General features: G+C 45.3%; 4 protein-coding genes and 2 long non-coding RNA genes across 8 annotated transcripts in view; 4 read left to right on the forward strand and 2 right to left on the reverse strand.

Moving 5' to 3' along the window:
* Positions 1 to 59,998: 59,998 nt before the first annotated feature.
* LOC133341999 (uncharacterized) lies at positions 59,999 to 81,746 on the forward strand. 2 transcript variants are annotated; one of them, XM_061550857.1, is made up of 5 exons: positions 59,999 to 60,365; positions 75,001 to 75,619; positions 77,115 to 77,223; positions 77,972 to 78,064; positions 78,996 to 81,746. In XM_061550857.1, the coding sequence occupies exons 2-5, from the start codon at positions 75,579 to 75,581 to the stop codon at positions 79,080 to 79,082; spliced, it is 330 nt and encodes a 109-aa protein (XP_061406841.1). In that variant the 5' UTR covers positions 59,999 to 60,365; positions 75,001 to 75,578; the 3' UTR covers positions 79,083 to 81,746. The 2 variants fall into 2 exon arrangements, with proteins under 2 accessions (XP_061406841.1, XP_061406840.1); XM_061550856.1 differs by lacking the exon at positions 77,115 to 77,223.
* A 4,978-nt stretch (positions 81,747 to 86,724) lies between these two features.
* THYN1 (thymocyte nuclear protein 1) lies at positions 86,725 to 96,843 on the forward strand. Its single transcript, XM_061550858.1, has 6 exons — positions 86,725 to 87,842; positions 88,599 to 88,667; positions 90,055 to 90,147; positions 91,087 to 91,182; positions 93,138 to 93,288; positions 95,522 to 96,843. The coding sequence occupies exons 1-6, from the start codon at positions 87,375 to 87,377 to the stop codon at positions 95,566 to 95,568; spliced, it is 924 nt and encodes a 307-aa protein (XP_061406842.1). The 5' UTR covers positions 86,725 to 87,374; the 3' UTR covers positions 95,569 to 96,843.
* Positions 96,844 to 103,071: 6,228 nt separating this feature from the next.
* Positions 103,072 to 694,655, forward strand: ACAD8 (acyl-CoA dehydrogenase family member 8). Of its 2 annotated transcripts, XM_061550860.1 has the most exons (11): positions 103,072 to 103,216; positions 232,063 to 232,163; positions 414,128 to 414,297; positions 427,420 to 427,529; positions 493,349 to 493,425; positions 521,768 to 521,905; positions 559,663 to 559,798; positions 593,088 to 593,185; positions 631,186 to 631,338; positions 678,288 to 678,390; positions 692,872 to 694,655. In XM_061550860.1, the coding sequence occupies exons 1-11, from the start codon at positions 103,138 to 103,140 to the stop codon at positions 692,925 to 692,927; spliced, it is 1,221 nt and encodes a 406-aa protein (XP_061406844.1). In that variant the 5' UTR covers positions 103,072 to 103,137; the 3' UTR covers positions 692,928 to 694,655. The 2 variants fall into 2 exon arrangements, with proteins under 2 accessions (XP_061406844.1, XP_061406845.1); XM_061550861.1 differs by lacking the exons at positions 103,072 to 103,216; positions 232,063 to 232,163 and adding an exon at positions 365,083 to 365,189.
* On the reverse strand, positions 435,869 to 437,932 carry LOC133342001 (uncharacterized). The gene is made up of 2 exons (XR_009755081.1): positions 437,701 to 437,932; positions 435,869 to 437,518 (listed from the first exon to the last, which is right to left on the reverse strand). It is a non-coding gene; the product is annotated as an uncharacterized LOC133342001 (long non-coding RNA).
* An 8,904-nt stretch (positions 694,656 to 703,559) lies between the features above and the next one.
* Positions 703,560 to 824,747, forward strand: LOC133341956 (uncharacterized). Its single transcript, XR_009755078.1, has 3 exons — positions 703,560 to 703,783; positions 734,630 to 734,743; positions 824,115 to 824,747. It is a non-coding gene; the product is annotated as an uncharacterized LOC133341956 (long non-coding RNA).
* A 118,894-nt stretch (positions 824,748 to 943,641) lies between these two features.
* LOC133342003 (cell adhesion molecule 2-like) overlaps positions 943,642 to 1,013,440 on the reverse strand; it is an 83,297-nt gene continuing 13,498 nt past the window's right edge. The window contains exons 2-9 of the mRNA XM_061550862.1: positions 988,659 to 988,805; positions 980,947 to 981,099; positions 968,459 to 968,596; positions 963,448 to 963,615; positions 961,786 to 961,876; positions 959,816 to 959,988; positions 953,454 to 953,579; positions 943,642 to 948,955 (exon numbers count right to left, since the gene is read on the reverse strand). Coding sequence (XP_061406846.1) covers positions 948,837 to 948,955; positions 953,454 to 953,579; positions 959,816 to 959,988; positions 961,786 to 961,876; positions 963,448 to 963,615; positions 968,459 to 968,596; positions 980,947 to 981,099; positions 988,659 to 988,805 — 1,115 coding nt within the window. The 3' untranslated portion in view covers positions 943,642 to 948,836. The remainder of the gene's footprint in view (positions 948,956 to 953,453; positions 953,580 to 959,815; positions 959,989 to 961,785; positions 961,877 to 963,447; positions 963,616 to 968,458; positions 968,597 to 980,946; positions 981,100 to 988,658; positions 988,806 to 1,013,440) is intronic.

The following is a 1,013,440-nucleotide window of genomic DNA, read 5'->3' on the forward strand; positions in this document are numbered from 1 at the left end:
TAGCTGATAAAATACGTACAATAGTGCCTATATTTCTATTCTTTGTTCTTTCGGTAAAGTCACAAAAAAACGCCACTTTTTTCAAATTTTATTACTGTGGATTTCACACGTTATGATGATTGCTTGTGTTGCAGTCGAAACGTCGTGAGAATTGTATTGTTTGATATTTTTATTATTTTATTATTTCCCTTCTACGTGACTTTACCGAAAGAACCAAGAATATGGATCCCCGCAGTCACGAAAGCTTTAAATCAAAATAGTCCCTCGGTTTACGATGCCAGCGATGGACAATATTTCTATTAAGGATCCACCTCCCATGAGGTCCCATTGTCTATATTAGCGATAGATGTTCGATGAACGATATAGGGGTTGACGATTTCATGCGGTTCCGCCAAATTCCAGCCAATCGGAGTACTCCGAAAGAGGCCTCAGCGGACCTCAGCCAATCAGCGACGCCCTTTTAATGACCGTTTTGAGTGCAACTGGCTGCTCGCTTTTCAATGCTTGGTGGTGCGTTGCTGGTTATAACAGCTCTCTTGAATACTTCGTATATTTACTTAAAAGTTAAATAAGATCAATAACAATGGCCCCGAAAATTAATGTGAAGAGAGACAAGAAAGTGGTGAGGAAACCAATGAGTGAAATTATTGAATGTCTCCATCAACCCCTTATGCCATCCATCTTCTTAGCCTAAGGTAAGAACTTTCATCTTATGCTCTATTGATTAATTGTTTGCCGATGTCTCTACTAATATTAGCGCTTTAATATGTTTTCATAACGTTTATTTATTAAAATAGCGTGTTTAAATATTACAAGCTATATTTGTAGGGCGAAAAAGGTCAACTTCCGATCGTCTTGGAACAGATTAAGCCTTTCGCGTGCATTTCCTACATTCGATTAACGATCATTGCAATCAACGATGGTTTTCGTGGAACCAATTAATGCCGTTAACCGAGGGACCATTGTACCACTTTATGGAAAGTGAACGCTTAAATGTTTTTGTTCAATGTTGTTTTATATTCGTTTTGCTGTGATAGACTTTCCACAGCTATAGAGAGGTGGAATTTCCACCTCCGTCTAAGGACTTCTGATGAAGATATAACTACCCCTAAATATTTAAGCAAGGACACGATATGAATGTGCGCGTGTTTGACGTTCGCTGTGGGCATATCAATATGAACAGTCGTATCGCGAATAATGACAAAAAGGCAATTTCGTCAAACAACAACGAGGACTTTTTTTATTTTGTCTGGAAATAATTCCAGAGAACGGGCACAACCAAGGAGCAAATGCTACGCAGGTTTTCCAGTCTGGAGCCGATTTCCAGCAGCAAGGGTTAATTTTAGATCTTTCTGCCGTCACAGACAGAGAGAGAGAGAGCGAGTGGATCGGGCTGTCACGAGCACTCACCCCGCGAGGCCGGGCCCGTGAGTCAGTCGCCTTGTGAGTGAGTCGCCCCGGCGAGTGAGTCGCCCCCGTGAGTCGCCCCATGGCTGCGCTGCTGCTGCTCCCGAGTGACTCGGATCCGTGTCATCCAGCGCCTCTCCGTGAGTCGCCCTCTCCGATCGGCCACCTCGCTTCCCGCTGAGGTCGGGCGGCGAGGGAAATTCGAGTCGATATGATTCAGGCTTTACCGCTCAGCCTGCTCCTGCTGCCCGCCCCGTGCTGCCAAACGCTGCAACTCGCGACCTCCCCTGCCTGTCTCTCCCACGCTGAACACGTGGTCAGAGTGATTGAATATAGTCGAGGTTTTGTGAGCTTTACATGTAAACCTGAAAATATCCCGTTGCATTCGAAATTCATATTTGATGTGATGCTACTGAAATTGTGTGCTATCAAATTGCCGCGAGGCTGATGGGATGTGTCAAATATACTTACCTTTAGTTTTACACAGAGGGATAGATATATGAAGGAGGCGCGTCACTGAAGGTTTCCCATGCAAAGCAGGCAGTGTGTCACGTGTCTCAACGAACCTGCATTTCCATCTGCTGGTTCAATTGCAGCTGTGGGTTTGCTGATGTTCATTAGGTTCACAATGTTGTAGGTCTATCCATAAGGGAGGTCTGTGGGTTAGATCGCGCAAATATAAATGTGTCGTTAAACCCGCCACCACCCGACAAAGCCTATTAGTAATGTTTGTCACGTGAACAAAACATCCAAATTCGTTACTAGTTCAGCACTAGCTGGTGGGTTGGAGAGTAAATGTTGTAGGGTACCTCTCCAACACACCGGTTAGTGCTGATCTAGTAATTAATTGGCATGTTTACGTGAAAACCCTTACTAATTGGCTGTGTCGTGTGGTGGCGGGTTTAACAACACGTTTATATTTACGCGATCTAACCTAAACACCTCTGTTATGGATAATATTGGTCGCGAAAGCCGACTGCGTGTGTGTAGGCCGATGTTACGAATCACCAACTTTGAAGAAATATTATCCTGGTTATCTCAGCCACTTCCAAAGTGTTTACATTTGTATTGCTGTTGTTAATATAATAACATTCTATTCACATTATAATTTAAATATACAGTCGTACTTTACATATATATGAAATAAGAATGTGTACATATATTACTCCTGCAGTATCACCTAAATAAATGCATGGGTGCTGTCCCACGGTAAACTCCGACTGTGTAGAAGTGGAGAATAATTTGAGAATAATAAATTTCAAACATCAGTGACGAGAGTGATGTAAATGATTGATTACACTTTGGTAAACCACTTTAAACGGGAATCAAACTTGCTGACACATTGACTGTATTTCATGATACTAATAGTAGGTCGTTATTTTAGCAGGTTGGACAGTCTCGAGGTGAGAGTGATTGACTGTAGTTGGTTGGCGTTGCTGTGTTGGATGGCTCCACCTTGCAGCCGCGACTGGTGCCGGCGCCTCTCCTGCTCCGTGGGCATCCAGCACTGCACCTTCTTGTTGTCGTGTTCATTAAACGAGAAGTCCGACTGCAAATTGGCTTGATTTAAATGAGCAATAGCCAAGGAACGCAATGCGCCCGAGAGATCGTCAACCGCGGAGATGGAGCGATGAAATTGGTTTCGTGTTCAGGTGCCAGGAGGATTAGCACATTGCAGGTTCATGAGAGGCGGTGGCTGCTTGTGAAGGCCTTCATCCAGCAGTGGACTGACCATGGCTGATGATGACATTTTAATAACAAAAAATGTCATTCACTTTGGACAATTTCTGCACGTGCACAGGGGTGACGGTGGGGTATGGAGGGGGACGAGTGGCGGTGTTCTTTGTGAACTCCACTGGTGAATTTCAGGCAAGGCGTCATCACGGTAATCACGGGTCGCGTCCGCACATACGACTCAGCGACCTTTCTGAATGAAACGAAGTTTGATTGATGCATAAAATAGGCACGCGAAGCAAACGCTTCCTCGGCGCTTCGTGGCCCGGGCATCATCATCATCATCGACATCATCAGTGGTCCTTCGACTCTGAGGAGCCAGGCCGAGCTACTGCGATGAGTCACGAGTCGGCGCTGCACGTGAGAGCGTCTGCGTGATTTACCCAACCACCCACCCCTCCCATCTTATTGAGCCGGCGGCGATAAGAACCGAGTCGGCTAAGGGCACGCGGAGCACGCAGACTGCCCGCGATGACGCGCGTCCCTCCGTCCCTCCGTCCCTCCGTCCCTCCGTGTTGTTCCCTCGAGCGATTAAGGGCGCGCGTGCGAGATCCCACGGGCCCCGTTTCCACGCGAGGCCGTCACCGTCACCGGTGCTCGACGCGCGGCTGCCGGGTGCCACTCAAACAAAGAGCACGAGGCCCGAGCCCCTTCGCGCCCGCCACACGCTGGTGCCCACAAGCGAGCCGAGAGGAGGGCCGCAAAGCCACATCCTTCCGCACGCTGCGCCGATAACCCTCGCTCGCCTCGCCGAGATGACCGGAGACAGATAGGGCGCCCGCGGAGGGTATTTATAGCCCCCATCATGGCACACGACGAGACCGATGTGCACCTACAGCGGCGCGCTGACGAAGAAAGCGCGTGGCATCGTTTCCAGGAAATGTATTTGCGTGCCGCCGTATCGCAAGCGAGGAAATGATGTAATGTCGTCAAGTGTGGAGAGGACGCGAGATGATCAAATCGCTCGCCTGGACGGTGTCATCGTTCCGCGCCGTCGTTGTTTTATCGACAGCCATTCTCTCAGATGGCCCCGGCCGCCGACCTCCCTGTGCGTGTCTCTCCACGCCGTCACATCGCCTGCCTCCCACCAAGTGGCTCGTGGTGACACAGAGAAATAAAACTAACTTCGTCTAACTCATAGCTTGAGCTTTTTTGTTTCTCTTTAAATAATAAGACGTTTAATATGCGTAATTGCACATTGCCAACGACATTTGCGCACAACCTCATTTGCCAGTAAAAATATTATAATTGGTTTTTTACCCTTCTATCTGGCAACAAAACTGACACTTTTTTTACAAGGAGTCATGTTTGCATAGACCGCAATACCTGCAGTCATAATACAAACAAAAGACATAACTCTGATAATGTGCACTGTCCTTGAAGTTGATTGGTCCACACCCGAGACAGCTTTCCTTAGAGCCTAGTCTCATATGGGTTGGACCAGATGACGCCAAAAGGCGCACAACTCAAAGACAATGCACCATCAGAGTATGAGAGCTCGGGGCAAGCATCTACACTATGGGAACCTCATTTGCCAGTAAAAATATGATAATTGGTTTTTTACCCTTCTATCTGGCAACAAAACTGACACCTTTTTACAAAGAGTCATGTCTTTTGTTTGTATTATGACTGCAGGTATTGCGGTCTATGCAAACATGACTCCTTGTAAAAATGTGTCAGTTTTGTTGCCAGATAGAAGGGTAAAAAAACAATTATCATTTGCGCAGAAGTTAAGGTGTGTTTTAAAATACAATATTGACGGCTTTTACCTTGTAAGTGAGTGTTTTTTGGCCTGGAACAATATCCATCATGTAGTGCCCCTTTAACATCTTCGGATGTTTACAACAAAGGCACCAACACGTTCTGCAAAATAAATAAAAATTATAATTGGAACAAATGTTCAAAACCACCCACTTTTGTATCCATTTCATGGCAATCAAAAATTATCCCCTGAATAACAAATCGCTGAACAAAAGGGCAACAAACTTTCTCCACCCCAAACCTCTGTTGACTGTGCGTCGTCGACACGCAAAATAGAGACGCGTCCCACTCGCGCTGCTGTCGAGAGGGGAAACTCGTCCCAAATGCGCAGTCTCCGCCTTCGCTTTGAGGCCTGCGTGGCTCTCATTGCGGACGGGAGCTGTTCCACCCGTTAACAAAAGCGTGGATTCCCCGCATCAATGTCAGAACAGGCATCCCCGCCGTCACCAAGGCCGTCCCGGGCTTTCACAGCAGACGGTTCACGCGCTGAACTTTAATTGAGCGGGATTTTGTTGACGCTTGCCCATGACAAGATAAATGGCAGTAAAAAGGCACCGAGGTTTACGCATAGAATAGAGGGTGCTTCAGAAAAAATGTCAACACTTCTGAGAATTTGCAACAAAACCACGAGAAATGTGCCTCTTGGCTCTGGAGACCACCTGGAGAAGATTCCAGGCGTGTGTTGACAATGATGGCGAGCAAGTGGAGAGACTCTTTGACTTCATGAAGCTATTATCATTACATTTGTTGTCATGTTACAGCGTATTATCCGTTCTTTTTTCATTAAAAGCGATAGTCCCATGTAAGTGTGAACATTGTTTTTGAAGCACCCTGTTTCGTGCGCAAGGCTGGGGGGTGTTATGGAAGGCCACACTCTGCACTAACGTGGTCTAATTCACGTGGACGTGATCCAGCTCAACCACCTCGATGCGAGGAAGTCGATCCCGCGGTGTTTGTAGAAAGACAGTTTTTTTCAGTTGTCGCCACTCATGGATCAGATCGCCGCTTTCTCGAAGAGAATCGCCCCCTCTGAGTGCACAGGCTTCTCCTACCTGTGGATGTGCAGCTGCGACGACGTCTGTGTCTGCGTTGTGAATACCGCAGACGCACCAGGGGTGAGAGGACGTCTCATGGGGACGGTGAACTCGGCTCGCGCTGGGTCCACGGTTCGCTCCATCGCAGCTCGGCGAGAGACGGTGGCGGATCGATGATTCGCTCAGACAATACGAAGGGGAGGGACTCAGTTCTCACCTCATCGATCCTCGTCCAGTGAAGTGATTTATTTGTGCAGGGTGGTGGTCCAGATGTATTGTGACCCCCCCCCCCCCAAATTAATTGTTCCCAATTTGTTTTTCTTGGCCTTTACATATTAATTTCTATACTCTTTGGTTCTTTCGGTAAAGTCACGTAGGTATAATATTCTCTACCTACGTGACTTTACCGAAATAACCAAAGATTATAGATTCCTGCAGTCACGAAAGCTTCAAATCAATATATAAAATTTTGATTTAAATAAAACTTGCTTTAGAAATAATAAGTCTTAGGGAATTAAATGAGTGGGGGCGCGGGGCGGTGAGGGCAGGTCACAAGACATCTGTACCACTCTGCACAACTCAAATGAAACGAGCGAAATCGTGTTAGTTGGCAGCTGTAAAGCGCAGGGAGATGGGCCCAGTGTGGCTGGGACGGCGTTTCTTTGGGATCGCTTCTTTGGGATCGCTTCTTTGGGTTCGCGCTGTCCTGGCGTGAAAGCAAATTTCCACTCACCACAAACACGGCGGGGAAGGTTGTGAGAATTCCGCGTTTAAGAAGTTTCGCGTTCTGAGTGAGCCTTACAAATTTCCGACTTACGCCCCCCCCCACCACCACAATCCCAATGATTACAAGACATTTGTGACTCAGTGCCGTGACTTTTAAAAATAGCCTCGGCTGCGGCTGTGTGTGTGTGGACGGCGTGTGTGTGTGTAAGGCGTGTGTGTGTGTAAGGCGTGTATGTGTGTGTAAGACGTGTGTGTGTGGGCCGCTGCGTTGGCAAAAGAACGATGGGTTTAGAAATAAAAAAACGACAATCCAACCCATAATCAGCATGCGATGGGCAAGAACGCACGCAAGACCCCCATGCCCCATCCGGGCCGCGTGCGGCTCCAGGGAGCAACGCGCTGATCGAGGGCTGATTCACAACCACCGCGCACGCCGGCTGCGATAGCCGCCGCTGCTGCCGCTGGCCACTCTGCACGTCACAGTGCGGAGGGGGTGTGACGTCACAGTTCGCAGGGGGCGTGACGTCACAGCGCGGAGGGGGCGTGACGTCACAGGGGCGGCTGGTGGTGACGCGTCAACAACAATGGTTGTGACCGAAATAGCTTCCCACAATCCCCGCTCGCCCCCACCACCACCGCACCACCCCCACCCCCACCGCACCACCCCCACCACCAGACTCGGCCAAAAGAAATCCACAGCAGCGCCTCGACTCAGATGGCGCGCGCGGCTCTGAGACTGACTGCCTGTCCAGTGCGAGCCCGGCGCCCCGAGCTCATCAGAATCAGCGTCTGTTTTTATCCTGCAGGAGGTATCAAGTTACTTTTCACTCATGTCCAGTTCGATTCCCGCTCGCGGCCAACACCAGTGGCGTTTATCTGAAGCGGTCCTGGGCCTCCCCTAGGTCGACTCAGCCTCAAATGAGTTCCCGGTGTGGTGTGCGAAAATCGCCACGAGGGAGACAAAGGCGGCCGGGCGTGTGGTGTTGGCCACCCACCCTCTCGTGTGCCGTGCCGGCCTTCATAGGTGCTACTCGCTAACGGCACTTGCCCCTACAGCCTGTTAAGGCTACACGGGGGAGCTTTGCCTTTGTTTTTCCTGCCTGGATGTCAGCTGACGTGAACTCCTGGGAGATTCATAATGATTTCTCGTTATTGAGAAGCTTGTTTCTGCAAATCATGAATCAACCCCCCCCCCCCCCCATTAATTTTTCAAGTGATTTTTTTTTGTATTCATTGCTGCAGACATTTTTTTCTGGATTGTTGGGTGGTCATTAATTTTTGTCGCGGACAGAGTTACAATTTGTGTTCTGCTGCACATGTGTGAAAAAGAGCTTCATAGCTCATCGGATTTCTCCAGAATAAATACAATTTCTGATTCAGTTTGTATTCACCCAGTGCATTGCCTTTAGATTCTCTGTTGATGTGCACGTGTCGCAGATGCCTCTCCTTGGGCAGCAATCTCTGGGTTACCTCAAAGTTCACGAGCCAGATTGGGAATTTAAATTTGCTGTATGTTGTGTGTGTATGTTGAACTTCTGAACTTCTTTCGCACCGTACGTAGCCAACCGTGCTAATCCGAGGGGCGGGGAAAAGACAACAAACTAAACACAAAAAGCAGTTTTAAGAAATGAGTCTTCAATCGAGATTATTTAAAAGTGCACAGCTCCGGTGGCTTCCTAATGTCAAAAGGCAGAGCGTTCCAGACGGCAACAGAAGCGCATCTGAAAGCGCGCGATGCGGTGACCGCCGCCTTTATTCGATGGTTCGCCAAAAGCCGCTTCTGCTGCTGCTGCTGCTGCTGCGAGGATGAGCGGAGTGTCGCGTGATGATGGTTTGTGCTCCTTGACGAGATCAGCGAGGTGTTGTGGCTCCCTGGTGGCGAGTACTTCGTGTGAGGCCGTTTGCTTGGCCCACAGAGTTGAACACCGCGTTAGGCAGAGCGGCGTTTAGAGCGATAATACCATTTGTGATATGGTGTATAATGAAGCCTGTTTATATGTTCAGCCTTTAAATTTATGACACATTGAATTCTCCTTTTGATAAAGAAACTACTCAATGATTTTCTTGTGCTTAAAACTGTATATCTGGCCTTTTGCTCAAACGTTTGCATGTTTTCCATGTATGTGTGTTGAACTTCTTTCGCACCGTACGTAGCCAACCGTGCTGATCGGAGGTGCGTAATGAGTGTCAATGTGTGTGTGTGTAAGAATCTGTAATGGTTGTACACGGTGTGTATGCGTTTCAGTAACTTCTAGTCCAGGGTACATCAAAATCATATAAGATACTAATTTAACTACAAATATGAAACGTGTTATGATGTGCCATTTGTAGATTACCTATGAATACACTGGACCTCGTCATTAGAATGTAAACTTTCTACCAATTATTCACAGCTGACAATGGAAATTAACATTTCCCAGTGTTGAGTTTAGTATGGAGACACTTAGGCATTTAAAACGTACGTTTAAACAATATCTACATATGAGAATTGTCACCGTGGTAATGAATATCAATATTACGAATGAGAGTGAGATTCAGTATATGTTATGGTCTACAAGGGGAAGCAGAATTAAACGTAAGCCGAAAGCGACGTGTTTTGTTCTCTTACACTCTGAGTATGCCACGTGCCCATGTGGCGGACGTCGTGAAACGGCTTCGTTTCCTCTTTTGTAAACCAAAGAAAGCAATTAACACCAATAAAGTACCAGAATAAAATGCAAGCATTTCCAAAATCTAAATAACCAATTAACATTCAAATAAAGTTTAACCGTGAAAATAAAGACCCTGGACGTGTAAATATATAGCGGAATACAGTATCTAATATTTAGATTTATGTCTATTAAAGATATGAAGGAATTTGACAGAAGCCTTTAACCACCTCGTACCATCGGATACTCTGAATATAAAGGTGTAATAGTGGGGTGCGTAAACTGGCGTGGTCATCGCTAAGACGAACCTCTGAACAGTCGTATCTTGCTTCGTAACACGGTGCTGGTTTGTAGTTGATTTTGATTCATCTTGGTATTGTTATCATAACAAGCTTTAGACAGGATCTTAGCACACTTTAAATTAATGAAATACTATGTTAGAGATGTCAAATTAATGTGTATTTTCATTCCATTAAATACAAATAAATATTCACAGTTGCGTAATGCATTTCTCAGGGGTTCCTTTGCAAGGAATAGCTGAGCAACTCTATCGACAACAATTTGCTCCGATGATTTATCGTAGTTTTTCTAGTTTATTTGCAGATATTTTTTTAAAACGAATTCAAGGCGACATTTGAAGAAGAGTCAAACCATACACAGTCTGTGGCCTCCATAATGGGAACGTGAAGGGTCTACACCCGGCTCGCTCGGTCCGTAGCGTGGTGCGCGAACCACTGCACCACCACTGCCATAGCCAACATCCCCCAGCGAGCGATGTTTGAATCAGGCCTGGGCCTGCAACCTTCACCGACAAGCATTGCGGAGGGAGATCGAACAGCTGACTGGGAATCCAGCAGTGGCTCGACAAAAGGGGCTGACGAGTATTTAGGATCGAGTCGAGACTGTCCACGTGAACAATGGCGTTGGTTGCATGGAGTGGTTGGCACCACTCGTCACGAAACCGGTTTACCCGCGAAAGTCACCAGTTCCATTTCTGAAGCCGCCCAGTGATGATGGAGGGTAACCATTGTTGGAATTTCCACAAGCGGTTTGTATATATATTTTTGAAGTGGGCGTTTAAAAGCCCGCTGTGTGATTCAAGGCAGTGGGCATTTACGTTCCGCTACTAATGCGACCGAATTGCAAAAACAAATCTGAGCCCACACTCGCGACGAACAAAGCGTGTCGCACACTCGGCTCCGAATTCGCATCTCGACGAGCAACTCTTCCCAACGCCGCGGACTTCCCAGGATTTCTCCCTCGAGTCCCGCCGCTTATCGCGCGCGCGCACGCGGCGGGGAGCGGCGCGTGCGCGCGCGCGCCACCTCCCGTGCGCGTGCGCGGGAGCGGTGGTGCAGCGGTCAGCGCTGCGCTGCGCTACGAACCTGGCCACTCGAGTTCGATTCCCCGCTCACGGGCCAACACCACCGGTGACGATTTATCTGAACCGGTCTTGGGACTCCCCGAGGTCGACTCAGCCTCAAATGAGTACCTGGCGCCGTGTGTAAATATTGCCGTGTCGGCCTTGATAGGTGCTACTCGCCAACAGCACTTGCCCCAACCGTCTTGTGAAGGCTACGCGGGGGAGCTTTGTCTTTGTGTGTGACGTCGTGTTTTCACTTCGTGTGAACATCTGGCCATTTAAAAGGCCCCCGACTGTAGCCGCGTGGATTTTTTTGGCAATGTCCGACTGTGATAGCAAAAATAAACACGCTTCGCACGTGTTACGCAGAGTAACGCACACACGCGCACCCAATGGCACAAACTAAACCCCAGGTGTTCAGCCCAGAGAGCTTGCCATCTGGAGACGATGGGATTACCGGCGAAGTATTTTAAGTTCTCTATTCTGGGGGTTGGAATCTCCCAGTTTGGTGTTTGCGTGGCATTATTCTACTATTATCAGAAGTACTCATGAGGGAATTATCAGCCTTCTGGAGTGGGCGGGGAGAGTCTCTTTAAACGAGCAATGCATTTCTCAAAGGTTGTCTCATTGGGATAAACTTTCCCTCGCCGTGGCAACGTGGAATTTCCCTACGCTGGTTCAGGGGGGCGGTGATAGACCTCGTTTGCCTCGCCAGGTTTGCGATGCGAGCCGAGGCGTTGCGGATGCCCCTCGGTTTGGCGGAGCGGCGAGTCGAGCGGTGCCCGCGGTGCCGTCCGACACACGAAAGCGTCAACGAGTCCTGAATTGGCCGCACGTGCGGCGCGTCGTACCTCGCGTGGTGCCGATGAGACCCAGAAGGTGGAAACCGGCGCAGAGCTCCTAACCGTGAACGTGCGAGTTCAAATCCTGGTAAGGGTCACCCCATCGTAATGACTCCGTCGTTAGCTCTGTTCCACATTACAGTCAATAATCCTTTACACCTTGTCCACAAAGACAAAGATCCCCCATATTGTCTGCATAGACTGTTGAGGCAAGTGCTGTTAGCGAACACCTATAAAGGACATCACGGCAAACGAGGGGGTGGGTGGTCAACACCACTCCTGACCACCTTTGTCTCCCCACTGCCGAAGTTTTACACACTGTACCCAGGTACTCATTTGAGGCTGAGTCGACCTAGGGGAGGCCTAGGACCGGTTTAGATAGTCATCACTGGTGTTGGCCGTGAGCGGGAATCGAACTCGGGTCGCCGGGTTCGTAGCGCGGCACGGTAACCGTGACACCACCGCTCCCCTCTCGGTCCATAGGGACACACGCGCACATATGTATCCATGGCCCTCTGCTCCAGCGATCAAGGCCTGCGTTGCGTACCCCCCCCCCCCCCCCCATGAGCCGCCACTCAAGAGGAAGTCTCTCGTTCTCCTTTGCTCTGGCGCCACTGTCTGCAACTCGCATCCGTTGGTCATTCTCACTGCGGAACGTCCGCTCGGTGTTCAAGTTCAGGGTGAAGTGCTTCCTCTTCTCGGCTGCCTCTGGCTCGGGCCCGGACTTGAACTCCATCTTCGTGTGCAGGGCACTGTAGTTCTTTTTTGTTCGCTTCGTTAAGCTTGGTGGGCAAAACTAAAACACGCAAACAGACTCCCTGCCGTTGTCTTGGTGTGTGCTCGACGACTGTTCTTGCTGTTGTTTTGCTGCCTTACACAACCTTGGGGATTGGTGTACAGAACTTATGCAAACTTTGAACTCATATATTTATTTATCTATTTTGAGTATTCATTTCTAGCCATGTAATTTTCCCCCATGTACTTTGCACTCCGATCGTTTTTTTTTTGCATTGTGTTGTTGTGACTTTTGATCCGCCCCGTCCGGACATCTGTGAAAAAGAGCTTCATAGCTCATCGGATTTCTCCAGGATAATAAAATATTCTGATTCTGAACTCCCTGCTTACACGCGCTTCTAACTCATCCTCCTTCAGCATCTTGAGAAAAAATTGTCCTTTCGATTTGACGTCAATACAAATAAAACAAATAATTTGAGTAGCTTGTTCTTGTTGATTAAGATAACGTGATTTCAATAGTGCTTCATTTCAGCCAGAAACAAATTATGAATCTCATTGAAAAATGTTTTTACCAGGTAAGGCCCACTGAGCTATGCAGCTTTTTCTTCAGAAGCGACCTGGCCGCAGATGATAGCTCAACGAAGTGGCTTATCATCATGTGGAAATTAATAGCAGCCCAATACTCTAAACGCACGTTTCTAAATGTGGAGGGAAAATCGGAGGAGCTGGAGAAAAATCCAAGCAACCACGGGGAGAGAGACACGCAAACTCCAAATATACAGTTGTCAGGGTCGAGATCGATCCCACGACCTCCTGTATACAAGACGAGATAGTTAACATCTTTTCAACATTGTTTGTGAAATCCTGCGTATACAATTAGTCTGGATCGCGGTTCCAAATGATTTTGACAAGCCACATCTCTCTCACCTTATGTAGTCAAGACGTAGTGGTGCTGTCTGGTGGTGGTGTGTGTGGTGGTGGTGGTCGCCTTCCAAAAACAAGAGGGCAGATGAGCAACGCTCACAACAACGAGCGGAGTGCCGGGCGGATAAAATGCTGCAAGTTGGCACAGTAAGGCGCACAACTGGTGCATCTGCAAGTCATCTCAGTTGGTCAACCCATGGCACCTGCAGGGTCTGTCCCGTGACCTCCTCCTGTCAGCAGCGAGCCTTCGACACTTCACGTGGCCTCAAAGTGCACCTGGCCTGGCACAGGCGCCGTGGTGACGTCACCGTCACTTAGTGACGAATGGCGGCTGTTGGTATTGGTGGTGTGTGTGGGGTATGATGTGGTGAGTGTGGTGGCGGTGTTTACAATGGTGGTGTGTGCTGGTTGGGTGCGAAGTGTTGTGAAAAATGCGTGCGTGAATAGCGCTCACGGCAACCAGATATCCTTAAGGACTGCACCAGGGAATATACAGGGTGCAATGATATTCCATTATTATGGACAGGTGTACCTTGTATTCTAGTGGTAGTGCCTTATGCCGATAATCCATACTCCAAGTCAGCCTAGCAGCATTCCAGAAAATATAGAGTGAGAAACTTAGTCCTGGTACCCAGCACAAAAAGGTCCCAAACATTTGGTTGTGTTTATCTCCCATCGCGTTGCACAAGTAGACTTGACCTCATGAGAAAGTAGTGTGGAAAAGGAATATTTTAACGAGATGCCTTAATTAGCGCCGCTACGGAACGCTCTAATCGTAGCGGTGCGTTTCGTTGTTTGGGGAACAGAACGGCATTTGATGAGAGTCCACTTTTTATTGAAGGGTACAAAAAAGGGCAGCATTTCTCAGGCATCTAAGCTTGTGATTAATTTGGCCCAGTGTGTGTGTATATATATATTTTACAACAGACGTTTTTCCAAGTATCAAACGCACTCCCCTTGTGTTTTTCACTTTCCAGACGGCCGGGTGCCGTTGCGTCTGCCCTCCCGGAGCTTTCCAGCAGGAGTCCGTCGTGGTTTTCGGGACGGTCGCCTTCGCGAGGAAATCACTTTCCGTGCCGCTCAGCAAACCGCTCGCCAAGGCCAGACGTGTGTCAGGCGACATTTTCCCTTCCCCTTTGTAGGCATCGCGATATTAATTTATTTACGTGTTGTTTTAAATATATATATACAGTAGACTCGCGATTGTCGGCGCTAATGGTGGGGAGGACGGGTGAAGATAATTCAAAATCGCAGACAATTCCAAAATATTAATTTTCGGTGAATAGCTATGCGAAAAACCACTCATATCGATATAAATTACTGATTGATAATGCATGTGCTCAGTGAGACCCCTTTCCTGTCTCCCGCCCAGCAGAAGACCCGGCCCACTAGGTGGACAGCAGAGCCACGCCGATCAGCATCAATCAAACTCTGCCACACTGTTGTAAATAGATGCAACTACTGTACTGTAGAGGCGATCGCGTGGATTTCGGATCAACCAGACCAACATATTTGTTCGGTTGAAGCATGTGACTTGTAAGAAACATTTCCAAGAATAACAATGAATAACTGTTTTAAGATTATTAATTTGGGCTTAAGTGAAAATCCATAAGTTTTTAATTTATGTAAAAATCTCAGGTGCGCGGTGAATCCGCAAATCTGATAAACCACACATGGAGGATCAAGAGTCTACTGAATGTACATTATGTTTTTGAAGGCGAAACCTCGCCGATCTACACGTGAACTTTTGGCGATCTTGACTTCGTATTTAATTTATTACTGTGCACATTTAAAAAAAATTTTTATTAACTATATGATGGAAAAATTATATTGATAATCTTATTCCCTCAAATGTATATATTTAGTTACGTGCTGTATTATCTGTGATTTCCTCTTACTTAAACTAATTCCTTGAGATAACTGTACGGTCAATGGAAAACCTTGCTAGAATATCCTTGGCACTCGAATACAGCAGTACCTTGCTTGGCAATAAACAATGACTATTTGATTCATCATCATTATCATCAGCAGTCATGATCAATCCACTGCCGGATGAAGGCCTCCCCCCGAAGCCTTTGCCATCTCTCACATTGCCGCGATGTAATAATCCACCCGGCACTGGCACACAAACTGATTTCATTGCTCCATCTCCGCAGTTAATGTCCTCTGGGATGTGTCGCTTTCCTTGGCTGCCACTCCGTTATTATTCTCAACCATCATCCACCATCCCTTCTATCCGTCACGTGCCCTGACCCAAGCCCACTTACTCTGATTAACAGTTGGAATGGGGACTTCAATCCGTACACACATTCACTAATCCGCACGTTCCCCTCTGTGTATCTCAATGTAATTTCAAGCTTGTTTTTATTATTAAATTACCATAATCTATGTGTAAGTTGTAATGTATTTTCCATAATAGAGTTTCTTTTGGGTGAGATCATTGTTGTATCCTAACCCTTCTTCCATAATTGAGATTAATAATATTTGATGATTTTTATATATTATCTTTTTACTTGTTTTTTTTAATGATTGAAACACACCAAGCGCAGCAAACTGCAAAACACCAGGTGTTGTTAAGTAATGAACTGGAGGAGGGCTAGGATGGCAGAATTTGCAACCTTGCTTCAAGGAAAGATAAGGCCTGATGAACGGGCACATGTCACCCGTGCAGGCGGCAGAGACAGTGGGAGTGTCAGCCAGACATAGTTAAGGCAAAAGCCCAATCATCCTGCATGGTTTTAAAGTAACGTCAAAATTCGAAATTCAACAACAGAGTAGGCTAAATTACCGATCCTCGCGCTCGCTCAAATTGGAGACCAGGCTGCGAGCTACATAAATGAACCATTGCCCATTTGCTAATCCAATACTGAATGTTAATATTACTGAAGTCAAAACGAATTCTATGACCTCAGCACATGGGCAAATAATAGGGCAGTGTCGACTCAAAGGCAATGGAAGAAACAGAGGCGCCTTTGTCTAAATCACAACCACAGAAAGCCAGGAATCATCACTGATTGTGTGTTCAGGGATTCCGAGCTAGTTAGAACACGTGCACAGGGGGGGAGCTGATGTAAACAACCCTGCACGTCTGAACGTGAGGGGGCCTTTGACCTGAAAGTAAGAATAACACTCCCAGAGCAGAAGGTTGGATGACCACAGTGAGACGAGAATAAGAGTGGTGTATATCTCTCAAGGAGGCAGACCCAGCTGAACAACAAGGCTGCGGGGTCACCAGAAGTTCGCATTCGCCTAGTTAAGACAAAAAGCTCAATTATTCTGTATTGCTATTAAAGTAACGTTAAAGTCGGAATTTAACAACAGGGTAGGCTAAAGTTATCGATATTCACACCCACTCCAATTAAACCAGGCCACAAGTTACGCCTACTGAACCATCACCATTATTAAGTCAATATGAAATGTTATTTCCATACTTCAATACTTTCTATACAATTCGACCCGAAGCATATGACAATCAGAACCTTCCTAAGTCAAAATTGAATCGCACCCAGACAGGAGCGAATAGTCAATATAAGGTTGAAGAGGGAAGGAAATCAAGAGCACGGCGAACTGCAAACGTAAGCAAAAAGCCGGGAACAACACCAGCCCAGCAACAGCGAGTGGGGCTTCGACAGGCCATAAAGTAGAATAATAACTCCCGGGGTCAGGGGACACAAGAAGAAGCAGGCAGACAAAAACCAGAACTGACTCCAAGGTTCAACCGCCCTCACCTACTCAGGGGTGACGGAAATTAATGAGGCCTTGAATTAACGGCAGGCAACAACAACGGCGAGCAGAGATAGGGTGGGGCAAAGACTGCGGGCTATGGAATGCAACTTCGTGTCAGTAAAGCCCTGACAAACAAGTTAAGTTAAAGACATCACAATACATAATATCGCACATAACATCAATGTTAACGCTATTCACCGTAAACTATATTCCGCTTATATAACCATCCAGGACCAAGGAATACGAATTCCTAGGATCAAGAAACTTACCCCTTAACCTAAGATATCGGAAATAAATTAATAGTAATAAGTATATGCATGAAAAGACAAAAGTAAAACTTATGGAAAAGCCAGGATAACGGGATGAATCACCACCAGGTCGAATATAAATACATAATAAAAAAAAAACAATGTTAAACCCAGGGTCGGAGAGAAAGGGAGATCCCGGCCGTCTTTGTATCCCCGCAGCGCGGGATAGGAGTGTGTGTACGCTCGGGGAAACACCTACACTTGGGTCGGGAACCACGATGGGAAACGACAGACCTTAGGTTACATACAGAATCATAACTGTGAAATAGTAAGGGACAAATGTTAACTTAAAACTTTTAACCATTTCTTTGTGCGCCGGGTCGGAGAGAGTGTTGCCCCTCCCTCCAGGTTGTGCAACACGAACAAAGACGCCTATGAGACGATTTGTAACGTCTGTGTTTTGGGTTCATGAAGAAGGCCAGACAAGAGATAAATTGCACCCAGACAGAGAGACGACTTCGAGACAATTTGTAACATCTGGTTGTTTGCTCGTGGGTTTTATGGAGGGAGTTGACAACGGAATATACCGTCAGTGATGCACACAAGGACATACGGACACACACATGGACACACCTGCCTACGGACAGATCCTGACACAGCAAAAATCGGAAGCCCCGCCTTGTGGGCGGGATCCAGGGAGATTTTTCAGCATAAAGGAACGGATCCTGAACATTGGAAACCAGTGCGACGGGAGGGTCCACTCAGAAGCTCGACCGGGAGGGTCGACTCAGGAACGAGTGTGACGAGAGGGTCCACTCAGGAGCGCGACCGGGGAAGTCGGCTCAGGAGGAGTGCGACCAGTGGGTCCACTCAGGAGTGCGACCAGAGAGTCGACTCAGGAGCGAGGGCGACCAGCGGGTCGACCCAGGAGCGAGCTCGACCGGGAGGGTCGACTCAGGAGCGAGCTGCGACCAGCGGGTCGGCTCGACTCATCTTCAGCTCGTCAATCTCTGCTGCCGCCGGAGGTCTCCGCTGCCGCCGGTGGTGAGCGTCGCGACTTGGCGACGATCCAGCGCTGCACGCTACGAGCGAGTTGTGGGCGCCACCTACCGACCGGGTTCCGAACTGCGACAGCGTATCAACAGCCATCCGAGCCAATTCACCACGGTGACAGGGGAGCGCCTGATACGTATGACGCGCACCGCCCCCTCACCACACGACCACCAGGCGTCTGTTTGACATAAAGAATCGACTCCGAACACTGACTATTCAAGACAACTCTTACCACTCAAACACACTCGAACCCATAAGTCATCCGTGGCTGGGAAGGCATCACAACGAGACCGAGTGGTGGCCTCCGTCGTTTATAAGAGTATTCTTAATTTTCATCTTTAATATTTAGTGGGCTGTACTCTTAATCGCATAAATTCCCAACAGATCCATCAATACGAACTGATTCTTGGCACCTCCTTCCGCCGAGCCACGCTCACGTGGGGAGTGGTGGCCCACCGGATCCTTATCAGGTGATCTGGTCCCCAATTAGTAAACTTGGTATAAGATAACGATCTTCGGAAAAGGAGCACCGTCGCAGGCCCTTACTCCGAGCCGTTCTGCTGTCAGATAACCTGCCGATGTATCTGTTGAGATTGGTGCCTTTAAGAATAGTAACTGTTTTGATTGTGTTTTTTTTCGCCGTATAATCTTTCAAGTATCCTTCAGTCATAATCGCCGCACGTACTCGCATCCTCTACAGAATATTCAACTGTCCCGTGACCCAAGGTGTTAACAACGTGATAAGGGTTGCGTATGATCAATAAGGAGTGCGGTACTGCGTGAACAATATTGAGTATAATCATTCATTAACGTTAAGGTTTTCTTAGCATAGTATTTGCATGTTTTAACGACTCTCTCTCTCACTAACAACCATCGCGTTATGCGGGATCCATGTGCAGTTGTCAAAGTGAAATCAGACAATCGTTGATGATACTGTATTGATGCCGTATTGACGTTCCGGGATTGAGAGTTCGCATACTATATCATAGTTAAGGTTGAATTAGTAATAAATTGATCAATACAGAAGTGGTTGTGTGATTCTTTCCTGAAATCTATGCATAAGATCTGCTTCTGCGTTGAGATTTGAACTTGGTGACCTTAATAAACACACTAATACATACTCAGTAAATGTTAAAGCGATAACGGGGTGAACCGGGGTCTGGTTATCATAACGACTTGCGTTATCATAATTACACCCACTCGCATAATTAATACGATTACCTCTCGAATTGGCATAATTAAAATGTGCGTAATTACATAATTAACATATTTCCGGATAATTACACATTTGGCCAAATTTCATTTAATTATTATTATTTCCACTGAATATTCATAACCCACATATACAACATAATAATTTCACCCACGCACGCATACAACATAACAAATTTTCATACCCAACATATACAACATAATGGGGGCTCGTCCGGGATCTCTCGCAGACAGTGTTTTGCATGGATGATGGAATGAATCACTTCGTGTTAACCAGAATATCAGGATCGAACATTGCATGGTAATTGTGAACGGGCGGAAAACAAAAAACCGCCCTCTAAGGTTAAAACCCAGAATAGCAGGTTGAAACAGAGAGTGGAATTAAGATAATACCGTATCAAACCGATTGCATCCTGTGATAAATGGTGTTAGAGGTACGCACTCTGAATCGGAAAAGTACAGGATAGCTCGAGTCAAATTGACTACACTCTGTGAGATAATTGTTTTATATGCACTCTGAAAGGGAATGTCAAAGTAACTCCCGCCACACTTTTGAGATGCTGGGATTAAGAATAATTTTTGAATGGGTTACGGGATACGGGGAGCTCGTATTTAAACGTACCGACCAATCTGTTACAAAGCATTACAGTCAGAGAGACATATGGGAAGGGAGCTGTATCGATAACACGAACACACCTCGGGGGAAACTAATTGACTGGATAAAATGTAACGAAGGCGAACACGATGCAAAAACTGCAGAGAAGGCAGGACAGGACTCATACCTTCTCACACAGGCATACAGACAGGGATTGTGGAATGAGGAAAAATTCGGAAAGGAAACAGGAGAGAAATCGTCTTTAATAAACGAGGAAAAATGTCCTCACACCATCGTAAGGAAGGAGAAATCTGGGCTCGCGACACCAGCGAAACTCACAGATGTTGATCCACAGAATAAATATGGAAGTAACATTAAATCACACTCTTGGGTACGTGGACAGAGTCCAGGGACTAATCGCACAAAAATTATGGATATCGAACAAAAAATCCTTGATAAAGGGAAACCCTCACAATTCGAGAGAAGGGATGGAGAGATACATATGCAAACAAAAACATGTGAGACTGACAACTTCACAGATAGAGGGAGGAAAAATGTTAAAGTAAAGTCGACAGGACATGGTACACTAAGGGCAGAGGCAAAAACTGAAGGGAAATGGCAACACGAGCGACACGGCACTGGGCGCGCACACAAAAAATGCACGCCACTTAAACACAAGCGACACAGCACAGACCAAAGTGACAGATTACCTGATGATAACTTGTTTGATGATGACGCTGTCGGCAATCAACTTTCGGAATACCTATTCACCAGTAAAACCCTTAAGTTGATGGACAAGGCTCTAGTCAGAATTCCCGATTTTGACCCCCACAATAAGTCCATGGATATACATACACATATCGCGACAGTGGAAGAGGAGGCAATGATTAGAGGGCTGAGGAGACGGGATGAAAAAGCGAGTTTGTTGAAACGGACCTTACATAAAGAATCTATTCCATGGGTAAAGTCACTACCACACAAGGTTAGAAATGATTTTAAACAATTGAGCCTGGCAGTGATTCGGAAGTTTGGAGAATATTCGACACTCACTGAGGGGTTTTATGCTGTAAAATCGATGACCCAGGGCATGGACCAAGATCCACGTGACTACCTCGTCCAATTTAAAAGAGCGTATTATGCAGGCGATGTGAATCAATACCACGAAGGAGATAAAATGTTCAAAATTATGTTTTTTGAATCCTTGAGCCCAGAGATTACAGAAAGGGTGAGGATGGTTTTGAATCCAGAAACCGCATCCTTACGCCGCATAGAGAGCAAGGCGTACATGGCATGGTTGTACAGAGCTAAGAATCATAATTCGGATCCAGAACACAGGGAGAGGGATGAGGAACCCAGCCTCTCAGAGAGAAATAAAAATCACCGAGCAGTCCCACGATGCAGGGAGGAGCAGAAACGCACGCACACATGGCAAAATAAACCAGAGAGAGGTTGGCACGAGAATGAGAGCGGCACAAAGCCGAACATTCAGGAGAATCACAGAATGTGGAGGCCAAGGGCAGAATCATATCAACACCCCATGCCCCGACATGCGCAAGGTCAAGATTACCCACAGGGATGGCGAAGTAACAATCCAGGAAAAATTTGGCACCCAAATGGGAGAAATACTGGGCCAAAAATGTACGAGAATCGCAGGAGGGAGAGGTTCAGAGCAGAACCATATCAACACCCCATCCCACGACACACGCAAGGTTCAAATTACGCACAGAGATGGCAAGATAACCACCTAGCGGGAAGGTGTTACACAGACCGCGGAGGTATGGATGCGAACATTCAGGAGAATCGCAGGATGGGAGGTCAACCACAATCGATCCAATTCCGACCAATTCCTCCACCGGCTATACCAGGAGGGAATAGAGGAATAACACAGAATGCGGTCCAAATACATGATAAACAACCCACAGGGAGCGCGAGCGAGCGGCCATACGCGCCACGCACGCTGAAGTTTTGTTAAACCCGGAGCTCAATGGGAAATACAGGCAGGCTGCAAGTGACAGGGCGGGCAAAAACGTGGACAGTGCTCCCTTAAATGACGCGCGGATCGAATACAAGGACAGGGTTGCATTGAAGCGTGATCGGACAGTACAAAAACAGACAGCAGGGACACGCCCTGAGGAGCGCAGGCATGAGCCTTTGAATGGAAAATATCCAAGGGAAACCAAAAATTATGTGGATCGGAGTGCTAAAATGGAGACGAATGTCCATGACGTATCGGGAATGGTGTTGAAATCCAACACACTAGTAAAAACAAAGAGGGCAACATTACGAGGGACAGAATTAAATCGACACACTGACTCGGCAAATGTGCATGTAATCGCAGAGAGAGCGAATGCCTCGAACCAAGTGTCAAAGTGGGTCGTGTGCGCGAATTCTGGTTATGTGCAGCACAATTTTTCACCACACACTCCCACGACACAGAGAGTGAGAGAGGAAACTACAAAAACGAACCCCGAAAACCGTGATCGAATTATCGAAGTGATAAGTGGTGAACGAGGCAACATGAGGAAAGTAACGCATAAATGCGTTCGAAACCGCTACCTAGCGTTTCCCAGGATTTAACAAAAACAAAAATGAATATTCGTCGGAGTCATGATGTATCAGAACCGATGTAACGCAATATCGATGTTTAACGCTTGTTTAATTTTCTTTGCTCAATTCAAAATAACCATGTTAAGTTGTGACACGTACGCGCGCGTTGTAAGGAATAGCAGCAAAACTTGAGGACAATCGATGGTTCATGATGGAAGAAGGGTATACATTTTTTTAAAAATAACCCGTGGCCATTTGACCACTGGTCATTTTTAAAAGGGCGGTATGTTGTATCCTAACCCTTCTTCCATAATTGAGATTAATAATATTTGATGATTTTTATATATTATCTTTTTACTTGTTTTTTTAATGATTGAAACACACCAAGCGCAGCAAACTGCAAAACACCAGGTGTTGTTAAGTAATGAACTGGAGGAGGGCTAGGATGGCAGAATTTGCAACCTTGCTTCAAGGAAAGATAAGGCCTGATGAACGGGCACATGTCACCCGTGCAGGCGGCAGAGACAGTGGGAGTGTCAGCCAGACATAGTTAAGGCAAAAGCCCAATCATCCTGCATGGTTTTAAAGTAACGTCAAAATTCGAAATTCAACAACAGAGTAGGCTAAATTACCGATCCTCGCGCTCGCTCAAATTGGAGACCAGGCTGCGAGCTACATAAATGAACCATTGCCCATTTGCTAATCCAATACTGAATGTTAATATTACTGAAGTCAAAACGAATTCTATGACCTCAGCACATGGGCAAATAATAGGGCAGTGTCGACTCAAAGGCAATGGAAGAAACAGAGGCGCCTTTGTCTAAATCACAACCACAGAAAGCCAGGAATCATCACTGATTGTGTGTTCAGGGATTCCGAGCTAGTTAGAACACGTGCACAGGGGGGGAGCTGATGTAAACAACCCTGCACGTCTGAACGTGAGGGGGCCTTTGACCTGAAAGTAAGAATAACACTCCCAGAGCAGAAGGTTGGATGACCACAGTGAGACGAGAATAAGAGTGGTGTATATCTCTCAAGGAGGCAGACCCAGCTGAACAACAAGGCTGCGGGGTCACCAGAAGTTCGCATTCGCCTAGTTAAGACAAAAAGCTCAATTATTCTGTATTGCTATTAAAGTAACGTTAAAGTCGGAATTTAACAACAGGGTAGGCTAAAGTTATCGATATTCACACCCACTCCAATTAAACCAGGCCACAAGTTACGCCTACTGAACCATCACCATTATTAAGTCAATATGAAATGTTATTTCCATACTTCAATATTTTCTATACAATTCGACCCGAAGCATATGACAATCAGAACCTTCCTAAGTCAAAATTGAATCGCACCCAGACAGGAGCGAATAGTCAATATAAGGTTGAAGAGGGAAGGAAATCAAGAGCACGGCGAACTGCAAACGTAAGCAAAAAGCCGGGAACAACACCAGCCCAGCAACAGCGAGTGGGGCTTCGACAGGCCATAAAGTAGAATAATAACTCCCGGGGTCAGGGGACACAAGAAGAAGCAGGCAGACAAAAACCAGAACTGACTCCAAGGTTCAACCGCCCTCACCTACTCAGGGGTGACGGAAATTAATGAGGCCTTGAATTAACGGCAGGCAACAACAACGGCGAGCAGAGATAGGGTGGGGCAAAGACTGCGGGCTATGGAATGCAACTTCGTGTCAGTAAAGCCCTGACAAACAAGTTAAGTTAAAGACATCACAATACATAATATCGCACATAACATCAATGTTAACGCTATTCACCGTAAACTATATTCCGCTTATATAACCATCCAGGACCAAGGAATACGAATTCCTAGGATCAAGAAACTTACCCCTTAACCTAAGATATCGGAAATAAATTAATAGTAATAAGTATATGCATGAAAAGACAAAAGTAAAACTTATGGAAAAGCCAGGATAACGGGATGAATCACCACCAGGTCGAATATAAATACATAATAAAAAAAAAACAATGTTAAACCCAGGGTCGGAGAGAAAGGGAGATCCCGGCCGTCTTTGTATCCCCGCAGCGCGGGATAGGAGTGTGTGTACGCTCGGGGAAACACCTACACTTGGGTCGGGAACCACGATGGGAAACGACAGACCTTAGGTTACATACAGAATCATAACTGTGAAATAGTAAGGGACAAATGTTAACTTAAAACTTTTAACCATTTCTTTGTGCGCCGGGTCGGAGAGAGTGTTGCCCCTCCCTCCAGGTTGTGCAACACGAACAAAGACGCCTATGAGACGATTTGTAACGTCTGTGTTTTGGGTTCATGAAGAAGGCCAGACAAGAGATAAATTGCACCCAGACAGAGAGACGACTTCGAGACAATTTGTAACATCTGGTTGTTTGCTCGTGGGTTTTATGGAGGGAGTTGACAACGGAATATACCGTCAGTGATGCACACAAGGACATACGGACACACACATGGACACACCTGCCTACGGACAGATCCTGACACAGCAAAAATCGGAAGCCCCGCCTTGTGGGCGGGATCCAGGGGGATTTTTCAGCATAAAGGAACGGATCCTGAACATTGGAAACCAGTGCGACGGGAGGGTCCACTCAGAAGCTCGACCGGGAGGGTCGACTCAGGAACGAGTGTGACGAGAGGGTCCACTCAGGAGCGCGACCGGGGGAGTCGGCTCAGGAGGAGTGCGACCAGTGGGTCCACTCAGGAGTGCGACCAGAGAGTCGACTCAGGAGCGAGGGCGACCAGCGGGTCGACCCAGGAGCGAGCTCGACCGGGAGGGTCGACTCAGGAGCGAGCTGCGACCAGCGGGTCGGCTCGACTCATCTTCAGCTCGTCAATCTCTGCTGCCGCCGGAGGTCTCCGCTGCCGCCGGTGGTGAGCGTCGCGACTTGGCGACGATCCAGCGCTGCACGCTACGAGCGAGTTGTGGGCGCCACCTACCGACCGGGTTCCGAACTGCGACAGCGTATCAACAGCCATCCGAGCCAATTCACCACGGTGACAGGGGAGCGCCTGATACGTATGACGCGCACCGCCCCCTCACCACACGACCACCAGGCGTCTGTTTGACATAAAGAATCGACTCCGAACACTGACTATTCAAGACAACTCTTACCACTCAAACACACTCGAACCCATAAGTCATCCGTGGCTGGGAAGGCATCACAACGAGACCGAGTGGTGGCCTCCGTCGTTTATAAGAGTATTCTTAATTTTCATCTTTAATATTTAGTGGGCTGTACTCTTAATCGCATAAATTCCCAACAGATCCATCAATACGAACTGATTCTTGGCACCTCCTTCCGCCGAGCCACGCTCACGTGGGGAGTGGTGGCCCACCGGATCCTTATCAGGTGATCTGGTCCCCAATTAGTAAACTTGGTATAAGATAACGATCTTCGGAAAAGGAGCACCGTCGCAGGCCCTTACTCCGAGCCGTTCTGCTGTCAGATAACCTGCCGATGTATCTGTTGAGATTGGTGCCTTTAAGAATAGTAACTGTTTTGATTGTGTTTTTTTTCGCCGTATAATCTTTCAAGTATCCTTCAGTCATAATCGCCGCACGTACTCGCATCCTCTACAGAATATTCAACTGTCCCGTGACCCAAGGTGTTAACAACGTGATAAGGGTTGCGTATGATCAATAAGGAGTGCGGTACTGCGTGAACAATATTGAGTATAATCATTCATTAACGTTAAGGTTTTCTTAGCATAGTATTTGCATGTTTTAACGACTCTCTCTCTCACTAACAACCATCGCGTTATGCGGGATCCATGTGCAGTTGTCAAAGTGAAATCAGACAATCGTTGATGATACTGTATTGATGCCGTATTGACGTTCCGGGATTGAGAGTTCGCATACTATATCATAGTTAAGGTTGAATTAGTAATAAATTGATCAATACAGAAGTGGTTGTGTGATTCTTTCCTGAAATCTATGCATAAGATCTGCTTCTGCGTTGAGATTTGAACTTGGTGACCTTAATAAACACACTAATACATACTCAGTAAATGTTAAAGCGATAACGGGGTGAACCGGGGTCTGGTTATCATAACGACTTGCGTTATCATAATTACACCCACTCGCATAATTAATACGATTACCTCTCGAATTGGCATAATTAAAATGTGCGTAATTACATAATTAACATATTTCCGGATAATTACACATTTGGCCAAATTTCATTTAATTATTATTATTTCCACTGAATATTCATAACCCACATATACAACATAATAATTTCACCCACGCACGCATACAACATAACAAATTTTCATACCCAACATATACAACATCATGTAAATATAAATGTGTTGTTAAACCCGCCACTACCCGACACAGCCAATTAGTAAGGTTTGTCACGTGAACAAAACGTGCCAATTTGTTACCAGTTCAGCACACCGGTTGCGTGTTGGAGAGTAAAGCCACAACAACATTTACAATTCGAGTAGCGTGGCGTTTCGCCGGTAATTACAACAACCAGTCTCATCAGGCGACAGCCAGAATTGTGATTTCGTTATGAATTGATTTTTAGTATTACACGCTTTTATTGAACTCACTCTGTCTGTTGTTGTTGTCGTATCCTCAAATCTTGTAACTACATTTTAACCCACTTCCCAATGAGGTACCGACTGCAAACTTCGTATACTTATGTCTTACTGATGACAATACTATATTCTATCATAAAAATATAAGAAATATATTTTTAAACAATCTTTTTACACGCTTTCTATTAACTCGCTGTCTGTTGTTGTTGCCATGTCCTCAAATCTTGTAACTCAATTTTAACCCACTTCTCAATGAGGTACCGACTGCAAACTTCGTATACTTATGTCTTACTGATGACAATACTATATTCTATCATAAAAAATATAAAAAATATATTCTTAAACAATCTTTTTACACGCTTTGTATTAACTCGCTCTGTCTGTTGTTGTTGCCGTATCCTCAAATCTTGTAACTCAATTTTAACCCACTTATCAATGAGGTACCGACTGCAAACTTCGTATACTTATGTCTTACTGATGACAATACTATATTCTATCATAAAAAATATAAGAAATATATTTTTAAACAATCTTTTTACACGCTTTCTATTAACTCGCTGTCTGTTGTTGTTGCCATGTCCTCAAATCTTGTAACTCAATTTTAACCCACTTCTCAATGAGGTACCGACTGCAAACTTCGTATACTTATGTCTTACTGATGACAATACTATATTCTATCATAAAAAATATAAGAAATATATTCTTAAACAATCTTTTTACACGCTTTGTATTAACTCGCTCTGTCTGTTGTTGTTGCCGTATCCTCACATCTTGTAACTCAATTTTAACCCACTTCCCAATGTGGTATCGACTGCAAACTTGGTTTACTTATGTCTTACTGATGACAATACTATATTCTATCATTAAAACAAATGTAAACCATCTTTTTTATATGTTATGTTTCGCCTTGGCTTAATTGTCCACGCTCAACTCACGTTGGCTGTAAATCACCACGGTTCCTTACTTTGTGGCAAGCCTCAGGGCCACTTCCTGGAGTCGTGGAGTTCTGCCATTACTAGTACGGTACATTTAATTAAAGCGTGTTTTTAAAAAGTATTTTTAAATATTACTTATTGAACCATAACACGTAGAAAATTCCAAGGCTACCAGAACAAACATTTGTTACAAACCCTTGCTCCATTAACTTCTGTCATCAGGGATCCCAAGCAACCCTGCTTCTCTTTCCCAAGTGTGAGCCACTGGATCTTTGACTTCATCACAAAGCACATGTGCGATCCAATCGCAAGACTTTTATATCAAATGTAAACTTTCCTCGGGTTGAGACAAAGGGCATGTCATGCTTGGCCTTGCACGCTATCGCTGTAATCTGACGGTGGCGATAACAATTGTTTTGTAACATTTCCCCTCCTGGTATTTGCATAAACCGTTATCGGAACACGATATGCTTGAGTGTGAACGAGAAACGTTCGTCGATTCTGATTGTTGCGAGCTCGTGAAGTTGAATCCGAAGGCTCCTTTCACACAACCATCCCTCAACATCTATTGCTGATCACTTGCTGCAGGGTGTCTCAGTCAATTTGCCACCGTTTCAAAATTCGATCACTTCTAAAGTACAAAAGCTACCACGGTGATTAATTTACCATGACACAAATGTCCACAGATGTTGGAATGCCGCACCCTGCTGTGTGGCATTCCAGAGAGCGACCTTGTCAAAGCATCACCATCAGTGTGGACGTCACCTGCATCAGGGCGCAGTTTCATGGCATCGTTCAATCTGCGAGGACACGTGAGTGGACTGTCGCAGGGCGCTTCGCGAGTAGGGGTGATGGCCCACGGTTTGAGAATGGCAATGGAGTGGCAGCCAAGGCATGGAGCCCGTCTGCATGCCCGTCTAGGAGACGGAGTGGAGAAATCGGTTCGTGTGCAAGGTTCTGGGCGGGTCATTACATCGCGCGGTCGTGAGAGGTGGTGCTGGATTGAGGGAGGCCCCCATCCAGCAGTGGATTGACCCACGGCTGATGATGATCGATGGCACAATGTCGTTGGGCACATTTCCTCTGCACGTGCCTCGTTTGGGCGAGACATTCAGCCCGACCCGTGAGTTGAAAAAACAAAAAACCGCACAAACTCTGACTCGCACGTCGGTTATTTATTTGCTCGCTTAACGCGTGATTTAATCCACCAGAATGGTTTAAAATAACGTGCAGAGCAAAGGGCCTCAAGGAACCCACACGAAGTGCTGGACTAGCACACAGTCATAGTTAATCAGCCACCTCGACCTGTAATCAAGGAGTGACACATCAGCCCTTAAAACCCCAGAGGATGCTGGGGCTAACCATGCATAGTCACCTTTTCTTTGTGATATATTTAGCTCGACGATAGCTCTCTCTCTCTCGTGCGAGCTGCAGTTACAGCACTGCGAAAGAAAATTTTAAAAATCACGCAGTCTGGAGGAATTGTGAAATATCCGTGTGTGTACGCACGTTTGTGTATGCTGTATACATGCACTGAAAGGTATGCCTTTACTTGTGTTTGTGTGGATCTTCCCCGGGTTCTCCGGTTTCCTCCCCACATTTACGAACGCTCATTATTTATCTGAAAGCATTTTAGTATATGAAGAGGACTTCAGGATCTCGGGCAATTGTTTGTAGTGCCGGCTCAATGCCTGCCTGCTGCCATCCAGCTGATCTGCGGTTCCTTGGCGGTTGTGAGAGACGCAATTTGCCTGAACGATAATGCTTCCTCTTTACTACATATATAAAACAAACTAAAACGTACAGTTGCCTTCGTTGTGTTTCGTAAGTTGCTGAATTTGTCGTAACGGTTTTGGGCGAAGCAGTTGGCTACGCGGTTGGCTTGTGGCTGCTGTGTTGTTGATTTGATGCTGTGGTCGATGATGTTTTTGTTTGTCACGGTGGTTGTATTTAAGTCGCTGTTGTGATGGTTTCGCTTGATCTTTAAACGCTCAACGGAGCTGGTTGTTGACTTGATCGTCGAGCGCTCGCTCCTCTCGTCTGGTTGCCGGGTCGTGGTTGGATCGATGACCACAGGCATCGGCGGCCGTTAACCGGGACGAGCTAACCACGGTCGCACACTGCTGCGGGGACCGCGTCTTGCTTCTCGTTGCGACTTTGACCCGTCGGGCTCTCCTCCTTGCGCGCAGCAGCGGAGTTGGCCGCCACTGTGTGTACGGTCGCGCCCAAGGTTGGTGAGTGAGCCGGTGGACGGTCATGCCAAGGTTTAGTGAATGAGTTGGTGGACGCTTTCAGGAGCAGCCTCAGGGCGAAGATGCGAAACGCTGCCGGTCAATTTCTCGAAGAGGGCAGTGACGGCATTTGGGGCGCCACGGTGGCTAGGAGATGTTAACTGCCTCGCCTGGTGTACAGGAGTTCGTGGGTTCGATGCTGACCCTGACGCCTGTGTATTTGGAGTTTGCGTGTCTCTCTCTCCCCATGGTAGCGTGGATGTTTCTCGAGGCCCTCCGTTTTTTTTCCTCCACATTTTGAGACACACATGTAGAGTTGTTGGTTGCTACGAATTTCCATGCCTTAAGCCACTTGGTCGAGCTTTCATTTGAGGCCAGGTCGCTTCTGAAAAAGAGCTATATTAGCTCAGTGGGGCCTTACCTGGTTATAAAAAAAAGAGTTACATTTCTTTCATAGTTTAATCAGCAACCATCACCGCACATAATTAAGCATACTGACGCGTTCCTTGGGGAAGGGATATTTCGACCACACAACAAAACTCGACGCCGACTTTTTTTCAAATGTCAACGGATTGTGGAGCGCGGCTGCGAAGTCTCTACCGCTCCCTCTCTCCAGCGACAACCTCCACGTGGAGCCCAGTTTCTGTGCCGAACTCGCACACGTCGGTCCGGGGAGTGAGCGGTGGCCTCCTGTTGGCCGTCTAGACACGCTCCGACTTCGTCTGGGGATTCCGACGAAACGAGCGGCTTGCACATGAAGGCGCTGGGCCCCTGCCCTGCCTCGAACAGAGTCATCTCGCGTCCCTTCCGTCGGCGCGTTCGGGTGGATGGCACTGAACCAATTCCCACTGTGGTGTGTACACCTGGTATACACCTGGTATACACCTGGTATACAACTGGTCTGTACCTGGTATATAATTGGTATATACCTGGCATATACCTCGTGTATCCTGGTACGTACCTGGTATACACCTGGTCTAACTTGATCTAAGCTCCTATGCTGCCCACGTATAAGCTCACCACATTCGCCAAACCCGCCCTGCGCGGGGTGGTGAAGTATGGTCAAATAGCCCCCCCGCCAGTCCCCCCGTACGACCAGCAGCGTGACGTGGCGAGGCCATCATCCAGCAGCGCTCTGCACGGGTGGAGACGGATCATCCCGCCTCTCCCACCCGGGGCGATTGGGGGAATTCACGGCCGCCGCCGCCACGCAGCATCGGGGTTGCCGTTCAAATGTTTTGTCGCATCGCGTTGACTGGTTTCGGGGGGGGGGGCAACATAACAAGAAGAGACATCTGTTTCGAATTCGGAAAAGTAAAAAAACAACAATTCATAATAAACGTTTTTGGGTTAGATCGCGTAATTTATAAATGTGTCGTAATCCTCCACCACCCGACACGGCAAATCAGTCAAAAAAGTGTCACGTTGACAAAAGAAAGACAAATAGTTCACTACTTTAGCCCACCGGTGTGTTGAAGAGTGAATCTACAACATTTACAATTTTTGAGTACGACGTTTCGCTGGTAATTACATCCAGTTTACGACACATTTATAAATAACGCGATCTAACCCAAAAACGTTTATTATGAATAATATTGGTCGCGAAGGCCGACGTGTTAAACAAAACAAAAACACAACTCCGTATTTCAAGAGCCGCAGTGCACTATGGCTAATACGAGACGGCGGTCCTCAAAGAATAGAGTCACGAAGCGTTGTCCTTAAAGAGCCGCATGCGAATCTGGAGGCCCAACCCCAAACCAATTCACATACAAAAATTGCTGTGCACCATATTGTATATACCGATTGAAAAAAACAACAACCCACCAACGTTAATTCCGCCGTGAGTCCCCCACACTGGGTCGCGAGCTTAAGAAGCGACGTTAATCACCGGCTGATGCGTGGCCCGTCGCTCGCACCCAGCGTGTCGAGGGGAACGAGTCATCGGCGTGAGCGACGGCTTGCGGCCTGCTTCTCACGTTGCTCAACACTCGAGCGTTCACGTCACTCAACACTCGAGCGTTCACGTTACTAAACACTCGAGCGTTAACGTTACTCAACACTCGAGCGTTCACGTTACTCAACACTCGAGCGTTCACGTTACTCAACACTCGAGCGTTCACGTTACTCAACACTCGAGCGTTCACGTTACTCAACACTCGAGCGTTCACGTTACTCAACACTCGAGCGTTCACGTCACTCAACACTCGAGCGTTCACGTCACTCAACACTCGAGCGTTCACGTTACTAAACACTCGAGCGTTCACGTTACTCAACACTCGAGCGTTCACGTTACTCAACACTCGAGCGTTCACGTCACTCAACACTCGAGCGTTCACGTTACTCAACACTCGAGCGTTCACGTTACTCAACACTCGAGCGTTCACGTCACTCAACACTCGAGCGTTCACGTTACTAAACACTCGAGCGTTCACGTCACTCAACACTCGAGCGTTCACGTTACTCAACACTCGAGCGTTCACGTTACTCAACACTCGAGCGTTCACGTTACTCAACACTCGAGCCTTCACGTCACTCAACACTCGAGCGTTCACGTCACTCAACACTCGAGCGTTCACGTTACTCAACACTCGAGCGTTCACGTTACTCAACACTCGAGCGTTCACGTTACTCAACACTCGAGCGTTCACGTTACTCAACACTCGAGCCTTCACGTCACTCAACACTCGAGCGTTCACGTTACTCAACACTCGAGCGTTCACGTTACTCAACACTCGAGCGTTCACGTTACTCAACACTCGAGCGTTCACGTTACTCAACACTCGAGCGTTCACGTTACGCAACACTCGAGCGTTCACGTTACTCAACACTCGAGTGTTCACGTTACTCAACACTCGAGCGTTCACGTTACTCAACACTCGAGCGTTCACGTTACTCAACACTCGAGCGTTCACGTTACTCAACACTCGAGCGTTCACGTTACTCAACACTCGAGCGTTCACGTCACTCAACACTCGAGCGTTCACGTCACTCAACACTCGAGCGTTCACGTTACTCAACACTCGAGCGTTCACGTCACTCAACACTCGAGCGTTCACGTTACTCAACACTCGAGCGTTCACGTTACTCAACACTCGAGCGTTCACGTCACTCAACACTCGAGCGTTCACGTTACTCAACACTCGAGCGTTCACGTTACTCAACACTCGAGCGTTCACGTCACTCAACACTCGAGCGTTCACGTTACTCAACACTCGAGCGTTCACGTCACTCAACACTCGAGCGTTCACGTTACTAAACACTCGAGCGTTCACGTTACTCAACACTCGAGCGTTCACGTTACTCAGCACTCGAGCGTTCACGTTACTCAACACTCGAGCGTTCACGTTACTCAACACTCGAGCGTTCACGGTTTTCTCAAATGTCGAGTCTTCCCGTGACTCAGCCAGCGCTTTACGAATCATCGCTCGACTTTGAAAATTTAAACCCGAAAAAAGTTCCCCGCCACCGATTTCTTTGCCTCCACTGCGGTGGAATCCAACCGACTCTGTAAAAGACGAGAAAAACCGACTCATCATCACCACAGACTAATAGCGCGGCCTGTAACAAGAACACACGGACATTTGCGCGTCTGCATGGTGATGGAACACCAGGAGACCACGATGCACTTCTTCAGGGAGTGTTGTTTTAAATGTGGCTGTCGCATGATGAAGCTCGTTGTAATTACTGACGAAACGTCGTACTCAGATTGTAAATGTTGTGGCTTGTCTCTCCAACACTGTGCTGTACTAGTGACGAATTGGCCACGTTCTGTTTACGTGACAACCCTTACTAGTTGGTGGTGGCGGGTTTAACGACACATATATTTACGCGATCTAACCCCCCAAAAAAGACCGCTATTGTGGGTTTCTTTATGCATCGCGCACGGTGGCTGAGTGCACGCGTTTGTGTCGTGGTTCTCTCGTCGTTGTCCCCACGCAAATCTGTCCACAGCTCGAGTCCTTAGCTCACTCTCCTCGACAGAGGCCTCGCTACACGCCGTGCTCCTGGAAGCCATGCCCCAATAGGCCGATGGATGTATGTGTGTATGTGTGTGTATGTGTGTATGTATGTGTGTGTGTATGTGTGTGTGTGTATGTGTATGTGTGTATGTGTGTGTGTGTATGTGTGTATGTATGTGTGTATGTATGTGTGTGTATGTATATGTGTATGTATGTGTGTATGTATGTATGTGTGTATGTGTGTGTGTGTATGTGTGTGTGTGTATGTGTGTGTTTATGTGTGTGTGTATGTATGTGTGTATGTATATGTGTATGTATGTGTGTATGTATGTATGTGTGTATGTGTGTGTGTGTATGTGTGTGTTTATGTGTGTGTGTATGTGTGTGTGTATGTATATGTGTATGTATGTGTGTATGTATGTATGTGTGTATGTGTGTGTGTGTATGTGTGTGTGTGTATGTGTGTGTTTATGTGTGTGTGTGTACGTGTGTATGTATGTGTGTGTGTATGTATGTGTGTATGTGTGTGGCACACACGTCGTGGTGACGTCACCGCCACTTAGTGGCGAATGGCGGTTGTTGTTGTTGTGTATGTATGTGTGTATGTGTGCGGAACCTCTATTGCACCGTACGTCGCCAACCGTGCTAATCGGAGGTGCGATTGCTTTAGTTGGTGACACAGACTGGTGTCTCTGATCATTTTTTTTCTGGAGTCACTTCAAGAGACCTCTCTGACCCAAAAACTAGATGGCACTCCTTCACGCGACGTGGAACACAATTTGCAGTTCGTAAATAACTATTGTACTGTACGTGTAAATTGTGGCCCTCTTAGTCGGACGAGGCTGATTCAATACAATGCAACCCCAATGTAGATTGTGTTTTTTTTTAAATAAATTTAAAACACCTCACGTGCGTTCACATCTCACTGCTGCTACGCATGCCCATGGGCAGACAACACGAGGTCAAGGGGGAGACCTCACACCAGAAAAGTTCGATGATGAAGCAACAGGCCCCGGAAGGCCTGGTGTGGACTTTACGGCAGCTGATGGATCTGGCAGAAGGAAGGGAGTGATGGCGAGGTGCGGTGGCATCAGCTGTGTTCCCCGTGGTGACCACTTGATTTGGACACTGTCCTTCTTCCCTCCACCTAGAGTCAGGACAGCTTCCACCTGACCTTCCGTATCCACACATTGCACTGCACACGTCTCGTCCTGCCAGCATGGCCAAGATTCGTATGCTTGTGCCCCAATAATGAGTGGCACACACACATCTCTCTTTGTGAATGACTGACATGAGATATTCATATGACGAACCACCTTATAATGCAAACTTTGCCCTTACATCGAAATAAACCTCACTATTATCACCGTTAATATTGCTTTATTGTATAACAACATAGAGTTTCTGGTGAGGGGACTTTATCAAAAGTGGAATCAAGAATGTCCAGGATCCAGGAAACCACTGAGATATGTTTTAGACACTGATTAACTATCAAACATATTTGTTTGTTTGTTTTACCAGGTAAGGTCCACTGAGCGACCTGGCAACACATGATAGCTCTTGGCTTACCATGTAGAAGTGTATAGCAGCCAAATACTCTCAACGCACGTTTCTAAATGTGGGGGGAAAACCGGAGGACTCGGAGAAAAATCCATAGGACCACGGGGAGAACACGCAAACTCAAAATATAAAGGCGTCAGGGTCGGGGTCGAATCCAGAAGCTCCTGCACACCAGGCGAGGTGGTCAACATTTCGTCACTGCGGCCCAAAAAAGAAACTTGATAATTTTTTTCAGAAGAATGTTTATAAGCCACAATTTATTACAATATATATTCTGTAAAAGTTTTTGATGGCCCTGGATTCCTCGTGATTTCCTCAACCTCTCCTGCGTTTCCTTTGAAATTTAATTGAATGGGCTACCGTGCGTTCTTGAAATCACGAATTGAGGTCATAAGTGTGTAATGCGTGATCTTGTAGCACTTGCGATTATCACAATATATCAGGATAACGCTTCTATCAATGTTTAAACAACAAGTATCAGCACTCTCCACCGCTCTTCCTGATGGCCACGTGCTCCGCTTTTTGTATCTGCGTCTTGAGATGCATACGCATTTAGACACTTTATTCACTTAAACTGTTGTGTATAAAATTCCCCACAGAGCAATCTTCCCAACATCAACCCATGCATGGAATTTCGCACTCTACGTGATTTAAAACCCAACCCCTAATCCGCCAGACGCATCGTCATCAGCACGGCTGTGTCTTCACGAGGTCGTTAGTTTCCCGCACCTCCGACGAGCATGGTTGACTACGTGCGGTGCGAAAGAAGTTCCACACACATCGCTAATAACTGAACTGTGCTTTACACGGATTAACATACATCTGTTCCGACTTCTCGTCTCAGACAAAGCGTCCCGATTAAAGCGTCTCGCTTCATAAAGACCCTTCCGTTTCACCTCCCAACCGTGCAGTTTGGAGGTTGTGGCCAAAAGGCCACAGCTAAAGGAGCTGGTTCTACCAGTGTGATTCGATTCAATAATTATCGTTCTTTTTGTGACACTGTGGTCCATATAGCGGCACCTAGTGGCTGCAGCGTCACACGAACCCACAACACACAGACACGCAGTCACAGTCACTAACTCGCCTCCAACGAAGAGTTGAATCGTCAAGGATCTGGGTGGCAATTCGACTTAAGTATGAATTCGTATTTGTGTTACACTGTGGTGATTGTCGTGGCCACTCGTGGCTGCAGTGTCCGATGTTACATAAACAACATGGATTGTTCAAATCACGATTCGATGCATGTTTTTTTTTAGCTTCAAAATCGATACCAATCGATGACTTGATGCATATTTACACCCAGACTATATAACAATGCATTGCTATTAACCAATATTGTCAATGCTATATTTCCATCAGTATTTAATAATCATCGTCAGCCATGATCAGTCCACTGCTGGATGAAGGCCTTCCGAGGCTGCCGCCACCTCTCACGCTCTCGCGAAAGCTCAAACAATCCGCCCAGCAACGATTCCATCGCTCCATCTCCACGGTGGATATCCTCTTTGACGCGGTTTTTTTTCCACGGCATTAATATTTTTACTGATTGTATCTATGTACGCATGTATGTTGAACTTGTTTCGTACCGTACGTAGCCAACCACGCTAATCGGAGATGCAGGGGAAGGACAACAAACTAAACACAAAAAGCAGTTCTAAAGAAATGAGTTTCCAATGGAGATGATTTAAAAGTGCATAGCTCCAGTGGCTTCTGAATACTGTATCGGAAGAAAGAGCGTTCTAGACGCCTGCCAGAAGCGCATTTGAAAGTGTTAAAATATTAACAAAAAATCCTACTCGTATAATAGTATAACAGCACGACTAAAAAATTACTGATAAAAACAACAATTCACTGGCCTGAGCCATGGCGTACAACATATTATTGGATGTATATTTTAATAAAGGTGCAAAACTGCAGTTGCTGTAGTTATGGAGAGAACAACAACAACAAAAAAACAATGCATTGAAACATTAGCATAACTTTAGTTTATTTATTTACTTGCTTGAGTTTTCAGCGCAGTCGTATCTTATCAAGAGAGCATACACACGTACACTACACGTAGGTCATTTTGCACTTAGTCACATGCCCGGCCTAGAAAGGTTAACAGAAACCACGAAACCCAAAGGCTGATTAGGTGGCCACTACTTTACATCTCGATATGCACTCTGCCCCGCAAGATACACGGGGCTGAGACGCTGTTTTCAAGTAGCACTGAAATACAAACACACGTGACACTCGCTGTGAGCGGCGATTGTTGTCCGTTCCAATTTTACGACGTAATTTACTCGAGAAAAGCTGTTCGCTGTCTGTGGTTTACAAACTCCGATCAACTGAGATAGCGAAAGGGCAGTTCTGACAAGAATGGTTGTAAATAATACGGCGTGAATACCTCGGTAACAACCCTAACCAACATATGTAATATGGGAAACAACGAAGCACTTTTGAGTTAAATGTTTGAAGACAAACGGTGATTGGAGAGGGGGCGAATTAGTTCTGGGCGGTCACATCGCGTTGAAATGCCTCTACTTTATAATTGATTCATTTGAACCGCCATCCACTCAGTATCAGCCCAGTTCGTTTGACGGGGGCAGAGGCGTGCACCGTGTGTGTATGTTGGAGATTAACACGAAGTGATTGTCGTTTTGTGTCCGCTGTGTCTGTGTGTGTGTGAGAGTCACATCACGCCCTGGAGAGCCATGCACACGAGATGTGCCATTATGCAGGCGGAATATTTAAATACATTAAATACATCAATTAATTATGAATCGTGGTGTGTATTTTGGTTTTATATATCAACAAAAATGTACCGAGTGGTTATTCTTGTGGTTATTCTTATTATGTTTTATTTTTATTATTTTATTACTTCCCTTCTACGTGACTTTACCGAAAGAACCAAGAAGAAGATATTCTTACACTGTCCTATAGATTTTACAAAAATGTTTATTGTATAATTCCATCGTTGCAACTAGTACGGCACAACTCTGCGCAGTGTGAACAAAGAGTTAAAGCGAATTTCTTTTTTTTACAATTTTCAGTGGGAAAATGTGAACGTGAAAGTCACCTGACCAATAAAGAGCGTGGTTCGCATGTGTGTGTGTGTGTATGTGTGTATGTATGTGTGTATGTATGTGTATGTATGTGTATGTGTGTATGTATGTATATATGTGTATGTATGTGTATGTATGTGTATTTGTGTATGTATGTGTGTATGTATGTGTATGTATGTGTATGTGTGTATGTATGTATATATGTGTATGTATGTGTATGTATGTGTGTATGTATATGTGTGCATGTGTGTGTATGTGAATGTATGTGTGTGTATGTATGTGTATGTATGTGTATGTATGTGTATGTATGCGTGGTGCTGGCCACCCACCCCCTAGTGTACCGTTCTGGCCTTCATAGGTGCTCGCTAACAGCACTTTCCCCTACAGTCTGTTATGGCTATACGGGGGATCTTTGTCTTTCTATTCATAATAAAGGGTTTTTGGGTTAGATTGCGTAAGTATAAGTGTGTCGTTATCCCGCCACCACCCGACGCAGCCAACCAGTAAGATTTGTCACGTAAACAGAACGTGCCAATTCGTTACGAGTTCAGCCCCCCGGTTGTGTGTTGGAAAGTAAATCCACAACTTTGACAATTTGAGTAGCGTGACGTTTCGCTGGTAATTACATCCGGCGTCATCGGGCGATTTGGCCAGAATGATACGGACGTATGTTTAACTTCTTTCGCACAGTACTCAGCCAACCTTGCCAATTGGAGGTGCGGGGTTCACTGACGGCGAAGCGCTGCAGGCGCTGCCACCGTCGATTTGTTTCCATCAAAATAATTCCTCGCGAAATTAATTCCACCGTTGTCCGTGTGTTTTTACTAACGATCGTTGTTTTTTCTTTATTTCTACTACTCCTTTTTTAAACAAAAAACATTTCTCTTTCCGACACGTCAAACTGTCGGCGCCGTTGACTCACCCTCTTGCGAGCGCTCCGACTTTAATCTCGTGCTGAGGAGGAGTGCCGGCCCAGCCAGCGGCTCCGCGGAAAAGGTGGTGGCCCTCGATAGGTGAGCTCGCTGACAAATGTGCGGACGGGCGGGTGGGCGTGCGTGCAGGTGGGTGCGTCGTGGGACACTGTGAGAGGCGGTGGTGGAGGTGGAGGCTTGTGCAGGACGCTACTGGGCAGTTGGAGGCAGTCGCCCTTCGACAACAGCGGAGGGCGGAGGAGCGACGCTCACGAGAGGCGACGGGCGGAGAGTTGGCACAGTCGGGAGCCCAGCTGGTGGCCCCGTGTGGCAGATTTTGAATATTGCTATCTTACTGATATTTACCAGCGAAAATATTTTTTTTTAAATGTGGGACCCTCTTCAAAAGACTCGAATCTTTGGACTCCAACGCCCTCTCCCTCTGAAAGTGTCTCGATCCGCCTCTGCTGGTGCCTCTGCTCGACCTGCAGGAGTCCCTTGACCCTTGACCCGCCCTCTGCCGTGTGACCTCCTGCCAGCAGCGAGACACCGACGCTTCACATGGCCCCAGGCTGCACCTAGCCTGGCACAAGCACCACTTAGTGGCGATTGACGGCTGTTGTTGTCCGGGCAGTGCACCTCGCTATGATCCAGTGACGCGGGTTCGATTACTCTTGTGATCTTGAACCGGGGTGAGGCTAAAATGGGCACTTTTCATTGTTTGACAAAGGGAACAGCGTTACGGCGGCGAGTGCACAGCGTTACGATGCTGGCGACTTGTGTTTGGTACCTTAAACCCGTGCCACTTATGTGTCATTGTAATGTGATCCTGGCCTGGCTCACCCCTGGGTCAGCGCAGCACAAAATGAGTGTGTCCAGTGTAGCGTGTCAACTTTCGCGCTTGTGGAGTTTAATGTGGCCATGTGCGGTGCAGGCCCCACGTCCCTTTTGTGTTGCGCCGGCATTAATAGGCGCTCGCTAACCACAATCTGTGAGGATAAATAAGCAAGTTACCTTTTTTACACGTGGCAAAGAGCTGCCGACAAGTGTGTTTAGATTGTATTTACATGTAATTGACTGTGCGTTGCATTTGTTTCTATTTTCTCTTCATGGCCATCTGCCATCTTCTGCATCCTTCCCTGGTTCTCTGAATTTAACAGACAACACGGCGGAGAAATATCCCGTGCAGTTTATCCTCTGCACACAAAACGCAAGCGTCCTGCTCTAAGATGTAGCGAGTCTCTGCTCCTCTATTCAGGCCAGCGCAGCAAACGTGGCGATGGGGATGTACTTGCGATGTATGTTGAACTTATTTCGCACCGTATATGGCCAACCTTGCACATCGGAGATACGGGGATAGAACAACAAACTCCACACACGCAAAGCAACCCTCGTGCGCACTGACACGCACTCTACATAGCCGTAGAGCAAAATTGTAATAGGAACTAAAAAAACCTACAAAATACATTATATGGACGATAAGAAGAGGTTTTACCCTTTATGGCAATAAAACAGGGGTTGAGATGTTGTGAAGAAATGTTGAACATATTAACACCTGTTTAATTGACAGAAAGGTTAAACCCTATTTTTATTTTTCATACTTGGACACTGGCAAAAAAGGTCCCATTGATAACGTTATCGTTATTGTAAAGCAGCATAGCGCTGCGCCGGTGTTGTCACGGCTGTGCTTCGGCTGCGTGTTCGAGCTGCCGTGGTTTTTGTTGCGCCACCGAATCATCGCTCCGCGACGAATCTCTCTCGCTGTTTCACTGCAAGAAGCCACGTGGCAGGGCCTCTGCGTGGAAAGATGGCCCGAGAGGAGAGTGGAAAATGTGTGTTCACCTCTCCCCCGATCACCCCACCGAGCGCGACCACACGAGCAATGTACGAAAGTGATTCATCTGTAGCGGCAGTGTGATGAATGCACTCGTGACACTCGATTTCTGCAAATAAATGCTCGCATCTTAGTTCGTGGAAATTGCGACGGGGGTCTCTGTTGGTCGCCGCACTCCCCGCTGCAGTCGACTGCTCGAAGTGGAGCGGCAGCGCTGTGAGACACCGCCACGTCTGACATCGACATTGTATTTTATTTTCTAACATTAAGCAAACCATCTCTACACCTGTTCTCCTGCCCTGAAGAAGGTCTCTGGACATGTCAGCCACAGTCTTACTTCTACTCTGGCCTTAGTTTCTAGAATTTTTCTTCACTCTGCAAGGCTGACTTGGAATGGGAATTATCGGCATAAGGCACGACTAACTAACATTTTAATTTTTTTTATCAGGTAAGGCTTATCATGTGCATATGTATAGCAACCAAATAATAAACGCATGTTGATTCTAAATGTGCAAGGAAAACCCGGAGGATCGGAACAAAGATCCACGCGACCACGGGTAGAGAGAGATATATAACTCCAAATATACAGCAGCAGGCGTCAGGGTCGGGATCGAACCCACGGCCTCCTGTACACCAGGCGAGGTAGTTAACATCTCCTAGCCACCAGGGCACCCCATTCCCGATGCAACGTATGCCTGTCCGTAATAATTCAAACATACTCGACCCCATTTTCCGATCAATCTTATGAAGGTCAAAACAAGCAACGTCAGGGAGGACAGAATGAGGCGAGATGGATGTGGCTGCATGCCAAAATAAACCCTGGAGCACCGTCACGGAGCGTTCCGGCTGAAAAATCAAGCGTGGGCTTCCCACTCGTATTTGACGCAGCTTGTGTGATGCCACTGCAGGCCACGAAGCCACAAAAGTGGCTTCGTGGCGGGCGTCGGGGTCGCGATGAGATTGCGTTATCTCTTGGCAGCTCTCCGAGTGCTGAGCTATGTTCATGCGCCACCCTCCCTGCGTACCTCCGGTGTCTAAATTCCTCTCAACATCGTCATCCATCATCGTCGTCGTCATCATTGTCATCGTGCCATCACAGGATTCAACTGTTGGTAAACAATGCGTGTGCTGTCTGAGACACGTACACGTACAGAGTGGACGGGCTCTAAAAGTGCCCGCGCGTGTGGCGTGTCGCACCTCGTGTGGTGCTGATGAGACCCAGAAGGTGGAAACCGGTGCAGAGTTTGTGCTTGCTCAAACAAATGCCGCCGTCTGATGTTGTTGGTCCCTGAGAGCCCACGGGCCGATTTGACTCCAACGCGGTCTGGTTCGTGTGTGGAGACAGAGCGAGGTTCTGGTCCTTGTTGGATGCGCCATCAACAAGGCCCATCGCCGCAGCCCGGAACGCCCCCCGCTGTGGACGTCTCCCTCTGCAGGCCGCAGTGTCGTCGACGAACGCGTCGAGTTTTGTTATCGATGCAAAGTCCAAGGCGGTGTCCCTCGTGGCAAGGCCCGCGGGCCACTGGCGGCCCCTGGTGGCCTTTAGTGCGGCCCCGACAGTAGAGAGAGAGTGACAACACATCATGATCATCGTCATCGTGCTGCTGTCAAACCCAACAATGGTGTCAAATGTGTGGCGGCTCTCACACTGATGATGTCTTGTCGGCGAAAGTGCCCTCCCCCCCTTCTGAAAATGAGCGCAGAACACCGGATGAACACCGGGTGAACACCGGGTGAACACCGGGTGAACACCGGGTAAACACCGGGTGAACACCGGGTGAACACTGGGTGAACACCGTGTGAACACCGTGTGAACACCGGGTGAACACTGGGTGAATCGTATCGCCTCTTTTGCGCTTCTGCTGTACAACTCTCCGATGCGTTTTACGGGTCGTGGCGCGTGTTGTTCGGCACGATGTCCGACGTTTCGCTCCACGCGCTGACACGTTAAACAGAGATGCGCTGCAAGATTTGTAAATAAATCTCGGTAAAATCGTTGTTGGACATTACGACCGCTTCTTTTTGTGTTGTACGGCTGATGTTGGTGTCGAGCAACAGCTTTAATTCCACATCGAGGTTGGCAAGCCCGATGACTGCGTCCGGAGTAGCAGAGGGGTGCGGGTGCATCTCTGCGATGTCGCCTTTGTAGCTGTGAATCGTCCCCTGCTTCTATTCCCGTTGGTGACCACAGCCACACGTCGGAGAGTTTTCAATTCCCCATTTTCAGATTCAAATGCTGCTGCCATGGTTTGCGTGCGGGTGAAGTTCAACTATGACACTGTATTTTTTATGTTTTTTTTATATTTCAATAAGAGCCTGGGACAGGTCTCGAACTCTGTGCTCCTGGTTTTAGATGAGGGAGGGGAGTGGGCTCACTGCCCCAGCCAAGTGGGGATATGAACCTACAAAAAATACCACAATTTAAACTATTAATTATTCATTTTATTTTACCAAGTAAGGCCTCCTGAGCGAAATTGCTTTTTTTTTCAGAAGCGACCTGGCCACAAATGATAACCCAACGAAGTTGCTTATCGTCACGTGGACATTTATAGCAGCAGCCTAATATGGTTGAGAGGTCGTGGCCACATGAGACGCGTGGCAGGGAGATCGAAGTCAGGGGGGAGGGGGGGGGGGAGTTCTTCTGCCTCGTGGGATCTGTCACGAGGACTCCCGTTCGTCTTTGCAAGCGTCATCGTCGTGGTTGAAGTTGCCTTGTCCAAGGCAACTCTTTAGACTCGTAACCGCTCTAGGAAGGGGCCATAACACTGGTCAACATACTTTTTCTGGCATAAGGTATTCCAACGGTTTTAAGGTAGTTTTTGGGTGCTGATTCCAAATCTGGCATCAGTTTTTGTCTATCACATCAGGTTTTCGAGATATCAAATATTGCATTTTCAATAAAAACTGCAGAAGAAAAATATTAAATAGATGTGGATATCTACATAAAATGATATTATAAACACACTATCCTAAAAATACAGCACCATATTTTAGCACTAAAGCAGTCACTGACTCGCAACAACTTGCAATCATAAGTGACAGAGTTAATTTCGGGTAAAATCATTGAAAATGGGGTATGGCCGATAGCATAAAAATGAGATGTGATAGAGCAAATTTGAGATCAGATTTGGAATCAGCACCCTGAAATTAGTCTAAAACAGCTGCAAAAGTCCAGGCCAGAAAAATGTTGTTATTTTTTTGTTGACCAGTGTTATTTATTCACAAGCGAACGCGACCAATCGCGTTCACCTCCGGTTCGGGACAAGACAGCCAGCTGGCAGCTCACTGACTTCACCGTTGCTGCATGGAGCAGGACTTCAACTTGACCTGGATTCCCAAACACGCGGGGCGCGCTGTGACATCGGCGTCTCGATAAAGCGAAAATTTAAGAGAACGGCTCCCTCATCGGCGCTCTCCAGCTTGCACACGAACGTCGCACCAGCGAGAGGGTGGGGTGGGGGGATGAATGCTGCCAGAGCTTATCAGTGTTCTGTGAGTCTCTTTAAATGTCAGGAGTATGAGCTGTAAGCCCGGTTACACAACGGGAGCGATAATAACAGAGGCAGCCGGTGTTTACACGCGTTTAGTTTTAGTTTTTTTTTAAAGTTCAGTTTCCCATCCGTAGTTGACCGCTCGCCGTGCGTGCGTGCGATGAGAGTGACCTCTATGTGTGTGCGTGCCGTCATGAGTAGCTGGTGCGATGTGTGGTAAACATCGCCACTCGGGAGACAAAGGCGGTCGGGCGTGGTGCTGACCTCCCACCCCCTCGTGTGCCGTGCCGGCCTTCATAGGTGCTCACAAACAGCATTTGCCCCAACATTCTGTTAAGGCTACACGGGGGCTCTTTGTCTTAATAATGCCACGCAGTGTTCGGCTGTACTGCGTCACCTGCTGCTCGTCCCAAGCGATGATTTCACATTTGTCGTCCATCAAAGAGGACGTTTCAGATGTAGTTGTTAGCTTCTGTATCGCGACTGTAGTGACGCACACCGTTCTATCTGCATTCTGAAATAAACTATATTTTAATGTTTTACCACGTAAGGCCCACTGAGCCATATAGCTCAAGTTTCAGAAGCGTCCTGGCCACAATTAATAGCAGCGGATTGAAGCGGCTTATCAGGTGAACATTTACAGCGGCGAAATACTCTAAAAGCGAGTTGATTTTTTAAATGTGGAGGGAAAAAACGGAGGACCCAGAGAAAAATCCACGCGACCACAGGGAGAGAGACACCGCAAACTCCAAATATACAGCTGGGGTCAGGGTCGGGATCGAACCCAGAGGGTCCTGAGGGTGCAGGTAGAAAGTCGTGAACTCAAAGCCTTCGTGGAGTTCAATTGTTCAGTTCCTTTTGCCAATCTACTGCTGGATGAAGGCCTCTCCGCGTTCTCGCTGTGACGAGAAGGGAATTACCTCGCCTGGTTTACAGGAGATCGTGGGTTTGTTTGATCCCGAGACTGACGCGTGCAAATGTGGAGTTTGCGTGCCTCTCTCCCCGTGGTTGCGTGGATTTTTCTACGGGTCCTCCGGTATTTCCCTCCACATTTAGAATCAATGTGAGTTTTAGAGTATTTGGCTGCTATACATTTCCACACGATGATGACGATAAGCCACTTCCTTGAGCTGCTATCATTTATGGCCATGCCGCTTCTTAAAAAGAGCGAAATAGCTCAGTGAAGGGGTGGGGGGGGAGGGGCTTAGCTGGTAAAAATAAAAAAAATAGTTTGTTTTTATGGGGCCGTCCATAAATGACGTCACGCAATTTTGGACGATTTTTGACCCCCCCCCCCCGTCACACGGCGTAACAAAAAGTCAGACCTCCCCTCAAATATGACGTCACAAAGCTCTGCCCCCCCCCCCAAAAATAAAACATGCTTCAAATCGCTTTTAACTATTGTCATTGTAATGCGTATTTAATGTGGCGCTGCACTCTGATGTTGTAGGAGAACACATTTATTAAAAAGTCTATTTAATTAAGTAGAACGTTTTGGCTATATTTGTTTAAAGTTGCGCATTTTGATGTGACGTCACATTTCTCAAAACCCCCCCTCGTCACACATCGTCACAAATGTCTGACCCCCCCCCCACCCCCCTAGGTGCGTGACGTCATTTATGGACGGCCCCTATCTAATTTTTAGTGTAGACGCACAGCTGAAACTTCCGCATGCATCTCGGGGTAGGGGGGGGGGGCGGCCGACCGAGGCGGCCGCTGCCTCGCAGCCAGCCGGAGCTGGAGGTGACTGGGACTGCACGTGGCCCTGGGCGGATCCCGGCCACGTTCCCCGCGAGTGGAACGTGGCCGGGAGGCCAGAGCCAAGCAGAGTTGACGCTTCGACGGGCGACTCGTGCACACCGCTGGGTGGTCGGAGTTTGGGTGAAATGATCCTGACGCACGGCTCAGGCGCCGCCTGTTCGCAGTCCCAAGGGGTTCTTGGTTTGGCAGTGGCGCTACAGTCCGTCACATTTGACATCGAACTAAAATCCTGTCTACTTTATCAATATCAAGTTATGCCATGATTATATTGATCAATAATAGAGGTGTTACACACAGTTACTGGGATAACATTTCTCTCTGAATACAAAACGGTTCTTCCCGAATATCATTCGTGTCTTTGGGGGTTCTGAAAATCATTTATTAATAAGCAAAATGTCAGAAGTGCAGTACATTGTTTCAGCAAAGGGTATTTCAAACTGGGCGCTAATACGGGATTACTGTGATGTGCTCAGCTTGCTGTAAACGATGCACGTTGCATTACCGTAAAAAATCATTATGCAAATCCGGAATTTCTCGTTGTGCAACAATGATGTCAATTATGTAAATAAAGGATTACAATTGTATAAATCACTCGGTCGATTATGTAAATTTGCCCTTGCAGAGTTTGGAAAAGGCCAGCACTGGTCAACAGAGTAGTCAGAGGGCACAGCGAAAAACTCGTGAAATTGAACACAGAAACACCTCAATACAACAAGCAGAGGCGCTCCTGGAGATTCGTTCGTCTATGGAAACTTCGTATATTGAATAACTTACAGCATTCGTAACTTACTATAAACAGTTAATAACTATTAACAGTTCATAACTTACCTCCACACCTCTGATTAGCACGTCTGGCTACGTATGGTTCGAAAGAAGTCCAACATACATACATTCATATTGCAAACAAAGACAATTTATATTGAAAATAATATATTTGATACTGTACAGTGTTAAATATTAAAAACTGACGTAAAATAAACATAGTGAATAAACTTAAGTTGAAGAATAGGGTTTTCCCCTTTTTTTCTAGCAACAAAACTGAAACCTTTTTACAAGGAATCATGTCTGTATTAACCACAATACTTGTGGTCAGAATGAAGAAAAAAAACACTCTGATAATTTCTGCATTGTGTTTGAAACTGATTGGTCCACACCAGAGACAGCTTTCTTTTGAGCCTCGTCTCAAACTGTGTTAGACCAGAGGACGCCAAAAGGCGTACTTTAACTTAAGTTCAATTCTTTTTTGTATAGTACCGGAGATTGATAAATGTATTCTTTATTTAGTGATTTCAGTGGTAATGTATTATTTTCCTACATTATTACCATTGAAATAATGGTAATTAATTAGTTCGTGATGCTGAAACTTCGTATATCGAATATTCGCATATCGAGGTATTACTGTAGATCATTGGCAGAAAACCCCCGAGGCACATGCCTCCCAAAGTTTTACATCCACTGCTCGTAACCTCGGAGTTACGAGTTCACATTTTGTCGCGGTGGCGAGATGTTAACCGCCTCGCCAGGTATGGAGGGGTATGTTGTGGGTTCGATTCCGACCCTGATGCCTGCTGTATATTTGGAGTTTTGCATGTCTCTCTCTCTCTCCCTGTGACCGCGTGGCTTTCTCCGGGTTCTCCGGTTTTCCCTTCCACATCATCCATTTTGTGAGGTAGCCTAACTAGCTAAGTACAAGACCATTGTCCGACCGGTGGCACTCTATGGATCCGAGTGCTGGCCAGCCACAACTGTACACGAACAAGCTCTCCACACCATGGAGATGAGGATGCTCAGATGGAGCCCCGGGCTCACTCGATGGGATCGTGTCAGGAACGAAGACGTTCGGAAGCGACTTGGTGTGGCCCCCATTGCGGACAAGATGCTTGAGGCAAGACTTCGGTGGTACGGCCATGTGATGCGAAGTGAAGAGTCATCAGTGGCCAAGACTGCCGTGCGTATTGAGCCAGAGGGCCGCCGTTTCCCATCAGCGTTGGAGTGCACCAAGGATCGGCCCTGTCACCACTCCTGTTTATCCTGTGCATGGACACGATCACTGCCGACCTGCACACGCCCCTTCCATGGTCAATTCTCTACGCGGATGACGTCCTCCTCTCAGATGAAGAGAGAGGAGAAGTGGAAAGACAAACGCGCCTGTGGAAGGAACGTTTGGACGAAAATGGGATGAGGTTCAACATAAAAAAGACGGAGTATATGGAGTGTGGCCCCCAAACCGCCGGCACCATCAGCATTGACGGAGAAGATCTGAAGAAAGTGACGGACTTTAAGTACCTGGGCTCCACCATCAGCTCAGATGGTAGCATCACGACTGATGTGAGGTCACGAGTCAATGCGGCGTGGATGAAGTGGAGGCAAGTCACCGGAGTCCTCTGTGATCGGAAAATGCCGGATAGGCTGAAGGGAAAAATTTACAAAACCATCGTCCGACCGGTGGCACTCTATGGATCCGAGTGCTGGCCAGCCACAACTGTACACGAACAAGCTCTCCGCACCATGGAGATGAGGATGCTCAGATGGAGCCTCGGACTCACTCGATGGGATCGTGTCAGGAACGAAGACGTTTGGAAGCGACTTGGTGTGGCCCCCATTGCGGACAAGATGCTTGAGGCAAGGCTTCGGTGGTACGGCCATGTGATGCGAAGTGAAGAGTCATCAGTGGCCAAGACTGCCATGCGTATTGAGCCAGAGGGCCGCCGTCCACGCGGACGTCCGAAGAAGCGATGGATGGATCGAATAAAGGAAGACGTAAAGACCGTCAACGCATCCCCCGAAGATGCCCTGGACCGAGCCAAATGGAGAAGACAATGCCGAAAAGCGGACCCTGCGCCACAGCGGGAACAACGCTAGGAAGAAGAAGGTCTCTAATCCTCTTGCTCTTTGGCAGCGAATACGTCCACAACTGTGCATCTCACACACACACGCACACACCTCTCTCTTCGTTACATGGAAGGGCTGACCAGCGCGAGTCTGGTGCCAAGGCGGGAGATCGCGAAGCCCTCGCGCCCACTTCGCCGTGAAGCTCGGCCACGCGCGGAGCCGCGGGCGAGCCAATGCGCCCCTCACCTGCCTCCGCTCGCCGCGAGTCGCCGGCGTCGAACGTTGCTGCGCACAGGGACGCGTCTCGCAACGGGGAGGTTTGCAGCTCCGTGCGAAAGTATCCACGCAGGCACTTGCGCTCTTCGAATTATCATAACTCTTGGAATTTGGTGGAAACTAAGACTCGAGATTCCGAAGCGATGACTGCTCCTGCGTGAGTAGAAGAGTAATGCATTCCGTCCGGGCGTGTGGGCGATAACGAGCAGCTGCGTGCATTTTATCTGGCCAGCCCGCCTCTTGGTGAAACGTGACCGGCATTCGATTCATCGTTAGGGTGATGCGACGTGGTGATCTGGCCACATTTTTTCGGCGGGAAATCCTCCACCACCACTCCCCGACGTAGCCGAGGGCATGCCACTGTCGCCCGCACAAGTGGTTAACAACGCGCCCAAGCATTGTGTGTGTGCTGTGTGTGTGTGGTGTGTGTGGGGTGTGTGTAGTGTGTGGTGTGTGTGTGGTGTGTGTGTGTGTGGTGCGTGTGTGTGTGGTGCGTGTGTGTGGTGTGTGGTGTGTGTGGTGTGTGTGTAGTGTGTGGTGTGTGTGTGCTGTGTGTGTGGTGCGTGTGTGTGGTGCGTGTGTGTGTGTGGTGCGTGTGTGTGTGTGGGTCGTGTGTGTGTGGTGTGTGTGTGTGTGGTGTGTGTGTGTGGTGTGTGTATTGTGGTGTGTGTGTGGTGTTGGTGGTGTGTGTGTGGTGTGTCTGTGGTGTGTGGGGTGTGTGTGTGGTGTATGTGTGTGGAGTGTGTGGTGTGTGTGGGGTGTGTGGTGTGTGGTGTGTGGTGGTGTGTGTGGTGTGTGTGGTGTGTGTGTGGTGTGTTTGTGTGGTGTGTGTGGTGTTGGTGGTGTTTGTGTGGTGTGTGTGGTGTGTCTGTGGTGTGTGGGGTGTGTGTGTGGTGTATGTGTGTGGTGTGTGTGGTGTGTGTGGGGTGTGTGGTGTGTGGTGTGTGTGGTGTGTGTGTGGTGTGTGTGGTGTGTGTGTGTGGTGTGTTTGTGTGGTGTGTGTGGTGTGTGGTGTGTGTGTGGTGTGTGTGTGGTGTGTGTGTGTGGTGTGTGTGGTGTGTGTGTGTGGTGTGTGTGTGGTGTGTGTGTGGTGTGTGTGTGTGAATCTCAAGGACAATTCTCACAACCAAAAATGTCAATTCGATTCAACGTTTCACGCGAAGCTGCGTCAGGCATCCTCATATCATGAAGCCAGGAGAGTCATAATAAAAAAAACAATTGCATTTTACATGTGTTAATGTTTTAGGGTGCCTGTGTATCACTCATTTACGAACAAGTTAGAGGAAAACGCAAGTTATTATCTATCATTTAATACTATAGTTTTACTCAGTCGTATTCCAGTTGTGTCGTCAGCATCATGTAATTTTACAAATACACTTAATATTTCAACAACAACAACGACATACGCGGTACAGGGAAGAACTGGGCCAGAGTACGTGACATCCAGATCAGCGGGGTAAACCCCGAGCTGTGATATAAAAACAAACAATGGGAATATAAAAACAAACAATGGGAATATAAAAACAAACAATGGGAATATAAAAACAAACAATGGGATATAAAACAAACAATAAAATATAAAAACAAACAATGGAATATAAAAACAAACAATGGAATATAAAAACAAACAATGGGAATATAAAAACAAACAATGGGAAAATACAAACAAACAATGGGAATATAAAAACAAACAATGGGGATATAAAAACAAACAATGGGAAAATAAAAACAAACAATGGATTATAAAAACAAACAATGGAATATAAAAACAAACAATGGGAATATAAAAACAAACAATGGGAAAATAAAAACAAACAATGGAATATAAAACAAACAATGGGAATATAAAAACAAACAATGGAATATTAAAACAAACAAGTGGAATATAAAAACAAACAATGGAATATAAAAACAAACAATGGGAATATAAAAACAAACAATGGGAATATAAAAACAAACAATGGAATATTAAAACAAACAATGGGAAAATAAAAACAAACAATGGAATATAAAAACAAACAATGGGAATATAAAAACAAACAATGGGAATATAAAAACAAACAATGGAATATAAAAACAAACAATGGATTATAAAAACAAACAATGGAATATAAAAACAAACAATGGGAATATAAAAACAAACAATGGGAATATAAAAACAAACAATGGAATATAAAACAACAATGGATTATAAAAACAAACAAGGAATATAAAAACAAACAATGGAAATAAAAACAAACAATGGAATATAAAAACAAACAATGGGAATATAAAAACAAACAATGGAATATAAAAACAAACAATGGGAATATAAAAACAAACAATGGAATATAAAAACAAACAATGGGAATATAAAAACAAACAATGGAATATAAAAACAAACAATGGAATATTAAAACAAACAAGTGGAATATAAAAACAAACAATGGAATATAAAAACAAACAATGGGATATAAAACAAACAATGGAATATAAAAACAAACAATGGAATATAAAAACAAACAATGGAATATAAAAACAAACAATGGATTATAAAAACAAACAAAGGAATATAAAAACAAACAATGGGAAAATAAAAACAAACAATGGAATATAAAAACAAACAATGGGAATATAAAAACAAACAATGGAATATAAAAACAAACAATGGGAATATAAACACAAACAATGGAATATAAAAACAAACAATGGGAATATAAAAAAACAAACAATGGAATATAAAAACAAACAATGGAATATTAAACAAACAAGTGGAATATAAAACAAACAATGGAATATAAAAACAAACAATGGGAATATAAAAACAATGGGATATAAAACAAACAATGGAATATAAAAACAAACAATGGAATATAAAAACAAACAATGGAATATAAAAACAAACAATGGGAATATAAAAACAAACAATGGGAATATAAAAACAAACAATGGAATATTAAAACAAACAAGTGGAATATAAAAACAGTTAGGAATGGGAAGAGATAGACGAGACGATCAATATCTCTACCCCTTAATCTGACGGTGAGCAGTGCCCCACCGAATGTCAGAAGATGACATCACAGGACTGTTGCTGAAGTCGCTTCAGCAGCCTTCTGGGTCCACAAAGCGCATTGCAATTAATCACGTGGCTCTCAAACTAACATTACCGAGTCCTCGCAGTTGAAATACGAACAGTTACGTGATGCCTTTTGGCGTCATCTGGTCCAACACCATGTGAGACGAGGCTCTAAAAAAAGCTGTCTCGGGTGTGGACCAATCAATTTCACGGACAGTGCATACATTATCAGAGTTGTGTTTTTTTTGATTGCATTCCGACCGCAGGTATTGTGGTCAATGCAAACATGACTCCTTGTAAAAAAGGTGTCATTTTTGTTGCCAGATAAGAGGGTAAAACACCAATGATCAGTTACGTGATGTACCAACTTCAACGTGAATGATTTTATGCTTTCGTGAGTGACCGGGCTGAGACCATCAACTGATTGAACATGAGAATTTGGTTTCATTGTGTGTAGCTTCAACCCAGATTTGAACCCAGGGTCTGCACAACTCAGACCCTTGGTGGCACCAGGAGGCTCGAGCCAACGCCGTAGGAAACCCACGTGAAGAGCTCCCTACTCGAGTCCAGTGGGCGCCAAGGCAATGCTGCACTTGGGTTGTTTTAAGCAAATTATCCCGGGACCTCGGACGTGCTGGCCTGAAGCTGGTATGTGTGTGTTGAACTTCTTTCACACCATACATAGCCAACCGTGCTCATCTTGAGGTGCGGCAGAAGGACAACAAACTAAACACAAAAAGTTGTTGTAAAGATGGTGCACACATCATCTACTTAGGGAGCATTACCTCTGTGAAGGTAAAGGCGCAGTCCTGCAATTGCCTGCTCACGCCTCTGCTGGCAGAAGAGCGTCCACTGGAGTGGACGCGGCTGGTTACGTACGGTGCAAAATAAATTCAACTGAACTATTTTTCTTTTACCAGGTATGGCCCACTGAACTATATAACGCTCTTGCAGGAGCGACCTGGCCACAAATGATAGATCAACAAAGTGTCTTATTGCATGAAAATGTATTGCAGCCAAATACGCATGTTGATTCTAAAAACCACGGGGAGGGAGAGACACGTAAACTCCAAATATACAGCAGACGTCAGGGTAGGGATCGAACCCATGACCTCCTGTATACCAGGCGAGGTAGTGAACATCTCGCTACCGTGGCGCCCTGGTGAATGGCTTATTAAAAGTCATTATATAATTATTTTATGCTGAGTGTCTGCTGCTGCTGCTGTGTCTTGTACATCGCTTTGAGATCCTTGATGAAAAGCCGCTATTTGAGTGGAATTATGATGATTATTATAAAACATTTAGCCCACTCTTCGATGCTGGCCAAACATCTTGGCCAGCATCGAAGAGTTACCCACAATGCAACTCCGCAACACACATGACCTGCATCGTCTCTGTAATGGGAGATTGCTCAGCGGTGCATTTGTGCATCCTTGCAAAGGTCATGCGCGCAGTCTGTGTTCGTGGTGCTGTCAGTGAACTCTGTTCCACCCTACTTATCCAAGCAGCCCGAGGCATGCGCGCCGAATCTTAAGTGCTTCCTCCCATTTATCTGCCCGACCCTGAACTAAGAATAGTTCGGCACTAAACAGCCGAGGCCACTCATCCAAAGTTCGAGTTCGGCGCCGCTGTGCCGCCAGCCGCTGTGTGCATATTTCAGCATTGCGGCAAAAGGGGCAGCCGTCCATAAATGACGTCACGCGATTTTGGACGATTTTTGACCCCCCCCCCCCCTCGCCACACGGCGTCACAAAAAGTCAGCCCCCCCCTCAAACATGACGTCACAAAGCTCTGCTCCCCCCCCCCCCAAAAATAAGACATGCTTCAAATCGCTTTAAACTATTGTCATTGTAGTGCGTATTTAACGTGGCGCTGTGCTTTGATGTTGTAGGAGAAAACATTTATTAAAAAGTCTATTTAATTAAGTAGAACGTGTTGTCTATATTTATTTAAAGTTGCGCATTTAGATGTGACCTCACACTTCTCACCCCCCCCCCCCCTCGTCACACATCGTCACAAATGTCTGACCCCCCCCCCTAGGTGCGTGACGTCATTTATGGACGGCCCCTAAGATGTCAACTTGTTAGCTGCTTGGCAAATCGTCGTCGTTTGTAACCTGAGTCCATTCAGACAAATCTATTTCCAATGGACAACTGTAGATGAGCGCGAATCCAATATAATATCATGTGTAGATAATAACCTGGCATTGGCGGATCGAATTATCAGAGTTGTCAGTACTGCGGTTTGTTAAACCGCCAACTTTAAAGTATATTAGTGAACCCAACAGTGTGAACATATCTCAGTGCCACCGTCGAAACAAGTCGACCGCTTGGCAGGTTTTGACTTTACTGAGTCTCATCAGTGGAGTGTGGCCTGCTGACGAACGTGACGGTGTGAGCTCTCCACCAACACCGTGGAGCTCAACACACACCTGCAGCAAAGTGCCAGCAAGGTAAAACAACTAAAGGCGCAGCCCTGCAATATCCTGCTCACGCCACTGCTGGCGGAAGAGCCTCCGCTGGAGGGTGCTCTAGAGAGGCCCTCTCGAGTGTACTTGGCCTACTCTTTCACGCTGACCAAATGTCTTGGGGGTACCCCCTCCATTATTCCACAAGGTGCGACCTGCTGATGGACGAAATGCGGCGAACCCATTTACACTGCAGGGTGTATAAAGGCGGTGGGTGGGTGGGGGGATTTCAGAAAGGCGTCCCGTTGTTTCAGCTTCCGCGCCAAGAGATGGAGTTGAACGAGTGCCCTCGGGAAGTCTGCTGGTGTCACGGTGCTCTCACCGGGACACTCACCGCAACATCGCCGGGGCAAAGTTTAGAATCAACGCGCGTTTCGGGTATTTTTGCTGCTATGAATGTCCACGTGATCAGCCACTTCGTTGAGCTATCGTTTGCGGCCAGGTCACTTCTGACAAAGAGCTGTACATCTCAGTGAGCCTTACCTGCTAAAATAAAACTAGTTTAGTTTAAAATGTAACAAAACAAGAATGCTCAGACAAAACAGCCTTTCGCCCAGGACATCAGATTGACCACTGCCATGGGCTAGAGCCGTCCCTAAGAGACAGTGAATCGGGGCGGCCGGCCTGGGCCCCCTGCTTTGGGGGGCCCTCGCACTTCGATGTCATCGTGTCAGATGTAATACTTCCAGTTTAGTTTTAAAGTGTGGGTGGGGGGGGGGGGGAGCACGCGGTGTGGTTTGGATCGCTCTTCGGACTAGAACAACGGTCTGGAACGCTCCTCCTCCTGATGTTAGGAAGCCACTGGAGCGTTGCACTTTTAAATCATCATCATCTCGATTGAAAACTAAATTCTCGATGACTGCTTATCGTTGTGTTTAGTTTGTTGTCCTTCCTTCTAGATGACAACACACGGACAGTTGCCCGTTCGCAGATATTTCCCCGCACCTCCGATTCGCGCGGTTGGCTACGTACGGCGCGAAAAAAAGTTCACCATGCGCTCCGTCCGTTCTTCCCGCGGCCCCGCACCGCCCCCGTGTACGGCCCCTGTCCGGGGCAAGACTTTCCCACGAGCGCATCAAAGCCACCCACTCGCTGCCCGCGGTGCCCTCTTCTCAGTCCGGTCGACATTCGAACAGGCCCAGTTCAGTCCGGTGAACACGAGAGAGCAGCTGTGCGTACGATGCACTCCAGCCCCCCCCCCCCTCTCGCCGCCACTCGTGCTGCTGCTGCTCGGCTGTTGACGCGGAGCGTGAAGAGTGCTCGAGGTGCCATCGAGCAGCGGCGGAGGCGGCCCAGTGGCCCACCGGGGGGGGCTCTAAAAGCAGTGGACATTTACATTCGGCTTCCTCCTCTCTCGGCGTGTGACTTCCGCATGGGATGACAGAAGGAGTGCGGAACAAAGAGATGGACATGAGATGGAGCTGTGGAGGAGGGAAGAGGCAGAGATCATGCAGAGGTGGAAGTAGAGAGTCGTAGGCGAGAGACGGCGACTGAGAGATGAGAGAGATGCAGGCGACAGAGAGACGGGAGAGACTGGTGTATGGTTAGTCGCGCTGAATTGGAGATGACATTTGGATCACCGCTATACATGGTTTTCTATCAATCCGAGTTCCCCCTCGGTCTGCTCGTGGCCCAAAGTTCTTGCTTGGTTTCTGCTTCTTGCCCAAACGTCGCCTCCCTGTCCCCCAGGCCGGCGCTGTGGAGAGGATCCGTGGCGCGGGGCGCAGTGGCCGCGCGATCCTCTCGGCTGACCCCACGACCCCCTAGAAATGCACTCGCGGTGCGAATAGCAACGGGTCTCGTAACCCTTGATCCTCCACTCCTGTCCCCCGCCATATCTCGCTTCTCTCGTATCTTGCTACTCTGACCCATCTCTCTCTCTCTGTGCCTCCCTCGTCCTGCGCCCAGTCTCCCTTCTTGCTCCCCTTCACTGGAACCAACTCCCACTGCAGCGCACAAGAGCGGTCATCTTCACGATAACAACAACAAGCTGCAGATTCCGTTCCTCCCTTGAAGCAACCCCGTCTCTTCTCCCCTAGCCCATCACCATCCTGCTACTGCTACTCCCTGCCTCCAACCCCCAGCTACGACCAGGCCTCCCCAACCCCTATCACTTCCCCTTACCCTATTACTACCCCAACCCATATCACTACCCCTGACCCTATTACTACCACTACCCCTTACCCTATTACTACCCCAACCCCTACCACTACCCCTGACCCTATTACTATCCCAACCCCTATCACTACCCCTTACCCTATTACTACTCCAACCCCTATCACTACCCCTAACCCTATTACTACCCCAACCCCTATCACTACCCCTGACCCTATTACTACCCCAACCCCTATCACTACCCCTGACCCTATTACTACCCCAACCCCTATCACTACCCCTGACCCTATTACTACCCCAACCCCTATCACTACCCCTGACCCTATTACAACCCCAAACCCTATCACTACCCCTGACCCTATTACTACCCCAACCCCTATCACTACCCCTGACCCTATTACTACCCCAACCCCTACCACTACCCCTTACCCTATTACAACCCCTACTACTGACCCTATTAGCAACTTTTGAAAACAGCACTCCGATTTCTGACGTTTTGCGCCCAGCACGAGGAGAGCTGTACGCCGCGGTGGCTAGGAGATGTCAACTACCTCGCCTGGTATACAGGAGGTCATGTGTTCGATCACAACCCTGACGCCTGCTGTATATTTGGAGTTTACATGTTCTCTCTCTCTCTCTCCGTGGTCGCATGGATTTTTCTCCGGCTCCTCCGGTTTCCCCTCCACATTTAGAATCGACGTCACGCGTTTAGAGCGTTTGGCAGCTCCACATGTCCACGTGGTGATAAGCCGCTTAGTTGAGCTCTCATCTGTGGCCAGGCCACTTCTGATAAAGGTCTTTACATCTCAGTGGGCCTTACTTGGTAAAATGAAGACTTTTTAAAAATAGTTTTAAATCGTTTACGTGAGAGAGACATTGACTTGCCCATTTTAATACGTCTGGTTACTGTTAATCTATTACACATTTAACAGTATTGTGTGTTGCTGACCGCTTTACATTTGTACATTTGGACATCTGCTTAGCAATTCAAATCCAATCGTCTTCATCAGTAATCTATCTTAATGTAGGCCCCCGGGCTGAGCACCAATCCGTGTCCCTTGCCTGAGTGACGGAGCCCCAAGAGCTCACTCAAGGCAGGCAGGAGATCAGAGTAACGGGGTACTTATACTCGGGCCTAGTCTGACTTTGCAAACATACTTAGTGTACAGAAACAAATGTGGAACTAAGGAGTGTCAAGGGACAAGCACCTGAACTTGTATTCATCATCATCAGCATCATTATTCATACATTATGGACCGTGCATTGTATACTTCAGCATTGATTGATGATGGATGGACAGTGTTCTTGACAACCATTCTGTGCTGTCTTGTAACGAAAATAGGTGAAAGTGAAAAGCAGTGCACCTATAACAAAAACAATCGATGCAATGTCTTGAGTGCGAGTGCTTCGTATTATGAAGCAGTAGCTAGTGGACACTTATTGTGTTTTTTTGTGTTTTTTTGCCATTCCCCCCTCCCCCACTTCTAAATCGTCCAAGGAAAATCACAACATTGATATCACGAGAGGCGGCGGAGGGTTAGTTTCAAATGTTATAAGTGTTACAAACAATGGACATCGCAATATCGTTGGAGGTGGTGGAAGATTGGGGTGGAAGTCATCCAGCAGTAGATCGACCATGGCTGATGATTCTGGAGAGAGCGGACATCATGTTAGCGTTCGGCTCTTACAAAAATGTTTTTTTTGGATCGCTCCCTGGATTTTATACGGAGCCCTAACTGATGTAGATGACTTTGAAACCAGGCAAAACGGCTCAATGAATGAACAAATTTAGTTACTTTGACAAAAAAAATATATAGATTTACGTGAAAAGCGCAGACTGGATGGGCTGTGTGAGAGTGAACAACGAGAGAGACGAGAGTGCAGAGAAAACCACTCAACTGGGTTGGCATGCACTGCCTCGGTTCTTAAAGCATTCAATACGCGTCAACAAACTCTATCAGCACTCGCAGCTTCAAGTGTGCCCTAGAGGCTGTCCTCTCCCACACTGAACACACTGCCGCACGCCCGCACGCGCAAGGAATCACGAGCAGACGCACGCGCACAGACGCACGCGCACAGAATCGCGAGAGACGCACGCGCACAGACGCACGCGCACAGAATCGCGAGAGACGCACGCGCACAGACGCACGCGCACAGAATCGCGAGAGACGCACGCGCACAGACGCACGCGCTGACGCGCCGTGACGCGGAGTGACATTCGCCGCTCCCGACGCTCGACGCGTTCACTCGACGACGGCGGCGGTGGCGGCGTCAGCGGCGACAATCGCCAAACGCGGCTCCTGCGACCGAGCTGCGGAAATCGTCGCAAGGCCGCTCCGAGCGCCGGCCGCCTTACGCCGCGACACGCAAGCATCTGCGCGAGTGCATGCGCGTGCACGTGCGTTTTGCTCCCCCCCCCCCCCCCCCAAAGAAGAAGTGCTCTTCTGAAGTTTTCCGCGTCTCGGATAGTTAACCGAGGACTTGGGAACGGCGTCGCGATCGCGAGGAGGGTCGTGAGCCCCCCGTCCGCAGGGAATATTGTCCCGCCGCTGGTTCGAGCGCTTGCGGTGCGGGGCGGTGCGGTGCCCCGGGCTGTTTCTGCGCGGCGCTCGCTGCGATGTTGAAGCAGCTGGGGCGCGGGGAGGACGACACGGAGGACGAGGACGTCAGCTTCGCCCGCTGGATGGGCAGCTTCTGGGGGAACAGGAACCGCGACGCGGCCTCTGCGGGCTCTGCGGGTGTCGCGGGGCCCTCTTCCTCCTCCTCCTCCAGCGGCCGTCGTTCCTCCGTGCCCTGCGCGGTGCGTGCTCTCCGACACGCCGGGAATGAACCACTTCGAGCGCGTGTAAACTAAGAATGGGTCTCGAGCCTTTACGGCGATGAAATAGGATGTGTTGAGATGTTCAACCGCCAAATCGATACCTGTTGCGAGCAGTCAGAGTCTGCATGAAGCGCACGTGCTTGTGGTGAACATGCAAACAAACGTGCTCTGGTAATGTTTGCGTCGCCTTTGAAACTGATTGGCCTACACTCGAGACGGCCTTCTCTCTGGCATTGCCTCACCAGTGTCAGACCAGAGAAAGCCAAAAGGCGATTTCTAGCTCGGGTTGAGCAGTTATATCTATGGGACCTTGGCGAGTGTATTGTTTTTGGCCGGGCAGCGCCGTGATTAGAGAAACATAGCGCACTCGAAACATTCGTCAATAACATTGAGAAAGAGCCATTGCCTAGCTCGCGACGTGTTCCTTACTAATGTTGTTACTTGTATAGGTGTGGATGAGTCACGCTAGCGTCAATACGATTTTACACTTTTGCTTAGGTAACCAAGATGCAATGTGTTGGTAACTTTAAAAAACATTTTTTTTTCTAAATACAAATTAGTTCATGAAATTTTTTTTCTTATACAGTACGTATCTATGTTGAACTTCTTTCGCATCGTACGTAGCCAACCGTGTTAACCGGAGGTGCGGGGAAATGTCTACGAACGGGCAACTGTTCATCTGCTGTCATCTAGAAACGTCTTCACATTTCATTTTTCACCAGAGGCCCATGGTGTAAATGGCGTTTTGTGCGGTCTCTCTGGCCCTCTGTCTCTCTCCATTCCCAACACTTCCACCTCAACTGATACTTTTAAGCTTCAGAATTCATGTTTGGGTTAGGCCACGTCATGAGTCCGAACCAATCTGTGTCGTCAAGCCCCTCCACCAGCCGACACAGCCAAACAAATCTATTGTCCCGTGGTGTGCCGGCATTTAACGTGCCAATTATGTATCAGCTGGTTAGATAGTTTGCGTAGGCCTAATCCAAACATTAATTACGCATCCAAATATTAGCAGTGAAAACCCATTTGCTAAATTGTACTTTTGCTAAGCTGTCGTCAGTCACACAGAATAACTTCATCCGCAACGAATGTTGGGGCCAGCTTTTCACTTTTTGTACCCACTAATCCTGGATGTTGCTCACAGACACTTGGCAGTCCGTTTGTATACGTACAGTATCGTAAAACACACGCACACATGCAATGCATCGGGTAAAGCAGACATACATTATCTTCTGCAATGACTCGAGTACCATATATTTTTTACTGTATTTGCCAAAAGTGGGGGGTGGAGGTGGGGGAGGGAACAGTCATTATTTCAGCTGACAAAGCCTTCAAGGTCAGGACTCGTTTTCCATTGGCAATTGTTTGGCACGAGAGAGCTGGAACGATGCCAGTGCTGTGCCTGGATGTCACAATGCAGGCGCCGACACCGAGGGTTGCCACCTCTGAGGCACAAACAAATACAGGGACACATCACGGGGAGAAAAAATATCTCGCAACGTCGGATAAGGGTCGAACTACGTGAAACTGTGAATGTGTTGAGTGGTGTGCGGGACTATTATTACTGTGATGAAGCAACTGGTTAAAAACGCGACTTTTAATGTCCTGGGAAGACTCGCAGACGGATATCCCAGGACATCGGTTTCTTCAAAAAGAGGATGATCCTGGGAAAACCAGAACGGGTTGCAACAATAACCAATACGAACAATATGGGATAAATGAAACTGAAACTTTTTTTCTTTATTTACGAGGTTAGGCCCACTGAGCTGTACAGCTCTTTTTCAGAAGCGACCCGAAGTGGCTTATTACGTGTAAATGTATGTAAGCCGAATACTCTAAACGCGTGATGTTGATTCTAAATGTGGAGAGAAAAACCAGAGGACCCAGAGAAAAATCCACACGACCACGGGGAGAGAGACACGCAAACTCCAAATATGCAGGCATCAGGGTCGGGATCGGACCCACGACCTCCTGTATACCAGGCGAGGTATTTAACATCTTTCCACCAAAAGCAGGTTACAGCATTAGTGTTTATCTAATTAAAATAACTGGATAGTACCTGCTCATACTGCACTCTCATCATGCTGTATTTGCGTGTTATTTGTATTTTCCTCTATTATCTGCTGCAATTCCTTCTCAATAGTTGAATTGTCACCGCTAAAACATTGCAGTTCTGGCATTTTATCAATTACTGACAAAAAATACATCACGAACGGGGTTTTGAATAACACGCGGTGCAGTTTTGATATGCAACGAACTTATCGACAGATAGCCATCTGTGTTACTCATGTGTGGACGCAGAGGGTGCACAGCAAGCATCGACGGGTTGAAGTCCCACGAGTTAAAGCTCCGAGGCAATATCAGAAACAACATTCGCACTCTGGCATGCGGTTTTGGACTTATTTCCACATTTATTTAGTGTTGCTTAAACAACAAAAACCGTGTTAATACAAGGAGGAAGCATTGGCTAATGTTTGGCCTTTATGCCATCACCCACACAGTGAAATGCCTCAGTCGCAACGGAATTCCCCAGCCCTGCCGATCGCCGCAACCATAGGGGGCGGAGGTGCAGTGGGCTTTATTCGGCTGTATCGGGAAAATAACCGCGCAAGGCTTTCGAGAGGATGACCGCTCTCCCAAGAACCAGACGCCAGGCTTCCCAGATGTGCAATGCCCAGGTGGGCGCTCATAGCTTGCCCCAAATAAATAAATAATGCACCATCCTGCAATAAAACCCCATAGCAGCTGAGTAATGCGAGAGTCACGTTTCCAATAAGGCCACATTTCAGCAGCGCGCATACAATAAGTGTTGCCCACATTGCAGTACTTTGAAAAGTGTAGCTGCGTACCAGGAACAGTTAAGCAGTTTGCATTGCGAGATCATTCTTTTCAATTGGTCACCAAAAATAATATTATTTCGTTTGATTAGAGAGCGTCTCGATAACGATATTTGACGTCCACTGTGTGCTATTTTAATAAGGTATCTTAATTTTATTTTTCAATAACACAATGTCTCTTTAGTTCAATCAGGCATTGGACAGTGGCCATCTCTTTTGCCAGACCTAAGCCAATGGTGGAAATTCTACATTCCTATGGTGTGGCATTTTTTAAAAGGATGGCCACAATTGCTAATAAATGAATGTAAATGTATGGCCGGTTTCTCTATAATATGCCCCACCTCAGAGCTAAACGTTGTATGCAATTTATTAGTTCATGTGGGTCCTGTAATTAGTTCATTTGAATTCCTCACAGCCACTAGAGGCCGTTACATTTACCGTGAAGTGTCCAGTAATTTTTACTCATATTTATGACAATTCACGGGTTAAACAAAGTAAACTACTACGATGATCGCCAACAGTAGGAGGACCGTTGCTGCTGCAAGTTCGTGGACCCAGAGACCTCTGTAAATGGCCAGTACGCCAAGGAGGAGGAGGGATGATGGGCTCGGCAGGGGCTACTGGAGTCGGGCTGTAGTCAGCTGTTCGTGAGACATTCTTCGGGATTTCTGTGCCACCGATTCTAATGCGCTCGTGGCGCCCGCCACGCCGCGCACGCCCACAGGAGCAGGAATTCCCGTGTCTCCTGCTGCTGCCCGGGCGGCCGGCTCGGCTAGCACCATCGCGATCGCGGAGGCAATGGTTCGGGGGGGGGGGGGAAGGCAAAGCGTGGTCGTGCCGGAACGAATGCACGGACGTGTAACTTGATGCGACAGAGTCAGAATCTCTTTGGCTCGGGCGACTACAGCAAGGCCACAGGGAGGCCACAGGGAGGCCACAGGGAGGCCACATGGAGGCCACAGCGAGGCCACAGCAAAGCCACAGGTAGGCCACAGCAAGGCCACAGGGAGGCCACAGCGAGGCCACAGGGGGGCCACAGGTAGGCCACAGCAAGGCCACAGGGAGGCCACAGGGAGGCCACAGCGAGGCCACAGGGAGGCCACAGGGAGGCCACAAGGAGGCCACAGCGAGGCCACAGCAAGGCCACAGCAAGGCCACAGCGAGGCAGCAGCAAGGCCACAGCAAGGCCACGGCGAGGCCACAGGGAGGCCACAGGGAGGCCACAGCGAGGCCACAGGGAGGCCACAGCGAGGCCACAGCGAGGCCACAAGGAGGCCACAGGGAGGCCACAGGGAGGCCACAGGGAGGCCATAGGGAGGCCACAGGGAGGCCACAAGGAGGCCACAGGGAGGCCACAGGGAGTCCACAGGGAGGCCATAGGGAGGCCACAGGGAGGCCACAGCGAGGCCACAAGGAGGCCATAGGGAGGCCACAGGGAGGCCACAGGGAGGCCACAGCGAGGCCATAGGGAGGCCACAGGGAGGCCACAGCGAGGCCACAGGGAGGCCACAGGGAGGCCACAGCGAGGCCACAGCGAGGCCACAAGGAGGCCATAGGGAGGCCACAGGGAGGCCACAAGGAGGCCATAGGGAGGCCACAGGGAGGCCACAGGGAGGCCATAGGGAGGCCACAGGGAGGCCACAGCGAGGCCACAAGGAGGCCATAGGGAGGCCACAGGGAGGCCACAGGGAGGCCACAGCGAGGCCATAGGGAGGCCACAGGGAGGCCACAGCGAGGCCACAGGGAGGCCACAGGGAGGCCACAGCGAGGCCACAGCGAGGCCACAAGAAGGCCATAGGGAGGCAACAGGGAGGCCACAGCGAGGCCACAAGGAGGCCATAGGGAGGCCACAGGGAGGCCACAGGGAGGCCACAGCGAGGCCACAGGGAGGCCACAGGGAGGCCACAGCGAGGCCACAGTGAGGCCACAGGGAGGCCACAGCGAGGCCACAGGGAGGCCACAGCGAGGCCACAGCTAGGCCACAGCAAGGCCACAGGGAGGCCACAGGGAGGCCACAGGGAGGCCACAGCGAGGCCACAGCGAGGCCACAGGGAGGCCGCGATGCAGTACTGATCAAGTCGGGTATCGTCTGGGAGAAAAATATTTTAGGTTTGTTTCTAAGAAATCTTTGTTCTCTGTATTTCAATGAAATTGGCACTCTTGGATTTTTTCTGCTTCTATGTTTACATCACTAATTCAGGACGTGTTTCTGTGGCGGAGCATTCCTGCCGTGGCCCAAACCCCGAATATGAAAATTACGTTCGAGCATTTAACGAAAAATAATATCTCTCGCAATGCGACTGAGGTCATCCACACGTTCTGATGGCACACGGGACCATAATTTAATTGTCCCTATTCTCACGAATAATGCTTCAGTCTTGTGTCAGACAATGCAGGACTCACAGCCTCAACATACCAATGCAAGATAAAAGCAACTCTTGGTTCATCGGTTTGCATTGTAATTCACGTCGTGTGCAGGTGCTGGGTAGATTATTTACGTCGCAGGGCCGTGAAAGGTGGAGGCGGCTTGGGGAGATCTTCATCCAGCAGTGGATTGACCATGGCTAATGCTTCTGATGATGATGAAGTTATATTTATTTGATTGGACAATTAAAATGATATTGGAAGATTAAATGTGAAAAAGAAGTTGCACATACTCAATTTTCCGGGAATTAACTATATTTTCAATTCGTATTAAACCAAATCTGTTACACACTGCACACACCCGATGATTGGTAATCTGAGTAAGCTGCACCTAGGGAGACGAAAAGGAATGGCCTTTGAGAAACACTATCCCAGCGAGCGGACGTAATTGAACATCTTGCTGTTGTGATCCATATTCCAGCTTATAAGAACATCTGCTTCGTCTAAAATTAGCAAATGGTATTATTTTCTCTCTGATCTGCGTCACTGGAATTCCCAAAGAACTCGGCGGTCAGTCATATACACAGTCCCCAGGGAGTCCGTTATCTGACGTCACCCTCTACCCAACGTTAACTATCAAGACTTGCACTCTCCATCTCTCTGTAAACCTCAATATTTCCAGTTAACCATAAACATTGAGATGCTCCTCCCTTACCAATCACACTTGTGATGTCTGTTGTTGTTTTTTTTATGTAATTTGTTCTTTTATCGAGGATTACTTTAGAGAAGCAGAAGTTCGGAAAGCCAATCGGCCGTGGATCAACATATTTTTGGATAGATGAGTGGAGAGGAAGAATGGAGTTCTACTGTCTATGGAAAGGTGAACATCCACGCATTCTTTAGCGCAGCTGAGATGTGTCACTGTGAGTGAAACCTCTTTTCAAGGACACGTTAAGTGTGGCTAGAAGAGTGGCGGCCAACTTGACCTCACGTTTTCCAATCTCGGGTGACGCACAACGAGTGGTTTAATCGAATAATTGGAATACGATGACAGTCGCCTCGTAAGAACTTACCCCACCGGACGGTGGCATTGAAGTCGGCAGCTTCCCTAGTGAACCAGCCATGGGCGAGACCCTGATTCTGGGGCACTATTACACATTGGCCGTTTATTCCGCGTATCCCTGAGTCATCCGTTATGTGTCACTTGCAAGGGGAAAATGTTACATGGAGTTTGTCGCTTCAAACTTCAACCCCCCCCCCTCCACCGAAAGAAACACAAACGATGTGAATTTGGTGAAGCAGATTCAGAAAATTACGTCTGCTGCGGCTACGTTCGTTTAAAGGTGGGGCCCTGCAATTGCCTGCTCGCACCACTGCTGGCGGAAGGGCCCCTTCTGTGGGCAGCTCAACAGGAGCTACTCGACAGGGAATTCGCCTGCTCGTGCACGCTCGCCAGACATCTGGAAAGAAGTGGGACTACCCACACTTTACCCCACCACACGTGACCATTGCCGATTGACTATTTGGTGGAGCCATTTGTCGTACTGTCGTGCCGGGAGATCGAACGAGGGGCGACCCCTGGATTGCTGAGTTCCGTGTGATGGCCATGAACAAGGCAGCATCCGCCTTGGGTTAACGTAAACTGAAATGTGCAAAATAAAGGTGTGTTTGAGCAAATCCAAAAATGACGTTCTAACGAGGAAGGGGAAGTTACGAGTCACGATTGAGTCCACACTTTCCAAGAGCGAAATCTTCACTCTTATAAATTGGACAATGAGAACACATGCATTGAGTGATTTTTAGGGATGGGGAGATTATGGAAACGGTTGATTTGGCCTCAACGAATTTAGACAGCTGTCCAAGCTGCAGAATAATTGTTTCACTCTTCATTTCAACAGTTTTTATTTGTACCGGATAAAGCCCAATGAGCTTTTTAAAGGAGCAACCTGCCCACAAATGATGGCTCAACGCAGTGGTGTATCACGTGGACATTTAAACGTGGAGGGAAAAACTGGAGGACTCGGAAAAAAATCCACGCGACCGCAGGGAGAGCATGCCAGCCAATCGACAGCAGGCGTCAGGGTCGGGATCGAACCCACGACCTCCTTGCACGCCAGACAGGGGAGATGACCTCTCGCCACCACGGCGCAATGTCTTCACTTATTTTCCTCTATTAACTCAGAGGAAGGGTTGCTGGATCACAAGCAGACGGAGCCTGCTGGGCAATGACGTGCTGTAAGAGGCAGCACCGCAAATAGGGTGTGGATAATACAATGTCAGGATGAATTTTTTTGCGTGGGTTTTCCCTGGGCAAGGTTGGTTTTCCCCAAGCATACGAAATACTCAAAATAGGACATGTCCATGCGGCCCAAAGTATGGCTCTCTCGCAAAGGTCTTGAGACTCAAAACCAGAGCAAGGGGACAGCATGTCACATCCTAGCTTAAAATGTCACAATTACCTTGATGAAGACAATATATTATAGCACATGCATATGTATGCAGCAGTTGCGATAACTAAAAATACACGCGATGGTTTTGAGGCATTTCACAGTTGATATATATAGAAATAACCACAACATTCATATAAACTTGACTCCTGTGGGTGTACGGGTTATTTATAGAATGTTATTGCTCGCTGCGTGCCGCTGCTGATAAGCCACTTCACTGTGTTTGGGGGAGAAGTACCGCATGACCCAGGATTCCAAGAATACATTCGTGTTGCAGGGCATTGTCTTCTGTGGAACCGTGGTGAAAATCCCCTGTTTGACACCAGCGTTTGCAGGTGTCGCTGCACCTAAGTGCTGTAATTTCCCTGAATGTAAAGGTCGCGCTCGCCAGCACACGTAAACACGCACAGTTGGCAGTGCCGGTCGTTCATGCAAATAGACAAATTGGCGGTACACCGGCGCAGGATAACAAGACACCGGTCCTCTATTTGATTTAAAGCTTTCATGACTGCAGGGATTCATATTCTTGGTTCTTTCGGTAAAGTCACGTAGAAAGGAAACAATAAAATAAAAAAGGAAGAAAAAAATATATAAAACAATAAAATTCTCACTTTTATTGTTTTACATTTGTATTATTTTATTGTTTCACACAGGTCCTCGCCCTTGAGTGAGCTTCAGACTCTCAATCAGAAGTTGCACTTCGATTCAGCAGCTGCTCTACCATTGGAACGCGTGACAAGAATCACCATCTCTTAATGCCACCGTCCGCAAATAAATTATTCCGGGAATAAATCGAGGAACCGTCCGACCAAAGTCGAGAGTACGAGTCAGAATCTTGCCTTTGGAACACGGAGGCGGGCAATCGGCATCAGGCTGGGTGCTGCTGTACGGCAACAGACTGTGAAGCTCCTTCGTGTGCAGCCGCTCGCTATAACATCGTCTTTCGGCCGCTTCGACATCACGAGAACGGATTTTGACGCGATACCACCACCACCACCCCGCGATATTTTCTGACCGGGCTTTGCGAATTTTGGGAAAAAACAATAACTACTGCGAAAACTGTGGTTTCTTTACCACGTACCGACCGGTGTACCGGCAATACGTTCAAATGTACAGTTGTGGAGAAAGAGGTTTCCAGGTGCAGCCCTGCAGCAACTGCTTGCATTCTGCGAGCAACACATACGGCTGACCTTGCTGCACACATTGTGCGAGAGAGTGTGCGTGAATTGAGTCTCTTGTACGATTTGTCAGAGATCGTGGGGCCCCGTCATTGTCGGTGTGATGGCCTAGATACTGGATTCTATATCTGCGGCGTACATCTTGCTTGGTATACACTGTATTCTTACACAAGGCAGTCATGCACGTCTATTTGTTAAACAATGTTTTCATGTGAAAAAAAAAACCTCACGTTTGCCATTCCTGCCTGTACATTGCTGGAGTCAAGTGTTGTTAGCTAGCGCCAATAAGGTCACAATATGATCAATTCGTCGTGTGGCTATTGGCACGTCCTGATTAATCGACGCGAAGCACGACGCTTCACGCCAAACTGACCCAGAGTAAAAGCCCAGGTCAGATTCAGATACCAGTTTGCGCTGAACTCGGCTTACCTGGGTCACAGCACGTTCCCTAACGGCAGTGTCGTGGTCAGCGCCCTGAACTCCGAGCCCAGCGACCACAGTTCTACTTCCGCTCATGGCCAACATCAGCGGCGAATATCTGAACTGGCCTTGGGTCGTGTTGGGTCGTGTTGACCCCATTGAGCATTAACAGACTGTAGGGGCAAGTGCTGTTAGCGAGCACCTATGAAGGCCGGTACGGCACACGAGGGGGTGGGTGGCCAGCACAACGCCCGGCCGCCTTTGTCTTCCTAGCGGCGATGTTTACACATCGCACCAGGTACTCATTAATATGCACACACACTCCACACACCGATGCACTCACACACTGAGATGCCCCAAAACAAACTCTCCCAGCCCCCCCCCCCCCCCCCCGGGCACTCTTCTTCCCGGCGTGCCAGCGAGAGAGCGAGTGCCAACATTTCGCTTGTTGTGTGGGAGTGGGGTTTTCTCTTGCCCACCTTCAGCAGCTTACCAGAAACGACAGCGACAAACACCCAGCTTGTGAGTTTCACCGAGCGGCTGAGTTCACAGAAAGCAAATGCGGCCACTCGGGAATTCCCACAGCTCTGAATGTGCACAGGGACACGAGCCCAGAGATTTTATCGGAGGTGATATTTTAGAGACACTGGCGCTGCCTAAACCGCAACCGTTGCCCAGACACGAGGAAATTGCAGTGAACCAACAGGTGGCGGTGTTGGCACGCGTACCTGTGTAGCCGTGCTCGTGGAAAGTTGGCACAGTCAGTGGGAAACACAATTGGTGCATCTGCCCGTCATCTCTTTCAGTCAGTCAACCCTGGTTCTGTTCCGTGACCTCCTCCTGCCAGCGAGCCTTCGACACTTCACGTGGCCTCAAAGTGCACCTGGCCTGGCACAGGCGCCGTGGTGACGTCGCCGCCACCGAGTGGCGAACGGCGGCTGTTGTTGCTGCTGTTGTTGATGTTTCCACATAAGAGACATTTAAATTCAACCTGCGCTGCAGAGCTCAATGCCAGCCAAGGGAATTGAGAGTGACCCTTCGTGTCGAGAAGCAGGAAGTGACGCCCCGTGCCCCGAGCGTCTCTATCGGACGCCGCTCCACTCTCTAATTATTTGATGCCTCCCTGATTATTCGATGGCAGGATGATGGCCTTAATAGCGACACTAATTGAGGCCACTATCGCCTGTTTAGCTCCGTGCCCTTCCCTGCTCTTGTGTTGTGCTCCTGTGGTGTTCTCATCTCTCTTTTTTATGGAAAAAATGTGGTTCGCAATGTCCAGCGTTTTGAGAATCAGTTTCGAGTGAATGCTGCTAAATAAAATAATAGTAATACTTATAATGATTTCACGAGACTGCCATCTGGGTATATTGGCTACTACTGCTTTTAAATCAATTACAGTCGTCTCGAAACGTCTGAGCTAACGCTGTGACGTCATGGCTCCTCAGCAAAAGCCCCGTCACTTGTCCCATGGTCGCCTGCCCTCTGTTATGGAATTCTAGACTGCCCGTGCAGAATATTGTGAGTTATTTTAGCCATAGTACCCAAAACGAGAGTCATTTAGCTGATAACCCACTCATTTCAAATGGTTTTCACGTAATTCACGATTGTTGTCTACTTTAAGTAATTGGAGCCACGACAATCATTGGCCCCCCAGGTGGTAGAGACAGGTGATAGGTCTGGTCTGGGCTCATGGAATTTGACGCTTTGGTAGACTTATATATTCGTCTTCTTGTCCACGTGTTTTGTATTCGATTGGGATTCTCATTGGCTGAAATTTATATCCAGTTTTCATGATAATGAATAAGCACAATTGGATTAAATATGGGGCAAGATTGGTGAGCTCTACGATTAAGCCTGTGACATCAATGACGGGCAGACTATTCACGTGGATAGAAAACAGCAGCTAGGCTCATTGAGCGAATTTCAGAAACACCACTTTTAAAACACTTAAACAACTTGGCAATGCTGCTGTTATGCGGTTCCAACAGGTGCACGCAAAAAGGCATCTGTACAACCTCAAAACTTACACCCACGCGCACAACTAATTTCCAGGATATTTGTTCACTCGCCTTCGAGCAGACTGTCAGAGCAGTTGTGCTCTATCGGTGTCCCAGCTTTTGGTTCATCATGAGTTTCTTTTGTGTGCAATGGGTTGTGAATATGTTTTGTATTATAATTGGTTTTTTACCCTTTTATCTGGCAACAAAACTGACACCTTTTTTTACAAGGAGTCATGTTTGCATAGACCACAATACCTGCAGTCGGAATGCAAACAAAAAACACAACTCTGATAATGTATGCATTGTCCTTGAAGTTGATTGGTCCACACCCGAGATAGCTTTCCTTAGAGCCTAGTCTCACATGGTGTTGGACCAGATGACGCCAAAAGGCGCACCTTTTGGCGTCATCTGGTCCAACACCTTTTGGTGTCATCTGGTCCAACACCATGTGAGACTAGGCTCTAAGGAAAGCTGTCTCGGGTGTGGACCAATCAACTTCAAGGACAGTGCCTACATTATCAGAGTTATGTTTTTTGTTTGCATTACGACTGCAGGTATTGTGGTCTATGCAAACATGACTCCTTGTAAAAAAAAGGTGTCAGTTTTGTTGCCAGATAAAAGGGTAAAAAACCAATTAGCATATTTTTTCTTCTGGCAAATGAGGTTCCAATAATGTTTTTTTTATTGTTTCATTACGAAACAACGCAAGCCCAGTACAAAGCACCGATCACAGCACGAGGGGTCGGGGGGGACAGAAACTCCGCAGGCAACAGTCCGAGCGAGAAGCGTCATGAGGAGGGAGATTTGGGCTCTCCGCTCCACCCACGTTGGTGGCTACGAGAAAGAACATGCCAGTTTACATGGGGAGGGAAGGGTGAGGGGGGGAAGACAACGCACCTCAAGTGGTGAAGGGGGTATGGAAGCGGTGGGGAGGGAGGGAAAGGGAGGGAGGGTTCTGAATATGTTTTAAATGTGTCCTGGTAGCACCCATGAATAGAAAAGCACGGAGTTTGGGTTTTCATATGGATTTTTTAAAAATATTTTCTCTTTTAATTTAATGTATTACTTCTACCCTTTTGCATGAAGATAAACTGATATTGCTGCTATATTTACACAATGTATTGCGTGCAGGTTTCACACTTGGCCCGTGTCTTTGTTTGATAGTAAAAGCAGGTGCTGATTGCGCATAAACGACAATGTATGTTTTGGGAAATTTTGTGACTGCGCTGAAGGAAACATGCAGTCACCTGGACTTAGCTGAAATGTTTCATTGCGTCCCTGGCGCCTTAAAGTACAATAATATATTGCTTTAAGATCCAATGATATCTTGTTTTGGGATTATATTTAAATGGCACTTGTATTCAAACGCTAACAATGATGCATGAGTAAATTCATAGACTGTATTTATTGCGTTTACACACTACGCCTGTTTGATTATTTTTTTATCCGAGATAATGTCTGGTGAATATATCAGGGTTATACAGAGTAATCATATTTCATTTATGGGAAACTGGTGGTTCAGAGGTTTACGTGAAAAATGTTGTCTTGTTGAAAAAAAAAGCTTATTATTTATACCTTATTTTTTTCGAAACGTAAGGTTTCTTGGTATGATTTTATAATCTTGTAAATTCAGACGTCGGTCACTCTTACGTTGAAGTTAGTCATCTTTGCGATGATGCTGCTTACGTGCTTGGAATTAAAAGCGAGGGAGAGAAGTAAAAAAACGGCCACATGAATCAGGGAACAAACGCTCAGCAGAGACATCGTGCTGACAGCAGTACACATCCCGAGATGGGGTGGATGATGACGACAGGACGAGACCTGTGACCGAATGGCAGGCAAAGGAGAGAACCCGTCCAAGAGCGATGAGGTGATGAGATCGGCTCATCTGCGGGAGCGAGCTGGATGGCATCATGAGGGATGACGATGATGGTGAAGGCGTGGGAAGGCTTTCGTCCAGAAGTGGGTAGATTATAATATTTGATGATGTTGATGCATACATATTTAAAATGTACATCTTTATTTCTTAGCTTCATCAAATGTCCTGCCTATTATAGTTGAGTCCCCTGAGCTGGGCTTTTTTTAGCTATAAAATAACAGCTCTGAATATTAAACAAATTAGTTTGACTGTCATGCGATGGACATCACGGTTGTTGGCAAGGCAGGTGGGGAAGCGTTGCCCCCTACCGTGCGGTCTAGGGGGTCACTGTAAGAGATCTCAGCGGTAACTCTGCCATATCTACTTCCGTGGGCGAGAGAGCTGCGTGGAGGATGCTTCGTCTCGGTGACACGATGCACGATGAGGGTGACATTGAGCAAAATAGATAAATACTGCAAAAAAGCATCAGCGGTTTGTGGGGTGTGTATCTCAGCATGTGCAATCAAACAATGCGACCTCCTTCCCGCTAAACCAGTCATACTGCTCCGGTGTCTAGAGAGCCGAGGAGAGAGCAGCGAACGAAAGAGGGGAAGTCTTTCATTCGCGTTGCCATTGTGTGCTGATTCACTCTACACGGTCTCCGCTATTAGGACCAGGGTGGCTATGTTGGACAAAGTGTATCAGGAGAGTGTTGCAAGATTTAATAAGTGCATGGAGTTTGGTGGAAGACATGTAACATTTAGTTTTTACTATAATTTATCCCTATTTTTTGTGAGTTTTTTTTTAAAATAAATGGATCACCCTGTACACAGAGTGTACGTGCATAGACACACTAGCAGACAACACTGCTTAGACTGCTGACCACACAACCATGCGCTATGAATGTCCTGCACAATATAAGCTCGTGTTAAAACTCGCAAGCATCATGAACTCTGCTTGTAACAAAATGAGAAATGTTTATGCAAGCGAATGTTAATTCTGTTATCATTCGTAATCGATTTTTGGCGGGGGACACATCATCTTCTTCTTTCGCACGGCCGATGTAGATGCAGAGCAACCACTACAATGTGTCACATCCAAGTGGTCAAGCCCAGACAGCCGCGTCAGGAGCAGCAGAGAAGACCGCTGCCTCCAGCCACGCGATGATATGGCCACATTTGTGACGCCCTTGATTTTACCCTGACTTCCTAGAATCTTGTCCTGAAGATGATTGACACAGTTTCAAGTGAAACGTCGCAAATGTAATTGCTAAATTCGGTTGTGAGGGATTGTTATTCAACTTACCGATGAGAATCAACAATTATATTTGGCGCCTTTATGGCTTGTATACGTGACAATTTTTATTTGTTCGACTATGTTGGGTGGTGAAGGGTCTTCCAGCACAAATTTGGCCAGACCATTACGTAGCTTAACCCAGAAATCAATAATGAGCCATACTATTGGCTGCAAAAACCTACGCATTGAATTCTGTTATTGTTCCCGCCCTCAGGTCTCGCAGTCCAAGTTGCCTCATGGGCATCGCCGCAGGGTCTCTGAAAATGCCCAGCAGATTTTCTCACATCCGGCCCAGGAGGAGCGTCTCAGGACTCCATCCCCACAAGCCTCTTCGACGCTACCCGGCTGCAGTCAGAAGCTCTTCACCCACACGTTTCACCCCGCATCGCAGGGCCTCTCCAGGCTTTGCAGCAAAAGAGCACGAGGGTCGGGCGTCGTGGTTAGCGAGCAGAGGCCCATCGCAACCCTCGGGGCTACGGAGCGGGCAAGACGCTGCGTCGCTGCGTTCCAAGCCACAAAGGCTCCCCATCTCCAAGCGGAACAGCGTCTCGAGCCTCTTGGAACAACCGGCGCGGGGAGCTCTGTCACAGAGTGAACGGGCGTCGGGCGTTCGTGCGGGCCCGGTGACACGGGCGGCGTCACCGTCGGAGTCGCCGCCCGACCGCTGCTGCTCCCCGCAAGGCCTCCGCGTGTGTGGCCCCAGACGAGGCGGCGGGGTCCCTTCCAGAGTGTCGCCTGAGGGCGGGAGAGCACAGCCTCCCTCCAGCTCCGCAGTCCTGGAAACTCGTCATCATGAAGAAGTTTGGCTGGTGGAGCAAAAGTCGATGTCCTTTGTAAGTGTTGCTTAAAAAAAAAATAACAACGTCAAAATTATTTCCGGCTCAAATGAGCATTGAGGCATTGGCGCCCATCTCCTGTTTACCGCCCTGAGCTGATGGTGGAAATTTTCCATGTTCCTGTGGCGGGGCGAGTTTATCCATCGGACAACCACTTTTGACTTCCCCAGAAAGTAGTGCCTGTTTAATCGACCCCAGAGGAATTATGGGCTGACTGAACCCCAACCAGGATTTGAACTGGCAACCTTTTGATTGTGAGCCACGAACGCTGAGCCACAATCCCTCAATAGTAACGGAACAGCAATTCGCTCCCTTGTGACTGCTCTACCCCACAACTGTTTTTAAATTGTAATTTTATTCTCAAAAGTGAAAGATTTGCAATAGGTTATATATGGAAAACCCATCATTCTTAAATGCTTATCTACCCTGGCCTCATATTACTAACGAGGAATCACCTCAACTCTTTAGCTCTTTCGAGTCAATAAAATAAGCACCACTTTATTGGGCAGTTCAACAGTGGTTGTCCTCTTATAAAACTCACCCCCTAGCCATAGGAATGTGGAATTCCCAACACAGTCTCAGGGATTGAAAACGGACAATGAGCACTGCCCCATGCTCACTCAACTCGACGGGGGAAACCACTTTGAATTTTGGGTCTTAGAAAGAGAAAAAAAAAACCCCTATGCACCAGAGGTCACATCGAGTAATGCAGCACCGCGGCTCTTCTGAGGGGTTCAGGAGGTTCGGAGCGATATTGGAGCCTGGCCAGCGGAGCTGGGCGTGCGGCCTCCACGTGTAGCCTCCACGTGGAGCCTCCACGTGGAGCCTCCACGTGGAGCCTCCACGTGGAGCCATTGCTGTCGGAAGTGGCCGCGTATGGTGCGTTGCCTTCCCTGGAGAGTGAGGCTCGGGCAATTCAAGCCACGGGGCACAGTTACTCCCTGCTAAGATGACATTTGGATGATTTTCATCTCCGTTTGTGGCTCCGAGCTCGTGATGGAAATTCCACATTCTTATGGTCAGGGCCCAGTCTCTTCATATGACAACCAGAATCAGAATCAGAAACGGTTTTAATCGCCATGTAAGTTCGCACAAACAAGGAATTCACTATGGCGGGACGGTGCATACATTGAACAAGTAGGAATCTTAACTTATATAAAAGGTATACACTCTAACTATACTAACGTTACAAAGTATAATTAATACCAAAGGGCTAAAATCTTTAAAATTATGAATAAGTAGACCTTATAAAATGCGAATGTAAAATGTTAATTAGCCGTATTAAACAATCTTAAAATACAAAAATACAAATAAGAGTACACGTTGTAAGTATGGAACGGTGTAATTATATGTAGATAAAATGTTATAGTAAGTGTAACAGTCATTTTAAGTGTAAAAGTCATTGTAAGCCCTTGGCCTTGTTGAGGAGGCCAACAGCAGATGGGAAAAAACTGTCTTTATGACGTGAGGTTTTGGTCTTGATGGACCGCAGCCTTCTGCCGGAGGGGAGTAGCTGGAACAGAGAGTATCCAGGGTGCGAGGAATCGTCCGCAATCTTCCTCGCTCACTTCAGGGTCCTCAAAGTGTGCAGGTCCTCAAGGGTTGGTATTGGCTTCCCACTTCAGTGCTACCCATCACAGTGAATTAAATGGCTAAACATGTGGGTATTTGCTAAACGATTGCATTAAAAATGTAGTGGCAATCATTTGATTCTACACTTAATATGGTTAATTTTCATCTATGATAATTCAAATATCAGTTTGAGTGTTATGCAAAGAATATTACTCTCATTTGCATTTTCCCATGCACTCTACTAAAGTACCTTAAATGTGATATTTGCCTATACAGCGCATCAATTTGCATGTACAGTAATTTGTATAAACCAGAAAATATTGCTTTTTAGATGATTAAGTGCACGTATTGGGACCGTGAGAAATATTTTTTTCCTGGGCCCATGACTCTTGCAGACGAATTCTTGTTACACTCGCTGATCTCAGCGTGTTCTGCACGGAGGATGCTTTGTGTGACGGGAGCGACTGCGTGTGGGTCTGTGGGGGGAGCGGTGTCGCAGTTGGCCTCTGCGCTACGAACCCAGCGATCCGAGTTCGAATCCCGCTCACGGCCGACTCCAGTGACGATTCTCTGAAACGGCCCTGGGCCTCCCCGAGGTCGACTCAACCTCAAATGTATACCTGGTGCGTTGTGTCAAAATCGCCACTGGGGAGACGAAGGGGGTTCGGGCGTGGCGCTGGCCACCCACCCCCTCGTGTAGGTGCTCGCTTAACAGCACTTGCCCCAACAGTCTGTTAAGGCTATGCGGGGGATCTTTGTCTTTTGTGCTGTGTCTAGGACGATATGGAGGAGGTGTGCTCCGTGTGCAAGTCTGTCATGCACCCGGGCTCTGTGCAGCAAATCTGGTGCAGCCATCGCTTCCACAGGAAGGTGAGGGAGAGCAGCAGCTGGGCAGCATGAGGCTCGGCTCAATGTCACGTGTGAAGTAAATAACAATTGATGAAGTGGCTGGTTTGTGTGAGAGCCGTCACAGAAATCTGTGGGTTTACTCTCCAACACACCGGTGTGCTGAACTAGTCCCGAATTGGCATGTTTTGTTTACGTGACAAACCTTAGGGGCCGTCCATAAATGACGTCACGCGATTTTGGACGGTTTCTGACCCCCCCCCCCCTTCGTCACACGGCGTCACAAAGTCAGACCCCCCCTCAAATATGACGTCACAAAGCTCTGCCCCCCCCCCTAAAAAAATAAAACATGCTTCAAATAGCTTTAAACTATTGTCATTGTAGTGCGTATTTAATGTGGCGCTGCACTCTGATGAAGGAGAAAAATTGATATAAAAAAGTATATTTAATTAATTAGAACGTGTTGTCTATATTTATTTAAAGTTGCGCATTTTCATGTGACGTCACATTTCTCACCCCCCCCCCCCCCTCATCATCTCCCCCTCGTCACACATCGTCACAAATGTATGACCCCCACACCCACCCCCCCCCCAGGTGCCTGACGTCATTTATGGACGGCCCCTTACTCATTGGCTGTGTCGAGTGGTAGCGGGTTTGTGATCGAGCTGTGTGCTGTGTCTGCTAGAATCATGGATGTTTAGCATCCCTTGTACTGTTTGCTGGCTTGAGTGATTGTTTTAAAAGTGAAGGTTGTAGGACACACAAACGCAGTTTGCTCAAACACAATCTTCCGAATAATATTGACCTCTATAGAATGCAAATAAACCGATGGATCAAAACGTGTACTTTGTATTTATATGTGGAGATGGTACAGATGTGTGCCGACACAGGCCTTTACCCAGCGTGAGGCCGTGTCTGTGTCCCTTGCGTGGGTCCCTGCGCCTCTGTGCCGCAGTGCATCCACGGGTGGCTGAAGCGGCGGTGGAGCTGCCCAACCTGCCAGGCGAGGGCTCCTCCCCACGGAGGCCAGGGGGCAGCCTGAGCGGCCTCCTCCTCATCCTCCTCATCCTCCTCCAGTCTCTGTCCACTGTTGGACAAAGCCCTCTTCACTCTTCGTTTCTCATCTCTGATGTCCCACTTGAGTTCATCCCCTCCAACCGTTGCCACTCTGTCTCTCCGTTAAATGTAACCTGCAAGGGACTGCGTTGGCAGTGGCGGTAAAGAGGATGATTCCGATGCACCTCCCCCCACAGTGGTGATTGACGCTGCCTGCGTGGGGTTTCGCGTCTGTGTGTTTCGGCTCCCCGTTGTGCTTTCTGTTGTTCGGCGCGATGTCCCGACGTTTCGCCCCACAGCCTGGGAGCTTCTTCAGGGATGTGAGTAAATGCAATTCCAGAAGAAAATGCAATTCCAGAAGAAGCTCTCAACACGTGGAGCGAAACGTCGGACATGATTGCCCAAGAACATGCGGCACAACCCGAAAACACATCAGAGAGCTATGTTCAGCAAGGCAATAGTAGTGAAAATACTAAAATGTATTCTATGAGTCAAGTCAAATGGTCTCCCTTCCCCAGCAGTCTGTGCTCTTTTGGTGGACCTGGGCCACTGGTGTAAACTCCACATTTGTATGACAGGATCATATTGACTATCCCCACAATGATACTCGCTTTACGGTATTGACCTCAGGAATTTCTGAATAACAAACATGTGATTATTAATTGAAACGAAACCAAAAAAATAGAGGAAGTTATCTTTGTGAACTGTGCTGTACGCTTAACATAGTAATAAAAAGTGTGGATATGGCATTGTATAGGGTTAAGATCTATTATAGGGTTAAGATCATCGTTTTTAAATGTAAACGATTTCACAATCGATGAACCGTTCCGAAAGTCAGGGACCGGCAGTGGGTTTCAGTGAAAGTTGAATATTCAATGCACCGATTGGCACGCGTGAATGTACAAACAACACTGCAGCCCAATTCACCACTGGGTAACATTTTCGCTAGTTTTTCACTTAAAAGATAAAGGTGGAACCCTGCGATCGCTCGGTTGCTCGTAGGGAGCTTTAGAGGGTATTGATCTGATTTAATGATGACCAGACATCTTGGAAAAGGTGGGCTTACTCACACTTTTATCCACCGCAAGCAACCTGCTGATCGACTGTGGTGAACTCATTTGTGCTGCTGGTGAACCGGAGATGGGGTATTCATGACACGTGCGCCATTCATTCAATTGCCTTGCTGGGAGATGGAATAGAACCAGCGACCTCTGGGTTGCAAGTCAAGCATGCTCGTCATTTCACCATGGCAACTCCCTTCGTTTCTCGGTTACAAAGGTGAAATCGTAATATTTGTTTCTGGACATTTCTATATGTGCGGTAAACCGGTAATCGTTTTTTTTTTTACCGGTTAAAGAAAAAACATAGTTTAACAACCCTGGCGAGGCTGTCCACCTACTCACGAGCTGTGACATGCGTGCGGCTGAATCACTGATTGGGCTGGGTGACCCGACTTTTCCAATGAGTAGGATGCAACTTGAAAGAGGCGCTGGGTGGAATCTACCAGCAAACAAATCCCGCGGGGAGAAAACCCGCGAGGGTTGCAGATCTTCGTTCTGTATCTTTTTTTTATCTCGTGCAAGGTTTCAGCTGTGCCATATGTTATGGGAAATCCCAGCTGCTCTCACATCACCCCGTGGAATTCATGAACATTCACAAAATAAACAAATTAGCCACCTGATTTTACAGGAGTTTTTTTGCAGTCATAATTAATATTAATGTAATTACGTGTATTACAATGAATATGTATACTCCGTAGTTATTTTCATGTTACTTTATATGCGTACAAAAATATGGTCAGGGGATTTTCTAATTATTTTAAACAGTAATTGTTGATAAAATATCTAAGAAACTATTTTACAATTAATCGTAAAATTTACCTCATTCCACAGTCATTGCGCTCTATATGCTATTCAGCAAAAAATATTGCTTGACATTTTATTTTCAATTACAGTATTGGTTAAGTTCATTAGTAAGTGGTGATAACATTGGAAATGCCAAACATTTGGAGGTGTAATAATTTTCATAAACAGAATTTTAGTATACTGTTGGATTCATGTAATTCCATAAATGTATGCCACAATGCTTTGGAACAAATTAATATCTGAGTATATGTTCATGATAATGTTTCAAATAAAATATGTGGACGTCAGTTAATTGACTAAAGACTCGTATAAATAGTGTCCTGACGGATAAAAGACAAACATCAATATGATTTCAGTTGGTTAATAGTTAATACATTTTTTAATGGATAGTTTTTTTGAACGAGTTTGAAGGATGGATAAGTAGGCCAAACACCCTCTAGAGGGGATTTCGAATGCTCCCTCTAGCGGATGCCATTCTGTCAGCAGTGGAATAAGAAAGCAATTATAGGGCTGAACCTTTGGCTTTTCTGGCTTTTTGATTTTCAGGAAATACAGAATGACAGCTGCAAAGTATGGAAGTGAAAAAAAATCGGAAATGTTTTTACAACATTTCTGAATCTGTAAAGAACCATGTGATAATTATGACATGTTTGTGTTATTCGAAACAATGGCTGTAAACATCGATTGCCATGGAGATTAGAGTAGCAATGGAAAGTGATGAGAAATACCGTTAATAACGATGCATTTGGCTATCGGCAGAATTTGGCTAATAGCTCCTAAGACAGTCCTTTGCAATACCAGCCTATACTTGGCAACAATAATGAGACTCGTGGTTACACTTGATCTTTTGAAAAAGATAGCACTAGAGAGAATAAGTACTGTACTGTACGTGGCAGGAAAACAAAAAAGCCAACAATCTTTTTGGCTTTGACGACAGACATTTTTGGCGTTTTACAAGAAGTTGCGATTAATTGGTGGCACCCAACATAAAGACATGCAATCATTGAGTCTGACATGCGATGTCGATATGCATTTGAGTTGTTTGTTGTTGTCACCTGAAATAATATAATTTAAATTGGTAAAGCATCTATATGCAACCACGTCTCAAGATGTACAAAACTCGAGGGCATGTGTTGAGAGGGTGGTGAATATATTATCAGTGTGTTCGTGGAGAGGAAGATGGAGAGATAGATGTTGGTCATTTGTAAAAATAAGAAATGCTTAATTAGTTAAATATATATTCTAAATCATCATATGTTTAACAAGCATTAATGACCAATCATTAATTTGGTAGTTTTAAGTTGGCAGGATCGTGATTTGTTGGAAATAATTAACCTGGAATAGAAACGAAATATGTATGGAGGGTTCAATCTTCAACTGTTTATGTATGTATCTGCGTATCGATGTATTCCTGTATTTATATTTAAATGTTTTACATTGGTAACGTAGGTAGAAAAATAAAATTAAACAAAAAATAATATATCACGACGTTTCGATCGCAACACAAGTGGTCTTCCTCAGGCAGAAAAAATAATCCAGCAACCGGTTCAGCAGTTCCACTGCTGGATACATTTTTTTCCGCCTGAGGACGACCGCTTGTGTTGCGACCGAAACGTCGTGATATATTATATATATATTTTTTCTACCTACGTGACTTTACTGAAAGAACCAAAGAGTATGGATTCCTGCAGTCACGAAATAATTGTATGAAATTTTACAAAATATTTTAAACAATAACTGAAAAGTGGTGGATGAAAATTAAGTATTTTTATTTTCGCTAAATAAGATGAAACAATACATTTTAAGATGTGCTTCTGTATATATAGATGGTAATGTTAAGAAATCTGACCATTCATGTGAGATAAACAGATCAAATAACAAAACAAATTGTCACCAGACAGGAAAACGAAACTATGCCTGAAACAGACCGAAATTAGCGAGTAAGCGAAACCCTAAAGTGGCTTGGGACATCTATAATAGTGATGTATTATTCAAATGAATCTTTACGTGGCTTTTTGAGTCTTTGGGGGTTTTCTACTGAATTCCGAGTCGTACATGTGCGCTTAAAACAGTGCGACTTTTTAAGCAAATGCTTATCCTAAAAATTATTAACATTCTAACACTTTCAGGAATCAATTATATTTAAACATGCTCACATCAAAAACCACGTATCCTTTGGGGATGGACGTCATTACTATAAGTTGGTTGAGCCCACCACCTCACACGCTACTCTTAATTGGTGCTGTATCAGCAGCATTAACACGTCATCCCATTCTTTGTATGTATGTTTATGAACCTACTCAATCTAAATTCAAAACCACGGTACTGTACGTAATTTGTTTAATGCCAAAGCTCGAAATGGTGACACCTTCCTTTTCCTTTAAGTGAAATGTAATATTTTTTTTCTTTCTTCACCGAAGCAGCAAATACAAAAATCTGTATCTTCATTTGGTTGAGGCAGCTTGTGGCAAGCCACGGATCTCGACTGGCCGTGAAGGCACGTGTTTCTTGTTTTCAATAATTGCTATTTATACGATAACAATTCTAGCAACACACACGTGCGTCGTGATTGCAAGTGCAGTGTGAAGTCACGTGTTTTTATTCTTTAACCAACGTGTTGTTTTCCCCTTAACTTGTCTGTGCTTTATATTGAGATTTGTTTAATGCATATTAACGGTCATTGGTGTGGTGATTAGATATGGTATCTCAGCAGGCACACAAAGATATTGTGTGTTGACAAATGCATGTTGGTAGGCCTTGCAGTCACTGAAACTTTTGAGATACTGGTTAAAATAATGTATCCCCCAAAGAAGAATGAAAAAAACAGGAAATTCGTTATTGAAATTATGTATTTTAAATGTCGCCCGGCTTAATTTTCCTCATGTACAAGTTCAGCTGGCCGTACACAAGCTTGTAGTGAATGTTTTGTAGAAATAAAGCAATTTTCAATTATCACTTGTCTGAGTATTTCAAGAATCAATCCTAAATGTTAACCACGACGCTCCTCCATCTTACACAAACCCGAGATGGGGGTGGCTTCTGCCTGTTTCAGAGCAATGTGCCAGCACCACTGAGCCCCTGGGATGAAATCTGGGCAATTAGCCTCAGCTGGAGCGAGTTGGTGATCTCGGACCATTTCACCAGAGACTACAAACACGCATCACTTAAATTCGGGTCTCACTTGCTGTAATTTGGCCTAATTCTAATCTGGCATGTCAAGTTCATACTTTGTTTTGTGGGGTGATTAACACACGGTGTGGAGAGACATTGTTAGCAGGACGATCAGAAGTCACATTCAAGTGGCTCCACGAGCATCGCAGTACTGGTCGTAACCTCCTGGTTACACCAGCCCACAGGGGATTATTCTGTCCGTCCGTCGTGCATCCGAAAATGGGAGGGGTGGGGCTGGGTGGAGAGCGGTGGGTGGGGCTGGGTGGAGAGGGGTGGGAGGGGCTGGGTGGGGAGGGGAGGGGCTGGGTGGGGAGGGGCTGGGTGGGGCGGGTGCGGAGGGGCTGGGTGGGGAGGGTGGGGCTGGGTGGGGGGTGGGGAGGGTGGGGCTGGGTGGGGGGATGGGAGGGGTGGGACTGGGTGGGGAGGGGCTGGTCACCCCGTGGTGCCCTTATAAAACTCAACGTTTCACCTACTCACGCCGGCTTGTGGCCGCCCTCACAGTCGGGTATATTTGCGGAATACACCACGCCGCCGTTGACCCAGCAGGCAATTGACCGAGCAACCCAACGTTCCTACCAGCTCCCTCCGCAGGAATGTGTTTTTATGGTGTAATCTTTCATGGCCCTTCCCTGACACTTGTCAGGAGGCTATGGATTGTAGTTGAGTCTCCCAGACGGACACTTATTCACCTCAAGATTTCGTTTTGCTAACACTCGAATAATTTGCTGGGTAATTCATGTACTGTGCAATTGGTGATGACATAAAGAAGAAACGCTTTTGAAAGGTTGGTTTAAACGACGATGAAAGTCCAATCATTGTAATGCATAGAAATAAATGTTTGGTAACGAGAATTCCACGAATTACGCGGCAGAATGCTGCCACCTGGTGCAAGAATGTGGCCACTGCACAAATTAACGAGTTCATTCACAATGTTGCAGGCTTGCTGAGATGCAGTTATTCTATAATCTTTCGCAAGGAGGGGACTTTCTAGACTTTTAAATTTGATCTAATTTCTCAACAATGCCACTTTGGGTCCCCATTGTCAGGGAGGTGAACTCATTCACAGCCCTTGGGCAGGATGGAGGCCTGCCACAACGTGTTGTTGATCATGGTGCTTATTTCACCATACTTCACCACACTGGTCACTGCTAGTTTGTTCATTAGCTGCATTTTCATTAAAAAGAATTATATGATGGGATTTTTTTAAATGCAAGACTCGACGTAACAAACACATTTTCTGAGGTAACATTGCGCATTTCGTAAGGCCACTGTCACAATAAACTGCAAAAACCTCGCCAGTGACAACCTTTATGGCACTGTGTGTGGTTCGTTAGCTCTGGCAATACCGTACATATTTCAGTTCTTTAGCGTCAATATACTAATGCCTCTGTTGATATGTAAACTCTGACTTTAACATAGCCACTTCCGTGACCAGTTACATGCTAATTCCTCACATTAACATCATGCGAATCTCCCAGTTACATGCTAATTTCTGACTTTGACATCCTGCTAATTCTCTCACATTAACACAGCTTATTCAATGCCAAACTCTTCTGTTGATATGTAAACTCCTTTGTCAGGGCGCTCTTGTCCTCCCACCCAGATTAAAATACGCTGCCAAGCTTAGCAGTGTTCATACTCTTGGGTTTTTTCGGTAAAGTCACGTAGGTAAAAAGAAATAATAATAAAAATTTATAATAATAGAAATAGTAATAGAAAGAAAGTATGTAAAAATAATAATTATTTTATTATTTTATTAATATTTTATTTCTATTTTTTTATTTTTTACTTTTACCTACGTGACTTTACCTAGAAAACCTAAGAGTATGAATCCTTGCCGTCACGAAAGCTTCAAATCTAGAACATATCAGTGTTCATTGGAGCGCTGTCTTTCAGACAGCTCTGTCGTCTTCACCTGAGGACGGCTGCTTGTGTTGTGGCCGAAACGTCGTGAGAATTAGATTTTATTATTTATTATATTTGTATGATTGTATTATGTTTTATTTTTATAATGTTTTATTGTTATTATTTTATAATTTCCCTTCTACGCGACTTTACCGAAAAAAAACAAGAAAAAAAGAATACCGTAGTGACGTAGTACATACTTTACCTATATCATGTGAAGTGGTGAGAAAATAAAAAACGCGTTTTTTACTCGTAAATCGATTACATCGCGGCCGCCGTAGCGGGCGTGGCCATTGCGAATAATGGCGGGAAAGCGCGCGAATGCGATACCAACAGCATCATCAGAATAGCGACGTTAACAATTAGTAACATAATTAGACATTAACACGAGAATTATATAACAGGCGTAAGTCGCTAACGCGGCCGGCTGTGGTCGTCTGCAGTAACCGGCATGGCTCCCCGCAGGAAGCGCGCTTCGCCTGCAGGTTCGGTGGTGTAGGTTTCGCGGGGGGGGGGGGGGATGTAGGTTTCGCGGGGGGGGGTCCAGATGTCTTGTGACCCCCCCCCCCCCCAGCCATTTAGTTATCTAAAACTATCTAAGTTGCCTAAAAATGTAAAAAACTATATTTTAGTAAGGCTTATTTAAAACATGCAAATGAAAACATGTTCGGGGGTCGATTAATTGGGGGGGTGTCACAAGACATCTGGACCACCCAGTGCACGGCATTCGTGTGTGCCCCGCTATCTTTCTATAATGTTTATGAGCATATTCTTGGGTCTTCCGGTAAAGTCACGTAGATAGGTTGAAAGAAAATAAAACAAACTTTTGTTATGTTATTTTTTACACTTAAAGCTCCGTGACGAATGTTATTTTTGTTATTTTCTTTGAACCTATCTACGCGACTTTACCGAATTGACCCAAATAATATGAATCCCTGCAGTCACGAAAGCTTTAAGTCAAGATTTGTATGCGAACATGCCGCCCTGCGTGGTATAATGGTGTTGAGCACTCCGGGTTTGCAAGCCAAATGCCCTCGGGGTCGATTCGATCTCCCGGCACGGCAGGTTAAACGACGGGAGTCGTGATCCAGCACCCCATCTATCACCACCCGCCACCGCTGTTAAAGTGTGGGTGATCCCACCTCTTCCAAGACGTCCGAACAGCGTGGAAAAGTAGGCCAAATACCCTCTAGAGCTCCCTCGAGAGGCCCTTGCACCAATAGTGTTTAGTTGTCCTATTAGCATGGTTGGCTGCGTACGGAACGAAAGAAGTTCAACATATATAATCTTTATTTAGGTTGGATGAATCCGATGAGCTATGAAGCTCTTGTTCACTGATGTCCAGTATTGGTGGGTCGTACATATACAGGGCATTGCAGGGCTGCGCCTGTACCCTTTACTGTGCACAGCACGGTGGACGTGAGCTGCCGTCAATAATGGCATCGTGGATTAACTTTCTTTATCTGCGGGGTAGGAAGAAGCTCTTGGAGCAAGGCAGGCTGCAGAGGAGTTGCGTTAGTGCAGCACTTGTGCATCTGGCCACTGTGCAGCAGAGGCTTGAACCGAAGAGGAAGTCTGCCCGTGTGTCTGAGGAGGAGCGGAGGAGAAGCCCTGAGGATGGAGGGCAGCAGACTGACCGCTCGCACAAGGCTGATGCGGCTGATGCGGCTGCTGCTGCCACCAAGAAGTCTGCTGCTGCTGCCAAGAAGTCATCAGGGTCAACCAAGGGACCCCGGGAGCCGTACACATGCTGGCTGATGAAGTCCGAGCCAGAGAGCCGCTTCGAGAATGGAGTAGACATGAAGGTGAATGTTGCTGTCGGTCATCGGCACTGTCGTCCAGAGCCTCGGTGAAACGGGTCCCTAGAATATATTGTTGCGTAGAGAGGCCAGAAAGTGAGTTTCCTTGCTGCGCGACAAGAACACATTTGCACCTTCGTGTCGCAAAATAGAGATGAGATTTATACATTTCGCTTTTACCCATAACAACTGCTTATAAATATCAAGTTCATTATCTTCATCACCATTATAATCATCATCATGACCACCATCATACTTCACCAGAATCATCGCTACCACCATCACCATAATCACCACCACAGCCACCATTCCAGCTCGCATGACAACCATCATCTCAATAAAGCTAAACATGGGAAGTGTTATCCCTACAGAAGAACACAAGTAAATGCCAAGAGTGGCATAGTTTCAGTCTCTTTTGCAAGTGAAATGGCAGTGTTCTGTGAGCCAGTAAAAGCAGCAAAAAATACAATTTCTGTGGATGTAATGGCTTTGTCCGGTATAACATTGTGTGAAATGAAACGCAGCAGGAGGGACTGATTGTTTTGAAATGTCCTTTAAGCTGAAGGCCTCATTACTACTTTTTCGTGTCCAAAGGAATTAAAACGTACATTGCCGCCACAGCATATGGGCTTGCTGTTTCAAAGAGCAGTGAAAGTTCATTTTGACACTGCCTGCCTGCGTGCTTGTCCATGTGTGTGTTTTGAAAATTAGAAATAATACTAAACTTGGAACGTTCTATTTTTTTTCTCTGTTCCTTTGTAGTTTGGCATTGAAGATCTGGCAGCCCTGCCAAACCGGATGTCATGTTGGGATGGAGTGCGAAACTACCAGGTACATCATCGACTCCCACCAATGTCTTATGTCGACAAAGAGCATTTCTGTTTTGTGTGCATCCGTGTGAGCAGATGTTAGTCAAATTATATTTGTGTATATATTCAGAAATGCAAAACTCTGTCGATGTAAGAGGACATCATAATTTTCATCTATTGTTAAAAGTGAATGATCTGTATTAATTATTCCAATTGACTGATTTGTTTGGTAAAATTAACTGATGCAATATCAGGACAAATATCTGATATAAACAGAGGCAAGACAACATCTACAATATGCTTTACATGGTAACAAGGTAATCCATTGGCCTGTATTGCTCAGCTTGTATTCAGTTTGACCAAATCAAAGGACATGGGCTAAAAGACAATGCCTTTTACTTCTCCTGCACTCCGATTCTTCTTTCAAGGTGGCCTTTTCATCCTGACGCGTTAAAGCAAACAGCGAAGGGATCCATCACTGGGCTCAATTTGTGGAGCTTCAAAAAAGCACCTGCCACCAGACCAGCTAACTCTTTCAATTCTCTTTCCATTACACTGTAATCCCTCCCAGAATTGAGAATGGACTTGGGCTGCTGGAGCATCTGAGTTGCTGCAGGTGCTGCTATTGAGCAGCCATCACAGAGGGGATTCACGTTCAATAAAAATCAAGTCACACCCTTGCGTTGAGCAGCTCTGGGATCTATTATCTTCTAGCAGATAAAGCCAGGGCGAAAATGTTACCAAATAATTGCAACGTTGGAGTGCATTGTTTGTTGTGGGCAGTTCCAATAAGTGAAGTTCCAACCGGGGAACTCACACTTTGCATTGTGAATGTACGTGCAAAATTGGTGCATTTGTGTTTTCCCTCATTAAATGTAAATACAAGAGTCTTATCTATATTTCTGAAAACCGCACCGAGTCTCATGACTGCAAACAGTAGGGTTCAGCATTGGAAGGCAGGGCCAATTCCATGATGTGGATTTTGCACGAGGGATTAAACCAGTTGCTAGAGAAAATACACATGTAAAAGGGAATAATGTTTCAAATTCAAAACACATTGGCCAGTAACATATTTGCTGCACTGCTATCCATTGGCTACATCTAAACCCAGCAGGTCGGTGGCCCACAGTGACATTCACACAATTTCACTGTGGGAATTTTAGGTGCATGCATTTGAAATAAATTAAATGGGCTTAGATAGGGCACAAGGGAAGGTACCCAGGGAGAGGGAATGTACACAAGGCCATGATCAAAGGTGAGATGGATGCTGGTGATTGTGAAATAATTTCCTTCGGGTTGGGCATGAGTGCAGGACTTGAGAATCGATGGAGCAGCATCTGAATTATGGGGATTTTACAGGGCTGAGTTTTGCAGTGGTCCTTCCACAATTCGTGCTGTGTTTCTTTTAGGCACGTAATTTTATGCGGGCAATGAAGACTGGGCAAATGGCTTTTTTTTACCATAGCAACTGCAAAGTACCAGGCATTGCTGGATTGGTCAAGGTATGTTCATTTTAATTTTACACAACAGTACCTAAAGATGTTTTTCTCTGATACCTTCTCACCGTTTTCCCATTCAGCTTGCCCACTAGGAGGTTATTCCTCTGCTAGTCCAATAATGTTACTTCCTTGTAATGTCTTCCGTTTCGAAATCTCATTTCTTTAGAACAGTTTTTTCTGTTTAGTTTGTTCTTCCCCCGCACCTCCGATTAGCATAGTTGGCTACGCACGGTGCGAAAGAAGTTCAACATAAATACATACCTTTTTTCTTCACCATACTTTTTATCCAGGCGAAAGGCAGACTTATTGTGGTTTTCAGCCGACAACTTCCCACTGCTCAGCAAAGCACTCCCCTAGTTTTGTTCCATTCCTTCCGAGAAAACTAATAATAATATACAAATTTTTGTAAGGCGCCTTCCACGAATGTCTAAGGCCGACAGACAATATACAGATGACTTAAACATCCCATCGCGCTCCTATTTCTTTATGAACACATCGAAGATTTACCGCAGTCACATAAAATAGAGACGAAACAATCCTCCAGATCTCTAGTCTGAATTTGATCTCGTTCAGTACATGAAGGTGATCAAACTCCATGGGCAGAACGCCTGGAGGTGTCCACTGCAATTATTGTCACTTGTTTCCACTTACCTCTATCCTGTGCCAGCTTGCTGAGGCGATGCACATCTCTCTGGCACCAATCTCTTGTCATCCAGCCACCCTCGACAGGGTCTTCCTCTTCTTCCAGTTCCCTCCATTATTCCCATCATTACAGTTTTATTTTTATTTTCCTGTTCTCCATCCTGCATATCTACCCAAACAAGCTGTTTCCTTCTCATTACCGTTTGCATTAAGTCTTCTGTTATGTTCAGCCTTTTTCATACTTCTACATGTGGTCACTCTTTGTATCTAACTAAGATGTGTTGTATTTTTTTGCGACAGATAGTTAAGGAAGCCTACACAGACCATACCCAGTTTGATCCCAAGGATGCACATTACGACCACAGCAGCAAGAAGAGCAGCCCCAAGTGGGACATGGTAAGGGTTAAGTCACCACATTTCCAGACTTGAGCATCACAGTGGTCTGCTGTACACAGTATAATTTAACCGACGATTTTGAATGAACCCTCAATTTATTTGTAGAATTGTTGCACAAAAGGTCATGGTTTAATGTTGCTACACTGCGTTGTTGCAGTGAAGCATTTCAAAGTTAATTGTGGTGGAGAAATGCTTGTTTTACTATCTCCACTTTGTTTTGCATGTACGTGCATAAATATAAATTCAGTTATTTTGTGATCATCTGAAAGTAGGATCCTCATTAAAACGAGTCCAGACACTCAGTAAATAGATGAAATGTTATAAATGTTCACCAATTCTGCACAATCCAACCCTTCCTCTTGAGTCAATGGATTGGCTGTGTGGCTGATTGGATGTGTAATCACTTTTAATAAGAATATTTTATTACGTTTGTAATTCGCGCCACTATAATGCAAGGCCTTCACGAAGGCGCTATGTTTCACAGACAGTCTGCAGTAGTTTCACAGTAGGTGGTGATTGTTGCTATGTATAATTCCAATTGAGTAATTTGCAGGTACTTTTTTTAATTTGGCAAACTTGGGCTATTTTATGGGGAGGGACAGGTAAAGTGAAGGAGGAAGCATTTTGTGAATTTTATTTTTTTAAGGTTGGGAGTCACAGGTTGGATATTTTGGGCGCCACAGTGGCGAGATGTTAACTACTTCGCCTGGTATGCGAGGTAGTTAACATCTCTCCACTGTTGCCCGCAGGGTCTGGAATGCTATCACCAATAAACTGCAACTTGGATCACTACCTGTGAGATCTTCACTCAAAACTGCTCTTGAGGAGTTGTACACCCCTAGCTGCCACTATTCAAAATGGCCTGAATTCAAATGTATCATTCCGGATGACCGCTGCAAAGTATGATCTTGAGTTTTGATTATAGTGTGCTGATCTTTAAAGGTGTATTGAAAATGTTGATTCTGCTCCTGATACTCCTGCTGTTATGGAGTGACTCATGCAGCCTGCTATGGCTGCAAAGTTTGGTCGTACATGTTATGTATATCGTTTATTATAATTGGTTTTTTACCCATCTATCTGGCAACAAAACTGACACCTTTTTACAAGGAGTCGTGTTTGCATAGACCGCAATACCTGCAGTCATAATACAAACAAAAGACATAACTCTGATAATGTGCACTGTCCTTGAGACAGCTGTCTCGGGTGTTGCCGGATAGAAGGGTAAAAAACCAATTATCATATTTTTACTGGCAAATGAGGTTCTCATAGTATTTCGTTTATTGTTACATTTGAATCACAGTTCCTATGATCACTGTTACATTGTTTTATAGCTTTATTTAGGTGATTTTGAAAACGTTTTGGTTTAGCCATATTTGTTTGTTGTAGTCCAGAGTTAGCCTGATAACTTGAATCTACATTGTCTTATGGTTGTTATTGTTTGACTTGCATCCCACTGGGATTTTTGCACACATCGTTGAAATGCGGTGTTTTTTCTGGAAGACCGCTGTTTCTTCCTGGATTTTTCTGTTGCGTGTAGTCACAGTAAGATGTTTCGTGTTCATGTTTTTGTTTTGTTGCGGTTGCACCCGAGTCAATATCCGCATGGCTCACAGGGTTATACCAAATAAATGAAACTGAAAACTGAAACTGTTGACTCTATCGACCCTCACGCCTGTATATTTGGAGTTTGCATGTTTTCCTCATGGTCGCGTGGATTTTTCTCCGAGTCATCCGGTTTTAACCCTCCACGTTTAGAAACATGCATTTAGAGTATTTGGCTGCTATACATTTCCACGTGATAAGCCACTTCGTTGAGCTATCGTTTGTGGCCAGGTCACTTCTGAATTAGAGCTACATAGCTCAGTCAGCCTTACTGAGAAAATAAAAATAAGTTTAGTTTATAGTTTAGCTTGAGCTGAGAGTTAGGAACGAGGGTGCGCGTGGGCTGCCCGCAGGTGGACGTGCAGTTTGAGAGGAGGACCAAGCGCTTCCTGCCGCTGGCCGAGCTGAAGGAGTGGCACCTGAAGCACGCGTCGGAGGGCGGTCCGCTCCGCTCCGTCGCCCTGTTCACAAGCGCTCGCCTCTCGGTGCAGCCGCTCACAAAGGGTGAGCCGTCCTCTAACCCCGACCTTGACGCTTACACCGCCGGATACGCTTTTTCGTACGGCTTTTGAAATGCAATTGACAAAACAAAACTGCATTTTGAGTTTGATAATCCATTGAATGGCATCAGGTGTAGCTTCATGTACAGCAATCTTATCTCCTGTGTAAGTGTATAATGGGCAGTGGTCGTATATGCGATGGACAGATTGCACTTTATCACATTCGTAATAGGACAACCTTCATATTCAACTATTTGTGAAGGATAGCCATCCTTGCCATTTATTCTTCGAACACAATTAAGCAAGGCCCATTGCCTTCTATGAAGTCTGAAGCCAACTGTATTCTACGTCGCATCTTGAAATAGTTTTTGTTCGGGACGTCACAGACCATCGACACTTGCACACACCTCCAGAGTGATTCTCATCATCTACGTAGGTGGTGGACTTAATTGTTTCCGCCTCTGTAGTTTACATTTATCGAATAATTTTCTCGTTAATTTTGCACCTTAAAGTACAGTGACATACAGCATTTCTAATCAAACTGTTCGTTCTTTGGAAAGTGGTGGATCAGTGGTGGGTGCTGGATGCTTAAAAGCTTTATTGTAGTGCTATTATGAGGAAATGCATGTGGGGGCGCTCTTGCACTGTTCATGACACTGCTGTTATTGTTGCAAACATAAGATGCTGTCACGCACAGCGCTTGCGTAGCTCTTACATAGTACGCTCTTAAAAACTGGTACTCATCAATCCTCGATGGATGTCCTGTGTGGTCGCATATTCATTATCATGGAGATCGCATCGGTTATGTAAGTATTTTGATGTAGACTCGGATTTGCACCTGGTTTGGGTAAGGGTTTATGTTGATGTTAATATTTGTATTTATTATTATGGCATGCCACAGACAAATGATCAGAGGGAATGTATTTACGCTTTAAACCGTGGTTGGAAAGCATATACATATTTACGCATAGTCATTCATATTGAGGCTGAGACCACCAACTCACTCATCTCTCTACAATTGATTTGGTATTGTTACTGGTAGGAACCTCCTGGTTACACCAGCCCACATGGGATTATTGTATCTGCCCGCCGTGCATCCAAAAATGTGAGGGGTGGGGCCGGGTGGAGAGGGGAGGGTGGGGAGGGTGGGGCTGGGTGGGGGGTGGGAGAGGTGGGGCTGGGTGAGGAGGGGCTGGTCACCTCGTGGTGCTCTTTTAAAACTCAACGTTTAACCTACTCGCGCGGGCTTGTGCCCGCCCTCACAGTCGGCCATATTTGCGGAATACACCACGCCGTCGTTGACCCTGGCCATTGACCGAGCAACCCAACGTTCCTACCAGCTACCTCCGCAGGAATGTGTTTATTGATGACGACCTGGGATTCCATATGAGGACTCTTAGCATTGCCAGCTCCGTGCTCTGACATGACCATTGTTTTCTTAAGCAACCTGAACTTCTTTGTGTGAGGGATATTTAAGAACAAACTCTTTCCTTATGGATATAATGTTTGAGTGCGTGTGTACGTTTCATAACCCAGGCTCAAAATCTGTTCACAGAATGTGATTATTTATTCATTCACCTATGATGTAGCATGCTTGGAATTAATTACAGCTTCTGTTGGCTGAAGCGATTTCCTTTCCAGTATGTCCAGCAGCCAAGCTTGCCTCGCTAATTAACAGAACGTAGGAATCAACATACAACGTGTAACTACATGGAACATGTCTTTTTTATGCTGACAATGGCTGTAGGCACATCCCATGCAAGGTTTTTTAAAGATAACCTTGTAGGTCTGGCGTTACAACGATCCAATGTCAATGCTCCACCCTCGACAGACACGACTGTCATCAGCTTGAGAGCGTTAAGAGTAATGTTTGCACTGGACAGCGGATGGTGTGGTCAGCACACTTGCCACCAAGGCAGTTTTGACAGGTTTGGCAATTCAAATCATTTCTGTTATCTGGTACATGTGAAGGGTATTTTAAGTATGTTCTTTTTATCCTTTAAAATATTGAAAATGATGGTGAGGTCTAGTTTGTTTTAACAATGCTCTCACGCTATATGGGTAAATCTTTGACGTTGTGTGTGCACATATGTTAATATCGAGTACGAACCCAACTTGTACGAACAACATAATAAAGGAAAAAATGGCATGGGCAGTTAACTTGTATTTGGAGCTATTTAATTATCTTTTGTAGTCCAATCGCTAAAGTTCGACATCTATGAACGTTTGTTTTGCAGAAGAGTTTGATTTTGTGCTGAGCTTGGAGGATGAAGAACCCGTTTGAAAAAAGGACAACGATCGATCATCGCCCTGGCAAACGGGACATCTAAAAGTGGCAATGCATCTCTTGATTTTCAAAAGCACATTGTTATCGTGTCCACTTTGTAGTCAATGCGATGTCAGTTGTTACTTTTATGTATGTTTCTGAAAATGTAAACAATTTAACAAAACATGCCAATATGTTTACAACATTTTCTACTTCTTCTCATTTGTATATTTAGCTAAACTTGCTCTTATGATCAGTTTGTCAGTCGTAACAAAAAAGGGAAATTGTCAATGAGAAATACAAAATTAACCAAGGGGGGGGGGGAAGCATTCAACGTACAGTTCTAGACACCTTCAAAAAAATGAAAGTTGACTGGTTCTTTCGGTAAAGTCACGTATAAAATTAATAATGGAATACGACGTTTCGTTTGCAACAAAGCAAACCATCATCTTTCATAACTGATGATGGTTGCTTTTGTTGCAACCGAAGCGTCGTATTCTATTATTATTTGATTTTATTTTCTACGTGACTTTACCGAAAGAGCCAAAGAGTCATTCCTGCAGTCACGAAAGCTTCGAATCTAATGAAAGTTGAGTTTAGCCCTTTAACGTCGTGCCAATAAGGCAAACGTGGCAACCAATTAGACGGGGCAAATTTGACAAAGCGCTCTGTGTTTATTGCTTTAGCCAGAACACAAAGTTGTACATCTTCGAGGTTTTGGGTTTGAATCTGGACAGCCAGCTTTTCAAGTGTTGTAGGTTTGTCGTTTCGACAAGGTCAGCTTACTACATTCAGTTTTAACACTCACCTCAGCCTAGCCTCAGCTCAAACTGGTGACATTTGTAAATGTTGAGGATGATAGACATTACAGTGAATGGCTTTTAAAGAAAGTTGCTGCTCCCAAACAAGTTTGCTGCGTGATATACAATATAATACGTTTCACATATTGGTATTGATTATTGAAATGCTGAGGTGTTAGATTCAATATTTCAAACTTGACATGGGTTCAGAGGGGAGGGTAGCTGATGTATTAGATTCATGCAGACAAGAGGAGGGGTTGGAAATTGTGGAAAGTTTGCTTTATGACATGTGTACATACGTTGCTGTTATTGCAGCTCAGAAAGGCATCCTAAAAATCACGACTTCTTTACACAGACAATAAATGCCAAAAGACTCTCTCGTGTCCCCATGCACCCGCATTTAGAAAGCAAGTACCCTCAGGATTTGGCTGTTTGCGATGTGCAGTACACTGAGACCGCTCAATCCAAATAAATAAACTGGAAACCTCTCCGATATGTCTTCGAGTTGTGTTGCTTGGCATGATGTCTGCCGGGTAAAAAAGCTTCCAGCATATGGAGCGCAACGTTGGGCAATGCATATCATGGTAAAACCCTGAACACACTTTGGGAAAGCTATACGGCACAACCACGAAAACCTGCGCAACAGAAAACCAGTTTTGCTGGCAATACTGTATTCTATCCAGAAGCCACATTTTTATAATACCCAAAAGTAAAATTGAGATTAAATGTGAAAAGGTCATTCGGCATTATGGAGGAGGGACGCGTTGGAGGTGCATCCCAATAGCCAATTAGACCCCAAACTAAACCTGACCCCATCATCCCTTGGGGTTAATCCAGCCTGCAGTCGCCTTCGCCCACCGTCTCACTTTTGGATATGACCTCACTTTAGAAATGATACTCCATTTTCCCTTGGAGTGCCATGCCTCCGTGTTTCCTGACTGCAAACGTTTTCGGATACAGCACTATTTGAGCTCCGCGAGCAACGTCCCGTGTTGTGTAAGCAAGGTCCTATGGAAGGTGACTGGCAATAGTTTCAATAAAAAGTAGCAACAATGTGCAGATTATGAGATGCAATAAATGGTCAGACTGCCTTCACACATACAAAGTTTAAACACATTCCTGCGGAGGGAGCTGGTAGGAACGTTGGGTTGCTCGGTCAATGGCCAGGGTCAACGGCGGCGTGGTGTCTTCCGCAAATATGCCCGACTGTGAGGGCGGGCACAAGCTGGCGTGAGTACGTTAAACGTTGAGTTTTATAAGGGCACCACGGGGTGACCAGCCCCTCCCCACCCAGCCCCACCCTCCCCTCTCCACCCAGCCCCACCCCTCCCACGGACGGACACAATAATCCCCTGTGGGCTGGTGGAACCAGGAGGTTCCTACCAGGAAGCCACACGCATCGTCTGGGAGTGCTTCACTTCAGCAGCAGTGGTTCAACACACGCAAACTCTGGATATAGTTGTGTGGTTAATCTTATGACACTTCACTGATAATTTAATCTGCCAAAGGACGTAAGCATATTTTTTAAACTCATAACTCCAATAGTATTACCAGGATATATGCAGTTGGCAAATATTGATCATAAAGATAGCAATGAATTCAATCGCACATACGTTCACGTAAACGTGTTGTGCACATTGGGAGTGTTTTAGTTTCACATTCATATTGTCCTTTCATACTGACATCCAGAATCTAGCAAGCTGTTTTGTACATTGTGGTGTTATATCTTGAAACCTATTTTATAAGTGGGAGACAATATACAATAAAACAGTAATATTTCAATCTTCTGTTGTCTTGTTAATTATATTGTTCATTGGGATGTAGAATAAACTTGAAGCACTACTAACACCTCCACTTAACTTGTCTTATTGATTCTAGATTATCACTGGATGTTGAGTTTCCCCATGATTTGTGACCTCCCTGTCGAAGCTAATTTTGGCTTATCCAGTTTATGGTGATTTCATATGCTTCAAGTGAGAAATTGGAAGGTAATTTGAGTGAATTGATCAGTGTTTCTTCCACCAGATGTGTGCATGAAATCCAAGTATCTTTACAGAATAACCAGTCCGTTGACAGCCCAATGTTGCTCCATTATATATTTTCTTCCGATAACAATCAATCGATCCGCCTTCATGTGTTAACTATAATTGGAAAACCAGAGACTCGACTAAAAGGGAGCTTACTAATTGTGTGGATCACATTTTAAAGCAATGGTGCTCGGTTCCCTGGTAAAATAATAGCATCTTGCATCAAGATGCCTCGAGCCATCCATGAGCAACGTGTGATCCAGAAAGTAGTCCTTGCTACAGAAACCACAAGAACAGAAACATCTAGAGCATTTGATGTGTTACAAACCATGCCGAAGGTCACATAGCTCAATGTAACACGAGCATTGGTACTTGCTTTTATTCTCCCGACTATCATTCGGAAGGCACATTGTTGTTTGCTGGCTCCTGTTGCCTGTCAGATTCCCAGTGGAACTGGTGTACGGGGCCTCTCCTCGCTTACGAATCTTGGTGAAGTTGAAACGAGATCAGGGTTGCTTTGTTTAAACAAATGGCTCGAATGATGAAATGTTTTTATTTTGTCATTGAGTGATTTTTGTGAAATTACTGCATTCTTCAAACATGGTCATTTGTAATTTACACATGTCAGTCAGAATTTTTTAATTAGCTTTTTATCACGTGTTGCAAATTTGGAATGATTTCATTAGCTTTGTTCGTGTAATTGTGTGACGAGTATATATTAATATATTAATTTGAAAGCTGTGGACTTAACTGTAATGTCGGCATATGTATGTGTTAACACATTTGGATTGTTTTGAATGTGTACGATTCAATTATAAAATATTTAAATGTTCATCTCAAATGTATATATTTTATTTAACAAGTGTTGAAGATGCGAGCCACTGTTGGGGTCCATACCTTGTGTGCCAGCATTGCAGGCTGATGGGACTGTGGCCTGGATGCTGGCTTCAAGATTTAATAACGTTTAGAAATTCACCCAATATAATTTCTCATCAGTACATTATATTATAGCTGTGTAAATGGTTATACCACCGTCAATCGGAAGGACATGTGTGGTGGAGTAAAGCGTTGAGCCCAACACGTCCAGCTTGTGGTGGAAGAGTAGGCCAAATACCCTCCAGAGGGACGTCTATAACTTCTGCTTGTGGAGGCCATTCTGATAGCAGCAGAATACGCAAGCAAGCAATTACAGGGCTGTATCTTTACTATTTACATAAATTTACATGTATGGGCTTTCTATGGAGAGACTGGCTTCCAACATAGGAATGTTGAATTTATGGGGTGCCATGGTGGCAATAAGTTAATTCCCTTGCTTGCTATGCTGGAGTATTTGGGTTCAATCCTGACCCTAAAACCTGTATATTTTGAGTTTGCATGTTCTCCCCGTGGTCGCGTGAATTTTTCTTGGGGTCCTACAGTTTTTCCCTTCACATTTAGAAAAATGTGTTTAGTGGCTGCAACAAAAATTCCACATGCTAGACCACCTCGTTGAGCTAGCATTTGTGGCCATGTTGCTTCTGAAAAAGAGTGATATGGTAAAATAAAAACTTGGTTTAGAGCCACATAGGTGAGTGCTGGCCGAGTGTTTATTTGAACATAGATACATTTGGGTTTGACGTTTGTTACAAAAGCATTTAAATGACAAGCGTTTTCTTAATTTGGTACGATCTGTGTTTATAGTGAAGCATTATGAATTCTAGATCTTGCTACAATGTTCAAACCATAAATCACAAGTGCCTCGAAGTGATTTCATAGGGGTTTGGCAGATGTATTTACATAGCAACGAGGCTGCATTGTAAACTATACACGTGTAGTGACATAGAATTGGTCACTTAGCAGCATAGCGCTGGCTGCTGGCAGGGAAGGGAATCTGCAGCTTGTAGCAGCCCTGACTGACAGCAGGCCACGTGATAGACCAGAGAGGGATATGGGGGAAAGGTTACGGAAGGGACACGTCGAGAGCCCGCTAGTCTGTTCCAGAAGAATGGACGCTGTCTTTCCGACAGGACGGCTGCTTGCGTTGTGGCTGAAATGTCGTGAAATTGTATTTTATTGTTTTATTTGTATTATTTTATTGTTTCCCTTCTACGTGACTTTACCGAAAGAACCAAGAAGATGAATCCCTGCAGTCACGAAAGCGTTAAATCGAAAAGTGTATGGTGTGTATTGTACAAAGTGTGCTCCGTGTTTAATAAAAGAACTGTCTCCAAGAACGTACGTCTCCAAGTCAGTCACGACACATGTATAAGAGTGCTTTCTTGGCACACAACTGCCAAAAATAAAGCTTTTAGAGCTGAAAAGGCTCAAATGAAATCACGTGATAGCAAATACTGCACTTTATGATGTGTGTATTATGTATTTCTTGGTACCTAGATTGGACATTTTTTGATGTGTTACAATCTTGGGTGTGAGTCCAAGAGTCTAACCCAGTGGTTCTTAACCTTTTTGGAGGTACTGAACCCCACCAGTTTCATATGCGCATTCACCGAACCCTTCTTAATTGGAAAATAAAATATGATTTTTTCAAATTCAAAACATAGGTATATGTTTTACTGGTGCACAATCATATGAGTCGGGTGTGTGTCTTAACCTCCGCCGAACCCCTGAACCCAGGTTAAGAACCACTGGTCTAACCCATGGCCTCTGTGCTGGAGATTAATTTCTCTTTCAAGGTCATCAGCGTTCATCTCCTGAGCCACCAACCATCTCCTGGGACAGGGCTGTCTTCTTCATCAACCTGTCAGCAGCTTTCATGAAAACCTCGTTACATCCAGCCGCATTATCATTTTTGTACAGCCGAAATGTCACCAAAACAATTAGAGCTGGGCGACACTGGCAAACCAAACACGAACTGTACTTGGATATTATGATGCAACAAAGCAAAATTGGGATGATTAATTTATGAAGTCGATTAAGTGACTACTTTTTTGGTGATTGATTATTTGGGCCAACATCCTGCTTTGTGAAGGCGGGAAACCCCCTGCAATTGCCACCACGACGGGTCTGATCATGCCGATGGCATCACCAAGCCACAGCCATAACCTCCCATCCAGAGGCATTTGTGGGAACTGAGGTGAGACTTTTCCACCGATTTTATTGTCGTCAGATTAGTCGTCCTTAAAACCTTAATCATCCTTCCTAACTTCGCCTCTCCCTTTCTCTATCGTTCACCTTCCTTGCCATCCCTTCCCCCAAACACTCAAACCCAATCCCTTTTCACCATCAGCCAATACTAATGTACAACTTATATTTTTTGTATTAGCGCTTTCATAAAAGCTCTATACCATCCTAGATGAGATAAATTATAATTGGTTGAATAATGTATTTCTTAAATAATCAGCCCAACCTTGTAGAATGTTTGCTGATTTGGTCAAAGGCACTGTGTTCCACGGTGTTTGGTGACATTTTCTAAACTGAAAATTTCAATCGTGTGAAGCAAGTTACGTGATATCTTCTAAAGGGCTCTATCGAACCATTGTATGCGTCTTTGGGGAGAATGGTGTGGGTGAGGAGGAAGTTGTAAAAGTTGAGAATTACATTTATTGGCCATGTTTGACACTAATTGGTCTGGATTTTACTCGGAGAATATCTACAGCCTGAACCTATGCTCGCCAAAATTTAATAAAACATTTTTTTGGTTATTGATATATACTTCTGTAATACGTCTTCAGGGCCAATAATGTAATTCCAGGAATGCAATTGGCACACATTATCCTTCAATAAGGAACTTTAAATGCCTGCCAAAAAGTTATCCGGAGAAATAGAAAAATGTCTATGTGGCCAGCTGGCTTAAACGAGTTGTGACAATCTCACTCACATCTCGGAGTCCCGCATCACTCTACCGCGCTCTCACAGCAGCCCAGTGGAAGCTCGTCATTGGGGCCAGTGAAAAAAGGAAAGAATAGGATCTCAACAGCACCCGCCTGCTTACTGTCAAGATTGTGACCTGCATACGACCAACCCCCTCCTTCCCTCGCTCCCCGGTCCCCCTTCCATCAATTTAATGACCCACGCGGCCACCACTGTAATCAGCTTTCCAAGTCTTAATTCCTCATCAACCTTCCTTAAGGTTGCTACTTTCACTTTAAATTGCGATGCGATTATATTCCCACCTATGACGGCAATAAGTTCGGAGTGAAATGCCAACTTCGAGGTCTGCTATCCACGAGAGGGACTCGGGAGAGGGATCGTATCGTGCCACTCTGTGGAAGTGGCGCAGAATCAAGGCGACTCTTTTCGGCATTTAGTTCTGCTGATCACATTCTGGATTCTAATGAATGACGTCCATTTCGCCCAGTAGACGGTATTAGTTGTGTTTAAGGTGACAAGAAAACACGTTACAGGTGAGGACGAGGCTGGCCCCGTACGGTTGTAAACGCCGCTATGTTACCCCCCCCCCCAGCTATTGAGCCGAAGACTGGCCACGTGGGGGTTTAAATGCCCCTGTGTCAGTAGTCCCAGCTGTTGGGGTGAGTTTGGCCACGTGGGGGTTTAAATGCCCCTGTGTCAGTAGTCCCAGCTGTTGGGGTGAGTTTGGCCACGTGGGGGTTTAAATGCCCCTGTGTCAGTAGTCCCAGCTGTTGGGGTGAGTTTGGCCACGTGGGGGTTTAAATGCCCCTGTGTCAGTAGTCCCAGCTGTTGGGGTGAGTTTGGCCACGTGGGGGTTTAAATGCCCCTGTGTCAGTAGTCCCAGCTGGGCTGGAGCCAGGCGGTGTCGCTCTGGAGTCCGCGTTGAGGAGGAGGAGGAGCAGCTTGAAGCGATGGCGTCCGTCATGAGGCTGCTGCTGCTGCGCCGCCCGGCCGCCCTCAGGTCGCTCTCCACGGCCGCCTGCATTGACCGTAAGCCCCCCTTGACCTTGACCTGACCTCAACTTGTTGCTGCCCCTCGCCACCCCCCCCCCCCCGCATAAACAATACTAACAGCAGCCTTTTAAATGGAGCGGTCGTCACGTGCGTGAAGCACAGCCGCGCTGAGTGTTACACTGTGTGTGTTACACTGTGTGTGTTACACTGAGTGTGTCTTACACTGTGTGTGTTACACTGTGTGTGTTACACTGAGTGTGTGTCTTACACTGCGTTACACTGTGTGTTACACTGTGTGTGTTACACTGTCACTGTGTGTGTTACACTGTCACTGTGAGTGTTACACTGACACTGTGTGTGTTACACTGTGTGTGTGTTACACTGAGTGTGTGGTCTTACACTGCGTTACACTGTGTGTTACACTGTGTGTGTTACACTGTGTGAGTGTTACACTGTGTGTGTCTTACACTGTGTGCCTTAACAGGTGCTCTCTAACAACAACTTTCCCCAGCAGCCTGTGAGGCTAAACGGGGCAGCTTTGTCTGCGTATGAGATTGTGTAAACACCGCGCGTGAAAATTAGTCTTCATGTTGCACAGTGTGTGTGGTACAGTACACGTGATACAGTACACGTGATACAGTACACGTGTGTCATACAGTACACGTGGTACAGTACACGTGTGTGTGATACAGTATACGTGTGTGTCATACAGTGCACGTGGTACAGTACACGTGTGTGTGATACAGTATACGTGTGTGTCATATAGTACACGTGATACAGTGCACGTGTGTGTGTGTGATACAACAGTGACCGTGTGTTACACGGTGCCATGCACTGTGTGTTACAATGTGTGTGTTACAATGTGTGTGTGTTACAATGTGTGTGTGTGTGTTACACTGTGTGTGTGTTACACTGTGTGTGAGTGTGTTACACTGTGTGTGAGTGTGTTACACTGTGTGTGAGTGTGTTACACTGTGTGTGAGTGTGTTACACTGTGTGTGTGTGAGTGTGTTACATTGTGTGTGTTACACTGTGTGTGTTACACTGTGTGTGTGTGAGTGTATTACACTGTGTGTGTTACACTGTGTGTGTCTGAGTGTGTTACACTGTGTGTGTGTGTTACACTGTGTGTGTGTGAGTGTGTTACACTGTGAGTGTGTTACACTGTGAGTGTGTTACACTGTGTGTGCGTGTGTTACACTGTGTGTGTGTGAGTGTGTTACACTGTGTGTGCGTGTGTTACACTGTGTGTGTGTGCGTGTGTTACACTGTGTGTAGTGTAGAGTGTGTTACACTGTGTGTAGTGTAGAGTGTGTTACACTGTGTGTGCGTGTGTGTTACACTGTGTGTGAGTGTGTTACACTGTGTGTGCGTGTGTGTTACACTGTGTGTGAGTGTTACACTGTGTGTGTGTGTTACACTGTCACTGTGAGTGTTACACTGTGTGTGTGTTACACTGTGTGTGTTTGTGTGTTACACTGTGTGTGTGTTACACTGTGTGTGTTTGTGTGTTACACTGTGTGTGTTTGTGTGTTACACTGTGTGTGTGTGTTACACTGTGTGTGTTTGTGTGTTACACTGTGTGTGTTTGTGTGTTACACTGTGTGTGTGTGAGTGTTACACTGTGTGTGTGAGTGTTACACTGTGTGTGTGTGAGTGTTACACTGTGTGTGTGTTACACTGTGTGTGTGTTACACTGTGTGTGTTACACTGTGTGTGTGTGAGTGTTACACTGTGTGTGTGTGAGTGTTACACTGTGTGTGAGTGTGTTACACTGTGTGTGTGTTAGTGTTACACTGTGTGTGTGTGAGTGTTACACTGTGTGTGTGTGAGTGTTACACTGTGTGTGTGTGAGTGTTACACTGTGTGTGTGTGAGTGTTACACTGTGTGTGTGTGAGTGTTACACTGTGTGTGTGTGAGTGTTACACTGTGTGTGTGTGAGTGTTACACTGTGTGTGTGTGAGTGTTACACTGTGTGTGTGTGAGTGTTACACTGTGTGTGTGTGAGTGTTACACTGTGTGTGTGTGAGTGTTACACTGTGTGTGTGTGAGTGTTACACTGTGTGTGTGTGAGTGTTACACTGTGTGTGTGTGAGTGTTACACTGTGTGAGTGTGTTACACTGTGTGCGTGTGTTACACTGTGTGTGCGTGTGTGTTACACTGTGTGTGAGTGTGTTACACTGTGTGTGCGTGTGTGTTACACTGTGTGTGAGTGTTACACTGTGTGAGTGTTACACTGTGTGAGTGTTACACTGTGTGTGTGTTACACTGTGTGTGTTTGTGTGTTACACTGTGTGTGTGTGCTACACTGTGTGTGTTTGTGTGTTACACTGTGTGTGTGTGCTACACTGTGTGTGTTTGTGTGTTACACTGTGTGTGTGTTACACTGTGTGTGTGTGAGTGTTACACTGTGTGTGTGAGTGTTACACTGTGTGTGTGTGAGTGTTACACTGTGTGTGTGTTACACTGTGTGTGTGTGTTACACTGTGTGTGTGTGAGTGTTACACTGTGTGTGTGTGAGTGTTACACTGTGTGTGAGTGTGTTACACTGTGTGTGTGTTAGTGTTACACTGTGTGTGTGTTAGTGTTACACTGTGTGTGTGTGAGTGTTACACTGTGTGTGTGTGAGTGTTACACTGTGTGTGTGTGAGTGTTACACTGTGTGTGTGTGAGTGTTACACTGTGTGTGTGTGAGTGTTACACTGTGTGTGTGAGTGTTACACTGTGTGTGTGTGAGTGTTACACTGTGTGAGTGTTACACTGTGTGTGTGTTACACTGTCACTGTGTGTGTTACACTGTCACTGTGTGTGTTACACTGTGTGTGTGTTACACTGTCACTGTGTGTGTTACACTGTATGTGTGTGAGTGTTACACTGTGTGTGTGTGTGTTACACTGTATGTGTGTGAGTGTTACACTGTGTGTGTGTGTGTGTTACACTGTGTGTGTTACACTGTGTGTGTGTGTGTTACACTATCACTGTGTGTGTTACACTGTGTGTGTGAGTGTGTTACACTGTGTGTGTTACACTGTGTGTGTGAGTGTTACACTGTGTGTGTGTGTGTTACACTGTGTGTGTGAGTGTTACACTGTGTGTGTGTGTGTGTTACACTGTGTGTGTGTATTGGCATAGTAGGGGACACGGTAGGGGGGTCACAGCTGGTCAATCTGCCAGTCACATCAACAGTCAGCCCATGGCACCTGCACGGTCTGTGCCGTGACCTCAACGTGCACCTAGCCTGGCACAGGCGCCGTTGCGGATTTCCGCTCACGGCCAACATCGATGACGGATTCCTGGACCGGTCTCGAGTCTCTCCTAGGTCGACTCGGCCCTGAAATAAGTGCCTGGCGAGGTGTGTGAACATCAGCAATATTCAGCATTGGGGAGACCAAGGCGGCCGGGCGTCATGCCGCACAACACCCACCCTCTTGGTGGGTAGTTCCCGCCTTAATAGGTGCTCGCCAACAGTCTGTGTGAAGGCGATACGGGGGGGGGGGGGGTCTTTGTTGTCTTACACTGGCGACCACCTTGTGCACAACAGGTGTTATAGGCTTGGGGGGGGGGGGGCTACGTTGTGTGCAGCATTGTTGCAAACTCCGTTGTACCGCACTGCGCTCCCACGTCTATGACCCCCCCTTGCTTCACCAACCCAAGTGGGCAAGTAACCCTCGAGACCTGCTCCTCCTCGGCCCACACCATAGGGTATAGAGCCAGGACGACGACACGAGAGCTTGGAGATGTGGCATCGCGTGATTCACTCCGTGGTGTCGTGTCAAGTCGAGGGCGGTTGCACACTGTGGCAAGCCGTGTGAGCTGCAATTCGCGTGCTGCACGTGTGCTGACTTGTGTACACGTGGGTGGTGATGGTGATGCTGGAGGGGGGGGCGGTGATGGTGATGCGATGTTACACTCGCGGGGCAAAACCGGTCCCGCCTGCAACACTGCGGTGCGGTCAAGACGTGGGCACAGGGCACCATCCCCGCGCTGTAAGCCGTGACACGGGTTGCACTGGTGAGGAGCGGTGGGTCACTGGTTAGGCGAGGACGCGACCACGTGGAGTGAAGATGAGGAGGCGCGGGGAGGGGCGGGACTTGAAAGCTGCCGGTCTGCGAGCCTCTGATTGGCTGGAAGGCGGTGGGCGGAATTGCTTGGGCGAACGTGATTGGTCGAGATCGGGGGGGTGTGTCACCCACGTGCGTTGCATAACATTAAAACGACGACGACACGCAAAGTACACAATTATTGCTTTGTGGTGTCACCCACATCACTCGCTCCACTATGGTACGCACATTCCTCTGAACCCCCATCAGTGCCCTCTACCTGATTACAGACCAATTCCGACGTGATTGGTCACCCCGTGCCCCTTATACATCTCAACGTTCAATCCTACAACGTCCCATCACAAGGGAGAAACACAAACAAATAGACATACATCTATTTTTGTTGCCCTATTGAAACGGCTGTACGCCGTATGGACGTGAACTCAATTTACCTGTAAAAGAATATACGGGTAAATCGGATAGGTTGACAGGTATGTACACATAACAACTCTATGTGAAAAAACTTCCAGAACACATGGCTCAAAAGGGCCAAAACTTCAAACGGCCAGCATCAACAAACAGCACTTTTACAATTTTAATAAATAGATAAGTGTTGAACACGTTTATTGAACGGAGCCAGGATGGTATTGTGGACATTGTGACACGAGACGACGGGAGGGAATTCCAGTGGGGTGAGGCAGTTTTTATTGAAAACGTGTGCTCACTTCAAAATGCTGATTTTTATTTTCTTAATTAACCACAGCATTTCAGTGTTGATACTGCAAGGTGTGTACAGTATGCATGTTGCCAACCGTGTGAATGTGACAGCACACGTGTATACAGCACTTGCATATGTTTGTAAAGTAATGCTAAAATTAGCATGCTAAATAGCATTCAACAATACAGTGGCCAATTTATAGATACCCCGCGGATTTTCTATCGACCCTCCAAGAGTACTCATGATCTCAGCCTACAACACAGTTTGAATGTTGTCCATTGTCTTGTTGTGTTGCCAGAGCACCCAGCCTGGCACAGGCGGTGCGGAGGTGAGGTCGCGACCACTTTTGGCTCTATGATAATAATGGTGTGCCGTGCACGTGTGTGCTTGCTCACATGCAGATTGCTAGTGACCTTCAGAGTACTGTACTTGGTTACTAAAAGGAAAGATGCAGACCTGTAATTGCTTGTTCATGCCACTGCTGGCAGATGGGCATCTAGGAGAGAGAGCTCTAGAGAATCACTTTAGAAGGTATTTAAGCACTCATTAATTAGCCAATAACACCTTAATAGATAGACGACCGCAGATCGTGGGCAATTGTTGTGGCACCGGCTTAACCGTGTTGCTGCCTTTCCTGCTTGTTTGTAGTCGTTCTCTAGGTTCGAGGGTTACTAAACTCAGTGCGCATTGCAAGTTTGAAATGATTTAGGCCTGCTCTTTCAATGCTGCCCAGACGTGACCTGGAGATGGAATTAATATTTGTAGAATATACAATTATACAGCTGGGTGGACAGAGGCGGGATGGGGTTTCAATAAAATGGTCCATTTGTATGAACTGCCGCGCCGGCAGATCAAACCGGCGACCTTCTGTCTTGCAAGTGCCGTACAACATTAACCATTACGACGTTCATTACCGTTGAAGTCTCGGAGTGCCGGTTCTCTCCTCTCCTCCTCGCCTCACCTCGCCCGGCTGTGCCTCAACCCGTGATGCCCACCGTCTGCCCTGCCCACTTGAAGCCGCTTTGAAGCAGCCGCCACCAGGTCACTGTCATCGGTCACGAGTTGACAAACGCGGTTAGCGTGGACATCGCGTTCTCTTGCCTCGGTTATGGTTTTGTTTAGAACGAGGACCACGTGAACGAGGGCCACGTGAACGAGGGCCACATGCATTCACAGTGTCCACTGCACCTGGCCATCAATTGGAGTAATATGTAGGTTTCTGCTTCATTCAAAATGTGAATCTCACTTGCCCTTGCTTCTATCTCTCACTTTATATCGACATGGCTTGGCTCTCCAACACACCGGTGTGCTGTACTAGTGACGAATTGGCACGTTCTGTTTACGTGACAACCCTTACTAGTTGGCTGTTTCGGGTGGTGGCGGGTTTTAACGACACATTTATATATTTACGCGATCTAACCCAAAAAAACCTGTTATGGATAATTAGTGTATGTTCTCTGATACAAGTGCCATGGTGGGGAGATGTTGACTGCCTCGCCTGGTATACAGGAGGTCGTGGGTTTGATCGCGACCCTGACGCCTGCTGTATATTTGGAGTTTGCATGTTCTCTCCATGGTCGTGTGTCCTTCCCCCGCACCTCCGATTAGCACAGTTGGCTACATATGGTGCGAAAGAAGTTCCAACATACCTACATGTTTTTCTCTGTCCAGTATGTTACACAAGTCCAGCAGATATGGGCAAGTACATATTTTACTATATCCCTGCACGGTTATTTCCCCACCCCACATAAGGGAAAGAATGTTGACCAGATGAACGCAAAGCATACGGTGTGAAACAATACAGTGCCATCATTCACAAAGACGGACAGATGGGATAAGAATGATATTCGACGCTTAAGTGGACCATTGTTCATGGAGATACGAGAATGGAGAAGGTGTGGCTAATACACAGGTTCCACATACAATGTTCAAACAATTCCCAGGATCAATGGGATACAGATGAGACAGACGTTCTCTGTACACGGTGGCATGTAACATCGTATTGACAAGGCTCAATTATTGCAACTCACAACTCGGCGGGACGTCTGACAAAAACATGACCAAGCCGTAGCGTCTACAAAGTTCTGCTAGATCCCACCTTGTCCATCCAGTGCTCGCCGAGCTGCATTGGCTTCCGGTTGCCGAACGAATCCATTGTGAGGTCGCAGCTCAATGACACAAAGTGCTCGCCACAGATGAACCACAATATCTCGCTGATCTCGTCAAGGAGCATAAACCATCACGCAAACTCCGGTCATCCTCGCAGTGGCTTTTGGCGAGCCATTGAACAAAGACGGTCACTGTCGCCCGCTTTTAGATGCGCTTCTGCGGCCATCTGGAACGCTCTTCCTTCCGATATTAGAAAGCCACTGGAGATATACACTTTTAAATCTAAATTGAAAACTCTTATGTACAACTGCTTTTTTATGTTTCGTTTGTTGTCATTCCCCGGCACCTCCCGGGTTGCACAGTTGGCTACGTAGGGTGCGAAAAAAGTTCAACATGCATGTACATCGACGGGTTTGGCATGTTGCATGTGCTTCCTCCAAGGGAACACTGGATGTCGCTATTTGCTGACAAAATCGCGAGTCTTGAGCATTTCTGTCCAACAACGTGTTGATTCTCGTTTCAAACAACACACAAAAGCATGCACAAAAAAGCACATTTATGCATTACGCAAAAAAAAAACCCATCAGCAGTTGCTGAAGAACTGCATGGTGGTCCTCTTGTCTTTCGTCGCAATTACATTTATATGAGCAAATGTGACCGACTGATGAACAGCAGTGACAACTGTCAATCAATTTCATAGTTATGAGGACGAATCGGTGCAGTGTAGTCACCAATTCTCACTGCTGCGAAGTTTGCCTCTGGGGATCATATATGTGGAGAGCCGCTGATTTTACTCTATGGGGCCCATTATGTTGGCTCATGCCTACAATAATCAAGATCATCATATTATAAACAATGTGCATGCCAGAAAACCATGAGTTTTAAACAACACGCAAACACGTGTAAAAAAAGTTCCAGGCCTTTCGAATGGACTCTAAGTGTTTTCTTCAAGGCAGTTTGATTTCCGTTCACGGCCAACACCAGTGACATACCTGAACCGGTCCTGGGCCTCCCCTAGGTCGACTCGGCCTCACATGAGTACCTGTGCCTGGTGCGGTGTGTAAACATCGCGGTGTTGGCGACCCACCACCTCGTGTGCCATGTCGGCCTTCATAGATGCTCGCAAACAGCACTTGCTCCTGCAGTCTGTTCAGGCTGTACGGGGGGGGGGGGGGGGGTGGTGGTCTTTGTCTTTAGACCATCGGGCATGAGCCCTCCCTAAGCCACCTCGCTGAAACGCGTCCGCGTCAACCTGCTGTGACGCGGTGTCATTCCCAGCGCACGCAGCTTTCGCGCAGAACGGAGTGCTTGGCACGTTGCTTGAATGTATCCCGCGTGCAGATGTTGAAAGAAACAATCATGGCAATGTGCTAACCAGAGATAAAAGACACTCATGTTCTGCGTGGGGTTGGGGGGGGGAGGATTTGAAAATAAAATTAATCCGCAACTACATTTTTGGGTGCAGACATGTGGCGACGTATATTTACAAGCACATTATTTTAATTGGTAACTCAGAACGATCTGTAAATATCGGCGATCAAAAATAATAATTATAAAATATGTCCCGGAAACAAATGTAAACGGGTCTTCCATTTGGTAACCAATTCGATGGCCATTTATGGTGTGGTGCGGATAGAATCCAACAGCGTTACTTTGCACTTTAAACATGCAGCACAAACTTAATCCGACATTTGTTGTAAGCTTCTTTGCTTGCAAATTGTGAAGGTTTGGTACGTTCAAAGCTGTTGATGAGAGCCCATTTATTCGGGCACAAGCACACTGCCACAGTGGTGTGATGGTTTGCACGCTGAAGTTGAAATCCAGACGTTGTTGGTTCGATTCTGGCCAACGTGAAAGAATAGGCCAAATACCCTCAGAAGGGGCTTCCTCAAGTGGAGGCCCTTTCTACCACCAGTGGTGTGAGTGAGCAATTGCAGTCCTGCGCCTTCACCACCGTGAGCCCTGCTGTACTGATGGAGGTAACTCGTGCGAGGGCTGCGTGGTACTTTGCGCTGCGACAAGTAAGCAGTGATCGATGTGTGAAAAAGACGGTGCCTGTAATGGGAATGTGGAATTTCCACGATCGGCGCCGCAAAAAATAAACGATGAAGATTAGCACTGACCAATGGTCTTTTAAGCGTGGGTTTACTTTGATTTTGGAATATGCCAATTACATATGCGATATGTATTCAGCTTTTGAAAGCTATTTTATTTTACTCTTTGGTTCTTTCGGTAAAGTCATGTAGAAATAAAATAAATCATAGAATACGACGTTTCGATTACAACACAAGCAACCGTCGTCAGGTATGAATGAATGCAAGCCCGGAGAGAGAAACATATACAGAGAGAGAGAGACATTCACAGACACGGAGAGACACACACAGAGAGAGACACAGAGAGAGAGAGACAAACACAGAGAGAGAGAGGCACGCAGGGAGAGACACACACACACTTTTTTTCTCCCCCTCCTCTCTTTTAAACACAGGTGTGCGTGACGCTGACCCACGCCGATTTTGTCTGCAATTTAACAGTGATCATACGCTTCATTGTAGGACTGCCACTAAACGCATCGTATTGGAGAGAGGCACTTTCATAATCCACAGGGCCCAGAGCCAGCAATGGTAGCGCGTAGCGTGAACAAACATTGCATTCATACCTGCACTAAATGCACCACTTAAATCTGCTGCGCACTCACACCTGCGCAGCCACACCAGATCCGGGGAAGGAGATGCTCATTAGGATTTCAGAAGAGTGTGTTCCATTTTGAGCCATGAGGATGAGCACCGCTTGGCTTTATCACCAAATGCAGGATCAGAATGGCACGTAGCGCTTAAGTGGCCATTGTTTGTAGCAGTTCAACCTGATGTGCGGTGCCATGAAATATCGCCATTCCGGGGGCGTTGTCATTTGAGTCTTGCTTTTATATTGCGGTGCATTAAAATAATGGCGACAATGGGTCACACGTACCGATGATTCTCCACATGCACGGTTTGATGTGGCGTGACGAATTGATTTCAATCGATGAATCGTTGCATCGATACATCCAGGGCTATGGCTCGCACAGAGTCAGAGCGCTGTGGTGCTGGCACTGCCCAGATCCTGGGCTCAAATCTCAGCAGCCAAGTCATCAGTGCCTGCACCAAACAAATACTGAATTTGGTTTTCACTTATTCTGCAAATGTTGGAGGACTGATGAGTTGATTTAACCTGAATGCGATTTCCAAGTTTGTAGATATGGCACCCTGAGTGCACTGCCATTGTCCTGTGCCAGTCCTTAATAGGTGCTGACAAACAGTACCTTATATTTAGATCAGTGAGATTACATGCCTTGGGGTGTTTACGAAATGGATGTGTGTGCGCGTGTGTATGTGTGTGGTAGTGTAGCAGTTAGCGCGCTGCAATTCGAACCCGGCGACCCGAGTTCGATTCCCGCTCACGGCCACCATCAGTGACGATTATGTGAACCGGTCCTGGGCCTCCCCTAGGTCACTTGAACTGAGTACCTGGTGCGGTGTGTAGTAAACATCGCCTTTGGGGAGCCAAAGGCGGTCGGGCGTGGTGCTGGCCACCCACCCCCTCGTGTGCCGTGTCGGTCTGCATAGGTTCTCGCTAACGGCACTTGCCCCAAACGTATGTTAAGCCTATGTGGGGGATATTTGTCTTTGTCTTGTGCACAAGATAGGGTTGTATGCCGCCGCTGTGAACTGGAGGAGCACACTGCCACACGCAGAAAGTTTCACTGGATCCTGAGGGTCTGTATAAAGCATCGTTTGTTCCCATTACTACATTACTAATGACCATGGATAATGGAAATCCATGAAAGAATTATTGCCGTTAAACAACATCAGTAAAAATGTTAATTAATTGTGGGAATTAAGCAATGAAACCCCCCCCAAATGTCCCTTTTATTTCATTATCACAGTTGTGCAACTGGCATGTATGCACAGGGTAAGCTGTTTTACTCTCGAAGCCGCTCGGACAGGAGTGTTTAAAAGGAACCCACGCATTCCTTCTCATGCGCTGATTTCCGCTTGCTAAAACTTTGCTTGGTGAAAAGTATCTCCGCGTTGTTGCTCCACGTTTCCGGAATACCCCTTGCCGCTTCTCGACAGCTTGACGCTCCCCCTATTCGCTCACTCCTCTTTAATTTCCCGATGAGGCCAAAACATCGAGGATACTTCGGAACTTACTTGCACACGTGCCTTGACTTTTTTTTCTGGCACCTCTTGCTCCCCATGTGTTTGCGCTGCCCTTTTTCGGATGTCACCGTAAGACGAAAACATAGAGCTTGCTTGCACCTGTACCGAACTTTTTCTGGAACCTCTTGCGGTCATTAGATTTGCACTGGCATTTTGTTTTGGTATTTACGTGTGTTAAGTTTACGGCCGTGAAACACCTCCTTAGTTTAAGTTGTGCAAAATTGATTGAGGACTGTGCACAATGTCGATGTTTTTGTCATTGTTGTTGCTGCTGTGCTCGTGCACAGCACAGATCTCCCTTCGTGCAATTACCGGGAAAAGTGGCCGAACAGGATAATTCGTGTAGCAATCAGATCAACTCTCAAACTGACGGGTGAGCGTCTCCGTGTGGAACTCTCCACCAAATACGCACTCGGGGATGGGGGGAAAAAACGCGCGCTCAGCGTAAATCCAAATTGTAAATGTTGTGGGTGTTTTAATGTGTGCACGTCCATTTGGTAACCAGGCTGAGACCATCAATCCATCGCACTTTGGGAATCAATGGTTAATCACATGTAGTTGGACACATTATAACGGAGCCAATGATCCCGGCTCAGTATTTTGAGCAAGCCGGCATAAGCCTGCAATGTGTCTCCAGCCACGTCTGATTGTCACCAATAAAACTTGCCAATGTTCACATTTCTAATAACAGGCTCAGGATAAATCCAAGAAAAAAAAAACAAAGGTCACTAACAAGAAGTTTGATCAACAATCAGCCCTTCGAGGAGAAGTAGCGATGAAATCGACTCGTGTGCAGGTGCTCTGTGTTTCTTTAAGGGATGGACTGATGCGGTACAGGAGGATGTGAAGCTGAGTGGACTTGCCGACGACTGATACCAGCAGTGTCAAGATAGGCCTCTATGGAGGACGCTATTGGGTAGTTAGAGCCAGTCGCACGCCAACAACAATTGAAGGCATAGGAGCGATGCTCATGATCGGAGCACCGGGCAGCTAAAATTGATCAAGTTGGCACAGTAGGGGGCGCAGCTGGTGCATCTGCCAGTCATCTCAGTAAACCCATGGCACCTGGGTCTCCCGTTAGCGAGCCTTCGACATTTCACGTGGCCTCAAAGTGCACCTGGCCTGGCACAGGCGCCATGGTGACGTCACCGCCGCTTAGTGGCGAATGGCAGCCGTTGTTATTTAATCACGGGATTGTTTGAGATGGAGGTGGCTTGGGGAGGCCTTCATCCAGCAGTGGATTGACCATGGCTGATGACGACGACGATGAATAACATAGGCACGGTGAGCTGTACCCAGCCAGTTGGCGCAGTGGTCGCGCACCCAACTTGCAGACAGTTGAGACCTCACATCTGGGTCTAGGGTCGACTCGACCCATCCTGTCTCCGGAAAGATAAAGCGACTACCACTTTTTGGGAAGTCCACAGCGGGTCATAGCATGAAGAGAGCGCTCGTGAGAGTGTGGAATATTCATCGCTGGTCCAGGGCCAACATATGGCGAGCATCGTCAGATGTTCATTTTGAGCATGGAGGCATATTGACTTTTTCATTGTGTAGAGGTGATACGCGCTGGGATTAAGGATCGTATGCACAGTGCGTGATGATTGGCTGTGTAGGTGGTGACGCGCGCTGACGGTGGAGGATCAGGGGTCAGCGCGGGGTCGTGGGTTACGGGGTACCGATTGGCTGTGGGCGGTGACGCGCTGAGAGGGAGTGATCAGGTGGCAGCGCAGTGTGATTGGTGGAGTAATGTTAACACGCGCTGGGGAAAGCGGATCGTAGAGAGAGTGCGTCGTGATTGGGTCATTAAGGAACGACGCTCACGTCGACGCCGCATCAGCTCCGTCCCTCGTGAGCAGGGGCTATAAAAGGGGATGCACACAGGCGTAAGGGCAGTGTGTAACCAGCGAAGAAGGAAGACGGGGATGAAGACCTAGAGCCCTGCGGTACCTAGCCCCGCTGTCCTAAGGGGACCGGGACTCTGTGTAACCCAGAGGCGAGTGTAGTGGGTGTAGCCATAGGTCTACACGAGCCGAATGTACTATGTGTAGCCAGGGCATAGGGCTTACACGAGTCGAGTGTATTGTGTAGCCAGAGGCATAGGGCTTACACGAGTCGAGTATATTGTGTGTAGCCAGAGGCATAGGGTCTACACGAGTCAAGTGTATCGGGTGTAGCCAGAGGCCTAGAGCTTACACGAGATTAGTGGAGTGTGTCGGAGGAAGAAGAGAGACCACACGTTGTATTGTGATACCTAAAGGATTTAATAAAAGTGTGTTACCCGTCAAGAAGTTCCTGCCGTCAATTCCCATACTTCAACTGGCGTCAGAAGTGAAACGGTCCTCCAAGCATGGATACAAGGAGGAACCGTCGGACCCACGGGATTGACCACGAGGACAACCTCGACGACGCGGGCCAGCGGGCATCAGGGGGTGAGGAAGAGGAGCTGCCCACGGGGCAGGATCCACCGACGGCGCCGGTCGAGCGACGGGGGACTGACACCGTGCTTCGCGAGGCACACTCCCGTCTGGCGGAGCTGCTGCTCGCCGCCGCGTCCATCTTGGCGGAGATCAGCTCGTCGGGAGGAGCGGGGACGGCGGCCGACGTGCTACAGGGTCGCCCTGCAGATTCCCGCCAAAACGATTTGGCGATTCCCGCCATTTCATCCGCTCCAACTTTTGGCGGGAACGGCCATCACCACGTGGCAGCGGTTCTCCATGCGCGGCCGCTGACATCACCAACGCGCGCGGCGGACCGCCATCACACACCCGCCACTGGGGCCGCCATCTTACACACCGACGGGGGGGCAGAGAGGAAGCACGAGGGGGAGGACGACTTTATCTTTCAGCAGCGCCTTCCCACGTTGTCAGCATTCAAGGCGGAAGGCGGGGATTGGAGCCAATTTCAGCGCAGATTTTTGGCGCATCAAGAGATGTCCGCCTGGTCCGACGCTACGGCACTGCGGGCACTGCCTGCCATGCTGGACGACAACGCGCTCGCGGCCTTCACGTCCGCACGCAGGTCGGACCGCTCCACGCTCAAGGATGCGCTGGCTCTCATGGCCAAAGTCTACGGTCCTCCCTCGGCGTGCCGCCATCATTTCTACGCAAGACGGAAGGCGGACACGGAGACCGTGCTCGCCTACCGCACGGCGTTGCTCGCTCTCGCTGACGCCGCGTTCCCTCGTATGGACGAGGAGGGCCAAGATGCGATGGTTTTGGAGCAGCTGCTCAAGTTGGCGCAGGACCTGGGGGTCCCCATCAACACGGCCGACGACACCGATATTTCTTCATTACGGGTCGCCACGAGCATGCAAGCGCACGAGGTCCTTCAACGAAAGCAGGGGGTCGTCTGCAACGCTGCCGTGGCCTCTACTCCGGGTCCGGTTGACACCGTGCCCCAAGTCGTCAGCCCACGAGAGGACGCGTTCATCGCGGGACGAGCGGGGGACTGGAGGTCGGGGGGTCGTTCGCCTCTGCGAGCGGCCCGCAAGCTGGAGCAACCGAGATCTCCGACTACTGTCATCACCTGCTATAACTGCGGCCTTCGTGGCCACGTGGCCTCCGGTTGCCGCGCCCCACGTCAGCGCGCCATGGGACCTCGGCTGGACGACGACCAAGGCCCCAAGTCATCACTGCAAACCCCGGCAAGTCGCGGCACCTCACATGCTTGGCCCGCATACTCGACACGTATGGGTCGTCGCGTTGCGACGAGGGAGAGCCGAGTAGAGTTCGGGGATTCGGTTCGGAGAGGGGGGTTCGGCCGGGACCGGGGAGACATTAAATGGTCGGAATTGGGGCACAGAATAGTGGCTGCCTCAGCGGGTTCATCCGTCGTTACCGGATCGATTGATGGGGTCGAGGTCAGGGTGTTAGTGGACACGGGGGCATCGGCGACTATTATTTCGGATCTCATTTATAATATTCTCCCGGTACAATGTCGTCCGCTTCTTCCGGTGGATGTGCCATTTTACGCCGCTAACGGGGGATCGTTGGGCATTATCGGTCAGATTAGGGCGTCCATTTGCATTGGTGATATCAAATTGTCGGGACCCGTTTTCGTTTCATCTTCCCTGGCGGTTCCTTGCCTATTGGGCACTGATTTTTTGGCGAAAATGCCCATCAAAATTCTCATTGATCAGCGTTGCATTGAACTACCATCGGGTCGCCGTATTTCATTTTTGACGAGCCCTAATGTAATTCGGACGGCGTGCGCTACCATTCAGGCGTTAGCAACACAGACCGTGCACGTGCCCCCGGGTTCACAAATGTTGATTCCCCTCCGGTTACGGAAGCCATGGGGGAAGGAGGCCTCGGAACAGGCCATGCTTTTGGGTCCTTCTAATAGGGCTGTTGGAGGTCTCGATTTATCGGTGGCTCACACTTTGGTTGGGGCAGACAGGGATCCGTTTGTCATCGTTTTAAACGCTGGGGCGCGGCCGGCCGTCATTCAGCAGGGCACCGTGCTGGCTCACGCGGCACGGGTCCCTGCGGAGGAGAGGCTGGTTGCGCAGGCTGATCCGAGCCCCACGAATAGCGTACCATCAAAGGAGGACCTAGATTGGATTGATATGCTGTGCGCGGACTCTGACGATTTGTCAGCGCTACAGTTGGGTGCGTTGCGCGGGTTGCTGATTGAATTTTCGGATGTCTTCAGTAAACATAAGTATGATATCGGATGCACGGACCTGCTACGCCACCACATTGAAACGGGCGATGCGGCACCGGTCAGGCAAAATCCCTTCCGACTGAGTCCTGCTGAGAAGGAACATGTTCAGTCGGCAGTTAACGATATGCTGGAAGCCGACATTATTTCGCCTTCTTCCAGTCCTTGGGGAGCACCTATTGTGCTCGTTAAAAAGCAGGACGGGTCCCTGCGATTTTGCGTCGATTTCCGCTGCCTGAATAAGATCTCGGTGGCCGACGCGTATCCGCTCCCCAGGATGGACGAGTCTCTCGACGCATTGTCCGGTGCGCGATACTTTTCGACTCTTGATTTATTGTCCGGATTTTGGCAGTTGCCACTCGACGAGGAGTCTAAGCCTAAGACTGCATTCCGGACTCCAGGGGGCCTGTTTCAGTTTAACCGGTTACCCATGGGACTTCACTCCTCTCCTGCGACGTTTCAGCGTCTTATGGAATTGGTTTTGTCGGGCTTGCAGTGGGAGACGTGCCTCATTTACCTTGACGATGTCATTGTTTTCGGTAAAACGTTCGAAGAACACCTCCAGCGATTGAGAGGGGTGTTCTTGCGAATGCGATCGGCTAAATTAAAGTTTAAACCGGCCAAATGCCATCTTTTTCGTAAATCCGTGAGGTACTTGGGTCACATTGTCGACTCTTCGGGGATTTCTACCGATCCTGCGAAGACGGACTGTGTCAGTTCGTGGCCGACGCCCACGTCAGTGTCAGACGTGCGCAGTTTCATCGGTTTTGCTTCGTATTATCGCCGATTCGTTGAGCACTTCGCCACCATTGCAAAGCCCTTGCACGCTTTAACGGCAAAAGGAGTGAAGTTCCGGTGGGGACCGGAGGAGGAGGCTGCATTCTGCTCCCTCCGGGACGCCTTGGTAAGGGCCCCACCCTTGTGCTATCCGGACTTTGAGAGTCCCTTCTTGCTAGACACGGATGCTAGCAACACGGGCATTGGGGGAGTGCTGTCCCAAGTCGTTGGAGGGGTCGAACGGGTGGTCGCCTATGGTAGCAGGGTGTTGTCGCCGGCAGAGCAGCGCTACTGCGTCACCCGTCGTGAACTACTTGCCATTGTTTTTTTTGTACAACAATTCAGGCCATATCTCTATGGTCGTCATTTCACGGTCCGGACGGACCATGCGGCGCTCCAGTATTCATTACGGGTTGCCCAGCCCTCGGGCCAATTGTCGCGGTGGTTGGAAGTCCTCCAGGACTATCAGTTCACGACTACGTACCGTAAAGGGTTGCGACACACGAATGCCGATGCCCTGTCGCGGTTGTTGCCTTGTCACAAATGTGCGTGCTTATCGGGATCGGCGCGCTGTAAACCTCCGGTTACGGAAGGTAGGGAGGCGTTGGTTGCGACCGCGAGCACACCAATTGGGGATGGTCCCGCTACCCCAGGGGGTCAGGACTCGCTGCTCTCACTGTCGTTGATTGAGTGGGGCCGTCTCCAAATGGCGGACAGCTCCCTGCTGGCATTGCGCCGAAAGACGGAGGGTTCCGAAGGTAGCCACGACCGAACTGGCTCCTACGAGCTTAAGCAGGGCCTGTTGATGAGATGGGACAGTTTGTCCCGGCGGCATGCGATTGTGGTGCCTTCTGCTGTGAGGGGGAAGGTTGTCTTGGCCGCACACGAACGCCTCTTGCATTTGGGAGTTAACAAAACGCTTGCCCTGCTTCAGCGTGACTATTATTGGCCGGGAATGGGGGGTGACGTGGTGAATATTCTGAAGGGTTGTGTTGAGTGCGCCAGACGGAAACCACCGCCCGTGGCAGCTAATCCACCGCTGCAATCTATTCAGGTCTCGCGCACTAACGAGCTCGTTGCACTCGATATTCTGGGGCCCTTTCCGGTCACGCCTAGGGGTAATAAGTACCTGTTGGTGGGGGTCGAATATTTTACCCGGTGGCCTATGGCGTGGCCACTCGCCAACCAGTCGGCGGCGGCTGTGACGGACGCCTTTGTCCAGGGCTACGTCCTGGACAAGGGGGCTCCCGAACGCTTGCTGACTGACCAAGGGAAAAATTTTTCGAGTAAATTACTGCAGGAGGTGTGCGACCTGTTGGGTACCAAAAAGGTGCGTACCTCCCCGTACCACCCGCAGACGGACGGGATGGTGGAGAGGCTTAGCAGGACATTGACCTCTATGCTGTGCCAGCAGGTGTGTGAGTCGCATGTTGATTGGGACCTGCAGGTCCCTGGGGTCCTTGCCGCGTATAGAATGGCCCCCCATGCAGCTACGGGGTTTTCCCCGTTTTTTCTAATGTACGGTCGGGAAGCCGACCCGCCCATGGAAACGCAGCTGGGTCTGCCCGCACCACGAACTAATTCTAAATTGGCAGAGCATATTAAATTTAATATTCATAAACTGACAGAGGCAAGGGAGGCCGCACGGCTTAATTCGCGGGCTCGCCAAATTGCGAACGAGCGGTTGCGGGCACGGAAGGTGTCCGTGCACAATTGGGAACCAGGTGACAAGGCCTGGCTGCATTGCCCTCAGGCACCTTTGGCCACGTCGCCTAAATTGTTGAAGCCGTGGCGGGGACCCGTGGAGGTCGTGCGGGTGGCACGCCCCCAGTGCGTTCAGATAAAATGGGGGAAACGCCGTTGGTACGTCCACCCCTCCCGACTGAAACCGTTCTCGCCTCCGTATGGCCTCCCCTTGTGTCGTGAGGGCCGAGCATGTGACGTGACCGACGACCCTGAGGGGGAATTGTCCTTGCCTGCTCCTCACATGTCTCCGCCTGATCCGCTCCCAGGTGTCTCGGAACTGACTGCTGCCGACCACCGGCGGCCGGATCTTCACGGCGGGGCCGGTCCTTCCAGGCCCGACCCGTGTCGTCTAGAGCTGCCGGAGACACCGGACGGTCGCCAACGTCCCGTTCCATACGACGGACCGGCCAGACGGACTCGCGCTAGGTCGCGCTACTTTGTGTAACCTACCACGTGCGGAGTCGAGGCAGCCGGAGCGCCTCGGCACTGCGTGGGTCACAGTGACACTTGGCGCGTTCGTTTTACGGTGTTCGCTTTTATTGTGTTGTTCGTCGGGCTGTATATTGCTTCATATTTAAGGTTGTGTTATGTTGTTGTTGTTGTGTTACGGGGCACACTGGGATGTGGAGTTCTTTATTACTGCGTTGCGTTATGTTGTGTTGTAGGTTAACAGCCGGGCCGGCTGCAAGCTATGTGGGAGGGGGTGATGTAGAGGTGATACGCGCTGGGATTAAGGATCGTATGCACAGTGCGTGATGATTGGCTGTGTAGGTGGTGACGCGCGCTGACGGTGGAGGATCAGGGGTCAGCGCGGGGTCGTGGGTTACGGGGTACCGATTGGCTGTGGGCAGTGACGCGCTGAGAGGGAGTGATCAGGTGGCAGCGCAGTGTGATTGGTGGAGTAATGTTAACACGCGCTGGGGAAAGCGGATCGTAGAGAGAGTGCGTCGTGATTGGGTCATTAAGGAACGACGCTCACGTCGACGCCGCATCAGCTCCGTCCCTCGTGAGCAGGGGCTATAAAAGGGGATGCACACAGGCGTAAGGGCAGTGTGTAACCAGCGAAGAAGGAAGACGGGGATGAAGACCTAGAGCCCTGCGGTACCTAGCCCCGCTGTCCTAAGGGGACCGGGACTCTGTGTAACCCAGAGGCGAGTGTAGTGGGTGTAGCCATAGGTCTACACGAGCCGAATGTACTATGTGTAGCCAGGGCATAGGGCTTACACGAGTCGAGTGTATTGTGTAGCCAGAGGCATAGGGCTTACACGAGTCGAGTATATTGTGTGTAGCCAGAGGCATAGGGTCTACACGAGTCAAGTGTATCGGGTGTAGCCAGAGGCCTAGAGCTTACACGAGATTAGTGGAGTGTGTCGGAGGAAGAAGAGAGACCACACGTTGTATTGTGATACCTAAAGGATTTAATAAAAGTGTGTTACCCGTCAAGAAGTTCCTGCCGTCAATTCCCATACTTCAATTGTAATGGTGCAAGGAAAAGGTTTGATTTATTAGCGAATCTGTTTGATTTATTGCTCGTCGAATATGCAACCATTCTTATTCTAATACGGGCAGGTGCTGTGTATTCATATGGGGCTACAGTATTACATTATTTCACTCTGTTTTTGCTGGACGATCTTTATATTAAAATGTATTTTTAAAGGCAAATGGAGCCCGACCCTGTGTTTGACAAGGAACAGAAAGAGGAAAACATTGCAAGGAAATGTGTTTCGTTACAAGAAATATGTATGGGAGGGCACAAATGTTATCACATCGTAATACGTGTTCCTATAAAGCATGAGTATTATCAATATAAGCAATTGTGTACATTACGGTGAAAGGCAGGCAATACAAGCCACGTGTGTTTGTCATTTCACCTTCATGACATGATTGATGCCATGCACACGGATGTTCATTTGAATTCGTTCAAATTCATCACAGCAATAGCCTCCGTGTGTACAGAAACACGGTGCATGCGTGGTGGATTAGACCGGCGGTGCATTACTGCCATCTGATTAAAATAGAAAAGGCAGCTACCTAGATGAATTGAACATCAGCAGTGGCAATTTGCCTAGCTACAGGTGTCAGCGAGATGCTGCTTTATGTGCGCCGTCATCCCTTGAAATGCCGTAATAGCCGCCGCATTGTGCTCGCAGCTTTCACAGGGAACTATTCAAAGCCTCACTCCTTTGGCAATGCGCGCATAATGCCCATTATTAAGTGGGCCATTGTTCATGGGTGATTGTGGAATATATTTATTTTTAATTATTTTCAATGTTATTATTTTCTCAGCACCTTCGGTGCACCAATTACATTGTCGCTATCTCAATATGCAGCAAAATCAGATTTAGTTCCAGAGACGGAAGATCCATATCCAAAGGAGATCCATATTCATAGGAGATGCATATCCATAAAATATTGATTAGTATCTATAGGAGACTTGTATCCACAGAAGATCCACATCTATAGGCGATTCATATCTATTGGAGATCCATATCCATAGGAGATTCATATTCAAAGGAGATCCATATCCATACAGAGGCATTATCACTGGCCTCTCAGTACGCTGCTGTTTGGAGCAGCAGTTGAAAGAATGGGGCCCGATTCCTAAATCCCCCTCTTCATCTCACTGGCTACTTAATGAATTGGCACGATTCAAATCGGGCATCAATTATATGTGAATGTAGCGGCCTATAGTTGCGTTGGCGGTCATGTTAATCTATTAAAACAGACACGAGTCTCGGAAGCGCCAATCCCTGTGCGTGCATTAAGAGTGAGACCAATCGATAGTGATCTAATCTAATCGGTTGAACTCTTGCCCACTCCATCTCCTGGGTCTCTCTGTGTGCTGTGAAGAAAGGCCATTGCCCAAAACGTCGCCCATTGTATTCGTTTCCTTTTGGGGGCAGTGTTGTTGACTGGTGGCGAGGAGATGTTAACTACCACGCCTGGTGAACAGGAGGGTCGTGGGTTCGATCCCGACCCCTGTCGCCTGCTGTGTATTTGGAGTTCGCGGTGTCTCTCTCCCCGTGGCCACTTGGGTTTTCCTCCGGGTCCTCCGGTTTTTCCCTCCGCATTTAGAACCAACATCACGCTTTTAGAGTATTTGGCTGCTATACATTTCCACGTGGTAAGCCACTTCGTTGAGCTATCATTTGTGGCCAGGTCGCTTCTGAAAGAAGAGCTATACAGCTCAGTGGGCCTTACCTGGTAAAATTAAACAAATTTAGTTTAGATGGGTTAGGTTTGTTTTTTTACACCGTCACACAGTATCACGGAACTAGCTCCTACTTCTCCGCATCGACTCGCACGCATGCACACTCACTCGGGTACTGACAAAGACAATTCGGAACTGAGGAGGAAAAAATTCTTGCATTTGCATGGCTCCATGCTTGTGATGTGATCCCAGGATCTCGGCGGAGCTGGCCCGCCGCAGCGCTGTTAGCCCTCCGGAGGGGTGGCGAGGCCCCCAGCCACCTCGTGTGATTATTTTTGATGATGACACCGCAAACAGTGGGTCGCAGTCTCGCAACGGGCCAGGGAACGGACGTCCGACAGGCGTGTGCTCCCTTGCGAATTGCGGTTTGCACTGCACACGTCGCACGCACACACCGTGCAAACACACCATATATACACACCGTGCAAACACACCATATATACACACCATACATACACACATACATACACACATGCGCATACACACGATGCAAATGCACGCTTTCAGATTCACATCGCACACACGCACCGTACACACACATGCACACTGTGCAAATACATGCACATAGACACCGTAGACAAAGATCCCCCATATAGAATTTAACAGACTGTTAGGGCAAGTACTGTTAGGGAGCACCTATGAAGGCCGGCACAGCACACGTGGGGGGTGGGTGGCCAGCACCACGCCCGGCCGCCTTTGTCTCCATAGTGGCGACGTTTACACACCAACAGGTACTCATTTGAGGCTTAGTCGACCTAGGGGAGGCCCATGGCCATTTCAGATACTTGCCACTGGTGTTGGCCGTGAGCGGGAATGGAACTCGATTCGCAGGGTTCGAAGCACAGCTCGCTCAACGCTGCACTACCACTCCCACCGTGCAAACACATGCACGCACATACACCCGTACACACACAAGCATGCACCCACACACGCGTAGCACATCTATATGCATACACATTTATGCGTACATATGCGCACAGACACAGATTCTCCTGTTTAGCTGTATAGACCGTTGTGGAACGTGCCATTTGTGAGCACCGATAAGGGCCAGCACTGCATGAAAGGTGTGTGGTAAGAGCTACGCTGCCTTTTCTAGCCCCAGTGCTAATGTTTACACACTCGACCACGTAATTAGTTAAGGCTGAGTTGACCTGGGGGAGGCCGATGACCAGTTTAGATGTACGTCACCGATGTTGGCCGTGAGTGGGAATCTATAGAATGCAATTCTACGACTACACTCTATATTTTTTATTTACCAGGTAAGGCCCACTGAGCTGTACAGCTCTTTTTCAGAAGCGACCTGGCCACAAATGATAGCTCAACGGAGTGGCTTATCAAGTGGAAATTTATAGCCTAACAAATACTCGAAATACACGTCAATTTTAAATGTGGAGGGTTAAAACCGGAGGACCCGGAGAAAAATTCCACGCGATCATCGGGAGAGAGACACGCAAACTCCAAATATACGGGCATTGTCAGGGTTGCGAGGGAACCTACGACCTCCTGCATGCCAGGCAAGTAAGTTAACATCTCACCACCATGGTGCCCCAAACTCGGGCCACTGGTGGTAGGGTGGTGGTGCTAACCACTGTGTCGTCACTCCACTTGCATGCACACATAGACAAATATAAATATACCCCATGTAGCCTGAACAGACTGTGAAAGTGCTGTTAGCGAGCACCTATGAAGGCTGGTACGGCACACGAGAGGGTGGGTGGCCAGCACCATGCCCGACCACCGCACCAGGTACTCATTTGAGGCTGAGTAGACCTCGGGGAAGCCCAGGACCGGTTCAGATATTCGTCACTGGTGGGAATCGAACTCTGGCTACTGGGTTCGTGGCGCAGCACACTAACCGCTACGCTGCCGCTCCACGCACGCACGGCACACGAACGGCACACACAGACACGGCATGAGATGCGTAAAGCTTTAGGTGGGAGATAGGGATGAGAGTGGGCGAATGCGTGAGCTCTGGGTCCAGAGCGTAATGAATCCAATCTCAACCCCGGTGGCTCCACTGCTGGGCAAGTGGTCGAGTAGGGCTCAGCTGGCGGCGGTGTTTGCACAGAATAGACCTCATCATCACACGCGCTCAAATGGATATCTGGATTTCGCATTTTGGTGGTTGCTCTCAAACTTTTTTTAGCTCTCAAAATGGCTTGAGGCCTGGGGGGGGGGGGGGGGAAACTGTTGGATGGTGGCACGACAGTTTGCGTGCGAGTGTGTGTTTGTGTGTTTGCGTGCGAGTGTGTTTGTGTGCGAGTGTGTTTGTGTGTTTGTGTGTTTGCGTGCGAGTGTGTTTGTTTGTTTGCGCACGCGAGCGTGTGTGTTTGTGTGCCTCTCTGATTTGTTTTTCAAGAAAAGAGTCAAATATATCTATTTTTAAGGTTTTCTCAGTCTTGTACAAACGACTCGGAGGAATGGGGGTTGAAAACATCGCTTGGGAATTGTTACGCTCTGATATGGAGAGGAACAATGAACACACTCAAACTCTCGACCCCATGGATTTGTTTAGACCAGCGCCTTTACCATATGAGAAACTGCCTCACAGATGGCTGCAACACCATGTACGTGATTAAATGATGGCCATTTATTTGGGCTGGAAACCTTTGATGAGTCTTAAGATCCTATTTCAGGAAGTTCGTGGAATATAACTAACTATAATTAACATTTTTTTAAATTTTACCGGGCAAGGTCCACCGAGCTAAATAACTCTTTTTTCAGAAGCGGCCTGGTCAGAAATGATGGCTCAACGAAGTGGCTTATCGTGTGGAAATGTATAGCAAACAAATACTCTAATCACGTGTTTTATAACGTGGAGGGAAAAACCGGAGGACCTGGAGAAAAATCCACGCAACCACAGAAAAATTCACCGGGAGAACACGGAAATTTCAAATATATATGGCAGGCATCAGGGTCGGGATCGAACCCACCATCTCCTGCATACCCGGGAAGGGAGTTAACATCTCCCCACCATTGCACTTGTATCAGAGAACATACGCAAATTGTCCATAAGAGGTGTTTTTGGGTTGGGTTGCGTAAATATATAAATGTGTCGTTAAAACCCACCACCACCCGAAACAGCCAACTAGTAAGGGTTGTCACGTAAACAGAACATGACAATTCGTCACGAGTACAGCACACGGGTGTGTTGGAGAGCCAAGCCGCAACATTTACAACCTGGCTGTCGCCTGATGAAGCCTCACTAATTCTGCAATGCGTGTCCTGCATGTAGAAGGAAACTGGAGTATCTGGAGAATCCAATGCAAATGAGGTGATTTTACTCAACATGTGTACAGGGTGGCCCAAAATTCAGGACATACAGGGCTATTATGTATATAGAACTGTCACCTACTTGCCATACTGCAATAGACTGGTCACCCCACAGCCCGGCTGATGGGTGTGTCCTACAGATGATAATGCTTGTGCCATCAACCAACGCAGAGTTTAACATGCTGTATTCTCAGGCATGTCGTATTCATACCCACAGCATCAATCTGCCTGCCTGTCGGTTTCTGTCTGTCTCAGTCTGCAGGTCTGTCATGAGGTTGGCTACTAATGCTCTTAGTCTGCTCTAGTCTACATCTAATCTTGATATAAGAGTTTTAGAGGTTGGTCGTGCATATTGGCACGTGTAATAGAGAAATAATCCAATTAGTTGTCATGCTATAACCAAAAAATTTAGGTTGCAGCTCCTGTAATTTGGCAGAGGCTTACATTCACGTCCATTATTTCTGCCGTATTACTCTGCATTGTTATCAGATGTGACATTATATGCGATGCTTAAGGACGTGTGATCCTCGTGCTTGGGCGTTTTTCTAAGAACACCGGATAGAGCAGTTATTAAATGAACAATGTAAGGCTATAAAGCTCGATGGATATGGAATCCATTCTGTGCGGCAGTAATGTCCCAGGCATTGATGTCCATAGCTCAGTGGTCGCTTGCATCAATCGCATGAGACTTTAGCCGCAGGCAGTGGTGGATCTGGACACGGGGGCAGAGCTGCCCCCAGGGTACGGCAAATTGGGGCGACTGCATCGGGCCCCCCGCTTTGGGCGGCACCGCGTTTCATCGTCACGGTGTCTGATGTAATACTTCCGTATTCTTTGGGTATTTCGGTAAAGCCACGTAGCTAGAAAAAAATAATAAAAATAATAACAAAATCACGACGTTTCGATCGCAACACAAGCAATCGTCTTCGGGTGTTGCGATCGAAACGTCGTGATATTGTTATTATTTTTATTATTTTTTTCTATCTACGGGGCTTTACCGAAAGACCCAAAGAATATGAATTCCTGCAGTCACGAAAGCTTTAAGTCAAGTAATACTTCAGGTTTAAAACTACAACTTTTTTTATTTTACCAGGTAAGGCCCACTGAGCTATGTAGCTCCTTTTCAGAAGCCACCTGGCCACAAATGATAGCTCAAAGGAGTGGCTTATCATGTGGAAATTTATTGCAGCCAAATACTCCAATCGCTTGTTTCTAAATGTGTAGGGAAAACCCGGAGGACCCGGAGAAAAATCCACACGGCCAAGGGGAGAACATACACACTCAAAATATATAGGCATCGTCGGGGTCAGGATTGAACATACAACCTCCTGTATACCAGGCGAGGTAGTTAACATCTCGCCACCACGGCGACCTCAGTTTGAAGTCATCGGGGGGGGGGGGGGTGTTTGCCCCAGGCTCTGCCTGCCTCCCCATGGAGTATGGGGGGGGGTCCCAAATGTACATTTCCTCGGCTTTAACGGGTGTTGGGGCGATGATCGCCCGCATTGTCCCCTCCCCCCCACCTTTTATCTACCACTGGCCACAGTTTATTTTAGTGCTGATGTTTACCGTAATGTGTGGTCTGCATCGTGTCTAATTACACGTATGCACGCCATCCCTGAATCAGCCCAAGCCGATTCGTAATGGCCAGGTGCATGGCCAATGGATTTCGCTGGGAATTGCAGAGCAGATTCCGTGGACTGTTCAATTAGCCGCATTAGGTCCGCCGAGTGCACACACACACACGTCCGTGTCCACTCTGGCGGTCTCGTCGGTGCCCAAATAAGTTGTACCAGTGCATCGTGGAGACTTTGTGGTATGATGTGTGTTTGGGGGATATTTAAAGAGATGGTTTATTTACTCCTGGATGCTCCCGTGATGGAATGGTTTAGGCCACTGGACTTGCAAATTAGAGTTCACCAATCTTGATTTGAAACTTTCGTGACTGCGGGAATCCATACTCTTTGGTTCTTTCGGTAGTTAGACTACGTGACTTTACCGAAAGAACCAAAGAGTATAGAGGTCACCACTTCGATTTGCTGGTGCGGTTGAAACAACGGGGAAAGTTTTTTAAAATAAAAAAAACAAGAATAGGCTTTATCCTTTCTGGCAATTAAACATGTCTGCTAAGATGTTCAACCACCGAATAGATACCTATTGCAAGGAATGAAGTCTGCATAAACCACACATACTTGTGGCAAAACATGCAAACAAACGTGCTCTGATAATTTTATATGCATTTGACTTTCCTACACCCGAGACAGCCTCCTCTATGGCCTTGTCTCGCCGGTGTTCTACTAGAGAACGCCAAAAGGCAATCAGTACAAAGGCAATACAAGTAGCAAAGTATTAATAGATCGTCCACGAGTTGGAGCAGTTATATCTACGGGACCTTTTTTGCCAGTATCAAAATGATGAACAAATAAAAATAGTCTTTGCTTTTTCTGGCAATAAAACAGGTGTTGAGATGTTCAAACACCAAATCGATGCCTACAACTCTGTCCACAAACAGCAGCATGAATGAGCACACCACAGTCAATTGGTATGCCACGTGTGGTGGGGTAAAGTGTGGGTACTCTCACCTACCTACAAAAGTGCCGGTCAGCATGGGAGAGTGGGCCCCCTAATGCCCTCTATGAAGAGGCTCTATAGGGCTCCCTCTAGCAAAGGCCCTTTCGCTGCCATTGGCGTGGGCAAGGAATTGCAATGCTCCACATTTACCTTTAAATATTCACTCGGCAGTGTCTCTGAGAGCCAGTCTTGGGTGTACTCTGTGCCAGGCTCTGCAAGGAAGCTGTTTTTTTCACTTGTGCCAAGCAAGCAGTCAATGTCACAGCTTCCCCCTTTCTCAAAGAAACTTGTACATCTCACCGTTATTTTAGTTCCTTTCAGAATTGACTGCTGTAGTGTTATTTTTAAAATTACAATATTTTCATCCCCGAGTGTAAAAATGCTTTTAGATGGGGTGCTGCATGGCATGATTGGCCAAATTTTTTTGGTATTTCCATGGATAATGTACACACGCACGTATGGGATAGTTGTAGCAGGCATGGCTGTTTGTTACCACTGTAATTTCTGCGCTAAGGGACGGGACAGCGCTTGAGAGGCATTGAGGCTTTGTGCATGGCGACTTAAGAGAGGAAGCACAGTCAGGGGCCGTGACTAAAGGGAAGATGGAGTGAGCACAAATACATCGGGTGGAACGCGAATGAGTAAATTTCATCGCAGCTTCACAGGGCGAGAGTCAGTGCTGCCAATAAGGGGACCGCCAAGTAGACGGATTGGGGTGGGATCTGGCATGAGACACTCAACGCCAGGGGCTAGCCAGGTGGCTTGGAGAATGCAGCACGGTACGAATGTGAGTTGGGGTAACAGTTAGGGGTAAGAGTTGGGGTAAGAGTTGGGGTTAGGTTGGGGTTAGGTTGGGTTTGGGGTTAGGGTTAGATTCGGGTTGAGGTTGGATTAGGGTTGGGTTAGGGCTAGGTTTGGGTTAGGGTTGGGGATAGGGGTTGGGTTAGGGTTGGGTTAGGGTTAGGGTTGGGGTTGGATTAGGGTTGGGTTAGGGCTCGGTTTGGGTTAAGGTTGGGGTTTTGTTGGGGATGGGTTAGGGTTGGGGTTGCATAGTTTTGTATCTGTGGGTGTTTTCAGTAACTTGTAACCCCCAATGCAAGTGTTGATGGGCGGGTGGGGGGGTTGTCCTAGGCGCTTTCGTTTTCTCTCCTTTGCAGAAACGGTGACGAGACATGAAGTAGGGGTGCTGTCTGCTGACTTCTTCTGTTACAGTGAGACATTGCTCAAACATCCCAGCAGCTTTATTAAAGCCTCCCCGAAGCTCCGCCCGAGCAGCAGTTTCAATGGTTACCCTGCAGTCTCTCACCGTGTTTCTGAACTGTCTGGTCTGTAATGTCTTGTTTTGTCTTTAATTTGCCCGTGCTGTATATTTAAAACCCTGCTGTCTTCCTCGTTACGTCTTCATCGTGCTTTCCATCACATCAGCGTGTATTTGCACAATCAACGATAATGCATTATTGAGCATGTGATTTGATGCATGTAACGTTTTAGGGATAGAATAGATTGTTTTTATTAATGCCCCGATCCAGCTCTGTTTCCTACACGAAAGAGAGGGTTTCTCTACATGCCTCATTGTGACCCGTTGCATGAGCGGCAACTTGGAAGTGTAATTGATGGATTACGTTGAATTTTGATGGCTTTCCAGACCTGCAGGACTGCCACGGAATTGGACCAAACACAGTCGAGCGAAAGTCCTTTGAATCTCGATTTGCGTGCCCTGTCGGTGCACGTGCGTGGAACATGTTGAGGAGCTGACTTTTTCACGGGCAGTTGTCTCATCATTGTGCATGACATTGAAGTACTCCGAAAAATGTAGGTCGGTGCGGGGAAGTGTCAGATCAATAATTCACGTCCATCTCCACTTCACCAATGTCAGCACCAGATGGGTGCCTTAGGAAACTCGGGTTAGATCAGAAGGCAGTGTGTGTGACAATTGTTTGTGACCTTTAGAGACATTATAAGGGTGAGAGAGAGAGAGACGGCGAGTGGTTGTACATTGTTGTCTTCGTGCGATTGCACACAATTCAATGACTTGCCTCCATTGAGTAGGCCATTGCATGCCGGTGTCATGGTCCAAATTCAGTTTAGAAATAAGTTACCCACAAAATGTCTGTTCATGCGATTACATGCAGGAGCAATCGTCGCTCCCTCACGGCAGACTAATGCCCACCTCCAGGCCTCGCAGGGACAGCTGCCACTGGGGGTGCCCTTTGAATGTTTGAGATATGATGCGATGTAAGGTGCTTTGAGTTGCTGAGGCGTTTAAGCAAGTGCTATATAAATGGAAAATATGATTTCAGAAGCAATCGGCCACACAAATGCAAAGAGTGGCTGTGATTTATTTGGTCTTTCCGGTTTCCATACTGGTGACAATGGCATTTCAGTTGTCTTGAACTACAAGGTGATCCATGTATGGATATCCCACAAATAAGATCGAGACATGGAAGAGAAACAACAGTGTATTTCAAAGCCTCCACACATCTCCCACCGATCTCAAGACACTGCTGTCATCTTTTAAGTCTGTAAGATGTGGGGGCCATCACTTTCTCAATATTCACTCGGCTGTCGAGAAGAGAGTGCGACGGGCGTTAGAAATCGGTAGCTCATCTATCAATGGATTCCCATTTTAGTAAAAAAAAAATAAAGCTGGTAAATAGCCCTTTGTACATCAGCGAAAATAACCGAGATTAGTTTATCGCAAACGTTTTGACAAAGTCTTTCGACAAATCAATGACTTTGTTGAGGTTGATTTATTTTTCTCAACATTTTAACAAAAATACCCTCAACTAATTTCACGTAGATTTTTGTTATTATTGTTGTTGTGTGTCTATGCGATCGCATCAAACCGGATTATTTTCTTGCCTTTTGAAACGGCTGCCACGTTGCCCCCCCCCACCCAAGCACAGATGCCCTCTAGAGCTCCCTCCGGTGAGGGGACATTGCGCCAGCAGTGTCCTGAGCAATCGCGGGGCTGCACTTGTGTGCATTCTTTTTTTTACGTTCACGCGAATTTCAATTCCGCATTTACATTCAGTGGCACTTCATAATAAGGACCGTTTCTTCAATGGGGGATTTACATACCCCCCCCCGCCCCCCGACCATTCATGCCGTGCGATGCCGAGGCAGGGCTATAAATACTGCGCTTTAATTTCCGCAATATCTCCAGGGGCGTGCAATTCCCTGTGTGCGAGGCGTGTGTTATAAACAAAGCAAATCACCGTAATGGATGCAGGTTTTGCTTTAGAATGTGTTTAGACAATTACACAAATTAAATCGGTGCAAACGGATTACTTGATACAATATTTAATTAACCCCGGGTTAAGCCTCCACATATCGGTAATGTATTATACGATTTTAATTATAGAAAGTTTCGCACCTTAAACTGTGATTTAAAAAAAAATCACTTTTGTCCATTGGGGAGAATGAGTTTGTGTTTGTATCCTAATTAATTAGAACATAGGAATAACAACATTTGTCATCCATTCACGTGTCCTGCCAAAGTGACGCTATCTTTTTTCCATGCAAAGTTTGTGAGCACAGCCCAAAAAGCCCAAAAAGCCCAAAACGTCAAGTGGCAGAGTGAGAAGTGTTGCAGCATGGTGGTTGAGCGACTGGATGGTGGAGTGGGTTAGTGACAAAGGGTGTGCGCGAGTGATAGCAGTGATGTAAGAGTGACCGGGAGGTTACAGTGCACATGTCAACAATTTGGTTATGTTACATTTAGGCTGGAGAGAACAAAGCTTCAAAAAGAAGACATTAACAAAATAACCGATGAGTGATAGAAACTCGTCAGTAGCAATGAGACGGAAAAATGATCGATTCTCGAGTCGATTTGCCAACTTGAATTGCGACAATTCACTCATTTGTCAGGGATGGAGCTTTGCATCCCGAGTATTAAGCCGATAATTTATTAACGCTATTTTATGTTTAGTTATTTTCTGTGCTGGATTTAACGCTCGGGCCCTGTGCGCCGTTTGTCAGACATCTCCTTGCTCTGACCGGCTCAGAGCCTGGGTTCAACACTGGGTTTCAGCCACTTGTGGTTAAAATGCGTCGTCAAGTAAAATTCTGGCAGAATCGCCCGATAGTGCTGGATGTAATTACCAGAGAAACGTCACGGTCACCAAATTTTACTCTCCAGCACACCGGTAGTGTGAAGTTGTAACTAATTGGAACATTTTGTTTCTGTGACAAACCTTACTAATTGGCTGTGTCGGGTGGTGGCGGGTTAACGACACATTTACACGTATGCGATCCAACCCAAAAAACCTTTATTATGAACAAGCTCAGCAAGTTGATGGTCTTCTCATGGCTGCACAATAAAACGGGCACGTGATAACTGGTTTGGCACGTAATTTTCTGTATATCGGTTTGTTATGTGACAAACGTATCTTTGTAGCAGTGTGTTCAGACTGGCTTTCATCGATGAGAACTACATTAATTTCACAAAATGCATCGTTGCAGATCAGCCTAATTACTATAATCGTAATAATAATTCAAATGTCTAATGCTCATTCCATCCTGGGATCCCAATGCGCAATGCCTGAAAAGCAGGAAACAAAAACAACCACGGCAACCGACCAAACTAAAGAGGGAAGGCCACTTTTAAAGATGGCTTAACTACATGGTTATAACACATTCCTGCGGAGGGAGCTGGTAGGAACGTTGGGTTTCTCGGTCAATGGCCAGGGTCAATGGCGGCGTGGTGTATTCCGCAAATATGCCCGACTGTGAGGGCGGGCACAAGCCGGCGTGAGTAGGTTAAATGTTGAGTTTTATAAGGGCACCACGGGGTGACAAGCCCCTCCCCACCCAGCCCCTCCCCACCCAGCCCAACCCCACCCTCCCCACCCAGCCCCTCCCACCAGCCCCTCCCTGCACGACGGACACAATAATCCCCTGTGGGCTGGTGTAACCAGGAGGTTTTTTTATGTACATGTACCTTGGTTTTATGAAAGGCACATTTTAAACTAAATACAGTTTAATTGACTGGTGACAAAGTGTGCAACCGAGCGTGTGGATTAAACACACTTAATTTGTAAAAAATAACAGGTCACTTAAAGGGGGGATTCCAAAAGTAGTGCCTTGATGCCTCCTTCCGTAGGCCGGTCTTTGATGAAGTTGCATTCCTCTGTGAGAGTTCCAAATGGTTACTTCACCTCATTGACATGGAACTCTGGTACCACGAGAGGAATACAATTTAGGAATATATTGGCTGGATCAATCCCTGCAGATGTCATTAATTTGGTCACACATTTTCCCTTTCTTCACCTTTATAGCAGGAGTATCACTGCTACAGTGATACTGTACATTCTACATGTACAGTGATGCTGTACACTGCTACAGTGATACTGTACATTCTACTCCTACAGTGATACTGTACACTGCTACAGTGATACTGTACATTCTACATGTACAGTGATGCTGTACATTCTACATGTACAGTGATACTGTACACTGCTACAGTGATGCTGTACATTCTACTGCTACAGTGATACTGTACATTCTACTGCTACAGTGATACTGTACACTGCTACAGTGATGCTGTACATTCTACTGCTACAGTAATACTGTACATTCTACTGCTACAGTGATACTGTACACTGCTACAGTGATACTCTACATTCTACATGTACAGTGATACTGTACACTGCTACAGTGATACTGTACATTCTACATGTACAGTGATACTGTACACTGCTACAGTGATACTGTACATTCTACTGCTACAGTGATACTGTACACTGCTACAGTGATACTGTACATTCTACTGCTACAGTGATACTGTACACTGCTACAGTGATACTGTACACTGCTACAGTGATACTGTACACTGCTACAGTGATACTGTACATTCTACTGCTACAGTGATACTGTACACTGCTACAGTGATACTGTACACTGCTACAGTGATACTGTACATTCTACTGCTACAGTGATACTGTACACTGCTACAGTGATACTGTACATTCTACTGCTACAGTGATACTGTACACTGCTACAGTGATACTGTACATTCTACTGCTACAGTGATACTGTACATTCCTCCGTGAGTTCGGAGGTCATTGTCATCCAGGCGACAGGTTGGGCCCTACGACTACGGGGTGACATCGAGGTGCTCGGTGAGCATCTCCTGGCAACCTCGGCTTTAAAACCCCTGTGACCAGTTGCATAAAACACTTCAAGTGTGAATCCCCCGTAATTGAAACTGATCTGCACAGGAAGCTGAGGGAAATTTCGTGCTTAAGTTGGTTCATGCAATTGACGCCATGGTTACCCGCCTATCGTAAAGATGGTGGAACAAACGAAGCCCAACTAAAATCGATGCATCAAATTGTGGGCGGTAATTATAACGAGCGCGGTACAGGATTCGCAATCAATTATACAAAACTCCCTCCGTTCTCTTCTTCCAGTCTCTTCACAGCCTTCATATCCATTCTCCCCCTTACCATCACCGTGTGATTGACAACTCCATGTACAGCACGTCTAATCGTATAAAAAGTCATGGCACAGTAAAAGGTACAGATGCAGCCTTGAAATTCCTTGCTTATAGTATTAATTATTATAATGTTTATTTACACAGGATAAGCCTCACTGAGTCTCATTGCCCTTTTTCAGGAGGATCCTGCCAAGCAGTTGCAGTAAATGGCAGAGATTGCTACGAATGTATTCCACTTGATTAATTTGCGGTGTAATGCTTCAACTTTGGCGAGTTCGAACCGTGCTGTCGGCACACAATTCGCCTGCTCCTGCGAATGACGAAATGGCATCTTTAATTTCCGTTGTGCAACAGACGGGAGCCCTCGTATATTTACGGTGAATATAACCCTTAATACAACCCTTGCCCACGGTGCGGCGGTTGCTTCCGCTCAAGGGCGCGGCCTCTCGTCCCCCCAGCGTGCAGGAAAATGCTACTGCTAGCTTTTCTCCGCAGCCGTCGTTGTTTGCGATGGACAGCCCAAGAAGATTAACCGGGGTGGCCACTGGACTCGAACCGCAAACCTCTGCAAAAAGCGGAGAACGCGCCACCGCTGGGCTGCGTCACCGCCCTCGCAAACTCGGCCCACGGAGAGATGGATCCGGCGACCTCTGGATTGCAAGCCCAGCGTGGTGACCGTGACACCACCGTGACAGCAACCTGTTTTAAGGGTCACAAAGTCAAATCCCATCTTCATTGAGGGGTAGGTAAAATAGATACCACTTTGTTGGAGGTTTGCGGTGGTTTCCCCTGCAGAAGCTGTCTCGTGGGAGCAGTGACTTCCCGCCCTCAGCTCAATGCCGACCAACTTACACACGAGCGCACGTCTCGGGTGGAAGCGACCCATTGTTCATCGCTTGCTTCTAAAAACAATGTAATCTCATCTCAACCCATCGCTCGCTCCTTGAATTCACGATGCCATGCTTGTTTCAAAGAACAATATTTCTCGGTCCCAAAGCCAATCATTAATTGTAACCTTACCCTCCTCTCATTAGGAAACCTCGATCCCAATGGATGTTTATTGTATTTGCATTACAAATCCAATGGACACTGGGTCTTGGTTGTGGTGTGGATGTTACCGTTCTTGGAAGAAACGTTCCCTGATGGCTGCACTTGGCAGCCTGTGCATAATTGCTGTGACGTTAGAGACGGAGTTAGGCTGTGATATGCACATTCGTGGAAATTGTGTCATAGTTTAACGTCAGCTCCCTCTGACTAAACGTGGGTTTTGAGTCAAGTTCAAGTTCATTTATTAGGTATAGCCCTGTGAGCCATTCGGCTCTTGAATCGGGTGCAACCGCAACAAACAAAAAACAAAAACATGAACAAAAAACATCTTAAAGTGAATATGTGACTAAGTGCAAACAGAAAATCCAAGAAAAGACAGTAAAATATTGCAGAAAAAAAACCGTACACCAACACTGTGCAAAAATCCCAGTGGGATGCAAGTCAAACAACAACATTCAGGTGAAGGTGTCATTGCTTATTCGTTCTCCAAGCTTTGTTCTTTAACTTCTTCTCCTAGGCCATTCTGAGTTTGGAAGTGGCTTGTCTGTCTTGCCAAGAAATTCCTTTAAATTGCAGAACTCACAGATACTTTTTGACTCTTGGTCTGTTACAGGTTGGCCACCTCTGCTTTAAAGTATTCGGCTTGCGATAAAATGTCCACTTGAAAAGCCACTTTGTTGAGCTATCATTTGTGGCCAGGTCGCTTCTGAAAACGAGCTATATAGCTCAGTGGGCCTTATCTGGTAAAATAAAAATAGTTTAGTTTAGTATCATGGAGACAGGTAAGTGTTCCAGTCCGTTTATTCCATTTCCATCACACACAGCTCCCTCCTTCATCCACTGCTCCCCCCCCCCGTCCGTCACTCCTCCAACGCGTCCCCTCTCATCCACATGGTCATCTCTCCCATTCCCTCTCTCGCTGGCCCCTCATCCCTGTCGCCCAATTCCTCGGCCCCCAATCACATATCGCCATTTCTCAGACCATGTCTCCCCCCCCACCACCAATCACAGATCGGCCCACCGCGGGGTTACTCTCTATCACCTGGGAGCGTCGATTAACGTCTGCGTGTCGGTGGTAGGGAATGCCGATGTGGGGACCTTTGCGGAGGGACTGTTACATCGTGAACTGTGGAAACTGTAAGAGGATTACTAACAAACCTTTAAAATCCATAATCAACGTTTTTGGGTTTAGATTGCGTTATTTATAAATGTGTCGTAACCCTCCACCACCCGACACGGCCAATCAGTAAAAAAGTGTCACGTTGACAAAGGACAATTAGTTCACTGCTTTAGCCCACCGGTGTGTTGAAGCGTGAAACCACAACATTTACAATTTGAGTACGACGTTTCGCTGGTAATTGCATCCAGCATCATCGGGCAATTCGCCAGAATGGTGAGGCTCTGCTCTGTCTCCCGTTCTTATATAGAGCCTACGTGTTAAACAAACCTTTAAAAGTTTAAATAAAGTACTGCAAAGTCATAGCGCCAATGGGTTGGTGAAGTATGGTCAAACGATCCCCACCACCAACAGCAATGTGGGGAGGCCCTCATCCAGCAGTGGATTTGCAAAGGGGCTGCACAGAAATGAACGAATATATTATATAGCGCTCAAATATATATGTTTTAATTCAAGAGCTTCAGACAGGAGTCTATTTTAATTAAACATTGGCAAACAGGAATATGACTACATTTGAAAAGTCTGACAAAATTAAACTTTTTGCCGTATATCGTGTTTGGGAGCCCCTTGGTATGAGTCGCTCAACTTCTATTTTATCCAACTGCCATCGGTCAATAAAAACTGCTTGCCGATTACAGTATTTACACACTGCACAGTGAATCTGTCCTCGAGTATTCTCCAACTATGCTGCCTGTATCACTGTCATTCTGAAAATTAAGGGAAGCTGCCATAGCGGTGCGTAGTGATCACAACACTGGACCTGAGTTCCAGGTCACTGGTTTGACCTCCGGTCCTAGCTGCTGAAATGACGATGAGCGAGGTTCTTAAACTACCCCCTCGCGTCTGTCCACCGAGCAGTGAAAATGGGTACAGCAGTCACGCCAATTTGCTGGTCGTGTGTGGTGGGGTGCATTGTGGGTACTCCCACCTCTCACAGCATGTCTGGCCAGCGTGGAGGAAGAGGCTGAAATACCCAATATGGTGTGGCCCCCTTAGAGGGAGCGCTTCCCTGCAGCGGAGGCTTCTTCGCCAGCAGTGGGCATGAGCCAGTAATTGGTTGTTCCTCCGTGCCATTGCGCACGTACATACGCACACACACACACGCGCGCGCGAGACAGGAGGCTCGCCTAGGAATTGTGATCCTTTCAATCGGGAGGAGACGGTGCGACGGAATCGAGGGTATCCACAACTTAGCGGGGATTTTTGTTTTCTTTACGTTCCTGCTGCCTGAAATGCCAGTTTTGATCACTTTAAACCTAAGGAGGATAATCCCGCGGAGTGCGAGCACGGTGCCTCGAGTCTGTCAGTCGTGGGCGGCGGTGGAGGGATGAGGGGGAATGCGCGATATCCGCGTGTCCCCGCGGGAACTCTGACCCAACTCTGGGCTGCCGTGCCTACGGTTATAATTATCGCACAGTGGAAATCACAACTTTGCAGGATTTGTGAGTTTTGCAGATTGAGATCTTGGCACCTCCACGGGCTGTTTGCTATTGCAGTTAAGAGCGTATAATTGCCTTGGTGGCCTTAGGTGTGGCAGTTGCCGTGTCGGAACGTTGAGCCATCACCGCTGAGGTCTCGGGTTCAAATCCAGGCATTCGCCCAATGATGAGACAACGTGGTCGTGGTGGTTCACAGTCCTAGCGAGCTGAGGGCCACAGTTATCTCAACAAAGACCCTAGAGGCAAAGACGTCATCTAAATTGATGTGAGCTTTTCACTGCACGTCGATGTTAGGGAGTTGTTTTTAAAAAAAAAAAAATGTTCAAATGTTCGAGACCATTTACGTGATGTTACGAGTTAACTCATCTTTGTGCGCAAACAAGTGACGTCTGTGGGGAAAAACGTGCGCACAATGGGTTTGAGGCCACCTCCTTTGACGTCTACGTTTTCGGTATACAGTACGTTTCAGGCGCAACATAAGCGTCCGTCATCATTTATTTTGCTTTAAATCTACGTGACTTTACCGAAAGAACCAAAGAGTATGGATCTCCCTGCAGTCACAAAAACTTCAAATCTAGATATTGCATGATTATTTTTGTGGTAAACCACGGTTATATGTATGTACAGTATGTTGAACTTCTTTCGCACCGTACGTAGCCAACTGTGCTAATCGGAGGTGCAGGGGGAAGGACAAAAACCCAAACACAAAAAGCAGTTGTAAAGAAATGCATTTTCAATCTAGATCGTTTAAAAGTGCATAGCTCCAGTGGCTTCCTAATATTGGAAGGAAGAGCATTCCAGACGGCCGCAGAAGCGCATCTAAAAGTGCGCGGTGCGGTTGACAGTCTTGGTGAACATGTTATGAAGCGGTGAGACCGAGTGCTTGGTAAGAGAAGCATTTAGAAGCCACACAAAAGGGATGAAGGATTTGGTGTTGTTTTCTCGCAACCTCCCCTTGTTCCGCATGAGCTGCTTCTGACGAAAGCAGTTCTGGAGGGAACATTGCCATTTTGTGGCATGGCTCCACCGCCCAATTTGCGATGAAACTATAATTACCCAGTAAACGTGCAGCGTTGGGCCAAATTTGAAATGTGGTTGAAATCTTTGGACCAATGTTGGGGCCAGTTTTCCACGTTTACAGAGTGTGCGATAAAATGAACATCTCAATAAAACGAAACAATCAAGCGATTTAAAGATGATGGCGATAATCTCCTTTGCCATAGACTTGTTAAATAAATGTTTAAAACCCATTGCTCCCAAACTCACTGGACATGTGTGAAAAAGAGATGCATAGCTCATCGGATTTCTTCAGGATAAATAAAGATTTGTATTCTGATAAAGTGCTGCCATCACCTCTCCCTTGAACCACGGTGGCCGTGGGCAGGTTTGAGGCCTGGGCTCTCAATGCCCTCCGCTCCCGCCTGCCCGTGGCAGCGTCCCTGAGCTGCTCTGTTGGTTTAGCGTTCGGGGTAATGCATTATGAACAACACAGATTTATTTATCTTGGTATTTGTAGATAATATTTCGTAGCAGCCCAGTGGCAGATCCAAGGAGGGGATGGAGGACGGGGGGGGGGGGGATTTCCCCCTCCTTGATACTCCCAATTGATATTTAGCAGAGAAGATCCGTTAAATGTTTTGATAACATTTCTAAGATTTTAATTTTAGGACTCCCTCCCCCCACGCCCCCTGGGACTGTCTCGCTGCGCGAAACTCGCACCGCGTGCTGTCTTCCGTGGTTTGACGAGGCGTTTACAGCGACGATCGGAATAATCCCGCCAGTCAGCGATGCGCACGCTTCCAAACGTGTCCCTCGCATCCGAACTGCAAAGGCACTGGCGTCGGTGTGATGCGCCGTTTAATTGTCCACGCTACGCAGCCTCACTTTACGGCCGCGATCCGGTGCTCGGGCCCAGCGTACGTAGAGTTTAATTCGCTCGGTCAAATGGAACGGCGCAACATCACGGAGGCTGCGTTATTTGTGACTACCTGTAATGGGGTCGCCGCAGTGTTTACGCGAGTTTCTCCTAAGCGCATTTAAAAGCTCTAAAGACACCGTGACCTTCGCTTTGGTATTCATGACGGGGCGTAATAATGCGAAAATAAAATTTAGCTTTTTCATAACGAGCCTACTTCACGTTCCCTATTCGTGCAAATTGGTATTGATAGTACTGAACTACATTGTGTGCAAGTACATTTGTGAATGTGTGTGTATGTTGAAATTCTTTCGCACCGTACGTAGCCAACCGTGCTAATCGGAGGTCCACGGACCTCCCCCGAGATGAACTGGCCTCAAATGAGTCCCTGTTTGCGGTGTTTTAAACTGCGGCTCCGGGGAGACAAAGAATGTTGGCAGACAACATCGCCTATCCTCCTGTGGCAGGATCGGTGTTGGGTTTGGATACCAAATGCCACCGGTGTTGTGAATAAAGCGCTGGCCAAGTAACAGCAGAGCGCCGCTTCAAATCACACCACGGCTCAACACAACGACAAAGATCCCCTGTGTAGCTTTAATAGACTGTCGGGGCAAGTGCTGTTAGCGAGTAGCACCGATGAAGGCCGGCACGGCACACGAGGGGGTGGGTGGCCAACACCACGCCCGACCGCCTTTGTCTCCCCAGTGGCGATGTTTACACATTGCACCGGTTACTCATTGGAGGCTGAGTCGACCTAGGGAAGGCCCAGAACCGGTTCAGATACTCGCCACCGGTGTTGGCCGTGAACGGGAATCGAACTTTGGTCGCCAGATTTGTAGCGCAGCATAGCGCTAACCGCTACACTACCGCCCCCCACAGCTCACCAGACACACACATGCGTACACCCTCTCTCAATCTCACACACACACTGCAAGTGTAAATTAAGGATGGGTAAGAAGAAACTTTTCGTACTCGGAGGCTCAAAACATGAACGGGCTGTCAGTCAGTCTGCCAGTGCTTGATTTTTCAACACGGCTCATGAATCCACTCATTCTTCTCATTATGTACTGTAGACACGACAGTTTGATTTTGGAATGGACCTAACATTTGTATAACAATTTGTAAGTACAGTATCTCCTTCTCGCAAGCTTTCACGACACCCCTGTATTTTGTATAATATATTAACGTGCCCAAAATAATTAATGAAGCGGTGTATAAGAGATGAACACTACAAGGCTTTCAATTTCTCAACAACTTTATCAACCACGTAGATTTTTTTTTTAAATGTATTCTTCGCGCAACTCAAGTTTGATGGCCTCTGATCGGCCGTGGCCTCGGGGCAGCGGCAGCGACAGGGCGAGAACGGTGCGCTGTGATGGCTCGCACACGGCCACGGCCACGGCGGGGCCACATTTGTGCCACCGATGCGCGAGTTGCGGCCGATTCCGATTGCAGCTGCTCGACTGCTCTGCAAACGTTGAGAGGCATGAGTGTAGCACGCCCAGAAGCGCACGCTCGCCCACTCCACTCGCTCGGTCGTTGGCGGCCAGTTTTTGTCTCATCTACAACGTTTTCAACCACCGCACTGCGGGTCACCAAACTTCTCTTTCTGCTTCTTCTCTCGCACTGCCCCACTTTGGAATTCCCTCCCATCGTATTTTCCCCGAGGTTTTATAATACCCTTGCTCGTTTCACGAAGCGTGTTCACTCTTATCGAGTACAACTGTGTGCTGCTGGCTGCTTGTTAAGCAGTCGGTGTGCTCGCAGCTGCCAAACGGATCAAACGTATCATCTCGCGAAAACTATTTCGGAGTGCCGAAATTAAAGTGGCTGGGTCGGCTAGAAGAAGGGCCGTTGCTTAACAGTGACAAAACACTGTTGACATTCAGTTCCGACCGTAGATGCGACCAAGTAAGTTTTAACTGGTTTTGCGTGAAATGGTTTTCAGACTGAACGGTGATCTCTCAGTAGCAGATAACACAGCCATCGGGTAAAGTCTTTGCTGCGATCGATGAACTCCAAATGGAGCGTTGGCCACGACAGCAAATAAACAGTCAGATGGATACGTTTTGTATGGGATTCAGTACAGGAAGACTGAACATTGCGGTTTATTTGCGGAGATACCAACAGTGCAGTGTGAATACAACTGGTGGGAAAAAAGCTGAACCCCTCTCCCCGACCGTCACGAGGCAGATCAATGGCAAGCGGGCATCATTACACGTGTTGGATTCTGCACGGAGCCGCAGTCGAGGTGGCGGGGAGTGACAAATAAAATATCATAAGTGGTAATTGAGACTTCAAGCCGTGAAGTCGGCGGACCTCGCTTTTGAAAGGCGTTGTGAAGTACACAACACGTGTTTTACTTTTCACATGCCGCCTACGAGTCACTGTGAAGTGGGAGGCATTTGATCGAATCTGCTTGTCAGAGTTACAGGTGCAGCCTTGTATTTTTTTAAAAGAAAACTATTTTTTTTTATTTTACCCACTGAGGTTTGTAGCTCGTTTTCAGAAGCAACCTGGCTACAAATGATCGCTCGACGAAGCGGCTTTAGCGTGTGGATTTTTATATCAGCCATATACTCAAAACGCATGTTTCTAAATGTGGAGGGAAAAACCGGAGGAGCCGGAGAAAAATCAACGCGACCACGGGGAGAGCGAGAGGCACGCCAACTCCAAATATACAGCAGGCGCCACGACCCTCCTGCATACCGGGCGAGGTAGTCAACATCTCCTAGCCACCGTGGCGCCCCACTGGGTATTTTTGACCGACTCTTCCAAGCTAGCCAGACTTATTGGAGCGAGTGGGGGAGTAGCCCACACTTTGCCACACCATACGCGGACTGCTGATCGACTCCGCGTGGTTGCACCCGTTGCTACCCGTGGGTGGACAGAGAGAGGCGGGGGGGTGGAGACTGAATATAAAAAAACATCTCTCCCATTGTTTTGGCTGCCGTGCCGCGGCGTGGAATCGGTCACCGCTGGATTGCTCATTCTGTTCACTAAAACCGCTGCTTCACGCTGGCAGCATCGCAGCATGCGTAGTGCGTGTGTGAGCTGCGATTGAGGCACGAGCGTGCACACATTGAAACACGCGTGTGGAAATTTGCTACGTTGTTATTATCTTTGCACTAATTCAGTCGAGGCTCTAATTTTGGAACTCGGGATGTGGACGTTGCGTGCGATGACGTCACTTTGTAGTTGATGGCATCATTTGGTGACAGTAAAATTGAGCTGAAGCAGGATTTATAAGGCGGCACGCATCACGGACAAAGCGCTCGCTACGAATGAACCACAGTACCTTGTCAAGGAGCATAAACCGCGAACTCCGGTCATTCTGGCCACGGCTTTTGGCTAACCATCGAACAAAGATGGTCACTGCATCAGCGCGCTTTCAGATGCGGCCATCAGATGCGGCCATCTGGAATGGTCACTGGAGCTGTGCACTTTTAAATCTAGATTGGGGAAAAGCGTGGGTACTGCGATCTTGTTCAAGACATCTGGCCAGCATCGATTGAAAACTAATCTCTCTAGAACTGTTTTTGTGTTTAGTATCCTTCCCCCGCACCTCCGATTAGCACGGTTGGCTACGTGTGGTGCGAAAGACATCCGTACGTACATATGAGCTGCCTACCCCCATGCACGCTGCCTCACGATCACCTTGCAGCACGGGCGAGTGCTCGCGTGCACCATTCCACGTTGCCTGAATTCACATCTGGGCAAAGCGGCTGATGCCCCATCACCTTGGGGAGTTTTTTTCTCTCTTCGGTGGTAATAACGACCGTGCGGAGTTTTTTTTACATCTGAATATAAAAACATTGGCGACACGTTCGTTTGTCCTCGTGCGTAGTGAAGTGGCCCATTGCCTCTGGACACGAGAGCGCTTGCCAGTGGGTGCGACGTGGAATGCCGTTTTTGCCCCCCCCCCTCCACCCTTGCGCGCGCGTGTGATGTTCAAGCATCGGCAGTGGCACCGGCGGCCTGCCAGGAGAGGTGACTGACGGGCAGCAGGCAGCAGCGGCAGCAGCAGCCGTATTTGAATTTGCTAATTGCATTTCAATTGATTGGCAGCACGCTTGGCAGGAAAGTGACGGTCCTATTTAACTCAAAATGAAGGCCGTGATGCGCGCATGTCGTATTGATTTGTCGTCTCAAAAACAATCGATTTCCTTCTTGTTTTGGCTCCCTTAGACCTCCCTCCCCGCCTCGCTCCTTGGCCGCCGTTCTCTCGCACATTCTCAAGATTGCGAACGTCTACCCTTTGTGCTCGACATTCCTTTTGATGTCTAAAATAATAAGCGCGGTGCCGAACGGAGGGTTTTGTCATTGAAATAACTTGTGAGGCTGCACGGGATGGTATTGTGTACTGGGGTGTTTTATGTTACACACACACACACACAAAGGGACGGGCTCGCTGACAGCGCGGAGGAAACACGGCGCACGATTCGGCTGCCAGCGAAGATAAAGTGCGTGGCTTTCAAAACGCCTTTGTAAAGTCTCAGGCTTCAATTAGGAAGGGAGGGGGGAGGCGAGGGGCTAGCGTCGCCGATAAATACGGAGGCCCGGCGTGTGGGGGGCAGCCCTGGCGTGAGAAAGGTCCGCAGTTAAACGTCGTGGCTCACTCGGTCCCGGTTGACTCGAGCTGCAGCGCTGCCGATAGCCGCCCCCCACTCCTACCCTTCTCCGTCGCTCCGCAGCCCTTCGCCGAACCTATTCCGTCCGGAGGCTCTTTCTTATTACTTCGCCGATGTCTGCAACAATAATGAAAAGTGCAATTTCAAAGTAAATAAAACCGTGTGGCGCGTATTAAGTTTTCTTTGCACGCGCTCTGTATGGAGTGCGGGAGAGTGCACGAGAAGATAAGTCCGTCTCGCCTGTGACCACGCTCGCAAAGTCACGGGACCAGCACACACTTCACACGATGCTTGAAAAGAGAAATGCTAAGTGTGCTTTTGCTGTGGTTATTATAAACGTTGCTGTCGGGAAAAGCTTAGACTTATGATTCGTGACAGCGTTGATTTGGTTTTGAAGTAAAGCTACTGGGCTGTGAAATGTGAATTGGTTATCAAAGCATTGGTTGTGATGGTCCTAACAGATTATTATGCTTGTTTACTCAGGAAAGCCTCAACACTCTTTTCAGGAGAGTTTTGCCAGATTTTGTGCTGTTGTTAGCCGTCCCAATTGAGTGATTTTCAAGTAATTTATCATATTACGGGAGAAAACCGGAGAATCCAGGGGAAACCCTAAGCAGGACAGGGGGAGAAGATCACAAACTCCGCTCAGTAAGGCGTGCCCTGAGTCGGGGATCAAACCCGGGAACTTATTTGCCGCGAGGCATGAGCGTCGCCACTGCTGCCACCCTGCCTCCTGCCAAAGCTTTTGGTTACATTTTCCGTGCTTGCGAGAAGTAGCGGTGGCAGATGGCTGCCATAGGGACACTAAAACGCAAACCGCCTCGCTCCTGTTTGGCTGCGACGGTGCCACAAGTCTCCCTGCTGTGCTCATGCCCGTGGCCTTGAAATGTGGTCTCCTGAAACTAAGTTTAAAGCGGCAAAGTGTCTTCGCGTCCCCTAAGCATTCGGCTTTTATGCTCGAGCCTAAGAATACAGACAAGGAGATGATGTAATGCCTCAGGGGGCTAAGTGCCCGTGTCGTGGCTACAATCCAGCACATCGTTGACGCTTCCTTTTAAAGCGTCTCAGTCCGCCAAATAAAAACAGTCTCATGACTTCAAAATGGTTACATCGGCAAAAAAGATACCAGTCCTGTGGCTTTGACCAAGTGAATTCAATCTGTAAATGACGAGGAATCCCGTCGCAACGGAAATCGAGAGTGCAGGCTCGTAAATACGCATTCTAAACAACTCGCAGAAGCATGTACAAAAAAAGCACTCTTCCCATTTCTTTATTTTGCAAAAGCCATCGGCGGTTCCTGGTGAACTGCAATGGTAGTCCTCCTGTCTTTAGTCACGATGAAATCAACTTGAGCAAATGTGATCGACTGATGAGCAGCAGCAGTCCCCCCCCCCCCCCCCCCCCGTGTGATGCTATATTCCACGAGTGGACAAGCCTCCCCCCTCCCACAGAGCTGAATTCCTCGCGGGTAAATAAATTATGACCACCCAAGTCAACCTCGTCAAATAACAGCACCGTGGTGTTTTTAAATGTAAAGGCGCGGCCCCGCAATTGCCCGCTCACACCCACTGCTGGCGGAAGGACCTGCATTGGAGGGAGCTCTGTGGAGGCTATTCCGGTCTCCACTTCCACGCGGGGGGGCGCTTGGGGCCGGGTGGCAGAGAGTGGCGGGGGAGGGGGGCTACCGAGCCAATCCCCTGGGGCGCGTGCCGAGGTGTCCGTCGTGCGTGCGCGGTGCTCGGGAACCGAACGGCGATCCTCTTTCCGCCCCGAGCTCTCTCTGACGGAGGGCGATCGCCCGCTCGGTCCGGCCGGTGCCATGGTGGGCCACAGGAGGGGCACTTTTACATAACAAAAAAACACGCAGCGAGAGAGAAATACAAATTAATAAATTTTTGCAGCACCACGGTGGAGGAGCCCTGCTGGGCGTCGTGGGACGCGTTTTCGTTCTGCCTCCTCTCCACTTTCGTGTCCGCTTGGGTGAATGCTTCAACCTCTGATCCATTTTGTTTTAATTTCAGAGGCCACGGCCTGGAGTTTGATGTTATTAAATAGTCTTTTACTCATCCTTATAAGATAGAACCTTCTAATATCGTGTATGCAAGTGTGTGTGTTGATTTCTTTTGCACTGTACATGGCCAACCGTGCTAATCCGGAGTTGTGGGGGAAGGACAACAAACTAAACACAATAAAGCAGTTGTAACGAAATTAGTTTTCAATCTAGATGATTTAAAAGTGCATAGCTCCGTCGGCTTCCTGATACCGGAAGGAAGAGCGTTCCAGACTGGCGCAGAATTGCATCTGAAAGCACGCGATGCGGTAGTCGTCTTTGTACGTTGGCGAGCCAAAAGCCGCTGTGAGGATGACCGAAGTGGGCGTGATGTTTTATGCTCCTTGACAAAATCAGTAAAGTCTTGTGGTTCATTTGTGGCAAGCATTTTGTGTGTAATGAGTGCGACCTTAAAGTGGTGTTGTCATCATCATCGTCAGCCATGGTCAATCCACTGCCGGATGAAGGCATTGTCAAGCCACCGCTGCCACCTCTCGTGATCCTGTACACTGAGCTGATTCTATCGCTCCATCTCCTTGGAGATGGTGCATATGAAATTAGTAGGTGACCTCGCCAACGTTGTATTCCTGTCATGTTAGGTGATGCTGTGGCAGAACGCTTCACAGTTGACCAGTAGGCCATGAGTTCAAGTCCTAGTCGACTGATCCTGTGGTCCATCGGAGAGTCGAGAAATGTGTTGCCACTGTGGGAGTTCATGTACGAGTGTCCTATGGATTGGTCATCGCCAATCGCGATGTCGATTTTCCACCACTAACTCGGGGCCACCATCAGAACAGCGCACTGTCTTGTTCTCATTTAAGTCTGGGCCACATTTTATTTTTTGCTTGAGATGCCTCTAAATGGCTTGCAAATGCAACATCTCAAAGAACATCCATTTTCCCTTCTCACTCTGGTTTCAGTTCATTATTAACTATAAATAATTGGTAAATTCTCAGCTGCTGTAATTGCAAATTTATTATTAATTGAGTGGGGACGTGCCAGACTAGTTAACTGGATACAAAAATCACACTTTTGAGCGGATTTGCATGCTTCTCAAAATCTGATGTCTGTCATTTGACAATCATAACATTTCATCAGCCCAAGTGACTGGTAATATATAGGCTGTCTGCAGCACACGTGCCCTTGCGCTTGCCTGCCTGTGTGTGTGTGTGTGCCTACACCCATGTGTGTGTTGTACTAAGATTGCGGGGAGCGGTAGTGTAGTGGTTAGCGCCCAGCGCTACCAACCCAGCGACCTGAGTTTGTTTCCTGCTCACAGCCACCAACACCGGTGACGATTATCTGAACTGGTCCTAGGCCTCTACTAGGTCGACTCGGCCTCAAATGAGTACCTTGTGCGGTGTGTCGTGAACATCACCACTAAGGGAGACAAAGGTGGCCGGGCGTGGTGTTGGCCACCCACCCCCTCGTGTGCCGTGCCGTCCTTTATCGGTGCTCGCCACTAACAGCACTTGCCCCAACATCTGTTAAGTCTATACGGGGGGATCCTTGTCTTTGCTTTTGTGCTCAGATTATATGCAGATGCGGTTAGCAAAATAAAAAAGAAGAGCCCCATCTGCCCAAGATGCCTGGGGGCTTGTACGCTTTGTGCCGGGCACGTAAAATCTGTGTCATGTTACCCAGGAGGCAAGGGGATGTTTTTTTCGTTATCCAAAATTAACCGCGTCTCCACGACGGGCAAATTAACTTGGCACCCACGGGCGGCGTGCGCGGAACGGCGCGCGACGCCACCCGGCGGCCACGACGGTGACCACGACGACGGCCGTGACGGTGGCCGTGACGGCGCTCGCTCGCCGGGGGCCCGGGCGGGCCAGGTGGCGCGGCCGCCGCGGCCACCACCGCAGTCGCCGCAGCCGCGCGACGTTCCACGTCGATGGGGATGGCTCGGGCTCTCCCCGCGGGCTCTTTAGTTGTTTCGGTGACATCGTCATCATCACGCTTCGCAAGTTCTCATTGAGTCTCGGGACCCCGTTTGAGGGCTGCGGTTGACTTTAGCAAAAATGCGGGAAAATTTGAACCCTCCTTCCGCATTTTCCATGCGGAAATCGCAACCCTGGTCTCGGGACCCCGTTTGAGGGAGGGTCCTGTCAAGTTGCGTGGAAGTAGGGGAGCGATGGGTTGCTGTGTACATTTCCAATGGAGTTAATTGTAGTGCTGTAGGCCACAGTGGCCTACTTTTGCGAATGACGTCAAGGGATCTTTAATGTCCTCCGTGAGCCTTGGTAAGTTTATTGGTAATACACACGCAGCATTAACCAAGGCGGCCACTGGGGTCGAACCGTGAGCCACTGCAACGAGTGGGGAAACAGTTGTGGCTCTGGCATGCTAGAGCTGGGTGTTGTGATGGTGCACAGTGGGAAGCGGTAGCATCGTAGCTAATGCACTGCGCTACAAACCCGGTAATCCAGAGTTTGATTCTTGGTTAATATCTGAACCGCCCATGGCCCTCCCCTAAGTGATCTAGGCCTTAAATGGGTGCCTGGTGCCGACCTTCAAAGGTGCTCGTTCACACACGATCGCCCAAACAGCCTGTGTGGACTGTATTTGGCGCAAAGATGAAGCTGCGTGCAAGAGTTGAGGTGGTACCTTTTAGTAGGTAGTACAGCAAGCGGGTTGTTGAATTAACCGTGTATGTATGCATGTTGAACTTCTTTCGCACCGGACCTAGCCACTCCTGCTAGTTACAGTCATGCATCTCAATAGGACACAATGACAATTAGCGTCATTGTGCAGAAGACAAGTGCCAAATGAATAAGCAGACAATATGCCTCTCCTTTCCCATACCTGAACGTTGATACCAGACTCAAGAGGATCAGCCTCTTGAGTCTGGCAAACATTGACAGGCGTGTCCACTCCGCCTCTGCCAACCAGCCCACGGCGCCTCCTCCGCGTGGAAGAGGAGCCCGGAATAGCCTCCACAGAGCTCCGTCCAGCGGAGGTCCCTCCGCCAGCAGTGGGCGTGAGCGGGCAATTGCGGGGCCGCGCCTTTACGTAAACAAAAAAAACACGGCGGCGCTGTTAATTTGACGAGGTATTACTTGGGTAATGAAACGTACTTTGCTGGCACGATGGCGATGATTTGTTTTCATCGTCGCTGTTTGTTTTTACTTCTGGCGCTCCGACCTAAATCCTTGCCAATGCAGCAGCAGCGCTCTCTTGCCTGTTGCTGCGCAGCGCCTTTGTGCCACGGTGAATTATTGATTTGAGAACTCGACGGTGAACGTGTTTCGACTTGTTTTACATGGCACAACAGATCCACTGTGTTCCATTAAACAAAATAAACGCATCCAAATGGGAAAAATAAGTTCAATGTAACATTCATTATATATTGCAACGGAATTAACCTTGCCGTTTTCCTTTCCAGATTGAAAATGCCGTATTCAAGTGTAAGTTTGCACAGCACAGTGGAATGAAAGTGCTATTTTGTACATATTCAATTGTCTTTAAGAGTACTCGTTACGTTAAATTGATTCATTTGCTCAAGTGCTATATGTGAATTAAATGTAATGCACCGTTATTTGTAAAAACAAATTATAGGTTTTACCATTTCTTGCAATAAAACAGATGTTAAGATGTTCAAACACCAAATAGAAACCTTTTGAAAGGAATCAAGTGCTGAATGCATTAACTGCACGTAGTTGTGAACATGCAAACGAAACATCCTCTGAGCGGCCACCCTGGTTAACATCGATGCTGGCACACGTGGCCTTCTCTCTTTTTTTGTAACACCGTCACGGGATATGTAACACCCGCCGTGAAGCAGACGATGCATCTTTCACTGTCACTCTACTCGGGCTAACACGCTCGTCGTATTAACCCGGGCGGCCGGTCGCGCTGCCGCTCGTCGCCACCGTACGGCTGCTCGTTGTGTACGAGAGGTGGCTTGGAGGATGTCGGGCAAAGTTGTGCGGTTTGTCACTTCTGGATTGTTCCACGGCGTGACGCATCAGGATCTGAAATGGGACCCACCGACGCCTTTCCCTGCGACGAGATCTTGAGCACAATACGAGGATGCAATTTGTGAAAATGCAATAAAAACGATCCAATGCGTCAGCCCATATCAGCGCCACGCTCGTATTGGACAGTGTAGTTTGTATTTCTAGGTGGAGATATACAAAGTTTGTTTGCCCGCACAAGTTATTCCAAAAGCAATACGTTTCTAGTAAATGGAATATTGAATTGACACACACGGTAAAAATATCTTGCTTTCAAGTTTTACCACTATTTTTAAAAAGATTAGATTTACGCCTCACGATAAAATCTGGCCACCTGGCACCTCGGATATACTTTATTGTTATCAGCTGGAGAGAATCGTATCTATCGCTATATCCGCGGATCAACTGGCACTCGAATGCATTTAATGTTGGCATTTTGCACAAATGCACGTATGCACATATATACCCAGACACAGTGACAACACAACCCCCAGTCAGCCCTGCAGACCGGAGTAGTCATTGCTATTAGTGAGCAAATATTACAATTGGCAGGCAGCATCCACAGCTAGCCAGCTTTGTCTCCGTTCTGATATAATGCACCACCTCAGATGCAGGTAACCTCCTACGACTTTCCACTGGGTTTCTACCTGGCCAAGGATCGAACCCCGGTTTGTCGATGTGGATGTGCGGGGCCCTCACCACCACGTCCCGTCTTACACACACCACGCATACAAATGACAGACACACACCTTGCTAAGTCAGACTGTTGGGGCAAGTGCTGTTCGCGAGCACCTATTAAGGCCAGCAAGAGCACACGAGGGCATGGGTAGCCAGGACCACGTCCGGCCGCCTTTGTCTCCCCAGTGCTGATATTTACACACCACACCAGTTACTAATTTTAAGGACCGAACCGACCTAGCGGGGGCCCAGGTCCAGTTGACATAACCACCACTGATGTTAAGCCATGAGCGGTTATCAACTGCTGGATTGTCGCAGTGCGCTGACCACAACACCACAGCTCCCTACGTATGCACAGAGGGCTAAAAACAAACTTGTCCTGAAATGTCAAACTTCTTAAATAAGCCCCTCCCCCTACATTAATAACAAACAAAAACATTCCAATGTATTTCTCTGGTAATTATGATTACGAATAATATTGGTCGCGAAAGCCTACGCGTTCGTTGACATGGTGTTGATAATTACGGTGTTGATAATTATCAACACCATGCCAACGAAGGCGTAGGCTTTCGCGACCAACATTATTCGTAATAAAGTTGTGTTGGAGACTAAATCCACAGCATGTACAATTGAGTACGACGTTTCGTGGTAATTACATCCAGCATCATCGAGCGGATGTGGTGAATTTACTCCCCAACAGACCGGTGGGCTGAAGCAGTGACTAATCGGCACGTGTTGTTTACGTGACAAGCCTCACTGGCTGTGTCGGGTGGTGGAGGGTCACGACACATTTATACTTACGCGATCTAACCCAAAAAACCTTCACTATGGACCATGCCAATGTTCGGGGTCGCAGGAGGAGGCGGGTGGGAGTGGGGTAACCCCCTCCCATCTACCCCCACTCCGCACTCGGGATCCGTCACTGCCTCTCTCTCTCTAATGGGGTGGGGTGGGGGGGACCTTGTGGATGTGATTCTGGGGGAGTGTGCGGCTTGGGGGGGGGGGCACGCAGAGCTGCACAGGGGAGCGATGCGAGGCTGGGTTCGTGCAGCAGAGGGCGCTGCTGTACCGACGTTGGGACCGGACCACGGCTGGAGGTGGTGTTTCTCTGCGGCAGCTGGTGCACGGGTATTCATCTTATTTGCACAATACTATGGCCTGAAACGGACCTCCTTGGGGAGGGGGGGGGGGGGCGCAATATTAAATTGGTGATTATAAATGACTCGCTCGGACATCTGATGTGTGCCCAGGAAAAAATCCACAGGCCACGGCGGGGCTGCGAACTGTTACCGCTCGCAGTGTCATTGCGGGAACGTCGAGAGAGGACCTTTTCAGATTTAACAAACAAATGCTTCGGGCGTTCAATGGAAATCTGGACGTAGTTTCCGCACGTTCGTACGTGTTGGGTTTTACGTACGTGGCAAAATGTGTGTCGCATACACATGGTGAAAAGACCCCCCCCCCCATCATCATCATTATCATCGTGCTGCTGTCAAACCCAACAATGGTTTCAAATGTGTGGCTGCTCTCACACACACTACTGATGTGAAGATCGCTGCTCTAAAGCGTCGTGGTTTTGTCTTCTCATCATCGAGACGAGTTGCTTGTCAACGACGTTGCCCTGTTACCAAGTCACCTGACCAAACAGCCCCGTGGTTCGAAAACCCCAACGGGTAGTTCAAGCCATTGTAAACCCATCCAGGTCTTCTTTGCGGAAGTAACGTTGCATGTATTGCTCTCTACGATGTTGTTTCTTGCATCGTTCCCGCGCGTTGTTTGTTTGGCATTGCGTCCGCCGTTTCGCTCCCGGCTACCAACTCGGGCTCGATTCGGCGGTTCCCAAAGAAGAAGCTGCCAGCAGCACATGGAACGAAACGTCGGACTTGGTTCAAAGCAGCGTGCGGTGAAACCTGACCACGCACGGGGAGAGCTGCACATTGCAACAGTGAACGACTACTCCGGAGTTAAAGATTGTTTTGTGTGACTGTTGGGTTTTTGGTGAAGTTATAAATCAAGGGAATGTATTAAATGGAATCTAATTGACTGGGTATTACATTAACAATACATGGGTATTGAGCACAGCATGAGCTGCCAATGCTTGGAAACTACAGGGGATCAACTTTGCTCATTACTCTTTTCTATGCGTCAATTGATTAAACCAGATTTTGTGAAATTGCTCTTACTCGCCTTATTGATGGATAATGTTTATGACTCATTCCGTATATATTTTTTCTCTGCTCTAATTGCATTGATTTCGTGTGCTTATAAAGTGTCAATAATTTCATTTTACATCAAAACCCTTTTGTGTAAAAGCAACAACCATGAATTGGTTTATTTAGGCATCAGCTCGTCACGTTCTGGGAGAAATATTTGTTGATTTCGAGATCTTCGTTACGTGTTTCGTCGTAGGCGGCTCTCTTCAGATTGATGACTCCTGGCCCGGTGGCTCAGCGGTAGAGCGAGTGGCTCTCAATGGGAAAATTAACCAGAATCGAAAATTATTTATTTAGACTGCAGGAGGAATCCGATGAGCTATGCAGCTCTTTTTCAGAGATATCCAGTTAGGAGGGGCAGATCAGAAAGTTACAGCAACGATACAAGGATGTGAGTTCAACTCCTGGTTTTGGAGTTGACTGGTCATAACATCCTTCTGCGGTGACTAAAACGAGTACCACTTTACGGGGAAGTGAACAATGGTTGTGCTATGGACAGATTTGTCCCCGTCATAGAAATATGGAATATCTACCACTGGCTCAAGGATCTGTGCGTGGGAGTAGAGCGTCTCCTCAATGTTCAGTTGAGCAGTGAATCACTGATTTGGCCTTTTATGAAGTGCTACAGTAGTTGTATTCTCTTAAGAGTACAGTAGTTTTATAGATTTCTGGTAAAAAGACATAATCTTAAAGGTGGCACATGTTCAAAGGGCTATTACTGTGTCCATATGAGAGTTAATCCAGCACCGGTGCAATTCTAAGTTAGTTTTTTTTTATTCCACGTAAGCTCAACCAGATTTTCCAGCAAAGTAAGTATGCCGCCTCAGCCTGGTGGCATGGTGATAGTGAAGTATTTTTTTTCTTTGCATCTCATTTAGTCAGCCTAGCAGCTTGGAGGACTTGCACAGTGGAAGCGTTGGCATCCTCACCATCACCACCACCACGTGTCATCCTCGTCATTGAGGGTCCATCTGCACGACTGGTGCTTTCCACCTTTTACGTTCTTCAGCGTCTCTCACGCGTCATCCATTCCAGCTGCTCACATTGTCCCACCTTTCCTTCTTCTTGGTCTCGTCCCTTCGACGTGTCTCTGCAGGATCAACTTCATCAGTTCTCCAGCTGAATATCTAAAGAGGCGTTCCACGTACGATGCCTTTCTTCTCATCAGGCTCCCGAGTGTGCCCTGCTGTGTGTCCGTTCTCGTAGTCGCTCTTCGCTTATCTTCCTGTTCTCCCAACTCACTCTTGACATTCGTTCTCCTCACTGCTGTGCGAGACTCACTCTTAACCCTTTCTCGGTCCCGATGACATCGTCCACCGTGCACGTCATCGGGACGGGGAAGTTTTTCTTCCGCGTCCGTTCCGATGATGTGCGCGTACGCATTTTCAAAAACTGAAATAAAATCACTTTCGTTGGTACCCACGCTCCTACAAGGACATGCAGGAGGGGAGGGCACAGTGTGTCGCCGGCTATCGTAGAGTGCGGTCGTGTCGCTATGCTTCTCTGCGGCGAGTAACAATGTCTTTAAAAAAGCAACAACAACGGCGGCGCTACACCTCTATAGACAAAATTAACGCTGAGCCACCTCACGTTCTGAGATCCGGTGGTGAACGGGACACCCCCCACGCCCCCCAACTTGCAGACAGTCTCGGAGCGGGAAAGGGTTAAGAGGGATATCGGGGAATGGCCGTCACTTCCAGGCCCTTCTCTAATTGCACCTCGCACGCGACTTGTGGCTCTCGCTGTGTGATGATGGGGGCGGGGGCTTTGATGTTGCAAAAACTCCTCCTTTTGAGGGCATGGATGGTGGGATTGTAACGGTTGCGGCGCTGTTTAACGTGTCGGTCGTGTCTACGTTCTCGTATTCACCTGACCGGAGGAGAAACGAATTGGTGCGAAACACAGTGGGATTCCTCTGATCCGCGACCCGAGTTTACGTGACTTTCTATACTGTAATTCCTCGTCAATGTGGCAGTGAAATTGCTGGCAGCGGTCCCAAGTTGAGCCTCCTGGAAAAACGCTCACATGATTTCCTTGTTCCTCAGTCAAAAGATATCCGATTAAATTCTGACAACGGACACACATGCTCCTCAATAAAAGCCCAGGTGTGCACGCAATCTGGCGATCTGGCCGAAACCGTTCAGATTTTTACGAAAAGGAAAACTACAAGTCAAGCGTAAATGCTTGTACGTATTGCGAAGTTGTAAATGTGGGGTTTGATTAAGAAAAAAGCACCGTCTGTATTTATTTGCTTAGAGTTTGGCCTAACGGTTCAATGTGACGCACCGTCGCGTTTGAGGCAACGCTGGCGATTGCCCGCGTCTGATGTCGAGCGTTAATATATTTTTATTTGAATGAAACGAAACACAGGCGCATCAAGAGATTCGTATGACCGCCTGTAAGCATTTGCGTGGGATCCATCCAATGCAGCTGTACTGACTCACAGGTCGGGGGAATTCATTGATTCTGAGTGCTGAGACGCGTCTTGGGGAAAGCACCGGTCACCCCGGCTTCTCTGCCGCCTCCAAGTCGGAAGCCAAATGTAAATTCCGATGAAGAGAGCCAGCCCTTTTGCGTCTTTCAAGGTGGGGGGGGCCGCTGTTTTTTTTATGGACACTCTGAAGTACGTTGGTATCATCACTTTTAAGTTAATTTATCTTACCGACGATGGTTTCTGGTGATAAAATAATGCTTCTCACAAGGACAGGCCTTCATTACCTCCAATTACAACACTGCTGTTGGCTCACAAACGTAAACCTGGACATATAATTTGCATATTCTTGCCATATACTCGCAGAATAAGAAGACTACTGCAGTGTAATATATATTATTGTATGTAAATGGTGGATATAATATTCATGTTTGGGCCATAAAAATTGGCACTGTGATGCCTTACTCCTGTAAATTACATCACAGGTTCTTTCAATGTGCTCCATAAAGTGAGCCACACTTTGGCAAAACTATAATACCCAATGCTATGCTCAGCCATCTTTGGTAATTGAACCATAAACCCTGGGAAAACTGCCTAAACGTAGCAAATGTATCCTTACGCATGGGCCATGCTTAGCGCGATTCACACTGCTCAAGTAGCACCATTGGTTTGTGTTTGTGTAAAGTGTTCGATTGAAACTAAATGTAATCTAAACTTTAAATATTACCAGGTAAGGCCCACTGAGCTACATAGCTCTCTTTGAGAAGTGGCCTGTCCACAAATGATAGCTCAACGAAGTGGCTTATCACGCGGCAATTTATAGCAGCCAAATACTGTAAACGCTCGTTGATTCGAAATGTGGAGGGAAAAACCGGAGGACCCGGAGAAAAATCAACACGACCACAGGGAGATAGACATGCAAACTTCAAATATACAGCAGGTGTCAGGGTCTGGATCGAACCCAAGACCTCCTGTATACGAGGCGAGGAAGTCAACATCTCGCCACCGCGTTGCTACTGTCATGTGACGCGGGTTGTTTTTTTTTCTTTTCTGATTTCTGTTTGCTTCTTCGCTGCACTTATTTGTTTTGCTCTTATAATTTCGGTGACCCCCAGGTCACTTTTGAAAATGAGACTCTCCTCCTATTCTGGTCTCTCGAGCTCTCACCTTGTTAAACAAAATTAACTTAACTAGAGGGTTAAATCTTAAAGCCCACACATCGCTCATATTAATGATGTTTTTTCCTCTCTCGCAATTGAGAGGGCAACTGGATTATGATTTGTTCTTTGAAACATTCCCTTGGCTCGCAGCGGAGGCATTTGTTTCTCAGCGTAGGAGAGAAACACGAGGTGTTTGAAAGTCAACCCTACGCTGTAATCACTGCCTAACTTTTTTTTCTTCCCCTTTTAGAAAATGCGTAGCGGTCTAATTAAAGCAGCCTGACTGGGGAATAGCAGAACAAAATGTGCGAGCGTCTAATTAATTTGGGGCTCCGCGAAGCTGTAACTATATGCTGGGCCTGTTAACTGTGAACCTCAATACTGATTGCACAGTAATGTAGGGTGTCCGGTTGAGAGTTTAAAAAACAGAATGAAATAATGTTAGGATATACGTGTAATAATGAGCAGGAATAGCGTGGTGGATTCAGGGCCATCTGGCGCTCCGCCACCACTATTCACTATTTCTCGCCGTGGTTGGCTCACGCGCACTTCAGAACTCCGAGCTCGGTGCTAAGACGACGAGGACAGGAGCCCTTTGATACCTCCTGTCCGCTGCACTGCCGGGCGGCGTCATGGCCTTGCCGAGCCAGTCTGCCGTGGCTCAGGAGTCGCCGGGGTTTTTTTTTTATTGCAGGAGCCGAGCCGTGCCGCAGCGCGTCGCTCCACAGCGATGACGCGCGATGAGTCCGTGAACGGTGCGCTGATTTTTGCGTTGAACCGGCCTCCGTAATTTCAGTGGAGTGGTCTCGCCAATAACATCCGGTAACCTCGGTAGCATTCGTTGACCAAGCCTCACCATACTGTTGGGATCCAGAAGGTCACAACTGGGACAGAGTCTGCTTTCTTGAACAGATGCTGCTTACTAATATTGGTCCAGAGAGCCAATATGCTGATGGACTAAACATATCTTGCGTGTGGAGACACAATACAGACTTCTGATCATATTTTCTTTTACCCATAAAATACTTCAGAAGTGAATCAATGTCACGAAGTGATACATTTCGGATTTTGCATTATGGTAATGTATATGGTACTGTAGAGGTTAGAGAGCTTAACTTGAACAAATAAACTACAATACAGATGCTTGTGGCAAAGGCTATACGTGTAAATACCGTGACCTCTTATGACACGGCATGCCGATTGGAAGTTGAGAATAGGGCGTGGAAAGAAACGTTCGTTTCTCGTTTGTTTCTCAGTCCGCTTGTCCTGGTGAGGGTCGCGGCGACATCGTGTTGAGTAGTGGCGGTCCCCAGACCTCGTCCGGGGGAATTCCCGGGCGTTCCCAGGCCAGCCGAGCAACATAGTCCCGGCAGCAGCGTGTTCCGGGCAGGCATTTTTCGCGTGTAGTCAGGAAGAGGAGTTCGTGTGAATGGGGGGAGTATTTGCAGGGTGGAGGAGGGGGAATGTTGCTATTGAGACTGGCATTGGAGTGGCAGCACCGTGAGAGGTCCCAGGGGGGAAGAGCTGACTCGATGAGGCACGAGGTTCTGAGAGGGGAGCGTGGAGGTCGCAGGGTGACTCTGGAAGCAGCAGTTGTGGCATCAGGCGCAAGGAAGTGAGGATGTCGATTGCTGTTGGCCAGTGATTTATCCATCTCGAGAAGCTCCTCCTCTTTGAGTCTGGTTTCAAAATTCAGGTATGGGGAAGAAGAGGCGAATGATACTTACGTAATCTAACCCAAAAGGCCTTCATGAAGGAGCGGCGTGTTGTCTGCTCCTTCATGTGGCACTTGTATTATTCGCAACAACGCTAATTATGAATGTGTTCTTTTGTTATGCACTGCTGTAATTAAACAAAGCTGTCAATTCCCCAACAATCTCAAGTTCACAGTCTCCTGTGCTGAAAGCAACAATGCAGCTTTGTATTTTCTTTGCATTTTCCTGGCTAGAAAACACGTGCCTTAACACGTCTCGTGGCCATCGTCCAAATACACGGAGGACCTCAGCTTTTTAAAGGTCCAATCTGGATGCGTGAAGCACTCCTTGGATTCTGTTCAGTGTTCAGTCTCTGCCCTATTGCCGTGTGGTTTAACACAATAAAATAAAAACATATAACGTGGCCAGCCGAATAAGCAATTCCCTGGAGTAGCCTTCACGTTCCAGGATTTAGAGCCACGTTGAAATAATTACACGGAAGTGCAGACTTGACATAAAGTAGGATGCAATTTTGGGGAAATAAATCAATAAATAACGTGTGCTTTAATGTACAATAAACATTGTTTATTGAGTTGTCATGGTCTATGTGGCTAAAGTGGACACGGTATAATTACAAAAAATAAAATTGTAATTAAAAAATTGGATGCTGCCGTGGTGTCAATGGTTGGCACGCTGTACTTGCAATCCAGAGGTCACTCGTTTGTTTTCCCGGCGCTGTCGTTGAAACAATAGGGGCACGTTTCTTGCCCTGCAACTGCTTCACTGTTGGCCAAAGTGCCTCCGCTCGTGGCAGCTCAATGGAGCCCCCTCTAAGTGGGCATTTGGCCTACTCTTCCACACTGGCCAAACATCTGGGAAGGGGGTGAAGGTCGCCATACTTGACTTCACATGCTGATTGGCTCGCCATGGTTGCACCCGTTGATACGGCTGCTGGGTGGACAGAGGCGGAGGGATTTCAGAAACATGCCCTACTGCTTGAAATGTCGTTCCGGGAGGTCAAAAACGAAAGGGTGACCTCTGTATTGCAATTCCAGAGTGCTCGCCGTTACACCACAGCGGCAGCATCCTTCATATCACATTATCTACATCGGATTTGTGAAGCCACTGCCAAATCAGAGCAAGTTAGGTTGGAATGAAATGATCGTTTTCTTTGTACATTCACAGCGCCTTCATCTCGGTGCCTCCGCCACCAAGTTTGGCCGCGATGTGGCGGTGTCTCCTCGCAAAGCGATGGGTCAATCAGTGGAGATGAACCACGCTGCTAAAAGCGCACTTAACGTATGGGGCACTCGTGCTCGGATCGGCCGTCGGGGGTTTTGATCATCCCTCCGGTTCCGGAGAGCGTGGTCCCCTGCTCCCCGAGTACGTTGAAGCCCCTCGCTATTCGTTATTCACCATGCTGCGCGCTCCCCAGAGGTTGGTTATTTTTTCCCACTCCCCCCCCCCCCCCCCAGTGAAATCGCGGTCTGACGTCCACGCCCGCGAAGAGCACGAGATCGCAGGATCTCGTTAAAACATTTTGGAAAAGAGCCGTTGGAGGAAATGCGGAATGGTTTTCGGCCGTGTTTGCACGGTGCTCGCGCGCCGTGTGCGAATGGTAATGCGCGGTGTTTACAGTGTTGCACTCTCTCTGATGGACGGGTTCAATGGAGTTAAAGTCCCAACGCTCATTAGCGCAAGTAAAACAGATCAAATTGCAGCATGTATTAAAATGTGACTGTATTCGTTAAATATCTTTAATCGCCAAATTTCTAAAATTGTTATGGTGGGATTTGAAAGAATTTTTATGCCCATTCATTAGATTTAAAAAATGTTGAACATCAACTTCAAAGTGTGGCAATTTCGTGATTTTGTGCATGATCAAATATGCCTATTTACAGATAATTTATTTTCAATGCCCCTGATATAATCAGACAAGCGGTCATACAAATATTCGATCACTTATGCAAGAGAGGGACTTATAATTACAATAAAAACGGGGTCTATTGCACATTCTGGGTTATCTTAGCCTCTCATTACGATATTGTAATCAGCCTTGATCAATCCACTGCTGGATGAAGGCCTCTCTAAGCTGTCGCCATCCACCCTTACTACAAGCTTGACAAAATAAGTAACACTTTGGCAGATTTCAACAATCCTCTGGATAGACTGGCCCCCACCATACAAATGTGGAATTTCCCATAAGTCTCTTTGGTCAGCTAACCGTATAACTTTAATGATCGACTTCTACTCACGAAAGTTTGAAGGCATTTCAAGCCCCCTTTTTTTCAATGCAAATTCTTATTCATTTTTTTTTCTCAACTTACGCGAGGAAAGCGGAGTACCCCCACAACATGGCAGAAGGGAACACTAAAAAATTGACCACTTTCTGGTAGCCCACTCGCCACACTACCCAATCCCCGCAGACAGCTTGTTGTCATTCAGGTGGGTGCTTCACCCGCACGTTTACTCAGTAGCAAAATACCCTGGCCATCGCAGCAAGTGGCATCACTCGGTCCGCTCCCAGGGAATTGGGATTTTGATTTTGATGGAGCCGGCTCGCTGAGAGAGCGCCGTCGCTGGGCATTTCCGCTGAAACTGCAATGACCGGCGCCGGCAGGGGATGGTGCTGGACGGTCCGGAGGGCCCCCGCGGGGCGCTGCCACGCGAGGGCGGCAGCTCTTGACGCGCTCCTCGTTAGCGAGGTAACGCGAACGAGGCAACGTGTCCGCCCACGTGCCCCACGCGCCCCACGCGCCCGCACTCTGTCCCTGGCGTCCTGCGTGTTATTAATCCCCCCTCCTGCCTACGAGGCCACTGATTTATTCACCTTCGCTGCACGGGAGGCACCGGTGCCGCAAAGCTTGGCTAACATCAGCGGTGATTATCTCAACTCCTCTTGGTCGACTCGACTTAACACGAGTACCTGGTGCGGTGTGTGAACATCAGCACTGGGGAGACACAAGCGGCCGGGGATGGTGTTGGCCATGCCACCCTTCACGGGTGCTCGTCAACAGCACTTGCCCCGACAGTCCAAATGTCGACGTGGAAGATCTCCTGCGTGCGTGTTTTTGCCAAACTATTTGCTCATTGGGGTAAAGTAAATCTTCTTTAATCCAATTCGAGAGTTTGACTCGGAAACTGGAGGGCTGTGAATTAAATCATGGTCACGAGGTCAACTGAACCCGTCTTTGCCATGAGTATATTTTACCCTTCGTGAATTGAACAGAGACCATACTATGAAGAGACAGACCTCCAATGAATTGCCGATTGGGGAATGAGGCAGATGAGTGCCACTCTATTGCTTGTCTGAGTGTGGAGACATATCGATATGGATAGGCCACAGATAGATATGACCTATTTGTGGCAAATTTAAATGCTCTCCCCTCAAATGGGAGCCACAGTGGCGAGATGTTAACTACCTCGCCTGGTGCACAGGAGGTCTTGGGTTTGATCCCAAGCCTGATGCCTGTATATTTGGAGTTTGCGTGTTCTCCCTGTGGTCGTGTGTTTTTTTTTATCTGAATCCAGGTTTTTCTCTCCACATTTAGAAACATACATTTAGAGTATTTGGCTGCTACACATTTCCACGTAATAAGCCACTTCGTTCAGCTATCATTTGCGGCCAGGTTGCTTCTGAAAAAGAGCTATACAGCTCAGTGGGCCTTACGTGGTAATATATAAAAAAAAGTTAACTTTGTGGGTTTTCTCCAGGTGTTCTAGTTTATTACTCACCCAATCATATAAAAATGTTACGAAAAAAATTGGTTGCTCTTAATTTCAAAGTATCTTGGGTAAATGAACACTGTAATAAAGTAAGTGTTCTTAATTTAATCACCAATTAGAATAATATATAATTTTGCAATGCAGACAATGTTAATTGTAATTAAATTCAGTGCTGTTAAAACGTCTACAATCAGTTGTAAACCATTTGCAAGTCTAGGATTTGATCGGTGATAGGAGTACACAATGTCTAACATTGGCAGATGTTGCTAAAGGGTCCTTAATGTTCTCATTACAGTTGGCTGTAAAGACCAAATACCCAAAAAAGCGAGCTCTAGAGAGCCCCTCTCGAGGGTGTTTTGCCCCACGCTTCTACGCTGGCCAAACATCTTGAAAGAGGTGGAAACGCTCACACTTTATCCCAACGCACACACGAGATCTGTTGAATGTCCAACTGTATGTACTATGTATGTTGAACTTCTTTCGCACCGTACGTAGCTTACCGCGCTAATCGGTAAAGTCACATTAATACACTCAGCAGCTCTCCCGTGATATTTCTCACCTGATGACGATTGCTTGTGTTGCGATGGAAACGTGATATTTTTATTTATTTATGTACTTTATTATTTCATCTATCTACGTGGCTTTACCGAAAGACCCAAGAATATGACGTAGATAGGTTCAAAGAAAATAACAAAAAACTATGACGTCATCAGAGACCTTAAAACCAATCACTGGTAAGACCGCCTCAGCTGTACTTAACTCAGCTCACCTGCTATCGTTAAGTAAGGACATCTCACTATCTCCAGGTGATTTGCTCGTTAGTTTCAATGTAGTCTCTTTGTTTACTAAAGTTCCTGTGCCTGACACCTTTGCAATCATTGAAGATTTGGTCCAACCAGGACTGAATGCTGATGTACCGGCCCTGGTGAGACTGCTGCCTCACCAACCAACACTTACTTCACCTGGAATGGAACATTCTACAAACAAGTTGAAGATATCCCAATGGGTTCTCCCTTATCTCCGGTTGTAGCCAATGTTTTCATGGAATTTTTTTTGAGACAGACGCCATCCAGGCATCCACTCTATGTCCGTCCTTGTGGAAGAGGTACGTAGATGACACATTCGTCATCTAGCCACATGGCCGACCAGCTCTGGACCAATTCCTCAACCACATCAACTCCATACACCCAGCCATCAGATTCACCATGGAGGTGGAAAAGGATAGCAAGCTACCGTTCTTGGATGTTTTAGTCTAAAAGAGACCAGATGGCTCAATGGGCTATTCTTTCTACAGGAAAGCAATCCTTACGGATGCCTACCTAGAACCTGACTCCCACCACCATCCATCCCAGAAGAATTACCTCATCAAAACTCTACACCAGGGGTCCTCAAACTTTTTAAACAGGGGGCCAGTTCACTGTCCCTCAGACCGTTGGAGGGCCGGACTATAGTTAAAAAAAAACTATGAACAAATTCCTATGCACACTGCATATATCTTATTTTGAAGTGAAGAAACAAAACGAGAACAAATACAATATTTAAAATGAAAAACAAGTAAAGTTAAATCAACAAACTTTCCAGTAAAGTTAAATCAACAAACTTGCCAGTATTTCAATGGGAACTATGGGCCTGCTTTTGGCTAATGAGATGGTCAATGTCCGGTTCCATATTTGTCACTGCTAGTCGTAACAAGTGATGCAAGTGTGCATCCGTTAGTCTAAATCTGGTTGGAGATTTCAAATGTTTCATTCTGGAAAAAGTCTGTTCACAGACATAAGTGCTGCCAAAGATGGTTGCCATTTTGAGTGCATGGTTCCTGAGATGAGGATATGTCTCAGAGGGGAGAGATGCATAGAAATTATGAAGGCTGCTTGACTTGAATGCGTCTTTCAGAGAGTCAAAATTCTGCAGTTCAGCCAGTTCCATTTGGTAAATTGTATCCACATTTTCAATGTCAATAGAAAATGGGTTACGGAAAAGCTGTATGTCCTGTTCATGGAGATGAAGCTCTTTAAATCTAAATTGGAACTTCTTTTGCAATTTTTCCAGTGAATCCGCACATGTTTTGTTTGGGAATGCAACCAATGGTTTTTCCGCGGGAAAATGTCAAAACTGGGTGGTTTTTAACTTTTGCCGACAAAACTGGATCCCAAATGTCAAAACTGGGTGGTCTTGGAAAACGACAGGCAAAACAGGGTGGTGCTTTTTGATATGACAAAACTGGGTGATGTTCAATGTGGATAAATGTCAAAACTGGGTGAAGAAGGTGTACGATTTAATGTATCATTTTGTACACGTTTAGGTCCTTGCGTTATTCATCCATATGTCGCCACAGATTTAGAGCGTTCCAAATAGATATCCTCTCTTCTTGGTTCTTTCGGTAAAATCACGTAGAAGGGAAGTAATAAAATAATAAAAATAAAATATAATAAAATAATTCTCACGACGTTTCGGCCACAACGCAAGCAGCCGTCCTCAGGTGAAAACCAGGTCTGTTGGGGAGACAGCGTCTGAATGAAACAGCACACGAGCTTGGAGCATATATAAGCTGGGTTGGAAACGGGGGAAAGAGCGCCCTGACAAAAGAATTTGCATATCAAGAGGAATTTTGCATATTTATGGGAAATGCAGGAATGTGATTAGTACTACATATGCCCGTGCTGCATATGTAGTACTATTATTAAATTATTTTGTCAAGGCACTCTTTCCCCCGTTTCCAACCCAGCTTATATATGCTCCAAGCTCGTGTGCTGTTTCATTCAGACGCTGTCTCCCCAACAGACCTGGTTTTCACCTGAGGACGGCTGCTTGCGTTGTGGCCGAAACGTCGTGAGAATTATTTTATTATGTTTTACTTTTATTATTTTATTACTTCCCTTCTATGTGACTTTACCGAAAGAACCAAGAAGATTAATCCCTGCAGTCACGAAAGCTTTAAATCGAAAGATATCCTCTCCTGTAGTTGTTCCTTTGATGCTTTGCAGTGCAGCAAGCTCTTCTGTGACTTCGAAATAGTCATTTGTCCCACGAATAAAAATTAGAAGTTGTGCAGAATCACGAACATCATTGCTTTCGTCGAGTGCCAAAGAAAAATAGGAAAGTTTTTTTGTGGAGTTTTGCAAATGCTGATGCAAATTGTCTCCCATTTCTTCAATACTCCGTGTAATTGTAGGTCCTGAAAGACTCACTGTACTAAATAAATCGGCCTTCTCTGGACACATCTCTTTGGCAACAGAAAGAAGGCATTCTTTAACAAATTCTCCCTCCACGAATGGTCTGCCAGTGCACGCTATTAGCTTCTTCTGCTTCACAAAAGTATTTTGCTGAGTTGTTAATGTATTTTTCAGTTTTAATATTTTATCTTTTCTCACTTCTCCGACCAAACAATCATATTTATCTTTATGTAGAGTTTCATAGTGTCGACGTAAATTGTATTCTTTGAACACAGACACTATATTCTGGCATATTAGACACACAGCTCTTTCCTTGTACTGCATGAAAAAGTAATCATAAGTCCACTGTTCTTTGAATATCCTACACTCCGAGTAAATGTTTCTCTTTCTTGACATCATTGTTTCCTAGGGAGTCAAAATTGATATTAGTAAAATACCAATATATATACAGCGCTACAAAAACAATATACCAGCAATAACTTTGCCCACACAGAGACATACAAACTGCACTGCCCATCAATGCAGTCTGATTGGGGGGAACTCCGCCCCCTCTCCCTCTTCCACCAATGACCGTCCTTCTCATGTAGAAAAAAAGTAACAGACAGGCAGCGGCGGCAAAAACACCCGGCGGGCCGGATAAATGTCCTCGGCGGGCCGCATGTGGCCCGCGGGCCGTAGTTTGAGGACCCCTGCTCTACACCATAGAGCTCGATGTATTTCCAATCATCATCACCTAGCCAGTGAACTGGAACACGTACACCAAGCTCTCAAGACAAATGAATATTCAGACCACCCAATCTGTAAAGCTATCACCCCAACCGTTGGGGAAATAAACATCTGAGGACCCAATCAAAACCATCACCTTGCCATACATAGCAGGGGTCACCAAAAATATTTCCAAAATCATGAGCAAACACAAGATCCAGGTTTGATTTAACACAGTTCATAAAATTCCTGATCTAATCCCATCTGTGAAGGATGTGATCCCTGACATGCAATACCCCGGCGTCTACAAACTAAGCTGTGTCTGCGACAGTTGTTACATTGGGGAAACTAAGCGATATGTCTCGGACCGTGTTTGTGAACATAAGGCAGATCTGAAACACAGTAGGACCAATACCTTGGCCATGGCTGATCATTGTTTTAATGCGGTTGGCTCACGTGAAATTGATTTATCTAAGACGAAGGTACTTTGCAAACCTACTGGCTATCAACAAAGATTCGTTCATGAAGCCATCCATATATACAGACATAGACACAATTTCAACCGAGAGGATGGGTCCAAACTCAGCAATCACTGGAAAGACGTTATCAACCAGTTTAAGTCATAACTGGCGATAATGTTTCCTTTTTAGACCTGGCAGCCCTTTAATTGGTGGAAGCCCACCACTGCCCACTACTACCATCACCACTAGCAGTGGCCCTTGATTGGTGGAAGCCCACTACCAGCGTCGTCGTTGCCATCTACGAGTACCATCACTTTTACACCGCCCTACATCACCTTCTGGCACCCCCCTACATAGCTGCCCCGCCCATGCTGCTGACACTTGGGCTACGCCCATTTTAAACCTTTATAAACAGTTTGCCTTTCGAGGCTATAACCCCCTTTTCCTGATGACACCTGCTTTGGCTTACCCATTATGCCAAGGAATTGTCCAGGCAGTAAAACAAAACTAAACTATTAAACTAAACTATTTTTATTTGACCAGGTAAGGCCCACTGAGCTATACTGTATAGCTATTCTTCAGAGACGACCTGACCACAAATGATAGCTCAGCGAAGTGCTTATCATGTCGACATTTTTGGAAGCCAAATCATCTAAACGCATGCTTCTAAATGTGGAGCCAAAAACCGGAGGACCCGAAGAAACATCCACATGACCACGGGGAGAACATGCAAACTCCAAATATACAGGCATCAGGGTCAGCATTGAGACCACGATCTCCTTCATACCAGGCAAGGTATTTAACATCTTGCCACCACGGTGTTTGATCATCCATTGGTCATCCCTTGAAAATTACTGGACAGCTGCAAGGATTGAGCCACTATGTCCTGCATGCACTCTAATTACACTATGTAACACAGTTTTTGTTCCCGGATAGTAAGTGTTATTTCGTAATTGCTTATGCCTAAAAAGTAAAGAATATGGCTACTATTATTCCCCACAAACTTTGCTTTTGTGACCAGGACAGTGCTATTTTGAAATGTACCTATTTTCAATGAGAAAACGGGCGATTTTGGGTCTTTACGTTTACGTAAAGTCAGAAAATAACAACATATGAATCAAAATTTACATGTATTCACAATAAAGTAATACAAATATTACTACAAAAGATTTAGAAGTGAGTAGTTTTTCGAGATTTACGATTATACTGTAAATCACTTTCACGAATCGGCCCCCAAATGTAGTCTCCCATTATGTTCTCGTTATACTGTCCTCGGTAGCGGCGTTCTAAGTCCAGTATATCCTGGTGGAAACGCTCGCCTTGCTCCTGAGTATGCTCTCATGTTCTCCTTGAGTTTATCAAGATGAGCATCTAGGATATGGACTTTGAGGGACATCCTACAGCCCATTGTACCGTAGTTCTTCACCAGAGTCTCAACCAGCTCCACATAGTTTTCGACCTTGTGATTGCCCAGGAAGCCACGAACCACTGCGACAAAGCTGTTCCAAGCCACTTTATCCATACTAGTGAGCTTCTTGGGGAATACATTGCGCTCCAGGATCTTCTTTATCTGTGGTCCGACGAAGACACCGGCTTTGACCTTTGCCTTAAACAACTTAGGAAAGAAGTCTTGAAGGTACTTAAAGGCTGCCGACTCCTTATCTACAGCTTTGACAATTTATTTCATAAGGCCCAATTTGATGTGCAGTGGTGGCATCAGCACCAGTGGCTCCCACTTGACGTTGTTCCTCCCCACAGAGAACTCAGTCCTCTGTGGCCAGTCCCACCTTGGTGTCTAAATCTTTCGTAGTATTTTTTATTACTCTAGTATAAATACATGTTTATTTTGATTGATATGTTTTTTTATGACTTTATGTGAACGAAAATATACAAATTTGCCCGTTTTCTCATTGAAAATATGTGAATTTCAAAATATCACTGTCCTGGTCACAAAAGCAAAGTTTGTGGGGAATAATAGCCATTTTCTGTACCTTTGAGGCGTAATCAATTTGGAGATAACACTTACTACCCAGGAATAAAAAAACAATCGTTACACAGTGTTATCCTCATCAGCCATGGTCAATCCACTGGTGGATGAAGGCCTCCTCAAGCTGCCACCACCTCTCCAGATCCTGCGATGTAACAATCCACCCAGCACTCTGCAGACCTGAGTCGACTTAGGGGAGGCCCAGGACCGATTCAGATAATCGTCACTGGTGTTGGCCGTAAGCGGGATTCGAACTTGCGTCGCCGGGTTTATAGTGCAGCGTGCTACAAAGACAAGCACACACATGCACACAAACACGCGCGCATTTCCACACACAAATGCATAAATAAAGTAAAATCAGCCACCCAACAAATGTATGGGTTATGTAAAAAGATTGTCGCTGCTTAATGTTAGAGTTTTAAGAGAGGTATTTACCAATCCTGTTAATGTGCTGTAATGCGCCATAGGATGCAGGAACAAGCATGCGTGTTCTGGTTATGGAACTCTGCCGTCTCCAATGTACAAAACCAAATGTGTTTGTGCAGTACTGTACACATATAATCATACATACATTACTTACGCGGGCATTCGAGTCCCTTGAGATGCGCGTAATTTACATGGAGTTCCCAGAAATGTGACAGACCATACATCACATGCAGACGATCATAAATGAATCTTTAAAATAACTCTTGTTTTGTTTAACCAGAGAAACCTCACTGAGTCTCACAGATCTCTTTCAAGAGGGTCCTCGCTAAATGAATGGTTATATGACTGCAGTGTGTGTTGCATGTAGAAGGAAATTACTGTTGCTGATAACTCATTCACACACACACTGGGCCTGTCATAGGAATGTGGACTTTCCTCCACTTGTTCAATGCCATCGGTAGAGATAAACTCAACTTTTTATATTACCAGGTAAGGCCCACTGAGCTACGTAGCTCTTTTTCAAAAGCGACCTGGCCACACAAGATAGCTCAACGAAGTGGCTTCTCTTGTGAAAATGTATAGCAGCCAAATGCTCTGAACGTGTGTATGTATGTTGAACTTATTTTGCCACCGTCCTTAGCCACCCGTGCAAATTGGAGTTGCGCATGGTTATGAATGTGGAGGGAAAAACCGGTGGATGCAGAAAAAAAATCCGTGCGACCACGGGGGGGGGGGGGGGGGTGGTGGGGGGAGACCGTGCAAACTCCAAATATACAGGCGATAGGGTTGGGATCGAACGCAGGACTTCCTGTTTACCAGACGAGGTATGATAATAGGGGTTTCTCCTTTCTGGCAATAAAACAGGTGTTCAGATGTTAAAACAACAAACTGAAACCTTTGCAAGGAATCATGTCTGCATTAACCACAGCTACTTGTGGTGAACATGCAACAAAAAAACATGCTCTGACAGTATGTGCATTGTCTTTGAAACTGTGATTGGTCCACACCAGAGTTAGCTTTCTTTAGAGCCTAGTCTCAAACGGTGTTAGACCAGATGATGCCAAAAGGCGTCTCAAACAGTGCATGTTCACCACAAGTATATGTGGTTAATGCAGACATGATTCCTTGCAAAGGTTTCACTTTGGTGTTCTAAAATCTTAACACAACTGTTTTATTGCCAGGAAGGGGAAAACCCTATTATCCTCATTTAATACTGGCAAAGGAGTTATCATGAACCAGACGAGGTAGTTAACATCTCCTAGCCACCGCGTCGGCGTCCCGATGAGCAACTCCCCCGAGTGTTGTTTTGGTGCAATCGGAAAAAGTTAAAAGAGGTGCAGCCCTGCAAGTGGCTTGTTCACTCCACTGCTAGTGGAAGGGCCTCCACTGGAGAAGAGCTCAAGAGATGTCCCTCTAGGTGGAGGGTGGCGGGGGGGGGGCAGGGGCGGTGTGAGGACTCATTTATGCTGACTCAGACGTCTTGGAAAGAGGTGGGAGCGACAATTTATTTCACTCGAATCCCATTGCAAGGTTGGGACACGGAATTTAAAGATAAAGCACAATCCACACACGACAGGCGGTGACACCCATTACTCGGGCAATGTTCGGTTTGGAAGAAGACCTCTCTGAATATTATTCCGGCTTTTCCCTTTCATGGCGGCTTGCCCTTCTGTGCCGGGGGGGACGGGGGGGGGGGCATCGTGGTACGGAGGGGGCCCCGAGGCATTCCATCAGACACCGACATTAACGAAACAGCAGAGTCGGGAAGATGCTTTAATGAACGCTGACCCAAAGCGCAGGCCCTATTTTTTGGCCAGAGTGCTCCATTGTTCTGTAAAGCACACCGCACATTGAGTCACTGCAGAGCACGTGAACGCCTCGCTCTGCATCCGTCCTTGAAAGCTTTTCTAGTGCCACGACAATGGCGCCCACGGTCTCCGTTGAGCATGCACTTGTTGAGATGTGTTCTGTACAAGTGACGAGTGACTTGCTTCTCTACTCTTGTATGCCACTGCTGCTGAAAGGGTCTCAACTGGAGTGAGCTCGAGACAGCCCCATCTAGAAAGTCGTTTGTCCTAACCTTCTGTGCGTATGCGTTCATGTTGAACTTCATTCACATCGAGGTGCGGGTGAAGGACAACAAACTAAACACAAAAAAGCAGTTCTAAAGAAATGAGTTCTCAATTTATGCTGGCCATATGTTTCGAACAAGAGTTACCCACACCGTACCGCAGCCACACGCGACCAGCGGATCGACGAACTGCAGGTCACCCATTCATATTGCTCGGTGCACAGAGGCAGTGGGGTTGGGGGGGGGTTAAGTGCCTTGCCCATTGTTTTTCAACTGCCACGCCGGCAGAATTAACTGAACCAGTGACCTCCATATCCCAAGTCCAGTGTGCTGACCATTCCACCTGGACAGCCACCCATTATGGTGTTCATATCGTATAGAGAAAAAAACGTGTTTATCGGCCGCGTGAATCAACAAATATTGTGTTGGTGCAACGTCCCGTTGCAATCGTTTGGACCTGCGATGGTTTTGTGATGAATGCTTCAGCGCGGCTCCTCCCAGGGGGCCCGGGTGACTCGGCTCGCGCCGAACCCAGGCCCTGTGGAGTCCGAGCCCCATTCGTCTCAATTAACACGCTCGCACGCAGCAGATGCATCATCTCGACGATCATTTGGCACTGCGATTTTCCCGCGCGCCCCGCGCGCTCTACATGACGTAAGCAAAAAAGTCACGTTTTGCTGAATAGGAGAGAATGAGTAGATGGTTTGGCCAAATTGTCTTGAATAACAAAAAAATACTTTCTGCTGACTCGATAAAAAGTACGTTGTTTACAAATGCAAAATTATGATTTTACTTAACTTTTCTTTATTATTGCGATTCCCTTCTCATTAGGGTGTTCACCGTGAACCGTGTCACTGTGTAGGTTGGAGAACATTTACCCCGATAAATGTTATTAGAATATTTGACAGTCTGCTGGGAATTTCATTGTAGGACATTGGAGTGGATAAGGATGAGGAGTTAGGTGCAAAGGGCACCGACTTACACACCTCAGCAACTCCAATCCTCTTTCATAACATCTCAATTCAATCATTCCAATACCCGGCAGCAGTCCGGTCAACGCAACTGCCATGACCGACACTGCGTGGGGAGGCCTTCGTCCGACAAAAAGACTTGCACATTTACGTCCCCAGTCCATCCATCCAGACAGTTCGGCAACCCACTTGCTGCCCTGCTTCTTCAAGCGTGCCTGGCGCACAGGACGGTGTTGGCCGGACGTCCCGGGGCCGACGTGCGAGACGCGCGATCGCCCTGTGCGCGTCCGCCGGAGCTGGATTATAATCAGGGGAGCAGGGTGGTGCGGAGGGGGGGGGGCCCTCTTGGGAGGGAAATGTATCGTGTTGCACACATATAGAATTAGGGTCCAACGCATGACCCACACCGTGACCCTGTGTTTCTTAATAAGAAGCCAGCAGTTAGGCGAATTAAACAAATGGCTCTCAATACCATTCGTTCTTTTGTTGATGTATTGAATCCCCAGATTAAATGCCAATTATATACCAGAGCTAGATGCGTATCTCAGGGCTACAGGCTGCCCTGCTGTTATCTCTTGCGGCATTATCTACGTGTTATCCCTTCTCATCCCTGGGGATGTTATTTTACACGTGTGTTTTACGTGTGGGTCAAACGCACCCGTGCGAGTGCATGCAGTGGTCCACGTGAGTGTGAGGAGCCACCGTGTGATGGGTGGAGTGGTGCCAGAGGGGGTGGGGGGGGGGGGTGTTTTGTTTGAAGGATGTGGACATCACTGAAACACTGGGCATCTGTGAAAAAGATCTTCACAGATCTTCACAGATTTCTCCAGGATCATTAAAAGATTTAGATTTCCGATTCGCTCATCCCAGTGAAATAAGACCGGGCAAACTTTCTACGATGTAATTGTACAACCCGTGATTATGCCTGTGTATATAAATCGGGATGATGGCACCGCGGTGTCTTGGTTCGTGCGCCCAGGGCGGCAATTTACACAACGGGGCAGGATTCCTGAATCCTGCTGCCTCTGTCCATCGAGCAGCACGAGCGGGTACATGCAGGGTCAAGTTGGTTGGCAGGTTACATGCGTGTGGTGCATGATAGAGCAGGCCAAATGCCCTCGAGAGAGAGAGAGAGAGAGGGGTGGGGGTCTCAAGGGCTCTCGGTAGTGGAGGCCAGGCCTTTTTTGCCAGCGGTTGCGTGAACATGCTGGCACGGCTGCACCTTTTCCCTTTCTAGCACGGAATGCAGCCAAGGAAACCGACCACGTGTGCTCTTTGCCAGCCAGCAGCAGCAGTTGTTTCTCTCAGGGTGAATGTGCAGTGCCTTGTGCTGGTATTGCACTGCATGCAGTGCTGTGGTGAGTGGGGTGCCACGGTTGCGAGATGTTAACTCTACCTCGCCTGTTATGCAGGAGATCGTGGGTTCGATCCCGACTATGATGTCTGTATATTTGGAGTTTGCATGTTCTCACTGTGGTCGTGTGTTTTTTTTCTCTCGGTCCACTGGTTTTCCCCACCACATTTTGAAACGTATTTATAGTATTTGGCTGCTATAAATGTGCACACGATAAGCCACTTCGTTGAGCGATCATTTGTGACCAGTTCACTTCTGAAAAAGAGCGGGCCTTACCTGGTAAAGTAAAACAATATTTTAGTTTAGTTTAAAGTCAGAGCTTTGCTTCTTTTCCTTCAATAAAACATGAAGGCTTGGGTATTGAATGGGACTTTGCCCCATATTTTATTTTATTTATTGTGCTCTTACATTTTCATCACCAATTACACAACACACGTGTTTTAGAACCTGCTTCCATCAATTGATAGATTACTTTAATTTATGAGCAGCCTCTCTCGGTAAAGGGAGACCTGGGTTTAAAATAAATAAAGCAGCAAACACCTTATCATGACACAACAACCTTTCCCGAGTCCCGCTTAGATTGTTCATGTACAGCCCTGCGTCTGTCCGCCCAGCTGCAAAATAACTTCACCAGAGTTAGTTGATCGGCAGGTCCGTGTGCCTGCCTGCCTGCCTGACGTCTCGTCTTGTCCGTTAGCCTTGCTCTCCCACGCTGGTCAGACATCTTGAAGCAGGTGGCAGTACCATGCCTGGCAAGCCCTTATCAGTGCCCCTACCTTATTACAGACGAATTCAGACCTTATTGGTCACCTCGTGCCCCTTACAAATCTCAACGTTCATCCTACAAGGTCCCATCACAAGGGAGAAACACAAACACATGGACATAACGTGTTTTTTTGCCTGTCTTGAAGCAGATGCTCGCCGTATGGACCTGATAACTCAATTTCCCTTCCCTGTACAAGAATACGGAGTAAACCGTATGGGTTGACAGCTATGCAGTACTCACACCTCATCCCAACACATGTGACCTGTCGGTTGAATGACCGTCAATTAACATTTACAACGCACATTGATAAGCAGAAGCCTGATTTTTCTCTCTCGAATATTAGCATAATAATACATTTTTAAAATATTGACTTTTATGGCATGCAGAAGCATTGAACGCCAAAAGAATGCAATGGATCCTAATTGGGGACAATATAATTGCATATGTGAGGGGAATACCATATGAGAGTTAGTGCATTGCGTGACACGAGTACAATTCCCACTCAAGGCCAATGAGTGGCGAAAATTGAAACTGGTCCTGTGCCTACCCTAGGTCCACTCAGCCTTAAAAGTAGTACCTGGTGCGGTGTGTAAATATCAGCATTGGAGAGACAAAGGCAGCCTGACATGGTGCTGGCTACCCACCTTCTCGTGTGCCGTGCCGGCCTTGCATAGGTGGTCACCAACAGCACTTGCTCCGGCAGTCTGTTAGAAGTAAAAAAAGATATCCCAAATTTATCAAAAGTGAAAAATAAAAATTGGAAGCACTTTTGAAATTATTCACGTTTGCTTGTGGATTCAATGGCTGAGTTTACTGGCGGTGAGACGGAGGGAGTTTGATGGCAACGATCCCAGCTGTGCCACCATTGCCCCCCCCCCCCGCCCCGAACCCTCGTCCCGTGCGGCCCGTCGGGACCCGCGGTGCAGTGAGCGTCACGCCGGCTCCTCGTCGCTCGGCCCAGCGGGCCGCGTCGCCGCAAGACCGCGGCCGCTCCGTGCCCGGGATGTAGGCGTCACGCAGCCTTCCGCTTACCTGTCGCTGCCTCCCGTGAGGCTGCCCCGACTCCCGTGGGCCTGCCCCACGCTTGTCCCGAGGCTTTAGTCCGCGGGGCGTGACATCCCTCCGCCACGCTCCTGAATTATTCAGACCGAGACCAAGGTCACCCCCCCCCCCCGCCCCCCGCTGTGTGGCCTTCACGTGCAACAGGCAGGTGCTGTTGGCGAGCGCCTATGGAGGCAGGCACGGTGCACGAGGCGGTTGGGGGGGGGGGTGGTGATGGTGGTGGTTGGTGTCGTGTGAATCGCGACTTAAAAAAATGAAAGTCGATCACAATTCGGAGTCTCCAGATATTTATAGCCGGGCAAATCGTTCCGGTGAAACTGCAATGTACGGGCCTGCTTTTGTGGACGGCTTTAGTCAAACTCCTTTCCAAGTTATGTTGAAGGACAGCCTTATTCAACGGGACTGAGTTTGAATACATGCCATGGCATATGCAGTATTCATTCTGCTCGCAGTAAAAAATCGGGCAGCACGTAACAGCAACGTTTTCCCGTGGAAGCTGCATCATATTTATTCTCAGAATCAGGCCGGGCACTTAAATAATGCCTCTTCGCGTCCGCACGGAACCTGCCAAACAAAGCACCACGCTATATGGTTACATTGACGGTGAGGTGACTTTACATTCTGTGCGGTTACGTTGACGTTTGGTGACTTTGCATTTAGCACGTGGATGGGCCGTCTCGTCAGCGCGGTCTGGCTGGATCAGGCAGAGGCCACAGCAATTGGACAATCATGAAATACAATCATGAAATACAATCATGAAATACAATCCTCTGCAATGGGCAAAAACGGTGGTCTCATGGAACTCACGGCATTAAAGGTTTGGGTCGGAGAATCGGAACATCGTGAGCTGAGAAGTGCCCTTGTCCATATTCACCCGGGTAAAAGGGAGTCGCTGTTGGCAAGGAATCTAATGAGGGCGTTTGCTCGCCTCTTGGCGAGTGGAAACGCAACGACGTTTGTCAAGGTGTTCTGCGCCTGCGGGAGGCAAACGGTGGCCTCCCTTAGCAGCCTGATATGTGTGCAAGGCCATACTTGGTGAAATGAATACGGTATGACGGTATGTGCAGGGTATACTGCAGGCCATGGCAGTATGCAAAGTGTCCACCGAGCATGGCAGTGTTGTTATACAATTAGTGTTGTTATAACAATTCTATATTCATTTAAAGTTGCGCATTTTGATGTGACGTCACATTTCTCACACCCCCCCCCCCCCCTCGTTACACATCGTCACAAATGTCTGACCCTCCCCCCCCCCCCAGGTGCGTGACGTCATTTATGGACGGCCCCTGACCAGGACAGTGATATTTTCAAATGTACCTATTTTCAATGACAAAAACGTGTGCATTTGTGTCTTTCCTTCACATAAAGTCCTGGTCACAAAAGTAAAGTTTGTGGGGAATAATATACATTTTCTGTACTATTTTCTGTACTGTGGGTCTTTCGGTAAAGTCACGAAGATAGGTTGAAAGAAAATAACAAAAAATAACAAAAAACTACGAAGTTTCGATCGCAGCGGCCGTTTGTGTTGCAATTGGAATGTCGTAGTTTTCTGTTATTTTCTTTCAACCTATCTACGTGACTTTACCGAAAGACCCAAATAATATGAATCCCTGCAGTCGCGAAAGCTTTAAATCAAGATTTTCTGTACTTTTTAGGCATAAGAAATAAAAAAATAACAATACCCAGGGACAACAAATTGTGTTACGTAGTGTTATCGGAAGGAAGAGCGTTCCAGACGGCCTCAGAAGCGCATCTGAAGGCGTGCGATGCGGTGACCGTCTTGGTTCGATGAATAGCGAAAAGCCGCTGCGAGGATGACCGGAGTTCGCACGGTGGTTCATGCTCCTGGAGATACAAAAAATGTGCCTCGTAACGAAAGTATGTTCTGCCTTGGGAATGGGAATGAGGGATGGATACAATTTGCATCACGCTGGTTACATATTTCCGTAGTTTTACAAAATAACTCAACACTTTTGCTCAGCTGGCTTTAATGCAAAAATGTTTCTGTTGCAAAATGATGTCTGGTTATTTCACGAAGCCCTCCTGAGATGATCGCACGCGCAATGGCCTCACAATCCAGTCAGGAATGTTCACACTGCAATACCGTGAAGACCATGTGGCCGTGCCAGGTGACTTGTGTGCGTGTCCGAATGTGCCTGGCAGTCGTCTCCACGTGCTCAGTGCTGACACTTCTCATGTCCTAACAGCCGAGTCAGCGGATACGAAGAAAGTGGATGAGGAAAAGAAAACCAAATGGCTGTAATGGGACAGAGAAAGTCTTGTTATGCCCTCTCATCGTTATGCGAGCCACATTTGCAATCCTCCGATCCATTTGCTACTTAATGTATGACTTCGTGAGAACACGGTGAGATGAGTCTATATTTATTCTTAAGTATATGTGAGGCGTTGCGTAAGTTAGAAACAGTGGTAACAATGTTATTTGCAATGATCAACGCATGACGTTTATTATCAACATGATAGGAATTGACCTTAGTTCTCATTCCTGTCCCATTATGCTAATGTTTCGGGGAGTAATGATTCATAATAGAGTTTGTTTTTAGTTAGATCGTGTAAATATATAAATGTGTCGTTAAAACCCGCCACCACCCGACACAGCCAACTAGTAACGGTTGTCACGTAAACAGAACGTGGCCAATTCGTCACTAGTACAGCACACCGATGTGTTGGAGAGCCAAGCCACAACATTTATAATCTGAGTACGACGTTTTGCCAGTAATTACAACCAGTTTCATCAGGCGACAGCCACATTTGTGGAGAAGTCCACCTGTTTCGTTCCTTATAAGAGGCGTAGATGTGGTGACCACCCATCTGCGCTCTTGCACAATGATGGGGGAGGGGCGGGATTACTGAGGCAACGTACATGATGCATGTGCATTATGCGAGCCCTTTGATCTTGTCCTTCCTGTCTATTGTGTTTATTAAAATAGCCCTACCAATGGTAATCCCTATTGAAGTATGCTGCCTTTTGTAGGCATGCATGTAAATAATGTATTATTTGATGATTCGCTTCCACGCAGCACTAAGGCGGTCGCTATCCGAACGGTTAAAGTTATTTTGATTTCTTTCAATTTTGATTGATTTTCTCATGAGTCTTGGCCAGTAGCAGCTAGTTTTGCACAGAAATTCAACATTATCAGAATCAATTGAGTGTCCTTGTTGGCATGCGTGTTCTGCTACTGCTGACAGTTGTATTTGGGAGTATTCAATATTTTTCTGATGTTATTTTAGTCTCGTGCTGATCATTCGTCCTGTTTGCCCAACATAACATTTACCACACGTGCAGTTAACAACACATTTATATATATATACGCGGTCGTGAAAGCCTACGTGTTAAACTGAGTAATGATTGATTTGCCCTCATTAATCATCCACGGTGAGTTAAAGCATTTGAGCAATTTAGCGATGCAATTGAATAAAACACATTTTTTATAACGTAGGAAATGTAGCAGCTCGTTCCTAACACTTAAATTACAACACCATTCCATTCTTATAGCGCGCCGGGCTATCGCTAAGGAGAGCACTGTTGTGTTTTGCAGACAGGCTGTGGTAGTTTCACAGTCGGGGGGTGATGTCGAAGCTGTGTGCGATCCCAATTGGGAAATTTGCAGGTAATTGGCCCATGTCGCCAGCACGTGATGGCCTGCTCTTTTTCAACGATGTCACAGGATCGATGAACGTCCACTGTGAAGCAGACAGCACATATTTTACAGAAACACAGCCGCAGTAATAACCAGGGCGACCTGCTGGGTTCGACTGCAAAGTTCTGCAACAAGCGGCGAGACGCACTACTGCTGGGCCCCATGACCTCCCCAGACACACACGGCGCTTCCACACATGCGCTTGTGCCGTGAGTTTAGAATCGACGAGTCGATGCATCGTTCTGATGTTTGGTTGGAGGGGCTGAGGCTTGGGAAGTGGTGTCGCTCGGAGTGATCTTCCTTCCACGAGACGTGTGGGCAACGTCGTAATTGGAGAGAAAATGTGGGAAAAAGTGTAATGCTTGTGGTGCCAAACAAACTTCAATATGATGATTAATTGCTGGGAAGTCATGTGACCGTGACTGCAACTGCTAGCCTTGGGAAGTATTTTTTTTTTATAAATATGTATGAAATAAATCCCATTAAAAAGTCAAAGTGTCTCCCCGTGCTGAAATGAGCGTTGGCTTGTGGTCTGTCCATTGGGGATTGTGGGGCAGGGATGGAGGTTTCACAAACTTCTGGTGGGGGCCTACGTCTGCACAGGTTGGCCACTTCTGCCTTCTCACGAATCCTTGCGCATTTAATCAACCCTGGGATTGGGAACGCAACCCCACGATTCATTGCGAGTCTGCCATTGTGCCACATTGCCACACGGCTGCATTTTTTAAATCAGTACTCAAGTGCATAGTAATCGGTCCACTTCTGAATGAAGGGTTGTCCACACTGTGTGATGCAAGTCCCCGTTCCAGTTTCTTTCCTTTGCCACCACGCCTGGTCAAATGCTCGCTGTTTCACCAGATTTATTTGTACTGTTATTGCCGTGGCGGAGTAGCCACTGGAGTCAAATCACCGGCACATTTGGTATTCGCGCTCTTCTTCTTAACCCTTTCCCGTTCCGAGACGACCGCAAGTTGCAGGGTGGGTGTCCGGTTCACCGCTGAATCTCGGAACGCGCGGGCGGTTCAGCGTTAATTTTATTTAGGTAGGAAAAGTGCCGTTGTTTTTTAGGACGTTGAACTCACCGCAAAGAAACGTGGTGACACGACCGCATTCTACGATAGCTGGCGGCAAACTGTGCCACGCGCCCTCCCGCATGGCTTTGTGGGAGCCTCGGTGCCGAGAAAGTAATTTTAGTTCCTCTTCCGGATCTCTTCCGAAATGGAAGAAAAACTGACGATGTGCACGTACGTCATCGGAATGGGAAAGGGTTCACGTGCAAGCCCATAGTGCAGGGGCTATGTTTCACAGACGAGGATAGTGTGCGGTGGTTTCTCAGTCGAGGGCACTATGTGGCTCTGCTCATTTAAGTATTTTGCGAGTAATTTTCTAATTCGGCACATTTGGACCGTGACGCCGGCGCACATGGCCCGGATTTTTTTTGGTCGTCGTCGTTTAATAACAATCGTGAGATCATTAACGCCCACTGTGAAGCAGACGGGCTCGCATTGTTCCGGCTGGGCCCGAACCCCCAACTCCTGCAACAGCGGCGATGCCGCTCAGCCACGCGACTTCGCCCACGAGGAGCGCTCTTCACAAACAGCGGCGCCGTCATCGCGAGCCTTGTCCTGTTGTTCCCGTCTTGTCGCCACCGACCAAATTCTCATTGGACGCGTGCCGCCACCACGGAGCCTGCTCCCCCGTTGATGGGGAATATTCATTGCAATCACGCATCGCACGCAGTGCTTTCGGACGTGTTTGGCAGCCCACCTTGGTGTTCGGAGCTATGGCGAGGCTATTTAGTTTTCATTAAGTTTCCAAATTGCCACCGCGGTGAGCCATTCGCGTGCGCACTTGTAATTTCCAAGTGCATTCAGCAACCGGGCACTTTAGCTTCCTTCAAATTGCCTCGCACAGCCCTAAACGCTGATTGCCGACGGCAAGGACCAATCACTCTAAGTACTCCAGACGACCCGCACGTGACACACTTAACGCGGTAACGATAATCGTCTCGAGCTGGATTATATTGATCACGGACACGTGGTGGGGGAAAGTGCCGGCCGGGTTCGTTTCTGCCACGAGGAAGAGACACGTGGCTGTGGTGACCGCAGGGCTGCCGGCGTTTCGTTGCGTTGTGCCCCCTTTAAAAAAAATTGTATTGAAGGGCCACTCAGTTGACGGATCTGCTGCGCTGACCCCTCGACGTTGGGCGCTTGATACGAGCGCGATTGCAGCTCGTCTGCGTTTGGTGTCTGTCGTCCTTACCCCGCACCTCCGACGGGCACAGTTGGCCACGTACGGCGGCGAAAGATTGCCAGCGTGCATCCTGCACCGTGCGTTGTTGCAGAGAGGTTCGCGGCGGTTTGTATCCGGCAGGCCGCACCCGGTTATCGCTGAGGGTGTAATTGGTCATATGCACGCGCTGTCTTCTTCACAGTGGATGTGTAAACGTTCCAGTGACATCATTCGTAATGAGTAAGCTATTGTGTTTCAGCTATATGGGTCAAACATTAAACATTTTAAAATGTAACCACATATCACTTGCTTTGCACGGGTAGGTCGGTATAGCACGTGGGCAGATGGATAAATAGGCGAGCCGGTAGGCAATTTGGTAGGTAGGTTGCTGGGCAGGGAAAATAAGTAAGCTGGTATGTGGATTGCTAGGTGGGTAAACAAGTAAGTAGGTATGTTGCTAGGTAAATAAGTAAGTTGGTAGGTTGTTTGGCAGGTAAATAATTACGTTGGGAGGTACTGTAGGTAGACAATAGACACAAGATACCCAGCTTCCAAGGAGTATCCTGACAGTCTCCCACCATCTGACTTTTGGATCTCCACCGGGTCTCTGACCTCTGAGTGCCACCCTCATGTCTGGCTTAGGAAGCTGCCCCCTCTCTCTCTCCTGCGCGCATGCCCCACTCGTTACACAGCGGCGCGGCCCTACCGCGCTCGCTCCCTCTCCCTCGTCGCCGTCAGAGTTTCCGTCACTATCCCGTCAACAAACCCCCCTCCTCCGCATCCCCAGCAAGCAGCTAAACCCAAAGGCCGGAACGTATTTTGTCGCTAGCATCATTCAAACCCAGCTCCCCACCCTGCGCTGTGATGCAGGCAGTTAGGAGGCTGATAAATGGTTAATCGATCAGGGAGGTAGGCAGGTATGTAGTTATTCATGAAGTGCAAGATGTAGATCTACTTTGTCGTGATAATCATTCTTCTTGTCGAACTTAGTGTGAGCTTTTGGTAAATATGTCAGAATAATAAAAGGGTTGGTATTCTAATGAGCAATGGGGCGATGTTCATCTCTGTTTGCGACCTCGAGGCAGCGATGTAAATTCCACATTCCTATGACATGGACCGGCCTCTTCCAAGCACAGGCATTGTATAATTCAGAGAGGGCGGCACTCGGCTCATTGACCACGGAGGGATGACGGGCTGGGTCAACCCGCGACCAGGAGTTGAGCTCGTGACCCTTGGACGTGGGGGCGAGCCACCGCACAGCAAGGACAAGTGTGAGAACGGTGTTTGCAGGGCGGGCGTGCAGGTTGCGTTCATCGCGTACGGAAACGCTTTCCGACCAAAGTTTTTGCATCCAAAGGACGTTTGAATAAAAAGCCCCGCACAAAAGCAATTTGTGCTTGAAACAATGCGCAGCGATGAATACATCTCAGTTCAGGTGCTGCTGGGGACCGCGGGGGAATCCGTCTGATATGCGGCGTGCGTGCGCGTCGCATAAATACGAGGGCGCGTGCGTGCCTGCGTGTGCGCGCGTGGACAGCGATGGGTTATTTGCACTTTACCATCCGTACAGAGGGAGGAACTAATGCTGTGAAATTGCACGTGCTGATAGATGACATGGGGGGGGGGGGGGGGTTCCCTCTGGGGGGTGCGGCCAATTGTACGGACGCGAGGAGCGGCTACGCGCTGGGTACAACGCCTGGTGCGGCACGGGCTGCAATCAAACCCAACAACAACAACACCACCAACAACACCACCAACAACACCACCAACAACACCACCAACAACACCACCAACACCACCAACACCACCAACAACACCACCAACACCACCACCAACAACAACAACAACACCACCACCAACAACACCACCAATACCAACAACAACAACAACACCACCAATACCAACAACAACAACAACACCACCAATACCAACAACAACAACACCACCAATACCAACAACAACAACACCACCAATACCAACAACAACAACACCACCAATACCAACAACAACACCAATACCAACAACAACACCACCACCACCAACAACACCACCAATACCAACAACACCACCACCAACAACACCAACAGCAACAACACCACCAACAACACCAACAACGAGCGGGGGGGGGGGGGGCGAGGGGGGGGGGCGAGGGGGAAATGTGGACGTGGTGCTGTGCAATCGTTAACATGCTAACCGCCGTGACGCTTCAATCGTTAACATGCTAACCGCCGTGACGCGTCAATCGTTAACATGCTAACCGCCGTGACGCTTCAATCGTTAACACGCTAACCGCCGTGACGCGTCACTCGTTAACACGCTAACCACCGTGCCGCTTCAATCGTTAACACGTTAACCGCCGTGACGCGTCAATCGTTAACACGCTAACCGCCGTGACGCGTCACTCGTTAACACGCTAACCGCCGTGACGCGTCAATCGTTAACACGCTAACCGCCGTGATGCGTCACTCGTTAACACGCTAACCGCCGTGACGCGTCACTCGTTAACACGCTAACCGCCGTGACGCGTCAATCGTTAACACGCTAACCACCGTGACGCTTCATTCGTTAACACACTAACCGCCGTGACGCCGTGACACATCACTCGTTAACACGCTAACCGCCGTGACGCTTCAATCGTTAACACGCTAACCGCCGTGACGCATCAATCGTTAACACGCTAACCACCGTGACGCTTCAATCGTTAACACGCTAACCGCCGTGACGCGTCAATCGTTAACACGCTAACCGCCGTGACGCGTCAATCGTTAACACGCTAACCGCCGTGACGCATCAATCGTTAACACGCTAACCGCCGTGACGCTTCAATCATTAACACGCTAACCGCCGTGACGCGTCAATCGTTAACACGCTAACCGCCGTGACGCTTCAATCATTAACACGCTAACCGCCGTGACGCGTCAATCGTTAACACGCTAACCGCCGTGACGCGTCAATCGTTAACACGCTAACCGCCGTGACGCTTCAATCGTTAACACGCTAACTGCCGTGACGCTTCACTCGTTAACACGCTAACCGCCGTGACGCTTCACTCGTTAACACGCTAACCGCCGTGACGCGTCAATCGTTAACACGCTAACCGCCGTGACGCTTCAATCGTTAACACGCTAACCGCCGTGACGCGTCACTCGTTAACACGCTAACCGCCGTGATGCTTCAATCGTTAACACGCTAACCGCCGTGACGCGTCAATCGTTAACACGCTAACCGCCGTGACGCGTCACTCGTTAACACGCTAACCGCCGTGACGCTTCAATCGTTAACACGCTAACCGCCGTGACGCTTCAATCGTTAACATGCTAACCGCCGTGACGCATCACTCGTTAACACGCTAACCACCGTGACGCTTCAATCGTTAACACGCTAACCGCCGTGACGCTTCAATCGTTAACACGCTAACTGCCGTGACGCTTCAATCGTTAACACGCTAACCGCTGTGACGCGTCACTCGTTAACACGCTAATCGCCGTGACGCGTCACTCGTTAACACGCTAACCGCCGTGACGCATCACCCGTTAACACGCTAACCGCCGTGACGCGTCACTCGTTAACACGCTAACCGCTGTGACACTTCAATCGTTAACACGCTAACCGCCGTGACGCGTCAATCGTTAACACGCTAACCGCCGTGACGCTTCACTCGTTAACATGCTAACCGCCGTGACGCTTCAATCGTTAACAAGCTAACCGCCGTGACGCGTCAATCGTTAACATGCTAACCGCCGTGACGCTTCAATCTTTAACACGCTAACCGCCGTGACGCGTCAATCGTTAACACGCTAACCGCCGTGACGCGTCAATCGTTAACACGCTAACCGCCGTGACGCGTCAATCGTTAACACGCTAACCGCCGTGACGCGTCAATCGTTAACACGCTAACCGCCGTGACGCTTCATTCGTTAACACGCTAACCGCCGTGACGCGTCACTCGTTAACACGCTAACCGCCGTGACACTTCACTCGTTAACACGCTAACCGCCGTGACGCTTCAATCGTTAACACGCTAACCGCCGTGACGCTTCAATCGTTAACACGCTAACCGCCGTGACGCTTCAATCGTTAACACGCTAACCGCCGTGACGCTTTACTCGTTAACACGCTAACCGCCGTGACGCTTCAATCGTTAACACGCTAACCGCCGTGATGCTTCAATCGTTAACACGCTAACCGCCGTGACGCTTCAATCGTTAACACGCTAACCGCCGTGACGTTTCAATCGTTAACACGCTAACCGCCGTGACGCGTCAATCGTTAACATGCTAACCGTCGTGACGCGTCAATCGTTAACACGCTAACCGCCGTGACGCTTCAATCGTTAACACGCTAACCGCCGTGACGCTTCAATCGTTAACACGCTAACCACCGTGACGTTTCAATCGTTAACACGCTAACCGCCGTGACGCGTCAATCGTTAACATGCTAACCGTCGTGACGCGTCAATCGTTAACACGCTAACTGCCGTGACGCTTCAATCGTTAACACGCTAACCGCCGTGACGCGTCAATCGTTAACACGCTAACCGCCGTGATGCTTCATTCGTTAACACGCTAACCGCCGTGATGCATCACTCGTTAACACACTAACCGCCGTGACGCTTCACTCGTTAATACGCTAATCGCCGTGACGCTTCAATCGTTAACACGCTAACCGCCGTGACGCTTCAATCGTTAACACGCTAACCGCCGTGATGCTTCAATCGTTAACACGCTAACCGCCGTGACGCTTCAATCGTTAACACGCTAACCACCGTGACGTTTCAATCGTTAACACGCTAACCGCCGTGACGCGTCAATCGTTAACATGCTAACCGTCGTGACGCGTCAATCGTTAACACGCTAACTGCCCTGACGCTTCAATCGTTAACACGCTAACCGCCGTGACGCTTCACTCGTTAACACGCTAACCGCCGTGACGCGTCAATTGTTAACACGCTAACCGCCGTGACGCTTCAATCGTTAACACGCTAACCGCCGTGACGCTTCACTCGTTAACACGCTAACCGCCGTGACGCTTCAATCGTTAACACGCTAACCGCCGTGACGCGTCACTCGTTAACACGCTAACCGCCGTGACGCGTCAAAACCTGCCGAGTTGCCAGCGGTGGCTGATCCAAGGCGGTGGTGGGTGGGGGGGGCTGTGGCAGCGATCACCCCCCTCTTGAGACCCCAGAAGTTGGTGTTTTATTCATAGTTCACAGAGAAAATACATTTAATGTGTTTTTGATTGTTATTGTAGGGCTCAATGTAAGACGCTGGCAATGATAAGGTTGCTCCCCCCTGGGGAAGGTTCGAGATCTGCTTCTGGCTACGAATGAAGTGGCCAGGAATTTGCGTTACAGCAGATGGGTTCCTCACCTTTGAGTGGCAGAATGTTGAATGTTATCCCCTTTCTATTCCCTTTCTATCCCCGTTATATCCCCTTGCCATCCATGGGTTTCCTTTCGATGCTGCGATTTTCCTCTCATGAAACATAAAGAATGCGTCCGAATAAAAAAAAAATACACTTGACGACCTTTATAACAATAGTATTATAAATAAGTCCTGTTTGTGCGATCGGCATCGTGTCACGAGAACAGGGCTCTCGTGCATCGCGCCATGCTAGAGAACGGTCCGCGGAAGCGAACGTCGCAGAACCACTCCCGAAATCTCTTCAAAGTGACCTCTCGTCGATGGTAAATGGCAACAAAATTGCCAGCCGCCGTGCCGCACAGTGACGCTGTTGGTACGGTGTCAAGACACCGCGAGCCCAACCCGTCGGGGTTACTTCGCCACGTTTCATTTGTCTCAACTTCTTTTCGTCTCATCTCCAACCGGTCTTATTCTCTCTCCTCCGCCTCTCGCTTTCCTCGCTCGCGCTCACGCTCGCTCCCTCCAGAACTTTGCTGCTCGACTGCCCCCGTGGTTATCACAGCGGGGTTTTTTCAGCTGGACGCTGGGTAAAAGTCCTGAAACTTCACAAAATGCAGACGCTTAATGAAAACTACACGGGTCCAGGGCGCGTAAAAATAGCACAAAGGATGCGTCTCCCGCGAAAGGGCTGCGATGGAAGACGCGGGGCACCTGTGTGCATTTCCAATTACCGTGACAGAAGCTCCGGGCTGCGTTGAACGGGAGAGCGTTTGTTCCTTCGCTGCGCTACGTAAGGGAAGGCTTTGAGGTGGCCGTGCGTGCGCGTGTGTGTTCACTCTATAGCTTTACGTGGGAGCCGTGGTGCAGCAGTTAGCGCTACGCTGCACCACGAACCCAGCGAACCGAGTTCGATTCCCGCTCACGGCCAACGCCGGTGACGTTTTGTCTGAACCGGTCCTGGGCCTCCCCTACGTCGACTCGGCCTCAAATGAGTACTTGGTGCGGTGATGTGTAAACATCGCCACTGGGGAGACAAAGGCGGCCGGGCGTGGTGCTGGCCACCCACCCTCTCGTGTGCCGTGCCGGCCTTCATAGGTGCTCGCTAACGGCACTTGCCCCAACAGTCTGTTAAGTCTATAATGTGGGGGGTCTTTTTCTTTGTTCACTTTATCACGAGCAGCGTGAAGGCTCTGTGCTCTCTGGCGTTGCCAGCGCTGGGCCACGTGATCGCTCTGCGTTAGCGTGCCGCGTGGCACCAACCAAAAACGCGACAAAGCTCTTCCATGCGGAGCCAGACATCATCGGAGCGCATCAAAGAGGCGCGCCCCCGCACCAATTTTGTCACCGGATACCGGAGCCGCTCTGAGCATTTCCTCAGCGTTTCCCAGCAGATTCGTGGCCGCGACAAAGAAACGGCAGTGATAATTGGTAAATGCGCTACACCTGTCAACAGAGCCTAAATACCTGTCTTGACTGGGACGACGAAGCCACTTGGCTACCCCCCTTCCTCTCCCCTCCTCCACAATTCGGATGCCCAATCATCAGCTGCTCTGTGGGACGAAGCGAGGACAGCCGTCAGTTCGGCCATGCATCTTGTCCGTCCGTGTGTCCGTCCAAACACGCCAGTGGCAGGCTGGGCCATGGAGCCCATGGAGCGCATGCATCTCAAACTGAAAATATTCTCAAGTTTGCTGCTGCTGCTGCTGTGCACAGCTCTCCGATGTATGCACTCTTTGTTGAATTTCATTCGCACCGTATGTAGCCAACCGTGCTAATCGGAGGTGCGGGGGAAGGACAACAAACGAAACACGAAAAGCATTTATCAAGAAATGAGTTTTGATTCTAGATTTCAAGGTGAATAGCTCCCAATGGCTTCCTGATATCGGAAGGAAGAGCATTCCAGACGGCTGCAGAAGCGCATCTGACATCAGCGGTCGGAGAGACGTGTGTTGAAAACAGGAAGAGTCCAACTAGCCACGGCATAGGCGATGGATGTTCGTTACTCAGCTTGATGAACTGTGATTGGCCATGGAGATATGACTCAATCCACCACAGTGCCGTGCCCAATACACAGAAGCTTGACCTTAGCCGAGGTTCGATGTTACGTGAGTAGACGTCAACTCGCGTAGCCACAGAGCCATGTGACGGCTTCCTCCAGGAGGTGCAGGACAACCAGTCCGCCCGGCACGCCGTGATGCCCTGCACAGCCGGAGACGATGTGCGGCGGCCACCGTCTCCTACTCTCCGCGCATTCCACACGGCGGGGCTGTAACGTAGTAGAACGCCCCATCGATGTTCGGACGAAATCCGATGAGCTGTAAAGCTCTTTTTCACGGATGCATCCAGGTTTTACCGCCAGGTTTGCCAGGTGTGCGGCGCACACAACCGCTGCTGACCAACGGAGCGACTTGCACATTTGTCCGTGAAGTGTCCAGGCAAAAATGGGCGTTCATCAGTCCACCATACCTCACTCCGAAAGTGATGGGTCATGCTCATGCACCTGCACGCACATACACACACGCACGAGAGCGGGCACACATGAAGACAAAGATCCCCCGGGTAGCATTAACAGACTGTTGGGGCAAGTGCTGATAGTGGAGACCACTTGAAGGCCGGCACTTACACCGCATCTCCATACAAAGACGTGTCTCCCTGTTTTAGTCTAAGATTTTATCTTCAGTATTGTTATTGACACGGTTTATGAGATGCTAATATTAGTTGTTGAGGCTACTATTGGTCACGAATAAAAAATTAGGCCAACGTGGTTATAGTGAGTGGCATGGAAAATTCCACCAAACTCAATTCTGTACGAAGACAAAGATCCCTCGTATAGCCTTAACATACTTTCGGGGCAAGTGCTGTTAGCGAGCACCTATGAAGGCAACGGCACACGAGGGGGTGGGTGGCCAACATCACGCCCGACCGCCTTTTTCTCCCTAGTGGCGATGTTTTTTTAAGCACCGCGTACTCATTTGAGTCTAAGTCGACCTAGGGGAGGCCCAGGACTGGTTCAGATAATCGTCACCGGTGTTGGCCGTGAGCGGAAATCGAACTTGGGTCACTAGATTCGTAGTGCAGCGTGATAACTGCTACACTACCACTCCACCAAACTCAATTCTGTACACAGGGGCGCACACACACACAGAACATCTGTTTAATGAGTTAATCAGTGGACCATACAGGCAAATGTTGTAAATAATCGCCGACGATTAAGGCTGGTGGGGAGTTCATAAATAACCTTGTCCAATCTGATGGCGGCCGACAGCAACTATTAAGGCGGGTACTATTCCAAATCCTGAGGCTGGGTCGACCTAGGCGAGGCCCACCACCAGTTCAGCTCATCACCACTGATGTTAGCCGTGGCCAGGAATCGGAACTGAGGTCGCGGAGTGTGTGGCTCGGTGCGGTAACCACTGGCGCCACCGCTCAACCCCTTCACACGCAAACAGTTCGCAATGTTGCACTATTTCTTCCAACATTATTTTTTACTTGCAAACATATGCCCTCTCCCTCCCCTCCACCACGAACGCACACCAACATCCCACATTTAATGGCCTCTGCCGTAAACGCGCTGGCTCCCTGTGGCGGCAGACAAATGCCATCTCCACTGCAGCGTGGAGTTTGTATAGTTGGAGCAAACTTCCTAATTTCCTGATAAACAAGGCCCCCTGCCGTGAGATGATGCTTAAAGCCCAACCTCGCCTCCACCAGCGAGTCCTGCATTATTTACAGACGGCGATGCTCAAGATTAAACATCCCCCATCTACCCGTTGTCACGTAGACGTTAGTAGTTAGGTCATAGTTAGGTCGTATTTGTGTAGTGGTTATGCACCGAGGCTGTGTCCCGGCCATCCGACAAATGTTGGATGCTTAATGAGAAAAAAAAGACTTAAATTACGGTCGGACAATTCATCATGTTGACATGGTGTGACGGTTATCGCGTTGGACTTGCAACCCAGACTTCGCTGGTTCGCTCCTCCAGCACGGCATATGAAACTACGGGGGGGGGGGGCAGTTGGTTAATCGGCAGGTCGCCTGCTCCTGTGGTGGTGGGGTGAAGCGTTTGGGTACTCCCACCTAGTGCGAGATGTCTGGACAGTGTGGAAGAGTAGGCCAAATGCCCTCCCTCCGGAGGAGGCGCCTTCGTCAGCAGTGGCATGAGCAAGCAATTGCGGGGCTGTACCATTACCTTAAACTTCACCGTCGCATTGTCAGCAGAAGGCAAACTTGGCTATTGTACTGTAATATCCTGCATCGTCTATGCTCCCCACCTTCAGCGCACCACACCCCACCCAGCACGGTCCAGACGGCGATGACAACAACGTACAATAACTTCCGCTGTCTGCCTCAATCAATCTCTCTTCCACAGGCGTTATCCACTGCTCCGATTCACGCTGTTTTCCAAATGATGTTTTACCATGCAGCCATCACGACATTAATAAACTCAAGAGTTGTATTAAACCCAATTCATTGGAAAGCCGACAGCTGTTGTATTCTAGATTTTCGACGCAGTCATTGGCGGGCTGAACCGAGACCATTGCACTCGAAAGCAGAGATGTAACCTCGGCGGGGGAGCATGAGGGCTGGAACGCAGCAACCTGGAGTCACCCCCCTGAGCCTCTCCTCGTTTTCCACGTCGTGATGACCGGACCAATTAGCGATGGATGGAGGGAAAAACTCCGTTTGGTGCTTTGCCTCAAACCCAACCCCCCCACCCGGGCGACCGAAGGAAAGATGCGAGCCAGCGGTGTATCGCGCGCGGTGTGTCGCGCGCGGTGTCTTCAGTAACGCAGGGCCCTTGATGAAACGGAGGCTGCAAGGCTCAGCGGATCTCTTGGCAGAGGTTAAATAGGGGGGCACCTGCAGTTGGTGACGGCTCGGTGAATTCTGCTCCCTTGAGACGTCTCGGTGCATTGTGGGCGCATTTTAAATGTAAATTGTTGTTGTTGAGACTTTAATTAGCGAGGCTAATTTGTTCATCGAGTATTTTACACGTGACCAAATCCCGTGGATAATTGATTAGTGCTCCAGAGCACAAATTCAACACCTGAAGGTCGATTTCCACATTGTTATGGCGAGGACCAGTCTGTCTGTCGCGTAACCAACAGTCAGCTTCCCACAAGGTGGAACTCCTTTATTTAACATGCTGAGGGATTGTAGGCACAGCTAATCCCTGTCCTGCGACCTTGCATCTTGGAGTTAAACTAAACTAAACAATTTCTTGTTATTTTACCAGGTAAGGCCCACTCAGCTATATATCTCTTATTCAGAAGTGACCTGGCCACAATAATAGCTCAACGAATTGGCTCATCAGCCAATTACTCTAAAACGCACGTTTATAAATGTGGAGGGAAAAACCAGAGCACCCGGAGAAAAAAGCCACGTGACCACGGGGAGCACACGCAAACTCTAAATATACAGGGGTCGGGGTCGAACCCATGACCTCCTGCATACGAGGCGATGGAATTCACATCACACCACCGGTGGCGCCTTTATAGCAGCCCTGCAATTGCTCACTCACATCACTGCTGGCGGAAGGGCTTCCACTAGAGGGAGCCCTAAGGGAGCCACTCTTGAAGGTGTTTGGCCTACTTTTCCATGTGAGTAACGACACTTCACTCCACCACGTGTGACGTGCTTATTGACTGACTGTGGGGAACCTATTTACGTTTCTCGGTAGACAGAGGCAACATTGTTTCGGCTTGCCAACAGTCCACAATCTCATCGCATTGTGATCCGCCACTCCCACTCATAAAGGCACTTGTCACCATCGCCCAAGCGGATAAGTCACGGTTAAACGTTTAATGCCGGCAGCAATCGCTTAATAGCGTAGTCATATTAAAATGAGCATCAAGGAACCCTGAGGAGATAAACAAAAAAAAACGCTTTGTTATTTAGATTGTAAAGAAATCAACGAAGCCCTTGGAATGCTAAATGAGGGAGATGCTCATCTTATTAAGTTACGATTTGTGCAATGCATCAGCTCCTCTCCTCTTGTGATATTGGCGCAGGCCTGTGTGGGAACGAGCTGGATGCGCCTTTGTGAGCGAGACGCACCGCGTGCAATTACATTCGGGGGCCTGCTTCAAACGCACCTGAAAGGGCCCTTTAATGGAAGCTATTTTATATCCCTTCTCTCCAGATTTGCTTCAAAGTCCAGCTGCACTAATTGACGTGTGATGTGCGACACATGGATGAAAACGTGTAGATATCCAAGTTTCAAAGACCGCTAATCCACTTGTATCGTCCTGCTGTGAGTATCTTATGAGGAACTGCTGGAGCATTTAAGAGGACGGGACACCGAATGAGAACATAACACCCAAGCCCAATCTTCGTCTAGGCCTTTATCACCAGCTCCATGGTTACCCGCGGCCCTGCTATCCGTGAAACTGGCCGAGTCCTAAGGCATTAGCAAACTTAAACTGAAAAACCTGACGCGTTCTCGTGACCAATGGAGAGCAGCAGGCCAACCCAATTTGTGAGTCTGGCGAGTTGTGGATCAGATTCGCGTGGCAGCCATACTGAGCCGAGCCAGCACCAAGCGGGCCCACATAGCCCGCTTGGCCTGGGCTACACAACTCACTTGGCCTGGGCCACGAGTCTCTCACTTGGCCTGGGCCACGAGTCTCTCGCTTGGCCTGGGCCACGTGTCTCTTGCTTGGCCTGGGCCACGAGTCTCTCGCTTGGCTTGGGCCACGAGTCTCTCACTTGGCCTGGGCCACGTGTCTCTCGCTTGGCCTGGGCCACGAGTCTCTCGCTTGGCCTGGGCCACGTGTCTCTCGCTTGGCCTGGGCCACGAGTCTCTCGCTTGGCCTGGGCCACGTGTCTCTTGCTTGGCCTGGGCCGCGAGTCTCTCACTTGGCTTGGGCCACGTGTCTCTTGCTTGGCCTGGGCCGCGTGTCTCTTTCTTGGCCTGGGCCACGTGTCTCTTGCTTGGCCTGGGCCGCGTGTCTCTCGCTTGGCCTGGGCCACGAGTCTCTCACTTGGCCTGGGCCACGTGTCTCTCGCTTGGCCTGGGCCACGAGTCTCTCACTTGGCCTGGGCCACGTGTCTCTCGCTTGGCCTGGGCCACGAGTCTCTCGCTTGGCCTGGGCCACGTGTCTCTTGCTTGGCCTGGGCCGCGAGTCTCTCACTTGGCTTGGGCCACGTGTCTCTTGCTTGGCCTGGGCCGCGTGTCTCTTTCTTGGCCTGGGCCACGTGTCTCTTGCTTGGCCTGGGCCGCGTGTCTCTCACTTGGCCTGGGCCACGAGTCTCTCGCTTGGCCTGGGCCACGTGTCTCTCGCTTGGCCTGGGCCACGAGTCTCTCACTTGGCCTGGGCCACGTGTCTCTTGCTTGGCCTGGGCCGCGAGTCTCTCACTTGGCTTGGGCCACGTGTCTCTTGCTTGGCCTGGGCCGCGTGTCTCTTTCTTGGCCTGGGCCACGTGTCTCTTGCTTGGCCTGGGCCACGTGTCTCTTTCTTGGCCTGGGCCACGAGTCTCTCGCTTGGCCTGGGCCACGTGTCTCTCGCTTGGCCTGGGCCACGAGTCTCTCACTTGGCCTGGGCCACGTGTCTCTTGCTTGGCCTGGGCCGCGAGTCTCTCACTTGGCTTGGGCCACGTGTCTCTTGCTTGGCCTGGGCCGCGTGTCTCTTTCTTGGCCTGGGCCACGTGTCTCTTGCTTGGCCTGGGCCGCGTGTCTCTCACTTGGCTTGGGCCACGTGTCTCTTGCTTGGCCTGGGCCACAAGTCTCTTGCTTGGCCTGGGCCGCGTGTCTCTCACTTGGCCTGGGCCACGTGTCTCTTGCTTGGCCTGGGCCGCGAGTCTCTCACTTGGCTTGGGCCACGTGTCTCTTGCTTGGCCTGGGCCGCGTGTCTTTCACTTGGCTTGGGCCACATGTCTCTTGCTTGGCCTGGGCCACGTGGCTCTCACTTGGCCTGGGCCACGTGTCTCTCGCTTGGCCTGGGCCGCGAGTCTCTTGCTTGGCCTGGGCCACGTGTCTCTCGCTTGGCCTGGGCCACGTGTCTCTCGCTTGGCCTGGGCCACGTGTCTCTCGCTTGGCCTGCGCCACGTGTCTCTCGCTTGGCCTGGGCCACGTGTCTCTCGCTTGGCCTGGGCCACGTGGCTCTCACTTGGCTTGGGCCACGTGTCTCTTGCTTGGCCTGGGCCGCGTGTCTCTCACTTGGCCTGGGCCACATGTCTCTTGCTTGGCCTGGGCCACGAGTCTCTCGCTTGACCTGGGCCACGTGTCTCTCGCTTGACCTGGGCCGCGAGTCTCTCACTTGGCTTGGGCCACGTGTCTCTCGCTTGGCCTGGGCCACGTGGCTCTCGCTTGGCCTGGGCCACGTGTCTCTCGCTTGGCCTGGGCCACGTGTCTCTCACTTGGCCTGGGCCACGTGTCTCTCGCTTGGCCTGGGCCGCGTGTCTCTCACTTGGCCTGGGCCGCGTAGCTCCCTGAGCACTTGCTCAGGGAGCTACGTGCATTGCCAGTTTAGCCAAGGGGCCCTCGGATATAGTCGAGATGTCATCTACAGGGTCAACCCGCGGTACTTCTCCTTTGTGCGTACGGCTCATGATGTAGATGCAGAGCAACAACTACAATGCCACATTCAGGTGGTGAAGCCAGACAACCGCGTCAGGAACAGCGAAGTTTTATCGCTGCGATGTCTCCTTCGTATTTGTGGACCGGGGCACTGCGTCATTATACGTTGGACGGTGTGTTCTGGATGACCACAGTTGCACATTATAGAGTTATTCATTTTACATTTTTTTACATCAGGTATCCGCATCTACCATGGTGTGTACGAATGCGGCTGAAGATGACCATGAGCTTCGTGGAGATCAAACGCGGGGATCTTCTGCATTGGGTCTTTCACAAGGTGTTTGTTTGTGAGCTCTTTTGACCTCCATTCAGCTTTTCAGGGTTAAACTCGCGGTAAATCATCGCGTCTCTTGCCAAGGTCAGCTGCACAGCTGTGTTGTGTAAGTCCTCAGTTTCGTTTCAACAGTGTGAGAACTCCAGAGACCAGGATAGTCCCATTTGCAAGTGACCTGGTCGTACAGGTTTCCGTGATGTTTCGATTACTTCCCTCAGATTGCAGAGGGCAGGAAGGGGTCCAGTGCGGATGGGGTGAAGGGATCGAGCCCCACGGAGCATCGGCAAAACAATATGAGCCATGCTGGGCCGTCGTTAGAACATCGCAGGACGGCCGCGATGCTATAACGATGACCAACTCTTCTGGCCAAATACTCAGTTTAGGATGATTGCCCAAACTTTGATCGCACAATGTCGGCGGCACTGATGCAATGCTCTTGACTTGTGAAGTTAGCCCTGGGCCAATGTTTGTAAATCGACACGTTTATATGCACTTACCTCCAATGTCACCTCTCTCTATGGTTGCGGTGGTGTGCAGATGTTGCCGATTGATTGAATTTGCACGGCACATCAAGATTGTCGAGATACGTGTTACCTTCGGCAATTAATGCACTTTAAATCAAATTCTCAAGTAAGTTGACCGTATCAGTATGTTTGTTGCATAAAATACTGGCCTGTACCCACTCACGCCTTGGATAACTCCAAGTCAAACTTGGGTGTTCTTAACATCGGCACAGGACAGTTGTATGTATGTATGTTATTTTGAACTTCTTTTGCACTGTGCGTAGTCAACCGTGCAAATAATTTTATCATAACCTGAGACAAACCGATGAGCTCCGAATGCAAAGCCTCGGCTTGCGTGGCAATGGTGGGACGTCACAGAGGAAGTTACATGAGAGGTTCAACTAAACAACCCGATTTAAAGCTTTCGTGACTGCAGGGATTCATCTTCTTGGTTCTTTCGGTAAAGTCACGTAGAAGGGAAGTAATAAAATAATAAAAATAAAACATAATAAAATAAAATAATTCTCACGACGTTTCGGCTACAACGCAAGCAGCCGTCTTCAGGTGAAGAATGAGACACTACCAAACTAGGAGCTTATATATAAGCTGCGTTGGGGGTGGAAGAGCGCCTTAACAAAAAGAATGTGCATATGAAGAGGAATTTAGCATATTCATGGCAAATGCGTAGGCGTTGGGCGGGGGGGTTTCAAAGTCATATTATGCCCATGCATTATGCAGGATCAGCAGCACCAAGGGAGGGTGCAGGGATTAGCAGTAACAAAGGAAAGGAATGTTAATGATATGTAGCTGCAGTTACTCAACAACCACGTAGAAAACTAAAGTATAAACTACATAAAAAACTAAAGTATAAACTGCATAGCACCATCAGTATACTTACTATACTCTACAATAAGCTGAGTTACTAACAGCAAGTAATACATTACAATTCTACGTCGTAAAAATTCTATAATATGCTTCCATCTAAACTTTATTCTCTTACATCACACGAGCATATACCGTACTATATACTGCCATAGATAAACCCAACATTAAATTATATACTGTATTGCTGTAAACCAACATATACCTTATACATTTTAATATAATACTATGTATTATTCTACACACCCTATTGTGTATCGAAATTGTTTATTACGTCCTTCCAATGATTGCTAAGCCAGAATCCATCTTCTCGGTTAAAATTGTCTCTGTGTTTGTATATGTGGATCGCCTCATGAACGAATCTCTCATGATAGCCAGATGGCTTGCAGAGAACCTCTGTCTTGGAGAAGTCAATATCATGTGAGCCCACTGAGTTGTAACAGTGATCTGCCACGGCTGAGGTGTTTGTCCTACCGTGTTTCAGGTCAGCTTTATGTTCACGGATGCGGTCCGAGACATGTCGTTTGGTTTCCCCAATGTAACTGCTACCACAGAGGCAACTTAGTTTGTAGACGCCAGGGTACTGTATGTCTGGAACCACATCTTTTACAGACGGTACCAGATCACGGATTTTATGTACTGTGTTGAATCGGACCTGGATCTTGTGTTTAATCAGGATTTTGGAGATCTTTTTTGTGACCCCAGCAATGTAGGGTAAGGTGATGGTCTTGAAAGGCTCCTCAACAGGATCCTTCTTCTTCACTCCAACCATCAAGAAGGATCCTGTTGAGGAGCCTTTCAAGACCATCACCTTACCCTACATTGCTGGGGTCACAAAAAAGATCTCCAAAATCCTGATTAAACACAAGATCCAGGTCCGATTCAACACAGTACATAAAATCCGTGATCTGGTACCGTCTGTAAAAGATGTGGTTCCAGACATACAGTACCCTGGCGTCTACAAACTAAGTTGCCTCTGTGGTAGCAGTTACATTGGGGAAACCAAACAACATGTCTCGGACCGCATCCGTGAACATAAACCTGACCTGAAACACGGTAGGACAAACACCTCAGCCGTGGCAGATCACTGTTACAACTCAGTGGGCTCACATGATATTGACTTCTCCAAGACAGAGGTTCTCTGCAAGCCATCTGGCTATCATGAGAGATTCGTTCATGAGGCGATCCACATATACAAACACAGAGACAATTTTAACCGAGAAGATGGATTCTGGCTTAGCAATCATTGGAAGGACGTAATAAACCATTTCGATACACATTAGGGTGTGTAGAATAATACATAGTATTATATTAAAATGTATAAGGTATAGGTTGGTTTACAGCAATACAGTATATAATTTAATGTTGGGTTTATCTATGGCAGTATATAGTACGGTATATGCTCGTGTGATGTAAGAGAATAAAGTTTAGATGGAAGCATATTATAGAATTTTTACGACGTAGAATTGTAGTGTATTACTTGCTGTTAGTAACTCAGCTTATTGTAGAGTATAGTAAGTATACTGATGGTGCTATGCAGTTTATACTTTAGTTTTTTATGTAGTTTATACTTTAGTTTTCTACGTGGTTGTTGAGTAACTGCAGCTACATATCATTAACATTCCTTTCCTTTGTTACTGCTAATCCCTGCACCCCCCCTTGGTGCTGCTGATCCTGCATAATGCATGGGCATAATATGACTTTGAAACCCCCCCCGCCCAACGCCTACGCATTTTCCGTGAATATGCTAAATTCCTCTTCATATGCACATTCTTTTTGTTAAGGCGCTCTTCCACCCCCAACGCAGCTTATATATAAGCTCCTAGTTTGGTAGTGTCTCATTCTTCACCTGAAGACGGCTGCTTGCATTGTAGCCGAAACGTCGTGAGAATTATTTTATTTTATTATGTTTTATTTTTATTATTTTATTACTTCCCTTCTACGTGACTTTACCGAAAGAACCAAGAAGATAAACAACCCGACTTAACTTGAACAAAACGACGGAATGATAGAGAGCAACAAAGAACAGCGATGGTGAAAATTCGCCCAAGTAGAGGATAAATTACGCTTCCAAATTCACGGTTATATAAAATCACAATTGTGGCTGTGGTTGCGGTATGTGTGTGTGTATGTTGAACTTCTTTCGCACCGTACGTAGCCAACCGAGCTAATCAGAGGTGCGGGGGGGGGACAACAAAATAGTAGTTAAACACGTAACTGACAGTTAAACACGTGAGAGTTAACCCAGAGACGGTTATTTGTTTTAAGCTTCGATACTTTGTCTTAACTCTGTTATGACTCCTCTTGCTCTTTCATCACTATTCACATTTCACTTTAATTGAGCGTCTCTTAATTAAATGAGAGGCAATTGAGATGCATTTCTCAGCGATTGCACACAATTTGTATTAATAAAGTGTATGAATGACGGGGGGGGTCAGTGAGGGTCGATTATGGGGGGATTCATGCCCCCTTTATCCATTGACGAGATGACACGATTGTTATATGGCAAGACAAAGACAAAAGACCCTGTGTAACCTTAACATACTTTGGGGAAAGTGCTGTAAGCGAGCACCTATGAAGGCCGGCACGGCACACGAGGGAGTGGGTGGCCAACGCCAACATAAAACATTTGAGCACAATGTTTTCGGGTGATTACAACAACCAGCTGCATCAGGGAGACTGCCGGGGCAGATCTCGTCTCCTGCTGCCACCCACGAGCTCATTGAATTGCCACCACTATCTCAGGGCCACGACTGGACAACACCGTGATCCCACACTCATTTGAGTCTGCAGTAAAGTGCAAACTCAGAGACTAAAGCTGCCAAAACCATTATTGCCCCTATCACCACGTCGAGTACATCATTGGCTCTGCATTAAACGCATTGGAGGGATAATTAGGGGAGAGTGAAGGTAACGCAATGGGAACCTCAAGGATATTTTGCGCCTGCCGTCGACGCCCCTCGGGCCACGACGACGTCTCGACCGTGGGGTTGAGAGAAGCCTGGCCGCCCGTGCCGACCGACGGAGGTGTCCCGTCATTGTGCATCGACGCGGCGGTGAACGCCAGAGCCTGCCCCGCACACGCGACGGCCGCGGGGGGGCTTCCAGTTTTGCAGGCCGCCCCCCCCCGCCCCGCGCTTAAATCCGCCAGAGATTTGTGTTGCACACTGGCATTTATTGGTCATTACAGCCAGGTGTCTCGTGATATTAACGTGGAATTTCGCGAGTTAAGTTTTTTTTAATGCGGCGTAAAATCGTCTCGGTGCAAACCATTGTGGGCGCCTGTGGGTAGTTTCAAAAGGCAAGAAATGGGCCGCTGATAATTTTTTTGGTGGGGGAGGAGGAAAAAAAGTTAATACACCGTCGCAAAATGAGCGATTAAACGCAATTAAGGAATGTAATTACATTCCAGCCGTACGAGGCGTTCTAATTAGGCGGATGCTTTGGAAGAGATTGTTCAAAGCCGGCGGCGCGCCTTGCCCAGCGTTATCAAAGTGTCTGCTTGCCGTGCGTGGCTTGCAAGCAGGAAGCTCCTGCTGCTGCTGCTGTTGCTGCTGCAGGAGCCTCGTGCGGCCGACTTTGATGGCTCTGAGAATGCATCGTGCGCAGACCGGTAGTTAGATTGCTCGAGCCCACGAAAGGAAGGTGGCAGTGAGATCGTTACTACGGTGGGTTTTGAAGGAGTTTGAAACTTGCTTGCCTGTGGACTTTGGTTCAGAGTGTAGCTGCTGCGCATAACTTTGCAGTACGCTTGATTAGGCTTGATTAAACGGGGTTCCAAGGACCTCAAAGAAAGTGGATAGTGTGAGGTCCAGCCTCATTATTAAACTCTTCGTAAATGAAGGATTTGTGGTCCCTGTACACACGGCTGTGATTTCTCATCACTTTTTACTTGCACCACTTATTCTCTAACCTTGTAAGTCAATGTAAGGCAGTTTGCATTCCGAAATGAGCATTGGGGTGGCACTTTGGATCTAGCTCATGTTGGAACTCCACATTCCCACGCTGGGAGCCAGGCTGTATAGGACAACTAGTGACGAACTGCATAGTGCTACTCGTGTTATTGACCCTGGAAGGATGATGGCCTGATATTAACCCAGACTCGGATTTGAACTCTCACAACATTGCGATTGTGAGCAGAGTGCTCACACCACATTGCCTTCTGGCGAAGGGGGTCCTATTGCTCAGCAGATGATTGCTATTATTATTACCATCATCAATCATTTCTGTTTGTGCTGGAGTTTTGCATATGCTACAGCTGGGATAAATTAAAATCTTCATTGGGTGAGCTTTGACATGCATTGCAACAGTGCCTGTGCTCAATTAATTCCATATTTTTGTGTAATTTGTCAAAAGTGATGCCCTAATTATTCCGTGGGAGTCAGATCCATCCGGATCATTTCCTGGCAGAAAAGTGACACCTCCACAAGCGATCCTGCAGAACACCCAAGATACCACAGACCAAACTCGGAGCTTATCCATCATTGTTCTCCATTAGCTAGATGGTGGAATACGGTCCACTTAATAATATTTTCGAGTGATCTTTCACCATGCAATTTGTAGTCAAATGGAGGCACTCCGAACTGGGATAACCAATCAAGTAAAAAGCCAAATTGTATAAATTTAGGCACGGTGGAGCAGTGCACAGTGCATGGGCACTACGATCCCAGGAACCTGAGTTAAATTCCCAGCCAGAGCCAACAAGTGTTGGGAGATATCCCAACTGGTTCTGGCCATGCCCTCCCTGCCACACCAGTAATGGACAGACAAAGGGCTGTGAATTAAATTTAATGTGAGTCGCGGCATGCAATGAGAATTCTGTGCAGGGCATGTAAAAGATGATGTGGATAAAGAAGCCAGTTTGGCGTGACCCCAGAAGTCTGCGTTGGGGCCAGTTCTCCTGCACAGGGTGATGCACCGCTCGCTGTCAGAGTTCCCGACGACACGGTGTCGAGAGCACACATGGCATGCACTTTCAAAAAAGCCGTAAGTAAAACAAGAAATACAAAGTGCACAGGTTTCTCTAAACCAGTGGTTCTTAACCTGGGGTGCACGCACCCCCTGGGGGTGCAAGATGCCCTTTCTGGGGGTGTAAGACGTGAACAGATTTCTTTTTTAGGAGGTAAATGATCGAAAACGCAAATTATGCACATGCACAGAAGTACAACTACTGTGTTTTATTAGAACCTATTTATTTTTTAACAGTGTACCTTTTTGAAATTATTGAAACCAAAGGGATGTAAAGCTGCAGCAAAGTGTAAGAGCCACTGCTGTAAACAATTATATATATTTTTTTATAAGAGACCGGTACAAAGAGCGAGAAATAAAAGAAAGTGGCCCACAAGAATTCCGCGAACAGAAGCCCGAAACGCAGCGCTCACGGGTCAAGGGAGGAGACGTGGGCTCGCTGTCCTCCTAACTTGGGGAGTACGGGCGGCAGAACGGAATAATGTTTTTTCAAGGCGAAGGGAAAGCAAGGGGAAATGGGACAAAAGTGAAGGGGACAAACAAAAGTTGGAGGTTAACAACGTATTATTTAACGATACTGTTTATCGTGTAGAGGGAGGGGGGGTACGCTATTAGAAACCGACATCAGCACGGCAAATATAAATTGTATCTGGAAACGACACGTAGCCTTCACGAGGCTGCTTGCTGGGAGGTGTGGCCGATTGCCTTTGCAGTTCCCCACTCCTTCGTTGGCTGAAAGCGTTTTGCGAGTGGTGCGAAACTATGAGCATTGTGATGTCACCTTGCCAAGTACGCCGAGAGCAGAGGGAGAGGGCTTGCCGGAGTGGCTGGCGTGTCGCAGCCAATGGACGGAGTCGGGGTTTTCTCATGGGCGACTAAACCTCAACTAATTAGACTCGCGTATGCCTACATCTTGTAGAGTGATGGGATTTGGTGTTCTACGTACGGCGTTTTAAGGACTGTAACATTGCAAGCACGTGTTAAGGCACTCAGCTCACCTGCTTTTGACGGCTTTGGTGTTGGTTGGTCAGTGTGTGGTTGGCAAGCCCATTTCAGATGTTATATCTGCCACTCAATTTAATTGTGGGGAGGAATCTAATTATATGATGCACGGTTCATAGTACTCTGTGGACGACTGTGCCAACCATATCCTTACGGATTATAATAATAATAATAAAGACCTTAAGGTTCATCTACAGTTTCCCCACCAGCTTCATTAACACTGCCTTGAAATAAATTATCCATTGTCGGCTCTTCTTTTTGCCAGTGGCCCTGCAGGGCAGATTGAATCAGTAATGACAACCTTCTGACCAACTCGCAGTAAGGAGACAAAATTTCACTCTGCAGTCGAGTTCCTTCAGAGCTCTGGAAGCATGGAGATGATTGAACATCGGTAAAAATTCTCACATGGTGCGGTATATTTATTACCCAGCATCTCATAGAAACTTGAGAAGTTATTTGAGCCCTTCTGAGAATCCAGCGTGCAAAGTAGATTGGCAAGAAATGTCATTTTTTGACCCATGACCCCTGCTCATTAACCCTGCAAGCTGAAATTTTTTCCGAATATAAGAATGAAAATTAGTCCAGGGTGAGGTAGGAAGGTGCTACAACTGCAGCAGTGTTCGTGAGATCTGGACAATATCAAATGGTCTTTTGAGCATTGACTACCATGTCATTTTGTAAATTCCACCCCATAAATCCCACTCTCCATGCGCACGTGACCTGGGTACATATGATCTGTTGTATTACTCCCCCAGCCCACGTGGCCTCTGAGCAAATATGATGCATTTTATTACAATGCACCTAAGCAGATATTACGGCTATTATGATTTGATTTTGATGAAGCGCCCTAAACACCAATGCATGTCAGCGCCGCTCTGGATCACGTATCATTACAAACGTTTCAAAGGAGACCCCCCCAGTGGCAGCTGTCCGTGTGGGTACAAGGTGACTCCGACATTAATCCGTCGGTAGGGGGTGATAATTGCTATGCATAATCACAAATGAGTAATTTGTGGATCATTTTAAATTTGGATGATTATATGAAGATATATATTTATTAGTTTTTTTGGTTTGTAAAAAAAAAAGGTTATTTTAGCATGGATAGGTTGTTAAGGGGAGCATACCACAGGACAGAGCAGTGGAGCCATTTCCCACACTTGCCCTGTACGTCCTTATCCAAGCCATGTGCTGTTGTATTTAAAGGTAGGAGTTGCCTTGTCGGCCCCAGAAAGAGTTACATTGGGGTGAGACTTGGGTGGGGAAAAATGAGATCCCTCTTCTGTGGGCATGACTGGACGTAGTGGCGAGATGTTGACTACTTTGCCTGGTATGCAGAAGGTCGTGGGTTCGATCCCAACTCTGACGCCTGCTGTTTATTTGGAGTTTGCGTGTTCTCCCAGTAGTCACGTGAGTTCTTCTCTGGGTCCGCTGGTTATTCCCTCCACATTTAGATTCAACATCACGCGTTTAGAGTATTTGGCTGCTATAAATTTCCACGTGATCAACTACTTCGTTGAATTATGATGTGTGGCCAGGTCAGTGAGCCTTACCTGGTAAAATTAAAATTAACTATTAAAGAAAATGTGGTCTCCTGGTTCAGTGAACACCCAGACGGACATCATAATCGCACTTGTTAAAGGGACAACTTTATATAAAAACGACGAAAATGAAAGCTACTTCATTTTACGTTTAATGAAATTGTTGAACATTCATCAGTCAATGTTATTTTTGGAAACACATTAGTGAAGGGTTAATCTTACCCACCCCTTCGACGTCACTCTACTGTGAAGATAAGAGTGGTTAGTGTCGTGATTTTAACAATTATTTTTATCACCATCAATTAATTTATTAAAAGCACAATTCTGCTTCTTAATAAAGACCATTATTTTTTAGCATTTAAATGAGATGCTCCTCCGCTTTCTCATTAATCACAGTGCTAAGCTTTGCCAAATTGACCTCAATTTAATTGTCATTAAAATGCAACAAATGTCTCTGTAGTAGGTAAACACGAGTGTCACCATTAACCTTTGTACGCCCACCCATGTCAGAGCTGAAATCGGACACGAACGTTCAGTCACACACGACCTATGAGGTCACAGTGCACGTTTGCAAATGGACTAGTTCACCATATCCTGTTTGCCTGCCTCGACGTTTCTCCAAATTAGCAATGTCTGTGTAAACACTGCCACCATGATGCATCTCTCACATGCAATGACTTATAAAAAAATTATAATACGATATAATTTGGATTCATATAGCATCTATATGGAACTGTGTCTCAAAACCGTTTACAACCATGGCATAGAAGCATCATGAGGGGGTGCCACGGTGGCTAGGAGATGTTAACTCCCTCGCCTGGTGTGCAGGAGGCCATGGGTTCGATCCCGACCCTGACGCCTGCTGTATATTTGGAGTTTGCTTGTCTCTCTTCCGGTGGTCGCGTGGATTTTTCTCTGGGTCCTCTAGGTTTTCCCTCCATGTTTAGAATCCACGTGCGTTTAGGGTATTTTTGGCTGATATAAATTGCCACGTGATAAGCCACTTCGTTGAAATATAGCTTGTGACCCGGTCGCTTCTGAAAAAGAGCTGCATAGCTCGGTGGACCTTATCTGTAGTAATAGGTTTTACCATTTTAACTGGCAACAAAACTGACACCTTTATACAAGGGATCATGTTTGCATTAACCACAACACTTGCGGTCAAAATGCAAACACAAAGACAACTCTGATAATGTATGCACTGTCCTTGAAATTGATTGGTCCACACCCGAGACAGCTTTTCTTCGAGCCTAGTTTCACATGGTGTTGGACCAGATGACGCCAAAAGGCGCCGGAAGGCGTGAGACTAGGCTCGAAGAAAAGCTGTCTCGGGTGTGGACCAATCAATTTCAAGTACAGTGCATACATTATCAGAGTTGTCTTTGTGTTTGCATTTTGACCACAAGTGTTGTGGTTAATGCAAACATGACTCTTGTATGAAGGTGTCAGTTTTGTTGCCACTTAAAAGGTTAAAAACCTATTACTACATCTTGCTACTGGCAAAGAAGGCCTCAATGTAAAGGCCTTATCTGGTAAGATAAAAAATGGTTTAATAGTTTGTAGAAAGATAGGTACAGAATAACTCCTCTTATCCGTTAGTTTATTACCCTTGACTACTATTATCCATGGGAACTGCCCGTTTCATGAAAACTCTTATTACCCACAGTCATATTATTTCCCATTATCCACTGTTATGAGTGACCTTTCCCATCATGTCTGTTGGGACGGCGTCCAATTACACTGGTCTACAGCCAAAATGCTTCCGAAATAAATGTAGTCCAACTTTACTAATTCTGGGTCACTGAGAATGAAAATTATACTTAAAATTGTTGATTGGCTCTAGTTTTCAAGATATGCTACTGGGTCAGTATATATGGCTTCGTGTACAAACCTTTGATGGTAGCCAGAAGGTTTGCAGAGCACCTTGGTCTCAGAAAAGACAATCTCATGGGAACCCACAGCATTGTAGCAGTGATCGGCAACGGCGGAAGACTCAATTTTGCCGTGTTTCAGATCTGACTTGTGCTCCGTGATGATGGGTACAAACTGAGTAATCATTGGAAAGATATTATTATCCATGCAAAAAAGATTTAACTACACATATTTGGACCATCTTATTTGACAGGCACTATTCTACTTTACCGAGTGTTGACATCTCCAGCGTTTAACAGCACTCTCCTCTCCTTTTTGTATTTGGATTGTCAACCAACATCGGGTAAAAAATCAACAAGATGCACCTACTGTCATCTTTTAGCAACCCCCCCCCCAACACGTTCCACTCATTGGCTTCCATATTCAGATAACCCCCCTCCCCCTTCCCTCCCCCCTTAAACTTGTATTTAAGAGCTTGACTCTTGGAATTTTGCCTCACTTGAGACAGTAAATCTAGCTGTGACGGTCCCACCTGATGACGGAGACTTGTGTTACCTCCGAAACGTCGTGATTTATTATTCAAGTACCTCCTCGGAAAATTGCCAAGGTTAAGTGAAGCTAAGATAAAGGAAGGTGTCTTTGTTGGTCTTCAGATTCGTGAACTTCTTCGAGATGATACATTTGACAGTGCACTGCGTGGCAAGGATAAGACGGCATGGAAAGCCTTCCAATTAGTGGCAACACATTTTCTCAGAAACAACAAGGCAGACAACTACAGGGAGTTGGTGGAAAACCTCGTCAAGGCATACAAAAGCCTTGGTTGCAACATGTCACTAAAGATAAAAAAAAATTCCACTCTCATCTAGATTTTTTCCTGACCGAACTGTGGAGCAGTGAGCGACGAGCGTGGCGAGCGATGTCACCAGGACATTGCGACGATGGAGAAACGCTATCAGGGCAAATGGAGCCCATCAATGCTTGCAGACTATTGCTGGACAGTGACAAGATATGCTCCATTTAATGAATACAAGAGACAAGCCAAGAAGCGCCGAGTAGACACTGAATAAGGACTAAACTATGTACGTATATATACATAATAGTTTTTGTCTTTTTTTCCATAATTTTATTTAAATAACCCTTTTTGCTGATTTCGAAAGTGTTATAAGAACATGACAGGTGACATGTTATCATGTAAAGCAATCATAAGCACATGAAAAGACCGAGGTTTACAATATACATAAACGTAAAATGTAAAAACTTTTATATGTTGGGAACAGTAGCCAATCAGATGTTTTAATTGTCATATTTCAATTCAGCACGTCAAAATCTATAATAAAGAGCACATTTAATCTCTGAAGCAGATTACATCAAAAAAATTGTAGACCAATGTTATCAATAACATTTTGCGGATAAGAAGAGCCGCGTTGAATAATTATCCCATTATCTTCGATTGTCTGTGATTATTTCTCACAGATAAGCGGAGTAATTTGTGGATAACTCCACAGATAATATGATCCATGGTGACGGTCTCCCCACATCACAACAGATGAGAGGAGATCATTGATTTTTTTTTACCCTTTTATCTGGCAACAAAACTGACACCTTTTTTTTACAAGGAGTCATGTTTGCATTGACCACAATACCTGCAGTCGGAATGCAAACAAAAAACATAACTCTGATAATGTATGCACTGTCTTTGAAATTAAAAAAAAGGTGTCAGTTTTGTTGCCAGATAAAAGGGTAAAAAGAAAACAATTATAATATTTTGCGACTGGCAAATGAGGTTCCAATGGTGTAAATGAGAGCAGTTTTGTATGTTCACATTCGCGACTGTAGTTACTTAAGTTTTGTTCTGCGTCTTCATGCAACATGCTGTGGAAAATGGTGGAGTAGCGGCACACTGATTAGCGCGCTGCTACAAATCTGGCAAGCCGAGGTCAATTTCAAGGTGTGGGGAGGTCTTCATCCACAAGTGGATTGACGGAAGTTTCGTCACTAACTCTTATTGCTTTTGCGGAAACGTGCATGAAGAACAACGCGCTGGTAATTTCACAAGTTGGGGCAGGTTAACATCAGCAGCATGACCTATATATTATCAAATGATGGCTTACAGGCCTATGCCACTTTGCTTCATTATCATGTAGTTTGTGTCCCTGCTCTCTCCATCCGCAGCCTCACGGCTATCGAGAAACCCAGTGGCCTGCTGAGGATTGGGATGGCGAACATCTGCCTCGCCCGACACTTGAGCTCCTCTCAATGGGGAGCCCAGGCTGAGCACAGTCAATTTGCATTCGCGGCCACATTTACAGAAAACACCAGGGTGGCTAGGGATATCAGTGTCCCCCCGCATGTGGATGGGGAAACATAATTTATGGATGGATTTAGGAAAAGTTACACTTCTGTAAGTGGCGTGTATACATTCGGTAAAACTGCAGCATGGTCGAGAAGGATCCATATGGATGACTCCTCTAATTCCCCAAGGTCAGGTGGTTACATAATTAGCAGTGCTTTGTTTGAAGCATCTGCATGGCTCAAACGGCTCATGGCAGTTTCAGGGCACTTAGCCCTTGCACCTATCATGCTGGGTTCAAATCATGGACTGGCCCCTTAAAATAAAGCGACGTTTTTTACTTGTAGGTGGTTGATGGTGTCACTCAATGAACAATGCATTAGTACAGTCTTCGTGACTTAAAGTTTGTGTATAATTGTTGTTTGACTGAAATGTAGTTATTCACTCTTTAAATCCATCGGTGTGCCATCTAATGTTGTGCAAGACATTTAACGTTGAAACGACTCTTTAGCCATCTACTGAGGTCATCTTCCCATGGGGACATTGCTCTGCTGACCATAAGGATTATTCAAGGACATATGTGTCTCGGTTCTGGAAGGATAGTTTTGGTCTAAGTTAAAGACAATCATTAAAACTGTTAAGAGAAGTTAGTAGGTTTGGGCAGGATGTGTCGTGAGATGGGATGATGGCTGATGATGATGACACCATAATTAGTAATACAATCCCAAAAAATGAATGGATGACCCTTCTATAAATCACGGATGTATATATGCAGCATCCCTGTTGCTCAACGACCGGTTAGGGCAGCGTTACATCATGTGCTGTATCATCCGGATTGATTGAAAAAAAGTCCGGATGTTGGCACTGGCCCTGTGGGCTCCACTGCTCCACTGCTGGACTGGATGTACGGTAACGTTAAGCTCGCTGTGCGCGGCCTCACAGCTAACGGGGAGGGGGGGTGGAGGGGTGTCCTGATTCGAGGCTGGCCTGCAGGCAATCCCCAGAGAGAGGGGGGGGGGGGAGTGAGAAGTTTGATAATCCGGATGTTCACGTTGCTTTTCCCGGCCTGCACTCATCCATTCCTGCTGGTGTCGAGAGGAAGATGAGCAGGCTGCTGTGTCGACTTGCAAGCGCTGTGGTGAAGGCGCAGTCCTGCAATTGCTCGCTCGAGCCACCGCTGATGGAATGAAGGCTGTCCTCTGGACGGCGTTCTAAGAGGTCCTCTAGAGCAGTGGATTCTTGACCTTCACTGCAGCCTGCACCCCTCTGGTTCTCAGGGCATCTCGCACCCCCAGGGTGTCCGTGCACTCCAGGGTAAACACCACTGCTCTAGAGGACGTTCTGGCCCACTCTGGCTCTTTGCCCAGCTGAACCAGAAACACAGTGCGATGCACCGGCCTTACAGACACATCTGAACCAGGCTCGGGGCCAAGCAGGGCCAGGTATGTGGTTAATTGTTTTGATCATACGTGCGAAGCGACTCGTTCATTGCATGTGACGACGGTGTCATGGCTCGGTTGCAAAGCGCAAAAGAGGTGTCAGAGAGTCGGTCTGATGCGTGGGCTCTACACATTTTATTTGCGATGGAGGTCTTTATAAAATAATTCCTGTAATTCCAAGATTCATGTTGCTCTTCCCAGTCTGCACCTCGTCTCTTTCTTCTGGTGTAGGATGGATACCCACAGGAAAATTACAAGTGTGTTGTTTGGAAAAATGGAAAGAACCGGAAAGAGGAAGTCCTCAGAGAATGGCTTGATGACGACGACGACATATGAGATTGGTGCCTGAAAGATGTGGCCACGACTTTAGCATATTGGCAAAAGGCGGAGGAAAGTGGAAACAAAAGACGAAATATGAAGTCAACACATATGGGCATTTTACCCATGGATCATGGTGATGATGAATTGCTACCATTTTTGCAATGGCAATAATCAACCGCCTATTTGCTATGCTCCTCTTGTAAAGCGAGACATTACTCACCTAGATTTACTGCCAAGTTCTCTTTGAGTGTGGATGTGAGCAGGTGATGGTGGGGAGGTTTAAGGTTCCATTTTCCTATTCCTGCTAGAGCTGGGGTCGGTGTGTATATTGTTGAATTTCTTTCACACCGTACGTAGCCAACCGTGCTAATCGGGGATATTTATAAACCAAATGATTTTGAGAAAACAGTACAGTTGGAGGACATGAGTTCAGATTACCAACGTTCAGTGTCTACATCAGTGGTTCTTAGCCTGGGGTGCACGCACCGCCTGGGGGTGAGATGCCCTTTCCCTGGGGCGTGAGACATGCCAGATTTTTATTAGAAGATAAATCATCGAAACACAAATTAAGCACGAGCACTTAAGTACAACTGCTTTATCATGGGACCTCCCTTGCCAGTATCAAAATATAAGAATAGCTTTTACCCTTTCTGGCAATAAAACAGGTGTTACGATGTTAAAACACCAAACTGTTAAAATGTCCTGAGTGTATTGTCTTTGCACCGTTTGCTTTTTGGCATCCTCTGGTCTAACACTTTTTGAGACTAGGCTCTAAAGAAAGCTGTCTCTGGTTTGGACCAATCACTTTCAAAGATAATGCATCATATGCTACCAGAGCATGTTTTTGTTTACACGTTCACCACAAGTATATGTGCTTAATGCTGACATGATTCCCTGCCGAAGTTTTCAGTTTGGTGTTTTCACATCTTAACATCTGTTTTATTGCCAGAAAGGGTAAAACCCACGTGTTTGTAATAACCGAAATTATTGGGCACTCAAATGAAGCAAATGTGCAGCCAAACAGACCTCCAGGGAGTAGGCCAAGGCCTCCTATTGGCGACGAGAGGCCTCCTCAATGATTGGCCCGGGGCGGGGGGGGGGGAAGCAAAGTTTGACGGGATTGGAGGAGAGGTTCAAACAGAAGGAGGCGGGAAGCGAAAGTCGAACCTGGCGGGGGGGGGGGGGAACCGTGAAGACAAGAAGGACGAGGATTGGCTGGAGGAGAGGCGGTGACAGAAGGGGGAGGAGACATTCGGGAGCGCGAGCTTCAAGCCACAACCCAAAAACCGCGTCTGGAGGTGATGCTGAGTTTAATGAAGAGGCTCCGAGTACAATGTGTGTCAATTCTTATTCACGTGACTATACATTGATTTAATAATTGAGAAGCCAAAAGGGTGCAAGGCTGTAGCAAAGGGTAGAAACCACTGGTCCAGATAATAGTTTTGTTTGTGTGTTAAATCAGCCAACATTGCCTGCCACTGAAACGTAATACATTACTCTTGATTTTCTTTTAGAAAATTGTTGAGCTAACAGCAAAAACACAATTATTTATTCGCGCGAATTACAGTCTTCCCTCAATGCCAACTGTATCAAAGTGGGCAGATTTAATAAATAAGAATGTGACATTTGATAAAAGTAATTTAATATATGTATGTTACGTTTGATTTATAAAGAAGCTGACTGGTTTTGTTTATCCCAGCCTCATTAATATTTCACTGCCCATAGGGGAAATTGCTGATTTTCTGTAGAGAAAAAATAACGAAAATCGCAGTAATTAGAAACAATGCAAGTTTGTTGTGGCAAAGCAGCCTTCATACTGTTTACAAGAGTAAATTGATGAAAATTAAGCAAATTGCTAGAATCATGCGTTTAGTTATTAATTGGTTTAATCTTGTAATGTGGCTTTTGGTGCATCTGTAATTAGAAAAAAAAAACATTACCAAGGACAATTCATAATTGGTTAACTCTGGGCTTGATCTTGTTGATACAATGATAATTTCAGCCATACCCGCAGCCATCTGACGGAGCCAATCAAATCAAGTTGTCACACGAGGGCAAACATAGCCAATTGATTTGGTACTGGTAGGAACCTCCTGGTTACACCAGCCCAAGGGGATTATTGTGTCCGTCGTGCAGGGAGGGGATGGGTAGGGAGGGTGGGGAGGGTGGGGCGGGGCTGGGTGGGGGGTGGAAGGGGTGGGCTTTGGTGGGGAGGGAGGGGCTGGGTGGGGAGGGGCTGGGTGGGGAGGGTGGGGAGGGGCTGGGTGGGTAGGGTGAGGAGGGGCTGGGTGGGGAGGGTGGGGCTGGGTGGGGAGGGGCTGGTCACCCCATGATGCCCTTATAAAACTCAATGTTTAACCACACTCACGCCGGCTTGTGCCCGCCCTCACAGTCGGGCACATTTGCGGAATACACCACGCCGCCGTTGACCCTGGCCATTGACCGAGCAACTCAACGTTCCTACCAGCTCCCTCCGCAGGAATGTGTTTTATGGGCAAACTGTGTCGCTGAGCTACGTAGCTATTTTTCAGAAGCGACCTGTGCCACAATTGCCAGGACAACAAAGTGGCTTATCCTGTGGAAATTGAAAGCAGCCAAATGGTCTAAACGCGTGTTTCTCAAATGTGATGGGAGAAACACCGTAGGTCTCTGGAGAAAAAAAATCCACACAGCCACGGGGAGCGAGACACGTAAACTCCGAATGTACAGGCGTCAGATTCGGGATTGAACTCGCCACCTCCTGGAATCAAGGCGAGGGAGTTAACATTTCGCCACCTTCTGCAAGCCTCTTTCCCTGTCAATCTCATTTCATAAACCCATCCTGGCAGTTTGTCCCCCGTGCATCCTTCTCATGTGTCCATTACAATCGTAGTCTCGTGCGTTCTGTTTCACCTCCGAGTTGCTCCACTCGGCTGTTCCCCGATGGCCACGGTGGTTTTCATTCTGTCTCTTCTTGTTTTTCCCACCACGTGTCTCAGAAACCTAATTTCTGCTGCCCGTGTTTTCACTTTTCACTCCTGCTCCTCCGTGCTCCGTGTTGCTATCGCGTACGCGAGGCGTAATACGAAACACGCCACGATATTGCACTGCGTGGGAATTTCAGTTTAATATAAAACCCTTCATGTAGCTGTAGAAATTGCCGGCTTTCTGATTCTGCTCTTCACCTCTGAACCTACCCTTCCATAGAGAACGGCGACTATATTTGCAAAAGTTTTCAGTCTTCTGCGCAGGTGTTCGTGGTGGTGCTGCACAGCTATCCAACGTGTTGTCGGGTTTCTTGCCGATTGTTGCTTGGCACGATGTACGACTTTTCGTTCCATGTTTTGGGAGCTTCTTCAAGAAATGAATTGGTTCACTGCAACATTTCATATTTGTTCATGTTTTTGTCGGCGTAGCTTTTTTCGTGCATTAGTAAGTGAAGTTTATTTTTGGAGTGCATTGCTTCAGATAATATCCATAATTTCACAATAATGTGTTTAGACATAACAAGTGCAGTACATTATTGTACAGTATTTTAGCGGGTCCTAACCCAGATAAGTTGATTACAATGTGTTTGATAGAGACCTGGGTCGTACAGCTACATGGGTTGTTATGCAAGTAAATAAGGTAAAGGTAGCAGCCCTGCAAGTGCGTGTTTACATCAACCGCTGCTGTAAGGGCCTCACCAGTGGGTGATTTGGCCTACTATTCCCTGCTTGCCAGACGTCTTGAAAGAGATGGGAGTACCCACACTTTACCCCACCACGTGCCACTTGCCTGTTGGGTGAATCAGCACGGCAGCATCACTCCAATGTATTTCGACTCGCTTCTGTTATAAGTACAGTACTGTATATTGGCACATTTTCACGCGTGGTATATTTATAGTTTTTTCCGTTACAACTTTTTCAGGTCTACCTATAACATGAACCATTTGCACATATTTCAGATGCCCTACGTGCCTGGTGACCTTATTTAGGCATGGGATGTTTTGTTTGTTACGTGGAAAATTTTCTACAAAGTATACTGAATGCATTGAGGGACTTCCCTACCCTCAGATACGATTCAATATAAGAATGTTGTTTCAAGACGGAGGTTGATGTCGTGTCATGTCCACTTTAAGGTTGGCATATGATGGGACTCTTTTCCAGCTTTGATGCACATTGAAGGCGACAGCTCTGCATTATCCTTGCAGAGCTAATTCTCTGTATTGCCATAGGTCCAATGCGCTTGACTTGTGATTGCAGTGTCGCATCCAGCACGGGGAGGTGGAAACTATTTTTAAGAACAACACTTGCTCCGCATAGTTTCGCAGATGTTAAAGGCAATATGGTGACAAGTGTACGAATCGTGGGGAAGTTTTTTCCCTCCACATTTAGAATCAACGTGCGTATTTTTGGCTGCCATGCATTTCCATGTTAAAAAGCCACTTCGTTGAGCTATCATTTGTGATTGCCAGGTCGCTTCTGAGAAAGAGCAATGCAGCTTCAGTGGGCCTTACCTGGAAAAAGAAAAAAAAATTATTATAGTTAAAAAAAAAAATCTAGATCTCTGTGGGAGTCTATGCGTCTCTGTATGAGTCCAATCTTAGACCAGATAGTGGGAGACGGTTAGGGCAGATCTATGGGTCTCTGTGTGAGGCTGTTGGTGTCTCTGCGAATCTGTAGATCTCTGTGTGAATTTGAGTCCCTTTGAGTCTCTGTGTGAGTTTATCTAAGAGCAGATGGTGGGATACAGCCACAGCAGATCTTGAATGTTGCATGTCTATTGTGCAGCATCTTCATGATCTGCCAGAGGGTAGAATCAGTGGGCGAGTCGTGTCAGCATCAGCAGCAGCTTTGGCCATGGTAATATCTTGTTCTTGAGTGGAATCTGAATGACTAACTCGATGAAAATTATCCTGGCAGCCGATATGGCCATGGAAAATTCAGAATTATTCAGGCTGACTTTGTATAATGCAGGCATAGAGAACACGTGTGCATGCTGCTGTGTGTCCAAGTCCCGAGTGGTTGTCAAATTTACTGAATGCTAAAGCTGCCAACATCGCCATCAACTGCATGATGCAATTGTCGGTGTTCGTGGGGGGCAAGAGTAACCCACGAGAGTTGGATGTGACGTGGTGTTTGCAGTGTGTTAAAAACGTAAGAGAAATTTGGCAGGTGATGTGGTATCATTTATATAATTAATTTGCTTCTACTTTTACAAGTAAATTAGTGCATTCAGATTGTATTTGGCCACAGTAAATCCTATAACAAAAGTAATATTTGTCCCATATTGATGTTTTTCCATAATTCACAACCCCCGCCTCTTTTCAATAAAGTGGCGGTAATTTACCAATGACATCTGAAGCATCTTTCAATATTAAAACAGAGGCATGGCGTACAGTAGTTCATAAACATTGTCCCGCTGACGCTGCTGCCACGGTGGTGTTGTGAATGGTGAGCAAACTGGGCCCGCGAACCAGAGGTCACGGTTCGACCCCATTGCCAGGGGCGGTTTGGTGAAACGGGATCTCTCCAACCCCCGCACTGAGGAGCGCACCAATGCCAACAACAGCCGCCATTCGCCACTAAGTGGCGGTGACGTCACCACGGCACCTGTGCCAGGTCAGGTGCACTTTGAGGCCACGTGAAGTGTCGAAGGCTCGCCGCTGGCAGGAGGTCATGGGACAGACCCAGGCGGTGCTATGGGTTGACTGACTGAGATGACGGGCAGATGCACCAGTTGTGTCCTCTACTGTGCCAACTTGCTGCATTTAAGCCGCCCTGTGCTCCGCTCGTTGTTGTGAGCGTTGCTCCTCTGCCCTCCGTTGTTGTTGGAGGGTGGACTGCCTCCAACTGCCCAGTAGCGCCCTTCACGAGCCTCCTACATAGAGGCCGATCTTGACACTGCATAGTGAAGTATGATCATAAAACCGCTATGACCACCGCAGCATGGCAGCCCTTTATACATTCGTGGATTTACAAAGGGATCATAATAACGACTCATTTATAATTGTTTTACTCTGTTTAATTTCGAAAATATGGGCTGCAGTGGGAGTTGGAAACCATTATTTTCATAGTTACAGTTGTGGGATATATACGAGCGTACAGGATGCCGAGGATAATATCGGAGTGACAGCCAAGGAATGGAACACCGAGGACATTGAGCGATACCATCATCCCATGTGCCTGGAGGATTAGTATCCGGTGCCTGGTGGATTGTTACAATGCTGCGATTTCTAATTCAGCAGTGGGTTGATCGTTTTTGATGATTACGATGATGACACATTCATAGCTGTGGCAGCAGTTAATTGCTGCAAACTTCCCTTTCAGGAAACGTCAGGGACTGGTTCCGAAAAAGAAAGTGCAACATAATATATTCTCATTGTTTTAAGAGGGGAAAAATGAGGGCACGCTTCTTTTTTGTTAAATGATAATGCTTTATCATCTCGACAAGAACTAAAATAATGTTATGCTATTACAACGCGGAAATTGCCTGTGGAGTTGAGCAATTTAAAACGTGGGTGCTCGTTATTTTAACATTAACATTCGGCTGTTTTTTAATGTTTCCTTTCGGTGGTACTTGGTCAAAGGGCATTTCTCTACTTGCTGGAAGCAAACGATAGCAGATCTGTTTCCAAAGCAGGCGTATCCCCGCTTTTTTTTTGCGTAAAAGGGTTCAAGGCGCAGCCCTGTAATTGCTGGATTGCACCACTGCTGGCGGAAGGGGTCTCCATGAGCGGGAGCTCTGGGGAGCCCCTCTAGAAGGTGTTTTTTGTGCCTATTCTCCTCCAGTGCCGCCCACCATTTTAGAAATGAAGCTATTTTGATAATCCATATTTAACGTATTATTTTTCTTATTAAAAAAAGTGAATTTTTATATTGCGATTATGATTTTTCTATGCATTTTTTTATTTCGCCTATCTGTAATTGTTTATTATTAATTTATGTCACTGCGAATGTCAGTGTTGTTTTTTTGTTGAGAAACCCCGATTTAAGAGCTTATTGTCTCACAGGGTAATTCAAAGTAAACTGAACTGAACAGCAGCGGCTCGCCGTCTCAAGAGCAGCACGGCACCGTCGGAGCACGCTGCAGGTCCCTATCCCGTCGGTGGCCTCGGGATAGCCGGCAAAAACTCTGGTCCGACCGTGCTGTCGGCGAGTGCAATGTGTAACCAAGTATCGATTTTTTTTCGCCGATTATTTTTTGAACGATTAAACCTTCAGATGCCTGCAAGGGTGACGTGAACCCATTTCGCCCACCGCGCATTACAATTGGAAAGCAATTATTGTTGTAAATAAATGCTTCCACATAGGGAGCTTCAGGATCGATATGAATTGATCAATGCGTCGCCGAGCGCCTACTATTTTTGTCACTTTTGAAAGAAAGATATAGAACACCGAGAACACGAAACTTATATTTAAATGAATCCTGAAGATCGATCATCATAATAACAATAATAATAATCCTGTCTTACCCAAGCAAGCCTCCCCTTTCACTCCCCAAACCCATATGTAGCAGCATCCTCAAGATGTTTTCATAAATTACCGGCTCGGTGTATTTGTGCATGGGACGAAACCAGAGTAACCTCAAAACGTAACACACGTTCCCAAGGTGGTACTTATGTCAAAATGTGTACAGGTAGTTCACCAAGGTATTCTACCTTTGTTGGGTATGTACGCTTGTAGGTCGAAATTATATCGCACTGTACGTATCCAGCTGTGCTAATGGGAGGTGCGGGGGAAGGACAACAAGCTAAACACAAGAAGAAAGTTGTAAAGAAATTAGTTTTCAACTTAGATAGTAGAGTTGGCAAAATTCCCTCTAGCGGGGCCCTCTCGAGCCTTCTTTCGCGGGAGCCCTTCCGCCAGTTACAGACGTTAGCAGGCAATCACAGGGCTCCGCACCCCTATCTTACGTAGGTGACCTCTTAGCTCAGCAGGTGTGTGTCATGCACGCACACGCGATGATGTCTTATTAGGAAGCCACTGGAGCTGTACACTTTTACATCTAGATTGAAAACTAATTTCTTTATAAATGCTTTTTGTCTTTACTTGTCCTTCCCCCGCACCACAGATTGGCACGGTTGGCTACATACGGTGCCAAAGAAGTTCAACATATGTACATACAAAGCCCAAGCCTGCACCTCAATACCAAAAGGGTATCGTTGTGGTTGGAAGGTGTATAGCGGAGGGAGTTACCAAATAATATCAGTCTTCTAAAGAGCAGTGCAGCAACGGCGGTGAGAAGGTTCACATATTCGGAGGCCAAATATAATTTCTTGACTTTATAAAAAATCTAGGTCAGGACAGAAAACTACCGGGTTGGGAGATATCCAACGCATCTAAACTCTTTTAGAAGACCAAAACCTTTGGTCTTGATGATCATGGCAGAAAAAATGTATTCATCGACTCATTCACGTTACCTTTCATTACCTTTAGTGCACGTGAATGAGTCGATGATTACATTTTTTCTGCCATGATCATCAATGTAAGGCAAATAAATAACAGAGTGAGTTTACTGAAGTAACCAAACTAAATGTGATGAAAAAAATCAACTTGGCACGAAGCACCGTGATCAAGGATGTAATGCTCAAAAATTATTCACGCCTTTAAAGTTTTGGATCTCGTTAAATATGTTCAACGAATGACAACAGTAATTTATGGATGCAATCGCCTCGCCTTGAATTGTGTTGTTGCTGCAAAATGTATAGTATTGGGCCTTTATAATTACAGGAAGCCACAGCTCAACATAAGAGACAGATATTGTCTTGTACAAACATTTCTTGGATCTCTGTTCTGGCATGTCTTACAAAAAGTTTGGAGCTTTGCTAACGAATAAAAATAATCGAAGTTTCTAGCCACGTGATCTTCACACACACTGCTGTGGGAACCCTCTTGATTAGCAAGATTGGCTACGTATGGTGCGAAAGAAGTTCAACATACATACGTACATGTTACGCCACAATTTGAGCCCTTTAAGTTATGCGTTAAAAAGTTGTAATCCCCACTGGTTATTCGCTCACCAGCGATCGGCCAGCTTATCACGTGAGTGCCACAGCACTGAACTATAAAGAAATATCAACTATTTTTATTTTACCAGGTAAGGTCGACTGAGCTACATAGCTTTTTTCAGAGGCGACCTGTCCACAAATGATAGCTCAACGAAGTGACTTATCACGTGGAAATGTATAGCAGCCAAATATTCTAAGCGCACGTTGATTTTTTAAAATGTGGAGCAAAAAATCGGAGAACCAGGACAAAAATGTATGTGATCACGGGAAGAGAGACACGCAAACTCCAAAATATACAGGCGTTTAGGGTCGGGGTCTAACCCATGACATCCTGTATACAAGGCGAGGTAGTTAACATTTTGCCACTGTGGCACCCCTGTCTTAAAAGGAAAAACAATATAGGTAACGTTTTGGGCAAGGGCCCTTCCTTCTTCATAGCACATCGTGTTGTTATTTGTGCTTGTGCACTACTGCCAACGCAGAATCATCAAATATATTGCTACCACTATTCGAATAAACGTCACTCATCATCTGTACTACGTTCAACAATCACACTCCAGGTCACATCGACACAATATACTCACCCATCCACTCACCCGCTCACTCGCCACACCGCTGGTCACCTCACTTCTCTTTCTGCTTCTTCCCTCGCACTGCTCCACGTTGGAATTCCCTCCCATCGTCGATTATACCAAGTTCTTATAATAATCTTGCTCAGTTTAAGAAGCATATCGACTTTAGTTGGCATTGTGGGCTTTGGGGCCTGTGCTCAGCAATGGTGATGAAAGAAAAAGACCCCAGCTCCACCAACACGCACAGTGCGTGGCTATGCCAGCTTATGTCGCTTCGCCCACAGACAGACGTTTCAAATTCTTGCTGGTGGCAAGCCTGAGTTGGCAGATGATTGCCTATTTTCCGGCTGGTGCTGTGTTCACCCTGTGCCGCCCAAGGGACAGCTGCCACTGGGAGGTCCCCTAGACGGCAGCAGGGCAATGGGATAGTTGACATGTAATAATGCGCTTTGTGTTGCTGAGACATTTAAGCAAGCACCATGGTCATGCACATTCTATTCCGTGTAGACAGCATCTAAGAGTTGAATTTGCGAATTCTTATTTATATTATATATATGAGCATATTTAAACTGACACAAAACTGTAGATCAATGCTGATAATGCAATGAAGTACATTATAACCGAGTGGTTGTTTTACGTTTCGTCTTACTCTAAACATGTAGGCACTTTAACAACAGGAATCGACAATTGTATTCTGGAATCTATTTTTCACCGAGCTCTTGCCGCAGGACTCGATAGTGCTTTTATTATCATCGTCAACATTAATGGCGACGCATTTAGTGAGAACGCACCGGAATGTTGATTTGGTTTATCAGCACCTCCGATTTAGCACGGTTGGCTACGTACGGTGCGAAAGAAATTTCGATTTAAAGCTTTCGTGACTGCAGGGATTCATCTTCTTGGTTCTTTCGGTAATGTCACGTAGAAGGGAAGTAATAAAATAATAAAAATAAAACATAATAAAATAATTCTCACGACGTTTCGGCCACAACGCAAGCAGCCGTCCTCACCTGAGGACGGCTGCTTGCGTTGTAGCCCTTATACGTGACTTTACCGAAAGAACCGAGAAGGTAAGAAATAAGTTTAAACATATTCATACGGAACAAACTTTTGGGAGCAAAGAGCAGGGCTTCGAGAGCCAGGTGGGTTTTTTCGGTGACTTGTATTTACGTGTTCACAAAGACATCCGCATCAATAAGATAATTGGCTTGCCGGTTCCCCAGGTAACGTGGAATGCGTCGGGGCATTTATAGTCGCGCTTTGCTCTTAAAAGATATTTGGTTTAATTCTAGTGAGTTTTAATTCGTGAAATAATTATGGCATTGCTTTTTTTTACTTACTCTCGTGTAGAAGTGTGACCCGCTTGGCGGTGCTGCTCGCCGAGTGCCGGACAGCGCAGATAGCGCCAGCCAGACATTCATCTCTTTAATTGGGGTCCGCAGTGACATTCGCCCAGCCCGTAATAAGGTTAGCGTATAATTACACGCATCAATTATCAGGCGGCACAATTATCGCATGCGGGGAACCGCGGGCTCGCAGAGTGGCGGTGGACGCTTTCCGTGCGGGAATGAACAGGTGAAAGAAAAAGAACACCCAAACCGAAGAATAAAATGACTTCTTTTAACCCCTTATTTGAAAGGAATGGTTGTGTTTTTAATCAAGGGAATAGTGTTCGTCGGCATATATAGGTAGCATAAGAACGTTAACTTCACCGTTTTTGCGCAGTGCCTGGGGACGGGAAATCATCTGCGTGGTGTCCGCGAGTGTTGAGGTGTGCGGTTTTACCATTTGCTGTGGCTTTGATAGGGGAGAACGAGAAGGACCGCTGCATCACTGTTGCACCAATTTCACGGCCTGTGCCGGAGAGCACGACAGTAAAATATTTATTGGGGGGGGGAGGTGGGGCAATAGCTGTGGAACTTTCTCGGAAAAGCGTAGAACATCTTAAAGCAAGAGAGGCCGTGCGAGTGAAAAACGTGAACTCCCAGATGTGGCTTCGCTCCCAATTGCTCGATGTCACACCAGCCAATTCATGTCAGGATTCCGTCAACAACAAAAAAATGCAAGATATCTACATCATGATTCCTTGTAAAAATGTTTCAGTTTTGTTGCCAGAAAAAAGGGGAAAAACCTATTCTTATATTTTGGTACTGGAAAAGGTATCATGATGTAGATGCTCACCCCGAGCCCTCATTACTCTGATAGTGCATTGTCTTTTAGCTGTACGCCTTTTGGCGTCCTCTGGTCGAAACACCGTTTGAGACGAGGCTGAAAAGAAAGCCACCTCGGTGTAGACCAATCAGTTTCAAGGACAATGCATTTATTACCAGAGTGTTTTTTGTTTGCATTCTGACCACAAGTATTGTGGTTAATGCACACATGATTCCTCGTGAAAAGGTTTCAGTTTTGTTGCCAGAAAAAAAGGGAAAAACCTATTCTTAGATGCAAGAAATGTTTGGTAATGAGCTCTTAACAGCTGTCCCCTCGGCTATATCCTGGTTGAGTCACCGAGGTCATAATTTGCGGTGGGTCAAAATGACAGTAAATTAACATTTGCTGAGCAAAACACTGTGCTTAATTGAGGTTTTTGCAGTAAGGTTGGAAGGCATTAAACGACGTTCACGTTGATGCTAAAGGGTGTGTGGTGGTTCCCTCGGGTACGTGTCGTTTCGAGAATAAGACGTTTCACACGGGAAACCTGTCGACCTTATTTATGTTGCTTTAAAGGAGGGGGGTGGTGCGCACTTCACACACACGTGTTCACGAGAGAGGCATCTTGGAGATCAATACTTTAAATAATCGAAGTTTTTCACTTAAAAAGAAGTAATTGCACTCCACATTTATCTCGCATAAATCCCCAAGCTCCCTTAAAACTCCCCTTTGGCTATTTCCAACGTGGCATTTGTGGAAAAACCATTGGCATCTGGATAAGAGAGTGAAAAGCTGAAGTTTAAAAGTACTGACAGCAATTGTGATGAAATTATCATTGTTATCATGGGCATAGCCTAACACTCATGGTTTACTAGCTCACGCATCCCGGAAATGTTATAAATCGTCACGATTCATAGACTTGGGTCTGGAGTTTGGGGAAGCACTGAGTAGGCGTCAGATCGAGTGGCTCTGCGGAAACAACCAGGGCAAAAGTGTACGGTTGGTGTCATGGCCACGTGTTGCTTCTTCTCCTCCTTTGTCCGTATGGCTGCTGATGTAGACGCAGAGCAACAACTACAATGTCACATTGAGGTGGTCAAGCCCAAATACGCGCGTCAGGAGCAGCGGAGTGTATGGCTGCGATGTCTCCTTTGTATTTGTGGACCCCGGGGCATTGCGTCGTTATATAAGTTGCACGGTCCCTGTTCTGGATGATCACAGTCGCACACTGCTGCAGGAGAGTTTTTAAGTTTCCATTTGTGCATCAGGTGTCTGCATCTACTGCTGCTGACACGGTTCGTGCAGTGGATGCGGTTTAGGGTGGACCATGACCACGTGTTGCTCGACACAATGGATTAATCTAGCAATGAACCCATTGAGTATTACTAATTAAGCGACTCATCAATTATTGCTATTAATATTTAATGCACTTAATCTCCCAAGCGGCCTACTGCTCATTCTGCTCATTCTGCCCAACGTAACTGATCGATATGAATTGAGTGCCCGAGTGCTGGGGTTTTAAACCCTTTTGCCCTGAAATATGCATTGCAATAAATAGTTTGGTAGTGACCGTTAATGGGCGTACCGTCCGTGCACCGTGTATCTCCGTAGCCCCTCAATATAACTTTGTGTTATTAAACATTCATACGAGGGGCATTATTTTTTTAATTTATTCTGAAAGGTTAAAAAGTGTTTCATCCGCAAATTGAGCCCTAGGAGAGGAAACCTACTTCTAAAGACATCATCTGGCAATAATTATCCCTTCATACTTTTTTTGTGAGCAATTAGTGAACACGTAGACAGACGTACGCTCTGTTAATTGTGCAGTGGTATACTTTATATATATATTAATCCTTTTGACGATAATAAAACGTTATCAGGCACAATCCAGTAACTTGGAGATGGAGGGAAAGAATTTACAGACACACCCATCAGCATATTAGTTGGGTGCCTGCAAAGGCAGTCGAGCAGATAGGATGTTGACTGTCTTCTCCTCTCACGTGTGAGTTGTCTCAGGGTATGGAGCTTAGCAGCCGCATACAAAGCTGCTCGGAATGAATTGTCCAAACATTCATTCGAAGCGGCACCTTTCCATTAAAAAGCCTCGGACACTCATGAAGGCTTCTTCCGGGCACAAATCACTACTCCAGCCACTGTCTTTATTCTGATAAAAGCATTAATGTCTTTATTACAAGAATTGCAATTACACGATCACGATGTAGTTTATGACATCAACACTACGTAAGTGTTTAATTAATCAAAGTGTTTTCCAAAACACTTCCTATTAATTGCACCTCCATTCAAATCCAGGGAGTGCTGTGAGGATTTTCAACGCTCCCAAAGCCACAATATTCTCTCCCCACGCCTCTGCAAATGAGTTGTGCACGGTGACAAGCAAGCATGCCGCCCGTGTTGACGACTTTGTTCACCAGGACTGACGGTGTCGTCTCGGCTCGACTTTGTTTAACGACCACACTGCAGGTCACAGCACTTATCTATTCTGCTTCTTCCCTGGCGCCGCTCGACTTTTGGAGTTCCCTCCCCACCGTCTCGATCCCCCTTTGTGACGTTTTTGGGCCTTTGGGCCTGTGCTCTGCAATTGTGCAAAGCAATTTTTGTTTGTTGATTATTAACGATGGCGGTTTCCGTTTATGGAAGCACGTTTCAAATGATGCAGGGTTTTCTTTCGTTGCCTCCCCGGAGGATCGCTTTTAAAGGCGTTCTTTGAGACAACTCAAGCGTTTCGCCTTGTTCGGCACCACTTCCGAGCCATTGCCACCCCCAACCGATGCCCCGGTGATGTTGCTCTCCCTTAACAAAGTTCCGGCTTCTGCCTCACTGCCATGAATGGATGTGCGCTCACAAGGAGCCGTTGAAACAATAGCCCCGTGTTGCTGCTGCTGCTGCAACTGCAGCTATGCCCAAGAATGTACGTTGTAGGTATGTTGAACTTCCATCGCTGCCAGCGGGCAGCAACGATGGACTGAATAACTACTTGTAAGCTGAGCTGTGTGCATGTACATCCGTTAGGCCACTGTTAACTGGCCAGATGTCTCAGCGCAAGAGCGAGCGGCTTCCAACTGAAGAGGTTGCGAATTAAAATCCTAGTTTGGTCCTTGATGCAGCCCATCATCCATCCAGGGCCCATAAAACGAGTACCACTTTGTGGATCAGTCTATGATAGAATCACGCATTCCATAGAATGAGGAGATTCCACCACTGGCTTAGGGCTGTAAACGATAGGTGACCATATATATGTATCTATGTTGAACTTCTTTCGCACTGTATGTAGCCAACCACGCTCATCGGAGGTGCAGGGGAATGACAACAAAATAAAGACAAAAAGCAGTTCTAAAGAAATGAGTTTTCAATCTGTCGATAGTAATTTTACATGTCATGCAGAAGGCCTATTTGGCCGCTATAAATTTCCACATGATGGGCCATCTTGTTGAGCTATGATTTGTGGCCAGGTCGCTTCTGAAAAAGAGCTATATAGCTCAGTGGGCCTTACCAGGTGAAATAAAAATAGTTCAATCATTTAATTTTCAAACTTTGCATATACTGTACTGTATTGGGATATAATGTGCGTTAAAGTCTAGGTGCCCATTCTACTGTGTATCTCGCTGCCCACGGAATAACTATGGTGGTCCAAAGCCACGGGGTTCTGAAACGTTTTAAAAAAACAACCTCCGTGAAGGTGAGCAAACAATGGACTTCCCAGCCTGCCCTTGGAGGCGCGCTCTCCGTGGTGGTGGCGGCAGTGATGCATTCTGCTTTAGAGTCGTCACTTGTTGTGACTTATCGCTCACGTAATGCGCATGCCCTTATTATTTTTGTTGCTGAAATTCTACATTTGTTGGAGCGCACCGAAATTTGCGGACAATATTTTATTTCACGCGGTGGGAGGGAAGGGAGGGTTGGTGAAAAGAAAGTAAAGCGCGCAGTGGGAAGGTTTGTAAGAATATAACACGATCAAACATAGACATGCTAAATAAAAGCACCGCACAGACGCCTAAAACACACGTTTAAACACCTGCAATATATGAAATGTGTGTCTGCATACATGTGATTATATCTATTTATAGTGAATGTATTTATGTTTTCTAAGAGTAGATTGATAGTTGTGTGTGCGTGTATGTGTGTGGGCCTGGCTTTTGAGATAGAAATGTCCAGTGCCTGTAATTGCGTTCGGTTTTTTAAGTTTATGTTTTCATAAAGAGCGCTTTGGGGAGGGGAAATAAGTTGCTTATCGATTGAGATCTCTGCTCAAGGGTGATCACGGGTTACTCATCATCAGCTGTGGTCTTACAGGTGGATCTTTGAGGTTGCCCCAGGGCAATTTGTCCACGTGTGGAGTCATTTTCAGAATGATGGTAATTTTTTTCCCTTCACTCATTATTTGTTTCATACCACGTGCATTAGATGCATTATGTGTCATAAACCAATGATAATGTGTCTCCGTCATAAATGTACATCTTATCTGTTATCAGTGTCCCTTAGCCAGTGTTATAAGTTCGACGTTTTCACGCGAACTCCGGTCATCCTCGCAGCAGCAGCAGCAGCGGCTCTTGGCTGGACATTAAACAAAGACGGTCACCGCATCGCGTGCTTTCAGATGCGCTTCTGCGGCCGTCTGGAATGCTCTTCCTTCGGATATTAGGAAGCCGCTGGAGCTATGCACTTTTAAATCATCTAGATTGAAACTAATTTCCTTAGAACTGCCTTTTGCGTTTAGTTTATTGTCCTTCCTTCGCACCACCGATTAGCATGGTTGGCTACCTAGTTAAACATACATACATTCATATGGTAGGCATAAGTCTATCCCCGGGCCAAGCACTGTTAAGGACAGAGATTTCCATTTACACAGAGCTTAAATACTACGACGGCATCTTAAAGCACATGCTGAACTCTCGCTGCTGCGTTACTCAGCATCACCGGGTGTGCTCAGTTTATGGACCCGAGGGGGAAGATTATGGCTGGGACTTGTGCTGACTCTTGGACTTGTGTTGGCCGTGGTTCGGATTTGGGCCCATATTTACCCTTTCCCATTCCGATGACGTACGTGTCATCAGTACACATACGTCATCGGAACTGAATCGGAAGTAAAAGGCGACGTGGGAGGGCGTTTGGCACAGTTTGGCGCCAGCTGTCATCGAGTGTGCGGTCCTGTCACTACAGTTCTCTGCAGTGAATGCAATGTGTTTAAAAACAGCGGCGCTACTGCGCCTCTAAATAAAATTCACGCTGAACCATTGCACCTTCCGAGATTCAGCGGTGAACAGGACACCCAGCCTGCAACTTGCAGATGTCTCGGAACGGGTTAAGTAAGTACATTTATGTACGCGCAACTCTTATAACCTAGGTTATCAAAAGCGCCTTCTTGATGAGGATCCCTGAAGTCTGACCACGTGACGCGGCAGCTCCAGGGCGCAGGAGGGCCATGAGCGAGTCAAGGTGGGCGGTTCCCAAAATTACCGGTACTTTTGAGATGTTGTGCAGCCTTCAAATGAACTGGTGTTAGATTTGTGTGAACACTCATTATTGCGCAGTAAATATCCGCTGTATCCTAAAACTTTCTGGAGGTTAAGCAAAGGCCACATCGACTTTAATTTCCACAGTGCCCTACAGCGCTTTGAGTTGGGTTATTTAGAGCTGATGTATGTACTATACACAATAAAGTCGAAATTCCATTCCAGGTCGCGATAGTATAGCAGCTGTAGGCTATATATGGAGGTATGTGTGTGTGTGTTTGCATGTAAAAGAAGAGAAGGGCTGATGTGGTACAGAAGGATGTGGAGCTGAGTGGACTTGCCAATGACTGGTACCAGCAATTTCAAGATCGGCCTCTGTGGAGGAGGCTCGTGAAAGATGCTACTGGGGAGTTGGAGGCAGTCGCCCTCCAGCAACAACGGAGGGGAGAGGAGCGACGCTCACAACAATGAGCAGAGCGCCGAGCGGCTAAAAGTCACTGAGCTGGCACAGCGGGGAGCACAGGTGGTGCATTTGCCAGTCATCCTAGTCAGTCAACCCATGGAAATCTGGGTCTTGTCTCTTGACCTACAGTCAGCAAGCCTTCAGCACTTCACGTGGCCTCAAGGTGCACCTGGCCTGGTGCAAGTGCTGTGGTGATGTCACCGTCACTTACATGTACAAACGGCTGATCCCTCAATTTCCAATTTAAATGTTTCCTCTCCATTGCTCACCTCAATGTACCTCTGTCAGGCTTTCTGGTGCACACGTGATCACGCAGCTTTCACAACGCGCCGTCAAACCCCCAACGTGCTGGGACTGCCGGGTGATCAGGAGGTGGCACTGGAGCAAGTGGGGTGTCTGTGACTGGTGTTGTCTGCTGTACGTTTTAGAGTCTTCTCTTCTCCAGGCACTGTGGTTTCCTCCCAAGTCCAAAGCACCCGTTTGCAAAGGAGCTCACCAAGTATCCCAATGCAGGATCCTCCTAACACAGTCTTGAGACTCAGCGAGGATAATCTTGGTTTAAAAAAAAAGGACATTGTTATGACGACGTTCTGACGAGTTCTGACGAAGTTGTTATGACACCATACTCTCTGGTTCTTTCAGTAAAGTCACGTAGATAGAAAAAATAATAAAAGAAGACGGCCGCTTGTGTTGCGCCCGAAACGCCGTGTTTTTTTTGAACACGTTCCTTCGGAGTGGGCAGGTAGGAACTTGGTTGGACAGCGCATTCGTGCACGACAGAAAGCTCGCGGTCACGTGACGCACTTCAACCAATCCGGGAGCGTACTACATGTTTGGGAGGGACTATGCACGACAGACAAATAATCCCTGGCGGGCAGTGTGGAACTGTTGTTCCTACCTGTATTATTTTTTCTACCTACGTGACTTTACTGAAAGAATCATAGAGTATGGATTCCTGCAGTCACGAAAGCTTCAAATCAAGATTGTTATGACACAGTTGTAGTTGGGTTCGAAGCATCGCTGCGTCAATTGCGTCTCGGTGCAGCCTCCCTCGGTTTGTTGCACCGGTCCTCCTGGGACTCGAGTGAATCAGCGAGCGCTGGATCATCAACCAACGTAACTGCTCTCCCTCCACATTGAGTCACATGCTTTTAGATTATTTTGATTATTTGGCTGCTATACATTGCCACACGTTGAGCTACTTCGTTGAGCTATCGTTTGTGGCCAGGTCACTTCTGAAAAATAAGCTAATAGCTTAGTGGGCTTTACCTGAAAAATTTAAAATTGTTCAGTTTAATTGTATTTTTGCATGTGATTTGTTTACCTTTCCTGTACTTTGCACTCCTATTGTGTTTTTGTCTTGTTTGTAGTTGTAACTTTCTGACACGCCCCCCCTGCTTTACAGCTCATAAGATTCCTCCGCAAGCATAAATAAACATTCCCGATTGTGATTTTCAACATTGCGTTTCTGTGCTCGTGTATTTCAGCCGGAGCAGGCCTCACCGACGAGCAGAGGGAGTTCCAGAAGGTGGCTCTGGAGTTTGCCAAGAATGAGATGGCACCCCACATGGCCGAATGGGACCTCAAGGTGAGCTCGCGAAAAACCACCGCCCCTTCCGGCGCAATGCAGCGCGCAGGCCACAGTGGACTGAATCATCACTTGCTAGCCGAGCCGGATCATCCAGGTGATGGTGAGGGTTCACGTCGACTCCCCCGTGTGTGTTTGTGTGTCTGTATGTTGAACTTCTTTCGCTCGTGCGTAGCCAACCGTGCTAATTGGGAGTGCGTGTGCTAATCGGAGGTGGGACAAGTCGGGGGGGGAGGAAATGAACCTTTTAGTTTCTTTATATCAGCAAGTAGGCCAATAGGTATGATGTTCGATGGCTTTTAGCTCTCCATCGAGAAAAGATGGTCACTGCATCGCGCGCTTCCAGGTGCGTTTCTGCGGCTGTTTGGAACGCTCTTCCAATAATAGGAAGCCATTGGAGCTTTGCACTTTAAAATCTCGGTGGAAACCCCATGACTTTGGAACTGCTTTTTGTGTTTAGTGTGTTGTCTTTCACCAGCATCTCCAATTAGCACGGTTGACTACGTACGGTGCAAAAGAAGTTCAACATGCATACAGTACATACTCATGTGCAGGTGGTTAATGGTACGGGAGGTCGTGCCCACCATTGGTTAGTCTTCGTGCGCTACACACTCGGCTCCGACCAATCCCGTGAGAGGGCGGGTGGGAGTGAGCGAGCCATCTCCCCGCCCGGTTCCCGTGCCCTTCTGGGCAGGCATCCGTCGGGTTGCGCGTGAGCGAAGCTTCACCACGCGGCTCATCGTTGACTCTCGATGACTCATCAGCGCAACGCGGTGGGGGGGGGACTCGGTGGAGCGGAACACAACGCAAGGGCACAAGCCAGAGGGGCACCTCCAGTTGATTCTCATGCAAACAATTCCCATCATTGTTGCGCTCATTCAACTTTACATTTGGACGAAGGATGGACACACAACACACGCCTGTCCATCCTCCCAGCCAGCTCCTTCTGAAACAGAGCGTGAGCATGTTGTCCTTTTTTTCAACATTGTTATGATAAAAAAGCTTACAATTATGCTTGACTGTTGTGGTGTGGACACTTGTGTTTAGTTTGTTGTCCTTCCCCTGCACCTTCGATTAGCACGGTTGGCTATGTCCAGTGCGAAAGACGCTCAATATACATACATCACTGAACGAGCACATAATGCGTTGTCCAGGAACATGAAAAAAACACAGGGGATTTGCATTGAGCAGCATTCAATCCGAGTCAATTGTGGCTGTGATCGCAGCGTGTTGACCCATTTTACGCGACGCTTTGTGTTTACAAGTGAAACACAAACAACACGGACGCCTTAGCGGCAGCGCTTTTGATAGAATACTACTTGTGACGAATTGACCATTTGTATTCTGATCAATATTCTATTCCCCACACAGATAATGTGCTCCATCGGCAAGCCAATAAGCACAGCATTAACAGCAAACAACATAATCGTCTCTTGCTCGAGAGCGTTGCTCCGTCTCGGGTCAAGTGTTGCCGCGTGTATTGATTTGCGTTGGATTCGAATGAGGACATGGGCGGATATACTCAGGTGGTTGACCATTTTGTCTTCGTTGGAGACAAATAGCTGAAGGATTTTAATTAACATTATTTATAATGATTATTTTTGAAAAAAGTGCAGGTGAAGAGCCACTGTGCGGGTGCCGCGCGGGTTTCCGCGCACGCCCGACTTGTTTACACGCAGCTCAGTGACTCCCGCGGAAACCTTGGGGGAAAAAATATAAATCGTGGCCTTTTGTGAGTCCACTTTCTTCTTGCAGAGGGGTCTCCACTGGCAGAGGAGTCTCCACTAGAGGGAGCTCTAGTGGGGAGCCCTTCCACAGGAAATATTGGGCCTACTCTTCCATGTTGCATTGCGCGCTTTCAGATGCGCTTCTGCGGACCTCTGGAACGCTCTTCCTTCCGATATTAGGACGCTATTGGAGCTATGAACTTTAAAATCTGAATTGAAAACTAATTTATTTAGAACTTATTTTTTGTGTTTAGTTTGTTGGCCTTCCCTCGGATTAGCATGGTTGGCTACACACGGCGTGAAAGAAGTTCAGCATACATACATACGTACAATACATGCTGGTCACATATCTTTGATGAGGTGGAATCACCTATTTACAAATACCAATACCCGCCATTTGTTACTAAATGGCTGTGACGTCGTCACGGCGCCTGTGCCAGGCTAGGTGCACTTTGAGGCCATGCGAAGTGTCGAAGGCTCGCTGGCAGGAGGTCACGGGACAGACCCTGCAGGTGCCATGGGTTAACCGAGTGAGATGACGGGCAGACGCAACAGCTGTGCCCCTACCGGTGCCAACTTTACCATACCACATGTGTGAGCTGCATTTCATTCTCTATCAATGTTTGTTCACGTGCGTTGTTGGCGGGATGAAGTTTAAAATGCAAAACAGCGCCGTGTTGCTCGAGTGGCTGTGGTTCTCCCTGCCCTGAGTGACGTGTTGATTTGTCTGCAAATGGACAAGGGCCGGGTGACTTGGCTCCCCTGTGGAGGCTCGATCGGAGGGTTGCGAGTTCAAATCCTATTCGGGGGTTGTCTCAGTCCATCATTCCTCCGGAGTGGTTAATCAAGATGAATACTACTTTGCAAGAAAGTCAAGAGTCATTGTTACGGATATGCTGATCCCAGCCATAGCAATGAGGAATTCCCACCACTGGCTCAGGGTTGTAAATAGTAGATAAGCATCACCTTAATGCTCATTTGGGCAAAAGTCACTGTAACTTATTTTTAACAAAAAAAAACAACTTTAAGAGCTTAGGCAAAAAAGTTTCATTGAGTTTGAAATGCCACACTCAGGCGTGTGAGGGCTAATGTCAAGCATTGGCATGGCAATAATTGAATGATTAATCGTTTTTTCCCCTCGCTCGCCACACTAATTCCACTTGACACAGCCGACTCTGGCAATTTGTGAAACCCATTTTGTCCTGTCACATGTAGTGAAAATTAAGTTTAGGTATTACACCTGGTTTGAACAAAGCAGAGCATCGTTGAGTTGTTGTGCCAGGCAAATAAGGGCGGTGGGCCTTGTTGTTTGAGAAGTCAAGCTGCATTATGGGAGCAATGCCACTGCTGGTTATTTCTGTAAAAGTGATCCAAGGCGTTCACTGCTGGGTGGACAGAGCCCGGGACGTTTAAGAAACTTGCCCCCATTGTTTCAACTGCCACATCAGAGCGATCAAAACTGACCCAGGGCGACCTCCTAAAATTAAACGTCCAGTGGAATAACTGCTACACCCAGGCAGCGACCCTCTCTTGTGGCAAGTTTTTAAAACATATATATTTTTTCCATACACCACACAAAGTAAGAATGACGTAATAAGAAAATGGATGTCAGCTGCCACAGTGAGCATGGGACAGCCGACTGGTCAGTGGTGCTGGCTCTGAGTGAGCGCTGCAGTTGCTCAGAGTTGGCAGTTCAACTTGTGAGTTGGTACTCCAATTTCCACCGCTGCTGTTGAGTCAGCAGACATAGTTTGAAGTGCATTATATGCTCTACAGTCCCTGTGATCTCACCATTTATTAGATTAGTCCCCCTTGGTGTGCTGGAATCTAAGCCCAAGTCCAAAATGCAGTACTCACAGTTCTCATGTAACTCAGGGTAGTTATCACACTGCTATGGACCATGCAGCATGATTTCGATTCTTGGCCAAAGCTAATATCAGTGTGGAGCAATATCTCAAACGGGCCTGCCCAATGGCCCTTACTAACCCACACTGACCAGCGTGGTGAAGTCTGGCCAAGCAACTTGCAGGACCAAACATGGCCCTTGTCTAGCAGTGGATCAACAAAGGGCTGTAATTTTTACTTTGATTGTGCAACTACATTTACACGAATCTCCCTATAATCGTCTTAACACAAAATTTCACCCGCATTTAGAGATAAGCGCTACTTTGTGGGAAGTGATTAATGTGTTTTCTCTGGAAATACTGGTCCCCACTATATTGGCGCCACGGTGGCGAGATGTTAACTGCCTCGCACGGTATACAGGAAGTCCTGCGTTTGATCCCGACCCTGATGCCTGAATGCTTGGAGTTTGCACAGTCTCCCCGTGGTCGCACGGATTTTTTTCCTGCGTCCACCGGTTTTTCCCTCCACATTCATAAACATGCGCACCTCCGATTTGCACGGTTGGCTACGGACGGTGGCGAAAGAAGTTAAGGTGATGGGTTCGATCCTGACCCTGACGCCTGCTGTATATTTGGAGTGTGCATGTTCTCCCCGTGGTGGCATGGAATTTTCTCCGGGTCCTCCGGGTTTAGAAACGCGCATTTAGAGTCTTTGGCTGCTATAAATGTCCACATGATAAGTTTGTGGCCAGGTTGCTTCTGAAAAAGTGCTATATAACTCAGTGGGCTCTACGTGGTAAAATAAAAATTGTTTAGTTTTAGATTATGTGCAATTTATACCAATTGCTCTGTGCTGCCAATAGTGATACGCTGCAGGAAAATACTTTTTTTCCTAGCAAAAGGATAATACACCTCAGGGGGGAGGGGGGGTATTCACCTGGTTAAATAAAGACCATTAAATTAAATTGTCCTCTCAGTCACAGTGTCTCCCTGCTCGAATGACCCTGGGGGCGCTGCTACTCATCTCCTTTGGTGACCCTCTGGCAGGGGGGAGACATTACCAATTCTGACCACTGTTGGCTTCCCACAATGCAACGCTATCTACCCCATACCTATCATCATGCTATAATGGAGCAAGTGTGAGTTACTCACTGGACAGAATTTGTTGTTAAACAAGCCCATTTGTATTTATCGCGTAACATTAGAGAAATATTATTCTGCAATTAGGTATTGAATTCACGTATTTTTTTACGTCAGTCAAGATGTTGATTTCAACATTTGGGAAAAATTGCATCCGTAATATCCATAATTGAGGTTTGTAGGTTAGAACGCGTAAATATAAATGTGTCATTAAACCCGCCACCACCCGACACAGTCAATTATTCAGGTTTGTCACGTAAACAAAACGTGCCAATTCGTTACTAGTTCAGCACATTGGTGCGTTGGGGAGTAAACCCACACCATCTACAATTCGAGTTCGACATTTCGCTGGTAATTACAACCAGCATCATCAAGCGACAGACAGAGTTGTGGAGAAATCCTCCTCCTGTTTCGGTCTCAAATGGAGGGATAGATGTGATGTTGTCACTTGTGAGCCAGTCGTGCGCATCCGGTTTACAAAACCGGGTGTAATGCGACGCACGTTTACGATGTGTATGGAGTATGAGGCCACCATTGATCGACTTGTGACACAGAAACCTCACTTACGACCCATCTTCCAAAGTGGCTGACACACACACTTGAGCGGCGATGTTTCTCCTGTGCAACGGAGTAGAAAGTCGGTGAGTTGTTTTTCGTTTCAAAAGGTAAACTCACTTTTGGAACAGCAAAGAAGACGACAAAGGTAAGAAAACAATAATTGTAATCATTTATATAAATGTAGTTGTGTAAATTTTGTGTTTTTTTTGTGTGTGTGCATGTCATTATCTTGTTTTGTTAACCGTGACGGGCTCAGTTGACACCTGGCTAGGAATGAAACACGCAACTTTCATGTTGTATGTGGGGCACTCCAAGCAAAGGTTAATGCAATTAATTCAATCTGTATAATTATGCGGGGCGATCCAATTAGAGGCACCCCACTGATTTCTAATGAATCCCTAACTTTCTTCTCAACACGCAATTGCTATTGTGCAAGTGATGGCTCCAATGCTTACGGAGGAGGGAGAGTGTTATTGGTGCATTCAGATTGGTGGGGGATGTGTCGAGGGTTTGAAATACAAGTTGTTTTCCACATAATTTCAGTTTTGTCACGGGGTGTTTATAAGTGGATCGCTATATCTATATTGTGACGTTTGTAGGGGTGATAAGATTGATAATGAAACTTTCCCCTTGAGTCTGTTGATGATACCAAAACAATGCTTGATCATATGAAATAAAGCCTGCAGCAAGCCTAACTTTCTTACTTATTCCTCCCGAATTAAAAACATGCCATGATTCAATAACTATTAGGCTTATATAAACGTGTTACCCTTATAGAGTAAGAAAAAAAACCAATATTTCAAAATTACTTGTCAGCACATTGCATCTAAGGAGCTCACATAATTATCATTGCTACCCACTTCATGGTCAACAGATGTTTGTCTTGTGGTTGTTGTTGTTGTTTGACTTGCATCCCACTGGGATTTTTGCACACAGTGCTGGTGTACGGTGCTTTTTCTGCAATATTTTGCTGTCTTTTCTTGGATTTTCTGTTTGCACATAGTCACATAGTCACTTTAAGATGTTTTCTTGTTCATGTTTTTGTTTTTTGTTTGTTGCGGTTGCACCCGATTCAAGAGCCGAATGGCTCACAGGGTTATACCTAATAAATGAAACTGAAAAACTGATAAGTGATCTCACGTGGGGTAAGGGAGACATGCCACTGTAACTAGGTGCCAGATGTTAACTACCTCGCCTGGTATGCAAGAGGTCGTGGATTCGATCCCGATCCTGACGCCTGTTGTATATTTGTAATTTGCATATTCTCTCCGTGGTCACGCGGATTTTTCTCCGGGTCTTCCGGTTTTTCCCTCCGCATTTAGAATCATCATCCGTTTGGAGTATTTGGCTGCTGTACATTTCCACGTGATGACAAGCCACTTGGTTGAGCTGTCACTTGTGGCCAGGTCGCTTCTGAAAAAGAGCTGTATAGCTCAGTGGGCCTTAGCTGGTGAAATAAAGAAAATGTTTTTAGTTGTAGTTTTACCTCGCTGCATGTACTCGCCCCGTGTCGTGGCCGCGTTAATTGGGCCAAGGCTTGAGAGAAGTTGTGTTTAGATTGCGCAGCGTTAAGCAACGCGTTTCCTCGCTGCGAATTGAGTTCATGTCGACCGTCTCCGTAAGAGGGGTCGTTTTGGCAGCTTACAAGCGCAAGTTTTCCCGACTTGTATATTTTTTCATTCGACAGTTGATACCTGCGGTTGTTGCTTCTTTCGGTTATTTGTTTCTTATATTTCGAGAGAGAGAGAAAAAAAAGCAAACTTCTTCTTTAAATGTGAAACGTGTATTCATGGGCCCTAATGGGGCGCCCATTCTTTGAAGCGCATTAGGCCGTGGGAACAGCACGAAGCCTCCGTGTCATCTCGCAGCCGGCAGCTGTGGGGAGAAGCGCTGTGCGAATCAATGGTGAGCCGGCGGCTTTGTCACGGCCACGGAAAGTGGGATTGTGATCACGGCAGGATCCCCGCAAGCGTGTTGCTTCATTGTGATCTGGGAGTAAGTGTGTCGACAAAGCAGTAGCGGAGTAACTGTGCAACTATAGCAACAAATAGAATCGTATGTTTTTTTATGAGAGGACATGTTTTGCGATGAGTGGACGGGCGCATTCTGAGAGAAATACGTCCACCGAGGAGATGGAGCGATGAAATCGATTCACGTCCAAATCCCAAGATCATGGTAGGTGGCGGCGGCTTAGAGAGGCCTTCATACAGCTGTGGATTGACCATGGAAGATGATGATGATAAATTAAACGTTCGTTACTGATTAACCTTTCATGGGAATTGAGAAATTATGTTTTATGATTGCTTATGAATGTGATTACTGTACTTCACAGCACTTTATTTTGGTTCTAAGCGCAGTTGTTTTCAAGGTCACATTGTTGAGATGCGATCACGTAGAGCGCAGCCAGAAGTCGGAGTGCCTTCTCACTCCAACAAGTGTTGAGTGTTGCTCCTCTCCTTTGATGGTCCTGAGTGCTGGAAATAACAAAATAGTACTTTGTGGAACCGTCACAGAACGATAGCTGTATCAAGTGAGAGAAATTCCAAGAAAACAGTCCTTGTATATATACCGGTTGAGGGTGGGAGGAGCCAAGGTAGGCCCTGAATATTATTTTTGTGAGGTTCGGTTCGGCTGAAGCACGCTCATTCCTAACAGCGTGCTTCAACCGCACCGAACCTCACAAAAATAATATTCGGGGCCTACCTTGGCTCCTCCCACCCTTAACCAGTATATATACAAGGACTGTTTTCTTGGAATTTTTCTCACTTGATACAGCTATCGTGCTGTGACGGTTCCACCTGAAGACGGAAGCTTGTGTTGCCTCCGAAACGTCGTGATTTTTATTTTATTTTACTTTTATTAATTTTAATTTTTTAACTACGTGACTTTACCGAAAACAACTAAGAATATGAATCCTTGCAGTCACGAAAGCTTCAAATCTAGAATTAGTACTTTGTGTTTTAGACTAACGAGAGATGATGGGCTGCGTTGGTATTTTGAGATTTCGGCTTGGGCTTTTCAACTGTGAGTTGAGTGGTGGTCTGCCTCTGTGCCAAGTGATCTGTGATGGGAAGAAGTGTCTCACAATAGTGGCATGAGGAGGAAGCCATCGTAGGTGCAGCATGCTTGAAAACCCACAGTTGATGTGACTGAAAACAAACAGCTAAATAACATCGATTTTTTTTTAGCAACGCATGCTCGCTTGTTAAAACAAGCTTTTATACTCATAGTCGCGTGGCACATTGTAGTACAGCAACTCTGTAAACCCAGTTTAAAACGTAACGCTGCTAAGCCAAATGTAAATAATTATTTTCATGCTGAGCATTGTTTCGGACCCACATTTTTTTTAGTGATGTATTTTTACAACCATTATTTTGTAAAATGTCATTGGCATGCCCCCATAAAAAAAACACTTTTATTAGTTTAATTTATGTCTTCATGTGGCTCGTATAACTGTAATAGCATTGCACTTGTAATTCACGTTCAGTAATTGACATGTGCTGGGAAAAGACTTTCTAATTGCTGAGCCAGAACAGCGGTTAACAAATCCCATTTCGCTGTGAGTCTGCACCGCTGCCGTTTAGCAATATGACCGTTTTTGAACATCAAATGAAAGTGAGCAAATGCTCACTTTTTGCAAGGCTCCTTTATACCCCATTGTTTACAATCCTGCAGGCGGTTCTGTGGATAACCCACGCAGGTTGAAATTGGAGGTTACGAGTTTGAATCCGGTCCTGGGGTCGACTAAACATACGTACATTGTGGATGGGTGGGTGGCGTAGTGGCAACTTCCATCCCAGCAAGAAGGGTTTGAGTTCGACTCCCAACTCTGCACGTGGGTCTTCTTGGATCCCCACTTGTCTCCCGGAGCTAAAAACCCCACAATGTGAATTGTGTTGGCCAAACATCCCAAATGCTAACATATTACCTGCAACTCACTTAATTCAGATTACAATAAAAAAACAACAACTGCATTTGCAAATATTATTTGTAACATTAATTCATCCTTACCCACGTATCGCTAGTTACATTTTAATGTGCAATTTTGTTGAGGGATTGGCTGTCGTTGTCTTGGTTGTTAATGTTTCCATCCTACCTGCCATTGTCAGCAGTTATTTCCGACTCTCTGAGTTACATTACTAATTTACTTTACCAAGTTAAATGTCTTTACATTAACGGGCTAAATGTCTCACTAACAAAGCCAACGTTGCCCCTTTCTCTTGATGTGGCGGTGGCTCTCGTTTTTTTAAGCAGACTATAACTGGCTGTGATGTAGTTGTGTGTGTGTCTCTTTCTGTGTGTGTCTCTTTGTGTGTGTGTCTCTCGGTTTTGTGTGTCTCTCTCTGTGTTTGTCTCCTGAAATGTCTCTCTCTGTCTTGTGTCTCTTTGTGTGTATGTGTGTGTCTCTCTGTGTGTGTCTCTCTCTGTGGCACCTGGGTCTGCCCCGTGACCTCCTGCCAGCGGGCGTTCGACACTTCACGTGGCCTCAAGGTGCACATGGCCTGGCACAAGCATCGTGGTGACGTCACCGCCACTTAGTGGCGAATGGCGGTTGTTGTTGTTGTGTCTCTCTGTGTTTCTCTCCTTATATGTCTCTCTCTGTCTTGTGTCTCTTTGTGTGTATGTGTGTTTCTCTCTCAGTTTGTCACTTTGTTGTGTACGTCTCAGTGTGTCTCTTTCTGTGTGTCTCTCTGGGTGTGTCCCTCTGTGTGCGTGTCTCTGTTTTTGTCTCTGTATGTGTCTCTGTATGTGTCTCTCTCTGTGTGTTTCTCTCTCTGTGTGGGTCTCTCTAGGTATTGTCTCTCTCTCTGTATGTGTGTCTCTCTCTGTCTGTGTGTCTCTGTCTGTGTGTGTCTCTCTCTATATGTGTCTCTCTCTGTCTGTGTGTCTCTGTCTGTGGGTGTGCCTCTCGGTGTGTGTCTCTCTCCTCCCCTCGATGTGGTGTAGTTCGTTTTCTAACGAGCTTGGATGTTCTCACTAGCTTAGCCACCGTTGCGTTGGTGCGTCTGCATTGACATGTTAATCTCTCACAATACAATAGCCACCGCTCAGGACTCATCTCGGTCCCCATCTTTGGGTTTCCCACTCGCTTAGGCACAATCTCGAGCCCCCACCCTCTTGCCCGATGCGGCTACCTTCTCCCCGCCTCTCGGCTCTGTATATATAAGGACTTGTTTCAGAAGCCTGTTTCTCTTTCCCACCTGAGGACGACCGCTTGTGTGGCGATGGAAACGTCGTGATCTATTATTATTTTTCTACGTGACTTTACCCAAATAACCTAAAGTATGGATTCCTGCAGTCACACAAGTTTCAAATCAAGATTTAATAATATCCTCGTATATAGGAGGTGCAAGTGCTCTGCATCAAGCAACTATGTATGTACGTTGAACTTCTTTCGCGCCGTACGTAGCCAACCGTGCTAATCGGAGGGGCGATATGCCTTCTATTTTATCTGATAATCCCATCAAATACAATACCACTCGATGTACAGTTATAATTCTGGTTTGCTTTTCAAGTGTCACGCGAAATAAGAGTTACTCGCCCCTGCCATGGCAACGTGGAATATCCACTGCTGGCTAAAGGCTGTCAGCAGAAATGAGCACCCTTCCCCAGTGCTCATTTGAGTGTTTCACCAAATATCATTCTTCCAGTCCAAGCACCTTAACTCTTCACCCCCCAGCCTCGGAACGAGCCCTGTTAGGTTGAAAACTCAAATTCGAAGCCAGGATTGCAACCCAGGGTCTCTGCGCGTAGTGTCGGCTCAGTGCCCTGGCGGTTATTATGAACCCCTTGACCCAAGCGGTCACCTTATCATCTTAGATTTGATGGGATCAGGGGGACTGGTAGAGGTGGCACTCGCTTATTTTTAAATCGATTAACAAGTTATCCAACCCAGTCTGCCGTAGCTCGCACGGAGTGGAGCATCATCGGCAAACCCATGATGTAAATGTGCTCCTTTAGTATCCGCGTAAAAACTAAAATGTGGTCGTTTATTTTCCCATGTTAATTTCTACCTCGGTTTATAACGGAATAGTTTAGCACTATTTACCATTTCTTTCTTTCTATTTTTGCAAACCTATTTCACCGTTGTTGCGCCTCCTGAGAATATCTGCAGCTGTCTGTCCCTTTCACACATTTATTCCAGACGGGTCTCTCGTGCCACCTTAAATCTCTCTCGGGCTCACGTGAGAAAGCCCAGAGCACTAATTCTGTCTCCGGCCTCGGCTTTTTTTTTATCACGGTTTGCCGAGCACATGGGACCCAAAAAACGGCAAAACCGTCCGGCAGCAAGCGCCACCATTGAAGTTGCATGGATAAGAGGGGGTCTTTACTCATTTCTTGAATTGAACGACATGTCATTAAGAGCTCGGTGGGGGGGGGGGGGGGGCAGCGACGTGCTTTGGTAGATCGGGTCCTCAACATGGGCGGAGGAATCAGTAATTCTAGATTTGAAATTTTCGTGACTGCAAGGATTAATAGTCTTTGTTTTTTTCGGTAAAGTCACGTAGGTAAAAAAAATAAAATAAATTAACTCACAACGTTTCGGAAGCAATACAAGCCTCCGTCATCAGGTGTAACTGCTCCAGTAAAATTGCTGTAATGTATGAAGAGAGATATTCAGAGACACGTGTTTTTTACCACCCTATATAAAACAAAACACGTGTCTCCGAATATCTCTCTTCCTACGCTGGAGGGATAAAACAGGGGGACCCGGATTAAAATCCATGTGGCTACGGGCAGAACATGCAAACTCCATATATACAGACGTCAGAGTCGGGCTCAAACCCAGGACCTCCTGTATACCACGCGAGGTGGTTAACATCTCGCCACCATGGCACCCAAACAATCGCGGCCCAGGTGGGACCCGAACCCACAACCCCAGCTACGGAGGGAGGTTGATGCCTCATCCGTTAGGCCACTGTTAATCTGGCCAGATGGCTCAGCGGAAGAGCGAGCGGCTTCCAACTGAAGAGGTTGCGAATTTAAATCCTGGTTGGGGCTTGCTGCAGCCCATCATCCATCCAGGGCCTATAAAACGAGTACCACTTTGTGGATCAGTCTATAATAGAATCACGCATTCCATAGAATGAGGAGATTTCACCACTGGCTTAGGGCTGTAAATGATAGGTCACCATATGTATTTATGTTGAACTTCTTTCGCACCGTATGTAGCCAACCGTGCTAATCGAAGGTGCGGGGGAAGGACAACAAACTTAACACAAAACGCAGTAACACAAAGAGCAGCCTGATAAACACACGTGATGGACTTTTGCCGCTGAACCAGCTCGAACCTATCCGAATGGACCAGAGCTATCGCGCCAATAAGAGGCTAAGCTATAGACCACCGACCAAAACACAGAGGTCCTCTTTTTATCTGGGGTACCATCATTGATTGTGCTGACTGGTAAATCAACAGTGTTCTTTTTCTGTAATTCTCACCACTGACTCGTGACTGACAGTGGAGATTAGTGCTGCCCAATTAGGGAGAAACAATTTAAATTGCTCTGTTACCTGGGTAAATTAGCTACCTTCTCACGTGAAACGAATTAAATTGGTATCGCGCGATAACAACGTACAGTCTTTGTCAATCCCCAGCTGTATGAGGACCTGCCCATGCCAAGTTGGTTATGAAGGTTGTTTGACCATACTTCACCATAGTGGTCAGCGTGGAATGATGAATCTTGTGGGAGGTTGGGCAGAAATTAGTTCAGATATTGCTCGCAGCTGATGTTCGCCATGGCTGGGAATCGAACACGGTTCGCAGAGCTCGTAAGCACCTTGTGCTAACCTCTGCACCACGGCTTCGCCCCCCCCCCCCCCCCCCGTACCTTATTCAAACCATATTTTTACGTGCGTTGCTGCTCGTGAAGAGTTAAACTTGATCATTTGTTTCAAGCCGTTTTTTTTTCATCTTATATGTTATTAACACATATTCATTCTCACCAAAGAACTGAACAGTTGTGTCCCACTTACGGTAATCAGGAGGCTTTTAGCAAAGTGCAGTGTTTAGTTACAGGATGGTGGCTTGCTTAATGAGGCTTGTTTATTGAACATAATCAAACCGTGTATCTATTTCATGAGGGCCACGGCACAACACAATCTCGTCACGTGAACATTTACGTCGAGTTTTTAGTTTGTGTACAGAGTACAGCAGAGGGGCGGTGGAGTGGTGGCGCAGTGGTTAGCGCATTGCTGCATGAATCCAGGGACTGGAGCTATTCGATTGCTGGCTGCAGATAACATCAGTGGCAAATATCTGAAACAGGTCCTTCTCGTCACATCCAACTCACATTGACCAACGTGGTGAAGTATGGTCAGACCACCCCATTACTGAAACGGTGTGGAGAGGTCTTTATCCATCAGTGGAATGACAAAGGCTTGTACATTGTGTATCGTTTAAAAGCAGAGGAACATCCTTGTCTTTATTTGTGTCGGAATCATTAGATTTTGAGACGTGCAGGACATGGAGTGTCGTAGACCATTAAAGCGTTAAAACCTTCAATATGAATTTGATACTGTTGCTGTCGAAAGTGTTTTGGGTGCCGCGGTGGCGAGATGTTAACTACTCGCCTGGTATGCAGGAGGTCGTCGGTCGATCCCAACCCTGACGCCTGCTGTATATTTTGAGTTTGGATATGCTCCCCATTGTCGTGTGGATTCTTCTTCGGGTCCTCTGGTTTGCCCCTCCACGCATTCAGAATCAACATGTCAACATGCTTTTAGAGCATTTGGCTGCTTTCTATTTCCACATGATAAGCGACTTTCATTGAGCTGTCATTTGTGGCCAGGTCGCTTCTGAATCAGAGCTTTATGTAGCTTGGTGGGCCTGACCTGGTAAAATAAAATGAAAATGTGTGTATTGATGTTTTTATTGGAAGCGTGGCCAAAGCTTCTTCGCTATCAGTGAGGCAGAGCGAGCTTACTCTTGACCGCTCAGCAGTTCACCATGCACGCGGCTCTCAGGGCAGGAATCACAGCGCATTGTATCCTCAATGGGTCCTCATTCTCCTCGGCTGCAGTCGCTGCAGTCACAGCTCCAAGGCCTCTCCATTCACGTGTCAATCACCGACGATAATTTTGTCAATCCACTCTATGTAAAAAAATAAATTGTTATTCCCCTCAGGTATACCGTTAAGGGTTTCTATGTAATTTTCACGTTGCCTACAATCTACCGTGCCACTTTCGGTAAATGCCGCCGGACAATGGAGCCGGGTTGTTTGGGCTGTCTGCGCGCAGCTGAGAATGGGTAACGTGAGTCGTGTTTCGCCGCGGCTTAGTCGACGGGGGACTGGGTTCCTTGATAGCCGAGTGTTCCAGGCAAGAGTCGCCTTGGAGTCAGGCGGCAGTGGGTTTGGGGGCTTGAACCCCCAGACCTAGCCGAAGCCAGCAACCCTGCGTAAATGCGACGCGATCGGCGAGAACACCGCGAGAAAAGGGAAAAGCACAAACATGATGTGCGGTGTTTTGAGGTTTCTGGCCTTTCATTATAGCACCGAGATTACCCCAATTAGTTTTAGTTACATTGAACTTTTATACCAGAGTGTGTGATCTGTGGGGTTCGTGGTTATTTGGTGAAGGGTCCACTCTAACCGCATCATCCCTTTAGCAAAATATAATGCTTGTGATATTACGATAAAAAAATTTTCGATTATATTTCGAGACAAAATATTTACGAAATGACAAACACAACAATTGCAGTTCTCAATAAATACCTATTGCCCATGAAACAAGTGGTTTGAAGAAAGTTTCGTGGTGTAAATGATGGCATGGCGGTTATATCGTGTTTTCGTCGTTATAGTTTGCGCATTTATTTAATTCTTATTCTTATTATTTGTGTTACTGTCAGCATGCCCATTACAAGCGTTATTGATTTTAAAGGCGCAAATTATTAGAAGACGTATGACTGGCTGATGTCGAGTGAGCTGCAGCTGAAAGGCGCTTAAGTAAATCGTTAACCGTGCAAAGCACAAAACAAAGCAATACAAATGCGAAATACCGTTACAAGGTTATGCAGAACCAATAATCCGATAATCTTCATATCGTGAAACTTGACATCGTATCGTTTAATGAAGAATGATTTCCTGGCAGCCCTAGTGGTCTGATGTGGAGATGACGGTAAAGGTCACATTGTATAATTCGCAAAAGGAGCCACTATGTGTTTAGTCCCATGACCCCAATCCAGTGATTTAAATTTACCATGATGACCCAAGTGACTGTACTGAGAATTGCCAGGCCTCAATTAGAAAGAGATGATGAATCTCCATTTGCTCTAAACCTCCCTAAAGGACATTGAATTGAATCAAAGGACATTGGCGAGGAAAGTAATTAAAGGACTTCACATTTGATTAAATTAGATACAGTTTCACCAGTTTCATTTCCTTAATTTCTTTTTTTAAGACGCCACGAATTAAGGTTGTCTTGTTCACTCAGCTGTCTTCGTATATGCACACTCGCCCAAAGTATAAACACGATTATATGCGTGTAATTTCATTACACAATGCTCCCTCTCTCCCTCCTGCCCCTTACACACACTGATCACACCCTTACGGCTGCACGGTATTTAACTGACCACGCTGCGATGGACAGCCTGCCATGGCTGGGAATGTTGAGGATTAGGTCTCCCAGACTCACTGTGTCGTCTGGAAGTGCCGGGAGATTATTTATTTCTCACGACGGCTGCGGACCACGCTGAGACCGCGCTGGGACTCGGCACGGGAGCGTGCGGCGGCGTCGATCCGCTTTGTTCCATGAAGCGGCAAGTCAAGAGAATCGCCAAACTTGCCACTGTGGCAAAGCCCCAAGCCATCAGAGGTGTCACCGGTAACGAGTGCGCCGTCCGCGCACGTCCTGGTGGTATCGCCGCAATCCAAGCAGCGTTTACTGGGTGAAGGACCTTAACGTTCAACTGTGACAGCTGTACAAAGTGTTGCGTCCTCACCCACCCCCATGCCATGTTTCGTCTCATCCACACTGTGTTCACCACACGTACTGCCAGTCAGTGGCAAGATGATAAATCCCTTGCCTGGTATGCAGGAGGTTGCCCTTTCGATCCCAACCCTGTATGTTTGGAGTTTTGCATGCTCTTGCCGTGGTCGCGTGGATTGTCCTCTGGGTCCTTCAGTTTTTCCCTCCACATTTAGAAACAACGTGCGATTAGAGTATTTGGCTGCTTTACATTTTCACATGATGAGCTACTTCGTTGAGCTATCATTTATGGCCAGGTCACTTCTGAAAATTAGCTACATCGCTCAGCCGGTCTTACCAGGTCAAATAAAAAATAGCTTAATAGTTTTATCTCGCTCCCTTTTTCCCTCCCATTGTCTTTTTTTTCCTCCCAAGCTGGAATAAAAACCTTGCTCAAGTCAAGAAACGTGCTAAGCATTGATGGTGCTGTTTGTTGCTGGCAGCTTGACGTGTTGCACTTTTTGTGCTTGTACTCGGCAGCTGTGCAAGCAAAACTAAATTAGGTGGAACTAATTTTCAGTGTAAGGTGTGGAGGTGACGGTGCAAATCCTGGTCAGACTGGTGGCCTGCATTGTGAACCTTGGAACTTCAGTGGAGGCATTGAAGACATCCTCTGTGCATCTTTTCCTGGTGCTGTGCTTCAGAAATCAGACATTTACCTGAGTTCCTATCCCAAGCCACAGTAATTCCTATGACCGCTGCCCACAATGTTGAGATTGGGAAAAATAATTTATAATACAAAATAGTAAAATGTTAAGGGCACTTAACGATGCCTCTGCATCTTAAAGTTCCCTAGATCAGATCTCATCACAACCGTTCCAGAGGGGACACCTAGAATGACATTCGTCGAGGCCAGCGCAGGTTCCCGATCGCCACACCTCCATTGTGGGCATCGTCGTGCACGCCGGACGGCTCGTTGTGCCAGTTCGTTCAGGGACAGCCTGCACCAGAGTGAGCGGTGATTTTAAAACGTATAAACAAGGCGATTTGGTTGACATTCACTGTTGTTGTCAGGACATGATTGCTCAGGAGTCTGGAGACAGTTTGTTCGGAGACAAGGCGTCCACGGGAACGTTATAACGAATGGCATGCACAGTAATTAGAACAAAAATCCCACGTGGTAAACGCACAACACTTGTCGGCAATAATTTCCAGTGAAATGACTTGCCACGGCGCTTCTGTAACGGCATTCAACTCACACTTCGAAAGTTTGTTAATTCCAATTTTGGTCGGTTAAACGGACCATGTTCCTGGGAGTCAATAAGGACCAGTTGTGTATGAAGCCAATGGTCGTCACGCTTTCAGGAGGCCTGTCCTCACCATTGCAAGATTGAATTTTCGCAGCTGGTTCAGGCTCGCAAATGAAGATGAGCATCTTCCCAGACTCACTTGAGCAGATTCCAAAGAACACAGGATGAGATGTTATTATCCTTTGTGCAAGCACTTCCAAGAGTTCATGAACAGTGAGCCTGGTGAAATTTGGGGAGCGCATCGTCAGTAGTGAACCTTTGGGTCCTAGGGTGTTTCGGCCTTTCATACTATACACCCTCCCCAAAGGCGGCCAGCGACAGGGTGATCAATCCTACGCTTGCGTCCCATTCCCAATTAGTCATAGGAGTTGCCTTGTTGTTGATAGCCAACATCCCATGGGACTATGCATGGCAGGGGCGTCCTCATCCCTGAGTCAAGCATTGTTGACTGCATACCTCCTGGCCCTCTCACTTTGGGGCCCAGCTGGGGTCTTTCCTCTTCATCCAGAGCCACTGACTGCTGCCTTCTGCCGCCTCCGATACAGCTCTGATTGCCGAACGCTGGCTCTGGCCCTTAATTCCCAGGTCTCTAAGCAGTCTGGTTGTAGATGTTGCCACAAAACCTCTGCAGCCCACCTCCACTGGTCGGACTTCTGTGTTCCAGCCATGATGCCGTGCTTCAGCAGCTAGATCGGCATAGCGCAGATGTTTTCGCTCATAAGCCTCATCTACTGAGTCCTCCCAGGGTACTGTGAGCTCAATGATGAAGACCTTCTTGAGCGAACGGGACCAGAGCACCATGTCAGGTCTTAGGGTGGTGGTTGCGATCTCCGGAGGAAACACAAGTTGCCGGCCAATGTCAGCTAGCATTTTCCAGTCGCGGGCCAAGCGCAGCTGGTCTCGCTCTATTGGTGTAGAGCCGCTCTTTGGTGGTTTAGCCCCTTCGCGGACAAAGGTCGTCCGTAAGGGGTGTGATGCTGCTGGGGGTGGTAGAGAGACGTTTTGATTTGACTTTGACACAACGCAGAGGGAATACATCAAATGGCATGTGAGCAAACATAATCATAAAACATATCAACACATTGTCAAAATAACTTTCAATGGGAAATGTTTGCAGACATTGTCGGTCCAAAGCCACAACATCAAATTTTGCATCAAAGATGTGACAACTTCATATTGTAAAACTTTGGCAAATTTGGAAATAATTGTATCCGAAGACGCTGCATAATGGGAGGAACATCTGTTTACTGGGCGTGGGGGGAGTAGAGTAAACATCATCGGTTTACATCATCATCATTATCCGCCACAATCAAGTGTTGGATGAAGGCCTCCTCAAGCCATCAGCTCTCACGATTCTGCGATGCAACAATCCATCCAGCACTTGCAGAAGAGCCGATTTGATGATGATACATCCACTTGTTTTAGATTAACTCGATTCTTTTTATCTGAATAACTTAGATCGTAAATGAATGAATCAGAGGAGATGCTGAGGCAGCTGTTGACTTTGTAATGGTCTCCAGCCCAGCGTGAGTGCCCATATCTGAAGCCAACTCGAGATTGCGTTCATTGCGAGCAGAGTGGCCTGTTCCGCGTGCTTAAATCTGACTTGCGCCAGATGCGGAGGAAATTGAGCACATTGCAGTGTAAGCTCTTTTAAGATCCCATCCATATCGGCCACAGCTGGAGCAAAACGAAAAGCGCACGATCTGCAGTGGATGGATCCGTTCTGCTGCGAGGGGATGCGAGGGCACGCGAGGGGACGATGTCCGTGACACCTGCGCCGAGATGCGTCGCGGTGGGTCCCTGTACGATGGAGGCGTCGTGAACGGCAGCGGGCGACGGCCTCTGTGACACGGCGTAGGCAAGCGCGACGGAACGCCCCCTCGCTCCGTCCGCCAGGCCAACCTCTCGCCAAAGCGCCCGTCGCGAGTCGTGGGATGAGCGCCGCCTCGTGAGGAAGCGTGGCTTGGTGGGAAGTCATCGGTGGTCGTCGTATGGATAGACTGGTTCCTGCCAAAGGAATGTGGAATTTCTACCGCTGGCACGAGCGTGGAGACAACGTGATGTTGACGCGCTCTTCACGTGTGATGTCATTGGTTGCTCGGTGTGTGAATGTCGATGTGAGGATGTGATGTCACGACGGGATGCTTTGTTTAGGAAAATATTTAAAAACGTAGAGATCCGCCAAAATGTTACGTTAAAATAATTATAAAAGTATGGGAAATTAATTCGTATAACAAAAGCGATTGCTGTGTGATTGAAAGGATGTTTTTTTGTCATGTAAGATATACATATTTCATATTGTATTGCTGATCTGCTTATTGTTAAGATATATTTTTTATGTGTATTTTGTTTTTGCTAGGCCACGGCTTTGGGCAAGGGCTTCAGTAAGTATTCTCAGGGTGTCATATTTCACCAGTATTTTATATCTGAATTTGGCAAAAAAAAATACTTATCTAATTACAAATGCTCAAATTGTCTAATTTCACACAGGTATGTTCTAATGCGCTAAATGAAAATATAATTACATTTTCAATTATCACAGTTAGAATTAAAGTTCGTGCAAATTAATTTTAGATGGTTGCACGATTGAATTAGACACCACTGCTCCTGTGTATTTAACCCTCTCTTGTCTTTCGTCTTTATTTTCCCCAGATAAATTCTGTGATTGTTAGGATTGTGTATCAGGCCCTGAATGCATCTTTGAGTTACCCGTTTTCTTTGTTTGATTTTTGTTTCAACACAATCAAAAGCATCGAGCACTTGATCTCACGTCAGTTTGTGTGTCCATGATCGACGGTTGGTTTGCATGACAACAACTTCCACCTCAAGGGCCCAGTCTACAATGTTGCCTTGTTTCGGAACACTATTAAAACCACCGCTTTTTACCTGTTCATCACACACGAAAGAGCGAGTTGTCATCCCTATATCCATAATGGATCACACGAGGTCCCCTGTGGCCAGGTGCTCGCTTGAAATTGCACATTTTGAAAAATGCATTGTGCCGATGTTTTTTAATGTACTGTATGGTCAAGTGACATGCGACAACACTTGCTGAGATGAGAACGGTGGTTTGCAACAAGACAGGATATGTGAACTACCTCGCCTGGTATACAGGAGGTTGTGGATTCGATCTTGACCCTGAGGCTGGTATATTTGCAGTTTGCAGGGTCTCCCCCTGGTCGCTTGGATTTTTCTCCAGTTCATCCAGTTTTTCCCAACACATTTAGAAACACCCGTTTTGTGTATTTGGCTGCTATGCATTTCCACGCGACAAGCCACTTCATTGAGGTATTGTTTGTGGCCAAGGTCGCTTCTCAAAAAGAGCTGTACAGCTCAGTGGGCCTTTCCTGGTAAAATAAAAAATAGTTTAATGGCTTAGTTTAAACGAGCCTCATCGGCGTAGGGTTCATCTAAGAGCAGGTGGTGTGGTGTTGTGGGGGGACAGAGCAGCGACTGGATCTCTTGAGGCCAAAGTCTGACTGTGGAAAGAGGTGGAGGGGTTTCTTTATGGTAAAGGCGGCGAGGTCTTTGATTGCAGCCGTGAAATATTGTATTTTGTATGAGCTCGCTTTACACCACCTTAAAGCAGCGCTCTTCAATCATGTTTTCTCGCAGGGCCACATGGTAAAATTGGTGTGCTGGCAGGCCACATGACGTCGTAAGTTATGACATCACATGACGTCGTTGGGTCATAACATCTGCGCATGTGACCCGTCTCCAGACCTCTCATATCGCTGTTGTTCATCGAACTTTAATATCACTAATTTACAGCTTTCTCATCCATATCTCGTGTTTATCTCTCTGTTGTCCTGAACGTGTACCGTGTCTGCATGAGCTATATCTCTCGGGGGGACATTGCCTGACGGGGCCGCTCCAAGAGTCTTCACAGGCCTCGCCCGGCCCGCGGGCCGCCAGCTAAAGACCGGCTTTAGAATGTGTTGCTGCTTCACCAAGCCAGCGCTAACACGACCGCATGCTCAAGGTACAGACGTGGCAGTGCTCATTTCCATTGCTGAGCCATTGTCATCAGCCATTGATCAACTCACCGCTGGATGAATTCCGCTCAAGCTGTCACCGTGTCTCCCCACGGGTTCTGAGATATCGCAATCCACTGAAGACCTGCGCACGGATCGATTGAATCACTTCATCTCCTCTGTGCGCATCGTCCCGTTACGTTCCATTCTTTGGACCTTGAGCCAGCGGTCGAAACTCCACATTCATATGGTGGGGACCAGTCTTTCCCTAGAAGACCTATTGTTTACTTCCTACAAATTGATATTCATCTGATTGATCTTGGAGGGATGATGGGCTGAGTGGAGCCCAGCCTGAGATTTGAATTTAACCTTCATTTAATCTTCAGAATGTGAGCGGAGATCTCCCGATAAGGCACCACAGTAAATAACAAATAGAGCAGTTATTTCACAGAAGCCGTTAATACTATTCATGTAATGTGCCCACACCCTTCTAACTGCCCCGCATCTGCGCGTTTATAGTGTCATTTAAAAGAAAAGTGTTTTTCAGCTCAGCGTTGATTGTCACAGCAGGCGACTTTGCAATTAAATTTGAACTTCATTTGCAAGTACGGATAACATGAGCAGTCATTGTGAGCTCCTTGAGATATCTGGATGGCACAGAACAAGGCACTGCTACCTTTTTAATCTGACTAACACCGCTAATCACTTGTGCAAACGGCTCTTTTAGGTAATTCCAGTTATCACTTTAATTGAATCCAAAATCTGGGAAATTGATTTCTATCAGACTTGGTAATGGCTTGCCATGGATCATCAGCTATGCATTGCAGGCTGCAAATGGGCATCCTTCATTAATGAACTTATTTAAATGTCAGTCTTAGATTTAAGTTTTTTTAAGGGTCAACAGTTATCTGGTATAGGAGAGAGAAGGACTAGAATTGTGTCCTTTTTTTATTCTTTTTTTATGTGTGGCCCCAGGGATGTCTGGAATAACTTTAATGCCACCAAATCATTTTGGGTGATTGTCCAATTTCATGGCAATGGAATAAAATTGTTAAAATTGCATTGGCTGCCGCATTATTAAATGTCGACCGTGTTTCTAACGTGCGTAGACTCGAGTCGCGAGGTAGTGCAACTGAACCATTGTGACATTCACTTTGAGCAGTAAGAAAATAACATCGACAACCACTTTAATTCAACCACTTCAGCAACAACAACAGTTGCGTTGATATGAGAGCATAGCATTCAAACGTGGGTTAATTGCTTTAAGTTGCCGTACAACCCTCGGTGTCCAATGCATCTAAATGCCACTGTGTCGTAAGATGCTCCGCATGGAAGTGTGGGGCACGTGGATTGTGTTTGTCTTTGGAAAGGAGTGGGATTTTTGCGGGTAGTGATTGTTTTGAGGAGAATGAATGTGTTCACAGTTTTAGAGCTTTCGGGGTTCGAGACATTAGGGATGGGAGATCTTTTTAATTTTTAAGATCACAGTTTGCTGAACACGGGGCACCAAGGTCCCAAAACGTCAAGCGGCGGGGCAGCACTATCAAAGTTGTAATAGACAAAGAGTTTGCAACACGTGGCTTGATGAGCGAGGTTATTATAAGAGACGGTGGGAAGGGAATTCCAAAGTGGAGCAGTACGAGGGAAGAAGCTGAAAGAGAAGTGGTGTGGTGGGTGAGTGGGTGAGTGGGTGAGTGTGTTATTGTGACCTGCGGTGTGGTGAGTGGGTGGGTGAGTGTGTTGTTGTGACCTGCGGTGTGGTGAGTGGCCGGCAAAACAGCCTCGTACCTCCTCGCGGTGCCGGACGGGCAACACTGTCGTGGGCAGTGCTGTGGGGGGGAGGGCCAATGCCCATTTGCCTCTCCCCTCATGGCGTCTGTGACCACCACAGTGGCTAAACGGGGGCTCTGGACGGGTGTGAGGGGCTGGTAATCCCTCCACCTTCAATTAATTACCACAAAACCACGAATTAAACATAAACCTGTAACTAATAAGCTTGTGCCGGAGGCCCCGGGGAGTCAGGCTTTTATGACGTCTCCTGGCCAAACCCCTTTTGGTGGAGCCAGGAGATTGAATTTTTACCCTCGGAGCTTCTCCAGAAACAACGAAAAACCATTGCGGATGGCCACGTGGAATGTTCGAACGCTCACTGCGGAGGAGAGGCTGCCACTCCTTTGTCGGGAGCTGGACCAGTACCACCTGGATCTCTGTGGCATTCAGGAGGTCCGGTGGACCGGTTCTGGCTCCTGCCACCATGAGGGGTGGACAGTCCTCTACTCGGGGCAGGAGACTGCCAAACAACAGGGTGTGGCTCTTCTTCTGAACAAAAGAATGAAGGGGGCGTGGGAGTGTGGCGGTGAGGTGTGGGAAGCTGTAAGCCCCAGGATACTTTGGGCTCACCTTCCCATCAACCGGAGGCGAGGAGTGGTGGTCGTGGTTACTTATGCCCCCACTGAAGATGAACATCCATGGAGGGATGCAGGCAAAGCCGATGAGTCAGACGCTTTCTATGACCTCCTGTCACAGGTGCTGGCTAAAGTGGCCACTCGGGACAGAGTCATCTTGTTGGGTGACTTCAATGCCCGAGTTGGTCATGATGCTGGCACCTGGGCTGGAGTGATTGGAAGGCATGGGCCAGATCAGCTCAATAATAACGGTAGGAGGCTGCTAGATTTTTGTGCAGCCCATGGGCTTGTAATTACCAACACGATATTCCGGCATCGGTGCATCCACACAACATCATGGATGCATGCCGGGTCCAAGCAAGAACATCTGCTGGACTACATAGTGATGGACCAGCGGATGCGAGCCCATGTCCTTGACACCAGGACCTACTGTGGAGCTGATCTGCCCTCTGACCATCGACTAGTCATCTGTAAGATGCGCCTGCCATTCTTCCACTCCGGTGGTGGGTGTACACCCAGGACCCCATTTAAACCCCTAGTGGCATGGTCTCAGCTAGCTGATGAAAGTTGCAAGCGAGAATTCCATCATCGCTTGCAGCTGGGGTTGGCATCGTCCCCCACTCCACCTGATGTCGAGGGTAAATGGGCGAGGTTTAAGACTGTGACTCATGCAGCTGCTTTGGGTATGCGGTCTGGACCTCCCCAGAAACCCTGGCTGACCGAGGAGGTGTTCAGGTTAATTGAGAAAAAGCGACAGGCCCACTCCCATCGCCTACAGCATCCCACGTCAGAGAATGAGGAGGTTTACCGCAGCCTTCGCTCGGAAGTTCGGAGAGCCGTAAGGCGCTGTAAGGATGGGTGGTGGTCGCGGGTTGCTGAGGAGATGGAGTCGGCCTCAGTGGCCCGCGATCACAAATCACTATTTAACTCCATCAAAAAAGTAACCTGCAGCGCCACACCTATTACCATCATTAGGGGAAAAAACGGTGATCCAATCTCCGACCCACAGGAACAGGTTTGCAGATTTGCTGAGCATTTCTGTGAGGTCCTGGGGGAGGGAAAATCTCTCAGCCAGGAAAACATCATGGCACAAAGTGGGGATAACCCTGCTGAGGCTGCGGTTCCTCAAATATTGGAAGAGGTCACCCCCTGTGAGTGGCTGGCTGAGGTGCCATCTGTTGAGGAAGTACTGAGGGCGATCCGGAGTCTGAGACCAGGAAAGGCACCGGGCAGAGATGATCTCCCAAGCGAAATGCTGAGGGAGGGTGGCGTTTGTGCACAGACTGCCCTATATGACATCATAACAACAGTCTGGACCACTGGACGGGTTCCGCAGGACTGGAAGGATGCCCTGGTGGTCCCCCTCTTTAAGAAGGGGGACCGTACCGACTGTAACAACTACAGGGGCATCTCACTCCTCAGTGTGCCGGGTAAGGTCCTGGCAAGGATTATTCAACATCGCCTTGCTAGGCACGCTGAGGAGAGGCTTGCGGAGCCCCAATGCGGTTTCAGGAAAGGGCGGTCCTGCATGGATGCCATATTTTCTGTCCGTCTGCTACAGCAGAGGTGTAGGGAATTCCAAAAAGACCTACATCTCTGCTTTATTGACCTGGTCAAGGCCTATGATACCATCAGTAGGACTGGGCTCTGGATTGTTGTTCGTGCTTTCGGAGTCCCTGACCCTCTGCTCACGATCATTAAGGACCTTCATGATGGTGAGCGGGCCCGGGTAAAACTACGTGGCCGGGACTCGGAGCCTTTCCCTGTACACCTTGGGGTGCGACAGGGATGTCCTCTGGCTCCCACATTATTTAACATCTATTTCGACTGCGTAGTTCGTGAAGCCTTCAATAGCTGTACCGGGGGAATTTCCATTTGGTACAGATATAATGGGAGGCTGATCGACGCCCGGGTGCGATCAAGGGATGGCTCCCTATGGGTCAACCACGTTATGTATGCCGATGATTTGGTAATAGCTGCTCATTCAGAAGAGGAGTTGGAGACGCTGCTGCTGAGACTGGAGCGTGCCACCAAAACTAAGCACCTGCCTGGGTATTTTGTACCATCGGACACTCTACCCCCACAACTCCCAATCGGTGATGGGGCAGTTGTGGAGAGAGTGGAGAGTTTCCCATACCTGGGCAGTGTGCTTATGACCGGCTCCAGCTTATCAGCAGAGGTCTCACTCCGAATCAGTCGAGCGGCAATATCTTTTCATCGGTTGCGTAACGCTGTGTGGAAGCTACCTGGTCTGTCGCTCCACACGAAGCTTCAGGTCTTCTCGGCCACGGTCATTCGCTCCCTTCTCTACGCTTGTGAAACGTGGACCCCCCTAGTGGAGCATCTTCACCGGTTGGAAACATTTAGGCTGGCCTGCCTACGATCCATCCTGGGTTTAACCAGGCTGGATTGTGTAAGGAGCTCACAAATCCTTGAAAGATCTGGGCAAAACCCCATCAGTGAGCTCCTCCGGCAGGCAATGCTGCGTTGGCTGGGTCATGTAGCCCGCATGCCCAGCCACCGCATGCCTTAACAGCTTTTGTTTGGCCGGATCGAGGGGGCTAAACGGGCGCGGTACGGGCTAGAGAAGAGATGGAGTGATGTGGTACAGGAGGACGTGGAGCTGAGTGGACTTGCCGATGACTGGTACGAGCGGTGTCAAGATCGGCCTCAGTGGAGGAGGCTCGTGAAGGACGCTACTGGGCAGTTGGAGGCAGTCGCCCTCCAACAACAACGGAGAGCGGAGGAGCGACGCTCACAACAACGAGCGGAGCACCGGGTGGCTAAAGCACAGCAAGTTGGTACAGTAGGGGGCACAGGTGGTGCATCAGCCAGTCATCTCGGTCATCTCGGTCAGTCGACCCGTGGCACTTGGGTCTGCCCCGTGACCTCCTGCCAGCGGGCGTTCGACACTTCACGTGGCCTCAAGGTGCACTTGGCCTGGCACAAGCGTCGTGGTGACGTCACCGCCACTTAGTGGCGAATGGCGGTTGTTGTAGTTGTTGTTGGTGAGTGGCTGGGTGAGTGGGTAAGTGTGTTGGTGTAACCTGCGTTGTAGTGAATGGGTGGGTTGAGTGGGTGAGTGTGTTGTTGTGACCTGCGTTGTGGTGAGTGGGTGGGTGAGTGCGTTGTTCTGACCTGTGGTATGGTGAGTGGGTGAGTGTGTTGTTGTGACCTACGGTGTGGTGAGTGAGTGGGTGAGTGGGTGAGTGTGTTGTTGTGACCTGCGGTGTGGTGAGTGGGTGAGTGAGTGGGGGAGTGTGTTGTTGTGACCTACGGTGTGGTGAGTGGGTGAGTGAGTGCGTTGTTCTGACCTGTGGTATGGTGAGTGGGTGGGTGAGTGGGTGAGTGCGTTGTTGTGACCTGCGGTGTGGTGAGTGGGTGAGTGAGTGGGGGAGTGTGTTGTTGTGACCTACGGTGTGGTGAATGGGTGGGTAAGTGTGTTGGTGTGACCCTGTGTTGTGGTGAGTGGGTGGGTGAGTGAGTGTATTGCTGTGACGTTGCGGTGTGGTGAGTGGGTGGGTGAGTGTGTTGTTGTGACCTGCGTTGTGGTGAGTGGCTGGGTGAGTGGGTGAGTGTGTTGTGGGGAAATCCCTCAGCCAGAAAAACAACGTGGCACAAAGTGGGGAGGACCCTGCTGAGGCTGCGGTGCCTCAAATATTGGAGAAAGAAGTCGCCACCCCCTGTGAGTGGCTGGTTGAGGTGCCATCTGTTGAGGAAGTACTGAAGGCAATATCAGAGTCTGAGACCAGGAAAGGCACCAGGCAGAGATGATCTCCCAAGCGAAATGCTGAGGGAGGGTGGCGTTTGTGGACAGACTTTCCTACATGACATGACATAATAACAACAGTCTGGACCACTGGACGGGTTCCACGTGATTGGAAGGATGCCCTGGTGGTCCCCCTCTTTAAGAAGGGGGGCCACACAGACTGGAACAACTGCAGGGGCATCTCACTCCTCAGTTTGCCGGGAAAGGTCCTAGCAAGGATTATTCAACATCGCCTTGCTAGGCATGCTGAGGAGAGGCTTGCGGAGCCCCAATGTGGTTTCAGGAAACGGCGGTCCTGCACAGATGCCATATTTTCTGTCCGTCTGCTACAGCAGAGGTGTAGGGAATTCCAACAAGACCTACATCTCTGCTTTATTAACCTGGTAAAGGCCTATGATACCATCAGGAGGCCTGGGCTCTGGGTTGTTCTTCGTGTTTTCGGAGTCCCTGGCCCTCGGCTCACAATCATTAAGGATCTGTATGATGGTGAGCGGGCCCGGGTAAAACTACGTGGCCGGGAGTCAGAGCCATTCTCTGTACACCTTGCATATGGTGCTTTGGTATCTTATAATCCAGTGATGTAATGATCCACTTAGCGCCACACGGACTGATTTAATTGCTCCGTCTCCGCTATGGACACCCTCCTTAGACACCATTCCATCCTTGTTCTTGACTATCGTCCTTTCTCCGTGTTCTGCAGCTACGTAAAAAAACAATTCTCGAATATGAATTTTGAATACCAATTGTCGCTTGAAAAACGAGAATTTGCTTCTCACTGGTTTAGAGGACAGGGCCGGTTTATATATTTTTGATCTATGGCATGACAGGATTGGGGGCCAAAGGATGGCACACCTTTGACCATGAATGTTATTCTCTGTACACTGCGCTGCAGGGACACTGTGGAGCACAAATAGTCTTATCGAGAGAGTCCTCTCTGCTCAAGGGTTTGGATAAGTTTTGTAAAGTTTGCGATGGTGCAGAGACGGTGGCCTTCACTTGCAAATGGTGCTTTGGTATGTTTTTTTCAAACCGAGCATACAAAGATATCTTCTGCCTTTGAATTGTACATTCAGTTCTGATTGTGTGCGAGGAGTTGGTGCATCACAGGGATGAGTCTTGTGGTGTTTGAAGTCGAAGCGCTGCGAATCCGTCACCTTTGCACCTGTCGCCCACTTCTGCGCAACCATCGTTATTCACTCGGGCAAATAAATAGGCGCAGGCAAGGTCAGCAACCTTGTTTCTGTCCTACATTTTTCAGGTGAGTGTCTCATACATTTGCTGATTAACCGTGCACCCACGCTCTGAAGTTACCGATCTTCAAGCAGACACCAAGATGACCCCCCCCCTCTCCCTGGCCACAAATATTGAGATAGAGCTGTCGCTTCGAGACAATTTTTTGTTCAGGCGCCGACCGTAGAGAAGCGGCGTCGCCTTATTGTTCGCCGTGGCTTACTTCTGAAAACAAGCGCTCCAGCAAGCAAGGCGGGACGTCTCCCCTTCAGAAGGACCACGCCTGCCGTTTCTGGAGCACCTTAATGGGAGACTCGAGATGGGCGCGTTCACACGGCAAACTTTGTTTAAAACGTGAGCGCGCGCGCGTGACCCCCCTAGGATTCTGGGCCAACCGAGACGCACCAATTACCATCACGGAAAGTGCTCATTCTCATCCGTGTTTGCTGTGATTGTTTTAAGGCCGCGCTAATTGGTGACAGCAGCTGTGGAGAGCGCAATAATGGGATGGTTTCGCGCGGGGTGGCGGTTGGGGCTTGCGGGCAACCGGCGCCACATGGCAGAGATGGATGCGCGCTTTTTTGCACGCGTGTTTGACTTACCAGAAAATTACGAGGAGAGATGAATGGCCACCGATTAGTGTCGTCGCCGCTTGGCCGTGGTTTCACAACATGTCACGTGCTCCACAACGCACTATGACAAACACCGCATAGATAATTGCTCGGTAAGTTAAGACTAAAGGTGCAGCCCTGGAATTTCTCACTCACGTCACTGTCGGTCGAAGGGCCTCCGCTCGAGAGCGTCTGTTTGGTTGCTAGATGGACGCTCTAACAGAGCCCCTCTGGAGGGCGCTTGGTCTACTCTTCTGTGCGTCCGTGCGAGTTGCTTCATAGAGGCAAGCAGTTGGGTCGTGGTGGCCGACGTGCCGTTAGATTTACGGTTATTTTATTTTTGATCGATGCCGCGGCGTATTGGGTGGTAGCACTGGGACTTGCAATCCTGACGTCGCCAGCTCGATCAGCCGGTGCAGCATTTGAAGCAATGGGGGGGAGCGGTGGAGGGGGGGGTTTCTCGACTCCCAATGCCGCTGTCCGCGCAACAGCCAATGAATGGGGTCCGCCCGCAGTTAGTCGATCGGCAGGTGTCGTGTGGTGGGGTAAAGTGTGGGTACAACTTCCTCTCGAAGACGTCTGACCGGCAGTGGAAGAGTGGGCCAAAATCCCCTCTCGGAGGGGCTCCCTAAAACTCCCGAATGACGACAACGATAATCTATTTGCTTATCCAAAAAAAGGCTTCCAGTGTCAGGGCTTTCAGAAATGCTGCACCTTGTATATTTGGATATTAAATTTTTCAGTACGCTGCTGTCGTTGTTGCTTGTGGGAGGAGACTTGGCATGCCCAGAATGAAACGAGAAGGCATTGTGGAATTCCCACTCGTGACTTGGGACGATGAACAATGGATGAGCGCATTACCATCACTCGTCCGAGCAATAATTCACTTCTTTCTTTTGACTTTTGTGTTCAAGTCAACAGTGTTCGCCTCATGGAGACGGCAATGAAAAGATTGCGTCCGAGTGTCTGTCTCGGTGGCTCGATCAATTCGAGATCCACTAACCCCACTTCCAAGTCTTTGCATTCTATTTACGCATCACCACTCAGAGCTTGCATGCACCGTGATGGAATTGAAAAGTTTCGTGGGGTTTTCCACGGTGTCTTGCAACTAAATTATCTTTCAAAATAGCAAAAGTTTAACATTTAGCTCCCTGTATATTCTATTCAGCCACATTAAAGGTTGCATGACAATGTTAGATGATGCTATTGTGTGCCAGTGTCAAGGCCAAATTAATTCCCTGCTTCAGAGGCATACACCTTGCAAATGGACGTGGTCTTTTCTTGAGCAAACAGGACGCAAGCATTACAGAGATTGCCTGTGTAAGCATATGCATTTAAATATAATAAAGGACGAAATGGCAATCTCCTTTTTCCAGCCCGTGACTTAAAGGTCACAATTTCCTCTGGACGTGTTGTCTGAAAGTGCCGCGAGGGCATGGCCTTTGTGTCAGGCTCACGTTTTGCCTCGGGGACCTTGACTTGGGGCCGAAAATCACGACGCACTCATCTGGTTGGAGCTTTTGCGTTGCTTCGTGCACGTGGGCACGGTCTGCACGTGTGTGGAAAACCGGTGCACACAAAACAAAGATCCCCCGTTATAACCTTTCAAGGACCGGTGGGGCAAGTGCTGATCGCGAGCGTGGGTGAAGGTTGGCACGGCACACGAAGGGCGGGTGGCCGGCCAACACCACGCCTGGCCACCTTTGTCTCCCCAGCGCTGACGTTCACACACCGCACAAGGTACTCATTTAAAGCTGAGTCGACCTAGGGGAGGCCCAGAACTAGATACAAAAAAAGAAACGTGCCAACGTTGTTGGTCATGAGCGGGAATCAAACTCGGTTTGCCGGGTTCGTAGTGCAGCGCGCGCTCACCACTGCACGCCCACTTTCCCCAGGCACAACTTACACGCTCGCGTGCTTGGACGCAACTACCACCACCGTCGGCCACGAAGCGGTGGTGATGTCACCACCGTGGCACCTGTCTCTTGCTGCGTGGTGTTTTAGAGGCCGCGTGGGAAAAAAGGGGACCCTTTTGAAATTGAGTTGAGAAGACTCGCTGGTGCTTGCCGAGGCGTGCCCATACGAACAAATACTTCGCTGTCAAAATATAATGCGTTGTTTTGTTATCTTCATATTCTCCAAACTTTTTGCTGAAGTAAAATATTACAGAGGAGGTAAAATTGAACGTTGAATTGTACGTATTTTCAGTCCTGGTGTACAATACCACTTCATCTGGTTTCTTTAATTTGTATTGCTTTTGAATAAACCGTGAGTTGAGGAACTTAGTAACCCAAGGTGGTAATGGGGTCATCACCTGTTGTGTCGTGCCTTACTCTAAATCAATACAAACTCCCACGTCGAGACGTCACTTTCTCCACGCATTTCCAATTATCCGAGCCATGGGATGCCACTGTAATGAGATGATCCTTTAACCCCTTGCCACGCATCCGCACAAGAGAAAAAAGCAATAAGAACTACCCCCTCCTTTCAATTTACTTGCGTAGTTGTCCTAAAGCGTTTAAGTTCAGGTGGCGGCTTGCCCCTAGGGAATAACTCGGAGATTGAGTTCAGAGGTTGAGGCGGCGGCCGTGGCGGTGCAGCGGTTGTGGGACGGTGGGTACGGCCGACGTAGGGGGGGTCACGGCGCGCAATCCGTTAACCCGTTTACTTGCTCGGGAGGATTCGACGGGCTCCGGTCGAACACGGGCGCTCGATGGACGAGCACCAGGGGTGGGAAGTGGGGGAAAAATTGAGCAGGAAGGAAAGCGCCGTTTTGTGGAGGATGCGACGGGACGATGGCGCGCGGTGAAAGCGAACATTTGTGAAATGCCAATGTTTGTTTTTAATCGTGGTGCTTCGTGCCCACTCAGGCTGCTGTAAGGGGCTGTGTACGATGCCGCAGCTGGTAGCTGTTCAGCTGCTGCACTCGTCTCCTCGATTCGAATCCTCCACGTTTCCATTCACTAAAATAAAATAAATCCCTCCGAGGCAATTGTCACCAAGACAGCACACACACGGTCTCAATTCCATCGCGCCCGACTGTGTTCGTCACTTCATATTTACAGGGGGCCTCTTGCCGAAAAAGGGTGTGCAAAGCCACGTCGCTTGCATTTGACTTCCAAGCTTTCCCTACGAGTGGCCGCAGGTGGAAGTGCAAATGGCGAGCATCCCGCAAATGAGCGTTGTTTGCAAAATTACTGCTCCCGGGAAGTTGCACCACTCGTCCACGTCAATGGCAGCACGTGGGTTGAAACTACTTGCAGAGGCGCCTGGGTGCGTGTTTATTTAGCCGTTTAAGAAGCGTTTAGCACCACATGCCCCATTAGGCCCACGCAGCTGAGGACACTACCCAGTGTGCTCCGCTGCGTGGTGATTGTCAGGTGAATGCCGCGTGGCTTTGACGTGGACGCATCCCCCCTCACCCCCCCAGGTCACTCTGAGAGACCAAGAGGGAGGCAGCAGCAGCAGCAGAGAAGCGCTATCAGGAACCCATTACACAAGTGGTTCTTCACCTTTACTGCAGCCTTGCAGCCCTTTGGTTCTCAAATGTTAGAAAAATGTACAATGTTAATAAATACACAGGGGTTTGTTGAAACAAGGTGTTCGTACTTAAGTGCCCTGTGCTTAATTTGTTTTTCGATTATTTACCTTCTAAAGAATTCTGGCCATGTCTCGCACACCCAGAAAGGGCATCTCGTACCCCCAGCGGGTGCATGCGCCCCAGGTTAAGAAGAACCACTGTGTTACACCATGGCCCAAAATTCACTGTTTGGTGACGTATCAGCTTTTTTTAAGGCATTCTTAATTATGAATGAGGTGAATGTTTGTTTTGTGTGTGTGTGTGTGCACCACTGCCAACGCAGTATCACGTCTGTATTTATTTCATATTGGTGATGAGTTTATTTTTGTTTTCACGCTGGCTGAGGTCAGCGTTGTGGACCGTGTCGTCGTGAGAGTGATCTCGTGGCCAAATGTGAATTGAGGTGGTGCCCCCGTGTCGTGTTAACAGCCCCGAGTGAGTGGTGTACAATCCACATTCTCGTGCCAGGAGGAAGTCTCTCCATTGTATAACAATTGGGTTTACCCTTTCTGGCAATAAAACAGTTGTGTGTTATGATGTTTAAACATAAAACAGAATCCGTTTTCAAGGAATCCTGTCTGCATTAACCACATTTCCTTGTGGTGACCCCCGAGATATCAATACCCTGATAGGGCATTGTCTTTGTGCTGTGAGTCTTTGGCGTTCTGTGGTCTAACACTTTGAGACGAGGCTCTAAATAAAGCTGTCTCTGGTGTGGACCAATTAGTTTCAAAAATACAAAATGCCATATATATTATCAGAGCATGTTTTTTGTTTGCATGTTCAGTACGTGCAGACAGGATTCCTTGAACAATTATTCTGTTTGGTGTTTTAACACAACTGTTTTAATGCCAGAAAGGGTATAACCTATTCTTATATTTTGATACTGTCAAGAAAGGTCCCATATTTTCTCTCCATTGTATGAATGTTGACCTTCCTTCGCAACGTACGTAGCCAAACCTAATAACAATCGGACATCAACTGCTGACTTTCCCACAAAGCGTTACCCATTTTATTTACCTTCGAGGGGTGATGGCTTGAATCCCCCCCACCCAATCAGGATTTGAACCCCCACCCCTCAGATTGCGAGCCACTCTCTCTACCGCTGATCCGGGTGACTCAGCGGTAGAACATCACCTTTCACCACGCTCTTCCAATCTTGTAAATGTTCATCGTCTTGCCGTCCATTTTTTCAGACTGTTTCTCACCCTGATTTGAACTTGACCAGTGACAACTTATAATTTACCTTTCATATTAAAAAGTCCAGTTGTTTCCCCCACTCCAATAAATATGGGGTGGTGCTCATCTCAACGCCTGTATATTTGGAGTTTGCGTGTTCTTCCTGTGGTAGCGTGGATTCTTCTCTGGGTCCACGTTTAGAATCAACATCGTGCGTTTCGAGTATATGGCTGCTGCTATACATTTCCACGTGATGAGCCACTTCGTTGAGCCATCATTTGTGGCGACCCAGGTGACTTCTGAAAAAGAGCTACATAGCTCAGAGGTCCTTACTTGGTAAAATAAAAAATAGTTTAAAATTTAGTTTAGAGCGATGGGAATATTGCGTTCCATTGGCGCGGACGATAGAACTTCAATTAATGTAACAACCACGACCGACTTTCCTTGGAGTGTTACGCGCTGAGTAAACCCCAGAGCTAACGTCAGAGTTGACTCCAAACTGAGATTTTAATTCTGAACTTTGCAAAAGTGAATCAAACTGCTCTAGCCACGGTACATCCTGGCCAGTTCTAAACAAATGGAGCTGGTAAACATATGGAAGTTTTGTACGCCAATGGTTTACATCGCAATTAATTTCAGTGATTTAATACACTGCCATTAATTAAATAAACACACACACGTATGTGTGTTGAATTACATTACGTCTCAAATTTGTCTTGTATGACTACCAGCTATACAGAGTGCATTTGCTTGCTTATTGAAACAGAAAGGCCCCTTCTAATTCATGAAGATCGAGCTAAATTAATCTAGGCATAAACTGAACCCGAATCATAATCAATTAATAGCACAGACGCATTCCCAGTGTTGAGGAACATACAAATCAAGCTTGTTCCCATGAAGCACATCACCACTGTCTTAACGCATTGACTACGAACAATGCACTAGCACTAACAGTGGCTGCTATAAGAACATCTCGGCCCTCTCATATATGTAATTCCATCATCATCGTCATCCATGGTCAATCCACTGTTGAATAAAGGCCTCCGCAAGCTGGCACCATCTCCCCAGTTGCAGCAATGTGACGCTCCCCCCGACACCTGCGCATACATCAGTGAGTGTCATTCATTTAACCCTGCTAGGGTTTACTGAGATTCACTCTAAGGGGTATTCGCAATAACTGTATTTATATTCGAAAATTTGCAATGTTATAGCAATTATTGGTCGGTTTCTTTAAATTGTGATTTCATGTATCACAGCAGAGCACAATTCTGTCATCGTATGACCACTGCAAATGATAATGTCGAAAGGTATTTAATATCGCAGATGGGGCGCATGGGTAGTGCACGGGAGCATTCCTCGGTGGTTGCAGGACTGACCTCGTTTAAATTGGCTCTGCGATGATTCATTGTGATAATACACGTGCAGCTACATTGTCATCATCAGCCACGGTCAGTATACTGCTGGATGAATATCTCCCAAAGCCACTGCACTCTCTTATAATCCAGTGATGTAATGATCCACTTAGCGCCACACGGACTGATTTAATTGCTCCGTCTCCGCTATGGACACCCTCCTTAGACACCATTCCATCCTTGTTCTTGACTATCGTCCCTTCTCCGTGTTCTGCAGCTATGTAAAAAAACACAATTTCAAATATGAATTTTGAAACCTGTTTTAAAGTTATACATCAAAAGAGTATAAGGTATGATCTCCACTAATTGGAATTGCAAGTGGACGGTGATTTCAATTGACATTTACCTATGTGCAGCTTAAGTAAAATACCTTCAGAGAAGTGACTCCAGTATAGATTCGAGTCATCGCTCTCAATAAATAATGCTGATGGAATGTCTTCGTGAGCCGCCCTCTTAGCTGAGCCGTAACCTGCGGTGTCAATCAATGATCACGTCAATAGCCTGACCTTCAACCTGGCCGCCAATGAGTGGCAGTTCAAATCTCAGAGGTGCCCATGTGATAAATGGAATCTTCAACCATTATGATAATGAAAAGAAAACATTGCGCGAGGAACCCGTACTTAACGGATGAAAATCCTTGAGGATTGCACGATGAGACACGCATGTAATTTCAATATCCCCGTTGAGTTGTAAAGGAACCCCATGGACTTGCAATGAGACAACCGTGCACAACGTAGCAATATATCGGTGTGTGTTCCACAAAACAACTCAAAAATTCAGCGATGTCTCTCGGCCAAAAAAAATTATAACTTGGAGAAAAGCACTCCGGTGCTAGGCGATGCACACCAAAAGTGCACTTTACCCGCATAGGGGTTTCTAAATTAGCCGTGCCCTGCTACCAGCTGTAATAACTAATTGGAGCACTGTCGGTTATGAAAGCCAGAGACAAACTGCGCCGCCTCAGAAGCTTGCAGCAGCGCGAACGGTAGGGGTGCAACAATTGACTTTCGTCTCCCCGTCTCCAGGCAGTTGAAGGAATCGTTGCGGTTGAGGTTTTTTTTTCTGCGATTCCGCTCAAGAATGGATTCTCCCATCTTAGAGCCGCGGCGACAGCCCGCCGGCCTCTGGAGCAGCGCTGCAGCCACGCCCGTGGAAGTTGGTGGGGTTCGACTCGCGCGAATGGTTACTGGGTAGGTTACGGGCAGGGTACGCGAGTGTTTGCACCCCCACGTCATCACGGATTGGACACGTTCTCTACTGTGCTCCAGTTATACTAAATCTTGCCACCTGCCGGCCACTTGCTCAGTGCTGAGCCGACCATTTGTGGGTGACTGTCATCATCATCAGCAGCAGCATTAATGTCACCTTGTTGAAGGGAGGAAAATGTGGCGTCAACGACAAGGATTAGTATCCACAAACTAAGTGGGGCTCTCTTAGCCACATCTAGACATGTAGTGGGTGTCTCTTAGCTACATCTAGACATGTAGTGAGTGTCTCTTAGCTACATCTAGACATGTAGTGGGTGTATCTTAGCTACATCTAGACATGTAGTGGTGGTTTCTTACCTACATTGAAACACTTAGTGGCTGGGCTGCTGCAGGGCTCATACAGCTGAAGGGGCATTGTTAATGCGCTACATACTACATGATGCATAGATTCTTCTACTCGTGATGCCATGCACTTTTCTTCCACCCTAAATGTGTGGGCAGCTATTACGAACTGTTTTTATTGACTATGATCCCATGTGTACGTGTGCACTGCGGTTTGTGTGCACGTGGGCATGTGGGGAGCGGTTGTGTAGCGGTCAGCGCGCTGCGCTACAAACCTGGCGACCCGGGTTCAATTCCCGCTCACAGCCAACACCAGTGATGATTATCTGAACCGGTCCTGGGCCTCCGCTAGGTCGACTCAACCTCAAATGAGTGCCTGGTGTGATGTCTAAACATTGCCACCAGGGAGACAAAGGCGGCCGGGCGTGGTGTTGGCCACCCACCCCCTCGTGTGCTGTTCCGGTCTTCATAGGTGCTCGCTAACAGCACTTGCCCCTGCTGTCTGTTACGTCTATTCGGGGGATCTTTGTCTTTGTCGTTACACCTCTGCTTGCTATTATATCAATGTTGCTTCAGCAAGGTTTATACACAAAAATAACGATAAATAAATTGGTAGGATGGCTCGCTGCGTTATTGATCTCACCCTTTCTGTCGGCTTGTCCTGAAGAAAGGCATTATGGGCACATCTCCAAGTGATTAGAGTGATCACCACTGAGCTCGTTTGCACGAGTTGATGGTTCAATTCACACGGCCGATGGAAACTTCCATTGGAATTAGCGGAGCTCTGCGTCAGCTGGAAAGTAAAGAGCACGCGGCGTGACATGTTGTGCGGAGGCAGATGCAATCCCGCAATTTGGCCAGTCGGAAGCGGGGTTGGTAAATCGCACCGAGATGGAAACTAATGTGATCGTGATGTTCACTCCTCGTCTTGCTAATGGGGTGGGGGGGCCTTTCAGAGGCAGTACGGCAAGTAGGTGTCTTTCATATATATGTGATTTTTGAGTGTTCTCTCACATGTGTGGGTTCAATCAACAATATCGCATTCAATTGGGCATCAGTGCACATTACAGCACAACGGCAACGGTGCAGGGGGCAGAGAGCAACCAGGAATGAGAAAAGAAACCCGTCACGACCTCAGCGGCTAACGCAGACTGAGCAGAGTAAATTGCAACTGCCCGCGCCGAATACCATAAAAAAGTAGTTAGTGAATAGAAATAAACACAATTCGTGAAAAGAAAGGAGACGGTTTTGATGGTTAATTTTATGCGAAGGCCAGTTTGAGTCGGTGTGCGTCTTGCACACACCACGGAATTGAGAGTCACTCGGCGCGTTTCGGATGTCCAGTGGCAGGCAGCGGGCGTGGTGGTGTTCCAGATTGTTGGGGCTTTGCTCGAGAAGGCTTCGTCCCCCCCACCAGCGTCAGGTGAACAATCCCGGGCACCCCAGTCCACTCCAATCCACGCCACTTGCAAAAGGGAAGTCTGAACTCGAAAGATCCAAAGCACCCTCGAGGCAAGGACTTATTAAGAGAGGGCTTTTTTGGCTCAAAATATTCAACGTAATTTGCAAGAGCAAGCCAATGTGTGATTAGTGCTGTCGCCCAAATCTCAAACTTGCTTGTTAGCTACAGCTATAGTACAATAGCTGCAGCTGTAGTACAATAGAATGGTGGGACGGTTCGCACAAGGGGGGGGGGGGGACTGTTCACTTGGAGGTTGGTTAGTGTGATCTCCCGTCACGGCAGTTGAAACAATGGTGCCCCTTCCTTAAAAAACCCGCCGCCTCTGTCCACCAGAGCAGGGTGAATGAATTCACCACAGTGGGTCGATCGGTAGGTCACGTGTGGTGGGGGTCACGTGTGGTGGGGGTCACGTGTGGTGGGGTCAAGTGTGGTGGGGTCACGTGTGGTGGGGGTCACGTGTGGTGGGGTCAAGTGTGGTGGGGTCACGTGTGGTGGGGGTCACGTGTGGTGGGGGTCACGTGTGGTGGGGTCAAGTGTGGTGGGGTCACGTGTGGTGGGGTCAAGTGTGGTGGGGGTCACATGTGGTGGGGTCAAGTGTGGTGGGGTCACATGAGGTGGGGTCACGTGTGGTGGGGTCACGTGTGGTGGGGTCAAGTGTGGTGGGGTCAAGTGTGGTGGGGGTCACATGTGGTGGGGTCAAGTGTGGTGGGGTCACATGAGGTGGGGTCACGTGTGGTGGGGTCACGTGTGGTGGGGTCAAGTGTGGTGGGGGTCACGTGTGGTGGGGTCAAGTGTGGTGGGGTCACATGTGGTGGGGTCACGTGTGGTGGGGTCAAGTGTGGTGGGGTCACATGTGGTGGGGTCACGTGTGGTGGGGTCAAGTGTGGGTACACCCACCCATTCCCAGATGTTGGCCACTATGGAAGAGTGGGGCAACTGCCGTGTGGAGGGGCTCTCTCGGGAGCACTCTAGCGGAGGCCCATCCATCAGCAGTGTCTTGAGCAAGCAATATCAGGGCTGTGCCTTTACCTTGTATCGTAAGTTGAAAACAAAATTCCCCTTTGTAATCACTGTTGCTTTGTATTTCCTTGGTAAAGGACACTTTATTGGCCCTGCAAGCATGATGGACTGAGTAGATCCTCACAAATAGGCTGACTATTTGCGAAGAAGCTCCCAGCACGTGGAGCGAAACGTCGGAAATCGTGCCGCATGAGATGCGGTACGACCCGGCAACGCATCGGAGAGCTGTGCAGCATCGCAACGAAAAGCTTACGCGGACGCATGGATACTTCTCCTCGGATTTTATGAGATGATAACGCTGTGTTTTTTATACATTAGTGGGCTAAAACGTCGTATCTGAGTCAACTTGCTCAAGTAAGTGTGGGACAGTGTTCCTCTCCATGAAGCAGGAGTCGGGAAATTAATTTAAAATTGGCTGTAAATAATTGTCCATCGGCTCACCTTGTGAACACAAGTGAATGTAATTGCAAGAGCACATCCCCGTTGCTGCATTAATTTAACGGTTGGGCTAATTTCAAGGTGGTGTCAAGAGTTTGTCGTTGATTGGTTCCAATCTTTTGTGGAGTTGGGTGTAATGAAATCTGAATATATGAAAAGCATTTTAGTGGTAATGATTTTTTTTCCCATTTAAAACTACCATAGCTGATTAATTGTAATTTTTTGCTCCCGCATTAAATGGAAGAAATTGTGCAATTTAACAGAATTTGGATTGCTAAATAATGTCGTGAGTGAAGTCATTTGTGCGATACTGATCCATGCCTTGGATTAAATCCTTGGTCGACATTACCAGGTATTACTGTGTTTTGTATTAAATTAATTTCAATGGATGACTTTAATATGTTCCAAGGTATATTGTTAAAAATCACCATTTGGCAATCATTTTTCACAGTGTTGCCACAATGGCCTTTTCTCTCTTTGTTCAATATTCTCGTTGCTTTATGAGAAATAAAAGGCACACACGTGCTCGTATATGTAATAATCTGCCAATCCATCCTCCAGCAATAAATATTCCTGCAGTATTAAAAATAAAGAGAAGACAAGCAATGCACAGTTGGAAAGCTGTGGTTTTAAACCAGTGTATCAACTCTGGCATAAATAAAATGGGTATCATTTCGTGGGAAGGCAATCGTGGAAAAAGTGTTATTTAATATTTTATTTTATTTTGAAACTATCCTTCAGGTATTCATACATTTATCTGCACAACCACTCAAAAACACAATATTGCTCGATGTAAAATCTCCAGGCTCTGGCACGGATACCCCTGCAAGTTCCTTCGGAATGCCTGCGTCATTGCCTGGGTCCACTTAAAAGATTTAATGGAAAATAAATCAATTCCCATCGCTTTCTTTTTCCTTACTCAGATTAGTGACTCCAAAGAGTTCCCATGCCATCTCAAATTCAATTACTGCAGAAAATCTGGTCGAGCGATGTGCTCTCTTGCCCATCACGGGTACCACATGTATGTGCACACACAGAAAGACCAAGGTGCCCCCCCCCCCCCGTAGCCTGCACAGGCCATTGGGGAAAGTGCTGTTCGCGAGCATCCATGAAGGCCCGCGAGGCACACGAGGGAGTGGTGTGGCCAGTAGCATGCCCGGCCGCAGTTATCTCTCCATTGCACTTGTTTACAGACCACATCGGGTGTTCATTTAAGGTTGAGTCAACCTAAGCGAGATTCAGGATCGGTTCAGATTTCAATCGCTGATGTTGGCTGTGAGGGGGAATTGATCTTGGATTACTGGGTTAGTAGCGCAGTGCGCTAACCACGACACTAACGCCCCACACACGTATGCATGCTCACACAAATACATATATAACCACACATTTTTGTTTAATATTGAGATCCTTTGTGAGGCATCTTTGACCATTCTGACTGTCACAGCAAGTGCATGCTCAAGCCAATGTTTGGCAGTACCCATCTCCACTGGAGGTCTGGAATCATTTTAAATCACCGAGTGATATGGCTGGGACCTGTGTTTACGGAGAGTGTATGTACCGATTCACCTTCAGATATTGTTTTGAAGGTGTGGAGGGTTATAGCAGACACCCTCGGTGGTCTTTTACCGTGGTGCATCACGCATCTCTTACACCTGATTCCGCACGGCTGACGTTCCCTGTGCAATCGTCCCTGCCATAAGATGTGCGCTGCTTAAAAAAAAACACACACACACAAAGAACATCTCTCCCTGGGCAGGCGGCATGAGGCAACGGCGGAGGCTCTGCGTGGAAGGGTAATACGGTGCCGACTGCATTCACACCGGCCGCGTCTACGCGGTCCCACAAATCGTGACGGAATGGCCAGGGTTCCACGTTCGTGCCTGCGTGCGCGAGCGTGCGCGAGCGTGCGCGAGCTTGCGCCTGTCGGGGTTTTTGTTACCGTATGTATGTTGGACTTCTTTCGCACCGTACATAGCCGTGAGGTGCATGGGATGCTTGACGAAAGGGTGGAAAGGAGGTTGTTTGAAGTGGGGGGGTTAGGCGGGTCGTAAACGAAAAAAAACCCAACAAATGCAGTAATTACATAAAGGCGTTTCGAAGCCATGAAACTCCCCTCAGATGTGCCATTGTCTGTCTCTGGCATTACTCTTCCATTCCAGTCTCCGCGTCTGTCACGGGAGACCCGGTGCGGCTCGAGTTGTCTGTGTGAAATGCATTGCGGTCCTTGTGGAGTTTATCCAATTTCGCCAGGCCTCTCCTCAATGCACATGCGATAATGGTTTTCCCCATGTTTCTGAATAGATTACCACGGGGTCTCGTTCATTTTGGCTGCAGTTCCACGATGAAGGGTGGCATTTGGGCATTTGGGAAATACCCAGAGCTGGAGCAATCAGAGAGCCTCTCTTTTGCTTTGTGCCCAACAATGTTCAGAGTTTTGGCCAAGTACAGCTTTCGTTTCTAAGTCCTATAGCTGCCAAAATTGAGATATTTACAGATGTGTATCAGCAGCAACTGCAATTGGAATAACACCATTATCCCCAGATTATGAGATGCACACTTTTGCATGTATATTTAAGCAAAAGTCCGAGGGGCCACATCTTATACTCCTGTACGTGTGTGTGTGTGGGTAACCAGTTTTGTTGTGACATGAATGGCGGCTGTTATTGTTTTTGTTGTTATTGAATAGATTTGTATAACTTTACTGACACCAGGTAATAGTTTGCGGTGCATCTTACATAATAATCTGAAAAATCATATCCCAGGTGATAGTTCATGCAATAGATTCATCTCTTGGTTATGAAGAAGGGCCATTGTCTGAAAAGTCACCGATTATTCTTTGGGTCTTTTCGGTAAAGTCACGGAGATAGGTTCAAAGAAAATAACAAAAAGCGACGACGTTTCGATCGCAACACAAGCGGTCATCATCAGGACGACCGCTTGTGTTGCGATCGAAACGTGGCAGTTTTTTGTTATTTTGTATTTTCTTTGAACCTATCTACGTGACTTTACCGAAAGTCCCAAAGAATATTAATTCCTGCAGTCACGAAAGATTTAAGTCAAGATATAGTCACCGATTATATATATTTTTTACCTTTTTAGGACAAGGTCAGTCCATAGGCCATAGCAGAAATTGGTCACCACCTCAGGGAGCAAAACTTCAGTCGTACCGATGTATTCACATAGATAACACTGGTCAACACACTTTTTTCTGGCATAAGGTATTCCAACGGTTTTAAGGTAATTTTGGGGTGCTGATTCCAAATCAGGCATCAGTTTTTGTCTATCACATCAGGTTTTTGAGATATCAAATATTACATTTTCAATAAATACTGAAGAAGAAAAATATTAAGTAAATGTGGATATCTACATAAAATGATATTATAAACACACTATCCTGAAAATACAGCACCATATTTTAACACTAAAGCAGTCACTGACTCGCAACAACTTGCAATCATAAGTGACAGAGTTAATTTCGGGTAAAATTAATAAAAATGGGGTATGCCGATAGCATAAAAATGAGATGTGATAGAGCAAATCTGACATCAGATTTGGAATCAGCACCCCGAAATTAGTCTAAAACAGCTACAAAAGTGCAGGCCAAAAAAAAAATGTTTTTTCTTGACCAGTGTAATAAGTGTGAAAGATTTGACAACCCACTCAATTGTAATGGTGATCTCGTAATTCATTGTCGTGGGCCACAATAAGAAATATGCGTCACTAAAGCTGTGCCACTTTATGTGGTATGGACGAGTGAAACACCAAGGCCTGGGCTCATGGACCGTGTTACAGATACATGTGGTGGCTGTTTGGCCTCTTATATATATATATTTTTTTTACATGGAGATTTGAACCGTTTATGACTTTGCATTCAGAAGCTGGATGATTGGGTGGGTGGTTGAGGGGTAACTTGGGCCATGAAGCAAGCAAACTTTTAGCACAAGGTGAATGTCACACCCAGCCAGGCAATGTATACTTGAAAATAAAATTAATAATTCACCGCGGTAGTGTGTGTCTTCAGAGCTGACCGTGCAACGAGTCTTTATAAAAACCACAGGTGAATGTTCCCTTGAAAAAAAATAAGCTGCACTTTCCGGGTGGCTGTGTCTGCTCCTGGCCAGTGAACTTGACGCTGAGCCACTTTGCATCGAGCTAGTAAATCCAAAGACTTCCACCCACCCTATTGAGTTTGTCGAGATCTTATTACTGCAATGTTACGTGCATAAAACAACCATTGTGATATCAAAAGCAGGCCTTTGTATATTACAGTGATGTCATCCACCTGACTTCAGAGCACATGGCAGTAGGTTAAGAATTGTAGCTAAAGTAGTCTCCTTTGCAGAGGAAAAACTGTGTTTCTGTCAGTAGGTGGATGAAGATTATGAACGTAAATGTTTGTGATTGTGTACCATCATGAATTATTTCACCTTCAAACGCTGTGTTTTAAATTTTGGTTTAAAGCTTTTGTGACTGCAGGGATTCATATTCTTGCTTCTTTCGGTAAAGTCGCGTAGATTGGTTGAAAGAAAATACAAATAAATACAAACTATGACGTCATCGGGAGATGACGGTTGCTTGTGTTGCGATCGAAACGTCGTCGTTTTTTGTTGTTTTCTTTGAACCTATCTACGTGACTTTACCGAAAGACCCAAAGAATATAAAGTTTATGTTACCAGCTACTCTCACCTCATATAATGTTTGCACGGTTAATTTGTGTCATCCAAACTGTAACCAGTTATTTTGTCCAGCTTCAATATTGTGTCACAATGACCATTACATGACCGATGCTATTTTAATTTCCCTTGGTGGTACACAGTTAGAGTGGTGTAAATTCCACATTCGTATGGTAGGAGCCACATGTCAATGTCCAACACAGTGGCATTGCTATTGTAGCTGGTCCACTCTGTCCCATCTCCTCCCTTCGTGAATCCTTTCAGTCTGTGGGGCGGGAAGATAGTTCGGCTAAATCAGGGGTCCTCAAACTACGGCCCGCGGGCCACATGCGGCCCGCCGAGGACATTTATCCGGCCCGCCGTGTGTTTTTGCCGCGGCTGCCTGTCTGTTACTTTTTTTCTGCATGAGAAGGACGGTCATTGGTGGAAGAGTGAGAGGGGGCGGAGTTCGCCCCAATCAGACTGCATTGATGGGCAGTGCAGTCTGTATGTCTCTGTGTGGGCAAAGTTATTGCTGGTATATTGTTTTTGTAGCGCTGTATATATATTGGTATTTTACTAATAGCAACTTTGACTCCCTAGGAAACAATGATGTCAAGAAAGAGAAAAAATTACTCGGAGTGTAGGATATTCAAAGAACAGTGGACTTATGATTACTTTTTCATGCAGTACAAGGAAAGAGCTGTGTGTCTGATATGCCAGAATATAGTGTCTGTGTTCAAAGAATACAATTTACGTCGACACTATGAAACTCAACATAAAGATAAATATGATTGTTTGGTCGGAGAAGTGAGAAAAGATAAAATATTAAAACTGAAAAATACATTAACAACTCAGCAAAATACTTTTGTGAAGCAGAAGCAGCTAAATATTTCATCACTGCGAGCAAGTTTTCAAGTTGCCAAGCTAATAGCGTGCACTCGCAGACCATTCGTGGAGGGAGAATTTGTTAAAGAATGCCTTCTTTCTGTTGCCAAAGAGATGTGTCCAGAGAAGGCCGATTTATTTAGTACAGTGAGTCTTTCAGGACCTACAATTACACGGAGGATTGAAGAAATGGGAGACAATTTGCATCAGCATTTGCAAAACTCCACAAAAAAACTTTCCTATTTTTCGTTGGCACTCGACGAAAGCAATGATGTTCGTGATTCTGCACAACTTCTAATTTTTATTCCTGGGACGAATTACTATTTCGAAGTCACAGAAGAGCTTGCTGCACTGCAAAGCATCAAAGGAACAACTACAGGAGAGGATATCTATGAAAAGGTTTGCCAAACTTTGAATTGTTTGGAGCTAAACTGGGCTAAACTAGCCAGTGTGACAACTGATGGTGCTCCTAGCATGGTGGGGTCTAAGAAAGGAGTAATTGCTAGCATTAACCAAGAGATGGACAAACATAACCATTCTCATCCAATAACCATACACTGCCTCATCCACCAACAAGCGCTGTGTAGTAAATCACTGAAGTGGGACTCTGATATGAAAATTGTGGTATCTTGTGTTAACTTCATTAGAGCTCATGCACTAAACCACAGACAATTTCAGGAATTTCTGTCTGAGCGAAATGTTGATTATGAAGATGTTCTGTACCACACAGAAGTCCGTTGGCTGAGTCGAGGGAGAGTTTTGAAACGTTTCTATGACTTACTTCCACAGATTACAGCTTTTCTGCTTTCAAAAAACAAAGAAGTACCAGAGCTCAATGATGCAGAATGGAAATGGCACCTTGCCTTTCTGACAGATGTAACAGAGCTACTCAACAGTTTCAATGTGCAACTTCAAGGAAAGGGGAAGCTCATCTGTGATATGCAATCACATGTCAAAGCATTTGAAGTAAAATTAGGCCTCCTCATCAAACAAGTGAAGGAGGAAATCTTCTGCCATCTCCCCACAACTCAAAATCTGTTAGCAGAAAAACCATTGGTTGCATTCCCAAACAAAACATGTGTGGATTCATTGGAAAAAATGCAAAAGGAGTTCCAATTTAGATTTAAAGAGCTTCATCTCCATGAACAGGACATACAGCTTTTCCGTAACCCATTTTCTATTGACATTGAAAATGTGGATACAATTTACCAAATGGAACTGGCTGAACTGCAGAATTGTGACTCTCTGAAAGACGCATTCAAGTCAAGCAGCCTTCATAATTTCTATGCATCTCTCCCCTCTGAGACATATCCTCATCTCAGGAACCATGCACTCAAAATGGCATCCATCTTTGGCAGCACTTATGTCTGTGAATAGACTTGTACCAGAATGAAACATTTGAAATCTCCAACCAGATCTAGACTAACGGATACACACTTGCATCACTTGTTACGACTAGCAGTGACAAATATGGAACCGGACATTGACCATCTCATTAGCCAAAAGCAGGCCCATAGTTCCCATTGAAATACTGGAAAGTTTGTTGATTTAACTTTACTTGTTCTTCATTTTAAATATTGTATTTGTTCCCGTTTTGTTTCTTCACTTCAAAATAAGATATATGCAGTGTGCATAGGAATTTGTTCATAGTTTTTTTAAACTATAGTCCGGCCCTCCAACGGTCGGAGGGACAGTGAACTGGCCCCCTGTTTAAAAAGTTTGAGGACCCCTGGGCTAAATAGACAACAATAACAACAACAACGTTTGGAGACGATGAGTCGTGACTCTGCGTTGTGTTCTGTCCTCCGGAGAAATGGGCGACTCGACAACAGCTGAACCCAGAGGGGGGGGGGGGGGAAGTTTGTGAAACGGCAGAACTTTATTTTAAAGGTCCTCTTTAGAAGGGCAACTTGTGTATTTGCTACGGCGATCAGAAACACCCTCCACGTCACAACATCGCAGCTGAATTCCTTGGTCCAAAATCCGCCCAAATCTAAATTGGAGACGTGCCTCGTACCTCTGCTGTGCACGTGGGGGGCTTGGGGTCCAATCTTTGATCACCATTTGCCTGATCTTAAATAATAATTTTAATACGCACCTAGCTACCTGCAGCTATGCACCATGGTTTCCCTTATGCTACAGCGTGTACAATTACACGTGTGATTAATCACAGGTGGGCTCACACCGGCTCCACTATCAATGCCAGATGGTTGATTGGTTGATATGACCAATGACCTGATTTTGGAGCTCACAACCTTCAGATTGTAGCTAGAGTTGTCACTCAGCTGATAAAAAATATCTAAAAACGTATTGGCAGTATACCGGCGCGTTGTACCGGGGCTCGCAATAAACAAAAAATATTTGTCGTCAATTTGAGCAAATTCGAATGTCGCATTGGCAAAATTGATATAGCAGAAAAAGCCCAACTTCAAACTGAGCCTGATTTCAGGAGGGCTGGCCGAGTCGGCCGTCGTAACTGTGGCACCGAGCCCCTACAAGTCCACCGGTGACTTGGTGCCGTCACACTTTGGCGCTCGCAGGGAAAGGTTTGTTCATTAAAGTAGCGCAACATAGCCATTACCCGCAGGCGAGCTTGTGGTGCTACTCTTGATGAATTAATGCAAATGCCATGTGAGGTGTAAATTCACAAAGGAATTGGTCAGAGCACATTCCCATCTGAAGTAAAAAAAAACAACCCCAGTAGCTAATGAAGGCTGCCTCCATATTTCATTGAAAGGGCAAATGCCAAATTTGTTTAATTCACACTGCCGGGAATTATTTTGTGTGATCAGCGTATTTTATTCTCCTGATATTTTCTCATTTTATAAGCGTGGGGGGAGGGGGTTACATTTGTACCAGGTTGGAAGGCTGGTCCAGAGGACCTGGAATGCTCTTGTGGTGGTCCACTGTGCATTGGAACAGAGATACATTGCAACAAACCTGCGGCCCAGTAAATAAATGGACGAAGATATTCATGAACAGATATACATACATTTTTAAAACGTTACTCCGTGATTAATGGTGAAACTGCTGTTGGTTGCATGAGGAACACGTGCAGATGTAAGCGATACATATTACATTTTCTCAGGCTTAAGGCTTTATGACCCCTAGCTGTACTTTGTATCATGTTATGTTGACACTAGTTAAGTGCCCACACATCGGATATCACAGCATGACATGTTTGTTATTTATGAAAGAAAAAAAAATCACGTTGGTTCCCTTCCAGCCACACAAATTTCATTTCAGCCAGTGTCTGTGGAATATTTTAAGAACATTTTTATTATCGATGTCAGAAAAAGTGAATTCCCACCGTGCCGGGTATCTCGGTCCTCTAGCGTAAGAACCCTGGCAGGGAGCAAAGGGGCGTAGATGGCAAGCCGTGCTTGCCGATATCCAACAAAAGCGAGAGCTCGCGGAGCCGAACTGATTGGGAGGGAGAACCTTTCCAGTATGGGGGATGTCCGGGCACCAGTCACGTGTGTGACACGTGTGTGACATGTGTGTGACACGTGTGGGCAGCTATTACGAACTGTTTACATTGACTATGATCCCATGTGTACGTGTACACTGCGGTTTGTGTGCACGTGGGCATGTGGGGAGCAGTGGTGTAACGCTTAGCGCGCTGCGCTACAAATCTGGCGACCCGGGTTTGATTCCTGCTCATGGCCAACACCAGTGACGATTATCTGAACCGGTCACGGGCCTCCCCGAGGTAGACTCAGCCTCAAATGAGTATCTGGTGTGGTGTGTAAACATCGCCACTCGAGAGGCAAAGGCGGCCGGGCGTGGTGCTGGCCACCCAGCACCACGCCGTGCCGGCCTTCATAAGTGCTTGCTCACAGCACTTGCCCCAACGTTCTGTTAAAGCTCTACTGGGTGTCTTTGTCCTTGATGTGGGCATGTGTAGAATGGTGTCTAGCAAACTGTACTATGATCTTGGAGACGTGGATGTCATTCCTGGCCAATTTCAGTCACTGTAACACCACTGGTGATTGGTATGGCAATTTACCCATTATAGGCGATATGAAATGAGTATCCAACACGGTATTCTGTCATCGGCACTGGGGAGACATAAGGTGGCTGGGCATGGGACTGAACTGAAATACGCCTTTAACCATAACTACGAGATTACTACTTTATGCTGTGTGGCTTCCTGTGCATTGTGGCAATCGGTGCAAAATTGTCTTCATCTTCACACAAGTGGTGGGTGGTGATAAATCTTCATTTGTAGCCCAAAGCCAGTATTGGAAATTCTACATTTCTCTGGTACGTGCCAGAATACACAAAGGGCAAGCACTGTTGGGTGTGTGAACAAGCCAAACTATACATTTGTGTATTTATCCTTCTGTATTCGGCTCAGTCAAATACGTGCAAAAGCTCATTTACTTTTTTTACGTTTTGTGCAATCTTCTTCTTTCATATGGCATTTTTGGGGATTGCAAAAGATTAAATAATGTATCTTGATTTGAAGCTTTCGTGACTGCAGGAATCCATACTCTTTGATTCTTTCGGTAAAGTCACGTAGGTATAATTATTTTTTTTATTTTATACCTACGTGACTTTACCAAAAGAACCAAAGAGTATACAAAATTGATGTCGAGATTTGACATCCATTCGACTGCTTCTGTAGTAGCCACGTGAATTTGTTTCAGATCGTCGTTGAATAATCCTATTGGGGCAGTCGTTCACGTTGTACAGTCGGAGATGTCGCATCACCACCACAGTCACAAACCTGGACTGTCGGTAATTTTTCCTTCATGGAGAAAGTGGCCACTTCTTCCGTGAAGTGTCCGGATCCGATTCAAGAAGAGCCAAATCTTCCTGGATAGGTCAGAACACTGTTGCCTCGCAAGAAACAAGTTTTTAAAAAAATATTCTGGTGGAAGTCCAGATCTCGAAGCCCAGAGTATCGGCGACGTTTGCCAAGTGCCCTGACACAGGCATCAGCCCCGTGGAATTGCCATCTACCTCGTGGTCTTCTCACCCACGGCTACCATCACATCAATAATATTGACAATCATCTGCGATCACTTCGAAGTTGTACAAGCTACCTGAATTTAGTTGTCTCTCCGTTAAAAAAAAAATATTTTTTATTGTAACTGAACACGAGCTCGGCACAGAGCACAAACCCGTGACCAAGCAGGGAGGGCGCACAGAAACTCTGCAGAAGGGGGGGGGGGGGGGGAGTGAGGAATTGGGCTCACTACCCCACTCAGGTGGGGACGGTGAGCGTGAGAGTTTACATGGGCAGGGAAGGATGGGGGGGGGGGATGACAGCAGTAAGGGGATGAAGGGGAACCAGGAGGAGGGGCATGGGGAGAAGGGGAACAAGGAGAGGGGTGGGGGTACTTGACAAAATCTTCAAAGCAAAATAACTTGCGCACGCAAAGGTGAGCGTCTCACCGGCTGAGGTCCCGCGGAGCAGAGATTAGCTCCTGTCCGTCCCCGGAAAAGGGTGGAACCCCAAGGCAGCTGTCCCCTCCCCCCGACCTCCCTGCGTGCTTCCAGTTGCCTCTTCTAACGATGAGCACGATGTCTCGGATTTGTGTCTGTGTCTTGATGCGTGCGTTGTGTTTTTCTCCTCCTCTGGTCGCGCACATTGATCTGAAGATGGGATGGATTTTTTGCTCTTTGGTGAAAGTTTTGAGCTTTTGTTCAATTCTCTTCCTCGGTGACTATTTTTTATTGTCCATAAATGAAAGAATGATTGGGCATTACAAAAAAAAACCACTTTTCTGGAGTACAGCAAAAAAATCCTGCAGCAATTGATGACCTCGTGAACAGGATGCCGACACGTGAACAATTCTGCCGTTAATCCATTATACAATTCAGTTGCGTACGATTGAGTGAGACTCACGTTCGCATGTGTGTGCCCAAATGAGAAATATCTGCAACTGGAATATGTTATTGCTGATGTGTGTTCGTGTGCCCTGATTCGTGCGGTAATTATTATTTATATAGTGTCAAATGGCAGGCTTGAATCCGAGTGAAACGTACTGTGGAGTTGCTCGTGTGAAATTGGTTGTACAAGATTTAGAGTCACCTTCAGGGTATATGCCAGGCATGGCTGGAAAAAGATGGAAAATATTGAGTTGTATATTACAATCAGACGTTTCAATTACATTTCCACTGTGGGTGCATCTGGGATACCATTATTTGTTGAGACATTGCTCCATATTTGACAATTGATTATGGATTCAAACATACATGCATTGGGTTCAGATCGGATTTGCTTTTGTGTTTGTTTGTTTTTTTAGCCAGAATGAAATCATGATTTATCGATTGTCAAGACGTGATCATACATTTTAACGCAAAGTTTACAGCGTCGTAAAACGTACCAGGAAATTCATTTGCTTTTGATGAGCCCATGAAAAGTTTCTTTGCTGTTACTTTCTGTCAAAAAGAGTAAATACCAATCTTGATTTGAAGCTTTTGTGACTGCAGGAATCCATACTCTTTGGTTCTTACGGTGAAGTCATGTAGGTAGAAAAATGAAATTAAAATAATATATTATATTATAATAAAATAAAAATAATATATGATTTTTTAAATTAAATTTTTCTACCTACGTGACTTTACCGAAAAAACCAAAGAGTATAGAGTAAATATCCTGTGTAAAACTTTTAAAGTGTATGTGTTTCATGATATCTTGCTCTGCTATTTTTCACGTGCTCAATCACAGCCAACACGATATCGTGGTACTTTTGCTAACATTTAGAATTCAACATGAAATCATATTTTTTGTTGCCATATTCCATTTTTGTTCGTGTCACCTCTCGCTGCGTCCCGCAAAATTGCGCAGTCATAGCAACAGCGCAATGCGAAGAAGTATTCTTTGCAAAATTTCCGTCGGTTCGTGGGGAAGTGTGTCTTGCCAGGAGGGCCCTGGAATATGGCACTTGCGGACCCCTTCGAGGATCACACGGATAGGCCTCTCTTGCGCAACACTCGAGGGGCTCCTACACAGTTGGGTCGTCTCCACGGTACCTCCGCGTGGGCGTTTGTGCGGTTCTGTGCTGCTGCGTTTATCGGGTTGCACCTGAAGAAGCGGCCAGCACGTGGGGCGAAACGTCGGACATCGTGCCGAACGCCACGTGGTAAAGCCCTACAACACATGAGTGGTCTGTTGATGTCATTAAACTGATATATAAGAGTATTTAGAAATGTTATCTCTCAGTTTGAGTTGTACGTATGTATGTTGAACTTATTTTGCACCGTACGTAGCCAACCTTGCTAATCGGAGATGAGTGGGAAGGACAAAAAAATAAACACAAAAAGCAGCTCTAAAGAAATGAGTTTTCAATCTAGATTATATGCTGGTCAGACAATGAAGAAAAAAATGATTACCGTATACAGCACTTAGTTTGGTTGAGAAGTTGTTAACTTACACAATTGATAACATTGCCCATAGTACACATAAATTAAATGTGTAAAGCTGTGTATAGATTGCACGTCTTCGGGGACCTATATTAGTTCAATACGAATGTCAAGCCTGCGAGGACAAGCTCAGTAGTATTTATTTGCAAGGGTTGATGTTTCTGATCCACGTGTAGTCGTGCGTAGCTGACAATATGCGGTGATTGAGAACATTGCTATTTAGGCGCGGCATTTTTTCACGCCACCGCAGCTACAGGAACTTTGAGCTCCTCGGACGTGGCAAGAGTTAACTATGAGGGAGTGTATGTTTGTGCATGCAGAGAAGAGCGCGGGGAAGTATTTTGTTGTATTTATTGTGCACATTAGCGCCATAAAAATGGGATGGGGGGGGGGGGGGGTCTTAGAACCCATCTTGAGACGCAAGCAGGAGGAGGTGAATGGATCTGTAAATTTTGGGCCCCGTGACATTTACAATTCGACTTTGGCCACGTGCAGATGGCTAGTCCGAGCAGTAAAACACTGGATAGTAAATAATGTTGTTACACTGCTTGAATTCCCCGGCACTTTCTGCCGCTCCTTTTTAAGATGCCGCCGACTCGTAAGCTTTTCATCTGCCGGCACGTTTTGCATTCGCCGTGGGGTTTTGCATTCCCTGTGGGGTTTTGCTGGGAGGCGCGTTCAAGAAGCTGCCACTGTCCAGCCGACGTCCGGCCGCGTGCAGTTCGCTTCCCTCCACCGTTACGAATGCCTCATGCTAAGCAGTGAATTACTCCCTATTTACAATGTGGGGCCACCCCCCGACCAGAGCCAGTCTCTCCCCCCGCACACATGTATGTGAGCGCGTGCGTGTGTGTGTGTGCACGGAGATTATTTTGCGAATGTAACATTCATGACGCCGTCGTTTAGCTCGAACGCCGATTTGAGCAGGCGGGCACGCGAACCGCATCGCGGCGTCCGCGGCAGTGCGGGGCCTCACATTTTCCTGCCGCCGTGAGATCGCAGCGACTCTAACAAAGACGGCTCTCTACGCGCGTGTGCGTGTCTTGAGGGGTCCGCGCCGCTGTGCGTGCCGTTGAGCACGGGCGCACTGACGTTTGGGAGCTTCAACGGGAAAACCGTAAGTGGATACGCGGTAGAGCCCCCAAAACGCGTTGGAGGGCTTCATTCGTCAACAACAGCGGTGAAAACCTACACGGTAGTTTCACGTGAGTCTCGTTGAACGTTGCGTTGTCATTTGATAGTGTGTCATATGAGTTGAAATGTCATGAGCGCAGCCCATCGATGAAGGAGAAGCCCCCCGGAATGTTTTGATTTTTGACGATGAGGTTGTCGGCATGGAAAGTCTATCTTGTGAAATGTTACGGTCAAAAACGTAGATATGAATGAGCAAAAAAGAGAGGCCCCTAACGAGGAAGCGTTGGGAAGTGCAAACTTTCTTTTTACCCCCAAAACAAACGCACTGGGTGCTGAAGGAATATGCGAAACCCAACTCAAAAAGCCCGGTGCTCGGAGGTAATGTGGCATTTTAATGAAAATACACAACGCATTCCTCATGATTATTGATGGTTTTCGGGGATTGTATTTAAGCATGCCCTGGGCTTCTGCTGTTTCATGCATTGTGTGAATTTAAAGCTCCCTTACCCATGTGAGAATGCATTGAGATTAATGACCTCTTTTGCAAGTGGCATTTTCCCCTTAGTTTTTAATATTAAGTTGTACAAATGGAAAATGTCACCTAAAAGGTGTTTTACTCAGCTGGCTAACTGGGTGGCTGTACATGCCAAAGAACATTTGTTAACGCGTTTCTTTGGGCGACAGGGTGGATGGCGCAGTGGTAACACCGGGGCCTCGCAACAAGAGGGGCCTGGGTTCGATCTTTGACTCGGGTGCCTTTTGTGTTTGTATGTTCTCCGCTTGTTCTGCTCCAGGGGTTTCTACCCGACTCTGCGCTCTCCTCCCACAGCAAAAATAATGCACACTGTAACTGGTATTGGCCAAACATCCCAATGCTGAATAAATTACATCCAAATGTGGGTGCCATGGTAGCAGGATGTTAACTCTCTTGCCTCGTATATAGGAGTGCGTGGGTTCAATCCCAACTCTGATTGACGCTTGTCTATTTGGCATTTGCATGTTCTTCCCTTGGTCACGTAGATTCTTCTCCGGGGCCTCCGTTTTTTTCCTCCACATTTAGAAAAAAAAAAACATGCATTTAGAATATTTGACTGCTATACATTTCCATATGATAAACTATGTTGTCGAGCTATCATTTGTGGCCGTTGCTTCTGAAAAAGAGCTTTATAGCTCAGTGAGTTAATTGGGATCACACACACAGCGGCAACATCATACCCGACTACAAAAAATTGGCAGGACCCTCCTGGAAAAGTATCTTGACACTCAGCTGAGCTATCCAGGGTAAACGAGCATAAGAATCAAACAACACTCATGAAACGTGTAGGATTGTAATAAAAAAGTTAAGATGCAGCTGTGTGGTGCTGTCCACTCACAATCAGAAGGTTCTGAGTTGAAATCCTGTTTAGGGGTAAACTCACCTTATTATCCCTTCTAGATTGATTACATTAATCATACTTTGTGGGGGGGTCAATATTGGGTGTCCTATGGAGAGTTTGGTCCTGCCAGAATAATGGCATGGTACTGCAAACGGAGATGACAACACTCCATTGCTCATTTGAGTATGGAGACACTGAGGCTTGGGACATGTAAAATGTCATGATGCTTATTTTCACATTTGCTATTTTGCTTCCAATTAAATGTTATTTTTACACTCTCTTAACACATTTATAATATCTTTGCATTTTACATGTTTTCTGGTAGGGAATTTGCATGGTGCTCAACAATTAATTTCTACCCTTCTCATTAAGGTGAAGGCGCAATTCTGGAAGTGATAGCTCGTTCTTGGTGGTGTTTGGTCTCCTCCTCCTCCATGCTGGCCAGTCGTCTTGGAAGAGGTGGACGTACCCACATTTTACCCCACCACACGTGACCTACTCATCAACTGGCTGATCGACCAGCTGACTGTGGCTAACCTCTGTACACTGCTAGTGGACAGAGATGGTGGGTGGGGAGATTTAGGAAACTTTCCCGGTGTAGTGACTGTTAGGCCACGGCGGTGCCCTTAACAAAAAAAACTAACATTTAAAAAATTGATTTAGAATTTTGCACGTGTTTTTCTGAATAATAAATATTATATCTCAATAACAATGATTGATGAATTGATTGGATCATTGACATCAACATACATCAGTGTCTTTGGGGAATGATGGCAGCATATGCTCACGTGACCTTTGACATGCACAGGCAATAATTGGCCAGCCTCTGGGAATGAATGACAGCTGTCCTCGGTCAATAGCATTTGGATGATGGGGGAGTTGTTCATTGAGACTTTAAATTAGAATCATCCATCATTAGTATTTCATTTTGCTTTTAATTGGTAATTTTGGCTTTTGGTGGCATCTTCCGTTCTGGATCATCATACACTATTAGCCGTGCTTCGTGATGGAGTCGCCAGTTCTCAGTGTGCTGACAACGCGACTAATGGTCGTTTCGTGGGTCGCTTTTCTGCTTGACGTCAAACAAATGTCTCTGGGATGCATTGACGAGGAAGATCCATTGGTCAGCGTGGTGAATGAACAAACACAAACGATATTTCTCGTACATTCATGCCTGGGCTGTGTGTATCCGAGGCCGTCTGAAACCACTTTGAATCTTCGTTCATGATCATTGATGAATCCACTGCTGGATGAAGGCCTCCTTAGGCCATCACCACCTGTCACGTCCCTGCAGCAATTGACTTAGCGCTTGGCGCCCGCTTGTATCGGTATTTAAATGCTGTTTTCTAATTAAGCAAGTGATTACTCATTGAGATTCATTATTGTTTTGCAAGTTTCACCTTTGCATAGGGCCGTTAATTATGGTTCTACAAGTTAGTTGTGACAATTTTTTAATCAATGTATTGTTTGCATGTTAATGCTGACATTAACATGCATTGATTGGCCTACTTTTCAGAATGATTATGTCACGTTGTCTTTTCAATGTACGCTTCGCTGCCGATGTGCTTTGGTAATTAATATCAGAGGCAGTACGGAGCTGCCGTATTCATCAGACTTTTGCACCTGGGAGGGTAGCAAGGAACGAGTACTTTGCAGTACAGCAAGTAGGTTTGTGCGCTCTCACATTCGGCTTGTGACCACGTGTAACCGCTCACACATGGGTTATTCTTGCTCACTTCGCCTTCCTAGCACAAGCAAAGATGAAAGAAAACCAAAACATTGTCCATAATTCCAAAGCGAAAACTTCCAGAAAAGAGTCTGGATACTATTCTGTAGATATACTAACTCCTGCCATAGAAATATGGAATTTCAAGCTCTGACAAGGATACACTTTATAAATCTGGTATTAATGTCAAAGATAGTGGAACTTGTTTAAGCTGGACGTCGCGCATTCTGTTGTGCGTGTGCGCGTTCTCTAACATTTATTTGCGCCGTGTTGAAGCAACTGAATAATTCATTCTTAATCTTTACTCCTGCGAGCCTGACGGCAGGAGGGTATGGTTGGCACCTGTGCTGGTGCTTACAGCTCCTGAAGGCTGCTTTAGGAGTTTAGCACTCAGCTTGAGCGCCACGGTGGGAGGGAACAGACAGACGCGGAATGACAAAACCGCGTTCGTCTCGTCGAATGCCACAACACACCGCGTCCCCTACAGTGGTGGCTAGGAGATGTTAATTACCTCGCCTGTTATGCAGGAGGTCGTGGGTTTGATCCCGACCCTGACGCCTGCTGCTGCTGTATATTTGGAGTTTGCGCGTCTCTCTCCTCGTGGTCGTGTGGATTCTTCTCACGGTCCTCCGGTTTTTCCCTTCACATTTAGAATCGACGGGCATTGCTATACATTTCCAAATGATGATAATCCATTTCGTTGAGCTGTCATTTGTGGCCAGGTCTTTTTCAGAAAGAGCACTTATAGCTCAGTGGGCCTTACCTGGTAAAATAAAAGTTTAGTAGTTTAGTTTCGGTAGTCTTCATTCAAGGCAGTTTTACCTCATAATTCCAATGTAATAGAGGGTAAACGAAACACCAAAACCGCCGAAAATCCTGAACGGCACAGTGCTATGCTACGGTGGTCGCTGCCGTGTATGGCGCTAAACTGGCAACTGTCTGGTGAACGAGAATACTGCGCAGTGCGGAGATGCAGATTGGGAATTATATTTGTAAATGTGTACAACATACATTCTTGATATCAGCAGCACATCGTTAAATATATGCCCATATTATTTAGAGGACACTTAGAGGACACTCGAATCGGTGTCAACAGCGGCTCGCACAGAAGGCTACGCAAGTACTTTAGCGGTGTAAGTACAGGAATTTATAGAGCAAAAGTGCGAATTGTATAGACGAATTTTTTAAATTAAGAACCCGTTGAACCCCCAGGATAATTTGGGAGACAGCTTAGACATTCATACCATTAATTTTAAATTTTGTCAGCTCATGACGAAATCAAGTCTGCACAAGTGTAGCAACGACTACCAGTGATAATTAACGTTCCGAACTTTAAAAAAAAGCCTTGCAATCTAAAGTGAGAAAAAAACAAACACAAGTAACAAACTCACAAATAGATAATTATTTATAATTGACTTGAAATGAAATATGGTATGGTATTGCACTGAATAAATCTATCGATCATCTTCTTAACATTTCCATTCATGACTTGATATCATGTTTTGGACATGTCACAATTTGGGCAAATTTGTGTTGAAAGGCCCTCCACCACTTACACTTCCCATCACGGGCAGTTAATGACGCGCCAATTGTTACCGCTTCAGCTCGACCGAAGTTAGCAATTGGTTATTCGATAATAAAGTAGCCCAACCTGAAAACGTTACTATAAATCATAATATTGGCTGTGAAAACCCCAAGTTTCGATTTTACATTCATGTTTGTCAATAAGTGATTCAGTCTCTGAAATGTTATTTATTTGCATACTGCGCTCAACAGTCCCTCGGTGCTCATTATAATCCTTCGCGAGTAACATCTGGCAACCAAAGCAGCATGCGTGCCAGTCTCTTTGGTGGATACTTACGAAATCGAGACAGGTTCAGGGTTTACCCGCTTAAGCAAATGCTGCTGGGAGACATCAATCTCAAAGGCTGATGGACCAAGCTATTTTTTTTTCTATGCGCTAAAACAGATCCTTCTGTTTAATTATTGTAGGCATTCTATTGACGTGCCATTAGTTGATCAGTTAGTGGCGTGTGGTGGGGTAAAGTGTGGGTACTTCCACCAATTTCATTTTTTATGGATTCGTTATTTCACAAATGTTTTTTAAATAGAAATATGGTGTTAAAAGACCAGATTCAATAGTTAGGATATTGTGCATACCGGACGATACAATTCCCATGGACCTTACATCGTACGAAATATCGTAGTGTCACTGTATCGCGGAGATACTTTAGGTAAATTATGAAAAAAATTCAGAGTGAATATAATGATCACAAAGAATAATATGATGTATCGGAACAGACTGCAACGCGGTTAAATAAATCATATAAATGAAAACCTCCAGTGAATCCAAAACAGTCGAGCGAGGCCCCTTCCTGCCGCATCTCTCCGGGCCTCACTGTCAGCGCGAAGCATTGCAAGCGCGAAGCATTGCAAGCGCGAAGCATTGCGAGTGCGAAGCATTGCAAGCGCGAAGCATTGCAAGTGCGAAGCATTGCAAGTGCGAAGCATTGCAAGTGCGAAGCATTGCAAGTGCGAAGCATTGCAAGTGCGAAGCATTGCAAGCGCGAAGCATTGCAAGCGCGAAGCATTGCAAGCGCGAAGCATTGCAAGCGCGAAGCATTGCAAGCGCGAAGCATTGCAAGCGCGAAGCATTGCAAGCGCGAAGCATTGCAAGCGCGAAGCATTGCAAGCGCGAAGCATTGCAAGCGCGAAGCATTGCGAGCGCGAAGCATTGCGAGCGCGAAGCATTGCGAGCGCGAAGCATTGCAAGCGCGAAGCATTGCAAGTGCGAAGCATTGCAAGTGCGAAGCATTGCAAGTGCGAAGCATTGCAAGTGCGAAGCATTGCAAGTGCGAAGCATTGCAAGCGCGAAGCATTGCAAGCGCGAAGCATTGCAAGCGCGAAGCATTGCAAGTGCGAAGCATTGCAAGCGCGAAGCATTGCAAGCGCGAAGCATTGCAAGCGCGAAGCATTGCAAGCGCGAAGCATTGCAAGCGCGAAGCATTGCAAGCGCGAAGCATTGCAAGCGCGAAGCATTGCAAGCGCGAAGCATTGCAAGCGCGAAGCATTGCAAGTGCGAAGCATTGCAAGCGCGAAGCATTGCAAGTGCGAAGCATTGCAAGTGCGCATCTTCAAAGCGTCGTTTCACCTTAATTTGGCGCCTTTGAATCCTCGCGAACTTCAGCACCGCGCTGCATCCAATTGAGCGTTCACTGTAAGCGGCACTTGCCCCGATCAGCCCTCGCAAAGATTGGCTTGGAAAAGCCACAGAGGCTGGCAGACGGACCTTTTTTTTTTTTTACTTGCAGAAAATGGCAAACGTGTCAGGTAATTCTCTCGGACTCGTTCCGTGCCGGTGGCGTAATTGCGCGTCCCGTGCGTGTGCGGCCTTCAGCCGTCCCGTGCGTCTGGGCTCGTACGTGCGCACGCGCAACGGCGCATCCGTTGTTTCCTCACACTTGCCATCAATAAGCTCTCTCGCAAAATAAAACAAGAACAATTGCGACGTTTCTATTGTAGGGAGATCGGTCAATTAGCAAGACAGTGATTTTCTCTGCAGGTTATGGAAGATAACGATTGTAGAGCAAGAATTAAATAGTTCCCGCAATGTTATAATTATACAATTCGAGTTGTGCCACATCCGACCGGGTAGCACTGGTGAAGAAGAGCATTGGCATCGCAATTAGAAGGTTTTTGTTTGTTGTTATAGCTCTCTGACCTCGTGCCCCGACTGGACATCTGTAAAGAAAAAAAAAGCTTTGTAGCTCATCGGATTTCTCCAGGATAAATAAACATTCTGACTGATTGTTTGACTCAGCCCATTGTCCTACCAAGGTGCAGTCAACGTAATCTAAATAACGTAAAATTTGATTTAAAGCTTTCGTGACTGCAGGGATTCATATTCTTGGTTCTTTCGGTAAAGTCACGTAGAAGGGAAATAATAAAATAATGTTTATATAAAACAAAAACAAAAATAACGTTGTGGAAATTGGGCAACGGTTGCCTGATTCGACACACTGGCCCCTGCCATGGGAACGTGGAGTTGAATGACCCAGTGTGACGTTGGAAAAGCAAAGCAGTGGAACCTCCGATACCCCCTCTGGACTCCCACCATCATCAGGTAATCGAGAATGTCTCCCTTCTCATGTGAGCACTCGGGTACCACTTCTCTCCACTCGTAGCCTTCAGCCGAGCGGAGGCATTCCTACATTGCCATGGCGAAAGGCAATCGCTCCACCAAAGTGGTTACCCATTCTACAGACCAGACGAGATGATGGGTCGCGTGGAGCTGCATCCCGAATGCGAAGTTGCAACCGTCGTGGTCGTTAACGGTGGCGGCGGTGCCGCTGAGCCGGTGCTGTGAGTGGCAGGTCAAGGGTTTGGGGTTTCTCGTTGTCTTTACCTTTGCCGGAGTAAAGCAAAACGAATGCATACAAAACACCAATGTGTGCTTGTACAGTCAGGGCTTAAAATTATTCGGAGATGACCACATTGATTATTTTCACCGACTCACACTTGCCACTTTATCTTGCAATATACAAATCCTTACCATTCCAATAATTTTACAGTATGATTAGTGCTCACGCGGCAAGGTGAGCTCAATAACATATTAATAAGACTGTTTCGCTGTCTGAAGCTCAGTAACCTTGCAATGTGTATTGTGTGCGTGCGCATGTGTGTGGGTGTGAGGAGTGGTTAAGAGTGGTGGCGTAGCGGTTAGCGCGCTGCGCTACGAACCTGCAGACTCGACTTCAAATCCTGCTCACGGCCAACACCGGTGACAATTTTCTGAAGCGGTCTTGGGCCTCCATTATGTCGACTTAGCCTAAAATGAGTACCTGGTGCGATTTGTAAAACATCGCCGATGGGGAGACAAAGGTGGCCGGGCGTGGTGCTGGCCACCCACCGCCTCGTGTGCCGTGCCGGCCTTCGTAGGTGCTCGCTAACAGCACTTTTCCCCAACAGTCTGTTGAGGCTATACGGGGGATCTCTGTCTTTGTACTTGTGAAATGGTGGTGGCGTGGTTCGCGCACTCGCTGCGCTATGAACCCAGTGACTTGTGTTCAATTACTGGCCACACACAACACCATTAGAAATTCATATCCGGGCCTGACATGGGCATACTCCCAGGGTAACTCATGATAAAATGAATGCTCTGTGTGATGAGGTTAAATTTAGAACCGTGAAGCGTAGGCCGTGATGTTGTGGTGAGGGTTTGTACCATGTCTGCAGGAGCTGTGAACATCACTCGCCCACAGCAGTCGCTTGGGCTAAGTAGGCATCATTCTTCTCTTTTCCACATTTTTAAAGTCACTTCGTATATATGAAGTCGAACACCCCACTTTGGACGTGTGTGTTTGTAACGCCGTTATTTTAAACAGGGTGGATTTCAACGCACAGATATTCCGACAACCTCAATAATATAGCGCATGAATAATTAAGTTCATATAAAAATGCATGAAGAAAACAAAGTGTTTTCAATTATCAGGAGCATAGGAGTCTGGAATGGAACATTTGACCCCTGAACTGAACCCCAGTTGGCCACTCGGGTTACCCTGGTGACATCACCAACACCCAAACACGTGCGGGCTTAACAACCGAGCGCTATCCACGCATACAAAATAGATAATGAAAAAAAATTAAACAAGTGCTGTTGATTGTCTGTTAATGGGAATGCAACTTTAATCGCACCATTTAATCTGGACGCATGTTTTATTCTGAGTGTGATTGGGGGGAATTGCCTGATTTAGAATGGTTGGCTTGCATTGAGCAGGTTGCGAGTTCAAAACCCCATTAAAAGTGGGTCAACTCGGCATCTTACCCCTCCATAAAATGAGTCGCGCTTCTTTCGGAAGTCAAAAGCAGCTGTCCTTTGGAGATTCAAGCAACATCCTTAGGAGCGGTGACATTTCCACGGCAGCCCTGAAAGATCTCATTCACAATCATCATCTTCATAAACTTGTTCGTCATCAAGTATATTGATGAACGCCATGAAACCACCACGGGAATCCCAATCGACATAACAATGATGTAATGTTACCTAATCTATGCTGAGGTGAAAGATAATGCGAGTGTACATCACAGTATGAAATCCAACAAACAATGGTAAGCATTCCATTTGAACTACTTTTTGTATTGAGTTTGTTGTCCTTCCCGAGCACCTCCGATTAGCACGGTTGCCTACGTACGGTGCAAAAGAAGTTCAACATACATACATACATTCTTGGGCGTGATATAAATAACTCGATGTGATCCGCAACAAACGCCAATTATTATTTGGCGGTACGTGTTACGGAGTTTTGCGTGGATCTAGGACCCACATTAATATTTGCGTATAAACATCTGGAAAGTTCACAAGCGTTGGTTCCAGCGAGCCTGATGCTGCCTTTGAGACATTGAATGCTGAAACTGGTCCAGTGTTTGCTTGTGTTGAACAAATGCTACTGAAATGATACATTCTCAGAGGGCTGTGTGGCCGATGGGATGTGTGAAAAAAAGTACTTTTCGTTTTTACATGGAGGTACACATTTGTAAAGGAGGTGTATTGTCTGCTTATATATTTTATGAACACGACATATACTTCAGATTTAAAATGAGTGTCTGGCCACCCACAGGTTTTGCTGCTATAAAACAGCAAAGCGGCAGCTAGATGTTCATGAAGTTCACGAGTGCTGCACAGTGGAACATTGTGGCCAGGCCTTGTGTAGAGCCACAAGCAGGTATGGCTGGGATTGGCTGTGGAGCCGAAGGATTTATTGGTCACGAGACACACCCTGCCTGACTGCAGGTCACAAACCGTTAGCGGGGGCATCTTGTCAAAATTCTTGAGCGTCCACATTTCACGTGGTCATTGCTCTTACATGTTTGTGAATCTCATTTCCCCAAGACCAGCACAAGTTAATTCAACCTTGCACACTTTGACATCCCGTCCAGACTGCAACGGCAGTTAATGCATGCAGAAGTTTTTTTGCTTTCTTTTCTTCTTTCACTTATAACCCATGTCTGGTCAGGTGGCACTTCGAGACCTCTTTTTTCACTGTGCAACCAAGCCGTGTCGGGGCCAATGCCGGTGCTGTACCGGTGCCATGCCAGGGCCCTGCCGGGGCCAGCCCGGCGCAGCTCAGAAGGTCCGAGGTCGTTTTTCGACTGCGTAATCAAAGCCATGCCATTGATGTCAACTGGTCCCTCTAAACAATGCAACTGTGTTTGAGTGACAAGAATTGGCTACTCATTGGGCTCAAGCCATGCAGTGTCTTGAGATACGTTTTTCATTTGGACACCGTATGGATTAAAATTGTCATTATGATCCAGTGTTGATTTAACAATCAAAAGCAATATTCCTGTGAATAATACATTTGATAAATCGTGTGTACGAATTGATTGTTTATGCAATGAAACAGTGGAATGTATGACAAGACAAATGATATAGTAACATTTAGATGCTGAAAATAGATCCTTAAATGAATTCTGCAGACAGCAGAATTGTTACGTGTCCGTCGGAAATTTTTTGAATGCTTGTTGTAGTCCTCTTTACTGGAGCAGATTATCCCATTTGACGTCATGACACCTATCAAATTTCAAACTCGCGCAAAAACTCTCTGTCCTTTCAAACCAGAATCATCAGCATCATTACCCGAATCTCTCACCAAATCAAACCACCGAGGTTTTCACCCCCCGAGTCCCCTACTAACCAGATTTCCCCGTCAACTCTCCATGTTGTTGTCTCTGGCTTTATCCCAAATGTCTCTCCCAACGACACGGAGCTGGACGGGTCTCCCGTCTGACTCGCCGTGCACGTGACCAGTCCTGCAAAGTCAATCTTTGAATTATGGCGACACGCAATGTGCGGCGTTTGCTCCCCATCTGTTGTTCAGCTTGTTGCTTGATAACGTAGCAAAGCCATTTTATCTCTCGCATCTCTTTCACAAAGCCTGCTGCCAGACCAGACTAGCTTTGTTTTTTGTTCTCATTGCTAATTGTTCTGCTTCGTGGCTCGGTGCTCTCGTGGCACATGGCTAATTAATCACAACGCGTGGGCAGTCGGCACACTCGCTGATGTTATCATTAAAAAGTACATCTCGCCTGATTCTCAACACTCTTCATTGGGACTCCACGCATTCGCATGATTGGTCAATTTCTGCTTTAGTAAAGGTTGCAGCCGTGCATTTGCTCCCTCACTCCACTCGAGGGAGCTCTGGAGAGCCTCTCTATAGGGTATTTGGCCTAATTTCCCATGCTGGTAAATCATCTTCGAAGAGGTGGGAGTAGCAATACTTTATTTCAAACGGGACCTGCCAGTTGACGAACTGGCATCTGGCAGGTTGGCAATGGACGGTGCGAAAGAAGTTCAAAATACAGACATGATGTGGTGGACACATTTACACCGCCAGGTGAGAAAAGGTTGGAGGGTTTCAACACCCTGCCCATTGTTTCAGCTGGCACGTCGGGAGAGCGGCGGACGACCTCTCGATTGCAAGCGTTGTCGCGGCAACAGCCCCCCTCCTCTTACGGTATTTATTTTTTGTTACATTGGAGGGGGCCCAAGGATGCCTGGAGAGGCACCCCCACGCAAGGCAGGACAGCAGCTTAGTTGCTCGGCTGCCACCGATCGCGTCCTGTTTCCCGTCGTCGTGCATGTAACGGTTCGCCCAAACGAAGGGACACACGGACGATGGGCTCCATCGGCAACCCTGCCTGTTTTCCTCCATGCCGAGCCAGCCTTGATGCGCTGTGGATGGGTCATTCCAGAACCACGTCTTCTCATCACTGGAAGCGCAATTCACAGTTGTGAACGGGGGTGACTTGTCTGCACGGTGGAAATTGAAGAGTCCTTTTTTTAAGCACTTCTCAATATTAAACGCGGCGTCCAAAATCGTAGTAATATATGTAATGTTGTGCGTGTCATCACGCAGTAATTGGTGAGCCATTAAGTGTGAACATTAATAAGGAATCGCTGCATAAGTTGGGGTAATAGACTGGTAAAATTGCACATTGGTCATGCGTCTCTGAATGCGTTGTTGAAATGCGCTCGCGTGCTTGCGTGCGCACGTGTGTGTGTGCTTGCTTGTGCACGCATTAACACGTTCTTTCCCAATTAGTCAAAGTCTGTTCCATATCTTCGGCTATCCAAGCATCCAAACCTCCGTGCACTTAATTGTGTCACGGCAAAACAAGGCATGACCTCCTTTCCTCTCCCGCTAATTGAATGCCGTTTTTAACGGCTTTGAAAGACGGCCGTTTTTTGGTTGTTTGAATTTGGATGCTTTTATGAGCCTGCGAGGCTCCACTCTGCACCGCGCATTTCGTGTCCTGATCGCGTTAACGACCTGAAGTTGTCCCCCCTTTGCCTGTGATGAATAATTGATCTGGACACATGTTTTTACCCGGCGCGTCCCGCGATTGCAGCAGTGTCCTCCTGATTGCTCGCAAACTCTTTTCCATAGATCTGTAATTGTGCGCAACTCTTTGCCGCCAGCGGCGTTATTTCATTTGTGCGATTTGCAAGAATGCAGGTCTAAGGGGTCCTCGTGCCAACGCTGTTGATGCCACCACGCCTTGCCAACGCTTCCTTTCTTGTGCTCGTTTTCTCTCCGCTGTTTTCGCCGTTGATGCCCCACTCTCCCAGGTCTGCTCTCGTGGGCGCTCTCACTGTGCCCTTGATGTCGTCAATGCCCCTTGGTGATCGACACGACGGTCGCCACGCAATCGCCCGTCTCGGCCGCCTGCACTCCCGCGACACACCATGTGAACACTGTCGGTGCAGTGTTTATTAGTTGAGGGGTGACATTTAGGATTCTGGATTTTCCCGTTTTTTAGCACAATTCTGTATATTTTTAGGGATGTTTGGATCGTTAACAACTAACTAATGGTTTGTATTTTATACAATATGAAATACCCATATACACTTTATTCAATAAGCAATGCAGCATACCTAAGAATATAATCTGATGCTACCTTCATAGAACATGTCCTGTAGCTTATATCATTACAAATCGACATGTACATTACTCTTCTCATTGTATGTGTATATAAATATACGATGTATCAGTAATGTGGATTTGAGGCAGTACATTTGCAGGAAAGGGTTAACATTATTATGTTCTGTGAATTACTAACGCCACATTGGATATCTCTGTTCAGTGCCCAAGCGTAAAGCGTAGCGCAGTAAGTTATTTGCCCGCCTTGTAAGATGACTGGTGTTTTATGTGAAAATGGATGAAATACACTTCCGTGCATTTATGAAACTCTATTCGGATGTGATCTACAGTCAGGCGTGCAGCCAGCACTACACATTTTTATTACATCCGATATTGTCAGGGGTTTTCCCCCCTCTTCTCTTCTTCTCTTCCCTCTCCTATGGCGTGGGATTCACACACGAGAGGCAAGGCAGAGCGAGCGAGTGGGTAAATAAATAATTAACGGGGGACTAGCGCGTTACCCGGCCGGGTGGCTCAGCGGCGGTGAATCGAAAGGTTGCGGAGAATCGGAAGTTTGCGGGTTCACAACCTGGATGGAGGCGGGGGGTTCGACTCAGCCCATCATCCCACTTTGTGGGGAGGTCAACGTTGGGTGACCCATGGAGCGACTCACCCTCGCCATGGGAATGTTGAATTTTCACTGGTGCCTCAAGGCCGTGAACGGGAGATGGGCACCGATGCTTCAGTGCTCATCGGAGCAGAACGACATCACTTTTATAGTGTAAAAACATATATTTCTATGCTTTTTTGAAAAGAAAAATGTATATTAATAGTTGATAAGAGTTATGTTTGTGTTCGTTTTCATTGATAGCTTTGCTCATTTGAAAATAGAAGCAGAAGATTTGAAACTGCATTCTATCGGAGTTCTGATCGATGGCCAAACGTCCCTCTCCGGACAGAGGTGGCCTGGCATGTCCACGCCAGGTGCTACTGACCTCATTTCGAGCTTCACCACTTACTAGGATCGCTACCTGTGAGTCACAACATCCAGGACATGTCATGGAAAGGAGGGGAAGAAGAAGAATTCGTCACAATCGCGAGAGAGAAAATTCCATGCAAATGTGTTGTCTTCAGTGGCGCATCGTCATGCAAACTGACAGACACGGGACTTTTCATGTTCTGTAAAGACCTAAAGGTGTCGCAGGACAGTGGCCTCAGAAAAGGGATGATCCTGGGAAAACCAGGCCCAGGCAGCATCACTAGCGGTCACATTGGCCACCCAATGTGAGTTTTGATCTCTGTGAAGAAATGTATTTAGGATGTTTTTTTTGTAAATTGCTTCTTGAAGCTCAGAATCCCAAACTTTCGTGAAATAATGTTTTACAAAGTAATTATTAAAATGGACTTTACAATTCCAGTGATGTTCTTTCACAGCGGTAGACTATTTTGTGCGAGCAACATGTTAGCTAAATCAAAGGGCACAATCTATTGTTAATTTGGTTATAAAAATCCCTCCTTAATATGCCTAGTGCATTATGAATTCCTTTAAAAGTCCATCCTAAATAATTATTACATAGCATTGGGTTGCTCCTAATTGTGTGGTTGGTCTGCGTTGTGTCTAATCCTCTGAAAGCCTTGTTTGTTGCTGAAATGGCCGCAGATGCAATTGCAAGAGTTTTGCTACCCGGATATCCTGAAATTAGAAATACAATTGCACGTATAGTGCTCTCAGTCGGTCGTCTCAACAGGAATATAGCCACATGTTCAGCTTTCCGAGCTGGTGATTTTTACGAGACTGAGAGCATTGTACATGCAATGTGGTGGTCACATCCCCCCGTCTCTTCTCTCTGGCCCATCCGACTGCGACTCCCTGCTGCTGTCCCCCCGCTACGACCACAGCCACCGCATCGTGCGCTTTCATATGCACTTCTGCGGCCGTCTGGAAGGCTCTCCCTTCTTATATTATGAAGTCACTGGGGCCTAGCCCTTTCAAATAATCTAGCTTGAACATGAATTTATTTATAGCTGCTTTCTTGTGTTTAGTTTGTTGTCCTTCCCCCGCACCTATGATGAGCACGGTTGGCTATATATGGTGCGAAAGAAGTTCAACATTCATACATAAAGCCTACCCCAACCTCTATCACTACCCCAACCTCTATCACTACCCCAACCTCTATCACTACCCCAGCCCCTATCACTACCCCAACCTCTATCACTACCCCAACCTCTATCACTACCCCAGCCCCTATCACTACCCCAGCCCCTATCACTACCCCAGCCCCTATCACTACCCCAACCCCTATCACTACCCCCACCCCTATAACTACCCCAACCTCTATCACTACCCCAGCCCCTATCACTACCCCCACCCCTATAACTACCCGAACCCCTATCACTACCCCAACCTCTATCACTACCCAACTCCTATCACTACCCCAGCCCCTATCACTACCCCAACCTCTATCACTACCCCACCCCTATAACTACCCGAACCCCTATCACTACCCCAGCCCCTATCACTACCCCAGCCCCTATCACTACCCCAACCTCTATCACTACCCCAGCCCCTATCACTACCCCAGCCCCTATCACTACCCCAAACTCTATCACTACCCCAGCCCCTATCACTACCCCAACCCCTATCACTACCCCAGCCCCTATCACTACCCCAGCCTCTATCACTACCCCAGCCCCTATCACTACCCCAAACTCTATCACTACCCCAAACTCTATCACTACCCCAGCCCCTATCACTACCCCAGCCCCTATCACTACCCCAGCCCCTATCACTACCCCAACCTCTATCACTACCCCAGCCCCTATCACTACCCCAGCCCCTATCACTACCCCAAACTCTATCACTACCCCAGCCCCTATCACTACCCCAACCTCTATCACTACCCCAGCCCCTATCACTACCCCAGCCCCTATCACTACCCCAACCTCTATCACTACCCCAACCTCTATCACTACCCCAGCCCCTATCACTACCCCAATTCCTATCACTACCCAACTCCTATAACTACCCCAACCCCTATAACTACCTCTACAACTACCCTAGCCCCTATCACTACTCCTCCTTAACCACTCTCGCCTGTTCTATTTTCACCGTAACTTCACCACCACTTTAATAACAACCTCAATTTTAATCTCAACCACTATCATCTTATGTACAATTTTATATTTTTTGCAAAGCACCTTGGAATAAGATAGGATATCAAGGATGCAAGGCATTTTGTTAGCTGCCTCCACACACTATCTAGAAGGGATGAGTTTGTATCATCATTTACAGAAAGTGTTTAGTTTTGAATGTTCTGAAGTCTTTATTGTCGGTTGAAAATTAACCTTATTTTTCAGGCAGCTTAATGGTTTCGGGGGGAAATTGTTTAATGTTGGCAAAAAGCCCATCCCAGGATTGGAAATGCCAGTTTATAAAGATGATGCAAGTCAATATGACAATAAGTCTTTCCTAACTCATTAATGCAGTGCGTTATAGTACACTACACCAACACTTCATTTCAGCCGGAACAGTCCAGAATGCTGTTCCAGAAATAATTTAGACATGCCAAACACACCTTATTTTGTCTTCAAGATACTGCAGTGGTGTGTAGAAATATAGCGTACAAAAACACGCGATTATTATGGATAGGCTTACCTTGTATTCTAGTGGGTAGTGCCTTACGCTGATAATCCCGACTTACAAGTAGCAGCGTTCCAGAACATTTCGAGTGAGAAATTAAGCCCTGCATTACACTTAATAAAGTGTGAATATTCAGTTATTCAAGTAGCTTCCAAACAAGTAGAGCAAAATCTTGATTTTAAGCTTTCGTGACTGCAGGAATCCATACTAACATCATGCTAATCTCACATCATAGCCCACTTCCGTGCCACGTTACACGCTAATTTCTCACATTAACATCACTAGACCCAGCCACTTATTTATGACCCTTGGGCTACACCCATTTCAAACCTTTTAAAACAGTCTGCATCAGCAGCAGATCAAGCTTTCCCACCTGATGACGGACGCTTGTGTTGCGCCCGAAAAGTCGTGATCTATTTTATTTTCTACCTACGTGACTTTACCGAAAGAACCAAATAGTATAGAGCGAAATCTTGGACATCGAAGCCGGAAAACACACGAAACATCCTTTGCGAGCACAATAACGGATCACTTATCATTTTACCACTCATGTTAGCCATGGTCAGGAATGGAACTCGGGTCACCATGTTTATAGCACGCTTGCGTGAACCACTGGTTGGCCAAGACTCCGCCCAGGATGAAGGGTTGACAGATGAATGTGTATATTGTAAAAATGCTAAATAAGCACATGTGTAGATTTTTGTGTGTGTGCATATTTACACCTGTGGATAGAATAATGCCATAGGAAAAAGTAAGAATAGGTTTTATCCTTTCTGGCAAATAAAACAAGAGGTGATCAGACGTTCAAACACCAAAATAAAAACCTCTTGCAAGGAATCAAGTACTGCAATAACCACACAGAGTACGTGTGGTGAACATGCAAAACACAAAACATGCTCTGATAACATACTTGCGTTGTCTTTGAAACTGATTGGCATACATCAGACGGCCTTCTTTGAGAACAATGCGAATGGCATCGCACTGCCTGTAGTCTTGCAAGTGTCGAGTAGAGGGCGCCAGCGCACTTCCATGGACCGCGTGCTACAGCCGTGTGGACGTGGAGCGCCTGGTGATTGTTCACAAAAGCCTTCTGCTCAAAGACAAAACAACCGTTGAGCCTCGTTGTGGAGAATAAGCAAACTGTGCGCAAACCTGACCCTCCACAGGGATGTGTAAAAGGGCGTTTCATTGTATTGTATTGTGGCCACGGTGGCTAGGAGATGTTAACTACTTCGCCTGGTATACAGTAGGTTGTGGGTTCGATCCCGACCCTGACGCCTGCTGTATATTTGGAGTTTGCGTGTTCTCCTTGTGGTCGTGTGGATTCTTCTTCCAGTCCTCCGGTTTTTCCCTTCACATTTAGAATCGACGTGCATTTAGAGTATTTGGTTTGCTATACATTTCCAAATGATGATATGGGTTTTCTCCAAGTCCTCCACATTTATAATCAACACGCCTTTAGTTGATTTGGCTGTGAAACATTTCCACATAGTGATAAGCCACTTCGTTGAGCTATCATTTGTGGCCAGGTCGCTTCTGAAAAAGAGCTTTACAACTACGTGGGCATTACCTGGTAAATTAAAAGTTTTTAGTTCATGAGTCTTAAAGTTCTTTGTGTCTTTGCGTTCTTTACAATAGAGATTATCACCGTCCCTGTGTTACAAAGCATTGAATAACACTTCAATCGTAACATGGTATTATTGAAATATATTGCTTAAAATCATAATAATGCCATCGCAAGAATTCTTTTAAATGTATGTGCAGGACTGTATTGTAGTATGTTGAACTTTTTTTAGTGCTTATTTATATATGTATATTTAATTTCATGAAGTAACTTTTTAGTTTGTTGGGTGCTCAATGCATCGTGTATTTTAATATGCATTGCAAGGTGACTGGTATATGATACCAAACTGACTTTACGAGCCCTCTCCGATCTTACATTTAATAGCAAATTTCTTACATTGACATGCTAATCTCTCACAATACAATGAACACATCCACAGCTTCGTTTGTCAAGATTTCTCCGATCTTACATTTACATGCAAATTTCATCTCTAGCCCCGCCCACTGGCCCTTGGGCTACACCAGACATGGGCAAAGTACGGCCCGTGGGGCGTATACGGCCCGTTGGGCTTTTTAATCCGGCCCGCCGAACTTGTCCAAATATTATTATTATTACACCAATGGGGACTAGGCTCTAAAGAAAGCCGTCTCGGGTGTGGACCAATCAACTTCAAGGATAGTGCATATCATTATCATTATCAGAGTTGCTTCTTTTTGTTTGCATTTTTGACTACTTGTGTTGTGGTTATTGCAAACATGATGCCTTGTATAAAGGTTTCAGTTTTGTACCAGTTTAAAGGGTAAAAACCTACTACTATATTTTGCCACTGGTAAAAGAGATCTCATAGTGTAAATGCTTACCCCGAGCTCTCAATACTCTGATATTGCACTGTGTTTGAGTTGTACGCCTTCTGGTGTCATCTGGTCCAACACCAATGGGGACTAGGCTCTAAAGAAAGCCGTCTCGGGTGTGGACCAATCAACTTCAAGGACAGTGCATATTATTATCATTATCAGAGTTGCTTCTTTTTGTTTGCATTTTTGACTACTTGTGTTGTGGTTATTGCAAACATGATTCCTTGTATAAAGGTTTCAGTTTTGTACCAGTTTAAAAGGGTAAAAACCTAGTACTATATTTTGCCACTGGTAAAAGATATCTCATAGTGTAAATGCTTACCCCGAGCTCTCAATACTCTGATATTGCACTGTGTTTGATTTGTACACCTTCTGGTGTCATCTGGTCCAACACCAATGGGGACTAGGCTCTAAAGAAAGCCGTCTCGGGTGTGGACCAATCAACTTCAAGGACAGTGCATATTATTATCATTATCAGAGTTGCTTCTTTTTGTTTGCATTTTTGACTACTTGTGTTGTGGTTATTGCAAACATGATGCCTTGTATAAAGGTGTCAGTTTTGTACCAGTTTAAAAGGGTCAAAACCTACTATTATTATTAAATAAAATTTTACCTTCCTCATGTAATGCCCCCATTTCCCCATTAGAGGGCGCACTTTGACCATGAGCGTGGTGTTTCGGGCTCGAAAGGGCATATGATCTCGCAATGCTTTGTGGGCCGTCAGCGCCATTTTCAGGGTTTGTTTACATTGCTGAGTTAGATACGGTGCTCCCTTTACTTTTTCGCTTTGCCCTGTGAGCCCTTCTGTAAAATGAGCGAATCAAGGAAACGAAAAGTGAACAATGAGTGCCGAGTTTTTACACGGAGTGAACAGCAAAATACTTTTTCACTGAAGTCCAATCGAAGGCTGTATGCCTGATATGCCGAGAAAATATCGCAGTTTTCAAGGAGTACAACATCAGCCGTCACTTTGCTACGAAGCATGCTAACTACGCTAGCAAGTAGTCAACGCAAGAACGGGCGGCTACGGCTCAGAGGTTGGCGGCTAATTTACAGACTCAGCAACATTTTTTTCACCGACAAATTGCGATTCAAGAGTCAACTACCAAGGCAAGTTTTTTGTGGCATTCGAAATAGCAAAGGCTAGCAAGCATTTCTCCGAAGGCGAGTTTGTAAAAGAATGCATGGTATAGACAGCAGACATCTTGTGTCCGGAGATCAAAAGCAAATTTGAAAAAGTCAGTTTATCACGCAGGACTCGCCGTGTGGAACTGATTGATGAAAATATAGCCAGTCAATTAAATACAAAGTCTGATTCCTTTGAATTTAGCACTGGATGAAAGTACGGACGTAAAAGACACTGCTCAGCTCCTCATTTTTATTCGAGGCATTGACGACAGTTTTGCGATAACAGAGGAGTTTTTGACCATGGAGTCCCTGAAAGGAACAACGTGGGGAGAGGACTTGTATAACCAGGTATCTGCTGTCATCGAAAGAATGAAGCTACCTTGGAGTAAACTTGTCAATGTCACAACGGATGGATCGTCAAATTTAACTGGAAAAAATGTTGGACTGCTGAAAAGAATCCAGGATAAAGTGAAAGAGGAAAACCCTGTCCAGGATCTTATTTTCCTTCACTGCATCATCCATCAGGAATCCCTGTGTAAGTCTGTATTGCAGCTTAATCATGTCGTGAATCCAGTCGTAAAACTTGTGAACTTTATACGAGCAAGGGGACTTCAGCACCGTCAGTTTATTACGTTCCTGGAGGAAACTGATGCGGATCATCAGGACTTGCTGTACCACTCTCGTGTCCGCTGGTTAAGTTTGGGGAAAGTGTTACAACGAGTGTGGGAGCTGAAAGAGGACATCATCGCATTTTTGGAGTTGATGGTGAAATCTGACTAATTCCCTGAGCTAAGCGACAAGAACTGGCTTAGTGACTTTGCGTTTGCTGTGGACATATTTTCACACATGAATGAGCTGAATGTGAAACTGCAGCGGAAAGATCAGTTTGTTCACGAAATGTACAAACATGTGAAAGCCTTAAAATCCAAGTTCACGTTGTTCTCCGGACAAATTGCGAACAAGTCTTTCGCTCATCTCCCCACACTTGCCATGCAGGAAGAGGCACCGCGAAACGCAAAAAAATACAGCAAATCACTTAAGGACCTGCACGGAGAATTCTGTCGTAGGTTCTCTGATTTCGAAAACATTGAACAGTCACTTCAGCTGGTGTCCTGCCCCCTGTCACAAAACCCTGAAACAGCACCACAGGAGCTGCAGTTGGAACTGATAGATCTTCAGTCTGACTCCGTCCTAAAGGAGAAGTTCAACTTTGTTAAACTGAATGACTTTTATGCTTCACTTAACAGAGCCACGTTTCCAAACCTCCGGAGGACTGCACAGAAGATACTGACTTTGTTTGGCTCGACTTATGTGTGTGAGCAGACATTCAGCGTCATGAACGCCAACAAAGCCCGTCACAGATCAAAGTTAACGGATCAGTACCTCAGATATATCCTGAGAATTGCCACAACCAAAATAACTCCAGACTTGGATGCACTGGCAAAAATGGGAGATCAACAACACTGTTCCCACTGAAACTGAAAGTGATGATGTGTTGCTGCAGCGAGGTTGGAGCCAAATCTCTGACACACAGCCTGCGTGGCTGCTCTAACCTGTTAATGTAGATAATAAAGGAGTTCAAGTGAAGTAATTGATTTGGGCGCAGGCCTCAGATGTTTTCATGATGTTTGATCAGTCACGTTACGACATGTTTTTGTATTGTTCATGTTCGTGCAATTTGTTAAATTGCCTTGCAAATATATGTTTTGCTACCTGTTAAAGGCCAAATCCTTTCATGTAATGATTTTTACATGTCATTTATATTAGTTCACACAAACACTTCATCCATCTGTTCCTGGCCCGGCCCCTCTGTCAAATTTTAGAACCCATTGTGGCCCACGAGTGAAAAAGTTTGCCCACCCCTGGGCTACACCCATCTCAAACCTTTATAACATCTTGCCTCAGCAGCTCACCCGCGATATTTTTCACCTGATGACGATTGCTTGTGTTGCGATCGAAACGTCATGATATTGTTATCATTCTATTTCTTTGATTATTTTTCTATCTACGCGGCTTTACCGAAAGACCCAGAGAATATCAATTTCTCACAGTGACGAAAGCTTAAAATCAAGATTTGACTTTATGAAGTAACAATGATAATTGACGTTTTATAAAGTGCTTTTCATATTGATATATCTCAAAGAACTCCACGTAAAAATATAAATCCAATCTAAATGCAGTAAAAGCCGATGATGATGATAACAACAACAATAATAACAGCTACACTCGCACGAGGGATATAATATAAAATACAACAGAGGCCAATCGTGATAAATACTCTACACTCACCTTACTGAGAACATCCAAGCAGACCACAGGGATCTTCATGTTCTGCAGATGTAGATGCTACTGGTTCTTCACGTTCTGCAGATGTAGATGCCTCTGGTTCTTCACGTTCTGTAGATGTAAATGCCACTGGTTCTTCATGTTCTGCAGATGTAGATGCCACTGGTTCTTCACGTTCTGCAGATGTAGATGCCACTGGTTCTTCATGTTCTGCAGATGTAGATGCCACTGGTTCTTCACGTTCTGCAGATGTAGATGCCTCTGGTTCTTCATGTTCTGTAGATGTAAATGCTACTGGTTCTTCATGTTCTGCAGATGTAGATGCCACTGGTTCTTCACGTTCTGCAGATGTAGATGCCACTGGTACTTCATGTTCTGCAGATGTAGATGCCACTGGTTCTTCATGTTCTGCAGATGTAATTGCCACAGGTTCTTCACGTTCTGCAGATATAGATGCCACTGGTTCTTCACGTTCTGCAGACGTATATGCCACTGGTTCTTCACGTTCTGCAGATGTAAATGCAACTGGTTCTTCATGTTCTGCAGATGTAGATGCCACTGGTTCTTCACGTTCTGTAGATGTAGATGCCACTGGTTCTTCATGTTCTGCAGATGTAGATGCCACTGGTTCTTCATGTTCTGCAGATGTAGATGCCACAGGTTCTTCATGTTCTGCAGATGTAGATGCCACTGGTTCTTCACGTTCTGCAGATGTAGATGCCACCACCGCCATCTATTGTGCAGCAGTTGAACTCGCGACTCTCGGTCCGAACAGGCAACTGGATATACGGACAGGTTTGTTCGTATCTATGAAAGTTCGTAAGTCGAATGTTCGTAAGTAGACGAGTCCCCACACAGGGACAGGTCTATGAATACAAATATGATTTCGGGCTGGATTTAAAAGTGCTGCTTACAGAGTCACTGCCCCCTGACGTGGGTAGGGACGGCGCAGCAACAGAATGCGCCATTGCCTGTCTCCTCGAGATGTGTTCGGAGAGCAGCAGCAGCCTGGAGTTCAACGAGTGTACACTGCTAAAGTAACATAAAAAAATACACCGTAATTTAACCCCCCCCCCAAAAAAAAAAACAATCACTCGTGTTGTAGATGTTAGTTTCGTGAGAAAAAGTAACTGATCATTTGATCAGGAAAATAAATGCACGCTATTATTATGCATGGGCTGTCATGATTCCCCCTCCCCCAAATTCAGTAGCTTAAACATTACATTCCTACGCTACATACATCTAAATTAATATATTCACACTTGCATCGTTGTATGCATATATCATGAATGTAAGAAGCACTTTTAATAGATTATTAAATTTATCGCCAGACATCTATTAATAATCTATAACTCAAAGATGACAATGCCCTAGCGGTTGCAGCACCAAAGTTTTGAAAAAACCTTGTTTCTTCTCTTAACGTCGTAAATCTTCCTTAAAAAAATATCCAGAAGCAGAAGATTAGTGCTGGACACAGCCACATTTGCTCACGCGATTTGTAACTTTGATCCTTACCCGTGTATTGAATGTTCACTTTTAACGTGCACTTTGATTGAGGGAATGTGTGTTGTCTTGCTGTGGTCTGGGACTTGTTGTTGTTTTGCTACCTTGCCCGACGATTGCATTTATTGTTGAAAAATCGGAAGGAATTGATATACTTTTGCAATTGGTACTTGTACACTTTATTTACTTTTTCTCTTTTTAGTGACTTGCTTACCTTCCCTCGTACTTGTACTACTCTCCGTGTTTTGTATTGTCCTTGTATCTTTATGACCCCGTGCCCCTAACTGGACATCCGTGAAAAGGAGCTTCATAGCTTACCAGGTACCTCTCTTGCAGTCTAAACAAAGATTCATATTCAGCACCGGCCACCTCTGGACTGCAAGTCCAGTGTGCTAACCCATTATGGCCACGGCAGCGTTCACAGCTTGAGGAGGCAATCGGTAACTTGAGTTTTGCGGAGTTACCGTTCTCTCGCGAGCAATGCGACATTGAGTTTCTTCTGTTGTTGACAGCACTGAGCTGATGGTGGACATTTTACGTTCCTACAGTGGAGGCCAGTCCTTATCAATTGTGTAATAAAAGACTCACGTCAGGCGATGCTGGTCTCCGTTTGTATTTTATTTAGGTTCTTCTCCGCACCCCCCACTGGCCTCCTCTCGGACCAGTGTCATCTCGCGCGCGCCCCGCACACGCTCCCTCTCGCGTGCCACGCACGCTCTCTCTCTCTCTCGCGTGCCACGCACGCTCTCTCTCGCGTGCCCCGCACGCTCCTCTGTTAGCTCCTCTATTCCCGCACTCCGCACACCGCTGGCCGACGGCGTGCAGAGGTCCTTCGGCCACGTGGCTGATGGCGCAGATCTTTCCTCACCACCCAACGTGGCTCAGCCTCTTAACTTCCCCGACTGCCCCGATCTCTTCCGGGCTCCCACTTATATACATTCCCCCCACGTGACCCTGACTCCTCCCCTTCCGGATCCTCAGATCCGGCCTTCCCATACTACCCCGCTGGCTCCGCCTCCATTCACCTCGCCTCCCATTGGAGCCGAGGTGAACGGTGGCCCCTCCCACACGTCCCGCAGACCAGGCTCCGCCCCCCAATACCCCGGGCCGTATGATTTGACCCGAGCCCAGCAACAACTCCATTTACACTCGCATTACATGACCCCCCCCCCCCCCCGATGAAAAAGCCAGCCGTCCCGGCTGCAATAGGACAAAATAATGCGAGCGACAGCATCACAATCAGGAATCCCCAGACACAACGGAGAGTATAACAACACAATTAACGAAAGGGAAGGGATTTGAAACGAGTGCGGGTCGCCGGCCCGTTCTTCACGAGAGGCGGCGCCCTCAAAGGTCGCAGTCCCGACATGGTTTTAAGAGCAGCGGAACCGGAACCATCCGCCGCTGGTGGAGGCCTGTCCGTCCCAGCACCCCGTTCCCCAGAGAGGTCCATAGTCGGGGCCCCTTGCAACTGCAACCGCGGCGGGGTTGGAGGGGCAGCGGGGCCAAGTGTCCCCGTCGCCGTGGTAGACCCACCCGGTGCAGGAATCCCTGTGTCCGGCAGGATCACAGCCGGCCTGTCTACAGGAGGCACGACAGGCGCGCTTGCAGGTTGAACAGGCAGTCAGTGGCGCAAACGACGCGACAAACACCGGCAAGGCAACGTTAGGAGATGACGCATCCACTCGCGGGGCCACGTAAGGTTTCAATCGGGACGTGTGAACGTACCAACGCCGCGATCCGACCCGAACGCGCGTGGACTGCGGGCTAGGGACCTCAATAAGCACAAGCGGCCCCTGCCAGTGTTTGTGCAAATTAGGGGAGGTCCCCACTGGTACCTGTGGGCAGTGGAGCCAGGCCATGTCCGCCACTCGCCAGGGGGACCCACAATGAGAGCGCCAGGCGCAACGTTCGTTCCGGGCCTGGGTCCTGGCCGTCGCCAATCAGGCCGCCTCCCGCGCCTCCGCCACGTGTCGAGCGGCGTCACGAATATACTCGGGGAGGAGCTTAACAGGACCCCTCGCCCACGTGCCAAGTTGCACTTCCGCCGGCGGCACATTCTCGCGGCCGTACATTAAAAAGAAGGGTGAGTACCCTGTTGACGCATGTGGCGCCATCCTGTAAGCGGAGAGCACCCCAGGGATATGCAAATCCCAATCGGCCTGCTTCTCGCTAACCGTTCAACCATCCCATCAGTTTGTGGATGGTAGGGAGACGTCCGAACCTTCTTAGTCTCCAGTGCGTCGCACATATCCCGCAATAGGTTTGAATACAAATTTTGCCCTTGGTCTGTAAGAAACCTTTCCGGCGCCCCCTTGTCCATCACATATCCGAACAGAAATGCCTCCAGTGATAGACACCACCGACTGGTCGGGCAAGGGCCAGGCCATCGGCCAACGGGAAAGATATTCAACCCCGACCAACAAAAATTTGTTCCCCCGAGCGGACGGGGGAAAGGGCCCCAGAATATCCAACGCCACCAACTCGTTAACCCGCGACACTTGTATCGACTGCACTGGGGGAGCATACGGTTGCTTAGGTGGCTTCCGCCGGGCACAGTCGGAGCACGCCCGAACATGCCCGACGACATCAGTTGTCATGCTGTGCCAAAAATAATCCCGCTGTAACGTCAACAAGGTTTTCTGCACCCCGAGATGTAACAACTTCTCAGCGTGCAGAATCCGAATCAACTCATATCGCAACGACGACGGCACAACAAGATGCCAGCAATCGTGCAAGCCTTCCCTCCACATCAACAAGCCATCACGGAGAGCCGCTCCCGGCGTTCCATCGGACGACGGATATCCCCTCTCCTTTGCAGCCCGACTCCGTAAGGCCCCCAGCGAATCATCGAACAATTGCTCTCGAATCCACACGGAATGCGGCAAATTCAAAACCCCGTCGGCCGGTTCCGGACACGTGGAAGCCCCGGGCATCTCCACAGCGGACACGACAGGATGCGGGGGCTGTGGAACCCGCGTGCACCTATTCGTGCCAGATGCACAGGCGCAGGGGGATTCCTGCGGCAATAGGGAGAGCGCGTCCGCCTTTGCGTGACGCGACCCCTTACGATATTGAATCTCAAACGAAAATTCCTGCAAAGTTTCCAACCATCGTGCCAATTGGCCAGACGCTTGGTCAACTTTCAGGGAATATTGTAGAGCCGCGTGGTCCTTGCGCACAATAAATTTGCGGCCATACAAATACGGCCGGTATTGACGGACAAAATGCACTATAGCCAACAGTTCCCGGCTGGTAACGCAGTAGCGGGTCTCCGCCGGAGATAAAACGTGGCTCCCGTAAGCCACCACGCGCTCAACGCCACCCTTAAACTGCGATAGGATGGCCCCAATCCCCGTGTCACTAGCGTCAGTATCCAGAATAAAAGGCAGAGTGAAATTAGGGTAGTCCAGCGTCGGCGCTGACGCCAAGCGATCGTGTAGGCCATGAAACACCGCCTCCTCCGCCGGCCCCCAGCTGAACCTCCGGTTCTTTGCCGTAAGGAGGTGCAATGGCCTAGCGATCATGGCAAAATTTGGAACGATCCTGTGATAATAGGAAGCGAACCCGACAAAACGACGCACGTCACCCACCGTGGCCAGAATCGGCCAGTCCTGGACGCACGCCGTTTTCTCCGGGTCCGTGGCCACACCGTCAGAGCTGATTATGTGGCCCAAATAGCGCACGGATCGTTGCAAAAGGTGACACTTCTTGGGCTTAAATTTCAAATTGGCAGAACACACCGCAAAAACAGCATCCAATCTCTGAAGATGCTCCTCAAACGTACGGCTGAACACAATAACATCATCCAAATATATCAAGCACGTGTCCCACTGCAGACCGGTCAACACGAGTTCCATCAACCTCTAGAATGTAGCAGGGGCGGCGTTCAACCCCATGGGAAGACAATTAAACTGAAACAGGCCCTGCGGCGTACGGAACGCCGTCTTTTCCCTCAATGACTCGTCCAGGGGGAGCTGCCAGAACCCCAAAGAGAGGTCAAGAGTGGAAACAAATTTCGCCCCAGACAAGGCATCGAGGGAATCATGCATATGTGGCAGGGGGTAAGCGTCCGCAACCGACACCTTGTTTAACTTCCGAAAATCGACACAAAACCGTAATTTACCATCCTTTTTCTTTACCAGGACCACCGGAGTGCCCCACGGGCTGTTGGACGGAGAGATAATGTCAGCGGCTAGCATATCATCCACCGCGCCGCGTACATGATCCCTCTCTGCTGGGCTCAACCGATGTGGATTCATCCGAATGGGAGCAGCATCCCCGGTATCAATATGGTGGGAGAGCAACGAGGTGCGTCCCAGATCGAAATCATCTTTACTAAAGACATCAGAATATTTCTCCAACAGCGCGCGAAGCGCGGACCGCTGGTCCGTAGTCAAGGACGCGTTTTCTTGGCACAACCCGGCGATCCATCGATCGTCCTGCGCCGTCGAGGCCGAAACCCCTCCTACGAGGCCCCGGTAGGCCGGATCATCATGGGCCATGAAGGCAGTCGTAGCATGTGCCAAAACCGTTCCAGCCGGCACGACGACATTGTCCGCGCCTCCATTCAACACTTGCAAAAACGGAGGCTGACCCGGTCGAACAATCGTTCGTGCCGCGACCAGCGCCAGGCCATCCGAAACCGCATTGGGACGGCGACAACAACACCCCCACCGCCCCCTCGACCCCAGGCACGGGCTTCCGATAACGCAGTGGGATAAGCATCTGCGAGCCAGGTGGAATGTCGACCGAAACATCGGATAGCGCCTGCACCTGACGGTCTGGAGTAGGCTGTCCCCATGGCGACGGCAAAAAGAAAATATTATGGCCCGCCGGTAACTCAATACAATTATGATCAACCCTTATCTGAATGGGCATCTTTGCCAGGAAATCGGTCCCCAGCAAACACAGCACAGCGACGGAGCTGGAGATTAACACCGTCCCCGAAGCCGACACACCCCCAACCGAAATACGCGCCTCCACCTGACCAACGATGCCCATACTCCCTTCGTTCGCCACAACACATGAATCGTAAACCGCTTGTACCCGCGACGGTGGAATGGACAGGAGATGGAATATCACGTTCGTGATGATAGTTGCGGACGCACCCGAATCTACCAAAATCCGCACGTCGACCCCCTGTATCGAACCCGGCACGGTCGACGACACAGTAGCGGCTGTGACCACCCTCCGTGCCAATTTCCGCCACTGTGTCAGTGAGCGACGTGGATCCCTTAGAGTCCCTCCATTAGAACAGGCCCCCGGAACGCATACCGACAGTGATGCATGAGATGACAGGCCTTGCCGGGTGTCTGATGCGTTCCGACTTGCCTGACACGGTTGACTCTCCGGCGTTGACATCGCGTCCTTGGCCGGGGACTCCGGCTGAAGAGGCGGGCGAGGGCGACTCCGACAGTCCCGGGTGAAGTGTCCAAGATGCCCGCTGCGGTAACACGACGAGTCGGCCCGCCGCCCGACTCCCCCCCCGTCTCGACGATCCCTCAGCGGCGGGCCGGAGCACGACTCCGCTCCCCCTCGAGGAACCCACTGGGCCGCCGTAGCAGAGAGATTGCCAGGCCTCCTCTCGTCCGGCACGAAGACGGCCTTTGACGGAGTCCACCCAGCGGCGCCTCCCTCCACGGTCGGGCTCCCCGTCCAGGCGGTCACCTATGCCCAACGGCGCAAGTTGAACTGCGTGTCGAGGCACTTGGCTGCCATTCGGGAGGTCAGCTGCTCATGACTGCATATCGGCATCGGAATGCCCAAGTCCTTGGACAGCTCCAACATCTTACCCAGTATCAAGGGCTCCAACAAGTCGGGCTCCGTCTCTGGATACGCGGCCATGGCCAGCTCAAGCACAGCGCCCCGGAAAGCGATAGGCGATTCCTCGGGTGCCCGTTGCCTCTGGACGAATCTGTGGTGTGCGTCGTCCGGAGGCTCGTACGCTTCTGCCATCTCTTCGAACGCCCCTTTCAGCGTCGCTTTCTTCGCGGCCTTGATGGAGCGGAAGAATTTCAAAGACTTGTCGTCCAAGAGCGTCGGCAGAACTTCCAAGGCCCCCGCATCCGTCCACTTGGCGGATTGGACGGCCGACTCAAAATGCCACGCAAATGCGCTGCAATCTCTTCAAATTGAGAATTCTTTAATCGTCGTCAGGCGATGGCTGCGAGTCCCCGAGCTGCTGTCTTCCGATGCAGGCGTCTCCTACTGCGGCGACAAGATGGCGTCTTCCCGCAGCGGCGGCGACAAGTCCCGCCGTTCATCCGCGACCACACCCAAGATGGCGGCGTCCTGCCGCGTGTCGGAGAGGGCGGGAAGCGTCGCAGAGGCCCCAGTGGCGGAAGTCTCGGCCCTGCTTGAAGGCCCGCCGCGTGGCCGATCCGGCATCGTCGCTGGCGCGACCAGGGTGACTAAATCCAGCAGAATGGCAGCGAATCAAGCTGGACTGCCACGTGTCGCCAGCCATCCTCGGCGCCCGTTGACGCAGACAGCCCGGCCGCCCCGACGACATCTTGCACTCCTGTCATGTCACTCGCCGCCACCTCGCCCACGCCCTCCATTGTCGGGACCGCCACCGCCGGATGAAGGTCCTCTTCGTCTTCTGAAGATGGTGCAGGTATATTATTTTTCTTGAGATGTTTTGACATCTCGTTCCACTTCTGACCCCAGTGTAATAAAAGACTCCGTCAGGCGATGCTGGTCTCTGTTTGTCTTTTATTTAGGTTCTTCTCCGCACCCCCCACTGGCCTCCTCTCAGACCAGTGTCGTCTCGCGCGCGCCCCGCGCACGCTTCCTCTCGCCTGCCATGCACGCTCTCTCTCTCGCGTGCCCCGCACGCTCCTCCGTTAGCTCCTCTATTCCCGCACTCCGCACACCGCTGGCCGACGGCGTGCAGAGGTCCTTCAGCCACGTGGCCGATGGCGCGGATCTTTCCTCATCACCCAACGTAGCTCAGCCTCTTAACTTCCCCGACTGCCCCCATCTCTTCTGGGCTCCCACTTATATACATTCCCCCAACGTGGCCCTGACTCCTCCCCTTCCGGATCCTCAGATCCAGCCTTCCCATACTACCCCGCTAGCTCCGCCCCTATTCACCTCGCCTCCCATTGGAGCCGAGGTGAACGGTGGCCCCTCCCACACGCCCCGCAGACCAGGCTCCGCCCCCCAATACCCCGGGCCGTGTGATTGGACCCGAGCCCAGCAACAACCCCATTGACGCTCGCATTACAATTGTATAGCCGCTGTTGACTTCCCATTAAGTGGTCCAGTACTCACTTTTTTGACTGGGAGGGATGAATGAAATCACATCCCTTTGATTGTGCTAGCCAATCATATTAAAAATCAAATAAATCATAGGGCTGAGCGGACCCTTCCCTGGAACTGAACTTGCAGCTTTCTGCTTGTGAGAACAGCACCACCTGTCCATATGTGACGAAATAATCCAGGCAGATTCGTCCTTATTTCACAATGTATCCCCCAAGTTATATATAAATATAATTACCACTATCGCCGGGGTTGCTTGTAAATACTCATTTACTGGTGGAAGTGCTGGATTTTGCTGCCTTTAAAAGCCACATTTGTGGAAAGAGATCTGTTGTTGAATTGTGTGTGCTTATCATAAGTGCTCTCCGCGGAACACACGGCACGATGCCAACTAGTGTTAAAGAAAACATAGTCAGGAACTGATGGTGGGTTTGACCATTTAGCAGCTTCAACAAAAGCTGCTTGTTGGATTTTTTTTTATAAGTAATGCATACATTAAATTGTTTCTATATCCTGGGAATCCGGACAGAATCGCATGCCTCATTTTCATGAGAATTCTGTTTGGGGAAGTTTGGGCTGCCTGGTGCTTTATTGGCAAGAGATGCTCATGAACGCCGCTAGGTCCACAATTCGCTTTGAGCAGTGCAGCAGCGTTGCATCGAATCGTTATCCACCATCCTGGTGGATTGTGTGTGAATGCATAAACAGATATATAGGTTAGGCATCGGTTTCATTGCTCAAATAGGACAACATTGAAGTAAATTGAAAATGGCCCTTAAGGATAAATATTTGTATGAACATTTAATCACGGCACAGTCTGGACTGGTTTTGACTTTTATTGTTTCATCAGCAAGGTATGGTGTCTTGAACAAATGCTACTGGGTTGCCTGATGTTATAGGTAAAATCCATTTGTTCAGTCGTGCGTGGACAGCAAAACAGATAGATCCACTGCTGGCCAGAGAGTGGGCATACAAGGTGAGTGAGACAGATGTGCAATGTTACAGACCGATGCACTTCTGAACAGATGTCAAGACAGACACGCACGGACACACACACTGCCTTGCAGTTGCGCGGGACAGCCGAGGCCGTCAGACAATTGCATACAGTGGCGGTCGCACACGAAGGCGCGCACTGTGACAACAACACTTCGTTGTGGATTAAAACCCAAAACGCAAATGAGATAAACCAACACAAGATCAACCACATCTAATTGAACGGCAAAGGTGTTTTTGTTGTTGTGCGGAGCAGCATATAATAGCATCACGCGCAGCCCTTGCCAATTATCGGGCAGGGTGCGCTTTGCTGAGCGCGCAGATGGTTCCATCCGTCCTCTCCGCGGGTCCTTCTCCCGGCTAACAAGCGGACGGGGAGGGGAGCAGGCTGCGCGTAAATCTGCGAGCGACGGAAATTCGCCCCCCCCCCACTACCCCCCCCCCAAAATGAGAAACTTTCCCCCCCTTGACAAATGGTCGCGGCGAGAGTAAAATTAAAGAGTTGAGGCCGGGGGGGGGGGGGGGGTAGTAACGATGAGCAAAAAATAAAACATCGCGTTAGTTGACGCCATTAATTAGCCGACGACTGTCAAACAAATATTGCCATGGAGCACGGGAATTAATAACGCAACACAAATTGGCGCGTATTTTAGTGAACAAATGTTTTTCTCGAGGTTCCGACTGTGAGAGTGCATTGTGCGAGGCCTAAACATTAAGAGGGTGATGCGGATGGCTCTCTACACACATCCATATTTCGTTGTTTTTTTCTGAGTTGTAAAACACAAACAAACCCTTGTTTGCATGCTTGTTTAGCTGCTGGCAAATTTTAAAGGAACACGTTTAATCTTTTTTGACCTTTGGTGATCCCTTCGCATATTAGGGTGGTGGGATTTGTGCTCATCTCTGGACGATCTTTGAAACGCAAGCATCACATTCTCCGTCGACATTATTTGGTGCCTAGCGCTCATAACACCATTTATTTAGGATGGCAATTAAGAAATTGATGATGCAAATGCAGTATTAACCAAGGTTTACATTTTCCTTCGTCATAGATGTCTGTGCACGAGTGCATGCGTGCACGTTGATGCAGCTATGTTGGCTTGTGGTTTACGGCGGGCTTGCCGCTGAGCCAATTAACTTTTAAGTGACTTGTTTGAACCGCGTACGCGTACGGACAACACCAAGACACTCTGCTTGCTGTGAACTCAACTCACTGAACATATTTAATTCACCGCCAATGTTATAATTCACAACAGTTTTATTTATTTATCCAACAATGTTTCACAGAGTCTCAAGGCCATTGCCGTTTGGCAAATGTATATCGACTGAGCGTTTTGTATGTTGGTGTGGAAGCTCGGGTTGCCACCTGTGACGTACAAAAACCGAGATGTTTCATGGGAAGAAGAATAAGAATATCTCACAACACCCGGACGAGGGCATGACTGCACGTACATGCAATTTAACGTCCCAGGAAGACTTGCAGGTTTTTTTTCTCAGAGAACAGCAGCTACCTCAACACGCGGATGACCCTGGGAAAACCAGGACAGGTGGCAACCCTCAGTGAAAACTGGAGGGCCTGAATAGAACCCACATGTGAGAAGGTAACTCGTGAATACACATATATAAAATGGATGCTCTGCTCAATACGCACAGATACTTTCACCAGCCACTCCATAGTTGGGGGTTATCGCACGTGACGAAATGTGCAAGATCAGCCAAGCCTATCTTCAAAGGGCTTCAAACAACTAGATTTTGTGAATGCGCCCACCACCGTGCCTGGCTAATAATGTGAAGGGTTATCATTTACATACGTTTACAGACATCTGCTGTCTTTGGTGGAATGGTTGGCACGCTGGAATTGCTACCCAGAGGTCGCCGGTTCTATTCCAACTCTCGGTTCGGCAGTGCAAACAACTGAAGAGGTTTCCTAAATCTTCCCCCACTGATGTCCCTAACCCACCTCGAGGTGAAGCCCTAACCCTAAACGTTCCGCCAGCAGTAGTGTGAGCAAGCAATTACAGGGCTACTCCTTGACCTCACACGCAGATTGGGTATGACGTTTACTTTACACATCCAGCCGCAGGGTAACGCTTGTAAGGCGGCAGTACAGCAGGTAAAAAAAAGCACAACCTGCTATGTGCCTTTGTGGTGCATGGTGAGTCGTAAAATGAACCGATTTCCTTCCATCATTCCACAATAATAACATGCTTGGAGGGCCAACAGCATAGGCATGTGGACTAAACGATATTTTATTTTTATCTGGAGAGATGTTCTGCATATATTTATGGATATTGACTCTCATCCGTTAATCTGTGGGGCTTCTCCAGACATGGCAATTTCCTTCTACAGACATTCGGTGTAGCCTCAGTGTGGGTCTACGACACATACGGTCCCATTCTTGAAGTTACGTCTGCTGATTTGTGGGCAATTTCCACACGTTCATTAAAAGTACATTATTAGTTAATTCTGTTGAGGCTACAAATAATATGCTGTCCTGAGTGAAACTTTCAAAATGGAAAGATTAAGAAAGTTTTACTGTTTGAGGCTACATTGAGCACAACATCCCAAATTACATTCGTGAGTTTAAAATAAACTTTTTGTGCATTAATTAATTGTGCTTTCTGCTCTCGTTTAAAATCACCAGACGTCTTCGCATCAATATTTCCCATTAGGCAAAGCGAGTTGTCGAAGGAGAGTTTGGTTCATCTTCTTGTTTCTTTCGGTAAAGTCACGTAGAAGGGAAGTAATAAAATAATAAAAATAAAACATAATAAAACAATTCTCACGACGTTTCGGCTACAACGCAAGCAGCCGTCTTCAGGTGAAGAATGAGACACTACCAAACTAGGAGCTTATATATAAGCTGCATTGGGGGTTGAAGAGCGCCTTAACAAAAAGAATGTGCATGTGAAGAGGGATTTAGCATATTCATGGAAAATGCGTAGGCGTTGGGCGGGGGGGTGTGTCAAAGTCATATTATGCCCATGCATTATGCAGGATCAGCAGCAACCAAGGGGGGTGCAGGGATTAGCAGTAACAAAGGAAAGGAATGTTAATGATATGTAGCTGCAGTTACTCAACAACCACGTAGAAAACTAAAGTATAAACTACATAAAAAACTAAAGTATAAACTGCATCGCACCATCAGTATACTTACTATACTCTATAATAAGCTGAGTTACTAACAGCAAGTAATAAATTACAATTTTACCTCGTAAAAATTCTATAATATGCTTCCATCTAAACCTTATTCTCTTACATCACACGAGCATATACCGTACTATATACTGCCATAGATAAACCCAACATTAAATTATATACTGTATTGCTGTAAACCAACCTATATCTTATACATTTAATATCACACTATGTATTATTCTACACACCCTAATGTGTATCGAAATGGTTTATTACGTCCTTCCAATGATTGCTGAGCCAGAATCCATCTTCTCGGTTAAAGTTGTCTCTGTGTTTGTATATGTGGATCGCCTCATGAACGAATCTCTCATGATAGCCAGATGGCTTGCAGAGAACCTCTGTCTTGGAGAAGTCAATATCATGTGAGCCCACTGAGTTGTAACAGTGATCTGCCACGGCTGAGGTGTTAGTCCTACCGTGTTTCAGGTCAGCTTTATGTTCACGGATGCGGTCCGAGACATGTCGTTTGGTTTCCCCAATGTAACTGCTACCACAGAGGCAACTTAGTTTGTAGACGCCAGGGTACTGTATGTCTGGAACCACATCTTTTACAGACGGTACCAGATCACGGATTTTATGTACTGTGTTGAATCGGACCTGGATCTTGTGTTTAATCAGGATTTTGGAGATCTTTTTTGTGACCCCAGCAATGTAGGGTAAGGTGATGGTCTTGAAAGGCTCCTCAACAGGATCCTTCTTGATGGTTGGAGTGATGGCTTTGCGGATTGTATAGTCGGAGTAACCATTTGCCTTAAGAGCTTGGCGTACGTGTTTGAGTTCACTGGAAATGTGTTCATGGTCGGAGATGCATTGGGCTCTATGATATAGAGTCTTGATGAGGGAATTCTTCTGAGATGGATGGTGGTGGGAATCCGGTTTTAGATAAGCATCCGTGTGGGTGGCTTTCCTGTAGACAGAGTGGCTCATTGAACCATCAGGTCTCCTTTTGATTAGGACATCCAAAAAGGGTAGCTTGCCATCATTTTCGACTTCCATGGTGAATCTGATGGCTGGGTGTATGGAATTGATGTGGTCGAGAAATTGGTCTAGAGCAGGCCGGCCATGTGGCCAGATGACAAAAGTGTCGTCTACGTACCTCTTCCATAAGGTCGGGCGTAGAGTGGCAGTCTGGATGGCGTCCGTCTCAAATTTCTCCATGAAGATGTTGGCTACAACCGGAGATAGGGGGGAGCCCATTGGGGTGCCCTCAATTTGCTTGTAGAAGGTTCCATTCCAGGTGAAGTATGTATTGGTTAAGCAGTGTCTCACCAGGGGGGGTACCCCAGCATTCAGTCCTTGAAGACTTGGTTCATCAAGGACTGAATGCTGGGGTACCCCCCCTGGTGAGACACTGCTTAACCAATACATACTTCACCTGGAATGGAACCTTCTACAAGCAAATTGAGGGCACCCCAATGGGCTCCCCCCTATCTCCGGTTGTAGCCAACATCTTCATGGAGAAATTTGAGACGGACGCCATCCAGACTGCCACTCTACGCCCGACCTTATGGAAGAGGTACGTAGACGACACTTTTGTCATCTGGCCACATGGCCGGCCTGCTCTAGACCAATTTCTCGACCACATCAATTCCATACACCCAGCCATCAGATTCACCATGGAAGTCGAAAATGATGGCAAGCTACCCTTTTTGGATGTCCTAATCAAAAGGAGACCTGATGGTTCAATGAGCCACTCTGTCTACAGGAAAGCCACCCACACGGATGCTTATCTAAAACCGGATTCCCACCACCATCCATCTCAGAAGAATTCCCTCATCAAGACTCTATATCATAGAGCCCAATGCATCTCCGACCATGAACACATTTCCAGTGAACTCAAACACGTACGCCAAGCTCTTAAGGCAAATGGTTACTCCGACTATACAATCCGCAAAGCCATCACTCCAACCATCAAGAAGGATCCTGTTGAGGAGCCTTTCAAGACCATCACCTTACCCTACATTGCTGGGGTCACAAAAAAGATCTCCAAAATCCTGATTAAACACAAGATCCAGGTCCGATTCAACACAGTACATAAAATCCGTGATCTGGTACCGTCTGTAAAAGATGTGGTTCCAGACATACAGTACCCTGGCGTCTACAAACTAAGTTGCCTCTGTGGTAGCAGTTACATTGGGGAAACCAAACGACATGTCTCGGACCGCATCCGTGAACATAAAGCTGACCTGAAACACGGTAGGACTAACACCTCAGCCGTGGCAGATCACTGTTACAACTCAGTGGGCTCACATGATATTGACTTCTCCAAGACAGAGGTTCTCTGCAAGCCATCTGGCTATCATGAGAGATTCGTTCATGAGGCGATCCACATATACAAACACAGAGACAACTTTAACCGAGAAGATGGATTCTGGCTCAGCAATCATTGGAAGGACGTAATAAACCATTTCGATACACATTAGGGTGTGTAGAATAATACATAGTGTGATATTAAATGTATAAGATATAGGTTGGTTTACAGCAATACAGTATATAATTTAATGTTGGGTTTATCTATGGCAGTATATAGTACGGTATATGCTCGTGTGATGTAAGAGAATAAGGTTTAGATGGAAGCATATTATAGAATTTTTACGAGGTAAAATTGTAATTTATTACTTGCTGTTAGTAACTCAGCTTATTATAGAGTATAGTAAGTATACTGATGGTGCGATGCAGTTTATACTTTAGTTTTTTATGTAGTTTATACTTTAGTTTTCTACGTGGTTGTTGAGTAACTGCAGCTACATATCATTAACATTCCTTTCCTTTGTTACTGCTAATCCCTGCACCCCCCTTGGTTGCTGCTGATCCTGCATAATGCATGGGCATAATATGACTTTGACACACCCCCCCGCCCAACGCCTACGCATTTTCCATGAATATGCTAAATCCCTCTTCACATGCACATTCTTTTTGTTAAGGCGCTCTTCAACCCCCAATGCAGCTTATATATAAGCTCCTAGTTTGGTAGTGTCTCATTCTTCACCTGAAGACGGCTGCTTGCGTTGTAGCCGAAACGTCGTGAGAATTGTTTTATTATGTTTTATTTTTATTATTTTATTACTTCCCTTCTACGTGACTTTACCGAAAGAAACAAGAAGATGAATCCCTGCAGTCACGAAAGCTTTAAATCGAAATGAGAGTTTGGTTGTCGTATATGCACCTGGTTATCCTTGGCCTGCACTCGAGCGTCATGCATCCTTGACTTTTTTCCCATTGTATGTGTGTGTACGTTGAACTTCTTTCACACCGTACATAGCCAACCATGCTAATCGAGAGGTGCGGGTGAAGGACAAAAAAATTAAACACGAATAGCAGTTCGAAAGAAATGAGTTTTCAATTTAGATTTAAAAGTGGACAGCTCCAGTGGCTTCCTAATGTCAGAAAGAAGAGCGTTCCAGACGGCCGCAAAAGCGCATCTGAGAGCACGCGTTGCGGTGACCGTCTTTGTTCGATGGCTAGCCAAAAGCAGCCATGAGGATGATCGGAGTTTGCGTGATGATGGTTTATACTCCTTGACTAATTCAGCAAGGTATTGTGGTACAGCAGGGTACTGTGAATTAATGTTGTTCCTTCAACACTCATTCCTTGTTTTCTAAAAACCTGATACAATGCACCCATTAATGCCAACATCCGCAAATGTCCGCTCAGTTCGTATGGGGAGAGCAGTGTTGCCATTTGAGGTGCAATAAAAAGCCTGGACACATGGGAATAATTTCACGATATCGGAAGGAACCCCCACGTGCATTTTGCTTCACAACTGAGTAAAACCCAAAACTTTTTAATGTTTCCTGAAGGATTACCATTTCTCAGGACTACTACTTCAAAAATGGAAATAACCCTGGGGGATAGCAAACAGGATGGGTGGTTGGGCGCTTGATTCGCAAAAAAAAATGTTGGTAATTTTTTCTTGGATTTGAAGCTTTCGTGACTGCAGGAATTAATTACTCTTTGGTTCTTTCGATGATGTCACATAGAAAGAAATAACTGAAATAATGGAATACGACGTTTCAATTGCAACACAAGCAATCGTCATCAGGTAGAAAACAAACCTAGTAAACTTAGAAATACAATGCAATACAATACCGAGACTTGGCTAATACAACAGTCAACACCCTACCTGGTTGATTACGTTCTTCCAAAGATTGCTAAATTTGAGAGAGAGACAAAACACAGACACGGAGACACACAGACAGACACACAAGCAAATTTAGCAATCTTTGAAAGAACGTAATCAACCACGTAGGGTGTTGATTGTTGTGTTAGCCGACTCTCTGTGTTTTATTGCATTGTATTTCTAAGTTTACTAGGTTTTTTTCTACCTGATGACGATTGCTTGTGTTGCAGTCGACACGTCGTATTCTGTTATAAAATTTATTTTCTTTCTACGTGACTTTACCGAAAGAACCAAAGAGTATTTTTTTATTTCTCGTGCAATTCCCACAGCTCCGTGGCACTCTGGCATAACATCAGCAGCTTGCCAGACAACAACAATACTCACTTAACTTCACTCGTATGTTTCCCTTTAAACTCAGAGCGCCAGAGGACCAGGTGCCACACGATGTAAGCAGCGCTTCATTTCTCACTTAATCTTTCCTGAATGTCGCTCGGCTGGCTTGGGCTCGGGTTGATCAGCATAAGGCACTACCACTAGGCTACAATGTATGCCTATCCATACTAATCGTGTATTATTTTACCCTTTATTCCTATAAATCCTACGAACAGGTGAGATAGATTGAAAATAATTCCCAGAAAAAAATATATTCTGGACTCTTAAGTGTTGTGCCAGTAATCCAGCAACATAATTGTGGGTTTTCTCGCTCCGTTTGCCTAAGCCATTGCAAGCAGAGCAGGCAGGCAGACTTAACATTCCATCCACAGTGTAACGGACTTCTTGATGTGTTTGCAAATGTGTGAATCCCGAGGCTAATTGTAATTGCTGGTACCTGTGGGCTTCTCTGCATAAAGACTCCCCCATTTCCAGAGCAGGTATGATCAATGATTATTGCAGCTTGTGATTTGTGCAGGCATTAACCTATTGCGTTACTTTACATAGCAAATGCTCCAGTTGTAAAGTAGTAGAACTACTGTCTCATAGTACAACAATTGTGTTTTTGTAAAGGCATGCATGTTTTATATATATGAATGCATGTATGCTTAGACTGGAATAGACGTGCATGAGTGTGTATGTGTGTTTGGTGACTTAGGGGGAGTAGTAGCATCGTGGTTAACACACTGCACTATGAACCTGGTGACCCGTGTTCGATTTTTCCTCTTGGATAAGATCACTGATTAAGACATGATTCCCTCGTTATTTGCGAGGGATACGTTCCGGAGGTGTTCGTGAAGAGAACATTCCGTGGATAATGGTATTGGCCTATGAAAACCTATCGTTTTAATGAATTACCTTACGTAAATAAGCTGTTAAATATACAAAAAATATCATAACAAACAATTTTTTTTTAAATATACATGTAAATAAAAATACCAAATTAATTATTAATTAGTTTATAAATGAACTTACCTTAAATTATGATAATCCTGTGCATCACCACTTTATCGCATCACATTGTCTCTCATCACTTCATCTCATCACTTTATCTCATCACTCTTATTTCTTTCTCTCTCTCAATCTCTGAATGCAGTCGTGTAGAGTTCCGGAGGTGATTTGCGGATAGCAAGTTCGCGAATAACTAGGGAATACTGCATCTGAACCAGCCTCACTGATGCTGACTCAGCTGTCATTGCGTGCCTGATGCAGCGCGGAAACATCCGCGCTGGGGAGGCAAAGGTGCCCGGGGACACGACGTTGACCACGCCACCCCCCTTGTGCACTCAGAGATACTCTCTCGTCGCATTTGCCCCAACAGCCTCTCCAGGCTGGACAGGGAATCTTTGCCTTTGTGTATTTGGTTAGTAGTGTTGGGGCCTCAGACTGTTATAATCAAGTTACTCTGGTTATTTCTCCACCTCACCAAAGTCCCAGGCATATTCACCGGGTGACACGAGCTGATTGATTTAAATGCGTCTTTTAATCGTCTGGAAGAGCATTACAACCGCCGTTGTGTGGAGAAATTGCATTAATATGACTTTCCTAGACCCCTGCCCCATGGGATCATTTGCGTTCAAAGCAAACATCCCCAAAGTACACCTCATCATATTTAAGCCGCTGGAATTGTTTTGTAGTTTGGGATGCGTGCAAGCGCATGTGGACTTTCTTGTAGAGTCATCAGTCAGTGATGAGTCCGTATTTCTCTCACTTGCCCTTGGCTGTCCCGTGCGCATTGCTTTAAGCTGATGGTTTTGGTCACGTGAAGTTATCTTGCTTCTCTTCTCATTCGTCACCTCAGCCAACACAGACAAAGTTAAATTCACAGGTTTTTTTAATGAGGGATGAAAATCAGATGCACGTACTGCAGATGCTGTTGAACTTTTTTCGCACCGTACACAGCCGACCGTGCTAATTCGAGGTGCAGGGGAAGGACAACAAATTAAGCACTAAAAACAGTTCTCATGAAATTAGTTTTCTATATAGATTATTTAAAAATTCATAGGTCCCAGTGGCTTCCTAATATTGGAACGAAGAGCATTCCAGATGACCGCAGAAGCGCAACTGAAAGTGTGCGATGCACCGACCGTCTTTGTTTTCTAGCTAACCAAAAGTCACTGTGAGGGATGACCGGAGTTTGTGTGATGAGATCAGCAAGTTATCGTGGTTCATTTGTGGCAAGCACTTCATGAGGTATGAGTGCGATTTTATAGGCCACGACTGTGTATCCATTTTCTCCAAACACTTTTTCAATTTCTAATTGCAGTACTGCCGTGGTGTGACGGGCAGCACACTGGACAATCCAGGGGTCGCCGGTTTAATTCCAGCTCCCGGCGCGGCGGTGGAAACACTGGGCAAAGGTCTTAAATCTCTCTCCCCAATCTCGCACCGCCTCTGTCCACCCAGCGGTGTGAATTGATTCACCACAGTTGATTGGCAGGTCACCTGTTGGGGGGTAAAATGTGAGTACTCCAATTTATTCCAAGACTCCTGGCTGGTGTAGAAGAGGAGCCTTAAAATGACCTCTTGAGCGGCTTTCTAGAGGCCCTTCTGCCAGCAGTGCTGTGATTGAGCAATTGCAGGGATTTACCTTGAACTATCCACCCACTCACTCACTTACTCTCCCACCCACTCACCCACCCACTGTCCCACCCACTCACTCACGCACTCACCCACCCACTCACTCACCCACTCACGCACTCACCCACCCACTCACTCACCCACTCTCCCACCCACTCACCCACTCTCCCACCCACTCACCCACTCTCCCACCCACTCACCCACTCTCCCACCCACTCACCCACTCACCCACCCACTCACCCACTCACCCACCCACTCTCCCACCGACCCACTCACCCACTCACTCACCCACTCACTCACTCACCAACCCACCCACTCACCCACTCTTCCAACGACCCACTCACTCACCCACTCTCCCACCCACTCACCCACTCTCCCACCCACTCACCCACTCTCCCACCGACCCACTCACCCACTTGACTCTATCTAAGATACAATCGGGCTGGGTTTCAGGTCCCACTGTACGTTGATGTTGTGGATGGCCAGGAATCGAATCGGAGTAAATACAAAGTGTGGAAACCCCCAAAAGATGGTTATTTATGCACACACATGCACACAAAACAAAGACAAAGATCCCCCGTATAGCATATAACAGACTTTTGGGGCAAGTACTGTGAGCGAGCACCTAAGAAGACCAGAACGGCACATGAGGCCGTGGGTGGCCAACACCACCACTCGTCATGTTAAGAAAGAAAAAGGTCCCTTATATAGCTGTTAGCAGATTGGGGCAAGGGCTCTTAGTGAGTAGCACGGAGGAAGGCACGACACACAAGGGTATGGGTGACCAGCAGACACGCTCAGCTACCTTTTTCTTCTGAGTCGCAATGTTTAAACTCTGCACCAGGTACTCATTCGAGGCTGATTCGACCTCGGGGAGGCCCATAACCGGTTCAGATAATCGGCACTGGTGTTGACCGTGAATCGGGTTCGTAGAGCAGTGCACTAACCGCTACACTACTGCTCCGCACACACACACACAGCAATAACAGCTGACGTTCGCCACCAAGGGGATGTGACATAACCAGGGTGCTTGTGCCAGGCAAGGTACACTATGAGGCCACGTGAAGTCTCGCAGGCTCGCTTGCTGGCAGGATGTCACGGGAAAGACCGTGCAGGTGTCATGGGTTGACTGACTGAGGATGCTCCCCACCTTGCAAGCTCACACATTCACACAGACACACACTTGCACATATATACAATATACAATCATTCCCGTTTTCCCCTTCATAGACTGGTGCACACACTGTTGGTGAGCACCTATTAGGGCCGCCATGACACGTGAAGAGAGGGTTTGGTAAACCTCATGCCAGCCTGCCTTCGCCCACTCAGAGGTGATGGGTATCCACCGTGCCAGATCCTCATTTAAAGCTGAGTTTGAATGTGTGAAGGCCTAGGAGGATGCCACTTGCTCTTCATGTTATTCGGACTGATATTATTTGTAGATTCCTTACTTATTTTAGTGACCCAGGTCACTCTTGCAAATGCATCTTTCCCTGCTCTCATCTCGAGTGCTTACCTGGTTAAACAAAATAAACCAAACTAATGGTCTGGTATCAAAATCCAGTTTTCCATAAATGTCGCGCGCTGTGTACCAACCACCGCGACACCGTTCCCTGCACACAGACGCAACGTGTCTGGGTTTTCGGCTCATTTATCACTGATCTCCCCGAGGCAAGGCACAGATCTGTGGAGATGAAGATTTGTAACACGTTACAGAAGTTTCTTCACCGGGCTAATGGATGGTCTATGCAAGGAATATGATTGTCTCTGTGGATATTTCAGCGATGTAAACAGATCTTTGGTCACCGTTGCTTCCAGCAATACTTTGTATCATTTCAACACTTCGAGGAGGAAAATAGATTGTTGCTCCGTAAACTAGTACATTATTCAGCTGTTTTCATTAACTTAATTGAGTGTTTGTGAAATAAATATACTTGTTGTAGGACGTTCTCTCCTTTGGGGCACTGGATTTCCAGATTATATTTTATTAATGAACCAAATTGACTTAATACGTCTATGCATATTCATACATTCCATTCATATTCATTATTTAAACTGGTGAGAATTCATTGATGTTCATAATTTATTTTGAGGGGTAACCAGGGACATTTTGTTATAGATAAAATTTCGTACAAATTGGTTAGGATGTACTCCAACTTGGTTAAGGTTAGGCCTTTAAATTTGACTTTTGTATGATTATTCTACAATACATTACACAATCTTTAGAATCCACTTATTGTGGTACGGGGGCTGAACTTACCATCTGAAGGGTGTGAGTTGAAATCTTGGTCACGGGTCAACTCATCCAATCATCCCTATGTGGTTAAAGTAAGACGGACCACCATATCCAAAAGTCAACATTGGTTGTTTTGCGGAGGCACTGTATCCCCACCGTAGGAATATGGAATTTCTAGCACTGGTTCAGGATGACCTGATGACCTGAATTCAAGATGACCTGAATTTTTAGCACTGGCTCAGGATGACCAACCGAGATACGGATCACTCCACACTCCTCTGTGAAAACATGTTGACTTGAACGGCAGCCGCTGTACTTTCCTCTTTACAATCCTCTTGTCGATTACTCGTCGCAGCAGGAGTTCAGCAGTTGGCCTCATGTACACACGCAGCAGCGACTACCATCTATGCTGTTTGGCTCTTTGCATATAAAATCACACGTTATATTTTGGGTGGCTTGGAGGGGGTTGGTGGGGAGGTGGGCTAATGCCCTCAGGAAATCCAATTTCTTCCCACATCTGAACATCTCATTAATAAGGAAGTGGCCAACATCTCACACTGTGCAGAACCGAAACACGAGTCTTGATACTGAACGAGGGCCTTCTTGGGTAGATAATGGTAATCTGTATTATCCTAAATCTTAACTTAAAGCTTTTGTGACTGCAGGAATTCATATTGTTTGGGTTATTTTTTTTTTACAAAAAACTACGACCTGTCGATCGCAACACAAGCGATCGTCATCAGGTGATGATGATCAGGTGATGATGATCAGGTGATGACGACCACTTGTGTTGCGATTGAAACGTCGTAGTTTTTAAATCCTTTATATTAAGTTCACTTGCTTGCTTGCTTGCGCGCTTACGACCGTGCAAATCTTTCGGTCGTTTTTTACCCACTTCCCGTGATCCAATCGAGCTGACATTTTGCACACAGACTCGTTGTGCGTGACAATTAATTTTCGTGAAAATTTTTAAATTTTTTTTTTACACTTTTTAGGGTTTTTTTTTATATGTAATTACCAATTGCTTAATGGTGGCAAGCAATCATCTGACCCATAGGTGGCAGCCATCTCAAGCCAGAGGACGAGAGGACTCGAGCCACCACACATATAAAGGATTTATAGTGAAAAACGTTGTTTTTACGAGTTAATTTTTTAAATCCTTTATATTGAGTTCACTTGCTTGCTTGCTTGCTCGCTTACGACCGTGCACATCTTTCGGTCGTTTTTTAACCCACTTCCCGTGATCCAATCGAGCTGACATTTTGCACACAGACTCGTTGTACGTGACAATTTATTTTGTGAAAAAATAAATAAATTTTTTTCCACTTTTTATGGAAATTTTTTTATATTTAATTACCAATTGCTTAATGGTGGCAATCAATCATCTGACCCATAGGTGGCAGCCATCTCAAGCCAGAGGACGAGAGGACTCTAGCCGCCCGTTTCAAAGACCAATGTGGGCTGGGTTGTGGCCCATTGAACACGCATATAAAGGATTTATAGTGAAAAACTTTGTTTTTACGGGTTAATTTTGTTGTTTTTTAACCTATCTACGTGACTTTACCGAAAGACCGAAAGACTATCTGTATTATCTTCTTTCATACGGCAGATGTGGATGCAGAGCAACTATACGTGTGTGCACGTTGAACATATTTTGCACCGTACATAGCCAATCGTGCTAATCGGAGGCGAGGGAGAGGGACGACAGCACTACAATTCTCACATTCAGGTGGTCAGGCCAGATAACCACGTCAGAAGCAGTGGAGTGTGTCGCTTTGATGTCTCCTTCATATTTGTGAATTTGGCATTGCATCGTTATACGTTGTATGGTGTCTTCTGGATGACCACAGGTCACACACTACTGGAGAGTTTTTAATTTCCCATTTGTGCATCATGGTTTGTACGGATGTGGTTTAGGGTGGACCATGAGCTTCGTGGAAGATAGAAATAAAACAGGGATCTTCTGCGTTGGGTCTTTCATTAAGTTCACGTGTGGCCAGCGAGTCTCATGAGCTTGATCAGTGGCAGCACGTGACTATCAGGTGTGTGTGTGTGTGCGTGCGCGGTCGTACGAATCGTTCTGCTCGTTTGATGAAAACAAAATCGGAGATTGTTTTACGCTCGTGAAATGCATGAGAATCCGTGTCGCTTTCATTGAAGCACAAAGCCAAACGCAGGGGCCTTGAGAGGTGGAGGATCGGCAACTGTTATCCATACGGAGCGTGGACCATGTGCTCACTGGTGAGAGGGGGGGGGGGGGGTCGGTTGGCCTGCACTGTGAGTGCATTAATCCGTGCGTCCGTTTCGCGCAATGCTCACAAGGGCCCGGGTGCCACAGACAAATAAGCCGCGATGTTTTTCAACGGCGTCTGCCGCAGCGAGGAGTTAATTGAAGCGATGCTTCCTTAAAAGTTGCGCGGAGCCTGGCTTTGTGCCCGTGTAAGCCGTGAGTCCTTCGGGGACAGCGTTTTACATGTTGATGTGGAAGACAACTACATGGTTGATGGTGTCAATTAACCCGCGGCTCTGCAGGAACTTTGACCCTGCTGGCGGGAGGGAGCAATAAGAGGCAGGGCTCTGTTGGGGTTTGTCTGCTTGCGCGTAATAGCGCTGTAATAGGGACATTACTTTTGTGTCTCTGGCCACAGGCACTCACAGTCTTTTTTTTCCTGTGCTCTTGTGTTTATCGCTCAGCTTTTTCAAATACTTAATTTGCTTGTACACCAACTTTCGAATATAATTTTTTCTATTTTGTTATTTGGATGTACACCCACTTCGGAAGAGTTTATCCTTGTTTCATAGTATTTGTTTTAAGGTTCATCGGCCGCTTATTGCATTTGCCGAGCTTGGCGGTACATGCCAGTAAATTCTCACCACTTCTTTGCAAGTGGGATCGGAGGATCGCAGCAACAACGACCAAAGTGGCAGAGCGTTTGGTGGAGCTGTGTGGACGAGCGAGTCCTCGGCTCTGTGTGTCTCTCTCGCCGGGTCCCCGCGGCTGCGTTTGAACCCACGTTGAACGCAAATCTCAATTTCACGTGGATGTTCTTTGTCACGGCGCGGTCGTAGTGAGCACGTTGGGCTCATTCCGTGAGATTTTCATCTCTCGGAAGAAGCCCGAGACTTGAACCCAGGATGATCTCGGTGGTGCTGGCTCACAGGACAAATCTACTTGACAACTGCTTCTAGTCAATGGGGTTGGGTAGATGCTCTATGCCAGTTGACTAGAGAAATGTTGGTTTTTGCATTGTCTTAGTCAACAGTGGCCTTTTGAAATGAATGTCTTGTGAATGAAACTGAATGAAACTGTCAATACTAAATTGCCACCAACATCAGAGACGTACAGATAATTAACCTTTGTATTCTGAGCAAACACTGACTATTGTGCTGACAGAACCAACCCCTTGAATATGTATTGTGTAACAATGAAAACGTGTTGCAAAATAAATATGCAGTGTACATGGCAGATGGCATTGAAGGGCTTGCAGCCATTAGATTGAATTCCTGGTGACAATTGTTCTCGGAGCTGCGTCTTGGTCTCCTCTGCGTCAACTCGGCCTCAGGTGACCACCTGCTGGGATACGTTACCGTCAGCACTGGAAGAGACGCAGAGCGCACGAGGCGCGCGTGGTGCTGACGATACCACGATCTCCTCGTGTGTCGTGCGCAGCTCACGTCACTGCCTCACGGTCACCAATGTAGAATGACTGCTGTCGAATACAAACAAGTAAACCCGTAAAAACATAGTTTTTCACTATAAATCCTTTATATGCGTGGCGGCTAGAGTCCTCTCGTCCTCTGGCTTGAGATGGCTGCCACCTATGGGTCAGATGATTGTCTGCCACCATTAAGCAATTGGTAATTAAATATTTAATTTGTTTTCCCTAAACAGTGTAAAATTTAGGAATTTTTTTTCCACGAAAATTAATTGTCTGGCACAACGAGTCTGTGTGGAAAATGTCAGCTCGATTGGATCACGGGAAGTGGGTTAAAAAACGACCGAAAGATTTGCACGGTCGTAAGCAAGCAAGCACGCAAGCAAACAAGCAAGCACGCAAGCAAGCACGCAAGCAAGCAAGCGAACTTAATATAAAGGATTAAAAAAGCAAACTTAAAGTGATTTCCCGCTCAAATGAGCATTGAGGTGGTGCTCATTGACCGTTCACAGCCCCGAGTCAGTGGTGGGAATTTCACGTTACTGTGGTGGTGGGGGGGGGGGTGCGAGCCTGTGGAAAGGGGCAAGCGCTTCTCAACGTGGTACTTGGCTTTTCGACCCTGAAAGGATGATGGGTTTAGTCAAGCCCACCCCAAGCGGTGGAAAATGAACTCGCAAGCTTTGGATTGTGAGTCACTCGCTTGACCACTGAGCTACCTGGCCAGTTGCTCAATGGCTTCATTGAGCATGAAAAAAAAGTTTGGACTAGACCACATATATATAGAAATGTAGATGGCCCATTTAAGTGAGGGTTGATTTGAAAAGTTTGGCAGGAAGAAAATGTAATAATAGCGAGTTGAATTCTTGAAGCTGCTGACATTTTTAAGATTTCGATTTAAATGCCAAGGTTCACTTGGTGGACTTCTTGTCTTAGCTTTCTGAATTAATTTGTTTTATTACAATTATCTCATGGGGTAAAGCATTTCAGTTGTACACGAAACATTGCCAAATTGAATTATGAATATTACATGACACTGTAATTGAACAACTTTCCTTGCAGGGGGAATCAACCCCCGATTTGAATGTTTTAAATCGTTGATGACTAAATCTCGCGAGCAGTTACAATGGGGATCTGGTTAACGTGGCGTGACATCTCGGCGAATGATGTAAATGTCAAGAGCCTTTTAACAAAATAAATACATTTGCTCATAATTTGAAATGTACGAAATCTAGCTGCACGATTCTATGAAGCAATTTTCAGGGTGAATTTCGAATTTGCTCTTGAAAAATTGTTTGGTGTGGTAATGATACATTTTAAAGTGCTCAGACATTATGAGCATTACTTGAGATTAAACATTTTGCACACGTTATTTATGAATAATATTTACATAAGTTCTGCCTTTAGGGTTCCTGTATAAACAAGTAATTAATTCCTGTGCATATTTACATGCGCATAACACGACAATCCATCGATATTCAAAGGTTTCTTGGCCGTACATTTCACAGTTCACATTCAGGTTAATTTTGTTTAACCAGGTGAGAGCCCAAGAGACCAGCACCGTCTCATTTGCAAGAGTGACCCATGGGTCATTAACCCCAAAGTTCATAAAAATATCCTTGCATTTTCAATTTTCTTTAACAGATTGCGAAGAAGAACACCATCATTACATACCTACCAAGCAGGGATTACATTTTGGGTTTTTTGTTGTTGCACTTTTTGAGGAAAAGTTACACTAGAGCTATGCACTTTTAAATCATCTCGCTGGAAAACTCGTTTTTTTAATAAATGATTTTTGTGTTTAGTTTGTTGTCCTTCCCCCGCACCCGTGATTAGCACGTTTGGCCACGGACGGTGTGAAAGAAGTTCAACATACGGACACGGGTCTCTGCCATATTCGTGTAAGTACGTGGCCTCTTACAGAATGTGAGGTAGAACGGTCACACAGTTGGATACATAGCAATGGTCACGATTCTTACGTGCCAATAACATACACAGTATAAGCAGAGGTTTGTGTCTCTACACACAAAGAGCATTTGTTTAAGTCATCATCCTCATCGCCTTATCGAGCAGTCTTTGTTTACGCATGCGATTTATGGACGCGTTTTGACCTTCTGGGTCTCATTAGCAGAGTAAGGGTTCAATTTCGATTTAAAGCTTTCGTGACTGCAGGGATTCATACTCTTGGATCTTTCGGTAAAGTCACGTAGAAGGGAAATAATAAAAGAATAAAAATGAAACAATAAAATTCTCACGACTTTTCGGCCACAACGCAAGCAGTCTGAGGACGGCTGCTTGTGTTGTGAGAGTTTGTTTACGTTTTATTTTTATTATTTCCTTTTTACGTGACTTTACCGAAAGATCCAAGAATAAGAGTAAGGGTTAATAGAGGTGTTTTGGGTTAGATCGCGTAAATATATAAATGTGTCGTTAAACCCGCCACCACTCGACACAGCCAACTAGTGTAAGGGTTGTCACGTAAACAGAACGTGGCCAATTCGTCACGAGTCCAGCACACCAGTGTGCTGGAGAGCAAGATCACAACATTTACAATCTGAGTACGACGTTTTGCCAGTAATTACAACTAGCTTCATCAGGTAACAGCCTACGTGTTGAACAATTAGGCTTATTAAGCAATTACTGCTGGTTTGACAGATGACATTGGCAAGCGCACTCCATCTTAACGATGGGGGCCTTGTTTAATGCGATTTTTTTTGTTACTTTACCAGGTAAGGCCCACTGAGCTATGCGTAAATCTTTTTCAGAAGCGACCTGGCCACAAATGATAGTTCAAAGCAGTGGTTTATCACGTGACAATTTATAACAGCCAAATACTCTAAGCACACGTTTCTAAATGTGGAGGGGAAAAAACGGAGGACCCAAAGAAAAATCATCGTGACCACGGGGAGAGAAAGAAGACATGCAAACTCCAAATATACGGGCGTCAGGGTCGGCATTGAACCCACGGCCTCCTGCATACCAGGCGAGGCAGTTAACATCTCGCTCGCGCGGCTCCCCTGGTGACCTTGCCTGTGACCTTGCCGTTGACCTTCCCGGTGACCTTCCCGCCCGTGAAACGACTCGGGCGGGCATCACGCGGCTCTCTGCGGTCCGTCGTGTGGCCCAAGTGCCGGGAATGGGTGGGGGGGGGGGTCTGTCAGCCCGTGTGCGCGCGTGGCCTGCCCGGGGCCCCTCTTTGCGTGAGCGCAACGCTCACTCGGTCGCTTGCTCTCTCTCTCTGTTATTAATGATTTACGCTTGCATTTAATTGAATGGCCCACTCCATTCCTGCTGCTTACCAGAGTCCCAGCACTGTGTGTGTCGGGGGGGGGGCTGAGGGGGGCCGCGGTTGGGGGCACGGTATTTTTACAATCGGCTGATAGTGAATGGCATCAATTCTACATCTCTGTGGGTTCTGCGTTATGAAAGCCAATGTCTCACAGAAATCGCTCTCTGTCCCAGCACTGCTTCTCTGGAAAACGTATGTACGCATGGTGGCGGCGTGTTTAATAATTTAGAAACGAGAGTAAAAACCTGATATGTGCCGCTTTGGGCTTTGGGCCGTCGCTACGCGTGCATCTCCCTTGTAAAACTTTTACTGATTTCCTCTGTGTGGTATTTGAGAGCGGGTGGCTCACTGGTGGAGAGAGCGGCTCGCAATTGGAAGGTTGCTAGCGAAATCCTGGTTTGGGGTTGACTCAGCCCACCCATCATCCTTCAGGTGTCAATAAAATAACTACGACTCTGTGGGGAATTCAACAGTGGTTGTCCTATAGATGGACTTGCTCCCGTCATGGGAATGTGTAATCCCACCAGTGGCTGGGGTGAGGGCTGTGAACGGGTAATGAGGCACTGCGCCAATGCTCATTTGAGCAGGAAATCACTTTTACTTTATAGGGAAATGTGACTATTTCACAGTTGTGAAGATGTATTATAAAACAGTGTGCATGTGAGAGACCAGATTATTCCAAACGTGATTGCACAAGGCACGAGTTTGGGCTGCGTCTTACTTCCCGGAGAATCGTACAATCCGGATGTCACGGTAATTATTTTCTGGAACTCGCTGGAACTGCACAACTCCGATGAGCACGGTTGGCCACGTACAGTGCGAAATAAATTCAACGTGCATATGCACAGAGGGGGATGAATGGTCTGGGGACTGGGTGTGGGCCCCCGTTAATCTGTGGATGGTGGGGGACTGGGCTAAGAGGGGGATTTTTGTTTATTGCCTCTTTGTTTACGGACGTCGTTGTTGTTGTTGCGTGTTTGCTGATTTTTTAAAAAGCAATTTTCCCATAATGTTGACACGCTGGTAGCACGTGAAAAAAAGAGAATGGATATTGCATTTCGACCGGCCCTTGCGGCGCCTTCAATAAAATAATTAATTGATTCACAAGCGAGCGCGAGTGAATATAGTTTTGTGAACAGGAGCACAAATGCATATTGTTTTTTTTATCCAGGCATACAAGCAAATATTAGTATTTTCTATAAACATGTCTTTGTCTTTTATTATTTATCTACTTTTATATAAGAATGAGAAAGGCCTGCCAGTCAAAATGTCAACACTTTTACATTTGCAGGTAATGGGTTTTATATTTTTACATATCCACGGTATGCAGGAATTGCCTCTGTGTGCATGCATGTGTGTGCATTCATATATATGTTGGGAGTGAGTTATACGGGCACTGTGATGCTAAGCACGTTGCACTATAGACCTGGTGACTCGGGTTCGATTCGTAGCCATGGAAAAACTGAAAGTGAGGTCCGTCTCCCAGGGCAGCTCGGCTGCAAATGGCAACGTGGTTGTGCATTCTGACTGCATCAGCGTTCATCACTTCGCCTCTTCAACATAGGTGCTCACCAACATCGCTTATGTAACAATATAGGCAGCATTTTGTGTGTGTGTGTATATATATATACGGTATATTGTTATTCGTGAGTCTTTCGGTAAAGTCACGTAGATAGGTTCAAAGAAAACGGCCACTTGTGTTGCGATCGAAACGTCGTAGTTTTTTGTTTGTTATTTTTTGTTATTTTCTTTCAAACTATCCACGTGACTTTACCGAAAGACCCAAGAATATGAATTCCTGCAGTCACGAAAGCTTTAAGTCAGTATATTGTTGTTTGTTTGCATACATATCTTATGGCAATTTTATGATACTAGCAAACCCTACGGCGCAGTCGTTAGGCGTGTGTGGAAATTTGACCGAGGGGCACACCACATTGGCTTGTCCATGGCGACACGTGGTGCAGGACGTTTCCCACAATGCCACCGTGGATCTGCAGCCTTTCACTGCTCAGTTAGGAATTGGAGGGCTCTTGCTGCGTGGTGCACGCAGCGAAGTGGCTTGTGCAAGCTCAGTGTGCGTTCGGGTGCATTTACTAACATCCGTGTTGCATCAGCTCAAATTCCCAGAGGGCAGTACTGCTATGCATGTTGAGCTTTTTTCGCACCGTACGTAGCCAACCGTGTCAGTCGGAGGTGCGGGGGGAAGGTCAACAAACTACAATTCCACATTCAGGTGGTCAAGCCCCAGATCACGACGTCTGGAGCAGCGCGGTGTAACCGCTGTGAGGTCTCCTTCGTATTTGTGAATTGGGCATTGCATCGTTATATATATTGGTACAGTCTGTTCTAGATGACACCAGTCGCACGTTGGAGCATTTTTTATTTTACATTTGTGCATCAGGTATCCGCATCTGTCGTGGCTTGTATGGATGCCGTTTAGGGTGGACCATGAGCTTCGTGGAAGAAACTACATTGCTATGGCAGGGACAATTCTCCCTGTTCGACCGTTTGTCGACCATGGAATGCAAACCGACTGACCCTGGAGGGATAACATTGAGACAAGACAACCCTGGATGGGATTTGTGATCCACCATCTGAGTTCTACCCAAATGCACGTTTGCATATGACAAACACACACGCACACCATAGAATTCCTCCAACCCATGCCCGATGTAGATGGCGCCCGTCATAGATAAGCATACTTCTGGTTGGTAGGAATTTCTCCTTTGGGTACAGAGCTTTAATTCTCTTACCTTGAGTGATGTGTGCGTGTGGGATTAACAAACTGCAAAAACACGCTGTGGTCCACGGGATGATGGCCCACAAGACGTGTTTGGGTATTTCAGGTGAATGTCACCGCAGCACACACGTGTGACGTTTGCTTTTCTGCGTGATGTGACAGATGTACGCATTGCGACCCAACCACGCGAGGTGTTTTTGCAGCTTGCACTCCTATGACAGGCTGTGGACATGTACACGTCCTGCAGAAAAGCCTCCAGAATATTAAAGATTGCAATTTATCGCAAGTGAAGTGAATGCGAATTTCTTAATTGTAGATAAACCAAAATGTTGAATGATAAAATGTCACCTTGGGCTACCAGTCACCCTCAGCACACATTTTCTCCCACCCCAAATATTAATTGGCAATGTTTATGTTCGCTCCTGAGACGTAAGATAAAATTTAAGATGAATTCCTTGGGTTGCGGACATGCAGGGCATGGCAGCAAGAGTTAAAGTACAAGTACTCACGAAGAAGCATATCAAGGCTGTGATGCATTGGAAGTAATTACTGCATAATGAGGCACGTAATAAAGTTTTAACTTTTCTTTCAGTGCGCTTCAAGCTTCACACCTCTGCAATGAGCACATGAGGGAGTTCCGCTGGTTAATAAAGTGGTCTGTGTAATATTTCTAACCGATGTTCGGCGGACATAATGGGGCTTTAGCTGACTTAAAACAAAGGGCATGGCTCGTGCTCCAAGTCTGTTAATATAAACGGAGTGTGTAGGAAGCAATACTCTGCCAGCCTTTGAAACACAAACATGACTCGGAGGGAGATTTGGTGGTGAGCCATGAGGTTGGCTGCCGCAGCTGTGTCACGCATTCATTTAGCGTGATGTGAGACCGTGCATTGAGCGAGAAGTCAAATTGAGCTAACACTGTGCATTGACAGAATCGTCATTATAATATTAAATGAGAAGGAATAACGGATGTACGATGATCCTATTGCACAGGGCTCTGTTTGAAGATGATAACGTCTGTATATTCATTGAAATGTCATCAAAAAGTATTTTTCTTTTTGATATTGAGATTGCAGCATGCATATCAAAAGAATGTTTTTACTGATAACAATTGTTAGTTATCTTATGGTTGTGCTGTGGGCAGACTAGGCCCTTCCATGAGAATGTGGACTTTCCACCAATAGCTCAGGGCCCTCAAAATATACACGGCACCATCTCATTATTTTATTCTTTTAATTCCTAAAACTGCTCAATGTAAAAAGTTTAGTCCCTGTCCACTTAGCCTCCAACAATACTTGCACACAAGAGAAATACACTTTGTTTTCACTGAATTATATCCAGCCCACACCTATGTTTCACAGTGAGGTCAATCAGCCGGTTGCCTGTGGTGGGGTGAAGTGTCGCTATTCACGTCTCTTCGAAGATATTTGGCCGGCGTGGAAGAGTTGGCTAAGAACCCTCCTTTGAGGGCTCCCTGGAGCTCCCTCTAGTAGAGACGCCCTTCTGTTAGCCGTGTGACGTGAGCGAGCACATTGCAGCCCTCCACCCTTACCAGATGTAGGGTCTTTGAATAATAGGTATTCATCGAATAATGAATGCAGCCTACTCCCCCATCGAGGTGTCTGGGTGAGAGGGATTCCACAAGGGAGACAGCAGAGGTGGTTCTGCGGTGTTCATCGCCCACCTCGATCATTTGCCGGCGAAGATGCCACTCCGTGGGGATTTACTGGAATGTGAGTCCTCCTTTGCCACGTGACTTGATACTAATGGCACAATTGGGAAATGCGGTAATTGGTGATAAAAGAGCAAAAACACTGAAAATGTGTTAAGCGCCACAGAGATGCTTGTTAATCTCAATGCTGCGTCTCACAGCATGCTCTGCCTTTCTATGATGCTGAGAGTGAGCCTCAGACGTGACCACCACAACTGCCCTTTATATGTGCCACACAAGCTGCAATTATAATGCAATGCGGATTTAAAACGCGACTGAATGCAATCCTGTTTCGAGACGATGTACAGGAGTAGGAGATGCAGCAGGGCCACGTAGGGTGAGGAGGGTGGGGTGAGAGGGTGGGAGGTTGAGGGGAGGAAAGGAGGTGATGGAAGGAGTGGGGGTGAGAGGGGGAAGGTGGGAGGGGGGTGAGGGAAAGGGGGGGGGGAAGTTTGGGGGGGGGGGGGTGAGGGGAGGAGGGTGAGGAGAGGAGGGAAGGACGTGAGGGGGTGATGGGAGGAGTTGAGGGGGTGATTGGAGGAGTGGGAGTGAGAGGAGAAAGGTGTGGTTGAGGTGAGGAGGGTGAGGGGCGGTGGGTGAGGGGTTGGAGGAGAGTACATGGCATAGAGAAATAGATTGCTGGAGTACATCATCATTCTTCTTCTTATTTTAAATTGTAGTTGCTGAGCACAGGCCCCATTGAACCAGAATGCCCAGTGGGCAGCAACGAGCACGGCTATTAAAATTGCAATATGTAAAGTAATCTGAAATATTAAAACATCATCTAAAACAATTCACGTTGCATTCGTGGAAGACAACGAAGCTGGAGCAACAAATCAGTTCGAGGAGGAGGAGGCGGAGGAGGAGAAAAATAGGAAACAGGGTCTTGAGCCAACACGCGGAAGAAGATGTTCCAGACACACTCAGTGCAGCAGTGGAGAAAGAGCGACCTCCCACTGAGTGGAGCACCAGGGATAGTGCTAACAGATGCCCTTATCTGCTCGAGAGGAGGGCATCGGGAGCAGATGAAGTGAGATGAGGTGGAAGAGGTGGGCAGCAGAGAGTTCATGTGTTCACGATGGCTGCTGCTGCCGTGTATGAAGCTTTGAGGTCACAAACTCTCCCAGAAACTGCTGTTTGTCTATGCGCCGTAAGATTGATGTATATTGCAATTAATTGCAAAACTTGAGATTTCTGGGTGGAAGAGTTTGCACAAATGTTTACCGAAGCGCCCGGTCAACAGAGCCAATGTTGGGTTTAAGCCCAGGAACTATGTGAGTGTATTTGCCATTTTCAGCATTGAAAATTTGGCCATATCGGGGTTGCAACAAGGGATCCATAATGTTTTACTGGGATTGTTTGCGGATTCTTGTGCAAAGTGTGTGCTTTGACATAGGGAATACAAATGATAATCGCTTATTAAAAAAGATTGCGAAAATATATATCACGTTTGCTCTTTCCCTCCCTTCTGTAAACATTGGCACATAATGGAATTTAAGAGAGCGGCAGGCGAACAAAATTAGCTAAGCTTTAGTCTCTCCGTGGCGAGATAGATAGCCACTGCGCACAGAATGGAGGAGGCTGGAAGGTCATTCACAGCTTGAGGCCAAACATTGCTTCTGCAGAAAGGTGACCTTTGCGAGGATGATTTTCTGTGTTTGTGCCAGACTTTGATGCCTATCACAATGTATAACAGCTCTGCGCAGCCGTCTGCCGAGTTAACGGCCACTGATGGCTAACATCTGTCCCGGGCTAATGCCAAATCAAAAGGATCTGTGTAGCGCAGCAAACCTGAAGCTGATAGGACAAGCATTGATACGACTTAGTACTTCAAGGTCAAAGTCATTTGAAGTTCAAATGAGCATTAGGTGATGCTAACTTAGTAACTTCTGTCAGTTGTGCCAACTCAATGGTGGAAATGCTACGTTCCTATGGAGGGGGCAAGTCTTTCCAAAGAAAGGCTGTTGCTGACTGTCCGCAACTTTGGAATGATGATCACCGAGATGATCCTTGTCCGGGGTTTGAACCCAGAACCCTTTCATCGCGAGTTGAGCGTTTTGCATAAGCCACCCTTAATAAGTATAACCAGTAAAAACAAAGTTTTTCACTATAAATCCTTTATATGCGTGGCGGCTAGAGTCCTCTCGTCCTCTGGCTTGAGATGGCTGCCACCTATGGGTCAGATGATTGTCTGCCAGTATTAAGCAATTGGTAATTAAATATTTAATTTGTTTTCCCTAAACAGTGTAAAATTTTGGGAAAAAATTTTCACGACCATTAATTGTCTCGCACAACGAGTCTGTGTGCAAAATGTCAGCTCGATTGGATCACGGGAAGTGGGTTAAAAAACGACCGAAAGATTTGCACGGTCGTAAGCAAGCAAGCAAGCACGCAAGCAAGCAAGCGAACTTAATATAAAGGATTTAAAAAAAGACATAGGGCCTCTATGTGTAATAGCCCATGGTATATGGAAAGTAGTTTCTTCAGTCCAATTAAAGTTTCAACCCAATTTTTCTCCATACATTTTTTTTACCATTTCATTCTTTCTGATTATGCATTTGTTCAATGTACTCTTGCCCGCTGTAAAAAAAAAAGCCAGATCCATGTTCTTTTGAAACTCTGGGAGGGAAAAAACTTTGTAAATCTCACTCTAATTTTAGTCTTAATTAGGATCCGAAGGGAAAGTTCAATTGGTGTTTGAATACCTTATTAAAAGTCCATTGTCCGCTGAATGAAAGAACTTAATTAAAAAGTAAATAAGTAACTTTTCTTTAAAAACTGTTCAGTGGTACTTATTAAACAACCACGAATAATCTCCTCCCATATACCAAGGTCTTTGACAGTTACTTTTTGTTGCAGGAGGTCGTTGTTTCTTAACATTAGACATTAATGAGAAATTGATTAATTGTACATTTAGAAGAAAAACATCATGAAACATTGGAGATGTTATTTTAGCACAATTAATGCAGTCATATACTCTCAAAGTTTGACTGTGTTTCCATACTTTGTACATTTATTTAGCGAAAATGTTTTTTCACGTGACTGTCACACAGAGCACTCTGTACATATATGGAGTCTTTTGTTACAACTGAGGTGTAATGGTGAGCACGATGGACTTTCAATCCACAGGTCGTCTGTTTGATTTTCTGGGGAGGCAATTGAAACATTGCTGTATGTTTCTGAAATCCTCCTTACGGTGCTTCTGTCCCTCAGCAGTACACATAGATGCACTGGGAGGATGAACTCTGATCATCCTCGCAGCGGCTTTTGGCTAGTCATCAAACAAATACGGTCACCGCATCGCGCGCTTGCAGGTGCGCTTCTGCGGCCGTCTGGAACCCTCGTCCTTCCGATATTAGGAAGCCACTGGAGCTATGCACTTTTAAATCATCATCCAGATTGACAACTCATTTTTCTAGATATGCTTTTTGCGTTTGGTTTTTTGTCATTCTCCTGCACCTGCGATGAGAACCGCTGGCTACGTACGGTCCTCAATAAATGTACAAAGTAATGGAAACACGGTCAAACTTTGACAGTACATGACTGCAATTATCGTGCTAAAATAACATCTCCATTGTTCCATGATGTTTTTCTTCTAAGTGTATAATTGTTCAAGGTTGAAAGCGTTAACGCTGCAGCCCTGCCCATCTATCCTTCTGTCCCTCCGTCTGTCTGTTTAACTCTACGTTTACGGACGGGTTGACCAGAACTTGGCAATAGAAAAAACCCACCGTGAAATGTTTTGCCTTGTCCCCATTGCCATGGCATGCCATGGCACACGATGCCACCTCATAATTGTGGCTCGAACGCTGTTTTGCGGCGCATCTTCGTCAGCCGTGATCGATCCACTGCTGGATAAAGGCCTCCATAACATACCACCTTTTCTCGCGCTCCTGCAATGCACATTGTCGACGTGCGATCGTGATCACGTGACACACCTTTAGGCTGCATAGCACCCTGTGAGACGCGATTAATACCATCCACCGTACTGTAATATGCATGAGTATTTTATGGGCACTGGCAGTGCGCTTGCTCGGGATGTTGGTGAATGCGTGATCAGTCCAACCTCCTGTTAGGATAGAGTACTTGAGTGACAGTTAACATGTTACCATATTAACGGGTGAAATTGCCCGGACGGCTGCTGTGGGTGGCACAACACTTTGCGTCGTGGTTTGCGACATCACATCAAAGTGCCTGACATCGCCTTGCAGCAACTCCTTGCATTCGCCCGTCCTAGCTGCCAGTTGCTCAATTTACAGAGGCCTAATTAGATATCCGCAGTGTCATCATGTTAACACCACTGTGTTCAGGATAAGTACACACTTTTTTCAATTACAACTATCCTCACCCTCATTGGGGGTGGGGTGTATTTTCAGGGTATGGCATTCTTCGCTGTAAGCCATGACGAGAAAAGCTATAATTTTGCTGTGGGGTAATGGTCTTTCATTCTCATATGAGGAAACCGCTGGAGCTATGCACTTTCAAATCGAGATAGACAACTCAATTATTTGGACCTGCTTTTTTGTGTTTGGTTTGCTGTCCTTTCCCCGCACGTCCGATGAGCACGTTTGGCTACGTACGGTGCGAAAGAAGCTCAATGTACGTACGTACATGCTCAGCACACTGGGCTTGCAATTCAGAGGTCACCGACTCTATTTGATCTCTCCGCAAGGCAGTTTAAATAATGTGGCAAGTTTATTAGTCCCCCTGCGCGTGCGTTAATGAGTACATGACGTCACTATTCGCGAACACGTGGTTTAATCACGACTGCCTCAAACTCGGATCGGGATCCCACGATTCGAATGGTGCTTCTTGCTCAGTCCTCTGACACAGCCACTGAGTCTCTTGAGGCGTACAGCCACATCAATTGAGATATTTTTTCGTATCAAACAACAAAAATTTGATTGCAATACTTTGAGCCTTCGCAAAGTGCCATTGTTCACATCAGGTTTCTAGAAGCTACTTTATATATTGTTTTCCCTGTGTGACAGGTAATGTGTGTTACATAGTCACGACAATGTTATTGGCTGAGCGCAGCTGGTCTCCCGAGGCCATCTCGACAAAATCAAACCCTGTTTGGATTCACGAAAGTGGTGGTGACACGTCCCCCGCTCTCATGAAATTAAGCTTCAAGCCATCGTTTTCAGAAATAAAAATCATAGCTTCGTGTTTCTTAACCCTCAAGCTAAAAGGGGACACAGACCCGCTTTGCAGGCGTGAAATTTCATTTGGGTGACACAAATCGGGATGGGGCATGGCCGTGGAGGAAGCCGGGAAGGCTGTGATGTCATTGTAGTCGTCCATAACAAAGTCGTTCTTATTAATCTTTGTCCCTGCTCCCCTTTACGGCTCAGGACATTTGTGGTATCGATTTAATAAAGTAGGTAATGTGTATATATATATTTTTGTACTAGAAAAGCCTTGCGGAGTCTTACGATTCTTTTGTATGTCGAAAGAAAATGGAAATCTGGAGAAAACCCATGCACTGCGGATTTAAATCTACTTGCTATACTGCCTCCAACAGACATTGTGTTGCCTTGCTAATATATCTCATGCTGGCCTTTGTCTTTGCATGATCTGCCAATCCTGTTAGTCCATGAGCCCAGACCAGATATTTGACCTGCCAATCCTGTAATACCCCGGTTTACGTCTCCCGTGTTGACGTCGTTTCGCAAATGCACCGTCACTTTGTTAACACCGCCACCTGATTAGCGTCGTCTTAACCCCACGCTTGCGTCGCTGAGAGCATAGCCAGTCCTTTCTGGTATTCGTCACCTCTCAGCCTTCACCTCCCACCTACCCTGTAAGCGGGATACTTTGCGCCATGCATAAATAAATGTACTGTGCTATAGAGTACAATATATTATTCACTTACGGTATTTAGTTGATTTGGAAAAATTTGTTTGATTTCACGTCGTTTCGATATTCGTCATCGCACCTTTCAGAAACGCGTCCCCGACGTAAACCGGGGTATTAATGTGCCTCCTCTTATGTGGCCAATAACGGGATTATTTAATAACCGTTGAAAATGAGTGTTACCGAATGAGATACTCTTATTGGCCGTATCAGTAAATTGGTTCTACTGACCTTAGATGGTACCTCTTTCTCCTCTGGCACGTGGACTAAATATCAGGCCGTCTTGTACAAGGGTGATCATGATCATGTACATGGGTGCACTACCATCAGGCACCATACTCTGTGGATTTACAGTAAAAACACCTTGGAGTTACAATACTGTATTTCCCCAATGACAAACTTGAGTTACGTCAAATATATATATTAATACATAATATGGGTTGTTTTGGGCACATTTCTCTTAAATATATATACCAGTCTTATAAGATAATAATTCTGCTCCCTAGTGCATTTGGCTCAACGAGGAATGTCTTCAATGGCATTACGAACAAACAAACAATCACATTAAATAAGTGGCCTTTCTTTGGAACAGAATGTTGTCTCAAAGAGCTTTCTGGATGGTACCAAGGCAGATTACTTAATTAGAATTGTAAGGTTAAAAGTTAAATTCCTATTCAGTGGCCAACAGTGGTTGTCCTATGGAGAGACTTAAAATTTGGAAAATATGGAATTTCCACAATTGCCTCAGGGCCAGCAATGGAGGTGACCATTGCCCCACTGTTGTTTGACCAAGATGACAATTTGACGCGACTTAGGTCTTTAAAAAAGGTACCCTTATATTCTTGCATAATTTAAACTATAGGGTATTTGCCTACTCTTCCACGCTGGTCAGACATCTTGGAAGTGGTAGGAGTACCCAGACTTTACACTACCGTATGTGACCTATCAATCGACTAACTATGGGGAACCCATTTATAGCCTGCTGGAGGGACAGAGACAGAGGAATTTAAGAAACGTTGCTGCTTTGTTTCAACTGGAGATCGAATCTGACCGTCGATCTCTGTGTATTGCAAGCTCACGGTGCTGACCATTCTACTGCGGCAGCTTTCGCAGGATAGTATTGTCTTGAAAAAGGTGCCTGATGATCCTGCAGCTTCAAATTGCAGTGAAGTAGTTTAAAAGGCTTGAGCTCTTGCAAAGTGCAGACTCAAATACCTGAACTCCAGAGTCCAAAGTTCACATCTAAAACATATATATAGGGAGATAGTATTCTGGGTAGTGAATACTGTTTTTCAAATGCTGGCTTTGAGTATAGATGCGTGCCAAGGATGCTAGAAATTTCACCGCAGGACATAGACACACAGCTTTGAGGTTCAGAGTCGAATATTGTGAATGCAATCACGGATGAGAGGTTGTGATTCTTAGGGGCAGGATGAGGGCATCCTACTGGGTCAGGTAATGGAGCAGAGAGGGCATAGATCAAGTGCAAGACCTAAAAGCCCATGGTGCATCGCTGGGCTTTCTGTGCTTGGTCACGAGAGCAAACCTGGGAGGTTGGATGTCAACTGTGCAGCAGCGCAGGATCTGTCAGAAAGAAGGAAGTCATTGTGACATGTGGTGGGATCGAAGATATTGGCCATGGTGATCTCTTGGCCTCTGTCGAGTTGGGATTTGGGAATTGGCTCTCCATCACCGCAGATATGAAGGGATGTTGTCAATCGCTGCTCTGAAGGTTACAGATTTATTGCGATGTTTATTAAGGATTTTGCTTTTTGTGAAGTTGCTGATGAAGTATGCTCAACCTGTTTATTTAACACCGTCAAGTGGCAGCGTAATGTCTGAAACTTTCTGCCAAGAGGCCGGCGCGCGCGCCTCTGGAGGATGGGGAACATCTGCTAAATCTGACGTTAACAGGCAGGAACGACCGTGACAGAAACACAAATTAAATCGGAAAGCGCAACCGGCGAAGGGCCCTACGCAGCAATAGTACCCCCAGAGCTCGCGCTGTGCACCTCCAGGTGCTTCGGCATTGGAACGGGGATACCATTAGCCGTCGAGGCTCTGGATGGAAAATACAGCCTCGCGCTAAAAATGACCCACGCCGCTCCATAAATTACAGCCGGAGTCGCGCACTGGAGAAAAAGAGGCCACCGAAGAGAGTGGCGAGGGCTCGGAGAGCCCAACTAGAAAGCACGGCGACGGGCCCCTGTTGGCGGAGCTAACGAGCAGCGGAGTGGCCGGGCGGCTCTGGGGAGGGGCGATAATGCGTCGTGTCAGGTATTCCGCGGCTAGCGTACGTGCAGTCCCGCCTGGAAAAACCCAGCGGTCGGCGGCTGGCAAAAACAAAAAAACGCCATTCAACGTCGTTTGCAAGCGCGCGCGCACAGCCCGGTTTTTTTTAGGGCCCAATTAAAAAAAGTTAGAGAATAAATTTGTCCAAGTGCAATTATTTCTTCCCCCCCCAGTGATGTACAAATGCAAAAAAGGACGTGCGTGCTACATGTTCTGTTGGCCTAGGTAGACCGTTGGCGCCAGGGTTGTGAGCGAACACCTGTAATTGCTATCCCTAGATTGCGCGCGACATCGCCGGATGAGCTCTGCGCTTGCCGACACGCCTTTGTGCCTCCATTGTTGATCACAGGTGTAACTGTTACACAGATTAGTCTCATGCATCCATTTTCATTCGTGTACATGACTACAGTAGACGTTGAACCCTGGTCACCGGGATCATATGGAAGTGTGCCAACCAGCACACCACCACTTACCATGTAATCAAAGACAAAGGCCCCCTATATACCTGTTGGCAGATTGGGGCAATGGCTGTTAGCGAGTAGCACCTATGAAGACACGGCACACGAGGATGTGGGTGACCAGCACGATGCCCGGCCGCCTTTTTCTCCAGAGTTGCGACGTTTACACTTGGCTGAGCCGACGTAGGGGAGGCCCAGGACCGGTTCAAATATTCGTCACTGGTGTTGACCGTGAGCGGGAATCGAACTCGGGTCGCTGGGTTCGTAGCGCAGCGCGCTACAGCTCCCCACTCACACACTTGCACACCACATACACACACAGGCAAGCACAAAGAAAGATGTTACACTTTTCCATTCACTGCGCCTGTGATGAATGCGCTTCTTTTTGACCCTTTCATTAAATTCTGAAAGGGAGGAGGAGGGGAGAGTACCTTGCGTTTTCTGGCAGGGTATTCTCTGCCTGAGTGCTCACACCTATATGTATGTGTGTGTGCGTCTGTATAGCTGCATCACTCTGGACGAGGATCCACATTCTTGGGGTGTAACGGGAATCATCCATACGGCTCAGTGCCCAACTTAGCCACCTTCAACAGAAAGTGCACAGCGCATATTCGAGTAGACCAAGACATCCGCAGAATATTGCAGTGTTAATACGTGCAGCTGCCATACAATCCCTGGCATATTACCCTTCACTCACTCTCATTGCTAGGGATCCTTCACTGTGGAATGTTTTATGGCAGTTGCAATCGAGGGAGGGAGTCGTCTCTGGAGAGCGGCCCGTGTGTGTGGTAGATTAAAGATGATTTTCGCGTGAGCTGGAATCCTACAAGCCGCTGAAATTGTTTACCGGTCTCGTGGACACGCTGTTATCGCCACCGACTCTCTGCACACCCAAAACAGTCAATATTTTCGTGGCTGCCAATCAACCGTGGGATGAAACGCATGGCGCTCAGCCGCGCCGTGACAGAGAAACCAAATTTACATGCAAATTGAGACAATGGTGACGTGGAAAGCTGAGCCATGTTGGACCCTGAGGCCGGAAAAGCCAATGCCATGTACTTAAGTTTAGAACACGCCTTCCATTCCACACTCTCCCACCACTGTTTAAAGATTTATCGTAATGGAATTATAATGGGATTAGCAATCAGGGCTGCATTCTGTGCAGACTGCAGATGGGTATGACTGTGCACATGCGTGTGTGCAGTGCACATTGCAGCGGAGTTGGTCGGTGCACGTTCTCGCGGGGTCTGGAGGTTTCCCAGGTTCACATCCGGGCCCAGCCACTTTGGTCAGGCGGCTAGGGCACCCGGCTCACAGTCGGAAGGCTGCCCATTAAAATGCTACTTGGGATGAACTCAGTCTCGCATTTTTCTGAGTGGTGGATCCACTGACCACCAATTTGTGGGGAGTCAATAGACATCAATGTTGGAGAAAAAGGCTGCCACCATGGGGCATTGGGAATATCCACAAGTGACTCAGGGGCGGTCGCTAGAAATGACCATGGCCAAATACCCATTTTAGCGGAGATACAATTTGCCTCTTGATTGGACGTATTCCTGAGTGATGTCTCATTGCTCGAAACGCGGGCAGGGAGACGCCCTGCCCTCAGTGTGCTCTGGAGACGTGGTGAGAATACCTTCATCATCATCATCGCATCTGCGTGTGGCCCTCACGCAGTGGCCTTCAAAGCACGAGCACGCAAGCAGATGAGAAACACAGGTTTTTTTGGGGGGTTAGATCTAACCCACAAAACCTCATCAATAATATTGGTCGTGAAAACCTTCGCGTTAAACCGAGAAACATCCCATTGACCAACTCTGTATTTAAATGTCAGGTTATAATAATGCCACTTCTCTGAATTTTAAATGGGAGAGACAACAGTATATAGCTTCGCTACTCTTCTCGACAAATGCCTTTGAGCTATATGCTATTTATGTTATCACAAGTAATAGGCAGTTGATTTAATTACTTTCACATCGTGCTGGTTTTTGGAATCAGTTCATCCCACACATGCTCTGCGATGGTACACATCCTCTCATGAATGTACAATTGTATAAGAGGTAAAAAATAATATCCCAAGGCTCTGATGGCAACAGCAGGCTGACGTGTCCTGGCGTGGTATGCCAGATGCGCAGAATCATCCAACTTCTTAGATTCTTGCCCGGGCCAGGCAGTGATGATTGGGAGACAAGTTTAATATGGCCCACTTTGAATGAGGCAATTCCTGGGATATGGATGGTGGTTTTGAGCTATATGTGAATTTGTTAATCGTACGGCGTTTTGCCAAATTAGGCAACAACAGAAATCTGATCGTACATTTTGTGCAGTTCTTAGTGACCAGGCTGAGAGAATCAGCTGACTACCCTTGAGAATCGGTTGTCATCAGAGCAGCAATTGGGATTAAAATCCAGGGGCTTAGCGGTGTTGGCTCTGTGCACTAACACATGAGCCACCCAATCACCTCTTTTTAAATGTTATTGTGTTATGTTGAAAAATGCACACGCATATTGCGTGTACAACATTCCCAAAATAAATACATTTCCCTGTTTAGTGTGGTATAATAGTAGTAGACACGTGATATTCACCAATTTATATTCAAGGCAAGATTTTACATATGCATGTTTTTATTTTTATTTCAGGATTTGTTTGTTACTCAACAGCTGCTATTGGGGAATTGTTTATATGGTCACATATCAATGTTGAACTTGACTCATCTCGCGTAATTTCCGAACATTAATCAGTGTTATCATGGCACCACTTTGCCAAGTAGTTTTCTTTGTTTAACGATTAGTTTGTTCGTTCGTTTGTCAGTCGGCTTGTCCTGGTGAGAATCGCGGCAACAGCGTGTTGAGTAGAGGCAGTCCAGACTTCCCTTCCCCTGGTAACAGACTCCCCAAGCTCTTCCTGAGGAATTCCCAGGCGTTCCCAGGCCAGCCGAGCGACACAGCCCCGCCAGCAGTGTGTCCTGTGCCGGCCCCGGGATCTTCGCCCAGTGGGACGATCTTGGTAGAGTTCCAGGGGGGAGTCTACCGGGGGGCATCCTTACCAGGTGCCCGAACCACCCCAACTGGCTCCTCTCGATCCGGAGGAGCAGCGCGGCTCGACTCCGAGGCTCTCCCGGGTCACCGAGCTCCCCACTCGATCACGGAGAGTGGCGAGCCCGGCAACCCTGCAGAGAAACCTCAGTTCGGCCCCTTGTACCTGCGATCTCATCCTTTCAGTCATTACCCAAATCTGATAACCATAGGTGAGCGGGGGAATGTAGATCGACCTGTAAACCTCGAGCTTTGTTCGAGAACTCGGCTCGCGATTCGATTATATTAAGTTGCAGTTGCTGAGCACAGGCCTAATAGGGCCAAAATGTCAATTGGACAGCAAGAAACAGATCTTTTGAGGGTGCTTATATATATGTCGATACAACAGTTTATACATCCCTTGGCTTGAGCAAGGTTGTAATAACTTTGCGAAAGGTGACGCGATGGGTGGGAATTCTGAAGTGGAGAGCGGTGCGATGGAAGACGCAGCAGAGAAACTTTTCTTATTGGGTGCAATAGTGAACAACAGCCATATCAGACATGAGTACAATCAATCGGCATAATCATTGGTTCACTGCAGCTCAAACACTCAGTCCCTACAATGTGTGCGGTGAAGTTAGGTGGTGTCCCTGTGTATGAGCTCGGAATTTGAAGGCCTGAAGACCAGAATTGGTGATCTCGCTGACAATGTGTTCATCAGGGAGGCAGTGCCATATCTGGACAGCAGAGTGAAGGAGGCAGCTTCTGTCCAGGGAGCAATGTTCTGGCAACTGGGGGGGGGGGGGGGGGGGGGGCAAGTGTTATGACCGTGCAGTGTGGTGGCTAAACTTGATGTGGTTGAGATGAAACGGTCAGATCTGGTTGACTGAACTGGTGTCAAACATCGAACTGGGGTGCGATTGCCTCAGTTGCGTGATCTTCTTGCAGGACCTTGCCGAAGATGAGTCCTGAGACTCGGCGAGGTTAAACCCTGACTTACAAAGTGCGTACTGCAATTATGAATTTCGTAGGTGGACAACCAAGACATGCATTATCTGTTGAGTATTTAAATCAAACTAGATACGTAAATTGACTATTATTATTTAAGCTAAATTTATATCCGTCCATTTTTGGCTTGCTGTGAACGGAATTTTTTTGATTGGTTTAAAATTAATTTCTAAAATCCGGGCGCTATTTGAATGGAAACAATGCGCCCAATGAAGTTGGAAGAGCAGGTTTTGTTCCGATTCTAAATAGTCATGCGGCACTGTTAATGCCCTGGCCACTGGCGGTTAAGTTGCTTTATTACTCATATGTTTTCAGACCAATAAAATGTGGCATACAGATGTTTTGACAGTTTTCTATATGTAAATGGCATTTCACGATGATGATCCTAATTAAGTGCATTGTGTTGAGCACATGTTTAACTGTCAGCAGGCAGGCAAGGCTGCAGCCCGTGTAGAAATAGTTGATGAATGAGATTTCTTTCTACTTTAGGTGAAGTGCTAAGTATCCTGTTCCCTGAAGTAAAAGTTTGCGGTGTTTTATTCAGATTCTATGGAAAACAAGTCGAACGGTCAGAACAGAGAGTTCAATGTAAATCGAGCACACATCTTCTACTTACGTGACTTTACCGAAAGAACCAAAGAGTATGGATTCCTGCAGTCACGAAAGTTTCCAATCGAGATTCACACATCTTTCTTTTAAAGAGGTTAAAGTGGCGCCCTGCAATGTCTTGCTTATGCCACTGCTGTAGGAAGGTCATCTACTCGAGGGAGCTCTGGGGAGAGCCCTCCAGTGGGTCTTTGGTCTACTCTTCCACGCTCGTCAGGTGTCTTGGAAGAGGTGGGAGTGCCCACGCTTTACCCAACCGCTAACTAACTTGTTTACACAAATATACAATACTATTACACAGCATATATGAGTTTGGTGTGTGTATATATACGCCACATTATATATATATAAAACTACAGAACATGCAAATGCATTTCACCCAATGATTTGAAATGACGGGAATGCTAAATGTTGAATAAAAACACGTGACTGTAATAACATTATCAGAGGCAGGTGAAGCCATCGTTATATTTTGACGATGTAATTGAATTACCATTGCTCAGCTTACACTAGTTCACTCTTGTCTATGATTACTGTCGTATTTTTCATTGAATTAAAGGGGTAATGATGAGCTCAGCATCTTGGATCAGCATCAGACCGACAGCACAGCAGGTCACGCTGCAGAGCTGAAAATAATGCGACAGTGTCGTAATTTCAACTCAATCCTGTATTTGTCAATCCTGAAAAATCCATCAGTTTATCAGATTGCGCTACTTTGATAATACTCCAAAAAATATATTTATAACCCCTTGAGTAATCAAGAGTCTGATCACATATCCAAAGTGATCATTCAAACGCTCATCCAGCAGTTGCCTTAAGAAACCTTCTTTACACAACGTCAACATTCTACCTGCTAAAATACCAATGGCTCAGCATGTTATATCTATGAATTAACAAAAATCCTCACATCCAGAAGTGACCTACATTGGATTGTTTTATCAATTTCCTTTCCATAACAAAGTTGGACGTGGTGATAAACCACCGATGGGTTACCAACCCACTCACTTGCTGTTCCTCCATCAGCGAGCTATCTTGCAGCTGAGTCTCACAGCACGTGACTAACTAAGTGGGTGTGATTCACCAACCCTGTGTGCCACTACACGACATAAAACGTGCTTTTCCCAGTGACGTAGAACACGTCCCATCTCTCCTGGTTTTCCAAGATGGCAGTGCCCGTGAACCAACAGCTTTCTTCAGTGGGTTGTACATTGAACAGGCAGGTCTGCACTTTCATGGCAAAACTAGACAGCCATGCAAATCTGTGACGACAGTGGCTTGAATTTGCAGATTTTTCTGGCTGGCAATTGCAACCAGCTGGCAGTGTGGCATAGACGTCTGCTGAACACATTCAACATGCGAAATGTGGGGGGATAAAAAGTTTCATTTTTCGGGCTATATAATTTCTCTGAACAAGGGCCTCTGCCATTTTATGAAGAGTTGTTATTGTCTATGTGTGAAGAAGGGCTATTGCCTGGCACATCCCTTCAGGGTCAGTGTCATTGACAAATGCGTAGAGGTTTTGTTATTTATGCGTTTGCTCCACTGATACCGCAGTTTTAACGTGATTTTTATATTTTTTTAAGTGCAACGGTAGTGTTCGGTCATGAATTGGACAGACCCGTTCGCAGGGCACTTGGGTTGCTTGTAAGTGTCAGTAAAGCAAGTAGGTTATGAACACCTTTATTGTTCTTTCCTTTTCAGGATGTGGCAGTTTCCTCCCATATACAACATCACACAGCCAAGCAGGACCCTCTGAATATCGTGTCACGAGACTCAGTGGGGATCCTCTGGTTCAATAAAGCACCGATACCAGTAGAGTGTCAAGCTAAAGATTACCGTGACGGTATTAGAATGTTACGTGGGGTGCTATGGTGGCGAGATGTTAACAACCTTGCTGGTATACAGGAGGTTGTAGGTTCGATCTCAACCCCGACCCTGGCACCTGTATATTTGGAGTTCGAAAGTTCTCCCCATGGTCGCGTGGAATTTTTCCTGCGGGTCCTCCGATGTTCCCCTCCACATTTAGAATCAATGTGCGTTGAGAGTATTTGGCTGCTATACATTTCCACATGATAAGTCACTTAATTGGGCTATCATTTGTCGCCAGGTCACTTCTGAAAAAGAGCTATGTAGCTCAGTTGGCCTTGCCTGATGAAATGTTTTAGTTTAGTTTATAGTTGTATAGTTTTACATGTTACGTGTTCAAGAGAAAGAAAATAGGAAGAAAGTTATCTGGAAGGTATGACTTGGGTAAAAAATAAAGTTTAACCAAAGGATAATTACAACTAAAGACAGTATATATGCTTGGTTTTTTCGGTAAAGTCAAGTAGAAAAAAAATGTAAAAATGTATTTAAAATAAAAGCAAAAAAGCACCACGTTTCGATTGCAACACAAGCATTCTTCATCAGGCATAGAGAAAAGAGGGGGCAAGCATCTGAGTTTAAAACCGTCGTCTCGGTTGAAATTGTGTGTATATATGGATGGCTTTGTGAATTCATCTATGTTGATAGCCAGTCAGCTTGCAAAGTACCATCGTGAGGAAGGAGCCATCTGAAGATCCAAACAAAACCTTCACCTTTTCTCACACATGTGATGCGAGCGTAAATGGGGTTGCTGCTGGACTCTGGCCCAATCACACGACCCGGGGTATTGGGGGCGGAGCCCGGTATGGGGGGCGTGTGGGAGGGGCCGCCGTTCACCTCGGCTCCAATGGGAAGCGAGGTGAATGGAGGTGGAGCCAGCAGGGCAGTATGGGAAGGCCGGATGTGACGATCCGGAAGGGAGGAGTCAGGGTCACGTGGGAGAGAGGTCATAGAGGGAAGCCTGGAAGTGATCGGGGGCCAGTTGATGGAGTGAAGAAGCGGGACCACGTTGGGTGGCTGCCGCGCCATCAGCCACGTGGCTGATGGGGCTTCGGCACACCGTCGGCCAGCGGTGTGCGGAGCGGGCAAAGGAGCGGACGGAGGAGCATGCGTGGCACGCGAGAGGAGCGTTCGGGGCACGCGACAGGAGCGTGCATGGCACGCGAGAGGAGCGTTCGGGGCACGCGACAGGAGCGTGCGTGGCACGCGAGAGGAGCGTGCGTGGCACGCGAGAGGAGCATTCGTGGCACGCGAGAGGAGCGTGTGTGGCACGCGAGAGGAGCGTGCGTGGCACGCGAGAGGAGCGTGCGTGGCACGCGAGAGGAGCGTGCGTGTCACGCGAGAGGAGCGTGCGTGGCACGCGAGAGGAGCATTCGGGGCACGCGAGAGGAGCATTCGGGGCACGCGAGAGGAGCATTCGGGGCACGCGAGAGGAGCGTTCGTGGCACGCGAGAGGAGCGTGCGGGGCACGCGAGAGGAGACGCTGGTCCCTTGTCAGGACCAGCGGGGTGTGAGAACGAGTGGAGGAGCTGAGGAGGAATCGCGGGGCGCGCGCGAGACGACACTGGTTCGTGGAAGAGGCCAGTGGGGGGTGCGGAGAAGAACCTAAATAAAAGATAAGCGGAGACCAGCAGTGCCTGACGGAGTCTTTTATTACACATAGCAGGGAAAACAAAAAATATTTCCAAAATCTTGAACAAACACAAAATCCAGGTCCGATTTAACACAGTGCATACAATTCATGATCTGATCCCATCTGCGAAGGACAAGATTTCTGACATGCAATATCCCGGCGTCTACAAACTAAGCTGTCTCTGCGGCAGCAGTTACATTGGGGAAACTAAACGACATGTCTAGGACCGTGTTCGTGAACATATGGCAAATTTGAAACACGGCAGGACCAATACTTCTGCCGTGGCTGATCATTACTTTAATGCGGCTGGCTCACATGAAATTGATTTCTCCAAGATGATGGTACTTTGCAAGCCGACTGGCTATCAACAAAGATTCGTTCACGAAGCCATCCATATATACAGACACAGACACATTTTCAACCGAGATGACGGTTATCAACTCATCAATCATTGGAAAGATGTCATCAACCACTTTGGTTCATGACTTGATTTGTGTTTTCTTGTAAACTTCTACCATCAGCAGTGTGGATGGGTTTAGCGAGGCGCTATCTCTACCCCCACCTCTCTCCCCCTATCTCTGCCCCCTCCCTCCCCCCATTGTCTAACACACTTGGACTGCGCCCTCGCCTTCAGCTCCACCCCTATCTCTATCCCTCCCTCTCTTCCCCTGTTTCTGCCCCATCCCTCTCCCTATTGTCTAACGCACTCGCTCTACTTGTGCTGCTTGTACTTGTGGTGCTTTGTTCCGACATTGGCGCTGGTTGTCCCGCCCATGCTGTTGACGCCGCACAGCTTTGCTCACTCTGAAAGCGCCTTAGAAGCAGTTGCATTTGGAGGCATGCCCCCTATTTTCTCTCCGCCTGATGAAGACCGATTTTCTTGCGATCGAAACGTCGTGTTTTTTGCTTTTATTTTTATTTGTAATTTTATTTTTAATTTTAATCTATTTTTATTTTATTTTATATCTACGTGACTTTACCTAAAGAACCAACAATATGAATTCCTGCAGTCACGAAAGTTTTAAGTTAAAACTAAAGACAGCTTTGTTGAATTGAATATTTTACCAAATGATTTGTGAGCTGATGATTAACAATTTCACTCATCATAATAATAATTGTGTTCTCTTAAAGAGTAGATGATTAAGTAATTCATGTCGCTTCTTATTCTCTAATGTTCCTTTGCAGCAACGAACGGCTGATTTTTCTTATTCTTCTTCCTCCGTAAAGCACTGTTGGAATTTCACATTTAAAATATCGTTGTGCATTTAACATAGCATTTTCGCGAATTATTGTAGGGTGTGTTTCAATTCCCTACAAGGATCCAATTGAGTTTGTAATGTCCCCTTAATATTTTTGTGTGACTATTACAAAAGTCACAGTTAAATAGCGCTGAAAAGGCCTAGTTATGAAATGTCATATATTAAACTGTAGATAATTCTGGCAATCGCATGACAAACCACACTTGGCTATTACCCATTTTCTTTTTAAAGCAACCTTTGTAACGAAAATCTAAAATTACACGTGACTATCTCCATTGTTATTTTTATTATAACGTTAAATAACAATTTATAACCTTTTCCAATCCGTTGCTTCATAAAGGCTTCCCCATGTCTAATGTTCGTTATGGGATTGGTTGACCATACTTCACCGCCCTGGTCAATGCCTGTTGCTGAAGGAAGACCTGCTGATAAGTAACTCGCCACTGGTGTTAGCCATGGCCAGGAGTCGAACTTGGCTGCAAGGTTTATAGTACACTTTATGAATCACTTCTCCGCTGATCCCCTCTGGTATATTTACATAGGTGTTTTTTTTTTATTGACCAATGATGTTTTATGTGATATAAACATTCAAATACCCTGATAAAATTCTTAGTCAACATTAAAGCTAAAAGGTAATATGAGAAAACGGAATATGCTATGTTCCAAAATGTTTTATCCAAACATTTTTTGAAAATGTTTTATCCAAACATTTTCAATTTGTCGTGTGAATTTAAGTACAAATCCTGACAGTATTACACGTAATTGTGTTTAGAACTTAATGTGAATTTCACTTGCAGTCACGTCACCATCGCGATACCAAATCTGCCTTTCATATTCCCTGCAACTCATATATATAACACATTTTTTCTGTATCGTGCATAAAATGTGTACACATGTGACACTCGTCACGTTCGTGATGTAAGAAATGAGGATGTCCAATGTTTCCTATTCTACTCGAAGTAACATGAAGCAATATATGGAAATAACGAGCAAGAGGAACATTTTGTTTTACTTGCGTGTGTCTAATGCGTGATGTCAGGAATTATTTCTCGGTGCCAAAACATGGGCCCAGGACCCTGGGACCGCGTAGCCACCTCTGCCGTGTTCATTTTTGGAGGCAAGAGCAAACCCACTGGGGGGTATTTGTCAGCAGGAAGGTGAATGAAATTTAATCGATAACAACGCTGACAAATGATGGACGTAGACATCTTATGTTTGCCCCGTAATAAATACAGTATCGAATGGTTCAAGTCACACCCATTGGTTCCACCTGCTCTCCGAACTGCAGTTTACAGTTATTTATTGCGCGGAAAACCTTCAGAGAGTATCGGCACAAAATATCACACCTCGACTTTTGGGTATTGATTTCTGGCCGCAATGTGCATGCGATGGCTTTTTTCGAACGTTGTTTGAACTTTGCTGTGATCGAACATCACACCGGGCGGTTAGCGTGCTCAGCTTACCATTTCAAAGTATCATGAGTTGATATCCTGGTAAGGGGGGCAGGGGGGGGTCAACTCAGCATTTCATCCCTCTGGGGTCAATAAATGGGTACGGCTTAGTGGGAAGTCAACGGTTCTTGTCCAACGTTTAGATTGTCTTCCGCTGTCGAATCTCTTTTCTATTACAGCTCTTTACGAGCCCGATACAAAGCCGCCGGTCGGTTACCGAACCAAGGAGAGGGTGGAAGGGGAACAAAAATTCCGCAAACAGCAGCCTCGAGTTGGACGCGAAAGGGCCCAGAGAATGGGGGACAGACTGGGCTCGCTCCCCCACCCAGGTGGTGGGGGCCACATGTGGGAGCGACGTGGAATTTTTTGTTCTATGAGATGGGGAAAAGGGGTAAGGGGGGAAGATGATCAACATACTGGGAAAATTAAAGGGACAGGGGGTGGAGGGGAAGGGGGAGGGTCTGGGGGGGGGGGCAAAAGAGGGGAAATGTAAAAAAAAACACCGCGCATAAAAATCATATACACACGACGCGTGAACGTGTGTGCTAGTGAACGTGTGTGCTAGTGAACGTGTGTGCTAGTGAACGTGTGTGCTAGTGAACGTGTGTGCTAGTGAACGTGTGTGCTAGTGAACGTGTGTGCTAGTGAACGTGTGTGCTAGTGAACGTGTATGCTAGTGAACGTGTGTGCTAGTGAATGTGTGTGCTGGTGAACGTGTGCGCTGGTGAACGTGTGTGCGAGTGAACGTGTGTGCTAGTGAATGTGTGCTCACGTGCCCCAGGGCAGCACTCCGCTTCCGCCAGTTCCTGGCCAAGGGGCTCGACCCCCCCCCCCCCCCCCCCCATTCACCCATCCCCTCCATCCCACCTCCTCACCCAGGAATCTTATTCTGGGTTCCATAAGAATGGGGGGGACCATATGTTCTCAACTCTCGTTCCCTGCATTTAAGCTTGTGGCTTAAATGCCCAATGCCTACTCAGTTTAAGAGGGTGTTATGCCACTGTTTCCACGAAGGAGGTTTGTGATATTTCCAACTAGTCAATATTACCTTCCTAGCAGATAAGTGTGCTGATGTTTCAGGCCCCACAGAGTGATTTTGACCGAAGGAGTGAGATTGCCACATTGTTGGTATAGAAGTCCATGATATCCCGATGAAATGTAACTATGTCCAGGCATTCACATCACAGGCCCAGGGCCACCAACAGAGAAGAATATTGCCCCATGCTCGCTGGAGTGGCGATACACATTACCTTCCTGGTTTTACGCGAGACGTTCCTGCTGTCCACGCTGAAGCTATACTCCAGCCATGCGGTGCAGAAATGTAACCACAGTACCCCATCCTGGCAAATATTCCAAACTTGGTGAAGACTCCATTAGAGTATGTGCCCAATCTGGCATTATGTCGGCAAAATACTACGTAGACTCTTTGAGGTGCCATTGATCCGGAACCCTCCTTTTGCTTGTACAGTATTCCGTTTGCATTTTTTTATTTACTTTGCAAATATTTTCCACGTGCGATTTGGTATTTACATAATGCACTAAATAATATCACCTTGTTGGAATGCTTATGTTGAATTCAATTCATTAGGAAATATGAAAAGATCTGGAAATTATGTGGCAATGTGAGATCATATTCCACCTTCTTGTCTTTACATGCCCGTTTCCAATGTTGTTCCTTTGATCTCCTTTGGAGGTAGCCTTGTTCTTAGTATAAATTGAAAGGGGCCAAAGTGCCACGCAGTCGTTGCTTCTTATAAAAGAGGCAATCTGATGCCAGCACATGTCCCATTGGTTGCTTCGCTTTCCATCTCCTCAGAAGTATTTGAATGCATTTATAATACAACAGGTGAACTCATCCGCCACTGCTTCCACAGTCATCTTCAAACGCATAAAAAATACTTTTGATTCGGAGAGAAAAAAAAACCTCAAACTGAGCTGCCCTGCTGCCATGGGTTTCAAACTTTGCAAATGAAGTTCCATAATTGACGTTCCAATTATTGTCATGGTTTTTTACTTCTCCATCAGCTCGTGAGCAGACTTCTCCCCTCGACTTTGGTATTGCCCTCTGCTAAGTCAGTTGAAACATCTCTTGTGGTAGAGTAAACTATGGGTGACTACATTCCCTCACGAACTTTGTGACCAGTGCAAAATAAAATGTTACTGGTAGGAACCACCTGGTTCCACCAGCCCACAAGAGATTATTGTGTCCGTCCGTCCGTCCGTCGTGCATCCGAAAATGGGAGGGGTGGGGCTGGGTGGAGAGGGGAGCGTGGGGAGGGGCTGGGTGGGGAGGGTGGGGAGGGGCTGGGTTGGGAGGGGCTGGTCACCCCGTGGTGCCCTTATAAAACTCAAGGTTTAACCTACTCACGCCGGCTTCTGCCCGCCCTCACAGTCGGCCATTGACCGAGCAACCCAACGTTCCTACCAGCTCCCTCCGCAGGATACTGTGTTTACTCCAATGTTATAATGGTGTGAAGGCCCTATGAATCACTTGCACAGGAGGCCCTCGGTTAACGTTTTTAATACGTTCCACGAAAACGACTGTTAACTTAAATAACTCCTAATCGAATCTTGACTTAAAGCTTTTGTGACTGCAGAAATGTATATTCTTTGGGTCTTTCGGTAAAGCCTCGTGGATAGACATTTATTTTTTCTATCTACGTGGCTTTACCGAAAGACCCAAAGAATATTAATCGAATGTAGGGATTACACGTTAAAAGCTTTAATCCGTTCGAAGACGATCAGAAGTTAACCTTTTTGACCCGAAAAACATAATTTATGAGGCTAATTACTTTTCTCTTCCTATTTTCCTTTTGCGAATTCCCTTTAGGGGCCATTACAATCACTATTAATTCACTTGTGACTTGAAAAATAAGTAAAAATCACTGAGTCTGCAAGAGAGCCATTTGCACTGCCAAGACAGAAAATATAATGCAAAAAAAGTCAGTCGAGCTCTAAACACTCTTAGATGGGCATCGCTGATTGGCTGAGGGCATGGCTCGGCCCCACCTATGAGCACTCGCATTGGCAAAAATTAGCGCCCGCGTGCAGAACGAAAATATTACCGTTAAACGGAATTTTAACGTTCGTCGAAACCATCGAGTCCTATGGGAGGCAAAAGTCAACCTTTAAACGGTGAACCGATGACAGTGTTAACCGAGGAACTCGACTGCATCTTGTTTGTAAAGCACAGGACTGCAACGGTATGTTTGTGAATAAGAGTTTAATGTGAGAATAGAACCACTTTTCGGTGGGGGTCTTCCGCATTTCAAGCGTTTAGGAAAGAGAGTCGCTTGTGCAAATTATATTCAAAGTCGGCGCACAGCTCGAGTCTGACTCGGGTTGGCTGTGGACCATAATCCTCTTCAGAACCGGATCCGATCCCAATCATTTGCGATTTGATTTAAATATATTGTGTAATAAAACTGCCAGTCGAAATTCCTGCTAAGAATTTGATATATTTTGCTTAAAAGGCGTTTTATAATTTAAAATATATACACGTATACACGTAAGCATATTAATACAGGAGATCACCATCTTGTTAAATACATTGTGTTGATACAGCGAATGTTACTTGATCGAGAAATATGTTTGAGACACCCCTAGGGGACCAGAAAATGCTCTTACATTTCGCATCATGACTACAATTGGACGAGTCATTAACCAAGCATAGTGTTGGCGATGCAGAAAGGAGGTGGATATTGTGAATGCATTGATGTGAGAAATCAAGGGTCTCGTTTCCTGATCTTCAATAAGGCCTAAACTATAGTGCCATGATATATAGGCCAAGTCTGCGCAGTGCACTTCAGGATAGTTCAAAAGATTGCAACATGGTCATTGCTTTCGGTTGACAAAGATCAATGATAAGGTCACGCTCATGACACACAAAGTGCTTGCCACAATGAACTACAACACCTCGCTCATCTCATCGAGGAGCATGAATCAACACACGAACTCCGGTCATCCTCGCAGCAGATTTTGGCTGGCCACCGAATAATGAAGGCAATTCTTGCACTTTCAGATGCGCTTCTGCGGCCGTCTGGAACGTAATTAAAAAGCCACTGGAGCTATTCACTTTTAAATCTCGATTGAAAACTCATTTCCTGAGAACTGCATCTTGTGTTTAGTTTGTTGTCCCACCCACACCTCGATTAGCGCGGTTGGCTACGTGCAGTGTGAACGAAGTTCAACAAACATGCATTTCTTGGCCTTGTGTTGAGTTTATTGCAAATTAGTTGGAATGTCCATAATATGGTGGAGGTTTTGACACCAAGGCCAAATCAGTGCATTGTTGTATAGAGCACAAGGTAATTGGTCAGACAGAGCTTTGGTTCTTGTCGTCACTAAACTTCTCTTCAATCTGTGCAAGGGATAGAAAGTTAACATCGGTGGAAACAAATGTTAAATGTGAGTTAATTGTAAATAACTTAGAAGTAATTCACCTACGTATACGTTAATTATGGGCATTGCCATTATAATTAACGCATAATGAATGAAGTGGATTATATTATATTGTCCTTTGTGTATTATTGAGGATCTCTGTTGGTAACAGCATGTGTGCATGCACACATTTTGAGCTCTGTCTCTCCATCTCGTAGTGCAATTGAAGACGAACACTTAATGCCTGTGCGCAGTCAGTCATGTTTCTCTAATGTAAAAATTTAAATGAGTTACTTCACCTCACCACGAAGTGCACACAGTTATGCATATTACCATCACTCACAGGTGGACATGAGCATTACATGTAGCACAATGTTACAATGAGCGCGCGTTGGATTAGTGAGCAGAACATTCACGGAGAGTATTTCTGTCATCCATTCATGGCACCACGACAGTGCTGATTCCCGATAACAGGGAACTCCCTTCACACCTGTGATTTTGATATGCTGCAATGACGTTGGGGTACCGCGGCGGCGAGATGTTAACTGACTCGCCTTGTATACAGGGGTTCGTGGGTTCAATACCGACCCTGACGCCTGCTGCTGTATATTTGTAGTTTGCGTGTCTCTCTCCTCGTGGTCGCGTGGATTTTTCTCCGGGTCCTCCGGTTTCTTCCTCCACATTAAAAAAAAACATGCGTTGTGAGTCCGACTACTATACATTTCCACGTGCTAAGCCACTTCGTTGAGCTATTATTTGTGGCCAGGTGGCTTCTGATAAAGAGCTATATAGCTCAGAGGGCCTTACCTGGTAAACAAAAAAATAGTTTAATTTAGTTTATCTTTTGGGGGATGCTGACGTACTTTAGAGTTCACTGGAGTTGCAAGCTAGAGGTTGTCAGTTCGTTCTCACGGCATGGCACTTGAAACAATGGCCTGGTTTCTTGAATGCCCATGCCCTTTGTCCACCCGAATGGGTAGACCGCAGTTCGTCGAATGATAGGTCTCGTGTGGCGGGGTGAAGTGTGGCTATGCCTACCTCTTCGAACACATAATCGTCAACATGGAAGCGTGGACCAAATGCCCTCTAGAGTTCGCTCAAGGGAGGCCATTTTATTCAGCAGAGGCATGAGCAAGCGATTTCAGTACTGTGGCTTAACTTTTACGATGAATGTAAATACTGCAGCTATACTCTTTATTTTTTTTAAGCTGGTGGCTTGATGGGAATTCTTATATTATCGTTTACAGGATATACACTTTGGAGCAGCTTGCAAGGTGTTGTGGGTGTTTTCCTGTGACGGCACGAGGTGTAAACATCTTTCACCTTCGTGCGTACGATTTGACACATCGTTGAGCAATCTGTTGCGTTTCTCCTAAGTCTAAATAATACCGCTTGTAACACACGTTTGTCATCGCTTTCTACTAAGGTTTCTGTGACAATGCTACCAATGTGATATGTCATGCCTTATGATAATGAAACACAATGTGCCTTTGTATTCTCATCTCCTAGTGCAGTAATCGGTAAATACATCACACCTTCATGCTGAATTATAAATGCTTCCATAATAAGATTCCTAATTACCTGCCCTCACAGTTGAGCACACAGTTATCTCTGTGTGATCATCAGCCAAAGCAATAATGCAATAAAAGGTATTACAACATTGTAAAACGGCTCTGTATTGCATTTTGCCTGAGTGAGCCGAGAATACATGAAGTCGACTGTTACTCAAGATTATTTGCCTTGGATTTCCAAAAAATATATATAACTGATTAGATTTATAAGCAGATCTTTGAATAATGTTAGGATATCGAGGCACTCCGTTGCACATTACATTGATGCATCTTCACAGACTTTCCATGTGTTGTAGAATTTCATCGCCGATATTTTATTTTCATCAGCGTATGAAGAATTCTTCCTTTCAAATATTACATGGTAAAGTGAGATATTTGGGTTGCACAGCATCGTTATGAAGATAAGTTACACCTATGCCAGCTAATATGTCTCAATGTGCACTCTAAATATTAGCACAGTCAGGGCGCGTCTCTTGGCCTCAACAAGATTCCCACCAAGTCTTACTAAGTGTCGTCCCATGAATAGTGGACGCCTCGGTGACGAGATGTTCACTACCTTGCCCGGTGTACAGGAGCTCGTGGGTTCGATCCCGACCCTGACGTCTCTATATTTGGAGGAGTTTGCATGTTCTCCCTGTGGTTGTATGGATTTTCTCGGGGTCCTCCGGTTTTTCCCTCCACATTGAAAATCAACATTCATTTAGGGTATTTGGCTGCTATAAAATTCAACATAAGCCACCACCTCGTTGAGCTATCTTTTGTGGTCAGGTCGATTCTGAAATAGAGCTATATAGCTCATCGGCCTTACCTGGTAAAATTAAAATAGTTTATAGTTTTAGTTTATAGACTGGTTTATCTTATGTGATGTGTGGAACTTCTACGATTGACTCAGGGCCACCAAAGGAGTGACAAACTTTTAGTTGACATTACATTTTTATTAAATAATATACAGCCCATTGTCAATCCACTGCTAGATGAAGACACTCCCACCTTGTATCAGTCATGGGGCTATTTGACCATACTTCACCACACTGGTTCGTGCGGGTTGGTGAAGGATGAGAGTTCAAATATCACTCGCGACTGATGTTAGCTGTGGATGGGAATTGAACTCGGATCACCGTGGTCATGGTGGAGTGCATTCACCACCGTGCTTTCACTCTAGCCCACTTGCTTGCAGAGCTAGCATTATAAATAATGGAGAATTACAATAATAATAAAATAATGAGCAATTTATATCTCGCATTGTGTACCTTAATCATCATCAACCCACCAATTGTATAGCCATAATTATGAACTCAATCATTTCACAGCTCGTGTTATAATCTCACTATCCTGATCATCAAGTTTCCAGCCACCGATAAAGCCAGCCGCCTCTCAATTGGTTGTCCATCTTCTACGCGGTGGGATGGAGCGGTGGTACAGTGGTTAGCACTGCAACTATGAAGCCTGCATCCTGTGTGCAATTGGCAGCCGCAGCCAACATCAGTGGCGAATGATGTCTGTACCGGTCCTGGGTACTTCCTTGGCCAGCCGACACCAACCAGCGTGGTGAAGTATGGTAAACCTACCCTGAAGACGAACACAGTGTGGGGAGATCTACTCGTCGATTGGCAAGAGGTTGTAAATTATTGTTATTTTCATGACAGGCTGACAAAACATACAAAAAAACAAACAAAACCTTGACACGAGTGGAAAAAACACTTTGGAAAGGTTTTCCACAATCTGCAGCGGGACAGCCACACACGTGCGCACGTTCTACGTTTGCCCCTTTTGGAAAGGCAGACGATGTTATGTCAAAGGGTGACAAGTATTGTTGACTGTCAGTGAGCATGTTACGGTGTCTCATGATTTCCCAAAACAATACTTCCCCCCCCCTCCTCTGCTGCTGTACTTTTAACCCCCCCAGCATTCGGTGCACGGCGTTTTTCAGAAGCGTTCCGCGGTCCTCTTGCGGATAAAGGGGGGAGGGGCAGTCAAGTTGCACAAATGCCATGTTTTTGTTTTCTCTGACAGAGAGCCAATCATTATTTTTCCGGTGTTCTCCCGCCCAGCCTCTGATCGTGCTCATGATTCAAGAAGCTGCGTCTTCACTCGCACCCCCCTCTCACGTGTCGGTAGAAGGGCCAAGGCGGGAGGGTTGCCGGGGAGAAACCCGGCGAGACGGCTCGGCGGGAGAAAAGAGTGGGCCGCCGTTATCCAACTCCAGTCGCAAACTCATTCATCACCCCGAGCTTCTAAGGTCCCACCGCTGTGTACCTTCAACATCAGCCACACGTCCTTCCCTATAACTCACAGAGTTTTAATTAATCTGTGGCATAGTAGAGACATATGGAGTCCCACAGAGGAGTAATGACACTGGCCGAGCACATTTTTTCTCTTTTCCTTTTTCTGGGCGCAGCGGCGATCTTTGCTTGAGGTGTTCAGAGGCACACCGTGGGTTTTGATGTTTAATTTAAATTGGTAAATATATAAATTAAGCCTTTTATCTAACCGAGTGAGAGACCATAGATGAATATCTTTCTTTTTTACAGCAGTCCTGCCCAACTATAATTTTAGCATTCATTTGTATATTACGGTATAAGTTCATGTAATTTCCAGTGTTGAAATGTCATCTCTGATACAGCTGTACAATAGCCTTGTCCCGAGAATGGTTATCGTTTATTTATATATTTCGCCACCAATTATATCCCAAGCGCAGTGTGACAGTGATGTTGAAAGGCGACGAAATGCACGTTCACAACTCGGGCAAGCTTCTCGTCTTGTCAAAGAATAGCCCCAGAAAAACTTGCACGACATAGCTGCCGTTGGAATAACGTGAGAAGGCTATCATATATGTAATGGCAGACCACTTGACTTGCAGTCTAAAGAGCATGGGTTTATATCCTGGCAAGTGGTGGACTCAACTCTTTGGAATAATAAAAACATACGGCAGTTTATTATGGGGGCAAATTGCATTGTTACAGCAATGTGGAATTTCCACTGCTCGTTAATATCCATTTAACACATAGGCTTTCGCGACCAATATTATGCATAAGAGGTTTTTGGGATATATCGCGTAAACATAAATTATTGGTTGTGTCGGGTGGTGGAATGTTTAACGACACATTTTTATGTACGCAATCTAACCCGAAAACCTCTATTATGAATCATTCATATCTGTTAGCTAAGATAATAACTGTTTAATTACACTTTACATGTGGAAACATATTTTTTTTAAATAGCCTCAGTGAAATGTATAAACACACCTTATTTAAGAATTATAGTAATAATGTCCAATTTCCATCCCGAAAAGTCTCTTTTACTCCCAAGACGCTTCTATCGCAATGGTCCTCCTTTGCCATATTCGGGCAATGCCTTCATGGAGTGTTGTGAATATCGGAGAAAACGAGAAACACCCAGAGAAGCACACGCACAGATGTCTGGGGAAAACGATAACAGATTGGTCTGAATTCAGTTTGCGGTGTTGCCATCAACTGGCCACTTCATAGCCCAACACATGGGCCATCTACAACGGGATGAACACTGCCTGACTGCAGTGTTGTCAAATTATGGACAATATTTCTGCTACATGAGAGATACGGACTCTGCTATTTTGTAGACACATTACACTGTAATTGTATTTATACAATTTAGTCATTGCATGCGATTAGATTTGTGATTTGGAGCACTGATGCTGATAATTGTCTCAAGATATTTAATGTCCACTTAACTGCCTTGGTAATATATTTTGCAAACTTTCCATGCAATTTGTCAGGCAGGAGTAGGAATTGTCAAAACGGTGTTAGGGGTCCATATGTCTATCACCAAGCTATTCCGTGACTCCACAATAGTGTATCTGCTTGTGAGGTGTTCCAATTTATGAATGTGCGGTCGTATATTTTGCTTAATAAAGGTTTTTAGTTTTCGATTTAAAGCTTTTGTGATTGCAGGGATTCATATTCTTGGTTCTTTCGGTAAAGTCACGTAGAAGGGAAACAATAAAATAATACAAATAAAACATAATAAAAATTCTCACGACGTTTCGGCCACAACGCAAGCAGCCCTAAACAACCTTTATTATGAATAATATTGGTCGCGAAAGCCTATTATTTATCGTGTGATGTTTTTTTATCATTGCTCAATAAGGGTTTCAGAACTTATTACCATCAAACGCATACAGATCAGTCGAGGAACACACATTGTTGCAATGTGAGTCTTACAGCACGAAAATGTACATAAAGGAGAAAGGGCCCTTTCATCCTGTCTGCCTCCATCCTGCTTTATTCATCTAGTCACTTTTTAATATTTGTTTTAAATCTGAAATACACACACGATATGCACAATTGCTTCGCTCTCTCCTTCATTACAAAGCCAACCTCAACCACTCTCTTACTGTCATCACTCAACAGTCTGTTGAGTGTCTATCCGCCTCATCCTCTGCTGCTCTTGAAAGATAAACAAATGACAACTCTATATATATTTCTGTGACAGCAGGTTAAAAGTAGCATGCTACTGTGGGATTTGACAATTCATCTTGAGCAAATGTGAATGGCAGCAAGACGTTGAGGATTCTAAAAATAAAAATGGCAGCGATGGTATGATACAGACAACATGGGTGAGTAATATCTGAACTGGTTCTGGGTCTCCCCGAGGTCGACTCAGCCTTAAATGAGGACCTGGTGTGGTGTGTAAACATCTGCACTGGGGAAACAAAGGCGGCATTTGCACCCAACCCCGTCAAGCGCCGTGTCGGCCTTAATAGGTGCTCGCTGACAGCACTTGCCCCAACAGCCTATTAGGGGCTACACGAGAGGGTCTTTGCCTAAATACTTAAAGTATATGTGCGTGTATAATTCAAAGTGCTTTTGGCTTTGGGGGCAAAAATTACATTGCGACATCATAAATTCAGCGACGAGCACTGTTCTGGGAGGAACTGCGCTGCGTGCCGTTGAGTGGCTGTCTCGCCGGATACAATGCGATATTTTCTAATTGAATCCTGAGATTTAGCAAAATGTAATTTTTTCCGAAAATGGAATGTCCCCAAAAATGCGCTTCATAGAGCGTTTTGGGGGCGTTGGGAGCGGCGTGGCTCGCTCTTTTTGTCAGCCGGGGCCCCATCCTCTGTCTGTGTGACAACACACAATCTGGGCCATGAAAGTGACCCGAAGACCACGAGGAGGCTCGGTGAGTCTTAATGCCCGACCGCTCCAGCGTTAAAAGTGTTTTTTGTTTTTGTTTTATGCAGTGAATACAGAGCCCTCTATTTGCGACAATTCGGCTGAGGAGTATCCTTAGTCACAATTTTCAGTACCGGTCCTTTTGTATTGTCTGCGGAGAGGCGACGCTGCAGTGGCCATTAATGAGGCCCTACTCGGCTTCTTTTGAGGCCCATCGAACCCCACCGTCCTCCGCTTGCAATCCTCTCCGCCGGGTCCCTCCCGCTGCTCCAGCTGCCAGGAATCAAATGGCCAATCGTTAACATTGCACTCATTAACTCGGCACATCATGGGCAGAATAAATTGGGTTCAGGAATGGCTCGCTACGAATGTTGTGAAGGTACTTGAAAGCCAGCGTAGCCATTGGCGGGTAATAATGGCGCAGTGCTTTTGCTCCGTGTTGTGTTCACTGCCACACGTTGTGAGTCATCTGCAACACAACTTGTCACTACTGTCTTGTTTAATTTAAAGTGTCTACTGTCATGCGAGCAACGTTTCAGGAGTAATGCATTAATAGGGCACGTATCGTATAAACGCAGGTACTGTCAAAACACAACGATGTTACAGCTCCTTGTTAATCCACTTACAGATGAAAGCTCATCCTTATAGAGTCAGTTGCTTGCTCCAACTTCACCACACTGATCTGTGCAGGTCGGTGAGTGAGGCGTCCTGGAACTTGGTCCGTTCACAACTCGCCACCGATTTTAGCCATGGTCGGGAGTCAAACTCGGACGGCTGGGTTCACGGTGGAGTACGACTACGGCCATGCCACGTTTCGCCTTGCGGTGCGTCACTGTCCTGAACAGCGTCGGCTACATTATTGTGATTCCAAACTCGGATGAAAAGGATTCATATGTGATTATTCTAATCACTACACTATTTAGCTACTTGGCAATGGCAATACATTAGTACTGTATTGTGGTTTTCGCCCTAATCTATTTTTCTTTCATAACAGATTTGTTTTATTTAGACTTGTTCTTTGGCAAATGTTCACGTGACACATTACAGGGCCAAAATGTTAACAGTCATTTGCTGATTTTTTTTAATTTTATAATTCAGAAGTCAACTTTTCTTCCAGTTAATTTACCCCAGGCTAACTATTTGACTGATCAGTCCAACGCATAGGCTTTCGTGACCAATATCATCCATAATAGAGCGCAAGAGCGCAGAAGCGTGGTCACGACATCTACGCCTTTATATAAGAGAACGAAACAGTAAGACTTCTCCACAAATCTGGTTGTCGCCTGATGTAATTACTGGCGAAACGTCGTACTCAGATTGTAAATGTAGTGGCTTTGCTCTCCAACACACCGGTGTGTTGTACTAGTGACGAATTGGCACGTTCTGTTTACGTGACAACCCTTACTAGTTGGCTGTGTGCGGTGGTGGTGGGTTTTAACGACACATTTATATATTTACGCGATCTAACCCAAGAAACCTCTTGTGTTTGACTGATGTTTTAACTTCCCACAACTGTGAGTCCAATTGGAAACCCACATTATGATAATAACACATCGTCCACAATATTTCGGAAAATTATGTATCATTTATGTTTTAATTAGCAAAAGTACATTCTTGTTTTTCACACTAATTAAAGACCTCATCACCCACATTTAGATTATGTTTAGTTATGGACATTTCATTTTACTTTGCTTTCTAGCGTTATTGAGAGAACATACAATGATACACGTAACGGCAGAAACTAGCGGGAACTGGTTGAATTAGGATTTCCTGAGGAAAATGTTTCCTCGTAGCGGTTGATCAAGTATGCAGACTAATTGAGCTTTTTTGGCATGAAATAAAAAATAGTAAAAGAGCAAATGCATAATAAATGTAGAAATACATCAAACAAAAAACACATTTGAATGTAGACACACTGACCTTATATACCGACGAGTATTCATAACAACGAAATCGTAAAAAGAGGGTATGGAAATGTTGAACACAAGTTGTTAACGTGCTGAGGACTCTTGATATTTTTGAATTCACCGAAGGTTTAGGAACACACCCCAGATGTTTGGAAATATTGCACCGTTACAATTTGGCGTCGAACCAAACTGCGAGCGATCTACGGCACGTCGTCTCGTCCTGAAGCCGTCACTCTTCTTGGGGCATGAGCATTGAACCCGTGGCACGATTGAGTGGCGTGCGAAGCAGCAGCAGCACGCAATGATTGCCTGGGAAAGTCGTGAAACCGAACCTGGATATTCCGTGTGTAGCGGAGTGTGACATCTCCATCGTGACACGTGCCTTGCTTCCGCCCAGTCTCATATGCTGTGCGGCTCAATAGATGCTCGCTCACAAACCTTACCCCACGTGCATATGTAAGTTAAAACCATACACTGTGTATTAGTTGTACATTGAAGTGCATCGGCATTCTCGCTTTTCAGCATTTGATTAATACAAAATCAGATTATTTATTTTTATCCTGGAGGAGAAATCCGATGAGCTACAAAGCTTTTTTCACAGGTGTCCTATAGGGGCTCGGGGTCAGAAAGTGACAACAACAACAGCAATATATGATATTCTTGGTTCTTTCGGTAAAGTCACGTAGAAGGGAAATAATAAAATAATAATATATATATTTTATAATAAAAATAAAACATAATAAAATGTTTTATTTGTATTATTTTATTATTCCCTTCTCCGTGACTTTACCGAAAGAACCAAGAATATGAATCCCTGCAGTCACGAAAGCTTTACATCGAAATTTAACAATACATGATGCTATGGTTTCCCAAAAAAATACTCGCTTATATACGAAAGAATGCTCAAAATATGCACATGTAGTTGAGCAAATCTGCTCTTTGCTGCCCTGTCCCAATCAAGAACCTCACTCTGCGTGACGCACGAATATCTCCGCACCTTGCACCAACCCTGCCTCCGAGTTGCTGGCTCACAGGGCATGTCGCCCCCCCCCGCGACGCTTCTGCATTTGATTTCCGACGCGTAGTGAAGCGTCCGCGTTCAACTTGGCGGGGCTTCGCGTCGTACACTGGCGTACGGCGCGTAGATCATAGGTGTCGCGCGGCAAGGCGCGGCGATTTGATGCTGAAATGATGTAACAACCATCGCTTGATTTCCCGAAACTGCGCGTTTTATTCCTGGTGTTGCAGCGGCATAAACCAATGTTGCCTGCCAACGTTATTGCCAAACATTGGCATGTGAGAGAGGAATGTGAAATAAATGTAACGTCATGGGCAATAGTCCTTCACAAATGTAGGTGAAGAGGCATTGCTTGAGACAGGATTTTATTTTTACACGTTAGCCATTTTTGTGGTGTATTTATATGGGAAAAACGGGTATCAACTAACACTCGAATAGCCAGACGTTTAGCAGGATTTGAAATCTAATTTTTGTGATTTTAATTTTTTTTATAAAGTGAAACTTTATTTACCAGTGGAAATTAGAAACATTAGCATCGTGACTTCCCTCGACATTCTTCTGAAGACACATCGTCCAGCGAGACATTTTCCTCGTCAACCCTGTGTTTACTGTGCTCTGAGGCACATATGTATAACAACATTAGAATGTTGATATCGAAGTGTTGGTTATGTTTTATATTGACACACAAATGGGCATTCATACAAACGGTATTAATGTTTGGAGAATGAGATACATTTACTATAATTAACACAGAAACGTTTCACTAGCCTAAGGCTTCTTGGAAGCTTCATCTTTGTGCTAATTATAATCACCGGACTAGCCATTCCTGTGTTTTTCTTTTGCATATATGTGCACAGGCTGTGTATGATGCATTAAGACCCTTTTTGTGCACAAGTCAGTTTGCCTCAGTGTCCTTTAGCCAGGAGATAGCCCTCGGCGATCTAAGGAAGGCGGTTATCATTATTCTTTTATACAGTGCACTTACTACATTGCTCCATAATTTGAGTTTCAGATTTGTACCTGGTGCATAACTGCCTAGCGCTCTCAACGTGATGTCACCATCATGACCATCATCAGCCTCGATCATCAGCCTCGATCATCAGCCATGATCATCAGCCACGTCTGGATGAAGGTGCACCAGGATAAAAATGGTGCAATAAAGAGGGGAACAAGGGCAGGGTTTGAGAGTGATTTTGGAAAACTGAATTTGATAATGAAATGTAGCGTTGTGAAGAAGGACATTTCCCGTCGGCTCACATTGCCAGCTATGCCATGAGAATCATACACACAGACATGGGCAATACAAATGGAGCAAAAATTACTTTAATCTGCAAAGGCTCACGAAAGGATGCAAGCCTAAAATTAGACCGAGGGGCAGAAAAAAGGAACGAATCCAAACCAGAAGCGTCGCGTTGACTGCAGAGAAATGGCTTGGGTAGGAGGGCGCATTGTTACAAGGATTGATGGTCAGTGGATGTGACGGGTGATGGAATGACAGCCGAAGAAGAGGAGGACGATCACCACGGCGATGGAGCAGCGAGATGGCTTTGTGCGCAGGAGCGACATGGATTGTGGCCTTTCAGGACCATGAGGGAAGGTGATGGTGTGTTGGGATGTCTTCATCCGGCACTGGGTAGACCATGGCCTGCGATAATGATCGCTTTGTGCCACCTTGTTCCATCAAAAGGTGGCTCGTGATAACATTTTATCAAGGGCGACGAGGTTTTTCTAATTCGTCAAAAGCCTCCATCACTACGGAGGCTTTGCGTGGGAGGGGACTGTGGCGCATAATGCACAAATATAGAGATCGGTGACAGTGTGAGCCAAATCCCCACGGAACGCCAGTCAATGGAAGGAAATTGAAGGGCGGATGCATTTCGTTATATGTTGATTGACATTATTGGTTCCACCTGGCGTGGGGAATTTGAAATTCCCATTGCGGATTAAAGCGCCACATCCTATCCCCTGCTTCTATCTCTGCCTGCTCTGAGTCATTATGTTTATATTATGGGATTTGTGCAAACAAGCATCCAACAGCAGGTTGTGTGGTGTGTGAAGCCTATTCTTGGTGCTTAATTTTAGCCGGAATCAGGACCGCTGTTCCAAGAATTGTTTTAGCACGCCAAATCCATCTCCTTATTTTGTCCTCATTGTACTCTATATTGCTGTATGCCTGTTCTTAGGATGAAGGAAATATAGTTGCAGTAATATAGGATTATTATGAATAGGCACACTCTCTGCTCTAGTCTTCTTCTTCTGCTGCTTGGTTTTGCTGTAGAATAGCAGATTTATACGTAGGGAAGCAGCGAATTATCAAAGGTTTTTTGTCACAGATCTTTAGCCAGTCCAGGGCCTCTGGGGCGAGGTTGCGGATTTTCTTCGATTCAATTCATGCGGAGAGACGCATCATTCGATGAGGTGCTCCATTGTTTATACGCTTCCGCAGTCACAGAGTGGGATGATGCTTTCAGTCTTCCACTTGTGGAAGAAATGAGCTCAGGGACCTTGAGATGCGTGGATTCTGGTCGGCGTGCACCACAGGCTGCGTGGTCGGTGAAAGCCTGGCGGTGCTTGTGATGGGGTCATCGATGAGTTCTTTATTATTGACGTTGGATGCCATCTATTCCGCCTTCCCATCTGCCGTTGATTGCTTCGGATGTGCTTGTCACAAATGAACCACAACACCTCGCTGATCTCGTCAAGGAGCATAAACCATCATCACGTGAACTTCGGTCATCCTTGCTACAGCCGTTTTTGGCAAACAATCGACGCTCTTCCGATATTAGGAAGCCACTGGAGCTCTGCACTTTTTAATCTAGATTGAAAACTCATTTTATTTTTTGAACGGCTTGGTGTTCAGTTTGCTGTCCTTCCGCTGGCACCTCTGATTCGCACGGTTGGCTGCATAAGGTTGCGAAAGACGTTCAGCGCCCATAACGTAACGTAACATCCGTGAGCCGAACCGGTTGGCGAGGATGTTGTCCGTTGTCTAGGTATATCTCGGCTTCGCTGCACACTCTCTCCAGCTCCCGCTAACTTGCCGCGTCCCGTCGAAGTCGAACCCGGGCGGTGGCGATTTTGGAAAGTGCTGGGAGCCACTGCAGAGGGGCGTCGATTTGAAGACTCCTGCGGTACGTCGCATTGCGGCGTCGAGGCCTAGCGTCGGCGGTCGCCGTGCGGCTGCCTCGCGCCGGACGGGAACGCAGTGCTCGGCCGCTGAGGAGAATAACGAGCGGCAGAGTTGCGGAGGGCCAGCGTCGAGGCGGACCATCTCCAATCGGTGCCCGAGGGGCTGCGCCCGATGTTGTTGCGTGCCTTTACTTTCTTGCTCTGTGAGGTGTGTGTGAGGTGCCCTTTGTACGTGAGCTCTCATTGGTGGAGTGTGACGCCAAGGTGCGTTGGTTTTTGCCTCGTAAACGCACTGTGTGGATCCACAGAAAGGAACGCGGAACCGTTCCGCTCGCTGCGCGGCTGGTCAGGTGGAAGGTGTCGGTCACGAAGCTTCGAGTCGAGCGCCAATACGAATTTGTGGGTTGATATTCCGCCATTTTAGCTGAGCTGTATCACGGCCATCCTTTGATGGCTTGCTGCTCCGAAAGGGAGGCTGATGAACTGCATTCGGTCTGCCATTGTGATGGTATCGGTTTTGCTGAGCACTTAACAGAAAGGACCTCATAAATGTGAGCATCTTCCTCTCCTGTACTCTAGTGGTAGTGCCTCACACCAATATTCTCTACTCCACAGCAGTCTAGCAGAGTTCTGGAGTATGTCGAGCCAGCAGTTAAGCCCCATATGTATAAACTTACACCCACACATTATGGATGATGGTATGTTCCCTGCCAATCTATGGCTTGTCAAGCTTTTAAAAAATCTGGCAGAAGGAAGCGATGACGAAATATAGTGATATAAGCAGCATTGGCCAAGATTACTTTTTTCATGTTGAGCTTGTGTTTTAGAGCCAGGCCATGCGAGGCAATGCATAAAATAAAGATTCGCCTCTGCTGTGAGCCATCTGCATGCAGTATGGATGAGAAGCAGCATGGTCGAATGCATGAAAGCCAAATATCCTGAATAGATTTTGAGCATCAGCACAACTTGTGACATATTCCACATCCAGTGCAGATATTGAGAAAATGCTGCAGATAAATTGCATTTTTTTGTATGTGCTGCAGCATCATATCATCATAGTTTAGTAAGAGTAGTTGTTTGCCTGATTGCCAATCAGATACCAGTATTTTACACATGGACCTAAATGACCACCACGGAAATCAGGATGGAAAAATGTATCTCGGCTCTTTATGCGATTGCTTTTGCAAATTTTGGTGGATAAAGTCTTGTTAACTCTCTCGCCTGGCATGCAGGGGTCGTGGGTTCGATCCCTACCCTGACGTTTGTATATTTGGAGTTTGCGTGTCTCTCCCCGTGGTCGCATACATTTTTCTCTGGGTCCTACGGTGTTTGCTCCATATATAGAAACGTGCCTTTTGAGTATTTGGCTGCTATACATTTCCACATCGTAAGCCACTTCGTTGAGCTATCATTTGTGACCAGGACGCATTTGAAAAAGAGCTCTATAGCTCAGTGGGCCTGAACTGGAATTTTTTTGTTTCGTATAAAGAGGAAAACCACTTCTGCAGAAAACAGGATGATGAGCATGGAAGCACCAGTGTGGACACTGAGAGGCAGGCATAGAAAGAGATGGTTCGAGGTGGTGAGCCAGGCGCGTAGAATGAACGTGGAGATGATGGCATGGGACAGGAGCGAGTGGAGAAGGGGACTCAGAAGGCAGGGCCCACACGAGTGGGAAACAACAACAGGAATCAGAAGACATTTTATGTTAACAGATTTCCCAATCAAGCCACCCGTTGTTTTTTTTTTAAACACAAAGCGTCTATAAATGTTGGTGTGTCTGTATTACTGTGTGGGGGAAAGGTGATCTAAGTTATCTCCTGTGAGGCCTGGGGTTCAGGTTCTGGTTTGTTGCTGGACGATGTGACGGGGATGGACTGTGTCGAAGGCAAAGGAGAGGAACACCCTCTAAATGTTCACATTTCTTTGCATAATTAACCAAAGAAGTCGGCATCAATACATCTGGCAATGCATAATTAGCTGTGCAATTTAATTACCATACACCACAGCTGCATATTCAGGGTAGGTAGGCTCCATTTTCTAAATTGCTGCACCTGAGAATATTTCAATGGGCCCTTTTCCCCCCAACATTAACTCAGCCGCCCCACCACCCCATCTCTCAGGTCTCGCCGACACGCAACACGCGTGCGCGTCTTTGTGTGTGTATGTATGATGCCACGTGCCCAACATGGAACACGCCTAATTAAATGCACCGCAGCTGTGCTGCCACGTCGAGCCCCTGTGCAGCTGAGCAGGTGTATGCCGTTTAATTTGGATATTTTCCTCTGGGGTGTCATGAGGACTAGAGCCGGCTGATTTATGGCACAGCGGATGAAACGCGTGCTGTCAATGACGGGCAGGTTTTTAAAGGGTTATGCGGTAAGGATTCATTTTACTCCTAAACGAAGTCGCCAAATATGTTATGAGTGTCTGAGCATCATTTAGCTAACCAGGTTACATTCCATTCGTATCCAAGACTTCTTTTGAAAGCATAAATATTAAACGACAAAACTTTATTCGGCAAACTTTAATTACAGTGCCCTCCGGCAACCTCGAGGGTAGCTAAGCTTTGGGAAATTATCAGTATGCTTATAAACATTTCATTTAAAAAATCCAATTATACATGACAGGAGTGAAATAACAGTAATGTGCAGTTTTTGCCCTCGCGCGTACATAGTTGGCTTATCTTTCCACATAACACCAGGCAGCAGAGTATCATTGGCTTAATTTTGTTAAGAAGCCCCGAACGTTTCTGACGAGACTCAGAGAGGCGAAGGCGGTTCACTGTTTGCCTGCAAAAAACAAATGCTGCTCGAACGATTCTCCCAGAAGGCTCATAGGCTGGTGGACTACGACGTCCCATGATTTTGTCGCAGGAGTAGGCCCTTTGACTGTTCACTAAACATTGACCCGCACGGTGATTCCTGACGTTTTACTTTTGTAGGCTGTTGCGCCGCCAGGCCAGCTTGGTTCATCGCACCACGTGTTCACCTTTTCACTGCTCGCAACTTTGGAATTCCGAAGCCCTTTATCACCGTGCTTCATTCAAGCAAAGCGTCGACCCGAATCTACGACAACTCTGGGCTGTGCTAGTTGTTGCTGGCCTTGACATTACGGGCCAATGCTCGTCAACTGTGAAGCACAAAAGGTACTGTAAGTCATAAAATTGAAAATACCGTATGTATCAGAATATAGATTTGAAGTAGTGCATTCTCCACAGAGGATGAAGACACGTCATACAGCATTGGGCAACGGATTCCTGTTGAAGTGATAGCAGATGTAGCTCTGTGGTTTTATTTTTCATGGCCGTTCTCTAATGTGCATTGAGGCCCTGCAAATGGAAGACCTTTCTGAATGAATTTTCTGCAGTACTCGTGATGCTGTCATGGTGGATCGGTCAGCACAGATGAATCGCAATCCAGAGGTCACCCATTCAGTCTCCACAAGTGGCAGTAAAAAACCCAGAAATGGAGCCAGTTTCTTAAATCCACCACCAAGCCTCTGCCCACTGAGTTGTAATAAATGGTTGCACCCTCGGTCGACCGGCAAGTCGCGAGTTAGTGTGGCTAAAGTGTGGATAAACCCACCAAAAACGTCTGGCCATTGTGGAAGAAGAGGCAAAATACCCTTCTGCAAGCAGTGGTGTTGTACTCGTCTATGAGTGTACTATTGCACGATCGGAGCACCCTGCCGGATGGTAATACTCACTGCAGTGCTGGTAACTGCCACCACAATCCGCAGATTTCTGGGCCAATTGGGCGCATTTGCTGTTTGCCTATTTATTCCTTATGTCTATTTATTCCTGATGCCACCGCCTTGGGAATTTTGAAGGGAAATCTCATTTCTTTCATTAACACATCGGGCCCATTTCCTCGGTGGTGGTGTTTTTTCTTCTTCATGGTGTGACTAAATTATTGAGGACTGAGTGAATTGCAATGACTCTAAATCCAAAAGTGAATCCACTGTCATGCTGTCATGTTGATTTCCGGCAATGTCAGCTTGTGCCGGCTGAGAATATTTTTCATCAGAGTAAGTTAATATTTTCTACCACAATCATCTGGGAACACAGTCTGTAAATTGTTACAGAAACATGTTCGCATATTGACAAAGCTTCACAGAAACTAAACAGTTTTACTCTACTTCAATTATACATTTGCATTCCTGATTTTGTTGACCTAGTTGTGGGTGTTGTTTATATAGTATATTATATATTTTAAAATCCCACATGTTTTAATTGTGCTATAGGTGTGATGTCTGACGGCACACCTCTCCATGCAAAGAGTGTTAGCCACGTGATGAACAAGATTATTCGAGGCATTAGAAATGGATTATGTCGGAGTTAACGGAGAAACCCATCTTAAGTTGCCGGACGTGAGCCCCTTAGATTTTACTTTTTCACAAATTAGTAGTTCTGATTTGCCACAATGAAAAAACCAAACTCAACACATTTGTCAATAAGACTTGCTTTGAAGAGGAAAATATATCATGAAAAAAATATATGATAGTGACATTTCACGCAAGGTCCTTTCTTCATGGTACAAACAAATGTGCTATGAAGAATACTTTTAGTGGGCTATGAAGAAGCTATGCTTGTGCAACGCAGTATCACCAAATAATTTGTAATGACTCTGTCCTTTTCACTCTCGTTCACGCTATTTCCGTACTATCTTGTATACACACCACGTGATCTGCATACACACCTCGTGACCTGCATACACACCTCGTGACCTGCATACACACCACGTGACCTGCATACACACCACGTGACCTGCATACACACCTCGTGACCTGCATACACACATCGTGACCTGCATACACACCTCGTGACCTGCATACACACCTCGTGACCTGCATACACGCCTCGTGACCTGCATACACACCTCGTGACCTGCATACACGCCTCGTGACCTGCATACACACCACGTGACCTGCATACACACCTTGTGACCTGCATACACACCTCGTGACCTGCATACACACCTCGTGACCTGCATACACACCTCGTGACCTGCATACACACCTCGTGACCTGCATACACACCTCGTGACCTGCATACACACCTCGTGACCTGCATACGCACCTCGTGACCTGCATACGCACCTCGTGACCTGCATACGCACCTCGTGACCTGCATACACACCTCGTGACCTGCATACACACCTCGTGACCTGCATACACACCTCGTGACCTGCATACACACCTCGTGACCTGCATACACACCTCGTGACCTGCATACACACCTCGTGACCTGCATACACACCTCGTGACCTGCATACACACCTCGTGACCTGCATACACACCTCGTGACCTGCATACACACCTCGTGACCTGCATACACACCTCGTGACCTGTATACGCACCTCAAAGGCATTTGTCTCTGTCGCCGCCGCTGCCGCCGTGCGTGCTCGCGGCGTTTAGGGCTCGTTCCACCTCCCCACCTTTGGCCACACACCCCCCCGCCCACCTCTTTAGACTTTTGCTGAGCGCTGAGGAGCGGGTCTCCCGACGCAACCCCTCACGCTCGCTCACGGACGCGCGCCCCGCTCGTGTGCCCCGCTCGTGCAGGTCAGCAGCCGCGGACAAATCGGGCGTGTGCACAAGCGAAGCGCTCTCCGTTACGCACGCCCGGAGAACGCTGGCGGTGATGTGAATGCGCTTTGGCTATGTGGTCCGGAGCGGGTGGCTCGCGAGCGGAAGGTTTCAAAATGAAATCCTCGTTGGGGGTTTGACTTGGCCCATCATCCCTGTACCACTCTTTGTGGAAGTCAGCGGCGGTTGTGCCACGGTTTGTCTCGCGCCAAGAGGAGTGAGGAATTTGTATCACTTGGCTCAGGGCTCTAAACGGGAGGTGTGCACCACCTCAATGCTCATTTGAGCAGGAAATCACTTTGTCTTCGTGAGTTCAAATCTTGGCTGGGTAGACATTCAGCACCTCAATCATCTGGGATTAATACAATTAATACTGCTTTGTGGAAAAACTACACAAAGTGCTCTTTGCCGGATTTACTGTCCTCTGCCATGATAATGTGGAATTTAAAACTGCTGGATCAGAGCCAAAAATAGAGATGAGCGGCGTTCCCTCTGTTTTTATACGTGTCATGGCATCTGCTATGAGCACGGTTGGCTACGTACGATGCGGAAGAAGTTCAACATACATACAACATACATACAACATACACGCGCTCTTTCTGTTCATTTGAACATTCACAACACTGGTAAGAGGGCCCCAAACCTGCCAGCATCAATTTTTTATTTAGACAGAAACATTTCAACTACAGTGGGAATGCGGTTAGAACTGCATTAAGGGGAATACATCCATGGGCACAGTTCAATCGTGTAGGCGAGTGATATGAGCCTTGATGCATATGTGACAGCCACGTTTGACGCAGCGCAGTAAGTTTCCAACCCAGGCGTGTGAGTTTGTACATAATTATACACACGTATGCATCGTTGTGAACTATGGGTATAATAGTATATAACATTGCTCCACATAAACGCGTAAAGAGTCTGTATATAATATCGCCTTTTGCGTTGAAGAGTGGCCCTATCGTTTAAATGGAGTTTTCCAATAATAGCTCTTTCCTCTTTGGTTCTTTCGGTAAAGTCACGTAGGTATAAAAATAAAATAAAATAAATCACGACGTTTCGGGCGCAACACAAGCATCCGTCATCAGGTTGGAAAGCATGGCCTGCTGCTGATACAGACTGTTTTAAAGGTTTGAAATGGGTGTAGCCCAAGGGTTATAAAGGAGTGGCTGGGTCTAGTGATGTTAATGTGAGAAATTAGCATGTAACTGGGTACGGAAGTGGCTATGTTAATGTAAGAGATTAGCATGATGTTTTTTGCAAGTTACATGCTAATTTCTCACATTAACATCACTAGACCCAGCCACTCCTTTATAACCCTACACCCATTTCAAACGTTTAAAACAGTCTGCATCAGCAGCAGGCCATGCTTTATAAACCTGATGACTGATGCTTGTGTTGCGCCCGAAACGTTTTGATTCATTTTATTTTATTTTTATACCTACGTGACTTTACCGAAAGAACCAAAGAGTATGAATTCCTGCAGTCACGAAAGCTTCAAATCAATATCTCCTTACCTTGTTCGCTGCTGATGAGATCCAGAAAGTCCAAAGCGAGTTCACAGTTCGCTTGCTTGAACAAATGGTTCTCAAAGAGGGTCGACTAATTGTGCTCCTCCCGGTGTACAAGGAGGAGCGTGCCATTACATCAACGATTGGACCAAAGATGTGGCCACTACTTGAGCATATTGGCACAAGACAGAGAGGAAAGTAGAAACAAATGAGTAAATGTGCAGTGGACAGCAACGGGTTAACTGCCCATGGATTGTGATGATGATAATGATGATTCATCCTCAACCTTTTCTTGTCCTTTAACATTTCTGTCAATTATAAACAAACTCAATGCATCTTTGTAGAAGACAGTGGTGGATCAAACCAAGATGGGGGGGGGGGGCGGTATTGATGGGGACAATCGCCTCCCCATTGAAACCCAAACATGTGGAGTTATTGCTGTTTACCACAGCAAAATAACATTGATAGCTTTATTATTATAGGATCTTCCCCGCACCCACACCCGTGGGGAGTGTATAGATCCGCGTCAGGTGGGGCAATAGACTCGAAGGACTAAAAAAATAACGTATTTAATTTCATGTGCAGAGACATAGATAATGGAGTTTTTCTTGTGCAAATGCTTTTGCCCGTGAAGCTCCAGAAGAGCACCTGTCGTATCATTGGCATGGCTTTGTGGCAGCACCAGAGAGGGCTTTTGCGTGGGCCTTGTTGAGGTGGATTGGTTGCTCCTCGTGCCCCAGGAACACCATCAGGGCCACTCAGTGCCGTACGCCTAGCGTGGCCTTCCCACGCCCAGCTCGTTAATTAACTGTCAAACACATTTTTTTTTATTTTGAGCTATGTATCTCTTTTTCAGAAGCCACCTGGCCATCACAAATGATAGCTCAACTAAGTGGCTTGTCACGTGGACATTTATAGCAGCCAAATTCTCTAAACCGCACATTTCTAAATGTGGAGGGAAAACCGGAGGACCCGGAGAAAAATCCACGCCAACACAGGGAGATGGATATGCAAATTCCAAATATACAGGTATCAAGGTAGAAATCGAACCTACAACCTTCTGTATACCAGGCGAGGTAGTTAACATCTTGCCACTGTGGCAACCTTGTGTGTAGATGCTGGCGAGCCCCTGCAGCCTACCAATTCGTAAGGGGGTTGGTGGATTAAGTTAGGATCGTGTGCACGAGCTGCCTACCTTAAACGTACCAGGGTCCTCCTATGAGGCAGTAAACCAGGTGGCGTTCCGTGTGTTTAGGGTTTTTCCGAATCTTTTTTTAGGCATTTTGGTTCCCTCTGATTTGGAAATATGCTTGAGGTGGCTTTCATGTCAGTGCAGAGCCAGCACTGCCAAGATCCGGGCTTGAACACTCTACAGGTCCTCTGCTCTCCACAATTAAACTGGGTTATTTAAGAGTCATGAGTTTATGATCCCCAATGGTTAAAAACAATATAAATATGTATGGTCAGGAAAGCCACAGAAAGTCTTTCTGACAAAAGACGTAATGTTAAGATGGTATGTATGCTGCTTGCGTACGTATGCACGTGCATGGGTGTAGGTTCATTTAGATGATTTTCTGAAGAAGTCATGCTGCAAAAAAATAATTGTATATATGTCAAAGCAATTAACATGACCAATGCCCGCATTTGACTGCATGCTGTGAATTCAAATGGAGGAGTGCATCATAATAATACCCCATGATCCTAAATATTTAGTGAAGCCGTTACGCATCCTTTCTGTTAATTGACGAAAAACCACACTCGGTTTCTCTGCTCTTCGGCACTAATGCAAGTTGCCAATTACTGCGCAGCCATTACGCGCCGCTATAACCGCACGTTGCCTTCTTCAGTTCTTCGTCGGGGAAAGAAAAACAAAGAGTCCACTTTAATTCAGCGCGAACGAGAGCCGGTGGCTTCACCGGTTCTTGGCGACGCGTTCCGCCCCCCGCTACAAGGTTAAGCGAAGGGATGACCGTCAGCGCAAACACGTGTCGCACGTTGAACTTTTGTCATCCGCCCCGCGCGCAAACAACGTCTTAACGAGCCGTTTTTGTAGCGAAGGTTCCTAATTAGGCGGCATCGAGGGCGAGCGGAGGGAGCGCCCTCGGCGCAAGAGAGAGAACCCGCGCCGCTATTGGCAGTTTTGATCGTACCGCCACCCGCTGGGATGAGGTGGCTCTTTTTTTGCCCAGGTGCGCGCAGAATAATTGGCGGCTGTGCTGTGAAGTGAAATATACACGAGCGTGGCGGTGGTGGAGGTGATGGCACGGTGCACATGCCACCTGCTCCTCCGCTTCCCACTCAACCTTGCCGTGGCGAAAAGGGAACTTGCAACTGAGGCAGCGGAACATTCAACATTTGGCTCTGGGTTATAAGCAGAGCGCTCAAAGCGTTTTCAAAAAAGCGATGTGAAGGAGTTGCATCAGTTCACGTGCAGGTGCTAGGTCAGGGGTCATCCACCTGTGGTTCAGAATCCGCACGCCCCTCTGTACGGACCTGCTTCGGGACGGAATGTACGTATGTGTAGCGACGTTCAGGGTGTCGCTATGGTGTTAGCGCCAGGCACTGGTATAAGAGTGCTGCTGTGCGTTTGGAACCTCTCCCTGGAGCCAAAGTGAGTGCGGCATGCGAGCGGGCCCTATGGGGCATCGTCCTGGTGACGGCCTGAGAGAGGGCAAGTCAGGACACGGTAGTCTGGGTGAACCCGAAAGGTATTCACGTGCAATTGCAGCTTGTGAAATATTGAGTTTGTGTACCGAATTCGAAAAAAATTAACGGGTCTTATGGTTGCCGACCCCTGTGCTAGGTGGACCATTGCATTGGTTGGGGAGTGGTAGTGTCGTGGTTAGCGCTACGCTGCACTACGAACCCGGCAAGCCGAGTTCAATTCCCGCTCATGGCCACCAACACCAGTGACGATTATATGAACCTGTCCTTTGCCTCCCCCTAGGTCTACTCAGCCTCAAATGAGTACCTGGTGCGATGTGTAAACATCGCAACTTGGGAGGCAAAGGTGGCCGGCTGTGGTGATGGCCACCCATCCCCTCGTGTGCTGAACCGGCCTTTTCTAGGTGCTCACTAACAGCACTTTGCAAACAGCCTGTTAGGGGCTACAAGGAGGATTTTGTTGGTCTTTGTGTATATGCTGATGTGTATATACATCAGCATTGGAGAAACAAGGTGAGGTGGGGATGTTATTTTCACCACAGCATCCCCTATTGGACCTCGCCAGCTGCACCGTGTGTTGAATAACAGCACTGCACCTAAATAACAATCATAGCGGGCTAAATTAAGGACTGTGTCTTCACGTGTGTTAGCACAAATTAAAAATGAGTCGAAGGCTCACCCTCTTACCCATCTTGAAACAACTTCTTTTCTTTTCACCGTTGACATTTTGGCGACGTTTCAAATCTCTCTCAATCCAGCGATGGTACCTTAAAAATATAATTATTTCTCAATAGTAACTTTTCCATACAACTTATAAAAGGGCGTTGTGTATAACGGTGTATGTATAAGGGCGTAGCTAGTATTCTTATTTTTAATTAATACATTCAGTCTACTGTGCATTTGCTAACTTAAATCTACTGCTACTGCTTGGACGCTTTTGCCGAAGTCGTTTGTGGATTGACATCACGAACACGGAGTTGTGTTTAGAAATTAGGCCTAAAGCAAGGCTGCTTTCTTTTCAAAACAGCACTCTCATTTATGATGCTTTTCTTTTAATAATGGTTTACGTAAAAAAACCACGACGGCTGAAAGGATGTCACAAGAAATACATAGTTACATTCTTTTATAGTTATGCATTCAGTTCATTTGAAAATAATGGAATATTCTAAATCAAACGTTACATCGATTTCTGTCGAAAAGCCATTCTCATTTAAGATATACGGTTGAACAACTACGAATTGCTGAGATAGTTGTGCTGTTTTTGCTAATGCACCTGCTTTTTTTACAATCTTCTTCTTTAGTGCTGCCTAACGGCGTGTGCGACTTCACGATGATATTGGTCCCGGTCTAGCACGGCGTGTAGAGTTTGTGCTGTTGTTAATTGTAGCCATGTTTTGATGTTACTGAGCCATTTCGTTTTTGGCCGTCCTGGTCGTTTTTTCCCTTCGATTTTTCCTTCCAGGATTTGCTTTAATAGCTGGTATTTGTGGTTGTTTCGGGCAATGTGGCCTAGGTAGTAACACTTCCTGCTAATGATGGTCTTCAGCAGTTGCCTGTCAGTGCCCATATCTTGCAGAACTTGTGTATTGGTGGTTTTGGCTGTCCATGGGATTTTCAGCATTTTTCGATACAGCCACATCTCGAAAGCTTCGAGCCTTTTTGTTGCTGTTGTTGTCAGTGTCCACGTCTCTACTCCGTACAGCAAAATTGACCAGATGTAGCATTTCAGTGTGCGCAGTTTCAGTGATGTACTCAAGTTGCGGTCTGCAAGGAGTGTTTTCCATTTAATAAATGCTTGCCTTGCTTGTTCAATTCTGCTCTTGATTTCGACTTCATGGTTCAACTGATCGTCAATGATTACACCAAGGTATTTAAATCGGTGTACTTGTTCCAATTTTTCGCTGCCAAGCTTGATTGTTATTTCGCTTGTAGTTCGGCTGACCTTCATAACCTTTGTTTTCTTTTTATTAATTCGTAAGCCCCATATTTGACTCTCTGTGGCAACCTCGTCCAAGATTTATTGTAGGTCTTGTTCTGAATCGGCCAGCAGTGCAGTGTCGTCGGCATACCTGATGTTGTTGATGTATTGTCCATTGACTTTAATGCCAATGTTTTTATCTGCTAGTGTTCGATCAAAAATCTGCTCCGAGTAGATGTTGAAAAGACTGGGTGAAAGTGGGCAGCCTTGTCGTACACCTTTTTGTATTGGTGTTGGGTCTGTCAATTCGTTGTCATATCGGAGTTGGGCTGTTTGCTTCCAATAAAGAGCAATGATGAAGTTGATGTCGTTTTTATCTAGTCCCAGTTGTTTTAATAGAGCTGCTAGTCGGTCGTGGTCGACTGAGTCAAATGCTTTCTCGTAATCTATGAAGCAGATGTACACTTCTTTCTGATGTGCGTAGCATCGCTGTAGTAGTATCTGTAGACAGAAGATTGCTTCTCTTGTGCCTAGTCCTTTGCAGAAGCCAAACTGTGTGTTCTTCAATGCATTTTCGCATGTGGAGCGTATGCGCTGTTGGATCACCTTCAGGAAGACTTTCAGCACGTGGCTCATCAAGCTTATCAGTCTGTAGTCCTCGCATTTCCGGCTTGTTGCTTTCTTTGGTATGGCCACAAAGATGGATTGTAGCCAGTCGGATGGAATTTTATTGCCATTGTATATTTGATTGTACCAATTAGTCAGTTGTCGTATGTTGTTACTGTCTAATAGTTTGAGCAATTCTACATGGATTGTGTCGGGCCCGCACGCTTTGCCTGACTTAGCTGTTTTGATTGCATGTTCTACTTCTGATGTTAAAATGTGTAGAGCGTCTTTCGACATCTGTTGGTCTTTTTCTGCAGGTGTTCTCGCGGCGCCATAGAGCTTGTGTATATAGTTTGTCCAGGTGTCCATTTTTTCTTGTTTATTTAGGATTGGTTGGTTGTTGTCCGCATACAAGGTAGCTGTTGGGGCTGATCTGTAGATGTTACCAGCTTCTTTGAGCTTCTTGTGCAGAGTAAAATTGTCATGTTTTTTAAATAGTTCTTCAATCTCGGCGCATTGTTCTTCCATCCACTTTTCTTTTGCCTGTCGGATTGCTTCTCTGATCTTCTGTTGCATTTGTTTGTACTTCTCCAAGTTGTTATTTTTGTACATTCTTCGTTTGCTTATTAGATCGAGAATACAATGTGTCATCCATCGTTGTTTCTTTTTCGGTGGCTGATGTCCCAGCATGACTTCTGTTGTTTCTGTGATGCATTGTTTGAACGAGCGCCAGTACTCCTGAACATCTGCTGTTTCTGTTGTTATTGAGCGGATGCTATCGTTGAGATGTTGCTGTACTTGTCTTTTATCGGCACTGTTCTTCAGTTTCTCCAGGTCTGCTCGTCTCGTCTTTGTACATTGTATTGATCGCAATTTGAGTCTTATTGTAGCTGCTACTGGGTTATGATCTGACGATATATCGGCTCCAGGGTAGGTTTTTGCTGTAATCACACTGGACTTAAACCTGATGTTAATTAGGATATAATCGATTTGGTTCCTGCCGATGTTGTTGTCGGAGTCTTGCGGCGAGGTCCACGTGTACAGTCGTCGAGGTGGTAATTGGAACCACGTGTTATCAATACTGAAACGTTCTTCTTGGCAGAATTGAACCAGTCTGTCGCCTCGTTCATTCCTTGTTCCTAGTCCGTGTTCTCCGACAATGTTCTGCATTCGACCGTGGCCAACCTTGGCATTGAAATCGCCGAGGATTATAGTGATGTCTTGCTTCTTCAGCGGCTTCAGCGTGTTGGTTAGTTGCTCATAGAACGATTCGATTTCATGATCTTGTTTATCTGCTGTTGGAGCATAAACCTGTAGAATGTTCACGTTGACTTTGTTGCCTGCTAATTGTAGTAGTGCTATTCGTTCTGATACTGAGGTAAAGTTGTTGACTTTATTCGCTAATTTCTTGTGTACTATAAAGGCGACACCGTATGTTTGTTTGGTGTTTTCTTCTCCTCCGGAGCAGAAGATGTGGTGTTGGCTCGATATAAACTTTTTTGTTCCAGGACATTTAGTTTCGCTTAGACCGATTATGTTGATTTTAAGTCGATCCATTTCTTGTATGACATTGGCTAGTTTTCCTGCTTGAAGTAAACTTCTAACGTTCCAAGTTGCTACTTTGAAAGGGTTCTTTGACACAAGCTCGGAGATTCTTAGCACCCCTGTCCTATTTAAAAGACGCCGATACTCGGGCCTTTGTTGATTTTTACAATGACACGGTTTTTTTTTTCAAATTGCTTCAAATGAGATGTATTGAAAAACGTTATTTCTTTATAAAACAAAAGTTGTTGAAGCATTTTTTGCTTAGCTTCATAATCATGTTTGTAACACTTTAGAGATGTTTCTGTTTGTCACATACTCATCTCACCCTGTGTGTTCAATCAAATCTCTAAATTTTGAGAATAATCGACAATACCAGAAATAATGAGTGCAGACCCCAAAACCATGCGTTTCACACAAGACAAAAAGATGTGATCTTATGTGATGTTTGAAACTCTGTGTGCGCTCTTATATTTACTGAATATCTGTGGTAAAGGTATGTTCTTAAAAAGAGCTATAAAGCTCGGTGGGCATTACCTGGTAAAATAAAAAAAAATAGTTTAGTTTGTAGTTACCGGGTCTGGTTTGGTGAACGCCAGCAATTAAGGCATCTGAATTTGAATACTACTGGCCACAATAATTGTTGTATAGCATTATGGATTGAATAAGTAAGGCTACTTCCCAGCAGGACCTATCCTCAAAGTACATAATACATCTAAATGACAAGTTGGTGGGTTTGGCCTACGTATGTGCACCCACTCTTGATTTGAGAACAGATGTGCGTAGTCATATCTTACTTATTGGCAGAGTATGTATACCGTTGCGATTAGGCATATTAGAGCTGTACGATTGACCTATGTTTATAAATGTGAAATCATACTGATACACTAAAAACACATTTTAGTTGATATAATTCAAATAGAGTAATCCCTTGCACCAATGCACCTATTTTCACTTTTAAATGTAATTAACGGTGTTAATATGACTACTCAATAGACCAGCTAGCACATCTTGTTTTAAATTGAAACAAAATCTGAATTTAATAATGCAGTCATAATAATAATAAACATCCAACAACTTGGGATTGTTGGCCAAGAAATGTCATCTCCTAATTTACCCGTAGTGGTTTATAGCTTAATTATGTTATAATTGCCCTTTAATGGAATGCTATACAATACTTATTTATTTATACTGACTCTTTGTTTTAAGCTGAGTAACACTTTGGTCGACTTGCGATCAGAAGATTGGAAGTTCAAATCCTGGCCGTGGGCCAGCTAGTCCCATTATACCTGCGGGTTGGATTAAGTAAGTTTCACTTATTGGGGAATAAGATACGAACCCTAGGTCGACTCAGCTGAAAGAAAATCCTGGGTTCGGATATGAACCCAGGACTCTACCGACTTGAGTGATCCAATTAGTTATTTTTCATTTGGTTGTGAGGCTTTCTCTACAACTTGGCAGGGGTCTGGAACAATTACGATTAGCACGTCAAACACGTGTACACGCATTGAAAACACCCGTAAACATGACAATATACTTCGTTTGATCTACGTCGGGTGGTGGAGGGCTTACATGGTCTAACCAAAAAAATCTAATGAATCAATCCTATCACGGCAATTTCTGGTTTAGTTAGTCTCTAACATTGATCGTTGTTTTTTGTTTGCATTTGACTGCAAGTATAGTGGTTAATGTTAGCATGATTCCTTGAAAAAAGTGTCAGTCTTGTTGCCAGAAAAAAAGAGGAAACACCTTATTAGTATAAGTGTATCCTGCCTGGGCACAGGAAGCTTGGTCATTTTTGTTCTACGTGTAAGTCTTATGTACTAAAGAAAGCTTCAAGAAACTTGTTGAAAAAAGATGCTGGGTTATTGCAGGCACGCCTGTGGCTGAGGATGAAAAACTGCATGCAGCCAAAGAAGGCGTAGCTAATAGCGGGGAGCGTATCGCAGCGCATTCCTACTAAATAAACTAACTCGGCAAGCGGAATGCATTCTGCTCATGACAAAAGTATTGCGTTACACGAATTGTTGGTTCGCTTGGTATAGGCGCTGCAGCCTCTGTTGACGTCAGCAAATTTGAATAAGAACGATTTCCTGCACCTTGGATGCGATGGGAGAGACAATGATTCAAAGCATTCTGCCTGATGGGTCTTTGTGGTCAGGTGCTGTTAATCAGCACTGAGCGTATCTAATGCAGCAGTGCGTTTTGATCTAGGTGACCTCGGTTTAATGCTGATGATCTGGATTCCTGGCTATATATGACATATTTCGTAAGTGGTTTCCGCATCTGTTTTGTTTCCCTAGATCTGCTCAGCCTTAAATGACAATTACGACTTAGTATCGTGTATGAATGTCAGTGGTGGAGAGATGAAGGTGGCCTGGTATGGTACTGGCCACTCCACCACCTTGTGTGCTGTGTCGGATATGTTTTAATCACGAGTATCGGCACAGACACAAAGACACGGACACATGCATACATATTGCCACAGAGATAAGCACACACACACGCACTCACATTACGTTGCATATTCATTAGTGTGGAGTATTTTGGTGTTGGTATAACCATTGGGAAGAGTGGCTGATTTTCCATAAATATAAACTCTTTGTTTATAAAAGTATTGACTTTCATTGAATTCCTGACTAATTGAAATTCGCTTGAAGGCTTTATTAATGGATTTAATCAGCTAAAACGTCTTGTTTATTTTTCACATTATTCCAATTAACGTCCTATTTATATGATGAGCTGTGTTGTGCCTTTTGAAAGAAATTAACATTTTAACCATTATAAGCTTAACACTCGGCGTTAAACATAACAATGCACCTGCACAATTTGATTTTGTTTGCCGGGCAATTGCAGAACCTAATTGAGACCAGTCGGTTTGTTAAATTGTGTGCAATGGACATTAATTCATATTGCATGATCTCTAATTTGCAAGTTAAGCAGGGGATAAATATTCATTGGCTTTTGAATTCAACAGTACGCCCCATAGCGTGCGGTGGCTAGCTCAGAAAACAAATGCCTGGGGTACGTCGCAAAGGCGGTCGCGTAAGCGGTCGAGAATTTAAGGGGGTGCTGCAAACTACCCGAGCACCAGCTCTTCCTGCGTGGCATATAGAGTCGGCACTCCTGAGGTTTTGTACATTAATCTTGGGCAGTCAGCTGAGATGTAAAAAAAACAACAACAGATTTTCAAGTGCATTGAGCATATGGTCGCAACCTGGGTCACCAATCAGTATGTAACGTGGCCAATCCAGTTCCGATGACATTATCCTACTTGCCAGATTATTTTGGCGCGGAATAAAAGCGTTCTAAAAAACGGTGTGAAGCGGAGCACCGGCTGGTGTCTGAGAGAGATGGGCCCTGCGGGGTTACACCGCGATGCGCCGCTGTCTTGGCTTCATCATCCTTGGGGGATAATCTGCTGGTGAATCTATCTCTCTGCTGCCAGCATGGAGAGATCTGGAGTTGGAAGGCTTTGCCTTATGACACGACTGATAGCGCATTTGGGGCTGTAGCTTGTGGTAGAAAGTGAACCTCTCTCAATTGTAGTCAGCAAATTAAGTAAATTCAATATTCACCAGATGAGAGCAATTTGAGATTCGTTCGTGCCTCATTGGCGTGGCACTCCCAACTGCGTGTTCTGCAGCAAATGGGTTCCTGACTATCCCTGTGCAGATTTTAAATGGTATTCCCTTGTGTTCATGGGCTTTGTCTGGACACTCCCAAGTTTAGTACACATGCACTCAGAATATATTTATGCACACACACGTATAAATGTTGAGAAATATATCAACCAAACGTCCCTTTCAGAACCCATTTAAAATAAAAATGTTTCTGGAATAAATGTCTGCGCAGACGTGGACATCGAACAACAACCACCACCGTCTCTGAACAAAGCTGTTCGGTGACAAAATGCATTCATCTGAACAATGGATGGGATCATAGAAATCCATCCGGAGGCTAAAGCAAGCGGCTCAACAGCAGAAGGTTGCAAGTTCAAATCCTGGTTGGGGGTTGACTCAGCCTCATCGTTCCTCTAGTGAAAAGTGGTTGTCCTATTAGAGAGGCTCGTCTCCCTCCAAAGGAATGTGGAATTTCCATCAATGGCTCAGGGTAGTAAACAGGAGGGGAACACCACCTTGACGCTTATCAGAGCAGGGCATTCATTTGACTAAGGAGCATGCTTTACAGCCTTTAAAATGCTAAATCATAAGAAATGTCAACTGACCGTGTGGATAACCAATCCGCCTGATTGCAGAGCTGGAAATGATTGCCTCTGTTGAAATTAGACCAGCCCCAACAGCTGTCCTTACCGCACATCGGAGTCTCTGGATGCAGCACCGAATGAGCAAGAATGAATGAATGCTGATTTGGTGGCGGAGGCAAGTGCACCGATGCCCCGCTGGCTTGTAAGGCGAGTCACGGGAGGGTTTAATGTGTGGGCATCAAGATGGCCCCCCTGGGAAGGACAGCGGTCAGTGAAGCGTCGCGCTCGGCGCCGGGGGATCGAGCCGTGTCTTCTCAGGCAGCGGAACCCTCCGCTCCTCCAGCACGAGCCCCCTGTTGCTGTTTTACACCGCCGGACTGCCGATGCTGCCTTGGCGTTAAAGGTCAACGTACTGGACTCACAATCCAAAGGTCTCCTGTTCGTTGTCCCGGCGTGGCAGCTGAGATGTGAGCAAGCAATTGCAGGGTTTCCCCTGTACCTCCCGTTTTATGTTTGTCGCTTTGCATGCCGTCTCTTTAAACTGCCCAGGTCTGGCATTGGCTGCCCATTGTAATTGTCCTGTGGTGAGACTGTCACCTGCCATGGGAATGTGGAGTTCCCTGGCCCCTGGCTCAGAGTCACCAGTGGAGATGAGCACACCCCCCCCCCCCTCCCCCCGGTGTCTGAGGAACACGGAGGAGACACTTTGACTTCTGGATTTGATCCCATATGTTGAATGATGGCTTCTGATGGCTTGTTCAGTGGTGGCACTTTGCTCAACACAACATACGGGTATTCTGGCACAAGAAGGAGTTATATAACACAGCAAGGGGGTACACAACACAATAAGCGCGGTATATAATACAAAACGGGGGTATATGACAGAGCCAGGGGGTATAGAAACAGTCAGGGCTACTATCTCAGTGTTCCTTAACACATTTGGAGGGTGGTGGTGTTCGTCATCTAATCTGGAAATTGGTTCGACATGCCGACCGGTGTGGGCTGTCAGGCCGTGCTGCACAGCGGAGAGTGTGTGTGTGTGCGTGCGCTGCGGTTGTGCGTGCAATATGAAGCAGAATCATAATGTTTATTTATTCTGGAGGAATCCAATGAGCTATCAGGCTGACACTTTTGTATCTTTGTAACATAGGGCAAAAACAAACCCCCGCCTAAAAACATCCAAATAGTTTAAGTCGTAAAAAGGGGGATTTAATGGCATTTACTTCACATGTTTCAGTAAAAATTCGTTGAAAACATAAATAATGTGGCAGTAACTATTACATGCTTAACCACCAACATTGGCACTGCTTCACCGGCAATTACCTTGAGCATCATTTATTAACGATTTAAAAATACCCCAAAGCACAATATGTTCCCTTTGATGTCATACAACAAAATTAGTTATAATGAACAATTTCACTATGACTTTTAAAGGCGCGCGGGAGTACATCTATCCTCATGTCTATCACTGAGAGTCAGAGGGAGAATTTAAATGGCTGCATCTAAACGGTGCTTTACACTTCAAAACACGGTTTAAATCCATGTAGTCTGCACATCTTTAGGTGGTAGGCAGTGTTATGGTATTGAAATTCATATAGCACACAGATTAGCTTAGATTTGCATTCACCGTTCATTATCATCCACTGGAAGATAGCATTGTGGGTAATGGCATTAAAAACATTGATTTACTTTGTGACTAAATACACGTTTTATCTGAACAGCTGTGAAAGCAAACAAAACGATGCACACATGTGAAGTGACTTTGTAAATTGAAAATGAATTTCTTTAGAACTGATGTTTGTGTTGAGCTTGTTCTCCATCCCCCGCATCTCCGATTAGCACGGTTGGCAACGTACGGTGCGAAAGACGTTCAACATACATACTATACTACCATCAGTTTTAAACTTACGAACATGATGAGTTCATGAGGCCCGTTCGTAAGTCGAACGGTTCGTAAGTCAGAACACAACAATGTACTCTATTTAAATGCCCATACGGTCATTGTTATGAAATGTGTTACGGTTCAATAAAAAAGGGAAGATTTGTTATACTTACATATAAGAACTAATGTACATTTGCATGTAACACTGTACATTTTGTATGGTGAATAAAACGTATAATGAAGTAACATAATAGAAGAAAAATCCGCTTTATATCCACTTACCTTGAGTCCCGAGGCTGGGACTCAATGTAAGTGGTAGAGTCTGTGTGTGGTGCAGGCCATGTTGGTGTGAGTGGGGCATGATGTGTATGGAGATAGATCGGTGCATGCGAGGGGCTGGTAACCCCTCCACCTGGCACTTTTCTTTACCTTGCATCATGGTGGAAACATCAAAATAAGCTTGTGCTAGAGACCAGGGGGACAGGCGCTCATGATGCCATCTGGCCAAACTCCACCTGGCAGAGCCAGGAACCGGAGAACACTGGGATTGGTCACGTGGAATGTTGCGGAGGAGAGGCTGCCACTCCTCTGTCTGGAGATGGACTTGTACCACCTGGATTTTTGCGGAATACAGGAGGTCCAGTGGACCGGTTCTAGTTCCAGTCATCCTGAGGGGTGGACAGTTCTCCACTCGGGGCAGGAAACGACCAAACAGCAAGGAGTGGAACTTCTTTTGAACAAAATCATGAAGGGGGTGTGGGACCGTGGCAGTGAGGTGTGGGAGGCTGTAAGTCCCAGGCTACTGTGGGCTCGCCTCCCCATCAACTAGAGGCGAGCAATGGTGGTGGTTGCTTACGCCCCCGCCAAAGATGATCAGTGGAGGGATGCAGACAAGGCCGATGAGTCAGACGCCTTCTATAACTTTCTTACCCAGGTGCGAGCTAAAGTGGCCCCTCGGGATAGAGTCATCCTGTTAGGTGACTTTAATGCCTGAGTGGGTCATGACGCAGACACCTGGGTTGGAGTGATTGGAAGGCATGGTCCAGATCGGCTCAAAAATAACGGACGATGCTGCTAGACTTCTGTGCAGTCCATGGGCTTGTAATTACGAACACGCTGTTCCGGCATCGGCGCATCCGCACAACATCATGGATGCACACTGGGTCCAAACCAGAACATCTGCTGGACTATATAATTACAGACCAGTGGATGCGGGCCCATGTCCTTGACACCAGGACCTACTATGGAGCTGATCTGCCCACTGACCATCGACTTGTGTTCTGTAAGATGTGCCTGCCATTCTTCCACTCCGGTGGTGGATGTACATCGAGGACAATTTTGCACACATACGTGGAGGGCGTGCACGTACGCACACAGACACACACAGACAAAGAGACACGCACACAGACACACACTCCAACGACAATGACAAACTGTTGGAAAGCAGTGCTTATGAAGGCCGGCGCGGCACCACGCTCGGCCACCAATGACCACCATTGACTCCCTAGTGGTGATGTTTACACATGGAACCAGGTACTCATTTAATGCTGAGTCGACCTAGGGACCCATTCAGATCATCGTGTTGGTCGTGAGCGGGAATCTAACTCGGGTCACCTGGTTGGTAGCGCAGCGCACTCAACATTGCATGACTGCTCCCCACACACTCACACAGGGGCACGTGTATACGCACGCGCACACACACTCACTTTCACATGCACACGTGTGCGCGGGTGCACACACATGCACACACACTCACTCCCAGCGCGGGGTGACTCATTACATCTCGTGGAGGATCGTTCCGCTGAAGGAAATAGTTCCGCGTTTCAGTTTGCAAGTGCGAGTTCACGTTTTAAGTCAACGTGAATTTGTTTTTTACATTTCATGGAAGCTGGTTCATAAGTGCAAGTGTTCATAAGTCGAGGACTGCCTGTATACACGACTATACACTACGTTATACACTACACATACATACTTGCAACCCGCACTGAGCGGTGTGGAGAGGTCTCCGTAGAGCAAGAGGATTAGCAGATGGTGGATACGTTACAATTATTAGGGCGGCAGATTTGCGCAGTGGCAACACTTGTGTCTTACAGCAAGGAGCCCTGGGTTCGATTCCTGATGCGGGCACCTTTCCGAGTGGAGATTGTATGTTATTTTCCTCTTCTGCATAGATTTGCTGCGGATATTTTTGTTTCCTTCCACAGCTAACAAGCATGCAATGTGATTGATGTTGGCCAAAGCAACCCAATGCAGTACCCTCGTGAAATATAGTCGTAAAGTATTGTGTGGCTAACCCGAGTAAATAAATAATAAAAAACAATTATGGTAAATAACACTCGAGGGTAGAACGAGCTATGTCGATACGGCATTGCTTGTCCAATAAGCCATTTATGCGGCCCGGATCGGAGCAAGGCCAACTGAACCACATCGTTTGTCACTGATACCTGATACATCCGATACATTACCCCTCCGGACAGATGTCTGCGCAGCGCAGGTCGTCCGGTGGAATCTATTAAGGTAGCCTTGTTATAATTAAGAGGGCCCAGCGATTTGTCAATGTGGCAACCGTGAATTCCAACGTATTGGTCGACGAACGGAGTGTAATGAGCGTCCCAAGCGTGGCAGTGATGGAAATTCCGCACTGCTGCGTTCGCACTGCTGCGTTCGCACCGCGCCAGTGTCAGGTTGCGCGTGTGGGCCCGAGTAGGTAATTTGTGAACCAGAAGAAAACAGGTGGGCAGGTCAGGCTACAAAACGATGGTTTTATTCGTACATTTAATATTGGCATTGTGCAAACAATCAGATTGTGCCGGATTTCATCGCAGGAGTACATTAACTGAAGCGTATGCCCTCTGCTTACGGATGTACTTTGCTTATAATGTTCCTGCAAGTTTGCACTTATAATCTGTGTATGATATCCATTCTAAAGGCTGAACTGCCCAAGTAGTATTGTGTTTGGGACATACAGTATAATTTACATTTATATTGCATTTAAATGTAACCATATCTCAAGACGCAGCAGTGGGAATATTTCTTTCATAGATAGGCAGTTAGTCGTAGGCAGAAGGAAAAGCAAGGATCGTGAGTTTGGACTTGAAGAGGGAGTCAACAGCACGGGTGGCTGAGGGAAGAGTTCCAGACCGTGGCACAGCAGAGGAGAATGAGCGACCTCCCACCGAATGATGCTTGACCGGGAGCTTACACAGAAAGCCTTGGTTACTGGAGCGGAGAGAGCGTGTAGAGCGAGAGTATATGACGGGGAGTAAAGAAAGACGATAGGGGGAGAGGCAGGGGAGAGTGGGGAGCGAAGGAGAATGGGATGAGATCAGGGGCGGATCGCAGGGGTGAGTCCGCGGAGGATCTTGAAGACGACGGCGATGAGTGCGATCCTCAAATCTTACTCTGTTTGGATTGGGAGCCAGGGGAAGAGAGTGAAGTGTTGGGATGGTGCCCATCTCATTTATGGGTGAGGTGGAGGAGTCTTGCAGTGGCGTTTTAAATGATCTGGAGTCTGGAGATGATTGGGGGAGGCTTCAGAGGAGAGAGGTACATTCTGGATATGATGAAGGCAAGGATGAGGGTCTCCATGGCAGCCAGGCTAAGTTAGAGGTGGATGCAGGAGATGTCTCAAAGTTGGAGGTATGAGGTCTTGTAGAGTTGAGAGACGTGGGAAGAAATCGTGGCAGGGATTGATTCAATCATTATTTTTGGGTCTGTATAATAACTACAAATGTGTGGGATGTCACTGGTGATTCTCTACACATTGACTGGCTTTCGCCATAGGAATGTGGATATTTTACCGCTGGTTGCAGGCTTTATATGGAGAAGAGTACTCCCCAAGGCGTATATTGTGTGCAGGGAGATACGTTGATATGAGTTTAAGCCGACCAACCTATTGATGGAAGTCCCTCCAGTGGTGAAATATCTTATACATCACCTTGGTACTGTCTCAACCTACTGTTAATTTTCGTCGAGCGAGTCAAACGTATTTCCTCCAAGGCCATCAGATGCTCGTTAAATATGTTCTGCTTTGACATCTAATCCGCAATTATCGCCCCCTATTCACGCTGAACTGCACGTGATGCCAATTATTTTCTTAAAATTTCTTAACTATGGAACTCACTCTAGTGGGTATGTTATTTTTTTCACAATTGCTATCGGAACGTTACTGCTGAGGATGTTAAGGATTAATGCACGTTACTGTATCTGACCAGTTTGGGCTGTGTGGCAGGATGCTTGACCTAATAACCAGAATGTTGCGCGTTTACATCCTGACCTGATCCAGCCTGTCATGGCTCCATGGTTCATGTCGTCGCCTATTGATTGTCCTCTTGAGAATGTTCTAGTTTCACCACTGGTCCAGGAAACGGTAATGCCTGTTTTTGAACGCGGATACACTGAGAGCTGAAAATATGGAGACCGTCTCTCTGGCATAGATGTGATCTTTGCTCCATGTTATAATTTTCTCTGGTTTCAAATAACACATTCTCATCCGATAGGTAAGGCTCCCACTTTACTTTGCGTCATTCGAGAATGTTATAATAAAGTTTTTGTTCTTTCTCTAAACTGTTAAAATACACATGTAACGAAGCATATTAAACCATTTTCCTTTGCAGATTAATTGTATGAGTGCTGGATAATAACGCTTTTTCATGGATATTCCCGTATACAGACACAGGCAGACGCACAGTATGAGGCCAATTATCTGGATGAGTCAAAGTTAACTTAAAGATGTATATATGAAAACGAATCCTGAATTTGTCTCTTCAATTCTGACTGAATTTTTCCAAGGATTATGCTTCATTGAAGATAGTTATTAGCTGTTGCGAACATAGACTCCGAGTTTGTGTACATTGAGGCTGACAAAAAGATTGTTTTTGACCTCGCAGTATGTGATTGTAAAATGTGACCCTTGTAGAAAATATAAGTAAAAAAAACCCTCACTTAAAAAAACGTTAATTTTTGAGGTAGGCAGATGGATCATAGGTCAGAGCACTGAGCCATGACTCCTGAGATTTGTGTTTGAATGCGGTTCTGTCATGTGTGATTAAACTGATTTCTAAAGTATCGCAAGCCGATGGTGGAGCCACAGTTAACATGGGAGACAAACCTGCAGCGCATTGTATTCGCTGGCGGAGGCAGTCGAGAAAGTAGGATTCACAATATAAGCCCCCCTTCTCCTCATCGCCCCTCTTACTTAAGTTGATCCTCCCCTGTCTTTCCTCGCCCACATAAAAGTCCCCACTCGGGGGGAGGGGGGGTGGGTAGTGAGCTGACTCTCCTCCCTCCTCTCAACGCAGGAGTACAGAGTCTGGGACCTGCATCCCATGGAGGTTCTGAAACCCCCTCACTGCGTCGCGCTTATATAAGCACAATAACAAAAACAATAAATACAATAAAACAAATATATATATCGGTCTGGAATTTGCTTCGTCTCAAATCGCACGTCTTCCTTCAGGCACTCCAATTTCCCATCACATGCCAAAAAAACTTAATTTGGTCAAGCATACTAATGGAACAAACCTCCCGTAAAAGGTAAATTGAGAACCTATGACTTATAATTAACAATGTCAGAGGATACACATACTCGCACAAGTGTTTGGTGGTAATCATCATTGTTAGTAGTGCTGAATCAGTGGTGGAAAACAAACACTCTGCTGTGATGGGGACCTGCATCTTCATCGTGAATTTGCTTGTTCTTCATTACGAGCGCTGATGTGTTTTATGTTTTGCGCAGCGTTGCATTGCGTGCAATTCGCGTGCAAACGTAGAAGTCAACGTGTGTACCCCGTATTTTTTTCTGCATTGTTAAAATATAGATTTTGTATTCAGGATAATTTATTTAGTCAATTTACATGTCTGAACCATTCCTTAGTGTGGCTTTCGCTTAAATTGTCGCCACATGACAAGGTAAGTATTGTTACCGATGTTTTTATTTTTCCAAATGATCCTTATGGCGGTACCCTGGGGTACCAAATAATACAAAATGGCCGAGGCAATTAAATATTTGATTTCTAGGACACATTTTTGTTTACAGGGGTGTACTTCACTCCGCGACTGGGGTACCAATCAATCCGAAATCAGTGCTAATCCGCGATGTCGAAACGCTGCGAGGACGATTGCGCTGAGACCCTGAAAGCTCGTACGCACCGTCGTGGTGCATCGTGTACAGCTCGTCGAGATGATTCGATTGCTGCATTGCCGACCATCAACAAACTAAACATGACTGCATCATGGACATTGTGCGAGAGCCGGGGTATTATGGAATGCCGGGGTACCGCCATAAGGTTCAATGAAGGGACTGCGACCGCCCCATCGTCCTTTTGGAATTTACATGGCAACTTCGACGTTACCTACTGATATGGCCATGACATCACCCTCTTAGACAGCTCGCTACTACCGTGACGTGGTGGGGTAAAGTGTGGGTAATCTCACCTCTTCCAACATTTAAGTCCAGCATGGATAAGTGGTCTAACTAAATACGTCATAGAAGGGCTACGAAGAGATCCCTCTAGTGGAGGCCCCTTCCTCCAGGCGGTGGCGTGGGCCAGCAATTGTTGGGCTGCACCTTTGGCCTTTGCGACGACGATCAAACACAACGTCCACAAGTGAAATGCATAAAAATCGAATACGAGAAACGCACAATCGGCGATGAACCTCAATTCCTTTGTGTGATAATTGCACGCCGCTGTTGAAGCAGAGGCTCGTGCAGTCAAGCTCGTGGTTTGCTCACAAAAAGCGCTCGACGCTCATTTGCACAATTACAATTTAAGTTGTTTCACGCTGGGAGTAAAACTAGTTTTGATGAAACCCTATTGGCCAAACACTGACGATCTGCTATTTTTCTATCTCAGCACGCCGTTAATTGCTGGACTATTTTCATCGTTTAATTTAACTCTGATGGGAAAGTCAACTGGTGTAAAAAAACTTTTTGATACGTATATATCAAGGAGAACCAAAGTGTTATGAAATGTTGGAACATTTTATTTTAGGTGGTTTATGGCAGCATTAATGAATTCCATGTGAACACCAACGGCTATGTGTGTGTGTGGTTATTTCATATGGGACAGGTTCCAACCATTGGCATTAAAACAATCCAGATATAACTGCAATACAGTACATTTGAGCTGAACTACTTTTCTCGGGTTATCAATTTGAGCCAACAGATGGAAAGCTAATGTCAAATCTTTATGATTTCACTCGGTATTATCCTCAGATTTGAGCGCTTTTAACCTGGCTGGGTGCCTCACCGAGCAAATGCCACTGCTGAGTTTCTCGGTTCAATTGCTGTCCTGGTCCTCACAATAAACTGGAGCTCTCAAGTACTGAACACTCTCAGCCAGGAGCGCTTGTCATTGGGTATTTATTTATCAGAGTAAATGTAGTTTGTTACTTAATTATGTGGTCCAGCTCTGAGCATTAGATTGTGTGACCACCATGCAATGGATATTCTTGTTTGGAAGTCGTATAAATGTACAGATAAAAGTCCTTCTACAAACACAAAATAAATCATTTATTTTGCTTCATATCTACGTGACTTTACTGAAAGAACCAAAGAGTATGGATTCCTGCAGTCACGAAAACTTCAAATCTATATTGATTCCTTCTACAAAGACTGTGAGTATGTTGTACGATGCGCTCTTCTGAGCAAGGTTCTCTGACACGGGGTGACGTTACACTGCTCACTGTGGGAGTTCCAGATGTAATTATTTTTGTCTTGTTCAATGATAACGGTTCCAGAATTCGAATAAGTTGCGATAACTTAAAAAAATTAACCGAGTGTGTATAGCGATCTTAACAATCAGCTTAATTAACAACGATTTTTATGTATTTTGATCTGCGCTTTTGCAACCGTCCGCACCGAACAAAAACATTGTCTCCCCATGCAATTGGGTTGAAGAAGTATGACATTGTGATGCATTTCCCCCACCCCCCCAATAACACGCTCCGGGAATTCTCGATCTCACGCTCTGTTTCCCCACTAGCCAGCCCTGGGAGAAGGGGTCCACCCCTTCCCCCCCCCCCCCCCCCCCCGTGCTTTGTCGAGATTTCCAGCGGCTGCTAACAGGGTAAGGTCCCCTGGAAAACGGCTGTGGGGGAACCCTGCTGGGTAGCGTGGAGCTGGAATTGATAAGCAACAATGTCCCTCCAGCCCCCGGACAGCTGTTAGCCATGTGCTGTGATGGATGCAGGCTGGGTCACGGGCAGAGCCCTGCCATCTGCTTCCTAAGCCGGGCCTCGCAATGTAATGCTCTGGCGCGGAGGGCAGCGTGCGAGAGTGACGGCTTCTCCGTGACGGGGGAATGGACCTCTGTTGTCCGTCGCGGTGCTTCGCGGCGGTTGTTGTCGTGCATTTTATAATTTCACAACGCACAATTTCGTACATTGTGGTTGTAAAGTGTATCGAGATTTATATATGTGTGTGCATTATGGATTTTTCCTGGTAACCTGCGTTTGATTCTTGGCCATGCTCAGGTTGACTCAAGGTGGACAGGCGAGATGTGGGCCACACCACCATCTCATGTGCCTGTGTGGCCTTATTCGATGCTTATGAACAACGCTTGTACTTACAAATTGAGGTTTTTTATATTACACTTAGGGGTTCGCAGCGAATGTCACAATGTTCGCAGCGAATGTCACAGTGATTCGAGTTTTGCATTAGGCCGCGTTATCGATGTGACCGCGTTTGTGTCGTGAAACCCTCCACAACCAGACACATCCAAACAAATTAATTGTCACGCGGCGTGCGAGCGTTTGACACAACAGTCATCGTTGTTTCCGCTCACCGGCGAGTTAAAGAGCAACGCTCACAACCAAATGTTTCTTTGTTGCGGTGTGCGTGCGTGTGAGATTTTAGGCGCGTGGGTTGATGACTGTGAGGGATGACGAGAGGGTGACGGAGTCCAAGCCGGTTAAGGGAATCTGCAAACGAAATGCGGAGGGTACCAGGGGGATTCGTGTGCCTCGTTTGCCACCCTTTGTAAACCTCAAGCTGCAAAATTAAACTCGTCACTGCGATGGCTTGCAAATGATACATTACCATGCTCAACAATAATTTGCCTTCAACTAATGATAAACTGCACAGTTTATGAAATAATTAGTTCGGGGTGAGACATTTATCAAGGCTCTTGATAGTGACTTCTACTGCATGCATTCATTACCCACAATGCAGTATTTATAAGCGCCCAACTGTGTTTTGTTTTTGTAATAATATAATTTGTAGTCAATAGATTCTTTAATTTTTAATTAGTTACTGAAATATGACATGTAGCGCAAATGTGTTGGATCTTCAAAGCACAGTCGTTAGTTTGATTGAACTATTGCTGTCAATATGAAAATGATTGAATATTTTAATGAAGGTTTTCTCCATTGAGGTGTATATGAAGGATGAGTGCTGGCTGTTAATGCATTTGTTCTCGCATACATTACGTGCCATTTGTATATTTGGCCTTAAGTTCGTTATTTTTGGCAGACGATGATGCTGACAAAAACCATGAGTTCAGTTTTTTTATACTCTTGCAAAATATTTTTTTAGACGTGCGTTCAGAGCGTTATAAATACATTTAACTTTGCTTTTAGACCTTAATTATAACCAATTACATCTAACTGTCAATACATAAATTGTATATGTGAGCACTCACGGCCAATATTATAATTCGTAATTAGGTTTTTGGGTCAGGTCTTAGTGTAAAAATGTGTCGTAAATCCTCCTAAAATCGACACGGCCAATTAACACAAGTGTCACGCAAATCAAACGTGGCCATATGTACGACTGCTTCAGGAGTACCACTGGCGTTTTGTTGTTGTAGAGGAATCTCACAAACTTTACATGGGTGCGCGGACGTTTCGCTGGAGATGGCGCCCTGCATCGTCAGCTTTTTTGACCCAGATCTCGAGTGAAAACGCTACCTGATCCGAGTCAATGTGAGATCACATTTAAATATTTGAAAGCCTTATTTTACTAAACAATGTGTTATTTTACCAGCTAAGGCCCATTGAGCTATATAGCTCTTTGTCAGAAGCGACCTGGCCACAATTGATAGCTTATAATGTGGAAATGTATAGCAGCCAAATACTATAAATGCATGATTATAAATGTGGGGGGGGGGGGGGGGAACCGGAGAATGCGGAGAGAAATCCACGGCGAGAGAGAGAGACATGCAAACAACATATATACAGGTGTCGGGGTCGGGATCGGGATCGAACCTATGACCTCCTTCATACCAAGCGAGGCAGTTAAGCGAGGCTGTCTTTACGTAGATGCAATGACGTCTTCAGTACAGTCATGCACGTGATCTAATAATATAATCAGTCGATTGGTTGTGACTGGCAGGTCATGTTGGTGCAATAAGCTGAATCTGTTGAGCTATTCATGAAAATAGGCTATCGTTCATGGTACATACGTACGTATGTTGAACATCTTTCGCATCATACATAGCCGACGTACGGTAGGAGGCCACGTTTCGAATGGTGCCTTACGACGGTGCTCTTGGTCCACATGGGTTTCTTCCAGCTGCACGAAATCAATGTCATGAAACTTGAGGATCTTCGCAATATAATCACATTGTGCATCAGAGGCGCCTTCAACTTTCACATTTCTTAGGCCTTGGGAAGGCCCGTTTGTACTGTTGCTTATCAGGCCGAGATATACCTTTGTCGGGCAATCGACCGCCAGTTTGATGGCATTCGTTGTGCTTGTAGCAGGCGAGATGGTGAGCATTTGTTCTCCAATCTGCTGGACCTACCGGGCATGGCCAGCGTGGATGCTGCCAGTCCAAGTAGACATATCTGCGGCAGCCGGGGCGTCCCATGTCCTGACGCCAGGCATGCTGAACGGACTGCCTAGATGTTGAGAGGATGAGGCTCGCTCGTCAGGGGTTCTCCGACCAATTCCAGGCGCTGCTGTTAAAATCCAGGATGTCGCTAGAGAGGCCGTGGTCGTTGTGCCCGGTCTCCGTCGCCCCTTGGGACCTAGTGCCTGGGGTTGGACGTCCTCGCGAGGCCGCCGTATGAGTCGATGGCCACACCCTCCATGGCCCTGTGGAGTTTTGCTAACGTGTATAGAATAAGAACGGTATTTACTGGATAAACACGTTTTTCCACACGTACAAAATCTAATTTATAACTGCAATTCCATCCATCTGGATGTTTGAATTAGAATAAACACTGAGCATTTAATTAGTGATCCTCTTATATATATCCAAGTTTGTTCAATCACATTCTTAATAATTGCGGGTTACAAAGGCTGAAATTTGCTAAGACACTGATTCCCAGCAGTCTCATCTTGTAGAAGATGTCACAGAGTATTTAATGTACATTTTACAGTTGTTCATTTTGATAATTCCCTGCTGTGGGAATCATAGTCTAAATTGTGTTAAAATGGTTTTGCCTCGAGGCTACCAAGCAATCTCTTCCTGCAGGCAATACTTTTGACTTGGGATTTATTTTCATGGGATTCACAGTTGAGATAAATGCCTCACAATATTCCATTGTGGTCTTGCTGGTGGGATATGGTCACGTGCCAATGCAGATGGGGCCATTACGCGTTTGAAGTGGCGTTGCATAAAAAAAACTACTCGGCAAAGTAAACGGCATACGTTGAGATGAATTACCTTCTACAGGCGTGGGACATTTTGGTTCATTAAAAGGCACATTTTGCAGTTAGGGAAATTTGTAATGTTGCTTTTCAAATGGAGCGCGGTGTTTAACATTACCGTGTGAGAGGGAAGGTTAGATGAGGAAAGGAGGAAAAGGAAATCACAGTGCATAGCACATTGCCTAGGGATAGGTTAATTATTTTTGACGGTGTATAAAACAAAAATTGTATTGCAGTCAGTGTTCGGCAGAGAGCTAATGTGATCGTACATTAGTCTGCTTTCGCGAATAAATCAACTGTAATTTCCACAGAAGAACACAACAGTGCTTTTAAGTAATTTTTTTGGCAACTCTAAACGATCAAAGTCTTAATTTCAAGCATCGATGCCGTTTTTGCCGACCGGAGCATTCGGCACAGACACCTGGAATCGTGCCTGTTTCATGAATGGCCCAACGCCATATTCAAATGTGAGGTTTGAAGTGTCACAGATAAAGAGCTTGTTATTTCAGGTGATATTGTTATTGTTATGTTCACGTGTCGTTTTCATTCTTTTTGAAAAGTGAGTAATCTCAGTGACTGATCTTACCTGATGTACATCTGTCTGCCCATCTGTTCCTCCATCCATCAGTCTGGTCCATCCATCCATCTAGCTGACTGTGTATGAATGATCGTTCATAAGATCTTTGCACATAATCCACAGTGACTTACTTTACATCTACTTTACAGCTACAGCTCTCAACCCGTTTGTGTCACGACGACGATGATGATAATGCCATGAAAATTACATCACTCATCATGCGCTCTGTCAAAGCAATGCACAAATGGCACTCAATGATGATACGTTTGAATCCAAGAATTCAACGGTGATCTCACAAAATCACCCTACAATTTTTGTTGCAAGCAATGTTCCTCGGAGCACAGCTGTGAGGGATAAAAATCGTGAATGCATTGCGTTGTTTTCGACGATTGACGGCCAGGAGCATTGTTTTACCGAGCGTGAAGGAATGGCAGATCAACGCTGAGTAAGAGCTGTTTGTAAACGTGACACTGGAAGCAGTCGTGGTACCGAATTGCAAAACTGTTCCTTGGTGAGTTGTGATATTCTGCTGAATAAGGGAATTGTGGCAATACAATTTTCTGAAGTGATGTGTCATGAATCGAATACGATATTTGGCATGTAATTGGAGATAAAATATAAAAAATACAATATCGGTCAAATCACATTGGATTTGCCTGAAGTACCAAAATTCCTTTGTTACGAGACTATCCTGTAAATGTGCAGCTCCCTATATTATTGCGTCTAAAGTCTAAATGTGTTTTTATTTTCTGTTGGAAGGCCTCCATCCCCACTGTTAAAATGTGACCCAGAACGCAGCTAGAATCTGCTCATTGACCACCCCTGGAGATGAATACAGCGGGCCGCTCGTGTAACTTGAACGTCCACAACTAAGCGTGTGTGTTACAGGTGTTATTTAAGAATGGCATAGCATTGATATCGTAACGGTCAAGCAGCCACGGCAGAGATGGGAATAAAAAAAAAACCTTGTGCAGTGGGAATTGTTTGCAGAAATGCACAGGCAACCCAGGGAAGAAGTGTGACGATCAGTCATCCTGATTGATGTCTGATGCATCGGTTCAGGCTGTATCTCAGGGGCCGTTTGTTGTTATTGACTTGAAACTTGGAAGTTGTAACACAAACACAAAAAACACCCCTTGGGGAATTTGTTGGATAATGTTGACTTTAACCTCCGGATCAATATGGCAGCCAGGTGGCCACCGTAAGCGTTTTTTTTCTTTCTTCAGATCTTTCATTTACAGTCTTTCCCATATTGTTGGACAGATGTTGCTGCCATTGTTTTGTGGACTGACATTACTCCTGTGTTGGTTATATTTTGTTTAAGGAACTTATGATTGCTCTCCACTCATTCTGCACGCATGCCATTGCGGTAATACGTGCCCATTTGTGTCTGTGTATGCATCTTTGCTACTGCACCTGTTTCAGCAATGTCTACAGCTAGTTGGGGGATAATTAACTTGTTCTCCTACACGAGGAACCCAGTTTCTTTCTGTACATGCCCTGTGTTGTGAGCCAGGAATTTCACACATTGCATAAGTGTGGCCATATATTTCCATGTAGCCCACAGCCATAGGTTTGTTTCTAGACATCCATGAGAATGTATTGGCTTAGGCGTGGCCTACAGACACATTTATTGACTTACCCACTCCTAATAATTGAGCAACAGTGGGTTTTCTCGCCATTCGCCAAATTTCAGGGCTATCACAAAGGAGCTGTGTTTCACAGAGGGATCGAGTCTTGCCAGGAGGGCGTGATGTTACAATGTGTGCATTTTTTACATTTGGACCACGACACAGGCACACAGTGGCCTTCTCCTTTTGAGATAGATTGAGGGATCTTTACCATCCACTGTGAGCCAGATGGACCCATGAACCTCTGGAACAAGCGGGCAACGCGCTGCCACTGGGCACAAACCACCACCCTGACTTCTCGTTATGTAGATTTTGGGACCTGATGTGGTCTGCTTACAACCCCCCGAAGTCCAACTGTCGTCACTTTCCCCAGTTTAGTTACAACAGACACTGTGTTGTATAACTATTTCTCACACATGCAGTCCTCTTAACTTGCATCATTGACTAAAGTGAATCGCGGAAAAAAAACATTGAATCCTCTTATTGTCTATATTTTGGCTATCTATGTAGCCAACCGTGCTTATCGGAAGTGCAGCTATTCCTGTCTATACATTAAAAATAGCAGGCTATTATATGACCTCCTCTAAGAGGTGCATTAGCCACTCCACATGGCCAAGCTTTGCACCAAGCCTAGCACAGTTACAGTGGTAATGGAACCGCAGTTTATTTTCTATCGTGCCACATTCCTGTTTACGATTAAGCAAACATGGGGTTGGTTCTTCGCTGTGTACAATAGCATAGTCAAGTGTTGTGTTAGCGAACGCTTATTCAGGCCGGCATGGCACGTAGGGTTGCCACCTGTCCTGTTTTTTCCAGGATTGTCTTTCCCTAGGTCAACTCAGCCTTCAATGAGTACTTGATTCAGGATTCCAACATCGGCACAGGGGAGACAAAGGTGACCGAGTATGAGGCTAGCTATTAAACTTTCTCATGTTGTTACAACTGGGGATGTTTAATGGGAAGAATAATATCTTACCATTCCGGAAGAGGAGAAAACGTACGTGTGAATGTATTGTATAGAGTTGCGAATGACTATTATCATTACACAGCTGACTAAGACTGGGACGTTTAATGTCCCGGGAAGATTCACATTTTTCCAGGACTGCAGTGTATCTTGATCCAACAATAGGACGATCCTAGAAAGAAAAAAAAACAAGACAAGGTGGCAACCCCCCTGCGTGCAATGGCGGCCTGGAATAGGCGCTCGCTAATATCACTTGCCTCTTGTGGTCTGTGTGCGTTGTCTTTGGTGTGCCACAGGAGATATTTCCAGTGGAGATGCTGCACAAGGCCGGGCAGCTGGGGTTTGGTGGGGTGTACGTGCAGCCAGAAGTGGGGGGCTCCGGCCTCTCCCGCCTGGAGACCACCGTCATCTTTGAGGCCTTGTCCACAGGCTGTGTCAGCTCAACGGCCTACATCAGCATTCACAAGTGAGCCCATCATCCACAGTAGAGCATTCACAAGCCTATCGTGCTAGAAGACGCATTGTCGCTTATGGACTCAACATTTTTTTAATATTCATAATAAAAGGTAGCATTGCATGTCTTTTTTTTTACAGTGCATACAACATACTTTGACATACGGCTCGGAAATATGGTCATTGATCAAAAACTTGGGACGAAGAGTAAAAAGGGCACAAGGAAGCATAGAGAGAAGTGTGCTGAGAATGCCATTGAGAGACAGAAAGAGGGGCACCTGAAATAGAGGACTTACACAAACTACTGCCATTAGATCTGTTAAACACGTGTGTGAGCTTTGGGCAGACACGTGGCTGGAAGGGGTGTAGAGTGCTTCAGGCACAATCAGAACGTTAGTTTGAGTTTTGGTTGAGGGTCGATCTCTGATCGAACCAATTATCTCTCTGGGGGGTTTATGAAAAGAATACACTTTTGTGCAAAGTCAACGGTGATCATTTTATGGAGGGACTGGTACAGGGCACAGGAATATGGAATTTCTACCTCTGGCTCAGGGCACCGCAGTGGAGAGGAGTGCCGTACTTCCCAACGGCGTGTATGTGCAGTGAGACACTCTGAGTCGGCCTGAATTGTATTTCCTCGTGTCATACCACCGCTGTCCAAAATGACTTAAATGTTGCCCCCACAGTCTGTGTCAAATTGGCTATGGGGCTGAACCAGGGTCCGTCCTAGTAGGCGCAACCGCCAAGGGCCCGATTAACCAACAACAAGACCATGCGGGCTTACGGGACTCAGGGACAATCTGAGGGAGGAGATGAAGCCACAGCCGCTGACACGGTTGCGGTTGCGGTGAAAAAATATTGCCGTGACATCGCGCTCACAGAGGCCTTTGTTGGTGCTTGGATGGCGGGTAGCTCAAGGGACTAATGCTATGGTCGTGTCAGAGCACTGAGTTAGCGCTGTTGAGATCCCAAGTTCAAACCCCCGGCTCCCAGATAAAATAAAAGCATATTCTCTTGTGGTGGAGTGTTTGATTGTCTCAGCCTGTTCATCAATGACTGCACAAAAAGCTATTACATAAATTCAGTTCTTCACTTATTTTGTTTTATTACAGGTCTGAGAGATAAAATGTTTTTTGTATTGGATGATAGATTGTACATTTATTCTTCGTGCATTGCGCGCTATGTGATGGACTCCGCCTTAAAGTGGGGGTTCGACACAGTCACTGGATTGAGGAGGCACTGGAAGGACTTGGGAAGTGGCGTGGGGGTCATTCTCCTTCACGTTATTTCTCTTCGGTGCACAAGTGCTTATTTATCTTTAGCTATGAAGGCACATTTGGGATACAGTTAGTGATAAAACTAACAAAAAAGCATATCTAAAACCTTTAAAATGTATTCACTATATATCTTTCAAAGTAAAAAAAGTATTTCACACCCCTATATATATTTAATCAGAACGGAGACACTATATATATGATATATTTTGCAAGGGAAACCTTGCAACCAAAAAAAACATTTAATTTCGTGCCTTAAGGAGCAGATTTTGCTGATTCAAGCTGCACTGCATTGATAATTATATTTGTATTTTGGTAATGAAATGATAATAATAAAGAAATATACATATATGATAATGAGCAGCAACTTGTAGAAAGTTCACAGAAGGCCTAGTGCATGCCATTTGAAGGTGGAATTTCCACAGCTGGATCACCTGTGGTGATTCGCACAACCTTAGTGCTAAGTTGAGGATGGGCCCCACTTTCCCACTTGATTTCTCAATCCTTGTAAATTGACTCAACGTGGTATGTGTGCTAGCCGCGCTCAGCCATCTGGAATTAAAACCTTTGTTCTGGTTACAGCAGCCACGCTTGTTTGTTCCACACACAGAATTGCCCGAGTGCACGCACAAGCAGGCACATCTGCCTCCAGTCTGCCAACTTGCCAGCCAGCCAGCACATTAGCCAGCGAGAGCGCTCATACACCTGCAAGCTAATGTCTAGACATTCACACACCTCCCCCGTGAGAGCTCGCAAGCAGATGTGAGTTGGCCTTAGCCCATGGCCATCGGCTCTGCAGAAATCATGGCTTGTCACTTGCCAGCTGCCATGGCCGCTGTTACCGCCGCAATGGTGAGAGCCCGAGATAGGGAAACACTTAAAGGGTGCGCTCTGAATCCCATGCCAGTGTGCGTATTCATGTTATGTATCCTTTACCACTCGCAGTTGTTTGCATGACACGCGATCCTGGCTACCCGTGTCGTACACAATAGCAGTGGCAAGCACTGTGGGAATCTGCCAAGGGATTTCCGCAGCCAACTTGGCCTCAGAATGGATACCTGGTATAACGTTTGCGTGAATATCAGCAATGAGTAGATAAAGGTGGCCGGGCGTGCATGGAGCTCTTGTACAATGCTATCCTCGGGAGGTGCTGGCTACCCTCCTATAATGGAATTAGCTGCGATGGTATTTAAAGGAAAATGGGTATATTTTACCATTGTGTAATACCATAACCAGAATCCTTATTTATACTGCAGGAATCTGATGAGCTATAGAGCTATCTTTCACAGATGTCCAGTCGGGTGGGTCAGAAAGTTACAACAACAAACAGTACAAAAACACGATAGCAGTGCAAAGTATAGGAAAAGTATGCAAATTACTAATGAAAAAAACTATTTTTTATTTCACTTGGTAAAGTCCACTGATCTATTCGCTTATTTTTCGTAAGCGACCTGGCCACAAATGATGATAGCTCAATAAAGTGGTTCGTGTGGACATTTATCGCAGCCAAATAATCTAAACGCATATTTTCTAAGTGTGGAGGGAAAAACCGGAGGATCCAGAGAATAATGCAGTCAGTGGTGGAAATTCAACATTTTGTGGCAGGGGCCTAGGATTTCCATGTTACAATGCTTTTGATTTCCCATATAGTGGCACTCATCACTTTTGACCCTGGTGTCACAGTGGCTGAGTTGCCGCTCGACTGGCACTTGAAGACTTTGAACTCGCAACCTTCCAATGTGCTGTCCTGCGTGAGCGCGAGAACGCACGCATGCCTCTAGAAATCTTAAACTCTACAGTCGATTATAAACACATTCAGTTTAACTCATCACATCGTTCTTCCTCCTGCTGTCAACATCGGCCACCTGCTCACTCTGCTCGGTAGAAGTGGTTGTAATACAAAACACAAAAGCTGTAGTTGGCAACTCGGTCACAACCTATTTGTATCAGTGGTGGTAATGATGGTGATTGATGAGAGTAATATTAAATGGGTTTGGGGCATCGGACCCCAGAACACTTGACATGGTTCCTAAGCGAGTTAGGCACGAATCTCCAGGAAGGAAGGCTGAGCTGCAGAATGGCAGGTGCCCCATGGCTCTCAGTGGGCTCCCTGTTGTGGCACCGTTTGTATATAATTACAGCAATCACTCCGAATAAAAACCACCGTGTTCCGGCTTCTTAATGTGATGTCGTTGTTACTGTTTGGCCATGCTGCACACGTGCGTGTGTTCATTTCCTTCATTGCTCTGCAAGGTGTCTTAAGAGTGGGACATTTGATTTTCGCCACAGTATATTTGTGTCTGTGTGTGATTTTTACGTGATGCATTTGTCCATTCATGTGCATCATTGGTCACGAGTGGTATCTGAACTTACCACAGGCCTCCCCTAGGTCCGCTTAGCCTTAAATGAGTACCTGAGGTGGTGTGTGAACGTTGGTAATTTGGGCAACCGTGATGCTGGCCACAGCACCCCCCTCATGTGCCATGCAAGTATGAATAGTTGCTCACCAACAGCTCTCTCACTGCAGCAGTCGACAAGGCTATATGGGTGATCGTCACGTGTGTGTGTGTGTGGTACGATTGTATCGTGGTTAGCACGAGAGCTGGGTGATTCCTCCAGGAATCGTACTTAATTGCAACAACAGACCTGGGAGTGGAGTTTGCAACAACTGCAGCGGCTGTGGGAAGGGAATGAGCGATGGCAAGGTATAGATTGGCGGAGTCCACAGTTTTGTCATGACGACCTCCTCACCTCAATGCTTAGAAAATGGATTTTGCAATGTACACCTGCTGTATATAATTTTATTCCAACACGGTTTTAAGTGCCCTGTCTTGTTTCGCCACCATTATTGGTGTTTTAGTATTGCTGTGGCTTCATCGTGTGTGCCTGTGAGTTTGTGAGCGCTGAGCAATGTGAGCTCGGCAGCATGGTGAAATTAACCAGAAGCACGCGGAGAGCAGTTTTAAGTTTTGTTTTCGGCAGTTTGGAAGGAGCGTGAAAGCCAATCCACGAAGGGAGCTTTAACAAGATGTGTGGGTGAAACGCGCACGCGCACGCACACGTTGTTGTCTTCAGATATCCGTGTGCTCACGCGCATTCGTGCGCCTCATGCTGGGATGCTTGATTAGGGGTGCGCGGAGAAGCGTGGAGAGCTGCATGCTCGGAGTTACGTTGAGATGACAAGAAAGAGGAGTCGGGCTAGAAGGCTGCTTGAATGACAATCGGTTTGGGTGGGACACGTCTGTCGAGGGAGATGGAACGATGAACATCGGCTCGTGCGCAGGCGCTGAGTGACGGGTTGCGGTGGCCTTCATGCAGCAGCGTATTGATCATGGCTGAAGATTATTTTTCGTCACGTATCTTGCCGTACATTTTTTTTTCCACAAGACCCAGTACGAATATCGTCATTGTTATTGATGAGCTGGTGGTAAGTTGTGCGGCGAATGCTGTCGGGGTCTTCTGATTATTGCGAAATGTGTTCAGTGTTCTCGGATAGAGGGACGGACGGATAGACAGACGTAATATTTCTCAGGCGTAGCAAAAAAATAGACTGCCAGCTCCTTCAACAGCAACTGCTGAAGAGGCACTTGAGATGTAGTTCAGGTGCTCCTCTGCATACAACTTAGAACGTTGGATTTCCCTTAGCCGGTGTTACTTGCTCTTCCCTGGAGAGCAGTCGTTAAGCTATTATACATGAGCAAGGGTGCAATACTTTGGACAAATTGTTCAGCGTAAGTGTTGTTGACACATGGCCGTTATAGCTGTGTAAAGTCAGGAAGAATGCGGAGGAGTAATACAATGGATAGGTTTGAGCTTTGAAATGCCTCTTACAAAATTCAAATATCCAGTTCTCCCTCGTCGTTCATGAGATGTTGTGCTGTTCCCTACATTCATTGAGTTGTTTCGTCCTTTGTAGAACGTAATTTCACGCAGGCTGTATTGTATTTGCATTGTTTATTTGCACACACAAAAAAAACAAGCGAACGACAAAGTGCAAATAAAAAAACAAGGCAAAAAAAAGGTGACCAGCTGAGGTTGGAAACTCAAGAGGGCTTGTATGAAAACCACACCAAAACCCTTCACACACACACACTTTAAGTTGATTCATATTATATGAAGGCACACCCCCCCCCCCCGGCTTGACCTGTACACGTGCAGAGCTCCTTTGCATGCAGTTGGTAATGGTGCATCAGACCCTGCCCGTTGACTTATTATTAATAAATATATTTATTATTTGGAAATCCCAGAAATTGTATTCATTGCAATTGCAACTAATATATAGTACACGGACACTCAGTAAGTGAGCGATGTGCATTCGAGTGATGTTCTGGAGGAGATCACCTGAAATTTGCACAAATATAGTCGAAATTATTCTCGTAACAAAAGAGTCCCAAAACTACTACTTTCTTCAACTTTGGGTTCCATAAAATTCTGGGCATCATGAACCTATTTTAATTTTAAACTTTGGTCGATACATATTTGCATCTGGAGGTCTTGAAACGGGCTGAATCGAGATATTATGATCCACAATTGGTTTATTTTTGGTTAGATCGTCATGACTTGTATGTATATTGAACTTATTCTGCACCTTACGTAGCGAACCGTGCTAATCAGAGGTGCGGGGGAATGACAGCAGACTAAACAAAAAAGCAGATTTAAAGAAATGAGTTTGAAATCTAGATGATTTCAAAGTGCATAGCTCCAGTGGCTTCCGAATATAGAAGGAAAAGTGTTCCAGACGGCCGCATAAAAGCATACGAATGCACGCGATGCAGTGACTGTCTTTGTTCAATGGCCAGTCAGAATCTGCTGCGAGGATGACCGGAGTCCCCGTGATGGTTTATGTTCCTTGACGAGATTAGCAAGGCATCGTGGTTCGTTTGTGGAACTTTGTGCGTAATGAGTGCCACCTTATAATGTATTAGTTCAGCAACCGGAATTCAATGCAGCTCAACGAGCACTGGACAGACATGGACGGATCTTGCAGTACCTGTCACAGCACGTGCCAAAGAATTGTGTAATGCTGCAACTTGGTTATGTCGTTGGCAGACCTCCCATAGAGCAGTGAGTTGCATAACCGAGCCTTGTCGATACTATTGTCCTGGCCCTGACATCTCTTTGGTCACAATTGTGTCGTGCAACCCTCCTGCACCCGACACAGCCAATTAAAACAAGGGTAACGCGTCTTCTTTGTTCTTTTGGTAAAGTCACGTAGAAGGGAAGTAATAAAATAATAAAAATAAAACATAGTAAAATAATTCTCACGACGTTTCGGCCACAACGCAAGCAGCCGTCTTCAGGTGAAAACCAGGTCTGTCGAGGCGACAGCGTCTGAATGAAACAGCACCATGCTTGGAGCATATATTTAAGCTGGGTTGGAAGGGGGGGAAAGGGCGCCTTGACAAAATAATTTGCATATCAAGAGGAATTTAGCATATTTATGGGAAATGCAGGTATGTGATTTGTACTACTTACGCCCGTGCATTATGCAGGATTAGCAGCATCAAAGGGAAGGGGATATGGGAAATGCAGGTATGTGATTTGTACTACTTATGCCCGTGCATTATGCAGGATTAGCAGCATCAAAATTTAATTATATACTGTATTGCTATAAACCTTATACATTGTAATATTACACTATGTATTATTCTACCCACTCTAATGTATATCACACCGCTGTATATTTACTATACAATTACGATAATATATATTACTTTGTACATTGTATTAAGCATATAAATGTTATACTATTTGTTATTATACACTGTACCATTGACCGTCGTGTGAAAGATACTAAGAGGAAGCAACGAAATATGTCAATGGGAGAGTAGTTGAAGGAAACTTGCAGCGGAGCAAAGAATCCATTCCCTGCGGAGAATACAATGCCAGTGAGTGGCACGCGGTCTGAAAGTCAACCGTGAACGTGAACACAATCAGTTATGATCCGAAATGGTTTATTACGTCCTTCCAATGATTGCTAAGCCAGAATGCATCTTCTCGGTTGAAATTGTCTCTGTGTTTGTATATGTGGATCGCCTCATGAACGAATCTCTCATGGTAGCCAGATGGCTTGCAGAGAACCTCTGTCTTGGAGAAGTCAATATCATGTGAGCCCACTGAATTGTAACAGTGATCTGCCACGGCTGTCCTACCATGTTTCAAGTCTGCTTTATGTTCACGGATGTGGTCCGAGACATGTCGTTTGGTTTCTCCAATGTAACTGCTACCACAGAGGCAACTTAGTTTGTAGACGCCAGGGTACTGTATGTCTGGAACCACATCTTTTACAGACGGTACCAGATCACGGATTTTATGTACTGTGTTGAATCGGACCTGGATCTTGTGTTTTATCAGGATTTTGGAGATCTTTTTTGTGACCCCAGCAATGTAGGGTAAGGTGATGGTCTTGAAAGGCTCCTCAACAGGATCCTTCTTGATGGTTGGAGTGATGGCTTTGCGGATTGTGTAGTCGGAGTAACCATTAGCCTTAAGAGCATGGCGTACGTGTTTGAGTTCACTGGCAATGTGTTCCTGGTCGGAAATGCATTGGGCTCTATGGTATAGAGTCTTGATGAGGGAATTCTTCTGGGATGGATGGTGGTGGGAATCCGGTTTTTAGGTAAGCATCCGTATGGGTGGCTTTCCTGTAGACAGAGTGGCTCATTGAACCATCAGGTCTTCTTTTAATTAGGACATCCAAAAAGGGTAGCTTGCCATCTTTTTCGACTTCCATGGTGAATCTGATGGCTGGGTGTATGGAATTGATGTGGTCGAGAAATTGGTCTAGAGCAGGCCGGCCATGTGGCCAGATGACAAAAGTGTCATCTACGTACCTCTTCCATAAGGTCGGGCGTAGAGTGGCAGTCTGGATGGCGTCAGTCTCAAATTTCTCCATGAAAACGTTGGCTACAACCGGAGATAGGGGGGAGCCCATTGGGGTGCCCTCAGTTTGCTTGTAGAAAGTTCCATTCCAGGTGAAGTATGTATTGGTTAAGCAGTGTCTCACCAGGGTAATGCGATTAAAACTTGGCCAAATGTATGACTGCTTCAGCAGCAGCAGCAGCATCTGTGTTGTGTTGTTGTCGTTGGAGAGAAATCTCACAACGATTATATGGGTGCGTGCGAAGTTTTGCTGAGAAGACCCCGAGCATTTTCAGGTCGTTAACAGGGGCCCAGATCTCGAGTGAAAGCGCTACCTGAACCGAGTCGGTGTGATATCACATTGAAATGTTTGAAAGCCTTATTTTACGAAACTATTTTTTTATTTTGCCAGGTAAAGCCCACTGAACTTTTTTTCATCAGCAACCTGGCCACAATTGATAGTTCAATGAAGTGGCTTATGTGGAAATTTATAGCAGCCAAATATTCTCAACGCATGTTTATAAATGTGGAGGGAAAAACCGGAGGAGCCAGAGAAAAACCCACACGACCACGGGGAGAACATGCACACTCCAAATACACAGGCGTCAGGATCAGGATCGAACCCACGACCTCCTCCATACCAAGCAAGGCAGTTAACAGCTTGCAAGAGCGTGGATAATAGATGTAGCGTCCCAATGCATGTGTGTTTGGACTCTATAAACAAAAGAAGGGGCCCTTAAGGAATATGATAAATTTTCAATGGCTCCCAGATGGTTTTACCATACAAACATTCTTGTTTGTTTTTGCAACATGTCTGGCCAATTTATCTTCCTGTCTCCAAACCCATCAATAGTAGGGGGATATGATATTAGGTTTAGTCATTAATTGCATGGATTATAAAAGTTACAGTTAAAAAGTCCGCAGACAACAGCTAGTGCATTGTAATTCTTCTGACATGTACCCAGCGAAGCCTCATTGTGGCTTAACCTGCATTACCAACTCTTCATGGCTTTTTTCCATATGGTAGGAAAGCAAGAGTGCCAGGTTTACACCGATGTACACAAAGCATGAAGATTCAGAGCCTGCACAGGGAGGTAATCAACCTTCTTGCTGTGCCGCCCCTAAGAGGTATCTTGGTCACATTATGCTTTTGATCCCCCTGCCATGATGGACGTCGAAGACGCTGGCTTGCAGACACGCACAGTCACACTCGGGGGGTGGCCATCCAGCGGGCCTCAACGCAATTCTACACTGCAGGCTTAATCCTACGGTCAATCAGGCATGACCAAGCTGACACGTGCTCCTGGGTTCATCTCATTAAAACTGCTCAGCGTTGGAAAAGTGTAAAAAGTGTCAAGTGTCATCTTCCAATGCACTCTGCATCCAACTTCAGTGCTTGTGCGTCTTGCCGGAGAAGACATTGGCTTTGCATGCTTCTAGAAAATTTCACTGTGAACATCACTTTACGTTAAATAATGTATACATTTGCCACGGCGTAGGTTTGTTTCCCACTGAGAAATGTGCTTGCATTTCTGCACGTGCGTATTTGACAGCTTCCCATTTGAGGAGCAGTTCAAGTTTCGACATAGCCATTGATGCGTTGCACAGGGATTTTGCAAACGCCGTTCTGTTAAAATAATGAGACCCCAGCCCAGGGCTCCGACAGCAGCCGCTGCTGATGTCCTTCATGGCGTAGGTTTTCTGCTTTTAGTCCAAATTTAAGCCACCAATGATGCAATGACATGCAAGTATGTATTTATGTTGAACTTCTTGCGCGTCGTACGTTGCCAACCGTGCTAATCGGAGGTGCTAATCGGACATATGATTTCAAAACACGGTCGTTACTAACAAATATAATAATTGAACAAATACCAATAATGCGCAAAGAAACGTGAAGAGAAGCAGGCTTGGGAGTTGCGTTGAGTGACATATAGAGGAACACGGGGATTACAGAACAAACTCAGATTATTGCCACGATTCAAATTGTTCATAAGAGAAATTGGGCTTGGGCAGCGTACGTTGCTCGATGGGGTGATGGTCAAGACGAATTATGGGAAGGCTGCCGCAGAATGGAGTTGCGATTCTGTTCAGAAGTGAACAAATTAGGACAGTTTTGTCAAGACGTCACGAGGCAATGGTGGTTTTCCTTTGAAATACACTGGTCTATGCCATAGCAATGTGGGCGAACATCTCGGTGGACCAAGCTCTACGCCTTCTGATCACAAGTTATAATCCCACAACATGAATGCTAACAATCAATTAATCAGGCCATGTCAAGCCTCAAAGTCTTCCAGTGTTTGCTGGTGCGTGTTGGGTTGTGAAATGCGCGTTCCGCGAGAGGTCTGTGTCTGTTGTGTGCGAGCGCTGCAATGCCTCACTTGCCATAAATGATAGTGCCTGTTGGGAGGCTGTTGGCTTCCACTCGAGGCAATGAGGAAGCTCAATGAAACGCAAATGCCAAAGCACAGGAAGAACGAGCAGGACATACACACAAGCGCGGAGCAATGTCACACCAAGCACAATACCGACCGCACACATTACATCGCTGTCACCGTGCGGCACCTTTGTTGCGTTGCATTCCCAGGCGAACTCCGCAACTTGGCTCTCCAATAGGTATTGGTGTTTCCGCCTGGCAGTGTAAATTAAAACAAAAACAACAACAAAAATGTCTACAATTTCTTAACTTAACTTTCGTTACTGCAGGAATTCATGTTCTTGGTTCTTTCGGTATACGTGACTGTACCGAAAGAACAAAGGATATGTATACAAACTCTTTCATTTGCCCAGGAAAGCCTCGTGGAACCTTAACCACTCTTGTTTAGAAGTGTTCAGATATTTGGCAGGTGACTTTCTTATTTTGAGTCTTACTTGCTAGTGGTTCTTCTTCTTTCATATTGCGAGGCGAAATTTGCAAGGCGATATTTGTATATCGAGGTTGCTGAGGCATTTTATAGCATACGTGGTGGCTTGGTGGACACATTGCTGCCCTTATGAGTACAAAAGCATATGAAAACCTCACCATTCTTGCCTTTAACACTGGATTATAGCCTAAACACGTCTCGTGGCAATGACCCTTCTTGAGAGCAGAGGAGTTTGACTGGCGTATCGTCAACGATTAGCAATTTGCGATATGGAGCCTCTTAAACACAGGGGCATTTGGAAGGACTTGAAATATTCAGTTTTCCATATTGGGTATTTAACAAATCTCTAGGAAGTAAAAAAAAAAGTAGAAACATTTATTGATTTCAAGAACAAATGATAATTGATAAACGGTGATGTGATTTTATAGCTCTCCAGCGTGCTTTTTGGGTCATGCTGCGTGACGTTCGGCACAATGTCCGACATTTCATTCCACGTGCGGTAGCTTCTTCAGCAGCACCACGTGGAGAGTGCTTGTGAGGAAGTGGAGACTTTCACCCACCAGTGGCTTGACAAAGGGCTGAACATGATATAAATTTTAAGAGGGATTATTGCACGAGTCAACTTTCAACTTGGCTTTCGATTCATAACATCACACTACCACCAGGCCATCATTTGGATGTGATTGGTGATAAATGTAAAAACTGAAAATTAAAAGTGCATGCAGCTTAAATTATAAATGTGGTTATTAATTTTTGAAGTGACCTTTCGGCAGCTTAAGTAGTTGCCCGTGTCTTCTTGGCTTATGCCAAACACTGAATGTTTGGTCTTTTATGCCGAGCAATTCTGCAGGCCTGGTAAAGGTGGGGCCTGGAAATATCCCCGTCGCTGTCCTCACTCTAAATGATTAATGCAGAATGCATTTGTATTAAATTTGAATGTGGTGATGCTCCTGCTCTTTATATAATGCAAACAGGCCATACAAAATGTATAGTTGGAATATCCCTTTTTTTGCTTTGGGTGGATAATTTAAAATGCATGCAGCTTGCTTATGTGAAGCAACCACCCTCGATTAAAGGTACAGTTCATTGTGTTGAGCACTGCGTGCAGTCTTTGATCGCCGCTCCTCCTCCCTCCCGATACGTTTCCATTCATTGTGTTGAGCACTGCGTGCAGTCTTTGATCACCGCTCCTCCTCCCTCCCGATACGTTTCCATTCATTGGCTATCACAGTCTGATAAGCTCTCCCCCCCTCTCCACCTCCCTTCAACTTGCTTATAAGGGATTACATCTTGAATCATTGCTTCACTTGATGCAGCTAATTCGGCTGTGACGGTCCCACCTGATGACGGAGACTTGTGTTGCCTCCGAAACGTCGTGATTTTTTATTTTTTTATTTTTGTTTTTATTTTATTTTTATTTTGATGTTTTACTTACGTGACTTAACCGAAAAAACCTAAGAATATGAATCTCTGCAGTCACGAAAGCTTCAAATCTAGATTAAAGGTACAGTGTGGAGTGGACAGCACTATTTTCCCGCACCGCCGGTTGGCATGGTTGGCTACGCGCGGCGTGAAAGAAGTTCATGAATACAGCCTTGTCTGCCTTCGAAGGAGCTCACTCGTAATACTTTGCTCCATTACTCTACAGTATCACCTAACATTGAGTACATGTGCGCGAGTGCATATACGTTTGTGTTCGTACCCCGTGCATGGTTGCATGTGTGCAGTTTCTCAATGCCTGCATGTGTGTCCTTCCGTGTGCATGTTCGTTCATGCGTGCAACGGGTCCGCCGCAGTTGCGTGCCCGTATTTGTACACACGTATGTGTGTGTGCGTGCATCTTTTGTGCGCGTGAATATAATTAAACGTTTGCCTCGCGTGTGCATTCCTGTCCTAATCACTCGCAAGTTGAGATCAATTCAAGTGCTGGGGGCTTAGGGCTACTTTGGCTGGCATATTATTCATTAAATCCGGTGGTGTTTTTTTTGCCTCATAAATTAAATAAGCTCCCGGCTCTTAAAAGAATAAGCCATCACATTTGTATCGACTTGTCTGCACAGATAGAGTTGTTGTTGTCGTCGTCGTTGTCCTTGATTGAAAGATGATTGCGGCATGTCCGTCTGTCCTTTCCACTCACAGCATGTGCAACTGGATGATTGATGTCTTCGGGACAGTGGAGCAGAGAGAAAAGTACTGCCCGGGACTTTGCAGCATGCACAGTCTGGCGGCGTACTGCCTCACTGAGCCAGGTGAGCCACCCCACGTGCAAACACACGGGCGAGCGTCACGCACCACGGCCCAGCACACCTGCCGCGCCGTCTACACGAGACGTTCACACCACGGCGCGCCACGTGGCCAGGGGTGCCGCGCCACGTGGCCAAAAATTAAATCCACGAGGACGCTGGTGGGGGGGGGGGGGTGTAAGGGAATGGAGGGGAACCTCCGAAACGATGATGCCCCCCCCCCCCAAAAAAAAAATATAGAAACGGCTGACCCTGTCACAAGTTACTGCTTTATTGTGATTTAAGTTTAACCTTTGATTCAAAACTACAGTAAATGGTTTAACGATGCAGTTAATGTAGCGGCATCTAGAGGCTGCAGGAATAAATTAAACTCATTACATGCAATAAAACGAATCTTACACAAGCTAATCTGTGCATGTACAATATTAGGAGCTTCAGAATGTACACGAATCCGTTCTATTCTATTCTTGCGCACGATGAAAATATGTTCTCTAGGTAAGAGCCAATGTTGAGGTCTGCCAGTCACGAGCGGGCTTCAGGAGAGAGTTAACGCAGATTTACTCTTCCTTAATTGAAGAAGCACAGACTGCAGTGGTCTACGATATGTTCGCCAGTAAATAGATACATTGATATATCGCTATCGGCTCACTGAATTTGTTTCTGATCTGAAGAATTGGGTGAGTGTTTTTGGTTTGTTCTAGTATGCAGGCACTTCTTGACATACGGAATGATTGAAGCGTTCCGGGAAAAGCGCGCGTATCTCAAAATCACGAATGTCAAAAGCAACTTTCCCATAAAAAATTATGGTAAAGGAGGGGGTTTTGGGGATTTCATTCACACTCGCAGACATAATCGCATATATTACCTGAGCCCATATCAATACATGTACACACAATATAATACTTTAAATAAAAACCTAAATCACGTCAAACCTAATATAGTTCTTATAAAATAAAAAGAAAGAAATACAGAATCACTTACTTGTAATTATGCCGGAGTTGCATGGTGGAGACAAGGGGAAGAGTGGTGTACACGTGGCGAAATGCTGTCAAGTGTAGCACACTTGGTGATCGTACCGCACTCGCTGCTGGCAATGCAATTAGGTCACGGTGCCAGGCTAGGTGTGTGTCGCGTTGCGGATGAGGTTATGAAAGGCCTACATACAAATCGCGCGTTATTCCAAAATGGCGGACCACAAAAGCGCGTACTACAACTACCAACACAGTCTTACTTTTAGTTCAGCAGAGTATCAGGTTCTTTCACCCTCCCTCCCACCACCTAACTGGAGGAGGTTTGCCATTGGGAAACAGGAGCGTGGTTTGCAATCATGAGAATCATATGACCCTAGTCACTGGGCAATCCACGTCACTGCTTCAATCACCAGCGTCATGCACCGAGACACCTCATGTCAACATCATCAGAGCAATTCCTTCTTGAATGCTCATGTTTAACTCAAAAGTAACACCACTGCTTAAAACATATTTGTTGTATGTATCTTGAACATCTTTCACACTGTATGTCGCCAAGTATTTGTTGCTCTGAATCTGTGTGTAGTTTACATATGTAGTGGGTTCTAAATAGGCATACACCGAGTCTTGGAGGCAACACGTTTATTTACTAACACAACCCAAACCGGCTAACATAACAGATCGCTGCGCAACGCTCCGAGGCTAACTATGTACATTATGGGTTAACTACATAGGGTGGTGGCCACCGCTCCTAACCACCTAACCACTTGAACGGGATCACTATATGGTTGGACCAGAACAGCTAACACGCTGCCTGGCCCTCGTGCGCGAAGACCGAAGAGCGACGATCGAAGAAGGCGGCTTCATTCCCGGGTCGAACAGCCCAGCTCCCTATCGGGACTAGGCTCATATTCGCTGCGCTGTGACCAGGCCACGCCCCTGGCCACGCCCCCTTCTAGATCCTTCGTGGAGGCTCTCGGTCCGTACCACGTGGCCCCCTCCCCGTGCCCCCTCGTCCGGTCACGTGCTCTGGTGGGTTCACGCAGGCTGTCATGTCCTGACCCGACCTCCGTGACACCTGGATCCTGCCCTCTAATGAGCCCTTTAATGCGGTACACACACTGGTGCCATAGAACGCGTACAGTACCACTCTTTCCTCGGTACTGTCGCTACACTGTAGTGATACCATTTATGTCGCTACACATGTGGATGTGTATTTAGTGTAGTGATTAGTGTGCTGCGCTACGAACCCGGCTATCGTAGTTCGATTCCTGCTCACAGCCAACTCCAGTGACGATTATCTGAACTGGTCCTCCCCTAGGTCGACTCCGAATCAAATGAGTACCTGGTGCGGGGTGTAAAAATCAGCACTGGGGAGACAAAAGCTGCCGGGCGTGGTGCTAGCCACCCAGCACTTGCTCCAGCAGTATCTAAAGGGCTGTATGGGGGATCTTTGTGTGTTGGTGTACGTACCAGTGAGTCGACCTTTGATGGTTTAGTTCTGGCTAACAAATTAATTCCTGGGGGTTGTGAGGACGTTGTGCTGCCTGCCTTGTGACACACTTGACGAGAATAGGAGACGTTGAGATGATGCCACTTCCCAAGTCCGACATCTAAAATAAATGAACCTCAACTAATTCCATCACCCACCTCCCCCCAATAAATCCATAATAGCCTCTTACTTGGTCAGAAAAGGGACATGAAATTGGATGTTTACTCTATCACCCGATGCAACACCAGTTTCGTTTGAAACGTTTTCAATGGGTTTCAGTGAGGCTTTGTTGTTGTTGTTATTGCCCCTTTCTTTCTTGGCGGCAATGGAGTGTTTAATGAAAGTGGCAGCATGCACAGCAGGAATGCACTTTATTTACAGTGGTGGGCTGAGACGATTGGTTACTGCGCGGTGCGGGGTATCGTGTTTGCCCCCTACCTTTGGGGCCGAGGTACGTCGGTTTCGGTACCTCTGATATAATATTGCAACGTCCATTTGTGATAAGCAGACCAATTTATTATAAGTCTTTTTAAAGCGCGCCCGGCTGGGCAAGCCATGTGGTTAGAATATTGGAATCGCGGGCGAGAAATGCTTGGGTTGAACCCTCGTCGTGGTTCAACTCGGTTCCACCATCCATTCACAGCCGATACAAAAGTATGATTCTGTGGAGTCACCAGTGGCGTTCTTGCAGAAGGACTGGTCTTTATTACGTAAATGTGGAATTTCAAGCCGTGCTCGCAGCCTCTAACTACTCACCACTCCATTGAGCACGGAGACACCTTGACCATAAAAAAATTAACCCGTAAAAACAAAGTTTTTCACTATAAATCCTTTATATGCGTGGCATCGGTTTTATTTTATTATTCATTTCTATTTTTCTTGAGTAAGAGTTTCATTTTTATCACATTGGTATTTTAAATTAAATATGAATTTTTTTCCCCTAAAAAGTGGAAAATTTAGAAAAAAAATTTTCACGAAAATAAATTGTCACGCACAACGAGTCTGTGTGCAAAATGTCAGCTCGATTGGATCACGGGAAGTGGGTTAAAAACGACCGAAAGATTTGCACGATTGTAAGCGTGCAAGCAAGCAAGCAAGTGAACTTAATATAAAGGATTTAAAAAAGAAACATGCCTTTTCAAGTATCTTTCTACGAGTCACTTTTCCACTAGCTGATAGGATGCGACTGGCTGTGTGCAAGCAATACCAAAAAGCTTGTGAAGTGGCAAAGAGGTCTAAAGCAATGGACTCAGCCAACATTACGAAGATCCTTTGTTTTAATCTCAGCTTCCTATGCAATATCAATGCAAGGTCATCTTGGATGTTCGCAAAAATAGCATCTGCTTATTCAACAGATTTAATGGAATCGAATTTTTTTTTGCGCACGTATAAGTCAAGCTCTAATGGCGTTTTTGGCAAATGCTCATGAGCTCAGTGACCCATTTGTTTGTACAAAGCGTACAGGCATTACTTTCTCAGATAGACGCGCAATGCATTTTGAGAATGATGTTTCACGTGCAACAGCAAAGTGATGTAAATGTATCGACTCAACACGTAGGTTTTCTCAGCCAATATTGGGCTTCATTATTCAAGTTTAGATTTGGCCCACGTAATGATCTGACCAAATCTGTGATGGAAGACCCTCTACTACGTGATGCAGCAAACACATTAAATTGTCGCGTGCAAAAGTGTTTAATGCGCCAATCATGAGTGTCCAGCTCACTCACCGGTGAGATGGAAAATAATTCTCACAACCAAACATTGCGTTTAGATGCGTGACTTTTTCGCTTGACACTGCATCAAGCATCTTCAAGAAAATCTAGGAAGTCAGAATACAAATCCAGCAAGTTTAGAATAACTGCCTCGTCTGTAACCCAGCTTGTCAAATATGTGTCATGACATCAGTTTCAAAGTATGAAAAATAAGAAGAGGTTTTACCCTTTCTGGCAATAAAACAAGAGATGTTAAGATGTTTAAACACCAAATAGAAACCTTTTGTAAGGACTCAAGTATTGCATTAACCACACGTACTTGTGGTGAGCATGCAAGTATTGCATTAACCACACGTACTTGTGGTGAGCATGCAAACAAACATGCTCTGATAATCTCTGCATATATTTGTGGTCAACATGCAGACAAACATGCTCTGATAATATATGATGCATCAGTATCATATTCTTTGGGTCTTTCGGTAAAGTCACGTAGACAGATACAAAAAAATGAATATAAAATAAACAAGAAACTACGACGTTTCGATCACAACACAAGCGATCGTCATCAGGAGGAAATAGGGGAAAACTGCTGAATAGGGTGTAGTCATAGGGTCATAAATGAAGTGGGCGGGGCAAGTGATGTTAATGCGAGCGATTAGCATGTTAATGTGCGCGGGTGGCTATGTTAATTTAGAGATTAGCATGTTAATGGTAGATCGCAGAGCCACTGCGGGGTAGAGGTCGGCGTCTGGACGTCGCCGCGTTGGCGCGAGAAATTCAACCTGTTAATGTGAAATCGGAGAGTCGAAGCCACGGGGAAAAAATAAAAAAATAACATCGGAAAGTGGCATGATGGGAACACAGCCAGTTATGACTTAAACTGGTTGATGGCGTCTTTCCAATGATTGCTGAGTTTGTACCCATTCGCTCAGTTGAAATTGTGTCTGTATATATGGATGGCTTCATGAACTAATCTTTGTGGATAGCCAGTGGGCTTGCAAAGTACCTTAGTCTTAGAGAAATCTATTTCGTGTGAGCCCACCGCATTAAAACTATGATCAGCCCCGGCCGACGTGTTGGTTCTACCGTGTTTCAAATCTGCCTTATGCTCACGAACACGGTCCGAGACATGTCGCTTAGTTTAATTTGTACCTATCTACGTGACTTTACCGAAAGACCCAGAGAATATGAATTCCTGCTGTCACGAAAGCTTTAAGTCAACAATTTACATCCGTGTCAGTTTATATGAAGTAAAACGCCCCACTTATGGTTCACTGTCTCCGTAGAGCAGGTGAGGGGCTGGACAATTCTAAATACATTGACTCGTAAAAATAATTTTCCTTATATGGGGTGTGGAGTCCCCGCGCATGGCGGGGCTGTATCTTGTGATTGCTTGGGCAGTGTTTAGCGTGTGCAGATGTAGTGGTGATACGCGCTGGCAGGAGGGATCGTGAGGCAGCGCGTGGTGATTGGTTACATCGAGTGGGTGCTCACATCGCTGTCCGCATAGGCTCCGCCCCCTCGGGAGCGGAGGGCTATGTAAGGCGATGCGCGCGGGCACTCGGGGAGTTGGTAACCGGTGAAGACAGAAGACGGAGGAAGAGTTAGGCCCTGGGACCCCTAGCCCCGCTGCCCTTGTAAGGGCCGGGGTTCTGGGAGGCTCAGAGGCGAGGCCTTGGGATTCACGGTCCGACGCCCTTGTAAGGGCTTGGGCTGTGTAGCCCAGTGGTCGAGACCCGTGGTCTAACAAGAGGGGTCTGATAGCTCCCCGTGGGGAGAGCGTAGCCAGAGAGCCTGAGTCGAGACAGAGTTAGGTGCGCGTACCCCACGGGGAAGACGGAGTGCGTGGCCGAGTCAGGCACGTGTGACATAGGTGTTATCTCGGTTGGGACTGTTACGTGTGCAACCGTTGTGAATAAAGAGTGCTGCCCCGTCAACTCGTCTCCCGCCATTATTGAAGATATTACACATGCACAGATATGAACCACCGTAGATCCTTTTCAGTGACTGGATACAAAATGTAAGCGCGTAGGTGAAATAGTGGCCCGGGTTGCATTGTTGGAATTGCTTTCTGCTCTTCCACCGAGTACAGCGAGGTCATATCACTTGAATGATGACGTTAATTCATTCTTCAGCCAGGAGGCACTCGGGCGGTAGGCTCTTCTTGCACTTGGAAGCCTACGAGTTCAAGTCCTGGGTGTGGTCAACCCCAGGCTATCATCTCTCCAATGGTTTTAAAATAAGTGTCGCTTTGCAGGAAGTCAACGGTAAAAAGATGATCGTCGCCATGGAAATGCATTGTGGGCGCTTGTATTAAAGAGGATATCTCATGCTGTATGTATGTTGCATTTCTTTCGCACCGTACGTAACCAGCTGTGCTAATTGGAGGTGTGGGGGAAGGACAGCAAACTGAGCACAAAACGAAGTTCTGAATGTAGTTGATAAATATTTGTATAGAAAAGACGCAAGTAGTTCCTACCTCACTGCACTGGATAGATTTCAGAGTGAAGCAGTCACAGTGATTGATGATCCAGCACTCACCAGGTTCACGCCAGGTCACTCGCTCACCAGCGGTCTGTCGCCTCCTTTTCACTCTTCTATCGCCGCTACCCTGGTTACCGTTCTCGTGAACTTCACTCGTTGATTCCTCCACCCACGTTGAGGACTCGGGGTCAACCAGACACTCATCCACCACACTGCAGGTCTCAAGAGCATAACAAAGACAAAGATCCTCCTTATAGCCTTTAAACGTATTGTTGGGGCAAGTGCTGTTATCAAGCACCTATGAAGGCCGGCACGGCACACTCGGGGGTGGGTGTCCAGCAACACGCCCGGCCGCCTTCGTCCCCTAGTGGAGATATTTACACGTCGCACCAGGTACCCATTTACGGACTGAGTCGACCTAATGGAGGCCCAGGACCGAATCAGATAATTGTCACTGGTGTCGGCCGTGACTGCGCTACGAACTCGGCTCGCCAAGTTCGTAGCGCAGTGCGCTAACCGCTACACGACCGCTGCTTGCTCTCAATAACCTGCTCACTCACCCACACTGCGGGTCACAAGCACTTCTTTTTCTGATTCTTACCTTGCACTGCTCCACTTCGGAATTCCCTCCCACCGTTGCTAACCGCACGTTGTTATGAATAATATTGCATAATTCCATCAACGTTTTACACGCTTACCTATTACAGCTTTGAGAGTGCTGCTCGTTGCTGGCCACTTGATGTTTTGCGACTTTGGGCCAGTGTTTAGCAACCTGTACAAAAAATGGATACTAACGTATTGTCATGCAATGATACGCCCATTTACGCCCTCTTGTTTTAAGTACTTTCGCTATAACGTACTCAAATTATTGCATACCTGCCAACCCATACGGTTTACCCATATTCTTGTACAGGGAAATAGAGTTTTCAGGTCCATACGGTGTACAAGAATTTCAATACGGGCAAAAAGCCCCATAATTTTGATCTATTTGTGTTTCTCCCTTGTGATGGGACTTGGAGGATGAACGCTGAGATGTATAAGGGGCACGGGGTGACCAATAAGGTCTAAATTGGTGTGTAATAAGGTAGGGCACCGATAAGGGATTGACAGGTACGTTATTGCGACCCAATCCCGTTTGACGTACTACTGTGATAGCTCGCCAGAACGTACTCGCGAATTTACGAACTTTACCATTAAGACCCAACATTGTTTACGCTGCATAGCGACATTTATGCCCCAGATGGAGCCAAAGCATTAGCGTCCCTGACCACAGGGACGCTAATGTGTGCACTCGATTCATATCCCCCCCCACGTACCGTATTTATGGCGACTATTTTTTATAAACGTGTAAACCGTGTTTTCATACGATAAACAACGAATAAGAATAATACATTGAATATAATAGACAAAGGAATATATCGTAATATATCAATAACACTATGAAACACAATTTTTCTTCCTGGGTAGTAAGTGTTATTTCCTAATTGCCTAAAAAGTATAGAAAATGGCTATTATTCCCCACAAACTTTGATTTTGTGACCAGGACAGTGATATTTTGAAATGTATGTATTTTCAATGAGAAAACGGGCGAATTTGTTTCTTTTCGTTCACATAAAGTCAGAAAAAAACAACATAGTAATCATAATTAACATGTATTTATACTAAAGTAATATAGACATGACTACAAAAGATTTAGAAGTAGTTTTTCGAGATATACGATTATACTGTAAATCACTTTCACGAATGAGCCCCCAAATGTAGTCTCCCATTATGTTCTCGTTATACTGTCCTTGGTAGCGGCGTTCAAAGTCCAGTATATCCTGGTGGAAGCGCTCGCCTTGCTCCTCCGAGTATGCCCCCATGTTCCCCTTGAATTTATCAAGATGAGCATCAAGGATATGGACTTTGAGGGACATCCTACAGCCCATTGTGCCATAGTTTTTCACCAGTCTCAACCAGCTCCACATATTCTTGGTTCTTTTCGGTAAAGTAACGTAGAAGGGAAATAATAAAGTAATAAAAATATAAAACAATAAAAATTATCACGACGTTTCGACTGCAACACAAGCAATCATCATCAGGTGTGAAATCCACAGCAACAACATTTGAAATAAGTGGCGTTTTTTCCACCACTTTTTTCAAATTTTCTTGCTGTGGATTTCACACCTGATGATGATTGCTTGTGTTGCAGTCGAAACGTCGTGAGAATTTTTATTGTTTTATATTTTTATTATTTTATTATTTCCCTTCTACGTTACTTTACCGAAAGAACCAAAAATATGAATCCCTGCAGTCACGAAACCTTTAAATAAAAATTCAGCTCCACATAGTTTTCAACCTTGTGATTGCCCAGGAAGCCACGAACCACTGCGACAAAGCTGTTCCAAGCCGCTTTCTCCTTAATAGTTAGCTTCTTGGGGAGTTCATTGCACTCCAGGATCTTCTTTATCTGTGGTTACTCCCCACAGAGAACTCGGTCCACTATGGCCAGTCCCGCCTGTGGTAGTGTGTGCCTTGGTGTTCCTGCTGTCCCAAAGGCAAAGATAGCAGGGAAACTTGATAAAACCGCCTTTGAAACCCATCAGGAATGCCACCATTTTGAAGTCTCCTATGACCTCCCAGCCGTACTCATCATACTTCAAGGCGTCCAGAAAGGTCTTGATGTTGTTGTAATTCTCTTTGAGGTGCACCGAGTGAGCCAGGGGAAGCGACGGGTACTTGTTACCATTATGGAGCAGGACGGCTTTGAGGCTCCTGGATGAGCTGTCAATGAAGAGGCGCCACTCATTCTAGTTACAGGCGATTCCAATTGCTTCGAACAGACTTGTCACATTGTGGCAGAAGCAGAGCCTATCTTGACGGGTGAAGAAGCTGCAAAAAAGTTGGTGACGCTTCCTCTGATCTGCGACTTACACACTTTCATTCAACAAGTTTTACTGCTTGAGCCTAGACGTCAAAAGCTCGGCATTGGACTTGGTGAGACCAAGGTCTCTGATAAAGTCGTTGAGATCTTTTTGGTTGTGGTAGTATGGGTTTCTCTCCTAAGCTCCACCTTGGAAATTGTCATCTGGATCTATGTCTTCCTCACTCTCTGACTTGCTGCTCTCTTCTAAAAGCGGCTGCTCTCCGGACGAGTGGGTATGGGGAGCTCATGGCAGTGTGGCACCGGGGTGATGGATGAAGGAAGGTCCGGATACGTGATAGCAGGTGCATTCTTGCCAGTCCGACGTTTTTAAGGGTCCACCATGCAGAAGTAGCAGTTGCTTGAATGGTCAGTGGGTTCCTGACAAATTATTTGGATAGCGAACTTCATGACTCTATTTTCCCCTCTGTACCATCCTACAAAAATAAATTTACTTCACCTATTACTGTGTAAGAGATTCTCACAATATTTTTCATACGTGGTATATATTTTCAATAACATTGAAAATTGTAAAAATTTTAAAATTTAATTTTTTATAATTAAAAAAATGGTAACAATTTTTTCACGTAAAATTCCGAGCAACAATTGTACATCTTACCTTCCAGAGTTTTTTTGCATTGCTCGCAGATGAAATGAGGTGCCCAGGGTTTGTCTTGATCCCCGACAGGCATGCCGCAATATGCCTTGTAGGCCTCACACATCTTAGCAGATGCTTCCACAGAGTATTTTTTCGCTCTTGTCTTGATAAATTGGCCGCAGACATAGCAAAATGCATCTTCCCGATGCTTGCAGCCTCTTGATGCCATCTCAGAAAAATGCAGATATGTATCCACTTAGTCAGCTGGAACTAAACTGAACTGTTGGGCTTAAGGCCCCTGTATTTATACTATTTATATTACTGGATAGTTCTAGAATGTTCTAGAAGTTACTCCAAGTTTACTCAGCACTGAATGTTCTGGAAAATAGATAAATTTCAAAATATCACTATCCTGGTCACAAAAGAAAGGTTTGTGGGGAATAATCACCATTTTCTTTACTTTTAAGGCATAAGCAATTAGGAAATAACACTTACGACCCAGGAACAATAAATAAAAAAAATCTTACACTGTAATATATCACTTAATTTCCACACCGATGGCTGTTCAGTATAGATGCACAATGGGTTGACTGAGAATCCTCTGCTGAGGTTCTGTACCACGTTACGTGGTACAGGTAGTAGTACCTACTCGTAATAGTACGTACTAGTAGTAGATTCCGTACCACGTTACAATCCACCATCTCTAGTAGTAGTAGTACCTACGACTATTACTAGCAGTATTCGGTACTCAATCACGTAACGATCCACCATCCCATCTCTTCGCATGTATTTCATTACTTTCGATAAACATTCTGGTTTTGAGGAACGCATCCTGCTTGTATTTATCCCTTCTGCTTCTTATGTTCCGATATTCCCCGAGGTCTCCCTTGAAAAGAGGATATCCATGCCTCAGTGTCCTCTTACCTGGCTTAATAATGACCACCAACCCACAGGGGAGATGCATCGTCAAGAGGTTATGTATTTTATTCCCAGTCACTGCATTGCCAACAGAACCATAATTTATCAGAGTAAAACCATAATTTGGAGATATTGTTGAGCAGTATTTGATGGTAGTGCTAACGCCATAAACTTACTACATGGGAAAACCTCGTAAAATGTTGGCTGAGGTATAAATTCTGGCACATTCCCTCTGTCTGCTCCAGAGCCCCTGCCACTTGGGGTGTATCCTATTTCACCCAGTAGAGGGAGCACATGACCTTTGATATTGTCAAACAAGCTGTATATCGTTTAATTGAGCTTCTGTCTTGAAATGCATACAATCATGGATTAATTTTAGCCAACTCTGTCTGGTTCAATGATCCAAAAAATATGTTTTCATCCGGCACACCACATTCAGTATTCCCCTAGCTATTTCTGCATGTGTTACCTACTCCAGTCTACCAGTAACCCAAACATATGCAGTGATACAGTAAGACGTGTATAGAATGCATGTTTTATAATGTCTCAAGTTTCTTCCAATATCTCAATAAAGGTAAACTTTTATTCCAAAATTCTACTTGCCTTCATACATAATTTCTTTTGCATTTTCTTTGTTTCTAATTTGCATAATCAACTTGGAAAATTTAATCAAAATGATTTCCCCAGCGTTGCAGCACATATTAAACCAACAATACAGATATTAACATCAATGTCAGCTGCATTGCAGAAAAGTTGCACCATTTAAATATGGCTTCACATTCACTTTTATCTTGCATATCATATAAAAAGAACAACCCTTGTACTGTGCCGTAATTTAGCATAGTTTCCATTTGCCTCAGAGCAACCACGGGCCTTTTATCAGTCATAGGAGGCATGTGTTCTTAGTCAGCCACAACGATGGGGGTATACAATGCACGTATATTAGCTCCCAGAGAGGGTAATTTTACATATGTGCATTTTATAATATCGAACCTGCTGTGATGCAGTGACCCACAGCCAGACAGTGCAGGACTTGCTTAATGAGACTTGGGGAATTGACACTTAAATCACATTGGAATTAACGTGCTGCACTCTTTCACCCAGGCATAACTAATAGTTGTCTATCAAGTGTCCTTGAACAGCGGACTTATTAATAAGGCCTTTGAGCAATTGTTTGGAAATTACCACACATTTGAATCCATCCATACCGTGGAAAGGAATGAGTCATTTTATAATGTTTTCGGTTTTCTGGGTGCTCTCGTGGTCCTGCACGCTCGCCACTTAGCCGGTTTTCTTCGATGAGGCAGTGTGGTTCGTTCGATTTCCACTGCTGGCTAAAATGTCTGTGGGAAATGAGACTAACCCTCCCGATGGCGAGCCTCGAGAATCAGTGAGGCTCTGTTGAATATATCTTAAGTCGGAGTGATATCCTGCACAAATGAGCATTGAGGTGGTGCTCATGTTATCTTTATAGTCCTGAGCCAGTGGTGGACATTACACACATGGGGACGAGTCTATCTCTGGGGACGAGTCTATCCATAGGACAAGAACTGTTGACTTCCCCACAAAGTGGTATTTATATTATCAACCTCCAGGGGATGATGGGCTGAGTGAACCCCCAACCAGGATTGAAACTCCAAACTTTCCCACTGTGAGCCGCTCGCTCTACCGCATAGCCTGATTGTTTTACGCAAATAAAAAAAATGCTGATTTGAATCACAGCAGCGGTATAACAGAAATGTATTATTGCATCTAGGTTATGCAAAATATACATACGGTGAGGGAAAAAGTATTTGATCCCCTGCTGATTTTGTACGTTTGCCCACTGACAAAGAAATGATCAGTCTATAATTTTAATGGTAGGTTTATTTGAACAGTGAGATACAGAATAACAACAAAAAAATCCAGAAAAACGCGTGTCAAAAATGTTATAAATTGATTTAATGAAGTTTTTGACCCCTCTCAATCAGAAAGATTTCTGGCTCCCAGGTGTCTTTTATACAGGTAACGAGCTGAGATTAGGAGCACACTCTTAAAGGGAGTGCTCCTAATCTCAACTTGTTACCTGTATAAAAGACACCAGTTCACAAAAGCAATCAATCAATCAGATTCCAAACTCTCCACCATGGCCAAGACCAAAGAGCTCTCCAAGGATGTTAGGGACAAGATTGTAGACCTACACAAGGCTGGAATGGGCTACAAGACCATCGCCAAGCAGCTTGGTGAGAAGGTGACAACAGTTGGTGCGATTATTCACAAATGGAAGAAACACAAAATAACTGTCAATCTCCCTCGGCCTGGGGCTCCATGCAAGATCTCACCTCGTGGAGTTGCAATGATCATGAGAACGGTGAGGAATCAGCCCAGAACTACACGGGAGGATCTTGTCAATGATCTCAAGGCAGCTGGGATCATAGTCACCAAGAAAACAGTTGGTAACACACTACGCCGTGAAGGACTGAAATGCTGCAGCGCCCACGAGGTCCCCCTGCTCAAGAAAGCACATATACATGCCCGTATGAAGTTTGCCAATGAACATCTGAATGATTCAGAGGACAACTGGGTGAAAGTGTTGTGGTCAGATGAGACCAAAATGGAACTCTTTGACATCAACTCAACTCGCCGTGTTTGGAGGAGGAGGAATGCTGCCTATGACCCCAAGAACACCATCCCCACTGTCAAACATGGAGGTGGAAACATTATGCTTTGGGAGTGTTTTTCTGCTAAGGGACAGGACAACTTCACCGCATCAAAGGGACGATGTGCAGGGCCACCATGTACCGTCAAATCTTGGGTGAGAACCTCCTTCCCTCAGCCAGGGCATTGAAAATGGGTCGTGGATGGGTATTCCAGCATGACAATGACCCTAAACACACGGCTAAGGCAACAAAGGAGTGGCTCAAGAAGAAGCACATTAAGGTCCTGGAGTGGCCTAGCCAGTCTCCAGACCTTAATCCCATAGAAAATCTGTGGAGGCAGCTGAAGGTTCGAGTTGCCAAACGTCAGCCTCACAACCTTAATGACTTGGAGAAGATCTGCAAAGAGGAGTGGGACAAAATCCCTCCTGAGATGTGTGCAAACCTGGTGGCCAACTACAAGAAACGTCTGACCTCTGTGAATACCAACAAGGGTTTTGCCACCAAGTACTAAGTCATGTTTTGCAGTAAAAGTATTTCATCAGGGGATGAAATACTTTTTTCCCTCACTGTACATGCAATGGGATATGAAGCATATGTAAAAAAAAATCACATCAACTCATCCATTTAAAATATGTAGCAATCTCTATTCCTTATTAATTGCAAAATAGGTAAGGGATGTTAATGGGGTTTCACCTGGTTAAGTAAAGGACATCAATTACTTGCGTTTTTTATTCATTTAAGAAATTACAATTTATTAGTGTCAGATTAACACCTATTTTAATAGGCATTTAACACCAACGTTTTGTTGTTGACACATAACTCTAAGGCTCTGTTGTGTGTAATGTTGTTTTCCATTTAGTGCGAAACCTGTGGTAATAGTAAACTAAAATGACTTTAAGCCACGATTTTACTTAGGTAATCTAACATGTCACATTTTAAGTTGAAAAAAAAGAAAAGATCTTGGAAATTAATCATTTATGTCGATTTCCCAACATCAGTTGTAGAAACTACACATCCTTCCGATGAACGCTGGACTGTTTAATAGACAACGACTGTGGACAAAATGGTGCTCATTTTATCAACACGTTAGGAGAATGATGGACTGTCACCCCTCAACTGAATTTTTAATTAAAAAACCGCTATCCTGCGATATTTTCGAGAACTATTTTGGAAATGTGATTTTGTTACAATGAAATGTAAACATAATTGGTTTAGGCTGTGACAAAATCAGACTCCCGGGCATAAGATGGATGAATTACTAGACAGATTTACGTTCTGCCCATAAGTGAAAACCTTTTGTAGTCCAGCAGCCTATGGGCACTCCAGAATACTGTGGTCCATGAACATTAGATAACGAAGCAAAATACGAATGAAAAATCTGATGTCTTATTTATATATCGGCCATAATGATATTTGACAGTCCATTCTGGGTTTAAAATATATTATTTGGTGATACTATGGTGGCAATTATGCACTCGAATATTTTTTTTTTAACAACACTGCTTTAAAAGGAAAATAATATGAATAGACGATGGTTTGACCTATGCCCCTTCTTCATTGCACTTAGAGAGATAGAGTGGAAAAGAGTTGGAAACCAAACTTTAACACCTTGGAGCCTGATACGATTTAAATGTAAAAAGTGTTTCCTGATGAACAGTTATCAAATTGGAGCATGAATTATTACCTATTAGTGGATATCGAGTAACAGATAAATCCTTCAATAATCATAAGCGTATAACTAAATAAGCGAATTTACATGAAAAGTAAAAAATATTAAATGTTGCTGGCACATTGTATTGTGGGTAGAATTGTTGTAGTGAGGCCAATGAAAACATGATTAGCGAAGCCTTCCTTGATCCCAACTGTCAATTTAATAGTTATTGCAGTGTGTGCTAAACGGGCATCGTAACCTGGTGGTTGGATCTTGCTAGCAATACCTGCGATCCCTGTAGTATTTCTTGAACAAACATGGCTGATAGTGAGACACACAGTCAAAGCCTGCCTAGCTATATTTTTTTGCAAGAACAAATACTTATGGATAATATTAGCCTAAAGGTCCTATCGGCTTATGGACTATATTATATTTATTTTAACATGGAGAAACGGATGTTTGTATTTTTTATTACTTATTTCCTCTTCCTCAATCCTCTGTGACAGTGCTCATGATGACTACTCTTAAAAATCTAACAGCTGTGCGTACTGGCTGTGGTGGTTTCTGCTATGAGTACAGCCGTGCATACCGACTGTCGTGGTACCTGCTATGATTACAGCAGTGCATACTGACTGTGGTGGTACCTGCTATGATTACAGCAGTACATACGGACTGTGGTGGTACCTGCTATCACTACAGTAGTACATGCTGACTCTATAGCAGTATTTATCGACTCTATAACACAAAGTACTCACCTGACAGAGTGGCGTGGTGAGGCCTAGTCCCGTGCAGAGCCTCAGGCCTCGCCTAGATTGTCCAGCCGGCCGAGGTGACACTTTGGCAGGCTGGGGCTGGGCTGCTACCCCTGAACCCTGAACCCCCCCCCCCCCAGCCACGATCTCTCCGGCCGCTCTGCAGTAATATCTACGGCCTATAGTGGTAGCATCTAGCGACTGTATATATTAGTAACTGCACGCATTGGGGCGGGGGGGACATCACACAGTGAAGATTTAAACTCAGCGCTTAGTCTATTTTTATAGCATTTTTAACGCAAAATAAAATGTCCCCCTCACTCCCACTGAAGGCGTGCGACTTGGCACGGGCCGCCCCCCCCACCAAAGGCACGTGAGTTGGTATGGTCGTTTATGGATGTGAAAAAGGAATAGCGCTTGCTCACAGCGGGGCTTACGGCGTGGTACCTGGCTATTTTCATTTAACGGAAACCCCACCCATTGGAGAGCCAAATCATTCGCAAGCGCGCGAACACACACAAAGCCACACACAAACCCACAAACAGACAATTTTTTACTTTTTTATATATATATAGATTACTGTTGTGAATAATTCAACATTACATTTCACAATCGCCATACAGAAGCTTAACACTTTAGTTTGATATTCTATCAAGATGACAAGACGTATGTAAGAATTCAACTGTCAGCTCTTTAACAAACCAATCCAATCACAAGTGCACAGGCTACTTCGCTATTCTGTAACCTTAAATGTAAATAAAAATGACTGCATTATAAAACAAAAATGAAAGTTGAGAATCATTTTAAAGTTAACACAATTTTCAATATTTTAGACAGAAGAATGCACAAGCGAGTTGTCGGCCTATCACAGTTTGATGTCATGCCACCAAGTTTGCAAGAGGCGTGCCATGAAGCTGTAATTTGAGTAAACAGAGCCAGCAGGTAATCTTTATGTATCGAGATTTAGGCAGACATGTCCCTCAAAGCAATGCTTTTTTATGCTCTGCGGTTAAAATTGGGCTTTTTCTTGACAACACATTTGGCATGAATTTTAGATGGAATTGACCACGGCACACTATAGTCTATCACACCTTGTCCTTCCCTTTAAGCAATGTCATGAGAACAGAGTGAATGCGTTAAAATGATAAGTATAAAGTGTTTTCCTCACTTTTACCTTTTTGCAAATAAGAAATACAGATCTGCTGGTGTGTATTCATCTTTGAAACGCTATCATCCTGCCGTTTTAATTACGCTGCACTTTTCACATGCAATACGCCTCATAGCTCATAACCACAAAGACCATTCTGATATGTTTATTCGCAAAAATAATATCCTAAATTACGGAAATGGCACTCCGTTGCCTTGTTATTATTATGCCGTTGACAATGTACTTCCTAAATTACATACAAAATGGTTTCATCTATTTTTATACCAAATGAGTAGTTATCCATATTTGCGTGTCCGTGTACCTGTGTACGTGTGTGTTTGGTCGAGGAGTGGTGGTGACGTGATTATTCAAGCATTCCAATCACACACAACAACAACAACAGCAATAACAAAAGCAACAACTGCAACAACAGCTGCAGCAGCAACATCAACAACAACAGCACCAACATCAACAACAGCAGCACTAAAACAGCAGTAACAACAGCAACAGCAGCAACATCTTGTGATGGCGACGTTACGGCTGCTGCCCGGCTGCTTGCGGCTGGGCCCTGCTCTCACAGGACTCCGGCTAACTGAGCCGAGCCGTCTGGTCAAGCAATGCTTCTTCCCCTCCTCCCTGGACAATGGGGGGGGGGGGGGGGGGCATACCAGGAATATCTCTTGGCTCGGGTCGACAAAACAATTCCATCTCGCCTAAACGTCGCCAATGCTGCGGTGGGACTCGCCAGCAGACTCAGTCCCACATCCGATGTGCAGAAGGGAGTGCCGATCGGCCGGCTTTCCTGTTCAAACTACTCGAGTTCCGTAACCCACTGTGCTGTGATATTCTGTGGAAATGCAAACTTCCTACCCGACCATGCTCGTCACTTGTTGCAATACCTGACACATGGTTGTCCTGGAGATCTGGGTCAGTTCTTTATCCGCCCTACATCTACACGATCATGGAAGAGTGCCTTCATCGCCATACCGCTGCTGATGTTGCGTTTTGAGCCAAACCCTGGACCAGGACTCCTCAGCTTTGGTTTGGTCAACGCACCTTCCATAGTCAACAAGACGGCGCTGATCCATGATCTGATCAACGATTGTGGACTCGACATATTGGGCGTTACCAAAACCTGGGTATATGATGACTCGCCGTGAGGCTGCACCTAACAGATACGCTATTGTACATCAGCATCGTCGTGGGAAGCCTGGCATCGGCAGCCCACATGGTGTTGGGATCGCACCGATCCACCGTGAAGACATATGCGTGAAAGTCCTGAGCGACTCATTAACAATCACATCATTCGAGCTGCTACCTGTGAAAAAACGAACAGCATTCCGGGGCTTATGATCGCTGTCATCTACTCAACTGCCGTCTTCGCTGCTGTTGGAATTCTTTTCCGACCTTTCCGGTCTGCTAGACTCTGGATCACGTGGCTCTCACTACATCATCTGTGGTGACCTGAACTGTCCCGGACCGACTAGTTGTTGTGGTGAAATCAACAGCGATCTCGCCAAGATTATCGACAGTCACAGTTTAACCCAGCACGTCAGCGGTGCAACATGTCGCTTGGGAAACATACTGGATCCGCCGATGCCATAACTGTGGCCGACGTTGTTATCGAAGACGTAGGTATTTCAGACCACAGTCTCGTGACGTGCAAAGTGGCATTACCAATTATTCGCCAACCTATCACAACGATATAATAAATAGACTGGAAACAACTGGACCACAATGCTTTCCATCAGAAGATCAGGTCATCATCGGCGTGTCTAAATTCGGCATCGACGGTCAAGTAATTTGCAGCTCAATTAGAAAAGGACATCATGGCTGTTCTTGGTGAATTCGTACCCATCTGAACAAGTGCAAGGAGAATGGGGAAAGCGTGCAGTAACTGGCTGTCACTGGAGGTGATTGGTGCAAAGCAGACGTGGAGAAGGCTGAAACGTCTTTGGAAGAAAACTGGTTTCGAGTTTGTCCGACTTTGTCTGACTCACTTACAGAACCACCTGCACATCTGCCAACTGACTCCAAATTGAGTCTTGCAGATCGTTTTATGCACTGCGTGTCAACGAGTTGGCTCGCGATCCCCGTGCTCTGTGACACGTCGAGAAGGGTCTGCTGCACTCCCACCACCCATCAACCAGTCAACCCGGTCTGGGCACAGTACTTGTGACGTTTTTCGTCAATAAATAGTAACGATCAAAGGTGGTAGTTTCCAACTTGAAGGCAATGCATTCTCCCGGTCTGCCATCAAAGTTTGATCAACCTGGAAGCAATGCAAAACTCGAGACCCTGGAATCAACATCGGTGGTAGAGTTGTCGATGTTCATCGCACGGCTGCCAAAAAAGTCATTGGTGCTCGACTACACCCACACGTCGATTCTCAAATCATACTTGGACGTGCTTGCACCACTGATTGTCCACCTGGAAAATATTTTATTCAGCGAGGGCTGTTTCTGAAACTGGTTCCAAATGGCGCAGGTAACACCGCTCCTGAAAAAAGTTGGCTTGAGCCATAGTGACCCCGCAAACTATCACGCGATCTGAAACCTGAGTACGATATCAAAGTTCATACAGCGCCTTTGTCTGAAGCGGTTACTTTCCCACGTCGCTGCGACAGGCAGATTAAAGCCATTGCTGTCGGCATACCGGAAATTTCACAGCACTGAGACGGCTCTACTACAGATCACCGATGACCTCTACAAGATCGTGGATGACCTCTGCAAGATCGTGGATTCCCGGTGCAATGCAGCATTGTTTGGTCTCGATCTTTCAGCTGCCTTCGACACCATGGACCGTGAGATACTCACTGGGTAGCTAAGGTTAACGTTCGGTGTATCGAGTACGGCACTAGAGTGGATTGAGTCGTATCTACATGGTCGATCACAGTCCATCAAGTTTGGTGATGAACAGTTGTCGCCGATGCCATGCCTAGTTGGCGTATCACAGGGGTCCGTCCTCAGGTCCTTCCTATTTTCAACGTACGTCTCTACGATCACTGATGTTACCTCATCGCATGACATCAAATCATCAATATGCTGATGATAAAAATTGTACACCGCAGTGAAGTCAAAGTTAGATATGGAGAGCCTTCGTAATCTCGAGGATTGCACGCGAGCAGTGCACGTGTGTTTTGCACAAAACGAAATGCTGCTTAATATTGGAAAATCACAGGTTCTGCTGATTGGCACTGGGGGGGGGGGGGGGGGGGGGGATGGTGAAAGGTGTAGGTGGTCACAGACTCCATGATTCAGTTTTGTACTCATCTAAAGAGCCTCGGCACCATGCTCGACCAGCATATGTCGATTGATCACCACTAGCAAAATATAGTCAGGTCCTGCAGTTCTCATATCAGGCCTCTACGACACATTTGACCACTATTGAGTTATGACATAGCCAACACAGTGGCATGTAGCATAGTATCGACAAGGCTCGATTATTGCAACTCACTACTCTATGGAATGTCTGGCAAAAACATGACCAAGCTGCACCGTGTAGTACATTCTTTGGCACATGTTGTAACGGGTACTGCAAGGTTCAACCGTGTCCGTCCAGTGCTGGCTGACTGCATTGGCTTATGGTTGCTGAATGAAGACATTCTAAGGCCGCACTCATTACACACACAGTGCTTTCCACAAATGAACCACAATACCTTTGCTGATCTCGTCAAGGAGCATAAACATCACACAAACTCTGGTCATCCTCACAGCGGCTTTTGGCTAACCATCGAACAAAGACGGTCACTGCATCGCCCACTTTCAGATATGCATCTGTGGCCGTCTGGAATGCTCTTCCCATATTAAGAAGCCACTAGCATTAGGCACTTTTAAATCTAGATTAAAAACATATTTCTTTAGAACTGCTTTTGGTGTTTAGTTTGTTGTCCTACCCCCGCACCTTCGATTAGCAGTTGGCTACGTATGATGTGAAAGAAGTTCAGTATACATACCTACGTAGTTCGCCATGCCACAACTTCGGCAAACTGGGTGCAATTTCTCACCATTATAGCCAGTGGCACTCAGTGATTATGCCTGTCCTGGTTCACCTCTAATACCGCTTTTCCACTGCACATCCGAGCCGTTCCAGGCCCGTGTCGATCCAGACCCACAGGGCTTATAGGCACCAAGGTTGTACTTCCACTGCACAACCTGAGCCGTGTCACTGATGTCCCATATGCAATGTGTAATTGACTAACCCCTCTCCCGACCCTAGTTTCAGATGTCTTGCGAGGCCAGGGTATCACAGTTTATTTCTGGCTCAGCTCAGCAAACAGCCAGTGGAAAAGAAGTCGAACCATGAGGGCCCTGTGCTGGAGCGGCTCGGATGTAGTCGTGGAAAAAGAGGTACAGGTTGATGCTGGTTTACATGAGTAATTTGTATGGTTTGTATAGACATTACCACTGGGAAGACACATGTATGGTTGGGGTTCTCACCTCAGCACTCCCTCATGTGCTTTAGTATTAGTAGCACTTGCACCTACGCGTACAAGCCCACAGACACACACCCACATGCACTCATACAAGCGCACATAGACATAAACACACACTCAAACACTCTACTTACATTTGGGATTTAACCAATCGCAAGTCATCCTCAAATAGATATGTTTTAAATGAAATTTAAAGTCACCAGAATTGAATAGATAGCACATGTGAAGCAAGTTGCATTACCCGGGCATCGGGAAGAGCTGCAAAGCACCACTGGGGTTGCTGGGCTTAAAACTCTGAGCTGGATGGAAAAAAATAAATGGATGTTGCCTTATGGGGCTTGAAGGGCTGGCTCTCAGAGGGCATTTAAAGTCCTCCATGTCTTTCGCTTGCTCCGAGAGTCAGCGGGTGGGGTGTTTTTGAGGGTTGGGTCTATAGCAGCAAGCAAAGTCTGGAAATCCGATTTAAAATGAAGATTATTGGAAGGGGCTCCTGGCCTTGCCTTGACGTCCGTGAATGTGTGCCGAGATTAGTTTGCACGGCATTACAAATGGGATTGAGCTGGATTATCCAATTATGATAAGTAATCTATGACTCAACTGATAATCAGTTCGACTATTCGATGGATCGGATAACGCCTCTGTTCCCACCGTGTGTGGCTGGGCAGGCGGTGACATCATAGTGTCCTTGTGGATCGTCGGGAGTTTCTCGCCTTCGGGAGGCAGTGTGAGGTTCGCTGCCAATTTTAAAAAAAATTTCCCGATGAAATCAACCATGAAACTGTAAAATTGCAATATGTAGACCATGAATTGACCTGGACTTAGTTGACGCATTGTCCCAGCTCTAAAATACAATGCATAGGTTATGAGTATTAACTAATTGTTAACAATGCAATCCATCTAGGTGTAACTAGTTAACTAAAACGATCAACCAATGTCTATCTTGGTTTAACAGAAGGTGGTTGAACTTGGATTGCTCTGTTCTCCCTCATCGTAATGTGGAATTTCCATCTCTGGATCTCAATGGCCAACAAAAATGAGCGCTGCCCAAATCATCGGAAAATGGCAATACACGCGTTGGTCTTCGTCTACTATTCCCTATTCATGTCAGCGTAGAGGAAGGCACAGTCCGGCAATTAGGTAATGCCAGGTATCTCTTTTAATCTGCCTCCAATCCTGCCTTTTACAGAATAATAAATCACTTCTCTGGGCCGGTGTCAAGGACTAGTTGTGGTGGAAGTAGGCTATTTTTAAAAAAAGCACAATAAAGGAACGGCTTCAGAGTGAGACAGCTAGACAAAGGAGCCATTTCGTTGATCAAACTTAATTCTCGTTGGGTAAAAACCAGAACTATCATTCCCCTCCCTCCACGTTCCTTGCCTCCCGCCATCTTGGCTGCTATTGAACTATTAAACTTTGCTCCACGCGCTCGCACGTATGGACACTAATTGACTTTTTATTAGGAGCGCTGTGCAATTTAAGGAATGGCTCAAAGTGGAGGCTCGTAGGTTTTAATCGAGTGAAATCATTGATTGAGCCAATTCGTTCAAAGTAATGTTTACATAAATAACTGTATCCTTTAAAAGCACTCAGAAACATTAGTGTTGAGTGTACGTACGTTGGGAAATTTAGTGAATTTAAATCAAACAAAGGCTCACCTAGGAGGGATGTCTCCATGATATTTGCAGCGGAAATCCACGTACGGGTGGAGGGGTGGCGTGGTGGTTCGTGCGCCGTGCTCTGAACCCGGCGGCGGCTTGCGTTTGATTGATAGCCATGGCTCACATCTGTGGTGTTGAGTGGCATCTGAAACAATTCTGGGCCCTCCCCGTCGCCAACGGGCGCCGAACAGTTTGGCGAGGGATAGTCAAACAGTCCCCATGACCGACACGGCGTGTGGACGCCTGTATCCAGCAGTGGATTGATTGACAAAGGGCTGAAAATGATTATAAATGTTATCAATGTACATGTACACAAACACTTACATTTGGGCTTAGCTACTGTGGAGTAACGTTAGGTGAGTGACTTTTCTATCAACACCAGAATGTTACGGCTGAATCGGTGCACAGGAGACTCGGTAAAACTGCCACTGATGCTGTGCATAGACAGGAATGAAAGCCAAGTTCCCTAGCTCATTGCACAGTGCCCTCTGACATATACACAAAGACAAAGATCCCCTGCTTAGCCATGCTGGGTAAATAGTGATCATGCGCCCCTATTTAGGCCAGAATGGCGCAGACCAGAATCGTGCCCAGTGCTTGTGTTTACACACTGCACCAGGTGCTTATTTTCAGGTTGGGTCAGAGACTTCAGGTGGAGTCGAATATCACCCGTCTCTGATGTTTGCTATGGCTTGGTAATCGAACTCAGACCACTGGGTCCATGCTACTGCTCCTCACTCATACGCCTATAAAACAAATATCTCCCGTATAGCCTTAGCAGATTGGAGCGGCAAGTGCTGTTAGCACTTGCCGAGATATAATCGTCATCGGTGTTGGCCATGAGCGGGAATCGAACTTGGGTCAGCGGGTCCGTAGTACAGCGCACTGACCGTTGCACTATCGCTCCCCACACATATATACAGACATACTGCGTACTCTGACTTTCTTTGTAAATGAAAAATCAACGGTTCCGATTGCGCGAGCTTTTATTTCATGTTTTGCCGAATGGTTTGATTAATTACGTTCGTTGATTGATTGTCACCAACGGTTGCCAAGCGCGTTGAGTGCTGGTTATGGGTTTCATGAGCACATCAAGAAAGTCCACTTGAGAGCCCTTTCCCTAATGGGCGTGGGTTCAACTCCAGCATACGAGCGATTCACTTTGATTCGCCGCGTTGCCCAGTGAATGCCTCCCACAGGTCAACTTAAACGTGACGATGAGTAGCTGCTGCCCTGCTCGTGATGCCGAGGACGAGGGAATGAAAGCTACCGGAGCCTTCTCTTGTGCTGGCCGTGCTAATTTTCCTGCGCACTGCCACTCCCGGACGTGTGACAGTTGAGAGGCTCGAAAGTAACGTGTGATTTTTAAGTGAAGTTGTTTATTCTTTTGTCCTTCACACATGCAATGTGTGTACGTACGTGTGTCTGTGGGGTGTGGTTGAGGGTGGGGTGTAGCGGTTAGCGCGCTGCGCGATGAACCCGGGGACTCGATTCCCGCTCGTGGTCAACATCAGTGACGATTATCTGAACCGGTCCTGGACCTCCCCGAGGTCGACTCAGCCTCAAATGAGTACCCAGTGCGGTGTATAAACATCGCCACTTAGGGAGACAAAGGCGCCCGGGGTGTGGTGTTGGCCACCCACCCCCTCGTGTGCTGTGCCGGCCTTTATAGGTGCTCGCTAACAGCACTTGCCCCAACAGTCTGTTCAGGCTATAGGAGGATTTTTGTCTTTGTTGTGATATCCCTGCACCTACTGACCCCTCCACACTCAACCGTCTGGCTTATTCCTTAAATGCTTTTTCTGCCATTTACATTCTGGAGCTGTTTACCACCATCTCCAAAACCCGCCCCACTTTTTCCTCCCCCGATCCCTTTTCACCTTCCTTTCTTTCGTTCATTCTCCTCACGATTATTCCATTTCTCTTGGCTCTCTCTAACTCTTCCCGCTCCTCCGGCATCTTTCGCAACTCCATCATCGTACCACTTCTCAAAAAACATTCTCGAGATCCTCCTGTCCCTGCACACTTTCACCCTATATCTTTGCTTTCTTATTTCTCCAAACTGCTTGAACGCTTCGTCCACTCCTGCCTCTCATCCTACATCTCTTCCAGCTCACTGCATCCCCTCCACCAGTCTGGGTTCCGCCCTCTCCATTCCACTGAAACCGCCCTCCTTCACATCCACAACCCTGCTGGCCAACTCGCGTCACTCCGGTCTATCCTCTGTCCTTATCTCTCTCGATCTGTCTTCTGCCTTCGACACCCTCGACCACTCCATCCTCCTATCCACTCTCTCCAAACTCGACATCTCTGACACCCCGCTTTCTTGGATCCGTTCAGACCTGTCTTCCCGTTCACCAACTGTCTCTTTCAACCGCTTCTCTTGCTCCACCACCCCTCTCATGGTCGGTGTTCCCCAGGGCTCTGTGCTCGGTCCCCTTCTGTTCTCCATATACACACCTCCCCTAGAGTCTATTCTTTCTTTCTTCGATATCTCCTATCACCTCTTTGCCGATGACACTCAAATTTTCTTCTCCTTCAAAACCATTCACCCCCCGATCCTTCCCTCTCCGTGTCTCGTCCTGCCTGACAGCCGGAGAAGCGTGGATGACCGAACATTTCCTTTCCGTAAATCCTCCCAAAAGCTCGGTGCTTTTCTTTCCATCCTCTCGCTCACCCCCTCCTGCACCCTCCATTTATTTCCCACCCCCCGTAGCCTCTTCCCAAACTCTACCGCCCTGACTCTCGGTGTTACCTTCGATTCCACTTCCCACATTGGCAACGCCACTCGCACATGCCTGTGACCGTTTGTACAACATCAGGATGTTCCGCCCACTCATCATTGCCACTGCTGCCAAACTCCTCATACACACTCCCCCTTGTCTTCAGTTGTCTGGATTACGGCCATTCACACCTGGTCGGTCTCCCTGCTTACGCCTTCAACCCTCTCCAACACATCCAACACACAGCTGCACCGACATCTCACTGCTCTCCTCTCCTTCAACAACTTCACTGGCTTCCTGTCTATCACCGCTGTCTTTTTAAATTCTTCACCCTCGAGTATTCAAAGCCTTGCACGGTCTTGCCCTGCCCTACCTCTCTTCTCTCATTTCTTTATATGTCCCTTCACGCTCCTTTCGATCTCAATATGCCCGTCTTCTCGCTGTTCCGTCACCTCACTGCGCCGAGTCTCGCTTTCGTTCTTTCTCTCTTCTTGCCCCGTTGCACCCTGAGACAAACTCCCACTCCACGTCAGACTTTCATCCTCGCTTTCCACCTTTCGCTCGGCCCTCTGCTCCTTTCTGTTCTCGATCGCTTTTTCTCTTCCACTGCCTCCACCCCAAACGGTTCCTTCGCCCACCTCTTACCCAGTCATCTTCCTCCGACGCCCATAATTCCTGACCCGGCTCCGACATCTTGATTTCCATGTGCACCTGGCCACATCTCTCCCCCAGCCCTACACTGTGCTGTCCGGCCACCAGACCTCTGCCCCCACCACCCTCCGCCTATCCTCACCCGTGCCCATTTCACAACTTCAGGCATGTCCCCCATACTCCACTGCCTCTCATCCACGCTGCACCCATCAGACACCCTCACTCACCATCAGCTTCCACATTATTCTGCTTTGCCTACCCCTGCAACATCAGCTCCATTCCCAGCCCCTGTCCCTCCATCAATTCCATCACCTTCCTCACTGAACGCCGTCGGATTTCATCTTAAAGTGCCCTGGAAAAGGCGCTATATAAATGCGAAATAGAATATAATAGGCTATACGGGAGATCTTTGTGTGTGTGGGTGGTGCAGGCTGCGTGTGTGTAGGCCATGGTGCTGGTGGTGCAGGCTGTGTGTAGGATGGTAGTTCGGTTAGTGTGTGTGTGTGAAGGGTTAGTAACCCCTCCACCAGACACTATTTTACTGCCAAATATCACGGTGGAAATGCCCAACAAAGCTTGAGCTGGAGGGCCCGGAGGGACAGGCGTTCATGACGACTTCTGGCAAAATCCTATTTGGCAGGGCCAGACTGAACCCCCCCCTCTCGGGGTCCCTCAAGGAGCAGGAGACTTATTCTCGGTTCTTTCGGTAAAGTCACGTAGAAGGGAAGAAACAGAGCTGCGGACGGCTGCTTGCGTTGGGGCCGAAACGTCGTGAGAATTTCATTTTATTATGTTTTATTTTATTTATTTATTTTTCCCTTCTACATGACTTTACCGAAATAACCAAGAACATGAATCCCTGCAGTCACGAAAGCTTTAAATCGGAACAGGAGACTGTTGCATTTGGCCACGTGGAATGTTTGAACTCCCGCTGCGGAGGAGAGGCTGCCAGTCCTCTGAAGGAAATGGACCGGTTACGACCTGGACCTCTATGGAATACAGGAGATCCAGTGGACTGGTTCTGGAGAGTCCTCCACTCGGGGCACGAAACTGACAAACAACAGTGAATGGCATTGCTTCTAAGCCAAATAATGAAGGGGTGTGGATGCATGATGGCAAGGTGTGGGAAGCTGTGAGTCGCAGGTTGCTGTGGGCTAGCCTGTCCATCAACAAGGGTTGGGGAATGGTGGTGGTGGTTGCTTACACGCCTACCGTAGACGAACATCAGTGGAGGGATGCAGACAAGGGCGATGAGTCGGATGTCTTCTGTAACCTCCTGTCCTAGGTGCTCACTAAAGTGGCCCCTCGGGAAAGGGTCCTGCTGTTGGGTCACTCTAAGGAGTTGGAAGTTCTGCTGCTGAAATTGTAGCGTGCCACCAAGAGGTGAGGTCCTACCATCAGCCCCCCAAAATGAAGCACCTGCCTGGATATTTTTTATAATCCAATACTCCACCCCCTCAACTCCCCATGAGTGATGGGACAGTTGTGGAGAAAGGTGGAGAAGTTTCCGTACCCTGGGTAGTATGCGTATGACAAGCTCCAGTTTGGCAGCAGAGGTTTCACTCTGAATCAGCCGAGTGGCATTATCTTTTCATCAGCTGCATAGCGCTGTGGAGAAAATACCTTATCTGTTGCCCTACACAACGCTCTGGGTCTTCTGAGCCACAGTCATGCCCTCCTTTTTCTTTGCTTGAGAAACGTGGACCCTTTTAATTGAGCATACGTGCCGGTTTGAAACTTTCAGGCTGGCCTGCCTACGATCCATCTTGGATTTCACCAAGCTGTATTGTGTGAGCTCACAAATCCTTGTAAGAGCTGGACACATCCTTTGAGTGAACTCTTCCGGTGGGCAAGGCTAAATTGGCTGGATCATGTAGTCCGTATGCCCAACCACACCATGCCCAAGCAGCTTCTGTTTGGCCGGATAGAGAGAGCTGAATGGGCATGGCACGGGCTGGAGAAGAGATGGACTGATGCGGTACAGGAGGATTTGAAGCTGAGTGGACTTGCCGAAGACTGGTACTAGTGGTATCAAGATCGGCCTCGATGGAGGAGGCTCGTGAAGGATGCTACTTGGCAGTTGGAGGCAGTCACCCTCCAACTCTAGCAGAGGGCAGAGGAGCAACGCTTACAACAATGAGCGGGGCGTCGAGCGGCTAAAACGCAGCAACCCGTAGAACCTGGGTCTGTCCCGTGATCTCATGTCAGCGAGCCTTCAACACTTCAAGTGGCCTTGGTGTGCACCTGGCCTGGTACAAGCGGAATGATGATGTCACCGCCACTTAGTGGTGAACGGCGGTTATTGTTGTTGTGTCTATAGAATATTTATCCCTGTGTTAATCCCTGCTACGGGCTAGACATAAGTTAACAGTCCAGCAATGGATGTTAGAATCTATCAGCGTAGAGCTTTGAGCGTTATCAAGTCTTAAAAGTTCTCCGGGTATGCAATTGTGGTCGCCCAAAAAACAGCGCGTGGAATAAATAACGACTCGATGCCCGATTCCCGGAAACCATGAAAGGAATACACTCCGCTACTGCTGACACAGTTACCTGGCTCAAGCACATCAATTTAAACGTACAGCTCTGCAATCAACATCATCCACACGGAGGGGGAGAAGTAGGAGAGAAGTGTGACGCCCTCACATGCGTGGGTGTTCGCGAGGGTACTCCGTGTCCTCCCCATGCCAAACACTCTTTGTTTTCTTTCCTGCCCGTGATGGCCGTTTGTTTTGTGTTTGTAATTTTATTCTCGTTTTTGATTGTAAAGGACTTTGGTACCTTTGTTTTTACGACTGGTTTCTTTATAAAACGTAAGTATTCTCATTATTAGTCATGAAATTGGCCAAATATACCAGTGCTGGACCGCTGTGAAAAAATCTCTTGAGATTCAGTCAACTTGCCCGAGTAATTATTATCGTAAATTACAATGATCAAGTAAAGTCAATTGGGTCCTTCCACAAATGAGTGTGGCTCACTCCTGTCTCTGTTGTTCACGCTGAACATCTCTATGGCAAGGGGCAGTCTCTGCGTAGAACAACCACTGCGGACTTCCCACAAAGCGGTACATATTTTATTGAACCCAAAAGTAATGGTGGGCACAACTGACCCCGAACTCCCGAGTTCATTCTGCCACTTTAGTGTAATTCACCAGCAGCATGACAGGTCTCGGGCATTGGTTTTACCTATCCCTGTTTAAAATGATCAAAATTACCACATGCTTAAGAATTGATAATAGTGTAATGAATAATGTTGATAGTAATAGTAAAGGCCATTACGATAAGAGAACTATTCCTCTTGACCTATGTTATACCTTATTGGAGCATTCTAAATTCAGCATCACCCAGCCAATTGGCGGGTCACCACTGCGGTATATAACGCGTTAAGTACTGCACGTTAATTTTGGCACGTAGTTAAATAAAAAGATTTACAGATTGGATTCTAATGACACGAAATAAATCTGCATAGACGCAATAAGAATTGTCTTTGAACAATAAATTGTTATATATTACAAATAAAAAAAACCCATTCCCTTTGTGAAATTAACATTGTAAATCCATAACATTTTCAGTGGCAGTGGCATTTATCTTGTGTCATTATCTTGTAATGAAATCATTGTAAGCATCAGTGAATGGAAGCCCAGGGCACATTAAAGCCTTAGACAGCACTCCATGGGAGAATGAGAAGCCACTGTCCTTCATTCAGATTCTGGAAATAGTTACCTTCAACCACAGTAATTGGCACCTAAACTGACTTTTATGAACAAATAAACTTTCGTATCTCCTTGCAGTATAATTTTACTATTTTTGTATTTGCTTATATAGAGGTTACCATGTGGTTGAGCGGGTTTGTACTCTGCAATAAGCCAAACACCAATCATATCCTGGGTTTGAATCTGGGCAGTGACCCATGATGAAACCGGGCTCTCCTCAAGTCTCATAAGTTGATGGTCTTGGGAAGGTCACCAAATGACTGCACAGGAATGTCATATCACGCTTGGTTTGTCATTTGCTTGTTTGATTTGTCATTTATTTGGTTTCTCATTTATTTTTGGATGTTCTCCAACACGAGGTGGTATACTTTTTCACTACGAGAGCTCCTCATTGAAATTTAATTTTGTCAAGAGCACAACTGGAATATAATTTTGGGGGGTGAACACTTTAGATTTTTTATTAGATGAATTGTAAAATCTGTAACACTCACAAGTTCAGATAAAAAAGTACATTCAGAGGCATGAGATAATACATTAAAGAGCAAGTCTTTATATTATGACAGAAGTAACGACACCGACGCCGAAATGCACAGTGAGAGAGGAGGGAGTGAATTACAGACGAATGGAGCTGCGGCAGAGAACAGAATGATAAATGTTGGGACAGTGCATCGGGTCCTCATGTATGATCGGTATATTATTACTGCAAGTTTCGTGAATGCCTCACTGCTTTTGGCTAGTGATCGAACAGAGGCTGCCATTGCATTGCATGCTTTCAGAATGCGCTTCTGCGGCCGTCTGGAACGCTCTTCCTTCCGATATTAGAAAGCCACTGGCAGTTATGCATTTTGAAATTTAGATTTAAAACTAATTTATTTAGAACTGCTTTTTGTGTTTAGGTTGTTGTCTTTCCCTCGAACTTCCGATGAACATGAATGGCTACATACGGTGCAAAAGAAGTTCAACATACGTACAATGTGATTTTGCGTTGTACACAGTTTTTTGCTCCACATGCTGGAAGCTTCATCAGGAACTAAACTAATCGATATTAGAGTTGTTTTGGGTGAGATCGCGTAAATATAGCCGATTAGTAAGGTTTGTCACGTAAAAAAAACATGCCAATTAGTTACTAGTTCAGCACATCAGTGTGATGGAGAGTAAACCCACAGCATTTATTTTCCAAAACATTGGTCTGCTGAACTAGTAACTAATTGGCATGTTTTGTTAACGTGACAACCATAACAAATTGGCTGTATCAGGTGGTTGTGGTTTTAACGACACATTTATATTTATGCAATCCAACCCTAAAAAAACCTCTGTTATGGATAATATTAGTCACGAAAGCGTACGTGCTAAACTGAGCTAATCGAGTCACCCAAGTGAAATCTCGGACGTGATGTCAAACAGGACACGGCAAAACAGCACAACTGTGAAAGCATCGATAATGTCTCACTTATTGTTAGAACATCATTTTCAGAAGTCCACTGCTTTGGGCTGTTTTTTTTTACGTTAATGTTTTCACGTGGAGAAGAAAGCAGGAATGACAGAAGAGAACTCACAGGTTTTAAGAACAAACCATTAAAACCCTGCACAGATAGCTCCTTGCATACTTTAACATATCCCAGTCATGCCATTAATATTTCAGCACAGAGCTAAATGTGTGTTCCTCTTCTGAAATCCTTTGCAATCGCGGCGCCACAGAGCTCACGCCATCCGCGACACACAGTGATGCGGAGTGGTTGGCATGGTTCCTGGTGCACGGATTATTACACGGGAACCCCCCGCCTCCTCCTATAACATTTGCCCCTCTTGGTGTCCCCGCTCCTGGGCCTCTCCAGCGCGTAGGCTCCGTTGCAGTTGCACTGCCTAACGCACTCGATGTAGCTACGCCTCTGCAGCTGAGTGATTTCCCTTGCGCCGTTTGGAGGCGATGCCGATGTTGACCGATTTAAGTGCAAAACCGAAAGTATGAGCCATTAAAAGTTTAATGGATAATACTTAAAAAAACATTTTAATGGCTAATCCTTTTATGAAAATGATATATATATATTTTAATGGCTAATACTTTTATTAGCCACTAAACATTTTTTTGCCAATCTATAGCCTATAAAATATTTTTGTTATGTATTTTTTATATATATATTTTTATTTCATGCGTGGCCATTGGTGGATGGGTCTCGAGCGTGAAGCTCGCTACGCTTCAGAACGTTGCTTTTGTCTCTGGCGGGAGTCCGCCGCATCTCAGTGGCGCTGGCTGAGAATCGACCCCCAGATCCATCCCGACGAGTTGAGGTCAGACTTTGTCGACGCTTGTACTGCGCTCCTAAATTATTGTTTGTTTTGAGTAGTTGCTAAGAAATGTTGCTCGCCAATTTATTTTCTAAACAAATTTGGAATCGTTAAGATGAAGAAACAGTGTCAAATGGCTAGTGAGTAGTGCTAATTTACATATGTTGGCATAAGTGGTCACCAGTTTATCAAAACTGGGCTGATTTGACCCCTTCCCTCTGTGATCATAAGCAATTAATTATGAATCTACTGTTGGGTCAAGGCCTCCCCAAGTCTTTTCCATCTTTCTAGCGGGACCGTGATGTAAAATCTACCTAACACCTGCACACGAGCTGATGTCATCGCTCTGTCTCCTCAGTCGATGGACCCATGATCAACGTGTTCCCTCCTTTGACTGCCACTCTTGTCGCTCGTCCCACCCACCGTCTGTCATCTATTCGAGTGGCATGGAACTCCTGAAGCCAATTTACTTTCCTTCACTTCCTACGTACGTCATCAGTTTTTCTTCCGACGAACATGTACGTTATTAGAACGGAATCAGGAAAAATGGGAAGAAAAACTAAAATAAAATAACTTTATCCCGTGGCTCCCACACGAGCCCCCACAAGGCCATGCGGGAAGGTGTGTGGCACAGTTTTGCGCCAGCTATCATCGAGTTGCGGTCGCGTATTTGACACTGTGACATTTTCACTTTGTCGAACTCAGGAAAATAAGGCAGTGAATTAAACTGACGAGCAGACATTGTTTGGCAACCTCTGGGTCTGGTATTTTCAAGTTAATTCCACAAACTGATGCAAATGATGGCGCCGGTTTTTGATGTTTCATTACTTCAATTCAATTTAGTTCATAAAAAGACACTGACAGCATTGCCGAAGCAGTAGTTTATGTGATAATGGTGACGTCGTGAGGTGTTTTTTTTCTTTCTCCTGTCAAGACAGTTGCTAAATTAGAACTATTCAGAATTTTCGAACTCCGGAAAAAAAGGTTCACGAACTCCGTTCGTCGGGCGTGTGCCACAGCATTGCGACTACTGTGATTTATGTGCATGGTTGTTGAAAGCCTCTACGGGGTCGTTGTCGTGAACCTGAATTTGGTGCGGCTCATGAGGCGGGCCCCTATTTCCCACTTCGCAGGGGCATATTGTTTATTTATCGCGGCGGCTCTGCTAAATTGGCCGTGGCACGGAAACACGACGGCTCTCTCTCGCACACGGAGTGTTGTGAGATGTCGTATGTCGGCAAACAAGAGTGGCAGGCGCTCGGCTGAAGCCAGACATTGTAAAGTGATGGGTTGGTGGTCGTGGATGGGTGAGCAGATGGACGTCATACACGTATAGACCCAGGTCGCTTGAAGTTGAGACGGAAGCAACATTTCGCCGCGCTCCATGCAAAGTGACGTCAAGCAAAGCGCTCCCTCCCCGGAGTGGAATTGTTCACGTGTCCCCCACTTTGGTGCGCGTGTGCGACTTGCAGCCGAGCATGCTTGGAAGCCGCGCATCGCTTTCAATTTACTGGCGCAGATATCAGCCGCGTTGGCGAGCAAGCCCATCACAGATTATAAAATATAATCATGAAGCGTCGCTGCGGAGAGACGCATATGGGATGGAGGAATTATTTGTCATTAACATTCACTGCAATAAAGCCAGTGATTGTTTTGCAAGGATGTTTGCCTATATAAACATCTGGCAATTCACCAGCATTGGTTTTAGCAAGCCTGACTCTGTTGATGGGATACTGGATGTTGAAACCGGCCCAGACTGCTTTTATAGAAGCAATGCTGCTGATGAGATGCACTCCCAGAATGCTGCGCAGCTGATGTTTAAAAGACACTTCTTTTTTATGTGGAGAGACAAATATGGTAAAAGGAGGTGCTAATTTTTTTCTATAACAGATTATGTATTTTCACGCATGCTATTTTGTACCGAAACATTGCTAGAACATCTTACCCGCGTTTTTTTTTAAAGCAGTGAGTTTGATAATAGGGTTTTCCCCTTTCTGACAATAAAACAGGTGTTAAGATGTTTAAACACCAAACTGAAACCTTTGCAAGAAATCATATCACTGCATTAACCACATATACTTGTGGTGAATATGCAAACAAAAAAACATGCTCTGACAGTATGTGTATTGTCTTTTAAACTGATTGGTCCACACCAGAGACTGTCAGAATTTTTTTTTGCATGTTCACCACAAGTATATGTGGTTAATGCAGACATGATTCCTTGTAAAGGTTTCAGTTTGGTGTTTTAAAATTTTAACACCTGTTTCATTGCCAGAAAGGGGAAAACCCTATTATATTTTAATACTGGCAAAGGAGGTCTCATGATGTCAGTAAGTTTGATATTTACTGCTGGTTTGTAACTAATTCGGCACTTTCGTTTTATCTGAAGTGTAATTAATAGAAGCATTATAATGTAAATGTACAAAGTAGATACGTTAAACTTGGACGTGGCCGAGTGGCTCAGAGGTCAGGGCAGTCAAACGCTTGAACATAAGCACCATGAAGCTGAAAATGAACGGTCCTCATTTCACACATTTATTTTTCATAGTAAGCTCATAAACTTACTTGCTATACTTCCACCTAGAAAATGTCCATGGCCCTCAAAGTGGGTCTCCAAGTAATCCTACAAATGTGACCGAAATGTTTGACGATGGATTTTTTTTTTGTTGCTCGTGGTGTAAAGTGATATTCTTGCTTCATTTGCCGTTTGATCCATTGTTACGAAGGCTTTATGAGTTTGCCTGCGTGTGACTCGGCAGGAGGGTAAAAATATCGCAGCCGTGTGCATTTGAGCGTAAACAATCTCAGCTGTGCTGCCTGCTGAATTGACACCCTCAGCCATCTAATTGTGTGAGCAGTCATAATAACACAGCCATATAATAGACTTTGCAGGAATTAGCTTATGTTCATTTGAAAGTTTTGTGGATTTATTTTGTGCCAAAGATAAACTGATTACAAATAAATCAGATATAGCTCCTAAGGGGTTTGTAATATATATATAATTCAAATTCACTAATTGTGTTTTTTCATCTCTTTACCAAATTAGAAGAACGTAATTACAGTCGTTTTTTTTTCGTCTTTCCTCGGCCATGCTGACATAGAGTACAATTATTTCGGGGAATTTCAGCACCATGGATGAACTTCATAACCATACAGCATAACTTAATTTCGATTTAAAACTTTCGTGACTGCAGGGATTCATCTTCTTGGTTCTTTCGGTAAAGTCACGTAGAAGGGAAATAATAAAATAATAAAAATAAAACATAATTAAATAATTCTCACGACATTTCGGCCACAACGCAAGCAGCCGTACTCAGGTGAAGAACATATCTGTCGGGAAGACAGCGTCTGAATGAAACACCCCAGGCTTGAAGCGTATATTTAAGCTGGGTTAGAGGGGGAAGAGCGCCTTGACAAAATAATTTGCATATCAAGAGGAATTTAGCATATTTATGGCAAATGCAGATATGGGATTAGTCACTACTTGTGAAATGCGTAGGAGTTGGGCGGGAGGTTTCAAAGTCATAGTATGCCCGTGCATTATGCAGGATTAGCAGCATCAAAGGGAGGGGATAGGGGTAGCATTAATAAAGGGAAGGAATGTTAATAGTATGTAGCTGCAGTAACTAAACCACCACGTAAAAAACTAAAGTATAAACTACATAGTATCATCAGTATACTAAATATACTCTCCAATAAGCTGAGCTACTAACAGTAAGTAATACATTACAATTCTACGTCGCAAAAAAATATAATATGCTTCCAGCTAAACTTTTTTCTCTTACATCACACGGGTCTACCCCGTACTATATACTGCCATAGACAAACCTAACATTAAATTATATATTGTATTACTATACACCACCCTATACCTTCGACTATACATTGTAATATTACACTATGTATTATTCTACTCACCCTACTGTATATCACACTGCTGTATATTCACTATACAATTACGATACTATATATTACCTTATACATTGTATTAAACATTACAATTTTATACTATTTATTATTATACAATCTGCTATACACTATACCATTGACCGTCACATGAAAGATACTAAGAGGAAGCAACGAAATATGTCAATGGGAGAGTGGTGGTAGGAGACTTGCAGCGGAGCAAAGAATCCATTCCCTGCGGAGAATACAAGATATATAGTCAATGCAAGTGAGTGGACTGCGGTCTGAAAGTCACCATAAACGTGAACACAATCAGTTAAGATCCGAAATGGTGTATTACGTCCTTCCAATGATTGCTGAGCCAGAATCCATTTCCTCGGTTGAAATTGTCTCTGTGTTTGTATATGTGGATCGCCTCATGAACGAATCTCTCATGGTAACCAGATGTCTTGCAGAGAACCTCTGTCTTGGAGAAGTCAATGTCATGTGAGCCCACTGAATTGTAACAGTGATCTGCCACGGCTGAGGTGTTTGTCCTACCGTGTTTCAGGTCTGCTTTATGTTCACGGATGCGGTCCGAGACATGTCGTTTGGTTTCTCCAATGTAACTGCTACCACAGAGGCAACTTAGTTTGTAGACGCCAGGGTACTGTATGTCAGGAACCACATCTTTTACAGACGGGAACAGATCACGGATTTTATTTACTGTGTTGAATCGGACCTGGATCTTGTGTTTAATCAGGATTTTGGAGATCTTTTTTGTGACCCCAGCAATGTAGGGTAAGGTGATGGTTTTGAAAGGCTCCTCAACAGGATCCTTCTTGATGGTTGGAGTGATGGCTTTGCGGATTGTGTAGTCGGAGTAACCATTAGCCTTAAGAGCTTGGCGTACATGTTTGAGTTCACTGGCAATGTGTTCCTATTCGGAGATGCATTGGGCTCTATGGTATAGAGTCTTGATGAGGGAATTCTTCTGGGATGGATGGTGGTGGGAATCCGGTTTTAGGTAAGCATCCGTATGGGTGGCTTTCCTGTAGACAGAGTGGCTCATTGAACCATCAGGTCTCCTTTTAATTAGGACATCCAAAAAGGGTAGCTTGCCATCTTTTTCGATTTCCATGGTGAATCTGATGGCTGGGTGTATGGAATTGATGTGGTCGAGGAATTGGTCTAGAGCAGGCCAGCCATGTGGCCAAATGACAAAAGTGTAATTTACATACCTCTTCCATAAGGTCGGGCGTAGAGTGGCAGTCTGGATGGCGTCAGTCTCAAATTTCTCCATAAAAATGTTGGCTACAACCGGAGATAGGGGGGATCCCATTGGGGTGCCCTCAGTTTGTTTGTAGAAAGTTCCATTCCAGGTGAAGTATGTATTGGTTAAGCAGTGTCTCACCAGGGGGAGTACCCCAGTATTCAGTCCTTGATGAACCAAGTCTTCAATGATTGCGATGGTGTCAGGTACAGGAACTTTGGTGAATAAGGAAACCACATCAAAACTGACAAGCAGGTTGTCTGGGGACAGGGAAATTCCCTTGATTGTCGATACCAGGTCAGTAGAGTTTAGTACCGCAGAGGTGGTTTTTCCAGTGAAAGGCCGCAGGATTTCAGACAAAAAACGAGCCAGTTTGTAGGTGGGGGAGTTGATAGTAGAGACAATGGGACAAAGGGGTGTATCTTCTTTATGTATCTTTGGTAAGCCATATTATCTTGGTGGCCTGGCTCCAGAAGGTTTCAACGAGAACTGTTTGGTTTGATCAATTAATGCGGTTGAATCAGAAATAATAGTTGGTTTTAATGATGAGGCTGTTGGTGGGGTCTCTTTTTATTTTTGTATAGCTGCCATCGTTGAGTAGTTCTTGAATTTTGTTGTTGTATTCAATTTTGTACATGATGACAGTGGCATTGCCTTTGTCGGCTGAGAGGATGACAATGTCATCCCTCTTTTTTAATTGAGCTAATTCAAAACGTACATTGTCAGTAGACCCCCCATACGCAAGCGTATGCATTTGGGTTAATTTGGGTTAACCCCCCTCCCCCCTACATGCGTTCGTACCAGATGGATGGCCCCCCAAATACTTTGCCAACCTATTGTGATATTTTCAAATAGCGTTAAAAGGAGGTATTACCCATTTTTTTATTTTTGTGATAATCGATTACATATATTTACCCAGTTAAGCCTCAGTAAGTCTTGAGACTCTTTCACGAGATTCCTGCTAAGTTTTGCTATCGAGTCATTTTGTGGGTATATTTTTTTCTTAAACGTAAATTCGAACTGTGATAGGCTGTAATTTGGAGATCAAAGCAAAATAATAACACCCACTCCATTTGGCTGCTTACGAAATCAAGCGCCCACTCCACCCTCACCGCAAATGAGTACCTTTGTGCAAGTATTGCCAACTTTGTAGTCTCCAGCGTTATGGATTTGCTGTGCAGTTGAACAGAGTGGCATTGATGCTTGAAAGGCATTTACTGTGACAGCTGCAGGCTGTTGTGTAAACACCATGTCGGTGTAATGCATTTTTTTTTCTTGCCGGAGACAAATGGCATCTGAAAGGAAATATTGTCTGCTTTCAGGCAAGCAAGGAATTGGAGAAGAAAACACCCCCCACACTTTTTTCTGTTTGACTGCTCAGCTACGCGCTGCTTCATGTACAAATGTCGAAATGTAATTACCAAACATTTCGCATGGATGTAACCACTTTAGTCACATGTGTCGGACATGTGAGTGTTATCCATGAGCATTACCTTTTGGTTCATAACATTCACATCTTTGTTTTTAATATTGGTGATATTTATTTACATTCTTCCATAGTATTGTTGCTGGCGGTGCTTGTGATGGTCACATAATAAATGCATGTACATGTATTTAGCACAAATGCCGTGTTTACTATCGAAGTTGAGTCGACGTACTCGGGAATCAGGTGCGGCTCGCGGGGAGCGGTCTCTCTTCCCGTCTACACGTTGCAGCGAAAATTTGCCACTCATTTGGCTTAAAATGTAAATCTGATTGCCTGGGAGTGCGGGCGCGATTGTAATATTTCCCCCATTACTTAATCAGCGCTCTATTTACGTCCGCATCGACCGCTGCACAGCGACGGTGGCGCGCAACATTTTTTGTTCCCGCTGCCACTGCGATATCCGTGATAGCCCACGGGCAATGTTTCATTTGCCGCGTCCTGCGCACGATGCCTTTCCATTGCGGGGGGTGGGGGAGGGATAGTGCATGTCCCGTGTGATGCGGGGAGACGGTTGCACAGTGTGCGCCGGTAATGAGCTATCCCCGTTGCGTTACCTGGGTGGTGTTCTCTCCCTTGTTAGCTGTGGGTTTTCTCTGGGGCGCTTGTGACCACACCTCTTGGTGTAGGGGATTTTTTTCAGACTCAATGAATGTTTGCTTTTGTTCAGATAATTTATTTGTTACCCGGTTAGTGCTGTTTGTTGCTGGCCAACTGGCCGTTACATGCCTTTGGGCCTGTGCACAGAAACCGAAATAAATATGTGGATACTATTTGTGTTGGAAATAAAAAAGGGCCACTCTGTAAAATCAAAAGTTACCTTTGTAGTACGATAACAACTCAACACATTTTTCAACAAAACGGCCTTAAAAATTACATATATAAAAAAAATAGGCAATGTTTTTGGCATTGGTCCTTCTTTGTAGATTCACACGACATTTTGTCTTTTAAGGCCACAGAGCTATTGATGAATGTGTTGAGTTTTTGTTGTTGTTGGTTAATTGTGCATGTTCACCACTGCCAACGCAGATTTACCAGTATATCGGACGACATGTCTAGATTGTCAAATTCAAGTGCTTCCATCTTTAAGCGTGTCTTGATAGCCTTGAGCCAGTCGTAGAAACTCCACTTTCCTATGATGGGGACCAATCTTACCATTTGGACGAACATGGTTAAATTCCCACCCACTGCTAACAGCTTGAGCAGTGCTGTGAATGTTACCCAGACTGTGAGGGATGGTCGGAATTGACAACCTCCAACTGGGATTAGTCCTAATATCCTTTTGCTTATGAGTTGAGAACTCTTGCCACGGTGCCACCTCGCCAGTTTTAATATTTGTAGCAGAGTGAAACGTCTCTTGCCCATGACCCCCGATATTTTCTGTGACCCCAAAATTGCAACACCAAATTCATCAACGAAATTCCCCCCCCCCCCCCCGTGTTTTATGAACCGGGATTTCGCATCCAAAAGCGGTCGTGAAAGGTGCTAAACTTCCTCCTATTCACCATCATTATGTAGCATGTAAATATGAGTCATGCAGTGATCGCTGGCGGCTACTAAATTAATCATATTATCTCGAATTTGCTTTGGATAAGAGGCGCACAAGATGACGGTTTCGATGATTATGATGTAGACACCAACAACTATGATGATAATGATCATAATCATGCTGTTCCTCCTGATGTTACTGCTGCTCATCATGATGATCATAATGATATTCGTCATAACGTACACGATACACCTATACGATGTAGATATTTGGGTTTGCATGCAATCCCCAGAGACTCGGCTGAGATCACCACCAACAACTGCACTTAGAAGTCAGTTTAATCATGGGTCACTGCCTCGACACAGGCATTAGGCGCCCTATGAGCCACTCAGCCACCTAAATTATAAACTTAAATAACACTCCAGATTAAAATTGCTACGCAGCAGAGTTTTGCTTCGCTAAATTTATAGATAGAGCAACTCATGTGGGCCAATATATGATTGTGTGTGTGTGCGTGACTCAGACAAAACTCAGTGGGGAGCGGCAGTGTAGATTCCCGCTCACGGCCAAAACCACTGACGATTATCTGAACCGCTCCTAGGCCTCCCCTAGGTCCACTCAGCCTCAAATTAATACCTGGTGTGATGTGTAAACATCACCACTGGGGAGACAAAGGCAGCCGGGTGTGGTGTTGGCCACCAACCCCCTCGTGTGCCGTGCCGGCCTTCGTAGGTGCTCGCTAACAACATTTGCCCCAAACAGTCTGTTTAGGTTATACGGGGGGGCCTTTGTGCGTGAATCAAAAGAGAGACCTTATTGTTGCCAGCTAGTGCTGCTGGCTGGGCAACATGCCTTTTGGTGATTAAATATCATAGCAATTAATGAAAATAATTTGTATTTTGTAGCCCGTGGGCTTCCTGGATCGCCAAATGAAGTGCTAATTAGCAGAGCATACGTTTGTTATACTTTCAAATTAATATTAAATAATCCAAAACTCTGAGTAATACTAAAACTAATAACCTTTAGAAATTGTACGTGTTATAGTGAGGTGTTATCGTGGCGTGTTAGAACGGTGTAATCTAAAATGAAAGTGGTGCAGTTGATGGGGCATTTTACTTGCATTTCAAGGCTTGTGAGTTCAAATCCTAAACATACATTGATTAAACACATCATCCTCATGGGGATAATAAAATAGCTATATTTATTTGGATGTCAACAGTGTCCTGTGGAGTATTCGTCGCTGGTGACAGCCATGGCTGGAAATTGCACTCTGGTTGCTGGGCGAGTCGTGCAATGCGTCAACCGCTGAGCCACCACCCCACAGAATGCATTATTACTGAACAGAATAACTTTTCTTTGGTTTTGTAAAATAAAAAATCACCTGAAAAACAAAAGAGTGTTGGCGAGTCAGACGGTAACGACCGTCGGCGAGCGAGCGGCTGCGCGTGAGGCTTTGCGTAGCCGCCCGCGTGCGTGGCGTTTGATTATGAGCAGCTTGAGTGGGACGAGCAGAGAGCTGCTGTGTGGAAGGGAATGGGGGGGGGGGGACACATCGGGGAAGGTTGCGGATACCCGGGGAGCCGAATACCCCTTAGCCGACCATCCTTTCTCCTCGCACGAATGTATTTGAATTGAGAATCAAAGTTTAGGCTCCAATGTGAATCTATTATACACGATGCTCGGTCCTTATGTGCTCTGTGTGCGCGCGTGGGGTGCAGCGGTGAGGCTGTATTCCCAGAGATTTGAGCTTGATTTCAAAGCCATGCCCGCCATCATTTGAAAGTCGTACCTAAACCTGTCCTGGCTCCGTTCTAAGTCAATTCAGCCTTAAAATGAGTACCTGCTGCAGTATGTAAATATCGTAATTGGAGAGACAAAGGTGACCAGGCTTGGTGCTGGCCACAGCTCCAGAGAGACAAATATATGTAAAGAAACTCACCTCTCTGAACCGCAACATCGTAAGCTTATGTTATATCAGTGTTAAACCTGTGGATAACAATTCCCTGTCATGGGAATGTGTAATTTCAACCACTGGCTCAAAGCCACTGCCCCGTTGCTCATTTGAGACGCTGATATGCAGTACCATGTGACTTGGAGATATACATTTTTCTGAAACTGAGTGGGCCTCACGAGAAGATGCCACTGGAAGTGATAATGGCCGTTTGTGTAAAGAATGCATTAGCAGTAAGTATGGCCTTGATACGCAGAAAGATGCTTGCTAATGGCAGATTTTTTTTTTAAGTTCCTTTAGCCCATCTCATTAAAAAAAGTTTCAATAGCTTTTTTTTCATCGTGATGAATCACGACGTTTTTATTATTAACCTTGACAAAGTATGTTTCATTCTAGCTGTTCGTGTGTGTGTCTGCGTGTATGTGGAGTGGCAATGTAGGGAGTGATAGTTGCAGCGGTTTGCTCGCTGTGCTACGAAACTGGCGACCCGGGTTCCATTCCCACTCACGGCCAATATCAATGATGAAGAGCTCTCAACTGGTCCTGGACCTCCCCTATGTTGACTCCGCCGTAAATGAGCACTTGGTGCAGTGTGTGAGCCTCGGTACTGGGGAGACAACGGCGGCTGGGTGTGGTGCTGGCCACGTGCAACGTCAGCCTTAATAAATGTTTGCTCTTTTTCTTGGTTCTTTCGGTGAAGTCACGTAGAAGGGAAGTAATAAAATAATAAAAATAAAACAAAATAAAATAATTCTCACGACGTTTCGGCTACAACGCAAGCAGCCGTCTTCAGGTGAAGAATGAGACAATGCCAAGCTAGGAGCTTATATATAAGCTGCGTTGGAGGTGGAAGAAAGAGCGCCTCAACAAAAGAATGTGCATATGAAGAGGAATTTAGCATATTCATGGCAAATGCGTAGGAGGTGGGCGGGGGGGTTTCAAAGTCATATTATGCCCATGCATTATGCAGGATCAACAGCACCAAGGGGGGGTGCAGGGATTAGCAGTAACAAAGGAAAGGAATGTTAATGATATGTAGCTGCAGTTACTCAACAACCACGTAAAAAACTAAAGTATAAACTGCATAAAAAACTAAAGTATAAATAGCATAGCACCATCAGTATACTTACTATACTCTACACTAAGCTGAGTTACTAACAGCAAGTAATACATTACAATTCTACGTCGTAAAAATTATATAATATGCTTCCATCTAAACGTTATTCTATTGCATCACACGAGCATATACCGTACTATATACTGCCAACATTAAATTATATACTGTATTGCTGTAAACCAACCTATATCTTATACATTTAATATAACACTATGTATTATTCTACCCACCCTAATGTGTGTCGAAATGGTTTATTACGTCCTTCCAATGATTGCTAAGCCAGAATCCATCTTCTCGGTTAAAATTGTCTCTGTGTTTGTATATGTGGATCGCCTCATGAACGAATCTCTCATGATAGCCAGATGGCTTGCAGAGAACCTCTGTCTTGGAGAAGTCAATATCATGTGAGCCCACTGAGTTGTAACAGTGATCTGCCACGGCTGAGGTGTTTGTCCTACCGTGTTTCAGGTCAGCTTTATGTTCACGGATGCGGTCCGAGACATGTCGTTTGGTTTCCCCAATGTAACTGCTACTACAGAGGCAACTTAGTTTGTAGACGCCAGGGTACTGTATGTCTGGAACCACATCTTTTACAGACGGTACCAGATCACGGATTTTATGTACTGTGTTGATTCGGACCTGGATCTTGTGTTTAATCAGGATTTTGGAGATCTTTTTTGTGACCCCAGAAATGTAGGGTAAGGTGATGGTCTTGAAAGGCTCCTCAACAGGATCCTTCTTGATGGTTGGAGTGATGGCTTTGCGGATTGTGTAGTCGGAGTAACCATTAGCCTTAAGAGCTTGGCGTACGTGTTTGAGTTCACTGGCAATGTGTTCATGGTCGGAGATGCATTGGGCTCTATGATATAGAGTCTTGATGAGGGAATTCTTCTGGGATGGATGGTGTCAGCACTTGTCCCAACAGTCTGTCCAAGGCTACACGGGGGATCTTTTTCTTTGCCTGTGCGCACATCAGCGTGTGTCGTGCAGAGTGTGTTTTGTAAACATAAAGGGATGCAAACCATTAGTGCGGAGAAAAATCGAATCAATGCAAAAGTCCATTCTCTGTCACACAATGGAGATGACAGTGTCTGGAAATAAAGTGAAATCAATTCATACAATGCCGCAATAATCACAACTAGTATTTTGAGACTTTACTTTGAGAGTGTATTTACAGTTTTATTTAAGTGATATGTAGACAGACAGATAGCCAGAGTGCAAAAATAATCACGTGTTTTATTACATTTCATGTTTGTTTTGTTTCAATGTGTGCATTCAGAGCAACAGTGTTAAGAATAATATTTATTTGCCAAGGAAGTATTGCTGTGTATTCATCCTCATTTGCTTGTGATGTTTTATCCATTCATATGTGGATATTATTCCAAGTTGTGTCAGTGACCTGGGTTTGATCACAAAGTCAAGGGCTATGACATCAGTGGGCAGTGACATGCGTATAGGGGCCTGCTCATCCTACACCAATCAGTTCAGTAGCCGGCACTGACTGATGTGGTAAAGTATGGTCAAATATGGTTAAACAACACCCTTCACTGAGGTGGTATGGGGAGTCCTTCAACCAACAGCAGATCAGCAAAAGGCTGTAAAATGTGTACTTTCTACATAAAAAATATTATGGTGTAGTTTATTGAACTTCACCAGTTTTTTTGTGTGCAACAACTTTAAAAAAGTTAACTGAATAAAAAGTCTACATTTGTGATTTGTGTACGTATTTGTGTGTGTGTGTTTGTTGTTTTGTTATTTGTTGTTGTGTATCATGACAGATTTCAGCGTCTGCTGCGATTTCAACTGGGGGCAGAATAAATGTGTTTGCTCAGAATGAAGGGGGGCCCTTTGAGTTCACAGCATGTAGCACATCAGTATTGCAGGAATGTGCTTCTCCAGATTATGTGAAATGTGCTGTGTTTGTTCCATCAAAAGCAGCTGAGATGGAGAAGCGTTGAAACTCTTCAAGCACTCTGCAGGTAGAGAACACGGAGAGAGGAAGTGTGCTCAAAAGTTTCCGAGCCTGGACGATGGTAGGTGGCTAGGGAGAATAATGCCTTTGTGAGGGCATTGAGGTAGCAACCACTGGGATTTAGCACTTTGAATCCCACACTCACATCTGAGATAAACAAAAAAACAGTTTTTCTCTCTCATACATCTATCCAGTTGGTGGGCTCGACCCAATTCAAATGATGGCACGCAAAATACCACTGTGTTTAATTTTTTTTTGCCCATCACTCAACGTGGCATATTCACACGGGATACCATCAGATGCTAGATGAGACGATACTCTTGCCATATGTATTGCACATCATGGCTCTTTCCCTTGAAAATGATATAAGCTGAAAAGGTTAGATGCTATAGTTGGTATAAATATTTGAATATATAAGTAATATAAAAAAAACGTTTTTAAAAACACGCTTTAATGAAATGTACCGTACTAGTAATGAAAGAACTCCACGACTCAAGGAAGTGGCCCCGAAGCTGCCATAACATAAGGGACCATAGTGATTTACAGCCAACGTCAGTTGAGCGTGGACAATTAGACCCAACCTGAAACATAACATATAGAAAAGAATGTTTAAAAATACATATATATTGTATTTTAATGATAGAATATAGTATTGTCATCAGTATGACATAAGTATACCAAGCTTGCAGTCTATACCACATTGGGAAGTGGGTAAAAATGTACTTACAAGATTTGAGGATACAACAGACAGAGTTAATAAAAAAGACAGAGTTGGTAAAAAGCGTGTAATAAAAAATAAAAAATATTAAGGTGAATGTGCAGCATTCGTTGGCGCACGCCACCACGAGTGGGTCGTGTTTACCGATCACTTAGCCATTGGAATTTTTACTTTGCCCCCCCCACTTTCAGTGCGTTACATTGGAGCTATGCACTTTTTAATATGGATTGCAAACTCATTTAATTCGTGCTTTTTTATTCTTATTGTTTAGAATTGCTTTTCATGTTTAGTTTTTTGGCCTTCCCCCGCACCTTTGATTAGCACGGTTGGCTGCGTACGCTGCGAAAGAAGTTCAACTCACGCGCAGATATTGTTCGCTGATTCGTTATTTAAATTGGTGACATCCATTTCATAATATTACTTCTCTAGCGATTTGATTACGTTTTTTTTTTTAAACCAATCTTACGTTCACCCACCTCTTGGACTAGACGTTGACCGTCTTGATTTTTCCATGCCGTCTCTCCTCCGCGTTGTGCTCGACTGTTGGTTGCCATTCGTCGATTAACTACTCAGAAGTGCCCGAAACAGCTTTTTTTTACTTTTTTTTTGCTGAAGGAAATTACTCTAACTATGTTTGCGAAGAAGACTCACAACAGAAATCTGCTTTTGGTTTAGAGGGCCATTTGACTCGCGGTGGTTAGCCTATTTATAGTTTGACGTTGGTTAATAACGACACGGGTTTTGCCGTAGCCCGTAATGTTATTGGATATTTATGCCTGCAAGCTGCCCGGGCAGCACGCACAGATTTGTTCACTCCATAGGATGCGATGCTCTACAATACTGTGTCTGCCACGAGACACCGGGGGCTAGGATTTTACGTCAAAACAATAATCTTCACCGTGCTGTGGTCACAAGATCAAGCTAATGTAATTCTGTACGTGTCGCTCAGCTGCTGAAGGTCCTCGCTCCCGTCTGTGGGATTACTGAGTTCACATCCTGGGCAGGGCTGACCCAGCCTGTTGTACTTGACATGTCAACTCAAAAGCCACATTGTCTCCCTGCTTCGCTGTGCAATGGAGCAATGTTCATCTCTGTTGGTGGCTCACAGCCAAACGTTTTTGTAAATACAGAGTATTTTGTTAGTGCAACTACTCACTTTGACTCAGTTGTAAGGAATAAAGAAATGAGGAAAAGAGCAGGGGCTCATTGAGACTGCTGTCACAGCAAAAGGAGGCGAGTGGCAGTAGGCGGAACGTGTCGTGAGAACGACTGACGAGAGGCGAAACTTAACGACGGAGCGGAGGCTGAGAGGAGGGAAGAGAAGCGAAGGGAGGTGGCGGAAGAGACGGCATCAGCAGCAGCAGCAGAGAGACGATGTTGCAGAGTTTAGAGGCCGCGACTGGACAGGAGCGTCCGAGCAGAGGAGGAGGGATGTAAAGGGTCGAGGGAGGCCTTTGCTCAGCAGGGGGAAGTTGCAGGACGACAGCAACGCAACCTATTGAGAACACACGTTTATATACACTACGTGTGTATGTTGAACTTCTTTCACACCATACGTAGCCAACTGTGCTAATTGGAGGTGCGGGGGAAGGATCGCAAACTTAACACAAAAATCTGTTGTAAAGACATTAGTTTTAAATCTAAATTATTTAAAAGTGCATAGCTCCAGTGGCTTCCTAATATCAGAGGGAAGAGCGTTCCAGATGGCCGCAGAAGCGCATCTGAAAGCGCACGATACTATGACCGGAGTTCTCATGATTTTTTTCATGTTCCATGACGACATCAGCAAGGTATTGTGGTTCATTTGTGGCAAGCACTTTGTGTGTAATGAGTGCGACCATACATACTGTTTATATATATCAGTTGTGGTACTCTAGCCCGGAATCAAAGGAATATGCTTCAATGAGCAAAGCATCACATCAGCGATCACCTCTGGGAGGTCGGTACCACAGAACCAGCTCTTGAGTCACTTCAATGGACAAATATTACCGAATGGCAAGGAAATCTCTTTCATGCTTTACAAAGAGCAGCTCTCTGCATGTTAATTACGTTAATTGTGTGACTTGGGTGCAGTCGTGCGTGATTACGCGGGGTTCTTAAGTGCAGCATCATCACTACGTACTGAACAAAACATTACCACGATGTGACATTTTGGTGTTTCAATTAAAGAAGTAATAAAACGTGGATTTATCTGCAGTTATATTTTTGGTTTGTTTCTAATCTTTTAGCCAATTTTGCCGAAAGTTTTTCACACTGAATAACCTCGTAATTAGCACATATTACTGAGAATGTGGTAACTGTTAAATTCTCCTCAAGTTTAAAGTATCTTTTTGTGCTCAGATGGGCATAGAGGACGTTGCTCATTTCCATTTACTGTCCCGAGTCAGCAGTGTAAATTCCACATTCCTGTGACCAGGAATAGGGAACGGACAGCCACGTTCAACTTGTTACATTTGTGTTGAGGCGTGGAGAGATGCTGGGCTGAGTCAACCCCCTGGCTGGGTTTGAAATTGCAGCCTTCCGGATTTTGACTTGGGTGCTCTAATCACAGTGCCACCCGGCGAGATACAATATCTGCAGCTATCCCACAGCGCCCGTGAGTCATTACCAGTGCATACAATTTGCCGCAAAAGTCAACGTTGAGGACCCTAGTTATGAGATGAGGCTTTTGTGCAGCTGACACAGTTCGTTATGAAAGGGTGGCAAAGTGGTGCAGTGGTAACACTTGTGCCTCATAGCACGAAGTTCCTTGTTTCGATTTCCAACTCGGATGCCTCTCTGTGGGGAGGTTGTATATTCCTCCGCATGCTTGACATGGGTTTCCTCCTCCACGTTCTCCAGTTTTTTCCCCATTGCTTAAATGAAGAAATAAATACAATGTAACTGGTATTATCCAAACATCCCAATGCTGAAAAATTACCTGCAAGATATTAATTTGGGATTGCTTAGAGCAACATCGAAACTTGTCAGGACCCTCCTGAGAAGGGGTGCCACAGTGGCGAGATGTTAACTACCTTGCCTGGTATACAGGAGGTCATGGATTAGATCCCAACCCTGACGACTGTATATTTGGAATTTGCATGTCTCTCTTCCCGTGGTTTGCGTGGATTCTTCTCCGGGTCCTCCGGTTTTTCCTCCACATTTAACAACAGGTATTTAGATTATTTCGCTGCTATACATTTCCACATGATAAGCCACTTCATTGAGCTATCATTTGTGGCAATGTTGCTTCTGAAAAATAGCTATATAGCTCAGTTTAGACTCAGTGAGGCCTTACTTGGTAAACAAGTGTAATAATCATAATAATATATAAATATGTCTGCAGCACAGATTTTCTTTGGCACTGTTTGTCTCCTGGGAAACTTTTCAAGATCATCTCTGTGCATGTGTGTGTTTTGGCAGCAGAGGATATTGCCAGGCCTGGGAGGCATGTTGGAAAGGTAGCCACTTGCCACTGGGACCATGCTGCCAGCATGCAGACTCAATGTCAACCACTTAGCTAGACAATTGAAGCGTTTCCACTGTCTCTGAAATGGAACCGCGGTCAACCACCCCTTCCCTTCCATCCACTGGCTGCAAACCCAACCCAACGCTGATGATATACATCGATAAACCAGCTGGCGCAAGCCGAATTAGGGCTTTCAGCATGCAATGCGAAATTCAGAATTGATTTTGTGGCATGTTCAGCCACTCTCACACATCTGCTATTGGCATTTCTCAAACAAGGATGTTGTGTATGCTGTACGGAATGCCATTTTATTGATCGATTAGATCAAAAGGGAGTCGATCAATCAATAAAGTTAATTACCTATGTTTACACAGCTCAGTGCTTATTGACATCCATTATCTGTTGTTTTTTTTTGCTAGGGAGACCTTGGGTGCCTGAGTAATAGTAGTATCTTTTAGTTGTATCACTGTCATTGCAATTTGAATATATTTCTACTCTAGCCAGGTTGGCTCTGTGGCATTGCTCAGAAAGATGTGATTTCAAACCACAGTTAGGGGTTTCATGAGACCATTATTATCATCATCTCTGCAATAGATAAAAGCAGTGCAAAGTTGTAGGAAGTCATCAGTGATTGTACTGTCGAGAAATCAGTTGATCATTTAGCAGAGATAATTTCTACAGCTGGCTCAAGGGCACCGATAGAGATTAGCACCACCCTTTGCTGATTTCAGCATGGTCACACTTTGGCCTGACCTTAATTTAATTGTAGGTAATTTGAAACTTGGCACTTGGCTCGTGACTCCGGCACACAGACGTCTATCCTTTTATATAACGCGACGAGGCCTTGAGCACACTCCGTACAACGGAATCCACAATTTGGCAATGCCTCAGAGTATTACCGGGGTGGGCGAGGTAGGGGGTGCTGGGGGAAATTTGAAATGTGTGACCCTGTTCAACTCCTGTTTTGTGGCCTTCGTGCTGATCACGAGGATTTACAAGCATTAAGCCAGACCCACCACACCTCGCATAAATGTCTCCAATCACGGGTGCATGGCTATTATATGTTCTCCCTGTGGTCGCATGCGGTTTTCTCTGGGTCCTCCAGTTTTTCCCCTCCTTATTTAGAAACATGCGTTTAGATTATTTGCCTGCTATACATTTCCGCATTATATGCCGCTTTCTTGAGCTGTCATTTGTGGCCAGGTTAATTCTGCAAAGAGCTATACAGCTCAGTAGGCTTTACCTGGCAAAACAAAAAATGAGACATTAAACTCAGAGGTGCTGTTTTCCACATGGACATTAATCATCAAGTGAGACTTCTGAATAAGTGCAGCGACATTACTATGACGCCTTGGCTAAAATCCCAACAGGTTTATAAGCTAACTGGCATTGCCAAGCATCCTCCTCCATGGTGGCTAAGAGGTCGACTCAATTCCATGCACATGGAGACTGGGTATTGTTGCACGTATATCAGATGTATGCAGCCCAGTAGATATATGGACGTATTGGCGGTACACCGGTGCAGCACAACATTCCGGTTCTTGTAAAACAGTCAGAAATCTAAATTTGAACTGACATTCGTCTTCCAACTGCTTCAACATCATGAGAACTGATTTTGACGAACCTCGTGAGATTTTTCTGATCGGGGGGTTGCAAATCGAGGGAAAATAAATAATTGTTTTTCGATTTAAAGCTTTCGTGACTGCAGGGATTCATATTCTTGGATATTTCGGTAAAGTCACGTGCTGAAAGATCCAAGAATATAAATAATTATTGTCAATTTAAAATTTTTATACCGCACACCACCAGCGCACCGCCAATAGTTCATATGCAGCATATATGTATGCTTGGTTTGCACACTTTGGGTGTTTTAATTTGCACATGCGGATCAGTTTGTATTGAAAATACGACCCCATACTCATTAAATCAGGTCTACGATTCTATAGACCCGATCCGGATTGTTTTTTTTTATCATGTAATCCTGAGAGATTGGTTTTTTTTTTATCATGTGATCCTGAGGGATTGGGTTTCTTTTATCATGTAATCCTGAGAGATTGGGGTTTTAAATCATGTAATCCTGAGAGATTGGGATTTTAAATCATGTAATCCTGAAAGATTGGGTTTTTAAATCATGTAATCCTGAAATATTGCATTTTAAAATCATGTAATCCTGAAACATTTGTTTTTTATCATGTAATCCTGAGAGATTGGGTTTTTAAATCATGTAATCCTGAGAGATTGGGGTTTTAAATCATGTAATCCTGAAAGATTTGGTTTTTAAATCATGTAATCCTGGAAGATTGCATTTTAAAATCATGTAATCCTGAAAGATTGGGTTTTTTAAATCATGTAATCCTGAGAAATTTGAGTTTTTAAATCATGTAATCCTGAAAGATAGTTTTTTTTTTATCATGTAATCCTGAGAGATTGATGTTTTTAACCATGTAATCCTGAGATATTTTTTTTTCATGTAATCCTAAGAGATGTTTTTTTTTAACCATGTAATCCTGAAAGATTGGGTTTTAAAAAATCATGTAATCCTGAGAGATTAGTTTTTTTAAAACCATGTAATCCTGAAAGATTTTTTTAAATCAAGTAATCCTGAGAGATTGTTTTTTTTAACCATGTACTCCTGAAAGATTGGGTTTAAAAAAATCATGTAATCCTGAGAGATTGGGTTTTTTAACCATGTAATCCTTAGAGATTGGGGTTTTTAAAATCATGTAATCCTGAAAGATTGAGTTTTTTTCATCATGTAATCCTGAGAGATTGGGTTTTTTAAAATCATGTAATCCTGAGGGATTGGGGTTTTGAAATAATATAATCCTGAAAGATTGTTTTTTATTATTATCATGTAATCCTTAGAGATTGGGGTTTTTAAATCATATAATCCTGGGAGATTGGGTTTCCTTTTTTTATCATGTAATCCTGAGGGATTGGTCTTTTTAAATCATGTAATCCTGAGAGATTGGGTTTGAATGCGACAGGGCACCTGCCCGCGAGCTGCTTTTTCTTGCGTGATTTCTTCAGTGGTTGTCCTCTCGGAGGCGTTCTGCCCCTTGGCTCGAATTCCATCGTCACTCTTGACCATAACAAGAGGTTTTTCTTGGGTCAGATTTTGTAAATGTAAATACTTTGTGAAACCCAACGTCACCCAGAGGCGTAGCTAGAATATTTTGCGCCCGGGGACGAACTATAAAATTGGCGCCCCCTCCCATTAAATCACATTTTCCTATTACATCGAATAAGGAATAACAATTTAAATTTTAATGAAACATTGTATTTAAAGAAGCAAATTTATAGAAATTATATTACATGGCTCACGCAGTCACTGTCGTAGACTGATTGACATAGTCTACAAAAGATACATTTTTCTTGCTTTCACTGTCGCAAACTGGTCAACACGTAATCAAAATCTGTTTTTCAATGTTTCTCTTTCAACACTAAGAAGAGCAAGATCGCTGAGACGATCTTGTCCCATTGAAGCACGCAAATGCGACAAAATAAGTTTTAATTTGCTGAACGACCGCTCACAGCTTGCAATTGAAACTGCTATTGTTAATAAAATTTGCAGTGAAATTCGCAAATTCGGAAATATGTCGTCTCCATAAAACACAATAAAACCAAGAAGATCCAAAGGAGTTTCTGGTAGAACTTCATTCCGGTTACTGAGCAGCATTTTGCAATCTCCAATTTCTGTGAAAAATTCGTGGCCATTGATGTCGGTGTCATAGAAATTTCCAAAATCTGTGCAATTTCGACGAATTGCATCGACATCTGTGTCGGATAGAAGAGTTTTGACGTCCAGCAGGTCTTTTAGTCGTAAACACCGTGTTGACATCTCCTGTTGAAGTCGATAAAATACGCTCTTCATAACGCACGCAATGTCTTCTTTTGCTGAAAGTCCTGCATCTCTTGCCAGTTCTCCTGCCATCTTCCGACGTCACCTAATTCTTCTGTCCACATCGATCCCCCAGGCTGTGCATCTTGTTTTGGCGTTTTCTACAGCAACTTGGCTCAAATCATCACGAAGCTTGACAAATTCATGCTCCAAAGATTCAAGATCAGTTGCTGCTTCCTTGAAATTCATAGTAGGATCCTGTAAACGCTTTTGAGCACGATCATTTTTTCCAAGAATGACATTCCAGAAATGTAATAAAACTATGCAGTTAAAATTTAATATGCATGCCTGTTTTGCATCACTTCTGGTTTCAGGCGTCATAGTTACGTCCTCCGATAATTTGTCTAGCAGCCCTACTAGTTCATCCAGTCCTTCATAGAAAGCTTTAACAGCTTCTGATCGTGCACTCCTGCGTGTTTCAGGCCGTCGTAGTTTCCACCACCAAAAAACAAGCCAGTGACTAAGGCTGAAAGACTGCGCCTGTCTGTTGTTTGGGACGTTCTTCCATGTAAGTTCTTAATAGGCGCACGTACCAAAATGTAATTACATGACATGTCGGCTGTGTGTGGTGGGATATATAAACTTTTAGGTTGAGGTGTAGATTTGTGCAGTAGTTTTAGGCTGCCGCGCCCGCCGCAATAAGTTATAATGTGACGTTGTAAGCCTCATTTTGGCGCCCCTTTACCTTGGCGCCCAGGGACATATGTACCCCCCTGCCCCCCCCTAGCTACGCCTCTGCCGTCACCCGACACAGCCAATTAGTAAGTTTTGTCACGTTAACAAAGCATGCCAATTGGTTATGTGTACAGCACACCGGTGTGTTGGAGAGTAAACCCACAACATTTACAATGGGAATATAAAGGTCTCATATTTACAATTGGGAGTGCGCCGTTTCGCTAGTAATTACAACGAACATCATGATGATGCTAGTTTCGGGCGGAAATAGAGGGATGTCGGCACCTGGTTGGCTCACAAAGGGGTGGGGGGTTAACGCTATTCTCACTAACAAGTCACTCTCGACCATCATCATCCCCTCTCGCGGACATGCCAGTCCAAGTCCGGTCACTTCTCTTAATTGTTTTATTGATATCTTTAAACGTCTTCCTCTTGCTGTCTCCCGGTGTAATTATGAGCGTGAACGTCTCCCTGCGTTGCGCAATTTTCGGTCTTGGTTAATTTGTTTTAGTTAATGACTGTTTCTCAGCATAGCAGCACCCACTGATAAAAAAAACTCTCTTCTGTAGGCACATCGGTATGTTCATTCCCACTATCAAGTTTAGCTTTCCAAAAGCTTCCAAAATCGATCGTTAGCTTTGAAATAATTACATCTGGGTATCCTTGGTAACAGATTATCACAGCACAAACTCACCGGCTTAAATAAAGGATAGCATATTAGAAATGCACAGAGCATTACATTTTTATCGTTAAATCATATTTTTCGGGATTTGAGGTTGTCTAAAAAAAAAAGACTAAAATACAATCTAACTCAGTGGCTCTTCCCACACAAGAGCAGCATCTCACACAATCAATGTGCACCAATCAGCAGACTCCCGGTATCCCCTGAACAGGTAGACGCATTTGAACAGATTCGGGCATTTGGGATGTGGTGTCATGATGAATGCAACGGATATCAATGCCGCCGTTGGGTAATTGTTCGCACAGGGGACTGGTGAACCTGAGGACTCCGGTTCAGTCTCCCGGCGTCGTAGTTGAAAACAGTGGGGCAAGTTTCTTTACTCATCCCCTCCAAGCCTCTGTCCACCCAGCAGTGTCAATGGGAACACCACAGTGAGTCAATCGGGCAGGTCACGTGTCGTTGGGGGGGGGGGGGGGGGGGGTAAAGTGTGGGTACTCTCCTACGTCTTCTGATACGGTGTCCAGGATGGAAAAGTGGCTCTCTAGGGCTCTCAATAGTGGAGGCTGATCCGTCGGCAGTGAGAAAGCGATTGCTCTCTCAGCTGTTGCTTTCTCACGCCATTGCCCAAAATGGCGTCTACTCTATGTCTATGTGTTTCATTTTTACAGAGTGTTTTTGATAATTGTGCTGGTTTTCTGTCGAGATAATTGACTTGAGTCAACACCTGAATGAAATGCATACCTCTCGCACGACAGGATTGTCCTCGCTGTCAATGGCATTGTCTGTGTACGGTTTACATATTGTTTAAATTGTTATATTGTCATATGCTGCACACGTGTAAGTATAATTCCGAACGTTAAAACGAACGGCATGCACTGCACTGCAATTAGCGATTTTCATGTCTGTGGGAAGTCCACCCATTAGCCAGTAATCAACATTCCATATTCCTATAGCAGGGGCCACATTTTTTTTAGGATCGCCAGTGGTAATATTTTAGTCACGATTATCTCAGCCGCGATCGTTACCTGAATGTACTGAACACAAGTCTGTTTATTAACATATCAATCACATTTAAGTTCACCGTTGCCATACATTGTAATTTAAACACAGATCTCGCAGTATATTGAAGACAAATATGTGATTTTTTTAATACATTTGTTTAATTTAACTGTCATATTTAAATTGGATTTCGTCATACATTACAATTCTGCGTGCATGTGCTTGCATGCATTGTATCTGTATATTTTGAATATGTATATTAGTTATGGGAAGCAGGCACTGCATTGAACATTTAATTGTTCCTTGAACGTAATTATATGTGCATGCAATGCACAATATAACATTGCATTTGCCTTCGACCCACGTGAATTGAATGTTAGAGTTTCTTCGTGCATGCTGTGTGCAGTTTGTCACGCTATGTTTATTAATGCGTTTGCTGACAATGCCCTGAATGCAAAATATGAAATGAATTTGCAGCAGTGCATTTGACTTGATCGTGCATATGCTTTGCATCCTTAAGTTCAAGGAGCAGCTGCAGCGTTGGTGTGGCGGTCAGCGCACTGGACTTGCAATCCAGGGGTCGCCGGTTCGATTCTTTCTCCCGGTACGGCGGTTGAAGCAACGATGCAAGTTTCTTAAACAGCCCAGCGCCCGTCAGTATGAATGGGTACGTGGCAGTTCGTTGATCAGCAGGTCGTTCATGGTGGGGTCAAGCGTGGGTACTCCCACCTGTTCCAAAAAATCTTGTTAGTGTGGAAGATTAGGCAAAATGCCCTCTAGTGCTCCCTCTAATGGATGCCCTTGCACCAGCAGTGGCGTGGGCAAGTAGTAGCCAGGGCTGTATCTGGGCTGAGGTCCACGTGAAATTATTCAACTATACTGTATGTTTTTCCAGTACCACAGATAATCGCCTTGTGTAAGGATGAATGTTGAGGCCAAAAACATTCACAATTCAACGGAAAGAAATAAACTTTTCCTAGCCTGCACAAACGATGGCTGACTGTAATCTGTCACGTAAAAATATACGTGTGCAATACGATGTTGCCGTGATTTTCATGACTGAAAAGGGAAGGCAGCTTGGAGGTTTGGAAGTGTCATGGGAAACAATGTAGATGTAATCAGCGAGAGGAGGTTGTGATTGATGGGGGCAGATTATCCAGGCATGCATTGGAGTGGCATCCAGAGGTAGTCGGCCAAGGGGAAGACTGATAGAATGATGATATAATACTCTGAGAGAAGACCTTGGAGGTCAAGTGTCAAGTGTGAAACAGCTGAGGGATGAGGGATGCGCCAGAAGAAAGCAATGATGAAGTGTGATGGCAAGAGGAGTATTGGCTGCAGTGACCCCCTTCACCTTGGTCTTGATCTTGGTGTGTTTTTTCAGAATAACTTCGCGAATTTAACGTACGGTGGATGTTGCTGACAGTAATTACAAACAAAATATTCGTACTCTATTCAAAACCCAGGCCGTGATTTCTTTGTCTTTGAGCAAGGTGCATTTAGGAGGCAGTACAGCAAGTAGGTTATTCGATCTATCTCCGTGGCGTTTCAGTCCCCCCCCCCCCCCCCCCAAATCAGTTAGGTGGGCTTTCTCCATCTGCTTTCGTTTTATTGTAAATGTAAAATTAATAAAAAAAACGGAATTAGCAAAAAACGGAACATGCGAGACCATGCTGAGACAACGCCTAATATTCAGCATTTCATGAGTAAATCAGTGGTTATTGTTGCTAACAAGCCAGTTAAAGAAGGCCACGTTACTATGGTAAGGTGGTAAAAGGCAAATAAAGGTTCAGGCCTGCAATTGCTTGGTTGTGACACTGCTAGTGGAAGGGGATGCTCTCGAGTTTCTGCAGAGAGCTGTTTGGATTGAATCTTACACTCTGGGCAGATAATCTTGGATAAGGTGGGAATATCCAAACATGACCCCACCATAAGCAGCCGGCCGATAGCCTAACCGTGGGTAGTGCAGCCGTCACGCCAGAAGCTGGAACCATCAAATTTCTGGATTGCAAGTCCGGTGTGCAAACCTTCACACCACAGCAGTATCCCTTTCCTCTTGTAAAGGCCCTAGATATAAGCATTACTGGGAGTCGGCGGGGCGGGGGGGGGGGCTCATTTCGGTTGGTGACCCAACGCCAGTCATGGAAACTTTCACGTCCACTTAGCGGAGAGCAAGTCTGTCGGACAAGCACTCTTGACTTCATGCCAAGGGAGCTCACGTCATCGCTCCGTCTCAATCGTGGTCATCCCCTCGTGCCTGTTCCCTCTTTTGCCTGTGGGCATTCTGTAAACAAATTACCATACATCTGGCCATCATCCCGGCAAGCGGCCAGGATTCAGCAGTGGTCATCCTGTGGACGGACTGAAGTACCTACCACTGGTTTGACGCCAATTAGAATGAGCTGTCCTAATGAGCATTTGACAGTGGGGACAGCCACTTTGATCTTTGGCTTCGAAGCCTGCAACGCACTGGCTACATGAGATTACCAGCCTCTGGATTGTCTCTGTCCCATTCTAACTCAGCAAATAATGCTGCTCCTACTATTGCTCATGCATGGCGAAGAGCTGAGCCACTTCTTTGCCTGAATAACCATCACCTAACAGATACAACTTTCAATAATATGGGTTTTCCCCTTTTTTCTGGCGACAAAACTGAAACCTTTTGCAAGGAATCATGTTTACATTAACCACAATACTTGCAGTCAAATGCAAACAAAAAACAACACTCTTGGTAAAAAAACGACGCCAAAAGGCATCATCTGGTCGAACACCGTATGAGACTAGGTTCTAAGGAAAGCTGTCTGGTGTGAACCGATCGGTTTGAAGAACAATGCGTAAATTATCAGTGTTGTTTTTTGTTTGCCGTTTGACTGCAAGTATTGTCGTTAATGTAACATGATTCATTGCAAAAGGTTTCAGTTTTGTCGCCAGAAAAAAGGGGAAAAACCCCTATTATTATATTGTGGTACTGGCAAAGGAGGCCTCATGATGTAGACACAACTTTGTTGCTTCAAATGTGTGTCCTGGTGCCGTGCAAAGAAAATTCGGTAGAAATCTACGGAATGTAACTTTTGAAACTTGAATTACACATTTAAGGAAAGCACAGTCGGTTCATCTCTGAAGCTACAATAGGGAGTCGGAAAACTTCAATTCGGGAAAAAAAACTGTGGAGCTCCCATAGGGGGCAGATGGAACCACAATGGGAGGTTTATGAAACTACAGTGGGGGATGCATGACATCACAATGGGGCATTCTTTGAAACTGCGGTAGGAGGTACGGGCGCTTCAGTAGAACGAATATGAATGAATAATTGGGTCTCGTGACATCACAATAAGACTCGACGGGAGCCAGAGAAAGGGCAGTGATGCAGCCACAAGTCGTTGCCTTTTAAAAAGAGGGTCTGTGGGGGTTGTGAAGTGAAATAAAATCGTTGTGCAAGGTGCGTTAAAGTTACATGCATTCCCATAAATAAATAAATAGCGTTTATAAATAAGTCAGTGCTCTCTATATGAACTTATAACTGGTGCTGTTCACAGCTCACAGCTTCTCACGACAGACATGGAATAATTTGCATTAAGGGGAAGTGGGTCCATCCCAAACTTTGTAAACTTTATGGCTGTGTGCTTTCTTCAGGAATACCCATTAGGTAATGGGTATTCCCACACAGCCATAAAGTTTACGTTTACCTAAACGTATGGATGGCAAATTACTTTGAAACAGGGGCTTGCTATCCTCGCACACGGCTTACTTAGAGGAAATTCGGCTCCAGCAGAGTTCCCGTGAATCAGTGGGAACATCAGAGAGCCTGCTATCCCAAGGCCATGGTTTACTTGCAGTGTGTTTCTCGAAATTCTAACATTTAGTTCTGTACCACTTGCATAAGCACATTAATTAAAGCTGCGAAACGGTAGAAGGAATCAAATGTTCCAGAGCTAAGTCTGCACTCATTTCCATCTCGCCACGGTGGCGAGACGTTATCTCCCTCGCCTGCTATAAAGGAGGGCGTGGGTTCGACCCTGACCCGTGGGTTCGACCCAGACCCTGATGACTCTATATTTGCAGTTTGCACGCGTCTCTCTCCCCATAGTCGCGTGACATTTTCTCCTGGTCCTCCGATTTTTCCCTTCACATTTACAAAAAGGAATTTAGAGTATTTAGCTGCAATACATTTCCACGTGGTTAGCCACTTCGTTGAGCTATCATTTGCAGCCAGGTCGCTTCTGAAAAAGTGCCAATACAGCTCTGTGGCTCCTACCTGGTAACATAAACAATAGTTGAGTTGATAAAAAGAGTATGGAGGACTCAGTGAGGCCTTCCTTGGTGAACAAGTGTAATACTCATAATTTATAAATAACGATGACTGAATGCAGCGCACATTTTCTATGGTACTGTTTGTCTCCTCCGTAATAGAGGTTTGTTGGGTATATCGCGTAAATATATAAATGTGTCATTAAAACCCGCCACCGCCCGGCACAGCCAACTAGTAAGGGTTGTCACTTCATGTCGATTGTGTGTATTAAAATAGCCGTACCAACGGTAATCCCTATTGAAGTATGCTGCCCTTCATAGGCATGCATTTAAATAATATATTATTTGATTATTCGCTTCCACGCAGCACTAAGGCGGTAGCTATCGGAAGGGTTACCATTATATTTATTCATTTCAATTTCGATAGATTCTCTAATTAGTCTTGGCCAGTAGTAGCTACAAGATGATATTGGTCGCGAAAGCCTCCGTGTTAAATTGTTTGTCTCCTGGGAGACTTTTCAAGATCACTTGGTTCAGCTATCATTTGTGGCCATGTCGCTAATAAAAAACAAAGCTCAATGGGCTTCATCTGAATAAATAAAACATTGTAAATAGTTAATTCGAATGTAATTTGTTCTGAAATGAACACATTACATTAATACATAATACTGAGCCCCGAAAAGGAAAAAATAATGCAGCGTTTTGAACAATGGCCCTTATTAATAGTGGAGAGATAAAAGGTTGATTTATTTTTTTAAATGTCATTGCTTATAATGTTGACACAAACCACGGAATTAAATTCCATATACAATTGCAGACCTGATCAGAGTTCTAATCCCATCATTCCTCAGAGGTTAATATGGGAAGACTGACATTTTTTTCTGTGGGAATGTGGACTCTCCACATCTGGATTTGGGTCACCAATGTATGTGGATGCAGTGACTGTTCAATTGAACCTTGTGGCAGGACCCCGGGGTCCCATAAGCCCCTGGCTCTCACATAAATTGCGTTGCGACGTAATTTTATGTATGTTGAAAGTGAACGATATGGCAATCTAGATTTGAAGCTTTCGTGACTGCAAGGATTCATATTCTTAGGTTTTTTCGGTAAAGTCACGTAGGTGACTTTACCGAAAAAACCTAAGAATATAGATATGGCAATCTATTCTTCTCGACGAACTCTACACGATGCGCTAATCAAAGTTTTGTTTCTTCTGCGCATTCGTCCTCGTTGCGCTTGGACGACACGACAACAGAATGAACCGCGCCAGGTGGGTCACGGCGTTTATAAATTAATTAGGATTTTGACTTCCGTTTATTCGGGACCCCGGGGTCCCGCCATAAGGTTCATGTCAGACTATTTGGATTTTAGTATTTTCTTCACATTTTTTTACTACCTCGAAACCTTATTAAAGTCGACATGACCTTAGCATGAGAATTCGTCGCACTACACAATTGGGAGACATCCAAAATGCCACAGTGGGGACACTTGGCACACATTGACAACAGCTGAATGGAGTACGTGGCAATTTGTTGACATTGAATCTTGACCTTGACAACTCTGACAACTCATTCCAGAAATGGCTTGCAAACACATACACACATTCCTCACTGTACCTCATCTCTCGCCTCATTTTTGATGACAATGCCTGCCTGACTGTTCAAGGTTTTTCTTATCAGGGATACTTTGTCTATAGTACAATACAATAATACAATGACTGTTGCACAGTGAGCCACATGGAACACTTAACGAGCCCCTCAGGCCTGTAAGTGCTGCCTTGGCCTCGATTCTTCAGGCTATTGTGGGAATTCAAGCCGAGACTACTTGACCTGTTCATGAACGAGGCTCTCTCACTTTCCAATGGTCATGGGGACATGGCATTTGTCGGGAGGAGAGGGATGACTGCTCACGAGGTCCCTTTGTCTTTCGTTGTAAATACACAGGACTTCACAGGGCTGGCTTGGGCCCAACATTGAACATAGAGACACAATGATTTGAATTCGCACTCACGCTTGTGAGTGAAGTTGGCAGCTCTGAAACCATTCTCCCCCCAGGTTGAAAACGACTCAGGGATTTACAGATCCTTGCGATATACTACATCATCGGAGTCTTTGTCTTTCGAGAACATTTCTTCGCCACCTATAAATGAACAATAAACTCTGAATATTGGGCAATGCATTGCATTGCTTTCATTACAGTTGATGTTTATTCCCCCAGCCTGGAACTACGAAGTGTTGGCTTATAATAATAGCAGGCCAAGTAGAGACAGTCTGGTGTTGAACAGACACAAACATTATGGTAATAATACAGTAATATAATATCCATATCACATTTTGAAAACAGGTAATAACATTTTAATATACCGCAAGCTGATATCCACATCTCCAGATTAAACGAATGTTGAATGCTTTATTGCGGGATTCCCGTCGTGACATGAGAAAGACAGTATTATAAGAGATCACACAAACAAGATTAGCATTATAGAGAAGAGTATATCTATACATTTATAATGTTAATCTTTTATCCAAATGTAAGTGATGGCTCGGATGACTGTGTCAGTTTCAACTGTGAAGCGGATGTCTTCTGATGATGAAAGCAAGACAATTGTGTTTGATACCCAACGTCATATTTCGGCAATCCAGTGGATTACATAAATCTCGGTCTATGGTAGCAAAACATATCTCAAGTTATGTTGGCTAATACCTTCAAAAAAGGACGGAGAGATTATTCAAAACTTGCACAATTAATTGACTTCACAAAGAGAGTAGACATATACAAGTGAGATAAAGAGTGAGACCGCGTGATATTCTCTCTAGAAGGTTCTGGACACGCTGGACAGACACTATGGTGGCTTTGTTTGTGTCGAGATACTCTTACAAGTCCGGTACAATGCACGAGGGGTGGGGGGGGGCTTCTAGGGAGGGAGACAGAAAAACCGCGATGGGAAAGGGGGGAGGGGGGAAAGGGGGGAGGGGAAAAGGAGGGGGGTGAGGAAAGGGGGGAAGGAGGGAGGGGAAAACGGGGGGGATGGGGAAAGGGGGGAGGGGGAAACGGGGGAGGGGGAAACGGGGGAAACGGGGGAGGGGGTAACGGGGGAGGGGGGAAAGGGGGGAGGGGGAAAGGGGGAGGGGCGGAAGAGGGAGGGGCGGAAGAAGGAGGGGCGGAAGAAGGAGGGGCTTTCCAGCTGCGCTTGCAGGAGTCTATGGGTGGGGAGAACAACATTGCTCGGTGCCCATACAGAGTGGGGGGGGGGGGTCCTTCGACAGGTGGGGGTAGAGGAGGAGCGGTGTGCTTATGGGGGGGGCAAGGGGGAAAGAGGGGAAACCGCAACAAACATTCTCGGGGTAGAATGTTGGTGAGGGCCAGGAGCACAGTGGTTTTCAATCAGTGCCTGCCACAGCATACGGATCAGAGGGCGTGGACGCTGACGCAGGATTTGGGACAACAGCTGAGAGATGCAGCTGCGGCGGGGGGTGGGGACAGGGGGGAGGGACAGAGCCAGATGCAAACAAATATAAAGAGATGTTCGATTGAAACGACTCGTGGAGAAAGAGCGAGCGGGCCACACGCGTGTCAGGGAACAGATGCAAATCGGAGGCATGTTGTTGGTTATAGAGGCGAGTGGCCACTGTTGGGGCACACGTGGAGAGAAGATGATGGCTCGCGAACAAGGCTTGTGATGGAATGGCAGCCAAAAGACAGACGTGCCCGAGGAGATGGAGAGATGAATGCGTTTGTGTGCAGGAGCAAGATTGGCTGTGGGATTACAGGACCACGATGGATTGTGTGAGGAGCTCTTCATCCAGCGGTGGATAGACAATGGATGATGAGAATTAAATAATCGCTAATAATTCCCAGATTAGTAATGTAATTAAAATATATTTGTAAACACACTTGAACAGTTTTTTTTATATATCACTGTTCAGTGTTATTCAATTAAATTGATTCACTGCTTTGTGAAATGAAGCACGTTCCACTTATTTTCCTCCTACAGGTAATATCTTGTCCCCTTGCCACGACTCTGGCATATTATATGAAGACTGTATATTTCTGCGGAAATTTCCAAAAGCAACCACTTTGGCATCTGATACCGATGAATTTGAAATCGCGTTCAAAACATGATCCTGGCTTAGACTGCCTGTACACAATAAAAAAACACTCATGTGCTTCAATCCACAGACAGAGGTCTGTGTGCTGCTATAAATTGTACCCAAAGTAGCAATATTTTACGATTGAACGGGTGAAAAAAAAACATTCATTGTACATTTGAAACCCATTCCAAATGGCAACAAATGTGGGTGTTTATGTAAAACGAACATCGTCATAGTATGCATTGATGTCACCCTTCTGTTGGTGCTTGTCATGAAGCGGTTTGTCGTCGGTGCTCGAAAGTGGCACGGAGATTGCTGCGGCCTTGAAACACCGGGACATCAGAGCTGCACATCGGCCATCAGGGCTGCACGTCGGCCATCAGTGCTGCACATCGGCCATCAGAGCTGCACGTTGGCCAGTAGAGCTGCACGTCGGCCATCAGTGCTGCACGTCGGCCATCAGAGCTGCACGTTGGCCAGTAGAACGCAGTACATAAAATAGATTGGTGACCTGGCTATCGCTACTGGAACTGAGACGATAACCTATCTCGTCACACTTTTTTATTTATTTAGAATGGAGTCTATGGCACTCGATAGCTCCGATTTAGGTAACTATTCACATGCCTATTAAAAAAAAAACTTGTCATCAGGAACCGTCTTTAAATTGTAAATCTCACAAGGTCCCCCTTGTTGGAAAGTGCAGTCCTCCAATCCTCGTGAACCTTGTCTCTGACAACTCCTCGATGTGCCATGAAAAAGGGCCATTGCTTAAAACATCCCTGATTCAAAAAAATGTAAGCCATATTATTGGCGAATGTGTTGAATATTTAGATAAAAATCAGTACTGAGCGTCCCTTATTTGCATCTTGATTTATCTGGATGCAACGGTTTGTTCTCATGTAAATTACTCAACGAGGGATTGGCCAAGCATCTTGGGCATCATTAAAGGTCGTCTTGAGACTCAGTGAAGCCTCGTGGATAAATATTCATAATTGTTAGTTTTAATATCGTAATTAGCCAGTGCTCCGTGCATACTTTCCATTACAAACGATTCAGTCTGCGAAAGAAGCGTGAGGTGCGGGCGAATGAGAGACGTTAGTTTGTTGATGCATTTCAAGTGCTATCGCTTCTGCTACTGCTGCCGCTGCTGCCGCCGATGTTCCCTCAGGCAGTGGCAGCGATGCGGCCTCCCTGCTGACCATGGCCTCTCGGCAAGGAGATCACTACGTCCTCAACGGCTCCAAGGTGAGCTGTCGGTAGGCCGCACGCGATGCGCCGCTTGCCGTGAGCTTTAGCATCGTGGCTTTGCCGTGTCCAGCAGTGTGGTCGCGGGGTACGTGCACGCAAACATCCTTGCGACGGTTTCACAATTTACATCGAGCTTAAGCCCTCCTCCGATTACCGTATTTTCCGCATTATATGACACGCCACGTCAGTTTGAAAGCTGAAGTTGTTGGAGCGTCTTGTGAGCCCGCTACGTGGCCTGAAAGCTGGCACGTGGATGTTCAAAGTTAAAATTGCGCTCCGCCTCCAATCAGCGTGCAGCACTTTTGGCTTACGCATTGCCTCAGTCCACTGAATGGGTTTTAGGAATTGTCCAGAGAGATACGTTTTATACAGGCCTTTGCACATACTTATTATACTTTTTTGTTCACATGCGGAGAAATTTCGATTTAAAGCTTTCGTGACTGCAGGGATTCATCTTCTTGGTTCTTTCGGTAAAGTCACGTAGAAGGAAAATAATAAAATAATAAAAATTAAGCATAATAAAATAATTCTCATGACGTTTCGGTCACAACGCAAGCAGCCGTCTTCAGGTGGAGAGCAGGTCTGTCAAGTAGACAGAGTCTGAATGGCACGCCCCAGGCTTGGAGCGACTATTTATGCTGGGATGGAGGGGCGAAAAGTGCTTTGACAAAATAATTTGCATATCAAGAGAAATTTAGCATATTTATGGGGAATGCAGATATGCGATTAGTACTACTTGTGAAATGCGTAGGAGGTTTGGCGAGGGGTTTAAAGTCATTATGCCCATGCATTATGCAGGATTAGCAGTATCAAAGGGAGGGAGTAAGGTTAGAATTAATAAAGGGAAGGAATGTTAGTTGCTGCGGCGCCATATTATTAACATTCCTTCCCTTTATTAATTCTAACCTTACTCTCTCCCTTTGAAACTGCTAATCCTGCATAATGCATGGGCATAATGACTTTAAACCCCTCGCCAAACCTCCTACGCATTTCACAAGTAGTACTAATCGCATATCTGCATTCCCCATAAATATGCAAAATTCCTCTTGATATGCAAATTATTTTGTCAAAGCGCTCTTCGCCCCTCCATCCCAGCATAAATAGTCGCTCCAAGCCTGGGGCGTGCCATTCAGACTGTCTACTTGACAGACCTGCTCTCCACCTGAAGACGGCTGCTTGCGTTGTGGCCGAAACGCCGTGAGAATTATTTTATTATGTTTTATTTTTATTATTTTATTATTTTCATTCTCCGTGACTTTACCGAAAGAACCACGAAGATGCGGAGACATGATATGGAGTTTCACGAATATGCTTTGACCTGTGCTGTTTCCAGTTTTTTTAGAACTAGTGCCATTGTGCATCCTTTTTAATACAATGCAATGTTAGTGTGTTGTAGTACTCATATGTAAAATGTGTCTGGGCTGCACCTAGGTTTTCTCAACCTAAAAATGAATACCCAGTGCCGAATGTCCACTTCAAAAATGGAGAGCCAACAGCATATTTAGTCGTGTGCTGAAAATGCCCTCACTCTCATGTGCTATGAGAACCTCAGTAGGTGCTCGCTAACATTCAGTGATCCTCCACTAAATTGTGTTTTTGTGTGAATAAGGGAAGCAACTGCATTCACAGAACTTAAATAATTCCGTTTAACACGTAGGCTTTCACGACCAATATCCATAATACAGATTTTATTTTGGGTTAGATTGCGTTAATATAAATGTGTAGATTTACTTTATTTATTTTCTAAATCTGGATGTTGCCTGATGATGCTAGTTGTAATTACTGGATGAAACGTCGTACTGGAATGGTAAATGTTGTGGGTTTACTCTCCAACACACCAGTGTGCTGAACTAGTAACGAATTGGCATGTTCTGTTTACGAAACAAACCTTACTAATTGGCTGTGTCGGGTGGTGTCGGGTTTAACGACAGATTTATATTCACGCGATCTACCCCAAAAAACCTGTATTATAAAATAAATCCATCGACGCAAAAGCGACAACTTTTACTGCAGGGAAAAGCTTATGTTTATAGGAATACATGTGCTTAGGACACATAGAAAACACAATTGTACGTTGTTTAGTCGTAATGATCGTTTATGCACGCATGTCTACGGTGCACGTATATACATCTTGCCATCAATAAATAAATATAATTTGGTTGGCCGTACTGCAGTGTTAGTGCACGAATAACGTGGATTGTAAGTAAACCATGTCCGATGTAAATTACATTTAAGTTATTGCACTGTTGTATGGTGGTACACAGCTCAATGTCAGAGGCAACATTTCCCACATTTCCCCCTTGCACAGCAGTCATGATTCTCAAGCACGTTATGGGGCATTTAATTGCATTGAATGACGTCACAGTTATCTTTTGTTGATTAGCAATGAGATCAATATATTGCTAAAGTTTTCTTTTAGGGTGTTATTGTAAACAAAATAAACATCATTGTTCAGGGTCTTGTTAAACAAATATAATAGCAATGGACAGACACTACACAAAGGGCAACTCAGATGAGTTGAATAGATTTTCGTGAAACATGCTGTGCTCGCTGCGTTATATTCATTGCATGCCAACATTTTCTCTAGAAAGACTGGCCCCTACCATAGACACGTGGGCTTTCTACCAATGGCTTAGTGGGCCACCGTTTGAGAGGATCATCACAAAATCCTTGTTTGAGCAGAGAGACATTGGCACCTAACTTAACATTGAAGCGGATTGAGGCCAACGGTAATGCCCCAACTCATGATGAACTGAAAAGGAGTCAATTAGGAGCCATGATTTGTCACTGTTTGTATTTAATAGGCCGATAACTGATCACGGTGCTGATAGTTGACCCACAAGCAATTGCATATACTGTATATATATGTAAACACTTCCAAACAAAAAGTCACTGAAGTGTAAAAAAGATGAAATCGCTTTTGTTTTGGAGGAGGAAAAGCGATAAATGTCATCTGTTCTTGGCCTGCTTCCCATAGTTGATGTGGAAAAATTGAATGTGGGTGTTGTAAATGGAGAAATAAGGTCACCAGTGCCCCCAGCGTGAGGCACAAAGGGCTCCACAAGATAAATTGGAGGTCAAGACCGAGCTGTTTATTTTCCCCCAGCCGTTCCCTTCAAATTTAATTCAAATTTCTCATGCCTATTGCCAGAGGTCAGTGTACAATGAAAAGCCATGTTGCTGAACACTTGTGAAGGTTAGGGTTAAGACTTTGCCATGAATTTTCGAGCAGAGGAATGTTTACTATTCTTTGCTGAAGTCCTTTAGCGGCCCTGTGCGGTAAATGTGATTTTTACAGTAATTTGTTTTTTTTGGCATTTTCTGGACTTCGAAAGTGTAGGTATTTTTAAATTAAATCCAGTTTTATTTTTTTTTACGTCCCAAATGTTGCTCCGAGATATATTATTACCAGGGGTTGAGCGGTGGCACAGCGGGCAGCGCACTCCACTAAACAGTCGGCAACCTGAGTTCGATTCCCAGCCATGGCTGACATCAGTGGAGAGTGATATCAGAGGCAGCTATGGGCCCCCGTTCACCAAATGGCACTGGTCAAGCAACACCCATGATGACAAGATGTGGGGTGGAGACCTTTTCGACGAGCAGTGGTTTTGAAATAGTCTTATTACGTATGTGCAGAGCACACACTATGTATTTACATACCATATATGTGTAATATTTCATTTCCTTTATATACCATGGGGAATGGTGGCATTATGGGTTAACCACCTGTTTTGCAATCACGTCTTCCCGGGTTCACTTCTTGAAATTAAGCAACATCAGTGCCAAGTGGTTCATAAACGTTTCCTTGGCCTCTTGCGTGAATACCGTTACTGGTTTATGAATTATCAGCGGAGGAGAGGCAAGAGACGCCAGGAGTGTTTGCTGCTGACGGCTCGAGTGATTTGCGAGTAGTGTACGAATGTCGGTAAACTTTTGACCGTGACCGTACAAATGGCCTGGTCTCTTTTCGAACAACATCACGGGATCTTTAATTTAACACGTAGGCTTTCGCGGCCAATATCATCCATCATAGAGGTTTTTGGGTTAGATCGCGTAAGTATATGAATGTGTCGTTAAAACTCGCCACCACTCGGCACAGCCAACTAGTAAGGGTTGTTACGTAAACAGAACGTGCCAATTCGTCACGAGTACAGCACACCGGTGTGTTGGAGAGCCAAGCCACGACATTTATAATCTGGCTGTCGCATGATGAAGCTAGTTGTAATGTACTGGTGAATCGTTGTACTAGTACGAATTGGCATGTTCTGTTTACGTGACAACAGCCAGAAGATTTGCGTTTAGCGTGCTCACGCTCATGAATCGTGCTCTGAAGTTTATTTGCATTGCCTTACTAGTTGGCTGTGTTGGGTGGTGGCGGGTTTTAACCACACATTTATATATTTACGCGATCTAACCCAAAAACCTCTATTAGGGATCTTTAATGTTCGCTGTGGAGCAGGCGGCACGTTTTTGTTTAATTCGCCCGCAGTATTAACCGAGGTGGCCGCTGAGCTTGAAACGCAAATTCGCTGCTGCTTGGCCGAGGGACAGCCGAGGATTTCGTTTTGTGCGTGCTGCAAAAAACGCGAGTTGCACAATGGTCGGTTGACGTGACCGACGGTTGGGGCTTCACCACTTACCAAGGAGACCTGCCAGGTACCATAGACTCACATGGAGATCCATGGATTGACACAGAGATCCATAGACCCAAGTGATTCCACTTAACGTTATTGCATCAAGAAAGACGGCATAGCGGTGGTATTGAAACTACATTTTTTTGTCTCGCCAGAAGATTTGCGTTTAGCGTGCTCACGCTCACGAATCGTGTTCTGAAGTTTATTTGCATTGCGATTAACAACACGACAGCCTGCGCATTCCATGGGAGCTTGGGCAAGGGACACAAATGGGGCTGTTTGGACTGTCTGATTTTAAACCGTGCACAGCACCATTCATTGTTCATACACAAATCTGTGCCGTTAACAGTGGAGTGTTATTTGTACGGTGGCCGCCAGCATACTCCCACTCCGTACATCAGAACACCGTCCTGTGGCTGCCAGTTGTGCCTTTGTTAGTAAGCCGGGGACATTATTGATGGCATTACTGCTCGGCAATGTCATATACCCTTCTAAAAAATAATGCGTGCCTCACATTTTATCACAATGCTGGCCAAACACCTTGGAAGAGGTGGAAGAACTCACACTTTACCCCACCGCACACGAACCTGACAATCGACTGGGGGGCAGGGGATAGAGGGCGATTTAATACATCCCTTCATCGTTTCAACTGCCTTGCCTGGAGATCAAAACAGGCGGCCTCTGCGTTACAAATAAACCAGGTGAGTGTACCAATCACCTTAACCAGCAGAGAGGCTAATAATCCCACCCTGTAACTGTTATCATCGGGTCATGACATTGCTCTTACTTAACGCACATCAGCCTTTTACGATTACTTTCTCTTTCGATTTAAAGCTTTCGTGACTGCAGGGATTCATCTTCTTGGTTCTTTCGGTAAAGTCACGTAGAAGGGAAATAATAAAATAATAAAAATAAAACATAATAAAATAATTCTCACGACGTTTCGGCCACAACGCAAGCAATGAAGAACAGGTCTGTCGGGAAGACAGCTGTCTTCCAGACAGACCTGTTCTTCACCTGAGGACGGCTGCTTGCGTTGTGGCCGAAACGTCGTGAGAATTATTTTATTATGTTTTATTTTTATTATTTTATTATTTCCCTTCTACGTGATTTTACCGAAAGAACCAAGAAGGTTACTTTCACTTTTTTGTTACAATTTGAGCGTATGCTTGATTTGAGCTTTGAACTCGCAACCTGGCTGAGAAAAATCCGAAAATAACATCCGCGAATCCACTTTTTTAGTGCAGTGCCTCATCTAGTCAAAGTGTTCTCTCCGCTCTCAAGCAATCTGTGGGTGGTGTTTGTCTGCATCAGAAGTTCCGAGTCAGCTGTAGTAATTCCACATTTTATGGTAGTACGAGGGGGGGGGGGGGTGGAATTAATCCATCTCCGAATGAAAATTGCACTGTTGTAGTTTGCATTTGGAGGGATTTAGGTGCTTCGTGATGGAGGCTATGATTATAATCTCACAGTAATTATGCAGCTGTCATAAGGTCAATTATTATTCATTAACCACTATAATCAATGCTGCTTTGCCTATTCCCAAACATCCATGTGGTAATCATTATTCGCCGCATGTGTTTATGCGTTTGTAATGCAAAGTATGATTTTGAATGCGGCATATATTTTTCAGTGGCGTACAAGTTCGATTTAATCAACAGCTCGCTAATATCTGCAGATAATTTCGGCACTGCGCTAAGGTGCACCGTGTGAACATTTCAGTTGCACATCTTAATTCACAAGAGCACACTACAATTTGGGATCAGAGCCCAAATCTACTATTTTACTTTAATGCTAATAAATGATGTGCAGCCCTTTGTCAATCGACTGCTGAATGGAATCCTCTCTAAGCCATGTCAGTTGTCGGGGTTGTTTGACCAACACACTGGTCATTGTGGGTTGGTGACGGGACAGGTATCTATGTACATACCACTCACCACTGTTGTCAGCTCTGGCCAGGAATCAAACTCGGGTCGCTGGGATCAGCCCGCAGTTGGCTAACAACCGCACCAACCTGTCTCCATGGAGGCCCTTCCCCCAGCAATGGTGTGAGCAAGACATTTCGGGGGCTGCACATTGACCTTTATTTACAGTCACAAACGTGAACGTTACCTTCAAACGTAAACCAAGAAAGGTTTGTTCATGGTTGCATTCTCAATGGGCTGTCAACTGTTTAAATCAAATGGTGTCTAATATATTCAGCTCACAAGTTTACCAGGGTTCTGCGGTTGCCCTGTGCTGAGCTCACTGCATATGGATGTCATCTTCGGAATTTACGGACCTTTTAGACAAATCACAAACCTTGAAGAATAAGTGATCCGCTAAATTGAATGCAAGCCACAAAATAAGGATGAAGTAACTGAAGTTCAGCGTGCTGGGGTTTGGTTTTACTGGTTCCGGTGTGTGATCCCCTATTATGTGAAACACTGCTCAGTGTCTGTAAAATACATCGTCTAAGTCCACACGTTTGTGAGGCCGTTTATACCTATGTACACATAAACGATAAAACGACGCTCTTCTTTGCAGTAAAATATTTTTTTTATTAAGTGTGACAGGAATACTAATACTATTTACCAAGTCAGAGCAATGGCCAAGCAACATTACTTTGTGTCAAAATGTTAATTTAAGCACGCACAGCATAGCTTTGCCAATATCTCGTTGTGACTACTGACCCACAGATTTGACATTTAATCAATTGCGGAACAATAGTATTACAGTCCCAAAAAAACTACACTCTAATTTTGGGGAATTAGAATTCAACACTGGCATTGGCTCGATAATTAAGACAATTTAAAGGACCTTCGTGATGTTTGATTTTAAAAACTTAAAGAGAAGTTATGAAAATCCCAACATGTATGTCACCACTGTTCTTGAGCAGCACCCAACACACACACACACACACGTGTGAAAACGGGGACACTGATTCTTTGGCTCTATTTGTCAATAGAAAAACATGCGTAAAACAAATTACGTTTCTCCATGATGAAAAATGATGTGTTCATGTGTAAATAAATCTCAAGTAATAATCAAAATAGTGTAGAGCGTAAAGACTTTTGAGCAAGGTACTTAAATTGAGCACACAAATCACCGTAGCTTGCTGTTTTATCGTCGCATAATGGGACGCTACTATTACAAATGTCGGTGGTGATACGATAACAAAAAAAATTGCAGCTCCTTCTCTGTGTGGAGAATTTCATTGTGCGGTGTCCATAAGGCTTTGCGAAATTGCTGAGCTCCAGTTGCGCAGAGTGTTCCATGCATACTCGTGCGTGTTTATAGATATGCAAATGCACAGTTATTTTTGTTGAGTACCAAGAAGACAATATGTAGACTTCTTCTTGGTTCTTTCGGTAAAGTCACGTAGAAGGGAAGTAATAAAATAATAAAATAATAAACATAAAACATTACAAAATATAAATATATATTATTTTATTTTATTAAGTTCTATTATATATTTTTTATTTTTATTATTTTATTACTTCCATTCTACGTGACTTTACCGAAAGAACCAAGAAGATGAATCCCTGCAGTCACGAAAGCTTTAAATCGAAATATGTAGACTTGTATAAATGCAACTTGACACCATGCTCAAAAACGTTTAGGGGGCTGTTTTTCTGCATTTGCAGCGCAGGGTCAGTGGTAAAAATTCCGCATTTCTATGGCGGAGGCTGATTTTGCATTGCTGAAGCTATGAAGACGTGATCTTTTAGGTAGTGTGTACGAATACCGGGGGGGTCCTTCAACTCGCAAAGACACCACACACCTTTTGCCGTCTTTAATCCACGTGTGATGTGTTTTTCCGTGGCCTACCGTCGCACCGCCTCGCAAGAGGCAATCTTTATAATGGTGTCGCAGCACCCCCCAGTACCGCCGGTGTGTTTTTAATCAGAGCACCGGGCAGTAAAGCTGGATAACTTATAGTGCGACAAATACTGATGACGGTGATAAATTAGGTGAAACGGCGAGACCTCTCTCACGGCGCTCGGCCCTCCGCGCTGTGCCGGTTCGCAGTGTGAGCGGCCGCAAGGCGTCGGATGCTCCACGTGAAAAATTGGAGGGCAGCCAAAGGCACACACAGTGCTTGTGTTGCCTGTTGTTTTGGGACATTTCAGTAACTTTATATTAAAAAAACTAAACCGAAATTCAATGTTTTCCTGTCACTCTGGCCAGTCCATATCATGTCTACCGCATACCCTTGATCATTTTGTTGTTGTTTTTTCTGTGTGGTGTTATCATCTCTCGTTGAATGTCTTGGACTAAGGCACTCCATAATTCTATATAAGATGGGATAATGTAAATACATGGTTCGCAGTGTTGAACATTTCGTAATGTGTTTCACATTAATGAAGCTATACAGAATTTGATTGCTGTTATTGCTGGGACCGTGAGTTTGTAACCTTTCCCTGGAAAGCCTCACTGAGTCGCGAGATTCCTTTTTAGAAGGGTTCTTCGTGGGATATTTGGATGACGCTATCATTTTGTTGAGCGTGTTCACCTGTGGGAGGAAATCGGAGCAAGCCAGGGAAGAAGCCACACGCGTGAAGAGAGAGCAACCGAAAGTGGCACGGAATAGTTCTCCAACCTACTTGGTACTGCCTCGTTCACGCACCTCATTGGAGGTGTGCGCCTCGCACTCATGATAGCTCCATCTGTGTGCCATCAGACAACCGCGCCTCCAAGTCACGGAAGGAGGAGGGCATGCAGCATCATTACACCGAGCTATTACTTACACCATCCACCAAAGTGGTCAAATAGTCACTTACGCTTTTGGTGTTAGTGTGTGCAGGCAGGACTGCAGATTATTAACGACACACACGCTACTATTTATTAGTTCCCTTATTGCCGTTGTGCTATCAGTCACTTTGCATCGCCTAGGAGCGTTTTACAATGCAATTTGCTTTACATAGCATCAGAATGCTAATGCATGTAGACACCACAAAGACAGGGAGGGTGAGAGAGAGAGGCTTTTGCTGAATTGAACGCAACGTTCCCAAACGATGTAGAATGGCAAGTGAAAAAAGTATCGCCACACTCAAATGAACCAGTTTTTTTGGACATTCCACGTTACTATTACAAAGGTAATTTACCCAATAAGACTACCAATCCTGATATTCTACAAATACTATAGAGTTCCTCGTATCTGCACCAGTATAACACGTGATTCCTATTATCTGTGGAAACTAAAGGGGTCCACGGTTATCTGGGCTTTTCCCCATCCTCCATTGCAGCATGGTTTCCGGCTGTATTTTCACGTAAAAATGGAGTACATTTGTGGATACCGTGATTGCCAAAACTCTACTCGGCCAGATCAGTATACGGCTACATTCCTTATTTTACAAAATGTATTGATTTCAATTAAACACTTCGTTGGTTTGTTCATGTTTCAAGAGTTTTTTATACTAGGATCGTTTTGCAGAGATGAAAAGAATTGCATACAAAGTATAAGCACTAATCAATGAGCCACGCATTATGTTATGACCTTAATGTTCAGCCAGTTTTCACGAGTATTTTGTTTATTTCTCAGTATTTGCCATGCAACGGATGGTCATACCTGTGCAATTGAATGGTACGTAATGCCACACCTTGAGATTTTAACTATAAAACTTTTTTATTTTACGAGGTAAGGCCCACTGAGCTATATAGCTCTTTTTCAGAAGCAACCTGGCCACAAATGATAGCTAAATGAAGTGGCTTATTACGTCGAAATTTATAGCAGCCAAATACTTGAAACACACGTTTATAAATGTGGAGTGAAAAACCGTAGAACCCGGAGAATAATCCACGCGACTACAGGGAGGACATGCACACTCCAAATATACAGGCGTCAGGGTCGGGATCGAACCCATGACCTTCTGTATACCAGGCGAGCGAGCTAACATCCCTCCACCATGGTGTCTCGGATGCTGATGATCACCTTCCACATGTCCCTTGACAAGACGAACACACCACAAACCACAATGGGGTGAATAATGGTGCTCTCGGGAGGAATGACCTCTGTGTGTGTTAAACACATTGCGCAACGTCGAAGCTCTGTTCACGTTGCCCCAATAGCACCTCTAGGTGATTTGCGTCCCGAGATTTGGGGCTGGTTTATTGCGCCTAATTATTAATGCGTTTCAAATCCTATGGCCATCTGACTTATGTGGTGTCGTTTGTCTTATCAGTGGAGTTTGTCACTTCAGAGAACACCACTGGGGGATGTTCTCACAGCGTGTGTGTGTTCCTCTTCTACGCCGTTTGCTTGATCATTGTCAGGGCTTCCCAGGGGGAGGGGGGGGTCGGGGTTAGGCTTCGGGGCAGAATCTGGCAATTTGCTCTGGGTCTCACACAAAAGAGGGCACCAGAACAGGCAAGATTCCATTGCATATGCTATCGCTGTAGGTGTCACGAACGCAAGTGCAAAGTAATAAATGGACATTGTTTTGATTGCGTAAGTGGTCTTTTGTCTAAAAGAAAATGGGACGTAGGGTTTTGAACACCGTGGGTAGTGGAACGATCGCAGCCCACGTGGCATTTTGCCCTCGGCCTCCAGGCACCGCTGGGCAGCCCTGGTCATTGTTCTTCTGACCATGAAAACCCCCTTCACCCGAGGTTAGCGGGGAGCTTGTCTCAACCCACTATGCATTTGCCTCTACGTCTGCTGCAGAACTTGTGAATACAGAACTGCTCGGAGTTAATTCTATTCTTTGTTTGCATTATAGGACCATGTAATTGCATTGATCATCATCATGATCCTTGGTCAATCCACTGCTGGAGGAAGCTTCCCCAATTTGCCGTTGCTGTTTCTCACGGTTCTGTGAAGTACCAATCCATCTATCACCTGTGCAGGAGCCGATTCCATCGCTCCCTTCACCTCAGTGACCATTCTTCTTGGTGTGATCCATTCCTTGACTGCCACTCCATCATCGTTCTTGACCATGGCTTCAGCAAATGAGAGCACTGTCCCATGCCATCACGCAGAGGTCGACTGCCTACCATCCTTCTAGGATCAATGGAATGTGTAAGTGTTCGCGACAAGTCAACGGTGTATTTTTATATTGATGGACTTTGTTCTGGCGCAGGAAAGTGAAGTTTCCACCACTGCCTCATGTCATGAACAAAGATGAGAGTGGCGAGATATTAACTATGTCGCATGCTATGCAGGAGGCCATGGGTTTCGATCCTGACCCTGACAGGCTGTATATTTAGAGTGTGCATGTTCTCCCCGTGGTCACGTGAATTTTTCTCTGGGTCCTCCGGTTTTCCTCTCCACATTTAGAAATATGCTTTTAGAATATATTTGGCTGATAAAAAATTCCACGCGATAAGCCCGTTCGCTTCTGCAAAAAAGATATGTAGTTCAGTGTGCCTTACCTGGTAGAATAAAAAAATAGGTTTGTTTAGTTTATTCATTTGAACATGGAGACACTTTAAATTCACGTGTTTCTCTGGGACAGCCTCCGCATTTAAAGACTTAGGAGGACATTGCTTGGGACGCTTGGCCAGTTTTTTATTGGGTGTTTCTGTGTGTGGGAGGAAAATGGGTCTGCAACCTTAATGCTGTACTGCTGTCCACTGCAATCTTTGTAGCCTGTAGGGGAGGTTTCTTAAGCGCACAATAGCTCCATCTCAGCATGATCCACTACCCGGCTTCAAAAGCACTGGATGACAGGCCTGCACCACCACACCCAGAATGTGCGTGGCACAATAGTCAGATCAGCCTCTCCCCAGCCACTATACTTCCAAGTTTAAGTACCGGGGGGGGGGGGGGGGGGGTCTCTGCGAACAAATAAAACGTGCCGTAACATAAAATGTATCTTATCTGCCAATTTGCTTTTATTTTAGACACCATCTGATTTGTTTATGAGTCCCACGTGACCACAGCTGCTTGCTGAGAGCATAGATCAGAGGCAGAGCAATGCGAACGGATACAAAAAGAGGCAGATGGGGACGAGCATCTTCGTCTCGTTCCATAAATATCTGATGTTCTCGCGTCCTTGTGCGTGTGTTTGGCTTCTCGCGCTGCCTCCCACACAGCCCCGTGGCCCTCTATTACGTTGGCGCGGACCATGGTGGATAATGTGGCAAAGATAATTCGCGTTGATGCTCAAGGAGAGAGGGCTGTTAAGGGTTATGACTGCGGGAGAAAAAAAAAAAAACACCCAACAAAACAGGCTGATGACAGACGCAGCAAAGTTGTGCCCGTCGTAGCGCGTCCATTTCTCTGATCAAGCATCCATCTCGTCACCATTGTGCTGGAGATGGAAAACCTTGGGCTTTCATCGCGAGTAAGGAATCGCTGGGAGTTAACCAAACCAAACGGCTATGAATTGATAGGGTCGTGCTCTCTCCGCACAGTGGAGGTTTAGAAAATATGTCACTGGGTTGGCGTGGCTTCTATTGAACCACTTAGTAATCTGGAAATGCGAAGGGGTCATGGCTGCTTGCAAATGCAGAGCCAATAGGTCGACGTTTATATCATCATAATCGTCATAATCATCAGCCATTATCAATCCGCTGCTGGATGAGGGCCTCACCAAGCTGTTGCCACCTGTCAGTAAAATTAGCGATGTTTAGTCTATGGATTTGGTTGGCTCGTGCTGTGTTTGAGCAGGTGACTTGAAGTACAGAGAGGTTGCAAATTCAAATCCTGGTCAGCCATTGACACAACCGGACGATCCTCCATAAAAAAAAATTGGAAGTCAACATTGGTTGTTCTTTGGAGAGACTGGACTCTGTCATAGGACAATGGAGTTTATACCACGAGCTTACAGGGCCACTGGTGGCCTAGTGAGCTAGTGGTAAGCCTTGAGAATACACTTTAGTGTGTTTGTGCGGGGGAGCGGTAGTGTAGTGGTTAGCGCTACTCTATGCTGCGCTACGAACCAGACGGCCCGAGTTCGATTTCCGCTCATAGCCAACACCAGTGGCGGCTATTAGAATCGGTCCTTGGCCTCCCCTAGGTTGACTCAACCTTAAATGAGTACTGTACCTGGTGCGGTGTGTAAACATTGCCATTGGGGAGACAAAGGCGTCCGGGCGTGGTTGCTGGCCACTCACTCCCTCGTATGCCATGCACCTCTTCATAGGTGCTCGCTAACAGCACTTGTTGAGGCTATACGGGGGATCTTTGTATTTTTGTGTACACTTGTAACTCAATAAATGCACTTCGAGACTTGGGGAGCCCCCCATTGGTAGCTCCCAGTGTAAGCCTCAATAACTCATCGGGAAATATTGACCGAGTAATCCCTGAGCACAAAGGTACGTCTGCAAATGCGTGCATTGTTGTTTTTGTAAGCCGTAGTTGCAAGCATCCCGGCAATAGGAACCTGTTTTCGGTGAATGCTAAACTCTCGACCATGGGGATTTGGAAGTTTGCTTTTTATAGACGAGCTCTGTGTTCACCCAGCCCTCCCGACATGCCTTCTGGTACAAATGCACTCCACGGACTACTGACCGGTGGATTTAACATCACACAAGAGGTGTGCAGAATTTGCGTGTACACAATTTCTCGGCTTTATTGAGACCACCAGCTCTCAAGAGAGCTGAATGTATTCTTTGTTCTTTCGGTAAAGTCACGGAGAAGGGAAATAACAAAATAATAAAAATAAAACAATACAATTCTCACGACGTTTCGATTGCAACACAAGCAATCATCATCAGGTGTGAAAACCACAGCAAGAAGTTTTTTGAAAAAAGTGGCTATTTGTTTTCTTAACGTCAGCACCACGGGCAGCGACTGGCGGTTGTTCAGACGGACGAGTCCATCTATGCTCGGAACGGAGGAGGGGAGAGAGAGGAAGAATGTGTGAGCCAGTTTGGTGGATCAGACCGCCAACTCATAAAGGGTTGAGAAAATGTGGCCATCCCACAACGGGTGGCAGTGAAACGAAGACGCGTCGCGAATCTCATTATGCGTGTGAAATCTTCGAACACTCTTTTAAGACCTCGCCAGTCTGGTCTGCTTCTCGTGTTCAGTGACCCTTAAGCTGCCGGTCATTGATATTTCAGTGGGGTATCTATAGATAGGTCACCCTGTATGTATGTGTGTTGAACTTCTTTCGCACCGTACGTAGCCAACCGAGGTGCGGGGGAAGGACAACTAATTAAACACGAACAAAAACGCACATATATAGGTGTATGCAGAAGATGCTCGGGGAATTGTCTGGTGGGGTATTCCGTGGTAGGGTAAGCAACTCGGAAGCGTAATCGGGAGCAGGAGGTCAGCAGTGGGTAGGATGGAGGAGAGGGAGGGCTGCCGAGACAGACACTGGAGTGGCACCTCCTCGAAGGCAGGCTGTGGGGTGCTGTAACAGCAACAACGGAGTTCCTTAGCAGAAGGAAGCGACGGCGAGGTGCGGAGACATCAAAGACACCGACCGTGACGGCCTCTTCAAAGGCGTCTCGTGTTTTTTTTTCCCTCCTCGCCTGAGAGCGTCTCCTCTCACGCACGGGTAGGTGCATGGCTCGGCAAGGAGTTCCCGATCGATGACGCGGATCGCGCAATTGAATGAAAACTTTACGTATAAAATTGCAACAAAATATGAGTTTTTTTGTTTTACCTCAACGTAAGATTATAATAGCATGGAGTAGCAATGAGCACTGATGCAGTCATCATCATCGTCACGACCCTGTAGGTGTCCAATGCACATTTTGTCTTTTGTTTCCACTTTCCTCTGTCTTGTGCCAATTTGCTCAAGTCGTGGCCACATCTTTCTGGCATCAATCTCTTCTGTCGTCATCGTCGTCGTCGTCAAGCCACTCTCTGTGAGGTCTTCCTCTCTTTCCGGTTCCTTCCATTTTTCCCGAACAACACACTTTTCATTTTCCTGTCCATGCTACACACGTGTCCAACACGTGCCAGTTTCCTTCTCATCACTGCCTGCGTGGTCAGGTCTTCTTCAACGTGTGCAACCTTTTCCTTACTTCTACGTTGGTCACTCTTTGCGCATGATATTATTGACACAGTCTAATGCACCAACACGCACCTTCGGTTGTCCCGAGGGTCAATTCTCACACGGCCCGTCTTAGCAGCGACGGTTTTTTTTCTCCTCAGGGCTCGTGTTACGCTGTATAAGTTTTCCGCGCGTCGTGCTTTGTTAGCACCCTCCTTTTTTAATGGCTCTGTGGCCAAAAGTGGAAATCCCGTTAATTCCATGTAATGTTGTTTTCTCACCCAATAATATGGTCCAACACCTATGGAGAGGTGTAACCCAATGATCGTGGCAGAAATGCCCCCCTCCCCCCAGCCGAGTCGATGTATTTTATCCAGTCTGTTACTCTGCACACACTGAACGGAGTCAAGGTGGTTATAAACAATCAGCTTGAAATCGGTAGGGCATGCGTTTGTATTTACTGCTGCAAGAGCAGTTGACTCGCCATGCAAAGGTCGCACATTTAAAACCCAGTCAGAGGGTCAACTGAGTCCATTGTCTCCTGGAGTCAATAAAGGTTGGCATCAATTTGTTGGAAGTCGGTAGTGGTCACCTGTTGGAGAGAAGCCTCTGCCATGTGAATGTGGAATTTCCACCCCTGGCTTAGGGCTATTAACAGAGACGACAACAGCCCCACGCTCTCTTTGACTTGGTCTTTTACTTCTTTTTTTAAATTTGATTTGCTGCACGTGTATGCTGGAAGGAAAGCAGGTGTTAAACTATAAGTGCAAGATCAGCGGAGGTGGGTGTGAACCCGAGAATATGGTTTCTGCAGACGTTAGGGAGTGGCGACCCAAGCAATGCTATATATTGCCAGGGCATAGCTTGTATTGTATTGCATTTGAGACAATGTTGTGGGATGCGTCCGTAAAAAGGTACTTGCATTTCCCCTCGGCTATTTATGAAGTCCACAATCATCTAACTGGGTAAAGGTGCAGCCCTGCAATTGGCTGCTCAACCCACTGCAGGCAGAAGGGTGTCCACAAGAGGCAGCCCTAGAAAGTGTTTGGCTACTACCAGTGCCGGATTATCCTAGTAGCAAAAGTAGCAAATGCTACGGGCCCCGCACTTTCAAGGGCCCCGCGCTAAATGCTTACAATCTATCAATTCCGGTTCAGCGATTCTACACTTGCACTATTATTATAGTACTATACTGCCTTCAACTTTTATGAACGACTGGGTGTTTAAAGTTAGCGATTTGTCGTATTATCTGGCTGTATAGAAAATGAAAAAATACACTTACTTTACTTTTCAAGTCAAAAAATTGTATTTTAATATTTAAGGTAGTCGGGGGTGAGTCCCTGATGGATCTTGAAGACGGTGACTGTGACATCAAAGTTGTCTCTGAGACTGGAATGGAAGCCAGTGGAGGGATTAGGGTATTTTGTTGTAAGGAAATGGTCGGAACCAAAAGATGTGACGCAGATGGGGGCATTCCCGAGGTCCTGCAGAGTTGAGATGTGCAAAGAGAATGACATCTCGGCATCAATGACAGCTCCAAAGTTGTGCCCACGCTTGAGCAGCGTGCGATGTCAAAACTCGGGAGGTAGACACACTGAATCCGGAGTCTTTACCAAGTGTATACTTTGTGCTAATTTGGGAGAATCCACCTCATGTCACCTCCAGCCACCAATTTGCTCAGTGACCTCGTATAACCAAAGCGAGTCAAGGAGGTGACATGGGAAGAATCGGGTCTGCAAGAGGCACACACAAAAGGTTCAAAGAGCAAGTTGACAACAGCAATGGCACCTCAACACAACCAGCGACCCAGACACCAACCTGTGGCGTGTACATCATTTTGTGGCACGGGTCGTGACCGATGCTGCAAGATCCAACCACATCCATCCAGTGCTCGCCGAGCTGCATTGGCTTCCGGTTACACTTATGACACACAATTGTGCTGGCCACAGATGAACCACAATACCTTGTTGATCTCGTCAATAAGCGTAAACCGTCATCACGCGAACTCCGATCATCCTCGCAGGAGCAGCGGCTCTTGGCTGGCCATCGAACAAAGACGGTCACGGCATCGCGCGCTTTCAGTTGCACTTCTGCGGCCGTCTGGACCGCTCCTCCTCCTGATATTAGGAAGCCATTTGAACTTTGCACTTAAACATAGCTTGAAAACTAATTTCTTTAGAACTGCTTTTCGTGTTTAGTTTGTTGTTATTACCCTGCACCTCCGATTAGCATGGTTGCTACGTACGGTGCGAAAGAAGTTTAACGTACACACGTACAAGTCCAAGTGTGCACGTATCTATCTTAACGAAATCGCTGGGAGCTTTGTGAAGGTGGAGAAATTGTTTGGGGGGGGGGGGAGGGGGTGGGGGTGGGGGTGAGTGCGTAGCGTATCGGTGGCCATCTGTGGAAAATGGGTTGAACGCAAGTGACAGAGGAAACGCCTTGCTGCTGTTTTTATTATTATTATCTTACAATGAAAACGTTATTCATTATCTACGTTCACTGAAGTATGATACCTGACAGTTTTACATCAACACCATCAGTAAAATTAATGCTGATAAGCTGGAACGTGCCGTGAGATGCAGGCGCGCAATTTGAACGTCTCCATAATAGTTTAAGTGGCTTCACTGAGGCCCTAGAACGATGCAATAAACATGCTTGGTGGTGATGATGGTGGTATTTTATGCGATTGCAGTCAATTCTGGTCGCTGTATATTAGGGTGCGCAGTGTGGTTGCCGTGTGGTGATAAAGCCCCAGATGAAGTGCCAGATAAGATGCTAATGGTGATCTACAGCAGGACTGCCCCTGTTGCCCAACCAGCTAATCGTCATAACCATTATTGCAGGACACTAACTCGCGTGAGGCAGCAAAGCCATTTCCCCACCTCTTTTTTGTGGGAATCAAGCAAGAATCGTGCATATGTTGCCGCTTACAAATAGTGTAATATATTTTGGGCGTTCTCTTTACAGAAACTCTTTAAATTAAACGCATTGATTCCTGTTATAGACGTTGGTAATATTTAAGAAATGAAAAATTGTTGCTTCATCGTTTGTCCGATAGGCCTTCAAGAAAGGTGGACACAACATGGGACATGCGGATGCGTTTCACACTCACCGGGACTCATCAGTGAGCCATGTCCAGCTACAGACTGCCATGAACAGCATTTGTGTTGTTTGCAAGGAGACTGCGGCTAAACTGTGGGTCCGTGAGACTGAATGAGGGGAAAGTCAAATTCTAGATTTGAAATTTTCGTGACTGCAAGGATTCATACTCTTTGGCTTTTTCGGTAAAGTGCCAGATAAGACCCATTATGGCTGTTCATAATGACATGCAAAGCAATTAAAAATATTTTTGTCAGCAAATATGCGATTTGTGCGCTGTTTGATGATACTTGAGGTATCGTGGAAGTGTGGCCCTGGTGTACGGCAGAAAAAGTCAAGTGATGCATCCCGGTGAGACGTGATTTCTGAAAGTACCGCATTAGTATGCAATTGTGTTTGATAGAGATCTAAGCAAAGGCAAGCTAAAGGTTTCTCGCAAAATGAAGATGATTAGACAACTGAGCCAATTGCCCTGGGGGAAAAAAATTATGCATTCAACCTTTTCCCTTGATTCCTGGTTAAAGTAAATTTTCCCTATACAGCATTGCCAACTCTATTATCGTATGAAGAGAAGTTAATGAGATGCGGAGTATCAACAGATGTGGGTTTTGATGAGTTAACTTCTGAAATCTGAAATGAAATGCTGTCCACCTGCTCATCCCCCATTGGCAGCCATGAGTTAGTGCTGGAAATTCCACATTCATATGCTGGGATCCAGCCTCTTTGACAGACTGAGTTGAACCCTGACCCCTGCTCTGCGAGGATTCAAATTCTTGTTTTTTTCACCAAGTCAAATTTACCAAAACCAAAGCACCCAACCCCCTGCCCAACTAGGTAGCGTGTCGATGGGAAAATCGTAAGTCTCCATAAATGCCCGGGGTTGCATTGCATCTCGGTTGCCTGAGCATTGTGACGCATGGAGGCCAGCAGGGTGAAGCATGGAGGCCGGCAGTGTGCAGCCACCCACCTGCGTCGCAGCAGTTTGTCCGTGAGAGGCAGCGAGGCGACTCGTTTGCTCGTCCGTTCGTGCAGCGTTTGGGTGTCACATTCCCTCATATACTGTGGTGTTTCCGAGACATTTGCAGTTTGCTCACCACGCGTGGATACAGGTGTACAAGTAGATTTGTGAGCAAACTAATGTAGAAGATGAGTATTATACAAATATCACAAGCAGCAACTTCATGAACAAAAAAATGCATCTTGAGAATTGGTGAAATGTTCGCGGATAACTAAATACAAAATAAATTGACAGGAATAATTATATTATTGGTAGGATCATTCTTTCGAACAGGAAAACACGTACACAAATAACAAATACATACAGATTACCCTTCTTATATCGCTACATCCATGGTTACTGTGAACGTCTCTCACCAATCCTTCGACCCATGCCGAGGGCTCGGACTACCAGATTGACCGTTATGGCTCATCTTGCACACTGTTCAACCACCGCACTTTGGTTCCACAGCGGCGCACTCTTTCACTCGCTCGCCCACCGACTCACTCACTCGCCACACTGCAGGCAGAAACACACTTCGTTTTTTGCTCCTTCCCTCACACCGCTCAACTTTGGAATGTGCTGCCACCTTCTCTTTTCCCATGCTCTTAATGACGTTCCTCAATTCAAGAAACGTGTTCACTTCGATAGTTAGTTTAGCACGTGGTAGGCTTTCGTGACCAATATTATCCACACTAGACCGTTTTTCTGGATTAGATCACGTAAATAATAAAAAATACTGCGATTATGCTGTTTGCTTGCACGCTGCTTTATGGTTCGAGCCTTTGGGCCCTGCGCTCAGAAACTGTCTAAAGTAACAAAAAAACGCACGAAGCAATGCAATTTCAGCAAACTGTATTAAAAATAAGCATATAAATAGGCGAGCCTTGTGCAATACAATATGTTTCTACAGGGGGAATGTTGATGAGGTAGGCTGGACAATGTTTTTTTTTTCAAATCGCACACTCGTGCTTATGCACAAAGAAATCCCGTGGGCACGTGCAGCTGCTTGTGCAGTAGAAATGACATGCACACATCCTCCCATCGACGTCCGCGCGCGCTCTCGAACGGCCCATCCAGCGGCACAAAAGACCACGAAAATGAATTAAGGCTTTGAAGCGAAACCAAATAGATTCAGAGCTACTCCTCACTTCTGTTAGACATGCTTTTGCATGTCAACAGGTGAAGGTCCGCAGGGATGTTTCTTTTTTTTTACTATGTGGGGGGGGGGGGGGAGACTGAACTAGCAGCACATGCATTTCAATTAGACACTTTGGTCAGCTGTGGAATTTTAAAACGGCATTTCTCTATGTTGACCGTAATTGAAATATCAATGTTTTATCGCACACTCTGCAACGTCCAATTAACTCCTCCCAACCTATGACATTACTTTTGTTTTATTGGTGCTGGTCGTACATTTAATAAAAAAAGGGCCTTTGTGTAGTGCTGGAAAATATAGGTGTGGCCACTGCTATCCACAGCTATTCTTACATGGGTTAAAAAAGTATCTCAAATTTTCTTACGTAAAATAAGGTTGCAAGCTCTGCTTCATGGAATATTTGAAATATCCATTGATGTCATTAAAACGTATTGGCTTTTATTCGACAGTGAAATGGTTAATGGACATAGACGCAATCTGTAATGGTATTCTGACAAATGATCTCTCAGTGATATTTTTTGTGGAATAATTTGCATTTTGTCATTGTGGAATGATCGAAGGGTATGAAAGTGATCCTTTGCACGCTATTGCTGTCCTGGTTAATTTGGCTCTTATGCTGACACAAATGCTTTCTCTTGGGATCAGTGCTTTTGTCTGCGCAGCAGGACACACATTTACTGAAACGTGCAATCTACAATCACATTTCATGGTCTAAGGGTACATGGCTTGTATGATGATCATCAGTTTTTTATCTTTGAAAATGAGGGCCAAGTACATGTACACTTCAGATATTGGGGGTGATCGGAAAGTATGTGGCGTATTAAAGAAAACAACTATTAACCGCAATTAAACTGTGCTCTTCTCTCTATAGTCCATTGAAGTACTTGCTGCATTGATTTAACAAACCTTGAATCTCTGTTCAGAAATACCTTGTTGGCCTTTCTCCATAACAACTGTTGTGACTTTACGTATGTGCCCTCGACTCCCAATCACAGGTGCTACGAAATCAAGTTCCAAGCCAGAGTTTATGTCGAATATAATTTCCTTGAGATATACTTGCATTTAGACATTGCAATCAATAAAAATGTGCCGGTATTGTTTCCAACTATGTGGGGCAGTCAGCAGCGGTTGCCCTCATCATGGGCTGGTTCCCACATTCTGAAAGTGGAGCTTCTACTCTGGGGTCACCAATGGAATAAATACCAGCTCATGCTCACAGCAACAAGGATATGCTTTGACTTTTTTTTTAAATGTTAATTTACATGACATTGCAGTTATATTTTTATTTAAAGCTTTCGTGACTGCAGGGATTCATATTCTTGGTTTTTTCGGTAAAGTCACGTAGAAGGGAAACAATAAAATAAGAAAAATATAAAACAATACAATTCTCACGACGTTTCGACTGCAACACAAGCAATCATCATTAGGTGTGAAAAACACAGCAAGAAATAAAGAAAGTGGCGGTTTTTTCTTAACGTCAGCACCACGGACAGTGATTTTGGCAGTTGTTCACATGGACGAGTCCATCTACGTTCGGAAAAGAGGAGGGGGGAGAGGAAGAGAATGGAATGCGGTCTGAAACTCACCGTAAGCGTGAACACGATCAATTATGACTCAACATGATTGATCAAATCATTCCAATGATTGCTAAGCCAGAATCCATCTTCTCGGTTGAAATTGTCTCTGTGTTTGTATATGTGGATAGCCTCATGAACGAATCTCTCATAGTAGCCAGATGGCTTGCAGAGAACCTCTGTCTTGGAGAAGTCAATGTCATGTGAGCCCACTGAATTATAACAGTGATCTGCCACGGCCGAGGTGTTGGTCCTACCGTGTTTTAGGTCTGCTTTGTGTTCACGGATACGGTCCGAAACATGTCATTTGGCTTCTCCAATGTAACTACGACCACAGAGGCAACTCAGTTTGTAGATGCCAGGGTACTGTATGTCCGGAATCACATCTTTTACAGATGGAACCAGATCACGGATTTTATGTAATGTGTTGAATCGGACCTGGATCTTGTGTTTATTCGAGATTTTGGATATCTTTTTTGTGATCCCCGCAATGTAGCGTAAGGTGATGGTTTTGAATGGTTCCTCAAGAGGGTCCTTCTTCATGGTTGGAGTGATGGCTTTGCGGATTGTGTAGTCGGAGTAACCATTAGCCTTAAAAGCTTGGTGTACGTGCTTGAGTTCACTGGCAATGTTTTCCTGGTCGGAGGTGCATTGGGCTCTATGGTGCAGAGTCTTGGTGAGGGAATTCTTCTGGGATGGATGGTGGTGGGAATCCGTTTTCAGGTAAGCATCCATATGGGTAGCTTTCCTGTAGACAGAGTGGCTCATTGAACCGTCAGGTCTCTTTTTTATTAGGACATCCAAAAAAGGTAGCTTGCCATCTTTTTCGACTTCCATGGTAAATCTGATGGCTGGGTGTATGGAATTGATGTGGTTGATAAATTGGTCTAGAGCAGGCCGGCCATGTGGCCAGATGACAAAAGTGTCATCTACGTACCTCTTCCATAAGGTTGGGCGCAGAGTGGCAGTCTGGATGGCACCAGTCTCAAATTTCTCCATGAAAACGTTGGCTACAACCGGAGATAGGGGGCAGCCCATTGGGGTGCCCTCAGTTTGTTTGTAGAAAGTTCCATTCCAAGTGAAGTATGTATTGGTTAAGCAGTGTCTCACCAGGGGGGTACCTCAGTGTTCAGTCCTTGATGAACCAAGTCTTCAACGATTGCGATGGTGTCAGGTACATGAACTTTGGTGAATAAGGAAACTACATCAAAACTGACAAGCAGGTCGTCTGGGGACAGGGAAATACCATTGATTGTCGATACCAGGTGAATAGAGTTTAGTACCGCAGAGGTGGTTTTTCCAGTGAAAGGCCGCAGGATTTCAGACAAAAAAATCTAGCCAGTTTGTAGGTGGGGGAGTTGATAGTAGAGACGATGGGACGAAGGGGTGTATATTCTTTATGTATCTTTGGTAAGCCATATAATCTTGGTGGCCTGGCCGCAGAAGGTTTCAACGATAACTGTTTGGTTTGATCAATTATTGCGGTTGAATCAGAAATGATTTTGTTGGTTTGTATGACGAGGCTGTTGGTGGGATCTCTTTTTATTTTTGTATAGCTGCCATCGTTGAGTAATTCTTGAATTTTGTTGTTATATTCTATTTTATCCATGATGACAGTGGCATTGCCCTTGTCGGCTGAGAGGATGACAATGTCATCCATCTTTTTTAATTTATATAATTGAAAACGCTCAGTTATAATTTTGGATATTCCTTTTTTACATTACCACTAACGTTGACACCTAAGTCACAATAATGCAGTTATGGATGTCCTATTCATGGCAAGGTGCAGGTTGTCCTGTTTAACTAGGTAATGGAGAATGAGGTCACAATTGTAAAGGGAAGGTGATGTAACATAGAAAAAAACAGTTTCTTGACCATTATTGTCATATATTGTCATCCATATTCTGAAGCAACATTTTTTCTTAAAATTGGCTTTTTCAACATGACTTAAGAATAACCCAATGTGCAGAGATTATTTTATTTGAGGACAATGGATATGAATCACGTACCGAGGAAAGAATTGTAACATTAAACGTGTGATATTTTTTATAGGAATTTTTATAAGATTTGTGAATCGACAAGGATGCTTTAATGAAGAGTTCTCGATGATACGTGTAAATTATAGCCGTGACATTTTCTGTTTGGTGTTTACGAGTCGAGTTTCCATTGTTACTAAATCACTCTGCCACTTAACCTTCTGGGTGTGTATGTGCAAGCTACACAATGGCACAAAGTGAGATGTGATCATTCTTCACCTCATGGACAGGTGTCGTGTGTACGCAGTCTGATGCATGTGTTTTCATCACTGGGCAATGTACGGTTTGCTGCCATGTGAGTGTTCCTGTGAGAGAGGGCAATCGTTGATGTCCTGCAAGAAAGAGAGGCCCCACACGATGTTGTACAAATCAAAATTAAACAAAACGGGACTCGTTATAAACTGTCCAATAATTCCACGAATTATTTTATTTTCGATTTATCCAAACGTATAGTCAGAGGAAATGGCATCACGTATCACATCACTTTCATAATTTTTCGTCCGTCAAGTGGCATTACAGTGGCAGCTCTCGCAGTACGACACAGGGTTGACCACCCTGGCCTGCCAACTGACATTTTACCAATTTGGTAAATTTTCACCGTGACGCTTGCACAACATGGCTATTTTGTCCTCGTTTCATATGCATGGATTGTATGTTGACATTTTTCGCACCGTACGGAGTCAATTGAACACAAAACACAATCACTTTTGCCAGCATGAAGAGAGACGTTAACTTAATACAAAATGTCAATTATTGAAAAAAAACTACTTTTTCTTTAATACCATTTCCGTGATCCTTTAACTTTCCATTCATTTCGGAATCGGTGATTGTAAGTTCACCGCTCGCGAGGAGGTGAACTGATACCTACTGAGCTTACCCAGTGAACACAGCAACATGAATCAATACCGATACAGTAAAGTACTGTATTACAGCAATGCAAATGTTTAACTTACATTAAACACGAGGGGACTGCTGTTTGCTTGTACTTTTTCTTTTGTAAGCTTGGGTAAATGATGAAGGTGGTGAGGATTGTTGTGCTCACGACATTTTAACCACGGCTCTTGACAGTAATAGAGCGCTGTTTGCATTTGTTACCTTAAAATGCCATTATTTAGCAAGCGGTGTCAGTTCACTATTATTATAATAATAACGTGACATTTTCTGGCAGCGTGGCACTTGTGTGCATTAGCTGTTCCTCATTAAGTTCCTGAAAGTAGACTCTTTCAAGCTACGTGACCGTATAAAATCTGAGATGTCCTAGCAAGTGAAGTTGACGTGCCCACACATTTTGCAAATAGCACAAGACAGCATAGGGCACACAAAACAAACCGCTGCCAACATTTAAACATCTGGTCATGCCCGTGGATTATTAAGCCGTAGATTACTGGAACATGCAGATTGTTGAGTGCCACTACTTTTTATATTTTATTTATTTGCAGACACACAAGTGGTGCAAGCCTCACCAGAGGGTGCTCGTTTTACTGATGAACCAACGAATTACAAGTCCTTATTAGATATATAACAGATATTAAATTCATTGCTGTAGTCTGTTCAGAGAACGTCTCCACTCCAATGAGTGTGGGGTAGTGCCCTGCCTCCGTCGAAGGTTCCTGAACCATTGGTGACAATCAACTTTAGTTGCCTTCAACTCTAAAGCAGCGGTGGCCAACTGCCGTCTCCCGAGCCGCATGCGGCTCTTTAGTCCACCACGTGCGGCTCTTTAATCCACCACACACAGCTTCATGGAAGGGGCGTAACGTAGAACGTACTATCACAGTAGTAGCAAAGAGTAATGAATGTCTCCCGTGCTCTGCCAAAAACTGTCAATATATATACACATATATATACACATATATACACACATATATATACACACTGGGCACTTTGCAGAACTCATGAGTATTGTTTTGGCTCTTGGTCTGTTAACAGGTTGGGCTGCTCTAAACGTTTAAGGTAAAGCTGCAGCCCTGCAATGACTTGCTCGTGCGACTGCAGGCAGAAGGGCCTCTACTAGAGGGAGCTCTGGGGAGCACCTCTCCAGAGGGTATTTGCCTCACCCTTCCACTCTGGCCACACACGCGATCAACTTGTGGTCATGACTGTGTTGGTACCACAGATCTCATTCCATGATTAAAATACTTTGGTCCTGGCCATTTTTTTAAAGTGTATAATAAAATACACATGTTGGTTATGGCATCCTACATTTTGGTATTCTGAGTTTGGAAAAAAAAAAGTGTAGAACCCTATTCAAATTTATATAATAAATAAAAATTCCACCAAAATACCACCTTATGTCATAATGTGTTTTTTTTATGATGCACCTTTACCCAAGAAAGCATCGCACATTGTGAGAGTGGGGGGGGGGGGGGGGCGATGTTGCTGCTGTTTCATCCCAATTGAGTAATGTGGAGGTAATTTTTCAGCAATGGTATTTTGGCCAATACCCAGTTGCATTGGATGTTTATTTAGAGTTATGTATAATGTATTTTATACGCAACACAAATATAACATCTAAATACCCATTTTAAAGTATATTGATTTAACAAGAAGTAAAACAACTATACACGGTAGGATTAAGTCATATATGTGTATCAGCATTATAGTTTGCCCAGTTTATTTTGTTTAATCAGGTGAGAACTCAAGAGACTGGTAAGTGCTTAACGTACTACGCTACGAAACCTATTGCCAAAGTTACATTCCCGGCCAAAGCTAACATCATTGGTGATTATTTGAACCAATGTTGGCCTTCCCCCAGGTCGACTGAGCATTTAATGAGTACCTGGTGCAGTGTGTAAACTTCAGCACTCAGTACACAAAGATGGCTTGGTGTGGTTTTCAGTTTTTTCAGTTTCATTTATTATGTACTAGCTTCACTACCCGGCTTCACCCGGGACTTGGATCCACCACGCGCGGCCGCCTTTGTCTCCCCAGTGGCGATGTTCACACACCACAGCAGTTACTCGTTTGAGGCCGAGTCGACCTAGGGGAGGCCCAGGAGCGGTTGAAATAATCATCTCCGGTTTGTGGCCGTGAGCGGGAATCGAACTCGGGTCGCCGGGTTCGTAGCGCAGCGCGCTAACCACTACACTACAATGCGTTACGCTTCCACATGCGCGGGTCACGTGCCAGATTGGACGTCACAGCTCACTTGCCGTGCAAAAAATATACATTATTGAGCTCCCTTCCCCCCCAAAAAAAACTAAAAGTGTATTTTTATAATTTTTGCATGGTGTACAGTCTGGAAAGTACCCACATGACAAATTTCAAGTTTGTTGCATGTCGGGAAGTACGCTAAATATTTGAACAGACACACATATTCACAACTTTGCCTTTTATATATATGGAGATAACCCTGTGAGCCATGCGGCTCTTGACTCGGGTGCAACCGCAGCAAAAAAAAAACATGAACAAGAAACATCTTAAAGTGACTAAAGTTGTGGTGCTGGCCACAACCACCACCCGCTCGTGTCCACGTTCACTGTGCCCGCCTTCATCGGCGCTCGCTAGCAGAGCTTGCCCCAGCAACCTGGCAAAGGTATATGGGGGATCTTAATCACGTGCACTTAACGAGCAGTGGTTCACGGGCAGTGCTATGATCGCGGAAAATGGCATGTGATATCTGAACCTATACCGGTCCTCCTGTACTTCTACTCAGCCTTAAGTAAATACCTGTTGTGGTATGTCAACATCAGCACTGCAGAGACAAATGCACCTGTGCACGATGGCTTGTCATTCCCTCATCCGCAGTGTCAGTGTAATTGCTCCTACACAGGTGTCTGCAGTTGTTCTGCACAGCCCTCCGATGTTCTTTCGGGGGGCTGTACCGTGAGTTGTTCAGACATCAGTACAACCCAACAACTCACCAGAGACGTTATAATTAGGCGTTTCGCCCAACAGCAGCTAGCCTGAAAAGCGTATGCAATGGCAAACAAGGGCGCCGCGTCTCTTGGTGTGTACTCGTAGGCGTTCATCAGTGGAGGCGGGGAGGCAGACATCTACGTGGTGATGTGTCGCACTGGCGGAAAGGGTGCCAAAGGCATCTCCTGCATCGTGGTGGAGAAGGGAACCCCTGGCCTCAGCTTTGGCAAGAAAGAAAATAAGGTACGTTGAAATAAACGCGCTGATTCCATTGGCCTATGGACATTACTCAGAGCGAGAACGATCCGTAAATTGTGATTTTGACACTTAATTTGGCAGAAATATGGGCATGGGTGGCCGGGTGGCTCAAGGGGACTCTATTGATGTACAGCGCTCAGCACATCAATAGAAGCTGGAATTCCCAATCCCAAATTACCAAATTAGCCTTTTTAACAAATGGAACACTCCACATGCAATGTCCCTCATGCGTTTATCTTCATGAGAGTGCTTTGCAAGGCTGCACACAGTTGTGTTTAGTTTGCTTCAAAGCTGAATTGGAAAATGCTCTCAATTTCTCTTAGGTTTTGCGAATTAACACGCTCTGTGCTGCCATAACCATCAGACCCAAACTTAACCCAGGGATTCGCTTATTTCAGATAAGATAAGAAATATGTCTGCGACGCAGGATATTTGACTTGCTAATATGAACTTCTTGTCACTCCTTTAAGCCTCGGACATTCCCGCAGAGACAGTGAGGAGTGCACTGATAGTGCGATGCAAGGCACAACATCGTGAGCGTTAATGAGCTCGTCGGCGCAGTTAAAAGGCAAATTACAAGTCTTACATGTGATGTCACCTCACACTACCACCACCACCCTTGGCTTTACATAGGAGTAAATGGCAGGTGCTCAGTCATTAATTATTCATGACCAGATTGACTTCATTTTTTCCCCTGGCGCAGCAATATAATTTTAAATCAGATGTATTTTGTTGTTTTTTTTTCCATCAAAAACCTTTGCAATGAAAATATTGGTAGTTCCAGGAAGTTCATTGATGTCGCCGAGATTAATGGCAGTAGGCCCCTCCGGTTGTGGATCCTCTTAAAGTACAGAGGAGAAACATGAGATCTTGGTTGTTTTTAGCTTTTCTCTGCCCTGTGTGTTTTTGCCATACCTACCGGCATAATCTCCAGTTCCCAAAGAGGCTACACAGCCCAACCACGAAAAAACACTCCACTTCGTAGTCTTCTCCATTGCTCGATGAATGGCAATCCCTGAGGCCTGAGTCCATGCTATCTGGACGGACAGCGTGGGACACTTTGCATTGTGGGTGACGGTGGGGGAAGTGTCCCCGCACGGCGGGGCACAGCGGGAGGCCCGTGGACACGGCACAGCAACCCCGGTTAGCACAATTGGCTACGTGCGGTGCGACAAGTTCAATGTACGTACACACGTGCAGCCGACACGGCACGGCCGACATGGCACAGCGCTGCGGGAGCAGTCTCTCCATGGCGGAACTCGTTAGTCATCTTCAGTGTCTTATCGGTGTGCACTTTAGGATGAAGAGGCTCGGCTGTAACTTTGATTTGTTTCAGATATCGCCTGAATGTATGTCTTATTCCGATTATGTAATACACACGTAATGATTTGGAGCACATTGTCAATCCACTGCTGGACGAAGGCCTCCCTTCACTCTGCTACTCATTTGGTTTGCTGACCGTGTTTCACCGTGCTGAGCAGCATCGGTGATGAATGGGCTTGCAGGGAGGGCAAGTCCAGTTCACACAACACTCGTGACTGATGTTAGCCGTGACCAGGTTCATTGCAGAGTGGGCCAAGCACTGCGGTGGCCCGAGTCCACCTCCGAACAAAAGTTCAACTCGCGCACTTGCAGTTGTGAAGTCAAGCGCTCAGCCACATCATCACACCGTATGGATAACAAAAGAGTACCAAAGATGGTTGTTGAGACTTTTCCAAGATAATCGTTTCAGCATTGAGACGACTAGCAACATATTGGCAAAACGAAATAATGATATCATAACAAATTGAGGCAAATGCACTCTCATATTTGTAGGAACTGCTTTTATCAGATTTACAGCTCATCCACAATTCACTCTCATTAAGCAATAACACATGACACGTTGGCACATCCATGGCTTTGCCATAAATAATAAGATTGCATCAATTACGAACCTCTTTAGCCAACCTTGCATGGGTCTTAGCACACCCAAGCGCGGAACATCGCTACGTGGCATAACGCAACATGCGTGTTCTCCCCCGTGACATACAAACCGCTAATGATAGATGTATAGTGCGATGAATAATGAATGATTTATTGTCGGATGTGAAGAGCCAACTGCAGCCGGCTCTTGATTGTAAAGTGACTCGAAATTAAAGGAAGGAAAGGTCAATGAGTAGGTGGAGGAGCGATGAAGCAGAGTGAACCATCAATCAAGTGTCGTATTGTGGGAATTTTATCAAATAAGCTTGCGATCCAGATGTTCCAGCTGCTAAATGGAGCGTATAATAATAAAAATAATAAAATATCTCACGATATTGCAAGTGGCTTTGTGGCTCAGTGGATTATTCCATATCAAAGTACTTGTACTTATTAACACGTGGGGTTTCACAGACTATATTATGATTCATAAATAAGCTTTTGGTCAGTTCACGTAATGATATCGCCAAGATGCTCTTGGAAGAACCTCCACCCACCCAACATAACCAAAAGAATGAATTCTGAAATTATTGTATATATTTATGACTTCCTGGATTTTGTCCTGAAGATGTTCGATGCAGTTTCAAGCCAAGCATCGTTACGTGGCCAAACCCAAAAACAATTATGAATTGATTATATTTAATTTCTCATATTTTCAAAAGTTACCACATCAACGCATACACATGTATAGTGCACATATAAAGTAAACATGTGCATGTGCAGATACAAAGCACTGCACGAATGCAGTATATTCACGGGATATCCGACTGTGTGGACCACTCATCCAACATTCGGAAGGTTGTGATTTAAATTCCCACATAGGTGTTAACTCAATCCATCATTCTCATGGGATTGTTCACATGAGTACTGCTTTGCGGTAATTGGTTGTCCAATGTGGACGTTGACCCTGCCATAGGAATGTGGAATTGGCATCACTGACTCTGGGCCGCGAGTAGAAATGAGCAATCCACTCATTCTCACCTGAGCAGGGAGAGGCTTTGACTTTGTTCTAAGATTGGCTTTCGGTTATTCGTGATTACCTGAACCACGATGGACATCGAGTTTCCTGGAATACGGTCGCTCATGACTGTTTAGCAGATTATTTGAGTGCAAGTCAAATTCCTTCCCATGACTCATTCTCAAAACCTAGTCAGAATCAGAATCATAATGAGAATATGTATCTGTCCTGGAGGAATCCGATGAGCTATGAAGCTCTTTTTTTACAGATGTCTAGTAGGGGCAGGTCAGAATGTTACCACAACAAACAATACAAAAGCATGTTAGGAGTGCAAAATATAGGAAAGGCATACAAATCACGTAAAAATTTACAAATAAAGCTAAATTATTGTTATATTGCCAGGTAAAGCCCACTGAGCTATTAGCTGATATTTCAGAAGCGACCTGGCTACAAATGAAAGCCCAACGAGTAGCGTATCAAGTATGTCGAGCATCTTTTTTAAAACTTTGAGTTCATTCCATGCAAAGTAGTTGCCTTGGGTAACAGAACTGCTGAACATATTTAGATTCTTTAATTTTAAAGGAGAGAATAGATTGTTTTTGCTGAGATATCTACTTCAATGAAATTGCATCTGTCAGCACCGCGGCACCCACTTATTGCCAAAGTGGCAGCACATTTAAATGTGCGGTGATATGATATATTTTAAGTACTCTTTGGTTTTTTCGGTAAAGTCACGTAGGTATAAAATTAAATAAATTAAATCACGACGTTTCGGGCGCAGCACAAGAGTCCGTCATCAGGTGGGACAACCACAGCAAAGGAGTATGGATCCCTGCAGTCACGAAAACTTCAAATCTAGATCTTTGAAGTAGCTGCTGCAATACACTCGCATGGTCTGTGAATATAAATTGACTATGGTGTAATTCAGAATTTTCCCCTAATATTGCTAAAACTCAAGTTTGGTCCTTGCTTTGTTTGCTTGTAAAATATGCCTACCGAATAGCATTGGTTTTACATTACTGATGAGACTTGGTGATGTAGAAACCAGTGGTAGGAGTTGCCCTATAAACAAAATTTACTAAAATACATTGATCACGCATTCTCCTAAGTTTTGTTGAATAAACAAAGCCCGCAGAGGGGTGCTCTGTAAGATCGCCGAAGCTCATAATTGGAAGGTTATTACTTGCAATCTTAGTCGGTTATCAACTGCGGATACCTTCCCTTCATGATTAGTACGAGTGCCAATTTTCTGAGTGAACAGTGATTGCTCTGTGGATAAACTGTGGAGTGTCCACCACTGGTTCAGGGATGTCAAATCGAGATGGGCAGATGGGTTGGCATTTGAGCAGGGAGCCACTTAGACTTGGCCGTTTAGTTCAGAGTTCTTCACTCATTGTCAAAGAGGGATCTGGGGGGGGGCACTTTCGCCGATAAGACATCATCAGTGTGTGAGGACCACCATAGATTTGAAACCATTGGGGGTTTGACAGCACGATAATGATGAGGTGTGTTGTCACATGTTGTTTACTGTTGGGGGGGGGGGGGGTGCACGTCAGGGGCCGCACTAAAGGCCACCAGAGGCTGCCAGTAGCCTCCAGTGGCCTTGGGTTTCTTTGTTTATTTACTGCCACGCATGGGACGGAAGAGTGCGTTGGCTCCGAATAATGACAGCTTCGAATGCCTTCGTATCGGCCTCTGTGAAGCTTCTTTCGTCGGTGCTTGAAAAATGATTAAGTTGTTTTCGAAATAAAATGTTAAGGTGAGAATGATAAATGAAGAGGACACCTCACACATAATGTAATGAGCTTAACCAAAAAAAACTACCGAAATCGCTAATTAATTTAAGGCAAGAGTTTGCCATCACACGCAATCTGGAATTACTAGCCTTTTGCCCGTCCAAGGACGGGTTTATTGCAGTAAATCTGAAACCTGCAACCGAAAAGCAGACATGCGACGTGATATTCATTGCATCCATTCGTGTGCAATTTGTAAGGCCGCGGTGACACAGACTTAATTCATTTAAAGATTATAATCCCTTGTTCATCATGACGTCCTTTTTACTTTGATGTCTCAACAGCGTTACGAAGATCGCGTGACGTGAGGGTTCTGCCTTTGTAGTGAGGGTTGTAAGTTGACGCCGAGGAAGGGGGAGGAGGCGCCTCGGCCCCCCATTTGGAGTGACGTCACCCGCTAATTATTTTGAATGGGGGGGTGTCCATTTGGAGGACGTCACCAGTTCATGATTATTAATGAGGGGGGCTGTTCGATGTGGAGTGACGTAAACTGCTAATGATTATTAATGGAGGGGTCCATGTGGAGGACGTCACCTGATGATTATTAATGAGGGGGGCTGGCCTACGTGGAGTGACGTCACGCGCGGGACACACAGACATTCTCGGCACATTGTCGTAGTAAATTTACTATTTGGGCAGCACGCGTCACTGGGAGGGCGAACTCTCGGTTCGTCGACGCGACGAGCATGCTTATTGGCTAATCAGGTCACCCCCCCCCACCTGCCCCCCCTGCTCTCCAATCCCCGCCCTCCCCCCCAACCAACGCGCACCGTTCAATAAGAGCAAACATCCTCCTGCGCAGAGCGCTCTCCCCCATTGGAAGGGCATCCCCCAGGTGATTGAAGGCACAAGCCCGCCACCCGAGTGGACGATCCCCCGTTGAGGTGTGATGTAGCGGCGACGGCGTTCATTGGTATCACCTCGTGGACTCTCGTGATTTTGACGTTGACTTTTTAGAAATGGCCCCCCGCGACGTTGTCCTCAGTGGCCGTTCTCGGGCGAGATTTCGTACGCTTTGCTCACTGCAAGAGTAGGGGCCATCCATTTAGTGCGTACGCATGGAGGGAGGAGGGGGGTTAATCCAAATGCGTACGCTTGCGTATGGGGGGGTCTACTGACAATGTACGCATAGGAAACGGGGGGGGGGGGGGTGTGAAGCCTCAATAATAATTTGTCTACTAATGAGTTAAATAGTCCGGCGGTGTGGACTATCTGTTTGCTTAAACACGTTAATAATATTAAACCTTGATCGTTTCTGCGTGGATTAAATATTGACCGTTCTATAGGATTCGGGGGGGGGGAGTGTAAAAAGTCCGCGTGCATCCAGGGAGGGGTGGAGGGGTCAAGTTTTGACAGATTTTTGTGTACCTGCTAAATGGATGGGCCCGTATCAGGTGTTCTAATCTCGCATGATGGCACAGGGTATAATTTGGCGTAAGTAAAAAAAAGAAAACGATTGTCCTCCAAACATTTTGGGAAAACATTTCTTCGTCTATGCGAGGCTCACGCATTTAAGTAACTCCTAAGAATCCTGTACGTACTTAAGATATATTTACATCGTAAATTAATGTGGCATGTGAGATGCGGAGTATACACAGTACAAGTGCTCAAGAAGCCCCAGTCTACCTACAGTGTTAATTCATTATTATTCAAATTGAGCTGCATTGGGATTCTGACCCAATTTATTAGTTGTTTTACGTACAATGCTAATCAGATGGTAATTGAGGAGCTGATTGAATTTTTTTTGCCTGTCAGTCTAACTGTCAATTAATACCCGTTAACACCCGATCTGTTGCAAACTCACACCACAACATGCAAATTGTAGCTATTTTGGTAAATTGGGACTCACATGTAAATACGAGCAATAAAATAGAATTATAATTAATCCCCTCAAGTGGAAGTTGCTTATTAGGAGCTTCAGGAATACATTGGCTAATAAGTTATTAATTAAAAACAACAAAGAAAATTGGTTTCTTAATGGGATTCTGACAGTCGCGGTGGTAAAAGGTAACGGGTGAATGAGGTGGTGGGTGTGAAATCTCTCCCACTGTATAAGAGTTTACATTGCAATCTCTTAACTGGCTCATCATCTGTTCATACGTGGGACGTCAACACTGGCTGTCTCGCGGAGAGATTCGCCGTCGTGATGTTGGCGTTCTCTCCCCACGCGATGAGGCCCATCAGTGGAGATGAGCAGCACTCCACGCGTGCTGCGAAGGCAACAACCCCCGTGTGGTTCCACTGCACTCCCATGGGGTTGTCAGGGACGACGGCCATGTCGGAGCACTGAACTAACGACGTTTAGGAACCTGGGTTCGAATCCGAGCAAGGCAACTGCGATTCAGTCTCAAGGAGTCGATGGTCTTGGTCTGGCCACCATTGACGTGTTTCATTTGACTTTCTCTGAAGTTGTGTTTCAGCTATGAGGGCCGCACATAAATTATTTGGCTTTGTGTTTGCCCTGTTATAAAGACTCTCCTGCTGTTCAGGCATGTGCAGGCATCGGTCACCGTCATTGGTCAGGGACTGTTTGTCTGCATGAGTGTGCAGTTGGCTCACAACAATGAGCGGAGCGCCGGGTGGATAAAACACGGCAAGTTGGCACAGTAGGGGGCACAGGTGGTGCAATGGCCAGTCATCTCAGTCGGTCGAGCCGTGGCACCTGGGTCTGTCTCGTGAACTTCTGCCAGCTGGCGTTCGACACTTCACTTGGCCTTAACGTGCACATAGCCTGGCACAAGTGTAGTAAGTATTTAGGAGGCTTTGACGACGGGGTCGGAGGCACACTTATTTATTAACACCAACTCGTGCACAGTAACGGGTACACACAGTACTTAAAGGGGTATCGTCCCCTTCACTTGTCTAACAGGGAGACACAACATCTAACCCCGCTAACCTACGCCCGAGTCCTCCACTACGGAGCTCGGGGAGGCTACCTATCCCAGCCCTGGTCAAGCTGGGATCCCGGCACCCTGAGTCTCCAGACCGGCTCTTATAAGAACGTCAGTCTGGGCTCTCGGGGCCACGCCACCGGCTTGCCCTGGTCGGCCCTGACAAGGACAGCGAGCCAGGGGAGCTCCGGGGCCTATTCTAGCTGGTCTTCAGTCTTCGCTGGTTTAAGCTAATACTCGACCTCGAGCCCTCCGGCTCACCACCTTTTATAGTACTCGGCCCCCGGGAGGGGCCCGTGGGGGATGCAGGTGCGGACGTCGGTGTGAGCACCTTCTCTGTGTACGGCCCTAACCACACCCCTTGTGTTTGTTAGCCATCCGCGCCCATACACAATTACACCTCTACATCACCCCCCCCTGTACAGCTCGCAGCCGTCCCCGGCTGCAACAAAATCAGAATAAAGGTGCATCCCTCCCCAAAACCGTGTGTGCCTCGCGTAATTTTAACAAGAACAATGACAACCATAACAACAACAACAGGAAACAGGAAGAAAAAAAAATAACCCGACGCACCCCCCCGAATAAATACCCCATTCCGCAAAACCAACATATATACACGCGCTCCGGACGCCTCCCGCCACCGTCCACAAGAGCCCCCCAACGGCCGACCTCACAATAGTCTGCGCGTTTTGGCGCGCGTTCTCGCGGCGGGCCCGTCACAAGGGCCCGTCCCGGCACGCTCAGTGGCGGTTGTTGACGGTCCGGGTGCGAGAGAGTCTGGCTTCGCTGCCGAGTGACCCCCGACCCCCCCGGGAGGGGTTGGCGGTCGTGGACCCGTCACTCCTGTTGCACCTGGAGATGGAACAGTTGATGTCAGGTTAGGCGAAAGCAGCGACGTCGGGGAGTCGGCGGACCCCTCACACGTTTGGCCATGCGTGTGTGTGTGCGAACCACGGGGCGGCGCAATGAACGGTTTCAACCTTGAGGGGTGCACGTACCACCGACGCCTCCCCCATTTGACGCGTACACATTGCGGCCGCAAGACCTGTACGACCTCCACGGGCCCCCGCCACGGCCGTACCAACTTTGACGAGGTCGCCAGCGGCACCTGGGGACAGTGCAACCATGCCCTGTCCCCTGGTTTCCATTTGAACACATGTACCTGCCCCAGCCTAAGCCTCTCGTTCGCCTTCTGGCGGAGTTCAGAATTTTGCACGGCCGCTTCCCGCGCCTCAGATAATTTGCCGATGTTAAATTTAACGTGTTCGGACAATGTAGACTTCGCCTGAGGCGCCGAGAGCTTCAGCTGGGTCGTCACAAGGGGGTTAGCCTCGCGGCCATACATTAAAAAGAAAGGGGAAAATCCGGTGGCCGCATGGGGAGCCATCCTGTAGGCTTGTAACACACCGGCAATGCGAAGGTCTGTCTGGGATTCCGATACCTGCTGGGACAGCATGGACGTGATAGTCCGATGCAGCCGTTCCACCATCCCGTCAGTTTGTGGGTGATACGGGGAGGTCCGAATTTTCTCCGTACCCAAGAGGTCGCACACCTCGCGGAGGAGTTTCCCCAAAAAATTCTTACCCTGGTCAGTCAGCAGCCGTTCCGGAGCACCCTTGTCGAGGACATAGCCCTGGACAAAGGCCTCCGCGATGGCTGCTGCCGACTGGTTGGCCAGGGGCCAGGCCATGGGCCATCTCGTGAAGTATTCGACCCCTGTCAATAAATACCTATTTCCCCTGGGTGTAGCGGGAAATGGCCCGAGAATATCCAGAGCAACGAGCTCGTTAACCCGGGAAACCTTTATGGACTGCAGCGGAGGGTTGGACCCCCTCGCTGGTGGCTTCCGCTGCGCGCATTGCGTGCACGACCCCAGGAGATCCCCCACGTCCTTTGCCATCGAGCTGGAGCATGGCAAAGGTCTTGTGAACCCCCAAGTGCAGGAGCCGCTCATGCGCAGCCCATACCACCTTACCCCTCAATGCTGCAGGCACCACGAGCCGTTGGCGGCGGGATTTTCCGTCCCAGTGCATTAAAAGCCCCTGGAACAACCCCCACGAGCCAACGTTCGCCACCCCCTGACCAACCCCCCCGGTGCGACGGCGCAGAGCGAGGAGGGAGGTGTCCTCCATTTGGAGGCGTCCCCACTCCGCAACCGACAACCCCAGCAACGAATCCCTCCCTTCTTGCTCGATAGGACCCGAAGCCGAAGGCGCATCGGCGGCAGCCACGAGGACCGAATCGGTGGTCACGTTCGGGGGCCTACAACGCCCCGAACCCAAGAGGCAAGCGCACTCTGAAGTGGGTGGCAACCGCGACAGGGCGTCAGCGTTCGTGTGGCGGACGCCCTTACGATATGTGGTGACAAAGTCGTAGTCTTGGAGAATCTCCAACCATCGAGACAACTGCCCCGATGATTGTTGAACCCGCAGGGCGTACTGCAGAGCCGCATGATCTGTACGGACGGTGAAACGTCGACCGTACAAATACGGGCGGTACTGCTGAACGAAATAAACAATTGCCAATAATTCCCGACGGGTAACGCAGTACCGTTGTTCCGCCGGAGACAGTACCCGACTACCGTAAGCCACCACATGCTCTACGCCACCAATGAGCTGGGACAGCACGCCCCCAATGCCCGTGTTACTTGCGTCTGTATCGAGCAAGAAGGGTTGTGAGAAATCGGGGTAATTCAACGGCGGAGCCCCCACCAGGGCATTCCGGAGGGCGCGAAAAGCAGCCTCCTCCTCCGGCCCCCAATGAAACCTGACTCCCTTGGACGTCAAGGCATGCAATGGTTTCGCGATCGTAGCGAAGTCAGCCACAAACCGTCAGTAGTACGACGCGAACCCAATGAAACTCCTGACCTCTCCCACCGAGGTGGGAGTCGGCCAGGAGCTTACGCATTCCGTTTTGGCGGGATCAGTGGATATCCCCGAGCGTCCAACAATATGACCCAAATACCGCACCGATTCGCGGAGCAAATGGCACTTCTGCGGTTTAAATTTCAAATTGGCAGCCCGCCTTTTGAGAAAAACAACACGCAACCTCTGGAGGTGTTCATCGAATGATTTGCTAAAGACGATGACATCATCCAAGTAAATTAAACACGAATCCCGTTGCAAGCCCGCCAAGACCAGTTCCATTAACCGCTGAAAAGTTGCTGGCGCAGAATGTAAGCCCATCGGCAAGCGGTTAAATTGGAAGAGGCCTTGCGGTGTACAGAATGCAGTCTTAGGTTTGGATTCGTCATCCAGAGGAAGCTGCCAGAATCCAGAAAGTAAATCCAGGGTGGAAAAGAATCGCGCCCCCTCCAAGGCATCAAGCGACTCATTCCATTCGAGGAAGCGGGTACGCATCTGCCACAGAAATTTTGTTCAATCACCGAAAGTCGACACAAAACCGCAGTGAGCCGTCGTGTTTTTTCACCAAAACGATCGGCGCGCCCCACGGGCTGTTGGAAGAGGAAATGATATCGGCGGCTAGCATGTCATCAACGGCCGATTTGACATGATCCTTTTCGGCGGGACTCAGCCGACAGGGATTTTGGCGGATTGGCGCGCTGTCACCCGTGTCAATATGGTGTCGCAGCAATTTAGTACAACCAATATCAAATTTGTGTTGACTAAAAACGTCGGCAAATTCTTTCAGGAGAACTCGCAGCTGCGCACGCTGCAAGTCGGACAGGTCCACTGATCCCGCGCAAAGTGCATCCAGCCATCCGTCATCACAGTCCGAATGCGGTCGCGACGGAGGATCGGTGGTTACCTGACCCACGAGTGGTTCCTCATAGGGTGCCGGCGTTGCGTGTGCAAGCACGGTCCCTTGAGGAACCACGGCCATTCGCGATCCTACATTAAGGACTGCAATGAAGGGGCCCCCATCCCCTTTCACCATGATCTGAGCCGCTAGCAAATCGGGTCCATTGACCCCGGCCCGAGATGGTCCCAACAAGACCCCCCGATCCGCAACCCCCTCAGCAAACGGCCGACGCAACCTAAGAGGGACGAGCATCTGAGCCCCCGGGGTACGCGCACAGTTTTTGCCACGAGCGCCTGCACGGTCGCAAACGCCCGACGCTCCGTGGCGGGGGAAGACAAAAACGTTACACGTCGGCCCGACGGGAGCTCGATGCACCCCTGGTCGATCAAGATACGAATGGGCATTTTGGCCAAGAAATCCGTCCCCAACAGGCACAGAACCGCCAGTGAGGAGGAAACCAAAACAGGGCCGGATAATGTAATGTCTCCAATGCAAATTTTGGCGCGGATTTGCCCAATGATGCCTAGCGAGCCCCCGTTAACAGCATAGCATGGCACGTCAACGGGGAGCAAGGGACGACTTTGAACGGGAAGGATGTTATAAATCAAATCAGATATAATGGTCGCCGACGCTCCTGTGTCAATTAAAATCCGCACCTCTACCCCATCAATATACCCCGACCACGACCGACGATCCCGCCGACGCTGCAACGACACAATGGGCCACCTCCGACCACTGACCCGGTTGGAGCGCTCGCCGCATTTCAGAACAATCGGACGCAACGGCCGTCGATTTGCGAGCCCTGTTCGGTTCAGCGCGTGAGTGTGTGTCGGATGTGTGCATGGGCCAAACGTATGAGGTGCCACGACTCGCCGTATTTCTCTGCTGGAGCTTGGGTGGAGACGGCGCGGCGTCCTGATGAGGTGTCGCCCCGCGCTGACGGGGAGCCCGGCATCCTGAAGCAACGTGGCCTTGAAGGCCACAGTTGTAGCAGCGTGTGAGCGCCCCAGATGGCCTGGGCTGCTCCTGGCGGCTCAGTCCGTTCCAAGCCTGTGGTGCCGCCGATCTCCATTCCCCCCGCCGCTCCACCCCGCAGACCTCCTCCGATGGGAGGGTGGTGGCCGCCATGGCATGGCCGGCCACCCCCTTGGTGGCCTTTCGACGCAGGGACCGCAAGCCCCCGTGGATGTGGCGCGCGACCAGCAAGGAAGACATCTCTGCGTCGTCTTGAGCCAAGACGGCGACGTCCAGCTCGTCCACGAGTAGCAGCAGCTTTTCAGCCACCATAGCGTCCACTCCCTCCTCGTCCATCCGCGGGAAAGCTGCCTTCGCCAGGGCCAGGAGGAGCCGTCCGGAAGGCCAGAGGCAATTCGTTGGCGCCCCGATGACGATCGTGGAACAGCTGCCTGCAGTCCGAAGGCGGGCCGTAGACAGCTGACAGCAGTTGCAGCGCCAAGTGCAGCGTGGCGCGCTTTTCCTTAGGTGCCGAGGTGAGGGTAGCCAGGGCGTCGTTGTCCAGCATCGCCGGCAGCGCGCGTAGTGCTTCAGCGTCCGTCCAGTTCGCCATCTCCTGATGAGCGATGAACCGTCTTTTGAAGCCGCCCCAGTCCACGTCCGCGCCCACGAATTCTTTGAGAGGCGGCAGTCGCTGCTGTTACGCGACGTCCGTGGCTGCGGATCGCGCTCCGTCGTTCCCAGCAGACGTTACAGTGTGGGCGGGCTGCGAGCATGGCATCGCCGGTCGCTCCGTTGTTGACGCGCTGGCCAGTGTTGATGATGTCACGGCTTGTGCTTGGCCCTCAGCAGTCACCTGACGCGGGCCGGCCCCGCCCTCTGCTCGCACTGTAGTGATGGCGGGAAATTTAACCGCGAGCCGCGTCGGGGTGGCGGGAAATGTCGCCGCGCGTCGGCTGCCGTCGTCATCCCGCGCAGCCCCTCCAGCCCCCAGCCGCGTGATCTCCTCCAACGTGGCGGCCGCAGCGTAGAGCAGCTCCGCCAGGCGGGAGTGAGCCAGCCAAAGTCCCTCGGCCGACGCATCCCCCCCTTCCTGTCGTAGCAGCGCGGGTGTACTCGGCCCCGGCTGCTCCGATTCGACCTCGGCCATCTCTGGTGCCGATTCGGCCGAGGTGTCCTCCATCTCCGACTCCCTGGTACGTGTCGTCCCTCGTGTGTCCATCGTTGAACGTTCACTTCTGACCCCAGATGTAGTAAGTATTTAGGAGGCTTTGACGACGGGGTCGGAGGCACACTTATTTATTAACACCAACTCGTGCACAGTAACGGGTACACACAGTACTTAAAGGGGTATCGTCCCCTTCACTTGTCTAACAGGGAGACACAACATCTAACCCCGCTAACCTACGCCCGAGTCCTCCACTACGGAGCTAGGGGAGGCTACCTATCCCAGCCCTGGTCAAGCTGGGATCCCGGCACCCTGAGTCTCCAGACCGGCTCTTATAAGAACGTCAGTCTGGGCTCTCGGGGCCACGCCACCGGCTTGCCCTGGTCGGCCCTGACAAGGACAGCGAGCCAGGGGAGCTCCGGGGCCTATTCTAGCTGGTCTTCAGTCTTCGCTGGTTTAAGCTAATACTCGACCTCGAGCCCTCCGGCTCACCACCTTTTATAGTACTCGGCCCCCGGGAGGGGCCCGTGGGGGATGCAGGTGCGGACGTCGGTGTGAGCACCTCCTTTGTGTACGGCCCTAACCACGCCCCTTGTGTTTGTTAGCCATCCGCGCCCATACACAATTACACCTCTACACAAGCACTGTGGTAACATCAACGCCACTTAGTGGCGAATGGCGGTTGTTGTTGTGCAGTTGGCGGTGGATAGAGAAGGAATGCAACGTGGTGGGGGGAATAAGGAAAGTAATGAGGTTGTTAAGCAATAAGGCACCACCATTAAAAGGTGCCACCGGTGCATATGCATGGTTATACAAGTTTTGCTTTCAAATGTGGTGCCTTAAAACGAAGCCAAAGGACTAATCCTAAGTGCCTGCATGTCGATTTATTGGGATAATTAGCACTAATGCATTTTTAAATATGGTAATTGGCACTATAAGTATGACATGGGCACTAATTGCCGCTTAGATGTATGCATTATGTAAAACGGCCATTATCGTTTATTTGCTCCGTAAACAACGATGGCACGCTGCATTAGTGTCCTCGCTAAGCGTCGTGTTGATAAACATTGACAGTCCAAATATATTGTTAGGCTCTAATGGGGTCTGCAGCTCCACAAACAAAGGTAAACTTCCAACACTATTAGGTAAATATATAGATGCTGAAGCTTCTTCATGGATTCATTACAGGACTTTCCAGGCTTCAAGCAACCTCGACGCAGTCACTTTAACAACTTGAATATCGAACATTCTCGTCGATCTGAGAATTAGAACTCAGCCCTGTGAACATATCAGAGGACTACGCAGTACGACTGAAAACCTATGCGGCGGTGTCACCGTGCAATTCCTGGCATCCTCGACGTGCCCCTCTATTCTAGTGCCACGGGTACATTTCGTGGTGAAGCTGCATTAAAGTCAACCTCTCTGATCTGCCACCCAGAAGTTCGGAAACCACACGTCGCCGCACTATTTTGGAAGTATAGCGGAAGCTTGAATTTCCTGCACCCGATTCAAGAGCTGAATGGCTCACAGGGCTATACCTAATAAATGAACTTGAAATGAACTTGAAGTGCGTGTGCTGCTACCGCGAGCGTCTGCAGGTTTTACCCGAGAAAGTGACTGTGCACGTTTCTGTAAACGGCGTGAAATTAATGGCTCGTATGGAGACACGGGTCAGGGACCTGAGTGGCTGTTGGACTGGTTAGTGCACTGAGCGTAAGTGTTCCAGCGTCTCCCTTACGTGGTCGAGATGTTTTTGGGGTTTTTTCCGTCTCGAATTCTGGTTCCCAACTCAAAACATCGGCCGCCTAAAAATGACCGCACATCTGGCCAGGTGGCACTGTGGCCGGATGGCTTGACGCACGATAGCAGGGTCGTGAAGCATTAGACGATTCGCAATCGAGTGGTGCTGGGTCTGGGTTCTCGTGTTACACTTAGGCGACTGCAAGTTAAAATTCCATTAGCAAGTTCACTCAGCCATCACACCTCTGCGGTTAATATAAGACTGAGACTGGTGTTGCCTCCGAAACGTCGTGATTTAATTGATTTATTTTAATTTATTCTTATTTTATTTTTTATAATTTTTTTACCTACGTGAATTTACCGAAAAAACCTAAGAGTATTAATATATCGAGTTCCAACTTTTTTTGGAAGTCAACAGAAATTGTCCCTTTGAATAGACTGGATTGTGCCGTAAGCACGCGCACATTTCACCATGAGTTCTTTTTTAATTTAGAGCTTTCGTGACTGCAGGGAATCATCTTCTTGGTTCTTTCGGTAAAGTCACGTAGAAGGGAAATAATAAAATAATAAAAATTTACATAATAAAATAAAAAATCATTATGTTTAATTTTTATTATTTTATTATTTCCCTTCTACGTGACTTTACCGAAAGAACCAAGAACATGAGTTCTTGGTCACAAGTGGAGATGTCCGATGGCTCAACATTCGTCTCAGCAGGTTTACACTTTGACTTGACCGTACCTAAGTCCCTTTTTGTGTGCTTTCTACCCTCGCGCAGTACATATACACACCCATGCAAACTCCGATTATCACGGTTGGCTACATACAGTGTGAAAGAAGTTCAACATATACGTGTACCCATCCCACGGATATAAATACATAATTTCGAGGGACTGTCATGTAATGGTTATTGTACTGCACTACGACCATTAGAATTCTGACAATGGAGAATTCCACACGCGTTTTGCTTTATGAAAAAAGAAAACATTGCTGCATCATCTTTCTACAGATTTACCTTACCCAAAAATAAGCAACGGTTTCAATGGTTGGGGGAAAACATCAGCAGTGCCGCGCGTACGTGGGACATAATGATGTGCGCTTACTCAAAATGAAACGTGTCATCCCTAATGGGTGCTTATGAACAGTAATTGCACCAGCAGTCTGCAAGGCTAAATTCACAATCATATACTTTGTATACAAAGTTTGCACTTAAATTGTTTCGTTAAGATTTTTTCCAAAGATGTAATTGTCCTTTTTTTCTATTGTAGTCATTACGTGTTAAAACAGAACAGCAATTGCTCCAGCCATTACTGCATTATTGTGGTCCTAAAATTGTCCCCTGTGCAATGACTCACATGCGCTAGCTGACCTAATGGTGGTGGTGGGGGGGGGGGACCACCAGATGATGAAAATAGAACTGCATGCCAGCAGAGGAATTGATGTTGTACATTCATTGCTCATGTATCTCAGTCTTGTAAAATGGGCTTGTCTCTTCCCTGCATCCTATAAACGCTGCCCTTCATTTAACCCTTCAAGCGATTGTCATTTTCAATGTGGAACATTGTGTCTTATTTTCATATCTCACCGAAACCTTGGACAGCGTTTGGTGGTTCTTGACAGCCGTGAAAGAAAGAAATGCAGGGTAACTTCTAGCACAAGTTAAGAGCAGATGTTGTTAACTGTTGACTTTGCAGCACAGCGTGAGTGACGCATTGTTCTGTACTTGGTACCAAAGCTTCATTTTGTATCTAACGCCATCAATGTACAGTCTTTCCTTTCATGCAGGATTGTCTGAAAAAGGCAATCAGTGTTCCCTCGTTATTGACGAGAGATACGTTCCAGAGATTCTCGCGAATTGCACATTTCACGGATAATGACATTGGCCTTCGGAAACCTATCTTTTTAATTAGTCACCTTAAATTTATACGTACATAATACATCTCATGACATTCTCTGACATCACTTTATCTCCTCATTTTCTCCTATCACATTCTCATCACATTATCTAATCACTTTAATCTCATCACTTTATCTCTCGTCACGTTATTTCTCATCACTTGATCTCTCATCACTTGATCTCTCATCACATCACTGTCTTTCTCTCTCGATGCAGTCGTGTAGAGTTCCAGATAGCAAGTTCGTGAATAATGAGGGAATACTGTAAAAAGACACGAACGTATCACTCAATAACCCCAAAATAAATTACTCTTTTTTGCTAAAAACCTAAAAAATATTTCCGCTAATTCTTGTCTTTCCAATGACTCGAGCAACCTAAAAACGCAGTAAGAGTATTGTACTTTATACATTGATGAGTGCTACTCGGTTTTGTTGGGTAGCCTGAGATGATTTGCCCTCATGTGCAATGGCTGATGAACGATTGGCCGATAATGCATTTGACACATCGATAACTTATCTGAAGCGTCCATTATCTCATAAGTGATAGCTTTCCTTGCAAAGAGATCATAGCCCGTATTAAATGATCTCATCAGCGATTTGCATCATCGGATCTGAGACACTGTTTGTTTTAAGAGAATAACCTTATTGAATCAAGGACCTATCGATTTTATCTTGTAAATAAAAATAAGAACACTTGTTATATGTTCTACCTGGAGCATTGTACTCATTGGAAGCAGATGTTAATTAGAGGTATTAATGGTTGCGTTTGTTACAATAACTATTTCATTTAAGAAAATGCAGAAATTGGTGACATTTATCCGACTGGTACTTTATATCGAGATACAACATCAGGCATTGCTACATTTTGGCAAGAACATAAGCAGTTTTTTTTACATTGAAAACATTTAATTGACATTGCAGGCAACAATTAAGGCGTCTTTAGGAAACATTGTGCAGCCATCAAACGACGTATTTGACGGTCATAAATGAAACTCACGCGAATAATTACAAAAATGTGCAAATAAGAGAGGAATTGCCGCCAGAAAAGGTGAGGTACTATTGCAAGTGAAGCTCTATATTTTAAACTTGATTTGAAGCTTTCGTGACTGCAGGAATTACTCTTTGGTTCTTTCGGTAAAGTCACGTAGAAAGAAAATAAATTAAACAATAGAATACGACGTTTCGATTGCAACACAAGCAGTCGTCATCAGGCAGAACTAAATTTGAGTGAGAGACAAAACACAGACACGTCTTAATTTGGAGCTTTCGTGACTGCAGGGATTACTCTTTGGTTCTTTCGGTAAAGTCACGTATAAAGATAAAATAATAAATTAAATAATAGCATACTACGACGTTTCGATTGCAACACAAGCAATCATCATCAGGTATAAAAGAAATAGCAACAAAAATCTAACCAGAAAACTATAGACAGACATATAAGCAGACAGATATCACAAAGATACACAGAGAGAGAAAACGCATCGGCACAAAGAGAGAGATCGTTTCTGAGACGAGGCCTTAAATCAGTGGCGGCTGGTGATATTTATTTTTGGGGGGGCGCATTTTTTTATTTTATTGAGGGGGCAAATAAGTATAAAGCAGTACCAAAAACCATTTTGACTACTTGAATATAAATTTTGATGATCTTTATTTACATTTCAGACCAAAAGAAGTACCAAAAAGCATGTTTCCTACTTGAACATAAATGTTTCTCTTTTATATACATTTCAGACCAAAGTACCAAAAAGCATGTTTCCTACTTGAACATAAATGTTTCTCTTTTATATACATTTCAAACCAAAGTACCAAAAAGCATGTTTCCTACTTGAACATAAAAACGTTAGTTTCATGCTATTATCAATATGGCTGCGGCTACTTTCATGACATTTGCATTTGTCAGAGAGATGTTTGAGGTCTCTTACCCCCGTCGTTGTCCACAAAACTTCAGTGCCAATACTTTGAAATAAAAGACAGGGAAAACAAAAAAGAGAATTGCTAACATCACATCCAGCCAGCCACCTCCGTTTCTCATAACAAGCGCGGGTGAAGCTTCGTGTGTAGCTTCGTCCTCTGTCACTGGCCTGCTGCTGGATTTGTAAATCGGGTTGGTCCGGTCCGAATCCTTTATCTTTTTTATTTCTTCCAGCGAAAGCCTTGTGAAAGGGTTTTTTTGTAAATAAATTACAGAATTTGGATGAACTGCTGCCATTGTTTACACAAAAAATTTGATCAGCCTAGCAAGTGTCAAAGTGGTGTCGCCTGCGCACTCGCAGTAGTGGCCCAGAGCGTAAATTTGAATGACAGGTGACGAGAACCAATCAGATTGGATAAAATAACATGTATCCAATTCTGATTGGCCAGGGACGCAACGACTTGCGCCCCGAGGAGAATCTTTAAGAAACCAATTAGAGACCAGCTTCAGGTCACATGCTGTCCGAAAATTTAAAGTCTCACATAGACATCCATTTGTCCGGCGCCCCGCATGAAACACATTGAAAAACATAGAAAATAGTTGACCGATTAAAGCCAGTTTTTATTAAATGCTGATGCTTTTCTTACTACCAGCCGGCACATCGTATGAAAAAAATATTTTATTTATGTATTTTTATATAAATTTTGTATATGTATATTTCTTGAATATTGATGGGGGCGGCGCCCCTGCGCCCTCTATTGACGAGCCGCCACTGCCTTAAATAGAGAGAGGGGGCGGGGGCGGAGAGAGGGAGGGGGCAAAGAAAAAATTAGCATGTCAATGAGTAGGGCGACGTGTGGTACGGTACGCAAGCTTGAAAATTAGGAGAACGGGAGAGAAACACACTAAAATTAAATAACCTAGCAAAATATCGAAATGTAATGTAATGCAACACAGAGAGTCGGTCAACACACAATTAACGCATGGCCTGGTTGATTACGTATTTCAAAGATTGCTAAGTTAGAATTTAAGTGTGAAAATTCCAAAGAGAGGACACCCAGAGAGAGAGAGAGGAATCCAATGAGCTATAAAGCTCGTTTTCACAGATGTCCAGTCGGGGCGGGTCAGAACGTTACACATGGGCAGTAATTCCACACAGCGCTCCCTGCTTGTTTATTTAGAAGTCCAGTGTCCAGCTCGTCCGTCCCCCATGGGCAGGAATTCCAAACAACTCCCCCTCTGCCCCACCCCCCCTCTCTCTCTATTTAAGGCCTCGACGCAGAGACGTTGTCTTTCTGTGTGCCTATGTGTGTGTCTCTCTCTGCATGTGTGTCTGTCTGTGTGTCTCCGTGTCCGTCTGCTACAGGAGAGGTGTAGGGAATTCCAACAAGACCTACATCTCTGCTTTATTGACCTGGTCAAGGCCGATGATACCATCAAGTAGGCCTGGACTCTGGGTTGTTCTTCGTGCTTTTGGAGTCCCTGACCCTCTGCTCACGATGATTAAGGATCTTCATGATGGTGATTGGGCCTGGGTAAAACTACGTGGCCTCGGAGTCAGAGTCAGTACACCTTGGGTGCGATAGGGATGTCCTCTGCCTCCCACATTATTTAACATCTATTTTGACCACGTAGTTCGTGAAGCCTTCAATAGCTGTACCGGGGGAATTTCCATTTGGTACAGATATAATGGGAGGCTGATCGATGCCCGGGTGCGGTCAAGGGATGGCTCCCTATTGGTCAACCACGTTATGTATGCCGATGATCTGGTCATTGCTGCTCACTCAGATGAGTTGGAAGCACTGCTGCTGAACCTGGAGCTTACCATCAGCCCCACCAAAACTAAGCACCTGCCTGGGTATTTTTTACCATCGAACACTCCACCCCCACAACTCCCAATCGGTGATTGGGCAGTTGTGGAGAGAGTGGAGAGTTTCCCATACCTGGGCAGTGTGCTCATGACCGGCTCCGGTTTGGCAGCGGAGGTCTCACTCCAAATTAGTTGAGTGGCAATATATTTTAATCGGTTGTGTAACACTGTGTGGAAGCTGCCTGGTCTGTCGCTCCGCACGGAGCTTCAGGTCTTCTCGGCTACAGTCATTCCCTCCCTTTTCTATGCTTGCGAAACGTGGACCCCCCCTAATGGAGCATCTTCGCTGGTTAGAAACATGTAGGCTGGCCTGCCTACGATCCATCCTGGGTTTAACCAGGCTGGATTGTGTGAGGAGCTCACAAATCCTTGAAAGATCTGGGCAAAGTCCCATCAATGATCTCCGGCAGGCAAGGCTGTGTTGGCTGGGTCATGTAGCCCGCAGGCCCAGCCACCGCATGCCTAAATAGCTTTTGTTCGGCCGGATCGAGGGGGCTAAACGGGCGCAGCACGGGCTAAAGAAGAGATGGAGTGATGTGGTACAGGAGGACGTGGTGCTGAGTGGGCTTGCCCATGACTGGTACCAGCGGTGTCAAGATCAGCCTCAGTTGAGGCGGCTCGTGAAGGACGCTACTGGGCAGTTGGAGGCAGTCGCCCTCCAACAACAACGGAGGGTGGAGGAGTGACGCTCACAACAACGAGCGGAGCACCGGGTGGCTAAAGCACAGCAAGTTGGCACAGTAGGGGGCACAGGTGGTGCATCAGCCAGTCATCTCTGTCATCTGTCAGTCGACCCGTGGCACCTGGATCTGCCCCGTGACCTCCTGCCAGCGGGCGTTCGACATTTCACGTGGCCTCAAGGTGCACATGGCCTGGCACAAGCGTCGTGGTGACGTCACCGCCACTTAGTGGCGAATGGCGGTTGTTGTTGTGTCTCCGTGTCGATGTTTTGTCTCTCTCTCAAATTTAGCAATCTTTGGAAGAACGTAATCAACCAGGTGGGGTGTTGACTGTTTTGTTGGCCGACTCTGTGTTGTATTGCATTATATTTCGAAGTTTACTATGTTACTTTTCTCCTTCATTTGTACCTGATGATGGTTGCTTGTGTTGCAATCGAAACGTCGTATTCTATTATTATTTAATTTAATTTATTTCTACACGACTTTACCGAAAGAACCAAAGAGTAATTCCTGCAGCCACGAAAGGTTCGAATCTAGTTTGAACGTGACAAAAATTGGGTGCTCCATGCCAGAAATGACAACAGGATTCCATCTTGATTTGAAGCTTTCGTGACTGCAGGAATCCATACTCTTTGGTTCTTTCGGTAAAGTCATTTAGATATAAAATGAATAGATCACGACGTTTCGATCGCAACACAAGCAACCATCATCAGGTGAGACAAACACAGCAGGAGAACTGCTGACGCAGGAGAAAGAGCTGCTGCAACACAGGATTCCAGCCGAAGCCGAACTCGTGCTTTTGTATAGCAGTGAACAATGTTCGAAATGTACAAACATGACCAAACATGGAGAAAGTTCCATCCACACTGAGTCTTGTTAAGCCAGTTACTAAGCAGAGCACACTCGCGTTCGGGAAGCCACATGCGCGGGGAATACAATACCTCTTGATTAAGCGTCTTGTTACCCAACAATGACTTCCAAGTTACAATTGATTACCACCCACAATCCATTTAGGGACACGGCATTCAATACACGGCGAGTTGGTTATAAATATGTTGATTTCGAGGATTTCGTTCTCATTTTACATAACGGTAATGATTCATATTCAGCTACATTTGTTGTAATTTAGTTAACGTTGCTGGATGTTTATGTCAACTAAAGGGCAAAAGAATTGGACAATTCCAAATGGCACTGAGGTTGTTTTTCTCGGCTCGTATTGGGAAGACTGCGAGTTAAAATCCACGCTGGGGATTGAAACAGTCCATTATCCATGTGGCATTGATAAATGAGGACTCTTCTATGTTGGGGGGGTACCTGATTACCACCATAAAAACGTGGAATTTCCACCACTGGTCATTGGTGACGTGACACTTTGACTTAACTTGGCAATCTTTGCAATTGCTAGTCATAATTTCACGATAATAAAAACAAATCCAAAATTTCATTTCACATGTGAAAGGAACCTGGATTGCCGAGTGGACAACACTCGTACTAAGCAGACATATTGCAGAACCAGCTTGCTGTGCTGCCTTCGATAAGCGGTTCCATCCATATCTGATACATAACCCCGCACTCCACATCGCATTCCAGTTGGGTTTATAGGCACATAAGCTCTGTGTGTCTATGTTGTGTGTCTCTCTTTGTGTGTCTCCGTGTCTCTGTGTTTTGTCTCTCTCTCAAATTGAGTTCCACCTGATAACGGTTGCTTGTGTTGCAATCGAAACGTCGTATTCTATTATTTAATTTATTTTCTTTCTACATGACTTTACCAAAAGAACCAAGGAGTATATGCACATACTGTTTGAAAAGTATGTCACATGCTCTTAAAATCATGTTACCAAAGCCAGCGCTGTATGATACTAAGTTGATATTTGGCCTTCTGTTCCTTGCTGGCCAGGAATTTTGGAAGAGGTAGGCGTAACCACACTTTACCCAACCACACACAGCCTGCTGATTAACTGTGGTGTACTCATTTAACTGCACGGTGAATAGAGGTGGGGGGGATTTAATAACTAGCGCGTTGTTTCGACTGCCGCAACTCTGGGCTTGCAAATGTAGTGTGCTAACCATTGTTACACCAAGGCATAATCTCTCACTGCACGATAATGCTGCTCGCAATATAGTGAAGTGGCTGCCGGAACAAGATTGCTCCTGTCATTGGACCAGTAACAGCCTCACAACTCGGCTTTACAGCCACCTGAGTGGTCATCTCGATTACGTTTATGTCTCTTTAGGAATGTGCATTGGTGCCTGCTGAATATTGGCCACCAGCAAAGATGATCACCTACACATGCCTGTTTAAAGAGGAGGAACACTTTGCCTTTGACTATTAAAAGCAAAAATAAATGCAAATGGATTAATTATTCACGGAAAATGGCAGACCAAAGCGCACGATTTAGACTTTGCCTTCCTGTTATACCTTCAATGCGATTGAGATATAAATTTGGCGCACGTTTTCCAGAGATCAAAAAACTATGACTTTCAGTGGGGAAGCATACGCTCAGATTCGCTCCCCTGCTTTTGAAAGCTTTTGAAACGCGACCCAGTGTTAAAGTTCCCCGCGTGCATTTTAATGGGTATCCCATGAGCACCGGGACTTAGAATATACAAAGCAAATCACAGGCATACATTGCTGAGAATAATATTTTTAATTGTACTGTGGTTCAAAGTATAAGGATTTATTTTAAACACGATGTAAATGTTATTTATTTTTGCATGTCATTTAACAAAAAAATCAAGTTTCAGGTTTTTATAATGTAACGCAAAAGTTAAAATGATGTGTAGGTAAAAAAAAAACGACTAATCTCCCCGTAATGTATCTTCAAGCAATGAAATGTGCCCATGGTTCTGGTGATTGTGTTTGAATGTGCAACAATTTATATCTAGCATGATGGAAATTAAGCAATCCTGACGCCTTATATCCTCTGTTGAGAATGTGGCACATAAAGCAGGCTGTCCTGAAGTCATTTGGGGATAGCTTTTGCTGTTTCTCAATCATTGTTGTACACTAACAAAGCGAGGGCTGATCAAAACGTCTTTGGCCTGACGTAGTAGGCGATGGCTGACCTTGGTGAAACTGTGCGTTCTGTATAGTTCAATTCAAGTGCAATGCTCTTGGCCCATTGATATTCCAAGGCTTTTAATCCCCGCGAGGGAGAACTCTTTGCCTAGCTCCTAATACCACTTCTTCACACCATACATCACTTCATTGTCGCTAGGAAATCGCTTTCTCTGCAAGTAATTCTTTAAGTTGTGATACGTGGAAGGCAGCGGGATTCCAAAATCAGGTGAGTTTGGATTTGTAAAGAATTTTGCTGTAATTTTCACATTTCTATAGTTTTAAGTTACCATATCTTCTTACGTATTAGCCGGGCAATCAGCAAGTGCTCCACGCTCATGTCGAGGCTGAGTGAGTGATTCGGGGTGGGGGGGGGAGGACGGCTGTACGAGCGACGTGAATGTTTGAGATGCTCCCCAGCGAGTGAGCAAAGCTTTTTAGCAGTGATAATTGTTTTTTTACCCTTTTATCTGGCAACAAAACTGACACCTTTTTTACGAGGAGTCATGTTTGCATAGACCACAATACCTGCAGTCATAATGCAAACAAAAAACATAACTCAAACAAAAAACATAACTCTGTCCTTCAAGGACAGTGCACACATTATCAGAGTTATGTTTTTTTGTTTGCATTATGACTGCAGGTATTGTGGTCTATGCAAACGTGACTCCTCGTAAAAAAGGTGTCAGTTTTGTTGCCAGATAAAAGGGTAAAAAAAAAATATCATATTTTTCACTGGCAAATGAGGTACCAATGGTGTAAATACTTTTTAGCAGTGTTGGATGAAGTCGCCCCACGGCTTGGCTCCGATAGCTAAAGTCGCAGCTTCTCAGTTAACTTGCAAGGTTATTTCAAGTGCCTATATAAGTTGCATTGTTAATCTCTTACTGTGGAATGTATTAATTTGTCAACGATTACACATCATTTTAACTGAACATTCTCCATTCATAACTTGTTTTACTTTACTTTGCATTGAAGAGCAATTGCAATAGTTCCTAAATGACAAAAAATACCGTTACTTCCATTAACACTACTTAATCATTAACTTCCTAATTTAATATTTACACAAATTAGTTTAAATTCGGTTTACTTTGTGGAGAGTCAACGATGTTTGTTGTTGTCGCGTCCTGACCGCCGTGCCCCTCCTGTACATCTGTCAAAAAGAGCTTCATAGCTCATCGGATTCTTCATCCAGTATAAATACATTCTGATTCTCTGCTTCACATATAGTGGGGCTCCTGCTATGGCAATATGGAATTGCCACTGTTTGTCCTTGGCCACTGAACATCTTTCCAGTGCTCATTTGAGGAGAGAGGTACCCTAACAAAGCCGTTTATGCGACAAGCAAACCTCGTCACCAAAAGAGAGAAAGCATATTGTGTTATCCAAGCTCCCTGCTGGCAAGGGATTGATGGTAAATCCCATTGTCGTCTTTAACAAACTTCTCATCATCGCAGCACTTTTCCCAGCATCACATTCAATGAACTGCTCTTATCCACCCTGTAGGGAGCAATCTTTAGCCGCATGCAGTGACGAGTTGTTGCTTCATCGTATTTCCGCCGCTGTTTTTTTGTGTGCACCCTTCGAGATGGGTATCACTGAATCAAGTGCAAAGAGCAATTTGGGATGGCATTTTCACAGACACTGATTGGGCTGAGACCAACAAATGTGCTGTTGCATGACAACTTTTTATGCTTGACTCAAGGGGGCACCCAGGACTTTTGCAAGTGCTGCCTCTGTGCAATTGGGCACTAGCACTCCGAAACCACTCACACGCTTGTCTCAAAAATTGAAAGTCAAGCGATAATTTAAAATGTTCTGTCTGCTGGGACTACGTAGCTTACGGTGTTCCTCTCCACTGGCAGTTCCGAGCCACTTTTGGAAATTCCACATTCTCAATGTGGGGAGGGGGGGGGAGAGTAATTATTTGTAGATCAGAGGCATGGTGGAATAAATCAACCCCAATTGGGGATTTGAACTCATCAGCTTTCAGATTACAAGATTTCCTTAATTAAACAAAATGCTACTGGGCAAGAGAATGTGGAGAAAGTTCTGTCAGTTGATTTATACATGTTACGAAAATAAACCCCGGACAGATTTATGTTTTCTTTGAGTAAAAAAAAAGGCTCTTAAAAAATGGACAGGCAAACTTGCCGATTGACAACAGATGTCAATGTCACAATAACTTAATAACGTACTTTTGTTTTATTGAAAGTGATGTGTTAAAGAATAGAAAATAGGGCCTGGGGGATATGAATTTATTAACCAATAATTGTATTCTTAAAAATTCCATGATGTAAAATGTACACAACACCAACATGAAAAACGATTCTGCTTTTAAGTTATTATGTTGCATTAGCCCACTGATGAATGAATGCAAATTAAATCTTTTGTTTTAGCACTACAAGAAGTGTTAAGGCCAACGTGACAGCCTTGAGTGACCTGTAGAAGCTTCAGACCTTGCAATTCAGATGCCCTTGGTCTCCAAATGGGGGCTAAAATCGCACGTCGAGGATGAAACGCGTTTTTCTCTTTTTGGCACTTTGACAAAAAAATAAAAGCATCTGTGAGTACAAAGGCATTTGTAAAATCTACACTCACGCTGCCAGACACGAAATAATTGAAGAAATAAACATCCGTAAGAGCGAGCGTTTGCGCTCAATCATCAGGCCAGATGGAACCGTGGTTCGAGCGCTAAATGCACAATAATAAAAGTTGAGCTCAAATTCTGGCTGATGGTTGGCTCAGTCAGTTATGCTACCGATATTTGCCAAAATGAGTCTCGCTGTTTTGGGAAAGCAAAACTCGCATTTAGTGGACAGACTGTCCGATATCATAGCAATGTGGACACGTCTCAGAACTATGAGCAGGGATGAATATGGAGAGATGTTGCAATCTGCTCTTCGGGAGCTGGGTTATATTTCAATATTCTGTTTGTCACGGGTTCCTATTGACGACACGCACACATTTACAGCTTATTCTTAGGCTGTCAAGACTAATGGCAGTGGCGTTTGAGGTGTGTGTTGGAGGAGCCAGGCAACGGTTATAATGTGTGGGTCCCACCTTCTCTGCCGTGCCACTGCTTGTCACCAGAGGCTGCCACCTGCAAGTGTAATGCTTGTTTCAGGCAAACGAGGTGAAGGCAACCAACTGATTCAGTCGGGGACCTCCCTGTTTGTTTATGGGAGCAGAGGTTTGTTTTTAGTGAAATTAAGTTGTTGTGCGTGGTGCCAAATTAACCCGATGCATTGCGCTACTCTGTGTGTGAGTCTTTAAAATGTATGAATGCAGTGTAGTTACTTAGTCTGCAATGATGTGAAAATTGCAATTTGGGGCCGATACGATTCTTGATATTCAAGAATGATTGTCTTAAATTATCAGACCCATGCAAGGTGAAATGTGATCATTTTAGGCAATGCCATTTTATGAAGGGGTGTTTTTGAGTGGATGGCATTATAGGTAATTCCCATCAAAGTAGATATCACCAGTGGTTAAATTCAGTAGGATTTTAAAAATGTAGGCCTTAATAATATAGGATTATTATAAATAGACATACCTTTTACTTGAGTGGTATGTATGTATGTTGAACTTCTTTTGCACCTGCACGTAGCCAACCCAGCCTAGCATCAGTCATGGAAAAATATCAAGTGAGAAATTAAGCCCAAGTATGTGATATATATTCATATTGTAGGTAGTGTAAGATAAATAATGTGCTTCAGCATGAATGTCAAATATTGTTTATTTAAATGAATAGCAATATACAAATGATCACGCCCAAATAAAATTTGATACTGATTGTGACGAGACATTAGCTTACTCTTACATGCTGGCCAGAAGTCTTGGAAGGGGTGAGGGTACCACACTTCAACCCACCACACATGACCTGCCGATAACTTCACTATGGTGACCCCATTTATACTCCTGGGTAGACAGGCAGTGGGAAATCTAAGACACTTGTCCCATCGTTTCAGCAATGTATCCGAACTGAACCGGTGACCTCTGGATTGCAAGTCCAGTGCGCTCACTATTATATAATTTGCAGCATCTCCGTTACAGCTGGCCCGTGGTGGCTGTCCTCACCTGTAATCCAGCGCTGTGGAGGCGAGGGTTAATGGATCGCACAGGTGTTGTGAAACTCCTCTCCCTGGCTTGCGATGAGAATGCGGTAGAGCAAAGTGCCGACTAAAATCACCCATCGGCATCTGTGTGGGATAGCGTGTTTAGCAACATTCATTTAGAGTATTTGGCTGATATACATTTCCACGTGGTAAACCACTTCATTGAGCTATCATTTTGTGGCCAGGTCGTTCATATAGCTCAGAGGGCGTTACCTGGTAAAATATTAATCATGTTAGTTTGTGTTGGGTTTTTCTCCGGTTTCCTCCCACACGTAAAAAAAACACACTCATTATTAATTGGCTAAAAACATTTTAAATGTATGCATCTCCACGTTTGTGGTCTTTACGGCATTGTGCGATGCAGTTTGCACAAACGGAAAACATGCCCGTAACCCTCCTCGCGATGAGGACCCTCCCGAAAAAGTCTTAAGACTCGCTGAGGCTTTCTTGGTTAAATATTCCGATATATTATCTTTCTCGTTTGTCCAATTGAATGATGAACATTGTATCACTTCCCAAAGAGCAGTGCTTGTTGTAAAATTGCAGCAGGCACGGTGAGCTTGGAGTCACCAATTAAAATTGAAACCACCCAAAAAAGTATATTTTTATGTTCTTGAATAATGAATAATAAATGAAACAAAAAAATGAATCTCATTTTCATGAAACTTTCTTTTCCGTTAAATATTTAACTATAATTATAAATGACCCTAATTTACACCACTGGCTTCGTGTGTACACTCTTAATGAACCGTTGAGAAATAAGCTGAAGATAGTTAATAATTAGTCGAAAATATAATTGTTACATTTAGTTTACAATGACAATAACTTTATATTTACCATGCTAATTCATGTCATATGGTTCAATTAAAGCATCTAGTTTACGTTTCATAGAGTGCCAAGATTAATTGCACAATTTAGATGCCTTCCATTTTCTAACGAGCCTCGTAAATTAAAAGTCACTTCACCTTTACGAATGGCACTACCCCGGTAATCAGGGGCTACGCAAACAAAATTGCCCTCCCGCTTTATTTTAGTCAGGTTAATGTTGGGGAGTCAGCACTTCAGAGTTATTCTTCACAGTCTAAAATGCGTTCTTTGCCTACGGCATGCAGTTTCTTAATCGGCGATGAAATGCCCCGGACGTTTGTGTGCAGCTTTACCGTTTGAACTCTTTGAAGCTTTGACGTTTGTTTTTCAAATGTATGTTCCCAAACTCCTCAGATGTCACAAGCTAAGCAGTTTGAGCCTGGATAGTGCTTGGATTGCCAACTACCATGCATAAATAGGTCTTCTAGGCTGCTGTGGGACTGCATTATCAGCGGGGGGCAGTTTAAGCAACACAAATTGTTGTACTGTACTCTGCACTTACGTCTGTGCTTCCCACCTTCACCATCTCATACCGACCAACATGCAATATCGTCAAATCACTCCCAAGACCCTGCACGGCATAGGGAGGCTCTCATCCAGCAGTGGATTGAAAAGGGGAGCTGCACAATTACCCGTGGGATCTAGCAGACAGAAACAGGCGGTGATCGTGTGTAATAGGCTTCGCTGGCGATGGACATGATGACCACTTGACTCCTGAAACACGCGGTCACTATTTCCTATCACGAGCACGGAAAACAAACTTTTAACGCCCCCATTTCCATCACTTAAATTAACTTCCGTGTCCCATTATTGTTGGTGGCAATGGCACTTGTATTGATTCATCATAGCTTGTGCACTTGGCAATACACAATGCCTTACACTGCCCGTATAAAAATATATATAAATCCTTGCAAGCGCCAGATAAATTGCGAGTCTGTGGCACCGCAAGGTGCCAATCAAAGTCCCTAAAAGAGCGCTCTCCAGTTGCTGGCGCGGGATAGAAAATGCCAAGCCCGATTAGACGCAGGGGAAGGGAGGAAAATCCGAGAGGCTGGTGGTCTCCCTGTCTTGCCGGGCTGACATTGAGTAATGGAGGCTGCACACTGTGCCATTTATCTCGGGAGGTGTCTCGACTGCTTGTCACGGGGACAGACCAAGGACACTAGGGAAATGTGTGGGAGACTGGGAGGGGTGGTGAGGGCAGGGGGAGAGAGGGGGCAAGCAGACAACGAGGCAGGAGGGCAGGCAACGGGAAGGTTTGGGCGCATTAGCATTTCCCAGTGAGCAAACTCTGCCTTCGTACAAGCTCTGTGAACAAGGGGTATGAGAATGCGTCATTGCGGAATATGTAAACAAGTGGAATGGCACTCTAGTGTTTGCTGACGTCCGCCGTGGTTAGCGCACTCTGATATATTTCGGAGGTAGCAAGGTGAAAATCCTGAATCGGGGCAACTTTCCGTTGGTCATCGTGCCTCTGGGGTCAATACAAAGAATGCCACTTTGCGGGAAGTTCAGAAGAGCCGAGCAATCCCTGCGGGATGCACATCTGGTGCCTGCGATTGCACCACTGTATTATACCGGCAATAAACGTTACCCAGCAATGGGCGATTCTACCCCATTCTATTGATGGTTTTACCATTGCAGTAAGGGATGGTGGTGATGAAGGTGATGTTGACATTTACGCTAATTAATCGTTTGCTCTGGGTGAAAACTGATAACAAAAGTTATAATGATGTTGGTAATTTTCGATTTAAAGCTTTCGTGACTGCAGGGATTCATCTTCTTGGTTCTTTCGGTGAAGTTACGTAGAATGAAAATAATAAAATAATAAAACATAATAAAATACAATTCTCACGACGTTTCGGCCACAACGCAAGCAGCCGTCCTCAGGTGAAGAACAGGTCTGTCGGTAAAACAGCGTCTGAATGAACACCACCAAGCTTGACAGCGTCTGAATGAACACCACCAAGCTTGGCAGCGGTGGTGTTCATTCAGACGCTGTCTTTCCGACAGACCTGTTCTTCACCTGAGGACGGCTGCTTGCGTTGTGGCCGAAACGTCGTGAAAATTGTATTTTATTCTGTTTTATTATTTTTATTATTTCCCTTCTACGTGACTTTACCGAAAGAACCAAGAAGATTTTGGTAATGTGGATCAGAGTGTTGGTGCTGCCAAGTGCAGATGTAATGATCACTTGTAAAGGACTGTGGCGATAAAGCCACCACTGCAAGTGTGTGATTGGCAAGAGGGGGTTGCTGTGGGTGGGGTACGTGAGAAGGATGGAGGAGGTCAAGTTACCGAGACGGGCACTGGATTGGCACTCAAAAGATTGGCGATCACACGCAAGTCCTCGGGCCAGATGCTTGAGATACCATAAGACTACGAGAGTAGACCTTGGAAGTTAGGTGTTCGCTCGCCAACTATTGAGGTATTGAGCATGAGGTAGAGGATGATGTGGTGCAGTAGCTTCAGTGGTGGTGGTCGTGAACAACCCTTGATCTTCATCTTCATGCAGCTTAACATTCATCGCGGAAAGTCATTATCGTAAGTAGGCCGCCACCTTGAGAAATGAGTTGGCAAGGTGCTGGAGACAGGAAGGGCTGAAATAACTGTTAGTTTTTTTGGGAGTGCTGAGGCTGTTGACAGGACAGTGTTTACAGATGCGTGTATTGACCTCAGCTGAAAAATCAACCGCCCCAATTGATTTAATTTGATGGAGTTTTTTTTTTTACTGTGGTAGTTTACGTTATGCAGGGTCCACCAAAATATTTTTCCTTGCCATTTTCACAAATGTCACCAAATAACATGCTGACACACTTCACCGATACAAAAGATGCATCTGTAGCAATGCTGGTATTCCAAATTTTGAGTGTGAAGCCTGTTTCTACCCCCATCTATCCTGCAGGTGATACAATCACCCATACATCTCCATGGCCCTTTTAGCTAAATCGCACACTGAGAAAAACCACCGGTGAAGGTGCAGCCTCGCAATTGTACGCTCAGTCCACTGCTGAAAGAATGACCTGAACTAGAGAGGGGATGGGGCTTACCCACACTTTACCCCACCACACACGACCTGCCGATCGACAAAACCGTGGTGTGCCCCTTTATACTGCTGGAGGAACAGAGGCAGGTGGATTTAATCAAATGTTGGCCTTTATTTTTTTTTCATCTGAAGAAGCTTTGCCTTGACTAGAATGCGACACTGAATCCCGCAACCCTTTTCAGAGGCAGCTGCTTTGTGGAAGTAATATTTTGCCTAAGCAATTCACAGATATGCGGTTGTTGGCAAATGTTCGCATCTGTGGCTCGAGCCACGATATCAGCCATCGGCGCACAATGGTATGCTCTTGCAAAATACGTCACGGGAGTTTCTAGACACCCTGGACATATTCACCACATATCAGAAGGCAAATTGGGCAATTCCCCGCAGAAATTCACAAAAGGCTGCAGAAATAAAACTGTCAACCTCACGAAAGTATTTTACTTGCACGATCGATAACGGGCCAATTTAATTTCCGTTGTTTACTTCCATAAGCCAGCGACTCGATCTCAGCGATGGCGAATTATTTTCAGTGTTCCCTTCGTCGTGTTCCCACTCATGCAGATGACAGAGGATGTGAAGTGTGTGCATCTACGGAGTGCAGTGAGTCAGGGATGTATACAAAATTCGGATGTTGGCGCGATGAGCGATACGCGGCGAGACGAGGTTATTGTGTGCGCTCGGAGATAGTTTGGCAAGAGACGCGGGGATGGGTCGCGCGCTCGCAGCACAGCCGTATGGTGCCAGGGTCTCAAATGCAAGTTTAGCGGCACATAAGTCAGAGTGTCTCTAGAATGCCGCCTAACAGATGGCATTTTGGGGATAGCAGCAAAAGTAAAAGTGCAGCCCTGAAATTGCTTGCTCACGCTCCTGGTGGTGGAAGGGCCTCCACTTGAGGAAGCTCTAGAGAGGCCCCTTGATGGTACCGTGGTCGAACTCTCCCACACTGGCCAGATAATTTGTAAGAGGGAAGGAGTACCCACACTGGAATCCACCACGCGCTACCTGCCCGTCGACTAACTTTAATGCACCCATGTATATTCCTCAGTGGATGGGGCGATTTGAGAACGATGCCTAAATGTTTTCAACTGCCGCGTCGGGAGATGGAACTGGGGACCTGTGGATTGCAAGCCCACGGTGGTGCTCACCGTTAGACCACGGTTGCGACATCCTTCAACTCGATGTCGAAGGATGATGCAACCGTGGTCAAACGTCAGTTTGTCTGCAAAAGGTGTTTTGAACATCTTAACACCACGTGTTTTTATTGACAGAAAGGGTAAAATCTCTTCTTATTTCTTAATCATTGTTGATGCTGGCTAAAAGGTCTCGTAGCTGTAACTGCTCGACCCGAGCTATAAGTCTTCTGATACTTGCATTGTCTTTGTACTGTTCGCCTTTTGGTGTTCTCTGGCTTAACAACACTGGCGAGACGCGGCCATAAAGAAGGCTGTCTCTGGCGTAGGCCAATCAGAGCATGTTTGTTTGCGTGTTTTACCACAAGTATGTGTGGTAAATGCAGACCTGATGCCTTGCAAAAGGTATCTTTATTTTAGTGTTTGAAAATCTTAATGCCTGTTTTATTGCCAGAAACCTATTCTTATTTTTTAAAATAATTTTTGACAGTGGCAAAAAGGTTCCATAGATGTGCGTCTTCGGTCAATTAACCAAGGACGTGGCCATGTGCCAGTGGTGGGATATTCACATTCCAAACACGCGGGGAAGTCTCTTTCCATAGTACAACCACTTTTTGGTCGCCATCAAACAAAGACGGTGGTCACTGCATCGCGAGCTGCGCTTCTGCGGACGTCTGGAATGCTCTTCCTTCTGATATTAGGAAGCCACTGGAGGTATACACTTTTTAAAGCGAAATCGAAAACTAATTTCTTGAGAACTGCATTTTGTTCTAGATTTGAAGTTGTCGTGACTGCAAGGATTCATACTCTTTGGGTTTATCGGTAAAGTCACGTAGGTAAAAAATAAAAAAAAGACTAAATCACGACGTTTTGGAGGCAACACAAGCTTCCGTCTTCAGGTGGAACAGTCACACCAAAACTACTGTATTAAGTGAAGAGTGACATGAGAATATATACTGCATTTTGTGTTTAGTATGTTGTCCTTCCCCCACACCTCGGATTAGCTCGGTTGGCTATGTACGGTGTGAAATAAGTTCAACATACATATAATATCGCTCAAAGTGGTACTGAACAAATGCTGTTAGCAAGCACCTATTAAGGTTGACATGGGTAATGCGATGGTCGTGTAACCAGAACTTCATATGCAAGTTTGCCTTTGCCTTTCTAGCGCAGATGTTGAGCACATTGTAATGCTTACTCACTTGTGGCTGAATTCACCTTGAGAATACCCCGTCCATATTTAAATGCCAATAGTCTCTGGAGTTGTATATCATGACCAGGAATTACATTTGACATTCTGCAATTTGAGCGCAGTGTGCACTGCATAGTACCACCTCTCCGTACAACATATGGCAGCACACACAAAGACAAAGATCCCCCATATAGGTTTAACAAACTGTTGGGGCGAGTGCTGTTAGTGTGCACCTATGAAGGATGTAACGGCACATCAGGGGGTGGGTGGCCAGCACCACGCCGGCCGCCTCTGTCCCCTTAGTGGCGATGTTTACACACCGCACCAGGTAGTGATTTGAGGCTATGTCGACCTAGGGGAGGCCCAGGACCGGTTCAATTAGTAGCCTCTGGTGTTGTGTATTTTGTCCAGGAAGTATATTTGACATTCTGCAAATTGAATGCACTGTGCACTGCATGGCAGCACCTATCCGTACAGCATACGGTAGCACACACCACGTTCTCCCCACACACGCATACACAAGGGCAGAATCTTGGGGCAAGTGGTGTTAGCGAGCAACTATGAAGGCCGACACGGCACATGAGCGGGTGGGTGGCCAAGACCATGCCCGTCCACCTTTGTCTCCCAAATGGCGATGTTTACACAACATACCAGGTGCTCATTTGAGGCTGAGCGGACTTAGGAGAGGCCCAGGACTAATTCGGATAATCGTCACTGGTGTTGACTGCGAGCGGGAATCGACCTCAGGTTTCCAGGTTCGTAGCGCGTCGCACTAACCACGATGTTACCACTCCCCAAGCACTGTGCACACACACACACGTGCACATCACGTGCCCATGCACACATTTTATTTTATTTCAGGACATGATCGAGGGCGTATTTTTACATCACATGCCCAGTCTCAGATTGTAATTATTCCTAAACCATCCCCTGGCATGCATGGTAGTCTAAAGGCGCTCACAGGATCACTGCAGTTCACGTATCGCAATTTACGAGTGATGGTCCCCTGTGGAGTACCCGCAACAGCCTCACCAGTGTGACTCACGCACGTTGTGTCTCACTCGAGAAGGCAACGCCAACACGAGGACACAAAGACGAAGATCCCCCGTATAGCCTGTAACAAACTATTGGGGTAAGTGCTGATAGCGAGCAGCACCTATGAAGGCCGGCATGACATACGAGGCAATTGGTGGCCAACACCACGCACGGCCGCCTTTTTCTCCCCAGTGGCGATGTTTACACGCTGCACCAGGTACTCATTTGAGGCTGAGTCGACCTAGGGGAGGCCCAGGACCGGTTTAAATAACCATCACTGGTGTTGGCCGTGAATAGGAGTCGAACTCAGGTCGCCGGATTCGGAGCGCGGCGCGCTAACCGCTACACTACAACATGAGGACACACATACACACACGAGCATCTTCTCTTCTGTATGCATGCATGTATGTATATTGAACTTACTTCGCACCAAACGTAGCCAACCGTGCTATTAGGAGGTGCGGAGGATGGGCAACAAACCAAACACAAAAATAAGTTCCAAAGAAATTAGTTTTCAAACTTAAACGAAACAGTGAACATCGGTAAGAGCATTCCTCTTCCCACCCCTCGCAACCCTCCACTCCATCCCATCCCTCCCCTGCGCTTTCGTGACCCGCGTGTGTCCTCTGTTACGGTCACTCTCCCATTTCCTCTTTCATTCACTCTCTTATTCCTCGGCCCTTGGACACCCCTGCCATCTAAATCACTCGATTTCTTTGTTACCGCTTTTTGAACCACGTACCATCGCCCTTGAGCCAAGGTGCTCTATAAATACAAAATAAAGATGTTGGAATCTCAATTCGTAATTGGCGAATGCATTTTCGTTTTTTTTAATGCTTGTGAAGGTCTTCAAAAAATGCCGGCAGTTTTAACTCGGTGTGCTGTGAACGGCAACGTAACCTGCTGCTGTGTGTGCCAATATCCTGTCATTAGCTTTGGATTTTTATTTACCCCTGGTAAAAAAAACATGTAAAATAAGGTTTTTGTCAGCATAACTTATCACTTGACAACTGTCGATAATGACAGGTCACTGTACTGGTTGTACCACTGGCATTCATTAATTGGTAGGACACCGCCAACTTTCAATGCACGGCTATATTCCTGCGTATAAATGTTAACTAAAACAACATCATTCACTCATCGCGATAAGTAAGCTAAAGTAACCTCATTTGCCGTCATAGAGATCTGTTACCTAAAGTAACCTCGTTTGCCCTCATAAAGATGTGTCAGAATTAGCAAACAACTGTTCACTGTGGATTTATAATTATCTAACCAAAAAAACACTGAGAACCCATTTGTTGGTAGTTGTACTCCTGCAACTGCCATAGTGCGGCTACGGGCCTGGTTTGCATACTGCGCTTAGCCAGTGAGCACCCCGTGGATATTTGCCTTTCAAAGAATGCATCTGGATGTTGGGATTTGTCCCGTGGAGCTGTTTACACGTTGCGCATTTCAATCAAATTAAGCACCCAAGCGTCACCTTCTTGTCCCCTGTACATTTGTGCGAACAGATTACCGCCATTATATATTTATTTCCTCGCCGCGCCTCGCTGTGCCCCAGGTGTGCGCACTGCACGTCTGACACAAAGGGACGGAAATTGACAGAAAGAGAGAAAAAAGAAGAGAATGGTGGCGCATAATGCCCGGTGATTGATGCAGTCATTGTCAGGGTTGGCACGTTACTTATATTTAATTATGAATTTCCCCTCGCAGGTCGGCTGGAACTGCCAGCCCACGCGCGCCGTCATCTTTGAGGACTGCGCGGTTCCCGTGGCGAACCGCATTGGCGAGGAGGGCCAAGGATTCAGCATTGCCATGAAGGGCCTCAACGGCGGCCGCATTAACATCGGTAAGTGTTGCCCCCCCCCCTCCCTTGGCTATGATGAGGCCTTCCCTAACCTCCTTGACCTCTCCCGCCTCTGTCCTCCTAACTGTCACCGGGACCACACCGCCGCTTTTAATAACCCCGCTCCTCTTTATCTTCAACCCACTATCATCTTACGTAAAATTTTATAGTTTCTGCCAAAGCGTCTTAGAATAAGCAGCTATATGAATCTCGATGAGGTAACAATAGGTGGCTGAGCTGACATCGTAGAGGGCCTGGGTTTGAATCCCAGTGTTTGGCACCTGTTATTCAACTCTAAACTATTTGTTATTTTACCACGTAAGGCCCACTGAGCTATATAACTCTTTTCCAGAAGTGACGTGGCTTTCACAAATGATAGCTCCACGAAGTGGCTTATCACGTGGACATTTATAGCAGCCAAATACTCTGAATGCATGTTCATTCTAAACGTGGAGAGAAAAAAACAGAGGACCCGGAGAAAAATCCACGCGACCACGGGGAGATAGACATGCAAACTCCAAGTATACAGGCATCAGGCTCACAATCGAACCCAAGACCTCCTGTATACCAGGGAAGGTAGTGAACATCTGCACCACTGTCGAGTTGTGTTGTCACCCAGAGCTGCCGTGGTGCGATGGTGAGCATGCCAGGCTTGCAGTCCAAAAGTTGACAGTTGCATTCCATGTTTCACAGCGGCAGTTGAAACAATGGTGCAAGTTTTTTTTTGTTTCCCCCTCCCGCCGCCTCTGTCTACAGTCACAGTGTACTAACACTGTGACTGTAGACAGCCACTGCTCCCCAGATCTGGAGTATGTGACTGTTAAATGCAGGCCGATTTACCTCCCAAGAGAGTTTACTGTGGTCATGATAGCTGCTGTTTACATCCCACCGGATGCTAATGCTAACTCAGCTATTGGACTTTTACATGGCAGCATTAGCATTCAGCAGAGCAAGTATCCTGACGCTGTGCTGATTATAGCAGGGGATTTCAACCATGCAGACTTAAAAGCAACACTCCCTAAATTCCACCAGCATGTTAAGTGTGCTACTAGGGGAACTAAGATTCTGGACAAGGTCTACACCAACATCAAACTTGGCTACAGGGCTAGACCACTACCACACCTGGGCCAGTCTGACCATTTGTCCCTGCTTTTGATCCCTGCATACGCCCCCATCAAGAAAACGGCTCCTACCATCACAAAAACTGTCGCCATCTGGCCTGAGGGTGCCACCCAGCAGCTGCAGGACTGCTTTGATAGGACCGACTGGGGGGTCTTCGAACATCAGGACCTGGAGGTGTTCACATATAGTGTATTGTGCTACATTAAAAACTGCATAGACACTGTCACTGTGGACAAACGCGTTCGGGTTTACCCCAACCAGAAGCCCTGGATGACCCGGGAGGTCCAGCAACTGCTGAAGGAGAGGAATATCGCCTTCAACTCCGGAGACAAAGCTCTCTACAGTACAGCCCGAGCTAACCTGAAGAGAGGCATCCGCAAGGCCAAAGCAGACTACAGGAGGAGGATTGAGGAACGCCTGGACAGTCACGACAGCAGGCAGGTGTGGCAGGGAGTCCAGCACCTCACCAACTACAGGGCCAACCGCGGAGCTGCTGATGGTGACAACGCTCTGGCAGAGGAGTTGAACCTCTTCTTTGCCCGTTTTGAGGTGACACCACAAGGGACAGCATCACCAAACCTCACGGTCCACAGCAGCTTAAACCTCACAGTGGAGGAGCATGAGGTGAGGCGCACGCTGCGAGCCGTCAACCCGAGGAAGGCTGCGGGACCTGATGGCGTCCCGGGACGTGTGCTGAGGGACTGTGCTGACGAGCTGGCTGGAGTCTTCACAAGGATTTTCAACCTGTCTCTGGAACAGTCCACTGTACCAACCTGCCTAAAGTCCTCCACCATAGTCCCGCTGCCCAAAAAAACCCACATTTGCAGCTACAACGACTACCGGCCAGTAGCACTCACGCCAGTGGTGATGAAGTGCTTTGAAAAACTGGTCCGGAGTCACATCATAGGAAGCTTGCCCCGAAACCTCGACCCCCACCAGTTTGCCTACAGAGCGAACCGATCCACGGAGGACGCCGTGGCCACAGCACTACATGCTGCACTGTCACACCTGGAGCAGCAGGGGAGCTATGTGCGGATGCTCTTCGTGGATTACAGTTCCGCGTTCAACACCATCCTCCCACACAAACTGGTGGAAAAACTGGGCGACCTGGGGATTCCACATTCCACCTGCATGTGGATATATAGTTTCCTCTCGGGCCGCAGACAGAGGGTCAGAGTGGGCCGTCATACATCCACAGCCCTGAGCCTCAGTACCGGCTCCCCCCAGGGCTGTGTACTGAGCCCCCTGCTCTACTCCCTCTACACACATGACTGTGCCGCCGTCCACCATAGCAACACCATTGTGAAGTTTGCTGATGACACCACAGTGGTGGGGCTCATCTCTGGGGGGGATGAGTCTGCCTACAGGGACGAGGTGGAGCGGCTGACAGCATACTGCAGGGGCAACAACCTGCTCCTTAACACCGCAAAGACCAAGGAGCTCATAATAGACTACAGGAGAAAGAAAACGGACACTCCACCACTAATCATCAGCGGGGACTGTGTGGAGAGGGTGGCAGACTTCTGCTTCCTGGGAGTCCACATTGGGGAGGGCCTGACCTGGAGCGCCAACAGCACTGAGCTTCTGAAAAAGGCCCAGCAGAGACTTTACTTCCTGAGAATTCTCAGGAATAATAACATCACACAGAAACTGCTGGTGTCCTTCTACCGAGCCTCCATCGAGAGCATTCTTACATACTGCATCTGTGTATGGTACACCAGCTGCACAGTGGCTCAGAGGAAAGCGCTCCAGAGGGTCATCAACACAGCCCAACAGATCGCCGGCTGCCATCTCCCCACACTGGAAGAACTACACAGTTCACGTTGCATCAAAAAAGCACAGAACATTATAAAGGACTCTTCTCACCCTGGACACTCACTGTTTGAGCTGTTGCCATCAGGCAGACGATTCAGATCAGTCAAAACAAGGACAAACAGATTCAAACAGAGCTTTTACCCTACAGCGATCACCACACTCAATAATGCTAATTAATTATTAAGTAATAGTGTTTACAATTGACTGTGAAATAGAGATGTGCAATGACAAAATGTAACCTTATGTGGGTATGTGGGTATACTTGGGCTGTTTTTTATATATAGTATAAATTGATTATCTTTCATTTAATTTTATTTTTATTTTTATTGTTTTATTTAATTTAAATTTATGAATGATGCCCTGACTGGTGAGCATTTTAAATTTCGTTGTACTGGTGACAATGACAATAAACGATCTATCTATCTATCTATAGATGGGTGCGCCATAATTAGTTGATCGGCAGATCGCGCGCGACGGGGTAAAGTGTGGCCGCGGACACCTCTACCATCACGCCTGCTCAACGTGGACCGAAGACCCTCTAGAGTTCGTACAAGTGGAGGCCCTTTCACCAGCAGTGGTGTGAGCAAGCAATTTCAGGGCCGCACCTTTACCTTTTACCTCAAGTGTCGTCAGTTTTATGGTCTTGGATTGGTCACCAATGACTGCGCGAAGAAACCCATCGCGTAACGTTTGATTCTGCATTTCATTGGGCCAAATCTTAGCTCTGAGAAGTCAAATGTTGGATTGACTGTCACGTGACCGACCTTGTTCATACGCAGAGTGGGGGTGAAGTGCTGCCCTCTGCTTTGTGTGGACCATATCATATCCACTTTGTGATATTCGCCTCCCTAGACCATTCTTTCGAGAGTTCTGAAAGGACGATTCATCTCGTGACATGGTGCCGAGAGCACAGTCAGATTAACTTTGGGGAATAAAGTTAACAAACAAAAAAGTGAAATGTGCATGGGGCAACGGTCGGTTATTTTGGCGCCCTGAGCCGGTCATGGAAATTGCCCATTCCTATGCTAGGAGTCGATGGTCAAGAATAGTGACATCCAAGGAATGAAATGGTCCAAGAGGATATTTACCAAAGAGATTGAGCAATGAAATCAGACCGTGTACATGTGCTAGGTGGATTGTTATATCGCAGCAACCATAAGAGATGATGAGGGCATGGGGGAGGCCATCATCCAGCAGTGGATTGATCTTGACTGATGATGATGGTATGGAGCCACTCTCTGTCAGATGACTCTTGACTTCACACAAAGTGGTACTCATACTGGTAGGAACCTCCTGGTTACACCAGCCCACAGGGGATTATTGTGTCCGTCCGTCCGTCGTGCATCCAAAAATGGGAGGGGTGAGGCTGGGTGGAGAGGGGCTGGTCACCAACCCAACGTTACTACCAGCTCCCTCCACAGGAATGTTTTTTAATTTATTTCAGAGGGAGGATGGTCCGAGTGGAACCAAGACCAAGATTTCAACTGAGTAGGAGTTAAGCAACCTATCCACCACGTCACCTTTCTTGATTATTTGTCATCACTGATGCGCTAAAAAAGTGCGTACCAGTACATTTTGGTAGGAATGAGCAAATTATTTCCCAGCTGGTGACACCGTCATAAAGCAACTCAACTCGGCAATCTGAAATTCCCACTACTGGCTCTGGTCTGCAACCAGAGATGAGCACTGTGCCAAGCTCAGCTGAGTTTGGAGACTCTGCGACATTGGCTTGATTGATTAATACATTAATGAGTTTATTGCATGCTTGTTTAAATAATGAAGTGTGTTTATTGAAACACATTGATTTTATTGATTGATGAATCCTGCGTAACCAAATGCTGCCAGAGCATTGGGGTGTCATACATCTCCCCTTGCAGCAGGAGCTGTGTTCTTCCCGGATGCATTCCAGATGTTTAAGATGCAGCACGCTTTGTAAATTAGTAGCAGCATTATTATTGGGTGATTTTTGTAAATACTGTACGTTGCCATATTGGCGAATAGGGTGCTGCCGTGGTTGTTAGTGGCTGGCACAATGAACTTCCAGTGGGTGCAGCCAGTTCGATCTCCTGGCGCTGCAGTTGAAGCAATGGTGCAGGTTTCCTGAATTCTTTCGCCTATGCCCACCCATCAGTTCGTAGAACGGCAGGTCACGTGTTAAGTGTGCGTACTCCCACCTCTTCCTGTAAATCTGGTCAGCGTGGAAGAGTAGGCCAAATATCCCGTAGAGGGCCTCTCTAGGAGCTCCCATAGATGGACGCCCTTCCACCACCTGTGCTGTGTGCGAGCAATTGCAGAGCCCGCGCCTTATACTCAACGTCCCCTTCACCATAAATGAGTGAATAAACAACATGGATTTTTGAGGAATGCATGTGTGTGTGCTTGACTGTAAGATTCCAACGTATTGCTGTGACTGAGCAATATTTCGCGTCGACGTGGCGAGGCAGGGGCAATGGATTAACAAGTTTCACCGAAGTTACTCGCACGTCGTGACGAGCGCGATCCTAATTTCTACCCAAGAGGCCACCTTGCGAGCAACGGTTGTGAGCATTTGTCTTGATTGGGATGGGCCACGGCTGTGTGAAAACCCCCGCGTGTGCACATTGTGTTGTGACTCATGAGCACGCGTATGTATGTGAATAATAGAGTATGCAGGCACAATCCTTTACTCTTAAGTGATTTTTTTTAGCGTTGTTTTTTCCTCCCTTCTTCGGCATTGCTAGTATCCTAACAATTTTCGTTAAATGTAAAAAAAATGTTTTTGTTTGAATACGAGCCTGTGAAATATGTTATTGTCTTTTGTCTGTACGTTCGTTAACATTGGTATGACCCCCAGAAATAGCTTATACATCAATCATCCAATAGTGCTTGGCATCTGCCATAGAAATGTACAGTTTCTAAACGTTGCACAGAGGACCTAAGCATCACCACGCATACTATTAAACATAGAGACATGGAAAAAAAATGTAGGTTCTCATTTTTGTCTGAGTTAACCTGGTGGATGCCCATACCAGGGTCATATACCGATTGCCACTGCATGCCAATACATAGTGGAAGAAAATCCATATTGTGGAAATGCTAAGATTTATAATTTAAAGGGAAATTATAAACACCAGTAAATGAAAGAATGGTCTTTTATATATATACACGTGTGTAAGTCACATATAAATTATTCATTGCTGCTTGTTAATCTAGCCATTAAGCCACTACGTTGTTACACAATTGTCTGCTCTTTTAAACGGGTGTCGTGGGATCCCTAATGTTCTGAAAGTTGACGGAACATTTGGCTTAATTCACCCTTTGAAGGATGGCGCTTTACTGCGTTCGTGACCACCGTGTCGCAGCAATGGTGCCTGCAATTTGGTGTCAGACCAATGTCTTTCATACGTCCTAGGCTCCAAGGAGGCTGACACAGTGATTCATTAGTCCAATATATGCTGCATTCCCTCCCTGTGACTACATCATGGAAAACAGGCACTTTTGTCACAGAGATGAATACCATTAATAATTCAATATCAATGTAAAATGTTAAGCTCATCATTACCATGTCCCACTAATTCCCAGTGCGGGTATCCACTTAGATGTAATGTGGGGTCTTTCATATTAATTTATGCTTGCATGTAGGTATGTATAGGTATGGAATGTACAAGATTATGTCCTGTATTTATCCAGGGAAGCTTCACTTGAGTCTCAAAGCTCCCTTTCAGGAGGTTCTTGCTTCAGGTTGTTTGACCAATCCATCAGTGAACGTTTTGCATGCGAAAGAAAAACAGAGTACATCTGGCTTAACGTAAATATGTGTACAGATGGATTCAACAATTAATTTTGCTGAACCACCATCTCCTGCGCACCTCACTTCTCAGTCTGTTTGGATTTTATTTAGAGAGGTCATCTCTAACATCAGGATTGCCATCCTGGCCTCGCACCCCAGAATCTTAATATGGAAAAAACACACACACATTCTTCTCCCCCTTCAGGGCTTCATTCGCAACACAGCCTTCCCCCGTCACGGGACCTTGAGCCGCCCTCTCCACAGGCTCTAGATTGATAACCACGTATTCTAATTAGGGCAGTGTATTGGGGATATTTAGTTGTTTCCCAGGTAGTAGAACTATGGCGTGAGAATCTGGCGCGTGCGATGGAGGGAGGGTGAGCGTTGGCACTCAGCTGAAGAAATCTGCCTGCCAGTGCTCGGCCACATTCTCGCACCTGGGGCATGTGTGGGTAGATGGGGCACCGCGTGGCCACACACTGAGTGACTCCCATGCCCTGTGCTATGCTATCACTGCCTTCGCTAGTTTGGAAATTCCACATTCAATAGTAGAGCCCAAGAGGTCCCTAGGAGAGTACTGGGTTAATGGAATTAAATCTGCCTGTCTCGACCTTGGCAGTAAGATATTATATGGGCTGCTCTTAATGCCATATGAGCCCCAGTATGTGGGTAACTTGAAAAGCTCTCTTCATAAGAACGCTTCATCTTCTGTTGAGTACAGGGGCAGTAGTGGGCCCTGCTTTGTCTCATACCCGGTGTTATTTATCACGTAGTGTGCAGGCAAGCTGATCACTGCATTTCAGTGACCAGAATATTGATGCAGAAAGCTCAGTGCTCTTACGACGAAAGGACATTGCAGTTCAGGGGCCCTGCCTGCCCACAAGCAATCTGCCCTTACCTTCGAACAGCCCAGATTACAGTCGAGTAAAAGAAATTCCATGTCAGGTGCTGTTGAGGCCAAATCCATCCCATTTGTTCCACATGAACAGTTCAGGTTTTGTTGATTCTAAATATAGTATTTGCAGCTTTTTTTTTCTCCCGGATACCATCTTGAGGCTTGCAGACAGCAATGTGTACATGACAACAAAGAACATTCAAGGTACTGCAGGGGTTCCCATAATGCCTTGCAACTTGCTTGTATTTCACATTCGTCATATTTGTAATGAGCCATGCTCAAACCACTGCTGGATGAAGGCCTCCCCAAGGCACCACCACCTCCCGCAACACCCTCCCTCGCAGTACATACTGCAGTCTGCTGACAAGAAATGTGCGAATGACACGGCTGTATTAAATCTGGGTTCGTATTCGTGTTTTCGTGGCATTATTTAATTTTCGGAGTGCGGCTTATCGCCTGCTAACACCCGCAACATGCCAGCAAGGCCACAAACTCAATCATTGTTGAAAAGTCACTGCATTCTGCAAAGTAGGTAATGGAAAGAGCATGCAAGATTGAGCATCTGCTCACTTGAAAGTGCGATTTTAAAAATATATATACAAGTAGAAAGTATTCATAAATAACAATTTTATGCGTATAATTTGATTAAGGACTTGACAGAAGGCAGGCATTGTGCAAATATAGTAAAACAAAAATAAAAACATATACCACTCACCTCTCGCTTCCTTTAGGAACGTGTTGCCTGAATAGCTCTGCCTATCGGAATAAATGTTAGTGAACTGGCCGAAACTAGACTCTTGGATAGCAGATTACAACCCAACATATCAAATGTTACTTGGTGAGAGATGCAAACTGTTTGCAACTAAGCATCGTGTTTCACTTCAGATAGAAAATACTTACATGTGCATACAGTTTTATCTGTACACTAGCGTTGCCCAGGCGAAAAAGACACACACACATCGATTTACTTACACACAGACATCGACCCACACACATACAAACACATCGACTTACACACACACATATGGACTTACACACACATATTGACGCATGCACAACAACAACCGCTATTTGCCACTAAGTGGCGGTGACGTAACCACGACACTTGTGCCAGGCCATGTGCACCTTGAGGTCACGTGAAGTGTCGAACGCCCGCTGGCAGGAGGTCACGGGGCAGACCCAGGTGCCATGGGTCGACTGACTGAGATGACCGAGATGACTGGCTGATGCACCACCTGTGCCCCTTAATGTGCCAACTTGTTGTGCTTTAGCCACCCGGCGCTCCGCTCGTTGTTGCGAGCGTTGCTCCTCCACCCTCCATTATTGTTGGAGGGCGAAAGCCTCCAACTGCCCAGTAGCATCCTTCACGAGCCTCCTCCACAGAGGCCGATCTTGACACCGCTGGTACCAGTCATCGGCAACTCCACTCAGCTCCACGTCCTCTTGTACCACATCATTCCATCTCTTCTCTAGCCCGTGCCGCACCCGTTTAGCCCCCTTGATCCGGCCGAACAAAAGCTGTTTAGGCATGCAGTGGCTGGGCATGCGGGCTACATGACCCAGCCAATGCAGCCTTTCCTGCCGGACGAGCTCACCAATGGGACTTTGCCCAGATCTTTCAAGGATTTGTGAGCTCCTCACACAATCCAGCCTGGTTAAACCCAGGATGGATTGTAGGCAGGCCAGCCTAAATGTTTCTAACCGGCGAAGATGCTCCATTATGGGGGTCCACGTTTCGCAAGCATAGAGAAGGGAGGGAATCATCGTGGCCGAGAAGACCTGAAGCTTCTTGCGGAGCGACAGACCAGGCAGCTTCCACACAGCGTTACGCAACCGATTAAAAGATATTGCTGCTCGACTGATTTGGAGTGAGACCTCTGCTGTTAAACCGGAGCTGGTCATGAGCACACTGCCCAGGCATGGGAAACTCCCCACTCTCTCCACAACTGCCCTATCACCAATTGGAAGTTATGGGGGTGGAGTGTCCGATGGTACAAAATACCCAGGCAGGTGCTTAGTTTTGGTGGGGCTGATTGTAAGGCCCCACCTCTTAGTGGCAAGCTCCAGGTTCAGCAGCAGCGCCTCTAACTCCTACTCTGAGTGAGCAGCAATAACCAGATCATCGGCATACATAACATGGTTGAGCAATAGGGAGCCATCCCTTGACCACACCCTGGGCAACGATCAGCCTCCCATTGTATCTGTACCAGATGGAAATTCCTCCGGTACAGCTGTTAAAGGCTTCACGGACTACGTGGTCGAAATAGATGTTAAATAATGTGGGAGCCAGAGGACATCCCTGTTGCACCCCAAGGTGAACAGGGAAAGGCTCCGACTCCCAGCCACGTAGTTTTACCCGGGCCCGCTCACCATCATGAAGGTCCTTAATGATCGTGAGCAGAGGGTCAGGAACTCCAAAAGCACGAAGAACTACCCAGAGCCTAGGCCTACTTATGTTATCATTGGCCTTGACCAAGTCAATAAAGCAGAGATGTAGGTCTTGTTGGAATTCCCTACACCTCTGCTGTAGCAGACGGACAGAAAATATCGCATCTGTGCAGGACCGCCCTTTCCTGAAACCACATTGGGGTTCCGCAAGCCTCTCCTGAGCGTGCCTAGCAAAGCGATGTTCAATAATCCTTGCCAGGACCTTTCCCAGCACACTGAGGAGTGAGATGCCCCTGTATTTGTTGCAGTCTGTGCGGTCCCCCTTCTTTCAGACAAAAGAGAATTGAGAGTGAACTATAGTTGTAAGTTATTCCAGATCCATCGTTGCTTACTAGCTGGTGGCAGGGACAGATGATGATTAAATTCAAAGCTGGTTCAGGGATTAACTCATGAAGACTGTATTTTATGCATGAGACCACAATATAATGTTTTGTTGAAAGTTGTTGATTCTTTTGTGAAGCCATTCACCATCAGCCACTCAGATTGGTTTGAATAATAAGAATTGTATATCGAGTCATCCATGGAACTTGCATCTGAAAACAGTGACGTGTACAAACCACACATTCACACCAAAGAAGGGAAGAGCACAGGACTGTGAAACAAAACAGACAAGATGGAGTGCACACACCGAACCCTTTGAGTTCCCTACATCAGACAAAGTCCCACGGCGTGAGCACGCAGGTGCCGATCACGCCTCAACCCTGGAGGGTCTCCTCGGCCCCTCATTCCGATTCACGCGGTTGGCTACGCACGGTGCGAGAGGAGCTCAGCATACACATTCTAGCCCAGAGTCCCCTCCCCGGGGAGTAGGAGTGCTGCCTCTGGGACCCTAGCAGCCCGGTAGTGCCGCCCAGGTCTGAACTCCACACGGATACCCCATAACCTCACAGCTGGTGGGAGTAGCACCACCCCCCCCCCCCCCACCGCCTTTCCTGGGTAAAAAGAGGTGCGTGTTGAGTTCCAGAGTTTAGGGTCACGGGGTTTGAAGAAGAGGATGAGGCAAAGCGGTTTGTTTGCAGGTCAGAAAGTCGGGTAAACGCGAGTGACGAGGTGAGATGAAGCGAGGCGGGTGACGCGGGGAGTTGGTTGACTCACGGGGGGGTATAATGTGATACGTGAAAAGAAGAAGAATATGACACGTGAGAAGAACGGTGAGCGTAGGAGGTCCTGTGCACGTCACTGGCCTTTATTAGGCATGGCGAGCAAGAGGCAATGATTCATCTGGGTACCTATTGTAAGCTCAGAAATAGGGTAAAGTGCAGCTCAATATTCTGAGTGCCGATAATATATAATCGGTTGCAGGAGATAAGCTGCATATTGTGATTTATCCATGCTGACGTTGGTCCCATTTCTGTCGTGTAATCGGTGCTCCCCCTCCCCCCCATGTAAGTAACTCAGCTACTTACTTACCTGCTCCGAAAATTCAAAGTTAATTAAAGGAGTTTCCCCCTTCCCCACTGCAAGCTGATTAACGACGTGTCGTTAATAAATGGGTTAACTCAGTTGTGCTTTAAATTTATAGATTCTCAGCATTTTTGTATAAATTTAATTGGACATTATGCAATGTTTTGTGAGTATCTATTATTTATATATGGTTAAATATATATGTTGTATTCCGGTCTCTTTCCCCAGGCCCCAAACACGTTAATTGTACTCCTTTAAGAAGGTAAGGGCCCATTGAGATTCAATTTCTCTTTGCAGAGGAGACACGGATAACAGTGGTCTATTTGCCAATAGCTACGTAATACGTATCTTAAGGCTACATTGGAAATGTCTAAGCCTTAAAACAACTTTTCCACGTCCAGCAAATGTAGGATGTGACCTTGCACACAATGATCTCCTCTTGGGAGTAAAATATTGTACCATGGTATGAGCCATCTTGACTCAACCAGCCATTGCCTGGTGATGCTTACCACGTGACAGAAAGGGCTTACCCGATGGACTAAAAAATCTGTTCTGAGCAGCAGCAGCAGCATCATCGGCATCTTAAGCAATGATCAATCCTGCACCGTGCTTTCCACGGCCAGCCTTTCATTGCTGCAGGGTTTTAGTGCCTGGCGGCTGTTCTATCGGGAGTTTTACTCCTCAAACGCTAATCCCCATGTCCTGCGCAAGACCATCTATTTTACGACAATAGTGATTGTGACATCTGGATTTCGTGTTTTTTCCTCTTCTCTTAAGCACGTGTTTGTCAATCATATCTCCGCCGGCCATTCTAAGCCTTGCACCTTTGCATATGTTTTTTTTGTGTGATTTTGAACAGCGAAATAGCATTTTCTTTGAAAAAAGAACAGTCTTCAATCATTTGACTCTGTCATCCGTGACGTATGGATTGGAAGAATTGTCGTGAACTCACAAAGAAAATTGTACAATCGTTGAAAACATTCTGCGTGGGTATTGTTGTGTACCTGTGTCTGTGTGTAGTTGTGATGCATTGGGTGTATAGACTGCTATATGATCATAGCAAACGGACAACCTGAGTTTGATTCCCAGATATTAGCTGATGCCAGCAGCAAGCGGTATGTAATCCTCTATGCGAACCTGTATTGGACTTCCCCCCAGATCGGCTCAGCCCTGACTGAATACCTGGTATGTAGTATAAACACTCGTAATCGGGAGAAAAGTTCAGCCACACATCGCGCTGAATCCTCATGCGCTGTGTCGGCCTCAACGACTGCTCTCTCACAGCACTGCCCTCCAAGGGTAATCGTTTAAGTATATATGTGGATTTATATGGCTACTTTTTGTTGTATTAGTGGTATGCAACAAATGGCACTTTGTAAACATAATTGCTCGCAAATACTATCTCAAGCATCTCTTGGTGAAAATCTCTAGGTTTGCACTCTCATGCCCTATAATGTCTGGGAGCAAAGCCATCTCGGTTGATGTCACAACCCATCTCGTTTGTGCTATTTCACGAATGGGATTAGCTGGGTAATTTGAATGTTCTCTCTCACAATGGTCTATTAGGCTGATAACATGGCCAGCTAGGGTTGAGTGTTTTTGCATTGCCTATAGAACCCAAGATCTTCTTATGCAGTTGATCCTATCTTCTCCGTTTGTTGCCCCCAATTTCATCCAAGGCTTTGTTCTATTTTCGTGCAAATCAGCCCTTTCATTGTTCTTCGCTGTAACGGTTTTTTAATATCTGGATAATTCGGGAGGCTCACTTGAATTAGCACTCGTGCTGGGCAAGTCAATTCCACCGTGGATGGAATTTAATACTAATCTAACATATATAGTATGGACCTATGGAAGCATTCATCAAATAAATACTTGCTTAAGTAAGTTTTCGTGAATCCCTCCATCTCTGTTAACCCAGCTGTGCTGTGATCCTGCTTGCTGGCCGAGGCGTCTTGTCAGCACAAATTGTTTGTATGGATGTATGTTGAGCTTATTTTGCACCGTACGTAGCCGACCTTGCTAATTGGAGGTGTGGGGGAAGGACGACAAACTTAACACAAAGAGCAGTTGTAGAGAAATTAGTTTCCCATCTACATTTAAAAGTGCATAGCTCCAACGAATTTGTGAAATTATGTAAAAGGGGGAGACCTACATCGGGGTATCTTTGCACCTCTACGTTCTGCTGCTTGTATACGTTTGTGTACACGGCATTAACTTCTACAGCTCTTTATTAGCAAAGTTGTTTGACAAATGTAAAGGGTAGTGCACAACGTCATCAGAAGGCACGTGAGTTAATTGACGTTACACTTTTACAACGAGAGATGAACATGATGAACCATTATATTCTTACATCGGAATTATTGAAACGTATAGAGTCGGACGTCGTTGACAGGGATTATTACTGTGAATTTAAATGAATTCTATTGTGTCACATCTAAAAAAAAAACAAGACAGTGGTGTAAAAATGCCATACTTGTATACCAGTAAAAAATATCTTACCTGATATCTTATTCTACATGCCTGCCAGGCAGACAGAGGATCTGTTTTATGTGCTCTCGGTGCATGTTTCCAATTCCTTGGGACTGCTTGCAGATAGTTTTTGTGTTTTTTACAACCTTTTTTTTATTATGCTCTTTGCTTTTAAAATATTTCAGGGATTTTATTGCAAGTTTCATCTCTACTGTGCTATTAGAAGTGAGTTAATGCCCTTCCAGAGAGCTCTTCCAGTTGGCTAACCTTCACATCATGCCAGAGAACGGCTCTGGAAGATGACACTACAGAACTGCTTTTGTAGTCACTTCATTCTGAATTTAGCACTGAAGCTCATGCTTGGTGTAAAGGGTGATTCGCGACTTGTCAGTAAACAACTATCCTTAACACATTCCTGCGGAGGGAGCTGGAAGGAACGTCGGGTTGCTCGGTCAATGGCCAGGGTCAACGGCGGCGTGATGTTTTCCGCAAATATGCCCGACTGTGAGGGCGGGCACAAGCCGGCGTGAGTAGGTTAAACGTTGAGTTTTATAAGGGCACCACGGGGTGACCAGCCCCTCCCCACCCTGCCCCTCCCCACACTCCCCTCCCCACCCAGCCCCTCCTCCCCACCCAGCCCCTCCCTGCATGACGGACGGACGGACACAATAATCCCCTGTGGGCTGGTGTAACCAGGAGGTTCCTACCAGTAAAAAAATTCAGCTCTTGCGGCTGAGCAGAAGATGAATTTAGTGACTGATACAGCCATTGATGGATGATACCATCACTGGCCGAGACAATCAACTCGGTGTACCTGAGAGCCGAGGGTGAATCACCGGTCTTTGCCTCGATTCAAACTTACGACCTCGTTGGTACTGGTTTGCTGCATTCGTTCCCCGAGCCACCCTTGAACCAGCCAGCAGCCGCTGTCTTCGTGAGTGAATTTGTTTTTCAAAGTCGTTTTACTCTTTTCATAGGTTCGAATGAGGATCCTTGCAACAGTACTTTCAGACGAGACAAGTATGTATTCAGAGGGGGGGGGACAGAGAGTTCGCTGTAAAATAGGCAAGACCCGATGGAGAGTGGAAAATTCGTGGTTCCATGACTATGGGGGGGTGGAAGGGTTTGGACTAAAATGGAAACTGGTTGTGCAGGTGCTGAATGTAAGTTTGAGACGAAGTTTTTTCAACACCGAGAAACACAAACAAGTTAATTTAACTTCTTGACGTGTGCTTTGTGGTGTTCAGTGTTGTACAGTTATCTGCATTAAACCTGCTGAAGAAAAGTTGTTTCTTGCAAAAATCAATAATTTGTTGGAGTGAGTTATAGAAACCGTGGCGTTTTTCAATGCCATTCTTATTACCACATCGGTATTATTATCTCAGATGTGTCAGCTGATTGAAATGCATCCTCTGACTGCATTCCGAGAAGGGATTGGGAGTTTTCTAGTATTCAATACACTTCTCGGTACGCTGCTTATTTGTAAACTTAAAAGGAAAATAAATGGGAAAATTAATATAGTGCTATTTTGTAATGCACACATGCCAAATATGTTTTTGTTGCTGTTGACATCGTTTTTCTATAAAGTTTTTTTTTTCAAAGAAAATAATAACTTGGAAAAATTGTAACTTTCTCACAGCAAGTCAATAGCCTAATTTAATATCGCGACATACACACACTATCGTCTGTCTTTCTGGGATCCTATTCACTTCCCCAGTGGCGTCAACACAATGGAATGAGCCGAATTCCTTCATCAGTGATTCTCATTTTTCCCATTCTTTTATCACCATAGTATGTGGGTCAATTAAATCGTACTGCCCTTTTATGTTCATTGAAGCCCAAGAGAGTAGCCTTTTGGTCACAGTTGGTGGCTCCTGCACATCATAGTTGATGGAATAATTCAAATGAGGCTTTCATCTGTTCACTGCCATGCAGCCCAAACTATTTTAATACTCTGAAGTTCCACGTGCTGCTGCATGTTGAATGCACAAGGTGCAATAAAATCAACCGATTACAGGTGTGCCATTGCAGTTACGGGAAATGAATGCCACCATCTAAATAGGAGTTTTGACAGTCCTCGAAATATGTGCGCTGTAATTGTACTTATTCAACGGAGCTCGCGACGATCGGAGAACGCAACGGCGGCACTCGTTTGATGGAGACGACGCCGTCAAATGGCCGGAATGTGTGGTCTGAATTGAAATGTTGGAAGAGCGGTTTTCTGAACCCGAATTTGTCTTTGGCAAGGAATGGTCGGTGACAACGGGGGGATTGTGCACTATATATATTGGGACATGATTGGATTATTCAATTCCCTTTGTTGTAGGACCGCGAGCACGCTGCGCAATTGCTCACCGAGAGAAATAAGTGAAAAGATTTGACATTCCAAGCGTTGCAGATTTCAGCAGCGCGGCAAAATTAGCAAACCAAATGAGACCGATGGTCCCATGGGGATGGGCCCATGGGGCGACTACGAGCCGCCAGGAGAGAAAATAGAGATTCTTCTTATATACATTTTTATCGAGAAAATGGGTGTGCGTTTTTAAGCCATGTCAAACCCTCCCACGTGTAGGCTAGCGAAAAATGAATAGGAGTCATACGTATATTGAGGTGATAGCGGCAGGTAGCCCCGAGGGTCAAGAACAGATGTGAAGGAGCTTCGCGCTTAGCCTTGGAGCCAGCCACACTCTTTAAACTTATTGGGAAGTAAAGTCATTCGGCAGCTTTAAAACTCTGTTTCAATATATATGAAAAAACTGTTTTGAAGACAAGGTGTCAAAGCCAGATTAACATATCTTTAAACTCGGGGCCAAAACGTTTTGCTTGGGTCACTCCCCAGGAGGTGAGCCAGTAGGAATACAGCGCAGTACCATCGCTGTGTTTTCATCAGAAAGTTTTTCTGCACTCAGAACTGTGTTTGTAACCCTAAACCATGCCTGAACCATACCATATCGTCGCCCGCAGGCCCACATGCAGCCCTCTCGAGTTGTGCTTCACTCGTCCCTTGAGCCTCACATTCACACCGCCTCCATCGATGTGCTCCTTGCGGGCCTAGGGCTACATAATTTATTTGAGTGGCTTTTGTCCACAACATTGCTGCCCATTAGCATGGCTTTAACAGGCCCACACATTTATCTCGATACTCATTGTAGCTTATACATATCGAAGCTTCTCAAATTACTTATGTACAATTAAACGTGTCTTCTTTGTGAATTAAGCATCGAGCATTGCTTATCTCCACTGGTGGCCCAAGGTTAGTAGTTGGAAATTCCAAACTTTTTTAAGCACAGTCCCATCTTGATGACCACTGTTGTTTCCACGAAATAATAGTACTTTATTATATCATGGATGGATACTGTGCTTAGCCACCCTATTAAGCATCTCAACTTGAAAGTTGTATTCGTGAGATGATTGCTCTGGAAAAATTATAATATATAATTTGGATATATAATAGTGTTTAGTCTCAGCGAACAAACCCCGTGCCTATTTTTTTTTATAACCATCACAAACTTTTAACTGTACTACAAACTTGGTTGTAGATGTATTGGCTATCTTGCACTGCAGATGAATTTCCTTTTGCAAGAGAGGTCACAAGTCGACTCTTGATTGTGCAGGAGTGGGTTTTGTTTGTTTGTGAATGGCATTAGGATGGTTGATGTTCTTGTGCATGGAGTGAAAGTTCCTCCCCCCCCCCCCCCCCCGCTTTTTCATGATGAGTGAAGGTTGTAAGTGTCCTGTTGTGTCATGTTCCTGTGTATTGGACTTTTTGTTCCCCTGGATGAAGGTAGTTGGTGTATATATATAATGCTTTAACAGGCCACGCATTATGGACCTTGTCAATGTCTTTGATACCATCAATTTTTTGTACTTTTGGAGTCCCAGACCATCTGCTCACAATCATTAAGGACCTTCATGGTGGTGGGTAGTGGGTGGGCCCGGATAAAAGTTGCGTGGCCGGGTGTCAAGAGCTATTTTCTGTTCACCTTGGGATGCGACTGAGATGTCCTCTGGCCCCAACATTCTTGAACATCGTCTTTGACCATGTCGTTTGAGAAGCTTTCTATGGATGTAATGGTAGAATTCCCATCTGGTATAGATACAAAGAGATACTGTTCAATGTCTGGGTATGGTCAAGGGATGGCTCCCTATTGGTCAACCATATTATGTATGCGGATCATCTGGTGATTGCTGCCTACTCGAAGAAGGAGTTGGAGGTGCTACTCCTGAACTTGCAGCATACTATTAAGAAACGGGGCCTTACCATCAGCCCCACAAAACAAGCATCTGCCTGGGTATGTCATCAAACACTCTCCTCCCTCAACTCCCCATGAATCTTGGGGCAGTTGTGGAGTAGAGAAGTTTTCGTACGTGGGCAGCGTGCTTATAACCGGCTCCGGTTTGGCAGCCGAGATTTCACACCAAATCAGTCGAGCGGCATTATCTTATCATCAGCTGTGTAACTCTGTGTGGAAGGTACCTGGCCTGTCGCTTCATACAAAGCTCTGGGTCTTCTCGGCCACAGTTATGCCCTTCGTTCTTTATGTTTGCAAAAACATGGATCGCTCTAAAGTGACATCTGCGCTGGTTCGAAACATTCAGGCTCACCTGCCTACAATCCATCCTGGGTTTAACCATAGAGGATTGTGTGAGGAGTTCACAGATCCATCAGTGAGCTCCTCTGGCAAGCGAGGCTGCACTGGTTGGGTCTTGTAGCCTGCATGCCCAGCCATCGTATGCCTATTCAGCTTCTATTCAGCCAGATACAGTAGATGGGGCTAAACGGGCACGGTGCGAGCTAGAGAAGAGATGGATTGATGTGTTACAGAAAGATGTGGAATTCATTGGACTTGCGGATGACTGGTACAAGGAGTGAGGAGAAGGTTTGTGAAGGCAGCTGGTGGGAATGGGAAGCAGTCACCCTCTAGCAACAACAGAGGGCAGAGGAGCAACGCTCACAACAACAAGCGAAGCGCCGGGCAGATAAAACGCAGAGTTGGCACAGCGGGAACACAGTTGGTGCATCTGCCAGCCATCTCAGTCAGTCAACCAATGGCACCTGGGTATGTTAAGTAACCTCCTGCCAGCAGGCCTTCGGCACTTCACGTGGCCTCAAAGTGCACTTCACGTGGCCTCAAAGTGCACCTCGCATGGCACAAACGCCATTGTGACGTCACCGCCACTTAGTGGTGAATGGCGGTTGTTGTTGCGTATACATTATATAATGGTTTAAGTGGTTTACACGTGAAATGGTTCAAAATGGTTAAAGCTGAACACACGGGGGTCTGTCCCATGATTTACAAGTGAGACATCGATGCTTCACGTGGCCCCTAAGTGCACCGAGACTGTGGTGACGTCACCACCACACCTTATGGAGAACGGCGGCTGCTGTCGCTGGAGAAGATTGGTGTGGTTACGGAGCAGGTGTCGTAGAGAGAATACTTGAGATCTGCGCTTGCAGCATATGCACAGACATAAAACAATTCAGTAAGCCCTTTGAGGATTTTACAATATTTGCAGTTGCTATTCGAATCATCAGTCACTTTTTAATCGTTTTTACTATATAATATGTATTGTTTCTGTGGTTGTCTAGTTTGTACAGTTTTGTTTGCTACATTATACTAAATATGAAATTCGCTATAATTTTCTCAAATTCTTAATAATACATTCTTACATTCACAACTCAACGCATATACCATCGCTAAAATAGATTCATTATTAAATTTAGACATTACTTAGACACCTGGAGCAAGTATGTGCTTGTATGTGAAGAAAAGAAAATATGAACACAACTATGGTCTGTGTCTCAACATTTTTATAAAGACAAGTATCCATTTTTTATTCATCAGCCTCTTGGCTCTCCAGACCTACATGACCCTGCAGCATTTGGTTAGGCATACAAACTCAGTACCAGTTCTGACCCTCTTGGTCTCATCAGCAGAATCAGACGTGTTCAACAATTTTTTGCTGGGTTGCCAGATGTTATTGCTGAGACCGCTCCATATCAACGATGAGGCTGTGTTCAATGATAAAAGCAATATTGGGTATGAAGAGTGGAATGATATGGAAGCGAATCCCATCTCCCGACATAGTTTGTCCGCTGTGTATCTGGTGGTATGACTGGTTTTGCGTGTGTTCAAGAGGAGTTTGGAGCATGCCTATCCCTGTTAAGAAATATAGAAGAGGTCGGGGCAAGGGCCATTCCACATAGCACTCAGATCTGATCCCCCCCAGCGAGGCCACACAAAGAACACTGCATGGGGGGTGGAGCAGGAGGAAGGAAGACGCGTGCAGCAGGAACGAGCCATCAGCAAGAAGGCCCAATCTCTTGTTGTGAATTTGTAGCAACCACCCAGAGTGTAGCAAGAGGGCCTGATTCATTGCTGTAGTGTGGAGGTGTGACAGAGTGCAGCAAGGGCTTGATCCACTGCTGGAGTGTTGAGGAAGCACACCCAGGGCCGCACGAGTCTTAAGAAGTGCTGCCTCAGAATCTGCGAGTGCTGTACCCGGAGCTGAGTGGGGTGTTTCTGAGGGGCGTGGGTGCAGTGTCTCCTGCTGGAGTGCCACGAGGAGGGCTCTTTGTCAACTGGGGACCCGCCACGCCAAGGACAACAAGAACGTCGATAGCCTGCAAGGGCCTCGTCTTCTCCTTTCACGTGCAGGGCGACATCCAAGAATCGCGAGCGCTGCATCCGCCACCACAAGGGGAGACGGACCACGCGAGGAGCGGTGGACGTTCCGTTCGCCACGCGTTGTGAGAAAACCGCGCCCGCAGTGGCGGAATTTTCTCCATCTACTCTTGACGAGTTCGTGAGGGGACGATGCCGGGCGCCGTGGTCGCTTTGTCGAATGTGAGAAGACCACGGCACGGCCCAGGGGAGGAGGGCCTCGTCCACTCGTGTGGGAGCGCGAGTACCGGGAGATTCAATGGCCTGTGGGTTGCAGTTTACCCCGGTGCCGAGGGGGTCCTGCGACGCGAGCTGTGCGACGCGAGTGGGTTCGTCGAGTCGGTTGCGACGTCAACAATTGTTTACCTACCCCCTACTAGACATCTGTGTGTGTGGGGGGGGGGGGGGGGGGGAAGAGCTTCGTGGCCCGTCGGATTTCTCAAGGACGAAGAAAGATGCCGATTCTGTTTCTCATATTTTGCGGTTATGCATGCTCGTTTATCTGTTGTTTAGAACTGTTAAGGAGTAAGTGTGTGGTACACACAGATCGTGAGGCTATCTTGGAAATCGGGTCACGGTGAAGCCCTGGTTTACCAAGGGAAGCCATCAAACTTGTATTGCCGCAACTTAAACGATATGTAATAAAGAGTTTAAAGCTATACGTGAGCTTTGGTTGGTTACGGAGACCACATCTCCTAACATGCACTAAACTGTATTCTGATTTGTTACAGAGAGTTGTTTGAGTGTTTGTGTATGGGACAAACAACGAATGCTGGAAAGCTTTGTGCATGGCTCATGGACTTTTGGTGTGCCCGTGCGGAGTAGTTGTTTTGATGTGCCTGTGTATGGACAGGAGGTGGATACTTGGTTGGCTTTTATACTGAACACCGGATGGGCAACCCCGGACTTCATGGGCCAAACACTGTCCATAATCCCTTTCAGATCTGGCTCCATCAGATGAGATTTGTATTGAAAGCCAGTCACCTGCACGGCACAATCAATTCGTATAAGAGCTAAGACTTGGTACGTCCATTGTACAATCACGAACGCATTTCAATTGAACATTTAACCTCTGGCTTTCGACATGTGAAAGCGGACGGTATAAGACTGGAGTTGTGAACCTCCGTAGCGCTACATACATCTATTCTTTGTTTTTTTTTACAATGCACGATTCGTTAGGCATCTCAATGACTCGGCTGGTGCATGCGGATACAATTCAAACTCGGCATAGCTTGTTAGAAATGCAGAACAGCATTTGCCCTCGGATGAGACGGCGCTATGTCACGGGCATTTTTCGCATGGCTGTCGAGGCAGTTCCACGTGGGCCAATCAATTTAGTGACCACAGTCACTCACATAATTGCAAAAGCAATACATTCCACTGCGCGATTTGTAGCACCATCATCCCTCATACTTCTTGGCCAATTGCAGTGACATTTAAAACACATCGTGTTTTTTTAAATCTGGGGCAGTGGTTGCCAACGTGTGGTCTGCGGAGCACCGGTGGTGCGCCGGGTGGCAGCAATCGTTCTGTGGAACTGTTGCAGATACGATGTTTGTAAGGATGTCAAGAGTACGCGGACCCGCTCATCCGCGACCGACCCCGATTCATACTTACGCCTTGTGACTCGTACTTTCGCTGCACGCACAGGGCGGGAAGCGAAGAGTCAAATCACCCCCCTGCCCCTATGCCATCACGCGGACAAGGATTTGAGGGCATTGTAAAGCAATGGCCCGTGCAAGAAACGAGTCCACCCAGCTCGCTTGTTTCGTATTTAGCATATACAGATGATTAGTGAATCATTTACTAACAGTACTGTACTTTATTACACATTTATTTGCATTTATATTCATTTTATATGCACTCTTACATTGCATATACTGCGCTTGTACAGTAATTTAATAGTATATACTAGTCTATAGTAACATAGTAATGTATAGTAATATAGTAGTACATAGTGGTACATTATATATCTACACTCATATAGGCGAACCCCAACTTATGGGAAATCGCGCTTACGCGGGGGTAGACGGAACCTAACCCCCGCCGCGTACTCTGGGACCTGACTGTGGATAAGAATTGTTATTTTATTGCACGGTGGTCAGCGGGAACTGTTTGAGGGTTAACACTTTGTCGGCCGGTCCACTGGTCTCTCAGCTATTTGGACAAGATATCAATTAAAATAACAGCGCGTGCATTCATTTGATATTCACGTTTAAATAGTACATTGTATATTGACACGTTTTTGATGTTATTGCCGCCGCAGTTAATGAATTATATACGCTAAACTTTTTGAGGAAAAAATGTTAGTCTCCAAGTTACCCAAGATGCATCCTAAGATCATTCCAGATTCGACTGCCGACACTTTCAATTTGCTCAATGGAGCAACTTTATGCCCAGTATCCACTTGATTGTGAGCTCTGCAGCAGTGTGTAGCATTTCTAAGCCTCTTATGCATGCGCAGAGTGGCTTGGGGGGGGGGGGGGCAAGGCTGCGTGCTGTTAATGTTTGTGCCCCATAGCAAGAAGTTGCTGGGTTCAATTCCCGACTTGATGCCTTCATTTGTGGCGTTGATATGTTCTCCCCGAGGTTAAGCATGGGATCCCTCTGGGTTTTGCAGTTTCTTCCCATAGCTAATAAACAAACAAAAAAACTATACACAACCTAACTGGTATTGGCCAAACATCCTAATGCTGAACGATTACTTTCAATTTACCCGATATGGATTACGCAGAGCAGCAGCAGCGGCAACGGCAGCAGCAGCAACATCGGCCCCTCTTGTGGAGTGTCGTTGTGTTGGAAAAACATCAGCCCCTGCGTCGGCCCCCCCCTAATACTTGGTAGGACCCTCCTGAAAAAGAGTCTTGAGACTCAGTGACGTTTCCCTGGGTAAACAAGTGTAATAATAATGAGCAATTTGAAAGAAGAAGAAACAGTCAAAAAATATAATTTTGGCTTTCGTGGAAATTAGTAATTTGTTGCAAATCCACCATTTGATTTGCAAACGTGCACAGTGCATTTCATTTAGTTGCTGATTGCTGTGTGTTGGTGTCTTCTCCGAGCTGTGGTAATGAAGCTGCTTGTATTGCGAGATGCGTAGCACACAGGGTGCATTGAAAACATTAAGCAATAGTCCACTACGTATCATGTTAATGAGGTATGGACACATTGCACAATAAGAATTTTGAGAAAGCAAAACCTCAAAAGTGAATTTTTACGTGGAGTGAGTTCAACTGAGTCGCAGACGTACTCTTTGGATGCAACACATTTATTAACACCAACACACGGGGTAACTGCCCCTTTACAGAATAACAACCTATGGTGGTGTACCACCAGGCTCACTACACTGATTACACCATAACTAGCTACAACGGACCGGACCACAGCTTGGGTCCAGGTCCACGTGTTGGAGACTCTGTAGGACGTAGAAGGTAGATGAAGCCGGTCCCTCTGGGGACCTGGCTTTTGGGTGCTACTATTAATATCCACGTGATAAGCCACTTCATTGGGCTATCATTTGTGGCCAGGTCGCTTCTGAAATAGAGCTATATAGCTCAGTGGGCCTTAACTGGTAAAATGAAAATAGTAAAAAACTAAATTAAAATAATCATCACGGCTGACACCGCATGGGGAAGTCTTCATCCAGCAGTGGTTTGTGAAAGGGCTCACCATTATTAATTATTGTTATTAGCATGTGAGTCACTGTGGAGAGAAGTAGTGTCGTGGTTAGCGCACTGCACTACGAACTCGCTGACCCGAGTTTGATTCCCGCTCATGATCAATAACAGTGGTGAAGGTTTTAACCGGTCCTGGGGCTGCGTTAGGTCGACTCGAGCTCAAATGAGTACCTGGTGCGATGTGTCAAACATCGTCACTGGGGTGACAAAGGTCGTGGTGCTGGCCACCCACCCACTTGTGTGTGGTGCTGGCCTTAGTAGGTGCTCTCGAACAGCACTTTCCTCAGAAAAAGTCTGTTCAGGCTATACGGTGGATCTGTGTGCGTTTAATGAATAATCCAATGTAAAAATGGTGCTAATGTGCCCAGAGTTTGTAAACAGTTATTCCACTCCTTTTGTTATTGAGTATTCTCGTTAGCAAGGTGAAAGCCCATTGAGATGCATCAGCCTTTTCAAGAGAGACCTCTATGCAAGGAGGCTGGAGGAACATTTCTAATTGTTTGGGTCTGTTTTGTTGTGAGAGACGTGAAGAAGCAAACTTGGCTCAAAGGATGATGGGGCGAAAAAGCACGTGGCCTTGAGCAGGACACAGCTCCATAGTAATGGATAGAATATCAGCCAAATAACAACAACAACAATGGTAATAAACTCTGTGAGGAGAAAATGTCCCTGTGAGGATGGTCGCTGTGCAGATGGAGCCACAAGATCAGTTTGTACGGAAGAGAGAGTTACATGGTAGCATCCCAGGAACCGTCGTTGGTGAGAGCATGGCAAGTCCTTCATCTAGCAGTGCATAGACACTGGGTGGTGATAGAGTTTTGGTCATATTTCAGATTTTCTATTTGGGTTGTAATCATGACACGCAATTTATCACATGTTCTATAATATCCACTCTGTTGTTCGCCCTCATTTCTACGTAACGTTCTTATCCGCCCCGACTGGACATCTGTGAAAAAGAGCTTCATAGATCATTGGATACCTCCAGTATAAGTACATATTTTGATTCTGATAAGATGACTGCTGCTGAGCTTTCCACCCAGATGTGTTGGTCCCCAGAGGGAGACAAGCTGAGTCAGCACTTGTCTGGAGTATGAACTCAGAAACTTCCGTTTGCAAGTCAAGCACTCTAATCGTAGCACCATTCAGCTGGATGTTTGATATGAAAATAAGGAAATTACGACTCCTGAAATGCTTCTCTTTATGTAAAAATAACATACGTGTATCCATGTGGCCCTTTGGGAGTGCATCTCATCAGCAGCATTGGCTTAATACAAGCGAATTTTGGTTTCGATATTCAGTGACTGACCAGCCGAGCATGCCCCACTCAAACCATTGCTCGTGAACTGCCCAATGTTTACAGGCAAGGACCCCTATTTGATAGCTCATTCATATATATTCAGCTGTCAGGCGGAGGCATACATCATGCTGCCTGAGGAACGAGCAAATGATGTCAATATGCCAAGAGATGCTACGGGCATGCCTCACGCCTTCGTGATTGACTCTATTCTGCCGATACTCCAACTTATCTGAGACAGACATGCGTCGGTGATTGAATAGATCACATCGATAAAGAATACGTCCCAATGCTAAAACTGACCTCTAGTGATGAAAAGGTTTTCGCTGTGAGTCGACACCAGCTGTAATGCCCTCTTGTAACACGTCTTCGCCTGTGACATCCAAAGTGACATACAGGCCATGTTCCATTGCTGCTCATATGGCAAGCTGATAGTGGTAATTGAATAGAGACATAATTAGATTCTTAATATCAAAATCTTAAGATGTGTCAAAGTACCATTATGGATTTAAGCTAGTGTTTATTTCTTGACGTAGTCACATGAAAGAATATGCATCGCTTGTACACTCAGCCCATCTACTGGCGTAATGCACAGCTTGAATTCCATTTAACAAAGATCGATAAGAGGATTTAATAGGAGACTGATCGAGAAGCAGGGGGCGTCTAGTGTGAAATAACTCGAAGCGGTGATACGTGTGCAGGATCGGCACCGTCACATTACATACATGTGCGAAGGCACCGTATTACATACGTATTAGGCTTCTTTTGAGGATTTTGCATAGTGAAGAGAAAAAATAATCCTTAAACTGGACAGCAGTAATTCTAGATTTGAAGCTTTCGTGACTGCAAGAATATGGACAGCAGTAGGTAGGAGGCTGTGAAGGCAGGAGCGGTGTCAGCAAGGCGCGCGCGCGCAGCGGTGGCTCTAAAGCGGCACCGTGGGCGCAGTCAACGTGTGCTCATCCTCGTTGCTCTGCAGCTCCATCCAGGTAGCGTCATTACGGCGGCGGTGCTCATGTGTGGTGAGCAATTGGATGCAATGTCGCTTAGAACAGAGGCACAACACGAAATCGATGAACATCTTGAAAATGGCATCATAGGGGCCGGCATCCTGAAGTCTGCTGCAGTAACTTCAGTGAATGCCTTGTAAATGGATTTTCCTTTGCTGTATTTGCTTTGTTTCTCATCGATGAAGGGGCTCATTTGTTGTCCTTGTCCGTGCATATCATTTCTCTTTTTTCACATTATATAATGACAATACAACTCTGGGTTTTATTTAGAATGCTCTGCCGTGCTGTTGTAATATTTCCTGCAGATCTATTGCTGGCACTCCATGGCCATACATCTTATTCATATCAACTTGCTCTCCGTAGGACTTTAATTGCCGTCTAAGATTTCCAGAATTTATGATGCTATCAATTATAATGAGTTATTTTCCGCTTTTTGGTTATTGCAATTATACATGAAAAAAACGCGTGAGTAAGTTGTTAGGTTTCGTCACAACAGAATTATTAGCAGAGCATTGCCATGAAATATAATATGATGGCATATGTATCTTCATCAGCTATGGTTAATCCACTGCTGGATGAAGGCAATCCCAAGCCACCACCATCTGTCAATATCCTGCCATGTCATAATCCTCCGTATATTAATGGAGCTTAACCTCTAAAACCATATGCCGAACAGCATGCCTGAGTGACCTTAATTCTACCCTGCACAATATCCCATAGCTCTATTACCAAAACACTCCTCAAAATGCAACCCTTACGTGTCTAAATATTATCGAGTACGTTAAACAGAGAATGAGCGTTTTAGATTTTGACTTTTCAAACTCAACGTGTATTGCTGCTGAAATGAGTGCGACGCGATGCCCATTTTTAATAACTAAAACAAAAATCCATTTGTGGAAATGTCACATTCCTGTGCCAGAGCTGAGTCTGTCCATTGCCCAACTACCTTGTTAACTTCTCACAAAGCATCCCCTCGAGAGATGAAAGGAGAAGTCGACTCCCGACCGACATTTGAACTCACGGACTTATGGCCGCGACTTTGATGGACTTTTTGACCCCTGAGGTGGGGTCAATTGTCAGATGTCTGTTTGCTAGGTATCAATATCCCTGGTCAATCAATATGACAAGCTTCACTGTATCATATTTCATATTAAGAGCAAAGACGTCTATCATGCTCTGTCCTTCGATAACAAAGCTTGCTTTTTTATTCTTCCTGTCCTATTCTTGGTTCTTTCGGTAAAGTCACGTGACTTTACCGAAAGAACCAAGAATATGAATCCCTGCAGTCACGAAAGCTTTAAATAAAAGTAATTTCTGTCCTGTTTACTCACTGACTAAATGTTGGTGTCCTTGATTTATTAATGCCCTCATTGCATGTACAGTTCACGTCATTCTGATTATCAGCAGCCATGGCCAATCCTCTGTTGGACGGGGCATGTGTGGCACATTAGGAATGGATCACTCTTTTAATTATGTCCTTGTGCAGCAAGGGAGTAAAGTGTGGTTCTGTGAAAGTCCTGATGTGCTGTGCGGTGCATCAATGCATGTGTGTACAGCAGCATGTGATGACTGAGTTGGGCCTGTAGGTGGCTGGCAGGGTTAATGAATAACCGCACGTGTAAACCAGCCACATGGCTAATGGCGACTCGGAAGAATTGCTGCGTGTAACACGTGCTGTTGCATTTTACAGGTAAAGGACCCAAAGGTTGTTTTTGATCGTTCTATAAATTTCGATTTAAAGCTTTCGTGACTGCAGGGATTCATCTTCTTGGTTCTTTCGGTAAAGTCACGTAGAAGGGAAGTAATAAAATAATAAAAATAAAACATAATAAAATAAAACAATTCTCACGACGTTTCGGCCACAACGCAAGCAGCCGTCCTCAGGTGAAAACCAGGTCCGTCGAGGCGACAGAGTCTGAATGAAACAGCACACGGGCTTGGAGCATATATATAAGCTGGGCGCATTAACAAAGGAATTTGCATATCAACAGGAATTTAGCATATTTATGGGAAATGCAGGAATGTAATTAGTACTGCATATGCATGTGCATTATGCAGGATTAACAGCATCAAAGGGAGCTGCAGTTACTGCTGCTGCAGTAGTTGCTGCTGCTGCAGTTTCTGCTGCTGCTGCACTTGCTGCTGCTGCTGCACTTGCTGCTGCTGCTGCACTTGCTGCTGCTGCTGCACTTGCTGCTGCTGCTGCACTTGCTGCTGCTGCTGCACTTGCTGCTGCTGCAGTTGCTGCTGCTGCAGTTGCTGCCTTATCCATTTTAATATAACACTATGTATTATTCTACCCACCCTAATGTGTATCATACTGCTATATGTTTACTGTACAATTACGACACCATACATTACTCTGCACACTGCACCATGCCAGTGAGTGGAACGCGGTCTGAAAGTCACCGTTAACGTGAACACAATCAGTTAAGATCCGAAATGGTTTATTACGTCCTTCCAATGATTGCTAAGCCAGAATCCATCTTCTCGGTTGAAATTGTCTCTGTGTTTGTATATGTGGATCGCCTCATGAACGAATCTCTCATGATAGCCAGATGGCTTGCAGAGAACCTCTGTCTTGGAGAAGTCAATGTCATGTGAGCCCACTGAATTGTAACAGTGATCTGCCACGGCTGAGGTGTTTGTCCTACCGTGTTTCAGGTCTGCCTTATGTTCACGGATGCGGTCCGAGACATGTCGTTTGGTTTCTCCAATGTAACTGCTACCACAGAGGCAACTTAGTTTGTAGACGCCAGGGTACTGTATGTCTGGAATAATACATAGTGTTATATTAAAATGGATAAGGCAGCAACTGCAGCAGCAGCAGCAAGTGCAGCAGCAGCAGCAAGTGCAGCAGCAGCAGCAAGTGCAGCAGCAGCAGCAAGTGCAGCAGCAGCAGAAACTGCAGCAGCAGCAACTACTGCAGCAGCAGTAACTGCAGCTCCCTTTGATGCTGTTAATCCTGCATAATGCACATGCATATGCAGTACTAATTACATTCCTGCATTTCCCATAAATATGCTAAATTCCTGTTGATATGCAAATTCCTTTGTTAATGCGCCCAGCTTATATATATGCTCCAAGCCCGTGTGCTGTTTCATTCAGACTCTGTCGCCTCGACGGACCTGGTTTTCACCTGAGGACGGCTGCTTGCGTTGTGGCCGAAACGTCGTGAGAATTGTTTTATTTTATTATGTTTTATTTTTATTATTTTATTACTTCCCTTCTACGTGACTTTACCGAAAGAACCAAGAAGACGTTCTATAAATGTTCTAGACTTGTTCTAGACTTGTTCTAGACTTTAAGCTTGGCTTTGAATTGTTCGTTTGTGATATATGCAATTAGAGGCTTTTTAGCACTGTGCATTGTAAAGGGATGATGCACTGTAATTACTTCCTGTCATTGTAATTCTCTAACTCTCAGACTGTTTAGTCTATAACCATGCCCATGTACCCAGAGTATGACTACTTGCAATGCTATTGAGAAAAGAACACATGTAAAGTAGTAAGCTGTACAATGGTGATATACAGTACGTATACTGTACACATACAGTACATATAATGGGTGTAAGATACCGATATAAGTGGATGGTATAGATAGACATACAGCTTAGGATTAAAGTAATATTGGAATAGTGATGTGCAAATGTGATTGTCAAAGACAAAGATGGTTTATCAGTAGTAGAATTGGGTTTAAGAGAAAGGGTTAATGAATAACCGCACGTGTAAACCAGCCACATGGTTAATGGCGACTCGGAAGAATTGCTGCGTGTAACACGTGCTGTTGCATTTTACAGAGTGACGGTGCTGTTCTTCACAAGATTAATATTAACCACAATAAATAAATGTGTTTGCCCTAGATTTGGAACACCTGCCCACTTCCTTCATTTTGAGTGTGCAACACATGGTAATATAGGTGTTGGTGGGAGGCCAGTGTATGTGCTGTCGTATATATTGACTTTTCTAAGCGTTTACATGTTAAGTTTATAAATTGACTGAACAGAGCAGTGAATAGCATGTAATTACTTTACTGACCTAAAATGGAACCCATTAAGTTCGTGAGTACTTGGGTTTATTCAGCTTCTAGATGTTCAAAATACAATTCGATTTTATGGAAACGATGCATTTCTAATTAACCTGTTTTCTGTAAGAAATACTTTTAACACTTTGTATCTGATTTGGCACCATTCTTATAAGCATTACTAGCAGGAAGTACCTGGTGTTGCCCGGGCGAAAAATTATATTTCATAACTTCTCTTAAAAACCTGACATATACATACACAGATAGTCAGCTATTGTGAAAGCCCAGTGGGCCGTTTGTCCATTTCTCCACCAACAAATTTATAAGAGGCTTGTACAAGTCCAAAAAGTTATAGAAAGTGGGGGGTAAATAGTTGATATAAAAGGTTTCTGAAAATGGTTGACCCCCCACTTCCCACCGCTTAAACATATTTTATCCCCGCGTAGGTTTATATACGTACACACCCTACAGACAACAGAGTAAGTAGTATCTATTGACTCTGTAGTATCTACTGACTGTACAGGAATATCTACTGGGCCAGTAGTAGCTACTGACTGTTTAGTAGTATTTACTGACTGTAGCAACTACTGACCCTAGTAGTATTTCTGGCCCTACAGTAGTATCTACTAACTCTATAGTAGTATCTACTCACTCGATAGTAGTATCTACTGACTCTATAGCAGTAGTTACTGACCGTAGTAGTATCCACTGGGCCTACAGTACTATCTACTGACTGTAGTAGTAACTACTTAGCATAGTAGTATCTACTGGCCCTACAGTAGTATATACTGACTCTATAATAGTAACTACTACATCTATAGTAGTGTAATAAAGGACTCTTTCTCATATGTCGATCTCCGTTGTCCTTTATTGGGTTCGTAGAATCTCGTTACCATGGCGTCCTCGCTCAGGCCCGCGTCTCTCCCGACGATCACTCCACAGCCACTCTGCTGCTCCGATATGCAGTCTCCCTGCTGCTCCGCCTTGCAGCCACACTGCTGCTCCGCTCTCCAGCTTCACTGCTGCCCCGTATACAGCTAGCCTCCCACAGCCCGCTAGCTCTCTACATCTGACACCGATGGCTGACGGTGTTGACGTCTCCCACCGCGTGGCAACCGCGCCACTCTCTCCGTCCTGTCCAGCGTGGCCTCCTCCTGTTTCACTCCGTCTCCACTCCCCGTTTCCCTTCCGGTTCTCTCCCTAAATCCTCTCTCCCACGTGACCCTGACTCCTCCCTCTCCCCACGTGACCCAGACTCCGCCCCCCCTCAATCCTTGCTCGCATTACAGTAGTACAGGGTGACCCAAAAAAAACGGGCCCCGTGCACACGGGGCCTATTAGAGTTGGGGCCCGTTTTTTTTGGGTCACTCTGTATTTGCTGACTATAGTAGAACTACTAACTTTATAGCAGTATCTACTGACTATAGTAGTATATACTGACTGTATAGCAGTAGCTACTGACTGTAGCAGTATTTACTGATCGTAGTGGTATATACTGACTGTTTTAGTATCTACTAACTCTATATAGCAGTATCTAGTAACTCGATAGCATTATCTACTATCACTACACCAGTGCATACCGACTGTGGTGGTACCTGCTATCACTACAGCAGTGCATACCGACTGTGGTGGAACCTGCTATCACTGCAGCAGTGCATATCGACTGTGGTGGCACCTGCTATAACTACAGCAGTGCATACCAACTGTGGTGGAACCTGCTATGATTACAGCAGTGCATACTGACTGTGGTGGTACTTGCTATGATTACAGCAGTGCATACTGACTGTGGTGGTACCTGCTATGGATTACAGCAGAGCATACTGACTGTGGTGCTAGCAAACAACTAACCTGACAGAGTGGCGTCGTGAGGCCTAGTGGCATGCAGAGCCCCCGCCCTTGCCTAGATTGTCCAGCTGGCCGAGGTGGCACCTTGGCAGGCTGGGGGCTGGGCCGCTGCCCCCTCCCACCATTTCCCCACCCGTGCTACAATAAAACTATCTAAGCGCTAAAATATTAATATCTATTGACTCTATAGTAGAAACTGCACGCATCGGGGTGGGGGGGGGGCGAGGACATCACACTGTAAAGAATTAACCTTAAGCGTTATGTGTATTTTTATTGAATTTTGAACGCGTAAAAGAAAATGTCCTCCTCACCCCCACCGAACGTGTGTGACTTGGTAGGGGCTGTCCCCCCCACTGAAGGCGTGTGAGTTGGTATGGTCGATCCCCTGCAATTTAATAAATAATAACCTAAAACAGCACAAAATCGCTTATTAAAGTTCTTTAAAGTTGACAGATGTGAAAACGGAATAGCGTTTGCTTACCGTGGGGCTTACGGCGTGGTACCTGGCTATTTTTTTACGTAAACCCCATGGTTTTCGAGCCAAATCCTTCGCAAGTGTGCGCACCCACACACAGACAAACAAAAAATGACATTTATAGGTAAGATTTATAGACTCTTGTACACAAGAGACACAACACATTTAGCAAGATGCGTTATACAGTTGATATAAAATAGAGTGCTTTCAGTCTTCTAATGAAAATGTACATAGCACGCCACCCGCTCCCTCTTTGAGTTACAGGGTTGTCTTCATTCATGTCCCACGCTGCTGCCGTGTGTGTGTGTGTGTGTTGCGCACGTGTCCCCGTCCTGGTTGCTCACTGCCGCTGCCTTTTGCTCCTCGTGTCGGTCTCCGCAGCTTCGTGCTCCCTCGGAGCAGCGTACGCCTCCATCTTGCAGACAACCGAGCACCTGACTGTGCGCAAGCAATTCGGGGAACCCCTGTCCTCCAACCAGGTGATTATACACAAGCGCTTTGGCCACATGGAGCGGTGTCAGTAAATTTTGCCCTGTCAGTCTCGTTCTCTCTGTGTCGATAGGGAGTAATGTGTTGCTAAAATCGGACATGAACTGAAATAGATACAAGTAAAAATTCAAAGGTTACCATGGATTCAAGTACAAATGAGCGCTTGGACATTGATCATAATTATTTTTGACCTGAGGCAGTGGTCAAAATTTCACATTCTCATGGTGAGGGCCAGTCTCCAGGAAATGATCCCTGTTCCTTGATGATATATCTCATACAAAGTGGTCCTCTTTTCATTTAGCTTGTAGGAATTATAAGTTGAACCTACAACTGACTGGGAATTGAATTTGTAACTTTTTACTTTGCGCACAATAGCAACTGTAAGATGCCATGATGGTGCCTGTTCAGTTGGCACTCTTGAATCTGCCCTTTTCATCAGAATGTAGGATATGTTTAAATGCAAAAGCTTACTTTTGTAAAATTACATTTTTTGGACACTTGTCCTTGCTTGTAATATTCATGAGACACTAACAAGAGCCTTCTACTTACCTTCAACATCTTCAGCGAATGTTTTGATTTCTTGCTTTTGGCCGTTCATGTTTGACACGTAAATACTTACGGTGAGTGCTGCCCCTGTGGTAGTTTTTCCCCTCCTGTGATGTTGGATTCCCGATTGTGGCAGGAGGGGCTTTGTGTAAATTCTCATGTGACGGATGAGATGTGAGCGTTCCATGGCACCACATGATGGTGGGTGGTGAGCTTTTAAAAAATATGTATCCAGTCTCATCTGATTGAACATCACTCGGGTGAGCTCTGGTCTAGATTAAAAAATGTATTTTCAAACGAAGAATCGAAGCAGCACATGTATTGCACCTACCCAGTATGTGTTGCATATCTGCTTCTCACAGTGACCCTTGTGTGGGCCTTGCACTCGCACTGAACACACGTGTTTTGTTTTCAAGCAATTAGATTCTGTTTATGCTTTTGGCATTGTGTTGTGAAAATTAAAACAATCAGTTTGAGACGTCCGAGTGAGCATTGCATCACCATAAAAGTTTCCATGAGATAATTAATTCTGTGATGGAATCATCAGCGGGCCTCAAATCCATGCTCCTTTTAATTGCTGCAAAGAGTGTCGTGTCATTTTGCAATAAAAGCAAAACATGTAATTCCCAGAATGCAATTTTGATAATTGAGTGGCAACCCATCTTTTTTTTGTACAGTCGTTAGTGTTTAGGCTAACATCATCACCTTACTACACTAGAGAAACCATTTTAATCACAGGTAGATACCTCGATTAGAACCTCTGATGTCAGCAGAAATCCTGGCTCAGTACTCTGATGCCATACTTTCAAACGTTCTGTTTGGTTTTTTATGTAGCATTAAAAGAAAAGAACGCAAATGCTCCCTTGATGGCATGGATCGCCAATTTACTTTTCTTCATAGCTTGTGCAAGATTTTACTGCCTGCTATGTATTCATGCGAGCGAGCGAGGTATCTGTGAAAGTTGCTATCAGGTAGCACCAGGGAGGGCTGGGCTCATTTTCAACGACTTTCTGCAGTCAGTCAGAGTTTTTCACTATGATTTAATCGGCTTTCTGCATTAATCATATGGACTGCTACAATAATTGTTTTAGAGTGATTGTTAACATGCTGTATGTGATCAAATCATATCGTAAGCACATTCTGTACTTGTGCCATTCTTATAGCGCAATGCTATCCCGAAGGAAGGTGACCATGTTTCGCTGACATAATCTGCAGTAATTTCAGAATTTCGAGGGCAATGTTGTTATGTGGTTACATTTTTTGTACTCTGATGAAAATTAATCTTCCATAATACTGGTCTACAGCCAAAATGCTTCCAATAAATGTAGTCCAACTTTACTAATTATGGGTCACTGAGAATGAAAATGATGCTTAAAATTGTTGATTGGCTCTAGTTTTCAAGAAATGCTACTGGGTCAGTATATACGACCCTTGACTTGGGAATGGCGGAGGATAAGTGAGTTATAGAGGGAAGGGATCTCAATTTAAACCAGAAATGACTAAAATACATCTTTGACTGGATAAATTAATCAATCTATGACTGGGTTTGGACAGTCCTTTCTTTTTGAGCAAAAAAATGAATGACGCAATCTGTACCTGGTATTGTGTCATACATGATATGAATTGCATCATGTTATTCCTAGAAGTCATGGATAATGCAATCATAACTAGCTTACATCTCTCTGCTGAACAAATTGCCCTATATCAGCTCTAGAAATCATACAGTGTCGTGCTCTCTTATTTGTCAGTGTTTCATTTTGAAAAGGGACACATTTCTGTTCAGCCAAATTGAGCAGAGATGCCTCGTACTTGTGTAAACAAAGCAGATAACTTCTGCTATGTTTGTGGTGAAGTGACTTTTGCATCACAAAAGTGCAGTATACCACTATGGTTAAGAAAACCTATCACCTTTATTTTGGCTGGAAAATGGAGATCAAGATAAGATGTGGGCCCCACACATATGCTGCAACAAATCTTTGCCAGTGGTTGAACATGAAATGATGCCTTTTGCAGTGCCAATGAGTTGGAGAGAGCCAACAGATCATATCAGCAAGTGTTACTTCTGCATGGCGCCTCCAGTTGGGAAGGGTGTGTCAAAGAAGAAAAGTGGACTGTGCATGTTCCAAATATTCCATCAGCTATACGCCCAGTACCCCACGGAGAAGGACTGACGGTTCATGATGCACCAGAATCATTCACAGTTGAGTCAGACGAGGAAAAGGATGAAACTTCTGGCCTGAACCATCAAGGTTACATGACCCAGATTTTCTTCCATCCTCCTCCTCTAAACCACACCTCATAACACAAGGTGAACTGAAAGACCTCTAATAAAGGACTTCGCTGACACATTGCTTGATCTCCGTCACTCTTTATTCCCGTTGACGCTCGCACTCCGCTGATCCCGACAGCGAACCAGCTGCTCCTCGCGCGCGCCCCGCACGCGCTCTCCCATCAGTCGCTCCGCTCCCCCGCTCCCGCACACCGCTGGCCGACGGTGTGCTCGAAGCTCCTCCAGCTACGTGGCTGATGGCGCGGATCCCCTCCGGCCACCCAACGTGGTCCAGCTTCGTGACTCCACCAACTGCCCCGGAGCCCTTCCGGGATACCACCAATATTCCCTTCACCACGTGATCCTGTCTCCTCCCTCTCACCATGCCCTTCACCGAACCTTCCAGATCCGGCCTCCGCATAGCGCCTTGCTGGCTCCGCCTTTAGGTTCCGCCCCTGTACACCTCGCATCCGATTGGACCCGAGGTGAGCGGCGGACCTTCACATATGCCCCCATACTGGGCCCCGCCCCCCAATTTAATGGGCCGTATGATTGGCCCAGAGCCGAGCAGCGAAACCCCGCTTACGCTCGCATTACAGACCTTGTCAGGGATTTGGAACTACCCTAGAGTAAGGCCGAGCTGTTGGGCTCCAGACTGCAGCAGTGGAATCTCCTGGCAGGTGATGTTAGGGTTTCAATGTTCTGTGACCGTCAAAAGGATCTTGTCCCATTCTTCTTCATGGAAGGTGATCTTGTAGCCTGGAACAACATCGACGGTATGATGGTAGCACTCAACATCGTTCATGATCCAGATGAGTGGAGACTTCATTTATTAATCGAAGATGAGTCTTAAAGCTACATAATGGCAATGTTTTGCCATCAATTCCAGTTGGTCATGCAGTCCATATGAAGGAAAGCTATGACAACATGAAACAACTTTTGAGGTGCATAAACTATGACCAACATCAGTGGCAGCTTTGTGGAGATTTGAAGGTTGTTGCTCTCTTGCTTGGTCTGCAGACTGGATACACAAAGTACTGCTGCTGTTTTCTCTGCGAATGAGATAGTCGTGCGAGAGATTTGCACTACATCAATATAGATTGGCCACTCCAAAACTTTTATTCCCAGGCTCATTGGAGCCTGGGAAGAAAAGTGTTCAGCATCCACCACTTGTTGAATCAAGGAAGATTTTGTCTGATGAACAACTTTGTCAAAGCCATGGACAAAACACAAGCATCTTTCAAGTACTTTGTGGAACATTTCCAAGGTTAAGTGAAGCTAAGATAAAGGAGGGTGTCTTTGTTGGTCCTCATATTTGTGAGATGATGCATTTGACAGTGCACTGCGTGGCAAGGAAAATACAGCATGGAAAGCCTTCCAGTTAGTGGCATCATTTTCTCGGAAACAACAAGGCAAACAACTACAGAGAGTTGGTGGAAAACCTCCTCAAGGCATACAAAAGCCTTGGTTGCAACACGTCACTCAAGATACATTTTTTGCACTCTCATCTAGATTTTTTCGCCCACCAAATTGCGGAGCAGTGAGCGACGAGCATGGCGAGCGATGTCACCAGGACATTGCAACAATGGAGAAACGCTATCAGGGCAAATGGAGCCCATCAATGCTTGCAGACTATTGTTGGACAGTGACAAGGGAGTAGCCAATCAGTTGTTTTAATTGTCATATTTGAATTCAGCACATCAATATCCATCATAAACAGCACATTTAATCTCTGAAGAAGACGACATCTAAAACTTGTAGACCGGTGTAATAGACGTTTTTTGGGTTAGATTGCATAAATATAAATGTGTCATTAAACCCGCCACCACCCGACACAGCCAATTAGTAAGGTTTGTCATGTAAACAGAATGTGCCAATTCGTTATTAGTATAAAATAAATCTTCCTGTCGCCTGATGATCCTAGTTGTAATTACTGGCGAAACGTCGTACTAGAATTGTTGTGGGTTTACTCTCCAACACACTGGTGTGGGGAACTCGTAACGAATTTTCATGTTTTGTTTACGTGACAAACCTTACTAATTGGCTGTGTCGGATGGTGGTGGGTTTAACGACACATTTATATTTACACGATCTAACCCAACCCTACTACGTGTTAGACTGAAATTCATCTTTTTTTTACTACACAATGTTCGTGGTTTGACGAACAAAAAGTGACCAGGTTTGAGAATAAGAGGCAAAAACAAATGAAATAACTATCTACAAGATTAATTGCATGTATTTTCCTGCGTGTTCAAATGTTACGTAAATATATGCATATATACATGCATGTCCATGCGCATGTGTATATGCCGTTCGAAAAGGAAAAGAGACGGTTGTAATACATTATTTCAATTGTATTTCAATGAAGCCAATTATGTAAATGAGGGAATTCCATTGTATTTCAATTAAGGCATTTTGAAATCTACATGAATTTCATTATGACCTTATTCATTAAAACAGAGATGGGCTGTGTAGTGCCTGCATATGTAGATGTATGTGTGAGTGAGGGGTGGTATAGTGGTTAGTGCACTGCGCTTTGAGGTCACTGACCTTCAATCCCCAACCATGACTAACATCAGTGGTACGTGTTACATGAGATAATTCTGGTAACCCCACTCACACTCTTCAATCTGCACTGACCAGTGTGGGGAAGTATGGTCAAACAACTGCCATAAGGCCGTTAATTTGTATCGTGTATGTATGTTGAACTTCTTTTGCATCGTACATAGTCAAGCAAGCTAATTGGAGGTGCAGGGGAAGGACACCAAACTAAACACAAAAAGCAGTTCTAAAGGAAGGAGTTTGCAAGTGCATAGCTCCAGTGAATTCCTAATGCTCCAGTGTGTTCATCCGTATTTATATACATACATACATGCATATGGACAAACACAAATACTTTTGTACGTATTTATATATATATACATACACCATATATTTCCAGGAAAGAGCACGGGCAATTGACCTCATTTACTGAAAATGTCACTCCGTAATTCTGAGAAACGGTGAAAGTCACTGGAGATCACATGGGAACATAATGTTGGCTGATTGAGAGATTCTCATGGAACTGAAGGACTCTCTGTGGGGAGTGTCTTGTTTATGATGAGCAGGAAAGGGTCAAATGGCCTGTGACTTCCTTGGCAATGACTGGCAGGCACCTGCTGTTACAAACCCAGGGTGAATATGTGCGCGTCCAGACAGACTCTGATAAAGGTCATTTGGCAACCTTGAAATGTCCTGCGGTCGTATCATAATAAGTTACAGCCCTTTGTTAGTATACTATTGGATGTAGGCCTCTTCATGCAATCTCAGTCATCTGGGTTGTTTTACTATTTTTATTTTACCAGGTAAGACCCAATCAGTTATATAAAGCTATTTTTCAGAAGTGACCTGACCACAAATTATAGCTCAACGAAGTGGCTTGTTAAGTGGAAATTTCTAGCAGCCAAAAACTATAAGCGCATGCTTTTGAATGTAGAAGGAAAAATTGAAGGACCCGGAGAAAACTCCACGCGACCACGGGGAGAGAGACACGCAAACTTCAAATATACAGCAGCAGGCGTCAGGGTTGGGATCGAACCCACGACCTCCTGTGTACCAGACGAGGTATTGAACATCTCTGAGATCGCCAGTGTTATGGCACAGTGTGCTAACCAATGCGGCACCACTCTGCACTCAGGCATCCATATACCACCATTGATGAGTGGGCTACTGTATACTTTTCATCATTATCTGGCCTGGAGGCGCAGTAGCATTTGATTTGGAGTAGAAAGATTGCGAGACAAAATTCTTATAAGGACTATGAGTTAATGACTACTTTATGGGACGTCAACGGTGGTTGCCCATTGAGTAGACTCACCCCTATCGTGGGAATGTGGAATTTCCACCGCTGGTTGAAGGCTGCCAAAGGAGACGATTATCATCCCATTCTCATGATTATGATATCACCGTTATCATTGTCATGATCATTATCCGTATTGTACCTATTATTGCCTTGAAGCACCATAAACACATTAAGTGTTTCTAACATTTTGACACACAGGAAGCAGTGACAGATCCAGAGGTGGGGAGCCTACGAGTTTGAGACCCCAAAAATGTATTTTATTGTTAGATACTAGAGAAAATAGATGCAATGCTTTTTAATATCAATTCAAGGCCCTATTTTTAAAAAAAATCGGGACCCCCTCTCTGGGGAAGTTGCTAGGTTCACCTCTGCACGTAACTTGGTAATTTGTTCGACCGATAAGACGTGGATTAATTATCGCCATCCACAGCCGGTTGTCAATCACTTACTAATGGGCAAGTTGTCTCCCAATAATTATTTAGTACCTCAATGTGGTTGAAATAAAGATTGCACGGGATTACGCCACCTTATGAAAGGCTGTAATTGTAAGCGAATGGCTTCTGTTGTGAATGGAAAACATTACAAGTGGCCATCACGAATATTGAAGCTACCGTCTTCAAACGTGTACCCCTAATGCACATGGACTGCATCTGTCACATGCCGCGCATGTGTGGACCCAGCGATTTCTTGTTTACTTGTTTGGGACAGTTGGTACTTTTTGAAGCCCAGGGCACGCGAGGCGCAAAGACAGTAATCAATACTGTGCTCGACATGTGTCTGGTTAAAGGGGCCGGAGTAGTCGATAGAGAGCTCGCCTAGACTTGTCACGCGATGCTGAAGACACATTCCTGCACCCTTGACATGGAGGGTGCGTTCCACGCGGTCTGGCCACGGCTTGGCTCTACTTCACGAGAGGGGTCTCGCAGAAGCTTCGCAGGCCTTCTTCAGGAACATCGTGTATGTTGGACTTCTTTCACACCGTACATAGCAAAACTGTGACAATCGGAGGTGTGGGGGAAGGACAAACAAACGAAACACAAAAAGCAGTTCTAAATAAATTAGTTTTCAATCGAGATGATTTAAAAGTGCATTGCTCCAGTGGCTTCCTAATATCAGGAAGAAAGAGCATGCCAGACGGCCGCAGAAGCGCATCTAAATGTGCGCGACGCGGTGACCGTCTTCGTTCGATGGTTAGCCAAAAGCCGCTGCTGAGGATGAAAGGAGTTTGCGTGATGGGTCATGCTCCTTGATACATGGGTTGATCGAAAAGTATATGACTTGACATGCCCTATTCAGCCAAGTGTCCTCGATTTAAAAAAATAAATCCTTTTTCATAGCAATACACCAGACTTTTATATGTATAGTCCTCTCAAATGATCTTTACCTGTGTGTTCACTGAAAAAAATATATATCTGAAAAAAACGAATAATTCTGGATAAGAATTTGAGATAATCTAGAGAAATCTTGCTCAAGTGAGAAAACCCGTGCGTAAGTGATCTGGCTCCCAGTGTCTTCAGTATGTTTCCAGTTACAAAATCACTCGTGAGGAAATGCTTTTTTTGTAACGTCGAAGTGGCGTGTTCACCAAATTAGTGGTTTGAGTAACAAGACAAAGGTTTCTTCTGGGTTGGGGTTAAAGCCTCAAAATGATGACCCAAATGAATTTCACGTCAAGGGGACCGTGTATTAAAATAGCATTTCTTGTTATTTTTTGCTACCGGGCATTTTCCAGGTCACCTTTCATGCCACTGACACGTTTGAGCATGAACCAGAAGTTGGGCGTGAGCTTATCTAAAAAAAACATGAACGGCATCGTTTGAGGCACACAACATCAACGCCTGGAAGTGGGGGCACAACAACACGGGGCTTTCTCTCGCTCCGATGCCATGAGTATCTCGAAACGTCTGGTGCCGCCTTTCAAGTTTTCAAGTTCTAGTGAATTAGTTTAATCAGGAGGTGAGAACTCAAGAGACCCAGGCCGGATCTCATTTGCATGGGTGACCCCTGGGGTCATTGACATTAGGCCAGTCATGTGACCTCCAACACCTGCTGCATCCACTCACCCTGCGGGGGTTTCCTCAGTGTTGTTAATAAAGCACAAACACGGGCAAGTGCCAGGATATATCAGTTGAATAGTCTCACCCTCAAAATTGTACATCGCATAGCCTCTACTGCTGCAGTAAGCACTGATATGCATTCATGAGTAAACACGCGTAAGCACAATACATACTGTCGTTGCCACTTCGGCCATCATTAGCAAGCTCTTGAGTAAGCTCTGGTATTGTCACTATAATATGCATTATAGGAAGAGCTGTAGTCAGCATAGTAAGTATTAAGACGCACTGTGTAAGAATACACATTAATACTGATTGTTATATTAGGTTAATTAGTATTAGAAGGCACTGCGGTACAAATAATAATAATTTGTGCAGCATAAAAGTATTCAAAATACATCTCTCTGAAGCATACACATTAACAAGTACACCATAGAGCAAGCACTTGCAGTTGGCTAGGTGACTCAGAGGTCACAGCGCCATTGGGGTCCTGAGTTCAATTTCAGGCAGCTGTCTAATTAAACCAGTTCCTGAAGTGTAGTGAGTGTATAGTCTCAGCCTGGTCACTAATGACTGCATGCGAGAAATGTCAGATTAGATCCTGGGATTGCACTTTATTTGACCACATTCGACCTTTGAGAATTAATGTGAATAGATATTCTGGGTTGACTGTTATGCGACAAAGATCTGATTGTAGTACGCAAGAAATAGTGCAACGCCCTACGGCATAAAGTATAAAAAAGAGAACTTGGACAAACATGCTGGCCATCCTCTGACACAGAGGACATGCCACACTGTGTTATTTCCAAAAGGGATGTTGAACAAACATCTCAATGCAGGGCTCTGATGACAAGTCTTGAAACTCAGTGATGCTATTTTGGAACGGTTGATATTATCGCAGTAGTCTCTCAATTATATCTGGGAGGATTTGGGGCGGGGGGAGGGATGCCCCAGGAAAAATATATACATACGCGTAAATTATGGTAAAAAAGACATTGTTAATGGTACCAATGTAGATATTGAATTGCGTTGTCTGCTTTTATTGCTTTGTACATAATCGGTATACTCTCGGACATGTTTGTGGCCACCTGGGCACTCAGTCACTGACCCACAGTGAGTGAGGACCAGCCAATAATTAAACCCGTACACCGTTAATCTATAATCAAAATATATATGCCGAATTACAATCGAGAATGAATTTGATTGTCTACTTGTTAAATGCATTCGCTCTCGAACATTTGTTTAAAAAATGCTTGCATGGTAAAAGATGCTGAGAGTGGGTTTGAATGTAGCTCTGAAAGTTAAACCTTTGCATGTGCATATTTGTCTGGGATACAAATAATATATGCAATAAAACATCGTCATAAATCGGTTCATAAACTTACTGCAAGCTATTTTATTGGCCTACTGAAGTTACATACCAAACAGGGAATAAGCTGCAGTTTTATTATCGCGAATGCCACTATCTCTAGCATGATGGGCTGTGTGCTGCAGTAACTTCACACGGAGGTTTTCACAGCCAGGATCATGATTCATATTTAGGCCTCATAATGATCTGGATAATTATTTTGTCATGTAAACCTCCACCACCCAGTAGAGGAATTCTCACTTCCAGGTTTAATGATCTGAGTATTAATGTGTATTCTTGATTAATAACTACATGTGGTTGTGGGTACTGTCCTTCAGCTTTCTGTTTAGTTGAAACAATAAATGGCACGTTCTGTTTAGTTGCAACAGTAAATGGCACGCTAAACGCTTGATCACGTGACAATATAATTTGTTTGGCTCTGCCAGGTCGTGGAAGGCTACACGACAAAGGGTTGGCGACATGTTTACTTGGCCTAACCCAGCTTGGTGACCATTGACAATCACATGGGCTGGTAACCGGCCTTGACATTTAAAATGTAGCTGAGTTCACTGTCATTCATAAAGTCAAGTGGAACATATTAAGAGTACCATCTTTTTCAAAGAAGACGTGTGTGACAAAATGTAAATAAGCAGGTGAGATCTCTAACTACAGGACCCTTTCACCAGTATCAAGATATTGAATGATAAAAAAGAGGCTTTACCATTACTGCCGTAAATACAGGCGTTAAGATGTTCAGACACCAATTTACCAGGCATCATGTCTGAGTAACGACACATTTTTGTAAAAGATGCATACACATTTTTTGACAATGCGGGCCTTCAAACTGATTCGCCTTTGCCAGAGACAGCCTCTTTTATGGCATTGTCTCACCAGTGCTAGACCAACGGCCGCAAGAAGGTAAGCAGTACAAGGACAATACAATGACCAAGGAATTAATATCTCAAGTTGAGTAGTTATAGCTACGAGGCCATTTTGCCAGTTTCAAGGTATTGAATGATATAACAGACTCTAGCCTAACATTTGTATTTTTAATATACTGTGGTAAAGTGTCGGTGTGCCCTCCAGCATCATTTGATTTTGCAAAGCAAACCATTAACTTGTTTTTATTTAAATAAGCCTCATTAGCAAACCTTCACGATGCCATGAACGTGGTTCATCTGGATTGTCAATCCCCAGATGGTTTGCTATGCTCAGGTCTCAGAACACCTGAACAAAAACTGTATTTGCAGCAGGACTCATGCTTCTTTTAAGTTGCATATGTTCTATTCTGTTTGGTTATTTGGCATATGGAAAGTATTTATAGGCCTTGCTGGTTGTCACAATAACCGTATGGGGTGCCTCGGTGGTGAGATGTTATCTCTCTCGCCTGGTATGCAGGAGGTCGCGGGTTCGATCCCATCTGTGACTCACGTTGTATGTTTGGAGTTTGCATGTTTTCTCTCTCCCTGTGGTCACGTGGATTTATCTTTAGGTCTTCTGGTTTTTTTCCCTCCACATTTTGAATCGACATGCGTTTAAAGTTTTTGCTTGCTATACATTTCCACATGACAAGCCACTTCCTTGAGCTTTCATTTGTGGCCAGGTCGCGTCTTTAGCTCAGCGGGCTCTTACCTGGTGAAATAAAATAGTAATCATTTATATTTTACTAATTTTCTTTGAATCATTAATTGTACGTGTAATGGTTTCCATGCCTCTTTTCATACCTACTCAGTGGTTCTCAACTGCTTTGGTTTGGCAGGCCCCCCCCAATCAAGTCTATGCCCCCCCCCCACCCTACCCCCAAAACATGACTGTGGTTACTATGACCACAACTCACAGAGAGGTCACATGTTCACACCTCTAGTCAACACAGTGTTATTAAGCCATTCGTTTCCTGCTGTGCATTAGTGTTTCTTCGCTGCAATGTGGAAACAGTATCTATGTCACATGCATCTCGGTATCCTTGCCTCTTCCATGCCACCCGCAGCCTGCATCCCCTGCGGTTCTCAAAGCAGATTGAGAACCACAAGCCTCGAGTTTACAATTCCAATCTTGATTTGAAGCTTTCGTGACTGCAGGAATCCCTACTGTTTGGTTCTTTCGGTAAAGTCACGTAGGTAGAAAAAATAATAGATAACGACGTTTCGATCGCCACCACAAGAAATCGTCCTCACTGTGTGTAAACTTTTTTCTGGAGTCCATTGTACCAATCCTATTGGAGACTAGCTGTCACCAGCGTTATGTTAATTTTCAACCAATGTCTCAGGGCTATGAGTAGAGATGAGCAACTCCCCCATATACAATATTGCTGGACCCCGTTGTGAATATGGAGTCGTTTTGCCAATAACCAGCAGAAATTCGTTAACAAGCCGGATTTACAATGAGACCCAGAAGATCAAAATGGTCCAGATGTTACCTTGCTTAAACATTCTGCTGGATAATATTGGTTTCTTAAGCCACTGTGCCATTGAACTAAAACACAATTTAATTTACATGTGGGGACACGGAATATAGTTCTGCTCTTACCTCCCCAATGCTCGTTTGACCACAAAGACACTCTCTCTTCTGACTTGACTTCATCTTTAGTTTCATGCAGGGTTGCGTTTGATTCAAATGCATTTAGGCAGTACTACTCCTGCAGCAAATGCAGATCATTTTTTATCCAGATGCTCCGAGAACTTTGTGCATCTATTAAATCATGCACGATTCACATGTGCTGCTGCCAGTACTGCTTACGCGAAGTGAGCGGCTCTGCGCATTTGTTTTGCCATTTAAAATTACACTACAGATGAAATAATGACAGACGTTTCCTTAAATACTCCCCACCGCCTCCGCCCACCCAGCAAGATAAATTAGTTCACTAGAGTTCGTCGATCGGCAGGTCGAGTGTGGTGGGATAAAGTACGGGTACTCTAATCGCATTCGTGATGTCTCACCATCGTGGAAGAGTAGGCCACATTACAATCTGGTGGCTCGCTCAAGCTTCCACTAGAGAGTCTCTTCCTCCAGCAGTGGCATGAGCAAGCTTTGTGATGGCTGCACATTTACCTTTTACACTGAATAAATGAATAAATATCAGCAAGTGGGCTCAGCAATGACCTATTGGGCACGGTGTCAAGGTTCAATCCCCGAGAGACGCTCAGTAATTTCTCTGGAGAGTTACCAAAGTGGCGCATCTTCTGTGAAGTGTATTTTTAAAGTCCCTCTGAAGGCATCATTTACTTGAGTGCTATTGTCTTCAACAACATCCCAAATAAATGGCTTCCCAGGGCTTCTTATAAAAATATCAAATTAAAGTATATCAGATGTGGCACGTGTAAATCAATCACCCATTACGCACAGAGTTGTCATTATCTTGAGTAGTTATAATCCAGTGATGAAGATTTCACATTCCAATCATAGGAGCTGGTCTTTATCTGAAACGGCTGACTTACCACCCAGCTGATGCTCATGTTACACCCTCCAGAAGGATGATGCTGATACTGGGCTCTTGTCAACCTTGCACGGAATTTGAACTCATGCCATTACAACACGGGGGCCTCCTGCTCTGAACATTTAAAGCTATCGTAGCCCATGGCGAATGACCTTCAAAAGAACACGCGAGGTTGTTGCAGTCCTTTGCCGGACTCACTTGCACCATGTACAGCGAGTGCACAGTGTGGCCCAGGGATTAAGCAGGACACGACGCAGGGCAGGGTGAGCGCCGACACTTCCGTTGCAAGTGTCCCTCAACAGAAACTGGAGGTGTGCCGCCTTGTACCTCGCTCGTTAAACCCTCGAAGGGTTCTTCTTAATGTGTATTAAATGAGCGTTTTTGTACAAAGTAGACGGCGCACGACCAATACCAATTGGTATATGGCTTGGGGGAAGAAAAGAAAACCCATGAGTCATTCCTTGGTCCATGTTTGATGGATTTTTCATTCCTATTCCTAACTTTTAATTATTTTTCAAATAGGCCGAGTTTACAGAAATCCATAACGGTTATTGCTTGTTAATTAAATTAGAGGATTCAGCATGTCTCTGTGATCAAATGAGCAATTGGGCAGTGCTTCTTTTACATTTGAGGTTATGGCCCAGTGGTGAAAAATTCCACCTTCATATTCTCACGACAAGTTTATGCCGCGTAATAATCGCTGTTTATTCCCACAAACTGGTCGTCATTGACCCAATGGGATGACGTGCTGAGTTTCAATCACCAGTATCTATAAGATTGTGGCTTTTTGTTTGAGAGTTGAATACTCTGCCACAGTGCCACCAGTGAGAGTTTACTCGAATGGATTATATACACAAGTGTATTACTGCCAACACATGTACTACTTATTGACAGAACAGGACAATAAATGTTATATGTATGTATGTTGAACTTCTTTCGCACCATACGTAGCCAACCGTGATAATCGGAGGTGCAGGCGAAAGACAACAAACTAAACACGCAAAGCAGTTCAAAATAAATTAGTTATCTTACTGCTATGTGATATACTGCTGCTATACGACTGCTATGTGCTATATGACTGCTATCTGCTATACTACTGCAATACAATAACGGGGCATTTTGTCTTCAAAGAAGATATGCTTAATATTTGGTTTTCTTATGGAGAGACGAGCTGATACCATCGGACTGTAGAATTTCCAGCGATGCATCAAGGCACTAAAAGTGCTTCCATGCTTCACACCTTGCCACGTTAATCTGAACAAACACTTTCACTCTTTGACTATTCTCTGTGTTACACACACACATGCAGTACGTATACCTTTTCTAAATGAACGGGTGGAAAGTTGCACGATTACATCAGATGAGTGACAGTTGCACGGATCCACATGAGGCCACAAACACACACAAAATATCACGAAACTCAGGCAGTTGGGAAGCAGAGGCCTCCTTAATTTCGTTGCTGGATGTCCCGCTCAGCGAGAGAGAGCGACGCGATGTTGAAGGCGTTGGCCCGCCGGTGTAATTTCCCGAGCTTTGGACATTTGGGGCAAGCAGACTGCGGCGATTTGAGGCGATTTGAGGCTATTTGAGCAACAGAGGCGCGCGGCTGACAAGGGGAGCGGCTCCCGGGGAAAGCCAAGCTGTCATGTCCACGCCCCGCAGTCATTCCCGTCCGCCGAGCCCACAGCAGCCACGAGCCGTGATGGAGCGTAAAATACCAGCTGAGCCCAGAAGGCACTCCACTGCGAGCACGAGCGAATGTGTCTGAGAGTGCGTGCGCGTGTGTGGGGAGCAGTGGCTACGAACCCGGACCACCTGAGTTCGGTTCCCGCTCGCGGCCAACATCAGTGACTATTATCTTAACTGGTCATGGGCCTCCCCTAGGTCGTCTCAGCCTCAAATGAGTACCTGGTGTGGTGTGTAAATATGACCACTGGGGAAACAAAGGCGGTCGGGGGTGGTGCTGGCCAACCCACCCGCTTGTGTGCCGTTCCGGCCTTCATAGGTGTTCGTCAACAGCACTTGCCCCAATAGTCTGTTAAGGCTACACGGGGAAGCTTTTGTCTTTTTGTATGACAGAGGTGGGCATATGGCCATGTGTACGCTGAGAATCGAGAGCCTCTCTCTATCTCTCACTCCCATTTATTCCGTGGAGGCGTTATATTTTATTTATTTTGTGTCTGGCTGCGTGGTATTGTGGTTAGTGGGCTTCACTTACATCTGGGATTGTGTTGCATTTGAATAACCCCCCTCCCCCTCGATGGCCGAATAGGTCAGGCAATTCCACATTTGAGGATGTCAACAACAGTTGGTGCTACGGAGAGCGTGGACCCCTTCTATGGGAATGTGGAATTTGCATCACCAGCTCAGATTAGCCAATGGTGTGTTAACTCTGCCACATTTATTGTCTGAGAGAGGGAGGCTCCTTGATATGCCTAACCCAATGTGAATGTATATACAATCTCTCTAACTGTAGCACCAATATCACAGTACTTTTATTATCAGTATATAAAATACCTGAAGATTATGGTTTCAATCAGGCTAAGGGAAAAGGGAGAGAATACTGGCGCAGTGGTTTATCGCACTTGACCCGAGTTTGATTCCCCATCACGGCTAACATTACTGGCAAGTGATTTCTTAATCAGATCTGCGACCCGCCATTCACAAACATGCACTGACCAGTACGGTGAAGTATGGTCTAACAGCCCCTTTGCCCAACATCATGTGGTCCGATTTTTTTATCCTGCATTGGATTGGCAAGGGGCTGGTTTTTTTTTTTCATTATTGCATGTAATCAGCTCGGGTTTTTCTGTATACCACTACTAATGACATCCATTAAATTATATTCGAATGAATAACAAACACAATTCACTGCAGGTCAAAAGTAATTAACGATTGACATTTTTTAAACTAGCATTGTTCAATAAAAAAATAATACGTAATAATATTTTTTTGACACAATATTTTTTTACAAAAAAATGTCTCCATCTCACTTGGTTATAGGACGGCCAAAATCGAATGCGGGTTTTAATAGGTGGCAACTGTGCACGTGGATGGGAGTCAAATGAAAGAAAGGGAGAGAATGAGAGTAGTTCCCTGACGATGAACGCTCGAGTCGACTGCACACCCCCCTCCCCTCCGGCTCTGTTGTGTCCCGTCAATAGGCCCGGCGCATTGACGCTCCAATAACCTGAGCACATTACATTTGTGAATTAATGTCGCAGCAGTCCTAATGCATTCACGAACGCTGAGCCGCGTTCGCCATTGCCGCATTAGATTCCCTCAGGGCAGGCGAAGAAATGTCGGCTGCTTTTAACCCATCGCGCGCCGCGCCGTGCTCCGTGTGGCTTACGCGGTGTGGGTAATGGAACCGGGCCCCCCCCCCTGGTCAGCCATAGGGAAAGAGATGTATGCCCTGGTGAAGATTTTGCTGCAGAGCCCCCCAAGGATATTCTCAGCGTTTATCCTGATCCTGCTTGGAGAGGCACAGCTGGCAACAAGGCAATCTGCCAATGCTCGTCCTCCCAGCTTCAGACTCTCCAGAATTTCCGCCACCCCCTCCGCTGTGGGAATCTGCACTGGAAGAATATCTCCTCCCTCCCCACTGAAGCAATTGCAATTGGTCATGGCTGTCTTATTGTTTTGCCTGTCGACTCCTTCTTGAATGTGTATATGGAAGTAATATTGTAAAAACCCCTCTGTCCGGGGTTGTCCTGTCAGAGTGAGCTTGACTACTAGCACTCAAAAAAGTAACAAGTGGCCATTCATCCTGCCGAGATGTTACGATACAGGTACAGCACCCTTTTGTTTAAAGTCAACAGCGGTTGTTCGATGGGAAAATCAATGGCTCCAGCACACGAATGAAGAGTCTATACATTGTTCTCCAACGCTGTCAGAAAATTGTGGGAAAAAAGTAAACTTACGAAGAATAAGAAGAAGTATCCAACAGTACACGTGCGGCCCATTTGTCTTTCCACTGCTGCATGCTGGCCACCCCATTGCCATGCAGGTCATGCGGAATGTTCGACCGTACTTCACTATGCTGATGGACCCATGACTGGTTCGGATATCACTCGCCACCATATGTAGCCAACCGTGCTAATCAGTGATGCGGGGGAAGGACAATAAAAATAAACATAAAAAGCAAAAATGATTATTTCTAAGAACGTTATAATGGCTGATGATGATGACTGAACAGTAACTGTTTTATCAACTCATTTAAGAATTGAACTCGCAGCCTACCGATTGTGATTTGAATGCTCTGACCGCAGCACTCCCGGGATGGTTTGTGGCTTGTAAAAAAATTGGCCAGGTCATGGCCGTTTCGAACCGGCTGTTTTGAGAACAGCCCCTATGCACCACGTGCTGAGTATGGGGGGGCACATCCATTTAAATATCAAAGCATTGTTGTCACCCTCCACACACAGTTTCAGACTCGCAAAGCTATTGCATAGTGCATGCAGATGGGAAATGCTTTGAAGACAATGATAGTGATTCGGAGCTATGCAATTCAATAGCTGATATGGCCATTTTATTAAGTCTCAAAGCAGTGGTGTGGACGATCACTTTTTTATTTAATGCATCTATTCATATATACACAATAGGAGATGCAAAACATGCTTCATATCCAACTGGGATAGAAAACCTGAAATATAGTGGCACCTGGCCTGTATCAATTCTGTGCGTGCTTTCTTTGTTTGAGCTGAATCAACAAAAAGGTATCCCATGTTCTGAAAAATAATGCACTCAAAGAGTGAAATGTAAATTGAAGAAGTTGTAGAAATTCCACATTTATATGGCAGGGACTGTTTCATCTATCATCAATAGCATCATCATGTTTTATTGTATTTGCAGTGCATCAATTATAAAGCACCGAACCATCGAATCATCCATGAACTTATCTACAAATCTAAAGAATAGGTGAAAACAAGCAAACAATGATTAAGATCTCCTTCCCATATTTGTGCCTCCACACACTAAAGAATAATAATTAACGTCGCACGGCCCTCTGGGAGCAACATGCCATCATCAGTATTGATTCAGCAAAAGCAACTCTGGACCGGTTACAACGTTCACTACCTCATCGGCAGACTGAGGGGTACATTAGATGAACGCTGCTGAACTGCCCAACGCCCATAGGAAATGGCCCTGTTTGTAAGGGGCAAGTCGTAATAAACAGGGGCGGTATACAACTCAAAAGAGCTCAAAGTTAGGAGGGTAGAGATTTTTTTTAAAGTAGCAGATCGATATTTAAACTTGCTTTTGTGTGATCAGCATGCATTTGTAGCTGATCCTTACGAATGTTATTGTCAGTAGGCTTTCGCGACCAATATTATCCATTTACGCCATCTAACCCAAACAAAAAAAACCTCTTGTGAATGTTATTGTATTGTCCAAAATCAATACTCCTGTCCCCTGCCGTAGGAATGTAGAACTTGCTTAATTTTCTCCACAAATCTGAACCATCTTACGCTCAATTGAACAGATATATATTTACTTCGAAATTGCTAAAGGGTACATTTAGGTAATTGTTTGCAGGAATCACTGGGTGAAGGCGATAGGAATGAAACCGTTGGCTCATTTGCCAAAATGCCGCACACCTCAATAATCAAAGCATCCATCAGAGCTGGACACGTTTCATGTCTCTTGGCAAGCATTGTCTTCCCACTGAGAATAAGCGATTAATATATTCCCAAGATGAGCAATAAGCACCATCTCTCGGACCAGCAGTAAGTCCAGAGGTGGGACAAAGTCATTGTTATGCAAGTCCAAGTCGAGTCTGAAGTCATCAAATTCATGACTCGAGTCTGACTCGAGTCCAAGTCACATGACTCGAGTCCACACCTCAGAGGTGGGACAAAGTCATTGTTATGCAAGTCCAAGTCGAGTCTGAAGTCACCAAATTCATGACTCGAGTCTGACTCGAGTCCAAGTCACATGACTCGAGTCCACACCTCTGGCAGTAACACCAGACTAAGCCACCTAAAATATCAGCGCCAAATCTCACCACTTAGAATTACTCTCGCTCGTGAGTCATCGGCAAGACCTGCTCTTGCACTCACACCCACAGACACATGACAAAAGAGACCCGCTTGTTAAGACCTCATAAGATTAAGGGGTAAGTCCTGTTCGTGAGCACCTATTAAGGCTGTCCTTTTAACTAAACAGAGTGCTTTTACTATTGTTTTACCAACACGATGCACAGCCTCCTTTGTCTCTGAAATGTTAATCTTCTTCTCTGCACCAGTGGCATTTATGGATGAGTCGGCTGAGGAGAGGGGTATCATTTTCTATTCAGATAACACATGCTACGATGTTATTCACTGACTGGGGATCACGGTGGTGAGATGTTAACTGCCTCGCCTGGTATTAAGGAGGTCGTGGGTTGGATCCTGACCCTGACGCTGCATATATTTTGAGTTTTCATGTGCTGCCCGTGGTCGCATGGATTTTTCTCTGGGTCCTCCGGGTTTTCCCTCCACATGTAGAATCGTGCGTTGAGAGTTTTTGGCTGCTATACATTTCCACATGATATGACACTTCGTTGCGCTATCATTTGTGGCCAGGTCGCTTCTAGTAAAGAACTATACAGCTCAGTGGGCCTTACCTGGTGAAATAAAAATAGGTTAGTTAAAAATAGACTTGGAGGGGGAATAGAACTCGGATCACTAAACATTGCACTACTACACCGTGTACAGCAAAATGTCTGCAGTTGCACACAGGCCAGTCGTTTCTTGAGCCCTTAATTGCTTTCAAATTACTATGCATAATGCTCCACAATTACTAGTGTCTGGAAATCCCAACTTTAGTGACTATGAATGAAAAATAAATCAAGCAGACATTCTACTGCTTCATTGGCTCGTACATTATACCTGTGGTCCGTGCACAACTGCAGTCGAGGATTGCACGTTAACCCATTCGTGAATATCAGTTTAATGAGCGGTGGGGTAGCAATCATCTCCATGACTGACCCTGAGCCAGTGATGGATATTACACATTCCTATGGCAGCTAACATTATCTTCATAGGACAACCGCTGCTGACCTCATAAAAAAGTAGTTCTTGTTTGATTGGCCCTGGTGGAATAATAGGCTCAAGCAACCACGTTTAGGATTTGCACTTGCAACCCTATAATTGTGTTTCCTTTGCTGTGATAGTGACTCTGATACCCATCTGGTTATTAAAAAAAAGGCCCTGAGTTTTCTTCGTATCTAACTTCTCACTATATATGTGTGTGTGTGTATGTATATATGCAATACGTGCCTTTGAATATTGACATAATATATGAGCTGGTCATGAAATCTAATAAATTAGCTTTAGCTACCTGATATTGGGCTGTAGCTAAGTAAATGAGAAACAAAAGACTTAAGCAGAATTTACATCTTAAAATATCTGTCCCTCTCACGAAATAAATTGAAGTATGTTCACATCTTGTCAACCACATGGCCTTTTGGAAGTGCATTATTTCAATACAAGCAAGCTCTGCACCAGTTTCGACACAAGGTGTGTCATCAGCAGTCAGGCTTTTGTTGAACTTATGCCGGTGAACTGCCGGATGTCAGAGGCAAGAACCCTCTCCTTTAGATATTGGTCTGTGTTCGGCACACAATTAAATCATGCATGAGACAAAATAATGTTGTTTTTTGCTGTAAAATAAATGATAGCAGTGTCTTAAAAATATGAAGTCTATACCTCTTGCTTCTCTGTTGTGATAAAACAAATATTTATCTAATTGACAACATACCACAAGTTGATTCCCCAACTTAATTTTTCTTACAGACATTGTCATAAAGTTTCCTTGTCCAGATTTGGTGGCTCATGAGGCTAATGTCTGAGTCTGAGCACTGATCTAACACCTCTCAGATATTGGGCATGAGTCCTGGTTCATCAGCCTGTGAGTTAATTATAATGTCTCGAGGAGCAATTAGACGGTCTCAGAAAGCCCACCAGTGCCCTTAAAATAATCCAGGGGTAAAGGAGCAGCCATGCTAAAACGTAATGCAAGTCACTGCTGGAATGAGGGTCTCCGACCGCTCACTAACACGATGTGATTCACGTCTCTTGGGAAACAAGGCTAAGCCCACATCTAACGAGTGAGTCCATGCTATAGCTGAGGGCCTGTGAATTCAGGTGAAATGGTTATTTAAAACAAAAACCGCCAAAGGTGAGAGCACATGTTGAACGCCTTACATGGTATTAATTTCCACACAACCCTCGGCTCAATTGTGACAAATGAGTGTGAATCCTGTGACCTCAGACCCTCGATTTGTGCCATTTGAGATCATCTTCAGGATACTGTCAGTTGCCGAGAGTAAAAGTTACTGCTAAAATACCCTGCAATTTGTGCTCTAAAGACACCTTAACTCCGTAGGAGTGCAATATTTTTACGTTGCTATATATTAGTAACAATTTGAATCCTAATTTGGGGGGGGGGGGTGGCGCTAGAATGGAAATGAGCGCTGCCAAAGTGCTAGTTCGAGTAAAGGAAATGTTTAGACATTTTTTTTTCCAACGCTATTGTGAATGTTACGCCTGTGTTATGGCTACACTCGTGGGACACTGATGCAAAATATGGCTTTTGCAAGTGTAATTTCAAAGTCAGCTAATTTTGGTCAGAAGAGATTTTTAATTACATGACTTTCCTTTTCAACCAAGTTACAATTGCAATTCTTGGCTGGGTGGTGGTATGGTTAGAGCACTTGCCTCTCACTTTTGCAAGTTTGCCAGTTCGGTTCTGGTGAGGATCGACTTGGCTGATAAAAAATCCCCTGACATGGGAATGTGGAATTTTCACCACTGGTTCTTGGCCACCGATGGTTACGAGCACCTCTTTGTACTCAATTAAGCAAGAGAGACACTGATATTTTCACTTGGCGTATTAAAAGCGCAGCTGCACATTAGCGTACGTGCACGTTTTTTTTTCCTTTCATACAAATTATGTTGTTGATGTTTTTCCAATATTGCAGATGTTGTGACGTGAGGGCTGCCTGGTGCTTCTACTTACATTGATGACACTAACACCCCCACATACAGTATGTTAACCCAATCAGCTGCACACGTCCTCAAAGCCTCACTCCAGATCCTCTTGGATGTGTGTAGGGGGGGGGGGGCAGCAGAGCTGGGGGGGGGGGTGTCACCGTAACAACGATGCACAATGAAGGGGAGAGTGAACTTGGTGGGCCAAAGGGAGATTTGTTGGTGAAGGGCCCAGCCCAGCAATCCCTCGTGCCAGCACACATTTATTAACAGCTGCTCACTGGCTCCATGCAGCTGTAAGTCTCCGGTACTTAATATCTGGTTAATTGTGCAGAGTTCATCAGCTGAGCACCCTTTTAGCCACCACTTTGGAGATGTGGGCCCCATCTGTCTCCCTCGGTAGGTTGGCAACAGTGGCCAACTTGATTCACTTATGTGACTCATGCCACAGCCTTTAAAATGTCTTAAGACCTTTAAAAAAATCCTTGCCACGTTACTTGACAGTGTTATGACTCATGTCATATACCCTATGCAAGCTGTCACAATGGACAATCACGAGACGCACACATGGTCACTAGTTTATTGACATTGACAAAATCTGGATGCTATCACTGCATTGTATCCATGCTTTTCAACGTCGTAATCTTGATTTAATTGCCACGTGGTGGTCAGTCTGCTGTACTTATAAATTGATTTATAGTAATTGGTGCATGCAGTTTTTTCTTCTTCTTGGAGGTAAATCTTAATGCCACTGCAGATAGGAGTGAAAAGGCTGACAAGTGCTGTGAGAGATGCGATAATGGCAACATGTCTCATTGTTAATGATTGCAAGTCGATATTGTTCACAAATGCTTATTGTTTTACGTGAAATCTCAATATTGATAACGAGCAAGTAGAATATTGACATAAAGTCAGATTGTGGGAGACTGCGTGGGTTGACTCGGGAGGTCAGCTGCTGGCTCTGCAATCGTGCTGATGGTGGCATCAGTGGCATCGGTCGTCAGAATGTCTTGACCTTGAAAATATTGAACCTTTAAACAAATATTGAGCCAATTAAAACAGGCAACCTGGATGTGTGTTGTTTCTTTGTTGTGAAGTGATTAACACACAGCACTACGAGCATAGCAACTCAAATGAAAAATAAGAATAGGTTTTACCCTTTCTGGCATTAAACAGATTGTATTAAGATGTTCAAACACCAAATAGAAACCTTTTGCAAGGTAACAAGTCTGCATTAACCACACACGCTACTTGTGGTGAACATGAAAACAAAACATGCTCTGATAATATATGCATTCTTTGAAACTGATTGGCCTACACCAGGGACAGCCTTCTTCATGGCCTAGTGTCAGACCAGCGAACGCCAAATGGCGAACACACTTGATGCCTTGCAAAAGGTCTATACTTGATGTTTGAACATCTTAACGCCCATTTTATTGCCAAAAAGGTTAAAACCTATTATTATTTTTCAAACTTTGATACTGCCCAAAAAGGTCCCATGATATAGCAACTCACATTCTAGTCTCAGCCATGATTTACATCAGTGGTTTCATATTTAAACTCACCCTAGGCCTTCACTAGGTTGTATGTATGTGTGTATGTTCAATCTCTTTCGCACCGTATGTAGCCAGCCGTGCTAATCGGAGGTGCGGGGTGAAGGACAACAAACTAAACACACAAAGCAGATAACTGATATGCAAGGGTGACTCGGCTTCAAATAATTGCCTGGGGTGTCGTGTGAACATCAGTTCGGGAATACAACGGCTGAGCGGCGTAGTGCTGACAAAACGTCTCCTTCCTGTGTGACGCCAGCCTTATCAGGTGCTCACTAACAGCGCTTGCCCCAATAATCTGTTAAGGGCAATACTGTACGGTGGTCTTTGTGATGCACCCGTGCCCATGCCCTTGTGTGCCTTGTTAGCCTAAATATGTGCTGAACACCAGTACTTTCTCCTTCCGGTCTAAATGGCTAAACACGACGAGGACCTTTGTATTTGGGCCTAGATGGCAGGAGTGGTGGTTGTCCTTTGTTGCCCCTCTGTAATTTATTTAACTTAATTTAACTTGTCAGAGCTAGGTCAAGGTCATCCTCGTAATTGAGCTGCTTAGCTCAATGGACCTTTCCAGCTGATATAAAGTCTCGAGTTTAATGAGTTTTTCGCAATCCTTTATCACATCGAATTTCAGACTTGGTCTCTAAACCAAGTGTAATGTGGTGTTTATTCACGCGGACAACTTCGTCTTTTCTCCTGTACCACTTTATTCACAGCATCCCACACGGATGCTCCTCTTGTTCAACACCACGCACTCTTGCTGCGAACTCTTCCTCTGCTAGCCTGCTACTTCGAGCTTACTCTCTCTCACTCCGCTAGCCTGTTACTCCCCGCTCTCCTAGCCTGTCACGGACTCTCTCTCTCTGTATACTCTGCTAGCTACTCACTCCGCTAGCCTATCACACTCAGACGAAATAATTCCGCTAGCCTCTCCACTGCTAGCCTGCCTACACCCGCAACTCCAACCTCGCCCGTTGCCCCAGCGGGGGTTCAGCCAACACCGCTGGTGAGGACGAGGTGTGGAGGGCGAGGTCCCGGACTTCTCTTGAATCACTTCACTGCTTCATCTCCAACCAACTCAACCCCACTGCCTCACACGTTCCCCTTATATCCCTCTCCTAATTAAGTGCCCTCAGATGGCCCTCATCAAGCCGGCGTCCTTCCCGCCGTCCCTTGCACGTGTTCTCCCCCTTATCGACTCTATCTCTCGCCTCCGTGGCACCTACCTCGCGTTTGCATTTGCAGCCAGCCAATCACTGCCTCTTTCCCTAATTGCTGGCGTCTCCTCTCTGTCTGCTGTGACCCAGGACACCTGCCTGCACCTGCTCGTCCTGATCTGACCTCACTGTTTACAAACCCTGCGCGCGCCACGCCTCTACACAAGTATGAATGTTGCTCCCCTCACTTCTGTGTACCACGTAGGAGGCTTTCACGACCAATATTATTCATAAGAGGGTTTTGTTTTGTTTAGATTGCGTAAATATAAATGTGTCGTTAAACCCGCCACCACCCGATACAGCCAATTAGTAAGGTTTGTCACGTTAACAAAACGTGCCAATTCGTGAATAGAGCAGCACACCGGTGTGTTGGGTACTCTTTTTGCGTGTTAACTTTTTGGGAGGAAAATAAACCTCAACTCGTCTATGGCCAAATGAGCATGAGATTATTGCGTTGCTCATCTCTATCTGGTAGCCCTAAACTCCTGCTTCAAATTCCATATTCCCTGGCAGGGGATAGTCCCTTCAAAGAGCGATCACTTTTTACTTCCCACATGGCAGTATTTCTTTTATAGACATCGAAGGAACAATGGGTTTAGTCAACCCCTGATGAGATTTGAACTCATAGCCTTCTGATCATAAGTCAGACACGCTCAAAGAAACCATCTGGCCAAATATATAAAGACAATTATAATGAGTCTATAGGGTAGTGGCATATCAATGAACACATTGCAATTCATTGCCAGCCACACAGTTTTGTTGCTGGCCACACACAACGTGCTTGAACTTTGCTGTGCATTGACACCAGCAGTGAGTTAACATCACCACTGGAGACACAAAGATGGCTGAGTACATTTCTGACCACAATGCCCTTTCTATATGTATGCCAGGCTGAGCTCAAGGTGCTACCTTTGCATTTAAATCGTATCTCAGTCTTATATTGCACAGTGTGCGGTGAATAATTGGGCAAAAACATGCACAGGAACGTATAAATAACCACATATAAACAGGTAACAAATAAGTGAACAGAAGCGTACATTTTTCACTTGAGTGACAGCCACAAATTTGCTTGTGGTGTAGTTATTAAATATCGTTTGAGGGCATAATTTTCAGAGCACACAAGCGTGTGATCATTTCCTCCTGCCCGAGCCGAAATCATTACTGAGATTTTTGCGTGCAATGAGCTTTCCAAATCCAATGAAGGTACTGCTTTTTAGCTGGGCATCAATAGGTAATATTCAAGCGCTTATTAATCGAATTAAATAACGGCGTCTTTGTGGATCAGATTGAATTTCTTCCCAACGTGCTGGCAGATGGTTACAGTTAACCTCATAATGTCCGATGGTGTTGCATTCATCCGGAGATTTGGTTCCGATCACTTCACGTGTTTGTGTTGCTCTGCGTGCAAGTAATAAACATGACACTCAAATTTGACACAGCATTTACAATTATTTTTCTGGCCGAGTGGAACGATGGTAGATTATTCGTCTCACAATCACAATGTCATGAGTTCAAATCCTGATCAGGAGTCAGCTATTCTCATGATGTCTCGGAGTTTGATCCAAAAAGAAATGAGTACTGTATTATGTGAAGGTAACAGTGGTTGTCCTACGGAGAGAGTAACCCCGTATAAACGTGCAAGTTCCACAACCGGCTCATGGTCATCAACAGACAACGACTGCCTGATGCACACGTGAGCACTGAGACACGTTTGCAATTCTATTTAAATAAATATATGTTATGTTTAACCGATAAGAAATCCCATCAACGAGGAAAATGTTCACAGGCTGATGTTAGACACCGAGTGGCCTTTCTTGAGTTGCAAGGTCTTGAAATGCAGCTACGTTTAGATGCTAATTTTATTGTTTTTTTATAATTCCGTGCAGCCTAAACCTTTGTTATAAATACACATCTTAGATTCATGTCTGTCAGCTCAACAAGGATAACAATGCCCCATTTTCCATCTTTGTCGCAGCTTCACGTGTATTGGGTGTTGGCACACTGGACTTGCAATCCATATGTCCTCCGGTTCGATCTCTCAGCCAGTAGTTGAAACAGTGAGCAAGTTTCTTAAATTCCCCCCCCCCTCCCCGCAACTTGTGTCCACCCAACAATATAGATGGGCACGCCACAGTTAGCCAATGGGCAGGTTAAAGAGCACATGTATCTGTGGTTACACATACAGCATTGCGATCATGAGCATGCAAGGAATCCAGGCTCAAGCAATTTGAAACCTGGAGCCGGGTGCACTACTTGGATAAAAAAGAGGCCACATTTTCAGTTGTTTATACAGCCCTCCTAATATGAAAACTGTCACTTTTACGAATGTAGACACGGATGTGGTTTGCCACCAAGCACCACTGAGATCCCAGATTTGGGGCCCGAGGCAAGCGGGTGAAAAATTGATATTACCCCCTCGCTCTCAAATTGTTCCCCTTTGCAGGAAATATGATGGTCTCGGCTGTAGCGCCTGTGTTTGACAAATAAATAAATAACGTGACTGCAAATTTCACCATGTTACTAATGCACTGCATTATGTGAAAACTCCCACTTTAACATCGACGCATTCTCTCTGTGATGGATTCTCTCCATTGTCAGTCATGCTATCATGTGGTTTTTCTTTTGATTCTTTTTGGTAACGTAATCAAGAGGGACATTATGCCACCTCCATAAAAGGCCATCTCACCTCACCATCACTTGTGTTATGGGCCAGATCCTAGTTGCATAGTCAACACTCCTCGTTAAGGCCTCCATTCCTGAAAGGCTGCCCTCATCTGGCTCGATGTCTGGCTTGGTCACCAGCCTCTGGATGCCACTCGCCATGCCTGTATCGGGAACCTGCCCTCCTGCACCCTGTGCATGTAACCCATACAATCACAACGACATTTTCCTGACGTCAACAATGTATATTCTTAGGTTTTTTCGGTAAAGTCACGTAGGTAAAAACATTAAAAATTTAAATAAAATAAAAAATCACGACGTTTCGGAGGCAACACAAGCTTCCGTCTTCAGGTGGTACCGTCACAGCCACGACAGCTGTATCAAGTAAATGAGAGATTGCAGGAGCTACCACTCTGTTTATATAATGGTTGGAGAAGGTGGTGGGGCAAGGGCCGCATACTTATTATTAATATGGTAAGGTGAGGCTTGAGACTAAGAATAGACTGCATAACAAAGGCTGAGCCTTTGTTATGGAGAGGTGCGGTTTGTGACTCAACCTGTGACAGGGAGTTCACCACTAAACATGGTAAAACAGTAATGGTTGTCTGTCAAATAAGATTGGCAAATAAGTGTAGTTAAATCTTTTTTGCATGGTTAATCACATCTTTCCAATGATTACTCAGTTTGTAACCGTCATCACGGTTGAAATTATGTCTGTGTTTGTATATTTGTATGGCTTCGTGTACAAACCTTTGATGGTAGCCAGGAGGTTTGCAGAGAACCTTGGTCTCGGAAAATACAATTCCATGAGAGCCCACCGAGTTGTAGCAATGATCGGCAATGGCCGAAGAATCAGTTCTGCCGTGTTTCAAATCTGACTTGTGCTCGCAGACACGATCAGAAACGATCAGAAACATACAAACACAGACATAATTTCAACCATGATGACGGTTACAAACTGAGTAATCATTGGAAAGATGTGATTAACCATGCAAAAAAGATTTAACTACACTTATTTGCCAATCTTATTTGACAGACAACCATTACTGTTTTACCATGTTTAGTGGTGGTCTCCCTGTCACAGGTTGAGTCACAAACCGCACCTCTCCATAACAAAGGCTCAGCCTTTGTTATGGAGAGGTGCGGTTTGTGACTTAGCCTTTGTTTGTGGCTCAGCCTTTGTTATGCAGTCTATTCTTAGTCTCAAGCCTCACCTTACCATATTAATAATAAGTATGCGGCCCTTGCCCCATCACCTTCTCCAACCATTATATAAACGGAGTGGTAGCTCCTGCAATCTCTCATTTACTTGATACAGCTGTCGTGGCTGTGACGGTACCACCTGAAGACGGAAGCTTGTGTTGCCTCCGAAACGTCGTGATTTTTTATTTTATTTAACTTTTTAATGTTTTTATCTACGTGACTTTACCGAAAAAACCTAAGAATATGAATCATTGCAGTCACGAAAGCTTCAAATCTAGAAGTCTACAATGTATGTTGATACTTATTTCACATCGTACGTAGCCAACCATGCTCATCGGAGGTGCTGCGTTCCTGCCACCTTTTAGTCCGAAACTTTGAAGTTGCTTTCCAAAATAAGTTATTTCTTCACATACTCGGAGGGTATGCGCTTACTTTCTGATGGCTCTGAAAGAAGCAGCCCTCTGATCAATCCATAATCCGACGCTATTTTAGTCTCAACCACCCTTCTGTATGGTCAAGTGTCTGAGATTGTGTGTGTGTATACATCACTGCTAATGCACTACCTTCACTTTACATCAACTATCTTGCCTTGTTGATACGTACACAGGTTGTTTCCCAGATTGTCTGGCACAATGTTGAAGCATCGTTAATTCCCAGAGTGAATGTCAGACGTGGTGCAGTAACTCTTGAGTGACTTAACCAAACCGAATCCCTTCACTTTTTGTTTTGAATGTCAGCACAGCATTGTCACTGTAGGTGGCATTTTTGTAAGTCACCTTTAATTGTTGTAGTTTTGTATACACAATGGCAAGGAACACACTCCCGAAACCCCCTACCTGAAGACCATGGCACAGATCTCTGTATGCCTTGGCAGCGACGGAGGACCTTAGCTACAAGCTGAAGGGAAAATTTCCTTGAGAACCCCCGAATACCAGGCAATACCAGAACGATAAGAGGAAAGATAATGAGGGGTGAGTGGGGGCTGGAGTGGAGGACCATGCCATAGACACCACATTACTACTATCACATTCTCAGTCACTGTTGTTCCCATGAAGGAAAAATGCAGAACCAATTAGCGCGGTTGGCTGCGTACGGTGCGAATGAAGTTCAACATCCGTGTTATTTATATTTAGTATTAGTTTTTATTTGGTTATGGCACCCCCCCCCCACCCCGTTACCCCCCTCCTCATTCTCCCCCTCCCTAACCTAATCTCCCTCTTCCGATCTTTGACCCTATTACTGCAGGGAAGAGAACCCGGTGAACTTCAACCGGCCCCCCATTAGGGAAGGGGAATCGCCCAGAGGGTGCTGCTTCCATCGATCCACGTGTTTCCCCTACGCTGCTGTGCCGAATTTGTTTGCTCTCTGTTGTGTCTGTGTTGCGGTTTGAATAATTGTTTTAGTCTAGATTTGAAGTTTTCGTGACTGCAAGGATTCAGACTCTTCGGTTATTTCGGTAAAGTCACGTAGGAAAATAATAAGAATAATAATAAAATAAAATTATAATAAATGAAAATAACTTTGATACAGTAAATTTGGCTGTGACGGTCCCACCTGAAGACAGATACTTGTGTTGCCTCCGAAACGTCGTAATTTAATTTAGTTATTTTCATTTATGATTATTATTTTATTTTTTTACCTACGTTACTTTACCGAAAAAACCTAAGAGTATGAATTGTTTTATTCTTCTTTTGTATCGTTTACGAATCTTGAAACTTGTCGGGCAGCCCCACGACACAGCCCGAGTGAATATGAACAACATTAATGTTTAATTTTAAACCATGCATGCCAATATATGCGTTCAGGCGTATAGGCCTTACGACTAGTGTGTGTGTGGGGGTGTAGTTTTGAAGATTGTGAACATTAGCATTGACTCGTTTAGAGCTGTTAGAGATGTTCAACTGATTGTGAATGTTGATCCAGTCTATTTTGCATTTGAACACTGGGATATCTTGCACTGTGTCTGAACTTGGCTTGAGCGACCACTCGCACAAGATAAAGGCGTAGGCCTGCAATTGCTTAGTAATGCAACTGCTGATATTTTAGCCTACTCTTCCTCACTGGACAGAAGTTGTCAGTACTCGCACTTTACCACACCATGCACAACTTGTTGGTATATGGTGGTGCGTACCAATTGTGTGTTCACCACTCAAGACGAGTCAGCCTTAAATAAGAACGTCGTGCTGGGTGTGAGACTCAGCACTGGGGAGAGAGAGAGACAAAGTGGGCAGGTGTGGTGCTGGCCACACACCTCCCTGTCATACTCCACGCTTGTCCTTTCTGGGTGCTCGTGAACAGCATTTGCCCAAACAGTTTATGAAGGTAATTGGAGGAGCTTCCATGGTGTGTGTATGTGCAGGGGCGGTTTCTTCATTAGGGCGATTGGGTGACGCACCACCAATGTCATTCAACCACAGAGTCACGCTAGCCGTCACTGTCAGCCTCTGGATATAGTCCAATCAGCGTCATGTCACGTTCTGTGGAGTACCGCCTCTTTTTGGGCGATTTCACTCCGGCTGAGAATCGCCCCGAGTGGCCCCATAGACTTACATTGAAAGATGTTTTTTTTCGAACGGGGGCGCTGCAATGCATTCTCTATGGCTTCCGGGAGGGCAAGCCCTAACGTGCTTACGTCACCATACGTGCTAACGTCATCATACGTAAGCACGTTTCATCCAACAATATAGTTTATCGCTACCTAGTGGAATCTTTAATAAAATAAACTTGAGTGGTTTGTTTTAATAGTGAGTATATAAACAAACAAGATGTATTGTAAGAGTCACTTTATTTTTCATTAATATTAAAGAAGTGAAGTTGCCTTTACATGCTTAAGCTGTTAATTTATCCATTGCATGGGTGGACCTTATCCTTATCAATCATCCAGACATTTGCCCCCCCTGAGAGATTTTGCAGGAGCCGCCACTGTGTATGTGTACATGTGTAGTGAGTTCAACTGAGTCGCAAACGTTGTCTTAGGGAGCAACGCATTGTATTAAACTATTTGCACAACATACTCGAGGCTATTAACACAACACACACTCGGGTGGTGACTGCCCAACTAACCACGCTACGGGGAAACTAGACACGGTTCCACTATCCTGGTCCGGACCACAAGCTGGGTCCCGGACCGCGTGGCTGGAGGCTTCTTCAAGCTAGACGTGGATCTCCTGCCTCTCCAATAGTAAGAACCCCGAGCCCCTCACAGGGCCCCCCTTATATCGGGCCGGGCTGGGGCTGGCTCCGCCTCTCGCCCCGCCCATCTTCTCGATCTCTCTCGCCCTTGCCCGAAGGCTCTCGAGAGTTCTTCCCGGACCACGTGACCACCCATAGGCCCCCTCCACCGGTGGCCCCCCTCCAGTATCATCCGGCCACATGTCCCCAGGTCAGCCAGAGTATCATGCCCCCAACGTAACCCTAGCTGGCTGATACTTTCTCGCTCTCTCAACGGGAGCCCACACCGCACGCTGTGCCTGGTGCCACCGCGCTGAACCAGCGTTCACCCAAGCCCCCACTAGGGCTGGTACTTCACTCCGTGTCCAGGGTGTACACACAACAGTCGACATCCCGCCGTGGCCTCGCAGGCCCGGCACCACACAGTGACATTCCCAGTCACTACTCATGTATGCATGAACGGGAGCGGTAGTCTCGTGGTTAGCACGCCGCCCTACGAACCTTGCGACCCGAGTTCGATTCCCGCCCAGGACCAGTTCAGACGATTCTCTAAACTGGTCCGGGGCATCCGCTAGGTCGACTCAGCCTCAAATGATTACCTGGTGCGGTGTGTAAACATCACCACTTTCCCCAACAGTCTGTTAAGGCTATTGGGGGGATCTTTGTCTTTTTGCATGAACCCATGCACGCACGCGCTTACAAATGACATTTGAATCCAACTCATGCCTATATACTCTGTGCCCCAAGCTAAACCTTTATGGTGGTGAACTAATGAAAACTGCTAACTTTTGCAGTTTAGGACATTCTGAACCTTTGTATTGACTCAATGTTGCAGACTTGCAACTGATTGCCAATTTTATTACAGTGGGCAGTGCCTTAGGCTACTGTGGTAAATGATAGGCTCATTTTAGCTTCAATTCTACTCAAACTTTAAATATCAGTGCCGAGCCAACGCGATGGGTTGGCTGCTTTCCAGCTTGAGGCAATTACAATTTGATCGTTGGTACATTGCGTTAAATAATTTTATAAGCGATCTGCTTAGTTAAGTCACTTGTCGACACACGTTGCCATAAAATCATTTGCTGTAAATTTAGTAAACGAACGAGATTTACTAAATGCACTTCTGCATAAAGCTGTTAACTTATGAAAAGTGCTGGATTGATGCGCGTTGGCGATGGCAATTGAAGGAACAGTAAATTCGCTCTAATGGTTTAAAAGCCTCAGAAGACTGATCATATGCAGGCTGACGTCGTAAGTTACCCTGATATCAGTCCAGGTGTCAACCCTAAAGTGCTGGTGGAAATGCCACTTTCCCCATGGTGGATCCGATATCTCCATAAGATGACCGCTCATTACTTGCACAACATGGTACTAATTTTATTGACCACCCTGGCTATGCATGTGTAGGTATTCTTCTCCATGTAAATAAGTTGGTGCTTATTAATTGTTTTCCATTACGAATTAAATTTTACTCGAGGGCTTCCTACCTGAATGGAAATAGCTCTGGGCCGACACACCTCAAATTTCCCTCCCTTTTCATGCACATTTTTAAATAAAAATGAATAGAATTTTATGCCATAAATCACGTATTGTTATATGCAGTTACCTCCCATTTGCACCGTGATTCAAGGTGTGTCACGAGCTGGAATCTCCCCTTCGTATGTAATTGTAAACGGTCCCACATGGTGACGCCGCAGAAATATGGCAGTCATATTATAGGGGAAATAGACTGTGTGGTCTCAACGGGCCCTCGCATGCTTCTGAAATAAAGGTCTCCCATTCCTCCTATTTCTGGGGTCCCTGAATTTAACCTCTCTTATGCAACGCTGCGCATACCCGACGAATCTTTAAACTCAAAAAAGTGGTTCCCCGTGTAGCAATCGTCCGATACAGGTCTACATTGCATCCGTCAGAGCTGACCTTCGTTTGTTTTGCGTAGGCCTTGTTGGCCAGGCTGAGACCACCAATGCCCTCCACTTGAGGCACGTGGTTGAATAAACGGGTGGCTCCCAGATTTGAACCCAAGATATCGGTGCCCTGACATTACATCAGTCCCCCGAGCCAAGCCCCCTGTCACCTCCTGAACTTTTCACTCGTGCCCTTAATAAGGCACCCTTCACCTGCAGAGAGGCATGCACCCTTCCAGAACGAGCAGAGTCAACGTTGACGGATCGCAGAGGAGATCACATTGTGTTTGTGTGGGCAGCCAGCTGATGACATTACAGCGAGGTGGATTTCTGTCAAATCTATACTTGAACCCGGGGTCCCGAATAAACGGAAGTCAAAATCGCAATTAATGTATTTATTTTGGCAACTCCGTCCCACCGGGCACATAAACGCCGCGACCCACCTGGCGCGAATCATTCTGTTGTCGTGTCGTCCAAGCGCAGTGAGGTCGAATGCGCAGAAAAAAACTAAACTGTGAAACTTTGATTAGCGCATCGTGTAGAGCTCGTCGAGAGGAATAGATTGCCGTATCGTTCTCCTTCAACAGACATAAAATGACGTCGCAACGCAGTTTATGCGAGAGCTTATGGGACCCCGGGTTCCCACCATAAGGTTTACTTGATGGTTCATGTTTCATCTCCTCATATGTGTGGGTTTTTTCTGAGTGCCCCAATTTCATCTTGTGTAAAAGCACTCTTTTAAAATGTGTGTATGCATTGTCCATATGTGTTGTGTGTGAATATTTTATGCGTCTTATGTATGGGACAAATATTTCAGGGCCCTTAAAAAAATATGAATATTAAAACTCGGTAAGAATTTCAATGCAGTTTAACAAGTAGGCTTTTGCGACCAATATCCATAATAGAGGTTTTTGGGTTAAATCGCATACATATGAATGTGTCGTTAAACCCGCCACCACCGACACAGCCAATTAGTAAGTTTTGTCACATAAACAAAACATGCCAATTCGTGGTGGAGAGTAAACCCACAACATTTACAATTCGAGTACGGCGTTTTGCCACGAATCACAACCAGCATCATCAGGTTATCGCCAGAAATGTGGAGAAATTTTACTAATTGGTAGCTTTAGCGACACATTTATATTTACATGATCTAATCCAAAAACCTCTTATGGATTCAATACAAATGAAATGGCACAAAGACAATATTAAAATATGCGTGTTCCAACAACAGGATTAGTTTTCATTTCATTGTTTACCTGATACTGGAATTTCATTAGCCAATAAGCCGATGGACTCATATTTTATTTACATGTGGAGATTATGTTCCACAACAACACACAATGTGTTTGTGTACAATATTGCATTCTCCATTGAACATGGCCCCATCATTTAGATTGAGGGCCCAGCAGCACTTGCTTAGTGAGCCTAACTTAGTTGATGAGACCTCGAAGGTCGAAACCAGTCCAGAGTTTCCTTGCTTAACAAATGCTGTTGGGTAATATTTGTCGAGAAGACAATAGGCTGATGGGGTAAAAAAAAAGACCGTTTTATATGAGGAGACACAGAATGGAGTTCTGATTATATTTGCATTCACTTATAGTGTGTTATTTCTGAATGAGCTGAGACCATTTACTGCTGTAAAACCATCTCAGCGCAAGATGACATTCTCAATGAACCCTTATCGGGATAGCTTGCTACAGACGTGCCCTGTGTTCTTGGGGTGGTGTAGGTCACCTGACTTTGCCTGCGCTAATATCTGGGGTCGTTGTCAAAAGAGTGTCATTTAATATTCATGCATAGGTGCATTTATTTTAGCACCACATGAATGTTAAGTGATTCTTTAGGATAAAAATAGTTGCACATGCAGACATGTTATATTTTACTTCGATTTTCTTCCCTACAGAAATGTAAACACGCCACATTTAAATTGACTTTGTTTTTAAGCAGACACAGGTTTTTTGTAGTTTTTTTTCGTGGTATTTCACTGTAGCACAAATGTTCAACGTGTTTTGTTTACAATTAGCAACTCATTTCGTTTTTATTTTTGCTTTAAAACACAAGTGAAACGAGCTCTTGGTTTCTAGTCGATAACTGACATCTACAAGAAATAAAGCCCTTCCCAGCTCTGTGGTATCCTAGTCGAGCACATGTCATGCTGGTTTATGGTTGGTAGGACAATGAGTAGCTATACATCTCTAAGTGTTTTTTTTTGTGTGTGTTCATCACAGTTCCTGAGCACAGGTCTTAAAGCCCAAAACACCAAGCGACCAGCAACGAGCAGCACTATTTAAGTTGGAAGAGAATGACTTCCGGGTTAGTCATGCAGCTTTAGGGGTTAGTGCTCCTGAGGCTTCTGATCCCCACAAAGCGAGTCTGGTTTTCTCTTCATACGTTTCTTGAACGCAGCAAGGTTGCAAGTAAGGTGACGGTGAGAGGGCATCGCACTGTGAAGTAGTGGGAGGGCAGTAGCAGGTAGGGGAATGTTACCTTCAGTGTGGTGAATAAACACAGGGTGGATGAGATGAAACAAGTCAATCTGGATGTCATTGGCAATGATTATCTAAGTCCCATTGCTCTGCTGTGCTCTACCTTATCTTTGACAGTTGTACTGCACTCGGGCAGCTTACAACAGTTGCAGAATCAGACCAAAGGAATGAAATGGTAGCGATACGTTGGGGCCTCAAGGACGATGGAGATGAACCTCTGGACTACAAGTCCAGTGTGCGAATAACAATTGTACTACAGCAGTAACATTCCTGTGATGTTCTGTGGAGGAAGTGGTGAATTCAAGGATTGTCGGGAGCACATGATGCCTAAGACAGTGCTGTGTGACAGTGAGGCTGATTGGCAGTACGAGGTTCCCCGAGAGACAGGGTTCAATGCTTGGGCTGCGCTGGAAGCCAAACATGCAGTGTCTGTGCTTGGTCCACGGGGTGACCCAAGACGTGTCTCTGCCAGGGCTTGATTCTCCCGTGTGGCTGTGCGAGATGGCTTTATCAACGAGTTGTCTAGAGCCAGCAAAAATAAACCATCTGGTTTCACCAAGAAACCAAATGTATTCCATGTAGAAGCGCAAATAAAATCATCATTATCAGCCGTGGTCCATCCACTGCTGCATGAAGGTATCCTCAAGCTGCCGATGCCATCTCTCGCATTTCTCCGATGTAATATATTTATACGTAACATATTCATATGAATACATAACTGTTCTTTAGTTTATACAAGGAAGGCCTCAAGATGTATTCAGTAGACTTCCGCAATGAGTTGTTTGGCTGTTATTTCTTTCCTGAGTATTTTGCATGTGGGTGGAAACTGGAGTCCCTGTCTGTCTTCCCCCCACCTCCTCCCTACTACCCTCTCCCCTTATATTTGAGATATATTCCTGTCTGTTGCATACTCGAGTAATAATAACGCTGAATATACTTTGATGTTTCTGTAGCTCGTATTTACTATGAATGTGTTTTTTTTTAAGTCATTTGTCCAAGTCAACTTTTGTTACTGGAAATGTATCACATTTCATATTGACTATATTTGCATGCTGTTTTCTTTTTTCTTTTGCAAATGTCGTTATTTTTGCTTGATTTCGATCTTTTTTGTTTCATTTATTTGTGGTTCTTTCTCTCATTTCTGTTTGCTTAATTGGTGTCCTCAGTTTTGATGTTACTGCTTTTGTCATTTGTGTGACCCAGATTGACCGACACTCGTCTCTCTGGGGGTTCTTGCCCGTTTAACGCCAACATAAGTGCGAGCTTGAAACTATTTTTTTTATCTGTAACCCCATGCACTCCTGCCACCCCGTCCCCACGCAGTACCTGCAGTTCCGGCTGGCTGAGATGGCCACGTCTCTGGTGGCATCAAGGCTCATGATCCGGAACGCGGCACGAGCGCTGGACGTGGGCGACCCGGCCGCTGTGCCGCTCTGCGCCATGGCCAAGCTCTTTGCCACCGACGAGTGCTTCAAGGTTTGTTCCTCGGTGCCACGCCAGAGCCTGCAATTGTGGTGCATGTGCCGCAGAGTGGCATAGAGCTTCATAGCTCATCAGAATTCTCCAAGATAAATAAAGATTCGGATTCTGACCTGCCTCACAATCATACAAACAAGGGGCTATGAGATCCAATGATGGGGGGGGAGATCACCACCCCCCCCCCCCACACTCCTTAATTTAGACCTCAAAGTTGAGGTGTTATTTAGGATTACCAGTGAACAAATTTGCAATTTCAGGACCATTCCCCACTAGGGAATCCTCAAGTTCTGCATCTGCTTGGCTCATCACATCACCGGGGTTAACAAAATGTTCAATGCTTTGCGGGTAGTCACCAGTCATTGTCCGATGGGTGAACTGGCCTCTGCCATGAGCTCAGGGCTGCTAAGGGATAGGAGTGCCAAGCAATGCTCATTGGAGAAGAGGTTTGCTTTTGATATGTTGACTTCAGTGAGCAGGTAGTGAAACCCAGCGATTGCTTGTTCACACCATACTTTGCAAGCTATTATAATCTATACTTTTTTTTTATGTACTGGGCCAATGGTGGAAATTCCATATGTATATGACAGGGACCAATAACTCAACAGTAAGACCACTATTGACCTTCTACAAATTGTAATAACCCTAGAGGGATGAAGGGCTGAGTTGATTTCTAACCAGGATTCCAAACTTCACAATATGAGTCGTGTACTCTGTGCCACCTGGCCTGTTATCATCATCATTCATGACTTCCAAGTTCTCAATCGACCAATGTGTCCAATTTATGAAGTATGTGGGCGTTATAAATTGAGGTTAATATTATCATCATCAACCCACTTCTGGCTGAAGGCCTTCCCAAGCTGCCAAAACCTCTCATGATACAGCTATGTGATAATGCACCCAGCACCTGCATATGAACTGACTTCATTGCTCCATTATACACGTGTATATGTAAGTTGTACTTGTTTCGCACCGTGCGTAGCCAACCGTGCTAATCGGAGGTGTGGGGTAAGGACAAACAAACTAAACACAAAAATCAGTTCTCAAACAAAGGAGTTTTCAATCGAGATTTCAAAGTGCATAGCGCCAGTGGCTTCTTAATATCAGAAGGAAGAGCATGCCAGATGGCCTCAGAAGTGCATCTGAAAGCACGCGATGCGATGACCGTCTTTGTTCGATGGCCAGCCAAGAGCCAGTGCGATGATGACCGGAGTTTGTGTGATCGTTTATGCTCCGTGATGAGATCAGCAAAGTATCGTGGTTCATTTGCGCAAACACTTTGTGTGTAATGCTCCATCTCCTTGGTGGATGTTCTCTGGAATGCATTCGCTTCCTTGGCTGCCACTCCGTTGTTATTCTTGACCACCGTCCATCATCCTTTCAGTTTATTTACAGCTAGTAATTACGTTAAAATATTATACGTGTGTTCTTTAATTCGTCTTGATTCCAGCGGACATATTCCATCATTTAAATGTGCTGAATCTGGTGCAGTCTTTGAAACTTAAAATTTACATTAAGTAGAGCGTAGCAATAGAGGCCTTCAGCATTAAAATGGAACTGCATTATGTCCCGTAGCCTTTGGCGAGAGAATATAAGTGGTGTATTTGATGGTACTTGCACAGGATGTTAATTTAAAACATTTGCAAATGCCCATTAGCTAGAACTGGCGGTGCTGCCACAGACATTCACATTAACATTTGTCTGTGCTCTGACTTTGAGGAGGTGAGATCTGTTTTGAAGTAATAACATACCGAGTGAGCAGAAACTTTCTTAAGCAAAATTATATTAATGCCGGGCAATAACTGCATAAAATATCGTTCCTTTTTTCTTACATTTTTTACAGGGCTTATTAATGAACGAGCTGGAACATTGGTTCCAGTGCTTGAGAAGGATTGGCTGATATAATGCGTGGCCATTAGCGGACCTCTAATGGAGGCAACACATTTATTAACACCAACACCCGGGGTAACGACTCCTTAACAGAATAACAACCGATGGTGGTGACCACCAGGCTAACTACACTAATCACACCGTAACTAGCTACAACGGACCAGACCCCAGCTTGGGTCCAGGTCCACGTGTTGGAGACTCTATAGGACGTAGAACGTAGATTTCTTCAGGGTGAACAACAGCGCCGGTCCCTCTGGGGGACCCGGCTTATATCCTCTGTGGGGTGGCTGGCCCCGCCCTTGGCCATGACCACCTTCCAGAATCCTCCAGCAGGATCTCGATCCTGACACGTGACCACCCCTAGCCCCCACCTGGGGCCCTTTGTACACGTAACCGGTCACGTATCCTCTCGGGTCAACCGGAGTGCCATGGCCTATAGTAACCCCATTCCTATGGCCGGCACTTCCACACCCTATCCTGTAGGGCTGGCACTGCACGCCAAGCGTGATGCCATCCAGCGCTGTCAATCAGCGCTCACCGAGCCCCTCTAGGGGCGGTACTGCCCCCACATCCTCGTGGTGTCCGCGATGTCAATACATCGCACGCTGTGCCTATCTAGGGCCGGCATTAAATAGTGACATCCCGCGATGTCACTACACATGGATTGCCATGATTTGCAGTGCGAATTGGTACTTTTTTGCCTCGCGTATCCTGTCTATCTGATTTGTACTTTTGGCACCATCTAAAATGTCTCATTTGCACTGTCATGTCGGAGCCATTTGTCTCGTTTGCACCATCTCGTACTGTCGATACAATGCCGTCTCGTTTGTCCTGTCCCTCTTTGTTTTTTCTGGCTCTCATGCGAGGTCTCATTCGTACCGTCGCATCTCTACGGTCTCATTTGTACTGCCTCGTTTGAGGCATCTGTCTTTCTCATTCTCATTCCTTGTAAAGCATTAACCTCAAGGAAACACGCAAACACGGTTGCGTGAATTCAAAAATAATCTCACGAAAAATGCAAGATATGTTGCATTTTCCACTTCATGAAAACGATTGCCCTTCCACTCGGCCTTTGGCAAAAATAGGGGGCCTTCTATTTTGTTTCCCGTTTAGCTTTGTTCATGAAGAAGTTGGTAGGATTTGTTGAATTTTGCCAGAAAGCCAGTTTTCACAGTCAACCCCTTAAAATCCCTATCTGCGACATTAATACATTTTTAGAGTGGTGGGTAGGCACGAATTGAAACCCAAGAACTGGTCTTAGAATCAAATTTATAGCCACACGTAATTAAACTGCATGCACAAGTGCAGTGATTGAATGTGCTCAGCTCGGTAACCAAAATACTGTGCAAAGAGTCATTATATCAAGTCTGGCATATTCCAGCTGTGAGAACTCAACATTTTACATTGGTTTCCATACGAAGAACACCCTTTGCAGTGCATATAAAGATACACTCCCAATTGTGGATTGGAAGCAAATTGAAAGTTAAGGTATTTGCTGAAACGAGTGTTGAATGATGGTCATTTTCATTTGTGGCTCTGGGCCTCGAATGTAAATTCCACATTTCTATGGTGAGAACAATCCATCTATTGAACAACTGCTATTGATTTCTCACAATGTTGTATTTGGTTTATATATTATTCTGGGCTGTTGAACCCCAATTGGAATTTAAATAGAAATGTTCTGATTGTCAATCATGACAACATTTTGGACAGTGCCATCTAACAGCTATGCAACTTATTGAGAGAGAATGTTTTGATTGGCATGTATGCGTAAATTGTTATGTTAATACACGCACTGGGCATGGCAGAAATGTGTCCCGTTAAATTTAGAGACAGTATCAATCGTTAATTATCCAAGTTGCTCGCCTGACTTTGATTGATGATGTTTTCATCAACAAATTTTATTTGTTATCACGACTCAGTAGTTTTTTTTTAAAGCAGCAGCCGCTGCATAAAATCCAAACATTGCCGAAATGGGGTTGTAAAGTAAGACTTTGACTGGTATTGTACACTCCGTGGCACAAAAAAATGGAAGATTAAATTAAATGTTTAACATGGGAGAGGTGGGAACAGGTTGCCCATATTATCATCTCTTGGCAGTTCACTTTCGCTGGTGTGGAATGTGCGTTCATAATTTATATATAATTTATATATAATTTATATACTGTACCTTTTTATTTTTTCCACCCAACTTCAGATAATTGACATGTCACATGGGGAAAGTGAATCGCAGCACCTTCTTTTTTGCTCAAGAAGAGTCGAAAGGTCTGCTAATAACACACGCCACTCTTTCTCTTTATCATATCACTTTTTACTTTCTGTAATAATATGAATAGAATGCTGAGCATTACTAAGCACATCGGCTATTCTAAAGTATTGCAAAGGAATATAAATAAATTTCAGCCGTGTCAATCCACTGCTGGATGAAGGACCCCCCCCCCCCCCCCATAGCATGTAGTGAGATGTTAACTACGGTGGCAAGATGTTAACTACCTCACCTCCTATACAGGGTTCGATCCCGACCCTGATGTCTGTATATTTGGAGTTTGCATGTTCTCCCCGTGGTCGTGTGGAATTTTCTCCGAGTCCTCCAGATTTTTTCCTCCCCATTCAGAAACATGCATTTTCTAGTAATTGGCTGCTATGAATGTCCACGTATTGAGCTATCATATGTGACTAGGTCACTTCTGAAAAAGAGCTACATCGCTCAGTGGGCCTTGGCAAAATAACATGAAAACCGATTTTATATTTTTTTAAAGTGTTGGTCGTGGAGATTTGTTTGACCAGATTGGTCAGTGTGAATCAGTGAAGAGAAGGGTGGCCATGTTCTTACGAATGGTTCAGATGTCACCCGCCACTGATGTGAGTCGTGTGTCCACTGCTCGTCTCTGTTGGTGTCACTCTGCTTGCGATGGAGATTCCACATTCACATCGCAGGAGCTATTCTCTTCACTGCTGAGTAGCCACAAAGAAGAACTCCTTGTATTGACCCCAGATGTATGAGATGCACTGTGTGCGAATGATGTGTATGAGGTTACTACACCACTATGATCGTGCACCTGTTTGATGTGGAATGCATTGTTCATGGCTGGAACCCCACAGTGAGTCTATAGTGTTTTGCTTTCTCAGTTTTAAATTGCTTCACGACCTTCTCATGGTGGGGGCTTATTCTATGAATAGCACAGCCAAAATGTGCAGTCAGATTTAATATCTATGTAAAGTTGAAAATGTATATACCTGCTTGTGAATTCAGAAACAGACTCGGAAATTAAACTCCTCCAACACCTAAAATCCTAACTTTTGCCTTAAAACTGAAACTTTTAACTCAGTTAATATTGCTTTGTTTACCTTGAAGTGAGAGCACATTTACATTCTATTATCTGTTTTCAGATGAGAGTTGAAAACTTCTACTTTGGAATGAGGCTTCATTGACCATTTGTGATTCAGCACACATTCAATATAATTACTTTTGAGAAAAACCATTCGCCTGACAGATGCCCACCTGCTATTGACAGCAGTGCAGGAAGTAGGTTACTGACATCTGTCCAATGTTTTTAGTGTTTTCATCTTACGTGTTGAGTTTTCTCCCAAAACTTTGGTTTCCTCTAACGTTCAGAACACACTCTTTTGGGAATTGGCGAAACATCTGGGAAGGAAAACAAAACTGTGAAACTACTTGGTAGGGATTATCTTGATAATTGCATTACTTTTTTGCATAGTCATGTGGAGCGGCAGTGTGTGAGAGAACTTGACTCACAATTGAAATGTGTGAATTTAAATTCTGGTTGGGAGTCAACCCAACCCCCCACCATTACTTGAGGGGGTACTTTGTTATTGGAAGTTAACATTGGAACTTCCACCGATTGCTCTGAGCTATCCGTGGAGATGAGTGTGGTCAAATGTGGAGTCACGAGCAAAGCAAAAAAAACCCAACTACATTCTTACCCTCGCAGTGGAGCAAAGACACACTTTAACAACGGGCCACAACAAACCCCAACTCAACTCTACCTATCAAAATCCACACGCGCACCAAGCTCGCGTTCTCACAACTTTCACCACTCACAATCACAAGCTCCTTCCGGTGTTCACCTTTTTTTGTTCGGCCATGGACGTAGCCCTTCACGTCCTCCGCTCGTTATGAGCAGCACCTTGCTACTCTCGGTGGGCAACGATGAGCCAGTAGACAGCGGAGAGAGTTTTTCAAGTTGGCAAGGGAACACACAGCCTTCAAGCATGTTGTTCAAGGACAGTGTTTTGCCGTTGCAAAATACAAAGGTTTAAAAAAAATACTTTACCGTGAAGCAAGGTGACCTTTTCACATTTTATGTTTTCTTGGAATTTTCATCGGACCATTATCTTTCAGAATAGTTTATTTATATATACACACACACACGCATACAATGTCTCGTATGTGTGTTTGTCTCAAAATGGTTGGGAGAAGTGGCGCAGTGGTTAGCGCGCTGTGCTTCAAATCCGGCGACCAAAGTTCGATTCCTGCTCATGGCCAACACCAGTGACAATTATCTGAACTGGTCCTGGGCCTCCCTTGGTGTGTAAACATCGCCACCCGGGCGACAAAGTTGGCCGTGCGTGGAAGCTGGCCACCCACCCCCTCGTGTGCCATGCCGGCCATAATAGGTGCTTGCGAACAGCACTTGCCCCAAGTCTGTTGAAGGTTATACAGGGGATCTTTGTTGTCTCAAAATGTGCTTCTCCACTCCAGCGAGCATCGTGTGACAATCATCTCCATGGCCGTCCCCCCACCCCGATCCAGTGCTAAGAATTCCACATTCGTATGGTGGGACCCCAGTATATTGTAATTACAACTACTGTTAATCGAGCGCTCCATGTGCAGCACTACCCAACGATGCATTCCGTAAAGAGATAGACGAATCCACGTAATAATTTGAATTGCGTGCACTGTCCCTTTGTAAATTGTGAGGCTACAATGTGAGCAAAGGGCTGTGCAGCAAAATGATGTTCCCCACCATCGGCCACCTGCACTGGCCAACCACGATGGCCACCGCGGTGAAGTACGGTGAAATAAAACCCGCTACCCGCGCAATGCGGGGAGGTGCTCGTCCAGGAGTGGCGTGACAAATGTACCGTACGTACGTGTGCGTCTCTTGTTTTATGAACGCTCAAAGAACTCGGGATAATCGTAGTTTTAATTCACGACCTTCACATCCCCCTCGCGACACAGACACACAGTACGGGCAGTATACAGATTCACACAGCAAGACAAAACAAGGTCATTATGAAACACCTGTGCTGTTTCTTACTCACCAGTGTATGTGGCAACTCCATCTTTTTAATTGATTAGCGAGGGGGTACGATGATTTGCAACATGTGGTGATTTTTTTTTACTTCAGGTGCATAAGCAGGACAGTTATGTCCAACATCAACTTTCCCATCATACTGAAATGTTTGTCCGTGCTGGACTTAGTTTACATCAATGGCTCTACATGTAAATATTGGCTGTGCAAGTCAATAATGCTTCAAAAGTAAATAGATTGGTCCCGGACAGTGTTTACTTCACTGTGTAGAAACATGAAACAATGCCTCCGTTTGTGCTTTGAGGAAACTGTGGAGAGAGGCAAGAAAGGAATATAAGCTTTAAAGGTCAAAAATGTCGACGTGATGTTGTACTCAAATGGATATAGAGATGGTGTTCACTTCCTTTTTGTGTGATTCAAGTGATTGGTCTCTCCACACCAGTCCTGAAGTATCATTAGACCTCCTTTGCCAGTACCAAAATATAATAATAGGGTTTTTACCCGTTTTTTCTGGCAACAAAACTGAAATCTTTTTTACAAGGAATCATGTGTGCATTAACCACAATACTTGTGGTCAAAATGCAAACAAAAAACGCACTCTGATAATATATGCATTGTCTTTGAAATTGATTGGTCCACACCAGAGACGGCTTTCTTTTGAGCTTCGTCTCAATTGGTGCTAGACCAGAGGACGCCAAAAGACGTACAGCTCAAAGACAATGCACTTTTTAAGTAATGAGGGCTCGGGGTAAGCATCTACATCATTAGACCTCCTTTGCCAGTTCCAAAATATAATAATAGTCCTGAAGCATTGATGTAAAATCCACGTTCAACTATCAGGAGCGACACCAACCATAGTCTAACCACCATCGACTTCCCCAGAAAGATGGTACTTTATCGACCACGGAGAGCTGATGAGCAACACCAAACCAGGATTTGAAATCACAACCTGCGTATTGTGGGCCGCTCGCTTGTCGCTTAGTCACCTGTCTCTCACCATGTCCGACCATGGCCCTTCAATGTCTTTCCTTTGCACTACAACCTTTGTGTCCTACTCCACTGGCTGTCTCAGTCGGCTGCCCTCCTCCATCTTGCAGATGTGCTCCACTCAAGGTGATCTCTATTTACTGGCCATGTCTAACGATGACTTTTCTGCCACATTTATTTTTTCTACTTCCATGCTACGTTTCCTCAAAAGGCATGATAATCTGTTTTTTTTTTTGGCATAAGCAACATGAGTGATTCGTGAGTAACGTGTTAATTTGCTTCAATGTGTCTGCCAGAACTCCACCAGACAAGTGAGGTGAGTGAACCTTTAAAAATGCATGCTGACAGCACAGTGGCATTTTGTTAATAATAAGGATGAGTGCAGATGACTGGTGTGGAGAGACCATCACTTGAATCACACTTGTAAAGTTTGGGCTGGGAATTAATCGTTGAGTGACACTAATTAGTCCGGGATTAATGTGAAAAGCTCTCATCTCTTTGTGGTCACAGCGAGAATGAAGATGACCTTTAAACTCCTGCTGATGTGCAAATTGTAGCCAGTGATGTTAATCACATGTTTGATTGAAGCACTAACACAGTTTGCTCAGTATTTGAAATATCAAAATGTAGCGTCACTGGGGAGATAATTGGTAAGCGTAGTTTAAGTTTGTGTTTTAAGTTTATTTGTTACACGGATGATCCCATACTCGTTCTCTGCAAAAGTTGTGGGGTTTTTTTTTGCCTTTGTTTTTGTTGCTGCTGTGTTCATGCACCACGGAACTCCCTTGAAAATAGCCTGGCTAACCGGCTAAACGGAATCATCCGTGTAACAAATAAAATAAACTTAAACTAACAAAAGGGGTATCTAACTGTTGTAAACAAAAGAACACACGCAAATCAAAAAAAGAAACAGTGCACATTTAATTATAGCAAGAGGTTCCAGAAAAAAATGAGGTACGTGTGCAAGTAAGCTCTATAAACACACGCACATCGAAAAATACACTTCTGAGTGGAGTTGTGCATTGGAACTGCACTTAAATTATAGTCAGCAGTGGGAAATATTGCAGAGAAGCACACACAACAAACATATTGGCTGGGTTAATCAACCGCCTGACATTGCAGAAAGCTTAAGAGCTGCAGGCAATGTTTGCATCAGATAACCACATTGGAATTCCTTCCCATCGTATATATTTTATGCTTCTTATACCCTTTTGCTCAATTCATGAAATGTATCGCCTCATATTTATTACAACTTTTTATGGTGCTTCTTGTCGTGGGCTGCTTGGCGTTTTGGGGCCTTTGAGCCTGTTCCCAGGAACAGTGATTAAACTAAAAAAGAAACATTCTGCGAGTAGAAGCACTGAAATGCTGAACATTTGGTCAAAAAACTGGGTGAGCACAGCATGGAGTATACCATCGTTAAGGAAGGAACTTTTGCACATGTGTAGTATCGTTCCAGGGAGACTTGACACGTAGTTGGAGGCACACGCTTATTTATTAACACCAGCACGTAACTCGGAAGCTTACAGTAACTGAAGGGGTATCGGCCCCTTCACCCGTCTAGCTACGGAACACAACAGCCTAGCTCACAGCTAGCTTACACCTAGGTTACGGCACCCCAAATACCCAGACCCCGCTCTTAGAAGAGCGTCGGTTCTGGGCTCTGGGGGCCACGCCGCTGGCTTGCCTGGTCAGTCCTTAAAAGGACAGCGATCCCAGGGAGTTCCAGGGCCGGTCTAGCTGGTCTTCTTTCTTCACTGGTTACAGCTTAACACTAGACCCAGAGCCCTTCGGCTCACCGCCTTAAATAGCCATCTCCCCCCTGAGGGGAGGGGCTGTGGGGGATCCCAGCGTACGGCGAGGACGTCGCTGCGAGCACCTGCCCCGCGTACCGACGTAGCCACGCCCATTGTGTTTGTTTGCCATCCGCGGCAAGTCTAAATCCGGCCGTCCACAACGGCTGTACATCACCCCCCCCCCCCCCCCCCCCCTGTACAGCTCGCAGCCGTCCCGGCTGCAACAAAACCGCAATAAAGATGCATCCCCCCCTTGAACCCGTGTGTGCCTCACAAATTTTTAACAACAACAACAGCAACAATAAGAAGAACAAACCAACACGACGCACCCCGACCGAATAAATACCCCATCCCGTAAAAACAACATATATACAAGAACCGAGGGCGGTCGCCCGCAAGAGTCGCGTTGGCGGCCGGCCTCACAAAAGTCTGCGCGTTCTGGCGCGTGTCCTTGCAGCGGGGCCGTCACAAGGGACCCCATTGGTTCGGCCAGTGGCGGTTGTTAACAGTCCGGGTGTGAGGGTGTCTGGCTCCGCTGCAGAGCGACCCCCGACCCCCCCGGGGGGGGTTGGCGGTCGTGATCGTGTCACTCCTGGTGCACCTGGAGGTGGAACAGACGGTGTTAAGTCAGGTGACAGCAGAGAAGTCGTACTCCGGGAGTCGGTGGACCCCCCACATGTTTGGCCACGCGTGTGTGAAGTAGGAACATGGGGCGCAACGAACGGTTTTAACCTGGAGGGGTGCACAAACCACCGACGTTTCCCCCATTGGATACGCACACATTGTGGCCGCAAAACCTGCACCACCTCCACGGGCCCCCGCCACGGCCGCACCAGTTTAGACGAGGTTGCTAGCGGGACTTGGGGACAGTGCAACCACGCCTGGTCACCCGGCTTCCACTGAAGCACGTGCACCCGACCCAGCCTGAGCCTCTCATTCGCCTTCTGGCGGAGTTCAGAGTTCTGCATGGCCGCCTCCCGTGCCTCTGTCAATTTAGCGACGTTGAATTTCACATGTTCGGCCAATTTGGATTTACTATGCAGCGTGGAGATCCCCAGTTGAGTCGGAACAGGTGGGTTAGGCTCGCGGCCATACATCAGGAAAAAGGGCGAAAACCCGGTCGCCGCATGGGGAGCCATCCTGTATGCTGCCAAAACCCCCGGGATATGAAGGTCCCAATCGTTCTGGGACTCAGACACCTGCTGGGACAGCATGGACGTGATGGTCCGATGCAGCCGCTCCACCATTCCGTCCGTTTGCGGATGATATGGGGAGGTACGAATCTCTTTCGTTCCCAGGAGCTCGCACACCTCATGGAGAAGTTTCCCCGAAAATGTTTTACCTTGATCGGTTAGCAGCCGCTCTGGAGCACCTTTGTCGAGGACATAGCCCTGGACAAAGGCCTCCACAATGGCTGCTGCCGACCGGTTGGCGAGGGGCCAGGCCATAGGCCATCTCGTAAAATATTCTACCCCGGTTAACAGGTATCTATTCCCCCTAGGCGTAAGCGTGGAATGGGCCCAAAATATCTAGTGCGACGAGCTCGTTAACTCGGGAAACTTTTACGGACTGTAAGGGTGGGTTAGACCCCTTTGCTGGTGGCTTCCTCTGCGCGCACTGGGTGCATGACCCCAACAGGTCCTCCACATCCCTTGCCATGCCCGGCCATGAAAAATCTAGTTGGAGCGTGGCAAGGGTTTTGTGGGTCCCTAGGTGGAGGAGTCGCTCGTGCGCAGCCCACACGACCCTACCCCGCAACGCAGAAGGCACCACCAGCCGGTGTCGATGGGATTTGCCATCCCAGTGCATGAGAAGGCCCTGGACCAACCCCCAGGAGTCGACATTTTCACCCCCCCCCCCGCACGATTCCCCCGATGCGACGGCGCAAAGCGAAGAGGGAGGTGTCCTCCATTTGGAGGCGCCCCCACCCCGCAACCGACAACCCCAGCAAGGAATCCCTTCCTTCTTGCTCGATAGGACCGACAACGGAAGGCGCATCGGCGGCGGCTGCTAAAACCGAATTAGAGCTGACATTCGGAGGTCTGCAACGCCCCGAACCCAGAAGGCAGGCGCACTCAGAGGTGGGTGGTAATCGTGACAGAGCGTCCGCGTTGGTGTGGCGAGTGCCCTTACGATAGGTAGTTGCAAAATCGAAATCCTGAAGGATTTCCAACCATCGAGACAATTGTCCCGATGGCTGTTGAACCCGCAAAGCATACTGCAGTGCCGCATGATCTGTGCGGACGGTGAAATGCCGACCGTACAGATATGGGTGGTATTGTTGAATGAAGTACACGATTGCCAATAGTTCTCTACGGGTAATGCAGTATCTTTGTTCCGCCGGAGACAACACCCGACTGCCGTACGCAACCACATATTCCACGCCCCCAATAACCTGGGAGAGAACGCTCCCCGATGCCCGTGTTGCTTGCGTCTGTATCGAGCAAGAAGGGTTTCGTAAAATCTGGGTAACTCAATGGCGGAGACCCGACTAGGGCGTCCCGGAGCGAGCGAAAAGCAGCATCTTCCTCCTTACCCCAATGAAATTTGACCCCCTTAGATGTCAAGGCATGTAAGGGTTTCGCAATGGTAGCGAAATCAGCGACAAACCGGCGGTAATACGATGCGAATCCGATGAAACTCCTGACCTCACCCACCGAGGTGGAGTCGGCCAGGAGCTGACACATTTCATTTTGGCGGGATCAGTGACAATACCTGAACGACCCACAATGTGACCCAAATAGCGCACCGATTCGCGGAGCAAGAAACACTTCTGGGGCTTGAACTTCAAATTAGCAGCCCGCATTTTGAGAAAAACGGCACGCAACCTCTGGAGGTGTTCATCGAATGTTCTACTAAAGACGATGACATCGTCTAGGTAAATCAGACACGAATCCCACTGCAAGCCAGCCAGAACCAATTCCATGAATCGCTGAAAAGTTGCCGGCGCGGAATGTAATCCCATCGGCAAGCGATTAAATTGGAAAAGGCCCTGCGGCGTACGGAAAGCAGTTTTCGGTTTGGACTCCTCATCCAGAGGGAGCTGCCAGAACCCAGACAGTAAATCCAATGTGGAGAAGAACCGCGCCCCTGCCAGGGCATCAAGCGATTCATCCATCCGGGGAAGCGGGTATGCGTCGGCTACAGAAATTTTGTTAAGCCGACGGAAATCCACACAAAAACGCAATGATCCGTCGTGTTTTTTAACCAGAATGATCGGCGCGCCCCAAGGGCTGGTGGAAGGGGATATGATATCCGCAGCTAGCATGTCGTCTACAGCCAATTTAACATGCTCCTTTTCGGCGGGACTTAACTGAAAGGGATTTTGGCGGATTGGCGCGCTGTCACCCGTGTCAATATGGTGTTTCAGCAATTTAGTACAGCCAATATCGTATTTATTTAGACTAAAAACGTCTGAAAATTCGCGAAGGAGGACTCGAAGCCTCTCACGTTGTGGATCGGACAGGTCCACCGATCCCGCGCAAAGCACATCGAGCCACCCCTCATCACGATCCGAAGTTGGTAGCGAGGGCGAACCGGCGCTCACCTGAGCAACAACCGGTTCCTCATGAGGCACCGGCGTCGCGTGCGCGAGCACGGTCCCCTGAGGAACCACGGCCGTTCGCGACCCCACATTGAGGACCGCGATGAAGGGGTCCCCGTCTCCTTTGACCATGGTCTGGGCCGCTGCCAAGTCGGGTCCATTGACCCCGGCCCTCGATGGTCCCAACAGAACCCCCCGATCCCCGACGCCCTCCGCAAATAGTCGCCGCAGCCTAAGAGGTACGAGCATTTGAGCTCCCGGTGGTACGCGTACCGTCCTCGCGACCAGCGCCGGTACCGTCGCAAACGCCGTACGGACAGTGGTAGCGGGGGGTGACAAAAAGGTTATACGTCGGCCCGACGGGAGCTCAATGCATCCTTGGTCGATCAGTATACGAATGGGCATTTTGGCCAAGAAATCCGTCCCCAACAGGCACGGAACCGCCAGCGAGGAGGATACCAATATCGGGCCGGATAATTTAATGTCCCCAATACAAATTTGCGCGCGGATCTGTCCGATAATGCCCAACGAACCCCCGTTAGCAGCATAACGAACATCAACAGGGAGCAAGGGACGACTTTGAATGGGGAGAATGTTGTAAATCAAATCGGACACAATAGTCGCCGATGCTCCCGTATCAATCAAGACCCGTACCTCGACCCCATGAATATGTCCCACAACAACCGACGACCCCGACGACGCGGCAACAACACGATGAGCCAACTCGGACCACTGGGTCGGTTGGACCGCACACCCCACGGAGGTACGTTTTGGCGTGACAATGGATCATTTCTGACCCCCGTTCGTTGCGGTGTGTGAGTGAGTGGCAGGTGTGTGTGTAGGCCAAACATGTGGGGTGCCACGACTCGCCGGAGTTTGCTGGGGAGACTTGGGTCGAGGCGCGACGTCCTGAGGCGTCGCACCACGCTGTCGAGGAGCCCGGTATCCCGAAGCCACATGGCCCCGGAGGCCACAGTTGTAGCATCGCGTGAGTGCTGCTGATGACTTGGGCTGATCCCGGCGGCTCGGTCCGTCCCGAGCTGGCCGTATTCCGAACCTCCACTCCGTCGGGCGATCCACAGCACAGATGTCTTCCGCTGGGAGGGCGGATGCAGCCACGGTATGGCTGGCCGTCGCTTTGCTGGCCTTCCGACGTTGGGCCAGCAGGTTAGCATGGATATGCCGGGCGGCCCTCAACGAACATATTTCCGCGTCGTCTTCAGCCAAGACTACGATGTCCAAATCATCGGCCAGCAGCAGCAGCTTCCCCGTTACCATGGCGTCCACCCCATCCTCGTCCATCCGTGGAAAAGCCGTTTTTGCCAGGGACAGGAGAGCCGTGCAGTACGCCAGGGGCGACTCCTTGGCGCCCCGCTGGCAATCGTAAAACAGCTGACGACAGTCCGAGGGTGGTCCATAGACCGCGGCGAGGAGTTGCAGCGCCATTTGCAGCGTGGCGCGCTTCGCCCTTGGTGCCGAGGTGAGAGTGGCGAGGGCATCGTTGTCAAGCATCGCCGGCAGCGCACGCAACGCCTCGTCGTCGGTCCATTTCGCCATCTCTTGATGGGCGAGGAAGCGCCTCTGGAAGCCACCCCAGTCGCCTTCTCCTCCCACGAATTCCTTGAGAGGTGGCAGTCGCTGTTGCAGCGCAGCGTCCGTAGGCGAAAAACGCTCTCCGTCACTCCGTGCAGCTTTGGCGGGCTGGTCGCGTGGCAACGGCGGTTGCTGTGGTGACGTTTCGCTGTCTGCCGCTGCCGACGTGGCTTGTGGTTGGTGAGTATCGGCCACGTGATGTAGCCCCGCCTCACCGTCAGCCTGCACTGTACTTATGGTGGGAACTTCAAACTCAGCGTCCTTGGAAATGGCGGGAAGCGGCATCTTATGCCGGCCGCCATCGGCCCGCGCAGCTCCACCCGCACCCAGCCGGGTAATTTCTTCCAGCGTCGCGGCTGCAGCATACAGCAATTCGACCAGTCGAGAGTGTGCCAGCCGCAGTCCTTCAGGCGACGGTCCCCACTCGTCCTGATGCTGCGGTGTAGGTGGACTTGGCTCCTGCTGCTCGAGTCCGCCCGCAGCCATCTCTGGCTCGAAGTCGGCCGTGGTTTCCTCCGCCTCCGTCTCTCTGGTACGAGCTGTGCGTCGCGTCTCCATCCTTGTAGAACCACTTCTGACACCAGATGTAGTATGGTTCCAGGGAGACTTGACATGTAGTTGGAGGCACACGCTTATTTATTAACACCAGCACGTAACTCGGAAGCTTACAGTAACTGAAGGGGTATCGGCCCCTTCACCCGTCTAGCTACGGAACACAACAGCCTAGCTCACAGCTAGCTTACACCTAGGTTACGGCACCCCGAATACCCAGACCCCGCTCTTAGAAGAGCGTCGGTTCTGGGCTCTGGGGGCCACGCCGCTGGCTTGCCTGGTCGGTCCTTAAAAGGACAGCGATCCCAGGGAGTTCCAGGGCCGGTCTAGCTGGTCTTCTTTCTTCACTGGTTACAGCTTAACACTAGACCCAGAGCCCTTCGGCTCACCACCTTAAATAGCCATCTCCCCCCTGAGGGGAGGGGCTGTGGGGGATCCCAGCGTACTGGCGAGGACGTCGCTGCGAGCACCTGCCCCGCGTACCGACGTAGCCACGTCCATTGTGTTTGTTTGCCATCCGCGGCAAGTCTAAATCCGGCCGTCCACAACGGCTCTACACATGCAATCAATGGGCATGAAGCTGGCTGTTAAGGGAAGGCTTTGATTACATGACTATCATAGGCAGTCAATCATGCCGTGAGTAGATGGCTGTATATAAAGTGAAGATTCACAATTTTAATTCATTAAAATACACACCGTTCAGCATGCAAAGTATGTACAATTTGGAAGCAGATCTTCTTTGCAAATACTATTTGAAACATCGTGTACAATGATCCACAAGTTTAACACCTTACATATTACAAGCACAGCTTCTGAGTACAGATCCAAAGGCTCAAAATGCTAAGCAGCAAACAACGAACAGGATCATTTAACCTGTAATATGCAAGAGTTCATGCATTTGTTGAAGATCTGACCAGTTAATCATAACCTGGGGCATAGACATGGGCAGGGATTTAAGTAGGGAACTCAAATAGCCTTGGCCAGTTAATCATAATCTGAGACCCAGTCCTGGACAATGAGTGATCGGCAAGGAATTTGGCACAGGGGTATAACAGAGGAGGGCAAGAGAGAGGGGAGTTGTGGATGTGGAGTGCTCAAGGGTGGTGCGTCACCTATAGGTCATCTAATAAAGGAACCTTTGCTGAACACGCCGTTAGCTGAGTCCATTCACATTAATTACATTCATGAACGTTATAAGAACGTGGGGAAATGTATGATGGGAGGGGATGGTAAAGAATAACATTGCAAGGAAAGATCTGTGTTAGCAAGCGAAATTTAAAAAGACGAATATTAATCCTGACCAATAACTGACACATTTTCAAGCTACCTCCGACTAGCTATCTTTAAATCCTGGTCAAGGATAGATTCAGCCCATCATCCAGCTGGAAGCAATAAAGCAAGTACTAATTTGTAGAATACCAACAGTGGTGGCCTTGTAGACTTGGTCTTGCGAAAGGAAATTGGAATGTTCGCCATTAGCTTGGGACCACTGCTAGAGCAGAGAACTACAGTCATTGTAGTTTTATCATAGATGTCATGTTGACATGACATCACTATACAACTCACATTGTGTCATTTCTTTTTGGTTCTTTCGGTAAAATCAAATAATAATAGAATCCGAAGTTTCGGTTGCAACACAAGCAACCATCAGGTAAGAATGAATGATAAAACACAGACACGATAACAGCATAGGCAGACACGCATGCAGAGAGAGACACATACAAAGACAACAACAACCGCCATTCGCCACTAAGTGGCGGTGACGTCAGATGATTGTGCCAGGCTATGTTCACCTTGAGGCCACGTGAAGTGTCGAACGCCCGCTGGCAGGAGGTCACGAGGCAGACCCAGATGCCACAGATCGACTGGCTGATGCACCACCTGTGCCCCCTACTGTGCCAACTTGTTGTGCTTTAGCCACCCGGCGCTCTGCTCGTTGTTGTGAGCGTCGCTCCTCCACCCTCCGTTGTTGTTGGAGGGCGACTGTCTCCAACTGCCCAGTAGCGGCCTTCACAAGCCTCCTCCACAGAGGCGGATCTTGACACCGCTGGTACCAGTTATCGGCAAGTTCAATCAGCTCCACGTCCTCCTGTACCACATCACTCCATCTCTTCTCTAGCCCATGCCGCGTCCATTTAGCCCCCTCGATCCAGCCGAACAAAAGTTGTTTAGGCATGCGGTGGCTGGGCTTGCGGGCTACATGACCCAGCCAACGCAGTCTTGCCTGCCTGAGGAGCTCACCGATGGGACTTTGTCCACATCTTTCAAGGATTTGTGAGCTCCTCACACAATCCAGCCTGGTTAAACCCAGGATGGATCGTAGGCAGACCAGCCTAAATATTTCTAACCGGTGAAGATGTTCCATTAGGGGTGTCCACGTTTCGCAAGTGTAGAGAAGGGAGGGAATGACCATGGCCGAGAAGACCTGAAGCTTCGTGCGGAGTGATAGACCAGGTAGCTTCCACAAAGCGTTACGCAACCGATGAAAAGATAATGCCGCTCGACTGGTTCAGAGTGAGACCCCTGCTGTTAAACCGGAGCCAGTCATGAGCACACTGCCCAGGTATGGGAAACTCTCCACTCTTTCCACAACTGCCCATCACCGATTGGGAGTTGTGGGGGTGGAGTGCTTCGTTTTGGTGGGGCTGATGGTAAGGCCCTACCTCTTAGTGGCACACCAGTTTCAGCAGCAGCGCCTCCAACTTCTCCTCTGAGTGAGCCGCAATTACCAGGTCATCGGCATACATAACGTGGTTGACCAATAGGGAGCCATCCCTTGACCGCACCCGGGCATTGATCAGCCTCCCATTGTATCTGTACCAGATGGCAATTTCTCCGGTACAGCTACTGAAGGATTCACGAACTACGTGGTCGAAATAGATGTTAAATAATGTTGGAGCCAGAGGACAACCCTGTTGCACCCCAAGTTGAACAGGGAATGGCTCCGACTCCCTGGCCATGTAGTTTTAACCTGGCCCGCTCACCATCATGAAGGTCCTTAATGATCATGAGCAGTGGGTCAGGGACTCCGAAAGCACGAAGAACAACCCAGAGCCCTGGTCTACTGATGGTATCATATGCCTTGACCAGGTCAATAAAGCAGAGATGTATGTCTTGGTGGGATTCCCTACACCTCTGCTGTAGCAGACGGACAGAAAATATGGCATCTGTACAGGATCGCCCTTTCCTGAAACCACATTGGGGCTCCGCAAGCCTCTCCTCAGCGTGCCTAGCAAGGCGATGTTGAATAACACTGGTCAACACACTTTTTCTAACATAAGGTATTCTAACGGTATTAAGGTAAATTGGGGTGCTGATTACAAATCTGGCATCAGTTTTTGTCTATCACATCAGGTTTTTGAGATATCAAATATTGCATTTTCAATAAAAACTGCAGAATAAAAATATTACATAAATGTGGATATCTACATAAAATGATATTATAAACACACTATCCTAAAAATACAGCACCATATTTTAACACTAAAGCAGTCACTGACTCGCAACAACTTGCAATCATAAGTGACAGAGTTAATTTAGGGTAAAATCAATGAAAATGGGGTATGCCGATAGCATAAAATGAGATGTGATAGAGCAAATCTGAGATCAGATTTGGAATCGGCACCCTGAAATTAGTCTTAAACAGCTGCAAAAGTCCAGGCCAGAAAAAAAAAATTTTGTTGACCAGTGTAATCATTGCCAGAACCTTTCCCGGCACACTGAGGAGTGAGATGCCCCTGTAGTTGTTACAGTCTGTGCGGTCCCCCTTCTTAAAGAGGGGGACCACCACACAGAGCGAGACACACACCAAGACAAACAGGACAACGAATCTGTGGCGAGGCCTTAAATAGAGAGAGGGGGGAGGGGCCGGGGCAGAGAGAGGACTGGGGAGGCGGGACCAGCGGACAAACGAGGGGACAAGGAGGGAGCAGTGTGGAATTCCGGACCACAGTGGCCAGAGGAGAGACAATGGTTTAGAGCAAAAAAATCGAAAGTTTGAGAAAGCAAATTTAGTAAAATTAAGAAGTGTAATGCAATGCTGGTTCCGGCTCCCCAGTCCTCTCTGCCCCGGCCCCTCCCCCATCTCTCTATTTAAGGTATCGGCGCAAAGTCGTTGTCCTTCTGTTTGTCTTGGTGTGTGTCTCGCTCTGTGTGTTTTTGTGTGTGTCTCTCTCTGCATGTGTGTCTGTCTATGCTGTTCCTGTATCTGTGTTTTATCAATCATTCTTACCGGATGATTGTTGCTTGTGTTGCAACCGAAACGTCGTATTCTATTATTTTATTTTCTACGTGACTTTACCGAAAGAACTAAAGAGTAATTCCTGCAGTCACGAAACCTTCGAATCTATTGTGTCATTTGGTTAGATCCCAATTTATACTAGAAACATTGGCCTATTTCTATATTCCTCTTCATAGTCATGGAGGTAGTGAGGATTTTCTGGGTTGAGCGACAGGAGGTTTTCTGCAGCCACCATCAACTGCATGATACAAACTTGCTTCATCTGGAATATTGTATATATATAAATATGTGGAAGAATATTCGCATAAGTTAAAACTCATGACATTAATGCATTTTGACAAAATGCACAGAGAGTTGGGAAGCTTGATAGTTTTGACTGTGGTCCTACTGTCTTGGAAACTACACTATTCCAAGCCCTAACCAATTGTAATACGATTTATCAGAAGCTGACAGGTGGAATTATTTACACATACTTTGAAACACAATCCAGTGTCTGAAAATACGTTTTTTTCACTCTCTGCTCTAAGTGAGTCTGGCACCTTATATGCACACCACCATTGGTTTTTGGTGGCTTGTTTTTTGTACAAGCAGAATTGTTGAAATTAAATGTCCGCCAAGTTTTTTTTCCACCAATTATATCCAAATTGTTGCTTGCAGAATATATGTCCAAACCAAAGCACGTTCCATTTTGAATCCGCCGCTGCAATGAAGGCATAATTTACACGTTGGTAAGTGGCCTAGAAGAGAGATCAAATATATTTTTATTTAAATTCCCTGCGAAAGCACAACACTCTTGGCTGTGCAATAATATCAGGCTGCGTGCTCTACATCTGAAACAAAGTAATGCCCAGTTGGGTGTCACTACGGCATATCATTTGACTCACAGATTGGAAAGTTGTGAGATGAAAAGTGGGGGTCACCGCTGTAAAATGAATAAAACTTCATGGAAAGTCAATTGGCAGCTAGAATATGAGAAAAAAAACTGGCCCCCTCCATTGGATTGTGAAAATGTAACCACCATCAACACTGCATGCTTTTTAACTCTGCAGGACTCACGCGCACAGGACAACGTCTGCCATTGACATACCTTACTGACTCTTTGAAGATGGTTTGTTTAATCCTCTTTTTTAAAAGTCTAAGTGAATCCCTGCTTGAGTGAACATTGAGGCAGCGATCATCTTTTACAACCCTGAACTAGTGGTGGAAATTCCACATTCACATGGCAGGGGCGAGTTTTTCCATAGAACCACTGTTGGATTCCTTACAAAGTGGTGCTCATCGACCCAGAGGGACGATGTTCTGAGTCAACTCTCAACGCGACTGTGAACTCGGAACCTTCTGATTGCGAGCTACTCGTCCTACTGCAGAGCTCGACTAAATACGGTGAAGAAGATAGACATATGTATAGTTAGGATTGGAATACGAAGCATTGCAGCTTTGTGCCTTATTCATGACGTTGCCAGTAATCATTATTTGCACGATACAACGTCGGCTGAAATGCAAAGTGCACATGCTGTCAACACGACAGCTGGTAATATGGCTTTTGAAAGTATGTGTTGTTCAAACCAGCAATTTAATTGGGCTGCTTTATAAAAAAAAAAATTTGAGTATTATTATTTTATTTTGGGTTTTACCATTTGAGTTCTGTCTGAAGGAAAGTTTGTTACCGTAATTAATTTACAATTCATTGTTATCATTATCACGGTATCTTTGCAATATACACTGTCGCCAATAAAATATAATTGCATCATAACACCGTAACACGCATTCATAGTGAAGTCTTACTCGTCATGTGCCGTCTAGAATACATTCTCACTGAATTTTTTTTCCAATATTAGCGACCAGATTGCCATTCTCTCCAACGACTTCAAGGTTAGGCAGATGTCCCGTTAATGACGGGCGTGCATTTACAAATGTGCCCACCTCGCAAACGGCATTAACGAACGGTGCTAATATTTACCTGTCAAGATTTTAGCGAAGGTAAGGCAGCAGCGTATCTTTGGTCCTGCTCATTTGGTTTTCAAATTTCGCTAACGGAGAGTCTCTGATAAGGATCCGACAGGCGCGAGTTTTCAAGGACATCGCTGCTCATTTCCCACGCGCGCTATTAAAATGTGCGAGATGTACAACGGAAGGCAGCCATTCTGAAGGATCATGAGAGAGGGAACTCGTCATGCGAAAAGTGCAGTCCAAATTTGTGACTGCGCTACGATGAGATAAAAGTGTGTTTGACATAAAAAAATCACCAGAAAATAGATCATTAGATTTAGTTTTTTACACTTTGGTATAAATTAATGAGAGAAAGGACATTTATATGGAAAATATTCTTTAAGAGTGATCTTTTACCATCCCTCGTTTGATTGAATACTCGTATAAAACCCATTATTATTTGCACAATTAATATCCCACTACATTACCAGACATAAAGCTTTGAAACAACTGCAACATCTATATGCCATAGATTTTGCTTGAACGATTCGGTAGAGAGAAAAAGATATGTTATGTTAATCACCAGGAGCGTTTTACTCCAGTGATCTTTTAGGGATAATATGTGGTTGTGAGCAATTCTATGAAAGCCGGTTCGACTGCTTTTATGACATTTTATTCGATAATGAAACGCAACAAACCTATATGCCTGAAGAGAAAGTGTTTAATCAGTGCATATTACCCATGCAGATAGATGGATCAGAAACATGGACACTGACGAGGAAAATGTAACAAAATCTCATCAGTATACAAAGAAGCATGGAGAGCTGCATGCTGGGAATGCCATTGAAAGACATAAATATGAACACATGGTTTAGACAAGAGATCCAAATCAGAGACAACACAATGACTCAAGAAAGGATATTGGGTTTTGCAGGTACACATCACTAAAAATGTTGATGGCCAATGGACAAGACTGGTAACAGAATGGCAGCTAAGGATGGGATCGTACCCAAGAGAATGGCCACCGCAGACATGAAGCAATGCCATTAATGCAGAAGTTGAAATGGATTGGGGAATCACATAATCATATGGGGTAGCTTCATTCGGCAGTGGATATCACACATTTATGACCACGTGCTACTTCATAGTTAATAATGGCCCTCACATTGATTTATGGCTGATGGAAATCAGCACCATCAGCCACACATTGTTACGCCAGCTTGTCTTACTACAACTACAGAAAGCAGATTGCTGGGCCATAAAAGCTTTGGCGAGCGCCCATCACACACGAGCACAAGTCTTAAGTAGATTACAATGCCAAGGATTGCCTCCTGTGCGCTTCATGCTGGTCCAACCCCACCACACGTGACTGTCCAGCGCACACGGATTTGACGGCAATAAGGATGTTTGCGAGTGGGCACCACGGCATAAAGACGCATCGTGTCGTCTGGGAAATTGCACGTGCCAGCGCTGTTTGAATGTCTTCAGTTCGCGTTAATGCCACGGTGGTGTGATGTGATCTTCCTCGCTTGGTTTGCATGTCTGTCTCCCTGTGGTCGCGTGGATTTTTTTCCAGGTCCTCTGGGGTTTTCCTTCCACATTTAGAAACATGCATTGAGATGATTTAGATTATTTTGGTACTATAAATGTCCAAATGATGGTGCCAATTTGTTGAGCTTTCATTTGTGGCCAGGTCGCTTCTGAAAAATAATTTGATACCTCAGTGGGCTTTGCCTGGTAGGATTGGGATGAATTTCGATTTAAAGCTTTCGTGACTGCAGGGATTCATCTTATTGTTTCTTTCGGTAAAGTCACGTAGAAGGGAAGTAATAAAATAATAAAAATAAAACATAATAAAACAATTCTCACGACGTTTCGGCTACAACGCAAGCAGCCGTCTTCTTCACCTGAAGACGGCTGCTTGCGTTGTAGCCGAAACGTCGTGAGAATTGTTTTATTATGTTTTATTTTATTTTTATTATTTTATTACTTCCCTTCTACGTGACTTTACCGAAAGAAACAATAAGAGGATTGGGATGGTTTAGTGTTGAATTTGTGTTTGGGTGATTTGTTTACCTTTCTTGTACTTGGAACTGCTATCATGTTTTTGTACTGTTTGTTGTAACGTTCTTACCCTCCACTGGTATTCTGTGAAAAAGAGCTTTATAGCTCATCGGATTTCTCCAGTATAAATAAAAATTCAGATTATGAACCTTGTTTTGCACACATTACTGTGGTTTTCTGCTGCTTATCCCGAGCCCTATTATGACTCAGGCAAGTTGTGAGTCCTTCACCATTCTCCCGTGTGAATGGCTCTTCATAGCAGAGTTCACTCACTTCTTTATTAGAACATTTCTGTGGGCTGTGAGTCAGCTCAGAATAACACAAAAACGTACGTTTGTCATTTCATCTTTCGCTTCTGCAGTAGAGACGGGGAAGACGACTACTATTTTTTGTTTAGTTTGTAAGGAATAGGAAGGTAAATGGTTTCGAAAGTGAACTCTGAAAATAAATACAGGCGTTAAAGTTACCAGTCATGCAATCTTGATGTGTGCATCTGAGGTTTGAGCACCTGACTAACAATCACAATGTCATGGGTTTAAATCGTGATTTTTATTTCGCTCAGTCCATCATCACACATAGGTCAGTAAAATTGGTACAACTTTGTTGGAAGTCGACTGTCATTTTCTGCAGAAACTGTTCGTGCTGTTAGGAATGTAAAATAGTCCATTAGATTCACTTTGTTCATAAAATTATCTGATTTATTTTGTTTTTATTTGAAATGTGCTGCCTGATGGGTTGTGACATTGAAGACATGGGAGGAATTTCTATTTGCAGTATGCTCACCTAAAACTAATGTATTGATGTTTGCATAGCGTGCATAGTCGTGTTAATATCATCCTTGTAACAGTAGGTTGCATTATTAAAAACCTTTATTTGCTGTCAACAGCACTTTTATCTGTGTCCAGCAAGTTCCTTTCCATTTGCTTGTACTAATTTAGTAATAATGTCATACGCATTCGCAGAGAAAGCAAAATGTTAGAGGTGGCGATGCTTGCTGTTCCTTGAACATGTACTGCACATCTTAAGTTTAATATAATTCTGTAGTGTATTAGATTTGAGCTGTTTAAAACAGTTGGCGTAGCAATAATTACTGCTAATGTGATTTGTTTTATGGTAATGGTGTTCAGAGCGTGGTTTTATGAATGCCGATTTGTTCTCACCACATAAACCTTCAGTGTTGTGCTCATGTCGAATTTTATTACGGGCGGGAAAGAAGCTGAACTTCACCTCCTGTAGCAAAATGTACATGCATTATCCCATCAATGTGTTTCTCCCCTACCCTAGATTGTCTGTGTGCCTTTGTTTTATCATCATCACGATCCATGGTCAGTTAGCCCGTGGGTGTCCACTGCACAATTTCTTCATTTGAATACACTCTTCTCTATCTCGTGCCAATATGCTCAAGTAGTGCCACATCTTTCTGGCACCAATCTCTTCTTATGTTGTTCAGCCATTCTCTGTATGTCCATGTGGTGAACTTCTTTCACACCGTACATAGCCAACCGTGCTTCACAAAGTCTGATAATTGAGCGTTTGTGTAAATAAAATACTTCCATTCATTATTTTGCATACACTTTTTTTTTTACTATGATCAGCCATTTGGTATTTCAGTTAGTCCTATGTTGTAAAGCAACATGTGTTTAAATGTACAATATCAGGAATCGCGTGAGTGTACGGCTAATGCTGTATATGTGTGCAGCGGTGGTGCAGTAATTTGCATACTATGCTATGAACTTGGCCACCTGAGTTCGACTCCAGTCCGTGGTTATTTTCAGCAGTGAATGATATCTGAAATGGAACTGGGGCCTCTTATCAGTTAAATGAGTGCCTGTTTCAATGAGTAAGCATCAGCACTGGCAAGACAAAGGCAGCACGGGTGTGGTGACGGCCACACCACCACTTTGTTTGCTGTGGTAGCATTATAGGTGGTCACTAACAAGGACTTAACCCAACAGTCTGTTATGTTCTAGATTTGAAGTTTTCGTGACTGCAACGATCCATACTCTTTGTTTTTTTCCGGTAAAGTCACGTAGGTGAAAACTAAATAAAATTAAAATAAAACAGCTAAATTAAATCACGACGTCTTCTTGGTTCTTTCGGTTCTTTCCCTTCTATGTGACTTTACCGAAAGAACCAAGAAGATGAATCTCTGCAGTCACGAAAGCTTTAAATCGAAATTTAAATCACGACGTTTCGGAAGCAACACAAGCATCTGTCATGCGTCTCTAAATATCTCTCTTCATACGCTACAGTAATTTTGCTGGAGCAGTCACACCTGATGACGGATGCTTGTATTGCTTCCAAAACGTCGTGATTTAATTTAGTTGTTTTATTTTTATTTTATTTAGCTTTCAGTCTATTATGTATCAACATGTGGATCTTCGTTTTTTTAATATAGGCATACACTGCATGGTAAAAAAAGAAAAACGGACTGCTGCTCATGTACAGCTTGGTTCCCTCCCTTACTGCCCTTTTCATTTCCCTATTCAAACAAAACACAGAGCTGACTTGCACTTGCACGTAACTTTTTGTCTATCGCCTCTTTGCTCTCACACGTTTACACCATCATTCGTCGATTTGCTTGTGTTTATGTCACTGTTAGACTCAGATGTAGAGCTTACTCGCACATGAACTCAGTGCCTGGGTTAATTTCCCAACTCAGGCACCTGAAAAAGAATATTGAGACTCGGTGAGGCTCTGCTGAGCAAACAAGCAGAATAATGGAAGAACGATAGGATTTACCATTATTCAGGAAAAAATAAATTTCGCATTTGTGTTAGGGTTAGAATCAGAATATGTATTCATACTGGAGGAATCCCATGAGCCGTGAAGCTCTTTTTCACAGATGTCCAGTGAGTACAGCGGTGGCTACGACGTGGATCGCAATCCAAGGGTAGATCGCAGAAGGTTTTGTCGTGGACCTCGGAACAAATCAGATCAGTGACAGCAACACAACCATTCTCATTATGCCTCATGACAAATTAATCTTATGGCGGGACCCCGGGGTCCCGAATAAACGGAAGTCAAAATCGTCATGAATTAATTTCTTTTTGGCGACTTCATCCCACCGCGCACAAACGCGGCAACCCACCTGGCGCGGATCATTCACCAAGCACCCGTCGTTGCCAAAATTGCCGTAGTCATAAACATAACTTTGAAACTTTGATTAGCGCATCGTGTAGACCTCGTCTAAAGGAATAAACTGCCGTATCGTTCGCCTTCAACAGACATTAAATGCGTCGCAGTTTATGCGAGAGCCGGAGGCTTATGGGACCCCGGGGGTCCCGCCATAAGGTTAAAATCCTCGACTCGTAATTCATACACTAACTAAAAGTGTTCTACCAATAGATGGCACTTGTAGTTTATCTTTACAGTATATTACGGGGCTTAATCTGAGTAATTGTGGATTCTAGTTCTTTGGTTGATCCCAGAGCTCACTGAGATCCACCAAAGTAAATATATAAATGTGTTGTTAAACCCGCCACCACCCGACACAGCCAATTTGTAATGTTTGCCATGTAAGCAAAACATGCCAATTCGTTACTTGGCTCTCCAACACACCGGTGTGCTGTACTAGAAACGAATTGGCATGTTTTGTTTACTTGATAAATCTTACTAATTGGATGGGTCGGATGGTGGCAGGTTTAACGACACATTTATATTTTTACACGATCTAACCCAAAAAAACCTATATTATGGACAATTATACTAAGTTTTTTTTTTATTTCAGACCTAACTGGTTCACTTCATGTTGTTGAATTATTGAATTTTTAAAGTAAACTTATTCAAACTGAAACAAGTGCGAGATAATAGCACTGTTTTGTCGAGATCAATTCTGTTTTAAAAATTATGTTCATATCCTTGAAATAACTGGCAGTGAGGCAGTGGCGAAGTGGTTTGCGCGCTTTTCTATGAACCCTGCGAACTGAGTAACCATTACTGGCCACGGCTGACGTGAGTGGCGAGTGATATCCTAACCTGTCCTGGGCTTTCTCCATGTTCACCAACAACAACAACAACCGCCATTCACCACTCAGTGGCGGTGACGTCACCACGGTGCTTGTGCCAGGCTATGTGCACATTAAGGCCACTTGAAGTGTCGAACGTCCGCTGGCAGGTCACGGGACAGACCCAGGTCCCATGGGGTGATTGACTGAGATGACTGGCCAATGCACCACCTGTGCCTGCTACTGTACCAACTTCATCTTCACCAAACCCTCACTGACCAGCACGGGGCAGTATGTCAAACCAACTCCATGACTGACATGGAGTGAGGAGGATTTAAACCAGCAGCGGATCAATTCTGACACACTTGTAGGTGCATCTTAACATCTTAACCTATTTCGTCTAACCTACGCAATATTACTACTGCGTACGTGTTTGCGGTCGGGCTGTATAGATCTCCAATGTGTTGTAGGGCTACCGTTGTGTTGCTCAGCATGATGTCCAACTTTTCCTCCACGTGCTGGGAACTGAAATGAATTCAGATACTGAAGAAGCTCTGAGCATGTGGAGAGCCCCTCTAGAGGTATTAATTGACGACACTGCACCATGCCCGTGAGTTTTGGGACATCATGCTCAACAACACAACCCAAAAACACATTGGAGAGCTACACAATTTTTACTTTCACCGTAATCCTATCGCTCTCGTTCCACCATTGAAAAGTCATCATCCATTTTGTTTTAAGAACCTAAGAATATTCATCTTTCGAGGGGAACAGTTATTTTAGTTTACAGTTTAGTTTATGGCCATTTCAATTTTTATTAAATTTTGGTTGTTTAAATGATGACAGAGAACCGTAAAAGTATACCTTTACTTACGTAGGGCACGCACTTTTGGTAATGGTATTGTTAATGGAAATGCTCTGAAGTGATCTGTCTATTGACTAACTGTAATGCATGTGCTCTACTGCTAATGTCAATGTTAAGTGGTGCTTAATTGCAGATGGATGCCTAAGTGCTAATGGCAGATCTTAAGGGCCTTAGAATATTACAATGCAAACTGCATTTGCCTCTAGACTTTGTTTGTATGGCATTGCAGTGTCAAGTTTCAGTCCAGAAATCGTCTGTTCATGCTTGTATATGTCTTATTACTCAGAATCGAGGATTCTTGTGGGAATGGCTGCAATTCTGGCAGTAGGGTTGCCAACTGGTAACACTTGCACTTCACAGAAAGAAGGACATTGGTTCTATTCCCGACCCGACGCCTTTCTGTGTAGAGTTGATATTCTCTCCCCCTCTCCTGCAGTGTGAGTGAGCGTGTGTGTGGAGTTGAGGTCAACGAGTTGGCCTCAACATGCACATAGCCTGGCACAAGCGCCGTGGTGACGTCACCGCCACTTAGTGTCGAATGGTGGTTGTTGTGTGTGGAGTTTGTTATCTTGTTCTGCATGGGTTTCCTCTGGGTTGTCTGGTTTCTTCCCATAGCTAAGAAAAACCCCAATGTAACCGGTATTGGCCAAAACAGCCCAAATCTGAAAGGTTACCTGCAAATGCCTCAATCGGGAATGCACACAGCAGCAGCATTGCCCCCGACTACAACAACTTGACAAGAACCCCCTGAATTATAAGCATCTTGAGACTCAATGAGGCTAGCCTGAGAAGTCAATCATAATGAAGTAAATCAAATCAAAAAAATAATCATATATCTTCAACATGACTCGGTAAACACAGGTGTTACAACTTGTAAAAGCAGTTAATTGTATCGTGAACAATGCTGCTGACTTAAGTGGTGGTATGAGAAGGTAGTAAGAGTGTCTGCCCTATTCCTATTGCTGTGGATGTTCACTTTTCCCCTCACTCTACGAACTCCGGTTGCTACCCAAGAGGTCAAGGTGCAGGCCGGAAAATGTTTAGCCCATGCCACTGCTCCCAGAAGCACATTCACTAGAGAACGCTCTATAGAGCCCCTCCAAGGGTATTAAAGCCTACTCTTCCATGCTTGCCAGTCATCTCGGAATCGGTGGAATGGACAAAACTCTGCAAACGGAACAAAACATTGAAGAGCAGTACAAACAAGAGGGTTACAATGAGACAAATATTGTCCTTAAACTGGGCCATGACCCTGAATTGTGGGAAGGTAAACTGTTAAATGCCTAACAAACATTTAATCATCAGCCATGGTCAATCCATTGCTGAATGAAGGCCTCTCTAAGCTGCCTCCACCTCTCGCAATCCTACGATGTGCAAAAAAAACTTGAAAATCTTTAAAACACTGCCAAGTCTTTCATGTCAAAACTTATTCACTCAATTATGTATCTGTGTCTCCTGCACATAATGCATAGCAGCATTATATTTGTATCTTCATATAAAAAAAAAATACGGGCATCCAAGAAGTGTTCATCTTCTGCCTTTTTACACACACTCCTTGAATGCTTCTATTAGTATGAAAAATCATCTCGGAAAAAAAAGCGTGTCGAGTTCAGAGTTTTATTTATAGCTAAGCCACTTACACCCACGTCAAATATTCGGTTCAACAACAGCAAGGCATTTCAGCAGCTCTATTCATGACTGTTTTTCCACTTTACGAGTATTGGTAATTGTTTTTTTTGTCTGCAACATATGTTAAAGGTAAGGGTGCAGTCCTGTAATTGGTCCTCACGTCACTGCTGGCAGGACCTCCATTAGAGGGAGCTCTAAAGAACTGAGAGAGGAAACTTTTGACCTATTCTTTACACTCTGACCAAACATCTTGGAAGAGGTGAGAGTAGCCATGCTTTGCTCCACCACACGCGACCTACCGAACCACTAACTGCGGCGTTGAGCATTGCTACTGTTGGGTGGACAGAGGCGGTTGGAGGCGTTGTTTAAAAATAAAAATAAACTTAGCCCATTGTTTCAATTACCTCACCTGGAGGTCGAACCGGTGAGCTGAAGCCCAGAGTGTGAACCATCAAACCATGACAGCATCCCTGTGTGTCTGCATATGGGCATCGTGTTAAATGCCCCCCCCCCATACTCGAATGAGCATGGCAGGAGGGGGCGCCTGTTTCTCGTGGGGACCCTGGATTGGTTGGCAGTGCTGATTCCACTGCTTGCTCGGGGCACCCTACTCTAGGCTTTTCACAAAGTTGTACTAATTTTTATCAACCCTGGAGGGGCGGTTTTATACAAGTGATGAGAATTTTAACTCGCACGCTGCTTCCAAATGTGAGTTGAGCGCCCTTCCGTAGTTGCCACCAGGCCAGATAATTACCCCAAAAACTAAATTAATGTTTAACGGATGAAAGTCACCAAAATGTTACTTCCAAACACTTCCATGGAAAAACTAAAAAGGCCCACACCTTTGTCATTAACACAGTGTCATAATATTAGAGGGGAGTACACATTAGGCTCAAATGGCCTATCTTCATACGAGTGGTTGAGATTTTCTTTTATCTTAATGCATTCGGAGGTTTGAAAATTTTAAAGCAGCGTTTTAGTTTTAGATGAGATGGTTGTGTTTCTCTAAGATCTGTTTATGCTGTCCATGCCTCTGCAGTTCATGCCTTTGCATCACATGTTCTAGTCTCTTCAAAATGATCATCCTATTTCCAAGCTCAGTGTTTGATCAACTCATTGTAAGCGCCAGCATTTGTCCAAACGATTCCTACCATTCTGCACAAGGCCGGGTCAAAATAACACACCCATGGATGGAACATTATTTGCTACAAATTCCTTCAGGGATGTGCTTTTGGCCCATTACTGTCTCTGCTTTATATCAATGATCTTGCTAATGGCAAAAATGTTATTTCCAAACAAAGAGTCCACGCCTGCTGATCCACTGCAGTTCAATGACCTTGCAGATTTCAACGTTGCTAATCTCGTTGTGCCCGACCTGTTATCAATAGGTTGTGCCTGACCACAGAATGAAAGTGCAGTTGATCACAAATGGCTCCTGGGAACACCAAGTCAAGCCTGATGCCCTTCTATCTCTAGTTCTCGGTAATAATGCCATCAGCTCCGCACGGTATATTAAACTCACGGGTGTCTTCATCGATCCCGAGCGTTTGCTTGAGAAACCTGTTTACTCATTGCTTAAGGAATTCCCCAAGTTCCTTCCAACTGCTTCATTAAGGCCCTGCCAATGTCCCCGTTGTAAATAAGCTCCGTCTTCTGTGGCGCGCTCTCCGGCAGCCGTGAAGTTGCGCTGAAGACCCGGCAATATATCAGCAGCAGCGCAATCCTTCATGTCCCCATTATGCAACACAAACCGTGCTCTGCTGAAAGGTCCACTTTTGCCAGAGGCCGAATTACACTAATGTCTTGAGTTCATGATTCCATATCAGCTGTCAAAACACCTATTTACGTACAATTTGAGCGATAAATGTTGCAGGTTTTTTTTTTACTTTCCTAAATGTCATTACCCTAAGAAAGAAGTGAGTTCATGTATGAGTCTACATTTGACTTGGCTCATCATCCCTCTGCGGTCAATAAATAAGTACCACCCTGTGGTGCAAAACATTTGCTCCTCCCTGGTTGTTTAGAGTCGAAGATTCAGACCAGTACATTAATACCAGTATTATTGAATTTCTATATCTTTCAACTTTAACCAGTTTGGAATTTTCCTGTCACATCCACGCAACTGATTAATTTTCCACTCGAGCCTGTCCTTTTGGATCCACACTTTGATCTTCTGGTCCGTCTGACGTCCTCTTGCACTCCCTCACATTTGATCAGCAGTTAATTCAGGACATCGGTGTGATTGTTGGTGTCTGTACACGTGTAATAAATGACTCTGTCAGGCGATGCTGGTCTCCGTTCGTCTTTTATTTAGGTTCTTCTCCGCACCCCCACTGGCCTCTTCCTCGGACCAGTGCTGTCTCGCGTGCGCCCCGCGCACGCTCTCTTTCTCTCCCGGACCAGTCCTGTCTCACGTGCGCCCCGCGTACGCTCTCTCTCCCTCTCCCGGGCCAGTCCTGTCTCGCGTGCGCCCCGCGTACGCTCTCTCCCTCTCTCTCTCTTGCCCGCACACTCCCCCGTTAACTCCCCTATTCCCGCACTCCGCACACCGCTGGACGACGGCGTGCAGAGGTCCTTCGGCTACGTGGCCGATGGCGCGGATCCCTCTCACCACCCAACGTGGCTCGGCCTCTTAGTTTCCCCAACTGCCCCAATCTCTTCCGGGCTCCCACTTATATACATTCCCCCCACATGAGCCTGACTCCTCCTCCTCCGGATCCTCAGATCCGGCCTTGCCATACTATCTCTCTCTCTCCCGCTGGCTCCGCCCCCATTCACCTCGCCCCCCATTGGAGCCGAGGCGAACGGTGGCCCCTCCCACACGCCCTGCAGACCAGGCTCCGCCCACCAATACCCCCGGCCGTGTGATTGGACCCGAGCCCAGCAACAACCCCGTTTACGCTCGCATTACATGACCCCCCCCCCTCTTATGAAAAAACCAGCCATCCCGGCTGCAATAGGACAAAATAATATGAGCGACCACATCGTAATCAGGAATCACCAGACCCAATGGAGAGTATAACAACAACACAATTAACGAAAGGGAAGGGATTTGGAACGAGTGCGGGTCGCTGGCCCGTCCTTCACGAGAGGCGGCGCCCTCAACGGTCGCAGTCCCGATAGGGTTTGAGGAGCGGCGGAACCGGAACCATCCGCTGCTGGTGGAGGCCTGTCCGTCCCAGCACCCCGTTCCCCAGAGAGGTCCGTAGTCGGGGCCCCCTGCAATTGCAACCGCGGCGGGGTTGGAGGGGCAGCGGGGCCAAATGTCCCCGTCGCCGTGGTAGGCCCACCCGGTGCAGGAATCCCTGTGTCCGGCAGGATCACAGCTGGCCCGTCTACGGGAGGCACGACAGGCGCGCTTGCAGGTTGAACAGGCAAAGTCAGTGGCGCATCGGACGCGACAGACACCGGCAAGGCAATGTTAGGAGATGACGCATCCACTCGCGGGGCCACGTAGGGTTTCAATCGGGACGTGTGAACGTACCAACGCCGCGATCCGACCCGAATGTGCGCGGACTGCGGGCTAGGGACCTCAATAAGCACAACCGGCCCCTGCCAGGGTTTGTGCAACTTAGGGGAGGTTCCCACCGGTACCTGTGGGCAGTGGAGCTAGGCCATGTCCCCACTCGCCAGGGGGACCCACAATGAGAGCGCCGGGTGCAACATTCGTTCCGGGCCTGGGTCCTGGCCGTCGCCAATCGGGCCGCCTCCCGCGCCTCCACCACGTGTCGAGCGGCGTCACGAATATACTCGGGGAGGGGCTTAACAGGACCCCTCGCCCGCGTGCCAAGTTGCACTTCCGCCGGCGGCACATTCTCGCGGCCGTACATCAAAAAGAAAGGTGAGTGCCCTGTCGACGCATGCGGCACCATCCAGTAAGCGGAGAGCACCCCAGGGATATGCAAATCCCAATCGGCCTGTTTCTCGCTAACCGTATGACAGAGCATGGCCGACAGGGTCCGGTTCAACCGTTCAACCATCCCATCAGTTTGTGGATGGTAGAGAGACGTCCGAACCTTCTTAGTCCCCAGTGCATCGCACACATCCCGCAATAGGTTAGAAGAAAAAATTCGCCCTTGGTTTGTAAGCAACCTTTCCAGCGCCCCCTTGTCCATCATATGTCTGAACAAAAATGCCTCCGTGATAGACGCCGCCGACTGGTCGGGCAAGGGCCAGGCCATCGGCCAGCGGGAAAGATATTCAACCCAGACCATCCGCGAAACTTGTATAGACTGCACTGGGGGAACATACGGTTGCTTAGGCGGCTTCCGCCGGGCACAGTCGGAGCACGCCGAATATGCCCGACGACATCAGTCGTCATGCCGTGCCAAGAATAATCCCGCTGTAACGTCAACCAGGTTTTTTGCACCCCGAGATGTAATAACTTCTCGGCGTGCAGAATCCGAATCAACTCATATCGCAACGACGACGTCACAACAAGACGCCAGCGATCGTGCAAGCCTTTCCTCCACATCAACAAGCAGTCACGGAGAGCCGCTCCCGGCGTCCCATCGGACGACGGATATCCCCTTTCCTTTGCAGCCCGACTCCGTAAGGCCCCTAGCGAATCATCGAGTAATTGCTCTCGAATCCACACAGAACGCGGCAAATTCAAAACCCCGTCGGTGGAAGCCCCGGGCATCTCCACAGCGGACCCGCGTGCATCTATTAGTGCCAGAGGCACAGGCGCAGGGGATTCCCTGCGGCAATCGGGAGAGCGCGCCCGCGTTAGCATGACGCGACCCCTTACGATATTGAATTTCAAACGAAAATTCCTGCAAAGTTTCCAACCATTGCGCCAATTGGCCCGACGGTTGGTTAACTTTCAGGGAATATTGTAGAGCCGCGTGGTCTGTGCGCACAATAAAGTTGCGGCCATACAAATACGGCCGGTATTGATGGACAAAATTCACTATAGCCAACAGTTCCCGGCGGGTAACGCAGTAGCGGGTCTCCGCCGGAGATAAAACACAGCTCCCGTAAGCCACCACGCGCTCAACGCCACCCTTAAACTGCGATAGGACGGCCCCAATCCCCGTGTCACTAGTGTCGGTATCCAGAATAAAAGGCAGAGTGAAATCAGGGTAGTCCAGCGTCAGCGCTGACGCCAAGCGATCGCGTAGGCCATTAAACGCCGCCTCCTCCGCCGGCCCCCAGCTGAACCTCCGGTTCTTCGCCGTAAGGAGGTGCAACGGCCTAGCGTTCGTGGCAAAATTTGGAACGAACCTGCGATAATAGGAAGCGAACCCGACGAAACGACGCACGTCACCCACCGTGGCCGGAATCGGCCAGTCCCGGACGCACGCCGTTTTCTCTGGGTCCGTGGCCACACCGTCAGAGCTGACTATGTGGCCCAAATAGCGTACGGATCGTTGCAAAAGGTGACACTTCTTGGGCTTAAATTTCAAATTGGCGGAATGCACCCTAGCAAAAACAGCATCCAATCTCAGAAGATGCTCCTCAAACGTACGGCTGAATACAATAACATCATCCAAATATATCAAACACGTGTCCCACTGCAGACCGGTCAACACGAGTTCCATCAACCTCAGGAACATAGCAGGGGCAGCGTTCAACCCCATGGGAAGACAATTAAACTGAAACAGGCCCTGCGGCGTACGGAAAACCATCTTTTCCCTCGAGGACTCGTCCAGGGGGAGCTGCCAGAACCCCGAAGAGAGGTCAAGAGTGGAAAAAAATTTCGCCCCAGGCAAGGCATCGAGGGAATCATCCATACGCGGCAGGGGGTAAGCGTCCGCAACCGACACCTTGTTCAACTTCTGAAAATCGACACAAAACCGTAAATTACCATCCTTTTTCTTTACCAGGACCACCGGAGCGCCCCACGGGCTGTTGGACGGAGAGATAATGTCAGCGGCTAGCATATCGTCCACCGTGCCGCGTACATGATCCCTCTCCGCCGGGCTCAACCGATGTGGATTCATCCGAATGGGAGCAGCATCCCCGGTATTAATATGGTGGGAGAGCAACGAGGTGCGTCCCAGATCGAAATCGTATTTACTAAAGACATCAGAATATTTTTCCAACAGCGCACGAAGTGCGGACCGCTGGTCCGTAGTCAAGGATGCATTTTCTTGGCACAACCCGGCGATCCATCAATCGTCCTGCGCCATCGAGGCCGAAACCCTCCCTACGAGGCCCCGATTATCATGGGCCGTGTAGGCGGTCGTAGCATGTGCCAAAACCGTTCCGGTCTGGCACGACGACATTGTCCGCGCCTCCATTCAACACTAGCAAAAACGGAGGCTGACCCGGCCGAACAATCGTTCGTGCCGCGACCAGCGCCAGGCGATCCGTAACCGCGTTGGACGGCGACAACAACACCCCCGCCGCCCCCTCGACCCCAGGCACGGGCTTCTGATAACGCAGTGGGATAAGCATCTGCGAGCCAGGTGGAATGTCGATCGAAACATCGGATAGCGCCTGCACCTGACGGTCCGGAGCGGACTGTCCCCACGGCGACGGCAAAAAGAAAATCTTCTGGCCCGCCGGTAACTCAATACAATTCTGATCAACCCTTATCTGAACAAACACGGCACAGCGAGGGACCTGGAGATTAACAACGTCCCCGCAGCCGACACACCCCCAACCGAAATACGCACCTCCACCTGACCAACGATGCCCATACTCTCTCCGTTCGCCGCAATACATGAATCGTAAACCAGTCGTACCCGCGACGGCGGAATGGACAGGAGATGGAATATCACATCCGAGATGATAGTTGCGGACGCGCCCGAATCTACCAAAATCCACACGTCGACCCCCTGTATCGAACCCGGCACAGTCGATGACCCAGTAGCGGCTGCGACCACTTATCGTGCCAATTTCCACCACTGTGTCAGCGAGCGATGCGGATCCCTTAGATTCCCCCCGTTAGAACAGGCCCCCGGAACGCATACCGACGGTGATGCATGAGATGACAGGCCTTGCCGGGTGTCTGATGCATACCGACTTGCCTGACACGGTTGACTCTCCGGCGTTGATGTCGCGTCCCTGGCCAGGGGACTCCGGCTGAAGAGGCGGGCAACGGCGACTCCGACAGTCCTGCACGAAGTGTCCAAGACGCCCGCAGCGGTAACAAGACAAGTCGGCCCGACGCCCGGCTCCCCCGCCCGTCTCGACTATCCCTCAGCGGTGGGCCGGAGCACGACTCCGCTCCCCCTCGAGGAACCCACTGGGCTGCCGCTGCAGAGAGATCGCCAGGCCCCTTCTCGTCCGGCACGAAGACGGCCTTTGACGGAGTCCACCCGGTGGCGCCTCCCTCCACGGTCGGGCTCTTCGTCCACGGCGCAAGTTGAACTGCGCGTCGAGGCACTTGGCTGCCATTCGGGAGGTCAGCTGCTCATGGCCGCATATCGGCATCGGAATGCCCAAGTCCTTGGGCAGCTCCAACATCTTACCCAGTATCAAGGGCTCTAACAAGTTGGGCTCCTTCTCTGGATACGCGGCCATGGCCAGCTCAAGCTCAGCGCCCCGGAAAGCCACAGGCGATTCCTCGGGTGCCCGTTTCCTCTGAACGAATCTGCAGTGTGCATCGTCCGGAGGCTTGTACGCTTCTGCCATCTCTTCGAATGCCCCTTTCAGCGTCGCTTTCTTCACGGCCTTGATGGAGCGGAAGAATTTCAAAGACTTGTCATCCAGGAGCGTCGGCAGAACCTCCAAGGCCTCCGCATCCGTCCAATTGGCGGATCGGACGGTCGACTCAAACCGCCACACAAATGCGCTCCAATCTCCCCCAATTGAGAATTCTTTAATCGTCGTCAGGCGATGGCTGCGAGTCCCCGAGCTGCTGTCTTCCGATGCAGGCGTTCCCTCCGGCGGCGACAAGATGGCGTCTTCCCGCCGTGGCAGCGACAAGATGGCGGCTTCCCGCCGCGGCGGCGACAAGATGGCGGCTTCCCGCCGTTCGTCTGCGACCACACCCAAGATGACGGCTTCCCGCCGTTCGTCTGCGACCACACCCAAGATGGCGGCGTCCTGCCGCGTTTCGGAGAGGGCGGGAAGCATCGCACAGGCCCCAATGGCGGACGGCTCGGCCCCACTCGAAGGCTACCCGCTTGCAGGCTCGCTACCCGCTTGCAGGCCGATCCGGCATCGTCGCTGGCGCCACCAGGGTGACTAAATGCAGCAGAACGGCCCGCAGCGAATCAAGCTGGACTGCTACGTGTCGCCAGCCGTCCTCGACGCCCGTCGACGCAGACGGCCCGGCCGCCCCGACGACATCTTGTACTCCTGGCGTGTCGCTCGCCGCCACTTCGCCCACGTCCTTCCATGGTCGGGACCGCTACCGCCGGAGAAAGATCCTCTTCATCTTCTGAAGATGGTGCAGGTATATTCTTCTTCTTGAGATGTTTAGACATCTCGTTCCACTTCCGACTCCAATGTAATAAATGACTCTGTCAGGCGATGCTGGTCTCCGTTCATCTTTTATTTAGGTTCTTCTCCGCACCCCCACTGGCCTCTTCCTCGGACCAGTGCTGTCTCACGTGCGCCCCGCGCACGCTCTCTCTCTCTCCCGGACCAGTCTTGTCTCACGTGCGCCCCACGTACGCTCTCTCTCCCTCTCCCGGACCAGTCCTGTCTCGCGTGCGCCCCGCGTACGCTCTCTCCCTCTCTCTCTCTCTTGCCCGCACACTCCCCCGTTAACTCCCCTATTCCCGCACTCCGCACACCGCTGGACGACGGCGTGCAGAGGTCCTTCGGCCACGTGGCCGATGGCGCGGATCCCTCTCACCACCCAACGTGGCTCAGCCTCTTAGATTCCCTAACTTCCCCATTTACGCTCGCATTACACACGTGTATGATTGGCTGTATAGTCTTCGCTTTCTAAAGCTCCACGGGGGGAAGTTCGACAAGGCAGTAGGGCATTTTACGTTTGCAATTCTGTGTCGTTTGTGGTTATTATGAAAGGTCGAAAAACACGTGCCTGTTTGGAAACCGAGACGACAAAGTCCTTGTGAATTTCAAAAAGGATGCAAAAAAGACACCTGTAAGGAATCTCGTCCTTTAACCGACCTGCACTCTTGTATTGTATTTTTGGTTCTTTCGTTAGAGTCACGTAGATAGAAAATAAAAATAATAAGAATAAAAGAAAATGTAAATTGTCTTTTGCATTCCAGCCCACCATGGAAGTGCACCTATGCTGTGTTGAATAGGAACCCACTCTGTATTGTTACGGTCTCTCTCTGCTTCTCTCTCTCTCTTTGCTTCGAGTGTGTTCTTTTATTCCTCACATTATCCAGGAATTGCTTTTTACACAAACCAAAAAAAATACATGCAAAAAGGAAAAAGCAAAATGACCCCCGTGTAACCATATGGACTATTGGGGCAGGTACTGCTAAAGCTATTTCCCACTGCTGTTCGCCATGAGTGGGAATGGAACTCAGGCCATTGGTAATGTATGGCAGCATAAAAATCGCTCAGATACTCTTCCCCAACCAATCATCAACCCAACCACCACGAGCATCACTGTCAGTAATAACTGCACTGTTGCATTTCTGGCATATCTAAGGGCGTAAAGCCCCATTAAGCATTTGTGATGGAACAATTTAGCAATTTCGTGTGAAGAGATCCCTAAACTTTGTGATGGCTCTAGGACATCCTGTCCTAAATTTGTCTTGACCATGTCTGGTCATATTTTACTTTCACATCATGTGTCAGGCACAATTTGTGTTGTGATATGTTGTCACGTATTACTTCATGAATCCAAGTTCGAATCCACTCAGGGGTGAACTCAGGGGATGATATCATGGGTACTAAGCTGTATCAACAGTGGATGTCCTGTGGATTGACTGGCTCCTGTCATGGCAAAGTCAAAAATTATATCGGCAACACTCAAGCCATTGCTACCGACTGAGATGAGTGTTTCCCCTTGCGTGTTTGAAAACGGATATAATTTGACTCTTTGACTCGGTGTTTTATTTCCAAGCTGCGATGATTGGATTTTATTCCCTAAACTACACGCAGAGGCAGGCGCCTTTACCACAAGACCACCCAGCCAACTCAATCCCGATGTCTCAAAGGAAGACCACAATTTGTGACATATGAATGCTAAGTATAGCAAGCACTGTTAATTAAACCAGCCTGAGTATGACACCCATTTACCAACTTTGACAAAAAGGAATGTAACAAAGCCCATGTGTTGAATCAATCTACACCCTTGTCCGAATTTTAACACTGGCCCCGATTTCTCTGCCAGTGTTGAAGTGTTCCTCAGCCAATTAACTTCTGCAAGTTGTGAGTGTGGTCCGTGTGTGTATGCCTAATTGTGTGGTTAGATGTGAGTGTAGTTGCGTGTGGATGTAAGTGTGTGTGTGTGGATAGATGTGAGTGTGGTGGTGGTGTGTGGCTACAGTTGTGTGTGGGGAACAGTAGTGTTGGAGTGGTTAGCGCGCTGCATTTCGGACCTGCTGACCCGAGTTCGATTCCCACTCACGGCCAACACCAGTGACGATTATCTGAACCAGTCCTGGGCCTCCCCTATGTCGCCTCAGCTACCAATGAGTACCCTGGTGCGGTGTGAAAACATCGTCACTGGGGAGACACAGGCGGTCGGGTGTGGTGCTGCCAACCCACCCCCTTGTGTGCCGTGCCGGCCTTCAACGGTGCTCGCAAACAGCACTTGCCCCAAGAGTCTGTTACAGGCTCTTAGGAGAATCCTTGTCTTTTTGTGTGTGTATGTAGTTCGATCCGTATGTGTGAGGGGCTGGTAAGCCCCTCCACCTGGCATTATATCTTACCAAATATCACGATGGAAACACCCAACTAAACTCGTGCTGGAGGCCCCAGGGGACAGGCGTTTATGGAGCATTCTGGCAAAACCCCATTGGGTGGAGCCAGACTGAAGCCTCCCTATTGGGGTTCCTCCAGGAAGAGGAGAGTACTGCAGTTGACTACGTGGAATGTTCGAACTCTCGCTGCGGGGGAGAAGCTGCCATTCCTTTTGTCGGGAGATAGTCCGGTACCGCCTGGATCTTTGTGGAATATAGGAGGTCCTGTGGACTGGTTCTGGCTCCAGTCACCAACTCGGGGCAGGAAGCTGCCACACAACAAGGAGTGGCATTGCTTCTAAACAAGAGAATGAAGGGGGTGTGTAAGTGTGGAGGCGAGGTGTGGGAAACTGTGAGTGCTAGGCTGCTGTGGGCTTGCCTGTCCATCAACGAGAGGTGAGGAATGGTGGTGGTTGCTTACACCCCCACCGAGGATGAACATCAGTGGAGGGATGCAGACAAGGCAGACATATGCCTTCTACAACCTCCTGTCCCAGGTGCTAGCTAAAGTGGCCGCTTTCGGATAGAGTCTTCCTGTTGGGTGACTTTAATGCCTGAGTGGGTCATTACGCAGACACCTGGCCTGGAGTGATTGGAAGACGTGGGCCAGATCAGCTCAATCATAATGGTCGGAGGCTGCTAGACCTCTTTGCAGCCCATGGGCTTGTAATTACCAACATGGTGTTCTGGCATTGACACATCCATCCACACAACATCATATATACATGCCGGGTCCCAGCAAAAACATCTGCTGGACTATATAGTGACAGAACAGCAGACACCAGGGCCTACCGTGGTGCTGATTTGCACACTGACCATTGGCTTGTCATCTGTAAGATGCACACAACACTCTAAACTAACAACAGAGGTAGGCGCTCTCTATTCTTGGTCCTTGCCCCGGACCCCCGCACTCTATATTGTCCTACCCTCGGCTATCCCTTGGGGCTCTCTCTCTCGTCCGGCCAGAGCGGGGGTTCATCCAACACCGCCCGGCGACGAGGAGAGAGAAACCCTCTCTCTCAGCCGATCTTTACTGAATACTTGGAGCCCAGCTCTCGGCTATCCCCTTGGCTCTCCCACTCGTCTACCCGGGACGGGGGTTCATCCAACACTGCCCAGCGACGAGGAGAGAGAGACCTCTTCCAGCCGATCCTTGCTCTGGCTCCCCACAACGACCACGCCTTCGTCACGGGGGATCCCCCTTAAGTATCCCTTTTGGCGGGGCCTGCCCCTAGCTCGGACCAGCCTTTGTTCCCATGACATGACGTCATCCTCGGCTATCAACTTGCTCGCACCTCCCTCTGTTTGCCCCCTCATGGTTGCTCACACTACTCCTCTACACAAGGATGAGTGGTGGGTGACGGTTGCTGTGGAAATAGAAACTACCTCGATAGCTCGTGTTCGCAAGACACTCTTTAATTCCATCAAAAAGTAACTTGCAGTACCTTTCCTATCGCCATCCTTTTTTTGTATTTGTTATGTTATATTTCAGTAGGAGCCCAGTACAGAGCATGAGCCACGATGTCGGGGTGGGGCACCTATCACCATCCTTAAGGGAAAGAAATGGTGATCCGATCTCAGACTCCCAGTAACAGGTCTGCATGTTTGCGATGCATTTATGTGAGGTCTTGGGGAGAGGAATTCCCTCTGTCCAGATAACATCATTGTGTAAGGTGGGGACGACCCTGCTGCGGCTGTGGTGCCTCAAGTATTGGTGGAAGTAATCACCCCTTGTGAGTGGCTGGCTGAGGTGCAATCTGTTGAGGAAGTAGGAGGGGCAATCTGAAGTCTCAAACCAGGTAAAGCACCAGGAAGAGATTATCTCCCACGTGAACTGCTGAGGAAGGGTGCCGCCTGTGTGCAAACTGCCCTATATGACATCATCACAACTGTGTGGACCACAGGACAGGTTCATGAGGATTGGAATTATGCCCTAGTGGTTCCACCTCTTTAAGAAGGTGGATGATACAGATTGGAACAACTTCTGGGGCATCTCCCTCCTCAGTGTGCCAGGAAATATCCTGGCAAGGATTATTAACAAATCATTGAAAGATCTGGACACATTTCTATCGGTGAGCTCCTCTGGCGAGCAAGGCTGCGTTGGCTGGTCGTGTAGCTCGCACGCCCAGTCACCGCCTGCCCAAGCAACTTCTGTTTGGCCAGCTAGATGGGGTTAAATGAGCACGGCATGGTCTGGAGAAGAGTTGGGCTGAAGCGGTATTGGAGGATGCAGAGCTGCTTGGACTTGCCGAAGACCAGTACCAGCCGTGTCAAGATCGGCCGCTATGGAGGAGGATCGTGAAGGATGCTACTGGGCAATTGGAAGAAGTTGCCCGCCAACAACAGCAGAGGGCAGGGGATTGATGCTCACCACAACGAGCGGGGGGGGGGGGATAAAATATAGCAAGTTGCCACGGTAGGGGGTACAGGTGGTGCATCTGCCGGTCACCTCAGGACACTTCACGTGGCCTCGGAGTGCACCAGACCTGTCACAAGTGCCGTGGTCACGTCACCGCCACTTAGTGGCGAATGGAGGCTGTTGTTATTGTAGGCATGTGAATGCATGGCCTTCCAGTAAGTGCGCTTCTTGAAAGGAACTGGATTTAAGTCCAAGCCGTGAACATCAGCAGCAGAAGGTTTTTTTAATTTTATTTATCGCGATTATTGAGCACGGGCTCAAATGCCCAAAATGCCAAACAGCCAGCAACAAACAGCACCACGAAAGTTATGATATTTACGAGTTAATTTGTTCCTTTAATTGCGTGGTATTATGAAATTGAGAAAAGAGATGATGGGAGGGATTTGGAGGGAAGTGGAGCAGTGCGAAGGAAGAAGCAGAAAGAGAAGCGTTGTAACGTGCAGCATGGTGAGTGAGTGATTGGGTGAGTGAGTCAGGGACTTGCTGTGATCTGCAGCATGGTCAGTGAGTGATTGAGTGAGTGAGTGAGTTGCTGTGACCTGCAGCATGGTGAGTGAGTGAGTGATTGAGTAGTGGGTGAGTGAGTGAGTGAGTGATCGAGTGGGTGAGTGCAGTACAACGGGCTTGCGTTGGTTAAATGTATTTTTCTAACATCAGTAAGTCACCGTTAGTTACACATTTGTCATTGCGTCATACAATATATGCCAAAGTAAAACAAAATGCTCCAGAAGGTGTCCAGAGTGTGTGGGTGAGTGATGGCAGTGGTGGCATACATGTTAATGTATTGTACAGCATAACCTGCAGCCTACGTTCAATTGTTCCGGTGATATTGGAACGGAGTCTCCCCGAGGCTGACTCGCACACCCACGAGTTATTCGTGAGAACTGTAAACCTCAGCACTCGGGAGTCAAATTGGCCAGGTATATTGCTGACTAAACAGTACTATCCTTAATTGTTGCTCACTAAAATTATTGTGTGTGTATAATATCATAGTATATTGTAGCCTCGTTACCCAGTTTCAATTCCTGGTGTTTTCATTCCCCCATTGTTAATTGGGACATCTTAAATTACTACAGTATTTTGTTCTCTGATTTCTATTCTTGAATCCTAATTCAGGGGGGCTGAGTCAGCCCATTATCCTTCTGTGATTTATACAATTTTGTATTACCACGACTAGAAAACAACGCTAGCCATTCTATAGATAAACTTGTAACCACCGCGGGAATGTGGAGTTGCCACGATTGGCGATGACTTCTGTTTGAGATGATGACCACCCTATTGCTTGTTTGAGCAAGTAGTATTTTTGCTTTTTTGTTATTATAAACGAGAGAATGAGGACATATTTTGCAGTCACACTAAATCTTCACTCCACATTGAAATGCCAGTGCCTCACTCGATAGACTAGCGTGCCCAACTTGCTGTGAATTCAGAAGAGACACTGCGAATGTAATGTTCAGAGGCTTTTGCTCTAACCAAAAATATTGCGTTCATGATGAAACTTCGAGTAAGTGACCCATGTCTGCATTGTTTTTCCAAAAGAAAACTTTTCTTTCAAGGACGCAAGAACATGTGGAGTTGGTACAATAAAAGTGGAATAATCCCCACGGAAGGTTGAATAATTCCACAAACTCTTGCCAGGTTCTAGCCGTCTCATGCTGTATTATGCAGTAAACCGACATTTTTCTCCCCACAAACTCCACTTCATCTGGTGACAAGCTTTTGTAGGAGTTTTCAAGAGATGTCTCTGCGGGAGTATTGGGCACCCATATGTTACATTAACTATGTTTTTAATCCACAAGTCGTATGGCTTGAGAGCAATGAGTCTTATTCACAGAGTAACTGTGGACGAAACAAAACTTCACAAGGCCCTTCCAGAGAATAAAAAGCGAGCTCTTATGGCTAGTAAGCTGAGTATGCTTCTTGCCTTTACACAGCTCAATAACAATAACATATATAACATTAAATGATTGACTTTGGTCTATCCCCTAATTAGTGAGCAATACACTATAACAGCTTTTGTTATTATAACACAATAACATCTACATTTAGATAGCGTACAAGTACGACCACACTTCAAGACTCTGTACAGATACATCTAGAGCAGTGGTTCTTAACCTGGGGTGCATCACCCACCCCTTGGGGGTGCGAGGCATGGCCAGATTTTTTTAGAAGGTAAATCATCAAAACACAAGTACAGGCACGTAAGTACAACTACTTTGTTTCATCACACCTATGTATTTATTAACATTTTGTATTTATAAAAAAACAATACGACTGAGAATCAGAGGGGCAATGTGCTGCAGTAAAAGGTTAACAACCACTGATCTAGATAATGTGAGGAATCATCAATCAACTCCTGGATGAAGACTTCCTCCAGCCAATGCCACCGTTTACGACCCTTCATGAGCTCATTTTATCGCTCCATCTCTTCTGTGTAAGTCCTTACGGATCTATTCCATTCCTTGGCTGCCACGCAATCTGCCATCATTCCTTCTGGTGATGGTGTAATGCTGTGAGGAATACAGCAGAATTGAGGAAACGACTTGACAGTTGGGAATGTATATGCCAAGGTGGTATTCAAGATATAACCCAGAAGAGGAAATTGTGATGAGTGGGACAAGCGTGTAGGATGGAGGAGGCATGGGCATTGCAGTGACGAAATGTTAACTACCTCGCCTGGTATACAAGAGGTCGTGGGTTCGATCCCAACCCTGACATGTGTATATTTGGAGTTTGCATGTTCTCCCTGTGGATGTTTCGCGGGTCCTCCGGTGTTATATATTTCCACATGATAAGCTTCTTCGTTGAGCTATCATTTGCGGCCAGGTCGCTTCTGCAAAAAGAGCTGTACAGCTCAGTTTGCCTTACCTGGTAAAATAAATTAGTTAAATTAGTTTTATTTGACTGTGATGGATTAGATTGGTCCTTACAGAGGTCATTAACCAGGCAGGAGACCTGCAGGCAGAGGGCAGGAGACTGTCAGAGTGGGCCTTGCAGGTTAGAAGGCAACTTTTGAACATTTTTGGGAACTGGCAAATGAAGGAAATTATTGCGTGGAAGCATCAATGTTGTGATAACGTCTTGAAGTTGAGATGCAGCTGCATTTAAATATTGAATAAATACAACTTGTAATTGCCACTGAAATCTACCAAACCAGGTCCGTGTGTATATCCAGCCCACAATCGCAGGTGCTGCTTCACACACTTATTCTTTGCTTGCTTGCAGAGCAGCCAGCAAGGGGTAGACCACACCTCGGTGTGGGAACAGCGGCCACGGGGAGAAGAGGAATATAGCCAGGAAAGAAACTCGTCTGCATGCAAATACAAATGGTTTGTGCCGTAATATGCCAAAGGATGTTTACGTTGGACTCTACCCTGTGCTTTTGACACATCTCATTTTTTCTGTGTGTGTGTGTGCGTGCGACACAGATATGTAACCAGGCTCTGCAGATGCATGGAGGTTATGGGTACCTGAAGGACTATCCTGTGCAGCAGTACATGCGAGACACTCGCGTGCATCAGATTCTTGAAGGTAAGTCAGGACAGCCAATACTTAAGGGGAATTAATGGGATCAACTGTGCTTCATTACATACATTTAACGGTCAACGTTCTTTCCTGCTCAAATGAGCATTGAGGCAATGCTCATCTCCCGTTGTTGGAATTTCCACATTCCTATGGTGGGGGTGATCCTATCTGTAAACAACCACGAGTTGACTTCACCACAAAGTGCTACTCATTTTAAGATCCTGGGTGGGGGGGATGATGGGCTGAGTGAATTCCCAACCAGAATTTGAACTCGCAACCTTTTAACGGCGAGCTGATCGCTCTGCAGGTGAGCTACCTGACCGGCTCATGCATACAAATCCTGGTCCAGAAACACTGACAAATACAGTGGAACACACGCTGGAAAGGATATATAAATGAGCACAGTGATGCATTAGAGTGGCACTTACAGAGGTCATTAACCAGGCAGGAGCCCTGCAGGCAGAGGGCGGGAGACTGTCAGAGCAGGCCTTGCAGGTTAGAAGGCAACTGTTGAACATTTTTGGGAACTGGCAAATGAAGGAAATTATTGCGAGGAAGCATCAAGGTTGTGATAACGTCTTGAAGTTGAGATGCAGCTGCATTTAAATCCTGAATAAATACTAATTGTAATTGCCACTGAAATCTACCAAACCACATCCGTGTGTATTTCCAGCCCACAATCTCAGGTGCTGCTTCACACACTTGTTTTTTGCTTGCTTGCAGAGCAGCCAGCAAGGGGTAGATCACACCTCGAGACACGTACTGGGAATTATACGAAGAGACAGAAAGGGATCACATGGATCGTGGAGTCATCCCAAATCAGCGTCTTGATATTTTATGAAAGGCACCATATAAGCTGTGTTTATTATTATTATATTAATTGACTGTTAAGAAACCTGAGTCAGTGATGAAGAAGACTGTGCCGGAGAGGGCGGCCTCTGACGGAGATGGAGCGATTAGACCGGCTCCTCGTGTGCAACAGAGAGATGGCTTGCAGAAGCAGGTGATTCATCCAGCCGTGATTAGACAATAACCAATGATGATGACTAAATTTAGCACAGTTTGCGTCTCCTTGTTCAAGCGAGCATCATGGTGATGCTCAACACCATGGGTGGCCCGAAGCCAGCGGTGGAAAGTCCTCATTCCCATGGTGGGAGCCAGTTTCTCCGAAATGTCATTGGGGATGATGGTTTGAGTTGACTCTTTCCTGGAATTCAAATAAATGTACTGTACTAACCAATGAGCAGTTAGGAGTATTTAAAAAAACAATCACTTATACTCGTAGCATTAGTGTAAAAAACATACATTTAGGGGATCCTTGTTGAAATTATAGATGGTGCTTGTGCAGCCTGACTAAATTAGATCGAAGTTATACCATAACACACGCAAGCACACGCACAAAACACCTGCCACGCACACAAGGGGTATCAATATAATTTGTCAATAAAACTCGATATAAACCTATTTCCATTCCAATTAATTGTGCTGTTAATATAATTAGTTCACAGATATTGATTGCGGGCAAAAAAAATCAAACAGTGGTTGTGTAAAACAAAAGGCAAAGGCACAGCCCTGCAATTACATTTTCACGCCACTGCTGTTGGAAGGGCCTTCACTAGAGGGCGCGCTCGAGCGCTCTTCTAGAGGGACTACCCTTACATGCTGGCCAGACGTCTTGGAAGGGGTGGGAGTACCCACACTTCACCCCACCACACACAACCTGCTGATCGACGAAATGCCACGTACCCATTTATACTGCCGGGTGACTTTGAATATGTTTAAACGAAGTGGCATGTCCCTAAGCAATAGTTATTTCGACAGTGCACACTGCCCACTCACAATGGAATTAATTAGCGATACTATATATAAGCAACCCAGCAGGCATCTGAATAGCCCACTGGCCTCACACTTTGTGGCAGGGTAGTGAGCCGAGGGTGCCGTGTTCCAAGGTTCAAGCCCCAAGGGTGAACAAATGAAAAATGAACATTGTCTCCTCGCGTGAAACGGCCTCCGTGTCCGCCCAGTGAAATGGCGTACACCTAGCAGGGATGACTGCACCCGCACAAAAAGAATAACGTGTGTAATGACTGCCGCTCCCCCGCCCGCACCCCTCCCCAAAAAAATTTAAGTGGCCAAAGTTGAATCGATTCTGTTCAGCTTGAGAGTATAAATTGAGCAATGGTTTGCAAGTTGCAATTAATTGCTCAGTCGAGTGGGGACACACTGATGTCCTGAGCTCACATATTGCGTTCCGTTGATGGAGCCAGAACCACGTGCTTTTTTTAAGTAACCTAAAAATTCTGTTCGTTGGCCCATTTTTGGGGGCCAGGTGAGAGAACCCATCGAGATATATGATTTGTTTTCTTGCAAGTAAAACCTTTTTAGCTCGAGTAATGTAGGAGTCGTTGCGGGTTGTATGTACCTTTTACAATATTTTATTTGAACTGTCAACAATAGCAAGCACAACCGTAAAATAGGGGCCTCTATTTACGATACAGGAAACAATAGGAGGGCAGGTAATGGAGAGGGGAGACGTGAGACAAGAGGAAGAGATTGAGAAGATAAAGGAAAAGGGGAGGAGAAGAAGAGTGATGTCGGTGAAAGGTAGAATATGGGGCAAGTAGGGTAACGTCGGGAAGTAGTCGAGAAAACAGGGCCACATCTTCCTCCAGCAAGCCCTGCGATAGTCTTGGAGGCATTCTTATTTTGGATGTTGGATTTAACGCTGGCACACAACGGCCATCGCAGTTCGTGTGTTTATAATAATGGAAAAAATACCAGAAAGGGGTATTAACAAGGTGCATCAGCAGATAGCCAGGGACTGTGTGAATTTAATTATCGCGATGTTATTATGATTGCATGTGTGTGACATGCGCCTACGTTTGATTTTGCAAGTACTGCCTTGTACAGTTCATTCCTACCATTACATCTTGTTAAACTTGCAATCAGTGTGATAGCCAAAAGTTGAGATTGACTGGACTCCCTTCTGAAATAATGAGTTGGCAATCATCTCAGATGATAGTCCAAAATTAGTTGTGGAAATGCTCTGCTCCCATGTCTGGGATTAGGAATAGGGACAACTATTGGTAAATCATTCCAAAGTTACTCTCTTTATCAACCCAAAGTGGATGATGGACTGAGGTTTATTTATTTCACCAACTTGTTCCAGCGTGGGGAAATATGGTCCAACAACCTTGGTGACCTACATCACAATGGCTTTCAGTTATTCATGGTTCTTTTCTATGATGGTGGTGAGAATGGTGGTGATCGAGTGATGATAATGAACACAACATGTTAGTGGTAGAGACTGGCCTGGCTTACCTTCTCGCAAGTTACTCATCAAATTGAAAGTTACTGATTAAATCAAAATAATATGACATTCTATCTGCACTGTGCAGGGCTGCATTTGTCTCAATCGCTGTCTCCTGCTCCGCCATCCCATAGCTGACCCCCCGCCCCCATAGCCCCCACCCTATTAGAGCTGCCCTAACCCCCCAGGGTATTGAGTCTATGCCCCCTTTAATCGTCTGCATGATGCTGTGTATGCTGACCTGAATACAAAGCCCAAGATCCCCCGTATAGCCGATAACAGACTGTTGGGGCAAGTGCTGTTAGCGAGTAGCACCTGTGAAGGCCGGCCCTGTGGCCGCCTTTGTCTCCATTGTGGCAATGTTTACACACCAGACCAGGTACTCATTTGAGGCTGAGTCGACCTTGTGGATGCCCAGGACCAGTTCAGATAATCGGGTGGCTAGGTTTGTGGCGCAGTGCGCTAATCGCAACACAACTGCTCACCCGATACATGCAAACCGACATACCCACGCGGGGCACACACACACATGCCGGCACTAACGCACACAAACGTGCTCACAGACGCATACGCATATACAGCGACAAGAACAGCCATTCGGCGCTCCGCAATTGTCACGTCATCACGACGCTTGTGCCAGTCTCGGCGTACTTTTTTCTCTGCGAATGCTCAAAGGGCAACACACACGACATGCACATTCACAAATGCGTACACATATACAACGTAAATATGCACATACAAGACAAGTAAAGTACAAAGACAAAGATCCCCGTATAGCCTCAATGGATTGTTGGGGCGAGTACACAATAATATATGAAGATATGCACACAGGAAAAATAATTATCCATTATTTATGCGTTCTGCCTTTAGGGGCAAGTACTGTTTGAGAGTACCAATTAAGGCCTTAAAATACGATGACACAAAACACACATAGTATATAGACACACAGGGGAAAACACATGCACATACGCCATTAAGCAAAATAACAGACACAAATATAAACATGTACACACACAAACAAATATCTCTCTATGCACCCCTTTGCCCGTAGGGCAAGTGCTGCTAGTCAGCATCAATTAAGGCCAAAAATAAGCATACAGAAACACCCCTGCAGTTTTATATATTGAGCCATGTATACATTATTCTCAAAACTCCAGTCGTCAGACTTATCAGTAGGCAATATGTGAATGTTTGTATGTATGTTGAATTTATTTCGCATCGTACATAGCCAACTGTGCTAATCGGAGGTGCGGAATGAAGCCACTAAACTAAAAAGAGGGATACTTTCAGAGTTGATGACAATACGTTAACGTTTGTAACATTGTCACGTTGACTGCTATATCACCCACATCATGCAACCAAACCCTCCCTGGTTTTGCCCATTGCCTTTTTCCTCCTCCAGCGGCTGATGGATCTTGGGCACCACAATGCAACAAGGATGGCCTGATGGCTCCACAGAAAAAGCACCATGTGACCCACAGTGATTAATCTGGCAGTTTCGTTTCTTTATAATAAGGCATTCATTTAGGAAAGCCTCAATGAGTCCCAAGAGCGGTTTTGAGAAGTGCTTTGCATTGGGTTTCAACGTTTTTCATGGGTTTTTTGTCGTTGTTGCACGTGAGACATTAACAGAGTACCTGGCAAAAAGAAACCCCACATGCCTGCAAAGTGATCATACTCAATGGTCTAGACCAGAGGTCAGCAACCTGTTGTCCGGAGCCCCATGTGGCCCTTCATGGACTGCTTCGTGTACATAATGTCTGTACGTATTCACGTGCATTGCAGCTCTCGAAATGTTGAGTTTTTTGTACCGGATTATAAAAAAATGGCTCTCCTTGTTATTTTGGTTGCCGACCCCTGGTCTACACTAATAGTTTAACACATAAGGTTTCGCGACCAATATTCATAGGCTTTCGCGATTTGCCAGCATCATCGGGCAAATCGGCCGATGATACTGGATGTAATCTAGATTTTAAGTTTTCGTGACTGCAGGGATCCATACTCTTTGGTTCTTTCGGTAAAGTCACGTAGGTAAAAAAAAAATTTAATCACGACGTTTCGATGATGATTGCTTGTGTTGCAATCGAAACGTCGTGATTTAATTTATTTTCTTGGTTCTTTCGGTAAAGTCACGTAGAAGGGAAGTAATAAAATAATAAAAATAAAACATAATAAAATAATTCTCACGACGTTTCGGCCACAACGCAAGCAGCCGTCCTCAGGTGAAAACCAGGTCCGTCGAGGCGACAGAGTCTGAATGAAGCAGCACACGAGCTTGGAGCATATATATAAGCTGGGCGCATTGACAAAGGAATTTGCATATCAAGAGGAATTTAGCATATTCATGGGAAATGCAGGAATGTGATTAGTACTGCATATGCATGTGCATTATGCAGGATTAACAGCATCAAAGGGAGTTACAGTTGCTGCTGCTGCTACTGCAGTTGCTGCTGCTGCTGCAGTTGCTGCTGCTGCAGTTGCTGCTGCTGCTGCAGTTGCTGCTACTGCTGCTGTAGTTGCTGTTGCTGCTGCAGTTACTGCTGCTGCTGCAGTTGCTGCCTTATCCATTTTTAATATAACACTATGTATTATTCTACCCACCTTAATGTGTATCACACTGCTATATATTTACTATACAATTACGACACCATACATTACTCTGCACACTGCACCATGCCAGTGAGTGGAACGCGGTCTGAAAGTCATCGTAAACGTGAACACAATCAGTTAAGATCCGAAATGGTTTATTACGTCCTTCCAATGATTGCTAAGCCAGAATCCATCTTCTCGGTTAAAATTGTCTCTGTGTTTGTATATGTGGATCGCCTCATGAACGAATCTCTCATGATAGCCAGATGGCTTGCAGAGAACCTCTGTCTTGGAGAAGTCAATGTCATGTGAGCCCACTGAGTTGTAACAGTGATCTGCCACGGCTGAGGTGTTTGTCCTACCGTGTTTCAGGTCTGCTTTATGTTCACGGATGCGGTCCGAGACATGTCGTTTGGTTTCCCCAATGTAACTGCTACCACAGAGGCTACTTAGTTTGTAGACGCCAGGGTACTGTATGTCTGGAACCACATCTTTTACAGACGGTACCAGATCACGGATTTTATGTACTGTGTTGAATCGGACCTGGATCTTGTGTTTAATCAGGATTTTGGAGATCTTTTTTGTAACCCCAGCAATGTAGGGTAAGGTGATGGTCTTGAAAGGCTCCTCAACAGGATCCTTCTTGATGGTTGGAGTGATGGCTTTGCGGATTAAGGCTAATGGTTACTCCGACTACACAATTCGCAAAGCCATCACTCCAACCATCAAGAAGGATCCTGTTGAGGAGCCTTTCAAGACCATCACCTTACCCTACATTGCTGGGGTCACAAAAAAGATCTCCAAAATCCTGATTAAACACAAGATCCAGGTCCGATTCAACACAGTACATAAAATCCGTGATCTGGTACCGTCTGTAAAAGATGTGGTTCCAGACATACAGTACCCTGGCGTCTACAAACTAAGTTGCCTCTGTGGTAGCAGTTACATTGGGGAAACCAAACGACATGTCTCGGACCGCATCCGTGAACATAAAGCAGACCTGAAACACGGTAGGACAAACACCTCAGCCGTGGCAGATCACTGTTACAACTCAGTGGGCTCACATGACATTGACTTCTCCAAGACAGAGGTTCTCTGCAAGCCATCTGGCTATCATGAGAGATTCGTTCATGAGGCGATCCACATATACAAACACAGAGACAATTTTAACCGAGAAGATGGATTCTGGCTTAGCAATCATTGGAAGGACGTAATAAACCATTTCGGATCTTAACTGATTGTGTTCACGTTTACGGTGACTTTCAGACCGCGTTCCACTCACTGGCATGGTGCAGTGTGCAGAGTAATGTATGGTGTCGTAATTGTATAGTAAATATATAGCAGTGTGATACACATTAAGGTGGGTAGAATAATACATAGTGTTATATTAAAAATGGATAAGGCAGCAACTGCAGCAGCAGCAGTAACTACAGCAGCAACAGCAACTACAGCAGCAGTAGCAGCAACTGCAGCAGCAGCAGCAACTGCAGCAGCAGCAACTGCAGCAGCAGCAGCAACTGCAGCAGCAGCAGCAGCAGCAACTGCAGCAGCAGCAGCAACTGTAGCTCCCTTTGATGCTGTTAATCCTGCATAATGTACATGCATATGCAGTACTAATCACATTCCTGCATTTCCCATGAATATGCTAAATTCCTCTTGATATGCAAATTCATTTGTCGATGCGCCCAGCTTATATATATGCTCCAAGCTCGTGTGCTGCTTCATTCAGACTCTGTCGCCTCGACGGACCTGGTTTTCACCTGAGGACGGCTGCTTGCGTTGTGGCCGAAACGTCGTGAGAATTATTTTATTATGTTTTATTTTTATTATTTTATTACTTCCCTTCTACGTGACTTTACCGAAAGAACCAAGAAGATGAATCCCTGCAGTCACGAAAGCTTTAAATCGAAATTTAATTTATTTTATTTTATACCTACGTGACTTTACCGAAAGAACCAAAGAGTATGGATACTGGATGTAATTACCAGTGAAACGTCATACTCAGATTGTAAATTTTGTGGATTCACTCTTCAACACACCGGTGGGCTGAAGTAGTAACTATTTGGCGTTTTCTTTACGTGACAAATCCCGTACTGATTGGCCGTGTCGGGTGGTGGAGGGTTTAGACATATTTATACTTACGTGATCTAACCCAAAAACCTTTATTATGATCTAGACTAATAGGTTCACGAGCCCACTCGTTATGCTGCAATCTCCTGCCCACCCCACAGCCCATTGGGTTTGGCAGTTTTACAAATCCACACGATCCACTGACCCTTGTTGGGATATATTTGGCCGTTTCTTTATTGAGTTATTATACGTGCTGAGAGATGCTCCCGTACTGTCATGGTTAGCGCAGTGAACTTGTCATCCAGAGGTCACTGGTTTGTTTTTCCAGCACGGCAGTTGAAAGAATGAGCAAGTTTCTTGAATCATTCTGCCTCTGTCCACCCAGCAAAATAAATAGTAATAGACTAATTGATCTCGTGTGGTGGGGTAACTGTGGGGTTTTCCACCTACTCTACGACATCTCGCCAGCAAGTAAGAGTAGGCCATATTCACTTTAAGGGGTTAGGTCCCTGTCGTGGAGGGCTGCGCCTTTATCACCGACACATACCTCGTAAAAAATATATATAAAGTTTAGTTTTAACAGATACATTTTTAGTTATTTGCTTACCTTTCTCTATACTTTGCACTCTTATATTTTTTTCGTATTTCTTGTAACTTTCTGACCTGCCCCGACTGGACATCTGTGAAAAAAGAGTTTCAGAGCTCATCGGATTTCTCAAGGATCTCATAAAGATTCTGATTCTGACACGTGTTTACAAAATCGGCATTGCGTGGAGAAAATCCTCCATCGTCGGGGCCACCTCTCAGTTCTCGGCAGGTGGGTGTTTATTTACAAAATGACGTAGTTGCGTGTGATACACGAGCCCTACGACCTCCATAGTGTTGGATGACACACGTGAGTCATTATTATATACTCCATTGGGAATAAAGAAGATTTCAATCCAAAGCAAAAATCGTTGCTCATCGTGGCCCGATTCAAATAGTGAACAGGATTACAAGAAGCACCTGCAAGTCGATTAGGCACGCGGCAGTTGAATGATCTCTGTCACACGTCACTCAAACCTGCTGAGTAATAACATTTAAAAACTATGAACCCCCAAGTGAAGCTCAGGTTAGGCTTAGTTTTTATCAGGTGCTGCGTCATTTTCTGTAATTGTGTAATTTTATTGTTTGGGCAAGTTCTGTAACTGTATATCTGTTAAGGCCAATACATGGTGTAATGCGGGCGTAAATGGGCGGGGCAGATATGACGATCCGAGATGGAGGAGTCAGGGTCACGTGGGGGAGAAGTTATAGCGGGGAGACAGGAAGCCATCTGGGTCAGTCGGGGGAGTGAAGGGTGGTGAACACTTTGGGTGGTCGCCGTGCCTCAGCCTGGTGGCTGAGGGGCTCATGACGGCGCCAGCCAGCGGGGTGGAAGAGAGTTGGGGATAGAGCTGAGGTTGGAGATGGCGAGATAGCCACAGAGGCCACGCAGGGCTGAGGTTGGAGATGGCGAGATAGCCACAGAGGCCACGGAGGGCTGAGGTTGGGGAGTGGCGAGATCGCCACACACGGTAAGACTCGGCACCGCCGGCCAGCGGTGACCGAGCATGGAGGAACAGGGAGCAGCGGTGGAGCTGCTGTGAGAGCAGCCAGAGGGCTGCACCAAGAGCCTGCAGCGGAGCTGCAGGAGCGCGGAAGGCTACGGGATCGAAGGCAGCTGTGGAGCTGCCAAGCAGAGAGTCTCAGGAGGAGTGCCGTGAGGGAAGGAGAACGCGAACCCAAATAAAGGACACGGAGACAGAACCAGGGTCGAGTCCTTTATTACAATAGCATGAACCAGTATCTACGCATGCACGTAGGTCGGAACCCCTTTTTCCGCACCGTATGTGGCCACGCGTGCTAGTCGGAGGTGCGGGGAAGGGCAACAGGAAGTGAGGCCAGCCTCCGACGTGGTTGACCTTGATACAACTGAGGCAATGTCCATTACACAGGTTAGCAATTGGGGTGATGGTCATCTCCATCAGTGGCCCAGAGCTAGGAGTAGAATTTCCAGTCTGTTGCCAGGAGGCTTACTCCTTCCATCTGACAACCTCTGTTCATGTCCATGAAAGTGGGTCCCCATTTTACCACCTGCAAACGGATGATGGGCTGAGTTGACCTTACCACGTCTACTCATGTTAGGCTGAGTGAATGTAGGGGTGGCCCAGGCCACGTTAATATAACATTCCCCACTGCCAGGAATCGATGTGGCACAGGAGTGGTGCCAGCCACCCACCACACCCCTGCCATCCATGCACATCCTAGCGGTGTGGCTGCGATCTCTACGGCGTCTGCTACCTCCTTGGATAGGTTGAAAAAAATGAGCATTCATCTGTAACACGTGCAAACACTGTTGCTGTTCCATCCGAAAGAAAAACTGCATCCAAACACGAAGATACTCACTCCCCTGTTCATCTTTGCATCTTTTATGACCAATGCTGTTAGCGAGGCCCCATGAGGGCGGCATAGTCCACAACGGGACACAAGCACGCCCAGGCACGATTGTCTCCATCACGTTCATATTAATAAACCGCCCCAGGCACTTGTCTAGGTTGAGTCAAACAAGGGGAGCTCAGGAGAAGGGTTCAGACACCATGTGCCCTTTATGTTGTGCATGACCAGAACTTGTGCCCAGGTAGCCGTGCACTGAAATAATTACTGTGCCACTGCGCGCATACATGCGTGCATTCACACAGCCTCACACACACAGCCTCACACACACAGCCTCACACAGCCGTCAGCTTCTATTAATCTCTTCTTAGTCTGTTAAATATCACTGTCTGGCACTATGCATCAGGCACTTAGCATGCTCACTAAAGCATGCAGCCAGTATGTTTTTTTTTACTATTGTTGCAATCAGCCTCAAAATAAATTGTTGGCATTGAAAAAGTTTTGCTTAGAGAAATATGTTTCTTAATCGTAAACGTGAGCAACTGCACGACACGCTGCGGCTTCACGCAGAATGCAGCAGATAATGCGCTGTAGATGTTCCCCGCGCAAGCTGTTTCCACCATCTCAGTGTATAAATCAAGAGAGCGGAGTATTTGTGTGTTTGCCATTCCCTGCGCTCGATGTTGACACAGTGGCCACTGAGCGTTCCTTACGCGCGTGAGTTGTATGCGAGTGGTGAGATAGGCACATCACGTTCCGTCAAGGCCGGCTTTGACAGCGTTGCATCGCTCCATCCCGTCCATTGATGAGCGCGCTGTTCGTGGTGGAGCATTGCCCTTGGTAAAGGTGTAGCCCTGCAATTGCCTGCTCACGGCGCTGCTAGCAGATGGGCTTCCACCAGAGGGTTGATCCCGATATTTTCTCTGGGGAGGGTGTTGTGGCCGCATCTGTCCGTGCTTACCAGAACATCCTGAATAAGGTATTGACTTTGGGGGAAGGGGGCGAGGGGGAGGAAACATCACCCCTTAGTTCAGTGAGCATCATTCCCCTGCGTGGTGATGCCATTTGCATGGCACATGATAGCCACTCAGGTTAGCGCGATATGATCTTTCACAATATGCTACAACATTAATTTCACAATATCATGATTGCGATATCAGTTTCCTTTAAGTTTGTATGTATTTCACATTTGTATATCTCCCATAAGTGGTTTACATTTTGATATTTGTTGTGCTTTGTTGTACTTCCAGTGTGATTAAAGAGTGCTTTAACATTCTTCAACTGCCCTTCACGAGGTTGACGCCTGCCAGATGTATTGGTAATCATTACAGTCGATAACGCTTATCATGCACGTGCTGCCAGTCACACTCCATTTCATTAAATATTTAACTCCAATATAAACATTATTGCATCGTTTACCGCGGAAACATTTTACAAAGCAACAACTAATGGTTAACAGCCATCTATTATGCACAACGTTGTTTGCGTAGTTTGATATATTTTAATGATTTTTTGTGAGGAAATAACATACTTGAAAAAATGTCTTGAGCAACGATCATGATCACAGTTTTAAGGTATTAAGCAAAACGGATGATGTTACTACTGTGGATGTGTTATCGTACGATGTGATACTGCCGTGACGCGGCAGCCCATGCAGCAGCTCTGTAGGTCCTGTTACAAGGAACGTGCTATTATTGTAATAAGATTAGCAAACACAGGTAGCCGTAATTCTGTATTACTACTCAATTCTGAATGTGTCATCAGATTGCAATTGCTTATCATGTAGCGGTGACTCTTTATATTTATGGATACATTTGTAAAGTGTTTGTTTTCTTCTGCAAAAACAACAACCAGGTTGAATAATTGTACCAGCCACATGGGTTAATGTGGTGACAGGAACCGATATCGTCTCCAAAGTCACATGGAGGAGGTGGTGGTGGTGGTGGTAATAAATGTGGCGCATATGCAGGATGGAGGAGACCTGGTTATCAAAACAGACATAGTCGGACTGGCAGCCAGAGGTCGACAACCAAGGTGAACACCTAAAGCCAATGTCAGGACACCATAGGGTCAGACAGAGGAGGGAGGCTGGTGATCAACATTAGCAGGTTCTGGCAGAAACAAGCAATGGTAGTGAGGTGTTGTGACATGATCAGAATTGCTTATGATATTTTCTTGATCTCTCTCTCTTTTTTCCCATGTTGCATTACTACTGCAGACTTTAAAATTACACAGATGCTTTTAAAGCAGGTAGCTTTACGAATCTTTCATGACATTTGCATGGAATTTTTTGGTAAATCCCATGATGCTGCGTGGTATAATAACCTTCAGCTTCACTTGCATTGTTTGGCATTATTCAAGCTCTGCGTTTGTGCTTGGTCCCATATTTATTTTGCTGATTTCACTGAATTGCTACACGTGGAAAACCTGGTTTAAGCTCCGTTGCCAGAGATCTATTTGAACTCGGGATATTAGCAAAGCTGACTTAGTATTGTGACACAGGAATTTTTCCCTTGAGCCTCCCAGCTACCAACTGTTTTTTTTTTAAATCCCCCCATGCCAAATAAAATCAATTGCATTAATGTGATGGCTGTGTTGTGCAGGCACTGTTATGTTAGCTCTGTTGGTCACCCTTGATGTATGCAACAAAAAGCAAGTGTATCTGACCTCTAAATATAAATGCGGTATGAGCGATTTTGACAAATAACATGAAATACATTTCTTGCTGTGGATTTCACACCTGATGATGATTACTTGTGTTGCAGTCGAAACGTCGTGAGAATTTGTATTGTTTTATATTTGTATTTTATTATTTCCCTTCTACGTGACTTTACCGAAAGAACCAATATGAATCCCTGCAGTCACAAAAGCTTAAAAAAAAAAACATGAAATAAGTTAGATTACATCTTTTTTCATCATCCATCTGGGGATGCTTCGTTAAGTACTACTAAATGGGAAGTCTGGAGGGGTTGTTCCGCGTAGATCTTGTCCTCCGCCAGGTGAATGTGGAATTTCCACTAAAATCTGGATGAGGTCATTCCCAATGCTCGCTAGAGCAGGAAGAGCATGGGCTAGGCTCTGATTGTGCTCGTTATTCAGCGTATGTTTAATCAACCCCATGCAGTGAGCCACCAGGATTTAATCCGTTACAGCAGTGTTATTTGGTACCTCAGTCGATGGGCAAATCGCTTGTGGCGAAGTAGAGTGTGGGTGCTCCCAGCGTGGAAGCAGGCCAGAATATCCTCTCGAGCAGTGTTCTTCACTATTCTTCAATGTGGGGGGGGGGGGCACTTTCCACAATAAGACATCATCAGTGTGAGGTCCGCCATACCGACTGCAAAGGTTTTTTTTGTATTTGTGTATTGTTGGGGGCCACACGTCAGAGGCCGCACTAAAGGCCACCAGGGGCCGCTCGTGGCCCGCGGGCCGTGCCATAAAGAACACTGCTCTATAGGGACTCTAGATCTCCCTCGAGTGGGGGGCCCTTCTGTTCGCAGTGGTGTCAGCAAGACATTGCGGGTCCTCTTTTCCTTTCTTCACATGCGTTCTGTGTTTGCAAAGAGGGGAAGAAAGCCAAACGAGTAATATAAGCAAACAGTACTCTTCATAATCACTGCTTAGAGCTTCAACTCCCGGTTGGGAAGGCCCTGCGTGAGATGGTTTAAGTGACATTGATAAATGGGCACATGCTGAAGGAACCGTATTGCACATTTAAATCACCAATTTATATGTTAAAGCGGAAAAAAAGTGTCAAAGGAATCTTAATTTCCTTGTTTTGTTGTGAGATACTGGCTGTGAACCCTGTGGTCTCGCGTTCCGCTGCCCCCAGTACAATGCGCGGTGATGGGTTGTTAAGTTTAATTTTGTTTGATGCGAACCATGAACTATATTTAAAAGGGCCTCCCTGACTGACGGCGTAATGTGTTTACCGTTGGCGTCATGTTGAGATAGCATCGGATCGGGCAGCACGGGCCATGAGTTAATTTAAATAGCAGGGGGCTCGAGCTGTCTGGCTGCGAGAGCCCTGATAACGTGAGCTGTATACACGCAGAGGGCTTCCCTGTTATCTGCTGAGTGCAGCTGTCTTCCCCATTTTTCTTCAGGTACCAATGAAGTGATGAGAATGATCGTGGCCAGGAGCTTGCTTGAAGACCAGTGAACAAGACTCAGGATTTATGTCCTTCAAGATGACAAGCGTCTCTCCTCACACCACATTTTATTTTATTTTAATTTGTCATGATTACTGATTTTTCATTTATTTGTTGCACGTGCCTATGTGTGTGTGCACATACAGTTATCGGAGTAGTGATGTTTCGCACACAAGGTGCAATTCTAAGCCATGTTCAACTTTAATGGAAATTGGTGCAACCCGGCCTTAAGCGAGTACCTGGTGCGGTGTGTAAACATCAGCAATGGGGAGACAAAGATGGTTCTGGCCACACCACCCTGTTGTGTACCGTGCTGGCCTTTAGAGGTACTCGCTAATAATCCTTGCTGCAACAGCCTGAAACGGCTCTTTGGGGAATCTTTGTCTTTGTTTTGTGGACATATAGTTGTTGAAATAGGAGCATAATGGTGAGTACAAAAGATTAAATTCCTCGCCATGCACAGCATCAATGAAAAATAATAACTGAACCAGTGAAAGGGTCAACTCTGGCCTAAATGAGTAACTGGTGCGATACATGAACATTAGCACTGAAGGGAGGTCAAATGTGGCTGGACGTGGTGTTGGCCACACCATTTCCTCGCCAGGTAACACCACCCAAAATATATTGATTTGGTGATTATAATGATGGATAGACGTTGGTGGATCTAGTTGACCCTGTTCTAGATTTAAACCAACCTGAAAGGCCAAATGAATAATTGGGTAATATTGGTAAAAATGTGTACATTTTAGTTTGGAATTTAGAAAATCATAAAATGTAATGTAGACCATTACCACAGTATCCTGTATGTAATTTATTTTCTAAAATTGACATATTGGTGATGGCATATCAATAGCATTGTCAGCTTGCTAAAGACAACCAACAAACTTAATCATTTGCATATGTAATTAATTCCCATAATTTCTTATATAAGATGTGTATTCTTATAATTTTTGTATAAAGTCCCAATTTTAGGAAAGGATTACATAAGGATCTGGATAAAAATTGTGGAGTCTCCATAATTGCTTTAGGGGTACTTATGGGATTTAATTTCTCACGTAGTAAAATGCATTTATATTTTAATCAACAATAGGTTATCACAGGTTATGTCTTTGGGCTGCCACGCTTTCTGCGGGGGCAGTGCTGCCTTTAATAAGATTGCAAACTGCTTAATAAATATCATAGTTTCATTAACAAGTAATTGCAGTGATACATGAACTTTAGCTCAAAATATTGCAAATTAATTGCACAAAGAAACTTCGAAAGGAATTCCGTATATGTTTTACATTGAATTCAGCTTTAAAATAGATCAAATCCCAGCAATCTGATCTAACCCGGCAATAATCTCAGGCTCGAAAGATGCTTATACATGGCTGAGCAGCTTAGGTCCTAATTAAAGTCGTGTGTGTGCAGAACTTGTCGCGCTCGCCTACAGAATTTATATATGAAATGGGTAAACTTAAGGTCATTAAACCTTTCGTCACTTCTACGTTTGGCTGAGAAATTTTCACCACGATGACTCTCTTAAGTCAGGGAACCAACGGTACGTACTCAACCATGACAAACGATAACATAAATATTGAAATCACATAAATTAGATTTCATTGGTCTTGAGAATAATTTTTATTTGCCTAAATTGAGAATATTTGTGAGCACTGTTTTTTTCCTCCAGTATCTATGCCTTGGAAACGTACACTTTATCTGTGAAATTACGGAATTAAAAAAAATTGAAGAAAAAATTATTGAACTGTCATTCTTTACTTTGTTTTGCCTGTGGACCTTTTCTCACTTGACGCACTGATTTTCACGTGTTGTTGTATTGCCAACTTCTACAGTCTTGTATCTTGACACCAATTGCCGACATCAGTTCTAATTCCATGAACACCTTGCAGTGTGCCTGATGGTGACAAATCATCTGTGAATGCTCTTCGGTGACATTTCAAATTTAATTCTTTAATTAGCAATTTAGGCTACGTTAAATTGCAATGCATTAAACACAAAGCAGATGTTCACATATCTCTGTGAAGGTTAAGCAGGGCCCTTTACAGCTATCTTGAATGATGAATAAGATATATTTTAAAAATGTTTGGCCAGTCGTTGACATCTTGTCTGTATTATTCCCATCACATTCGCCGTTTGTTTTAGAGGGCGTTTTTATTTATGTTATCTTGTGCTTATTGAGTTCCTTTAATAGGAGATTCGTTGTGTTTAATATTTTCACTGCAGGGGAAAAATATTTTGCACATGGCAGGTGAGTAGGTATCCGTGCAGAATATGTGCTCAGAAAATGAAATTGTCTGGCCTATAATAACTACGCTTGTAAATGTCAACTTTTCAAAGTTCTAACCTCATTGATTCTAATAGTAGGTTTTTACCCTTTTAACTGGTACAAAACTGACACCTTTATTCAAGGCATCATGTTTGCAATGACCACAACACAAGTAGTCAAAAAAGCAAACAAAAAGAAGCAACTCTGATAAGGATGATAATATGCACTGTCCTTGAAGTTGATTGGCCCACACCCGAGACGGCTTTCTTTAGAGCCTAGTCCCCATTGGTGTAGGGCCAGATGACACCAGAAGGCGTACAACTCAAACACAGTGCAATATCAGAGTATTGAGAGCTCGGGGTAAGCATTTACACTATGAGATCTCTTTTACCAGTGGCAAAATATAATAGTAGGTTTTTACCCTTTTAACTGGTACAAAACTGACACCTTTATTCAAGGCATCATGTTTGCAATGACCACAACACAAGTAGTCAAAAAAGCAAACAAAAAGAAGCAACTCTGATAAGGATGATAATATGCACTGTCCTTGAAGTTGATTGGCCCACACCCGAGACGGCTTTCTTTAGAGCCTAGTCCCCATTGGTGTAGGGCCAGATGACACCAGAAGGCGTACAACTCAAACACAGTGCAATATCAGAGTATTGAGAGCTCGGGGTAAGCATTTACACTATGAGATCTCTTTTACCAGTGGCAAAATATAATAGTAGGTTTTTACCCTTTTAACTGGTACAAAACTGACACCTTTATTCAAGGCATCATATTGCACTGTGTTTGAGTTGTACGCCTTCTGGTGTCATCTGGCCCTACACCAATGGGGACTAGGCTCTAAAGAAAGCCGTCTCGGGTGTGGGCCAATCAACTTCAAGGACAGTGCATATTATCATCCTTATCAGAGTTGCTTCTTTTTGTTTGCTTTTTTGACTACTTGTGTTGTGGTCATTGCAAACATGATGCCTTGAATAAAGGTGTCAGTTTTGTACCAGTTAAAAGGGTAAAAACCTACTATTATATTTTGCCACTGGTAAAAGAGATCTCATAGTGTAAATGCTCATTGATTCTACTTTAGCCCGTATATTGGACACTTTGCTGCATCGGCTGTGATAACGTTTTATTCTCAAAATTCAAATCCGCGAGTGCATTGAATTAGATGCAGTCTACGTTTACACGAGGCTCGAGATTATCACAATGCTGTGGCAGAAATCACACTTGCCATGTGATGGACCTTTTAAAATCACGTTAATTTAAATGAGTTTTACATATATGTTGCGTTTCCACTTCGCTGTAATGCTTTACTGTTTGAAGTTGATAAATACATTTAGGCATGATCCTACAACCGATATGCCACCATGTCAAACCTGCTTATGGGGCCGTCCAAAAATGACGTCACGCGATTTTGGACGATTTTTGACCCCCCCTCGTCACACAGCGTCACAAAAAGTCAGACCCCCCTCAAATATGACGTCACACAGCTCCCCCCCCCCCCCAAAACCATATTTCCATTTTGAAAATAAAACATGCTTAACTATTGTCATTGTAGTGCATATTTAATGTGGCGCTGCACTCTGATGTAGGAGTGTTGTTATAACAATTAGTGTTGTTTTAACAAATCTATATTTAAAGTTGCGCATTTGATGTGACGTCACAATTATCACCCCCCCCCCCCCGCGTGACGTCAATTATGGACGGCCCCGATGTCGATGTTCCAGAATGTTTCAAAAGTGTACGTGTGTGTGTAAACAGAAATTGTGTCCACATAAACAAGTCCATATATGTATAGGATTAAGCTCATTTTGTGAAAAGTGAATGGAACACCTCAAAGCATTGAAAGCTACCCATGTTGGTCTTATCGATGATTGTGTGTTGCTGTGGTGTAATGGTTAGCACAAAGGGTTATAAGTTGAAATAGTGGGCACAGCTTGTTTGATTTACAATACATTTTTGGGTCAGGTCGCGTGATTAAAACGTGCATCGTAAACTCTCCGCTACCTGACACTGCCAATTAATAAAGTTGTCACGTGAACAAACGTGCAAATATATGACTGCTTTAGCAGACCCCGGTGTGTTAGAGAGCAATTCACAAATTGGTACAGCGTTTCGCTGGTACTTACAGCCAGCAAATGTCATCTCCCAGAGGCTGTGCTTTAACGATGAATTATTTATTACTCTCTGTAAGAGTTAAACAAATTGTTGTGGGTTTTTATTTTACTTATTTTCATGACACGATTCTAATATAACAATGTTAACAGTTGGGATTAAAAAGATAAGGCAATGTAATTAAGAAACTATAAATTCAGTTGTGTTGCCTACAAAGTGAAACATTTTCATTGTGGAGTTCCCTCAAGCAGAAATACGTCACATTAATGTTAAGAATGGTCCCTGGAACGTGACACTGGACAATAATTCGTGGAATGACTTCATATTGCCTCTCCTACCTCACACTTAGATGTTTTGTATACTTCATGCTCTATGATCAAAGGTCTCCACATGTCATCTGATATAATACAATTTGACCCTCATAGCTGAGCTATGTTGAAGAAAAGTATATAACTAAATAACTATTTTAGATTATCTATTTTGTGCAGTCACTGGTGAATGAGTGGGGAATATCAATTTTACAATTTTGCCCACTTCAGCAATTGTTTCTTGCTGTGGTCGTCCCACCTGATGACGGACGCTTCTGTTGCGCCCGAAACGTGATTTAACTTATTTTATACCTACGTGACTTTACCGACTTGAGATGTTGGCTCGATCACAGATGGGTGCGTGGATTCAAACCCAGCGTCCGGTTGGTGCTGAATCAGCTCTTGAGGTAATAGCCCAGACTCTCTTTCTGGATTCCTCTCCACAAGTTAACAAGTTTAATGTTAGAGCCACTCATTACTCTTCAGGTAGGCATACCATGCATCCGTCTGTCAGCAGGTCTGCTGTCTAACTTGTCATTATTAGCATGTCCCGTGGATATATCTCAACATAAATATATACGTGGTGCACAATAAAGATATTGTGCACCACGTATATTTTTTTGAAATTTAAATTTGCGTACAACTGAGTTAAATGTAGAAATCAGTGATTTGGGTGCAGTTAATGTATGACATTTAGAAAACTCTTGAATTTGTTGCCCTTGTTTTATATATGTTTTAATCACAGAGGCTCGTACTTTACTTCCTTCAATGATGTATAAGAGATGTGCCCCCCCCAGCTCCTCTTCCCCCTGCCACATCTCTCCATTATTTTTTTAAATGAAAAATGTCTACAAATGCATTGAGCACATTTAAACCAGTCAGAAACGAAGCACCGTTGCTATTGCAATGTTGTGTTCTTATTGTTACATATTGAATGGCTGTTTTTAACAAAGCAAAAACAAAAATGCAGTGGCTAAGCAAATGCTCCAAGTGTATTATTAAAAGTGACCAGCAATAGATATGGAGTACTCATCAGATGTACCGTATTCCTATCAGCTTATTATGTAATCCGAAGTTAATCGACAGGTTGATGTGTTTTTTATACCAAACTTTTAATGGATCTAATTCCAGACAGAACCAATTGAGTATCTTAGTAAGTAACTTGTAAGATCGGGATGGGAGGTGGCAAGAAAACATTGCAAATGCAACCGCGGTAAGTGGACTCTACCACGGGTCAAACACGTGTGTGGACAGGAGGAGGGCAGTTTACCAAGATGAGGATTGCAGCAGCACACAGCTCAGTTATACAAGGCAAAGGAATAAAACCGGGTTGTGGGATACGGTCAGAGCAGGCCTGAGAGGCTTGGGTCGTGCAGAAGATGGAAGCAATGGTGAGGTGAGTTGGCCTCAGCAGCATTGGCCGTGATGTCGACTTGATGTTGATGGAGTGAGAGGCATTGGGGACGAGACAGGAAGGGGATTGAGGCCAGGTGGTTTGTGGCGACATGACTGAGCCTGGCTCCAATGTTTTGGGGCACGGTCCCTGTGGTGCCCTGCCTATTGTTCAGGCAGAGGATGTATCAAAGGAACATAACACGAGGCAGCCATCAATTGACAGCAGTGTCTTTGATTCATAACCTTGCAAAATATGAGATACACAATGAATACTAAACACTGCATTCACAAGTGTTGGGTAATATGATTTAGTTTTACTTGGAAACGCATATAGTTGGTCATTAGTTGTATCTGTGTAATGTAGCTCTCGGATACACCGTCTTGTCTTTCCGTATATTTATTATTATCTATATATATAAAGGTAAATTTGTGAATGTGTGTCTGTTCAAAATGTTTAGCATACTTCCCGACATGCAACAAACTTGAAATTTGCCATGTGGATACTTTACAGACTGTACACCATGCAAAATTTATAAAAATAGACTTTTGTATTTTTTTTTTGGGGGGGGGGCGCAATAATACATATATTTTGCACGGCAAGTGAGCTGTGACGTCACATCTGTCATGTCACCCGCGCATGCGGAAGCGTCACGCAGTGTGCCTGCTGACGTCACACACCCCCCCCCCAACCCTCCACGAGTAAAGTGCCATACAAATGTGTTGCAGGTCTAAGGCGTTCTTCGCGCAGCATTGCTGCTTTATTTCAGTCGTTTACTGCCGTACGCACCCTGAAAGTTGTGTGTGTCTGCAGCAAGCGCGTGTATGTGTACCTATGGACGCGCGCACGTGTGTATGTGGGGGGAGCGATAGTGTTGTGGTTAGCGCGCTGTGCTACGAACCTAGCGACCCGAGTTTGAGATTCCCGCTCACGGCCACCACCGGTGACGATTATTTGAACCGCTCCAAGGCCTCCCCTAGGTCGACTCAGCCTCAAACGAGTAACTGGTGTGGTGTATGAACATCGCCACTGGGGGGACAAAGGCGACCGGGCGTGGTGAATCCCAAGTCCCGGGCGAAGCCGGGTAGTAAAGCTAGTTATGAATAAAGTCCACTGACAACGAGTAACCACAAGTGACTCGATACGTTTGGGTAGTTAGACGACTTTATTCTGAGACAACATTGCTTCTGGTCTCCAGACAACTCGGAGACGACCCGTTCCGAGGCAACGGCGGCGATTCCGCACACCAACAGCCCCCAGGTCCGGTTCGCGCCACCTCTTATACCTCGCCCCTATCCGGCCACGCCCCTATTCTAGAATTATACTCATCGCACCTGGCTCCGTCAATCTCCGCCCTTAGGGGCCGTCCATAAATGACGTCACGCGATTTTGGACGATTTTTGACCCCCCCCCCCCCCTCGTCACACGGCGTCACAAAAAGTCAGACCCCCCCTCAAATATGACGTCACAAAGCTCTGCCCCCCCCATATTTTCATTTTGAAAATAAACATGCTTCAAATCGCTTTCAACGATTGTCATTGTAGTACGTATTTAATGTGGCGCTGCACTCTGATGTTGTAGGATATTTTTTTAAATTAAACACTCTATTTAATTAAGTAGAACGTGTTCTCTTTATTTATTTAAAGTTTTGCATTTTGATGTGACCGTCACATTTCTCACCCCCCCCCCCCTCGTCACACATCATCACAAATGTCTGACCCCCCTAGGTGCGTGACGTCATTTATGGACGGTCCCTTATCACACTTTCCCGCCATTGGATCCCGTGCTCCCACTCACGTGACCGTGTCAACGCTTATCCCATCAATCATCATTAGCACGTCCATTAGTAACCATGGTCCCGGGGAACCGGACTGTCCCTCTATCGCCCCGTACTGTCTTTACACCTTTATACGCTACGTATAACTAACAAGTGCGTTCTAGCGCTTACCATGCGTGGCACATACACTCACCACTTTAGTCTATTAATTCGTAACACCGGGATCTGTTGAATGCCTTCATGGCATTTCGCCTTCCTCGCTAGACATGCCCTCAACAAAGTGCACCTAGCCTGGCACACGCGCCGTGATGAAGTCACCGCAATTTATTGGTGAACAGAGGCCGTTTTTTCATTGTGTGTATGGAATAGTGATGCACTTAGTGCACACACTTTGTTCTTTCCATCACTAACTTTGTTTGTCAGGCACAGGAGATATAATTGAGGTAGTGCACGTCGGGAATATCGGAGCAATAGGAGCGGGGTAGAGGATTAATGTAATGTGTATGGGTAATTAACAAAGAGTATCTCAAGGGTGTAGGGATTCCAAGACAATCAAAGTACAATGGACAATGCTGTAAGCATTCCCCTTGCGGTAAAGGCCCTTCAGTTTTCCTTTATAATTATACAATCACAATAACATCAGGCTGGTAAAGATTATATATATTCAGAGTTTGGGGCTAATACATCTCTATAATCACATGACCAGGAGGGTAAGCATTGGTAATTTCATATCACTACTCATTTAGTGTAATCAACTTAGCACTAGCTATTACAAGTTTATTACATTGTGCGACTATTACTTTAAACTTTCAAACATAAAAAGAGATCTGCAATCTAAAGGCAGTTGGGCCGGCAAATTCTACATAACCCTGGCTCTTATATTACATGTTAACTTAACATAATATTTAAAAATGGAGTAATCAGATTATTTATAAAAAAAAAACTAAACTAATCAGTACTGCAATAAGGCACTGGTTACTTTTCAGCGGCAATCTTGGCAATAATGTGTGCACGTAAAATCGAAAACGTGCATTTAAAATAGCAATTTTTCTATCGCTGCATGTATATTTTATGTTCATATGTTATGTAAAACTTTTATACGTTTCTGCTTGTTGGTGAAGTGGTTTGTGGCAGGCGTGTTGATGGTGTTGCCGTCTCTGTCAAGGGACTAGTTAAATATTGCTCGCAAATGCTCGGGGTTGTGAGGTCATTTTTCATATGAACCTGCTTTGTACAGATAACCTTGAAGCTGGCTCTGTCTACCATGCTATCCCTAATTGTGCAGGAATATATCAAATGTTACCATTTACCAAGCTATTATTCATATTACCATAACAATTTACTGCGCGTCAAAAGCGTTTTCTTTTATGAACGACTGCAAGCCTCAGATAAGAGCAGTAGTGAAAAAAAAAACTCATGATAAATATCAACAGAAATAGGCAATATTGCTCTGGCCATTTTCACATTATTTTCACCACTGAAGTTTCTCTCCAGTGAAAAACGTGCTTAGACTTCCTTTCTCATTCCTATTTAATGTTATCTATTTGTATTGTGTCGGATTATTTCTGCGTAAAACATCAACGTGTTGCCAGCAATGTTAATAATGGCCCTTTCTACAGAAATGCATATGAACGAGGGGGTACGGTGTGGAGGAAATTCCACATTTCTATGGCCAGAGCTATTCAGCCCATAGCGGACAAACGCTGTTCACTTCACACAAAGTTGTATTCGTTTTATAGCTTTAATCAGGATCATGAGCCAAGTCAACCATCAACTACGTTTTGAACTCTCAACATTGCAAATGTATAGTCCAGCCCTCTTGCAACTGTGGCCATGCAATTCCAAAGTATGGCCCAAATAGTAAAGCAACTGCAGCCTGCGCTCCTTCCACGGGGGAACAGGAAAACTATGCACTCTCTCCTGAAGTCGACCTCGACAGTGACATTCAGCACCTAAACATGTTGACGCACGCAAGGAGAGATTAGCCTCTTTGGTTTCCATAAAGGATGTATTTACTGTTGTCCTTTTTAAATGTATCCATCTATGTCATTTTTAAACCAGAATCATAACAAACAAAACTGACCGTCCCATTCTCTGCAAGCCTTCCCATGGCTGATTCTGAATTAACATTAGCCATTTTTAAATGGCGGTCAAACCAACCTATTTTAAATTACGTTAATTAATGTGAAATAAACATGAATGTTTGGAGTGTGTTTGCTATCCAAAATTTGAGGAGAGTAAACAATACGTCAATGCTTTTCCAAGTGACGGGGATTTTCAAGGCACCATGATGTGGTGTGGGTGGTTGTCTGACTAGAGGCTTTGTTAAAATGACATTGGTTCTCAGCAGTGCTTTCGCAGATCTCACTCCTCCCGAGTTCAAAATTGGAAAACCAACTTCTGTATGCTCTTATTGATTTAACACTATCTTTTGTCAACCATGTTCACAGATTACAAGACGAATGTGAGGTTAAAGCTATGAATTCCTGATATCTACTTGACAGTTTCATAATTTCCATCCTGGAGCCGATGTGAGCTTGTCTGTGATGAATAGCACGTGTACAGTAATTTTGCACTAAGCAGCGTGTTGCAGTCCAGAAGGGCCAAGTAACAGCTTTGTACTGCATCTTGCTGCGTATTGCATGTTTGTGTGAAATTCCCACGTGGAGTGAGACTTCTTGTTCGCCATATATTTACTGCATACACGAGGGTTCATGATGCCAAAGCGACTCGTGAATTAAAAACTACTATAAACTTGGTAATTGTTTTTTTACCTTTCTATCTGGCAACAAAACTGACACCTTTTTTTTACAAGGAGTCATGTTTGCATAGACCACAATACCTGCAGTCAGAATGCAAACAAAAAACATAACTCTGATAATGTACGCACTGTCCTTGAAGTTGATTGGTCCACACCCGAGACAGCTTACCTTAGAGCCTCGTCTCACATGGGTTGGACCAGATGACGCCAAAAGGCGCACAACTCCATCAGAGTATGAGAGCTCGGGGTAAGCATTTACACCATTGGAACCTCATTTGCCAGTAAAAAAGTAAGTGTGAACAACTTTGTGTAACGCCCCTAATGAGTGTTTTCAGAAGCAGAGTTCACATTCTTACTGTTTGGTTCTTTCGGTAAGGTCACGTTGGTAGATAAAATAATAGTTCACGACGTTTCGATTGCAACAACAAGTGACCGTCTTCAGGTGAGAGAATCAGACTGCTGTGAACGAGGCGTTATATTGACCCGAGAGGGAGGGGGGAGGGGGTTGCCGCATCGGGCAAGAGGGTGGGGCCAGCGATTGTGAGGAACTTGTGAGCATGAGAGTGCAATCCAAGACATCGGCTGTAGGGGTAGAGAGGGGGGTGGGGAAGGTGTGGGACTCTGCAGCAGCACTTGAGTCACTGGGGGAGAGATTTAAGAGAGAGGCACAGAGAGAGACAGAGAGTTGGAGGAACTTGTGAGCATGAGAGTGCAATCCAAAGGACCTGTGACCATGAGAGTGCAATCCAAGAGATCGAAAGAGTATGGGACTCTGACTCTGCAGCAGCACTTGAGTCACTGGGGGAGAGATCTCTGTAGGGGGGAGAGAGAAGGGGGGGTGTAGAGGGGGTGGGGAAGGGGGTTCCGAGGCGTCTCCTCCCCCCTCCTCGGCGTCAACTTACAACCCTCACTACAAAGGCAGAACCCTCATGCCACACAATCTCCATAACGCTGTTGAGACATCAAAGTAAAAAGTACGTCATGATGAACAAGGGATTATAACCTTTAAATGAAATAGGTTTGTGTCACCACGGCCTTACACATAATATTGTGTTGTTTAAGGGAAATAACACGTTTTAAAGTGGATTCAAATAAACCAATAGTGTACATTTCCGTCACTGATATAAATAATTTACTCATCTAGATATGTATCTATATGTAGCTGAATAAGGGCATCTGAATATTGTACATTCATTGAGTCTGTTTTGACTTTTGTTCATGTATCATTCTCCGTACGTTTGAATTGTTCCTTGTAAAATACGGATGTTATTGAATGTCTGGTCAGGCAGCTTTCCTTGTTTCAAACTGCAAAGGGCACAATTTACTTTAAATGAAACATCTGGCAATTACTCTCCTAAAAGTGGCTATTAAAGACATATTTTCAAGCTCAAAAGTCCCCCATACCATTGGCAATTTATTTTATTCAGAGGAATTAAATGTTAAGAGGAATTTAAACCTGTCGACATCAAGATATCCACTGAAGTTTGGGAGCAAATGGGAGTAGCTTCCTTTAATCCTGAGAGCCAATATTCAAGGTTTTCAGTGCATACTTTCAGCAGACCTTTCTATTTTGCCACATCCAATCAAAATCCTCAAACTCTTGCGAAATAACAATGTGCAGTGCATTCTGGGAATACGTAACTTGAAAAAATTGTCCAAAAAAAGTGTCACGGTGGCTTATTGAATTTAAGCAGGTTCCTAGATTTAAAAGCTAAAATATAATTACTTTATTCATATAGAAATGGATTGCATTTGCCACGGCATGAACAAAATATTGCAATATAAATGTGATTTCCCCTTATAGAAATATTCTAACACGTGACACCTCCACACCACCCTCCCTCCAGCCGTGAATCCCATCCAAATGCGTGGGCAGTGCTGGTTGTGTTGCAGGCCTGTAAGTGCTTGCTCAGGCCCCTGCTGGCGTTAAGGCCTCCATTAGAGGGAGCATTTGACCTCTTATTCCCCGCTAACCAGTTGTGTTGAAATTGGTGAGGTGAGAGTACCCACACATTACCCCGTCACACGTGACCTGTGCGGTGATCGATGTGGTGGACAGAGGTGGTTGTGTTTATAGAAAATGTCTTTTTCCAAACACAAAATAATCATTTGTGTTGCTGTGGAGAATAGTGGCCGGTGACATGGCCTAGCGGTAGCTCATTCGCTACTTGTTGCAAATATTCAGGGTCTTACCAATCGCCCACCCTGACTTATTACTGCTGGTGTAATACGCATAATACTACAGCTATTTGCTTCACGTGAGGCCTCTTGAGTTACCACGTTGTGAAGTTGTTTGCTACTTTAGTTAATACGTTTTTACCAATACATTCCAGGCGAAAGACATGATATGTATGTTTCATTAAATACCCTAACCCTAAGCTATCTCGAAAAAAAGTATGTATTAGGTAACATATCCATGAATTGTCAAACCCAGTGCTGTCAATCAAATATTTTAAATGACAAATGAAAATCAAATACCATTATGCTGGCTTGTATCGACTGTTAAGAGCATTTTACTCGGTGGAAATTAATGCAGTCATCCAAGTTCTCACAAACCAAGACCTTGATAAAAAATATTTATCGACATTGTGAAAACCATTTATTAAGATGAAGAAGCCACCCTGCGATTGTATGAAGACAGCATAAAACTACATTCCAGAGGAGGAGTATGGCAAAACGATACGCCCCTCTCTGGCTATTCAAAGCAACAGTATATTTAGCCCTTTGGATTGTCATACAAATAAACTACAGAGAATAATTGAAGATTATTTTAAAAAAAAAGCTGCAAAGTTCAGATCCAGATAAATATGAGAAAATCAAAAGTCACTATCAACAAGTTTGCGAAGCAATTAAATAACGGAGGAATGCAACTGAAAAATGCAGTAAACAAGCATAATAATAAAATAAGTAATGCAAATTTTTCACAATTATTTTCGGCAAATTGGGATGAAAATTACAAATTAAAATTAGAACTCATGAAGTAGATCGGTGTTTTTGTAAAACTTTGTTTGCCAATAAAAGGCAACAAACCAATATGTAATAAGCAGAACGTTTTCATTCACAAGTGGGCCTGATGGGATGAAGGTTGATGGACATGACTGCTTATGGAATAGCTGCCAAAAGAAGGAACATGCCAGAGAGGATAACAGTGTTGTAGAGGTTTTTGTCCTGCAGCGGATAGCTGATTACGAAGATGATTCCTCAAAGGTATGGGTCTATTGCACTGCCGCAATTATATTTTTGATAACTTCTTCAGCTGTAATTCAAGGTATTCCTATATAATGTTTTGACTCCAGTAGCACAGTAGGCAATACAATTAGTGACAGCCTTTTAAATATATGGAGGAATTCATGAAAGGAATTGTTGGGGGAAATGTATCCAACATGGTACGAATTAACACTTTCATTAAGTGATGCAATTTCAAGATATTGCAGATTATTTAAGTGAAACTTTCAGTCTGTGCATTTCCGAACGATTAAGGTTTTTTTTATGTGATAACCACTGGTAGGAGGATTTTTTGTGTGGGTTGCCTATAGTGATGCTGAGGCATCAGGGACTCTCTCTTTTTGTCTAGGGCAGTGACAGCCGGGGCGCTTTCGCGTATTTGCCGCTCGCTGTAGAATTTCACGATTCGAGCCCCGGCGGCCAGTTTGGCTAATGACGTGGGTGTCTTCACCGAAAACATACGCCGCCCGCTTCACACGGCACGTTTAAGATCCCATGACGTCATGTGAAACAGAGTAGGCCGTGTGTGCCTGCCTGCCTGCCTCACGGTCCAAATTTGCAAAATTACGAATGGCCTAATTGGATAAAGCCATATATAAATATTTTCCCTGACTGAAACCACTGCAGACTACACTCACCCCTGTAATAGTGCCGTCCTTTCGGATAGCCTTACACGATAACAATGGCGCAAATAAAAAATGTATGTAATTCTTTGATTATATTTTTTTCAATTCAGTGTCAAACAGTAAAGAGGCTCACTGATCAAGTGAGCATTGGCTCAACGATCATCCATTGCCAGCTCCGAGCCAGTGGTGGAAATTCAACATTTCCATGGCAGTGACCAGTCTTCTGAAAAGGACAACCATTATCCACTAAACATACATTTTAACTATTTTTACCAACCTCAGGGGAATTATGAACTATCCACCCTTGAAAAAATGTAAACTTGTAAGCTACCGACAGCTCCCCCTCGAGCTTGTACAACATGATGAGCACTTAGAATATCCCATCTAAATTGGCTCTGGCAGTGCTTTACTCTGGAAAGCAACACAATTTGGAATGGTGATCGGATACTGGATTTCTGCATGTGCAAGGGTTAACACAACCCGAGCCTGACTTTGGAAGGACCATGGGCAGATAATCCGATTTATGGTCACTGCTGTTTCTAAACAGAAATTTCAGAGGCTTTTTTGCTTTTCTCTGGATTTAGAGAGATTGCATGATTGCGATTGTGATTCCTTTCTTGATTAACCCACGATGTTATTTTCCACAACATCTTGCAACAGTTGGCATTAGATGATCCCACGGTGGCGGCGCAAGAGAAGATTGATTTTGTCTCAGGATTGTTGGTTTGTTTCAACAGTCGTTCACAGAACTTAAATGAGATTGTCTCAAAAGTCGAATAAATCCTTTTGTATCTCCGTTGCATTCTCTTAGCATGGCCCACCATTCAAGCGATTTGAGCTCAACGTGTCTCCTTAATTAGCCGGGCATCGAATCATGCCCCTCATAATTACCGTTCAACCCAGCCAGTATGCTCATTCAATAATGTGGGACCCTTTTATGTATCAGTATCAAGATGATACAATAAATACATAGAGGTGTCCAGATGTTCAAACATCAAGTGTACAATCATCACAAATATGGTAAAACATGCAAACAAACATGCTTTTATAATGTATGCATTGTCCTTGAAACTGATTGGCCTGCACCAGAGACAGCCTCTTTTATAGCTTTGTCTCGCTGATACTATAGAGAAAAATATGCAAACGCCAAAGCATGAATAGCTCAGGTTCAGAAGTTACAGGTCTATCCACGTCTACCACTGGTAAGACACAGTCGTAAAGGAGGCTGTCTCTGGTGTAGGCCAATCAGTTTCAAGGACAGTGGACACATAATTATCAACACATTTTGTTTGCATGTTTTGCCACAAGTCTCTGTAGTTAATGTGGACTTGATGCCTTGCAATAGGTGTATGTTTGATGTTTGAAAATCTTAACACCTGTATTTATTGGCAAAATAAGTTAAAGCGTTTTCGTTTTTTTTATCAACAATGCTTGTTCACATATGGGAAGAGAACACTTCTTGATAAAAAAATGTTAGATGAACAAAAGTTTGAATAGAGAATAATACAAGTCCATACGGAGGATGCTATGAATTTCATTGCACCAAGAAGTCACGGGATCCAAGGGTAAACAAAACAGCAGCTGTACGTTGGGATACTGTAAGCATGTGGATGCTGTTGTGGCGCAATGGTTAGCAACACTGGTCTCGTAGTCCACAGGTTGCCAGTTCAATCACCTGGCACCCCCGCCCCATCTGTGTCCACCAGCAGTGTAGATGGTTACACCAGAGTCAATCGGCAGACCACGTGTGGTGGTGGGGGGAAGTGTGTTGGCACTCCCATCCCATGGAGAAGATTGACTTTGGAAGAGTATCCAGACTTGTGCGTTATTAAATTATGTCATTGTTTGTTTTAGTGATAATATGGACCTGAGTGGGCACGTCTTTGGCCAATCTTGTCCAGCTGGCGCAAACCTTCATAAATAAAGACGTATGTTCATCATGGAAGAGTCGTCTAAAGTAGCATCCAGAGAGGTTCTCTACAGAGCTCCCTCCAGTAGAGGCCCTTCTGCCGGCCGTGGTGTGAGCAAATAATTGCAGGGCTGTACCTTCACCTTTCGCTGTGAGGACAGACCTTGACAGTCACATGCAACTTCTTAACAGTCGAAGGATCCAATAGAAGGAAGGAGTGACAGGTGCAGATGTATAAATAGCATTGGCCATGTTGACCTTTTCACCTCGATATGCACCAATTGGGCCTAAACTGCCAGAATGGCGACGGCAAAAAAACAGCACAATAGCCACAAGTGCAGTGCAAAGCATCATCAAGCTGTGTTGCTCTATTGCGTCTGCTGTTCAAAGCCTTGCGCTGTTATAAATGCTCATTATCCCAGAGGGGCTATGTAATGTCATCACACACACACAATCATGTATTCAGGCCACCCATAGAATCATTCTGCCAATTTGCTTTTATATCATGCAGGGCTCCCTTATAAAATCACCCGCTGTTTATTTCTCGTATGCTTTGTGTGTATACACTGTATATACCCATGCGCATGGTGCCACATGGCAAATCCTGTATCCCGTTGTATTTTATTGCATACCCCACACGGTTTCGTCTCTGTGCATTCCTCCACCATCCAAAGTGCTAAAGAATTCATACATGTTGCTCTCAGAAAATACCTTGCGTCCTCTGATTTTTATGATTGAATTCCATTGCTTGTTTGTCTGTGTTAGTGGGAAGCAGTGGTGAAGTGGTTGCAGCAACGTGCTATGAACCCCAGTGACCTGAGCTCAGTTCCCTACCACAGATAACATCAGTGGCGAGTGATATCTGAATTGGTCCTGACCCCTTCACTAGGTTTACTCAGCCTTTAAAAGTGTAAAACGGTGAGGGTTATAAAGATAAACAATTGGCAGTTGAAAGCCACGGGGCGTGGCATTCACCGCACCAACTACTTGTGTGCCGTGCCAGCCTTAATAGGTGTAAGCAAACAGCACCTGTCTCTACAGTCTATGAGGGTTCATAATAGCGGTTTGTTTTGGGTTAGATCATGTAAATATAAATGTGTTGTTAAACCCACCACCACCGACACAGCCAATTAGTAAGGTTTGTAACGTAATCAAAGCATGGCAATTATTTACGAGTTCAGCACACCAGTGTGTTGGCGAGTAAACCCACGACATTTACAATTAGAGTACGACATTTTGCCGGTAATTACAACCAGTCTCATCAGGCGACAGCCAGAATTGTGAGGGTTGTATGGGAGTCTGTATTGTGTATGTGGAGCAGTGGCTCAGTGGGTCGCTTGTTGGGCTACAATTCACACAGCAGTAAGTGGTATCTGCCTGGAGTTACCACACAGGTTACTTCAGCCTTAAAATGAGTACCTAGTTCAGTGTGTAAACAATATGAAAAGTGACACAAGGTGGTCAGGCCTTGCCCTGCCCAGACAATGCCCTCAAATACAATTCCAGCCTGAACATGCCCTTGCTAAAAGCACGTGTCCCTATAATCTATGAAGTGTATTACAGTATTTCTGTTTTTGTGCCACCAATAAACATGGGGATCAGTGCACTCCCCTACTGTGTTGGCTACATGGGTTCGTTTCCTGACTCCAGTGGAAATGCATATCTGGTTTAAATTCTGCTCACCCGTTGGCTAACTAAGCCTACATTGCGTGCCTCATAAGACAAATGTAACTCGGTGCACTCGATATTAGCCACACCACCCCTCTCATTCAATGTGTCAGATTGTATACGTGCTTGCTATCAGCACATGCCCAACAATTGACATAGTCAAATGTGGGTCCTTTGTACTGAGTTTATATCCAATATGTGCTGTAAAGCTGATGTCTAGATATTCGATGGTTCCCATTGGGGAAAAAAAGGTAAAGGTGCAATCCTGGAACTGCACGCTCTAGCTACGGTTAGATAAAGAATTTCCACTCGAGGAGCTCAAGAGCACCCCTCTTAAAGGGTATTTGGCCTACTTTTCCACGTTGGCTGGACGTCTTGGAAGAGGTGCGAGTACCCACACTAACCCACCAAATTCCACCTGCCAATCCACTAACCATGGTGTACCCATTTATACTGCTGGGTGGACAGAGGCGGTGTAAAGTAGGGGGGGGGGGTTCGGAAACTGGCACTTTGGGAGATCGAATTGAACTAGCTATCTCTGGATTGCAAGTCCAGTGTGCAAACCATTATACCAATGGCAGAATCCCTTTAGGTTCCCATTATGGAGAGGGTTAATTTTAGGAACAGCCATAGATCACAGGGTGCTGGTGCTAGTCAAGCCTTGACCTGACATCTAACTCCAATGAATGGCTCAGATGACCTCTGCTGCACTGTGTGCAATGAAGGCCATCAAAGATGGCCAAATCTTGATGGCCTATAACTTTGTCCACTGCATGTTACTGCATCAGTGGTTATACGCAGGGATGATTGCAGAAACATTGCTTGAGTTCATTTTCTGGTTGACAAAGAATCAATATTGCAGCTAGCTGGATCTTCCAAATCAAATGTGGCAGTATTGTAAATTCCTTTTCTAAATTTCCCCAAAAAATAAAAGTGTCAGTGGTGAAAATTCCATATCCCTTTGGCTAAAACCGGTCTCTCCACATTAACTTCCCACAAATACTCACCCGATAGACCATTACGATGAATTGAAGTCAACTATAAACGGAATGAGATCTTGTGATCTGTCAAGTGCTATCCAGTAGCACTGAAAATCAATAGTTTAACATTTTATATAAAAACAAATTCACTTTTTTGTACATAATTTTGGACGCTTTTTTTTGTCTAACTTCATCCTCTGTGTGCACGTACATGTGCAGCCTTTTTGTAAATCCACTGCTGACCATGCTTCGCAACGCTGGTCAGAACTGCTTCTTGTGTTTGGTTTGTGGTCCCCCACCACACCTCCGATTAGCACATATGGCTACGTACGCTACGAAAGAAATTCAACAGGTGGGGATCATTAGAAAAACTCTAAAAATTCAGAACATCCTTTGGTGCATGCACTATCAATGTACTGTACACTAAATTCCTAAATGTATTTTTTAAACTGTAAATCGTGCACATTTTTAATGCCAATCCTCTAAATGCAATGTTCATTTCCTTGACGTGCACTGGCAGGCACAACAGGCCCTGCATCCCATATCAGTCTACCGACACAAAGGGCCCTTTCCAATTCCACAGTGTTGTTCAGCGTGAATACCCTCTTAAAGGTATGCTCATATTATCTTTCTACAAGATAAATAAGCTTGTCAGATGACAAAAACGCCTGCGATAATTTAACCATTTAGTGACAGTGCGTTATTGAGTATGCTTGGAATGTATTGATGGGACAGCATTCCAGTTATTTGATTAAAAAATGCATTGTGACATGAAGGTATGAATAGGTAAGCTTATGTTGTCTAATCCCTATGAGTAGGTAAGCTTTTGTTGTCTAATCCCTATGATAAACGATTTTGAAAAGCATATACAATTTACCTTGCTTTACGAGGGCTAAACGACAATGGAATTCATACTAATTACAAAATGTAAGAATAGGTTTTGGCAAAGGAGGTCCCATGATATAATTACAAAATGGTTCAACAAAGAACCAAAAAAAGTTTAAAGTGCTCCAAACATATACTTCTGGGAGACGAATTAGTCAGTATATTGTAGTACAGCAAGTAGGCTATTGTTCTTTGGGGATTGGTTCGTGTTATCCATGCTTGTGGCCACTCCACTTAGAGACTCAAACAGATGAGGAATTCAAAATAGAGTTTTTTTGGGTTAGATCGCGTAAATATTTAAATGTGTCTTTAAAACCCGCCACAACCCGAGGCTTTTCTGGGTAAACAAAATGCCTTTGTTATGACATTGTATTAACAGTTATTTAATCATTTGTATTAGAAAAGATCACGTGGCAATGCAACAGATTCACATCTGTACACATAATACAACACATGCACATTTATATATATGTCAGCATTCATCTCTATTTAGATCTATATTCGTATGAGCTGTTCTGAAACTGCAAATTAATCCTTTTTATTCATGTCAGTAGCGCAACTCAGCAGCTATACAGCCTGACCCGTGTTTGAGATCATAAGGTTCTGGACCCAAGTATTATCCACCTCTGTCTGTATTCAGCCAGATGGCACTGTTGCTATCGAGTTAAATCCAAATGGCAGGGAAGCTCAGCTCATCATTCCTCCTCAGCCCTGTGACAGGAATGTGGAATTTGACTCCTGGATCATGCCTGATTGCCTTTCTGTTGCCTGGTGCAGCATGAAGACAAGTTCCCTTGAATTGCAGCTCCACTCAGAGGTCATCACCATGGGCGAAAGTTGAATCTATGAAACCCTGATTTTGACACAATATGTCAAGGACATGGTACAAAATACGGTTTCCTTTTTGCAAAAAGTGTTACCCTATTGGACCATGGAAAATACAGGTAAAGGCAATTTATAAATGGACTCAAACAGAATATGTCAACGTCTCCATGCTCAAATGACTGATTACAGGGCTAATATTTGAGGTCGCTCTGAGTCTGGTGGAAATTGCAAATTCCTATGGCAATGGCCGTTCTATCCACAAGCCAACCATAGTTAACTTTCCACAAAGTGACAATGATTTCCTCGATGATGGGTTGAGTTGCCAATGACGATGACTTGAACTTGGATCTCTGCGATTGTGAATCATATTTTAACAATAGGCGGAGTTTGACTTCTATATTTGGGGGGGGGGTGGGGGGGGGCATGAGTTTGCTTTGTCCCTCTCATTAGGAATCGCGGGTGCATATAATACATTTATGTAATTATAATAACTGTTAACTATTAAGAATAAATTAATTAAGGTGTTGAAAACTTCCCCCATGATGGGAGGGGGGTGGCGACACAGCCCCCCTTCGTCTCGGGAAGGAAAAATATGACACCTGGAATCTCTAGCGAGGACTTTAGCCAATGCTACGAAGCTCTTGTTTGGGCCCTGCAGCCCGCAAGTGCTCTTTCTGCGCATGCCACTGCCATAGCTTACACTTTGAATCCAAACAAATTCTCAATTAATGGTCTCTATTTGCCTACCGTATGGGTACAATATTCATGTATGCGCACACATAACCAGAGCTCTTGTTGCTAATTTTTTTAAATGCCTCAAGATTAACCTCATTGCTTGCCTACAGCTCTAAACTGTCATCCCATGCTACAATCATTAATCTGCATTTGCATATAATGATTAATATTGTCTGCAGCTAATACATAATTGAGGCTTTGTTGGGAGTTTGCCACACATGGGGTTATCCTGTTCTTTTAATTTTGCTTCAATGATGAGCATGCTGTTGTATCTTTAGGCATTTTCTCACTGATAAGATTTCATGGCAAACATGATTTATTAAAGAATTAGCAAGAATCCTGCCCCAAGACAGGAAAAGTGAGTTACAATGGAAACCGAGCAGTTAATTAGGAATAAATGTTAATTCACTTAAAGTTGCAGTGCCAGGGGTGCAAAGGGCTTGAGGTGATATAAGAATTTGTTCACATCATCACAGGACCAGACGAACATTTCGAATTCTCAAAAAGAAAAAAAGGTCATCCAACCAATTGTATTGACCCATAACCTTCCAACAGTCATTCTAATTGCAATGAGACCACAGAGTTCGGTGCTGCACACGGACACATGATTCATGGGCGGGAGATGTTTCTGGTTTCGCGTGACATCTACTAGCACGAATGTTTCACAAAAACCTGCCCTGCTCCTGTGGTGTGGGGCAGTTTTGCCATGAACGTGTAGAGAGGATTAACAATTCCCCACACCGTGATGCGATTCGAATCATGATCACAATGGGGGTCATGATTCGCTGTGAATCGGTTATTATTTTCCCGTGGATGTAGCATTGGACTGATATAATTTATGTTATTTTTGCGACTTGCTATCCCTGGTTTTGATCTTCAGTGAAGCTCATAGTCCACCCTAGACCGCAGCCGCTGCACAAACCATGACAGATGTAGATAAATGTTGCACAAATAGGAAATTAGAAACTCTCCAGTGTGCGACTGTGGTCATCCAGAACAGACCTTGCAACGTATAACAACGCACCACCCGACTCACAAATACGGAGACATCACAGCGATGCACTTCGCTGCTCCTAACGCGCTTATCGGAGCTTGACCACCAGAAAGTGAAATTTGAGTTGTTGCATCTACATCAGCAGCCGTATAACAACAAGAAGAGACTGTCTTACCCGTTTCTTTATTTTTCACTCGTTTCGTTTTGTACTATTCGTTGTTGTAACTTGCTGACCCACCCCTACTGGACACTTTTTTTAAAAAGAGCTTCATAGCTCATCGGATTCCTCCAGTCTAAATATAGATTCTGATGTGTATTAGGAGAGTCATTTGAACCATCTGCTATCGGTAATATTTGATCAAATGTGTATGAATTACTTCATAAGTTAGAGATTGTAAGATCCTGCTGACAGGCCATGGCATAAAAACAACATTATTTTCTTGCCATAGCCATGACAACAACACCTGTGTATTCACTTTGTGTTAATATGTTTACGTTTGTTTACCCAGGAAAGCCTGAGTCTCCATACTATTTTTCAGGAGTGACCTGTACATTTTTTCGTAGTTGTTGGCAATGCGGCGATCTCTAATCCCAATTGAGTCATTATTGGGTAATCTTTTAGCATTGGAACGGAGAACCAAAAGGAAACCTGTGCCAAACAGGGCAAGAACGTACAACGTCCACAGAGAAAGGCACTCAAGTTGGGAATCTAACCCAGGTCCTTCATGCTGTGGGACACACGTTTTCTCTGTATCCACGCTGCTGCCTCCAAGCCACCGAGTTAATCTTAACAATTATCAATTCCCGTTGGGGCCACGGAACGTGATGCATAGAGAGTTTTTGAGGCTGTGCCACTCTGCCAATCCAGCACCAAATCTCGATCCCTCGCACGTTGCCAAATCCTTTCTGGCAATTTGCAGAAAGGTTTTAGAGAGCTTCAGTGGAGAAGTAATGTACAACTGTGCTTCAAAAATATGTTCCGTATTTTCCCACATATAACCCACGGGGTATACCACTATTTACAAACAAAACAAGACCCTGCGGGGTATATGGAGGTGCGGGATATCCCAAAAATATTTTACACGTGTGACATGTCATAACTCGTTTAATGTTTTCATGGTAGGACTATCCACTATGCAACACTTACCTTTGACTAAAGCACTGCTGAATAAACCACTCACACTAAAATTGCACATGTTTTCGCGTTTTAAATTATTCGAATTGTTTGTACAATTAAACGACAATGTTTGAAGTGGGCACACTTTGTTTACCGTAATACTCTTAGTGGCTGTAGGGGGGTGCGAAAGTTTCAGCTGAGGCTATGGATTGCACAATTGTAAGGGCCTTAACAAGCGTCTACCAGACGCGGAATCATAATTGCTGAGTCCCTTAGGCTGCTGCTATTAGCTGAGCACTATACAGTCGCGACCATGAGCTTTGTTTCAAACTTCCAATGGCTTTGTTGCCAGGAGGCAATGGTGTTACCATAGCGCCGGTATTGTCTGCGCAGTGAGCAATCTACCAGTGTTAAAACGACAGGGGTAATTACCGGTCCAGTAGCTGTAATATGATGAGGTCGAATGCTGGTAAGCCTTACAGTTCGCTTACTTACGGTACTTATCTACCAGTTATGTGTTACTTATTTATTGGATATTTACTTTTGTTACTTATTTACCAGTCCCTCCAGAAAAACGCGGAGTTTTTGGTGATTGTTGCGGGCAAAAATCGTTGATTATGCGGCACGTTTTCTTAAAAAATGCGATGGAATATGCGGGATATTTATGCAATTTTATGCGATTAAATTGCGGGAACTTGCAAAAATTGCGGGAACTTGCAAAAACTGCGGTTTGATGAAAAAGAGAAAAAAAAGTGATTCCCACAACACCCTACTACTTTAATGTAAAGAGTCATTTCTTATTACTTCCTATGATAAGCAAGCATACTACATCACAGAAAGTGCTGGGAATGTTTAAGTTCTCATCTTGTTTTATTTCAGACCTTAACAAACAGATGGCTCAAACTTACAAAACATTGAGTCGAACAAGTTCTGTAGCTTTACAAAATGAATATGCTACAACTTCTGTAAAAATGAATAAATAAAATATTCAAAAATCAAATGTGTGCTTCCTGTTTTACAGAGGTAGCTATACAAAACAGACATCTTCTGTTAAAATAAGTGTTTTCAGTGCACAGTAACGTAAGCAATACAGTAACAGTACAGTCTTACAGTAATGTAAATTTACATACTACTAACAAAAAAGTGCAATCTTACAACTGTAATGAGTGACGTCACTTCATAACGTTCCCATGGCAACAGGGGAAATGGCTGCGCTTGTGTGAAGTAAACGCAACATTTTTCAACTTTCCGCTAGGATATATGTGACTTTTTGCAACGAAAATGCGGGGATTATGAAATCATGCAAGCCCGCATATTTTGCGCGCGGAAATCTGCAATTTATGCGGCGAAAGTGCGGCGTATTTGAAAAAACGCGCCCCCCGCATAAATATGCGGACTTTGGCTGATTTTGCGTGGAATCTTGCGATCGCATAATCGCGTTTTTCTGGAGGGACTGATTTACAGTTGTAAGTTAACTCGTTTCCGGTTAGTTTGTTTTCTTTGTGCACGTTATGATTTAAATGTTAACAATTTATAGTGGAATGTATTACAAAAGTAAACTTTGTATTAATATGATGGAATTAAGCTGCGGTAACGACGTTAAAGATATGAATGCATGTGGGGTATATGGAGGTGCGGGCTATCTAAAATTTGTTTTACACAAAACGCTATTTTTTCGGGGTATATGCGTCTACGGGTTATATGTGTATGCGGGCTATATGCGGGAAAATACGGTACATGTCAACACGTGTGTGTACATATCAAAGTAACAGTTAAGGAGCCATCGTGGACAACGCTGTTCATGCTTCCATGCCCCATCATCACAGCCATCTTCTGCAACTTTTGCAGAGGTGACACCCAAGCTCCCGGGGCAACAGTATTACCCACTATCTGGCTTGAAGGTGTCTTCTTATATTTGGAGCCAGTTGCCCTCTACCAGGCCCATCCGTCACAACCTCCCCTTCATCTGTAATTATGTGTGCGTTGTTTTTTGGCCCTGTTCTTTTTGTAACCTCCAAGCGGCTTACCTTATCTTATCAAGTTAACAGGTACTTGCACACACGGGCTCTTTGACTTGAGTTAACACAGACATTGGCCCTGCACCAAAATAGCTGTTCTCTAAACACTCATGTTAGCTTCTCTGTCCTTCCAAGGTGCTTCTTGTAGTCCGACTGAGTTGGATGTATTTTCCACAATTCCCAACAACCGAAATCGGCACGTCGTCGGTGTTCTGTAGAGTGTGGTCAGGGTTCCCGCAGATTTTTATGGAATGTGCCAGAAACCCCACCTCGTGTATAGCCAAGAAAAAGCGAGGAGTGGGTCACCACAGCCATTCCACACCCCCAGGTGTACTGCTCCAGAAACTATTCCTGGGAGGGGGGGGGGGGGGATGTGCATTTGCCCTCATCACCCCTTCCCCCTCGAAGCTGCCACTGCCTCCAACCATCACAACACCGTCATCTTACTGATTATGCTTGCAGTGCTTTCCTGTATTATTTTATTACAGACTTCAAAGTTGCTTACCCTGTCCTGTAAATGTCTTAGTAGTGTAGTGACAGTAAATCGCCCTCTAGGGGGTTAGAGCGCTGTTGCCCACCCACATGGGTACAGCACACGAACGGTCCCTAGGGGGGCGTGATTCGTGCAGTCCATGGAGCGAACCTTCTGGAAGATGCCAGAAGGGGGGTGTGGCCAGGGGGCGGGGCGAGGCCACGCTCAAGTGGATAAAGGGGAAGCCCAGAGATCGTCGGGGGTCGATTTGATGGATACATTCAGTGAGCCTGCGCCACGTCGTCTTGTCTTGGATCTTGAATAGCCTCGGTATCGTGGGTCAGTTGGTGGTTGTGCTGACTGATCCGTTCATTGAGTAACTCCCTACCCACATAGTGATAGGTACGTCGACACCAACTATAGAACCAGTTCCGTTAATAGTTCCCTACACAAGGAAAGTGTTAATAAACGGGTTACCTCCAACCACAGAGAGTGTGTCTCAATTTTCACCACTACAGTAGTATTCAAATACAGCTACCGTACACTCTCAAGGCCCATGGGTTCGTTTCGACTCGCTATCCTAAATCTCGGCTTTATGTCATGTGTATTCAATATATTAAGTGCACATAGTAGTGTAAACTGGCCAATGCGTGTATTGAAATTGCATGCAATTTGACTTACACAAGTAAAATCATGTGAATCCCAACAAAGTTTATGTATAGGTCGCAGAAAGAAACAAAAGACATGTGCTAAATATGCATGATCTACTTATGTAATGTAGGTGTATATTAAACACGAAACTTTAAATGTGCATTTTTATTAGCTGGTCTACATGAGATCTGCTGACACAAACTTTTGGTTTGTGATAAGCATCGCTGAAATTCTATGAAACTGTCTCCTACTTCTAAGATACAGTCACCCTCAGCCCCCATGGGCAAGAGGGGCTGCTGAAATGTTCGCAGTTGAGGGGAGCAATGATGACAGCTGACCTTGGGCCTGGTTCTTTTAGGCACCCAGAGGAATTGAACGGAGGGCCTGAATTTACACAGAACAGAGGGTTGGGGGGGGGGGGAAGAGGAGAATGGGTGCTGAGATGTTGAAAGGACCCCACTTCTGCTTCCTGTCTTGGGAGGTGTACGTCTGTGGACCCGCATTTCAATATTCAGTTGGGATTTCTTTCATCTAATAGTTTCTTGTATCTCCCCGTCTCCCTGTCTCGCCTCTATCCCCCCCGCCTCATCTCACTTTATAATGCCACACACCTCTCGTATATCTGATTGTTCTGTTAAACGGTAAGCATAATTGTTTTGCTTTATTACATTCTGCTTTTATCCCTGTCACGTAATACGCGAGTTCATGGCGCGAGTTCAATATTTGGTGCCAATCTCTGCCCTTATCTGAAACGCAACCCCCCCCCCCCCTTGTATTTTTGTACAATGCAAACCTACTGCACTCTACGTCTGGCTAAACGGAACGCAGGGCAGTAAAATGTGCCTTATTTACAGCTTAAGTGCTTTTGTCCCAAACAATATTGTATATCAGTTGTAACATCACTGATATCACTTTTACTGGAGGTGTTTTCCCAACGTTTATTTTCATATTTTTCAGGATTAAATGCTTTTGTATCACTTGCCTGACCTTTCCCGTTAATATGCATGTGTATATGTGTACAATCCTGTTACCGCTCCTTTTCCATACTTGCCGCAACCCTTGCACTGCAACACACTTCCCCTCCACATTAAGCAAGCACCCTCCTTGTCGAGTTTCCGCTCCTCCATCAAGATCCACCTCTTCTCCCTCGCCCATCCCTCCATCCCTAGGTACCCCAGTAATTTCCGTACCCAATGAACTCCCTCCCCATATCCATCCCTATTCACCATATCACCGTTAGATACCCTCATTGTACCACTCATAACCCATTCAAAGCGCCTTCGATAAAGGCGCTGTATAAATTTAAGATAATATAAAAAAAATATTGATATAACAATATGATGTCAAATTGCCTGTATAAATTACAGGTGAGTACGATTCTGATCGCCGGGTTATGAGTTCAAATCCCAATTGGCAGTTGACCCAAGCCTATCATCCCTCCAGGGCTACTAAAGCAACAACTGCTTTGTCGGAGGTCAGCAACATGGTCGCCTTAATTCAGAAACTGCCCCCCTGTAATACAAATGTGAAATTTCTAGTGCTGGCTCAGGAAGTGGCAGATCTAGGGGGGAGGGGGGGGGGGGCAACTGCCCCCCATCCTTGCCGTTGAGACCTCAAAACATAGTATTTCATTGATTTTCACCATGGAAAATACTTGAATGTTTTTATTCTTAATGTAGGGCCCTAGTGGAATTTTCAGGACCTGTCCCCTGCACCACCCCCTGGAAAGATTTTAGATCTGTCAGCCAACACAGATGCGCACCACCCCATCCCATTGCTTGCATAAGCACTCTAACTTGACTTTAATAAATGCTTTTAAATCCTTCTAATGAGCAATTTCCCCTCCCAGCAAATAGTCCCTTTTGGCAAAATACTTTGACACATAAATTGGTATGTGTATGAAAATGGTTCTGACGTGCACTTACTAATGACTTACCTGATCAGTTTGTACTGCTTCCAATTTATGTTGCTCATAGAGGAGAGAAACTTGCCCTTTTAGAAAACCCAACTTAACCTATTTTTTTTGTATAATTAGCTTGTTTGCCAGTCTTGGACGGAAGCTGTAATATTTACGAAAACATTGAGCAGAGTATAATTGTATCTTATGTAAATTTGATGGCAGTGACTCTTGCACGAAAGTATGTCATCAAACACTTCACTGCATTTCACTGTAGCAGTGTATATAACTGACCTTCAATTTGTTCAAATTCACTGCTCTGATACTCTATTCTCTTCTGCTTTCTGTCACTGGGGTTGAAATAAATTGGAATTCGATACAATATTTGGAAAATCACCGAGAAATGTCTATTTTAGCATAATGTAGAATAATAAATTAGACTTACCTTTTGTCTCAAGTGCTGAAGAAATAAATAAAGACACCAAATCTACTTTGTTACTGCGTAGAATTATTTTTCGATTTAAAGCTTTCGTGACTGCAGGGATTCATCTTCTTGGTTCTTTCGGTAAAGTCACGTAGAAGGGAAGTAATAAAATAATAAAAATAAAACATAATAAAACAATTCTCACGACGTTTCGGCCACAACGCAAGCAGCCGTCCTCAGGTGAAAACCAGGTCCGTCGAGGCGACAGAGTCTGAATGAAACAGCACACGAGCTTGGAGCATATATATAAGCTGGGCGCATTGACAAAGGAATTTGCATATCAAAAGGAATTTAGCATATTTATGGGAAATGCAGGAATGTGATTAGTACTGCATATGCATGTGCATTATGCAGGATTAACAGCATCAAAGGGAGCTGCAGTTACTGCTGCTGCAGCAGTTGCTGCTGCTGCTGCACTTGCTGCTGCTGCTGCAGTTACTGCCTTATCCATTTTAATATAACACTATGTATTATTCTACCCACCCTAATGTGTATCATACTGCTATATGTTTACTGTACAATTACGACACCATACATTACTCTGCACACTGCACCATGCCAGTGAGTGGAACGCGGTCTGAAAGTCACCGTAAACGTGAACACAATCAGTTAAGATCCGAAATGGTTTATTACGTCCTTCCAATGATTGCTAAGCCAGAATCCATCTTCTCGGTTGAAATTGTCTCTGTGTTTGTATATGTGGATCGCCTCATGAACGAATCTCTCATGATAGCCAGATGGCTTGCAGAGAACCTCTGTCTTGGAGAAGTCAATGTCATGTGAGCCCACTGAATTGTAACAGTGATCTGCCACGGCTGAGGTGTTTGTCCTACCGTGTTTCAGGTCTGCCTTATGTTCACGGATGCGGTCTGAGACATGTCGTTTGGTTTCTCCAATGTAACTGCTACCACAGAGGCAACTTAGTTTGTAGACGCCAGGGTACTGTATGTCTGGAACCACATCTTTTACAGACGGGACCAGATCACGGATTTTATGTACTGTGTTGAATCGGACCTGGATCTTGTGTTTAATCAGGATTTTGGAGATCTTTTTTGTGACCCCAGCAATGTAGGGTAAGGTGATGGTCTTGAAAGGCTCCTCAAAAGGATCCTTCTTGGTGGTTGGAGTGATGGCTTTGCGGATTGTGTATTCGGAGTAACCATTAGCCTTAAGAGCTTGGCGTACGTGTTTGAGTTCACTGGAAATGTGTTCATGGTCGGAGATGCATTGGGCTCTATGATATAGAGTCTTGATGAGGGAATTCTTCTGGGATGGATGGTGGTGGGAATCCGGTTTTAGATAAGCATCCGTGTGGGTGGCTTTCCTGTAGACAGAGTGGCTCATTGAACCATCAGGTTTCCTTTTGATTAGGACATCCAAAAAGGGTAGCTTGCCATCATTTTCGACTTCTATGGTGAATCTGATGGCTGGGTGTATGGAATTGATGTGGTCGAGAAATTGGTCTAGAGCAGGCCGGCCATGTGGCCAGATGACAAAAGTGTCGTCTACGTACCTCTTCCATAAGGTCGGGCGTAGAGTGGCAGTCTGGATGGCGTCCGTCTCAAATTTCTCCATGAAGATGTTGGCTACAACCGGAGATAGGGGGGAGCCCATTGGGGTGCCCTCAATTTGCTTGTAGAAGGTTCCATTCCAGGTGAAGTATGTATTGGTTAAGCAGTGTCTCACCAGGGGGGGTACCCCAGCATTCAGTCCTTGATGAACCAAGTCTTCAATGATTGCGATGGTGTCAGGCACAGGCACCTTGGTGAACAAGGAAACCACATCAAAACTGACAAGCAGGTCGTCTGGGGACAGGGCAATCCCCTTGATTGTCGATACCAGGTCAGTAGAGTTTAGTACTGCAGAGGTGGTTTTTCCAGTGAAAGGCCGTAGGATTTCGGACAAAAAACGAGCCAGTTTGTAAGTGGGGGAGTTGATAGTAGAGACAATGGGACGAAGAGGTGTATATTCTTTATGTATCTTTGGCAAGCCGTACAATCTTGAAAAGCTAGATGTTAGATGTTAACAAAGTCGTAATTAGATGTTAACAAAGTCGTAATTAATCGCAGTAACAGTCCTATTTCTGAAGGTTTGAAATCCGTTTTAGCTAAAGGACTAAACTTTGCAGTCACACCTAGACACATACCAGTTAATGATATAATTGCTCGAGTAGATGTAGCTCTCGAGGGCTTGAGTCACATCGCTGCAGACGTAGCAAGATCTGAAATCTCTGTAACCCTCAAAAACGCTAAGATGCCAGCTAGCAACATCAGCAAAGATGAGCGTTTTGAATTAGCTCAATTAAAAAAGAGGGATGACATTGTCATCCTCTCAGCCGACAAAGGCAATGCCACTGTCATCATGGACAAAATAGAATACAACAACAAAATTCAAGAACTACTCAACGATGGCAGCTATACAAAAATAAAAAGAGACCCCACCAACAGCCTCGTCTCCAAAACCAACAACATCATTTCTGCTTCAACCGCATTAATTGATCAGACCAAACAGTTCTCGTTGAAACCTTCTGCAGCCAGGCCACCAAGATTGTACGGCTTGCCAAAGATACATAAAGAAGATACACCTCTTCGTCCCATTGTCTCTACTATCAACTCCCCCACTTACAAACTGGCTCGTTTTTTTTTTGTCCGAAATCCTACGGCCTTTCACTGGAAAAACCACCTCTGCAGTACTAAACTCTACTGACCTGGTATCGACAATCAAGGGGATTGCCCTGTCCCCAGACGACCTGCTTGTCAGTTTTGATGTGGTTTCCTTGTTCACCAAGGTGCCTGTGCCTGACACCATCGCAATCATTGAAGACTTGGTTCATCAAGGACTGAATGCTGGGGTACCCCCCCTGGTGAGACACTGCTTAACCAATACATACTTCACCTGGAATGGAACCTTCTACAAGCAAATTGAGGGCACCCCAATGGGCTCCCCCCTATCTCCGGTTGTAGCCAACATCTTCATGGAGAAATTTGAGACGGACGCCATCCAGACTGCCACTCTACGCCCGACCTTATGGAAGAGGTACGTAGACGACACTTTTGTCATCTGGCCACATGGCCGGCCTGCTCTAGACCAATTTCTCGACCACATCAATTCCATACATCCAGCCATCAGATTCACCATGGAAGTCGAAAATGATGGCAAGCTACCCTTTTTGGATGTCCTAATCAAAAGGAGACCTGATGGTTCAATGAGCCACTCTGTCTACAGGAAAGCCACCCACACGGATGCTTATCTAAAACCGGATTCCCACCACCATCCATCCCAGAAGAATTCCCTCATCAAGACTCTATATCATAGAGCCCAATGCATCTCCGACCATGAACACATTTCCAGTGAACTCAAACACGTACGCCAAGCTCTTAAGGCTAATGGTTACTCCGACTACACAATCCGCAAAGCCATCACTCCAACCATCAAGAAGGATCCTGTTGAGGAGCCTTTCAAGACCATCACCTTACCCTACATTGCTGGGGTCACAAAAAAGATCTCCAAAATCCTGATTAAACACAAGATCCAGGTCCGATTCAACACAGTACATAAAATCCGTGATCTGGTCCCGTCTGTAAAAGATGTGGTTCCAGACATACAGTACCCTGGCGTCTACAAACTAAGTTGCCTCTGTGGTAGCAGTTACATTGGAGAAACCAAACGACATGTCTCAGACCGCATCCGTGAACATAAGGCAGACCTGAAACACGGTAGGACAAACACCTCAGCCGTGGCAGATCACTGTTACAATTCAGTGGGCTCACATGACATTGACTTCTCCAAGACAGAGGTTCTCTGCAAGCCATCTGGCTATCATGAGAGATTCGTTCATGAGGCGATCCACATATACAAACACAGAGACAATTTCAACCGAGAAGATGGATTCTGGCTTAGCAATCATTGGAAGGACGTAATAAACCATTTCGGATCTTAACTGATTGTGTTCACGTTTACGGTGACTTTCAGACCGCGTTCCACTCACTGGCATGGTGCAGTGTGCAGAGTAATGTATGGTGTCGTAATTGTACAGTAAACATATAGCAGTATGATACACATTAGGGTGGGTAGAATAATACATAGTGTTATATTAAAATGGATAAGGCAGTAACTGCAGGAGCAGCAGCAAGTGCAGCAGCAGCAGCAACTGCTGCAGCAGCAGTAACTGCAGCTCCCTTTGATGCTGTTAATCCTGCATAATGCACATGCATATGCAGTACTAATCACATTCCTGCATTTCCCATAAATATGCTAAATTCCTTTTGATATGCAAATTCCTTTGTCAATGCGCCCAGCTTATATATATGCTCCAAGCTCGTGTGCTGTTTCATTCAGACTCTGTCGCCTCGACGGACCTGGTTTTCACCTGAGGACGGCTGCTTGCGTTGTGGCCGAAACGTCGTGAGAATTGTTTTATTATGTTTTATTTTTATTATTTTATTACTTCCCTTCTACGTGACTTTACCGAAAGAACCAAGAAGATGCGTAGAATTATTTATTAGGTTCACTTTCAATAAAGAAACATCAAACTTAAAGCGAATTTGCGAAAAAAAATACTCGCTCATGAATATTAATGAGGGGGGTGCGGCATGTGGAGTGACGTCACGCGCGTTACACACAAACAGGCATTCTTGGCTCATTATAGTAGTAATTTGCATCCATGGAGAACAATCTTTTACTGCATTTGCCACTCCGATGGCAAGGAAGTCTTCATTACCATTCAAATCGTCAGAATTAACCAAACAATTGCGCACACAATATGCTGAAGCACCAGGCAAGCGCCACATTTGAGTGTCATCGTCAAAACCGATGCTGACGCCGGGGGAGTGGGGGACAGGGGCGTAACAAACGCGCTATTAGAACGTCGCTTCGTTCTCTCCGCTTCTCCAACGAGGAGTCAGCTGGAGGAGCACTCAAGCGACACTCGGGGCTTTCGTCACGTGCCTCCGGGCTCGTGTTCGCGACTCGCTGAACCAAATTCTCTGTGTGTGTGTATTTGTGCTCGGTTGTGCTACTATAATCATCACTCCTTACTGATGCTTAACATGTGGCTGCTGGCACTTTGGCAGAGGACTTGATCGCAATCAAAGATCAACATTTAAAGACTGGTCAGGGGTCCCCTGTCGTATTGATAAGCAATTTAATTGCACATTTTAGTGCCTGTCCCTGTGTCATTAATTACACAATCCAGCAGCTTTACTGTAAAACAGATGCAACATGTCAATGTTGCATCATTCAATTAATGACTTTGAAAGTTTGCTGAAGGTGTTTCAACTTGGCTGATGTTTTATTAGGAAAGTAAAGCATGTGTCTTCCAGCAGGGAGACACGGTGGCAGATAGCTTCCCTACCAATAAGGTTATGAGTTTAATTTGCAATCATAGCCCATCACCCCTCTCTCTAGGATCAATACTATTGTAACCCCTGATGTCAACAGTTAGCAGCCTATTAGAGACTGCTCCTTGCCATAGGAATATGGAATTTCCACCACTGGCTGAGGGATGCCCAAAAACCCGTTTGACCAAAAGGAGGCACTTTCTGTTGTTTGTTAAATTGATACAGCAAATGAACGATATAATTAAATAATTTTCTGGATTTTTTTTTTAGGGGGCATTTACAGAAGTATTTCAAGTACTTCATGCTGCATTAGGCCAGTGCTCAAACACAGGTGTCATTCAGTGGACGGCTTTTTACAATGTATTGTTTGCACATGTAAATGTGTAATTCCCAGGTGACAGGTACATTATTGTTTGCACCGTCAAGCACGCAAATGATGGACACATTCTTACGTGCACCATCAAAGCCAGCATCCTGTTAAAAATCATTTATTGTGATAACACGACAGCAGCCGAATAAAAAGCATTACACTGCCGGCCCGCTCAATCAATAAGCTCTTAAAACAGAAAGCAATTTTAAGGCAGTGCAAATGACTCTGGAGAGGATGGAGGTTGAACAGCACGGACGTATCATAAGCACCGTTTTTTCCATTAGTGATGTTTTTTTTCCTTCACCCGATTTATATTATCTGAATAGGTGTTTATTTTACCTTATCTGACGAGGTGGCTCGGCAGTAAAGCGAATGGCTCGCAATCAGAAGGTAGCGAGTTCAAATCCTGGCTGGGGGTTGATTCTAGACCCATCATCTATTAGGAGTCAAGAAAATAAGTGCGAACAGGATATGAGCACTGCCTTCCTGCACATTTTAGCAGGAAATCACTTTTAATTGTGATGTGTTTTCTCATTTGGTATGCCTTCTATACATTTGGAATTTTATTATCTTACTTGATTATGGCCTTCACTGGAATATCCTTTGTCACCTCCACTGTAAGTAAATTTTCAGAGCGATATAATTTCCTTGACTGACAGAGTAGAACCAGCACTTGTAAATCACTTCGAATAATTTGCACGTTTGTTTAACAGCTCCTTTAGTCCTAGTAATTGGATGCATATTTTATTAATTAGTATGATTGCATATATTATATATACAGAAGTGACAGGGTTACTATTTTTTACATAATTGTTAATTAATGCTTATTACTCATGGGTTTTGAAGGAAGATAACACATCCCCGTATTTGTTCATTTTAAATGGTGCGACCTTGCACCACGGCGGGTTTTTGCGGTTCTTCTGTGCGGCTCTCCGATGTGTTTTTCTAAGTTGTGCCACGCGTTTGGCACGACGTCCGATGTTTCACCCCACGTGATGAGCAACCATCTTCAGGAGCTTATTTCCCGTCGAACAACACGCTGCTCAAACCCGGAAGCTCATCGCAGAGCCATCTCTTTGACTACCGAATATGCTTTTTAATACATATACAATACAGCGTCGCGTGTGTGACTGGGGATTCAGGCATTGGTGGGTAAGTCATGAGGTTGGATATGTGAACATTCTATGTAAAATTACACTGTACATATGTTAATATGATAAATGGGTGAGTTACACTTTCCTGTACATATACGCTTTTTAGTCTTGTGCATGTCAAAATTTCTCGTAAATGGCACACAGTCGCATAAAATAAATAAATATGTTGATTTCTGGGGTCGATAATGAAGCCGTCTGTTTCAAAGAGAACGTGTCCAGTATAGATCACCGGTTCCTTTGCATTACCAGACGGAATGCGTGTTTAGATCAATCAGTGAAACAAATTTTGCAGAGAGTGGTTTCATGAGGTCAGCACATCAAAGAATTGACATGCTGTCGACACATGTCTTGTGATGAACGTTTGGTTGTATACGAGCATATAACTAATGGTCGATAATATTCCATGCAAAAAAAAACCGTTTTCTTTTTTGAAGATACATATTCTGGCGAATGTATCAGAAACTGTGGCCCAATTAATTAGACCAGGGGGCACTATGGTTAAAGTGCATGACTTTGAAGGCGCATGAGTTCACGTCCCAGGCTGTGTTCACTTCAGCCCATAATCCCTCTGGGATTGATAAGATATGTACTACTTTGTGGAAAACAACTGGCCTTTCTATGGATGGATTCTCCCCTATCATAGGAATGGTGGATTTTCACCACTGGCTCATAGTTACTAAAAGATAAGCACTTGTCACATTGCACGTTTGAGAAGTGGGACACTGACTTTTTGTGTTATCAGAGATGTCACCTGGTGATGAAATGTCCTTCTGAGACTCCCTCAATCAGCAGAGCATTTGTCAAGGAATTGCCACAGAATACGATGCAACAGAAATACTTCTGGAGTCACTTATTCAACACTCGATGTCTCTTCTCTTTCAGACTCTACACATTCACTTTGTGAGACTCATCTCATACACTCAGAGTGAGCGACCTGAGCTTGATTCCAAGCCATTGCTGGCATCACTTGTGAGATATATTTCAACTGTTCTTTGCCTTACATCACCAAGTCGGACTGACTTGGTCGCACAGGCTCCCATGACCAACATGGCATAGGGAGTTCGTCATCCAGCAATGAATTAACAACTTGCTGAATTGATTCATTCATACACTTCGATGAGAGAATGTTGTAAGCTGAAATCTCACCCCCCCCCCCCCCAATCTCTGTGGGGTTGATAACATGTGGAATAATTTGTGGGCAGTCAGCAGTGATCATCTTGGGGAGAGAATGGCACTGGCCAAAGGAATGTGGAGTTTCCATCACCTGCTCAAGGTTGTCAACAAATCTCTGCTGCCCCACATTCCTTGTGTGAGCATATTAAAAAAAACTTTGCCTATTGACTTTTACATTTTATTTAACATTTAATGCACCCTATAATGAAAAATAGCTAATACGTGTTTAAGATTAAAATCTTGAGGCATTTTTTAAAATGCAATATACATTTCCACTGTCACGAAGATGAATGAAATTATTTGAAAATGTTTCATAAAAATTTCATTTTTTAATATTGCCCCGCGGCGTTATCATTCCAACCTCCCCATCATCACCCTGGAAACCTCCCAAAAAAACTCCCCATGAATCCCAAGCAACTAAGTAACAAAAAAATCAAGGAGTGAAATCGATCAAACCTATCTAGGAGCCGAGGTTTTTGTTGCCCTATCTGTTTCCATCAATATTAAAGTGTGTCAGCCACACATCCGCGGCCTCCTAACCCCGTGTTGCACGAAGCCACATTGCCACCCTCCTTCCGCGGCGGTTTGTTATTGACTCATTTGTCACTGACTGTGTGAGTTTCATTTTGCCCCGCTGGACATTTTCAAGATTCACTGGGTGACAGAGGCCTTGGCGAATAATGCTGATTTGAAGCCTTATTTTGTTGTTGTTGTTGGGGTGCACGTGGGGGGAGGGGAGGGGAAAAAATACGCCTTGAGATCTCAGAGTAATTGTATGGGTTTTTATGCTGTGACGAAAGCAACCGGCGTGGAAAGTGGCCATTTGTCACCGCGTTAGCGGCGCGAATGGAAACGGATTTCGGATGAAATGTGCGTCTGCTGTATCTGGGCGTTTAACAATTTAATAACGGTTCCTTAAATGTGTGCAGCCTTGGTAGGTAAAGAGAGAGTTACCATTCAATAGGGCGTGTTGCCAGCACACGAGAAATTAGCTCAACATGAAATAAACTAATCTCTGCTTCGTTTTTGGCTGCCTGTGACCAACTGCAATTTAGCATGCACTGAAATTACCAGAAAAGTTAGCTATATAACGTCAAGTATCGCAAGTTATATAGGTGAGCCAAATAGTGTAAATGTCTATGATTAACCATAGAGGTTTTTTGGGTTAGATCGCGTAAATATAAATGTGTCGTTAAACCCGACACCACACGACACAGCCAATGAGTAAGGTTTGGCATTGAAACAAACCATTCCATTTTGTTACTAGTTCAGCACACTAGTGTGTTGGAGAGTAAACTCACACCATTTACAATTTGATTACGTTTCGCCAGGTTATTACAATCAGCCTCATCAGGTGACGACACACTGGTGTGCGCACCAGTGTGCTGTACTAGTAACTAATTGGCGTGTTTTGTGTAAGTGATAAAAATCACTAATTGGTTGTGTCGAGTGGTGGCGGGTTTAATGACACATTTATACTTACGCGATCTAACCCAAAACACCTCTTTTATGGATATTGGTGGCAAACCCCTTTGTGTTAAACCGTCTCTGATTAAATTCTTAGGACACATTCTTATGACAGGGGCAAGTATATCCATAATACAACTATTGTTGACCCACAGAGTAGCAGAATTTAGCAGCATTGGTTTATTAAGCTGCTTGGGATGTAGCTGTAATTCCACTATGGTTAACGTAATGATCTTGGCATAGTGATGACATTTGTGTCTCGCACCAAGAAGGGCCTGGATTCGATGCCTGACTCGTACACCTTTCTGTATGAGTTTTCTCCAGATTCTCCGGTTTCCTCCCACATGTATAAATAATGATTACTGGATCATGGGACCTTTTTGCCAGTATCAAAGTATGAAAAATAAGATTAGATTTTACCCTTCCTGGCAATACAACAGGTTTTAAGATGTTCAAGCACCAATTTAGATACCTTTTGCATGAAATAAAGTCTGCATTAACCACACGTACTTGTGGTGAACATGTAGAGAAACATGCTCTGATAATAGATATAGATAGATAGATCGTTTATTGTCATTGTCACCAGTACAACGAAATTTAAAATGCTCACCAGTCAGGGCATCATTCATAAATTTAAATTAAATAAAACAAGTATATGGGCATTGTCTTTGAAACTGATTGGCCTACACCAGAGACAGCCTTCTCTATGGCCTAGTCTCACCAGTGCCAGGCCAGAGAACGCCAAAATGCAAACAATATAAAGACAATGCACGTATCAGAGCATTTATAGCTCGGGGTGAGCAGCTACATCATTGGATACCTTTTTGGCAGGATCAAAGTATGAAAAATAAGATTAGGTTATACCCTTTCTGTCAATACAACAGGTGTAAAGACCGAATATATTTCTATTAAAATATAATAATGAATGGAGTGTGTCAAACATCCCATTGTGTGAACACAGAGCTCGCACAATTGTTGGTGCCAATTTCTAGCTGCCTTCCTGCTTGTTTGTGGTTGTCCGTGCCCCTGAAGAAATCTCGCACTCTCTCTTTCTAAGAGTGAACAAAAAACAGTGTGCGTTACAAACTCTAAATAACACTGCTTTTGTTTTTTTTACGTGGCATAGAGCCTCGCTTGCTTTCTGCAGAAGATTCAGCCACTGATCCCATGTATAGTGTTTTCGTGGCGAGCGTGCTGAACACCAAGCTAACAGGCCTCAATGGCAGAACATGTAAAAATCCAAACCATTGGAACGCACGCCTTTACTTTCTTTAATTAAATGACACACATTCCTAGAACTTGTAAGTTGACATGCTTACCATGTTAGCTTTAAGCACACCTCATTTTACTGCTTTTCAACCGTTGTAATTTAATAAAGGGAGCGATTTTTATTATTTATTTCCATTAACTGAAATTTACACGGTCAAATACAAACGATATTTGACGTTAATCTGAAATGACGTTAAGTGAAAGTGTCACAAATTCACTGAACGTGTAATAGTTGTCAGCTAAATATTGTGCCTGCCACACAGTAGTTAATTGAAAATGCACAAATGCAATCTAAGTTTAACCCATTCAACTGTGTCCTGAATTCAATTAAGATATGGCGAATTTGCATTCATTTTCTGTGACACCGGTTATGAAAGCGCAAAAAGACAAATTGCCTCACATAGTGCAGTGTGCCTTCAGGAGAGTGAAAGAAAACACTGATTTCATGATGTTCACTTCTAAAAAGTTCTGAGGCAAAAATAATAAAATAACACCTTCAGTGGAAAAGTTAATTTCTAGCCATGGGCTTTCTTCACCCAGCTGATTTTTTCCTAAATATATTAATTCCCAGACACTACAAGTTTCGCTACCAGCCTGAAGGAATAAATGGATCAATTTTCCAATTCATCTAATTTATCTTCACCATTGCTTGAGCAAACAGCAGTGATGTTTAGATAAAAACATTTTTATTCATCATCATCAACCATGGTCAATCTACCAATTAAAGGGCTTCCAGGTAAAGGTTTAACATGGGAATGATGGCACAGGTAGTGGCAACCCACCACCAACGCCGGCCGTCGCCCATCATTAGCTGCCCCACCCATGCTGATATTTGGGCTACGCCCATTTTAATCATTTATAAACAGTTTGCCTTTAGAGGCTAACCCCCTTTTCCTGATGACGACCGCTTGTGTTGCGATTGAAACGTCGTAGTTTTTGTTATTTTCTTTGAACCTATCTACGTCACTTTACCAAAAGACCCAAATAATATGAATTCCTGCAGTCATGAAAGCTTTAAGTCAAGATTTGTACGGTTCGTGTTATTTATAAATATTTGTTTTTATTTAGGCCTTTGTGAGAGCTTGGATGACTGCACCAATTTCTACTGAGGCAAATGTTATCATCTGTACAGGCTTAGCAGGATGGTCTTTAAAATACATAAGCTCTTCCAGAATCTGAAGAAAAATTTGTGGTTGATGGTAGACAAATGTTTCCCTGCTTGCTCCCAAGGGGTGATTGGCCACTAAATTATAAGTAACAGTAATCTGGTTATAAGATGGAAAATTGGTAATACTATGGGACTGCTGGGCTTCTCTTTGTAATCTGATTGCATGAAGACATTACTTATCATGCTTTACTTCCCAGAATCATAGATGGACTGAAGTTGGACATTTCTGATTTAACTGAAATGATAATTGTTTCGAGGTGGTCACAATTTTAGCAAGACTGTCCGATGCTAATTCATATTCATTGGCAATCAGCTCACAGATTCTTGCCTTTAATGTCACTGCAAAGAAATGTTTCTCTGATTACTTAATTATTCCTACGATTAAATCACTTCATGGAAAAGCTCATTGAATTCCAACAGACCCATATGGTACTTTAAATGAAGTTATAATTCCCAGATATAATCCATTTGTGGGCACAGACAAGTTTCAAATGAACAGCTTTTAGATTTGTGCTCACGTGAAAATATAGTACGGTATGTGTTCTTGTCTTTTAAATTGTCTCCTTTGTATAAACATTTCAATATTTAATATGTTGCAAGTATTGATACAACAACAAACAAACAAATTCACATACATGTATGATTTTCTTGTTCCGCAAAACAAAAGCAAAACAAAATAGAACCCACCGCTGGAAGGGCTGATGGGCGACGGCCGAGACTGGCGATGCATTGGCAGAGAGCACGCTGGAGAGGATGACCAACAGAGAGGCGGAGCAATGAGGTGAGCTCGCGTGTAGGAGAGGGCTCCATTGTGGTATTGCAAGACCATCAGGGATGCTGACATCATGAGAAGGCCTTCATCCAACAGTGGATTGATCATGGCTGCTGATGATGTGGATTTAACCCAGTTCAACCTGTCCGCACATCTTGACTGTCGTATATTAAACACATTTACAGCATTTAGCCAACAGGTTATTATGTGGGTGCCATCGTTGCGAGATGTTAACTGCCTCACCTGATATACAGGAGGTCGTGGGTTTGACCCTGACGCCTGTATATTTGGAGTATGTATATTCTCCCCGTGGTCGTGTGGATTTTCCTTCGGGTCCTCCGGTTTTTCTCCACATTTAGAATCAACGTGCGTTTAGAATATTTGGCTGGTATAAATGTCCACGTGATAAGCCACGTCATTGAGCTATTATTTGTGGTCAGGCCGCTTCTGAAAAAGAGCTTTATAGCTCAGTGGGCCTTACCTGGTAAAATAAAAATAGTTTTGTTTATTATGCTTCTTCGAAATTAACGCCAACGCATCTCGCACCTCCGATTACATTGTCACGCTTGGCTACTTATGGTGCGAAAGACGTTCAACATACATTTGCACACACCTGCGATCCAGTGCTTCGGAGGTGTGGTTTGTGGACCACATAAAGACAGTCATGTATGCCATATCATCACCTGCATAATTAAAAGGCAGTGGGAGGCTGCAAGGCAAGCAAGCTATTGACCTATCTCCATGGATATTTGATTGCGAATTCTCAGTCATGTGTGGTTGTCATGGCACTTTTTCTTCCTTTACGACACTTATTAAATACCTATTAAAAGAGACTGGACACACATCTCAAACAGGACCCTCTTTAATAGCTCGTCACGAGACAGGGTCCCCCAATGTTTTAATATTCACACATTTTACACATAAGTCACTGCAAGGTCAAAAATATGCCGATATTTTACATTGAACCATTTTTGGACCATTATGGTCAAATCTGGAACTGTTCTGATAACGCCACGGGGTCATTAAGGTCCATCTCACTGCAGACTCGGAGCTTCGCGCCCTACGGAATCTAGCGGGCAGCTGTGGGGGTCGAGCCACTGACCCTTTGCAGCTGTCTCAGTGGTAAGTGCACTAACCACTGGGATATATGGCTGCCTATTGATTTATGTGCTTAAATCATGCTGTTTAGCTGCTGTTCGGGTGAAAGTACAATTTACATTTCGTGCATTATTCACAGACACTGAACAATACGACCCTTTTAAATAACACTGCTGGGTTGTGTGTAATTGAATTCTCTGTCTGAAAGTCACAGTCACAGTCAATGTGAATTCCTACTTAAATTATTGCAGTGCGATACTCAAAACTGCATGAAGATGGCAACGATCCGTGTCGGTTTTATTGGTGCCCAATGGCTATACCATAGGAATGTGGAATTTCTACCATTGACTCAGGGCTGCCAACAGATTAACATTGCCCAGTGCTCTCATGAGCATGAAGATTATGTCTATTTGACTCTGCTACCCTGGTGCTACTTTATGAAGTGTACTTGGCTAGCTGTGTATACCACCCTCTAGTATACAATGCCCAATATGTTACAAAAACACATTCTTACACACAACAAGGATGATTCGAGTTTCATCATGAAATATTTAATGCAATATTGCGTCTAAAAACAAATAAACATGTAATGAGAGTTTTCGTGAGTAGCCCTCTCAAAGCACCTGTGAATGAGTAAAACAACAGAATAAGGAACATATGGTCAGATGTACAGGATATAAATATAACGAGATAAATGAACAACTCTGTGAAGTGATGAAGTAGATAGGTGGAGCAGATGGACTGTTTGATTTCATAATTCAACAGACACCCAGGGTCATATAATGCCGAGGGAAACGGCGTAGGTTACATTTGAAGCCATTTAAGCACACGATGCAAATAAAATAACACGATAAACAGCATAAATTTAAGCACACACGCAAATATAAAGATGAACATAAAATAAAATGCGCCGAGTTGAGGCTGCATTAACACGGCATAAGAGTGCAGATGTCCCAGGTGTGGGCTCATGGGAACTGTTTTGCGAGTTCATGGCTGAATCTCCGGCATTATTATCCAGCCTTGCTGCAAGTTAACCCCTACTCGCTTGTCAAGCCCAAACATTATCTTTGTTTTTTTTTTGCTAAATACAATACACATACAAAAATAAATCACAGTCTAAACATTCCTCCAAGAGTGATCCGTGTCCATACAACGTTAACAAATAAGTTGATTTTAAATGACCACATAAGGCACCCTTAGGCACAGCTTAAAACTACACCTTGAGATATATGTGCTAGCTTATGTGGCCTTGTGTGGCTATTGTCTGTGATTAATGCTTCGCTTTTTGATACATATGCTTAAGACTAATTCCCTCGATGCTGGCCTATTCAAGTCGGGTGTTTTTTCAACTCCACTGGGTCTGAGTGTCATTGCAGGTGAGATGAATGAACATTAGCTTTCGTTTTGAGCACTTGGATGTGGATATCTCAACATCACATCCACACGGAGCAGGGTTAAAGCGGCCGCTGTGTCTCCGGGGTCCCTATTACTGGGTCTGAAAACTCCCCACTGCCATTCCGCACACAAAACTGACCACATGAAAGCAACTGGCTAAAGAAATAGCGTGAGAAAAGCTGACGGGGCTAAGGCATTGGATTGCTACTCTTCAAATTGCTCTGGGGAACCACAAAAGTACACAGCACTTTGCCGTGTGTATGGGTGGTGTGGGGGATTTTGGAAAGGGAACACTTTGGCATGCACAATTGGCACTCGTGAGAACACGCAAATCGTGTCTCAGTCACACCACTATATATTCTTTTAATGACAAAAAACTTGTGGTGGATTTATGTGTGTAACAAATGTGAATTCTAAGGTGGTCTAATAACAATGATGGTTTAAGAAATGTGGAAATGTATTATATATCGTTGGTTGCTAGGTGGCTCGTGGGGGTTGGCTAATGGCTGTTGGAGCATCAAGCCAGCATGGCTGACATGGGTTTAGTTCGTAGGTGGCCTCCCAAAACTAAAGAAGTTACTTTGTGTCGTGAATTGATTGTCTGTGTTCAGTTTATTATTTTATTTTTACACGCTTATGCAGATGCCGCAAAGCCTAACCCATTCCCATTTCAAGACGTTTGCAAGTTGCAGGGCGGGTCCTGTTCACCGCCGAATCTTGGAATGTGCAAGTGGTTAGCTTTAATTTTATTCACAGAGTCGTAGCGCCGTTGTTTTCAAGACATTGCCCTCACGGTAGAGAACTGTAGTGACACAGGCCGCACTCTATGATAGCTGGCGCCAATCTGTGCCACACGTCCTCCCGTGTGGCCTTGTGGGAGCCTCGGTACGTCTTCCAACCTGAATACGCACCGGTAAAGTTATTTCATTTCATTTTCTTCTGACGTACATGTACATATACGTCATCGGAATGGAAGAAGAAGGAGAAGGAGGAGAAGGAGAAGAAGAAGCTAATGATGAACATGTATGTCATCGGAATGGGAAAGGGTTAAGAAGCCAGCTCTCACCATAAGAATTATAATTTCCGCGACTGGTTCTGGTCTATCAACAGAGGGAGGCAATTTGAGTATTCAAACATGCGTAATGTATGGCTGCTATAATCGATTTTATTTCGGATTCACTGCCCCTTGTCATTCGACTTTGTATGAGAACCAACGCATGCCGTGCAGCATTGGGGCTTGTTTGGCCATAATTCACCATGCTGATCAGTGTGGGTTGGTGAAGATAGTTAACATTATTACACATTCAATTTACACGCAAAACGCACACCTACAAGAATATTCCACTGACGTTTTCCAAACGTGTAAAACTATATCTAAATGAATAAAATACGCTACGGTAGAGACTCCCCTTACCAGCAAATTGTTCATGGTCAAGTGGAGTTCATGGGAAAATATATTTCAATAATTAATTGTTTATCCACTCTTTTTTGCCGACAATGGAACAAATTCATGGATAGCCCCACATGATTATGATCTGTGATTTCCCACATCAGTGGAAATCGAGAAATGAGCACTGCTGTATATTTGTTTTTTGTTCTTTCATTTCAGGGGACCATATTAATGCTCATACTTGCTTAACGTTGCGGAAAGAAGACCAAAACGCGTTTGAAACTTGCTCGTGACAAAATAAATTTCATGACCAAAACGCGACCTGATTTGTGAGGCGTCAGCGCATTGCCACCCTTCCTTGAACCGTTCATTAAGCGTGAGCTGCGGCGCAAGTTTTAATTGTCAAAATGTGACTTCCCGCTATTCAACTTTTTTTATTCATATCTATGTGCATTTGAGCACGGATCATTGACGTATTCAAATAAGTAAAACATTAAATGGACTTAAAAAAAAGCCTAATAGAGTTATATGTGACACGTTTTGGTCATTATTTGAAAACGACAAACAAAAGTACATCACGATATCACAAGCAATCACACACCATCTCAATACCAAGCAACAAAAACAGTTAATTGTAATTGTAGGGAAAACAGCAGCAGGTTGTCATTAAATATAATTAAATATAAATGTACTATTCCCCCATACATTTTGAGCTGTAATACATTGAATTTTAAGTGGTGAGCAATTTTACATTCAATTAGCTTCAGGGGACTTTCACATGAATTCACGCGTGCACTCATCTGATCACTTACACCCAGATCTTCCTTTACAATTAATTTCAGAGATGCAGAAAATACTCAACGGGATCTTGCCAAGTTCAATAGGCAACTACTGTATGACTATTGCATCTGGCCAGATGGTGGTGTGAGTAGAGGCACTTTGATTTCAATTAGAAGATTGATAGTCTAAAATCCTGGTCAAGTATCTGCCTCAGCCCTTCATTTATCCATTCATGCGAATTAAGTGTATATCACAACATACAGCTTCAGATGTTTTATCACAGTTCCTGAGCACAGGCTCAAAGGCCCAAAATATCAAGTTGCCCGCAACAAACATCACTATTAAGTAGTAATGGATTAGAGTTCATACATATCTTGAATTGTGCAAGGTTATTTGAAGAACTTTGGAAATTAGACGATGAGAGTGACTTAAAAAGATTAGCAGTGCGAGGGAAGAAGCAGAGATAGAAGTGTTGTGAAGTGCAGTGTTGTGAAGTGCAGTGTTGTGAAGTGCAGTGTTGTGAAGTGCAGTGTTGTGAAGTGCAGTGTGGTGAGTGAGTGGGTGAGCTTGTCAGCAGGTGAGTATATGAGTGAGTGAGTTGTTGTGACCTGTAGTGGGGTGTTTGAGTAAGTGTGGTGAGTGAGTGAGTGAGTTGTTGTGACCTGTAGTGTGGTGGTTGCACATTATAGATAAGATGAAACAGTCAGTCTGACAGACTGAGGCCTCAGCATGAGTGGAGGAATTGATGAGAGAAGTTCAGGGCAACAGTAACCATGGAAGCAGAAATAGCTAGGCAGATGGTGTGAGCGGTAGAGTTGAAGGTTAACTCAGCTTATCATTACAAACACAGACATAATTTCAACCGTGATGATGGGTACAAACTTAGTAATCATTGGAAAGATGTTATCAACCATGCAAAAAAGATTTAACTACACATTTTTGGACCATCTTATCTGACAGGCACTATTTTAATCTACCGAGTGTTAACATCCCCATCGTTTAACAGTATTCTCCAGCAGCATAACAAAATGCGGCTTAATCGTATTTAATTAATTTGCCCACCCAGCAGCATAACAAAAAGCAGTACTTGACCACTTCACAACTCCTCCTCCCCCGCGGCCCTTCCTGGCTCCTCCCCCCTTAACCACGATATAAAGTCGTACCTCTTGGGACTTCTCTTCACTTGATACAGATATTTTGCTGTGACAGTTTCACCTGAAGACGGAAGCTTGTGTTGCCTCCGAACGTCGTGATTTTATTGTTTTTTACTTTTATTATTTTAATTTCATTTTTTACCTACGTGACTTTACCGAAAGAACTAAGAGTATAAAAATAATTAATAAGGTATGGTTGATAACCGTTGGAAAAGAAGAAAGGGGATTGAAAGAAAGATGAGAACCTGCTAGAAAGGGGGGTACAGGATATATAAAGAGCCCGAGAGAGAGCTCAGTGCATGCTGGAGTGAAGCATCTCAAGTATGGTCTATATGTATTTGCACATTGTCTGCGAATACACCATAAAGTTGAGTTAGACTTGCCTCATCCGAAGTCCTCTTTACATATACAGTAGCCTATAACTGTGTTAAAATTGCTTTAATCTAAATGTCCTGCAAAGAGACACAGATCAGCTGTTAATGCAGAAAGAATTACATTGGTGCCCAATTTCTAAATTTTTCTCTCTATCACCTTAACTTTAGGGTATGTTTTCGCGAATATTTGTAACTATTATAACACGAGCAATTGCTACCATTATTTCCCCATTGCTTTCATGTGTAATTATCTGCACAGCCATAATTACTTTTCTGACAATTACAATCACAATTTTACAACATTCTTCAACGTAGGTAATTTTTCCATTTAAGACTTTGCAAATCACTAATGTTTTTTTTAATCTGTAAATGATTTTTCACGGATGCTAATTATACTAATTATTATCATTCGGCACCATCCGTGAGTATAAATACAACAATATATTTGTTGTAAATATAATAATAATGCTCATCCAGTTGGCACGTGACTCACAGTCAGAATGCAGTGAGTCCAGATATCGCTCACGGGGCCAGCACGACTCATCATCCCTGTGGGGGTCAATACAACTGGAACTATGTTTGCTTTCGGAAGTTATGTAATGTTTTATGTAAGTGTGTAATTACCACCATTGCCATTATATGGGAACTCCACTGCTTATTGCTTTCTTGACGGTGGGAACATCGTGTCATTAAAACTGTGAATTTCGGTGGCACTCGTACATGCCACTCTGATACAAAGTTCAGTTATGGATGAAGACACTTCGACTTTGGTGTAACTGGGCTTAATTAAAAGCAATTTAGTCCGAGCCAAACGTGCGTTACAGGGAATGTATTTCCATTAATATCGTTTTTTTATGTTTGTGCAGTATTTCAAATTCTCCTGGAGTGAAAATGCTTTGCCCTGATTTTCTATTTGCTTAATTGCTGTATTTTAGACTATTACTTATTTTAGACTATTAATATTTATTTACATTATCGTGACCCATTTTACACTTGCAAACGAGACAATCCTGGTCTCTTGCGTTCTCAGTTGGTCTAACAAATACATTGATAAACTTGAATATCGCACAGGTTTACACTCTAACATAGAAACTGAATCTCGATGAGGTCTCACATGGCTTAATAAGGCACTGAATGAAATATATCAGTCACTTCGATTTAAAAATTTGCGCCATGCTTTGAACAGACCGAAATGGCCTAAACTAACATTGCCATGAAACTTCAACTGAGCACGAGACAAAGTAGACAAAGAAGAACAATTGAACAAATAATTAGTCAGGCCAATCCTTCTTGTATTTCCAAATAGTTATAGATCAGTGGGATGGTTTGCCAACACATTGCCATGGTGGTGAAATCCATCAGATCATTAAAAAAGCACTCTTTGTAGCCTAAGTAAATAGGGTGTGTTTGAGCGAAACGTAGAATATTTACGAGTGAAGGAAAGTGCGCATTTTTGTCTTTAGTGTTTGAAAGTGCCATAAGGAAGTGGCTCGCGGCTTTACAACGAAAGCAGATGAAGGGCACGCTGTGCCTGTCCTCCAGCATCTAACGCCTGCATTTGTAAACACAAAAGTCTTGCGTGTCTAATCTTCAAATAACAAAATAAATAAGCAGAAAAGATATATCTTCATATATCTGTAACGCAGCAAAAAAAGTTTTTTTTTACTTCCAACCAAAATTTCATGAGTAATCTCAAAACGCCAAGAAATGTATATTTGAACATGTACTTGAAATACCAGAATAAAGGCCGTTGATGTGAGTATAGTATATGCAATTTTTTCTGGGGAGCCAACATTGGTCGCCCTATGATGGAGGCAATGGATAGAAGTGTGAAATGTCCACCCGTTGCTTAGGGCCACACATGGACATGAGCAGAAACCAATCCTTAGTTGTGCCTAAGAGACACTTTGGGGCCGATTCATTTTATATTTTGTCCGCACACTTGTGTGTAATTTCCCGCACAATGTGAATATTGTGCAAACCTGATTCCCCCTAATTCATGTTACTGCCGCTGGCCCAATTCCCCCACTCGCTTAAAACAAGAGGTAAGCAAAGACAATCATCACTACCCCATGCTCGTTTGAACAGGGGGTGGAGGGGGACAATCTGTAATAATAATAATAATTAAAAAACACCTACAGTGTAGCCAATGGTTCAGGGGTTAGAACTCTATTTATTAGACTGCCTATGCAGATTATAAAATATAAGATTCTGCCCAGAATATAGTTAACAGCAACCAAGGGACCTCCTTTGCAGTCCAGAAAGGCCTTGGGCTCATGCCGGTTCATGAATTTCCACATGTTAGTTTTCCTCTGCCGCCACTCATTATTGCAGCTAATACAGGCGTGGATTTATTTGGCCGGTGATATTGCGATTTTTTATATGCTTTATACTTTCAGACACATTCCGAGTGCTTATTCTGTAAATAGTTTTCTGACAGCAGCTGTGGGCTTAAACGTAGTTATAAAGTGGTAGTTAACCTATGGCTATGTGCCCAATTCCCATTTGCACTCACGCACAAATTGTCGGAATAACATGGTTAACAATAGCTTTAAAAGCATATTTTACCAAAGAAAATTTAAAGCAAGCCAAACTTACACATCAACTACAATATTCAGAATGGAATTCACATGTTCCGCGAATGCATGTACGTCTCATTTTGTATAAATATTAACATAGAGAAATAGCGGAGGAAGTTTTTTTTAATCGTTATCATTGTTTTGTACAACTGTCAATATTTACAGCCTGCATGGATTAAAAAAAATGTATTGCAACATTCTACAGATATCTTTAAACTATTCACAAAAAAGATTGATCTATTTCACGGGCATGGAGTGGTGGCAGAGCAGTTAGCACATTGCACTCTCAGCCTAGTGACCAAAATGTGATTCACAATCATGGCTAACATAAGTATCGAGTGATATCTGAACCAGTTCTGGGCATCTGTACATATGTATTAAATTAATTCAACCTAATGCTATTTAAGTGGGGATCATAAGAGAAAATCAACTAACAGATTTGTGGCTATTTCCTCACTTTAAAAACTTTAATTATTTGTGACCAACACTCTGTAGCTTTCCCACGTATGGCTTTCTTCAACTCATTATCGTCAGCCATGGTCAATCCATTACTGGCTAAAGGCCTCCCAAGTCGCATGTCTCAAGATCCTGCACTGGAATAATCCACCCAGCACCATCAGACAAATTAATTCCATCACCCCATCTCCTCGGTGGGCATCTTCTCAGACGCCGTTCCTTTGCCTTCAAGCAATGCTTGCATCAACGAGCCGCTGAAATCGCTTTTCTATTTATTAATGTCTCACTTATTTTGTTGTCCAACTGAAGTCGAAACATGTCATTGCTCAAATGATCACAAGAAGGTGCTCACCCCCTCCCGCCGTTGGTCGTCCTGGACCAGTGGTGGAATATGCACGTTCCGATTGTGAGTGCCAATCTCCCCATAGGACAACTGCTCACTTATCAACATCAGTTCGCTAGGTATTTAAATATCATATCACATCACGATGATGTGATCGTAAGCCTCTCACAAAGGAAAAGGAAGCTGCACTTTGATAATTTTGCACAACATTTTTTGGCATGTCTTAATAAGGCCCTTAGGGATATTAATTTACAATTATGGTGCACATTAGTGTCTGTTGAAGAAAGAGCTTAACGCATAATGAACTTTGTCAGGTTGTTTGCGTGGGAACCAGGTTACATCACTCATGGTGTTTGACATTCTGTCTCTCGCTTCGTCATTGGCAATGTTGACAACTTGCCTAATACTGGTAGGAACCACCTGGTTCCACCAGCCCACAGGGGATTATTGTGTCCGTCCGTCCGTCGTGCATCCAAAAATGGGAGGGGTGGGGCTGGGTAGAGAGGGGAGGGTGGGGAGGGGCTGGGTGGGGAGGGGAGGGTGGGGAGGGGCTGGGTGGGGAGGGTGGGGCTGGGTGGGGGGTGGGAGGGGTGGGAGGGGTGGGGCTGGGTGGGGAGGGGCTGGTCACCCCGTGGTGCCCTTATAAAACTCAACATTTAATCTCCTCACGCCGGCTTGTGCCCGCCCACAGTCGGCCATATTTGCGGAATACATCACGCCGCCGTTGACCCTGGCCATTGACCGAGCAACCCAACATTTCCACCAGCTCCCTCCGCAGGAATGTGTTTTCCAGTTACCCCAGGTGGTTCGTTTGGGAAAATTCAGCAAAGCTCTGCCCTATATAAATTTTAGCAGGCAGATCACAGTATGCTCATAGAAATCTGGTCACGCGTCAATAAAAACTGTTCAGACGATGCGTAGCACATGCTTCTACCCGATGTCTGATCGTGGACAACTGCTCATACGTCAATTCAAAATGCAAAACGGGTCGCGTCAATTCAAAGTGGTCGATATGTCAGCTCCAAATGCCATTGCTTTCAAGGCAACACCGTGTGAAGGGTGAACTTCACCTACAAGGGAGTCAATCTTTGCGCTCTGAAAAAAAGAGCCATTGTTGCTTTCTGTGTATGTTTCCTTTATGGATCATGCATGGAACTGGAAACCCTTCCTGCAGTTGACCACTCTGCTGCTGTAGCACCAACTCAGCCTCGTGGCATTAGTCCAAATAATAGAAATTGAATATACGTGTTTAGACACATAGGAAACAAAACAAATGAAAGGAGTGACGTCAATGGATTTTCAATGACCGACACAACTCCCGGATGCAGCGAAACGTGCATCTGGACACATAACATCATTTTTCTTGCGGCTTAAGGAAAATGCGATGAGTAAGATGCATCCATTGCCCGTCACAGTGAATGTCTTCCAGTGCCACGACCTCATTACAAACAATTTATTTTGAAAGGACGTGTAATGCCAGAACCGTGGGTGTGAGGCGCATCTACATCAACAAAAGGGCGTTCCACAGCAAAGTGTTCCGTTAACCCGTGTGCCCACCCTGTGTCCGTCAGCTTCTGGCCGAGAAGCCTCTGCAGGCTCGCCGGTAGACAAGCGGTCAAATTTGTACGCGCGAATGAGTTGAGTAAACTATTCAGGTGTGATGTCCCATCTGTCATTGTTGACAACCCATTCGTTCCGTTTCTTTTTTCGTTGCACTTGAGAAATTCATGCACACTTGGCCCATTTCAGCCTCTGCTCCATTGATCTATTGCCGTTCACAACCACGAATATTTACATCATGAAATTGTGCTGCTGGTATCAAGGTACGAGCCCAAGAAATGTAATTTTTTTACAAACAATCGATAATTTTGCGTCTCATATAGTCCCGAAATGTTTAATAATGTGACGACGCCACCTAAATAGTTCAGTATCCCCTCAAAATTCATTTTGCATCATCAGTGCCATGAGACAATTATCCTTTATGCTGTGTAAATAACATTTTGCTACCGAGCTTATGGTTACCACCAGCCATGGTCAATCCACTGCTGGATGAAGGCCTCCCCAAGCTGCTGTATCCTCTCACGGTCCTGTTGTGTGATCATCCACCTTGCCACCTATATTTGATCATTTCACTTTTAAATAATGATGTTGCGTTCAAACCAACAATTGCGTATTTTTTGAGAATACATAACTCGGGACTGAACACATATGACGAAGTGCGTTGTGTTCGTAATGATCTCCTGTAAATCATTGTGCTTTTTTAAAATGCGTTTTGATTAGCCATAGTTGCTCACATTGATGGTCACTCTTGCACAGCACAGGACGATGCAGCTGAATACTGGCGCAGGTCTGGTCAGCCTCACAACCTCCGTGTGTGAACTATGAAAGAGAGGCGAGATTGCAAAAAATATACATCTATAAAATATTCGTGAGCAAGTGGTGCGGAACAAGATAATGCACACGCACATGCCCTGCTGGAAAGTGCCACACTTGCTGATATTCCCCAAAGTTACGATTCCCCACCTATGCTGTTTAATGTATAACACCAAGCTTCATTTCACCATGCCCTCCTGACCCACACTGGTTCAGAAGAGCACACATTCTTTGCAATTAATTAAACATTCTGGGAGGGTTTATGGCCAAGAAAGTTTTCTCCATTATTCATGCAACTTTTAAGATTTGTAGAAGTGTATGTCAGATTTATATGCTGCTCTCTTTGGAATTAAATACATACTGTTACCAGTACATTCGAGTAATGCATTTCAGTTCTTGTACTTTGTAATCAGATTATTTAAATGCAGATATCAATAAATGTATGTAATCACTAGAAATGCACCATGTAATCGGATTAACATTACTTATTATGCACTGCGAATTTCAACAAATATCTAATTGCAAACATCTTTTGGAATTATCGTGTAATGTTGTCGTTGGCGCTCAAACAAAGTTCCTCACGGCCTGAAATGTCATTGATTCATAATGTAATGCGGTTGTAAACGGCCCTTCTGAGGTGCCGTCAGGGGGGGAGGAGTTAGGTCACGTGGGGGGAGAGGGGTTGAGTATAGAAGGAGGGGAACCGGAAGAGCAAGGGGAGTGACGGGGAACCAGGAACAGAGGAAGGCCACGAAGGGCGAAGCGGGGTGTGGCGAGATCGCCACGAACACGGGGAGAGCGAGGATCGGCACCGTTGGCCAGCGGTGACCGACCCGAAGCAGCGAGGAGGCTGCAGTCAGCAGCGGGGCTGCACAGAGAGAGTCAGCAGCGGGGCTGCACAGAGAGAGTGGGCAGCGGGTCTGCATACAGTGACAGCCAGAGGGTCTGCACATAGGGGTAGCAGCAAGTCTGCAGGGAGGAGGTTACAGTAGATGAAGCAGAGAGTCAGAGGGGTGAGGAAGCTATAATAGCAGTGAATAGCCGGGGGCTACAAATACAGGAGTTATAACAGAGTGCCGTGTGGGTAAAGACGTGAACCTGAATAAAGACACGAAGACAGAAAGAAGTGTTCGAGTCCTTTTATTACACTGGAGTCAGAAGTGAAACGGCATGGCGAAACAACTGAGGAAGAAGAATATCCCATCTCCGGCGTCGGCTTCATCATCGGACGACGACGATCTTCCTCCTGAGGTCGGCTTCACTTCGGCGGAGGGAGAGATCCGTGAGGGCCCGGGTGTGGAGGAGGTTGCCGCTGCGCCCGACCCATCTGCGTTGAAGGACGAAGATTTAAGATGGACCCGGATGGCGGAGCAACTGGCGACCCTAAAAACCGTCATCACGGAGTTGTGTGACCTTGTCACGCCAAGGGCGGCGTTGGAAGGTGATGGTGGTGATCGGCAGGAGCCCGGGCCGTCTTCGATGGCGCCGCCATCGACCACGCGGCGTGAAGACGCCATCTTGGGCGTGGCGCACCACGGAAGGCGGGAAGCCGCCATCTTGGGGCCGCCACGAAGATCGTCCGCCATCTTGGCGACACCGCGTTGCGACGCCTTGCTGAACTTGCCGCCGGAAGAGTCGGTGACGGACGGAAGCAGGCCAAGGAGCCGCAGTCGTCACCTTACAACTGTTAAGGAGTTCTCCATCGGGGGCGATTGGAGTGCGTTCGCTTGTCGATTTTTGGCGGCGGTACGAACGGCAAGGTGGACGGACGCCGAGGCGCTGGAGGTGCTTCCGACTCTCCTTGACGATGAGTCTGTTCGTTTTTTTCGCTCTATAAAAGCTGCGAAGAAGAAAACATTGCGTGGAGTGTTCGACGAAATGGCGGACGCGTACGAGCCACCGGATGACGCCCATCGCCGCTTCGTGCAGCGGCAACGCGCACCGGAGGAGTCGCCTGTAGCGTACAGGGGCGCCGTGCTGGAACTCGCGATGGCCGCTTACCCGGAGACGGAGCCTGACCTGCTGGAACCTCTCATCTTGGGGAAGATGTTGGAGTTATCCCAGGATCTGGGCATTCCTATGCCGGCTTGCGGTCACGAGAAACTCACGTCCCGGACCGCGGCTAAGTGTTTGGACGCCCAGTTCAATCTCCGCCGCTGGAAACAAGTCACGGCGTGGACGGGCGGTCCTGTCGTCGATGGGGGGGCCGTAGGGTGGGACCCTACAAAGGCCGTGTACGTGCCGGATGCGACCGGCCCAAAGGAGCTGTCGGCCGCCTCCACTCCGTGGCCGGCTCGAAGCGAGCCGGGGCCGCGGGCTCCGCCGCCGGCGCGGCCACGTCGGGACGGGGTGCCTGCTGCGCGCCGACCCGACGTCGACTGTTTCCGCTGCGGCCGTCGGGGCCACTATGCCAGGGACTGCTGGGCCCGGGTTCCGGGGCCGCCCCAGCAGGAGGCCTCGATCGCGGACGTCCCAAAGAAAGACCCTCCGGCACAGGCAAGTCGGTGCGCACCAGACACCCGGCAAGGCCTGACACCTCACTCATCGCCGTTGTTGTGCGACGCGGATGTTCTAAAATATGGGAGGCCAGTATCTGCGCCTTGTCGCTCGATAACGCAGTGGCGTAAGTTGGCTCGGCGGGTTGTCGCGGCCGCTACAGGTTCGTCCACTGTACCGGGGTCGATCCAAGGGGTGGACGTGCGTATTTTGGTGGATTCCGGGGCGTCCGCGACCATTATTTCGGATGTCATATTCCATCTTTTGAACATCCCACCGGGGGCCGTGAGGCCGGCTTACGCTTCCTGCATCGCTGCGAACGGGGGTAGTATGGGCATCGTGGGACAGGTGGACGCTAATATTTCTATCGGGGGGGTCTCGGCCTCGGGCGTTGTGTTAATTTCGAGGTCCCTGGCGGTTCCTTGCTTGTTGGGCACGGATTTTTTGGCTAAGATGCCCATTTTAATTAGAATCAATGAAAATTGCATTGAACTGCCAGGGGGCCGCAAATTGGGGTTTTTACAGTCCACCTGGGGGCGACCGGCTCCGGTTGCCCAGGTGCAGGCGTTATCGGAAGTTTCAGTTGATATTCCACCTGGCTCGCAGATGCTCATTCCCCTACGATACCGGAAGCCGGTTCCGGGTCGGCAGAGTGCTTGTGGAATTTTGCTGTCGCCGTCCGCCGCTGTTACGGGCGGATTGGCACTGGTGGGGGCGCAAACCATTGTCCGTCCGGATCAGCGCCCGTTTTTGCAGGTGTTAAATGCGACTTCTGAAAGCGTGTGTGTGCCGGCTGGTACCGTTGTGGCACACGCCACTACGGCGTTTACGGCTCAGAGTGACATTCCGGACGGGGGGCTGGTGGGTGGTGTTTCACACGACGGAGGGGTGGACGATCGTTGGATCGCCGAATTATGTGCGGAAAATTCGGCCCTTTCCGCTGAGCAGCGTTGTGCGATTCATAAATTATTAGCGAGCTATTCCGATGTGTTTAGCTCGGACGATTTGGACTTGGGACGCACCTCGCTGCTCTCTCATCACATCGAAACGGGGGACGCGGCCCCTATCCGCTTGAACTCGCGTCGGATGAGTCCGGCTGAGCGTGAGCACGTTCGAGGGGCAGTGGAAGACATGTTGAAAGCGGATATTATATCTCCGTCTAATAGCCCGTGGGGTGCGCCTGTCGTGTTGGTTAAAAAGAAAGATGGTAAATTACGATTTTGTGTGGATTTTCGGAAGTTAAATAAAGTGTCGGTGGCAGATGCGTATCCCCTGCCGCGTATGGACGATTCTCTCGACGCCTTGTCAGGGGCTAAGTTTTTTTCAACGCTAGATCTCTCTTCGGGCTTCTGGCAGCTTCCCCTTGACGAGCCCTCGCGGGAAAAGACAGCGTTCCGTACGCCGCAGGGGTTGTTCCAATTTAACTGTCTGCCGATGGGGTTGAATGCAGCCCCTGCCACCTTTCAGAGATTGATGGAGTTGGTATTGACGGGGTTGCAGTGGGAGACATGTCTCATTTATTTAGATGATATTATTGTCTTCAGCCGCACATTTGATGAGCATTTATTGCGGTTGGAGGCCGTTTTTGCCAGAATGCGTTCTGCTAATTTGAAATTCAAGCCTAAGAAATGTCATCTACTGCAACGTTCCGTTCGATACTTGGGACATATTGTTAGTGCGGACGGGGTGGCCACGGATCCAGAGAAAACTGCGTGTGTCCGGGATTGGGCAACCCCCGCCACGGTGGGTGATGTGCGTCGGTTTTTGGGGTTCGCCTCATATTACCGGAGGTTTGTTCCGAATTTCGCTACTATCGCCAGGCCTTTGCATCTCCTTACTGGGAAGGGGCACAAATTTGTGTGGGGACCGCCGGAGGAGGCGGCGTTTCGGAGCCTGCGCGACCTACTGGCTACTGCGCCGACGTTGGATTATCCGGATTTTGAACATCCCTTCATTCTGGATACTGATGCGAGTGACACCGGGATTGGGGCGGTGTTGTCCCAGTCAAAAGGTGGTGTTGAGCGTGTGGTGGCGTACGGGAGTCGGGTTTTGTCTCCCGCGGAAACTCGTTACTGCGTCACTCGCAGGGAACTTTTGGCTATTGTGTATTTTCTCCGCCAATTTCGACCGTATCTGTACGGTCGGTCGTTTATTGTCCGAACGGACCATGCGGCCTTGCAGTACGCTCTTAAGATGGACCAGCCATCCGGACAATTGGCGAGATGGCTGGACACGTTGCAAGAATTCTCCTTCCAAATTCACCATCGGAAGGGTGTGCGTCACGCTAACGCGGACGCACTGTCCAGGTTGCCGCAACAATCCCCTTGTGCGTGTGCGTCGGGGACGCATAGGTGTGGACCGGCTCAGCCCCCCCCTCAGCCTGTCGCGCGGGCAGTGGATGTTCTCGAACCTCCGCTTACACCGGGACCGGTTGAGGGGGGACCGGCTGACGGGATTTTGCGTCTTCCAAGGTCTGTGTGGATTCGGGAGCAGATGTTGGACGATTCTTTGGTGTCGTTACGGAAACGAACGGAGAAGGCGGGTAAGGAAGTCGGTGCGGGTGGTAATTCGGAAACTGCTCTCCGAGATGGGTTACTGATGTGGAGGGAAGGGATACAGGAACACTGGCGTCTCGTTGTGCCTGCGTCATTGCGCTATGAGTTGATTCGATCTTTGCACTGTGACACACTTTTACACCTGGGGGTGCAGAAAACCCTATTGACGCTGCAACGAGACTATTATTGGCACGGCATGACGACGGATGTCGTCGGTCACGTTCGCGCGTGTCCCGATTGTGCCCGCCGTAAGCCGCCTAAACATCCATATGTTCCGCCGATACAATCGATTAAAGTATCTCGGGTTAATGAGTTGGTGGCGTTAGATATTTTGGGACCCTTTCCGCCATCAGCTAAAGGGAATAAGTATTTACTGGTGGGGGTGGAGTACCTCTCTCGCTGGCCGATGGCCTGGCCCTTGCCTGACCAGTCAGCGGCGTCTATCACGGACGCCTTTCTATTTGGGTATGTAATGGACAAAGGGGCTCCGGAGAGGCTCCTTACGGATCAGGGACGTAACTTTTCGTCTAAATTGTTGGGGGAGGTGTGTGCGGCTCTTGGAACTAAAAAGATACGGACGTCCCCCTACCACCCGCAAACGGATGGTATGGTGGAACGGTTGAATCGGACTCTGTCTGCCATGCTGTGCCATACGGTCGGGGAAAACCAATCTGATTGGGATTTGCATATCCCTGGGGTGCTTTCGGCGTATCGCATGACGCCGCACGCGGCTACTGGATACTCGCCGTTTTTCCTTATGTACGGCCGTGAGAACGTGCCGCCGATTCATGACCAGTTGGGAACCGGTGCGAGGGGGCCTGTTAAGCCTCTTCCTGAGTATATTAAGGACAACGTTCGGCGTGTCGCTGAGGCGAGGGAAAATGCCCGCATGGCTACTGCCAAGGCTCAGGCCAGGAATGAGCGGTGTGCCCGACGTTCAAAGGGGGAGTGTCCCTGGAAAAAGGGGGACCTGGCCTGGCTTCATTGCCCACAGGTGCGGCCAGGTACATCTCCTAAATTACATCGACCTTGGCAGGGTCCGGTCCGCCTCATTGAGGTTCCCAACCCACAGTCGGCGCGTGTTCAGGTTGGTGCACGGCGTTGGTTCGTGCACACGTCCCGGTTGAAGCCATACATTGCCCCACGGCCGGATGCGTCATCTCCCCAAGTTGCCTTGCCGGGGTCTGTTGCTGCCGACTCGCCCTTGCCTGTGTCTGCTGACCTTGCGAGAGCGCCTGTCGTACCCTTCACAGACAAGCCGGCCGTGACAGCGCAGGGAGGAGGACCTTCCGCTTGTGGGACGCCGACCGGAGCCGCAGAACCCACGGGACCTGCAGCTCTTCCTATCCCTCCGCGGACGCGAGTACGGGATGTTTCTGGACGCGAGCGGGACAGTGGCGGGCCTCCAATGGCGACGGAAGAACTTGCGCCCGTCGCCCCTAAAACCCTTCCACGTTCCCGCTCGGCGGGTGGGCCGCCGACCGTCCGGGACGGCCCGGCTACCCGTACTCGCTCGAAATCCCTCACGTTTCGTTAGATTGTGTTGTGTTGTGTTATTGTTATAATGTTCTTCAATGCTTCGTGTCTTTTTGCGTGTTGGCCCTTTACACCCGCATTGCTTTTCAGGTTGCAATTCAGCCGAGGTCGGCTGGATTTTCTTTAGGGGGGAGGGTGATGTAATGCGGTTGTAAACGGCCCTTCTGAGGTGCCGTCAGGGGGGGAGGAGTTAGGTCACGTGGGGGGAGAGGGGTTGAGTATAGAAGGAGGGGAACCGGAAGAGCAAGGGGAGTGACGGGGAACCAGGAACAGAGGAAGGCCACGAAGGGCGAAGCGGGGTGTGGCGAGATCGCCACGAACACGGGGGGAGCGAGGATCGGCACCGTTGGCCAGCGGTGACCGACCCGAAGCAGCGAGGAGGCTGCAGTCAGCAGCGGGGCTGCACAGAGAGAGTCAGCAGCGGGGCTGCACAGAGAGAGTGGGCAGCGGGTCTGCATACAGTGACAGCCAGAGGGTCTGCACATAGGGGTAGCAGCAAGTCTGCAGGGAGGAGGTTACAGTAGATGAAGCAGAGAGTCAGAGGGGTGAGGAAGCTATAATAGCAGTGAATAGCCGGGGGCTACAAATACAGGAGTTATAACAGAGTGCCGTGTGGGTAAAGACGTGAACCTGAATAAAGACACGAAGACAGAAAGAAGTGTTCGAGTCCTTTTATTACAATAACACTAAAAATTCCTTGTTTTTAAAAACAATAACTCAGGATATCCATGTCTGAACCAGATTGCTGTTTTGTGTATAAACACAATCTCAGAAAAAAATGGCTTTGTAACACATCCCACCAATATTTTAGACTAAACTCTCTTACGTGTTAAAGGCCAATAATAAGATTGCCATAGAAATGTGGAATATCCACTCATGCTGAAAGGCTACCAATAGAGATCAGCTTTCTCTCTCAGCCAGTCTTGTTTGACTGGGAAGACACTTTGGACCCAATTCCTGCAGCTATTTTGGTCATGATTTTGCCACTTTTGGGCAGAATGGCGGTCATTTTCACAAAAATAGGACTCAATCCGCATTTTGCAATTCATATGATGCACCCATTATGCCACTACTCTTGCCACAATTGCAGAACAGCTCTATGCGGGGAGAGTTAGTGTGACGCAGAATCACATCAGTTACACACCGGAGGCATGGCTTGTTGTCAAAATCTGGAACATTAGTAACATCATCATTGTGACCACTTTATTTCCGTCATAATCATTTATAGCATGATCATCTTGAACATCATCCACATGATCGTCATCATGATTGTTTTTACGTAGCGCTGACATGGTCCGGTGATAGCGCATTCACCGCTTGTTGCAGAGGTTCACGGTTCAAACTCGACGGCCACCCTGGTTATTATGTTCGATGGCTGACCATCGAACAAAGATCAGTACCACATCGCGTGCTTTCAGATGCGCTTCTGCGGCCGTCTGGAACGCTCTTCCTATATTAGGAAGCCACTGGAGCTTTGCACTTTTAAATCTACATTGAAAACGCATTTCTTTAGAACTGCTTTTGTGTTTAGGTTTGTTGTCCTTCCCCGCATCTCCAGTTAGCATGGTTTGTTATGTACGGTGCAAAAGAAGTTAAACATACATTACTGCGACTGTAAAAAACATAAAAACACTACGTCTGGTCTGCTTCACAGTGGACGTTAAGTTCCCCGACGTCTTTCGAAACGAGTTGGCCTTTTTATGCCGGCATCAAGGTCAAATTCGCAAAAAATTACCCGCAAACTATTCAATTGTGATTACACAAACTATGAAACTAAACTAAACCACTTTTTTATTTTACCAGGTAAGGCCCACTGAGCTGCATAGCTCTTTTTCAGAAGCAACCTGGCCACAAATGATAGCTCAAAAAAGTGGCATGTCATGTGGAAATTTATAGCAGCCAAATACCCTAAACGCATGTTTATATGTATATATGTTGAACTTCTTTCACACCGTACGTAGATAACCATGCCAATTGGAGGTGCGGGGGAAGGAAAATAAACCAAGCACAAAAAGCAGTTCTAAAGAAATGAGTTTTCAAACTAAAATGTGGAGGGAAAAACCAGAGGACCCAGAGAAGAATCCACGCGACCATGGAGAGAGCATGTAGATTCCAAATATACAGGTGTACTGGTGTACTCACACGGACACTCTTAACTTTCCACCTCTATCACTTTAGTTACCTTGCATCCAGTGTGGATGCTCCCTCACGCTACACTAAACACACACACACACTTGTTCCGAACTCTACGACTTCCCCTTACCGACCTCCACGCGCCCCGTGCGCGGTAACCACTCTATCTCTCCCATTTATACTCTGATATCCTAACTCCCCTCACCTGTCCTGCTTCCCCCACACGTCCCATCACTGCCCCAGCAGGGGATCAGCCAACACTGCTGGGGAGGACGAAGTGAAGAGGGCGAGGTCCCAGGCATTTTCTCCCCGACTCTTGCCTCCATCATCCCTGGATCACCCATCCCGTGCTGCTCCGCAGACTCCCTTATATATCCCTCTTCATTTGGAGTCCTCACTACCCCCCATTAAGCTACCGCCTCCGGCATGCCCCATACCCCCACTTATCGCCTCCATCTCCTGCCTTTCCGGCGCCTTCCCCTGTGCCCCAACGCGCACACCTTCTCGTTCCCAAATGCACCCACTCAATCTATGCTTCCGCCTAATTGCTGCCACGCCACACCAGTGTCACCTCACGCGTTACGCCACTACACAGGCATCAGGATCGGAATCGATTCCTCCCCACCCTCCCCCCATGACTTCCTGCACACAAAGCGAGGTAGATGAAATCTTGCCACCGTGCCGCCCTTAGCCCTCAAAGCACTCATTGCCCCCTATGGACATACTAATGCCCATTGCAGGCCAGGTAATTAGTCACCTTGTGCTCAGGGATAACTGCGACCGGGGGTGCCCTTTCAAATGCTTGAAATTAGATGTGTTGTAAAACACTCAGAGATGCCCCGGCGTCCAGGGTGCTATATATATTTAAAAAAATCAACCAGTATCATTATAAGCCATCATTGGCTTCGAGCTACAATTCTGTGCCGGTTATTGGAAGGATATTGAGTGAGCTGGCAAGGTATGAAGCAGCCCCCACATGCACATTTTAGCATGTGTGTTCACGTGTTCCATGTTTTGTGTTCGTGTGTGAGAGGGAGGCTCGTGAAGGACGCTACTGGGCAGTTTGAGGTAGTCGCCCTCCAACAACAACAACGAGCGGGCACAGCTGGTGCATCTGCTAGTCATCTCATTCAATCAACCCATGGCACATGGGTCTGTCCCGTGACCTCCTGTCAGCGAGCCTTCGACACTTCATGTTGCCTCAAAGTGCACCTGGCCTGGCACAGGTGCCGTGGTGACGTGACCGCCACTTAGTGGCGAATGGTGGCTGTTGTTGTTCTTGAGAGGGACACAAGCCTGATTGGCCGGCTCAGTGTGTCGACTGGGCGATCGTGCTGAATTTACCACACACAGCCCCAATTCCCGTCGACGAGTGAGGTTCCAAGCCATGCCGAACGACTAATTAGATTAAAAAAAATGTTTACATGAATTTGGCGCCACCGCTTTAACGGGATTTTCGGCTATTCCCGTAATTCCGCAAAAGCGTGAAAGCTAAATTCTGCGTGAATTGGGCCCTTTAACTTGACACGTTGATCATGTGACAGGCATTTAAGATGCGTCAATGAGATTGTGTTAAATGATGTTCCGGATGAATACATCTGCAGATCCTGGCCTTGATTGGACATTCAATGATGGAAGCATTGCACAGCGATTGTCTGGAAACTGTCATTGTTATTGGACCCATCTGCAGACCTCGCTCGTTATTGGAAGGATATTGAGTGAGCCGGTGTAATAGATTGGTTGCTCATATGGTGTGTACGTGTAATGGAGTTTATTTTGGTTTCACATATAAAAATGAAAGCATTATCTTGATTGATTAGATCAATCAAGCTTCCTTTTAGTATGGTTGGACAGGCACTTATATGCATTTTGGCCAATTTCAAGCATCAATAACTCTGCAACAACATAATAGATAATTATGAATCTTTAAATTCGTCACAATATTGCCCCCAATATATTGAGATGTAATGATTAATTGATTCAATTATTCCTGATTCATGATTTTTACCAAAGCAGATTCCAAGAGACGTGTGCCACGCTCGATTATACAGTGGATGCTGCCGTACTGTAATGGTCAGAACACTGGACTTGCAATCCAGAGGTTGCCTACCGCAGAGGTTGATAACAAAAGGTGCACACGTTTCTTAAACCTTCCCGCATTTGTCCACCCAGGAGTATAAATGCGTTCACCACAGTCGTGTTTGGTGAGGTAAATTGGTTGTACTCTCAACTTAACCTAAGTGTAGGCCAATTACACTCGAGAGGCGCTTCCTCCAGTGGAGGCCATGCCGACAACAGCAGTGGTGTGGAGAAAACTGTTTGGTGGGGCTGCATTTTTACCTTTCGTTCGGAACGCACCACAATTACTAAATAACAATCGTGAATCCATCGTGACGCAAAATCTTCCCGATTCATTTATTTATAAAGGAGGTGAATTGTGCCATGCCTACCGTCTGTGCCCCATTATATTTTTTGCCAAAAGAGGTGATTCAGCAGTTCTTATTTATTTATATAGCCCATATCTTGTTATTTGCCTAAGTATTGTTGTTGGGGGTTTTTCTTCAAACATACGTGGTGAGTGAATTGTGCCACTACTGCCATCAAGGTTGGCTTCTTGTTGTATCACTCAAACATGTTTCTAAATGGCCACACTGGTTCCCCTGGATCCTGTGTGCTTTGCTAGATCCTATGCTGTTTCATTTATAATAGTTTTATAAATAAGCTAAAATTTTCTTTCAAGCTCATCAGTGAACCTCAGCCTTCCACCTCTGCTTCAGGTGGGTTTACTGGACATCTTTGAAAAATAACTTCATAACTCGTAGGATTCCTCCAGTATAATATTCAGATTCTGAGTGACTTAAATTAAACTGTACAGTGATATTTGTTGTCTCTTTTGTGATGTCTATTCTCCACAACAACGCTAACGATTATTTTGAATTACATACAGCTTTGAATTTTTGCACTATGTTGTAATGATTACATTGTACATATTCATTGTTGTTTTGATGTCCTTGGTGTTAGTTATACACAATAATTAATTCTTATCAGTACGCCAGACATCTGCCATAATAACCGTAACAGCTCCCCTCCATTGTTCGCCTGGCTTTGGGAGCTTTACCGAATTGGCTTGAAGGAAGATCCAGGCGACAACAAAATTGATTGCTGTTTTGCACCATTCTAACAACAACATTGGCTCATGGAAATGTGGCCGTTAAACGGAACTGTCACATCTCAGATCCTAGCTCTTGGCCAATGGACAGTGTGTCTTGGCTAATGGATGGTGTGGCACCACAAAGCACTTTACAAATCCTTCCCCATGCGCTGGGCTCCACAGTGGCATAACCACACTATCAGCTCAGGGGGTGCGGCAATTGGTCAGGTGGGGTCCCAATATTTGATTTGTCCCGCACGTTCACACCTAGGCTCTATATTGCGCCTCATCTTGCTTAATCACATCATTGCATAAGTTTTTGTTATTTTACAGTGTTGTTGAAAACATCTCATGGAGGTTGTCAAGGAGGCTCCAACTCGTAGCTTTGGCCACCATGTTGGTGGCGAAGGCACCCTCTACCTGCCCCCACGCTTGTTACACTACTGGCCCTGAAGGCTAACACATGAAGGCACCCGCTGCGTCCCAGGTGTTGAGCCGTGGCCAACATAACGGAACTCCCACCTTGTATGTAGAGGTGAAAGGACTCCGCTCTGGCATTGACATCACTAGTGGCACTATGGTAGTGCGCCTAGCAGTGCCACAGGTGGGATTTGCTATCATATTTTTCTCACTAACTTCTAACTCGTGTCAGATTTGCCATGAAGCACAGCATGGGTAGGCATATGTATAAAACAGCTGTTTTAATGTTATTTCTCCCTGTCATGCTCTCGAATAGATGTTTATCTTAACAACCTGATCACAAGAGATCATTACAAATACAACTGAATGTAATGTAGATCTGTGTTCAATCCACTCCTGGATCAAGGCCTTCTCAAGTTGGCCGTGGGGGGTTATTTGACCACGGTTCACCACGCTTGTCCATGTGGCTTTGTGAAGGGTGCGCGCCAAAGAACCGGTTGACATATCATTCCCCACTGATGTTCGCCGTAACCGGCGATTCAAACCCCGGTCACTCGCTGGACTGCAACACCACCACTCCCTGACACAATTACAACTGTGTTATTTTAAATGTCAATAGCATGCATTGTTTGTGAAATTTACATTCATTACCCTTCAAGGGACACTGCCATTCAAGAGTAAAGGTTCATTGCCATAAACACGCACGTGCGTCGTATGTGTGGATTTGTGTTTGTGGGGAGCAGTAGTGTGGAGCGGTTAGCACGCTGCGCTACGAACCCGGCGACCTGGGTTCGATTCTCACTCATGGCCAACACCAGTGACGATTATCTGAACCCGTCTAGGACCTCATCAACATCGACTCAGCTTCAGATGAGTACCTAGTGTGCTGTGTAAACATCGTGACTGGGGAGACAAAGGCGGTCGGGCGTGGTGCTGGCCACCCAACCCCTCATGTGCCGTGCCGGCCTTCATGGGTGCTCGCGAACAGCACTTGCCCCGACATTTTGTAAAGGCTATACGGGGGATCTTTGTCTTTATCTTTGTGTATTCAATGGGGGGCTGCCATGGTGCTGTGATCCCCACACTGCTCTGTGGTGCCAGCAGCCTGAGTTCAGTTCCCAGCTGTGTCCATCATCAGTGGCAAGTGGTATTTGAAGGTGTCCTCGATTTCCTCTTACAGTATGTGAACATCAACACTGGGGAGGGACCAATGCGGATGAGTGGGATGTTGGATAAACCCCCCGAGATCGTCTGCTGTGCCGACCTGAAGACACACGCTCGCGGCCATCGTATTCATGCACTCCTTTGCCCAGCGGAAGCGCATTCACCGCTTGTTGCAGTGGTTTGTGGTTCCAAAAGCAGAGCAGGGGGCCCTGGTTATTGGGGTTTGAAGCGTGAAATAGCCTCTGTCGGCTCCAAGGGTGGACGTTAAAGATCCTGTGACGTCCCCAGTCTGCGTGATGTTCCCCGTGTTCCCTCTTCTTCTTCCCCGTTAATCTGCTGCTCCCGATTGTTCCCACGCTACTATGCTAGGGCAGGCAGCGAGCCCCAAGTGCATTAAAGACCCCCTCTCCCCCCCCATTTGAGGGTGTATTATTATGGGTTCGACATACGTTAGCAATTTGTATCTCCCTTTGTGATATCCGTGTTCTGGGTTCTTGATTCGTTATAATAATAACAGCAACAACAAAAACGATCCCGTGACATAATTCAAAATAGGAGGAAAATGTTGCAGTGTTGTCCCCTCTTGTAAAGCTAATGCAGACTGTGTCTGAAACATTGCACCTTCTTTCGTGATAGCCTTGAGCTATAAGAATGGTGCAATTATAATCTAAGGCTCTCAGCTATTATTACGTATGGCTTAATAGAGTACAATACTATGACTATAAATTATTATATCCCGATGACGAACGGTTTGATTACATTACAGTCATATTTGCTATTTTGAGCAAATGTACGACAATTTACATTATGATGTGCCCATAATGTAGCGACAATCTCAGAGTGCAGGATTGCAAAGGGGGAAAAGGCAGGCAGTCTGAGGAATAGACATTTAAGATTCACATTGCACTCATAATTGTGCGCACAGCCGCATGCTTTGAGTTGGCGTATGTTGATGTATGATGCTAATAAGTGATATTCAATCTAAAGTTAAGCTGCTTCCTGGGTTAAATTAAATGCAACGGATTTGCAACTCTTGGGAAGTTAACAATCATTCGTGCACACGCTTAATGGATAGGCCTTCCAACTTGCTTTGGTTTACGCACATTTAATATTGTGTGAGCAGACAATTACAAATGCAGTTTTTAGTGGTAATTTAGCAAGTTTAGCACGTTGTGTCACGCCATGCCTTTGCGGTATTAATCTCCTTGCAAAAAAAAACTATCCCGGTACTGATAGCTCTGAAATTATCGTACAACGATAGGCGACGGTCAATGTGAATGTAGTTCTTCACTCGAGGTTGCATCGCTAATTTTCAAATCATTCCTCTGCTTGTCAGATCCATTCTTTCCCATGCTGCGTTCTCAAGTCGGAATGAATGGCAATGCCGATAATGTATTCAGGCTGTCTTTTATTTGCATATATTCCATTCCCATGTCCTGCGTTTTATATCAACTGAGAATGCGTACCGACATCACCCCATGTGCGTTTTTCGGAACCTGCAGCCATTTCCTCAAAACGGTCATTAATTGTAACCAAATGTAGACCTTACACGGAAACGTGCAAATAAATTACCGCTAAACTTGTTTTGTTTTTACAGGAGCAGAAAACAACTTTTTCATTAAAACAACTCCAATTATGATTACTTAACATTTTATATTTATTGCCCACGATAATCCTCACTAAGCAGTGCTTTATTTCAGTCAGAATAGTTCCGAATGCTGTTCAGGGAATTATTTAGATATGCCACATCCATCTCACTTTATCTTCTTTTAAAAAATATATATATCTGTGCAATGATTAGAAGTAATACACGTACAATGATAAATTATTATGATGGATAGGCTACCTTGTATTCTAGTGGCAGTGCCTCATCCCGATAATTCCAAATTGCAAGCCAGCATAGTGTTATGGAAAATATTGAGTGATATTAAGCCCTGAGACTAGGTCTAAGTACCGACTGGGGATGTTTCACCAGTTGTTCCTTTTTGAGTACATGAAAGGAAATCGGAGTGCCTGAAAATATTCCACACACGTATGATTTCACTTGCTGTGCAGTACTTCTTCACTGCCAATAAAGGTGTTTGTGTGACATCCACATGATCCCCATGCAACCCACCAACCCTACCATTGAGTTCTGAGATTGCATGAGAATGTGTGCCAGCACACCAGTAAAATGATTAACCATGTTACGGGGTTGGCTCATGGCAGGTAAGAGTAAGAAGTCCCAAACATCACACTGTGGCTCTGAGACACGGTACTGCCATTGCATTACAATGTGGATTCTCATTTAGGGGACTGGCTCACAATAATTTTTTTCTTGATAAGCGGGGGGCTGTTTAATATCATTCCCTCCTAATGCATCACTATCAGGCCACTGCACGAATCATTCTTCCACACTGATGCTATCCATTAGTCTTCCCGCAAGAAAAGACACGACTGATCTATTCACCCTGTCACCTTACACACTGCCGTGTCCTCATCTCCACACCCAACATCTGTTACCACCAAAACTTATTCGGAATTCATGAGGCACCTTGAGCTAATTCCTTTCTCATTATCTTCTGGAGCTCCTTCACCCTCCTTGACCATCGCCACTGCGTGTCGTTGAAAAATGTGTTCATTTGATCTTTAATATTTCATTTGTGCATTTTTCATAGGAAGGATTGCCATCTAATGTTCAGAGACTCAGGCCATATCATGGGAATGATATTTCACAATACCAGCAGAGGGGACAACTACACACAATTGCGTTGTCTTGAGTTGTGTATTACTACACTATTGGCAAACAACAAGACTTTTCACGTCCAGGGAAGACTTACGGTTTCCCCAAGACAGCAGCTACATCCTCAGCAAGGGACAATTCCTTTGAAAACAGGAAAGGTAGCAACCCTATTCATCAGTTGCAACCTACAACATATAATAATCAGTCAGGCCAGCTATACTCAGAGGTTGTGATATCAATTTGCAGTTATAGATGGACTCAACCGATCATTTCTCCGGGTTCAAAAGAACGAGAACCACTGTGAGAAGTCTACAACAGGCCAAGGCATGCTCGTTTTTACAGCTGAAGTGAAGTTCACGTGCGCGCACGGAAAGGGCGCCGATGGCTTAGCAGACGTGATCTGCTCACACCCAATTGCATTTTCTTTACAGTCAATGTTACGTCTCTAATTTAAATGTCTCCTCGAACCAATATGTTCCATATTCTGAGTCTCGGTGGAATTCCAAGTGTGCGCCTCTCCACACTTCTCTGCACACCTTTGAGCTTTCGTTCCAATTTCTTTGTCAACGTCCGTGTTGTTACGAGACGTGTGATGTGTCAAACTGCAGTGAAGCCACGTGCCTTTTCGAGTTCCCTCTTCACGCATGAGCATGCGTTGGTATAGTGCAGAGATGCAACATAAAATGCTGCGTTGGGTGGGGCAGGGTGAACTTTGTTTTTTTTCTGCTTTCATTGTCGAGTAACTCTTGTGGATGAGAGAGGCTGCCTCGAGCCTGGTGGAGTTATACGTTGCTTTGAACTAAGGAAAATACTCAGAGCGCTGTCACGTGTTTATTTTATGGGAAATTAGTTTTAACAAGAAGAAACGTAGAACAGTTGTGAATCGCTTGGCTTTACTTTTCATTTACATGTTCTTTCCGGAAGACAACTGATGAAATAGAACGAAGGAAAGTGGCTTGTGCAAGCCTACCTGTGCCAACTCTGGACATCAAGGCACACTTAACCTGTTAATGTAAAACCATTCATGTAAAACCATTAACAGGTTAAATGTCTTTATGGTAACAGGTTAAATGTCTCACTAACACGGCCACCGTTGCTCGTTTTCCTCGATGTGGCGGTGGCTCTACGATCTTACATTGACATGCTAATCTCTCACAATACAATGGCCACCTCCGCAGCTTCGTCGTCGTGGAGGTAGCTCTCTGATCTTACATTGACATGCAAATTTCTCACTTTAACATCACTAGCCCCGCCCACTTCGCTTATGACTCTTGGGCTACACCCATTTCAAACCTTTACAACACCCTGCCTCAGCAGCTTTCACGCAATTTTTTCTCCTGATGACGATTGCTTGTGTTGCGATCGAAACGTTGTAGTTTTTTGTTATTTTTTTGTTATTTTCTTTGAACCTATCTACGTGACTACCGAAAGACCCAAGAATATTTGAGAGTGATTATTGAAAAAAGGATGCAAACAAAGGGTATGATCATTTTAATTTTTCAGAAGAGCTGAGATGTGAAGACATCTAATGAAAAATAAGAATACGTTTTACCCTTTCTGGCAATCAAGCAGGTGTTAAAATATTCAAACACCAAATATCAAGTCTGCAGTGACCATACATAGTGTAGAGAAAAAATGCAAAAAACATGCTCTGATAATATCTGCCATTGTCTTTGAAACTGATTGGTCTACACCACCGGAAGCCTTCTTTATGGCCTAGTCTCACCGGTGTTAAACCACATAATTCAAAAAGGAAAACAGCACAAATACAATGCAAGTATCAAAGCACTTATAGCTCAGGTCAAGCAGTTATATCTATGGAACCTTTAACACTGGTAAGACAAGGCCATAAAGAAGGACTGTCTCTGGTGTAGGCCAATCAGCTTCAAAGACTGCATATATAATTATCAGCATGTTTATTTGCATGTTTTGCCACAAGTGTGTGTGGTTAATACAGACTTGATGCCTTGCAAAAAGGTACCTATTCGGAATTTGAACATTTTAACACATCCAGTTTTATTGACAGAAAGGGTAAAACCTATTCTTATTTTTCATAATTTTTTATACTGGCAAAAAGGTCCCGTAGATATGTGAAGACATCTGTGTATGTTTTGGAGAATGTGTTTAGCATACATAGAATATTGTTACAGTATTGCTGATATTATATTTAAAGTACAAGCGCTCGATATTCTGCAGAAGTAGTGGGTCAGTGTGCGTATGGTGCAATTACGTGGATTGGTAGAGTTCATTTTTGGGGCAGTTGACAGGGCCCAGCGGAAGCGCATTGACCGATTGCTGCAGTGGTCCATGGTTAGAACCCAGCAGGCAGCCCTAGTTATTATGTTCGGTGTCTTAACCGTAAAATAGACTCCATCTGATTTAAGGTGAACGTTACAGATCCCATGGTGCCATTCAAACGAGATGGCAGCAGCGCCACGCAAGCTGGCAGCAGTAGACATCGACTTAATCCCTACTTTCCCTCTTCCATCCCTTACCTCCCCTACTTCTCTCTCCTCTCTTCCCCTTCTTCCTGTCCTCCACCACTGTTATTTGAGTTATTATTTTGGCGACGCCTTTGTTTTGTTGGAGGCGCCACTCCTCGACCACGTCTCCTGCCTGCTTGCACGCCCATTGGGCGTCATATCGGCAGCCTGGCTGCCAGCGATCCCTCACGGGACCGCACCGTCCCCCTCGCTGCGCGGCTTCCTCACCGCCCCTTACGATTGGTGCTGCTCCCCTCCCGAGTCTCCTGCCTTCCCCCGCGCCCACCGGACGTCCTCTTGTTGGCCCGGCTGCCGGTGGTTGCCTGCCGGGTCACACTGTCGCCGTGCGACTTCCGCGCCATCCCGCGTGACCCGTGGGCCGCTCCGTCACCCGTGTCGGGGGGCTCCTTTTCCGGGCCACGTGTCCGCCGAGGATCGGCAGCCCCAGGACATCGGGGCTTTGTACGATCCCCAGGATGGGAGGTTGAGTTCCTGCCGGGGGAGTCTCCACCGTGTTAGCATGCCGAGCACGGAGGGAAGCTTCGCGTCCGTGGTAAGCGAGCTGGGCGGAGGCTGCACTTTCTTCCTCGTCGTGGCCCTGGCCGGGACTCTGCTGCTTCACTGCACGGACGTTGCAGACGTCGTCGGCAATACGGGGGACCTTTACCCTCCTAGCTCCAGCCCCTCACCGCCCCCCATTGTCTTCCCAATGCAATGATGCCTGATCTATTGTTCAGTCCCCCAGATTTCTGTTGCACCCCAATTGCGACCAGGCCTATCCCAACCCCTCCTTATCAATCCCTCTTGATTTGATGCATCAAAACTACACCACGTACAATAACCCAATTCTTTATTTCAAATCATTATCACACTATATACAATTTTACAATTGCTGTAAAGCACATTGATAAAGGTGCTATTTAAATCTCATGAAGATGAAAAGATCATGGGTGTGGCCGTTGCTTGCCTCCTGTGCAGTCGCTGCGTTACAAGCTGCTGGTTGTCCTCTGCTGTGTTGGGAGAACTTGTTTTGTGCATTTAAGAAGCCACCTTTCAGAATTGGCTGAGTTGCAAGTTTCTTTGAAAGTTTTTTTTTCTGATTCATACCAAAAATGTAATATTATCCAATTAACCTAACGTGCACAATACAATACATAAGTTACAATAAATGCGCAAGTGGCAATATATGACAAAATACATACCCTTAGTCACCCAAGATGCCATCGTGGAAGAGAATGTCAGATACAAGCTCGAGGGGTTTTCAAGAGCTCCCTCTAGTGGAGGCTGTTTTGCCAGCAGTGGAGTGAGCGAGGAATTGCAGGGCTGTTGCTTTATTTTTTTTTACATGTTATTTGTATGTAAAAGACAACAGCAGTGGATTGAAAAAAGGACGAAATTATTATTTGGATGTAAATTCACGAGATGTGACAATTAGTTATGGACACATTTCAATTTTAATCACTGCTTTGACAGTGGGTTTTTTGTGTACATGTTGTGATTTGTTTTTGATCTGTCTCTTTGCATTTTCTCTCATAGACGTGTCTCCGTTCACATTGGACCAGCCCTAGACCTAGGGTTGTGGCCAATGCTTTGCTTTAGTATTTTGAGCTATTTGAAGCCGTTGAACTTGCAGCATTGGTCATGCCTCTGATCTTCCTTTTTTCCCATAAAAAAGTCACCCACTGACAGCACAGCATGTGCCTTCTGGTTGTGATCAACCCCAGCACAGAACCTCATCCAGTCCCTTCCATCAGTAATCCTCTTAGGCAGCAGCCCCTTTGTTACGGGGACCTTCTTTAGCCGTGTCGTACTCTTCCCCCCTCATTCTGTCACTATTTTATAACCGGTGAGCCGGCTGCAAAGTGCAATACTGCTTATTTGAGAATAAACACCAACTTGAAAAAAGGCTTTGAATACACAGCCACTGGTGAGCAGGATGACACCTTCATACTTCTGATGGGATAGTGTCCAGATCTCTCAAGTATCTGTACCCTCCTCGCACAACCCAGTTTAATTAAACCCAGGGTGGGTCGTTTTCATGCCGGGCTGAATTTTTTAAGTCTTTGAAATTGCTCCGATTTTCTCGCACATCGAAACACTCATTAATTGCCTGATAACACCTTAATATATAGAGGACAACAGGACCTGTGGGAGAATTTGCTGCCGGATCATCGCCTGGCCACCTTTGCTGCTTGTTTGTGGTTCCTCGAGCCTCGGAGTCGTTCTCTCTCTCGATGAGTGAACACTGTGTGCGCTACAAGTTAAAATAATAATATTAAAATTAATAAATTATTTATAGTATGCAGGACCTCTTTATCCTTAATCAGAAAGCTTATTAGACCAGCTTAGGGTTTTCCATACTGCTTGGAGGGATACCACATCGGGTTTTTTTTACGGAAGAGAATCCAATCTACATAATCTTTTTCTTGGGGCAGAATCAGAAACAGTATTTAGACTGGAAGAATCCGATGAGCTATGAAGCTCTTTTCACAGATGTCCAGTAGGGGCGAGTCAGCAAGTTACAACAACAAACAATACAAAAAACAATAAGAGTGCAAAATAGATAAAAGGATAAACTGATTGAAATTAAATAACAATGAAGTAAAAAGTCAGATTTTTCAACACTAAATGCAAGCTTCGGCAAGGTGGCAAAACAAGAAAACAGTCCCAGATCACTCCAAGACAACACACAGTCCCTCAATAAAATTGCACATTAAAATTGAACTATACACAGGTTAAGGATCAAAGTTACAAATCACATTGGCAAATGTGGTCATATCCAACACTAATTTTCTGCTTTAGGGTATTTTTTGAAGGAATATTTTACCATCTTAAGGGAGGAAACGAGGTTCCAAAACGTTGGGGATGTAATGGAAAAGGCTTTGCCAGCTATTACATGTATCATTCTAGGGATACATGTCATAGGTGACAAAACTGAGCGATTTAAGTTTAGTCCAATATTTTTTTAATATTAGAACAGAATTGCACCGAGCATAGAACCTTGTGGGAACACCCTTTGTTTTAATATTTGTGGACGAGGTCACTTCTAAACCAGTGTATTGCACTCTCTGAAAGTAGAATAATATCATAGTCAACAGTGCCAAAGGATATTGGCAGGTCAAGGAATAATGCACAGCGGTAGTGGCCTTTATCCAGGTTACTGAAGAGAAAATGTAATACATGTGTCATTGCTTTGGTGGTGCAGAAATCCTCACGAAAACCAGAATGCTTACTGTACAGGAGATTGTGACTTTTAGGTAGCAGTCTTTAATTATTAGTTTATTTATTTATCCCAATATTTCAGTCACTTGCGAAATAAAGATGGATCTATGATATGCAGTTAGTTGACTGGCAGGTCACGGGTAAAGCAGTGAAGTGTGGGTACTTCCATCTTTTCGAATACATCTAGCCAGCATGGAAGAGTAGGCCAAATGCCATCGAGTGGTTCCCTAAAGTTCCTGCTCGTGGAGGCCCTTCTGCCAGCTGTGAGGCGAGCGAGTAATTGTAGGGCTGTACCTTTACCTTGACGTGATGCGAGGCTCTGCCGATAGTGGTTGTCCGACGAAGATGTTCCTTTCATGAAAATGTGGAATTTCTATCACTGGCTCAGGGCACCATCATCCCAAGCACATACGATGTTAGAGTGGACTCATGTTTGCTGTTCATGCCGAGCTTAGAAAATTACAAGATTTGGTGTAATATTGGTTACATCGCGGAAGTTAAACTGCCCTTGTATATACTATTTGACTGGCTCTTTATACAGCTGTATCGTTTGTACTACAGCAATTATGCAAATAAACAATAAAGTGGACCAGTGTGGCGAATGATCTCACAAATTGTCACCGAAAGTGGACACATTTACCATGGCGTGTAGATAAAACATCACACAGCAATAAAAACAAATTGTCCTGGCAAATACAGATTCCAAAGAACACAGGATGAGATGTTACTATCCTTTGTGCAAGCACTTCCAAGAGTTCATGAACAGTGAGCCTGGTGAAATTTGGGGAGCGCATCGTCAGTAGTGACCCTTTGGTTCCTAGGGTGTTTCGGCCTTTCATACTATACACCCTCCCCAAAGGCGGCCAGCGACAGGGTGATCAATCCTACGCTTGCGTCCCATTCCCAATTAGTCATAGGAGTTGCCTTGTTGTTGGTAGCCAACATCCCATGGGACTATGCATGGCAGGGGCGTCCTCCTCCCTGAGTCAAGCATTGTTGACTGCATACCTCCTGGCCCTCTCACTTTGGGGCCCAGCTGGGGTCTTTCCTCTTCATCCAGAGCCACTGACTGCTGCCTTCTGCCGCCTCCGATACAGCTTTGATTGCCGAACGCTGGCTCTGGCCCTTAATTCCCAGGTCTCTAAGCAGTCTGGTTGTAGATGTTGCCACAAAACCTCTGCAGCCCACCTCCACTGGTCGGACTTCTGTGTTCCAGCCATGATGCCGTGCTTCGGCAGCTAGATCGGCATAGCGCAGATGTTTTCGCTCATAAGCCTCATCTACTGAGTCCTCCCAGGGTACTGTGAGCTCAATGATGAAGACCTTCTTGAGCGAACGGGACCAGAGCACCATGTCAGGTCTTAGGGTGGTGGTTGCGATCTCCGGAGGAAACACAAGTTGCCGGCCAATGTCAGCTAGCATTTTCCAGTCGCGGGCCAAGCGCAGCTGGTCTCGCTCTATTGGTGTAGAGCCGCTCTTCGGTGGTTTAGCCCCTTCGCGGACAAAGGTCGTCCGTAAGGGGTGTGATGCTGCTGGGGGTGGTAGGGAGTTGGTGGCAGCTCGCTTGTCCTCCAGGGCGGACGCAAGGTTTTTAAGGACTTGGTTGTGACGCCAAGTGTAGCGTCCTTGGGTGAGGCTTGTTTTACACCCTGTGAGAATGTGCCTGAGGTTGGCTGGCATGGAACAGAGGGCACAGTCCGGATCTTCACCATACCATTGGTGAAGATTAACTGGTGTTGGAAGGATGTCATATGTTGCTCTGATGGAAAAGCTCAACCGCCTCACTTCCATGGCCCACAGACCCTTCCAGCTGATCTTCCTCTTCTCCACACTGTCCCATCGAGTCCACTGTCCTTGTTTGGCAAGAGAGACTGCCTTGGCCCACCTTGCAGCCTCCTCCTGATGGCGTACTTCCTGCACTACCATCTTCCGCCGCTCTGGTGCAGTGGCCTTACTCCAAGCAGCACGGCTAGTTAGCCCAAGGCCTCCTCTCCCTTGCTGAACATGACCCACAATGTCAGCATGTCTGAGGGCTGCTGTTGCCTCCTGGACTGCTTTTCCTGGCCTCCATTTGCGCCCAGTTGCCAAGGTCGGCGCGTTGTTGCTCACCACTGGGTCTCGAGATTCATTCATTCAGTGTCATCTGGAGCCTGGTTTTTGCACACTTGAATTCCTCGGTTAGACTGGTGAGGGGCAGCTTGAGGACACCATCTCCATAGAGGCCTATGGTGGTAAGGCATCGTGGAACTCCGAGCCACTTCTTTAAGTAGCTCGTGGCTCCTCTTTCCATCTTCTCCACTGTTGAGATTGGAACCTCATACACTGCTAGGGGCCACAACACCCGGGGTAGGAGACCAAACTGCAGACACCAGGCCTTTAACTTTCCAGGTAGCTGGGTGTTGTCGATGGACTGTAGGCTACTACTGATGTCTTTGCGCAGCTGTTGCACCTGGTCTTTGTCCTTCAGGCTTGCATCATACCACCATCCAAGGCTTTTTACCGGCTGCTCAGACACTGTTGGGATTTGGTCATCTCCGATGAAGAATTTCAGGTCACAGAGTACTCCCTTCACAATCGAGATGCTGCGTGACTTGGATGGTTTAATCTTCATACGGGCCCAGCTGATGTTCTCCTCGAGTTTTCTGAGCAGTCTCCAGGTGCATGGGACAGTGGTGGTCAATGTTGTAATGTCGTCCATGTAGGCTCTGAGTGGAGGGAGGCGAAAACCAGAGTCGACTTGCTGTCCACCAGCAACCCATTTTGAGGATCTGATGATAACCTCCATTGCCATTATGAATGCCAATGGAGAAATGGTACATCCCACCATTATACCTACATTCAGGCATTGCCATGAGGTGGTGAACTCTGAGGTGGTGAAGCAGAACTGCAGATCCTGAAAGTACGACTTCACCAGGGTTGTGATGGTGTCCAGTATGTGGAAAAATCTGAAGGCAGACCACAGGAGTTCATGGGGCACAGAGCCAAATGCATTGGCGAGGTCGAGGAAGACTACATGGAGGTCCCTTTTCTCCACCTTGGCCATTTGGATCTGGTGCCAGATCATGCTGGAATGTTCCAAGCAGCCAGAGAACCCTGATATTCCTGCCTTCTGTACAGATGTATCGATGTACGCATTCCTTTGCAGGTACTCGGCCATCCTCTGGGCAATGATCCTAAAGAAGATTTTACCCTCGACATTCAGTAAGGAGATTGGGCGGAATTGGCTGATGTTCACTGCATCCTTCTCCTTAGGGATCAGGACCCCGCCTGCCCTACGCCACACTTTGGGTATTATCTTCTTTTGCCAAGCTGTTCTCATAAGCCTCCAGAGGAACCTCAGGACGTCTGGTGCGTTCTTATACACTTTGTACGGGACTCCATTTGGCCCCGGGGCTGATGCTGTTCTTGCCCTTCGAACTGTGTTTTCCACCTCTTTCCATGTCGGAGGGCTGGTCTTAATATGATGTTCCGGGGGTTCAATGGGTGGGATATCTGATGGGATGGCCAGATGTTCATGTCGCTTTGAGTCAAAGTTTGTTGTTCTCAGGTGCTCTTCTAGGTCTTTCTTTGTTGTTTTTAGAACTCCACTTTTTTCCTTCGTGAAGAGACTTTTAAGGAACTTGAAGGGATCTTTATAGAATCGAGTTCTAGTTTGTAGTTGATAACACCATCAAGACTCGGATTTGAATGTTTGGGTCACCACCTGTTACATGATCTGTGCTTACCTAGTGACTAACTTGGAGACGTAAGTTCTTGGAGACAGTTCTATTATTAAACCGAGCACCCTTTGGACAATGCACACCCTACACTGTTACACGCTTCTCTGTCTCTCGTTTATACGCAATTCGACACTGGTTGCTAGCCTACACACAATGCTAGCCGTCTGACACTGACGGCACTGAACCGAGACAGCCAACTACTGTCTAGCAGCGCAATATGAAGTGACGACGACAGTGACGAAGGTGGCGAGACGACAGCGATGATGGCGACGATCTTCAGCAGCAACGACGACGGGATCCCACTCCAAACGACAGCCCCCAGGTCCCCTCCCGGGGCCCCTCTTATCCTGTCAGCGTGGCCTGGCTCTGCCCCGGCCACGCCCCCCTTTGGAACCTTCTAGCAAGCTCTCGAAGTTTCCCTTCCATAACCTTTCCCCTACATCCCTATCTGGTCTATCACGTGACCTGCTGTCAGTCAGGGCTGCTGCAAGCTGCAAGATCCCCTTCCCTGCCAGCAACCAGTGCTATGCTGCTAAGTGACCAATTCTACGTGACTACACTTACATCAAAGCAGTGGGGTGTTAATGGTGTCGTGTTCGAAAGAAGGAGTCATAATATGTAGTATTTGTGGTTATAGGTTTTGTATTTAAATTGGGTACGATTGCTTGGATAACACGGTCGGGGATGAAGGCAGGAAAACGTTAGCAACAAAAATCCAGCACGGATTTCTTTACTTTTAAGGAGTTTAATTTGTTGTTTATAATGTTGGCAAGACGAAACGAGAATAAATTCCACTTGCAGTAATACAGTGTGCCCCGTCTGTCCTGTATGGATTTCTTAATTTGAACAGACATTTGCTGAGGAACATGCATGCATTTTTTAAAAGCGTGTTTTTTCACCTCAAAAAACCTCCCAGGATATTTTAATGTTGCTGAATTAAATATTGTCTGGGGCGGTGCGACAAGAAATAATAAATGTTGTTGGTAAAGTGGAAAAAAAAGCGAATTTCTTTTTTACGTTCAACCCTTCGCAAAATGAAGTGCTGAAATAAAACAGCACTTAACGAATACCAGCAATTCATTTGCTATTTACCTGTTTGGCCGTTTTTAACCCTTGTAGCTATGCATCTTAAACCTACCAAAAAATAACTTGTTGTAAAAACACAATTGATGTTTTAATCAAATTTCCATCACAAATGTCAAAATGCTAAATTGTTGAATGTTTTATTCTAAAGCTCATCGCATGTTCTTTCATTTATGTGTGTATGGCCTCAGGTATTATATATATACCGTTCATTTTGCATTGAACAGATTCACTTTATTGCTGTAATGTAAAGGATTTCATAGATGCGTGATGTGAAACGACCATGAAGCGGCGAGAGACCATAATGCTGTTATTTAGCCAACTCACCACATATACAACTCTATGTTATTTTAAGTGGCCTCCGTGGTTAAAGAAAGCATCATTGCCTGGACAATGCGATAGATGCATTGTGGAATATCTCCAATTTGCCATTGCCCTTCTTGCATATGGCAGCAATAGGAACTAAATGCCAAAGTAGAGGTCTGGTAGCTCTGAGAGGCCTTCAGCGGAGAGTTTGTGTACTTTTGTTATTCCTTCTCTGTTGATGGAGCACATACTACATTGGATTACTATAAGGTCAATTGTTTTGGTTGTATGGTCACAATTGCAATGTGGCTTGTGGCTTAAATTTTCCGTTCATGACGGAGATGTGTGCATCAACCTAATAATGTTCTATTGCAGTTTATGGTTCCACCGTGTCTTTGAGGAGTGTCAAAGCTAGGAGGTGTGATGTTTGCGTTGAGAATGAGGTGTTTGTTATAAATGCTGATGTTGTTCCCCTCTCTTCACAAGCATTATTCCGGATCTGGATGAGTTTCTAGGATGGTGATAGTGCATTCCCGAAAGGGGGATCAGGACTTGAGTGACCAGCGAGGAAGGTCTTGGTTGGTGAAGGGTAGGTGGTTGTCGTTGGCAAGAAAACGTGGAAACTCCCGTGCAGTTTTCGCCATATGTCTGAGGATATTTGGTGGCAAAATGTTCTCCAGAACAAGGAGCCGGAGGGTCGGTGTCTGTTTCAGCGTTCCAGTTATGATGCGCATTACATTGCTGAATTGCGCGTCTAGCAGTTGCGTGTATGAGTTCCCAGACAAGGCTGAAGCACAATATATTGCCCCTGAGTAGATCGTTGAGAGGGTCGCAGTTCGGAGCACATCAACTGAAGGCACCCTCGGTTGTTCGTGTAAATTTCTGTAGCAGGACCATTTTTTATTGTCTTTTCATGAATCTATTTCATGTGGGGCTTGAAGGTCAAGCTTCTGTCGTTGATAACCCCTAGATATCATAGAGTGGGGTCACAGCACACTGGGCTATCACAGGCCATATCAAGGGTGCAATCTGCAGCTTGATTGTTGAGGTGGAACGCACTGGCGGTTTTGGAGGGATTTTTTGGAGTCTGCATGCAGTGACAGAAATATAGCCCCAATGAAGTTTTATCAGCTGCTAAAGTATTAGCAATGTTCTCAGGGTTTGTGCCCTGTGCAGAAAGGTCTATGTCACCTCCACAGGAACTTGCGAGGTGATGTACCTGGCAGGGCACTTAAAGGTATGTTAAATCATTTCCGGTGTGAGTACTAAATCGTTCCAGTGCTAGTGAGGGAGGCTATTGTTCATAATTATCTTGCGGCTGTATTTACCAGCGAGAGGTGTACCCTGAAAGTAGTGTTGCTGAGCTCCGCATCAATTGTTTGTGGAGTAAACCAGCATCTGATGATATTGAGCATCTTCAGCAGGCGTCCATGAGGCCCAAACGGTGTCAAAGGCAGCAGCAGAGAGGTCAATCATTGCTGTGCCGGTTTTCTGTTGGCGCTGGAAACCACCTTCTAATGGGGTGCGGAGAAGACAATGATCTGTTTACAGTAGCTGCTACGGCTATAAGAGTTTTTTTTTTAGATCGCGTAAATATAAAAATGTGTCGTTAAACCCACCACCACCCGACACAGCGAACTAGTAAGGTTTGTCACGTAAACAGAACATGCCAATTCGTTACTAGTACAGCACACCAGTGTGTTGGAGAGCCAAACCACAACATTTACAATCTGAGTATGACGCTTCGCCAGTAATTACAACTAGCTTCATCAGGCGACAGCCAGATTCGTGGAGAAGTCCTCCTGTTTCGTTCCTTAAATAGAGTGGTAGGTGTGATGACAATTCTTGTGTGCTCTTCTTGCGCGAAGTGGGGGTGGGGGGAATTAATGAATGCATATAAAAGACTATGGGTACCCATTGCCGTTTGGGTTATTTATATGGTAATAAATGTACATTATGCATGTGCATTATGCAAACCCATTGTTATTTTACTTCATGTCGATTGTGTGTACTAAAATAGCTGTACCAACAGTAATCCCTATTGAAGTATGGTGACCTGTATAGGCATGCATTTAAACAATGTGTTATTTGATGATTCGCTTCCAAGCAGCACTAAGTCTGTATCTATCTGAACGGTAATAATTATTTTTACTTATCTTTATTTCGATAAATACTCTAATTAGTATTGGCCAGTAGCAACTAGTTTTGTAAATAACCTCAACATTATCAAAATTAATGTACAGTGGTACCTCGGTATACGTCATTAATTCGTTCCAGAAGGTAGGACTTATACCGAAAATGACGTATACCAAACGAACTTTTACCATAAGAAATAAAGGGAAAGGAAATAATCCATTCCAGAGTATAATAAATTATATTTTATATGGCATATTATACATTAATGGTGTTGTTTTTATAATAATTTAGACACTACTTATTACTAAAATGCATATAATAAATTAAAATAAATGCATAAAGAAATAAAAATGAGTTGAAATACAATTTAACATCACTTTACCTTGCTGAGAAGAGTTGATAGCCCACGAGGATGGTGGTGAGGAAGGGGAGGAGTGGTGAACGGGGTCTACACGTGTACACGGTGACTCATCCCGTCCCACACAAGTTCTAGCAAGCGCGTCGTATCCCAAGCAAGACGTCGTATCCCAAGACATTTTTTTCTCGTCAAAACACGACGTATACCAAATTCGACATATTCTAAAGCGGTCGTATACCGAGGTGTGACTGGAGTGTCCTTAATGGCACGTGTGTTCTGCCGCTGTTTACAGTTGTATTTGAGAGTTTCATATTTCTTTGGTGTTATTTTAGCCTCGTGCTGATCATTCGCCCTCTTTGCCCAACATAGCATTTGCCACAAGTGCAATTAATCCGGTACACACCTTCTGTTTAAAGCTTCGGTGATACATCTTTTGTACCAAATATTAATTTCTGTATTTTATGTACCGTGCAAAATCTGACTCTGATGTTTTGTTCTTCCAAACATCTGGCAAGTTAATCAGTTACTCCCGCAATGCACAGTATTTTAATAGTTTTAATTAATTGGTCAGTTTCAATGCTCGTGTTATTTCATTTGGTTTTGGCATTCAATAACCTGTTGATTTGTACATCATTGTAATTGTTCAATTGCAGCGCTTCTTTAAGATGTTTAATTTCACTTCTCAGACTATCACCATCTGACAATTTCTTAGCCCGATGTATGAGCGGATTTCTGCGCGGGGTGATGGTGTGACTACATTCAGATAGGCGTCAATGTGCATTTTTTTTCCGTCGGTAAACGCTGTGTGTTATTTTACCATTTCGACCACGTCCGAGCAGAATATTCAGAAATGGTAGAGTTCTACCAGCATCCACTTCCATGATGAACTGCATTTCACGAGCAGTGGGCTAACCATTACAAAATGGCAGCGGTTCCTCATAGCAGGTCATGTCAAACGCCAGTGGATATCCTGCTCAAATGAGCATTAAAGCAGGGATAGCAATTACACATTCCTATAGGATGTACTTGTCTGTTCATAGAGCAACCACTGTTGATTTCCCCACAAAGTGGTACTTATTTCATCAGACCCCGAGGGATTGAGCCATTCATGCTAAGCCTCCGAGCTGGTCTTTAATCAAAAGCCAGGATTTGTTTTATTCAGACTAATTGCATTGGTGATGATGAGCAGTCCCCTTACCTTTCGGGATTGCAGCCACAGCCAGACTTGCACGAAAAGCAAGATGCCGTTGACGATGTCATTGGGGTGGATGATCTTGGCATAATCTGATGCGGTCTGAAAACAAGACATTGACATTTCAGAGATTAGTTCATTGAAGGATTGGACTGTTATTTTAATTAACACGTTTTTTCCTGCTAGACCTTGGGAATTATCTGCATGCAGGCACAAGTGTAAGGGTTTGTGTCGAGTCCAGACTTTCGCCATGATTTCGCCACAATTCAAGACCACATCTGGAGTACGTCAATGATGCATGCTTTGGCTGCTGCTCCTTACTGTTAAAATTCCTTCCCTTTATTACTGCTAACCCTACCTCCTCCCTTTGTTGCTGCTAATCCTCCATAATGCATGGGCATAATATGACTTTGAGACCCCCCCCTCCTACGCATTCCACAAATAGTGACTAATCCCATATCTGCATTTTCCATAAATATGCTAAATTTCTATGTTGATATGCAAATTCCTTTGTCAAGGTGCCCTTCCTCCCCTAACCCAGCTTAAATATACGCTGCCAAGCTTGGTGGTGTTCATTCAGACGCTGTCTTTCCGACAGACCTGTTCTTCACCTGAGGACGGTTGCTTGCGTTGTGGCCGAAAGATCGTGAGAATTGTATTTTATTATGTTTTATTTTTATTATTTTATTATTTCCCTTCTACGTGACTTTTCCGAAAGAACCAAGAAGAAGTTTACAATATATTGAGGCAATTAAGGTCATGGGCAATTAAGGTCACGGGTAAAATGCAGATCAATAGATGTCTAGCTACACATGTGCAGCCCTTTTGTAAATCCACTGTTGGATGATAGCTACACCACGCTGGAGGTTACCTGACCATACTTCATCATGCTGTTGGAGCATAGCATCACAGTAAACAATAGATGTTACTGCCGTGCGCTCTGCTGACCACCACATAGCCCATACTTGCCTATGACTATATAAGTGACTTTAACGAAAGAACCAAGAATATATTTGCCTATGACAATCCGGTATGCGTGATGGTCACCCATCGCGGCACTATCCAGGCTCAACCCTATTTAGCTTCCAAGTTCTGATGAAATCTGGTTCATTCTTGACAATTTATGACCTTTACTTAAAATACAATCTCACATCACTTGGTGCAAGACGAAATCTACATTGGGCTGTGCTCATCCATGAAATCCTATACCTAATATAACACATTTCTGCGGAGGGAACTGGTAGGAACGTTGGGTTGCTCGGTCAATGGCCAGTGTCAACGGCGGCGTGGTGTATTCCACAAATTTGGCCGACTGTGAGGGCGGGCACAAGCTGGCGTGAGTATGTTAAACGTTGATAAGGGCACCACGGAGTGACCAGCCCCTCCCCTCCCCACCCAGCCCCACCCCCCACCCAGCCCCACCCTCCCCACCCAGCCCCTCCCCACCCAGCCCCTCCCCACCCTCCACACTCAGCCCCTCCCCACCCTACCCTCTCCACCCAGCCCTACCCCTCCCATTTTTGGATGAACAACGGACGGACACAATAATCCCCTGTGGGCTGGTGTAACCAGGAGGTTCATACCAGTATTAACCCCATTGTTAAACCCAAGAAACATAAGATATCCATCTCATTTCCTTTTAATCTCCCAAGAACAAGAAGAGAAACAGGTAACAAAGCCTTTGCCATTGCAGCACCAACGTTTCGGAGCAACCTTGTTTCCACCATTAATATCGAAAATTGTCCTTCAAATAATGTTATCAAGCAGAAGATTAGTTCTGGATACCACCGCATTTCTAAATGTGATTCGTAACTTTAATGCTTCCCATGTATTGTTGGTGACATTTTCACGTACAATTTTGAGGGACTACATGTTGTCAGGGACTGTTTTTGCTGTCGTTTTGCAGCCTTGCCCAAGCTTGGAAATTGGCCAAGGGCATCCTTATTTTTTGTGAGAATTCGTTATAATGAGCAATTTTAATTTAACCCAGTCTGTTCGCAAAACGAGCAATTATTTGTGAAACGAGCGGAGACCGATTGATGAAATGCGTGCCGTGGCACCAGGGCCGCAGTTGTTTGCATCGCGCGCTTTCAGATGCGCTTCTGCGGCCATCTGGAACGAGGGGCGAAGGGAGGGTGGCGCTAATTAATTGCAGATGCTGAGATCAGGCACCTGCATTCACTGTAGTTCTTCATGTATGGTAATGGTGAAATTTGATTTTGTTACTTTTAATATTAATATCATTTGTATTGTTCAAGAGTGGGAAATGTTGGGGCTGAAAAGTAACTCGTCTTTTAACATGGAAGTCAATGGCAAAACTGTGATCGTTTAACGCATTTTTACTTAACGAGAAATTTACGCGGAAAGTTTCTCGCTTGTAAGCGATACACGCCTGTACCTGATCTATTTTATTGTTTTATTTTTAGTGATTTGCTTAATTTTCCTATACGTTGTCATCCTGTCGTTTTTGTATTGTAATTTTCTGACCCATCCCTACTGGACCTCTGTAAAAAGAGCTTCATAACTCATCGGATTTTTCCCAGGATATAAATACCTGATTCTGATTTGGTCAAAGGCTATGAACCCACCCTTTACAGTGCCACCACAAAGCAATTACTGTATACGGTTACTAGCTTTACTACCCGGCTTCGCCCGGGACTTGGATTCTTGTCTTGGATGAATACACGGCCTACTCAGAGGGTGGGGGGGGGGGGGTGACGTCAGCAGGCACACTGCGTGACGCCAGTAGGCACACTGCGTGACGCCAGTAGGCACACTGCGTGACGCCAGTAGGCACACTGCGTGACGCTGCTGCATGCGGGTGACATCACAGATGTGACGTCACCGCTCACTTGCCGTGCAAATTATATCCATTATTGCGCCCCTCCCCCCGCCCCCCAAAACAAAAGTCTATTTGTATACTTTTTTGCATTGTGTACAGTCTGGAAGCTACCCATATGCCGAATTTCAAGTTTGTTGCATGTCGGGAAGTATGCATAACATTTCGAACAGACACACATTCACAAATTTCCCTTATATATAGATATAAGTATATTCTACAAAAATAAAGTCCTTACGTCCGTGTGGAATCTAATGTCGTCAAGCCCTTGCTCCGGCTTAGCAGTGCAGGGCGTTCCTTTCGCCAATAACTCTTTCTTGGCCCGTCTGCCCTCATGGTCACATTTGGTGCCGTCCATCGGTGGTTGCTTGACCGGGGGCCCAAGTTGGCCAAATTCAGGAGCGCTTGTGGAGTTCTCGTCTGGGTTTTAAGGTTGTTTTTTTCTCCCAAGCACTCGGTGGAGTAATGCGAACATGTTGCCACAATATCGCCGACGTCACCATCAAGGTAATGAGCTTAAACATTTTCGAGGAGTGAGCTGGAAAAGCGGCCTCTCCAGAAAATGATCGCCAGTGAAGTGCGCTTCACTCCCGTGACGTCACTGTCACGAGGTCCGTGAGGAGCGGCCACGTGACCAAATCGCTGTGACAATACAATCTCGCTGTGACGTCACCGAAACAGCGCACTTATGAATTAATTTCGCATTGGTAAATATTCGCGATTCTTTTTTGCATTGTCGTGCTTGGTTAATATTCGAGGGGTCGTATTTTAAATGACTTGACACGAAATACTGTACGTGACTGGAGCGTGTCCAGATCAAGGATCTGTATCCTTCCTCGCACAACCCAATTTAGTTAAACCTAGGGGTTGGTCGTTGCAACCCAGCCTGAATGTTTTAAACCCTCACTAGTGCTCAGGCTTCCTCCTACATCTAATCACTCGTTAATTGCCCAATAACACCTTTGTATATCGAGGACCACAGGACATGTGGGAGAATTCGGTGCTGGATCTTACCTTTGCTGCTTGTTTGTGGTTCCTCGAGCCTCGGAGTCATTCTTTCTCTTTCGATGAGTGAATACCGTGTGCGCTACAAGTTTAGATAATAATTGTTATTAAAATTACTAAATAATTTACAGTATGCCAGACCTCTTTATCCTTACTCAGAAAGCTGATTAGGCCAGTTTAGGTTTTTTTCTGTACTGCGTGGAGGGATACCACGCAGTTTTTTTTTTTTACGGAAGATAGTCCAATCTACATAGTCGATTTTTTTGGGCAGAATCAGAATCAGTATTTAGACTGTAAGAATCCGATGAGCTATGAAGCTCTTTTCACAGGTGACCAGTAGGGGTGGTTCAGCAAGTTACAATAAGAAACGATGCAAAAAAAGATAGGAGTGCAAAATAGATGAAAGGATAAACTGAATGAAAATAAATAAACTATAGTGTATGTACGACTTTTCAACACTAAAATGCAAGCTTGAGCAAGATAGCAAGACATCAACAGTCTAAGATCACTCCATGACAACACCCAGTCGTTCAATATATTGATTGGCACATTAGATGTGAACCATCGATGCATGGGCGAGGATCAAAGTGTTAGTGCTTGATACCTGCGTGAGCCGAGGGTAGAAATACTCGCCCGATCTTAGGGTGACAGGATGAGGATGACTTCACAAGGAAAGGTAGAGAGAGAGACAGTGATGTCGTCGGGGATGTCAAGACAAGATTGAAACGAGAGGAAATTCCACGTTTGCAGTACCGGTATGGTATGGATTTTTTTTTATTGAACAGACATTTGCTGAGGAAGATGCATGCATTTTTTTTAAGAGTTGTTTTCACCTCAAGAAACCTCCCAGGATATCTCAATGTTGCTGAATTTAATATTGTCTGGGGTGGTGCTAAAAGTAATAAGAAATGTTCCTTGTAAAGTGTAAGAAAAAACGTGAATGAGTTTTTCTTTTCACGTTCAATCCTTCGCAAATTGAAGTGCTACAATAAAACAGCACTTAACGAATACCAGCAAATAATTAGTAGCTATTTACATGTTTGGCCGTTTTAACCTTTCTAGCTACGCATCATAAACTTTGCAAAAAATAACTTGTTGTGAAAACACAATTGATGTTTTAATCAAATCGCAATCAAAAATATCACCATACTAAATTGTTGAATGTTTTATTCAAAAGCTCATTGCATGTTGTTTAATTTACGTACGTATGGCCTCAAGTGGTGTATCTATATATATGTATCGTTCATTGTGCATTGAGCAGTTCCACTATATTGGTGTAATGGAGATGCGTGATATGAAACGACCATGAAGTGGCAAATACCAGAATGCTGTCATTTAGCTATTCCCCGTCTCTTGCTATTCCTCCTTTTTTGAAGGAGCTCCATTTACATTGGTTTACTATATGGTCCATAGTTTTGGTTACATGCCCACAATCGCAATGTGGCTTTTGTCTATAATGTCCCATTCATGATGAAGATGTGTGCACCAACCTAATGATGTTCTAATAGGGTTGATGGTTCCACCGTGTCTTCGAGGAATGTCAAAGCTAGGAGGTTTGATATTTGGGTCTAGGATGATGTATTTATTATGGATGCTAGCGTTGTTCCACTCTCTTCGCAAGCGTTATTTCGGAGCTGGATGATATTCTAGGATGGTGACAACCAAGAGCTGAACGTTGAGCTCTTGGTTGGTGAAGGGTTGGTTGGTGCTTGTCGTTGGCAAGAAAGCGCGTGACACCTCTGAGGATATTTGGTGGCAGAATGTTCTCCAGAACAGGGAGCCAGAGGGTTGGTGTCTGTTTCAGTGTTCCAGTTATGATGCACATATATCAGTCTTGTGGATCAGCTCCCAGACCAGGCTGGAGCACAATATATTGCCACTGAGTAGATCGATGAGAGGGTAGCAGTTCGCAGCACATAAGCTGAGAGCACCCTAGGTTATTCCTGTACGTTTATGCAGCAGGGCCATTCTTGATTTGGTCTTTTCACGGATTTGGCTCATGTGGGGCTTGAAGGAGAGGCTTCTGTCCTTGATAACCCCTAGATATTTTAGATTAGGGTCACAGCACGCTGTGCTATCACATGACACATGAATGGTGGCATCTGCTGCTTGATTTTTGAGGTGAAAAGCACAAGTGGTTGTTAATTGGTTTTTTACCCTTCTATCTAGCAACAAAACTGACACCTTTTTACAAGGAGTCATGTTTACATAGACCACAATACCTGCAGTTATAATGCAAACAAAAAACATAACTCTGATAATGTGCACTGTCCTTGAAGTTGATTGGTCCACACCCGAGAAAGCTGTGCACTGTCCTTGAAGTTGATTGGTCCACACCCGAGAAAGCTGTCTCGGGTGTGGACCAATCAACTTCAAGGACAGTGCACATTATAAGAGTTATGTTTTTTGTTTGCATTATGACTGCAGGTATTGTGGTCTATGTAAACATGACACCTTGTAAAAAGGTGTCAGTTTTGTTGCCAGATAGAAGGGTAAAAAAACAATTATCATATTTTTACTGGCAAATGAGGTTCCAATGGAGCACAAGCGGTTTTTGATGGATTTTTTAGGAGTCTGCATGCAGTAACAAAAATATACCCCCAATGAAGTTTGATCAGCTGCTGAAGTATTAGCAATGTTTCGGGGGTTTGTGCCCTGTGCAGAAAGGACTATGTCACCTGCACAGGAACTTTCGAGATTATGTACATGGCAGGGCACTTAAAGGTATGTTAAATCATTTCCGGTGTGAGTACTAAATCGTTCCAGTGCTAGTGAGGGAGGCTATTGTTCGTAATTATCTTGTAGCTGTATTTACCAGTGAGAGGTGTACCATGAAAGTACTGTTGCTGAGCTCCGCATCGATTGTTTGTGGAGTAAACCAGCATCGGATGATATTGGGCATCTTCAGCAGGCGGTCATGAGGCCAAATGGTGTCAAAGGCAGCAGCAGAGAGGTCAATCATTGCTGTGCCGGTTTTCTGTTGGTGCTGGAAACCATCTTCTAATGGGGGCGGTGAAGGCAATGGATCTGTTTACAGTAGCTGCTACGGCCAGTTCGAAATGAAGCTTGTTCGGGAGCTAAATATAAACAATAAGGTAAAGGTGCAGTCCTGCAATTGCTTATTGACACCATTGCTGGTGGAAGGGCCTCGATTAGAAGGAGCTCTAGAGAGCCCTAGAACGTATATTGGTTTATTTCCACACTAGCCAGCAGTTTAGAACGAGTAAACGTGGACAACATTCAGAGGCAGTTGAATTTTTTTTTCTTCTTCATTAGTGGTTCCAATAACAGCATTCAAGTACATACAAGTGTGTATACGAATGTGTGTGTCTGTGTATCAGTGTGTGCGTGTATGCATGGGGGGTGGTGGTGCCACCCGAGTTAATTTCCAGTTCAAGGCCACCAACACCAGTGATGATATCTGAACTGGTACTGGACCTCCCCTCGGTCGACTTGGCCTCAAATGAGTCCCTGGTGTTGTGCGTAAATGTCAGTGCTGGAGAGAAAGGGCATGGTGTTGGCCACCCACCCCTTTGTGTTCCATGCCAGCCTTCCACATAACTTTTTCCCAACAGTCTGTGTATCTGTATATAGTTTAATCTCACGGCTGGATGTTTTGGGCATGAAGAAGACGTGAACTTTGGTTGTTTCTTGTCCATTTCAGGAAGATGTCAGGTCAATGTCTTCATAAGCAACGTTTCCAATGGTGACCAAAGATTTCGGAAGTCTTTTCTTCATTTTACTTTGGGCTTTTTCGAGTTCATATTGAAATGTATTCATGTTGCGACACACAGTCCTGATCTTTTTGCAGGTGGGCCGTGACAGGTCCTTTGACAAAAAACAAAAGCAATTTTTTTTAAGTAGCTGTGTTCTATCTATAGTTGGATGAAAACCTCCTACATGCTGTCTCCATCCCACAGGATTCCATGCTACCACAATCCGTGAATACAATTACATTTCATGATATATGCTTGATGCCACTAGAGAAAGCTCTCGAGGGCAATTTGTCTATTCTTCCACACTGAATAGATGTGTTGAAAGAGTTTGGAGGTACCAACACTTTACCCCACCACAAATGACCTGCTGATCGACTGTGGTTTGCCCATTTTTCAAGTAAACTTTGCATTTCATATGCAATGGGATAACCATTACACAATGGCAGCTCCTTCTCATAGCAGGTCATGTCAAGAGCCAGTGGATATCCTGCTCAAATGAGCATGAAAGCAGGGATATAAATTACACATTCCTATAGGATGTGCTTATCTGTTCATAGAACAACCACTGTTGATTTCCCCACAAAGTGATACCTATTTAATTAAACCCAGAGGGATGATGGGCTGACTCAACCACCATCCAGGATTTGAATTCGCAGCTTCCATTTGTGAGCCATTCACGCTAAGCCACCTAGCTGGTCTTTAATAAGAAGCCAGGATTTGTTTTACTCAGACTAATTGCATTGGTGATGATGAGCAGTCCCCTTACCTTTCGGGATTGCAGCCACAGCCAGACTTGCACGAAAAGCAAGATGCCGTTGACGATGTCATCGGGTTGGATGACCTTGGCATAATCTGATGCGGTCTGAAAACAAGACATTGATATTTCAGAGATTAGTTCATTGAAGGATTGGTTCCTTATTTTGATTAACACTTTTTTTCCTTCTAGACCTTGGGAATTTTCTGCATGCAGGCACAAGTGTAAGGGTTTGTGTCGAGTCCGGACTTTCCTCACAATTCAAGACCACATCTTAAGTACGTCAATGATGCATGCTTGCACCCATACTCTTCTGTCGGACGAACGACCAGATCTTGAAAACATGACTTTCGACCTTGGAGGCAAGATTGGCCGGCACCACTTCCCTGACATGGACTACGTTGATGATCCAGCCTTGTTTGTTGAGAAGCATAAAACTTTCACAACAGTTCTCCAATATTTCCACAACAATGCAACAAAAATGGGACTAACTGTTTCATGGCAGAAAATTAAAAGTCCAGATCTTGAGCTCCGGACCTGCAGAAGCACCCTGCATAATCAAAGGCAAAACAGTGTCTACCTGGGATCTGCACAGACCACTGATGGCCTATGTAGATCTGATTTCATGTACTGGATCGGCCTGGCCTCTTGAATAATGAATGGTCTGAACTGTATTTGATCTCAGAAACGGTTAAGTCTGGGCACCAACTTGAGAGTCTACCAGTGCTCTGTTTTGTCAGCTTTGTTATATGGTGCGGAGGCCTGAAGATTGCTTCAAACTGATTTGGATTGGCAGCAGTCTTTTCACATGCCATGCCCAAAAGACACCTTTTTGGCATCCAATGATTCGACTTCATCAGAAATGTCACCGTTGCATCTACAACTGGTCTCCTAGCAATCAAGAACTTAGTTCGAGGTTCTCACTTTTTGGACAGGTCGCCTGTCTTGATGTGCAAATTTCAGCAGCAAATCGCCTACTTCAGTTGGCCGCTGATGTTCGAAGTGGGCTGCGACCCTCAAAGGAATGATGCCGATCAAACAAATCACTTGAGACACCGGTATGGCAACAAGAGCAATTTTCGTGAATGCTGTCGCAAGAGGTCACACGTTTGGCATAATGGTCCGTCGCTGACTATTCGTGATGAACAAATGAATATCCAAGATAGCATCACTGCGTCTCAAGACTTATTTCTGGAAGAACCCTGAAAAATATCGTAGTACAGGGGGCAACGATTGGCATGAGTTTCCCACTTAAGTATTTGGCGAGTGATTCAAAACATTTGAGGAGTTTGGACCATGAAGGCCACATAATGGCTTCATATTCTTAACATGACCTTATGGGATATTTTACGTCTACTGTGAATTGGACGGCACATACTCTAGGTTACAGGGTATCCTGCTAGACTGTTACTGAGCACCTCTGCAGGCGGTGAAAGTACTGCCGCTGGGCCATGCCACCACCGTTATGGTATTCAATTCTTGCTGAACGAGGGTAGTCTGTACTTAAACAAGGCTATCTTATTTGGTTCATGGGGAATCTTACTTTTGCTCTTTTCTCGGCCAGTGTGTGTTTTGCTTGTGCCAGTGCCCCACAATAGGACACACAATAGTAAGGTTAATTTGTATAGTTATTCCTTCCTATACAGTTTACAAGATATTGAAGCAACACTGTTCTTTTCGAATTAAGGTCATGGGTAAAATTCAGATCAATACACGTCTAGCTACATATGTTCAGCCTTTCTGTAAATTCACTGTTGGATGATAGCAACACCACACTGGAGGTTACCTGACCATACTTCATTGTACTGTGCGAGCATAGAATCACAGTCAACAATAGATGTTAAAGCAGTGTCCTCTGCTGACCACCACATAACCCCGGACTTGCCTATGATAATACGGTATGTGTGGTGGTCCCCCATCCAAGCACTATCCAGGCTCAACCCTATTTAGCTTCCAATATTTGATGAAATCTTGATGATTCTGGGCAATTTGTGATCTCTACTTAAAATATAATCTCACATCACTTGATGCGAGACGACATCTACATTGAGCCCTGCTCATCCCTAAAATCTGCATTGGCAAATCTGCGCTGTACTTAATACATTAACCCCATTGTTAAACCCTTTCCTTTTAACTATCCCAAGAACAGGAAACGTTGACAAAGCCTTTGCTATTGCAGCAACAAAGTTTTGCAGCAACCTTGTTTCCACCCTTAACATCCTAAATCTTTTACACCATTGGAACTTCATTTTCCAGTAAAAATATGATAATTGTTTTTTTACCCTTCTATCTGGCAACAAAACTGACACCTTTTTTTACAAGGAGTCATGTTTACATAGACCACAATACCTGCAGTCACAATGATGCGCCTTTTGGTCCAACCCATGTGAGACGAGGCTCTAAGCAAAGCTGTCTCGGGTGTAGACCAATCAACTTCAAGGATAGTGCACATTATCAGAGTTATGTTTTTTGTTTGCATTATGACTGCAGGTATTGTGGTCTATGTAAACATGACTCCTTGTAAAAAAAAGGTGTCAGTTTTGTTGCCAGATAGAAGGGTAAAAAAACAATTATCATCCTAAATCTTCAACCAAAAAATATTATCGAGCAGAAGATTAGTTCTGGATACTCCACTGCATTTACAAACGCGATTCATAACTTTAATCCTTACCCACGTATTCTTTGTTACATTTTAATGCACACTTTTATTGAGGGACGCTGTGTTGTTCTTGGGCTATGTTTGCTTTTGTTTTGCTGCCTTGCCCAAGCTTGTAAATGTTTTACATTGTCGCACTTTGTTTTACATTCGAGGGGTTGCATATTAAATGTCACCTGACACGAATTACTGTAGCGAAACGTGGCAGCCGCTTGGATCTCCCCCCCCCACGTAACTCCCCTCTGATTCACAAAGTATTTTACTGTTCCACAATCGCGTATTGCGACTGTACAATAAATTGCAAGTACTGTGTTAACGTTATCAGAATATTTACTTATACTGGAGGGAACCGATGAGCTATGAAGCTCTTCTTTTTCAACATATCCAATACGTAGCCAGCCGTGTTAATCGGAGGTGCATCATTATAGCTACGGATACATCATACCATATACTATAAATTAATTTATGTATTGATATTTTCACTTGTGTTTAGTTGATATTTGCACTCATTGATATGTATCCATTCATTTACATTTGCATCCATTCATTTACATGCGAATATATTTGCGTTCATCATTGTTCAAGGTAAGTGAAACAACACAGTAATGCTACTATACAATATAGTGTCTGTATTAATTAATATATACGTAGTTTATACGTGTTTGTTGAAATGCGATGTGTATGTGTATCGGTTGTGTGCTCGCCTGTGATTAATCACACGCACTGTGTAATTGTGCACGAGCATATGGGAACCTAACACATAATTTGCATCGATAACCAGGTGCATTTTATTATTATCTCCAATATTAATATATAACTTAAATTAATATTACTTGGAACTCGGCAGTGTCAATTTGCTGTCGGTTGAGTTATTGGTGGGAATGTAAAATATGCACAATAAACGACTTTCGAATCGGTAAAGTTGATCTCAATATATTATTTGGGTCTTTCGGTAAAGTCACGTAGATACGTTCAAAGAAAATAACAAAAAACTACGACGTTTCGATCGCAACACAGGCGGTCGTCATCAGGCTGAAAAAAGAGAGAGGAAAGCTGCTGATGCAGACTGTTCTAAAGGTTTGAAATGGGTGTAGCCCAAAGGGTAATTAACGAAGTGGATGGGGCTCTTGATGTTAATGTGAGAAATTAGCATGTTAATGGGAGATCAGAGGGCGACGTCCTCGACGAGCGCGCGGAGGTGGCTATGTTAATGTGAGAACATTAGCATGTTCATTTAAGATTGGATGACGACCTCCACGAATAGCGAGCAGAGGTGGCTATGTTAATGTGAGAGAGATTAGCATGTAATGTAAGATCGCAGAGCCGCAGCCACGTCGGCGCAAGAGGTGGCTGAGACATTTTTAAATCAGAAAGCCGCAAATAACTAACATCGGAAGGTAGGATGGAAACATCACAGCCAGTTATGACTTAAACTGGTTAATAGCATCCTTCCAATGATTGCTCAGTTTGTACCCATTTTCTCGGTTGAAATTGTGCCTGTGTCTATAAATATGGATGGCTTCATGAACGAATCTTTTTTTTTTAATAGTTTTATAACATTTGGTCTTCATGTAATTGCGTTGCGCTCTTCATTGGGAAGGTACAACATGAAAGAATAATTGTTGAATGTTTATTGTCAGAATAATATGATTTCTCTAATTTACATTTTGTTAATGCAATTTCATTTTAAAAATTAATTATTGTTTAAGTACGTGCTGTCTCCTTGATGTATTAGCTGGGGCTGTAGGAGGTGCTACAGATGGTTTGGGCAGATGTTGGATCTTAGATATTAAAATGTTTCTGGTTAAATGTTTATAAAATAATATGTATGTTAAATGTTGCTAAATATGAAAAGTGGCTTTTATCACAATTGAGATTTGGGCTATCTTCTGCACCGAACAATTCAGCTGCAGTGTTGTGACTTGGAGGGCATCTCCATACCTGTCAACCCCTTATCAGTGCCTACCTTATTACAGACCAAATCTCAAAGTTCATTCTACAAAGTCCCATAACAAGGGAGAAACACAAACAAATAGACAAAAACATGTTTTGCCCGCATTGAAACAGCTGTACGCCGTATGGACCTGAACACTCAATTTTCCTGTACAAGAATACGGGTAACCCGTATGGGTTGATAGCTATGTATCTCTGATCGCTATTGCAGATATGCAATTTCCCCTTATGAAGATGACCTTTTAAATTAAGTTTTTCCTTTTCACGAACCCCCTGGTGTTCAGCTGTTGTCGAGTCGCCCACTTCTCTGGAGGACATGACACAACGTAGAGTCACTGCTCAAGGTCTCTAAACTTTATTATTTGTATTGTTTTCTATTTAGCTAACCTGTACCCCCCCCCCCCACTCGAAAGGATTCACGACAGGAGGAGAGGGGGCAGGGTGCATCGGCTACATATGATTATATTCCCTTACCCTGTTTTTGTCATAAGCTTTACGTATTAATATTAAATGGCCTTTTGTTTGCAGAGGTTCACTGTTCAAGCCCAGTGCCTCCCCTGGTTAATACTGCAGGTGTACTGTGCCACAATCTGTGCCATCTGCTTCACACGAGACACTAAAGATCCAGTTATTGTTTTGTAAAAAAAAACGTAGGCCCTGTTTGTAAATGTCTCAATTTGACAAATATAACAAATATACCGGCAAAATACTTCAATTGGTAAAACTACATAGCAACATGTATTCCTACTGTTCAGACAATAGTCGTCTGTGGAACATAGTACCTCTGTGATATCCTTGCCTACATGAATAGAGCAATTACTAAATGTACTTACGATTGAATTTGACTTGCTAATTAAACAAACATTGTTGTTTTTCTTATCAAGTAATATCTTCTGCAAAACATTAATTACTTATGTTTTCCCTGTGAGTAGGATGTGTTTTGGCAGGTTGCATCCATTTATATTCTTTTTAACTTTTATTTAAATAAGCAACACTTAATAGAACAGATAAGGGATTTAGTATATACATGTTTAGCATCTTCGATACTGTAATTGCATACAAAAAATTGTGCTTTAGCTGTTTGCCGTGCATATACAAGTACCTAAAATGAAGAAGGCTGCACAAGTGGGCTCAAGATACACTTGCACATGGGGTTTCTGGTGGGGAGCCATGTGATTGGAGGTGATGCCATGTGCAATACTTGGCCTTGTAGAACCTACCACAGAAACAGCGAATATATTATTTTTATAAGTTCTTTGGTATGCCAGGCACTGCATGGGGTTCAAAGAGTGATGAATGTGCCAATGACTGACTTCAACAAAACTGGTTTTAAGGAAAGTTTTAAACCTAGCTTTCTTACTCAAAGCATGGAGTGTCATTCATCTCCTATAGAGCCCTGATCTAGCAGGATAATTTCAAAATTACTGTGATGGGACCAATGTTATTCTTAGGACCAACCCTTGTTGACATAGTGGTACTCACCACAGAGTCGTATTCTATAGGCGCCAAAATGCTGAGTAAATCAAGTGCACTCAACCGCACCACATTACGAATGTCTCATGATGGGTGGCACCACACAGCCAGTGCCTTCTCATGCCACTCACAGAAGTGTCAACTCAGTGTGAGCATTTTGTAACGCAACTTTTTGTTTTAATCTCTCCTGTAGAGTTTACTTATCATCATTGAATGATAATTTCAAAGGTCAAACTAAGTGAGCCACTGTTTAAATTGCAATTGTAAAAGGTGCGTGTAGGAGAAACTTCAAAATAAGGCGGAAGCCAAAAAGCCTGAAGAAGTTTGACTGCAGTCGAGTCACTTGACCTTACTACTCTTGAATACAAATTCAAGTTTCTCTTGGTCGTAAAATATGATTTTCCACTTCTGAGAATGAGTGTGTACAAGTGTGGGTTTGTGTGAGAGGTAGGCATGTCGTGATTAGTACACGGTTTCAGCCAGTTTCAGTCACCTGGGTTCCATTCCCACCCATGCACATCAGTGATAAGTGGGATATGAGCATGTCTTGGGATTTCCTTAGGTTGGTTAAGCCTTAATGAGAAGCCAGCAGAGGGGAGACAAAGGTGGCAGGGTGTGGTAGTGATCATTATATACATTGAGTGTTACGATTTTTACATTGAGCAAATATGTGTAGTGGATTTAATTGAGTCGCAGACTTTCTCTCTGGAGACAACACATTTATTTTCACCAACACGTAACACAAAAGGGTTGCTGCCCTTTTACCAGATAACCTATGGTGGTGGACCACCAGGCTAACTACGCTAATCACACTGTGAGTTAGCTACCACGAACGGGACCCAGGCTTGGGTCCTCGCCACGTGTTGGTGACTTCTTCTTCGACGACGTAGAATGTAGATAGTAGATCTTCAGATGACAGTAGAAACGCTGAACCCCGGTCGGTCCCTGTGGGAACCCCACTTATATGCTCCCGGCCACACCCACCTTCGAGAGAGCTCTGGCTCTTTCTCGACCCTTCCCGTCAGATCTTACCCAGTCACGTGACCACCCCCTAGCCCCCACTTGTGGCCCCCTGTGTAGATCTTACTTGTCACGTGACTTCCAGGGTCAACCAGAGTGACATGGCCTAGGGTAACCTCTTCCCATGGCTGACACTCCCACACTCCCTCCTGTACGAGTCAGCACTGCACGCCACGCATGGTGCCACTGCGCTATCCCAGCGCTCACCGAGCCGCCGCGAGGGCTGGTACTGCACCCACCTACGGGGTATCCGCGATGACAATGCATCGCACACCGTGCCTCACTAGAGCTGGCATTACTCAGTGACATTCACGATGTTGCCACATACGTGATGTCCGTGATGTGAGTACATCGCACGCAGTGCCCCTCTAGGGCCGGCACCATACAGTGATATCCGTGATGTCACTACATATGTAATACGTTCTAGATTTGAAACTTTCGTGACTGCAAGGATCCATACTCTTTAGTTTTTTCGTTAAAGTCACGTAGGTAAAAAAAAAATTTAATCACGACGTTTCGGAGGCAACACAAGCCTCCGTCTTCAGGTGGAACCATCACAGCAAAATTACTGTATCAAGTGAAGAGAGCTTTAAGAGACGCGACCTTATATACTGGTTAAGGGGAGGAGCCAGGATGGGCCGTTGGGGGGGGGGGGGGGGGTTATAAGCTGGTGAGGTGACGACCAGTGCTGCAACTGCGACTATGCCTGGAGCTGCAGCCGAGGCCTTGTGATGTAGATGGCGTAAGTAGATAAGCGAGCAAGGATTATGCCGCCTTTTGTTTTGCATGCCAGTGGGTTGCAGGCAAGCAGTGTGTGAAAGCTAAAAAACTACTATGGTTGTACAATTATAAGGCAGCTAGAGTTTGGCTCGGTTGATGACATCTTTCCAATGATTGCTTAGTTTCAAACCATCTGGATCGCTTCATGGACAAATCTTTGGTAGTAACCGGGAGGTTTGCAGATTACTTCGGTATTGGAGAAAACAATATCATGAGAACCCGCTGTGTTGAAACAATGATTGAGTTGTACCTGTGGTGACTGCTATATCGGGGAGACGAAATTACATATTTCTGACCGAATTTGCGAGCACAAATCAGATTTGAAACACGGCAGAACAAATTATTCGGCCGGAGCTGATCATTGTTTCAACACAGCGGGTTCTCATGATATCGTTTTCTCTGATAACAAAGTACTCTGCAAACCTCCCGGTTACTACCAAAGATTTGTCCATGAAGCCATCCAGATATACAAACATAGACACAACTTCAACCGAGAGGATGGTTTTAAACTAAGCAATCATTAGAAAGATGTCATCAACCAAGCCAAACTCTAGTTGCCTTATTATTGTACAGCCATATTAGTTTTTAGCTTTTCACACACTGCTTGCCTGCAACCCACCGGCGGGCATAACAAAAGGTGGCGTAATCCTTGCTCGCTTATCTATTTACGCCATTTACATCACAAGGCCTCGGCTGCAGCTCCAGGCGTAGTCGCAGTTGCAGCACTGGTCGTCACCTCACCAGCTTATAACCCCCCCCCCCACGGCCCATCCTGGCTTCTCCCCCCTCCTCTTAACCAGTATATAAGGTCGTGTCTGTTAGAGCTCTCTTCACTTGATACAGTAAGGTCGTGTCTGTTAGAGCTCTCTTCACTTGATACAGTAATTTTGCTGTGACGGTTCCACCTGAAGATGGAGGCTTGTGTTGCCTCCGAAACGTCGTGATTTAATATTTTTGTTTTCTTTTTAACCTACGTGACTTTACAAAAAAAAAACCAAAGAGTATATGTAATACGCTTGATTAAATGACCCCAACCATATGAAATTGGATGACATTTAACACTTTTTCTTTGGGTTTGTATCATTGTTTCCCAACCACAGCTGTCAAAATGTGCAATTTGTCAGCATTTAATTAATCAATTATTCATACAAACACATTGATGGGTAATAGTGCTCCTCATCAATAATTTAGCAACAAATATTGATAGACAATCATGTTCCCAAGGTGACTCATGAAAGGTTTAATCAGATATAGCGTATTCTACGAGGAAGACCTAAAAACAGATTGTGGGTTTGGGTATTGATTGCAAGGGCTACAGAAAGATATGGCAGTAGGAAGTGATGGCAAGATGTGATGGCATCCACTGAATTGACACCAGTGACCACATGTCCTTGAAAACATATTTTCCCCCTATTTAATTAAAATGTAACAATCTCAGATGTGGTGAGTTGACTTGGAAGGCTAAGAGTAGCATCTCTGGGATCCTGGGTTCAATTGTACGCAATCGTCAATGATTAAACCCTAGTTCTCAAATATAAAAATTAAGTCTCAACCCAGTAAAAAAGTAAGTGCCCTTAAAACTCCCATCGTGATTATATGTTTACTTAATGTTCCATTTTTAACTTTGGAGACTAAACAAATTATGTGATTGCTATGCATAAAACATCTCTATACCAAAGGCAAGAGACCATATGGATCACCTAGTGTGTATGAGAGGCAATGCAATTAATCTCAGAAGTAGTTAAGTGATATCACCTTTCAAACATTGATAATAACATGCACTTCATTCTAACGGTGCCTAAATTTAATGTATTAGTATCGTGATATGATTGATGTCATGATTAGAATATACAATATAAAGCTATGTAAAACTGAAGTGTCGAGTTGGAAAAATATCACACTGCGTGTATTTGCATAATCATTGAAATTAACCACCTTGCTACAAAACCATTGTTATTGCTTTAAAGTATAACTGATGCTGCAAAGAAACTGACGCAAGTCAGTAATGTTTCTTTAAAAAATTTCATAATTTACTCTACTCAAAGGGATCCAGGTGAAATGTGGAAATACTCATAACTGGTAAGTTATAGATAAAATGCCTCCCTGTTGAAATAAGCAATGGGATGGCACTATTCTTGACTTCTGGAAATGGCACATTCCTTTGTAATGGACCAGTCTATCCATATAATGATCACCTTGACTTTCTCACACCTCCAGTTAGCACAGTTGGCTAGGTACGGTATGAAATAAGTTAAACCTACGAACATACTTTCCACAACGTGGCATTCAGTTGAGCAATCCTGGAGATATTTTATATCTGATAAACTATAAAACTTGTACAGGCACTTTATTTTACATTGTTAGTGTTAGCATAACCATATTGTGCTCAATACAAATAGGACTTGGGATTAAAGTACACTTTTAAAGGACACATTGATCAATGCCTTTTAAATGTTTATGCCACAGGCGACTTTGTTTAATGATTAGTAATTACTAGCGGTGAGTGCCCGGCGTTGCCCGGGCGAAAAAGGCAGACATGTAGTTACACACGCAAATCCATTGATACACAAAAATAGAGTTACACGCACAAATGGACTCGCACATACATACATAGACTGAACAACAACAACCGCCATTCGCCACTAATTGGCGGTGACGTCACAACAACGCTTGTGCCAGGCTATGTGCACCTTGAGGCCATGTGAAGTGTCGAACGCCCGCTGGCAAGAGGTGACGGTGCAAACCCAGATGGCACAGGGCGACTGACTGAGACGACTGGCTGATGCAGCACCTGTGGCCCCTACTGTGGCAACTTTCTGTGCTTTAATCACCCGGTGCTCCGCTCGTTGTTGTGAGCGTCGCTCCTCTGCCCTCCGTTGTTGTTGGAGGGTGACTGCCTCCAACTGGCCAGTAGCGTCTTTCAGGAGCCTCCTCCACAGTGGCCGATCCTGACACGGCTGGTACCAGTCATCCGCAAGTGGACTCAGCTCCAAGTCTTCCTGTAGCACATAACTCCATGTCTTCTCCAGCCCATGTCGCACCCATTTAGCCCCCTCGATCCGGCAGAACAAAAGCTGTTTAGGCATGCGGTGGCTGGCCATATGGGCTACATGACTCAGGCAACGCAGCCTTGCCTGCCGGAGGTCACCGATGGGACTTTGTCAACATCTTTCAAGGATTTGTGAGCTCCTCACACAATGCAGCCTGGTTAAAGCCTGGATGGATCGTAGGCAGGCCAGCATAAATGTTTCTAACCGGCGAAGATGTTCCATTAGGGGGGTCCAAGTTTCGCAAGCGTAGAGAAGGGAGAGAATGACCGTGGCCGAGAACACCTGAAGCTTCGTACGGAGTGATAGACCAGGTAGCTTCCACACAGCGTTACGCAGCCAATGAAAAGATACTGCAGCTCGACTGATGCGGAGTAAGACCTCTGCTGTTAAACCGGTGCCGGTCATTAGCACACTGCCCAGGGAAACTCTCCACTGTCTCCACAACTGGCCCATCACCAATTGGGAGTTGTGGGGGTGGAGTGTCCGATGGTACAAAATAGCCAGGCAGGTGCTTAGCTTTGGTTGGGCTGATGGTAAGGCCCCACCTGTTGGTGGCAAGCTCCAGGTTCAGCAGCAGCACCTAGAACTCCTCCTCCGAGTGAACAGCAATTAGCAGATCATCGGCATACATAACGTGGTTGAGCAATAGGGAGCCATCCCTTGACCGCACCCGGGCATCGATCAGCCTCCCATTGTATCTGTAGCAGATGGGAATTCTTCCGGTACAGGCATTGAAGGCTCGACGAACTACGTGGTCCAATGTGGGAGCCAGAGGACCATCCCTGTTGCACCCCAAGGTGTAAAGGGAATGGCTCTGACTCAAGGCAACGTAGTTAAGATGCGGGCCCGCTCACCATCATGAAGGTCCTTAAGGATGGTGATGAGTGGGTTCGGGACTCGGAAAGCACGAAGAGCAACCCAGAGGCCAGGCCTACTGATGGTATCATAGGCCTTGAGCAGGTCAATAAAGCACACGCATGGACTAAGATGCACACATGGACCTACAGACACCCAAAGAAATGGAGTTACACTGACTAACATGGAGCCATGCACACACAGAGACTAACACACACGCACATGGACTGAGACACACACACACACATGTGGACTGACACACACATAGACATGTACTTGAGATACGCACACATGGAGTTACACACACATATCGACGTACACACATACAGCGACACACATACATAGAGTGACACATACATTGCCATACACACACATACACATGTGGATTGTCACACAGACATCCATTCAGGTGGAGAACAGGTCTGTCGAGAAGGCAGAGATTCAGACAGTTTACGGACAGGAAAACGGAATAGCCTATTCCCACCACGGGGCTTAGGGCGTGCCGCCTGGCAAATGATTTCGGTCTTAAACCCCACCGTCCGAGAGCCAAATCCTCTGCAAGTGTGAGCGCGCGGAGACTTTTATATATAAGAAGAAAGAAAAAGAAAGAAGATGAAGTATTCATCAAGAGCTCTGCTTCGTGGCATTGCAAGATTCGCATCGGGATAACACATTGTCAGCCATTTGAAGGTGATTGTGCTGAAGTTATCTTCAGGAGGAACTAATGAGTAATGAAAGGTACATGTTTATTAAACACGTGCTGATTAGTTTTGATTATAAACAGTGCAATCTGCACAAGTGCTGGGAGCATGAGCGTAACCGTGCAGCTTACAGCAAGACATGAGATGAATGTTTCCATCTTGAATTCACAAAGCAAATTCTAGCCATGATAGCTCCAATCAGACCATGCGACAGCCCTCCTTAAAGTCAAAACAGACGAGCAGACAGCATGGCTCTTTCATATGTCCGTCTCTCCACACGCAGTGCCACATACAGTACAGTGCTTGTTCTTTTCTCACAACCCATCGGCGCTATGGCCTGGGAGTTCATAAATTCAGCATCGTTGGTGCAGTGTCTCATTAGCAGTCAGGCTTGCTTGAATCAATGGTGGTGAGCTGCGAGATGTTACCCCAAAGTACGGTTCCACGAACTATGGGCAGGTTTCCGCAAAGAACAACGAACTATGGAAAGGTTACTGCAAAGTACCACTAACTAGGGACAGTTTACCACAAAGTGTCACAATCTACGGACAGTTTACCGCAAAGCACCACAAACTATGGACAGGTTACCGCAACCACCCCACAACTCCCAACGCCCTCGCCTCCGCCCCACGCACCACCCACGTAGCCCCACCCCCCCGGAATTCTCCATCTCCAGGAGATCTACGTTCTCTCAGCCGCGATGTTGGGCACTAGTCAATTGAATAACAAGTAAAAACATGTCATTTTTAAATGCTATGCATTGCATAAAAATTGCATTTAAGTGGCCAGTATGTGTTGCATTGTAAAAAAAATTGGTCAAGAATATGCATTTCATTTCTCTAGAGCGAGATTATTAATTTCAGTGTAAAAGCAGTAGGCTCGCAACATCCCTCACGCTATGTGTACTTAAACCACGCACTTAACTGGGCTAGATCATAGTACTAAGTAAAAATTGGTGGAAAATAACAGTAAAAAGTCAGTGTCATCAATTTTAACATTTCCTTAACTCCTTACCACTAATGTAGCAGTTCAAAGTTCTACAATTTTTGCTCAAACCTTTAGTGGTAATTCATTATAATTAATTTGAAATGGGTTTCTGCCACTTAATGGCTTCTGGAATTGAAATTCTTCCAATTTACTTTAATGAGCAAGGTATTTTTACTAGGTGTTAATTTTAAAAAAGAGGACATTCACAGGCTGTAAAAAAAGTTATCATCGAACACTTGTAGTGGCCTCTAAGTGTTGCCAGTTAAGAGTAATATCTGTAATGGCCCCCGACTGCAAATACTGTACAAGCGAAGTGCCTGCCAAGTGGTAGATATTCATCATCCCCAAAGCAACAGCGAGATGAGTTTGACCCCAACAGAAATTTGATCTAAAAAAACGTGCAATGCTTAATTGCTCACTATACCCACACCACCACTTGGCTGTATATTAAAGTAGTACATGTATAGTGAGTTTAACTCAATCGCAGACGTACTCTTGGAGGCAACACATTTATTTAACACCAACACACGGGGTAACTGCCCCTTAACAGAATGACAACCTATGGTGGTGACCACCAGACTAACTACACCAGTAACTCCACTAATTACAACGTAACGAGCTACTACGGACCACAGCTCGAGTCCAGGTCTACGTGTTGGAGACTTGGAGAATGTAGAACGTAGACGAAGGTTTCTTCAGGATGAACAAAAACGCCGGCCCCTCTGGGGGACCCGGCTTACATTCTCTGCAGCGTGGCTGGCTCCGCCCTTGGCCACGACCACGACCACCTTCCAGATTTCCTCGAGCAGGATCTGAACCCCGACCTCGTGACCACCCCTAGCCCCCACTTGGGGCCCCTTTGTTGACTTAACCGGCCACGTGTCCTCTCTGGTCAACCAGAGTTCCATGGCCTCGAGTAACTTCATTCCTACAGGCGGCACTCCCACACCCTATCCTGTAAGGCTGGCACTGCACGCCAAGTGTGGTGCCATCTAGCGCTATCAATCAGCGCTCACCGGGCCCCTCTAGGGCCGGTACTACACCCACACTATTGTGGTATCCGCGATGTTGTTACACCGCACGCCGTGCCTCTCTAGGGCTGGCACTGCACGTTGACATGCCGCGATGTCACTACAAATGTGTAGTGACATCGCGGGATGTCACTGTGTAGATGCGGCCCTAGAGAGGCACGGGGTGCGGTGTAACATTGCGGATACCACTATGGTGTGGGTGTAGTACCGGCCCTAGAGGGGCTTGGTCAGTGCTGATTGATAGCTCTAGAGGGCACCACACTTGGCGTGCAGTGCCAACCCTACAGGACAGGGTGTGTGAGTGCCGGCCGAAGGATGAGGCTACTAAAGGCCATGGTACTCTGGTTGACCCGGGAGGACACGTGACCAGTTAAGTCTACAAAGGGGCCCCAAGTGGGAACTAGGGGTGGTCACGTGGTTCGGATCCAGATCCTTCCCGAGGATTCTAGAAGGTGGTCGTGGCCAAGGGTGGAGCCAGCCACGCCACCGAGAATATTAGCTGTGTCCCGAGAGGGACCCGGCTAAAACCTTCATGTACATTCTCCGTTCAACGAGTCTGCAACACATGCACCTGGACCCGAGCTGTTGGTCCCGGTCCGTAGTAGCAGTTACATTGTAACTAGTGAAGTAAGCCTGGTGGTCACCACCATAGGTTGTTATTTTGTTAAGGGGAAAATTACCCCGTGCGTTGAAGTTGAATAAATGTGTTGCCTCCAAGTCTACGTCTGCGACTCAGTTGAACTCACTTGCACATTTATTATAGCCCTTTGTTAACCCACTGCTGCATGATAGCTCCCACATGCCGGATTGGTCATTGCAGTTGTTTGACTATACTCTACTACTCTGGTCAATGAAGGGGTAGGGGGGGGGGCAAGGACTGGTTCAGGTACGGCATGCCGTCTTATCCACGTTCACGAATCAATCTCACATTGTTGTCTTTATATTACTGCACCATCCCTGCCCGGTTGGTTATAAATAATTTATATTTAAACGAGTGTTCAAAAACATCCCTCTTATAAACATTCCATTGAGTACATGTATGCTGCTGTAAAATACAACTGGCGGTCTGGTTAATCTTTTGTTCAATTTAGCTTGATTGAGCCCATCCATGTTTTTAATTCATACAATTAGTGCTACATTGTAGAATGTTAACCTTATCATTTGCAATTAATTTAAATTGATACAGGAGTTTAAATGTAATTATACTCATGAGCACGTTTTAAAAGTGTAAATGTTTTTTTTTCGACAAGCAACGTTAAGGAATGGTATATATATATATTTTTTTTTCCAAAAGTGTGTACGCACCTCTGTAAAGAGTTTCAACAGTAATTGACTAATGCGATGGAAACAGAAAGTGGTTTTATATATATAATTAGCAATAATGTCAGAATATAAGCGAGGTTATGAAAATGATGGGAAAAATAATTCAAGACCCAATTTAATTTTTTTTGCGTCAGTTCTGTTGGGGGTCCCAGGTCCCACGTGACAGTATTAGCTCCGGTTGCAGGACCAATTTGTAAGAACACTTTGGGGTACCTCGCAGTCGGAGGTAGTCACGATGCAGGGTTGCACTGGCCACTGCTGTGCACCTGTGTCCTATAAACATGCCAACGGTCATGGCATTAAACCGTGCGGGAGACAAAGACACTTGAGCAATTGATTACGCGCTTTTCCATTTTATAAATCCCCTATAGGCGGCAAATGCGCCTCCGGTAAGTGCTTTTGAAGAAGTTTATACATTTCCAGCATGGTTTTTATCGCTTTCACCCTGACCTGACCCCTGAAATGCTTGTATGTGCTTACATCTTGTCTTGCCAACTGACTGTTATTATTTATTCATGTTATACCTGAGGATGGGAACTGCCGAGCATAAGTGCTAGAACCTCAGTGTGTGTGAGGTGAGTGGTAGTATAGTGTAAGGTTGGTACACCGTACTATGATCCGAGTAATCTTGGTTCAATTTCTAGCCATAGAAAATAATTGCTGAAAGTGTTATCTGAATCTGTTCTGAGCTTAGGTTGGGCTCCGCATTAAATTAATGGTACAGAGTTTGACCTTTAGCACTCGGCAGACAAAGGTGGCCAGGCATGGTCCTGGCCAAAACACCCCTCATGTGCCATGCTGCCTTAATAGGTGCTTGTGAACAGCACTTATTCATATTGTTTATGAGGCTGTAAGATATGTGTGTGTGTGTGCAATAGCCCAGCCAACGATCCCATTCTGCTAAGATCTGCACTTTCTTCGCCTAAAATAACGATTTTGTGAATTGCTGTGGAAACTGAAGCTTCCTACAGGGATGCATACACAATACATGGCGACATGTTATAATGGGGATGTATGGCTTTCACGTTTTGTCAATTTTCCACCATAAAACCGACGTGCAGTGTGCGTTAGTGTCTGCCGACAGCACTGTACTGTAGAGCAGGGAAGAAATGGGATAGTGTTTTACGCACTGCACTATTATCATGGCAGCCTGTGTTTAATTCCAAGCCATACATAGACCACCAGTAATCAGTGTGATCCTGCATTGAACCTTTCTTACGTAAGCTCGGCCTGGTGGTCAACACAGAGAGACAAACGTGGCTGGGTGTTCTTCTGTTCACATTACGCCCGAAGTGCTGTGCTAATCTTAATGCTGCCCAAACAAATATTTCCATACATGTTTACATAGGTAAATGGGGCACCAGCGTGGTGAAGTGTGGTCAGATAACCCCCGTGACTCGCACAGAGTGAGGAGGCATTAATCCAGCAGTATATTGACGGAGGTCTGTAGGCTACCAGATGGCATTGCCCCACTGCAGTGGACAGACCGACACTTGTGCAGATAGGAGATTATTTCCTTGTAACATTGCCAAGCTCATTAGTCAGCTGAGAAAATGTTATCGCTGATTGACAATTTGGCATTGTTGAGACATACCAGTGATAATGTGCTTGCATTATTTGGAGTCCCAATGCAATTCACCGTTTTTATTTCATTAAAAAAACGAAAAATAAATCGTAAAAAAAATTCCCTTGTTCAGAATTTTACGTAAGTTGTTCCTGTGCCTATTTAGTTTGACGAAGACGTAGCTTTCAGTTTGCTTTATTGCATTGAATTGCATGCGTATAAAGTGTGCATTGTGGCTCATGCAATGGCACTGTGGCATTCTCATAACTTAATTCACTCACCCCCCTCATGTTTCAAATTGGCTGAAGCAATATCAGTGTATCTTACAGACGTATCCTTATCCAACAAACTGCCAAGCCAGTCAATTACATGAGCATTGTCTTTGTAAATCTATTTTGTGTCAAACCAAGTAGATTTTTTATTATTATTTATAATGAAGGTTTTTGGGTTAGATCGCGTTATTTATAAATGTGTCATAACCCTCCATCACCCGACATGGCCAATCAGTAAAAAAATGTGTCACGTTGACAAAAGACAAATAGTTCACTACTTTAGCCCACCGGTGTGTTGAAGAGTGAATCCACACCATTTACAATTTTTGAGTACGACGTTTCACTGGTAATTACATCCAGCATCATCGGGTGGTGGAGGGTTGCGACACATTTATAAATAACGCGATCTAACCCAAAAACCTTTATTTTTTTATAGGTTTTTTTTCTGTTGTCATGCTTGCGAAGTTTGGAATGCATATGAAGCACACTTGTTTCGGCTCAAACAAACAAAGGGAAAAAAAATCCACATTTTTCTTTCAGTCCTGAGCGGTGGAATTTCCACATTCCATTAACGGGGGGGGGGGGGGGGGGGGGGGGCGGGCAGTCTGTCCATATGACAGGTACTGTTGTTTTTGTCCCAAAGTGATCCTCATTTATCAACCCCGGAGGAATTGAGCTGAGTGGATTTCACGCCCTTCACAGATTGGAGAGGCAGGTGCTAAAACAGTGCCACATGGGCAATGTTAGAGATTGAAATGAGGCAAAGGAGCAGGCCTGCGATTACTTGTTCACAGCACTGCAGGCAGGAGAGCCTCCACTAGACGGAGAACCCCTCTAAAGCCCACTGAGCTATAGAGCTCTTTTTCTGAGGTATCTTGGCCACAAATATTATCCCAATTAAGTGGCTTATCATCTGGAAATTTATAGCAGCCAAAATGTGGAAGGAAACAAACGGAGGACCCGGAGAAAAAATCAACGTGACCACGGGGATAACATACAAACTCCAAATATACAGGCGTCAAAGTCGGGATTTAACCCACGACCTCCTGTATACCAGGCGAAGTAGTTAACATTTTGCCACCGTGGTGCCTAGAAAGACATGGAGTACACAAACGTTAACTCACCACGTAAGATATGTCGATCAACTAATTGCGATGTATCCATTCATACTGCTGGATGGACAACGATGGGAATTAGAAACTTGCCCATCTCTATCACACTGTATCTCCTTGGCTCTGTGGGATATAATCTCGTATAAAGCTGCGTATCCAATATTCTCACTGATTCACTGTAGACACTCTCATCATTGATCTGTCACACCCTTGTCTCTGCTGCTGCTACCATCACAGCCGTTGATCTCAGGGGTTGTGTGCCTTAACTTCACCTCCGATTTTTGGAACATCTTTGACGCTTACGGTAATCACCACTTCCGGTGCTGCGTGCAGTTGAAATTGGTGCAAGATGGAAAAGAACACAAACTGCACATTCTCCCTGACATGACCCAGTGGTCGCGTTTGTCGCTCATCGCAGAGGTTCGCAGGTCAAGTCCCCCGGGCTGCCCTGGTTAATACTCCAGTTGTATTCATTACAACTACTCGCCGTCTGCTTTACAGCAGATGTTAAAGATCCCGTGACGTAATTAACAAGAGTAGGCCATATACGCAGAGTGCCAAATTTGAATAATTACTTGAAAAATTGCATAATTGGGAAATGCATGGCAAGCATACGTGTACCCCCCCCCCTTCCCGATTCTGCGAAAACCAAAATCATCATCGCCTCCTCCTGGCAGACTCCTGTCCGCCTGCAAGCTTGGTGATGTGTTTGTACCCCACAGGAGCAGCTGCCAACATGGGGGTCCTCGAGGCAAAAACAAGAATAAAAAACTTCCGCTGGGCACTGGAATAATTGAGATGAGTAGTGATGTGAGGTGCTTTGATTTTGCAGAGGCATTAAAAAAAAAAGTGCATGAGACATGCACATCCTTCATGGAGCCTATTACCTTGACTGCGGCTCTTTTTTGGTGTTACCCACTTTGCATTGCAGGCATTCATTTAGTTTTGGCGGGGGCTGCATTTCACGCGCTTCAGGTTTTCCCTACGGTGCGCAGCCTTCACGGCTGAATCTCAGTGACAAGTCGCTCACTCCGCGCACCGCACTGAAGAGCGGTTGTCATGTGTTTAGGTATGTACGTTGAACTTCTTTCGCACTTCGTGCGGCCTACCGTGCTAGTCGAGGTGTGGAAGGACACCAGAATGTGCAAGCACGTTTTTAAAGTTCACGTTTATTAGTTTATATTTTTTTTACATTACACAATTTCCAATCGTGCTGAAAATATAATAAAGTTTTTTTAAGTTTTCATCTGCTTGGCTGTTAAATTTGATCACGTGCTAAAGAGACTTAGAGGTAGATGTAGATGGGTACACACCTGCCAAGAACAGTAAATAATCAATTTCATTCATAATAAATGTTTTTGGGTTAGATCGCGTTATTTATAAATGTGTCGTAGCCCTCCACCACCCGACACGGCCAATCAACAAAAAAGTGTCACGTTGACAAAAGACAAATAGTTCACTACTTTAGCCCACCGGTGTGTTCAAGAGTGAATCCACAAAATTCACAGTTTTTATAGTACGACGTTTCGCTGGTAATTACATCTAGCATCATTGGGCAATTCGCGCATTATTCATTCCTGACTTCTGACTCTGCCGTTCACTTGATTCATTAATGTATATGGTCAAATTACCGAGAGAGTCCCTCATAAGTTTCTGACGAGTGGGAAAATGTTTCCACGCAAAAACTGGATTGCCCCGAAACTCTTAGGTTATACAGTATTAAGGTAATGTGAGCGCCTTAATACAATTTGAGTGATAAAAAAGTGTGAAGGGTATAATTGGAGATAATTTTTTTATATTATACTTTTTAGTTTTGTTTCATTTTCGCACACTCAACCTGGCTTTTTTATTACCCAGCTCAGCTGTAGTTTGTACAAAGTTTATTAAAGATCACCTGTAATATGAGTTTTTCAAGCAATAAAGCAGAGTGAGCTTTAGGTTATGAAAACGGAATTCAAAGTTTTCAAAAATGAAGCGTGCATGGTAATTTCATATTAAAGTAAAGAATATGTATTAACCTGATGAATTCCTCTGATTTATACGTATAAATGTGGTCAATAATATTTATTTTTATTTTTAATAATCCTTCGTGTCCTTCATTTCTCCGCTCGTTGGCTGTGTGTGCGGTGCACACCTGTAAGTGATGTGTCGGTAGTAGGCAGCACAGCAACTCGGCTGCCGGCGCATGTGTTGGGAATTTGGAGTGGTAACTACACGAGCGGGAGCTTTCTGGCCACTCCAGTATCCTCAAGCGCGCAGACATTCTGTCAGAGAAACTTGGCATACGTCCCCAGCAATAGCATCGAGAAAATACTTTAAACGAATTTGCGGTTTTTGTTGCTCAATGGCATTTTAGAAGGAAAATGAGCATTGTTTTACTGCACAAGAGTTGAACACATTTTGGACATACAGGCCTGTCCTCGGACCTAGGTCGGGTTGCGTTCCTAGAAAAGATGCCGTACGTCAAAGTGACGTAACTCGAGACCAATTTCTCCCAGAGAAACAACGATATAATAGGGGTTTTGTTCCTGACCAAGGGTCTGATATGCAACTTTTTTATAGCTATTAATAGACTTCCAATTATATATCAGACATCCGAAACGTTGGGAGTGTCTCAATCCCGTGGTCTGTGCAAGACACTTATTCAGACTTGCTTTCCCAAAAAAAAAATTGACATTTATAAATAAAAACTCTCTCAATTTGAAGCTTTCGCGACTGCAAGGATTCATACTCTTAGGTTTTTTTCGGTAAAGTCACGTAGGTAAAAAATAATAATAATAACGGGCCCACCTGAAGACGGAGACTTGTGTTCCCTCCGAAACGTCGGGATTTAATTTAGTTATTTTCATTTATTACACTGGTCAACACACTTTTTCTGGCATAAGCTATTCCAACGGGTTTAAGGTAATTTTGGGGTGCTGATTCCAAATCTGGCATCGGTTTTTGTCTATCACATCATGTTTTTGAGATATCAAATGTTGCATTTTCAATAAAAACTGCAGAAGAAAAATATTAAATAAATGTGGATATCTACATACAATTATATTATAAACACACTATCCTGAAAATACAGCACCATATTTTAACACTAAAGCAGTCACTGACTCCCAATAACTTGCAATCATAAGTGACAGCGTTAATTTCTGGTTAAATCAATGAAAATGGGGTATGCCGATAGCATAAAAATGATGTGATAGAGCAAATCTGAGATCAGATTTGGAATCAGCACCCTGAAATTAGTCTAAAACAGCTGCAAAAGTCCCGGCCAGAAATTTTTTTTTTTTTGTTGACCAGTGTTATTATCTTCTTGGTTCTTTCGGTAAAGTCACGTAGAAGGGAAGTAATAAAATAATAAAAATAAAACATAATAAAATAAAATAATTCTCACGACGTTTCGGCCACAACGCAAGCAGCCGTCCTCAGGTGAAGAATGAGACACTACCAAACTAGGAGCTTATATATAAGCTGCGTTGGAGGTGGAAGCGCGCCTTAACAAAAAAATGTGCATATGAAGAGGAATTTAGCATATTCATGGGAAATGCGTAGGCGTTGGGCGGGGGGGTTTCAAAGTCATATTATGCCCATGAATTATGCAGGATCAACAGCACCAAGGGGGGGTGCAGGGATTAGCAGTAACAAAGGAAAGGAATGTTAATGATATGTAGCTGCAGTTACTCAACAACCACGTAGAAAACTAAAGTATAAACTACATAAAAAAAACTAAAGTATAAACTGCATAGCACCATCAGTATACTTACTATACTCTACAATAAGCTGAGTTACTAACAGCAAGTAATACATTACAATTCTACGTCGTAAAAATTCTATAATATGCTTCCATCTAAACTTTATTATCTTACATCACACGAGCATATACCGTACTATATACTGCCATAGATAAACCCAACATTAAATTATATACTGTATTGCTGTAAACCAACCTATACCTTTTACATTTTAATATAATACTATGTATTATTCTACACACCCTAATGTGTATCGAAATGGTTTATTACGTCCTTCCAATGATTGCTAAGCCAGAATCCATCTTCTCGGTTAAAATTGTCTCTGTGTTTGTATATGTGGATCGCCTCATGAACGAATCTCTCATGATAGCCAGATGGCTTGCAGAGAACCTCTGTCTTGGAAAAGTCAATATCATGTGAGCCCACTGAGTTGTAACAGTGATCTGCCACGGCTGAGGTGTTTGTCCTACCGTGTTTCAGGTCAGCTTTATGTTCACGGATGCGGTCCGAGACATGTCGTTTGGTTTCCCCAATGTAACTTCTACCACAGAGGCAACTTAGTTTGTAGACGCCAGGGTACTGTATGTCTGGAACCACATCTTTTACAGACGGTACCAGATCACGGATTTTATGTACTGTGTTGAATCGGACCTGGATCTTGTGTTTAATCAGGATTTTGGAGATCTTTTTTGTGACCCCAGCAATGTAGGGTAAGGTGATGGTCTTGAAAGGCTCCTCAACAGGATCCTTCTTGATGGTTGGAGTGATGGCTTTGCGGATTGTGTAGTCGGAGTAACCATTAGCCTTAAGAGCTTGGCGTACGTGTTTGAGTTCACTGGCAATGTGTTCATGGTCGGAGATGCATTGGGCTCTATGATATAGAGTCTTGATGAGGGAATTCTTCTGGGATGGATGGTGGTGGGAATCCGGTTTTAGATAAGCATCCGTATGGGTGGCTTTCCTGTAGACAGAGTGGCTCATTGAACCATCAGGTCTCCTTTTGATTAGGACATCCAAAAAGGGTAGCTTTCCATCTTTTTCGACTTCCATGGTGAATCTGATGGCTGGGTGTATGGAGTTGATGTGGTCGAGAAATTGGTCTAGAGCAGCACGGCCATGTGGCCAGATGACAAAAGTGTCGTCTACGTACCTCTTCCATAAGGTCTGGCGTAGAGTGGCAGTCTGGATGGCGTCCGTCTCAAATTTTTCCATGAAGATGTTGGCTACAACCGGAGATAGGGGGGAGCCCATTGGGGTGCCCTCAGTTTGCTTGTAGAAAGTTTCATTCCAGGTGAAGTATGTATTGGTTAAGCAGTGTCTCACCAGGGGGGGTACCCCAGCATTCAGTCCATGATGAACCAAGTCTTCAATGATTGCGATGGTGTCCGGTACAGGAACCTTGGTGAATAAGGAAACCACATCAAAACTGACAAGCAGGTCGTCTGGGGACAGGGCAATCCCCTTGATTGTCGATACCAGGTCAGTAGAGTTTAGTACCGCAGAGGTGTTTTTTCCAGTGAAAGGCCGTAGGATTTCAGACAAAAAACGAGCCAATTTATAGGTGGGGGAGTTGATAGTAGAGACAATGGGACGAAGAGGTGTATCTTCTTTATGTATCTTTGGCAAGCCGTATAATCTTGGTGGCCTGGCTGCAGAAGGTTTCAACGAGAACTGTTTGGTCTGATCAAATAATGCGGTTGAATCAGAAATGATTTTGTTGGTTTTAGTGACGAGGCTGTTGGTGGGGTCTCTTTTTATTTTTGTATAGCTGCCATCGTTGAGTAGTTCCTGAATTTTGTTGTTGTATTCTATTTTGTCCATGATGACAGTGGCATTGCCTTTGTCTGAAATCCTACGGCCTTTCACTGGAAAAACCACCTCTGCAGTACTAAACTCTACTGACCTGGTATCGACAATCAAGCGGATTGCCCTGTCCCCAGACGACCTGCTTGTCAGTTTTGATGTGGTTTCCTTATTCACCAAGGTTCCTGTACCGGACACCATCGCAATCATTGAAGACTTGGTTCATCATGGACTGAATGCTGGGGTACCCCCCCCTGGTGAGACACTGCTTAACCAATACATACTTCACCTGGAATGAAACTTTCTACAAGCAAACTGAGGGCACCCCAATGGGCTCCCCCTTATCTCCGGTTGTAGCCAACATCTTCATGGAAAACAATTTGAGACGGACGCCATCCAGACTGCCACTCTACGCCCGACCTTATGGAAGAGGTACGTAGACGACACTTTTGTCATCTGGCCACATGGCCGTGCTGCTCTAGACCAATTTCTCGACCACATCAACTCCATACACCCAGCCATCAGATTCACCATGGAAGTCGAAAAAGATGGCAAGCTACCCTTTTTGAATGTCCTAATCAAAAGGAGACCTGATGGTTCAATGAGCCACTCTGTCTACAGGAAAGCCACCCATACGGATGCTTATCTAAAACCGGATTCCCACCACCATCCATCCCAGAAGAATTCCCTCATCAAGACTCTATATCATAGAGCCCAATGCATCTCCGACCATGAACACATTGCCAGTGAACTCAAACACGTACGCCAAGCTCTTAAGGCTAATGGTTACTCCGACTACACAATCCGCAAAGCCATCACTCCAACCATCAAGAAGGATCCTGTTGAGGAGCCTTTCAAGACCATCACCTTACCCTACATTGCTGGGGTCACAAAAAAGATCTCCAAAATCCTGATTAAACACAAGATCCAGGTCCGATTCAACACAGTACATAAAATCCGTGATCTGGTACCGTCTGTAAAAGATGTGGTTCCAGACATACAGTACCCTGGCGTCTACAAACTAAGTTGCCTCTGTGGTAGCAGTTACATTGGGGAAACCAAACGACATGTCTCGGACCGCATCCGTGAACATAAAGCTGACCTGAAACACGGTAGGACAAACACCTCAGCCGTGGCAGATCACTGTTACAACTCAGTGGGCTCACATGATATTGACTTTTCCAAGACAGAGGTTTTCTGCAAGCCATCTGGCTATCATGAGAGATTCGTTCATGAGGCGATCCACATATACAAACACAGAGACAATTTTAACCGAGAAGATGGATTCTGGCTTAGCAATCATTGGAAGGACGTAATAAACCATTTCGATACACATTAGGGTGGGTAGAATAATACATAGTATTATAATCAAATGTAAAAGGTATAGGTTGGTTTACAGCAATACAGTATATAATTTAATGTTGGGTTTATCTATGGCAGTATATAGTACGGTATATGCTCGTGTGATGTAAGATAATAAAGTTTAGATGGAAGCATATTATAGAATTTTTACGACGTAGAATTGTAATGTATTACTTGCTGTTAGTAACTCAGCTTATTGTAGAGTATAGTAAGTATACTGATGGTGCTATGCAGTTTATACTTTAGTTTTTTATGTAGTTTATACTTTAGTTTTCTACGTGGTTGTTGAGTAACTGCAGCTACATATCATTAACATTCCTTTCCTTTGTTACTGCTAATCCCTGCTCCCCCCCTTGGTGCTGTTGATCCTGCATAATGCATGGGCATAATATGACTTTGAAACCCCCCCGCCCAACGCCTACGCATTTTCATGAATATGCTAAATTCCTCTTCATATGCACATTTTTTTTGTTAAGGCGCGCTTCCACCTCCAACGCAGCTTATATATAAGCTCCTAGTTTGGTAGTGTCTCATTCTTCACCTGAGGACGGCTGCTTGCGTTGTGGCCGAAACGTCGTGAGAATTATTTTATTTTATTATGTTTTATTTTTATTATTTTATTACTTCCCTTCTACGTGACTTTACCGAAAGAACCAAGAAGATGAATCCCTGCAGTCACGAAAGCTTTAAACCAGTGTTATTATTTTTTATTACTATTTTTTTTTTACCTACGTGACTTTACCGAAAAAACCTAAGAGTAAAGAAACTCTCTCTTTACTTTCCGTTTATTAATTTCTATTTACTACTTACCTTTCTTACGCAATTCGTTGCGCACGGTTGTACTTATTTTTTGCGCGCAGTTGCATTTTACTGTTCTCAGTCTGCGTTAGCCGCTGAGGTCGTGGCGAGTTTCTTGTCTCATTCCTGGTTGCTTTCTGCCCCCTGTACCATTCCCGTTCTGCTGTAATGTGCACTGATGTCAACTTAAATGCGAGATTGGCATATCAAATAAAGATTGGTTGATATATAAAGTACAATAATGTTTAGAAAGTTCTAACCTTGATTCTTCTTTATTCTCGGCTTATTCCGACTGAATACATTTATGGCCTTTTCTGCTATATTTTTTTGTTCAACGCCATGATTAGAGCACTGACCTTTCCTTTCATCAGCCATGTTTAAGGATGAAATGAATCAAACACGCTTGGCAATCAACTCAGTAATGCAAAGAGCGTCAGCATCGGAGCGCTGCGTCGGGAGGCAGCCTGAACGTGCGTCGCACCGTGCCGTGTGCTGTCTGTACGCAGAACCGGCGCCTGAGTTCGTCTCGTGCCGTCGGCGTGGGTCCGTAAAAACACGGTTAATTGGCGCGGAACGGTGCAAATCGAACCGCACTTAAGTCGAGGACCGCGTGTATCCTGTATTTAAATGAGATGCTTGTAAAAAAAACATATTTTCTGGATTAAAACATGCCCTTTTCCCCTGTGTTTTTATGAAGCAAAAATTGGTGGTGCCTCTGTTGCGATTACAGTTATGTATTGCTGTTAAAGACACCTTTTTGTGAATAGAAAATATTATTTATTTCAAGTCTACACACATTTATATCTGGCTGTTGGATTGCATCTTAGGTTAAATTGCTTGAATTTGGTATGAAAGATAAATGCATATGTAGGATCCAAATGGATACATTACTTGTATTAAAATAATGTAAGTAATAGCCTTGTAAATAAACTGGATGTTAAACTTCTTTCGCACCATACATAGCCAACCATGCTAATTGGAGGATGAGTGCATGTATTAGTAGGCTCTGGCCTGGTAAAATAAAATAAGATTATAAATATCACTCATTTAAAAATTACTTTAACAATACATATTTTAGAGTATTTTTTCATAAATAATACATGGCATTGGTAAAGAATAACACCAACCAGTCAACAACTAAATAAATTATATTTAATCTTACATTTAATTATAAAGGCTTATTTTAACACTACGTGGTTGCATCTGATGAAATTTGCATTTTATTTCTGCAGGCATTAAAAAATTGATAAGAAAGTGACTTAAATAAATGATGTGAATGTATTTTGAACGTAACTAAATAAAATTGCTGACATATCTCACGTGGAGGTCTTTGTTCATTGGGAGTCTTGGCATGGAAGATTTCCTCAATGTTCTCAATGTTTCATTAAATATTAATCCTTCCTCCATCCTTCGTTTTGTGTTTTCTATACAAGATGTAAAATGTCATGGTATTTTCCATATAAATAATCATCCGAGATAAAAAAAAAATGACTGGCGCAGTGCAGGAATTTTAAATTCCCAGCAAAAGCGATCATGTTTCCTTTATTACCTGCTTAAAAAAATAAAAAATACCAATCGCATGTTATTCATATTGTTTAAAGGTGGACATTTTATTTTATGTAATAGGTAGTACATCATACAAATTGTCAACCGCAACCATTAGAATAACGTATGGGATATAGGATGTTCATTTTTCACAACACAGTGGTGTTAAGAAAGTTTTTTTAGAAAGGAATGTGATCACGCCGCTAAAGGCAATTACATTTACGAAGTTAATAATATTGCGCCGTTGCGCAATGTTATAGTGGCAGCGGATGAATGTGGAATTTTACCCCAAGCCTTGGGTCAAAAGTTACATTGTAGATTCTTGCTTTTGATCACCCCTATGTTTCAGTTACAAATAATACCGCTTAAGGCAGTGCGTGAGAGAAGGTTGCACACAATTCTGGAGTGTTTTTGAGATTTTAAAAATAAAACATCTTTTCGTAAAAAAAAAATGCATTTAAGGGATAAGAAATTGCAGGAAATGTTTTATGCATGTGGCTGAAACTTTTGCCAAAGTGACCAGTTTGACTATGTTTTTAAGCTCATATATTAAGGTGTAATCTATTCTTGAAGGCTCTCTTGTGTGCTGGCAGGTAAAACATCTGTAAACTATTGTTCCTGACAACAAAAATACATCAATGGTGCATGCAATATTTTGTTAGAATTAACAAGTGCATCACAGTCTTCCCATTTTGGAATATCTTAATTAGGATGTCGGACGCGTCACGTCTGGGCACGTGGCTTTGAAAATGGCCTCTTTATGGGAGTGTTGAAACTGCGGTGGTAAAGACACAACGATTTATGCCCATCATGAAGAGCAGGGATTGTATACACCACTGCTGTGTGTCTGATGTCTCAGAAGCACAGCCGTGCTGTGTAGCTATGCTGCTGATTGTGTCAGGACAGCCGGTACTAAGTACCAAAGTCATAATCCATTATCAATCTGGCTCAAGCCGTGGCCATCTCTTACAACTTTGCGATGCAACAGACGTGACTAGTATCTGCATGTGATGTATATATGTTGAACTTCTTTCGCACCGTACGTAGCCAACCATGCTAATCTGAGGTGTGGGAGGACAACAAACTCACCACAAAAAAACAGTTTTAAAGAAATTCGTTTTCAATTACGCAGTCAAAAAAGCTTTTACAATAGATGATTATGAATGTTGATTATTTTACCATTGCAAAAACAATAATTGCAAATTAAAACAATATGGGCACTAATAAAGTAAGGACAATCACTCGACGCTGGGGCTCGCGATGGGGTGCGTGGGAGACGAGGTGGAGATGGTACCGTGTGTGCTCTTCTACGGAAGCAGCATCATCGCGAGCAGTTACAACATACCTGTCAACCCATCGGTTTACACAAATTCTTGTACACGGAAATTGAGTTTAAAATTTTTTCTATATATATATTTTTTAGTTTCTCTTCTTGTGATGGGACTTTGTAGGATGAATGTTGAGATTTATAAGGGTCACAAGGTGACCAATAAGGTCTGAATTTGTCTGTAATAAGGTAGGGCACTGATAAGGTGTTCACAGCTATGAATTACGATGCGTACAGAAATCTCGCGGTCAACGCAAATGGTCGAGCCACGGGAGTGCGATCGGCGAACTGTGCCTCAATGCATTAGCCGTGACTGGTCAAATCCGCGATGGGGAAATGAGTTGATGTAATCGCTCCATCTCCCAGGGCGTTCTCCCCTTTTGCTGCCACTACATTAGTAACATCTCGACCACCGGCCACCATCCCTTCTTGCGAGGGACGTGTTGATCAATTCTTGTCTTGGTAGCGTGTGTCGTGTTCAGCGGGAGTGCTGTTGTGATGCAGTGAATTGGCCCAAGTGCCCTCGAGGCTTGAGGCACCCATAGCAAGTCGGCTTACTCAGCGAGAGGCGAGACAGAATGTGCTCTCCCTTCAGTGTGAAGTATGGTCAACCCCCGCCCCCTCATTACGGATGTACTGAAACCATGGCCACCCAGTCGCCATGTATCATTGCAGCCGAACATTCACTCTGCCAAGAGAAGCACAGCCAGGTACCATATTACCGTGTTCCCAGTATGTAATCCAATTAACATTAATAAGTAGATAGCTTTGATTACTTATTCGTATTATATATTAAACATGAGTTAAATAACAAATTAATGGAGGAAATTATCACCCCAGCAACATGGGTTAATGACGTATGTTTTTACATGACGATAAAAAAACCTGAATAAATTTGACGCAAAGGGATTTTCTGTCCTGGCAGATGCATTCCATATGAAATCGTGCAATTCATGTGCAAAGTGATAATTGAACTGTCAAAATATACATTTAGGGAAATGGGGCCATAGTTTTTGGCAATTGCCTTGATGCAAAGTTGCCTCCTGCGAGAAGCCCTGGATGAAAATACCTCATCATTGTCGTTAACACACGACCCTGCATATGGAAAATCTAGAGAGAGGCTAATGTTTTGGGCAATGGGCCTTTCAAGAGCAATATATGCTGAAGGCAGAAGATTGTGACTTCGGAGTAGATTGACCATTAAAAATGTGATGCTTTGCATGATTTTGAAGTTTCTAATCAAATTATGCTGTCCGTCTTATTCTCTGTACACCTGTCCCCCCCCCCCCTTTGTACTTTACCAAGCGTCAACAGTTTGTCCGGGGTTTCCCTGCCACACCTAGCTACTTATCGAAATCACTTTGTACCCTTTTTCCGTTTGCACATCCGAGCTGGGCCAGCACGGGACAAGTGGTTTTCAACCGAGATTTTCCCCGAGCCGCTCCACGCTGGCCTCGCAAGTCATCTGAGTTTGGATCGGGGGAGGGGCGTATGCAACGCACGTGACGTCAGGCAGAACAACCCAAGCACAGCATTGTTGCATCATCCACGTGCGTCTTTAATGTCACGAATTTCATGCGATGTAAGTGTCATGGCTCGAAAACTAAAACTATATAGAACAAAAAATATTTAACCAGATAAGGCTGAATGAGTTGTATAGCTGTTTTTAGAAGCGACCTGGTCACAAATGATAGCTCTACGAAGCGAGCTATCATGTGGGAATGTAGAGCAGCCAAATACTCTAAATTCATGTTTCGAAATGTGGGGAGAAAACACGGAGGAGGCAGAGAAAAATCCACGCGGCCACGGGGAGGACGTGCAAACTCCAAGTATACAGGCGGTAGGGTCAGGATCAACCCCACGAACTCCTGTATACGAGGCGAGGTATTTAACATCTCGCTCAGAAGCGTGAGTGGAAAAAGAGGTATTGGTTTCTGTCTTTAAAGTATGGGTTGCAGACTAGCTTTTTTTACCCATCTCCAGAAAGTCTTGCTATAATTGGTTCTTGCTGTCCATACGATACCACAATCGTCCTCTCCACCACCATAGTTTACATCTTCCCGTAGGGGGAGTATGGGCTTTAGCCCCCATCGCCTCCTGCTTGGATCCTCCACTGGATCTTCCTCCTCCAATCTGGTGCATTTATTGTTTTAATCAGCCAAAGGCCCATTAAAACGCACTCCCTCATGCAATGTATGCAGAACTTATTTTGTGCCGTTCTTATTCAACCGTGCTAACTAGTGGATATGGTAAGACATACCATTCAGCCATGTAATGTGATCATCAACGCTTCTCATTCAGTCCTTAATGGCCTTTGGCTCTATATTCTTAGCTGTTTTCGGTAAAGTCACGTAGGTAAAACATCAAAAACATCAAAATTAATAAAATAATAAAATAAAAATAATAATAATTACATCTTACATCTTGAATCATTGCCTCACTTGATGCAGCTGATCTGGCTGTGACTGTCCCACCTGATGACGGAGACTTGTGTTGCCTCCGGAACGTCGTGATCTTTATTTTAATTTTATTATTTTATTAATTTTGATGTTTTACCTACGTGACTTTACCGAAAACACCTAAGAATATGATTCCTTGCAGTCACGAAAGCTTCAAGTCTGGCCTTTGGCTCTGTTTTCGTAGATAGTTCATTGAAAGGAAGATGATTGGTTTGTTGGGATGTAATAAGAACATTAAAGTCATACTATTCAAAACAAATATTTGATGGCCAGCAGGAGAGATGGCAGTTGATCTTGAGTGATGGTGATTAATACATTTCACTAACGAAGGATACACCTGTGATGTGTGGAGTGAAATGTGCAATGAATCTTATTAATCTATTGATGAGAGCATTGGAAATAAACAAAAAATAATACTTTTCACTTTTATCTTCCTGGTACATATATATATTAGAATGATATTTTAAACTGTCAGAGGTCAGTGCATCACCTTGTTGGGAAATGGTTCCTGAAGATAGTAGTACTGGTTTTAAAGTCACTGGAATGGTTATGCCCTATATCCCGAATCAATGGCACTTGGGCAGTGGCACGGCAGAGCAGTTCGTGCCCAGTGTCCGCACTGGCTAATAACACTGCAGGTGTATCAACCATGAAAAAAAACCGCCCACTATCTTTTTCACAATGGATTTTAAAGATCCTCTGAATTTTTTTTTAAAAAGAGTAGACCGTGTCATGGTCCAAAATTTTATTTAAAAAAGTTTGATCACAATTTGCTTCAATTTGACAAGCCACATCGCAATATTGCCCCCCTACCAAACAAACTAATGCACACACCAGTGCTGTATACACCTATAGTCGCATAGGGACAGATGTCATTGGGGGGGGGGATCAATTTGGCTTTGGCTAGACAGCAGCAGGGCATAATATGTTTTGAGATCCCGAGGTATTTAGGTGCCCTGTAAATGAACATTATCCTTGTAAGTTCCGAGGATCGCTTTAGTCACATAGAAATTACTTAAATATCAGTCCTTAAATGAAGTGGCATAGCGCATATAATACGATGGTGCCTCATATTTTTCATTGCCTAATACAATTACCTTCAACTGTAAAAGGTGCTGGTAGAGATTCCTGCAATGATAAATGTAAACAATGATAAAACTGACGTTGGGAATGTCAGGTTTTCGTGTAGTTTTTTTTATAGCAAAAATGGCATCGGTTGCTTAAAAAATGTTTAGCATATGATCCATCATCCTGAAAGTTTAATGAGGTGAGCAGCACAAATGGTTATGGCCAATGAAAGATAGATGGAGCTTTTTGGTCAGAGTTTGGAGACCTTTCATCCCTCATCCATGAAGATTTATCAGGAAACCTTGCAGAAGCTGCCTACACATGTATATTTCATGAACCTTAAAAAATGACTATAGCCAAAACCAGGAACATGATGTATTAGAAGCTATTGTCACATTACATTCCTAATAACAAAAGGTTTTGTCGAAACATGAGGTGTGAAATGGTACTATTGCTGCATTTGCAGAAATATGGAGAGAAAAAAAAAGTGAGTGTGGGAAGAGGTGGTGCAGTGCTTTACCTACAGCGCGAGGAATCAAGTTACCTGACGTTGATTCCTCTCCACGGCTAACATCAGTGGCTGGTGATATGCGAACCAGTCTTGTACTCCCCCTGCCCTTCACCAACCCACACTGACCAGCATGGTGAAGTATAGTCAAAACAAGCCCCATAATTGATTCGGTGTGGATTGGCCTTCGAACATCATTGGATGGGCAAAGGGGGAGTGTTTTTTAATTATACTAATAACTCAACAAAGCAGGAGTTTAAAATGTTAGGTGTAGATTTCGCCTTAAGTGTAAAACGATTGGAAAAATAAAACAAAGTATTTTTTTTGTCCATTATTTATGTTCAATCCTATTACACAGTCACACATTTATAATTTTCTCATTGTGTTTTTCCTTTTTAATGACAGAAAGTGCATTGAGATTTGGGATTTATTTTTTAAAAGGGGCTTTCATGTTGGGTTTAAAGTCCCTTTACAAATACCGGAACTATCTTATGCATTTATCTATACGTGGTTTAGGTAAATTTCACTTCTAACCCTATGGTATCTTGCATCCTGTTCTATGATTTGATCTATTGAATTGGTTCGAACTTGCTCTCACTAAATGTTTCCAAAACAAAAGTTATCCTCATTGCCAAGCAAGTGCTCCTGTCACGAAAGGCTCCAGTTTGAGCGCGCACCTCCTAAATTCTGACACAAGTGGCAGGGCGTGCGAAATCTTGGAGGAAACCTCGCCACGGTGGCGAGATGTTCACTACCTCGCCTGGCATACAGGAGGTAGTGGTGTTCGATCCCGACCCTGATGCCAGCTGTATATTTGGAGTGTGCACGTTCTCCCCGTGACCATGTGGATTTTTCTCCGGGTCCTCCGGGTTTTCCCTCCACATTTAGAAACGTGTGTTTAGAGTATTTGGCTGCTATACATTTACACACGATAAGCCACTTCGTTGAGCTATCATTTGTGCCCAAGGTCATTTCTGAAAAATAACTATACAGCTCAGTGGGCCTTACCCAGTAAAATAGATAATATGCTTTGAATCCCCAGCACTTATTCTCTCTTCCCTCACATCTCCATCTGCACAACATTACACTCATTCACAAATGTTATGCTCCAGTCGCTGCTTGTAACCACAATCCTGACTCGAATATTTAATTAAAAAATAAAATGGCTTATGCCATAGGAATGAGGAATTCGTATCCACTGCCTCAGGCCCGCCAAATTTTGCTCCAACGCTCGTCATTGTCATCATCAGCCATGGTCAATCCACTGCTGGTTGAAGGCCTCCCCAAGCCACCACCACCACTCGCCATCTTGCGTCGCGGCAATCCAGTCAGCACTTGCACGCGTAGTATTGTTACAACTTCAGGATTTGGTGCCAAACAAAGTGTGGAAAATTCTCAGAAATTATTCATAATGGGATAAAATACCAGTCAAGAAGCTTGCCTTTGATGGAGCTTTAACGGTGCATGGACCGACATGAAAAAGGTAACTGCAAATGGTTTGAAGGTAGACTTTCTGGAACATTCAGATGCTATGCTTAGATCGGGGTGAAGAAAAAAACCCACAAAAGAGATCAAACATTGAAATGTGAAAAGTCAAAGGATGGGTTTGGGTAATACACTTTTGAGAAATGATGCGCAAAGTATGACCATGAGCCTTGATACATTTATTAAACAGTGAATGGACAGAATGAAAAGTCATTATACACTCGAAGGGGGCAATGCTATTAAAGTCCTGGCGAACTGCGCTGAGTTACATTACCTCGTGTACTGGGCGAACGTTGCGAGGCGTTAAATACTGCCGTGAGTCTCGAAGTTAGTCGTGGCGGTGTCAGAGACGCAATGTGATAACTCAACGTGTCTCCTTTTTAACACGTAGGCTTTCGCGACCAATGTTATTCATAATCAACGTTTTTGGGTTTAGATCGCGTTATTTATAAATGTGTCGTAACCCTCCACCACCCGACACGGCCAATCAGTAAAAATGTGTCACGTTGACAAAGACAAATAGTTCACTGCTTTAGCCCACCGGTGTGTTGAAGCCACAACATTTACAATTTGAGTACGACGTTTCGCTGGTAATTGCATCCAGCATCATCGGGCAATTCGCCAGAATGGTGAGGCTCTGCTGTGTCTCCCGTTCTTATATAGAGCAGCAGCAGGGTGACGTCATCATTAACTCTCCCTGCTCAAGTAAGCATTGGCCTGTGCTTTTTCCCTGTTGGGATCACTTAAGGCAGTGGTGGATAGTCCCCATTTTCTGAAATAATTCGGCCTTCCACTGTCGCCTTCCCACACTGTATTGATCTCAGAGAGATGATGGTCTGCTGAGAAAAACCCTGGATAGCATTAGAACTGACGTCCTTCCCTCATGAGTCAAATGATCGACGGCAGCACCGTTCAGCCTGACGACAATAACGTGATCATTTGTATTCGTAAAACGTACAAACAGCGAGTTATTTATGTTATACAGATGATAGACAACAGGTTGTCACCGAATGTGGATGTACGAGTGTGTTTCACGTGTAATATGTTAACATCAAAGACGCTGCTGGGAATGTACTATGCTGTCTCGAAGAGTTCATGTCAAGTGATAGACAAAATAACTTCTCCCCAATGAAACAGGCGTCGGTACTCCATTGAGCCAGTGGTTGAAATTCCACACCCGTGTCTTCCGGTGGCCATTCACGCCATAAGACAACCAACGTTAATTTGGCAACACAGTCCAAGTGTCGATTTAAAGCGTTCGTAACTGCAGGGATTCATATTCTTGGTTCTTTCGGTAAAGTCACGTAGAAGGGAAATAATAAAATAATTACAATTTATTGAGTATGTTGATTATATTGATGTAGTTTATATTTTAGCTTTTTATAGGTTCACTATATGGTAGTCATTATATAGTGTAGTGTATACTCAGTTACTTAATGTGAATAGCTCAACTTATTGGAAAGTATATTGAGTACATTGATTAAATTGATGTGGTTTATATTTAGATTTTTGCACATCGGTTTATTGTATGTTAGTAGTGGTAATTGCAGTTCTTTAGCGTCAATATGCTAAATTTCTCTGTTGATATGTAAACTCATTTGTCAAGGCGCTCTGCCCCTCCCAACCAGCTTAAAAATGCGCTGCCAAGCTTAGCAGCGTTCATTGGGACGCTGTCTTTCCAACAGCTCTGTTTCTTTACGTGAGGACGGCTGCTTGTGTTGTGGCCGAAACGTCGTGAAAATTTTATTATATTATGTTTAATTTTTATTATTTTATTGTTTCCCTTCTACGTGACTTTACCGAAAGAACCAAGAACATACAGTCCAAGTGATTGTATCAACGCTATGGGCTGCATCAACCCCAATGTGATGCCAGGGTTTTAACTTGTAATCTTCCGGTTGTGAGACATTAGCTCTCCCCAAAGTTATCCCCTCGACCGGAATTGTTTAACCAGTAGAAGGGGATTATGTTTCACTTGGCTGGAAGTCTGGGTGTAGCGTCCTGGTGCAAGCCTACATTGGTCTTGGCATTGCAGCCAGCAGTGGCATTTTGTCAAGACCTTAAAGTGTGATCTTATCTACGATAAATACATTACATATCTCATGGGGCCCGAAGAGAGAGAAAAACAAATCAGACGTTAACCTTGGTGTCCCACCCAAAATACCACTACAAATGTAATTTGATATTGGAATTAAATTATGGAAAAATAACTTTGGAATTGGTTTCCTTAGATCGTCCGAATAACATGCGTCTGTCCATATCAGTGAACTTTACACAATCAATGCCGTGGGGTGGCGTATTGGTTATACGCTCAGCTCGTCATCAGAAGGTTGCCAGTTCAAATAGCACGGTGTTATTGACTTATTACATACATTTGAATTACAAGGCAGTATTTGTTAATAATAGTTAAAGACGGTGCTCGTATACGCAGCAATGTTCCTCTGCACCACTCTTTATGGTGCTGTACAAAACATTAATTGCATTTCGTAGACCTTATAGAGGAGAGGTGCGCGTGCTTGGGATAAAAATGAGAGACAGAAAGAGAAACGCATGGTAGTAGGGAACATTGGCAGGTTAATGACACAATTCAAACTATTAAGAGACGTAAGTGGATTTTAGCAGGAAAAAAAAACCAAATGGACAATGGGTCAATAATAATCATGGAAAGGCAGCCAAGGGATGAAAAGCTTCCTCTACAGAGGATGATGGACCAATTACATCAGCTTGTGTGCAGGTGCTCAGCAAGTTGTTACATAGAAGGACCATGAGAGGGGAACGGTGGCTTGGGGAGGCCTTCGTCCAGCAGTGGATCGATCATAGTTCATGTTTGATGCCACGAAAATGATGGTTCAGGAGCACGTAGCCATTCGGGCAATGCCACATTTAAAGACACTTCGTCTGTAATGTGCAATCACTCGTGTGATCCCACGAACTCCATTATGTAGCAGAGCCTGTGAAAAGTGCTGGCAAAATGACACGTGATTAAGTGGAATTGTACGAGCTGCTAGGTAGGGCTCATACTGTAAACGAGTGAAAAAGAATGTGTGGGTGGTCAAGGGTGGTTTGAGATCAGAATGAAGGGCTGAGCTGGGAAGAACTGAAATGAAGAGAGGGTTGCAGGCAATCACTTTTGTCCTCCTAATGACACCGCACTTCACGTCGCTCTACCCGCACAAAGATTACCAAGGGATGCCATAAACGCTAATAGCACAGGGAATACATTTGACATTATTCATGCTGTAGCCCTTGCATGGCTGCCAGCTTAAGGTTGACGTGACGAGCTGATTCGTTCGTCGCGCAATTGAGAGCAGCTCAAGCGTTGGTTCGGAAAGTTGACTCATTCCCTCGCCCTTTCGAGTCATTAGCATGGATCCCACTTCATTGGAAGCTCTTTTGATAATGGAGCATTTTATATGAGGCCTTTGGGCTGTGGCTACCAACACACACAGGGCCCGACTTTTGCAAATTTTTCTAAATTCTCTTTAATGTCTAATAGAGAGACAACAGTTGTTTGTTTTGTGGAGAGACTGGTGTTGAGGCGTGCGCACGCGCGTGTGTGTGTTTCAACAGGTGAGGCCGCGGTGGACTCATTTGCAAGAGTTACCTGGTTTGGAGTTTCCACGACCGGCCTAAGTCAACCAAGAGACAACCACTGCCCAATGCTCATTGCAGCGTGAATACTCTTGGACTTGTTTGCGAGGAAAAACATTGTATAGGATCAGTGAGATTGTATTATGGCTCGTAAAGATTTTACAGTTCAGAGAATGTTAAGGATAATGACTCCAGACTGTAATTAGATAGCGGTATGCTTGATTTGTTTCACATCTTCTCAGATGTTTGGGCAGTATGAAAGAGTAGGCCTAATAACCTCTAGAAGGGCTCTCCAGAGCTCCCTCAAAGTGGAGGCCCTACCACCATAAGAAGGGTGAGAAGTGTTTGTTGTCGTAACGTACTGACCCGCCCCTACTGGGCATCTGTGAAAAAGAGCTTCACAGCTCATCGGATTTCTCTCGGATAAATAAAGACTGATTCCGAGAATTAAATTTCAGGCTGCACCTCTACCTTTTACACTTGATTTACACAAGACACATTCCTTCATGTCCTACCCATTGAAGAAACACCAATATATAAACATTTATTGCTGGAAAGGAAGTACCAAAGAGAGCGCATTTGACAGCTAAGGTAATGGTGTGATTTTGTTGTTGGCGGGAGTAATGGTAACCTTGATGTAGATGTCCCTAATGTGAGTGTCTGTGGAATAAGCGATGTCATTTGGCAGGGGGCAATGATGATGAATAGTCAACCCGGCTCCCTGTTGCAGGCAGCTGTCATGAAAAAGCAGATGTGTGCAGGGTGATTGTTAGAAGCGTATCGTTTTTATTGCTTAATGATAGATGATCCTGTGAGCTGTGAAGTCGCAGTTTTATGTGAATGTTCAGACCATCAAGCCATGAATTACTTCCTTTAATGGCCGGCTTAGTCAAGGTTCTACAATCCAATGTAATAATGACCTAAAGAAATAATGGAATGGGGCTGTAAAACTACTATTGGTCTACGCATTCCCTCAGCAATGTATTTTTTTTACATTCATTACATGGCAGCATTTATAGGTTTAGAAACTGTTTGTTGTAGGTTACAGTACCATCGATAGCAATCATCATGGCCTGTACGATCGTAACTTTTGCAGAAAAATATTATTGCCAATACACATTTGCTGTGGCATTGCGTATATATGTGCAACGGTTTAAAAAATTATTATTGCAGTCATTGTCATATTACCTTCTCAGAAAGTACTTGACATGTTTCAAATATACATAGTAACTTAATGGGTTTAATTCATATTCGCAGACAGGGTTGGCAGATGTTGCAATGCTGCGTGGATAAAACACCCCTAATTGACTATGATGCGCAAAAAACAATGTGCTGTTATGGTTGAATATAGGTAATGGATTTAAATATTGTAAAAAAAAATATCCCACCACGTAATTAAATATATCTACCGTATTTGTTCTCCAATCGTATGGGTCTTCTTGTCCAATATTTCCAGCAACATTTTTTTTTATGAAGGCGAAATGTGGACTAGTTTGGGATTTCTGGGTCTCCGTCAGTAGTCGTGCGAATTAAATAGAGCCCTCTATGGACACTGTAAGCCCTGCCATGCTGGTGTTAACAATCACTGCCCAGCAGAAGATCGGAGCCGGGTCCACACCTGAGCCACCAGTTGTGCAACTGGATCGCTCTCGAGACCGCGCAACTTAATCATCCCCTGCAACAGCTCTGCCCACATCCGAGCAAGTAGTTGCGCAAACAAGGACATTGAAGAGTGCATGCAGGATTGTAGCAACCAATCATGGCTCAAACAATTCAATCGCGTGATGAAACATGTCACTGCAAATCGCTGAGTATATCGATACTTGAAAATAGTGTCTGTTTCTACTGTAAGAAATCTGTTAAGCAACAGGTTGTGTAGCTGGTCACAACCGGTTGCAGAGACGTCCACATGTGCGCGATTCAGTTGCATGCAACTAAGATGCACAACGTAGGTGTCGGTCTGGCTTCATTGTAAACAAATGTGCTTGTCGCATATTTTGTAATGGTGGTGTAGTTGTGCACAGTGTTATGGCTCAGACGAGCTGAGATAAATTCCTGGTCCGGCCTCATACCAGGGGCAAATAATATCAGAACGAGTCCTCAACCCTCCATTCATCAATCCACACTGACCGCCGTGGTGAATTGTAGTAAAAAAAATACTCTCGACTGATATAGTGTGTGTGGGGTTTGGGGGGGGTTTGGACTGAGGCACAGTGAAATTCACATTCATAAGTGATACAGAGGCCCCGGTTTGAATTGCAACACGTGGAATTGACCCATGTTCTGCAAAATCAGCTATCATTCTGCCAAATATGGGCAGAATGATGCCTGGAAAAAAATCTTCAATTTAATCAGAGATGTCCCAAAATCACCTCAATCACTGGCCAGTTTATGAAAAATATACATCACAGCCACTGCCATTGATGCTTCAAATGCCTCTTCTGCTGTATTCCACAGCTGCCACGCAGTCAATACAGGCTGACTCTCAGGTCTGCTCTTGTCGTATCCCAATATCACCTTCAACACTTTACATCTTCCCTGTGGTCATCAACCGTAATGGTTCCATTCTAGTGCCTGACATAGTAACCTGCGCTCCTTCATCTTGGACATTACAAATGAACCTCATAGCGGGACCCCGGGGTCCGAATAAACGGAAGTCAAAATCGTAATTATTTTATTATTTTTGGCGACTCCGTCCCATCGCGCACAAAAACGCCGTGACCCACCTGGCGCGGATCATTCTCTTATCACGAATGCGCAGAAGAGCTGAACAAGCGAATGCACTCCCATGCTCGGGTATGGGCAGGATCATGAGTCTTATCCAAAGCTTTTCAAGTTGCCGATACGATTTAAGTCATTTGTCATAACGGTATTCATAACACAGTGAAACTGCTCTCTTATCTTCATTATTATTTGTGACCTACCAATGTCTGCAGCCAGGATCAATCGATGACAATCCTATTTCCTGCAGATATTTAACAGATGAGATGCGTTGCACCGTTAATTCCTCTTGTTTGATAATACTTCTCTTGTCCGTATGCATCGGTGCAGATAGGTTTTCTTTTGCGGTTAAGCCATAGTCCCGACATACCGCTCGTATCAATGCAGATAAGAGGAGCGGCGATCCACTACTCTATAGAGTAACTTTGGTATAAACGCTTGTTACAATTGTAATGCGGGCGTAAACGGCCCTCCGGAGGTGACGTCAGGAGGGGAGGAGTTAGGTCACGTGGGGGGGTGAGGGGTTAGGCTATAGAAGGAGGGGAACCGGAAGAGGACGGGGAGTGACGGGGAACCAGGAACAGAGAGAGGCCACGAAGGGCGAAGCGGAGGGTGGCGAGATCGCCACGAACACGGGGGAGCGAGGATCGGCACCGTTGGCCAGCGGTGACCGACCCGAAGCAGCGAGGAGGCTGCAGTCAGCAGCGGGGCTGCACAGAGAGTCAGCAGCGGGGCTGCATACAGAGTCAGCAGCGGGTCTGCATACGGTAGCAGCCAGAGGGTCTGCACATAGGGGTAGCAGCGGGAGTCTGCATAGAGGTAGCAGCGAGTCTGCAGGGAGGAGGTTACAGTAGATGAAGCAGAGAGTCAGAGGGAAGAAGAAGCTATAATAGCAGTGAATAGCCGGGGGCTACAAATACAGAGTTATAACAGAGTGCCGTGTGGGTGAAGACGAGAACCCAATAAAAGACACGAAGACAGAAGGAAGTGTCCGAGTCCATTTATTACACTGGAGTCAGAAGTGAAACGGCATGGCGAAACAACTGAGGAAAAAGAATATCCCATCTCCGGCGTCGGCTTCATCATCGGACGACGACGATCTTCCTCCTGAGGTCGGCTTCACTTCGGCGGAGGGAGAGATCCGTGAGGGCCCGGGTGTCGAGGAGGTTGCCGCTGCGTCCGCCCCGTCTGCGTTGAAGGACGAAGATTTAAGATGGACCCGAATGGCGGAGCAGCTGGCGACTCTTAAAACCGTCATCACTGAGTTGTGTGACCTTGTCACGCCAAGGGCGGCGTTGGAGGGGGACGGTGGTGATCGGCAGGAGCCCGGATTGTCTTCGATGGCGCCGCCATCGGCCACGCGGCGTGAAGACGCCATCTTGGGCGTGGCGCACCACGGAAGGCGGGAAGCCGCCATTTTGGGGCCGCCGCGAGGATCGTCCGCCATCTTGGCGACACCGCGTTGCGACGCCTTGCTGAACTTACCGCCGGAAGAGTCAGCGACGGACGGAAGCAGGCCAAGGGGCCGCAGTCGTCACCTTACAACCGTCAAAGAGTTCTCCATCGGGGGCGATTGGAGTGCGTTCGCCTGTAGATTTTTGGCGGCGGTACGTACGGCAAGGTGGACGGACGCTGAGGCACTGGAGGTGCTTCCGACTCTTCTTGATGATGAGTCCGTTCGTTTTTTTCGCTCTATAAAAGCTGCGAAGAAGAAAACTCTGCGTGGGGTGTTCGATGAAATGGCGGACGCGTACGAGCCACCGGATGACGCCCATCGCCGCTTCGTGCAGCGGCAACGCGCACCGGAGGAGTCGCTTGTAGCGTACAGGGGCGCCGTGTTGGAACTCGCTATGGCCGCTTACCCGGAGACGGAGCCTGACCTGCTGGAACCTCTCATCTTGGGGAAGATGTTGGAGTTATCCCGGGATCTGGGCATTCCTATGCCGGCGTGCGGTCACGAAAAACTCACGTCCCGGGCCGCGGCCAAGTGTTTGGACGCCCAGTTCAATCTCCGCCGCTGGAAACAAGTCACGGCGTGGACGGGCGGTCCTGTCGTCGATGGGGGGGCCGTAGGGTGGGACCCTACAAAGGCCGTGTACGTGCCGGATGCGACCGGCCCAAAGGAGTTGTCGGCCGCCTCCACTCCGTGGCCGGCTCGAAGCGGGCCAGGGCCGCGGGCTCCGCCGCCGGCGCGGCCGCGTCGGGACGGGGTGCCCGCTGCGCGCCGCCCCGACGTCGACTGCTTCCGCTGCGGCCGTCGGGGCCACTATGCCAGGGACTGCTGGGCCCGGGTTCCGGGGCCGCCCCAGCAGGAGGCCTCGACAGCGGACGCCCCAAAGAAAGACCCTCCGGCACAGGCAAGTCGGTGCGCACCAGACACCCGGCAAGGCCTGACACCTCACTCATCGCCGTTGTTATGCGACGCGGATGTTGTAAAATCCGGGAGGCCAGTATCTGAGCCTTGTCGCTCGATAACGCAGTGGCGTAAGCTGGCTCGGCGGGTTGTCGCGGCCGCTACCGGTTCGTCCACTGTACCTGGGTCCATCCAAGGGGTGGACGTACGTATTTTGGTGGATTCCGGTGCGTCCGCGACCATTATTTCGGATGTGATATTCCATCTTTTGAACATCCCACCGGGGGCCGTGAGGCCGGCTTACGCTTCCTGCATCGCTGCGAACGGGGGTAGTATGGGCATCGTGAGACAGGTGGACGCTAACATTTCTATCGGGGGTGTCTCGGCCTCGGGCGTTGTGTTGATTTCGAGGTCCCTGGCGGTTCCTTGCCTGTTGGGTACGGATTTTTTGGCTAAGATGCCCATTCTAATTAGAATCAATGAAAATTGCATAGAACTACCGGGGGGCCGGAAATTGGAATTTTTACAGTCCGCCTGGGGGCGACCGGCTCCTGTCGCCCAGGTGCAGGCGCTATCGGAAGTTTCGGTTGATATTCCACCTGGCTCTCAGATGCTCATTCCCTTACGATACCGGAAGCCGGTTCCGGGTCGGCAGGGTGCTTTTGGGATTTTGCTGTCGCCGTCCGCCGCGGTTACGGGCGGCTTAGCGCTGGTAGGGGCGCAAACTATTGTCCGTCCAGATCAGCGCCCGTTTTTGCAGGTGTTAAATGCGAGTGCTGAAAGCATGTGTGTGCCGGCTGGTACCGTTGTGGCACATGCCACTACGGCGTTTACGGCTCAGAGTGACCTGCCGGACGGGGGGCTTGTGGGTGGTGTTTCACACGATGGAGGGGTTGATGATCGTTGGATCGCCGAATTATGTGGGGAAAATTCGGCCCTTTCCACCGAGCAGCGTTGTGCGATTCATAAATTATTATCGAGCTATTCCGATGTGTTTAGCTCGGACGATTTGGACTTGGGACGCACCTCGCTGCTCTCTCATCATATCGACACGGGGGACGCTGCCCCTATCCGTTTGAACTCGCGTCGGATGAGTCCGGCTGAGCGTGAGCATGTTCGAGGGGCAGTGGAAGACATGTTGAAAGCGGATATTATATCTCCGTCTAATAGCCCATGGGGCGCGCCGGTTGTGTTGGTTAAAAAGAAGGATGGTAAATTGCGATTTTGTGTGGATTTTCGGAAGTTGAATAAAGTGTCGGTGGCAGATGCTTATCCCCTGCCGCGTATGGACGATTCTCTCGACGCCTTGTCAGGGGCTAAGTTTTTTTCAACGCTAGATCTCTCTTCGGGCTTCTGGCAGCTCCCCCTTGACGAGCCCTCGCGAGAAAAGACAGCTTTCCGTACGCCGCAGGGGTTATTCCAATTTAACTGTCTTCCGATGGGGTTGAATGCTGCCCCTGCCACTTTTCAGAGGTTGATGGAGTTGATATTGACGGGGTTGCAGTGGGAGACATGTCTCATTTATTTAGATGATATTATAGTCTTCAGCCGCACATTTGATGAGCATTTACTGCGGTTGGAGGCTGTATTCGCCAGAATGCGTTCTGCTAATTTGAAATTCAAGCCTAAGAAATGTCATCTACTGCAACGCTCCGTTCGATACTTGGGACATATTGTTAGTGCGGACGGGGTGGCCACGGATCCAGAGAAAACTGCGTGTGTCCGGGATTGGGCAACCCCGGCCACGGTGGGTGATGTGCGTCGGTTTTTGGGGTTCGCCTCATATTATCGGAGGTTTGTTCCGAATTTCGCTACTATCGCCAGGCCTTTGCATCTCCTTACTGGGAAGGGGCATAAATTTGTGTGGGGACCGCCGGAGGAGGCGGCGTTTCGGAGCCTGCGCGATTTACTGGCTACTGCGCCGACGTTGGATTATCCGGATTTTGAACATCCCTTCATTCTGGATACTGATGCGAGTGACACTGGTATTGGGGCGGTGTTGTCCCAGTCAAAAGGTGGTGTTGAGCGTGTGGTGGCGTATGGGAGTCGGGTTTTATCTCCCGCGGAAACCCGTTACTGCGTCACTCGCAGGGAACTTTTGGCTATTGTGTTTTTTCTCCGACAATTTCGACCGTATCTGTACGGTCGGTCGTTTATTGTCCGCACGGACCATGCGGCCTTGCAGTACGCTCTTAAGATGGACCAGACATCCGGACAACTGGCGAGATGGCTGGATACGTTGCAAGAATTCTCCTTCCAAATTCACCATCGGAAGGGTGTGCGTCACGCTAACGCGGACGCACTGTCCAGGTTGCCGCAACGATCCCCTTGTGCGTGTGCGTCAGGGACGCATAGGTGTGGACCGACTCAGCCCCCCCCTCAGCCTGTCGCGCTGGCAGTGGATGTTCTCGAAACTCCGCTTACACCGGGACCGGTTGATGGGGGACCGGCTGACGGGATTTTGCGTCTTCCAAGGTCTGTGTGGATTCGGGAGCAAATGTTGGACGAATCTTTGGTGTCGTTACGAAAACGAACGGAGAAGGCGGGTAAGGAAGTCGGTGTGGGTGGTATTTCGGAAACTGCTCTCCGAGATGGGTTACTGATGTGGAGGGAAGGGATACAGGAACACTGGCGTCTCGTTGTGCCTGCGTCATTGCGGTATGAGTTGATTAGATCTTTGCACTGTGACACACTTTTACACCTGGGGGTGCAGAAAACCCTATTGACGCTGCAACGAGACTATTATTGGCACGGCATGACGACGGATGTCGTCGGTCACGTTCGCGCGTGTCCCGATTGCGCCCGCCGTAAACCACCTAAACACCCATATGTTCCGCCGATACAATCGATTAAAGTATCTCGGGTTAATGAGCTGGTGGCGTTAGATATTTTGGGACCCTTTCCGCCATCCGCTAAGGGAAATAAGTATTTACTGGTGGGGGTTGAGTACCTCTCTCGCTGGCCGATGGCCTGGCCTTTGCCTGACCAGTCAGCGGCGTCTATCACTGACGCCTTTCTATTTGGGTATGTAATGGACAAAGGGGCGCCGGAGAGGCTCCTTACGGATCAAGGACGTAACTTTTCGTCCAAATTGTTGGGGGAGGTGTGTGCGGCTCTTGGAACTAAAAAGATACGGACGTCCCCCTACCACCCGCAAACGGATGGTATGGTGGAACGGTTGAATCGGACTCTGTCCGCCATGCTGTGCCATACAGTCGGGGAAAATCAATCTGATTGGGATTTGCATATCCCTGGGGTGCTTTCGGCGTATCGCATGACGCCGCACGCGGCTACTGGATACTCGCCGTTCTTCCTTATGTACGGCCGTGAGAATGTGCCGCCGATTAATGAACAGTTGGGAACCGGCGCGAGGGGGCCTGTTAAGCCTCTTCCTGAGTATATTAAGGACAACGTTCGGCGTGTCGCTGAGGCGAGGGAAAGTGCCCGCATGGCTACTGCCAAGGCTCAGGCCAGGAATGAGCGGTGTGCCCGACGATCAAAGGGGGAGTGCCCCTGGAAAAAGGGGGACCTGGCCTGGCTTCATTGCCCACAGGTGCGGCCAGGTACCTCTCCTAAATTACATAGACCTTGGCAGGGTCCGGTCCGCCTCATTGAGGTTCCCAACCCACAGTCGGCGCGTGTTCAGGTTGGTTCACGGCGCTGGTTCGTGCATACATCCCGGTTGAAGCCATACATTGCCCCGCGGCCGGATGCGTCATCTCCCGAAGTTGCCTTGCCGGGGTCTGTTGCTGCCGACTCGCCCTTGCCTGTGTCTGCTGACCTTGCGAGAGCGCCTGTCGTACCCTTCACAGACAAGCCGGCCGTGACAGCGCAGGGAGGAGGACGTTCCGCTCGTGGGACGTCGACTGGAGCCGCAGAACCCACGGGACCTGCAGCTCTTCCTATCCCTCCGCGGACGCGAGTACGGGATGTCTCTGGACGCGAGCGGGACAGTGGCGGGCCTCCAATGGCGACGGAAGAACTTGCGCCCGTCGCCCCTAAAACCCTTCCACGTTCCCGCTCGGCGGGTGGTCTGCCGACCGTCCGGGACGGCCCGGCTGCCCGTACTCGCTCGAAATCCCTCACGTTTCGTTAAAATTGTATTGTGTTGTGTTCTGGTTATATTGTTGTTGCATGCTTCGTGTCTTTTTACGTGTTGGCCCTTTACACCCGCATTTCTTGTCAGGTTGCAATTCAGCCGAGGTCGGCTGGATTTTCTTTATGGGGGAGGGTGATGTAATGCGGGCGTAAACGGCCCTCCGGAGGTGACGTCAGGAGGGGAGGAGTTAGGTCACGTGGGGGGGTGAGGGGTTAGGCTATAGAAGGAGGGGAACCGGAAGAGGACGGGGAGTGACGGGGAACCAGGAACAGAGAGAGGCCACGAAGGGCGAAGCGGAGGGTGGCGAGATCGCCACGAACACGGGGGAGCGAGGATCGGCACCGTTGGCCAGCGGTGACCGACCCGAAGCAGCGAGGAGGCTGCAGTCAGCAGCGGGGCTGCACAGAGAGTCAGCAGCGGGGCTGCATACAGAGTCAGCAGCGGGTCTGCATACGGTAGCAGCCAGAGGGTCTGCACATAGGGGTAGCAGCGGGAGTCTGCATAGAGGTAGCAGCGAGTCTGCAGGGAGGAGGTTACAGTAGATGAAGCAGAGAGTCAGAGGGAAGAAGAAGCTATAATAGCAGTGAATAGCCGGGGGCTACAAATACAGAGTTATAACAGAGTGCCGTGTGGGTGAAGACGAGAACCCAATAAAAGACACGAAGACAGAAGGAAGTGTCCGAGTCCATTTATTACACAATATGAACAGCGCATTGAAAACGCATACTATTTTACGTACTGTTTACAAAGTGTGTTCACACATCCACACAGAGAAACACGATGATTAACAGAGGGGTGTAAATTCTTTTTTCGATAGTGTATTTAAATAGAGGCACTGCAGGTAAGCAGTTTTCAGTTTTAAAGGCGAAGTTTAACAAGACAACACTAGCCACCATCCTTCAAACCCATTGGTGAAAAAGAGCAAAGTTTTTGTTTACATTATAACATAATGTTTATGCGAGAGCAGGGGGCTTATGGGACCCCGGGGTCCCGCCATAAGGTTCACATATAAATAAATGCAAATACAATAAATAAAACACGTAGTCGTTTCCTAAATAACCTGTATTTTGAGCATACATTATATCGATTTGTTTTTACATGATCCGTCTATTTTATTTAAAACATGGTAATTCACTATGTTGGGTGCTCCGAAAATATGACAGCCATGATACAAAAACTTATATAATATTTCTGTCATCTTTGAAAAATCCTTTTGAAATTGCACACTGCACTGATGCTGAACTGTGTGCCACTCAATAATACCAATTAAATGTGGGATTACACATTAAAATGATGGGCTTTGCGCTTTGCATGAGAAAGGGGATGGAATTTAATGAAAGGATCATGGCATTTGTTTGAGATTGTCCTCTGCGTCCTGTGATATATCAGACAGATCTAAAACTTTATACGAATGCGGCAGCGAGTGTGATGACAAGCAAATTTAATCTGGTTTCTTATTGCACTGTAGATGGATATCCCAATGCCAGGAACTCTCTGTTGATTCCAAAATGCTGGCAATGTTTGGCTTTAATCTATGTGAATATCTGTATGTGTGTCTCTCTCTCTCTCTCTTTGTGGAGAAGCATCCATATGGGGCCTGTAATAACTTGAAAGCCTCTTTTTAATGCATGACAACTTGCCACAAGGAAAAATTAAAACACTATGAAAACACATTTTCTAAAACCATTCCAAATTGTTTAAAAATAACGTGAAAATACCCTCTGATATTGTGACATTGGAAAAGATATCTAATAAGCAGCAAAAGGTGTTCGCTGAATAGTGTGCCAGCTAGGCGTCCACGATGATTCCACTGCTGGGTGAAGGCCTCCCAAACTTTGCCATCTCTCCTGCGATGTATTGATCCATTCAGCGCTTGCACATGAGCTGATTCAATCACTATATCTCTGGTGGATGTCCTCTTAGATGCATTCCACCCCTTGGATGATATTAAATATAATATGTTATCTTTTAAATAACAGTAATTTAGTTCTAGTAATATATATACGATATCCAATATACAACCTAACATTTTAATACGTGTAATATTATAACATGAATTTAGTATACATTGAGTGTACATTATATACTGTCACATTTTCTATTGCATTTTATATATGTTGCATATATACCACGTAAATGTTCATGTATTTAGTAGTCGTTTGCATGTCACACGTATTACACATATTTCTCGTCTCACGATATACCAGCATTACATTTGATTTGTCATGGAAGGGCTGTCATGTGCCTTGCACCTACGCGTGTGATGCACGGGTGAGCAGACACTGACAACTCGAATCCGGAATCGAATCGTCTCCGCAGTTTCAGCTACGGCAAATCCTAGTGAAAAATAAATCTGCAAAACCAAATTTAATCCAAATCTCGATTTAGCTCGGCACCATTCATTGTATATACTGTGATTAGCCAGGGATACATCTGATGATGACCTGCCGATCCAAACAGAGTTGAACAACCTTCCAATGATGTACCTGAGATCGAGGGAGCCAATTCTGAACACGGCATAAACATTCAACGGCACGACGGACAGTATCGAGACTCGCAACAACAGCAACTAGGGAATGTTACTATCATCCTGAGTAAACCCCTCACAGAGAATCTCACCACCCCCACCCAGCCATCAGGAGACTTAATGCTCCCCTGCCCCGAAAGCAGTGAATAATGCATTGCATCATACTTGAATTGGGCATAACAAACAGTGGAACACATCTTTTTTTAGTCTATGCGTCTCTGTGGGAATATATGGGTTTCTATACGAGTCCTATGGGTCTCTTTGTGTAAACTCATGTCCACTGCGAGCCTTCGCCGAGGGCGCGAGTGTTTCACACTCGCTGTACTCTGAAGCGTTGCGGCTAGATTTACAACTCCATTCATATCAATATGAAAGAATGAGACCGTAATTGACGTGAGTCTGACTGACTTGGACAGCATTATTGCTATGTCTCTTTTTTTTTGCCAAAGAGTTTCACGGACGTGTCATCGATGCGGTTTCACTTCTGTAATTTTTTCTGCTAAACTTCAATGAAAGTTTTAATGGGGAAAAGTAATGGCTGATATTGAAGTGTGCATTTAGTTAACCTCCAGAATCTTGCTGCAGAATTATTGTACAACTACCACTGTGATGATGACAATACAATTAACAGTCTAATTTTCAAAGTGTCATGAAGTTTTAACGAATGTAATTGTTTCACTTTATTAAAAAAAATCTGAATTGTAATTTGCTGAAAACATTAAAAAATCTCCTTTATATATGTTATGCCAATTTAACAGAATATTAGTCAGCTTTCATATATATATACCACACATTATTGAAGATTTATTTTTCCATTTTGGATTAAAAATTAATTGCTTTTGGAAGTTTGTTGAAATCGCTAAAAATCGAATAATTGGCACAGGTCTGCCAATTAAGTTCTCAAACCTTAAGTCAATACAGTCACTTGCACTTATGAAGGCTCCGATGTGTACGGAGTTATTTCATCCGTGGCTGTGCGAATGAGAATCCAGCCCCTGCCAGCAGAATGTGGAATTTCCATTGGTGGCTCAGAGCCACGAAGAGATAGAAATGTGGCCACGGTGCTAATATCACCGTGGAGACACTTGGACTGTGTTGACGAAGGTGCGGATGTAACTTTGTGAGTATAGCAGTAGAGCCTCGATCGGATTTCTGGTTCGTACGTTTTTTTAATGTTCAACTTTGTGATTTCTGAACAGAATCATGCATCCAAAATAAGTCACGCAAAGGCAACATAATGTACTATATTGAACAAATCCACAGTGTAATCCATGCATAAGAAGACATTTATATAATAGAACTGCCAATTGAGAACTAAAAGTATGTTTTTACTATTTGTTGTGTTTAACAAGTGCTTATTTTTACGCCATTCTCTCATTAAACATCACCAAGCTGCAGCGTGTGCAAAACTCTTTGACACGTGTCGTGACAGGTACTGCAAGTTTGACCATTTGGTGCTCACCGAGCTGCATTGGCTTCCGGTTGCCGAACGAATACATGACACACAAAGTGCTCGCCACAAATGAAACACAATACCTTGCTGATCTTGTCAAGCAGCACAAACCATCACGCGAACTGCGGTTAGCCTCGCAGCGGCTTTTGGTTAGCCATCGGACAAAGACAGTCACTGCATTGTGCGCTTTCAGATGCGCATCTGCGGCCATCTAAAATGCTCTTATTTCCAATATTAGGAAGCCACTGGAGCACGTTTAACACTTAGATTGAAAACTCATTTCTTTCTAACTTATTTTCGTGTTTAGTTTGTTATCCTTCCCCCGCACCTTCGATTAGCGCTGTTGCTTACGTACGTTGCAAAAGAAGTGCAACATACATCTGTATTAAAATATTGTTTTCGATGTGTGAATCGTACTTGGTGAGGCTTGATAGTTTGTTGGGGAGGGCTGATTTGTGCGGAGCTTTGACGATTGTTGTCGCAGCCCGGTTACATCGTGCTGTTGAACCCTAATAATGGAAAAAATTCGTTTCTGATAGGTGGCACTGTGGCAGAGCACCAGTATAAGTCAAAACATGTTCTGTTCAAATCTTGATCAAGGGTCGATTCAAGCCCATCGTCCTTTTCTGGTCGATAATATCAGTGCTACTTTTTGGGAAGCCAACAGTGGAAGGCAACAGTAGAAATACTGGAATCCACCAAAATAATGTATACAACCATGCATTGCTGTGGATAATATTGGGTTAGAGTATATATCAGCAGAACTGTGTCTCCACTTAATATTAAATAAAACGCATATTTTAGTTCCTCAGTCGATCGGTTTTCCGTACCAATATTAACAAGCCGCATTCGTTTCAGCGAGCGATCTCTGGTCCAGTTTTAACTACAATGATGGTGTCGTTTCTACCACTGTCTCGACACCACTAACGAAGATCAGCTCTGTCACGTGCAGATTCCAGCAGGGAGGCTTCCTTGCCTCTTGGCATTCACTTTATCCGTCACATTGCAAAGATGTGGCCACTCGTGTTACTTAACATTCTAAGTTTGTTGCATTGCTTAGCAGTGCCCACGAGGGCCTGTCCTGCAAAGTGGCCGGCACCTGGACAAGAGTGTGGATGATAAGCTGTGGCTTACTCTTTGGTTCTTTCGGTAAAGTCGCGTAAGTATAAAATAAAATAAATCACGATGTTTCGGGCGCAACACAAGCGTCCGTCATCAGGTGGGAAAGCTGTGACTTGTGTCATCGGCTCACCTTCTGAGCTGAGCGCAGACCAGATGGTGGCAATCACAGAGCACATTCTTCTTTCTGTTTACTTCAACGAGAACAGCGCATGAATGATAAATGAAACACAACTCTTTGCAATGTCATGTTGCGATGCCAATGGTTTTTTCTTCACAGTCAAACACAGGAGGAATTGTTAGCTTAATGCTCGAATAGTTTGCACTAAAGCACAGTGGGCTGGAAAACGTTATCATGCCAGATTAAAAGCGAGAGGAAAATGAGAAAAACAACTTTGAGATCACAAAAAAAATTCCATTAGGTTTATAGAACGCAGTCGGTGGGATTATTATTGCAGTAATGCCAACTCTCTGACTTTATCACGAAAGCCACAATGTGTCCCTGTTATCATATATTCCTAATTGCATTTTGGTGCATGGAAGGTGTCTAACATGGCTAATGCCCATGTCAGATCAGTGGGCTAGAACCACTGAGATTAAAGGTTCTTGTCCCAGGACAGAAAATCAAAATGCTGTCTCCTCAATCTGTTAAGATTCATATTTTTTTTGGAAATATAACAGTGGCACTCAGCAATGACTGCACCAAAATACCACCCGTGACTAGTGCTTGCATTTAAAATGTCAAGCAGTCAGTTTCGTTCGGTTTATTTCAGGTAAGGCCCAATTGAGCTAAGAGGCTATTTTTTTTATACCTACCATAGCTTTGGAGAACCTAAAATGAATGCACATTTTTACATGGTATGTGTCACAGTCAAATGCTACTAAGTGGGCCCAATTCACATATTGTCTGGGCCATCATTTAACCCATTTTTACAAAATTATTGCCATTTCAAAATCTTGGCCGTATTCCACAGATTGCTGTCCATGCCCTGAGCCCCGTTTTGATGGTGGAATAGGGTGCATGGTATAAGTAAGCTGAACCACAAATTGGCAGAATTTTCCAACAATTCTTAATTTCATGATATCCATCGGATAAATTATGGCATTACAGAACTTTTGGGGATTGGCTACTGAATAATTCAGTGTCAGGAGAGTGACAAATGCTCTGTTATTTAAGTAGCATTCTACCGTGTACATTCTGAACACATAGCAGAAGCCTGCATAGCAAATGGTATTAGTGCCTTCACGACCCATTCTCGCATTGGCTGAATGGTTCCAAGAATGGCAGTCAGTATGATTCACATTTTCACTCATGTGAGTTTCATACTCTGTATGCAATAGCACATTTGTCTTGTGGAACCATTCCAACTGGGAGTTTCCTGGAGGAAACCCACACCCCACACTAGGGTGTGATGCTGGGTACCATCATCCACTGGTCACCTCGCAGCCCTGCACTTACAACATCAGGCAAGCCCTTGTCCACCCATCTAAGCACTAACCAGGTTCCAGCCTGCTTATATTCTGAGATTATTTTGATGTCATGCATTTACAGTGATTTGGTTTTTGGGCAAATTAATATTCAGTCACAAACATTTTTTAAAATTCAAACTTTGTATAATTTGAAAATTAACCCCCCCGCCCAAAAAAGGTATCAGTTGTGTTTATTATGTTTGCAAATTTGATCATATTGTAATTGAGCATTTGCTGACTAGCTTGGTGAATAATATCTTGGTTTAGCTGTAATGGCATTTTAAAAAAACACGTACAATAGTTCACCACAGCTCTTGGCAGGCAGCATGTGATATGTGTGGTCATTGAAGTGAAAATCCCACTCCAGTAATAATAATACTTTTTTATATATAAAGAATAAAAAATACTCTTTGAAACAGAGGGTGACTGGTCACTCAGGGTGGCAGTGGCTGTAACAGAGTACTGAGCCAACACGTCTGAGATTCTGGATTTAATCCAGGATTTAACAGCCTTTGGTGAAGTCAGCTTATCGAGTGTAGTACTTTGACCACCTCATTCCAATCACTGCAGGGAGGGAAAAAATCGTCAATTAGTCTTTGAAAAGTTATTTGGCATAAGCCCAGCTGACGAGTGATAACAATTATAAATAAATCACTTGAAAGACATTAGATCAAACAAGCCTTTACATTCAATCATGAATGTCGCCTTGAACTAGAGTACATTGGTCAAAGATATACAAAGGAGATTGTGACAAAAATGGCAAAATGCAAATCAGAAGGGGAGTCAGACAAGCAGATGTGCTTTCTTTAAGGCGATCAACAGCACAAGAGATGATTTCAAGTTCATCCACCAGGAGGACATAACAACTGATGAATTTAATTTCAACCATTAAAACTTACCCACCCACTCTTGGGAATTGATTCAGTTGCTGACTCTCTCATTGTTATGCAATTTCCTATCACAGTTGTGCCAGCCTGCTTATGCACAATGGGGGTGGGGTAATTGCATTCAATTACATAACTATAAGGCTGCTTTCAATTTACTTTTTCAAGAATCTATTAAAATAAACTACATTCTCCAGAGGACTTTTTCACAAACAAACCTGTGCAGAGCTACGAGCAGTCCAATGCCCTGGTAATACATGTTGTAAATGTTGTAGTGCATGCGTTTGTTGTTTGTATAGTTGTGTTGCACACTCGAAATGAAGGACGTGGGCAGGTGCTCCAAATCGAGGGCAAACACATTTATTGTAAAATGCAACAGCATGTGTGTCACACACAGCAATCCTCAACCGAGTCGCCATTAACCACGTGACTGATGTACAAGTCCGGTTAATCATGAACCCTTCCAGCACCCCACAGGCCCAACTCAGTCGTCACATGCTGGTGTACACACGTGCATTGATGTACTGCACAGCACATCAGGACTGTCACAAAACCACACTTTACTCCCTTGCTGCACGAGGAAATAATTAAAAAAAGTGGTCCATTTCTAATGTTCCACACTTGATTTTGCTGTTTGGGGTGTGTGTTGTTGTTGTTGGAGAACAGCAACATGATGGCTAGAGGACTGTACTATGATCCAATTGATGCCAGGTGGCCAGAGAAAACGGCACGCTTAAAAGTGAAGCATATAACAGTTACATTTTGATTTAAAGCTTTCGTGACTGCAGGGATTCATTTTCTTGGTTCTTTCGGTAAAGTCACGTAGAAGGGAAATAATAAAATAATAAAAATACAACATAATAAAATGCAATTCTCACGACGTTTCGGCCACAACGCAAGCAGCCGTCCTCAGGTGAAGAACAGGGCTGTCGGAAAAACAGCGTCTGAATGAACACCACCAAGCTTGGCAGCGTATATTCAAGCTGGGTTAGAGGAGGAGGGCGCCTTGACAAATGAATTTGCATATCAACAGAGGAATTTAGCATATTTTTTGAAAATGCAGATATGGGATTAGTCACTACTTGTGGAATGTGTGGGTGGTGGGGGGGGGGTTCTCAAAGTCATATTATGCTCGTGTATTATGTAGGATTAGCAGTAATAAAGGGAGGAAGTAGGATTAGCAGTAATAAAGGGAAGGAATTTTAATAGTAAGGAGCCGCAGCAGCCAAACCACCACGTAAAATACTGAAATATAAACTACATCAATTTCTTCAATATCTTCAATATACTCTCCAATAAGCTGAGCTACTAATAGTAAGTCATACATTACAATTCTATGTCGCAAAAAATATAATATGCCTCCAGCTAAACTTTTTTCATACATCACACGGATATACCCCGTACTATATACTGCCATAGACAAACTCAACATTAAATTATCCACTGCATTACTATATACCACCCTATACCTTAGACTATACATTGCAATATTACACTATGTATTATTCTACCCACCCTACTGTATACCACACTGCTGTATATTCACTATACAATTACGATACTATATATTACCTTATACATTACATTAAACATTACACTTTTATACTATTTATTATCATACAATCTGCTATACACTATGCCATTGACCGTCGCGTGAAAGGTACTAAGAGGAAGCAACGAAATATGTCAATGGGAGAGTGGTGACAGGAGACTTGGAGCGGAGCAAAGAGTCCTTTCCCTGAGGAGAATACAAAAGATATATAGTCAATGCCAGTGAGTGGACTGCGGTCTGAAAGTCACCGTGAACGGGAACACAATCAGTTAAGACTCTAAATGGTTTATTACGTCCTTCCAATGATTGCTGAGCCAGAATCCATCTTCTCGGTTGAAATTGTCTCTGTGTTTGTATATGTGGATCGCCTCATGAACGAATCTCTCATGGTAGCCAGATGGCTTGCAGAGAACCTCTGTCTTGGAGAAGTCAATGTTATGTGAGCCCACTGAATTATAACAGTGATCTGCCACGGCTGAGGTGTTTGTCCTACTGTGTTTCAGGTCTGCTTTATGTTCACGGATGCGATCCGAGACATGTCGTTTGGTTTCTCCAATGTAACTGCTACCACAGAGGCAACTTAGTTTGTAGATGCCAGGGTACTGTATGTCTGGAACCACATATTTTACAGACGGGACCAGATCACGGTTTTATGTTTTATGTACTGTGTTGAATCGGACCTGAATCTTGTGTTTATTCAGGATTTTGGATATCTTTTTTGTGACCCCCACAATGTAGGGTAAGGCGATGGTTTTGAATGGCTCCTCAACAGGATCCTGCTTGATGGTTGGAAAGATGGCTTTGCGGATTATATAGTCAGAGTAACCATTAGCCTTGAGAGCTTGGCGTACGTGCTTGAGTTCACTGGCAATGTGTTCCTGGTCGGAGATGCATTGGGCTCTATGGTGTAGAGTCTTGAAGAGGGGATTCTTCTGGGATGGATGGTGGTGGGATTCCGGTTTTGGGTAAGCATCCGTATGGGTAGCTTTCCTGTAGACAGAGTGGCTCATTTAACCATCAGCTCTTTTTTTTATTAGGACATCCAAAAAGGATAGCTTGCCATCTTTTTCGACTTCCATGGTGAATCTGATGGCTGGGTGTATGGAATTGATGTGGTCGAGGAATTGGTCTAGAGCAGGCCGGCCATGTGTCCAGATAACAAAAGTGTCATCATGTACCTCTTCCATAAGGTCGGGCGTTGAGTGGCAGTCTGGATGGCGTCAGTCTCAAATTTTTCCATGAAAACGTTGGCTACAACCGGAGATAGGGGGGAGCCCATTGGGGTGCCCTCAGTTTGTTTGTAGATATTTCCATTCCAGGTGAAGTATGTGTAGGGCTGTTACAGAGGGGCTGTTTGTGTAGGGCTGTTTGCATAGGAGCTAACGGATAACAAACACAGTGGGCGGGGACTCCGTGAGTACAGGGGGTGGTGCCCGCAACGACGTCCGCACTGGACGGCATGAGGGGGGTTTCGATCCTCTAGGGGGGTATAAAAAGGGATGAGCCAGAGAGCTCGGGGTTGAGTCTTAGAGTAGTTAAAGGAAGACGGAAGACCGGCCAGATAGGCCCTGGACTCCCCCTGGGACGCCGCCCTTGTAAGGGCAGCGCAGGCTGGAGCCAGTGGCGTGGTCCCGGAACCAGAGTTAGTCCTCTGGGATTCCGGGTACCGTAGCCCGACTGACCAGTGTCGGGCCAGACAGCCTCCCCTAGCCCGTTAGTGGAGGACTCGGCTAGGAAGGCTAGCTAGAGGTGAATTCCCAGTTATACGGGTGAGGGGGCCGATACATCCCTCCAGTGCTGTACGATATTGTGTAAATAAATACGTGTGCCTTACTACGGTGTCCACGCGTCTTCAAGAGTACTTCATCTGGCGTCAGAAGAACCACGAACATGGACACGCGCCAATCAGCTTGAGCCAAAGTACAACAAATGGAAGACGCCGCCGAAATTGTCGAGCCCGAGATGGCTCAACAAGACAACGTGCAGCCGGGGCCGGACGCGTTCTTACCGGAGCCGCGGACAGACGAGCTGAGGCTGGCTCACGAGAGGCTGGCTGAACTGCTCTACGCCGCTGCCGCCACGCTAGAAAACATCACACGGCTGGGGGCTGGTGGTCCACCGCGGGGCGAGAGGAGCCGGCGTCCGGAGCGCCTTCCCGCCATTTCCGAAGATTCAAACTTTGAATTTCCCGCCATCGACGCGGCGACCGCTAGGGGCGTGGCCAACCTCAACCTTGGGTCCGACATCGGCCGCGCTGGGGCTGCCGCGTCAACGACGGAGGAGGGCGCGTCATCAAGGCTGCGACAGGCGATACCATCTGCCGTTCGCGCCGAGACACAGCCGAGTCGGGGAGACAGCAGCCCACGGGACTCCACGGCAACCGCTGCGCTGCACCAAAGGCTGCCTCCGCTTAAAGAATTTGTGGGCGCAGAGGGCGACTGGGGCGGCTTCCAGAGACGCTTCCTCGCCCACCAAGAAATGGCCAAATGGACAGACGCTGAAGCTCTCTGCGCGCTGCCGGCGCTCCTCGACGGCGACGCGCTCGCCGCCCTCACATCGGCGCCGAAGGAGAAGCGCTCTACGCTGCCGAGGGCGCTGCAGCTGCTGGCCGGGGTCTACGGGCCTTCCGCGGAGTGTAGGCAGCAGTTCTACGACCGCCAGCGGGGCGCGAAGGAGTCGCCGCTGGCATACAGAACAAGTCTCCTGGCGTTGGCCAAGACAGCCTTTCCTCGCATGGACGAGGACGGGGTCGACGCCATGGTGACTGAGAAAATCCTCCTGCTAGCAGACGACCTGGACATCGCCGTCGTGGCACAGGAGGATACAGAGATGACTTCTCTACAAGCGGCGCGACTCCTCCACGCCAACCTGCTGTCGCAGCGGCGGAAGGCCAGCAGGGCAGCGGCTGGGCGTGCGGTGGCGGCAGCCACCCTCCCGGCGGAGGAGGTCTTCGCCGTCAACCATCGTCGGCAGCAGGGGACGGGAGCACGGCCGGGCCAGGATGGGTCGAGCCGCTTCGACCGTCCGTCATCGCCGCCGCCGCTTCCGCGCTGCTTCAACTGCGGCGTCCGGGGCCATGTCGCCTCGGGGTGCCGCTCTCCCCGACAGCGTGGGACGACGCCTCGCCAGGACGCCGGGCCTCCTCCTCCTCCCAAGCTCCATCAACATGATCCGGCGAGTCGCGACACCACACATGTTTGGCCAACACACACACCTGTCGCACACTCTCGCATCGCAACGAATGGGGGGACGACGTCGCATCGCGACGGGCCGGCGCGTACCACTGTGGGGACTCGAATTGAGCCCGGGCAGTGGTCCGCGTTGGCCCATCGCGTTGTGGCCGCATCGTCAGGGTCGTCGGCCGTCGTGGGACTTATTGACGGGGTTGAGGTACGCATCCTGGTTGACACGGGGGCATCGGCGACCATTATTTCCGAATTGATTTACAACATTTTGCCTGTCCAAAGCCGTCCCTTACTACCAGTTAATGTCCCATTCTATGCGGCGAATGGGGGCTCCCTTGGTATTATTGGACAAATTCGAGCGCAAATTTGTATCGGGGATATCAAATTATCAGGCCCGATTTTTGTTTCCTCCTCGCTGGCGGTTCCGTGCCTGCTGGGGACGGACTTCTTGGGTAAAATGCCGATCCGTATTTTAATAGACCAGGGATGCATTGAGCTCCCGTCGGGACGGCGCATGGCGTTTTTACCCTCCCCTTCTGTGATTCGGACGGCGTTCGTAACTATACCAGCGTCCGTCGTCGAAACCGTTCGTGTGCCGCCGGGGGCTCAGATGTTAGTACCTCTAAAACTTCGTCGGCCCTTCGCAGAGGGTATCGGGGCCCAGGGAATCCTGTTGGGACCGTCTAGGGCCGGGGTTAGTGGACCGCATTTGATTCCGGCCCTGACCGTTGTGAGGGGAGATGGGGACCCTTTCATCGCGGTCCTCAATGTGGGATCGCAACCTGTTGTGGTTCCTCGAGGGACGGTGCTTGCGCACGCGACGCCGATGCCCTGCGAGGAACCGGTTGCGAATCATGTCGGCACCGCCACCCGACTGCACCCACATTCGGACAGCGATGACGGGTGGCTCGACGCGCTTTGTGCGGGATCGACGGACCTGTCAAATTCAGAGCGCCAACAGCTTAGATCACTACTGCAGGAATTTTCCGACGTTTTTAGTCGGAATAAATATGATTTGGGTTGCACTCATCTGCTGCGTCACCATATTGACATGGGTGACAGCGCGCCAATTCGCCAAAATCCGTTTCGGTTGAGTCCCGCCGAAAAGGACCATGTCAAATTGGCTGTGGATGACATGTTAGCCGCCGACATCATTTCTCCCTCTACCAGCCCTTGGGGAGCGCCGATCGTCCTGGTTAAAAAGCAGGACGGCTCGTTGCGGTTTTGCGTTGATTTTCGGCGCCTTAACAAAATCTCGGTTGCCGACGCATACCCGCTCCCACGGATGGACGAATCGCTGGACGCCTTGGCGGGAGCGCGATTTTTCTCCACGCTGGATTTACTTTCGGGATTCTGGCAGCTTCCTCTGGATGATGAATCGAAACCTAAAACTGCTTTCCGTACATCGCACGGCCTGTTCCAATTCAACCGGTTGCCGATGGAATTGGTTTTGGCTGGATTGCAATGGGAGTCGTGCCTGATTTATTTGGATGATGTTATTGTCTTCGCTAAAACTTTTGACGAACATCTCCAGAGGTTGCGGGCGGTTTTCCTAAAGATGCGGGCTGCTAATTTTAAGTTCAAGCCCCAAAAGTGTCATTTGTTACGCGATTCCGTGCGTTATTTGGGCCACATCGTAGGGCGCTCGGGTATTGCTACCGATCCCGCCAAAACGCAGTGTGTCAGCTCCTGGCCAACTCCCACCACGGTGGGAGAGGTCAGGAGTTTCGTCGGCTTCGCGTCAGACGGTTCGTCGCCGACTTTGCAACAATTGCCAAACCCCTACACGCATTAACATCAAAGGGGGTTCGGTTCCACTGGGGTCAAGAGGAGGAGGCTGCTTTTTGCTCCCTTCGGGACGCCTTGGTAAAAGCTCCTCCCTTGATCTACCCCGATTTTTCAAAGCCGTTTCTGCTCGACACCGATGCGAGCAACACGGGTATTGGGGGCGTGCTTTCCCAGGTGGTTGACGGCGTCGAACGGGTGGTTGCGTACGGCAGTCGGGTGTTGTCTCAAGCAGAGCAAAGATATTGTGTTACCCGCAGAGAACTGTTGGCAATTGTCTATTTCATCCAACAGTATCGCCCATATCTGTACGGTCGGCGTTTCACCGTCCGCACAGATCATGCGGCACTGCAGTACGCCCTGCGAGTTCAACAGCCATCGGGACAATTGTCCCGATGGTTGGAGATCCTCCAGGATTTTGATTTTGACACCACATACCGTAAGGGCGTCCGCCACACCAACGCGGACGCTCTGTCGCGCATGCCAACCACCTCGGAATGCGCGTGCCTCCTGGGGTCGGGACGTTGCAAACCAGCAGGGGACGTGTCGGTTCCGGGCCTTGCGGCCGCCGCCGACGGCGGGACAGTTGTTCAGAATTCTATTGAACAACAAGGGAAAGATTCCCTGCTGGGTTTGCACATTCAGGAATGGGGGCGCCTCCAGATGGAGGATACCTCCCTCCTCGTGTTGCGTCGTCGCGCCAGGGAGGCAGGGCGGGGATCGGGTGATGCCGACGCATGGGAAATGCACGCGGGGTTGCTGTTGCACTGGGACGGAAAATCCCACCGACACCGGCTGGTGGTCCCTTCGGGCTTACGGGGTAGGGTAGTGTGGGCTGCTCATGAGCGCCTCCTCCACCTGGGTACCCAAAAGACCCTCGCCTTGCTCCAGCGTGATTTCTTTTGGCAAGGCATGACAAGGGATGTCTCTGATCTGTTGGCTTCATGCCCGCGGTGTGCACAGCGAAAACCACCAGCACGAGAATCAAACCCGTCCTTGCAGTCTATCAGGGTCTCCAGAGTAAACGAACTTGTCGCGCTGGATATTCTGGGCCCATTCCCCGCCACCCCTAGGGGAAACAGATACTTGTTAACCGGGGTCGAGTATTTTACGCGCTGGCCTATGGCCTGGCCCCTGGCCAATCAGTCGGCAGCAGCCATCGTCGACGCCTTTGTCCAAGGCTATGTCATGGACAAAGGTGCCCCGGAGCGGCTGCTGACCGACCAGGGTAGAAATTTTTCCGGAAAACTCCTCCAACAGGTTTGTGAGCTCCTTGGAACGAAAAAGATTCGTACTTCCCCCTATCACCCGCAAACTGACGGGATGGTCGAGCGTCTGCATCGCACCATCTCGTCTATGTTATCACAGCAGGTTTCGGACTCACAGACTGATTGGGACTTGAAAATCCAAGGGGTCTTGGCAGCATACAGATTGGCCCCCCATGCTGCAACGGGATTTTCGCCATTCTTCCTCATGTATGGGCGCGACCCTGACCCACCCATTCGGGCGCAGCTGCAGATCCCCACACCACTGGGTAAAACAAAATTAATTGACCATGTCAAATTCAACCTTGAAAATTGACTGAGGCACGGGATGCTGCCATGCTAAATTCAGAACAGCGTCAAAAAGCAAACGAGCGCCTCAGACTGGGTCGCGCGCACGTGCTGCAGTGGAAGCCGGGGGACAGGGCATGGCTGCACTGCCCCCAGGTACCGCTCGCAACATCCCCTAAACTGGCGCGGCCGTGGAGGGGTCCTGTAGAGGTGGTCGAGGTTCTGCGGCCTCAGTGTGTTCGCATCAAATGGGGGAAGCGCCGGTGGTTTGTGCACCCCTCGAGACTAAAACCATTCGTTGCGGTGCGAGGCCCCACTCCACACACGCGTGGCCAAACATGTGGGGGGTCGGCCGACTCAAAGGGTCCGTCCTTACTGCCCTCGCCTGACGTGTCGCCGGCTGTCCCGCCCACAGGTGCACCGGGATTGACGAGCTCGCACCCACCTACCGCTGCGAGGGATGCCGAGGGTCTCGCGATGTCAAACGCGGACTCAATACAGAATGAACAACTGCCACCGGCGGGTTCGCCACCCGGGGTTGCCCCGTGTGACGGGCCTGCAGCAAGGACACGCGCAAAAATGCGCAGACTCTTATGATGCATTGGAAGAACACTTAATTCTCTTGTGTACGGTTGCGGGGTGCTGCGTCGGTGGGGAGCTCCTACCACATTTTTGTTGTGTTGCATGTGTGCTAGGGGTTCCCTGCTAAACCTGTATATACGTCGCTCTTACGGTATTCGTATTTATTCAGGGGGGGTGCGTCGGATTGTTCCCTTCGGGGTTGTGGGTTTTGTTGTTGTTGTCGTTGTTGTTGTTGCTGTTGTTCCCTTCATGTTATCGTTAAAAACGTTTTTTAAGGCACACGCGGGGATCCAGGGGTTAAATAACCTTTATTGAAGTTGTTGCAGCCGGGACGGCTGCGAGCTGTACAGGGGGGGGGGTGATGTAGGGCTGTTACAGAGGGGCTGTTTGTGTAGGGCTGTTTGCATAGGAGCTAACGGATAACAAACACAGTGGGCGGGGACTCCGTGAGTACAGGGGGTGGTGCCCGCAACGACGTCCGCACTGGACGGCGTGAGGGGGGTTTCGATCCTCTAGGGGGGTATAAAAAGGGATGAGCCAGAGAGCTCGGGGTTGAGTCTTAGAGTAGTTAAAGGAAGACGGAAGACCGGCCAGATAGGCCCTGGACTCCCCCTGGGACGCCGCCCTTGTAAGGGCAGCGCAGGCTGGAGCCAGTGGCGTGGTCCCGGAACCAGAGTTAGTCCTCTGGGATTCCGGGTACCGTAGCCCGACTGACCAGTGTCGGGCCAGACAGCCTCCCCTAGCCCGTTAGTGGAGGACTCGGCTAGGAAGGCTAGCTAGAGGTGAATTCCCAGTTATACGGGTGAGGGGGCCGATACCTCCCTCCAGTGCTGTACGACATTGTGTAAATAAATACGTGTGCCTTACTACGGTGTCCACACGTCTTCAAGAGTACTTCATATGTATTGGTTAAGCAGTGTCTCACCAGGGGGGGGGGGGTACCTCAGTGTTCAGTCCTTGATGAACCAAGTCTTCAATGATTGCGATGGTGTCAGGTACAGGAACTTTGGTGAATATAGAAATCACATCAAAACTGACAAGCAGGTCGTCTGGGGACAGGGAAATGCTATTGATTGTCGATACCAGATGAGTAGAGTTTAGTACCGCAGAGGTGGTTTTTCCAGTGAAAGGCCGCAGGATTTCAGACAAAAAACGAGCCAGTTTGTAGATGGGGGAGTTGATAATAGAGACAATGGGACAAAGGGGTGTATCTTCTTTATGTATCTTTGGCAAGCCATATAATCTTCGTGACCGGGGCTGCAGAAGGTTTCAACGAAAACTGTTCGGTTTGATCAATTAATGTGGTTGAATCAGAAATGATTTTGTTGGTTTTAATGACGAGGCTGTTGGTGGGGTCTCTTTTTATTTTTGTATAGCTGCCATAGCTGAGTAGTTCTTGAATTTTGTTCTTGTATTCTTTTTTGTCCATGATGATAGTGGCATTGCCTTTGTCGGCTGAGAGGATGACAATTTCATCCCTCTTTTTTAATTGAGCTAATTTAAAACGCTCATCTTTGCTGATATTGCTAGACTGGCATCTTAGCGTTTTTGAGCTTTGCAGCGATTTCAGATCTTGCTACGTCTGCAGCGATGTGACCCAGGCAATGATATCATTAACTGGTATGTGTCTAGGTGTGACTGCAAAGTTTAGCCCTTTTGCTAAAACAGATTTCAGACCATCAGAAATAGAACTGTTACTACGATTAATTATGACTTTGTTAACGTCTAGCTTTTCGATGTGTGGGTCCGGTCTCTTGTTGGAGAGGAGGTTGAATTTGGAAATCAAGTTGTCCTTATATTTGGTCGACATAGTGGCAGCTGAAGAGGCAGTCATAGTGTCTACATGTTCCCAATTCGATGTGGACATTGTTGCAGTCAATGATAAGCGTGATTTGTAGAGTGTCTTGTCTAACTGATCTAGTTCGGTGCAGTAAGTCTGATTTTCTCTGAGATAAGAGCTAAGCTAGTTCTAAACAGAATTCGTTTTTCGCATTAGAAGAAGTTACAGCAGCAGAGGTTAGTGTAAATGCGATTGGTATTACGTCGATTAGCTGAGCCTTCTTATCCCGGAGTTTGTTGAAGGATCTCAAAGTTACGTGGAATCCCTCCCCGTAGAGGCGGTTAAATTTCGATTTAAAGCTTTCGTGACTGCAGGGATTCGTCTTCTTGGTTCTTTCGGTAAAGTCACGTAGAAGGGAAATAATAAAATAATAAAAAATATTATCAATAAAAATTATTATCAAGAACTACTCAAAGATGACAGCTATACTAAAATAAAAAGAGACCCCACCAACAGCCTCGTGTATAGTAATGTTGGGTTTGTCCATGGCAGTTAATAGTACGGGATATCCGTGTGATGTAAGAAAAAAGTTTAGCTGGAGGCATATTATATTTTTTGCGACATAGAATTGTAATGTATGACTTACTGTTAGTAGCTCAGCTTATTGGAGAGTATATTGAGTACATTGATGATATTGATGTAGTTTATATTTTAGTTTTTTACGTGGTGATTTTGCTGCTGCAGCTCCTTACTATTAAAATTCCTTCCCTTTATTACTGCTAATCCTACTTCCTCCCTTTATTACTGCTAATCCTACATAATACACGAGCATAATATGACTTTGAGAACTCTCCCCACCACCCACACATTCCACAAGTAGTGACTAATCCCATATCTGCATTTTTCATAAATGTGCTAAATTCCTCTGTTGATATGCAAATTCCTTTGTCAAGGCGCCCTCCTCCTCAAACCCAACTTAAATATACGCTGCCAAGCTTGGCGGTGTTCATTCAGATGCTGTCTTTCCGACAGCCCTGTTCTTCACCTGAGGACGGCTGCTTGCGTTGTGGCCGAAACGTCGTGAGAATTGTATTTTATTATGTTTCATTTTTATTATTTTATTATTTCTCTTCTACGTGACTTTACCGAAAGAACCAAGAAGATCAAGGAATGTCGTTCATGGGAACAGTCACCGTGGTAGTAGCGACAGAAGAGTGATAATGAGGCAACTGAGCATCGGTGAGCATGTGACTGGAGTGAATCAGTGAGTGGTGGATCATTGATCAATCTGGGAAATAGTATTCAAACCAGGTCCTCCCTCTCTTCCGGACCTAGTACTGTGGTGGCGTAATGAGCACTTGTGTTAAAACAACGCTGCTGAAAATGATGCACTCACGGAAGTCCACGTGGCTGATGGAATGTGCAATTAAAATGTGTGTGTGTGTAAAAGTACAGATTATGGGTAAGGAATGCTTTTTTGTATGTTTCTTCTATTCATTAGTTTATAAGCAGGCAGCGTCTTGGACATGCTTTGTGTGTGTGTGTGCTTGCATTACAATGCAAACACAGAAAGCTTATAACGCCCTTTTGCAGCAGCATATGAGTCGATCAAATACAGGCCTTTGCGGTGGCTAAATTGTACAGGAAGGGCAATGTAAGTATTGTTTGTGAAAATAGAGTAGGCTACCAATTGGCTTTCATACATTTTGTGGGGTTTGAAAGTGAGTGTTTCAGAAAGCATGTGACATCGGTATGCAATTGATCTAAATATAAACGTCGGCTCTACTCCCAGATACATTTTTTATTCTCCTGTAAAAATATGCATTCTTAGACAATTTAGTTTACCGCTATTTTACAGTGTAAAGAGGTATTCGCCGTATGTTGCATGCAATTCACATGCACAATAAAATGCCTTGCGCTAATTCTACACAATTGGCTGCCTCTCTAAATTTCTACTCTGGATTTTTGCATTTGAATCAAACAGCAAAGAGCACACCAGCAGCTCAATAGAATAAAAAGCAATAATTTTCTGTCAATAAGTAAGATTCCCCAGCCAAACGTCTGAAAAAAAACAATGAATGCCTTCGGAGCAAAGCATTAAAACATGCGAGTGCCTTAGAGAACACATTCCAACATCTAGGCTGTGCCTCCAGATCACGAGTATCCACATTGTGGGTAAAGGTTGTTCCTTATAACCAGGGCCTAATTCCTTACTCAATAAAAAATATATACTGGTAGGTTGGCTTGGAGTATACATTATAATTGGTGTAAAGCATTACTACCACTAGTGTACAAGGAGCAACATTCCATAACAACCCTATGCTATTGTAGCCGATCTTCTTTCTTTCCTATGAACAGGTATATAAAAAAGACGCATTTACTCACCGCTGCTGTAGGTACAATTTCTGCCATATCATGAGTACAAGAGGGATGTGGCCGCCAAAGTAATTCCAAGAACAGCGTTCAGCACTGTTCAAGTTGATATAAAGCAACTACTTACAACAGCCCTGGAAACAATGCATGCTTCCTGAAGGGTTTCAGTTAGAGAGTTCAACTTATTCAGAAAGATGTGAATTCAATGCCTGGTTGAGGTCGACTCAGTATATCATTCTCCCCTGAACTCAGAATGACATAGTGGTGGCTTGCCGCTTTATTGAATCATTTTTCTATTAAAAAGGAAGACAAAACTGATGTTTTTAAAGAATTGCAGACCAATGAGCCTCGTATAATCTGTGTGCAGAACACGGAAGATGATTAACCGCTCACAAAGACCGTGATCACTTTATGGGTCAACCAACCGCAAGAGCAAGCTGGTTTTATAAAAAAGGTCTCTCTACCAATGACCACATGCATACTCTACAGAATCAGAATCTTTATTTAGAATCTACAAACGTTACACGATTATCAAACATTATTATGTTTAGTTGTTGACTGAAAAAACATTAAATTCGATGGAAACTGATACAGGCATACAAATTCTCACAAAGCAAGGCCAAAAAAAATGTGACATTGGTGAAAACTAAATATAAAGATACAACAGCTGTATTTAGACAGCATAAAGAAAGCAACACAATCGAGATCGGAATAGGAGCCAGGCAAGGAGTTGTGTTCTCTCCAAGACTATTCAGTGACGTGAGCAGATATATTCTCAAATTACTTCAGAAAAATAAAGGCATAGAGATATATGTTGAAAATATTAATATTTCAGATTTGCAGATGACAGTCATTACAGCAATCGGTGGGGGATCAACGACAGGAATTCATTAACTAGATCAAAAAGAAGGCTGTAAAGTGGGGCTGAAGATAAAAATCAGCTTCAACTAAAGCCATGTATAACAAATTTGGCGAACAGAAGATATTTCTTGGGAGGGAAACAATGGAACATCAGAAGAGGATATGCATATCTAGGAAAATTATGACTGCATATTTAAAAAGGGGCAGTGATAAGAAAAATGAATGGAACGATGACACGGCCCAGCGGTGGTGCTTTCCCGCCGGCTTCAGAGGTCCACGGTTCCATTCCAGTGGCCGCCCTGATTAATGTTTGAGAATAGTTGTGCTGTAAAGTACTCTGATACTATCTTCCGAATATGGCGTCATTCGACAAGTATACAACTCATTATCATTAATGTCTGACATTTTATTCAATAGAAATGTATTTGCGCTTTGAACCAAGGTCTTTGATTAGAATTAAACCACACATATTTAGATGCGTTCATGTCATTCATTGCATGTGCCGATAGAATAGCACTGCTCCCATATCAAAATCCATCCGGTGGTTTGAAAGGAAAATCAAAGCAAAATATAATACATGTGGATAGGCATCTGCATCCTTGCAGAGTATTTCAGATCACATTGAAAGTACTGAAATGTTGTTTGTTTATCCATTTGTTTCAATAGCTGTCGTGTTTTAATTTGAACAGACGTGCGCCTGTTACCTTGTTTAAGACGTGTGAAAGATAAGTCTGCTTTGCTGTTCTTCCTAATTTCCTGATTGATGTTATCGATGTTATCGGTATCGGTAAGTTTCTACTGTCTTCCAGCTTGTTGTGATTCACTGTTTGACATTGTAAAGGCCTCTTATCAGACCATGACTGAGGAAACGTGCACTCAATGTTAGCAAGCTGCTAAAATGTCCTGAAACTTTTCAACATTTTAATCTGTTATCGTTTGCGTTTGTGAATGGCACACACCAATTATTTGCCCAGGAAATCCTCACCGAGTCTCAAGACTGTTTCTTTTTCCTCAGGAAGGCCTTCCATCATTGGAGTGTTTGGCAATTGCATCAAGTCATGAGTGTTTGGAATTTGGGATAACACGTGGATAACCTGGAGAGAATCCATGAACTCAGCACTGCCATCTGCTAAGCCTCGAAACACTTGGCAAGACCTGGAAGTTATCTATTCAGGTGCTAGCCAGGCTCCCACATGCTTAGCTTGCAAGATCTCCTCCTGCCGCACCTCCGGCTCCTTCTCCCGCACCTCCAATTCATCCCCACCCCCACCCCGCCCACCACTTATTAGCACGGTTGGCTAAGTACGGTGCGAAAGAAGTTCAACATACATACATCTCACAAGATACGAAATATTCAGGGTGAATTGGTCGTAGTCTTCCAGAGCCAAATTAAGGTGACATGCGGTCGGTGTGGCTGTACATCAAACTCGGGTTGCTGGGTTCATAGCATTCTGATTAGTTGACCCTGCATAATGAGTCATCAAATTCAGGCTCTTCGTGTGTATTTTACTTCATACAAGTACTTTCTTTTGGGCTCTTTTCTCCCCAAATTATATTGGAATCACGCTATGGTGCAATTAGATGAAGAACTTCGTTTAGGAAAAAAAGCTCTCAAAGGGAGCGTCGCGTTGCCACGACAGTTGTTTGATTTGGTCGATCGAGTTCCACTTCGACTCGCGCTCACCTCATCTCTAACCCTTCGTTACCTCGTCCCTGTTTTTGGTGCAATATGCAAGTTGTTTATTTTCTTAACATTGTTAATTTGTTATTCTTTAAGCGTTATTTTCCGCTGCACCTTTGACGCGTTCTGTTACGACGTCCGCTCCTCCAAACAGATCACTTTGACGTTGTTGTTGCTGTTCGGTGCTGATAGCACCATGCATCTCCCTTGGAAACTAGCTGGGTAACTGGCTACACGGGACTTTTCACATAACAAACATTGACGAATCGATTGATCTCATGTCCGAGAACAGTCCCTGGAATATGATATTACAAAACCACCAGACATTTCAAGTGACTTCACTGCCCCTCGTATTCCATTTCGGTGGTTCAAATCCAACACTTAAAACCCATCACAACAGGAAAATGCATGCATGCTGCAATCAAATAGAAATATTAATACACAAAGGTGTGCTCACAAAGAACAGGAAGCCACGACCCCATCATGTCTTGCATGCCATGTGACTCAGACAGCTGTCTGATGGGACGCCTACATTTTCAATTATATGAGTAGGTGGTTTAAACAACAATACGGCCACGTGTTCAGATTTTGTGGAACTGGTGGTTTGGACTAGGTTAGGAGCTTTCTGCATGCAATGGGATGGTCGGATGGAATACAAGGCACGAAGGGACTCGTGCCTTCCTGGGGTTTGTGACCACACCTCTGTGCGTTTGTTTTTTTAACCATGTGGTAGACCCTAACACACCCGGCGAAACGTGCTCGTTGCATGACAATTGAACCGAGTCTTGATCCTCAAAGCTGGAATAAGCTAAATTAAATCTCCACACCTCAATGTAAGTCTTTGGTCTATTCGTTGGTAACTAGGCTGAGACCTCCTAGGTAAATATGAGAACCTGGTGTATTCACGGGGAGTTGAAACACAAATTCAGAGCGAGAACGTCAACAGTGTTGTCACTGCTCTGGCATGGTTTTAGTCTCACAAGCCATCTGGGCATTTCTCAACATGAACATTTCAAGGGGAATCTTTTCTCGAAGGCTACTGTTATCTTTTTAATATATATTATTTTACGAAGCGAGGATAACATCGGACCATGATGTGGACATGTTGGTACAATTAAAAATAATGCATAATTGAAGCAATGAATATGGAACTGGGGAACTGCTTGCAGAGATGCTGTAATTATATGAATGCAGCTGCATTTGTGGAAGGGCGGTCCCTTGCACATTTAATCGAAGACTGAGGGCCTTTATCTATGAATAGGTTATAAAGAGCACCACCACTACATAATTGAACATGCCACATACTGCACGCAATACATTAAAAGTTCTGGCACACACCTGTAATCCAGCTCTTTGGAGGTGGGATTGTAAGATTACTCATTGTCATGCGTATGAGACACCCACCTGCATTGTTATGAGATAGCCTGCAACGCTGTGTGTGTGTGGAAGGAAATTGCAGCACAAAGAGAGGCATACGCGCACAATAAATTACACTGAATATTTAATTTAAAAAAGATGACCAACCTTTCTGGGATAATAATGCCGTCTGCTCAATATCAATAGGTCTTCACGGTCGATGCCATTGATGCCACCACTCCTCACCATTGCTTCCTTCCATCCTTCTGTCAGACATCCGAATTCCAAGGTTTGATAGCACAGTATGCTGCTATCTATCTTTCAGCCTCCGCTGCAGTCGACGACGTCTATATGCCTCTCCAGTGCCTCCTCCGTAGAACCTCATTTCCCCACCCTGAACATGTGCCAAACTCCTTGCTGCCTCCTCCATGCGAGTGTCTACTGCAGCGGTTTTCTATGGAGGTTATGTTCCAAACTTCCAATTTTCTCACCCTATTCAAACCACGGGAGTGCCTAGCATCTAATTTCTCATACGTACACATTTATGCACAAGTTAAAAGCTTTTTTTTCTGACAACTTTGGTTTGGGTTCAGCTCTCCGACCTGTACAGTAACGTGAACATCACTCCCTCCTCAACGTTTTCTATTAAATTCCAGTGACAAGTTTCCCGAGTCACAATCTTTGCACAGACAAATTAAAAACAAACTTATCATGTCTTACAAGGCTTGTGAGTAGAGCAATAGCTTCTGGTTGTGCGTGACATTGTCTTTGCTCATTTAGCTGAGTGATTCTATCGATGCAATTTCTCCGCGAGCATGGCAGCACCTGGACAAAAAAGTCATTACGCATTGTGTGTTGCGCGTTTTACGGTATGCAGCGGCAGAGGCATAATCAAGAAGAAAATATTGCGATTGGTAGGACACGCTTGTACAGCAGAGGAAGGCAGGCGGTCGAGAGAGACGTATAGCAGTGGGTACCCAGACGAAGCGACGCTATGCAGATGGGTCCACACCCGAGTGATCAGTTGTGCAACTTATTAGCTTGCGACTGCATCGCTCATGTGGACATCTCTGCTACCAGTTTTGCGAGCGGTTGAACAATCGGTTTCTTACACTGGAGATGGACTCTCCTTTCAAGTATTGGTCTGCTGACCCGTTTGACGCGATGCACTTAATCACGTGCAGCACGGTCGTGAACTGTGGTTCTTCGTTACAATCCCGAATATGTGGTTCAGTTACCTTGCTGCGCAACTGCTCGCTCAGGCGTGGGCGAAGCAGTTGCACGCGATTAAGTAGACCCGGCTGGAGAGCAGAGTTTAGAGGCCGGCTATTCACGGTGCACACGTTGCAGAATCTGATAAAAGGTGGGGAAATGTCACGCCATTAACAGTGTTGGTCCTTGTGACTCATTGACCTTTTTTTTTGGAAGAGGTGGCAGTACTTTGAAGGATAGAACACCAAATTTAGATGTGGCCTGCATCACAAAGGACATGTCTCAGTCATTAAATGTCCTCAAAAGAAAACATCTGCAACAGCTCTACGGTCATCTTCTCACAGCCTAGCAGATCACCAGCCGTTCACTGACAGCAGAAACCACTGCTCTCGAGTGACTGATCTAGAGTGATTGCGCTATAGCAGTGGTTCTTAACCTGGGGTGCACGCACTCCCTGGGGGTGCGAGATGCCCTTTCTGGGAGTGCGAGACATGCCTGATGTTTTAAGAAGGTAAATCATCGAAAGACAAATGATGCACGGGCACGTGAGTACAATTACTTAGTTTCGTCAAACCTATTAACATATTTTTTCTTAAGGTTGAGAACCAAAGGAGTTCAAGGCTGCAGTAAAGGCGAAGAACCACTGCTCTAGAGTAACTGCTCTAGAATGATTGCTCGAGTGTGATTGCTCAAGGGTGACTGCGCCTATCGAGGAAACGTTGGGTTTCCTCCGATGCTGGCTGAGGACCATCATTGGAGATCAATACCACCCGACTATTCATTTGAGCTCAGAGACTTTAACTAATTTGCAGCACATCATAAGAATTGTAAAGCCACAATGCGAAATTCAAGAATGCTTTATAATCTCAATACCGGAGGGGGAGCAGTGGCACAGTGATTCTTGCAGAGCGAGAGGTCCATTTCCCACGGTGCAATGGCTCATATACGATGTTGGCTATTTCGTTGAAGATTCACCTCGTTTATATATACACACGTGTCAAAGTGATTTCTTACTCAAATAAGCATCGCTGCAATGCTCATATCCCGTTTACAGCCCTGAGCCAGTGATGAAAATTACACTTTCTATGGCAGGAGTTAATCTATCAAGTGTATCGACCCTAGAGAGGATGATGGGCTGAGTCGACCTCTAGCCAGGAAGTGAACACTCGCTACTTTTCGATTGCGAGCTGAGAGCTCTACCGCTGAGAAGGGATTTTTTTTTCAAACTAAATGATGGATCGCACTGGGCGTTAATGAACCCGTTTAATATCGCATGATAATTAACATTTCTTGATAGCGTCACTTCCAAATTGCAAAACTGTTTAAAATGTAATGTCCACGATCAGCTATTGAGCCAGGCGTTTTCAAAACTTGAGTTCAAACCTTGGGCAACCCCTTTGGAAAAAAAAAACATTATCCCATGCAATTGGTTTGATGGCCTGAGTTCAGCATCCAATAATTGCACTGATGTATCTGTAATTAATATGCGCACTTGCGTTAGCCATGTCTTGCTCAAGGTGCAAAAGTCAAACGTAGAATTTGGTTTCATGCGTTTGGGGAATTTGGGCCCAAGGTGGAAATTCCGTAAGAGTAATTCCACCAAATTAATTTACGAATTTTTTTGGTATGTATTGGCTGTACAGAATGGGTGGAGTCCCACTTTCCAAGAAACACATCACAAGCAATCGGCAGTGGAAGGAGTGTGGAGGAAAATCGTGGACTCCCACGCTGATGTCAGCACACTCTCCGCGCTGATGGACCAAGTGACTATTTCCCAAGTGAACACAATGCACATTGTTCCAGTGTGGGAGAGGTGCTGCACCCTCCAATGAGGGGTAGAAATCGTAGTGTCAAACAAACAAACAAAGAATGGCGAAGCACCAATGCGAAAATAGAGTGATGATGGTAAAGTAAAGATGATACTGATGAAGATGAAAGCGAATAATTGTAGTGATGAGGATGATGAAAATTAATGTTGACGATTATTACACAATTGGTGGTTATTACTGTCAGAATCAGCCCCACAGGAATTGTTGACTGTGAAAATGGGTCTGATTTTTTTAAATGTTAAGAAAGCCATCATTCCACCAAGAAGCAAGAGAACAAATATAAATAGCCACATGAATCTGGACCTCAACCTTGTGGTGGTGCACCATCCGTTTCTACTGCTGCGTGGACAGAGGTGGGTGGGATGTAACAGACTTACCCCATTGGTTCCATTGCCGCACTGGGAGATCGAATCGTTCTGGTGGCCTATCGATAGTATTAATAATCGTGGAGTCACTCTATTAAAAAAAATGTAATGTGTATATATTGTTTAAATGCCTTGTGCTACTCCATTCGCAGTACATTTGACAGCCTGAGCTTTATTTTTTAGTTCGATGTGAAGCTCAATTGTACTCAAATTAAATCGTCTTTGTGGGTTGTAATAAAATGTCCCTCCGTTAGTTTTATTAAAGGCAATTAATATTGAGTTGATGCTAACCAGCAGATGGAGCCACGACCCTTCAGGACATAAACATTGGGTGGCTGTATATAAAAGTGTCCATTCAGCAGCTCACCACGTTCATTGAAATGATGATACAAATTAACACCTCTGTAAAAACTTATTTGGACGAGGTTTAAATAAATGGGTAAGGAATATAGTCGCATGAGCATAATAAATAGCTAAAATAACAGGAATCCATAGAGTCCTCCACAAGAATTAGACATTTAAACTCGACAAATGCTAATTCATGTAATGACTGGTTCAGAGAGCATTGCATTCAGAGTTTTGTCTATCACCTTGCACACCACCATTGGCCATAGGTGTCTGTTCCTGACTTTGATCATCCCGAGAGGCAGGGCAGATTTAAAATGAGCACCGACCCTGAGTCTCTGACTACACAAATGGGAAGAGAGAAGTTGGTTGAGTGAGTTTCTGTGAAAATTACTCTCTTGCGTGTTGTGTTGGGGTTTTAATAGATGTTCACTAACAGCACTTGCCCCAGTGGTATTTAGCTCTAAACGAGAGCTCTTTACATCTAAGAGCACTTCCAACAACGATCGCTGTTGTCTTCGTTGCGGCTGTTTTCTTTTTTGTACCGACCAACACGTTTTTTCACACGATCATTCAACTTCCTTAGAAGGGGTGATGGTTGGTGGTCTTTGATACGAACAGAGTGGCAGCCAAGGAGCGGAACGTGCCCCCAAGGATGCCCCCTGAAGGGATGGGGAAGTTTAACACGTAGCATAGTAGGCTTAGCGACCAATATATCATAGTAAAGGTTTTATCTGGGTGAGATCGCGAAAATATTAATGTATCGTTAACGACACATTTATCCCCAGGTGCTTGGTGGATCGTTACGTCGCAAAATCGTGAAAGGTGGTGGGATGCCTTCCAGCAATGGATTGACCATGGCTGATGACGATCAGGAAGGATCACATTGACCATCAGCAGGGATCACAATAATATGCCCTCATTTTATGTATTTGTTTTTAGTTCCTCCCAGCACCGATAGTTTATTTATGTAAACAAATACACGAGTCACACTTTTCTTTGTGCAATGCTCTCGCCAAGTCGAATGCAGCAGCTGCTGTATTATTTGGCAGTGAGCCGTAGTGAATCGTGAACTCTCATGATAGCAATGATAAACGGGCCACAAAGTTTAAATGCATTTTAAACAGATAATTATAGTTGTGTATCTTTCAACTGTAATATATTTGTTAGGTATTTTTTTGTATAGTCAATTTGCCTCGTGGTTGATTTGTTTTTATACACAAACGAAATAATCTGAATATTAATTAAACGAATCGCGTGTTTTGGGACAATACCCCATGTCATGGAAATAAAATAAATGTTAATTTCAGTTGACACTTGCTCCTAAGTTGACTCGTTTCATGTCACCACATATGTGAAATATTAACTGATTGTTGCACCTGAAATTCCAACATTTGATATGTATATACTGTATAAATTAAAACACGTTAAATTATTTTCGATTGAAATGGCAGGCAGATTGAATGGGCTCAACAGTTTCGAATCCATCTCCATTTGTGCGTGGAATTTTTTTTTTACTAAAGACTTTGTGATGTGACTTTACGAGCATCAGTCATGCTGTGCCCCAAACGTATAAAATCAACAAATCTCGCCAAATAAATGAACACTGGGACATCGCTTATCTTCATTGTCAGCCCTGAGCCTATGGTGGAGGTTTAGCATGCGCATGTCCCACAACGTAGTACTCATTTTATCAACCGCAAATATGCAGCTTTGACCTTTGATCATATTAAAAACTCACAACCCAACCATTGGGTTGAATGATGTCATGGCTATGCCACGTTCCTTGATTGTGTAACATTGTAGTACCATTACCAAAATTGTGCATATTTTAGTCATATCCGACATCATTGAAGTTTATAAAATAACTGTCCTTTTATGACATATCTCATATGGTAAGGAGCCCTGGAGTTCCATCGTGTGAGTCCCTTGGGCGAAACTGCAGTGCTGCTATAATTGGCATATGGTACAAACATGATTGAGGATATTACTTCATATTTAATGTTCCTAAAAAAACTGTTAGTGTTATTGACTTGATTTGTATTGGAGGTAAAACTAAAAGTGTATTATAATTGGTACGAGCGGCCCCAGGCATCTTTTGAGGGTATGATTCTCTATTCATTAAGTCATTATCTTTAAGCCAAAATGTGCCTTTTGGCAGTTTTCTAGTAATTGGATACTGAGATTCACTCCTTCTCTCTCCTACCAGATTATCTGGCTTGGGAGGTGTTCCACCAGTCTGTAGAATGTCAACGTTTGTTGTTCACCGACTTGGACATATGTGGCAGGGTGGATATGTGGCATCGTAACACTGTCCTTGCAGTGTCCAACTTACAATTACAGGCGGCGAGTTGGAATCTTGGTTTCGGGTGATTGGGTTGTTGACAGAATAGGTAACACTTCGTGATAAGTCAACATGGTTATCTTAGGCAGGTATTGGATCGCACCTTAACAATGTGGAATCGTCACCACTTGCTTAGTGCCAATGCTCTTCTTGTGAGCGTGGGGCCACTGACTTTGATGCGGGAGCTCACTTTAGTTGGTATTAGAGCAAGGGTCCCATCATCATCCTCATCATAATTTTCATCTTTCCTCTAAGGTAAGTAAAATGAGCACCACCTGGTGACTCTGTACACCTTGGTAGGAGATCGTGGTTGTCGTGCGGATAAACTGGTGCTCTGCCACAAAAATGTGTTTTTTTTTATTTACAATTGTGTTTGACCAGGTCTACTGAGCTATACCATGCAGCTCTCTTTCCGAAGCGATTTGGCCACAATTGAAAGCACAAGGCAGCACCTCGTCATGTGGATATTTATAGCAGCCAAATACTCAAAATGCATGTTTCTGAATATGGAGGGGAAAAGCGGAGCACCCGGATAAAAATGCATGGGACCACAGGGAGAGAGACTCGCAAACTCCAAATACACGGGCATCAGGATCGGGTCGAACCCATGTCCTCCTGCATACCAGGCGAGGGAGTTAACATCTCGCCACTGGGAGTTAACATCTACTGCTGTTCCTGAACCACGGTTGGAAATAATCATTGGCTACTGCTGGTTTGTGTCAGGGTATACATTAATTTTGTATGAGGACATTTCGATTTTTTTTTAGTTGCCTCTAAGTTACTCAGTCTTGTATCTGTCGCGGAAGCTAATAAGGCAGTTAAACTGCGGGCATCGAGCAAAGAATCGAATACAATTTGTTTATTTCCTTAAAATATCTTGTCATGATGCTTAGCTGAGGTAGCACTCACTCTCTTCAGTGTGACTACGCTTTAGGTTTGGGTCACATGCAATTGCTGAAATTATTGACATTCCATATATAACATACAATCTGTAGAAAAATTAAGCGACAAATTGGATAAGTGTTTACATAATTGGCCTCTTACAGATACAGGCCAATTTGTCTCATTACCGTAATGCATGGACACAATGGAATATCGTAAATTGCATTTCAAGACAATTTAAAACTGAACCAGCCGTGTATAATACAGGTATGCGTGTTAACCTTCGAACTATGCAGGGTTGTGTTGGAGAATGATTAAGAAGTATTTCTCGCAACTATGACTAACGTTTAGTGAATAGATGTAAGAGATGTGCTTCATCCAGTGCGACTGCAGTCATCCGATGGAGAATCTCGCCGGCGCCATGGGAATGTAGAATTCACGTGACTGGAAGACAAAGTCGAACGAGGGAAGGACCAGGACCTGTTCAGATATTCGGAAATCGAACTCGGGTGGCCCACAACAACAACAGCAGCAGCCGCCATTCGCCACTCAGTAGTGGTGACGTCACAACGGTGCTTTTGCCAGGCCAGGTGCACTGTGAGGCCACGTGAAGTGCCGAAGGCTCGCTGGCAGGAGGAGGTCACGGGACAGACCGTGCAGGTGCCATGGGTTGACTGACTGGGATGACTAGCAGACGCACCAGCTGTTCCCCCTACTGGGCCAACATACACACAAAGATCACCCATATAGCCTTAAACGACTTTTAAGGCAAGTGCTGTTACAAAGCACCGATGAAGGCCAGAACGGCACACGGGGGGGGGGGGGGGGCAGCACCACGCCCGACCGCCTTTTGTCTCCCTAATGGTGATGTTTACACACCACACTATGTAGTCATTTGAGGCTGAGTCGACGTAGGGGAGGCCAAGGACCGAGTCGAAGTCGAGTCGCTGGGTTTTCCACAGCACACACAACAAGCTACATAGACACACCAATACACACACGCACACCAATACACACACTCACACAACAAGCTACACAGACACACCAATACACACACGCACACCAATACACAAACTCACACAACAAGCTACACAGACACACCAATACACACACGCACACCAATACACAGACTCACACAACAAGCTACACAGACACACCAATACACACACGCACACCAATACACACACTCACACACCAAGCTACACAGACACACCAATACACACACGCACACCAATACACAGACTCACACAACAAGCTACACAGACACACCAATACACACACGCACACCACTACACACACTCACACCCCAAGCTACACAGACACACCAATACACACACACACCAATACACACACTCACACACCAAGCTACACAGACACACCAATACACACACATCAATACACACACACACACCAATACACACACACCAAGCTACACAGACACACCAATACACACACTCACACACCAAGCTACACAGACACACCAATACACACAACAATACACACACTCACACACCAAGCTACACAGACACACCAATACACACACACCAATACACACACACACACCAATACACACACACACCAATATACACACACACCAATACACACACACAGACCAATACACACACACCAATATACACACACACACCAATACACACACACACCAATACACACCCACACCAATACACGCACACACACCAACACACACAAACACCAATACAAACACACACACCAAGCTACAAACACACCAATACACACACATACACCAAGCTACACACACACCAATACACACACACACCAATACACACACACACCAATACACACACACACCAATACACACACACCAATACACACACACCAATACACATACACACATCAATACACACACACACCAATACACACACACACCAATGCACACACACACACCAAGCTACAACAACAACAACCGCCATTCGCCACTAAGTGGCGGTGACGTCACCACGATGCTTGTGCCAGGCCAAGTGCACCTTGAGGCCACGTGAAGTGTTGAACGCCCGCTGGCAGGAGGTCACGGGGCAGACCCAGGTGCCACGGGTCGACTGACCGAGATGACCGAGATGACCGAGATGACTGGCTGATGCACCACCTGTGCCCCCTACTGTACCAACTTGCTGTGCTTTAGCCACCCGGCGCTCCGCTCGTTGTTGTGAGCGTCGCTCCTCCGCCCTCCGTTGTTGTTGTAGGGCGACTGCCTCCAACTGCCCAGTAGCGTCCTTCACGAGCCTCCTCCACTGAGGCCGATCTTGACACCGCTGGTACCAGTCATCGGCAAGTCCACTCAGCTCCACGTCCTCCTGTACCACATCACTCCATCTCTTCTCCAGCCTGTGCCGCGCCCGTCTAGCCCCCTCGATCCGGCCGAACAAAAGCTGTTTAGGCATGCGGTGGCTGGGCATGCGGGCTACATGACCCAGCCAACGCAGCCTTGCCTGCCGGAGGAGCTCACCGATGGGACCTTGCCCAGATCTTTCAAGGATTTGTGAGCTCCTCACACAATCCAGCCTGGTTAAACCCAGGATGGATCGTAGGCAGGCCAGCCTAAATGTTTCCAACCGGCGAAGATGCTCCACCAGGGGGGTCCACGTCCCGCAAGCGTAGAGAAGGGAGGGAATGACCGTGGCCGAGAAGACCTGAAGCTTCGTGCGGAGCGACAGACCAGGTAGCTTCCACACAGCGTTACGCAACCGATGAAAAGATATTGCCGCTCGACTGATTCGGAGTGAGACCTCTGCTGATAGACTGGAGCCGGTCATAAGCACACTGCCCAGGTATGGGAAACTCTCCACTCTCTCCACAACTGCCCCATCACCAATTGGGAGTTGTGGGGGTGGAGTGTCCGATGGTACAAAATACCCAGGCAGGTGCTTGGTTTTGGTGGGGCTGATGGTAAGGCCCCACCTCTTAGTGGCACGCTCCAGTCTCAGCAGCAGCGCCTCCAACTCCTCTTCTGAATGAGCAGCTATTACCAAATCATCGGCATACATAACGTGGTTGACCAATAGGGAGCCATCCCTTGATCGCACCCGGGCGTCGATCAGCCTCCCATTATATCTGTACCAAATGGAAATTCCCCCGGTACAGCTATTGAAGGCTTCACGAACTACGCGGTCAAAATAGATGTTAAATAATGTGGGAGCCAGAGGACATCCCTGTCGCACCCCAAGGTGTACAGGGAAAGGCTCCGACTCCCGGCCACGTAGTTTTACCCGGGCCCGCTCACCATCATGAAGGTCCTTAATGATCGTGAGCAGAGGGTCAGGGACTCCGAAAGCACGAAGAACAACCCAGAGTCCAGTCCTACTGATGGTATCATAGGCCTTGACCAGGTCAATAAAGCAGAGATGTAGGTCTTTTTGGAATTCCCTACACCTCTGCTGTAGCAGACGGACAGAAAATATGGCATCTGTGCAAGACCGCCCTTTCCTGAAACCGCATTGGGGCTCCGCAAGCCCCTCCTCAGCGTGCCTAGCAAGGCGATGTTGAATAATCCTTGCCAGGACCTTACCCGGCACACTTGAGGAGTGAGATGCCCCTGTAGTTGTTACAGTCTGTGCGGTCCCCCTTCTTAAAGAGGGGGACCACCAGGGCATCCTTCCAGTCCTGCGGAACCCGTCCAGTGGTCCAGACTGTTGTTATGATGTCATATAGGGCAGTCTGTGCACAAACGCCACCCTCCCTCAGCATTTCGCTTGGGAGATCATCTCTGCCCGGTGCCTTCCCTGGTCTCAGACTCCGGATCGCCCTCAGTACTTCCTCAACAGCTGGCACCTCAGCCAGCCACTCACAGGGGGTGACCTCTTCCAATATTTGAGGCACCGCAGCCTCAGCAGGGTTATCCCCACTTTGTGCCATGATGTTTTCCTGGCTGAGAGAATTTCCCTCCCCCAGGACCTCACAGAAATGCTCAGCAAATCTGCAAACCTGTTCCTGGGGGTCGGAGATTGGATCACCGTTTTTTCCTCTAATGATGGTAATAGGTGTGGCGCTGCAGGTTACTTTTTTGATGGAGTTAAATAGTGATTTGTGATCGCGGGCCACTGAGGCAGACTCCATCTCCTCAGCAACCCGCGACCACCACCCATCCTTACAGCGCCTTACGGCTCTCCGAACCTCCGAGCGAAGGCTGCGGTAAACCTCCTCATTCTCTGACGTGGGATGCTGTAGGCAATGAAAGTGGGCCTGTCGCTTTTTCTCAACTAACCTGAACACCTCCTCTGTCAGCCAAGGTTTCTGGGGAGATCTGGACCGCATACCCAAAGCAGCCATTGCAGCTGCATGAGTCACAGTCCTAAACCTCGCCCATTTACCCTCGACATCAGGAGGAGTGGGGGACGATGCCAACCCCAGCTGCAAATGATGATGAAATTCTCGCTTGCAACTTTCATCAGCTAACTGAGACCAGGCCATTTTTGGTTTGAATGGGGTCCTGGGTGTACACCCACCACCGGAGTTGAAGAATGGCAGGCGCATCTTACAGATGACTAGTCGATGGTCAGAGGGCAGATCAGCTCCACGGTAGGTCCTGGTGTCAAGGACATGGGCTCGCTTCCGCTGGTCTGTCACTATGTAGTCCAGCAGATGTTCTTGCTTGGACCCGGCATGCATCCATGATGTTGTGTGGATGCCGATACCGGAAGAGCGTTTTGGTAATTACAAGCCCATGGGCTGCACAAAAATCTAGCAGCCTCCTACCGTTGTTATTGAGCTGATCTGGCCCATGCCTTCCAATCACTCCAGACCAGGTGCCAGCATCATGACCAACTCGGGCATTGAAGTCACCCAACAAGATGACTCTGTCCCGAGTGGCCACTTTAGCCAGCGCCTGTAACAGGAGGTCATAGAAGGCATCTGACTCATCTGCTTTGCCTGCATCCCTCCACGGATGTTCGTCTTCGGTGGGGGCATAAGTAACCACGACCACCACTCCTCGCCTCCGGTTGATGGGAAGGCGAGCCCAAAGTATCCTGGGGCTTACAGCTTCCCACACCTCACCGCCACGCTCCCACGCCCCCTTCATTCTTTTGTTCAGAAGAATAACCACACCCTGTTGTTTGGCAGTCTCCTGCCCCGAGTGGAGGACTGTCCACCCCTCATGGTGGCAGGAGCCAGAACCGGTCCACCGGACCTCCTGAATGTCACAGAGATCCAGGCGGTACCGGTCCAGCTCCCGACAGAGGAGTAGCAGCCTCTCCTCCGCAGTGAGCGTTCGAACATTCCACGTGGCCATCCTCAGTGGTTTTATGTTGTTTCTGGAGGAGCCCCGAGGGTGAAGATTCAATCTCCTATCTCCGCCAATTGGGGTTTGACCAGGAGACGTCATAGAAGCCTGTCCCCCCGGGGCCTCCGGCACAAGCTTATTAGTTACATATTTATGTTTAAGTCGTGGTCTCGTGGTAATTAATTGAAGGTAGAGGGGTTACCAGCCCCTCGCACCTGTCCAGAGTCCCCGTTTAGCCACTGTGGTGGTCACAGACGCCATGAGGGGAGAGGCCAATGGGCATTGGCCCTCCCCCCACAGCAATGTCCACGACAGTGTTGCCCGTCCAGCACCGCGAGGAGGTAGGGGGTTGTTTTGCCAGACTACACACACACACACACACCAATACACACACACACACCAATACACACACACACCAACACACACACACCAATACACACACACACACCAATACACACACACACACCAATACACAAACACCAATACACACACACCAATACACACACACACACACCAAGCTACACACACACACCAATACACGCACACCAATACAAACACACACCAATACACGCACACCAATACACACACACACACTCCAATACACACACTCCAATACACACACACACCCCAATACACACACACGCATGCAACCTGGACAACTAAGCGGCCATTCAGTTCTATTCGTGCCAGGTTTGATGTCAAAGACTTGTTTCCCCATGCTCCGTGTCCTGCATCTACTTCATGGAGTTGGGCCAATGCACAGTTTGACTCGTGCTTGAATCAACACTGACTGCTCCTGGCTCTCCAGTGCAGGTAATTACTTCCTTGAGTCGTGACCCCTTTAACAAAACTTAAATGATCAGTTCTGTTCTCAATATGTGAACGTATATGTCTCAAATTGTTGACATTCAGGGCACGGTACTGTATCTTCATCAACACAACCGCCAAGCTAACTGCCAATAATAGAGGGCTACGCGTCAAGACTGGCACAGCACGTGACGAGCCGCGCGACTAGCACCAGGGTTGTACGACAGCCTTTGTCTCCCCATGGTTGATGTTCAAAGTTACTTGATTACACCAGCCCACAGGGGATTATTGTGTCCGTCCGTCCGTCGTGGATCCAAAAATGGGAGGGGTGGGGCTGGGTGGAGAGGGGAGGGTGGGGAGGGGCTGGGTAGGGTGGGTGGGGAGGGGTTGGGTGGGGAGGGGAGGGTGGGGAGGGGTTGGGTGGGGAGGGGCTGGCCACCCCGTGGTGCCCTTATAAAACTCAACGTTTAACCTACTCACGCCAGCTTGTGCCCGCCCTCACAGTCGGCCATATTTGCGGAATACACCACGCCGCCGTTGACCCTGGCCATTGACCGAGCAACCCAACGTTCCTACCAGCTCCCTCCACAGGAATGTGCTATTCGGCTCAATGATCTACAATGGGCCAACTATTAGAGTGTATCGGCTTATCATGATCCTAAGCACAAAATAATGACCAAATCATATTGCTGCTTAACATCTTTGCGATGTATAAATATTTTCTCGTCACATTTTATATGGCGAAAAAATAGTCACGCATTCGTCTTCGTGGAATGTATTAATGTATATATTCAGTTACTTACAATCTAGTGATTATACAAATTTTCCTGACTTTTTTTTAAGCAAAAGTGTCTCCATGCTCAACATAAGCTTTAGGTTGTTATTCACATACATTATATCAGTCCCAAAACAACTGCGGATAGTCCTTTTTCCCATGCAAGTGGCTTGTCTCTCCATTGACCATTGCTATATTTGATCAATCCTGGAGGAGTAATGAGTTGAATTGACCTCCGACTTTGATTTGAATGTTCAGTCCAATGCACTCAGCAGAGCACCACCTGTCTCGAATCGGGAGGCAATAGGTGCAAATGCAGAAAAGAGCATTTGAAGCGTAAACACATCATGGTTGTGCCATCCTTTGTTTAGCGGTTGGACACGAAGAGGCATGAAACGGTTTAAATTGAACACAGCCTCATGTGGAGCTCTGCGAATCATTATTGTTATTTCGGTTTAAATTGTATTTGTTCATATTTGAAAGGGTCAAAACGTACACTGCAGGCTGTGTTTGGGCAATTGTGCAGCCGAATATAGGGGCCTGCTTCATGAATAGATGGGTAGGAATGTGTTCGCCTGTGGACTTGACTCCACATTGGTGACACGTACATTTATCTTGGGCGCAGAGCCATCATTGCGCCTGGCTGTGTACAAGTGGGGCTTTTCAGAAAAAGCAAGCTGGCATCTGTATTCTGCCAGCAGGGGTTAAGCTCCTGGCAATGTTGAATTTTAAATTGGAAATTGACCTTGATGTTTATACACAACCCCACGGCTATAATGATTTTTAAATGGAACTCTCCTATTAATACAAAATGTCTGGTGTGCATGGAGTCTGGTGGCACGATATGAACCAGCCTGTTTGACCCTGTGTTGTTAAACCAGGCTTAAATTTAACTGCACACGTCTTGATGCATATCGCGTGCGAATAAATCTAGAGAAATAAACAGTAATAAAATAAATAAGCAGACATAATGCCATCCAACAATGTTTGTATCTTCATATAAAATAATAAAAGGTTTAAAACAAGCAAACTCTGAACTGGTTTCAACATTTAGTGTCTCATCAGCAGCCAGGCTTAAACCAATGTTGATGAACCATCACATCTTCAAAGGAAAGAATCCTTTCAGAAATGGGTCCTAATCAATCCGTGTTTATGCATGGTTGTACCTGAATATGTGTGCCCTTGGTCAATCCACGGGATGAAAGCCTTCCCATGCTGGATTGGTTCTTTTTTGTTGATGTTCATATCTATGTGTACACATATAATTAGGGAGTGGAGTGGTGGTATAATAGTTTGTATATTCTGTCTATTTTTCCCAGAAACCTGTGGACAATTCCTAGCCATTCCAATAGAATCAGAACAATATCTGTAGATATGAAATGATTCATGGATTCATCAATTTTAATTAAAAAAAAATCATTTCTGATATATGCTTCGAACTGCGTGTGTTTTATATATATATCAAATATGTACAATCTATGGAACAAATCATGCATATGTATGACATTTAAAATAATACAGACAATACAAATAAGTTGGGCATAACACATAATTTGAGGAGTACAAATAAGAAAGGAGACACCACCTACATGAAAACAATCCCACTGACTGTGTTCTTGCACAGAAGGCCCATGGTGTAGACAGGGGTTCTTAACCTTTACTGCAGCCTTGCACCCCATTGGTTCTCAATCGTATTTTTTTGTTATAATTTAATATATACATAGGTTTCATAAAAACACAGTAGTTGTACTTAATTTGTGTGTTCGACGATTTGCCATCTTTAAAAAGATCTGCCATGTCTCGCACCCACACAAAGGGCTTCTCGCCCACCCAAGGGGGTGCAGCGTGCACCCCAGGTTAAGAACCGCTGGTGTCGACAAAGAACCAACAGTGCCGGAATTCGGGTCGTGTGCCTGACTGCTGATGAACATATATAGGATGAAACCAGTCCAAAGTTTGTTTGCTATACAAGACATAGACTAAACAAATAGATGATTGACTAAAAATATTTTTAATAAGGAGATATGGAATGGAGCTGATTCATTTAATAATTATTTGTATGTAATGTTCCTGTATTTATTTGAACATACGAAACTATCTTCTTCAAATTGTACTTGATCTAATCGCATATGCAACTAATCCTTTTTATTGGAAACAAATAGCAGTTTGTCCATAATAATTATGATTACAACGAGGTGGACTGATTAATAATAATAAAAAAGATGATGAGCAGTTAATAAGTTATTGTGCATTCATGCATTCCGAAGTAAACAGTGGTACACAAGTGTCTATCAGTGCGTCTTGTTATGGCCAAAAGGAGATGCTTACGATGTGAATATTTTGCATAAACCCCAGGGAGGGAACACGAGTTAATTTGAGAACAAGTTTGTGATGCTCAGAAATGAGTTTCGAAAAATCACCCTTTGGATGTTATTGGAAATGTCTAATTTATACTCCTTCGTGTGATTTTTTTTATTGTTTTCTCTCAAATGGCATGGCATTTCGGAAATTTTATTCCTTTAGCAATAAAAATGTAAATCCAGGATTGATCATGTGATGAGCAAATGCGCTGTGCCTGTAAGGTAAATAACAGGGCTCTGCACGTGATTTAAATTGTTACCCTCATGTTGAACATGACTTAGGTGCCTGTAGGCAGCCGAAGCAGCAATCCTGAAAAATAGCGTGCGCGCGCTAAAAGAATGCCACTCTCTGCATGCCTCGGTGGATGTGCTACAAACACGGTCCTAAAAGGCAGTAAGTGGCAACGCAGAATGGAATCGCAATTCCATTGCTTTTTTCTCGCCTCCACGCTCAAATAGACTCGTAGTGCCGCGCGATGAAAATTTCCAATTGGCGTCTTCGAGCCAGCCGTGGGAATCACACGTTCAGCTGGCCACGCTCATTCTCTCCGGAGGACGACCGCTGCGGACTTCCCGAACGGGGGCATACTCGTGTCGATGACGAGTTGAGGTTAACGCATGACCGTGCCCCTCACAATGTGTGGATCAGTGCGTGTGATGTCTGTTTTCTGAAAATTGTTTTTACGGCCCATTTAAGGCAGTACAGCAAGTAGGATACTGACTTATTTGCGCAGTTTATTTTGGAGATGTCTTATCTCACACGTGCGGGTTTCAATGTGTATTTCAATCTCTTCACACGTGCAAATTTACTTTACGGAGTTAATCAAATATCTGGCATTGGATGACGGTTAAAGGGTTTTGAGACCCAATTGTGCATTTACTGGGTAAATAAAGGATTACATATTTTAACTGTATGCCACCTTGCTGCTCGTATGGTGAGGAAGACATTGAATGTGTTGACATTTATTTATGGGAAAACTGTACTTCAGGTAAAATCCCTTTAGCCTCTCTCTATTGCGTTAATTATCCCACGATCCACGTTTTCAATCATCTGTTAATACCTCTGTCCTGCCGTTTATTCATCTCCCAATGAATCCATGCACAAGACCGCCAACTTTATCTGCTTGACATCCATCATTCCATCCACATGTGGGGCGCCAATTCATTCGCTCCCCCATTCATCCATCTGCATTGATTCGGGCTCTGGTTGGTTGATTTAGTTTACCCTGCAGATTTCAATAGGCAGATTCCTCACCAAACACGGGGCAATTTATTTGCGCCCCAGGTAGTCCTGAAATGAGTGGGCCTGGTGCATCAATACTGCGGTTGGCCCGTAATAACAAATGATCGCCAGGCTTTGTCCCCGACGTGTTGCTAGGGGTGGACTGTGCGGAGGGCTGAATGATTTGGGGAAAAATATCTAATTGCAATTTTTCTGACAGATATTGTGATTGCGATTTTGCGATTAAAAATGTTTCAGCCAAGCTTCAGTTCAATATTCACTATGTAATAGATTTAAAACATGTGATGGAGCATTACCACATGATACCATCAAAATATGAACTGTATTCAAATACAAGGATGAGAATTTAAAATATATGAATTGCTTCCAACATGTATTTATTAATTGTTAAGTGAAATAAATAAAGTTATAATAATAAAAAATTAAACAATTCCAATAGGAAAGTCATAGGACTTTTCAAATCGCAAAAAAACGCAGCCTTTGCGATTTGCTAATCGCATTGTTTCAAATTGCGATTTCGATTTGAAATCGATTAATCGTTCGGCCTTAACTGTGCGTGTTCTCTCCATGGCCAAAGCAATGCTGAACTTTACCTTTAAACGTGATATTGAAGGCTACCGCCGTGCTTTAATGGTGCTCACACTGGACTTGCAATCCAGAGGGGTCGCCGGTTGAATGTGATCGCCTGGCAAGGCAGTTGAAACAACGGTGAAAGTTGTCTCTTTCCCCTCGCCATCAATATAAATGACTAACACTAGGGATAGTTTATTGGCAGGTCACGTGTGGTGGGGTAAAGTGTGGGTACGGCGACCTCTTCCAAGATGTATGGTTAGGGTGGGAGAGGAGGCAATATACGATATAAGGGCGCTCTATTATCTCCCTTCGGATTACCTCTGCTCAGTGTGTGTTGATGAAGGGGAGATCCTGGACCAGTTTCAAAGTCACTTATGATCACCGGGAATTGAGCTGAGATCACCATAATTCATAGTGCAGTGCGCTAACCACTGCACAACTGCTCCCCCTAAAATATGCACACATATTGTACGTACATCACATGTGTGTGCATATTCATGGAATCCATACTATGTCCAAAGTAGAGAGCAAGACCAAGAATATAACCATATTGGAGATGGAGTGATGAAATCAGCCCAAGATGAAGAGTGGATAAATAATGGCTGATGATTATACAGTTGTATTTTATATGTAACAATTGATAGTAGACTAATACAAGAACAGTATTTACACAGACGAAATACACGTACGTAGCTCTCTGATGCGCTGTTCAGATTGCGCCACGTGCTGTTCGTCACGATGTCCGCTCTTTCAGTCCGCGTGCTGGGAGCGACAGCGCAATCGCAAAAATCTACGCGTTTGAAATGCACTCACTTCTTGGGGGTTGGTTTTGAATGCAGCAGAGCATGACCCAATCGCTAAGGGAGCAGTGACCTTTCCTTCTTGACCCTTGTAATGCTTTAGTAAACAATGTACAAATAAACCCTTCAATTAACCTAACGACTGGTGCCATAATAACCCTCCTAAAACAGGATAGGAAATGTAATAATTATTAATGGTGCCAATTAACTTGTAGCCACGAGGCACCAATAACCGGACAATAGTTTGAATTTCAACCTTTTACTGAAAACCAATTTCCCTCGCACCCCAGGGCAGGTGTAATGCTCTCAACAAACCAACAGAATAATCCAACGTCCCCAGCACAATCAAACCGATTTATTGCGACCACCTTGCAATAAAACTACACTTGAATCGCCATTTCTTTCATCACGCGTGATGTGTGTAGAGTTTGAAAAACACGCACGCACACACGCGCGCGCGCACGTACAAAGACAGATATGTCCTGATTAGCCTAATAGACCGGCAGACGCAAGCGATATTGGAAAGCGCCTACTAAGGCTGGCAGGGCACATAAGGATGCTTTGCGGCGGAACTGCACATGGCCACCTGTGTCTCTTTCATTGCCGATGCTCACAAAACTGCACCAGGATTACTTCAAGGGAGACCCAAGACATATTCAGACACTACGTTGCACAGATGAGCATTACCGCAAACTGAACTCGAGTTAACAGGATTGTAGCACAGTGGATTAACTACTGATTCCCCCCCCCTCCCCCACACACAGAGCTTTCACACAGAATGCTGTACACACCACACGCATGTGCAAAACTAAAGATACCCCGTATAGCCTTAATAGACTGTTGGGGCAAGTGCTGTTAATGAGCACGCCCGACCGCCTTTGTCTCCTGAGTGGCGATGTTTACACAGCATACCAAGTAGTGTGCATGTGCAAACGCAGGGACACATGCACACTTTATTCCAAACAAATTTTTTTGTCCCAGTAGCATGTAATTAGTAACTGGTGACATGACTGTTTTGGTGTTTGATTATTTTACTAGCATGGACAGTACATCTGGATCATGAGTTCATTGAGCTGCGAGCTTACGACACCAGAGTAGATAAATTAAACATTTTTTTTAACTAAATCTATTTTTATCTTAATTTTGGAGCTTTCGTGACTGCAGGAATTATTCTTTGGTTCTTTCGGTAAAGTCACGTATAAAGATACGTGACTTTACCGAAAGAATCAAAGAATAAATCTATTTTGTGATCAGTATTATCTACATCAATATAAAATAAGTCAAACTGTCCCCATGCCAATATTAATTTGGGCGGTGATCATATCTGATAGAGGTCTGAAGTAACTTGTAGAAATTACACATTGCCCTGGCAGGGATCAGCTCCTCCATTGAACACCCCCCCTTGACATTCCACAAAGTGGTACAGATTGTATGCACCCTGTCGTGGTGATTGGTCAAGCACTACCCAGTGTGTCACGCAGCCGGCTGCACTTTAAATGCATGAGTTATATATATTTTTCATATTTGCGGAACATATAGTTTATGAATGATGTACACTATATTCAGTCATCGATGGTACAGACATGAAACATGTATCAATTGAACGTATAATTCCTTAACATCGTCAAGTGCTTAGCGTTGTTATTTTAACGAATACCAAAGTAGCTATTAAAGAGACCACGCAAGTACGCTCTCAAGCAGGATTTTAAATCGTGTTTAATAAAGCTTTAAAAGGTTTGCATAAATCTATAAATGTAATTAAATGGTTCTCTTAACGTGGCAGTCTTGGATACATTATCTCTCGTTTTAAAGACACGATTGTGCAGTTAAATGATGATGATGATGTTTGAAGGTGGGTCAAAGTGTGTGCCATTCTGTTTGGGGGAGGTTCAGCTGGTGTGGGTCGTTACACACACTTCAGTCTGTTGTGCCAAACAGGGGATCGTGCTATTCGGAGCAGTTTGTTAGCACTGACCTTGACTGTACCCTTGAATGCGAAATCAGGGTCTTAATAAAGCTGTCAACAGTTTCTGATGAGATTTTGATTTCCCCTTACTCCGTCGTGAGTGTGCAGCCGTTAGTCATTCACCGCCGCGTATCTGCTGATTGTCTGCGCCCGCAGCAGGCAAGATGCAACCAGGACCTCGAGAAATACGCTTACAGTCCTGCGCCACCACCCCTTTGAACACTTAGCCACATGCTCAATGCGCAGCAATTGTGATTAACAGTTGACTAATAAATAACCCCAAGCTGACAAGCCACTCAAGGAAGTGAGGTCCTTTGGCCAATTCCATAAAACAAAACAAACTGAAGTGAAAATGTTTCTGAATGTATACTCATTTATTCTATCCAGGGAATGCTGTCATGGTGCAATGATTACTTCAGTGGACCATCATTTCAGAGGCTACCGATTCAATCCAGTTGAAACAACCGGCACGTTGCTTGAGACAGTATCGATGCGTATACCGCAGTTAGTCAATCTGGAGGTCGCCTGTGGTTTGATGAAGTGTGGGTACTCTCACCTCCTTCGAAGATGTTTGGCTGGCGCAGAAGAGTAAGAGGGTTGGAGGGTGGGAGGGTGGGAGGGCGCGCTCTCGTGACGCTTCGTCCGGTTGAGGTCCTTTTGCCAGCAGTGGAGTGAGCAAGTAGATGCAGGGCTACACCTTTATCTTTTTGCGTCTACCTCTTGCATCCTCGGTTTGTGCTACACAGAGTTCCAAAATCGAGGTTTCACATCCTGGTTGGGAGCCAACTCAATCCATCGTCACGCCAACGCTCGATAATTTGAGTCAGGAATTCCTATTCAAGGGGTTCTTACATTTTCAGAAACTGCTCAGAGTTTACCCAGAGATGTGCCCTGCCAAATGCTTGGGCAAGCACGGGAACACTCTGACATTTGAATGTTGGTGATGGTTACAAATTAAACAATAAATACATAAATGACATGCTACATTTTGTCCACTTCTTACAGACGGCCCAATTTGGAACATTTAATTACATTATGCGGAACACACTTTCTGGTATGCTTATTTAAGCGTAGTATTAAGTGTGGTAATTGTCAGTGTCGGTGCAGCAGACCTATGCACAATCTGCTCACGTTATAAGCTGCCGTTGCCAAATTCACAGCAAAGGCGCAGGGAATCTCTCACTCACCCTTTTAGAGCCCTTGACCTTCTCATAAGGTCATCTTATATGAGATTATTTTGTCCGTAATTTTATTTAACAACAAGCAGTTGATTGCATTACATCAGCTAAGCTGATTGTAGAGTCAATCTTGATTACACGAGGTGACGCAGATAGAATAGGCACGCCTCTCCTGTGGTTTATTCAATGTAAGGGGTGTAATGTGTTAACACATTGCTGTAATAAAATTAGCAAAGGCAGATGCCAGTAATCCCATTATTAGTCTTTTTTTTGTAGTAATACATAATTAATGACATAATTTGAAAAGACGCTTTGCCACTCCACTGGTAGAAAAATAACACAAGTGGAGCATTGCATCCCACCACAGACTACACACACTTGCCTGAAACAGTTGTTTGGGCCAAATCACGGGTCAGTTCTAAATGAGCTGGCCAATTTTGTGTTGTAAGACCCTCCACCACCTACCACATCCAGACAATTTTAATTGTCACATGAACAAGTGTTTAACCCACACAGTTTTTCTATTTCACCACACCAGTAAGTTTGAGAACAATTTTCACAGCCAAATTATACAATTTGGTATCTAATTGCGAAACTGCCATTATGCGGCCTCACCCTAAATTATGTTAGGATTACATTTTCCCTTAAAATCTTGACGCTTGCTGACAATAGAGATGGGCTTTGATATGGAGATCAGTGACCAAGAGGAAGAGCTCAAACCAGATGGCTTGAATACTTTAGGAGAAGTCATTGGGGGTTCCGTATCGCTGGCAGAAGGAAGGAAGCAATGGCGAGGCGAGGTGTCAGAAGTGGCATTGGCGGTAATGACCTATTGATCTTGATTTATTTTGCTAGCCACAAGTCCATCGAATATTAAAGCAATAAATCGCTCTTTATGGCACCGGTCAGTTCTAAAAGGTTTTGTGGTTGCCGTGCCAGGAACAACATGAATTATTTAATTGAGGTATTGTTGTGGGTGTTTCACTTACACTTGACCTGAGGCACTGTCAATCTAAGGCTTTGTATATATAATTCATCACCCATAGCCAGACTGTCTTCGATGTCAGCAATCACAATTCACATACTTTTCAGGACATGGCTGCCTGAAATACATCAGATGTGTGGACCTTTTATCCACCGACCATTAATGCCCATCATCTGATGCAAATGGGAGGACAATACATGGTGGAAAAAATATAAATGTTAGCAACTGGAATATCAGCAGGACAGAGGGATGACCATCTGCATTATTTGGTTTTCAATGTTCTTATCACCGTTAGTTTCACAAATGCGTTTTCATTACAGTATTGCAGGCCATTGCCGAACTACATCATGTGCTTAACAGTGGATGTTAAAGGCAAGTTAAGTCAGACACACATATGCGTCCTGCTCATTTCTCTTGGCCGAAGGGCATCCACAAGAGGGAGCTCTAGAGAGCCCCCCCCCCCCCCACTCCTTAAAGGGTATTCAATAATTAATAATAATTTAGATTTATAAAGTGCCCTTAAACAATCGCTCTCAGGGCGCTTTGCATGGAAAGGCAGAAATTGTTTAACGTAAACCAAGGAAAGACTAAGTGAGAAAGATGTTTGAAAATAACTAAAGAGAGAATGTATTTTGCCTACTCTCCCACACTGGCCAATTATCTTGGAAGATGTGGGAATATTCGCACTCTACTCCACTACACGCAACCTTCCCATAGTGTCCGAACTGTGGTGAATTTATATGTATTGCTGGGTGGACAGAGCCGGGAGGGTTGAAGAAACTTGATCGTTGTTTCAACTGCCATGCTGAGAGATTGAACCACAATCTCTGGATTGCAAGTCCTGTGTATTCATGGCTTAATAACGGCTGGCGATCCTCCTTTACAATCATTTCAGAGCATCGCTACACGAAAGGGACGATCCCCCTGGGAAAGCGATGCAACTTCAATTTTGTTGCAATCCATATCTTGGAAATCTGCCAGATACTCGTTGGCATATCCAGGATGCAGACGCACATTGTGGCTTAAACAACAAGGTGTAACTGATTATGTAGTGGTAGAGTGATATAGCCTGACGTGTGTGTGTGAGAGAGAAAAGAGAGTAAAGGGAGCACGTAGGAAATGGAAAGTATGGAGATGGATAACACATGTAGATAACACAGTGCAAGGAGGGATAGAGACAGAGGGAGATAACAGATGGGAACAGACAAAGAGACAGAGATGGAAAAACGGAGAAAGAGAAAAACAGATGCAGGAACAGAAACATCGCCACAACAACTACAAAACAACAATTTGTGCTCTGACGACAAAGGGGAAGCAAAGCACTCAGTTAAATTGAATTGGCCAAACATCCGAACCCAGCATGCAGCTGAAAAAGAGTCTTGAGACTCAGTGAGGTTTTCCTGGAAAATCAATTACATTTTCAGTTGTATAATCAAGTATGAAATGAGACTGCAGTTAAGCTTTATATTAGGGTTTTAAGGTTTCAACATGTCTGATTAGAACACGGGCATGCTGCCACTGTGGTGTAATGGTTAGCACACTGAACTTGCAATCCTGAGGTCACCGGTTCTATACCCCAGCATGGTATAGATGGGGACATTTCAGTCTAAACTCAAGTAAATAATTTGTATTACACCAGGTAAGGTTCAGTGAGCGATATTGCTCCTTTTCAGAAGCGACCTGGCCACAAATGATAGCCCAACGGAAGTGGCTTACCATGTGGACATTTATATCAGCCCAAATACTCGAAACACAGGTTTCTAAATGTGGAGACAATAACCGGAGGACCCGGAGGAAAATCCACATGGCCACGGTGAGAATACACAAACTCCAAACATACCAGAGGGCGTGGGGTCGAATCCACGACCTCCTGTATACCAGGCGAGGTAGTTAACATCTCGTCGATCGGGCAGGTAGCGTATAGTGAGGTAAAGTAGGCAAAAGAGTAGGCCAAGTACCTTCTGGAGTGGCTCTCCAGAGCTCCCTCGATTGAAGGCCTTTCTGCCAGCAGTAGTGTGAGTGGGCAAGAAACAGTGGCAGACGCTTGTTGTCTCCATTGTTGTGTTATCCACCAAATATGCTCCCATGTACACTCGATAACAGGCATTTGCCACTGCATATTATCGTTATTTTAAACCTATATATATACGTCTTCGCTTTAGATATAGTCAGTCTCAGTGAGCTCTCACCTGATTGTTTGTATGATTATCTTTATTAGTTTAAATCAATAAAGTGGAAGGCACAAAAGCAAATCCTAACTGTGTGCCTTTTAATTGTCAGTTGAAGGGCCAGTTTTTAGGGCAGGCAATACGAGGAATTCAAATTGCAATGTTTTGGGCACAGGACAGTTCTCCAATGCAGGAACAAAACTGCTTCAAAATCATGGCCATCATCACCAACTTTAACTTGATCTGGTATTGATCAGCTGACCTCTGATGCACTCACATCGAATTTTCTTCCCTAGGCATTTGGTCACATCTGAATGGCAGACATTGATTGTGTACCTTTCGCGTGTGCGTGTGGCTTCTTGTCTGTGCGTTTGTATATGCATGCATGGAGTTGAACAGTCACCGTTATATGTTAATCTATGAAACCCGTCCTATGGCCTCCTGTCCAGGAGCGATCACCACTCTTAAGTGGCTTCAAAAGAAATGGCATGCGAATGCTACCGCCATTCATTGGTGAATGGCGAGCGTCATTGTGCATGCGGAGTGTGAGGATAAATTTAAAACTTATACAGGTAGGAACAATGTTCCACACTGCCCACCAGGGATTTTTTGTCTGTCTGACTGTCTGTCGTGCATAAATAAATATGTAATATTAACAGCTCTTTGATTGGTGGAGACCTACTGCCGGGTACGGAGAGGGGAGGTGCCTAAGGGAGGCTGGTCAGGGGAGGGGCCTAAGGATATGGGGGGGGGGGGGTGGTCAGGGGAGGGCCCTAAGGGAGGGGGGGGTCAGCGGAGGGGCCTGAGGGAGGGGGGTAAGGGGAGGTGCCTAAGCAAGGTGGAGGGGCCGATAGTTAAGGGGGTTGAAGATGTCGGGGAGGGTGGGGGGAAGGTACACACGCCCAATCATCCAACGTCCCCCCCCCAAACGCCGAGCGGGGCCGCCATTTGTAGAGGTGGGGTGGAAACACGCCTACTCATGCAATCCCCTCCCCACCAAACACCGAGCAACGCCGCGATTGGTTGACGATGTAGGGGAGGGTGGGGGGGGTAAACATGCCCACTCAACCAACTGCCCCCCCCCCCCGAACGCCGCCCTGAGTGTGTGTGTGAGTCTGAGTGTGTGAGAGTGTGTGTGCGAGTCTGAGAGTGTGTGTGTGAGTCTAAAAGTGTGTGTGAGTCTGAGAGTGTGAGAATGTGTGTGTGTGTGTGAGTCTGAGAGTGTGAGAGTGAATGTGTGTGTGTGAGTCTGAGAGTGAGTGTATGTGTGTGTGAGTCTGAGAGTGTGAGAGTGAGTGTGTGTGAGTCTGAGAGTGTGAGAGTGAGTGTGTGTGAGTCTGAGAGTGAGAGTGTGAGAGTGAGTGTGTGTGTGAGTCTGAGAGTGTGAGATTGAGTGTATGTGTGTGTGAGAGTGAGTGTATGTGTGTGTGAATCTTCGCCGGTTGGAAACATTTAGGCTGGCCTGCCTACGATCCATCCTGGGTTTAACCAGGCTGGATTGTGTGAGGAGCTCACAAATCCTTGAAAGATCTGGGCAAAGTCCCATCGGTGAGCTCCTCCGGCAGGCAAGGCTGCGTTGGCTGGGTCATGTAGCCCTCATGCCCAGCCACCGCATGCAGAAACAGCTTTTGTTCGGATCGACGGGGCTAAATTCGTGCGGCGCGGGCTAAAGAAGAGATGGAGTGATGTGGTACAGGAGGACGTGGAGCTGAGTCGACTTGCCGATGACTGGTACCAGCGGTGTCAAGATCGGCCTCTGTGGAGGAGGCTCGTGAAGGATGCTACTGGGCAGTTGGAGGCAGTCGCCCCCCAGAAACAACGGAGGGCGGAGGAGCGACGCTCACAACAACGAGCGGAGCGCCGGGTGGCTAAAGCACAGCAAGTTGGCACAGTAGGGGGGCACAGGTGGTGCATCAGCCAGTCATCTCGGTCAACTCAGTCAGTCGACCCGTGGCACCTGGGTCTGCCCCGTGACTTCCTGCCAGCGGGCGTTCGACACTTCACGTGGCCTCAAGGTGCACATGGCCTGGCACAAGCGTCGTGGTGATGTTACCGCCACTTAGTGGCGAATGGCGGTTGTTGTTGTTGTGTGCGAGTCTGAGAGTGTGAGAGTGAGCATGTGTGAGTCTGAGAGTGTGAGAGTGAGTGTGTGTGAGTCTGAGTGTGTGAGAGTGAGTGTATGTGTGTGTGAGTCTGAGAGTGTGAGGGTGAGTGTGTGTGTGAGAGTGGGAGAGTGTGTGTGAGAGTGTGAGTGTGTGAGTCTGAGAGTGTGAGAGTGAGTGTGTGTGTGAGTCTGAGAGTGTGAGGGTGAGTGTGTGAGTCTGAGAGTGTGTGTGTGAGTCTAAAAGTGTGTGTGAGTCTGAGAGTGTGAGAGTGAGTGTGTGTGTGAGTCTGAGAGTGTGAGAGTGAGTGTATGTGTGTGTGAGTCTGAGAGTGAGTGTGTGTGAGTCTGAGAGTAAGTGCGTGTGTGAGTCCGAGAGTGTGAGATTGAGTGTATGTGTGTGTGAGAGTGAGTGTATGTGTGTGTGAATCTTTGCCGGTTGGAAACATTTAGGCTGGCCTGCCTACGATCCATCCTGGGTTTAACCAGGCTGGATTGTGTGAGGAGCTCACAAATCCTTGAAAGATCTGGGTAAAGTCCCATCGGTGAGCTCCTCCGGCAGGCAAGGCTGCTTTGGCTGGGTCATGTAGCCCTCATGCCTAGCCACCGCATGCCGAAACAGCTTTTGTTCGCCGGATCGAGGGGGCTAATTGGGCGCGGCACGGGCTAAAAAAGAGATGGAGTGATGTGGTACAGGAGGACGTGGAGCTGAGTGGACTTGCCGATGACTGGTACCAGCGGTGTCAAGATCGGCCTCTGTGGAGGAGGCTCGTGAAGGACGCTACTGGGCAGTTGGAGGCAGTTGCCCTCCAGCAACAACGGAGGGCGGAGGAGCGACGCTCACAACAACGAGCGGAGCGCCGGGTGGCTAAAGCACAGCAAGTTGGCACAGTAGGGGGCACAGGTGGTGCATCAGCCAGTCATCTCGGTCATCTCAGTCAGTCGACCCGTGGCACCTGGGTCTGCCCCGTTACCTCCTGCCAGCGGGCGTTCGACACTTCACGTGGCTTCAAGGTGCACATGGCCTGGCACAAGCGTCGTGGTGACGTCACCGCCACTTAGTGGCGAATGGCGGTTGTTGTTGTTGTGTGCGAGTCTGAGAGTGAGTGTGTGTGAGTCTGAGAGTGTGAGAGTGAGTGTATGTGTGTTAGTCTGAGAGTGTGAGAGTGAGTGTGTGTGTGTGAGTCTGAGAGTGAGTGCGTGTGTGTGAGTCTGACAGTGTGTGTGTGTGAGTCTGAGAGTGTGAGAGTGAGTGTGTGTGTGTGTGAGAGTCTGAGTGTGTGAGAGTGAGTGTATGTGTGTGTGAGTCTGAAAGTGTGAGGGTGAGAGTGTGTGTGAGTCTGAGACTGTGAGACTGAGTGTGTGTGTGAGAGTGAGTGTGTGTGAGTCTAAGAGTGTGAGAGTGTGTGTGTGTGAGTCTGAGAGTGAGTGTATGTGTGTGTGAGTCTTAGTTACCAAGAGTGTTATAAAGGTAGGAACAACAGGTTCCATACTGCCCACCAGGGATTATTTATCTGTCTGTCTGTCGTGCATATCCGGAATTCCGCCCACCCATGCTCCTCCCCACCAAACATCGAGCTATGCCGCGATTGGTTGACGATGTCGGGAGGGTGGGGGGAAGGGTAAACATGCCCACTCATCCAACTGCCCCCCCCCCCCCCTGAACGCCTCGCTATCCAACCAAGTTCCTACCTGCCCACTCCGAAGGAACGTGTTTTATGGAGAACTGCTTTTTGTGTTTAGTTTGTTGAACTTCCCACCGCTTTGTACAGTGCAAAAAGGTAAAACATACATATATACGTAGCGCTTAGTACACTGCGCGATTATCTCAATGGCCTGAGTTCGAGTCACAGCCATGAACAACACGAGTGGCAAATATGTTGTTTCTAAACTGATCCTGTACCATCCCCTATGTTAACTAATCCATGCATATGTATACGTCACCACTGGGAAGACAAAGGTCGGGTGTTGTGCTGGCCACATTACCACTTCAGGCAGCATGCTGGCCTCAACAAATGCTTGCCAACAGCATTCAGTGAGGGTAATTGGAGGCCCTTGTATGCTTCTCTGTGTGCTTCTATGCATGTGTAGTGGGTTCAACTGAGTCGCAGACGTAGACTTGGAGGCAACACATTTATTCAGTTCCAACACACGGGGTAACTTTCCCCTTAACAGAATAATCTATGGTGGTGACCACCAGGCTAACTACACTGGTTACAACGTAACTGCTACTATGGACCGGGACCAACAACTTTGGCCCGGGTCCACGTGTTGGAGACTCGTTGAACGGAGAACGTAGACGAAGGTTTATTCCCGGATGAACAACCATCCCTGGTCCCTCTCGGGACCCGGCTTATATTCTCTGTGGGTTGGCCGGCCCTTGGCCATGTCCACCTTCCAGAATCCTCAGGAAGGATCTGTGTACCAATCACGTGACCATCCCTAGCCCCCTCTTGGGGCCCCTTTGTAGACTTAACCGGCCACGTGTCCTACCGAGTCAGCCAGAGTGCCATGGCCTCGAGTAACCTCATTCTTCGGCTGGCACCCACACATCCTGTCCTGTAGGGTTGGTACTGCACGCAAAGCGTGGTGCCATCTAGCGCTATCATTCAACACTCACTGGGCCCCTCTAGTGCCAGTACTACACCCACACCACTGTGGTATCCGCAATGTCGCTACACCGCACGCCGTGCCCCTCTAGGGCCGGCACTGCACCCAGCATGTTGACATCCAGCGATGTCACTACACATGTGTAGTGTCATAGAAAATAGCATGACAGTGTAGCGACAGTACTGCGTGAGTGGTACTGTATGTGCGGAGCCTCTGCCTGGCACCTGAGTGAGCATACCAGGGAAGAGGTCGGGTGAGGTCACGACAGTCTGGATGAACCCGAGGGGGGCACGTGACCGGATGAGGTGGTAACGAGGACCAGGGAGGAGGTGAGAGGAACACGTGATGTGAGGCCAGAACCGTCGACAAGGATCTGGAAAGAGGGCGTGGCCAAGGGCGGGGCCTGGCCACGCCGGAGTGGATAAAAGCCGAGTCCCGGTGGGGATCGGGGTCGTTCATCTCTGGGAAGAAATCCTCCGTCTTCGTGGGTCTTTGGTCTCCAGTCTTCATGCAGAATGTTTTCTGTCCTGGTTCGAGTTAGTAGTTATCCCATCCAGCATGTAAATAGACCCGCCCAGTGTATATAGTTACCCGTGGTGGTCACCACCCTTAGTCGTTATCCCGAAGGAAAGAGTTACCAGTTGTGTAGCTAATAAACGTGTTGCCTCCAAGATCGCGTATGCACCTCAATTGAACCCACTACACATGGGTACACATCTCTGTTTTTTGCGTGGGTTGCATTTTTGGGTTTCCGCGAGTACCGTATAATGCCCCTAATTAAAACTGGTATTAGATCTACATGTGTGTGTGTGTGTTGGGCGCGGTGGCGCAAAGGTTAGCACACTACATTAGGAACCCGGCGAGCCGAGTTCGAATTCCCGCTCACGGCCAACACCATAGTCGATTATCTAAACCAGTCCTGGGCCTCCGCTAGGTTGACTTAGCCTCAATCATGTACCTGGTGTGGTGCATAATCATTGCCACGAGGGAGACAATGGCTATCAGGCATAAGTATGTATATATATTGAACTTTTTTCACACTGTACATAGCCAACTGTGCTAATCGGAGATGTGTAGTGCTGGCCAACCATCCCCTCGTGTTCTGTGCCGGCCTTCATCGTTTCACGCGAACGGCTCTTGCACTTAAAGTATATTTGAGTTATATGGGGGAACTTAGTTTCGTGCACACATAAGTGTGACAATTTCCTGCAGATATTTGGAAGAAATAAATGCATTTAAAACCCCATTATGTCTCTATATAACTAATACGTTAAGGTTTTCCTTAAAAAAAATTCTTCACGGATTTCAAACGGATCTCTCTTGTTTAATCACGTTATATGTATTGGTTGTGTTCACAGCAGTTTTATTTGCTTAAAATCTGTAAATATCATCATTTATTAAAGACATTTCTCAATGCAGTTGCCACAAACTGCGGTGCCTGGCAAATTTTGCTCGCGCACTCTGCAAATTTGTTTGCAATTCGTTCCTACGTTGAAAATTGCGTCCTTTTGACATAATTGGGGGGGGGGGGGTCGAACTGAGAGACAGGAAAGAGGACGCGGGGGTCGAACACGGCCACGGGTTAAAGAACGTCAATAACGACTGCGAAGAAAAGTGGTCTCGGGCAGGAGACGTTGCTGGAAGAGACGATGTGCCGGTCGGTGAGAATAATATCAGCAGTCATCAGAGGGGGATGTCGTCCACCGTTGAGATAGAGCGATGAGATCAGCTCGTTTTGCAGGTTGTCCGTAGATCATTATATCATGGTGACTGTGACGACCGCTTGGGGAGGCCTTCATCGGTAATGATGATGAGGATGATGACGTGTATACATTTAAAATGTGATCTATTAACCGCTACGATGTAGCGCACAATGACCACGTCCGGCGAGATAAGTTGTAGGTTATAAGCATAAAATAAAGCGGGCCAATGATGCCTCGTACAAATGTCCGCTAGCAAAAAGGCATCAAACAACTCGCTCTGCAGCTCAGCGGCGAGGGTTTGCAGACTTCTCGTAAAATCCATAATGAAAACATTTACCAGGAGAGAGGACACAGGACCCCCCTGACGAATGACACACACACACATCAAGCTCCACAGAACTCCCTGGACTTAAATAAATTATCCACGAGGACAGGACATGGGCACCGTAGCGTTTATTTCCACGAGAGCACACGGGCAGTTGCTGCCTCCGGTTTCCGTGCGCTATGGCTGGATGCTCCTCAGGTTTGTGGCCTGTGCCGGGCAGTCATGTTCCTTCCCCAAGAGCTATAAAAGACATCTTGTTCAGGGGATCACAGCAGGGTGAGTGCATTTGGAAGGAGACTTTTCCTACTCTCTCTATAGGTCACTTGTTGTTGTTGTGCTGTAGACCTTTCGGGATGAATAGGTCGGTGAATTCTTGGTCGATTGAGCATCGCGGCAGTGTTCATCTCCTGTATACAACTCTGAGCCAGTGGTGGAACTTTGATATTCCTGTGGCGGGGGGCGAGTCCATCCATCGGGCAACCACTGTAGACGTTCCCATTTAGTGGCACTCATTTTTTTAAAAATGAACACTCCCTTCCGATTGCACTCTAAATCTGGGGTTAAAGAGTGTCGGTTTTTCAAGTTAAATTTGGGATGACAACTTATTCGTTTTTAATGAGGTCCTGAATCCTACTATTAACGACACTGTGATAATGCCACGAAAAATAAAAATAGGTTCTACCCTTTCTGGCAATTAAACAAGGAGGTGTTCAAACACCCAATAGAAACCTTTTCCAATGAATCAAGTCTGCATAAATCACACGTAATTGTGATAAACATACATGCTCCGATATGTTTTCATTGTATTTGAAACTGATTGGCGAACAGTACATCAAGTCCCATGATATAGTTGCTCACCCCGTGCTATAAATGCTCTGATACGTTCATTGCTCTTGTACTATTCACCTTTTGGCACTCTCTGGTTTGACAGTGGTGAGACTAGGCCATAAAGAAGTATGTCTCTGGTGAAGGCCAATCAGTTTCAAAGGCAATGCCATATATGATCCTTATGGCGGTACCCCGGGGTGCCAAATAATACAAAATGGCCGAGGCAATTAAATATTGTATTTCTGGGACACTATTTTTTACAGGGGTGTACGTCACTCCGTGACTGGGGTACCAATCAATCCGAAATCGGTGCTACTCCGCGATGTCGAAACGCAGCGAGGACGATTGCGCCGAAACCCTGAACGCTCATACGCACCGTGGTGGTGCATGGTGTACAGCAAGTCAAGATGTGTCAATTGCCGCATCGCCGACCTTCAGACTAAAAGTGACTGCATCACGGACATTACGCGAGAGCCGGGGTACTATGGTGACCCCGGGGTGCCGCCATAAGGTTCATATTATCAGAGCATGTTTGTTTGCATGTTCACCACAAGTACGTGTTGTTAATGCAGACTTCATTCCTTGCAAACAGTATCTATTTGGCGTCTGAACATCTTATAATACGTGTTTTATTGCCAGAAAGGATAAAACCTGTTCTTATTTTTTTATACTTTGATCCTGGAAAAAGGTCCCATGATATGATAATGACATGTATTGAGCTTGAACAGAGCACAAATTATTGTTAACGTTATTGAAGTGACTACTATTACTGAAAGAACCAAGAATAAGTCTACATTATAGACTGCCAGTACGCTCACTCAGGTTGAGAACCAGGCTACAGTCTATATTAGTTTTTTTATTATTTTAAATTATTATTTTCTATCTACGTGACTTTACCGAAATAAATCAAATAATATGAATACAAAGAATATAATACATGAGGAGACAATACTCATGGTTCCACCAGTGCTCCTGAAATTATGCACTCCCTGAAGTCTGTGTGGCTAATGGGATGTGTAATGAAATACTTTTACAGGTAGGAAACAATGTTCCACACTGCCCACCAGGGATTTTTTGTCTGTCTGACTGTCTGTCGTGCATAAATATATATATAATATAAACAGCTCTTTGATTGGTGGAGACCTACTGCCGGGTACGGAGAGGGGAGGGGCCTAAGGGAAGGGGGTCAGGGGAGGGGCCTAAGGATATGGGGGGAGGGTGGTCAACGGAGGGGCCTGAGGGAGGGGGGGGGTCAGCGGAGGGGCCTAAGGGAGGGGGTAAGGGGAGGTGCCTAAACAAGGGGGAGGGGCGATGGTTAAGGGGGCTGGCTACCTGGCTGGCTGCCTGGCTACCTCAAGTCAAGTTATCTTTTATACAGGTAGGAACAACAGGTTCCACACTGCCCACCAGGGATTATTTGTCTGTCTGTCGTGCATATTTGTCTGTCGTGCACGAATGCGCTGTCCAACCAAGTTCTGCCTGCCCACTCCGAAGGATCGTGTTTTGTCTGTTGTGCATCGGAATGCAGCCCACCCATGCACCCCCCCTACTGACCGCCGAGCAGGGCCACGATTGGTTGAGGATGTCGGGGAGGGTGGGGGGAAGGTAAACACGCCCAATCATCCAACTTCCCCCAACAAACGCTGAGCGGGGCCGCCATTGGTAGAGGTGGGGTGGAAACACGCCCACTCATGCAATCCCCTCCCCACCGAACACCGAGCAACGCCGCGATTGGTTGACGATGTCGGGGAGGGTGGGGGGGGGTAAACATGCCCACTCATCCAACTGCCCTCCCCCCCCCTGAACGCCGTGCTGAGTGTGTGTGTGAGTCTGAGATTGTGAGTGTGTGTGTGAGTCTGCAAGTGTGAGTGTGTGAGTCTGAGAGTGTGAGATTGAGTGTGTGTGTGTGAGTCTGAGAGTGTGAGATTGAGTGTATGTGTGTGTGAGTGTGAGTCTGAGAGTGTGAGAGGGAGTGTGTGTCAGTCTGAGAGTGTGAGTGTGTGTGTGAGTCTGAGAGTGTGAGAGGGAGTGTGTGTGAGTCTGAAAGTGTAAGAGTGAGTGTGTGTGAGTCTGAAAGTGTGAGAGTGAGTGTGTCTGTGTGAAGACCTACATCTCTGCTTTATTGACCTAGTCAAGGCCTATGATACCATCAGTAGGCCTGGGCTCTGGGTTGTTCTTCGTGCTTTCGGAGTCCCTGACCCTCTGCTCACGATCATTAAGGACCTTCATGATGGTGAGCGGGCCCGGGTTAAACTACGTGGCTGGGAGTCAGAGCCTTTCCCTGTACACCTTGGGCTGCGACAGGGATGTCCTCTGGCTCCCACATTTTTTAACATCTATTTGACCACGTAGTTCGTGAAGCCTTCAATAGCTGGTACCGGGGGAATTTCCATTTGGTACAGATATAATGGGAAGCTGATCGATGCCCGGGTGCAATCAAGGGATGGCTCCCTATTGGTCTACCGCGTTATGTATGCTGATGATTTGGTAATAGCTGCTCATTCAGAGGAGGAGTTGGAGACGCTGCTGCTGAGACTGGAGTGTGCCACTAAGAGGTGGGGCCTTACCATCAGCCCCACCAAAACAAAGCACCTGCCTGGGTATTTTGTACCATCGGACACTCCACCGCCACAACTCCCAATCAGTGATGGGGCAGTAGTGGAGAGAGTGGAGAGTTTCCCATACCTGGGCAGTGTGCTTATGACCGGCTCCAGTTTAACAGCAGAGGTCTCACTTCGAATTAATTGGTTGCGTAACGCTCTGTGGAAGCTACCTGGTCTGTCGCTCTGCACGAAGCTTAAAGTCTTCTCTGCCACATTCATTCCCTCCCTTCTCTACGCTTGAGAAACGGACCCCCCTAATGGAGCATCTTCTCCAGTTGGAAACATTTAGGCTGGCCTGCCTACGATCCATCCTGGGTTTAACCAGGCTTGATTGTGTGAGGATTTCACAAATCCTTGAAAGATCTGGGCAAAGTCCCATCGGTGAGCTCCTCCGGCAGGCAAGGCTGCGTTGGCTGGGTCATGTAGCCCTCATGCCCAGCCAACGCATGCCGAAACAGCTTTTGTTCGGTCGGATCGAGGGGGCTAAATGGGCGCGGCACGGGCTAGAGAAGAGATGGAGTGATGTGGTACAGGAGGACGTGGAGCTGAGTGGACTTGCCGATGACTGGTACCAGCGGTGTCAAGATCGGCCTCTGTGGAGGAGGCTTGTGAAGGATGCTACTGGGCAGTTGGAGGCAGTCGCCCTCCAGCAACAACGGAGGGCAGAGAAGCGACGCTCACAACAACGAGCGGAGCGCCAGGTGGCTAAAGCACAGCAAGTTGGCACAGTAGGGGGCACAGGTGGTGCATCAGCCAGTCATCTCGGTCATCTCAGTCAGTCGACCCGTGGCACCTGGGTCTGCCCCGTGACCTGCCAGTGGGCGTTCGATACTTCACGTGGCCTCAAGATGCACATGGCCTGGCACAAGTGTCGTGGTGACGTCACCGCCACTTAGTGGCGAATGGCGGTTGTTGTTGTTGTGTGTGAGTCTGAGAGTGTGAGAGTGAGTGTGTGAGTCTGAGAGTGTGAGAGTGAGTGTATGTGTGCGAGTTTGAGAGTGTGAGCGTGAGTGTGTGTGAGTCTGAGTGTGAGTGCGTGTGTGTGAGTCTGAGAGTGTGTGTGTGTGTGAGTCTAAGAGTGTGAGTGTGTGTGTGAGTCTGAGGTAGGAACAATAGGTTCCACACTGCCCACCAGGGATTATTTGTCTGTCTGTCTGTCGTGTTTATCCGGAATTTCGCCCACCCATGGACCTCCCCACCGAACACCGAGCTACGCCGCGATTGGTTGACGATGTCGGGGAGGGTGGGGGGAAGGGTAAACATGCCCACTCATCCAACTGCCCCCCCCCTGAACGCCGCGCTGTCCAACCAAGTTCCTACCTGCCCACTCCGACGGAACGTGTTTATATATCGAGGATAGCTTCCGTGTGTCCCAGAACTTCTCCACAAGGGTCCTTGCCTTGGGATCTGTGGCAATTTCCGTGAGTGAGTGGCAATCGACATGCAGCACAGTAATGAAGAAGACGAATATGTACAACCAGTGTACATTAGCTGATATAACATATATAGTGCTGTACAGCAGGAACAAGATTCCTTGAACATTAAATATTGTATGAACCTGAAAACACTGCAATATGAACACCAGCCACCACATTTTCCAGAGTTTATACGTCTTTAGATTGGCAGTTTTTTTTCCTCTCTCGCTGTGCTCTATGATGAAGGGTTATGAAGTAAATGAAAAATGGGAAGGAGATGCAGCGATGAAATCAGTTCATGGCAGGTGCTGTGTAGATTGTCACTTCGTAGGATCATTGTGAGAGGTGGCAGGGGCTTCAAGGCCTTAATCCAGCAGTGGATTGAAAATGGATGATGATGCTGATGATGAAGATGAAAATATATGCAATGCTTAAGATGCGTAATGCAATGCAGTATTGCTAATTTATACATGCAGTTAAGAGCCGTTTGCATGTTTTTTTCAATGTGATTTATTTTACTGCAGCATAAAATGTGCTTGTCGAACAATATTGAATTCTGGCCCTCATATTTATTTTACCCTACTGCATTGATTATCCCATAAAATGCTAAACTCAGCGGATGGTCGGGGAGGCTTTGGTCGGCAAACTGCCCGATATTAAATTGCTCAGCAATGCCATTTCTCTTTATTATTTGGGTTTTGTGTAGTTCGTTTCATAAATATTTTTACTGCATGCGATCAGTAAGGCTTAAAAAAAAAGTCAATTGGCAGCAGTGAGAGAGGAAAAAAAAGATTAAATGTGCTGTAGTCTGGAAGTGCAAACTTAGAAAAGCAGTGCCAATCATTGATGCATAAAATTACTTGTTGTTTTGAATATGCTTTGATGTCACAACAATCTCATGGCAAAACAGACTTCACACATTAATGTGCGCGTGTTGCATTATGGAATGCACATCTTCAGATGTAGAGAAAACCCTGTACCCAATGTTAATTGGTGGTGACACTTGCAATAGAACATAGACTTTTATAATGCATATTAATAATTTCATTTGGGAATGAGCAGTGGTTAATGTGCACATTTTGCGTGGAGTTTTGTTTTAATCTGTCAGATCATCACGGTGCTTTTAATCACCCCGTTAACGGGAACATTAAATACGTGGGTGTAGCAGCTGGAAACGTCAATCGTCACTCAATTAATTTATCCGGCATTGTAAATATTAAGTGTTGCGACTTTCTATTTTAAACCAGACATTATTTTCCATATGAAAGTTATTTTTATGACGTTTGCACATTTGCATTCAAATAATAATAATTAAGAGCATATTTTTGAAGATGATAAACAACGAAATAAAGGAGCAGATAAAGCACACTCCAATACCAGCGAGAAGTAGGCATATTACAAATCCCATCAGCCACACGACCGTTTGCGTGCTTGCATAATTTCAGCAGCATTGGTCCAAAACAAGCAAACTGTTTCGACCACTTTTAAAATTCAGTCTCTCGTCAGCTATGCACTTCTGCAGCGTCTGGAACGTTCTTCCTTCTGATGTTAGGAAACCAATTGAACTGTGCACTTTTGAATCTAGATTTTAAACTAATTTCTTTAGAACCGCCTTGTGTGTTACGTTTGTTGTCCTTTGCCCGCACCTCCGATTAGCAAAGTTGTCTATATACGGTGCTAAAGAGGTTCAACACACACAGCAGTCATACAAATCATGCTTTTTTGTAAGATTGGGGACACCACACTTTGCAAATTACAACTTCACTGCTTTTTAACTATACGAGGAAGTGGAGTGGTGTTTATATGTGTCGTGTTCTAATTCACAGACACCAGGAGGAGGTACTCTTTTCATTCCGACCTTCACAGCCTTAGGGGATAACTATATACCGGGTCGGGACAGCCAACATGCTGCCAAACCCACAGCTTGCAGAGGGCGAAGATTACAAAGACGACAGCACGACGAGTTCCACTCCAGATCGCAGCAGCCCCGACTGGATCGGAGATCCTTTTATCCTGAACAGCGTGGCCAGGCTCCGCCCTCGGCCCTGTACCCCTCTGGATCCCCCAAGGGCTCCGTGCCTTGCCCACAGGTACAACTGGAAAAACGGGCTATTACCCCTAATTCTCGTCTACCAATCTCCCAGCAGGCACGCTGCTACAGTGATTCATTCCATGTCACGACATGTGTAGCGAGTCATTTCAGAGACCCTATTTAGGAGGCAACAACGTTTATTCTACAATTACGTAACACCGTTACACACGGGACTAAATACACCTATCTCTCACTCTTGTTACACACGGGACCACGTGCTACGTCTATGTCGAAGACGTAGATGTAGCACTTGGGTTCCACTTCACCTGCAGACAGCTCGGATTTGTGATCGGGGCTTCCCTTTTATCCCTCTCGGCGCGGCCTGGCTCCACCCTGGAGCCTAGTCTCAAAAGGTGTTAGACCAGAGGACGCCAAAAGGCCCTCTAAAGATAGCTGTCTCTGGTGTGGACCAATCAGTTTCAAAGACAATGCATATATGATCAGAGTATGTTTTTTGTTTGCATTCTGACCACAAGCATTGTGGTTAATGCAGACATGATTCCTTGTAAAAGGTTTCAGTTTGATGTTTTAACATCTTAACACCTGTTTTGTTGCCAGAAAAAAGGGGAAAATCTATTCTCATATTCTTATATAGAAAAAATCGTAGGAAAGCTGCCTGAGGCAGAATGTTTTAAAGGTTTATCTTTTGTGGAGGCTGGTCTGTTTTTTCGAGAAATGTGAAATGTATGACATTGGCAAAGGGTATTTTATGCAGACAGGCACAATCCTACTCTATAGCTCATACGCACATCGAGACGCTTTGACTGTTGACCTGGAGGGCTCATCATTTGGTTGCCGAGCGGGAATGCCACTGCACTAACATATCTGCAGCCACCCTGGTACGTTACGCAGGCACCCAGGGCGTATTGTAAACCTGAGCATTACCAGAGACAAAAGAGAACCTCTGGGTCGGTTCCCACAAGTGTTATAGCTTGATGTTGTATCCGGCACAACCTATAAACGTCCAGTAATTTTAGGAATTGCGAGTGAACATTTGACTGCCCCTATTTCATTCACCCATCATTCTGAAGGTTGGACACATCCTGTGGATATATGTTCCATGCTTTTGAAGGCCAAAAATAAGTGTTTCGTGCTTTTTTTATTGTTTGTACTAAATTGAGTAGTGACATACCGGTGGATTGGATTGATGGACAGCAAAGCAGGCACAGATATTATTTCCCAACAAATAAATGACAATTATCTGCTGTGAATTCCTGGTGGTTGCCGATGCAGCCCTAACATTGGAATGTTTATACTTTCCGCTCAATACAAATCCAAGTGCCAGGTTTACAAATGCCTTGTTATGTTTATTAGCGTGGAAATGCCAGAAAATACACACAAGCTCAAGGCATTTTTTTCCCCGCTGAAATAACCATACGGAAGTGTTCATCTTCAATTGGTGGAGCTGAATTCTGGGTGGAGATTCCACATTCCCATGACAAGTGCCAATTCCAACATTAAATTCTCACTCAATTGCCCACAATTTGGTCCTCATTTTATGTACTCCCTTTAGTTGGGTGTGATAGGCTGGGTCAAGCAACATTTGCAACCACAACCAAGATAAGCAGTCTAACAATAGCACCATGCTGGGTTAATATAGGACTAGATTAATAAAATGAGACCTGACCTTGTAAATAAAAACGTACTTAATTGGTAGTTTATTTTATGGATCGCTTCATGCCTTCTTGGTCGTGAATGCTCGTAATTAAATTTAGCTCCAGTGATTCCGTTCTGCCCAGACTCAGTTAGATTCGTGTACGTCCATTTGCCCAATCGCGCTGTTAGTTTACCCATCAAATTTTAAGGCGCATCTTTGCAGGCACAATACCCTCTGAAGAAGTAGAGCACAACACGGCAAAAGTTTCCCAGGCCCCCCCCCCCGAAAGTTAAATATTTAGAGCAATTGAATGGTGCCCTCAAATTGAATGATTCAACCTTGCTATTGAGCGCAGCATAGGCACCGTGCTTGAATAAATCATACCCACGTGTTTTCCCAGGCACATTAAAGAGTCATGAACCAAAAAGTATTTGGCAAGGTACAGACTTCACATTGTAAGATTTTTCATACTCAACAACTCCTTCAGTGGCAGCGTGGTGTTCATCCAATGGTTAATTGAGACAATGAGGCGTCCATGCATTATTAATGAGCAGGCCATTACATAAGTGTGTATTGTTTTAGGGTTCTAAACCACAGTGTAGCTGAAGGCAAACATGTGCACTTATTTAGTTATTAAGCTAGACATTGTTCACGTAATTTGGCACATTCAGCAATACATTCCTGTTGTAAACAATTTGCATATTAGTGGGCATTCCAGACCGATGGCATTTACTCCGTTGGCCACACCCTGCTGCTAAGACTCAGTAAATTCAAAACCCCTTCCAGGATTCATCTTGTTTAAACCAATGCAGCTGGAATACACCGATTGATAAAGCCCCGCTGGTAGATGGATATTTGTGATTTTATTTTGCCAATGTAACAGGTGACCCTATCTATATATATAAAAGGGAAATTTGTTCATATGAGTGTCTGTTCGAAATGTTTAGCATACTTCCCGACATGCAACAAACTTGAAATTTGGCATGTGGGTAGCTAACAGACTGTACACAATGGAAAAAGTCTAAAACTAGACTTTTGTATTTTTTGGGGGGAGGGTGCAATAATAAATGTAATATATTGCACGGCAAGCGAGCGATGACGTCACATATGTGATGTCACCCGAATGCGGAATAGTTACGCAGTGTACCTGCTGACGGCACGCACCCCCCCAACCCTCCGCGTAGGCCGTGTATCCCGCACAAATGCGCGGCAGAGCTGTCTCGATTTTCTAAGTCAACGCGACTAATTTCAGCTCGCTCTTAAATATAAATCAGAAAATTCATATTTTGTGTGAAGCAGCAAAAACTCTCGAACGCGGACATCTGACGTCCTGAAATTTGCACAGCTGACGCTGTCTGGAATTTCTAAGTGAACGCGACAATTTTCAGCTCGCCACGTCATTCCCTTCACGAGTTGCCTAAATCGACCTTACGTATAAGTGGGTTAAGGTTGAATTTTTCTTCAGTGAAAAACATCCGATTTAGTTAAATTGATTTGTTTTTCTTTCTTGCAAGCATACATTTTTTCAGGGTTTTTCAGTGAAATATACGGGAATATGAAATTAATAGAGGACAAGATTCCAAGCCCCGGGCGAAGCCAGGTAGTAAAGCTATTCTTATATATGTTATACTCAGTCCAGTGATGCAGCCCGTATTAAATTGAACAGCTTACCTACTAGACGAAATCATCCACCGCAATTCATGATTGGATGTCACAATGTGGCATTTGTATTTTGCATTGTTTTCTGCCTCGTTTGTGCAGTTTTGCTCAGCCAATTAATCTCAATTCAATATTAGCATATAATTTACATACAGCTCACTTGTCTCACGTATGATTTGATTAATTGATGCATTCAAAAGATTTCAACTTATAGTTGTGAGCTGTCATATCTGTGGATGGAGCCCCGATTTCCTAGCTCACTGTGCAGTACTTGATATAATTCAGTGTTACAGCAGTCCGAGTGATTGATAACCCAGCACTCACTGAATCACTCTGGTCACTCGCTCACTGGTCATCAGTTGCCTCCTTATCACGACTACGATGGTTACTGTGAACTTCCCTCATTGATTCCTTCCCACCCATGTTGAGGACTCAATCGACCAACTGACTGTCTCATCTCATCCATGCTGTGTTCAACCACTGCGCTGCAGGTCACAACAACACTCTCTCCACTCCACTCGCTCGCCGACTAACTCGCACACACCTATGCACTTCACTCGCTACACCGCAGGTCACCTCACTTCTCTTCTTTCCTCGCACCGATAAATTTCGGAATTTCCCCCCCCCCGCCCCTTGTCTCATTCCCAATCTCTCATTATAGTTATGGCCAATTCCAGGGGCGGTTTCTTCATTAGGGTGATTGGGCGACGCACCACCAATGTCTTTCAACCACAGAGTCACGCTAGCCGTCACTGTGCCTCTGGATATAGTCCAATCAGCGTCATGTCACGTTCTGTGGAGTACCGCCTCTTTTTGGGCGATTTCACTCCGGCTGAGAATCGCCCCGAGTGGCCCCATAGACTTACATTCAAAGATGTTTTTTTTTCGAACGGCGGGCGCTCCAATGCATTCTCTATGGCTTCCGGGAGGGCTTGCACTAACGTGCTTACGTCATCATACGTGCTAACGTCATCATACGTAAGCACGTTTCATCCAACATAATTTATCGCCACCTAGTGGAATCTTTAATAAAATAAACTTGAGTGGTTTGTTTTAATAGTGAGTATAGAAACAAACAAGATGTATTGTAAGAGTCACTTTATTTTTCATTAATATTAAAGAAGTGAAGTTGCCTTTACATGCTTAAGCTGTTAATTTATCCATTGCATGGGTGGACCTTATCCTTATCAATTATCCAGACATTTGCCCCCCCTGAGAGATTTTGCAGGAGCCGCCACTGGCCAATTCAATAAATGCGTGAACTCCTATCCATCCCAACTGTCGTTGTGCTGTTTGTCGCTCAAGGCTTTGGGCGTTTGCGCCTGTGCTCAGCAGCTGTTGTTAAGAAAGAAGTTGGACTCTCTAACGAGTGAGCTCCTCTCGCCAGATCACAGACTCGCGCGAGTCGTGTTCTGCATTGCGGAGCCACGATAGCGCATTTTACATGACTTACTGTGTGCAGTAATGCTGCTATTGCAATTTTATGTGCTCTGTTTTGTTGGATATGGGATTGCCTTGCCTGATATCAAACCTTACTGTAAAAATACTGGTATTTTCCATTACACAGTAATTTGCTGTAGCCATTTACGCCGAAGGTCAAACATATTTTGACTGTGGCCATTTATCTCCATTTTAGCTGCTTGCAGGATGGTCCTATGACAAGCCATGATGGGCTGTAGAGGGATGGTGCCATCTCTGGGAATTATATTAACAACGGAAGAAATATCTGCACCTATTGGCACTCACAATAGAGTATCCCACTTCCAAAGTGTTATTTATACATTTTGCATTCCTAGGGCAGGGTTAATGAGTTCAGAGGTTGAGCAGTACTTGTGCTGTATTTCGACATTAGCAATATGGAGATGGAGCACTCTAGGCATTCATGTGCAGGGGTGAGATTTATTGTGGCTTTGCAGGTCCACAAGTGATGCCATGGGAGTCCCTCGTCCAGCAGTGGATAACTGATGATGATGATGTTTGGTTTTATATTCATAATGTACAGCGAGTCCATTGTTGTGCTGTTCAATACTTCGTAAAATAGAGCTTATTAAACCTTTGTCAGCTTTTACGAAGAAAAACATTGCAATTGCGAGTCAATATAATTTAGACGATTGCAAGTTAAAATGCAAGCCAGCCGATCATCTACTGGGGTCAATACAATGAGCACTACTTTGTTGCAAATTAGCAGCTGTCATATGAAGCGTATGGTCTTTTTAAATCCTTTATATTAAGTTCACTTGCTTGCTTGCTTGCGCGCTTATGACCGTGCAAATCTTTCGGTCGTTTTTTAACCCACTTCCCGTGATCCAATCGAGCTGACATTTTGCACACAGACTCGTTGTGCGTGACAATTTATTTTCGTGAAAATTTTATCGCAAAATTTTACACTTTTTAGGAAAAAATAAATTATATTTAATTACCAATTGCTTAATGGTGGCAGGCAATCATCTGACCCATAGGTGGCAGCCATCTCAAGCCAGAGGACGAGAGGACTCTAGCCGCCACGCATATAAAGGATTTATAGTGAAAAACTTTGTTTTTACGGGTTAATTTTTTTCCAATGTGAAATTTCCACCACTGTCTCAGCACCACCATTGGAGATCTGTGTTGTACTCTCAATCTATTGAGAAGGAAGACACTTTTATGCGTGACATACTTTGTTGTCAATCACTGTAATCGGATATGTCATTGCATGGATTAAATAACAAGCAGAAAAGAAAACAAGATGTTGAATCCCTTGAAAGTAATTAAGCTTTAAAAACACAGGCTGTTTAAAAAATATGGACCCGATTTGAAATCACTATATCCCTGCAACCACGAAGCGCCCATTAATGAAACTCTTACCACTTGAAAGGGCAGGACATAGAGTTTGAAATGATTACCGCTCGATGCCTTTCCCAGCGCACAAACAGCCCCTAGCCTCAGTCATTCGCAATATGGTGACCCCGCAACACAAGGCGTTTTGCGTTCTGCAGTTCAGCAAGACTGAATCCGTAATTGCGGTGCAGCGTGCGTTTCAACGGCGTTTTGGCATTGATCCGCCAATGTCAAAGTGCATTCGTCGTTGGTACCGACAATTTGAGGAAACAGGCTGCTGTTCATGCGAGGGGAAGAGCACAGAAGAAAACGTGAGAAGAGAGGCGTTTGGGACGAATTCAACTATCGTCTCCATGTTGTCCGTACAGCATAGAGCGTTTATAAAATGGTCAGTAAAACTTGATAACTCATTACATCGTTTGTAACTTTGTGTAATTGTAACATGTTGCCATCGTGATATATACTGCTTTGAAATTAGGTCCATGTGTTTGAAACACCCTGTACATTGAAAACGTGTGAAATTCCATTATTAGTGTACTCAGATACATGCGACTTTTTAAAGCCGTAATGAGGAACCCATGCATGTCTGATTACTGGGATGGTTTCATTAATGTTTTAGTTTCTTGAAGTACACTAGAAAATTATTTCTCCTAATTATTATAGAGTATAATTAGCATAATAAAGAAAACACATTTGAAACGTGATCAACACATCCCTTTGTTTAGTTAACGTATTTGAGAAATATTTACGACAAATATTTACATAAGATTTTACAAAAGTTTTAAAATATTTAACAATGCCCTTTACTTACCCAGCAGGGACTCACTGTGATTTATGACTTTTATAGGATGGTCCTTCATAGGCCACTGTGTTACTCATTTAGTGGTAGGATATAGCGGTAACCATTATGATTTGTCGAAAAATTTCTGAGTCGTGCAAATGAGTCAAAGATTCAAACATTGGCTACGTAAATTTCGATTTAAAGCTTTCGTGACTGCAGGGATTCATCTTCTTGTTTCTTTCGGTAAAGTCACGTAGAAGGGAAATAATAAATACAAATTAAACATAATAAAATACAATTCTCACGACATTTCGGCCACAACGCAAGCAGCCGTCCTCAGGTGAAGAATAGGTCTGTCCGAAAGACAGCGTCTGAATGAACACCACCAAGCTTGGCAGCGTATATTTAAGCTGGGTTAAAGGAGGAAGGGCGCGAATTTGCATATCAACAGAGGAATTTAGCATATTTATGGAAAATGCAGATATGGGATTAGTCACTACTTGTGGAATGCGTATGAGGTAGGGGGGGGGGGGGTCTGAAAGTCATATTATGCCCGTGCATTATGTAGGGTTAGCAGCAACAAAGGGAGGAAGTAGGGTTTTATTGTATTTTATTTTTAGTATTTTATTATTTCCCTTCTACGTGACTATTCCGAAAGAACCAAGAAGATTGGCTACGTAATCAGATACATAATATGTACAACGTAAACACACATCGATTCATCACAAGCCGATGTAGCAACGTCATTAGATCCACTGTGTGACCTCTAAAGCTTAAAGCGTTCATTTTTTTCCCATTTGAAGTCACAAACGTGAATTGAACTATAAAGCTGCTTTTGAATCTCCAATTCCACGAACAATAAGGCCACCTCCAGTGAGGACGTGTGTCTTTCTGGGTGTTGGTCAGGGTCAGGCGCTGGGAGATGTATTGCTTCCACAATGGCTCACGCTCAGTGTCACGGGTTTGCGAGCTTGTGGTGCAAGAAATCACTGATTTGTCCCTCCGACAAACAGGACCCTGCGGGGTGGGCTGGTAGGAATAATACTTAGTACCGGTACAGAGATATCGACCGGGTATAGAGGAGTTAAAGAAAAAATTACTGTATTCTAGTGTAACGTTAATTAAAAGTGTTTGTTTTGACAAGAAACGCTGTGAGATTTAAAGACTCGTAGTCTTTCATTTCCAACACCACCCTCAACACCACCCCTCCCACGGACGGACGGCCGGCCGGACGGACGGACGGACACATTAATCTATTGGTGGTCTGGTCCACTTCGTTCCTACCAGTATAATTGTTGACTTAAAGCCACTGGCTTGCCGTGAATAGATATCCCCCAGCCACATCTTACAGTTGCAATGTTAAACAGAAGAGTGTGACCCATGGGAATTTAAACATTTTACAAACATGAATTTAGAACTGGTGTTTTTAAAAAGCTTTTCATAACCAATCGTGATGTATTATATAAAAAAAGTTACATGCATTGGGCAGTGATGCAGAAGCACAAATGACAAACATATTAACCGGCATTTATTTAATGACCCGACTGAAACATGGCTATTGTGAGTTGAACATGTAGGCTTTCACGACCAATGTCATTCATAATGAGGGTTCTTTTTAATTAGATCGCGTAAATATGTCGTTAAAACCTGCCACCACCCGACACAGCCAACTAGTAAGGGTTGTCACGTAAACAGAACATGTCAATTAATAATAAAGGTGTTTGGGTTACATGACGTTATTTATAAATGTGTCGCAACCCTCCACCACCCGACACAGCCAATCAGCAAAAAATGTGCCACGTTGACCAAAGACAAATATTTCACTACTTTAGCCCACCTGTGTGTTGAAGAGTGGATCCACAACATTTACAAATTGAGTACGCCGTTTCGCTGGAAATTACATCCAGCATCTTCGGGCAATTTTCCAGAATCGTGAAGCCATCCACCTGATTCCGGTCTTAATTCGTGCAGGAAGACATCGTCATTGTTGATGGGGGTGTATGGAATTATGTAATAGATCACTAATCAGCCACTTAGCATGTGATTCACGTGTAAGGAATTGCAATATGTTGTGTATTACTTAATAATGCTTCGCGGCTGCGCTGAATCTATAGCTATCACAGCGATTAAAATTATTTGAATTGTTCTCAATTTCAATTGATTCTCGAACTAATCTTGGCCAGTAATAATTAGTTCTGCATAACACTGCAACGTTATCAAAATCAATTGAATATCCTTGTTGGCAAGCATGCTCTGCTACTGCTGACAGCTGTGTTTGAGAGAATGTAATGTTCCTTTGGTGTTATTTTATTCTTACGCTAGTATTACGTCCCGTCTGTCCAATATAACACTCATCGCACAAGCAATTGATCCGATATACACCTTCTGTTGATAACTTCGGTAATTCATATTTAGTACAAGACACTCGTTTTTTTACTTTATGTACCATATAAAATCTCACTTTAATGTTTTGCTTTTGCAAAACACGGGCTAATTGGTCAGTAACTCCCGAGATATATGGTATTTTAATTGTTTTGATAATCTGATCACTTTCTGCAGTATTGTTGTTCGATCTTGATTTGGCATTCAATGCTCTGTTAATTTGAGCATTATTGTAGCCATTAAGTCTTAGTGCTTCTTTAACATGTTTAATCTCTTTCCAAAAACTTTCACCATCTGACACTGTCTTTGCCCGATGTATGAGTGTCTTGATGAGAGAGGTTTTCTGTGCTGGGTGATGATGCGAATCTGCATTCAGTTAGGCATCAGTGTGCATTCTCTGTCGGTAGACACTGTGTGTTATTTTGCCATTTTGATCGCGACCAAGCAAAATATCCAGGAAGGGGAGTGTGTTGTTCACCTCCATTTCCATGGTGAACTGAATGGCTGGGTTTTGTGCATTGAGATGATTTAAAAATCATTAAGTGTATCTTTACCATGTGGCCAGACAACCAAAGTGTTATCGACATATCTAAACCAACAAAGATGGTTTTAATATACTTGAGGCAAGTGCTCTTGTTTCAAAGTTTTCCATGTATAGATTTGCTATAGCAGGAGACAAAGGAGAGCCCATTGCTGCTCCACACTTTTTATCTCAGCCTCGCTGTGCGCTGCGTTGCACCGCTAGTCGAGTAGACAACCATGTGTTCAATAAACCCTCGGAGCCAGGATGACCGTCCAACTCCGATCGTCATTTATTGATTGTAACAGGTAAAACTGGTGAGAAAACACAGATACAGCATCTGTTATAATTCGGAAACACCCACACAATGAACACCACAGCATCAGAACATTGTCACAGATAACAATAGATCCTGGAAGGACCAGGCCCCCACATTACCCCTGAACAACTAGACAAAGGCACAAGCTGGTGCGTTGCATACAGGCACAGTGTATTCATCCCACTGCACCCCAAATGTACAGCATTACACTTAACACTAAACTGTGGATGAGATACTTCGTCATCACTCTCAGGATCGCAACATAGGCACAAGTCTGACTCGACCTACTAAATCACAAGTAACATCCACAATAAGGAAAGTCACAGGCTTCGTTACTAACTAGGCCTCGTATTTACTACAACAACTTAACGGCACCATAAAGGCATTTACATTGCTATAACGGTCATTCCAACATTACAACAGAATTTCCAATATTATAAGAATATAAACAACTTACAGATAATGCTTCTTAAGCTCCCACAATGGACAAGTGCGGCTGTGGTCTCACTGAGATGCGATGCGTGCCGCCATCTTGACTTATCTGTGTAATGGCTGACGCCCGCGTGGTACAGTGGAAATCTAACATCGTCACTTCCTGGTCACGTGACCAACATTAGCATCAAAAAACAGGAACTTCCTGTGACCGTACGCTCCATACCTGCCGTGAGGCAAGACACTTTTGTTTAATGAAGTCACCTCTCCACAAGAAATGAGTGTTATTTATACAATGATCAGCTAGTTTTGGAATATCTTCTGGTAAACCTGTCTTCTTTACCAGTGTATCAAGTAATTTAAGCGACTTGTTAACTGGAACCTTAGTGAACAGAGAAATTACATCAAAACTTACCAGAATATCATTCGGGTTAAGTTTAAGGGGCCGTCCATAAATGACGTCACGCGATTTTGAACGATTTTTTAACCCCCCCCCCCCCTTCGTCACACGGCGTCACAAAAAGTCAGACCCCCCCTCAAATATGACGTCACAAAGCTCTGCCTTCCCCCCCCCAAAAAAAACATGCTTCAAATCGCTTTAAATTATTGTCATTGTAGTGCGTATTTAATGTGGCGCTGCACTCTGATGTTGTAGGATACACATTTATTAAAACGTATATTTAATTAAGTAGAACGTGTTGTCTATATTTATTTAAAGTTGTGCATTTTGATGTGACGTCACTTTTCTCCCCCCCCCCCTCGTCACACATCGTCACAAATGTCTGACCCGCCCCCCCCCCCAGGTGCGTGACGTCATTTATGGACGGCTCCTAATATCTTTAATCACATTCACAAGATGTTCTGAATTTCTTATTAACGAAGATGTCCTTCCGATGTAGGGCTGTATTTATTTAGATACATATCTTGCTAATTTATATGTGGCAGAGCCTATTGTACTTGCTATCGATCGTCATGGGATACAGATTTTATGAATTTTTGGTAACCCATACAATTTTGGTGGTTTTGAGGCCCGTGGCTTAATTTGGTATTGCTCAGTCTTGGGGATTAATGAACTTGCAATGATTGCAGACGTCCTGCGTTCTAAAGTATTGGTTGGTTCTCGTTTAATTTTAATATTGGTATCTTCCTCCAGTAAATCTTTCATTTTATTATCATAATCTGATCGGGACATCACTACAGTAGTGCGGCCTTTATCAGCTGCCAGAATTTGAATTTCTTTATTTAATTTAAGCTCTCTTAAGGCTTTTGCTTCACCAAAGCAAATATTCATTTTTGGTATTTGCTAATCTCAATTATTTTGGCAACCTCGTGTCTAGTCTTCTCTGCCTCGTTATGTGGAAGATGTCTTACCGCCGATTCCACCTCGGCAATTATCTCATCTACTGGAGTTGTGCGCGGGACAATGGCAAAGTTAAGGCCTTTCGAAAGGACGGAAATCACGTCACTGGTTAAATCCGTGTTAGTTATGTTCATTACAGTTTTGTTTTTAAATTGTTGGTTATTATTACCGGATGTAATTTCCAGCGAAACGTCATTCTCAAATTGTAAATGTTGTGGATCCACTCTTCAACACACCAGTGGGCTAAAGTAGTGAAATGTGTCTTTTGTCAACGTGACACATTACTGATTGGCCGTGTCGGGTGGTGGAGGGTTGCAACACATTTATAAATAACGCGATCTAACTCAAAAACCTTTATTATGAATAATAGCCTACGTATTAAACTGAGAACATGCCAATTCGTCACTCGTACAGCACACCGGTGTGTTTGAGAGCCAAGCCACATAGCTTGCTTCGGCACCACTGCCCAATGCATATAACTTTTAAAAAATGTAGTTGGCTGTGTCGGGTGGTGGCGGCTTTTAAGGACACAATTGTATATTGACGCGATCTAACCCAAAACAACTCTATTATGGATGATATTGTGGCAATATGACCACAGTGAGAAAATCCTTAGTTTGAGGTTTGATTCGGGCACATTTTATCTGGAATTTCGTCATGAACCTGCTAAGGCTAACGTCAGTGACAAGTGACATCTTAACTCCCCACTTCACTAGCCCTGATTGCTCAGGAGCGCTGAAGCAACGATCAACAAACCCCCCCGGGTGACCTTCGCAAAAAAGTGTGAAAACAAACTCTCGACGCATCGGGGCTACTTCTTCTCAGAAGATTGTGAGTTCACATTCCAGGAGGGAGCCGGCTCGTCCCAATGCAAGTGTTCATCTTGGGTTAAATAAAATAATAATTATCGCTGACTCGGAGCCGACCGCGCTTGTCTTCGGTTAGCACAGAAATATGAAATTCCCACCGCCGGTCCAGGGGGCAGCGGTGGAGATGAGCACCGCTCACGCGCGTAGAGCAGGGTAGATGTGTCGATATTCATATCTTATAAACACTCAAGACGCAGAGGTGGCAGGTCAGTAGCACTATTGTTTTATTTGTACCGTACATCGTATGTGTGTGTAAATCACGGTCAGTGAGCATTGCTCCAATGGGCCAAAACATGAAGCGGCCGGTACCGAGCAGCATACATGCCATTATTTAAATTGAGGGAATACCAAAGTCAAGCTGTGCGAGTAGAGAATTTTCATTTGTTGAATCGTTACACAAATGTAAGGGTCTCTGGCAGCATTGCCCACAGCTGTTGACGGAGTGCTCACTTGGATTTAAAAACATGTTGTTCTTTGGTTATTTTGGTAAAGTCAGGTTGATGGGAAAAAAATAAAAAAACTCACGACGTTTCGATAGCAACACAAGCGGTCGTCATCAGGCGGAGAGAAAAAAAGAACCAAAGAATATGAATTCCTGCAGTCACGAAAGTTTTACATCAAAATTAAAAATTGTTTTCGTTTGCACGATAGTGTAGTGCTGCTGCGGCTGCCTCGTGCGTGGTGTTGCAGGGGGCACGAGCTGACGTGGTGAGGGGTGGGGGGGCGAGTGACTGCGTGGGCCACGGCAGCGTGAACAGAAGAGTGCCTTGCGGAACGAGCGAGCGGGGGAACAAGGCGCCGAGCACGAACTTCCCCCCCGCGCGCACTGACGCAGAGGCAGAGTCCAATTTGTGGTTCACGAATCCTGTGACCGGTCACTTCGCCCCAGTGACAAATCCGCGAGCATTACCCAACCAAGGGCGTTGCAATGGTGCATTTTTTTTGGTGAGGGCAAAGGAATAAAACAACACAAATAGAATGCCAGATGTTGCTCTTTCCCTTATATAACGTTTTTTTTAATGTCAGCAGTTGTTCAAGCAAGCAACAGATTCGCCTGGTGTGATTAATGTGGCTACTGGAAAAATAGCTAAAGCGCTGCACTCACAATCAGACCGTGGCAGATTAAAACCTCGGTTAGGGTTTTACTTAGCCATTATCCCTCCAGGTTAAATACAATTTAGTACAAATGTCTAGCAAGACAAACAGTGGGTGTCCGAGGAATAGAATTGCCCCGCTATATGGCAATGGTGAATATCCAGCACTGGCTCAGGGCTGTAACAGAGGAGTACGGAGCGAGTACTTGGTGTCGCAGAGAGATGTTCTCACTCTGATAGAGAGGTTGTAAACCGACAGGTCGTCATGATTAATATTGTGAGTGTGTTAACTATAAAAATATACATACCTTGAAATTACTTGATTTGAATTACACGTAGCAATCATTGTCCCCTACTGGCATACTAATGGCCACTTGGGCCAGGTGATGTGACACACAGAGACATCGGGATGAGGTGGGATGCAAGTCATCTATTGTGTGTATAGAAGTCTGAGCTGCATTAAGGGCACCACGTAAAAAAACACATTTTAATGAGAAATCATAGGCATCGCAATTTACTTTCATTGTGCATCAGACAACTACACTGTGGTAAATGTAAGAGGTCATGGCTAATCGGTTGGCTCTGTCAATGAGTGGGGATTGTGCCACGATGTCACAGTGCTGTGCTTACATTTCCTCTGAGCTGGCACTAATATAAGAATGGCAATTGTCATTTGACTCATTGCGTGGATAGAGTTCGGGAACTTATGAAGTGCCATATTTGAACGATTTTCATCTGCAGCCATTACTCGGGGCGCCATTTGGTAAATTTTGCTCGTGACAATTGCAGTGCTGGCTGGCAGGAGGAAGGTGGAGGCCAGAGGCATTGCTGGCAGGTATTCATGGTCATGCTTGGGTGCGAGTGATACGCGCCGTGCATGTTTGGTTTCGTGTGTTGCTTGCGCGTGAATGTGTGAGACGCGTTTCTCGCGTACAATGCCCGATATCTGACAGCTCTGCATGGCGAGCAATGCAACTCTCTGGAGGGATCAGGAATGGCAACAACAATAATGGCAGAAAGTTTTCTGTCTGTGGAACTTTCCGCCCCAAACGTGAATTGCACCCCCCAACCATGTGACCAGAACAGCGACACAATTATATTACTCCTGACTCAAACGCCTGATCAGTTTATTGGACCCCCCCCCCCCACTTACTCTGAATTTACATCCAGCAGTGTAAATGGTTAACACAGCTGACTCCACAAAGAGTCCTTGGTGTGACATAGACTGCCAAGGGAAGCGAAAACCAACCTCTGAATTTATTTTTATCACGCGTTCATTTTTTTTTTCCTAGCAACAATCTGGACACGGCGTTAATAAATAACATTGGGCACGGCCACGCGAGTATGCCCGACAGCCAATAACTCATTCTGTAACAATCGAATGCTAGTTTTAGGCATTAACCCGAGGAGGCAACCTCATGGGGGATGGAGTACTGGGGGGAGGGGGTGCATCTGAATATGTGATGACGCTGGGAGAGTTTTCCTTGCCGGAATGAAACGTCGCTCGGCTCGTTGCCGGCGGCTGCGTGACGGCCCGCGCGCAGGTGATCGTGCAGAGCGGCTCTTTTGGCGCGGCTCGATCTCTCTTTCTCTATTTCTCTCGCGCTGGGGAGGGGGAGGAATCGTTTAGTATTCTGACCTTAACACGAGCTGCACCTCCGGGAGCTGGCGCGCAGGCGAGGCACGCTTGAATCTCAGCCAAGCCAATCGATGCGGCGCATTGACGCAGAAATGCCGGCGTGAGGCGAAGATTCGAAGGCAATGATGGACGCTGAAAGAAATATACTTAAACGTAAATAAATATACGCATACCAGCCGCGATGGTGTTTATATATCTTTTATTTTTTATTCACATGACAAAACACGTTTGGGGAGAAGGTCTATGGGGTGCATCAGTGCAGGGGTGGGGGGGTCTCAGGGGGTTTAAATTGTCGGAATGTGCGGCTATAAGTTGCCTTGAAATTTAGTTTCGTACTTTTTAAAAGGCTTCGGTGGCAGCACTTGAAGGCTAAATTGTAGCTCCCTGCTCGCGCAGTGAAGTTGCCGCGCGGCGGTGTTTTGCGTGCGCGCTCCGCAACAGCGCAGCGGCGGACAGCCATGCCCGGTGCTCGATTCCGCCGTGTTTTTAACATTCAGGACAAGTTCCAGAGACGTCGTTAATGGCTGAGGGGATTTGAACCAAATACTTCCATGCAAATGGCTCGATGCTGAGACCACTGAGCATCAAGGTTACGAAGCCAATGGTGACATAGCTCAAAGCGTCCTGCCTCTACGGTGTTCACGCCAATGAAGGCATTAATGCATTTGATTTATTTTACATGGCTTCAAGTGACTACTTTGCTTGCAGCTGTCAGGGTCAATGTGAGACATCCTACGTGGATCCTGTACCTTGGATCTCATTTCCTCATGAGGTTTGTCTTCATTTAACCGTCACCATTCATGTATTTGTTTATGATTAGGTAACTGAGCGGCATGCTGAGTTGAGCACTCAACTCGCAACCGAAACGTTGTCAGTACAATCATACTCTGGCGTCGGTGACATGAGCACTATAGTACTTTCCTTACAGCCAATATTAGTTTTTCTCTGGAAATACTGGTCCCTGCAATGGGGGGTGTGGAATTTTGTCTCCTAGCTCTGTTGAGTTCTGAGTGAGTTTACATCTCAGAAGACTGTGAACATATGCAAGGGCATAGTTTAGTTAAAAATATATAAATCAGAAATTAATCCAATAAATGACTGCAAACAATTGGGCCACATTCAGTCTTCTCCAATTAAACACAGAGTGTGTTCTTGGCTTCAACAATCACACCACTTTGTGATACTAAGTGCTGTAAATATCATGTATCGGTTAACCTTATAACCTGCCAAATGCATTTCTATCAATTTAAACGTGACGGATTAGCAAACGTGGATTAAAAGTTAATGTATATTTACTTGTACAAATGTGACTCCAAATCCTGATATATTTAGCCGAGTAAAGTGAGGTTTTGCGAGGCACAGCGTATAATGCTAGAAAGAGGTAATTCTATAAATGTGCAAGACGTGTGCGCACACTTACAGAAACACGAACTGGGGGTGGGCGGGGTGACAGTGGTCCCTGCACTGTCGTTACAAATTTGGTAACCTGAGTTCCATTCCCGGCCATGCAAGTGATACTTGGACCTGACCTGGACCTCTCCTCGGTCAACACATCTTTAAATATTTACATGTGGGGGCACTCGATGGTGAAATATTAACTACCTCGCCTGGTATACAAGGGCCCTGGGTTCGATCCCGACCCTGACTTCTTGTATATTTGGAGTTTACATGTTCTCCCTGTGGTTGCTTGGATTTTTCTCCGGAGCATCCGGTTCCCCCCCTCCACATTTAGAATCGACGTGCGTTTAGAGTCTTTGGCTGCTGTAAATTTACACGTGGTTGGCCACTTGGCTGAGCTATCATTTGTGGCCAGGTCGTTTCTGAATAAAGCTATATAGCTCAGTGGGCCTTACCTGGTAAAACATTTTAAATGGTTTATAAATCAGTACCTGGTGAAGTGTGTCAACATCTGCATTTGGGAGACAAAGCTGGACAATTGCCTGCTGCGTTAAGGCTGGTGTGGTGTACTGGCCTCAATAAGCGTTCGCTGATAGCACCTGTCCAAACATGAATATAGCAATGCACGGATCGATGCATTTTGTTTGCTGATAGATTGTTTGGAGAAGCAAGATGAATGGATAGTTGTTTCATATTCACTGTACTTATATTTAAAGTTTTTCCGACATAACATTATTTATTTTAGCAACTTGTATCAATACTGCTTCATAAAACACAACACAAGGACTTCAGATTAAACTCAACGTTATTGCCATGGTCAATAGACCCAATGCCAGCTGTAATTATGGCGAGAGTGCTTGACTTGCAATCAGCACGTTACGGTGCGAATCCCTTCTGGGTGAAGTCAGACAATCTTTGGCCTTTGAACGAGTTAACGGTGGTTATACTTGGGCATAATTTCCACTGGAGCTATCCGGCCACTGAGTGGTTGGGACAGCATCACACCCGGTTTACATTTGTATATCTTGTGCCAATATTTACATATCAAGGTTCTCACTTAAGGCTGACCTTAACTGGTGTAGGCACAGAGAGATGGTGAGTGATCATTATTGTCATTTGACGTGCATGCCTGGGAATTGAACCCATATTGTCAGGATTGCAGCCAAGCGTTATAACAACGTTTCTCATGCTCCTCTCATATCATTCTCACATTGTTACCACCACTGTCACCACATTACCGTCATTATATTAACATAACCACAGTAATTATTAATACGATACGTGCCATGACTTGATGATCAGCAATCCATATTAACAAGACTTTCCAATCTTAACCCTAGCCATAGAAAAATAATGTTATTTTCCTTTTGATTTTCCAGCTATAGTGAGACCTTCAAATGTTTCTATCTAACATTCTAAAAGCACCACGAACGCCGCCACACAGTCCTTATTTTTGAAATATCGCATTAAATGGTGTCTGCTTTGATCTATCATTCAGCTCATCGCTTGGTTAGATGGCTGTGCTATTTGACTTTTAAAGATCTCTCGAATGTGAAACTTCTTTTCAGATCTGCAATCTTCTCTTTACAAATTTGCAGAGATAACGAAATAAACAAATCAAAATAAAAGCACACAGAAAGACAGACGCACTTGCAATCATACATGTAGCATTTCATATTAAATATGAATACAAAATACCTGGCACACACTTAACATGAGTATCCAAAATGTTGTCATTGTCATCATCAGCAGCCATGGTCAATTCACTGCTGGATGAAAGCCGCTGCCACCTCCGAACCTACGATGTAACGATCCAATCAACACCTGGACATAAAACGGATTGTATCGCTCCATCTCCCGGGTACGTCCTGCCAGTCGCGTTTCTTATTAACTGCCACTCACTCATATATAGGATGACCACTTTACTTTTGCATTGTTATTTTATCATTACATTTGTTTTATCCAGGAAAGCCTCGCCGAGCCTCAATATTTTTTTTAAAGAGTCTCCTGCCATGTTTTTCGCCGTATGGAGCGGTGTTGCCACGTGCGATCCCAATTGAGTGATATTTCATCATTGGGATGTTTGGCCGATGCTAGTTTCAATATATATTATTCGAAGGAAAATGGGGAACTCATGTAGAAGAGGGGGAGAACATACAAACTCCACGAAGAAAGGTGCCAGAGTCGAGAATGGAACCCAGGATCTTCTTGCTGTAATGCACAAGTGTTACCACTGTGACACTTAACCCCTAACCCTGAGGTGGGGGGGCATAATTTTTAAATCTAAAAGTCACCATGGATAGAATTTCTCTCGAATCATAAATTGAGCTTGCAAAGTTGACACCTGTGAGAAAACTGGCCATGTTAGACACCTGGTGCAACTCAGTTACCACCTTGACCGGCAAAGGCAGAGAAGACAAAGTCAGCTTGCCATGAACTTGGCCCCACACGGCTCCTTTTGCGTGCTGGTTTTTTGTTCTTGTTCATCGCATCTCGAGGTGGAAGTGAGTGGGGCGAGCTGGTGTATATTAGCACGCCCATTTAATCTGTCGCTTTGGCATTTCAAAATGAGGTCGGCGGCAACCTCCGTGTGCCCCATGAGCGCCACGAAATTAATAAGCAGCACTTTACGTGCGACCTTTCTCCAAAGTTCAAGGTTATAAGTCCCCCCTCTCTCAGATGTGGATAATCAGGGATGTAAAAAGAATACGTGGTGAGATTATTTTTTTTTGTCTGTCAAAACACACCCAGTTAATGTTTTGTGATATTTCCATTTGCAGCTTTCCAGTCTATAGTCTCTCTCTAGGCGAAAACAACACTTTTATTTTATTATAAAAAAACGAGGTCTGTATATTGCTTTATTTAGCGACAACACAGGCTAGGCAATACTCTTAGGTTTTTTTCGGTAAAGTCACGTAGGTAAGAAATAATAAAATAAAATAATAAATGAAAATAAATCAATTAAATCACGACGTTTCGGAGGCAACACAAGTATGTCTTCAGGTGGAACCGTCAAAATAAATAATTGATTTATTTTCATTTATTATTATTTTATTTTATTATTTCTTACCTACGTGACTTTACCGAAAAAACCTAAGAGTATGAATCCTTGCAGTCACAAAAGCTTCAAATCAATGCTTAGAATGCTTAGACATGTTTATAGCTCACCGAACAAAATATATTTAGTAAACTACGTTTTCTGATGCTGCATGTTTTTTTTCCCACTTAATGCACGAGGGCACACGAATGGCAGCAACAATGCAATGACCTACAATGCTCAGCTCATTAGGGCTCCCGGCTTCGTAGCCTGCACTTCTTTGTTTCCAAATTAAAAGGCGGTCGCGAGGAAATAACAAAAAAAGGGCTGCTGCAACAACCAGGACGATGCAAGGAGCGCAGAAGTCGTTTGTCTGGTGCATAGGAGGCGAGCCTTATTACTGTGTCACTCAGCACAGCGCGGTCGGAATATTGTGCTTTACTCCGAGAAAGCACAAAATTATATTTTGCTTTGGAGTGTTATTTCTGCTTTCTTCCCCTTCAATTTTGTTTTCACGAGGTGGGATGTGGGATTTTTTTTCCCCCACTCTCTCCCTGCAACTTTTAACGTAGTTTTGGTGAAAGGAATTGAATTGTTCAATAATGCTCGTTCCAAGTAAAAAATAATAACAATTTCCTCCTGAGAATAAAGTTTATTGTTTTACTTCTCCACTCTGGTTACGTTAAAATAAGGAGGTGAACTTTTGACTCATATGAGAACGTTATACTTGGCTATACTCACACATATAACTGCGTTTATTATTCAAATTAGTTTGTATGCAAACTATTAGCTCGCACGCACATCTGTCCCTTTCTCCTCTCCCAGAATCAGAATATTTATTTAGACTGGAAGAATCCGATGAGCTATGAAGCTCTTTTTCACAGATGTCCTTCAGCCGGCCAGCCAAGCAAGTGATCTGACTGTATGATAGCGTCCGGGCTAGAGGAATGTCCGGATATGCAGGTGACATCATCACGCAGCTGTGCAAAGTGACATCACCGCTGCACATGCACACTTGCCTGCTTGCCAGTTAGGCAGGCAGATACCAGGCAGGAAACCTTTTTTTTTCTCATGTCGTATGATTCGTTTATTCATTTATTTCAGGCATCTTTACTTTACTCCACCACTACAGTTCAATGTGCATATCCTTTTAAGCGTGCTCTTTGGTGCGGTTTAGTGTCGATTATAACTTGACGAAAAAGCATTAACTTTGTACTGTGACAAGGGAAAGGAAATTGATGGTGGGAAGTCTATGCAAGATGGAAGTCAGCAGTTGCAGGTTGGCAGGTTATTGGAATGGGGAATAGAGAATAGAGCTGGTCTGATTACCATATTAAGTCGAATAATTGACAAAAAAAAATCGTGGCTGATTAATCAGTCCAATTAAAAAATGTCAGCCACCAAGAAATGTTACCTCCTGAAGGCGGGAAATCCCCAACGCGTCGCCAAGCCCACCTATCACCTCCCGTCCAACGGCACACTTGAGAGACGAAGAGAACATAAGTGACACAATTTCCCACCTAATTTACAAAGCCTAATACACTTGTCAACACACTTTTTCTGGCATAAGGTATTCCAACGGTTGTAAGGTAATTTTGGGCTTCTGATTCCAAATCTGGCATCAGTTTTTGTCTATCCCATCAGGTTTTTGAGATATAAAATATTGTATTTTCAATAAAAACTGCAGAATAAAAATATTAAATAAATGTGGATATCTATTTAAAATGATATTATAAACACACTATCCTAAAAATACAGCACCATATTTTAACACTAAAGCAGTCACTGACTCGCAACAACTTGCAATCATAAGTGACAGAGTTAATTTCGGGTAAAATCAATGAAAATGGGGTATGCCGATAGCATAAAAAATCGATGTGATAGAGCAAATTTGAGATCAGATTTGGAATCAGCACCCTGAAATTAGTCTCAAACAGCTGCAAACGTCCAGGCCAGAATTTTTTTTTTGTTGACCAGTAAATCAGACTTTTTCAACTTATAAAAAATAAAACTATCGTGCAGTCCAAAAAGAAGCTGCCATGTTGTCATGGTCAGCACACTGCGCTCGTCATTCCGAGGTCACAGGTTTGATTCAATCTCCTGGCATGGTAGCTGAAACGATAAGACAACTGTGTTATATTCAGTCCAGTCTGCTACGTAGTACACCGTGGCAACATTGGATACACAAATCATTAATATTTGAATAGGTAAAATATTTTATTTATTAATAGTGTATTAAATAATGAGGGTTTAAGGTTTATTGTTATGAGACCCCTGAGTCTGGAGAGTGGTTCTGATCACAGTTCAATGAAGCTAAAAGATTCCACGTGGAGGAATGCATCTTGTGATTTACACTCAAACACAAAGGTCACATATGGTAGAGTCGAGGCAATGGACTAGGGGACAATATACGTCTTTGCTATAAATTAGATGAATGGAAAAGTCGTAACAATCTAAAGAGCATTTCCCTTTGTTTTCTGTCGTGTGCCTTGGTTGTGTAACTTTGCTCAAAACCGAGCGAACTATATCAGTGGTGGTGGAATAGAGGAAGTAAACACATCATCTAGCAGTGCCTTATAACGTTAAAATGACCTCACAGCATGTGCAGTTTTCTTTTTAAATAAATAGTAACATTGCCTTTTCGTTTAAAGTTAAGTCATATTAAATCCCTGCCTACATGGGCAAAGTCTTGGTGGTCTTTGCCACTTGAAGGCCACGAGCCAGTGGTGGAAATTTCACATTGCCATGGTCGAGGCTTTCAGTTTTCACAGAACAACTGGTGTTGCAAGTGGCCAGACTCATCATGAGATGCCCACTTTCGACTTCCCCCAGAGTCGTACTTATTGTATATATCACAGAAGGGTTGTTTAACCTTGTTCACCACCAACTGGGATTTTAACTGATCACCTTTTGTTGGTGTTCTGCCAGGTAATGTAATCATAGGAATGGAAGGGTGGCACAATTGATGGAACGATCAATTATTCTTGTTTCCTTATGAGCGATGCGTTTCATATTTAAAACCTTTGGATTTTTTCGGGGAGGTTACATATGTTTTGCTAATTTTCAGATAATTTATATGGAATGATTGAAAGTGTCTTCCTGCTACCAAGAGGGACAGTACCCGAAGCCTCATGGCATCACTATTGGCGGCAAAAGCGTGGATGTGACTTCACGTGAAATATCTTCATGTTTTTTGGATGAATGGAAATATTTAGTTGTTTCAAGATCGACATAAATGTTTGACTCTCGGCCCAAAAATTGGGCACATGTGAACAATCCTTACTCGTCCATAATACAGGTGTTTTTTTTGGGGGGGGGGGGGTTATTTGTTGCGAAAGCCTATTTGTTAAATCCTTACTCGTGTTAAAGATCGTGAAGGTTAAGGTGCAGCTCTGCATGCACCGGTGGAAGGGCCTCCACTAGATATAGCAATAGAGAGCCACTGTAGATGGTAATTTTTGGCCTACTCTTCCAAGCCATCCAAACGTCATGTAAGAGGCATTGCTGAAGTGCTAATGTTAAAATATGCCACACTGGCAACTGGGGAATTTTACACACGGCACCACCGCTGCAACAGCTTCAGAATGTCAGAAAATCTACAGGGCATGGGGGCCTGGCTTTTGTTTTTTGTTTTAATGGGTGGGTGAGGCAGTGTTAGCTGCAGGCTGTTTAAGACGAGCTCAGGATGCTTGCATTGCATACCAAATACACGGGAGAAATAAGAAAGCAATTGGAAAGCTAGGTAAAGCAATAGAGATCCCACTCCAGCGTGTTAACCCTTCAAGTCACCAGCTGCATGAGTGTAAGCAGTGCTTACAGACAAGTAGCAAGCTAAGCCTTTTATGCCGGTGCTTCAGCTGGATAGACGAAAATTGGGCGCCACGGTATACAGGAGGTTCTTGGGTTCGATCCCGACCCTGACGCCTGCTGTATATTTGGAGTTTTCATGCTCTCCCCGTGGTCGCGTGGATTTTTCTCCGGGTCCTCCGGTTATCCCTCCACATTTAGAAACCTGCGTTTAGAGTATTTTACTGCTATAGATTTCCACGTGATAAGCCACTTCTTTGAGCTATCATTTGTGGCCAGGTCGCTTTTAAAAAAGAGCTTTACATTTCAGTGGACCTTATCTGGTAAAATAAAAATAGTTATAGTAAATAGTTTCAGTGTAGTTGTTTTGTTAAGACTCAATATGAGAGGTTGTCTGAGTTAAAATCCTGGATGGGGGGATGGGGGTTAGTTGACTTCGAAATCAAGTCTCTTAAAGGGTCAATACAATGAGAACCGCTTTGTGAGAAGTCTAAACAAATAAAAAGGGGTTTTTTTCACCAGGTAAGGCCCATTGACGGATATAGCTCTTTTTTGGAAGCGAGCTGGCCACAAATGAAAGCTCAATTAAGTGTGCTTCTGATGTGCACATGTATAGCTGCCAAATATTCTAAACACAATGTTGATTCTAAATGTGGAGGGGAAAACCGGAGAATCCGGAGAAAAATCCACGCGGCCATGGGGAGAACATGCAGACTGCAAATATACAGGCGTCAGGAGCTGGATCGAACCCACGACCTGTATTCCAGGCGAGGTCGTTAACATCTCGCCACCGTGGCACCAAGTGATTGGTGATGGGTCCGGTGAGCAACTGGCTGCTGACATGGCAATGTGGAATCTTGACCAAGTGCCTGAGAGCGGCCAACGTAGTAGATGTGCGATGCACCATACTCATTCCAGCCGAGGAGTTTCGCCACTTTGAGTAAAACAAAAAGTGTTTTTTTACGATCGTGAAAAAGTCACCTTGACTGCAGAACGTCAATTGGCTCCATTGATTTAAAGGAACATAACACAATACTGCCCATTTTCCTACATTTGCCTCTCCACATAAAAAAAAATATATTTTACACAACACATCAGTCATCTTCTTGGTTCTTTCGGTAAAGTCACGTAGAAGGGAAGTAAGCAGCCGTCCTCGGCTGCTTGCGTTGTGGCCGAAACGCCGTGAGAATTGTTTTATTATGTTTTATTTTTATTATTTTATTACTTCCCTTCTACGTGACTTTACCGAAAGAACCAAGAAGATGAATCCCTGCAGTCACGAAAGCTTTAAATCGAAATTTAACACATCAGTCACATGGCATTCTAGAGGGGCTTAACAGCAGCAGTATTTGTTCAATGCAAGCACATTCTGAATCTGTTTCGACAGGAGCTTGAGCCAAGGGTGAGCTGCTAAATGTTTATATGCAAAGACTGTGTGAGCACTGAGTGCCTTAGGCATCATCGTTGACGACATTAAGGCTGCATTACAATTGTTTTTTTCCCCTCTACGAGCGATAATAATCTTAATTTCTTGTCTGATGCCTCCATATGGTATTTAAATAAGATAGTTTCTAAAACAAATGCATCGTAAACAAAAAATAATCAACATCTTCTCATTTTCTCTGAATAGATAAGAATATAAAGGCTGATCTTTGGTGATTAGCTGCAGTAACAAATGTACTTACAAATGCACATGTACCCATGGTCTTAAAAGCTTAACAAAGGATTTGTCCTCATTGGGATGGCGTAATGTTGCCAAATGTAGCATATTTCAAATGTTATAATCTTACAAATTGTGAGAAGGCATTTGTGTATGTGGAAGTGCAGAGTGTACCCATGAATGTTAGATGTCTCAAAGTGCACCTGGTCTGGCACACTCAGTGGTGAAATTGCTACCACCTTGGCAGCTGTTGTTGTTGGTGTAAGCACTGTTGGCATTAGCACTGTTGGCACACTGCACTGTGATTCCAGAAGAAAAAAAATCCATTCCTTGCCCTTGAACACCAGTGGTAACTAAATTTGAATATGGCCTGGGCTCATCTTAGGTCAACTTAGACTAAAATATGCAATCAGCAGTGTTGGAACTTCAGCTTTAAGGCTAGAAAGGGACCACATTCTATTTTGTCCCCGTGTATTTCAATATGTTCACGATCTAAGGTCACTTAGCCACGAGAGGGCTTCAGTAGAGATTCTAGATTTGAAGCTTTCGTGACTGCAAAGATTCATATTCTTAGGTTTTTTCGGTTAAGTCACGTAAGTAAAACATCAAAAAAAAAAATCACGACGTTTCGGAGGCAACACAAGTCTCCGTCATCAGGTGGGACCGTCGCAGCCGAATTAGCTGCATCAAGTGAGGCAATGATTCAAGATGTAGAGAGTTCGTGTAGTTTTGTTATTCCTCATCCGTTGAAGGATCACAGACTACAGTGGCTTACTAAAGGGCCCGTATTTTGGATTGCATGGCGACAATTGAACTGTGGCTTGTCTTTAATATTCCATGTATGAATGAAAGTGGCCAAACATAATGCTGGACACACCACCCTTTCATGTATTTTTCTGGTTTCTGCAGGTTCCCAGTGCCTCAATATATCATGCAGGAGCTCTTTATGTGTGTGTGTGTGTACGTGTGTGTGTTTGTGTGGGGAGCAGTATTGCAACGGTTAACACGCTGCGCTATGAACCCGGCAACCCGAGTTCGCTCACGGCGAACACCAGTGACGATTATCTGAACCGGTCATGGGCCTACTCTAGATCGACTCAGCCTTAATTGAGTACCTGGTGCGATGTGTAAATGCCACCACCGGAGAGACAAAGGCAGCCGGGCGTGGTGCTGGCCACCCACCCCCTCGTGTAACGTTCTGACGTTCATATGTGCATCGCTAACAGAACTTGCTCCAACAATCTCTGAAGGCTATATGGGGGATCTTTGTTTTGTTTGTGTGTGCGCGCGTGTGCGACGTAATGCGATAGTCTGAGAGTGTAAAGTGGAGGAGGCCGGGCTCAAGCCAGCACCGGAGGTGTCAAGAAAGAGAAATGAGACTGCCAAGAGGCATTAGGCACGCAAAGCGGGAGCAGAAATTTGCAGACTGAAATGCACTGGGCATGTTTGTAAAAGGCGAAGAGACACGCCGGTGCCCGTGGGTGCTGGTGCGAATGGGGACCCGAATGAATTAAGGAATGCACGTCCCGTTGCCGTGGTCGCAAAGTGATAGATTGCTGTTTAGAATTTGACCTCGGCCTATCCACGCTTACATGTTTATTCCGTGCATGTGTTAATTACGTGGAAGGGGGGGGAAGTGATGTGATGATGCGTAAAACAAGACTTATTTCTGCCCAGTTTTGTTTTCTGTTCATTTATTGTGTGGCTAGAGCTCGATTGGTAAAGCAGCAGCAAGGCCACCCAGTCGAAACGCCGTTGCTCTCGTTCAAATCCCGAACGACGTACACATCCGCCCAACGATCATCAATCATCCGCATCATTATCGTGAAATTGTCAACAATCACCATCAATAATAATCATCATCACCATCGCAGGCGGATCTAGCAACTTCCCAGTTGGGGAGGAGGGGAAGTCTGTCCTGACATTGAAATCATTTAGACTAGGACCTTCATTAATTAATAGATCATATCAAAGGGAAATGTGTGATTATGTGTATCTGTTCAAAATATTTAGCGTACTTCCCGACATGGAACAAACTTGAAATTTGCCATGTGGGTACTTTCCAGACTGTACACCATGCAAAAAGTCTAAAAATAGACTTTTGTAAAAAAAAGATTGGGGGGAGGGGGGGTGCGCAATAATGCATATATTTTGCACGACAAGTGAGCTGTGACGTCAAATCTGTCATGTGACCCGTGTGCGGAAGCGTAACGGAGTGTGCCTGCTGATCACGGGTAAAGTGAAATAAAACATGATAATTGGTTCTTTACCCTTCTATCTGGCAACAAAACTGACACCTTTTTGCAAGGAGTCATGTTTGCATAGACCGCAATACCTGCAGTCATAATACAAACAAAAGAACATAACTCTGATAATGTGCACTGTCCCTGAAGTTGATTGGTCCACACCCGAGACAGCTTTCCTTCGAGCCTAGTCTCATATGGGTTGGACCAGATGACGCCAAAAGGCGCACAACTCAAGGACAATGCACCATCAGAGTATGAGAGCTCGGGGCAAGCATCTACACTATGGGGACCTCATTTGCCAGTAAAAATATGATAATTGGTTCTTTACCCTTCTATCTGGCAACAAAACTGACACCTTTTTGCAAGGAGTCATGTTTGCATAGACCGCAATACCTGCAGTCATAATACAAACAAAAGAACATAACTCTGATAATGTGCACTGTCCCTGAAGTTGATTGGTCCACACCCGAGACAGCTTTCCTTCGAGCCTAGTCTCATATGGGTTGGACCAGATGACGCCAAAAGGCGCACAACTCAAGGACAATGCACCATCAGAGTATGAGAGCTCGGGGCAAGCATCTACACTATGGGGACCTCATTTGCCAGTAAAAATATGATAATTGGTTCTTTACCCTTCTATCTGGCAACAAAACTGACACCTTTTTGCAAGGAGTCATGTTTGCATAGACCGCAATACCTGCAGTCATAATACAAACAAAAGAACATAACTCTGATAATGTGCACTGTCCCTGAAGTTGATTGGTCCACACCCGAGACAGCTTTCCTTCGAGCCTAGTCTCATATGGGTTGGACCAGATGACGCCAAAAGGCGCACAACTCAAGGACAATGCACCATCAGAGTATGAGAGCTCGGGGCAAGCATCTACACTATGGGGACCTCATTTGCCAGTAAAAATATGATAATTGGTTCTTTACCCTTCTATCTGGCAACAAAACTGACACCTTTTTGCAAGGAGTCATGTTTGCATAGACCGCAATACCTTCAGTCATAATACAAACAAAAGAACATAACTCTGATAATGTGCACTGTCCCTGAAGTTGATTGGTCCACACCCGAGACAGCTTTCCTTCGAGCCTAGTCTCATATGGGTTGGACCAGATGACGCCAAAAGGCGCACAACTCAAGGACAATGCACCATCAGAGTATGAGAGCTCGGGGCAAGCATCTACACTATGGGGACCTCATTTGCCAGTAAAAATATGATAATTGGTTCTTTACCCTTCTATCTGGCAACAAAACTGTCTCGGGTGTGGACCAATCAACTTCAGGGACAGTGCACATTATCAGAGTTATGTTCTTTTGTTTGTATTATGACTGCAGGAATTGCGGTCTATGCAAACATAACTCCTTGCAAAAAGGTGTCAGTTCTGTTGCCAGATAGAAGGGTAAAGAACCAATTATCATATTTTTACTGGCAAATGAGGTCCCCATAGTGTAGATGCTTGCCCCGAGCTCTCATACTCTGATGGTGCATTGTCCTTGAGTTGTGCGCCTTTTGGCGTCATCTGGTCCAACCCATATGAGACTAGGCTCGAAGGAAAGCTGTCTCGGGTGTGGACCAATCAACTTCAGGGACAGTGCACATTATCAGAGTTATGTTCTTTTGTTTGTATTATGACTGCAGGTATTGCGGTCTATGCAAACATGACTCCTTGCAAAAAGGTGTCAGTTTTGTTGCCAGATAGAAGGGTAAAGAACCAATTATCATATTTTTACTGGCAAATGAGGTCCCCATAGTGTAGATGCTTGCCCCGAGCTCTCATACTCTGATGGTGCATTGTCCTTGAGTTGTGCGCCTTTTGGCGTCATCTGGTCCAACCCATATGAGACTAGGCTCGAAGGAAAGCTGTCTCGGGTGTGGACCAATCAACTTCAGGGACAGTGCACATTATCAGAGTTATGTTCTTTTGTTTGTATTATGACTGCAGGTATTGCGGTCTATGCAAACATGACTCCTTGCAAAAAGGTGTCAGTTTTGTTGCCAGATAGAAGGGTAAAGAACCAATTATCATATTTTTACTGGCAAATGAGGTCCCCATAGTGAAATAAAACATTTCTGCGGAGGGAGCTCGTAGGAACATTGGGTTGCTCGGTCAATGGCCAGGGTCAACGGCGGCGTGGTGTATTCCGCAAATATGGCCGACTGTGAGGGCGGGCATAAGCCGGCGTGAGTAGGTATAAACGTTGAGTTTTATAAGGGCACCACGGGGTGACCAGCCCCTCCCCACCCAGCCCCACCCTTCCCCCCTCCCCACCCAGCCCCTCCCCTCCCAACCCAATCCAGCCCCTCCCCACCCCCCCCTCCCCACCCAGCCCCTCCCCACCCTCCCCTCCCCACCCAGCCCCACCCTCCCCACCCAGCCCCTCCCCACCCAGCTCCTCCCCACCCTCCCCTCCCCACCCAGCCCCACCCAGCCCCTCCCCACCCTCCCCTCCCCACCCAGTCCCTCCCCAATCTCCCCTCATTTCCCCCATGCCCTCCCCCCCACTCCGTCGGGATTTGCCAGTGGTCATCATCAGCATCACACAGTACTGATAATGAGAATTTCCAGGTCAAAATTGATCAATTGTGTTCTCAAAATATACTTGATTAAATATCCTAAGGATTACATTTTCTGCAACCCTTTGTCAATGTATTGCTGGAAAAAGGCCTCACGATTCATTTTCTGGTCAGCCGCAATGTGTTGACCATACTTCACCTTGCTGGCCAGTACGGATTAGATGTCACCAAGAATGTTAGCCATAGCCGACGATCAAAATTCAGGTCCCAGTATTCATAGCTTAGTGCCCTATGCACCATGCCACTGCTGCCCACGGATTTCAACGAAGTTATTGAACACAAAGTTGCCATTTGTGTTACCATCTGACCATATAGGACCGTGGCAGATGCACCTGGCCCAGAAGAGTCTCAAATCCTGGCTGAGGGTCAGTTCCACTCATAGTTTTTTTTACGAAGTCAGTAAAAATGGATATCACCTTGTGGGAGGTGGTGAGTGGTCACCCAAGACAGAGACTGGTTCCTGCCGTAGCAAAGCTGGAAATTTCACCACTGGCTCAGGGCCGAAATTGAAGATGTAGTGCTGATAATTATCCTCGAATTAACATTTATCTTTTTCGCCACGGGTATACGATGTGCTTTTTTCAATTCATTTTTGTTTTGCTCTACACATTTCAGACGTTAATTGCTTGTGCTGTATAATTTAAATGATTATTTAACATTTTACTATATACAGCATATTCTGCTGAAATATACGCAGTGCTATTTAAACAAATTGAATACATTTTAACATAATTACCACACACATACATGGTTCTAGTAGTACTCTCTTCATGAAGTTAAATAATGAGCAAACATCTTACATGGTGTTTATTATTTCAGATTCGTTTCTATTTCTTCTTTATACTATTCCGGCATATAATAAGCTTACACTTTCTCAGTCTCAAACGCTTTGCCAAGAAGCGTTCTCGGTAGAGTTAAACCAAAGTATAAGAGCACAACACTAAGACTTTGTAAATCACATTCAATTAAATCGTCTCCCCCACAGTATTTGCCATTCTTTTGCTTTAACCTTTTTTAACCCACACTTCTTGCAATCGATAATACACAGGCGTAAAAGAATGTAATGAACATAACCGGAAAAATACTTTTAGACACTTTGCACACCGCTATTACAGCTTCTTGCGGAAGGCATGAAATTTCACCGCCGCTTTTTTGATCGACGGTTGGCGCATCCCTGCACGAAGAAGGACACAAGCGCTGCCTGCCTCCACGCAGCGGTGGGGCCTTCTGTTTTGATCCGTCAGATTTCTTCTCCTCTTAGGTTGACTTTAAAAGGAAATGCCAACTCCCTGGTAATAAGGGGGTGGGCATCTACCGGACTCAATTAAAACCAATCATCACGCTTATTTAACGTCTCCGTGACCCAGATATTTGCTATGGAAGAGGCGCTTTTGCCGTGCGGCACTCGTAAGGAGCGCGCTGCCGTAGATGTGTGGCACTTTAAGCGTAGCGCTCTTGGGCTGCTGTCTATGATAGGGTAGAGTGGCAGAGAATTTAGCTCCCAATCAGAACACTGTAAGTTAATTCCCCTTCTAGGGTTAACTTCGGCTATCATCCTCCACTCGAGATGCATACAATGAGTCCTAATTTATTGGGAAGTCAATAGCAGTTTGCTATGGGAAAATTATTCCTTGTAATAGGAATGTAGACATTTTACCACTGGCTTATATGCACAAATAGAGCTGCATACAGGTGGACCTTAAACTTTACGACCTGGGAGTTGTTTGTATGTGGAACCTTTTTCGCACCGTACGTAGCCAACCGTGTTAATCGGAGGTTTGATCAATTAGACACTGACAAGTTTCTTTGTTTCAAACTAAACAGGCCAAAGCATCATCCATCTATTTATACATTACATTTTTATTGGTGACCGAGTGCTCAACATCGGTGGGCGATTGTGTCGTATACATTTAGATTTTAAATGTGGCGAAATGGCTGCAGGTTCTCGGGGAGAACAGGGCCCATTTAGAGACAATAAGTTAGCATCTCTCGAGTCCGAGGTTTGCACTGTAAGATAAAAGTTAAAATTCCTTCTGGATTTGGAAGTGTTCTCACGAGCAGAAATGTTGACGGATTCAGCTCAGCCTAGGATGATGACAGCTTGCGAGAACACTCAGTTGCTTTAAGAGGACATATGCTGGCCAGAGAGGGAGTGGATTATAAAACCAGGTTGTAGGCACTTGAATGGATAATGGGAGCAGGCATATTGTTACGTGTTTCTCTACTCTAACTGTTTTAGAGATCCTGACTGAGAGGTTCGCCAGAGAAAGAGACTTTGCTTGCTTACACGTTACTGTCCTTTACATGCAAAGGCAAAAACAAAGATCTCCTTTTTTGCCTTAGCAAACTTTTGGGGGCAAGTGCTGTTAGCGAGCACCTATGAAGGCCCGGCATGGAACACAAGGGGGTGTCTGGCAACCACCACGTCCGACTGCGTTTGTCTCCCCAGTGGCGATGTTTACGCACTGTACTTGGTACTAATTTGAGGCTGAGTCGACCTAGGAAAGGCCCAGGCCTCTTCAGATAATCGTCGCTGGTGTTGACCGGGTGGCCAGGTTCGTAGTGCAAGCTCCTTAACCGCTGTACCACCGATCCCTACACAAAGACCCCCCCCCCCCGCACGCCTCCCCGTATTGTCATCGCGCGTGTCTGTGATCTATAAGAAGGTGAACGATGTCATAGCTCCCTATTATCCCTGCACATGTGGAAATTGCACACACCCATGGTGGTAGTCACTCTTTTGCGTGGGACAGCCACTCTTTATTCTCTTCAGAACAGAGCTCATCCCATCAACCCTGGAGGGAGGGATACACGAAGTCAAACCACAATGTGGATTTGATTTCACAAAATTGTTATTGCGAGGGAAACGCTCCAACCGCTCTACCGCTTGACCCAATATATACTTGCGCACACATGCATTTTTTGTAGAAATGTCTTAATCTTTAAACTTTGCTAAATAAGACACATTTCCATGTTCTTTTAAACATCCTACAATTAATTATAAGCATGATTACATTTTGCACGTTCATCTTAAATGAGGGTGTCGTAGTGGCACAGTGCGTACGTAAACATGCCGTCGTGCATTTAAAAATTTAATTCTTTGCAGACGGAACGTGTGCGGCTGGGTAGCGGTTTGCCGCATTAAGCCACGTGTGCAGGATTCGAAATTCTGCTGCCTCTCAGGCTTTTGATTTTTATGCATGTGAATGTGTTGAGGGTATAGGTGCGAAGGATGAAAAAGCCAGGCTGGGAACCTCTCCATGCCTACTCCTCCAGTGGGCCATTCATTTTTAGGATCATTCATTTAGTAACCCACCCCACCCATCTCCTAGAGGCCTAGAGGGTTATCAAAGTTGAAGAAGTGGACATCAGTGACGTAGAGTTTATTGAAACGCATGGCATAGACAGGTTAAAAATATAATAATCATTATACATCGCGTTGTGTGTAAACTGGTGTCAATTCCCATAGTGTCCTGTGTGTATACCTGAATCGTTTGTTCAATCAAATACTTTCAGAATAAAAAAAGGCGAGGCTGTGTGATGAGCAAGATCCCATGGAGAAGGTTGCCAGTTCAAATCCTGGTTGGAGTTAACTCGGGCCATCATCAACATTATCATCACCCCTCGGGGTTGATAAAATTACTACCAATTTGGTTGGGAAGTAGTCAAGAGCGGGTATCCTATGAAGATACTCGTTTCTGCTTTAGGAATATGTCGTTTCTGTCACTAGCTCGGGGCTGTAAAGAAGAGATGAGCACCGCCTCATGGTCATTTGAACAGGAAATCGCGAGAACCTTACATCTATAGCTAGGTGAGAAGAGTTGTTACGTAAGGTAACCTACCATCCACCTACTCCCCTGCCTCCCTGCTCTTGGATGAACAACCTGACCCAGAATTGTGGTATTTTTGTTTCACTTAATTGTGTGGGGGAGAAGCGGGGTTCGGGTGGATAGGGATATATGAAATATCTACCACCCCCCTACTTAAGAGTGTCTACCACCTGCCTACTTAAGAGTGACTACCACCTGTCTTCAAATAAGTAGCATAGAATAACAACACAATGCCAACACATGCATAGTCATACTGTCTGCGTTTCATGTTAATTGTCTCTTTGTTTTTGGTGAATTAACTGGAAGCAAATATCCAATCTAGATGTTTTCATGTTGTCTTAAAATCATTGATTCAGATATTGGCAGAACATTCGACTCACAGTGGGGAGGGTGAGAGTTCAGATTCTGGCTACTGGTCAACTGTAACCATCGTCATCCCACTGGGGCTGATATAAAATGAGTGCTCATTTTTTGTGAGTTAGCAGTGCCAGAATCAGAATGTGTATTTATTACTGGAGGAATCCGATGAGCTATGAAGCTAATTTTCACAGATGTCCAGCAGGGGCACATAACAACGTTACAACAACAAACAATACAAAAACATGATAAGAGTGCAAAGTGCAAGAAAAGTAAACAAATAACCGAAATCACATGCAAATAAAACTAAACGAAACCATCCTCATCCTCCTAAATGTTCCTATTTGCATGAAATAAATAGACTGTGCCTCTACTCAAACAGCTCCGTGTCCTCCAGTCTCAGTGTGAACAGTTCCCCAATACAGTAGCATACTGCGTGAACAGTTCCTCTCAACTGTAAGGTATTCTCCTCCATAATTCCCCAAAGGAATAATTGCCACTGGTTTCATTGTCAGGTCTGAGTTTTCGGGGTGGCCACATCATGTCGTATCTGCTTCCAATCCATGGTCCACTGAATTCCTCGTTCAAACATTTTCCGAATCGCGAGGGCATTATGTGCCCCGGAGCTCCATCATGCTAGGTAAAAAAAAAATAACTGCCTTCATATACGTTACATAATGTTAGAGGCCCAATACTGTAATACTGTATTATTATTTTATTCTGAAATGCGGAATGTTCACTGCTGGTTCAGGGCCAGTGACGGAGATGATCACCGCCCCATGCTTAAATGAACACCGAGATGCTTTGACTTTTGATTTTGATTATATATTTGGATGTAAGACTGTTATTTATTTCCCATCGGTCAATTTCTGTCACTAACCTCATCGTGTTATTATATGAATATATAACAATGCACTCTTTGGTTTACTTATTGTGCTGTTTGAATGGATTTAAATTCAAAATGTTACATTCATCCTGTAACATTCCAAATTTAGAGGCTTTAAAAGGATGTCAAGCGTTAATGACGCATTTTTGTAAAATCTCAGAGTGAAATGTGTCTGCCAGCAATAATGAAGTCAACTCGTTTTCTGGGTGGTTAAAATGCTTCGGAATTTTAACTTGCATTGCACCACAGAGCAGTGGGATTTGATCCTGGGTTGGAATGCTGGGAGCAAACTATGATTGAACTAAGTTATCAGATCATCTCTAAATCAGGGTTAATAAATGAAGCATGATAGCCCTGCATGTAAATAAATTGTTGGTTTTTCGCACGTAAAATATCTGAACAAAAAAAATACAAGTCCACACCACGTGATCCGCTTATGAACTCTGCTGCTGGTGCCTTACAATGGCGGCCGCTGAACAATCACATTTGCGTGTGCCGTCCATGCGTGCCAATTGCTTTCGATCGTTACTAAAATTTGATCAGATTCGATTATCGTTCCGCGGCTTTTGGAATTGATAATCGACTAAACAACCCTACGACCAATGACTGCATAAGTAAAATCAACATGTTACATTTTCATCATTCATTTCTCGGCGATGCCCCGTAACAATCTGGCAAAATTTAGATCCTCTGCCACCCGACCTAGCCAAATAAATTAAACTGTCACACGGTGTAAATGGGTTTAATTCGCCAATGATTATTGTTTTGGTCCATCGACAAGCTGAATAACAATCTTCACTAGCAAATTTAGCCAGTAGGTACGAGACGTTTCACTTGAAACTGCATTAAGCATCAACAGGAAAACAATCCAGAGGAAAATCCAGGAAGTCAGAATAACAGTGTCATGTGACCCTGCATCTTAAATATGTGTCTTGACATCACAGGAACAACCAAATGCAGTGCAATTGCAAAGAGGGTTATTTTTTAATTGGCAATTTTTTAACCACCTTACTCTGGCACCCACAATCCTATAACTATGAGGGCATTATCACTTCTCAATTATTTTCTCCTTAAATTTAATCATGAGAACAGACTTTCCTGACAAGGTGATTTGCATGCAATTGACCATTCCTATTGGCACGGCAAAGTGATGCCAGCCACAATTAATTTATATTGTGATGTTCCCTAATATTCTTATAGTAATAAGGGGAGAGGGATAATTGGTGCTGATAGCATTCCTAATGGGCATTTTCCCTAATCAATTTAAAGTGAAAGACATAAAAACAGCATTGCCTGCAGGTGATGTTAATATGAGTTGCTTTATAAAGATGTGCCCAATGATTGTGTGTTGTGGCAAGATAACGCCGTGCTCATTTCATCAAACAAATGCATAATGCATTTTAAACAAAATTGTATTTATAAATCCTGCTTACAATTGTGCGTGCAAGAATCCATTGGTTACAATTAATGCAAATGGTATGCTTATTTCAAATTCAGACCAGTGAGGCAAACACAACTACTGTATACAAATGAGTCCAAAAATTTAGAAACTATACCAATAACGCGATAAATTTGAGACGAAAATAATTGACGCTCGAATCTATTAACTATCAGAATTGTGACAATTTGTGGAATTGCTGGGGGCTAAATTATACCGTGCCTAATTATTAGCCTGCACGAAGTGATCTCTCAGCGTGGCAGGTGAAACAATGAGAAGAGTTTCTTAAATCCCTTCGTTATTTTTTCATCCACTCTGCTTTATAAATGAGTGTGCCGCAATGAGTCAATTGGTAGATCGCATGTGTGGTGGGGTAGAGTGTGAGTACTCCCATCAATTTCCAAATCGTGTGGCTACCATGGGTAGAGGAGTTTTCTGTAGACGTCTCCTGTGGGTGCCCTTCTGTCGGCAGTGGCTTGAGAGGGAATTCGGAGGGCTACACCCTTAAATGAGCATTGGAACAGCGCTCGCCTTTGTTGTTGGTCCTGAAACAGTGGACATTTAACATTTTCACGACAGAGTAATACAGTAGAATATTTCTTAACGATCACCCCTGTAAACGGCTAGTCACTTAACGAAGGGCCTCCATAGAGCCCACAATGTGTTCGCTTACCGACCATTCTCCTGTCAACGACGGGATGTTTTAGGTACAGTAAATATGAATGAACGCATTGATTAACCATGTTTATTTTAATATTCTGTCTGTTATGTTGTTAGTATCTCCATATATTAATATCCATTGTTGTTTAAATATTATAAAGTACGTATTTTGGGTGACAAAGTGTAAATTTCGATGCTATTTGGAACAAATTAAGCCTTTAACATGTCTTTCCTAAACTTACTTCACGACCAAATTTTTAACGACCGGTTTCGTCGAACCAATTACCGTTGTTAACAGGGGTTCTACTGTACTCTTCATGGGACAGCATCTTTTGGCACTGCAGTTTATGTTGTGAGCCAAGGGTGGAATGGGTTACGGCAACCGCCAACCCGAACTTGAACTTGTCACCTTCCGATTCATGATGGCGTTTTTTTTTGGCACGTAGTGATGATGTCGCCCTATCCTGTTAACGACCAAATACCGGAAGGCTTCGTCACAATTCTGGCAATCGCATGATGATGCCGGTTGTAATCAACACTGAAAAGTCGTACTCAAATTGTAAATGCTGGGGGTTTGCTCTCTAGCACACCGATGTGCTGAAGTAGTAACTAATTGCCACGTTTTGTTCACGTGACAGACTTTACTATTTGGATGTATCGGGAGGTGGGTTCACATACATTTACATTTTGCTATCTAACCCAAAAACGTTACTATGAATAATAACATTGATTGTGAAAGCCTATGCATTAAATTAACCTTTCCGAGTGTGATTCAAGGATACTGCCCCACTGCAACCTGTCCAGATGTTTTTTTAATAAGTGTCGTGTGAATAGAGAATTCATCATCTGGTCTCTGCGGCTGAGGAATGAGAATGGGATTCAGGATGAGTCTGTAGACTCTGTAATGACTGCAATACCACTGTAATCCTAATTTGCCAACTTTTAATCAGAATGTTCTCGTCATATCTACAGTCTAATTTAAGGATTAATAAAGCACAAGAGGTATCAGATAGGGTGTGGATCTCGAATATGAAGCATGACACAAAATGAGATTAAAATGACTTGGCGTGTCTGGTAACATTATAATTGTGCATACTGCGATGCTGCCCTTCTGTTTGATGTTCAGAAACAATGAGAAGAGTTGGTGGAATTTGCTGCCATGGGATTCGTGCTTCTAATTATGGGTGAATTTGCACAGAAATGAAAGCTTGCATTCAAACATTGCCCGTGGAGCTGCATGCAGAAAACCAAACCGTCTGGTAAACAAACCAAACTATCAAAGGCATGCTTGTTAAAGAACACGGATGTATGCATGCTCGTTAAAGAACACGGATGCGTGCACTGAGTGACTGGGCAGCTGCCTGGCTGCCTGGCACTGTGGTTAGAGTGCTCGGTTAATAACATTGTCATCATCATCAGCCATGATCAATCCACTGCTGGATGAAGGCCTCTACCTAGCACCTGTATATACAATGATTTTATCGCTCCATTTTCTTGACTCACAAGTGAATAGTAAAATCTTTCCATCTCATTCTTCTCGAGGTTGTCGACGTTAACAGTGCCTCTTCTCTGGGAAGACTCCTCACGATGATGGGAATAGGGAATTCCCATTTTTGATTCGGAGGTGCTCATCTGAATTGACTCCACCATAATGGTTGTTTGAGTAGGAATACACTTTACCTTCAGCCTTGGCTATGCAAATACCGTTCTATATCATTGTATTCCAATACCATTAGCAGGCATTGAAGGAAAACACACGTGGATAATATGCATCTTTAGGCTTTCATAGTTGTACACGGAGGTACTTTAGGAACGTTTAGCATCGATATTAACATGGGATGATGCAACACCCTGTGTGTGATGTAGGAGGTCGGCAGAGGTGAAGAGTGGAGCAGGTTTGTATGGATTTTCTTCCCAGCTGCGTGTTAACCTGGTTGGGGCTCCAGTGCTTTCAGCCAGCACTTGATTGAGATCTGCTGAACATGTGAGTGGCTGTGTGACCACACAACAAAGCCAGCTCTTGTGCCCCTTTGGGCTGTGTCCCAGCGAAAAAAAGGCCCACTTGGCATATAAAAGCCAATTAGTCACTGCCACATGGATGAGACAAAAATAATGAATCTATAATAATCAATTTTTAAATGTACGATCCCATAATTACCTCCACAAGTCTCTTGTCGGCTTCCTACATGTTTATTAATGGCCCTCTGTGCCTTACCAGACTGTCCATTTGTTTTTGTTTACATGGAAGTGCCTAAACCACCAAGGCATCTGTTTTAATATTGAAAAGCAAATTTCTCACGGCAATGGCAGGTCATTTGCATTAGCACCACATCTGCGAGCAGTGAAGTAATCACAACAACTTGCCTCCACTGTGCAAAGTGCATCAGATTCAGTGTGCGTTTATTTACAGTATCGCCGGTGTTAATGGTCACGATTAACGGCAGGGGAAAAAAGAACGCATTCACTTAAATTCCTTTGTTGAGGAGCCCTTCATTTTTCCAGAAATAAACGAGATTTCTTAAATGCCCCCGGTGCTGCTGAGGGAGTTGGTGGCCACGTTGGGTATAATTCGTACAGCAGGAGCCAGCTGAGGGCCACTGTGGCTCCCTCATTCTGAGATGCATTCACTCTGGTGTTGTGGAACTGATGGAATAGCTTCAAAATGGTTGAGTACAAACGTTCGGATCATAATTGTGATGGGTTCAAATCCCATTCAATGTCAAGGCAGACCTTCCAGATGCAGTATATGCCACTTTGTTAAGAAGTCGCCTATTTTTATGGATGTTAAAATCGCCCCCCATCCCGCATCCCTTACTATGATTGTGGACATTTTTGGGTTCAGGGCAATTGAAGGATATTCGCAATGACCCATGTTTATTTGGACACTTTGGATTTTGACTTGGTGGCACTGTCATGAGAGTGCAGGTGATCTTAATATGAGTTGCTTTATAAAAATGTGCCCGATGATTGTGTGTTGTGGCAAGATAATGCCGTGCAAACTGAAACATGTGAGTTCAAAATCACAATGTAGGTTCGACTCGGCTCACCACCCATTTGGGGGTCCATACAATGAATAGCACCTCATGGAGAGTCAGCAGTGGACACCCGATGGAGACACCAGTGTCAAGAGAATACACAGGCGTCCCTCGCATAACGCGCGACATACGTTCCTGAAAAACAGCGGGTGAGTCACCGTGCCACCCGATGATGCACAACCCTGCCAAGCCACGCCCTTGCACCCCAGTTGCGAGAACATGCTGCCTGGACAGAAGATCCCTTTTCTTCACTCTGCTGTCTGGATATGGCACTTCCCTCCCTGAACACATTGTCGGCGAAATCACCGATTCTGGTCTTCAGGCCTTCAAATGCCGAGCACCTACATAGACATCTCCTAACTTCACCGCACGACTTGTAGGACCAAGACTTTGAGCTCGAGAGAACCAATGATTTTGCCGATTAGATATACTGTCTGATATGGTTGTTCACTATTGCACCCAATTATAAAGTTAAATCGCGCTGTTTGAAGCCTATTTTCCCATAGAAATAGATTCTATAGGGGGGGGGGGTGCTGTATTTCCCACAAAAATAAAATTATTATTAAATGCATATATTTTAGCCCTGGATTTACAAAATACGTATAAATAAATTAATTAAAATATTCTAAACATTTCAAAAATTACTTAAGGAGTTTAATACTGGTAGTAACCTCCTGGTTACACCAGCCCACAGGGGATTATTTTGTCCGTCCGTCGTGCAGGGAGGAGCTGGGTGGGAAGGGAGGGGCTGGGTGCGGAGGGTGGGGCTTGGTGGGGAGGGGAAGGTGGGGAGGGTGGGGAGGGGCTGAGTGGGGAGAGTGGGGGTGGGAGGGGTGGGGCTGGGTGGGGAGGGGCTGCTCACCCCGTGGTGCCCTTAACACGTTCCTTCGAAGTGGGCAGGTAGGGACTTGGTTGGACAGCGCGGCGTTCAGGAGGAGGGGGGGGGGGTGCAGTTGGATGAGTGTGAATGTTGACCCTTCCCCCCCACCCTCCCCGACATCGTCAACCAATCGCGGCATAGCTCGGTGTTCGGTGGGGAGGTGCATGGGTGGGCGGAATTCCGGATATGCACGACAGACAGACAAATAATCCCTGGTGGGCAGTGTGGAACATCTTATTGGTTCTTTCGGTAAAGTCACGTAGAAGGGAAGTAATAAAATATTAAAAATAAAACATAATAAAATAATTCTCACGACGTTTCGGCCACAACGCAAGCAGCCGTCCTCAGGTGAAAACCAGGTCTGTCGGGGAGACAGCGTCTGCATGAAACAGCACACGTGCTTGGAGCATATATATAAGCTGGGTTGGAAGGGGGGGAAAAGGGCTGCTTCGACAAAATAATTTGCATATCAAGAGGAATTTAGCATATTTATGGGAAATGCAGGAATGTGATTAGTACTACATATGCCCGTGCATTATGCAGGGCTAGCAGCATCAAGGGAGGGGATATGGGAAATGCAGGTATGTGAATACTGTAGTACTAATTATGCCCGTGTATTATGCAGGATTAGCAGCATCAAAGGGAGGGGATAGGGGTAGCATTAATAAAGGGAAGGAGTGTTAATAGTATGTAGCTGCAGTAACTAAAACCAACACGTAAACAACTAAAGTATAAACTACATAGTATTATCAGTATACTAACTATACTCTACAATAAGCTGAGTTACTAACAGTAAGTAATACGTTACAATTCTACGTCGTAAAAATTATATAATATGCTTCCATCTAAACTTTATTCTCTTACATCATACGAGTCTACACCGTACTATATACTGCCATAGACAAACCCAACGTTAAATTATATACTGTATTGCTATAAACCACCTTATACATTGTAATATAGCACTATGTATTATTCTACCCACCCTAATGTATGTCACACTGCTATATATTCACTATACAATTACGATACTATATATTACTTTGAACATTGTATTAAGCCTATAAATGTTATACTATTTGTTATTATACACTGTACCATTGACTGTCGTGTCAATGGGTGAGTAGTGGGGAGAAACTTGCAGCGGAGCAAATAATCGATTCCCTGCGGAGAATACAATGCCAGTGAGTGGAACGCGGTCTGAAAGTCACCGTAAACGTGAACACAATCAGTTATGATCCGAAATGGTGTATTACGTCCTTCCAATGATTGCTAAGCCAGAATCCATCTTCTCGGTTGAAATTGTCTCTGTGTTTGTATATGTGGATCGCCTCATGAACGAATCTCTCATGGTAGCCAGATGGCTTGCAGAGAACCTCTGTCTTGGAGAAGTCAATGTCATGTGAGCCCACTGAATTGTAACAGTGATCTGCCACGGCTGAGGTGTTTGTCCTACCGTGTTTCAAGTCTGCTTTATGTTCACGGATGCGGTCCGAGACATGTCTTTTGGTTTCTCCAATGTAACTGCTACCACAGAGGAAACTTAGTTTGTAGACGCCAGGGTACTGTATGTCTGGAACCACATTTTTTACAGACGGGACCAGATCACGGATTTTATGTACTGTGTTGAATCGGACTTGGATCTTGTGTTTAATAAGGATTTTGGAGATCTTTTTTGTGACCCCAGCAATGTAGGGTAAGGTGATGGTCTTGAAAGGCTCCTCAACAGGATCCTTCTTGATGGTTGGAGTGATGGCCTTGCGGATTGTGTAGTCGGAGTAACCATTAGCCTTAAGAGCTTGGCGTACGTGTTTGAGTTCACTGGCAATGTGTTCCTGGTCGGGAAAAGCATTGGGCTCTATGGTACAGAGTCTTGATGAGGGAATTCTTCTGGGATGGATGGTGGTGGGAATCCGGTTTCAGGTAAGCATCCGTATGGGTGGCTTTCCTGTAGACAGAGTGGCTCATTGAACCATCAGGTCTCCTTTTAATTAGCTGTATCACTTGTGCTGTGACGGTTCCAGCTGAAGACGGAAGCTTGTGTTGCCTCGAAACGTCGTGATTTTTATTTTATTTTTATTTTACTTTTATTAATTTAATTTTTTACCTACGTGACTTTACTGAAAAAAACTAAGAATATAAAGGCTCATTCCTTGCAGCGTGCTTCATCCGCACCGAACCTCACAATGGCTCCTCTCACCCTCAACCAGTATATATACAAGGACTGTTTTCTTGGAATTTCTCTTACTTGATGCAGCAGTCGTGCTGTGACGGTTCCACCTGAAGACGGAAGCTTGTGTTGCCTCCGAAACGTCGTGATTTTTATTTTATTTTTATTTTACTTTTATTAATTTGAATTTTTTACCTACGTGACTTTACCGAAAAAACCCTAAGAATATGAATCATTGCAGTCACGAAAGCTTCAAATCTAGAAGTATTACTTATAACAATTACTTAATGAGGAGTAACTTCAGGGCTTCTTGAACAGTCCCTTCGGCTGCTTGCAGGCGCAGCAGCAGTAGAGGATAGACTTGCAAACGTGGCAGAAATAAGACGGCTACGCCCGGACCGTGAAACTGGTCGCTACCGTGACGCGGTGATGCCATGAGATTATACAATCAAAAAAATAGTTGGAATTCGTATCATTTAAAATTATTAGAATTTCTACTTTATTCTTATTTTTACCTGGGAATTCATGCTAGGAGGGGAGGGGGGGGGGGTACGTTACTCGGGGGATGCCTGCAGTCTATTCCCAGCACCGCCACCGCATTAATCATTTGACCAAAGAGACACCTTGACATTTGACTCGACTATCAAAAATTACCAGTCAATTTGCCTGGGGTCCAAACGAGCACTATGAAACAAATTAGCCGCTCGCAAACACAGTAGCCGAGGCCCGTCGCATTCCGGCATTTAGTCACGCAGCGAGTTGTGAAGGGGGCGGGTGTTTCCTGACACTCAACCGTACTCCATAGTTGGCTGCCTGCCACCACTCAGAAGCACTGGCTCCGTGCCTGTTCATATGATCTCCAATAGGTCACTGGGTGATCCACTCTTGCCTTGGCAGCTCAATCATAACAAAATAGGGTGCCGAGCAGGGTGGCTGCCTCTGCAGTGCACCTCCTCCATGGCAGCGGCGGAGCCCAACTCTGTTTTTTTTTATCAGAAGGGCCACACGCCGTGAAAGCCAATTGTTTTGATCGATAGCCGCGTGGCTTACGATATGAATGCAAGGTGTTAAGAAGCGATGGGTAGACTCCTGGCTATTATTTTGTAATTCAGAATTTCTTTCTACATGTGCAATGGGCAGCGCGAATGTTTTCAGAATTATGCACTAAAAATAAAGCGGTGAGATAATTTTGCTTCGTGTTGTTTTAGATAAAGGGGTTAAACAGGGCCTCCTTTATTCAATTAGAGTTTTGGTCGGTGACGTTCCTGTCCATTGGCAGGCTTAAGCCATCACTGGAATTTACACATTGTCATCAGTCACCAACGCCAGTGTATCCACAGGTTGATCACTGGTGACTTTTTAACAAAGTGATACTGATTTGATTGATCCCAGAGATAATGAGATAATTCAACCACTGACAGGGATTTGAACTTGTGGCCTTACAATTGTGCTAAAATCACTCAGTCAGATGTAATGCTAGTAAGTTATTGCAGTGGTGGTACTGCTAGGCATGAGTAAGACAATATAATGATCAGGGATAAAGGGACCCAGATTCATGACAATATAGGGGTGAGATAAATATCAGTTCGACTTCAAATCCTAATCAACGTATCAGGACAATGAACATAAAGCGAATGTTCATATGTTTTATCCCTTTTTCTCTTTGCAGCTAGTCTCATATCATGAGTCTCTTGTTTATATATTTCTCACGTTATCTCACGACGAGATTCTAATTGGAAAGAGAAGCCCCCCAAAATAATGTTTGCTTCAGGACACCGATGGGCTAACATCAACCGCTGAGTTACAGTGCAGGGTCGTCCAGTGTCACGCAAGCCATGCCATGTGCAGCTGATGTCTCCACATTTCCAAGAACACACACCTTTTTATTTCACATTAGCCCTCGCTACATTTTGGCGCATTGGGTTTTGAGTGAGGAGCTTATGTCCTTGGGTAACGGGAAAAACGCGTGCTCATCATTAAATTGAAATTCCGACACTTGATGTGTGAAAGTAACAGAAACCCCACTGCAGCTTTACACTTCACCTCTGCGTCTGAGCAATTATCGGTTAAACGTGTACTTAGTCAAGGGAAAGCAGTGGATGGAAATCATTGATGTTTTGCACTGGTGGTGGGGCCCTTAGACACGAGTTTGTTTCACTGCCAGCGTATTAGATCTTTTTTTCTTTCAAATATTGTAATGTTTTCTTGCGATTTACAAAGGATAATTGGCTTTTGTGGCTATAAGTAGGCACTTACTAAGATGAAGATCGTCGTCGTCGTCGACTTTTCTTGCTCGTAAACGTGCGTGCATTTTGCTATGCTGGTATTGCCAGAGTTCATTCCGACCCCGACGCCTGTATATTTGGAGTTTAGTTGTTCTCCCCCTGTTCACGTGCATTTTTTCTCCTGGTCCTCCGGTTTTTTTCCTCTACGTTTGGAAGCATGCGTTTAGAGTATTTGGCTGCTATAAATTTCCACGTGAAGAGCCACTTCGTTGAGCTATCATTTGTAGCCATGTCGCTTCTGCTAAATAATAATAGCTCAGTGGGATTTACTTGGTAAAATAAAAAAGTAAAGTTAACGTTTTGTTTGCATGATTTGCTTTACCTTTCCTATACTTTGCACTCGTATTGATGTTTTGTATTGTTTGTTGGTGTGAAAAAGAGCAAGATAGCTAATCGGATTTCTCCAGTGTATATAAAGATTCTGATTCTAAGAACGTTAGAAGTTCACATGACGATTAGTGATGAACACTTTTCAGGAGGACGCTAACTTTGGTCTTCCCATACAGATAATGGCTCCCACCATGGGAATGTGGAATTTCGACAACTGTCTCAGGGCTGGGAACAGACACGAGTGCCACCCCATTGCTCACTTGAGAAGGAAGACACTTTGACTCGGCTATAAATACAGTTCCATTTGAACTGCAATTCACATTGATATGTCTGTATGTGGTGTCAATGATTCAATTTCTGCCCACTACTTAGAATAACCCATTTGGTTATTTTATTGTTTAGACCTTAGTGATATAGATTGATTAATAAAAATCAGGAAATTTAATTGTTAAGCTAAATTTAGCCATGGCTAACATTCCCTTTCCCCACATTTTTATTTAAATTCGCATAAATCATAAACATACAATTATTACTAGTGCGAGTTAAAACATGTCAGCACGCACGGATTAATTTTATAAATCAATGCATGCTTACATGCTCATTAAACTGTTAAAATTTCTGTCTCTCTCAAAAGTTTGTACAACATATTCTTGGTTCTTTCGGTAAAGTCACGTAGAAGGGAAATAATAAAATAATTTAAAACAATAAATTGTTTAAATTGTTTTATATTTATATTATTTTATTATTTCCATTCTACGTGACTTTACCGAAAGAAACAAAAATATGAATCCCTGCAGTCACGAAAGCTTTAAATCTAAATTTGTACAACATCTTGAGTGACTTGCGATTTATTTTGCTTTGAACTTGCAGCCTTGTGATTGTGACTTGAGCAAGTCATTCACAGCATCACCCAGCAGGATCATTAAACTAAAACAATATTTTAAATTACCAGGCAAGGCCCACTGAGCTATATAGTTCTTTTTCAGAAGCGACCTGGCCACATATGATAGGTCAACGAAGGTGGCTTATCAAGTGGAAATTTAAAGCAGCCAAATACTCTAAAACGCATGTTTCTAAATTCGGAGGGAAACCCCAGAAGACCCGCAGAAAAAGCCACGCGACCACGGGGAGAACATGCAAACTCCAAGGAAATGTGGTTGATCCCACGACCTGCTGTATACCAGGTGAGGTAGTTAACATCTCGCCACCGTAGGGCCCAAACTAACAAAATGGTCTCAATTAATTATATGCGTTATCATAGCAAACAATTATAATTATTGAACAATGTAAATGAAATATACAAATGCACTCAAGTTATATATTACAATAATTTATTCCAATAAAACTTACACATACAAAAACAAAATTTGTTTTATGCACACATACTTTTTAAGCAAAGAGAAAACATGTTTCTTGTTTTAAATATTTTAAGACCTGTGCAGAGCCTTGATAAAAGCTGCTGGCCCTGCATTCTAATGCAAAAAAACACACCACGGTTACACGTTGTGTCATCAGTGACAAAAGCAAAGAGTTTGGAATAATAATTTCTACCGGCTTATAAACTCATAGATAACCAAAACAAGTGTGTGTGTAATAATCCACATTGAAAGATTTTTTTTCGCCATTGTTAACACAGGACTAACAAAATGTACCACTGCTTACTGTACAAAAACCACAACCATACTTTATACCTCATTTTAATATACACAACTCTCCACATATTTAGGGTTACTACAATGCTATTGTGTAAGCATAACTCTTTACAATAAAAATTGCTTACACCCACTAAAACATCCACTTGATTTGTGTTCCCCGTAGCTTACATTAGGTATTCAATACTTTCAATGCAATCAAATTAATGTAGAAAAATATAAACATTATACTTGATGTCAATATTTTTTTTATTATTACCTTATGTTATTTATTCCCATACTTGTTTAATAGATGTAATTAGATTTATTTTGTTCTTTGTTTTGTAAGTCCAACATCAATGCCTCCATTGGTATGAATGATGTTTGGGGGCATTTTTGGAGAAAAGTGAGTAATTATTCAGTATAGCTACAGCTGTGAAGTAAAATCATTCAAAATCAGAGACAGACTGCCAGTGATCTCAATTGATATTCATCAGCCAGTGCATGATAATAAATTGAACATATCTCCACAATATGCAAGGTCTGTAGGATGTGCTTGGATACGCATATTGGACTTCAGACACAGCCGCTATGTAATTAAGCATAACACAGGTTTTGATTAGCAAGAACCACACAAATAGCTTTTACTGTATTAGGAAAATTACAACTTATTTAATGTACATGTAAAAGTACATAGGTGCATGGGTAAGACGACTGTATGCATTCAGTCTTGTTCACACACGTTTGTATTTGCGTGTATAATGGTACAATAAGCACGGTTTGGAAACAAAATGACCATCTGTCCATTATGGGCTGAAATTATACCAATTAGCATATAAGAGGGCTGTGTAGTAGGCAATCATCATTTTAGCTCATTTGCTTTCAACAGTCACTTTACCCTACTCTTTGGTTCTTTCGGTAAAGTCACCTAGGTAGAAAATAATAATAGATCACGACGTTTTGATCGCAACGCAAGCGATCGCCTGATGACGACAATGATGACGATTGCTTGCGTTGCGATCGAAACGTCGTGATCTATTATTTTTTTTACCCACGTGACTTCACCGAAAGAACCAAAGAGTATGGATTCATGCAGTCACGAAAGCTTAAAATAAAGATAGTCACTTTACCCATTAGTCAGAATATTGACTTTTTAAAAGTATTATTTGAATTGTCTTTAATCACAAAATAGACATTGTAGACCAGTTCACCAGACAGTGTACGCTCAGTGTATGTAATCTTCACCATGCAGAAATGTTCACTGCCATATCATGATGTAACTGAATGAAACAATACAATTCATGATTTAAATATACTTATTTGATATGGCTTCGTGAAATATGACATATTGCGGTAAATATTTGTTGTAAGCATTTTATTTTATTTTAAAACTTCCGTTGTTCAACCCACTGTCTCAAACTTTGACCTATTAACGTGCTCGGTATTGAACACTTATTTCTGAGCATCGCTTAATTTTAGGTGGAATTTTCGCATCCCATGTCCATTGCCTAATTGTTTCCTAAACCTCTTCATAGGATTGTAGGAATACAGACCACTATAATATAGGATTATTATGGATAGGCATGCCTTGTACTCGAATTGCAGTGCCTTATGCCAATAATCCCTACTCCAAGCCAGCCCAACAGTGTTTCAAAATAAATGAAATGTGAAATTAAGCCCTGTGTATAACAGTATATATGCACGGTCAATAAGTGTATGCATTTTTAAGTGGGTGGGTTGGTCTAATTTATCAGCACATTCTCTGCTGAGTCACTTTGCTCAGCGTTGGCAGTTAAATCACCGGAGCCACCTGCTGTGTGGCATTCTAAACATAAAGATAACACAAACACGCTATAGAAAGTTTTGCCATGGCATCTTAAACAACCTTCACTATTATTTCACGAGACATTGGGGCTTCACACTCTCACTGTGGAAGAGTGCACTTCGATCATCAACGTTTGCCAGCCAAGTGGCTGGCGACTCGCGATCGAAAGATTACGAGTTTAATTCCTGGCTGGGGGTTGACTCAGCCCTTCATCCCTCTGGGGTTAATAAAATGATTACAATTGTGTTGGGAAGTCAACCGTGGTGGTCCTATGGACAGACTCGCCCTCAACCATGGGAATGTGGAATTTCCCCTACTGGCTCAGGGCTGTAAACAGGACATGAGCACCTCCACAATGCTCATTTGAGCTATGAAATCGTGATGACTTTTTGCGACAGAGAGCACAAGCAGCTACAGGTTCCTGGCTTTACACTCGGCGAAGCGACACAAGGGGAGATGTGTGCAGCTCTCTGTGGCTCGCTCTGCCCACCAGTGTTTCCAGTAATGCTACGGGCAGAATTGTGGAAGAATTATAATTGAATCAATGCACTGCTAGGCAGGGCCTGGTGCAGCTACCAATATCACGCCTGTCTGACTTTGTCCCTGAATTAGAAAATTCTGGACCAAGTCGTCATTTCATGCTGAACGACCCAGGCATAAGGTCTTCATGAAGGGTTGACAAAGGAAGAAAAGGAATGTTATATATAAAGATGTTCTGTGGGTTTGTGCTAATATCTTTGAAATTTTTATACATTTTTTTTTCATTTTGCCTGAGCTCATAATGCACCGTGAATTATGAATGGACTTTGCTTTGGTGGGTTGTTTGTAGGCTGACTAAGATATATGTACTAAATGTTAAATGCATCTAGATTTAAATAATAATATACCATCTTATATGTTTAGGGGTAAGTACTATAGCTATATATTATACATAAAGCAACATATCTGTGTAAATATTGTATATATTATTTCTATTCGTTGTATAATCTCTCATTTTTGTTCAAGAGGTCAGAGAAGATGCTTTTGTTTTCCAGAACCAAAAGATAAACTTTTGTTATGCAGCTGTGATGCATTGTACAATACTGTAAATATCGCCCAGCATAAATACACATACATGTCTATGCAAATCTATTGTTACGGAATTAAACGATTATTTGGTAGTACTGCATTGGCAGAGTGGTGCACAAGCACAAATAACAAAACATACAACACATTCGTCAGTAACAACTGTGGCCTTATCAGGAAATATATATCCATAATAGGCAACATTTCAGTCAATGGCCCTTCTTCATAGGGCACCCATTATGCACTGCCAATGCCCAAAACAGCACCTATTACGTTTGTGTCCCTTCAAGTCAAGTGTTGTTGAAAAATGTATTAAGTTTAGTGTTACTGGATTACTCTCATTTCGCCTTTAATTGGAAACGAATATTTCATGTTGTATTCCATTTAGTAATGGGAACTAATTTTCCACAACAACTCTTACAATTTTGAGGTGTTTTTAATCACTATCTGTAATGTTTCTCATTTTATTAACTTAAAAAAACGACCCACAATCGTTAACTTTGTTGGAAAGATCACACAGAGGACCTTTCCGAGTGTTATAGTTGTTTGTGTGACTTCACAATTACGCATCACACTCACCACGCATCAGTTTTCCACGACTTTAATAAGCACACAGCGTTCTGTAATCTGAACCCTGCGACGTCAATTTGTAGGAGCAGGTCACATAACTTTGCAGATTCCTACATCTAAACAGGGCACTGCAGTTGCACATTGTGGCTGCACGTGTCTGCAATCCAGCGACCTTGCAGGCCACATTGGCATATCGAGCAGAATGTTCCGTGTGCGTGCTCACTCAGCCAATGAGGGGCTATTTTGAAGCAGTATAGCGAGTAGGTTGTTCAACTGTGTTTTGTACACAGTTTCAGTAATGTTAGCTCGTGTGTATGTGGGGGTTTCTCTGGGGCACTCTGGTTCCCTCTCACATGCACACGTACATGGTTCGTTCACACATGGGAAAGCGGGAAAGCCAAGCATCCTAAGGCAAGGCCCTCCTGAAAATGAGTCGAGACTCAGTGAGGCTTTTCTCGTGTAAATAACTTAAGCAATTAAATTTATTGAACTATAACGTCGCCAAAAAGCAGTAATGCTCATATGGTATATGTAATTGACGTTGCTTAAGAAAGCAACATTATATTTCAGTGCCATTTTGCCTAATTAACCTTAAATAAATATAAATATACTGCAACTGTTTTACACATTCTGGTGGCTTTTTGCAGGAAGGTTGAGATAACCATTTCACAATGTATTAACAATGTATTGTGATCTATTTTTTTAAATAGCAGTTTATTTTACATTTTGAGGCTACGAATACAAAAATTATTACCACAACACTCTGTAATAACGTACTGTACAAAGCTGGTTTTACTAGGGTTAAAGAAAAGCCACGATATAGTCCTTTGCTGCTCGCAAAGATACAACTGAAATTCAGCGTGAAGGTGTTTGGTGTGTATGTGTGTGTGCACAATTTATCACGAAGAATTTAAGCAAAAAAGTCCTCCTTTTCACATGGAAATGCTGCTCACTCTTTTCACAATCATACAAATGCACTAAAATTATATATACGATACAAAATCATAAGACAAACATCCATCAGAATCCAACTAACATCAAAGCGTTTTTGGCCATATATGACTCGTAAAAACCCTTAATGCTTGTAAACGAAAAAAATTACAAGCAAGCTATGCAACATAATATATTACTTTAAGCATTATGGATAATTCTCACAATTTTGGTTCTTGACTAAGGTTGTGAGCAAAATGCTGGCTATTAAAATGAAAGAGAAAACCCCCGCAGGAAGCGTTAATTACAGTGACAATATTAATAACAATAATAATAATAAAACAGCTGCGAATCAAACAATAAAAACTCGCAATCGGCTAGGGAACGTTAAAAGAGGAAAGTTGTTTTTTATCGGGATGTTTTCATAGCTTTCGCTCTCAAACAAACTTACACGCGCGCACACACACACACGCACACAGACAGACACACACACACCCACACCCCAAAGGGTCCTCACAGAAAATATTCTTTCTTCTCTTCCGGGTGACTGTGACCACCTTCAGCGTTGAGGATGGCAGTGTCTGCATCTGGTGCATCCTCAGCTCCCTTGGCCTCATGGGTGAAGTAGGTTCCTGTAAGCAGAGCAGCACGTGATTCTCATTATCACTGACATTGCGCACAGTCAACAATGGCTCGGACACACGACAAAAATAGACATCGCAAAAGAGAGGATGTATAATGAGGAGATGGAGTGACTAAATTCGTCCACGTGTACCTTAAATTTCAGGGCTGCCCCCACCCACTCTCCCCTGCCCCCACCCCTTAATCCCTCCACCACCCCTGGTAAATGTCTAGACTTGCCACGGTGGCAATATGTCAACTACCTCGCCTGGTATGCAGGAGGTCGTGGTTTCGATCCCAACCCTGACGCCTGCTGTATATTTGGAGTTTGCGTGTCTCTCTCCTCGTGGTCGTGTGGATTCTTCTCCCGGTCTTATCCATCCACATTTAGAAACGTACATTGGGAATATTTGGCTGCAGTAACTTTCCAAATGACAAGCCACTTCATCAAGCTATCATTTGGGACCAGGTGACTTCTGCAAAAGAGCTATATTGCTCCGTGGGCCTTATCTGGTAAAATAAAAAAAAATCGTTTACAGGACATCGTAGGGTCGAGAGGGTTGGCGGAAGTGGTTTGGGGAGATCTTCATCCAGTAGAGAAGTGACAATGGCTGATGATGATGGACAAATACAATATAAAAAGGCGATTTTTAGATAAACAGTACATTTTAGAGTGAATCGCTGCTCTGTTAATGTTGGCAGTGAAAAAATATACATTGGCAGGGCTAGGGTTAGGCAGACCACTGGAAAATAAATTATTAGGATTGGATCATGGGATATTTACAGGCATGGTTATTATCACGTATGATACGAAGCTGCGAGTTGAGCTGATTATGGTCCCGGTTAAATACATTTACCTGCAAACAGCAAAATGACCACTAAGCCATACGGTCATCTGTTTATCAGTACTCTAGTTAATGGGAACATGAACGCTTGAAAATGGGCCTCATTTAAACTCATTTTGAGCTCAAATAATGTGTAGCTTTTTAAATGCGTTGTTAAGCAATGTTCCCATAATTGGAATTTTACACCCATCGCGTACTTTGGGTGAAATGAAGGTGTTGGAATTTTTTAAATTTGACATTAAAGAGCCGTGATTTTGCATAAATATTCTGTCCACAATAAAGCGTTAATTGTTGGTGAAAAGAAAAGCGTTATACAATAAATATAATTAAAAAAAGACTCCGCATGCACATATTTTACAACTCGAGTCACGTACCACTCATGCCATGGTGATACATTGAATATTAAGTAACATGCCAGGCAAATCACTTTCGACACAACACAGTGCCATGTGGCTGTATATTAAAAAAACCCAAGCACCATTGTTTTTTGTATTTCAATGCATGTCACTGAGGCACATACGCTTGTTTTGATATAACTCGGTTTTGGATGTGACTGTGTGGCTCAGGGGACTGGCAATGGCGCTAATGCCAATGTTACAACACTGAGCCGGGAGTGGTCACAGTATTGGTCATGAGTGACTGCTCAAAAATAATCCTTTGTAAAAAATCAACATTTATTTGCCCTTAATGCCATTTTAAAGACATCTTCGAAGATGCCAGTGCAGGATGCCTGGTTGCCAGCTTAATACATTGCAGCAGCAGCTCGAGACGGAACCCTAAAGGATCCTGGGAATAACCCAGTTCCAAAAAACAAAAAACCATCCTGTTGACTAATCACAAAGTGCTACCTACCGCATTCTATTATGAATGAAGGGTCATTGCCCGAAACGTCACCAATTCTATACATTTAAATTATAGGCAGTGTTATTTAAGAATGGTTTGAGGTTATTTTTGTTACTTTTATTTGTGGATCACTATCAATGCACTATCACCAAATAATCTGTTTAGCGTATTCTAAGGATCATAAAGACACAATTGTTTACCATATACTATGAAAACAAAGCCTAGGTTTGCCGGTTATAATCCGATATCTGTGTGTGTGTCTGTGTGACCAGATTTATACAACTTTATTGACACCGGGCACATTTGGGTTGCGTCTCACTGTTCTAGTGCACCTCATGATTTGGAGAACACGGTACTCGTTTGTGATACAGGTTCGAATTCTTTTTTAATGTGCAGAGTCTACCCCTAACCCAGATTGGTGTTCGCGACCTTGTGGTTTGAAGCTGAACAATCTTCACCCACATAGTGATGGAGATTACAATAGTTAGAGTTAGGACGGCTGCTTTTATATGCTCGTTGACTGTCATAAATTCTTTCAGGTTGTTTCCATAATTATTTATTTACTTGTAGCCCCCTTGTTTGTTTGCAAATCGCGTTCACTGTTCAATATGGTGAAAATTTCACAACAAAGGCCGGGGTGAGGGGGGGTGGCGGATTCAGCTGCCAAGACCGACTGCGTTGGAGCTGTGGCCACTATCTTTACAGGGCAGAGATGTCATTGACAATTATATATTTTTTTATCCCATTCATAGTCGCCGTGCCGCCGTAATGAGATAGTCGTGACGACGTGAGCGCCGGACCCGCTTCGGAGACGTTGGCCTCCTCGCTGAGCAGACCAAATCAGCAAGTCATCCTGTCGGCAGCGCCGCTCATTGCAAGCATCCGGGCAGGGGAAAGGTGGCACGGGATCACCGCACACCCCCATTATGCATCAGTGAGCTACGCAGTAACTTTTTTGGACACATATTTGCTCCAGTACACTTGCGCCACACTAAAGTGTAGAGAGGGCCACAGGTGGGTAGGTAAGCGGATAGGTAGGTAAGTTGGTAGATACGTTGGTAAGTAAGTATGTGGGTGGGTACATAGATAGGTAGGCATTATACTATGTAAGTAGGTAAGTTGGTAGAAAGGTGGGTAGGTAGGTATATACGTTAAGTTGGTGGGTAGGTAGGTGAGTGGGTAATTGTGTAAGGTAGGTAGATCTGTAAGTAGGTAGGTAAGTCATCTGGTGGGTATGATACATGCATACAAATGTACATTCACATTATGCATTCCACACACATATATGTATGCATATAATTCATTGTTATTATACACGTGCATTCATTTAATATTTCTAATATGTGTCCAAGGATATAGAACATATTTCAAAGTAATTTACTGGCAATGGTATGGTCCTTTGGAGAGACTAGTTCCTGCCACGGGAAATACTGAATTTATAAACGGATGCACAGCTGGCAATGGAGATGAGTTCCACTCCAATGTGTGTATGTACGTTGAGCTTCTTTCGCATGGTATGTAGCCAACTGTGTTAATCGGAGGTGCTCATTTGATGGGGAAACTTTTTCATTGATTTTTATTTTTTAACAGATGTCGCATTTATAAATAATATCTTCCTACGTCCGCTGTGTTTGCATCTAACGTACTAGTTATCAGCCAATTGAGCACTCGAAAAAAGCCAATGATGAGCTCTTACATTTATATGAGATAAAGCCAATTAACTGGCTATTAAATAATTTCCATTTGGTTAATGTCAGTGGTCATCAGGTAGTGCCCCCATCAGCGACTGTGCATGGAGAGATCCTGATATTATGAAACGGGAGGGGGGGGGGGCAAATAAGGTCATCGTTTGCAAGGGCATCGCCGGGGCAATTTAATGCAGACTCATTGTTGTTGCTGGCCAATTTAGGAGCTCACCTAAAGCAAAAATCACAGGAAAATGAGAGCTTGGAAATGCACTGCCCCAGGGCCTTCCCATGGAATTGCTCCTCGCCCTTAGCGTCATTCTCATGGGTTTTGCGTGTGCCCTTTTTGAATCCGCAGCCCTGCAAGCCCTTCTGTGCTCCTTTGACCAATGAAAGCACATGTAACTGAATAGTGAAAAGGCCAGTTGGCCAATTAGTGCTTCGCATCGTGCCCTTGAGGGACTTGATGTGTAGGCCTGAATGTCACCGGATCTTTTAACATTTTGGAATTATAGCCATCAGTACCTGTGGCCTTGCCCGAAGTTCACGCAACTTGGCGTATTGTATCAGCGTGCACCATTGGAGCACGGATGGGCATAATCCTTGCGTTTACTTGTATAGCTCATGATAGACTTCTTCCCTAATGGAAAAGCAAATCCGCTGTGGCTTGTGTGTTTCTCTCAAACACACATGCAGAGACACACACTCATACACATGTGCACAATCGCGTACACACATGAAATGTAAAATAATCTCCCTTTAGCCTGATAGGCCGAAAGTGTACACACTCTTAGTGAGGACCTATTAAGGCCTCTTATGACAGACACAGGGGCATGGCAATGCCTCCACACTATTCCACCACCTTTATCTACATAATGCACCAATCATTCATTCAAGGTTGAGTTGATATAGTGAGCGTGGAAGAGTAGGCGAAATCCCCTCTGAAGGAGCTTTGCAGTACTCCCGCTCGTGCAGGCCCTTCCACCAGCAGTGAAGTGAATGCTTTCGAGCAGATTCATATTCCACGTGCCACAAATAATGTTGGCATGAATTTGGTCATGGGCTATAGCTGGTAGAAATTTGTGAAATTAAATGCATGAAAGCGTCTTTTTGTGGCAGACGTGTGGGTTTCTCACCTTTCTGTCTTCCAAAGTAGTGCGTTAGAACGATGAGGAGGCAGAGAGTGATGAAGAGAACAACTGCCACTACACCTCCAATCACTGCTTGGTCTGTCCCAATCTGGGCTGCGAATGTTGCTTGATCTGCAATAAATAAATCATCATCGTCATTATTATTTATGTAAATTCATCACTGTCACCATTTAGGGCTGTTCATTACGATCACCGACAATACCAATATTTGTTTATATTCAAGATCCGAGGACTAAATATTTCAGTTTGAATTCCACATGAACATCTCAAAGAAATTCAGAAGTAATTCTGTGATGTCATCTATCTTATCCTCCCATGCTATTCGTAATATAGATTACTTTGTTCCGTGATATGAGGCTAATAGTGAAATATAATTATTTTAGTGAATAAAAACACAGGTATTTGTAAAATGTTACATTACCCAGTGACCTGAGTTTGATTCCCAGCCACGGCTAACATCAGTCGCGGGTGATATCTGAGCCAGGCTTAGGCTTCCCATTTAATGAAAAATCAGCACTGGTGAAGTATTTTCAAACATCCCCAGGAATGACACTGAGTGGAGAGAATTTCATCCAGCAAGGGATTGACAAAGACATATGCAAATTTTCGTATAAATGATGCTGCGGTCAGTTAACAGTGGCCATCCTATGGGAGGGACGACCCCATCAGGGGATTGTGGAATTCCTGCCACTGCTTCAGCTAGGAATGGAAGGGGGTTCGCTGGAAGACTTCATAGGAGGAGCAACTCGGGTTAAACTCTGACGGTGGGTGCTGATGTGTGAGCTTCCTTGGCTTCACCACAGGAGAAAAGCACCGCTCAAATGACTTGATGTAACGAGACAATTTAACTTTGACTTTTTGTTAAACGAACTCTATATGGGGTCTTCCATTTACGATGGCAAATAAGGAACATCCCATATAGGCTGTTGTTTAAAATTTGGCCAACATTTTTCTTTACAAAGTTGTCATTTCTCACAGTTATATTCCAAAGAACACAGGATGAGATGTTACTAACATCTCATCCTGTGTAAGAAAATGTATAAAGGTGTAGCAAGTCATCAAAATGGAAACTAAACCTGTAATATGCTCTACGTTTCTGCAAAACATTTGATAGCAATATATCCAGCAGGTGCAATCTCTATTCCACACGTTTTATGCCTTTTTTCAGTTTTGTTTCAAGTTGCAGTTGTGGCAGGAATGAGAACAGTGCCTATCGACTGTTATCACCGGCATATTATCACCGTCTCAAACTGATAACAATCCATACGCTAGAAATTGATGGAAAAGTGATGAAATGTAAGACTGCCAAGGACAAAAGGGGCTTAAATGCAGGTTGTGTGTGCATAGAGATCCCCCATGGACTAAGATAATTGGCCAGATTCGGCAAGAGACTGAACCCAATATTTTAGCGAATGTGGTGGCCATTTGGTATAGCAATTGACCTCGGAGCATATGTCTTATGCCTATTATTACACCCACCAGGCCATTATCTTTTACAATATGGCAAATTATACTTTGGAGGAGGGTTAAATTGATGTAGGAGGCTGTTAGGTTGCACATTTTTAATGTGTGACCAATCTTAATGTAGCTCTGTGCAAAATTAATATGGCATGAAAAAGACACTGCAGAGCATTGTTGGAATACCTATGTGGACTGTCATTGTGTACGTAACACACCTGGGATGTGTCTTCCCAGGTTCGGAATTCAATCTCTCTTCTGAACAGATTCATGAATAACTAAAATAGTGTTTGTTCACGTCTGTGTGTATTCGCAAGCGACCAGCAGCGTAATGTTTAGCGTGTTGCGCTATGAATCCGACCACCAGAGTTTGATTCCCACTCACAGCGAACATCAGTGAGAATTATCTGAACCGGTTCTGGGCGTCTTCTAGGTCGACTAAGCCTTGAATTAGTACCTGGTGTAGTGTGTAAACATCGTCAGGCGTGGTGCCGGCTATCCACCCCCTCGTGTGCCATTCTGGGATTCACATTTGCTCGCTAAAGCACTTGCCCAACTTTATGTTAAGGCTACTCAGAGAATCTTTGTCTTGTATGAGCAGGCACCACTCAAAGTTGCCAGCATTTCCAAGTGTAGCCAACACTCGAGGGCCGATGTCTGGACACCCCACCGAGTACTTATTTATGGCAGAGTTGACTAAGAGGAAGTCCGGGACAGATTCTGACACCACTTGCAAATGATGTACACGACCGGGAATTACAGCCACATGATGGTGCAGTGGTTTGCATGCTGTTGTAATGCTTACACCCTGGGTTTAATTGCAAGCGAGGTAAACCATCAATTAGGTTTGTGTGTGAACTCAACCTCTGCCTCTTCAACTCAAAGAAATGAATTGTGAACCCAGCAATTCAGGCTGGAGTCCTGGTTATGCACAATCGCAGAAAGTGGTGTCTGAGATTTTCTTGGGGTACACTTTAGGTGGACGCAGCCCTGAACGAATACTTGGCTCTAATTGTGTGACGTGCCAGAGAGGTTGCACGTTTGCCACTTGAGGCAGAGGTTCATGGGTCAAACCCAGCATCCACCCTGGTTAATACTGCAGGTGTATACACCGTAAAATACGTTTCACACTGGACGTTAAAGATTTCGCAAGTCTAAAATAGTAGGCCATGTGCGCTCGATAAAAAAAATCTTGCCAAATTACTGAAAAAAAGTGCATAGCAACATCACCCCATACTGGCAGACTCGTTTCGTCTGTGAAACATTGTGCCTCAGTGATAGCCTTGTGGTATGAGAATGACACGAATATTAAAGTACTAAATGATAACAGTAATTATTATCCCCCAAGAAACAAAATGGGAAATTAGATTGCTGGCCACTTGTGCCATTCTGGCCTCATTAGGAACTCACTAACAGCACTGCTATCGGTGGACTGTAATGCTAAGCAGAGGATATTAGTCTCCGTGTGTACTGGAGTCATGCTGCAGTGATTCACACACTGCATTCCTAAACATATAAAACTTCGGTGAAATGTGAATCGGGAAATTACCTCAGCCTCCCTTACGTCGACTTAGCCCTAATTAAACATTCATGGTAATGTGTGAACATTCGCCCAAAGGGAACAGAATTGGCTATGTGTGGTGCTGGAAGTGTTTTTGTCTTGTGCCAAGCCAGCCTTAATAGGTGCTTACTAACAGCAATTGCCACAGCTGCTTGCATGGCTATGTGGAGGATTACTTTGTTTCATTGGGCAATATACCATGGCTAGATGCAAGATTGCTTGTGGCTCTTGCGTTTAAATCCACCAGCAACAAAAATAATAATTACCTTTTATATATGCGTCGTAAATGCAAAACTGCATCTCACAATGCTGTACAAGACAACAGAAAAATAATCGTATATATATATTGCCCCTTGCAAAAAAAACATAGCTCACCCAAACCAAGGTCAACTCAATTTACTGTGAACGAGAATCAAATGGTATCCCTGCTCAAACAAGCGTGGGGCAATGCTCATCTCCATTGGCAACCCTGAGAGAGAAGTGGGAATTCCACATCGTCAAGTTGGGGGAGCCGTTGTTGCATAGGATCACCATTGTTTACTTCCCACAATAGAGTTTTATCTGCCCGGATGAATGATGGGCTGTGTCTACCCCCAGCGGAAATTTCAACTCACCACTTTGCGACTGTGAGCCAAGCACTCTAACTAGAATGTCAACCATCATCACTTTGACTTTGATGAAGTAAAATCCCCCGAGTGGGACATCACCATTGGCTCTCTTATTCGTGGGCTCTTGCCCGGCATAGGAATATGGAATTTCCACCGATGGCTCAGAGCCACTCATGGAGGACTGCACGATTCCATGCTTAGTAGAGCAGGGGAACACTAATTTATATATTTAACAGCACAGGACCAGCATTTGTTTTAGTTAGCTAATGGAAATGTAAAGAGTTTGTAAAATATAACATCTAAATTGTACTTTTTTTGTAAGTAAAGGTCATATAATATAAAGGAAGTAACCAATGTCATTAAAATTATTCAATTTGTAACTTTGCAAACATTAAACTGCACCGCACATGGAGGAAGCTGGTCACATAAGCCTCTTTTACGGTCATTATTTATGCACAACCATAATTTTATCTTCCCACAAGAAGATTACTTACGACTTGTGTGATATAATACACCATATTACTTTTGCATATACTCTAATTTATGTAGCCTAGAGATATTAGATTTTTAAAAGCTGATATATTAACATCCAGCTGATCCAAAGTTTATTCAAATGGATGACCATGGAAGTGTGATAAAGAAACCAACTTTATTTTATGATGTTTGCAAACAATTAAATGGAAATGAGAGTAATATATTATCAGCAGCAACAACAACAGTAAGTTTGCATTTTTATTATTTGGAGCTCAAATGATAGTAATGCATGTGTTTGTGTGCGTTTAATGCTGAGTTTATAAGATGCAAGACGTTGATCCGGAATTCACAGCACAGAGAACTGGCCAAGAATTGTTATGGTCAGAATTATTGGCTCACGACGGGACTGTAAAAATGAAATTCCTGGTCACGAGCCATTGTATGTATGCATATTGAACTTCTTTCACACCGTACGTAGCCAAACGTGCTAATTTAAGGTGCGTATTGATCTCTCCTGCACTAATACCACGAGTACCCCTTGGTGGGAAGTCATCATTCATTGTCCTATGGTAAATAACTTTATTTTTCCACAGGAATGCGTAATATTCACCATTGGCTAAGGGATACCAATGGAGATGGTTACTACCCGATTCGCATTTGAGAGGGTAAACATTTCCCCCTTTGTTGATGAACTACACGTGAATGATTATGTTGATAATCACAACCCAATTTGATTATCTGTGCATTTGGGAATGATAACTTGTAATGATAATATTTATGCAATTTCCAATGCGCGCAATATTTTACAGACGTAGATGACCGTGACTCTGAAGTGCGGAGTGACCCCCACAGTTTAATGTGAAGAAACTTCAATAGGAGTATCCATCTCATATGTGTTGGCTGCCCTAAGTCAGTCGTAGAAACTCCACGTCCCTATGGCAAAATGCAGTCCATTCTTACTAAAATTACTGTTAATATCACAGAGTGGTACTAATTGTATCGACCCCAGATAGCTGATGGGAAGAGTTTATCTCGAGGTTGAGTTGGTATTTGTAACCTTCTGTCAGTTGAGTTCTTTATTCGGAATGCCAGTCGTGACGCTGCTTACTATATATATCAAAACAACTCCTGCAGGAAACTCGCACTGGGAAAGTTGAGTAAATAAAGAGATTGTAATTAGGAGACATTGCAAAGTTGGTCTTACATTGGTGAACACTTGTCTTGATTTACATTTCACGCCCCAAGGGTGTGATCCCATTTTGCTATTTTAACAGTTTGACGTGAATTATACGAGAGCTGATATTTTAACTCTGTGTGCCACCACGATCAATCATTCATGTAAGCAGCATCCATGTGGTGCAAGAACTTGTGAAACTGTGCTTGCACATCGACGTTCTAATTTCACATCAGAGGTAAATCGTTGCTGACATGTTATATAATCTTTAACATTGCTCATCGCACAATATTGCACGCTGCAAGGGTTACTTACAAACGTACTATATTTCTCATTACTGATGACTTGTAATTGTTTGGTATTTTCAGAGTAGTTTAATCTGAATAATTCCCAGCATCGTACAGTACTATGACTGAACTGTAGAGTGCTGTGCCTGGATTTTAATTTGTCAACCTTGATCTCACCCTGATGATTTCAAGTGCAACATCATATTGCTAAATACGGTTAAGCTCACCAGTGAGCTGAAACAACAGCTGGCACGGCAAACACGTGTGCACGTGACAATTTCATTTGTTTTACTATTTTGGGTGGTGGAGGGTCTTAACGGCACAAACTTGGTCAGATCATTGTAGGCTAACCAAAAAGTCAGTTACGAATCACGATGGTTGTAGGTGCAGTAATGTAGCATGATCTATCTTGGTTTTATGTCTGTGCAAATACTGACGTACACATATTCCAGTAACCAACACCAATACCGGCCATTCGTCACTAAGTACCGGTGACGTCACCACGGCGCCTGTGCCAGTCCAGGTGAATTTTGAGGCCACGTGATGTGTCAAAGGCTCACATTAAAGTAACGCGCACGCACACACACATACAAAACTGCTTGATGCAATCTAGATAATCGGCAATGTGAGTTGGTTCTAGCAAAGATCATCCTGATGTGTTTGCAGACATTTCAAAAGCATAGTTCTCGCACGTATGAGAAGTATCACGTTTGCTGAAGTGTCTTTAAATGAGGACAAGGTAATACCGGCAGCCGTTCGGTCATGCGTTGGTGTGCAGCACTCACCGCGCACGTATAGAGTGTACTCCTCCGCAGAATGGCCAATGTTGTTGAAACCTTCGCACTTGTATGTCCCGTTGTCCGTTTTGTTGAGAGCGGTGATTACCAGTTTGTTCCCCAAAATCCTGGCTCGATCGGGCATCTCTCCATCTCTCCTCGCCCACTGAATGGAGCTTGGGCTGAACGTAAGAGGATTAGGAGATGGACATGTTAGCTAAAGCTTGGCAGGACGCCTGACGTTTTACTCAGACTTAGAAAAATGCAGGACTTATTGGGGACTTCGTGTACATTCCTATTGAATGTACTTTGGATAACAAAAACACATCTTGGGAAACAGTTGTTACTCCCATGAATCAAGTCAATTCCACATTCCTATAGCAGAGACTAGTATCTCTATTGGACAACCCAGAAGGGTTTAAAGAGGTGATCCCACCATTGGGTGTTCGTCACCACACCACCTGGCCAACTTAATTTATTATTTGCAAGGTGTATGCTGTTTATCCCAAAAGATACTCTCCGATTAACACTGAATGGCCTACAGCATGCAGTGGATAAAACTGCAACATTATTGAGTGGCGGTAGGGTTTCCCCAGCCCTAATTAGCGCCTGCCTCAATGTCACAAGTTGATAACTAATACCAGATAATATTAAACAAAACATGTTTTGTGATACCACGTTGGCAGTGGGGTGCATTGACGTGAGAAAAACTCAACCACTTCAAACAATAGCACTGCCTTTTTGACTGTGTTAGGTTTTTTCGTTCCCCAACAGAATATAGAATTGTGAGTTGCCTAAACAAGCACACACACACGCAGACTCCACAATTAGCCTGATTGACTAGAGCTCACCCTCTCAGCAAGCACCTGAACAGGCTGGAACAGCACACAAAAGGGTTGAGTGGTCAGCAATGTGCCTGGCCACCTTTTTCTCTCGAGCGTTTGATGTTTACACACCACACCATGTACTTATTAAAGGTTGAGTCGACCTCGGGAAGGTCCATTCTAGGAATAAATACACGGCTGAGAATTGAATCCATGTGGGATTACAGCATAGTCTGCTACCCACCACACTATATACTGTCCCTCGCTCAGCCTTACACACACACACATCTATTTATACACATATATATGAGCGATGTTTTCACGGTTTTCAAATGAATTCGAAAAAAAATCTGAGAGTTGAGTGTAAGTGCAACATTTTAGACGTTCCATTTACTTATTTCGAATTGATCCGAAAACAAGTCATGACAGGGGGTAGCAGCACTTTCATGATGTCAATTCCGAGATTTTCCTATTAACAGTGATATCACGTGACATGGGGTAACATCACTTTTAAAATCAGCTTGTCATGTAAATAATATGAAAATCTGAACAAGATCCAAAATTGCCCTAAAAAAATTCTTATATATTTTTGCTTAATCCAAAACGAATCCTTAGTATATATATACACACACACAATATCATATTTATAGCAAGCCAAGAAACACATAAAGTAGTTTGATATGCTTTATGTTTTGGCACACGTATGAATATTTATCATTTGCATATAAAAGCAGCGATAGCATTAGACTGCTGTGTGTCTTTCGAAAATAATTGCTCATGAGAAATACAATTTAAATTTGGACTCGCAGCATCTTTGGGGAAAAAAATATAGTCGCTGTTTGAAATTGCGTGGCATCTGCACACTCTTATATGTAAACTCCAAATAATTGCATATTCATATATTTCAGATACGCCATCAGAATGAATATCACTTCAAACTTCAAACAATAAAGTCTTATTGATGTGTAAACCTGAGCATTTTTCTGTAGACAATATACAGATGATGTTCGAAATCAGTTATGGCAAGTTTCAATGAAATCTTCATCAGACTTTCATCTTATTCTTCGTTTGATTCAGTCTGGGAGTGTAATCGGTTTATCTCCAGATAAAGTTTCAAGCTGTGCGTTATCTGAAAAAGCAATCTGGCATCCTTACTTGGGGTTTCCTGTGGCAATACAACTTAATTCCATTGTGTCGCCTTCTTCAAATATATCGCTGGAGGGTGTTATGACCAGTCTTGGTTTATCTGCAAAACAAGACAAGTTGTTTAGGGCCTTGTTTATAGCAGCGTTTAATAAGATACATCTGGTTGCGTGGTGCTCTGGTCGCAGGTTCAAATCCTGTTTGGGGTTCGAATAGGCCAACATCCCTTCTGGAGGTCAGCAAGATGAAGACCACGTCGTGATATGTGAACGATGGCCATGGTATATATTGATTGGCCACTGGGATTGTAGAATGTAATTGTAGAAGTTATCCCGGAATTGTAGAATTTCCTTGGCTCAGGGCCACTGATGGAGATGAGTACGGGCTCCCCCATCGCTCTCTGGAGCGGGGAGCCACTTTGACGTTGATATAATGGAGTCTCAGCGCGTCTGGCACCGTTTTCAGAGCCACACTTGGGATTCACGTTTCCCCGCCAAACCTTGCAATTTGTAAGGGACACAATCTCGCTCATGTAGTTCACCAAAGTCAAAGAGAAAAAAAAAGACCTGTCGTTTGACTACAGTTGATGGACCGTGATGGCATTGCCCCATGCCAAACGAGTGAAATTGTCCACCTGATAAAATGAGCATGGGGTGGTGCTCATTTCCATTCACGACCCAGACCGAGTGGTAGGAATTTCACGTTTACTCAGCTCGTTCTCATCAGTGTATGTCCACATGAACGACATCGCGTTGATTGCAGGTTAGTTTTTTAATTTATCTGAGAAAATGGCGACAATATTGGAGACCAAGTATGACCCTGCTAAAATATTCAATATTGTGGTGCTCATATCTAGCTATGGCTAGTGGTAGACATTTCACTTTCCAATGCCAGGAGCTATTATTGACTTCACACAAAGTGGTACTATGACCCCATCACCCCCTCCCCTACAGCAACCTTTGTGAGTCAAGGGACCTGGTGAATATAGCATTTGTTTTTATGCTTTTGTGGAATTCCCGGCACTAGATGGAAATTATGACCTCCAAAGTAGCTACATGAATCAGGCCCAAGCACTCCGACTACAAAGCTACTGCAGATTCGATGGAAATTCCCAAGACCCAACCTGCCAACAGCATCGGAACGCATCAAGAATTATTTTGTGTTTTTCCGCCTATTCTCATTCCAATTGTGCTATCACTGTCACTTCACAAGACGAAGTGTCCTTTGGGATCTCTTATGGGACAATGCAACCCTTCTTTTTGAAGTACAGTCCACAGAAGTGGATACCACAGAGCTACCTCTCGAGATCCCTTCAAGTGAACCACGGTCCACACACAGTAAAGGGTAGAATTTCCCCCTTCGTTGCATGACAGTCAAACTGACAGGAAGATGGAATTTATCCACATTAAGTACAGACCGAAATTTAATTTGATGGTTTTATTGTGCGGTCGTTTGTGACCTCGCCGCACTTGAGGACCTGGTTTAATCACAGGCTGCTGCCTAGATTCAAACCCAGGCTCTCATAGGTGCCGGCTTGGGGCTCTGACCTCTGAGCCACCCGATCACCTCGCACATCAAGAACGATGATAGCATGAGCCTGAGAAACGATTCGATCCAACCTGTTAAGTTTCATCGCGTTGTTATGAGACATTCATTCCTTGAATGAATTCTTACATTGAACGTGGAGATCCTGTGAAGTCTGCAGCGGAGTTGTCCTCAAGGCAGGGTGGTCCATCTGGCATCTCACTGGAGTCATGTTGTCTACCCACTCCACTGTGATGTTCACGGTGCTGATCACGGTGAACGTTTTCTTGTTGCTGTCCTTTTTTTCACGCCTCTGACCTAGGGTGGAGGAAGCACGTACAAATAAAATGTAACTCTTCATACAAAATATATATGGAATACATTTTACCCGCAGCGTTTCTTCTAGAAAGCAAACTTTACACCGGTTTTGACCTTCACAGGCTTTTTTTTTCGATTTAAAGCTTCTTTCGTGACTGCAGGGATTCATCTTCTTGGTTCTTTCGGTAAAGTCACGTAGAAGGGAAGTAATAAAATAATAAAAATAAAAATAATTATGTTTTATTTTTATTATGTTTTATTTTTATTATTTTATTACTTCCCTTCTACGTGACTTTACCGAAAGAACCAAGAAGAAGGCTTCACAGGCTTGTTAAACAAATGCTGCTGGGTTGTCAGATGTTATTGGCAAGAGCACCCCATCCAAACAATGAAGGCCCTGTTCAACACCAAAAGCAATGATGTATATAAACTCATTATGCGTTGCTGTGGAGCACAATTGGTAGACGAATATTGTCGTGGGTTGTGCACATAGAGTTTCATCACAGTACAAAAACAACATCTGTATGCGCCACATATGGTGGTATTGTAAAGCTGAAAAACATTACTGTTGTGTATGGGAGGAAACAAATAAATGTGTGGAATTAATTTAAAGCATCAAAGGAAGCAATTTGTCCTGAAAAACATCACAAAGTCTCATATAAAATTGTCATTTAACTAAAGCAAGCCAATAGTAGGGCTTTCTTTGACCATACTTCACTATGCTGGTCAGTGTGGGTTGATGAATGGGGAGAGAGCAACATTGGCTCTGATATAATTCAACACTGATGTTCGCTATGGCCGGGAGTCTAACTCGGGTGAAATCGGTTCATAGTGCAGAATGCTAGCCACGGTACCTCAATTGCGCCCCAGGTTTAATGTATCCGTATACATGTTTACGCTGAGTAGAGCATCTCTCCGTGTTTAAACCAGCATTGGGGCAGCACTCCAATTCCACTGGGTTGGTCCTAAGTCATTGTTGGAAATTCTACATTGTCATTTACCTTCCAGTATCGACCTTGGATGGATGTGAGGCTAAGTCAAACCCCCCGACTGGGGATGAAATCAGAACCTTCCAGTTTTGCGATCAATCACCCCACAAGCAGCACCTTCCAGCCAGGCAGATATAGCTATCTCCACTATGGTATACAACAACAATGAACACATTCATATCACTCTCATTGAATATACGACATTTACAATACATGTTAAAAATGGGAAATTAAATACACCATTCAAATGGTATTAATATGAGCAGAACAGACATGGATATTTCAGAGAAATATTGGACTGAAATGTTGTATTTGGATTGCAATTGCAAACGTTTGATATTCTAGAGACAGCAGTGTTGGCAGTACGAAGACAATGTTTTTCTGTGTAATAGTAACGAGCCGGATATAAAATGTGCAATCATTCACTGGTAAGAGACTCATTATCAATGGGACATTTGCTCTGTAATGTATGTGCCGCACAAATAAGGACACCCTATGCCTAACTCGTGCTTATTCCACGAAGGGCCCAGTTTCAAAGCCACTTTTGTGATAACGTCACACTTTGAAGGCTGACCACGTTCAGTATATTCACAGCATGCAGGATGCTCACTGCAAAACCCAAGCAGAATGAACGAAAGACAAATCCAAAGAAATCCCCACAAAATAAATGAAAATTATGTTATTGACCGCGTGTGGTCAGGCTCATCATTTCTGGACCTCAGACCATTGGTGTCAATGCCACATTATAGTTAGGGACCATATTATCCAAAGGACAACCGCTGCTGATGTCATATAAAGTGGAACTTTTTTTATCCTAGAGATATTATGGACCGATTCAATACACACATAAGCTTTGAACTCACAACTTTATTATTGTAAGTGACAATGGTGCCAGCTGGCTGGATCAAAATTCAATTGTATTTTATTTTGACTTATTGTTGGACAGAGCATCAGATCTATCTATTGTTTATATTCCACACTTTTCTGCACACCATGCTACAGTACAATCATGCTCGTGGATTCTGTCTTCTGAACGCACCTTAACGCATTCATTTATGCTTGCAATGTGTTTTGTGCCATCGTAAATTTATCTGGATATTTTCGGGCATGCTTTGCCATGCATAGATGGATGACTATGACTGAATCTCTAAGCAGTGTGATATCCGTCCAATTAAAATATACATTGAATACGCTGTAGGGAGTGTCTGTGCATAATAAAAACTGAACTAAACTATGTATTTTACCAGGTAATGTCCACTGAGCTATGTAGCTCTATTTCAGAAGCGACTTGGCCACAAATAATAGCTCATCGAAGTGGCTTATCATGTGGAAATTTATAGCAGCCAAATACTTTCAACCCACATTTCTAAATGTGGAGGGAAAAACCGGAGGGCCCAGAAAAAAATCCACGTGACCACACGGAGAACACGGAGAACATGTAAACTCCAAACATATAGGTGGCAGGGTCGGGATCAAACCCATGATCACCTGCATACCAAGCGATGTAGTTAACGTCTCGCTACCGTGGCACCCCCAATTATTGAAGAAACAAAATGTTAACAGATATTTTTCCATAGCAATGAAACAAGTACTTATGTGGGCATCATAATAAACAAATTGTTGTGTCTACATTTGTTAACTAAGTTTTGTGAATAAGCATTTTCTGAATGCAACAGTTTTTCTTCTGGTAAAAAAAAACACGTTTTTAGTACAGTTGTTTTGATAAGGGGCCAGAAAAAGTTACGCTTGCAATATTGCTTCACTCCAAACAATCATACAGACAGGACTGTCCTAAAGAAGGCCATGTTCCTTCATTCCTCTTCTGAGAGAGAATGATAAAAATGTCCTTGCCCAGGAACGTCAATTTAATGAATTCTCACATTACAAGCCTTGAACAACATAAAAGACTTTGATCGTGAGGGGTTTAAGATCCTGCCATGTTAGAATAGGTAATTGTTCGTTATCTCCTACACCATGCTGAGTTTTATATGGATTGTTTATATTAAAAAAGCGTTTATATTCCCTTTCACCATAGTACTGTGCACGATTATTGAACACGCACTGACTGATGGTAGTGGATGAAGGTAGACTGTGATAACTGGCTTTGATTATTTTCAATCAGACAATAATGTCACCCTACGTCTTTTAAAACAATGCTTTGTTAGCTATTGTCACTAATGCAACCCTCACATATTCCACCAGGCCAAGTAAGTTTGATGCAATTTAACAAATAAACCAAAGTCAAAAGCACTCTTGTGCTCATATGAGTGACAAACAGTGCTGTAATCCATTGGTGGCCAGAACCAGCTGTGGAAATTTTACATTTTCGTGATCGAGGCAAGTCAATCCAATGGACGATAAGACAAATTACATATACAGCTCTGAGATTTTAAATGTCGCTGTGACTATGCGACGAATCTCACTCTCATTTGCAGAGTGAGTGGGAAGTGCTGCCCTCTACTATTGGCGAACCCAGAGGCCACTCAAAGGGATCTCAGCAATTGCTCTGTGCTATATAAATTTCGATTTAAAGCTTTCGTGACTGCAGGGATTCATCTTCTTGGTTTTTTCGGTAAAGTCACGTAGAAGGGAAATAATGAAATAATAAAAATAAAACATAATAAAATAAAATTCTCACGACGTTTCGGCCACAACGCAAGCAGCCGTCCTCAGGTGACGAACGGGGCTGTCGGAAAGACAGCGTCCGAACGGACGCTGTCCGTTTTCCATCCATGGAAACAGTGCTCCTCTCTATGGGGAAGCTTGAGTCAGCAGTGCAATTTTTTCATTTTCGAAGGTGGGGGCCAGTCTCTGTATTGGAAAACCACTGTTGATTTCCAATAATTTATTTGATGAGGAGTGCTAAAATTGCTTGGCAGCTGTGGAAATACATATTTTGACACTGGACATATTTACTTCGTAACAAGTATCAAAAACTAGTCTGTTAGGCCACTTGAAAATTTCAGCCTTCTCCTTGTGGTGCATATGGAAGATAAGACCTTCAATGCACAGTGGCCTGCATATATTCCTTAAGCCGAACATTGTGTTAATGGTGTGCTATAGACAATTAAATTATACCCTGTGCCCTTCCGGATATAATGGACATTACATGACTTTAGATAACAGTAAATAACGCTCTTTATGTTTGGATATTAGCTGCATTTCAGGAGCAGGGCATTCAAGGTCACAGCAGTGTTATTAAAATGCATGACACTAACAGCAAGCGAATGTTAAACACTCTCCTTTGCTGGAATAATTCAACAGTGACTTGTCCATAGGGTTCACAAGTGAGATAGTTGCATTTGTTCACAGAGGTATGCAGTCGTATTGTATGAGTGTCCATTGTAAATCCAAGCATTGTCATAATTATCATCATCATTGTCATCATGTCACCAATATTATATTCAACTTGGACAAAGCACTTATATCCACCTGGTTTTCACTGTCACGCATCTCAACTTGCAAGTAGAAGGCATGAGTTTGAATCCCAGTAGTGTATCAACTCATCAAATCCATCCCTCCAGGGTCGAGCAAATTATATTCTATGTTCAATGTTTATTTCGGTAAAGTCACGTAGATAGAAAAACATAATAACAATAAAATAATACGAATAAATTAGTTTCACATAATGAGAAGTCAACAGTGATCAGCTGGATGTACTTGTCCCCGTCGTGAGAATGTGGAAGGGGAAACCCCTGTTGGAGACGAGCACTGCTCAATGCTGATTTGAGCAGGAGACATGTCGATGCTTTGGGGTTTACCTATGAGAGACGACTTGTGCATTTTATTTATATTGCAGGTTAGCTGAATATGTGCCGCAACATATGGAAGATAAGAATAATTTTCTTACGTACCTTTGAGCTCCTGATTTCCCTTAAACCAGCGTATGTTGGCAGCCGGTTTGCTTCCAGTTGATTGACAGGTGAGCTGGATGGTGTCTCCTTCCATTAGGACTCCATCATATCCCGTAATAACTGGCTGTTTCGGTGCAGCTGTGGACAGAAATAAAATAAACATTGAAAAGTTGCCTCAATTTTTTTCATAAATCTATATATTTTTTGACAAACATCCTACAGTCTGAGAACTCTTAGGCGTAATCACACTCAGAAATCTCAGGCTGTGAATATTATAATTGGATAAGATAATTTAATATTTCTTAGGGGATGAAAGTCACCTTTGGGCACATGTGATAGCCCCGCTATTAGCAGCAGTTGCCCAAAGCATAAAAATTGAAATATTCACGTTTAGTATTGAAAAAGAAAAACTGCACTGTATGAAAAAAAATGCGAAGCCTTTTTTTTGTTTGAAGAAAGCTCATCAATTATTTTTAGGGTTAAGGATGTTGGGAGCTTAATATTTATGAAAGAGTAGGCATTTTTACGAATGCATCTAATTTATCCTCAGTACTATGAATGCATTTAACGAGTATGTCCATGCATATTGTAATGTATATGATAATCAAATAGTAAAAATGATTTGGCGAAGTATGGAAACTTTGTAATGCAATGACTTATTCGGTGGTGAAATATCAGGAAATAAAATTAATTATTTCGTGATTTATACAAAGGGCGTTCGGCATAACACTGCCGATGCCATTTACACTTCACATTTATTTCTTCCTTCTATCGAAGCCCACAATGGTTGGCACAGCCAACATCCACTCCCCCAAGCTCTGCTCTCAGCATCCCTTTGAGCACCATTTCACTTACTCTTGTCAGGAACCTGCCCTCCTCCATCCTGTGCATATGTCCCACCTATTGGAGCCGCCGCTTCCCCATTCCAAGTTGCTTACACCCCATCCTGTGACTAGATTACGAATCTTCCTCACCAGTGGCTATTTTTCGGTTGCCGAACAAACACATTGTGAGATCGCACTCATTCAACGCAAAGTGCTTGCCATAAATTAACCACAATACCCTGCTGATTTTGTCAAGAGGCAAAAACCATCACGCGAACTCCAGTCATCCTCGCAGTGGCTTTTGGCTAACCATCGAACAAAGACGGTCACTGCATCGCGCGCTTTTAAATGCGCTTCTGCTGTCATCTGGAATGCTCTTCCTTACGATATTAGGAAGCCACTGAAGCTATGCACTTTCAAATCATCTAGATTGAAAACTAATGTCTTAAGAACCGCTTTTGTGTTTAATTTATCCTTCACCAGCACGTCCAATTAGCATGATTGGCTACGTACGGTGTGAAAGAAGTTCAACACACGTACATTCAAAGAGCAAACACTTATTTTCTCGTTTACTTTGTTCAAGTCCAGCTATCTGACTCAAACGGTAAAACATAACATTAGTCTTACCTCAACCATCCATCTATTAACACAACATATTACAATTCGACTCTTCCAAACTACAATCAATTATTACAAGCATTCCTTATACGTAAATGAGACATTGTCCACTTAATATTTTGGACGAATCCATTTCATATGCTTATTCAGATAACATGAGACTGGACAGTGAAATGAAAATAGACTTAAATAATATATACCATAGAGTCACATCACAATGTTAAGTATGCTAATGAATGCTGTCTTTCGCTGTCTCTACACATATGCATTATTCATCCAGAAGTTGTTTTCCTGTTGGAAAAAAAACTCAAGACGTAATTATTGGCACTGCAGGATAATGCGAGAGAAAGTGTAACAAAGTTTGTGCTTCATTGAGGAGCGCAAGGCGATTGATTGTGTTTGCTGGACACTTCGGCACCGAGATAGATAATGATGAGCCCATTATCAGTTCTTCAGCAGGAGTCGTTCCTCCCCGGTATTCTCCGACTCGCTAAACACAACATGAAATGTAATGAGAAATGTTTTTAACTTGAGCACAGAGATGTTTATTGTCAAGTTGTCAAATTCTCCAGGACTGGCTCCAAGCCACTGACAGTGAGGAGTGCTTTCCCATCGTGCATTTGAGTAGAGAAAAAAATAGAAATATTGCTTACATCAAAAACGACCGATTCCTTTCAACATGTACCTTTAAAATCAGATACATCACTCAATAGAAATTGTCCCTTTCACTCACACATTAAGATGCGTGATCATCTTAATTGGTGAGCTTGAACAAGTGGTGGAATTCCACATTCCCATGGCAGGAACCATTCCTCCCGTATAGAGCAACTGCTCAGGACAACCACTATTGACATCCTACGAAGTGGTGCAGCCTCGCCAGGTAGTTGTCATTGTACTCACCCCAGAGAAATGATGATGTTGTTGGTGATGGTGATCATTAAACCCTGGTTGATATCTCTCAACTGTGAGCCTTGATGAGCTACAAACTACTGATATTTCTTTGGGCTTATCTCTTGGGCTTATATGACATTAGGTTAAAATCATGAACACCTATCCTGTGCAAAGCCCCATATCCGACCATCACATATCCACCCTGAACAATGAATATCCCATACCTAGTGTGGTATTGGGGCATAGTGGAAATGTTGACATATCCAACCTTTTCACAAATCTGCCTATACCTCAGTTCCCAGTGAGTCCAATAGGCGATGTTTAAGTTCGATAAAAACAAATATCACTTGCTATGCCTAGTAAACAATGACACATTTCTTAACAAGTGGCTTTTATTCTAATTACTTGATTTCTAAATTTATTTTGGCATAATTTTTAATTATTTGCATGATTAATTTTACAGGGCAAAAAACAATCAATGATAGGATGAAAAACATAAATAACGTTTTAAATAATACATCACTCTATTACATATTCGGAAGTATAAATCATAGAATTCGTATTACTATAGATGCCAACCCGTTTAATATTTTGAGATTGCGTGCGATGCAAGACAGCCAATTGAGAAATGAATGACATTTGCATTGTTGTTTATAGTTTTCAATTATTTAACTAATATGACACTATCTAAAGTCATAAAGATAGAGTATTTAGCTTTTTTAATATTACATCCATTATTGTATTGTAATAATTTATATCACATATACCATTTTCATTACAGTAGGTTGTGTTTTATGTGCAGTATTTCATCCTATAATAGTAATATATATTTTAGAAATGGAAGCTTACGAGTTAAATCTCGTTTGGAATGACTTAACCAATCGTACTTATAGGGTAGGTAAAATTAGTACCAGGTTGTGGAAAGTCTGGTACCTGCTTTAATAGTGTGGAATTTCCACTTCTGGTTCAGGACCATCAATTGAGATGAGTGCCATCCAACACTTGTTTGACATTGCAGACACGCTGGCTATGACCTATGCTCACTATTTCATGTCGTTCACATGCTCCACTAGGAATTATCAGAATAATTTTACATTCCGAATGGTTTCACATTCCCGTAAGCATATACAGTATGCAATAGCAGCCGAATGAAGGCCATAGGCAATGGGGCATTAAGGAAATGTGTAGTGAGTCCCACTAAGTCGCAGACGTTGTCTGGGAGCAACACTATTTATTACATCAACTCAACACAACATGACAAATTGAAAAGCCATCTAACCTACGGCAACACTAGACACGGTCCAGCTATCCCGGTGCGACCACGAGCTGGGTCCCGGACCACGTGGCTAGAGGCTTCTTCAACCCTACGTGGATCTTCACTCACCAACAGTCAAGAACCCCGAGCCCCACACGGGGCCCCGTTATATCGGCCCGGGCTGGGGCTGGCTCCGCCACTCGCCCCGCCCACCTTCTCGATCTCTCTGGCCCTTTTCCAAAGGCTCCCGAGAGCTCTTCTATACCACGTGACCACCCAGCAGCCCCAATCCACCGGTGGTCAACCAGCGTATCATGCCCCAACGTAACCCTGGCTGGCTGACACTCTCTCTCGCTCCCTCACTGGGAGCCCGCACCACACACTGTACGTGTTGCCTCTGTGCTAACCAGCGCTCACCCAAGCTAGGGCTGGTACTACGCCCAGTAAGCGGGCTACACATAATGACAACACAATATCCGCTGTGGCCTCGCAAGCCCGGCACCACACAGTGACATTCACAGCCACTACAAATGTAAAGCAATGCATGCATTGTTAATATACCAGCAGCTATGTGCTCATATAAGAACTTGTCAGGAATGTACAGTATATGCATGTATATGGGCGATGTGAAAGGTTAAAGGTAAAGGTGCAGGGCTGAAATTGCTTGCTCATGCCACTGTAATCAGAAAGGTCTCTGCGAGAGAGAGCTCCGGAGAGCACCTCTGGAGGGGTTTTGGCCTCCTCTTACACACTGGTGGGATTCCACACACTTTATCCCAGCACGCACGACATGATGATCGACTAACTGTGGTGTGTCTATGATACTGCGAGGTGAAAGGCTGCCCATGTTTGCAACTGGCACACCGGGGTATAAAACGGGCTACCTCTGGATTGCAAGTGCAGTGTGTAAACAGTTACACCACCGTGGCAGCATCCATACCGACTACTTATACTCCTCTGTAAATGCACAGAAACATATACGGTGATACCTTCAACAGTTTAATCATTGCAATATATATTTTTAAGGCGACTTAAATTGCTAATAATTTGTGCATTGAAGGAAAAGTTAAGGAACACACGTATTAGTTTAATCTTACACTTTCTGCCCTGCCTCCTCCCTCCCCCTTCTCTCTCCTCCCCTACTGCCGAGGCCTATATAACCTCGTGCCACGGCAGATCTCTCGCCTACTTCAGCAGTTCTTTCTTGCTGTGGTTGTCGCACCTGAAGACGATTGCTTGTGTTGCGATCGAAACGTCGTGATCGATTATTTTTCTCCCTACATGACTTTACCGAAAGAACCAAAGAGTACGTATTAGTTTATTTAGATGGCAAAATTGTGAACAATATTTAATGTTGATTTTAGTTTTTATTGTTTTTTTTTGGTGTTGGGATGGGCTAATTGAAGATAATTTATTGCTCACTAATATTAATGTATTAATGGTGAAACTATAGAGAAATAAATGTAGAAAACTACTGCATTCGTCGCTACAATTGCTCAATTTGCAAAACAAGGGCATCGTGTTAATTGAAGCATTTTTCCATTACACCAACTCTCGCAATGAGACATGACTCAAACTGACCTCTCATGTCCCTAAAGTAAACACGAAGTTAAGTGTATTATTTAATTTACATGGACATTGCATTTTGTTATTATTTTAGCACAGTTTTATTTAACGGATTGCCAACCATGAAGATAATATATGTAGCATATATAAACCAGTTCATTGTAAGTTTATTTCACTTCATTTTATTAATTCAGCTTCATAACCAATCCATGGTTGTAAGTAAATTCTGGTCAGGGGTTCATTCAGCCCATCATCCTTCACGGGTCAATAAATGAACTGCGTTGTGGGAGTAAAGGGTAGCTGTTACCTTATGTAGGAAATGGGTCCTGCCATACGAATGTGGAAATTTCACCGCTGGTTCATCAGCAGTGATGCTTGGGTTCCCTTATTTACCCGTCCTCTACGCTTAGATGTCAATGATGCAAAGGTCCATAAGTCTGGTTCCAGCTCAGCAGCAGCCCGCTCTGGTTAGTACTGTGGGTGTATTAACAAATAATTACCATCCGTTCACTGCAGAAGTTAAATATCTCGTGAAGTTATTCGAAAAGAGGAGAAGACGGGTGCTGGTGTCGCCATCCAAAAAGTGGCAATATTTTAAAATCCCTCGCGTATTGCCTAAATGGGTAATGCCACATAGCAACATCGCCCTCTACCGTTAAACCAGTGACTACTCTACCCGTCTGTGAAACATAGCCTCCTCCGATCACCTTGTGCTATTAGGATGGCGTGGATCCCAAATGTCCTCTTGATTCTATTTGGACGCATTTATTTTATAGGGGGAAATCCTTCTGCAATGGTCTCTCGGGGCAGACGTGGTTTAGTCGAGTTTAACGTAGAGGAAGTGGGCGGTGTTTGTCGAATGTTAAAAGGGAGGAAGAAGCTACGCAGCACAAACACTGGAACGTGCATTGGGGCCTCGGGAAATTATTCGCGCTGTGCTTTTCTGCACAGTTATTTTGTTCCTTTATTTCCCATTTTCAAAACCGGCACAATGGCAGAAAATTGTACTCTCGTCCGCACTGAAATATTTTCACATCTGCACAGAGATAAAGTGTCTCCCTGATCACAGTAATGAAGCGTGTGCCAATCACTATGAACGTCACTAAGGCAGTGTTGGAAATTCTACATTCCTATGCAAGGGGACAGTCATCCCATCGGACAATTAATTTAGAAATGCGTAGACTTACCGCAAAATTGTATTTATTATTCTATTTATAGAAGAATAATGGGCTGACTTAACCTCTGACCAAGAATTGAGTTTCCAACCTCCTGCGGTTGATTTTATCTCAATGTTGGCACAGCATGACCCTCACGTGGTATTCAATAAAAATGTTGATTGATTGCGGTTCAAGTTAAGCTCTCCCTACTCCACTATCACCAGAGGTAGGTTGAGAGACGTCCAAAGAGAGGTGGGGGCGGTGGTCCCTCCATTTCAAACTATTAAAATAGGGTCCAAAGTAAACGTCTATAAAGTATACATTTGCAGCATCTCAGGACGGAGCACGGGGGGGGGGGGGGGCAATCATCCCTATTGCCCCCCACCTCTACCCCCCTTGGATTCACCACCGAGTGTCACGTCCACACTCAGGAGGTTGAGAGCCTGTGTTGGGTGTAACGGTGACAATATGTAAACTACCTCGCCTGGTATACAGGAGGTTGTGGGTCCGATCCCAACCCCGACGCCTGTATATTTTGAGTTTGCGTGTCTATCTCTCTCTCCCCGTGAGCGCGTGGACTTTTCTCCGGGTCCTCCGGTTTTTCCCTCCACATTTAGCAAACAGGCGCCGACAGTTTTTGGCTGCTCGAAACGTCCACATGATAAGCCACTTCGATGAGCTATCATTTGTGGTGGCCAGATCGCTTCTGAAAAAAAGCTGTATAGCTCAGTGGGCCTTACCCGGTGAAATGAAAAAAATTGTAATGCGCGGGAAGCATCGCACCGTTCAATCCACCTTCGCTGTGGTGGCGGTCGCGGTGGTGCAGGTAACAGGGCGCTCATCGTGATCACACTGTACACGCGCTGCTGGGCCATTTCATGACTCCGCGGGTGTTCGGCAGGCCGGCAGGCAGGCCGTGATTTAAAGAGAGCTGCTATTTCAAATAATACGATGGCCTCAGAAATGACGCGGTTATGCAGGCTATCGGGGTGCTGCCTGCTGTGCTACGCCCAAGACGTCGCGTGCTTTAGCGGAGCCCCTGTATAACCCTTGCCAACTGCTTGCTCGTGCCACTGCTGACAAGGCCTACTCTTCCGCACTGGCTCTATGTCTGGGAGGTGGTTAGATTAGCCACACTCTACTCCACCGTATGCGACCTGCCGATTGACCAATATATAACTTATGTGGTTATTATATTTGAGTGCATTGTCAAACACGCACAGGCCTTCATTGCTCCAAATTTATAGAGGAGCCAACTATATGCATAGCTTGACTTAGTTTTCAACATATCTGCATCACATTTGGGGGAGAGTGCAGTGTGGGATACACACATAACACCTTGATGTGCATGAGGTCAGGACCAGTGTATGAATTATATTCCCACCACAGAGCTGTTTATCATCAGAAAAGCAGAATGTGTTGCTTTGAAACGAGCCCTTTCCTCCTTGCAAACCATTCACATGTAGCACAATTTTCAACACAAAGACGCAGACCCATGGCCAGCCCTGCCATTAATATTATGCAGTTCATCCGAGCCCTGTGTGGCCACTGAAAATAAATGGGCTTTGCTCGCACTGTGTGAAGCACAGCTGCTGACAGGCATGTTAATGATGTCTGTAATTCCATGCGCAATATCAAGAATTACCCCGTGCATCTGTGAATATGTTTGTAGCTGAGTGTACAGTATATGTGTGTGTGTTTGTGTGTCCGGCAAAAACAACCCCTTACCTCCTCGTGGTGCCGGACGGCAACGCTGTGGTGGGCAGTGCCATGGGGGAAGGGAACATTTAAATTGGCCTTACCTTTCATGGCATTTGTAATACCACAGCGGCCAAATTCCGGGCTCTGGATGAATGCGATGGGCTGGTTACTCCTCCACCTTCAATTAACTACCACAAAACCACGTATAAAATATCTAATGAATAAGCTTGTGCCGGAGGCGCCGGGGGGACAGGCGTCTATGACGTCTCCTGGCCAAACCTCATTTGGCGGAACCAGGAGACTGAATTCTTACCCTCGGGGCTCCTCCAGAAACAACAAAAAACCACTATGTGTGGCCACATGGAATGTTCGAACGTTCACTGCGGAGGAGAGGCTGCCATTTCTCTGTCGGGAGCTGGACCGGTACCGCCTGGATCTCTGTGGTATTCAGGAGGTCCGGTGGACCGGCTCTGGCTCCAGCCACCATGAGAGGTGGACAGTCCTCTTCTGGGGCAGGAGACTGCCAAACAACAGGGGGTGGCTCTTCTTCTGAACAAAAGAATGAAGGGAGCTTGGGAGCGTGGCGGTGAGGTGTGGGAAGCTGGAAGCCCCAGGCTACTTTGGGCTCGCCTTCCTATCAACCAGAGGCGAGGAGTGGTGGTCGTGGTTACTTATGCCCCCACCGAAGATGAATATCCGTGGAGGGAGACAGGCAAGCCCGGTGAGTCCGATGCCTTCTATGACCTCCTGTCACAGGTGCTAGCTAAAGTGGCCCCTTGGGATAGAGTCATCTTGTTGGGTGACTTCAATGCCCGAGTTGATCATGATGCTGGCACCTGGTCTGGAGTGATTGGAAGGCATGGGCCAGATCAGCTCAATAATAACGGCAGGAGGCTGCTAGATTTTTGTGCAGCCCATGGGCTTGTAATTACCAATACGCTGTTCCGACATTGGCACATCCACACAACATCATGGATGCATGCCGGGTCCAAGCAAGAACATCTGCTGGACTACATAATGATGGAACAACAGCAGATGCGGACCCATGTCCTTGACACCAGGACCTACCGTGGAGCTGATCTGCCCACTGACCATCGACTTGTCATCTGTAAGATGAGCCTGCCATTCTTCCACTCCGGTGGTGGGTGTACACCCAGAACCCCATTCAAACCCTTAGTGGCATGGTCTCAGCTACCTGATGAAAGTTGCAAGCGAGAATTCCATCATCGCTTGCGGCTGCGATTGGCATCTTCCCCCACTCCTCCTGCTGTCAGGTGGAAATAGGCGAGGTTTAGGACTGTGGCTCATGCAGCTGCAATGGCTGCTTTGGGTACATGGTCTCGACCTCCCCAGAGACCCTGGCTGACAGAGGAGGTGTTCAAGCTGGCTGAGAAAAAGCGACAGGCCCACTTTCATCGGCTACAGCATCCCACATTGGAGAATGAGAGCCATGAGGTGCTGCAAGGATGGGTGGTGGTCGCGGGTTGCTGAGGAGATGGAGTCTGCGTCAATGGCCCGTGATCACAAATCGCTCTATAATTCCATCAAAAAGTAACCTGCAGTGCCACACCTATTAACATAATTCGGGGGCAAGAACAGCAATCCAATCTCCGACCCCCAGGAACAGGCTTTCAGATTTTCTGAGCATTTCTGTGAGGTCCTGGGGAGGGGAAATCCCTCAGCCTGGAAAACATTGTGGGACAAAGTGGGGATGACCCTGCCGAGGCTGCGATGCCTCAAACATTGAAGGAAGAAGTCACCCCCTGTGAGTGGCTGGCTGAGGTGCCATCTGTTGAGGAAGTACTGAAGGTGATCCAGAGTCTGAGACGAGGAAAGGCACCTGGCAGAGATGATGTCCCAAGCAAAATGCTGAGGAAGGGTGGAGTTTGTGCACAGACTGCCTTACATGACATCATAACAATAGTCTGGTCCACTGGACGGGTTCCGCAGGATTGGACGGATGCCCTGGTGGTCCTCCTCTTTAAGAAGGGGGATCGCACAGACTGTAACAACTACAGGGGCATCTCACTCCTCAGTGTGCCCGGAAAGGTCCTGGCAAGGATTATTCAACATCGCCTTGCTAGGTACGCTGAGGAGAGGCTTGCGGAGCCCCACCGGTTTCAGGAAAGGGTGTTCCTTCACAGATGCCATATTTTCTGTCCGTCTGCCACAGCAGAGGTGGAGGGAATTCCAACAAGACCTATATCTCTGCTTTATTGACCTGGTCAGGCCTATGATACCATCAGTAGGCCTGGGCTCTGAGCTGTTCTTCATGCTTTCGGAGTCCCTGGCCCTCTGCTCACGATCATTAAGGACCTTCATGATGGTGAGCGGGCCCGGGTAAAACTATGTGGCCGGGAGTCGGAGCCATTCCATACCTGGGCAGCGTGCTCATGACCTGCTCCGGTTTAACAGTAGAGGTCTCACTCCAAATCACTCGAGTGGCATCTTTTCATCAGTTGCATAACGCTGTGTGGAAGCTACCTGGTCTATCACTCCTCACAAAGCTTCAGGTCTTCTTGGCCACAGTCATTCCCTCCCTTCTTTATGCTTGCGAAACGTGGACCCCCCTAATGAAACATCTTCACCAGTTACAACCATTTAGGCTGGCCTACCTATGATCCATCCTGGGTTTAACCAGGCTGGAGTGTGTAAGGAGCTCACAAATCCTTGAAAGATCTGGACAAAGTCCCATCGGTGAGCTCCTCTGGCAGGCAAGGCTGCATTGGCTGGGAAGTGTAGTCCCCTAGAGAAGAGATGGAGTGATGTGGTACAGAAGGATGTGGAGCTGAGTGGACTTGCCGATGACTGGTACCAGCGGTATCAAGATCGGCCTCTGGTGAGGAGGCTCGTGAAGGACGCCACTGGGCAGTTGGAGGCAGTCGCCCTCCAACAATAACGGAGGGCGGAGGAGTGACGCTCACAACAATGAGTGGAGCACCGGGTGACTAAAGCACAGCAAGTTGGCACAGTATTGGGCACTGGTGGTGCATCAGCCAGTCATTTCAGTCAGTCGGCCTTTGGCATCTGGGTCTGCCCCGTGACCTTCTGCCAGTGGGCGTTCGACACTTCACGTGGCCTAAAAGTGCACATAGCCTGGCACAAGCGTCGTGGTGACGTCACCGCCACTTAGTGGCGAATGGCAGTTGTTGTATGTGTGGGGAGCGGTAGTGTAGCGCTACGAACCCGGTGACCCGAGTTCGATTCATGCTCACGGCCAATACCAATGACGATTATCATAACTGGTGCTGGGCCTTCTGTAGGTCTACTCAGCCTCAAATCAGTACCTGGTGCGATATGTAGAAGAAAAAAAAACTTCGCCAAGAGGTAGACAAAGGTGGCTGAGCGTGGTGTTGGCCACCAACCCACTTGTGTGCCATGCCGGCCTTCATAAGTGCTGCTCGCTAACAGCACTTGCTCCAACAGTCTGTTAAGGCTATATGGGGGATCTTTATATATGTGAACCTGTGTGGGGGAGCATTGCCGCAGTGGTTGGCGCAATGCACTGCAAGCGCAGGTGGTATCGGTTTTTGGGCCTCCCCCTAGGTTGACTTAGCCCTAAATATATAAGTGGGGTGGCGTGTAGCCACCAACACAGGGATTGACAATGTCTTTCCGGAGCCACGTCGGTCATAACCACTCATGCAACCTTCCAGCCTTGATAATTCACTGTGTAACAAAAATATATATATTTTTTGTTCCTGGGTAGTAAGTGTTATTTTCTATCTTGATTTAAAACTTTCGTGACTGCAGGAATTCATACTTTTTGGGTCTTTCGGTAAAGGTACGTAGATAGAAAAATAATAAATCTCTCACAATACAATGGCCAAGCCCAACAGCTTTGGGGTGCCCTCGATCTAACCCCGCCCACTTACCCTTGGGGTGCACCCATCTCAGGCCTATAAAACACCCTGCTTCAGCAGCTCTCTTGCTATATTTTTTCACCTAAGGACGATTGCTAGTATTGCGATCGAAACGTCGTGATTTTTATTATTTTTCTATCTACGTGACTTTACCAAAAGACCCAAAGAGTATGTTATTTTCGAATTAATTATGCCTCAAAAGTACAGAAAATGGCTATTATTCCCCACAAACTTTGCTTTTGTGACCAGGACACAAAAGCAAAGTTAATAATCCACTCCATTAATAACACTGTGTAACAATTGGTTATTATTCCCCACAAACATTGCTTTTGTGACCAGGACAATGATATTTTGAAATGAGAAGACATGTGCATTTGTGTCATTCCTTCACATAACGTCCTGGTCACAAAAGCAAAGTTTGTGGGGAATAATAGCCATCTTACATACTTCTGAGGCATAATCAATTAGAAAATAACACTTACTACCCAGGAACAAAAATCGTGTTACATACATATATAATTTGCTCGCATGTGGCACCTACCCCGACACATCTCTCATTGGCCGAACGAGGGCACAGATGCTTGTGAGATTTGTTGAAGCTTTGTGGCCTTACCCAGCACCGTGAGGGTGGTGGACACAGTCTTGACCGGCTTGGTGAACAGGGAGCACACGTAGATGCCCTCGTCAGTAAGGGTGGCGTTGTTGATGGAGATGGTCAACACCGTGTCCGCTCGTTCAACCAGCTCTATCCGCGTGTCCTTGAGGGCTGCAGGGCAACAGAGCACACAGACATTATTGTTGTTGTTACACTTGTTTACCCAGGAAGGCCTCACTGAGTCTCAATGATCTTTTTCATGGAGAAACTGGCTCCTGCCCGTCTCTCACTGGGTTGGTGGGCCTGGACACCTCGACTTTGTTTCTCTTTAAATTACACAGTTAAATGAATGTCTAGTGTAAATTTTATACAAATTTCCAAGTTACTTTTAGTTGTGTAATATAGATACCGATTACAAATTAGAAATGTAATAAAAATGTAATATTTAAATTTAATAATATTTGGTTTAAATTTTGATTTAAAGCTTTCGTGACTTCAGGGATTCATATTCTTGGTTCTTTCGGTAAAGTCACGTAGAAGGGAAATAATTAAATAATTTTTTAAAAAATCTTTATTTTATTTTATTATTTCCCTTCTACGTGACTTTACCGAAAGAAACAATAATATTTAGTTTCAACTCGAAAAAAAACACATTAGAGAGCTATAGAGCACTGCTATGGAAATAAAAACGAAAGCAGTAGTAATGTGGAATGTCCACCACTGGCCCAGGCGAAGAGGTCATCACAACCAATGTGAATAATGCCACTAACCCTCGCCTTCACGTTCTTCCTTCTGCTAGATCCCACAGCTGTTGGGAAGCTCACATGGAAACTCAACGGTCCGCTCGTACACAAATTCATCGCGTGGACGGTCTTCTTCACTTTCCATGGAACTTTTAAAAAATATATATTATTACATACATTGAGTGTGTAATAATCTTGATGATCGTTATTTGGTTCCCTTTGAAACATTTCTGGCGGCACTCATGCAAGCCAAGGTGTATCGAGTGCGTGTCACCCATGCCCCGTGCTGGAGGCGGTGGACTTGTGCCGTGCTTGCAACTTGTGTCACAGCGCATTATTGTGGATGCCATAAACACTCCCATTTTTTCGTCAAAATGTACTTCTGGACTGCCGTTTTTTTTACATATCATGCTCATAAAATAATAACGACAATTTCTATAAAAATGTGTATAGCATTGTAACATGGCAAGCCATTACAGGGGCAATACCGACAAGTGGCGTGCAGTTATCTGCCTCGCCTGATGCGCAGGCAGGCGAGTGTGGGTTCTATCCCGTGTACTCTCCCTCCCCATGGTGGTCACTTGGATTTTTCTCCGGGTCCTAAGAAACTTGCATTTTGATTTATTTTCCTGCCACTATAAATTGCCACATATGGTTATATCAGCCACGTTGATGAGTTGTCGCCTCTGAAAAAGAGGTCATATAGTTCAGTGGGATATATCTGGTAAATCAAATCATTTAATTAGCTTAGTTCATGTCAAAGGCAAGACAATGTGGATTACGAGTCTGGTGAGAATTGAGCACCTGAACCTGCCTTTTTTCTGCTGCCTCTTGTTCTCATACTAAACTTGCACTGTTTTAATTCCCGTGTTTTTGTTTACGACCATACCATATCTCGTTAGTGGTGCAATATTCCGTAAGGACCTTGTACTTGTGCTCTGCAATATTGACGTTTTTGTCTTTGTTATGTTGCTGCTGTGCTCACGCATCACGGATCTCCATTGTAAAATATCCGGGAAATTGGCTGAACGAGATCATCCGTGTAACATGTAAACTCATACTCAATTTCCATTGAATTCCCTAGGCCAGTGATGGAAATGCCACATTACTGCAGCTTAGGTTGTCATTTCTGTGGCTGTCCTGCAAAGCACTCCAATGTTTTCGAGTTTGAGACCTAATGACATGCATTTTAAATATATAATGCAAATACATTTGTAATTTGTAATTGGGATCTCAATTTCACACCTCAGTGTCATTTGTATATGAATTATGTCCGACAAGATTAATTAGCAATTTGTACCTAATTATATTTTCTACAGTAATATATGTGAATTAATTTTTGCCCCTTCTCATGATGAGCCAATAGTATAAGCAAAATTGTTATTTCAGAATAATCGTGGTTTAGCATCAGAGTACATGATATAATTGCAGGATTCTGCTTCCAATAGTTGTCAAATTCCTGTCTAGGTAAAGTATACACGAGGGAGGCAAAATTACAAACTCTGCACACATAGCCACATATTTTACTTGTCATACTGCTTCTCTGGCAGGCAACTTTTTGCCAAGCTGGTGGGTGTCTCCATCAGTTTGTGATCCACCAATCCCATCTGTAAGGTTATATCGTCACACTCGTGTTTTGATAATAGGTTACCACTTCGTCAAGGGTCAACTGAGCATGTCAATGAGCACAACTTTGTGGGAAGCCACCACTTTCTTCATTTTTTCGTATGGCATGTAAGCAACAGTTTGTATAAATTATGTCATAGTTTAATTTTATGGGCCTTTCAAGGCGGCAGGAGATGCTGTACGAATTGCAGCGACATCGACAGGGTGTGCATGAATGGCACACTCGTTGGTGTCATGTGTTTGATGGTTTAGGCTTTCCAACACCACCACTGGCTGCCCTCAACAGGACCTCGCCTCATGGGATTGTGACGTTTCCTCCCGCCAATGTATTGAGCAGAGAACTCAAGAGACTAGGATGAGTGGAATGTGCCATAGTGACGTGGATCATCATAATGACAACACCAAACACATTACAATCAAGAACCAGAGTGAAAGCAACGCGTTACAGAAAACAATTGAAAACTGCACGAATAGTATCAACACGTAACATTTAGAGACCATTCATAGTGAAAATAAATTACACACAGATCAACATTTTGATGTTTTGAGACAAAATGTTAAGGGTGACAATGTGCATTTTTATTATTACTGCAAATACCATATTTGTAATGGGATATTTAAGCTACTTTTCCATTTGAATATTAATGAGGTAGGAAGAGAAATCACATCATGTTTGTATGTTTATTCATAGGGTGCAAATAACATGTTCCTTCATACAGGGACAGAAACTTTATTTAAATTGTCTGTTGAGACAAATAAACATTGCATACAAATGAAATTAACAAACACGTTCATTAATAAGTAATGCTGTGCGTGTCCTTCAGATGTACATTGAGTGGGAGAATAATTTGTTGAACATTCACAAAGCCTCAACATGGCTTATGTTTCACTTGATGAAAGGAGCTAATATTAAATTCTGATTGAGTGACACGCATAGTTTCACATTATTTTGTGATGGTGGTTCACGAGGGCATCATGCCATCTCAATGGAATGAGCAGGCAACGCTGGAATTGTTGGTAACTATTCTATGCGGCCATACACCGGGATTTCAAGCGCAGTGAGTTAATGGTTTCAGCCGAGTTACCAATGACTGCGCAACAACTTAATGTTTAAGGGGTTGTTTAATTGGCTTATCCAGATATACAATGTTTCAGTTTGGCATGTGATGAACACTCGACTACACAAGGCATACATCATCTGTTTCCCAGGTGTGGATAAGTAGATCTATTGATTAACCTCAGAATGGATTTTGTGACATCGGAGCTGTTCCCTTCAACAATTCGGATAACGATAATGAATGATAATTGTGATAACCACAATGGTGATGATGATGACGATTATAATCGCGCTCATGATAGTGATAATTATGATAGCGATGGTGGCAATGATAGTAATGATGGTTATGTTGTTTGTCGATGATGATGATGTCGATGATGTTGATGGTGACATCAAAACAGCTGGGCACCTCGCTGTTAGAGCCGCTACGAAGTCTTCATGGAAGTTAGTTTTTTTAACATAATGCGTGAAATAATTATGAATATAGACAGAAAAAAAGGATGATTGTAGAAGTATATTAGAAAATCTCTTTTTAATACCATCGTTGCATTTGGTTTCCATTTAAAAATTCATGTTTCAGCATTGTTGACAGAGTGATATTTGATTGTCATGCAACAACCACTTTTCAGGGTGTAAAACACGTGCACCACAGAGGTGATTCCTTGGCTCTATCTCATGGGAGTCGTTCTCTGAGACAACGTGGCTGTCTTTTTTCAGCACGACACTGCAAGCACAATTGGAATGTAATTGTGAGGACAGCACATTTATAAATATAGCATAGGTTAACAAATGCTTTCCAGACCTGAGTTTTGCCTTATTTTTGTATTGAATGCCTTCTGTTACCTGTTTCACTCAGTGTAAAATGCGGCTGAGCTCTTAAGCATGTTTCTCTCTCGTCCCAAACATTTGTCATTATAACTTTGGCTTTTACAGTAAACAAATATCCATCTATTATCCTGAACATAGAGAAATTCAGAAAGTCGTCATGTGTTGCCAGATATAATTTAGTGTTTCGTAGGGCTAATGGTGAGGTCATGGATAGATTTATACAATGGGGTCAAGCGCAGGCAAACAGTTGCTGCTATCACATGTTATTCTCACAAGTGAAAGTCCTCAATATAAAATGTGACTGACAAGAAGAGGTACAAAACGTGAAAAGAGGCTGTATTCCACGAAGAACGTATTGTCCGAATGAATACTTTGTTTTGCTCAGTGTGTAGTTCTTGAATTATTAAATACATAAATATCGCATTGCACAACATCGGCTCTGTGAATCAGTAGGAGGGCATTGGGAGAGAGAAATAATACCAGCCTTGCTCCTGCAATGGCCCAGACACATTTTTTTCTTTTTTTAGGGAGGATGGGTCAAGGTCAGGAACGTTAATGCCGTTCTGCATTGCTGCGTCATAATGAAAGATGCTTCTCTGAGGCCTTCAAAACGTCCGTGTTCATGTGCGTGGGAGTTTGGGCATAGATCACGTGTTTAGTCTTACACGTTTGCTTAATTCTGCCATCAGCTATGCTGCTATATTCACCGTTAATGTAGTCTCTAGCAGTCACACTTCGTGTGAGAAAGCATGCATTACATATGGTGGAACTTGATGGCTCTCAATTCTTTGCCTTTTTGCGCAAGCGTATATCTGTATGTGTGTACCGTATTCCCTCGTTATTCGGAAACTCGCTATTTGCAATTTTTACTATTTGCGAATTGCATCTGGAACTCTGCATGACTGCATCGAGAGTGAGAAAGAAAGTGAGCAGATAAAGTGATGTTGCATAGCATCACCATAATTGAAGATAACTTCATTTATAAACTATAATGTAATCTTCTTGGTTCTTTCGGTAAAGTCACGTAGAAGGGAAATAATAAAATAATAAAAATAAAACAATAAAATAATTCTCACGACGTCTGAATGAGACAGCGTCTTATTCAGACGCTGTCTTTCCGACAGACCTGTTCTTCACCTGAGGACGGCTGCTTGCGTTGTGGCCGAAACGTCGTGAGAATTGTTTAATGATGTTTTATTTTTATTATTTTATTATTTCCCTTCTACGTGACTTTACCGAAAGAACCAAGAAGATGAATCCCTGCAGTCACGAAAGCTTTAAATCGAAATATGATGTAATCCTTTATTATATATCTTTCATTTACTTTACGTTTATTCTGCCAATGTTATGATAATGTTCATGCATTTAAGGGCACATTTATATATTTAATTAAGGTAATTAATTAAAAAGATAGGTTTCTGTTGGCCAATATAATCAGCCGGGAAATTTGCTATTCACAAGCATCTCCAGATTGTATCCATCGCAAATTTAACGGAAACACAGTATGTCGACGGTGAAGGTACAGCCCTGCAATTGCTATTTCACACCACTGCTGGTGAAAGGGCTGACATACAACAAGCTATTTAGCTGACGTGCAAAAAGTTAAACTACCTATGTTGACAGGTAGTTTCATTAGGTAGTTGCATGTATCAATCATAATGTATTTCGGCTGTGACGACGAGACGCTTTCAATGTTTGTCAGATTGTTTTTTTAAGCACAACAAATTGATAACACTGCACTAACTTTTTTAATATGTTCATTTAATTAAACCAATTTCTAAGGAGTGTTGATTAAATGGTGGTACTATTGAATTATGCACACCTTGCCATTGGCTAATCCCCCCCCCCCCCCCACACTTTAAATCCAATTACATTTTTACAGCATTAAGCAAAGGGAAATTTAAAAGTAAAGTTCTCCTTGAAAACTAGGACTTTAATTAGGGAAATTCACTGCTTGGTGTGACCCATTAAATATTACCACTCAAAGGGGTCCGCGCATTTAAATAGACCGTTTATTATCGCCCTGTGTGAGTTTATGTACGCAGTAAGTCACCGTGATTAGTTACCAATATGCAATCAACTTTAAACTAAGAAGAGGGTCTCATTAATGTTTACAAGCTTTTGGACAAATTTTGTATTTACTTGGAAATATGTAGGGAATGCATGGACATTGCTGAAGCGTTCATTTACTGTTAAGGTTTTGTTGAAGCACATGCAGCATCTACTATAGGGACATTTTCTATTTGACTTAACATGTCTTCCTTCCCAAATATGTTTTCAGAAGTGATCATCTTTAATGGTGACCCAGTGGTGAAAATTCCACATTTATATGGAAAGGGCCAGTCTCTACCAATGACAACCATTATCTCCATATCACAAAGCAGTGCCCACTTTATTGACATGCGAGTGATGATGGGTTGGGTTGACTAATGACCATGGTTTAAACTCTGATCCCTCTGATTGTGATGCACGTGTTCTCACCACAGGTCCACCCAGCAGTTTTTAGTGGGACATGTTTAACTGTGTGATGTTAGCTTTAGCAATGGCACACAGTTCCCTATACCTCCGTAATGCCACATGATCTCTAATATCCATACAGAAATTATAAGGCAACTGCAGGGATTGGACTGTTGAATTGGTAGAAACTGGTTCACAAGGTTATCCATCCACCTAAATAATATATTTTGCAATAGCGCCTCTTATTGCTGCTAGGAATTGTTCATAGGCAGGCGTATATTTTGGTTGTAGACTTGTTTAATGTAAAGCCAGTGCACCTTGCCAGAGCAGCGTGATTGATTTGAGACAGTCGTATTGAAATTGAGCAAGTCTAAGGGATGAGCAGAAGGGCATTATGCACTCCTTTCACATTATCCTCGGCTCATTAATAATGCAGCTTATTTTCAATTGCTACGTCAATATCATTGCGCACAAAGACACACACTTTATCCTCCAAAGACATTCCAAAGATGACCATTTAGGTGACAAATGACTCGGTATGTGCTTCCACCCTCCGGCGCAATGCAGTGCAGTTTCATACAGAGATACAAAGGGATTCTCTAAACACTACAGACATTGGAGGGCTGAGCATCGTAAGGATGCGTAGAGATTAAGCAAGCAAGAACAGAAAGATACACCAATATTACATGTTGTATAATTCGTTCGAGTCCACTGTCAGAGTAATGCGAATTACGTAAGAAATCCAATCGCAGTTGTAGTCTGTACTCTTTACCCCATAGTTGCATGCAATGCATGACTGTTAAAATTAGCCTTGGGCACTGCTAATCACCATTGGAAGTCCTTAGTGACTGGCACAAACTCCACATTATTATGCCAGGTAACGGTCTCAAAATCAGCATAAAATAATCGCTGTTGGCTTCACACACAGTGGAAGTCATGATGTCGGCATGGATGAAGGATTGAGCCAAGCTCTGACCTTTTGAATGCCTAAGTGAGTGGTGTTGTCAGATTATCCTCACCTTTCTTTTCGTCGAAGAACAGCGTTTGCTGTGCCGAGTTGGCCCACTGGATGGGCGAGCCATCGCTGTTTTCCACCGAGCAGCTCAGCAAGACGCGTTCGCCCTCCACGGCTGTCACATTCTTGGCGACGGGTGTCTGCGACTGGCCTGCAAGTCGAGAGATGACGCCATTAGGCCGAATCTGTACGGGGCATTGTGTATGTAACATTCATGGAGGAAGTGTGTACATAAAAGCGACTGAATGTCTGGGTGGAAGTAACTTCATGTATGTATGTAGAACTTATTTTGCACCGTATGTAGCCAACCGTGCTAATCGCAGGTGTGGAGGAAGGACAAAACACGAGCATTGAGGCATCGGTGCTCATCTCCTGTTTACAGCCATGTAGAATCAATGGTGTAAATTCCACATTCCTTTGGCAGGGGCAAGCCATTCCACAGGACTACCACTGTTGACTTCCAAACAAAGTGGTACTCATTTAATCGATCCCAAAAATGTGATGGGATGGGTTAACCCCTCCAACTAGGATTTGGAAGCACGACACTGTCACTGCATAGCGCGCTTTCAGATGTGCTTCTGCGGCTGTCTGGAACGCTCTTCTGATATTAGGAAGCTGATGGAGCTATGCAATTCTAAATCTCGATTGAAAAATAATTTCTTTAAACTTGCTTTTTGTTTCATTTGTTGTCCTTCCCCCACGCCTCCGATTAGCACGGTTGGCTGTGTACGATGCGAAAGAAATTAAACATACATACAAATATAAACATTTACAACGTAAGTCAGATCAAAGTGACTCCCAGCTCAAATGAGCAATGGGGTGGTATTGACTTCCGCTGGCACCGCAGAGCCAGTCGAGGAAATTGCAGCTTCCTTTAACAAGGTTGACCACTGTTGGCTTAACCAAAAAGTGGTACTTGTTTTATAGATCTCGGAGGGATGATTGGCTCGGTTGATCCTGACGAGGATTTGAGCTTACAACCTACCAATTGTATACATGTATGTTGAACTACTTTTTCACCGTACGTAGCCAACCGTGCTAATCGAAGGTGCGGTAGGGAAGGACAACAAACCAAACCCAATTCCAATTTGGATGGTTGTTGCAGTCACATCGTGTGGATAGTTCCTAAAAATATATTGTGCAAATTCTGGCTGATTCCAAATGGTTTATGAAAATCATCATTAATGGTAATGCATCACATGTGTTTGTTATTTAATCGCTGCTCATTTATTATACGACACACTAATTGATTTGAATACACTTATTATATCTTTTAATTGATCCACAGTCAAAATATTACTCGCTGTGATCCCCAAAGAAACAGACAATCGAGCTCAGTCGAGCTCAGTGGCACTGTGGATAGAGCGCATCATTGGAAAAATTGTGACTTCAACTCGCAGCTGGAGTTGGCTCAAGACATCATTCCTTTTCGCGTGGTAAATAAGTACCACTGTGTGAGTCGTCAACAGTGGCTGCGCTCAGTAGACATAGGCCTCGGTCATAGGCAGGTCGAATTTACACAATGGGGTCACGGTCTATAACATAGTTATGTATGACCCATATGGAGCAAAAGTCCCGGGCATACGTTGTCTGGACTTTAATATGCTATTTTATATACCCTCATGCTTTGCTGACTCATGTCTAACTTCATCATTCATAGGCTGAAAAAAGTTCAGCAGAAAGCAATACCAATTTTATTGACTGCAGAGAGAGATCGGCTGAGTGACCCCCCTCCCACCAACCAGGATTTGAAGTCATGCCTTCTGAATGTAAGTAACCTACAATGCCACCACGCCTGACTTAATATAAATTTCCTGTATTTTAAAATAATTATATTCTTTTTCAGGTTAAGTATATTTGAGCGTTTGCTATAAAGTAGGGGCCAATGAGCAAATTACTACACATCTTGTAAGTGTGCACTTGACAGTGAAGCACCTTTATAAAGATGAAACCAGAAAGCCAGACTTAGGGTCAGGTATAGGTCTATGGTCTCTGGTTCATTCAAATTCCGAAGCTAGGAGTTACCCAGTACAAAGAAGGCAATTCATTTCATGTTCAAATACTTGATTGAATTGTACTTGTTTTTTTATATGTTATTCAGGTCCCAGTTTCCGAGTGGAACAAAAGGCTGGCTTTTCAGTAAAAGATCAAGGCTTCATTTTCCTTGGCTTGTGATGTAGCCACCTCCCATGTGACACTGCTGGCCTTTCAGAAATCAAAACAACCAACGCTGCTTTCGAGCAGCTGTACAATTGTAATGCTCAGTGTAACGTTAAATTATTCAGTGGATGTAATTAGCTTTTTAGATTCTCTAAATTTTAATTTACAACAAATCTATTGTGTCAGTTGGTTTCATATGTGAATGCAAGATGATGTTTCTTTAACAAACTAAGAATCAAGGGTGATCAAAGGATCTTCCTACTCAAACAAACAATAGGCCAGTGCTCTTTTCGATTGGTGAGCTGGTTTTTGGAATTCCACATTCCCTTTGAGGAGGCCAGTATCTGAAGGAGACCACTGGTTTAATATGACACAGTGTAAGTGATTACCAGGATGGTCCGTGTCACCCTGCAACTGGGATTTAGATTTTAAACATTTCACTTGTGTGTCAAGTACTGCACCACAAGACAAGATTGAAACCATTTTATGAGACCAAGACATTTTATTCTGTCTATATATGTAATTTGGAAATAAATAACATGGTACAGTATTCCTTTCTCGACATAATGCATGTAAATAAATTACCATAACTGTGCCCAGTCTGGTAAGATCTTGAAAGCTAAGCATATTTGGGCTTGGTTAGTACATAGTTTGGTGACCACCAGGGCTGACCAGGTGTTGTAGGTGTAGGGGTCACAAGGAGTGGCCAGGTAATAGCATTGCTGATAGTCATCCACTCGTATTCGTAGCTTTTCTCTGAGGAGTCCGATTTCCCCTCAAATTCCAAACACCCATTCGTGGAATTGGCCAAATATCCGAATGCAGAACCTTTTGAAAATGAGTCTCAAGTCCCAGTGTGGCTTTCTTGGGTGGGTAAGTGATTGCTAATTTAGCATAATATTGAGACACAATGCTCTGCTGTTTGTCGGAGGTTCTGAAATTGACTATATTGTGTGAAGATCTGTTGTAACACTTATGCTGATAATGAAATTGGCATGCAATTGGTTAAAATAAATATTAAGTAAATAGGCATCCACTGGCTCACTAGCAATGCTGCCTTATTGAGCTTTTTGCACTGTCTTCTTGTCGAATCATTTTGCAAAGGAGCTACTGTTGATAACCAAACCACGAGTTCTTCTTGATCCCCAATATAAATGAATCAGTATACAGAACACCTCCATTCATGTAAGAAATTCGATCTTGTGTACAGTCCACTGTGTTTTAAAACAAATGAATAACCCCATTGACATCATACCTTGCTATCATTTCATTTCTCCTGCCAGATACTGCAAATCTGTTGTGCAGGCATCACCTGAGCACCAAGGCCTGTGTAAACGGTATCACCACCACCACCACCACCACCACCACCACCACCACCACGTTGCTTTGTGTCTTCATCTCGATCACCTGTCTGTGATTGCCCACCCCAAGGCCTGTCTTAGTAATCGTTCACACATGCCCAATCCATCACGACCCTTCCTTCTCTAATTGCACCTACAGCTCTATCCTGCTGCATTATTTTCATCGCAAGTTTGCTGAGCACATGCCCAAAGGCCCATAACTTCAAAGTTGTCGGCAATAAGCAGCAATAATGTCGATGCAATTGGGTTAAGTTCATGACATTTGGATTAGAGACAAGACGAAAAATATAAACGTGAGCAGTGCAAGGAAATAAGGCTGAAATAGAAGGATATATGTTGAACTTCTTTCGCACCGCACGTATCTAACCGTGCTAATCATAGGTGCTGTGGCCTGCAGCAGTGTGGTGGCTGAATGTGCACCATGGATGACAGAAAAAGTCAGGTAGACTGAGTCCTCAACGGCAACGGGAGCGGAGGAATCAAAGACTAAAGTTCAAGGGGACAATAAACAAGGTAGTAGCCATAGCAGAGTGATACAAATGTGACTGACCACTGTTGATTGAGTATACTATTATTCTGAGGATCCGAGTTAAAACTCAACTAAACATTTGTTTTATTTTACCAAGTAAGGCCCACTGAGCAACATAGCTCTTTTTTCAGAAGCGATCTGGCCACAAATGATAGCTGAACGAAGTGGCTTATATTGTGGAAATGTTTTGCAGCCAAATACTCGAAACTCAAGTCTCTAAATGTGGAGTAAAAAACCGGAGGACCGGAGAAAAATCCACGCTACCACGGGGAGAACATGCTAACTCCAAATCACGACCTCCTGTACACCAGGCGAGCTAGTTAACATCTCGCCACCATGACGACCTTAGCCTATCCTGCAATCCAGATTTCAAACATCCTTTGCATGCAAATATACGTCGTAAGCCTATTTCCTAGTTGCTATGTTAATTGGCGTGAATGCTCTGTTAATTGTGGCTTTGTCTCCCCTTAGAACCCCAATATTTTTGTAAACCTAGGAATTAAACAAGCCTTGCTTCTCTCAAATCGCATGTGCATTGCAACCAGTAAGCATCATGTCACCACAAAACACGCCGGCGCCTAATCTAAATTATGGATTTTCCAAGCCACCCTTTTTCCAGGATGTTAATATTTAATGGAAGGCTGTGCCACAAATTGCAAATTAACTCTTTGCAACATAACAGGTTGTAAAAACGATGTATGCATCCTACTTAGTGTTCATTGTTTATATTTTATTTTCCGTGTGGTCAGTCTAATGGGTTGCACATTGACAGATAATTGTTTAAAACTGTGGAAAGAAGTGGCTGAAATTCTATTTGAAATGTTTGTGAAACATTCTCTATAATGTCGTGTAATGCAATTAATAGCTAAATATATGTCATGTCACTGCCTGGAGTAAAACCAAACTGCTATATGAATTGCATTACCATGCAATGCAACTGCCCACTGTGTATGTGTCATATGCTATAATTCTACACAATTTGAGTCTCCAGTGACAACGACTCGGGTAAAAGCAAATATAGGCATAACCCCATTACGTCAATCCATATAAAAATAAGTACACTTTGGACCAGGTTTCAACTTTATCGATCTCTTCAGCAGAGTGAGGCTTGTGAGTTAATGTTGCTGGGATAGCAGATGTTATTGGTAAGAACACCCCATATCAACTTTGGACAAGATACACTACAGGTTCGTACACCAATTGCCACTCATGATACTCCATTCCACCAAAACAAACCTCGGTTACTCAGGTTGTCATGCAATACAGCATTCTAATCGCTCTCCATTAATACATGTACACATGCACACTATAAAAACGTTATTTCACATGCAGTTCATCTTGATTTGAAGGCTATTGCCAATTTGTAATTCTCGATTGAAATTTTCATTCAGCTGCTTCTCACAAAACTGCTCAAGGATACTGCTGCCATGGCAATTATGTACGTACTGTACATTGCTCTGTTTACATTTCAACAGCAGAACACCATAATCCATTTCAGTGTACACAGGTATTCACAGGTAGTAGTTTAGCATTCAATGTTCTTGTCGGCAACTGAGGCTTTTCGCTTGATTTTATTCTATAAATCTTACAATACAAATGTTCCGGACAGCTATGAGGCATTACCAAAGCACACAGCACGCTCGATTGTGGACCTTAAAGACTCTGCAATATAATTCGCATTGACGTTGAATTATCCCTTGTAAAATCTTATTTAAAGTGGACATGTTAAAAAGTGAAGCTCATAACAAAGTAACACACAAAGGCTCATTTATAATAAAACCATGCCGTTATTTTATTCAGGAAATTCCCATGGACTCTCAAGACTAATTTTAATGAATATTTTTTTTCTTTTTAAAATATATATGGGAAGAACCAGGCGTACTCAAGGAAGACGCCATATGTGCGTGCGTTTGACAATGCGATTCACCAATGTTTTGCCTCCAAAGTGCTAGATTAAATGTAGGCTCTACCATGGCCTGATTATTCTTTTCAATTATTGTTCACTGGATTTTTTAGAAGTGTTTTAAGACTGTCATGAAATATACTTCACATGAAGATGGTGATAATCCTGATTGAAACATACAACCGCGTGCTGATATCTTAAAAGGGATTTTAAAAAATGTGTTCACAAAATGAAAGAAGAAAAAAAGATTGACATAACATAATTGAACCTTATGGCGGGACCCCGGGGTCCCGAATAAACGGAAGTCAAAATCGTAATTAATTTATTTATTTTTGGCGACTCTGCCCCACTGCACACGTAAACGTCGTGACCCACCCATGCATCAATCTTCTCGTTCTTCACCAAGCACCCGTCATTGCCAAAATTGCCGTAGTCACAAACACAACTTTGAAACTTTAATCGGCGCATCGTGTGGAGCTCGTTGAGAGGAATAGATTGTCATATCGTTCGCCTTCAACAGACATAAAATGACATCACAACGTTGTTTATGCGAGAGCCGGGGGCTTATGGTACCCCGGGTTCCCGCCATAAGGTTCATATTCCAAGATATTCATGGCAACATATAATACATCTGAATGGCCTCTCACCTGATTAAATATGGGGACATTGATCCGACTTCAGCAAAATGTTATTTATAGGATTATGTCAAAACAAAATTTGTGGGTCTGACCACAATGTACTCCTTTGCTATAAATCAAAATCAATCATGGAAATATTTGTATAAGAAAAATCCAATTAAATGAGGCTCATGCAAACATGCTCAGCTGCATTCTAAACAGGCCACAGCAAACCTCACAGCCACTTTATTAACACTGCCTCATCAGAATCAGAATATTTATTTATCCTGGAGAAATCAGATGAGCTATAAAGCTATTTTTCACAGAAGTCCAGTAGTGGAGGGTAAGAACGTTACAACAACAAACAGTACAAAAACATGATAGCAGTTCCAAGTACAAGAAAGGTAAACAGATCACCCAAACACAAATTCAACACTAAACCATCCCAATCCTACCAGGCAAAGCCCACTGAGGTATCAAATTATTTTTCAGAAGCGACCTGGCCACAAATGAAAGCTCAACAAATTGGCACCATCATTTGGACATTTATAGTACCAAAATAATCTAAACTATCTCAATGCATGTTTCTAAATGTGGAGGGAAAACCCCAGAGGACCTGGAAAAAAAAATCCACGCGACTACGGGGAGACAGACATGCAAACTTAAAATACAACAATGCAGTACACAGGAAGCTCATCCTTTAGGAAAAGGCCCTTCTCCAGATTGACCCAATTATTTGGGAAGTGAAGATAGGTATCAGTTTATGATGGAAAAAAGACTGCAACCTGCCATGGGAATATGGAATTTCCACCACTGGCTCAGGGCCATCAGTGACATTCTATTCCTCAATCAATGTATTTCCTCCCACTGCAAATGTAGGCCAAAATAAGAAATATATAGATGCTGGGAAAAATATTTGCATCAAAGTTGGAAGACAAAATACGTTTAGGACATTCATATTTCACTATAAGTTAAGCTACTGGAATTTCAGCATTGAATACAGATATCCATAATATATAATTGCATCATGTACCCCACAATTATGAAAATACATTTCATTAATGGTTTATACATGAGATGGGTTTTCCTTTGTACACTACATTCGGCTAAATAAAGATTAAATATGAATGCATGAGTGTGCTAAATGCGTGCAGTGCTTTACTGAGTATATCATTTACCTTTGTTAGTATTCAGTCCAAAATTGCCTTAGATAATGCAACAAGAAATGAACTGCTGGTTCAGTATGAATTCTATTAAAGAGGTTCATTAATTTCAACTAATGTGTGATAGATTGCGGATTAATTTTAACTACCTTAGTGAATTCCACTCAATGTTTGTGGGCACAGTGGCAATTCATGCAAAGAGATTATTTGAACGATAGGGTCCGACATACTCTGTACAGATATGTGAGATCAACCATTCCAAAGGATATAAGTATTCATGTAAGACGCTTACTGGCCATGTTTACAATTATTGGCGCTGTGTAAAGGGTTGCAGTGGTGGACACACAATCAGAAGGATGCTAATTCAAATCTTGGTTAAGGGTCATCTGATCTCATCATCCCTCAGGTGTCAACTCCAATCGTTCCATCAGAAACACTTTACTTTGACTTTAATGCTCATCGGTCTTCATTAGAGTTACAATGCGTATAAGTAGGACTAACTTTTGAACCTGTATCAAGTTAAAATAATTCGTGAATTTGGCTTGATATTTTGAATCAAAATCATTAATTAGAAATATTGCCTAAATATTCGTGATTTGTGCACTGCATCAAAGCAATGATCTAAAGTCCATAACTTTAAGCAATGTTTGATGCATAATTTATTGCAGGAAAACTATGTAACCAAAGGGAACAACATGGCAGGCTCTTTTTGCCTTAAGTGCTATAGATCTGCAAACTATGTAATGGACGTGAATTAAGAGTGAGGGTTTCCTGTAAAGCATCACACTATCCTGAGAAGCAAGAGGCTCGGCGCACGCCCGCACACTCTTGCGTGGCAGAGCTGACTCAGTGAAAAGGACTCTGGAAGTCAAACAGCCTGCACCGCTTTTCCCACGCATCGTGCTGCTGGGTGCACCGGGAACGTGGTGCCCTGTCTCTGGGGTGTGCGTAGGCAGGGCGCTCCAATGCATTTCAAGCGAATGCTTATATTGCCGTCTTATCCACTTATATGCGTGTGCTGTACTCTGGACTTCTTTCACACCGTACGTAGCCAACCGTGATAATCCAAGGTGTGGGGGCAAAGGACAACAAGCTAAATGCACACTGACATACATACAAGTGAATATATTTCCATTTTGAAATCTAACGTATTATTTGCCTTACTTCACAGAAGTCACAAATATAGTTTGATTTGCCTCAGTGTCTAAAATAAGATTGCATTGTTCACTACGTTACATCAGAACGGAGTCTGGGACAAGCATATCAATTGCCAGGATTTTATTGAAAATATGACTGTGATAATTATTTATAGACAAATTGGATTTTACTAATTTTATTCGCAATATGGTGCTGCTGTTTCCTGCGTGTAATTACCATTCTGCGTTATAGTTTAATTTGTGTAAAAAATAATGAAATAGTTGCCACGTTATTGCATTGAGGGTCTCAAAGATTCATGAACGTGAAGGTCACGTGAAAGGTTGTTCTACTTTAGGGCTCATTACGAGCTGTCATGCATGTTACTTAGGAAATTTAATTCATGTCAAAACTAATGTATGAGAAATTTATGTCATGCAAGTCGAAATCTTTCTTTTTTCTCATTTTGCAATTTAACATGACCGAGCTGGAGTGCATTTGCCGATTTTTGCAGAGGTTCGCGGTTCAAGACCCAAGCCACCCTGGTTAATACCACGGGAGTGTTGATGATTAAAAAAATCACACCGTCTGCATGGCAGTGAACGTTAAAGATTACATGACATTTGTGCAAAAAAACTAGTTCGTTTGTGCCAGTATCACAGTCAAAATTTGATCACGATTTTCCATAATAACTTGTAAATGACCTAATTGGATTGACCAAGCGCAACACCGCCCCCCCCCCCCCCCCATAGTGCTTACAGGCCGATGCTGCGTTACATTGAGATGCACAGGGACAGCTTTCATCAGGGGGTCTCCTCAGCCAAATAATAATAATAAATTACAGCTGGTCATTGAAATAATTGAGATGTGATGTAAGGGGCTTCGGGATGCTGAGGCATTCAAGCACCCAATACAAATAAATCCTTAATCCTTAATATACACTTTACTGCTATTACTGTTCTGACATATTAGCCGGCCATTGAAATGATTTTAATAATAATGACAGCATTATTGCTAATGACAAAATAATACAAATCTTGGCATATTCATTCATGCACAATATTATAAAGCCGGCAACCTGAGGACAATGTATAGGATATCATCAGCAGCCATGGTCAATCAACTGCCGGATTAAGGCCTCCCCAAGCTGCTATCATCTCTCATGATCTTGCGATGTCACAATCCACCCAGCATCTGCACATGCACTGATTTCATTGCCTCCATCTCCTCGGTGGATGTACTCTTAGATGTTGACATCCTCTCGGCAGCATATAGAGAATTACTGTATTATCCATAGCATTCAGCAATAATGCTGACATTGTATTGGTCAGGGAAAAACCATTGCAGAGGACAACAAAGAGAACAATCCACTGGTTAAATCTGTGTAGATCAGGCATTCGTCACAAAGTAATACATGAAAATAATATTGGCAAACTGACTTATCATTCATTCAAAATGTTAATAATATGAGTGCTCCGATATCATCGGTAGAGGTGGCTCAGTGGCATAGCGAGCTCCTCGCAAATGGAACGTTGAGAGTTCAAATTCAAATTCTGATTGTGTATTGACTCGTCATCCCTCTGGGGTTGATAGAAACAGGAACACTTCTTTTGGAAAGTCAAGAGTGCTTGCTTCATGGAAAGACTTGGCCCTGGCACAGGAGCGTGACATTCCACCATTGGCTCAGGGTTGTAAGTAGATGAGCACTCCCTTAATGCTTATTTGAGAAAGGCATCACTTGAGTAGTCTGTTGAGAAAATGTCAGACTTGTTACTGAATATGATTTGACATTAACATTTGGAAGGATTATTTTGTATAGCGTGCTAACTTAGGAGTAATTATTGTAAGATAACATAAAGGTCACACTCGAAATTAAACTCAATATAAGACCCTCTGAATTAGTGCTTCATTGCAAGGAAAGGTCTCCATAATGATGCGAGCGCTAAGGATATTTTAGGTTTATAACACCTGCTGGTACATATGGCATTCTCTTACGGGGGGGGGGGGGGAGTTATAGTCAGGTTTGTGTGTATACTTACGTTGCTCAGCTATGGTATTCTGTTGAGACTTTACTAAGCCAACTAGGGTTGTTAATGAATTTGCTTCTGCTTTAATTAAAACATTATTGAAATTCTAGTAGATTTAAGTTTTCACATAAAACTGGTTGCAGCGGTTGGATAACCATGAAAAGGTCGTGGACTATGAATCCCCATCGCCCCATCGGGAGTCAACTTGGGAAATCTTTATTTCAATCGGAAAAAAAAAACACGTGGAAGACTTTGTGGGAAGTCAATGGTGATCATCTCTTCCATGTAGACAGCCTGTACCACCCCCTTTGACTCTAAACTGGATCAACATAATCGAGTGAAAGTATTATAATTATATTCTTAGGTTTTTTCGGTTAAGTCACGTAAGTAAAACATCAAAATAAAAATAAAATAAAAATAAAAATCACGACGTTTCGGAGGCAACACAAGTCTCCGTCATCAGGTGGGACCGTCACAGCCTGATGACGGAGACTTGTGTTGCCTCCGAAACGTCGTGATTTTTATTTTTATTTTATTTTTATTTTGATGTTTTACTTACGTGACTTAACCGAAAAAACCTAAGAATATGAATCTTTGCAGTCACGAAAGCTTCAAATCTAGAAGTATTATAATTAGCCATATATTGTACTGCATCAAAATAGTTTGTGTCTCTCAACTGAAATAAACGTGGGGAGACTCTCATCTCTGCAGGCAGTCTTGAGCCTGTGGGGTAAATTCTACATGACTATGCAGAGGACCGGTATGACTGCAGAAAAATGTACTCATTCTTTGACCCAAATGATGACTAGGTCGCGATCCTCATTGAAATATGAAAACTCAACGCATGCGTCAATAACACTGCCTTAAAATGTGGGGATTTTTAAAAGTATAAAATATAAATATACGTAATATAAATAATAATTTACAATATTTAAGTCGATAAAATATAAAATATATAAAATATAAAAATAGGTGATCTTTTGATAAATGTACCGTCTTCATAGTGCATAAATGAACTTGCATTTTGTGCTCTAACTGTAGGGCAACCTTTTGTGCTACATAATATACAAAAATAAGTAACGATCATCATCGACCATGCTCAATACACTGCTGGATGAAGTCATCCCCAAGCCTTTGCTGCCATCTCCCACAAGCCTGTGATATAACCACCCCGCTCGCACCTGTGCCAAGCTGTTAGGTGGCACCTTTCTTTAAATTAAAACAAACTTTTATTTTATTGTCAAAATCAGCCATATTACAGTGGAGGTGGTGATAACTTTAGTCAAACACATTTGCATTAAGTTGTATACAGAGTACATCATAATTATTTCTCAAATGTTCTGAAGTAGACATTTATTTTCTGGTGAAATGTATGGTGAGGTATGGTGAGGTATGAAGACTCTTATGTGCTTTTTACCGTCTCTCAGGCTTGCGGGACAGTGTGACCTAAAGCCTGTGTCTAAAATGTTGAAAATGCCTCCAGCGTAGAAAATCCAATCTTTCTCAATTATTGCCACTAAGTGTGGTCGGTGCTGTGATCAGTCATAGAGTGAAACGCTCAATACGGTCCTGCTGTTTAATTTCAGGAAAACCTGCATGTATAGGACCTTTGAAAGAATTCTCAAGGTTTTTTCTTTTTTTTGGGACAATTTCTCTTTATGAATTGTCCAGGCTTTTTTCTCAACTCCAGACTATTGACAAAGCTAACAAATGAGGCTCCTCACATTGTTGGCATGCGGGTTTTCTCGAATTTCTCACACATTGGCCAAGCCATGAAATATAACTGGCATTTCCCCCCCAACGGGCAAATTTATTTCGCACATCACGCATTCTGCTGAGCCAATACTTGCTGCTTAACTAAGGAAATCCATCAAGTCCTACCCACTGTGTCATTTCAATGCATCTGCGGTCGTAATTACTTATTTGTATCCAGTCGTTCGGTCAAAATTCCCTCACTTCTTTCACACGTTAACACCAAAGATAATCACAATGTCAATGTATGTCCTCAGAACCAGAACTAAACTTCCAGAGTGGAGGGGGGGTCCCTAAATTTCAAGCTTCTTAAACAGGGCCCTATATTAATCATAACAAAAAAATCACCATATCTTATCTGGTACATATCAATGGAATACTCCTTTTTGGAATCCGCCATGATCCTCACCCAAATGAGCATGGAGCGGTGCTCATTTGGCCCTCAGCCCATAGTGGAGATTCCACGTCTCTGTAGCCACAGCCGCTTGTTTAATAGGACAAACTCTGTTGGCGAAGCACAGAGAGGGACTCGCATTTGTATTGAGCCTGAATGGAGTAACGGCTGGGACAAATACCTGACTCGGATTTGAACTCGCACTCTTCTCTTTGTGAGTTGCACGCTTTATCCGGAGCAAGACCGAACCTGCTCTGTTCATGTTGTATAACTGGATAACATGTGTTGGTGTAAATTTGACAACTCTACTGTTCACATTGCCTACAGTTGTTTTGTCAAGATCAAGAGATCATCATGGCCGATTTGTTGATGGCACCACACGACCACTTAATTCATTCTGCTATATTATATAGTTCAAGTTCAAGTTCATTTATTAGGTATAGCCCTGTGAGCCATTCAGCTCTTGTTGATGTGTACGAGACTATACAACTCAACGCTGTCAAATCCTAGTGCTGACACTTTATTTCAAATGTATTTTCCACTCCATGAAAATGAAAGCAATACAACAGCATCTGCAGCATTTTGAAACCAGGACAGTGAAACCTTGAGCATGGCATTCGCATGGATTTGGAATTACATCCTTGGAATCTTTTAAACTGTCTTGTCTGGCTAATGTATTGCACTTTGAACAAACAGCTCCAAGGTATTTTCTCTTCACAAAGCCTTAACTTTCCTCAAATCAATATATTGTAATAAAGACTGTAATGACGTAGGGCTACATTTAGACAACACGCTATAGGCAATCACATTAATGCTGTTTACTTTTTTGAAGGAGAGAAGCTAACTCGGGGCTTTAGCGAGTGGATGTCAGTATTGAAAATTACTGCTTGGCAATTGACATTGAAAGTCATATGGCATATTTCGAGAACCGTGCAAGATATTATTGACAACACCCAAATTTAGTAGAACATTATTTGGCAAGCTTAAAATGTAGGCATTAATTATTATTTTTGCAAATATTGCTCATTGCATTTATTTACAATGCAATCACTTTAACCCGAAATAAAAAAAATGGCTGGTAAATGTTTAGTTTTATAATCCTGAATAACTTTTTGTATAATATTGTAAATAAATAGCATTTTGATCACCTGACTTTTAAAAAAAAATTTCACACAAACTGTCAATGTCCCCATTTTCCATAATATTTCCCCCCTTAATATATCAACATGCCTTCCTAGTAAAATGAGTGGTGGATTTAACTCAGATATGTTGGCAGCTCTGAGTCAGAGGTATAAATTCCACATACCTATGACAAGGGCCAGGAAGACATAGGCCAACTGCTGGTGACTCCTTGCAAAATGGTATTGACCGTGGATGATGAACTGACCCATTCCCCGGTCGGGATTTGAATTTGCGATGTTCAGATTGTGAGTCGAGCTCTGTGTTACAACGCTACCCAGCTAGATAAATTAAATTGTACCAGAGCTATTTCTGATGTTGCACGTGTGAAGAATCGGCACATCAAAAGTGACTGAGCCAGTATGAACAAATTTGACGGATTAAATCCTGCCATTACCTAATATCCTTTTGTTGAATCACCAAAGCACACTGTTTTAAAATTGATACTTCTCGTTCTGTTCCCATTATTTCAAATAACAGGCTGTTATGATCACGTTAAATTAATCAGATTCCCTTTGTAAACATAATGTGCAACTAAACAATGTGAAAGTAATAATACATGTTCATGTATTTATCGTAATTAATTTATTAAGGGGCTTATATTAGTTGGTGGGTAGCTCTGTGGCAGAATTCGTATTTGCTAATGCTAAGGTTTGTGAATTCAAATACCAGATTTTGGTTTACTCAGCGAATCATCTCTCTGGGGTCAATATAATTGGTACCATCATTGTGGCAAACCAATAGTGGTATCCTTTATAAGCTGACCCTTGCCATAGAAATGGGGAATTTCCATAACTGAATCAGGACGCTAGCATAGCTGAGCAGCATTCAAAGATTATCGTTGCCCCTGTGAGTCTTGGATTTAACGCAACCATACCATCATAAATGTCATTTATTATTACTCTTATTTTAAAACATGAGCTATAAGAATACTAAAATTGTCTTGAGTTGGCTCTCAAACCCGTGGGAATTAACGCAGAACCATAAAGGTGATTCCTGCATTTTTCTCAGTGGACCTTAGGTATTAGCAATGAATCCACAAAATCGTAGGGGTATCAGGCTAGCTTTCTGAGCAATAAACATTAACAATGAACGTTAAACATTCTAAAGGAGTCTCAGTCTTCCAGCTACAGACTTCAACCATGTGCCCTATGAATTTTGCACCTTAAGGATCTTGAATGTTAAATCGTTTACGTGGTTTCTCCTCCACCATTCATAATTCAAATATGAACCATATACGTTATTCACTGAACAACAATTTTTTTTCTTTCAAAATCCCTTAACCACTTCATCACTCTAGGGAACTGTATCTGTGATGGAAAGCGTAGCACTTATCCCAACATTTCCTAATGGAATTTTATTTTTACCTGGCCTAAAAAAATCTAAGCTGAAACGAGCACAGGAGAAGCCTTTTTACCCTCCATGGCTCATTATTAGTCCGTGCGTATAGCCCACTGTTGGACTCTCACAATATCGCATGGTAAAATTAGACGTTTGTAAAATAATAAATGCATTTTATTTTTACTCAAAGCGTTTCCTTCTCGGTGGTGCTGTGATACAACGCATTTGACTCACAGCTGGAAAGGAATGATTTGAGCTGCCATTTTGAGAGTCGATTCAGTCCATTTTTTCTGTTGAGCTCAATAAAACGAGTACCACTTTAGATTTGAAGCTTTCGTGACTGCAATGATTCATACTCTTTGGTTTTTTCGGTAAAGTCACGTAGGTAAAACAATTAATAAAATAAATGAAAACAACTTAATTAAATTACGACGTTTCGGAGGCAACACAATCCTCCCTCATCAGGTGTAAAAATGCCTCCGAAACGTCGTGATTTAATTTAGTTGTTTTCATTTATTTTATTTTATTAATTGTTTTAACTACGTGACTTTAGCGAAAAAACCAAAGAGTATGAGTACCACTTTGTTGGAAGTTAAACAGTCACTGTCTTATGGAGTGCCTGGGCTGTGTCAAAGGAATGTGGAATTTCTACTACAGTACTGGTGGTACAGCACTGCCAATGCACCGAACCATGATCATTGGAGCAGACACTCTGACCTGACAAAAGGCAGCATTGACTGGGTTGAGCCCAACAAACTCACTAGAGTTTATTTTTTTTATATTAAGCAATAACTTAGCGCCTAGACTCGCTGTAGATCATTGAACCTCCCGTGCAGAAATACTGCACTGCGTGCAATATGAATGTGGGCCAGTAGAGCGGTAGTTGCTTCAAACAAAATCTCACTTCCTGAGGAAGAAATTAACTTTGAAGAAGTTTAATTCATCTTGATACACTGTACCTAGAAAGTAAAGGTAATTATGTTTATAATGCAAAAGTTGCGAAAATAAATAAATAATAATTAAAACGTTTACATATTTTGAATGTGATGTTCAAATGGGTTAAACAAATGTGGTGGCCATCTCGCAATCTTTACTCAGGCGACATTGGGTTTTCAAACGGGAACATAATTAAGACGTTGCTTTGAGTTCTCAAAAACAACAGATGTGAATGTGGTGTTTAGTCGATGCGCTTGGAGTATGTGGACAGAATAGGAATGAGGAATTTACTCCTGGGCAAACCTGTACTGTAATGCCCATGATGCTCATGACGATCAGCCAGTATTGGACATAATTTGCTTTGAGGGCACAAGTTGCAGGTCTTTAAGCCTGTTACATAGGGCCCTACTTGAATACACAAAACATTGTATGCATTTTCTCTGCTAAGTATCAACAAAATACTGCTTTTCCGAGTTTCACGTTTGGGGGGGGGTGTGTGTGGGGGGCGTGATCACCACTGGAGGGCACCCGATAAAGTGAGGGCACCCCATAAAGTGAGCGCACCCCATAAAGTGAGGTCACCCCATAAAGTGAGGTCACCCCATAAAGTGAGGTCACCCCATTAAGTGAGCGCACCCCATAAAGTGAGGTCACCCCATAAAGTGAGGGCACCCCATAAAGTGAGGTCACCCCATAAAGTGAGCGCACCCCATAAAGTGAGGTCACCCCATAAAGTGAGGTCACCCCATAAAGTGAGGTCACCCCATAAAGTGAGCGCACCCCATAAAGTGAGGTCACCCCATAAAGTGAGGGCACCCCATAAAGTGAGGTCACCCCATAAAGTGAGGTCACCCGATAAAGTGAGGGCACCCCATAAAGTGAGGTCACCCCATAAAGTGAGGGCACCCCATAAAGTGAGGGCACCCCATAAAGTGAGGTCACCCCATAAAGTGAGGGCACCCCATAAAGTGAGGGCACCCCATAAAGTGAGGTCACCCCATAAAGTGAGATAACCCGATAAAGTGAGGGCACCTGATAATCCCTTCGAGTGTCATTTGAGGAGGGCTTGGAGGATCGTACCTGCAAACCCAATTGTCGGGAGGCACGTGTTCGTGGATGATGCAGATTTGTGAAACTCTCATATCTGCTGGGTCGTGAGATGCCCAAAAGATAGCTGTACAGTCGGCTTATTCATCCTTTAACTCATCACATCTGTAGGGTTTGCTCCGAGTACTCCAATATCCTCTCAAAGGCAAAAAACTTCCAAAAGTGATGAATACAATTCCCCAATGCAGGACAATACTGAAAAAACAGTCTTACGATGATGCTAGAAATATATGTCTCATAATTGATATTATTACACATGAAATACAGAAAGCATAGTGTTCAGACAGTTACTCATTAAATATAATGAGTCGTCGATGACTGAATCTTGCCAAATCACAGTGTCTTATTTCTAAAACAATAAGCCAGTGCTCATCTCCATTGGCCCGCCTGAGCTCGTGGTGTAAATTCGACATTCCTGTGGTGAAGCCAGTGAATGGATAAAATGTCCACCCATTGGTTGAGGATTTTTGTAAAGAAAAAAAACAAAACCTCAATTTTATTAGTTTATACAAATGTGCTTAGAAGAATATGTGATAAAAGAAACAGCCCGGCAAAATGCTTGATTATGTCACTGCTGGTGAAAGGGCCTCTACTAGAGGTAGCTCTAGTGAGCCCATCCAGAGGTAGCTCTAGTGATCCCCTCCAGAAGGCATTATTAGCCTACTCTTCCACGCTGGCCAGATATTTTATAAGTTTACATGCTCTATGTTAATTTAATCTCAGGAACAAAATGACTTTACCATGCTTATAGCCTTTGCAGCATGATACATATCTGCATTGGTTACCAATTTCCTTCCCTTAACCAAAACTTACGTGACCTCGCAATTCTTCTTGGTTCTTTCGGTAAAGTCATGTAGAAGGGAAATAATAAAATAATACAATTTAAACATAATAAAATACAATTCTCACTACGTTTCGGCCACAACGCAAGCAGCCGTCCTCAGGTGAAGAACAGGTCTGACGGAAAGACAGCATTTCAGACGCTATCTTTCCGACAGACCTGTTCTTCACCTGAGGACGGCTGCTTGCGTTGTGGCCGAAACGTCGTGAGAATTGTATTTTATTATGTTTTATTTTTATTATTTTATTATTTCCCTTCTACGTGACTTTACCGAAAGAACCAAGAAGATGAATCCCTGCAGTCAGGAAAGCTTTAAATCGAAATTTGTCCTCGCAATTTTTTATGATTTTCAACATTTCACGAATAAATGTCAGCGTTGGTACACCCTGAGAAACAGTAATCTGACTAAACACTTTGGAATAAAGTAATCGTAGAGGATTATCAATAATCTCATTAAAATATGAATCTGATTAAACTCTTTCCGTGTTACTTGTAACACATTACTCGCCAAGAATTTTGGGAATTGGGTTACGGAAAAATAATAGGATGTTAATTCACAGTCGTTACTCATCCCAATTTTAAAGATGTAAAAACACAGCCATGTATCGTGTATAAACGCTCACGTGAATTATAATTACCACACCATATGTCGATTATCCTGTGATGAGAGACACTGAAGGGTCAACCCATCAATTCTCGAGGGTGGATAAAATAACTACCACTTAATCTTACTACAGACCGATTGTAGCCGTTCAGTGTACAATCAAAATTAAACAAACAACATATTTACGTATGTGTCTCTATTGGCCCTGACTGTAAGAGCATAATTTTTATAACATGTTTTCTTGTTTACTGGACGTGCACAGAAATTTAAAACGTGTTCAATTCACCGGTTCTCTGAGAGATGCTTTTGTTATGCAAAATCATTGCACTTGCAGACCAGGGGTTCATTAGAATGACTTGTAATCCCTGCAAGCCACAAATAGAGAGCATATTCCATTTCCTTACCAACTTAATCCCCAAAGCCACATCATCAAAATAATAACTTTTGAGAGCAGGATTAGCGTAAGATGGGCTGAAGCAAGCCCATTGCTGTTGTGCTTTAGATTTCATTGTGGATAATTTTTACATTTTGGTGCCTTTCTTGTTATGCATGTTGCATTCGTGTATGCTCGTCACCCTGCAGGTAATTCAGTCTTGGGCTTTCACTCACATATACATATGCTTATCTGTGTTTATTATGCAACTCTATGGACTGGAAATGGAAAAAATGCAATATTAAATAATGTCAAATCTCTGATGAGAGCTGACTTGTAAGGCACATGGTTGGATCCGTTGATAATAGTATGCTCGGCATATCAAATAATCGCAACACTGAAACTCATACGGATAATATTTAATGCTAAATATAGTTAAATTCATTGAAGCAACTGGAATGTGATGCTTTGCTTTTGCATGTTCAAGCCTATTGCTTATGAAACACAAGTGATTAAGAGCTGCAATGTTTCTTATTGATGATGCTAAATAAAGTGCGAGAAACAAGACCACGGTGCAGCTTGAAACGAGCTTCAGCTCATGACTCCGAGTGAGGAAGACCATTGATGCTATTCCTGTAAGCCAAAAATGGAACATTTTGAAATGAGTTTTCCCACATCTTTCAGGCGCATTAATTATACATATATAAACAGCTCACAATGTTCGACCATTGCTCTATATACATTTTTTTGCATACAAATTTTATTCTCATAATAAATAAATAAAAATCTTCACTACACTGTCCTCAACCACGCTGAAGCTGGGCAATATGGTGGACTTCACAATCATGAAGCTATGAGTTTAATAGCCCATTTTGGGGCCGACAAATGCGTCAGCCCTGAAAAAGTGGCCACAGCTACATGAAATGAGAGTGTGTCTTTGTAGGCCAGTAGTGTTCAAATTATTGTGCAGAATATCAAAATGTTTTATTTCTTAATACTGGAGGAATCCGACGAGCTGTAAAGTTCTTTTTTTTAAAGATGTCCAGTAGTATCACAAATGTGCACTCAAAATGTCATTGGTTGTGATTAATGAGCTTATCAAATTAACATTATATCTACGTAGAATAAATTCAAATTGAGGAATAAAAATGTGTCTTGTAGTTGACAAAATAAATAATTAACAAATGTGTTGGTCTTTTCTGTCTCATCTCCCAAATGGATCAAGATCAAGAGGCCATGATGGCCAATGCTGTTGATGCCACCAAATCTCACCATTGCTTCTTTCCTTTTTTCATTTCCTGCAATTGCTCCGCAGTTGCGACCCAGATATCTCCAGGATCTGCACTTAGTCGCATAACCTTCACGTGGCCTGACACCTTCTTTCTCTTGATCAAAAATGGCTGGGTAATCCACACCAATCCCGCTCTCATTTGTCTGTCCTTTATCCTTAATATCTTCCACCCATCACAACCTCCTCCCTCTGATTACATCTACAAATAGTTTGTCCTGCCCTATCCTATTATAAACTGCACGTGTCTTACCCTTTTCTGCTGTGAAACGTGTAACATCTTGCAAATGCACATACAATGCAAACTACTCTGGACTGTATACTCAAATGCTAGAAGTTGTTTTGGTTCGTTTGTAAAGTACAACTCTCACATCCTCTTAGTTCTTTCGGTAAAGTCACGTAGAAGGGAAGTAATAAAATAATAAAAATAAAACATAATAAAATAATTCTCACGACGTTTCGTCCACAACGCAAGCAGCCGTCCTCAGGTGAAGAACATGTCTGTCGATAAGACAGAGTCTAAATGACACGTCTTAGGCTTGGAGTGTCTATTTAAGCTGTGAGGGAGGAGGAAGAGAGCCTTGACAAAAGAATTTGCATTTGAAGAGGAATATGCTAAATTCCTCTTCAAATGCAAGAGGATGGATCCCTGCAGTCACGAAAGCTTTAAATCGAAATACAACTCTCACAGTAACACAGAACTTGGTCTTTTCCTCAAATGCCCATCTCAATAATGAGTGGAATATCTTTACCCTTACAAATTGGTTTACGAAGTATATTAAACGCCTGCCCTTCTAACAACCTCATATAGTATACTATATCACTAGAGTACACGCGTCTCTGTTACATTTGTACTGATAACCAGCGATGGAGATCCATGACTCGTTTGCCAAAATGTGGCTGTCAACTTGGCTTCGGAAAGCTCACCGTGAGGCAGCAATTGTCAATTTGCGGGTCATTTATGAGAGGCACAGACTCTGGCATGGATACCGTTCAGCACACATTTGGAAATTTGAGGGGGAAATATCAGGAACCACGGTGCAACGACAAAACACTGACGCACAACATTCATAAAATGCCTTACAAACACAAAGCACAATACTAAACAAATGCTTTACAAACATTGCATTAACTAGAAGCCATAGTAACCTTAGTTGTATCATGGGACCTTTTTGCGAGGATCAAGTGTAGTGGCACAGCACTGACTGTTGCACAGCAGCTGAAACTGCAGGTAGACACTTAGCGCACACGCTTTTGAGCATATATACGGGTGTGCCGGCAAGGGTCACGGTAGACCTCATGGAGAGGCCCCTGGAACCCTCTGATGGGTTCGACAAGGGAGGTGCGGCTAGGGCGGAACCAAGCCGCGCCGAGGGGAATATAAGCAGCAGAGAGTGAGGGCTCCGGGCTGCAGGTTCTGGGAGTGGAATCGTTTCGTCGTCGCTGTCGTCGTCGCCGCCTTTGTCGCTGCCGCCTATGCCCAATGATTGCGCAGCCAGACAATAGTTGGCTGTCTCGGTGGATGCCATCGGTGCAATGCAGACGGGGTCATGTCTGGGCCAGGACGTATGGCAGCGTGGTCGTGAGAGAGGGGGCCGGAGTTGGTGGTGTGAACATAATAAAAGAAAGACAGTGCCTCCTGCGACTACCTCGTCTCCGACTGAGTGTGTGTGTGCGATGCACACCACCTGCACACACACAAGCCTCGAGGAGAAGGAAGAAGAGACCTACCACACTACAAAAGTATGAAAAATAAGAATAGGTCTCACCCTTTCTGGCAATCAAACAGGTGTTAAAATGTTCAAACACCAAATAAATACCTTTTGCAATGAATAAAGTCTGCATTAACTGCACATACTTGATGATAAACATGCCAACAAAACATGCACTTATTAAAATTTCTGCATGCCTTTGAAATTAATTGGCCTAGACCAGAGTATTCTTTATGGCCTAGTCTCACCAGTATCAGACCAAAAAATGCCGACAGGTGAACAGTACAAAGACAATGCACGTATCAGAACATTTATAGCTCGAGGTGAGCAGTTATATCATGGGAACTGATGTACGGTGCGCCAATCGGTTTCAAAGACAATGCATATATTATCAGACCATGTATGTTTGGTCAAAGCAAACTTGATTCCTTGCAAAAGGTATCTATTTGGTGCCTGGACATCTTAGCACCTGCTTTATTGCTAGAAAGGGTAAAACCTATTCCTATTTTTCAAACCTTAGTCGTGTGTTTAGGGTTGGGTGGGAGGCCCAGGAACCAGTGGTTTTGATTTGGGGCCTCCTTAATTACAAAGTTACCAACTCCAGGAGCCATATCTACCAAGAGCTGCAATGTCTCAGCAAAGCTGAGAACATCTGCATGGAAATTACATTCTGGTGGAATGGGGCTCATGGACCTTTTCCACCACGTCGATGATTGACACTGGCAGAACGTTTAAAATTGCAATCTCCTGCATAATATAAGTTCATTCGACAGTGCACCACTTGGAATGAGGTTTGTATGCATCACTCTAACTCACAACAGTTATATGATTCAACTCACTTTCAGTCCATGACCGTCAGCTATAACCTAGTTGACTGGTTGGTCTTACTGATAGTCATGCATTAGAGCAATCATCATCATAAGCCATCATGAGTCTATCCATAATACTACCCACAATGCTCAACAATGGGCAATAATATTTTTTTTCTGTTCGCGTCGATTAGGTCCCGATTGTTTAAAGAGTGGACTTTTTGCAATCACATCTGCCAACCCATCAGTAATTTGTTTAACTCGGCTGACTTTTGCTGATTATACCCATACGGTTTCAAACTGATCGATGTCTTGCGTGTTTAAATAAACGCCACTTACAGTATTGGTCTCAAAAGCAAACATTATGATGCATTAAAACTTAGTTATTTTTAATGCACAAATATGGAATGGTAGTCTATGTATCTATGATAGTTATTACCTACTGCTGTCCTTACATTAACCAAGGCAGCTGACATGATTATTATTTCATTCCACTGCTGGTTGAAGAACCTACATAGAATGAACTATATAGGCCCCTCAACAGGGTATTTTTGTCTACTACTCTTCCATGGTTGTCAGTTATCTTGAAGAGGGACATGCTCACTACAGCGTTTATGAACGTTTCATACTATTTACAGAAAAACACGTTTATTGGCTGACTCCCTGCCCTGATTCCTGTTTTGCCTGGCTGGCTGGTACATAAGTGCACTTGGGTGGTAGTGACATCAACTGACACATCTGCATGATAATGTCACGATAGAGGAGGGAGTTGAGGGAGAGAGGAAGAGGGATGGATGAAGGAAGAGACAAAAAGGAATGTAGAGGAGAGGGGCGGGTAGAGAGTGAAATGGAGAAGACAGAGAGAGCAAAACGGAAAGAGGAGAGCCAGGGAAAGCAATACGCAACTATAAACCTCTGTATCACTCAGTACATGTTGGCAATTGCCTATAATTCATCCAATCCATTTTTTTTATCATGCAATAACTTTTTGGGAAATCAAAATCTGCTTGTCATTCGAGAGCTTATAATTTTATATTTACGAAAGGTGATTGGTCATTCTATGGCCTGACAGATTGCATGGTCACTCACTGCCTCCCCATACAAGACCACGGACGTTTAACTTTATCCTTTTTCATCTCTGTATATACACCTGGCAAGTAAGGATACATCCATCCATCAATTGTTATAGTTAAATATTACAATAATTATTAATATAATTGATCAATTATTTTTCGGTCATGCCACATCGTGATCTGGCTATATTTTTGGTGTGAAACCCTCCATCACCCGACATAGCCAAACAAATGAAATTGTAACGTGGTATACAAGCGTTTAACAACATGTTACTTGTGACTGTATCCGCCCATTGGATTTCACGGAAAATATATGGCCAGATCAATGAGTGGCCAAACTGAAAAATCTATTATGAATCATAATATTGGCTGCAAAAACATCGTGTTGAGTCATACTAATTGTCATTGATTATTCTGCTCACAATGCACGCAACTAATCATACAATGATTACGCTTTATGCAAATGCTACGATAATCATATCA

This window comes from Lethenteron reissneri, chromosome 13 (genome assembly GCF_015708825.2).
Source record: "Lethenteron reissneri isolate LAM-NWPU_2019-01 chromosome 13, ASM1570882v1, whole genome shotgun sequence".
Lineage (NCBI taxonomy): Eukaryota > Metazoa > Chordata > Hyperoartia > Petromyzontiformes > Petromyzontidae > Lethenteron > Lethenteron reissneri.

Bases quoted from the DNA above. Each gene is read 5' to 3' on its own strand.
- LOC133341999 (XM_061550856.1), top strand. From the start codon at position 75,023: ATGGGCATCGCCGCAGGGTCTCTGAAAATGCCCAGCAGATTTTCTCAC. The intron at 75,620-77,971 runs GTAAGTGTTGCT...TGCTGTGTCTAG, and splicing joins AGCAAAAGTCGATGTCCTTT to GACGATATGGAGGAGGTGTG. The intron at 78,065-78,995 runs GTGAGGGAGAGC...TCTGTGCCGCAG, and splicing joins GCCATCGCTTCCACAGGAAG to TGCATCCACGGGTGGCTGAA.
- THYN1 (XM_061550858.1), top strand. From the start codon at position 87,375: ATGTCCAGTATTGGTGGGTCGTACATATACAGGGCATTGCAGGGCTGC. The intron at 87,843-88,598 runs GTGAATGTTGCT...GTTCCTTTGTAG, and splicing joins AGAATGGAGTAGACATGAAG to TTTGGCATTGAAGATCTGGC. The intron at 88,668-90,054 runs GTACATCATCGA...TGTTTCTTTTAG, and splicing joins ATGGAGTGCGAAACTACCAG to GCACGTAATTTTATGCGGGC.
- ACAD8 (XM_061550860.1), top strand. From the start codon at position 103,138: ATGGCGTCCGTCATGAGGCTGCTGCTGCTGCGCCGCCCGGCCGCCCTC. The intron at 427,530-493,348 runs GTGAGCCACCCC...ATGTTCCCTCAG, and splicing joins GTACTGCCTCACTGAGCCAG to GCAGTGGCAGCGATGCGGCC. The intron at 678,391-692,871 runs GTAAGTCAGGAC...ATTTTTCTTCAG, and splicing joins CGTGCATCAGATTCTTGAAG to GTACCAATGAAGTGATGAGA.